The 1,153,433-nt window shown below is 37.4% G+C and overlaps 2 protein-coding genes and 3 pseudogenes across 13 annotated transcripts; 3 read left to right on the top strand and 2 right to left on the bottom strand.

The window, feature by feature from the left end:
- The first annotated feature begins 227,809 nt into the window (after window positions 1-227,809).
- XIRP2 (xin actin binding repeat containing 2) lies at window positions 227,810-524,055 on the top strand. 2 transcript variants are annotated; one of them, XM_030852542.2, is made up of 9 exons: window positions 227,810-228,226; window positions 419,898-420,051; window positions 478,364-478,524; window positions 483,113-483,250; window positions 503,901-504,011; window positions 504,391-504,463; window positions 505,417-505,547; window positions 517,890-518,023; window positions 522,549-524,055. In XM_030852542.2, the coding sequence occupies exons 1-9, from the start codon at window positions 227,810-227,812 to the stop codon at window positions 524,053-524,055; spliced, it is 2,826 nt and encodes a 941-aa protein (XP_030708402.2). The 2 variants fall into 2 exon arrangements, with proteins under 2 accessions (XP_030708402.2, XP_060157471.1); XM_060301488.1 differs by lacking the exon at window positions 522,549-524,055 and adding an exon at window positions 506,210-515,573 and having other exon boundaries at window positions 517,890-517,984.
- On the bottom strand, window positions 274,309-274,722 carry LOC115850989 (signal peptidase complex catalytic subunit SEC11C pseudogene; annotated as a pseudogene).
- Window positions 524,056-552,471: 28,416 nt separating the features above from the next.
- On the top strand, window positions 552,472-1,152,723 carry B3GALT1 (beta-1,3-galactosyltransferase 1). 11 transcript variants are annotated; one of them, XM_060302306.1, is made up of 7 exons: window positions 552,472-552,791; window positions 739,357-739,460; window positions 1,006,750-1,006,864; window positions 1,075,334-1,075,450; window positions 1,109,084-1,109,244; window positions 1,136,452-1,136,623; window positions 1,147,796-1,152,723. In XM_060302306.1, exon 7 carries the CDS (start codon window positions 1,148,025-1,148,027, stop codon window positions 1,149,003-1,149,005), a length of 981 nt encoding a protein of 326 aa, XP_060158289.1. In that variant the 5' UTR covers window positions 552,472-552,791; window positions 739,357-739,460; window positions 1,006,750-1,006,864; window positions 1,075,334-1,075,450; window positions 1,109,084-1,109,244; window positions 1,136,452-1,136,623; window positions 1,147,796-1,148,024; the 3' UTR covers window positions 1,149,006-1,152,723. The 11 variants fall into 11 exon arrangements, with proteins under 11 accessions (XP_060158289.1, XP_060158292.1, XP_060158290.1 ...); XM_060302309.1 differs by lacking the exon at window positions 1,006,750-1,006,864; XM_060302307.1 differs by lacking the exon at window positions 1,075,334-1,075,450 and having other exon boundaries at window positions 1,109,084-1,109,203.
- On the bottom strand, window positions 950,138-950,598 carry LOC115848837 (ubiquitin-conjugating enzyme E2 variant 1-like; annotated as a pseudogene).
- LOC115851101 (coiled-coil domain-containing protein 117 pseudogene) lies at window positions 1,052,314-1,052,747 on the top strand (annotated as a pseudogene).
- Window positions 1,152,724-1,153,433: the final 710 nt, after the last annotated feature.

Below are 1,153,433 nucleotides of genomic sequence, written 5' to 3'. Positions count from 1 at the left end.
TCCTTTATACTGTGATGTTATTTTCATAGGTTCTTTGTTTTCTACTTTGTTTTTTCATCTTTGAATGGGGCCCAAGTATTTAGGATAGGTATTTCTTAATATTTAAGGTGCATGGAATGTTATTCTCTCCCACTGTTTTGCTTCAGACCTAAATTAGGAGAGCCCCAATGTGGTTCCTAACATATATTTATCTAAAGCATAGCTACTGGATAGAGCTGGGGTTTTGTTTGGCTCTTATTGTTTTGTCAATGGAGGGCTGCAGAGAATGTAGCTCAGCCAGATATATGCTCCTCCTGGAGCATTAGAATGGGTTTGAGGGTACAAACAACTCTAATGGCCCAATGGTCTTATTGACCCTTTAGCAGCAAAGATCTCCTTCTTTCTCTTCTAGCCCTCTACACTCTATCAAGAAAATGTTCCCTATCACTCATTCGCCTTTTCCTGCCACTACCAAATAACACCCTTTGGTCTTTCTCTTTCTCTCTTCACCCCCCACCCCATCCCTTACCTCTATCTTTATCTCTGCATTTATGTCTCTATCTTATTTCTACCATCATCTTTTGCACTCCAAATCCCTAAGAGACTATCTTTCTGAGTTGGCCTTAGACAGCTTTTATACAGGCTCTCTGGGGTCACTGGTGATCCCGTAGATAACTGATTTAGTTTATGCATCATCCCTTGACCTAATTTGTTATACCAAGGGGACAGGATAAAATGGTACAAGGCACTGCCATGTAAGTGTACAAAATCTTTCAGACTCTTATTTAAAAGAAGGCTGTTGGCATAACAAGAACTTAAGGGTCTTATATCCAGAAAAATCTACATTACCAGGATTGTACTGCTCATAAAAGACTTCTTGTTTGTGCCATTTCTCAAAGAGTACATAGGATGCTGAGGAAACTGTATGGTGCTGTTCATCCTCATTTTCTTTCTACTCTGTTGTACACTTGAGGCATATTCTCTAACTGAAGGTAGAAATTATTACACTATGAGTATTGCCCAAAAGTGAGGCACATGACTCTTTCTGACTCACAGGATGATTCCAATGTAGTTGTTAGGGATTTGTGACTTTAGATTTAAGTTGCTCTTGAATCCCAGAGAAGGTTGAGATAATAGGATGATTCAGATGTTTCTTTTGTTCATTGAGAAAAAACAATGTTATTCTGTTCAGGAGGATAGATTACATATAATAATTAATCCATTCCCCATAATGACGAAGGTAAAGTAAGCCAGATAGATAAATATCATATATTGCTTATATGTGGAATCTGGAAAAAAAGAAAAAAAAGGTACAAATGAACTTATTTCCAAAACAGAAAGATACTCACAGACATAGAAAACAAACTTATGGTTACCAAAGGAGAAAAGGGGTTAGGGGGAAGGATAAATTAGGATGTTAGGATTAACATATCCACACTACTATATGTAAAATAGATAAACAACAAGGACCTACTATATAGCACAGGGAACTATACTAAATATTTTGTAATAACCTATAAGGGAAGAGAATCTGAAGAATATATATATATATATTCTTATGTATATATAGAACTGAAATATATGTATATAAACTGAATTGCTGTGCTGTACACCTAAAACTAACATGATATTGTAAATCAAGTATGTTTCAATTTAAAGAAATTTAAAAATACGTTACCTTAAATTCCCCAGACGTAGTTATGTGGGATTTCTTCATTATTATTTTACACTGCTATTGCAAGATAATTTTTTAATTTTGGAAATATTTACAGGTAGTGTAATCAATAAGCAATGGTATGTGTTTGTGTGTGTGTTTGTGTGTGTGTGTGTGTGTATAATAAATCATGGTCATTGCTTATGGTCCATTTTCCTTGCCAGATGTAAGTTATATGAGGACACACATCTTTTTCATTTTATCCTCTGATGTATCCTAAGGTCCTAGAATAGATCTTGAAACATGGTAGGCTCTTAATAAATAGTTGTTGAGTGAATTATAAATGGACGCAGGTATGGATAACTGCAAGTAGCAAACTTACTGTTGAGTGATTTCATATTCTTGTAAAATAGTAAGAAGGGCCATTGGTTCAGAGATAAGAGTTTTAAGGATTTACAGGGTCTTTGAGTAAAATGATGAAGTTAATAATACCTTAAGGACCTAAAAATATGAAAAAAAAATCATCTGCCCTGCTCCATTGAAACCCTGTCTGAAACTGGACACTAATTTTGCAATGGTAGGCTTGTGTCTGTGATTTTTTTTTTCCCCTAGCATGACCCTGCAGCCTGTGGCAAAGGAATCATATACTTAAATTGAACTAAAGTAGTGAATTAGTGGATTAGAAGTGGCCCAGGGACAAGGAACATTGATAAGATAATGAGACAATGATCAAAGCCTTAATACCATATAGAAGCTAGAGAAGAAAGTAAAGCCATGGTGAGGCATTAGCCTGGAAGAAAATTAAGGCTTTATTAAATATTCAGAGATATCAGAGAAGACAGCAAACAGGTATACTTGGGAAAGGATGTGAGAACATTGTGGTTAGAGTAGCCCTTGGTAAAAGCAAGTTCTAGGAGAGCAGGAGTTTTTGTCAGTTTAGATCATTGCTGTATACTCAGAAGTGCTTGGCATGCAGGAGGTCCTTAATGCATGCTTGTTGGTTGAATGGTGAGGTCCAGAATTTGACCATGAGAGTAGGTGCCTATGGTAGAAGACAGGTGGAAACTTTTGAGATAAGGGGGAGAAGAGTATCAATGATCAAATTGCTGAGTGATTTACATCTGGCCTTAGATGATCCTGTAAAGACAGAAGAGTTGGAGGCCTGGTGTTAAACACCTTAAATAGCAAGGCCATGTGCTAGGAGGTCTGCACATGGTAGGTTGGATAGAGGGTGGATACTACGAACCTTAAAAAATTGGGGTTTCTCTATCAAAGTGGAAGAATAATAGTCTTGAAGTGACAAAAGACTTTGATCCATGCTAACTTTGCCTCCAATGCCTGAAATATAGAGAGTTGGTTGATAGAACAAATTCTCCGAAAAGTTACAGCAGGAAAAACAAGTTTTATTTAAGGCAAAACCTTCTGTGAATACTTGGATGTGTGAGGATTGATTTACAATGGAACTGTTCTTCTAAAGGGGGCATGGTAAAGAGCTAGGAAGAAGGCTGGGGAGGGAGCAAGGGGTAGTTATGTGGGGAGGAAATTCTTCTGATGATAAGTGTAAAGTAGAAAGGGCAATGATAACTTATCAGTACTCTGGAGAAGGACTGAGAAAGCTTATCCTAGAAGGGTAACATCCAGTGTTATGAGAGAATTCAAACTGTATTTTTGTGACGCTAGCATTTATTTTCTTGTAACTGAAACAAGGATATTGTTATGCTGAGAGTATCATTAATTAATTAATTCATTGAGTGCTCCATTGCATTATCTCACTTACTTCTTATCCTATAAGGTAATTATTATCATTTTCCCAGAACTGGGGCTCGGAGAGGAAGAGTACCTTGCCCAAAGCTACAGACAGTAGCGGAAGAGTTCAGACTTAACCACAGGAAGTTTGATTTTAGAGCCCTCATTCTTAACCATGGATGTATCTACCATCCTTTAAAATCCCCACATTCTTCACATCTTAATACAAAATAGGTTTCCTTTCTTAATTTACATTCTAGGTTTTCAGTGTACTAGAATATATGTTCCAAATGCATCTGAATCTGCCAGCTTCACTCAGACACAACTTCCAGTGACATAAACATGAAACTGTAAGATAACACTCAGTTTTGAAGATGTGTGTTAAGGGTATAAAATAAAGTGCTTTGAAATAGAAACTCTAAATTACTTGACGTTTTGGTGCAGATACATGTGAAAAAATTTCACTGAAAACTGAACAAATTCTAATTTACTGGCTTATATTAGGGATTAGGAAAAGGAGCAAAAATAAAGAGAACTAACCTTTAGTGCATACTATATATTTCAGACACATGATTTATATGCAGAATAATTACATTCACCTAACAGTTGTTTGAGGTATGTATAAAAATGAGGAAACTGAGTTTCAGAAAGATTAAGGTCATACAGCTCTCAAACGGCGGAGCTGGGATTTTTGAAAAAAAGTGCAAAATATTCCAAAATCCATTTTCTTTCACTGTCCTCTGCTTCATGTTAGGAATGTGATCCAATTAGTAGAACTTAGTCCTGTGCACATATTTTATGGGAAATTCTATGTAAATGAAAGAACATCTGGTTAAATATAGGGGTCCCAGATTGTTCTCATACACACAACAGATTAAACTGAGTGAAATTTGCCTGCCTACCCCCAGTCCAAAGAAAAAATACACTATATGGGAAATTAGTTGATAAAATTCAGCATACTCCATTTCACTTTGTTATGGCAATTTAATTAAAATATAAATTTTTACTTTAAATGAAAAGAGAAAAAATATTTAACATTTATTGGGCATTTACTGTATGCCAGGCACTGTACTAAGAAATTTACACATAAAATTAATTATCACAACTAGTCTACCAAGACTTTCATATCCTGGCTCCTGACTGTCTCTACAGCCTTGATCAGCACATTTTATATCAGTGTTTTCCCCAATACTGATTCACAGATTGGTGCTAGTTTGGCCTCGGAGGATATACCCCAGATCTAAGAAATTAAACATGCCAGGAGAAGGACCTAAAAATACTCATTTTGAATAAGTTTCCCTAACAAGTAAAAGCTTTTTCTAACATGACAAAGTACATATCTTGCTGATTTAATATTCAGCCTGTTTCATTAATCACTCCATAGATTACTCATGGCTCTAACAATTCCACACTGGTATGTGACACATGAGTTGAATCAAAACATTGAATGTCTTTAATAAATCTGGAGGGCTTCCCTGGTGGTGCAGAGGTTGAGAGTCCGCCTGCCGATGCAGGGGACACAGGTTCGTGCCCCAGTCCAGGAAGATCCCACATGCTGCGGAGCGGCTGGGCCCGTGAGCCATGGCCGCTGAGCCTGCTCGTCTGGAGCCTGTGCTCCGCAACGGGAGAGGCCACAACAGTGAGAGGCCCGTGTACCGCAAAAAAAAAAAAAAAATCCGGAGTAGTAGATTTCAATTTTCTAAAATATTGATACAATCTCAGAAATGAATATTTAGGACATTCATTTAGACAAATGAATGTCTAGGACACTCAACTCTCATAAAGTGTAGACAGAGCTGTTTTTTCCCTATAGGTGACAACATCCAAATCTGATTTATTTGATCAACTGAAGCATTATCATACTTAGTCAAATATAAAGCAGTAAGATCTGACTGGCACTCAGATCATGATATAGTGAATTTATGAAAGAATCCCACTAGAACACTGGAGTGTCCTGGTATACACATGAGGATTGCAGTAGTGTGTTTACTGAGTATAGGAGGAAATAAAGTAGATGTCAGTCAGGTGCTGATAACATTGATCTCATGTAACAGTTAAACTCATTCCTTTGTAACTTTGGAGGTATTTAGATTATTAATCGTCCAAAATTATGGGTATAGAAAGTGTGTATTATACTCTAAAACAAAGACACATTATAAGATAACTTTTTCTATAAGTGACATTTTTTGATGTGCTTTCTTGAATATTTTTACTCAATATTGGTTACTTGGTGAACCCAAGATAAATAGCATGTGAACTTCAGTGATATTTATGTACAGAGTTGGCCTTAATTAAAGCAGACCTACAGAGTACAATTTGAAGGGTACACAGTTGTGTGTTCTTTTTTAAAATCTTTCCTGTTGGTCCTACCTTAGTGCATAAAATTAACATTACTCTTAAGGCCTTGAAAACCACCGATAAGACACGTGTAACCTGTGACAAATGTAACACTGCCTTCGCATTGGAATTCAACTATTTTATTGCTTTTTAGTCACTACAATGTGGCTAAATAGGGTCTTACTATAGACCCTCTTTGACCTAATTTATAGGATTGAAAGAATTGCAGTAGGTGATATAAATGAAGCAAAAAAGCATTATCGATCAATGTTTAGGACACAATGCAGTATATATTTGTGTGCGTGTGTGTGTGTGTGTGTATACATATATATGTGTATATATTTACTATATGTGTATATAGTAAATATTTTCCTAAAATCTGCTTTATTTTCCAGAAAATATCATTAAATAATTGCGTCATTCTCTCCTATTACTTTGATTTCAATAAACTATTTTACAGAATATAATAGTGAAATGACTATTTGGACTAAATGCATTTAAGTGATACTTAGTTTTCCTCATAAAGAAGTGGCTGGATTGTATTCTCCATAGTGGGCAAAGCTTCTGAAGAGCCCACACCTGGGGAAGGCTCACAGTGAAAGCCTTATTTGAATATTTTAGTTTTGTGTTATAGAATATTGTTATGCCAGAATAAAGAGTTAACTATAATCCCTTTTTCTTCAAAGACTTTCAAGGTGATTGTTTAGTTGCTTTTGTTTCCTAATAAAACAAAGTGTTATGTTTGTTATGTTCCATGCACTTTTAAATGAGACTGATTATTCAGTAAACAAAACATAATCAAGTTTGTATGTGTCTCCATATGGAGGGGAAGAATACTATATTGTTGCAAGGAATATTTTATAGATAAGAGAAATATAATAATTACATATTTGTCATACAAGGGTATATTTAATATTATGGTTCTTTTTGGACTTACAAAGAATAATATATATGGTTGTCATAAATTCTTGATCTAGCATCAGAATTGTTCAGAGGTATTTTGTGTTCAGGGAGTTACCACCTTAGAGGATGATAAGGTGAGATTTCATTAGACTCTTCCTTTGCATTTAGTTACCATTCTTATTTAAATGCTTCCTTATTCCTTTTAAGAACTCCTTCCTAAAATTTCATTAACCAATGAATTTTGTTCCTAGACTGAGGAGGAAAATAAAGAAGATGCTTCATGCATTTATTCATTCTTTCATCCAGATTGTATTCATCGAATATCTGCCATGTGTCAAATGTTGAGAACACCATGATGAACAAGGTGTGTGTTTGCACTCAGGAGGTCTCAGTCTGATGTAGAGAGACAGACAAGACAACCACAAATGACTATACAGTGTGATAAGAACCATAATAGAGAAATGTACAATCTTGGCTTTCCTAATCCTCTGCAGAAATGGTATGGTAGAGTTTGGGTGGTGGTAGATTTATTTCCAGGAAGGCTTCTAAGAGGAAATGAAGCATGAGTAGTCTTGAAGAATAAGTGCAAGATAATTAGCAGGGTAGAGAAAAGAGGTTGCAAATAGAGGGGATACATAAATTTAAAGAAATGGAGCCATGACAAAGCATAGTATATTCAGGGAACTGAAGTAGTTCAGGATGGCTGAAGGTGAGGTACTTTACGAGAACATGGATACATGTATGACTGAAAGCATGGTATAAACCAGATCATGAAGGGGCTTATAGATCATGCTGAGGACTGGAGAATCTTAAGCAGAAAGGGTGGGGGTTGGATTTTAGAAAGCTTATTCTAGTATAAGAGTAGAGAATAGGGAAGAGGTCAGATTGGAGACAGAATTATTAGCCGGAAAGTCTTATAATAAATGGTGAGGTTGTAGTCTAGGGCAGTAACAACAGGCATGTTGAAGAGGAGAAGAAATAGCTGAGATACTTAGGAGTTAAAATAAACAGGACCTTATTACTAACTGATATGGAGGCAAGAAGCAGGGTGAGAAAGTTCTCTAGGATATGACCCTACTTTTACTTTAGAGTTTTACTAGTAAGAAAAATTATAGCAGGAAAAACAGATTTGTTGATGACTGAAGAGGGAATAGAGCCCAACCATGTTGTACATGTTTACTTCGAGCTGTCTCAGTACATTCTGGCCAATGGCTATGACCGTAAGGGAGAGAAAAGCCTAGTGGGTAAGAACACAGACTGTGAAGCTGAATTCCTGGGTTTGAGTACTAGATCTACCATTTACTAGCTAGAGGATACTTCCCTTATATAAACCTCAGTTCCCCATATATAAACAATTGTTATAAACATTAAATGAAATATTTCATAGGAAATGCATACCAGTGCATGGCATATAATAGGTGCTCAGCAGATTTTGCTGTTCTTATTATTATCAACATAAAAATAGGCAGTATTATTTATGAGTCCTATGTTCAAGGGAAATAAGTAAACTAGAGAGATGGATTTAAAGCTATGGATTTGAGTCATCAGCATATGAGTGGTTCTTTTTCACTTTTGTCCACTGTCCCAGTTTTCTCTTGCTATAATAATCACTGTATAACAAGTCCAAAATTCTTGAGTCTTCATATCAACTGTGCATCTCTTCTGGTCTTAGCTGGGCTCATTTATATTTCTCTAGTTATCTGTGTGGGTTGCTGATTTGGTCTGGGCCCCCTTGTGTTGGAAGGTTGGATGGCTGTTGGCTGGTTTAGAATGGTGTCAGTTATTGTTTTATATGTGTTTCAAATTCTTCCAGTAGGTTTCAGTATGTGCTCATGGAGAGGCAGATGTACAAGAGCAGACAAGCCCAAAGCATAAAAATACATACATATTCTTATCAAGCCTAGGCATTTAATTATTGGATTTTATTATTGGATTGAATAGGATATAAAGTCTGAAAGAAAAGTACATGAATCCAGAATGTGAGATACAAATATGTAAGCAATAACTAGTTAGCAACTCTAAATAGATTGATTTAACAAACTTTAATACTTTTTGAAGAGTCTTTCAAAATTTGACTCTGTATTCTTTTTTTTTTTTGCGGTATGCGGGCCTCTCACTGTTGTGGCCTCTCCCGTTGCGGAGCACAGGCTCCAGATGCACAGGCTCAGCGTCCATGGCTCACGGGCCTAGCCGCTCCGCGGCATGTGGGATCTTCCCGGACCGGGGCACAAACCCGTGTCCCCTGCATCGGCAGGCGGACTCTCAACCACTGCGCCACCAGGGAAGCCCAACTCTGTATTCTTTAGGACAAGTTTTGTGGATATTTTTATTTGAACATCTCCATTGATTTTTCATTATTAAAGAAAATATACCAAGACAAATGGATGGTCATATCATCTCTATTTTAATAACCCCCCAAAATAGATCATTTAATTCTAGGATATAAAGTTGGAGAATAGTAAAATAGAAACATTTTACCTTTATAAAAATGGGTAGAAAATGTAAGTATTATTTTAACTTGAACTGATGCACTATGTCAGTGCCCTAAACAGTTCTGGCATCAAATGCATCTAATAAGATTTGTTGTCAAGTTAAATTTTTTAGTATGCATGTCCAGTGAGCAATGAATTTAAGGTCAAATCCCATTGCAATGAATATTGGTCTTCAGGCTATTACATATACACATACAGACACCCTAAAAGCCCTGGCAGGGCCCCTTATGAACAGAGCTTTGTCAATCTGTTCTATAGATTTTCATACTACATATAATTCAGTTTGACAAATTCTCTCCATTCTCTAGTCTCACTTCCATTTGTATCTTAGTCTCTCCTTATAAAATATAAAAATACATGATAGTTTAGAATGACAACAGGGAAGAGTGGAACTGAATGGTATGGTTGATTGTAGCTGAGCTGAAGAAGTTAGTATTCCAGAAATCTGCTTTGGTTAAAGTACAGCTGGGGATCCTAGTGCTTTACCCACTTGACCTCTTGATCAGAATCTTTTGGGAGGCTCAGTCCCCAAAACTATACCTTTCTTGCAGGGCATAGGTGGTAGTGGTGTTACAGGGGTGGCAATCAGCAATGACTTAGTTTTGATGGATGGATGAGCATGTCTATGTGCTTGTTATACCTTCACCATTGTTAAGTACCACTACACCCTCCCTCCCATCAGTCTGCAAAAAATACAGACAAGGGTTCACTATATATGGCTTAGAAGGATAATATACCTGGGTGTTGTCATATCAATTTGTAGAAAAAGTACCTCTAGAATCTTGCAATTCAAAATGTGGTCTATAGAAGGGTAGCATCAGTATGACCTGGGAGCTTTTAAGAAATGTAAAATTTCAGGCCCTGTCTCAAACCTACTGAATTAAAATCTGCATTTTAATAAGCTCCTTAGATGATTTTACTGTATGTTAATGTTTTAGAATCTCTACAACAGCAGTTAAGAATTGTTACACATTAGACTCTTCTGAAGTGCTTTCAAAAACATAAAAACCAGGGCCCTTCTATAGATAATTAAATCAGAATGTGTGGGCTGTACTCCATGCATTGGCATTAAAAAATGTTTCCCAGGTGATTTTGAAGTTCTCTTGAGCTATGAGTCACTAGAAGGCTTAAAGCCCAGGAGTTTCAACACGGAAGGAATCGATTCCAGAAACTTTATATACCAGATTCATCGTCTTTCCCCACTGATGAAATGTGGGAACAGAAACAAAAGAAGTCCAGTAGGATAATTTGACTGAACTTGTGTCTGTCTCCTGCCTGGAAGAGTGGCCGGCTCAGTCACTCATGCCAATTAAGGTTCTCTGAATTGAGAGCCAAAAGTTAGAGTGTATGGTGGATTCCCATCTTTGGACCCAATGATTTCAGAATGACATGACATGGTATGCTTCTGGAGTTATAAGGCATGTTTCTGAGGCTGTACTTTGGCAAAGAGGAGATTGTCCAGAAAGAATCTATGAGGCATAGGAGTGCAGCAATAATTCTAGAAGCTTAAAGTTACTTTTATAACCACCACTCAGAGTTGCAAGCCCCTCTTAAATATATAGAGGTATAAATATAAATATGTTAGGTATAAAATATCTAATTGTCTTGCTAAACTCTAAACCTTGAGGTATACTCTCCTGGATTTATTGAAACTGTCCTTTTTCTTTGCTATCCATGAACCTGAAGAGTTTCATTCCTGATCTAGGCAATCTACTTCAGAAAATGGGGAATGGAAAACTTACCTTGCCCAGGCATCTTGTTTGCTTCTTTTTTTTTTTTTTTTTTTTTTGCGGTACGCGGGCCTCTCACTGTTGTGGTCTCTCCCGTTGCGGAGCACAGGCTCCGGACGCGCAGGCTCAGCGGCCATGGCTCACGGGCCCAGCCGCTCCGCGGCATGTGTGATCTTCCCGGACCGGGGCACGGACCCGTGTCCCCTGCATCGGCAGGCGGACTCTCAACCACTGCGCCACCAGGGAAGCCCTTGTTTGCTTCTTTTGATCAACTTGAATGCCTGCAATGTATCAAACCTGTGATGACTTTTAGAGGGTAGGACAGTCTCACTTTCAGGCTGATTTTTCTGCTAGAGTCTTGTTTTTCTCTTTGTTGCTCCACTTTGGTAGTTTTTATAAGGATGTTTTGGTCAAACTTGTGGCTGGCTTGCAGATGCTGTATTCCAATTTCTTTAGAAAACCTTTGTATAGGTAGAGTAAAACCTAGGCTCTTGGGAAGCAGCTTCACATTAATGACACATATAGGAAGGATGAATTGATGTTTGCTAAGAAGGTTTCATGGATGTGATAAAAAAGAAAAAGCTTTGAAGATGAAGTGTTTTCAATCAATTAATTTAATAAAAATGTTATGCCACAGGATTATGGAAAGATCACAGAGTAGGAAGTACCAGGAAAATCTGTCTCCCCACCTAGATGACAATTACATTGGCAAAATCTGTCTGATATAAATATTTTAGAACTCTGGAGTCAATTGAAGGCTTGCAACTTCCAGGGGAAATAGGAAAGTACGGTCCATTCAAAGGAAAAAATAAATCAACAGAAACTGTCACTGAAAAAGACCTGATGGAAGATCAATTAGACAAAGGCTTTAAAACAGCTGTCTTAAAGATGCTTAAAGAACTAGAGGAAGATGTGGAGAAAGTCAAGAAAACAATGTACTCTGAGTATATCTCACCTAGATTTCACTGAGCTTCTTGGATGTTTATCTTCAGGTCTTCAAATCTGAATTTTTTAGTCATTATTTTTTCAAATAGGTGTCAGTGCTAAATTGTGGTTAATTTTGATTAATTTAACTCTTGGCACAGTGGAAGCTACCTGCTCCCAGCTTCACAGCGTGCAGTTCGGCATATGTTCCTGGAGCAACCTGCATACAGGTTGCAGAAGCCAGGATGGACAAAAATGACAGTGTCCTTCAAATATTGGGGATCTGTACTCTGATCTCTGAGTCCTGCTTCTGATCACAGAGGTGCAAATAGGGTGATGGCAGTTGATATTACATCTCCTGCCATTGTTGTGAGCCCCTCCCACTCAGGCTGAAGTGATTTCCAGGGTAATTAAAGGGCCAACATTTTTTTCTCCCCATGTTGATTTTTCTCTTTTTTCCGCCTTTGGGAGCTAGACATTAAAGACTAGGGCATTAAAAAGCAACTGCATACATGAGGAAAATCAGACAGCAACCATACATGCTCAGGGAAATGTACAGGCTCAAACTAGATCTGGGAATAGGGAGATCAAGATGGCGGGGTAGGAGGACATTGAGCTTACCCCCCCACCCCCACCCCGTGAATGCTGAAAACCTGAAGACTGGCAGAAAGGCTCTTCTACAACCAAGGCTGTAAAGATCCACATGGAATTGGGTAGGAAGTGAGGAGAAACAATCAGGCCAGGACCTGTGCCCTAGCAGGGGACACAGAAGACGAAGGGGATATCACAGGCTTAGGGATCCTCCCTGGGGAGTCAGGGGTTCGGGACACATATTGGGCACCCGAGCTCTGGGGTCTGACACTGAGAAGACAAGTCTCCATGGCTGGTTTGAAAACCAGTGGGACTTCCTGGAGGGCTGTAAGAAACTGAGACTCTACTCATGAACAGCCTGTGCACATGATTGTTATTCCTGGGAACAAGGTGGAGGAAGCAGATTGAAACAGTATGGTGGTTCTTCAAGAAAGTAAAAATGGAATTACTGTATGATCCAGTGATTCCACTTCTGGGTATGTATCCAAAATAATTGAAAACAGAATCTCAAAGAGATATTTGTATATTCATGTTCATAGCAACATTATCTGCAATAGCTAAAATGTGGAAGCAATCTAAGTGTCCATCAATGAATGGTTAAGCAAAATGTGGTATATACATACAATGGTATATTATTCAGCCTTAAAAAGGAAGGAAATTCTAACATATGTTACAGCATTGGATGAAACTTGAGGAAATTACGCTAAGTGAAATAAATGAGTCACAAAAAGACAAATAATGTATGACCCCACTTAAATGAGGTACTTAGAGTAGTCAAAATCATAGAGACCAAAAGTAGAATGGTGATTTCCAGGGACTAGGGGCAGAGTAGAATGGGAGTTACTGCTTAGCATATAGACTTTGTTTTGCAAGATGAAAAGAGTTATGGAGATGGTGGTAGTGGTGGTTGCACAACCTATGAATGTATTTAATAGTACTGAATTGTATACTTAAAAATGGTCTAGGTGGTAAATTTTATCTTACAGTATTTTACCACAATAAAAATCAGGAAAATTTTATTATTTTAATCTCTGAATTAGTGATTGTAACAGGCTTTTTTCACTTAAACCCAATAAATACTTTATTGCATCATTACTTTTGTATACAGTGCTTTTCCTACTCTTCATAATATAGGAATGGTAAAAAAAAAAAAAAGCCTAAAAATGATTCAGAAATATAAAGAATGAAAGAAAAAGAACTTAAATTGAAAATTGTATTATAAAGATATGTAAAAGTTACAAAAGATATATTTGGAAATGTTATACCAAAATTACTACTTTTTAAAAACAAAATTGACTAGAAATTTTTTATTCCTGAGGAAAATTGTTCCATTTGATTTTGACTAACTTTCATGCTGTAGCCCTTCTCAAGGAAGTAATCTTAAAAGGTGTACATACTTTGGATCAGGGCAAAAATAACTACTTTCAGCTTTCACATTTTGCTTAAGACCAACTCATCTGCTTAAAAGAAACCTCTTCCCATCTAAGAACTAAAAGCATTCCTAGATACTATAGATTGGAAAACTCATTCTAAATCACTCTAAATAAAAATATTATTTTGATCCAAAATACCCTTCTTTCCCCTTGCCATTAAAAATGGGTAAAAAGAAGCTTAAAGACTTGCAAAGTGCCTCATTGCTAGTACTTACCATTACTTCTTATGATTCAAAAATTGATTTCTGGCTTTATATCTATGAGAGACAGTGGGCCTTTTTAATACCATAATATTTCATAAGCTAATGAATATGGGGATGATAAATGAGCCTTCATCCTACAGTCTCCTCCAAGTGACTCTTTAAAAGAATGATGTTATTTTGAAGTTATCTTTATTTAAATTTTATTTTACTTTCCACTGCTTTGCAGAGCTTCCTGGAAATGACATTCCTTTCCTTATCAGTTGTTAGGCCTTATACATTCCTTTTGTTACTTTCAGGTATGGAGATTATTTTTGGTACATGGAGTTGGAGAATGAGACAGATAAATACCTTGTGCTAGCCCGCATCTGAAGATAAGACAGGCAGTTGGTATAATTTTAGGTTGTGGCTACAAATTATTGATTAGGAAGGATGTTCTAAAAATATGAATGAGGAGAGGCATAAATGATATCCACAAAAAGAAGTCTGGCATAGAGAAGATAAAAAATAGTAATACCTCAGCACCTTCTCTCCAATCCCCAGGATAGAGCATCATATAGGTACTTATGTTAGAAAAAGCAAGTTTTCATAGAGGGTCACAATGCATCCATGTGTATCTTTGCTCTATAGCTTCCTCTATTTATTAAAGGTGATACCACCCAGCCCCCTCAGGTACCCATAGCTCTTAAATTCTTTCCATTCTCCCTAGTGGTATCTACTCTTGAGAAGTATAGGTGCAGTGCTGCTCTCCTCAGAGGTACTTGTCTTTTGATAGGAGATGAATGCAATTAGGAATATAGGGACATAGGGATATATTGATTGCATTTGTTAGTGTCTTTTACAAATAACAACAAGATATATATTGATATAGGATACATGGAAAAAGGGAACAAGCCTGGAAAACTCTTTTATCCGTCCATTCATTGTTTCACCAGTCCATCCATCAATCTATCTATCTTACCCTATCTCTCTCTTTCTCTCTCTCTCTCTGTATCTATATATCTAAATCATTTATTGATTTTTGTATAGTTTATACATAGTAAAATTCATCCCTTTTAATGTAAAGTTCTCTGAATTTTGACACATACAATTATATAACCATCACCACAATCGAAATAAAAAAAAGTTATATAACTCCAACTATTTCACTTTTACTCTGTTGTACTCACTGCCCCCACCCCTAGCTACTGGTGGCCAGTTTCCTTTCTCTTAACTTTGTCTTTTCCAGAATGCCATGTAAATGAAAGCATACAGTATATTGCTTTTGGGGTCTAATAACTACTTTTATATCATAGTGTGTTTCAGGTTCATTCATTTTGTAATGTGTATTAGCAGTTTGTTTCTTTTTATTGTTGAGTAGTATCTCATATGGGGATGTACTACCTTTTGTATATGTGTTCATTTACTGAAGGATATTTGGGAGGTTTCTAGTTTTTATAGGCAAATCACCTATAGGTGATTATAGGCAAAGTTGCTTTTGGACATTCACAATCAAGTTTTTGTGTTAATGTAAATTTTCATGTTTCTTGAGTAAATACTTAGGAATGGATTTCTCCCTCACCTTAGATAATAAATTAATGCTATAGTTTTATGTATTCTCTTTTGAGAATGTACCTCAAGGGTATTAAAGTAAAAACTCCATTAGACCTGAGTATACCGATAAAATTGAGGTTCTGGACTTGCAAAGATGATAACCCTAGGATAAAATCTACTTGGTCAAAGGATATTGTCCTTTCATATATACTTCTGTATTCTATTTGTCAATTTACCTTTTAGAATAACTTTATTGAGATAATTCACATACCTTAAAATTCACACTTTAAAAGTATGAAATTCAGTGGGTTATTTGATATATTCACAGAGTTCTGCATCATTTCAATTACCTAATTTTAGAACATTTTCAGCACCCTCCCAAATAAATCACTCATTTTCCGTCTGCCTGTCACTTCACATTTTCATCTCTCCCCAGTACCTGGAAACCACTAATCTACTTTCCATATTAAGGATTTTCTATTCTGGACATTTCATATAAATAGGTTCATACAACATGTGGTTGACTTTTTGTCACTGATTCTCACTCTTAATATTTCAAGGTTCATCTTTATCGTAGTACTTCAGTACTTTATCAGTACTTCACTTCTTTTTATTACCAAATAACATGTATATATTACATTTTATTTATGCACTCATCAGTTGAACATTTGTTTTTTTCTTCTTTTAGACCATTATGAATAATGCTGTTATGAACATTTGTGTATAACTTTTTGTGCAGAAATATGCTTTAGTTTCCTTTGGGTATATACCTAGGAGTGTAATTGCTGGATCATATGGTTACTTTAATATTTTGAGAAAGTGCCAAAATGTTTTCCAAAGTGGTTATACTATTTTATATTTCTACTGGCAAAGAATGAAGGTTCACATTTCTACACATTCTCACCAAGATTTGTTACTGTCTGACATTTCTATTTTAGACATCTTGGTAGATGGGGATGGTATGTCATTGTGGTTTTGATTTGCATTTCTCTAAAGACAATGATTCTGAGCATCTTTTCATGTAGTTACTGATCATTTGTATATCATCTGTGGAGAAATATTTACTGAAATTATTTGCTCCATTTTAATATTTAGTTATTGTCTCTTCATTATAGATTTGCAAAGTTTTATTATATATTCAGAATATATGTCTTCATCAGATATATGATTTGAAAATATTTTCTACCATTCTCATTTTATTCTATATTTCATTTATTTCCACCCTAAACTTTATTTCCTTCCTTCTGCTTGCTTTGGATTTAGTCTGCTCTTTTCTAATTTCTTAAGGTAGAAAGTTAGGTAATTGCTTTGAGATCATTCACTTTTAATATAAGCATTTAAAGCTATGAATTTTACTTTCACTCTTGGTTTAGCTGTCTACTGTATGTGTCTACCATAAGTTTGATATTTTGATTTGTTTTCACTCATCTCAAAGCATTTTCTAATTAACATTGTAATATATTCTCTAACTGATACGTTATTTACAAATGCTTTGTTAATTTTATCATATATGTGAACTTCTTAGCTCATATCAGTATTTAATTTCTAATTTAATTCCATAATGGTTGAACAAAATAATTTGTGATTTAAATTATTTTAAATTTATTGAAACTTCTTTTATAGCCTATCATATGGTATATCCTGGGGAATATTCCATGTGCACATGTGAAAAATGTGCATTTTGCCATTATTGATTGAAATGTTCTACATATGTCTGTTTGGTCTAGTTAGTTTATAGTGTTGCTTGACTCTTCTATTCTTGATCTCTCTAATTGTTCTACTTATTATTGAAAGTGGACTGTTGACAACTCCAGCTATTATTTTTAATTATCTATTTTCTCTTCAATTTTTTCAGTTTTGGCTTCATGTATTTTGGTGTTTTGTTGTTAGGTACATATGTTTTTATCTGTTATATCTTCCTGATTTATTGATCCTATTATCATTATAAAATGTTCTTCTTTGTCCTTAATAAAAATTTTTATCTTAAAGTTCATTGTGTTTGACATTAGAATAGTCACTATTTCTTTTTTTATTGTTTGCATGAGATATATGTGTATATATATATATATGTTTGCATCATATATATACATATATATGCAACATATATTTGGGTCATGTTTTTATTCATTCTGCCAATCTCTTCTTTTGATTGCAGATTTTTAAAAAATCTATTCTTAATGTAATTACTAATAATGTAGATTTTATGTCTGCCAATTTGGTCCTTATTTTCTGAATGTTTTTATTTTTTTTCCCTTTTTATTCCATTATTGCTTTTTTTGTGTTTCATATAGTTATTTTATAATCTACCATTTAATTCCCATGTTTCTTTTCATTTCTCTCTATATATTTATTTCAGTTTTCTGTGTGGTTGCCCTGGGGATTAAAATTAACATCTTAAATCAAGATAATCTAATTTGAATTTATACCAACTCAATTTCTAAATGATATGGAAACTTAGCTCCATTCTCTCTCTTCTTCTTTGGGCTATTATTGTCATACAAATTACATCTTTAAACATTATAAGCCTTTCAACACAAATTTTTAAATTATTGCTTTATTCACTTGTATTTTAAATCAGACAAAGGAAGAAATGGCTTATAAACAAAATGCATCTGTATTGTCTTTTATATTTATTTGTGGAGTTAACTTTACTGATGTCCTTTATTCTTTGTGTAGATTCTAGTTACTGTCTAGTGTCCTTTCATTTTAGCCTGAAAAACTTCCTTTAGAATTTCTTGTAAGACAGTTCTGCTACCATCAGATTTTCTAGGTTTTGTTTTGTTTTTTAAATCCAGGAATGTCTTTATTTCTTTTATTTTTTAAGTATAGTTTTAATGGAATAAAAATTTATGGCTAACATTCTTTTTCTTTTAGCCACAGTTGTCAAATATTAGTTGACCATACATGTGTGGGTTTATTTCTGGGCTCTTGATTTTGTTCCATTGGTCTCTGTATCTATCTTTATGTTAGTAGCATACTGGTTTTTTTTTGTTTTTTTTTTTTTGGTTTTTGTTTTTTGCAGTACGCGGGCCTCTCACTGTTGCGACCTCTCGCATTGCGGAGCACAGGCTCCGGACGCGCAGGCTCAGTGACCATGGCTCACGGGCCTAGCCGCTCCGCGGCATGTGGGATCTTCCCGGACCGGGGCGTGAACCCGTGTCCCCTGCATCGGCAGGTGGACTCTCAACCACTGCGCCACCAGGGAAGCCCAGTACCATACTGTTTTGATGAATATAGCTTTGTAACGTAGTTTGCAATCAGGATGTGTGATGCCATCTACTTTGTTCTTTCTCAAGATTGTTTTGGCTGTTCAGGGTCTTCTGTGGTACCATACAAATTTTAGGATTGTTTGTTCTAATTCTGTGAAAAAATGCCATTGGAATTTTGATAGAAATTGCATTGCATCTTTAGATTGCATTGAGCAATATGTACATTTTAACAATATTAAGTTTTCCAATCTGAACATGGGATATCTTTCCATTTATTTGTGTCTTCTTTAATTTCTTTCCTCAGTGTCTTATAGTTTTCAGTATTGAGATCTTTTACCACCTTGGTTAAATTTATTCCTAAGAATTTTATTGTTTTTGATACTATTGTAAGGAATTTTTTAAAACTTGTTTTCACATGGTTAGTTGTTAGTGTATAGAAATGCAACTGATTTCTGTATGTTGATTCTGTGTCCTGCAACTTTATTAAATTCATTGATTAGTTTTAACCATTTTTTGGTGGAGTCCTTAGAATTTTCTCTATATAAGATCATGCCATCTGCTAACAGAGACAATGTTACTTCTTCCTTTCCAATTTGGATGCCTTTTATTTCATGCCTAATTGCTCTGGCTAGGGCTTCCAGTACTATACTGAATGCAAGTGGTGAGACTGGTCACCCTTGTCTTGTTTATGATCTCAGGAAAAGCTTTCACCCTTTCAGTGTTAAGCATGATGTTAGCTGTTGGTTTGTTGTATGTGACCTTTATTATGTTGAGGTATGTTCCTTCTATATCCACTTTGTTGAGAATTTTTAATCATGAAAGGATGTTAAATTTTGGCTTGATGGTGTTTACCATGACCAGTAAATGTGTTTGGATCCAAGTAGTAATTTGAAAACTTAAAATTCAAGTATTTAATAACCTGAATTTTTAACATAGAACGTATTTATATTTTGAGATCCAAACTTAATCTATAAATTATCTTTATACCTTTTATTTATCTAATTTAAGTTTAATTACTATCAAACACTATTTCATGAAGATTCTTAAACTTAGTTTATTTTGATGAGAGATATTCATATTATTCATAAAATTCAAAGGCAGCTGATTTCATTTTAACAGGCATTGTCAATACTGCATTTCATAATGAAAAGATCTGTTTTCCTTGGTTTTAAAGTAAAAGTGAAAGTAATTCTTCCTCTGTTGCTTTAATCATAATTTGATTGGAGCACAAATATAATTTTAAATGGAAAATAATACTAATAAACATTTGTATTTAATACCTTTTGTATATTTTTTTCTCCTCACCCGAAGTAGAACAGAAAAAGAAGGAAAGAATCAATTTGAATTGTAAGTTCCTTATAGTCTTTGCCTTGTAGCAATAATTATTTGGAAATCAAAGGTAACAGAAGGATATGCCTATGGTTATTGACTTGTAGGAGGTAGAATCAAACTGGGATTGATCAAGTGAAGAAGCTGTGAGTAAAGGTAAGAGAGAGTGTCTCATCGCAGAGGGATATGAATGACAGAGAGGAGCAGTTTCTTCAAAGGCAGCTTCTAAGAGAGGTTGACTTTTGTGTTGGAAATAGGCTTAACTTCTAAGTATTCTGCTTTTAAAAAGAAAACTCTGTATATTAACCATATGAATTATATATACATCACATCACTGGGGATAACATTGATTAAAGAATCAAGAGCAGGAGTTCACACTCCAGAATCACAGGTGCAGCAGGACTAGATGCTGTGAGTGGGTTGAGGTCCTCCAGAAATCTCCTTCTCTAGGAAGTATCTGTTGGCTCCAGGGAAGGAGTCATTGGTGTTGGAACCTTCCTGAGTCATGTAGTACCACTGGCCCTGAATGGTGACTTGCACTTACACCCTCCTCAAAGGAATTCCTAGTTTGTCTCAGGTAGTTCTACCTTTGTGGGCTCTACGGCACTCCAAGTTGCCTTCACCTTATCAGTCGACGATATTGACCAAGTCCCTCAAATCTGAGATTAAACTCCTAGGGTGCCTTTGTGTAAGAGTAATATGAACTATTGGGACTCAAATGAGAGACAAAATTCAGATTAGGAGTCATGGATCTAAAACATGAGTTAGCAAGGGTCTGGGACGTGCTAAATAAGAGTAAGCTGAAGGCGTGTTCAAGTGTTAGAGGTTGATTACCACTTTGTTTTTCTAAGAAAGGTTATAAAGAACCTGTATTAGGCAAAGAAGTTTATTAGATAAAGTTGGAGATAAAAATAAAGTGAGAAAGAGTTCTGACACTGATCACATCGTTGAGAAAGATGTTTAAGACAAATGACAGTAATATAAAACTTAGGTTGCGTTTTAGAGATTTTGACATGTCAAGATACACCTGGTAAACTGACGAGGCAGGAAAACTAGAGGCCTATTTACAGGAGGCCACTGTGCTTCCAAAGGAAAGAACACTTTCCAGTGCTCAAATTCAGACATAGCAGAGCAGGGCTGAGGTGATATAGCTTGAATAGGATCTCTGTAGAGCTCTGAGGAGAGCGTTCAGAAAAAAAATGTAGTCTGTGGAAAGCAGGAGCCATGGATAGTAGTTTGTATCAAAGGCTTAGTGGACAAAGGGAAAGGGCAATTCTGAGGGCAGGCAAGCATTGACCATTCATATTTGTCTCCTGATCCAGTATCCACTGGAATTATGTCTGAATCTAGAAAGCATCTTACTCAATAAACAGAACAGATTTTCTTCCAGGTTGCTATACCTTAAGCTGTGCCTTTCATTCTAGTATAAGAACATTATAACAAATAGGAGGCGTATGTTGTTTTGTTTAATCCTCACTGTGAATTTGCAAGGAAGTTATTAGTATCCTTACTTTAGAAAGGAGAACATGGAAACTCTGAGAACTTACATTAATTTTCAGGATTAAAATAATAAATATTGGACGGGGATTTGAATCTGAATCCTATGCTCTATGCTCTAAATGACCCTGCCTGTCCTCAGTGAAGGAGTGAATATGCGAACAGGAAGGTTCTTACTACAGAGACTTAAAGTTTAAGTCTTAACAACAACAACAACAGCAACACATCTTTCCATTCTATGTAATATTTGGTTGAGCAAGAGAGTTGAATATTTCAGAAAAAAATGAGCTGTTAGGTCAAAGCTGGGAAATAAGAAATTAAGTAGGCCTGGGGATACATAAGAAGTAATGGAAATCTGGTCAAGGAGTCTAGTCTACTTGAAGAGAAATGTGGGTTTGGGTCTGCATTGGGTGGGTTTGTGTCTGTCTTGGATATAGACAAGCCTCACTATCAGCTGATAAAGCCACTTTGCTTTCTTCTCCTTTTTCCTACTCCCTTTAGTGGATTAACATTCTGGTTAAAAAACCAGAATGCAACAAAGAAAACTGTACATTGTGCTTTTTTTATCTGTCAGTACTGAGGGACAGACTCAAAAGATTTAATTGAGAACAAAACATTCCCTGACACTTTGATCCTTTAATATGACTAAGATAACATTAGTGTTCAAAATTAGATTAAAAAATAATCTATGCTTCTCATTTATTTTGAGAATTATTCTTAGAACTGAACCAGATCAGCTCTCTCTAACACATAGTCATTAAGAAACAAAATTTTCTATTGCTGTGTGCTGGATCTATGGTATTATATAGGTAGCTAGCCTTCTTCTAGTGTGCTGTGACATTATGTATTTTTCTTCCAAGTTCTAAAAATATATTCTTAATTAAAATGTCATATTTCTGGGTGAGCTGCGTGTAATTTTGGCATCTTTTTTATAGCTTTAGGGATACATTTGGAGGACATTTTCTGAACAAGTTCTCTGAATCTCCTTGGAGAACAATGTAATAATCATTTGAAAAATATATTAGAGAAATTGTCACTGTTCAAATATTTTGCATAATAACAATTTTTCTTTTCTATTTGGTGTTACCTTTCTAATTCTTGTGTTTCCTTGTATACAAGGGCATATCAAATTCTGTTGACTATGTTATTACGAAGTCCTCAATGAAAATTTAAATACACAAAAGGGAAAATAGTTCCAGTTATTTCTTTTTTCTTTTATGTATATCCATCTGTGGACAAAAGAAAATAGCATTGTTATATTTTCTTAAAAATGTAATATTCTAATGTACACTACTGTTCAAAAAAGAACATAGAGATAAGGATATGGCTATGATCTTAGGCAACATGCTGTTGTCTCCTTTGTCTACAGATCAGTATTAGCTATTTTGGCTGCAGGAGAGAAAAATATCGATCTTCCAGTTACTGTTTGTTCTTCATCTCTCCTTACTCTCTAGAAAACAGACATTTTCAACTCTTACTTATTTCCAAAATGTACTTGTACTTTTACTTATTATAAATAACAGTATTTGTGAAACTTGGACATTTCCAGTTTTTGTTTTAGTCCTTTACATAGTGACCCCCTCAGCTTTCTCATCAGAATGTCTTCTTTCTTTGACATCTCTGAGTGGGATTATGGGAATCAAATTGTCTAATAGGGCCATATCACATCAACATAAAAATCCTTTCTCTTTTGAAGAACAAAGGTGTTTTTCCCCTTAAGTTTTTCTACGCAAATTTTAGTCTGTAATCATACAAATAAACAGAAACTGCCTCTGATGGGCAAGGCATTGAGAGTTCTGAAATTAGCTTTTCCTTAGAGGATCATCAACAGAAGAAGTTCTGTGCAACAAAGAATTCAACCTTAACCAGAAAAGAGGTCTGACCTCTGCCCTGGGCTTCTGGAAGGTAATCTCTAAGCCCTTGGGATGTCATGCCTGATGGGAGTATTTTTGTTTGCCTTGGGGCCCTGGAGTCATAAGGTGCAGACTGGCTACACTAAAAGACCAATAGTGTGATTTAGAGTGGAGACTTTGGGTCACACAGTGTCAGTAGACCTCCAGAGGATCTGCAGACTGAGATTAACCAAATGGGCAATCAGTCAGGCCTACATAATGAACCTCTGATCACTGAGGCTTAGGTGAGCTTCCCTGGTTGGCAATATGCTGTGTGTATTGTCACACATCGGTGCCAGGAAGGAAACATGTCCATGACTCCACATTTGGTACTGAGCTCTGCCCTATATATTTTTTCCCTTTGCTGATTTTAATCTGTATCCTTTCCCTGTAATAACCATGAATACTTCTGTGATTGGTGACAGAAGTGAGGACATTCTTGTTTGGTGACAGAAGTGAGAGAACAATTGGAATTGTTCTCTCTAATCATATAGTTGGCTAAAACTCTTATATCTTTATTTTTTGAAATAGAAAAAAATTCATGCTACTATTTTTGGTATAGACCATTCTGCAATGGATCGAAGTGTAAAAAGTTAAATTAATGTATAAAAATCTGGCATCTTTCTGTGTATGTTTATGTGTACGTTTGCGTGCGCAGGTTTCTATGTGCTGACTTACATGCTGACTCTCCATATGTTGACTTCAGAAACTCAAAGGAGTGTGATGAACTTACATTTGAAGCTCAAACAATTTAATGTAGTAACTTTTACAAACTTTCAGGAATAGTGGGGTGCGGGATTGGCGGCTGTCATTGACTCACCATTCAAGGATCTAGATGACCAGGAGCTGACACAGCAGCCATCACCTGCTCTCCCAATAGTGGAGCTAGCTGGTATTCATGACATCTCCAAAGGATTCTGTCACTATCAACCACAGGCCTGAAGAAAATCTTCACTCCTAAGGGACTACAGAATTGCGGGCAGATTCTTAAATGTTTTTCATTGTCACTGAGATTTTGACTCAGTGTTATAAAGAAAATGTAGAGAAAACAAAAATTTGTGGGCTGAAAGCAGAGACCTCAATCTGAGCCCCAGCATTGCCTTTAATTAGCTATGAAACCTTAGGCAAGCTGTTTTAACCTCTCTGGACCTTAATTTCCCCATCTTAGAGAAAAAACAGTTGAACTAGAGGATCTCTTAGGTCCCACGTGGCTTTAAAATGAGGTGATGTGCTAGTAGTTTCAAAAACTTAGCTTCCAAACTGAGGTCAGATTTCCAAACTTGAGCAGCCAGAGGCACAAATCCTGGTGCTCTCTCTCTCTGCCTGCTAGGCTAAGAATTGAAAGTAAACTGCCTTTCTCCCTCAGGAAACAGGTGCAGTTTGGCATCTCTCTAATAGCAGTTTAAGTTTTTGCATCTCAAGCTTAGAAAACACTTTTATTCAGGTGTTTTTTACATGCCTGTTTTTTTTAAAATCATATAGGGAATATATTTTTAATTGCTATTTTATAGTTAGATTATTTTAACAAATTCCATAGCTTTAATTTATAAGATCTATTATACATTTTAATAAATTGTTATAATTAAAATCTATTAATAATCGCAGTATGTTTTTATAATACCTTGTACCTCATTGCAATTCCACCTCTCTCTAGCACTTTCAAAGCATCATGTCATTTTATGATCTATATCAGGCTATTAATATGTGTCACCATGGGGTGGATGGAAGGTAGAGAAGAGTAACTGGAATCAAGGGAAGAGAGGAGTGCAAAAAGCAAAAACGAACAAACAAAAAACAGGAAAAAATACCTCCAACCTAAAAAAGAAGTACCATGATGGCATCATTCCACTTAAATAAAAGTTCACGTGCATGCCCGCACATGTGTAACCAGGAAAGCTTATATTTTAAATGAATGCTTGGTATATATCTACTGATATATGGAAATAGCTATTTAAAATGAAACATGAAAAGACAAATTACAGATCAAGGTATTTAGTATATAGTGTGAGTCAATTCTGAAAACAAACCTGTACGGGGGCGTATAGTTTTGTGTTTGGATAAGCAAGGAAGAGGTTGTGAAAATGCATGTACCAAGCTGCTCATAGATTATCCAGGGCAAGTAGGATTTGGTGGGTGGTTTGGGATGAGCTGATAAACTCTTGGTCAACCCAACTCTGATTTTTTTCACTTGACTTAATGCGTACATTCCTTTTTATTTTATTTATTTATTTTTTATTTTTGGCTACACTGTGTCTTCGTTCCTGCACGTGGGCTTTCTCTAGTTGTGGACAGCAGGGACTACTCTTCATTGCGGTGTGCAGGCTTCTCATTGCGGTGGCTTCTCTTTGTTGCGGAGCATGGCCTCTAGGCACGTGGACTTCAGTAGTTGTGGCACATGGGCTCAGTAGTTGTGGCTCGCGGACTCTAGAGCGCAGGCTCAGTAGTTGTGGTGCACAAGCTTAGTTGCTCCGTGGCAGTTGGGATCTTCCCAGACCAGGGCTCGAACCTGTGTCCCCTGCATTGATTCTTAACCACTGCACCACCAGGGAAGCCCTACATTCCTTTTTTAATTTGAAAAACATTAAATTAGATGTAAAAATATAAACTGGTAGTATTTGTTAATTTTCTCTTTAACATAAGGGAGTGTACATTGATGAGGTACTGCATCTGTGTGTATATAGCTTAACACTCAATTTATAAAACATCTTTATTTCATAAAATTTTGAAAATTTTCTTAATCATTTAAACATGGAATCATTTAATCATTTAAATTACTTTGAACTACTAAAACTAATTACTGCTCGTTTAAAACTGATCCATTCAATGTTTCAAACCTTTTAAACAGCAGGCAAAACATAAAACATACATAAATACAATGATTACCAAACATTAATGTACTCATACTTAATCTATTTGAAATCTTGGTAACATATGTTTAGCCCTTACTATTTCTATACTTGGTCTTTATTGATACTTTCTTTAGGGTTATGGAAATACTTATTTTGATATTGTCTTATGGCTTCAGAGCAGGAATATTCTAATATATTTCACATGTTTGAATAATCTTTTCAGACCAAAAAGGAAAAAAACATTGTCTCAGGCCCATCCAAGTTACAGTATCTGGATTATCAACAAATAGATTCTTTGTTGAGACCTGGGACCTGGTTACTTATTTGAGAGTGAGTCAAATCTTCACCCCTCTTTAGATTTGGCTTCCTGTGTATGTTGGTAGGACTTCTCTATTTTTAATTTAGAATTATTACATATGTTTTTATATCTTAGTATCTTCCTTCTAAAGCTTACATTGTATATATGTGATTTGATTGTCCAGCATTATATGTCCTGTAGAATTATCATATATTGTGGTCCATTCCCTTAGCATTATTAAAATATTAAGAACGCATTATTAGCACTTATTACAAGTGTGTTGTCAGCCACAGAATTAATGTGTCAGAAATGAGAGAATTATTCTGAGAAGTTAACTTATCTCTTTAAAACATTTGTCTAATTCATCATTTTAGAATACAATATTCAAACACAAGCACCCCATATGACCCAGCAATTCCACTTTTTGGTATAAAAAGCAGAGCAGCATTTTTCGTACTTTTTGATGATCCGTGCACAGGGTGTGTGTGTGTGTGTGTGTGTATGAAATAATACAGAAGTTTCAAGAAACAACTCTTACACTGTATCTTGCAATACACTGGTATTTCTTTTTTATTCTATTTTTATTGCATCATGTCAGACTAAGGTCTGAGAGAAAATGCTGGTCCAGTGTGGCAGTAACAGCCCCACCCACCCTGGTTCAGAAGGGCACAGGCCCCATTGTCCTGTGGGGCAGGTGATTTCATGTCCTCGGTGTTAAAAGTCACTAGGCCTGCACCAGCCTTGCTCTCCCAAAACTGCATTGCTCAGTGTCGGTTCCCATAGAAAGCCTCCTAAGGACCAGCCAAGCCTGACCAGAAACAAGGGCTGGTTCTCTAATAAGCCATTTTACACACCCAGAATCGCTGTCCTCCTTCCTCCTGCAAGGGTTTCTAGGCCTTGGATAATTTCTGAGGAAATGTTTGTACCTTACTGTACACCCGCTCTTCTCAGAAGCTGGTGTGGTTGCACATGATTTGTCCTTCCTGAGTTATTTCAAGGGGCCCGCACAACCCCTTCCAGAGGGACTGTTTTCAGTGATTCCAAGGTGAGTTTCTGACTCACTTCTCGCTACAAAAAAGGAAAAAGTTGGGTGTGGGTGTATATACATACATACACACGTACATACATATGTATATATAAAATTTTGGACAGGGCCCTCAGCCACAGATGATCAGTTAAAAAAACACCAGCAGTGAACCTGCATTCTCCTCTGTATCTGCATCCCCTGGGAGTTCCCCACTCAGCTGCCTTAATTTCTGCTGTTTTGTTTCCCGAGTCCTTTCCACTGGGTTTTGCTTCTCTTCCTAGACGTCTGCTGTGTGTCCCCCACTGCTGCTTGGACAGCAGTCTGCAATCGTCCTCTCCAATTCTCTACTCCACCTGCTGGGCTTTTCTTCCATTATTCTGTGTTTGCCCACTACCTGCAGAATGACATCTAAGGCAGTGATGGAGAGTTGCCTGAATAGTTCAACATTTCATTATTCAGGTGAGACTTTGTCTCAATAAAATAGTTTTATTTTTTAAATTTAAAGGCCGTTAAAGAAGAGGTTTGACACACACTTATCCATTAAATAATGAATGATACAAAATGTTCTTATAAACGTTTGAGGTTACTCTTGATCCCAGAATTTAAATGGCATCTTTCTGTATTTTAAACTATTTGATCTGCCTCCTGCATAGCAAGTCTCTCAGAAACACTCCTTACAGCACTATCTGTTCACTTTCGGAAATCCTTTTCCAAAAGAATGGGTAATTCTCTTTAGGAACATCAGCCGCTAAGGATTCCATTTCCTTTTGTGTATTCTATTGAGTATTTTGATTCCAATAATCACCACATCTTTATAGTGTCTTTTAAATTGTTTATAGCTATTGAAATAACTCTGGTTTAAAATGCTCTTGTTCCCTACAAGTCAATAAAGCCTGTGGAGAGTCAGCTACTGACAACCTCCTGTGGACAATAATCTGCAAAAACAAAAACAAAACAAAACAAAACCCCTCAGTGGTGAAGAATAAAATTAATGACTGTAGCCTGACCCTGACAAGAAAATGTTTTCATTTTATGTTTTATTTTCTTTAGGTTGTAAGCACAATGACAAGATGTGTCAAGCAGGTTGCAATTTTGATAACATTTGTAGGTGGGTGATTTGCAGCAACCCGATTGTGGTTGCTTCATTTAAAACTAAGCCCTGTGCAAAGGGCATATTAATATTTGGTGTTTGTTGCTTGGGATGCATTCAGTTTGTCACAACCTGACTCCTCAGAGGACCAAGGGAGAGCATTCTAATTAACCCTGGCTGAGTTGCAGTGGTACAGAACTGTTTCGTGTTGTGCTTTATCTTTTTTCCCCCTCTTACTAACTTTAATAAAGCATGTAAAAGAGTTTTGAAACCACACACAGTGTTCCTCTGTGTGAAAGCTCTGTCAGCAGTACCACAGGACTATTATTATGAGTAACTTATGAGTTTTATACTGTTTGTCATTGGAGTTTCTTGAATTATAGCTATCAGGACACTTTGGGGGCTAGTCTGTCACTTTTAAGGAATTATATAGGACTTCTATGTCTCTGATGTGATGTTAGAGAAATGTACACTTGTATTTCACTAATTACTGGTTTAACTATAGTAAGCAACTTGTGAAAATATATTTTAAGGAAGATGTCATTCTCATCTTTCATGACAACAAAAATGAAATATTCTTAAACTATACTACTGTGGAAGGCATTTAAGGTAGAGCAAATGAGTGACTTGTCTAAATGAGGTTTGCTTAATATTTGAGGTTTTTGGTGAGAAGTGGATGAAAGGAGGTTAAATGAATTAGTGATGTAGAGGGTCTAACATGGTATCTGACACTTTAGATCCCTTCTCTACGGGCTTTTGTGTAGTTTGATGCAATGTGAACTTTGAATGTCTGTCAAAATCAAGAAAATAGTCCTCCACCCCAACTGTGATTGCCATCCAATTTGGGCATATTGGATTCACTAAGAGAACTTTTTCAAGCTGAATTAGCCAGTCCCTTTTTACAATCCACTCTGAAGATTCTGATAGGCTCTCTCCTAGGTGAAACATGATTCTTCTCCAGAAAGCTCCCCTGAATCTTTTGATGACTTCTCTATTTTTATGTACCCTTTCCTTCTATGTCCCCACAATTCTTATAACTCATTTTGGACTATGAGTGTGTCCAATGACAAAAGCACATTATAGAAAAGCAGTCCAATGGCTACTTTTCTATAATGTGAGTGGATGTTCCTCCCACAAAAATATTTTATAATGAAGATAATTTAAATTCATCTTTTCTTTTTGGAAGGGAATGTACAGGAAACTACACTCAAAGCTACTTTGAATAGCCTGCTTTTTTGTTGTGTTTTATTTACATTTCCTGGAATATTTGAACTGTTCACATTCTGATTCAGTCATTTTAATGAATAGATGTGTTATGAGAGAAAGTTCTAGAACAGGTGGGACAGATGGTTTAGTTATTTGCATATTATAAATAAAAAGGAGAATTTGGTGGTTGTGATGGTTAATGACTTGTGTCAACTTGAATATGCTAAGGAATGCCTGGATAGAAATGTTGTTTCTAGGTGAGTCTGGGAGGGTGTCTCGGGAAGAAATTACCATCTACACTGGTAGACTGAGTAAAGGAGATTGTTTGCACCAATGTGGGTGGCCATCATTCAATATGCTGGGGACTTGAAAAAAACAAAAAGGCAGAGGAAGTACAAATTCTCTTTCTCTGCTTGAGCTTAGGCGCACATCTTCCCCCATCCTCGGACATGCGCTCCTGCTTATTGGGCCTCTGATTCAGACCAGACTTATACCATCAGCCCCAAGTCTCAGGTCTTGGACTTGAACTTAACACCATTGGCACCCCTGGTTCTCAGGTCTTTAGATGAGAGCTGAATTAACCACTGGTTCTCCTGGTTCTCCAGTTTACAGACAGCCGATTGTATGACTTCTTGGCTTCCATAATTGCGTGAGCCAGTTCCTATAATAAAGCTCCTCTCTCTTTCTCTCTGCTGTTTTCTCCGTTCCTTCCTCCCTTCCTCTCTCTCTCTGTCGAGAGAGAGACAGAGAGAGACAGAGAGAGAGACAGAGAGAGACAGAGAAAACGCTTTCTCTGGAGAGCCCTCATTAATACAGTGGTAAATCCAAGATTGATTTTTTTTTTTTTTTTTTTGCGGTACGCGGGCCTCTCACTGTTGTGGCCCCTCCTGTTGCAGAGCACAGGCTCCGGACGCACAGGCTCAGCTGCCGTGGCTCACGGGCCCAACTGCTCCGCGGCATGTGGGATCTTCACGGACTGGGGCACAAACCCTCGTCCCCTGCATCGGCAGGCGGACTCTTAACCACTGCGCCACCAGGGAAGCCCCAAGATTGATTTTTAAAAAGAAAAATATTAATACAAGAATCGTAGTTAAAACCTGCATATATTTCTTGTTTTCCTCTCTAAAACTACTGCATGAACATGAACTAGTCATGTAAACTCTGAGCCTATTGTACCTCATCTGTAAATGAAGGAGCTGAACAAAATGAACCGCAGAGTCCTCTTCCACTCTGACAATCTATGTTTTGTATGCCTTTCTCAGTAAATTTTGATAGTTGGGAGTACTAAATATTTTTTGTCTCCCTTCATTGCCTCCAGTTGCCCTGTGTGTGTGTGTGTGTGTGTGTGTGTGTGTGTGTCTGTGTCTTCCTTTTATTCTTATCTAGTCTAACAACTGATCGTATTTTCTGAGATTCCCACTAAGGAAGTGGGGGAGTAGAGGGTGCACAGATCGAATGCATGTTCTCTCTGTTTCATTTTTCTGTAGACCCAAACATTTAACTATGGTGTGTTTCTTCCCCAAACTCTTGACTGAATTGCCTCCACATCTCTACTCTCGTGACGTCTGTACCCTGTCAGTCAGAACAACTCCTGAGTCTCTTCATGTTCTAGAAGGGCACTTTAACTTCCTGGAATCCCTGAGGCTAAATGCTGTGTGATAAGAGGAAGCTTCTCCTTTTGGTCCCACCTTCCTGAATTTGTTTTCTAAAACCATTTCATGTAGTTTTCATCTTTGGCTGAGATGCCAACTCTGGTCGTTTCTGCTATACTAAAAATGTATGTATTTTTAAGCTTTTATATACTATACTAAAAATGTATGTATTTTTAAGCTTTTTACTTAAATAGATACGTAGAATACAAAATAATTCTAGAAAGTAAGTACTTTTTCCTTTTTTAACCTATGTGCCACTCTGTGATTTTTAAAAATTATTTCTATTATTATTTCATTTATTATTTAGCATTTGGCTAATTTTTATTTTTAACAAAGAGGAATTCTTACTCTCATAAATGTCAAAAGGAAGTCATATATTTCAATCTTTTCTAACTGTCGTAATTTTATTTCTGAAAAATGTTTAAGAGTATGGAAAAGTCAAAAATAGTTGCCAGCTTTACTTGTCTGTTTGTTTGCCAGTGTTTACTGATAGCCTGCTTGTGCCAGGTTTGCCAAGTGATGGAAATATGTCAACTTTCTTTGTCTTATCCATTAATAATGTATGATAAGGGCCTATTTAGAACATGTTTTGATCTGCTCTGAATTTAAGTTTCTGTGTCAACACCGAGCTATGTTTTTAATGGTAAGGAATACCTAGTCTCTAGAAATGGTTTCTTAGAAAATAAAAATGTATCCTGTCATTAAAAAAAAAAAACTGAACTATCACTCTATTTTTGTGTTCCATGTAATTTGAAAAATCAACATTAAATAGCTCCACAGGAGAAGGGTCTATTGATGTTCTGAAGGCTGGGCTGCCTTTGGATTGTGCTTTTCTAATTGCTTCTCACTGATTATGGCCTACTTGCCATGATTGAAATTGTTAAACACTTTTCTATCAATACAAATAGAAGATTTTGAATTTTTTCTTTCGATTCAATGAGTCAAAAACATATATAGTCAAAAACATGTATTTATGGTACATAGACATAAAATGAGGATCTATATATATTTGACTGTATGTGTAGCATGGACAATTATTGGATTATTAGATGAAAAAAGGAAGGACAATAGAGAAATGAATTTTAACAATACAGTTAGAGTCTGGAAAACTCGAATTGATATCCCTATTGGCTAGTGCCTGTCTTCCCGGGATCAGATTGATTTGGTTCAAATCTTGACTTGGCTCCTTACTTGAAATGACATAAATGAGCTTGCTGAAGTAATTTGTGTGCCTCAGTTTCACTATCTGTAAAATGAGAATATCAGTAGCACCTACAAAGCACTGTTGTTGTCAGAGTTAGATGAGTTAACACATATGAAGGTTTAGAACTGTCTCTCAGTAAACATTAGCTAATTTTATTATTACCTAATATTTGCTTCTTTTTTCCTCAAACTACTTCTTTTTAAGAATATAGACTTATTATTTATCTAAATTTTAAATTGAATAAAAACAATAAAAGGTACTCTTAACAAATCGTTGTTGTGCTATAAAAATGACTTGTAGCCCAGTAGAGTTTGGAGTAAATTAGATAATTTCTGATATATGGTTCTCTTTTGTTTTCTGTGTAAAGAGATACCTATTGTGAAGACACGGAGTTAGCATCTCCCCACAGTTAGGGCACCTGCCAGCCACTGGTGGGGGACTCTAACCCCCAAGGAGACAGGAGGAACCCCAAAGTGAACTGGTAGGAAGTACGGGGACCGAGAGGGGAGGAGAAGTGGAGACCAGACAAGATCAGCACCCCTGAGGCCAGAGAGATCAGGAGAGGCAGGTAGGAGGGACTCTCTGGGAAGAGCGGGAGAGGAGCAGAGGGCGATTGCCTGGCCCACTCAGGCAGGGGAGCCTGCTGAACTCCCAGGCTGATCCCCTGCTCTCCAGGCCCCCTCCAGGATGTGTGGGTCCTTGGGGGCATAGGAGGGAGGCTGGGGAGATCAGGGGAGGCAGGCAGGAGGGGCCCTGCAGGAGAAGCAGGACAGGAGAGCAGGGCATTTGGCCCACCCACTCGAGACCAGGAAGACTGATAGGCTCCCAAGTGAGGTCCCCTGCCCTCTGAGACTGGGGTGGGGGGCACGCCTGGGACCCTTCTGTTCCTTGAGCCTAAGCCCCACCCCCCACAGCCCCAGGGCCTTTTCCAGCCCTGTGGGTCCTCAGCATTGGCCCTGCCAACCACCCAAACCTCGCCCTTGCTTAGGCCCCACCTCCACAGCCAAGGCCTTTCCATTCCCCCCCCGTTTTTTTTTTTCCTTTTGTTCCTCCTCTTTTTTACTATTGTGGTACTGATGTACCTTCTGGTTGTTGATTCATCTATACCGCAGACCCCACGGAATATTCATTGGAGTGAGGTCTCACAGAGTTCCTCATCTCAGCACCAAGACCCAACTCGACCCAATAGCCTACAAACTCCAGTGTTGGAAGCCTCAGGCCAAACAACCAGTAAAACAGGAACACAATCCCACTCATAAAAAAAAAAAAATGAGACACCAAAAAAATATGTCACGGATGAAGGAGCAAGGTAAAAACCTACAAGAACAAATAAATGAAGAGGAAATAGGCACTCTACCTGAAAAAGAATTCAGAGTAATGATAGGAAAGATGATCCAGAATCTCAGAAATAGAATGGAAGCACAGACAGAGAAAATACAAGAAATTTTTAACAAAGATCTAGAAAAACTAAAGAACAAACATTGTGTTGTTCATCACTATTTAACTGAAAAGAAAAATACACTAGAAGGAATCAATAACAGAATAACTGAGGCAGAAGAACGAATAACTGAGCTGGAAGAAAAAATCGTGGAAATAAGTGCTGAGGAGCAGAATAAAGAAAAAAGAATGAAAAGAATTGAAGACAATCTCAGAGACCTCTGGGACAACACTAAATGCACCAACATTCAAATTATAGGGGTCCCAGAAGAAGAAGAGAAAAAGAAAGGATCTAAGAAAATATTTGAAGAGATTATAGTGGAAAACTTCCCTAACATGGGAAAGGAAATAGTCACCCAAGTCCAGGAAGAATAGAGAGTCACATACAGGATAAACCCTAGGAAAAACAAACCAAGACACATATTAATCAAACTAACAAAAATTAAATTCAAAGAAAAAGTATTAAGAGCAGCAAGGGAAAAACAAAAAATAACATACAAAGGAATCCCCATAAGATTATCAACTGGTTTTTCAGCGGAAACTCTGCAGGTCAGAAGGGAGTGGCAGAATATACTTAAAGTGATGGAAGAGCAACCAAGATTACTCTACCCAGCAAGGAACTCATTCAGAGTCTATGGAGAAGTCAAAAGCTTTTCAGACAAACAAGAGCTAAGAGAAATTCAGCACCACCAAACCAGCTTTACAACAAATGCTAAAGAAACTTCTCTAAGCAGGAAACAAATCAGCTTTCAATAAATGCTAAAGAAACTTCGCTAAGGGGGAAACACAAGAGAAGAAAAAGACCCAAAAAAACAAACCCAAAACAATTAAGAAAATGGTAATAGGAACATACATATCGATAATAACCTTGAATGTAAGTGGACAAATGCCCCAATCAAAAGACACAGACTGGCTGAATGGATACAAAAACAAGACCCACATATATGCTGTCTATTATATGTTAATTCGCCATTACTAGAAACAGGAGTTCTATATATTGATTTTTAAAGGGAAAAAGAGCAATTGTAAATGAATCAAGGCACCTGGCTGGTAAAAATGCTAATTGATCCCCCAGAAAGCAAAATGAAGAGGTAAAATCATAAGAGTCAAAAGAGACAGATTTTAATAACACCTTCACTTAGTCTTTATTAACTTTAGATTCCTCATTTTTAAAACAAAGAAAATAAGGATCTCTAAGTATCAAAAGCAAGAAAAGTTATGGGAAAACATTTTGTTTATTGTTATATGTTATATAAACATCAGTTGTTTATAATTGTTACCATGTCCTTCCAAAAGCTTAGTTCTCTCTGATACGGGATCTACTTGTGGGAACAGTTTGGGGATTGAGTGAAATATAAAAAGGGGTTAAATAATTATAAAATAAAAATTGAAAGGATACCCTACATCCTTGCAACAGAAACATTTCTAATTCAAAATCAAAAGAATAAGCTATGTCCTAGACAAATAAATCAGATCCTTTCAGGTTTAGGTCAATTAATGTAATTTTTTAATTGAGGTATAGTTTATGTAAACATTATATGTTTCAGGTGTACACCATAGTGATTCACAATCTTAAAAAGTTACATTTTATTTATAGCTATTATAAAATACTGGCTATATTCCCTGTGTTATGCAGTATATCCTTGTAGCTTATTTATTTTATACATAGTAGTTTGTACCTCTTAAATGCCTACCCCTATTTTGCCCTTTGACCCTTCCTTCTCCCCACTGGTAGCAACTAGTTTGTTATATGTGTATCTGTTTCTTGTTTTGTTATATTCACTAGTCTGTTTTATTTTTTAGATTCCACATATATGTGATTTAATACAGTGTTTGTCTTTCTTTGTCTTATTTCACTTAGCATAATATCCTCCAAGTCCATCCATGTTGTTGCGAATGGAAAATTTTTATTCTTTTTTATGGCTAAACTAATGTAAACTTAAATCTTCTCTTATATGCTCTAAATTAGAAAAGAACCCAAAGTTTATAATGAAAGTTTATACCTTTTTATAGACAATTTTTATTGAATATTGAAGGCTTATCCATGTGCCAGACCCTATTCTAAACACTTCATGTATTCCTAATTTAGTACTAACAACTACCCTTTAACATAGTTACTATGTGTTTCCATTTTACATATGAGAAAATCAATGTATGTAATTTAAGCAAGTTATGTAATATTTGTAGACAGTATAGCTCAGATTTTAATCCTCAATTATGAAGCCACATTCTTTTTTTTTTTTAACTTTTTATTTCACATTGGAGTATAGTTGATTAACAATGCTGTGATAGTTTTCAGGTTTACAGCAAAGTGATTCAGTTATACATGTATCTATTCTTTTTCAAATTCTTTTCCCATTTAGGTTGTTACATAATATTGAGCAGAGTTCCCTGTGTTATACAGTAAGTCCTTGTTGGTTATCCATTTTAAATATAGCAGTGTGTACATGTCAATGCCAAACTCCCTAACTATCCCTTCCCCCCACCCTTCCCTGCTGGTAACCATAAGTTTGTTTTCGAAGTCTGTTTCTGTTTTGTAAATAAGTGCATTCATATCATTTTTTTTTAGATTCCACATATAAGTGATATCATACGATATTTCTCTTTCTCTGTGTGACTTACTTCACTCAGTATGACAATCTCTAGCTCCATCCATGTTGCTGCAAATGGCATTATTTCATTCTTTTTAATGGCTGAGTAATATTCCATTGTATGTAGGTACCACATATTTTTAATCCATTCCTCTGTTGATGGACATTTGGGTTGCTTCCATGTCTTCGCTCCTGTAAACAGTGCTGCAATGAACGTCAGGGTGCATGTATCCTTTCAGACCATGTTTTTCTCCAGATGTGTGCCCAGTAGTGGGATTGCTGGGTCATATGGTAGTTCTATTTTTAGTTTCTTAAGCAACCTCCATACTGTTCTCCATAATGGCTGTATCAATTTACATTTCCACCAGCAGTGCAAGAGGTTCCCTTCTCTCCACACCCTCGCCAGCATTTGTTGTTTGTGGATTTTTTGATGATGGCCATTCTGACTGGTATGAGGTGATATCTCATTGTAGTTTTGATTTACATTTCTCTAATAATTAGCGATGTTGAACATCTTTTCATGTGCCTTTTGGCCATCTGTATGTCTTCTTTGGAGAAATGTCTATTTAGGTTTTCTACCCATTTTTTGATTTGGTTGTTTGTTTTGATGATATTAAGCTGCATGAGCTATTTGTACATTTTGGAGACTAATCCCTTGTTGGTCACATCATTTGCAAATATTTTCTCGCAATCTGTGGTTGTCTTTTCGTTTTGTTTATGGTTTCCTTTGCTGTGCAAAAGCTTCTGAGTTTAATGAGGTCTAATTTGTTTATTTTTGTTTTTATTTCCATTACTCTGGGAGATGGATCAAAAAAGATACTGGTGCGATTTATGTCAGAGAGTGTTCTGCCTATGTTTTCCTCTAAGAGTTTTATAGTGTCCAGTCTCACATTTAGGTCTTTAATCCATTTTGAGTTTCTTTTTGTATATGGTGTTAAAGAATGTTCTAATTTCATTTTTTTTTTACATGAAGCTGTCCAGTTTTCCCAGCACCATTTATTGAAGAGACTGTCTTTCCACCATTGTATAGTCTTACCTCCTTTGCCATAGATGAATTGACCATAAGTGTGTGGGTTTATCTCTGGGCTTTCTGTCCTGTTCCATGGATCTATATTTCTATTTTTGTGCCAGTACCATACTGTTTTGATGACTATAGCTTTGTAGTATAGTCTGAAAAATGTCATCAGTAATTTGATAGGGATTGCACTGAATCTGTAGATTGCCTTGGGTAATCCACAGATTCAGTCATTTTGACAATATTGATTCTTTTAATCTAAGAACATGGTATATCTGTTTGTGTCATCTTTTATTGTTTTCATCACTGTCTTATAGTTTTCAGAGTACAGATTTTTCGTCTGCTTAGGTAAGTTTACTCCTAGGTATTTTATTCTTTTTGATGCCATGGTAAATGGGATTGTTTCTTGAATTTCTCTTTCATTGTTAGTAAGAAAATGCAACAGATTTCTGTGTATTAATTTTGTAACCTGCAACTTTACCAAATTCATTGATAAACTCTAGTGGTTTTCTGGTAGCATCTTTAGGATTTTCTATATATAGTATCATGTCATCTGCAAACAGTGACACTTTAACTTCTTCTTTCCCAATTTGGATTCCTTTTATTTCTTTTTCTTCTCTGATTGCCATAGCTAGGACTTCCAAAACTATATTGAATATGAAGCCACATTCTTTACCACCATTCCATATTGCCATGGTGTCAAATGATTCAGGAAAAAAATATATAAACGTGATGTCTAAATAGAGATGGTAAAGTTTCCAAAGTAAATCATCAAGGAGAGACAAATGCCACAAATATATATAACAACAATTTGTAGGGATTTCTGGTTCTCATTCAGTTGGTGTTAAGATACAGCTTAATGATATGAATTTATGATCAGTTTAAATAAGGATTCCTTAAAGCATTTATAACAAGTTATCAAGAATACTCTTTTATTTAAGAGACAAGGGCACAAAACTTTTTTTTTTAAGTTGTTATGTAACAGCCAAAGATCAGGGGAAACTACATAAATAATTGTTTATTCTTCAAAGCAAAAGGTCATTAGATTTTTTTTTTTTTTTTTTTTTTGCGGTACGCAGGCCTCTCACTGTTGTGGCCTCTCCTGCTGCGGAGCAACAGGCTCCAGATGCACAGGCTCAGCAGCCATGGCTCACAGGCGCAGCCGCTCCGCGGCATGTAGGATCTTCCTGGACCGGGGCACGAACCTGTGTCCCCTGCATCAGCAGGCGGACTCTCAACCACTGCGCCACCAGGGAAGCCCAGGTCATTAGATTTAATTTAGATTTTACCCTAATGGGATTGCAAATCTTAGGAGCTATATATTGCTAAGTTTCTATTAACTTGGCATGACAATAGAAGATGATGGATTATTTTACATCCTAGGAAGACTGTCATAACTTGAGGAAGATTGGGTTCTAAATGAGGATCCTATTATAACATATATCAACCACTACTACTAGTGGTTTCCATAGACATTGTATAGGTATAGGAGACCGCTTTCATAAATCATTTGTAGTTGAATTACTGAGTTCTGTTAGTCATGAAGTGAATTATGCTGCAAACAAGTAGTGGAAACTTAGTTTTTATTTTATGGACTTCAACACAGGTTTATAGATCATGAATTATATAATAGCACAATAACTGTCACTAGTAGTTAATCAAGATATTTGTTGATTTGCTTATGTTGTATAAAGGAGACTAAAACAATTCCTCCTCTCTAAAACAATCAACATCTGACTGCTAATTTTGTAATATATATGGAATCATTTCCTTAGCAATCACCATAAATCAGGTTACCTATCTTTGCTTTCCTGATATAGATTAGTGTTTTGAAATAGAAATCAAATTTCCTTAAAACCATAACTCTTTAAATATTCAGATAGTATTTAATAGTAAAATAAGTTACAGTGTTGTGTATAACCACAATATCTTTTATGTCCTTCAAAACAGTGGACCCTAAAACTGACCAGGAGATTTTTTAAAATGCAGATTTCCAAGTTTCATACTGTGGATTTTTTATCCAGCGGGTGTATGACTTGGGTCAAACCTGAAAATCTGAAGATTTTTTCACAGCCAAGGAGCTTTGGGAACCATTGCTTTATGAGGCATCATAGCATAATCAAGGTTTGAAGTCTAACATACCTGAGTTCAACCCAAGTTTTGCTATTTCTTAATTGTGTAAGTTTGGGCAAAATATTGAACTTTTCTATGTCAGTATGCCTCAATCTCCTTATCCTTCGAATGCAGGCAAAACATAACTATCCTTTCACATGCAGTAAGGGCTATGAAAAACAATGCATGTTAAGCAGCCAGCAGAAACAATAAGTAATTGACTCAATAAATACGAGGCTTTCTTGCTCTGAGGAGTTTTCCTCTCAGTAATGATTTCCTCTACCGTAAGAATGAAATTAATTCACTTAATATTTCTTGTTCTAGAGATTTCACTTGAGAATCTCAATGAAGATGCAACTTCAAATGATTTCTAGGAAAAATAGTAGTGCATTTATTTAAGGTAAATCAATGAAGCAACATTAAGTGGCTCTAAACAAGGATATACAATGGAACAGGAAGACTGAGATTAAATTCAGGGATCCAGTTGTTTTCTCTATCATGATTTTACAAAGTGCCATACTCTAAATCTGCTTTTTTTCAAGTTTAAGGATACATATTTCCAGCACTGAGGAAAGAATCTGAGAAGAAGTACAATAATGCAGTGTGGCCCTGACTGATGCTCATTCCGTGGCATATAGTGATGTAGTATTTAAACACAAATGGATAATTAGTTCACTGACTGCTTCTGTAGGAGGCTGTGTTCTGTATTGGAAGTTAGAGGTAGAGAACATTGTCAAGGTGAATTTGTTGAGAAAAAGAATATGATAAAATGTATAGAAAACAGTTATTCTTCACCATACTGCCAAGGCTCCTGACACACTGAATGCAAAAAATAATCTAAAATACAGTGACAACATCCACCTGAGGACGCACTCCGGTTGTCTCTGGTGGAAACCAGTGTATCTCGTCACTGGGTGGGTGCTTAGAATGCATCCTTCTTTGGTTTTAAGTTCACAGATGACACTGCACCAGATGGACTTTGTTTGAATTTAAGCTTCTAAATCTTAATAAAATGGAATCTAGAAGGACTGATGTTTATTTATAGCTATGTTCATTTTTGGAGGTCAAATGCACCTGATCTGTTATGGTTTTAGTGGGATGTTTGCAAAGGGTCATGGTCAGGGGACCCTGTATGTTCTTAGATTGATTAAATCCATATTAGTAATGTGACAAAAAATAGTGGTTGGGAGTGATCTCTGAATGCCACTGACATACCACGACTTTCTTCTTTTCGCCTCCTTTTACATCTCCTACCAGCTTAATATAAATACCAGCAGACAGATTTGTTGCCTCTAAGTACCCTGAGGGTTTTCCAAGGAGTCTTACCAGAAGTGGTCATTAGTTTTGAAGAGCTATTCTGGAATCCCAGCTGGTGCTAGATTATTCTGAAGGAGTAATGGTGAATCTGAATACCTAAAAAGAGTTTTCTTACTTCCTTGGAAAGATTTTAGGATAGAGGTGAAAGAAATTAGGTTTAATTCATGTACAAGGATAATCAGTGTGCCTGAACTAACCATGCACAGCCCTTTTACTGCTAAGTGACTGTATAGTATTCCCAGATTTTGTGGGGTACATTTATCATCTGTTTCCCGTAGTGTTCTGTTCACTTGGTACATACCAGAAATGTCTCATCTTTTCAAAACTACCAGATAACCTCCACTTTTTACCAGGCTCATCTCAACATTATGTAGAATAGATGTTGGTACTACCACACTGCCGTGTTCTTAGCTTTAGAGATGTCCTGGAGCAAGATAGGGGCAGGTGAGTAGGGAAAAGCCATTTCTAGCAGTGTTGGAAGGTCTTTATTTACATTGGACCTCTTAGCAACCCTTGAACTCCAAGGTCATAAGACCAAGGAAAAATTCCAGGTAGCTCATCATTAAGCATAAATTGAGTTTACCAGTATGTCAATAGAAAAACTTTTCCTCTTCTCTCCTGGGTTCTATCTTAGGGGGCCTGCAAATTAAATTAACAAAAGACAGGTTAGGAAGGGAAAACATTTAACCATATCCGTATATATGGAAGTTCATAAAGAAATGTGATTCAAAGTGGTGGTTAGAATATGGGGCTTATATACCATCTTAATAGGTGACAGGAATGGGGAGAAGGGCACTTACAGGAAAACAAATGACTTTTAGGAAAGATAAATGAGCCCTTAGGGGAACAGATGAGAGATATGATGGTTTTGAGATAATGTCTGTTTGGGTGTGATACCGCCTTCTCATTTTAGAGAGGATTAGAGGATTAGAATTGCTTCCTGGGAGGGGATTTATGAGGAGTTCCTTCTGAGTTCTTCTGGGAGGCTCTGCTTTTAGGCAGACAAGGGATTTCAGGAACTCAAATGCCCTTTGGTTTAAAATAATTTTTATCCCACAGTGGCATGTTCTGGACCCCTTCGTGTGTTATGCTTTGAATTGTGTCCCCCTACCCCAAAAGATACGTTGAATTTCTCACCCTACTACCTGTAAATGTGATCTTACTTGGGAATAGGGTTTTGAAAGATGTAATCAGGTTGAGGTCTTTAGTGTGGGTCCTAATCCAGTATGCCTGGTGTTCTTTTAAGAAGAGGAAGATACCATGTGAAGACACAGACACACAGGGTGAATGCCATGTGATGACAGAGGCAGAGAGTAGGGTGAGGTAACTGCAAACCAAGGAATACCAAAGGTTGACAGCTGTCGCTACAAGATAAGAGGCAAGGAAAGATTTTCCCCTACATGCTTCAGAGGAAGCATGGCTCTGCTGACATGTTGATTTTAGGCTTCTATCCTCAAGAACTGTGAAGCAATGCCTTTGTGTTGTCTTAAGCCACCCTGTTTGTGATACTTTGTTATGGCAGCCCTAGGAAACTAATATAACCAGGTATAGGGAACCTAGAAGAGATCTTTCTCTCTCTCTCTTTTTTAACCACAAGCACCTTGAACATTTGAAGAAATTACATAAAAATCCACCCTATAACTTTGCAAAAGAAAGAAAAGGAAGAGACACACAAACCAATCTAAACCAAAACACAGACCGCCTCTATTGCTTATAAATTGACACACCTAACTTGAAAGGCAGGTTTGGTGAGTCTAGTAAATCAAGGAGAAGACTGAAATTCTTATAAGGAAAGTTCAAGCAAGAATTAGCCCAGACTCTTTTTTATGAGCAGAATAATCCTTTACCTGACTCATAAATAAATGCTATAATTTATTCATAAACAAATAATAAATAAATTGTTCCAAAGAGGGCAAGTGATGGATTATACATTCATCTTGACATCTGATTATTCCCACACATAAATCAATTCAAGATTCAAGTGTTTAGAAGCACCATGAACAGAGTGGCGTACTGAAATACATGAGGGTTTGACAATAGTGATGCATTTCTCTAAAGTACTTATTAAATTCCTCTGTGAAAGATATTTTAGATATATAAATATGGAGAAGGGGTGGTTTTCAGGAACATTCATTTAGAAGGGACAGGACCAAAGACAGTCTAAGGAAGAGCTTGAACACACCAGTAGAAAAGCAGAAGAGGGTATATACAAAAAACAGAAACTGGATCAGATAAGATGAAACAGAGTTTATGAACAATAAGAGTGAGAGATAAAGCTTGTTGGATAAGTTGGAGAAAGGATCATGGGAGGCTTTGAATAGCTATGAATAATATCTAACATTAATTGAATATTTAATATTTGTCCTATACTTGCTTTGTATGCATCAATCATTTAATCATTATAATAACACTCCAAAGGAGACACTAATATTGTCATCACAATTATGTAGATCAAGATATGGAAGCACATTGGTGGTGCAGTGGTTAAGAATCCGCCTGCCAATGCAGGAGACACAGGTTCGAGCCCTGGTCCGGAAAGATCCCACATGCTGCAGAGCAGCTAAGCCAGTGCACCACAACTACTGAGCCTATGCTCTAGAGCCCACAAGCCACAACTACTGAAGCCCACGCTCCTAGAGCCCATGCTCCGCAACAAGAGAAGCCACCGCAATGAGAAGCCCGTGCACCACAACGAAGAGTAGTCCCCGCTCGCCGCAACTAGAGAAAGCCCATGCACAGCAATGAAGACCCAACGCAGCCAAATAAATAAATAAATAAAATATCATAAAAGAAAAGAATAAACATAGTAAAAAAAAAAAAAGATATGGAAGCACAAAGAGTTTAGGCAATTTACTCAAGGGTAACATTTTGGAATCCAGAGGATTTGAATATAGGCAGTTTGGTGCAGAGCTCTTAATTGTTGTGCAATACACACATTCTAAAATGGCTGGATGGAGAGTTGAATAAGTTGACACTTTTATTTTTTGCAGGCAATGATATATAAAAATAGTTAATTAGAATGGAGTATTTACTATATGGTAAGCACCACACTAAGCACTTTATGTGCATTATCTAATGTTAATCATCACATGTCGCTGTAAGCTAGGGCACTGGAGATTTTAGAGGCAATGTAATGAAATTTACCAAAATATTAAAGTAATGTTTTGGGGAAAATATCTGGCAAGTTGTATACTGGATCAAAGTGAAGGTCAAGAGAAGTGAGAAACCAGTTATGAAGGCGTTCAAATAATCCAGGCAAGAGAAATGAGAGTTTAAATTTAGGGTAATAGAAGTGGGGGAAGATAAGAAGAAACTAATATGAAATATTGTAGGAGTAGAATAGTTACTGTGTGGCAACTAATCATTATAAGAGGAAAGAAAAAGTGAAAAATCATTGACAAATCTTAGATTCAGAACTTAGGTAACTGAGAGAATTAATGATACCAGTGATATCAGAGGAGACATAGAAGTGGAGGAAAAGATGAAGATGCTCTATCATGGGCAAATTTAAGAAGTTGATGAGGCCATTCGGTGGGAGTGGTTTAGGCCTTGAGAAAAGTAGGCAAGAGCTCAGAGAGAAACTTCAAGACTGGGGAGATAGTCTTAGGGATGATCTGCATACAGAGCAAAGGTGTGAGATTGGAGAAAGCTAACACAGGACAGAGAGAGAGGGGGAGAGAGGCACTAAGGGATTGCTACAAGCTCCTTGAGGATGGGAAGTCTTTTCAGTCTACTTCTTCCCCTTGTGCCTCTATGTCTTTGTTCCCATCCCCTGACCTCCTCCTCCTTCTCCTTTACCCAGTGTCTTGGTATATAATAGATACTCAGTATTGAATGAATGAGTGATGGAGTAAAAGAATGAAGAAATGAATGAGGACACTTAAGAATACCTATATATGTGAAACTTAAAGTCAGAGAAGAAGAGAAATTTAAAATATTATTTAGCCAATGAATTACTATGCTATATAGATCCACATTATAGATGTAAGTTTTCTTCTGCAAGCCATATGTAAATACATTTCTTATAAATTCAATCTTATGAATCAAACATATTAGAAACGTTAATAGCAAGAATATTGTCATTATTACTAGAGTTAATTGAAATATCATCTCACATTAATATTTTGAATAAATTTGGATCACCATATAATACTAATATTTACAGTATAGTTTCACATGTTTAGAAGTTAGCTCCCTTCCCAGGAGAAAGTCAGTTTTCTCTTGTAGCATATTTAACAACCCTCAGTATAAAAAAAAGGACAGAGAATTCCTTTTGTGAACCTATGTCCCTATGTCTTGGATTTTCTGATATACAGGAGACAAGTTTGCTTGTCACAGTAACATTGAAGGATTTTTAAAAATGTATATTACATATAGAGGTATAGTATATAATTTATACTCAGTCACACATGTGAATTTAAGATATGTTTATGTCTTAAATTTTAATTATAAAGCTATAAAATCTGATATATATTTCTCATCTCTCATATATATATCAGAGCACATGTATATAAAACCCCTATATATATTATAGCTCATATATAAAAATAAGTTAATATATATGTCTGTTGCACATAGTATACATGTTTCCATCTGACATATTTCCTTTTTTTTTTTTTTTTTTTTTGCTGTACGCGGGCCTCTCACTGTTGTGGCCTCTCCCGTTGCGGAGCACAGGCTCCGGACGTGCAGGCTCAGCTGCCATGGCTCACGGGCCCAGCCGCTCCGCGGCATGTGGGATCTTCCTGGACCGGGGCACGAACCCGTGTTCCCTGCATCGGCAGGTGGACTCTCAACCACTGCACCACCAGGGAAGCCCTCCTTTTTTTTTTTTTTTTAACATCTTTATTGGAGTATAACTGCTTAACAATGGTGTGTTAGTTTATGCTTTATAACAAAGTGAATCAGATATACATATACATATATCCCCATATCTCCTCCCTCTTGCCTCTCCCTCTCATCCTCCCTGTACCACCCCTCTAGGTGGTCACAAAGCACTGAGCTGATCTCCCTGTGCTATGCGGCTGTTTCCCATGAGCTATCTATTTTACATTTGGTAGTGTATATATGTCCATGCCACTCTCTCACTTTGTCTCAGCTTACCCTTCCTCCTCCCTGAGTCCTCAAGTCCATTCTCTATGTCTGCGTATTTACCACTGTCCTATCCTGAGTTTCCTTAGAACGTTTTTTTTTTTTTTTTAGATTCCATATATATGTGTTAGCATACAGTATGTGTTTTTCTCTTTCTGTCTTACTTCACTCTGTATGACAGACATTAGGTCCATCCACCTCACTACAAATAACTCAATTTTGTTTCTTTTTATGGCTGAGTAATATTCCATTGTATATATGAGCCACATCTTCTTTATCCATTCATCTGTCGATGGACACTTGCTTGTTTCCATGTCCTGGCTATTGTAAATAGAGCTGCAATGAATATTGTGGTACATGACTCTTTTTGAATTATGGTTTTCTCAGGGTATATGTCCCATAGTGGGCTTGCTGGGTCCTATGGTAGTTCTATTTTGAGTTTTTTAAGGAACCTCCATGCTGTTCTCCATAGTGGCTGTATCAATTTACATTCCCACCAACAGTGCAACAGAGTTCCCTTTTCCCCACACCCTCGCCAGCGTTTATTGTTTGTAGATTTTTTGATGATGGCCGTTCTAACTGGTGTGAGGTGATACCTCATTGTAGTTTTGATTTGCATTTCTCTAATGATTAGTGATATTGAGCAACCCTTTCATGTGTTTGTTGACAACCTGTATATCTTCTTTGGAGAAATGTGTATTTAGGTCTTCTGCCCATTTTTGGATTGGGTTGTTTGTTTTTTTGATATTGAGCTGCATGAGCTGCTTGTAAATTTGGAGATTAATCCTTTGTCAGTTTCTTCATTTGCAAATATTTTCTCCCATTCTGAGGGTTGTCTTTTGGTCTTGTTTATATAGTTTCCTTTGCTGTGCAAAAGCTTTTAAGTTTCATTAGGTCCCATTTGTTTATTTTTGTTTTTATTTCCATTGCTCTAGGAAGTGGGTCAAAAAGGATCTTGTGATTTATGTCATAGAGTGTTCTGCCTATGTTTTCCTCTAAGAGTTTGATAGTGTATGGCCTTACATTTAGGTCTTTAATCCATTTTGTGTTTCTTTTTCTGTATGGTGTTAGGGAGTGTTCTAATTTCATTCTTTTACATGTAGCTGTCCAGTTTTCCCAGCACCACTTATTGAAGAGGCTGTCTTTTCTCTATTGTATATTCTTCCCTCCTTTATAAAAAGTAAGGTGACCATATGTGCATGGGTTTATCTCTGGGCTTTCTATCCTGTTCTATTGATCTATATTTATGTTTTTGTGGCAGTACCATACTGTCTTGATTACTGTAGCTTTGTACTATGGTCTGAAGTCTGGGAGCCTGATTCCTCCAGCTCCATTTTTTTCTTTCTCAAGATTGCTTTGGTTATTCGGGGTCTTTTGTGTTTCCATACAAATTGTGAAATTTTTTGTTTTAGTGCTGTGAAAAGTGCCTTTGATAGTTTGATAGGGATTGCATTGAATCTGTAGATTGCTTTGGGTAGTATAGTCATTTTCACATTGTTGATTCTTCCAATCCAAGAACATGGTTTGTATCATCTTTAATTTCTTTCATCAGTGTCTTATAGTTTTCTGCATACAAGTCTTTTGTCTCCTTAGTCATTTTGTTGCAAAGGTAAATGGAAGTGTTTCCTTAATTTCTCTTTTGGATTTTTCATCATTAGTGTATAGGAATGCAAGAGATTTCTTTGCATTAATTTGGTATCCTGCTACTTCAGAAAATTCATTGATTAGCTCTAGTCGTTATCTGATAGCATCTTTAGGATTCTCTATGTATAGTATCATGTCATCTGCAAACAATGACAGCTTTACTTCTTCTTTTCTAATTTGGATTCATTTTATTTCTTTTTCTTCTCTGATTGCTGTGGGTAAAACTTTCAAAACTATGTTGAATAATCGTGGTGAGAGAGGATAACCTTGGCTTATTCCTCATCTTAGTGGAAATGGTTTCAGTTTTTCACCATTGAGAACGATGTTGGCTGTAGGTTTGTCACATATGGCCTTTATTATGTTGAGGTAAGTTCGCTCTATGCCTACTTTCTGGAGGGTTTTTATCATAAATGGGTGTTGAATTTTGTTGAAAGTTTTTTCTGCATCTATTGAGATGATCGTATATGGTTTTTCTCCTTTAATTTGTGAATATGGTGTATCCCATTGATTGATTTGCATGTATTGAAGAATTCTTGCATTCCTGAGATAAACCCCACTTGATCATGGTGTATGATCCTTTTACTGTGCTGTTGGATTCTGTTTGCTAGTATTTTGTTGAGGATTTTTGCATGTATGTTCATCAGTGATATTGGCCTGTAGTTTTCTTTCTTTGTGACATCTCTTTCTGGTTTTGGTATCAGGGTGATGGTGCCCTTGTAGAATGAGTTTGGGAGTGTTATTCCTTCTGCTATATTTTAGAGAAGTTTGAGAAGGATAGGTGTTAGCTCTTCTCTAAATGGTTGATATAATTCGCCTGTGAAACCATCCGGTCCTAGGCTTTAGTTTGTTGGAAGATTTTTAATCACAGTCTCAATCAGTGCTTGTAATTGGTCTGATTATATTTTCTATTTCTCCTGGTTCAGTCTTGGAAGGTTGTGCTTTTCTAAGAATTTGTCCATTTCTTGCAGGTTGTCCATTTTATTGGCATATAGTTGCTTGTAGTAATCTCTCATGATCCTTTGTATGTCTGTAGTGTCATTTTGTTACTTCACCTTTTTCATTTCTAATTCTGTTGATTTGAGTCTTCTCCCTATTTTTCTTGATGAGTCTGGCTAATGTTTATCAATTTTGTTTATCTTCTCAAAGAACCAGTTTTTAGTTATATTGATATTTGCTATTGTTTCCTTCATTTCTTTTTCATTTATTTCTGATCGGATCAATATGATTTCTTTCCTTCTGCTAACTTTGGGGTTTTATTTGTTTTTCTTTCTCTAATTGCTTTAGGTGTAAGGTTAGGTTGTTTATTTGAGATTTTTCTTGTTTCTTGAGGTAGGATTGTATTGCTATAAACTTCCCTCATAGAACTGCTTTTGGTGCATCCCATAGGTTTTGGGTTGTCATGTTTTCATTGTCATTTATTTCTAGGTATTTTTAAAATTTCTTCTTTGATTTCTTCAGTGATCTCTTGGTTATTTACTAGCGTATTGTTTAGCCTCCATGTGTTTGTATTTTTACAGTTTTTTCTCTGTAATTGATATCCAGTCTCATAGCGTTGTGGTCAGAAAAGATACTTTATATGATTTCAATTTTCTTAAGTTTACCAAAGCTTGATTTGTGACCCAAGATATGATCTATCCTGGAGACTTCCATGAGCACTTGTGAAGAAAGTGTATTCTGTTGTTTTTGGATGGAATGTTCTATAAATATCAATAAGGACCATCCTGTTTAATGTGTCATTTAAAGCTTGTGTTTCCTTATTTATTTTCATTTTGGATAATCTGTCCATTGGTGAAAGTGGGGTGTTAAAATCCCTTATGATTGTGTTACTGTCAATTTCCCCTTTTATGGCTGTTAACATTTTCCTTATGTATTGAGGTGCTCCTATGTTGGGTGTATAAATATTTACAACTGTTATATCTTCTTCTTGGATTGATCCATTGATCATTATGTAGTGTCCTTTTTTGTCTCTTGTAATAGTCTTTATTTTAAAGTGTATTTTTTCTGATATGAGTATTGCTACTCCAGCTTTCTTTTGATTTCCCTTTGCATGGAATATCTTTTCCCATCCCCTCACTTTCAGTCTGTATGTGTCCCTAGGTCTGAAGTGGGTTTCTTGTAGACAGCATATATATGGGTCTTGTTTTTGTATCCATTCAGTCAGTCTATGTCTTTTGGTGGGAACATTTAATCCCTTTACTTTTAAGGTAATTATCGATATGTATTTTCCTATTACCATTTTCTTAATTGTTTTGGGTTTGTTATTGTAGGTCTTTTCCTTCTCTTGTGTTTACTGCCTAGAGAAGTTCCTTTAGCATTTGTTGTAAAGCTTGTTTGGTGGTGCTGAATTCTCTTAGCTTTTGCTTGTCTGTAAAGGTTTTAATTTCTCCATCGAATCTGAATGAGATCCTTGCTGGGTAGGGTAATCTTCATTGTAGCTTTTTCCCTTTCATCAGTTTAAATATGTCCTGCCAGTCTCTTCTGGCTTGCAGACTTTCTGCTCAAAGATCAGCTGTTAACCTTATTGGGATTCCCTTGTATGTTATTTGTTTTTTTTCTCTTGCTGCTTTTAATATTTTTTCTTTGTATTTAATTTTTGGTAGTTTGATTAATACGTGTCTTGGTGTGTTTCACCTTGGATTTACCCTGTATGGGACTCTCTCTGCCTCCTGGACTTGATTGACTATTTCCTTTCCCATATTAGGGAAGTTTTCAACTATAGTCTCCAAATATTTTCTCAGAGCCTTTCTTTTTCTCTTCTTCTTCTGCGACCCCTATAATTCAAATGTTGGTGCATTTAATGTTGTCCCAGAAGTCTCTGAGACTGTCCTCAATTCTTTTCATTCTTGTTTTTTATTCTTCTCTGAGGTAGTTATTTCCACTATTTTATCTTCCAGGTCATTTATCTTCTGCCTCAGTTTTTCTGATATTGATTCCTGCTAGAGAATTTTAAATTTTATTTATTGTATTGTTCATCATTGTTTTTTTGCTCTTTAGTTCTTCCAGTTCCTTGCTAAACATTTCTTGTATTTTCTCCATTCTCTTTCCAAGGTTTTGTATCATCTCTACTATCATTACTCTGAATTCTTTTTCAGGTAGACTGCCTATTTCCTCTGCATTTTTTTGGTCTAGTGTGTTTTTACCTTGCTCCTTCAACTGCTGTGTGTTTCTCTGTCTTCTCATTTTGTTTAACTTACTGTGTTTCGGGGCTCCTTTTCTCAGGCTACAGGTTCGTAGTTCCCGTTGTTTTTGGTGTCTGCCCCCAGTGGGTAAGGTTGGTTCAGGGGGTTTTGTATGCTTTCTGGTGGAGGGGACTGGTGCCTGTGTTCTGGTGGATGAGGCTGGATCTTGTCTCTGTGGTAGGCAGCAGCACATTCAGTGGTGTGTTGTGGGTTGTCTGTGACCTTATTATGATTTTAGGCAGCCTCTCTGCTAATGGGTGGGGTTGTGTTCCTGTCTTGCTAGTTGTTTGGCATAGGCTGTCCAGCACTGTAGCTTCCTGGTCATTGAGTGGAGCTGGATCTTAGCATTGAGATGGAGATCTCTGGGAGAGCTTTCACCATTTGATATTACATGGAGCTAGGAGGTCTGTGGAAGACTCATGTTCTGAACTCAGCTCTCCCACCTCAGAGGCACAGGCCTGACACCTGGCCAGAGCATCTAGACCCTGTCAGCCACATGGCTTAGAAGAAAATGGAGATAAAGAGAACAAAGAAAGAAAAAGAAAAGAAAATAAAGTTATTAAAAATAAAATATAAAAAATTATTAAAAATAAAAAAATTAAAAAGTCATAAAAAAAGAGAAAAAAAGGAAGAAAGAAGAGTGCAACCAAACCAAAAAACAAGTCCACCAATGATAACAACACTAAAAACTGTACCAAGAAAGAAAAAAAAAGGACAGACAGAACCCTAGGACAAATGGTAAAAGCAAAGCTATACAGACAGAATCACACAAAGAAGCATACACATACACACTCACAAAAAGAGGAAAAGGAAAAATATACATGTCTATATATAAATAAAAGAGAGCAACCAAATCAATAAACCAATCTACCAGTGGTAATAAGCTCTAAGTACTAAACTAAGATAAACATAAAACCAGAAACAAATTAGGTGCAGAAAGCAAACCCCAAGTCTATAGTTGCTCCCAAAGTCCCCCTCCTCAATTTTGTCATGATTCATTGTCAATTCAGATATTCCACAGATGCAGGGTACATTACGTTGATTGTGGAGATTTAATCTGCTGTTCCTGAGGCTGCTGGGAGAAGTTTCCCTTTCGCTTCTTTGTTCGCACAGCTCCCTGGGTTCAGCTTTGGATTTGGCCTCTGCATGTAGGTCACCTGAGGGTGTCTGTTCTTGTCTCAGACAGCATGGGGTTAAAGTAACGGCTGATTCAGGGGCTCTGGCTCACTCAGGCCAGGGGGAGGGAGGGGTATGGAATGCTGGACGAGCCTGTGGTGGCAGAGGCTGATGTGACATTGCACCAGCCTGAGGCGCACTGTGTGTTCTCCTGGGGAAGTTGTCCCTGGATCACGGGACGCTGGCAGTGGTGAGCTGCACAGGCTCCTGGGAGGGGAGGTGTGGAGAGTGACCTGTGCTTGCACACAGGCTTCTTGGTGGCTGCAGCAGCAGCCTTAGCATTTCATGCCCGTCTCTGGTGTCCACGCTGATAGCTGCACCTCGCGCCCGTCTCTGGAGCTCGTTTAGGCGGTGCTCTGAATCCCCTCTCCTCGCGCACCCTGAAACTATGGTCTCTTGTTTCTTACGCAGTTCCAGAGTTTTCCTGGACTCCCTTCCTGCTAGCTGTGGTGCAGTAGCCCCCTTCAGGCTCTGTTCATGCCGCCAGCCCCAGTTCTCTCCCTGGGATCTGACCTCCAAAGCCCGAGCCTCAGCTCCCAGCCCCCGCCCACCCCGGTGGGTGAGCAGACAAGCCTCTCGGGCAGGTGAGTGCTGATCGGCACCAATCCTCTGTGCGGGAAGCTCTCTGCTTTGTCCTCTGCACCCCTGTTGCTGTGCTCTCCTCTGAGGCTCTAAAGCTTCCCCCCTGCCAACCCCCGTCTCCACCAGTGAAGGGGCTTCCTAGTGTGTGGAAACTTTTTCTCCTTCACAGCTTTCTCCCAGAGGTGCGGGTCCCATCCCTATTCTTTTGTCTCTGTTTTTTCTTTTTTCTTTTGACCTACCCAGGTACGTGAGGAGTTTCTTGCCTTTGGGGAAGTCTGAGGTCTTCTGCCAGCGTTCAGTAGATGTTCTGTAGGAGTTGTTCCACATGTAGATGTATTTCTGATGTATTTGTGGGGAGGAAGGTGATCTCCACGTCTTACTCCTCTGCCATCTTGAAGGTCTCCCCTATTTTATTTCTTTAATATATCATTTGCCCAAATCTCACACCTTTATGAAAAATGCATCTCTCAAAATCTTTCTGAGTATTCTGAGCACTGACTTGTGATGTTATCATGTGTTTCAGCATAATTGTATTGTTACCAAGGTCTTTTTCCATATTGAATGTATAAACCAGCACAGGTGGTTCATCACATCCCATGTACAGTATTTTTTTTCTTCCTAGCCTGCAAGTATGATCTCAGGAGTTCCTGGTACCTCTAAACAATCTGATTCCAGGATTACTTTCATGAGAGGGAGACAAATTTTGCCAGGATAGAAGCTATTCTGTGCCTTTTCACTCTGAGAAATAAAGTGATTTTTAAATTTTGTTTTAAATATTCATTACCCTACAATAAACTGGCACAATGTAAGTGGAAGTTTGTGAGGGTACCAGAGACATTCTTAAGGTTATAGAGTTCTTAGGATGAGAAGAAAGAATAGGTCACCTCATAAAGCTACTTATTTTACTGAAGGGGAAACTAAATCTCAGAAAGGGTAAGTGATTTTTTTTCTAAATTTGCACAGCTTTTGGATGGAAGTTGAGTCTAGAATCGAATTCTGTTATTTCTCTTTCGCTTTCTTTCCTTATTGACATACATATTGAATCCTAGTTTTCAGTTACACTTAAGACATGAATTTCATTTTGTTGTAAGAAAAAGAAAAACTGTATTCAGTCTAATAGGAAAACTTTCCTTTTTATTTTGAGGTCATCCCTGCAGATGATTCTAGCTGGTTTAGGAACATAAATCAGAACATCAGAGGTTTTCTCTGCTGAACCTTCTTTATCCAATGTGCTCAATCTACTAGCAGCTAAGCCTTGACGTCACTTTCATCCTCGTTCTCACTTGCAAGAGACTTAACTGAAGTTAAGAGACCAAAAATTGTGGTAATTTTATAAATGCCTTTGTTTTATGAGAGCAGATATGCAAATGTTATCTCATTTTACTTCAGAATTTCTATTTTTTTAACATCTTTATTGGAGTATAATTGCTTTACAATGGTGTGTTAGTTTCTGCTTTATAACAAAGTGAATCAGTTATACATATACATATGTCCCCGTATCTCCTCCCTCTTGCGTCTCCCTCCCTCCCACCCTCCCTATCCCACCCATCCAGGTGGTCACAAAGCACCAAGCTGATCTCCCTGTGCTATGCGGCTGCTTCCCACTAGCTATTTTACGTTTGGTAGTGTATATATGTCCATGCCACTCTCACTTTGTCACAGCTTACCCTTACCCCTCCCCATGTCCTCAAGTCCATTCTGTATGTCTGTGTCTTTATTCCTGTCCTGCCCCTAGGTTCTTCAGAACCATTTTTTTTTTTTAATTCCATATATGTGTGTTAGCATACGGTATTTGTTTTTCTCTTTCTGACTTACTTCACTCTGTATGACAGACTCTAGGTCCATCCACCTCACTACAAGTAACTCAATTTTGTTTCTTTTTATGGCTGAGTAATAGAATCTCTATAATTCTGTTGAATTCATACTGCTCCTCCTCCTCAGTTTGGCCGAACGCTCCTTTTCCTGTTGGTGGTACTGGATTCTCTATGATAGGCCGTGTTTGTGCAAACAGACAAAACTTAACAATTTGCAGAGTGAGCAAGCATCATCCTTATTCTCTTTTTTGATGTTGTTGAGATTCTAAATCATGAGTTGAAGAAATTCACAATTGTCATTTTTTAGCCAATATTTCTGGGTTCTTTGCTAGAGACTGAAGAATTAAGAAGCAGTTCCTGCCCTAATGTAGCATAAGATCTAGTAGGGGAGATTAAAACTTAACTCATTTTAATGTAATGTAAACAGTGCCATGCAGCAGAAAATGCAGCAGGAGGCAGATGAGGGCCAGATAATGATACAAAGAAATAAGATTTTTCAAACAATCTTCTTACCCAAGAGAAAAGACATCTTGAGATGGCCATCACATGGCAGAGGTTTGCATTTTTCAATCAGGGTCCCTCATGTGAACAACAGAACACAGAAAAAGCTTGAGTGAATTTTCTCAGTTCTTCCAAAGATGGCACATGACTAATAATATTCTAGGTGGAAATTTATTTCATATAATGGATGCCTTAGGACACTGGAACTTAGTTTCTTCATGGAAATATGGTGAGACAGCTCAAATATCTCTCTAGAAAGTCCAGAATACTGGGTCATGTTTGGCTTGGTCTTTAGAAGGAGATGGTTCAACTGTCCTACTTTTCTGTGTGAAGAAAGACTCAAAGAGAGACATGTCAGTCAAAAAAGAGAGATCTGTGGATGTGAGAGTTCAAGTTTTCTTACTTTTACAAATAATTCAGTCTGATAAAAAACAAAATTATGAACATGCAATCCTGGATACCAGTTGTCTAGAGTGAAACCTAAGGAGTCTGTGTACAGATTAGGAAAATGCAGCCATCATGTTCTATCTTATCCTCTCTAGCAATTTGATTCTTAAGCTGAAATAAGTTCCCTGAACACAAATTAGATTTAGCACCACATAGTGTAATTTCTAGTGCCCATTTCAAAAATAGCAAGAATTTAGCATTTGTTCACAATCTATTGAAGCCAGACCAATTGACCAGTTCATTTCCCTGCCAACCAAGTTGCCCAGTGGCCCAGGGAATTCCCTGGTGGTTCAGTGGTTAAGACTCCACTTTCACTGCGTTTTCACTGCCAAGAACCCGGGTTCAATCCCTGATTGGGGAACTAAGATCCCGCAAGCTGTATAGTTGCCCAGTGGCCTGTGTTTAGGTAGATTGAAAATAACTATTTGTTGACTTTTGACTTTTAGCAACAGATCTGTCTGCTCCAGAGACTTGGGCTTTCTGTACCTGGCAGAACATTAGAGTCAGTTCTTTTGCTGTAGGTCACTTGTGCTCTTCTCAGAGATTTCCTACTAGACTTCTCTATGTACAAGTTCTGTATCTTGAGTGTGGACTGTCTTCTGGTGGCCACAGCCTCCTCAGTCTTCCGTTTCCTGGATGCCTACTCTCCACAGTCTCTCTCTTTGTTGAGCTAGAATATGCTCACTTTCCCAAGTTGTCCACATCTCTTCCATGAGAAACATTCATGCATCCTTGACTCTGATAAATTCATAGAGTTCAAGCTGATCCCAATGCAATGGCTTTCCCTCAAAATGCAACCTTTTATGTCTCATAATACCAGAGGCCTCTCTAAATAATCTGAGGATGAGGCATGAGGGAGTGGGACCCCCAACAATGCCTTCTAGAAAGAGATCCTCCCCAGGATTGTCTCTTTATAATCTTCTGTCTACTCCAACTGAGATGTCTTTTTGTAGCCACTCTCTCTTTACAGAGCTCAAGAGTAACAACACTAGTCTTGCAAGTTATTTTTTGTAATTCTCCGTGAGAAAGTTAAAAAACTTTTTGCCTGTGAAAGCAGTCACTACTAATTACCCTATTGTAAATGTGTGTCATTGTTTGACACAAGGAATTCACCCAAACAGATTCAGTTATACTAGGATCACACAGTAAGGGTCGCTTGTTATGCCAGTCATCAGAATGTATTACATCAATTGTAGTTAATTGTACATATGTTTTTAACCTAATATCAAAAAAATAAGTTGAAAATATTGAAGAACTAGGGTTAATGATGAATGAAATACACTTAATCACATGAAGCAGTTAACATTTGTTCATTTATTTACCCTTCATCATGCAAACCCCTATTTCAAGACAATATATCATTATATAGAATTATTGGCCAATAGTTCACATCTCCCACTGTGAAATTCCTAATGGTAGATCTTCCCTCTTCCCTTCAATACTAACATGAAATCATTGACCTGTGCCAGCCAATCAGAGGCTCCCATATAAGACTTTGCCACTTCAAAAAGTAATATAGAGACACAAGGATAGTTAAAAACCATTTAAGTCTGAGTACAAATGATAGGATGATGAAGATCATAGCAAATTTATATAATGTTTTAAAAATTGAAAACGAATTAAGCATATTTCTTATTTTAAGTCCAGTACTTGAATCCAGTTTGCCTCCTTAGCAATGGCAGTGGGCAATGACTCAAACTTAACTGATCTTATCACTCTGTCCTCCTGGGTGGGGGAGGGCCCACACTGGACCAGTGAAGTGTGTCTCCCAGGACTTTTAAACTTAGTGCGGTTGGTGAAGAGTTTCTTTTTCTCTGGTTACAAAGATGTAAGCTTTGGGTCCCAGAGGTTCTGACAGCCCATCCTACTGCATGGAGGAGGTAGAGTCTCAAACAAGAGAAACTAGAGGAATGATGGCAGGTGCTGAGAGGAAACTTACAGAGTTTAAATTTCTGGTTGTCTCCCACTCTGTCTCTGTGATTCCTGTGGTTTGGTTTTGTACATCAATGTATTCCCCTTCTTTCTTAAGCCAGTTTGAAGTGGATTTCTATGGTTTGCCACCTAACTGGCCTGAATAAAGTATGGTCCTTTACAGATGAATTTGCACGTATGACTCTGTCAGTGCAATCAGTTTTTAAAGTCAATTGGCAAATCAGAAAATATGCAGTTTAAAAATGAATAAGATTTTATGGAAATGGTGGAGTCTTATTTGTAATGAAGATGAACTATAGAAATCCTTTAAACACACACACACACACACACACACACACACACACACACACACACACAGTCTATTCTAGACAAAACACTAATCCATCCACTAAGAATATGCATTTATAAGGGAGAATCTTGTAATAATTGTCTACGGTAGAGGAATAGAGTGATTAAACAACTCCGGAGTCACCCATATTAGACTCAAGTCCTGGCATTGTCTTTTATTAGAAGGTAATTTAAAATATCTTTCATAACTTTGCTCTTAGTAGTGCTTGTTTCATAATATGCTTGTGAGGATTGTATCTATTTATGTGTAGTGCTTAGCAGAGAGCCTGTTTGAAAATACAGTGAGCACTAAATAAAAGTTAGCATTCATTATTAGCATAAGGCTAGAGGTTATTTCTATTCAAAGTCTGGTATTTTATGAAGCAACACTTTGTTATTATAGGTAAGGGTTATTGTCATCCCTTTGTATCTTCCAAAAAGATACATTTCAGCCATCATTTTCTCCCTCAACATGATTCATGGCTTAGAAATGATTTTTTTAAGTGAATAATAAGCAGACAATAACCTTGATGAGCTAAAGTTAATGGGGACAAAGAAAACCTTTGGTTAATTAAAGTCCATGGGAAACTGGTAATTAGTAGGTTAAACAGTGATGGAATGGATAGTAAAACACAATTTTGGATGATAAATTGATTTAATCATAGTTTGTTTTGTAATTAAAAATCAATTACTGTAAAGCAGGATGGGGGAAATGTTGCCTTTGCAGATATGGCAATGTTAAAAACAGTGAATTTAAATAGTCCAATAAAGTATTTATTCATGATATTCTCTTCCTGATCCATTTTTTCCCCTTAGGATTGATTACCTCAGCTTTCCTGACATAAACTTTTGTATGCTGATGAAGGGAGGTGAAGCAAAGCATTTTGATTAGCTACAGTGTAGATCAATGCTTCATAGTGTTTACCAGAGCAAAGAGAACATATCCCATGCACTTGGAAGATGCCTTCCTAGACAAGCTGCAGTGGAAAGACCACTTTGCTTTTAATCACATTTTCAGACTTAATAAATTCTCAGCAGAAGTTTAGGTCCCATCAAGTAAACTCTTTATATATATTTTTTCCTTGACATAACAATAAAGAACAGTGTTATTCCTTTTTTTCAGGAAACCTCAGAGAACATGTGATTTTATAGATTTGGGCTCCAGCTGATGCTTCTCATTATACTTTATGTGCTTGCTTTATCCAGAAGAAAAATGCAAGAACTTAATTTGAATGTGTGTATATAGTGTGGTTAAGTTTGTTTTAAACCTTTCTTTCAAAAGGGAGTAGATTTTTCAAACAAATCCTAAATAGTGACCTTTTTAGCAAGAGGATTCATATTTCAGGCTTTTGAGAAGTCTCTTCAAGACTGACTTTTTACATAGAATTAATGACTGCAAAAATGTGGCCTTTAAGGATCAAAGATATTTCGAATTGAGTGGCTCAGCTGAACTGAAGGATGGCTCTGGTTGTTGCTTAGACAGCTTTTTGTTTCCAAAGCAACAAAAGGCTTTTCATGTTTATTAGAGCTATTCAGTAAAGTGCATAAGCATAGTACAATTAAAGTTAATTATCAAACTTGACCTTTTATGTGCTCACTCTTCCAGATTTAGACACATACATACACACAAAGAAAAATTTCAATATTGAAAATTTCAATATTGAAAAATTTCAATATTTGATATTTTGTATTGGTAAAAACAAAACATTTGTAATGTATAGAGCTATCACTTAATTGAGAAACACATGAACCTCAGAGTCAGCTTTGGGTTGGAAACCCTCCCCTGCCCTGACCCTTAAGGTGTGGTCTGGGGCAAGGAGCCTAGATTTTCTGAGCCATACATTTCTCATCTGTAAAATGGAGGTGATAATAACTGCCCAGTAATATTGTTATGAGAATTAAATGAAGTTGTAAAGGAAAGCATTTGAGCCCTCTATTTGACATACAGAATATGCTCAATAAATGGTAATTAGATTGATGGTGGTGATGCTAATAGTGATGTTTTCTTTCCATATTAGCCTCTCTAGGGAAAGCGATCATGAACCTCATTCTCACTTATAATCACACTTCTAAGCTGATGTACAAAACACATAAACAGTTGCTTCTGTGTACGTAGTATGAGTCCCAAACTATTGGACTTTTCAAAGAAATTCCTTTTGTAAGCCGCACATGATAGAAATAATTTTCCCTCATTTGATAACTCAGTCTGTTAGGAATTTTATAACTTAGTCTCTTTTTTTACCTCAAACAGTTCAGTGTATTAAGGTGACTAAAAATCAATCCTTTTAGAGAATGCTAGATTTTCTATCATAAAATTGTGTGTTCGTCATGTAAAAAGGAGTTGTAGAAATATATGTTCGATTCCAATCAAGTAGAATGGAGTATAGGGAAATTCATCTAGTGATGTTTCATAATTGTGATTCTTAAACTTTAGGAAGAATGTTCTGGACAATAACAAAACTATAAAATGGGAAGTATTTTACCTTGTTTATATGTGGAATATCAAATTAAAAAATTGTTGGTTGTGTGCCCAAATCCTATAGGGTTCTACAAGGATTCAAAACAACTTATTTATAGCAATTTTACTGCAATGTTATGTTTAGAAATAAATGTAATGTGTGAATACATTTTGGAAAATGTCATAAGTATACAATATCTACCCTGTTTTATTATTCCCAGAATTTAGCACTGTGAAGAAAGAGGGGATAAAAATGTGCAGATATAGGAACAGGAAGTAACTTTTTATATTTGTTTTAATGTTTGAGAAACATGTGCATTGCCAACTAAACATTCATTAGTATACAAAAGGTATCAGAACTGCACCTCACTATTGCAAACTACCATGTTTTAGCAAGATAAATTTAGTTATTTAATGCAGATTACAGAATTCTACTTATGCTAAAGGACGAATACAATTTTGTTGGTTTTGTTTTTTCCTTGTTTTTAAGTTTTGGCTTTTAATGCTTATTTTTAATATCAGACTGTATAAATTCGTGTCTTTCTTTTAGTTAGAATCCAAGATCTAACAAGTGAGTTAACCTCTCAATTTTTCCTGTTGAAAGAGTAGCTGGTTCCTAGAAGGCCAGCAGAGGGCAGCAAAGCCTAGATGTTAACACTAACCCTGATGGATGACTTGTCCACGTGAAGAGCAAGGACGGAAAATGGCATACATACAGTCTGATTTGACTTGAGTTCGGGATGTATGTAGCAGATGACAGTTCTTTTGGATACGACGTTTAAGAGTAAACGGAGAGGGTCTTAGAACCTCAAAACACTAGATAACTCTAACACAAACTGAGCAGCTCCTTGAGTTTATAAAGAGTAAGGCCACTGAGGCTGTTTTTTTAAATGAACATCTAACCTATTGAGCAAACAGTCTAAGATTTAAGTTGAGTAAATAGATTCAGAAGGATTAGAATGATATAAAGAAACCCTGAGCGTTGTGGATGGGACAACATGAATGATGATGGGTAGCCGTGACTTTTTTCTCTTTTCTGCTCTTCGTGTTTTTTTTGGCCATCATCTGTCTCCCTCTCACAGATATTAACCAATTTCATGTCTTTCATTTTGCATCTTTAACAAAGCTAAATGGGAGAATCTCAAAGCACTCTAGAGTTTTTCAGGTGAAGGTGTGTAGGTTTGTTTTGTGAGAACAGGAAAACCCACCAGTTAAGAATAATTAGCAAAGTTGGTAGTATTTTTTTAAATTGAAGTATAATTGACATTAGTTTCAGGTATACATCATAGTGACTCAATATTTATATACATTTTGGAGTACTCACAAGTCTACCGTCTGTCACCATACAAAGTTATTACAATATTACTGATTATATTCTCTATGTTGTACGTTAACACCCCCATGACTTATGGGTGCTATTGTTTTAATAGAAAAAACTCCATTCTCACATTGAATGTTCTATGGAATAAGTAGTGCACTAGCTATTTCTACACCTCTAACCTGGAAAATGTTCATTATCTCAAAGAGGTTTATTTAACAGTTGAAGTGAGAGCTGAAAAAGGTCATGGCCACAGGGGGCGGAACTATTTTATTCTGTCATTGGTATCATTGAGGACATAGTGTTTTTAGAGCTGACAAGCAAATAAAACCATACTTAGGCGTACTCTCTTCTATCAGCCCATTCATCAAACCACTGGGGGTAACAAAGTATGGTTATGAGATAATTGTTTTGCAAGTGGAGACCTTCTTTCCAGCTCTTCATCTGGTAGGAGATCCTTATGCCTGCTGGGCAATTTTGGAGGCAAAGAACAACAGGATGATTTTCTCTCCAACAGCAGCTTCTATTAACCTCCTGATGTTTGGCTCAGAGGGTTGTGATTATGATCCTGCTGATATCAGCCACCCATTAAAATAAAGGAGCAATGTTTTGGTTTGAGCAGTAAGAGACTGAAGATTTGGAGGTTTGTCCCTGATAATGCAACTGTGCGAGGATGAAGTGTAAGAAAATATGCTATCTTCCTAACTGTCTAGTGTGGTACTCAACTCAACAAATACCTGATGAGTTTCTGCTATGACCTTAGGAATGTATTAGGTATTATAGGGACACAGAGGAGGGTTAGGCACATCACTTGTCCTTTGGAAGCTTATAGCCTTACTGTCAAGAGGAGGTATATACAGCCACAAAAATGCAACCCAACTTAAATGCTAGGTTGAAGAGACTTCTGTCAGAGAGGAAGTGAGATTTTTTTTTTTTTTTTTTTTCGGTACGTAAGCCTCTCACTGTTGTGGCCTCTCCCATTGCGGGGCACAGGCTCCGGATGTGCAGGCTCAGCGGCCATGGCTCACGGGCCCAGCCGCTCCACAGCATGTGGGATCTTCCCGAACCGGGGCACGAACCCGTGTCCCCTGCATCGGCAGGCGGACTCTCAACCACTGTGCCACCGGGGAAGCCCAGGAAGTGTGATTTAGACATTAAATGATTCTGCTTGATGTCTAGGAGAGGAAAGAAAATTCCTCAGGCAAAGGTACATATTGGAAACCACTCTAACTTGCTGCCTGTTATAATTTACATATCTCTAGTTGGTTAAATAAAAATACTCATCACTCTATACATATTCTGGCATTCTGATGAGTAAGCTCTTCTACTTTTCTCATTTTGTAAATAAGGCAATCAGGATGTTGGGAGATTAAGTGATGAGTCTAGAGCCAAAAGTATTAGGAGTTAGGCATAGTCTTTGGATATACATTCCTTGAATTTTTTGTCTCTTGCCCAACCCAGAGTTGTGGGAGCTATTAGCAAACCTTCAATAACAGCCATATTAATGGTTTCATTAAATATCAACTAAAATGTTTTAGGTCATTTTGGCTAATTTTTAAAGTCTTTCATATTAAGGTTGAAATGTTAAAGAAAATCCAGGGAAAGACAAAAGCAGACTAGTTTCTCCATGCACTGTGACCATGCTAAAATGAAATCATGTAACTACCAAATTTGAAACTGAGGAATTCCAAGCAATGCCTCTACAGTGGGCATTCTGTGTGGATGCTAAAACCATCTTAGTGCTGCCAGTGTGGATCTGCAAGCTTTTCTGGGACAGGGATAATGTATTATAAAACTCTTAGTGCCCTGTATAGTATAATTTCCTGCTGAGGGGAAAGGGTTGACTTGTCCAACACTGATCATCTGCACGCTGGCCTCCCAGGAAAGGAGTTGACCTCCCTGCAAAGCTCCATGACACTGGCTATGCCTGGTGCTTAAGGCAGTTAAGGTCAAGGACAAGACTTGAACTCCAATTTCCATATGATGCCAAGAGGAAAGTCTGTTTCTTCCTCACCCCATGATGGGGGATATGGCTATCCAAATCCATATGGACTCCGACACCACAGCACCCTAGAGTTGAGCTGGTAGGATAGAACTGGAGCCCAAGTTCTACCTCCTCTATTGCTGTTTATTCATAGTCCTTGACCACAGCAGGAGAGGGGCCATTGTTTTTCTAATCATTCAGCTTAAAAACACTACAGTATGAGAGAATGGGGTCCCTATCCTTGCAGTGCTGAAAGGTGGTTACAACTCCTCAGTACATCAGACAAGGGAGATATTAGAGGTGGACCCTGTCCATTCAGAAGAAAGGAATGAAAACCATCCCCTCCCTCTAAATTTAGGATAGCAAAGTGGTCAGACTGATGGAGTCATTCCTGGGTGGGTTACGAGGCAACTGATCTCCTCATGTATATGTGTATGTATGTGATTTTTTTTTCAGATTCTTTTCTGCTATAGGTTATTATAAGATATTGAATATAGTTCCCTGTGCTATACAGTAAATCCTTGTTGTTTATCAGTTTTATGTATAGTAGTGTGCATCTGCTAATCCCATACTCCTAATTTATCTCTCCACCCACTTTTCCCTTTTGGTAACCATAAGTCTGTTTTCTGTGTCTGTGAATGCTCCGCCGTTTCTGAGCAAAGCATGCAAAGTCTTTAAGGGGAATAGGGAAGGCGAGAGGGACTCGAACGTTTACAACGGCAGGCATTTTCTTCCTGGTGGGAGGTAGGCCGAGAACTACTCAAATAGCTGCATCAAACGCGTCTTGAGGCCTCTCTATGTGAAAGCCAAGCACTCCAGGTATTGTACAGCACCGATCTCCTCAGCCACAGCTAAACCCTTAGTGGGCAATGGGAGTCAGCTTCTCCTCTTCCATTTTCTCAGTCATGTGTCTTTATCCCTAAGATCAAGTTCAGTCCCTACCAGGGTGATGGGAGTGTTGAGTCAGTGATGATGTACTTCAACCACTTGGCATGGACATTTTCAAATGATACAGGACTCACAAGAGAAAAGCAAATTAAGAATACATACGTTTGTTTGTGGATAGGATAGGAATTGTAATCTATCAGAATCTTCCCATGCAGCTGTATCCCATAAGCCAGGATTCATAACTGTACCCATATGTGTGTGTATACAGAGCGAGGGAGTGAGCACGGGCCCAGGAAGAGTTGAATCAAAGATGAACTGCAGTAGTACTGCCCTTGCTTTTACTGGGAGGCTGGCTGGACTTCTCCCTTAATGTTGTCTTAAGGACAGCCTTCTCTTGAGGAGTCCATCTCCTCTGACCCGTCTCTTAGAGACTCCAAAATTGGAGGATAATAGGAAATTCCTGGAGTACCACAGAAGTGTATAGGGACCTGATCTATATAAACTTCCCCATACATTTTTTTGGTACCCTAACTTCCTCAGATGATTGGCAGATCTGAATGGCATCCTGTGACAACAAATGAGCAAACACCCCCTTGAAAGGAACTGCAGTTGTCTGGCTGGCTGTTGTTGACTAGCCCATCAGAGGCTGCACCCATTATTGTGTAACCTACTCATGTGATATAGTAGTTCCAAATCTAAACATTTTGTGGTGAACATTCATTGCTGGCCATTCTCACCTGAGTTGTAGCTGCAGATCAGTGCACTTAACTGCCACAGGGTCATGTGTGTGTAATGGGTGGCAGTGATGGTGTGATCTCTGAGTAAGCAAAATAGCCCTTGCCTAAGGAAGGTGTATCAGGGTCCCCAAGACCACTCTCAGGTGCAGTGATTCTCTGGAAGGACTCACTGGACTCAGAAAAGCTGTTTTACTCACAGTTACAGTTTATTACAGTGAGAGGATACAGATTAAAGCTAGGAAGGGTAACAGGTGCATGAAGTCCAGGAGAAACCAGGTGCAAGCTTCCAGATATCTCTTCCCATTTGAGCTACACAGGGACACAATTCTCTCCATAACAATATGTGACATGTTCAAAGTGTTGCCACCAGGGAAGCTCATGCAAGCCTTGGTGTTTAGGGATTTTACTGGGGGTCAGTCATGTAGGCTGCATGACTGATTTCAGCTACTTAGATTCCAGCACATAACACACCCCACAGCAAAAACAGGCATTTGCTATAAAACATATTGTTAGGATAACTTATCTGGTCAAACTGCTTCAGCATGGCTTCAAGGTTTCAGGCACGGAAAGACACTTTTATCATGCAGAATATTCTCAGTGCTCAGAGATTATCTCCCAGGAGCTAGCCAAGGGCCAGGGCTGAAGATAAGAGTTTCTTTGGAATTTGCAGGATTTGAGCAACCTGGGCTTGTGGACTTAAACCTTTCCTTTTCAGAAAGAAACACCTGAGATTATGGGAGATGAGAAAAGCATGCATACTCAATTGTCTTGTATTGGGAGTCTTCCAAGATAACTGTCACCTGAGCTGCAGTGAATTCAATATATACATCTCTAACAAGTGGTGGCCCTCTCAGCTACTCTATATTGATGTTGGGCTTGCCATCCAGTACTGATATGTTAAGTGGAAAGCTGGTAGCCATTCTCAAGTCAGCTGATACTGTTAAACTCCTGCTGATACAACCAGACTCCTGGTAAATATCTTTGAATCACATCACCCTGTATCTGCCAAGTAAACCATCAACAAGGCCAGAGGAGGAGCAGAACTTACACCTCTTCCTTCTCCAGTCTTTGGAGATTTGGGAGCATGCCATTTCTCAGCCTCCATGATAGAGCTGGGTGGCAGCTTTGTTGTACTTTCCAGACTGGATGTTGTACATCTCTTGGGCTGTTCTTACCAAAAGGTTTGCTTTGGGAGAACATGACTTGCCTCCAGGGGTTGGTCACCTGGTCATTTGTAATCATCTTCAGTGTCTCCTACATCTATTTCAGTGGCTGGCCTCATGGCTTTTTTGGGTTTAGATAATACAGATTTCTGACAGAATGGGGTATGACATTTGAATAACATCATTTGGGAACAGGGAGGGGAATTGAATGAATCCAGGACTGATTCTGCAGGTTGCCCTCACCAGAAAAATAATGGTCCTCTTCGAATTTCAATGGAAGGAGGCTGTGGCTCAGTGCTTTAAGGAAATCAAACCTGGTTAACTATGAGAGCGTGCCAGAGTGGGCTTTGTCACTCTTGAGTGCTCATTTGGTAATTCTGCTGCTGACATGCTGTGTCTCACAGGGGGCCCCCTGCCCGAGCTGTGAATGCTGGGCTTTCAGGAGAGGGTTGGAGCCATTTTATTAACACATCGTATTGCTATTGAATCCTGGTTCCTAATCCCAACAGGGGAGGATCAGGGCTTCCCTAATCATGTAGCTTAAAAATCCCCTCAACCCAAGGAAACCCTTTCCTAGAGTCTGATGTCCAGCCCTGTCAAATTTCCGTGTGCTATGCCAGAATGTGCAGGAGTGAGGAAAGCCTCACATTTTGCTGTTGATCCTGCCTGAATAAGCTTCTTGCAATGAATTCTGCTCTAGAGCAACTGAGCAGATTTTAGATGGTCAAAGTAAATGACCGAATGGCTATTTTTTTTGGTTCATATCTTGGTTATTTGCATGATAAATTCTCAACTCAGGTTCTGGAACATAGTGGACAAACAGTACTTTTTGTTTTTTAATAAAACTTATTTAAGCGTTTAAGTCTGGGCTATAGGTGGGGGCAGAAGTTCATTATTCTTACACTAGATTTAGTATTTTCTCCCTTTTCTATGGTGGAAGCACATTTTAACCTCTTGAAATCATTTTGAATGTCTGACTAAGTGGCTAATAATAATTGGTTACTGGAGTCTGGGGACTATTAACTGGTTTTTACATCATATTAACAAAGTACTTAAAAAGTGAATAGCATGGTGAAAAGTACAGAACACTGATCATAAAAATAAATGTTAGGAATCTATATTTCTTGCTTTATCCTTTCAGGCAGTTTGCAAGCACACCACCCAGGCATTCATTTCATTGTTAAGGTGAGATCTTCAAAAGCAAAGAGTTTAAAAACAGAATGTAAAGGCTAAATTTGGAGATACCACGTGTTATAGTCAATTTTCTTTGTGATTAAAAACTCTAAGAATTTACCTGTGGCACGTTGAGCTTTGCTATATGATTTATGTGTTGTGTGACTTTATCATACACTGCTGAGAAAATACTATAAAGAATTATAGATCAGCAGCCAGTTGCATTTAGGAGCCAAGCAATTTGCATGCGGTTGGTATGGTATTCTGAAAAGAAGGGAAAAGGGAGCCTCAGGACTCACCTGAGAAAAAATGAACAAGTTTGAAATCCCATGGTTTAGGGGTAAGAGAGTGTAGGAACAGTTTTAATACAGTTCCATTATTTTGCGTCGTATCTATTGAAAGAGAACTTGCTCTATAAAAACTCTTATAAGCAATGAACTGTTTATTTCAGAATAAGGCTCTGGGAATAACCTCATAAGAAACACATCTTGCATTTGTAGAGAAGCCCAAGGGGATAGTATTCATGAAGCATTATCCCAATGCAGGCAAAAAATGACAACCAATGCAAACTCATCAAACAATTGAAAAGGAAATGCTCGATTACTGAATAATTTTTTTCTCCCCTGCTTCCTGCTCTTTCCCAAATGCACAAATCCATCATTCTGTTTTACAGACGGATTCATAGTTCTTTCTCTCCCACCCCTTTCCTTCTCTGTTCCTGTGTAATTGTTCTCTAGTTCCCACCCTACTACCCAACGAAGCAAAGCAAGAGCTGAATTCACGACAGATCCTGAAGGTTTCTTAAGTTACAAGTTGGGCCTTTTATATCATGCAATCTCTATCACATGCTTTGTGAATAATAGTTCTTGTTATAGTTTAACTCAAGGTTTGACTATGGTATAGCAGCACATGGAGATCAGTTGTAAGGTGTCAGGTGTTCAAGTGTTTGAAAGATTAGCTGTCTTATAAATTATAGTGGATTCAAGGTTATCCCTATAATACTGTCATGTTCACTGACTTGAGTTTGCTTTTCAGAGAGGAAGGGCTGGAATTATAACTAGGTGAGAGCACTGAGCTTAATTCTAATCTTATGCAGTGGCCTGGAGCAGATCATGTATGTGACCTTTAGCCGTGGGATGGGTTAAGACAGGGGAACCGTTGTCCTGGATATCCTTTCTCTTGATTTGATGACATACAGGCCTATATTCCTTAGTTTAAGTCCTATGGGTGCCCTTCCTGATTTCTCTACATATGTTTTTTATTTTTATATTTCAGATCCTCCTCTACATGGATAGGATAAAGATAGTGGAAGCAAGCAATTTCTTTTGGTTCTTTTTAGTCTACTTACCAGCCCATGAGGCAGCTGAAGAAAGGCTTGACAATAATTGTAGAAAGACAGTGCAGGGTTAGGATTTCAAGCAACTTCACAAAGAAGATAAAGTTTGCAAGATATTTTTGGTAGAATTTGAATCGCAAGAGGTGCTTCTTATACAGACAGGATGGTGTATAAAGTAATGAAAATAGTAATGAAAATGGTGAGCAGCAGCGCTCAGAAAATAAATGCATATTTCCTTTCACTGAAGAGTACAGACCTTCTTCTCTTTCAGGGTAGTGACGGGAAAGGTCAGAGGGAGGATGGAGACGCTGAAATAAAGCTACTGAATACCCCACATGATGTCATTGTTTTGGTGGGTCAGAAAGTTGGCCGGGTCAAGAAATGGTGATAGCCTTATTATATGTCCACAGAAGGCATCATATTGCATCACAGAAGTATACTTTTAATGGAATTTTTTACTATTACTAGTGGAGAGGTGTGATCATTTTTCTAGGCAATCTGAGAAGTCATACCTTTTAAATAAATACACTGCAGGACTTTGAGATTTCTCTTCCTCTGGCATCTTGCTAGTATTGAACCATTGCAGAAGTAGACAGTGGTGATCAAAAAGGCCATAAGAGTTACAAATGAAAAGAGAATTCAAACAAGCTATTAAGGTGACTTACTATGTTCAGGAGGTCCTACAGGCAAATCCCTTTATTGAATTCTGTAATTGGGGGATTTCCTGTGGTGTGAGATCTCCTATACACATTCGTTTTTTTTTTTTTTTTCCCATAAAAAGGGGCAGAAAGAAGGAGCAGTGCTATTTCTGCTGCTTCTCAAATTTGCCCTTTTGGATTGCTGTAATGTGATTTTTGTCTGTAAGCTGACCATGAAGGATGACACATTTGACCAAGGTCAAAGAGATTTGAATATTTCCTATCTCCCTGCATGTGTAACCTTATAGCAGAAAAACTGAGATTCCGTTTAATTAGGAGTTTGTTATTATGAGCTGGAAACGGTGGTATGTTTTCTGTAGATCTGTACTATAGAAAATTGCAAACCAAAAATCTGACAGCTTCCCTGATTAGAATTTTCTTGTTGCTCTCCTCTGTGTCTCCTCTTCCCCCCAGTTTTTTTCTGTGGAGGCTCCTTATCTAAATGTAAAGACATTTTCCAGACTCCTCACGCTCATTATTATCACAACTACTGGAATTGCTCTTTTCAGGGCATGAGGGTTTCAGGCTTTCCCCAAGAATGTGAAGTGAATGAAAGAGAATTTTCTTGTAAGAATTAAACTTTAAAATACGCGTTTACAAGCAGAACAATATTGTCACAGTCTAGAGACAGCAGGAACCAGGCCTGTTAGGATTTACCTGTACTCTGATTAGTGTTCATGTACGTTACTGAGGAGCTGTAATAGACAGTAGGGAGGTAGATCAGTCATAGACTCATAGCTGCAGCCAACCATAGGCAGGAGCACATTGCTTAAGAATCCAACGTCAGCCTGGTCCAGGTGGCGATTATGACTCTAGGGTGGACTAAAAAAGTATAAACTTTCTTTACATGGTTCAGAGGTTTACTGTCATTGGGTCATACACTCCACTTATTCTGATCACATACTCACCAGGCAATCTTCTAATCACTAGTTAGGTTTCTGTGAAGGTTCCTTACCAAGAAATAACATATTGACTGCAGAATTTCACCTGTCCAGTGTCTTCGGCAGTTACAGATTAAAGCTTTCATAGTAACAAACTGATAGCCAGGTTCTAATTTGACATTCTCCAGAGTTGCCTACATGGGCAGTCAATACATATTAAAGAGAGGACCCTAGTGTCTTTCATCTCAACAAGAATAATTCTCCTCCAAAATAGAGAAATTTGGCATTCTGGTTTTAAACTCAAATCTCTTGAGTTCAGTTAATGTAAGTCTGTTCCTACAGGTGGATTTAGGTCACGAATAGATAAGATCAAGTTTGTTAGCCTTTGCGACTAAGGTATCCTGACTTCAGACTGTAGTATGTTCAGAAAGCTCATGTCACCCTGTCTGTTGTTACTTTACCAAGCAACACATTCTCCCTGGGGTTGCTCATTCTCTGTTGCTACCGTTACTCAGAAATACTGCTCAGGACCACTTAGAATGAACCCGTTTATTTCAATGATCTAATGATTTTCCTTTCTATTGGATTTTTATGCTGCACAATATTCAAACAACAAATGATGTTATGAATGAGGTTTAGTCCTCAAGCTTTTGCTTTCCACTGAATCAGAGGCATTTCCAGACAATCAGAGATAACGAGGATTTGAAATTCCTGAAGCTGGATGAAAGATGGGAAGAAACATTCCATAATGCTAACATACAAATGATTGCCTTTAAGCTGCAAAGCAAGCCCTGTAGAGGAATATAGATGAAATTCCAGTTAAGTTTGAGAAAACAGAGGCTCACCCAAGTTAGACGACTGATCTAAGTTTTGAAGCTATTCTTTCTGACTTCAAAGATTGGTCTATTTGCTTTTTCTTTTAGATCTAGGTTAATTCAGGTGTGTGCACGTGAGATGATGGAGGTGGGTAAAGTCAGCAGCAGAGTAAAGCTAAGGTTAACAGGTGAAAAATTTTGGTAGGACAGTAAGTATCTATTGAGTGAATGCCTCAGGTCTATAAAGGTCTATAACAAAATGCAAACAGTTAAACTGCAGGTTTAGTAGGTAATGTTTTTATTTAGCACAATGCTAGTAGTTGCCATTTTTCCAAAAGTACATATATTAACAGTATAGACATTATTCTAAGGTGTCATATGCATAGCATTAAGGAGCCTATCTTCTCCATTATAAACAATTTGGATTGCAAATCAAATTAAATTGCAGAGTTCAGAGAAGTTGTTGTTTCTAAATTACTGCGTTTAGTTGAGTCAAATTATCATAATGCTGGTGGTTTGTTTGGGTGTCTGAATGAAAGAAGGAGAGAGGTAGTTTTGATTTCAACTTTAAGGAAAGGGAGGTGAAGTTAAGTGCTACCTGGAGAGGTAGGGATTCACACAAGCTAAAGGGAAGGATTTGAAATACATGTCCCCAAAGTTCAGCAAGCAACAGTGAACTGGGAAAGGATAACTGATGAAGCTAAGTAGAAGTGCTGATTATGGCGTTCTTAAGAGCAAAAAGGATATTCATAAATATTCTTATGGTATTAATTTTTTTGTTATATACCTTTCTATGGATCCCATTTATCATAAAAGATCTACAGTACTTGACACTTTAGAAAACATCACCAGTAATAAGCCCAGTAACGTGATTTCTGTATTTGAATCTTCTTTTATTGCCCTCTGTAGTCTTGGGTGATTGATTCATCTGTAACTCGTTCTTCTTTAAGGGCAGGAATCTATGCTGCTTCCATCATTAGAGGAATGGCACCCAGATATCAGTGTTCAGTCTAGGGTCAGCCCATGATGAGATCGTTACTCTTCCACAAGAAGTATAATTGGTATTTTATAAAGTTAAATTCAATTTAATCATCTTTACTAAAACATTTTGTATTAAATCCTTTTGTGCATTAAAACATATTTTATGAATTGACGATGATAATAGATGGAAGTTGTTTCCATTTTTTAATGTCCTTACTTGGAAAAATTAAAAGTCAGGACAAGTCTATCTGGTGCCATTCTATCTCAGTAAAAAAATAATTACTGGTTTGTAAATTGTTAAAATCTAGGAATTTTTTTGGTCCTTGAAACCTGGAAGTAAAAAAAAAATTTGAGACTATTTAGAATGTGGAGATAGGAAAGAAAGCATAATGAGACCAGCCCTTCTTCACCTGCATGCAGGTCATTTACAATAATTTGGCGGTGCTCATGAATTGTATTAAGGGAGTGCCCTTTACTTTTGGTTTTTATCAAATGTTTCCATCATTTCTCTTTCCTCATCTGGAGCCTGATCTAGCCTTCAGACACCTCCTACCTTCTGTCTGGTTCCTCTCTGATATAGAATACTTTTGCAGCCTTCCATCCTTGATTAGAAGTTAGAAAGATGTACAAGTAGAGCTTTAGTTCCCCCAATAAAGACAGGAATTTTTACTAGAAGAGGATGTGAACAAGATTTGATGCATAAGGTTAAGTAAATTATGAGGTGGGATTATATTTTATTATAAAGTAATAAGAACACATTATTTGAGAAAAACTTGTTTACAGGAAATCATTATCTTGTCCTTAGTGAAATTTGTGGTCTAAATTGGAATTAAGTAGACATTCAAGTACAGTAAACATTTTAAAACCAGATTCTATTGCAACTGTGATGGAAATTTCTTTGATATTTACTATGGTTTATTAGTATTTAATAATTCTATGGTAATAGATCTGTAAATAAGTAACATTTTAAAGTATTACATTATATTCTACTACTTATCAAAAATCCCATTAATCAGAATATTTAACCAATAAGTATTTCCTATTAAATAGCCAGACAAGATTCATCCATCCATTCATTCACTCATCTATTCATCAATCAAACATTAATTAGGTACCAATTATGTGCTTCAGATACAAAGATAGGTGGAACAAAGCAGGAGGCAGACGTGAGAACATCTAATTACCACAATGTAGTATGTGATATAGCAGAAGTAGGAACAGATCATTAAGGAAGCATAGAAAGTGTCCCCTGGAGTTATCATGGAATGCTTCTGAAAGAGGAAACATTTGAATTCAATACTGAACAAAGAAAGAGTAAAGGTTCTTTGGGAATATGAAGGTATGTGTGGGTGGGGATGCATTTACTGGAGAAATAGGAAATAAGAGAGAAGATAATTTAGGCAGCAGAGAAGGTGTAGTTAAAGATGACAGGGAGAAAAGAATGTGTGGGGCATTTAAGAAACTGCAGAAAGTTTAGTATGTCTGGAGTTCTTGGTGCACCTGGAGAGGTGGTAGCAGGAGAGGGAAGGAGCGAGAATTATTTTCCACGCTAAGGTGTTTGGGCTTGACTGTCTAGGTAATGGCATACCATTGGAGGATTGTAAACTGAGAAGTCAGATAATTATTTCCTTATTTTAGAAATCTTGCTCTGGTTGTATAATAAATGGACTGAATGTAGGAAGCTAGATAAAGTGGAAAGATATTGAAGAACTCCAGGAGAGAAATGATAAGGGCATAAGCTAAGGCAGTGGAGGTAGAAGCTGAGAAGATTGGTTGAAAAGATTTCTAGGCAGTAGAATCAATGAATATAAGAGTTGAGAGAGAAGGAAAGTCTAGAATTATTCTCAGCCTTCTAGTGAGGGTGGTTCAGTAGAAAAATGTGCTGATGACCAGAATGCAAAAAATATGCAGAGCTTCAGAAAAGTCTGTGAAAGATACAAATGTATACTTTTCAGAATCATTTTGAAATAACTGACATACACATAGTGTCTTGTCTGAATTGCCACAGTAATTTGTTTACATGCACAATTTCTATTGTTTCTCTTTTGCCAGCTCTTGAAGGTGGAAATTATGCAAGTGGCTAACTTTCTTTATATAGTATCTACTCAAGTAAGACAGTTTTGATGATGATAAAGCTATAGCCAGGGAAATTGGATACACCCTTAGAGCAGAAAACACCCCCCCATTAAGTTTTGAATCTTAACTTAAAAAGCTTGCATTTTCCACATATACTCAGTCTTGAAGACAAATGACTATTTCAACATTAATCAATTTCAAGCATAGAAGGAAAATAGATTAATGCATTCCTTGAATATAACATTGGGAGAGCAGTTTAACCTCAACAGCTTCCACTTTGGATAGCACAGTGTGTTTAAAATGCAGTCAGATGATTTCATTTGGCTTTTTGTTTCGGTTCATTTGGTGGTGCCAAGATGAAGCTCTGAGCCACGGACCAGAGTGTGGGTGGACACTTATAATTGTACCCTCATTTCCATCTACCTAAAATGCAAAGAGACTAGGAAATTCTCTGATAACTGAATAATTGCCCTTCACCCTTCAGTGTAGGATGGGGTTTCTCTCAGATAAAGACTAAAGGAACAATAGATGCAGTCTGCAGGCCTATTGGGGCTAATGGACCAGGTCTTTGATGATTAAGTGTCTGTTAACACCCATCCCTACTCAGTGGAACACATGCTGCCTTTTTTGACTCTTCTATTAATTTTGATTAGATCAGCCAAGATAAGAAGGGAACACTTGATGCCAGATTGCCTCTGTGGTATTTTCTGGCTGGAACCCATTCCCTCAACTCCTCCTCAATCCCTTTTACTTAACTCCAGCTCCACTCTAGTCAAGTGTGAAAAATTCAACAAGGGCATGGGATTTAAATGGAACTGGCAACAATCCTTGTTGGTAATTCTGTAAGGATTGGTGTTTTGTACTCATCCCTTCATTCTTTTGTATAATGCCTTCTCTATTCTAGAGAGACACAGTCCTCTGGCTTAAACTGTGAACTGATGAATGATGTGACTGATATGACGGGTCCCTTGGCTCATTCGATTGCACCTGGTTGGGCCATTTTGTTTTCTGCATGTACCAAATCTTGCTCAGAATTCCTGGCATTGAAATCTATACAGTGCCCACAAAGATCTGAAGACCCTCTTAGAGCTAAGTAATTTTCTTACCAAAAACTCATAACTTAAAAACACCACTGGGAGGACGATGGCAGCAGGGAGCTTAAAGGTTAAACCTAAATCACAAGTTTAAAGTTCTATTTGGTTGAATAATGATTTTTGTCACTATTGAATACGTAGGAGTAAAATTTTCATTTTGTGTAATCCCATAGAATACCCAAAGCATAGCATAAGGCGAGAACTTAAACCATTAGGCATTTGTCATCAAGAGTAATGCATTTCCTGTTTCACCTGGTTAATAAAGATCTTAAAATCAGTTTGCCTCTCTTGGAATTAATGTATAACCTTTCATTCTTCCTGAAAGTCTCTGAGGTTGCGAAGCTGAGTTTTTTGATGTCTTTTGCTATTGAGTGAATATGAATACTTGATAGAAGGAAGAGAAAAGAACCTTTACTTAAATGAGGAAATTTAAGGAAAGTATGCAAATGAAAATTTATTTTGTTACACAATAAAAATGTAGTGCAAAAACGAAGCCAAAGCAGCTCAGCTTGACTTGAAACAAAGGGCTAAGTATAATAACCATTATTATACTGAATTTGTTCCTCTCCAGGCACATACCTTGAATCTCTCAGACTTTCTCACTTTCTAGAATGTGAAACCTTTTCAGGCAGCTAGCCACCATTTAATTTAATCCCTTGTTATTTTGAACAAAAAGACAATTGAAAACATTTGCAAACATCACAAAAGCACCTTATGAGTAATTTTGTCTGATGGGTTTCAGGGCAAACTGCCCCAGAATGTGCCACTTTGGCACGTGGATTATTTGGAGCTGAAGACAATGAAGGCCCTACAGACTCCAGAAGAGCTTTTTTCCTCCCCTTGATTGCCTAAAAGAACTTAGATAGGGAGCCTGTACCAGGAAGAGAGCTATTACCAAAGATAATGTTCTTTACCTCAGAAAGAGTCCCATCTCCCTGTGAATTGTCTTCCTCCACTTTGAAGTCCTAGACCCCTACCCACTACTTCTTAGTTCAGGATGGGGATGGGATTTAGAGCAGAATTCCTCAAAGCATACCACTTTGATATATTGATTATTTTGAATTAAAGTTATTTAAGAATCAGCAGATACAAGAAGGACACTCTGACCCTCCTTTGTCCTTCTGAAAACAGGAAATAAATCTCTCATGTGAAAAGTACCCTCCTTGAACCTGGAGGCATCCTTATCACCAGAGATAGGGAATTCAAGGCTAAAAAGGCTGGATAAACAAACCTTGTTACTTCTTTATTAGTTTACTACCCAAAGCCCAAACCCCTTTGTCTTGTCAATTTTTTACAAATTTATTGTTTCTTTGTCTAAAAGAGATAAAAGCTGCCTGCTTTGGCCATTTCTTGGAGCCTCATATCTTTGGGTTCCCATACATGTACAATTAAAATTTGTTTCTCTTCCATTAATCTGTCTTATGTCAATTTAATTATTAGGTCAGCCAAAGAACCTAGAAGGGAAAAAGGGAAAAGTTTTCCTACTCTGTATCTCCTACTTCATTGATTGGACAAATTTTCATGGTGGCTGAGAAAACATTGCCTTATTGTAGTGTTTAAATTGTTTGATACAATAAAAGTCTTGTTTTTAAATCCATTTATTTTGCTTAAGAATTGTGGATGTAAGAAGTGGGAGCTGTTTCCTAATCTTAGCTGTACTGAGTCTTTCGTAGTCATAATCCCTCTCTGAAATTTAGCTCCCAGTTTGTAAAATGAGGGACTTGCACTGCATAATTAATGCTTTGTTTTCCACTACTAATTATCTGCAACTATTTTTCCTTTAAAAATGTAGGTGCCAAAGAAATAAAAAGCTTTGCCCTATTTGCTTCTACAGCTGATCTAGAAGTATGGAAATAAAAAAATTGTAAATGAAGCATTTGATATCCTCTGTCTTATGTGGGTAACCCTTGATTTTGAGATAATGTCAGATGACATTTTGGAGTTGAGGGTAGGACTCTGAACACAATGAATCCTCCAAAGGACGTGAAGTTGGAATAGATAAGGATAGTAAGGCAGTCTGTCTTGGCAAAGGTTTGTAGAGAGAAGATGGAGTACTCAACAGTGTGCATTACGGTACACACCAGATGTTACTGGTAGCTGATGGATGAGTGAATGCTGACATTTTTCAGGGAGAAATTGACCTGAAAATACAATATTTTTGAAGTATTTTGACATGTAAGGTCTTTTATCCTTCTATAAAGTACTTAATGGCCATAGTTGGTGTATGTATGAATGTTTAAGAACTGTGATGGTGATCTTAATGTCCCATCCTCATTTTCCCTTCTCTCCAATGAACTATTATTTCAAAACACTGGAATCCAGTTTCCAAATCTTTTTGTACCTGTTGAGAATGTCAAAGAAAGAAGATGCACATTTTCTAAGATCTCTTCCTTTCTCAAAGGAAGGTTATCTGAAAACATACCTCTCTTTCTTCTCACTTTGCTGGATTAGCATTTTGCTCCATGAAAACCAGTACTATAAGTACATGGGGGAAAAGAGATAAATCTTCCTTACAGAAGAATTCCAAATAATTTATTTAGATACTGCCCCTTCCAGTATTTAGAACTTAATCTACACCCTGCCCTTGAGCGTGGGCTGCAGTTGGTTAGTTGCTTCCAAGAAATGAGTATGGAACAGAAGAGTACTTTTACAGTGGAGAAACCTGGCAAACAATATGGTTAACCAAATGACCAAAGTAACATTATCATTGATACCTCATGTTGATACCATGTACCAGTGATATGATGGGATGAGAAAGGCATTTCACCTCTGTGATATTCTTTCTCAAAATCCATAATACCAGTCTAACCATGAGGAAAATATCACACAAACCCAAACTGAGTGGCATTCTACAAAATAATTGAATGGTACTCCTTAAAATTGTCAGTCATAAGAAAACAAAGGAAGACTGAGAAACTCAGATCAGATGAGGCTAAGAAGACATGATGACTAAATAGAATGTAGTATTCTCAACGGGATCTTTGATATCAAATAGGATTCTGGGTGGGGGGGAAGGATATCAGTGGAAAAACTAGTGAAATCCAAATTATGTCTGGAGTTCAGTTAATAGTAATATGACAATACTGGTTTCCTAGTTGTGGCAAATGCACTATGGTAATGTAACATTTTAACAATATGAGTGGTGAGGAATATATGGGAACTCCATGCTATCTTTGCAAATTTTATGTAAATATAAAACAATTATAAAATTAAATATTAAAAAATGGAAGCCTAATTTCTTGGTTCATTTGATTAGTGTCACAACTTCATCTATCAATTTTACAATGAAATATCTTAGTTTTCAATTTTTGCCGTTATGTTTGCATTGGTTCTTTAATGTTTTGAGAATCAGGAGGAAGTATATAGAAAGAGATACTGGAATTATAACTGATAAATTATTTATAACCCACAATAAGTGTAAGTAGGGTGAAAGGGCTTTTTAAAAAAATTAGTTTACAGAAATAACCATTTCACAGTAAGGGGAATAAAAAAGGTTCGAGAGTAAAGCTTTGAGGGAAAACTTGCAGAGTTCTATTTGAATGACATAATACATTCAGTTGATTCGACTCTTTCCAAACTGTACTATAATAAGATTAGAAATAGTAAGGAAAATACTTTGTGGAAAGTCATACCATAAGCTCATGAAGTCATAGTGTTGAAGTCATTTAGTGTTGACTATGGTGCAAATAGTATTAGCAGATTTAGGAAGGGTTAAAAATTGAATATTCAAATTATAAAAAATTTTAGCACACAGCTTCTTTATTTTTTAATTTAAAAAAATTTTATTGAAGTATAGTTGATTTACAATGTTGTGTTTAATTCCTGCTGTACAGCAAAGTGACTCAGTTATGCATATATACATTCTTTTTCATATTCTTTTCCATTATGGTTTATCACAGGATATTGAATATAGTTCCCTGTGCTATACAGTAGGACCTTGTTGTTTATCCATCCTATATATAATGGTTTGCATCTGTTAATCCCAAACTTCCAGTCCTTCCCTCCTCTATCCCCCCTCCCCCTTGGCAACCACAAGTCTGTTCTCTATATCTGTAAGTCTGGTTTTGTTTCAAAGATACGTTCATTTGTGTCATATTTTAGGTTCCACATTTAAGTGATATCATATGGTATTTGTCTTTCTCTTTCTGCCTTACTTTGGCTTAGTATGATAATCTATACGTCCATCCGTGTTGCTGCAAATGGTGTTATTTCATTCTTTTAATGGCTGAGTAATATTTCATTATATATATATTATATATATATATATATCCCCCACATATTCTTTATCCATTCATCTGTCAATTGGACATTTAGGTTGTTTCCATGTCTTGGCTGTTGTAAATAATGAGAACACAGCTCCTTTAAATGTGGAGGTAGAGAACTAGTTTCTAACCAAATTTTTCTAGCTATTGCAAAAATCCATTCAACAAAGGTATTATTAGCACAATAAGGTATTTAAGCTGTATTTAAGACTTATAGTAACAACCAGATCAATTTTTAACTTAGTTTCAGATTATTTAGCTCAGCTTTAAATGATATCGGGATTATTCATCTGCAGCATATTTTACCTGAAACCTATTACCTTCACATCTTTTTTCTTATTGATTCATCTTGCTGCTTAAGTTACCATGTTGAACCCCACCAGGGAGCAGGGTAGGTTTTTCATGTCTTCTCAAATTCCAGGAATGTCTTTCATTCTGGTGTCATTATGAAATAATTCAACAAGGAAGTAACATTTGCAGTTTCTATCATAGCCAAATATATTTATCTTATTGAAACAGCATTGTAAAATAGTGCTACCAAGAAATCAGAGTATAAGATAAATTAAGGTCTGAAAAAAAAAGCAAAATAATGTAATTGCTACAATTTACAAATAAAATCACCTCTAAAACTCCTTATTTTCTACCCCAAAATGAAGACTTAATACCTATATAATCCTCTGAGTCATAATTAGGATGAAATAAAGAATTGAACAAATGTTAAAATTTCACAAGAAAGCTCAGGTTTAGAAAAACAATTGAAAATATTCAAAGAAGGCAAAGTCATGAAGTTTGGATTATTAAGTTATGATTCAATTTAATTTGCATACTGATAAATTATATTAATTACAGCAAAGAGGAAACAGGTAACCTTAGAGAAAATTATTCAAAATCAAAACAACATCTAAAGCAAAGCAACATGTTTAGATTTAATTTCTTTTCATAAGACAGCTACATTTTGTTGGGCTTACAGGAAGAACCAAAATTCAAGAAAAAAAAATAATCCTGGGTAAAGAATATAATTCTAAAAGTACCTTATTACAATCAACTATAATAGATGCTACAGAAAGAGTACATGAATTATTAGATGGCATTTGTTCATTATCTGAGTTAGAGACAAACCCACTAGTCTTGATTTTGGCCGGTTGTAGAATGAGCACCAGTAAATCATACAAGGTGCTTTGTCTGGGGTTTTCAAGGTGGCACATTGTTCAATTTGTAAGAATATTATGTAGAGAAGAAAGATGAGACATATGTTTCAAAGACAAACGCTGAAATGTGCTGAGGATTTATGGAAAGCAAATCAAGGTCATTTTTGTGCCTATGCAAAGGGAAAAAAGTGTTAGCAAAAAACCTCCAAAAGAGTTAAAGTTTTAAATTATTCATAAAATTGAATGCATTACAAAACCTATTCCCAGAGAACAGTATCTGTACATCTATTTTATAACTAGAAATTGTTGATCTCAGCTCTCCAGAAAACATTTTCAAGCCATACCTCTTAATTCCAAAGAGATATAGAAGAGAATTGTGTAAAGATCAATGAAAATGAGTAATTATTTAAGAACTTGATGAATAATATATTGGCTTGCCACCTGTAATCCTATATACATTCTAGTACAATCCGAAGATAACTTTATTTTGTATAATGCTTTCAGTCTCTGAGGGGGAGCAATAAAGAAAATGGTGCAGTAACTGACAGGAAAGGAATCATAACTACCTTATTTTAAATATAAATTACAGTTAAATGAAGCAAGGTTCTGGTGATATACAATCTGTACAACTAAAATGGGATAATAGTATATGGATTGCTTGTTCCTTACATTTTGTGTTTTGGATACTAGCATTTTATGATTCATATCAATAAATGAGACAAACACAATGTTAATATCTCTTATTTGAGTATTTCACTGGTTTCTCGTTACAGTGGATAGGTCCTCTCATTCTGACTTTCTGGCTAACGTTGCAACATTCATAATTAGGTGACATTGGCACTGGTTTATAGGATTCCTGTTACTTTTCTTAAATATGTATTTATATTTATAGTTACTTTTACATCTCTCCCGGTTTGTCAGAAAGAGAGTGAGGTATTTTTATAACTTTGAAAGCAGAATAGATTAAAGCTTCTGGAAAATCAGAGAGAGGTATGTTTGTGTAGTGGTTAAAAGGAGGGACTTTGGAGCTGGGTTCCAAACCTGGGCCTTCCACTTACGAGCTTTGCAAGCTGAGTAAGATAATAAACATCACTAAGCTTCAGTTTTCTCTTTGTAACGTGAGAATTATAAAATAATTCTAACAATAAGAAGAATATCTTACCTAACAGGGTCATTGTAAGCAGTGAAATAATACATACAAATTGTTAGCAGGTCAGTGTTAAGGGTAGCAATTATCATGATGTGTGGTTGATGGGCTTAAGAGAGAATAGCAAAAGATATGTATATTTGTACCTTGGTATATTTACAACTTTACTGTGGAGAAACAAGGTGTATATTGTATTATAGTAGTACAATTGAACACAAATTTATTTTGGGAATATACTAGTTTGAATGGTAAAGAATTTAAAAGTATTATAGGGGTAAATTTTTCAATTATTATTTTCCCTAGAAGAAAAAATTCCTTTCTAGGGACAGACTTTATAATCACAAATGATGAACATTAAAAAATATTATAGTATTGTCTAATTTATGTAATAGATCTAATATATGTAATCCAAGGTTCACCACTGACTTTTTTTCTCCTTTCTTAAATGGAGTTTGATTAGAACTTTTCTAAGATTCTTTCCCGTGCTAAGATACTACTACTATGCTACAGGTTCCTCAAGAGCAGGAAGAATAATAGTGCCTTAGGTGTTTATGCCACTTTATGGTTTATTACATCTCATTAGATTCTCACAACCACCCAACTAGGGTGTATCCCAATCTTGTTCTTCAGATTATGAGGGAGGAAAATGAGACACAGTACTATTGAGGATCATATCTAAAGCCACATGGCTGATAAGGGCAGAGCAGGGATAGAAATTGGCCTTCATATCCAGGGCTTTTTCTTTAAGGTGTCACTGCTTTGTGTTCTTTGTGTATTTCTTATACTCCTATCTTTGAGGATCTAGAATAGGGCCTTGAACATAGTGGGTGTTCAATAAATACTTTATCAATTACTTAATCATAAAAAGAGAGGAAATAAGTAATCTTATTTTTCTAATGCAATTTAATCTTTATTTATGAGCTCCCCTTGCAGCAAAACACTTAAAATGTGCTTTCCTGTAATTTCTTCAGGGTAAATATTCAATCCAGTTCAATTAATTTTGTTCAATTGTCAATCACAATTCCCCTCTTGATTATTTTCCTCTTCTTAAGCATTATTACTTCCCCATATCCTGGTCTTACATCTAATTTCACAGTTTTCTTTTACTATTACTCAAAAGTAACAAGGAGGAAGGAATCATTAAGGAGGTCAGGAAGGTTAGGCTTATTTTGGTGGATACGGAAGAGAAAATTCAGTTCCTCATTTTATTCTGAATACAGGTACACTTCATTTTATTGTGTTTTGCTTTATTTTGCTTCAGGGATATTAAACTTTTTTACGATTTCAAGAATTGTGACAACCCTGCATTGAGCAAGCCTGTCAGCACTATTCTTCCGACAGCATTTGCTCACTTTGTGTCCCTGTGTCACATTTTGGAAATTCTTAAAATATTTCAAACTTTTCATGATTACTTTATTTGTTATGGTGATCTGTGATCAGTGATCTTTGATGTTACTATTACAATTATTTCAGGGCACTGTGAACTACACCCATATTAGATGGCAAACTTAATGAATAAATCCTGTTTGTGTTCTGACTGCTCCACTGAACAACCGACCATTCCCCTGTCTTTCTCCCTCTCCTTGGGACTCCTTATTCCCTGAAACTCAACAATATTGAAATTAGGCCAATTAATAACCCTACAGTGATCTCTAAATAAGTTTTCAAGTGAAAGGAAGTGTTGCATATCTCTCATTTGAAATCAAAAGCTAGAAATGATTAAGCTTAGTATGGAAGGCATGTCAAAAGTTGAGACAGGACAAAAGCTAGGCCTCTTTTGCGAATAGCTGGCCAAGTTTTGAATACAAAGGAAAAGTTCTTGAAAAAAATTTAAAAGTGAACACATGAATGACAAGAAAGTGAAACAGCCCTTATTGCTGACATGGAGTATGAAATTTTGAGTGGTCTGGATAGAAAATCAAACCAGCCACATTTCCTTAAGCCAAAGCCTAAAAAGGCCCTAAGTCTCATTTATTTTTTCTCTTTTAACATCCTTATTGGAGTATAATTGCTTTACAATGGTGTGTTAGTTTCTGCTGTATAATAAAGTGAATCAGCTATATGTATACATATATCCCCATATCCCCTACCTCTTGCGTCTCCCTCCCACCCCCCCATCCCACCCCTCTAGGTGTTCACAAAGCACAGAGGTGATCTCCCTGTGCTATACAGCTGCTTACCACTAGCAATCTATTTTACGTTTGGTAGTGTATATATGTTCATGCCACTCTCTCACTTTGTCCCAGCTTACCCTTCCCCCTCCCCATATCCTCAAGTCCATTCTCTAGTAGGTCTGCATCGTTATTCCCGTCTTTCCCCTAGGATCTTCATGACCATTTTTTTTTTTTTAGATTCCATGTATATGTTTTGACATATGGTATTTGTTTTTCTCTTTCTGACCTACTTCACTCTGAATGACAGTCTCTAGGTCCAATCTACTTCACTATAAATAACTCAGTTTCGTTCCTTTTTATGGCTGAGTAATATTCCATTGTATATATGTGCCACATCTTCTTTATCCATTCATCTGTTAATGGACACTTAGGTTGCTTCCATGTCCTGGCTATTGTAAGTAGAGCTGCAATGAACATTTTGGTACATGACTCTTTTTGAATTATGCTTTTCTCAGGGTATATGCCCAGTAGTGGGATTGCTGGGTCATATGGTAGTTCTATTTTTAGTTTGTTAAGGAACCTCCATACTGTTCTCCATAGTGGCTGAATCAATTTACATTCCCACCAACAGTGCAAGAGTGTTCCTTTTTCTCCACACCCTGTCCAACATTTATTGTTTGTAGATTTTTTGATGATGGCCATTCTGACTGGTGTGAGATGATACCTCATTGTACTTTTGATTTACATTTTTCTAATGATTAATGATGTTGAGCATTCTTTCATGTGTTTGTTGGCAATCTGTATATCTTCTTTGGAGAAATGTCTACTTAGGTCTTCTGCTCATTTTTGGACTGGGTTGTTTGTTTTTTTGATACTGAGCTGCATGAGCTGCTTGTAAATTTTGGAGATGAATCCTTTGTCAGTTGCTTCATTTGCAAATATTTTCTCCCATTCTGAGAGCTGTCTTTTCGTCTTGTTTATGGTGTCCTTTGCTGTGCAAAAGATTTTGCTGTGATGTATGTTATGGAGTGTTCTGCCGATATTTTCCTCTAAGAGTTTGATGGTAGCTGGCCTTATATTTAGGTCTTTAATCCATTTTGAGTTTATTTTTGTGTATGGTGTTAGGGAGTGTTCTAATTTCATTCCTTTACATGTAGCTTTCCAGTTTTCCCAGCACCACTTATTGAAGAGGCTGTCTTTTCTCCATTGTATACTCTTGCCTCCTTTATCAAACAAAAGGTGACCATATGTGGATGGGTTTATCTCTGGGCTTTCTATCCTGTTCCATTGATCTATACTTCTGTTTTTGTGCCAGTACGATACTGTCTTGATTACTGTAGCTTTGTAGTATAGTCTGAAGTCAGGGAACCTGATTCCTCCAGCTCCGTTTTTCTTTCTCAAGATTGCTTTGGCTATTCAGGGTCTTTTGTGTTTCCGTACAAATTGTGAAATTCTTTGTTGTAGTTCTGTGAAAAATGCCAGTTGTAGTTTGGTAGGGATTGCATTGAATCTGTAGATTGCTTTGGGTAGTAGAGTCCTTTTCACAATGTTGATTTTTCCAATCCAAGAACGTGGTATATCTCTCCATCTATTTATATCATCTTTAATTGCTATCATCAGTGTCTTATAATTTTCTGCATACAGGTCTTTTATCTCCTTAGGTAGGTTTATTCCTCAATATTTTATTCTTTTTGTTGCAATGGTAAATGGGAGTGTTTTCTTAATTTCACTTTCAGTTTTTTCATCATTAGTGTATAGGAATGCAAGAGATTTCTGTGCATTAATTTGGTATCCTGCTACCTTACCAAATACATTGATTAGTTCTAGTAGTTTTCGGTTAGCATCTTTAGGATTCTCTATGTATAGTGTCATGTCATCTGCAGACAGTGACAGTTTTACTTCTTCTTTTCCAATATGGATTCCTTTTATTTCTTTTTCTTCTGTTATTGCTGTGGCTAAAACTTCCAAAACTGTGTTGAATAATAGTGGTGAGCGTGGGCAACCTTGTCTTGTTCCTGATCTTAGAGGATATGGTTTCAGTTCTTCAATATTGAGAACGATGTTGGCTGTGGGTTTGTCATATGTGGCCTTTGTCATGTTGAGGTAAGTTCCCTGTATGCCTACTTTCTGTAGAGTTTTTGTCATAAAGCGGTGTTGAATTTTGACAAAAGATTTATCTGCATCTATTGAGGTAATCATATGTTTTTTATTCTTCAGTTTGTTAATATGGTATATCACATTGATTGATATGCTTATATTGAAGAATCCTTGCATTCCTGGCGTAAACCCCACTTGATCATGGTGTGTGATCCTTTTAATGTGCTGTTGGATTCTGTTTCCTAACATTTTGTTGAGGATTTTTGCGTCTATGTTCATCGCTGATATGGGCCTGTAGTTTTCTTTTCTTGTCACATCTTTGTCTGGTTTTGGTATCAGGGCTGTGGTGGCCTCGTAGAATGAGTTTAGGAGTATTTCTCCCTCTGCTATATTTTGGAAGAGTTTGAGAAGGATAGGTGGTAGCTCTTCTCTAAGTGTTCGATAGAAGTCACCTGTGAAGCCATGTGGTTTTGGGCTTTTGTTTTTTGGAAAGTTTTTTTTATCACAGTTTCAAATTCAGTGCCTGTGATCGGTCTGTTTATATTAGTTTATATTTTCTTTTTCCTCCTCGTTCGGTCTCAGAAGGTTGTGCTTTTCTAAGGATTTATCCATTTCTTCTAGATTATCCTTTATATTGGCATATAGTTGCTTGTAGTAATCTCTCATGATCCTTTGTATTTCTGCAGTGTTAGTTGTTACTTCTTTTTCATTTCTAATTCTGTTGATTTGAGTCTTCTCTCTTTTCCTCTTGATGAATCTGGCTAGTGGCTTGTCAATTTTGTTTATCTTCTCAGAAAAACAGTTTTTAGTTTTATTGATCTTTGCTATTGTTTCCTTCATTGCTTTTTCATTTATTTTCGATCTGATCCATGTGATTTCTTTCCTTCTGCTAACTTTGCGTTTTTTTGGTTCTTCTTTCTCTAATTGCTTTAGGTGTAAGGTTAGGTTGTTTATTTGAGATTTTTCTTGTTTCTTGAGGTAGGATTGTATTGCTCTAAACTTCCCTCTTAGAACTGCTTTTGCTGCATACCATAGGTTTTGGGTCGTCATGTTTTCATTGTCATTTGTTTCTAGGTATTTTTTAATTTCTTCTTTGATTTCTTCAGTGATCTCTTGGTTATTTAGTAGCGTATTGTTCAGCCTCCATGTGATTGTATTTTTTACGGTTTTTTCTCTGTAATTGATATCTAGTCTCATAGCATTGTGGTCAGAAAAGATAGTTGATATGATTTCAATTTTCTTAAATTTACCAAGACTTGATTTGTGACCCAAGATATGATCTATCCTGGAGACTGTTCCATGAGCACTTGAGAAGAAAGTGTATTCTGTTGTTCTTGGATGGAATGTCTATAAATATCAACTAGGTCCATTTTGTTAAATGTGTAATTTAAAGCTTGTGTTTCCTTATTTATTTTCATTTTTGATGATCTGTCCATTGTTGAAAGTGGGGTGTTAAAGTCCCCTACTATGTTTGTGTTACTGTCGATTTCCCCTTTTATGGCTGTTAGTATTTTCCTTATGTATTGAGGTGCTCCTATGTTGGGTGCATAAATATTTACAATTGTTATGTCTTCTTGGATTGATCCCTTGATCATTATGTAGTGTTCTTCTTTGTCTCTTGTAATAGTCTTTATTTTAAAGTCTATTTTGTCTGTCATGAGAATTGCTACTCAAGCTTTCTTTTGATTTCCATTTGCATGGAATATCTTTTTCCATCCCCTCACTTTCGGTCTGTATGTGTCCCTAGGTCTGAAGTGGATTTCTTGTAGACAGCATATATACGGGTCTTTTTTTGTGTCCATTCAGCCAGGTTATGACTTTTGGTCAGAGCATTTAATCCATTTACATATAAAGTAATTATCAATATGTATGTTCCTATTACCATTTTCTTAATTGTTTTGGGTTTTTGTGGGTCTTTTCCTTTTCCTGTATTTCCTGCCTAGGTAAGTTCCTTCAGCATTTGTTGTAAAGCTGGCTTGGTGGTGCTGAATTCTGTTAACTTTTGCTTACCTTTGAAGGTGTTTATTTCTCCTTGGAATCTGAATGAGATCCTTGCTGGGTAGAATAATCTTGGTTGTAGGTTTTTCCCTTTCATCACTTGAAATATGTCTTGCCACTCCCTTCTGGCTTGCCGAGTTACTGCTGAAAAATCAACTGTTAACCTTATGGGAATTTCCTTGTATATTGTTTCTTGCTTTTCCCTTGCTGCTTTTAATATCTTTTCTTTGTACTTAATTTTTGATAGTTTGATTAATATGTGTCTTGGCATGTTTCTCTTTAGCTTTATCGTGTATGGTACTCTCTGCACTTCCTGGACTTGATTGACTATTTCCTTTCCCATGTTAGGGAAGTTTTCAACTATAATCTCTTCAAATATTTTTCTCAGACCCTTTCTTTTTCTCTTCTTCTTCTGGGACCCCTATAATTCGAATGTTGGTGTGTTTAATGTTGTCCCAGAGGTCTCTGAGACTGTCCTTAACTCTGTTCATTCTTCTTTCTTTATTCTGCTCCCTGGCAATCATTTCCACCATTTTACCTTCCAGCTCACTTATTTGTTCTTCTGCCTCAGTTATTGTGTTATTGATTCCTTCTAGAATATTTTTAATTTCCTTTATTGTGTTGTTCATCATTGTTTGCTCTTTAATTCTTCTAGATCCTTGTTAAATGTTTCTTGTATTTTCTCTATTCTGTTTTTTGAGATCTTGGATCATCATTACTATCATTACTCTGAAGTCTTTTTCAGGTAGCTTGCCTGTTTTGTCTTCATTTATTTGGTCTTGTAGATTTTTACCTTCCTCCTCATCTGTAACATATTTTTTTGATTTTTTTTTTTTTTGATGGGTGGTGCTGTATTCCTGTCTTACTGGTTGTTTGACCTGAGACGTCCAGCACTGGAGTTTGCAGGTTGTTGGATAGAGCTGGGTCTTGGTGCTGAGATGAGGACCTCCAGGAAGCCTCACTCTGATTGATATTACTGGGTGTCTAGGTCCTCTGTTAGTCCAGCAGTTTGGACTTAGAGCTCTCACCACAGGAGCTCGGGCCCAACCTCCGGCCTGGGAACCAAGATCCCACAAGCTTCATGGCACTGTTAAAAGAAAAAAAAAAAAAGAAGAAAGAAAGGGAAAATGGAGCAGTACAATATGAAAGAATAAAAAAATAAAGTAAAATTAGAAAGATAAAAAATATATTATGAAAAATAGAACTATAATTGAAACAACTGCAACAAGGTAAAATAAAACCACAACAGAAAAAAGAAAAGAAAAAGGGGTGGGGGGAGAACAAGCCAGAAGGAGAGAACAATAACAAAGTATAAAGAATAAAATAATTAGAAAAATAAAAGATTTATTAGGAAAATAAAAATATGAAAGAATCAACAACAATGAATCAACAAAGTAAAACAGAACCGCAATCTAAAAGAGGAAATAAAAAAAAAAGCCTTGGCTATGGGGGTGGAGTTTAGGCGGGGGTGGAACTTAGGCAGGGGCGGGGTTTAGAGTGGGGTGGGACCTAGGCACGTTGGTGGGTGACGTTTGAGTGTGGGGCGGGAGGGACCTAGGCAGGGTGATGTTCAAGCCTGGAGCGGGGCTTCTGCTTAGGACCTGCATGGAAGGGGAGAGGCAGCATGTGGAAAGGAGGGCCTCTGTAGTGTGGAGTTCTGGAATTTGGGTGTAGGGCCCTGAGTGAGGATGTGTGGGTGGGGTGTAGGCCCAGCTCGTTGGAGGGGGTCTCTGAGTGTAGATGTAGGGCCTTGGGTGGGGGTGTAGGGGTGGGGCTTGTGCTCTGTGAGGCAGGAGGGAGGCTCTGAAGGCAGAGGATTAGGTCCGGGGGACCAACAAGCTTCTGGGTGCCTAAGTGGACAGGGAAAGCACTGGCCCCATTCCCTTCTATTCCTTCGCACCCTTCCCCTACCATCTGCCGCAGGGTCTCCCCTGTCGCTGCTAGACTCCTAATGGTGGGTGGGTCCCGCTGGGTGTAGGAACTCCTCCCATCCCCCATCCACCGCCCAGGGGTGCCAGTCCTGGAGGTCTGGCCTTTACATTTGCTCCCCCTTCCCTCCCTCCCATTCCCTCAGGACCCGCAAGGCTGGAGGGGACCTCGGTGGGCAGGGGATCAGGCCTGGGATCTCAACAGGTTCCTGGGGGTCCGAGTGGGCAGGGGAAACCTGGTCACACTCCCTTTCGATCCTCTGCCCTCCCAGTGGTTCCCCAATTTACCCCTTAGGGTGTGGGATCCCTTCACTCCCCCCCATGCCCCACATCCTACCCAGTCACTGGGAGTTCCTCCCATCCCTTTAGGAGTCCACAGTCCCCCACCGGTGCCTGGTAGGTGCCCTAGTTGTGAGGAGATGCGAATTCCGCATCCTCCTAGTACACCATCTTGACTCTGCCTCAGATTGCTCACTTTTGTTCCCAGCTTTCTTTTTGGAAATCTGCTTGCCTCCTTCCTGTTGGATGTTATTAACCAGGGCTTTGATTACTACCATAAGGAGTAAACCGTCACCTGGTACAAATAAAACTAGTGTTTTTTTGTTGACATTTTTTTCTGCATTTAGACATGATATCATACATCAAACAAAAAATGTTAATTCAGGTTCCTCTGACAAATGATAAAATGCTTAAGTGATTATTCATATTAATCCATTTATCTAGCTTGTTTGCTGTTATGTGCTTCATCCTCATCAATAACACATTTTGACAGGCAACCCTGTTCTGATTTGCTGGAATGAAATTTCAGAAGCTAAACTAGTTTTAATAGCAGCAGAAATAAATGTGAAAGATATTATGTCCTTTCCAAGTTCTGTGAAACCAGGAGGCTTGGTGTGCTAAACTTGATGATTTGGCATTCTCAAATCATGCATAATAAATTACATTTGAGTACAGAACATCCCAAAACCTTTTTCATAGTTCCTTCCAACCTTTCCTGTGTTAGGGCTCTGTTTTCATTGAATTAAAATGTTCTCTTACAAAATATCCCAAAGTTACTTTTTTTTTTTTACTTCTTTATTCGAGTATAATTGCTTTACAATGGTGTGTTAGTTTCTGCTTTATAACAAAGTGAATCAGCCATACATATACATATGTTCCCATATCTCTTCCCTCTTGCGTCTCCCTCCCTCCCACCCTCCCCATCCCACCCCTCCAGGCGGTCACAAAGCACCGAGCTGATCCCCCTGTGCCATGCGGCTGCCCCCCACCAGCTATCTACCTTATGTTTGGTAGTGTATATATGTCCATGCCTCTCTCTCTTTTTGTCACAGATTATCCTTCCCCCCTCCATATCCTCAAGTCCATTCTCTAGTAGGTCTGTGTCTTTATTCCTGTCTTACTCCTAGGTCCTTCATGACATTTTTTTTTCTTAAATTCCATATATATGTGTTAGCATATGGTATTTGTCTTTCTCTTTCTGACTTACTTCACTCTGTATGACTGACTCTAGGTCTATCCACCTCATTACAAATAGCTCAATTTCATTTCTTTTTATGGCTGAGTAATATTCCGTTGTATATATGTGCCACATCTTCTTTATCCATTCATCTGATGATGGGCACTTAGGTTGTTTCCACCTCCGGGCTATTGTAAATAGAGCTGCAATGAACATATTGGTACATGACTCTTTTTGAATTATGGTTTTCTCAGGGTATATGCCCAGTAGTGGGATTGCTGGGTCATATGGTAGTTCTATTTGTAGTTTTTTAAGGAACCTCCATACTATTCTCCATAGTGGCTGTACCAATTCACATTCCCACCAGCAGTGCAAGAGTGTTCCCTTTTCTCCACATCCTCTCCAGCATTTGTTTCTAGATTTTTTGATGGTGGCCATTCTGACCGGTGTGAGATGATATCTCATTGTAGTTTTGATTTCCATTTCTCTAATGATTAGTGATGTTGAGCAACCCTTTCATGTGGGTGTTGGCAATCTGTATATCTTCTTTGGAGAAATGTCTATTTAGGTCTTTGGCCCATTTTTGGACTGGGTTGTTTGTTTTTTTGTTATTGAGCTGCATGAGCTGCTTGTAAATTTTGGAGATGAATCCTTTGTCAGTTGCTTCATTTGCAAATATTTTCTCCCATTCTGAAGGTTGTCTTTTGGTCTTGTTTATGGTTTCCTTTGCTGTGCAAAAGCTTTGAAGTTTCACTAGGTCCCATTTGTTTATCCAAAGTTACTTTTTAAAGCACAGTATCAGGTACCTTTTAATAGTTCTTGTTTTCAAAATAGCAGATGTACATTCAGTGAAATGTATGTTCAAGGTTGGTGTTTTCTCTTTTTCGAAGAAAAAGAAGTTCAAAAAGAAAATGTAGTGTTTTGAAGTTTTTATCTCTATTCACTATTCAGCATCCTACAGTTTTTCCTTAAGGACTATTCTGAAAATCATTTTTAGATGTAATCAAAATAACTTTGTGCAAACCTCTCAAGCCAGTACTTTGACAAGAGTAGCCAAGAAATAGATGTGAGCATCTACCAATTGCCTGCACTGTATTAGACACTCAGGAGAATATAGAGAAATAGAGGTCACTGCCCTGGCCCTATAATATTTCTTTTTACTGAAAACTACCTATCCATGCAGGTCTAGAAGAAGACTGACGATTATTTGTTCCATTTGGATTACTTAAGTCTCCACAACTAAAACAATTTCAGGAGATTTAAGCCAGTCGTGTTTCTTTTTTATTTTTTTGGTAGGAAATATTTCATTTTATTTTTCAAATTTATTGACATACAATTTTTGCAATATTGTCTGAATAGTAGTCATGTACCCTTCTCATTCCTCATACAACTATATTTACTTTTTCCTTCCTTTATTTTTTTAGATTTATTTTATTGAAGTATAGCTGATTTACAGTATTCTTTTAATTTCTCCTGTACAGCAAAGTGTTCAGTTTATATATATATATGTATATATACATATATATATATACTTTTTCATATTCCTTTCCATTATGGTTTATTACAGGATATTAAATATAGTTCCCTGTGCTACAGAGTAGGACCTTGTTGCTTATCAATTCTAAATATAATAGTTTGCATCTGCTAATCCCGAACTCCCAATCCTTCCCTCCCCCACCCCCTTTTCCCTTTGGCAACCACAAGTCTGTTCTCCATATTTGTGAATCTGTTTCTGTTTCATAGATAAGTTCATTTGTATCATACTTCAGATTCCACATATAATTGATATCATATGGTATTTGTCTTTCTCTTTCTGACTTACTTCACTTAGTATGATAAACTCTGGGTCCATTCATGTTACTGCAAATGCATTATTTCATTCTTTTTTATGGCTGAGTAGTATTCCATTTTATATATATATGTGTATATATATACATATATACACACACACACACACACACACACACACACACACACACACCCACCCACCCACATCTTCTTTATTCATTCATCTGTTGATGGACGTTTAGGTTGTTTCCCTGTCTTTGCTATTGTGAATAGTACTGCTAGGAACATAGGGGTGGATATATCTTTTTAAATTATAGTTCGTATACACTTTTGCACAGCAAAGGAAACCAATAATAAAATGAAAAGACAACCTACAGACTGGGAGAAAATATTTGCAAATGATGCGACCAAAAACGGATGAATTTCCAGAATATACAAACAGATCATACAACTCAATAACAACAATAACAACAAAAACCCAATGAAAAAAGGGGCAGAAGACTTAAAGAGACATTTCTCCAAGGAAGATATACTGGTGGCCAATAGGCACGTGAAAAGATGCTCAACATCGCTAATTATTAGAGAAATGCAAATCAAAACTACAATGAGGTACCACCTCACACCAGTCAGAATGACTAGCATTAAAACGTCTACAAATAATAAATGCTGGAAAGGGTATGGAGAAAAGGAAACTGCTTCTTCAACACTTGGTGGGAATGTAAATTGGTGCTACCCACTATGGAAAACAGTATGGAGGTTCCTAAAAAAAACTAAAAATAGAGTTGCCATATGATCCAGCAATCCCACTCCTGGGCATACTTCTTATAATACTGGAGGGAACTTAAATTAATTGTACTGGTGTCCTCTTTATAGAACATTAAAGGAAATAGTTACTCCTATTAATTCAGTGATTAAATTAAAATTGTAGTTTTCACAGTTTACATGATAATGTAATTAGGTGGCTACAAACTATCTTTTTTTCTTAATCACCATTTTTGCAAAGGAACATGGGATGCAAATATTGACTTCTACTTATTTAAGATTATACTAGGTATGATTTCTTTCTCTGTCATGTCAGAAAGATGAAGGGATAGATATGGTCTTTTTCCTCCTAAGTACAACTTGATAACTTAAAGCATTTTCCTTATATTCATCTTTATGTAATCTTTCTTCTTCTAGAGCACACAATGAGATATAGTCTGTACAGGATAAATTACTATGTTTATAGGGGCACAGACACAATTTAGAATGGCTCACACAATCCAAACCTTTAGCAGTGCAATGCATTATACTGGCTTAACAATTTACCTCCACTTTTTAAGTAGTTTCAAATACCTAGGTGAAAGCAGAGTTGAAGTTCTCTCAGATTTTTTTTTTCCTAGTCTACTTTTCCCCCAAAGAAAGGTAAGTACTAAACAGAAGAAAGAAAAAAGGGGTGGAGGAGGAAGATGGAGCATGTAGCAAAGCTCCAGTAGAAATTAGGTCTGAATTTCTACACTTTACTTATATTTTTGTCTCTATTATAGCCTATACTGTGTTTATTTATACATCTGAAAACTAGAAAAAAAATTGATATAGCCTGCCCAACTGATTAATGTTGTAAATAGTAGGTAAAGTGTATATCTATAAGCTGGAGATAAATTGGATTTTTATTTGAAAAAAAGAATTATATCAACTGCTTTCTTTGGAGGCTAGCAACAGAATCCAACTCTGGCTAATTTACTGAAAAGGAAATATATGGGAAAGGTATGAAATGTTTCGAAGGAGAAGCTGAAGGACTAGGACTTAGAATCATCAGGAAAAAGAACTATCCAGGGCTGAGGATTCATGAGCAGGAAATAAAGATCAGGCTCTTCATGGCAGAACTTTGGAAACTCAGACATTCCAGTTATTTTCAGGGTTGTTTTGTTTTGTTTCATTTTTTTTAAAATATCACTGTTCAGTGTTAAAGTTCCTGGAAGCATGTCCCATTGGCCAATTTTAGGTCATGTGTCTAACCCTTGGCCAAAGGGATCTGGAATATCTTCATAGATGGAATCATCAATACTATATGCAATGAGGAAGAGAGAATTTCCCAAAACCAATTGAGGATCTGCTGCTAGAAAATGAGAATGGATGTTCAGGTGGCAGAACAGATTTCTACTATGATAACTATTAACATATATATGAGTAAAATTCATACTTTCACATTTATTGTCACTAGAAAATGTTGACTGACTTGGGTTACTTTATGATAGAGATGATTCTTATCAGTAAATTAATTTAGCTCAACAAATCAAAGTTAAGATATATATTTCTATTTGCAAGTTAACAAATCTTTCATATATAAATTGTCTTCTTTGCTCTACCATGTAGATAGTATTTTGCATATTTTATACACAGAAAAGTAGATTCAAAGAGATTAAGAGACATAGTTCTGGTCAAAGAGATAAAAAGGAGCAGAGACAGGAACTCAAACTGTTTTTGATTTTGGTTTTATTTTAAATGTTAAGTGCTCAGATGTTCCCTGGGTTTATCAGTCACATTTTGTATTTTAAGAATGAGAAGGACTTAACTTCAAACAATATTTTTATAAAATAATGATTTCTATATTTTTCTACAAAAGCAAGTGTTTAAATAAGAAAAAAAATTTACTCTCCTAAACAATGATGATTCTGCGTAATTTGCTATCTACTTATGAATATTTACTTAAGTTGTTCTGTTATCATAACTTCAGAAACTTGCATTTTCTTTTCTAATAAAGAGACTCTTTTCTGTTTATTTGTATTATGACACCCAGATATACCTTTTACTTAAAAAAAATAATTTAGCTTCTCTCTCCATGTTGGACCCCTGTCATTTTTAATCAAATGTATCATTATGGAATCTATTGAAATTCTTGTATTTTTATACTTGACAATTTCTCGGGTATCTGTATTTGTCTTCCCATATTTTCATTTAGGGGTGTGTGTGTGTGAATGTGCTCTCTTGTTTATAATCCTGAAACAAACCACAGGATTTTCATACACTCTTCTTGTTGCTTATGTTTTCTTTCACTTGTTCTTTCTTTTGCCCTCAAACCCCAACTCTTTGTTTTCTCTTCATTTATTTAGGTCTTACTTTGGGCAGGGGATTGTGAGAGTGCTTTCACATAAACTGATAGACTTAACCTAAACAAGTAGTTTAAATGATACAGATACATGTTGAAACTGGGAGCTATGCTTGGAAGTGTTGACACCCCAAACAGTGTGGCTGAAAAGGGAACAGGCAGGAACTACCATGATTCTGGAATCTGAGAGATGCTTTCTCTCTTCCTTGACATTTCATTGTACTATTTGTCTTGGTAAGAATAATGTTGGCTTTTCTCTGAGAATGACAGTTTCCACTGTTTCTGTTTGTATATTATATTGTTTATGTTTATTTGAATAGTTTTCAAACATACAAAAACTTACAGAAGTGGATATAAAAGGCACCTATATAATGATTCAAAGACAACTGATGCCAAAATTTACATATTTGCCTTGAATTTCTTTTAAAAAAATGAATACTACAATGTTATATACACTAAATAACTGTCCCACTTCATTATATATGTGTATATATATGTGTATTTATATATTTTATATATTTGTGTATTTTACCTATATCATATATAATATATATGTGCATATATACATACATACACATATATGTCTTAATTATGCACGAATGATCTTTCTTTTTAGGAAAATAGTATATATATTCAAGCCTTTAAGAGGCACCAATTACTGTAATAAAGAAACACCCTTTGTTTAATGACAGTATGGCTTCTAGATCAGATTTTCCAAATACATCAATGAGAAACCATCAGCAGGGACAAAGTCCAAAGTTCCAAATTCTCTTTCTATAGCTTACTTTCTTTAAGTCACTAGCTGGGCATGTTGTTACCAAATGAAATCAGATTACAATTTCCTTTTCTACAGTGCAAGTTTCATGGAGGCAGTATTATATCTACACATTTTTGTAGCCCTTTATGTCTGGCACAGTGGACTTGAACATTTTAATCGATGAAATAAATAGTGATTATATGACTGTTTAGTGAAAATGGTCTATTTTGACTTTATCTTCAGAGACCTAAGCTTTTGCTACCTGGGGGTTTTCATTCTTCTTGGTTTAAATGTAATAAGTAGAGACACATTTTTCTTTATAAAATATTGCAACTAAATCCTTCCCTCTCAGTCTTTATGAAATATTACAGCACATTCAATTTCTAAATACAAAGATGTTCCTTACAGTGTATCAAATTCTGCTTATAACAGTCCGTGTTCAACTATTTTTTTCCTGTTCAACTGAGTCTTCCACTGATTTCAGTTGTCATTCATTATTCATTCTACAAATCTGATTAAATTTGATAAATTCACTATAAAAATCAAACTAAAAAGCACTGAAATCATAAGTGTAGATCAAGTTTCTCTGCCTAAAAGTTAAAAAGAGAGGAAACCTTTTTCTTGGTCGTCTTGCCTTCATAACATTGAATATGTTTTCTTTTCTTCTTTAATTGTGCACAAAAATTGCACTATTAGCCACACTGTAGCTTTATTACTCTTTTCCTATTTTTGTTATTAACATTTCTAGATCCTTCATTAGCTATTATGTGGTTAGTATTTCCATTTCAGAGTTCCATGGCAGTCTGGGCCTAGAGATATTAGCATCCTGCTATCTTAATTTCTCTTTCATGTTCTTGATGTTGAGAATTAAAGCAAATATTGGAGAAAGTGAATGGGATGATAGAATGTGAGAGGGAGCAAGAAGCAGGTAGGAGTTACAGACTGTGAATTGTGACATAATATGCAGTCTTTGGCCTGAGTTTTAGAAAGGTCTTACATTGAGGTGTCATAAAACTAATCTTCTTTAAAAATAAATTTTAAAAAATATCTTAACTGATTGATTTCATGTCCTCCAGTTTTACGGGATTTTTTTTTTCTTAATTTATTTTTGGCTGTGTGGGGTCTTAGTTGAGGCATGTGGGATCTTTCATTGTGGCGCGCAGGTTTCTTTCTAGTTGTGGCATGTGGGTTTCCTCTCTCTAGTTGTGGCATGCAGGCTCCAGGGCGTGTGGGCTCTGTAGTTGTGGTGCGCAGTTTCCAGAACGTGTGGGCTCTGTAGTTTGTGGCATGCAGGCTCTCTAGTTGAGGCGTGAGCTCAGAAGTTGTGGCGCATGGGCTTAGTTTCCCTGAGGCATGTGGGATCTTAGTTCCCTGACCAGGGATCGAACCCACATCCCCTGAATTGTAAGGCGGATTCTTTACCACTGGACCACCAGGGAAGTCCCTTTTATAGGATTTTAAGTAGAACAATCTTGAAATTGACTAGGTGTTAAAAATTTAAGTGTTAAAAATTATTCCCCTTTTCAGAAAAGATTATGTCTCCTACCCACTCCACCAAAGATTAAATGTTACAGAAGTGCTTTGATAACTTTATAAAAATCTATTCAAATTTCTTTTGGCTTTTCAGAAATTGGTAAATAATTTTTGTTGTAATTTTTTTTTTTTTTTTACTTTTGCTTTTGCCTGCAATATTGGGAGCATCTGTGAAGGGTATACTTGTAACAATAATTGAATCAATTCTGATTTTCTTCTGAGGTTTCACCTGTACCTCATAAAAGTGTATAGCTAAATGATGATTACAGTCAATAATACAGTTTTACATACTTGAAAGTTATTAAGAGAGGAGATCTTAAATGCTCTCACCACAAAAAAAGAAATAGTAATTGGATAGCATGATGGAGGTATTAACTAATACTATGGTGGTAATCATTTTGCAATATTTAAGTGCATCTAATCAACATATACATCTTAACTGTACACAATGTTATATGTCAATTACATCTCAATAAAGCTGGAAAAATATAATTAAATAAAAAGCAAATACATATAGCTAAGAACAATGACAAAGGGTCATATTTAATAGAGAACTAGTCAGGTGTGGGGAGGAAAGAAGCAATTGGAAAAGATATGGGAAACAGAGCACCTGGTATGTTCAGGAATTCTCAACCAGAGGTGTTAGCTATTTCTAGGGAGACTGAAGGTCTGGAGAAATAGGTAGTGCTCCTGGTATTTGGTATCCAAGTTCCAGAGATGAAACATCTGCTGTAATTCCTGGAACAGTTCTGCACAAGGAAGAATTGTCCAGCCCAAAATGGGACTGGATGCCTTCTAGAGCATTTGATATACGAGTATCGTTGGAAGGAGTAAATAACGGAGTTTGTATGGTATTCTGTGTAAGAATGGCAGGCTTAGTTCGAGGAGGGGAAAGAGAATGCTCATTAATGTTTGCAGGTCACTCTAAAACAAAAGTCTCTTCATTTGATAAGTAACAGGAACTTCCACATCTGAACAAAGACAGCACAGTGGCACACCCAGGCTAGAGAGGGCAAAGATCACCTACAGCTCCCCATGAATTCTCTTTTCTAGACTTCTCAGTTCTCAGAAAGTAGCTTGGAGCATAAGCCAGTTTGTCACCTCCCAGGAGTGCCCAGTGAGAGTAAGAGACCACACGTTTGGGCCTGAACTGTCTGGAAAGATAGTATGAAACTACAAGCCTCTCTAGTGGGACCTATATCAGGAAGATTCCTGGTGCCTAAAGATCATCTCATGTGCCATTTAGAAGAGTTCATAATAGAGCATTCATGCCCATAGTCAAGTATAGACATCACACTGAATGAACCTAAGTATAGGCATACCTCAGAGATATTGGGGGTTCAGTTCCAAACTACCACAAAAAAAGCGAATATCACAATAAAGAGACTCACATAAATTTTTTGGTTTCCCAGTGCATATAAAAGTTATGTTTACACTATTTTGTGGTCTATTAAGTATGCAATGGCATTATGTCTAAAAAAACAATGTACACACCTTAATTAAAAAATACTTTATTGCTAAAAAATGCTAACCATCATCTGAACCTTCAGTGAGTCATAATCTTTTTGCTGATGCAGGGTCTTGCCTCAATTGTGATGGCTGCTGACTGAGCAGGGTGGTGGGTGCTGAAGACTGGGGGTGGCAGTGCCAACTTCTGAAAATAAGACAACAATGAAATTTGCTGCATAGATGGACTCTTCCTTTCACGAACGATTTCTCTATACTATCAATGCTGTTTTGATAATATTTACCCACAGTAGAACTTCTTTCAAAATTGGAGTCAATCCTCCCAAACCCTGATACTGCTTTATCAATGAAATTTATGTAATATTCTAAATCTTTTGTCATTTCAACAGCTTCTTCACCAGTAAATTCCATCCCAAGAAACCACTGTCTTTGCTCATCCATGAAAAGCAACTCCTCTCCCATTAAAGTTTTATCATGAGATTGTAGCAATTAAGACACATTTTCTGGGTTGACTTCTAATTCTAGTTCTCTTGCTATTTTCACGACATTTACAGTTACTTCCTCCACTGAAGTCTTGAACCCCTCAAAGTTATCCACAAGGGATGGAGTCAATTTCTTCCAAACTCCTATGTATGTTGATGTTTTAACCTCTTTCCATGAATCACAAATGTTCTTAATGGCGTCTAGATGGTGAACCCTTTCCAGGTTTTCAATTGACTTTGCCCAGATCCATTAGAGGAATTAGTATTATGGTAGCTACAGCCTTACAAAATGTATTTCTTAAATAATAAGACTTAAGTGTCTACATTACTCTTTGATCCATGGGCTGCAGAATGGATATTGTGTTAGTAGTCATGATAAAAACAATCTCAGTATAGATCTTCATCAGAGCTCTCAAGTGCCCAGGTGCATTGTCAGAGAGCAGTAATACTTTGAAAGGAATCTTTTTATTTCTGAAAAATAGGTCTCAACAGTGGACTTAAAATATTCTATAAACCATGTTGTAAATAGATGTGCTGTCATACAGGCTATGTTGTTCCATTTATAGAGCACAGGCAGAGTAGATTTAGCATAATTCTTAAGAGCCCATAAAGATTTTCAGAGTGGTAAATGAGCACTGGCTTTAACTTAAAGTCACCATCTACATTAGTCCCTAAAAATAGAGTCAGCCTGCCCTTTGAAACTTTGAAACCAAACATTGACTTTTCTTCTCTAGCTATGAAAGTCATATTTGGCATCTTCTTTCAATAGAAGGTTGTTTTGCCTGCATTGAAAAACCTGTTGATTAGTGTAGCCACCTTCATTAATCATCTTAGCTAGATCTCCTGGATAACTTGCTGCAGCTTCTACATCAGTACTTGCTACATCACCTTGCACTTTGATGTTGTTGAAATAGCTTCTTTCCTTAAACCTCATAAACCAACTTCTGCTAGCTTTAAACTTCTCTTCTGGAGCTTCCCCAACTCTCTCAGCCTTCACAGAATTAAAGAGACTTGGACGGTGGCGGGGGGGGACCTTCAAGATGGTGGAGAGTAAGACGTGGAGATCACCTTCCTCCCCACAAATACATCAAAAATACATCTACATGTGGAACAACTCCTACAGAACACCTACTGAAGGCTAGCAGAAGACCTCAGACTTCCCCAAAATGCCTGAGGGTGACCTACATACAGAGGTGGGGCCAAAACCAAAGCTGAACCCCAGGAGCTGTGAAAACAAAGAGGAGAAGGGGAAATCTCTTCCAGCAGCCTCAGGAGCAGCAGATTAAATTCCCACAGTCAATTTGATGTTCCCTGCATCTGTGGAATACCTGAATAGACAACAAATCAACCTAAAATTGAGGCAGTGGACTTTGAGAGCAACTGTAGACTTAGGGTTTGCTGTCTGCAAATGACTTGTTTCTGACTTTTATGTTTATCTTAGTATAGTTTTTATCACTTGTTATCATTGGTGGATTTGTTTACGGGTTTGGTTGCTCTCTTCTTTTCATTATTACAATTTTATTTTAATAATTTTATTTTTTTATTATTATTTTTTCTTTCTTTTTTTCCTCCCTTTTCTTCTGAGCCATGTGGCTGGCTGACAAGGTCTTGGTGCTCCAGCCTGGTGTCAGGCCTTAGCCTCTGATGTGGGAGCACTGAGTTCAGGACATTGGACCACCAGAGACCTCCTGGCCCCACGTAATATAGTCAGCAAGAGCTCTACCAGAGATCTCCGTCTCAGTGCTAAGACCCAGCTCCACCCAATGGCTAGTAAGCTCCAATGCTGGATGTCCCATGCCAAACAACTAGCAAGACAGGGACACAACCCCACCAATTAGCAGACAGGCTGCCTAAAATAATACTAAGTTCACAGACACCCCAAAACACACCCTGGATGCGGTCCTGTCCACCAGAAAGACAAGATCCAGCCCCACCAACCAGCACATAGGTACCAGTCCCCTCCACCAGGAAGCCTCCACAGGCCACTGAACCTACCTTAAACACTGGGGCAGACACCAAAAACAACGTGAACTAAGAAGCTGCAGCCTGTGAAAAGGAGACCCCAAATACAGTCAGTTAAGCAAAATGAGAAGACAGAGAAACACACAGCAGATGAACGAGAAAGGTAAAAACCCACCAGACCAGACAAATGAAGAGGAAATAGGCAGTCTACCTGAAAAAGAATTCAGAGTAATGATAGTAAAAATGATCCAAAATCTTGGAAACAGAATGGAGAAAATACAAGAAACTTTTAACAAGGACCTAGAAAAACTAAAGAGCAAACAATGATGAAAAACACAATAAATGAAATTAAAAATTCTCCAGAAGGAATCATTAGCACAATACTTGAGGCAGAAGAATTGATAAGTGACCTGGAAGATAAAATAGTGGAAATAACTACCACAGAGCAGAATAAAGAAAAAAGAATGAAAAGAATTGAGGAAAGTCTCAGAGACCTCTGGGAAAACATTAAACAAACCAACATTCGAATTATAGGGGTCTCAGAAGAAGACGAGAAAAAGAAAGGGACTGGGAAAATATTTGAAGAGATTATCATTGAAAACTTCCCTAACACAGGAGAGGAAATAGTCAATCAAGTACAGGAAGCTCAGAGAGTCCCATACAGGATAAATCCAAGGAAACACACCAAGACACATATTAATCAAACTATCAAAAATTAAATACAAAGAAAAAAGATTAAAAGCAGCAATGGAAAAGCAACAAATAACATACAAGGGAATCCCCATAAGGTTAACAGCTGATTTTTCAGCAGAAACACGGCAAGCCAGAATGGAGTGGCAGGACATATTTAAAGTGATGAAAGGGAAACACCTACAACCAAGATTACTCTACCCAGCAAGGATCTCATTCAGATTTGATGGAGAAATTAAAACCTTTACAGACAAGCAAAAGTTAAAAGAATTTAGCACCATCAAACCAGCTTTACAACAAATGCTAAAGGAACTTCTCTAGTCAGGAAACACAAGAGAAGGAAGAGACCTACAAATACAAACCCAAAACAATTAAGAAAATGGTAGTTGGAACATAGATATTGATAATTACTTTAAATGTAAATGGATTAAATGCTCTGACCAAAAGTTGTAGCCTGGGTGAATGGATATAAAAACACCTGTATATATGCTGTCTACAAGAGACCCACTTCACACTTAGGGACACATGCAGCCTGAAAGTGAGAGAATGGAAAAAGGTATTCCATGCAAATGGAAATCAAAAGAAACCTAGAGGAGTAATTCTCATACCAGAAAAAATAGACATTAAAATAAAGACTATTACAAGAGACAAAGAAGGACACTACATAATGATAAAGGGATCAATCCAAGAAGAAGATATAACAACTGTAGATATTTATGCACCCAACATAGGAGCACCTCAGTACATAAGGAAAATGTTAACAGCCATAAAAGGGGAAATTGAAAGTAACACAATCATAATAGGGGACTTTAACACCCCACTTTCACCAATGGACAGATCATCCAAAATGAAAATAAATAAGGAAACACAAGCTTTAAATGACACATTGAACAGGATGGACTTAATTGATATTTATAGGACATTCGATCCAGAAACAACAGAATACACTTTCTCCTCAAGTGATCATGGAACATTCTCCAGGATAGATCATATCTTAGGTCACAAATCAAGCCTTGGTAAATTTAAGAAAATTGAAATCATATCAAGTATCTTTTCTGACCACAACGCTATGAGACTAGATATCTATTAAAGGAAAAAAACTGTAAAAAAATAAAAACACATGAAGGCTAAACAATACACTACTAAATAACCAAGAGATCACTGAAGAAATCAAAGAAGAAATTATAAAAATACCTAGAAACAAATGACAATGAAAACACGACAACCCAAAACCTATAAGATGCAGCAAAACAGTTCTAAGAGGGAAGTTTAGAGCAATACAATCCTACCTCAAGAAACAAGAAAAATCTTAAATAAACAACCTAACCTTACCCCTAAAGCAATTAGAGAAAGAAGAACAAAAAAACCCCAAAGTTAGCAGAAGGAAAGAAATCATGTAGGTCAGATCAGAAATAAATGAAAAAGCAATGAAGGAAACAATAGCAAAGGTCAATAAAACTAAAAACTGGTTCCTTGAGACAAATAACAAAATTGATAAAACACTAACCAGACTCATCAAGAAAAGAAAGAAGACTCAAATAAACAGAATTAGAAATGAAAAAGGAGAGGTAACAACTGACACTGCAGAAATGCAAAGGATCATGGGAGATTACTACAAGCAACTATATGCCAATAAAATGGACAACCTGGAAGAAAAGGACAAATTCTTAGAAAAGCACAATCTTCCAAGACTGAACCAGGAAGAAATAGAAAATATAAACAGACCAATCACAAGCACTGAAATTGAAACTGTGATTAAATATTTTCCAACAAACAAAAGACCAGGACCAGATGGGTTCACAGGTGAATTCTATCAAACATTTAGAGAAGAGCTAACACCTATCCTTCTGAAACTATTCCAAAATATAGCAGAGGGAGGAATACGCCCAAACTCATTCTACGAGGCCACCATCACTCTGATACCAAAACCAGACAAAGATATAACAAAAAAGGAAAACTACAGGCCAATATCACTGATGAACATAGATGCAAAAGTCATCAACAGAATATTAGAAAACAGAATCCAACAGCACATTAAAAGGTTCATACACTGTGATCAAGTGGGGTTTATCCCAGGAATGCAAGGATTCTTCAATATGTGCAAATCAATCAATGTGATACACCATATTAACAAACTGAAGGATAATAACCGTACAGTTATCTCAATAGATGAAGATAAAGCTTTTGACAAAATTCAAAACTCATTTATGATAAAAACTCTCCAGAAAGTAGGCATAGAGGGAACCTACCTCAACATGATAAAGGCCATATCTGACAAACCCACAGCGAACATTGTTCTCAGTATTGAAAAACGGAAACCATTTCCTCTAAGATCAGAAACAAGACAAGGTTGCCCACTCTCACCACTATTATTCAACATAGTTTTGGAAGTTTTAGCTACAGCAATCAGAAAAGAAAAAGAGCTAAAATGAATCCAAATTGGAAAAGAAGAAGTAAAACTGTCACTGTTTGCAGATGACATGAAACTACACATAGGGAATCCTAAAGATGCTACCAGAAAACTACTAGAGCTAATCAATGAATTTGGTAAAGTAGCAGGATACAAAATTAATGCACAGAAATCTCTGGCATTCCTATACACTAATGATGAAAAATCCAAAAGAGAAATTAAGGAAACACTCCCATTTACCACGGCACCAAAAAGAATAAAATACCTAGGAATAAACCTACCTAAGGAGACTAAAGACCTGTATGCAGAAAACTATAAGACACTGGTGAAAGAAATTAAAGATGACACAAACAGATGGAGAGTTATACTATGTTCTTGGATTGGAAGAATCAACATTGTGAAAAGGACTCCACTACCCAAAGCAATCTACGGATTCAGCGCAATCCCTATCAAACTACCAATGGCATGTTTCAGGGAACTAGAACTAAAAATTTCACAATTTGTATGGAAGCACAAAAGACCCCGAATACCCCAAGCAATCTTGAGAAAGAAAAATGGAGTTGGAGGAATCTGGCTCCTGGACTTTGGACTATACTACAAAGCTACAGTAATCAAAACAGTATGGTACTGGCACAAAAACAGAAGTATAGATCAATGGAACAGGATAGAAAGCCCAGAGTTAAACCCACACACATGTGGTCACCTTATGTTTGATAAAGGAGGCAAGAGTATACAATGGAGAAAGGGCAGCCTCTTCAATAAGTGGTGCTGGGAAAAGTGGACAGCTACATGTAAAAGAATGAAATTAGAACACTTCCTAACACCATACTGAAAAATAAACTCCAAATGGATTAAACAGCTAAATGTAAGGCCAGACACTGTCAAACTCTTAGAAGTAAACATAGGCAGAACACTCCATGACATACATCACAGCAAGATCTTTTTTGACCCACCTGCTAGAGAAGTGGAAATAAAAACAAAAATAAACAAATGGGACCTAATGAAACTTAAAAGCTTTTGCATAGCAAAGGACACCATAAACAAGAAGAAAAGACAACCCTCAGAATGGGAGAAAATATTTGCAAACAAAGCAACTCACAAAGGATTAATGTCCAAGATATACAAGCAGCTCATGCAGTTCAATATCAAAAAAACAAACAACCCAATTAAAAATGGGCATAAGACCTAAATAGACATTTTTGCAAAGAAGATATACAGATTGCCAACAAATACATGAAAGGATGCTCAACATCACTAATCTTTAGAGAAATGCAAATCAAACCTACAATGTGGTATCACCTCACACCCGTCAGAATAACCATCATCAAAAAAGTCTACAAGCAATAAATGCTGGAGAGGGTGTGGAGAAAAGGGAACCCTCTTATGCTGTTGGTGGGTATGTAAATTGATTCAGCCACTATGGAGAACAGTATGGAGGTTCCTTAAAAAACTAAAAATAGAACTACCATATGCCCCAGCAGTCCCACTGGGCATATACCCTGAGAAAACAGAATTCGAAAAGAGTCATGTACCACGATGTTCATTGCAGCGCTATTTACAATAGCCAGGACATGGAAGCAACCTAAGTGTCCAGCGACAGATTAATGGATAAAGAAAATGTGGCACATATATACAATGGAATATTACTCAGCCATAAAAAAAACTCAAGTTATTTGTAGTGAGGTGGATGGACCTAGAATCTGTCATACGGAGTGAAGTAAGTCAGAAAGAGAAAAACAAATACCGTATGCTAACACATTATAAATGGAATCTAAAAAATATAATGGTTCTTATGAACCTAGTGACAGGACAGGAATAAAGACGCAGACATAGAGAATGGACTTGAGGACGTGGGGAGGGGGAAGGGTAAGTTGGGGTGAAATGAGAGAGTGGCATGCACATACATACACTACCAGATGCAAAATAGATAGCTAGTGGGAAGCAGCCGTATAGCTCAGGGAGATCAGTTCGGTGTTTTGTGTCCACCTAGAGGGGTGGTATAGGGAGGGTGAGAGGGAGATGGAAGAGGCAGGGGATATGGCGAATACATATGCATATAGCTGATTCACTTTGTTATACAGCAGAAACTAACACAACACTGTAATGCAGTTATACTCCAATAAGAATGTTAAAAAAAAAAGCCCTGGTTAATATATTTTTCTGCATGGCTATTTATTGTGAGGATGCCAATTAATTTCAAACACACATTTTATTTGAATTTTATTATATTTGAATTTATATTACTTACAGATTTGAATTTTACATTTTATTATATTATTGTTTGAATATAATTAAATTGTTACAGTCTATTTCAAAACTCATGCACACACCTATCTTTAATACAAAGTCTGAGCTACTCTAGTAAGCGTTTTTCATACAGCTGCCAGTAAGACACGTTCCATTTACATAGGACTAGTACTGAAATTCTAATGTAAAACATTAGCAGTCTGTCTTGTCTTGACTATTGAGGAGACCCTGTTAACTATATAGACGTATTTTCTGACATTTATCAAGAAATCCACTTATTTTTGACCTAGGTAATGTTAAAGAAAAATAATGAATATTTTTATAAAAGAAAGTTTTAGCTTTCTTCCTTAGGCTTTTAATCTTGTGGCAATCACTTTGTGACACCAGGTTGGTTATTTGAAATTTAAAAAAGGAGTCATAAAATAATGCATTAAGTTTGGGATGCATATATATTTTGAAATATAAATGAAATACTGGTTATACTGTTGAATGATTATTATTTCTCTGATTAACAGAAGAAACACTGGAAAGTATTTTTAAGTTGATTTCATATTAAAAATGAACCTTCCCTTATACTAGGGAAATGTATTATAATTTTAAATTATGTCATCAAAATCTATGGAAGCTATGCAAAAATGTTTTATAAGAAAGCATTCGTGTTTGAAAAACATGTCAAAGATTATAATTTGACTTTTGGTCTTTGAGGTATATTTTGATGTATTTTGAAAGCAAAATGATTGCAAAAAGAAAATAAAGCTGAGTTTTCACTGTTCACAAACATCATTCTCTGGACTTCAAAGTAAGAGATTGACATATTGTAAATGGTAATTCAACACAGCTCTGCTTCCCATAAATTAACATTTAAAATGTAACTTTGAAGAAAGTAAGCATTTTAGATATTACTGACTGTTTAAGGGCACATGGCCACAATTTCTAAGATGGAGGGTGTTTATTAAGGTTTATAGACATGATAGAAGATTTATAGTCATGGACTCCACTGGCTGCTATAGTCTTAAACAAGTCTCACTGTGCCTTATTTTCTGAATTTATAAAACTAGAGCTTATCTGTAGATATAAAGCTGAGACCTTTGAGCAGAAGTCAAATAGAAGGTGCCATGGGACAGAAAGGAATTATTAGTCAGAGAAAATCTTATCTTTTTCACATTGCCATTTATCTTTGCCTGCCCATCAATTGTAAGTAATAGAATGTAGGGAAGATGTTGTTGCTTTCAGCATATTGATTTTATTCTGTTGGCGCTAAATTTCTCTTTGCTGTTGGTCCCCTTAATCTCTTTGTTTCCCTCCATCATCTTTCTCACCAAGCAAATAACAGGAAACCACAGAGGTCCACTCATATTATTTAAAAATTTTACAATATTGGTTGTATTAATAAAAGTGTATGGATGTGAATAAAAGTCAGATTTATATAGGGATTCCTCATAACAGTAAACCTGTAAAGACTATCAAGATTGTCCTTGCTATGTAAAAATGGTGTTAACTGTATCTTTCTTTACGAGAAACCTGAAACATCTATGAGAATTGAAAAGGTGCAGTTCATACGACCCACACTTACAGTGCTAGGAATCTACTCTGTAATATACCTACTCATATGTGGAATGAGACATCAAAGATATTCATTTCAGACTGGAGAGAATAGTGAAATATTGGAAACAAATGATACATATGCTAATCAAGAAATGAATAAAAAGTGATATATGCACACATAAATATTTTTTAAATTTACTCATTTATAAAAATTATATAGATCAGTGTGGAAACATCGTTAAAACATTATGGAGTGAAAAAAGTGAGTTGCATGAAAAGCATGTTATCCTTTATGTAAATTAATGAAAATACGTAAAACCAAACTTTACATTTGCTATGGATACATATGTAAAGTTTTAAGAAAGGGAGTGGAAGGATAAATCATAAACACATAGCAGTGGAACTTCTAAACAGGAGTCGAGTAGATTGGACTTGAAGAAGGTGGTCAAGTGAGCTTTACATTCTGTTGTCTGTTAAATTCTACTGGCAACATGTTAATAGAGTCCTTGTATAATTTTAATAGATATCATGTAGAATTATATTCAACTGTATGTGACATAAAACCCAGAAATTGTGGTTTAAAGAAGATAGAATTTGATTTCTCTATCACATGAAAGAGATAGGTTACCAGGGCTGGTATGGCGACATCATGGTGGCACCCAACCACATAATTTCCTTCTCTGCTGTTTTCAGAATTTTTATGTCAGCTCATGATCCAAAATGGCTGTTGGAGCTTTAGTTGTCATTTCTGCATTCTAAACCAGAAGCAAGAGACAGGGTTCATAAAGACATCTCTCCATTCTTTTCAGGGATACAGACTAACTTTCATTTGTATCTCGTTAGCCAAGTTTAGTTGTATAGTACCCCTCAATGCTAGGGATACTGAGACATGTAGCATTCTAGCTTGTTTAGATAAGACATAAGGGGAGAATGGGTGCAGGAAATCAATTTGCAGTCTTAAAGATGAAGATAAAGGTGGGGAAGGGGGAGAGAGAGAGAGAGCGCTCATGTACACTCGTGAATGAGAGGGAGGTATGCAAAAGTGAATAGTAATTTAATTTGAGTGGGGGGAAATGGATGGCTACATTTTAAAATATACGTTTTTTATATTCAAGATATATTTAAAAGTATTCAAATTTTCTTTTTAAAAAAATAATTACCTGCTCAATCTCTTTGGCAATACTTCATATTTAAAAGTATTCAAATTTTCTTTTTTAAAAAATAATTACCTGCTCAATCTCTTTGGCAATACTTCATCTGTAAAATGTAAATAAGACCACTTACCACATATTCCAGAGAGTTGTTAGAGTCACTGGGGCTTGCAGCAAGAAGTTGTTAGTGCAAATGCTGCTGCCAAGGAGTTATGGATGGTCACAAACAATGTATGCTACAGATGCATCCAAATAAGTCTGTCCCTGTGGGTGTTTATTTGGTTTACACTCCTTTTGAAGGTGATCAGGAGGGGAAAAGTTATTGTTATTGGTGATTGAATACTGAAAATTTAAGTTGTAACTAGAGTAGGTATGATTTCACCGCTTCATTGTAATTAACTCAAACTGGTGTTTCAGCATGCATGGGAGGGAAGAACATAAAATTTCTAAAATTTGCTATTCAAGTGCCATTCCCAGGAGGGCATTACTAAGTATGTTCCTTTGAGCATTAATTAATGCTGGCACTGAGATGGCAGTTTACGCATCACTGTGGATAGATGTGCTTCTCTGAAGCCACTTTCTCCTGGATGCTTAGACATAAGGTGGATTGCTAGTTATACATTCTAGAATCTCATCTCTTCATTTCCTCCTCTTGTCCCCAAATACTCAAGGAACTATGAAAAACATACACTGAGATTATAGATTTGGTTATGAATGACATTAAATACTGGTTTTTGTTTGCTTGTTTCTGCTTTAGATTTCTCTCTCTCTCTCTTTGCCTTTCCCTCCCTCCCTTCCTTCCTCCTATATCTCTTCCTAATAAATTAAACATTACAGTTACAACTAAACTCATTTCCCACAGTATATTTCCCTTCTCTCTCTCCTGACGTTTATCATCTCAGAAAAAGGGATAGTATTTTTTTGTATTTACATAAATAATAAAATTATAAACCTATCTTTTCCAGTAAATCTATCCTTGGTTTTTTCACTTATTATGCTTTGGAAATGCATCTGTGTTGATTCATGTAGATCCAGCTAGATTATTTGATTTAGTAGTTGCTCTTTTCAAAAAGATGTGTTTCGGGCTTCCCTGGTGGCGCAGTGGTTGAGAGTCCGCCTGCCGATGCAGGGGATACGGGTTTGTGCCCCGGTCCGGGAATATCCCACATGCCGCGGAGCGGCTAGGCCCGTGAGCCATGGCCGCTGAGCCTACGCGTCCGGAGCCTGTGCTCCGCAACGGGAGAGGCCACGGCAGTGAGAGGCCCGCGTACCGCAAAAAAAAAACAAAAAACATGCGTTTCATTATTCATCTCTTTATTGAAACTAGTATATGTAAAATGTGGTCCTTGTTATAAATGTTTATGTATCTATTCTAGTATCCTTTATTTACCCAGTCTCCTGTTTAGTACTGGATAGATTATATAACTGAAAATCTGGTACTTTTACAGTAATAGGCACTGACAACTTTTTAAATAAAATGATTTTGTGTTATTAGAATGTTTTAAGGTCTGTAAGTTGGTTAGGAACCTCACTACTTTCTTGTATAATATTTTTGATTTTGATTAATGACATTTTCCATTTGTTTATATGAATATTCCATTATTTCATGAATACTTTCCACTATTTACAGTCAAAGCCTACTTTACTAATCCAACGTAGAATATTGTGTTTTCATTCCAAGTCATCTATATCAATCATTTGAGTGAGCATATTTAAAGGAATTTGAGGTGGCACAGTTTGGATATACTATAGAGGGCATGTCCTTCTGGTTAAGATTATAACCCACTTTGTTAGACAGTGATTAATTCAATACATTTATCTGAATAAAAAACATCTTGTTGATACACATAAGCAGATACTACACCCAAAATGTAAAATTGTATATAATCAAATGAACAAATCAGAATAATTATTAAGTAGCAGTTTGACATCTAGCAATATAACCAACTAGCTAAGAATAGTCTCAAAAACATAAACTTAAATGGAAATATATTTTAAACAAAATGTTAAGTAACAAGTAAACAAATTAATCAATGTAAATTCTGGTTTAAAAAATAAGAAATCTGGAGATACTGAATCTCAATAGTTTCCATAAATATTGATTAAAAACATTTATTAAACTCCTAGTGAATATGTATGCAGCACTTGATTACATTTAGTGGGAAAAAAAAGACATATTCTAGCCCACAAGGAATCTATGATTAACCATGAACATAAAATGAACTAACACAAAGGACATACTTAAGAAGTATACAGTGATATAGTGTAAGCTCTTAAATTATGGTATCCTGAATTATTGGTATAAGGTCTTTCACCTAAAAGAATTTCTAGCTAACTGAAGTACTGAAATGGCAATTATGTTTAATCATTTAAATGAAAACTACATAAAAAGGAGGACATGCTTTCTAAACAGAATATTCTGTGCAATTTTACTACAAGTTATATTTGCTGTAATGAAATAACTTCTCTCTCTCCTTTTGTGATGTTAATGCATCTGTTTTTATTCCCTTACTACAAAGAGTGCTGAGGAGAAAATGCTAGTTTGTGTTCCCCACACTGTGCTGCACAGGGCTAAAGATGTTAAAAGATGTTAACTTGAAAGGTAATTTTTAGAGAGAACGGCCTATGGTTCAAAAAGTTTAGGAGACAATATATTAAGTAAAACTAGTTATATTTGTTTTAGAATCACTCACAGCCCAAAAAATGTTAAAACTTTCAAGATGAACTTTTTTTTTTTTTTAAGTGTTGAGCCTTCTTTTAATTTATTTTTTTTTTATTTTTGGCTGTGTTGGGTCTTCGTTTCTGTGCGTGGGCTCTCTCTAGTTGTGGCAAGCGGGGGCCACTCTTCATCACGGTGCGCGGGCCTTTCACTGTCGTGGCCTCTTGTTGCGGAGCACAGGCTCCAGACGCGCAGGTTCAGTAGTTGTGGCTCACGGGCCTAGTTGCTCCGCGGCATGTGGGATCTTCCCAGACCAGGGCTTGAACCCATGTCCCCTGCATTAGCAGGCAGACTCTCAACCACTGCGCCACCAGGGAAGCCCAAGATGAACATTTTGTTTGCCATGTTTTACTAATTTTATTAGATCATAGAACTCATGTCATCATCTTGCAGGCACTGTTGTTCCTCAAAACACAATTTTGGAAACACCTGCACTATATATTGTTCCCCATTTATACACAGGTGACTGTCTCACCAGTTTGACTCCTATATCTATAAATATTTTTAAATTAAGAAAAAATAAAAAATAATTTAAAACTTAAAAATTGTTTAGGCTATTTTAGGTTATTTAGATTTACATATAAATGTTCAAATCAGTGTGTCAATTTGTACAAAAATGCCTAGTGGGATTTTGATTGGTATTACAATGAATCCATAGATCAGTTTGGGGAGAGTAGACATCTTAATAATATTGAATCTTCCAATCTATGAATGTAGAATAGTTATCTATTTATTTAAATTGCCTTTAATTTCTCAGTAATATTTTGTGGTTTTCAGACTTACAATCTTAAGCATCTTTTGTTAAATGTATTCCTAGGATTGTCATATTTTGTCATACTATCATAAATAGTATCATTTAAAATTTTCAATTTCCTAGTATAAATAAATGCAATAAGTTATTGTATATTGGCTTCATATCCTGTGATCATGCTAATTTTACTTAATAATTCTAAGATTTTTTTTGGTAGAGTCCTTAAGACTTTCTGTGTAAGCAAGTGTGCTGTCTGTGGGTGTAGACAGATTTATTCTTTCTTTCCCAATATTGTTGCTGTATTTCACTGCAAAAACTCATTATAGTAAAATAGCTATAAAAGGCTGGAGTGGACAACCTTGCATAGCTCCTGATCTTACACAATAATCATTCAGTATTTCACCATTAAGTATAACATCAGCTGTAGGTTTTTTTTTTGTTTGTTTTTTTTGTAGATGCCCTCTATCAAATTAAGGACATTCTTTTATTGTCCAAGTGTGCTGAGAACTATTTTTTAGAGCATGGATGTTGATTTTTGTCAAAGGCTTTCTCTGTATCTATTAAGCTGATTATGAGTTTTAACCTTTGTTCTAATGAGGTGAATTACATTATTGGTTTTTATTTATTGCACTAATTTTACATCCCTGCAGTAATTCCCAGTTGATCACAATGTGGTTTTGTTTTATATAGCTTTGTATTTGATTTTCTAATATTTTGCAACTCCATTTTCAGCCCTTCTCTCCTCCCCAGAGAATAGGGGTTGGGGCTTGAAAGTCTCAAGTTTCCAATCATGGATTGGTCTTTCTTGTTACCAGCCTCCATCTAGGAGCCTACCAAGAGTCACTTCACTAGACACTTATATCAGCCAGGAAATTCAAGGGATTTAGGAGTTTGGTGTCACATGCTCCTATTACTAAAGTAATTACAAAGTCTTAGGAGCTCTGTGTCAAGAACTGGGGTCAAACTCTAAATGTTAGAAAGAAAGATTCTCCTGGCAATCCTATTTACAAGGGTTTCAGGAATGCTGTGTCAGGAATCGGGCAAGAGACATATATACATATATGTATATACAAGAGACATATATACATACATATATATGTATATATACATATATATACACATATATATATCTCTTGTTATTTCACACCTACCCTAAGGGATCCCCTTGTAGCCAGGAGCTGATGTTTCTGGCCAGTGGCCACCAAGGGCCTAAGCCTATGCTTACACTTACAAGGCTGAGCTTGAAAGCAGATCTTCCCCCAACAGAGCCTTAAGATGCCTCTAACCCAGACAGCACCTTGATTACAGGAAGGGATTTTCTGCTTCATGTACAAAAGTAGGAAGAGCATGAAAACTGTTACACAGCTGCTGCTCATGAGTGTCACCATTTACCACTTAGTCTTCTACTCTGTTGTTCTCATGTGGTATGTAGGGGTTATTCATTAGCACACATACGGATATTCTGTAATCTCTAATTCCTCCTCATCTATATTAATTTGTCTGTTAAAATTTTGCTTGCACTAAACACAACTCTAATGAAAGTAAAATATTTTCTTCCTTTCAGTGATAGTCTCTCAATGGTTGATGATTATATTACTGCATTCACTCACCTTTCAAGAATTTTTTTCTTTCTTTTTCCCACTGAGAGATGCATATTTAGCAATAACAAAAGCTAAATGCAGTACAATAAAATTACGTGGGAGGGATTTCAATTTCATAGTAAAATGGTAAGTTTATTATGGAATGTTTACATTCCAGTCCTCATCTTAGAACGTGATTGTGCTGGTTGTTAAGCTTTTGTTCTCAGCTATGAATTCATCCTCCATATGCATATTTTGATGCCGGGGCTGGCACTCTGCCAAGCACATTTCTTCTTTGCCAACTGGCTCCCTGTTAGGTTCTGCCATAGGGACACTAGAGCAAGTGCAAACAACAGGAAGAGAGAGAAAGGGATTTCCTTTTCCTGTTTGCTGGTTCTTGATGGCATTGCTCCAGCCTTGGCCCTTCACCTTGGGCAGCAGCAGTTGCTTCTAGTTCCCAGGTTTTTCACTACTCTTAGAAGCAGGCTTGGCAGCAATGTCGTCATCAACAAGCTGGCCTCCCTCCCTCCCTCAGGGTCTGGACCCAGCTGTGCAGGCATCCTCTCTGAGGTTCCAGAGATATCAAAGTTAACCCTGCAGTGTCTGCTCCTCAAAGTCTTTGGTTCTAGATCTGCAGGGTCCTTCCTCCAAACTGCTAACTTCTGATAACCCTACTCTTCCTTTTGGTCCCTTAGTCTTAGGGCTGTTACCTATTTCTTACAGTTATTATTTTTCACCTCAGTATTCCTGTTTTTTTCCTTGATTTTCTAATATCAGCTTAACTAATTTCCTGTATAAAATTCTCTTATTAACATTAACTACTTCTATTTTCCTACCTTGACTGTGACTGGTACACAGTCCAATAATAGAAGAATTTACATGGGGAGTATTTCAAATCCACAGTAAAATATACATAAGTCCAAAAGATAGATCCTATTAAGTTTATACTATATGTTGATTGTTTGGAAATGTGTTTTGAATGTTAAGTACTGGTCTTAGAAACACAAATGGCCATAATGACTGTCTCTTCTAAAGGAAACACTTGAATAGACTTAATAAATAAGTTGGCAATGAGCCATTCTCTCATGTCCTCCCTGGTTTGGAGAAGACCTCTCACCACCACTAATTACCCCTTTCTCTGAATTTATATTTGCTTTACATACTCTGCTTCTCAATTTGAATTCTCAGTTCTTATATACTGTATTATTTCTGGTATATCTTTTTTTCTCCCAAATAAGTTAGCAAGCTCCTTGTGATTAATGAATCCTTTTCCTTCTCTTTTATCTCTCAATGTGCCTAGCGCCACTTTTTTGAAAGACAACATTATTTGACAAGTATTTGTTGATAAATTTATCCATGATGATCTACATTTATATTTGTAAAGGAAGATTTCTTTTAAAGAAGTCAGAGAAAAGGAACGTGGTAATGGTAGAGAAAAAGAGGGAAGAGCTAGGTATTGATAAATAGATTAAAATTGGTTGACCTAATTTAGTAAAAACTATTTGCTGATATTTAATAAAAAATATATTGCTAAATACTGCTAATTACCAAATTCAGCATTTGATGAATATTTGGTGAATGATAAATTTATAAATATTTGATGAATTTATGAAAGATTTAATTTTTTGTTTAAATTTATATAATGTTTCAAAACTTTAAATTAAATATTTCAATTTTACATATAAAAAAATTTGCCCCAGGTCACATAGCTAGTCAACAGCAGAGCTGAAAAGTCAACTCAAGCATTGTAAAAGTTTCTCATGAATGGGATATCTAAACCCCAAGATCTAGACTAATGACAAGGTTTTTTGTCATAATTTTTACACTGGAAAAAAAAAAGTTTGAGGATTTAAAAAATTATTTCTAGTCTTCAAAGCTCACTTGGTTCCTTGCTAAAACAGTCCAGAGGTTAGAGAGACCCTTGTTCATATTCTACAGCAGCCATTTCACAGCTCTGATCTCCAGCCAATGAGCTAATCTGTCTATGTCAGAGTTCCCTCATCTGACTAATAGATTTAACAATAATTTCTTTATTGGGATTTTTTAAAAGATAAGATGAAATACTACAAATTAAATTCAGTGAACACATGGAGATTATTAGCTATATGCAGGCATATGACGCAAAGTGCACAATGCCAAGCACATTATTGACACTCAAAAATCAGCACATTGTTTGTTTAAGTCTGTGTTCAGTCTAGCAAATACATTTTATAAGCCTAAGTTGTGGTCTATGATCTCTCTACTTAGAAGAAAACTCTTAAACTTAACCTATTTAAGGTAGAAATGCATGAAACTGCCTACTATCCTAAATGCTTTGTAGAATCTTTGATCTTTTTGGCAGTTTTATTGTATATACATATAATTTTTATGATATGCAAAACGTTAGCCTTTGTTTGAAACAGCAGTTTTCTCATTAAACATTTGAGTGCAATCTTGAATCATGGGAGAGTTGAAAATTGAGAACAATGTACTATAGATAAAAGGATTTAGACAGTTCTGACATCAACTTGCTAGCGATAGAGTACATGTGTTAGTGAGTGAGCGTGGGATGTTTTATAATACCAAAGTTACTGAAATCCTATACAGACATGGCCGCATTAACTGGAAAGGATCTACATCGTTCCAGTGGTTTTAAATCCTTTGAAAAATATTTTTAGCATCAATTCTAAGTTGCTGTAACAAAGATACTAGAGTGGCTTAAATAGGATGGAAATGTATTTCTCTCTTATATAACAGTCTGCCTGGTCCAGGCCAGAGGGACAACTCTGCTCCACAGGGTAGTTCAAGTGTTCTGGTTCCTTCCATCTTAGTTGTTCTGCTCTCCCCAAGATGACTTCCTTGTCTGCAGAGTGAAAGCTCGTTGGTGCCTATCTGAAGTCCAGCTTATAGAAAAGAAGAAAGAAAGAAAATCTAAGGCAAATAACTTACTTGTAACAAGGGGAACAGAGGTTACAGTCATCATTTCCACTCCATTTTATTAGTAAGACCTCAGTCACGTAAATACATATAGCTGCAAGGAAATTATATTTCATAATATAAATACAATATATTATACACAAAATGTAATATATACAAATTGGGGTCCAACATGACAAATTTTTTTAACATCTTTATTGGAGTATAACTGCTTTACAGTGGTGTGTTATTATGTGTAACAAAGTGAATCAGCTATACGTATACATATATCCCCATATCCCCTCCCTCTTGCGTCTCCCTCCCACCCTCCCTATCCCACCCCTCTAGGACATGACAAATTTTTGAAACTTTTTTAAGACCTAGTATCTGATAAAATTTTATAAATGTTCCATATATTCTATTCCATATGTTTTAAAATATGTATATTTTCTCTTTTTAGGGTATAGGATTCTATAAATATAGATATATCAGTATATATCACATACAATCAATTCATTATGTTGTTTACATTCCTATTTGGATTAAGTTTAGTACTATCAGTTTCTAATAAAGTTATGTTACATTCATCCACTATGAATATAGTCTTGTTTTTCTCTTTGTTATTCTATCTGTATATAGTCTATCTCTTTCTTGGAAATTTATTAGTGCACACAAGTTCATAAATAATATTTCATCTAGTGGGTTGGTCCTCTATCTTTCCTAATATTTTGTCCAAAATAATACTATCCTCTTAGTAATATTATTCCAACTACTTTCTTTTCTTTTTTTTTAATTAATTAATTTATTTATGGCTGCATTGCGTCTTTGTTGCTGCGCGTGAGCTTTCTCTAGTTGCAGTGAGCAGGGGCTACTCTTCGTTGCGGTGTGCGGGCTTTTCATTGCAGTGGCTTCTCTTGTTGCGGAGCACGGGCTCTAGGCGCGCAGGCTTCAGTAGTTGTGTCACACAGGCTCAGTAGTTGTGGCTCGCGGGCTCTAGAGCGCAGGCTTAGTAGTTGTGGCGCACAGGCTTAGTTGCTCCGCGGCATGTGGGATCTTCCTGGACCAGGGCTCGAACCCATGTCCCCTGCATTGGCAGGCGGATTCTTAACCACTGCACCACCAGGGAAGCCCCCAACTACATTCTTATAGTAGTATTTAAGTATTTATTTTAAACCATAAATCATGGGAGTCACCATGTATAGAGAGCAGAGTCAGGGCCCTCCTGCCTAGAAAAATGTAACTCGGCTTTTTTCTTGTTACCATGTTTGACTTTGTTGCTATGGTTGTAACTCATTCTTTATGTCTTCACTGGCCTTTCCAAGTTAGTATTAAGATCAAAGCTGGTTTCAGGAATGTCTTAGTGATTAATAGTAACATTTTATTCTTAAAGTTTGCTATAAGGATAAGAATTTCATGAAAATAAAAAGATAGCTGTAATTATATCTTGAACAGTCAATTCTACAGACTAAATAGATGTGTGCAAATGTTTGTGACTTTATATGATGAGAATATTTTGAAGGTCATTGACAAAGATGATGCCATCAGAGAGAAACCATTGACTACCCACCTGCTCTTTAAATAGTCCCTTGAAATCTGAATTTTCTCTCAGTCCACTAAAGCACCCAAACTTCTAATTGCCAACTGACAGAATTTGCTTGAGCTGGAAGCAATCTTTGGGCATTTTTATGACATGTCCTTCAATAGATGAGAAAACTGTGGCTCAGAAGTGTGTATAGTTATCCTGTTTGCATCTTTAGCTCTTCTTAAAATCAAACTATTTAGTGGCTTTAATAAAATAGCATTAAACTTGCAATTTTCTTGCTTCTTAGTACCTTGCTTCTTTCCTTTCCTCAGGGTCCCCTCTTCTGGGTCCAAAGCTTAGACAAAGTTAGGGCTTTAGTCCTAACTTTTTAGTCCTTCCTTCTTTGTACATTTTCCTCCTTAGTTATCTATTAGTTTACCTCATAACTAATAGACTATTAAAATTCATAGTTTTAGCTATCATTCTCAGCAGGAGTTTTTTTTTTTTTTTTGCGGTACGCCGGCCTCTCACTGTTGTGGCCTCTCCCATTGCGGAGCACAGGCTCCCGACGCGCAGGCTCAGTGGCCATGGCTCACGGGCCCAGCCGCTCCGCGGCATGTGGGATCTTCCCGGACCGGGGCACGAACCCGTGTCCTCTGCATCGGCAGGCGGACTCTCAACCACTGCGCCACCAGGGAAGCCCTCAGCACGAGTTTTATAAAATCAATCTCCAGCCATAGCTTCCCTCCAAATGATTTATTCTTGACTTCCAATCAATGGCCCAGCATTTCCACTGGCACTTGACACTCAGCACATTTAACATTTCCTTTCCCTTTCTTCCCATTATTTCATTACTCATTAAGATCTATTTGTTCTTCCCTAGAAATATGATCTTTTAAAAGCCATGTTTACTCTAAATATAAATCCTTTTTTTCTATTAAGGGATAAATATTAATTGCAATTAAGTATTTCTGAAAGAAGCTACTTTAACTTGTATATTTTATAAAATAAAATGTTGATGTTGGTCATGGTTTAATAAAAGGCATTTTTACCTTTGGTGCCTAATACATAGACTAAAGTCACTGAGGGTAAGTTCTCAAATTGTCTACTTCCCTTTATTTTCCCTCTATTAACTTGTGGCTGCTTTCTCCACAATATCTGTTTTCTATGATGTTCATTTCAATGTATTAGAAGAGCAGAAGGTGACTGTGACCTTAATGAGCTGGCTATTAGCTTTTTGAGAACACATTTTTTATCTACCCTTACAACATCTGGTTATAAATTTATAATTTATTTAGGACCTTGCATTTATGTGTGTGTGTCCCCTGTTTAAAGGCGAGAACATATGCTTATGAGTTTCACCCATTTGTTAGTGGTATTTAACATATAAAAGCATTTTGCAGTGTTTGAGTAGTATTGCCAGTATGTCAAAAAGCTTTAAATGTTGTTTAATATTTTTTGAGGCAGCTATCCTAACCTTCTACATTTTCCCATATTGCCTATTAAATATACCAGCCATCTGGAATCCTAGTTGCAGTTCAAGAATTCATTTAAATAAAATCCCACAATTTAGTTGGTTAATAATCCATTAAGCACCATGTTACTGAAGAAATAATTTCACTTACTAACTTTTTAGAGAAGTAGGCCATATATAAAATTTATCTGTTGGCCACCTAGGCTGTAGATGTATCAGAAAACAATTTAAGTGTCTGTACAAGCATGTAGATACATACTTCTTATTGAAAGGGAGTGTACATATAGACATAGAATATAGCATGTCATGATAAGCACAGTTGAGAAAATAAGAAAAAATATTGTATAAATTAATAGTGTAGATCAAGCATTCAAAAACTTTAGGGTATTTAATAATTATTCTGCCAAGGTATCTAAATGAATGAAAGTCATAAATTGGATGCTTTAAAATAAAATGTATAAATCTGTCTTGCAAATCTGGGTTTAGGAAATGTATAAATTATTTCAGGCATGTTAAAATGTCCCTAGGTTAGATTATAAATCAAACCCAAATTGAATACATTAGCAAGAGCCAGGAAGGGAAATGCAAAGTATATTTATTTAGAAAAAGAACTGCTGCTACCAGACAGTGACCCCAGAAAATCCTGTCTATTGTAAATATTGAATCCTTCACTTGTAGTAGTCGAAGAAATGACCTTTGTAATAGATTTTTTTTTGCCTGAATTAAGCAGAACCCAAAGTTCTAAAGTGTTAAAAATAGACAGTATGCAGAGTTCCACTTTCAGCATGACAGACTGAGCTCTACAAACCTGCTCCCCAGTGAAAGTGATCTCTGGTCTGAAAAAAAAAAGAAAGAAAAAAGAAGATAAAAACCCCAACTATTTAAAATCTCTGGAAATGATTTTAAGAGCATAAGGCCACTGATTTTAAGAGCATAAGGCCACTGAGAAAAACAGCACGTTTGAGAGACTCTACTAAAATTAGTAAGAACTGGGAGAATATGTAATATTTGAACCAAGCCTTCTCTCTCCCAGCTCAGCCCATCACTCCAGACTGGTACAGTAGAAAACATAGGACTCACTCTTCCACCAGCTTTCAAAGGGCAATTTTTCCCATGAGGTGCAAGCTGTTTACATTTCTCATCCTGCCCAAGCTATCTGTTGCTGAGGCTAAGTTCCAAATGAATGCAGCTGAGAGGTAGAGACTCCTGTCTTCTACCCATTTCCCACTAAATAGGACAGAGGCTCTACCATTAGGGATTGCACCACTGAAAATACTGGGCCCCAGTCACCCTGGCTCCAATTCATGGGTGGAAGGTTCACTGCTGAAAAAAGCAAACTGAGGAGGCCTGGGGGTCCCCCCATCCACCAAGTGTTCATCGTCTCAAGTGAGGGTGACATTCAGAAGCATGCCATCATTCATTCCCCCAGCACAGGAGCCTTGGCTCAGAGATTTTGCCTGGGAGGAGAAGTTAGGGTTAGTGTCAGTTCAAAATCCCTCCCCAGTGGAACTAATTGACTTCTTTTGCAATAGAGTGTAAAGTTCAAGCTTAATGACATTCTCAAAAACATTGAAAATTGTGGCAAAAGGTCATTGGGAGGACACTGTTATTGGAGATATACACTCTATAGGACAGATAGTTTCCCTGGCAGAAACAGGAAAAGAGACAATTGGGAAGAACCTTTCAGGGGTCAGGACAAATCTCAAACCCTAACTTGGGGTACTATCCCTTCAAAAAAGTCTGAATTTGATTGGAAAAATCTGTGAAGCAATTTATCCCTCAGGGAATTTTTGAAAACAATAAACCAATCAGTAATTAATGGAGCTTAACTGTTGAGTATGGTCAGGGAACTGAGACAGCCAAAGAGAGCCCTGCCATAACTATTTTCCGTGACTGTGAGCATACTCAAGACTGCATTCCCTGTGAATTAACATTAGAGGTTTCACACTAGCTCTCTCATGATGGGGGAAATAGACTTCACTAAAATAACCCAGCCAGTCACTGAATAAGTACACAAATAACAATAATAAGTGGGGAGAACCAGGACCCAGACTTGCTAAAATATATCTACCATTCCAGTTTCCAACAAAAACTTTAGAAGACATGCAAAGAAACAGGAGAGTATGATCCATGCACTGAGGAAGAAGCAGGCAAAAAAAACTGCCTGTGAGAGGAAGCAGATGTTGGATTAACAGAAAAAGACTTCAAAGAACTAAAGGAAACCATGATTAGGAAGTAAAGGAAAGTGGAAGTAAGGGAAAGTAAGATGACAATGCCACATCAAAAAAGAGAATATAAATAATGAGGGAGAAATTATATTAAAAATAACCAAATGGAAATACTGGAGTTGAAAGTGCAATAACCAAAATGAAAAATTCATTAAAGGGACTCAACAGCCAATTTGAACCAACAGAACAATTAGCAAACTTTAAGAACTTGATGATTCATTGATAGAGCTCATGCAAGATGAAGAAGAGAGGAAGAAAAAGCATGAAGATAAATGAAAAGAGCCATAGAGAAATGTGAGACACCATTAAATGTACAACATGCATGTATATAATGCGAGTTCTAGGAGGAGAGAGAGAAAGAACAAAAAAATATAGAGTTGAAGAAATAATGGCTGAATACTTCCCAAATTTATTGAAAAACATTAATGTACATAACCAGGAAGCTCAATGACTCAAAGTAGAATAAATTCAGAGTCCCAAAAATAGACACACCATAGTAAAAATGCTGAAAGTCAAAGTCAAGAAGAAAATCTTGAAAACAGCAAGAGAAAAATGACTCATCACTTACAAAAGAACTCTGATAAAATAGCAACTGAATTCTAATCAGAAACAATGGAAGACAGAATGCAGTGGGCTAGCACATTTAAAGTTCTTAAAGAAAACAAAACTGACAATGAAGTATCCTATATCCAACAACGCTATCTTTCAAAAATGAAGGTGAAGCAGTATTTCTTTATAAGAGGCAGCATATGGAAACAACCCTGTATACACACACAAACACACACACTTATATGCATACTCGGTGGAATATTGCTTAGCCATAAAAAAGAATGAAATTTTGCCATTTGCAACAAAATGGATGGATCTGGAGAGTATTATGCTAAGTGGAGTAAGTCAGATAGAGAAAGACAAATACTGTGTGTTTTCACTTATATGTAGAACCTAACAAATAAAAAAATGAATGAATATATCAAAACAGAAACAGCCTAGTGGTTACCAGTGGGAAGAGGGAAAGTGGGAAGGCATGATAGGGGAAGGGGATTAAGAGGTACAAACTACTAGGTATAAAACAAATAAGATACAAGGATGTAATGTACAGCACAGGGACTATCACCAATATTTTTAATAACTTTAAATGGAGTGTAATCTATAAAAAATTGAATCACTATATTGTACACCCCAAACTAATATAATATTGTAAATTAGCCATACTTCAATTAAAAAATTATAAAGGACAGTGTGGTACTAGCATAAGGATGCACATAGACCAATGAAATATAATTGAGAGTTCAGAGAAAAAATAATGTGTCTGTGGTCAACTGATTTCTGACAAGTGCGTCAAGATCATTCTTTGCGGAAAAAAAATGGACTTCTCAACAAACTGCTGGGACAACTGGATACTGAAATGGAAAACAGTGAAATTAGAACCATACCTTATAACATATACAAAAAATAACTAGAAATGGGCCAAAGATCTAAACGTAAATGATGAAACTATAAAAATCCTAGAGAAAAACTTAAGGGTAAATCTATATGAATTCGAATTTGACAATCTGTTCTTTGTTATGATGCTAAAGCACAAGCTATAAAAGAAAAAATAACGAAGAACAATCTGTTCTTTGTTATGATGCTAAAGCACAAGCTATAAAAAAAAAAGAAAAAAAATAAAATTGACTTCAATAAAATCAAATCAAACTCTGTCTCAAAGGACACTATCAAGAACATGAAAAGACAACTTACAAAATGGGAAAATATTTTTAAGTCATATATCTGATAATCTTGTATCTAGACTATATAAAGAACTCTTACCACTCAATAATAAAAAGGCAACTCAGCTATAAATGGACAAAAGACCTGAGAAGAAATTTCACCAAAGAAGATATACAAATTGTCAATGAGTAAGTGTAAAGATGCTCAGCATCATTAGTCAACAGGGGAATACAAGTCAAAACCACAGTGCAATAGCACGTGGGATGGCTGATTTAAAAGTTGGATAATAACAAGTGTTGGTAAAGATATGGAAAAATTGGAACACTCATATACTACCTGTGAGAACTTAAAATGGTGCTGCCACTTTGGAAAACAGACTGGCAATTCCTTACATTATTAAAAGAGTTCTCATATGACCCAGCAGTTCCACTTCTATATATCCAAGAGAAATGAAAACATATGCCCACAAAAAAAAACCTTGTGCACAAATGTTTATAACAATATTACTCATAATAGCCAAATGGAGGAAACGACCAAATGTCCATCAACTAATGAATGGATAAATGAATTGTGATATATCCATGCAATAGAATATTATTGAACCATAAGAAGGAATGAAGTACAGATAAATGCTACAACATGGGTGAACCTTGAAAACATTATGCTAAGTGAAAGAAGCCAGCCACGTAAGACCACGTATTATATAATTCCATGTACAAGTCCAGGCTAGGCAAATCTATAGAAACGGAAAGTAGAATAATTGTTGTTTAGGGCTTGGGGGAGGGGCACTAGAAGAGTTATAGCTAAAATGTACAGGGTTTCTTTCTGAGGTGGTAAAAATGTAAAATTGACTGAGGTCATGTTTGCGCACATCTGTGGTATACTAAAAAGTCATTAGATTGTACATGTCAAATGGGTGAATTGTATGGTATGTGAATTCTATGTCAATCAAGCTGTTTGAAAAAAAATAGAAGAGGTATTGTTCATTTATTGCTGTGTGATAGAGTCTCACAAATTTAAAGGTGAAATTTAAAACAACACACATTTATTATCTTACCATTTCTGTAGGTCAGAAATCTGAGCATGGCTTAGTTGGGTCTTCTGTTTCAGGGTTGCTAACAAAGCTGTAATCAAATATTTGCAATCAAATATAGTAAATTTGTCATCCATGACTGGAGTCTTATCTGAATATTTGGCTGTGAAAGAACCACTACTGAGCTCACATGACTGTTGGCAAGACTCAGTTACTTGTGAGTAGTTGGACTGGGGGCCTCATTTCCTCCCTGGCTGTTGGCTGGACCCAACCTTCAGTTCCCTGCCATAGGGGTCTCTCCATATGTTAGATTGCTTCATTAAAGTCTGCAAGTGATATAGTCTGCTACCAAGACGGATATTAAAATCTTAACACAATCATAGAAGTGGCATCCCATCAAATTTGCCATAGTCTACTAGTTAGAAGCATGTCACCAGGCCAGCCCACACTCAAGGGGAGGGGATTGCATGTGACCCTGGAGGCGAGGACCATTGGAGCCATCTTACAGTCTGTCCACCATAGGCTTATTACTCCACTTCTATGTCATAAGAAGAATAGTTGGGAAATTGATAAGCAGGCCTCTAGAAGTCATATCCAGAGGTTATGAGACCTTACTGTTTCATCTAAGGTCCTTTGTTCATTTTCTTTGTTTGCTTATTGTTTGTTTTTGTTTTGCCTTTGATGCTTAAAAGAGCTAAAAAATAAGGAAGGGCTAATTTTCTGAGCCCGTGTGGATATTTATCTTGATAATCTGCAAAGAATTACCAGGAAAAAAGAGCCCTCATGACAGCTATGATTTCTTGAGAGCCCTCATGATAGCTCTGGCTTTTGAGATGAAAGCCAGTGAAGTAAGAGTCCTCTAATAATAATCTGATAGTACAAAGCAACAACAATAAAAACTACAATTATTGTCATACTGCCTTAAGATACGGTTAAATTGTAATTTTGCTTCTCATGCATGTACCTCTTATCTAAACTACAAACCAACAATATCAGGGACTGAGCATCATATGCTTTTCTCATTTTTTAAAGTTTATACAATAATACCTTAAGTTTAGTAGGTCCACAAATATTTATTAAACCTTATTCTGTGAGTTAGTCCTATAAAATACCCCTTTATTTCTCATATTCCAAGCTGGTTTCTTCATAAATCAGAATTCTGAAATATGGGTAAATTCATATGAGAATTACTGAAGCTATACTTGAGAGTCAAGGGTATGGGTTCAAAACGTGATCATCTGTTTCTCATCGAGAGATTGGCCTCGCTTACGTTTACCTCCTTTTATTATTTGTTTCTGCTGTACCTAAGGCATACTTATTAGCTTACTGACTTTTGCTATGTGTGATTCTCAAGTAATAAAGTGTTCATCCAATCCACAAAGTATATAAATATATATAAATCTGGTAGCTGATGCCACAATATCACCGATCCATTTCAATCTCTGAAGGAGCTATCCAAGGGAAATTTCTCTTGGAAGGAAGAAATGTGGTTTTGAAGGATTTTTAAAGTGTTTATTTTAAAATTTGACTCAAATTGGTCCCCAAATTTAAAGTAGTGGGTCCAAAAATTTCAGGTTGCCAAAAAGTATAACTTTATTCTTTTCTATAACTCACCTTAATTTCTATCTCACCTACCTCTCTCACTTAGGTAGCAGAAACTGTTATAAATCAATTTGAGGTATCGTCTTACTCACAGTTTATTGCTTATATAAATGTTAAGTCTACAAGGGTGGGAAATGAAGATAGAATGGGGATCTTTTCCAAGATAGCATCTTTTCTGCAAGAATCTACATAGAAATGTCCTTCCATTTTTGACTTGCATGAAGTAGATTTCATGAAGCAAATGTTCCAACTGTAAAAGTAAAAAAAGGCCAGATATATTACAAAAATAATCATTTTCAAGATATGAAAGCTGAGGAAACAATGATGAACTTTAATTCTGAAAGAGGGCCTTTCTGAGGTGAGCTGATGATTGCTGACCATTTTCCCCAAACTGTGGATATTTGCCAGTTCTGGGTGTAGACTAAAGTTTGTGCTTAATTTACTCAGAGAGACTCTCCTAGAAGGAAAGAGAGACCTGTAAGGTTTTGGAGTTAAGTGTAGTGGGCATGATACCTAGAAACTTGAGGAGTCTCAAAATCAGAGCCAACTTCCACCTTGGGGCACTTACTAAGTTCTGAGCAGCAGTGAGGGGGCTATGCTGAGAGCTCCTAAAAGGCAGAGCCAAATCTCCTTATTTCAAAATCCCATTGGAGGGAGGTTCCTACCTCAGATACATAGTCAATCTGCCCTTCAAGACAAAAGAAGAAGACTTATCAGACTTTGAGGTTTCAGGCAGGGGATGATATAATTGCAATCAAAATCACAGGGTTCTTGTTGATATTAGCAAGTTTATTCTAAAATTTAGACGAAATGTTAGATGGAATATAAATGGAAATTTATTATGGAATATTATCTCATAATATTATGGAATATTTTACATGGAAATTTATATGGAATAGCTAAGGCAATCTTAAGAAGGAGGAGGGGGTAGAGGAAAAGGAGAAGGTAGCTGGAGAACTTAACCTGCTAGGTAGCAAGACTTACTGTAAAATTACAGTAATTTAAAAGTGTGGTTATTGGTGCAAGCAGAGTAAAACAAGAGTCTAAAAAGAGACTCCCAAATAGACAGCCACATGTAGGTTCAACACTTCAATTCAATGTGGAAGGCATGTTCTTTTTAATAATTTATGGAGGGTCAAGTGAATATCTATATACAAAAAAAAATTCACCCTTTCCTCATACTATATAAAAAATGATGAGTAGATCAAATACTTTTATTTGAAAGGTGAAAAAATAAATATTCCATAAAAACATAAGAGAATATTAACAAGCAAATAAACTATTTCTTAAATAGGACAGAACAAGCACTGATCATAAAGTACTGATAAATTTGGACCTCTTTAAAATTATGAACTTCTGCTTATCAGAAGACAACATTTTGAATAAAAAGTCAAGCTACAGATGTGGAAAAATAGTCACAATACATATTTCTGACAACTATTATCCAAAAAATATAAAATATATACATTTTAAATATATAGTATTATAATAAAAATAAATAAATTTTATATAATATATAAACTTCTCCCACATTGACTAAAGGTGTTCAAAGGGTACAGACTTCCAGTTATAAGATAAGTAAGTACTGGGGATGTAATGTACAGCATGACGACTATAGTTAATACTGCTGTATGGTATTTGAAAGTTGCTAAGAAAGTAGATCTTAAAAGTTCTCATAACAAGGGAAAAAAATGTTTTTTATCAATATGAGATGATGGAGATTAACTTATTGTAGTGGTCATTTCACAATATACATAAATCATTGTGTTGTACACAAATTTATACAGTGCTATGTGTCAATTATATCTCAATAAAACTGAAAGAAAAACAGCTACAAATTAATAAGAAAAGCCAAATTTTAAGAACTAGGCAAAGACTCTAAGAGGAATTTCCTAAAATAGGATATCTCAATCAACACTAAGTATTTGAACTTAGGATTAACATCATTATTCACCAGTGAGATGCAAGTTAAAATGACAATGAGATACAATTACATCCCAAACAGAAAGACTAAAATGAACAACGTAGACAAGTTACTTGCTATTGTCTACATTGTTCGTTTTAGCCTTTCCCTTGTGCTTGACCCAGGCAGCAGGGTTCAGAGGGAGTCCCTCATTCAGGGATACTCATGGCGTCTCCTCCTCCTTTTCTCCTTGCTTCAGACAGTGGATTCAGTTTGTACTCTCCAAGTGATAATTCTTTTCTTACTTATATGTTACTCTTCCAGATCTACTGCCTATGCTTTGAGTGCTTTTAATTCTTTTTAAATTTCTAGTATTTAAAAATTTAAAGGCAGAGTTTTTATTTCTTTGTTTTCTCTCACATCCCTTCAGTAAACACAAGCAATAGCCTGGTTTTCTGAATGGGATGAAAGAAAATGTATGAGATAGAAGAAAACATGTATGTTTTAAAAATATGTATCGTAATATATAAGCATTAAAGAGTTTATTTTACCTGTATTAATTGACCGTTTAAAAAAAATCCATTCACAAGGAAGCTTTTATCTTTGAATTTCAAATTAAATGCCCCTGTGAACCTAGGTCAAATGATTCTCCAACGTATATTTTCATGTTTGTAAAATATATGCACAGCATAAAAATAGTTGTATTCTCTGAATAAAATAGTTAATTCATTTTTGAAGTGGCCATATGACCTTATTTCCCCAGTACCTATGTGTTAAGCTGAAAGCAGAGTTGCATGTGAAGGTCGGCACAGAATGGGATAGTGAGCTCCTGAATCCAGACTAGGCATGCAGAAGCCACTCTTACAGCACCAAGGATTTAATGGTTGGGGAAGATAACCCTAGAGCAGCCATCCACTTATCTCTTTGACAGAGATTTCAGGGCTGGGATGCTGGACGCTTTTAACTAGGGCACCTCCCAGATTAGGGCCCTGTATATCATAAAGTACTAAAGTCGTGTGTTAGAGATTACTAGACGTTTATTTATCTACATTTACTTACTAAATGTTTATTTATTTATAAATTATCTCTTATTTATAGAACTCAGGGCTGGAATGAATGATGCCACTTCTAAATTATCTGTGCAGATTAGTGTCATATACCATGAAGTAACAACGATTACATATTCACCAGAATTTTTCTTTTTCTCCCGGGCAAATAGACTACATTCCTGAACCTCTCTTATTGTCAGAGACTAGGTGCTAGCCACTGGAATACTATCAAAAGCAATGACTGTCGTTTCTGGCCATGTCCTGCAAAACCTGCTTCCTACAGGTTTTCCTCCATGCTACTTCCCTCTTCTAGACAATTAGGAAGGAGATGACACAGCAAGGCAACTTTGGGAGCCATGTATTGAAAGCCCCAGAGCTGCAGGCAGCCTAGGTACCAGAATAATTTTGTTAACCAGAGATTTCCCACTAAGAAGCTGCATCCACCTAGGTCTGCTGTATGAGCCACAAGTGTACTTCTATTTTATTTGTGCCTTTACATTTTTGGATCTTTTAAATCCAGCTATTAGGATTGCCCTAACTAATTTAAGTGGAAGGTGTGATGGTGTAATGATTAGAAATTCTGTACTCAGCCTAGATTTAGCACTGGCTGCTTCTGGGTGGCCATGGACAGGTAACATTACCTCTTAGGACTGGAATTTCCTCATTATGCATGAATGAAATAGATTAGTTGATCTAGGTTATTCTTTCCTGTTCCAACATTATAGAATGGAACATTTTATTACATTGTGTCAACAATGCATCTTTGTATTTTAATGCAAGGACACTATACTATTTGCCATTGGTATATAGCTATATTCCCATTTTTTATTTTTAAAGCAAATTTCCAATAACTTTCTAGGGATGACTGTTCACTGCTATCGGTTAAAATACCAAACTGAACTACCTAAGATGCAAGTTCACTCCTTTGAACTGATACTTTTTCTAAAAGACTAAGGTCTTTATCATTAGTATATCTACCTATAAATTTGCTCTTAAATCAATAGGAAAGTAGTACTTATTTATCCAAAAGATAGCACCAGAAAGTTGTTACTATGTTAAACTATTGTTTCTCTTCTACACTGTTTATAACATTGAAGTAAAATGTACTTTTGAGCAAAATCTTTCTGTGCCTGGCCTCTGTGAAAAGGGCATTTTCTTTCTTTTAAAAGTTTGAGTAGGGCTTCCCTGGTGGCACAGTGGTTGAGAGTCTGCCTGCCGATGCAGGGGACACGGGTTCATGCCCCGGTTCGGGAAGATCCCACATGCCGTGGAGCGGCTGGGCCTGTGAGCCATGGCCGCTGAGCCTGTGCATCCGGAGCCTGTGCTCCGCAATGGGATAGGCCATAACAGTGAGAGGCCCGCGTACCGCCAAAAAAAAAAAAATAGAGTAAAGTTGATTTGACTATTTTTGAGTTATTTGAGGATCCCCCAAATAAGTTCTTCATCTAAGGAAAAAAAAAAAAGATTGCTCACATTTTTTCATCTTATGTCATGAAAAAACCCAGAAAGACATAATGTTACTCTTTGAATTGTGGGTTTTCTGTATGTATTGTAACTGCAATGGGTGTGAAAAATGGATGTACATCTAATAGAACTGAATTGCCTCAGCTTTAGGCTCATTCCTTGAGAGGATTTTGAAAAGCGTTCGTTCATGTTAATTTTGACACATGAACTTGACAGTTTCGTATACTGTAATCCCTTCTACTTTGGAAACATTAACCTAATGGATAATTTTAAGTCACCAGCATTATTTAGAACACCTTAACTATTTTAATGTTCAATTATGTTCTTCAAAATTGTCCTTGATAAAAGAAGGAAAAGATGACTCACATGGGTTTTATAAATTGTGATGTGTCCTTGATTAAAAAGACAACAAGATTACAAATAGTGGAACTTATGACTCTTATTCAAAGCATACAGGGTTGACGCTCAATAAGGTAGCATTACTGGTAAATGAATTTCACTGCTTACATTTTTCCACTGCTTTCCTTTTTCAGAGTTAGTACATTTTTCTCTTCAAGTGGAACTTTGGACTTCTCATTAAGGACAGTGGTCATTTTTTTGGCATGGAGGTCATTCAATCTTATGGCATTTAGAAATGCTTTTTACCATCTTCCCTAATCTCATAGCTGACAAATACAAAGGCTGCCAAACAAGTAAAATATGAAGAGTAGAATGATACTGAATGTATGTAATGAAATAAATTACTCTGGTCCTCTGTATAGTGTTAATTACTGCAACCAATAATTAGAGGCAGGGGAATTAATTCCTTATACTTGCTCAGATCAGAATGACAGGGTATGTATATAAAGTATTTTTTTACTCTAATCCCTTCTAGTTAAGACAAGGAAGTTAAATATCTATAGGTCTTTAATTTTTTTATTTTATTTTAATGAAAACTGGGAAAATGAGTCATCTTTCCAAATAGTTTTTGCTGTTCTCTTATGTAAATCCAACTGAAATTTATTATAAATAATTTGCATCATCAGGTCAAATTTCAAATTTTTAATTTGTTAATCTCTCTCCTTGAGTTTGACTTTAATGAAATAGGTCCCAACTTCTGGGCACTAATCTGTCCCAGATATTTATCATCTCAAAGAAAATATGATGGGAGAAGAAGATGAAAAGGATACTTGAAAGCACAGTAATATTTATAAACTGAAAACTCATCCAAATGCTTTTGCTCATTGAATGGTCTACAGATCATATATACATAAGTAGAATAGTCAGAGAGTTAAAGCCTCTGTAGAATGGAATAGAAGAAATCAATGAACAATTTCTTTAATTTTCTGGGCTAGTGGTGAAGGCCTATCTTTAACTGTCAGACCCATTGTCACCTGGTTATAGGGTAGCGTTAAGTCGAGTCATCATGTTGCTTTCCACTGCTGTGTAAGTTATTAGAAAATCTGCTTGAAATAAATATTTACTGTATTCCTTTTAAAGAATGACGGCTTATTACTACTAACTCCTGTCAAACAGAGTATTTCCCCTTAATTTTGCACTTGGTAACTCTCCGTGAACTCATAATCATAAGAGAAAGCAAATGGAAATCATTCCTTCCTGCTGAATTCTAGAAGTCACACTACCATCAGTCACAGCCATGTGGCAAATGTTCCCAGAGAAGTAGGAATTAAACAAAATGAAGAAGACTCTCAACTAGATCCTTTTAGAGCTCTTATGACTGGATCGTTTTCAAACTGCACAGGAAATATGTATCATGTGACATTTATAGTCTACATATTTTTGAATATTTTTGTTATTGTGCAAATGTTAGTATCTAGGTTAAACTAGATTTTTAAGTATAAAAGCAATATGTAAGGATGTCAACAAAATCAAATACTGCAGAAGAGTATAAAATTGAAAATCTGTCTTTCCATCCCTATGCTTACTAGTTCTCTCCCCAAAGATAATGGCTGTTATCGGGGTTTTGGGTTTCTTTTTTGTATCTTTACTGAAATATGTTATATATATATACAAACATGTATTTTTGTGTTTGTATAAATAATTTTGGATTAATACAGTCATGCTTTATGGACTTTTATGTAGTTTGATTTTATTGGTTGTGCTCTAAGAACAGTTTGTATCTGGGTATGTTCAGGCATATACTCAAATGAATCTCTCCCTCTGTGTGTGTGTGTGTGTGTGTGTGTGTGTGTGTGTATATATATACAAACACACATGCACATGCATACATATACATTTGTATAATCATGTAAATTAGTGCAAGTTTTTAGTGAAAGTTTTCTAAAAGGTCTCAAATGAACTTCATGATATATCAAGACTTCAGTTAACTCAGTCTGTCATATTTTTCAACTAGAGGGAGCATAACTCTCAAATTCATGGAATATTGGATCATAGATTTTAGAATCAGAAGAGAGGTTTATTTAAATTCTAACTTCAAAACTAGTTGTTTGACTTCTCATATAACTTGTTCAATATTGTCTACCTTTCTCTTCCCTTTACCATTGTTTAATAAAATCCTGTCTCTAAGGAATAACCCCAATACTGATTCCTCAGTGAATTTATCATTAGTTCCATAATCCCTCTTCTTTATCTTTTCTCCTCTTGCACTTTACAGATATACCACGTAATTTAGTGCCTAACAATAAATAATGATACTATAGATCCAGTTTCTTAGCTTTCATATTTATCAGAGTACCTTGAATATTGTTGGCTAGCCCAGAGACTAATATACATCCATTGATTGAATGATCAAGGAAGCAAATTAAAATTAAGTCAGTGAATCCATACAGCCACTCGTGCCCCTGTTGGTGCATTTAACCACACAGCCAGATAAATCTATTTGTTAAGATGGTTTTCAGTCTGAAAATCACTGCTGTCTTTTTCTGCATTTCTATTGCACATTTCTGAAGATAAGTTGGAGTGTTAGGTGGAATCTTTGCAGTAAATATCGAAGCAATTTGATTTTTAGTCCTTGTCTTATTATATTTCTCTATTAGAGAATTCAGTGCACTAATACAGCCTCAATCACCCTCCAGTGGATGGTGCTTCAGTTTGATTCACTGTTAAATCTGAAGCAGCTCCATAAGTTAGTTTTAGTAGCTTTAGGGAAGCCCATTAGGATTCTTCCTTCTTCAGGTGGCGCTGGGCATGCATAAGAAAAAAATTATATCAGTCCCAGAATTTCAGCATTGGAATTTGATTCTAGGAACACTTTGACCCTAGAAACCTGAAAAAAAAAAATTAGATCAAGTGGACTGAAAAGGAAGGTCTACCTTGCCTATTTTTGATCACTATAGAATGAAATTGTACACATCTTCTTAAACCTGAAATTGAGTTCTTAGGCCTGGATTTATTGAGAAATACTTAGATATAGGACAGAAGAAAAGGAGACCAAAGAGAGAAGAATGAAGGGAAAGGGCAAAAAAGGGTCATTATATTCTCTCTTCTGTGCTTCAGAACCTAAATAATAAAACTGTTATCTTTTACCTTGGTCTATATTTAGAAGGAGCAAACCTATATCAGTAATCTTTTAGGATGGTTACATTTTTTAGAAGTGTAAGTGGATATTTCTTTAATCAACTTCAGAAAATATATTCATTACAATGGTTTGCTAAATATTTCCAACCACACCTGGAAGTTACAGTGAGAAGCTCACAGCATGCAGCTTAATGATGTTTTTTCCCCTTAGAAAGCCCATGACTGTATGTGCAGGATTTAAACAAAATTCATCATACATTACTGTCTGGCTGGTGCTGAAGCTCAAAGCAAACACCATCAGTACATTTTACACTGCAGCATGGGCTTAAAAGACAGTCCTCTTTCTTTCAAGTTCCCTCCATATAAGGTGATTCTTGTTTTAATGCTGAATAACTCAATCATCTAAGAAGTTGGTTTTTTAATGGGAAATCAGAGTAATTCTCAGTAAGTCATTCTTTCTAATGTAATAATATATGTGTGTTTATGATATACGTATGTGAAAATTTGCCTACATATACCTGTCATAGGCGTATTAGGATGATTAGATGAGTTAAATTTAAAGCATTTTGAATAGTAACTGGCACATGGTAAAAGCTTGTACAGTGATGATGATGATGATGCTTTTAGTTGATTTGTAACATCCTTCGTTTTTTTTCAAGATCAAATTCTACTCTATTAAAATATCTAAGAAGCCACAGTAACGATCACTAATTCGTGGGGTAAGAATACATTCAACCACCTTTCATATGTAGTGCAGCCCTACTGCTACTCCTCCCCAGTTTAGGGAATCCCTATTTGGTATTAGGATGAACGTATTATTTTCCATCAGAAGCCATTCCCCCTGGTCTAAAGTAGAGTTTTTCTTTCTTTTTTGCGGTACGCAGGCCTCTCACTGTCGTGGCCTCTCCCGTTGCAGAGCACAGGCTCCGGACGCGCAGGCTCAGCGGCCATGGCTCACGGGCCCAGCCGCTCCGCGGCATGTGGGATCTTCCCGGACCGGCGCACGAACCCGTGTTCCCTGCATCGGCAGGCGGACTCTCAGCCGCTGCGCCACCAGGGAAGCCCTAAAGTAGAGTTTTGACACATTGGGAATTTCTAGGAATCGTGTTCCCTAATCCAGAAGTCTCTGTGTTTCCAAAGTCAATTAGTTATCTCAGAGGCTCTGTTTTGGTGTCATGATGATCAGAGTTCAAAGCAGAAATGGAATTATGTTTTCTTTGTGTTTGTGGATAGGAGCCAAATGAAGAATGCCTATAAAAAAACGTTATTTTTGGAACCTAACTGCAAAAGTAAAAGTTGCACCTTACAAGAAATTCTGCCTGCAATGGGCAGCTGCTTCCCTGACATTAAGAGCAATATTGCCACTCAGCTCAAGTCCAAGTGGATTGTCAAAGCAGTTCTGTTATTAAGAAGACCAACAGAAACTGTGCTACACATGTAAGGGTCATGACTAGCTTTTTTTTTTTTTTTAAAGAAGATGTTGGGGGTAGGAGTTTATTAATTAATTTAATTTTGGCTGTGTTGGGTCTTGTTTCTGTGCGAGGGCTTTCCCTAGTTGTGGCAAGCGGGGGCCACTCTTCATCGCGGTGTGCGGACCTCTCACTATCGCGGCCTCTCTTGTTGCGGAGCACAGGCTCCAGACGCGCAGGCTCAGTAGTCGTGGCTCACGGGCCCAGTTGCTCCGCAGCATGTGGGATCCTCCCAGACCAGGGCTCGAACCCGTGTGCCCCGCATTAGCAGGCAGATTCTCAACCACTGCGCCACCAGGGAAGCCCATGTGTACCTATTTTTTTTTTCACATCTTTTTGAACTTGCAACAGCTTAAACTTTAGGATGACACTGTGACAGGAGGCTGACTGAAATTTAGTGGCAGTAGCCTTTGAGAAGAGACCTTTTCTCATGGTGTTTGATTCAGAAACAGCACAGTGTTGGTCTAAAAATGTCCCATGAAGGGTGATATAAAGTTTAAAAAGCAGTTAAAGGAATATTACCTGATGAAACAGGGGCATTAACTACAAATGTCCTTTCCTGTTAGAGATTGAGGTTAAAATAACCTAGAAAAGGCTTAAGAATTTCAGTTCACTTGAGCCTTAAAACTGAGGTAAGAAATGAGAAAAATCCTATGTGTCTATTTTCCTCCTCAGAGCAGTAATTGATGGTATTATTGCTGTATATTTTATTGTTTGTGTTTTAATTGTCTGTTCTTTTGATTGTTTTTTAATTTCTTGAAAGATAGGAACCATGTGACCACTTGAAACAAGGTTTCACAAACCACAGTGTGCATCCGAACAGCAGACAAATCCAGTGCTCCTCAGTGAGCCATCCTCAATAAGTACAGAAGTCAAGAGTAAACTTTTACAAATATTTATAGTCGTTTGATGTTGCGACAACACTTAAGCTTGTTATCAGTGGACATATCTTATTGAATAGAGTATATCGGAGATGTTCAACTCTCCTGTTGCAGGCTATGTACCAGTCATGTGTAAAACCATCTATCTGTTCATGACAGATTTGAAATAATAGGGAAAAAACCCCCATGGTCCATCACCAAGGTGAGTTTAGAAGTACTGCCATGGAGGGTATGAGAGACTCTCATATCCCAGACTAGTTCTACAGTAGGGTATGAAATGGCAACATCATTTGTGGGGTTTTTTGCATTATTTTTTTTACTGAAATATAGTTGATTTACAACGTCGTGTTAGTTGCAGGTGTACAGCAAAGTATATGCATATATATATATATATTTTTCAGATTCTTTTCCCTTGTAGGTTATTACAAAATATTTTTGGCATTCTTGTGTTAAGGCATTTAAGGCTCTTAAAATACAAATTATTTATGGAATGGGTTATAGTAGATACTCCATTGTGAAGTTTATCTAACCCTCCACAATTAAAGACTTATTTTCCCCAGCTGCTGGATATGTTAATGGCTGGCAGCTGAGTATTCTTTCCTGAAGTTTGCTCTTGGCCGCAAAGACCTGCCTTATCTAATAATATGTCCCCTTTCAGTCTGAATACAATCAGTATTTTATGAGGGAATATAGCAAGCTGACTCACTGCTTCAATTTGAAACAATTCTTCAGGACCATCCCAGCTCCAGAGCCTTCCATGGCATCATCTGAAGTTTTTGTTGTGACTGTATCACAGCCTACCCTTTTCCTGGGCTCAATCTTATTGCCTTCACATTCCCACAGCTGTTGATTTCAATAGCACTTCCAAATAAACTGCCTGTATGCAAATTTCCACCTCAGGCTCTGCTCCCTAGTGAAACCAAGAGGTATCACAATGATTTGTTGAGAGATATTTTCATTTTGATTTTATTTATCAAGATAGCCTTGATAGAGAACAAGTCCATGGAATAATGGAAAACTGAGTCTGGAGAATGATTTTGGGAGTGTGGGGTGGCTGTCTGCTAGTTTTAAGGGGCGGGGTGGCTGGAACTGAGAGCCCAGGTCACCTGGGGCAGGCATTGGGAGGGGACAGTAGCAGAAGGCTCAGGCTTTTAGTTTTTATAGGGAGGGGTACTAGGGATATATACTTTTCTTCTTCATTTCCAGGGATAACCTTTCTATATATTCACAAATTCAACTTTAACTCATTTTTCTCATCGCAGAGCTCTGCCTGGGATTTCAGAGCTGGTAGTGGCTCACTACCGAACTGAATCCGATGCTCACAAAGCACTAAACTCCATTTTAATCACGGTATATAATCTAAGGAACTGGAACTGGGTGCACTAAAACTATTTTCATTTAAAAGGGCTCAAAGGCATTTCTTCATATTTTAAAAATCTCTAACCATAATTTATGGTCATCACATTTCTGTGACTACACCTGAGATTTCTAAACTTAATGATTCCCCAGCTGCTCTAATGGTGAGCCATCCTACTAACCAACTCCAGAGGACTCTAGTCACATTCTGACTTACTTCTGTGCTGTTGCAAGTGTGCTCTTTAGACGTCAACATCAGCATCACCTGAGAGCCCATTAGAAATTCCGAAGGCCTTTTCCAGAGTTACTGAATTGGAACCTGCAGTTTAAAAAGATTCCCCGGGTAATTCTTATGCATATTGGTGTTTGAGAAACATTGCTGTATACAACAGAACTCCTCTGGAGTTTTTAATATTGCAGTTTGCATGGCTATACACAACAACCCCGATATCAGAGGCAAGTTCTGCGATGCTATTGTTGTCATTCACTCCAACCAACTATCATAGTATTTACTTCATCTTAGAGAGTTGGAGAAGGAATGAACTGAAACCAGAATGATAAAAAACTGCTGTTTTGCGTGATCCAAAATCTTTAATAAGTGAAGACAAAATAGCATATTATATGTACACCTAAAGGAAAAGAGCAACTTATTAGGACACAGTACAAACTCTATAAGATGATTTATAAAAACAAACCTGCATAAACCTACATCCCTTTTCAACCTTATCTTTTGCTACCTCCCACCTCTACTAAATACACACACACAGTTCTAAACTGCTAAACTGATCTATTTTCAGTTTCATCCTGAGCATTGCATGAGTTGTCTCTTTCTGAAGGATTCTTCTTTTCACCTAGAAAATTTATGTTCGTATTTTAAATTTCATATTAGATACCATTTCTTCCAGAAAGCCTTCTGTAGCTCCAACAGGATCTGTATTTCCTCCAAATTCTTGCACAATATAGTGAATATCTGATCCATTAGGCCATAAAACCTGGTTTAGCACTGGACCCTGCACCCAGCACAGTGCCTGAGCATGTATTTATTGAATAAACAAATGAATAATTTAATATAAATAGGAATATTAGTTTTCCATTGCTAAATAGCAGAATTACCACAAACACAGCAGCTGTAAACAACACATACTTACTATCTTACGGTTTTCATGGTTCTGAAGTACAGGCATGGCTTAGTGGGACCCTCTGTAAGGCTGTAATCAAGGTGTTGGCTAGGGCTGGATTTTCATCTGGAGGCTCAAGTGGGGACAAATCTGCACCCAAGCTCTCTCAAGTTGTTGACAGATTTCATTTCCTTCAGCTGTATGATTTAGGGCAGCTTACTTCTCCTAAGCCAGTAATGGAGAGAGAGAGACACTGGCAAGATGGATGTAACACTCGTGAAATCTCATACACTTAATCACATATATCCCATTACCTTTCTGCATCCATTTATTTAGAAGCAAGTCACAGGTATTGCTCAGACACAGGGGGAGGGGATTAGCAGAGATGTGTTTATGAGAAGGTAGGGATCATGGGTCTTAAAGTCTGTCCACCTAAAAGTCTGTCCCCCTTGAAGTCTGTTCACCACAAAAGGCATTGTTAAAATTTTTATTGGTTTTTGCTGTTATTAACTTTCTAATTTATTTAAAAAGTTAAACTTTTCCAGTATGAGAGGCAAATTAGTGGCCTGTAACATAATTGTTGGAATATTTTCTCAATTCTATTCCTTCTTTTTAAGTCTCATTTGGATTATACACCTCTTAATAAACCCAATTTTCTCTCTAGAGATGGCTCCCCTATTCCACTAGATAGCACTGCTTACCTGTCAGACTCCTGACTTGAGTCTTCAAATATGTTTTTCATTTCTGCTAACCTTAGTCAATAATCAAGTTGTTTGCTAGGCCAAAAATTTATACCTGGTTGGTAGCTCCATGTAATTCTCATACTTTTTTTTCACTTCAGAAGTTTTATTTTTCTCACATTCCTTTCATTGTTTCTAAAGAGTTGGTAATAAGCTGTCAGATGCCTGTGTCTGTTGAAAGGGAAGAATTTTAAATTTGCCTCTGCCAAAGGTGCACATTTTCCACAAGTTGTAGAACTAAACATTTTCCAGATCTGTAGAAATCGTGTAAGTCCTCTTGAAACCAAGCTTAGCTACACTATCCCTTCAAGAAAAAAAGAATCACACCTATTCATTTCTTTAGCAGAATGATAGATACTAGAATAAAGAAAGGTAGAATGGATAAGTTTTGATTATTACATTTAAGGAAACAAACTCATTTCATTTTTTAGTAATTTGAGGAATAATTTTTCAAACTGCTTGCATCTTTTTTTTTTTTTTTTTTTGCGGTACGCGGGCCTCTCACTGTTGTGGCCCCTCCCGTCGCAGAGCACAGGCTCCGGACACGCATGCTTAGTGGCCATGGCTCACGGGCCCAGCCGCTCCTTGGCATGTGGGATCTTCCCGGACCGGGGCACGAACCCGCGTCCCCCACATCGGCAGGCGGACTTTGAACCACTGCGCCACCAGGGAAGCCCTGCTTGCATCTTTTGAATGAGATTTTCATATTCATGATAATATTTGTGTGTGTGTGTGTGTGCTTTAAAGTTTTTCCTCCCTCCCCAACTTACACTGGCTTCTCAAATAATGGTTTGAATAGAGTTGTGGTTGTTATTGTCAAGGTGGTCACTACTAGAGTAACCATAATTAAAAGAAAAAAATTCTTGCCAATCTAACCCAGATTTCTAAAGTAAGTACAATTTAAATATAAGACAATATAATATAGAAAGTGGAAAGGTGATCAAGCTTAAATGATCAAGTGTGTTAATGTTCTTTAGTTATGTAGAAAGATGGGAGAGATACTAATTTTAGATTGCATTAAGACAAGCATTCATGTTAAAAATTGGGGGTAATCACTAAAAAATTCAAATATAGTTTAGTCTATAAACAAGGAGTGGGGGAAAAGAAATAAAGAAAATTCTTTTAATTCAATAAAAGGCATGAAATATAGAAGAAAATATAGATAAAAAAGCAAATTAGAATTATAGAAATAAGCACAGGCATATAAATAAATTAATATAAGTTTCACTCAGTAAACTAGAGTCATTATACAGTTAGATTAAAAACAAATCTACATGAGTTATTTTCATTAGATACGCCTAAACTGAATGACCCAGAAAAGGTGAAACTTAAAAGATAGAAAATTAAAGTGTTACCAATAAAATCCCATGCCTCTGCCTTATCCCCCCGCCTCCCTGCAAAAAATCCCTTGGAACTAGAACTATTAATATCAGATAAAATAGTATTTAAAAGCTCCTTGGTGATGTGACTGATTCTAGGACTGGGGCAGGAAACATACAAGATGAGCCTGGAACATGTGGTAGTAGTACCAAAAATGAAGGAAATGTTAAAAACAAGCAGAGTTCCCTGGTGGTCCAGTGGTTAGGACTCGGCACTTTCACTGCTGGTACCTGTGCTCAGTCCCTGGTCAGGGAACTAAGATCCTTCAAGCCACGTGGCATGGCCAAAAACAATAAAATAAAATAAAAATAAAAAAGTAAAAACAAAACAAAACAAAAACTTCATGAAATAGCAAAATAGATAAAGCAGTATTGGATTATTACCCAAAGTATAAAATAAATATCCATGAGTCCAAGCTGATATAAATAAATGACTGACTAAATAAATGAGGGCAAAGAGACAAATATTTCATGCAGAAAACTCCAAATTATGTGGGTACTCCACCCTGAAGGAGGGGAGCATTAACTTCCCACTCATTAAGTATGGGCTGCATGTAGTGACTCCTTTTCAAAGAGGGCAAAGTGGAAAGGAGGGAAAAGAGTAACTTTACGTTGGAGAATTCTGACAGAAACTACCTCAGCCAAATGATCAAGGTCAGTATCAACAGTCAAATTTTGTTGAGAATGGTGCTTTGCTTCTGTCGTTTTCCTCCTCTAAACTCATAACGCCAATCTTATCAAGAGAAATATGTCAGACAAGTTACAACGTGGGAGCGTATTATTATACTGAGCAGAACTCCTCAAAACTGTCAAGGTCATCAAAATTATGGAAAAATATGAGAAACTGTCACAGCCAAGGGACCATTATATTTCCAATAATTGTTTATAACTTTTATCTTTTCTTAAAATTAGCACACAATTAACTAACAAGACCATTGTATTCTGGTTAACACAGCACCCTGTGTATTAAGGTTCTCCAGAGAAACAAAACCAATAGAATTATATATAAAGAGAGAAATTTATTATAAGGAATTGGCTTACATGATTATGGAGACTGACAAGTTCCAAGATCTGCAGTAAGCTGGAGACCCGGGAGAGATGATGGTGTAGCTCCAGTCTGATCCCAAAAGCCTGGAAACCAGGAGATCCAATAGTGTAGTTCTAGTCCAAAGGTCAGCCCTCTGGACACCCATTTCAGTGTGAGTCTGAAGGCAGAAAGAAATGATGTCCTAACTCGAAGGCAATCAGACAGGAGGGAAGGTCTCTTACTTGGGGGAAGGTCAGACTTTTGTTCTGTTCAGGCTTTCAATGAATTAGATGGAGAACACCCATGCTAGGGAGGGAAATCTGCCTTTATTTAGCCTATCTATTTAAATGTTAAGCTCATCCAAAAACACCCTCACAGAAACACCCAGAATAATGTTTGACCAAATATCTTGGCATCCAGTGGCCCAGTCAACATATAAAATTAACCAACACACCTGATTTTTACAAAGCTTTTGTCTATGCCACTAAAAGAGTACTGATTTTCAAACATTTAATAAAAAATGTACAGTACATACCACTCTACTATTGGCACACTATAATTAAAGGATAATTAATGATCATTAGGTTTTCTCACATTGTACTCTAAATATCTAGAAGTTCTACCCAAAGGAAATTCTCCATAAGTTTAGAACCCTATAATAAGTTAAGATGGTTTTCCCTTATGATCTAGTATCTGGCTTTCTCACCACTACCCACGTTAACCTATGTTCTATTGACATTCACCTCTAGACTGGCCATGTTCTGGGACTGGCTTGGATCAAGTGAGTTACAAATATGGGGATCCTGAAAATGACTGCTTGTCGATGTGTGCTAGTGGTTACTGTTTTGGTACAGTGAACTCTCTTGCAATTACTGTGCTTTAATTAATTAATCTTAACCTCTTTCTTGATTACATACACCACTCTTACTGGCTGCCTCTATCTGTGTTCTCCTAGGTCTCACCTGCCACTGTGTTTATCCCTTGTCCTTTCTTTCTAACTCTAACTTATCTCAGTTGATTCTGGTTTACTCTCAAGTTTCTCAAATATAATGATGAGAATAATTAGGAAATCAACAATAAAAGGAAACTTATAGGCTAGGGTAAGCTAGATCCTAGTATATAATTACCACTGAAAATCATTTTAAAAGTCAGCCAAAAAACTGAGTTTTTTCGGGTTTTTTTTCATAAAACAAAGAGATTTCCTTTAGAAGTAGTGCCCTTTGTGTTGTCTTGTATTATGACTTCTTTCTTACTAGTAATATGTAATGGTTTTGAGTACTAGACTTAATTTCTGTTTGAAATTTACTGTGAAGTATTTCATTTCAGTAGACTTCAAGTGCACACAGAAATTCATGGGGCAGTCATTTACAGTATTTGGTATCCCAACAGTTGCATTCTAGATATGCAAATACAAGAAGATACAGAAATATTTATGGATGAGTTTCACACAGCTGGAATCATATCAACAACTGAAAGGATGAAGAAGATTGAAGCTATATATCTGCCAGTTTCAGCAAACCCACACGCAGTTATAGGACACGTAGAGCCAATTCATCCGTTTTGTCAAGACGTTATCTAGTCTGTCCCAGTGGCTTCTGGAGAGTCTCAGACATTCTAGATTGATAGTTTTCTATCCTGTCCTTCAGCTGTGTCTTCTGATACTGCTGAAAACTCATAGGTTCTAAATTGCTGACTCCCAGTAAAAGGTAATCCTCAGCTTCCACTGATAAAATGAATAATTTTCCTTACTTGTATGACCTTGAATTCAGTGCATTTTTTTTGGTAGGAGACCTATTTATGTCTTCCTAGGGACTGGGCATATTTGTTCTCTGTCAACCATAGAAATAGAGAAGAGTTGTTTACCGTGCTCTTCAAACCATATGCCCTTAGGAATTTGAATGAATTATAAAACTTTCCTCTGTCATTTAACATTTATACTGATTTATTTAATCTTAAGTGTATATATATATATATATATATATATGCTTATATATATATATGGCATCTGATTTAATATTACAAAGGCATTGCTATAATATTTGCTATAAGGACATAATATTTGAAAATAACCATCAAATGCAGAAGAGAGTGATAAAGGCCTATAAAATGTTAGTGTTAGAAGTAATACTCCTCTGTCCATCATTTGATCATAATGAATAAACTGAGGCTCAAAGGGTGAAGTGGCTTGCCCAAGGCCATGAAGCTAATTAGGAAGAAGTAGAATCCTGGCCTCTTGACTCCTATGACAAACTTTCTAGGACACTGTGCTGTCTCAGGCATTTATACTTCAAAAAAAAAAAAAGTTCTTAACAAAAAGAGAGGAAGCTTCTTAACAGATGAAGTATGAAGCTAATCTTTTGAATGAGTTATGCCTTTTGTCAATATCTTATTTCTGAAAATTAGCTAGATAATTAGCCCTATAGTAAGATTAAATTCTAATTAATATCTAATTAGCTAAACTATCTTGATGGGCTGTCTACATAATGGTCAGAGTGCTTTCAGCTAAATACACAGAAGGATGTTGTTTGGCCTCCCTGACCTACCATAAAACCCTTTCCTTTCCCCTTGCTGGTCTGGGCCCAAGTTCAGCTTTGGTTAGTTCTGGGTTCTCCCCTATTTGAAGTGTTTTATAAGTCACCCACTCTCCAGAAACAATTAAGAGTCTAACTCAGAAGGGGAGTATTAGTAATAGTCTGTGGGGTCACATTCATCTCAGTAGACATAGCACCACTACCCTTTCTGTAAATAAAATTAATTTCACAAATTTGAAATTGATTTTTTAAAGTTTATTTTTATTTTTTTGGCTGTGTTGGGTCTTAGTTGCAGCACACAGGATCTTTGTTGAGGCGTGCGGGATCTTTTGTTGTGGCATGTGGACTCCTCTCTAGTTGTGGCATGTGGGTTTTCTCCTCTCTAGTTGTGGTGTGTGGGCTCCAGAGTGCGTGGGCTCTGTAGTTTGCGTCATGCCAGCTCTCTAGTTGAGGTGTCCTGGCTCAGTAGTTGTGGCACGTGGGCTTAGTTGTCCCGTGGAATGTGGGATCTTAGTTCCCCGACCAGGGATCGAACCCACGTCCCCTGCATTGGAAGGCGGATTCTTTACCACTGGACCACCAGGGGAGTCCCAAAATTTATTAAAAATAAAAACGTAGAATAGACTCTTATTCTCCTACCTTCAACTGTTACCAAACCTCATAGGAGGTATGTATATTTTTATTATTTTTCTTCCTTTGTAAGAGAACATTGATATCAGATGTATACAATTATATGTTGCTTTAAGAGAAGAGGATTAATCATCACTTGGAAAAAGGAACAGATGAATAATGATAAAAGATGGCATTTACATATCCATTAGATTAATTGTGATAACAATGCAATATGAAAAATACATATGTTCTGTGCAATGGTAACTATGAAAAATATTATATAAGTTCACTTTTTAATTTTATTTTTCTACTGTCCTCTCCCTGTGCATTTCTACTATGAATCTACAATATCTTTGTGTTCCAGTTGCTAAATGGTTCACTAGAGAATTTTCAGAGCCTACAAATGTTCCAATTCTGTCTTTCGTTGAATTAGACTCCTTATTGATTGATACTTAATTTTATAATCATAGCTTTTTAACATAGACTTTGTACTTGTTTCAGTTATAGGTTAATGTTTAAGTCATTGAATAATTCAGGACATGAGTTTTCTTTTCATGAAGTTGTCAATAAATCAAGGGCACTGTTTAGAAACGTCTAAGGAAGACAACTTTTATAATATTATGCATCTATTACGGTATAGGGATTAAATTTATACAGTGTTGTTAAATAATGTTATCATCTTCATAAAGTATATATTTTTCAGCTGGGTACAACTTAGGAGGATTCAATATTTATGATCTTTTAGGCCAGAGGTGCAGATGTACATTAAAATTGTGAGGGAACAAAGGAAACAGGTCTTCAGGTAGTTTCACGTTAACACAGTAATCACATGCAAAATAAATGTGTTTTAGTTCAGTGTCAACAAAACGTCAGGAAGCTGCCCAAAAGAAAGTAATTTACACACTTTAATAGATATTCAAGAATAAAGCACCCTCCCCAACCCTCACATCCAGTAAAGAAATGTACAGATCATTGGGAGAATTTGAATTTGTGATCCAACAGAGCTCAAAAACACAGACTTTGAGAACATGGACTCAGGAGACAGAATCAAATCCTGGCACCACCACTATTTACAATATGTATGACTTTAGTCAAGTTACCTGATCTCTCTAAGCCTTAGTTTTCACATATATAAAAGGAGGATAATAGAAATTTCTCAAAGGTTAACGTGTGCTTAAAATGAAATGACACGAAGTGTTTACCGTAATGTGTGTTCAAGTCATTTTAACTATTATCACATTTATTTAGACTAATGTATTCAATATGATTGGTGACATTGTAGCATTATTCTTCTGGTCATTTCAATTCGTTTGATTTATGTTAGTACAGATAAAATCATAATGTTCTTAGCATTCGGGGTCCCTAAAGGACTGCATTATATAACTTATAAGAAGTGGTTGGCTGTCTAGAAGGAACCCTATGCTATGGTAATTTCATCTGCAGGATCTTTTCTGTCAGCGAATCTCCACAGAGAATGTGTCTGACCCTGCCAAAAAAATAAAGCAAAACAGGACAAAAATAAAGTCATTTAGGATTCTCACAACACTGCCCTAAAAGAGACTGATTTTTCTCTAGAAAGAGACATTTGCATAGTTTTTATTTTCTGGAGAAAATAGTGTATTATAACAAGTATCTACACTTTAGCTGAAATAAACCATTATTCAATATCACTATATGAATGATATGAGTATGAATAATATAAATGGCAATAACCTCTTCTACAAATGAAAAACTCTATAGTTTCTATTGGATTTTCCCATTATTTACTTCATTTGATACTCAGGATGGATCTTCAATTCCAGCAACTATAAAGATGAATAAGAGATCTGGTCAAAGTTACATGGATTGAAAATGAATGACTCAGACCCTAATCTCTGCTTATATTCACAAGTACCTCAAATGTAGTTATTCCTACTGAACAGAATGGGTGACTGCTGCTTATAAACAGATGGAAAGCTAGTATAACAAGCAGCAAAACATTGTACAACTTCTGTAATTATTTCAATGATAATTTTCTATTATTTAACAAATCATCTAATATAATCTTACTGACAGGAGATAAAAATAGCATAATGGGAATAGTATGGTTTAATGATCAGAAAGTAGATTTGAAATTCTATTTTCTCTTTCCCTAATTGTATCAATACTTGCAGAATGCCTTCAATGGGCACCAAGGTTATAAAGATGAAGAATAGGAACGTGTCCTTTGCCCTAAGGGAGGTCCCAGTGTGGTCAAGAAAGTAGACACATGAACAGATTATTTTAATAAAATATGGTAATTGCTACGATTGACACATGGCCTGAGCATTACTGGAGCACAGCAGTTAAGATACTTGCCCTATCTAAGGAGTTGAAGAAGTTTCTGGGAGGAAATGATGCTGGAATTAAGCCCAAGTCTGAGTGAGCATATACCAGGTGAGGAAAGATAGGAAGAGTATTTCTGCATTAACCAACTTATGTAAGCATAAAGCAGATAATACATTTAAGGAAAAAGCATGTGTACTACCAGAGTATAAAGGACAAAGAAGAGAGAGTGGAAGAATGGAACAGGAAAAGTAAGCAGGGCTAAGTGATTAAAAACTTCTGTGCCGAACTTTTGTGCTCAATTCTGACTATGATGGGAGCGAGCCTATGAAAGGACATTAGAGGAAAAACTAGTGAAATCAAGTCTCTAGTTTAGATAATAGTATTGTATTAATGCTGATTTCTCAATTATGTACATTAATATTTGGGGAAGCTTGAAGAGGTTTGCTATTTTTTTTAACCCATGGTTATTTTGTAGCTGAAAACCAAATTCTCCCATTTTTTGAAAAAGAGGACTTTTTGCTTGCAGCAAATAGCTTGCAGGCTATTCAATCCATGAGTGATTTAGAAAAAGTAGGGTCCTAATTATGACTTCCTCTGGTATACATTATTTCTATAACATTTATGGAATATAGAAGGAAAGTTCTAGGGGGAATTTTATAGAGAATTTCTTAGAAATTTCAGAGAAATTCTAAGAAAATTAATAGTCTGTTTTGCTAAAGAGATAGTTTCATAATTAAAGCTTATGACTACATAGCACCTTGCCTTGAAGAAGTTCAAAGAAATTTGCCAGTTAGTTAACAACATGGATACTACCAAATAAAATAGCAATCGCAGTAATGAAACTTTGGATTTCATATAGATAATTAATATGTCTTTTCCATCTATCGAGAGTGGTAACATTACTAAGAAATTCCTAATTAAGGGGGGTGAATGGAGTGATCAAATCATTTATTCATTTTGTGTGCATTTATTCCCTCAACAAGAATGTTTTAAGTGTCTACTGTGCTCTGAGCACCACGTTAGGTTTTCATGATCATGATCAGAATATACCCAATGTCTGTTCTACCCTGATCAAACACAAAAATAGTCCTTGGATTGCAGGTGCATCCACAAGCAACAGAGGCTAGTGTAGTCATGTTCAGTCTCTTAGGTTCAAACATCTGCTTAGAAATTTATTCCAGAAGAAAAACTTTGTTCTTGTTTGCTGTTCAGTCATACTTCAAAGTAAATCCAAGGCGTGTATGAGACATACATGAATAGTAATTCGGAATTAATTTATTTTACATAACCCTCATTTTCCAAAACATGGCTTCCTCTATATCCCAAATGGTACATAATAAATAATTTAAAGTTAAATAGAACACTGACTCTGCATAAAATGAAGATAAAGTTAGCTCTCATGAGTAGAGTAGCTGAGAGATATCATTTGCTATTGATTGCTTCTAAAATATTAAGGGACCCTATTCCCAGAATACATAAATGGAATAAAGTTAGGCAGAGGAGAGAATCATTTTTCCTGGCAAAGATGATAACTGTTTCCTAAGTTGTTGCATGCACTGAGGGAAAAACCTAAACCTTTCACTTGAAAGGCATGAATTTGCAGTTGATTCTTATTCTTGGGCATGCTTGCTTGTGCCCAGTTGTGAAGAAAACTTCTGTGGGAAAGGACATGGCAGAATTATTTACTAAAGAATCGTTTTTCTAGTTTGTTGATTATATTCACGAAAATAATAGAATCAAAGAGTCAAAAACTGATCATAGAATGCTGGTGCCATAAGGGATGCAAACATCACCTAGATTGATTCTCTGATATTAGAATTGAGGATACTAAGGTAAAATTATAGTTCATTACTGGCTAAGGATAATCTAGTAAATATTGACGACATCAGAACTGGGCTACACTATATCTCAAAATTCATTTTGAAAAAATATTCTGAAAATATTAATTTATCCTATTAGGTAACTGTGGCCTGTGACACCATCAGGATTACTGAAAATATCCTGGTCGTTGTATTTTGGGGAATATTAAACAAAGTCCAATTTGGAATGCATGTGCCTATATTTTTTCTAATAGTATATGTAGTAGTTCATTGATGATAAGTGGATAAATAGGTAGATATACATACATACATATATACATACAAAGAAGTCAGTGCTAACACTAGGGATATTATCTCTTTTTAGGGACCAATATCCTTGAAAATGAAGTTAGTCTTCTGCTATATTTAAATAACCTGTAGCACTTAAATTGGCATATAGAAAATACCATCTGAAAATAATAATATCAATTATAAATTACTTAAAGTAAAATTTAATTTTAGTGTCCTCCCTACAAGTCCTTGGCTAAAAAGAACAAAACTGACATATCTGTGTTGAAACTTTTTTTTGTAGCTATCTTCTCTTTTGATTTAAGTCCTGATGAACAAATTTAGTATGTAAAAAGGCATGAAAGGCCTGGATAATACACTGAGTAGATTATATACATAAATAATTTCACATAAACATGAAGGATGAATAAATATTTTAACATTGAATACTATTCACCTTTTTATAATAAAGATGAAAATATTTGTAGCTCCAGTATTATGAAAATCAATAGTGTGCCCTCTTCAGAGATTAGTTTTGTTATTTTCAGTCTCCAAACAAGAAATCTCTTTGGAGAAAATCCATAATATAGCACTATAGAGAGAATTTCTGTGCCTTATACCTGGGAGCAGAAAGCTCTATGTTTCTAATATTGGCAGAGATGACAACCTCCACTTAGACTCAAAGCATGGTGTGCCATTTTCCCAGCCTCTCTTTCTTCTAGAAAATTCATTTGTTCTTTCTTAAAATCTTTATGATGGCAGTCAATTTCACAAAAATCTGAAAATGCATATTTTTGCAGATGAAAATATTCTGGAATATCTAGAAGAAGAAATAAGAGCTAAAAAATTGGTGATTAGCTTCAGTTGAGTAGAGTTAAGGGCCTGAACTCTGGTAAGAGGCTATTTGACCTTTCTGTATATTCTTTTTATCAAGTCTCTGGGGCCTGGAAGTGAAGGGAAATTTGAGTAACCTAAGTCAGCAAAGGTTTGTTAACGAGACAAAAGTGGAGTAAATCACTGGAAATCACAATACTGCTTCTGATACGTACAGTAAACAGCTTCCATATAAAATATAATAGCAAGTATCTTCTCTCAGCTCAGAGAATATAAGGGAAAATAATCAATTTGGGTAGAGCAACATATTATCAAAAGTCACTAATGATTATCTTTGATAATATATTTGCATTCTTCGCAAATATCATTATGGCAGGACAAAATACACTGAATTCCTGATTTCAAGTAGGCCTCTGGGTTCAACTAACACCCAGATCTTGGTTTCTAATACCATTCTCCAAGAAAAGGAACCAGAGATCCTTGGAGAACTGGCTGACTCTAAGACTGTGGTAGGAAAATGACAAGATGAGCCTGGAGCATTTTATAGTGCCAAGAAGTGAGGGAGTATCAAAGGAAAAACAGACAAAAAACGCTCGCTGGCAGAATGTCAAAGGTGCACAAGAGCCAACTCAAAATGTTCCCAATAGTAAGATCTGAAGCAATTTGAGCAACAAAATAACCCAGACTATAGAATGAATATCCATGAGTCCATACGTAATAAATAAATTATTCAATTAGTAAGTGGGGGAGAAGAGAAAAATATCTCATGCAGGAGAATTCTAAATTATTTCCATAAATACTTCATCCTAAAGGAAGGGGAACTTAACTCTCTACTTCTTAAGTGTGGGCTGTGCATAGTGACTTCCTTCCAAAAAGGATAGTGTAGAAAGGGGAAAAAAGAGTAACTTTAAAGTAGAGAATTCTGACAAGCACTACCTCAGCCAAGTGATTACAGTCAGTACCGACCATGAAAAATCATATCGATAGCAAGTACTCTCAATAAGATATGATGAAAATGTCATTTTACCTCTCTGATCTTTCTCCCCCAAACTCATAACCCCAGTCTAATCATGAGAAAAACATCAGACAAGCCCCAGTTGAGGGACATTCTATAATACCTGACCAGTACACCTCAAAACTGTAAAAGTCATCAGAAACGAGGAAACTGTCACAGCCAAGAGGAGCCCAAGGAGTCACAACAACTAAATGTAATGTGGTATCTTGGATAGTCCTGAAATAGAAAAAGAACATTGGTAAAAACTAAGGAAATTTGAATGAAGTATGCATTTTACTTAATAATAATGTATCAATATTGGTTCCTTAACTATAAGAAATGTGCCATACTAGTGTAAGATGTTCATAATAGGGGAGACTAAGTGTGAGGGTATATGGAGGCTGTCTGTACTATCTTCTCAATTTCTTCTGTAAATCTAAAACTGTTCTAAAAAATAAAGTCTTTTATTTTAAAAAAAGGTTTCCTAGCATAGTGTATGATAAAAAGATGGATAAATGTGAGCCTAAAGACAAAGGCCAGGAAATTCTACTTAGTCATTGTGGAAGACACATGGAAGAAAAATGTTTATATTCAGAATTATATGTTGACAGGATTTTATGTATTTGTATTTACTTTCTATTTTCAATATGTTTAGAAGCAAATTGTGAGTGGAAAGCTAGGGTTGGATTAAATCAAGGTTTTAGTCCTGGGGACAGCACAAGTTTTTATAGATTATTTAATTCATCTGGGCCTCAATTTTCTGAGAGCATGAAATAGTTTACTTATGAAATCATCCAAAACTCTAATATTTTATATTTCAAATTGCTTGATAGATATTATTCATAGTTTGAAAAAATTACCTTCTCGTCTGAACCTGGTAATGTAATTTGGGTATGTCATATACAGACATGACTTTTAACTCCTTTTCAAGCCCCCTTTTTCCTATATTTCTTTATAGGATACAGTATTCCAACATTAAAATAGCCATTGGTGTAAAATATTGTTCACAAAGTAGCAAAATTTCATGTGATGCTTTAGTAGAAAATAATGTTTCTCTTAATAAAGAAATAAAGAAAACAAAATACATCTTATAGGTGTGTCAGTGAGAATTAAAAGTGGCTGAATACAAAATCAGTTTCCATATATTCATCTCAAGCTGTGGGTGGAAAAAGTAATGTCATTTGACTAAATTTTTTCACTTCAGTGAGATTCAATGCCAGAGTATGACAGATCACCCATTGTATTCATGTGAGGTACATACCAAGACATTTGTGAATTTTCAAATTGATGATGCAATTTTAGCATACTTCATAACATTCAATAAAATATAATTGACAATTTTACATGACATTTTCTTCAGTAACTTCTATGCATAGTAATAAGTGCATTTATAAAACTATTAAAATAATTTTTTACTAAAATTCCACACTATATGACAATCATTTTTTCCTTACTAACATTAACTTAGAATCTTACTGAATCTGCCAAATGAAAGTGGTGATCAAAACAAATAAAGCTGCACTCTTTGGGCAATAAGAAATACTTTGTGTATGACAATGAGGAGGACCTGTTCTGTTAAGTAGGATGAATTCAGTTTATAACAATTGAGAAAGTTCCTCCTAATATTTTTGTGGGAGGTCACTAAGAACTTCACCAAAATTCAGATGTTGAATAAAATGAGGAATATAATGCGCATTTGTAAATGATAGAAACATCGTGAATTCTTAAGCAACGTCATGAATTCAGTTCTTGCAGGATCATGTGTAGTTCTGAATCTTTCTGCTCACTCCTTTTACCTCAACTTACTGGATATTTTATTCTACTGGATATGGATTTGCCTACATCCCTATGACTTATCCATTTTATAACTGGAAGTTTGTACCCCTTTACCCCCTTCACCCTTTTTTGCACATGCCCCAGCCCCAGCCTCCAATTCGTTCTCTGTATTGACAAACTCAGTTTTACTTTGTTTCGTTTTATTTAATTCCACATACAAGTAAAATCATACTGCATTTGTCTTTATCTGTCTAATTCCACCTACGTAATGCCCTCAAGGCTCATCTATGTTGTCACAAATGGCGAGAGTTCATTCTTTTTTGACGGATGAATAGTATTCCATTGTATATACACCACATCTTCTTTATCCATCCATCCATCGATGGACGCTTAGGTTGTTTCCATATCTTGGTGTAAATAATGCTGCAGTGAACATGGGGGTGCATATATCTTTTCAAATTAGTGTTTTCGTTTTATTTGGGTAAATACCCATAAGTGGAATTGCTGGATCATATGGTAGTTCTATTTTAAGTTTTTTTGAGGAAACTTCATACTATTTTCTGTAGTGGCTGCACAAATTTATTTTCCTACCAGTAGTGAACAGGGGTTCCATGTATACATGTATACACCACAGCTCAAATATTACTTCTGATCCAGAACCAACTTTAAAAAATCAACTATATTGTCTTACTCTGTATACAATAAAACACACATTTTAAATGTAGAATTTAATGAGTTTAGACAAACACTTATGCCTTTTTAACCACTACCACAATTAACATATGGACCACTTCCATCACTCCTCAAAGCTCCCATCATGCCCCTCCCAATCCCACCCTCCATCCTGGCTCTAGGCAAACACTGTGCTGCTTTCTATGACTGCATTACTAGATTTGCCTTTTCTAGAGTTTCATATAAGTGGAATTGTAAAGTATGTAGTTTTTTGCTTCTTGCCTTTTACAGTTAGCATAATGGTTTTGTTTTTTGAGATTCATACACGTTGTGAAATATGCCAGTAGTTCACTATTCTACATTGTTAGTAGGATTCCATTGTGTGAATATTCTACAATTTGTTTATCCATTCCCCAAATGACAGATACTTAGGATTTTTTTCCAGTGTTTGGCTCTTATGAATAATTATGAATAATTTCCAGTGTTTGGCTCTTATGTAGTTTATGAATAAACTACAATGAACATTTTTTGCATTTTTGTGCATGTTGTAGATACATGTTTTTATTTCCCTTGTGTAATACATAGACTTGGCGTTACTATGTCAAAGATAAGAGCATGTTTAATTTACAAGAAACTACCAAAACTTCCCAAAGTGGTGGTACCATTTGTACACTTCTACATATAAGGTATGAGAGGTCCAGCTGTTCTAAATTCTCATCAACAATTTAGTTTGTCAATATGTTTAATAATAGCCATTCTAGTAATAGTTCATCATATTGCTAACTAATGTCTCCCTAATGACTGATGTTACTGAGCATCTTTTCATGTGCTTATTGGCCATAATTTTATCTTCCTTTGTGAAATGTCTATTCCTATCTTTTGCCCATTTTAAAAACTGGGTTGTTAGTCTTCAGTTGTAAGAGTTCTTTATGTATTCTGCATAGAGTTTCATTGATAGATACATGTATTGAAAATATTTTCTCCCAGTCTATGGCTTCCATTCTTATTTCACTAATGGTGTCTTTCAGAGAACAAAAGTTTTTAATTTTTTTTTTTTGGCTTTCAGGTCTCTATTTTTAAAATTTTTATTGGAGTATAGTTGATTTACACTGTTGTATTAGTTTCAGGTGTACAGCAAAGTGAATCAGTTATACATATACATATATCCACTCTTTTAAAAAAATATTTATTTATGTATTTTGTTGTGCTGAGTCTTAGTTGTGGCACTCAGATCTTTTAGTTGCGGCATGCAGGCTCTTAGTTGCGGCATGTGGGATCTAGTTCCCTGACCAGGGATCGAACCCAGGCCCCCTGATTTTGGGAGCACAGAGTCTTAACTGCTGGTTCACCAGGAAAGTCCCTCCACTTTTTTTTTTTTTTTAGATTCTTTTCCCATATAGACCATTACAGAGTATCACATAGACTTCCCTGTGCTATACAGCAGGTTCTTACTACTTATCTATTTTATATCTAGTAGTGTGTATATGTCAGTCCCAACGTCCCAATTTATCTCCCCCCCCCACCCCCGCTTATCCCCTGGTAACCATAAGTTTGTTTTCTACATTCATGACCCTAAACTGGTACAACCACTATGGAGAGCAGTCTGGAGGTTCCTTAAAAAACTAAAAGTAGAACTGCCATATGACCCAGCAATCCTACTTCTGGGCATATATATATAGCTGGAGAAAACCATAATTCAAAAAGACACATGCACCCCAGTGTTCACTGCATGCACTATTTACAATAGCCAGGACATGGAAGCAACCTAAATGTCCATCAACAGGGTAATGGATAAAGAAGTTGTGGCACATATATACAATGGAATATTACTCAGCCATAAAAAAGAACAAAATAATGCCATTTGCAGCAACATGAATGGACCTAGAGATTGTCATACTGAGTGAAGTAAGTCAGACACAGAAAGACAAATATCATATGATATTGTTTGTATGTGGAATCTAAAAAAAATGGGTACAGATGAACTTATTCACAAAACAGAAGTAGAGTCACAGATGTAGAGAACAAAAGTTTTTAATTTTTATGATGTTATTTGTGTCAGTTCTTATGAGTTTTACTTTGTATCTAAGAAATTGTTGCCTACAAGTTTGCAAAAACCCCATTTCTTATATAAAATATATATTTAAATTGTAGCCTTCATGTTTAGACCTATTATCTATTTTGAAATAGTTTTTGTTTATAATGAGAGATAAGGAGTAGAATTTCTTTTTCACATGAATATCCAGCTGTTCTAGCATTTTTTACTGAAAATACTCTCTTTCCCCTATTGAACTACCTTTGTCAAAATTTAATTTACTATATAGACATGGGGCTATTTATGAATTTTCTAGTTTTTTCACTTATCTGTATGTCTTTTTGTCAAAGCCACACTATCTTGATTACTATAGCTTTATAGTAATTTTTGAAACACAAATTTGTCCTTTTTCTTAAAAAAATGGCCTGGCTGTTCTAATATATTCTTTGCCTGTCCATATATATTTTAGAATCCACTTGTCAATTTCTTCAAAATATTCTGCTGTGATTTTGATTGAGACTTTGTTATAACCAATTTGAAAGCAAAATACATGAGATAAAGTGCTCACACCTATGGAATTCATTGATCTTACCATGTACCCATCACACAGAGGCAACAAGACTGAGTGAAAGGTGAAATGGTTACTGCATATTCAGTTACACAAAGCTGGGTGATGACAAAAACCTTAAGACTTGTGTGGTATTACACAGATTTTAGCATATGCCCTGTGTAAACATATGAAGATGTTTACCCCATGGCCAGAAGGAAGCATGTGTCCTGGAAACAAGTGTGGAAGTAAAAGTGGCTTATATAATTTCTGATTCTTGTATATACATCTTTGGACTTGGTTGGTTGTGAATCTTAGTTTTTAAGGGAGATATGCTTTTCTGGGGGACACAACTATTACCAGATTGAATTCAAAATCGAGGCTTCTGTCTGGCCACATTAAGCACCTTCTGATCCTGAAGCAACAGACAAAGAGGGATTACTGCACTGCCAGCCAACAAGGGGAATTATAGTTTCTGCTAGACAATAAGGACAAGAAAAAGTATATCTAGGCCCCAAGGGATTCTTTCAAGCACTTCTTATTTCTCCTATTTCTAGTGGTAAAGTTAATGGAGAACTACAGCAGTCGCAGACAGGCAGAGGCACAGCCATCTCAGGCCTTCATGAATGAAGATGTTCTTCATCCAAGTAGAGAACCATTAAACATTGGATTCTTACTGGGGGAAAGGAACATAGAATGAGTAGTGGCAGAAGGAAGGCATCTGTAAGGTGTTTATGGTGGCATTGGGTATTTGCAAAAACAAGAACTGCAGTAGATAGACATATCTAACATTGATCATCTATCTACACACACACACACACACACACACACACACACACACACACAGACACACACATGGAGTTTTCCCTCTCTTCTTCCTTCAGTAGTTTATACAAGGTGTTATATTGGTATTTAAGTTACATAATATCAATGGATGTTTGTGACTGATCAAATCAAGAAATAAGTATCAGCCAAAAATGGATGCAATTACTTATGAATTCTTTTCTCCATTTAAAAAATCTCCATTTGTATGATGAATTGTTGTGCCTTGTTTTGTCTCAGTAATTTAGATATATACATAAGTGTGTATGGAAGCTAAGAAGCTAAAGTAGTAGAACAGACTAGACCAGATATTTACTGTTGATGCTCAGTATCATCTCCACCTTTCTCAGATTCCCCATCAGCCATAGGGGATTGCTATGGATATTATATTTCTAAGATTCTGACAAAGAAATGTTCAATCAGTGAAAGTCAGTGGTAAAATATTTGGAAGGCATTAAAGAAGAAGCCATAATTCTCTGGTGGCAGTTGTGGGCAGAGGCTTGGGCAAAGGCAAGTTGCAAACCAGCTTTCTGAGAGACTCAATTCGGTGCTGCAGGAAGCTGACGTCATTTATGGTGACATCCCTCTGTTTTCAAATATACTTAAGGTTTCTAAGTCCTATATACAGATATACTTGGGTAAAAAAGCGACATAAATAGAGCATGATGTGGGCTTTTGAGGTACTGATAATGTTTTGTTTCTAAATCTGAGTCCTATGTCATGAGAATGTTTACACTAAGAAAATTTATTGAGCTGTACCATTACAATATGTTTGGTTTATGAATGCACATTATACTTCAATTAAAAGTTTTAGTCGGGGCTTCCCTGGTGGCGCAGTGATTGAGAGTCCGCTGGCCGATGCAGGGGACACGGGTTCGTGCCCCGGTCCGGAAACATCCCACATGCCGTGGAGCAGCTGGGCCCATGAGCCATGGCCGCTGAGCCTGTGCTCCGCAGCAGGAGAGGCCACAGCAGTGGGAGGCCCGCATACCACAAAAAAAAAACAAAAAAAAACAACAAAAAAAAGTTTTAGTCATAATTTCTACTCAAAATGTTCATAGACAGAATGCTTCTGGCTGATCCCTGACTGATACACAAATGAAAATCAATAAATGAGAGGTATATTATTGTTGAAAATCTCTTCTACACTGCTCATTTTTCTCCTCTGTAAAATGAATATGATAATAGGACCTACCTCATGAGGTCAAAAGAGGATTAAATCAGATTTATCAAGTGTTAGAAAGTATGTTCCACATAGTAAGAGTTATATAAATGTTAGCTTGTTGAAAAAAGTAAAGAGATGCCTACTTACCTACATATATATATATATATATATATATATATATAAATACACAACAGTTTAAGGCACATAATTGATTGCTAGTGTAGGGGGTTGCAACAGACCTCCCCAAGATGTACTACTTTAGCATGTGGATTATTTTGAGCTAAAGGCATTCGAGACCCTATAGACTCAAGAGAAACTACTGCCCCTCCTTCTACTACCTACAAGAATTTAAATTAAAATTTTCCCAGAAAAAGAGTTATTACCAGAAATAAATTTTATCTAAGTGACTCCATCCATATGGCAGGACAAACATCTAATTACCAAATATCTGCTCTTTCTCTTATTGTCTTGTGAATGACCCTCCTATCCTTGAAAACCCCAGGTCCCTACCCCCTTTCTTAGCTCTGGATAGCATATATACCTACTTTTACCTTTCTATCGATAAACCTCTCATGTATTTGGGGTCTCTAACTCTCTCATATATATGGAGTTCCCATATGTATAAAATTAAGTATGATTTTCTCCTGTTTTGTCTCATATCAATATAATTCTCAGACCAGCTAGAAGAACCCATAAGGATAGGGAAAAGTTTTTTTTCTCCCTGACATTAGACTCTGTGCTCCCCGTGGTCAGCCTACATGTCCATTTTGGTCATCATTAAATCCCTTTGATCTTGAACAGTACCTGTGTGGAGTTGATGTTCAAGAAAAAATTAATTAAACAGATTGAATACATTTGAGCCACAAATTTAATGTTATATTCTGAGCTTTATTCCAAATTTCCATTTTCTAGCTAAGAACAATCACTTCAGGCCTCTTTGCTTCTCTTCATTTCTACGAGTAGCGCTACTAGTCAGTTTTTCTTTGGGACTCTTTCTCACTGACAGACAAAGACTTTTCACTTCATAAGGGTTCACTGGATATGCAACATCAAATAGAGAACAACAAAGTCCTGTTGAAATGGATATGCTGTGAGTTCTGTTGGTCTCAGTTAACAGCTGAAAGACCTGTTCCCACTCTCAGGCTTCAGAGTGTATACAATTCAAATGTAAGCTTCAAGAAAATAACCTATTCATACATGTCACCTTCAGAACCAGGAGTTGGTTGTCATAAATACAGATAGTCATTTATTTTAAGAATCTACTGTAATTCTAGATTTTTAAGCTAGGTCTCATATTTTTTATTTTTCTAAAAGGGATACATGTCCATAAAGATATTAATGTAGTTTTCAAACATAACAAAATTTTAAAAAGAAGAGTGAAAGGATGGAAATTCTTTTGGAATTTTCTCTGCATATTTTATTTTAATAGTATGTACATATATAACATACATGCATATGTATGCATATATATTATCATGTATTATGTATGCATATATCAACTGATGCAAGCATATGAGGAAACAGGAAGAATGAACTTTGCATGATATAATAGCTTCTTGAGAAAATACACAGACACCAAAGAAAGCTATAAATGCTCATCTGTGTAAACCTCTAAAGAAAAATAATTTACTGAAATAGATTTAGAATACAGCAACATATATAGTTAAGGAAGTATTTAATGCAAGTGGGATTATTGTCATTAAATCTGTTCTCCCACTTCCTCTTGATGTGCCAAGTGTCTGGACAAGTCAGTCACCTTGATCCTTTGTAGCAGATGGTTCTCAGTATTCATTTAAATTAAAATATAACATTACCTTCCTTGAAGTCAATTCAAAAGAAAGAAAGGACTCAATGATTTTTAAGCAAGATGAATGCTTTCGTCTGGCTTTGTGGCTGACTAACTCAAATCTGGATTATGTGGCCTATCCCAGGCATTATCTGAATCATCAATTTCAAAGACAAAAGCTCTGTTCAGGAGGAAAAAAATCAATCCAGATTGTCTTAAGAATGTGTAACCTACCTTCCAAACCCTACCTATTTACTAGATTTAATTATTGTCAATTCTTATTATGAAGACCACGTAAAATGTATTTTTTCATACTTTGTTCCTCTCGTTAATGTCAGTCTTCTGTGTAGAGGCCCCAGTATGCCATTAGGAGCTTCTAATTGCACACTGAAGGAGAACATTTTAAATATGAAGGAATAATCATCTCTCCAGAATGGCATAGCTGCCATAATTTTCAGAGGTGGAAAACCTGGGTAGGATACTTATCTACCTTTAAAAACTCCCTGATATCACATACACAAGAATTTCTAAAATGCTTTCTTTAACTTCTGTGGATAATAAGGCATACACGAAAGGATATGAATAATTATTGTGGAAAGAAAGACCTAGATCATTAACATGATACCATACACTCAAAATATCGACTGGTAACAAAAGTCAGTGTTCAGTAGATATCTCTGGATGTGGATCTTGGTTGGACAGAGGTAAAGGCAGCTGTGAGAAAGTTAGAAGGCCAAACATAAAAAGCTGGCAGATATGTGGCAGCCTTTTCTCAAATATGGTTGTGAGTCCAAAGTTTTAAGCTAAGAGTGAATGTCCCTTGGGACTGGGTTTGAGACAAAGAGCAGGGAGGGGAATGGGGAAGTGAATAGGCACAATGTGTTACAGGATGGAGAGTACTCTTTCTGGATGATGACTAGAGAGAATATTCAAATAAAGTTAGCACTCAAATAATTGAAATCTATTCTTATAATTCAGTATAATGATCTCTTTAGGGGCTAGTGAAGCATATTTGTCTATTTCATCTATGTTTTAGTTTAAACATCATCCACTGATTTTGATGATAATATATATTGAATACTATACCTTTCTGTGCATGGATCCTTAAAATACAGAGAGGGAAAAGAGCACATGTGAGTTTACAGAAGGAAATCATTAGAAATAAATAAGTAAGTAGTTACCAATTATTGTACATAATAGAAAATTAAATAATTGTGTGATCTGAGATACTATCATAAGGGGTAGGAATTTAGATTAAGGTATTAGGGAGGGTTTCTTTGAGAAAGTGTTATTGAAACTGAGATCTGGAAATGGAATTATCCAGGCAGTGAGTGGAAAGAAGAATCTCCCGGGTAAAGAAAATAACAGGTTCAAAAGCTCCTGTCTGAGTCAGGAAGGACTTGCCAGGTTGTCAGAAACAAAGGAAGTGCAGCAAAGCTTCAGTTTTGTAAGTAGAGAAAGTTATAAGAGGAGAGGATAGTGCAGTAGGTCAGTCCAGAAGGGTTTGTAGATCATGGTAAATGTAATATTTTACCCTCTGCACAAGTAAAAACCATTTGAAGTTTTGAGAAGGAAAGTGATGTGATCTGATGTATGTTTTATTGTTATCCTTCTGGTTGCTGCAAGGAAATGGATAGAAGGGATATTAAAAGGTCAAGAGTGGAAATGCAATAGGATTTGTCTAAACTAGATTTGATAGTGGCAAGGATGAGGGCAATGTCAATGAGAAATGTTGGCAAATGGATTCTGTGGCGTGTCAGTATGCTAAAAGCGTTAAGGAAGCCCTCAGACCCAGGGGACGAGGAATGACATGGGCCTGCTTGGCAGGCTGGACAGCTACAATTTTGGCGACTGGTTAGAAGACATGTATAATTAATTTTAAATCCTGCTGAGATCTAGGAAATAATGAAAATGTATTGACCTTCCACATTGCTAACACCTACATGTGCCAAAGGAACAGCTGGGCTCTGTCTAGGCCTTAAATTTATGAGTTCTAACTACTACAGTAAAGAGTTGAAATCTACTATTATTAATCTAGTTTAGTTAAATCATCAAATTACCAGTAAATTCAAATTCTATCAGTCAGTCTGGGAACCTATCCATCCTTATAAAGTTGTTCCTTTGGGGAAAAAAATCATTGTACCTTGGAAGAAACAGGGCCCATGTAAAGTAGAAAGGTGTCAAGGAGGATGAACTCTACAGTTGGATAAATAGAAGGTCCAAACAGAGCTGTTCTAGAAAAGATAAGCATGAACTGCAAATAAATGACTTAGAAATTCTACAAAAACAATTTTAATTTAAAAATTTATAAGTATATATAAGATGTACTCCTGGTTTTAAAACAAAGAAACAAAACTCTTTCAAAACTAGAACTAGGACTTCCCTGGTGGCGCAGTGGTTGAGAGTCCGCCTGCCAATGCAGGGGACACGGGTTCGTGCCCCAGTCCGGGAAGATCCCACATGCCGCGGAGCAGCTGGGCCTGTGAGCCATGGCCACTGAGCCTGTGCATCCGGAGCCTGTGCTCCGCAACGGGAGAGGCCCGTGTACTACAAAAAAAAAAAAAAAAAAACTTTTGAGACCATGACCCTGCAGCATTTTGATAGTTCTAAAGCTTGCAGATATTTTAATATAGATCATTATAACATACACCCTGCGCCACCAGGGAAGCCCCTCAAAAGTATTTTGATTAATAGAGATATATACGCCCAACTAAATTACCTCTCTGAAGTGAACATAATGTAATGATGGTAATTTCCATGCTTTTCTCAGCTTGCCTTTTATTTCAATGCTAAATTTTATTACACTCTTAGTTCTAGCTTCAGAAACAGCTAAAGAATAAAAGCAACATGTTTCTATGATATGAAGGTATAAATTTCAATTTTGAGCTCAATATTACTTAAATCAAAACTTCTAAAAATTCCCCTAGACTTTCAATATAACTACTGGAAATAGCATTTGTAGATTTTAATAGACATTAGGTGCATTATTTCTAAGAAAGCCTTATATTCATAATGAAAATTTCATTATCAATTCTATTCAATATTGCATTTGAAATTTTAGAAATTGCATATGTATGTGTGTTTGTGTGCATCTTCTTGTGTAATTTTAAAGATCTGTTTTAAATTTCTTCCAAGGGATTTCTTTTGTAAAGCAAAGCAAAACAAAACTAATAACAAACTTAGAAGTGGTTTTCAAGGATATTTAATAGTTAATTTATTCTGCCAAACAATGTTATTTTAAAATTATTTGAAGCAGTTATTTTACAATTATTTAATAAGCACATTGTGTCAGAAATCTTTGAAGAGTGAAATTTTCCTTCTATAAAATGTGCAAATTATTTGAGAATGCATATTTCTTTCATACCTTGTCATATGCAAAACTAATTTGCAAAGGACAGGTGCAAAAATATGCACATAAATGAAGAGAAAAATAGTCAGATGGCAACTTGGCAGCCAGAAAAAAGAAACTCTTTTCTTCCCTATTCGGAGAGTGAACTAAACTCAATAAAATTGTTGGAACAGAACCTTCAGTAGTGAAGAAATGAAAAGTTTCCTTTGGAATGAAATAGTTCTTTCAGACTATTTCATAGAGAACATATCATAAATGGTTGAACCACTGTTAGTGGATAAAAATTTAATCCAATTTGGCTTTTTAATAGGTAGATGAAAAGGCTCTTTCGTAATACTGATGCTTAAACAAGAGAAGACTCCCTAACTACTTTACCTTATGCAAAGGATGGAAGTCTCACACATTATTGAATCCAGATAACTTATGTGGTTGGTAACAGAGAAGAATAAAAATACGTATCAATTACTTGGTTAATACAGAATTAAAAAGCAGAATTGAACAAAGTTTTTGAATAATAGTCATACTCCTCAAATCTAGCAAGATACAGTTGGCCCTCCGTATCTGAGGAAGTGGAACCTGAGGAAATGGACAGAGGGTGGGAGGGTACTACACCATTTTATACAAGAGACTTGAGCATCCTTGGATTTCAGTGTCCGTGGGGATCCTGGAGCCAATTCCATGCAGATACCGAGGGACCATTGTATATTGTTAATATTCATCTTGGTCCTTAAAAACCAAATACTTCTATTCAGGTTAATATTTATTAGTCACCATATAACATGACCCTTCTGTCACACACTATTTGGTGTGACCTTGGGCAAATAAATTTGCCTTTCTTAACTTTTGTTTCCTCATTTGTGAAAATAGGGATAATGGCATTTCTGTTGTAGGACATGTGATGATTAAACAGGATCAAACACATGAAAGACTTTAACCAAGCACTGGGCAGACAGAAGATGTGGGGCGGGAGGAGTAATAAATGGCAGTTTCCTTACTTACTTATAGGGATATTGTGTGATCTAGGCATTAACACAATTTTGCATTCTCTAAAGAAAATATATACCCTATGGAAAAAAGATGTGAGTACGTGTATTTCTGGGAGTTTAGGGAATGGATTAGGATTTCATGTTCAGGTCAAATATCTTTTTAAAAAATCCCCTACACAGTGTTTCTAAGAGCAGGCAGTTACTGGAATTATTGGGAGCTAAGTCAGAGATTTCAGAACAAGCTAACAAAACAAAGGAGAATAAGGCTTTTCACCTCCAAGTCACTTAAGTCAAATCTCATTTTGCCTTAATAATCACACCTAAAAAATAAAAAGACATTGTTGAAAAAAAGTCAGTGTCTTCTATTTTCTTTGTCTTTTATGCCTAACCTTGCATATTTTGAAGCTGAATTATTATCAAACTTGAAATTCTTTGAGCTTTTTTTTTAAATGGATATTTATTGGAGTATAATTGGTTCACAATATTGTGTTAGTTTCTGTTGCACAACAAAGTGAATCAGCCATATGCATACACATGTCCCCATATCCCCTCCCTCTTGAGCCTCCCTCCCATCCTCCCTATCCCAGCCCTCTAGGTCATTGCAAAGCACCGAGCTGATCTCCCTGTGCTATGCTGCTGATTCCTACCAGGCAACTATCTTACATTCGGTAGTGTATATATATATATATATATATATATATAGATATATAGATACTACTCTTACTTTGCCCAAGCTTCACCCTCCCACCCCATGTCCTCAAGTCCACTTTCTATGTCTACCTCTTTATTCCTGACCTGCAAATAGGTTCATCAGTGCCATTTTTTTTTTTTTTTTAGATTCCACATATATGCGTTAATATATTTGTTTTTCCCTTTCTGGCTTACTTCACTCTGTATGACAGACTCTGAGTCCATCCACCTCACTACAAATAACTCAGTTTCGTTTCTTTTTATGGCTGAGTAATATTGCATTGTATATATGTGCCACTTCTTCTTTATCTATTCATCTGTTGATGGACATTTAGGTTGGTTCCATGTCCTGGCTATTGTAAATAGTGCTGTGGTGAACATTGTGGTACATGTCTCTTTTTGAATTATGGTTTTCCCAGGGTATATGCCCAGTAGTGGGATTGCTGGGTCATATGGTAGCTCTATTTATAGTTTTTTAAGGAACCTCCGTACTGTCTTCCATAGTGGTTGTATCAATTTATATTCTCACCAACAGTACAGGAGGGTTCCCTTTTCACCACACCCTTTCCAGCATTTATTGTTTCTAGATTTGTTGATAATGGCCATTCTGACTGGTGTGAGGTGATACCTCATTGTAGTTTTGATTTGCATTTCTCTAATAATTAGTGATGTTGAGCATCTTTTCAGGTGCCTCTTGGCCATCTGTATGTCTTCCTTGGTGAAATGTCTATTTAGGTCTTCCACCCATTTTTTAACTGGATTTTTTGTTTTTTGGATATTGAGCTCCATGAGCTGTTTGTATATGTTGGAGATTAATCCTTTGTCTGTTGTTCATTTGCAAATATTTTCTCCCATTCTGAGATTGTCTTTTTGTCTTGTTTATGGTTTCCTTTGCTGTGCAAAAACTTTTAAGTTTAATTAAGTCCCATTTGTTTATTTTTATTTCCATTACTCTAGGAGGTGGGTTAAAAAAAATCTTGCTGTGGTTAATGTCAAAGAGTGCTCTGCCTATGTTTTCCTCTAAGAGTTTTATAGAGTCTAGTCATATATTTAAGTCTTTAATCCATTTGGAGTTTATTTTTGTTGTGTATGGTGTTAGGTAGTGTTCTAATTTCATTCTTTTACATGTAGCTGTTCAGTTTTCCTAGCACCACTTATTGAAGAGGCTGTCTTTTCTCCATTGTATGTTCTTGCCTCCTTTGTCATAAATTAGGTGCCCATATGTGTGTGGGTTTGTCTCTAGGCATTCTATCTTGTACCATTGATCTATATTTCTGTTTTTGTGCCAGTACCATACTGTCTTGATTACTGTAGCTTTGTGGTATAGTTTGAACTCAAACTCCTCCAACTCTGTTTTTCTTTCTCAAGATTGCTTTGGCTATTCGGGGTCTTTTGTGTTTCCATATGAATTGTAAAATTTTTTGTTCTAATTCTGTGAAGAATGCCATTGGTAGTTTGCTAGAGATTGCATTGAATCTGTAGATTGCTTTGGGTAGTATAGTCATTTTCACAACTTGTATTCTTCCAGTCCAAGAACATGGTATATTTCTCCATCTGTTGGTATCATCTTTGTTTTCTTTCATCAGTGTTTTATAGTTTTCTGAGTACAAGTCTTTTGCCTGTTTAGGCAGGTTTATTCTTAGGTATTTTATTCTTTTTGTTGCAGTGGTAAATGAGAGTGTTTCCTTAATTTCTCTTTCTGATTTTTTGTTGTTGGTGCATAGGAATGCCAGATTTCTGTGCATTAATTTTGTATCCTGCAACTTTACCAAATTCATTCATTAGTTCTAGTAGTTTTCTGGTAGCAACTTTAGGATTTTCTATGTATAGTATTCTGTCATCTGCAAACAGTGACAGTTTTACTTCTTTTCCAATTTGTATTACTTTTATTTCTTTTTCATCTCTGATTGCTGTGGCTAGGACTTCCAAAACTATGTTAAATAAGAGTAGCAGGACTGGACATCCTTGTTTTGGTCCTGATCTTAGTGGAAATGCTTTCAGTTTTTCACCATTGAGTATAATGCTTCCTGTGAGTGTTTCATATATGGCCTTTATTATGTTGAGGTGGGTTCCCTCTATGCCCACTTTCTGGAGAGTTTTTATCATAAATGGGTGTTGAATTTTGTCAAAAGCTTTTTCTGCATCTATTGAGATGATCATATGGTTTTTATTCCTTAATTTGTTAATGTGGTGTATCACATTGATTGATTTGTGTATATTGTTGAATCCTTGCATCCCTGAGATAAATCTACTTGATCATGGTGTATGATCCTTTTAATGTGCTGTTGGCTTCTGTTTGCTAGTACTTTGTTCAGGATTTTTCCATCTATGTTCATTAGTGATATTGGTCTATAATTTTTTTGTCATATGTATTTCTGGTTTTGTTATCAGGGTGATGGTGGCTTCATAGAATGAATCTGGGAGTGTTTCTCCCTCTGCAATTTTTTGGAAGAGCTTGAGAAGGATAAGTGTTAGTTCTTCTCTAAAAGTTTGATAGAATTTGCCTGTGAAGCCATCTGGTGCTGGACTTTTGCTTGTTGGAAAACTTTTAATTACAGTTTCAATTTCATTACTTGTGATAGGTCTGATTATATTTTCTAATTCTTCCTGGTTCAGTCTTGGAAAATTGTACCTTTCCAAGAATTTGTCCATCTCTCCATGGTTGTCCATTTTATTGGCATATAGTTGTTTGTAGTAGTCTCTTATAATCCTTTGTATTTCTGCAGTGTCAGTTGTGATTTCTCCTTTTTCATTTCTAGTTTTATTGATTTGCATCCTCTCCCTTTTTTTCTTGATGAGTCTGGCTAACAGTTTATCAATTTTGTTTATCTTCTCAAAGAACCAGCTTTTAGTTTTATTGTTGTTTGCTATTGTTTTCTTTGTTTCTATATCATTTATTTCTGCTCTAATCTTTATGATCTCTTTCCTTCTACTGACTTTGGGTTTTCTTTATTCTTCTTTCTCTAGTTTTTTAAGTGTAGGTTAGATTGTTTATTTGAGATGTTTCTTGAGGTAAGAATGAATTGCTATAAACTTCCCTCTTAGAACAGCTTTTGCTGTGTCCCATAGGTTTTCAGTCATTGTGTTTTCATTGTCATTTGTTTCTATGTATTTTTTAAATTTCTTCTTTGATTTCCTCAGTGATCTCTTGGTTATTTTGTAGCACACTGTTTAGCCTCATGTATTTGTGTTTTTTAGTTTTTTTCCTGACATTGATTTCCAATCTCATAGCATTGTGGTCAGAAAAGATGCTTGATATGATTTCAATTTTCTTAACTTTTCCGAGGCTTGATTTGTGACCCAAGATGTGATCTATCCTGGAGGATGTTCCATGTGCACTTGTGAAGAAAGTGTATTCTGCCACTTTTGGGTGGAATGTTCTATAAATACCAATTAGATCTATCTGGTGTATTGTGTCATTTAAAGCTTGTGTTTCCTTATTTATTTTCTGTTTGCATGATCTGTCCATTAGTGTAAGTGGGGTGTTATACTCCCCTACTATTTTTCTGTTACTGTCGATTTCTCCATTCATGGTGTTACCATTTGCCTTATGTATAGAGTTGCTCCTATGTTGAGTGCATAAACATTTATAATTGTTATATCTTGTTCTTTGATTGATCCTTTAATCATTATGTAGTGGCCCTCCTTATCTCTTTTAACAGTCTTTATTTTAAAGTCTGTTTTATTTGATACGAGTATTGCTACTCCAGCTTTCTTTTGATTTCCATTTGCATGGAATATCTTTTTCCATCCCTTCACTTTCAGTCTGTATGTGTCCCTAGATCTGAAGTGGGTCTCTTTTAGACAGCTTGTATATGGGTCTTGTTTTTGTATCCATTCAGCCCGTCTGTGTCTGTTGGTTGAGGCATTTAATCTATTTACATTCGAGGTTATTATCGATTTGTATGTTCCTATTACCATTTTCTTAATTGTTTTGGGTTTGTTTTTGTGGGTCTTTTCCTTCTCTTGTGTTTCCCACTTAGAGAAGTTTCTGTAGCATTTGTCATAAAGCTGATTTTGTGGTGCTAAATTCTCTTAGCTTTTGCTTATCTGAAAAGCTTTTGACTTGTCCATCAAATCTGAATGATATCCTTGCTTGGTAGAGTAATCTTGGTTGTAGGTTTTTGTCTTTTATCACTTTAAGTGTATCCTGCCACTTCCTTCTGGCCTGCAGAGTTTTTGCTGAAAAATCAGCCGATAACCTTAAGGAGATTCCTTTCTATGGTATTTTTTGTTTTTCCCTTGCTGCTTTTAATATTTTTTGTTTGAATTTAATCTTTGTTAGTTTGATTAATATGTGTCTTGGTGTGTTTTTCCTAGGGTTTATCCTGTATGGGACTCTCTGTGCTTCCTGGACTTGGGTGACTATTTCCTTTCCCATGTTAGGGAAGTTTCCAGCTATCATCTCTTCAAATATTTTCTCAGACCCTTTGTTTTTCTCTTCTTCTTCTGGGACTCCTATAATTTGAATGTTGGTGAGTTTAGTGTTGTCCCAGAGGTCTCTAAGATTGTCTTCAATTCTTTTCATTCTTTTTTCTTTATTCTGCTCCTCAGCAGTTATTTCCACCATTTTGTCTTCCAGCTCACTTATTCATTCTTCTGCCTCTTTATTCTGTTATTGATTCCTTCTAGTGTATTTTTCACTTCAGTTATTGTGTTGTTCATCTCTGTTTGTTTGTTCTTTAGTTCTCTCTGGATCTTAAACATTTCTTCTATTTTCTCAATCTGTGCCTCCATTCTATTTCTGAGATTCTGGGTCATCTTTACTATCGTTACTCTGAATTCGTTTTCAGGTAGAGTGCCTATTTCCTCTTCATTTATTTGTTCTTGTAGGTTTTTACCTTCCTCCTTCATCTGTGACATATTTTTTTGCTGTCTCATTTTTTTTTTTTTTTAATGAGTGGGATTGTATTCCTGTCTTTCTGGTTGTTTGGCCTGAGGCTTCCAGCGCTGGTGTTTGTAGGCTGTTGGGTAGAGCTGGGTCTTGGTGCTGAGATGAGGAACTCCGTGAGACCTCATTGCAATGAATATTCCCTGGGGTCTGAGGTTCTCTGTTAGTCCAGTGGTTTGGACTCAGAGCTCCTACTGCGGGAGGTTCGGCACCCCCCCATGGGCTTCTGAAACAAGATCCTGCAAGCCGCCTGGGGAGCAGCAAAAAAAAAAAAAAAAGAACAATAACAAAATGAAAAATAAAATTAGAGTAGGAAACTAACAGATATGTTAGGAAGAATATAAAAATAAAAATATAGATGAATCAACAACTGGAAGGTACATCAGTACCTCAATAGTAAAAAAGAGGAGTAGGGAAAAGAAAAAAAAGGGGAGGGGAAAGGCGTTGGCTTTGGAGTGTGGGGCCTAAGCAAGGGTGAGGTTTGGGCAGTGGATGGGGCCGATGCTGAGGACCCACAGGACTGGAAAAGGCCCTGGGGCTGTGGGGGTGTGGCTTAGGCTCAAGGACCAGAAGGGGCCCAGGTGTGCCCCCCACCGCTGGTCTCAGAGTGCAGGGGACCTCACCTGGGAGCCCAGCAGGCTTCCTGGACTCAAATGGGCAGGGCAAATGCTCTCCTCTCCTCTCCTCTCCTCTCCTCCTCCGGTCTGGGAGGGCCCCTCCTGCCTGCTTCTCCTGATCTCCCCAGCCTCCTTCCTATACCCCCAAGGACCCACGCAGCCTGCAGGGAGCTTTGGAGAGCCAGGGATTGGTCTGGGAGCTCAGCAGGTTCCCTGGGCCTGAATGGGCGGGGCAATCGCCCTCCGCTGCTCTCCCAGTCCTCCAGATGGCCCCTCCCACCTGCCTCTACTGATCTCCCCAGCCTCAGGGGCACTGATCCTATCTGGCCTCCACTTCTCCTTCCCCCTATGTCCCCCTACATCCTACCAGTTCACTTTGGGGTTCCTCCATCTCCTTGGGCATTAAGAGTCCCCCACTAGCGGCCAGCAGGCCCCCTGGTTGTGGGGAGATGCTAACTCTGTGTCTTCCCGCGCTGCCATCTTGACTCTGCCTCCCACAATCTCTTTGAGCTTTTCTTAATGGAAAGATTAAAATTGAAAACTACAGTTTAGTTTGGTCATAACTGTGGGGTAAATTTAATTCATCACTCCTGAGAAATGGTAAAGAAAGTATACAGTCAGTAACATCATGAACAGCACATCTCCCTTGAAAAACATGGCAGGGAAGAGGTGAAGGAGACCCTGAATTTGAGGCCAGCAAAAAGAATGAGAGAAGAAGCGTGGGGAGGGGGCAAGTAACAACAATAAAACAAGAAAGGAACCCAGGAAAACAAAGGTCTGTCTGACATGGGCACTTGCAGCCTGATCATTGTAGAGGGAGGGGTAAGGTCAGGGGGGAGCAGAAGGCATAGAAGAGAACATCGGGTAACTCTTAGAATTACCTGGCTCCAAGGAAACCTGAACTCCAGTGGGAGAGAAGGTGTATTTAAGGTAGTCCAGGGAGAGGGAGCTTAAAAAAAGAAAGGATTGGATATCAGAAAACATTTTGTGATGTGTAATGAGATCTCTGTTAGTGGATTCATGCCCTAAGCAAGACAATGCAAGTCCTGTCATTTGAAACGTGTTGAATTAGAGAGAGAAATCTACTGGAATACTCTCTGTAAGGGATCACTCTTCTATCATCACATCATTTATTTTATGGTTACATTCTTTTTTGCAAATTCTGTGTTCGTTTTGTGACTCAGTAGTCTACCAAACAGAGGTGCCTGAAGTTAGTCAGTGAGAGGTATCATTTGTGTTTGTATAGAACTGTTTTTTTTGTTTGTTTGGGTTTTGTCTTAAGATCTGATGACTCCACATTTCCTTTCTTTATCTAAACCTATCCAACTGTGAACTCAGAATCCCTGAGATAACTGGACCATCCAATTAGGGCACTTAGATAGCCTGCATAAAGCACTTGGGCAATTGGCCCTTTACATGGGACCATGTAAGGGAGTGGAGTAAAAGCAGGAAAGAGACACCCTTGACGGCTCCTCATAGTTGACTTGTCATTTTCACAGCTCTCTGTGGGGCAGGCTGTTACTTTGTGTTAGCTGTCATACTAAATCAGGAAATGTTTGTCACTGACTGTAGTGAAACATTTCATCTTCCTAGGGATGCATATTTCTGTAGTTTTGCATTAAAAAAAGAAGCACTGTTTGCAAATAGCCTAATATTTTTCTATGGGGCGGGAGGAAGAAATAGAACAAAGCACCTAAGCAGTACTCAATTTTTCTTAGCAAACTGAAGCTACCATGTTTTATTTTGATAAATGATGCTGATGAAGCTTGGGGACTTTTACAGGTGTGTAATTCTTCCTTTCACTACATTATTGTTTTCCATTATTTTATGTTAAGGCACCTACATGCTTTTAAACAGTTTGTTAGACAGCCAACTTTCTCACAGCATTGTTTTTAGCACAATATATTTAGAAAATGAATAATCAAAGATGAATCTGCCCCAAATTCTCTTTCTTCCCATAGTGCCTCTCATCCTCAGTTTTATTGTTGCAATAGTTCAGTGAAGCAGGGGGCTTTGTCCTGTCCCCAACTGCCACAACTAGCAAATGTGAACGAGTTCCTTTTAATAGTAGAATCCACATTTTGGGGTCAGATCACCTCTACTAGCTTACTGGAAAAAAAAAAGAGGGGGATATGAAAAAATCATAAATTAACATAATCTACCAGTGCAGTTTGGTCATGGGGGATATTACTTCTTGAAATCGTACACTTTACCAGTTTGTGACAGAAACATTTCATGAGGTCCTATTAGTAAATCAATCTGTAGAGGGCAAATGAGGTTGAATACATAACATCAGGGAGTATAGTTAATATGGTCTTGACCTTGAAAGTTAGTTGCCTTATGGGCAGTCACAGCTTTCCCAAATCTTTTTCTCTTCATCTTGAAGAGGTAGGGAACATATCAGAAAAGGCCAACTTAAAGTAGCACTGTATAGTTAGGGATTGTTCTAAAAAGTAACCAAGAACATGGACTGGGAGTGAAATAGGGGTCCCATCTCTTTTTTTGTTTGTTTGTTTGTTTGCCTTTCTTGGTCCAGTGGAGGATATTCAGCACAAATAATGACAAGCTATAGCCGCACTCATGGGCTACAACTGATCTCTTAAATATGTTTCTTTATGTTGTTTGTGTGGGACTATACAAATGTTGCCTACTAATTTTAAAACTTCACACAGTATATGTGAAAAGAATGAAAATCACCTATATTTTCTTTTTTGCTCTCTGTTTCCAAAGGAAACTGGAATATATCCTTTCAGAAATATTTTAGAGCATACGTAAGCATTTTATTAGAAATAATATCATTGTGGTCATATTTTAAGCCATATTTAGAGTAATAATGTATTCAATCTTTCCTTGACCTTCTAATAGATTTCTTTTATGACCCTGCCAAATTTTTACATTCAAAGTAGAAATGAGATGAATCTGTCAACCAATGTGTGGCCCATGTTGGCAGCTGAACACAGAATAGACCCTACTACTTTTAAACTGCATTCTAGCTTAGGTTATGTGCAATCTTGGGGGTGAGGCTGAAAAAGTATGTTGATAGAATGTTGTCTATTATATTATCTAAACCATGGCTTATTTGGTTTATATGTACAAAGCTAGAGGCAGTTTGAAATATCTCTTATTAGATCCTTTAGCATTTCACTGAATCTCAGAACAAGAAGGAACTGTAGCAATCATATAGTGCAACCTCTTCCTTTTACAAATGTGAATGCTGAGACATAGAACAGTCAAGAGACTTGTCCAAGGTTAGACAGCTCATTAATGGCAGGTCTAAGATCAGAACACTAAGTTGAGGTTATATCCAAATACACATTATTGTCTGAGATGAATTGATAGCTTTCAGATTGATAGTTTCTGGGCTATAGTTTGCCCATATTGCTTTTAAAATCCACTTTTTATCTTCTATCTTCTTAAAGGAGAATTCCATAAGTTTACTCTGCTTCTACGGCAGCTGTCGTGACCTCCCACAGTAGACCTTTGATTGCTGATGGTGAAGCTTTTCTACAAATCCTATGAAATTGCGTTTCTTCTGTGCTCATTCCCTTGTTGGCACAAGATATTGGCTCATTCTAATCCTACACTTGTCTTCTAGTTTTATTATTCCAACAACTCCCCTTTGTCCCATTGTCAAAATGGTACATGAACATAGGCCACAGATTATATAAAATTCATTTCTTCACAAATTCAAAGGATTTAACTTGCTTCAAAAACCTTTATCATCTAATATTTGCCAAACCCCCAAACTATGTTTTTATAGGAAATGTAATCCTACCTGATATCAGTTTTCTTAAGGTCTCCATGTGTTTCTGGCTCCAGATACCAGATGAGGTGGCTTTCTTTATATAAACAGTATTCAGTGCTAATGTAGTAATGCTTAGAGTCTGTCTATGCAGAGGGCACAAAAAAGGAAATTTCCCAAGACCTCATGAGAGATCCCAAAATATCCTGCGAAGACTTAAATTTATCAAAGCTTTCCTCTCCAACTGGGTGACGTTATCAGGCTTGGGGTCATTTTGAAATAGTGACTACAAGAATGAGCTTGGTAAACGATTGTTCTATCAGGTAAGATCTTGGCATTTTGTTTCTCAGAATGTTAAACGATTTACTCTAAAGAGCCTGGGAAGTAAGGCATCTATATTTTATTATTGTCAATCACAGACTTTTCCTTTCAGGCCTGGCTATGTTCTCATACCATTTGCTAACAAATGAGCCAGGCCTGAGGAGTAATAAAGAATGAGGAAATGCAAATCCCTGCTTATCTTGTCTCTTGCCTTTAGGTATGAATGTTTTATCCATATATAATATTATAACTGACATGCTCGAGGCAACTGTAGACACCGAACTATTTATAGGCAGTTATCCTAAATTGAGACTAACCTGACACCAATTGTTCTTGCTCTTGTTCTTCTTGATACTAATTTCTCCACTTTGTATCCTGATTCTCTGTAACTGCTTTTGAAGCCTTAAATTTTGGCAGTAAGTTTGAATTCTCTTTTTAATTAATAAAAAGTACTTATCATTCATCTCTCCTCTGCATATACTTCTGATTTTGAGTCTCCAAAACTCATATGATAAATTCCACTTCCCAGCTGTAATTCTGAGTAACAAAACTGGTTGGATTAATACCATCTATGTTTTGACTCATCTGAGCTTTCCTCAGAAGCTACTGTCTTTTTCCTCTTGGCTTCAGCACCAGTCATCCCCAGTAAATTCAAGAGGCTCATAATCATGCCTAGAACATCTGAATATTTATAAACCAGAAGTATTTATTGAATACCTTTGGAACGTCTTTTTTTTTCAGTTTATTGTACATTCAAGTAGTACATACAATACAAGGAGTTAAAATATTTACTGGTGTCATTACCACAGAGAATATAATCATTTTGGAATGAAGTTTATGAACCCAAATTTATAACTTTCATTTCCTGGAAAGTATCTATTTTAACATAAAGCAACATCAGCAAAAACTGCAGAGTCAGAAAAATGTCAACCTCCATACCTAGGTATTTGTAAAAGTATAAAGTAGTTTAGAGACAGTGATGAAGTATTCAGAAAAGTGAGGTAAGGTGAAAGGATAAACTCAAGAGGCCACATAGACATGAAGTAAATGTGACTCAAGAAGAGACAAAGCAGGACAATGAATCTGAGGGAGAGAAAGCATCATGTCACTGCTCTTTCCATGAGCTCAATTCCTCTACAGCCACATAAAGAGCAAGATATGAGAGGTCCAGTGAAATTTTCCTTTCTTCACGTTTTCTTTTCCTCTTTTATTCCTATCATTCTTTTCTTCTTCAAATAAAAGTTCTCTTTATATCGCATGGACTAGAACTGGATTATATAGCCACATTAGACTAGCAAATGCTAGCAACAAAAAAAAAAAAGGTCATGAAGATCCTAGGGGTAAGACGGGAATAAAGACACAGACCTACTAGAGTATGGACTTGAGGATATGGGGAGGGGGAAGGGTAAGCTCTGACAAAGTGAGAGAGTAGCATGGACATATATACACTACCAAATGTAAAATAGATAGCTAGGGGGAAGCAGCTGCATAGCACAGGGAGATCAGCTCTGTGGTTTGTGACCACCTAGAGGGGTGGGATAGGGAGGGTGGGAAGGAGGGAGACGCAAGAGGCAAGAGATATGGGAACATATGTATATGTATAACTGATTCACTTTGTTATAAAGCAGGAACTAACACACCATTGTAAAGCAATTATACTCCAATAAAGATGTTAAAAATAAATAAATAAATAAAAGTAAAAAGCTAAAAAAAACAGAATACTGATTGACTTAGGCCATCATGAATTATATATTCAGGATACTACATGATACCACTTATATGAAGAACCTAAAATAATCAAGCTCCTGGAAGTAGAGAGTAGAATGGTGGCTGCCAGGGGCTGGAGGGAGGATAAACTGAAAGGTATTAATCAAAGGGTACAAGTTTCAGTTATGTACAATGAATAAGTCCTAGAGATCTATACAGGATAGAGCCCATATTCAATAATACTATATTGTATACTTAGAAGTTTGCTAAGAGGGTAAATTTTATGCTGTATGTTCTTATCACAAAGTAATAATACTAATAATAAAGAGGGCAGAAGGAAACTTTTAGAGGTAATGGATATGTTATGGCATAAACTGTGTTTATGATTTCACAGATATATACTTATCTCCCAACCCATCAAGCTGTTTACAAAAATATATACAGTGTTTTGTATGTCAATCATACCATAATAACTGGGTTAAAAAAAAAAAGTAAAGGAAGATGAATTCTCATTAATCAGACCATGGCGCAGGATTTCATCAGAAAACACTTTGGTGGATCTCAGTAGGTACACTGTTCATTACATCTAGCAGCCATCCCTCCATTCTTGTCAGCAGAATGCCTATATATTTTTTTATTGGAGCTAAGCTCAAGCTGAGAAGATAAAGAGAACTCAGCATGCATTTATGTGAAAGATGCTTCTCTTTAACAAAACAAGAAGACCCTTTTTGTCTTGAGTGCCTCCTTCCTTTTCTTACCACTGAGAATATTGTAAAATGAGGTGCTCTAGCAGCCGTTCTGTGACCATAAAGGGCAATATTTTCAATGCACTGACTTGGGCAGAGCAGAAATGCACAAACAAAAATAGGCTCTTGAAGATAGCATTGAGCTACTATACCAACTTGAAATCATTGACTTCGAAACTTTTTGTTATATTAGATAATCCAATGCTTATTGTTTATTATTGTTGCAACTACTATGAGCCAAGAAGTCTGTCACTTTCAGTTAAAGCATTACTGACTGTTACGTGGTAGCAGAAATAAGGCACCTTCAAGTAGCTTCACAGGGTCAATAACCTGGATAACAGGTGTTTCACGCAAACGTTTCAGAAAGCAAAGCTAGGGTAGAGGGGGATGTAAAATGGCAGATGCTACGTAATAAAGGAGAGGAGTCTGTGAAAACAATCAAGACGTCCCATCCTCTGCTCCCCCCCCATTTTTGCTTTGGTGTAGGGATTTTCAAAAGTGAGATTTGGAAGTCTGCTCAATAATCTGGGCATAACTAAAAATAATTTTCTCTTGGCTGTTATTGTTATATAGTGTTTTACCTCAATACTGTTGAAACCTAGAGAAACAAAAGTTATTAATTGAATGGATGATAATCATAGCTAGCTGTTAATGAAATTATACTGTAATTAGAGTATAAGAAGAAAATAACATGCTAGTGAACCTAGTAAAATATCTGCTATATAATAACTACTCCTTAAATGTCTGAATCTAATCAAAGCCTGGGATTCCATGTTGCTTAAACAAGGTAATGCTAATAAATGGGTCTTACCAAGAAATAAAAAGGATTACCCATAATTATCTCCCAGATGTTAGTAACAGAATAATTTTTTCCTTATTCACTCTGAATTCTGTCCCAGAGACAAGATTGGAGACATGGATTCCAGTGAACAATAACCTATTTGAGAAATATAGGTAACTGGCAGGGAAGTGTGGAAGTGGCTCTGGGAAGAAAATATAGTTGATAAAGGGTACTCAATCAAGCCACCTACCATAGTGGGCTACCAGACAAAAAAAAACATAAACTATAAGAAGACCTTGCACTTGAATACTGTATCATTGGTGCAGGTTGAACTATGCCTCCCTGAGTTTAAGGGCTGAAGTTGGTTACTTGTGAAACTTAGCCTGTAAGTTGTTTTTTCATATTATTTTTTTCTACCTTTCACTTAAATAATTAATTTGAATATCAGAAAAAATTGAAGATAACTGATGCCAGGAAAGCAGAAACTGCAAAGAAAGTTACTGTTTTCAGCTTGCTCTATCTCCACAACTCTGATAAGAAATAAAGTTATCTGAGTAGATTCAAAATCCTAAATGGGAAAAGATAGACCTAGAAGAAGAACTGAAGAGTAGAATCTAGGTAGGTATATATATATGAGAGTCTCATGTGAAGTGCATGTTGTACTCACACTAGAATTCAGATATTTCTGTGGAGACTATGGGATCATCAGGGATCTGTTTCATATAGGATTGGTTATTAATTGAATGGATGATAGTAATAGTTAGCTGTTAATGAAATTACACTGTAATTAGGGTATAAGAAGAAAATAACATGCTAATGAACCTAGTAAAATGTCTGCCATATAATAATGACTCCTTGCTACTATCTGAATTCTGTCCCAGGGACAAGATTGGAGACATAGATTCCAGTGAACAATAACCTATTTGAGAAATATAGGTAACTGGTAGGGAAGTGTGGAAGTGGCTCTGGGAAGGAAATATAGTTGATAAAGGGTACTCAGTCAAGCCACCTACCACAGTGGGCTACCAGAGCTTCAACCCATGAGAAAATCCTGGGAAATGTGCAAAACACTCGCTTTGAAATTATCCAAGAAGCCAGAGAGTCATTGTTGAGGAACACTAAGAAGGAGGGAGAAGACTGTCAATTCCTTGATATTTACAGTTTCAGGAAGAAAAAACCCTTAGTCGCTAATGAAGATATGGACAGTTATCAATCACCTTGAAAGATCTGAGGGGTGTGGGCAAGGCATGGTCAGTATCTGCTACAAATACCTTTTAATTACACCCTGTTCTATCTGCTCTTTGTGCTTTCCCCCACTTTTCTGGAAATATGTGACACATTCAGAAGGAGAAAGTATTGGGGTGGGAGCAGAGATGAATGATAATGAACAGATGCATTGGAAGATTGTTGACAAATGTACCCATCTGGCCTTCTGTTGTCTTTCTTCTTGGAAGATTAAAACTGAACCTAGTATAAGTCATAGGCCTTGTACAGGACCTCTGCAGTCCCCTGATAGGTACAGTGTGTGGCTTACTGCTTTCTCATTTTCCCTTTTGGCTTTCTTCTTCCACTGCTGGAGACCCTATTTACCTGACGCCTGGGCACCTAATGCCCTCATTCTGCTCTCTGGTAGCCATAAAGTTTTTTCTGCTGACCTGATCATTCCCAGTGTTCTAAAATTATGTTATTTTATGCCTTCTTCCTTCCTTTGTAATCCCCTATTGTATCATTGTCCTCAGCTAAGAAACAAACAAAAAAAACTGAGTGATATTAAAGTGCAAAGAGGCAACTACATTGACTCTAAATATCTGCAAATTAACTCTAAGCAGTTCTCCTCTGAGATTGTATGAGAGCAGGGTGATAAGCCAAGGGAGGAGAGAGCTGGGGAAAAGAAGTTGTTTCAGTACCTCTCAAAACATCCCATGAAACCATAATTCATACGCTCAAATCTGATTCTATCTAGTCCCATATCCTGATCTCTGAAAATGTCCTAGGTTAGACTTTCAGGGAGTAAAATACAGGTTCTGGTGCTCTCCATTCTAGAACAACCTGTTAAAGACCACTTTAGGTGATTTATTTCTTTGTAAAATATTATTCTATTCCAGCAGTGCACCCTGGTGAAACTAGGCTTTCAAAGTGTTAATTATTAATTGAAAAATGATCCCTATGTCCCAGTTTGCCTGATAGTGTAGTTCCTACGAGGAGTAACAAATTCTGCGCTTGAATCTTGCTTAGTCAGCGTAGTGAACATGATGTTCAGTAACTTAACCCTCAGTTTTCTATTCTCTTATGAAAAGGGAAAAAGGGACACTACTCACTTTGCAATTTGTAGTTCTCTCCGTGAGGGATGGCAGCTAGAACTACTTTGATTCGGTGTCCCCCACTTCTGCCATCTCCCTCTCACTTCTGTTTTTCTCCTCCACAAAGGGAATGTCATATCTTTTTAATCTGGAATAGTTCTCTACCTGTCAGTTTTTCTCTTGAGAATACATTCAAAGAGATGAATAGAGCACAGGATAATTTTGAGGGCAGTGAAACTGTTATTATGTAATGGTGGATACATGTCATAATACATTTGTCAAAACCCGTAGAATGTATAATTCAAGGAGTGAATCCTAATGTAAACCATGGACTTTAATTGATAAGGATCATCAATATTGGCTTACCAATTGTAACAAATGTACTACACTAGTACAAGATGTTAAAAATAGCGGAAATTGGAGGGACTAAGGGGACGAATGGGGATTCTGTACACTTCATTCTTTTTTGTATGTATAAACTGCTCCCAAAAATCTATGAATTAAAAAAAGTTAAATATACACCTCAGTGACCCAACCATACCACTTCTAGATATTCACCCAAGAGAAATGAAAGCATATGTTCATACAAAGACTTCTACACAAATGTTCATAGCAGTTTCATTTCTAATAGCTCACACTGGAAATAACCCAAATACGCATCAACAGATGAGTGGATAAACAAACTGTGAAAAATACAATGGAATACCACTCAGTAATAAAAAGGAATGAACTATCAGGTGAATCACAGAATAATTATGGGAGTAAAAGATACTAGATGAAATAGAGAGGCAATGAAGGAGATGAGGAATCTTTTGGTGGTGATGTATCTAGATTGTGATGGCTTTTTTGGTCATGTGTATGTGTCAGAATTTATCAAATTGTCTACTTTAAACATGTGCAGCTCAATGTATGTCAATTGTATTCAGTAAAGATATTTTAAAATTCAAAAAACATTACATCTTCCTCCACTTTCCCTCCCTACCCTGTTCCTCCCTCTATTTCCTACCCTTCCCAGACTGTACACTCCTGGCTGCAATACTTCTGGTGCAAAAAAAGTCATCTATCAATGTTCTGGCTTTATCAGTTAGGGGTTGCATAGCACAGAGAAAAAAAAATCATTATTTCTCAGCATTTGGGAATTAGGTGAAGAATTTTCTCTTATGACCTTTTGAATGTTATTGGTGTACCTTGTTCCACCCTATGATTACTCTGAGGTGAGAGAAAGAAACACCTATAGTCTGGTGCCCTACTGAAATCTTCAACCCACCACATTTCTAAGTTTAGAGTTTTGTGGAGAAAAGGAATCCACCCCTCAAGGGAAAGTTCAAAAAGAAGATAAACAATAAAATAAGTTTTTTTTTTTCCCATAGCACCATTTCTCAGCCTGTTTATTATTAAGATGCTAGCACTACTGTCTTTATCGTTTAGAAGTCAAACAACAAAAAAGTCTATGTTATCCATTGCAATAATTTGCATTACCTTTTTGGAAAGAGACAGCCAGAATACATCAGCATAAGTCCATTCTCTTCCTACAAACTTTATTTTTTAAATTAATTTTCTCCCTCTAATGCAATCAATTTCTTTGGACATTACCAGTGAGAAATAATTTGCAGAATCTAGCACACTGTGGAATTTCATACTAACATAATTTCATGTTAATAATGATACAGTGTAGTAGCTTAGAGGCTTCTCTTGAGGCCGGCTGCCTAGATTTAAAGAATAGCTGTCAGTCACCATGTTAATATCCTGTCTAAATTTAGTGTTTATCTGCAAAATGGAGGAATTACTAGAACATAGCATAATAGTACTGCCTGTGTTGTAAGGGTTAGATGAGATACATTGAGCACAGTTTCACGTACACCACAGACACAGACAATCTTTAGCTAATATAATTATTATATAATCATAATGACACATAACATTTGGCTACTCATGCTTGGAAGACATAATGAAACTATTTTCTATGACAATGTGCTGATTTAAAGGCATTCATCTCTGTTATACCAGTGCTAAGCAGTAAATAACAACTGTCATCATTTCCCAAGAACTTAAGATGAAATTATAGTGAAAACTAAACAGTGGAATCATAAACTGAGGATTTATTGTGATCACACACAGTCTTTTATGCAAAGTCCAATTTACACAGTAGTAACCTAGAATTATCTGAACTGTGGAAATTGTGATACATCCTAAGAAATCTGCTCACTTATTAGAGACTTGCTGCATAATCATTCAGCTATTTGTTTCACAAATAGATTGAGGTATGCCAAGCACCATTCTAAACGCTAAAATGCAGCAGCAGCAGCAGCAGCAAAATGTACACAATTTTGCTTTCATGGTGTTTATAATCCAGCAAGGGAGGGAGACAATAACAAGTAATTATTTAATTACAATTGTGGTGAACCACTGAAGAAGAACAGAGTTATAAGAGCGTAAGTAATAAAGGATCCTCACTTGCTCTGTGAGGGTGATGTGCTTAGAAAAGCATTTGCCCCACAAAATGTGCTTTCAAAACCATTTCCTCACTGAATCATGTTTAAGATAATACTTCGCAAATTTGGCACTTCCTAGCTTGTGATTTTGGCTAAGTTGCTTAAATTCTCTGGGCTTTAATTTCTTTGTTTATAATAACGGGTAATAACATTTATTTTCAAGGAATAATGTGATGATTAGGAAAAAAGTATGTAAATCAGTGGCCAACACTAATTATTGTGTCTGCTTCTGCATCAAAGACATAACTGTTGTCTACTCTTGGAATCAGAAGACATTTGGATTTTAAAATATTGAATGTTATTGTAATTTATCTAAATTTTATAAAGATAAGTAGTTGGTCATAATATATACCTTTCAGGATGATAAGAATAGAGGTACAACATTTACGTGTGTGTGCATGTATGTGTGTGCATGCACCTGTGGAGGTGGCTTCTGTTTCCTTTAGTGTAGAAACGGATTCTAAAATGGAATCTTCTACAACTTTGGCAGTAGTAAGTGAATTATTAAATAACAATAAGGAGAAACTTGGTTAAACTGTTGAAAATGAAGACCTGTTTAATCCTGATATATATATATTCCCTGAGACATTAGTCACGTGTCACTCCCATACAAATATGGAACCAATGGCACCTTAATGTGCACAAGTGATACGTGATTCCAAAGCAATTTTGAGTACATTTGAGAAAAGCAATAAGATCCTTTCTTCACTTACGGAACACCATTACATTACATTATAGGTTTATATTTATACCTTTTTCATCAGTTGTCTCTCTCTGTGGATAAGAGAGAGCCTCAAGAGTTTTGTTGTTGTTGATGATGTTGCTTTAATAATCACACCCCAGTAGGATTCTCAATTTATAGGAAAATGGGAAAAAATATTTTCCCCAGGATCAGCCTTTATGTCTAAAAGTACACCCAAGACTATCTTTTGGATCAGAAAGACTTATTATAGTTATTTCTAATAATAGGTAAACTCTGGTCAGAGCAGTCGACTAGAACAAATAATATTTACATAAAATAAAATTGGTAATGTTGTGAGGATTAGGAAAATATATTTCTTTCTAGGTGGATAGAATCATTATTCACATCTTTGAACATAATATATTATGAGGTTAGGTGAAGTTGTGTATGGGTTATAACTACCAACTAGAAAAGCAGATATTACATAGTGCCTATGATTTTTAAAAGTTATCTACCATTATTAATTATGTTGTATTTTCCATGGATTCTAAGATATGCCTACCCACTTTTTTTTTTGGTCTTACTGAACACTTTCAAATTTTCTTGAATTCTTTTGCCACACATAAGGGTCCCCAGTTAATATTAATTTTTTAACTTTCCCTCTACTTAAATGTAATCAGGTATTTTCCAGATTCTCTTTTTTAGTCTATAGTTAAAAAGCTGTCAGAAGTTAAGAATATCCTGGTGGCTAAGGTAAAAGGCAAATGTTTAAATAAATAAAGTCCATTTAGATTATTTTAAATGAAAAAGAGCAAATTTATTTTAAAATTATGTCTAATGTCTAATGTTTAAAATAATAAGCAGAGTAGAAGTAGTGATTTCCACCAAAAGAAAATGCCAAAACAAGATATTGTTGCTTAATGCAAAACTTATGACATTGGATTGTAGGGTTCATAACATGTATATATAAAATATATTAAACTAATAGTACAAAAATGAGCAGGTGGGAGGGTTATAGAAATATACATAGGGAAAGTATTAAAAACAAGACTGAATTTATGCCACTGCATGAAATGAACTTTAAATTTAAAGATTTAGAGAAGTTGAAACAAAAGTATGAAAGGAGGTATACCATGAAAACAACATGAGAAAGACAGTGTGGCTATGTTAATAGCAAATAAAGTAGACTTTAAGATACAAGTTGTGTTCCCAATGACAAAGAATATTACTTGATGATGATAAAAGATTAAATTAATCAGAAAGATAATATAATCATAAATAAAAAATATTCAAAATACATGAAGCAAAATATTATCAGGATTTAAAGGTAGAAATAGAAAAAATCACAATGATAGTTGGAGATATTTAGGCCCCTTTATCACTAATAATTGAAACAATGACTAGACACAACATCAATAAGTGTATAGAAGATTTCAATGGCATTATCAACTACTTTGACCTATTTGATATGTGTATAACATTATGACCAACAACAGACATCCTGCAGAAAAGAATAGACATTTTTTTCAAAGGCACATGGACTAGTCACCAAATAGAACATATAGTAGGCCATAAAATAAGTCCCAACACATTGTTTTTAATTTAATTTAATTAATTTATTTTTTATACAGCAGGTTCTTATTAGTTATCTATTTTATACATATTAGTGTATCCAACACATTTTTAAAAATAAAATATTACAAAGTATTTATCTGATCACAGCCAGAACTAATAAAATACAAGATAGAAAATCTGACTACCCAATAGCTGTTAAAGAAATTGATTATGTAATTATAAACTGTCATTTAAAAGGAATTTGACCGTATGTTACATGCATTCATGATAAACACACTCAGCAAATTAGGAATAGAGAAGGATATCTGTTTTCACCGCTTTTATCAAAAAATGAACTGAAGGGGGCTTCCCTGGTGGCGCAGTGGTTGAGAGTACGCCTGCCGATGCAGGGGACGCAGGTTCGTGCCCCGGTCCGGGAAGATCCCACATGCCGCAGAACGGCTAGGCCTGTGAGCCATGGCCGCTGAGCCTGTGCGTCCGGAGCCTGTGCTCCACAACGGGAGAGGCCACAACAGTGAGAGGCCCGCATACCGCAAAAAAAAAAAAAAAAAAAAAAATTGAACCAAAGGCCTGACCAATTCAATAAAATAAGAGAAATAAAGTATACAAAGATTGGTAAGAAAGAAATAAAATTATCACTATTTGATTATTTAGATAAAGAATTCTAAGAACTCTACAAAGCAAATGTCAGAACCAACGAGTAGATATAGTGACATTGCTGAATACAAGGTCAATTTTTATAGTAGGCCAAATTCTAAGATGATCCCAAGATTCCCATCCATTTGATGTATACGTACTTCCTCCCAGTCATTAAATGAAACCCTAATCTCTGCTAGCATGAAGGAGTTTTGCAGGTGTAATTAACATCCCAAATTAGTTTAAGTAGAGAGATTATCCTTAGTGGGTCTGGTGAGCCTTTAAATGGGACAGGACTTCTGCCGTGAGAGAGATTCAAAGCACAAGAATGATTTGACATGGGGGAGATTCTTTATTTTGAAAATGGATGGGCCCACATAACGAGGAATGTGGGCATTCCCTAAGACAAAGCAATAATAAGAAGGCAAACAGGTCAACTTTAAAAATGGGCAAATTAACAAACTTCACAGAAGAAGATATATGAGTAGCTAAATAATTATATAAAAATGTGTTCAAAATCATTAGTCATCAGTAAACATCAAATTAAAACCAATATGAGTTACTATATCACATGTACTAAATAAAATGGCTAAAATTAAAATGACATAGTATATCAAATTTTGATGAAGGTGCAGAGCATCTGAAACGTTTATTATAGGTGGAAGTGTAAAATAGTGCAACTATTTTGAATAATATTTTGGCAATTTCTTTTAAAATTAGATACGTGCTTATCCTATGACCCAGCAATACCACTTCTAGAAAGAAAGGAAATATATGTCTATTAAAAGACAGTTTTGTTTTTACTGTCCCCAAACTAGATACAACACAGATGTCCAATTAACATGAAGGTGAAATAACATTGTGATATATTCAGTCAATAGAATACTACTCAGCAATAAACAAAAACGAATAAAGAAGTCTACATTGATGAATCATCAAAACATTTTGAAGCCAGACACAAAAAACAGTACATATAGTATGATTCCATTTTTATGAAATTTAAATAAGTGAAATCATCTATTATAATAAGAACAATCACAGTGGTTACATACAGGAATATTGACTGGAAGAAGGCATGGGGAACTTTTCTGAAGTAATGGAAATGGAAATATTCTGTATTTTTCTAAGATGTGGGTTACATGGTCATATGCATTTGTAAATCTCATCAAATTTTACTCTTCGGATCTGTGCAATTCATTGCATTGCAAATTATATTTTAATTAAAAACATGATGCTGTTGGGGATTTTCTAGGAGGGCTGAATGATTCACATCATTTTACTTTGTTGTCGTGTTATTTATAAACTTTTAAAAGAAGTTTACCTTAAAATTGTATACAGAAAATCTCTATCAGAATATTGTTGATCTTCAGTTTGTTTTAAAAGTGAATTTTAGGACCATTAGTCATTGCTTTGGAAGTTGGACACAATGAGGTTACTAGAAGAGCTTTAAATGGTCCCACCATCAGCCTGTCTAGACAAGTTATCTAGTAGTCATTTAAATGTAGCAGAATAACTTTATTTATTGCCTTATAATTAATTAGGGCATTCAAGCCAATATGAATGAGGCCAATTCACGGAGTCAATTGCCATTTAAACACATGCTAAGTCTAAACATAATTTCTAACAGAAATTACTAGTATCAATACCTAACATAATGATCAACTATTTACAAAATTCTTTGACACCTGTCACTTTATTTAGTGCTCTTAACAACTTGATGGGGTAGGTACTTTTATCCCCATTGACCTGATGTGAAAATGGACAATCATTGAAGTTAAGGAACTCTTCTAAGAAAATGTTAAGCCATCAAGTAGCAGAGTCAAGATTCAAAATCAGATCTTCTATTTCCATGCTTAATACTCCATCCAATATACCAGATCTGACTATTGGATGAAAACAAGGTTATTTCTTGACAAATTCGTAAAAACAAGAAGAGAAATGAGAAAATCTCTACTGCTGTAAGGTTGAGATAGTTGCCATGTTTTAAATTATAGACTAACAAACTATTTGAAGAAACTTTTACATGACTTCAATAAAAAGTCTATACAAAATAAAGTTGTTTAAATGTCTACTATCTATAATGGTTTACTAGACACAGAGTAATTATGCTGAAGGTTGTGTGCAATATTGTACAGTTTTCACCTGCAGAGCCATGAGCTGCCTTCACTTTGCCCCATTTACAACCTCTACATCACAACCGTGCTTTCACCTGTGTACATTTTTAAGATAAATTTTCGAAGTAAGTTGAGTGAAAGTGGCAGATAACTTCAGTGTGTCCCAGAATTTACAACTCATGGAAATCAGCAAATGTGCCAAAGTGATGGTAGAGCAGAAAGTGTCAAAAATGATTAAAGCAGTTATAAAAAAAGGATCATTGAACCTGTTGAAAGGTCTGATTAAGAATCTCACCAATATTTAAACCTAGCGTTTTTGGAGGAGATATGGGAATGAGTGGGAAAATTGGAAATTATGCAATCAATGGACAGTAAAAATAAAAATCTGACATTTTTATTTCACTTTAGAACCTTGAGAGCTTCATTGACATGGACACTTCTCAGCTCCTCTAGGGCTAGATCATTTACATCCTTCTTAATATCTTTTGCCAACTAACCATTTCAAAATTACAGCTAAAGACACTGCCTGTTATTTGCTATATCCTGGAACTCAAATCTCCCCTTTGAGAGCTCTGAGGCATAGCACTTAATTTCATTTGCAGAGTTTCTGCTATTCAACTTTCCACAAATTAAATGAGATCATTCATTGCTTCTCCTGTAGGCTAATGGGACTTATATTGTTTGTCCACATTTAATGTCCTAATACTTCAGTTTCATTGTCTAATGTTTAATAATGAATCAGTAATGGAATTAAATGTACTGTAAGAAAAATATTCTTCAGTTTATTATTTATTACCTTCCTATGGCTCTATGGAAGGTTAGACATCTTCTAGCTCAGAGCTGCAAACTTAGATGCCTGCCAGGACCAGGCAGGCTATAAATGTGTGAACTGAACTTGATGTAAGAGAATAGAGTAAGTTGGGTCCTATGATAACCTAAAGAAAAAGATTCCTTATTTTAAGGAGTGAAAATTAGCATTAAGAAAAAATAAATAAGACACACAGACATATCAGGTGTCTGTCGTTGGAATTTGCCCAAAGCTTCACCAGTTTTTTTATTTGTTTGGTTGGTTTTTTAACATCTTTATTGTAGTATATCTGCTTTACAATGGTGTGTCAGTTTCTGCTTTATAACAAAGTGAATCAGCTATACATATACATATATACCCATACCTCCTCCCTCTTGTGTCTCCCTCCCACCCTCCCTATCCCACCCCTCTAGGTGGTCACAAAGCACTGAGCTGATCTCTGTGCTAGGTGGCTGCTTCCCACTAGCTAGCTATTTTACATTTGGTAGTATATATAAATCCATGCCACTCTCTCACTTCGTCCCAGTTTACCCTTCCCCCTCCCCATATAGACGTAGAGAATGGACTTCACCAGTTTTTAAACCTGATCTTACCTACCTCTTCCATTTTATAAGTTAGAAAATAACCAGTAAACAAAACAACTTAGTTTACCAAAATCATTCAAGATCCCTAGTGTAGTGCCTGAAAAACTATACCAACACTTTCTACACTTGAGAAGAATTGCAAATATTCATAATTATGACCTGAGAGAGGAAGGAAACATGCATTTTAGAGGAAGAGAAAGCCTGGCATTGGATTAAGGTAAGAAACCAAACAGCAGGAATCAGAGTGCAAAATATATTAATAAGCAAAATAAGTACCTAAGAGAAAGCAAATAAAGTGAAATGTAAGGGTGGTCAAGACAGCAGATATGGGTTTGATGATTGGACTAGTTAAGGTAGAAGTGTCAACTCTATAAAAAGACCACACAAGCTAGTTGGAATATTAGATGGACAAACATGGTTTTTGGTTTTAAGCCTAAAGTCTTCAGCTTAACAGGTATTTTTAAGCCACCAAAATACAAACAAAACTGGCAGACAATATACTTCTATCAATATATACTGCTTGTGGCTTCTGTAATTAATTGGATTGTAATGTTTCTTCATGAATTTAGATTTAGAAAAGAATCACAAGATGCTTGTGTAAATAATTATAAACAGTGAAACATTTGGAGAAACAGGGGAAAACGCATCATTTATATCAAGTTTCTGTTTCCTAATAAGGAGAGGTGACAGACCCAAAATGCTAGCTCACATGAGCAAGATTTGAAAAAAGAGCAGTGATCCTGGGAATTCGACATACGTTTGCACTCATAGGATGATTGTATATGTTAGCTCTTCTGCTTTGAAGTTATATCAATTCCTGGTATTTGGTAAAAAGGAAAAAATACTAATAAAATAAGTTGTTTCATATAGTGTTGTTTTCAAGTTCTGTGTTTTACTAAGAGCTAAGAAACCTCTTAGGAAACTAACTTTTTTTATTTTTTTAACGTAGATTCACTATTCCTTTTGCTACTTTAGAAGTAACTCACTCTTTTGGCCAGTGTAGTGCTTCAGCAGCTAAAAATGTGTAAAACATTTGGAAAGGTGACATTTGGCTGGAGTTTTAAAATTTGTGATTTTTAACGTGGGGAGATGTTCTGAACAATGTGTTTCTAGTTGTCCTATAAAAATCATTTCTTTGAATAAAAAAGCTAAAGGAAAGATTCTTTCATATCTGTTACTGTAAAAAGAAGCTTTCTGGGGGCAGATTCATTATGCATGAATGAAGAGACATTTAAAGTTGGAAACCCTTGTTTTTTAGTGTAAAATTGAAGAAAATGAATGAAGAATGTTCTGTTATAAAGCTGGGTGAAGGGGGACAGGATAGTAGGTGTAGTTTAAATGATTCAACTAATGAAGGCAGAAATGTTTCAGATGCAGAGAATGTTTCAGATAAACGAAACAGTTCAGATAGAAGGAATTAAGCGGAGCTGAAATCATAAGTCATATAGTCAATGTCTCCTTTGGAAGGTGGTTCAGAAAGAGGAAAGAAACAAATTGATCTATCCAGAGAGCTGACCTAAAATTCAGAGTTAAGAGCTTCTCCAGGGACTTGATATTATGAAAAATGGGGAGAAAATCAGCTTTAATGTATTCAATATCTACATTTTAATATCTGAATATGACCTGAAAGCAAACTGTTTTAAACAAGTGACTTCAAGCAAAGCAAAACTGGGAGAAAATTGTGACATTTAGAGAAATTCTGGTATCAGATGCTCCATTTGAATTTAGGCTTACTAGTGGTTTTGATTTCTGGTAATATTTGCATGACGAAGATGATTTTCTAAGGGCAACTCTTTTCTGTTAATCTGGTTGATCGATTCCTTAATCTGCCAGTCCAAGTTCTCTCTTGTTCGTCAGCCGAATACAATTATCTGATGAGATAGTGCCCTGAAAAATATCTCACTCAGTCTCACACGCTCCCCAAAGCACCTTTCCATACATCATTTCCCTGTACATTTGCCATCATGAAAGTAATATTTCCACTGCAGAGAAAGCAATCAGATTCTAAATTATGAAATTAATTATCAATGGATTTAAACTTTCTACAGATATTTATACCTTCGAATGTTCTATTTAAGTCGAATGACAGTTAACATAAGTACAGAAAATAAGAAAATACATTTTCAAGGGCAGAGGGGGAAGATTTGCTTGTTCTGGGCACTGTAGTTCATCATAAAAATGTCAGAAGTGGGGTCAATGACTTGGCACAAATTGTATAAAACACTCCATATAGATTGTTTCGTCTTTTGTATATAGTTTAAATTTTTTATAAATGTAAATATAAAATTATAGTGGGTTGTAAGATCCTCGAGGTCAGGTTTTGTGTCTTCTCTCCCACAGTAGACCTGTCCCTAGCACAATGCCTCATAGTTAGAATGTGACCATAAATATGTCCTAAATAAAGTCACAGTAATATTTTGTAGAAAAAAAGAATTTTGGATCAATACGCATATAATTTTATAAATAACCAGTTTTCAAATTCTATTATATTAATTAGATATGAAGATGTATAGACATGGTACATACAGTAATTAACTAGGTTTTCTAGAGCATTCCCTAAAATTTCAATGTAGTTCAAGTGACAGATACATCATACTTGGTGGAGAAAAATTGCCTTAATTTTGTAAAACCCCCAAGGAAAGGATAAAGATAAAAAATGGATATTCTTGGCCCCCCATAATAACTTGAAATAACATGTTCAGAATTCCATTGCATTCCTCCTTAAGTGATACCTGATTATGATGATGACACTTGCTTTATGTTCTGAGTGAAGACTTGCTTTCTTCTGCATTTAATGGGACACATTTTTTTTTCTCAATGCAAGTAATACCAAAAACTAATAAAAGAGCCAGCAAGTATTAATTAAACTCCTACTCTAGGTGTTCTGGGGCTATCAAAGAACCTTGATCCTCTTCCTTTAGAATTCTACCGTATAATTGGTAAACTAAGACATATAAATTTACATTACTAATAAAAATACTGGGTTATATAAAAGACCCATAAAGGAAGAAATCAGATTTGGCAAATATGGCTCCTTAATCTAAATGGCTTTTCTGTGTTTAAATTCAGGTAGAAACAACTCATCTCATGATACTGGGATGGAGTCTAAGATTTGTTCCTTGATTTTTCTGATAGACATCAACAGTCTTCAGAGTATTTGGGATAGGGAAAATTGTTTGAAGACAATAAAAGCCTCCTTAACTTAGCCCAAGTTAAAGGTATTTATTACAAAATATAATAAATATTACAAAATATTACAAAAATGCATATTTTAAAAATTTAAAGAAAAACAGAACAACCAGATTTCGGCAAGGCTGGAAAACATGAAGCTCCAGGGAGCGTGTCTGTAGGAGTTCATGGACCTTTACTCTAATGATCTGGCATTACCTCAGCTCGCAGCTTATTAGGTTTCCATATATCTTAGTTCAAATTCTCAAAAGGGAAACTGATTAATTCAGATTGATGGATTAGTTCCTCTGGGGTTGGGTAGCTACTCTTGGCTCAATCAGCCATGTCAGGGGAATGACATTGCTAATTAAGGATAAGGAAAACGAAACGAGATCTTTCTGTAGTAGACATTTTTACAATGCCTGTACCTATTTATTTATATGTAAATGTGTAATAGAAAACAGACTTTATGGGTATTAATAAAGTATCATTATCTTATTCTAAGGAGGTATATTTAATGGCAAGCTGTTGACAGTTCTTACTCCTGTGTATTCAACATCAATGCATGGCTCACAAGCTACACAACTGCTTAAGTTAAAACCCAAGTGTCCATATTGACTGGCCCCCTTAACTTACCATGCGCATCCAATCACTAAATCCTAGCTCATCTATATACTAAATAACATATTATACTGAAATCATCTATCCATGGGTGAAACTCTCCCATTATATGGTAGAATCCATGGAGGAGTAGATTGTGTTCAGATTTTTCATATTTGTATCTCTAGCACCTAACACAATGTTTGGCACAAGCAGCCCTGGCTGATACATTGATTGTAGCTTTGTGGACCCCTACAGCAGAGGACTCAGCTATACAGTGCTCACAGAAACTGAGATTATAAACATGTCTTGTTTAAGTTGCTAAGTTTGTGGTAATATTGTTATGCAAAAACAGACAGATAATATAGTGATTTTTTATGCATTAAATTAAAAAAAATTAATGACAGTCTCATTTTATTTTTTTAAGTTTTTAATGAATTTATTTATTTTTATTTATTTATTTTTGGCTGTGTTGGGTCTTCGTTGCTGCTTGCGGGCTTTCTCTAGTTGCGGCGAGCGGGGACTCCTCTTCATTGTGGTGGCTTTTCTTGTTGGGGAGCACGGACTCTAGGCACACGGGCTTCAGTGGTTGTGGCACGTGGGCTAACTAGTTGTGGCTCACAGGCTCTAGAGCGCAGGCTCAGTAATTGTGGTGCACGGGCTTAGTTGCTCTGTGGCATGTGGGATCTTCCCGGACCAGGGCTCAAACCCATGTCCCCTGTGTTGGCAGGTGGACTCCTAACCACTGCGCTACCAGGGAAGTCCACAAAGTCTCATTTTAACTTCTGAATCTATGATTTTATTTTCTACCACAATATAATATTTAGCATTTAGTAATGATTTTGTATTAACTTGGCATACAACCCAACACACTGGAATGAGTCAGCAAGATGAGGACCAGATGTGGGAAAATCAGTGATATTTTTCCTTTGGTTCCTCCTCCCTGCCTCCTCTGTACTTTCTGGGACCAACATTGTAGACCATGGCCCCAAAGTGTTTCAGTTCAGAAGTCTTGTTGTTTTAGTTAGGAATCACAACTGAATCTTTTTTTTAGCTTCTGTGTCATACCTCTATACCTCTTAATTTTTCCTATAAGATTCCATGAAATTATCAGGTGCCCTGTTTTTGTCTCAAGTTCAGATCAGTCTACCATAAGTGTGTCTCTATTTCATAAAGAGAGGAACATTCTACTCCTATTCAGAAAGGAGTAGACGGTTATGATTCTTGACCTATACAGTGTTATATTGATATAACAGAGATGATTCAAATTATCATTTCCTCTTGATGGTTCCAGAGACCATGATATCCTTAGATATCTACGATATCCTGAGACCTAAAAGAAACCCATTTTAACCAATTAGGTTAATGGTATGTATGGGAAATGAATTTTACTACTCAAATACTCAGAAGAAATGACAAAACTACATAAAGAATATTGAATAAAACTAGAGGAGTGACATTTTTATATATGTAGCCTACATGATCATTCATTTATCACTGTTGTACCTGAGTATGAACTTCTGAAGCTATGTGTTAATTTATTCTCCTATCAGGAGATACTAATCTTCTAAATGGACAGGTTCTTCCTCTTCCTCTGTTCTGGAATTACCTAAGTCCACATTTGTATCAAGTTTCCACATGCTTCTAGAATTCCTGCTTCTGGGAGTGCTAGGAACCCCTCAGATTGCCTAGAAGATGCCTGAGCCTTTGAGGCACCGTCACCAAAAGCCTTGAGCTTGGTGATATGCTGTCCCTCAAACTAAAGGACTCAGAACACCCAGGAGAGCATTTAGCTGTTAAGGATAACACATTTGAGTAATGGAAATTCATCAAAACAGAATAATTCTCTACTCAGAGTAAGCCTAGACAGCACAAGACAAGAAGGCAGAGGACACATGCTTTAAATTAGGAACTCCAGTCTAGCAAGAAACATTGAGTGGATCCTGAGATTTCAGTATGTGTACATGTAAGCAGCTCTATTTTTACAGGTTAGACAATCTTTGCTTTGGAGACAAAAAAGATTTCTTACCTTGAAGAAATCTGGCTACTATGATTTATAAAATCACATTACATAAACTTACTCAACCTTAAAATGTATTCAGATATCTTGGGGTTTCAGAAATGATTATTTGGGATGGGATCTGCGAATAAAACAAAAATATAAAATACGTGATTGTAAACACTGATTTTATTGTAAAAGGTAAAAAACTTAAGTCAATAATTTGCTGCAGTATATGGTCCTAGCTAAAAGGACAGAATGACTCTGTGAACATATTATATGCTACTAAAAATCCTTAGCATTACCTATTTGTAAACCAGTGATTATTTCTTTTTAGATAGTGTCCAGTTCATAAAGAAATTCAAATTTTGTATTCATGATAGAACATAGGTAGGAAATAAGAGTCTTAGTTGCCTAAGGCTAGATGTCTTTAAAAATTATTTAGTTATTTCAATGTCAATTTTTTCTTAAAAATGTAGAGTTTTATTTAAAGATTTAAAGAGGAAAATGTGTTAAGTCTATTCTATTCTATAGAATAATAAATGTTTATTATTCTATAGAAAAATTTGTATTTGAAATATTTAGGAAGGTTTCAAGGTACAAGTCTTACATTTTTTTTTGTGACAGTACTTTAGTAATCTAATTACTTTGTTCTTGATGAATTCCATTTTTCCAGTATTTTAATTGACCTTAAGAAATTTAAATTCATATAGTATTTTAGTAATAGATACATTGGAATGCTTCATTAGACTTTCTACAATTCAGAAAGATTCCAGTTTTATATATTCAGAATTTTGAGATGGGAGAGGATCTCAGACAAAGTTTCAGAACACATATTTTATGTATACTAACTTAGCAATAATATGACATCAAGATACTAGATATCTTTCTCACAATCCCTTTGGAACAAAATAAATAATTAAATGATACTAAGTGATATTATTAATTTGGAATTGAATGTATACATTTACAAGCCTTGGCATAACAATGCACAGCAAAATATATTAAGGTTGTAAGGGAATATTATGTTTTATAAAAAGAAAGTGACTTTAAGCTTTTTAAAATGAGTAAGATAAATAAAATATGTTAGAACAGGAATTTACAAAATTAAAATTGTGAATATGTAAAAACATGTAGATTTTAATATTGTTTGAAACTTAACATAGAAGACAGAACTGTTTTGCCCAGCCTGAAGTCATACATATGAATCTATGCATATAACCATGCATTAAACCATAGCAAATAGACCAGATGGTGGCTAAATGAAACACTTTATATGGGCTTCAGAGATTAAATTGCTGATTGTTTTTTTCTTTCCACATTTCATAAAGTAGACCAATAGAACTTATTTCCACCACTATCAGAATCTAATTGTTAACACCTAAACATGAAACTTTTGAAGAATATGGAACTGTCATCTGTTTGAAAAGATAACACCTTCAAATTTAAATAAACTGCCACAAATCACACAAGTAAATACTGCTGTAGCCATGTAGAATGAGTTATGAATGACTCTAAAACAAAGGAAATTGTATACATATGTCTGTTAGAATGCATACTAGAAGCAGAAATATCTATATAGAAAACCTGGAACTTGATTTAGTAGTTTTATTTTTTAATATTATTATTTTTGGATTGATATACAAAGAATCTTTAAGCATGTTTATTTTGTTAGAAATTAATATTTTTACTATAAGTAAAAACCATACAATTACTGATTCACTTATAGAAAATTAAATAGAAACACCATAGTGTTAGATAGAAGTAAGTAGAAATATCAATAGGAAGTACTCATTTAAAGAAATGCAAGTGTTTGTTTTGTACCTCTGAACACTGAAATGATCTAGGAGCACTGTTACTCTGCAACATGAACCACTGTAGCTCCTTGATCACAATTTCTAATACCATTCTCAAATTTAAAAATCCAAGGTGCTTTTGAAAATTTCATGCCTGTGTCAGTGAAGATACAAGACAGGTCGAGGATATATTAGTGCACCCAAAAGAAAGTAAGATTTCACTGATTAATAGCCTAATTTCAAGAGGACATAGGAGTCCTAAAAAGAGATTCCTACTGGCCAATGTTTTAAAAATATCAACATCCAAAAGATGAAAACTGTGGCTGGTTGAAGCTTATTGAAGGAATGAAAATCAATGAGCCCATAAAGAAAAGATAAATATATTTAAATAAAATGTATTTCTGTCATTTTATTACTCAGTTACTTTGATATTATTGAGTCATTTATTGTATTTTATCTTATCTTCCATTCTGAATTAAAAACCTCCAGGGAGTCTGAAGTGATTCAACAATGCCTCTTTTTCTGAAGAACAGCAGACATAGAAACATCTACTACCTAAAGAAAAGTTTTCCCAAAATTAGAGCCATAGGACTATCACAACTAAGATAAAATGACATACTCACAAATGAAGATTATTGAATCACAAATGAAGCACTATGAGAGAGTGTCAACAAAAGCAAGAAACAACCATTTATGTATGAACATTTCTGAAGAAATAAAAGGTGCAATTGCAAATATGAGTGTACAAAAAGCCACCAAGTTAACGGATACATTTTTATAAAATTTAAGCAATAAAAATTATAATGGTGGAAAGTTAAATGTGCACAGTAAAATCTCACAGTAAATCACTGAATTTAAATTTAGAAATTTATAAATCCTAATATAATAGATAGCAAATAGGATAAGAACATAACAGAAAAAATTTAAAAAGCAGGGAGAGAGAAGAAATGGGAGAAGCAAAACGAGAAGAAATCAAATGTAAAATGATAGATATAAGACCCAAATTATCAACAGTTTCACTAAATGTAAATGGAGAAAACTCACCAATTAAAGATGAAGATTGTCAAATTGATTTTTAAAAAATCAGCTATGTATAGTGGTAGACAGAATAATGCCCCATCAAAGGTGTGCAAATTTTAATCCCCATAACCTGTTAATATATTAAATCAAGTACAATAAAAACACAAAAGTGACCTAATGGACTTAGGCTGACATGAATGTAATTGTGGTCCTTGGTAAGAGCAGTATTGGTGGAGTGTTAGGGACAAAACCTGATTAGAGAGGGTTGAAGGAAAAAATGAAGGTGAATAAATGGGATTGGTGACTATAAATAACTTCTTTCCACTCATATTTATTCAATGCATGTTTCTTTTCTTCAGTAAATTTTTGCTTGGTGAGGGCAGGATCACATATTTATACTCCACACAGTGCCTAATGAATTCATTTGAACAGTGTAAGTACTATCTAATATTTGTTAAATAAAATGTTATGTGATTTTTGCCTAGAAAAATGAAACTGGTGGAGAGAAAGGCATTCCAAGGTTTGGATAAGGGTGGGGTAGGGGAACCTGTACAAGACACAAAAAATTTGCTTTGAAAACCGTTTAGAGAGTATTACCTGCTATCCTAGGCTGAATAATGGCCTCTAAAGATAACCACCTCCAATTTCTGGAATTTGTCAATGTTACCTCAATGTAATTACCTGAGACGGTAAGATTTTCCTAGACTACTAAATGGGTCCAAATGCAGTCACAGGTGTCTTGTAAGAGGGAAGCACAAGGAGATTTTATCAGAGAGGATAGACAAAGTGAAGGTGGTGAAGAGAGAGGCTTGAAGATATGCTGCTGGCCTTGAAGATGAAGGAATGAAAAAAATGCAGTTCTAGAAACTGGGAAACTCAGGGGAACATTTCCTCTCTGAGAACCTTCAAAGGGAGAGGGGTGCTCCTGACACCTTGCTTTTAGCTCCCTAAAATTCATTTTGTACTTCTGATCTCCAGATTGTAAAATAATAAATTTCTGTCATTTTAAGCCACTAAATTTACGGTAATTTGTTCCAGCAGCAATTCTAATACGCTCATCTTCCTGGTATAGGGATTCATACTGTGGAAGACTTAAAACAATATTTGATTGATTATGTGGAATGTTTGGGGTTGTTTGAGAAATACTCATCTAGAATTTTGATAGCCTAAGGTGTCTAGGTCTTATTCTGTGAGTCATATAGGAGCAATAATAGTTTTTACATGGAAAATTAACTAGCTAAAGAGCAATCTAGGACATAGGACATATTTTTCTGATAGCAGAAGGAAAAAGAGAATGGGCATGGAAATTTTGGTGGGTATCTGGGTGAATCCACGTGTGACATGATAAGGATTTAGATAGGCATAGAGGAAACATGAAAGAGAAAAAGTAATGGTTAAAAGTAATTATCTAAAATAGGAGTCATCATGATGGCACCTCCTGGGTTGAGTAACTGGCCATAAAGATAAAAAGTTTAAAATAACTCAGCAACGCTGAAAATGGAAGACTAGAAAGATAAGGCTCTTGCAGAACTGATAATTACCAAAAAAACATTATGGTGGGGAAAACCAAATGAGCCATGAGTTCATTTCTGCATTGCATATTGAAAGGTCTAGTAGAAACTTAGAAATCTGAAATTGCTATTTTGATGAATAAGTTAAGGCCACAGATGGATATGTCTGACTACAGATGAGCTGTCTTAAAATAAAAAGACAAACAAAGGTTAAAAAATTGATTAGAAGGTGAGAGAAGGAACTCAAAATAAAGAATAGGTTAGGGAATATCTCTCATAAGTTTCCAGCTGTATGATTTCTATTTCAGTCTGACAGCTAAGACATATATCAGAATTCATATAGTAAGGAACAGGCAGGTGAGAAGAAACAAACGGGTTAGATCTGTATATTTCGTCTTTATGATTCCTTTAGTTCACAAATAGCTTTCAGACTTCCGAATTTTAGGAACTCCACACCTGATGGTCTGATGCATTTCCTTCTCCAGACGTAGTCTCTGATAGCTGGTCATTTCTTTTGTTGTTAATGAACTTTAGGGCTTGGCTCAGTCGCTCAGTTCACTATTGTGAACTGTAGTGTTGGTGTTTCATGGTCCTAAGTCATATCGTCTGTGTCTTGGGAGCCCAAAGGACTTATGCATTTTGCCTGGTTCCCTTTATGCAAACCTTTAGGCAGAGACTACTATTAAGGCTAAATGTGTTGCTTCTCCCAATATCTTTGCATTTTATTTGGAACAAGGCACCTGTTGAACTTAATTTTGGAATTCAGGCATTGCTATATAGGCTGTAATGAAAGATTCGATTTCCTTCATTTCCTTTTTCTTTTGTCTTCTTTTATTTGTTGTCTATTCCTCTCTTTTTCTACTTAGTGGGAGAAAAGAGTGACACCCTCAACTTCCTCAAGCAACACTCCATGGCTGGCCAAATCAGACAGCTCTAGTAAGGTTAATTTCAGTTCTTCTGGAGTCAACAGAAGATGGAGTGATGCTCCATTGACCATCATTCCATCTACCAAAATAACAGTTTCATTTTAATTGTGAAACTGCCAGTCTTGAGTAAGGTGCAAAATGAATCACCATGTAGTTTAATGCATTTTTGCGTTGTTCTGCTCCAGCAAAAATAGAACAACAGATGACCATAAATTTAGGGAAGCTTAATGAATTGGCAAATTATGACATAAGTAACTTGGAAGGGAGTAACTTAAATGTGTATTAACAAAGGAAGAAAAATCCTCAAACATATTATTTTGGACAGTGGAACACATTATTATTTATGATTTCTGTTTTCTTTTAATTATTATTTCCTTGATGTGGTTAACTTAAGAAAATCAGATTCAGATAAGTATAACTCCTTTAATTTTTTTTTTTAAACATGGTGTTTTTGGCCAAAATTGTTGATGTTCAGTTATAGCTGAACTGCAGATTACCCCCTGACTTTCTAGTTTCACTCTCAAGAGGCACAGTGCCATTTGATTTCCAGGCACCCTGGAACGTTCAGGGTTCTATAGTAAACAACAGTGATGGGGAGAGCCTCTGGGACAGAATATGCATCCCCCAGGATAGGGCTGAGTCATATAAATTCCTTATTGAAGTTTGCTGTATATCCTAGAATAATTATAAAACATAATAATTTTATATGGAAATACCAAGGACAGAAAGAAAGTGAGAGAGCGTTCTTTGAGGATTGGGTGATTTGTGTGTAATGGGCATTAATCAATTATTATTTAATTATTTTAATTTTATTAAATTAAAATAATATTTAATAATATTTGATAACTATTTGATAAATTTAAATGTTTACTTTTAATTATTAATTAAAATTATTTTCAAAATAAAAGCAATTAGATCTTTTCACAAAACTTTTCATGGTTCTACAAGAAGCAAAGAAGTAAAAACCTTAAGGACCGTAAGCTTCAATACAATAAAGACTGCAAAGTGTCCATAGAATAATATAGATGTTAGTTTGAATTTGTGAGAGTCAGTTCAGCGATATGGCAGGGCTGGAATCCAAATTATGGAGGGCTAATGAGAAAATGCCAATAAATAATTGTAGACAATGAGAGACATTGCTTTTTCAGTGAGCTAAGCAAGAAATGGCAGGAGAAGAACGCAATGAAAAGACATTTTTGAGATCAGACTTTTGCATATTTTTTGATAGAATGAGTGTTTTAAACGGGACAGATTATTAGTAAGCTAAAATCTCACTCTGTATTAGATATGACAGAGATGCTGAGAAGACCATCCTTGGTTGCAATTTGGAGAGGGATTCTCTTCCCCTTTCATATACAGATTTCATGTTTTCCTTGAGGCCTAATTTTACACATATTTCAACAATGTTAGGTGCAATATCCTTGAGCTTTGGTAATTATGAAAAATATTCGATAAAAAGTGTGATACATTCGGGTCTGGATACAGAAGATATCCAAGCCCTCCATAAAATATTCACGTTGGAATCTTAGAAATATATTTGACTGTTCTGTGGAATTAGAGTTAACAAAAGTCAAAGTGTCATATATACCTCCAATCTCCTTTCCCCCAGTAAAATATGGAACAACTTTATAGATGAACTTTAAGTGTCCAAACTTAAATTTTGTACAACACAGTGGGATAGTTATTAGAAATGGAATTGTTATTAAGTATATTCACTGGAAAAAATCCCTAATGGACCTACAAAAACCAAAGGTGCAATAAAGTATAACTTGAGAGTGTCTAAAAATCTTTTAGCCTCTTAATCGGAAGAAAGGGCCTCTTAATTCTTTTATTTTACTCAACCTTCACCATCAGTTGGATATAACTATGTGTATTTTTAAGCTTTATAACTTTCTTATAGTACACAGGGCAAAGGAAAATGATTTTTTTTCATATTTTTCTCTTTGATGTCAAGGAGACACCAATAAAAATACAATTTTAAAAAGAAGGATTTGCTCAAACCTTTAAGGCTATTGGAAAACTTAGAAAAACATACTGAATACATTTATTTTATTTAGGCAAAGCTTATTTTAAAAAAGATTTTAGGGGCTTCCCTGGTGGCGCAGTGGTTGAGAATCTGCCTGCCAATGCAGGGGACACGGGTTCGAGCCCTGGTCTGGGAAGATCCCACATGCTGCGGGGCAACTAGGCCCGTGAGCCACAACCACTGAGCCTGCGCGTCTGGAGCCTGTGCTCCGCAACAAGAGAGGCCGCGACGGTGAGAGGCCCGCGCACCACGGTGAAGAGTGGCCCCCGCTCGCTGCAACTAGAGAAAGCCCTCGCACAGAAACGAAGACCCAACACAGCCAAAAATAAATAAGTAAATTAATTAATTTAAAAAAAAAGATTTTAAATTTACAACATTCATCTAAAGATTACGATGTAAAATATGACCCTAATTATAAACCATCTAAAATACATGTTTTTGATTTTTAAACATTCATAGATCTGTTTTAAGTAATACACACATAATTTAAAAGAGTTCTTTGCCAAACTTTCTCCATGGCCCTATGCTTAGAGACAAAAGAACTGTGTTCTACTCTTGTCTGTCATCTGTTATTGTGTTACAATTGGAAGTCACTAATTCTCTCTGAAACTCAGTGTTCTCATCTACAAAATGGGAAGATTATATGTTTTCTTAGAAGGACTGTAAGGATCTAATGAGAAAATGTGAGAGAAACACATTTACAAATCACAATCGAAACATAAGGTACTATTGTTATTAGAGCATTTATTATTTTCTCCCAAAATAAAAAAGAAAATTTCTTGAAGCATTTACGAATTTATGAAGTAGATTATATTTAAAATTCTGGTCCTAAGTATCAAATTTCCATAAAGGAAAAACATATATATTGGAAAGGGGGCAAGCAAAAATAATCTTCTACGCAACAAATGTTTACGGAAATGTTGCTGGGGATAAAACTGTGAACAAGATAGATATGACCGTTTCCCTTACAAGCTTATGATGTAAAGCAGAACCTGTAGCAGAGGTCATTTGATGCATATTAAAATTTATATTTCTGGACCCACCACAGATCTATTTAATCAGAATCAATGATAATGGAACTTGGGAGTTTACATTTTCAAAAAGCATTGTGAGAAATTCTTAATCACACTAAAGTTTGACATCAATACTCTACAGTTTATAAAGGAGTTTCCTTGGAGTGTGATTTGTATTTTGGTGGACCAAGAAAGTGGTAGCTGTCTTTCTTTCTTCTGTTGTTTATGTGGTAAACAACAGTTACCAGCTGGAAAGAGTATGGCATCATAGAAATAGCTCAAGTCTGAAGATATGGGTTCTACCAAAGAGGTATTGCACTGGGCAAGTTAAATAATCAAGGAAAATTGAATACAAGACAGTTGCAATATGGGAGAGAGACTGGATTCAACTCCACTGCGGGGGAGGGGGTGGAGGTGGGAGAGTTTTAGGCGCTGGCATGAGCTAGTTGAAAAGTACTTAGTGGAGAGGTTGGTCAATGTGATTCAGCCGTCTGTGTTTACAAATTGGCGATTATTGAATTTTAGACTCCTAATCTCCCAAAACACAGGGGCACTATCTTTCTTAATGATTACACTTCAAAGGGATGACTCCCAGGTCCTTGAAAAACCAAAATTCCTGGGTTGTAAAATTGACAAGATACTGGGGGAAGATTTACATGACAAAGGGGCAAAGAAATAAGTTACAATGGCAAGTTTTCCAAAGCAAATGCTCTAAGAAATGGGAGTTTAGGGACCTAGAGTAAATAAGAAATCTAATGTTTAGTCAAGCTGAGGGAAATGTTAAGGCTGTTGTCTGTCAGTTTTACTACTGTCTCTGTCACTGTGAATTTGAACAGGCAGTTTTTTCTCTTATGACCAGGACAATGAGGGCATTTGATTGCAGGGCTTCTATTAAAACCTCTAATGCTAAAAGCCTGTGTTTCAAAGCCTGTTATTTAGCCACTATGCACTATTATTGCCTTACTGATTTTTAAAATATTGAAACAATTTTGAAATTGTTTTCAAATAGCCTCTGGCCCTCCCCGAGACTCCCAGACCTTCCCAATCTGAAGTCAGTGCTTCTAGGACCCTGCTTCAATACTAGGGTCATGGCCTTCAGATATTATTTGTTAAATATTTTGAATATCACTTCTTTATGTTATAGTCTACTTTACACTTAGTCAGAAAATGACTCTAATAAAAACATGGCATTAGCAAAAAAGGAATTCCTAAGATTTCAATATGTCATATTTCTCTAAGAATCTATGCCAGCCACTGTAATTGCTCTATATTCTCAACAAGTCTTTGATATTCTATAATATTTGTTTTCCAGACGTTAAAATGTTTTTTCGTTTATATTCAATTAAAATCTATTGATTTTGGCTCTGTGCAAAATGTGTGGGAGATCACAAATGAATCAAAACATTAAGATTTTTCCATGTACTAAAGAGAGAGAGATTTTCTACAAAGTGCTAGGAGAATACATGATTAATTCTGACTGTAGGTGATGGACGGGTTAGAGGTGAGATGTTTGGGAGAATTAAGACCATTTCTAGTAAGGTCCATCTGGAGAATGTTTGCTTGGATAGAAGATAATTTATGGAACCTATTAGAATTTTTTTTTCAAATTTTTAAAGGCTTTTTTCATGTGGAGGAAGGATTAGACTTGTTCTGTATGGCGCCAAGGCTTAGAATATGCTCAATGTGGGGAAAGTTACAAGGATATTTGGGGTTAATGCAAGAAATAATTTTTAAAATCAAAGTTAATGCAAGTGCCCTGTTCTGAACTTTCACAGCACCACAACCAGAGCCCTTTCAATAATTAAGTCAAAGATTAATTCATTGGAATCCCTCATCATACTATGAAATCCTGGGCAAAGATAGCATGGGATTTAATCCAATATCTGGTGACTTTTTCCAGCACATACTGGATATCAGTTAGTGTGTGTCAAGTGAATTAATAATCTTTTTAAAAGTGAGATTTTTTAAAAATAATGTTCCAGCTGAGTGTGGAGTGCCCATTCACAGATGTATTGTAAGAGAAATCCAGCCATCAAATAATTATTTCGATTGGATGAATTAGCACAGCCCAGCAGAAATGTCTTGTTAAAAAAAATTCCCTAAAAGGTCCTTGGTTACATATTCTGTGGACTAGATTCTGGACTTTAGCAACCAGGTAGGTTTACACAGATTGGATGTGTATAATGACACCTGGAAGTCTTTAATTCAAGTCCTAATAAAGACACCAATGCCTAGTTGAAGATGAGTAAATTGATATTCAAGAATAATTACTCCCTCTGGATTTATTGTACAATCAAATATAAATACTACAGTGGTCAGTGCACTAATGGTTCACTTACTGATCATATCACTCTTTAGAGTAAGTCTAGCTGCTACAAATTTGTTAGAGTTGGTATATAAGATGAAAATTAATTTCAAGCCCTAGTCTAAGGAAACACTCTTTTATTGGTCTACTGCATGCTAAGTCATACAATATTTATCTGTCTCCTACTTTTATAAACTTAAATTGTCTAGGCTGGGATACAATGTACTGAAATCAGGTCTTTTAACACTATTTCCAAATAATAATAATCTGCCAATATGATTCCTCAAAATTTACTTTAAAATTAATATTTATCAAAATTCACTTTAAAATGAATAATTTTCTTTTACCAAATGGTTTGATATTTTAATACATATTCAGATATCTGACTTCCTGCTTAGGAACTACTAATGTTTCACAAAAATAAGACTCTTTCTGTGGTTTGATCACACTCTTTTCATTTTGTTCGATGTCCCGAGTCTTCAGAGATGAGAGGGATGCATTAAACTCTTCTTGTGGAAAGAAATCCTTGTGGTCATACATAGCAATGGATCCCTCACTGGGCACATCTGGTTTCATGCCATTAATCTACTCTACTCTCCTGGGCCTCCAAACCCCAAAAGCTCAGAGAATGATCCCACTGCAACATTACATGGACTTTGTGATTCTCTATACCCTTTCTAGCTGCAAATCTTTAACTTGAAATTCATAATTTAACAAAGGCATGAATAAAGTCAAGAGGAGAGGCAGGACGGTTGCAAAAGTCATGATGACTTTTTAAAAAGAAGCAGCGAAATGATGATGATTCCTTCTTGGTTTTACTCTTACTAATACCTTTCAAATTTTTTATGAGAAAATTATCAGAATCATCCCTGTCACAATTTGGTCTTGGACTTGATCATCTTTATATCTAACCAGTTACCTTGTCCAATATTCCAAGTGAGTATCATTTCCAGATATATTTCGCACAGTCATTAATAGGAGCTCTTAATAAAGTGGCACCCAAACTGTAGTTTTCTCGATATTACGTGGATCTGCTGCTACATTGTGACCAAAGTCAGGATATATTTTATCTGTCAAGTTCTCTGTGTCTACTGTTCTTGTCACTTCTGTCATAGATGGAAATTACGTTGATTTGACGGATTTATTTTTCACAATGCCAAGCAGATTTTACCCAACAACCCATGATTTCTAGGTGCTTGCAAATTGATTTTTTGATGATACCTTTCAGTAAGTTTCCAACTAAGTAGTGATGCTGACAGGCCTATAATCTTTAGGGTTGTCTTTATTTTTTTTAATCTTCGCAGAGTGAGAAAAAGAAACACACTAAGATAAGTACTGCATTTATTCTCCCAGGATAGTTGAATCCCCAAGTACTTTTTTAAAATTTATTTTATTTATTTATTTTTGGCTGTGTTGGGTCTTCGTTGCTGCGTGTGGGCTTTCTCTAGTTGCGGCAAGCGGGGGCTACTCTTTGTTGCGGTGCACAGACTTCTCATTGTGGTGGCTTCTCCTGTTGCAGAGCACAGGCTCCAGGCACACGGGCCTCAGTAGTTGCATCACTCGGGCTCAGTAGCTGTGGCATGCGGGCTCTAGAGCTCAGGCTCAGTAGTTGTGGCGCACAGGCTTAGTTGCTCCGCTGCATGTGGGATCTTCCCAGACCAGGTATTGAACCCATGTCCCCTGCATTGGCAGGCGGATTCTTAACCACTGTGCCACCAGGGAAGCCCCCCACGTACTTTTTAAATTAAAAGATTTTAGGTTAATTGTTCTTTATTTACTTTGGCAAACTCCTGGAAAAAACGGTTATAAGTCAACAGAACTTGCAGTTCAGAATGTAACCAGTGTCCAAAATTAGTCTTATAAGGAACCTTTATGTCACACCCAAATATCATATTATAGCTGTTCTATATTTTCAAGCTTTCAAATAAGACTTATGAAACTTATAATTTGAGGATTGGCTAAACTCTGCAACTAATGATATGATTTATAGTCCTTTTTATGTAAGAAAATTCATTAAACATGTAAGATTTAAGATATTACACTAAAATGTATTTCTGCCACTGGATTCATTTATCCAAAAAAACAGGTAATATTGTCCTGAATAATATATCACTCTAACAATTAAATATGAAAACCTCCAGACTGGACCAACATCTATTAGAAAGACCAAATAAAAATCAGATGTTAATTAGACTTTGTGATTATAGTCTCTGAGGAGAAAGGCTTTTAATAAACTCAATTGAAATAATATATAGTTTAAAATATATAAAATAAAATCAAATTATCTTAAAATTGTGCTGGTCCATAGTTCGTAGAAGATAACTGATATTTTAAGGCACTTTTTGGGTGCCAACCACTACACTTAAATACTGCTAATAAAAGCCAACATCCACTGAACACTTACTCCATAATAGGAACTATATTAAGTTCTTAGAAAAATTATTTCACTTACTGTATTCATCTCACAAGAGTTCTGTTGGGAAATATTATTATCATCCCAGTTTTTACGTGAGGAAACTAATACTTAGATATGTAAATAATGCATTTAACGTCATTTAAATACTGGTGGTTGAGCAGGAATTTGAAACCAGCTGTTCTGAATGTGGACTTCATGTGCCTGACTGCTTCATAACATTGTCAAATGTCCCAAACCCTCACAAGTGACTTTGAGTTAGATATTATGTTCATTTTTACACACATGGAACTCAAGACTCAGTGATGGTTAACACATAGTTTAGTCATATAGCTCAAAAGTGCCACCTGGATTCAAATTCACACTCCGTATCTCTAGAGATCTGCAGGAAAATAAATAATAATAGGTAACCTGATAGTTCCCATTAATTGATCTGGAACAGATTAACCTATTAGTTCCAAAATAATGAACAGAATCTGGTTCTGATGGGGCACAAAGAAGATTCTTCTAGAACTCAATGTGTCTACATGTGGGTGTACCTAGGAAGTCAGGACTATTTGGAGTGATCCAGCAGGTCCCTAGGCGGCCAAGAGGGAACATCGCATAGGGATCGGAACATCTAGAAAAAAGGAAGATTTTTCTAAGATCGTTCATAAATTTTCTACCCAAATTTGCTTCTCTTTAAGTACTTATGACAGGACACTATTTTCTCTCTATATATATTTCTTTTCAATAACACATAAAGTTAGCATCATATCATAGCATCATGGATGTATTTGGGCTAGAACGTGGTGACAGACACTGCTTCTAGACTACCCAATTATTCATTTTTCTTATTAAGAGAACCACAATTTTATTTGGGGTGGCAATGTATCCAAGAAAAATACTTGGTCTCCCAGGCTCCCTTGCAGATGGGGCTGGCTAAGGGGCACAATTCTGGCTACTGATAGCCAGGGGGTTCTGGGGAGGAAACTAACAAAAAGAAGCCTCACTCACCAAGAGAAGAGCATTTGACCCTTCTGCGTTCTTTCTTCTTAGAACATGGATGCCATTTTTAGGATATGGCAGCTTTCTTATAAACTTGAAGATAAAAGCCACCTGCTAAGAATGATGAAGGAAGATTGATGGCATAACCTATCCTGGACTACTTCTGAATCCATTTGTGCAATCCATTTGTGCAGGAGTCCCCAACCTCGGAGCCTCAAACCGGTACCGATTAGGGACGGGGCCACACAGCAGGAGGTGAGTGGTGCGCATGCGAGCAAAGCTTCATCTGCCGCTCCCCGTCGCCCCCCATCACTCACATTACCACCTGAACACACCCCCTGCAACGCCCCGCGGCGTTGCATTGTCTTCCATGAAACCAGTCCCTGGTGCCAAAAAGTTTGGGGACCGCTGTGATTTGTGTATGAAACTAACATGATATGGTTTTCTGTTTAAGCCACTGTGTCAGGAATTTCTATAATTTGTAGTCACATGAAATATTAATGGATTCCTAAAAGTTAAGAAATGCAGTGATTCCTAAACATTATTTTAGTCATAGTACAATTTCTTTAAATTACTTCATATATATATACTTCTTAAGCGCAAAACAGTTAAAAGCATTATTTCTAAGTTGAGGGAGGGGTGTTAAATATGGGCTTCCATTTTAAGCACCCCTGACTGTCCTGTTTTGGGGAAAAAAAATAAATGAGACGCAAATTAAAATAAGTGGGTTGAATTGCCGTCAGAAAGAGTGGAATGCTCATCGGCCAGAGGCTGAAGACCACCACACTCTTAACATATTGAGATTTCAGCCTTTCTCATATGGGTGAAGACAGCCTTGTGACCCTCTTGGGAGGAAAGGCCTACGGAAACCCATGTAGGACAGATGAACACTCAGGATACTGGGTACAAAGGGGAAAGTTTACCTTACAGTTCTAAGTTTGCAAACTTCCAAAGGGCTGAAAGAGGTTCTAATAAGATATATTTGAAAGAGGTCTTTGTGTTTGTCCAGCAAAACATTAAGGGTTCATTCATTTGCGAAGACTCCTTTTTTCTTTAACTACTGACATGCAGCGCTGTCTTATTATGGAGAGGCTAATCTCTTCAGCATTGTCCTTTATACAGGTCTCACAGGCACCTCCACAGGACACTCAGGTCCCTACAGAACATGATTGTAAATTATTGATATTGTCTCTGCATTACTAAGTCACGGCAAATCTTATTAGAGGGGGTGTCCTGCCACAGATTAAACCTGTTTTTCTCACTGGCTAGAGAAGTAGCCAGGTTCATCACAGTGTAGGTGAAGGGCTTATTAAGAGCAACCTCCCTTAGCAAGTAAGAACCTTGGGAATGTCTAAGGGCTGTGTGTATAGAAACTGGAATTCAAGGTGCGTAGTCATATTTATGTTTTGAAGATATTTTTTAAAAAAGAAAAACTGGTACTCCTCTAGATATAGCAAGTCTCAAGGGGAAAGGAAAACGGTGTTTCTAAATTCCTGGGATAATTTTGCTGAAACCAGTCTTTACCCAACACCTACAGGCTGGGTTTCGCTGTGGGAAGTGGTTCTGTGTGTGAACATAGTTGTTCTGAGGGCTCTGTTCAAATGAGAGTTATTCTTGGGAATGAACTTCCTCCAAAGCATCACTGTGAATGGGCATGAGCCTGGACTGCATTTGGACCAGAGCAGAGGCTCTGTACCTGTCATGGAGTCTTTACCAAACCACTGTGGGCAGCTTGGTCCACAGGGACAAAGGAGATGCACTTTTCTGAGACAAGTGCATCTTTTCCCCAAAGACTAACTGCAGCCTCATCCTGAGCCCCTTCACGACTTCCATCAGGGATACTTGATTGTGACCCCTCATTATCTGAGTCAGCTCCCCAAAGTGGGATCTAGAGTGTTCAGACTCACGTCTCAGACTGAGGGTTTCCTGAAAATGTAAAGGTGGAGAATTTAGAAACTTTCTACTATCACCATGGCATTCAGGGAATGGACTGGATGTATTCTTTGAACCCCAAACCCCAGTTTATATAAGTGTAAAGAAACCAAGGCCCTGAGATGCCAAGAGTCTTGACTAAATATCTTTAGGTGCACATTTGCCTCTCTGGACAGCTGGCCCTCATCTCAGCATTTCTAGAAGTTTTCTAAGAGCATAATCAACCATCTAATCCCATTTTAATCCTTTGACGTAGACTGGCTTTATTGCTGAAAATAAAATCCATCCTGAAAAGATAATTTGTCTCCACTAAAAATTCAAAATTAATTAAGTTTTATAAATTCAAAATTAATTGACAATCTTTGAGGAAAGTTTTAAATGTGTTTTGATTTGTTTTAGTGTAGTACTCAAAAGAAATGTCTCTACTGAATGCCATTTCTCTTGCCACATGAAGAGGTTTTTCTGACACTGAAATACTTTCAAAGTTCCACGTATTTCCTTTAAGACGTGATCTATACAACTCTCTCAGGTCAGGGAGAGCATTACGAGTCCCGTTTTATTTCTAAGAGACTAAAGCTCAAGACCATGTGGTGGCTGAATGGAAAACGTAGGTCAGCAGTCCCCATGCACTTAGTCCCAGATCTGTATTCTTTGCTACTACACTGCAAGCATGCCCACATTATCACATCCATTCTTATTACATGGTTCAGTCTCCATCACATTCATTTACTGAATAAGAAGATGATTTTGGGTGCCTCCCTGGTGGCGCAGTGGTTGAGAGTCCGCCTGCCGATTCAGGGGACACGGGTTTGTGCCCCAGTCCGGGAAGATCCCACATGCCGCGGAGCGACTGGGCCCGTGAGCCGTGGCCGCTGAGCCTGCGTGTCCGGAGCCTGTGCTCTGCAACGGGAGAGGCCACAACAGTGAGAGGCCCGCGTACCGCTTAAAAAAAAAAAAAAAAAGAAGATGATTTTGATTTTCTTTTTGTTGTTGTTGTCCGTCATTGCCTAAGGGGGAAAAAAAAACCTTATACATACATTTGCCTCTTTAATGACAGAATTTAAGCAATATCTACCTTCATGTCTCAGATGGGCTGATCTTTGCATTATATGATGAATTACCAAGTTTCCATTTTCCCTTGATTTGCATGTGTTTGGGGGGTCGGGGGGTGTACAGGGGGTAGAAGCAACAGGGATTGAGCGCCCTTGCCTTTAACACCACACACGAAAATTCTCTTCACCAAGAAGGCTATTTAATTTATTTTATCAAATTTGGTCATTTATTTACCAGTGTACGTTCTACACTTTCTGATTACTATTTGCATGATTTTTAATGACAAGTTTTTCTGGATATTTTATTGTAACTATAAATATATATGTAAAATTTACCATTTTAACCATTTTTAAATGTACAGTTCAGTGACATTAAGTGCATTCACACCATTGTGCAACCATCACCAACATCCATCTCCAGAAAATTTTCATCATCCCAAACTGTACCCATTAAACAATAACTCTTCATTCATTCTCTTCTCCTCTCAGCCCTCATAACCGCTATTCAATATTCTTTCTCTATGAATTTGACTATTCTAGGTACCTCATATAAATAGAATTGTACAATATTTGTTCGTGACTGATTTCTTTCACTTAGTATAATGTCTTCAAGTTTCATCCATGTGACAGCATATATTGATACCAGAATTTCCTTCCTTTTAAAGGCTGAATAATATTCCATTGTATGTTTATGCTACGTTTTGCTTATCCATTCACCTGTTGATGGATACCTGGTTTATTTCTACCTTTTGGCTATTGTGAATATGCTGCTGTTAACAAAAATCTGCTTGAGTTCCTGCTTTTAATTCTTTTCAGTATGTACTCTGATGTGGAATTGTTGGATCACATGGTAAATGTGCATTTAATTTTGGGGGAACCACCATACTGTCTTCCAGAGCAGCTGCACCATTTTATGTGCCCTCCAGCAATGTACAAGGGTTCCAATTCTTCCATACTTTCACTAACACTTACTATTTTCTATTTTTATATGTTGTTTTATAAATGCTTTATAAACATTTAGCATAGTACCTTTCCTATAGTAGGCTTCCACAAGCATTTATTGCATTAATGAATGATGTTGTATCTTCTTCAGTTCATTGATATTTCTGTCCATGTAGCAAAGTATTTCTTAAATCCGGCGTCTATAGGCATCAGAATCACTTGTGGTGCTTTGTAAGAAGGCAGATTCCCAAGACCACATTCCAGGCGTATTGAATCTGGAACTCCCTAATTGGGGCTTTAGGAATCTGCAGTGTCAACAGCATCTCAGATGATGCTGGTGCACAATAAAGGTAAGAAGCAGTGCATTTGACCAGACTGTAAACCCTAGAACGTGGGACTGATCCTTTCTAACGCTTTGGCAGCTTCCCACAATAAACTCTAAAACTCTGTTTTTCTATTATCAACATTGATACATATGTATTTTAAACCTCACAAGAGCAAGTTTTGGATGGTTGTTTTTCTACAGATGTATTCTGTATGTGAGAGTGGTAGAGACCGCCTATGTGACAGATCATGAGCTTTGTGCTAAATAACAGGTATTGTCTGGTATCCAGCCTGCTTGGGATAATCCATGAAACATTTAGTGAATATCTTCTTTTATTAAATACTAATTATCCACATCCTGCAGTTTCCTGGGATGCTGTGAGATCGGTCCTTTGAGGATGGGTTTTTGTTCTATAGAATTTGGAAACAAAAGCTGCTTCAATCAGCCTTTACCTGGCAAACCTTGTAAGCTGAGTACCCAACACAAGCAGGGGTTATGGTCGAAAGTGCACTTCTCTTCCATGACTTACTAAATAATGTAGCTCCCAGAGCTAGCAATGAGAGATTTGGTGTCTTGTAACCGCTATCTAGCGACGTATGTCCATCATGCTTGATGTTCATTAGTTAGATGAGATCAGTGAGTTAAAGAACTGTTAAATTTGTGTTTTCCTTTAATGGATATGTAACTGTGGTAGCCGAGTCACAGGACAGGAACTTGACAGAAAAGGACATGGCGGTAAGATAAGCTTATTGCAAATATACAACTTCATAAATTCTTTTAATAACTTGTCTTAGCTAGGTGCTTTGCCAGTTCGCTTAATAAATGTGAATGAGGAGATGAAAGAAAAGTAAACAAATGCATTATTCCTATCTTTCTCTTCACGTATCCGAATTATGCATGCATGCATCTTATTAGTGGCAAATTAAGTAATGTACTAATTTTAGGTACATTTTCAGAAGGAAAACTAATTGAAAATCTATTTTGATGAAGTTAGAAGAGCCAAAAAACAATTAATGGAATTGGCAACTTCTAATATTAAAGCTTTAGTTAGATTTTTTTTAATATTCTTTGAAACTCTTAATTCATTTCTTTCAAATTCTTATCAGGTAGATGTTCAGCAACTATTTGCCAAAACTAATTAAAAGTTCCCTCCCCAAAATAGCTCAATTAATTTTTTTGACAAACATTTTTAGTCATTGCCTTTAGGACGTTTTTCTCTGAAAAAAAAAAAAGAGTATTGTCTGAGACTATTTCTCAGTCACAGCAAAAATATTGAATGATTGGTAACAGAAATATAACCAAAAGAGAAAAATAAATTACACAATATTAGTGTTATAAACCTAATACTAGGGATTCTTACCCTTTTTGGAAGGTGCTGGTTTAACATATTTCCCTAACCTTAAGTTGCTTTCTGTAGTTGCAAGACCGAGGATTTCCTTGGCAGAGAATCTGGCTCAGTGACGACAGAAATTTGGCAGGTTCTTGGAAACCTTTTGTTTTGTAGTTTGAAACTGCAGTTTGCTGACGCTGATATGCCTCACAATCTTCTTATGCTCTGTCCCCTGGTTGGGATGATTAGCTACTGTTTTTAAAGGAGGCTAGCATTATATTGCGAAATATTTTCCCCTTCCAGGCAGATAGCTGTAGTTAACCAAAGACAAGACGCCCACAAAGGAAAGTTCTATCGCACAATACATTTTTATTCTACTCTGGTATCTTTTTTATTCTTAAATTGGTAGAGCCTTCATTTTGATTAACAGAAAGTTTCCTAACTTTGTATGGTATGAAAATTGCTAAAATATATGTGAAAAATATTTTTATATTGTAGTCATATTTTAGGGCTTCAGGCAAAGCCCTAGATTCTACTCTGATTTCTGAAATGCAATGTTTAAGAGGATTGTAGGTGTTGGAAAAAAAGCAAATTGATTTATGACTGAAATTACTGTATGAAACAGCTTTTTCCTGCAGTTCAGACCCTCTGCAGCATGCTACGTGTTCAGAACTTCAAAATAAACATTAAATAATTAGACAGAGTGAAATAGGGTTAAATAACCCCCTGAAGAATTCCATCTTCCTGCATCTGGCAAAAGGCTTTCTATCCAGGTTCCCACAGGAAATATGTTGAAGAGGCTTCCCAAGTTCCTAAAGCTGAGTTTGTATTCTTTTCCATAGTAACGTTTGGCTGGTTACTTGATGCAGAGTGCCATAATTTTTGAGCAATGGAAATGACATCACCTGCAGTCAGGCTCAGGCATCATTACATAGAAGCAATATAAATATATATACATAACCACGAGAGGGAGAAAGGAGGGATCACATACTGATTCTGGGGAGGCTTTGGTAGTACTGTAATTTAAAACAGAGATGACTGCAGTAAACTGACTCTTGGGTTTAAATTACATTCAATGGCTATTCTCTGCTTAGTGAAAACTGAGAATATTGGAATTTGATGCTATAAATATTAGAATAATGTGTGGGAAATTTTAAAATATTTCAGAAAAATCTATAATTGTTTCAAAAGGCTTTTTTTCCCCCATGGAAGGAGGTAGACAGTTTAAAGCTGCTAAAGACAATATTTTTTTTCTTTAAGTGTGGGAAAACCAATTTCCTCAAATCCCAATACACTAACACAATTATTTTTACTTTTGAAAATGCTTTCAGTTCTTGAATATATGCATGTATTTTGAATTAGTGAAATATATTCACTTTCATGTATTTATTTGCTTAATGTTATACTGTAAATTTATTTCAATATTTCGATGCTGTCTTCCTACTTACTAGTTCAGATGGCTACATAATTTCATTGTATAACTTGACTATAATTTATTAAAACGTTCCTCATGCTTTGAACTTTAGGGTTTTCTTTTATAATGACTATAAAAATGCTGCAAAGGACATTTGCATATAAAGAAGGTTCTTATATTAAATTTTTACTTTAGGATAAATTTTCCTTTTTGGACATATAGGTCAAAGTTATCAGCACTTTTGTCACCCGTGCCATATATCAGGCTGTTTAAAATTTTTCATTTGCTATCATTATATGATAATCATATATCTCTGGAAATGTATTTCAAATTGATAAATAACTCTACTTTTAACTTGAAACACTCTTAGAAGAAAATTATACCAAAGCATGTTTTTAAATACAAGAAATGAGAGTTATGATTTTCAAGAAATCTTAGTAAATCAACCATCTGAAACTATTTACAAAGCTTGTTTAAAATTTTGACTTCAGGGAATTTCAGTGGAGCAGAAAAGCATTTGGTAATTTTTCTTCTCACCAAGAGTTACTCAGAGACTTAATTTTTCTTTGAGCAGATTGGTGTGCTTGACAGGCAAAAATCATTGCTGTTGTTCATGAAATATGCCACAGACCTTATATATTATATATTAATATAACTATATATTATTATTATAATTAGAAATAAGCTCAATGTTACAATAACAGAGGCAGGAGATAATTCTTACAATTATAGAGATCACAAGGTATAAGAACACTTTTGTAAGAGTCCAGTTTTTAATGCATTGACAACTTAATTTTGGATACGGCTTTCCTTGCCTTGCTTAAAATTTCTCCCTCTACACACCTGATACTCTTTTACATGCGATAGCAGATCACCTAGCAGCAACAAGAACTCAAGACTTTGGAATCCTCATGTGAATGTTAGTTCATTTATACAGTATACTAAATCTTGGCAGATTTTATCTCTGCCAGTCCATGCAAACGATGGACTCTTTATTAGTGTTTCACAAGTATGGATTTCAGATCACCGTCCTTAAAAATCACCACAGATGCTTATGAAATAGTGAGCCACAACATCTTTGATAAGTCAGGAATGGCTCTCCAAGAGGGTCATGCCTTAAGTTGAGACCAGAAGCATAATTAGGAGGTACCAGAACATAAGAGGGAAGAGTACGGAGGCAGAAGGAACAGCATTTGCAAATGTCTTGTGGAAGGAGAGAAAATAAGGAATACATGAGACTGAAAGCATAGGGTGATGAAATCCCAGAGAGAGAGGATGATAGAGAAGAATCTTGGTTTAAAATCCATTAAATCACTAAAACCATCCCCTAAACAAGGAAAAATGTAGAGTCCATTTACTGAGGTTAGACCGAAACATTTTATGTGTCATATGTGACAGTGCAAGGCAGCATGCATTTCTATGGAAATGACAACATTGGATGTATTATGCCCTAATGTTTTTTTTCCCAACTCATCAGTTAATCCTGCTGCTGTGGATGTTTTTCAGTTTTACCCTACCTCAATCTGCCTAGCTAAAACCTTGGTCTTAATGACTCGACTCAGTGATGCCTAACTTAGGGATGACATTCACTTGACACATAAAACCAAAGTCCAAAATTCCTAAACTCAAGTTGTTCTTGAGCATTGCTCACCTGGGTGACTAGATTCTACAATACCCACAAACAGGCCTCTGGATATGTGAACACAAGTAAATCCTGTGTGAATCAAAGTTTGTCTCACTGAATGTGAAAGAAGAGGTCTCTGTAACCAATTGGCAACCTTTGCAGCTTAGTCACAGGGAGATCACCTACATAGCTCCTGGGGATCTTCATTTCAACTCAGTTTTTTAAATTAAATTTTTATTTAATTTTAGCTACATTTTAATTCAGTGATTTTTGTTGTTATGAAACATACAGTTATCTTTCATACATACCCAAATTCATACATACCCAAATTCATACATACCCAAATTCTGGTTTATTAGGAAGTCTCTCAATTTAGACATAAATGTTGCAGCCTATCATGTGGTCTTTAACAGATGCCCACTGTTTTTTAATAAAATAAAAATACAAAAAAGTATTTGTTAAATATAATAATTATTAATACAAATACTCTTTAAAAACTTGTCAAAAATCATGACTGAGATGAATGATTAATTTCTACTACTACATATATACTGAGAAGGAATCTGAGGCTTACCTTCTATAGTTAGTGACTTTTGCCTTATGTCAACATTTTTCAAAATGGCTTTGATGAAAGACAACACTTGAGGCAACTACGGGCAATTTATGATAAAAGATCCTCTCGTTAAATAAGTTTTAAAAAATCCTAAATTACTTAGACTTCTTTTTGTCTCAAAGATTTTTCAACAGCTTTTAATCTGCAAGTGCATGTTGTAGTTCTCTTAGAACCAGATGAATATTAAGCTTCTTAAACTCATTTGTCTGGATAATCCTTGCTGTAATGGCTTCTGAAAAATGTCATGGAAGACTAGAGTTCAATGGGACACCCCAGTACACTTGGTCACAAGGGGAACAGTGGCATGTATCATCATGACAATACTGAAAACATGTGGCCTCATGACCTACTGTTGGAATTAGGTAGTAGACATCTCTTACTAAATAAGAGTATTATGGCAGTGTGGAATCAAGAAACAGAAACCACACAGCAGGTTAAACAGGAGAAGTTTAATATAAAGAATTAACAACTACAATGAAAGTGTAACCATAATATATAAGGAAACATTATATGATACCCTAGGGTTGAGGTAGAGTAACCAAGGAAGGACAAATTCACAAAGGGTTCAGACACCCTTGGAGAAGGTGTGGTTCAGCCCCTGGAGGACAGAGAAGCTTCTGGTTTAGCCAGGCTGGGGCTGCTCTGGAGTTTCTAGACAAGCACTAGGCCACCCTCCAGGGTGTAGCCTCAATGGGTGATTAATAGCTGGTAACAAGGAAATACAGTGTGAATCAGAGTGTCTGTGTGGGTAAGAGGACTTCAGAGGACAAGGATTGTGCAGGGGCTGGCAGAGGGAAGAGCAGATTAGTGGTTATCTCCTGGGCCACAGTCAGTCTGCATGCAGGCTGCTCAAGGTCTCCTAGAATCAACAACTGCTCCCTCTGTGACCCTCCAAGCCACAGGCAGCTATGGGATTTGTTTCCATGTTGAGAGGGCTGTGGAAAGATTTTTCCCAGGCCAAGGCTAAGATCATGAGGGGTGGCATTCCATTTCTGTGACTGGACAGGCTCCACTGGGTTTTCTCACATTCTCCTAACCCCTGACACTCCACCCATGCAGTACCTTGCTGTAAGCCCTTCCTCCTACAGTGTCCCTCCGGCACCCTCTACTGAGAAAGCTAAACATCGTAAAGGAGAAATGCTTGAAGAGATTTAGTCATTTATGATGGAGCATATATTTAAGGGTACACTTGCAGGTGAACGGCAATAAATTGACAACTGACACAGCATGTCGCTTACCATTCATAATGGTGGCCTGTGTAGCAGAGTACCTTACCATCTGTCACTGCACAAGAGGAATGCTGGTACATCTATGTTTCTCACACTCCCCTCCAAGTGGAATAAAATCTGGAGGCGTGACTACCAAATCCCTGGTTTATTTGTTTGGTTTTAAACATTTTATTTTGAAATAATTCTAGGTTCATAGGAAGTTGCAAACATAGTACGGAGTGAACTCGTGCACCCTGTACCCAGTTTTTTCCAGTAGTTCCATCTTACATTACTATGGAATATTCTCAAAAACAGGAAGTTGGCATTGGCACAATGTGTATATATATTTTCACGCCATTTTATCCACGTGTAGATTGTTGTACTTTCATTGTAGTTGTTAATTCTTTATAACCAAAGCAATCAAGACACAGAACTTTTTCACCTCTACACAGATCTCGCTTCATAGTCAAACCCACCTGACCCCCATATTCATAACCCCCGGCAACCATCTGTTCTGCATATCTATAATTTTGTCATTTCAAGAATGTTATATAAATACAATCATACAGTATGTGAACTTTCTGAGATTGGATTTTTTCACTCAGCATAATGCCCTTTCATATATATATATATATATTCAGTTAATGATTGATTTTTATCTACTCTGTAATTGCTATCTTTTAATTAGTCTTTTTAGACCATTTACATTTATGTAATAATTGTTGTTATCAGGCCTGCTGTTTTATTTTGTTTTATCTTTGTTCCCTCTGCTTTTTGTTTCTCCCTTTACTTCTTCATGCCTTCTGTGAGTTATTGGAATACCTCAGAATCCATTTTGACTTATCTATAGTGCATTTTAACTTACCTCATGTGTGATGGATTTTTTTAAGTGCTTTCTCTAGGTGTCATGTTATACATATATAACTTATCACAGTTTATTGACATCCACATTCTCCCAGCTTGAGTGAAGGTAGAAACTTTACCTCCTTTATCCCTTCACCATCCCTAGTGTATAATATAATTATCTCAAATAAATCCTCTACATATACTGAGTACCATATCAGATGGTGTTATACTTATTGCATCTACCATCAACATAATTTAGAGAACTCAAGAGGAGAAAGTCTAATGTATTTATCCATGATTTTGCTCTTGATGTTGTTCTTTCTTCATTCCTAGTGTTCCCAAATTTCTTCTTTTATAATTTCCTTTGTATTTCAAGAACTCCCTTAGTCATTCTTAGAGTAAATTTGGTGGTAATGAATTCTCGTAGTTTTTCTTTGTCTGAGAATGTTGTCATTTTGCCTTCATTTCTGAAGGTTAATTCTGGTAGAAATAGAATTCGGGGTTGGCAGTTATTTTCTATTAGCATTTGAAAAATATTGTGCCACTTCCTCCTAGACTCCATGGTCTCTGAGATAGATGAGATGAGATGAGATAGCCACTGTCATTCAAATTGCTTTTCCTCTATAGGTAAGGTGTCATATTTTTCTCACTGATTTCAACCTTTCCTTTTTTTTTCAAAATTTTGTTTTTCTGAAATTTGGTTTTGATGTGTCATAAAGATTATCTCAGCTTTTTTTTTTTTTTTTTTGTGGTACGCGGGCCTCTCACTGTTGTGGCCTTTTCCGTTGCGGAGCATAGGCTCCGGACACGCAGGCTCAGCAGCCATGGCTCACGGGCCCAGCTGCTCCGTGGCATGTGGGATCTTCCCGGACCGGGGCACGAACCCGTGTCCCCTGCATCGGCAGGCGGACTCTCAGCCACTGCGCCACCAGGGAAGCCCTCAGCTTTTTTATTATAGTTTCATATCTTTTGCTAAATTCAGGAAATTTTCACCCATGATTTCTTTGAATGTTCTTCAGCACCACCATCTTTGTCCTCTTCTTTTGGGACCCCAATGACATGAATGCTAGATCTTTTTTTACGGTCTCACTCGTCTCTGTTGTTCTATTTTTTTCACTGTATTTTCTTTGTGTTGTTTACATTGGTCAATTTTTAATCATTCTATATTCAAGTTCATTGATCCTTTTCTTTTGTCCTTTCCGTTCTGCTGAGACTATCCAGTGAGGTTTTCTTTTCCTTTTTTTTTTTTTTTGGTTGTTTATATCTCAATTCTAAAATTTCAATTGGTTCTTTTTTTCTTTTTAATCTTCTATTTGCTAAGCCTTTTCCATTTAAACATTTTTAAAGAAGGTTGTAATTGTTCATTTAGCAATTTTATGATGACTGTTTTAAAAGTCAAATAATTCCAGATATCTGAGTCATCTCAATGTTGGTGTCAGTTGATTATTTTTCTCCTTCACATTAGGTTTTCCTGGCTCTTGGTATGACCAGTGATTTTCAATTGTATCTGGACACTTGGGCATTTATGTTATGAACTTTGGATCTTGCCTAAATCTGTTTCACAAGATGAAGGGAGGAGTTGCCTCATTATTGCCAAGTGGGGTTGAAGTTCAGTTTTCCCAGTTAGCATCCTTTGACTCCCTGGAGAGGGGCGATCCACTACTGTTAGGTGGAGGTGGGATTTCACTGATATCACCCTGGCTGGCTGGGAAAGGGAGAGTTCCCCCTTTATTGCTCTCCATGTTGCCCCCACTGATACCACTGCTAAAAGAGAGGCCTCACCAACAGTGAATATTGGTGAAAGTTGTAGCTGACAACTCTGTGTTCTCTGATGCAGGCAGGGAAGGGGAGAAATGTCTCATTACCACTAGGTGGTGCAGAAATACATGATCCTTACATGGCCTCCACTGATATCTTAGAGAAAGGTCTTATTACCATCAAGTGGGTATGAAAATCCTGGCTCCCCACTGAGTTTTCTCTGATACCATGGTTGTGGTGGGAAGGGGAGGAGAGTCAGTGAGGGGCAAAGTCACTGGTGTTTGTGATAAATATATATTTGATCTTTGTCCCTAGTTCCTGGCACACAGCTCCTAAAACTCTTGGAACCTCTGGAGTGATGAGTGTGTTTTGTATGCTGATGAGATGACTGGTGGCTGGGGGCCCTTGATAGCTTCACAATGAGGGTTGCTAGCCAGAAACACCAAAGCATGATTAGAAGGTGGAAACTTTTAACCACCCTCCCTGACCTCCAAGGAGGAGAGAGGAGCTGGAGATTGAGTTAATCACCAGTGGCTAATGATTTAATCAGTCATGCCTATGTAATGAAACCTTTGTGAAAACTGTTTAAATGATGGGTTTGGAGAGCTTCCGCGTTGGTGAATACATCAAAGTGCTGGGAGGGTGGCACACCCCTTCCTCATACTTGCCCTGTGCATCTTCTGCATTTGGCTGTTCATGAGTTGTATCCTTTAAAATAAACAGGTACATTTAAGTAATGTACCTTCCTGAGTTCTGTGAGCCATTCTAGAAAATTACCAAACCTGAGAAGGGGGATCATGGGAACCCCCGATTTGTAGCCAGTTGGTCAGAGGTACAGGTGGCAACCTGGAACTTGTAACTGGCCTCTGAAGTGGGGGCAGTCTTGTGGAACTGAGACCTTAACCTTTGGAATTTGTGCTAATGCCAGATAGTTAGTGTCAAAATTAAACTGAACTTTAGGACACCCAGTTGGAGTCCAGAGAGTTGGAGAATTTGTTGATGTGGGGAAAAAACCCACACATATTTTGGGTATATTTCATTATTTGCCTGACATATAGCAATTATTGTCTAACACCTTTGCTAACTTTCCCCTTTCCCACTTCTTAGCTAGAGAGAGCAGGCTATTCTTAGGGAATTTTGTTTGTTCTCATTGGAGTCTTTGGGTTAGTGTCTCTTCGAGCAACATGTTCTGGATGTATAAGACTAAAAGAAAACCCAGGGAATTCACTACCATCTTGTTCCTCAAGTGCAAAAGTTCCTAGGCTGTCTGCCTTAGCTCCACCTTTCAGAGTCCTCGTTTTCTTTTACATATTAGTTCCAGTGTTTTTAGCTATATTTAGAAAGAGGAATTGAGAAAAATATGTCTATTCCATCTTTATCTAGAGCCAGAAGTTCCAAATCAGTTTTGAATGTTTGGATCACCTTTTCTATATGAGAAAAAGGTTTTCCTCCTCCATTTGCCAATTTTTTTCCTCCCAACTTTCCATTCCTAACTATGCAAGGTTGGCTCAGAAACAATTCTTTCATTAAATCACCTCATGAGGTCACTATTACCAGCTGTGACAATGTTCCCACCATTGCTAATAAGATCTTGCTAATAAGATCTTTTCTGAAGTCCATTTACACGTGAGACACAGGCATTTCCAGCATATGTTGATTAGATTCTCAACATATGCTGATCATTTTCCCAAACAGATATTCAGGTCTTATTGGGTGCTACTGTTTTATTGAGACTTTCTATAATAAGAGACTAATCCAAATTTATTAATTAACGATTTATTAAAGCCAAATTTCCCGGTCTGTTCAGTCTATGGATTTGTGGCTTAAAATATCCTCTTTCCCCCTGAAAACTTTCCTATCTAGGAGGCTCCTGTTTAGCATAAATATTTGAGTGATTAAAATGAGTTAGCCAGAGATGGGGCTGGGAGTGGAATTAACAGCTATTGGGGGACTAATTCACACTAGACATTTTATGCATTATCTAATGTATTCCTCAAAATAAAGCCATAATGTATATAAATCCATTTTACCAATGAAGCTTTTGCAAGGTCACACAGTTAGTAAAACCCAACCTGGGACTGAACTCCTGCTCTAAGCATAGAGCTAGCCAGCAATCCATGAAGCATTAGTGGATAGAAAACATTTTTTTTTAAGTGAAGGATATTAGAGTAGAAAATATCACCAGACATTTCACATAGTAAGGGAAAGTATTATTTAATGAAAACAAAAGTTTGTTTCATATATATATGTGTATAAATTTATTAATGTTGTATATGTGCTGAGTCCCAATGCATAAAATGTTTTTTATAATGTGGTTGGCAGTCAAAGAAGTCTGGAGCCATTGTATTAGGTGACCTTTTGAGATACTTTCACTTAACCTAAGTAAGGTTGTTTACCATACCCACTGTGCTAATACTTTTCCAGGAAAATGCATCATCCCTCAAGAGCGGAATTTATTTTTTGAAGCCCCAAATTTGCAGTGTAGAATCTCTGGGTTACAACAGAAAGTAGCTATTTCTATGATAAAAATTCATGCTAGTGTATAGCTCGTGATGCCTATGATTTTGGTATGTGTGTGTATGTGTTTGTTTCTGTTAAAAGTGCAGTCTACCATTTGGGTTTTTTTTCTACTCACCATGAAACTCTATAACAAAGTTAAATTTTAATCACTTTCATAATGAGATATGAATTAAAGTAAAAAAGAGACATTACACTCCAGTGTTTAAAAGGGAAGATACTGGAGTCACAGAGATGTGTTTCAAATCCAGGCTCTGTCACACAGTACCCTGGGCAAATTACTTCTCAACTTCCTTACCTGGAAAATAGTGTTCATAGTAGCAACTAACTCCTTGTGAGAATGTTGGGATTAAAATGAGATATACATATAAATTATTATCAAAGTGTTTTTCTTATAGCAAAAACTTAGTAACTTTTAGCTATTAGTCCATTACTTTTTTTTTTTTTTTTTTTGCGGTACGCGGGCCTCTCACTGTTGTGGCCTCTCCCGCTGCGGAGCACAGGCTCCAGACGCGCAGGCTCAGCGGCCATGGCTCACGGGCCCAGCCTCTTCGCGGCATGTCGGATCTTCCCAGACCGGGGCATGAACCGGTGCCCCCTGCATCGGCAGGCGGACTCTCAACCACTGCGCCACCAGGGAAGCCCTAGTCCATTACTTTTAAAGTAATACATTTGCAGAAACCAAGAAAATCCTGAATGGTTACAGGAAGGAAACAAACCCCTTTCATTCCTGTTGGACTTGTTAAATTGCTCTTTTCTCAGAACATACTAAATGATGAGTGAATATTGCTCAAATTTTACTTTGTAAGTAATTATTGACTGATTTTACATAGAAAGAAGAGGGAAGAAAATCATGTTTTCCTAGTTTTGTCTCTTTAGAGTCAAATGTCCTCGGCTGTACAAATCAGTCCTCTCCATAATCTAATTCTAGGTTAACTGACATAGCTTCATAGGGTCAAGAGCCAGAAATTATATAGCAAAGCTGGATTTCTACACTGAAATACAAATCCCAAGAGCTGGCACTCCTAAACACAGTGTTTGGAAAATTACTCACATGCATATCTTTGATGAAAGGACTTTTGATATTGCAGGACAACCTGGCATCATCGATGTTTCCAATGCAGAAGGGCTCCCTGAACCTCCTGCGGCAGAAATGGGAATCCAGCGATTACCAGAAAAATGAGTGTAGTCCCAGGGGCAGTCGTTGCAGGCTCTTCCAGCCTCAAGAAAACAAATTGCTTGAACCTGAAGGAGAGGCATCTTCAATGCCTGGACCTCCAGATCCCCCAAATCTGCCCCGCAGTGTCGGAGAAGAGATGTTGAGCTCAGAGCCTGAAGAGAAGTTTCCTGAGGACAAGAGTGACAACTCTAGGGACTATGGCCGGCCAGAAGTGCTGAAGGAGGATTCCTTGAGTGGTCGGCGCAGGATCGAACGCTTCTCCATCGCCCTTGATGAGCTGAGGAGTGTGTTTGAAGCTCCTAGGAGTGGAAACAGACAAGCCGGACCAGCTGGGTATGGCCAGAAGGTAAGGAGCCGTTGATTCGGAGTTCAAATTTACAGTAGACAAGTAAGGCATCTTGCCTAGTCTGCGATTTATTTCTAAGCATGTAATTTTTTCCCCCCTCGCTGCTATTCTAGACAGATGTCCTGAAGCAACCATGTAATACAGTGTGAAATGTGGCATCCTCTTTTATTGACTTCCTCTATGGTCTGTTCCAATGGGGACCCGACCTCCTTTCACTCCCACAAAAACAGCTCTGATAGGCCCTTTTATACTGATGTTTCTTTATGTACGTGCCTTGTTTCCACAACTAAGTTGTAAGTTCCTTAGAGGCAAGGACAATTTCTTACCTGTCTTTGTACTTCAAACATCTAACAAATGGTGCTGCATTAAGCTAGAACTCCACGAGGATTTATCAGTAATGATGGTGAAATGGAACAAGTGAAGGCTCTGGAACCAGCAGTGACCTAGATTTTAATCCTGAAACCTGCTATTTACTTCTCTAGCTGCATGACACTTAACCTCGTGAATATAAATGTGTTAATCTGCTACTTCCCAGGGATCTTGTGAGAATTATCTATAATATGTGTATACCCACTGAGCATACAGTCTGGAATATTTTGTGGTAGGTGATGATTATGCCTCAGTGATTATGGTATATTATAATGTCACATATAAAATATGTCTATTAGCTAAATGGTACATTTAATCAAATGCAGGAAATAGGATTAGCAACATTATTAACGAAGACCACATTTATACTTCTGTTGTCAATTAAAAGCAACTACTGTTTAAACTAAATCGCTTGAAGTTTTTACACTCATTAGGGCCCCTACATAAGAGAGTATAGTTGAATTTCATAAAGAATTAGTAAATGATCTCAGGTTTTCCATTGGGAAGCAAACTCCATGCTCTGTTCTTTTTCCTTTTTTAACCTAGTGACAGCTAACAGGGAGGCACAGTCCTGTTCTTGTTAATGGATAACTAGCCTTCATTGAAGTCTTCACAGAAATAGAAAAATTTTCAAAATAAATTATTTTGCTAATGGTTGCTCCCATGTTTTGTACTGGGACATATACAGTAGTTATGATGAGACCGTTCTTGTGTATCAAGTAACTCAGCTTGGTTTAATGAGAATAAGGAATATGAAGTTATATTTATGAGGTTATGTTGAAACTAGATGATTTTTCAAAAAATACAACCGCTTACCAATCTCCAGTTTGAGGACTTTGTTTCCCTCCTTTTTATTCTACAGGTGCAATCCTCTTTGTTTATGGCTTTATGATATTTTTTAGTTGGATGTCTAGGGATTGGGGTACACTTTAATGTAGATATTTACAATGTCATTTATTTTTATCTTAATGAATTAAGAAAAGTAAAGCCACAGAAAAGAGTTTCCATTCACTGTCTGTTGACTTTAGTGTAACAATTGACATTTACTCAAGATAACTGACAAAAGAAATGGCCAAAGGTAGAAGTCGTCATCCTTATAAATTATGTAATATAACCCATCCTCATCCGGAGCAGTACAAAATAGTAAAAAAAAAAAAATGAAACATTAATAAGGGTTTCTGGTTGAAATATGAGATTCCTACTATTGGTATGCTATGTGATTTTTGGATCTGGTGCCTATAAAAATAATTATGGAAAGAAGTCAGATATGTGAAAACACTGGTTTACAAAAATGAAATTTGGTTAACATTTATTTATTTATTTATTTATTTATGGCTGTGTTGGTTCTTCGTTTCTGTGCAAGGGCTTTCTCTAGTTGCGGCGAGCAGGGACCACTTTTCATCGCGGTGCACAGGCCTCTCACTGTCGCGGCCTCTCTTGTTGCGGAACACAAGCTCCAGACGCGCAGGCTCAGTAGTTGTGGCTCACAGGCCTAGTTGCTCGGTGGCATGTGGGATCTTCCCAGACCAGGGCTCAAACCCGTGTCCCCTGCATTAGCAGGCAGATTCTCAACCACTGCGCCACCAGGGAAGCCGGTTAACATATTTAATATGCTGTGTTCTGTGTATTCTAAGGTACTATGCCATAATATGGTATTGCCCTAAATGTATGAAACATGGATTGTACATTTAGAAATTTCTCATCTGCAGAGACACACATGAATTTTAGAATAATTTTATATAAATGAATGTTAATGTTTGCAGAACTCTCTATATAAATTCCATATGACTTCTAGAAGAAGAAGGAAAAAAGGAAAAGAAAAATGAGAATCCAATGAGGAATTAACTTACTTTCCTCCAGTGAATCATTTTATGATGTTACTAAGTGAAAAGAGTCCTAGCTCCCCTTAATTTAAAATTATATATTTCATGCAAAAGCTTAGTAATTATATACAACTTAACCCTTAACCCTTTATTTCTATAGATATCTTTCTTCTTTCTCATATCAGTACTTTCTGTTATTATTATAAATTAATAACAGTTATTTGCATAAATTATCCAAAAATATTCTAGCTACTTTATAACACTGATGCTTATATTTATGGAAACTCTCTGTTGAGATACTGGTGATGTGGGGAAAGATATTCAATATTTATGATATTTAAAGCAAGGACAGGAAATAATTACAGATAAGAAAAGTTCTTGCAATTAGCAGATCATCTCATCAATAATAAATAAGAACTGCATTTTAATGTTGCTGTAGAAGAAAACTTCAGCAAAAGGCACTTGTTACGACAAAGTTCATAAAATTATTGAAGTTCAGTCTAAGTTTACAGAATTTTTAAAGGCATGGAATCTTTTATATATATGTATATATATTTACAGATATGCACATAAAGATATTTGTTTAAAGCATTTTCAGTGAACATAGGAGAAACATGTCTTTATTTATTAAAAAGTCTCCATTAACAGATAGTTTAGAAAAGTATTTTGTTAATTGGAAAAAGAAACTATAAGAGCCAATATTATTTTCTATAAGTAGGTAAGCTCATAAAAGAGAGATGATCTCAACCCCTAAAAGTATTCACTGTATTCCAGAGCTTTTGTTAAAACAATTTATCCTAATATAATTGCAATAGAAAATTAATGAGAAAATCTTAAAATAATTTGCCAGCTGACATTTTATAATTTCCAAAGTGAGACACAACCTATTGTTATCATTTCTAAAACACCTTATAAAGGCAACTTTGAATGAACTTTTAAACTGAAGATTTTTATGCTCATGAGGCAGACTGTAATTCAAAGACATAAATTCACACAGACATTATCCCAAATAAATGGTATGGAACATGATTTTAAAAGAGTTTTTAAGAATTTTACAAGAATCTAAGATTATAAATTTTGGAGAGAATGTCATATCCACTTGGAACACTAAGAAATATTAAACTGTTATTATATAAGGCAATGTATCCATTAGCATTTGCTGTGTAACAAGCCACCCCAAAATTAGCAGCTGTAAACAATAAGCATTTGTGATTGCTTACAAGTCTCTGGTGAGCTAGGAAGTTTATCTAGTGTTTTCTGGTCTCCCTCATACGTCTATGGTCAGTGGCCAAGTCAGCAGGGGTCTGGCTAGTCTAGGATGGCTACAGAGCTGGGACAACTCAGCTCTGCCCCATGTGGTCTTTCCTCCTCCAGCAGGTTGCCCAGATTTATGCCCAGGTCATAGAAGTTTCAAGAAAAATAGTGGAACTTCCCGAGGCCTCTGGAGGTCTTTGCTCAGAACTTACACATCATTTCTCCATATTCTATTTGCCAAAATAGTCACAAAACAAGCCAGATTTTAATGTGCTGAAATATACTTCACCTCTTGATAGGAGGAGTTGTAAACTTACATTTGCAAAGGTAAACAGGTACAAGGAGAGGAACAATTGGAGATACTTTGTAAACAATCTACCACAGGCAAGTTTACTTAAATACATTGAAGAATCAGAGTGGTTTAATATATCATGAATTAATGCAAATATTAGGAGGAGGACCTTACACAAAAGGATCCATGTTGACAATTATTTGTGGATAAAATTAATGTCTTATTCTTCTCTTAGATTCAGTTAATTGACTACAGTGATGATAATTATTGTGGAAGGCAGAATAGTGGCTTCCCAAAGATGTCCACATCCTGATCCCCAGAACCTGTTACTGATACGGCAAAAGGAACTTTGAAATGTGATTAAGTTAAGGATCTTGAGATGCAAAGATTCTCCCGAAGTATACCAGGTGGAAACCGGGTCTTTATAAGAGGGAGGCAGGAATGTCAGAGTGAGAGATAATCAGAGGAGATATGATGACAGAAGCAGAGATGGGAGTAGTATAGGGCCATGACCCAAGCAATGTGGGCAGCCTCTAGAAACTGGAAAAAGCAAGGAAAACAGTTCCCCCCTAGAGGACCCTGAAGGAATGCTGCCCTAAAGACATTTTGACTTTAGCCCAGTGACACTAACTTCAGACTTTGATATCCAGTACTATAAGATCATAAGTTTGTGTTGTTTTAAACAACACAAATTTGTGTAGTGGTAATTTGTTACAGCAGCTATAGGAAACTAACACAGTTATATTGTAGGCTCTTCAAACATTGTTAAAAATGGTTGGGTAGTATATGATTTTGAGTTTTCCTTTGTTCTTCCCTGATGAACATATTCCTATGTTTCAAAATCAGATCTTGGCTTTCTTCTACATGTAGTCGATGATATGAACGCTTGTAACTTTAAGTAACCAGGCAACATTAATAAATATTAGTTTGGGATGATCTGTATTTGATATGCAACACATAGTCACCTAAAAGGATGAATTTATCAGGAAAGTTTGGCAAAATTATTACTACTACTACTACACTACTATAATAAAAGAAGAAGAAAAGAAAGAATACTTTAAGGGAACAAATAAACACAAAGCACTTGTGAGACACACTTGCTTTAGTTCATGTTTCTTCTATGGATGATAGAATTTATATGGAATATACACACAATGTTTAAACAAAATCAACTCTTAACTCTGGGTAGTAAGTTCTGAATAGCAGCAGTGTTTAGACTAATTTGGAGCAGAACAGGTCGTACAAGTTCTTCCTTCTTTTTCTAAGTTCCTAGTTGCTGTCCATAATGCTGGGACAGTGAGACCACTGAGCAAGCCCCCCTAAAGGATCACTTCAGCCTTCACTGTGATCCCAGTGTAAATAAGGGGTTTCTTGCTTCAGTTAATAATTAATTTTTGCCTTTATTCCATTCATGTTTTTAGACTCCAAATAGTAAATGATCTGATTTTCACAGATTACTTAGTGACTTACTTGTGTTTTTAATGCACAGTTATGATCTTCCTCAAAAATCTCACTCACTTGTGCAATCAGGTTGAATTTACCTAATGTTCCAGCAGAGACTGTTGCTCTAATTTACTTAGGCCCTAAGTTGACATAGAGCATTCAAACATGAGCTGAACTTGATCAAACCCAGGAAGCACAATCACCCTATTCTAGCTAGTTGTGCTGCCTCAGAATGCATTAATTTGATCTATTGTATGATTGGAGGATTAAAGGAGAACATGGAAGACACAGGCTAAGGGACTATGGACCTACATGTGCATCAGTGATTGAAAAGGATATAAACAATTAAATATGGCATAGTTTCCAGAATGTTATTTTCATTCCCTCCAATAATCAAAGCCTCTGGTTTTTCATTTAATGACCAATTTTTCATCTCCTACTTTTTAGTTCTGCATAAAATCAAGCCTTTAAAAGCACAGGTGAGTCATGGCTTGCAGTTTGCTTCCACTACAAAATCACTTCATTAGATGCTTGAACTTATATTTGCTCCTTACACTTGGGCATGTGGGGACTCAGGGATTAATTTATCTCTAATCTCAGAGAGCAAGAAGCACTACTCTTTGCAGGCAGTTACTTTTGTCACAGCCTATGATTCTCCATCTCCCACCCTCCTGTCTCTCCAGTATTTCTGAAATAATTTCTGTCAAGCGTGATGTATTTTGTAAAAGCATCTAACGAGATGGAGGTTAGTACAGTCTTGAAAATTATTGCTGAAATATCTGTCCACCAAACTCTCAAAAATATAGAGATAAATATATTTTTTCCTATGGGAAGAGTTTTAAAGATCTTTGAAGAAAGAAAATATATTTTCCTTTGCCTGAAAAATGAGCAAGTAGATTTTGTAGAACTGAATAAATAGTTTAATGAGATCACTCCTTTATTTTTTCTGTTAGAGGATATATTATACAGAATTGTAATTTTCATTTCAGCATAGCATATAAAAGCATATTTGGTGACAAAGGATCAGCTGGAAACCTTGGCTCGGCTACTTCCTCATTGTGTGAACTTGAATGAGTTATTTCACCTCATTAATCCTTAATTTCACACCTATAAAATAAGGAAATTAATACAGCACAGGATTTTTGTGAAGATAAAGTTATATAACACCTGAAAGAGAGGTATTTAAGAGGTAGCACCAAATGAAATTTAAGAAATAACACACACACACACACACACAAAAGAAATAACACCAAATAGCACCAAATTAATATTTCTTCTATTTTCTCTTCTCCAGTATCATTTGTGTAGCTCAGTAAATGTCCTCAGAGAAAATATTTAATCTCAATGGGCTTTTGTCTTCTCACCTAAAGGCAGAAGCTTACACTCTATGGTTTCTAAAATTGGAAAAGTGCTTTGGGCGAAGCAGCTTTTATTTCAGTCTGACAACACCTTAGTCTCTTGCAAAGGCCCCACTAAAAGGGCTCTCGCCGAGTGGAGCAAATGTTAATGAAGCTTTCCAACATGGGTTACAATCCCATTTTGAGATGAAAAGACAATTTGTTAAATTACAGTTTTCAAAGCTTTATTAAGACCCTAGGCAGATATATGTTTGCCACCTTCATTGTTCTTTCCGATTAAGAGAAGTCACTGGTGCTTAGTCAAAAATCCAAATCCGAAAGAGATGAGACTTACATGGTATAAAAGTGTTTATTGTATTCACACACACACACATACACAGAACAAATTAAACTTGGACTTCAAAGACACCACAAGGATGGGCCATATTTTGTTTCATTTTGTGCTGCTTTTTCTTCACAATATAATTTGTTTTTCCAGATATTTTTAGTGTTCTTTGGTTGTTCTTTTCCTCCATTTACATGTTTATTATTTTACTGCCTCCTGTGCAGTTTTATGTTAGTTGAAGAAAAGATAGCTCTGTGATCTGATGGTAACATTCCCAACTGAACATATCTGTGTGCCCTTAAAGACTTTCTGAGGAAACTGCCATCTCGTCTCATGTGTGTCTTGCAGTGATATATGCAGTCACAATATGACTGTAGAGAATGTAGTGCCAGTAACCACAGAAAGATGTTAAGCAATATTGACTCACCTTCAACTGGGAGAACTGCTGTCAGGTCATGGATTGGCATTCTTTGATATTTTACTTGAAAAACTAGTGAGGATTTGCACCCTTGTGTTATAAGAAAATTGATACCAGCTCTGCTGCCTCTGCTGCAAACCCACTTTCTTTTACCCACCCTGTCTCCCCCTGATGCTTAGCCGACATTTCTTCTTAGTGACTGAATTAATTCTGTGAGTCCCACACATGACTCTTTTTCCCCTTTCCTGTCCTCCCATGGCTGATTTTCATATGCTACCAGGTTTTTTTTTTTTTTACCTTACCATCAGGATAAGCTAAAAGGAGAAATAAAGAAAACATTACATTGGGAAGGATGCTTAAATAGGGAGAATTTTGGTTTTTATTCAGGGCCTTTGTCTCCACCAAGGGCCATGGAAATGACATTCTAATCACTGAACCAGCAGTCCAAATGCCATCTCATCCTCACCTTCTCCCTCTCCCTAGCCCACATCTGGTCACCTCCAGAGACTATGTCAAAGCAGTTTTGTCAGAACTGAGTTAATGAGATGAACACTTGATCTGGCATCTCAAAGCATGAAGCTGAGTGCTAGACAGCGCCTGACAGACAACTGGTCCAACAGGCATTTGGGCGCCTCTTTCCAGACCAAATGGAAAGACTGGCTCAAGGCTTTGATCAAGTAAACCCCAATCCTCATCATCACTAAGCCCAACCTCACAGTCAGTGTCACATCGCAATGGCACCTTGCCCAAGGGTTCCTGACCAGGTACTGAGCAACTGGCTCTGGCCCAAAGGCTGTGCAGAGGGGAGACTGCCCTAAGCCAAAATAGGGCAGTGAACTGCATACATGTGGGCCAGAAATCTATAGCCTTCTAGGAGAAGGAAGGCCCCAGGGCAGCACCTGGGGCTTCAAGCATGGAACCCTGGGGCCACGATCTGATGTCTACTAAGGTCCAAGTCTACAGCCAGCCGAACGCACCATTCCACTGCATATCCTTGGGGCCAATTGCTCCTGCAGGCACCTGCAAGGTGTTTAGAATTTGTCACAGGAGACCAGTGATGCTTGTTCCTGGAACCTTTGCCCCGAAGAACAGCCTCAGGGCTTTGCCTCTCTTTCTAATAACACAGGGATCCCTTCCACAGCACTCTGACAGCTAAACTTCCATGTAGTGTGGACAGACTCAGGAAACACACACACACACACACACACACACACACACACACACACACAAAACAAACTCCAAGTGATCAAAATTAATATCACCAGTAATAAGATATATTGATATCATGTACCCCCTGAATGTACTATAAAGGGCAAAATACCACTCCTATGGTATTCTTGCCAAAACTATGTAATCTCAGTTTAATCATGAGAAACATCATTTAAACCCATGTATACGGGGATGATATAAAGCAGCTGGCCATTACTCTTCAAAAGTGGTAAGGCCATGCTGGACAAATACTGCGAAACCGCCACAGATTGGAGGAGACTAAAGAGATGTGATAACTAAATTGAGGACGGGATCTTTGAATCGTGGGCCAGAAAAGAGGGCCTTAGTGGGAAAGTTGGTGAAATTCTAATAAGGTCTACATATTGCTTGGCTTCACAGTCATACTGTGACTAAATAAAATGTTAAGATAGGGAAAGCTGAACAAATGGTATTTGGGAATCTCTGTATTCTTGCAACTTTCCCATAAGTATAATGTTATTTCAAAATAAAAAAATTAAATAAATATTATGATCATTCTTGAGGCGTTAGCACTGTGGAGTGGAGGATTATGGCCTCTTTTGTCCTGATTTTTCCAAACCTCACAGGTTTATTATTTTTATATCCCTTTGTAGACCATGATTCCTAGCTCACTACTCCTGTACTTCTAAAACTTTGGAAGTTTTAGCCATTTAATCTCTGCCTATAATCTCAGATTCTCTGCAATTAATTGTTTTTCTAGCAAGGAGAATTTAAGGAGCCTAATCAGTAGTTCAGAAGCTGAGTGTTATGGACAGCTCTGTAGTTAGATCAGCTTTAAATTTATACCCCAATTCCACTCACTGAGTTTCACTACATTTTCAGAAGTAGAGTGCTTGCCTTGTTTTTATTGTAGTTGTAGGAGGTGTTGCTGTTATTTAAACTGTTGGTTCTGTCTTGATTATAGTCCTTCTAAGTCATTGCATCAAATTCAAGAAACTCAAATTATCTCTCGTCTCAGACTCAAACTCCAGGAACTATAACTACTATTGCCGTTCTGTTGCTGATTTGACAGCAAACTTCAATCTGTAGAATACATTGCCAGCCCCTCCAAAATGTTCACCCTCTTTTTGGTGTATAAAATAGTTTTTTGATAGATTTCCCAATGCTCCTAAAATATCTTCCTTCTCTTTGGAGCTAGCCCCTCTGATGCCAACTTTCTTAATTTCATAGGCTCCCCTATCTGGTCTTTCTTACTGAGTACCAATCCCCAGGGTTGATATAGTAAAGCCTTCTTTAATGTAGTTGCCTGGTTTATTCCTCAAGTGAAGTTCTTTAACTGAACTTAGAAGTCTGGAATCATTTGAAAGGGTTGAAATTCAAGATATTTAGCATGAAGTGCACTGGAGGCACTGATAATTCAGAATGGATGTGGCTATTACAACAGGTACAGTCACCCTGGTAACCCTCTTCCTGGATATCAACCAGCCTTTAGACACCAAACTGTACCTTTATTTTAGCACCTGTTTTGCACTCACTATACTGTGTGTGGAAATCAAATGGTTAATACATTTTCCTACTTGGAAAGCTATTTCTTTGTTTAATGTGTAGTGGTAAGTGAACGCAATGAGTTTCAAACACCTGAAACAAATTCAATCTCCGTTAATGTTTCTCATCTACACCTACTACCAAATATGATTTATGGTACTTAATAGTGTACTAACTTGTTTTATGTCAATGTAAAGTCATTTATTAGACGCCATCAGACAGATTGCTCTAAACCATGGTAATACATCATAATGATGCAGTTCTCCCCCCACTGCCATTCATGGAGCCATGTCCGGAGCAAACATTTAAATTAATTAGAATGTTCTGATTTCAACCTTGATTAGATGTCAGAATCTTTTATTAATGATAAAGATGATATAAAATATATCCATTTCTGGTCATAATGATGTTATAATTTAATCTCTTTCCCATTTACCTTTATTTTTGAGTGCTGGGGCAATTTTTTTAAGATAAATTTATTTATTTATGGCTGTTTTGGGTCTTCATTGCTGCGTGCGGGCTTTCTCTAGTTGCGGTGAGTGGGGGCCACTCTTCGTTGTGGTGCGCGGGGCTTCTCATTGTCGTGGCTTCTCTTGTTGCAGAGCATGGGCTCTAGGCGCACGGGCTTCAGTAGTTGTGCCATGTGGGCCCAGTAGTTGTGGCTTGCAGGCTCTACAGCACAGGGTCAGTAGCTGTAGCACACGGGCTTAGTTGCTCTGCTGCATGTGAGATCTTCCCGGACCAGGGCTCAAACCCGTGTCTCCTGCATTGACAGGCAGATTCGTAACCACTGTGCCACCAGGGAAACCCCTAGGGCAATTTTTTTACTTGTGTTTTGAAATATGTTTGAAATTCTCATAGGAAAGGAAATTCAAAGTATAAAAAACAACAATAAAAACAAACAAAAATCAGGAGTACCACAGACACATTTTCTTTCTCTTCCATAGCCTCATATACACACACACTAATACATAGGCTTTTAAAAATATATTTTATGTTTAAAAGTAAATTTGAGAGGATGTAGGGCATGTGTCAATGTCTCTAAAAACACTTATTTATCCAGGACCAGCAATTGTGTTTTCCCTGAGATATGTTTCAAGTTTGCTCTTTGGTTTATAGGTATAGCTTTTTTTGCAGGTCCCACGTATTTTTGATGTTATCCCTGAATGCCTCACCTCATCCTAACATTGGTCTGCCCCTAGACCCCTGGAGGATAAGGCACTGTGCTGCTGTGAATGGCTAGCAAGTACTAATTTTTAAACACAGTATTTGCCAGGTACTTTGTTGAAGGCTTCATGAGTATTGCTGCCCATTTAATACTCACAGTCATCTTAAATTCAGAACTATCATTATTCCCATTTTACAGCTGCAGGGTGGATAAGTTAAATAACTAGTCCAAGGATACACCATTGGTAAGTAACAGAGCAGGGATCTGAACCCAAGTCTATCTCAATCCAGAACCCATAATATTAATTACTACTCTCTGAGTGTTCTCTGGATTCATATTGGCCATTTTCATACAAGATCTCACAGCTGTGTTTCTGGTATAAATGGATCTTAGCCAGTCATAGAAATCACACAACTCTTCAACTTTGTATACCACAAACACTACTTGATATACTCAGTTCTAAGACATTTTTTCGCATGTTAACATCTTTGAAATTGACATGCTTCTTGTAGTCAATGGCATTTCATAGTTTGCCGGGATTTTCCCCTTTTCTTAGAGGTGCATAAAATAATGATGTCATTTTACTTTGATAAAATATGGCATAAATAAACTTCATATTTTGAATAAATACATTTAAAAATAAATACATTAAAAAAATAAATACATTTAAATACATTTAAATAAATACATTTAAAAATGACCATTGTGTGCCAGCTATGTAAGCACTTGAAATATATTTTCTCTTTTAATTTTCATAACTACCCTATAAGGTAAGCTAGGACACCATCATCATTATGCAGATGAGAAAACAGAGGCTTAGTAAAAATAAACCCTCTTTGTCTAAGGTCCCTCTGTGAAGAGGTTGAAAAAGGAATTGTCCAAACAGGCTGAGTCCAGAGGCTTTATTCTTTTTTTAAAATTAATTATTTATTTTGGCTGCGCCGGGTCTTAGTTGCTGCATGCAGGATCTTTTATTTGCGGCATTCAGACTTCTTAGTTGTGGGGTGCATGGGGGATCTAGTTCCCTGACCCGGGATTGAATCCTGGCCCCCTGCACTGGGAACATGGAGTCTTACCCACTGGACCACCAGGGAAGTCCCAGAGGCTTTATTACTAAAGGCTAGTTTTTGTATTATGTCTATTTGGCTAATAGCGTTTAGAGTAAGCTGAAATTTTCTACTCTAATGAACAAGAAACTTTGTGCAAAATAACTTCCACACTAACAAGGAGCTTAATAAAGAAGTGAAAGCAATCAATGATGGCTTATTTATTTCTCCTTCAAGGGCTAGGAATAGAAGCAGAGATGATTTTAGTGTAACTTGACCCAAAGAAAGATATTTAGAGATATTTGAAGAAAAAGAGAGAGAAAAAGTGAGTTTTTTTTATATTCACTAGTTTTATTTTTGAGATTCCACATATAAGTGATATAACGCAGCATTTGTCTTTCTCTGACTTATTTCACTCAGCATAATACCCTCCAAGTACATTCATGTTATTGCAAACGGCAAAAGATCATTATTTTTTATGGCTGAGTAGTATTACATGTGTATGCATATATATATATATATATATATATACACACACACACACACATATATACATATGTATACCACATCTTTATCCATCCATCTGTTGATGGACACTTGGATTGCTTTCATATCTTGGCAATTGTAAATAATACTGCTATGAACATTGACATGCATGTACCTTTTTGAATTAGTGTTTTCATTTTTTGGATAAATACCTAGGAGTGGAATTGCTGAGTCATTACGGTAGTTCGAGTTTTAGGTTTTTGCGAAACCTCCATTCTGTTATCCATAGTGGCTGCACCAATTTACATTCCCACCAACAGTGTGCGAGGGTTCCCTTTTGAGACATTTTTTAAAAGAAAAGAAAAAAAACTTTGCAGTTTATTTTAATACTCATTATAAGGCAAATTCTCTAATTGATAAAATCTAAATGTAGAGGAACCCTCTAACTGTGAGAAATTTAGAAGCCTAAAAGCTGCTGAAGAAGGCAACCAGAGAGGAGGAAGATGGTAGGTCAAGACCAAATAAAATTTTTTAAATTTAATGAACAGGAATATAGTCCCCTTCTTTCTGCTTTTTGTGCTTCTTTTTAATTCTCTGAATTACTTACTGTGGACAGTCGCTCAGATTCATTCTTCTCTTTCTGTGATTTCAATTTTTGACCCTATGTAGATGATGCTGACATGTTTATCTCAATCTTACCCTATTACCTCAGCTCTGTCCCCCCAGTGTTTAACTCATTCTGAAAACTTCCATGTGGATATTCTTCAACCACCTCAGAATGCCCAATTCTGAGCTCATTATTCTCCACCTAAATCAACTTCTTACCCAAAGCCCATATATTTTCAATGACAACACCTTGTGTGCAGTGACCAAGAGTTCTCTCTGATAGTTTAATTTATCCTGCTCATTCGCCTTCAACTCCACATTTCCCAATTTCTCTTTTCACTTTTCATTTATCACCTAGCCCTTGTCACTTCTTGCCTACGTTATTACATTACCTTCCTGTCTGGTATCTTAGTCCTTTATGGTAAACCTTTTATTATCCAGGCTTCATCTCAGTTATATAATCTCAGCTCTAATTTCCACTGTCATGGGCTTGTATACAATATCATATACTTATGTATGTCATCTACATACATTCTATTTTTTTTTGTCTTAAAAAGTACATTTTTTATACTGTCTTTCTTGAACTTTGTACATAAATTTGCTAACAGTACAGAACACTGGTTCTTCCTCAACACAGGTGATTCTGATCCAGTAGATATGATACGGATACCCAAACTTCACATTGTCAGTAACCACCCCGAGTGTTTCCCCTATGTGAATCTATTGATCTCATGTTTAGAAATACTGTCTTATACACTATAGCCATTTTTTAACTCTTTGCTGAATAATGAAGGTGTACAAGACATGCCCCCTCTGGTTTACAGTCAGCTGGTTCAAATTTCTCTCCATTTGGAGCAGTAGTGCTGGTATGCATGGTGCTGGAAGCAGTTAAGAGTGGGCATAGTATATTCTTTTTTCTTTTTTTTTTAACATCTTTATTGGAGTATAATTGCTTTACAATGGTGTGTTAGTTTGTGCTGTATAACAAAGTGAATCAGCTATATGTATACATATATCCCCATATATCTTCTCTCTTGTATCTCCCTCACATCCTCCCTATCCCACCCCTCTAGGTGGTCACAAAGCACTGAGCTGATCTCCCCGTGCCATGCGGCTACTTCCCACTAGCTATCTGTTTAACATTTGGTAGTGTATATATGTCCGTGCCACTCTCTCACTTCGTCCCAGCTTACCCTTCCCACTCTGCGCGTCCTCAAGTCCATTCTCTACATCTGCATCTTTATTCCTGTCCTGCACCTAGGTTCTTCAGAGCCTTTTTTTTTTTTTAAGATTCCATATATATGTGTTAGCATACGGTATTTGTTTTTCTCTTTCTGACTTACTTCACTCTGTATGACAGACTCTATGTCCATCCACCTCACTACAAATAACTCAGTTTTGTTTCTTTTTATGACTGAGTAATATTCCATTGTATATATGTGCCACATCTTCTTTATCCATTCATCTGTTGATGGACACTTAGGTTGCTTCTATCTCCTGGCTATTGTAAATAGAGCTGCAATGAACATTGTAGTACATGACTTTTTTTGAATTATAGTTTTCTCAGGGTATATGCCCAGTAGTGGGATTGCTGGGTTGTATGGTAGTTCTATTTTTAGTTTTTTAAGGAACCTCCATACTGTTCTCCATAGTGGCTGTATCAGTTTACATTCCCACCAACAGTGCAAGAGGATTCCCTTTTCTCCAGACCCTCTCCAGCATTTACTGTTTTTAGATTTTTTGATGATGGCCATTCTGACTGGTGTGAGGTGATACCTCATTGTAGTTTTTTTTGTTGTTGTTTCTGTTTTATTATTTTTATTGTTTCTACCTTTTATACTTTCAACCTGCATCTTTTTTTTTAAACATCTTTATTAGAGTATAATTGCTTTACAATGGTGTGTTAGTTTCTGCTTTATAGCATAGTGAATCAGCTATACATATATCCACATATCTCCTCCCTCTTGCATCTCCCTCCCACCCTCCCTATCCCAACCCACTAGGTGGACACAAAGCACTGAGCTGATCTCCCTGTGCTATGTGGCTGCTTCCCACCAGCTATCTACTTTAGATTTGGTAGTATATATAAGTCCATGCCACTCTCACTTCGTCCCACCTTACCTTTCCCCCTCCCCATGTCCTCAAGTCCATTTTCTTCTTCTGCATCTTTATTCCTGTCCTGCCCCTAGGTTCATCATAAACTTTTTTTTTTTTTTTTTTTTAGATTCCATATATATGTGTTAGACTACCATACTACCCAGCAATCCCACTACTGGGCATATACCCTGAGAAAACCGTAATTCAAAATGAGTCATGTACCACAATGTTCACTGCATCTCTATTTACAATAGCCAGGACATGGAAGCAACCTAAGTGTCCATCGGCAGAAGAATGGATAAAGAAGCTGTGGCACATATATACAATGGAATATTACTCAGCCATCAAAGGAAATGAAATTGAGTTATTTGTAGTGAGGTGGATTGACCTAGAGTCTGTCATACAGAGTGAATTAAGTCAGAACAAGAAAAAATATACCTTATGCTAACTCATTATAGTTTTGATTTGCATTTCTCTAATGATTAGTGATGTTGAGCATCCTTTCATGTGTTTGTTGGCAATCTGTATATCTTCTTCAGGGAAAGGTCTATTTAGGTTTTCTGCCCATTTTGGGATTGGGTTGTTTTTTGTTTTTTTTTTTGATATTGAGCTGCATGAGCTGCTTGTAAATTTTGGAGATTAATCCTATGTCAGTTGCTTCATTTGCAAATATTTTCTTCCATTCTAAGCATTGTCTTTTCATCTCATTTATGGTTTCCCTTGCTGTGCAAAAGCTTTTAAGTTTCATTAGGTCCCATTTGTTTATTTTTGTTTTTATTTCCATTTCTCTAGGAGGTGGATCAAAAAAGATCTTACTGTGATTTATGTCAAAGAGTGTTCTTCCTATGTTTTCCTTTAAGAGTTTTATACTGTCCAGTCTTACATTTAGGTCTTTAATCCATTTTGAGTTTATTTTTGTGTATGGTGTTAGGGAGTGTTCTAACTTCATTCTTTTACATGTAGCTGTCCAGTTTTACCATCACCATGTTTTGAAGAGGTTGTCTTTTCTCCACTGTATATTCTTGCCTCCTTTATCAAAAGTATAGTGACCATATGTACATGGACGTGTCTCTGGGCTTTCTGTCCTGTTCCATTGATCTATATTCCTGTTTTTGTGCCAGTACCATACTGTCTTGATTATTGTAGCTTTGTAGTGTAGTCTGACGTCCGGGAGCCTGATTCCTCCAGCTCCATTTTTCTTTCTCACGATTGCTTTGGCTCTTCAGGTTCTTTTGTGTCTCCATACAAATTTTAAGATTTTTTGTTCTAGTTCTGTAAAAAATGCCATTAGTAATTTGATAGGGATTGCATTGAATCTGTAGATTGCTTTGGGTAGTAGAGTCATTTTTCACAATATTGATTCTTCCAATCCAAGAACATGGTATATCTCTCCATCTGTTGGTATCATGTTTAATTTCTTTCATCAGTGTCATAGTTTTCTGCATACAGGTCTTTTGCCTCCTTAGGTAGGTTTATTCCTAGGTACTTTATTCTTTTTGTTGCAGTGGTAAATGGGAGTATTTTCTTGATTTCACTCTCAGATTTTTCATCATTAGTGTATCGGAATGCAAGAGATTTCTGTGTATTAATTTTGTATCCTGCTACTTTACCAAATTCATTGATTAGCTCTAGTAGTTTTCTGGTAGCATCTTTAGGATTCTCTATGCATCGTATCATGTCATCTGCAAACAGTGACAGGTTTACTTCTTCCTTTCCAATTTGGATTCCTTTTATTTCCTTTTCTTATCTGATTGCTGTGGCTAAAACTTCCAAAACTCTGTTGAATAATAGTGGTGAGAGTGGACAACCTTTTCTTGTTCCTGATCTTAGAGGAAATGGTTTCAGTTTTTCACCATTGAGAACAATGTTGGCTGTGGGCTTGTCATATACGGCCTTTATTATTTTGAGGTAAGTTCCCTCTATGCCTACTTTCTGGAGGGTTTTTATCATAAATGAGTGTTGAATTTTGTCAAAAGCTTTTTCTGCATCAATGAGATTATCATATGGTTTTTCTCCTTTTCTCCTTCAATTTGTTAGTATGTTTTGTCACATTGATTAATTTGCGTATATTGAAGAATCCTTGCATTCCTGGTTTAAACCCCACTTGATCATGGTGTATGATCCTTTTAATGGGCTATTGGATTCTGTTTGCTAGCATTTTGTTGAGGATTTTTCCACCTATGTTCATCAGTGATTTAGGTGTGTAGTTTTCTTTTTTCATGACATCTTTGTCTGGTTTTGGTATCAGGGTGATGGTGGCCTCATAAAATGAGTTTCGGAGTATTCCTCCCTCTGATATATTTTGGAAGATTTTGAGAAGGATAGGTGTTAGCTCTTCTGTAAATGATTGATAGAATTTGCCTGTGAAGCCATCTGGTCCTGGGCTTTTGGTTGTTGGAAGATTTTTAATCACAGTCTCAATTTCAGTGCTTGTGATTGGTCTGTTTATATTTTCTGTTTCTTCCTGGTTCAGTCTCGGGAGTGCACTCTATTTTATAGTGCTGCATTTTCAATTACAGAGTCACTAACCACGTGTGGTTACTTTAACTGCAATTAATTAAAATTGAATTAAATTCAAAATTCATGTCCTTAGTCACATTAGCCATATTTCATGTTCTCAATAGCTATATGTAGCTAGTGTTTATTGTTTGGACAGCATGGGTATAAAGCATTTTCAACATCTCTGAAAGTTCTATTGGGCATTGCACTCTAGTAGCTCCTATACAGGGCTCCAACATCCCCAGTAAAATGCTCCTAGTGTTGGATGTGTTCTAGAATTCTTCTGGTGTATTCCAGTCTATATCTCTGCCTTTCCACTTCGTACTAATGACTCAGGTGGACTTTGCCTAACTTTCTCTTTTTGATTTTGCCCCTGAATGCTCAGCATACTGTACTGTTGGAACCTGTCCAAGGAGCAATACCAAGGGAAGGAGAAGCCAAGCCAATGTATCTACTTACAGTAATTTATTTATCATGAATGCTGAGCATGATATTGGGACTGATTTTAAGCCTATATTGGGTACAAATAATCTTCTTAAGCATGCTGGGCTGGATTTTCTTATTTAACAAAACTTTAAAAAATAATCTATTTCCTTTCTTCCAGCTCTTTATTCCATGCAGACACCTGTCCAGTGGTGCTACCTTGGGGCCCTTTATGCCTATAGAAGGGTTCTTTAGTTTCCTCCAACTACCATGTCAAGATAATATTCCAGATGTTGATATTCACATTTTTAATAATAAACTTTATTTTTAGGGAAAAGAAAGTTTAGAGAAAAAAATGAGTAAAATACAGAGTTCCCATATCCCCTCTCCCTCCAACCTCCAGTTTCCCCTATTACGAACATCTTGCATTAGTGTGCTATGTTTATTAAAATTGATGAGCCATTATTGGTACATTATTACTAACAAGTCCATAGCTTGCCATCATTTGGAATTCTCAGTATTTTGAATTTTAACCTTTCTAATAAGTGTATAGTGAGTGGCTTGATTTTTTTTCTACTTATTATGTCTTGCTTCTGCCCATTGGTGCTAAATTGACTTTAATTTTTCACTATAATTGGGTGTATCTAACTTTGGGGTATAAGTTTGTTTTGTTTTCTTTATTTATGACAAGATGCTCTTTTAGTTCTATTTTATATATTATTTTACTCTGTATCATTTCAAATTCAATTCCGCATTTTGCTGTTTAAGAATGAATTATACATATCTGATCTATACGGCAACAATATGTCCTGCTTTGTAGGAACAGTCCTGGTTTACATATGTTGCCGCAGCATAATTTTTAATAGAATTCTTTCCATTCTCAAAAGTGTCCCAGTTTGAGTGATAAATTATTTTACTACCTTGCTTGATTATCCACCTGGATTATAAGGCAAGAACACATCTTCTCTTCCTTTTCCTTCCCTCTGTTGTTTTTAACAGAGTGCCAAGCGTGTTGGGTGTACTCATTAAGTACCTTAGGAAGGGGTGCATGGAAAGCCCTTGTTAAAATGAGCTGGCTCTTTCAGGGTCTGCTCTCCAGGTCATGTGCTTTAGCATTTCATCCTTAGGACTCAGCTTCAAGGTAACCTTATAGGAATTCTTCAGCCTGCACTGCCTATAGTTGTACTCCTTCTGCTGATTTGACAGCAGGTGTTTAATAACCTGATGTCATTTGTCCCTTGCATATGGTCAACTCAGCCAAAGCAATCTTTTCAGTGGCTGTGTGCCAGCTTCTCTGGGTTGGACACCCTGTGTTATTACTCTGTATGCCTTATAGATGACACTGGTGAAATTGTGCAAGAAATGGACATAAAGGAATTAATGCTACTTTTATAACCATTTTTATGTCTGAAGTCTGATGTTACTTTCACATCAATTTATATCTACCAGCCTATCAAGGGATAAACTGCATTCCTGATTCATATTTATTCCATTTTGCCCCATTTGTTATTATACAGTGACCTGGAGCATGCAGCTAATATCAGAGAGAGCTTCCATTTCACTGTTGCATAGATTCTCTTGGTAAAGTCTACCTCATGACTATTGACTTACACCCAACCCCACTGCCATCACCAGTTCAGGAAAGTCCTCATAATGTACTGTGACTTGTTGTATGACATGTTTTTTTCTACCCTAGAAAATGTTAAGTAATAATCAATTATTACCTACTCTTCTAAATTATAAAATATTTTAGGCATAGAGAAAAGAATAAAAATATAGTCCGCATCTTCTTGCAGCTGTACATCAGAAATGCAGTGCTGAGAGGCTCTCAGATACTGGGGTCCAGTATGTATATACCACATGGTGTTGAAAGACATTTATGTCTACCAAAAAGCTTTATCTTATGCTACTGTCCAAACTCCCTTTTCCCATAATATATGAAGATTTCTACATAGAACAGAAGAAAGTAAACTCAGCAGATGCAGAACTCAGAATAAATAATAAAAATATACTGCTCCAGGGCTTCCCTGGTGGCGCAGTGGTTGAGAGTCCGCCTGCCGATGCAGGGGACACGGGTTCGTGCCCCGGTCCGGGAAGATCCCACATGCTGTGGAGCGGCTAGGCCCGTGAGCCATGGCCGCTGAGCCTGCGCATCCGGAGCCTGTGCTCCGCAACAGGAGACACCACAACAGTGAGAGGCCCCCGTACCGCAAAAAAAAAAAAAAAAAAAAAGATATGGTAATTAAATTTACTGAAGTAGAATGATAAGAATCAGAATCTTAAGACTCAGATGTCTTTGAGTCAAACTCCCTCCCAAGGTTGAAATTCATATTATATCCTGGGCAGATGGCAACCCAGCTTCCCTTTAAATACTTTCAGTTTCAAGGAGTTCATGCTTTTGCAAAGCAGTTCTTTCAATTGTCAGATGGCTCTCTTTCTTTCTTTCTTTCTTTCTTTTTTTTTTTTACATCTTTATTGGAGTATAATTACTTTACAATGGTGTGTTAGTTTCTGCTTTACAACAAAGTGAATCAGTTATACATATACATATGTTCCCATATCTCCTCCATCTTGCGTCTCCCTCCCTCCCACCCTCCCTATCCCAACCATCCAGGTGGTCACAAAGCACCGAGCTGATCTCCCTGTGCTATGCGGCTGCTTCCCACTAGCTATCTATTTTACGTTTGATAATGTATATATGTCCATGGCACTCTCTCACTTTGTCACAGCTTGCCCTTCCCCCTCCCCATATCCTCAACTCCATTCTCTAGTAGGTCTGTGTCTTTATTCCCGTCTTACCCCTAGGTTCTTCATGACATTTTTTTCCTTAGATTCCATATATATGTGCTAGCATATGGTATTTGTCATTCTCTTTCTGACTTACTTCACTCTGTGTGACAGACTCTAGGTCCATCCATCTCACTACAAATAACTCAATTTCGTTTCTTTTTATGGCTGAGTAATATTCCATTGTATATATGTGCCACATCTTCTTTATCCATTCATCCAATGATGGACACTTAGGTTGTTTCCATCTCCTGGCTATTGTAAATAGAGCTGCAATGAACATATTGGTACATGACTCTTTTTGAATTATGGTTTTCTCAGGGTATATGCCCAGTAGTGGGATTGCTGGGTCATATGGTAGTTCTATTTGTAGTTTTTTAAGGAACCTCCATACTGTTCTCCATAGTGGCTGTACCAATTCACATTCCCACCAGCAGTGCAAGAGTGTTCCCTTTTCTCCACACCCTCTCCAGCATTTATTGTTTCTAGATTTTTTGATGATGGCCATTCTGACCGGTGTGAGATGATATCTCATTGTAGTTTTGATTTGCATTTCTCTAATGATTAACGATGTTGAGCATTCTTTCATATGTTTGTTGGCAATCTGTATATCTTCTTTGGAGAAATGTCTATTTAGGTCTTCTGCCCATTTTTGGATTGGGTTGTTTGTTTTTTTGTTATTGAGCTGCATGAGCTGCTTGTAAATTTTGGAGATTAAACCTTTGTCAGTTGCTTCATTTGCAAATATTTTCTCCCATTCTGAGGGTTGTCTTTTCGTCTTGTTTATGGTTTCCTTTGCTGTGCAAAAGCTTTGATGTTTCATTAGGTCCCATTTGTTTATTTTTGTTTTTATTTCCATTTCTCTAGGAGGTGGGTCAAAAAGGATCTTGCTGTGATTTATGTCATACAGTGTTCTGCCTATTTTTTCCTCTAAGAGTTTGATAGTTTCTGGCCTTACATTTAGGTCTTTAATCCATTTTGAGCTTATTTTTGTGTATGGTGTTAGGGATTGCTCTAATCTCATACTTTTATGTGTATCTGTCCAGTTTTCCCAGCACCACTTATTGAAGAGGCTGTCCTTTCTCCACAGTACATTCCTGCCTCCTTTATCAAAGATAAGGTGACCATATGTGCGTGGGTTTATCTCTGGGCTTTCTATCCTGCTCCATTGATCTATATTTCTGTTTTAATGCCAGTACCATACTGTCTTGATTACTGTAGCTTTGTAGTATAGCCTGAAGTCAGGGAGCCTGATTCCTCCAGCTCCGTTTTTCGTTCTCAAGATTGCTTTGGCTACTCTGGGTCTTTTGTGTTACCATACAAATTGTGAAATTTTTTGTTCTAGTTCTGTGAAAAATGCCAGTGATAGTTTGATAGGGATTGCATTGAATCTGTAGATTGCTTTGGGTAGTAGAGTCATTTTCACAATGTTGATTCTTCCAATTCAAGAACATGGTATATCTCTCCATCTATTTGTATCATCTTTAATTTCTTTTACCAGTGTCTTATAATTTTCTGCATACAGGTCTTTTGTCTCCTTAGGTAGGTTTAGTCCTAGATATTGTATTCTTTTTGTTGCAATGGTAAATGGGAGTATTTTCTTGATTTCACTCTCAGAGTTTTCATCATTAGTGTATTGGAATGCCAAAGATTTCTGTGCATTAATTTTGTATCCTGCTACTTTACCAAATTCATTGATTAGCTCTAGTAGTTTTCTGGTAGCATCTTTAGGATTCTCTATGCATAGTATCACGTCATCTGCAAACAGTGACAGCTTTACTTCTTTTCCAATTTGGATTCCTTTTATTTCCTTTTCTTCTCTGATTGCTGTGGCTAAAACTTCCAAAACTATGTTGAATAAGAGTGGTGAGAGTGGGCAACCTTGTCTTGTTCCTGATCTTAGTGGAAATGATTTCAGTTTTTCACCATTGAGGACGATGTTGGCCATGTGTTTGTCATATATGGCCTTTATTATGTTGAGGAAAGTTCCCTCTATGCCTACTTTCTGCAGGGCTTTTATCATAAATGGGTGTTGAATTTTGTCAAAAGAGTTCTCTGCATCTATTGAGATAATCATATGGTTTTTCTCCTTCAATTTGTTAATATGGTGTATCACGTTGATTGATTTGCATATATCGAAGAATCCTTGCATTCCTGGAATAAACCCCACTTGATATGGTGTATGATCCTTTTAATGTGCTGTTGGATTCTGTTTGCTAGTATTTTGTTGAGGATTTTTGCATCTATGTTCATTAGTGATATTGGCCTGTAGTTTTCTTTCTTTGTGACATCCTTGTCTGGTTTTGGTATCAGGGTGATGGTGGCCTCGTAGAATGAGTTTGGGAGTGTTCCTCCCTCTCCTATATTTTGGAAGAGTTTGAGAAGGATAGGTGTTAGCTCTTCTCTAAATGTTTGATAGAATTTGCCTGTGAAGCCATCTGGTCCTGGGCTTTTGTTTGTTGGAACATTTTTAATCACAGTTTCAATTTCAATACTTGTGATTGGTCTGTTCATATTTTCTATTTCTTCCTGATTCAGTCTTGGCAGGTTGTGCATTTCTGAGAATTTGTCCATTTCTTCCAGGTTGTCCATTTTATTGGCATAGAGTTGCTTGTAGTAATCTCTCATGATCTTTTGTATTTCTGCAGTGTCATTTGTTACTTCTCCTTTTTCATTTCTAATTCTATTGATTTGAGTCTTCTTCCTTTTTTTCTTGATGAGTCTGGCTAATGGTTTATCAACTTGGTTTATCTTCTCAAAGAACCAGGTTTATCTTCTCAAAGAAGCAGCTTTTAGTTTTATTGATCTTTGCTATCGTTTGCTACATTTCTTTTTCATTTATTTCTGATCTTATTTTTATGATTTCTTTCCTTCTGCTAACTTTGGGGATTTTTTGTTCTTCTTTCGCTAATTGCTTTAGGTGCAAGGTTAGGTTGTTTATTCAAGATGTTTCCTGTTTCTTAAGGTAGGATTGTATTGCTATAAACTTCCCTCTTAGAACTGCTTTTGCTGCACACCATAGGTTTTGGGTTGTCGTGTCTCCATTGTCATTTGTTTCTAGGTGTTTTTTGATTTCCTCTTTGATTTCTTCAGTGATCACTTCGTTATTAAGTAGTGTATTATTTACCCTCCATGTGTTTGTATTTTTTTACAGATCTTTTCCTGTAATTGATATCTAGTCTCATAGCGTTGTGGTCGGAAAAGATACTTGATACAATTTCAATTTTCTTAAATTTACCAAGGCCTGATTTGTGACCCAAGATATGATCTATCCTAGAGAATGTTCCATGAGTACTTGAGGAAAATGTGTATTCTGTTGATTTTGGATGGAATGTCCTATAAATATCAATTAAGTTCATCTTGTTTAATGTATCATTTAAAGCTTGTGTTTCCTTATTTATTTTCATTTTGGATGATCTGTCCATTGCTGAAAGCGGGGTGTTAAAGTCCCCTACTATGTATGTGTTACTGTCATATTCCCCTTTTATGGCTGTTAGTATTTCCCTTATGTATTGAGGTGCTCCTGTGTTGAGATGGCTCTTTTTCGTAGAAGGTTAATCCTCATGTTGAGGTGAATGTCTACTGGGAATATCCATATTCTGAATAAAGTTTTGCCCTTTGAAGCAACACAATATTCTGCATTTGTCACTGCGGGAAATGACAGACTATGTCTAACCTTGGGGGCTCAGGACACAGCTTTGCAGTAGGAAGTGAGGTTGAGATACTCCTGACTGAAGAGTCATGGCCAAACCTGTACATGACAAGGGCATGATATGACTCAGCAGGTTCAAGCTAAGGAAAGACAGATGGCTTGAAAACAAAACCACAGAAAGTTTGGATGTTAATTAAGGAATCTGTACTGCAGAGGTCAGCCAATATATTTGAGTATCTTTCTTCAAAGATACTTTTAAATATTTGTTTGCGAGTTTTATGCTTATTTTTTCAGCAGACAAATCAGGAATATATTTGTAGACCCACTTGGGAGTGCCAGCAATTTTGACAGAGACCAATGTCATTGTCTTTTTTTTGTTTGTCCAAGTGTTGCAACAAGCACTTGGGTTAGGAAGGTAGAGAATTTGACAACTGTGGGATCCATCCAGCATTTTTATTATCTTCCTTGAGTGCAGTTCATACTCCTCAGAGCTTAGCACCCTGTGGTACTGTACGGACATAATATGTCCCTTTTGAGGCTTTGCTTTTTCTGGCTAGGCTTCAAATCAAGGATTTATAGCAGTTTTATTTGTATAGATAGATACCAAATGTGTTATTTTCATCTTCTAATTTTTATATTGAAAACATTTTCTTCAATTATAATTTCAGTCACAAATACATATATACTTATTCTTTTTTTTTTTTTTTGACTGATTATGCTGGCGCACATCCTCTTCCTCCTCTGACCATTGTCTCCTCTGTCATGACAAGCAGGTTAAGGGCCAGAGTTGAAGAAGAGCCTTCCTAAGTGCTTCTGGCACTAGAACCCTCTTTCGTAGGATGCCAGATAACAGAATATACCCTCTCCTCCAACCACCACAATCAGCCCATACACTCCCAACTCTGTCTCTCAGCATCCAGCTCTATGACACTTTTTTTCCCAGTTTTATTGAGGTATAATTGACAAGTAAAATTGTAATATATTTAAAATATACAATGTGATGATTTGATATATGTATATATTGTGAACGAATTCTCCTCACTGAGTTAATTAAAGCATCCATCACCTCATATATTTAACTCTTTTGTTTGTTTGTTTCGGGTAAGAATGCTTAAATGCTTAGCAAGTTTCAATTATACAGTACAGTGTTATCAACTATGGTCACCATGTCATATATTATATCCTCAGACCTTATTCATTTTATAACTGAAAGTTTGTATCATTTTACTAATCATTCCCTATTTTCTCTGTCCCAGAGCTCCTGACAACCACTTTTCTCCTCTCTGTTTCTTTTTTTTTTTAATTCCACATATAAGCGGTACCAGGGAGTATTTGTCTTTTTCTGTCTGGCTTATTTCACTTAGCATAATACCCTCCAGGTTCATTCATGTTGTCAAAAATGACAGGATTTCCTTCTTTTTTAAAGCCGAATGTACATGCACACACAGACACACACATTTTCTTGATCTATTCATCTGTTGAATGACACTTAGATTACTTCTGTACTTTGACTACTGTGAGTAATCCTGCAATGAACATGGGAGTACAGATACCTCTTCGACATAATGGTTTTATTTCCTTTGGATATATAGCTAGAAGTGGGATTCCTAGATCATATGGTAGTTCTATTTTTAATTTCTTGAGAAACCTCCATATTGTTTTTTGTAATGGCTGTACCATTTTACATTCCCACTAACAGTGCACAAGTGTTCCCCTTTCTCTACATTCTTGCCACCATTTGTTCTCGCTTGTCTTTTTGACAGTAGCCATCCTAACAGCTGTGAGTGATATCTCATTGTGGTTTTGATTTTCATTTCCCTGATGATTAGTGATATTGAGCACCTTTTCATGAACCTGTTGGCCACTTGTATGTTTTCTTTGGAAAAATATCTATTCAGGTCCTTTGCCCATTTTTAAATTCGGTCATTTGGTTTTTTGCTATTGATTGTATGAGTTCATTGTATATCTGAGATATTAACCCCTTATCAGATATGTGGTTTACAAATACTTTCTCCCATTCCGTAGGCTGCCTTTTCATTTTGTTGAGCAGAGGCTTTTTAGTTTGATGTTGTCTCTGTTATTTATTTTTGCTTTTGTTGCCTTTGCTTTTGTTGTCAAATCCAAAAAGTAATTGCCAAGACTAATGATAAGGAGCTTACTCCCTAGGTTTTCTTCAATGAGTTTTATGGTTTCAGGTCTTAGATTCAAGACTTTAATCTATTTTGAGTTGATTTTTGTGTATGGTGTAAGATAGTGCTCCAGTTGCATTCTTTTGCATGTGCCTGTCTAATTTTCCCAAGACTATTTATTGAAGAGACTCTCCTTTCCCCACTGTATATTCTTAGCTCCTTTGTCAAAAATTAATTGACTTGATATGCATGGGATTATTTCTGAGCTCTCTATTCTGTTCCATTGATGTATGTGTCTGCTTTTATGCCTATACTATTACTGTTTTTGTGTGTGTGTGTGTGTGTGGTGCACGGGCCTCTCACTGTCGTGGCCTCTCCCGTTGCGGAGCTCAGGCTCCGGACGCGCAGGCTCAGCGGCCATGGCTCACGGGCCCAGCCGCTCTGCGGCATGTGGGATCTTCCCGGACCGGGGCATGAACCCGTGTCCCCTGCATCGGCAGGCGGACTCTCAACCACTGCGCCACCGTGGAAGCCCACTATTACTGTTTTGAGTCCTATAGCTTTATAATATAATTTGAAATCAGAAAGTTTGATGCCTCCAGTTTTGTTCTCCTTTCTCAAGATTTCTTTAGCTATTTGGGGTCTTTTGTGGTTCTGTGCAAATTTTAGGATTTTTTTTCTATTTCTGTGAAAAATGCCACTGGAATTCTGATAGGGATTGCTGAATCTGTAGATAACTTTTGATATTAATTGTGGTTTATGGTGCCAAATTTAAGAGTGATGGGAGAATAATATCACTGAAGGATTTAATGAGTCATTTAAATTTAAAAATTATTGAGGATTCCATAGAGCTGACATTTAAATGTTGATGTCTTTTATCCTTATTGCAAAGGCAAGAAGATGGTTTATCTTGTTTTGATTAGAAAATGAATTTTGCAGTCTGATTTTTAATATTAAGGATCACTAAAACTTTAATAGTGTGTAGGTTTTTCTCTCCCCTTTCTTACTCCCCAATAGTTTGTGCCAACACTGCCTCACTGAATGTGTTTTTCTCTATACTAAAAGGATTACAGGCTGTGCTTTCACATATAATAGGTAATAGCTATATTTATCAAAAATCTTGTCAACTCTGCATTTAGACAGCTGTCAGCTTACATTCAGTTTTGTTCTCTGGAACATCTGAGGGAGGCTCAGTATTAAACATTTAATACTTTGTATAAAAGGTTTATACAGTTTTCACTGAGCCTTTTAATTCAGTTTCTAAGTTAGATTTTCACCTTCTTACATCACAGATTCACCAAGCTCCTGTAATTACTGAATGACTGGACATGCATTCAGGAATATTATCTTTCCCATTGTTAGGTATGTTCTGGGAATGTCTATCAAAAAGAACACCAAATTCATACTACTTTTTAGTTTATAGCATAGTTTTAATTTCTCATCTATTGTGATTTAATAGATGCTCCATGCACCATAATCACCTCAACTCACTTGATGCAACTGACTATCTTTGCATAAACACATATCCCAATGTCCATAGCAAAAAATATTTATGTATATGTCTGATCCCTCCCCACTGTTCTCATGGGGAAGGACTCTGTCAAAATTCATCTTAGTGTCCCTAGTGGTTAGCAGGGTGATAGGTACAGGACAAGTGTGCAATCCATGTTTGTTTAATAAATAAATCCGTCTTGAAGCAATTCTGTGCCTTTGACAGTTACATATATAAGATTTGAAGGACGATTGCCTGAGCTTATTTGGTTTTCTGAAGACTTTTCTATTATTCACTTTATTTGTTGGGTTAAATATTTGCTCATTTCACATTGAAACACAGTTCTCAAGTTTGTAAAATGTTTTCCTGCCTACCTACCTTCTTTCGTTATTACAACTATAAAACAATCTGTCGTTGAAACCTGGCCAAACCAATAATCTATATATACATCCATTCCCACTTAAAGTGTAGAAAGATATCCGTCTTGATTTAAAATAGCTACGGTGGAGAGGAGCTTCAAGACGGTGGAAGAGTAAGATGTGGAGATCACCTTCCTCCCCACAAATACATCAGAAATACACCTACATGTGTAACAGCTCCTACAGAACACCTACTGAATGCTGGCAGGAGACCTCAGACCTCCCAACAGGCAAGAAACTCCCCATGTACCTGGGTAGGGCAAAAGAAAAAACAGAGACAAAAGAATAGGGACGGGACCTGCCCCAGTGGGAGGGAGCCGTGAAGGAGGAAAGGTTTCCACACACTAGGAAGCCCCTTCGCGGGTAGAGACTGCGGGTGGCGGAGGGGGGAAGCTTCAGAGCCACGGAGGAGAGCACAGCAGAAGGGGTGCAGAGGGCAAAGTGGAGAGATTCCCGCACAGAGGATCGGTGCCGACCGGCACTCACTAGCCCGAGAGGCTTGTCTGCTCACCTGCAGGGGCGGGCGGGGCCTGGGAGCTGAGGCTCGGACTTCGGTTGGATCGCAGGGAGAGGACTGGCGGCGTGAACACAGCCTGACGGGGCTAACGCACCACAGCTAGCCGGGAGGGAGTCCGGGAAATAGTCTGGACCTGCCGAAGAGGCAAGAGACTTTTTCTTCCCTCTTTGTTTCCTGGTGCTCGAGGAGAGGGGATTAAGAGCGCTGCTTAAAGGAGCTCCAGAGACAGGCGCCAGCCGCGGCTAACAGCACGGACCCCAGAGACAGGCATGAGACGCTAGGGCTGCTGCTGCCGCCACCAAGAAGCCTGTGTGCGAGCACAGATCACTCTCCACACCTCCCCTCCAGGGAGCCTGTGCAGCCCGCCACTGCCAGGGCCCCGTGATCCAGGGACAACTTCCCCAGGAGAACGCACGGCGCGCCTCAGGCTGGCGCAAAGTCATGCCGGTCTCTGCCCGCTGCAGGCTCACCCCGCATCCGTACCCCTCCGTCCCCCCAGACCTGAGTGAGCCAGAGCCCCTGAATCACCGGCTCCTTTAACCCCGTCCTGTCTGAGCAAAGAACAGACGCCCTCAGGCAACCTACACACAGAGGCAGGTTCAAATCCAAAGCTGAACCCCAGGAGCTGTGCAAACAAAGAAGAAAAAGGGAAATCTCTCCCAGAAGCCTCAGGAGCAGTGGACTAAATCTCCACAATCAACTTGATGTACCCTGCATCTGTGGAATACCTGAATAGACAACCAATCATCCCATATTGAGGAGGTGGACTTTGGCAGCAACAATATATATATATTTTTTTTTTTCCCTTTTTCTCTTTTTTTGACTGTGTATGTGTATGCTTCTGTGTGTGATTTTGTCTGTATAGCTTTGCTTTTACCATTTGTCCTCGGGTTCTGTCTGTCCATTTTTTTTTTCTTTCTTTTTTTTTAGTATACATTTTAGCACTTGTTATCATTGGTGGATTTGTTTTTTGCTTTGGTTACTCTCCTTTCTTTCTTTTTTTTATTATTTAAATTTTTTTTTAATAATTATTTTTCTACTTTTTATTTTTGTAATTTTATTTTCTTTCACTTAATTTTATTTTATCTTTTTCATTCTTTCTTCCTTTTTTTCTCCCTTTTATTCTGAGCTTTGTAGATGACAGGCTTTTGGTGCTCCACCCAGGCATCAGGGCTGTGCCTCTGACATGCAAGAGCCAAGGTCAGGACATTGGTCCACAAGAGACCTCCCAGCTTCATGTAATATCAAATGGCGAAAATCTCCCAGAGATCTGCATCTCAATGCCAAGACCCAGCTCCACTCAATGACCAGCAAGCTACAGTGCTGGACACCCTATACCAAGTAACTAGCAAGATAGGAACACAACCCCACCCATTAGCAGAGAAGCTGCCTAAAATCATAACGTGGTCACAGACACCCTAAAACACACCACCAGACATGGACCTGCCCACCAGAAAGACAAGATCCAGCCTCATCCACCAGAACACAGGCACTAGTCCCCTCCACCAGGAAGCCTACACAACCCACTGAACCAACCTTAGCCACTGGGGACAGACACGAAAGACAATGGGAACTATGAGCCTGCAGCCTGTGAAAAGGAGACCCCAAACACAGTAAGATAAGCAAAATGAGAAGACAGAGAAACAGCAGATGAAGGAGCAAGGTAAAAATCCACCAGACCCAACAAATGAAGAGGAAATAGGCAGTCTACCTGAAAAAGAATTCAGAATAATGATAGTAAAGATGATCCAAAATTTTGGAAATAGAATGGAGAAAACACAAGAAACGTTTAAGAAGGACCTAGAAGAACTAAAGAGCAAACAAACAATGATGAACAGCACAATAAATGAAATTTAAAATTCTCTAGAAGGACTCAATAGCAGAATAACTGAGGCAGAAGAACGGATAAGTGACCTGGAAGATAAAATAGTGGAAATAACTACTGCAGAGCAGAATAAAGAAAAAAGAATGAGAAGAATTGAGGACAGTCTGAGAGACCTCTGGGACAAGATTAAATGCACCAACATTTGAACTATAGGGGTCCCAGAAGAAGAAGAGAAAAAGAAAGGTACTAAGAAAATATTTGAAGGGATTATAGTTGAAAACTTCCCTAATATGGGAAAGGAAATAGGTAACCAAGTCCAGGAAGCACAGAGAGTCCCATACAGGATAAATCCAAGGAGAAACACACCAAGGCATATTAATCAAACTATCAAAAATTAAATACAAAGTATTAAAAGCAGCAAGGGAAAAACAACAAATAATATACAAGGGAATCCCCATAAGGTTAACAGCTGATCTTTCAGCAGAAACTCTGCAAGCCAGAAGGGAGTGGCAGGCCATATTTAAACTGATGAAAGAGAAAAACCTAAAACCAAGATTACTCTACCTAGCAAGGATCTCATTCAGATTCGATGGAAAAATTAAAACCTTTACAGACAAGCAAACACTAAGAGAATTCAGCAGCACCAGCTTTACAACAAATGCTAAAGGTACTTCTCCATGCAGGATACACAAGCGTAAGAAAAGACCTACAATAACAAACCCAAAACAATGAAGAAAATGGTAACAGGAACATACATATCTATAATTACCTTAAATGTAAATTGATTAAATGCTGGAACCAAAAGACATAGACTGGCTGAATGGATACAAAAACAAGACCCATATATATGCTGTCTACAAGAGACCCACTTCAGATCTAGGGACACATACAGAATGAAAGTGAGGGGATAGAAAAAGATATTCCATGCAAAGGGAAATCAAAAGAAAGCTGGAGTAGCAATTCTCATATCAGACAAAATAGACGTTAAAATAAAGACTATTACAAGAGAAAAAGAAGGACACTACATAATGATCAAAGGATCAATCCAAGAAGAAGATATAACAATTGTAAATATTTATGCACCCAACATAGGAGTACCTCAATACATGAGGTAAATGCTAACAGCCAGAAAAGGGGAAATCGACAGTAACACAATCATAGTAGGGGACTTTAACACCCCACTTTCACCAATGGACAGATCATCCAAAATAAAAATAACTAAGGAAACACAAGCTTCAAATGATACATTAAACAATATGGACTTAATTAATATATATAGGACATTCCATAATTAATATATATAGGACATCCATCCAAAAACAACAGAATACACTTTCTTCTCAAGTGCTCATGGAACATTCTCCAGGATAGATCATATTTTGGATCACAAATCAAGCCTTGGTAAATTTAAGAAAATTGAAATCATGTCAAGTATCTTTTCTGACCACAACGCTATGAAGACTAGATACCAATAACAGGAAAAAATCTGTAAAAAATACAAACACATGGAGGCTAAACAATACACTACTTAATAACCAAGAGATCACTGAAGAAATAAAAGAGGAAACCAAAAAAATACCTAGAAACAAATGACAATGAAAACACGATGACCCCAAACCTATGGTATGCAGCAAAAGCAGTTCTAAGAGGGAAGTTTATGACAATACAATCCTACATTAAGAAATAAGAAACATCCCAAATAAACAACCTAACCTTATACCTAAAGCAATTAGAGAAAGAAGAACAAAAACACCCCCAACGTTAGCAGGAGGAAAGAAATCATAAACATCAGATCAGAAATAAATGAAAAAGAAATGAAGGAAACAATAACAAAGATCAATAAAACTAAAAGCTGGTTTTTTGAGAAGATAAACAAAGTTGATAAACCATTAGCCAGACTCATCAAGAAAAAAAGGAAGAAGACTCAAATCAATAGAATTAGAAATGAAAAAGGAGAAGTAACAACTGACACTGCAGAAATACAAAGGATCATGATAGATTACTACAAGCAACTCTATGCCAATAAAATGGACAACCCGAAAGAAATGGACAAATTCTCAGAAATTCACAACCTTCCATGACTGTACTAGGAAGAAATAGAAAATATGAACAGCCCAATCACAAACACTGATATTGAAACTGTGGTTAAAAATCTTGCAACAAACAAAAGCCCAGGACCAGATGGCTTCACAGGACAATTCTATCAAACATTTAGAGAAGAGCTAACACCTATCCTTCTCAAACTCTTCCAATATATAGCAGAGAGAGGAACACACCCAAACTCATTCTACAAGGCCAAAATCACCCTGATACCAAAACCAGACAAAGATGTCAAAAAGAAAGAAAACTACAGGCCAACATCACTAATGAACATAGATGCAAAAATCCTCAACAAGTACTTGCAAACAGAATCCAACAGCACATTAAAAGGATCATACACCATGATCAAGTGGGGTTTATCCCAGGAATGCAAGGATTGTTCAATATATGCAAATCAATCAATGTGATACACCATATTAACCAACTGAAAGAGAAAAACCATATGATCATCTCAATAGATGCAGAGAACTCTTTTGACAAAATTCAACACCCATTTATGATAAAAACCCTGCAGAAAGTAGGCATAGAGGGAACTTTCTTCAACATAATAAAGGCCATATATGACAAACCCACAGCCAACATCGTCCTCAATGGTGAAAAGCTGAAAGCATTTCCACTAAGATCAGGAACAAGACAAGGTTGCCCACGCTCACCACTCTTATTCAACATAGTTTTGGAAGTTTTAGCCACAACAATCAGAGAAGAAAAGGAAATAAAATGAATCCAAATTGTAAAAGAAGAAGTGAATCTGTCAGTGTTTGCAGAGGACATGATACTATGCATAGAGAATCCTAAAGATGCTACCAGAAAACTATTAGAGCTAATCAATGCATTTGGTAACGTAGCAGGATACAAAATTAATGCACAGAAATCTCTTGCATTCCAATACACTAATGATGAAAAATCTGAGACTGAAATCAAGAAAATACTCCCATTTACCATTGCAAAAAAAAGAATAAAATACCTAGGAATAAACCTACCTAGGGAAACAAAAGACCTGTATGCAGAAAATTATAAGACACTGATGAAAGAAATTAAAGATGATACAAATCGATGCAGAGATATACCATGTTCTTGGATTGAAAAAATCAACATTGTAATAATGACTCTACTACCCAAGGCAATCTACAGATTCAATGTAATCCCTATCAAACTACCAATGGCATTTTTCACAGAACTAAAACAAAAAATTTCACAATTTGTATGGAAATACAAAAGACCCTGAATAGCCAAAGCAATCTTGAGAAAGAAAAATGGAGCTGGAGGAATCAGGCTCCCTGACTTCAGGCTGTGCTACAAAGCTACAGTAATCGAGACAGTATGGTACTGGCACAAAAACAGAAAGATAGATCAATGGAACAGGATAGAAAGCCCAGAGATAAACCCACGGACACATCGTCACCTTATCTTTGGTAAAGGAGGCAAGGATACACAATGGAGAAAAGACAGCCTCTTCAATAAGTGGTTCTGGGAAAACTGTACAGGTACATATAAAAGAATGAATTTAGAACACTCCCTAAAACCATACACAAAAATAAACTCAATATGGATTAAAGACCTAAATGTAAGGCCAAACACTTTCAAACTCTTATAGGAAAATATAAGGAGAACACTCTATGACATAAATCACAGCAAGATCCTTTTTGACCCACCTCCTAGAGAAATGGAAACAAAACAAAAAATAAACAAATGGGACCTAATGAAACAAAAAAGCTTTTGCACAGCAAAGAACACCATAAACAAGACGAAAAGACAACCCTCAGAATGGGAGAAAATATTTGCAAATGAAGCAACTGACAAAGGATTAATCTCCAAAATTTTCAAGCAGCTCATTCAGTTCAATATCAAAACAAACAAACAACCCAATCCAGAAATGGGCAGAAGACCTAAAGAGACATTTCTCCAAAGAAAATATACAGATTGCCAGCAAACACATGAAAGATGCTCAACATCACTAATCATTAGAGAAATGCAAATCAAAAGTACAATGAGATATCATCTCACGCCGGTCAGAATGGCCATCATCAAAAAATCTACAAACAATAAATGCTGGAGAGGATGTGGAGAAAAGGGAACCCTCATGTACTGTTAGTGGGCATGTAAACTGATACAGCCACTGTGGAAAACAGTATGGAGGTTCTTTAAAAAACTAAAAATAGAACTACCATACAACCCAGCAATCCCACTCCTGGGCATATACCCTGAGAAAACCATAATTCAAAAAGAGTCATGTACCACATTGTTCATTGCTTCTATTTACAATAGCCAGGACATGGAAGCAACCTAAGTGTCCATCAACAGATGAATGGATAAACAAGATGTGGCACATATATACAATGGAATATTACTCAGCCCTAAAAAGAAACAAAATTGAGTTTTTTGTAGTGACTTGGATGGACCTAGAGTCTTTCATACAGAGTGAAGTCAGAAAGAGAAAAACAAATACCGTATGTGAACACATATATATGGAATCTTTAAAAATATATATATATATATGGTCATGAAGCACCTAGGTGCAAGATGGGAATAAAGACAGATGTACTAGAGAATGGACTTGAGGACATGGGGAAGGGGAAGGGTAAGCTGGGACGAAGTGAGAGAGTGGCATGGACATATATACACTACCAGATGTAAAATAGATAGCTAGTGGGAAGCAGCTGCATAGCACAGGGAGATCAGCTTGGTGTTTTGTGACCACCTGGAGGTGTGGGATAGGGAGGGTGGGAGGGAGTGAGACGCAAGAGGGAAGAGATATGGCGATATCTGTATATGTATAACCGATTCACTTTGTTATAAAGCAGAAACTAACACACCATTGTAAAGCAATTATACTCCAATAAAGATGTTAATAAATAAATAAATTAATTAATTAAAATAGCTACCGTTCCAATCTGCTACCACCTGTCATTTTCATCATTGCCATTAAAGGGAATGTTGAGCAGAAGTGTCTACTTTATTGAGGCATTCAAAGGGCGCAAGAGGCTAACCGTAGTAATCTCTGCTGTTATTATAAATACCCAGATCAATCTGCGTTACGAAATAAAGTCCTCTTATTCAGTGGCAACTCTGTCTTCTAAATCCACGTTAACCTAGTGTTGTATTTGGCAGGATAGAGTCACATTTTCAGTTGGCATCATTTTACTATTCAAGCTTTGTGCAGAATTTTTCCCTGACATGAGTTATAGTAAGTGTTTACTTTCCGCCAAAGAAATACAATCTCATTGTCTAAGAATTTACTCAGTGAGCAGACCATAGGGCAGAGGAAACATCAGCCCTGCACAATGTTTTTCATGCTTAAAATGTAGCCCAGAAGTATACAAATAAATAAAATAGCAGCTGTCCATTGACCCAGCAGGCTCAATGCACCAGTCATAATATAGTCAGCAATAGCTCGAAACCCTGAGAACATGATTTATTTTAAATAGTCTACTCTCAGTTGTTCCTGGTAATGGGAGAAAAAGATGGGCATGGCTCATTAAGTTGAGAATATGATTTTAAAAGACTCATGTGTACTATTAGTTTGAAATGTTTTCTTCCTCATGTTATTTTCTGGAGTTGTTTTCAAATAGGAAAACTAATATTTTAGTCCTTGTGTTGCTCTTCACTAGTATAGACTTTAAATCTAGGGATTACAATTAATTATTAAAGAAATGATCAGAGTAGAAACAACAGGGGAAAAAAGGCAGCTGAGGGGTAAGATAAGAACTACTTTAGGTTTATCAGTCCAATTTCCAATTTAAGTAACAATATTGGCTTCCTATTGCTGCTATAACAAATTACCTCAAATTAAATGGCTTAAACAATACAAATTTATCATCGTACAACCCTAGAGGTCAGAAATCCTACATGATTCTCATTGGGATAAAATCAAAGTATTGGCAGGGCTGCATTCCTTACTGGAGGCCTCTTTTCTCCAGAAAACAACCCCGTCTTCCCTGATGGCCCTCAGGTGCTCCACTGGTCTCTGATGCCATAGTCTTTGCTTGGTTATTTTTCCGTCCATACTTTTGGCTAAAATAGTGCTCAAGGGAAGCAATGGTCATAATTCTCTAAGAGAAGTTCAGGAGGGCTAACTAAAGCCCTTCTATCCCTGGCCATCCTGTTCTGCTCCTTAACTTGTTTCACACATACCAAGTTGGTGCACAATGCACTACACAAACATCTTCCGTAACATCTCAGTTATGGAACAGGAAGGGGCCCTGTGCTCTTGGATTTCCCCCTCATTTATTTCACACTCATCCATAGGCTTTTTCCTAGGTGGAGGAAACGTGCATCTACTACTCCATTTTCCTCTATTTCCTTTCTTCTTTTCCCCACTGACTCTAAGAGCTGTAACTTAAATAGCTGTCTTTTTTCAAGCAGCATCCTCTTGACTTAAGCTTAATAACAAGAAGAGCCTCTTGAATTAAATTGCAAGTAATAGCAACCAACTCAAAAAACCTAAGAAAATTGGGTGCTCAGAGAAGGGTTAAACCATCAGCTAATCGTCCAGGAAATTATGCAATTGAACATCATGAACTACTGTAAATATGTCATTGAATTCTGCCAGATCTCCTTCTCTCTCATTTCCTCTCCCTCCCTATCCAGATATTTTTCCTTCCCAATAATGTCAGTTCAGTTTTTTATCAGTGTGAACCATCTTCCACCACATGCTGGGGAATATGGCATCTGTCCTGTTCATCATGATCATCATGCTGGGAAACACAACCTCCTTCACTCAGCACCTCAGTTTTACATTTTACAATATTTTCCATCATAGAAAGACTGATTCACAGTTCCACTTAAAAAATCTAGAAAATATTTACTGGTTTGATGTTGATTGAACGTTCAGTGCAGCACTAATCAGATGTGGCTAGGGGGAGGGTCAGATAAGAGCATGACTACCAATTCCTCTTTCCCAGAGGCCATTCCCAGAGAAGAGGCCATTCCCAGAGAAGAGGAAATCACTGTGAGAAAAGTTAACCCAAGATCATTGCCATCATTTAAGAATCTGGGTGTCCTTGGTTCCATTTCCTTCACAGAATTAAAATGACCTTCTGAAATTTTTGCTCTCCCAAATGTTTAACTTACATATTCTGTTTACACAAGAAATGGAAACAACTGGTGGAGTAGAATGCTCGTGAACGTTCCTCACCTCTCATCTTCCAGCCAAATATGAGTACAGGTCAGCAGGGCTATTCATGAATGAGAACAATTCTGGATGATCAGCATAAAGCCAAGGGTCCGCAGGGCGAATCACCCTTGGGAGACTTTATTATCTTGACACAAGTTCCTTGCAATTGTGGAATTAGACTAGTGGAAGTTCCCTAGAATTTCCAAGATTCAATATAAACAGATAGTGGAGAAATTTGCTCTAGTTCTCAAATACTAGAGATCAGCATAAAGCCTTTGTAAATACTCTGTATCAGAGTGATCCCCCAACCAGCAGCTACAGCATCACATGTGAACTTGTTAGAAATACAAATTGGGTGACCCTAACCACCTACTAAGTCAGAAACTCGGGCTAGGGTTAGCAATCTGCATCTTAAAAAACCCTCCAGGTGATTCTGGTGCATGCTAAAATTTAAGAACCACTGCTCTATAATAAGCTACAGTTAGGCCAGATAAGGCATGTTTTCACTTGAACATATCTCCTTATTAAGTGAGGGCTATGGTCCTTAGAAATATAGCATTTGGGGGATCCTTCCCTATTTATCTGCTGTCCTCAAAAACCCTGCTTCCAGTTACACTGATAAGAATTCTGAAAAGCAAAGATCATCTCAGGAGTTTAAATCTGACTTTCCAGGGTACCTCTGAAAGGCTCTAGTCAATGGCCTTAAGTAGCCTGCACTTGCTTCTCTTTTTAGGTTGACAGATATCCATTATTGGAGATTGTGGTATTACTGGAGTATTATTGTGAGTGAGTCTTTATAGTATTATTAGATTATGGTGATTATAAAATTATGAAAATATTATTAAAAAGTGTTTCTGACTACTTATTTCTTGAAACCAGTGCTCTTTTTGTTTTTTCTTTTCTTGTTTTACTCTATATTTGATATTTTTAAAATAAAAATTCACCAGCATATCTCTTCCTTAATTTCTTATGTTGTTTTTGCTGATTCCCGGAAAGAAATGGTGGTTTGAACATATTTAGAGATGTACTTCTTTGTTTCTTCTCACCTTCTTACTTTGGGTTTCTTACATCAGATGACTTCCTGAGTCAAGTCATTTAAAACATCTTTTGAATTCATTCTTTTCACATGAAAAAATGATTCTCAGGCTGACATGGGAATATCATAAAAATAGAGAGAGAAGTGTGGTCCTCACCCAAGACCAAATTAAATTAGAATAATTAGTGGTTGAGATACAGAGAATTATTATAATTTAACAATGTCCAAATAATGACTGCATATAGCTAAGGTTGAGACCCACTGATAATGGATTTTCCCTCATATCCAAGTTCCTCAGAACATAGCTTCAGAGGTATTATACTAGATTCTAGTTTTTTTGTGTTGCTGATGGAAATTTTTCAGATTTGAATGGGACATCAGCAACATGGGTTATAGATAGATTATGTTTAACATAAGGCACCTCCATTTATTTTTAACTTGATGCATAATGGCACCTGTTAGTTTCCCATAGAGCATATTTCAGAAGTAAGGGCAATCTGACCATAACATGGAACACACCACTTCCCACTAGTTTTGACTGCTGATTAGCTGGCCAGATTCCCTTCCTGAAATGAGATATTGATCACAAAAGAAGTCTTTTTTTAATTGTCATTGCTGATATTGTTATATCTGCTACTGAGAATGGAAGTCAGTTGTAGACAGCTTGGATTTCTATTTATAGCAACGTATTTCAATAAGTTCATGGAAGACACAATAGGTGTACAATAAATTGTTGAATGAGTAGTTTAACGATTGATATATGTGAATATGGAAATTGTTTTGAGATAAAGAAATTAAATTGCATGAAGGTAATTTATGTGTATTGTTTTGTTGTTTGGGTAGATCCATTTGAATTAGAACCATGGAAAATAGTATCTGAATACACTTTTCACTTACATTAATATAGTTTACCAATGATATTAGTAATTCATGTAAATTTCTAAATTCCAGGCTTCATATCTCTAAAATGATGATCTCTTAAAATTGCAATAGAAGCCCTTCTACTTTTCTTGTACTACTGCTGCTCTTTTTTCTTCTATTCCAGATTTTATAGGCAGAGTTGTATTATCTCAGGACCTTCCTGTTGGAAAAAGATATGTCAAAATTAGTTGTCTGTGTTATGTACACATTTTGAGGATACTTAGTTGTGTTAGTTTGTATTGGTTATGTAAGCTTTTAGACCTCAAACTTCTTAGCTGTTGAGTAGAAAAAGTGGACAAGATGACCACTAATTTCAGAAGGCAGGAAGGATTTGGGCAGTAGGGCACAGCCAGGATGAAAATATAATGCAATGTTTCTTCACCAGGAAGGGAAAAACAAATCATAGTATCATGTTATAAACTCAGTGAGGATAACTAAAAGTTAAGAAACTAGCAAAATATTGAAAAAGAAGATTTTTGAAAAAAGAGAAATAGGACTGGTGAAGGTCAAATAAGATTAAATACTAATGTGAAGACGAAGCAAAGGACCTGGTACTTGTAATTGTAATGCAGTGATATCTGGAGACCGACATGAATGGACGAAGTTTTGCCCTTGGTGTGCCTCTTACTTTGAAGTGGTTCATTCACATACAGCAGAGTGTACAGATTTCAAGTGTACATCTTGGTTGATTTTTACATGGGTGTATTTCCATTCACCCATTTAAGCATTACTCAGACCAAGATTTCAACTCAAAAGCTTCCCTCATGCTCCTTAGTAGTCAATGGCACTCTCCCCAGAGTTAACAACTATTATGACTTCTATCATAATAGATTAGTTGTCTGTGTTCTTAAACTTCATGTGAATGGAAGGAATCACGCAGTTTGTGTTCTTTTGTGTTTCGCCTTTTTCCCTCAACATAATTTTTCTGAGCTTTGTCCATGTCATTGTGTGTAAAAGTGGTGTGTATGTTTTTCTTGCCAAGTTGTATTCTGTTTTATAAGTATTCTGCAAGTTGTTTATCCATTCTCCTATTGGTGTACATTTGAGCTGTTTTCATTCTGTGACTATTGTATTAAGTTTTTGAACTAAACTGCCAGGAATATTTTTATACATGAATTTTCATAGACATATGCACGTTGATCTTGGATAGGAGTAGAAATGTTGGCACATTTGCTTGCTTATGTTTAGCTTTAATGGGTTCAGCCAAAGAGTTCTTCAAAGTGATTGAACTAATTTACATTTCCACTATCAATGTATGAGAGTTCCAATTACTTAATATCCTTGCCATTATTTATGTCTATCAGAATTTTTAATGTTAGCCATTCAAGTGGATGTGTACTGCTTTAATTATGCTTTTATTTGCGGTCCCCTGATGCCTAATGATGTTGACCAACTTGTCAATGTTGATTAGCCATACGGAGACCTAATTTTGTGTAATGTCAGTTCAAGCCTGCTGCCCATCATTTTAAGTTGTTTTTTGTCTTTCTTTATTTGTAGCATTTTTATATATATACTAGGTATAAGTCATTTGTCAGGTTTCCATCTCCCATCTCCCTGTTTGTGCCTTGCGTATTTGCATTCCTAATAATGTCTTCTGCTTATCAGAATTGCTTTATTTTAATGAAGTCTAATCTATAAATTCTTACTTTAATGTTCTGTTCCAGAAATATTTACCTACCCCAATATTATAATGTTCCAATGTTTTCTTCTAGAGGCTTTATTACTTTCAGATACATGGTTCAAGTTGAATTAATTTTTGTGTATGGTATAAGGTGGAGGTCAAGACTTTTCTTTTTTCCATGTGGGCATCTATCTGCTCCAGCACCATTGTTGAAATGACCACTCCCACCCCTTGACATATACTGAAGTGTTGTGGCACATTTGATAAAAATCAAGTTATCCTCCACATATGGATCTATTTCTGGACTCACTGTTTCATTCCTTTGGCCTATTTGTCTATCCACACACTAATACCACACTGTCTTCATTATTGTATCTTTACAATAAATATTAGAATCTAGTGAACTTCCTCAATTTAGTTCTTCCTCTTCAAGATTGTCTTGGCTATACTAATCCCTTTATGTTTGCATTTAAGTTTATAGAATCAGTCTTTTAACTTACAGACACGTGCACACATACACACACCCCACTTCTGGAATTTTAATTGAGATACATTAAAACTATATGTCAATTTAGGGGGAATTTACACCTATAAATGTTGAATCTTCCAATTCTGTAACATAAAACATCTCTAGCTATTTAGGTCTTCTAAAATTTTTCTCAGTAATATTTTGTATTTTTCAGTGTAGGTATCTAACATATCATTAGTTAGATTTATTCCTATGTGTTTGATATTTCTCAAGCTATTTGTGAATAGTACTTTTAAATTTCATTATCATGTTATTAATTAGTCCATTGTTGTTTTAAAGATACAAGTCCCTTTATATTTTTGTAGAGGGTTTTTTTTGCTTTGTTTTTACTATTTTTCATGTTGCAAACATAATACATGTTTATTATAGAATTTTGAAAATCACAGAAGTATAGAGACAGATCTTAAGGTGGCCCCAATAATCTCTGTCTTCTGTTGTTCAAGCCCTTGAGTGAGGGTAGGACCTGTGATTTGCTTGTAATCAATAGAATGTGGCAAAAGTCAAAGATGTCACTCCCATGATTATGTTACATTGTGTAAGACTTTGTTCTGCTAGAGTCTCTCTCTGTTGTTTGCTTTGAAGAAGAAAGTCGCCATAGCTTTCTTTCAAGTGGAGAAGCCCATGTAGCATGGAATTGCAGGCAGTCTCAAAGAGAATTGTGGCCTCCAGCAAAAAACTAAAACCCTCAGTTCTTCAGCTCCAAAAGAATGAATTTTGCCAACAAACTAAAGGATCTTGGAAGTAGATCTTTTCCCCAGTTGAACCTCTGATGAGAATGCAGTCCTGGCTGACACCCTAATTGCAGCCAGCTGAGACCTTGAAACAGGAACTCAGTTAATCCCTGCCCAGACTTCTGGCCTACAGAAACTGAGAGATAATAAATGTGAGCTGCTTTAAGCTGAAAATTTTATGACAATTTGTTACCTAGCACTAAAAAATGAACACAAAGAACATACAAATAAAGTATAAACATTGGTCCCTTATAACATAGCTTTGTTACCTATGGCTACAGCTTCTTCCACTTTCCTCTTAAAAATGCATGAATTGTGTATGAATACTTCAAAAGTCAGCGTTTGTCAAATATGAGATAATAAATAAGTATCTCCTTGAGTGACAATGTGTCTTTAGAGACATTTTCCCTAAATTATGAAATGTTATCTTAAGACACTTGCAGAGGAGTTCCATTATAATTGAGGGCATGAATGACCCCGAAACTATGATTGTGTTAATGAAGTCTTTTGAATTCATTACAAAATGTTAAGAAATGTCTAATAGGTGGTAATAGCAACTATTCTAGTTAGTAAATGAGTCTGTTATGTGGGAAATGGTGATTACATAATGTTATAAAATGCAATATCTAAAACCACATGTAAAATATATTTTCAACTGTGCAAAATAATAGGTCATCAGATAAATAGCAGATAGAATTACAGATAGCTAGAAAGAGTGAAGGACTGGAAAGAACTGTATGAACAGGCTAACCATATTCATGTATGAGTCTTTGAATGTTAGAATTTTTAGTGATTTTTATATTACTCTTTATGCTTATCTATCTTTTTAAAATTTTCTACATGTTTTTCTTATATTCCCAAATATAAATTATTTGAAAAAGAAATGATCAATAGAACACGTATTCTATAAAAAGAAGAAATAAAAACATACTCGTTTAAGTTATTCCAGGACAATTATATATCTTACTTTGAGTAGAGAATCTTGCCAAATATTTTCACCTTTGATACCAATCTTTACTAGAAGGTACTACTAATTACATGGCACTAGTCTGGTGATAAATATATAATAAAGGAGCAGCAATAAAACATCTTCCTCTGACTCTTTCTGTCTTCTCTGTGAAAATTCTAACCCTTCAAGTTCCTCCCAGTTAATACAGAAATTCTCCAGAAGACTGTGTTCTCTTCAATAGTCAGTAGGTCCTCAGCTTGCTGTATCTGTGCTGCTATAAAACTGTCACAAGCACCCACACCCTAGCAAAGCTTCCAAAGCTGCCAGAAGGCTCCATAGCCATGCAGAGTCAAATCCCTCTTCATATTACTTCTCTTTGACAAGAAACTCCCCTGACTCAGTCAGGCTTTAAAAAACCCCTAATCCTCTTGGGCATTTTTCAGTCCTAGGACAAACATAGCTTTAGAGGTCATGCAAAGACCCCTGAAACAATATTGTCTTTAATTTGTGTAGCCCTTAAAAATATATAGCATGCTTTTACAGATACTGTCTTACTTTATATTTATGAAAAACTTCAAAAGTCACATAAATGCATTGCCTAATAATATCATTCTTTCCATCTCATATATAAGCAAAAGGTCCTTTGCAACTATAGTCAGTCCAAGGACACACAGCTAGTAAGTGATAGAGCCAGAACTCAAATAGGCTGCCAAGTTCCATATTGTTCATTATGCTCTTTCCATAAAAATATTGTACAGTCTCTCCACAAACATCAAATTCTATGTATTATTTAAAGAGCATTGTGATTATGCATATTTTATAAACTGGCACTGATAAATATTTCCTAAGAGGAGACAGGAAATGTTAAAATCATTACTTTCAAAATATGATCTTTTCATTGAAAAATTCTGTATTTCACTTGTGTTAGAAAAGATACTCAGTATCAGGTATTTTTAAAATGCAAAATAAATGCCTTGAAGAGGGACTGTTTTGAATATTAAGCTCCACAGCATCAACCAAATGGCTGACATAAGTGTTAAAAATAGTTAACATCAAAATGTTACCAATTAAATTGAAATTCTCAAATGGCATATCTTGTGCTAGTAATGAAAACATCAAAATATACATGAATCATCAGGAATAAGATCTAACGAAGATGAATAAAATTAAAACATAGTTTCATTAAATTTGAATTCAGTACCATTGTATACAAATAAATGGCTATCAGATGGAATAATTAAATGTTTTTAATTGAGATATTTCTACAGGAAACATTGTTTCCTTTGTTATTTAGAATAAAAACATTTTCTCTTCAGGTTCACAGGAGAAAAATATCAAAAACATACCAACTGCAGATCTTCACCATGAGACTGATAACATAATTTAGATATGTTTGTATCACTTTTCTCTTAATTTATTTTTTAAAAAGTAAAAGAAAGATTATTCATATGATACATAATTCATTTTTAATTTTAAAATACTAACTCAATACGTAAAAATTTAAAAGCTAGCCGAACCATTCAAAGGTGAAGCAATTTTTGGAGACTGTCATGCAGTAACTCTACTCTCCCTTTACTCTGTCCTTGCCTGATCAGAGGATTCTTTTGGTCTCCACTTTAAAGCTATTTGGAAATACTACTGCCTTCATAGGATCAGACAAAGTACTGATTCTTTGTAATAGTGGACCTGTGGAGGTTTTGGTCATTATGTAACTATTTGTCGTGATGTACACTTGACCTTTTTTTTTTTCACTGATGAATCATTTATTCGAACAAGACAAAAACATCTCCACATTGTTTCCTTTTATACAGAAAGTGGAACATTTCAAATATATTAGCTTTTCCACAGAATTTATTTTGGTCTGGTCCCAGGAACTGCCTTTCATTTTAGGATTCACGTTTTAGTAACACATATGCACCCATTACAGCCAAAAGAGCATACTTGAATTTTGGGAGTTGTTCATTATAATGGTGAGCATACCAACATATGGTAAAAACCCTCTGGCTCTTCCCACCACATCCTTCTTTTCCAGCCAGTTCTGGCCTTCTTTGTACAAGCCTCTATTGTCAACTTCATTATTACCTCCTTTAGTCAGAAATTTGATGTCTCCATTATCTTTTTTATGAACTTTGATTACTCTGTGCACTGTTGGAATGTCTTGTCCTTCTACTTTAAAAACAACGATTTCACCATCTCTAACCAGGTCTTCCCGGAAATTTGTCAGGAGCAGAAGGTTGCCCCTGTGGAAGGCTGGCTCCATGCCGCCACTCAGCACCACCATGATGGGACTCTCGCTGCCAGTGAGGACGATCAGGCCTTTCCAGATCATGAGCATTCATGACACAGTCATGGCAAAGTTTAAGACCTGGTAATAGAGCTGGTGCTTGTTCATCTTCCTCGGGTCCCCTAAGATGTCCAAGCTGGACGCGGGGAGATGTGACCCCGCAGTGCCCATGTGCACCATGCCGGGGTCTCTGGGGGCCGAGGCGGCCCGCGGGCTCCGGGTGTTACAGACAGCTCACTTGACTTCTTATAGCAAACAACACCCTTCTATTTCAGTTCACATGAGGGTGGATACCTTTTGAAGTGGGGCATGTGATTCAGTCTGGCCAAAAATGAGCATGGTTGTCCCATATCACAGTGACCGGCTAGTGGTAGGCATATGACTGGGCCTCATTAGGCCAATCAGAATGGTGAATGTCCTGTATTTGTGCGTTTGCAACCTAAATTAGAATTTGTAAAGTCTTTAATTTGAGTCTCTTCTTTTTCACCTATTCTCCAGCTGCTATTCCAAGAGATAAGCTGGGTCATTGATGTGATCTTTAGCCTGGACTTTTCTATCAAGATGATTTTCCTCCAGAGTACAGACTCTTGTTCCATAGTGGGTTTGATTTCATGTCCAGTTCAATTATTTCTAGTTCAGAAATACTCCTCAGCAGGAATCCACACACCCAAAATGTCCTGATGCATATAATTGGGTAAAATGGCAAATAATGAGAAGTGAAACATGTATGATGGCAGCCTTTTCTCTTTGATCCTCTGAATTTTTTTCCAACCAAAAAATGAATAATTGGTACAATTAAAGTTGGCATGAAACTTACTGATTTTTTTAAACCACATTTTAATCCTTAATTTTTCTTTACTGGTATCTTCCAGTTTATTGGTTTTGATGTGTTTTTATTTTCTCTTTTAGTTCAAATTAATGTGTACTACTAATGATTATTTTATTTAAAGTATATGTGTGTTTTAAAACTGTCATTAGTTCATTCATATTTCCTTTAAAAAATAAAGACCAATTATGATTTTTTGTATATTTGGTCAGATCTCCAAAACAAATAATTTTACCTCCTATTTATAAGTTACATGGGAGAAGTCAATATGAGGTCATTTGGGAATGTTAAAAAAGACTATTTCATGCCTGGGCCACTGATAAGAGCTGCCAGCACCATAGCCATTGTGAAATCTGGGATAATCGCTACATTGCATTCCTTCTCAGAAACAGATAGCTTCCAGGAGAGGTAGTGGGAGTTAATGTCCATGTCATATGAGAAGAGGAACCAAGAGTTGCCTTTAATAATCATAGCTATATTAATTGCCTGTTACAGGAGCCTAATTCAAACTACCTTAAGAAAAACAGTATATTCATTCATGTAACTCTGATCAAAAACAATAATTAACACATATCATTCAATATATGCTAGGCATAGTTCTAAGTGCTTTATATGCTTTAGCTCATTTTATCTTTACAAATATCCCTATGACCTAGGTGTTATTAGTATTATCATCATCATCCCCCTTTTAGTTTTGAAGCATTCAAGCCATAGAGACATTAGGTAATGTGAATGGGACACAAGAGACAAAAAGCAGCAGAGCTGGGATTTGATCACGTGCAGCTTGGCTGCAGAGATCATGTACTGACTCCCCAATCTAGAGTGACTCAAATGCTCCTGGTGTCTGAGGTAGCTCCCGGAAATAGAAATGCTGTGGGAACTGCAACCACAGACGTGACAGCAAGACTCTCTTGGTTCATCCCTGTCAACTCTGCCCCTCTTTGCTTCTCTTGGTATGTTGACCATATTCTCTCCTGCTTGCCCTGGCTTTTCAATTTAGCAAGGACCCCATCCTCTAACAGGTGCAATTACTGACCCCAAGGGGTAAAAGATTGTCTGGTCCTGGGTCCCCTGCCCACTTCTATGACTTGGAATAAGTTGCTTGAGGCAGGAGTAGTGGAAAGCCTGCTGGAGAGACAAAAACAATCAGCTCCACGTTCCCCTGCAGTTCCTACCTGCGAAAGGTATGAGGTTTTAACTCTGTTTTTACTCAGTGAAGGTTGCCATTCCTAAGAGAGCATAAAAATAGGACTGTAAGTCTTACATGGATTTCAAAATCCATAATAAGATGTTTTAAGAATTAGTTATTCTAGGAATGTGGTTTAGGATCTATTAGCTCTTTAAGGCCCGTGAAAAGTGCTGAGATATTAAAAAAAAAAATTAGGTTAAAAAAAAACCAAAAAAATCAAAATGTGTACATATCTAATTAAATGTTTATGAAAGTAACATATTGGAAAGACAACTGTGACCCAGCTCCACTCATATACAGATAAATTTTAATAGGTTTAGTATAAAAAGGACAAAGTTCCCCAGAAGCTTGAGAATCTTGAGCCTCTGGAGGACTTAAGAAGGCCCTGTTCCACTAATGTAACTCTTGGAGGACCAGAGTACCCAGAGGGATCAGACAAAAATTAAACATTGTCACCATCCAGTGAATTTAATTTGCCATCCTTGGTCCATGTCACCTCAAAACAAATGGAACTATTTAAGCTTTGGTTATCTTTTCTAAGTTTTTGCCAAAACTCTCACAGGTGAGAATTCTACTCATCCTGTGTTTGCTCACAGAGTATAAAAATGACGATTATGATTTCTAGAGCTGTTAAATATATTTAGGGTTTTTAAGTAAAAGATCTTGATCTAAATACAAAGTATCCTGATTATTGTGGTTAAACTTAGAATGATAGTCTGCACTGTTTAAGTAAAACCTAATATTGAAAATGATGAATTGTTCTTTAGTTGTTAGATGTAAGTTATGTTATAAAAGTGCTCTGTCCTTGGGCCACTAACCAAGCAAACCATCTCTTTGCTTGTCCCTTTTCATACTTCACCTACACAAGGAGAACCTCCTTTTTCTTTTATTGTGATGCTTTATTGTATTACTCTGACTGTTGCAGAGTTTTTACATGTAACCTGGATAGTTCCTGTTTAACATAGATTTCTACTTCTCAGTGGAGTTATGAATACAACGAGATAGGCAGCAGTGAAGTGACATGGTATATGTGGCCCATCTTCATAGAACAGAACTTTGCCCAACAATTTGGGGAGGTTTTTATAAATACACAAACTCATAAATATTTATGGAGATAGATCGATTGCCAGGTAAAGGCTGATTTTCTAAAAAGAGTAAAACCGTGATTCTTATGCATATAAAAGGAATATGTGCCACATATTTTGTGCAACTCATTAATTAAAGGGGGAATCAGTAAGATGTTACTGATCAAAGAAGAATTCAAAATACCATCGAATGATGGATTAAAAAGTGCTTAAATTAATTTACAAATAGATGTAAAAGTTGTCAATATTCAAGAGACAATAAGCAGATTCCACTGAGTACAACTTGGATCTCTATCGAAAAATATTGTCTTCATTGCTATCACTTACAATATGTAAGTTTTAACTTACAGAGTTGTGAAATAGTTCAAAAACAATGAAATGCACAGCGTCCCCATAGAATCTGATAACACTGAAGGGTTTGCTGGACAAAGTTTTCATTGGTCCATTGCAAATCTTTCGTAATTTTTTTTGAAAACATCTACAATAAGTAGATATATAATAAAGAAATGGATATACTTTAAAGTAAAATGTCAAATGCCAACATCATATTAATTTTAACTATAAAATAGTTGACATCTAAAGCATTTCTGACTTTTAGCCATGATTGTCTCATTTTTCACAGTTCCTTTAAAATAGGGGTTCTTAAACCAGGGTACCTGGGCAGCATTTATATTTTCAGTAGGAAGAAAACAGTTGCTTTCATCAAAATCTAAAACAGTACTTGATACACAGTGGTTTGAAGCCAATCCTTATGGAGCACTTTGGAAGACAATTCCGTAACATGAACTCATTCATTCAAGCACTTCCTAAAATATAGAATACACAGTAGTTACACTTCCTTGGTATAAAGTGTATTCATATGCTTAAAAACAGAATTTGGGGGAGGGACCTCCAAGATGGCAGAGGAGTAAGACGTGGAGATCACCTTCCTCCCCACAAATACACCAAAAATACATCTACATGTGGAACAACTCCTACAGAACACCTACTGAATGCTGGCAGAAGACCTCAGACTTCCCAAAAGGCAAGAAACTCCCCGCGTACCTGGTTAGAGCAAAAGAGAAAACAGAGACAAAAGAATAGGGATGGGACCTGAACCTCTGGGAGGGAGCTGTGAAGGAAGAAAAGTTTCCACACACTAGGAAACCCCTTCACTGGTGAAGACAGGGGTTGGAGGGGGCCAAGTTCCAGAGCCATGGAGGAGAGCGCAGCAACAGGGGTGCAGAGGCCAAAGTGGAGGGATTCTTGCATAGAGGATTGGTGCTGACCAGCACTCACCAGCCTGTGAGGCTTGTCTGCTCACCTGCTGGGGGTGGCTGAGGGCTGAGAGCTGAGGCTAAGGCTTCAGAATTCAGATCCCAGGCAGAGGACTGGGGTTGGCTGCATGAACACAGCCTGAAGGGGGCTAGTGTGCCACAGTTAACTGGGAGGGAGTCCAGGAAAAAGTCTGGACCTGCAGGAGAGGCAAGAGACCTTTGTTTTGGGGTGTGCAAGGCAAGGGGATTCTTTCCCAGTGTGCCCGCAAAAGACAGAGCACTGCCTAAGCAAGCTCCAGAGACGAGCGCAAGCCGCAACTATCAGCTCGGACCCCACAGACGGGCATGAACCTCTAACATTGTGGCCACTGCCACCAAGAATCCTAGAGAAAGGAGAACACACAAAACCCAAAGTTAGTAGAAGGAAAGGAACCATAAAGATGAGAGCAAAACTAAATGAAATAGAAACAAAGAAAACAATAGCAAAGATCAATAAAACTAAAACTGGTTCTTTGAGAAGATAAACAAAATTGATAAACCACTAGCCAGACTCATCAAGAAAAAAAGGGAGAAGACTCAAATCAATAGAATTAGAAATGAAAAAGGAGAAGTAACAACTGACACTGCAGAAATACAAAAGATCACGAGACATTACTACAAACAACTCTATGCCAATAAAATGGACAACTTGGAAGAAATGGACACATTCTTAGAAAAGCACAAACTTCCAAGACTGAACCAGGAAGAAATAGAAAATATAAAAAGACCAATCACAAGCACTGAAATTGAGACTGTGATTAAAAATCTTCCAACAAACAAAAGCCCAGGACCAGATGGCTTCACAGGTGAATTCTACCAAACATTTAGAGAAGAGCTAACAACTATACTTCTCAAACTCTTCCAAAATATAGCAGAGGGAGGAACATTCCCAAACTCATTCAACAAGGCCACCATCACCCTGATACCAAAACCAGACAAAGATGTCACAAAGAAAGAAAACTACAGGCCAATATCACTGATGAACATAGATGCAAAAATACTCAGCAAAACACTAGCAAACAGATTCCAACAACACATTAAAAGGATCATACCCATGATCAATTGGGGTTTATCCCAGGAATGCAAGGATTCTTTAATATACAAATCAATCAATGTGATAAGAACATACTAACAAATTGAAGGAGAAAAGGAGAAAAATCATTATGATCACCTCAATAAATGCAGAAAAAGCTTTTGACAAATTTCAACACCCATTTATGATAAAAACCCTCCAGAAAGTAGGCATAGAGCAAACTTACCTCAACATAATAAAGGCCATATATGACAAACACACGGCCAACATCATTCTCAACGGTGAAAAACTGAAACCATTTCCACTAAGATCAGGAAAAAGACAAGGTTGCCCACTCTCACCACTCTTATTCAACATAGTTTTGAAAGTTTTAGCCACACCAATCAGAAAATAAAAAGAAATAAAAGGAATCCAAATCAGAAAAGAAGAAGTAAAACTGTCGCTGTTTGCAGATGACACAATACTATACATAGAGAATCCTAAAGATGCTACCAGAAAACTACTAGAGCTAATCAATGAATTTGGTAAAGTAGCAGGATACAAAATTAATGCACAGGAATCTCTTGCATTCCTATATGCTAATGATGAAAAATCAGAAAGAGAAATTAAGGAGACACTCCCATTTACCATTGCAATAAAAATATTAAAGTACCTAGGAATAAACCTACCTAGTGAGACAAAAGACCTTTATGCAGAAACTATAAGACACTGATGAAAGAAATTAAAGATGATACAAACAAATGGAGAGATATACCATGTTCTTGAATTGGAAGAATCAGCATTGTGAAAATGACTATAGTACCCAAAGCAATCTACAGATTCAATGCAATCCCCATCAAACTACCAATGGCATTTTTCACATAACTAGAACAAAGAATTTCACAATTTGTATGGAAACACAAAAGACCTCAAATAGCCAAAACAATCTTGAGAAAGAAAAATGGAGCTGGAGGAATCAGGCTCCCAGACTTCAGACTATACTACAAAGCTACAGTAATCAAGACACTATGGGCTCGGACCCTGAACCAAGATGGTGGAGTAGAAGGATGTGCTCTCACTCCCTCTTGCGAGAACACCAGAATCACAGCTAGCTGCTGGACAATTATCAACAGGAGGACACTGGAACTCACCAAAAAAGATACCCCACATCCAAAGACAAAGGAGAAGCCACAATGAGATGGTAGGAGGGGCACAATCACAATAAAATCAAATCTCATAACTGCTGGGTGGGTGACTCACAGACTGGAGAACACTTATACCATAGAAGTCCACCCACTGGAGTGAAGGTTCTGAGCCCCACGTCAGGCTTCCCAATCTGGGGGTCCACCAACGGGAGGAGTAATTCCTAGAGAATCAGACTTTGAAGGCTCATGGGATTAGATTGCAGGACTTCAACAGGACTGGGGGAAACAGTAACTCTACTCTTGGAGGGCACACACAAAGTAGTGTGCGTATCAGGACTCGGGAAGGAGCAGTGACCCCAGGGGAGACTGAACCAGACCTACCTACTAGTGTTAGAGGGTCTCCTACAGACGCCGGGGGTGGCTGTGGCTCACCATGGAGACAGCTACACTGGCGGCAGAAGTTCTGGGAAGTACGCCTTGCCTTGAGCCTTCCCAGAGTCCGCCATTAGCCCCACCAAAGAGCCAGGTAGGCTCCACTGTTGGGTTGCCTCTGGCAAAACAATGAACAGGGAGGGAACCCAGCCCCACCCATGAGCAGTCAAGTGGATTAAGTTTTACTGATCTGCCCACCAGAGCAACAGTCAGCTCTACCACCACCACTCCCTCCCATCAGGAAACTTGCACAAGCCTCTTAGATAACCACAACGACCAGAGGGAAGACAGTAGAAGCAAGAACTACAATGCTGCAGCCTGTGGAACAAAAACCACATTCACAGAAAAATAGACAAGATGAAAAGCCAGAGGGTTATGTACCACATGAAGGAAAAAATAAATTCCCAGAAAAACAACTAAATGAAGAGGAGATAGGCAACCTTCCAGAAAAAAGAATTCAGAATAATGATAGTGAAGATGATCCAAGACCTCAGAAAAAGAATGGAGGCAAAGATAGAGAAGATGCAAGAAATGTTTAACAAAGCCCTAGAAGAATTAAAGAACAAACAAACAGAGATGAAGAATACAATAACTGAAATGAAAACTACAATAGAAGGAATCAATAGCAGAATAACTGAAACAGAAGAATGGTTAAGTGACCTGGAAAACAAAATGGTGGAATTCACTGCTGCGGAACAGAATAAAGAAAAAAGAATGAAGACAGCCTAAGAGACCTCTGGGACAACATTAAATGCAACAACATGTGCATTATAGGGGTCCTAGAAGGAGAAGAGAGAGAGAAAGGACCAGAGAAAATATTTGCAGAGATTAGAGTCAAAAAATTCCCTAACATGGGAAAGGAAATAGCCACCCAAGTCCAGGAAGCAGAGTGAGTGCCATACAGGATAAACACAAGGAGAAACACGCCATGACACATAGTAATCATATCCGCAAAAATTAAAGAAAAAGAAAAATTACTGCAAGCAACAAGGGAAAAATGACAAATAACATACAAGGAGACTCCCATAAGGTTAACAGCTGATTTCTCAGCAGAAACTCTACATGCCAGAGGGGAGTGGCATGATATACTTAAAGTGATGAAAAGGAAGAACCTACAACCAACATTACTCTACTTGGCAAGGATCTCATTCAGATTCGATGGAGAAATCAAAAGCTTTACAGACAAGAAGAAGCTAAGAGAGTTCAGTACCACCAAACCAGCTCTACAACAAATGCTAAAGGAACTTCTCTAAGTGGGAAACACAAGAGAAGAAAAGGACCTACAAAAACAAACCCAAAACAATTAAGAAAATGGTCATAGAACATACATATCAATAACTACCTTAAACGTGAATGGATTAAATGCTCCAACCAAAAGACACAGGTTTGCTGAATGGATACAAAAACAAGACCCATCTATATGCTGTCTACAAGAGACCCACTTCAGACCTAGGGGCACATTCAGACTGAAACTGAGGGGATAGAAAAAAATATTCCATGCAAATGGAAATCAAAAGAAAGTTGGAGGGCTTCCCTGGTGGCACAGTGGTTGAGAGTCCACCTGCTGATGCCAGGGACACGGGTTCGTGCCCCGGTCTGGGAAGATCCCACATGCCGCGGAGTGGCTGGACCCGTGAGCCATGGCTGCTGAGCCTGCACGTCCGGAGCCTGTGCTCCGCAACGGGAGAGGCCACAAAAGTGAGAGGCTCACGTACTGCAAAAAAAAAAAAAAAGAAAGAAAGCTGGAGTAGCAATACTCATCAGATAAAATAGACGTTAAAATAAAGAATGTTACAAGAGACAAGGAAGGACACTACATAATGATCAAGGGATCAATCCAAGAAAAAGATTGTAAATATATATGCACCCAACATAGGAGCACCTCAATATATAAGGCAACTGCTAACAGCTATTAAAGAGGAAATCAACAGTAACACAATAATAGTGGGGGACTTTAACACTTCACTTATACCAATGGACAGATCATCCAAAATGAAAATAAATAACAAAATAGAAGCTTTAAATGACACAATAGACCAGATAGATTTAATTGATATTTAGAGGACATTCCATCCAAAAACAGCAGATTACACTGTCTTCTCAAGTGCGCACAGAACATTCTCCAGGATAGATCACATCTTGGGTCACAAATCAAGCCTCAGTAAATTTAAGAAAAAGGAAATCATATCAAGCATCTTTTCTGACCACAACACTATTAGATAAGAAATCAATTACAGGAAAAAAACGTAAAAAACACAAACACATGGAGGCTAAACAGTATGTTACTAAATAACCGAGAGATCACTGTAGAAATCAAAGAGGAAATCAAAAAATTCCTAGAGATAAATGACAATGGAAACACGATGATCCAAAACCTATGGGATGCAGCAAAAGCAGTTGTAAGAGCGAAGTTTACAGCTCCAGAAGCCGACCTCAGGAAACAAGAAAAATCTCAAATAAACAACCTAACCTTACACCTGAAGGAACTAGAGAAAGAAGAACAAACAAAACCCAAAGTTAGCAAAAGGAAAGAAATCATAAAGATCAGAGCAGAAATAAATGAAATAGAAACATGGCAAAGATCAATAAAACCAAAAGCTGGTTCTTTCAGAAGATAAAGAAAACTGATAAACCATTAGGCAGACTCATCAAGAAAAAGTGGGACAGGACTCAAATCAATAAAATTAGAAATGAAAAAGGAGAAGTTACAACAGACACCGCAGAAATACAAAGCATCCTAAGAGACCACTGCAAGCGACTCTATGCCAAAAACATAGACAACCTGGAAGAAATGGACAAAGTCTTAGAAAGGTATAATCTTCCAAGACTGATCCAGGAAGAAATAGAAAATATGAACAGAGCAATCACAAGTAATGAAATTGAAACTGTGATTAAAGGTCTTCCAACAAACAAGAGTTCAGGACCAAATGGCTTCACAGGTGAATTCTACCAAACATTTAGAGAAGAGCTAACACCCATCCTTCTAAAACTCGTCGAAAACATTGTGGAGGAAAGAACACTCCCAAACTCATTTTTTGAGTCCACCATCACCCTGATACCAAAACCAGACAAACATACTACAAAACAGGAAAATTACAGATCAATATCACTGATGAATATAGATGCAAAAATCCTCAACAAATACTAGCAAACAGCATCCAACAACACATTAAAAGGGTCATACACCATGATCAAGTGGGATTTATCCCAGGGATGCAAGGATTCTTCAATATACACAAATCAGTCAATGTGATACACCATATTAACAAATTGAAGAATAAAAACCATATGATTATCTCAATACATGCAGAAAAAGCTTTTGACAAAATTCAACACCATTTATGATAAAAACTCTCCAGAAAGTGGGCATGGAGAGAACCTACCTCAACGTAATAAAGGCCATATCTGACAAACCCACAGCAAACATCATTCTCAATGGTGAAAAACTGAAAGCATTTCCTCTAAGATCAGGAACAAGAAAAGGATGTCCACTCTCACCACTATTATTCAATATAGTTTTGGAAGTCCTAGCCACGGCAATCAGAGAAGAAAAAGAAATAAAATAATACAAATTGGAAAATATGAAGTAAAACTGTCACTGTTTGCAGATGACATGATACTATACATAGAGAATCCTAAACATGCCACCAGAAAGCTACTAGAGCTAATCAATGAATTTGGTAAGGTTGCAGGATAGAAAATTAATGCACAGAAATCTCTTGCATTCCTATACACTAATGATGAAAAATCTGACAGGGAAATTAAGGAAACACTCCCATTTACCATTGCAACAAAAAGAATAAAATACCTAGGAATAAGCCTACCTAGGGAGACAAAAGACCTGTATGCAGAAGACTGTAAGACACTGATGAAAGAAATTAAAGATGATACCAACAGATGGAGAGATATACCATGCTCTTGGATTAAAAGACTCAATATTGTGAAAATGACTCTACGACCCAAAACAATCTACAGATTCAGTGCAATCCCTATAAAATTACCAATGGCATTTTTTATGGAACTAGAACAAAAAATCTTAAACTTTGTATGGAGACACAAAAGACCCCTAATTGCCAAAACAGTCTTGAGGGAAAAAAACAGAGCTGGAGGAATCAGATTCCCTGACTTCAGACTATACTACAAAGCTACAGTAATCAAAAAGAATATGGTACTGGCAGAGAAACAGAAAAACAGATCAATGGAACAAGATAGAAAGCCCAGAGATAAACCCACACACCTACGGTCAACTAATCTATGACCAAGGAAGCAAGGATATACAATGGTGAAAAGACCATCTCTTCAATAAGTGGTGCTGGGAAAACTGGAGAGCTACATGTAAAAGAATGAAATTAGAACACTCCTTAACACCATAAACAAAAATAAACTCAAAATGGATTAGAGAACTAAATGTAAGACCGGACACTATAGAACTCTTAGAGGAAAACATAGGAAAAACACTCTTTGACATTAATCACAGCAAGATCTTTTTTGATCCACCTCCTTGAGTAATGGAAATAAGAACAAAAATAAACAAATGGGACCTAATGAAATTTAAAAGCTTTTGCACAGCAAAGGAAACCATAAACAAGGCGAAAAGACAGCCCTCAGAATTGGAGAAAGTATTTTCTTTCGAATCAACGGACAGAGGATTAATCTCCAAAATATATAAACATCTCCTGCAGCTCAATATTAAAAAAGCAAACAACCCAATCCAAAAATGGGCCGAAGACCTAAATAGACATTTCTGCAAAGAAGACATACAGATGGTGAAGAAGCACATGAAAAGCTGCTCAACATCACTAATTATTAGAGAAATGCAAATCAAAACTTCAATGAGTTATCACCTCACCCCTGTTAGAATGGTCCTCATCAGAAAATCTACAAACAACAAATGCTGGAGAGGGTGTGGAGAAAAGAGAACCCTCTTGCACTGTTGGTGGGAATGTAACTTGCTACAGCCACTATGGAGAAGAGTATGATGGTTCCTTAGAAAACTAAAAATAAAATTACCATATGATCCAGCAATCCCACTACTCAGCATATACCCAGAGAAAACCGTAATTCAAAAAGACACATGTACCCCAGTGTTCACTCCAGCACTATTTACAGTAGGTCATGGAAGCAACCTAAATGCCCATCGACAGACGAATGGATAAAGAAGATGTGGTACGTATATACAATGGAATATTACTCAGCCATAAAAAGGAACGAAATTGGGTCATTTGTTGAGACGTGGATGGATCTAGAGACTGTCATACAGAGTGAAGTAAGTCAGAAAGAGAAAAACAAATATCGTATATTAACGCATATATGTGGAACCTAGAAAAATGGTACAGATGAACCAGTTTGCAGGGCAGAAATTGAGACACAGATGTAGAGAACAAATGTTTGGTCACCAAGGGGAGAAAACAGCAGTGGGGTGGGGATGATGATGTGATGAATTGGGCGATTGAGATTGACATGTATACACTGATGTTTATAAAATTTATGACTAATAACCTGCTGTATAAAAAAATTAAATTTAAAAATTAAAAAAAATACATAAATAAAAATATAAATTACCAACTTAAAAAAAAAAACAGTATGCTACTGGCACAAAAATGGAAATATAGACCAATGGAACAGGATAGAAAGCTCAGAGATAAACCCACGCACGTATGGTCAACTAATCTATGACAAAGGAGGCCGGGATATACAATGGAGAAAAGACAGCCTCTTCAATGAGTGGTGCTGGGAAAACTGAACAGCTACATGTAAGAGAATGAAATTAGCACACTTCCTAACACCATATACAAAAATAAACTCAAAATTGATTAAAGACCTAAATGTAAGTCCAGACACTATAAAACTCTTAGAGGAAACATAGGCAGAACACTCTTATCACATAAATCACAGCAAGATCCTTTTTCACCCACCTCCTAGAGGAATGGAAATAAAAACAAAAATAAACAAATGAGACCTAATGAAAGTTAAAAGCTTTTGCACAGCAAAGGAAACCATAAATGAGATGAAAAGACAACCTTCAGAATGGGAGAAAATATTTGCAAGCAAAGGAACTGACAAAGGATTAATCTCCAAAATTTACAAGCAGCTCATGCAGCTCAATACCAACAAAACAAACAATCCAGTTAAGAAATGGGCAGAAGACCTAAATAGACATTTCTCCAAAGAAGATATACAGATTGCCAACAAATACATGAAAGGATGCGCAACATCACTAATCATTAGAGAAATGCAAATCAAAACTACAGTGAAGTATCACCTCACACCAGTCGGAATGGCCATTATCAAAAACTCTACAAACAATAAATGCTGGAGAGGGTGTAGAGAAAAGGGACCCCTCTTGCACTGTTGGTGGAAATGTAAATTGATACAGCCACTATGGAGAACAGTATGGAGGTTCCTTTTAAAAACTAAAAATAGAACTACCATACAACCCATCAATCCCACTACTGGGCATATACCTTGAGCAAACCATAATTCAAAAAGAGTCATGTACCACAATGTTCATTGCAGCTCTATTTACAATAACCAGGACATGGAAGCAACCTAAGTGTCCATCGACAGAAGAATGGATAAAGAAAATGTGGCACATATATACAATGGCATATTACTCAGCCATAAAAAGAAATGAAATTGAGTTATTTGTAGTGAGGTGGATGGACCTAGAGTCTGACATACAGAACGAAGTAAGTCAGAAAGAGAAAAATTCTGTATGCTAACAAATATATGTTGTATCTAAAAAAAATGGTTCTGATGAACCTAGGGGCAGGACAGGAATAAAGACGCAGGCATACAGAATGAACTTGAGGACACTGGGAGGGGGACGGGTAAGCTGGGACGAAGTGAGAGAGTGGCATGGACTTATATATACTACCAAATGTAAAATCGGTAGTGGGAAGCAGCTGCATAGCACAGGGAGATCAGCTCGGTGCTTTGTGACCATCTAGAGGGGTGGGTTAAGGAGGGTGGGAGGGAGGGAGATGCAAGAGGGAGGGGATATGGGGATATATGTATATGTATAGCTGATTCACTTTGTTATACAGCAGAAACTAACACACCATTGTAAAGCAATTATACTCCAATAAAGATGTTTAAAAAAATATATTGTTTTCAAAAAGAAAGAAAAGGAAATTTTCTTTTAATATTTCCTCATATTATTTAATTTTGACATTCGTGTTCATTTTGGTTATCTTTCTGTTATTTTTAGTTGCTTCACATTTGCCCCCCCATAGCACCCGCTTGCTTGAGTGTAGTGTTCAAAAGTCTGTTGTGAGGTGGCAGAACATTAACAATATTCATCTGTCTCAGCTTAAAAAATATGAGAGGAAAGGAGCCAAGAATCTGAGAGAGGATGATGTGTCAAGCCCAGTTTAGTTACCCCAGGAATGTTAGTTTTAAAATTTTTTCCATAATTCTTATGTGCTAAGAATTATTATCCTCATTTTATAGACAATGATATTGAGGCTCAGAGGGATTACACATTTGCCTGTATCTGTACTTGTTCTCAGGTTCATCTAACTCTAATGAGCTGTATACTTTTACTAATACACTTTGATGCCTCTTTATTTCAAACTTTCCATCCTCTAATATGCAAAGAGAAAGTTGTAAAAAAAAAATCTTTTAAATATAAAAATAGATAGGGGCCACATGTCAAAGACTGATTTCATTAATTAATTAGGAAACCAAAAATAAATAAATAAATAAGAGAGCTGGTTACAGGTGTATTTTAAAAGCACAGTTTTTTGTGGTCAGTAAGGAAAGAAATACCAATCTAAGATTGTTAAATTAGATACAAAACTTGTTATTTTCCTACTAGGGAATAAAATGATAACTTTTGAAGTTATCTTTCCTATCAGTCCTCCACCCCAAAAATCATACCTCATAAGTTTTTTTTCTTTTCTTCTGCAGATTAAGCTCTAACTGTATAGGCATATAAAACACCTGGGGTTTTGTTAGTAAAACAGAACTACAACCTACAAGATAGTTAGGTGAGAGTAAAACAGGTTTATTAACAAGTAATCTAGCATGATATTAAAAAATCAAAGACAGCATTTATCTTAATTTCTCATTTTGAAATATTATTTTACAGAGTATAGTGATTTGAGAGTGTGGGCTCTGAAGCAGACTGCTTTGGTTCAAATGCTGTGTCCTTCCACTAGCTCTGTGTCGTTAAGCCACTTACTTAAATTCTCTTTGCCTTTATTTCCTAATCTTTAAAATGAGAAAAATAATAACGGAGGTTACATTATAGAGTATTATGGGAATTAAGGAAGGCTTGTGCATGGCAAATACCTTAACCAGTCATGGTTGATAATTCAAGATTGAGTTCATTTTGGTCTTTTTCATTGTAGCCATGAGGTGAAGTTGCAGCAATCATAACTTTGGGGTGGGTAGTTATTTTGTTTTATTTATCATCTTCACTTGTTTCTAGACATTCTTTCATTACCTTGTTTTTATTTCTCTATGTCAGCACCACCTTGCACTTAACGCTATTAAATTTTATGAACCGTGTTTCCAGTTGGTTAAATTTGTATGTAGTTATGTTCATGTCAGATAGTCTATCAGCAAGTGTGATTAATGTGATATCTACAAATGCGATAAGCATATTCATGATTCCAGGACCAGGTCATCAATCAAGGATTATTTAAGACTGGTTTCGGAACCAATGCACTAACATAAGGTGAAGTTCCTTGAATTTCATATTAAAATGTGCCATATATTGTGTTTATAACTAAGACATTTCTGTAGTTTCTTTATTGACCTTAAAACTATAAAATTACTTCATCTAAAGTGTGTACTTTAAAAATCTGGATGACTCAGCCTGAAACCCGTGCTTTTTTTTCTTTTTCATTTTACTTGCCTTTTCCAACTTGCTGTCTTTTAAGGAGTAGAAACTAAACAGCAGACTTCACATTTGGATATGAAAGGATATGTCATCAGTACCAATGATCGTTAATTACATACAAATAGTTTTACAAATGTGAGGGCTAGCACCCCCCTTAAAATTCCACACTGAATAATTTAAATTAGAAATGCAAACCAAATGCTAAAGGTAGCATTTGGCAATGTTCTTGATTAGAATAAATGCGTGTAGTATTTGTTTATGCAGCAAACTGAAGTGCCCTCCCTGGTTGTTTTGCTATTTGAAGAATCTTCATAGAATCTCAAGTACTTGTTGTGACTGAGGCAAAAACTAATTTGCTTCCCATTATGATATCTGCCTTTCCAGTCGTGTATTTAATTGTGGTGAGGTCTTGGGAGTAGTTTCTGACTTTTATACAAGGAAAAATGAGAGTAGTTACTTTTGACAGCTTACAGATAAAAAAAAGATGGAAAATAAGTTGAAGGCGGAATTAAACTCAAACTATAAAAGCCTTAATTAGTGGAAGCATAATTACAGGGAGCTATGGTAGAATAAAATCTAAATTGTATTAAAATATTTTTTCAACTGACTTGAAGATGGAAAAAGCATGCTTTTACACTATAAGAAATTTCTCTAAATTACTGCCCATCATTGAATTTCATAGATTAAAACTGAGTGCTAAAATAAAAGCTTTTTGCTACCATTCTTTTTGTTTAGTTCAGTTTGGAATGATTTCCTAAGGCATTTTTAGAGCAGTAATATTCTTTCTTCCTGTTGTGTGTGGTGAAAGCTGTCCAATCATTTTCAAGGCCAGGGATAACAACGATTATTAAAAAGTATAGATACTACAAAACTCCCTCCTTAAGAAGTCATTCAATCAATAACTGAGCAATTATTATATACATTCACAAAACAGAATAGGCACTCAGCACCACTCTTGGTGTAATCAAGGATGCTTAGAGGAGCTAAAAATGATGCTTAGATTTTTTTTTTTTAATCTCTCTTTCTTTGTTCCCAGTCTGCAAATACTCATGAATAGGCAGGGATATGACCATAAAAGAATGAGTAGTGAATGAAAGAAAGCTAAATTGTGAGTTATTATTAGTGTACAATTTTAAACACAAATATCCATATATTTAATTATTCTTAATATAATAATTAATTAAGCTTGAGTCTTAAAAACTTTTATCATGTTAGCTTTCAGAGTTCCCTGTCTGCAGTTGAACCTCCTAGATTTTTAGATTTCTTAAGACAGTGAAAAAATATGTATTTATATCTATTTACACACACACACATGCATACATGTATATGTATATACATTATATATTATTTTGCCAGGTAGTAACTTAAAAAAAAACACCTACAACTCTCTGTTGTCTCCATTATTTTACAAAATGTATTTTTAAAATTTAGGAAGAACATCATTGCAAATGAAGGGAGAGTCCTTGTGTTACTGAACTCAAGTCCAGCTGCTTGCTGCTCAAAAATCAATACCCGAGGGCTTCCCTGGTGGCGCAGTGGTTGGGAGTCCGCCTGCCGATGCAGGGGACACGGGTTCGTGCCCCGGTCCGGGAAGATCCCACATGCTGCGGAGCGGCTGGGCCCGTGAGCCATGGCCGCTGAGCCTGCGCGTCCGGAGCCTGTGCTCCGCAACGGGAGAGGCCACAACAATGACAGGCCCATGTACCGCAAAAAAAAAAAAAAATCAATACCCGAGAGGCAGTTGTTGGTAGAAAGGAAAGTTGCTTTTAATCAGAATGCCAGCAATGTGGGGAGATGGTGAACTCAGTGTCTGCAAAAAACTAAATCCAAAGAAGGTTCTGCTTACCCATGAAAGTTTTTCAAAGGCAAAAGGGAAGTATTCTCAGTTAATCATTGAGAAAGGGGGTCAGAGTCATTGCCATCCACTACTGCACGGAGGCTTGTCGACTCCTTGTGATCTTTCTTTAGATGCTATCTCATTCACACAGTTTGTTCCCAAGATTACTGAATGGGAAGCTATGGAAGAGATCTGGTCATCTGTTAATTACTTATTCTTCATTTCTACCTCTTTGATCTACAGAAAGAATCAACAGGTTAGGCAAAGTATTGTGTGATCAAAAGATTTGATAGGTGTGCTAGGACTAGAGATGAGTAGAGCATGGGGACACCTGATTTAAAGTAAGTTGCAATATAGCTTTGCTAAATTGACAAAAAAAGGGGGTTTCCTGCTGAGGGCAGTTTCCTGCAAAGAGCTGCTTACACTTGCAAGGGGGAAAAAGTGAGTTGGCAATCTGAATAAGTCATGCACTGACTATATTATGCTTTTTGGCATTTTTTTCTTTTTTGGTCATTTGTCATGGATTGGTCAAAATTCCATTACTGACTAAGGTTTGGGAATGACTGGACCAGAGGTTAAAATATTATGTATGGGCCTTTCACAATGTAGCCTCAACTTACCTTTTACTCTTATCTTCTGATAATTTTACCCATGAATTCTAAGCTTCAGCTGTGCTGAACCACATTATTACACCCCAAAATAGTACTTGCTTTGGAATGCACAAACTTGAGATGTGATCCCGCAGTGAGCTACTTCACTTCTCAGAGCCTCAGTGTTCTCAAATAAGAGGTAGGACATGATCACAAGATCATACTTTGTTCTCAGCCTCCACTAGTTAGCAGTGTGATTTTGGGAAAATCATTTAGCCTCAGTATACTTCATTTGATCATCTACACCATGAGAACAATAGCATTACCTCCCCACTGAACTATGTAGATTAAATACATTAACACAGGAAGCTTCAAATGTGTAAGCACACTTATCAGTTTTCTATTGCTGTGTAACAAACCACCCCCAAATTTAATAGTTTAAAACAACAACGATTTAACACTTTTCAAGATGCTGAGGTTGGCTGGGCAGTTTTTCTATACTGCGTGTGTCATCTGACCTGGGTTTGCTCATGCAGTTGCACTCAGCTGGTGAATGAGCTGAGCTGGAAGGTCCCAGAAGCCCTCTCTCATGTCTCGGGTGTTGGTACTGACAGTCAGATGGCTTGCCTGACTCTTCTCCATATGGCCTCTCTTCCATATTGCCTATCCCTCATGTGATGTCTTATCCTCCATTGCTTTTTCACATGATCTATCTCTCTCTAGCAAGATATCTGGGACTTCTAAACAGCATGGCAGCTGGGTTCCAAGAAAGTAAAAACAGAAAGATCCAAACATTATAAGGACTAAGCCCGACCTGGCACAGCTTTACTTCTGCTGCATTTGATCAATCAATGCAAGTCACTGAGGAAAAGGGAAATAGACTTGGCCTCTTGATAAGAGGAATGTCATGCTCATACAAGGACGGGAGAAAATGTGGGCAGCCATATATGCAGACAAAATAGCATGCAATAAAGTTTAGTTATGATTATTTTATTAAATGGAGTTAGTGCTCTCAAATTGTTATGAGGATAAAATGAAAAATGAAAAATTTTAAAGATACAGGGCACCACCTCTGTTGTCATTGACATCATTACTAACAATTGCCACTTGTACAAGATTCTCACCCCAAATGTATTTTTGGAAGTTCTGGCAGCTGAGATTCTGCTGTAGCTGAATTATTCCAGCACATGATTTCCAGGCCTTGGGCACTGCAGCAACAAGAGACCACTTCTACTCCTTTCCTGCCTGGCCCCTCAGAACGTTCCAAGCCTCAGGTTGTCTTGAATCTCTTTCTGCCAGTTGGTAGAGAGAGAGGTGTAGGTGGGTACTTGTTTCTAGAAAAGTGATTTTATGAAATAATGTCTCCCATAGAAACAAAAATGTTGATTATGTTCTCTAGAACTTGAAACACGTTTTCTGGGATTTATGGGCTGATTTCATAAGTTAAACTTTCTAGGTTTTTAGGGGTTTTTTGGCCTTGGAAAAATGAAGTTTTAAAACTAAGCTGTTTCTGAAATGGTACCTACAGGAGTCAAGGAGGTGGGCTTTCACACCTAATTTTATGGAGAACTAATTGGAAAAAGTAGTTAAGTATCATTTGCAGTTTACAATTCACTGTTATACAAAAAGACTAAACCACTAAACCATTTATAAGGTCTCCATTTCCTGCCAGTCCCTTATCTTTTTACATTCTTACCTTCCATACCAAACCTCTTTTACGCTGTTAATGTTCACTCAATTTAAAATGAACAAAATTCAAATTATAACACAATTTAGGTAATAACTGAACTGCTGAGGTTTTCATATGCCAGTATTTAACTTCCTAAAGTAATAGGTTTAAGAAACACCCTGCAGAGACGTGAGAAAATACATTCTTCTGGGATTTTTGCAATTAGTACAGACATGTCTAGAATTATACAAATTTCACACCTCTCCACATCCAGGGAGTAGGTTTTCATCACCATGAACACCAATTCTCTTTGGTGACTAATACTAAAATTCTCATATGCATCCTAAAATAATAAATTGTTATTAGTCTTCCAAAGGTTTAGAAAGTTGAAAGTTGCTATAGCAACTTTGATCATTTAACCATATTTTAAAATATAAAAACAATTTATACTCAACTTTACCCTGTGTTTTTTATTTGGACTATCAAGGCTCATTTCAAGTAAAACTTGAATTTTAGACCATAGCCATGTTTCAACAAATATTATAAGGGACAATAATTTTGTACCCTTAACTACCTCCACAGTCAGTGTAGGTTGTAGTAAAACAAATGATTAAGAAAGTCTCCAATTTTATCATGGCACCTTAATTATATTATATAGATATGGATAATGTTAAATTCAATTTAAAAACCATTTAAGTATTTTCATAAGCACTATTATTATTACAGATGTTTATAGAGTTATGTCAAGTAACACATACATGATTTTAAAGGAACTAATTTTTTTGTTCCTTAAAACATACTACTGCTTTGGGACCAGCCAGGGTACCCCTACCCCATATTGTAATGTTCCTGTCCTGTCATGCAGATGTAACACACATTCCATGCTCTTAATGACAAACACACAGTGTACATTGTATTGTCACTTGCAGAGCCTGGACTAATACTATTGCCTCTTCAAAGGAAATTATTCAATACCATCTCAGCCTGAACCTAGAAGGTTATTTGGAGACATAGTCGTATTGAGGATGCCTTGAATGTTATCAGACATATAAACATATTTGCATTTTTGGACTTGATCAAATTATAGTAACAGCAACAGGTTACAATTGTCACTCAGGTTTCTTTAGTCTGACCTTGCCTTTGGAAAGGAAGTAGAATGTTCCATCAGTTCAGAAACCAGTATAGGTTCTAAGGGTGAGGACTTAGTATCACTGCTTCAGGTGCACCACCTCCTCAGACCCTTTACTTCACACACAGCTTCGTTCTACTACAGGACATTCTCATGGCATTCTTATTGTTTCTCTAACATCCACCTTCCTTCCTTCTTCTGTCCTAATTCTTGTGCACTGATCATAAGTCAGTCAGTCAGCCTCTCCCTCTCTCTCTCTTTTATCCTGCCTTCATTTTTTTAAAGACAAAACATGATTTCAATTATGCTGCTATGAATAAAAGTACTATGAGTTATATCCCTGTATTCAGATATAATGAAATCATAGGAATTTTACCCACATAATTTATTTTTACATTTTAATTTTTAATTGTAAAAAGAATAAAATATTGAGAAGATTAGAAAAGTGATCTATAAGCTCATCACCCTAGGCAACTAGTGTATTTTTGAGTGACCCTATTAATCTTTTGTGAGTGTACGGACAGACCTCACTTTGCCTGGTAGTGTGGGACCATAAACATGGCCATTCAAGCTAAATCATACATAGCAATCTTAATGATCAATGGGAAAATTTACAAATGTTCCACAATCTATAACATTTTTATCAATATATTCTAAAATCTCCTACTATTAATTATAAATGCATGCAGATATTAATGAAACATATATGTGTTCAGTAAACTGTAATTTAAAGCATTAGAAATATTGAGAATTAAAGTGTTTCTTTGTAAAACTTACCAAAACACACAAATGGTCTTGGTGGTATTATTCAAAAGAGCCAAAAATTGGAAACAACCTAAATGTCCAGCAACTGGTGAATGGATAGACAAATGTGGTATATCCACACAATGGAACATTATTTAGGAATGAAAAAAGAATGAATTACAGATACATGCTGTAATATATGGATAAACCTCAAAACCATTATGCTAAGTGAAGCAGGCAAACACAAGAGATCACATATTGTGCGGTTTTATTTATACAAAATGTCCAGCAAAGAAAAATCTATAGAGACAGAAAGAAGATTACTGGTTGCCTAGGGTGGAGGTTGAGGGGAACAGGATTAACAGTAAATGAACATGAAGTACTTTATTGGGATGAGGGGGAATGTTCTTAAAATTCTAAATGGTGATAGTTCTACAAATTGGGAAATTTACTAAAAAAAAAATCATTGAATTGTACACTTGGAATGAGCAAATTTTATGATATGTAAAATATGCCTCAATAAAGTGGTATATATAAAAGTGATATTAAGCACAGTTTGAATAGCGATTGCTTTCTTCTTATCCATATAATTCATATATGGAGTAATCATCTTTTTTTTTTTTTTTTTTTTTGTGGTACGTGGGCCTCTCACTGCTGTGGCCTCTCCCGTTGCGGAGCACAGGCTCTGGATGCGCAGGCTCAGCGGCCATGGCTCACGAGCCCAGCGGCTCCGTGGCATGTGGGATCTTCCCGGACCGGGGTACAAACCTGTGTCCCCTGCATCGGCAGGTGGACTCTCAACCACTGCGCCACCAGGGAAACCCCCAGCTAATTTCTTTTTAAAACTGTGTTAGGAACTTTCTGTGTTAGCTTAGCTCCTTCTCTCAATGTGATTGATGGCTACTTGCTGAGTGTTGATGATAGTTGAATATCATTGCAAAATAATGAAGAGGGAAAAATCTGAAGAATCCAATATGATTGGCAATCTTGGAATTTAAGACTCATATATATTTGCCCTTAAAATACGAGACCCTTTGCAAATTGTAGTTTCTTAGATTAAAATAATGACAAATTTCAGTTTGCTGCCTGGCCATCCCCTAAGAATGCACTGACAGACGAGACCCACTGACTGTAGTTCAGGTAGCTAGATACATAACAGACAGCTGTGAGGGATAGCCATCAAAAATGCTGAGTAGGGCCTTCCCTGGTGGCGCAGTGGTTGGGAGTCCGCCTGCCGATGCAGGGGACACGGGTTCGTGCCCCGGTCCGGGAAGATCCCACATGCCGCAGAGCGGCTGAGCCCGTGAGCCATGGCCGCTGAGCCTGCGCGTCCGGAGCCTGTGCTCCGCAACGGGAGAGGCCACGACAGTGAGAGGCCCGCGTACCGCAAAAAAAAAAAAAAAAAAAAAAAAAAAAAGTGCTGAGTAATTGTATAAATTAGATGCAGCAATAATTAAGCTGACTCAATCACAAAAGGAAACCAGTTAATAGATTTAATAGAGAGAAACTAGGGCAGGTCTTATTTTTCTTTGCTAAATGATTTTTAACTGTTTATGAAGGGCTTTTGAGGGTTCACCCCAGGTGAACAGAATCAGACTGGTGATTTTCAAGCAAATATCCTCATTTATACATATTTGTTAACAGCTGGGGTCTGGAGCCATATTGTCTGCATTCCAGTGTCAGCTCTGGCTAGTATGTGACCTTGGTGAATTATTAACCCATCTATGCCTTAGTTTCTCTGTGTACAAAAAAATGAAAAGATTAATAACAGTAGCTGCCTCATAGGGTTATGAGGATTGAATGATAGTACATAGAAAATACTTAGAATAGTGCCATGGAGTTGGGTGTGCTCAACAAATGTTAGAATTATTATTACCATTATCATTATTATTATTAATTTTTATTTTATTGGATAAAAAAGCATCAAGAGTAAGCCATCCATCCTTCTATGGTGAAATTGCTTCTGCTATGTCTTTCTCTTTTGATGTATATCTTCTTGTCCTGGTTATCTTAAAGTTAAATTTTCTGCAACATAAATGTATTCCCGGCCTTTCATTCACATCACATGCTCATGGAATTTCAATGGCAAGGAGGATTTTAGAGAACCTATCTTCCAATCCCCTCGTTGTCACAGAGGGTCAGGAGGACCCCAGCACAGGCCCCTCTCCTTTTATAATGACTGCTCCGCACCCCTTGATGCTTTGACAGGAACATCTCCATTTTTTCCAACTTCTCAAAGTAGAAACATTCCTGAAAGAAAGTGGAGAGTCTCTGTGGTGATTGTCAGCTCTCTGGACTCAAGCGAAACTACTTTTAATGTATTTTTTTCCTGGTTGTACCGCTGTTTCTTCTCTGGCTGTCATCTTTAATATATATCAAAATCAATTTAAAAGCAAGAGAGTGCAAGTGTCCCTGGTGTAAAAAATAAACCTAAGCCATTTTCTCTGATCAAACCATGAAAAGTTGCCCCTGGAGAGGGCCAGATAAAACAGGGGCTACAGAGACCTTCCATGGACCAATGTAATAACTCATTTTTGTGCATTTGCAGTGCTAGGCTTTGCTATGCAGTTCTGCCGGTACAAGCCAAGAGCAGCAATGTGATTAGATTTTTAATCCCATTAACTCTAATTGCTTCTCAGAAGCTGTGTACTTATAGTATGTGTCTGGTTTCAGAAATGCAGGGGAAAGGGAAAGTGATGAAATGTTTCCTTCAGTCAGGATGGAAAACCAAAAAGCAAGGAAAACTGCAGAGGCAACCAGTTATGAAGAAATGATGGTGGGGTTTTTTAAAGACTCTATTTATGATGATTAGATATGCTTTTGGATATAAAAATCCTCCTGACTGCTCTGAAATTTCAGTGTAGGAGGGCTCATTTCCCTGTGCTTATTCCTTGGGATTGGATTTTAACACTCCTATTGTGCTTTTGATAGTTTGCCCACAAATTATTGCACGGAAGAGAATGAGGCTCTGAGGTGGAACATCTCCTATTTCAGAGGATACAATCCCAGCGACTGTCTTTGTGATTCCAAACAAGGTCTATTAAACACAAAGCTGACCTAGTGGAACTGATAAACACAATTGCTTTAAGGAAATGGAGATGAATTGTAGCTGAGCTTTAGGAAAATAGGAAAGCATAACTGAGTAAATTAGAAATAATTTTAAATCACAATTATAATATCACTTCATTTATTTTTACCCTGCCAGTTTCATGTTGCATGGTCTGTTATTTGAGAATGTTTAGTGTAGCTAGTCTTACTGTTTAAAAAATGAGGTTATTAACGAGAAAATCCATTTTATTCTGCAGAACGTCTATTCATTGTGAGAACACTGAGCTAAAAGTGGGGTCGTTTCTTAACTAAGGAAATCACAACCTTGCAGGAATCAGCAGTTGGTGGAAAGGGGATATGTTAGTTGAATGATGAGAGAAAAGAAATGAAAAATGAGTGGAAAAGAAAATGCCAACAACAAAATCCTTCCTATCTAGAGCCCACAGAGCAAGTAGCAGAACAGGGGAAAAAGAAGGGAGGGAATGGAGAAAAGGTCAAATATGTGAATGTGTCATTTTAGCTCGAACAGTTGTACTTGTGAAAAGGTCATGTGAATGTTTCAAAAATAGGATCCTGGGTCTCCCACCAAGATCAGATTGGACCCACTTTTGCAAACCCCTGATCTGATAATCGTATTACTGGATGTTTTGACAAATGCAAAGAATCTTGGAAAGGAATGAGCTCCCTTCATTTTGTGTCTGTGAGTCTCTTGGGAGGACCAATTTATGAGTGTTGAAGATTCACTTCAAACATCTCAGACTTAGGACTCAGATTAAAAGCAGCATGTATTATTGGGGTAAGCTTAGTATGGAATCCTAGCTTCCTTTGAGACTAAGGTAGTTTATGTACACCTATAAGTCAGAGAACTGGGATCAATATCACTTATCTCAATGGAAGATGACATAAGCATAATTAATATTTGCAAAATACTTGATAGTGAAAGTCAAGTCAGTAGCTTTTATAAGGACTCTATTAGAGAGACTAGAATTGGCTTTATCCCAAGCCTCCTACTTTGAAGCACTTACTGGCATACTGTAACCATCCTCGACCTTTAACTTCTTCAAGCATCGATTAAACTCATTGGGAGGACACTGACTTGTGCCCTTTGAGACACATTATTGCTATTAGAAGGCTCAGTTTAAGTACCATCACTGCATTAGATGGCTGTACTTGCTTAATTAGCATGACATGAATTTGAAGAGTGTTTTAATGTAAAGTGTCACTGCACAGCCCCCCTCTTTGGGGCTCTGTGTGGTATTCCATGGATTTGCTGGCAAACGTGCAGTTAGGAGAATATTTTACATAGAGCAGAGTTAACCCTCACTTCTGGGTGAGAGGATCAGAGACATTAACAATGATGATTGAGTCATTTTGAATTAATTGTCATTTAGAGCTTGTTTCTTCCCTTGGACCTGCCCAGCATCAACGTGAGGTATGCCAGAGAGCATTTAAACATGTTTCATCTAAATTCATCCGAACAGCATCAAATTAAAGCCTCACAATGTTTCTTGGAGACCCCAGAATTGATGTCCAGTAAATTTTAGGGCCATGGGGTTGCTTTAAATTGTCTTAATCACTTTGAGTTTGCATTATCAGTTACTTAAAAAAAGAAAAGCAAAACATGTAAGAATAACTTCAAATCTGACAGCTCAATTATCCTTTAAACAGCTAATATTTCTGTTTACTTATTTTGTATTCTATTTAGAAAACAAGGAAATGAAATAATATGTGCTACATGCAACAAGGGAATGTAACAATAACCTTGATCAAATATGTTTCTCTTTTTTAAAATTTTGTCAGGAATAGATATGAGAATTTTACTGTCCAATTTTAAGAAGTAAGGGCTTGGAAAAGGGGCATTGTATCTACCTACAAATGACTATGTTTATAGATATACTGGATGGTCATCTTCATTTCCCATCTCCCTAAAAATATCTTCTCTATTTTTTTCCATGGAGCAGAACTCTAACCCAGCATACCTGAAATTTCTACCATTAACTGTGCTATTTTTGGATTAGTTAGCAAATGTAAATGTGCCTTGGCTAACGGAACACATTAAAATACATGTAATCATCTTTTTCAAAAAAATTCGTTGAACACTTGTCTAGTAGGGAAGATAAGGATGGATCAGGCATAAGTCCACGAGTCAAGGAATCTTTAGTTTAGTAGAAGGATTGTAAAATGCCCCTGAATGCTGCCTGGAGGCTGAAAATGGACAATGGAGGGCCATGGGAGTTAAGGAGGAAGAGATATTTTTTCAGTTTCTCAATGAGATGCTATCAGCATCTTGAGCAGAATAATATTGTGTTAAGAATCCCCAGCTTCCTGTCACCTACCAGTCTTTTTTTTTTTTTTTTTTTTTTGGTACGCGGGCCCCTCACTGTTGTGGCCTCTCCTGTTGCGGAGCACAGGCTCCGGACGCGTAGGCTCAGCGGCCATGGCTCACGGGCCCAGCCGCTCCGCGACATGTGGGATCTTCCCGGACCGCGGCACGAACCCGTGTCCCCCGCATCGGCAGGCGGACTCTCAACCACTGCGCCACCAGGGAAGCCCACCTACCAGTCTTATAACAACTTTAAAAATAAAAATATCCACTCATTTCCAAAAGCCATCTGAATTGGCCTTTGTTGAAAATAAAATATTTCTAGAGGATTCAAAGGAGATTTCTTAGAAGAGATAGATCTTAAACTGAAGATGTTCTAGGCATGGAAAAGTGGGATGAAAAATCCATGTAGCTCTAAGCAAAACCACAGAAACTGTATGTGTGAAATAGTGAGTGGTCCATACAAAAGCTTATGGGGGAGTAACATTGTATTGCTATAGGATTCATTCAGGGAAAATTTACCTCATTAGGACTGGTTTATTTAGGCTAAATCTAAATTATCTGGGGAGGCAGAAACACTGCTGTATACATCTATAACATGAAATTCTTAAAGTAATTGATTACAATCACATGTTCAAAATGTATTTCGGACATGCCCCAAAATCTAAAAAAAAAGTCTACAAAAAGGCAATTCAAAGAATTTTCTTGGCTGAGATAAAGAAAAAAAGGTGATACAATAAAGGAATGTATTGTTAAAGTTTATTAATTTGTCATAGGGATGATCCAAGGTCAGTAATTTAATGGAAGTGACTCTGACTTCCTAAATGGGGTTCTTAATCTCATTAAATTACATTAAAATTTCATTTTATCAGAAATATTTGTCACTTTCTAGAAGAAGTTGTAAAGTAGAACAACCCCAGAATTCCTGTTTCAGAACCAGTTTGTGCCAATTTTCTTTCTCACATCTTAATATCCTAATACTACAATGCCAACCACTCAAAACTAAAAACGTAAAAAAAAAAATCAATAAAATTTCTTAAGTAATTCATAAGCAACATAGCTCCAAACTAGCACTGAATATCTGTTTGGTTATTTACATTTCATTTGACAGTCTTTTTTCCTTCATCCTCTCATTTATTTATTCATTCATTCATTCACTCAAGCTGCTGGGAATGCACAGATGACAATTCTATCATTCCTGTAGAGTTATATGTTCAGGGAGAGTAGACTAAAACAAGTAAATAACTAAGATAACTTTAGATAGACAACAAGCATTTCATGTTAATGAGGGCAATAAAAAAAGTGTTAATGAAGAATAAAGATATGGGGGAGGAGAAAATGTTTACAGTGGATGGTCAGAGATGGCATGTGTAAGGAAGAGATATTTGAGCAGATGCCTTGAAGATATATGAGTCATCAGTGCAAAGATCTTGGTTAAGAGAATTCCAGGTAGAGGGTAAGTTATGGCAAAGGCCCTAAGGCTGATGTAGGATGGAATTAGGAACCTAATAGAACAAAGGCCAGGTTGGTTGAAGCAGAACACCAGAAGAGTACACATGGAACCAGAAAGAAGTCAATCCTATGTCATGTAGGATTTGGTACTTTACCTTCAAATCAATGGAAAGTCCTTGAGAACTTTTAAGCAAAGGGAATTTGGGATGATTCTGGCTCCTCTAAGGAAAATGGAAGCAACAGTGATGAGGGGCAGTTATAGCTGTCCAGGTGAAGAGATGGTCTGCATAGGGAGGACTGGCTGAGTCAGGATCTGTTTTTAAAGTAGATGTGACAGGGCTTGCAGATGAAGCAAAGGTGGGAACTGAAGGAGAGTAATAAAAATGACTGACATGTTTAGGTTCTGAGGGCTTCAGTAGGTTGGGGTAAAGTTAGACATTGTATTAGACATGTTAGACATTATACTTTGATTCTACAGATATGCTGACTCTAAACATATGGATAAAAATTAATTGGTACTTGAATTTTTACTACAGCAGCTATTTTAGATCAATATCATTTAAAATTTTATTGTTAATGTTTTCAACTATTTAATTGCATTACTGTTCACATTGTCATTCTGTTAACGTATAGGTGAATTGTGCTTCTCATAAAGTAATGTTGAAGAATGTTTAAACAGTAAAAGTTAAAGAGTTGAAATTCTGTTTGACATAATGTTAAGGCCACCTAAGCTACACATTTTTTGGAAAGAAATGTCAGTGCTAGAAACTTAAATATGGATATCTGATATTGATACTATCACCCTAAAACATTTTTAATTTGATCACCATAAGTAGGTTTTAAATGACTTTTAATAAAGAGTAAAACTTACTTACATACTAAAATGCATTCACAAGTCAGTTGAGAATAAGTTTGGTCCTGATCTCCTTTTACCTTTTTTTCTCTTAAGTGGCTGCCTCCCTGTGGCCCTAGAATTATCAGCTTTCCTTTCATATGTCCACCTTCATAAGCCAGTTGGACTGAGTGAATCTTTTGTCACCTCTAGCTTAGCCGTGTTTGAATACATATTTAGTCTTCATACATATTTCAGGGATGTTGGACGATGTTTTGAATTAAGTTTGTCTCAGGCAGACATCATGAATGCACTCAGTATGCCTCTCCTTTCTAGTAGCCCTCTATGATCTGCAGCTTGTCCACCCAAATCATTCAGAGTAGATTTAATTATGCCACAGCAAAAACAATGCTTGCAATCAGAAAGTTTGTCTTTTGTTCATGCCCATGCTATATATCCACCCTTGGTCACCTGGGAGGTTCTGCTCATTGTAGTTGTTAAAAGACAGGGTCTGTCAGAGCAGTAACTAGCCTGAACATTGCCAGTTAACCACCATAAGGAGAGTGAGGAGAATTCTATGTCAATAGGTACTGCCCAAAAGCGATGCATGTCACTTCTACTAACAGTACAGTAAACAGAACTACTTATGTGGCCTAAGCCAATCAAAAGAGGCAATTGTAACATGTGTTTAGAAGGCAAGGTCAGTTATGTTTGGTGAATGACTACCACACCTCCTGACTCTCTCTCTCTAGGAGAAAGAGAGAAAACAGAGACATTGGTGACACAGGTCAGGAGATACATTGTCATTCACCAGAATTACTGATATTATATCTATCTATCTGTCTATCTATCTATCTATCTACCTGCCTACCTACCTATCTATCTATCTAGAGGGAAAAACACGATACCTTATGTTATATATTAACTTATTTTTGCACGATGATTATACCAGTATATGCCCAACTCTTGTTTGGCATTGACTGTCCTTTACATGTGCTCTAGTGGTTTATTCACTTTTATAATTTCACATGGGCAGAAATGATTGGGTTAGGATTTCTAGAAAATATCAACAGCAAAAATAAAAGGTAGTACAGGTCTGCATAGATAACTCAATTACGATAGATTTATATAAAGTGCTACTATGTCCCCAGAAATTGCATCATTTTGAATTCTACACAAACTACTTAGCATCACAGATTAATGCATTGGAAGTCTCTGCTTTATTAATATTTGGCATTTACACATTTGAGTGTGTTTTTTCAAGTACACTTAAAAACTGGTATAAATAACCTCAGGAATATGGAACTCAAGGAAGGGAGATGAAGTACATTGTTCGAGAGAAAGGTCTTGCTGGTGAGATTGTTCAGTCAGTTCTTTACTTAGAGGTCAGATAGTATAGTGTATGCAGCATAGCAGAGGTTCAGGGTTGTATCCTTGACCCTAGATCCACTCAGAAATATGACACATTAATTCAGTCATCTCAAGGTGTACCCTTTGGCCAGACACTCAGCAGACAGCAAAAGTCGTGGTGTTCCTCAGGGGCCTCTACCCAATGTGTATACCCTTTTTACTTTCCTATTCTTCCTCTACCTTACTTTTTGATACTTTTAATCCTTTCTTTTCCCTCCATCTTATGGTTCCCCCCCCAGTTTTAGCCAACCTCTTGAGTGGGTTATTGGATTTTATTTGCTCCATCTCTTTCTGCTTCTGTAAAGAGACAGATGTGGAACTTTGGATCATGAAGGTGGGTGATGGAAGAGAGTAAAGGTTCTCTAAATGTTCTGATGTCAGGGTAAATTATAGATAATCAGACCTTTTGTAAACAAAAGTCAATCAGTAGCTTGCACAGTTTCAAGCTGGAATATATTCGAGCACCTTGGTATTCAAAGTGTGGTGTTTGGACCAGCAGCATCAACATCAACCTAAGAACCTTAGACCCATATCAGGTCTACTAAATCTGATTCTGCTGTTTGACAAAGTCTTTGGGAGATTTGTATGCACCCCCGAAGTTTGAGAAGCATTCCTTCTAATCAATACATTTCACTGCCTTTTGTTTCTTTCCTTTCCTATTTTGAGTTGCAGTATGAAATGTCACTTTCCATTGCCTTACCCTTGGTTGTTGTCAGAATCCTTATAACTAGGACAGTGGGAAGAAAAAACTCATTTCGTCACCCTAGTTAAGAAAACATTAACAATGAATAAAAAGTAATGTTTGCATAAACCTCATAGCAAATTTGTAGAAAAGACAGACCCACTGTTAAGAGGTAAACTTTCCCCAGGTTTAAGGAAAACAGATTACTTTCACATATTTGAAGTCTCCTTTGGTAGGAAAACTAAAGTTTCTTGAATTATGTGAAATTAGTTCAAAGCAACTTTGATGAGTCACTTATTCCATATAAGGCCCTTAAAACACAAATTACATGTTGCTAAATCGTATCAATGCAGCTATTGATCCTGATTTTCAGCACAAAGTAGTCTAGGCCTTCTGAAGGAGTACTAGAGAGATGCTTTTATCACTTTCTCTAGCACATTGGGCACTACATGATCAGAAAGCTGATGTGAAGAGTTACATGGTAAAGGGAGACCCCTCTATCCTATGCAGGGATGACAGGGGTCTTATACTCACACATAATGTATAAGCCTGCAGTTTTCCACTAACAACCACATTACATACTCTTAACAGGACTGTGACTATAATCAGTGGAACATTTCATTTCCGAAAAGAATCGTTTTACCATTTCAATCATATCCCACATAACTATATAATAGTAAGTAGGAAAGAATTTCATTTATGTGATTCTAAAAGGTGACAGTAGACTCTAGATTGATGAAATAACTTGTTTGGTCATAAGCCATCAACTTCTATGTAAATGATTGCGTGGTTTTAAAAAAAATTTTATTGGGGTATAGTTGATTTACAATGTTGTGTTAGTTTCTGCTGTACAGTAAAGTGAATCAGTTATACATATATACATATCCACTCTTTTTTAGATTCCTTTCCCATATAGATCATTACACAGTATTGAGTAGAGTTCCCTGTGCTATACAGAAGGTCCTTATTAGTTATCTATGTTATATATAGTAGTGTGTATATGTCAATCCCACTAAATAATTACGTGGTATTTTTTCCTCATCAGGCATTTTTATTTTATTTTATTTTTTTAAATTTTATTATTATTTTTAACATCTTTATTGGAGTATAATTGCTTTACAATGGTGTGTTAGTTTCTGCTTTATAACAAAGTGAATCAGTTATACATATACATATGTTCCCATATCTCTTCCCTCTTGCGTCTCCCTCCCTCCCACCTTCCCTATGCCACCCCTCTAGGTGGTCACAAAGCACCAAGCTGATCTCCCTGTGCTATGCGGCTGCTTCCCACTAGCTATCTACCTTACGTTTGGTAGTGTATATATGTCCATGCCACTCTCTCACTTTGTCAGAGCTTACCCTTCCCCCTCCCCATATCCTCAAGTCCATTCTCTAGTAGGTCTGTGTCTTTATTCCCGTCTTGCCCCTAGGTTCGTATGCTAACACACATATATGGAATCTTAAAAAAAAAAAGGTCTTAATTATGTGTTTTTAAAAAATCTGACAGAAATAGGTGCATTCTAATTAGTGAGTATAGCAGATTTCCCCAAAAGAATATATTTAGCTACAGTTACAATAATATGTCAGATGAGTTTCTAGAATTGGAGTTCCTAGAATTCCAAGGCTAAATACATAGATGGAGGCATTATCGTTAGAACTGTATAAAAATGGAATGCGCTTCTTAGGAGCTAATGTGTTCTTCACCAACAAAGGAATTCCAAAGGAGGCTCAATGATGACTTGGAGGACGTGCTTTAAGGATCCACCCAATATGAGGTTTCTAGTTCTGAACCTTTTAGAATTACAAATTTTCAGTCTTTAACATCAAATTGATGTTCTTTTATACATATAATTGAATAGGTAAACAATTAATAAAGAATATCTGACCGTGAAAAATTTAAACATCATCAAAGAGTATTATGTGAAAAACAATTCAGAGAACAGACACAGAATCTGTCCTTTAAGACCTTGAAGCAGTGAAACAATAAACCAATTTATAAAGGACGAGAGGATTCCACCTTTCCTGATGACTGCCGTGTGCTATGTGCCTCTGCCACTTTCTTCTCAAACTCCTAATGTCTCATTTGCCATAAAATCATAGGGCATTAAAGCTGGAAGGAAACTTACCAGTTATTTGTTACAAAGTCTTTTTATATATGAGGAAATATCTGGAAGCTGGTGTATTTTGCCACAATTTTCCTTTATACTGAACCTCTGTTTTCAAAAGTATATGTAAATCACACTGGACAGTTAACTCTTACAGAAAATTGATTTTAATATTTTTCCATTCTTTTCTAAAGAAACTAGACAGTGTGAATATTTTTGACTGACAGAAACAAAACACACAAGATGTTATGATAACAACATTCACAAGACTGATCAACAACCAACTTTTTGTTATTAACGAGGCGGTTTAATTTTTTAAATGTCAGCTTTAACTGTCTGAGCTATCAGAATAGTTCATTTGAATCTAAGCAGAGGCAATTAAACAATCTATGCTACCAAACGGATAAATGGTTTCAAAATTAGGGCAATGATACTTTCCAAAGGTAGTACATGTCATTCTTAGATTCCATAGTCTTAGTTTCAAAGGAGCTTAAATAATAAAGATAATTTATTTTCTCACATAACAGAAAAGCCTGAGGCCACATAATGTGTCAAGAAGAGTCCTATCAAGTTTTGGTTCCTCTTCTGTGCAGTTTTCAAACTACACGCTGCTCATTGTGTCCACTTTATCCTTAGTCCTCATGGTGGCATAATGGTTTCCAGAAGTTTCTGGGCCTTCACTTTTCCTCATCCCCATCCAGAAAATGAATAGAATCATTGAACAGAAGTCTTGAATATCTCTTTAATGAGAACTAATGAGGTGTATGCCAACAGAAGTTTTGAACATGAGTTTGGTAAGAAAAATGAGGGATATGCCAAACTGAGACTATCACAGTGGCAAGGGGATGGGATCAATTCCACCCACACTCAAAACTATGACATCTTAAGCAGGTGTTTAATGGGGTTGGGGGAACAGCATAATGTTCACTATATAATGTAAATTTATCTACGTCTAGTATTCACTAATTGCAGAGATTACATGTTTCCATGTGTGAAAGTAGTGTATAACAGCTACAGCCTTTAAGTGTGATAAATAACTACTTATTAATATGAAATGTGATAATCCATTAAAATAATTCAAAAATCCTGCTGGGTTTTGTAATGTCCTCTGCTGTATGAGTGAAAATAAATCATATTGCAATAAAAAAACTACTTTTCAATCATTGTTCCTTTAAAAATGGTTCAAATTTTAAGGCTTTGTATATGAATCTTCTAAAAATATTTTAAAGCATCCCAACTGGGAAAGCAATTTCATGCTTGCTTTTTAAAGAGTCTATTCGAAGAACTCATTAAAACCATTCATTTAAATAATCTCGTGTATGTTCATTATGCTATGTCCTTTGGGAGGACAAAAAAAATATGAACTGCTGCCAGAAAGCAAATGAAGGGAACAAATGTTAAACGTAAAAGGTTAGTCCTTCATTAAAATTGTTTAAATAAGCAGCAACTCCCCCTGTACCCTTATAAACTCTTCCAAGAAACATTGTACACATTTAGGACAGCAAATTAAAAGCAAAGACAACTAAAAAAAATCTATAGGTCAGTTTCACGAACTGTTAGCATTTGGATAATTTTTGCTTTTCACTTTTGGTTCTAGGTGACTGAAGGGAACACAGTCTGCCCACATAATGTGACATGTTCATGGACAACATGAACCTGAATATTAAGGAGGTTCTGTAAATGGCAGATTTTAGGAAATTCTGTTTTGAAAGGCATCTATATTTTACTTAAATTTTTTTGCTTACTGTATGTAATTTCAGGCTTAACTTTTTCACCCTTATTTTATTTTATTTTTTTGCTGTATGCGGGCCTCCCACTGTTGTGGCCTCTCCCGTTGCGGAGCACAGGCTCCGGATGCACAGGCTCAGTGGCCATGGCTCACGGGCCCAGCCGCTCTGCGCATGTGGGATCATCCAGGACCAGGGCACGAACCCATGTCCCCTGCATCAGCAGGCGGACTCTCAACCATTGCGCCACCAGGGAAGCCCTCGCTCTTATTTTTGACAACAGTCTTTAGGATCTGAAAAGGTCTTGATGAGGGAGACATGAATAATCTAAAATGATTTGATGTACCTTTTAGGGATATAATATAGCATTTCTTCTACCCTTACATCTTGCCTAAGTATGTAAATCACTATAATTTTACCTGATTGTTACATATGCCTTAAATGATGTGAGCTCTTGGCAAGATTTCTTGCTGTGTTTTTTGGGGGTTGTTGTTTTGGTTGTTGTTTTCAATTGAATGTTGGTAACTGACAGAGTAATAACATGACAGGTTGGACTTAGTATCTCATTTTCTAGTCACTTTTTTCTCAAATAATGTGGTGAACTATTCTCATTTCTAGAGTAAATTGAACTTAAAGGAGCACATATAGGTTACATTCTCAGTGCAACTGAGGGACTCATGAAAGACATGAACAAATGAAAAGACATGATCTCAGATAGGAATATTTAACCTTGGTGAGATGTCAATTCTCCCAAGTTAACACATAAATTTGAAGTGATCCCAATAAAAATATCAATAATGTTTTCCATTGATAGCTTATAAAACTGATTCTGAAGTTTTTATTTTAAAGTAAATATGCTATTATACATACTATTAAAATATTATAAGACCTTAATAATGAAAACTGTTCATAAATAGAGAAACCAAATACAAACTCTAGAAATAGAACTAAATACACATACCAAATATACGATAATGTGCCATCTAGAGTTTTAGAGGGAAGATTGATCATTTAATATAAATGTTAAGATAATAAAATGGCTATCTGAAAAATTCCATAGCCTGAATGAGCAAGGAACTAAGGGGAACAATAAGGGGAGTAAGTCTACTGAGAATATTTTTCCACATCACATACTCTCTTAACAGTAAATCTGTACCTCTTACCATTTAATACAATTGTAATTTTACTTTAATTTTTAAATAGTTCAATCAGTTTCTTCTACTGGAATATAAGCTACATCAGGGTAGGAACTGTGAATGCTTTTGCTTATTGGTTTTTAGAACCTAATACACTGCCTGATTCATTGTAGAAAATCACTGAATGTTTGTTGCATAAATGAAAACTGATATAAAAAATCCAATTGCTTCTAGGAGATAGTTTGCAGGAAGAAAAAATGAAGTGTGTAAATTTAAATCATTTATTGGGGTCTGATGATATTAATTTGGGGAGATTTTAAAAGTTCAATTATTTTGGTTCATTAGAGAACAACATGGATTAATTACATCTGATATTTTGGACTCCCTATTCAGACACTCTCTTCCACAAGCTTGTGACTTTCAAGGTAATAAATGAAAAACATTTACTTGCAGAACATAATTAGTTCTCATTTATTTATTTATTTATTTTTGGCTGCTTTTGGTTCTTCATTGCTGTGCCCAGCCCTCTCTAGTTGCATCAAGTGGGGGCTACTCTTCGTTGAGGAGCGTGAGCTTCTCACTGCAGTGGCTTCTCTTGTTGCAGAGCACAGGCTCTAGGCACGCGGGCTTTGGTACTTGTGGCACACGGGCTCCAGAGAGCAGGCTCAGTAGTTGTGGTGCACGGGCATAGTGGCTCCGCGGCATGTGGGATCTTCCCAGACCAGGTCTCAAATGCGTGTACCCTGCATTGGCAGGCGGATTCTTAACCACTGCGTCACCAGGGAAGTCCAAATGTTGTACATTTAAAAGAGAACTTGGGCTTCCCTGCTGGGCTCGCCACAACTAGAGAAAGCCCGTGCACAGCAGTGAAGACCCAATGGAGCCAAAAATAAGTAAATAAATAAATTTATTAAAAAACATGTACAACCAGTCCCTCCCATCAGGAAACTTGCACAATCCTCTTAGATAGCCTCATCCACCAGAGGGCAGACAGCAGAAGCAAGAAGAACTACAATCCTGCAGCCTCTGGAACAAAAACCACATTCACAGAAAGATAGACAAGATGAAAAGCCAGAGGGCTATATACCAGATGAAGGAACAAGATAAAACCCCAGAAAAACAACTAAATGAAGTGGAGATAAGCAACCTTCCGGAAAAAGAATTCAGAAAAATGATAGTGAAGATGATCCAGGACATTGGAAAAAGAATGGAGGCAAAGATTGAGAAGATGCAAGAAATGTTTCACAAAGACTTAGAAGAATTAAAGAACAAACAGAGATGAACAATACAATAACTGAAATGAAACCTACACTAGAAGGAATCAATAGCAGAATAACTGAAGCAGAAGACCAGATAAGTGACCTAGAAGACAAAATGGTGGAATTCACTGCTGCGGAACAGAATAAAGAAAAATGAATGAAAAGAAATGAAGACAGCCTAAGAGACCTCTGGGACAACATTAAATGCAACAACATTCGCATTATAGGGATCCCAGAAGGAGAAGAGACAGAGGAAGGACCAGAGAAAATATTTGAAGAGATTGTAATCAAAAACTTCCCTAACGTGGGAAAGGAAATAGCCACCCAAGTCCAGGAAGCGCAGAGAGTCCCATACAGGATAAACCCAAGGAGAAACACTCCGAGACACATAGTTATCAAATAGGCAAAAATTAAAGACAAAGAAAAATTGCTGAAAGCAGCAAGGGAAAAACGACGAATAAAATACGAGGGAAGTCCCATAAGGTTAACAGCTGATGTCTCAGCAGAAACTCTACAAGCCAGAAGGGAGTGGCATGATATACTTAAAGTGATGAAGGGAAGAACCTACAATCAAGATTACTCTACCCGGCAATGATCTCATTCAGATTTGATGGAGAAATCAAAAGCTTTACAGACAAGCAAAAGCTAAAAGAATTCAGCACCACCAAACCAACTCTACAGCAAATGCTAAAGGGACTTCACTAAGTGGGAAACACAAGAGAAGAAAAGGACCTACAAAAACAAACCCAAAACATTAAGAAAATGGTCATAGGAACATACATATCAATAATCACCTTAAATGTGAACGGACTAAATGCTCCAACCAAAAGACACAGGCTGGCTGAATGGATAAAAAAACAAGACCCATCTATATGCTGTCTACAAGAGACACACTTCAGACCTAGTGACACATACAGACTGAAAGTGAGGGGACAGAAAAAGATATTACATGCAAATGGAAATCAAAAGAAAGCTGGAGTAGTAATACTCATCTCAGATAAAATAGACTTTAAAATAAAAAATGTTACAAGAGACAAGGAAGGACACTACATAATGATCAAGGGATCAATCCAAGAAGATATAACAAGCATAAATATATATGCACCCAACATAGGAGCACCTCAATACATAAGGCAACTGCTAACAGCTGTAAAACAAGAAATCGACAGTAGCACAATAACAGCAGGGGGCTTTAACACCTCACTTACAGCAATGGACAGATCATCCAAAATGAAAATAAATAAGGAAACAGAAGCTTTAAATGACACAATAGACCAGATAGATTTAACTGATATTTATAAGACATTCATCCAAAACAGCAGATTCACTTTCTTCTCAAGTGCGCATGGAACATTCTCCAGGATAGGTCACATCTTGGGTCACAAATCAAGCCTCAGTAAATTTAAGAAAATTGAAATCATATCAAGCATCTTTTCTGACCACAACGCTATGAGATTAGAAATGAATTACAGGGAAAAAAACGTAAAAAACACAAACACAAGGAGGCTCAACAATACGTTACTAAATAACCAAGAGATCACTGAAGAAATCAAAGAGGAAATCAAGAAATACCTAGAGACAAATGACAATGAAAACATGACAATCCAAATCCTATGGGATGCAGCAAAAGCAATTCTAAGAATAAAGTTTATAGGTATACAAGCCTACCTCAAGAAACAAGAAAAATCTCAAACAAACAATCTAACCTTACACCTAAAGGAACTAGAGAAAGAAGAACAAACAAAACCCAATGTTAGCAGAAGGAAAGAAATCATAAAGATCAGAGCAGAAATAAATGATATAGAAACAAAGAAAACAGTAGCAAAGATCAATAAAACTAAAAGCTGGTTCTTTGAGAAGATAAACAAAATTGATAAACCATTTGCCACACTCATCAAGAAAAAGAGGGAGAGGACTCAAATCAATAAAATTAGAAATGAAAAAGGAGAAGTTACAACAGACACCGCAGAAATACAAAGCATCCTAAGAGACTACTACAAGCAACTGTATGCCAATAAAATGGACATCCTGGAAGAAATGGACAAATTCTTAAAAGGGTATAACCTTCCAAGACCGAACCAGGAAGAAATAGAAAATATGAACAGAGCAATCACAAGTAATGAACTTGAAACTGTGATGAAAAATCTTCTAACACACAAAAGTCCAGAACCAGATGGTTTCACAAGTGAATTCTATCAAACATTTAGAGAGGAGCTAACACCCATCTTTCTCAAAGTCTTCCTAAAAATTGCAGAGGAAGGAACACTTCCAAACTCATTCTATGAGGCCACCATCACCGGGATATCAAAACCAGACAAAGATCATACAAAAAAAGAAAATTACAGACCAATATCACGGATGAATATAGATGCAAAAATCCTCAATAAAATACTAGGAAACAGCATCCAACAACACATTAAAAGGGTCATACACCATGATCAAGTGGGATTTATCCCAGGGATGCAAGGATTCTTCAACATATGCAAATCAATGTGATACACCATATTAACAAATTGAAGAATAAAAACCATATGGTCATCTCAACTGAGGCAGAAAAAGCTTTTGACAAAATTCAACACCCATTTATGATAAAAACTCTCCAGAAAGTGGGCATAGAGGGAACCTAACTCAACATAATAAAGGCCATATATGACAAACCCACAACAAACATCATTCTCAATGGTGAAAAACTGAAAGCATTTCCTCTAAGATCAGGAAGAAGAAAAGGATGTCCACTCTCACCACTATTATTCAACATAGTTTTGGAAGTCCTAGCCACGGCAATCAGAGAAGAAAAAGAAATAAAAGGAAGACAAATTGGAAAAGAAGAAGTATAACTGTCACTGTTTGCAGATGACATGATACTATACATAGAGAATCCTAAACATGCCACCAGAAAACTACTAGAGCTAATCAATGAATTTGGTAAAGTTGCAGGATACATAATTAATGCACAGAAATCTCTTGCAATCCTATACACTAATGATGAAAAATCAGAAAGAGAAATTAAGGAGACACTCCCATTACCATTGCAACAAAAAGAATAAAATACCTAGGAATAAGCCTACCTAGGGAGACAAAAGACCTGTATGCAGAAAACTATAAGACACTGATGAAGGAAATTAAAGAGGATACCAACAGATGGAGAGATATACCATGTTCTTGGATTGGAATCAGTATTGTGAAAATTACTATACTACCCAAAGCAATCTACAGATTCAGTGCAATCCCTCTCAAATTACCAATGGCATTTTTACAGAATTAGAACAAAAACTCTTAAAATTTATATGGAGACACAAAAGACCCCGAATAGCCAAAGCAGTGTTGAGAGAAAAAAACGGAGCTGGAGGAATCAGACTCCCTGACTTCAGGCTCTACTACAAAGCTGCAGAAATCAAGACAATATGGTACTGGCACAAAAACAGAAATATAGATCAACCGAACAAGATAGAAAGCCCACAGATAAACCCACACACCTATGGTCAACTAATCTATGACAAAGGAGGCAAGGATATATAATGGAGAAAAGACCATCTCTTCAGTAAGTGGTGCTGGGAAAACTGGACAGCTACATGTAAAAGAAAGAAATTAGAACACTCCCTAACACCATACACAAAAATAAACTCAAAATGGATTAGAGACATAAATGTAAGCCTGGACACTATAAAACTCTTAGAGGAAAACATAGGAAGAACACTCTTTGACATAAATCACAGCAAGATATTTTTTGATCCACCTCCTAGAGTAATGGAAATAAAAACAAAAATAAACAAATGGGACCTAATGAATCTTAAAAGCTTTTGTATAGCAAAAGAAGCCATAAACAATGAAAAGACAGCTCTCAGAATTGGAGAAAATATTTGCAAATGAATCATCGGACAAAGGATTAATCTCTAAAATATATAAACAGCTCATGCAATTCAATATTAAAAAAACAAACAACCCAATCCAAAAATGGGCAGAAGATCTAAATAGACATTTCTCCAAAGAAGACATACCGATAGCCAAGAAGCACATGAAAAGCTGCTCAACATCACTAATTATTAGAGAAATGCAAATCAAAACTTCAATGAGGTATCACCTCACCCCTGTTAGAATGGGCATCATCAGAAAATCTACAAACAACAAATGCTGGAGAGGGTGTTGAGAAAAGGGAGCCCTCTTGCACTGTTGGTGGGAATGTAACTTGCTACAGCCACTATGGAGAACAGTATGGAGGTTCCTTAAAATACTAAAAATAGAATTACCATATGACCCAGCAATTCCACCACTGGGCATATACCCAGAGAAAACCATAATTCAAAAAGACACATGCACCCCAATGTTCATTGCAGCACTGTTTACAATAGCCAGGTCATGGAAGCAACTTAAATGCCCATCGACAGATGAATGGATAAGGAAGATGTGGTACATATATACAATGGAATATTACTCAGCTATAAAAAGGAACGAAACTGGGTCATTTGTTGAGACGTGGATGCATCTGAGACTGTCATACAGAGTGAAGTAAGTCAGAAAGAGAAAAACAAATATCATATATTAATGCATACATGTGGAACCTAGAAAATGGTACAGATGAACCGCTTTGCAGGGAAGAAATTGAGACATAGATGTAGACAGAAAACGTATGGACACCAAGGGGGGAAAGTGGCGGGTGGTGGTGGTGGTGGTGTGATGAATTGGGCGATTGGGATTGACATGTATACACTGATGTGTATAAAATGGGTGACTAATAAGAACCTGCTGTATAAAAAAAAAAAAAACAGCCAATGCAAGAAGGACAGTCTGACCCTCCTTTGTCCTCCTGAAAGCAGGAAATAAATCTCACTTGTGAAAGCTACCCTCCCTTGACCAGGAAGTGAAGAGACATCTTTATTATCAGAGATTGGAAATTCAAGGCCAAGAAGGCTGTATAAACAAACCTCTTACTAATTTACTATCCCAAGCTCAAACCCCTTTGTCTTGTAATTTCACAAATGTATTGTTTCTTTGTCTAAAATGTATTAAAAAAATGTACAACGTTACATTTATATCATGACTTTTTTTCAAGGTGGCCATTTTGCAGTGGCTTCTCTAATTCATTCTACAAACTCAGATATTGACCTACAAGATTGAATATAGAGCTATATTATAAAATCGAATGAAAAATATTTTGTAAGTATCTGAGATAGCCTTAGGAAAATTATTTTTAAATGATCTAACCCTGAGTAGGGATATTTGAACAACATGGCATACAGAGTATTGCAGAAATAGTTAACAACTTGGGCGAAAGGCATTTCTTTTGTACAAAGTTGTGCCCATAATTAGCTTAACATATGCATGACACTTTTAAATATAGTAACAGAACAATACATAATGTAAATGGATGCAAACGTAAAGGACAACTTGCTATGTACAGAATGTTTGTGTTCTCCCCAAATTCATATGTTGAAACCCTAATCCGCTATGTGATGATATTTGGAGGTGAGGCCTTTGAGAAGTAAATAAGTTTAGATAAGGTTATGAGGGTGGAGCCTCCATGATGAAATTAGTTTTTGCTATTTAAGCCACCCAATCTGTGGTATTTTGTTATAGCCACTGATTTATACAACACTTATATGCTCTTTATATGGATATGAAAAATCAGCAGCTCAATGATGTTAACAGAAAAGCAGCTAACAGGGTCTGACTGGCTTAAACTAATTATTATCTATACCTGTTACTGGATCACCTTCCCAGCTCTGCTGGGGAAATGATTCTGCTAAGAAGGAAGAGGAAAAAGATGGATTCTGGTTGGGCACCGGATAGTAGGCAATAAAACACAGTTCATATTCTGTAACCCCCACCCATAAAATATTTCTTTGAATAAAAAATATACTGATAGATTGTAGTAAAATGAAGGCATTTCAAAACTTTATTTAACTATGAAAACAGTTATTCCCTGAGAGACAGAATAAGTAATATATAGGGTCAGAAGAGGTTTTCAAATATATAATTCTGGAACCCTTACTGGGAGTGGGAAAAAGGGAGCAGCTGTCTCCAGGGGACTGTTTTCATCTTTATTTCGCAGTGTTGTCATTCAGACTTAAGGTGTAGCTAGTGATAAAGGTGTAGCTAGTGTTAAAGGGAGGGGCAAATTCCAGACTAAAAGGGGACTTGTTAAAAGAAGAGTAGCAATTTCTGTAATCAAATATTTCATGTTCCAAGATATCTTAATAATGCTTTCCAGATATATCATCATTTGTCTTACATGATGTGCATTTTGAAAGCACATTTCATGTTGCAAAAAGATTTTGCACAACTTTTTTTGTTTTAGCTTTCCGTTTTCCAGCAAATTCTCTAAAGGGCTGAGTGAATCTGGTTTGAAGTATTGCTTCATATCACACCACTTACATTTCATAGGCCATTTTCCTTTTCTATAAGTTTGCCATAGTTTGGCAAATGAAAATTTCTTCAGAAAAAAGAGAAGTAATTATGAATTTTACAGGGAATATAGTATTTTAAGAAAGAAGTATTAAGTGAGAAGAAACTGCTTATATAGAATTGTGTTGTTTATTAGAAAATTTCAGGAAATATATTTCCTCATATCATCGACTAGAAGAGCATGATAATACTTTCTGTTCAACTAGTGAGAACTTCTTTTATTATCTTTTAACTTTAGTCTTTGTTCCGAGTACCTTAGAAATATTGAAGATAAAAGTATGGCAACAGATTTGTCATGTGGTGTAATTATTCTGTCTTCTCTGATGAGTATATAATACTAAGATAGTACATTTATTTGCCCAAAGTCACACAGAGTAGAGTGCCAAACCCAGGTCAGTCTAGCTAAAATATCCAGAATCTACGCAATGCCACTCTACACTGCAGGTTCTCACCGAAGTCTGTTCCACAGACCAGTAGTTTCAGTATCACATGGACACTCCAAAGCACGGCAGAATCTCAGTCTCCACCTGAGAAAACTGAACAGAATCTACATTCTAATAATAACTTTCCATTAAAGTCTGGGAAGTAGTGCTTTAGGTCATTTGTGTCATTGAAGACACACCTTGGCCCAAATAATACAGCATCTCAGTTATTTTCCACATATAGAGTAGGAAAAAATATGATTCCACAGTATGCCTAACTTTATTCTTATATTATTAGACATGAAACTTACTCTACAGAGAAGAAACAAAGACTGAGAGATAAAATGATTTGTTCTGTAATCCACGAACATTTAACCAAAGATGGATCGTGTAGCTACATGTTCATTTCTCCATAAATACTCTTGAAAATGTATTTTTATATACAGATAAATGATTCCATTAATTTTCCATTAAGTTGTAGATATATTTATTGCTAATGGTTATTTATAACAGAGAAGCCCTTAATGTTTTATACTGAATTTTCAAATAGAGCAAATGAAGGGGTCTAGTGTCAGTTACGGCAGAGTGCCTTATAGCAGACAAATCTATCTCAGATAAAACTTATGAACTTAGGATAAATTACTAAAGACAACTATGTGAACTTAGGATAAATTACTGAAGACAACTATGTGAAGGGCCATCAGAGGAACTGGAAGATATTTTCCCATTGAAAAAAGAAATATACACTGAGTGCAGTCTGTGTTTATGTGGTTTTTACCCTGAGACCACTTCCCAGTCTGCTAAGCATAGGTTGACTAGATGCAAGCAAAAGTCTCCAGTCTTATTGGCTTGAGATTTCAGAGGCCAGAGTTTGTGGCAGACCCAAATTGCAAGAAATAATAAAGCAAATACTTCAGGATGAAGAAAATTGATACCAAGTGGAAACTCTCTACATAGAGGAATGAAGAGCACCTGAATATATCCCATAATAAATATGAAATTATACTGTCCAAGCTTTCTACACTTTACATGAAGTGGTACAGTATTAATTCTAAATAGATGGTGATAAGGATAATTATTATAAATAGTATCACCATCATTAAATGGAAAGTAATTAAAGAGGTAAAGCTAAAAGGAATGAAAACATACTACCTAAAGAAAGCAGGATAGGAAGAACAGAGGAACATATGGGATGACTATAAAAATATGGCAAATGTGAATCACCTAAATCCAAACATATCACTGATAACATCAAATGTAAATGGACTAAACATTCCAAAAGGCAGGGAGTCAAAATAGATAAATAAAAAAGCATACCCCAACAACATACTGTCCAATTGACTCATATTTTAAAATAAAAAACAATGTAGATTGAAAGTAAAGTATTGAAAAGACTCACCATACTAGCATGAGACACAATAACACTGGTGTAACTATATTAATATCAGACAAGACTTCAAGATAAGAAGTGTCTCCAGAGAGCAAAAGTATAATTTCATAACGACAAAAGGTCAATACATAAGTAAGACATAATAATCATAGATATACATGTATCTAATAAAAGAGTTTCAAAAACATGAAGCAGAGACTGATAGGATTAAAGGGAAAAATAGAAAGATCCACAACAGTTGCAGATTTTAGCATATTTCTGTTAGATACCGATAGAAATGCGAGAAAAAAATTAGCTAAGACGTAAGATTAAATAGCACTGCTGAACAAATTAACCTAATTGCCATTTGAAGAACAATGCATCAAAGTACAGAATGAACATTCCTTTTGAGTACATGTGGTATGTTTTCCAAACTACACCATATAGTGGGGCAAAGTGTAAATCTAAATGAATTTCAAAATTGAAATCTAATAGAATACATTCTGTGACCCCAGCTGATTTCAGTTAGAAAACAAAGCAAATTAGAATTCCATACTAATGCCAAATAGTTAGAAATTATACCACATACCTCTGAATAACAGATGTATGAAAGAAGAAATCACAAGGGAAAATTAAATTATTTCAAAGAGAATGAAAATGGAAACATGCATATAAAACTGTGAGCTATAGATAATATAGTTTTTAGAGGGAACTTTATAGCTTTAAATTCATATGTTAAAAAAGAAGGAACATTTAAAGTAAATTATTTAATGTTCTACCTTAAAAAGCTAGAACAGATGGACAAATTAAAACCAAAATAAGTAGCAGATAGGAAATTCTAAAACTAGAACAGAGATCAATTAAAGAGAAAACATACAAACAGGAAAATATTTAAAAGCAAAAGTTTTTTTAAAAAAAAATACTGATAGTGAAAATGACTCTACTACCCAAAGCAATCTACAGATTCAATGCAATCCCTATCAAACTACCACTGGCATTTTTCACAGAACTAGAACAAAAACTTTCACAATTTGTATGGAAACACAAAAGACCCCGAATAGCCAAAGCAATCTTGAGAACGAAAGAAGGAACTGGAGGAATCAGGCTCCCTGACTTCAGACTATACTACAAAGCTACAGTCATCAAGACGGTATGGTACTGGCACAAAAACAGAAAGATAGATCAATGGAACAGGATAGAAAGCCCAGAGATAAACCCATGCACATATGGACACCTTATCTTTGATAAAGGTGGCAGTAATGTACAATGGAGAAAGGACAGCCTCTTCAATAAGTGGTGCTGGGAAAACTGGACAGGTACATGTAAAAGTATGAGATTAGATCACTCCCTAACACCATACACAAAAATAAGCTCAAAATGGATTAAAGACCTAAATGTAAGGCCAGAAACTATCAAACTCTTAGAGGAAAACATAGGCAGAACACTCTATGACATAAATCAAAGCAAGATCCTTTCTGACCCACCTCCTAGAGTAATGGAAATAAAAACAAAAATAAACAAATGGGACCTAATGAAACTTCAAAGCTTTTGCACAGCAAAGGAAACCGTAAACAAGACCAAAAGACAACCCTCAGAATGGGAGAAAATATTTGCAAATGAAGCAACCGACAAAGGATTAATCTCCAAAATTTACAAGCAGCTCATGCAGCTCAATAACAAGAAAACAAACAACCCAATCCAAAAATGGGCAGAAGACCTATATGGACATTTCTCCAAAGAAGATATACAGACTGCCAACAAACACATGAAAGAATGCTCAACATCATTAATCATTAGAGAAATGCAAATCAAAACTACAATGAGATATCATCTCACACCGGTCAGAATGGCCATCATCAAAAAATCTAGAAACAATAAATGCTGGAGAGGGTGTGGAGAAAAGGGAACACTCTTGCACTGCTGGTGGGAATGTGAATTGGTTCAGCCACTATGGAGAACAGTATGGAGGTTCCTTAAAAAACTACAAATAGAACTACCATATGACCCAGCAATCCCACTACTGGGCATATACCCTGAGAAAACCAAAATTCAAAAAGAGTCATGTACCAAAATGTTCATTGCAGCTCTATTTACAATAGCCCGGAGATGGAAACAACCTAAGTGCCCGTCATCGGATGAATGGATAAAGAAGATGTGGCACATATATACAATGGAATATTACTCAGCCATAAAAAGAAACGAAATTTAGCTATTTGTAATGAGGTGGATAGACCTAGAGTCTGTCATACAGAGTGAAGTAAGTCAGAAAGAAAAAGACAAATACCGTATGCTAACACATATATATGGAATTTAAGAAAAAAATGTCATGAAGAACCTAGGGGTAAAGCAGGAATAAAGACGCAGACCTCTTAGAGAACGGACTTGAGGTTATGGGGAGGGGGAAGGGTGAGCTGTGACAGGGCGAGAGAGAGTCATGGGCATATACACACTAACAAACGCAGTAAGGTAGATAGCTACTGGGAAGCAGCCGCATGGCACAGGGATATTGGCTCGGTGCTTTGTGACAGCCTGGAGGGGTGGGATGGGGAGGGTGGGAGGGAGGGAGACGCAACAGGGAAGACATATGGGAACATATGTTTATGTATGACTGATTCACTTTGTTATAAAGCAGAAACTAACACACCATTGTAAAGCAATTATACCCCAATAAAGATGTAAAAAAAAAAAAAAAAAATACTGATAAAACCTTAAGGAGATTGTTCAAGAAAAAAGAGAATACACAATGTCAGGAATGACAGAATAGATACCATTACAGATTCGACAATATTTAAAGGTCAAATAACAGTACATCATGAGAAATAGTTTACCAATAAATTTGATAATTTTGATAAACTGACAAATTCCTTACATAATACAACTTACCAAAACTGATTCAAAAGAGTAAGGAAATATGAATCACCTGATATCAATTGTACACATAGAGTTTTGTTTGTATTAAAAACCCTTTCCATAAATAAAACTTTGGGCTGAGATGTTTTCATTTGTGAATTCTATCAGACATTTAATGAGAAAACAATACCAATCAAACAATTTTAGAAAATAAAGGAAGAGGGAACATTCATTTTACAAAGCAAGGATAATCTTTTATTTTTAAATAGCTCAGTTCTTTATTGCCATACAACTGATACACAATCACCATGTATATTTAAAGTGTATGATTTGATAAATTTTGATATATATGTGAGTGTGTGTTTGGGTGTGCGTGTGTGTGTAAATTGACCCTTTGTGATTTTCCCTCCTACCCATGACAACCCTACTCTATCACCCCATGCAACTGTTTGTTAGCTTTTTGTCACATAAGTTAGTTTGCATTTTCTAAAGTTATATATAAATGGAATCATACAGAATGCACTTTTATTTCACTCTGCATAATTATTTTGAGATGAATCCATGTTGTTCCTTGTAGTAATAATTAATTCCTTTCTATTGTTGAGTTGAATTCCATTGTAGGTTTCCCCACTATGCTATCAGAAAGTAGAGTGTTCCTATGGAAACTTTTGTACGCCGAAACGGCATAAATTGCATAAAGCAATTACCTTAGGACACATCTTGCTAACAGATGCACAAAATAAATCAAGATAAAGCACAGATTCTTACAGACACAGTTCAAAGCTATGATGGCCTGGTATTGAGATGCAGAGTGTAGTTCCCTTGGAGTGTAGGAGCTTGGCAGTGCCATTCTCACTGCTAGGGGTGCACAGTGCCTCTATAACAGCTCACTGCAAAACACAGTCTGACCACTATTTTTGCTTTTCACCATTTTTCTTAAAGGTAAAAAATCTTCTTTGGATCTCTTTCAGGTAGCAAAAACAGATACTAATGTAGGTCTTTGATAAAAGCTAAATGGTATAAAGCAAATTTTTGTTAAGCAGGAGATACCTGAATATGAATATACCACTTTGTTTATTCTTTTACCTATTGATAGACATTTTGGTGTTTTCCAGTTTTTGACTATTACAAATAAAGCTGCTATGAACATTCATGTAGAAGTCTCTGTTTGAGTACAATCTTTCACCCCTTTGGGGTAAATAAATAGTAGACTAGCTGGATCATAAATTAGGTGTCTTTTTTAAAGAAATTCCAAACTCTTTTCCAAAGTGATTTTACCATTTTTACACTGCCAACAGAGTGTACAAGAGTTCCAGTTCCTCCACAGTCTTGCCAACACTTGGCATGGTTGTTCATTTTGATTTTTTTTTTAAATTTTATTGGAGCATAGGTGATTTACAATGTTGTGTTAGTTTCAGGTGTACGGCACAGTGATTCAGCTGTACATATACATATATTCATTCTTTTCCAGATCCTTTTCCCACATAGGTTAGGAGTTTGGCTTACCCTAAAATTCATATGTTGAAACTCTAATCCCAACATGAAGGTATTCAGAGGTGAGGCCTTTGGGAGGTAATTAGGTCATGAGCATGGAGCCATCATGCATAGGTAATCCTAATGTGCCCTTATAAGAAGGTAGCTGGAGAGCTAGCTAAACCCTTCTGCTGTGAGAGGATACAAGGAAAAGTTGACAGTCTGTGACCCGGAAAAAGCCCTAACTAGAACCTGACCATGCTGGCACTCAGATCTCAGACTTCTAGCTTCCGAAAATGTGAGAAATAAATTTCCGTTTGTCATAAGCCACCCTGTCTATGTCAGTTTGTTGTGACAACCTGAATGGACTAAGACAACCCTAAAATTGTCACACCCTTAGAATTCATATTGTATCACTTTCCACTTCCCACCCAACACCTGACAAGTCCCACCTCCCACTTCACAAGTCACACTTGACAAATAAAATAGCCTAATGATAAAGTAACCCCATGCATGGCCTCCCATCCTTTGTGCTATTGTTTACTTACCTTTTGTTTCTACATATGTCATAGCCCCCATCTTTCAGTGTTATTCTTTAAAAAAAAAAATAGTCATTTTCTTTGTAAGGAACTCAAGGGAAGAAAAAATAATCTTCTTGGACTTCCCTGGTGGCGCAGTGGTTGAGAGTCCGCCTGCCGATGCAGGAGACGTGGGTTCGTGCCCCGGTCCGGGAGGATCCCACATGCCGCGGAGTGGCTGGGGCCGTGAGCCATGGCCGCTGAGCCTGCGCGTCCGGAGCCTGTGCTCCGCAACGGGAGAGGCCACAGCAGTGAGAGGCCCGCGTACCGCAAAATAATAATAATAATAATAATCTTCTCTATATACACACGTATATATAATTTCTGAGACTCTCCATTCCTCCCCCAAAATTTGTTTACATATTCTATCATTTAATTATTTACAGGATTATTTTCCTTTTGTTTCTGAACCTAGTTTAAATAGCTGCTTTAAAATCCTTGCCTGCTAATTCCACATCTGTATCTTCTCCTTATTCCCTTTCCAATGACTATCCTGTGACTATTTTTTCAAGCCAACAAGGCTGTAGATTTTCCATTGGAGTTGTAGTCTTTCCTACTTGGCACAGCTTGGGGCTTTCCATCTTACTAAAAGCTATTAAAATGTGAAGCTCGCCCAGGGCTATCCCCTTCTACCAACTGCCAACTTACCTCAAGTTTCTGCCTATTTTGATTCATCCCCTGGTGCATTTAGTTAGTTTTTTTGTTGTTGTTGCTATTGTTAATTTGTTTTATTTTGTGTTTGTATTTATCCAGAGCTTATATTTGCTATCTGTGGGAAGTTTGATTCAATAGGAGCTACTTGGCAATAAGCCAAACGGTGGGTTTTTTCAATATTTTTCTTTCAGTTATTCATATTGAATAATTATATTGATCTGCATTTAAGTTTCCTAACAGTTTCTTCTACCATTTCCAATATGATTTTTAAATCTATCTGGAGAAATTTTACATCATTTATTGTAATTTTGCACTCAATTTCCATTTGGTTGTTTTTATAGATTCCTTTTATTTCCTGAGATTCCTTTCTTTGTCATTCATTAAGACTTTAAGATCTTGATCATACTTTTACTGCTTGCTTTAAATTCTTTGTTTGTTAAATCCAACATCCAGGCCATCTTCAAGTCTGTTTCTGTTGACTGACTGATTGATTGATTGATTGATTGATGGTGTGTCTAGTAAGTTTTTATTATGTAAGTAGATATTTTGTTTGGTTAGTATACTGTAGATACCTAATTCTATAGCTTCTTCTGAAGAGTATTGATTTTATTATAGCAAATAGTCAATTGGTGTCTGATCCCCTTGAATTTCTGTGTTCATGACTTTATTATATGACTGTTTAAGTCCCAAAGTGTGTGCCACCCTCCCTGAACTTCATGGGATTCATTCTAAATTCTGTCTTCTCTGTGGAGAAGCTTGTATATTATCCCAAGACAAAGAGCCAGGGCAGACATGAGAGTCATGAATTTCCTTCTCACGAATAGTGCAGTGTTTTTCCACGTATTGTAGAATGCCTATAATTGGTTGTTGTAAATATTTTGTGATTGTTTATAATTGTGTATGGCAGCAGATAGTCTGGTGTTAGTTATGACCAGATGGGGAATTCCCTATCCTCTTTCTCTACCAGTTCCTTCTATCAACCTTTAAATATTGACATGTCTCTCCAAAAAAGAAACTAACAAACACAGACCTTAAAACCACAAGTCTCCTTTTACCTACCACCTTATTTCTTCACTTTCTTCTCTGGTCAGTCTTATTAAAGTATTGTCCAATATGGTCATCTAAACTCTCTCAATGTCTATTAGTTTATTATCATACTGTAATCTGGCTTCCAGCTTCACCATGAGACTCCAAGAAGACATTTTATGGTTACCAGTTACTTCCTTATCATTAAATAAGAGGGAAATTATTCACCCAAACCTTAAGAAAGAGAAATTTGACATGTTTGAATCTTTACAAGGGTCTCTCATATTTTGGGGAATTCTTTGAATTATTTTATTTAAACAAAAATGTTCCCTTTGAAGAAGACACATCAACCTGAAATAACTCCAATCAATACTAGTTTTGGAGGCTTCTAGGGGCCACATGATAAAATCAGTTTAAAAAATGAATAAAAATTAAAGCAATTACTAATTGTATTATTATAGTAATTATTTCTGGAACTATTTCCTCATAATATTAATTTTGAGATATTTGGAAATATGTCTTTTAAATATTACTATAAAATAATGCTATAAGATAGAATATAGGGATCAGAAATACATATTTACAGGGAAAGTTATATTTTTATTTAAGACAGATATTATCCTAAAGTTTTTTTTGTGAGTACTTGAGCATCAGAAACATATTTTTAAAATGTGCTGTATTTAAAAGAATTCAGAGGGTACTCAGTATTAGGGAATTCTGTTTTAAATGAAGCAAAATGGAGTTCTATGATTATGAGGAAAATGGTGTCAAGGATTCATGTAGAATCTTTGAATAAAATTGTCTCATGAAATATCAGAGTTGGGTTTCTGCCTCTCAACAGGGGTCCTGCCAATGAGATTAGAGAATTAAGCCAAGGCCAAGTTATTCCTGTGCTTACAGACTGGTGAGCTATTCACATTGTAAGATTCAACTCAAACTTCACTTATTTTTTAAGATCAGTTCCAACTGCTGTGCCCTTGCCTCCACCCACAAACCAAGTGTTCTCATGTAATCTTACTTATTCTAAGTATGTTCTTACTATATTGTGTTGTAATTATTTGCTATGTGCCATGTGTACCCTTTAGAACTCCCATTGTCAGATGTATTATATAATTCTTTGTTTTCACAACAGCTTGCACAAAGTTTGGCTCTTGAGAGCGGTTGTATTGACAACTAAACATGTGCTACAACTCTTTTTCCACCTTTTGTCTTCATTAAAAATGGAAATCAATTAGAAAAGCAGTTAAAGCAATTACCAGTACAGCTAAGTGACCCCAGCTGATAAGCAGGTCAGAGAGAGAGAGAGAGAAGAAAATGGAAAAGTAATCTATACAGTTACAAGAACTTGTAACCATGTGTATGTGCTCAAACATGCAGTTGTTTTTTCACTCACTGGCTAATATTGCAGAAATGTTTTATTTATAAATACTATTTTTAATTGCATAATTACTTCAGTATCTTTACCTAAAAATCTTCTCTAACAGTTACGCTTAGAATTGGTCTGGGTGTGGAGAGATCTTAAGAATTTCTGATCACTCTGCCCTGAAAATAACAGTGATAATACTCTCAGGGTTCAGTCCATAACAGAGCAAAACGTCATATTTCCAAGTTCAAGTTCAAGTGATATAGTCATCTGGGAGGAGAAGCAAGATGGCCAAGGTTGGCAGAGCATTGCTCTAAATTGAGAGAAGGGTGCTGATAGAGCTAGGAAGTCACACTCATCTCTCCTTTAAGGGCAAGAGGAGAGGAGCGAGGCACCAGGCTGCACCACAGGGAGAACGCGTGTCCTGTAAAGCCACCTAGCTGCATCAGTCATGTCTAGATCTGGTAGAAGAGGTTTTTGGGAATAAGAGACACAACTTCATATCTTTGAATTGACTAGGTTATTTGGAATGACCAGAGGAGTGCTTTGCGATCCCTCCTATAGTAGGATATTCTAACTGACCCTGTGGTTTTGAAGATGCTTCCCCAGTGTCCTCAGACCTTTATCAGCATAGCCTGGGGGCCTTCATAACTAATTCTTCAAAATCCCCATGTAACTGATTTATTGTTGCCACCTGATAGAGGGTTTTTATGAAATGTTTGCAGTTCCTTCAAGATGGCATAAAATACCAATTCTTATTTCAACTGAAATCTTCAGTACGGAACATTTACTCACTGCACGGCATTCATTTCGTTGGCAGTCACATACCCATGATAGATAGGTACATGTCAAAAATGATGAAAGCATCACAGCATAAATAGCACCAAACAAGTCACACATGCCTTTAGTATCTGCTTCCTCTTAAGATGCTCATATCGCCAAATAGTTACTAGAGAGCAGAGAACTGCAGACTTTGCATCGATTTATAAAAGGTACTTTATGATATTCTGCATGTAAATATATGAGACCGGTTGTGAGATTGTCCTATAAATGTTCATCTGAGGTCTTTGTATTGAATTACTTTAACTCTTTTGTACTGTGAAATGGTGTCATAAAGCATATGTTTAGATAAATGAGGTTATAGAGTCTGCACTGCGTAAATATGTTGTACTGGAATTCTGACCTTTCTTTTCACTTACTGAGGGTTGTTGGGAGTTAGTATTATGCATTCTGATTTTACAGGAATTATTATCAAAAATACTGTCCATGCTTCCCAAAATGTTTTACTCACTTTATCGACAGTCTGGGAATTCACTAAGTTAATAGTTAAGGTCTCATTTAGACGTCAAATAAAACTTGAAAATCTAAATGGAGGAAGGATGTCAGTGATATTCAACCTAGTATGACCATGTTTCAATCAGTTTCTTTGCTCTCAAGATCTAGCCCATGTCAGCAATTCTGAGAATTCAGGAGTTTTGACTGAGGCAGGAAGAGGGAAAAAAATAGTTTAATATAGGGCTGTGAGGCAAGGTAAGCCAACCTGAATCACCTTTATGTTAGTTCTGAGTAGTCAGGAGGCAGCAAAAGGACAGTGTCTGCCTAAGGGGTGGGACTAGGTATGGAGTAAGTTAAGAAAAAAGCCCAAAGATAGACCAGTTTTGATAAAAAGACTCAGGAAAGGTAGATGGCAACAACAGGAAGATGATCTAAACTGGAACACGAAAACCAATATGATAGCAAGCAGCCTGGGAGCCACCAACCTCCACCCTTCATAGCATAGAACATCTCTGCACAGAAGTTTTCAATTACCAGCATCTATACAATCACTGAGGTATCTGGGGTAAATATTAACACAATACTATTAATAATGAGGTGTTCGTGAAGGACAGACCATTCATAGCATCAGTGAATAATATAATGAATTTTTTTAATTAAAAATCTTCATTCTATAAAAGATTAAAAAAATTTTTTTTATTGGAGTAGAGTTGCTTTACACTGCTGTGTCGGTTTCTGCTGTACAGCAAAGTGAATCAGCCATACGTATACATATATCACCTCTTTTTCGGATTTCCTTCCCATTTAGGTCACCACAGGGCACCAAGCAGAGTTCCTTGTGCTATACAGTAGGTTCTCATTAGTTACCTATTTTATACATAGTAGTGTATATATGTCAATCCCAATCTCCCAATTCCTCCCCACCCTTCCCCCTTGGTATCCTTACATTTGTTCTCTACATCTGTGTCTCTGTTTCTGCTTTGCAAATAAGATCATCTATACCATTTTTCTAGATTCCACATATATGCGTTAATATACGATATTTGTTTTTCTCTTTCTGACTTACTTCAGATTTTAAAAGTTTACATTCAACTAGCACCCAGATCTTGATTTCTAAAACCCATTCTGTGATTAAAGGAACCAGGGTTTCCTATAGAAATGCTTGGTTCCAGGGATTGGGAATACAAGATGTACCTTTTGATGTGCTGTAAAGTAAGTGCTTAAAAAATGATGAGAACACTTATAAAGGATGTAGGACCCTATTTGAGGGAGCTCCCAATGTCCAAATATAGGACAACTTGAACAACAAGATAAGTAACAATAGTAACTATTCAGTCAATAGAATAAAGCAAATATCCATCCATGAGTCCATATTAATATAAAGAATTGAACATATAAAAATGGAGAGAATACATTCTTCCATACAGTAGAATTCCAATTAATTCATACAGAAGGCACGGTGGAAATATAAAACCACCATTAGGCAAACTCCACAGTGATTGTGACAGCCAAGAAACACTGATGAGTTCTAAAGGCAGGGGACAAAAGTATGATGAGAAATACGAGTTTTCTTAGTCTCAAAGCATCTTCCTACAACATATTCCTTTTGATCACAAAGGAAAAACAAAAGGGAAAAAGAATAACTTTGCTTCAGCAGTAATACGACACATGGACATCAAAGGCCTCCTGCTATGGGGACATTGAAAAGGACACAACATCACCTCTGTTGTACTCTTGCCAATTATGCAATACATATAAACTCAATCTAATAATGAGAAAACATCAGACTAACCCACCTTGAGGAACATTCTACAAAATAACTGCCAATATTCTTTAAAAGTGGCAAGTGACAAGGAAAGTCAGAGGAACTGTCACAGATTGGAGGAGACAAAGGGGACGTGACAACTAACTGTCGTGTGGGACCCTAGGTTGGATCCTGCCCCAGAAACAGAGCAGTAATCGAGAAAACATGAGAATTTGATTAAAATCTGTAGATTAGTTACTAGTATCATATCAGTGTCAATTTTCTGGTTTCAATCATTGTACTATGGTTATATAAATGATGCTGTCACCAGGGGAAACTAGTTGAAGGGTTTACAGGAGTTTTGTACTACATTTGCAACTTTAAGTCTATAGGTATTACAAAATAAAAAGCTTAAAAATAAGAAAAATGTATTCTTTGATTGTTTTTTATTTTAACAAAAGCTCTCTTTATTGGTTCTAGGAAATTGTTAGTATATGTACAAAGGTAGAAGTGACCATCTGGCATTTGGATATATGGCTTCTTGCACGATTGAGTTTTATTAAATTAAATTTTTAAGGAAAAAGCATTAGTGACCTTTTTTTTCTCTTAACAATGCTTTACTACAAGTGCTCCCTCTCTAAATTGCTGGCTATACTGTCGAGAAATCTTGGCCAGAATCAATTAGGGTTGATAATCAGTTGTGAGGTGTCTTTAAAGATGCATGATCAATAAGAGCGTTTTTCTGTGAAATTTGTCACATCATCTATCAGATTCCTGATAATATTTGTTTTATTGCCATTAATCTTAAAGAGATTGAGAAAAGGTCTCTTCTGAGTCGACTATAAAATTAGAAACTATTCAGTTTCTTCATCTCTTATAATATGGAAATAAAAGAAGCAATAAAAACAATTACCATAGAGCAGTTTTGCTGTGAAAGTGATTTTCAAATATAAATTTCTCAGCACATGTAGCATAGTATTGACTCTTTGGACTGATATGAAATTTGTAGTAGATTGAGAATTTTGGAAAATTTCTTCCCACGGATGTTTCCTTGAAGAGAATTGGCATTAGCCCTCAAGGCATCAAATGCTATTTCCTAGCTTAGAAACCTATGCTTACACTGTCCTGAGGTTTTCATTCCCATCTTCACCAGACTGATTTGAAGCATCTTTTACTTTCCAATTCATCACCTTCATTAACTCTCTTTAATATCTCCCCTCTTCCCCTTCTCTCCCACCCCCGCCTTTTATATGCACTTTGAATAGTATAATCAAGGGACCAATCACAGTGATTTATAATTACTTCATGTCTTAGGCTCCCCCACTAAGTTGTAAGCTCTTTGAGTCTTATTCAAGGTCTTAGTCTTATCCTTTTCATATCCACAGTCCTTAAGAGAGTGCCTGGTACATAGTAGATGTGCAGGAATTATTTGTCAGAGAAATGGGTGAACAAATGAATGACCCAGGAGAAAAGGAGACAAATGGTAACTGTGAGGTGATAGATGTGTTGATTAGCTTGATTGTAATAATCATTTCACAATGTATACATATATCAAATTATTGCATTTTTCACCTTAAATATATATAATTTTTATTTGTCAATTATACCTCAATAAAAAGCTGGAAAAAAATCTATTCTGCTTTACATAAGCAGTAAACACCCCCCCCCCCAAAAAAAAAGAGAGAGAGAGAGAGAAGAAACGAAGAGACAGATGATTCAAATTCAGGAAAGAGTAAACCAAGCCCTAGTTAAAACCTCATAAAATTTGTTAACCTAAGCAAAATTCTAAAATGTCTCCTTGGGCATGTTTTTAAGTATATTTTATAATTCCAAATATCTAATATAATGCAGTAAGATTATAATCAGCCTAAACCAAAATGATTCACTGTTGTTCTGTTTGGCACCCCTTCTTACCACCACTCTGATTTACAGGAAGGCATGCACGTGCACACACACACATGCAGAAACTCACCTCTTAAATTTAGGAATTCATCCAATCTGTAATTCTGGCCAGATCCCATCTCCATTTTAAAATTAACCTCACTTGCTCCCATTCCCAAAAGAATAATTACATTACTTCAAGAAGGAGTAACATTTGTCCTTTCTAGATAACATCTTAACCTTAATAGAGGGGCCATAAATAAAAATATACCTAAGATAAAGATTCCTAGATATGACAGAAAAATGAATGAAGGTAAGTTTGCTTTGCTCTGCTTTGCTGGTACTAGGAAGGAGGAGGTCGCTTAACCTAAATATAGGATTATCTCTACACCTTTGATGATGATCAGAACACATTTAGCTCTGATATATTTCAAGAACATAAAAGCTATTTTCAAATGATTTTGAGTAATTTCTAGTTTTCCAAAAATGCCTTTTATTTTTACCACATTCTTAACCTTATTTCCTTCATATTTTTTTGAATTGTGTCTTGCACCTTATAGGCATTTTTGTTTTTTCTTTACTTAAAGATCCTCTGCTTATAATTATATAATATTTTCTAGGTCTCAGCTTAGTCCTTGAGAGCAAATCAATAACTCATATAGCTTTAATAAGCTACATTAAAGAGTTTAAATAAGGAAGTAGGTTATTCGCTAAGAAAACCTAGTTCAATATGTCAGTCACATAAGGAGTAGCTTCCATTTAGCTATTTATTTCTTTTCCAGTCTTTGTCTCTTCATAAATGTAAGTTACTCAGAAATGACATTTTGAAGTGACTTTTGCAGAAAACGTATGCTTTGACTTTGCACAAAATAAGTTTCTCTATGAAGTTCAACTGAGCTGATTGAGGATTATTGGATGACTTTTTGGTTTAGATGTTGACTTCTGTAGGTCACATAAAAGAGTTCCAACTTGAGAAATAGGGAGAGAGAAAAGGTATTTCATTATGAAGTTCATAAATGGCTTCCAGCATTCCTCATAAATCATAACATCAAATGCATGTGACTCTGAACTCTATCCTCTAGAATTAACTCAAAACTTAAAATATCTTCATAGTTAATTTCTAGAAAACAACTTTAAAATCTGTATTTTTGTTTTTTAACTTTCAATGAATTTTTGAGAAAATGAGCATATATTTCTAGATTTTAAGTTAAATAGGTGTTAAAAAATACGTAACTAAACTAAAACAAAAACTGACTAAACGTACACACACACATACACACCAAAAAAAAAAAAAAAGGTGAAGCAGGGCTAATTTTACTTACAAACTCAAAGTAAAAAATCTATGGAATAGGGAGGATGGTAGGAAGACGTGAGAGGGAGGGGATATGGGTATATACGTATACATATAGCTGATTCATTTTGTTATAAAGCAGAAACTAACACACGATTGTAAAGCACTCATACTCCAATAAAGATGTTAAAATAAATAAATAAATAAAATCTAAAAAACCAAAAAACCTATGGATTATTTCACTAAACTCTAGACATAGGAGATTTGTATCAATAATAGCTACTCTAAATATATGAGTCCCACTCGAGTGCTATATTTGCTTGCTCAGGCAAAGTCATATGCTTTACTGAATTAGAAGAACTTAGAAAAATGTTTTGAAAATATTTAATTATAAGCTTTAAACATTTAAAATATCTTAAAGATAATGCGGTGAGTGAACACATATTGCTTTCAAAGCACAACTCTCCCACCTCTCCCCAACCTCCACAATTACAGTAGAACTAGTCCAGAAAAGGTACATAGACAGGAAAATTCAATTCTTCCCTTTAAACTAAGGAAGACAGCCATAAAATATCCAGGAATTTCAGACATGTTTCTTTGATACACTGTAGATTACACCACATTACAGAAGGGCCTGGTCAATCTATAAATCTGTTAGACCACTGCTAGATCAGAAGTAAATCAGTGAAATCATGGACCTCTTTTTTTTTTTTTTTTTTTTTTTTGGCAGTACACGGGCCTCTCACTGTTGTGGCTTCTCCCGTTGCGGGGCACAGGCTCCGGACGCGCAGGCTCAGCAGCCATGGCTCATGGGCCTAGCAGCTCCACGGCATGTGGGATCTTCCCGGACCGGGGCACAAACCCGTGTCCCTTGCATCGGCAGGCGGACTCTCAACCACTGTGCCACCAGGGAAGCCCGATGGACCTCTTAAACAACACCGAACTTGAAATATCAATAGCTATATTTGGAATGGGTGTGGTTCATAAGGCTGGCTGAGAAAGCTCAATTTGAATCATTTTTGTCACTGTACATCTTTTTAGTCACAGGACAACAGCAGAGTCAGGAACCAGAAAACACTAATGAGTAGAAAACCTAGTGGCCATTATAGTGATTTAGAATGGATTTTTCCCTGAAATAGTGAAGTTATTTTTGATAATTCAATTAACTGCTTGATTTAAAAGTTCCAGTGGGTGAGAAACTTATACTCATTGTAGAAACCAAGACTGAATACAGTATTTGCGGCAATGGGAGGTTTAGACCGCTGCTGTGATGGCAGAAGATATGAAGGAATGCCATCTCTGCTCATTTTTGGTGATTCTGTTATTGACTGCCTTGTGACACTTGCTTGGACACTGTGCACACAGGCTCTGTACCATTATATCATCTAAACCGGGGCCCTTTTAAGAGTGAAAGTGGGTGCTGTTAATATTAGACCATGTTAGCAGGCATAACAGGGGCTCCTGAATAGACCAGGTTGTATTTTCATTTTATCTCTATCTGGCAGTGGTCCCTGTTCTTTGTGTAGGTCAAGACATAGCAGGTGCTCTCACAATGAGCAGTCTCCTGCAACACTAAGCTTTTTTGTTCCTTTGAATCTGGCTACAATGGACAAAATATCAAAAACTATTACTTTTTCAAGCATGAAAAATGTGTCACATTGTGTTTGGCGCTTTAGAGAATGGATTCACCTAAGAAAGAGACTGCACAAAGATGAATTTACTTCTTAAGGTTTACTTATGACCTGCCTAATGCATACTCTGTTTTGAAAACTAGATCTCAGAACTAGCAAATATCCATGAGTCTTTGTTTCCTGCTTAGAGAAGTTCCTTTAACATTTATTGTAGAGTTGGTTTGGTGGTGCTGAATTCTGTTAGCTTTTGCTTGTCTGTAAAACTTTTGATTTCTCCATCGAATCTGAATGAGATCCTTGCCGGGTAGATTGATCTTGGTTGTAGGTTCTTCCCTTTCATCACTTTAAGTATATCATGCCACTCCCCTCTGGCATGTAGAGTTTCTGCTGAGAAATCAGCTGTTAACCTTATGGGAGTCCCCTTGTATGTTATTTGCCATTTTTCCCTTGCTGCTTTCAATAATTTTTCTTTGTCTTTAATTTTTGCCAGTTTGATTACTATGTGTCTCGGCATGTTTTTCCTTGGGTTCATCCTGCCTTGGACTCTGTGTGCTTCCTGGACTTGGATGGCTATTTCCTTTCCCATGTTAGGGAATTTTTTGACTCTAATCTCTGCAAATATTTTCTCTGGTCCTTTCTCTCTCTCTTCTCCTTCTAGGACCCCTATAATGCAAATGTTGTTGCATTTAGTGTTGTCCGAGGGGCCTCTTAGGCTGTCTTCATTTCTTTTCATTCTCTTTTCTTTATTCTGTTCCACAGCAGTGAAATCCACCATTCTGTCTTCCAGGTCCCTTTTCCGTTCTTCTGCCTCAAGTTATTCTACTATTGATTCCTTGTAGTGTATTTTTCATTTCAATTATTGTATTTTTCATCCCTGTTTTTTGTTCTTTAATTCTTCTAGATCTTTGTTAATAATTTCTTGCATCTTCTCAATCTTTGCCTCAATTCTTTTTCAGAAGTCCTGGATCATCTTCACTGTCATTATTCTGAATTCTTTTTCTGGAAGGTGCCTATTTCCACTTCATTTAGTTGTTTTTCTGGGGTTTTATCTTGTTCCTTCATCTGGTACATAGCCCTCTGCCTTTTCATCTTGTCTATCTTTATGTGAATGTCTCAGAATGCTTTTAAATAAAATGTAACTCAGCCAAGTTTAAAATATAGACAAGTGGGGAACACAGTATTAATATTAACAAATTTGTTTTAAGCAAAAATTAATGAAATAAGAATCATCATTTTATATCAGTGAAGGGTGTCATTTTCAACATGAATCAACATCAAAATATATAAAACACATTAAGGAAAAAATGACGAAAACATATTATCACTGTAATTTAATATACCTCTGTCATTCCATGGGAGATCAAGCTAGCAATAAAAAACCAAAAGATAAATGGTTAGAAATTGAAATATATAACAGGAATCTAACTGCAGATAGTGAACTCTGTGTCCTAAAAACAGACACTACATCTTTTTTTCAATTAAGCAAATATTTTTTTAGAAATCGGTAATATGTTAGCTGCCGTATATACACCTAAAGAGTAAGTGAGAAATCATACAAGCAATAAAACGAGAAATAACCATTTTTTTTCTTAAAAGGTAACCTTTCCTAAAATAACTCTTTTTTCAGAACTAAAATCATATATCATTTATATTTTTATGATAACAGGGGCACTTAGCCCAAAAAGTTTTGAAAAACTTATAGGACAATTCATAGCAATACATTGTGCTGTTATCAACAGATTATATGACTATATATTTGGAATCAGAAATGAATCAAGTGGAAATATTAGGACTAAAATGAGAGACTAGTATAGGAACATGAATCAAATGTTATCCTATATGCCAATGATATTCAATACAGTATAGGCGCAGTCTTTTTATCTTCTATTTCTAATTCAATATTGAAAATCTATGGAAGTATAGATTTATTATTGTCTTTTTGATTGACTCAAATTTCTAGTAGCTTCTTTCATTTTGTTCTTAGTTATTTTTATAATAAGGTAATATTTTATTGAACTGAATTTAGGGAATCCTAACACGATTGGATTGGGGATCTTTTCCTCCAAATGTACTTTGCCTTTTCTTTTTCTATGCACCTAAGAATGCTATCAACTGGGATTCCTTATATTTATTATTACTATTCTTTGCTACTTTTTATTTTATTTTATTTTACAATGTTGTGTTAGTTTCAGGTGTACAGCAATCTGATTTAGTTTTATATATATATATATATATATATACACACACACATATACATATATACATATGTGTTTATATGTATTATTTTTCAGATTATTTTCCCTTATAGGTTATTACAAAATATTGAGTACAGTTTCCTGTGCTCTATAGTAGGTCCTTGTTGGTTATCTCTTTTATATATAGTAGTGTGTATATGTTAATCCCAAACTCCTAATTTATCCCTCCTACTCCCTTTCCCTTTTGGTAACCATAAGTTTGTTTTCTATGTCTGTGTTTTGAATATAAGTTCATTTGTATCTTTTTTTTTTTTTAGATTCCACATGTAAGTGATATGATATGGTACTTGTCTTTCTCTGTCTGGCTTACTTCACTTAGTATGATAATCTCCAGGTTGATCCATGTTGCCACAAATGACATTATTTCATTCTTTTTAATGGCTGAGTAATGTTCCATTGTATATATGTACTATATCTTCTTTATCCATTCATCTGTTGATGGACATTTAGATTGCTTCCATGTCTTGGCTGTTGTAAATAGTGCTGCAATAAACATTAGGGTGCATGTACCTTTTTGAATTATGGTTTTTTTCTGTATATATGCCCAGGAATGGGATTGCAGAATCATGTGGTAGCTCTATTTTTAGATTTTTAAGGAATCTCCATACTGCTCTCCATAGTTGTTGTACCAGTTTTCGTTCCCACCATCAGTGTGGGAGGGCTCCTTTTTCTCCACACCCTCTCCAGCGTTTATCATTTATAGACTTTGATGATGGCCATTCTGACTGGCATGAGGTGATAACTCATTGTAGTTTTGATTCTCATTTCTCTAATAATTATCAGTGTTGAACATCACTTCATGAGACTTTTGGCTATCTGTATGTCTTCTTTGGAGAAATGTCTATTTATATTTTTTGCTCATTTTTTGATTGGGTTGTTTGGTTTTTTTGATATTGAACTGTATGAGCTGTTTGTATATTTTGGAGATTAATCCCCTGTCAGTCGCATCATTTTCAAATGTTTTCTTCCATTCTGTAAGTTGTCTTTTTGTCTATTTATGGTTTCCTTTGCTATGCAAAAGCTTTTAAGTTTAATTAGGTCCCATTTGGGTTTCTTTTTGGTGTTGTTGTTCTTATTTCCATTACTCTAGGAGAAGGATCCAAAAAGATATTGCTGAGATTTATGTCAAAGAGTGTTCTGCCTTTGTTTTCCTCCAGGACTTTTATAGTATCTCCCTTCATATTTAGGTCTTTAATCCATTTTGAGTTTATTTTTGTGTATGGTGTTAGAGAACATTCTAATTTCATTCTTTTATATGTAGCTTTCCAGTTTTCCCAGCACCACTTATTGAAGAAGCTGTCTTTTCTCCATTGTTTATTCTTGCCTCCTTTGTCGTAGATTAATCGACCATAATTCATGGGTTTATCTCTGGACTTTCTATCCTGTTCCATTGATCTATATTTTTGCTTTGGTGCCAGTACCATACTATTTTGATTATTGTAGCTTTGTAGTATAGTCTGGAGTCAGGGAGCCTGATTTCTCCAACTCCGTTTTTCTTTCTCAAGATTGCTTTGGCTACTCAGGGTCGTTTGTGTTGCCATACAATTTTTAAATTTTTAAATCAAATATATATTACCTTTCTAAGTTAAGAAGTGAGGGAAAGTTTTTAAAAGGGAAAAAGAAGAGTGGTAGACCATGTATGACTGTTTTTAGGTGCTGACTTCTTTTCATTGTGGCCAAAAGCAAAGACACCATTGCCAATATATATGCAAAAATATATCTACATTCTTATATCAAATTCTACTTGTAAATTTAATGTTGTAAAAATGTAAGATATACATTTTTATACCCTATCACAATTTATTCAAAGGCAACTTCTGTTTCTATCTAACCCAGTATTTTAGACCTTCAATCATTAACCCCTTACTTGATCCTCACTTAAAATAGATGACTTAATATCAAATCTACAGTTATAGGGAAACACACAATATTTGATAAACTTTAGTAAAGGGTAAGTATATTATCAACAGTATTTACTCTTCCAAACATAGGCAACTAAAACTTCAGGAGCATTTCAAGTCATACATGGAAGTGACTATTTTCTTAGAATTTAGTGCTGTTCTTCAAGTTATTTCCTTCCTGTAGCTAGAAGGAAATTATTTTAAGAAAATATATTTATTGTATAGAGAGCTCAAGTAGAGCTATAAATGATTTTACATTAACTTAAAATAGAGTGTTTAGTATAAAGTAGGCAAATGTGTTGTATTATTCCAATTTGAAATGTGCGATTACGAAAAACTCAGCCCTGATAATAGTGTAAAATTTAATTGCCCACTGGGTTTTCTGTCATAAATATGAAAGTGTTCCAGTATGGAAAGGTAGAAATAATATTTGATGTGGAATATCAGAGAACATATTAGAGAAACATCACTGATGAAATTGACAGTTTTGGTTTTTTGCCTTTGCTAATTTACACTGTCTTTTTCAGAAGGAAAAAAGGAAATGATTTCAGTTTCCTCTTGACTTAAGATCCACAAAGACCCATATGTTGTGATTATTTAATGGATTTCATAAGACACTTTAATCTCTTTTCTTTGTTTCTTTATTATTTATTTGTTGAAGAAATTTAGACAGTTTTCCTATAGAGTTTCCCTAGCTGTTACTTTTCTGAATTGTGTCCAATTCCTCTGATCTCTCAAAGTCCTCTAAATTTGTAGTTGGGTCTAGGGTTTTGTCAGTCAAGTGTGATTGTTTCTTTTTGTTGTTGTTTGTTTGTTTTATGGCAAAGACTACTTTATAAGTGGTATATGTTCTTCTAAGAGAAGAAACATATGTCTCTTTTTGTTATGTTAGTGGCCATGGATGTTTGGCTTCATGAATTCATTAGGGGTTGAAAAATTTGTTATAAAGAGACACATCTCCTCATCTATTTGCTTACATAGTGGTATAGTTTGTATAAGAGAGCTGAATAAAACTTGGTTCTTTCTCTTTATTTATCATTTTTCCAAAATATAAGTTGTTTTCTTAGCAATTTTCTTTAATTTTGACTATAATAGATATAACTATTGGCCACAATTTCTCCACCTCTGGTTACCCATGCTTTTTGCAATGTGACTTTACAGTTTCTCTCAATAAAAGCAAAGTGTATTTTCCATCCCCTTGACTTTGACTCTAACCATGGGATATTAGCAAAAGGAGGCTGAGGAAAATGTGAAAAACCCTAAGCCAACCTGCAAATTGGAGCTAAACTCAGCCAAATCTAGCCTAGATCAATCAACCCCCTCTAACCCACATATATTCAGGAAAGAATAATTAATTATTGTTTTAATCCACTGAGTTTATATATGTTTTTTATGCAGAATTTTTGTGGCAACAAATAAGCTTGCCAGGAGCATTTTTTAATTTTTAGTACCACTAAGGACTTGTGAATTTAAACACATATTATGTGTTTCAATAATTTGCAGTTATTTTCTTGAATTAAGTTCTAGTTGTCTCCAAGTTGGACATTGGGAGTGCCTTCATATTGATCACTGTGTCATTTTGACATAATCCTAATGGTTTTTGATAATCTAGCACTTAAAAGGACAAATATTGAAAAATGGAGAGGATGGTAATTTTCTATAATCACATGTCCAGATACTGTTAATGTCTTAAGGTACAATTCAAAAGTTTTCTTTTCTATTTCTAAAAGAGAATTATCTTTATTTTGAACTTTTATTGTATTTCATTATTGATGTCATTTATCAATGTCTGGCTTTTTCACATGCATGCCTTATCTCCTACAATTTAAATTTTTTGAAAGTAAGAATTATTTCCCAGAGCATCAGGTCTAGTGTCTTGCACCTAGTGATTTTCAATACATATTTGTTGAATGAATGAAAAATTAATTACTGGAACTGCATCCGTAAGAGGAAAGATGATAATGTTATCTTTATCTGGTAAATAGCTCTTTAAATATTCAAATACGGTAAATGTGGTGTTAATGTAGTCAGGACATATTCTGCATCTGTTTGTTGCTTGGATTGTCAGATGCTCATGGCTTATTAATCTTATAGCTTATAAAGCTTGAAAAAGAAAAGTCACTAGTGTACTTGCATACAGGCATACCTCAGAGATATCGTGGGTGGGTTCAGTTCAAAACCACCACAGTAAAGCATATATTGCAATAAAGCAAGTCACACAAATTTTCTGGTTTTCCAGTGCATATAAAAGTTATGTTTACACTATATTGTAGCCTTTTGTGCAATAGTACTATGTCTAAAACTTCAATGTACATGCTGTAATTTAAAAATACTTTATTGCTAAAAAATGCTACCCATCCTCTGAGCCTTCAGTGATTCATAATCTTTTTGCTGGTGAAGGGTTTTGCCTTGATTTTGATGGCTGCTGACTGATTGAATGGTTGTTGCAGTGGCAGTTTCTTAAATAAGACAACAATGAAGTTTGCCACATCAATTGCCTCTTCCTTTCACAAAAAATTTGTCTGTAGCATGCAGTGCTGTTTGATAGCATTTTACCTACAGTAGAACTTCTTTCAAAATTGGAGTTAATCCTCTCAAACCCTGCCACTGCTTTATCAACTAAGTTTATGTAATGTTCTAAATCCTTTGTTGTCATTTCAATAATCTTAACAGCATCTTCACCAGGGGTAGATTCCATCTCAAGAAACCATTTTCTTTGCTCATCCAAAGAATCAACTCCTCATCCATTAAACTTTTATCATGAGATTGTAACATTCAGTCACCTCCTCAGGCTCCACTTCTAATTCTAGTTCTCTTGCTATTTCTACCACATCTGCAGTGACTTCCTCTACTAAAGTCTTGAACCCCTCAAAGTCATCCATAATGGTTGGAATCAAGTTCTTCCAAACTCCGATTGATGTTGATACTTTGGCCTCTTCCCATGAATCACAAATATTCTTAATGCCATCTAGAATGGTGAATTCTTTCCAGAAGCTTTTCAATTAACTTTGCACAGATCCATCAGAGGAATAACTGTCTATGGTAGCTATAGCCTTACAAAATGCATTTCTCAAATAATAAGACTTGAAAGTCTACATCATTACTTGATCCATGGACTGCAAAATGGATGTTGTGTTAGCAAGCATGAAAACAACGTGCATCTCATTGTACATCTCCATCAGAGCTCATGTATGACCAAGTGCCGTGTCAAGGAGCAGTTATATTTTGAATGGAATCTTTTTTTCTGAGCAGTAGATCTCAACAGTGGGCTTAAGATCTCAGTTGTGTTGTAAAGAGATGCACTGTCATCCAGGCTTTGTTGTTCCATTTATAAAGAACAGGCAAAGTAGATTTGGCTTAATTCTCAATGGCACTAGGATTTTTAGAATGGTCAATGAGCATTGGTTTCCACTTAAAGTCACCTATCATTAGCCCCTAAAAAGTGAGTCAGCCTATCATTTGAAGCCAGGTATTGACTTCTACTCTCTAGCTATGAAAATCCTAGATGGCATCTTCTTTCAAAAGAATGATGTTTTATTTACATTGAAAATCCATCGTTTAGTGTAGCCACCCTCATTAATCATCTTAGCTGGATCTTCTTGATAACTTGCTGCAGCTTCTACATCAGCACTTGCTGCTTCACCTTGCACTTTGATGTTACAGAGATGGCTTCTTTCCTTAAACCTCATGAAACAACCTCTGCTAGCTTCAGACTTTTCTTCTGCAGCTTCCTCACCTCTCTCAGCTTTCACAGAATGAAGAGAGTTAGGGCTTTGCTCTGGCTTAGGCTTTGGTTTAAGGGAATATTGTGGCTGGTTTGATCTTCTATCCAGATCATTAAACTTTCTCCATATCAGCAATAAGGCCTTTTCACTTTCTTATCATTCGTGTGTTCACTGGAGTAGTACTTTCAATTTCCTTCAAGAACTTTTCCATTGCAGTCACAACTTGGCTAACTGGTGCAAGAGGCCTAGCTTTTGGCCTGTCTCAGCTTTTCACATGGCTTCCTCACTAAGCTTAATCATTTCTACCTTTGATTTACAGTGAGGCACATGCTTTTCACTTGAACACTTTAAAGCTATTGTAGGGTTATTGACATAATTTTAATATTGTTGTTTCTCAGGGAATAGGGAGGTATGAGGAGAGGGAGAGAGATGAGAGAACTGCCAGTCGGTGGGACAGTCAGAACACACACAACATTTATATATCAAGTTCACCGTCTTATACAGAAACAGTTAGTGGTGCCCCAAAACAATTACAATAGTAACATCAAAGATCACCAATCACAGGTCGCCTTAACAAATCAAATAATAATGGGAAAGTCTGAAATATTTCAAGAATTACTAAAATGTGACACAGAGACATGAGTGAGAAAATCCTATTGGAAAAAATAGTGCCAATAGACTGGCTCAACATAGGGTCGCCATAAACCTTCAATTTGTAAAAAACGCAAATCTGCGTAGCACAATAAAGCAAAGCTTAATAAAACAAGCTATCCCTGTATTTCTTAAAATCATTATTTCTTATGTTTCTCCTACTGAATAATTCATTAAAAAAGTTAGTTTTAAAGTATAAATACCAAGAAAGGATAAAATATGTCTACATTAAAAAGAATAGAAAATAGAGATATAATTTGACAATCAAAAACATATGTAATCTCAGAATGGGAGAAAATATTTGCAAATGAAGCAACTGACAAAGGATTCATCTCCAAAACATACAAGCAACTCATGAAGCTCAATATCAAAAAAACAAAGAACCCAATCCAAAAATGGGCAGAAGACCTAAATAGACATTTCTCCAAAGAAGATATACAGATTGCCAACAAACACATGAAAGAATGCTCAACATCATTAATCATTAGAGAAATGCAAATCAAAAGTACAATGAGATATCATCTCACACCAGTCAGAATTGCCATCATCCAAAAATCTAGAAACAATAAATGCTAGAGAGGGTGTGGAGAAAAGGGAACCCTCTTGCACTATTGGTGGGAATGTAAGTTGATACAGCCACTATGGAGAACAGTATGGAGGTTCCTTAAAAAACTAAAAATAGAACTACCATACGACCCAGCAATCCCACTACTAGGCATATACCCTGAGAAAACCATAATTCAAAAAGAGTCTTGTACCACAATGTTCATTGCAGCTCTATTTACAATAGCCAGGACATGGAAGCAACCTAAGTGTCCGTTGACAGATGAATGGATAAAGAAGATGTGGCACATATATACAATGGAATATTACTCAGCCATAAAAAGAAACGAAATTGAGTTATTTGTAGTGAGGTGGATGGACCTGGAGTCTTTCATACAGAGTGAAGTAAGTCAGAAAGAGAAAAACAAATACCGTATGCTAACACATATATATGGAATCTAAAAAAAAAAAAAAAGAAAAAAGAAAATGGTCAGAAGAACCTAGCGGCAAGATGGGAATAAAGACACAGACCTACTAGAGAATGGACTTGAGGATACAGGAGGGGGAAGGGTAATCTGGGACAAAGTGAGAGAGTGGCATGGGCATATATACACTACCAAATGTAAAATAGATAGCTAGTGGGAAGCAGCCACATAGCACAGGGAGATCAGCTCGGTGGTTTGTGACCACCTAGAGGGGTGGGATAGGGAGGGAGGGAGATGCAAGAGGGAAGAGATATGGGGACATATGTATATGTATAACTGATTCACTTTGTTATAAAGCAGAAACTGACACCATTGTAAAGCAATTATACTCTAATAAAGATATTTTTAAAAAACATATGTAATATTCATTAATTGCAGGTAAACATTACATATAATTGAATCTCATTTATTCAGTCAACAGATACTTGTGTAGATGTTGGGCTGCACCCCACAGGCCTGCAAGGCCTATACTTGCCTAGCTTCAAGACCAAAGAAAGAGCCTGGAGTCAGCATCAGAGACATCAATGGTGTAATGGATAGGGGGAGCTTACAGGTCTGAAGCAAGGTCCTGGGGCGACACCCCACCATGTGAGGTGATGGTGGGGCAGGACATGGCAGCAGTCTTTGCTCCCAGGGGGAAGGGGAGATTACCAGATATAGAGGGAATTGACGGTAGGTTGGCTCATTGACTACTGGGGAAACTAGCAGAGGGGCATGCCCCTCACTGCCCTTTGATAAGAACAGTCACTAGCTGGGGCAAGTATATAGGAAGGTCAGTCATGTGATCAGGTGTAGGTGACAGGCACTGGTCCAGCAGGGTATGTACAGAGAGCAAAGGAACAGCCATCTTGGGTGGCCTGATCTAACAGTGGGACTGGCATAGGTAGAAAGAAATGATGAATAAAGAAAACACTTCCCTTGAAGAATTCTCATCATTAAGTTAGAAGATAGAAATATAAAAACCTAAGTACAATATTATGAATTAAATAAGTTCTGTAAAGAGATGACTGAAAAGTGAAAGGAAATACTGAGAAGGACAGAGGCTACTAAAGAAAGTTCGAAGAAGAGGTGGCCTTTGAGCTGATTGTTAAAGTATACATTTTATTGATAAGTATCTGTGTGGAGAAAGGCAGTGAAAGGTATTGCAGACACAGAGAGCAGAATTACAAATTTACGGAAGTATGAGGAAGTATGGAAGATTTAGGGAATAGGATATAATTCTGTAGGGTTGAAGTATAGATTATGAATGAATATTTTGGAGTAGTTGGAAGGTTTGCTCCTCAAGAAAGTGACTTAGAATGGCATCAGAAGAAAGACTTTAAAAGAGCTTGTAAATGTTAGGCTTTATCTTTGAGGCAATGGAAAACTGCTGGAGGATTTTAGGTAGCAACTAACATAATGAAATTTGTATTTAAGCCAATAATTCCAGTTAGTGTTACAATTGAAAGTGAAAAATACAAGAACATATTTAATCATATTTTTTGGCCCGTGCCTTAATAAATTGTTTTTCGATAACACCTTCATCCACACTGGAAAACAGAAATGAAATAAATTGCAAAACATTTGATTACGGAGAGAGCAGAGGCTAAATTAGAGTGTTCCTTTTTGTTGTTGAAAGGTTTTTAATTAGGATTTTCTAGTCAGGGCCAGGAAATAATTTCTGTGTTCTTTGATTCTAATAAAGTTGTTATATCTCTCCATTTCAAAGGTTAAAAGAAAAAGTCCATGGGATATTTTTGTTTGTGGAGCATTATAAGGAAAATCAAAACTCTTTTATCTATGAGGATGTTATGAGCAGTGCAAGAAGTGTATTATTATTATTAAGTGTATGTGTCAGTCACCTTTCTGGGCTGCATTTATGAACATGAGTTCATTGATTTTCTTTTAACCCTTTGAAATGTGTAGTTGTGGAATTTGAGGTCAAGAGAAGTTTAGTACCTTCCCTCAGTTCATCACAATAATATTGGCACAGCCGTTTGACTTCTTAAAAATATCAATAAATAAGCTTTAACTAACATTTATTTTCAAGACCTTCTATTAGCAAATTTGGTCTACTACATATAAATGCAGCTAAAATGTTTATAATTGCAGGGCTTCCCTGGTGGCTCAGTGGTTGAGAGTCCACCTGCCGATGCAGGGGACACGGGTTCGTGCCCCGGTCCGGGAAGATCCCACATGCCGCGGAGCGGCTACGCCCGTGAGCCATGGCCGCTGAGCCTGCGCGTCTGGAGCCTGTGCTCCGCAACGGGAGAGGCCACAGCAGTGAAAGGCCCGCGTACTGCAAAAAACAAACAAAAAATATTATAATTGCAAGATATTAGACCACAAACTGGATAGGAACACAGTGTAATTTGTAAAAGGAAAATGTCCATTATCTAGCATAAAATGTGTAGATAGATTCTCACAGAAGTAGGAGAATTGAATGTCCTGAAACTAGCTCTCCATGTCAATACAATCTCCATTTATAACTAACATTTGGTACAATGTACCTATGTGTTTCGTAAGTGAATGGAAGTGGCATTAATTATTACCTGGCATTGATAGAATTCCTATGTAGCATACAAAACAGATCCTATTGGCAAGAAATGATAAATTCAAAAATGAAAACAACTAAAATATTTTAAAATAAAAAGTACTATTGAGAGGAAAGATTTTTTTTATGATAATTCCTTGTTGTGATAACATTTGCAGATACCAAGTTAGAACCAATTTTGGAGCTTTTCCAATTTTTCTGAGAGTCATTCTAATACATATAATACGATAAGGAGGTGAGTTACTTTCACCTTAAGTACGCATACTCTTGCCATTTACTTTTTAGAAGAAACAAGAGTGGATTTTATATAGTTCTTCAGAGATTAGATCAGCCCAGGGCATGGGTACTGTCTTTTATCTGTTTTGTTTGTCATTGCAGTCACCACAGGTAGTGAATCAGGGATGGTGCAGCAGGTGGGAAGCTTAGAGATAGTACTGTAGTTCAATTCTATCGTGCACAGATGAAGGAACTGAGATGCAAAGAGATTAAGGTCACCCAGTGAGTTAATGGATAATGAAAATGTTGAGATTTAGAGCAATGGAGAATTATTTAGAATAATTGAAATTTCTAGAACAATTATAAAGATTCAGTGATTGTCTAAAGCACAGTAGAGAAGACTATAGAATGAATGACCCCATAAGTAACTTCTAGTTACAGGGATTACTCAGTAGGAGAAGTTATGTAGTTGTTATCAATTTAAGCAGAGGTTAGAACAGAGCAGGATGAATTTAAATTTGATGGGGGAAAAAGACAAAGAAGAGCATTTGGAAAGTACAGACTACATTTTATATATGGCAGGAAGAATCTCTTTATTGAAAGAACTGACCAGTTATACAACTGGCTATTTGCTAAGCCAGGACTAGAATCAGCTTAAAAATGTTTGACTTCCTGCTAGCCCTGAGTTAGTGTGTGTGTTGGAGTGGGAGCTCTTCCAAATCTACCTGGTCTGGTGCATGCCGTATTAGAATCATATCTTTTGTCTCACTTGTAACTTCAGACGTATTTATGTGATAATTTAATGTCTGTTGTATTATATAGCTTGCTAGGCATATAATAACGAAATACCACAGACTAGGTAGCTTAAACAACAATTTATTTTCTCAGTTTTGGTGGCAAGAAGTCCGATATCAAGGTGTTGTCAGGTTTGGTTTCATTTGAGGCCTCTCTCCTTGGCTTTCAGATGGCCACCTTCTCACTATGTTTTCAGATGTTCTTTCCTCTCTGTGAGCGCAATCATGGTGTCTCTCTGTGTATCCAAATTTCCTCTTCTAAGGACACCAATCAGATTGGATTAGTGTCCCCTAACGGCCTCATTTTAAAGGCCCTGGGGGCTTCCCTGGTGGCGCAGTGGTTGGGAGTCCGCCTGCCGATGCAGGGGACACGGGTTCGTGCCTCGGTCCGGGAGGATCCCACATGCCACGGAGCGGCTGGGCCCATGAGCCATGGCCGCTGAGCCTGCGCGTCCGGAGCCTGTGCTCCACAACGGGAGAGGCCACAGCAGTGAGAGGCCCAAGTACCACAAAAAAAAAAAAATAAAAAAATAAAATAAAAAATAAAAAATAAAGGCCCTGTGTCGAAACATGGTAATATTCTGAGTTATTAGAGATTATTACAGCTTCAGCATATGAATTTGAAGGGAACAAACTCTGCCTATAACATCTGTCTTCCCTTTAGAATGTAAAATTCATGAGGCTAAATACTATGTTAATTTTATTCCTCACTGTATTCCAGAACCTATTGCTGTGCCTGGCATGTTTTAGATGTTCAGTGTTATTTTTGAATGAATGAATGAATGAATCGAGATGAGGTTGAAACAGAAGTTACAAAAAACATTTGAGGAGATGTTTCTAAGATATCTGGAAATAAAAATGTAGAGAAGGGACTTCCCTGGTGTCTCAGTGGTTAAGAATCCACCTGCCAATGCAGGGGACACGGGTTCGACTCCTGGTCCAGGAAGATCCCACATGCTGCGGAGCAGCTAAGCCCGTGCACCACAACTACTGAGCCTGCGCTCTAGAGCCCGCGAGCCACAACTACTGAGCCCATGTGCCACAACTACTGAAGCCTGCACACCTAGAACCCGTGCTCTGCAACAAGAGAGGCCACCGCAATGAGAAGCCCATGCACCACAACAAAGAGTAGCCCCCGCTTCCCGCAACTAGAGAAAGCCCACATGCAGCAACAAAGACCCAACGCAGCCAAAAATTAATTAACTTATACCCCAATAAAGATGTTAAAGAAAAAGAAAGTCAGCGGAGGTTAGCAGAACATATGCCTTTGGAGATTGGTAGAACTCTTGGGGAGGGCATTGGACTCCCTGCAGAATGTGGACATAGGCATTGGTGCCAGTTTTATTTAAACCCTAAAGCTTAGAAAAATCTCATCTAATACCTGAGTTTATATGGATGCACATAGATAAAGGTCAGGAAGAAAAAGTTCAGGAAGACCATATCAAGCTTTAGCTACATCTAGGGAGTGTTACTTTATGTGAGTGATTGGTAAGTTGAGGGAACCTTCACTTTTTTCTCTACATATACTCCAGTATTATTTCAATACAAATATATTAATTAAAAATGTACCATTTTATTATTTAAAAATAAAAAAGGCACAAACCTCTCATAAAAAAATTAATTAACTAATTAATTAATTATTTTTTTTAATGTTGAGAATCTTGCTACTTTTGTTTGTTTGCAAACTATATATGATGTTATAAGCTGTCTAGGATTTTTTTTTTTCCGTGAGTTATAAAGGACAGTGTATATGGCAAAGGAATGAACAGTTCCATCAAAAAATGAATGAAGGGTATAGAAGATCCAAATTCTTTGACAAAAAGGAAGGAAAAATTGTGGTATTGCTCATTGTGAAAAGTAAGCTAAAATCTGGTCTATGAATTGCTGTGTTATTTTTTTTTAAAACCCCTGTCACCTATTTACAGATGAGGAATATTCTTCTCTGGGAATAGAATGTATTTGTGTCATTTCTGCTTTTAAACTGTACTGCATGATATTATCATGAGGGTGTTCTAAAATTGAAAATGGTATTGGGTCTTTAACAGCCAAAGCCAGGTATGTACAATCCTTTGGGTGCAAAGGAGACCAAGCGTCCCAGTAAAATGCACATGGCTTTCTTGTCAGTAGCTGGACAAAATACCCTTTGGGTGAATTGAAAACATTGTTAAAAATTCTATCACATCAGTAAATTTCTTTCTGTTAGGAATATTTTTCTCTTCTTTGAATAAGTCTGACCATCTTAAAGATTTAAGTCATGTGCTTTACCTTTCTCATCCTTCTCGTAGTCCCTTTTTTTCCATCCTTCTTTAATGTGTTTGCTTTCATATTTCACTAAGCTATTCATATTTCACTCAAGTAATCTAGAAAAATAAGGAGAAAATCTATAGGAACTAAAAAGAAGTCTTTCATGGATTACGTGAATCAAACTACTGGATGTAATATACCAAAGGAAAATTACCTGAAACAACTTATGAGGAGCAATGTTTTATTAAAATCACCACTTTATTTCTCTAATTTGTGGATCTTTTGATTTTTCAAAGATTTTGGCAATAATTTCTATGTTACTATAAGAAGTGCCTAATTACAAACAAAAAAGACAATTTTTTCTAACCTAAAGATATACCTGGAAACCACAATTAAATGAGATTAGAAGTTATATAATCACAGATTCAGAGATCTCAGATTTACAAAAAACAAACAAAAAAACACAATGGCATTGCCAGTAATGAGCTGTGAAGCTAAAAGAAACATTTCTAAATTAGTATCTTAAAAACATACATGTTAATCAACATTGCCAGGGAAAAGACTGAGTTATCTTTCCGATACCCAAGAAAAAATGATATGACAGGACTGTTATCCAAAAAGATGTGATCTATGTATATATGCAGTCAAAAACATAGGGGGGAAGTATTATAGAAGTATATCAGATACTTTAATTAAAATGTTAGGTTATATTTTGGACTTTATAAAATTTGTGGTATCGGACATCTTTTGAAAATGTGTACTTTGTTGGATATTTTCTCACTGTAAACAAACATTTACTTCAGTACCTATTTTATATTGCAATTATTTATTTTTGTTTGTTTTCTTAAGACAGCCCCTGAAACTGCAAAATCTTCAGGTCCCACAAAGCCAGGAGCCATCCTTGGATTGAATTGACTTTATCTCAAATGCCATTCCATCATATGATTGCTGAAATTTTTTTATGTTTAACTCAAACTTGTCAACCTATCTGTGTCTTTTGGTATAGACCAAAGCTCAATCCTCAAAAACCAAAAAGAACAGCCTTAATTTTATTTTCCAAACTAGACCTATCATTCTCCTTATTCTCTGTCTTATTTTTGCTGGACAGTATCCTCAGTTTCCTCAACTACTTTTTATATGGAAATAGTAAACTTGTCTCTCTTTTCTGTCTATGCTTCCTGTTACTCTTAAAGTGTTGCTAAGCTCATAATAAGCAAGATATGATATGATGAATTATAATAAAGTCATAAAATACTGTTATAATACAATAGTATTTCTGCTGTCCCATTCTAGATACTATTCATAACATAAGTGAAAAAAATCAACTTTTGTTGGTGAGAGATATCCTCACAATTAACCTTTCTCCAGAGTTAAATTGACTAAGCAATATCCTTTTTTGAAAATAATCTTATTCTTATTTAATCAGGAATAAATCCACCATTATATACTATTCAATTTTCCATTAAAAAATCTTCTAAAATTCAGATATACTATGGCTGCTAAATTTCTCCGCTCTGCAAAAGATAAAACCTTTTTAAGAGGAAACTCTTAATTCTATATAGCTTATCTTATTGAAGTCATTTTTATTTTCAATAATCTTTTTTTCGAAGTGCTCACAAAATACATGTTAATAATATAATACGTAACTTTAGGAATGACATTGTTCACATTTTCTGGCATTTAACAAATTTGCTTTCTCCATCATTTGAATATCAAAAATGACATTGCTGGGACACACTCCTCCATGGATCTCTCCTGTTCCTGCACATATTGCTAAGGCTGGGTATGTAAGAATGTAAAGTCCTAACTGCTTTTACTTAGGTAATTTTTCAGGATTGTGTTTGCAGAATGCAACTTTTAAGGATGAAGTAATGTCTTCTTATGGGACAAAGAGCAGGCTTGCTTGCAGGTGCCATAAAGTATCAATAGTAGGTTTCTTAAACTCAGTGTTCCTCTCATGTAGCCTATTTCACTGTATGCACAGGTATCTATGTAGACCCATCTGCACCACCCCTGTTGGAAATGGGGCTTGGAAAACTGACACTAACTTGCATCTGGATATACCTTTTGCTGTTAGCAATCAAGTCCTTTGTCTCTGAGCTAGGAAACTCATGTCTGGCACCATGTAGGACACTACGGCAGGCTAAATTACAGCTTGTGAGTAGATTAAATCTCAGACTCTTTAATGTTTGTGACAGATATTTTTCCTCATATTATGTTTTTCTTTATCCGTATTTCACAATTTGTCAAAAAGATTAATAATGGCAATTGGTAGGCTTCTGGTAAAAATGGCCATGTTAGCCAATACTTTCTGTTTTTCTGGGAATCATCCATATTGAATCATATATATTGAATATGCTTATTTTGATAACTGTTTTTACTTATTGAGTCAAGGGGAAAAACCACCTGAAGTTTGAAAATATATTCTCTTGGCACCACTGTGGTGAAGATAGGCACTGTCATGACTTGCTCATGCAACTTCAGTTAGTGCAGCCCCTATGGAGGGCAATTGGGCAGCGTTTAACAAAATTATAAATGTGCTTATCATACGACCAATTTCACTTTGGGGAATTTATCCTTAATATATATTTGTACATGTGTGAAACAACATATATATATATATAAGTTTATTTATTACAGTATTACATGGCATAGCAAAAGATCAGAAATAACCTAGATGCCCATCAGTAGAGGACTGTTTAAATAAATCAAGGTGCATCCATGATTTATTTAACCTCTGTTTTAAAAAAGGCAATGTAGTTGAATGACGAAATACAGAACAATTAAAGCTTTAAAGGAATTATGATTGCAAATTAAAATATATTAAAATATATAAAAATCAGGAGTTCAAAATGACAAAAAAAAATACCCCCATCAGTCTCTATTGCAGGATGCTGGAACACTAATTCATTACTTCAAAAAAAATGATAAGGGCTTCCCTGGTGGCGCAGTGGTTGAGAGTCCGCCTACCGATGCAGAGGACACGGGGTCGTGCCCCGGTCCGGGAAGGTCCCACATGCCGCGGAGCGGCTAGGCCCATGAGCCATGGCCACTGAGGCTGTGGGTCCGGAGCCTGTGCTCTGCAATGGGAGAGGCCACAGCAGTGAGAGGCCCAAGTACCACAAAAAAAAAAAAAAAAAGATAAATATCCTGTTTTTCCTGTAGGTATCTTACAGTACCCAAAAAGTTGGTGAATAAAAGTTTGTTATCAGAAGAATTACAGCAAATTAAAGCAAGAGTGATGATAGAATTATAAAAGCATCATTTTGCGATTCCATATGAAAAAAGAATCTAGGCAACAATCATCAGTGGCTGCTAAAAGCATCAGGGGATCATTGAGGGAGAATTTTATGCTGAATGAACCAGGCTGCTAGTGCCTAGACCCACTGATTAATCACTACAATTGAACTATCCCATGATATGTGCATCCTGCTGAGATGCATTAGGAAGAAGATAGAATCACTTATGAAGGATGCTTATAAGTAATTACACCTGAATCTAATAAAGCACCTGACTCTAATAAGGCCTCTAGTTCTACCTATCCCGTTTTTTCTAGAGATTTTTTTCTTGATGTGGAACATATGTAAAGTCTGTATTGAATTTGTTACAATACTGCTTCTGTTTTTATGTTTTGTTTTTTTGGCCGTGAGGCATGTGGGATCTTAGCTTCCCAACAGGGATGGAACCCACATCCCCTGCATTGGAAGGGGAAGTCTTAACCACTGGACCACCAGGGAAGTCCCCTAACTATAGGAAGTATAATGGGAAGAGGACCATGTTAAATACTAGGAGGATACAGCCAATTAAATCTGAATGTGGAAACAAGTCTGAATGTAGGAACTTCTACATGACAAATGATCCTTAGATTAAAAAGATAATAATAATAAAGGCCAGGGGGAAAAGAGAGAGAGAAATGTTATAGATTACAAGAGACTTTAAGAGACATGTCAACCAAATGCAATGTATAGATTTGTTTGAATAGCGATTCAAATAAACCAATTGTAAAAAAATAATTTTGAGCAAAGTTGAGGAGGGACTTGAACATGATCTGAGTTTTAGATTATATAAATGAGTCATTTATTTAGCTGGGTTTGATAGTGGCATTGGGTTTATGCAAATAAATAAATAATATTTTTAGCTATTAGAAATACAGTCAACACTAGAATAATTTGGGGGTTAAGGGCGCTGACCCTTTGTGCAGCTGAAAATCTGTATATAACTTATAGTCGGCCCTCCTTATACAAGGGTCCTCTGTATCCAAGTTTCCCCATCACATGGATTCAGCCAACCTCGGATCCTTTAGTACTGTAGTATCTACTATTGAAAAAAAAAGATCCATGTATATGTGGACTCTCACAGTTCAAATCCATATTGTTCAGTAGTCAACTGTACATATCAAAGTATTCATCGATGAGGTAAATATCTGAGATTTGTTTTAAAATATCCCAAGAAAAAATAAAAATGGGGAATAGATGAAGCAAGAGTGGCAGAATATTGATAATTATTGCTGAAACTTATACTATTCTTTCTACCTTTGTTTCGAGAGTTTCCATAATAAAAATAGAAAATTATAAAAAATCTCTTTATGCATGGATGTGGAAAGATTACCAAAACACAATGAAGTTGGGAGATACCAAGTTGGAAAATAAAGTGTATACTATGCTACTATTTGTATACAAAAAAGGGAAAGAGGAATAAAACCGTAGATTCATATTCGTGTAGTGATACATAGGGAAGCTATGGAAGGTTACATAAGAAGCTAATACTAGAAACGGTTAGCAACAAAATAGGGGAAGGTAGGAACTTAAACACAGTATGACTTTTACTTACACCACACAAATATGTAAAAGTAAACAATGAGTTGTTAATATATACAATTGTAAAAACTAAACATAATCATTAACATGAAATTGAAGTATTACATTTAATTATGTACCTTTGTACATTCCAATATCTTAACTATGTTCATGTAATATCTATTCAAATATAAGAAAAGTGTGTAGAAAAGTGGCAACTTGGAGTTATATTCTTCATGTTTTCTCAATCATTTTGGATCCATTTAATCAAGACCAGGGCGCTGTACTTAATATCCCTGCTCTCTGAGTTTAGTAGAACTTCCTTTTCACCTAGTTTAGAATTTTATAAAATTCTAAAAAGTCATCATAGTAAGTCTTAAAAAATACAAATAAAAATATTTTTAAGAGATAACTTCTCTTTTTTAACCGAAGTTGTTACAACTCCCTCTTACCAGTATTTATTCTTCACTCATTCAGCACAGTTGACTGAGTTTATACTTCAGTGAGTTTCTACTTTATACTATAGTTTGGTAATATAAAAATTAACCAGACTAGATTTTTGCCCTCAATTTAATTTGGGAGACAGATGTGAACAAATTATTATAATACACATAGAAATAGAGAAACAAAGTGAGAGTTGAGTAATCTGGCTTCCTTCTCATGGCTATATTAAGATTATACCATAATCTCCACATAATAATCCACACTTAAGGGACTTTGTCTATCTAGATTTGAACTTTCCTGTCATTATCCTGACCTAACTAAGCCATATGTTCATTCTGTAGGTCTCCTCATCTCTGTGTCCTTGTAAGACTTGCTGGTCAACTCCAATGGTTCTTAAAGCTACAGCTCTCTTCTTCCTTACTGGAATTGTGACTTCTTTTTTGAATGCCTCTCTTTTGATTATTTTTCTTTTAGAGACTCACACTACGGGATCATATCCAACATTCTTTCAATTTTTGAAGTTTAACTTCCCATAATCTGACCTATTAGTCTGGCCATGCCTAGATTTCCCTCGTTATCACAGACTCTTAAACAGCTAACTGTAATTCTCCAATGTCCTATTATTTCCAGTTCATCAATTGGCTCTCCTGTGATGGTAAAGTTAGGACAATAGCAGTAAAACTTCTTGTCACTTGCTCTTCCTTCTCAGGGGAAAACTCGACATTAAGTCATCAATTAAAGTGAAAAAATTTATCTGCTACCCTGCTTTTGCACTGAATCATCCAGAAACTGTCTACCTAACTAAAATGTCCACCATTACTATATCTTATCTCTGATTCAGTTTGGTCATCTCTAATATGACCTTGCCAGTTATTTTCTTTTTGCCTTTATTTTCACCAGAGTTTTTCAGTATATATCTGCTCTCAAGTACATGGATTTTCATGCAAATGTATGAAATGAAATGTTACTCATTGTTCTCTTCTAAGCTTCCCCCCGAACATATTATACCAACACCTCCAAGATTTTGAAGTATGGTTTTCAACATAAAACATATCATAAGGAAAAAAGCAGTTCTAGAATAAGGAATAATGACCCTCAATTCGATCCTCTTCCCTATCTACTGGGCGGACCTCATTGAGCACGAGAATCAGCAGGGGACCTTGGTAAAATGCAGATTTTGATTCAGTAGGTCTGGGAGGGGCTGAAATTCTGCATCTCTAACAAGCTCCAGGGTGATAATACTTTTGGTTCGTGGATCTCTCTTTGTATAGCAAAGCTCCCCCTCATTAAAAGTATATACTAATACAAGGAGCCCTAAATTAACATAAAGACTATTCATGTGAAAATATAGATGAATATACTAACTATAACATTATTTTTATATTTGTTAAAGACAAATTTGTCTGCCATCTTAGTACACACTTTTGATGTGAAACTATTAGTATTTAGTCAATAGATCAAAAAGTCACTTATAGCCAGAAACCCCAGAAATAATACCTGGATATCTTAAGTATTTCATTGTAGCTTTAAACTTATGAACACACATTCAGACACAATCTTTCCACATAGTTCCAAAGTTTTTCTTTTGAGTACATTAGTTAATTGGAGTCTTCCTTCCTCATTCTTACCCTACTACAGCCCAAGGTATAAATTAAATATGTAATATCAGTTTCCTTAAAGGGGTGTAAGAACACTCCTAAAATAAATTGAATGCAAATCGGTCCAGACATTCAACATTTAAGCACTTTTATCATTACCTTACAACTAATCCAATAGTAACAATTTTTAGTAATTATCTGTTGAGATTTACATAGAAACAGTAAGTCTCTTTCACCTTCTTTTATTTATTGCTTTACCATTTCTTGTCCACTGCTAGTCCAGTCACACTTCCCATTTCAGGGAAGAAGCAGATGGATCTATATTACAAAAAAAAAAAGGAGAACAGGCCAAGATCGCCAGACTTCTGAGAAAAACCTATAGAATAAAATAAACAAAAGAATATTTAAACAGAGAAGAAACAGATTTTTCAGGAAATATGAAAATAGTAAGCTAGATAGGTAGATATAAAAAGATCTAGATACATCACCAGAGAAAATCAAGAATATATTGTTTCTAAGAAACAAGTATATAATTCTAAAAAAGGGAAGATTACAGGAAAAAAGCTCTTTGAAATTTAAAATATGATTGTATGTTTTAAAAATCTGTAAACGGACTGGAGGATAAAATTTGATGAAATTTTTCAAAGCAAAGAGCAAAAATACAAAGAGGTAAAAAATATAAAAGGAAAGATGAAACACAGAACAATTCAATAAAATATCAGACCTATAGGAAGAAGGTCAAAAACTAAATAGTGAAACAAAAGAAAGAACATTGTAGAAGTGAATTTCTCAGAGCCAAAGAGGGAAATATCTTCAGAATAAAAGGACCCATGAAATGTTGAGCAGAATGAATGATGTAATAATAACAGTAATAACTAGTTTTCTTTAGCTTTCTATTATGTGCCATTTTCTGAGCCAAGTATTTATTCGCCTTTTACAGTTTAGAAAACTGAGGCTTATAGAAGTTAAATCATTTGCTCAATGTTGCATGATTAGTGCCTAATGGATTCAGATGTCAGTCTAACCCTCATGCTCTTCAACACCACAGAAATAGGTCATACTTTACTGCCTCCTAATCTTACCTACTTGGGTAGATTGTCCAATCAACTGTAATTTTGCACATGCACTAGTCTCCACTGAAGACTAAAACATTCATGTTGGTTTAAGCACATCACTGTTTTCTTTTTCTGTGAAAATGAGTTCTTTCACAGGACCCTCTTTAGGCCACACACAAGTTGGTCATAAACAGCTCACCAGATATCACCACATAAACTAAATTCAATATAGACTCAAAGTTTGAATACTTTTCTCTTTTCCATTTGATTGATACCTATGACAGTTATGGAATTTATTAGGTATAGTGTTAAAATCTTTGCAGAAATTGTTAAAGTCCATATTATTGCTAGTCAGTTAATATAAATCAGTAAAGAATGCCATTTCCCCTACTTTGACACCTTGACTCTAATAACTAGGAGAGAGTTATCCCCCACTGATGTTGATGATCCCAGCTCTGTGACTGCACCCCCTTGCAGACCTGCAGAAGAGATTCAACACACAACTCCTTGGAGATGCTGGTGCCTCTCTCCTCAGTGCATTCCCAATGATCATGGTGAATGCCATGTCCTCTGGGCCTTCCTGTGGAACATAATCCCCTGTTGGGTCTTCTGACCTCATATATTTATTCTAACAATCCCCTCACCTCTTTGCTTATTCCTCTACCATCTTCCAGTGCAACTCAGGCATTTCCACTTTGCTCAGCCTGGGGAATAGCTTCTTCAGGCCTGTAAGAGCTACTCTAGCAGCAAGTTTGCCTCATCACCTACAGTAATGGCAGGATGTTAAATCCTGTGTCCCCCCCACCCCCCATAATTGCCCCCAAGTGAGTGAATTCTTGATTGCCTCACCTTATATCTCATCCCATTGATTAGACACATCCAAAATTCAATCTCAGATTTACTCTCCTTGCTCCTTTCAGTGCTTGCTAACTAATGCTCACATATCCTTCAGTGGGTTCTCTTTCCTCTTTTAAGCACACCCTCACCTGGATGATGTTGGGATTTAACTCTAGTTATCAGCCTGGCAACCAGGGGAGGAAATTGGCACAGCTCCTCAAGGACACACCTGTTGCCATGAAGGGGAGAAACCTCTACAGCATCTTCTAGCACGGCAGATGTCCTACATCTTACTAAGAAGGAGAGAGTCTGCTCTGCAAGTTCTCATGGTTCAGGGGGTTCTGCAGTGCCAGCATCCTCAAAGGCATCCATCCAGATGTCCCCATCCCATAATTTAGAGTCCCATGTTTTCCCAACCAGAGCCTTGGACTCAGCAAAAAGGACCTGGTTTTCTGAACATTTGGACATTTCTGGAGCTCTTTGAATATAAATATCAAGTCATGAGTTACTGCCTCAGCTCGGCCCACAATTCCACTGCAGGAGACAAAACACTTTGTGTCAGCTACCAGAGAGAACCTCTGGCACTCACACTTAGCCTTTTACTGCTTGCTAACATCCCTCAGTTTCTCATTACCCCCCTGGCAAGAAGTCGATTCAGGGTAGCAATAACCAAGCCAGCTCTGAGGTCCTTGTAGGAATCATTGCCCCCATATTTCTAAAACGCCTGGATTTTTTTTTAACTAATCAGAAAAGTACTTTTTTTTTTCTTTTTAACATCTTTGTTGGAGTATAATTGCTTTACAATGGTGTGTTAGTTTCTGCTTTATAACAAAGTGAATCAGCTATACATATACATATATCCCCATATCTCTTCCCTCTTGCGTCTCCCTCCCTCCCAACCCTCCCTATCCCACCCCTCTAGGTGGTCACAAAGCACTGAGCTGATCTCCCTGTGCTGTGCAGCTGCTTCCCACTAGCTATCTATTTTACGTTTGGTACTGTATGTATGTCCATGCTACTCTCTCACTTCGTCCTAATTTTTTAATTGAAGTATAGTTGATTTTTAATACTATATTGGTTTCAGGTGTACAACATAGTGATTCAATGTTTTTATACATTATACTCCATTTAAAGTTATTATAAGATATTGGCTATGTTTCCTGTGCTGTACACTATATCCTTGTAGCTTATTTATTTTATACATAGTATTGTAGTCTGTGCCTCTTAATCCTTTGCCCCTATCTTGCCCCTCCCTCCTCCCCTCTCCTCACTGGCAACCACTAGTTTGTTCTCTGTATCTCTGAGTCTGTTTCTGTTTTGTTATATTCATTCATTTGTTTTTTTAAAATCCACATATAAGTGACAACATACAGTATATGTCTTTCTCTGAATTATTTCACTAAGCATAATACTCTCTAGGTCCACCCATGTTATTGCAAATGGCAGAATTTCATTCTTTTTTATGGCTGAGTAATATTCTATTGTATATATATACCACATCATCTTTATTCATTCATTTGCTGATGTACACTTAGTTTTCTTCCATATCATGGCTATCATAAATAGTGCTGCTATGAACATTGAGGCGCATGTATCTTTTTTTAAAATTAATTTATTTATTTTTGGCTGTGTTGGGTCTTCGTTTTTGTGCGAGGGCTTTCTCTAGTTGCGGCAAGTGGGGGCCACTCTTCATCATGGTGCGCAGGCCTCTCACTATCACGGCCTCTCTTGTTGTGGAGCACAGGCTCCAGACGCGCAGGCTCAGTAATTGTGGCTCACGGGCCTAGTTGCTCTGTGGCACGTGGGATCTTCCCAGACCAGGGCTCAAACCCATGACCCCTGCATTGACAGGCAAATTCTCAACCACTGCGCCACCAGGGAAGCCCGCATGTATCTTTTTGAATTAGTGTTTCCATTTCTTTGTATATATACCCAGGAGTGGGATTGCTGAATCATATGGTAGTCCTATTTTTAGTTTTTTGAGGAACCTCCATGCTGTTTTCCACAGTGACTGCACCAATTTACATTCTCACCAGCAGTGCACTAGGGTTTCCTTTCCTCCACATCCTCGCCAAAGTGTATTTGTAGAGTTTTTGATGATAGCCATTCTGAGAGGTGTGAGGTGATATCTCCTTGTGGTTTGGATTTGCATTTCTCTAATAATTAGCAATGTTTAGCATCTTTTCATGTGCCTTTTGGCCATCTGTATGTCCTTTTTGGGAAAATGTCTATTAAGGTCTTATGCCCATTTTTTAATAAGGTTTGTTTTTTGGTATTGAGTTGTATGAACTGTTTACGTATTTTGGATATTAACCCCTTATCGGTCATATCATTTGAAATATAAAATGTCTCAATATTTGCACCTGCATGGGACTTCCCCTGTACCAGGACATTTTCCCAGGTTACCTCCAGTGAAATCTTCAGCAATTAGGCCACCACCTTTGCCAGGGGCTACCTTTACCCAAATACCACTCAGGATAGTATACTCTTCGCTCACCAGGCAACAAGTGAACCAGTCCCCAAACCACATGTTCATTGGCCCACTCTTGGCACTACCTGTGTTAATTCAGGTTTCCCAAGGAGCAGTCTCCAAAACAAGATTAGTCATGAAAGAGAGATTGGGTGGGGGGAAGGAGGCAATTATGAAAGATAAAAAGGAAAAAGAAGAAATATAGAGAGAAACCATTCAGTCCATGATAAGAGGTCTGACCTGAAGAAAAAAAAAAAAAAAAGAAAAAGAAAAGGTGGGAGAGAGGAAGGAGGACTTGGAAGGAAGATTCTCAGACTTCAGCACAATTCTAAGAAAGCTTCATCAGGCGAAGAGGAATGGAACCAAAGGCATCCATTAGAAGAGTCCCCTATCCCACAGGAATGGCCTGCACAAGCGCCCCACAGCTCTCAGGTTTTGGCCCGAAACACGCCAAAAGAAGCATAGCCTCTACATGAATGGAGTAGTGAGTCCATCTGGGGCTGTCAGTCAACTATGCTCCCTGCAGCAGGAGACCTGAGCAGTGCATTTTCTTGGCCAGAGACCCGAAGTACTATTTCCCCACCACTTGCTGACATTTTCTGTTAATTCAAATTTAGCTTGTGTTTATTTCCACTAGGAAAACTTTCCTCTCCTCTTCCCTTCTCTTTCTTTTGCATAAAATGCAAAACTTTAATCCATTCCCCAGGATCCCAGTGTACACCAAATGTCTGCTTGCTTTGATCTTTGATGGGAGCACCTGGAAGGCAGGGATTTTTTTTTCTTTTTTAATTTGAGTTTTTACTGCCTCGCATAATTCTTAGGATGTGGCAAATGCTGAACAAGTGTTTGCTGAGTGAACAAATGCATGCACGAGACCAAAGGAGGCAAAAACTGGTATACAACAGCTATGAAAGAGTCTGTAATATCTCTCTGTAAATAGTGAAATATTTTCAACTTCCTGGCCTGGTTTGGAGACTTAAAACTTTGAAGTGATTTAAGAGGTAAATGGCTCAAGGTGCCATTCAGTCTCTGCTGTTATCAAAATCTGAGTGTCAACCTATTTGAAAAAAAAAAGTTGTGGTTTAAACTAATAGCAGGATGTGCATTCTGATTACAAGAAATAGTGACCCTGATAATAATACCGTGCAAGAGAAAGGTTAGCAGGTGAAATAAGTCACCACAAAGAGGGTAAGGAAATGGATAATGTTACTAAAAAGGATGAGAATTTAGGAGAAATATAAATATAGAGCGACTTGACCTCATTGCTACAAATCTAATCTCTGGGGCAGTGTAGTTGTCAAGAATTTTGTCTTTATTAAAGAAAAAATTCAATGTGAAAAAGAACAAGGAAAAAAGAAACAAATGTCAAACATGCCCAATTAGCCAGCTAGAGTTAAGACCTAGAGTCTTGAATTTAAACTCAGATTTGCAGTGTTTGTATTCATTTTTTTACTGAGAAGTGGCAATATGGTCAGAAGATTTCCCATTGATTAAAGCAAATTTAATTTTAAAATGATTTCCATAACTTTGAATTTTTATTAAGATATTTGGCCAAAATATCAGGAAATGAATTATATACTTCAGGGATTATGAATTCCTAACGTTATTACACTTTCTCCATGTGAAAAAAAATCACAATTTTTAATACATTAAATCTTAGGTACATTTTATAGCAGTCGTTTGTATTGCCACTCTAAGTGCTTCTGTTTGTAGCAAGATTATTTTTTTAAAGCTTGTATTTTTACTTTCTAGTTTTCAATAATCTTATGGTGTGGCTCACAAATGCATTATTAGCTTTTAGGAGATAGATGTTAATGTCACTCATTCTTTCAGGCGTAATGAAGATCATAATAATAAAAAAAAAAAGTCCACTAATTAACTTGTTTCCATCTATATTAAAGCATTTGCTTCAACTTTCATGGAGAGTGTATACAGCCAAACTTGAATGTAAAAGGTCACACCCAGGATGAAGGAGCTTGTAGGTGATCCTAAAAATTAATTAATACTAAAAATCTTCACTTTTATCTTATCTATCTGGATCTTTCAGGTTAAAGTTTATTAACAGATTTTTTTGGTTACTTAAATAGTTGCTAAAAAAGTGTGCATATTATTAAACATAATATTCAAATAATAATGAAACATAAATAATAACCAATTCTGATTTAAAAAATATATTCTAAATCTATATCCTTCTACCATCAACAAAGACCACAGATCATCATTTAAACATTTAAAAATGAATTTATGTGTGTCTATACTGTATATGTATAGAGCATATTATATATACTATTATACGTACAACATATTATATATAATACACAACACCATGCATTATGTAAATTCTGTGTATGTGTTCTAACTGGAAATTTCTTTTTTATTATGATTTCTAGAGAGTAGGAATCAAGTCTACTCTAAAATATATAGCTCCAAGTGTCTCATACTGGAAAACACAAATTGTTAATTCATTGGCTGATGCTTTTTTTTTTTAATTTTTATTGTAGTATAGTTGAATAACAATGTTATGTTAGTTTCAGGTGTACAGCAAAGTGAATCAGTTATACATATACATGTATCCACTCTTTTTTAGATTCTTTTCCCATATAGGCCATTACAGAGTATTGAATAGAGCTCCCTTATTAGTTATCTATTTTATATACTGTAGTGTATATATGTCAGTCCCAATCTCCCAATTTATCCCTCCCCGCCTTACCCCCCTGGTAACCATAAGTTTGTTTTCTACATCTGTAACTCTATTTCTGTTTTGTAGATAAGTTCCTTTGTACCCTTTTTTTTAGATTCCACATATAAGCGATATCATATATTTGTCTTTCCTCTGTCTGACTTAACTGCACTCAGTATGATGATCTCTAGGTCCATCCATGTTACTGCAGATGGCATTATTTCACTCTTTTTTATGGTTGAGTAATATTCCATTGTATATATGTACCATATCTTCTTTATCCATTCCTCTCTTAATGGACATTTAGGTTGCTTCCATGTCCTGGCTATTGTAAATAGTGCTGCAATGAACACTGGGGTGCATGTATCTTTTTGAATTATGGTTTTCTCCAGATATATGCCCAGGAGTGGGATTGCTGGATCATATGGTAGCTTTATTTTTAGTTTTTTAAGGAACCTCCATACTGTGGATGTACCAATTTACATTTCCACCAACTATGTAGGAGAATTTCCTTTTCTCCACACCCTCTCCAGCATATATTATTTGTAGATTTTTTGATGATGGCCATTGACCAGTGTGAGGTGATACCTCACTGTAGTTTTGATTTACATTTCTCTGATAATTAGTGATGCTGAGCATCTTTTCATGTGCTTTTTAGCCAGGCTGATGCTTTTTAAAATCTCTTTCTAACTGCCTCAAGTGGTGGAATTTTTTTTCTATAACAGATAGGTTCCTTTCCTGTTTCATAATTATTTGTTTTATCACTGTCTGGTATATTTAATATGATCACATCTTCCTTAAAGGACTAAGTAACATTTACCATTTTTATTCCTGATCTAACTTTTACTAAAATCTTACTAATTTCAAAATATAATTTGTTTACTGTCAGTTAGAAACAACCTGTTATTCTAGTGGTCTTCCAAATCTATTTCCTGGATTCTTCAGTTGACAGCAGTGGTCCAAGCGAATGGGCCTCAGGTCACCTTCTAATTTTTCCAGAGCCCTGGTTCTCACCCCTGCCTGTGTGTTAGAATCACTTGGGAGGATTATTATTTTTAATTATCTGTGATGAGGTCTAATCTGCATGCTTTTAAAACTTCCTACGTGATTCTTATATATAATCATTTTGGCACCTATCATTCTAGAGACGCCATGATTTCAGATGTGTTTTAGTGTGATTACGTATAAGATTTTGTTTGAATAAATGGTCTCATTGTATAAAAGTTGAATGCTATGCTTTATTGCTCCATTTGAAATGTAGTTCCTTTGTCAATAACTTTCATAATTTTTGTAGGAAAATGTTTTATGATGATATAACTATTTGCTTAATATATTCTGATATCTCTGCTTCCAAGTGATATTATTTTGATTATATTGCTATACTTGAAAAATTTATTATTAGTAATATTAACTTTATTAAAGCTTTTACTTTTGGAATACCACTTTCAGGCTCCATTTCCTCCTTTTTATGGGTGGTTTCTAAAGTTCGTTGGAAGTTTTTCTTTTAAAAGATTGCCATTATAAGAATGAGTTAATTAATTATGTGAATAAATCTGTAAAACTAGTGTCATTTCTTAGTTATTTTTAGATTTATTTTCTGTATATCATCATATTAACACCTTTAAAATTTGAAAGTTATCATCCCTACAAAAAGTAAAGATCCAAAATATAGGATTAAAAATAAAATATTATTAACTTATTAATAAGTTAACATGTGTATGCATATGACTGATTCACTTTGTTGTGCAACAGAAACTAACACGGTATTGTGAAGCAATTATACTCCAATAAGTTCTATTTTTAAAAAGTTATTAAGCTCACAATTCTGTGGATCAAAATTTTTATCTGAGCTAGTTGTAGGGTTCTTCTGATGTCTAAGCTCAGCTGGACTTATTCATGCATCTGTAGTACTGAAGGTAAACTAGTTATGGTGGAATCAGTAACCTATTTAAGCTTCATATACTTTCTATTTTAATGTCATTTTCATTGTACCTCAGTATTGTATAAAATCTTTGAAAATTCTTTCCTTTTTCAGCCGTGAGAAAGACAACAAATAGAAAAGCTCTGTGTCCATGCTTGAATAAGAATTTTTTTTTTAAAAAAAGGCAGTGTTGGGGCTTCCCTGGTGGTGCAGTGGTTGAGAGTCCGCCTGCCGATGCAGGGGACATGGGTTCGTGCCCCGGTCCGGGAAGATCCACATGCCGCGGAGTGGTTGGGCCCGTGAGCCATGGCCGCTGGGCCTGCGCGTCCGGAGCCTGTGCTCCGCAACGGGAGAGGCCACGGCGGTGAGAGGCCCACGTACCGCAAAAAAAAAAAAAAAAAAAAAAGGCAGTGTGCTTCTGGGGGCGAAATGAGGGGTAGAGAAAACATAATTCGAGAGCAATAGATGTGGAGTAACTCAGTCCAGCTGCCCCCTTCCACCAACTGATTATCCTTCTAGGGGTAAAACATTGAGGCTTTATGTGTTTATTTTAATGAAGGAGGCGATTCCATACAAGAAGGTGTATTTTTTGTTTTTTGGGTTTTTTTTTTTTTTGCGGTACACGGGCCTCTCACTGTTGTGGCCTCTCCTGTTGCGGAGCACAGGTTGCGGACGCGCAGGCTCAGCGGCCATGGCTCACGGGCCCAGCCGCTCTGCGACATGTGGGATCTTCCCGGACCGGGACACGAACCCGCGTCGCCTGCATTGGCAGGCGGACTCTCAATCACTGCGCCACCAGGGAAGCCCAAGAAGGTGTTTTTTTATTGAGAATGTTGTGTGGATCACTTTATAAAAAAATTATAATCTACAAATTCTATGCTATGGAATAAATATAAGAAAGTTTATGTTTCATTCGATGAAGTTTATCAGAAATATAAGCCTTTCTCATTGATGGTTATAAAGCATATTCCTTGTCTTAGTTCAGGCTGCTATAAAAACATACCACAGACTGAGTGGGTTATAAATAGAAAATTTTTTCACACATTTCCGGAGGCTAGAAGTCTGAGATCAGGTGCCAGCACGGCTGAGTTCTGATGAAAGCCCTCTTCCGGTTTCAAATTGCCAACTTCTTGTATTCTCTCATGGTGAAGAGAGGGCAAGAAATCTCTGTAGGGTCCCTTTTATAAGGGCATTAATCCCATTCAGTAAGGCTCAACTCTCATGACCTACCACCTCCCAAAGGCCCTACCTCTTAATACTGTAACACTGGAGGTTAGGATTTCAACGTTTGAATTTCGGGAGGGACACAAATATTCAGTCCATTGCACCCCTCCTGGCTAAAAATATGAAATGGTGATGCAGCCTCATCTCTGAATATGCTTATTTTACCTAATATTAAGAAACCCAGGAAAATGAATAGATTTATAATACTAACCTAATATATTAAAGAAAATATATTGGGAGAAGGAAGGATTTTAATAAATTTTTTTTAAAAAGTGCTTGATTGATATAATAAAATTACAACCTAATCTCAGACTAGATTGCTGTCATCTTCTTCTGAATCTTTATTTATGTATTTTTAGGGCGATAAAATAAAGTTTTACCTGCTACCTTGGACTATAGAGTTTAATTTTATATGAAATGCATTAACACATTAAGCATTTGCCATTTTAATTAAGACCTAATTTCATAATTATGTGGTGTACCACACACTTTTCTTCAGAAATATACCAGGTTCAGTAAATACCTTCTATTTCATCTTAATTTATTTCCTTCCTCACTAATTTTCATTTTGAAAAGTTAAGGTGTTCCTTAAGTATATAATAAAAATGAAACCAATTCTCCTTAGAGAGCGTACAAACCCTGTCTGTATTAGAAATATTTTAATATGAAAAGTAAGAAACAGCTAGGGTGGCATTTACTGAGGAAATTGGGTACTTGCAGTTTGTTCCTGGCATGGGCTTCTAAGTCACTGGGGGAAAATAAGACAGGGCATTCCTCTCATTTCCTGCTAGAAGCCTGAAGTTATAACATCAATATTAGAACATAAATGTGAAATTACTTTTTTTACAGATATAAATCTGATTGATTTAAGCGGTTACTTGTTCGTGTCTGCATGTTATCTCTTTCTGTATTGAGAGTCTCAACACATATCTCTAGTTATTGGAAGTCCCTTTGTTCAAATTGATAGCAAAAAAAGTTTCCTCCTAAATAAATATTCGAAATTTCCAGTTTATGTAAACTCTGTTTTCTCACTTTGCTAAGGCCTTCTCCAGGACATATTACGACAGATTCATGAGCTCAGTTTGCACTCCTAGTCACTCTGCACATAATCACATGATCTCTTTGTGAGTGTGGGCAGATTGCTTAACAGTGCTGAGTGTTAGTTTCTTCAGCTATAGAACAGGAACAAGGCTAACCATCGTATATATTGTATTTGTTGTTTAGAATAGCAAGATAATGCAGGTGTAATGGGCTGGTTTTGGCTGACTAAGTTGGATACACACATTAATGCAGGCAGCTCCTCTGTATCCTCCTTTCCTCCATAACTGTTTTCATTCTCTTATAAGAGAGGAGCTTTGGTTGCAAAATCAATGCAGTGGAATGGGGGAATGGACTGAGAGTTCCTGGTGGCAATCAGACCTGGGTAAACAAATGAAATGGGACATGCATGACACCCATCAAGCTCCTTGAACTGGATTTGAGCTCCTGTGCTTAGAGTAGGGACAGACAAAAACTGATGCAATTTCTTGGAAACTCGTTTGATCTTGGGCATGTTCACCTCTCTAAGTCTGCATACCCATCTGAGAAATGGTGATGATAATAATACTATTTCGAAGAGGTGTTGGGTATATTATATGGAACTGTGGATAAAAAATAAAGTGCTTGGCCAATGATTAATAAATATCTACTATTATTTTTTATCATCTATGAGACTCTTTATATAAGCTGACCTGTTTCAGAACCTAGATGACAAGCCTGGGAAAGAATTGGGTAGGAAGCTCCTTTCCCACCCATGCTCTTACAACCCAAACCAAGTAGTCCCAAGCAATGGAGAAATAGGGAGACCACACTCCTAATGTAGATTGGCATTTTCACAATGGGAAATGACACTATGAGTTTTTACCAAGTGGATTTGTGAGCAGATTTTACCAAGTGGAGCCAGAGCAGGAGTAGAATAGCATGGTAGCTTCTGGATGAGGACCTTCTTTGATAAGCACGGAATGCTGAGGTCTGGGACACCCGGATTACACATGTAAACGCCTTAACAGAGTGCTGTAAGCATTCAAAAAAACGACTGCTGTAATTATTATCATTGGGTCCATTTTCCACTAATTGCAAGAACCAGATAGCTGAAAAAGAAAATGAACTCCTGAAACAGCTTCAATCAACCACAATAGCAGTTTTCTTGGCATGTCAACAGTTTACAATCATTTGGGTTTAAAATAATGACAGTGTTGTAGTTCCGCCTAGTTAATGAAAATAGAGACAACCATAAATCCTGGGGAATCTTCTGCTTGGTAAGAAGTAAAGAAAGATAAGCCAAAACATATTAGAAATACAGGTTACCTTTATCACTTTGCTCAATACTTAATATCTCAACATCTTGAAGGATGTGTAGGATTTCAATAGGCAGAGAGGCATACACATTCTAGAAGGAAGTAAAAACATGAGAAAACCAATAAAGGAGGAAAAACGAGAACGAATTTATGGGAAACGTGAGTAGTCCAGTTTGTCTGCGGGCAAGGCTTTCCTTTGTGCATGATTGAGTTATTTATTGCTGCGTAATGACACACCCCAAAACAGTGTCTTAAAACAGTGATTTTTTATTTCTTGTGATTCTGGGGTTGACTGGTCAGATCTTTTGATACACATGGTTTTGACTGGGGTCGTTTAAGTAGCAGCATTCAGTGGGGAGTCTGGCTGGAATGCCTCAGTTCTCCTTGACATGTCCTTTTCTCTCAGTTCATGAAGTCTCATCCACCAGCACCTCTCCATGTGGCCTCTCTCCAGCAAAATAGCCTGGACTACTTTATAGCATGGCTGCTATAAATGTTCCATGAAAGAACATTTCAAGAGAATAATTCCCAGTGTGAAAACATATATATGCCTCTGTTGAATCATGGTTGCTAATACCCCACTGACCAAAGCAAGTCATGTGAATAAGCCTCTGGAGTCAATATGAGAGATACAGAAAAGTGAATACTGAGAGTTGTGACTTGTGGGTATATTGAGAATGGGGGAAGCTGGCAGTTCTAATGGAAAGGATTCAGAGATGGAGCCAACAAGAGTCATTTATCTCATCACCACAGAACATTATGGTGGACACAGCCTATGTGTCTCCTTTACTTTACTTTCAACCATATATCCCAGGAAAAAAGGATAGAAAAGATATTTGGGGACAAAAAGAAACAAAAAAAATCTATCTTAAAAATAATTGTAAATTTAAAATTTGGTAGATATCACTAGAAGATTTAGGTATAAGTAGGATTAGATTGATCTGTTGAGAAAACTGCTCAAAAAAAGCTTGGAAAATGGCTCTGCAAAGGAAATGATTATTCCAGAAAAAACTAGAATCCAAGAGAGAACAAGTAGAATTAGCAGAATTAACTTTGGGGGAAGTTTTCAGGGAAATATCTCCCTTCCCATCCACACAAAATCCATATATAACAAGCAGTAGGCAGCAGTGGAAGTCTGATAAAAGAGAGCTACCTGCTTAGACAGGGCTCCTGGTATGTGGCAGACTGTTATACTGGATATATCCCCAGGATACACACCTTGTGTCCTCCCCTCCAATACTGAATCTGGTCATGAGACAGCAAGAATAATACTGACAGAGGCTTTACAATAGCTTACCCAATGAAGTGTATCCACGTGGGGAGTTTTATTAGCATCCTGCTGCCTTTTAAGGAGCTCTGGCTATACGTTTCTAATGATAAGAGAACACCACATGGAAAGAAGTCTTGAAGAACTCGTGGATATCTTCGACATGTCCATCTCAGCTGAGCTGCCATGAGTGGTCACAGTTGATATCACATGATGTTGAGACAACTGGATCTTACCAAATTCGCCCAAATTGCAGAATTTTGAGTTAAATAGATGCCTAAATTTTCAGATGATATGTTATACAGCAATAGGTAAGTGAGAAAAATAGATGACTAGAGGGAAAAAAAGACCAGAAATGTATGTAATTCCATATGTATGGAACATTCATGATCGGGGGAAGGCGTATAAAGGAAAAAAGAAAGAAGGACAACCATATCCATCAGGGGAAAAACACTAAAATCCCCACAACCCCTCCTTAGTATAGCAATTTAGTGGGAGTAGTATTTTCTTGCCTCTCTATTCCACAACTAAAGCAAATTCTCCTAAATATATGTCCTCCTCACTGACAACTAAACCTACAAAAAGGGGAAGTATTTTTCCCTAAGTTTTCTTCTTTCCATTTTACCTTTTAGCTCTTATACTTACGTTTATGATTCATTTTGAGATACTTTTGATATATATAGTATAAACTAGGCAATGAGGTTTAATCTTTTGCATATAAATATCCAATTGATCCAGCACAACTTACTGGAATTTCCTAACTAATTTCCTTGGAACTTTTCAGAAATCTTTGATAATACACATGTGGGTCTAATATGGAATCAGTTCTGTTTCATTAACCTATATGTTTATCTTCATGCTAATATAATACTATCTTAATTACTGTAGAGTAATAATACAGTTGACCCTTGAAAAACATGGGCTTGAACTGTGTGGGTCCACTTATTTGTGGATTCTTTTCAATAGTAAATACTATAGTACTACATGACCCTAGGTTGTTTGAATGCATGTTGCAGAACCGTGAAAATGGAAGAAACTGGGATGTGGAGGTCAGACAATAATTATATTTGAATTTTCAACTGCAGGGGAGGGTCAGCACTCCTAACCCCCTCGCTGTTCAAGGGTTAATTGTAATTCTTGAAATCAGATAAAGTCCATGTTTTTTCAAATTTTTTTTTCTTTTTCAAATTTACCTTGATTATATAGAGTCTTCCATTCTCATATAAATTTTAGAATTAGCTTATCAATTTCTACAGAAAACTTGAAAGGATTTTGATTGGGTTGCATTGAATTTTTAGATCACTTTGAGGAGAATTCACATCTGAACTGTATTAAGCCTTCTGATCTATGTTCATGCATTCTCTCTATTGAGGTGTTTAATTTATCACGTAATGTTTTGCAGTTTTAAGCATACAGTATTAAATGTACATTAAATTTAAATGTATCCCCAATTATTTCATGTTTTATATAATTTAAAATGGAATTATTCTCTATAAAGTTGCAATTGTTTGTTGCTGGTATATAGAAATATAATTGACTTTTGTATATTGATGTTATATCTTAATACAAAACTCATAAATTAGCTTTAATAGCTAATTAATATATTACTTAAGATTTTCTTCATGGAAAATCAGGTTGTCTGTGAATAAACACAATTTTATTGTTTTTTTCTCAACCTGAATTTGTTTCATTTCTTTGTTTTGCTTTATTGATCAAGTATGGACCTCCAGTAAAATGTTGAAAAGAAGTGGTGGGATCGGGAAACTTTGCCTTTTTTCTGATCTTAAGGGGAAAGCATTTGGTCTTTGAAGTATGAATGCAGTAGATTTTTTGTAGATGCCATTTTCCCAAGTTTGTTCCGTATTATGGATTGAATTGTGCCTCCCCCCACTCAAGATATGTTTAAATTGTAACTCCCACTACCTGTTGATATGACCTTATTTGAAAGTAAAGTCTTTATAGTTATAATTAAGATAAAGTCATACTAGTTTAGGGTTGTCCTCATAAGATAAGAAAGAAATAGACACAGGGAAGGCCATTAAAGATGGAGGCAGAGATCAGAGTAATCAATTAGCCAAGGAATACAAAGCATTGCTGGCAACCACCAAAAGCTAAGAGGCAAGGAAGAGTTTCCCTTAGAGGCTCCAGAGAAAGTATTTCCCTGCCAACAACTTGATTTTGGATTTCTAGCCTCCAGTACTGTATAATAATAAATGTTTGTTGTTTTAAGCCATCCAAATTTGTGGTGATTTGTAATAGCAGCCCTAAGAAACTAATATGCTCAGTTTTTATAAGTTTGTATTGAATATGTTCTAATATTTTTCTGCATCTACTGAGAGGATCATAGTTGTTTTTTTTTTCTTTTACACTGTTAATGTAATGATTTGTTTGAATTGATTTTTAAATGTTAAACCAGTAGTATGCCACTTGTGTGCCTCTTTTCCAACTCTGCATTCAGTAAAATGAACAGTGATACTTGAAAGGAAATTGTCCATGGTGGGAATTACAACAGGAAAATTGACAAATGCTGCAAATTAGCTTTTCTTTTTCCCCCTTCTGGAGCCTGTTGTTACACATACACCAACACACAACTCTGTTAGATCAATTTAGCATCTCTCTGATAAATCTGTTTTTCATGATGTGTTTTTTTTTATATTTTCTGGAATTGATTTGCTAAAATTTTGTTATGGAGTTTTGTTTATTTGTTTGTTCCCCTGTTCATTAAGGCCACTGTAGCGTAGTATTCTTGTGATGTCATTATCTGGTTTTCATAACAGGTAATACAGGCATCATAATATGGGTTGGGAATTATCCGCTTCTCTTCTATTTCGGGAACAGATTGTGTAAAATTGATATGATTTCAGCCTCAAATATTTGGTGGAATTCACTAGTGAAGGTATCAGGGCCTCAAGTTTTCTTTGTGGAAAAGATTTTACTATGATGTCTATATCTGTAATAGATATAAGGTTATTCAGGTTATCTTTTCCTCTTAGGTGAGTCTGGCAGTAAGTGACATTTCATCATTGAACTATGCATTTCATCTAACTTGTTGAGTTGGTGGGCATAAGGTTGTTTATAAAATTCCATTATTTTTATTTTAATGGAGTATAATTGCTTTATAATGGTGTGTTAGTTTCTGCTTTATAACAAAGTGAATCAGCTATGCATATACACCTAAAGGAGTGATATCCTCATTTCACTCTGATATTATTAATTGGTGTCTTCTCTCTTTTTTCTTCATCAGTCTGGGCAGAATTTTATCAACTTTATTGATTTTTTCAAAGAACCAACTGTTGGATTTATTGATTTTTATCAATTTTCTAGTTTTAATTTTATTGATTTCTGTTCTTATCTTTATTTTCTCATTTTGTTTAAGTTTAATTTTATCTTCTTTTTTCTAGTTTCTAGATAGAAGTTTCTACATTGATTTGAGATCTTTCATATTTTCTAATGTAAGCATTAGAAGCATTGCTCTAAATTTCCCTTCAAGAAATGCTTTAGCTACATCCTTCAGATATCATTTTTATTATCAGTCTTCAAAATATTGGCTAATTTTCCTTGTGAATGCTTTTTTCTCTAGAAGTCGTTAACTTCCAAGTATTTCAGTATTTTCCAGAAATATTTTTTGTTATTGATTTTCAGTTTAATTTCATTGTGTTCAGAGGCTATATTTTGTACAATTTTAATCCTCATGTTTTTTGAGACTTGATTAATGATTCATAAGAATGTGTATTCTTCTAGTTTGAGATGGTGTGCACTATAAATTTCAATTTGGTTAAATGGGTTGATATTGTTATCCAAGTTTTTTGTATCTTTACTGATTTTCTTTGTACTCATTCTATCAATTATAGAAAGAAGAGGGTTGAAATCCCCAACTATAGCTGTGGTATATGTGTGTGTGATATAATTTACCTGTTTCTTCTTTCAATTTTATCAGTTTTGCTTCATGTATTTTGAAGGTCTGTTGTCAGGCATATAGGCACTCAAGATTGTCATGTCTTGATAAATTGACACCTTTTATTATGAAATAGCTCACTTTACTCCTAGTAATATTCCTTGTTTTAGAATTGATTTTGTCTTGATATTAATATAGCCAATTTAGGTCTTTTATTTGTATTTTCTAGGTTTATATTTTTCTGTCATTCCACTTTTAATCTCTGTGTCTATATTTAAAATAGGCTCATTGTAGATAATATATAGTGGGTCTTACTTTTTGAATTCAATCTGACTTTTTACCTTTTAAATAGAATATTTAGACAATTTACCTTTAATATAATTATCAATATGTTTAGAATTAAATCTGCAATCAACCTATTGCTTTCCAATTTTCCTATTTGCTCTTTGTTGTTGTTTTCTCTTTTTCCTTGCCTTTTTAAAAGATTCTGTTTTAGCGCCACACTTGCTATTCCTTCTGTTTTATTTTATGGTGGTTGCTTTAGGATTTACATTATATGTCTCCAGTTTATCACACTTTGTTTCCAAATAGTTATACCAGATTATGTGTAGCATAAAATCCTTATAGCAGTATACTTCAATTCACTTCCTTCTGTCCTTTATGTAATTGTTACACATATTACCTCTGTGTATAATCTAATTTTAATTTTATTTGTAATTATGATATAATACACATAACAAAATTTATCATCTTAGCTGTTTTTCAAGTGTACAGTTCAGTAGTGTTAAGTGCATTCACATAGTTGTGCAACCAATCTCCAGAACTCTTTCATCTTGCAAAACTAAACCTCTATACCCATTAAACAACAAATCCCCATCCTCTTTCCCCTCATTCCTGGCAGCTACCATTCTACTTTCTATCTTTATAAATTTGACTATTCTAGGTACCTCATATAAATGGAATCATACAGCCTTTGTCTTTTTGTGATTGGCTTCTTTCACTTAGCATAATGTTCTCAAGAGTTATCTATGTTGTAGCATGCGTCAGAATTTCCTTTCCTTTTAAGGCTGAATAGTATTTTATTGTGTATATATAACAAATTTTGCTTATCCATTTACCTGTTGATGGTCACTGGTGTTGCTTCTACCTTTTAGCTATACCGAATCACACTGCTATGAACATGGGTATACAAATATCTGAGACCTTCATTTCAATTTGGGGGGATATATACCCAGAAGAGGAATAGCTGAATTATATGATAATTCTATTTTAAATTTTTTAAGGAACCACTATATTTTTTTCCATAGCAGGTGTACCATTTTACATTTCCACCAACAGTATACAAGCATTCTAGTTTCCCTACATCCTTACTGATATTTGTTATTTTCTGGTTTTATGATTGTAGCCAGTCTAATGAGTGTGAGGTGATATCTCACTGTGGTTTTGATTTAGATTTCCCTAATGATTAGTGATGTTGAGCATATTCTCATGTGCTTATTGGCTATTTGTATATTTGCTTTGGGAAAATGTCTGTTCAAACCCTTTGCCCATTTTTTAATTAGGTTGTTTATTTTTTTGTTGTTGAGTTTTAGGAGTTCTGTATATACACTGGATATTAATCCCTTATCAGATGTATAATTTCCAAATATTTTCTCCCATTCCATGGGCTGCTTTTTCACTCTGTTGACTGTATTCTTTGATGCACAGAAGTTTTTTTTTATTCTAATGTAGTCCAGTTTATCAATTTCTTTCCCTTTGTTGCCTGTGCTTTTGGTGACATATCCAAGAAATCATTGCCAAATCCTTTGTCATGTAAATTATTTTAAAGTTTTTATAGGAAAAATTGTTTTTATGTTTATCTACATGTTTACCATTTCTGGCTCATTTTATTTCTTTATGAAGATTCAAATTTCTGTGTGCTATTTTTTCTGTTTAAAGAACTATCTGTAACAATTTTTGTGATGCATGTCTCCAGGTGATACACTTTCTCAGCTTTTGTTTGGCTCAAAAAGTCTTTTCTTTACTTTTGAAAGAGTTCTTTCACTGGTTAAAGAATTCAGAGCCAACAGAGGTGTGTGTGGGTGTGCACGCATGTGTGTGTGTGTATGCGTGTGTGTTATGTGTTTGTTTTCTTTCAGTACATTAATGGTGACTGTCCACACATGCTTCTTATCTTTGTCCCCTGTACATAATGTGTCCTTTTCATCTGGATTTTTTCCTAATTACTAGTTTTAAGCAATTTCATTAAGATATACTTTGGAGTAGTTTTATTATATTTATTCTGCAAGGGATCATGGAACTCCTTGAATTAAATCTATGGGTCTTTGAAGTCCTTGAATTGAATCTGTGGGTATATAGTTTTCAGTAAATTTGGACATTTTTCAGTCATTATTTCTTCAAATATGTGTTTTGCCTCCCTTCTCTATATTCTTTTCCTGTGACTTCATTTATACATGTATATGTTTGATCACTTGATAATATCTCCAAGTTCCCTGGTGGCCTATTTATTTATTCTTTTGTCTTTTTTTCTCTCCATGCTTTATTTTCAATATTTTCCAATGCTATGTCTTCAGTTTCACTGATCATTTATTCTGCAATGCTTAAGTTTCTATTAATCCCAATCAGTGTATTTTTAATTTCATGTACACCTGAAACTAACACAACATTTTTGATCAACTATACTCCAACATAAAATAAAAATTTAAAAAAAAACAAAATAAATTTATTTATAAATCTACAGTTTTCAATTTTTCTTCCATTTCTCTCTTTCTTGTGCTCATATTTTCCTCTACCTTCTTAAAAATATAGATATATTCATAATAGATATTTTGAGGCTATGAAGATATTTATAATTACTGTTTTAATGTCCTTTCCAAGGGTTCTTTCTCAGGCCTTAAGTAGTTTTTAGTTTTCTTTTTTCATGTTAGATCATAACTCAGCGAAAAACTTGAGTGACCTTTCTGCATATCTTGCAACACTCTTTTTATGTGCTCTCCAGAGCTCCTCTCATTTTGTAAGTTTTGGAAATTTCTCAGCTATTATTTCTTGAAGTGTGCTTCTGCCCATTCACTCTCTCTACTCTGTCTGGGACTCCAATTTAAGATAATTTAGTCATATTTATTCTGCTCTACACCTCTCAAACACTTCTACATTTTTCACATTGTTTCCCTTTATGGCTCAATATGTATATTTTCTAATGGTCTGTATTACACTTCACTAATCCTGCCCTAATATGTTCTTTCCCCCAAATTTTCTTAATAGAGATTTTCATCTCTAGAATTTCCATTAGATTCTTTTCTCTGGTGAAAATCTCCAGCTCACCTTCTGTGGTTCCATCTTTTTTCTAACTTCTTGACCATATTTTTTTTTTTTTTTTTTTTTTTGCGGTACGCGGGCCTTTCACTGCTGTGGCCTTTCCCGTTGTGGAGCACAGGCTCCGGATGCGCAGGCTCAGCGGTCATGACTCACGGGCCCATGGCTCACGGGCCCATGGCTCACGCTCCGCGGCATGTGGGATCTTCCCGGACTGGGGCACGAACCTGCGTCCCCTGCATCGGCAGGCGGACTCTCAACCACTGCACCACCAGGGAAGCCCCTTGACCATATTAATCATAGTGATTTTAAAGTCTTCCTCAGCTAATACCTATATCTCAGTCACATTTATATCTGTTCCAATTGTTTTCACTCTTGGTTCTCAGTTATGTGTCCCTTTCTTTCACAAGAATAGTTTTCTTTAATTGAATGATAAACAGTGTGTATAAATAATTGTAGAAGCTCTAGAGAAGGGAATAGCAAATATTAGGTTTTGAAGGCTGTCTATGGTCTCTGTCTCATATGTTTCTTTTCTCTTTCTCTTTCTTTTTGGTAACAACCCTTTAAAAACATTTTAGCTTGTGGACTGTGTAAAAACAGTCCACAGCAGATTTGTCTCAGCAGCCATGGTTTGCCGAGTCCACGGTAATAGGCAATGTATTGGTAAATAGTTCAGTGCTGTGAAATCTTGAAAGGCTGGACTTCAGGAGATGGAAATGGTGAACTAGGAAATAGGATGCCAATGGTACAGATGTAGACATCTTTCTGAGAGGAGAGTTAAAGGGGAGGCAAGAAATGAGTCGGCAATTCAATAATTGACTACTGTCAAGATTAGATTTTTTCAAGAAGACATCTAGAGCAAGGTCAAAGGTAAAGGTAGAGTTGAACAAAATAGGAATCGGGTCTTATTATTTCCTTAATAAGCATATCTGAACAAAACTTCTATAGAGTTTACACTGAGGCAGCAAAGTATATTTTGTAAACAAATCTTCAAACTGCATCCTAGTAAACAGTGTATTTGAGACTTGTGAATACCTGACCTGCCCTTAGAATAGTACTGAGAAAACAACACTTCTTTCATCATGCTTTAGTACAAAGTCAACCAAATAATAATATGCAGTTTTAAATGACTAAATATATTCTTACATAGCAGACTATTCAAAGTCATTATAGACTAGTAGGTAAATAATAATGTTCAAAAGTTAATAAACACATTCATATAATACACAGGTATCATCTTCAATAAATTAAATACTGTAACTTCCCAAACATGGTCCTTTAACCAGTACCTGTAACAGCTTAAATTGATATTTATTAAACCTAATCTTGAATATATACAGGAAAAAAGTCTTACCTTTCTTATGTAGATGTTGTTGTGATTAATATTTAGCTATTTTCCCGGTGAGACATTTTGGCATTGAATACTGTTGTAAAATATTTTTATTGCCCCACTCTGGAGAGTCTTATCTTCTATTACAGAGAATTCACCCTTCCTTCTAGTTGCCAGATAGGAGCGTGCTTGGTCGCCTTAATATAAACAGGCACTGTGCTGAGTTGAAACTGGGTAGAAGTCTGATAATGTTCTGTTTATCTCTGCTATACGCATGGCCCTCCAGCATTTTTAATTAAGAGCATGGTGGTGTAATCTGCAGATCCCTCCTTCTTGTGTGTCCTACACTTTACTCACTGTCTTGTCAGAATTCCAACATTTCTACTCTGCTGTCCAGAGGCTTTCTGCTCAGATTTTTAGTCTCCCAGCCCAGGTATCCACAGTATTTGGAAAATATCCTGAGGAGAAACTGGCCCTGTGCTGGAAACCCCCCAAGCCTCTTCTGTCCATAGTGGCCCTCCACCCCACAGTGGCTGTCCCCACCACTGGCATTCCCAGCAAGTTTGGTCTGGATTCTCAGTTCCCTGCCCATGACCAGAATTGGCACATTTCCCCAGGATAAGCTAGCAAAGGTCAGCTCACTTCTCTAGGTTGTTTCCCTCTTTTTCATGTTAGCTTTTCTGTTTCTCATTGGCTTCTGTAATTCTCCATCTCCTTCAAACAGATGGTTTCTGTATTCTATTTGGCTTTCCTAGTTTTTCTAGGAAGGAGTGCTACCCTGCCATGAGCTACCCTATCCCACTCAAGCAGAGTTCTTTAAGATGGTTTAATATTTAAGCAAAAAATCATCAGCTTAGCCTTCCACAGTCTGAACTCAATCTTTGTTCCAATCATGTCTCAGCCACATGCCTGAGTGTACATGTTTCAGTTCTAACTTGCCGAGTGCTCCAAATAGTCTCTCAACATTACTCATTGGAGTTTCTTAATCTAACCGCTCTGAATCTCTGGTTGTAGAAGCCATATCTACTTAACTCTTCTCCACAGTCATATGCTCCTTGAAGTTAGAGACCGAGTCTTGCTTGTATTTGGATTTTCTGATGTCTCATAGTTCAGAGCTATACACAGAGCAGGAACTCAATAAATACTTGATTATCTTATTTGAGTAGCCTTTATTTAGTGTTTTGACACGCTTTGCTGTTTCTTTCTATGACCCCCTAATCTAGGAAAGTTCAGTTCCAGATAAGTCTTTTATTAGCTAGGGTTTTTCCTGGTGAAAGCATCATATTTTGAGCTCAGTGACCTTCGGGTTAGCCATACAGAACCAGATAAACAGAAGATACAATATCTAAATGAGTTTTAGTAACTGAATAGACTAGTGAGATTGAAATCTTTATCTTTGACATATTCTGAATTTAATGACTAACTATAGTTCAGAATTTAAATTCAGATACATTGTTCTTTAAAATGTCCATAGGACCCCAGATGCCTATTTCTTATCAACTAATAAAAATAGCTTTTCTTATCAACACTTTTATCTATTCTTTCCCTGTATGAGTTTTTATTATAGGGGCCGACAATATGTCTGCTGGTAGAAAGTCTTCCATTAAGACTTTTAAAGATTTAAGTTGGAGCAAACTAGGTTCACAGAAAGTTGTTTTATCCATACCATGATTTTAGCATTTTCCTTTAAAGAACAAGTTCATCTTGATGCCCTTTTCTTAAATTGATTCAGAAGGAAAAAAATACCTTAAAGAAACAACAATATGTAATGGCAACAACTATTGCTTCTTAGAAGTTTATTATGTTGGCATCCCTGTACTAAGCATTTGTCCAGATTATATCTCCTTTAAAATTCACAACAACATCATGAGGTGGGTACCTGTATAACCCTCGTTTTGTAATTGAGGCTTGGAATAATTAAATAGTTTGCCCAAGACCAAACATTAAGTTTGGTAAGTGCCAGGATGAGGGTTTTACCAAATTTTGTCTGAATTCCAAAACCTGTACAGTTCACATATGAGCTATTAGCTCTCTACCAAGACATGGAAAGTCACCAATAATGATTTATTATAGAAGGAATCACAGTAAAATAATATAGCATGAACATGTGTGATTTAAAATGTTGAGCTGAATTGGGTTAATAGAATATAAATTAATTTTTACTAAAAAACTGATGTGAATGGCACCATTTTACCTAGAAAATTTCATGAATTAATAAAATTGAAACATTTTCCTGAAAATATCTCTACTCCCAAAAATGTCCATTATTATATGTCACAAATATAATAATTCACTGCTGTGGTTCTAACATATCTGAGCAAGCATGCCTGGGGAACTGGAGAGGACTCTTCAGAAGTTTATTTGCTTAGGAACTAAAATATCTTATGGGAGCAAACTGATAAGAGAAGCTTGGTCTCATGTTAAAGCCAACATTTGTGAAGGGAAAGGGAATTCCGAATATAGGGTAGGGGGTGCCACCCATATTCAGCTCCTGGCCCATTTCCTCACCAACTTAACCTCTAAGAAAAAATTAGGATAACTATTAAACTGTGTAAGGCAGCACAAAATAAACCATGAGAAATAAGGAAAGGACAGAGTGTTATTAACCCCATTTCTTCTAGAAGGTAGCCAGCCTTCACATAGGGGCAGCTCCTGAGAATGTAGCACATGGCTGGTGTCAGTGTCTGATAGGCTTGGCATCTCCAGGGAGATAATGAAGCATCAGCCACTCCCAGTGGGCATAGGTTCCTGAGTGAAGAATCAGGAGCCTAGGGGAGGAACACATTCAGCCACTATTAACACCACATTTGGTGAGAGACTTTGCTCATAAGTAGTTTTGAGGCATTATACTCAGAAATAATTAACAGGAGCTTAGCGGTGAACTATCATATGCCATGAATGGAACACAGTGCATAAAATAATGCTCATTTAATATAGCAGCACAATGGGGTAAATATTTTTAAAATATAGAATATGGATATATCTAGATATAAAAACAATATATATACACGTATATAGGTATATGTATATAGGTGTGTGTGCATATATGTATGGTATGAGTATCTCTATGTGTGTGTGCATATATGCATACATACACACGTACATATATCCTGTTGATAGAAACTAACATTTTACCTCTCAGAGACTGTTTTATGCATAGGTGATTTTATGAGAAAATGTATATAGAAAATAGTGATTTGTATATCATATGTTTTGTATAATATCAGGCAGAAAAACTGACAATATTAAATCAGTAAATATGTAATCCCTGACTGGATTGCCCTTTCTGCCTGGTACACTCTACTTTTTCTTCACATGATAAGGTGACCTTCACTCTTCACATTAGGTCAGATCCCTTTGTTCTAGGGTCCTCTAGTACTCTGATTTCCTTTGTCATAGCACTGATTACGTTTCTTTAACATAATACTTATGTCATTATTCAGCACACATAGACTAATTATATATTACTCTATATCCTCAGCCCAAGCAGAGTGACAGGCGCTCAAAAATACTTCATTTGAAAGGTATGTTCTCCCAAATCAAAAGCTTCCCTCAGATGAGTATTTAACAATGACTTATACACTAACCGAGTTATTATTGGGTCACTTTTCCAATCAATATTTACATTGTGAACATCATTGCTTATATAAAACACTTATATAAAAACAATCTAAATTTTTGCATCCTACAAAGCAGATAGGAAATATTTGAGGATTCAAGAGAGGCTTCCCTAGCCTCCTAAATCATACCACATCGAGGGGCACATACTCTGCATAAATGGTATTTACATTTCGTAGCACAGTTTTTTGTTTTTTGTTTTTGTTTTTTTTGCAGTACATGGGCCTCTCACTGTTGTGGCCGCTCCCGTTGCGGAGCACAGGCTCCGAATGCGCAGGCTCAGTGGCCATGGCTCACGGGCCCAGCCGCTCCGCAGCATATGGGATCCTCCCGGACCGGGGCACGAACCCGCGTCCCCGGAATCGGCAGGCGGACTCTCAACCACTGCGCCACCAGGGAAGCCCCGTAGCATAGTTTTAAATAAGAATTCTTTGAAGCATTCTGCATTTTCCTTTTATTATATTGGTTAACAAAAAGTAAAAAGATAAAAGAAAAACTTCAAAAAACCATGATTCATTCAGTAGGCCAAAATAAAGATTTTAAAGATGAATTGAAGAGCATCACAACAATTCATTTTAAACACATCAAATGATTGTTAATTAAACCTCCCAGATTTGAATTATTTCAAAAATTGTTTATCTTTTTAAAATCAAACAAATCCATTTGTAATGTAAATAACAATTATTTATTTTACCTTTTATTAAATAGTGAAAAAATTATTAAACAAATAAACTTTTATTTGTGTCGGACACATGTTCCTGTTTTGTAAGAGAATTCTACAGTAGGTTATGGTACATCCAATAACATACTGTGTCTTTTCACCTACTTTACAAGATCGGTCACTTAACTTTATTTCAATCTGTATCTTAAGCTTTCAAGTCCTGGCAACCAGATATCAGTGTCATCTCATTCATTATTTAGTGCTTCATTGTCATTCAGTTCTTCTTTTGTAGCAAATGTCTACCTGTCTAAACCTGTGAAATTAAAGGTTTGAGTAAGGAACAAATAGATAAATTAAATTTAGAAAAGAATTTATTTGAAGGTATCAATCAAAAGCTCTTTATTCTCATAAATATGGAATACTTCGATGTATACATGTCCCTAACTAGAGGGGCCAGTTTTCCAGTTCCTGTTTCTAAAACTAAATAATGACCTTTATAATAAACAGGAAAAAAATAAAAGCTTAAACAGTAAATATCTTAGATTTAGAACTTCATCTTTGAGGGTCAAAGCAAGTTTAAGTTTTTAATAGTATAGTTCAGCTTAACATTTTTAAAAATCTTTTCTTCACTTTAAACTTTCGTTTGGCTATTTAGCTAAAAGCTTTGTTCTCACTGAAAGTCAGCATGCTTTAGGAGAAAATGAATTAGACCAGGCATCAGAAGTCCTAGATTCTAGTACCACATTTTCACCATTTAATTAAAGGAGTGATCTTGGACAACTAATTGTAAAATGCCCAAATCATCAGCTATAAAATGGGGATTAGATGAATTATCTGCATATTTGCTCCCAGCTTTAACATCTACAGTGTTTTTGTGTTTGTGTGTGTGGGTGTCTATTATTCAATATAAATCCTGTCAATCTTTTTTGTATCCATAGTACCTAGAACACTGTCTGGTCCCCAGTGGTATTGTATCTCTTTTTTTTGTCCTAAAAGTAGGAAGGACCAAAACGTAAAATGGAGGTGGGAAGGAAGGAAGGAAAGAAAGGAGGGAAGGAAGGGGTGTTTAGAAATGTGGCATTAAAAAACGATTGCCTATTGAGTAGACCTTTCAACCTGGGCAAACAATATCCAAGAAAGATTTGGGGATATATTTGTTTTTTTACAACCTAGCCCTTTCTCCCCCACATCCGGAATAATTCACTCATATTTGAGGCACACATCATTTCTAACAGTTTCACAGCTTCTCCTTCAAGGTATCATCATCATTTCTTAGCAAGGGACAATTTTATCAAACTGTTAAAGGTTTTGCTTCTTAGTGTCTCTGGGTTTTATTTTCTCTGTCCATTTTTTTAAACCTCATTTACATCCAGGACCAATATTTTAACAGAGAGTTTAGTCTCATCTCTTTTACTAAGATATGTCTTTCAACAAGGACTGATGAGTATTCATTTCACAAATCCTGCAGAATAAGCAGTTCTTTATTGAGTTCTCTCTGAAAGGAGAATGGGTCCCTAGAATACAACCTTCATAAAATGCAGAGGGTGGTATCATGAGAGTGGCAACAGATGTTTACTAATTATGGTAGAAAATGGTGGCTCACTTGTCTAGCTTATATTTTTCTGGAATGTAAATGATCTTAAATTATTAGGTGTTCAAATCATAAGTGAAAGTTAAGGTAACATTTCCAAAGAAATTTAGAAGGGATTTATATGGCACCCAGGCAATTTCTGCCTTCGACTATACTCAATCTTTTATTTTAATGCTGACACCTCAAGCTGGAAGGCTTTCAGTTACTGTTGAAGTTAAAATAACACAATGGAGTTAGGTGAATAAACTGTTATAAAGGACATGATGAATGTTCAGAAAACATTGTCTATTATATGCAGGAGAAAACACATCGAAGAGAAGGAAATTACCTAGCAAAATGAGTCAAGAAAAAAAAAGCCAGACAGCTAACATGCAGAAAAATGAATATAGACTGGAGAGAGAAGAGATTTTATTAAAGGAAAACAAGGACTGTATCTTCTACCTTAATTACAGTTAATAAGCTTTAGAAATATTCTTTCTTGCCTTTTAGCCATATTTGTTAGACTTCAGGTTGACTGGTCCAGATGAATTGATTACATGTTTAAGGTGTGAAAATTATTTTTGAAGTGGAAGGTTCACTGTGTCCATAAGCATTGAATGTATACTCACTTTGCAGGGAACATGAGAGCTAAGAAAATATTTTTCCATTTTAAGGTAACACTACTGTGATTATTTGTTTTTGCTCTGTTTTTCTAAATTATTTTGGGGAAAAACAATTATTCAATGAAGGAAAACCTTTGTGAGAGTATAAATGGAGTAGTTAGATGAACTTTGTCAAATGACATTCCAAAGCTGGTAGTACAGGTATTTTAATGGTTTGCTTCTCTAATATTACACTAATTCTTCCTTGGTGCCTATATTGAATCATTTATTCGACAGATAATTGTTGAGAGCAAAGTTTGTGGCAGGTGTTAGTCTAGACTTAAGATGAAGGAGTTTTAGAAAAGGCAAAATTCCCTTCATTTAACAGCTGATTTTTAGGTGTGGAGACACAAAATAAATAAATACCTACACAGCATGCCCTAAGTGCTACAGAGAGAGAATAATAAATGATAAGGACATAGGAATAGCAAAGAAGGAAAGAGGATTGTGATTTTAAGTGGTGTGACCCAGGAAAGTCACTGAAATACATCTGAGTAAATATCTGAAAGCCATGAAGAAGTAAGCCATAAAAATACCCGGGGAAACAGTGGGTCAGCCATACACACATAAAGTACTAAAGTCTGAAGGCAAAAGCATACCTGGAGTGTCACAGAAAAGACCTGTATGAAGCTGTTAGGGTCTGGCTGTTACCCACAGCAAGATGAGACGGTGTAGAAAGTTTTGAGCAAATAAGTAACATTATTAGCGTTAAGTTTTTGCAGAATTATTTTGGCTGTCCTGTGGAAAATACCTGTTGGTGTCCAATGGCAATAAAAACAGTGACCAGTTAGGAAGTACTGCAACAATCCAGATAAGATATAATGGTGGCTTGGACCAAAGTGGTATAGCATGAAAAAAAAAAGGGCTATGGTGCTCTTTGCTGTAATGGTGACATCGGTTATTTAGACCAACTCTGAAGTAAAGATGTGGGGAGACAAAAGTAAAAATGGTTCTGTGAAAGCTTTGAGGAACTGACTATATAGCAAGGACTTTCAGAATAAATAATCCTCAGAGAAAGCAAAATCCCAGAAAGGTAAAACAGGACACTTAAGATGCATTGGCCCAAAGGGCACTTACTGAAATTGTTAGACTAACTGATATGGTGATAGACTCCCAAGGAAAGGGAGTAGAAGTTAATACCAAGAGAGTGTTAAGGGCAAGACCCCAATGGGATAACATGCATAATAAAGTAGAACCCTGAAGAGGAAGAATCTTATTATGGTAAAGATGACCCAGAAGTTAAGTCAATACCTCTCACCCCCTGAGGATTGAGTAGAGAAAAGAGATGGAAGGAAGGAAAGTGGAAATATCCCAATCTCATTTGAGGAGTTGAAAAACAAATATGTATTTTTGACTAAATGAATTAACTCATGAATGAGTTTACTGTATGAATATTAGTTTATTCTTTGGAGTCCTGGAATAAAATAATTTCTCAGTCTAAGTTAGGACTCCAATGGAACATTTCCCTACATGAAAGAACCATTTCTGGAGAGAAATGTAGCCATCTCCATGATCATAATTTTTTATTTAACCCCAATTTATATAACATTTTAATAAATGTAACATTTGAGATTGTATTAAGGAAATATTTAATAATTTCCAGAATATTAGATGTGAACATTTTGAAGGTTTTAAGACAAAAATATGCCATAACTTTCTGATCTGAGTATATAATATTCATTTTAATTACTTTTTTTATAAAAGAAAATGAAGTGACTTAACCAAGAAATAATGTAAGATTTGTTTTGAATCTACTTTTAAATTTACACAAGGGCAAATTTAAATTTCTAAATGAAATAACTATATATAACTTAGATCCCTTAGTACTGTTATAACTTCAGAGAGAACCTGAAGAAGCTTCATTCTTGCAGTTAAAAGGAATCAAAGTATATATTAAATTGTAACTTTCAGTAAGAAATAGTCTTCTGTTGTTAAAATCATCATATGATGAATTGGAGACTCTTCATGCACAAAGTATTTTCAGTTTCTGAGAATCTGAGTGTTATTTTTTGTTATTTATCTATGATGAATAAAATAAGAATCTCTAATTACTGGGTCAGAAGCCAGAAATTATTTAAACATAAGTCTTTTAACTTATGGTTGGAATAAAGCTATTGAAGAATTAACAGAAATAAGCACACAAAAAACGTATAGCCTGCTTTAATATATTATTTCCTTTAAATGTCTTAAAAATACTCAAGGGATATCAATTTTGGTACCTTACGTGAGAAAGCATAGGTAGCTAGGAGGAGTGGAGATTACGCCAATTTAACCATGTACTTTAATCAATCAAATTTAATCCCATAAAAAGTTATATGTTTGTAAATCATGTGTCCTATGAAAATATTTCATCAGGTGCTATTACATTTCTGGCAATATGGATCTTGAAACTTTTCTTTTGGAAAGAATAGGAAGTATAGACAGGCAAAATCTGGAATGTATGAACGTATCGAGCATATTATAAAATTAGATGAAAAGTATAGAAATTTTGCTCTGGGACTTGTTCTATAACATTTTACATATGCTCCCTCCCTGCCCCAACCCCCCCAAAGCAAATCTGTCAAAAATTCACTCTATCCTTTATCCTAGCCAACTCTTAAGCATCCTTCAAGTGTCTGCTGAAGCCTCACATTCTCACATTCACTGCACCTTGGACTAGGTTACATTTCCCTGTCTTGACACCACTGCCACTGCCCCACTGACTGCGGCTTCTATCTCCTCCACTGCTGTGTGCCTCTTTACTGAGGTCCTGGCTTTCAATTCAGGCCCAATCTAATCCATTCTCCACATTATAGCCAGAATGATCTTTTAAAAATGCTAATTTGAGCATGCAAAGGCCCAGAATTAAAGTCTCAGTAAATTGGCATATTTTTTAGGATAGTTTAAAATCTCTAATGTGGTCCATAACATTCTAAGATTGTAGCGTGACCAGTCACTTCTCCAGCCTCCATGACTGCCACATCTTGTTCTTTGTGCCCCAGGCATACTGACTTCCCTTAAGTTCCTATCATGCGTTCCCTGCTGTCTCGTACTTTAAGTGGAAACTCTTCCTTCTATCCTTTCTCGTACTTTAAGTGGAAACTCTTCCCTCTATCCTTTCTCGTACTTTAAGTGGAAACTCTTCCCTCTATCCTTTCTCGTACTTTAAGTGGAAACTCTTCCCTCTATCCTTTCTCGTACTTTAAGTGGAAACTCTTCCCTCTATCTCGTACTTTAAGTGGAAACTCTTCCCTCTATCCTTTATCCTAGCCAACTTTTACTCATTCTTCAGGTTTGGCTTATACTTCACATTCTCTCAGAAAAGCATTCATTGCACCCCAGACAGGTCACATTTCCATAGCACTCTGAATTCTCCTCACGCATCTAATTATGAATTCATTCTCTGTCTTCCCTATTAGAATTTAACTTCTAGGAGATGAGGGACTCTGCTATTTTCCCATGTACTTGGCATATAATTAGCATTCAATAAATGTTTGGTAAATAAATGGATAAATTAATGACCTGACAAAAGTGGAGTAGTAACCCTTGTATTGCAATCCTGTCAACTCAGTATACCAGCAGTATGTCACTTAAGATGCTGTTGGCTTTGTCCTCAGGTAAACTGCCTTCTACCTTGTGAGATGGTTGTCACAGTTCTGGGCATCACAGGCAGGAAGGATAATGCCCAGTGGAGGAGAAGCAACTATTAAGCTGTCTTTTTTGATAGCAAAGACAACTTTTTCCCAAAACTCCTTATAAGAGTTCCCTTCACATCTCATTGGCTGGTCTACCAAATTTCAAAATCTAAATAACTATAGTTTATCTGTTCATTGTTCTTTCAAGTAGCAATGGTATTCCATGAGGAAGCAATTAGTTCAGCACACAAATGATACAATCATGTAAGTGCATTTCCTTGAGATAATCATCATACTTCAGCATGCAGACAAGATGCTTTATGCTTACTACCCATCATGTCACAAAGAATAGATGTGTACTCAAGAGTCAAGCCTTAATAAAATCAATAATTCCTACTGCTCCAGCAAGGGCATTCTTAAGTAAACCTGTGTGTGTGTGTGTGTGTGTGTGTGTGTGTGTGTGTGTGTGTGTGTGTATGACTTGTTTTTACTGCACATGTGAGTCATAGAACAGAGGTCAGCAAACTACAGCCCATAGATCAAACATAACCCATAAGTACTTTTCTTAAAATAACATTTTACTGGACTACAGCCATACCCATTTATTTATATATTGTCTACATATGTTTTTGCTTTTAAACTGCAGAGTTTAGTAATTGAGACAGAGACTGTATGGCCTACAAAGTCTAAAACATTTCCTGTCTGGACCTTTACAGAAAAAATAATTACTGACCCCTAGCACAGAAGGGTACAATGACAACTAGTAGAGTTTGGTGCCACTACCTTAATTTGGGCTAAGAATCTAGCAGTTTTACTCATCATGTCTTCTGAACAAACAGATAAAATGCCAACTCAGTGAAAACAGCAAATAACATCTTAATATGAAAATAAAACTGTCTTCATGGACCCAATAAAAGGTCTTAGGGACCCCTTAGACCAGTACACCACACTTTGAGAATAATTCTGTAGATTAAAACATGCATTCTTATCAAAACCTGATATAAATTAGTAGTGTTACCTCTTCTTAGACAATGCAAAATTTTAGAACACTTTAACTCCATTTGCTCCATTCACAATTGATATGTTATTGTGATATGAATTTTCTCTACATTTAAACTCTATAAGACATTATTTTTTAAGCAGTTAATATCACTCAAATATCTTTTCAAATATTGCTTCCTGAATCTCCGACCTTCTCTCAGGGATCACTGGCCATCCATCTGAAAAACACTTTAGGGTATTTTGTTTGATCTGTGACTGGTGGTAATATATGCTCTCTATTTATATTTGTTTGAAAATATATTTATTTCACTTTCATATTGGAAGTATGTTTCGCTTGGATAAGGCATGGTACATTCAGTATGCTAAAATGAAATAACTGCAATGCTAGATATGATTCCATTGCTGGTTGGCTGACGCGGTTTCCGATGAGAAGTTAACTGACAGTCTTATTGTTGTTCCTGGAATATGATCTAGAATGGTCTTTCTTTGTTTTTAACTTTCAGTCATTTTTCTATGATGACACTCTAAGGATTGTCATTTTGCTTATCTATAATTCTTTCCTTTTGGAAATATTTGTACCTGTGGTTTGGTGCCTTTATCAGTCTTCGGAAATTTTCAGTCAATTAATCTCTTTAAACTTTGCTTGCATCATGTTCCCTCTCCCATTCCCTTTGAAGACTCCAATTATACATATAAGAGGCATTTTCACAGTATCCCTTATGTCTCTTACGCCCCATCTGTATTTTGCAACCTTACTTTTGTCCGTATTTCAGTTTGTATTTTTTCTGACTTGTCCGCTAATTCCCTCTTCAATCGTGTCTAACAGAATTCAAATCATATTATATTCTTAATTTTAGGCACTGTATTTTCCTTTTTCTAGAATTTCCATTAGGCTCTTTTTAAACATATCTTTTTCTCTCCTGAAATTCTTAAACTTGTCTTTTTGTTTCCTTGAATGTATTAACCATAGTTTAAATTCTGTATCTGATAACTCTGAGTTTTCTATTGTTTTTATTGTCTGTCACTTTTTTGGTCTTGTGGGTTTGTATTCTTATGTTCCTGGCTACTTGTGAATTAGTTTAGACATTGCGTATGAAAATGTGTAGGAATTAATAATTACATCTGGCAGGATACTATGAGTATTCGACATTCAAATCATCATATCCCAGTCAAGGGACTGAGATCATTTGAAACTGGGTCTCTTTCCTTTTCAGTGCTAGTCAATTGTCAGTTCATCCTTCCTTTTAGTTTGTAGTACCTCAGGGTTCAATCTCAAAGCTTAGGACATTTACTAGATAATCCCTCCTTAGGGGCTCCAAACTCTAATTATTTGTTACTCAAGCCTCCACGTTTTGTCAACAGCCCTGCTCAACCTCTTAGTTTCTCTCACATTTTATGGTATCCTAACTCTAGGAGAAAAGCAGCCCCAAAGGTGAGGTCACCTTTTGGGGTTCCCTTCTTCTCCTGGATCTTGGCTCTATAAATCTACACTACTTTTAATGCTTTCCAATGCCTTCATACAACTGTTAAATATTTTGTCCAGCTTTTGAGCTAATTGCTATTGTTTGGAAGATTGAACCAGATTACCTAGCCTACCATTATTGGAAGTAAATTCTGGATTGGTATACCTCTGTCATAGCCCATTCTACATGAAATTCTTCATTAATTCACTTTCTACATTCTTTGCCTTTGAGTACCATACAGTTCACATCCCATAATGTTTTGATGCTTACTTTTTTAATATCATGTATTTCAATAAAAATAGTTAAGTTTTCTCAGTCTCTCCATCTGCAAGTGATATTTTCATGCTTGAAGAAGAAAGACCTTATCAATTGCACTTTCATATCTCAAGCATGTTCTGATCTTAATTGCACAGAACTGAACAATATTAACACCAAAACCAAAATATTTAATAAAAGATATTCCACCAATTAACATACTTTTTAGAGGAAAGGTATTTTTTTTCCATGTGGCATTGCAGTTTACTGTGATCTGTCCCTGGATTCTAAATTTAGTTTCCATGTTGAATCTAAAAAATATTCCCAACCAGGCAGCATTTCTTGGCAAATATAATAATTCTTACCTATTATCTTTAGTAACTTTTTGGACTTCTTGATTACATCATGTACAGATTATACAATTAAAAATGCAATGCCGTGGCTCCGCTGTGGTTTATCCAAGGATTGGCTTTAAGAATGGTAGTTAATGGTAGAAATAGATGATTATATGTGAGTCATAGAGGGAGATTTAAGCAAATTACAAGCCAGGTACTGATCTAGAAAGGGAAGACCCAATACTGAAGAAGAGTGAACTTTAATTGGAGTATAGGTAGACTATAACAAAATTAAAAAAAAATCTATTGGTGTATATAGTGCCTAGAAAAGTAACCAGAACTAAATGCTTTATTAATCTCTTATAATAATATGATTTTACAATGGATGTTAAAGTAAAACATACTTGTGCAGATAGTTGTAAAAGTGAAAATTGTTTTCTTATTCTTTAGTATCCCAGCTTTAATATGTACCAGAAATTTTTGATTTAAAGTTTTGGAAATAATAATGTAACATATATAATTAGCTATATTAATTAGTATAATAAAAATTAATATATTAAATAGTATTAATAAAATATTAAACAAATGATTTAATAATATAAAATATATATGTTTCATAGATATAAATCAATGCATATTTTTGTTTTATATATATATTTTTAATTAATTAATTTATTTATTGGCTGCGTTGGGTCTTCGCTGCTGCGTGCGGACTTTCTCTAGTTGCAGCAAGTGGGGGCTACTCTTCATTGCGGTGGCTTCTCTTGCTGTGGAGCACAGGCTCTAGGCATGTGGGCTTCAGTAGTTGTGGCACGTGGACTTCAGTAGTTGTGGCTTGTGGGTTCTAGAGCACAGGCTCAGTAGTTGTGGCACATGGGCTCAGTAGTTGTGGCGCACGGGCTTAGTTGCTCGGTGGCATGTGAGATCTTCCTGGACCACGGCTGGAACCCGTGTCCCCTGCATTGGCAGGTGGATTCTTAACCACTGTGCCACCAGGGAAGTCCCCACAACCACACCAAGAACTGGAACCAGGAAAAACTTCATAGAAATGACTCAACTAGTGAATAGTTGAATTGAGATATGAGCACAGGCTTGTCTGATCCCCCAAACGATATTTTTCCTGCTATACCATATCAAATAGGAGAAAGCAATGAAAAATCAGACATGATACTGGTGTTTACAAACATATATAATAGGTATAATATTTATGAAATATTGTACAAGGACTTCTGGTTATGGCTGGGATGGTTAATTAGTAAAAAGTTCTTTGAGAACTGTTTACTTCTTTAGAATTTTTTCAAATATATTATTTTTTCAAAGTGCATAAAATCTCTAAAGCTCAGGATTTATATGAATAATAAATAATGTAACAGTTGCTTGGAAATTATTGAACCACATGTGACATATTAGCCTGTCTAGATTATTATCCTGAGGAGATAATCTCCCATTTAACAGCACCAAATTCTCCCCCATAGAGGCAGACCACTAAATACTGCAGTACTTCCCCTTGGCCTAAGAAGGAAGCTACATGCTATGTTAATATTTTCAGCAGACTCTTTTAGCAATTATAATCTATAATCACTCACCTGGGACTGAACATATGTTGTGCTGAATTGTCATTTGTCTTTCTAGATTAAAAGCAAGTAAGTGTCTTGCCTACAGTAGTCACTCAGGAAATAGTGGTTGACATGAAATCAAAGAGCTGCCTCTTGTCAGGTCTGTGTGTGCTACTTTGATCTTCAGTCCTCTATCTCTAGCCTTCCTCCTTCCATCATTATTAATTCCCTGCTCCCAAGCTCTGGGTAGAGTCATGTTTTAATGCATCTCCTCATTTCTTGCCAGAAAAATAAGTTATGGAGAAGATAAAGCAGATATCTATTTCTTAGAGGTTCAAATATAAAAGGATCCTTTTGTCCTACTTTTTGTTTTTACTGTTGTTGTTTATTCTTTTTCTCTAATATCTTTACCCAGATGCTCAAGGTCACTTGAAGACTAAGAAAAAACCTAATGAACACTTCGAGTTTATAATTTTGCAAAACTGAGATTTACCTTTCCTTCCATGTATTCTAATTCTACAAGTACAATTAAAAAACTATTAATATATTTCATACATTGGAATACTATCTAGTTATGAAATGGAATGAAGGTCTATATGTGATGATATAAATAATTTATAAGATTTATTACTAAATAAAAATGAAGGTATAGAACTGTGTGTAGAATATAATCTCATTTATAAAAAATGGTGAAATTGTCTGAATACGTACATATATATTTTGATATGCATTGATTATGAGTGGAAAAATATATAAGAGTAGTTTCTGAGTTCCCTGGTGGAAGGGAGACTTACTTTTTACTCATATACTCTTGTGTACCACTCAAAATTCTTATGAAATGCTTCAGGTAGTTTCAATTTTAAAAAGTTAATAAAATGACACAATTCAAGATTTCTCAAAATAAGATTATATAGGATATAATGCATTCATTCATTCATCCAAGAACCATTTATTAAACCTCCTTAATGTGCTGCCTATTAAACTTGAGTTATTGTTGAGGAAGAAGGTGGGGAGTAGGGTAGTCATTGTGCTTCCAGGACACAATGAGTAGAGGGGGTGGTATCAACATTTCTGAAAGTTAGAAATGAGCAGTTATCTGTCCAAGATGAATTTCATACTCTGTGTCCAGGTTGCCCTAGTGTAGATTAGTGGTCTCAGCTGAAGGGTTTATTTGCCTATGTAGGTTACCCCTACAGTAAGTGGTTACCCCTACAGAACTGTTGAACCCTGATAATAACTGCTTGACTTAGATCGGCTTGGACACCAATTAATAGGGAGAAATCTAGAGATCATGGAAACAGCTGTCCGAATCAGAGACCTGGAGGGGCATTGAGAAGTATAGGTGCTAGGATGAAATAATCAGAATCCTAAAGCAAAGGAATTCTTTGGGATGTAGCTTTTAAAGCTCATCCATTCTCAATGACCGTCTTTATATACCTTAACATGGCCATTTATCGACCACTTTCTGTCAAAAATAACTGCAGAAGTACGAATATTGACATTCATATAAACAACATAAAAATAAACAATGTAGAGAAGCAATTAGCTTCAAGACAGCTAAGAATTATAGTTAAAGCTTGAAAACATGCTGTGTGAAAACTACACTTACTCTATCATTAACGTAGATTTATTTCTAGGAAAAGTTTTGTTGTAAATCTAGCATTTAACATGGTGACAATATCATTGTTTTTAGACATAATAAAGATCGTAATATATGCTCTCCTTTAATCTCCATAAAAGTACTATCTTCAGAAGGATCAGAAAGCTGAAGAGACCATCAACACAGTTTTCATTGCTCACCTCCTCTGCATTGTAATGTGGTCTTATCAGTTTTGTGTCACATTTATTCACCAATTTTCCTATTTCTCTACGATATATAGCAGACTCTGTTGGTAGCGAATTTTTTGTTCTACCACTATTTGGTGTCCAAATTAAAAAGTTTTCCCTTTGACATTCAAGTCTTATTCTTTATCTCTTGGGGCATTTTATTACCATATAATCTTTCTACAACTGGCCTGTCAGACTAAAGATGACTTGCTGTAAATAACAAAGAATAAAAACCCTTTGGAGTTTGCCTACTGCAATCTACCAGATTAACTTTTTATTATTATTACTTTCAAAGAAAGAATTGTGTCCTATTTTGGTACAGTTCTTAGAATATTGGCTTTTTTCTTTTCCAAATTGAAAATCATCAGCTATGATATTTGAAAAGGATAATGGTCTATCACAGATAAAACTGGCTTTAGCATTCTCCCCCTGACCGCCCCCACCCCGCTTTTTTGTTGCTCTTTGAGATTGGCCTTTTCTGGGTTTGCACAGTAAAATCTTTCTTTCTTACCCAAACAGGCTTTTCCAACAAATCTCGATATTTAGGAAGTCACCATTGCTACCAGGAATTTATGTTGCCCAAAATCAGCAAACAGACTTAGCCAATATTACAGCAATGCTCTAGGCTACAGGAAAGCTGTTATTTGACCAAGATGTTATTACAGAGTAGAAAAACAGATTACTCTTTATATTTTAGGTTCTACAGAAACCTTTCATAAAGTAGTTATACCTAAGGAAATACAGAAATTCATTTGTCAGAAAACACTTTAGCTAAATGGAGTCAAACACTAGTTATGTCCTTGCCCAGCTTTGTGAAAACTCATTCTTATGACTTCACTTTATAGGAAAAAAGTAGTAAAGTGCCAAGGTCAAACTACAGCTGATTTTAAATGTAGCTACTCTTATCACTAGACGCTATTATTGCATTATTACCAGCACCAGTGATTGTTTTTTCTGCCCTAATCTGTATTCCCCCCCGTCAGAAAAAGGAATCAGCTGACTCTCTTAGTAAAGCCTTGCATGTTATAATTATTGTTAGGGCTCCTTTAGAATTTTTCTCACAAAGTGTTCACTTGCATTTTGTATGAGAACAAAAACTAAGCTACCAGCACACCAGTTGATAGGAGCTGACGTTCTTCTGTGATTAATTCTCCTTAACAAGAAATTACTGTCTTCTATTCTCTTGGTTTTTCTCATGAAGGATTTTCATATTTTTACTTCATTGGAATAATTATCTTACTTCTTGCAATAGAATTTATCTGAGTATTTTTCATGTCTTATTTTTATTTTCCATTTCATTCCTTGTAAAATTAGTAAATAAAGAAATGCATGCTGGTAAAATGTTCAAAAATACCGGTGCGTATAGAATAAAAATTAAAAATTCCCCTTCACTCTCACCAACCCTGCATAATAATTTGATTCCTTCCCCCCAAATAGCCACTATCCTTGCAAAATAGTCTCAATTTACATTTATATACTCTCACAGATTCTAATTTTCCACTTTCAAAACGTCAAATAACCAAGCTATTTGAAATTTTTCTGAAGGAAAATTAAAAGAGTAATGACCTGAGCCAAATGCTTGTGCTTCATTTTGTGAACTTAGTGACATTTCTTGGCTTCTTAGAGATATTTACTTGTTTCTACTTGCCTTTCTGAATTCTTAATGGTTGTAGTTGCCAAATAAGTAACCTCTGGGTAAATATGGTGTTTTCATAGTTTTATTTTAGTGTTGCTTAATTTATTTCTTCCCACATAAAATTGAGTTTTGCCATCAAGAATAGCATTAGATATATTTATGATTCAAATCAGTTGACCCACAGCCATAGTTATGATAGATTTATATCATCAAAGCTACTTTCAGTTTGTTTTCTTGATCACTCACAATATCTGTGTATAATAACATTCAATTATCCTTATTCTGTACATACCTTTTAGCTCATTTGAGCTGCTAGTCCAGATGATGAAATCATCCAATATAAGTGTTTACTAAAAGTAAAAAGTTCCTCAACACAATTTTTCTGCTAACTTGATCTATGAATTAAATGTTGAATTAATATATTTGAATAGCAAAATCTACTTGTGATTAATAACTAATTACCAAATGAGTTAGTAAGTTAGTGTTTTTAATCAAGCTTTATTTTGAGGTGATTGTAGATTTACACACAGTTGTAAGAAATAACAGAAATCCTCTGCACACTTTACCCAGTTTTCCACAATAGTAACATCTTGCAAAACTCTAGCACAGTATCACAACCAGGATATTCACAGTGAGTATTTCCATCACCACATAGATCCTTCCTATTCCCTTTCATAGTGACATCCACTTCCGTTCCAGTCCCACCACTTCCTCAACCCTTGGCTATCACTGATCTCCACTGTTCTCCACTTCTATAATTTTGTCATTTCAAGAATGTCCTATACATGGAATCATGCAGTTTGTAACCTTCTAGCATCGGCTTTTTTCATTCAGCCTAATTTTCTGGTGATTCATCTAAGTCGTTGAGTATATGTGTAAATAGTTTTTTTTTTTTTATTGCTGAAAAGTATTCCATGATATGGATGCACCAGTCTGTTTATTCACCCATGGAAGGATATGTGTCGATGGCAGTTTGGGGCTATTACAAATAAAGCTGTTATGAACATTTATGTACAGGCTCTTGTGTGATCATGAATTTTAAGTTTTCTAAGATAAATTCCGAAAAGTTCAACTGCTGGGTTGTGTGATAGTTTCATGTATAGCTTTTCTGAAGATTGCCAAGCTGTTTTCTAGATTGGCTATACCATTTTACCTCCCCACCAATAATGTATAAATGATCCAGTTTATCCACATCCTTTTGGTGTTGTCCCTATTTTTATTTTAGCTATCTTATTGAATTTTAGTTTGCATTTCCCTGATGGCTAATGAAGTTAAACATCTTTTCATGTGCTTCTGAAATGAAATGCCTCTTAATGACTTTTACCCATTTTCTAATTAAATTTTGTTATGTTTTGTTATTTTTCCTGTTTTGAGAGTTCTTTATATATTCTAGATACCAGTCACTTGACATATATATGATTTGCAAATACTTTCTCCCCATTTGTTGCTTGTGTTTTCACCCTCTTAACAACGTTCTTAGCTGAGCAAAAGTTTTCAATATTGATGTAGTCTAATTTATCAATATTCCTTTTGTGGATCATTATTTCAATATCAAGTCTAAAACTCTTCTAGCTCTAGATCCTGAATAATTTCCCCTATGTTTACTTCCTAGAAGTTTTACAGTTTTACATTTTGCATTTAAACCCATGCTCCATTTTGATTTAATTTTGTGTAAGATGTAAGGTTTACCTTGTGATTTTTTTCTTTTTTTTCTGTACTCGGGCCTCTCACTGTTGTGGCTTCTTCTGTTGCGGAGCACAGGCTCCGGACGCGCAGGCTCAGCGGCCATGGCTGGGCCATGGCCCAGCCGCTCCGCGGCACGTGGGATCCTCCCGGACAGGGGCACGAACCCACGTCCCCTGCATCGGCAGGCAGACTCTCAACCACTGCGCCACCAAGGAAGCCCCTTGTGATTTTTTTATTATTTGGTTGTTGTTGCCTATGGATGTCCAGTTGCTCCAGTAATTGTTGAAAAGCCTAAAAAGCTATGCTTCCTCCATTGAATAGCTTTTGCACATTTGTCAAAAATCAGTTGAGCATATTTGCATGGGTCTTTTTTTAGGTTCTATATTCTGTTCCATAAATCTATGCATTTATCTGCTAATATCACAGTCTTGATTACTGTAGCTGTATAATACTTCTTAAAATCAGATTGATTTTTTCCTCCCACTTTATTCTTTTTTTTTTACAAAATTGTTTTAGCTATTCTAGTTTCTTTGATTTCCACATATATACCTCTTCCTTTACTTAGATCTTCTTTTATTTCTTTCATCAGTGTTTTGTTGTTTTTAGCATCTAAGTCCTGTATATGTTTTATTTACATGTAGTTTATTTGTGAACAATTGTAAATCTTATTGTATTTTTAATTTCAAAGTGCAAGTATTCACTGCTAGTACAAAGAAATTAAATATTTTTTGTATATCTTGTATTCTGAGACTTTGCTCAACTCACTTTTTAATCCTAGGATGTTTTTCGTAAATTACCCAAGATAATCTACACAGGCAATCATGTCATCTCCAAATAGGAATAGTTTTAATCCTTACTTTCTAATCTACATGCTTCTATTTCCTCTAGTTGCCTTATTGCACTGGCTATAAGTTCCAGTACTATACTGAATCAGACTGGTAAGAGTGGACATTCTTGCCTTGTTCCCAGTTTCAGTGGGAAACAGTCAAGTATCGTGTTAGCTCTAGGTTTTTTGTAGATGCTTTTGTCAAGTTGAGGAAGTTTCTCTCTATTTCTACCTTTCAGAGATTTTTTTTATCATGAATTATTGCTTAATTTTGTCAAAATTTCTTGCATTAAATCCTATGATCCTGAGATTTTTCTTCTTCCATCTATTAATGTGGTGGATTTTATGGATTGATTTTAGAATATTAAACCAGCCTTGCATCCCTATAATTGTTCAAGGTGTAAAATTCTTTTATATATTATGAATTCTGCTTGTTACTATTTTATTAAGAATTTTTGTACCTATGTTTATGATATTGTTCTGTAGTCATTATGTTTTGTTTTATTTTGTTTTGGTACTATCTTTGTCTGGTTTTGATATCAGTGTAATACTAGTTTCATAAAATTAATTGGGAGGTGTCCCCTCCTCTTCTATTTTTCTGGAAGAGATTCTATACAATTTGTCCTAATTCTTCTTAAAATATTTGGTACAGTTCTGAAGTGAAAATATTATGTGTTTGGATATTTCTTTTTGGGGAGTTTTAAAATTACAAATTCAATTTCTTTAGTAGTTATGGGGTTATGAAAATTATGTTTTATCCTGGGTAAGTTTTGGTATTTAGTGCATTTCAAGGAATTAGTCCTCTTCATCTGAGCTATCATATTATGTGTGGAGAGATGAACAACATTCCTTTTTTATTCTTCTGATATCTGCAAGATCTATAGGGAGTTTAAAATATATAGATAGAAATCATGAAGATGAGATTACCTAGAATATATGTTTATGTATATGTTCATATATTCTAGGTAATAGAATATTAGAGAGAGAGGAAAAAAAAGAGGACTATGACAGAGCAAGAAAGAAATAGACAAAGGTGACCAAAGAAATAGGAGAAAAATCCAGAGAGTGCAGTGTCATAGAAGTCAAGGGAAGGAGATGATTTCAAGGGGAGAAAGGAGCCTAGAGTGTTAAGTGAATTAAAGACTGAGACATGTCCATTGATTTCAGCAGCAAGGAGGATATAGATGAGATTGACAACATGACAAGATCAATGCAGTGAATCGGTGGGAGCAGAAGCTGCATTGGGATGTGTTGAGGAGCAAGGGAGAAGTAATGAAGTGGAGGTAGTAGCAGTGGACAGTTCTTTCCAGGGTTTTCAAAAAGGAGGAGGAAGATAATGAGCTCCTGAAAGGGAACCAGGAGAAGAAAATTAAAAAAAAATTTTTTAACATTATATAAACATTGGCATCTTGGAATGTTCTTTAGCAGGAATCTAATAACTGGGGAAAAGTTTAAAATATTTAAAATATAATTTTCAAAAAGGCAAAAATCATAACAGACAAATGGAAATATAAAGTCAAAGATTTTATATAACTCATTAGTTAATGAAGGAAGCAGTGTGATATTGTGACCTGTTCCTATAGCATCTGAGAAGCTGAGATTGTTATAGGCAATCTAACAAAGATATGTTAGGATAAGATTACTAGATTAGATATAAAACTTGATCATGTCCAACACACCATAAGTCACTGGAGTCATCAGTTCCACCGGTCGGAAATTGCAACTCTTTTGGACAAAAATATACACATCGACATGTGTCTTCTCTAAGTCTCCGATTTTGGACTTCAGATCTCTAGTAAACATATGAGGTGAATTAAATACATTTCCCAAGACAATCCTTATGTGCCTTAGCTCCAATGTGATATTGAAATGTGCCTTCCACGCTTTTGGCCTTATTTTCAAATTTTAGATAATTTTTCTGACATACATTAGAGACGCTGGATAACTATAGAGTAAGATCTCCAAGAAGGCAAGAAAGTGCGCTCATCCTGGCTGCACATAGGAATCTCCTGCAAAATATTTTAAAAGTACTTAAATTCTGGCTCCACTTTGAGAGATTCTGATTTAATTAATGCAGAGTGGGGCCCCAACAACACCCAGAGATGAGAACTTTGGCAGAAGGTGTGGTAATAAGGGCACAGGCGAGAGAATTAGTCTTAGAAAAAGGAGGATACCACTTGGTATACAGAAAAGAAGCAAGGGTTGGGGACTTCTCTGGTGGTGCAGTGGTCAAGAATCCACCTGCCAGTGCAGCAGACACGGGTTCGATCCCTGGCGCAAGAAGATTCCACATGTCACCAAGCAACTAAGCCCATGTGCCACAACTACCGACCCCGCGCTCTAGAGCCCAACGAGTCACAACTACTGAAGCCAGTGTGCCTAGAGCCCATACTCCACAACAAGAGAAGCCACCGCAATGAGAAGGCCACACACCACAAAAAAGAGTAGCCCCCACTCGCCACAACTAGAGAAAGCCCGCGCACAGCAACAAAGACCCAACGCAGTCAAAAATAAATAAATAAAATAAATAAATTTTTAAAAAATTATATTAAAAAAAGGAAGCAAGGGTGGACTGGAGATGCAAGATCATAGATTTAGAGGAAAAAATAATGCCTGTTTCACTTTAATCCGGTTGTGAAAATTAAGGGAGAAGACAGATACAATTTCTTTGAAATGGAATAATATTTTAATTGGGTTGAATATATTCACTACTCTTTCTTTGAAGCTTCCTATGTGCATGGACAGAAACAATATTTTAAGGTAAATTTAATGGTCTTTCTAGAATTTTAGTTGTTAAATTCACTCTCTTTGATTTAGCTTCTTAGGTATTCTCCATTGACAAATGTGATTTCTTAAAATATATCCAGTTTTAAGAGCAAAATGTCCACTGACAAATGACTCTTTCAGCTCTTTGGTGTGAGATAGTAGTCTCCGTGGCCTAACTTCTAAATGCACATGATGGATGGTGGTCATAGGAATGATACATTCTCCTAAATGAACTCATGGTTTTCTGCTGCAGTGGTTGGCCTTGCACCCTTTATTTTTTTATTTTTTTTTATTTTTGGCTGTGTTGGGTCTTTGTTGCTGTGCGAGGGCTTTCTCTAGTTGTGCCAAGCAGGGACCACTCTTCATCGCCATGCGCGGGCCTCTTACTATCGTGGCCTCTCTTGTTGCGGAGCACAGGCTCCAGGTGCGCAGGCTCAGTAGTTGTGGCTCACAGGCCTCGTTGCTCCGCGGCATGTGGGATCTTCCCAGACCAGGGCTCCAACCCGTGTCCCCTGCATTAACAGGGAGATTCTCAACCACTGTACCACCAGGGAAGCCCCTTGCACCCCTTTTAAATTAAGATAATGCTTTGAAATGCAGAACAAGAATGAAATACTATGGGGATCACCATGAAATAGGGCAAAGAGGGAGTATATGTAATTCACTTGCAAAATTCAGTACTTGTGCACAGTCTCATGACTCACCACCTCGGAGAACAATTGCACCAGCCTACAGGTGCTTCTACCAGACTGGGAGCTCTTGAAGTACAAGCTCTTGACTATTCGTCTCTCTAGAATATCAGTCTTCGGTAACGTTTTTGGCATTTGATAGTTGCTTAATAATATTTGCTGAATGAACAAATGGATTATACTTAAGATGCCAACAATTGTTCCAAAGGCTACAGAAATAATTATAATTCAAAACACACAGTTTCTGAGTTAAGAAGATTGAAAATTTCTTAATATGGCACATGCTAAAGTTCAGCAGTTTATTTATAGGACAATTTTGCTTCTGCTTCTCTCCCTCATTGCTGCAAATGTTAAACATCAGTCTGTCATGCATGCAAAGTGCTGATCTAATTGGCCTATAAGAGCTCTCTTTTCCCTTTCAGCATTGTAAAAATGTTATATGGATAATCCACTTGGAGCCTCCCCTTCTTTGTTACTATATTTAAAACAGCTTGTTGTGTTGTTCATGGGGATTTATAAAATGAGTTTCTGAGAGATGAGAGATTGTAGAGTGCTAGTATGCTTTCCACTTTTCCCTGAGCCTTTGAAATGATTTACCTCAGTCTCAGTGGGGCTGATCTCCCTTGACATTTTTTTGACCATCTGTAGTACATAATACAGAAACGGGAACTCTCCCAGGAAAAGATGAGGCCTTTTCTGCACTTCTTCAGTGCCACTCCATGGACTTCTCTCTGGGAGCGTATCTGTGAACTTCTCTCTGGGAGCGTATCTGGCTTCCTAGAGCTCCACAGTGTTATTTCTAGCAGAGAGCACAGTCCCCAAGGAAGGGAGGACTTGAGCAAGCTTTCTTTGCCACCTGTTTCTCCATGGTGCCGAGTGTTGTATTCCCTACAAACAGCAAATAACGGTGTTAGGGTATGTGATACCTTCACAAGTCTCAATGTTTCTACTTCTTGATTCTGAACAATTTGAACTTTGAATGAGAGCAACACTGCCTCCGAAGCATCTAAGGCATTTTATAGGCATTATTTTCAGTGATTATTCTAATTATCACTTCAGCAAGTCTGAGTTACCATTGCCCTCAATTTATGGTAAAGAAAAAGAGTTACAGGGAGTTTACGATATATCAAGTTCCCATAGCTCATAGGAGATGAAAGAAGATTAAAGCCCATCTTTTTTGATAATTTGTAAAACATGGACAGTCAGAAGCTTCTTAAGAACATGTATCTCAGGCTCTTTTTAACAAAATCTCAACATGGCATAATTAGCCCATGAATATAAATATTTATACTTTATGAGGACCACATTTTTTTTCTGAATATTCAATTTAGTGTCTAGAAGAGAATTCACAGCCAGAAATCAAATACATTCCCCAAGAAATCTTCTCTGAAGTGTCTCTTTGACTTTGGAAAACTCTGTTTCCTTCTTAGTATTTCATTGATGATTGTTAAAATTGTGTATTGAAATGTCTATGGAGTAGCTATCAGGTGTTGAATGCCTACTCTCCCCAATACCATATTTTATATTCACCTCAAAGTGAACAATATTATCATAATTTTATAGAGGAAGAAATGGAAGCTCACAGAGATGAAATAATTTTCTCAAGTTCACTAAGCCAGAAAGTGATGAAGTTGAAATTTAAACCCAGGTCCACCTAGCTTCCAGCCGTTTTCCACCTTGTCACCGCAACTCAACACAATCATGTGAATGTTCTCGTTGTCAAGAACTTCATGCCCCTCAGGAAACATAAACGATTCACTCTGACCATTGTTAGATCACCATCCATGCAAGTATACATTTTTTCACTTTATTCTTTTGCATTTTTTAGTATGATAGTTTGAATACAGAAATTTGCTTTTAACATTCATGCAACACTAGGGAATATTGTTGGGTTATCTCATTTTCAAAAAGTTAAGGGGAAATGAAATAACAAGTGAATATAAGAATAGGAAAAGAAAACACTTTGCATGCTAACACCTAAATCTCAAATGGCATATCAGTTTTAAGTTGTGTTAAAGCAGATTAGCTTTAAAAGGTTTAGCCATTAGGGAATTTTCCATTGCCAGTAACATGGTCGATTGAAACTAGTTAGAATATTTTAATAGAAGTTTTCTTTTCATTAGAATTATTTCAAGCCTGGATATAGTCTCCAACTAATAAAGATAATCATAAAATACTTTAGGGGTCTATTTAAGAAAATGAGAGCGACTGGGGCAAGCTGCAGAATTTGATTCTTGACTGAGAAGGAGAAGGAGGTGGTATTTCTGCTTTTTATGGAAAATTAACTGCCGAAATAGGATGCCAGCATGAAAATAAGGGTACGTAGCACTAAAAAGCTCCATCTCAGGGGGAATTTGTGTTCAGTTCTCCCAGAGCATAAAATGCCACAGGCTTTCTTAGGCACACAGCAAGTCAGATGAACATGGTCTCTAAGGAGGTGAGAAACGAAGGGACATAATGATATGCACTGCCACTCAAAGTTCAAATAACAACATGGTTTATTTTTGTGCATGGGGAACTTCAAAACATACCTCTTTCAATTTCACAGCATTCTTTCTGTTAGGTCAATAACAAATAACAAAATAATCATGGACATGCCCAGCTTCTAAATGAGATCGGTTAAACTAAAGAAATGAGGAAACATGCATTCAAGACCCGAATCAGCTTTTCCCCTCCCTGAAGAGTCCTTCTTCCAAGAATATTAAATAATGGGGCACACACATATAGAGAATATTTTCTTTAAAAAGTTGGGACCTAGGAGTTTTCATTTTGGACTCAACCAAAAATAGGGCTATGAACCAGGACTATAATTATACTTCATTTCCTCCACTTAGAAAGCAGGAATGATGACATCTAACTTAACGTGTAGGGCACAGTACAACGTTTCACACCAAGAAGGTGAATGTGTGCTGAGTTGCCTTATACCCATTTGTACGTTCTAAGAGAGGCGATGAGAAGCAGGCTCATTCTGCAGAGAAATAACGTAACAGGCATGGGAAAGGTTGAAGGTCTACCCACAGTTGACAGCAACATTGTTTCCAGCCCAGAAGTATAGGTGACAGCATTTACTTGGCTGTGACAGTGCTGGCTCGGCCATCCAGGCTCACCAGCCTCTCTGGCAGAGCACAGGCACCAGAGAGCATCATCTGAAGGGACCTGATTCTGGCTGCAGGGAGACCCAAGGTCCCGGTGGCTGAGCTCTCCTGAGTTCTGCAGCTATATGATGGCCCACTAGTTGCATCTGTGAGCAAAAGGCCTCTTTTTGAATTAATATATTTGTCAAATTCTTTGATAATATAGTAAAGATTGGTAGGCGCATTTATTACATTAGGTGATCTACAGAAATCCTAGAGACCGTCTTTTATTTTGAGAACATTTCTTACTGCATGCCTCCTCCATTCCTAGCCCTCTGCAGGGCACCAAGAGGAAAAGATGAAAGATGGTAGAGACATACCCTTGTTCCTGAGGGCCATGGCATCCGTTTCAGGAATTCTAAAGAAGAAATGTTGGGGAGAATTTTAGTATACATCACAGGTTTAGAGATAAAATTCAAGAAGTCTTTATATCATTCCGGAACTAAAGTCAAAGTGAAGAATGGCCTTAAGTGGTGGACCTAGAATTAAAGAAATCAAAGGTAACATAAAATAAAACACAGAGAGAATGATCTTGAGGGTCAGTGCTATTTATGTGTTTATGGTTTTTTGCTTTAGGTCTTTCTGCCAGAGAATTCTTTGGGACTTTGTGCCTTGATTTGTATTGGCTTGTCAAGAGACAGATAAGGCTTATGTTCATTTCACCTGAGGACCTAAAAATCGGTCAGAATTTAATAACATTGACCAGAATGCAGACAGAGTCACAGTGGGAACGTATCTGCCAAAGTCAGAATTTCAAGAATGAATCTCACTTTGGTCAGGAGGTTATAAAATAACTAGGAAAACTTTTGCCTATGGCTTAGTCTCAGAAACTACGGCCTGCATACCTTATATCACATGTGAGCCTTACTTCCAAAGCAGAGTAGACATGGTGAGGTAAACGCATTCAAAAATTGTGATGCACAGCTACTCTGATAGTTATCCTGTTAAATTCATCCAATAAGTGAGAGACTTATGCGTCTCTCACTAAGGAGAGACCACCTTAGTGGTAGTTAGTAAGAACGTTTCTGTCTGGCTGTAGAGACACAACCAGTTGAATAAGTCTGTTGTTGTTAAAGCTACTGAGGAACTTATTTTAATAGATGTATTCAATGACCAGTTATATCCTTATTGCTCTAAGTGTACTCTATTAGTTTGCTAGGGCTGCCATAACAAAATACACAGATTTGGTGGTTTAAACAACAGAGATTTATTTTCTCACAATTCCAGAGACCGAAACCAAGATACACTTGCTGACAGGGTGGGTTCTCTCCTTGGCTTGCAGATGGCCACCCTCTGGTACCTCCTCTTGTGGCCATCCCTCTGCATGTGCACGCCTGGTATCTATTAGGGAGTCCAAATTTCCTCTTCTTATAAGGACCCCAGTCTGATTGGATAAGGTCCAGCCTAAGGGCCTCATTTTAACTTAATCACTTCTTTAAAGGCCCTGTCTCCAAATACAGTCACATTCTGAGCTATAGGGCATTGAGGCTTCAACATACGAATTGGGGACGGGGCGGGGGGGGGGCACACAATTCAGCCCATAACAGTAGTAAGTGAAATGGATTAATTAACGTGGTTGGATGTGGTATCTGTGTGCACCATAGTAGAACAGGGGACTGTAGGATTACTTGGGAAAAAAGTACCTATAGGAGTGACATGGACGATGTTAATTTTATTGCTGTACAGTCAATAAGCATTGATAAAAGCAATTTGAAAGTTATAAAAATTATTGATTCATTTTCTTCCCTGGAAAATGGTAGCTTCTATTCTGTTATTTAATATTTAAACCCATGCTGGAAGGAGTAATAGAAATACCATAATAACTGATGATCAGTTTTTAAAAAGGAAATTTTTTATAGCACTTTAGCAAAGATGCATATATTCTTGCTTATAGACAATAATTTTAATACTCCAATTTTTTATTTCATGTGTCATAGATTTTTTTAAGTTTAAAGTTTTAAAATTGTGATAAAATTGCTTTCCATTAGACTGCTGAGTTGTGTCTAAAGGAATATTTTTAAAGTATTGGCAGTAAAGTTTTGAGTTATCCTGTGTAGTGTATAAATTTTGTTTTTCCTTCTCTCGCCAAAGGAGTTAGCCTGTTTTTTTTTTTGTTTTGTCTCGTTTTGTTTTTAATGTCTGCCCTTTCACTCTATCTCACATGTCTTTACCATCTCTGGACATTTCTAGATTGTATTGAGTTCTCAGTTTTTATGTGAATATAAAATTCAAAAATTATTTGAATCCATTCAACAGATGTTGAGTAAGTATCTGCAGTGTTCAAGGAAAGCAGTGTGTTAGATGTCATGTGGACTATAAAGATGAATGAAGCTTAACCTTAATGAGCTGACAGTGTAATGGGGAAAACAAGATGTGTCAAAAATGAGTAGATTATTTTGTAATAACTTTAAATGTTGCATAATCTATAAAAATATTGAATCATTATGCTGTATACTTTAGTATAATATTGTAAATCAACTATACTTCAAAAACAAAACAAAATTTTTTTAAAAACTCCAAAAAGAAAAAAAATGAGTAGAATGCAAAGCAGAGTGAAAAAGAGGCATCAAGGAGATTGCAGATACTGGAGGAGTTCCGATGTGGGAGGGATTGCTTTTCGCTGTGGCGTTAGGAGAAAGCTTCCTAAAGCAAGAGCCACTTAACCCTCATGTGAAAAGACACTTGGAATTTCTATAGGAAAATATGGCAAGTGGGCGTACAGGGGAGAGTGTTTTTAGGCAAACATGTATGAACACAGGTGGAGAAGCAGAAAGTGCAGAGATGATTTAGGTATTTACCTTAAGGTAAATAAGTATTTACCTTAAGGTAAATAGGTATTTAGGTAAATACCTCAAAGGTATTTACCTTTGAGAACAGCCAGAGGGATGGGCTAGCATAGGCAGATGGGGCCCGGTGGAGCCATATTAAAAGGTTCTAAATGCCAAGTTACTGAGAAGTTATTAGGAAATCATGCAGCCCAGTTAATTCATCTGATAAACCCAACATTGAAAATATTGATCGAGTGTGATTAAATGAGGGAGTTAGCCAAGATTTCTTTTGACCCTTCTTGAGCAGTGGCATGCAATAGAGTGTGTTATGTTGTAACATTCATCACGCTTTCCCCATCTAATTATTGAATTTGCCTATTTTCTACTTCTGTTCCTGGACGCTATGTGAATATAAAATGTCATGAGATTTTAAAAATTCAGCTCGATGTTTGTTAAATGCCTGCAATGTATAAGGCATAATGCTACTAAAGGTCTAAGGAGGAATAAGGCACATTTATAGCTGTAAAGGAGTTGGTACTGTCATCCCATTCTAACCCATATTATTTCAATTTGGGGGACTGATTAATAAATTACAGTAGGAAGACAGGTTTATGTAGCAATTAAAAATATCAGCTAAGAATCAAACAGATCAGCATTTGAGACCCAGGTCTAGCACTTAATACTGTGTGGACTTGGGCAAATTATTCAAGTTACTTAAGCTCTCTAACTTTAGAGGAATTCCCTGGCAGTCCAGTGGATAGGACTCTGAGCTTCCACTGCAGGAGGCACAGGTTTGATCCCTGGTCAGGGAACTAAGATCCCACGTGTAGGGCAGTGCAGCCAAAAAAGAAAGAAGGAAAGAGCGAGCTCCCAATGGCCAAAGCAGAAACAGTTTGAACAACAAAATAAACAATGATGTAGTATTGCATTGTAACTCAAAGTATTAAAACAAGCAAACAAAAAAGATAACTACTTCAGAGTATTGTTTAAAGTATCAAATAAAAATATGCATATAGCGCAGAACCTTTAGCACAAAGTAATATTCAGGAAGTGCTGGCCTTTAAGATTTCTTCAAGGAGTGTTTCTCTTCTCCACTTTTCTGAAAATGCCCTACATCCTTGGCATTCATGACCTTCATTCTTCATTGGCTGCTTCTGGCAGCCACGTACAGTTGTGCAGGTTGTAATCTGCTTAAGGTCACACATCTAGGGAAAGAGGTACCCAGCAAAACTAAGATAGAATCGTGTATCTATTGTGACATTTTCCAGCAGGTGGCAGTAACATGTTCTGGTCTAAAAATCAATATAGTATGACAACTTTCTGACAGATGGAATAATGTGTCTGGAAGAGAAGGCACCTTTTTCTGATGAGCTCAAGGCACCGAGTGGACTGGGAGTGGCCCTGCTTCTGACTGTTCCTCCTCTACTGCCTTCCCCAGATAATCTTCCTTCGCCTGTCTCCTGCCAGTGAGGTTCTTTCTCAGCTCTCTGCACTTATTCCATATACTCTAATTGGGTAATTTAATACACTCTTACTGTTGTAACTATCAGCTTGTTGCTAGTGAGTCCTCAGTCTTTCACTCTAGCAGATTTCTCTTTTGAGAAATGTAGCTGCCTCCTGGATGACTTCATCTGGATGTCTCATGGAAAACTCATATTCCACATGTCAAAGACCTTATTCACAGAGGAGGCTGCACCTACCAACCCCTCAAAAATGAAACCCAGGCATCATTTTTAAAGCAAGATAACTCTGTTGTTTTTTATCAATATTTTCATGGAAAGGTTAAATTTCACTTTCATATGTGAACTATGTACCGGGAGAAACAGAAGCCCCTGTGGCTTCCATCCGGAGTAATAGTGCCCCAAAACCGTTAGGGTGTGGTATATGCTTGATCTCCCAGGATCCCTCCTAGATCACCTCACTTTTTGTGGTGGGTCCGGAAGGAACCCTGAAATTGGCCTCAACTTCTTTGGGTTTGGAAAAGAAATTCATCCTGTTTTATTAATTTTATACAACCATCCAAATTAGAATATCTATGAGCTATGCTAGACTTCATTCACTCCTCTACTACCTTTACCTTATAAATTGTTAATTTTATGTGTAAATATTATACCTTTTTAATGTGCTCTCTTTCTACTCGCCTTCTCACTAGTCTGTTGTAGGCTTGTTCCGTTCCTCAAATGGAAATTTTAATAAGCTCCTTATTATACTTACTATATAAGATAGTCATCTTATTCCATTATTATATATTTTTCATATACTTGACAGATATCTATCTAAAGTATGAATTTAATCTTGTTACCCCTATTTCATTCACTTTCAAGGATTCCTGTTACCTACAGGATGGAATTCAACTTCAGTCCATGAATCAGCTCTGACATAACCATTTTTTTTTTTTTTTTTTGTGGTATGCGGGTCAACTCGCTCTGACCACATCTTAAAGAAATTCTCCCTCTGTGTGTCCAGGATGCCTGCATTTCCTTATCATTACATACTCTTTTTTGTGTTACAAGGGTCAGTTGATATACTTTCTCTGTCACTAGACTATGAGCTTCTTGAGGACCCAACCTGCACATCATCTTTGTATTCACAGTGCCTAGAACAGTGCTTGAGACATAATAAGTGTTCAAAAGTATGTTGAATGGATGAAAGATGCTGTGGAATGGAATGATTGAAGGAACTTCATAGAGAAGGCTGCACTGAGTTGTGTTACGAGGGAAATGATATTTTTAATACACAGAGGGGGGCGGCTTCCCTGGTGGCGCAGTGGTTAAGAATCTGCCTGCCAATGCAAGGGACGCAGGTTTGAGCCCTGGCCGGGGAAGATCCCACGTGCTGCGAAGCAACTAAGCCCCTGCGCCACAACTACTGAGCCTGCACTCTAGAGCCCGGGATCCACAACTACTGAGCCCACGTGCCACAACTACTGAAGCCTGCGCACCTAGAGCCCGCAACAAGAGAAGCCACGACAATGAGGAGCCCACGCACCGCAACAAAGAGTAGCCCCCGCTCGCGCAACTAGAGAAAGCCCATGCGCAGCAACAAAGACCCAACTCAGCCAAAAATTAATTAATTAATTAATTAATTAAAAAAGAAAAAATACACAGAGGGAGGAGGTAAAACCTTCCAGGAAAGGGGTTGGTAAAAAGGGATTATAAACCTTCAGCAGAATTGTTCATTCATGAAGTCTTCAAGCCATGACTGGAGTTCTCCTTTTCCCTCAAATCAGCAGAATTCACCATGAGGAGGTTTCTTCACTTGTCTCTTGTATCTTGCTAATTTCCCTTTCTTTCTGGCCTTTTCTTTATGTCGGCATAAAACTTCCTTTTTATTTCTCTAAAGGCAAGAACCCACTGAGTCGGGAATGTACATGAGCTAGCTCAGCACTTTAAGTATAGACAAGTCCAAACATTCTCATTTTATTAGTCCCTGCTCACCTTCCAACCCCTCCCACCTCAGTGACCTTGTGACTCATGAACCCATACTGAGAAGAAAAAGTACAAAGTAATAAGGCAATCCACTTTCCTTTGGAATGCCTGGGAAGATGTTCTGACCATTTTAGGTGATCTTATATAGCTCCATGTTCTCTTGGGGAGTAGATGCTAGATTGTGATTGAAAGTTGGCATTTTCCATTCTGACACTTTTAAACATACATATTTTATCTTCTAAGATAATAATTATATATCATGTTAAAGAAATAAATGTATGTAAAAAAAGGTTTTCATTCTCTTTTAAGCTTAAATTTCTCCTATTTTCCATGTCTTTCCTGGTTTCAAGGTGTTTTAAAGCTAGAAAAGATTATAAACATTATTGAGAGATTTTATTTATTTGGATATTATTTAAACCAGAGCTTGCACCAGTGCTTCTGGAGCTACCTGTCCATCATCAGCAATCTCCTCTCTACCCTCAACCTCTTCCACAAATGCTTTCTCTGCTTTCTTGCCTCAACAGGAGCATGACTCTCCTTGAAAAACCATCATCCTTGAATCCTCCTTGTGTATTTGGAGGCCATTGTTCTTTCTGGCCACTCTTCTCTCACTCTCTTGTTAAAAACTGTGATCATCTGAGGCTCATGGCAGTCAGGTGTACCATTTTGTCCCCCTTCATCACTGTTATTTATTAAATTTCAGTTAAGGTTCCCTTGCTTACCAGGGAGGCTGAGACTTAACTTACAGTCTTTCTCAGCCTTCCAAGCCCTTCCATTAACCTGAAATATCATAGCCTCTGAGTTCCTAGCTTTCCTCTTATTTAACAACTTTTTCCTCTACTCCACTTTAGCTTCCATTTTTATGGTCACAAATGGATCCTAACAACTGTAACTGTTCTACTTCCCAAATCAGTAAAGCGAACAGCTCATTCGCCTTCCTTTCCAATTTGCTTCGCCAAGTATTCACAGTACATACAAGTGTTCTTTAAACTCACCGAGAGTGAGTGTGATGATCCTTTTTCTGTCTTCTGATCCACCGTTCCTTTACTTTCTTCCCTTTCGATCCATCTTGCATGCCGTGGTGTATCATTTCAATCACTCTTTTATTTCTCTTGATGGTAACCTAAATTCCCTAATACCTCTCCCCTCCCACACCTTAGACTACCCTACAATACCCATTTTCTTTTTATTTTTTCCTCACAAAACCTCTATCTGGCTGAAGTCAGCAGCTATCCACTTTCTCATTGTCTAAAGTAGAACTGTGGAGAAATTTCAGACAAATTCACTCAATAACACCTAACAATAGCCCTGTAAACTTGATATTACTAACCACAAATGGGCACCCAGTGCTGCATTAAGCATGGCCACCTCTGTCTGCTCATCTCACGTCCCATACCCCACAGCAATGAACTTAAACTTTCTTCATTGTCTTCCCAATACTCCTCCCAGTTTCTTCAGACCTCACATCCTAACAGAGAAAACAGACAATTTCAGATTGAGATGTTCCTGTCTTCAAGCTTCCAAGCATACAAATCACCTATATCTATGGTAACTTCCCCTTCCTTCCCATCAGTGACAACCAGAATGCTTTATGTTCTCCTATCTTTGTGTTATATTTGATTCTGCGCTTTGGGTGCCATCTTCTTGCCCCTCTCAGGGATTTTACATCATTGACTTTTCCCTCTCTCCTCAGCACAGCCAACCTCTCCAACTCACTGATCCCTTCAGTTGACTTTTCAACATATGCAAGTCTCTCTCTTTACCACCAACATAAGCAAAACACGTCTCTCAAGTTATTGCTCTATTTCTCCCCTTCACTTTAACACTAAACTATTCAAGAAATTATCTTCACCAGCTATCTCTCAGTCAACGCTTCACCAGTTCGATCTGCCTTCCAGTCTTTTTACTTCCACCAAAACAGTTTTGCTCTACAGTTTATATGCATGTTGCTAAACTCAAAGGATATATTATATTTAAGTTCCTATCTAATTTATACTCTCAGTAAGAATTAAATATTGTTAACAATATTCTTCGCTTCTAATTTTCTTCCATCCTTCTTCTTGTCTGCTATTAAATGTCAGCATTTCTTAAGGCTTGGCTCTGGACGTTTTCCTCATCACACTTGAAGCAACTTCATTCACACCTTCTGTTTCAATTACCAACCACTATAACTCAGATGACTCACAAATTACTTGTTCAGTTAAGACCTCTCCACTGAGCTCCAGGACTATCAATCCAATGTCTTTTGAACATCTTGGTACCCAATTCATGGTCTTTCCTTTCTCCCAAATCAGGCTTCTTCTGGTACTCTGACATTATTTAATCATACCACGACTCAGTTAGCTGTGTACGCCAGAAAGAAAAATGAAATTCTCTGTCTTTCTCAAACCTCAGATTCAGCCCATTATCTAGTCTTGTCAGTTTTACATCCTAAATAGCTTTCAACTTAGTTCACTTCTCTTTATTTCCATCACCACTCTTTGTCGTTGCTTGCCTGGAGCACTACCATACTCTCATAATTGATCTTCTCATGTACATATTGACCTTCCTCCAGTCCATCCAGCTCTTGAGCAGTGGCTCTCAACCAAGTGTGACTTTGCTCCCCACCGGAGATTTGACAATGTTTGAACACACCTTAATGGTCACGGCTAGGGGGCAGCGTTACTAGCATCTAGCGGGCAAAAAGGAGGAAGGCTGCTAAACATCCTACAATGTACAGAATAGGCCCCTCACAAGAAAGAATTATCTGGTTCAAAATGTCAGTGGTGCCAGTGAAGGGACATACAAACTATCATGATCTTAGCTTAGTGAGGAGTTACTGAAGAATTTTCAGCAATTTGTGTGTGTGTGTGAGTGTGTACATTTGCACACATGACAGAATCAGGTCTGCAGCGTGAAAAGCTCAGCCTACCTCTAGAGTAGATTTTGCCAAAGTAGGATATTTATCCTTCAAATATCAGCTGAAGATCTTTTCCCCAGGGTGGCTTTTTATGACTTTCCTCACTAGGCTAATTCCTCTATTTTAGGTGCTCTGAGTGTATGTATCTCTCCTTCATAATCTGTACATAGTTGCATACTTACATTTATTTATGTGCTTTACTACGCTTTGTCTCCCTTACTAGACTGGAACCTACAACAGATGAATTATAATCCTTTATTATGTTTTATTTAATTTCAAATGAAATTGCACTACTAACGGTTGATTGTTGGAGGTTAGATGTTCAGTGACTAAATCTCTTCCTATAACATACGAGAAAACTTAGTCCCAGATGTATCAAGTGACCTGAAGAAAGTCACGCAGCTAATAAGTAGAGAAGGGAAGGCTTGAATCCAAGCTTCTCATAATCAAAAGCTGTGGTGTTTTTCCCCTCTAAAGTGGTGTTGGGTGCATTTGTTTAAGCCTGTAGATTTTCACTCAGAGTAAATCTTTTGTAGAAGCACAGTGCATAAAACAGATTAAAAGATTTTAAAGCAGATCATTGCTTTGATTAGAGATAGCTCAATGCAACCTTATCTAAGAAGTTCTTTTCTACACAGTCCCCTTCTTACCACTTGCCAGGGTGCTAAGGAACTTGCCACAGACTGACTTGGATCTGATGATCAAAGAGTAGAAATGGGTCTACTATTTTCGTTTGTGGATTGTCTGCGGGGCCCCTTACTGCCTCAATATGTGAGGTACTTTTGATAGTTGTGAATTCGGAGTTGAGAATATCAATATAGCATAAGTTAGTGTCATCACTGCCTGAAATTTGCTTAAATGATTTTACCAAATCACATTTCATGTTTCTATATGAAACAGAGAGACGATACTTTCACATTATCTATCAAGTTCGTGGACCATGTTCAGCATTCCGCCCTTTGTCAAAACAAAAATTTTCTGAACAAGAATCACTACTTTTTGAGGCATCTTGATTTTTTCTTTATTTAACTTAGTTTATTTTTGCCAGTGCTAGGAGTTGGATTAAACTGCTGAAACAAGAGCAAATAAACATGTCGCATCCATTTCATAGAGTCACTTCATGTGACAGTGGGAGAGGACACCAGACTGAACTGAGTTGGGAATTCTGTGCTCGTCCACTAGCTCAGGAGCTCATGCCACATGCCGTGGCTTGTCTGACACTGTGTCTTGACAACATAAAGCAAACTGCTGTTATGAACCTTTGGGTTTTTGCTAATAGTTGGAAACACAAATGTTAAAGGCAATGCCTTGAAAAAAATGGAAACTTCTTTTCCTTTGTTTTACTCCTGTAAATGTTTTTAGTTCCAGTTAAACATTCACAGTGAAGATAGTATATATCATATACTGGGGGTGGGGGGGAGATTTAAAGATGAGATGATTAAACACATGCCAATATTTTCTAATTATATATTGTATGTATGTAGTATATATATTATGTATGTAGTATCTGTGTATATATATATATATATATATATATATTCTGTGTGTGAAAATTAGAAAACATAAACATGCTAAGAAGTTAAGACGTTATTTATCTGAAAGCATTGCCTTTCTAACCATATCATAGATACAGGAAATATACCTACTCTAAGAAATGTTTTAGAGTTTTTAGCTGTCTCTCAAACTTGACTCGTTCATGCCAGTGTATTTAAAATGTAACAAAAGTGAAGAGCAATTTATCACATCTTTGTCTGAATGGTTGTTGTTTAGAAAATACCACCTCATGTACAAAAATATAAAACTTGTGAGTAGCTATTAAAACCTTTTTCAATGTATTACTTGATTTAAAAAAAAATACGCTTTGCTTCTCAAGTTGTCTTGGCTAATTTACTTATTTTTCACAATTTTTTATTCAAAATAATTAGTCTGATTGACTTGGTTTGTTTTATTGGATTGTATTAATTTATAAAATAAGAAACATTAGACTCCCTGTATTTGAAATATCCTTTATACTTTTTTCCAGTGGGAAACTTTTCTCTCTCCAATTTTGAATTACTGTCTCAAAGAAGTAATTTCATAATCTCTATGAACTGCCAAACTGTACTTTTGTATGGTAGCTGAATAGGTTTGGGAGCTCTGTAATTACTAAGTTTATCACCATAGGATGAGCATGACATTAAAGAAAAACTCATTTCCTTCTGTCTTAAGCATATAATGTTGATATATAGCTATTTTTTGAAATCCCTTATGGACATTTCTCAGGCCTTAGGAAGTTGCATCTATTAACTTGTATTATGTTGTATTTTGGCTCTTATTTCCACTTTCCCTCTTTTATGAGAGCAAAAAAAGCCACATGAAAGAAAAGCTAATTCAGAAGTGGAACCTGTGGCAGAAAAGTAAACTAAGCGTCACATATGTGTTTGCCATTCTTGGCTAAGTTATCAACATTTTACCCGAAGCATATTGGAAAGCATCACTCATAGAAACCTCCTCCCTCACTCACTCCCGCCTTCTAAACCCCCTAAAAACCACATCTGTTTCCCACTGATAGCTTTAACACACATCCCTTTAATGTCTTCTAACAGGAAGTGGAAATTGAGAGAAATTTGTATTCACCAACATTTAAGAGTCAGCCTGGGAGCCAGTCCGATGATTCTGTGAAAGATTCAGACAAGAAAGGTGAGGAAACACCTTTTGAAAAGATGTCACCTGAAAGTGGTCACAGCCACATCTTTGAAGGTTAGCATAATATTTTGATGTGATTTCTTGGGATTATATATTATACAGCATGAGTGGTTAATAAATAAAACCTTAAAAAGTTTTGTTTAAAAATTGGGAAGGAATAGCTCAAGAAACACAATTCAGGGGAAAAAAAGGAAGGTATATTTAAATACTTCTCTCTATACCATATGTGCTTTAATTTTTAAAAGTAAAATATATTTTAATTAAGTATAAATCAGTACAATAAGCATTTTCTGTATTATGCTTTTGGAGCAATGCATTTGACCGTCATTTGACTTTTCCTTTTGTGAAAGAAAGGAAAACATATTTGTCTCTCTGTCTATGGGAAATAAAAGGATAAAATATAAGTAATTGTTGATGGAAAAACAAAAAAAATTTAATGCCTTCAGCATCTCTTTTTCAGACAATTAAACTTAATGTGCTTAATGAATTCAGAATAAAAAGTGACATGAGAATGTCATAATTTAAGGGAAAACCTCTTAAATTTGATTGTTTTACAAATGTCATTAAAAAGTCACTAGCTCATGTGTTAGAAATTACACTATCAATATAATTTCAACTATGACAGAAGTGCAAAATATAAATAATTTATTATAAAATACAGATATCGTTTATCATTTCTGATTAGTCACATTCTGGGTTTTTCCATTTTAGCCAAGTAATGCATATTATAGGATTTGTGATGTTTGTTAAAGATCATAATTAGTACAACTTTTAGGACAGTCTTTGATATATATATTTATATATAGCCAGCCATCAAGTTACCAGTCAACATGAGCAATGTGGAATATTCTTTGGAATATGACAGACAGGTCACAATTTTGGAAAGCAAATGATACTCTAAAACTTTGCTATTCAAAATGTCTTCTGTGAATCAGACCAGGAGCATCACCTGGAGGCATATTAGAAATGCAGAACCTTGGGCCCCTCCCCAGTCCTACTGAATCAGAATCAACATGTTAACAAGATCCTCAAATGATTCGTGTGCACGTTAAGGTTTGAGAAGCTATACTCTATGATAGTACAGGCTGAACCTCAGAATGATTTACATATGATTTAGCCCATTCTGTTTCCAATTGGTTTAAGTATGTAATTTGCAGTGGGAGGTGGTGTGGAAAGAATAAAGGGGAGTTTTCTAAGGATGGGCCAAGCGTGGTCTCTAAATACCTTCAAATGAGAATCTCAATCTCTCTTTTTCATTTTCAATTAGTTTTGGTATGCCCAATTGATATCCTAATAGGATTAGTATCAGTCTTGAAGAATTTACTCCACATATTTCTAGCCTTGTGATTAAACTTTGTGTGCACTTGGCTGAATGGAAAAGAATTAGATTAGCAGAGGCCAAAAACAGGGAAGCTTTAGGGAATGATTTATGTTCTGATGATGCTGGCCTGTGGAGATCTTAGCACAGGGAGGTGTATATGAGGTTGGCAAACTGATCAAAGTTACATGAGATAAACAACTCTCATCTCGCCCTACTTCTCCTGTCCCGTGTTTTCTTTGGTTCCCCTGCAAAGCTTCTTAAAAGTCTCTTTAATTTACAAGCTTAGAAAAGGCAGTCTTGGAGGGCAGCTATAATTTAGTTTCAAGATATGACTTAGAGGGGAGGAGTCAAGATGGCCGTGTGGGAAGATGCGGAGTTAGCATCTCCCCACAACTAGGGTGCCTGCCGGGAGCTAGCGGGGAACTCTGACCCCCAAGGAGACAGGAGGAACCCCAGAGTGAATTGGTAGGATGTAGGGGGACAAAAGGGGGAGGAGCAGTGGAGGCCATACAAGATCCACACCCCTGAGGCCAGGGAGATCAGGAGAGACAGGTGGGAGGGACTCTCTAGGAACCGTGGGAGAGGAGTGGAGGGCAATCGCCTGGCCCACTCAGGCTGGGGAGTCTGCTGAGCTCCCAATCCACTTCCCACCCCTCCAAAGCCCCATCCAGGCTGTGTGGGTCATGGGGGCATAGGAGGGAGTCTGAGGGGAGAACAGGAGAGGCAGGCAGGAGGGGCCCTGTGGGAGGAGCAGGAGAAGAGGAGAGGGCTATTGCCCTGCCCACTCAGCCTGGGGAGACTGCTGAGCTCCCAGGCCAATCCCCTGCCCTCCAAAGCTGGCTTCAGGTCACATGGGTCCTTGGGGGCATAGGAGGGAGGCCCAGGGGAGAACGGGAGAGGCAGGCGGGAGGGGCCCTCCCAGACCCCAGACCGGAGGAGCAGAAGTGAGGATAGTGTTTGCCCCGCCCACTTGAGCTCAGGAAGCCTGCTGGGCTCCCAGGTGAGGTCCCCTGTCCTCTGAGACCAGGAGTGGGGCAAGCCTGGGCCCCTTCTGTTCCTTGAGCCTAAGCCCCACCCCCTATATCCCCTAGGGCATTTTCCAGCCCTGTGGGTCCTGAGCATTGGCTCTGCCCACTGCCCAAACCTCGCCCTTGTTTAGACCCCACTCTCCACAGCTGAGTCCTTCCCCCTCCCACTCCCTTACCCCCCAACCGTGCCCTTTTTTTTTCCCTTCCTCCTCTTTTTTACTACTGTGGTACTGTTGTACATTCTGGCTATTGATTCATCTATATTTTTATTTTTACATTCTTTCTACCATATCTGTTAGTTCTTAGTCTAATTTAATTTTTTACTTTGCTATTCTCTTTTTTTTTTTTTTTTGCTGCTCCACGTGGCTTGTGGGATCTTGATTCACGAGCCTGGGGTCGGGTGGAAGCTCCTGCAGTGGGAGCTCTGAGTCCAAAACACTGGATTAACAGAGAACCTCAGAATCCAGGGAATATTCATCAGAGTGTGGTCTCACAGAGTTCCTCATCTCAGCACCAAGACCTAGCTCTACCAATAGCCTACAAATTCCAGTGTTGGAAGCCTCAGGCCAAACAACCAGTAAAACAGGAACACAATCCCAAACATAAAAAAAAAAAAGGGCTTCCCTGGTGGCGCAGTGGTTGAGAGTCCGCCTGCTGATGCAGAGGACATGAGTTCGTGCCCCAGTCTGGGAAGATCCCACATGCCGCGGAGCGGCTGGGTCCATGAGCCATGGCTGCTGAGCCTGTGCCTCCGGAGCCTGTGCTCCACAGCGGGAGAGACCACAACAGTGAGAGGCCTGCATACCGCAAAAAAAAAAAAAAAAAAGCAAAAAAATATGTCACAGATGAAGGAGCAAGTTAAAAACCTGCAAGATCAAATAAATGAAGAGGATATAGGTAATCTCCCTGAAAAAGAATTCAGAGTAATGATAGTAAAGATTATCCAGAATCTCAGAAATAGAATGGAAGCACAGATTGAGAAAATACAAGAAATGTTTAACAAGAATCTAGAAGAACTAAACAACAAACAAACAGAGATGAACAACACAATAACGGAAATGAAAAATACACTAGAAGGAATCAATAACAGAATTACAGAGGCAGAAGAACGAATAAGTGAGCTGGAAGATAAAATGGTGGAAATAACTGCCGAGGAGCAGAATAAAGAAAAAAGAATGAAAAGAATTGAAGACAATCTCAGAGACATCTGGGACAGCAGTAAATGCACCAACGTTCGAATTGTAGGGATCCGAGAAGAAGAAGAGAAAAAGAAAGGGTCTGAGAAAATACTTGAAGGGATTATAGTGGAAAACTTCCCTAACACGGGAAAGGAAATAGTCACCCAAGTCCAGGAAGCACAGAGAGTCCCATACAGGATAAACCCTAGGAAAAACACAACAAGACATGTATTAATCAAACTAACAAAAATTAAATTCAAAGAAAAAATATTAAAAGCAGCAAGGGAAAAACAAAAAATAACATACAAAGGAATCCCCATAAGGTTATCAGCTGATTTTTCAGCAGAAACTCTGCAGGCCAGAAGGGAGTGGTAGGATATACTTAAAGTGATGAAAGAGAAAAACCTACAACCAAGATTACTCTACCAAGCAACAATCTCATTCAGATTCTATGGAGAAGTCAAAAGCTTTTCAGACAAGCAAAAGCTAACAGGATTCAGCACCACCAAACCAGCTTTACAACAAATGCTAAAGAAACTTCTCTAAGCAGGAAACACAAGAGAAGAAAAAGACCCAAAAAAACAACCCAGAACAATTAAGAAAATGGTAATAGGAACATACATATCGATAATAACCTTGAATGTAAATGGATTAAATGCCCCAACCAAAAGACACAGACTGGTTGAATGGATACAAAAACAAGACCCATATATATGCTGTCTATAAGAGACCCACTTCAGATCCAGGGACACATACACACTGAAAGTGAAGGGATGGAAAAAGATATTCCATGCAAATTGAAATCAGAATAATGCTGGAGTAGCAATACTCGTATAAGATAAAATAGGCTTTAAAATAAAGATTATTACAAGAGATAAGGAGGGACAAGATATAATGATCAGAGGATCAATCCAAGGAGAAGATATAACAATTATAAATGTTTATGCACCCAACGTAGGAGCACATCAATACATAAGGAAAATGCTAACAACAATGAAAGGAGAAATCAACAGTAACACAATAATAGTAGGGGACTTTAACACCCCACTTACACCAATGGACAGATCATCCAAACAGAAAATAAATACGGAAACACAAGCTTTAAATGACACAATAGACCAGATGGATCTAATTGATATTTATAGAACAGTCCACCCAAAAGTGGCAGGATACACTTTCTTCTCAAGTGCACATAGATCATTCTCCAGGATACATCACATCTTGGGTCACAAGTCAAACCTTGGTAAATTTAAGAAAATTGAAATCGTATCATGCATCTTTTCTGACCAGAACACTATGAGATTGGAAATCAATTACAGCAAAAAAGCAGTAAAAAAAACACAAATACATAGAGGCTAAACATATGCTACAAAATATCCAAGAGATCACTGAGAAATCAAAGAAGAAATTAAAAAATACATAGAAACAAATGACAGCAAAAACACAATTACCCAAAACCTATGGGATGCAGCTAAAGCAATTCTAAGAAGGAAGTTTATAGCAATTCAGTCTCATCTCAAGAAACAAGAAAAATCTCTAATAAACAATCTAACCCTACACTTAAAACAACTCGAGAAAGAAGAACAAAGAAAACCCAAAGTCAGTAGAAGGAAAGAAATCATAAAGATCAGAGCAGAAATAAATGAAATAGAAACGAAGAAAACAATAGCAAAGATCAATAAAACTAAAAGCTGGTTCTTTGAGAGGGTAAACAAAATTGATAAACTCTTAGCCAGACTCATCAAGAAACAAAGGGAGTGGACACAAATCAATAAAATTAGAAATGAAAAGGGAGAAATCACAACTGACACTGCAGAAATAAAAAGGATTATAAGAGACTACTACAAACAACTATATGCCAATAAAATGGATAACCATGAAGAAATGGACAAATTCTTGGAAAGGTACAATTTTCCAAGACTGAACCAGGAAGAATTAGAAAATATAATCAGACCTATCACAAGTAATGATATTGAAACCATAATTAGAAATCTTCCAACAAACAAAACTCCAGGACCAGATGGCTTCACAGATGAATTCTATCAAACATTTAGAGAAAAGATAACACCGATCCTTCTCAGACTCTTCCAAAAAATTGCAGAGGGAGAAACACTCCCAAATTCATTCTACAAAGCCACCACCACCCTGATACCAAAACCAGAAAAAGATATCACAAAAAAGAAAATTCTAGACCAATATCACTGATAAACATAGATGCTAAAATCCTGAACAAAATACTAGCAAACAAAATCCAACAGCACATTAAAAGAATCATACACCATGATCAAGTGGGATTTATCCCAAAGACACAAGGATTCACCAATATACGCAAATCAATCATTGTGATACACCACATTAATAAATTAAGGAATAAAAACCATATGATCATCTCAATAGATGTAGAAAAAGCTTTTGACAAAATTCCACACCAATTTATGATAAACACTCTCCAGAAAGTGGGCATAGAGGGAACCTACCTCAACATAATAAAGGCCATATATGACAAACCTGCAGCAAGCATTATACTCAATGGTGAAAAACTGAAAGCATTTCTACTAGGATCAGGAACAAGACAAGGATGTCCACTCTTGCCACTCTTATTCAACATAGTTTTGGAAGTCCTAGCCATGGAAATCAGAGAAGAAATATAAATAAAAGGAATACAAATTGGAAAAGAAGTAAAACTGTCACTTTTTGCAGATGACATGATACTTTACATAGAAAATCCTAAAGATTCCACCAGAAAACTACTAGAACTACTAGAAATCAATGAATTTGGTAAGATTGCAGAATACCAAATTAATGCACAGAAATCTCTGGCATTCCTATACACCCACAACGAAAAATCAGAAAGAAATTAAAGAAACACTCCCATTTACCATTGCAACAAAGGGATAAAATACCTAGGAATAAACCTGCCTAAGAAGGCAAAAAACTTGTACTCAGAAAACTATAGAACACTGATGAAAGAAATCAAAGATGACATAAACAGATGGAGAAATATTCCATGTTCCTGGATTGGAAGAATCAATATTGTGAATATGACTCTATTACCCAAAGCAATCTACAGATCCAATGCAATCCCTATGAAACTACCAATGGCATTCTTCACAGAATTAGAACAAAAAAATCTTACAATTCGTATGGAAACACAAAAGACCCTGAATAGCCAAAGTAATCTTGATAAAGAAAAACAGAGTTGGAGGAATCAGGCTCCCTGACTTCAAACTATACCACAAAGCTACAGTAATCAAAACAGTATGGTCCTGGCACAAAAAAAGAAATATAGATCAATGGTACAGGATAGAATGCCCAGTGGTAAACCCATACACATATGGACACCTAATTTACAACAAAGGTGGCAAGACCATACAATGGAGAAAAGACAGCCTCTTCAATAAATGGTGCTGGGAAAACTGGACAGCTACATGTAAAAGAATGAAATTAGAACACTACCTAACACCATACCCAAAAATAAACTCCAAATGGATTAAAGACTTAAATGTAAGACCAGACACTATAAAATATCTTTTTTGACCCACCTCCTAGAGTAACAAAAATAAAAACAAAAATAACAAATGAGACCTAATGAAAATTAAAAGCTTCTGAACAACAAAGGGAACCATAAACAAGACAAAAAGACAACCCTCAGAATGGGAGATAATATTTGCAAATGAAACAACAGACAAAGGGTTAATCTCCAAAATATACAAACAGCTCATGGAGCTCAATATCAAATAAACAAACAATCCAGTTAAAAAATGGGTGGAAGACCTAAATAGACATTTCACCAAGGAAGACATACACATGGCCAAGAGGCACACGAAGAGATACTCAACATCACTAATTATTAGGGAAATGCTAATCAAAACTACAATGAGGTATCACCTCATACTGGTCAGAATGGCCATTATCAAAAAAGCTAGAAAAAATAAGTGCTGGAAAGGGTGTGGAGAAAAGGGAATCATCTTGCCCTGTTGGGAATGTAAATTGATACAAACACTATGGAGAACAGTATGGAGGTTCCTTAAAAAAATAAAAATAGAGCTACCATATGACCCAGCAATCCCACTCCTGGGCATATACCCTGAGAAAACCATAATTCAAAAAGAGACATGCACCACAATGTTCATTGAAGCATTATTTACAATAGCCAGGACATGGAAGCAACTTAAATGTCCACTGACAGATGAATGGATAAAGAAAATGTGGCACACATATACAACGGAATATTACTGAGGCATTAAAAGAAATGGAATTGAGTTATTTGTAGTGAGGTGGATGGACCTAGAGTCTGTCATACAGAGTGAAGTAAGTCAGAAAGGGAAAAACCAATACTGTATGCTAACGCATATATATGGAATTTAAAAAACAAAATTGAGGGCTTCCCTGGTGGCGCAGTGGTTGAGAGTCCGCCTGCCAATGCAGGTGACACGGGTTCGTGCCCCGGTCCGGGAAGATCCCACATGCCGCGTAGCGGCTGGGCCCGTGAGCCATGGCCGCTGAGCCTGCGCGTCCGGAGCCTGTGCTCCACAACAGAAAAGGCCACAATAGTGAGAGGCCCGCGTACCGCAAAAAAAAAAAAAAAAATTGATACTGATGAACCTAGTTGCAGGACAGGAATAAAGAGGTAGACACAGAGAATGGACTTGATAGCACGGGGTGGGTCAGTGAAGCTGGGGCAAAGTGAGAGTAGCATCAGCGTATATACATTACCGAATGTAAAGTAGTTGGCTGGTGGGAAGCCGCAGAATAGCAAAGGGAGATCGGTGCTTTGCGATGACCTAGAGGGGTGGGATAGGGAGGATGGGAGGGAGCCTCAAGAGGAAGGGGATATGGGGACATGTGTATGCATATGTCTGATTCTCTTTGTTGTGCAACAGAAACTAACACGGTATTGTGAAGCAATTATAATCCAATAAAGATGTATTTTTTTAAAAGAGATATGACAAATTTAAGAGTGATCACAGATTTAAATTTCCAGGTATACTGAAAAAAAACATTATAGGGAAATTGCACTAAGGATGATGATAGCAACCAACTTCATTTTAATTTTATCTGCACATTGCCCAAGAACTTTAATCCCTATGCATCACTGGGTTTTGTTTTTGTTTGTTTGTTTGTTTTGCGGTACGCCGGCCTCTCACTGTTGTGGCCTCTCCCGTTGCGGAGAACAGGCTCTGGACGTGCAGGCTCAGCGGCCATGGCTCACGGGCCCAGCCACTCCGCAGCATGTGGGATCTTCCCGGACCAGGGCACGAACCCGTGTCCCCTGCATCGGCAGGCGGACTCTCAACCACTGTGCCACCAGGGAAGTCCATCACTGCTTTTTAAAAGAGAAACTTCTTTTATTATAGGATACTTTTTTCTTTTTTATAAATGTATTTATTTTATTTATTTATTTTTGGCTGTGTTGGGTCTTTGTTGCTGCGTGCGGGCTTTCTCTAGTTTCAGCGAGCGGGGGCTGCTCTTAGTTGCGGTGTGTGGGCTTCTCATTGCGGTGGCTTCTCTTGTTGCAGAGCACAGACTCTAGGCACGCAGTCTTCAGTAATTGTGACACGTGTGCTCTAGAGTGCAGGCTCAGTAGTTGTGGCACATGGGCTTAGTTGCTCTGAGGCATGTGGGATCTTCCCGGACCAGGGCTCAAACCCGTGTCCCCTGCATTGGCAGGCAGATTCTTAACCACTGTGCCACCAGGGAAGCCCCATTATGGGATCCTTTTACTTCTTCCATGGTGGCTAAAATTTTTCTCTCTGATGGAATGATCATAAGCCCTTTTAATACTTAGAGTTAATTTATAATCTTGACAAAACCTACACAACCAAAGAGTATATTGATGTTGTCATTCTGCTGCAAAGAGAATTTTTTCCAAGAAGATAAATACAAGTGACTAAATAAAATGTGGTAACTGAAAGATGTCAGAGTTTATACAATTATATGAGTGACTATAATGGCCTCGCATATTAGTTAAACCACTTAAGTAGCCTCAAGCATTTCATACTTGAAGGTATTATTTATTTATAGCTCTTTCATAAACAGTAGAATTTTTAAAATAAACTAACGATAGATCATTAAAATGTAGCTACCTAATGTCCTGCATTGTTAGAATTTAGTAAAATCAATGTAAATTGATAGTCCCATCTCAGGACTCAGGAAGAGAGATCCCTGATGGATTAGTTCAGGCCCCTTATCCTCAACTGCAGGTCCCAGGGAGCAGCACAGAAAGGCACTGGGATTTCCCCAGACTCCTTTCTATGTTTGATGAGCCATCTCAGGTTGTGTTTAATTGCTCTTACCACCCTTTTCTTAGGTTTGCTAAGATTTCCTCACTGATCTACGGGTGTCAAATAAAACACAGTACTGTGTGTACACATTAGTGCATTCCATTCACATTTTCTGTGGTATGTACTCTAGCAGTTAATTATTCCAAAGATTCTAGGAAGACATGGCTCATTTGAAATTAAATGTCAAGCGTGATAAATCCATAATTTGACAAATCTGGATGATGTGATAGTTATGAGAAAAAAATAAATTTATATAAATGGTTTTGATGGAAGTATCGTAGGGATATAAAAAATCTGATTTGTGGAATTTCCTTTAGAAATTTAAAAGCGGATAAGTTAGAAAGTGAATATTGAGAACCTTACGTACTGATTTACGTGGTTTGATCTACTTAGGTTTGATCCACCTGTACATAGTGTAAAGCATCTACTTTTTCTGCTGAAAAATTCTGGTCCAAGGGATGCTTCACATATCACAGGTGATTAGGTAATGTTTATCAAGTTTAAATTACTTGGGATTTTTTTATATGACAGTTAACTGCTTTTCACTTTTATTCTCTAAACCATAATTTTAATATTAATTTTCTAAGTCATCAACATGTAAAATGCTAACAGATAAAGTATACATTCAAAGTCACTTTTTTTTTTTTTTTTTTTTTGCCGTATGCGGGCCTCTCACTGTTGTGGCCTCTCCCGTTGCGGAGCACAGGCTCCAGACGCTCAGGCTCAGCAGCCATGGCTCACGGGCCCAGCCGCTGCGCGGCATGTGGGATCTTCCCGGACCGGGGCACGAACCCGCGTCCCCTACATCGGCAGGCGGACACTCAACCACTGCACCACCAGGGAAGCCCCAAAGTCACTTTTTCAAGGCTTTTGTGATAAACCTTTACCTGCTGTATTTCTCTTTTTATTATGCTCCATTAAAGCTAAATTCATTCTTTATTCTTATAGTGGCCATTCATCTTCTCTGACAGATTTTACAAACAAACTGAGTGGTCTGTTTTTTCAAATTTTGTACTGCTCTTTAAGTGGTGGAATCCTTTCAATTATTAATGTTTCTACAATATTGATGTAGGTGCACTATATATATTTGTGTGTGAGTGATTATTATTTACATATCTCATTTGTTGTTTAAAATTAGGCATTTTAGAGTAGTGATTTTTGTGATATAAAATTGATCCACATGTATGCTGTCCAATGTGATAACACTACTAGCCAATAACCACTAATGTCAATTAAGCACTTCAAAAGTAGCTGGTGAGACTGAGCAACTTATTGTGAATTTTATTGCACTTTAATTAACTTAAATACAAGTAGTCACTCTTTTGGACATTATAGTTTTAGTAGATGTCATTTCTCCAAGAAACTCATTGTCTACCTTTTGCACAGGAAGGGATCCCGATGATAGTTATTCATTTTGTTACCCTGTCTCCGCAAATTTATCCTTCTTAAAATATATGTGGATAAATGTAAAGAAAATTTGTGTCAGCAAAATAAGCAAGTAAGCAGCAATAATCCACATAGTAAAAAGATTGTCTTCGAGATCTAGTGACAGTCTCTTCTGTGCAGTATTTCCTGGTGAAAAAATTAAGAGAAACGTAGTTTCACCTGTGTTCCCTTCTCAATGCACTAAAAAACAATGGTTTTATAATAGAAACAGAAATATCTACTGTGAGGCTATGCGTTTTTCTATAACATTTCTAGACCTTAATTGTCTTGGGAATATGAATCCTCTCAGGTCAGGAAACAACCCATTCTCTAAATTCCTAAGGTCAACAAAGTTAAATGAAATGCCGTAACAGGATGCTTTAAAATTAACAGAACCATTCCTTTAATAAAAAAGGGCTTCATTTGGAAGCTTATAAATAAATCAGACATTTAGTCACAGAGCATCTCCTGTGACGGCTATCAGCACCATTTGTTCTGCTCTGACTGATGTGTTCTCTCTAATGAAACTCAGAGCACAGGTTTTCAGCTTAGTCTCTGGACACCCCATGGTGAACCCTAGACTCTCAACACCAACTTCTGCTTCCAGACTTGCTTCCTTCCCTGTTCGTACCTTCTTTCACGCCCCCAGACAATCTTCTGAAAAACAGCCATGTTATTTTGATTCACACAGGAGACATTTCATCAGTAAAAATATTGTTAGTGAATCACCATTTAAAATAATCCTGAGGTGGGTGACGTCCTTTCCAAAGTGAAGAATCCTTTTGTCACATCAAAAGGATTTGCTATGTTTGATCTGTTTACTCAGTTTGGAGTTGTTTTTTCTCTTTCTTAAAGTGGGTTTCATCTGCAGTTTTTCAATGACTCCCACATGGCCCTTTCAGTCCCTTTTATAGTCAGTGAGTCAAAACAAATTCCAGAGTTAAATCATGGGCTCTGCTGGATGGGGCAGCTGGGAGTTTGCTATTCTGAGGAAATTGTAATGAAAGGTCTATTCATTAAGTCTTTCACATGATAGCTATAAATCAGCACCTTGGAATGCTGGAAAATTTCCATTGATTAATAATCAAAATCCCAGGAAATCATTTTAAGCTGGGACATGGTCATACTTAATTTTAAAACATGATGCCATCAAAGAAAGAGAACAACAAATATAAATATCCCACTTGAAAACCATTCATTCATCTTACTCCCTTGCAATTGGAAAGAACTAAATATTATTTTTAAATATTCTGATTGTAGAATCAGAAAGGTATATCTGTTCCTAGAGAATATTTTTTATGCACTGTTTTCATTTGTCCATTCATTCATTCAGCAAATATTTTTTGAGTGTTTACTTGAGCCAGGTACTCGTCTAAGTGCTTGGGAACATCCATGAATAAAACAGACAAAGACGAGAAAAAAGAAAAAACTCTGCCTTTGTGCAGCTTGTATTCTAACAGGGAGAAACACACAATGCACAATAAAAAATAGTTAAAAAGTAGATTACATACCAGAAGGTAATAAGTACTATAGAAAATATAGACCAGGATAGAATGGATGGCTCTTGGTGAAGGACTGCAGTTTTAATTGGGGTGGTCAGGATCAGCACAACAAAAAGATGACATTTAAGCAAAGACTTGAATAAAATATTTTCTCTTTTTCTTCATCCCTAGGGGTATACAAAGTCATATTTTTAAATGTGTTTAAGACAAATATATCCATGAAGATTTGAGGCAGAATCCTCCCTGGGTGATGCCAAGCCCCATGATCTGAGTTGACTATATTGCTGGTTTCTATGCCGTTACTAGAAGCAGAGGAAAGATATATATGGCAGTAAAACCCTTACACCTTACCACTGTCACCAATGCAAAGTGTGTGACTATGCCTCCCTTTGTTCCTCAATACACATCTTATACATTTGGAGTATTTATTGCTCTCTTTTGATCTCCAGAGAACAGGCCCAGATAGGAGACAAAGAGTTCAGGCAGAATCACAGGGCTGGCTGAAGACTTGGAGCCCACACATGGGAGCCGAACTAGAAGTGGTTATTCTAGGGAAAGGGACATGAGAATTGTGTTACCTAATAGGTTTGAAATTAGAATGTCAGTACAAAAGTGAAACACAAGAACCCCACATCTTAACCTGAGTTCATGATTTCATGTGTCTCTCCAGGTTGGCATGGCTCAGATGACCGTCAGTGTTTCAAAATAAAGGCAACGTTAGAGGTTCATGAATGTGTTAGGTCCACATTGGAGAGGTTCGATGACCGGTGTTGAAGATGCAATCCTAGCTGTGTTTAAGCAAAAAACCTAGTCACTAGGGATTAGTGCATGACTAAGAAAACTCATTACTTTGAGCTGGTGATTTTGAGGGAAAGGGAAGAAGGAAAGAAGAAAGGAGGAGAGGGACAGAGGCAGAGAAAGGGACAGAGAGAAACACAAGTAAGAATGGAGGAAAAAAGGCAGGAAGATACAGAGAGGAAAAAGCAGTTCTAAAACACTTTTGAGAAGTAGCTAGAATCCAGTTATTAAAGAACTATTTTTGGTGTCAGAGACAAACACAGAGGGAGAGCAGTAGCAAAATCCATAAATTCAGCAGATGTTTACTGAACATGTACTATGGACCTGCTCCTGTGTTTGGTATTGGGGAGTATGTGAAGACCCACTCTGTCCCTGAGTGATTTTATTTTAAGAAAGGAAGCAGGTTCATAAACAAACATCATCTTTAAAGGATGAACAGTTCTATCATGGAAGGACACAGAAGAAGCCATGTGTGCCTGAACCTGAGATGCTTTGTACAAGTGCTGATTTTCTTTTTCCTTTTCTCTTTTACTTTTTTTTTTTCCCGCTGATTGTGAAGTATGATTGGGATTTGATCAAGAAGAGAAAGAAGGGATGTTTGAGAGGGAGGAATAGGAGGAAGGGTGGAAATTCCAGGTAGATCTAGCAAAATCATGAAGGGTTATTGAAAGTAAGGAATTTGAGGGAAATAGGGACCCTCCGTATGTTTGATGCTTAGTAGGTCATTTCGATGAATGTCCTTATACCCCATGAGCTGGGGCCAGAGTGGGTTCTCAATCCTAAAATGAGGGTGAAACAATTCAGGTTGAGGTTAATTAGACTCAGTTGCCAGGTTAAGAGCTGGTTTGAATGAAAAAGGAAGACAATTTTTATGCTTTCAGAATTGATTAAAATGTTCATTGACATGTTTTAACAATGTTTACAAAAGTGAAGGAATGGAGTATTTGTCTATTTTTAACCACAATAAAAAACTAGCATTCTAGGGGCAATGCTAAGCTCTAGACATCCTAGATATGGGGAGTGGGAAAAAAGCCACTAAGTATATTAGCTATTCTTTAAAATTCAATTTTCAAAGTATATAAAGTTTTTTATGTATTTGTAGTTTAAGGTTTTGAGCCACACACTTTTATTTAAAAATGTGTATTTTTTCCACACAATCTAATATTAGAAATACCTCATTTATTTAAAATCAAAATTAATTAGAAACATTTTACTTTTAAAGGTAATTTCTTATTATTTCTGCTTAATGCAGCTTCACATGGCCCTTTAAAATAAATAGTATCTATGATGAATTATAAGAATAATAACTTATTAATAATAAATATGAAAACATAGTAGCACATGAACTTTTCTCTTTCTGAAGTTACATTTACAAAGAGTTACACGTTTCTATATTTGGCTTTTTTTGAACATCTATAAATATGAGGATGGGGCTAAAATAATGTTCTATGAATAAGTTTTGCCTGTCACAGTTATGATTGCAGCTTCCAAAGTGATGAAATACTATATGAGGCCTCAATTAGAAGAGTACTCAAAGTCCCAGCCAGAGGGTCTCAGAATTCTTAAAGAATAACACATAACTTTGTATTGCCTAAGACAAAAAGCCAGTTGTTCAATTTTCTGAAGATCATCTATTTAAAAAAAGATAATCAATTCTTGCCAAACACAATTGGAAACTCATCCTGTTTCACAGTTTATTAGGTCTAATATTTCAGCATGTAACATTCTAGGTAATTCCAGATTTATTAGGGGTTATGTAATCATTCTCTAGTGATTGTTAAGACCATCGCTTTTCATAAACGTCAGGGAAGAATTTGATACACCACCTCCAAACCTATTTTACATCATCACGTCACAATACTTTTGACTCATTGCTTAAATATCTTCAGTCTCCATCCCTAGCAATGATGTACTGCTCTGCGGGAAGATAGTGTCAGAGCATGGAGCCCATTACTTTTAGTTATACTATAGATAGGAAACTATTAAGGAATTTTAATATTAATTTATAATGGACCCAGGTTGGTAAATAGCTGGTAGGACAAAATATAAATCCTCTCTGGAGGAACGTACTTTCAACTGGGGCCTCAATAAAGTCTAGGGATAGAGTTCCAGTGAACATGAGCTCACAATCAAAAATCACAACATAGGCAAGAAACGAAACTATATGAGTCAACATGTATAACAAAGCAGAACTATATCTACATAGACATCAGGTATGAATTAGAGATTTTAGAAAGGGAACTCTGTATACTATGGAATTTAGTTGTAAAACATCTAGCATTCAAGTTCATTGGAAATGGATAGACTAGTCTTAGATAACTGTCTGTCATTAAAAACAAACAAATAGGGTTTCCCTGGTGGTGCAGTGGTTGAGAGTCCACCTGCTGATGCAGGGGACGCGGGTTCGTGCCCCCGTCTGGGAAGATCCCACATGCCGCGGAGCGGCTGGGCCCGTGAGCCATGGCCGCTGAGCCTGCGCATCTGGAGCCTGTGCTCCGCAACAGGAAAGGCCACAACAGTGAGAGGCCCACATACCGCAAAAAAAAAAACAAAAAGTAGTTCGTGTCTTTCATTATACACAAACTTTCTTCCAGATGGTTTAAAGAGTTACACATAAAACTCGAAACTCTAACAAGTTAGAAGAATTATAGAAGGATATATTTATGACTTCAGAGGGGAAAATAAACACTAAAAACAAGAACCAGAAAGAGAAAATATGAGACCCAACATCATGAAAGTATTTAAACTTATGTTGACTGAAAAACAATGCACAACCTAAAAGTTGAGAATTATGTTTTATTGGGGACATTACTGAGAAATTAAGCCCAGGACACAGCCTCTCAGATATCTCCAAGGGACTGTTCTAAGGAGGTAAGGGAAGAGCTGGGATATATAGGAGTTTTTGCAAAAAAACCCAAACAAACCCAGGAGGTAGTTGAACATCAAAAGATTACTGCTAATTAAGGAAAAAAGAGACATCTCAAGTTAATGAATTTAACACTGTTCTATGTAAGGGAAGATACAAGAGTATGGGCTTAATGAAATTATTCCTTTGATATGCACCTCAACTATCTAGGACCAGTGTCCTATTTTTATCCATCCTGAACCCCCTCAGGTCATACCATCAGGGTGGCTACAATAGCCAATGGCTTGGTGGCCCCAATGTCCTTTGTTTATTGATATGGCAGGTGACATTCTTTTTCCACAGTTCTATGAACAATATATTAACTAATTAAAAGACTAGAAAAATTAAAAAATATTACTGCACATATAACCAACAAAACACTAATATCCAGGATATATATAGGAAACACCTACCAAAGAAGAGACAACCAGACTTAAAACTGGGCAGAGTATATGAACTAAAACAAAACTGTAATAGGTAATAATCATATGAAAATGTGAACAGCATTACTAATGATTGGGAAAAATAGAAATTAACATAATAATTAGGCATAATATTTTCCATCAGACCATTAGAATAAAAAAAAAAGTTGTGTAACAATTTGCATTTGTAGGATATATAAAGAAATAAACCCTCTCATACATTAGTGGTGGTAGTACAGAAATGGTATGATCTCTTGGAGAGACAATTTTAAAATGTTAATTAAAATTCAAAATCTCACCCCAAAATTTTTTATCAACTTTTATCTATTTATCTAAAAGAAACACTACAAATGAGTATAATCATCAATATTGGAGGATATATATTGCAGTATTGATTTTATTAGAGAATGATTGGAATACTTATATGCCTATCAATAGGGGGATGATTAAATAAATTATGGCTCACCAATACCAAGAAATACTATATAACTTTGATAAGAATAAGATAGTTCAGTTGGTATTGACATAGAAAATTTTCTAAGATGTGTTGTTAGGTTTCTCTGCTGTTTTAATGTTCTACAGCAAGAAAGTATTTTCCATGTATTACTAGTATAATTTTGAAAATAGAAAAATCCCTAAACGTGTGGTAACTTTTTTGATTAAGTAAAATACTGAAATCTTCATAGTACTGTTGTCAAACCCAAGTTTGTGTGCCTGACTCACAGTGAGGCCAAACAAACAAAAATCTTGGCGTTTGGAGCAAAGGTTTATTGCAAGGGCCAATCAAGGAGAATGGGTGGCTCATGCTCAAAAAGCCCAGACTAGGGGCTTCCCTGGTGGCACAGTGGTTGAGAGTCTGCCTGCCGATGCAGGGGACATGGGTCCGAGCCCTGGTCTGGGAAGATCCCACATGCTGTGGAGCAGCTGGGCCCATGAGCCATGGCCGCTGAGCCTGCGCGTCTGGAGACTGTGCTCCACAATGGGAGACGCCACAACAGTGAGAGCCCCGCGTACTGCAAAAAAAAAAAAAAAAAAGCCCAGACTCTTTGATGGTTTTCCTGGAAAAGTTTTTATAGGCAAAGTTTAGGGGGAGGTATGCAGGGCGTGTGGCCTTCATCTGATTGGTTGATGGTGAGGTAACAGGGTTTTGGTCCAGGAATCTCAATCATCAGTCTTCTGGTTTCAATCAGTCTGGGGTCTATGTCCTTGTGCTCAGCCTAAAGTTATCATTCTCCACCCGGGTGGGGACTTTAGTTCCTGTAGAAGAACTCAGAAATATATATCAGATTGTTATGTATATCCCTTGAAGAGGAACCAGGACCCTGCCCCATCACTGCACTATTGTTTCTTAACTGCCTTTCCTTTGTTTCTGCATTCCCTCACTCCTCTAATTAGTAACTGTTTGAATCTGCCCTTTGGAACTCAAGGAAGGTCTAGGAGGTTGAAACCTTTTCCTACAAACAAGAAATGGGGGACACGGAAAGGCTTTTGTATCTGGGAGGGCCCCACGGGGTCCTGCTTGGTTTCAGTACTGTGAGTGGCATATCTATGTGCTTAAGAATCATAAAAAGCTGTAAAAAGTTACGTTTAAATTTTATAATAGCAATATAAGTGAAAAACTATTTTATTAAAATGTGGCTATTTGGACAGTGGAACTGGGCTTTTGTTGCTTATTTGATTCCACACTTTTTAAAAGACCACTGTTATTTCAATTTCTTTCCACCTTGGTGGAAGTTTTTTAGAGATTTTCAAGTTTAACAAATATTAGTGAATAAAGTATTTTAGAAGAGGTTAATATAAAATCTTATAACTTTAAGTAAAATCTATTTTAGGACATAGCTCAATCTATGATATTGCATCGTCTGAAGAACAAAGTCTAGATTCTTTTACAGGTTTACAAAGGAATAAATTCAATGTTTGTCATTTATCACCAAGCAATCTGGATTGGGTCCCAGTGACTATAAGACATCGCTTAAGTTATTTCCATTTCAACTGGCTCTTAATAAACAATTCAGTTATCTTAAGTGATATTGGAAATTGTTAATGGCATAAAGAAGGTTGTCATTAAATATAAACCAATAGGCTGAATTCCTATTGAGGCTAGGCCCTAACATAGGATAAGAAGTAATAGGAAATGAATTCGGGTACAGAGAAAAGGTTAACAAAAGAAGATAGATCATGAGAAAACCGATTCTCTAGGGAGCATAGGCATTTACATTTTAAGGGAGGACGTTAATACCAATTATGTGTCAGACATAGGCACTGACAATGCAAGGGTACGTAAAGCATCCTCTCTGAATTCTCAGGTCTTATAATTTGAGTTTCTCAAATCACCCTGCTAGCATGATTATTAAAATGCAGATTTCTCAATGCAACCTATAGCTTAAAGTAAAATGTAGCTTATCTCTTTGATTTGGACTCTGACTATCAGTGCATTTTATAAACTTCCCAAGTGATTTCCTTGCATTCTGGTCTAGTTTGGTAAACTATATTATCTTGGATTTTTGTTTGCTAAGGGAAATACCACTGAATTCTAGCAGCTCATAAGTACTGAGATCCATCTTGTGTTTGCAGAGAGGCAGGAGTTAGGCTGGAGTGGGATCAAACTTTTGAGTTTTGGGTACAGGCCAGTCAACATGAAAATAGCTAACAAAGGCATAAGAACACAAATTTAAAGTACCATAAATTTTAGATCAGCAAAAATTCTCTTCAGACAGAGAGAAATAGGAAATATATTTTCAAATGGATCCTGGGATTCTCCCTCTCTCCCCATTAAAGTCATTCAAGGAAATTATATGTTGGAGTTGTTTGTGTGAGTGGAGCAGTCTTGCAATATCTGGGTTGAATCAATTCATTTAACAAATTATGGTTGAGCATCTCTTATAGACTAGGCTCAGAAGACACAAATATGAATTAAGACTATAATCTTGCTCTCACAGAGCTCACAGTTTAGAGAAGAAGATGGATATGGATACAAATATATTGAAATAAATGCTGATAGAGCTACAGAAATCACTATTCATTTATTCAAGCAACAAATTCATGGGGTGACTACTGGACACCAGGCGCTAGATATACCATGATGAACAAAAACGTGGTTCCTGCCCATATGGATCTTTCATTCTGGTGGAGAAGGTAGACAATAAGTACATAAACTAGTAACAAAATAGGTAATGACAAATTGTGAGAGTAAAGGAAGAAAACTGGGTGTATGGGATGGGGGTGGCTATGGAATTACTGGGGACAAAGGAACCATTTAAACATAATATTTAAAATTGAATTTCCAACTAGATTTCAAAAGAATTAGCTCTTAAGTCTGACAAGATATTTTCTGAGCTATTTATGTGTCAGTAGGCTGTCAAATGATTGTAGAGGTGATAGCAGCTCTTTTCCTGTTGTCGTATTTGTAAATCAGCTAACTCCTGAAGTAAGCATCTGTGGCTGACAGTTCTGTGAGAGGAATGTTCTGACCATGTACTTTCATTTCATTCAGGTTAAGCTTACTTTTTTTTTAGACCAGCTGGGTATTATTGCTTATGTTTTTTTAAAGTCTTCATTTATACATACATAATCATTTATGTCCTCACAGCAATGGACTTGATATGTCTTCATGCCCAACACAACCTGGGCTTGAAGAGCAAGAAGATAAGTCAAATCTTAGTTAATTAGGGCTAGAAAAACAATATAACAGAAACCTCAGCTCTAGATATGTGAATAGATATTTCAATAAGAAAAAACGGCACAGATGTAGAGAATAAACATGGATACCCAGGGGGAAAGCGGGGGTGGGATGAATTGGGAGATTGGGATTGACATAAATGCACTACTGGTACTATGTGTAAAATAGATAACTAATGAGAACCTACTGTATAGCACAGGGACCTCTACTGCATGCTCTGTGATGACCTAAATGGGAAGGAAATCCAAAAAATAAGAGATATATGTATAGCTGATTCTCTTTGCTGTACAGTAGAAACTAACACAACATTGTAAAGCAACTATACTCCAATAAAAAATTTAAAAGAAGAAAAAATGGGCCCATGGAGAAATTGTTTACCATGTTGATGCCCCCGCTTCCATGAAATCACTTTGAGAAGTACAACATTCTACAAAATAGAAAATACCTAGATAGCTTAAAGGGAAGTTGGTGTTTTGAGCCACTGACATTAGAATAACAGATAAAATGATCCCAGGACATCTTCTTCAGATGCTCCCTCAAATGCAACCCCTCCCCCAATTGCACATGCAACCTCTACATATATCTATATGATGATTCTGTCATGTTCTACACTGTGTTATGATTTATTTGTCTATGTTATTCACAAGTACATAGCAATATGTGCCCTGTGTGAAGTGTATGTTCAAAATACTTGTTGAATGAATAAATTAATTTTGAAACACTAAGAATCATTGAACATAGTTATAATTTTGTGCATATGGGAATATGCTTTTTCATATACAGACTCGTGATAAAATAGTTGAAAATGCCCTTTGGTGGCAGGCAAGTCCAAGTTAAATCCTGTTTTGGGCGCTTATAAACAGTGCAACCTTGAGAAAGTTACCTAAATGATCTAAGCTTTAATTTCCTACTCTTTAAAATAGTGAAGTTAATAATAGCTATCTCTTAGGCCTGTTGTTGGTGTTACCTTGAATATTACATAAAAATAACTTATTATACGGCATAGCACTCAAAATGGCACAGATTTTGTTTGTCAGCTAGGGAAAGTGCATTCTATAAAACATCTATAAGATATATTTATAGAGTGAATCATTTTAAAGCATATCTCTAAGATGTTTCCAAGTTCTTTGCATCAATAAACAAGTGTAAGTTCATCAATACAAGGCAAGTTGTACTTGCCTACTCAGTACCTAGTAGACATTCAAGGAATGTTTTTTATGTGAATACGTGATTTTCCAGGTCTTGACCAGGTGGTTGCCTATGGATTGCACTTCTGAGGCATAAATTTAAATGATAAGTTTTGAAAAAACGTTGTATCAGGTAAAGTCTGCTGTATTCATGTTTTTATGACCTGTCAACAGAAAAATATTTTTTTAAATAAGTAAGGCTTGAAGCGTAAGAAAAACTGACCTATCAATGTAAAATGACAATTGAAGCAAAACATAAATGGCCCTTTGGTTAGTCAATAAAAATAGATGAGGAAACAGACAAGTGTCTAAAACTTCAAAGGTAATGAAACTGTTCCTGACTCCCCTTCCAAGCTCCACTGCATCATTTTTAGATTTTTATTTTCATCTTGCTTATGTTTTTTCAATTCACAGCCTAAAAATGCCCATATTAAATCATCCCTACATATTTTCCCAATTCCCAACATAAACAAATCAAATGTTGCTTAGAAACGTTTACTATGCTTTGTTATTTGCAACAACGACAAGCGCATTGAGTGCAATAAAGGCATGGAAACAAGCCTCCTTAATGGACACATGAAGCAGTTTATGACATTCAAATGGCATTCTTGAAAAAGGTGATAAGTTCATGAGAAAGCCCAGTGAACCTAGTTTTGTACTGCTAAATCCTTCCCTCAAATCTTCTTGACTTTCATTGATTAATTTATTCATTTACTTATCTATCTATTTATTCTGTATTTCATAAAACAAACAGATGTTTTGGATGTGCTTTTGACTTAATTCATTATTTTTGCTTGGGATAACATTTGATCCTAGTATGTTCAACGGAATGTTCCTATGTCAAAAGTCAGTATCTACTTTGTATGGATATTGCTCTTCATTTATGTGAAGCAAAGGAAAGAAGCTTACACAGATACTAAATCCATATACATGTATAACAGCTCAGAGGCTATCCTTCATCTCCAATTGTTTTTTGTGTGTGTGTTTTTTTAGAAACACCAGACGCAGACACAGAGAAGGAAGTCCACTAAAAAATAAGTGATTTTTCATTACTTTTAGAAAAAGTTTTGGGAACCCAGAACCCTTGCCTTTCTTCCCCCACCCACGCCCCACCCATGATCAGAGCAGCTTGTGAAATGTTACTAATTCCATACTCTTAGAAAAAAAAGTAATAAACTTCCTTGACAAGACTGCTGGAGATCATTATGAAAAATGTTGCAGAAGGAGGAACAAACAGTATGTGTACACAAGCCTGAGTATTGATGTAAGAAGAAAAAATTGTACAGCTTCATCTTGGTCATTGTGACATAGTTTAACTTGATATCTGTCAAGGCTTTTGGTTAAAATATTGTAGGAGAGACTACTAAGAGTGAAAAAAATCTATGAAAGCTGTTTCTTTTCTCCCTGAAAATAAAGGGCATCAAGTGTGAAGTTATTTATCGACATAATAAAATGCCTTAAAACGGTGCTGTAGTTATGCAGAAACATAAACAGTTTGCCATCAGAACCTATAATTTGCTTAAAGATAACAAAAGAAAAATCGTAGTCAATTATATGTCTTATCAGGTTACAAACAGTAAATATCCTTACAAAATGCACCTGAAAATCACTAATTAAACAGAGCATCACAGTTTTAGTCTCTGAGGCTACATCGTTTTCTCCATATTTTCTATCTCATTTATAACTACAAATGTATTGGAGGCAAGAATCTACAGTAGAAGATTGTGACATGCAGTTGAAGGATACAAAGTTTTTTTTAATTGTATAGTATTTACCTTTTGCAAAGTTAAAAACACTAGATTTATCTAACATTTTTGAAATTCAGTTCAAATGGACTTAAACATGAAATGGAGTAATAGAGATGTGTCCAAGTATCTGTTCACCAAACCAGCATTTATGGAGCACCCACAGTGTACCAAGCCTTGTGAAAGGCCCTGGGTATCCAGGAACAGCAGGACAGAAATAGACCTGCCCTCACAGAGTTTACCATGTGGTAATAATAGCTTACATTTCTATTGTGCTTCAACAATATATAAGGCATTTTTACAAACATTTGTCTTATCTACTTCTTATCCCTTGAGATAAGTGTTATTATTCCCAGCATATAAATGAGATTATTGAAGCTTGGACATTTTAAGCCTGGGAGATTCAGAGAAAACTACAAATACGTGTAGAGGATATTCAATCACAAAAATAGCCATTTATATTTTATTTCACTTAATGGTTCTTTCAATAAGATTTCAATCAGGAGACAAGAAGCCTACAGTAATTTCAACAGGGAAAGTTTAAAATAAGGAATCGTCAGCTATAGCAGGAAATAGGAGCAAAAGGTGTTCAATATAAAGGATTAAAGAAAACTCTAAGGAATACAGAAATAGCAGATATAGAGAGCAGCCACGACCTCTAGGGATAACACAGAGCACCCAAGAAAGAAACAAATATGGAAAGGGGCCTCTGCCCTAATGAAGCTGGGATCCAGACCTCAGGGCACTACTGTGGCCCACTGGATGGCAGAAGAGTTCATCGAGGCTCTGCACTGGGAAAGTGGGAAATCACCTTCTGGGTTGCTGAGGGAGGTACCATGGAGAGATGCCATATGCTGCTGGCCACAGAGCATTACAGGAGCCTGCCAGGAGAGAGGATGCGCAGAAACCAAGAACTGTTTCTCTTCCAGATCCCTCCAGGGTTCTCTACTGATGAAGCTTACCATCTTGCGAACTGGCAAGGGAGAAACGTTCCAGTATCACAAACAGAGCCACAGAGGGTAGATTTGGAGCTTAGAGGAATAAAATGATAAGTGACACGTTGGTATATCAAGAACATTTAGATGAGTTATATCATATCATTTATTTGTCACAATTCACTAAGGGGAGACATATTTTATTCTTATGTCATGGATGAAGTCATTTAAAAATATCTTTCCTGTATTTGTTTTAAAAGATAAAGAACTATGAGATTAAATATTTTGCCCATTATTATAAGGAGTAAAACTTACAACCTGGTAATCGAAAGCATTGAATTTGGCACCAGCCTGGTCCAATTTCTGACTGTTAGACTTTGGGGAAAATATGTTGGGAAAAATATTTAACCTCTCTGTGTTTCTGTTTCTTCATTTAAAAAACAAACAAAACACAGAACTTACTTCATATATTTCTTATGAAGATTATGTTGGATGATGTTTGCAATGTGTTTGGAATGTAGCTGGCACATACATAATGCTCATTTGTAGACTACTGTTGTTATTATCATATATTATTGAGTTACTTCTTCCATTAAAAAATCTTAAATATGTAGGATAAAGAATAAAAATCTATAAGCATCCCGGGAAGAAAATCCATCATATACAAAGCAACATTGTCAAGCTGCACTGAATTTTTCTCCAACCTGTGCAATGCTAGAAAACAGTAGAATGGCATGTGCAGGTCTTGGGGAGAGGTGATTATTAATAAATAATTCTCTAAGCAATCTAGTTGTTTCTAACATATATAGGCAACAGAAAAATAAGATATTAAAAAATTAGATTTAAAAAATCTGGCTACAAAAGTTCTTCCACTTGTAAATGTATATTGTCCAATGGCAAATGACAGCACGTTTCTTATTTTTAAAAAAATTTAATGGGGTTTATTGTTTTGTTCTTGTTGTAAATATAATATGGATTTCCCATTACAAGATAGAGAAAGTTTAAAATAAAATAAAATAAATATAAAATAAAATAAAAATAAAAATTACTGATATTCCTACCCAGCGAGAAACAGGTGTATTTCCTCCTAGTTTTTTCCTCAATGGATTACATGTAAATAAGCATATATAAATATACATTTTTAGGAATTAGCATTCTACTAGCTGTGTAGTGGTATTCTATATTCTACAAGATGTGTGGTGGTATTTGATTGTGTTTTTATTAGTTATAGTAATTTCTGAAGGTTTTTAAATATATAGTAATGCTATTTGAATAATGATAGTTGTACTTCTTCCTTTCTAATCATTTTGTCGCATATTTCTTTTTCTTGTCCTATTACACTGGCAAGACATTCCAGCATGATGCCAAGTGGAAGGGATGAGAGTAGACATCTTCATCTAATTTTTAATAAAAACAAAGCATTCACTTTTTATCATTAAGTGTGATGTTGGCTATAGCATTTTATATACATGCTGTTTTTGAAGTTTAAAAAAATTTCTTTTCTTAATTTGTTGAAAGTTTTTAATCATGAAAGGATATTGAATGTTGTCAAGTATGGTTCTTCAGTTACTGGAATGATAAATTACTTAAAAGTTTTTTTAATCTACAATTATGGTGAATGACATTATCTACTTTGGAGATGGAAATGGATTTGCATCATTGCTCACGAAAAAATAAAGCAAATGCAGACCATTGGGTATATAATTCTCCTATTCATATAAAAAAGGAAAGTATGGAGATATATATATATACACACACACACACACACACACACACACACACACACACAGAGACATATTTTATGCATATATTATCACTCACATACGTGTCCTGTTATGTACAGAGAACATTTCAGGATAATGAAAAACTTAACAACAATCTGTTGCCCATATGCAAAAGGTCTGGGTATCTAGGCTAGGAGAAAGGTTTTATTTTATGCCTACTCTCTTGTGCTATGTGAAATGTTGACCATATATGACTTTGAAAAAAATACATGCCTCTATTTATTATGGTTATTTATTGCATTTAGGCTTAAGTATTTTATTAGCTTAGAATATATTTTGAAGTAAAGTATAAGGTGAGACTTTGAAATATTTTTTTTCCAATTATTTAGTTGAGTTTATTCTGGAGAATTAGTTCCATTTTGTTATGCTTGATTCAGAATAGTTATTTTTATTCCACTAAAAGGAATATTGATTTCAACAACAAATTCACTGTATTTGAATTAATGTAGCTTTGTAAATTGAAATTTGTTTTGGGGCTAGTGTGCCATATTGATTTATCATGTTTTTTACCTCTTTTATTAAATTTTTGTGTACATTTTTGTGATGAAATTTGAAATTTGGTCACCACCTTAAGGTGTGTACCTTGACCACTCAAATTAAAGTGTTTTCTTTTTCATACCACTGATTTCTTCTTTTTCATAAACTTATCCCTCTTTATGCAGTATATATATTTGTGTATTTACTAGGGCCCATGGATTTTTGTTCATCCTATAAACACTATATCTAGACAGCACTTGATACACACCTGCTCTATAAATATTTGATGACTGACCTACTCAATGAATGAATGCATGTGTGAGTGATTGAATAAATTCATCAAACTCCAAAAAAAACACTCGATTTTATTTCCCCTGCTTTTCTCTACTCTTGACATTTAATGTGACATAATTTATTTTAATCTATGATTAGAGCTCTGAATTATTACATTATTAAGATAAGCTATCATGAATACTAAAAATATATTATTTTCCATATACATTTTTCAAAGATTTTGGGGGAGTTTACATTCAATTTTGTAACTGCATTTACAATATTTGTTTACTTTTAATTCAAATAATAAGTCTTTTATACAATAAATTTCTCATTCTTTTATTCTTGATGTTGAATCACCTTTTGTAGGCTTGCAGATATATTTTAGTTGCTTCCCTACTGAGGATATAGTAACCATTTTCTTTGAGAAGTTTTTTATATATTGAAAAATATATCTCTATGTGCCTCATACGTGAATAACAGGCACTTGTCTATAATGAGAATTCTTCATTCAAATCTATGTCCATCATAAAAACAAACAAAGCAAAACACCTCATATACAACATTCCACTCTATCATAATACATAATGTCTCAGTGAAGAACTCTGAGAACAGCTTGTCTTTTTCCTTATTCATTATTTTTTATCTTTAAAATTCAAAAATTTATAAGGGCATATCCAGGTATCTTGATGAGCCTTTGGTTTTTTTCCTCTCAGATCTTCAGCTTGAAAACTTTTTCTTTGCTTTTAAATTTAATTATTTATGTACTTGCTATTTTTCTCTTTCTTCCCCTGAAACAGTTGTTTCTTTGATCATATCTCTACCATTCGTATCCATGATTATCTAGGCCATCATTTTCATCTCTTTGATTTTGCTCCTGCATTACAGAAAAATTTCTCAAATCTTTCCCCACTTCATTGATTCAATTAATTTTTTTCATATGTGCTCTTTACTATCTCAAATGCTACTTTAATTTTCTATTGAATTTTGCATTTTCTTACAAACAGTTTTAGTCTTCACTTTTTCCATTCTTTTCATTCCATCCCATTCTCTCCTTAATAGCACCTATTATGGTTTTGTAGAGGCTTCTCCTCCTGAATATTTTTGAGAACATCAAGAATATAAGTGTAAATTTTTCAGCTATTTCAAAAATCAACTAATTTTAAAAAACTATGTTATCAACTGGCCTCATCAAGTCAGTGCCCTTTGCCTTCTTCTAACAGTGCCTCCTTATGACATCTTGACTTATTTACTTTACTTGCACTGTGTTGAGATTGATTCAGGCTTGCCATTTCCTTCAGATAGGGTAGGTGAATTTTTTCCTTTTCTGCCATCACAGAACACTTGGCTCTTATAATTTCTCCCATAATTTTTCCTTTTTGTCTCTGAACCACATCTAAAATCTTTAATTTTGGATCCTATCCAAATTTGCTGAATAGAGGTTGAAACTTTTACCCCATACTTTACAAAATTAACTTAGGTTATCAGATACAGTGTGTAAATTTGCTTTTGCATGGTGCAAAGCATGAAAAATTGTACAAAGTTCCATCATCTACTCTCTAAAGTGCTTCTTTAGGAGCCTAAAATCCACCCCATTTCTCCCTTCTGAGAGATGTAGTGCATGTATTGACATATATACAGAGAGGGGTAGGAGTGGAGATGAGTCAGGGCTATAGCTCAGGTTGGCCCAGAAGTATTTCACATGGTACTGAGGGAAGACCTCCTAGTTTTGGTCAGAGCAACATGAGGCTGTGGACTGAGTCAGTCTTTCCCTCTTACTTGAGAAAATTGTGTCCACTTCTGATTCAGAGAGTTTACTATGCAATGTGTCATCCAAAATTGTGATTCATGTTTGTCGCTCTCAGTCATAACCATTATTGGAAATTCTGTACAAATGTCAGAGTATTTTCTCTTCTTCCTCCTTTTCTCTTACTTTTTTTTTTTAATTTTTTTTTTTTTTTTTTTTTTGCGGTACGCGGGCCTCTCACTGTTGTGGCCTCTCCCGTTGCGGAGCACAGGCTCCGGACGCGCAGGCTCAGCGGCCATGGCTCACGGGCCCAGCTGCTCCGCGGCATGTGGGATCTTCCCGGACCGGGGCACGAACCCGTGTCCCCTGCATCGGCAGGCGGACTCTCAACCACTGCGCCACCAGGGAAGCCCTTCTCTTATTTTTTTAATCTCCTTCATCTTCTCTCTTACACAAACATAAAATCACATTAATACTCTCTCTCTTTCATTACTGTATTAGCAATTCATGCTATTTTGTGCTGCTTTTTATTTTTTCTTTTTTACCATTTTACTTGACAGTTAATAAAAATCCTATTAGGAATGTCTAGTCCTCTGTCATTTTTTAACCAGGTAGCACCCTAATTTTAACTTACCCTTTTCTGGTTCAAATCTCATAGATTCCCTAGAGTTCTTTAATTCATCCCTGTCTTTGTTATAAGGAGCATGTTTTATACAAATTATATTTAAAGAGTAGGGATGATTCACATACTGAAGTACCTAGTAATGAACGTTTTTCTTTTTCTTTTTTATATTGGGAGCCAGGTCACTAGACATCCCCCTGTATGCAGACCCTGATGGTGAGTCAAGAAGGTCCACATTTGGCCTATTAGGTGATTCCACATCCCTGTTTGCCCTGGACTGTTTCAGATTGTGCTGTTGTGTTAGCATAATTATTTATAGTGTTCCTTTCACTCTCTAAAGCATCCTGGTTTGCATCATCGTACATAAGACTATGAGATACAATTAAAATGTGAGTCATATATGCCTGAAAGACTTACTCATGCTTCCTTAATATTGTGATGTAATTTTTTAAATTTTATTTATTTTATTTATTTATTATTTTTGGCTGTGTTGGGTCTTTGTTGCTGCATGTGGGCTTTCTCTGGTTGCACAAGTGGGGGCTACTCTTTGTTGTGGTGCACGGGCTTCTCATTGTGGTGGCTTCTCTTCTTGCGGAGCACTGGCTCTAGGCTCACGGGCTTCAGTAGTTGTGGCGCATGGGCTCAGTAATTGTGGCACGTGGGCTCTATAGCGCAGGCTCAGTAGTTGTGGCACATGGGCTTAGTTGCTCTGCGGCACGTAGGATCTTCCTAGACCAGGGCTCAAACCCTGCATGTCCCCTGCATTGGCAGGCAGACTCCTAAACCACTGCACCACCAGGGAAGCCCCTTGTGATGTAATTTTTTTTTTTTTTTTTTTTTTTTTTTTTTTGCGGTATGTGGGCCTCTCACTGTTGTGGCCTCTCCCATTGTGGAGCACAGGCTCCGGACGCGCAGGCTCAGCGGCCATGGCTCACGGGCCCAGCCGCTCCGCGGCATGTGGGATCCGCGGCATGTGGGATCTTCCCGGACCGGGGCACGAACCCGTGTCCCCTGCATCGGCAGGCGGACTCTCTTCCCTGTGCCACCAGGGAAGCCCCCTTGTGATGTAATTTTAATGGAATTGAGCAAGTGAAAATTACAGTCAATTAAATTCAGCCATAATTTAGTTACTAATACCCTAATCCTGCTTGCATGACAACTGAATGGGTCATGCCATCAACAATGTTCAAAGCAGATTGTTAAACTCTAATTGGTGGATTAGTACTTCATGTATGCTAGATAATAATGTAGAATTGGAGACTATATAATAATTCAAGTTCTTTAATTCTAAAAATTTTAGACTTTTTGTTCTTTAATTCTAGAAATCTTAGATTGGCCCCATTGGTCCAGGGACTATATAGCAGGTAACTGAAGTACAATTGTCCCAGCTTTAAAGTTCTCACTCATCCACTCTTTTTGTCTTTGGAATGTCCACTGATTGATCGTTCACTTTGCTTGCTGCCATGTACAAAAGGCCTTGCCAGAGCCTACGTAATTTGAAGGCCTACACTGTGCCTTAGCCACAGTATTTATCAATAGGTGAAAGAGGTGACCCCTCTCAAAGCATATCATTCAGGATATGTAATAGCGATTGGATAGAATTTTTAGATTAAGGTCAGGATAAATAATATATCCCAAATAATCCAAACATATGAAATCAACAGAATTGAGTCTAATTCCCAATAATGCTGATTAACTTTTGTCTTTGAAGAAGTTACTTAACTTTACTCACCCTCAGTTTCCTTCTATGAAATGGTGATAATACCAAAATCTTGGGGTTGTTGTAAGAATAAAAGAAAATAAATGTAAATCACCCTGGCACAATTCTCTTATAAAGTATAGATTTATTATTAAGGGAAAATTAAAGGAAGAAGAGAGATTCACTGCTTTTCTTGGAAATTTTAATATTAATGAACAAGAAAAGAAAGTGAACCAAATGAATTCCTAGATGGTATCTTTCTTGTTAAGGAGAATAGGCTTCAACCTACAAATGGTACCAGCAAAAGTAGAAAAGGGAATAAATTCAAGATTACTGATGACCTAGTAAAGAAGCACAGAGAATTTTGAAATCCCCTAATCAGATACATTTTATTTCAAGTCATCAAGAATATCTACAAATGTAGATACACAAATGGATCTAAACTCATATATCAGTTTCCCTTCAGAGGGAGATCTTTAGCAGGAGTATGACTTTATATATGTTAGTGGCTCCATTCTGTTAAATATCCTTTATCATTGACTTAGATAACACATATATTGCCTTGTGAAGAGAACAACTATGCTTGATGGCAGAAGCGAGCTGGAATAATGGAATGGAATCATTGCCATTCGCTTAGGCATAAACTAAACAATTATAGGAGAATGTGATGTGGCTTGTCAGTAATATATGCAAAAAAGACAGATTTTAATGGACGATAGTTATATGATTCAACAATGTCATATTGCTGCAGAAAACCCTGTGAGCACTTTTTGATATTCAATATAAAATATCCAAACCAAAGCTTTCTATTTTCTATTCACCTGTCTTCCAGATTACTAATCTTGTCTTTTGGTATCTCCCATTTGCTATTAAACTATCCCTTGAGTTCTTAATGTCTGATATTGTATTTTTCAATACTGGAATGTCCATTTCATTATTATTTTGTAAGTTTAATTTTATTGTGAAATTCTCCATCTTTTATATACTTTTTATGTTATTTCTTGTATTTTCTTAAATATATAAATCATGATTATTTTAAAGTCCTTATCTGCTAATTCAAACATCTATACCATCTGCTTTTTCTCCCTTTTTTTTTTTACTTGTAACTAGCAACAGTGTTCTGTCTCCTTGCATGCCAGGTATTTTGTTTTAATTGAAAGTCAAGCATTGTGTTTCCAAAAAGCAAAGGTGGAAAAGCTCCAGATGATATACTTTCATCAGAGAGGTTCAGCCTGTCCTCTGCTAGGCAGATAGAGTAGAGGGGGTAGTGGGGCTGACCACTTTAAGTTTTCTTTGAGAATCTGTCAGATTCTATCTCTGCTCTACTTTTCAGAGGTCTTCAGCTTGGATATATAGCCTCACACCCCATGAAGCTTCCGAATTTGGCAAATGTCTTGAGGGGGAGACTGGCTATGGCTGAGTCTACTCAAGTCACCATTTTTATCACTCCAAGCCTGATCAGGTCCCCAACTTTGCTGTTTCACCTCTCTCCCACCTTCTAGGGGCTGAAACAGGATCCTCACTCAGCCTCCAGCTCAGCCCACACTATCAAGCACCACTAGGAACAAAGTTATCTCAGATTATTTTAGAGTCAATTTTCCTTTCCTTTGAGGACTTTCAGCTGTCACCTGTCCTCCCAGTAGACCTTTGTCTCCTAAGTATTATGAAAATCAGGCTATTCCACTTTAATTCTCTGTGTTTGGGCTTATATGACTGTAGCCTGCTTTGCTGTGAAATTTTGAAACTTAGCAAATATCTTGGGGAGAAAAACGAATTTGAGGTCCTGCTACTCTCCAATTTTGTTACTCCAGTCCCATGTAACTGCCAAAACTGTCCCCCGGCAGCAGTTCTCTTCCTGAGTTGAGCCTGGATTCTCAGCCTCTATCTGCATCCGGAAATGAAAAATAACCTCCAGGGACAGCTTCAGATTCTTAGCTCTTAGTCTTGCATTTCCTGAATTGTGCTCTCTCTGGTGCTTATTGTTTGGCTGATCCTTGATACCTTACATATATTACTTTTGTAACTGATTCAGTTTTTCTAATTTTTCTCAGTGGGATCATTGGCCTGATGCTAATGACTCCATCTCACTAAAAGCAACAGTCTTATGTAGGTTCCAATTGAGTACAATACAGGCTTTAATAGGTAGAGGTATCTAGGCTCTGTGAAGATAAAGTATGTTTATGGATTGGATAGGGAACAAAATTTTCCACTTAAATTTTCTAAGATTTTTGATACAAGGAATAACCTTCTGGATCTTTCTACCTATTTAGCTAGCTGTCATCCATCTACCCATTCATCCATCCATCTATCCACTCCTCCATCCATCTTTCTTTCAGAGTAATTTCATAGCAATTAGTTAGATTGTTACAAAATGAAGAATGAAAATCAGTGTCTGAAACAACTGAAATAACAAATGGTAAGAATCTAGGTGCTGACATTTTCATTGTCTTCATGACTAAAATGAATAAACCAAATTGTATGATAGCTAGCTAATTCTATAACTGAAAAACTTTGCTTGATCTTACGTTAGTTAATTTATGCATACTACCTCAGATCTAACATTTATTGCTCTTAATCCATTACCACCTATTTTATAATGTTTCAACAAGGATTCTTTTCCTATCCATTTTTTTTTTTCTTTTAACAATGCATAGGGCTTCCCTGGTGGTGCAGTGGTTGAGAGTCTGCCTGCCGATGCAGGGGACACGGGTTCGTGCCCCGGTCCAGGAAGATCCCACATGCCGCGGAGCGGCTGAGCCCGTGAGCCATGGCCGCTGAGCCTCTGCGTCCAGAGCCTGTGCTCTGCAATGGGAAAGGCCACAACAGTGAGAGGCCCGCGTAACGCAAAAAATAACCAACAACAACAATGCATAATCATTGAGTTTTGGGATGATTATAAACATTAGAAAATATGAAAAAATAATTTTATTTATGTATGTATTTAAATCAAATATATTTCTTTCCTGAAAGGGCAGAAAACAGAAAGTTTGAAGAAAGGTTATCTTGAATGAAACTTAGAGAAGCAAGTGAAGAAACCTATCACTACAATGGAAGGAGAAGGCAGGCAGTTTTAAGTAAGAAGAGAAAATAAGAAAGCTACAAGTCATATTCTTGAGTAATTATCAATATTTTGAAAGACTAAAACCATGATAAGCATCATTAGCACCTATATGCAAATACCAGATTAAATTTAACTATATTTACATGTGGGTCGATCTCCTCATGACTTAAATCGAACTATTGTGATCTTAGATCAGCCTAATGTCATTTTCTTATCCATATAGCAGGATAAAGTCATAATAATAATTATTATTATTTTAAAATAAATATTTTGTCCTAGATTTAGACTTTCATGAGTATTACCTATATATTATGACATTTAATCCTCACAACCACCATTTAAAGTAGGTAAACTTAGTCCTGTTTAGTTATAGAGAAGTAAAATGAAGCATAGACAACATATGAAATTTGCCAGGTCATAGGGTTTAGTTAGTGTCAAAGCTGTGTTAAAATCCTGTGATCTAAAACAACACCGTCCTATAGAATTTTCTGCAATAATGGAAATGTTCTATCACTGCACTGTCTAATACCTAGCCACCAGGCACATATAGAAATTGAGTACTTGAAATGTGCCTTGTACAATTGAGGAAATGAACTCTTAATTTTATTTAATTTAATCAAGTAAAATTTAAATGGTCACATGTGTCTAGTAGCTACCACACTGGACAGCACAACTCTAAACTAATTAGATTATATTGGCTGCTGGCCCTGAAAAATCTTGTGAAGTGTACAAGAACACTATTTTAGGAGCTTTTTCTTAATCAGCTGGAACATCACTCCTTGACCTACTTTTAATAGAAATCAATATTGTATATGGAAAAAAATGTAATGTATATACTGGTCTTTATTAGTAAATAATATGGTAAATAGCTTACTTGTAAGCATTTGTATGAAATAAACAGTATGTAAGTCAGGTGCTCTCTTTAGGTCAAAGGGCAATTTTCTCTTTCTTTATTGGGCTTGCTGTGAGGGCATTAGTATACATACTTAAGCCCACATGAGGAAAATAATAGAAGAGAGGAAAGATAGGGGAAGCTGGTTGTTTTATATTTACTTAGAATGTATCAGATGTTGGCATTATGGAGCTAAATGGCGAGCTCTCCTACTTCCTTCCGGGTCAGGTCTGCAGGGTGTGCTGAATAAGCAGGGTGGCAGCAAAGGACACTTAATATGATTCTTTCAGGAGCATGTGAGGTGACTCCCGTCCCTTGCCTGCTGTTCCTCCTGCCAAGTGATTTTAAGCTAATATTAATGGGCAGGAATCACACAGTAGGTATGCCCTTTATTCTCTCTAGAATGCCTTATCACTCCTTCCTCCTTCACTTTTTGTCCAAAAGAGCACTTTCTTTACTTATATAAACATCACAATAGTGTTTTGCTTTATATGTGAAGTCTCAAAAAGCAAACTAATATTTTCCATGCCTAAGAACATTCTGTAAATAAAAACAGCGTTTCCACTTCCTGAGAACCCAAATTCCACCAGAATAAATTGGAACATTCTCTCTGTGCTTTATTTTCAGATTCTTGACTCTTAAAGATTGAAATTATTAAAACAAATGCAAGTAATTAAAGAGCTTTCATTCCTCTTTTTCCTCATCAGTGCTGGTTATATTTTAGGCTTTGTTCAGAAGGTCAGAGTTGGCTCGATGGTCATAGCTGTGGAAGGGAGTTTGATTGACTGCACATGTGCTAATACTATGCATACATTATTGAGGGCACTACGAGGCAGAGTGCCCTCAGAGAACACTTCTGAAAAGAGTAGTTGACTCAGGCCCCACCTATACAGAGCTCAGTTCCTAAAAATAGGTGCTAAGTTGCATCCTTTAGATGCAGGGCTGAAATAAATTCAGCCGTCCCATCTACTCTCTTGATAGACCCTTCAGTGGAGCTGGCCTCCACTCCACCGACTGCTTTCAGGGGACTGGGAAATTTGCTGTACCAAGGAGGAAACTAGTCTGTGAAGAACTGTAAAGATATATGACATTTCCACGAACTTGGGGTTAAGTCTAAATATTACAAAAGGTATGTGTTATATAGTCATTGATACTCTACTTCCAGAGTTGTGATATGTTCTTGCTGATTGCTTAAGATCAATGAAGACCACAGGTCAAATTGTAATTGTCATCACAGCAAATATTCAATTGGATTTTGTAGAATTGTTAGCATTTTTTATTTTTAGTATTGAAGAGATATGAACCAAACTTGATAAACAGACATCAATGAAAATTATACTTCAATTTATAGCTAAAAGGGAAAACTGACAAAATTAGTTTATCTTTTATGAGCATAAATTGATAATGTACACAATGAATATGTTTGAAACTCTAATCTATATTTCCTTTTTTTTTTTTTAACTATATTTCTTAAAATTTGCTGAGGGAAAGAAAAAGTTGAAAATATGCTCAACTGTTGCAGCTTGCTCAGAGAAATGTATAAAATGTATTCTTTCTCCAGCCTTAGTTTGATTTTGTGCTTCTTGCCCCAGCCAGTCTCATCTCCTCTGGGAGTATTACTGGAATAAGGATTAAAGAATCAGGTTCTTACATGTTTTGCAGAATTAAGAAAAGCACTGCCGGTTGGATCTGCCGGGCCTAATTATAGTAACTACAAACTTAAAGAGAGAAGCCTGAGATTTTACTTTTAAAATAACATGGCCTGTATACTGTTTCAAATGAATTTATTCTATCTTCAGTTGCCTATGAACACCTTAATTTGGTCCTGTTGTGCCTTAAATGTCTAGATGTTAGAGACTGAAGTGATTTGGAAGAGGCATTATAACAGAATCTCTTACGACACCAACTAAAAGCAAGGACACTTTAAGATTACATAATACAGGGTTTAAATTTAGCCAGCTGGTGCTGAACTGAAAGATGTTTTATTTTTACCAGAACTCTATTTGGTCACTGAGGAGCTGGAGTTTGTTTGAATTATTTAAAAATTTTATGTGCAGGGTGCCAAAGGACGAGTAAAATATTTACCTCAGCTACATTCAGAGCCCTGAATTTTAATATGAGCACCAGTTTTGAGTTTTAGAAGCTATTACCATTGAGTGGCAAAAATATTGGCTAAAAAAATGGGAAAGTGTTGAATTCTGTGCTTAAATATTTCTCTACCTCTCTGCCTAATCTTTGAATCTTTTACCTTTTTTACTGTTAACATGTAAATGAACAGCTAGATCCATTTTTTAAAGTCATTCAGCATTTCAGATGCCTACAATGTGGCAAAGTGCCAGCTGTTTGGGGAAAATGTAGTCTGGAGTTTGGAGTAAATATTTCTGCATGCAGTGTTGTGCATCTTTTAGATACAACTTCCCTCAACCACCTGAAAAATAAAAGTAGATATTCTAATGATCACAGAGAGCTTTACTCCAGAAAATGTCAGGCGGGCCTCAAGTCTTCAGTGATTACAAAGGAAGAGAGGGTTGGTTGTCTTTCCTCAAGTTTACTTTTGGGTAAAAAACTCCACAAAGTTCATAGATAGTTTACTATTGTTTACCATTGGTAGCTGTCTACTATTCAGCCACTTCCAGTATTTTGCCTCTCACTTACATTTACCACAATTGAAAAACTTCTGCATATCAGTATTCGTTTTATTCGTTTGGTAAAATATTACTTATGATGAGACAATTTGGGGTTGGGCCCCCATGGTAACCTTGGAACTGGAAACTGATACTTCCTCTCTTCTCTCTCTCTCATGCATACACATAAGTCTGGGCAGTAAGAGACCATTTTGTAACGCTTGTTTGTTAGCTTGGAGTCACCTCTAGATTCAGTAATTTACAGACTAGGCCAGAAACTTAATCAGTACTTGGCAGTGTAATTCCCAGATTTCTGATTGAACAATATGTGAGGGATAGAACTTAAATGACATTATGTTGTCCTTTTTATTTGCTTCCCACCCCCTCTTTTAAAAGCGTTCAAGTTACACTTTGAAATTTAATTAAATTGTAATTTTTTTTTCCCTGCTACTGAGACAAACCCTTGCTCATTCAAATTATAGGTTCATCCTTTGCAGAATGTGGGTAACATCAGACTTTTCTGATTCAGGAATAACTTTTTTTAGAACACTGATTTATTCAATATAAGTACATGGTTTTTATGTGACTGCATGATATGTTGTATTGTTGTTGTTTTTTCCCTGACACCAAATGCATGGTGTTTTCTGACACCAAGCAATTCTCCAATTCTCTGACACCAGCGGGGTGTACAACAATTCAGTTCCATTCTCACATTAACTTCCAGAGTTAGAGCAGAACCCACCGATTGCCCGCACTTCAGACACTAACTCAGGAACGGCCAAATGGAAGAGATTCATAGAGTAATGGGCAGGGGGGGCACAGAGCTTCCATGCACTCTCTGGGCTCACCACTCGTCAACATGTTCACCAACCGGAAGCTCACTAAATCCTGTTGTTTAGAATTTTTATTGAGGTTTCATGATGTGGGATGATTGGCTGAATCATTGGCCATCGTTAAGTAGGTTCAATCTCTAACCCCTCTCCCCATTTCCAAGGTGGGAAGTGGGGCTGAATATTCAGACTCTAATCGCTTGGGTGTTTTTTCTGGCAACCAGGCCCCATCCTGAAGCTATCTCTATTTCTCCCCCCACCCCACATAAGGCCAGGAATTAGCTCATTCGCTAGCATACCAAAGACAACATCACTCAGGAGTTTTGAAGGGTTTTAGGAGCTCTGTGCCAGGAACCAGGGACAAAACCCAAATACTTATTGTATTATATCACATATATCCACAATGTTACTTCTCCGTCTATGAAACGCTACCTATAAACTCCAGAGTAAAAGTTTCATCCAATTTATTTTCCTAATCATTGGAATCCTTCTTTTGCAAATTTAACTAACCTGAGTACTTCTCCATTTGTACAATATAATCAGGAAAAGCACAACGAACAATGATAATCAGCCAGTGTAAAGAATAAAGGTTTTTTTTTTCTTAAGAATTGAGAATCAGCAAATTCAATGAGTTATTTGTATCAGTTTGGAGACAAGAAATGAGAGTATTGCTATATTTAATGACTCTTGGGACTTTGTGGGCATACATGATGGCATAAAAATAATCTGGCAGTGAGCAGTGCAATAGGTAATCCAAATTCCTGGTAGAGTGGCTGTACTTCTTAAAATATCACAAAGGATAAAAGGAATTTATTACATAGATAACACAAAGAACCTCAGTGACTATTTGATTTAACAGCTTTAAGTTCTAGATAAGAAGACTGAGCCACAGAACATTAACTAGTAACTTACAAGATTTAGACAGAGAGAACTAGAAACCAACTCTCTTGACTTATATTTCAGTGCTATATGTCATTCTGCAAAGCTTTGTGCCGTATCACCCCAACCTTGCTCCACCCCCATGACTTGGAACACATTTAGAGGTAAACCTTCATAAAGCCTTTTTTCTTCCAGGTTTTTGTTGCTTTTTATTTTGCATTTCCTGTTTCTCTTTAATTTAGGATAAATTATGGAAAAGGAGAACTGATCCAGATATTCATTTAAAACTCAAAAAAATGGTGATTGGTTTATTTTTTAACTTGACTAAGCGTTTAAGTTTGCTCATCTTCTGTGCTAGATGAGCTGTTTCTGCCCCCACCCCCAGCGCAGACCCCCACCATCACCTTGTCATTGGAGACATCATTTTTCACTGCTCTTTTTGGCAGACCTTCAAGTAGGTTTTAGTCTTCTACCTTTTTCTAATTGTATGCGGGATATATCTCCTGTTGCCCGGCGAGGTGAATGCTTTAGGTATGTCTGACTGTTCAAAAGTAAATAATGGCCAAATTGCTCCAGGCACACATACGACTTAAAATAAATATAATACTGAAAGAATTTATTTTAGGAAATTTTTGTTGGTCAAAGATCCAATAACACATTCCCCCCAAATCTGAATATATCAGCATGTGTGTTTCTAAATGCATTAACTTGGTAGTTATCAACATAGAAAAGCTAAAAAGAAAAAATTGTACCACCATTAATTTTTCTAAATAAATTTATTTATTTATTATTTTTATTTATTTATTTTTGGCTGCGTTGGGTCTTCGTTGCTGCACACGGGCTTTCCCTAGTTGTGGCGAGCGGGGGCTACTCTTCGTTGCGGTGGCTTCTCTTGTCGCAGAGCATGAGCTCTAGGCACGCGGGCTCAGTAGTTGTGGCTCGTGGGCTCTGAGCGCAGGCTCAATAGTTGTGACGCACGGGCCTAGTTGCTCCACGGCATGTGGGATCTTCCCGGACCAGGGCTCGAACCGTGTCCCCTGCATTGGCAGGCGGATTCTTAACCACTGCACCACCAAGGAAGCCCTCACCATTAATTTTAAAAGCAAAGTCCAGCATTATAAATGATTTCAAAACATGTCAATGGTTTTCATGTTAAGTTTCATAAATATGAACTGAATAGAAAATAATGTTCAAATAATAATTTTATTTTATTTTTTAATTCATAGGAAGTTAATTGCATTGAAGTAAGATGTAGGCAGAGCTCACATTATAAAGTGGCTAGGTTTGTTTAAACTATGTATATTAAATTTTGATGAGTACAGTCATAGTTCCCCATTGAATTGCTTTAAAATTGAAGGGTGCTTTATCACTATCTCTGTTGTTGTTGATTATTTTATTTTTAGTCAGTAGCATCATAATAAGAATTCAGTTTTATCTTATCTAACCACTAAGCCTTTTTGTCAAGTAATTAGACTCCATAAGTAACTATAGTAAATAAGTGCTCCAGGGAAACAGTGAAAAATCTTTTTTTAAAGCCAAGGATCACCTTCTAATTTATCTGTCTTATAAGTTAGAAGTTTTTCTTGTTGACACAAGGGTCCTATTGTCAAGTTGGAATATTCTGGGAAAGAGATAGAATAAAGTGAGTTTGGTCACATTATTTAAGGGTGGTCAATTCCAGCTACAAGCTTTGTTTAAAGTTCACTGTCTCTGCTTCTGTTGGATTTTGACCGATTCTCCTGAGTATTATATGGGGTAAAAGTCTGCTATTTGGCTACTAAGGTGAAGCCCAGCCCAGTTTCCAGTTGGAACACAGGGACCAGAGCTAGAGGTGCCAAAGAAAGAGCGACGGGCAGCAGTCAGACGCTTGGTCAGCTCTTTCTGTCCTCTGTGCCATTCGAGGATGCTCAGAGTGGGAATAGAACCTCGTTACAGCCCTGACTTCTTCAGTAGAAACTATGCTAGCCCTCTGGGTCCCCGAGGACTCAAAAACATTTATTTTTAGGAATGTAACTGTATTACTGCATGTGTGCTTCAGTCACTGACTCATTCTGGAATGGGAATAATTTCAGCATTCATCATCCATTCATTCATCCAGAGCTGAACAATAACCTCAAGTTTAACTCTGTAAAATATCAGAGAAATGAAATTTGAAAGGAAGGCATATGTTTGTATTAAAGTTGCAATATTTTTTCCCTACAAAGATCTAGTCCAGCTATTGCAATTGTCAGCTCAAAACTACGATTTATAGTTTCTAAGAGTCCACCCTTTAAATAGAAGCAACAAATTACTGCAAACTTCAATTTTCACTGCTTTTCATTTAATTCACCATTTCAGCCCCACTGGCCCCAGCTTCTCGACTATGTCATTATGTTATACTATAACCATCTCTTTCAATTTGTGCTCCATTATGCTCATATATACATATATGTGTGTATGTATGTGTCTGTGTTATGTGTATGTTATTTTCTATAAAGCACAGTGTTACCTATGCCTCCATATTGTTCTGCATTTCTTTCATATTTTAAAAGTCCATTTAGATGTTCAAAGAAAGATGAGTAGTCTTCAAACAACATTCGATAACCATAATATCATCCATAATGACACCTCTTTTTACCTTTTGTGTAACATTGCGTTAAGAGCCTGACAGAGTTTTGTAAACATTTGTATTGAGAAAGTGCGAAGCTACATCTTTATAATATCGATGACAATAATGAACATTTTCTACAGGATTATTCTCCCATAGATAGCTATGTAAAAGGAGTTCCAGGAGTTGACATATAAAATTTCATTATTGATATCATTTTTACATTTTGAAATTAGAAAGTTTTTTGAATACTTCTTGAAATTAGAAAGATTTCACAAATGATGTGCTATGTTCTCTCTCTCTCTCCCTTTCTCCTTCCTTCTTTTTTATTTCATTTCTAGTAAAGACCTCTGGAATATATTACTTAACTCTAGAGCTATCACTATCCTTAAGACGTATGAAGCGTCCTCAGTTTATCAGAATCACAGAAACACCATCTCCCAGGGCCAGAAGAAATTCCAAAGGAAACCCACATAACACTTTACTAGGAAACCAGAAAATGCTGTCAGGTAAACCCTTATTAGTTGAACACAGACTTTGCAGCCAGACTACCTGGGTTTGAATTCTAGCTCTGACACTTAACCAGCTGGTTGAATCTGGGCAAATTATTTAATCCATCTCTGTGCCTATTTCCTCATCTGAAAATCGAGATAATAATAAAATCTATCCCACAGGGTTGTTTTGAGGATTAAATAAATTCATATTTGTAAAATGACAAAAACAATAGGGCCTGGTACATAGTAAGTTCTACATAAGCTTTTGCTGTATTATCATTATTATTATTGTTCAATATATGAGACTAATACAATAACCTTTACATCTTCCCCAGAGAGCAAGATAAGAATATAAAGTACCAAGTTATCCTAGATGATGAACATTCAAAATAACAGCACACTAAATGAGAACCGTTTGAGAGAAAATTATCTACCTGATTTAATAGGTTGTTCTCTTGTTAAAGGCATCCTTCCCTTTCAGAGGTTCACTCTTGAGCTCAAATTAAATTTCTGTCCTCTCTGGAGTTGTAGAAAGCTATTAAATACGCTTTTTCTATTATAATCTTTCCAACACTTGGAACTAAGAACTTTTCGGTTATCCTTACTGATGTCAGCATCACATTACTTCAAGAAACTGAACTCTTCAACCACTTCAACCATAATGACTCTGTCTCCTTTCTGATGGAGCTGCTCAAGGCCATACAATGGACCTTGTCATTACTTTGAGTTAGTTCTTGGACTCTCAGAATACTCTTTTAGATCACAGTTTTTTTTCTTTTCAACTACAACTGGTCTTGACCCACAGCGTAGTCTTCCCATCCTCAACACATCCTGCCCCTCAGCTCTCTGCCTCTTTTGCCTCATCTCTCTGTATTTTGGATCCACTCACAGTGTCTGAGTAAAGATGGAAGGAGAACTCTTGCTGGGGAGGGAGGCACTGAAAGATGGGGCTGTGGGTGCCAGACTGTTTATCAGGAGAATCTAAAGCAGAAAAGGCAAAGAAGAATCCAATAATGGAAGAGAAAGCAAAAGCTTATGAGCCAGTGAAATGGTACAATGCATCAGGTTTGACGGATGAAGCTAAGCGGGAAAATAAATCACAAGGTCAGAAGTAAGGAGAGCTAGGAACACGACAGGATGGAGCCTAGGATGGACTAGGGCACCCATTTCAACCAAGGCCAAGAACAGTTCAGAAGTGTTGGTGGCCTGGTGTTAAGGGCTCCTGACTCCAGGCTTCAGGGATGGGTCTAAAGCTTAAAGGAACCATGAGACATCCAATGCCCACTCCGCCTGGGCGCCATTGTCAGCTGCAAGAGAAGAGCTTTCACTGACCTCCCATCTCATTTGTCCCCACGTTCTTGAGCTAAATCTACCCATCAAAAGCCAGTTCAGGGCTTCCCTGGTGGCACAGTGGTTGAGAGTCTGCCTGCCGATGCAGGGGACACGGGTTCGTGCCCCGGTCCGGGAAGATCCCACATGTCGCGGAGCAGCTGGGCCCTTGAGCCATGGCCGCTGAGCCTGTGCGTCCGGAGCCTGTGCTCCGCAACGGGAGAGGCCACAGCAGTGAGAGGCCCCCATACTGCAAAAAAAATAATAATAATAAAAAATTAAAATAAATTAAAAAATAAAAATGCTAACCATAAAAAAAAAAGCCAGTTCAACATTTTCCTCATAATCTGATATATTTGCTCCCATTCCCAGGCTGCCTAGGTGTATATATTTATATATATATATTTAAATATGTATATTTAAAGGTCTGTTGTTTTGCATATATGCTAATACCCAACTATCATTTTATTCACTTTTAATTGACTGCATATCACATTCACCATTATTCCTGACAATCCCAGATGTTCTCTATTCTAATATACCACTGGAAAAGTTGAAAATGGAAATAAATTTGTGGGTAATACGTTTTTTAAAAAGCCACGTTGAATTTTAAAAGGTTTGTCAAGGTTAAGGTTAAGACTTAGTTACTAGACATATACATTGATGTAATATGGATGAAGCTGAGAACTAATGGAGTGTGTGTGATAAGGCAGAAACAGAAGACTGGGGATGGAGCCCTGAAAAACATACATGGTTGGGTGTCAAGAATTGTGTGTTTGTGTGTGTGTGTGTGTGTGTGTGTGTGTGTGTTTCAGGAGACATAGATAGATGAGTGTTACTTTTTCCTGGTCTAAGCTACTCACCAACTCCACACTCGGTTTTGAGAGTTTATAAAGAACAATGCAGAGAATGCTGCAAAGCCTCAGCATTTTTAATTCCTCCTTCTGAGATATTTCTTATAATGGCAAGTGTTAGGCTCCATGAGTTTTATGACATTTTCCTCAGGCCCCGCACTGCTGGTGAATGGGACCTGGGGCTTTCTGTCACATCTGCTTTCCTTGGCAGACTTTCAACTCAGAGCTGCACTGGGACACTCTGAAAACTTACTGAGGTCTTCCTCCTAGATCTCATAAAACAAATAGGATACTACTTGTGATTAAATGGTCCTCCAAAGAAAAGTGTGTGTGTGTGTGTGTGTGTGTGTGTGTGTGTGTGTGTGTGTATTAGTGTTTCCATGTTCTAGCCGTAGTCCTGTACTTGCCCACTGGCCTGGGGAAGCTAGTTATTTTTTCTGGGCCAAACTGCGATAGAGATATGAATGTATCTGAAATTTTTTAGCTATAACACTTTTCTAATTTCTTTCTGCAAATATGTAATAACAGGAGAATTTCTGGCAGAAATTAAACTGGGCAGAAAGCCCAAAGTTGACTAGTTTCACTTTCCAAACACACATTTTTGTGCAGTTCTAATTTTCACCTGCTCATGTGGTGTCCCGCTGAGCATTTTGGGGGATGAGCTGGATTTCATTGTGGCAGACTCACAGGTTCACAGGCAAGAAGTTTATTTTTGCTCCCTCCGGGAAACTCTAATCCCAAATTTCACATTGCTGCTCTGCTTAAATAACTTCTGTTACAGAATTTGGAACTTGTTTTCTACTCTTTAAAAAGAAGTACGAGAGAGAAATTAAAATCTGTCAACAGGAACCATGAAAAGATGGGCGTTGAATTTTGCAGTATTTTTGCAAGGCAGTTTCATTCAATAAATGCTTATTGGGCATACACTGTGTACAAGTCATGATGTTATATGTTAAATACCTGTGAAGTTGGCCATATTCATCTCTACTGTTGGTTTGCTTCTTGGCAATCTAGGAATTTTAGGTAATAATAAAAATTGAATAACCAGTTCTGCAAAAATGTTAGGAAAGTCTCTGGCACTCATTGTTAGGGAAAACACAAGCATGCCATGCTTAGAGGTGCATTATATTTCTTCTATCTCCACATAAGGGCCCACAAGGAGCATTTCTGGCCACTGTGTGATGGCCAGCCTTTCATATTCACAATGTGGGTGTTGCCATTTTGTAAACTGATGAAACTAAGAGATTCTTTGACTGAAATCATGGTGGACACGGTTATGCAGGCTACTAGAAGATTCAAGAGATGGAGACTATGCTGAGTTCCTGGCTAGTGGTTGATAACCTGTAGTTGTAGTTAGTGTCTAAATTTTTAAAATAATCTTTAAAAACAAACAAGGAGATGCTTAACTTTAGAGTCTGATTTCCCTTTTAGGTAAGTTGTCCTAAAACAGTAGGAGGTCACACTAAAATGAAGTGATTTGTCCATCTGCCTAAGGCTTTTGGTACCTAAAGGGAGTAGTCTTGGAAAGTGATTCTATTTTAAAGCTGTGAAAGCTTAGCTTCATATGGAATTTTACAAAGAAGCCCAATATATAGTTTTAATTGCTTCTTACATTTCACTCCCCACAACTTTCCTCTTCTCACCTTCCACTACACTTGAGTTTAAATACCATTGGTCTAGGGAAATTTTGTTTGCAAGTTTTAATTAAATTCTCTGTTGTTCACAGATGTTACTGTCTTAATGTGCATGGAAAAGAGCAAGTTTCAATCTGAATAACATTTAAAGACTGATTTTTACACTACACCCTCTAAAAACAGGAGTGAAATAAGCAGCATAAACTCAGTTCCTCCACTTACGGGGCACTTACAGGATTAGGTTTTGAATCTAAGGGAAAAGAAACAAATGCCAATGCCAAATTTTTTAAGATAAGTAACTATAAATAAATTAAGGGATGATGAGACTAACTATGTATCCCATGTGTATCTTAAGCAGGGAAGACTATTAAATTACTTCCACTCTTTGGACAGTTCTTAGGACCAGCATATCATTAGGAAACTGACATCATCTCTTTCTTTTGAAATTACAGTCTGTGTTGCTATGCAGAGGATATTTAGGTCATGTTAATGGTGACAGGGAGAGTAACCCAGCACCTGGCTGATTCAAAGTTTTGATATATTAAAATCATTATAGCTTTAATTTATAAACATCCTTGTACAAAATTTAAAAGACTTAAATTCAAAATGTATACAACACTATCTAGTGTTCCCTGCAATTACGGGGGACAATAATCAGAAAGGAGTTGTGACAGTACAAACATTTGACAAGTGTTGATTACCTTTCATTTTAAAGCATGTTAGAAGAACCAGAGCTTTGGTAAGAAAAACAGATTCTTACCATTTTTGCTTAACATTCACAGTTTTATCTTCCTACCCAGGAAACATTTAAATGATTGAAGATCACATCGTTTGCCCAGTGTTTATTTCTTTAGGTAGAATTTTTCTAAGTACATCACTGCTCTGAAAGAGTGAATTTACTTCCAAAGGCGTCTTTTATTCGCAAGCAAAATGTTGCATTATTTAAGCATTTTCACTTTTCTCCTTGATTGCTCAGCTTTTCCAAATAATGTTCAGTAAAGAAAGTATATGGAATTCGTGTGCTTTCCTTTCTTTGATCAAGTCTGTCAGCCATTAAGTTCAAAAGAAAACCATAGCAAAGTATGCTGTTATTTGTGGACTTAGGCAGAGAAAGCATTGTAAACAAAGACTTACTTAAGGTCATTGAAAAGAGTTTGTGTAAATTTGAAGACCGAATTTCTCTAAGACAAAAGGTGGACTGAATTAAATGCATTTTATTATTCAAAGGAAAAGAATGATTAGTAAGAGAGAAGCTGCCACAGCATTAATTGTCTAAGTCATTGAGAGTCAGAGTTTAGTGATTTGCTTTCTTTTAATATCCTTTGTCAGAATAAATCTCAGATGCTAACCTTAATTAATGGAGAGGTGAAAGTCGGAAAGAGGATGAAGAATTGAGGAATTCCTAAAAATGGATCTGGAAACGTCTGGCTTTTCCAGACTGCAGCTAGCATAGAACTTATTTAAGGTAATAGTAACTAAGTAACTTTCCTACCCTGCCCACGCTCAAACAATTTAAAGGTAGGCATGCTGGGAAGATGTTTTTCAAAGCTGCAAATTATTAAATGTTCATCTGCATTTTATTACTGTTGCTTATTTTTGATCTGTTGAGTGACGACAGCATACTTGGAACTAAACGAAACAGTTCAGTACACATGAACTAACTTCGTATGGATTTTTTTAAAAGCCTATGAGAAGCAAAAGTCGATTATTTTAGGGAAAGACAAATTCTAAACTGGTAATCAGTAGGAATAAAAAAAGAGTATATTAGGAAATAATGAGTGAGAAAAAGAAGTTATATCAAAGAGGTAACAACTTAGGGAGAGGTGAATAATGTAGAATGATACCAACTTTGAAGATTTTCTAGAACAGAGACTTTAGGAAAAAAGGGATGGAAATCAATTTAAACAGAAGGAATACACAGATTAAATAGAAAGAATACCTATATTCAAACTAACCAAATATTAAAACACCTCTTCCTTTAGCTGTTATCAAACACCTAAATAAGGTTCTTAGTAGGGGTACAGAGGTGCCTAGCAATGCAGAGGTACTTAGTAGAGCAACCGTGGAATGGATCATAAGTAAGGGATCCAGGATCCTTCTCTTCTCTGCCTTTGGTGGGTGGTGACAAGGGCAGCAGAGACTTAGGGAGCGGCCCAGTCATCCCCGCCTGACTGGTCCAGGCCAGGGTTCATTGTGCCAAGCCTATGTGTTCAGAGACCCTATAGGAAAATGAAAAATGTGAATAACTTTGAGTTATATCATGGTGTCATGATTTTACCTAAAAAACAGAGAGCAGGGAAAAACATGAGGAACCATCGCAGGGAGAAAAGGAGCAGATCTGTCCCTATAGTGGGCCATACTAGGGTGATTTTCATGAACTTTACATTTTCAGGGGACTGCCCTCTTCTTTGCTGGTGAAAAATTAGTAGCTCATTGGCTAGTGCCAAAAACACAGATAGACTAACACTTTGATATTATATACATTGACATTCTTCTCTTTTACATATATTTTCTCCATTCCTATGGCCATATGAGCAGGACTGTGCCAACTTCCTTGCCCTAATCTCTTACTGTAATTATCTATTCTTTCACAATCTATTGCGTTCTCCTTGTTTCAAGCAACGTGGTAGATACTTGGCTTATTAAGAGGAATGGAATATCATTATAGCCTTTAGATTCATATGGACCAGAGTCAAGTCCTGTCCTTTCTACTTACTAGCTTTGAGATTTGGGAAAATTTCATAACTTTTATTATCTCAGACTTGTATCATGTCAGATTATCTGGAAAATAATATCTAGGATATATAATAACACCTAAGGTGACTGGAAGTTACTGAGCGTATATTATTTACTATGTGCAAGATACTATGTAAAACCCCTTCCTTTAATAAGATCTCCTTCAGTCCTCACAGGCAATCAGATTCTGGTATCATTCTCATGTTATAGCTAAGAAGAAGGAGACTTCGAGAGGTTAAGAAATTTGCTTAAAGTCAAAAGTAAGTGTCAGAGATAGAATAAATATTGGGCTTTCTGGGTCCAGAGTAGATGGTCAATCCCCCTGTGGGTCTGCCTGCTGTGGGATGAAACCAAGACAGAACCCAGCGTAAAACAGGTTTCCTAAATGAACTTAACCCTGTGCTGGAGGAGCACGCATGTGGGTGGAAGGTGAGAGAAGAAGGGAAGACAGAGAGATTCAATGATACACTAAAAAGTAACAAGTAATACAGACAGAAGTGTAATTTTTAAATGTTGGGAAAGCACAGCAGAGGGAGCTACTCACTGCCTAGATTAAGTGGGGAAAAATCTGAAGAGAAATTGAGCCACTGTGAGGATACATGTGAGGGACTTTTCAACCCCATCAAATCTGATTGGTCTTGATCTATTCTAATTCAGTTTCATCTCAGTATAAATAAATGTGATTTTGGGGATGGGGTTGTGGAGTGTGTGCTACCAAGTTCCTCAGGATTCCCCACCTAAGGAGGACTCCATTTGGTATGTCTTCAGAAAAGGTAACTTCCTTAGCAGGGCCAGCCATCTGGGAAATTTTTTATTCCTAAATCAGCATGTCGAAATGGTGCAACCTGTTGTATTTCTGTTTTTAGAGATAAGGCCAGATTAACACTTAGAATACTGTATTTCTTGAGGATCTCTCTGGTGTTTTTCCTTTCCTCTCTTTTCAGGTAGAGCAGGACTAAATACAATGGTGAGTAATTTGTGCCCTGCCCTGAGCACTGTGCTTGGTCAACAGCAGATGAGTAGTAGATGTTTACTGAATGTATGCCTAAAGCCTTAAGAGGAGAATTTATCAGATACTCTTATTGTATACCTGGGATGCAGATTTAAACAAGAGGAAACTTTGATGGAAGCATGCCACCACCTCCCATGCCTTGAGGCAAAACAAATCAATAGAAATGAGAGCAGTGGACCTTGCTTCACATTTTCCTTCCCTTGTAGTAAAGTTTGTCTCTCTCCCTGCTGGCTTGGATCAATACCTAACCCCATCTCAAGTTTGACCTCTATAGTGACCAAAGAAATATAACTGAAAAATTTGCTTTGATTTTTAATTCTAAACTCAAGCTTATAAGGACAAAAAAGGATTCACTTAGAGACATAGAAATTCAACTTATTGGTTTCCCTTTGATTTATCCCTATATACACTGAAATAAAGGATTTGTGTGTAGATATTTAGGAAACAGAAAGGAGAATTCATACCCTTAATTTAAAATTTACTTTATAATGTTATATTTTAATGAAAAATACTTACATAAGAGACTGTGTAGAGTTAAATAGCCTTGTACTCAGAAATACCTGAACTTGGGGCTTCCCTGGTGGCACAGTGGTTGAGAGTCCGCCTACCAATGCAGGGGACGCGGGTTCGTGCCCCTGTCCGGGAGGATCCTACATGCCGCGGAGCGGCTGGGCCCGTGGGCCATGGCGTCCGGAGCCTGTGCTCCGCAACGGGAGAGCCCACAACAGTGAGAGGCCCGCGTACTGCAAAAAAAAAAAAAAGAAATACCTGAACTTAATTCCAAGCTGAGCCACTTACTATATGATTTTTACCTTTTTAAATGTTGCTTTCACCGCAGTAAACTGGAAATAATACCACCCATCAGATATAGTTGTTATAAGAATTAGATGTAAAATGTAGATGTGTAAAGAATACATGTAAAATGATTAATGCGTAATTGATACTCATTAACAGATGGTTATCATTGTTATAATGCAACATAAGTCTGATTGTGCTAGGGAAGTGTCTAACAAGAGACATATTGTAAAAATATGCATCATCTATAAGCATTTAATAGTTTTAATTTATTTGACTATTTCAAAGGAATTTAAGTCATTTTATTCAATTATTGATTTTTTAACTGGCCAATTCCTTAACTAAACTAAGCAATTAATTAATCTAATAGCAATATGATTGAATTTTCAAATATGCCCAAACCAGCAATATTAACCTACTAATGATTATTTAATCTCTGTCTAACTTCTGTACATTTATAACTGCTCTCGTAACAGAAGCACTTCTTGTGAGATGATAGGGGCTGCAGAAAACAGAAGACAAGTCTATATAAGAAAAACTTACTACAATTAGAAATGGCAGTTCTGTTACTCAAAGAGATTACTATCTAAATGGACATTTATTCTGAGTCTTATCTGTAAGTAGGTGGACATTTATTCTTTGGGGTGTAAAGAAATTCAAAGATGTTTCCATCACAGGGTAGTTTGTGTATATGAATCTGTGAGATTAGGGGGAGCTAGAACTGAAATATGCCTTAAGAAGAATTTACTGTGTAGTGATTTCTGACTTGGTCAGGTGTACGTGTATGTACAGTGGATGTTTGTATTATTTTCCTGTTGCTGTTGTAACAAATTACTGCAAACAATTTTAAGCACAAACAATTGGGCTTATAATAGCACAAATCCATTATATTATAGTTCTGGAGATCCAAAATCCAAAATGAGTTTTGCTGGGTCAAAATCAAGGTGTTGGCTGGGGCCCCACTCCTCCTAAAAGCTCTATGAGGGAGGTTGCCTGTTTCCTTCCTTGCCTTTTCCAGCTTTTAGAATCCACCTACATTCCTAGACTCATGGGACCTTTCCTCCACTTTCAAAGCCAGTAGTTTAGATTCTGCAATGCATCTCTCTCTCTCTCTCTCTCTCTTTCTTTTTCTTCCTCTCCCTCTTCTTCTCCCTCCCCCCTTCTCCTTCTCCTTCTTCTTTTTCTTCTTCTTCTTCTTCCCTCTCTCTCTCCTTCTGTCATTACCTCTCCTTTCTGATTCTGACTCTCCTGCCCCTCTTTCACTTATAAGAACCCTTGTGACTACATTGAACCCACCTGGACAATCCAGGATAAACTCCCCATCTCAAAATCCTTAACTTAATCACATCTGCAAAGTCCCTTTTGCCATGTAATGTAGCGTATTCACAAATTCTGGGAATAAGGGTGTGCACATCTTTGGAGGACCAATATTTGGTTTACCACATTGCTAAATCTTGTCGTTTTCCTCTGTCAGGCAACTGGATGTATAGGATCTCTTCCAGTACCCGGTGAATTAGGAGAATAGTGGTTATGGAAGATGTAGTAAGGCGGCAAGAACTAATCCTTTTTATTACCCTGAGAGATGATCTGTTTTTGTTAATGTATAAATCATGCTAATCAGATGAATGGATGGATTTTGGGGAAGGTGACAATAGTACACACAACACAATGCATTTTGGGGGAGTGGGACCATAGGGAAGTTAGTTTAAAAGGTGGAATCTGATTCACTGGGTTCGTATGCTGGAGGGACGGCACAGTATAGCTTTCGTGCCATCATGGCATACACTTTACTCTTTGCCCTTCCTCTCCATGTTTTTTAAAAACAGTAAATTAATGGAATATTGTGCTATACACTTGCTCTTTCATTTTATTCTCCGTTTCTTGGCTTCATAATATTCAAATGAGGGTAAAATATATAAAACTCAAATTGATTACAAATTTGACTTGGCAGCAGCATTCTGAATGTTTAAAAGACATGAATTTTATTATTAGCTGAGGGATATGCAAATATTATAAATTATAGAAAATTTATTCATGCTAATGGCTCTGAGTCTATGGTATGTCCATCGGTATGATATGCTGTACACAAATCCGAGCTGGGGTATAGATCATATATTTAGATTTGATAGAATTTAGCTCGTCATTCTCCCAATTTAGTTCTCAATCAATTTTCTGAGTTCAAAGCAGTTGACTTCCTTATAATGCATCCAGATTATAATAGCAAGGCTATTGATATGTCACCAAAAGTACGCTTGCCTCCTTGAAGCTGGCATCTATATTTGCCTCAGCTTTGTGGGCTTCCATGTGACACCCCAGCGCATTCTCTGCCTGGCTTTTAGTTTGGACTAAATAAAGGCTTCTCAAATTGATTTTAGAAAATTTCCAAGAAAAAAATCATTAAATTCTCATTTTTCTGCTCGAGAGTTCAAATTACTATTGAACCTTACAATTTCTTTTGAGTCATACTTATACATCGGATTATCCAGGACTATTTGTTTATTGTATATATGTTATTGCACAGGCAATGAGTCAGTTAACAACAAAAAAGGCATCTTTTTGTTGTTTGAATTTCCCTTCATCTGTTTCCTTGAGCAAGTGATTGTTTGGGTTTGTCTTTTGGTTTCTGGACTCTTGTACTTCTTGAGATGTAGCATAGAATTGTACTTAAGTCACAGAACCTGGAGCCAGACTGTCTAGCTCCCCTTCCAGCTCTGAAACTCACCAGCCACATGATCTTGAGCAAGTTTTACAATCTTTTCTATGTCTCTGTTTCCTTATCTGTAAAATGGAGATTAAAAATAAATATAGTCTCTACCTCATAGGGTGGTTGAGACCATTAAAAAGACTAACTAGTCTGACACATAGAATGCACTTTATACATATTTGCTATTATTTTTTTACTTGTGAATCATTCTTTTAAGTCCTTTATCTGTCTTTTCAATAATGTTAGTTTTTTTTTTCAACCAATATTCTTTACAGAAAATTAACACTTCAACCTCTTTATTATAATTGTCCCTTTTCCATTTTCCTTTGGCCGTATAAATTTTTTGAAAGATTTTTTCACTTTGAATTTTCATGCTTTGAAAGTCCAACTAAAATCATTTTATGAATTACTTATATCTCTCTAAGAATTGTTCATCATTTTAAAAAGCATTTAAGTCCTTATCTAATACTCCATGTGTAACATACAGTGTGGTGAGGAACTCTGAATGTTTTCCTCAAAATCATTACCTACTTTTCCCAACATGATTTGTTGGTAATTCTGCTGTTTCCTCCCACTTCTGCATTGTTCCCTCTTCCATATAGTCACATGGCCAACTCCTTCATGTTTCAGTGCAAATGTTCCACTTCTCAGGATGCCTTCCAGACACCTAGCTCACTGACACACCCAGGTGGATTAGGTTCTCCCCCGTAGGCTCCCAACTCACCTGGTGCAAAACCATAAACTCCTTGGGCTATAATTGCCTGTTTCTCTTGCCAACTAGACTGAAATCTCTGGAGCATAGTGAATGTGTCTTATGCTTATTGTAGATAATCAATATTTATTTAATAATAATGAATAAGTATATTAAAATAAACCTTATTAATTATATAATTCAAATAATTTATTTTTGAAGTTTCATATGGCAAAGATGGAAGAAAGTTAGAGTCATCCACAGCAATTACAGTCCCATAAAATTCTTCTTCTTGTTACAGATGCTCTTTATATGTTTCTGTACTATGCTAGTCAGCATGTAGAGTCACATCGTTGTTACAGCTTCATAGTGGGGCAGCATCTTCTATCTACAGAATAGCTCTCTATTTCATTTAACATATTTTGTCTTTAATGCTACTTTGCATGAAAGGAATATAGTCATGATAACTTCTCTTCATTTATTTTTGCCTCACAATTTCTTGACCAATATTTTCTTTTTAAATTTTGTGTCTTGCAGGTGGCATATGGTTGGATTTATTTGTCTTTGTCTTTTAGGGTGAAGTTTGACCCGTGTTTATTTACATTTGGTTTTACACTATTATATTTGGTTTTCTTTGTTAAGGATCTTTGTTTTCTTTTTTGGCTGACTTTTGTTAAATGGTCTGTGTTTGGCTTTTTGTTGACTTCTCACATGAGTAACAGCTTGAATTCACATAGAGTAGTCCTCAAAACTAAAATTTCAGTAACAAGTAATCAGTTCTCTAACTGCTTTTCGTGTTCAATGTTATAAAGAAGATACCTCAGGATTTCTGAATTTTGTTTCTTCATCACAGAAACTCTTCATGTGTCTGGGTAATTGTAGAACTTTTCTTTTTCCTTGATTCTGAAATGTTTTACTAGAATCTGCTGATATATTGGTGTTTTAAAATTAATTTTATTCCTATATTATGGTAAATACTTTAAATCTATGCCCAAATTTTATCTTCAGCAAAAATTTCTTCTATTGTATTTCATTTGTTCTGCCCACTCTCCCTCCCTCCCACGGAAATGCTGTTATCTTCTAGTTTGAATTTTGCTGTCTGTTCTCTATCTTTGTCATCTTCTTTCACATTGTTGTTAGTATGTTATTGGTTTTTCTCTTCTGCAGCATGTATTACTCTATTAGCTGCCTTCAATGTGTATTTTAATTCTTCTAAGAAACCTTCAATACCCTTAGTTCTCTTCTCACCTTTGATAACTTTCCTTTCTTCTGATTTCACCATGGTTAGGAAATCAGACACAACTCTGCTTACACCTGTACTGTAAGTCAGACAGAGCAAGTATCAGCTTCACAACTCAGATATTAGCAAGTGTTCTCTTAGTGAAATAAAGAGGTCAAAGTACTTTTTACTTTATTCTATAGACTTATTTATTGATGACAGTAGCATCATTATTTTCAGTCAATTATTTGCTTTTTAAAATTTTTTATATAAATTTTAAATGTTACTTTCCATTTACAGTTATTACAAAATATTGGCTATATTCCCCATGTTGTACAATGTATCCTTGATTCTGTCTTACACCCAACTTGTTCTTCTGTGTTACCTTTCTCTTTAAAGTTACCCTAAACATTAAACACTGTTTGCAATCTCAGTTGCATCCAAGTCTTCTGAAATAGCACATTGTGAGGTCAGGCGACCAATGTTCCTATCTTCTTCCCCACACATCCCTAAGTCCCTAAGTAAGGGACTGTCTTATCAACCCTACAAATTTACATCAGGTGTCATCAGTATCAAGATAGGAACAGATAGGTGCACTGCCTTATAGTATACTAGTCAGGAAACATCACCTTGCTTTTCAGATGAGGAAATTGAAAGACACTGACTTAGGAGGTTAAGAACCAACATGGACACAGTTTGTTAGCTGAAGGTTGGTTTTCTATTCCACGACCCTACCTGCGTAGGCAAAGTTACTGATGGGAAAGAGAGAAGGAGAGAGAGTGAGAAAAAGACAAAGAGAAAGAGAGATTAAAATGTAATGTTTTTTCTGTGATCAGAATAAAAGGCTACAAGGCAATGGAATCCAAATCTCTTAATACTCAGGCAACTGATTTCCTGACCATTAATCTTAGGCATTTCCCAGTAGGATGAAAATGATAAAAATCATTTGGAAATATTTCAGAAGTAAATACTCGCTGTAAATTTTTGCAAAAATAAACTGCTGACTTTCTGTTAAGATTAATAAAATAATAACATCTTTAATTAATAATGTGCAAAATGAAATTTATATCTTAATGTGGAAAAACTTTAGTGGTTCATGTTCAATAAAATTTATATAGTGACCATTTACAACAAAGTAAGAAGAGTACAGCTGAACATAAACGGAATTCATCTGTGCAAATAGATAATCCAGAGAGGAAAATAAAGATATATTTTCTTCAGCATGTGAAAGACTTTCAGTAGTTGGTGGGAATCTCTTTTTATCAGGATCAACTGGAGGAGTGTACCTTTGTGTAGGTAGATATGAGGTTTTGGAAGACAGTTGAATTTTAAAAACTAACTGACATTTATTGTGAACATATCAGTTTCTACAATCACAGTATTCATATGATACAATGTCTTATTCCTTTATATTTTTTTCCTTTAATACTGTGTGAAATAAAATATAAAAAATAAATATTAAAATTTTAAAAATATATTTACAAATTTTATTAAAATAAATGAAAATTTTAACTGAATAAGAAGTCCTTAAGAAAAAGCAAATACTCAAGGAGTCAAAAAACAAATGATTTTTAATTTTTCCTGGGTCGCAGTAGTTGTTCTCAACTGCTGTTGTGTACAGAAATCTTGGAGAAGCTAATAGAAAGAACAAACAATGTAATAAGATGGTTCAGTGTGGGGACTGGGTAAGAAGGTAGGGAGAACAGGGCAGGGAACAGCTTGGTGGTGGTCTGTTACCTGGGGTTGTCTGGGACTTGGTTCACTGTAATTAAATCAAACCGATTCAAGTAACAAAGTATACCAAAGACCGCTAACCCTGTGAGTACAAAAGACTACCAGCCCTAAGGTGAAAGGCAGGGGGTGTATGAATGAGTGATAAACATATCAGAACTCACACATACACAGATATACACAGACACACCATATACTGGTTGGTTCCAGAAGGAGCCCTTGAAATGATTTTGTAATTACAATTCTTTAAGAGTGAATAGTAAACCAACAAGCAGAGTCATAACAGCAAAGAACACTGGATAAAATAAGAAAAACTAGTTTTGGAACCAACTCTGGCACCTATATCTAAATAACCATCACATTAACCAGGGAGAATCCTTAGGTTTCTTTCACATAAGGAAATATTTAGACATGTTTCCTTATGCCTAAAAGGAGTTGGTTAGACTAGGTGAGACTGTATCAGCTCTAAGACATTTCTGTTTCTAACAACTGTTATTCTGTGATCATGCAATCAGTCTTTTGCTCTGTTTGCAAGTATGTAATTCCTAATACCCTGTATTTTTGTCAGGTAGATGGCTTACATGGGAAAATATAAGATGCTCTGGAACAACTGACACAGCTTTTTTTTAATGGGACTATTATTTCTTTCTTATGTTACACATGCCTCTGTGGAATAAAAGGAAAAAAATCCATAGTCTATAATTCTCATAGCATTCACATATTTTAGATTTATCTCCTTGAGGGTTGAAGGGTAGGGAGAGAAGCAAAGAGCAATTTTTAGACTTGCCAAAGATTTAGTCAAACCACCAAATCTGACACTTACTAATTGTGTGATCATGGGAAAGTTTTTTAACTACTCTGACTCTCCATTTTCTTTATCTAAAAATTTTAGAAAATAATAGAACCTACCTCATGAGGATGTTAGAGAAGTAAATGAGATGATGCTTTTATAGCATTTAGCATAACTCCAACACAATGCTTCAGGAAATGTTCATTAACATTATGTATCTCTTAATAAATACCTATTGTTCATCAGAATAATTGCAGGAGTAGGAGTGGGGACAATATTTTAATTTGCTGGTTGCATAAGCATATGCTTCTGTGTAGGCATTTTGTAGCTTTGCTTGAAAGCTTGAAAAAAAGAGGGTGACCATGAAACTTGGAAAATACCATGGAATGTTACAGTCTGTTTTCCGAGACCAGATGTTTTAAGTGCCTTCACTGTTCCTAAGATGATGCTATTTTCTTTTCAAAACCTGAAACGATGCTACATTTGTTTTCAGTGACTGCTGGCCCTAGTAAGCCAGCGAGTGGATTTGCAGAAGACAGTGCTGCGCAGAGAGAGGGTGTGTCAGACCTCCAGGAGGTGGTGTCCTTGAAGGAGCGGATGGCGAGGTACCAGGCAGCTGTTTCCAAGGGTGACTGCCGCAGCTTCTCCACCAACGTAAGCTGCTTCTAGTGCTTCTGCATTAGGCAGGCTGCTTGTCTGCCTTTCATATGCCTCCTTTACATTGCAATATAAGAATACTACTGGACAATGGGATAAAGTAGAAAAAACACAGAAATAGTGTGTATCAAATCCAGAGTATCTGAAATTAAGCTTCAGCTCTGCCACTTATTAGTTGTGTGAACTTGAGCTACTATCTTAACCCTTCTCTGAACTTCAGTTTCCTTAACTGAAAAATGGGAAAAAAAAATTTACTGCAGAGCGTCTCTGTGAAGAGTAAAAGAGATCATTTACGTGTAAGCCATAAGGCACTGTATAAATGTGTTACTACTGCCATAATTATCACTTAACCTATAGCTATTCTCCTTGGGAAGGTTGGGAATTAATTTCAGATCTTAATAATGTGGATCTGCATGCTGCCCTCCTTGGTCTCATGTATAGTTCATTTAAATTCACTGGCAGTATAATTTCTTTTGCTGTTCTCGTTTCTCTGTATGCCCTAAATCCATTAGAAGTAGCTTAATCAACATAGAAATGAGGGAGATTAGCAATGTAGAGAGTCTGCTAAACCAGTTATGATTACAGGAAACAGCAGGATTCAGTAAGACCACCAGTTTTTAGAGCGAATGCATAATAAAGTCATATTCAAAAGAATTTGTTGGGTTCCATATTCTGTGTCCTTCAATCCACAGGATTTGATAAGTCATTTTATCAGTAGCAGCTTTATAGCTTAATGGAATATAAGGATATTCTTTTATAATTATAATCTCCAAATTAGCAAAGTTGTTCATTTAACCAAAAGAGAAAGAGAGAGAGAGAATAGCCAAGAAGCCTGGTATTCTAAAATAGCTACTCTGAACATTTTTCTTTACAAATCATTCAGAGACAAGAATGACTGTGCCAAACTCATTAACAATGTTGCAATTCTAGATGACATTTGAGTTTTTACATAGTTATTGAAATACATTTCAGGCGCACCATAGATTTTGAATGAATGTACAGAAATGACATAAGTTAACTTCATCACTTCCAAAACAAATAGTATCCCTCCAGCGCCTCCTGCCAGTCTTCTTACATAGCACCCCCTGCTGGATCATTAAGGAACTTTACTACCAATTAGTATTCTAAATTGGAAACATGATCCTTGGTGAAACAAGCTGACTTTGAAAATACCTAGTTAAAGACTGGTTGTTTAGTAAGCAATCTTTTATCTAGGAAGACTTTTATCTTGCTAAACACTAGGAGAATATACCATAAAACAAATTTGTATAAGGCATGATTCGTATTTATTGTGTACTAAAAGGAGAATATTTAAATTGGGCACATAAGGAAACTAAATTATCTCACTATTTAATATAAAAATTTTAAATTTTAATGCTATTCTGAAGAAATTCTACATATAAGGAATTTAATAATCCTTCTCTTTCCTGCGCATTTACAGACAAAACAAATTGAGGGGCAGTGATTTATGGTAGATATGCAATTAGACAGGGACAAAGCCAGACTAGATTCCAGTCTCTTGACTCTAGTACTCTTTCAACTATATTCAACTGCCTCCTCTTATATAAGAAAGCATCTTTGGTCCAGAAAAAGTGCCCTACTGTTTGGTTTGGCCCTAAGCTAATAAATATTTTGAGAAAAATGATCACACATATTGTCTCAGAGAAATCTTGATAAATATCTAAAGTAAAGCAAAATAACTGCCTTATTTGGTCAGTTGCATCAAATGTTTGTTCAATCAAAAAATCATGGAAATTGCTTATAACCAAATTTCTGTCTATACAAATAAACCAAATATTTTATGTGCAAAATTTGGAAGTCACTGATTTGGCCCCAAACTGAATCCATTATATTTCAGTCACATTGAAGTAGTTACTCTTTGTCCTAGATCAGTTTCTCTTTGTCCTAGACTCAGGCAGATGGCATTTTGTTGAACCTAAAGGAAAAGGCCTGCCTGTGAAAAGGCATCGGTCCTCAGAAGCCCCCTAGAGGAGAAAGGAGAAGTAACATTTGTTAGGCAACAAAACAGGTTCTGTACTGTGCAGTTTTATTTCCTTTATCTTTTTTAACACTTGCAAGAAATCTGTGAGAAATATATTGCTATTCCCAGTTTATAGGAAAGAAAACTGAGGTTCAGGAACTCTAGCCCAAGGTTTTAAGTGTCACAACTGGGATTAGAATTACTGTCTGTCCAACTCCCCAGATTGTTATTTCTATTATGCCCTACAAACCAAGAACAGTTCTTTGTAAAGGAAATTGCTGATTCTGTATGGAATATACTTACCTAGGTTTCAGTGTTATGTATTTAAGTTAACTTATTGTTAAAATAACATTAGGTAGGTTCTGTATTAAGTATTTAAATTAACTCGTTAATAGAATAATTATCGGCATATCCATTAAATTCCAAATCTTGTTTCTGTGTCCAAGAATAAGAAACATAGAATAAGGATAAACATTTTTTAAAAGGTTTGACACAAAGCAATCTAAGTTATGTGGTCATTTACAATTACATAGATTAGTTGGGATGTTAGCACATGGTGGTTAACAAGGCAAAGTGATCTCAGTCTGAGCAAAGAAACATCACTCCAGCTCATGGCCATAGGCTTCTGCTTGAGTAAGTCCTGCCATCTTACATATGTAAACTTTCCAAGCTGAGCTGAACAAGAAGACCTCATCGCCACTACTAAATAAACTATAGCTCAAAGGACTTTCTCCCTTAGGCTGGAGAGAAGCATCAGGAAGGCTGGGGTCATGGTTGTACTACTAGTAAAAATAATCAACTGTATGCATTTTTGCCTGTGTAACATGATCTGATTCCAAAGCACAGTGCTAAAGTAAATGAACGGATATATCTGTTTTTTAATTCATTTAGTAGATAAGAGGCAACCTGATCAGTATAGGAACTGATATTTTTGTGTAAACGCACACACTAGTAAAGTACCCACTCGTTAGCATAATTAATGAGGCTTACCAGATTAATTTGCACATCATTTGGACACTGTTTATAGTTGGAAAAAGTAAGTTTCTTCTTAACAAAATTTGCCTTAATTTCTGTAATTTAATATTTATATATTATCTGCATATGATCAATTGAAGAAGGCCATTTATGTAAATTAAATGGCAGAGGGGGTAAAAGAAATATTGTAGCCTTAATTCACCCTTCCCTTTCTTTATCTTAAATTTCAAAAGAGATGCCATAATTTCTAATGACTTTAACATGTATCAAGTGACAGTAATTGACCAGGATTTACATGTGAAGTTTGTTGCAGAATTTGATAGAATGTATCCCTTCTTTCCATAGAGTCAATGTGCATATTCTTAAATATTTGGCAGTCCCTGTAACTAGGGAAAGGTTATGAACTTGACAAAGCAATCACTTGAGTGTTTGCTAGTAATTCGGATAATCCTGAATATTAATTTCACCTCCAGTATTTTGGAGTATGGAAAACCCCAATTTAGTAGCTGTATTTTTAGTATTTGTTTGAGGAACTACATATTTGGGTGAAGATTGCAGGATCCCAAGAGTCCACAGTCCAAGGTATGGGAACCTCAGCTCACAGGCATTCCGTTACTCTCAGGTCTCAAGGCTTCCAGGGTTATGTCAGGACTAGGCCAGACCTCAGGAGATCTCCTGTGCAAGAAGTGTCACTGAGTCTCCTCCCAGTTTCAGGTGGACCTGGATGTATCTTAGAGGAAAGTGGGCTGGCCTGGGGCCTGTTTGCTTGACAGTTGTCATCCCATCTGGGCTTGAGTGCCCACTAGGCTGGGGCATGTGCTGAATCATCAAAACCAAAGCCTTCGAATTACTGCACTTCCCACAGGGGCATAATATCTGACAAGACTCCTCAGTGATTCAGGTTGTTCTAAATGACACCTACTGGAATAGGCTTTCTCATTTGTAAAATGCCAATGATAGACCTGAATCCTTCTAAACTTAGACATCCCCACCATAAATGACCGTATCTCACAGAACGTGAGAAGCATCAAGTGACAAAATATATGTAAATACATAGAAAATCACTCAGCACTACGTATTAAGTAGTTGTTATTTTTACTAATATTAATGTATAGTAATAAAAATATGCTCCCCAAAATAGCTTCAAAGCTATTTTGTTCATCCTTAATGATTTAAATACATTTTAGAATAAGTCAAATGTTTTTTAATATCCTTAATAATGTATTACCTATATAGACATTTGGAATTTTAATGACAACTTTATTGTGGATTAAAATTGAATCAATTACTCTAATTTCTGCTAGTCTGTGTATTATGAGAGAAATCCATTCTAACAGATCTAATCTCCAGACATAAAAATCTATCTGAGATAAGGAAAATTAACTCAATATTTTAAAGATCCTTCTGACTTTATATCAAAAGACTGATACAGGAAAAAACAACATGGAGAACTTATTTTTATTAAGGTTTTCTGTAATAAGATCCTCCTGAAGTAATTGTGTATGTTAATATCTTTTTAATATACCACTCAATAATTATCAACCATTTTTTTAAAAAATAGCTTGAGAATCCCATCCTGAGAAGATGTCAAGCTGAAATTTCCTTTTTCTTTCCTTTTTCTTGTCTTAGATGCTGGAAGAATCAGAAATGTGCACAGTGCCTGGCGGTTTGGCCAGAGTGAAGAAACAATTTGAGAAGGACAAAATTGCTTCTTCCTGTAATACCTTTACTCAGTACCAATACCAGCACCAGGACAGATCTGAGCAGGTAGTACTACTATTGGTAAAGGATAAATCGTGTCTGGTTGAAATGCTTTCATTTCAGTGCTAATATAAAACACACATCCCTGCCCTCTTTGGTGGTATATTTATTTTCATTACTCATTAACAAGAATTGTAATTTTAAAATGTTTTAGAAAAATCACGGTTAATTCATATCAATGTATTGATTTATTTACTTGGAGCATTTTGCCATGTTTCTAGGGAATCATACTGGAATATTTGTTCTCTTGGCTTCTAATGTCTCAAACAAAAATGAAAATTAAATAGCCTAGGTTAGTCAACAGGTAAATAGAAATGTTGAGCACAATATTTACATTGAGCCTCTGCCTTTAGGTTATAATTCATGATAAACTATCTGTTATTTGTTTGCATAGATTAAATATGAAGCATTATTCAGCTGCGTATTGTGATGAGTTTTCTGCTTTCTTCAAAAATCACCAAAAATTGAGTAGTGGAAACCAGATGTTATATAAAACTGCATAATACAACTTCTAAATGCTATCTTATATAAAAGATTCTTTCCCATTTCATTACTCCATTGTCCTATATTACCGAATATTGTCATGGGTGATGATTTTTGCATGTGAAAATCTAAGTAATAAAACTCATTAGAGTAAGCCTGGCACTTTGGAAAATAGTAATTGCACTGTAAACAGCTGGACTTAGGCCCAGGTTTTCCAGGAGGAAGAAAGTAACTGGGGTATTTCTGAAATGTTGTAGTCAGAGATAAACGTGGGGGTTGTTTTTGTTTTTTGGTTTTGTTTGTTTGTTTGTTTGCTTGTTTTTTCAGAAAACTCCCTAGGGTATTTAGAGTTGCCTAAGTTGTGGCTATTAAGGCAGTTGGGTTTGTAAGGTTGCGTCAGGGGCAGTATATCAGATAGATTGATTAAAAGTCTGGTATGTGGAATATTATTTGTTTTCTTTTTCTGGCTTTGAAAAGTAAACAAGAAAAAAAATGTGCAATGTAAGTTGCTCACAATAAGTTTACGGTAAGATTTCTTTTAATTTTGCCTAAAGGAAATGTAATATAAATAAATTAAGATTGGATATACTTGTGACCTAATGTATAGCTCTTGCAACATAGGATTCTAAGTGAATCAAGTATATGTGTTTACTTGAAACTGATCAACCACATGCTATATAGTCATCATTAATAATTTAAATAAATCCTACGTAGAAGATAGGTAAAGTATTTCCATATCCTTTATTTTGCAGGAAAGCGGTGTGATAGAGTGTAAGGGCTATGGGACTTGTAGATCTGAGTTCACACACCACCCCTGACATTTATCAGCTGAGTCCCATAGACCCAGGGCCATCTTCATTGTGGGCAGTTAAACAGGGCTCCATACTTAGAGGGGCCTTGCACTTAGTTTCATGCTCTGCTGTCATCTTGAAATTCTTAAGATTTTTGAATAATGGACCGTACATTTTCATTTTGCACTGGGTGTAGCAAATTATGTAGCCAGTACTACATAGTCCAAATTCATAAGCCCCTCAAAGTCTCAGTTTCTGTTGAGTTATGATGGAGAAACTGATGAGTGTTTTGTCTATCTCATGAGGTGATTGTGGCAGTCAAAGATGACAAAGAGCAGTTTCCATGAAAGCATTTCATCATCTGTGAAACTTGGTATCAGTTAGGATGCTTTATATTGCAAAAGACCAAAAACTCAACCACAAGAGTCTTAAACCAAAAGGAACATTACAGATTCATAAAAGTGCAGTCTTGTGGAAGGAAGGCTTGATGTAAGTTCCAGGGGTGTACTAGAGCAACTGGCTTGTACCAACTCTTTGATTATTAAATTTTCAGGAATTTTGTAAACCAGATAATATTGTGTTAATAGCTTGAAATCAGCCATGTTGATAATATTTATACCAAGGGAATTGTCAAATGCAAAAAATCAGGGATGTCCCTTCCCTTCCCTTCTTCCTTCCTTCCCTCTTTCCTTCTTTTCTTTGAGAACCCATTGTGAAGCATATATTACCTTACCATTGATGTAATTAAGCACTCACAGTATGTCTCTAGCATAGTAGCTAAGAGCACTGGGATGGAGCATGATCACCTGGGTCCAAATCCCTGCTCCTTCATTTATTTATTTATTTATTTAATTTATTTTATGTATTTATTTTTGGTTGCATTGGGTCTTCGTTGCTGCGGCAGGCTTTCTCTAGTTGCAGCAAGCAGGGGCTACTCTTCGTTGCAGTGTGCGGGCTTCTCATTTTCTTGTTGCGGAGCACGGGCTCTAGGCACGCGGGCTTCAGTAGTTGTAGCACAAGAGCTCAGTAGTTGTGGCTCGCGGGCTCTAGAGCACAGGCTCAGCAGTTGTGGCGCATGGGCTTAGCTGCTCCCCAGCATGAGGGATCTTCCCAGACCAGGGCTCGAACCCGTGTCCCCTGCATTGGTAGGCAGATTCCTAACCACTGTGCCACCAGGGAAGCCCTCCTTCATTTATTAGCTGAATGACATTAGGCAAGTTTCTTAACTTCTCTGTGTCTCAATTTCCTCAATTATAAAGTCAAGATTATAATAGTACCCACCTCATAGGTTTGTTAAGAGGATTAATTAAGCTGTTTTTGTAAAGTACTTAAGACTGTGCCTGGCCCTTTATAAGCACTTCACAAGTGTTTGTTTAAAAAACTGAGTATCTCCTTGATCATATTTCTTCTTTTTTACCTCTCAGCTTCACTTCCTCTGAGCTGGCCCCATTCTCTCCCAGGTTTTCCCCAGAAAGGAGTAAAAACAATGCAGAGAAAGAGTGAGAATCCTTTTCCCAGAAGCCCCAGGGAAAGAAACCTTACAGGATCTAATTGGTTCTAAGTGGAATACACATGCTCCCCCTAGAACTAAATTGCTGTCGCTAGAGGTTGCTGATTGGCTGAGGCCTCTGTACCTGTTTAGCTACGTGGAAGATCTCAGCATACCCTTATGAACAAAGAATAAATGAATACTGGGTAAAAACAAAAACAACCAAACCAGCAAATATATATATATATATATATATATATATATATATATATATATATATATCCACTATAAGCTCCTTGCAAGTATAGTTTATTATTATAAGCTGTAGTTCCTTCTCTGTGACCATGACATACTAAAGTGTGTGAGAGTAATAAAAAAACATGTGCTAAAAATCTGAATATCTGCATGACTCTGGGCCTGTAGGGACCTCTCTGAACTTCAGTTTCATTATCTACGTTTAGATACACTAATAATACCCCATAATTCCATGAGGAATAACTAAATCTAAGTCACAGTGCAATGCAATATAAATAAAATATAAAGGGAATATATGGAAGGATAAACTAGTAAATACCATTTATTGAACTGTATGCAGAAGTCTGTAGGAAAATGAAAGAAAAAAGTCATCTGTATCTTAGAAAATCAAATGACTAACTTATACTCCTTAATGGAAATTTGAGATACATATCAGATTTGGTTATAGAGAGGAAAACACAGAAAAATCATGTCTTAGATATTCACTTAAACTTTTAAAGCTATCTGAATGCATTCTAAAAATCACTTCTTTTATCAGCAGGGATTGAGAACAAAACATTTACTGGTAGACAGACAGTTAATTCTGTCTTACCCAAGTTATTGTCGGCTCTGAGGGTGTTTTCAGTCTTTATTGAAAGTACTTGAGATTTAGCTCTCTGCTAAGTCTGCCACTGGTCAGAAAAATATTTATTTTGCTGACATATAAAAATTAATATTAGCTTGGAAATCAACTTTAATTAGAGTTAAAAGAAACAACATTTGTTTTGGATTTCTGACAATATTTAATATCACAATTAGTAATAATTTCATAAGGTGTAATAATTCAGTCCAGTCTGCCTCTTTCCTTCCTAATGTATTGAAGTGAGCTATTTCAGGGTAATTAGCTATTTGGAAACAGTTTGTCTGGGAGATCAGCAATGGGACTAAACAAGTTTTGAAAATTAAGCTATCTCTGAGGTTAAAGGTCCCTCTGTTTTTTTATTGATTATTTCATACGTATTGAAAAAGAGGTTCTGAAATAGGGGGGAAAAATGGAGGTACAAGATATAGGAACATTCGTTTATGCCAGACATTTTAAACTTGGAATGATGTCCTATTTATGTGTTCTAAACTTATGCTTAACAGTTACCAGCATCACTGCTAGCCTGTGGAGTATCCTTATGTAAATTAGAAAAAGGAGCTACTCTCAACAGTCAGGGCCCCTGGGTGAAGGATGTTTGGGGTGAGGGTTCAGCTTCTTAGAAGAATGTGTTGGAGAAAACTTTACTAGGTGACTCTGGTAGTTACTACTACCCATTTTTAATATCACCCGTTTAGATTCTGTTTTTCAAAACAGCCATTACTGATTCCTGTAGATAGGAATGAAATCCAACCCTCCTTAAGGGATTATGAGCCATTCAGCATGTGTCCTGTTGATATTTAGGTTAGAAATATCACATTAGCATTGTTTCTGACTTTGTCTTAGGATTGATTTCTCAGAATTCTATGCCAGTGAAAATCAGTAGGTTCTTAATGCTAGAATGGAAAGGACCATTTAAGAGAGATATTTTTAATCCACTCAGTACAGCAGGCTCCATTTGGGAAAAAAAAGAAAAATAACCCATCCCCTCATCCTTAAAAGTGTGTCTTGAAGTATGCTGGAGCAGATGTTGTTGGTATGAAATGGCCATTGTCTCTTTTCAGAGTTGATTTTCACTCACCCTTTCCATGGTTTCTGGGTTGTTGTTTTTTTTAAAGATTTTCTTCCTCTCTTTCTTCTTTTTTAACAGCTTTATTGAGATAATTTGCATACCATAGAACTCACCCATTTTAAGTGTACAATTCAATGTCTGTTTAATATATTCACAAAGTTGTACAGTGTCACCACAATCTAATTTTAGAACATTTCCATTCCTCCAAAAAACAAACCTTGGACCCATTAGCAGTCTTAAGACGTTCCTTCTTTGTGCCATAGTCTCACATTCAGGATTTGATTTTCATTCTCTCATGCTTATTTCCTCTTCGTTTTCTTTCTCTTTTATTTACACAGTACTGAGTAGCTCCTTGCTTATTAATTGTGAAGTCCTACAAGCATCTTCTTTTCTGGAGTTGTTTTTTTTCGTTAGTTTTGTTTTGTTTTCATTTTAAGTGGCTTAAGTAGGGAAGAGCAGATGGGGCTCCAAAAGTCTGGTAAGTAATCAGTGCGATACAGTGCTTAGGTAATTGCTTTCATGTGAAAATGGCTGCACTGAATCTATGTCAAGAGTCTAAAGTATTCCTGACCTTCACTCCCTGCCGCCAAGTCTGATGGGGACCAGTAGGGAGCTGCAAGACAGTATGTATCTTTCCACATACATCTGCTGTTGCAAAAATCCTCATGTAAACATTAGCACTCTGTAGGATTATGTAGATTTGGAACAGCCTCTGGACAATTTTAGGCTGATAGAAAATATTTTTGACAGGTTGTGACAGATATAATCTGACATCTGTGTGTTTTAGACTCTTTAAAGGTGACCCGTAATTATTTTCTAGCAAACTAAACATATTTTTATCAGCTAAATGTCCACATTGCAAAGCATGTCTCACGTAAATGTTTTAAACCTATCTTTAGCTTTCTGCCCCATGCACGATTTTTCAAGGGCCTAGATTGCTATTAACAACCCCAATCTAACCTAGATCTCTATCAGCACACAAGGTTGTGACCAAAAGTGTGTCTTGAAAAGTTTTCTAGTTGTGCGCACGGTTTTAAAATGACTATTATAACTAAAGTAACCCCACTCAAAATGAGGCAGTTTACACTCATGGTTAGGCCTATTGGCTCCAGAGTCATACAGCCCAGGTTAGAATTCCCTGAGTTAACCACGTAACCTATTCTGTGAAATGAGGATGAAGTAACAGGTGTGTTAAGAATAAAATGAGACCGTTCATGTAAAATTCTTACTAGAATGCCTAGCAGATATTAAATGTTCAGTAAACACCAGCTATTATCATTAGTAGTGTTGCCAGTGAAGCATAATCCAGTGGTAATTATTCTCAAAGTAGAATGCGGTTCATAAGCATTTTATGTATAGGTAAGAGGACAGAGGATGGCATTGTTCTGTGCCTCACACCTTAACTGTTTTTTCAGTTTTTTAGCCTGGGGAGACAGAATCGTTTCCTAGAAGCTCATTAGGTAATTAAAGATTAGTTTATAATTAACATCCCTGTACATGCTTTGCAACTGGTGACCTCCTGCTACCCAGTCTCCATCTGTCTCCTCCCTTCCTACCCGTGTCCACCTTCCTATAGCTCTGTAGGTCTTGGTGGAATCCCACATTTTCTCCGACAGAAGGTGAATGGAAAAGAATTATATTTGGTAAAAAAAATGCCCTTGCTCAAGATGCGAAGCCAATTAACTGCATTTAGTACTGCTTTTCCCAACTATGAGGAAAGCAAAAACACAAACTAAACTCTGTGAAAATGTGTATTTCTCAGGATGAAAGGCTTTTTCTACCAGCCCCAACAAACCACTAATTCTTCTCCTGCTTCCAAAAAGCCCATATGTGCCTGGTTTGTCTAGAAATGGGGCTTCCGGTACTTATGGAGCACCTATTACGGGCTTCTACCCCAGGCCTCCCTGGGTTGGGGTACAGGAATGTAGTAGGAGTGGGTTTCAGTAAGTCCTCTGTCTGCTGGTTTCTACATCACTCTGGACCCGAAGCAAGACCTCTTCAGAGCTCCTGACATGTCTCCTCCTACCTTTTCTCTGACTGGATAAGGATTTAGAATTGACATGAAATCTCAGTGGGAGCTCTTGTCCTCTAAGTCTCCTAGGCTCTCAGTAAGGTGGTCCTCAACTCTGGTCATGCACTGGAACTCCTAAGGCAGCCCAGGTAATTCTGGTTTAATTGTCCTGGCATGGGGTCAGGGATCAGGGAATTTTATAGCCCTCCAGGGGATTCTAATGTGCAGCAATGAGCATGGCAGTTCAGGGTTGAGCCAGGATTTGTTATCCCAGAGATGACCACTCCCCTCTTAGTTTCTCATCTGAGGCTTCTCCACTGCCCACCTCATTCTTCACTCTGATACCAAGGCCCTTCTATTTCTATTGAGATTTCTCTTGAGATGCCTACTGCAAAGAATAGAACAGGGGCTGCTGAGAACAGAGAAATCAAGGGCTTAAAAGAATCATGGTGAATATAATAAATGCCAGTCAGCCAAACGACCAATTTACTGGTACCTCCAAGCCCAGTTAACTCCCATGTTAATGGCAGACTGTATTAAAATTGTGAGGATTTTTTTTGCATATATACAAAGATAGATTCAAATATTTTTTAAAAGCTAGATAATGGAGTGATATAAGTGAACTAAAGAAATACATATCAAAGCATTTAAAATAAACCAATTAGAATAAAAATAAACTAAAAATAATGAATTTATTAGCTTAAGCTACACTGATATGCCAATAATTAATTAAAACTGAGATTTAACTCATTAATATTGCCATCTTTCATTAAAAAACTTTAATTTCATAGGATTATACAATCTGGTTACCTAATGTCTCTTGAGTTTGTACCTTTGATATTTCTATAAAAATAATATTAATTTCTGAAAGACATAAGATGATTATAAAGTGATAAACCTTATTAAATCATATAGTAACATGGTCATAGACATTTGGCTCCTTTCACAGCTAAACTAATATGTGGACTCCCCCTGGGATACAAGGTGTGCCTATAAAGCACTATAAGACTATCTTATGTGATCTACTGGCATTAATCACATTACTTTAGAGCCACACACTATAACTCTCAACTTCTGCTGTCCCCAAATGAAGTTGATGGTAATTGCTAACTGTCAACTGAGGTGTGACCATAAAGTCTCAGTCATGGTTCCTTTGCAACTTCCAACTTCAGCTTCTTTTGCAGAATCTGTTGGTAGATGCTAGTGCACAGAGGGATTCACACCTCCCTCCCCTGGGACAGCACTGCAGGCCATTCCAGTGCATCATTATAAAGGGAAACACATTCCAACCCCGCACTGTGAAGATACCCGCAAAGCATTTGCCTGGGTCTTGTGTGGAAACTCTATCTTCTTGATGAAACAGTGTAGTCCATCCAATGTGTGCATTCTGCCTGGGTTCCTTTACCGTGCTGAAAATGAGCAAACAAACTAATCTGCCTGGTGGCTTGGAGGGGTTTAGAAACATTACCAGAGGAAGGGGGGCCCCCAGTACAGTTTCTCAGGCAGTCAGGGCCTCAGTGAATGGTACAAATACTCATAAGTAAAACTGAGTTGCAAGATTCAATGCTTTCAAAAAACCTTGAATTGGTTGCTTTTCTATGATTCATCTTATCCTCCAAAATAAAAGTTGTAGTAGTAACATTTACCCAATTATTGGAGTATTACTATCAAAGTTTCTCTTTCTCTTAATGGTACTTTTAATGGTGAGTTTTCTGTTTCTGAAACCTATTTGTTCTTATAGAATCCATTTTCAGTTTCATTTACAGAAGAAAAGTATACTTACAGATATACCCTTCACTCCTTTAAAGTGAAAGGAATTGGGATTGCTTTAGGAGAAAAGGAGTGGTATTGTTCTTATCACAGGGCCTATGGTTATTGAGAGAGTGTCACCTAGACCCTTTCCTCAAAGACACAAAGTGAGAGCACAGAGTTTCATGTTCTTAGAGGTTCAGCAGGTGATCTGAAAAAGTTTTTGATGTTGATAAAGATGTAAAGCACAGATGTTTTGACATAATCAAATTTTATGTCTTCTTTTATGGGAGGGAGTGGATATTTAGGGAAAGTTGGAATAGAAAAAAATACATTTGTATAGCCCCTTCTTCAATCTGGTCACCTATTAGTTTAGAATTGTAACTGTGCTCTTTGTATAATTATGCTTAATAGAATTCTCAAGTATATAGATAATATCTTATAATATACTAATTAAATTTACTTTCTTTTTAAATTTTATAATAGAATGGCAAGACATAGAATTTTAAGTTCTGAGATTTTGCTAGTTTGTGAGGAGCAAGGAAAATTATAACAACAAAAGAAACCCTTAAGATTACTCAATCATTTTGTTTGCAGAACTTAGTAAAATCTGCAAAATGTTTTTTCCACATGATTACTTTTATAAAACGGGTGTTTTCTGTAAGCACTTGACATAAGAGGATATTATTAGCTCTTTCTGCTGCTTTTGGGTCTCATATTTTTCAGAATAAACCTGTCTTCATGGATCTCTGAAAATGACTGGATTGAGTCAAGCTTGTCTATTCTTTTGGATGTTCGTTTATTTATTAGTTTGCATAATTACAGATGAATTATCATGCTAAAAAAAACTGGAAGAACACAAGGCCCGAGAAAAGGAAGAGGCATTAAGAGATTCTGTCCTTAGCACCATGCCCTTACAGAGATATGTTTAAGAAATTCTTCATTTTTTCCAGCTTCTTTGCAAATCTCAACATCACAGAACCCAGAGTAAGATTACATCTCCTTCTAACAGCCTTTTCTTGTCCTTGTTCTTTATCCCTATCTATCCTGAGTGATCTACCCAGCATGGTCCAAGAAACAGCTTTTTAGGAGACTACTTCATTTCTAACCCCATCAGGAGGACAGGGCACATCATATACCAGCCACTACATGGACCCCAACAGGGGGAGCCAAGTGCTCAATTCATCTTCCTTATCCTTGGGTAAATACCAGGGTCTTCTAGAGACATCCTGCTATGGCATTTGAAATTCCTCCCTTGGATCCTGCAATTCATCATATTGCACAGTGTATAGAAATGTTTGGGGAGGTTTAGGGTGCTTCGATGAAGTCAGTACTTTAGGCTGGGGTTCAGTTTGTGAGCCTTTTATCAGAAGCATTTTGTATCATTATTCTAAAAATATCAACAAATTCCCCCCCAATCATATTTTCTGTGTTTTGTTTTTCTTTTAGAGGATCAAAAAAAAGTTTTCCTTTTTTTCCTCAGTTCCTTTTCTTCCCTGTCTTTATGTTTTCCAGGCCTTTCGTTACTACAGAGGGGATTATGATAATGAGAAAGCGTACCATCAAGTCTGGGTACCGAAAATAGAGAAAGAAAAGCAATAATTTGTGGGGAGGAGGGAGTGTGAAAAAAAATACTGATGAGAGAATTATAGATACTTACATACAGAGCTTCTTTTTCTGTATCAGAATCAGATGGAAATATGTTGATTTCCTCCTGTAAAAATAGTGGTGAGACAGACAATATCATGTCACACAAAATACAGGTTAAATTACTTAAATATAATGATCGTAGGCTCTGTGTTTGGCACCTACGCTCAGTATTATTTCTCTTCTTATAATTTTGAGATACGTGATCAAGTATTTATCTTTGACTGTTTCATAGACCACTATACTTGAAATAAGCTTTAAAGACTATCACTCCTTAGCAAAGCCTGTTTGAATCTCATCCGCTCTGATGCATCCTTATAGAACCAACTTGATCTTCAGTCATGAGTCTTCAGCAAGTGGGTGGGTGCCCTGGAACTGATAAGTGTAACTGGGAGAAAATCCAGTACAGATCAAAGGGTATGTCCTTAAATTTCATTTCATCTGATTTGTTTCTACAAATCTATAGGAGTTAAATGGCTCAATTTTTATAAGCTGGAGATGTATATTTTTAGGCAAAATGAAACTATTTAAGCATCTACTTAAAGCAAATCGTTCTTTATCCTGTTTTGTAAGAACCTTGTTTCCATTTTGAGACCCTTCTAACCTCTGACATTGATTTTTATATTTCTTGAAACCTTTGCACTTGATGACCGATATACTGATAGAAAAGATGGTTCACTGAATCAACAACCCTAAAAGAAATAAAGCAAATTGTGTGGTTACCTGATATACTGGTGAAAAGCATATTAGGGTAAAAGACTCAGTGATTTTTTTCAAAAAAATTAATATACAATAAAAATTACAGCACATGATTATTCATTTTTAGATTCTTTGAAGGCATTTCAGTGCAGTTCTTCAGCATACTTAGCTAGTTGAGAATAACTCTCCTTTCTTGTCCCTACTTTAAATGCACTTTAGGTACATCACAAGTGCATGTTGAGCACATCACTTATTGCTTTAAGGTGTTAAAAGCATTGACTCAAAACAACTGGTTGACTGAATTCTTGTTCATCTCTATATTCATGGTATATGTTTGGAATTTTCAAATCTTGCACAGCATTTTCCCTTCAACTCCTTTTACTGGTTAAGTCCATGGGTAATCAACATGTAGAATTTAAAAATGGTAAAATTCTTAAGAAATTAGATGTTATAAAGTGTGAAGGGCATTGTATATTTCCTGATACATAACAGCACTCAATCAGTGGTAGCTCCTTCTATCTCCTTCAATGCTTCCCTACTCTCTACCCCAGCAGATTACAAATGAGGATTCTAAGTGAGACTGAAATTAGCTGTGATTTACTTACCTGATTTCTCACTTGAATTGATGACAAACTCCAGCCCATAACCCAACATTCCTGTCTCTACTTCAATCTCTTTCCATTCCCCGTTTTACTAGTAGATACATTCACCAGTGATTGCAACTAATTACCCTTTTATTTTTCCTGATTTTTCCTCATTATGAAGAAAACCCAAATGATCAGAGTAATTAATTTGTAGTCATAATTAATAATTATCCTGAAATGCTTTGTTTGCATGGATTATCTTGGAATGCTTACATCAGAGCCAAATCTGTTTTATGGTGCTTTTTCCTTCCTCTTGGATTTTATATAAGGATTTAAAATGTATTCCTCCCAGTGACCAAGACTGATGACCATAAAGGCTCAGAGGGACAGTGAATGAAGGAGGCAGGTTTGTATAACAGGAACTCTTCATGACCCTATTAGCAGGCAAACTGTACTGTCTCAGTCTTCCTAAAGGAAGTTGTAATGTCACATGGAGCATATATTGCCAAGAAATAAGCCCAAATCAATTTCATCATAGGACATTTCTAGAAAACATAGTTTTCCACTATGTTATCTGTTGTCAAAAATGAGTGGCATTCCTTTTCTTGTGTTTTTAACTGGTTTCTGTTTGGTTAATAAGACCTCTGTGTTGGCAAATAATACTTTCTTAGGAAAGGTAATGTGCACTTTTCATTCTTTTGGACATCTGAACCTCCTGTACTTGGGGACTCCACCACCCCATTAGGCAAAACCAGCCTCCACTAGAAGAAGTTGCAAATATCATACACTCACTCTCCTGGCCCTGCTGGAATCTAGGACCCAAGCTTGTGAACTAGACTGCACCAATCAGACACCTCCAACTCAGTCTTTGCATTAAGAAGTAATGAAATGGCATGAGAAGCAGGGACTATGAAGAATCAGTTTTGGTGATGGCTGGTGGCGGAGATTAGCTACATCAATTTTCAAGAAAGAACCATTCTAGAAGCAATATCTGTTATATAATATCAATGGCTTTGGCAATGAGTGTGTCCAATGTCAGCAGCAAGGGTGCCTTCTCCAGAAGGTTCTGCAGCATTTTTCGGCAGTGTTCCTGGCTACAAAACCTCCAAGTCTTATTCTGTGAGAATAAGTATATTTCTGGAGTCTTATTCCTGGAGACTCTGTGGAATACACTTCTGCTATGAAATGTCTCTTTAACAAAGTACCTGTCCTATTTAAATCAGTTAGACTCTGATGCTTGACACTGGGAGCTGTGACTGATAAAACTATATATAAATTACAAATCTTAACATTCTTATTTTATCGTCTAGATGAGAGGCACACAACAGGACCTTTTAGGAAAGAGTTAAGTGTGAGAAGAATTGTATAATAGTAGATTAAATCACTGTGAACTGACTCTCCACTGGGTACCAGTTCATGAACAATGAACCAAAGAAGAACTGGATAGGTGATCAGAAAGCCACTCTCTGGCCATGCCTCTATAAAAATGTCCATGTCCTAGGGGCCAGAATGACTTAGAAGAGTTATAATATGCATAGGCACCTTTTTGCTTCTCTTTGAAAAATCCCCCAAATCCACTACTTCTCTGGTTGAAAAAAATGTACATATTGAAATTTGTTTTTTCTTTCGTTTCTGGGCTTAATTCTACAATGAAAAAATTCATGGCAAAATGTATTGACATAACCACAGACGATCTACTTTCCTTCAATCTTTTTTTTTTTTCCTTGTTTACTATGTATCCCAAGTTACTAGGAAAATAGCTGATGCAGAGTAAGTGTGCAATGAATATGTTAAGCAAAGATAGCAAATACTAATGTAGCACTTATGAGCCAGGTTTTCACATATGTTAACTGACTTTCTCCTCACAATAACCTTCTGAGATAGGCATTATTTTTAGCTGCCCGCCCCCTACTTTTTTTTGACAAGAAATGAACTCATGAAAGATCTAAGTAACTTGCCCAAGAAAGTGAGCAAATGTGATCCTAACTCAGGAAGGCTGACTCCAGAGTCTGTGCCTTATTTTTTTTTTTATTCAGCTAATAGTCATTAACCACTCACCATATGTCAAGCACAAAAGATTCAATGATGAGTATGATATTATTTTGCCCTCAAGACGCTCACTCTATCAGAGAGAAACACATATAACAAATAATTACAAGTGCAATATGGTAGATTCTGTCATGGAAAATATAAATGAGGTTTGTTGGGACACAAGGAGGTTGTGATAAACTTTACTCTGATGAAGGATGGTCAAGGAGGGGAATCTGAGGGTGGAGGATGCTTCAGCTGAGACTTAAAGTAATTTTTTATAAATACAGAATTACATTCTAAGTGAAAGGAACAACTTATGCAAAAGGTAAAATAGTATATTTGTGAATATAATGAGGCACAATTGAGTCATGAAGCTGGAGATGTAGCCAAAGGCTGGATAAGAGAAAAACTTATATGCTACAATAAAGATTTTTTACTTTATTCTAAGGCAATCAAAAACCATTGAAGAAACAAACAGGGGAGTAAGATGAATAGATATGCATTTAAGAAACATTTTTTCTAGTTGTATAGGATTGATATAAATGGTGTCGAGGTTAGACTGAAGAAGATAAGTTAGGAGACTACTGAAATAGCAGATTAAATACATGAGGACTTAAACGGGTCAGAAGTTCTAGGGTAAAGAGGGCATTGACTCAAAAGATAATTAAAGATAGAATTGGAAGAGCTTATAAATCAATTGGATATTGGTGAAGAGGGGTAATAATAAAAAGGTAGAATTCTTCTCTTTCTCTCTTTTGGTTTGCATTAATTAATGTAAGATATATGTTACCCCTGGTTTTCTTTTTCTTTAAAATGTTTTCATTCTTTTTGCAAGCTTTTTTTTGGTAATTTCACTGCTCCTTGAGACTAAGTTTTAGCCTCTTTTATTGTACTTTTATGTTTATTTATATCCAAGTGCCTTTTTTGTTTTAAGATGCCTTACGTCTATGTTAGATTGAAATCCTGTATACATGTATGTGTGTGTGTGTGCGCGTATGTGTGTGTATAAAAAACATACATCTACATAAAACTTCTAGAAGGTGTCCTTTACTGAAAATTGAATGTTTTTATGTATCCTGTTCTTTTTAGTTTGTCACATAAGTATTGTTGTTTATATTACTAATATGTTTGATGGCCCAGTTGAGAGTACATCTTTTACATGTTCTTTTAATGAATCTTCAGCATTTTTGGACGCTGGGATATGGCTCTATAAATAACACTTTGGGGAAAGTAGAGGACAAAGTTTTAGTAGTGAAAGCTGGCATTACTTATTCATAAACCTCCCTCTTTGAAGTCAAATATTCCTACTTTCAAATTAATTATTTTTATTAAAAAATTATAAGTTTTGCTCTTTATAGCTAAATATGACCAAAGCATAATTGTTTTGAGCCCAGAAAGAGCTGAAAATAATTGAGTGATAGTGCTTCTCTCAGAGATTTATACAACAAACTTGCATAATTCATGCATGTGTATATATTACAGATCTTGTCTCAAGAGAATTTCAAGCTAAGTGAGCCATTCTTATTCCGTTAGATATGTATGTACAGTTTTTTAAATTAATTAATTAATTAATTTAGCTGCACCGGGTCTTTGCTGTGGCGTGTAGGATCTTTTCAGCTGTGGAACGCAGGCTCTTAGTTGCAGCATGCGGGATCTAGTTCCAGGGATCTAACCCAGGCACTGGGAGCGCAGAGTCTTAACCGCTGGACCACCAGGGAAATCCTGTACATATTTTTATATATTGCACAGATATAGAGATAGATGAATAGACAGATGATTGATATGTAGATAGGTTGGTAGATAAAACTTTTACTAAAACAGTACTGACAACGCCTAGCAAAATGCTATAGAGATAGTTGGTGCTCAGTAGCTATTGGCTGAATAAATAAAGGTATAAGTTAAGCTATATACGATCACTCACATTTAGGGATGCAGTGATTTCAAAGGAAAAAGTTACTATCTTAATTTTTTTTCTGAACGTTTTGCATCATCAGTCTCTTAGGTCCAACAGTCTAACTAGGACACACTCATAGCTTCAGGGAGCATTACTACTGAACCAAGTAAAATTGTAGTCTTCACTTCCAAATATATTGAGTTATATGAAGAATCACGACTTACATTTGCCTTGATTCTTCTTGTCCCTTGATATTAAAAATAAGGATAAAGTATTGTCTTTTCCTGTCATCATAAATACCTCAACTTAATTTTTTGATGTCATAGTAATTCTGCTCAACACATGTCTACTGCTATTTCTTGGCAATACATCAGATTCACAAACTCAGTGAATAATAACAATTCACTAAAAAAAGAACATACAGACTAGTTTAGTTTTTTTTAGCACCATGAAGATCTTTTTATAAAAAGGCCACCTGAAAATAAATTTTCCTATTTTTCAATGTTCTTTACCTTTTTGTATGTGTTTGTTACCTTTGTGTATTTTTTGGTTTCTTGGTACAGGCTTCTCCTCCCTCTAATGATGTCAGCTGCTCTTCACAGCATCACAGCACTGCCCATATTCTTCCATAAATGTTCTGATCACTTGCAATGTTATCAAGAGAACTCTTCTTCATATACTTTGTCAGTGATGGACATGTTATTGTTATATGCATCAGCTTCAGTAATTCCACCTACCAATCATAAAATGTTCAGTGTCAAAGATTGTCAGCCAAAATACAAAAAAATAAAATCATAGGATTATGTGGGGAAAAAATAGAATTTTAATTTTTAAATTAGATTTTTATAAAATCATAAAATTTTCACACTCCTGAGAAAAAAGTGGCTATTTGCTCATGATATTACTATTGACTATTTGCTCATAGTATTACTATTCACTCCTTGATATTCTAGGGGGCATCTACTCTCTACCAGGAAGCTAAACATTGGGATTTGAGGATGCATGAATTCAGTTAAAGGAAAGGGTCTTATTATCAAATAATGAATGTGAAATGGATAGGTAGATAATAGAGGTGTGTACTGACCATACAGGAATACAATAAAAGAAGCAGTAATAGGGAACTCTGTATAGAAAAGTCAGGAAAGGTTTCAAATAGAAAATAATTTTGAGCCAAGACTCAGAAGTGTATAGTGAATGAGGAAAAGCCGTAACCTGAAGCTCCAATGCTAGGGACGTCAAATTTTATACTGTAAAGTTTTAAAGTAAATTTTTAAAACGTAAAGAGAAAATTCAGGGCAAAAAGAAAACATGTTTGAATTCAAACATATCAAAATCTAGACAAACACAATATATCAACCACAAATTTTTATGCTCATCACTTAAAAGAAAGAACTGATTATTCTTTCAAACCTTGAATCAACTGACATCTTTGCTAACATAAATAGCACATTTTTGGTATTGTTTCTGTCAGTTTGACAACGATGCATATAACATTAATACATCATAACCCTTCCTAGTTTTATTAAGAATGAGGTTAGTGATGGGTAAAATTGCTGAATTACTGGTATTGAGCATGAGCTGTTTTTTCCATTCTAGTGAGGCAGTAATCATCTACTTTTCTGCCAGTCTTTCATCACACTTTTTTCTACTGGGTATACTTCTAAGAGTCACAATAATAGTGAGTCACCATAAAAAGTCTGTCCTTTTCTTTCCTTACTCATTATGCTAGCATGAATTTGCATTTTTATCAGTGGAAATGTACAATGTCTTTTCCTGTAACGATAATAACAGTGGCAAGTTGGGTAGGCAGAGTGTGAACTCTTTCCTGTGCTGGAGAAATCTCCTTAGAAGTGTACATCCATGAGAGACTTTTGTAATATACTTGACTAATCTATGAGCTGATATCAGATTGACGTGAGCTATGCAAATATTATAACATTTTGTGATCATGCCACATTTTCTCCTTTAGATTCCAAAATTAGACCACGTATATCATCTGTGTTTCTTTTCATGGATGAATGATATTTAAAAAAAGAGTTTAAGTGTGATTTAGTAACTTACCTAAGATTATAGCATATCTAATATAAAGGAGGGAGTGAGTACTATCCCCATTCCTGACTTTGGTTAATCCACCTGTGAACAAAACTGCATTTTTCTTCTTGCAGCCCGATCTATATTTGAATTTAATTTTTAAGTACCAATTTCATGAACTATTTTATGTGAGTTTGCATATGGTATTCTGGCCGGAATTCTTTTTTACATTTTATTTGTGTAATTTGATTTCTTCCCGAGCATTATGATGATCCATCCTTTTATCTAACCCTTCACTCTATAGACACCAGCAATCGGGAAGAATGAAAGTCAGATTTAAAATCCAACTCTACTAGTTGCATAATATGAAACACAGTAAATGATGGAAACAAAATCTTGGAATATTTTAAGACAGACGTTATGTAAACTGCAGAAAACAGGGGGCAGTAAAATTGATGCATTGACACTGACATACCAAACTAGTGTAGCAATTACAGTAGTATTTACTAATAGCACATAATGCTGAAGTAGAAACTTATACCTTTAAACTAAATTTATGTATCCTTCCACTGTTTATGTTGTGTCATCTCCTACAAGAAAATATATTTAAAGATGATAGGCAGGTTTTTTTTTTTTAATGTCAGCTTGGTGTTAAATACTCTATTAGTGAGTGATGGGAACAGTGACCAACTGAAAAGTATATGCCCCAACTAAGACAGGTGGCCACTACTTTGTTCCAGCAAGCCACTGCCATGTTGGAATATGGCGTATTGCCAGATCTTCAAAATTTTCAAACATAAGCAGAAATCTTGATTTTTTTGTAGGTTTTAATTACTTCAAAACTTTAAAAAACATTGAGTGGGTCAAATAAGCTTGTCTCTGGGCCACAGCTTGTCATCTGGGCCTCTAGGCAGAGACGTGATTCTATAGTAATGATCATTGTGCCTTTCAATAAGGATCTTGGTACTGGTCAGTTCCCATGTCCTTTGCTCTTTCACTTTCTGTTTAATCAGTACTTCCTATTTCTCAGTGTGTCATAAGAAAGCCATAGAATATCCCCATTATATTCCTATAGATGGAAAGACTTGCCATAGTTGTAAACAGTTATTATACAAAGAGTTGTTATTTGTGCCCATGCATTTTTTTCTATCTGTGGTCTTCAATGACAGTTATTGTTCCCTCCAGCCTAATGTTATTAATACCCTTAAATAAAACTTGATTATGCAAAACTTTTTATTATATAGAATTATGATTTTTTGAACTTAAAGGAAAGAATATGAATTGTTTATTTCCTACACTCCCTCTTGAAAAAGTAAAGTACACATTTTGTTCATTGTTCTAACCCCAGGTTCTAGGACATTCTCAGGCAAATAGAAGGTTGAATGAAATTCATTTATTAATGGAAATTTGCTGTTTTATTCATTCATTCGTTAAGTAAACTTTTCCTTAGCATAAACTATGTGTCAAGCATGTTAATAAATATCTATTGATATATGTGGATCATTAACTAGGGCTAGAAACCCATTCTGCTTAGGAAAAGATTACACTGGCCTTTAATTTAATGAGATATAATTTATATTTTTTCAGCTTTATTGAGGTATAATTGAAAAAATTATAAGATAATTTAAAGTGTACATAGTGATAATTTGATATACATACACACTGTGAAAGGATTCCTCCCATCTAGTTAATTAACACACCCAATGAAATGTAATCTACATTTTAAAGTGCAAACCTACATTTTGGCTTCAATTCTCTGAAGGACTTTTGGGAGGGTATCAAGTTTTTGTCATACCTCTCCTTCCTAGATAGTGTAATAAGATCAGATAATACTGTATATCTCTAAGCAAATGTCTGACTGCCATCTGGTTAATCGGAACTTTAACCCTGTATACCAGATACCCCTGGGGGTAAGCCAGACACTAGAAGTCCACCAGCAAGAAAAAAAAATCACAAGTCAAGATCTCATGAGTTAACTTTAAACTTATTCTTGGTTTAAAGTTTAGAATTTGATCCCTTAGAACTATTTAACTCCATGTTTTTTTTTTAAAAAAAAGTTAGTGCTCCTATTTGATTAATAGTAATAATGCCCCTTTGATCACTTGACTATTCTCTACTAAGACAAAAATTTTTAAATCCCATCTCAAAAACAGTATTTGTTAGTCATGTAGATATCAAGGGTAAAGTGAAATCCCAACCTCAAAGGCAATCAAATAGGTGTGTTCTTGGAGAGTCATCTGTCTATGGCCTTATTTTTTGATGTTAAGATTTTTAGCAGTATGCCAGCTGCTTCACCATATCAGTCAATCAATCAATCATATACTTGTGTCAGATCACATTCTGTAGTAACAGCAGGGCTGGATCACCAAAATTAATAGGAGTTTCAACCCTCCAATTCAGCCAGGATCACTGTGCTAACTTAACCAAAATCAAAAGTAGCGCCATGTGTGAAGATAGAGACACACTAGCATAATATGGCCTATTTATATTGGTTATATTTAATGGTTATAGTCTTCGATTGAACTCTGGATGTGTCATCAAACCAGAAGGCCACCTTGAAGATGGGAATGTCTTTCTGTAGAATGAAACTCTGGCTTATAAACAACAAAATATATTTCTTTTTCATCAAGGGTTTTCATTTTCTTTTTGAGATTCATCTTTGTCATATTGGGTATGAGTTGCCTCATTAACATTTGTTGCTTTCTAAGGGTAGTAGGCAGAATAATGGCTCCTGAAGATATCTATGTCTTAATCCTCAGGATTCATGAATATGTTAAGTTACATGGCAAAGAAGAATTAAGGTTGCAGATGAAATTAGAGCTGCTAAGTAACTGACCTTTTGACAGGGAGATAATCCTGAATACTCTGGATTAGTCCAGTGTAATCACAGTGGTCCTTAAAAGTGAAAGAGGGGATCCCAAGAGAAAATCAGAGAGGTCGCAGAGTGAGAAAAAGTTCAACTTGATAGAGGAGGGGGGCCATAAGCCAATGAAAGTGGGCAGTCTCTAGAACTGCAAGAGGCAAGAGAATGGATTCTCTCCTAGAGCCTGCAGAAAGAAATGCATGCCTTCTTACATCTGCCAACACCCAGTAAGACCCATTCAGGGCTTCTGACCTACAGAAGTGTAAGATATTAACTTTGTGGTAATTGCTACAACAGCCAAGTAAACTAATATACTGAGGAAACAGGTTTTTTTTCAGAAGCGTCTGTCACTGAAATTGCATTAATAAAATAAAAGTTAAAATTTTCAGAATTTTCTTAAAGCATTGTCCATTCATTCATTCATCCATTCATTTTCAGGAGGTAATCCATAGCAGCCAGGTCGACATTGCAGGACACAGCCAGGAAATGGAAAGAAATGAACAAGAAACTTCCAAAGCACACAAAATTGATGTTCTTGGAACAGAAACGGTAACTATTTAGAAAGACAATACTTTCCACACAGTTTGCAGAACTGTGTGGAAATTCTGACCTTGTTATAAACAGTTGATTTTATTGTCCTTTTATATATTTAATATCAATACACATCAGTGTCTCTTTCCGTACTTTGGGGTTGATATTCTTTGAAAAATAAAATGAGCACCCTAAAAATATAAGTGCACTTTAGGTGTCAATTCATATTTGTTCTGTTATAGCATGAACCCATGCATTAAAATAAATGACCAAAGTGTAATCAATGTGCACTGAAGTCTTGGAAGAAAATCATGGTGCAATGAAGAATATGTGTGCAATACTGAAATAATTGACTTCTTAAAAACAATTGTTTATTTAAAATTATCTTTAAACACAGGTCTCTCATCTTGAAAAACACACTGTGGAAATAAATCAAGCTTCTCCACTCCATCAATATGTTCAAGAAACAGGTAAGAATCTGGTATTATTTCACCCCAATATATCTTTTTCCTATTGATGTTTCTGTGTTTGAATGGAGGACTTCCAAAGCACAAACCTTCCCACTAAATAAAGTTAGTAACTATGACTTATGATCCCAAAGGGGACAGAATAGTATTTCTATATATAATTGGGTTCTGCCTGTGGTACGAGATGCAATAAGCTTCTAAAATAGTTCATTGCCCTTCAACCCTATGATGTATTCATCCAAAACGCCTAGAAGGTGATAAGCCAGCCACCTCTGAATTGCATTTTGCTCAGGGATCCAGAATGAAACTTGATGTTATCAAGCTCCCTGGGAACAGAAAAGTTATCTAGATTGTATTACTTTTAATAACAAATTTAAGCACGTTTAAGTCTAATTCTCCAACCCACAGATATGAGATTAGACTACAGACAAACCTGTGCAAGTTTGCATAAGACGGGTACAGGGTGTCTTGCCTATAAAAGTGGAATGAGAAGTTTTGCTGTCCCAAAGTGCTAAAAGGGTAGATTTAAGCCAACTGTCACCCAAATGTTATTTGACTATATCTGAGTTTGGTTTTATTTTAGTTTTGCTTAAAGAAGTAGATCTTCCTTTTCTGTTCTTCTACTGTTCTTTTCTTGTTTTATAACTTTTATTATTATTTTTGAGCATAACAGCATAACATGCTTGTAGAAAATTTGGAAACTACATACAATTAAAATAAACAGCACTTTCATTACTTATGACTTTCCATCCAGAGATAATCACCACCATTTTTCCTCCTATATTTCTTGACATATACTAACTTACATAATGAAATACTGCCATATGTATACATTTATATCCTGAATATTTTTACTTAACTTACATTATGAGAAGTTTTCCATAGCATTATAATGTCTTCTCAAACATCATGTTTATTAGTTACATAATATCCCTGGTGTTGTTTTCTGTTTGTAGTCATAGATACACCTGAGGATGAAGAGATTCCAAAGGTTTCAACTAAGTTTTTAAAAGAACAATTTGAAAAGTCTGCCCAGGAAAAGGTTCTTTATTCTGACAAAGAGACGACTCCAACCAAGCAGATTAAGGTAAGATAATTTCTCTGCACAGAGACATATTAAGTGTAAAACCAGATGTAAATACGTAACATTTTCAAATTATTGAATTTTTGAGGTGGTTTTTCAACAACAACAAAAAATATTCAGAGCCAGTGCTTATTCTGTTCCGTAAGAAGAATATTATTCTATATGAGAAAAGCAGTAGAAAGAAAACTTTTCTCACTAGAGGAAATTAGGGAAGAAAAAATTATGTATGCACTAAAGTTTAATAACTAACATTAAAGTAATAAAGCCAATTTAAAAATGTCAGCTACTTACTCTGTTCTGTTTAAAATTCCAAGGAAAACAAAACAACCCTCAAAAGTCCTTTAAGACTTTTATTGTTTCCCTCTAGATTACTCTGCATAGCACATTACGTAAAGGAGGAAAAATAATCAAGATTACGTGTAAATGTTAAAATACTGAGTCGTTGATGTATTGAATAGGGAATATAACTCTAAAAAGTGCAAATAGATTATAGGGCAGATAGTAACAAATACTGACTGTTGCTCCTAAGTAGGTCTCTAAATGGAGTATACCACCTGTTGTTCCCAGTGCAGATGTCATAGCAGGTGGACAGGTGAATGGCAGTGCCTAAAAAGTCTCTACCACTACACTCATCTTTATAAGATTTGATTTTCTCTCCCTTAAAGATTGAAAATGAATATGAAGAGACTTTAAAGCCATCATCAATTGTGGGTACCTCTTCCACTTCTTCCACTTCAACCAGCCAGAGGAAGGAAACATCAACCACAAGATACAGTGACCACAGTGCCACTTCCTCGACTCTGGCACAAGTTAATGCCACTTCTTCGGAAAAGGCAGAAGAATTTCCTCCTCCCCCACCTGACATACTTCAAACTCCAATAGATGTGACAGCATTTTCCCAGTCCCCTGAACTCCCCAGCCCTCCTAGAATACCACCAGTCCCCAAAGAATTATATTCCAAGCAAAGAAATTTGTATGAATTAAACCGTTTATATAAACACATCCATCCTGAGTTAAGAAAAAACTTAGAAAAAGATTATATCAGTGAGGTTTCTGAGATTGTTTCTCGTCAAGTGAACCTGGGGAGCTCAGTTTCAGCAGATGTGCAGCAAGCCCGGTATGTTTTTGAAAATACGAATGACAGTTCTCAAAAATGTCTGAACTCGGAAAGAGAACACTTGGAGTGGGATGAAATTCTGAAGGGGGAAGTGCAGTCCATGAGATGGATCTTTGAGAATCAGCCATTAGATTCCATTAACAATGGCTCTCCAGATGAAGATAACATCTCCAAGGGCATCACTGATCGAGAAATCATTGCTGGTGGTGATGTGAGATACACAACATGGATGTTTGAAACCCAACCCATCGATACTCTGGGGGATCATTCTTCTGTCACTGAAGAAAATGCTGAGAAAATTCCTGAGCTAGCCAGAGGAGATGTCTGCACAGCGCGGTGGATGTTTGAAACAAAGCCATTAGACTCAATGCATAAAATGCATCAAAGTCAAGAAGAATCAGTAGTAACTGCCATAAAGGACATAACCAGGGGGGATGTCAAGACTGTGAGATACATGTTTGAAACTCAACATCTGGATCAACTTAGACACCTTCACTCAGTAGATGAGGTGCACCTACTGCAACTCAGGTCTGAGCTCAAAGAAATTAAGGGAAATGTTAAGAGAAGTATAAAGTGTTTTGAAACTCAACCATTATATGTTATTAGAGATGGTTCAGGTCAAATGCTAGAAATTAAAACCGTTCACAGAGAAGATGTTGAAAAGGGGGATGTGAGAAGAGCACGTTGGATGTTTGAAACACAGCCCTTAGACACAATTAACAAGGATATAACAGAAATTAAAGTCATCAGAGGAATATCCATGGAAGAAAATATCAAAGGTGGGGTGAGTAGGGCAAAGTGGTTATTTGAAACCCAACCTTTGGAGAAAATCAAAGAAGAGTCAGAAGAGGTCATCACTGAAAAGGAAACAGTAATAGGTACAGATGTCTCTAGAAAGTGTTGGATGTTTGAAACACAGCCATTAGATATTCTAAAAGAAGTTCCTGATGCAGACCCTCTAAGGTCTGAAGAGATAATAGGGGGTGATGTACAAACTACTAAGCATTTATTTGAAACACTTCCAATAAAGGCTTTAAAAGATAGCCCTGATGTTGGAAAACTTCAAAAAATTACTACTTCTGAAGAAGAAAAGGGGGATGTTAGGCACCAGAAATGGATTTTTGAAACCCAACCTCTGGAAGAGATTAGAGAAGATAAAAAAGAGTACGTACGAACAGTGAAACTTGAAGAGGTTGACAGAGGAGATGTAAGGAATTACACACGTATCTTTGAATCAAACAACTTAATTAAATTTGATGCATCGGATAAAATAGAGGTGGAAGGAGTCACAAGAGGTGCTGTGGAGTTAAATAAATCACTCTTTGAAACAACACCATTGTATGCCATTCAAGATCACCTTGGAAAATATCATCAAGTAAAGACAGTCCAGCAAGAAGAAATCCTAAGAGGGGATGTAAGAAGCTGTAGGTGGCTTTTTGAAACAAGGCCCATTGACCAGTTTGATGAAAGCATTCATAAATTTCAGATAATTAGAGGAATATCTGCTCAAGAAATACAGACTGGGAACGTGAAATCTGCTAAATGGCTGTTTGAAACCCAACCTCTTGATGCGATTAAATATTTTAGTAATATGGAAGAAGTAGAAAGTAAAACTGAACAAGCTACAGATATTATTAAAGGGGATGTCAAAACCTGTAGATGGCTTTTTGAAACCCAGCCAATGGAGTCTCTTTATGAAAAAGTTTCATTAATGACTGGCAGTGAAGAAATTCATAAGGGAGATGTCAAAGCCTGTACTTGGCTCTTTGAAACTCAGTCACTTGATTCCATAAAAGATGACTCCGAAGCAACAGTCAAATTGCAAACTGTAAAACAGGAGGAAATCCATGGTGGGGATGTTCGTACAGCATGCTTTCTTTTTGAGACAGAAAATTTGGACAGCATAAAAGGAGAAGAAGGAAAGGAAATCAAGGCCGTGGAAATGGATATCCAAGCTGGGGATGTCTCCAGCCTGCGGCATAAATTTGAAAGTCAGTCCTTAGATTCTATAAGTTCCAGTTCAGAGGAAGTTTTGAAAAAGATCAAAACCCTAAAGACTGAAGATATTCAGAAAGGCAGTGTTTTAAACTGCAGGTGGCTTTTTGAAAACCAACCAATTGATATGATAAAAGAAAGCCAAGAAGGTGATAAATTAGTTAAGACAGTGACAGACATACAAGGTGGAGATGTAAGAAAGGGGTGCTTTATTTTTGAGACCTTTTCTTTAGACGAGATTAAAGAAGAATCTGACTATATTAGCACCAAGAAAACAATTACTGAAGAAGCAATAAAGGGTGACGTAAAAAGCTACAGAATGCTCTTTGAAACCCATCCACTCTATGCAATTCAAGATGGAGAAGGGTGTTATCATGAAGTGACAACAGTTAAAAAGGAAGAGGTAATTCATGGAGATGTACGAGGGACAAGGTGGCTTTTTGAAACGAAACCATTAGACTCCATTAATGAATCAGAGACTGTGTATGTTATTAAATCTGTCACACAAGAAGACATTCAGAAGGGAGATGTTAGTTCTGTCAGATACAGATTTGAAACCCAGCCACTGGATCAGATTGCAAAAGAGCCACATGGTATTGTGCCCACTGTAGACTATATTCAAGGTGGGGATGTAAAGACAAGTAAACAATTCTTTGAGTCTGAAAATTTGGATAAGAAGACTTATATAAGAACAGTAAGTGTCAATGAAATACAAAAGGGCAATGTTAAAACATCTACTTGGCTATTTGAGACCCACACTCTAGATGAGCTGAGAGGAGAAGGGTCAGGATATGAAAATATCAAAACAGTCACCCAGGAAGATATGCAGAAAGGTGATGTGAAGCAGGCAGTATGGCTTTTTGAAAACCAAACTTTAGATTCTATTAAGGAAGCAGATGAAAGCATCACAAAAATCACCAAGGAAGAAATCCCTCCTTCTGATGTCAAGACAACTACATGGCTCTTTGAAACTACACCCCTTCATGAATTTACTGAAAGTAGGGTAGAAAAGGTGGAAGTTATTGGCAAGAGCATTAAAGAAACCTTAGGAGAACTCTACTCTCAAAAAGTTATTGAGGCTCCTGGAATCATCATTGAAGCTGATGAAGTTGGGGATGTTCGAATGGCAAAATACAAGCTCCTGAATCAAGCCTCTCCTGAGATACAGAAAGAAGAAATCGTCAGGGTTGACCTCAGAAGTATAATGGTGAAGCTACTTTCCAAAAGAGACTGTAAGAAAAGAGAGATTTTGGTTAGTGAAGAAGAGAAGGGAAACGTTAATTTGACCAAAACTCAATTATTAAACAGATCAACAGAATTTCATGCTGAAAAAGAAGAGATAGTGAGTGGTGATGTCCAACAAGCAATAAAAAACCTGTTCTCCGAGGAAGGATCTGTAAAGAAAGGCATTTTGATTCAGGAAGATGAAAGAGGTGATGTTCACATGACTATCTATTGTCTTCTTCATGAAAATGCTGGTGACACAATTAAGCGTGAAGAAGTAATAGGGGGTGATGTAAAACGTACCATTCATAATTTGCTATCTTCCATATCAAACAATAAAATATCTGAAAGGGTTAAAATCGATGCCTCTGAGAGGGGAAATGTTCAGTTTTTTACAACATGCATAGAAACTGGAGCTTTGGATTATCTCAGACAGCTCCAGACATGGTCAGATGAAACACTAACAGCTAGGAAACAAGAAAAAGAGGAAGATGTAATTGGTGGCGATGTAGAAGGTACAAAACTGTTATTAAAGAAAAGGCAATCTCAGGTTGAACGTACTGTTAATGAAACTGACATCATCCCAGGAGATGTGCATAATACAGTTAAGGTTTTTCTGACAGAGCCTCAGAGTACATCTTGTAAGTCACCCAAAGAAGAAATCATAAAAGGTGATTTGAAGTCAACCCTAAATTCCCTGAGCCAGGCCATAAGTCAGAAAACAGTGGCTAAAACAGAAGAAATTATAAAAGGTGACATGCTGGCCACACTCAAGTCACTGAAGGAATCAAACCAAAAATGGAAAGAATCTAAACAGCCTGATGTCGTCCCTGGGGATATAGAGAAAGCTACTGAATGCCTTGAAAAGACTGCAAACACAAGGATGGAAATCCTGAAAAAGGAGCTTATCCGAGATGACCTTGAAGCATCATTAAGGAACCTAAAAGAAGCACAAAGAGCTTTCAAAGAGGTAAATAAAAAAAGTGTAATCAAAGAAGATGTGCAATCTGTGATGGTAGGATCTGAGGAAGAGCAGAAAATCGAGAATCATCAGGTGGCTGTCCAGAGGGACAAAACAAGCGTTCTTCAGCCAAGACCAGGACCGTTTGAGCCAGCAGCCAGGTGGCAGGGGGGAGCAGACATTCTTAATCAAACTAGAGGCAAACCTTGTCATGGGGATTTAAGAGAAGAAAGAACTGAGGTTCATCTTCCAAAAGCCCCCAAGGGCACCGTAAAGATTGTCATAGATCGTGAACAAAACAATGATGCTCTTGAGAAAAACCTTAGAAGGTTATCTAATTCACAGCACAAAGCTATTAAAAATGTGTTGGGATCAGGAGACAGAATGGGTATCTGGACTGATAACACAACAGAGCAACATCTTAGAGATGAACATGTGAGTGGACAACTGACTTCAACTGTGTCAGTTAGGGAACATCTAAAAACCAAGGAATCAGAGACAGTGAGAGAACAGAAGAAGGATGCTGTCTTTACTCAATCTATTGATAAAACAATTGGAAAGCAACAGACTGAAACTTGTGAAGTGAGGAATGACCACCAGAAGATTGAGGCTTTACCTGACAAGAGTCCTAAACATACCAAAAACACTAAAACATCAACAGATACACAAAGCTCTAAACCCAGTTTAACCCAGGGTCCAGTCAACAAGATGGCTGGAGAAACATGTGAAGTTTCAGAGGACTTTCAGAAGCAGACTCTGTTAAAGCAAGAAATGCAATATTCTAATAAAGATATAAAGAAAAAGAACATGACCCCTCAACCAGTGTGGCAGACTTTGCCTGTGGATCAAGACATGTCAAATGTAACAGAAGTGAAAGTCGCCCAAAAAAGCCACAATAAATTTAAGGCAACTGACAAAAAGCAGACTGATATTCATCTGAAAAGCCAGGACTTTCTAACGAAGACAAATACTTCCAAAGACTTAAAAATGGCAATGGAAATGTCCTTTAATCCAATCAACTGTAACCCTGAAAATAATGCAAAAGAAAGTGAGTTCCCTCTTCCACCTCCATCTCCACCTTCTCCTCTACCTTCCAATTCATCAGCTGAAATTGAATTTCCTCTTCCTCCTCCACCTCCTTTCATGATGTTGCCTGAAAAAAATGTGTTTCTTCCCTCACTGTCCACAGAGAAAATAAAGGCTGAATTTGAGAATTTCCCAGGCCTCCCTCTTCCTCCACCACCAGAAGATGAGAAGTTTGAAAGAGAATGTCTAGCAATGTTTCCACCACCTCCCCCTCCGCCAGCTCCATCTCTAAAACCAGCACATCTCCTCTCCTCTTCTGTTCAAGAAAAGCACAGTGGAGCATTCATACAATATTCCCAAGAAGAAGCCTCAAGCTCTCAGGCTAAAATCATAACAGGAAAATCTGGAGGACGTTTGCCACCTCCCACACTCCCCAAACCCAAATTTCCCAAGCAGATAGCAGATAAGAAGAATCATAGTTCCCCAAAAGTTGAATTGGAAAATTCACCACCAGATATGGAATGTAAAATTACTCCCTCAAAGGATCAGAAAAGAGTAATAATGGCAAGTAGCAGTGAACACATAGAGACAAAGCAGAACGTATCTAGAAAAAGTCTTGATAAAAGAAAACAATTATCTATGGACTCTACAAGGTCTCTCTCACAGACAGTTCCAGAAACTTCACCACCCAAGGAAAAACTGATAGCACCTCTTGTAAAATCCCATTCATTTCCAGCAGGTTCAGGACAGCAAAGTCCAAAACCTTATATGAGAAAATTTAAGACGCCTTTAATGATAGCTGAAGAAAAATACAGACAACAAAGAGAAGAACTTGAAAAACAGAAAAAACAGGAGAGTTCTTGCTACAACCTAGTCAAAACAGAAAGCCAAAATCAAAACGTATCAGAGTTGAAAAAGGAAGTGCTGTTACAAAAAACAAAGGAGGAGGTCCCCCTAGCTGGAATGGATTCAGGGGTCACTGTGGCTCAAACCAACCCAGTCTCTCAAAGTCTTTCTCAAGTACTAGGAGTGTGTACCGATAACCAGCTTTCCACAACACCAGCAGTGACATTCACTGCCAAGAGGCTCCAGCGTGTTCCAACAGCCTCAGAAGACAAAGATACCGTGAAAAAGGAAGTTTTGCAGAGCTCAAGGGACATGATCCAATCTAAATCAGCTCGTGAAATTAAACAGAGTCACCAAGAATGTAGGACACAGCAAACACAACAGAAGAAGTATCTGGAGCAGTTGCACTTGCCCCAAAGCAAACCAGTTTCCCCCAGTTTCAAAGTTAAAACCATCAAGCTTCCAACTCTAGACCGTAAGTTAAATGAAACAAGCCACAGCTCTGAAAGCCATGAAAAGCAAGCTGAAGTTGATGTTCAAACCATTACCAAACAACAGTACCAGGAAACCGAGAAAACAGAAGCAAGGACTGAATGTAGCAATAAGCAATTGGTGGCTGAAAAATATTATCAGTTACCGACGAAGGAGAAGACAGTAACAGTAAAACTGCCTACAGAATCCACAGAGAAAAGCCGTGAAAGTAAGCTCAATATATTTCATGAGAAGCAAAAAGAATTTAGAGAATCTGAGAGTGGGAAACTTCCAGGAAGTGCAGAAACAATTCAGGGACCACCAATGATTGGTCCAAAGAAAGAAAAACTAGTAGTTGAAAGAAAACAAGAACATTTGAATAAATCAGCCCAGAAGGTAGTCAAACAAAAGGTTACTGGTGCACATCTTGATTCACAGACTCAGAATTTTCACCAAACATATATACAGACTTCTGAAAGTCAAGGTGAACATAAAAAGTTGCCCCAGCCATGTAATAATCTGCAAGAAGAAAAATGTCTTGGCGTCAAGGGCCTACAACAGAAACAAGTCTTTTCTAACACTAAAGATTCAAAGCAAGAGATGACACAGGACAAATCTTTATTTTCCTCTGTGAGAGAATCCCAGCAGGAAGATGGAAAATGTGCGGTAAATATATTGGAATTCTTGAGAAAACGTGAAGAACTACAACAGATTTTGTCTAGGGTAAAAGAGTTTGAAGCAGAGCCAGATAAAAATGGCATTAAAACATTTCAGATGCTCTTAAATATTATTCCAGTATGGCTATTAAGTGAAGAAAAAAGAGAATATGGACTTCGCATTGCTATGGAGAATAACATAGAAAAAATCAAAGAAGAAATAATGCACATTAAAACTCAGGCAGAGGATAGGCTTGTGTCCTGTGAAAAGATAATTCAAACAGCCATGATATCCTCTAAAGCAGGAAAGCAGAGAAATAAAGCTACTAGTGTTAATGAAACATTATCTAAAGTGTCTAATGCTGATGTCAGCTATAATAAAAACACTGAGCAGAAAGAAAATACAATTGTAGAAAAAACAGAGCACCACCAAGTAGCAACTCATCAAGAAGCAACTGCTCAGCATCATGTGAAAACCCATCAGGAAATTAAACTAGTTGATGCCAAGACTTCTCCTCCCTCTTTAAAAACACGCCCGCCATCACCAACTTTCATAACAATCGAGTCTACTGCACGGCCAACAGAAACCTCTGCTAAGGATAAGCTTTCCCAGTCCCCTGAAAAGGACAGTTTTGCTGAACCATCACCAAGACCTGTGTCACAACCACCTAGAATTCTCAGAGCAAATACCTCCCCGTCTCCACCCAAGAGTCACTCTGAACAGCTTGTCAAACTCAAAGACACCACTGCGAAGTTATCCAGGGGGACCGTCCCAGGTTCATCCGTAACCCCGGTGCCCATTGTAGAGAAGAGGACTGAGATCATCACATCTCCTGCAACACTTCGTCGTCAAATTAAGATAGAGGCTCGTGGTAGGGACTCTCCACCTACAATCACAATACCTATAAGTGTAAATCACGCTGATAGTGGTTCCTTCAGAGAATCCATGGAAGCTCAAGAGGAAGAAAGGAAAGTAGGGAAAAGGGCGACTTACGTTCACAAAGATGGAGTAAATTCCACTAAGCGCAGAGTGCCAGATACTGTGAGTTTTGACGCAGTCGAAATCATCCGCCAAGTCGAAAAACCTCACCTATCAGAGCACGTGCAGAGGTATGAAGCCGCCAACCAGACTGCTCAAGTGGCTGAAAATGTCATGAATGACCATGAAAATGAAATAAACAGATGGTTCAGGGGATTTGAGGATGGCCTAGGTTTTGACGCAAAGTCAAATAGAAGAGTTTATGCAAATGGAGAAGCAAACCATAATATAAAACAAGAAAGTCGTACATTTTGTAAGGAGGAATTTGGATTATCATCTTTAGAAAGCGCTAGCTTTACCGGCTTTTCTCACAGTCATCCTAGAGAGCTGCAAGAAACGATGCCTGTTAAGCCGCCCAACATCTGCTCTGAAACAAGATCTCTAAGTGAACTTTTCTCAGGTGTGGATGCATTTGAGAGTCAAGCTGTTGGGTCGAGGATGATGGTCTCTTCATCACAAGGCTCAGAAGCTGGCAGATCCGGCTTTGACTTCAAGCACGCCCCACCAACCTATGAGGATGTCATCGCTGGCCATATTTTAGATGTTTCTGATTCACCTACAGAACTCAGGAGGAATTTTCAACAGACGTGGCAGGAGAGTGAAAGAGTTTTTAAAAACCTGGGATGTGCAACCTCAGATGCTTCTGCAACTGAGATGAAAACCACCTTCCAAGAGGAATCTGCATTTATGAGTGGTAAATGAGCTTGCAAAGAGTGAAGTAAGATTAACCCATTTAAAGGCACCTGTTCCATAACTAAGACGATTTGCAGATAAAAGAGTACCTGGAAAGTACTAAACAACATAACCTAAAACTAACAGCTTTCCCTGGTTGTTGATATCCTTCCCTTTACAATGCTTGCTTTTACTACTTTCTCTTTACAAAGGAATTTAATATGATTCACCAGCACTTTGTGAGAGTAACAAATACTACTATATAGATTATTGGGACCTGTGTTTGTCAACGTAAATAAGGCTTTGGATAAAGCAGCAGGTATAATAATAATTGTTATTGTGATAGTATTAACTATTATATGGAACTATATATTTATTAATCATTGTATACCATTAGCACATTATGAATATGTCTTATGAAAAGTTATTATTTCAACCACTTGTTACAGACAATATTAAATAATATTCCTTGACCTACTGTTGACAGATTTTTAACTGTCAGACGTAAGTGGTGTTTGAGCTTGAATTCAACACAGCCTGTTAATAATCCAAGAAACAATTTACACTCTTCATATGTGTTTTAAGGATTTTTATTGATTGGGATCTCTGACAAAAGTGTAGGTATGGAATTAGACCTTTTGTATATAAATTATTGTTACTGAGTTGGATGGAATTAGCTCTCTCTACTGCCACTGTTTTTTTTTTCTATAAATGATTTTTTCACCTTTTTTAAACCCCAAATTATAGCTCAGTTGGCCTCATTCACAGATGAACATGGACAATAATTTTAAAATATGATTATATTTGGAAGGAGGGAGATTTAAAACATATGAACTTAGTACAAATTTTTTAACGTCAGAGAACAGCTCATTTCTTTATATTTTCCTGCTTTTTACAATTAATGAAACTTCACAATAAAAAGACTTGACATAATTAATGTAGTGCATTCTTTTGGACAGACTGAAGTAGCAAGTTTAAAAATAAAAACTGCTGAAACTAATAATTCTGCCTCTATCATATTTGCAACATATGTGTCTAGTTTATCAGGTTAATATGATTTCTTAATGTACTTGCTTCTGGCATAATTAAGCAAAGCTGTCTAATTAATTTCAAATGCTCAGTTTCTAAGATAACTACAAACAAAAAACACAAGGAAAATGGTATTAAATATAGAAGTGTGTCTCCTAGTAGAACAAAATCAACCAAGGGGATTTCTCAGTAGCCAAAATTGAGCATCAAAGCATTAAAGTGTATGTATTTTTTTTTATATAAAGAACATTGAGCCTATATGCTCTTGTATATAACTACTATGAAAGCTTACTTATTCTCACAGGATTGTTGTGAAGATCAAAACAATACTCCGGTGAAAGTTCTGTGTCAGTTTTGAACCATTATACAAACACTGGTTAGTAATATAACTACTATTATTCATAGGAGCTGGCATTCACATGCGAGCAGCAGCATGTGACTGTAGGTACAGGGAGGAAAATCATAAGAGGCAGATATAAGAATCCCCAGAGGCATAAAATCTTAAGCCGTTTAGATTGAGGACAAATGGTCCTGAACATTTCAGTGTATTTAGGAGGCTCATCTGAAAGTTAAGAACTGGGGTTAGGGCTTCCCTGGTGGCGCGGTGGTTGCGAGTCCACCTGCCAATGCAGGGGACGTGGGTTCGTGCCGCGGTCTGGGAAGATCCCACATGCCGCGGAGCGGCTGGGCTCGTGAGCCATGGCCGCTGAGCCTGCGCGTCCGGAGCCTGTGCTCCGCAACAGGAGAGGCCCGCGTACCGCAAAAAAAAAAAAAAAAAAAAAAAAAAAAAAAGAACTGGTGTTAGAGAGTCAACACTAAGCCATCAAGAAAATATCTAAACAAACACAGTATCAGCTGAAAAAGATATGTATATGTTTCGGGAAAATCTCTTCAGAATGCTTTAAAAACAAACACTTTGGACCAAGTTAGGTGTAAACCTTTATATATATGGAAAGCCGAGTTATTTAGAATGATAAGTGCTCTCAGGGCTCCTCATGGCTGAGTTCCCTATATATTTTCTTTTGAATGTATTAAAGTTAATGAACACGTTATACTCATGTATTGTTTCCTTAAATAATAAAATCCACTTTTACGATGTATAAATAATAGAGACACTAGAATAAGGTTGATTGTACCAGGACCTTAAACCTGTTGGTGGGATGTCCTGCATCCGGAGGAGCCAGGGCAGTAGTGTTAGCGCTTTCTACTCTAACTGCATGGCCAGTTAATATGCTGTTGCTGTTTGTTTTGTTTTAACGATGTGACTGAAGACAATATTACATAAGCTTTTATAAATTTTTATTTTTAGAAACTGCAACTCCAAGACAAGGAAATATGTATACTTTGTCAGAAGACGGTTTATCCAATGGAGTGCCTAGTAGCAGACAGGCAGAGTTTTCATAAATCCTGTTTCCGCTGCCACCATTGCAACAGTAAACTGAGGTAAAATGTTTTGTGGTCTGGGGCACAAATATTTGAACAGTCTGCAGTATACTTATAACATCATGTCTCTAGAAAGATGTCAACTTTTCCAGATCCTGTTGCCATCAGTTAAAACAACACCAAACAGGAATGTGATCATGTTCTGTTATGTGTTGCTCAGGATGGCTGTGACCTTTTTCCTTTTGACATTTTGCTTTCTTAATCAAATCCAGAAGGGTCCCTTTTGTCCCAGCATGGAGATCACATAAATAAGAAAAATCAAGTGTTACTCTCACCACCACCAACCTGCCCCAGTGGCATGCTCCATAGTGCAGGGGGAATGATCTTTCTAAAATGCAAATCTGAGAGCCCTTCTCAGTTTAAAACATATAATGGCTTCCTCTCTCCCCAAAATTAACATCTAAATATGAATTAAAAGGCACGTCAAGATCTTGTCCCTTCTCATCTCCCAACACCCCTTCCTCCTGTTGCATGTTACTTTTCATGAATTTCTTTCAGTTCCTCAAAATCATTATTTTTCTCTCTCACATCTAGCTGTCCAAATGTTATTGCTGCTCCTTGGAGGAGTTTTCCCATGCCTCTCTCCCAGCTCTCCACCCAGCTAATAACCACTCATTCTTCAGATCTCAACTGAGACTTTATGTCTTTGACGAAGCCTGCTTTAACTCCCCTGTGTGGATCACAGCATCCCCTGTGCTTGCCCCGTTCTTAACACAATCTAATGTAGTTGTCACTGGCTGTAGGAAATGTATTAATGTTTGTCTTGCCAACACCTAGTGAACACAGATATACAATAAGGACTCAAAAATATTTATTCAATGACTGCTGTTTTAAAAAATCATGATATAAAACCCCACAAATACAAAAAAAAAACAAACAAAGCAAGTATGTGGCTCACTAAATTATTATAAAGTAAACATATTGTAACCACTGTCAAGGTCAAGAAATACGACATTGCTAGTCATTCCAGAAGCTCTTTCCTCCCTGGGCCCCACCCAAACACAACCTGTCTCTTGCGTGTGAGTAAATGGTATCCTTTGTAGTAATTGTTTCCTTGCATTTTTATAGTTTTATTTATCCAAATGTGCTTTCCGAGATTCTATACTCTAGTTTTGTCCGTTTTTAAAACTCTGATATGTCTTTCACGTCTTTTTAATCTATAGACTTTCCATCCATTCCTTTCATTTCTTACAATCTATTTGTGAAGGACCCAGGATATTTGACTGGTAGAGTTTTCCACAGTCTGGAATTGCTGATTGCACACTCACAGTGCAGTTCACATGCTCCTTTATCCTTTGTATTTTCAACAGACTGTCAGCTGAATCTAGGTTCTAGTTTAAACTAAGATTAGATTCCTTTTGAAAGAACATAGGGAGTCTGCTTTTCCCATTTTGTGATCGTAGCAGGTATTGAAGCTTAATACCTATATCCATTAATTGATGTTTGCAAAATGCTGATACTCTAATTTTGTTCTTCCTTTTTCATGATGAGAATACTTTTATGGAAGATGCTTCCCCTCATTTGCTATTTGGTTACACAGGGGTACAACTGATAAAGGAAAGGCAGAATAAGTACATAATTCTTTCCCTTTATTTACCAGTTTTGTGAATGTATCAGTTATTTATTTAACAATTTAATGTAATGGTTTCTTACCACCTAGAGATAACCACTTTTAAAATATTTTAATGTCTTTATAAACTCACAGAGTTACACATATTCGACTGGTTTCAATCAGATGCAATTATCATCATTACTGAAACTCCAGTTATCCTATCCCTGGCCAGTGGAAGCCACTTCAAGTTGTATCCTGAATCCTTTTGACAGGACCTTAGTAATCTGTGATAACTTCCTCATTATCTGATAGGACTAGATGTCCCATGTTCCTCTTGTGCACTTACTGTTCCATTTACTGGAACCAGTTATTTCTCCAAGCCTTGATTTCCTTTAGTGAGAAATGATATTTCAAGACTACAATCTTGATGCTCTTTCTACTGGGGTGATCACTATTTCTAAGCTTTTTTAGTGTTAAGAGCTAGTAAATATTTATGTATAAAGAAAAAATATATCATGAATTCATAGTGATATTTCCAAATTGAATTCAAAATTGCATTCCTTTTGCTTAGCCTCTTCTCTATTACATCTGGACCTCCTTTCTTCCACTTCAGGGCTTCCAGTTCTCAAAGGAAAAGGAGATAACAGAATTAGACTCTCCCATATTCATTTGGACAACAAGTTTTGGAATCACAAAACTATCAGCACCACTGATTTGATTATCAAAGCATTAAAAAATTGCATTTGCCCCTCTGATCACCCACACCCCATTTTTTAAAATTGTCCTATGTCTTTGGTGTCATAGTATGTAGCCAATGCATGTCATATTATCTCCCTCTTTGCCCTCATTTCATCTCAGTTTATAGATAACAATTTATTTAATGCTTGTGAACTGTCCTTATGTTGACATTTCCATAGTCATTCTGGTTATTCAAGCTTATTTTCAAGTAGAGTCCTCTGAAAAGGCTCATAGAAACTTTATTCCTTGAGTTCTTACATATTGATAACAATTTGTGATCATTACAATGGAAGGTAAGTTTTGCAGAAAGTAAAATTTTTGGCTTACATTTTCTTTCATTGAGTATCTTATATGCATTATTTCTTTTTTTTTTCTGGCATGAAGTGTTGGAAAGGTCTGATAATAATCTAATTTTCTTGCCCTTATAAGTAATACGGTCTTTTCTTCTTTTTAGATACACAAAGGATTTTTTCTTAAACCTAGTCATTTTATTAGAATACTTCGTGGTATTGGTCATTCTGGATCAATAGTGTCAGTTATTTAGTGTGCTCTTTCAATATGTAGTTTCATACTTTTTTATATTGGGAAAGTTCCTTAAATTATAGCTTTTTAATATTTAACTTGTTTCATTATTTTCTTCTTCAGGAGCTCCTATTATCTCTCAAATCCTTATCTCCTTTTTCATTTATGATTATAAATTTTCAGCTTTTGATTTTCCTGTTTTTCTTAAGACACTTTCTATGGATTTGCTCTTGTATGTCTTTTAATTTAGTTTTGATTGCTGACATACTTGATTTTTTTCCTTTTACTTCTATTTTCTTCCTGGTATCTGATACCTTGTTTCTGACTTTTTCTAATTACAATTCATGCTGTTCTTTCAGGTCTTTTATCATTTTCTTAATGTCTTTTAGCTCATTTTGAAATATTAGGTTAAATTTTTGATGTTTTGAGAACACATTTTTCTAGCATGTTTTCATTGTCTGCAATGATATTATAACGCTCTTTATTCTTTCATTTCTTATAATAACTTCATATACTATTTGGCCTTGATACTTTCCTGTTGCTCATTTTTATATGGAATTAGTTTATACAAATCTTGGAAGGAAGCAAAATTCAGGATGGTTTTCCCACCTTCACAGAACTGCCTCTCCTAGTTTTCATATACTGTTCAAAAAAGTATGGTGGCTTGACTTCTTGGATTTCCTGCCTTGGATCCTCTCCCCCATGTTGATTGGGACCTTCTTTTCATTTCTGTCATCATTATCCAACTCAATTTTGATTCCACTCCCATAATTTTTTTTCTCAGGGTAGAGTCTTGTTCTAAGAGGGGATCTCAGTGGGTCAGTTTTGAGTTTGATTTCACTAGCCTCTTCAGTCTTTCCTACCACAGGGCCTTTGCACTCACTGGCTATTGAAACGGGCAAAACCCCTCCCAATTTCAGCTGCTGCTCTCTGATTGGCATGTGACACTTTCCAGGAAATATTGCCTATTTTGTGGTCTCATATTGTCAAGTCCATTAGACACCTTCATTTCTCCCTCTACTGTCACCCATACAGATGTAACTATTATGCTAGTCTTGTAGCTATTGTTGGTTTGTCCTTGCCTCCTTGTATTTTGAGGTTGGTGAGGATACCTTGTCACTTAGTTCTGTTGTAATTTTATCCATGGGTTTTAAGTTTTGCTTTCTGTTTTTATGTGGAGGTTCAGAAATATTCAAAAAATGCTGCTGCTGCCTTTGACTAAATTTGATTTTAATTTTAACAGGCATTCTATTTGTTAATCTCTCCAAAGAGACAAGATAAAAAATTGCATAGGCAAGCTTTCCAATTCATTCAAAATCCAGTTAACAAGGAAGCTCAAATAGTTGATTTTTGCATGTATGCTATTCAGGATTTATTGAAAACTGAAACCCCTCACACAATTCACTGAGTTAGCAAAGACTTAGTCCTATCATTTTACACCATCTATAACTACATATGCATTACACTAGAATACCTATTATACCAATACCTGACATACAGCATGAAATTCTAAATACTCCGAGACAAGTATCATGTAGGGCATTAGTGATGACTATTATCTAACAGGAATGTTCAATTAATAAGCACATTCCTATTGCCAGTAAGTTAATTGTGCTGAATCTCTGACTCATTCTTGAAATAATCAATTCCCTAATTCCTTATGAATTTGCAGTGTATATTTAGAATGTTAAAATTTTTTTTTCTTTTTGGCAGTTTGGGAAATTATGCATCGCTTCATGGACAAATATATTGTAAACCTCACTTTAAACAACTTTTCAAATCTAAAGGAAATTATGATGAAGGTTTTGGACACAAACAGCATAAAGATCGATGGAATTGCAAAAATCAAAGCAGCTCAGTTGACTTTACTCCCAATGAAGAACCAAATATGTGTAAAAACAATGCAGAAAATATCCCCATGCTTGGAGAGCTTAATAAACATTTAGATGCTGGTAACAGTGAAGGGCAAAGGGATGACTTGAGAAAATGTGGGGAGAGGGGAAAATTAAAAATCATTTGGCCCCCTTCCAGGGAGATGCCTAAGAAAACCTTCCCCCTTGAGGAGGAGCTCAAAATGTGTAAACCTAAATGGCCACCGGAAATGACAACCTCTACATCTGCTGAATTTAAAAGTGAGTCGCAGATAGAACACATGAAAACTGTGGAAAATAAAGGACAAGAACAAGATAACATTCCTTTCCTGCAACCATGTCTGCAGCCCATCCACATGTGTCAGAAAGTGGATGTTACAGGAATCAAAGAAATGGAAATGTATGAAGCAAGAAAAGATGAGAAGAAGGAGGGGAATAAGAATGTGCAAGATAAGCTGAATGAGCCCAAAGATACAAAGAATAAGAGGAAAAGTGAAATGGATCTTCATGACAACAGTAATGTGGTTGTGCAGAGTGCTGAGAAGGAGAAAAATGAAAAAACTAATGAACCTGATGGTACAGAAGTTTCACAGGTTACTAACACTGATGATGAGGTGGTGCCAGAAAGTCGTAAAGAGAATTTGAATAAGAATAATAATAACAATTATGTAGCAGCGTCATATCTGAATAATTGCAGGCAGAAGACATCTATTTTAGAATTTCCTAATCTATTGCCACTGTCAAGTGAAGCGCACTACACTGCAAATGAATATCAAACTGAAAACTTAGAAAATGCTTCTAGAATCTCAGAGTTACTTGGTGTATTTGAATCTGAAAAGACTTACTCGGGGAATGTACTGGCTATGGCTCTTGATAAACAGACTGACAGAGCCACTGCTGGCAGTCCTATGCAGTCTGTCCCCAAGTCAGGCCTCAATGACAGGATCATAGTAAAGGGGAAAAGGTCAATGCCCTCTTCTGATACAAATATCTTAAATATCAAAGGAAACCACTCAAATAACAAAAACCTACAGTTCTTCTTGTCTAACACTGTGAAAATTGCTGCTTTTTCCACGAAGAATGAGAACATTTTTAAGAGTAATTTAATAGATTCTGTAGATCATATTAAAAATATGCCATGTTTATATCTAAGAGAATTGGAGAAGGACATCAGACATTGGCGTGGTGAAACAATAGGAGCAGCACGTATTAATGGAAACACAAGTTTTGATGCTTCAAGGAGTGAATTTACAGCTGAGCCTCCATTTCCCACAGTGGAGGTCCAGTTTGAACAACTCACGGTGGAAGAGCAAATTAAAAGGAACAGGTGCTACAGTGACACGGAGTGAAACATCTCTGGCCACTTGCAGTCTGCACTCAGGCATCGAGAAATATCAATGCCCTGAAATAGGACTTTGGGGATTCTGATAACCTTTTGTTGAACTTGTAAACGTTCAGAAATCTCATGTCTATCACAATGGAATATTCCTTGTATTACACTATACATTGTTTTTCATAATTGGTTTGAATCTGAATGGAACGAAGAGATGAAACAACATGGCTCTGTTTTCCTGTCAAACGGCACTTAAGTATATTGCTCTGTTTTTCAACATGCCAGATAACATCACTGGTGACATTCTATACTGCTGACATTTATCACTGTTCTTAAACTTCCTCTATAATTTCTGCTGAAATAAAATTAAACCACCTGGGGTGCAAACCAAAACACTTGTGTTTCTTTTTTCCATACATATTGTCATTCTAAGTATGTATGTTTTCCATGATTTAGGAAGTATTTGTCTTGGGCCAAATATTTAATACACACGCACGCACACACACACACACACATGCTCCTGGAAAAATTAAATACTAAACCAAAGCCACAGTATTGTTAGAAAATATAAAATATTCTTTCTCCTTTTTGCTCTTTCTGTAAAGATACAAACGGTACTGTGGTTCTTTAATTAATTACCTACATTAAACTATCATGGAACATGTCTATAAACATGTAATGAAAAATATCAGTTTTCTTCAAATTAATGTGGAGTCCATACTCAGAAATCAAATGAACTGGAAAGGTTTTAGAAGTTACTTAAATGAATTATGCCAATTGCATTTTTAATTGCTTACTATATGCAATTGATAAACATACAAGCGATATCACTACATTTTGTCAGATTTTTTTCTTATCCTAATTAATGGATATTAATTTTTTCTGTTAGGAAAACAGAAGATTTGGCTTCTGAATTTTCTGCTGAATTTGCCTTTCCTCAAATACATTTGATGATTCTAAGAAGAAAACTAACATGAATATAAATGAGCTGCTTCCTGGTGATATAGAATGTACGTATCTGAAACAGGCCTTATCCCATATTTTCCTACATAAGCACAGACCGTTGCCTGTCCAAACCAAAATGCAGTGTTGAAAACTCGCTCTTTTTAGAAATTATAATGATTCTCTCTTGTTAGTATGTTCTCAACAGATACCTGAGACATTATTAGTTTGCTAGGGCTGCCATACAAAGTACCACATAGTGGATGGCTTAAACAAGAGAAATTTACTCTCACAGTTCTAGAGGTTGGATGTTCAAGACCAAGGTGTCAGCAGGATTGGTTTCTCCTAAGGCGTCTCTCCTTGACTTACAGATGGCTGCCCTCTCACTCTGTCCTCATATGGCCTCTCCTCTGTGCAGGTGCACTGCTGATGTCTCTTCCTCTTTCTGTAAAGACACTAGTCCTATTGGGTTAGGGCCCCTCTCCGAGGACCTCATTTAACCTTAATTACCTCTATAACAGCCCTACCTCTAAATACAGTCACATTGGGGGATAGGGCTTCAACATATACCTTTTGTGGGGACATTTTTACTCAATTTAATTGAATACTGTGAGAGTCTGCCAAGAAAATAGTAAGCTGTGGGGCTACAGTAGCAAAATTATTGTTTAAATTGAATTAGTGCACTTTTGCACTGCTCTTCATATATTCTTAAAGACACAGCATTATACCTACAATCATATTGCTGAAATTACACAAATGTTTCCATAGAGAAAAAATAATTTATGAATGATCATGACATAGTATCTTAAGATATAGTTTCTTAATGTCAGCTGTGCTTTTACAAAAGTGCCTTTCTTTATAAAAATTCTACCTTGGGACTCTGCCCACTTAATCTTTGTAGCCCAGTCCACTGTTCAGTTATGTTAAAACTTGGGATTAAAATAAGCTAAGGTACATATCAGGGAAAACAATAGAAAAATATGAACTGTTCTTCTGTTTACCCTTCATTCAATCAACAACATATTGTTTTAAAATCTTCTTTATCAGAAATATCTTAATTATTGACTTCATCACCTTCCTTAGATGACATGTAAGACTTTTTAAAAATTCAGATATACGTAGAAGTCCAAATATTGTTTTATTTAGTAATGAGTATTGTTTCACTCTATGACAAAATCTTTCAGCTAAATAAATAGCAGGCTTTAGGAACTAAAGTACAGATAAACACACAAATCCAAAATACAGCAAGTTTTCTTATTGTTGCAGACAGGGTATCAGTTTGCTGGGGCTGCCATAGCTGAGTACTACAGACTGAATAGCTTAAACAGCCAGAAATTTATTTTCACACAATTCTGGAGGCTGAAGTCCAAGATCAAGTTGGCAAGTTGGTTTCTTCCGATGCCTCTCTACTTGGCTTACAAATGGTCATCTTCTTTCTGTCATGGTCTTTCTTTTGTATGGGTCTGTGTCCAGATTTCTTCCTCTTATAATGACACCAGTTATATTGGATTAGGGCCTACCTTAATGACCTCATTTTACATTAATTATCACTTCAAAGACCCAACCTCCAAATCTAGTCACTTTTCCAGATACTGGGCGTTAGGACTTCAACATATTAATTTTAGGGGGACACAGTTCAGTCCATAACAGTAGTAATCCCCTTTCACCTTGAGTCTTTTTAAACTACATCTATTAATATTATGAAACAACTTCCCCAATAATTTTTCACTTGGGATTTATATCACAGAACTATGTCATATATAGATTTATGCTATAAAAATTAATATTTCCAGGAAAATAATTCTCTTTCAAAGGAATCAAAATGGGCTCATGATAGACCAAGTGCTTTACCAGAGGAGGCTGTATGATGGCAGAGCTTAGCATGTAAGGGGTTTTGCATTATTTTTTCAAGACTGGACCTTCCAATGAATCTTATAAAAATGTCCTGTTACCCAGAAAACTGTGCTGAATTATCTTTTTCAGCTTCCACACAATCAACCCTTGTGAGAGATTTGGAACTCTAGGCAGCACATTCTTTGGTTTAGGACAATGGTTTTCCCACAGTGCAATAATACTGCAGAATGCACACCTACTACCCAGTCCCTAATGTGCAACCAACATGTGCAGCTGCCATATTTTTCCCCAGACTAACAATACTCTATAAACATCTCTAGAGTAATTTCTAAAGGCACATTAATTTTTTAAGGAACTGGAAGATAGAAAAATAATACTTTCTCTGCTATGTTTTAGTAACTGGCTACTAATTACTATCCAACTGAGGAGGAGAAAAGTTTTCCCATTGCTGAGAAAATGAACTTATAGAAAGACAATCACAGATGTTGCAGTGAAAGAGAAGTGCAATACATTTTCTCCTCTCTGGAAATGCTATTGAGAACCAAGGGTGATTTCCAGATCTAATGTAAAAGTTTAAAAATCTGCAGGTATTAACAGTAATATAAAATCTTACTCTAGAAAAATTGAATTTACATGGAGTTCAGAAATAGGCAATGAACGTAATACTCAGATTCAAAATAAGAGCCATGAGAGCATATGAGAGGTACTGAAGAATTTGGAGTCTCAGTCCCATGGAAATTATCTCTAATAGAAGACAAGAAATATTTTTGGATAAATATAATCTAAAAGTAATTTAATCTCAGATTTGATGGAGTCTTTTGGAAAGGCTAATTTAAGCTACCTAACAAGGTTCATTTACCATGGATATTTCCCCCCTAAAATATTATGAGAAATTTTAAAACTTTAGGTATTTGTATGCAAATGAAGTGATAGAGGGAAAGTAATAGCTGTAGATTGTCTACAATAGGATCATTATCTTTTAATATAGTATCTCTTTGTAGAAAGTAAACTGATGGATAGAAAGCCTGACAAATATAGACTGTGGTGCCCTAGTCAACAGCCATTCCACAAATATGGAACCCTTGGTATGTGTTAGCACAGTGATTTTTCTTTTTAAGAATAAATCATGGTACCTTCCATATAAGCTCTCAGACTGGAATAAAAAACATTAAAAAAAACCATTAATTACAGCTGATGCTTATGGATATAGAGGGAACCAACCCAGGAAAACGTATAACCACGAAGAGTTCTCTTAAACTGAAAGACTTCAAAGTAGTAGTAAATAAACAGGTGGGAAATTTGGGGATTTGGAAGCTAAACTGTCTTCATTTTGCCATAATCATAATTTACTTTGATGTAATTATGTGGTTGTGGATTCTACTATGCACAGCCAAGATTCCCCTGCAGGAATGAAGGATTTACTTCCCCAGATGCTGGAAGTACTGCCCACAGAAACCTCTTCTCTTTCAGACCCCTGCCAGGATTGGTCTAGCAAAAGAGAGCCACTTCCCTCAACATGGACTGTATTCAGTAATGATCAATGAAAGGACAACCCGGCACAAATCTGAAGGGTCACTCCAATGTCAATCTCCCTGTAAGGTTGGCTGAGGTCTCTACTGAGCCTACAACACAACTCAACTTCTCCTTCTGCCCAATCTGCCTTCTTCCCCATCCCTTCCCTGCCCTTGGAACCAAGAGCACACCCTGATAAAACATCCCCAACATTAATCTCTGTCTCAGAATCAATGTCTTTGAGAACACAACCTGGACCAGCTGGTGCTAGGAGTGGCCCAAGAAAGCAGACTCTGGCATGATATTTTGGAGCTAAAATATTTGCTGCCTGACACTGGGCACAAGATGGCAGTGCAATTGTTAAAAATCCCAGCATTGTTGAACTAGAATGGCTATACTGATTGAAGCAAATCCCTAGCTGGTACCATATGTCAGATATTTCAGATGTGTAGGAGAAATAGCAATTACTGCAATGAAAATGGAACTGAGTGGCCATTGTTAAGCCCTGTCACTCTGTGGGGGAAAATTAACAGAACACTGAAAGTAGTAATCAACAATAAAAGGCTAAATGTGGTTTAATTGTAAGAGTAGCTGAGCCCCATGGAAGGTTAAAGTTTTTGCCAAGGTCAGGGACTTGTTTGGAAAAGAATGGGATCCAGAACATGGATGGAGATAAGTTGGCTGATGCAACCAAAACTGTTGAAACCCCAGATTCCTCTGAACGACCTGAGCCTATGGAAGTGGCCCATTCCCCCCTATTATAGATTAACACTTAAACTCTTACTCAAAGATGATGCGGGTGCCTCTCCCCAATCAACTGGGTGCTTCTGCTGGTCTTGGCTGACCTCACTCAAGTAACAGCAAGTCTTCTGGGAGCTGTATTCTAGGTTGTGCTTAGCTGGGACAGCTCTGTAGTAGGTGATTCATCCTTCTCCTGTGACCTGAGCATGTGATTCTGAGCATGCCCTTCTCATGGTGATGGCAGAAGTAAAAGAGAAGAAGGAGAAACACTGGCACACCATTTACTTCTGCCTCATTCTAATGGTCGAAGCAAGTCTTATATTCAGAGTCAGAGTGAGAGCACTGCAAGCCTCTAGTTGTATAGTGTTTACTTACAGCAAGAGGGGAGAGAGTGTGTGCAAGATCCAGCCCCTTACAATGTGTTGGTCCCCCATGGCTGGTGGATCCACTCCATAGCCAACATGGGCAGTGTCAACTCACTTCATGCTACAGTAGAAGGACCCTGACCCTTGCCCCATGGAGTCTGAAATACAGGAAGCTGAGGGTGTTCCCAAGAGCCATTGACACACCAAAGCTAAGCAATTCCAACAAAAGTTTGCATGTACCCTGATACGGAGGGAACAGGCTTGTAGGTACAGGCTGTGCTCTGAGCATTGTGTGCAGTGTGATTTGTGACCTTTCCAGCATGTCCTTTAGGAGCGCAGGGTTCTTTGGGGTAAAAAAGAGGAGGTGTCCTGCTGCACTTGGACCCATCCCACACATGATTTCTGATGAATGAAGATTTAAAAGTTTCATAGAGACAATAATTGGTAACGACAACTACAGTATCCACCCTCTCATTTGCCACATGTTTTGTAAGATGGTGGCACATGTTTATTTATTAATTCTCATGGTGTTCCTTTCATCTCCATTAACTCTTTCTTTTAGGAGCAGGACAAACTGGTTAATGGATATTTCTGGTAAACAAACCTTTCTATATTTCCTATATAGAAATTTCCTCAAACAAATTAGTTAAAAAGCCAATTCCAAAATAATTCGTTATTTCCTGAACTCTATCTAACCTAAAATATTTCTCGTTTGATAAAAGTTTCAGGGATTTTGTAACTGAGATGATACATAAAACACAATTAAGCTGGCAATGTCTAAGAACAAATAATGGAAAAAAAAAATTATTAAACGCCATACCCCAGTTCTTTTTAAAGTCTTAAAAAAATCTTAATCCCTGAATTTCATACTGTAAGTGTACATGTTTGTATGTGTGAATGTGAGTGTATGTGTTTAGTAGCTAATATCCAAATTATTAAAAAAAAATCAATATCAGCACTTTTCAATGCTGTTCAGCCTGTTTTTAGCAAGCCAACACATTTAATCTTACTGCTGTCAAAATCAGCAACACTGAATACGTACTTGTTATAAGTCAATAACAACATTATTTGAATATTTATTATCAAATGGATAACATTTATGTTACCAACTGTAATATTCAGGTTATGCATTTTACTCTCTTTTTTGTTAATACTTTCATTGGTTTGTTGTTGACAACATAGATATAGTACTTGTAAGCAAATGCACGTCCATTAACGTAATTCTTGTAACCATATTATAGCTACTCAAAACATTATACTAATCTCTTTTATTTCCTCATCTATATGATTCCTAGCATTTTTACCCATGCCCAAGGCTTCAATTATCTCTTTAATATCGGTAACTCCCAAATTTATATCACTTCCCCTGAGCTCTCCTCTGAACACTAGAATCACATAGACAACTGCCTGTTTGACAGTTTCTCTTGGGTGTTTCAATGGCACCTTAAATCCAGCATGTCCAAATCAGAGCATCACCCACTCCCTACCTCCAGCCTCAAACTTGGGTCTCTTCCTCTATTTCCTATCTCAGACTCCATTAGCCATCCAGTTGCTAAAAAACTAGGACTCATATTTTATACTCTTACTTTTTCATCCTTTCACAATTAAAATCTTTCACCATATCCAATTGATTTTTACTGCTTAAATAACTCTCTTATCTTTTCTTCCTAGCACAAATCACGTTTGTAGTTTTATGTGTTTTTAATAAATTATTTGTTGAGTGCAGTTAGCACTCAACCCCATCCCTCCCATACTGACTGAAAGCTTTATAAAGACAGGACTGGGTCTGATTTTACTCTCCACATTTCCTCAAGTCCCAGCAAAAAGTTTGGCATATGGTAGGCATTTAATTAATTTTGAAAAAATTGAAAGAGCCAATCACTATTTAAATCTAAAACTTGAGCCACTGTACACACTGTATTAGAATTACATATGGAAATGGGTAAGGATATCTACTGGAATGGTTTTTGCATTATACACAAAGTTTCAACCACAGACCATGTTGATAATATTTAAAAGCAATACTGCCAAGAGAACTGCAGTTGTACTCCCAGACTGCCAATCTAAATGTCAACGGCACCATTGGGCATTTTTCTAGACCAATGGCTGAATGGGTAGACTTCATTATTACAAATAGTGCTAGACAGATTTTTACAGGAAAACATGTTTATTTTCTTAAAGACTGACAAAATTAATCCAGTACCTAAGGATAGACAAATTCATTCATACAAATATACTCATACATATATGTGAAATCTGTATTAATATACATTACAATAGCTTTAAAGTATATATTTTCCCATGTATTAGTAGTTACCTTTTTCTGTACAATAACTTGTATAGAACATATTGGTTGGATAGTTAAAGGCTGGAATGATGATAAGTCTTTGATTTGGAGGTCACATTTCAAAAAGTATACCCACATATAAATAAAATGATGTTAAATATGGAATTTTAAAGGAACTTATTTAAAGTATAAGAATTCATATGGTAATACCTCTATTATTTTTATTAGCTATGGAAGTTTATGTGGTTCTCTTGTAATTTATAAAGCATGTCAATATGATTTATCTCAGTCTTCACAAAAACCCTATACTGTATGTAAATCTTTACTTCACCTGACATATAAAGAAACTGGAGCTCAGAGAGGATACATATTTATCCCAAGATAACCCAGTAAATTAGAAATGAAAGAGATCTTAGAATTCCTAGTTTATATTTGAGGAAAACAAGATTTAGAGCTTTTGAGTTGCCCAAGATCACGCATTTAATACTGTGACACAAAGACATGAAAAAGTTATTATTTGAAGTCCCATATACCCTTTCCTCCATCCAAACAGTCTCTGTGAAAGGTTTGTTGTGATTTTGCTACCAAGAATTTAAATTTCATTTTCTGACTTTATTTTTTGCTCCTGCATTTATCATTGTATATAATTGTGATATATATATGTGTATGTGTGTATATATCACTTATGCGTACATGTACATCTATGTGTGCATATACATGTGTATGCACACACACTAATGTTCTAATGTTCTAGCACTACATGAAACATCTATTGCTCAATCAAGGTCCGACACATGATTTGGCTGAAAAAACAATTTATTAGTTTTTACATAAACACATAATTTCAATATGTTTAGAAATTTAGTGTGTTGATGATTTTAATGAACTTAGATAACCTATGGAGTCCATTGTTTTTGGAAGATTTTAACAAGAATTGAAAAGAAAAAAAAAGCTCTGGATTAACCATTATGTTTTTTTCTTTTTTTATTTAACATCGTTATTGCGGTATAATTGCTTTACAATGGTGTGTTAGTTTGTGCTTTATAACAAAGTGAATCAGTTATACATATACATATGTTCCCATATCTCTTCCCTCTTGCGTCTCCCTCCCTCCCACCCTCCCTATCCCACCCCTCCAGGCGGTCACAAAGCACGGAGCTGATATCCCTGTGCTATGCGGCTGCTTCCCACTAGCTATCTACCTTACGTCTGGTAGTGTATATATGTCCATGCCTCTCTCTCGCTTTGTCACAGCTCACCCTTCCCCCTCCCCATATCCTCAAGTCCGTTCTCCAGTAGGTCTGTGTCTTTATTCCTGTCTTACCCCTAGGTTCTTCATGACATTTTTTTCCTTAAATTCCATATATATGTGTTAGCATACGGTACCTGTCTCTCTCTTTCTGACTTACTTCACTCTGTATGACAGACTCCAGGTCCATCCACCTCATTACAAATAGCTCAATTTCGTTTCCTTTTATGGTTGAGTAATAGTCCATTGTATATATGTGCCACATCTTTATCCATTCATCCGATGATGGGCACTTAGGTTGTCTCCATCTCCGGGCTATCGTAAATAGAGCTGCGATGAACATTTTGGTACATGACTCTTTTTGAATTTTGGTTTTCTCAGGATATATGCCCAGTAGTGGGATTGCTGGGTCATATGGTAGTTCTATTTGTAGTTTGTTAAGGAACCTCCATACTGTTCTCCATAGTGGCTGAACCAATTCACATTCCCACCAGCAGTGCAAGAGTGTTCCCTTTTCTCCACACCCTCTCCAGCATTTATTGTTTCTAGATTTTTTGATGATGGCCATTCTGACTAGTGTGAGATGATATCTCATTGTAGTTTTGATTTGCATTTCTCTAATGATTAATGATGTTGAGCATTCTTTCATGTGTTTGTTGGCAGTCTGTGTATCTTCTTTGGAGAAATGTCTGTTTAGGTCTTCTGCCCATTTTTAGATTGGGTTGTTTGTTTTTTTGTTATTGAGCTGCATGAGCTGCTTGTAAATTTTGGGGATTAATCCTTTGTCAGTTGCTTCATTTGCAAATATTTTCTCCCATTCTGAGGGTTGTCTTTTCGTCTTGTTTCTGGTTTCCTTTGCTGTGCAAATGCTTTGAAGTTTCATTAGGTCCCATTTGTTTCTTTTTGTTTTTATTTCCATTTCTCTAGGGGGTGGGTCAAAAAGGATCTTGCTGTGATTTATGTCATAGAGTGTTCCGCCTATGTTTTCCTCTAAGAGTTTGATAGTTTCTGGCCTTACTTTTAGGTCTTTAATCCATTTTGAGCTTATTTTTGTGTATGGTGTTAGGGATTGCTCTAATCTCATACTTTTACATGTACCTGCCCAGTTTTCCCAGCACCACTTATTGAAGAGGCTGTCCTTTCTCCACTATACATTCCTGCGGATTAACCATTATTTAACCAGAAATTACAGATAGGCAGGGAACTAATTGCCCTTTATTAGAGAAAACAGCTATGCATGTCCACACAAAAATAATATAAATTAGTAGCAGGTAGCATTCATCTTTTGCTGTGTTGCAAGCTCACAGGACAGCACTGTGGTTCCTGATCTCATTTACTCCTCATAAGTGTTCCATGGGTATGACATGAGATAAAGTTTCATTATTCCTGGTGAAGGGCCTGTCGATTAGGGAGGTTAAGTTTCTTGACTGAGTTTAACCAAGTTATCCAGCTTGTGAGTGCTGAAGCACAGGCTGAAATTAGACCTAACTGACTAAAAAGTCCATTAACTATGGCTTTTCCACCTCCATCTGGCCTCTCAACCCTTCATTGTGTGTGTAAAAATATATACATGAAATGATCACATATATAAATATGAACACAAGTATGCACCGGTAATGTGCCTATAACTATATAAATTTATATATTACAAAGAATATACACATGTACAGTGTATATGCACATCACATTCTGTGTGTGTTTCTATGTGCATTTGTGCGTCTGTATACACACATACACACACGTATATTATTACATGACTACAACCAGGTACTTAGGCCTGTACATTCCAAAGACACATTTATAATGCAAAGTAGAGAAAAAAAATAAGATTACTTATCGAAAATGTCATCAACCTCAGGGAATGGAAGTGAAGGAAATATATCAATCCTCCCGCCTACCTTAAAGGCAAGCAGCAGGCAGAACTGCTCTTTTTAAATCGATGAAATTAACAAAAGCAATTGAATGTGGCAGAGAGGAGATATCAGGTAGGAATCAGCACATGTGGGACCTGAAGACTGTGAATAACTTAGAGAAAGACATCAACGCCTCTGCTGCTAGTAATTACCTCACTCTCCGTGTGACTGTAAAACATGGCAGCATTTGTCCCTGTGCCTGGAAATGTCAGGACGTGAAATGTTCAGCCTTGGTTATGTGAAACAGGACAAGAACTATTTGCCCTAAATACCAAACCTTTTAAGTTTCAAAGTTCTGAAATATTTAAGCTAGAAATACTTCCAACACTGGAAGATGTGTAAATGGCTACGTTATAAAGAAGAAAGGAAGAGCACCTGCCTACTTTTTAATTCATAAGAAAGTTATTAAATCACTAGCATTTCAAAGAGCCCACTTTCAATTACCCACGAAGAGACTGTCTACAGAAAATGTTCAGTTCCAGGCTTGGCGTCTCCAACCTACCCAGACCACTAGCTCCCTTCCACCTTCACTTGTGTCCTCGGGGAATAAGAACGAACTTCAGTATCAGTAGAAGTAGAACATAGTGGCCGCGTTTACAGAGTAATTTCCTCTGATATTTTTATTCCAAGGCAGAAGGAAGGGAATTGTGAGCATAAATGACATAGCCTGGATTTCTGCTGCTTCCGCTTTAAATGGCAATCTTCTACAAGAGCCCGCTAAAGACATTCCCCGTGGTCTTCCTTTTCGTCTCTCTCCTGCCCTCTGGGTAGGCAGCCACTTATTCCCACACCACCGCCTTTTCCAGCCTTTTTCATTAGCTGTGGCATCCTGCCTCTGTCCCCCTTAATGCCAGCACACGATGAGTGCTCAGTTAATTCTTGATAGATGAACGAATGAATAAATGGACCAATGAACGGCATAGGTTCCCGTGGACAGCGAATGGCAGCACGTTGCAGAAGCACCTTCAGATCTTTGTCTCCAAATATAGCTGATAATAGAGAGTAAGGAGAGTACGAAGAAGGAAAGGAGGGAAGAAACTTATGGGGATGCCTATATTTTGCCAAAGTAAATAGATCTTTCAAAATAAAGATCTATTAATATCCATTTGATACTTAAAATATAGGGCATATATTTAAGTATCATGCTTTTATAATTGAGGTAACTGATTGAGGTTCATTTAGTTTTAATAACATACTTCTGAGATAAGGTATTATTATCTCTATGTAAAGAACTTAAGTCTTGAAGAAGTTAAACTACTTTCCCAAGGCCACCCATCTAGAAAGTGGCAGATCACAATAAATTATGAGAGACCATGGGAACACTGGCCAAAAATTAGTATGCTTAAACCTAATCTGGAAGATCTGAGAAGTAGAGGTATGTGGGAAATAGTAAGAGAGAAAATTATCCAGGGAAACAGCTTAGAAGGATGTTTTTGTTTTTTGTTTTTATTGATGCTCTTCATTTAAACGTGAGTGATAATGAGCAGATGAAGGAAAAGCAAAGGGTTTAGCAGTATAACTGGGGTTCGTTCCATCCGTGAAAACAGACTGGTTCAGATTCTAGGACTGAAACCCCAGAAGCCAAGAGGCAGTTAGCGGAATATATCGGTTACCAACAGTAACTCCAGGTGTAACAGACAGACCCTGAAATCTCAGTGGTTTAAGATTGGTTTAATCCTTGCTCGTATCACAAGCCACTTTGAGTTGGCGAGGAAGAAACTCTGCTCCAAAAAGGCCGTCAGGAACTCAGTCTTCCCACGTTGTGGCTCTATGCTCGTCTGAGGCCCTGGAGTGTCCTGAGTTGGCAGACAGAGAGGTAAAGGGGAGCGAGGCTCACCAGTGGTTTTTGCCTGCATTTCATTGTCCAGAACTCAATGATATAGCCACACCTACCTAAGGGAGCCTGGGAAATGTAGGAAACTTTGGGCCCAGGAAGAAAATAAAAACATGCATATATCTGAACCTTTGCCGTAATGAGATAAAATGAAGTCCAGACTTTCAGACACCCAACCGCATCTATTTTTCAGTACCTTTGTACTAAGTATTACTCTTTAATATTTGTACCTGTATGCTACGAGGATATGTGAGTTTCCTATTGCTGCTATAACAGATAACTGCAAACTTAGTGACTTCAAACAACACAAACTTATAATCTTTTCTTTCTGGAGGTCAGAAGTCCCCAGATCAAGATATCAACAGGATCGTGTTCCTTCCAGTGGCTCTAGGGGAAAATCAGTTTCCTATCCTTTTCCAGCTTCTGGAGCCCTCCTGCAATTCTTGGCTCATGTATGCCAGCATAGTAGCAATCCAGGAGAAGCACACCATTGCAATACCTTTAACTTCATCTCACTTGCAAAGTCCCTTTAGCCATGTAAATAATGTATTCAAAGGGTCTGAGGATGAAGATGTGTATGTCTTTGTGGGAACATTATTCTGTCTAACATAGATAGTCAAAAGAATATAAAAATTAGGCAAATATCTGAATTTCATTCCATTATTAACGTATGAGAGTCTATTTTCCATTTAAAAACAATCCCTTATATTAACAGTTTCATGCTCTTTAAAGCATTTCATATTCATAATCATACTTGAGCCTTAAAATAGTCCTGTGAAAGAGATAGGGGAGATATTATATCCATTTTATAGATAAGTTTATACATGTGTTCATAAGAGTTTAGTGGCTTGCCCCAAGGTACACAGCTAGTGAATTCCAGATTTAAAATACAATACCATGTCTTCTAATTATAAATCTTTCTCTCCACTGCTCTATAACTTTTCCTTGTGAGTAAAAAAACAAAGAAAAATTCCTGGATTCACCAGACATTTCACAGCAGAAAGAAACAAACGAAAGGGCAATTGAGATGTTGATCCATCGTTATCATCTTTCCTAAATACATTCATCATTTTGAATGACAGTGAAGAAGTCGGACACATTTCTACCCCTTTCAAATTTTGGATTTAAGACTGAAGCACAAAGTGGTCTAGAGGCACAGGACATAGAAACCGTACAGATTTAGTCCACTGCTTGTCTCTCTCTTCCAGGTCTAAGGACACGAAGTAAAGGGTAGCATGCACAAATGCCCATGGAGCCAAGCAGGACTTCTAAATATGACAAGCACATTGGGTACAGAAAGCGAGCTCAGTCATGAACAGTAACTATCACTCACCTCCCATGGCAGGGACAAAGGGGAGCAGTAGGGCCTGTGGCAAACTGGGGTCAGCTTGAAGTCATTCATTATTTCTTGGCCTGAGTGAATGAACGTTACTGTGGGCATTAAGCTTCTCATAAAGGCATATGAGATCACGTTTTTTACACAAAATGTGTACAGGTTGCTTTTGTAGGTGTCAAAGGTAGTTATTAGAATTGGCAAAATTAGTCTGAACAGTGTAATGAGTGTAGATTTGTTACTTTTATTTGGAGTTGCACCAGTTTTTTGGTTCCTAAGACCAAAGGATTATTCCTATCCTTAAAAGTTTGAAAAAGCCACATTGCTGTGTATGGAGGCAGGAATTAGCAGTTCTTACCTACTTTTTCGGTAAGGAAGAAGTTTTGTTGAGCTTCTGTCATTAAATTCACAACTGAATGTTTTTATTAAACTGTATTTACAATATACAGGTCCCCAGATAACTTGGGGGTTAAGTGTAGAAGTAGAAGATGTGTAGGTGGAGGGTTATGAAGGTGTTTTCTCATGTGAATGATGGTGTCATGTTATTGATATGATCCATATACTTACCTCATCACGTTACGATTAACATACGGAGGGAGTATAAGGCAGTAAGAACTATATTGATTCTGTAATGCAGGGTCATGAGAATGATGATAAAACTTTAAATAATTCTTTAAGTTATTTGTTGGAGGTAAAACTAGCTTTGTGAGGCTTGCTAGCAATCATCATGCTGCTCTTGGTGGGAAAACTGTTTGTTGGCCACGGGCTAAAAACTCACATTCACTCATTGGAAAGGACAGCTTCTTCTCAGGACTAGGCCATTGTTGCTTTGGAGAATGTGGACACAGTGCGGAGAGATAATCCCCTTTACAAAAGGGATAAGCCAGAAATTTGAATTTTTATATTAAATCTCCCAAACTGTAAGGGCTAGCATTTTAAATTGTTTGAAGACACTGAGTGGCCAGAGAAAACAAGTATGAAGACCAGAAAGAGACCATAATGGGGTTGACTGTTCATGATTTCTTGCCTAAGGACATCGATAAGACTAGAATTATCTGTCCAGGAAATGTTTGGAAATAAAGGGATGAGAGGTTTTGAGAGGTTGCCAAGGAGAGGGAGAGAATAGGATAGTATCTAGATTGCCCTTTGCATGTTCCAGAAAATGACATCTGCTCCTTCATATCTCCTTTGAAAAAATTTATTGATGGAAACCTTGATGGTAGCATTAATAATTCTTTCAAAACAAAACAAATAAAAGAACGAGGAGGTAGATGCAGCAATGAGACATATTTTTTTTTCCTTGTTAGTTTTCTAAAAGTACACTCATAAAAAATGACAGGTCACCAAAAAAGGTTTTAGTCTTAAAGATGTGATGAGTGATTCTGGAGCTACAGAGCCCTCAGCAATAGTGGGAGTGTATTCTAACATTTCAACCCGAAAATCTCCATCATTTTTAAGAGCTAAGAGTAAACTAGAAGAAAAATCAAGTGAATCCTATATACTCTGAGTTAAGGGGACATGTCGGATGAAGTGAGGACCTCCCTGACAAAAGCAGCTGGGCAGTCAGGACGGATCAGAGCAGGGAGACGTCCAGCAGCTCAGGAGCCAAGGAAAGCACGGATGGCCTTGACATCCGCTGTTTGCTGCTATGCAGCAGAAGCAAACTGGCAGCCTAGAAAGAACTTACTTGCTAGATAGGTGACCATGGCCCCAGGTGGTAAGAGTTAGCAACATATAGGAGGAAGAGCATTTCCTGTTTAGCAATTTTTGGGGACGTGGACAGAAATGAGTGTGGTGTGCAGTGGCTCTGGTTGCAGGAACTCAACTTGGAGAGGGTGAGGAAGGTGTAAAACGTGTTATACTTGCGTGATGATGTCTCCACAAGCCTGCATTTTGAGTGGTAGAAGTTGTGTAAGCCCAGAAATGCCTCACGCAAGATTTGGAAATTTTATAATGGCGTCCATTCCTTCCATGTTGATATAATTAAAATAACTTTCTTTAAAAAGTCAATGTAATTTCATAATCAAGAGATAATCATTGCTATTTCTAGGTATATATTTATATACCTTTCATCCTGGGATCTGCCAACCCCCAAAGTGATTTTTGGTTTTTAGTTTAGTATATTCACTCTTTCTGCTATAAAGTGCTATGAGTTTTGAGAAATACATCGTGTATTGTATCCACCGTTATAATATCACACAGAATAGTTTCACCACCCAAAAAATTCCCCTGTGCCTCACCTATTCAGCACTCTCCACCTTGAACCCCTGGCAACCACTCATCTGTCTACTATCTCTATAGTTTTGTCTTTTCTATAATGTCCCACAAATGGAATAACACAGTATATAGTCTTTGCAGACTGGCTGTTTTCACCTAGCATTATGCATTTGTCTTTGTGTATCTTGATAGTTCATTACTTTTACTTTTCCCCTCTGAATAATATTCTATTGTACGGATTACTACATTTTGTTTAGCCACTTACCTATTGCAGGACATCTTGGTTGCTTTCAGTTTTTGTGATTATGAATAAAGTTACTATCAACATTTGTATGTAGCCATAAACATTTCGTGTGGGGTTACCATGCCATCTAACAAAGCATAGCGATGTTTAGCTTTGTAAGAAACTGACAAACTGTCTTCCAAAGTGGCTGCACCGTTTTATGTTCCCATCAGCAATGAATGAGAGTTCCTGTTGCTCCACATCTTCACCAGCAGTTGATTTTTGGAGTTTAGCTATTTGTAATATGTATGTATTGGCATCTCATTATTGTTTTAATTTACAATTCCTTAGTGACAAATGATTTGAGCATATTTCCATATGCTTATTTACCATTTGTATATCTTATTTGGTGAGATATCTGTTCAGACCTTTTGTCCATTTTAAAATGGGGTTATTACTTTATTGTTGAGGTTTAAGAGTTCTTTGTATATCTTGCATACAAGTCTTTTATCAGATATGGGTTTGACAGATATTTTCTCCCAGCGTATGGCTTTGTCTTTTCATTCTCTTTACTGGGTCTTTCACAGAGCAGAGTTTTTAATTTTAATGAAGTCCAACGTCAATTTTTCTCTTTCATGGATCAAGCTTGTTGTTTTTGACCTGCTGTTCCCACTTAACGATATGTTTTGAGCATATTCCTTGCTAATAAATATACCCTTATAGTTTCAAAAAGCAGACAACACTTTAGACAGAGAAGAGTATGAAAGAAATGTTTTTTAAGTTCATTAAGTGGAAAATTAGCACAAAAACTGTTTTTGGTTTTATGAATAAATGAATGTGTTATCTGAAACACAACTTTTATATTCTCTGTATTTTTCTGTTTTTTCTTCTTAATTTAATTTCTGTTTTGCTGCTACCACTGTTGCACTGTCAGGGTGGATGCTTAAAGATAATCAGAATGTCAACATGCCTTTGGTTGTGCTACTAAGAGTATAACCTAGTTTTTTGTGATATAAAAGGTTTTAAAATCTAAGAATAGGACTTCAGAGAGAAAAAACTTGGAGGTGAATTTGAATCATAGAATCACTGAATCATTTTTATCTTTAAAAGATAAAATTTACAAGCAAGATCAAGGTTAGGGGTCTTTTGAGTCCCTTGAATCACACTTGATTGATAATAATCAGGACAAAAATAAACTATGAATTAAAGGCTTGCATTTATTATTCCATTATAGATCGGGTACACAAACTCCCTTCCAATTGTCATAATGTTAATCAAGTAAATTAGTACTTAATCTGTACCTAGGAGAAGAGACACCTTATCTTTTACCACTGTATCCTTTAATCTTCCCAATTTCCCTACAAAGTAGCTATTATTATTCCTATTTTATAAATGGGAAAACTGGTTCTCTGAGAAGTGCAGTAACCCAGTGGCCCACAACTAATTTGTGGTGGAGCTGGATTCTGAACCCAGGACTGACTGATTCAAAAGCCTAAGCTCTCTCAACTACCAATACAGAAATAAGAACCAAGTGTGTGTTTTACGTTTGTATATATACTTCTCATTTGGATGGAGATGAGGAAGAATTGACCTAAATATAGCTCCTGGTGAAAAATAATTTCCTATGGTGTCACAGTTAGTATAAGGAAAGATCAGTAAGAACTGAAGTAAATAGGTGAGGAACTAGTAAGCTGTTCAACAAACCCATCTCCCTTTCCTTCCGGACAGACTACGTTTCTCAGCCTACTTTACAGTTAGTCTGGCCATGACTGTATATATCACTTCCAGGCCTCGCCTATAAACGTCACCTGTGTAATCTTCCTCTCTTTCTTTCCCTGGACTTCCCTCAGCCTGAATTCTTGAATGGATTCCGTACTACCCACCCCTAGTTGGACTTTATGTGAGCAAGAAATGAACATCCACTAATTTAAGCCAATAATATTTCCAGATTTATCTGTCATAGCAACTAGTGCTACATCTACTAACACATAAATTGGTATTAGAAGTGGGATGCTACAAAACTAAACCTTAAAATACGTGGCGCTGGCTTTGTAGTTGGGCAGTAGGCTACAAGAAAATAAATATTATGAGTTTGAAGATGTAGAACGATGCCACGTGCAAGCAAAATGTTTGTTTGGAAAAATTGTTGTCGGCAGTAAAGTGAATAATACCAAGTATCCACTGAGCCTTTCTTTAGAACTAGGAGAAGTTGGAAAATGCAGTTGTAACAGTGTGTATCATTTGCTAATAGCTAAACTTAGCAAAATACTAAAAATAAAGACATATGAGGTAAATCAAGAATTGATTGTTTTACAAGTAGAAATGAAAAGGAATAGTGAAAGACCCAAAAGTTGGTGACTTAAAGTTTTGACAAATTTGATTCTGGTCCTCACATATTAGGAAAGACAATTTAGAAATAGATTGAGCAACTTGGTCCATTAAGTTGGTTTAAGAGTGTATCCACCCCACCCATTTCTGTTGATTGATCTCAAAGAAGCTTTCACTGAGTTGAAGGGCAAGAGACAGAAGAGCAAGGATAAAAACAAATAAATTAGGCTTGAGAATTATGTCTAAGAAGGAACTTGTGAATATGTGAATACTAGCATACAGTACTATCCGGAAACAAGTAGGATGGGAGCCTATTAAGTCTTTGATGTATTATCAAAGACATAGGAAGTCCGGGCTTTAAAAACAACAACAAAACTTGGATTCTTCAGGGTATAAAAAAACCATTGAGTTTCCAAGCTTGAACCAGCAAGAAGCAGGCTGCAAAAAGAGAGCATATGCCCATCACCGCTTCAAATGTGATCATGAAGAATAATGTACGAGAGAAAATCCTTCCTGCAGGTAAAAGCGGGGCCAGAGAGAAACATGCACAAGAGTCTTCCTCCTGGAAATTAGAATCAGGGCCTCACTAAGGAACTTTCCCTCACCCAGACTGGGGGGCTTTAAGAAAGCCCACAGTAAAGTTTTCTTGATTGTTGTGGACCAGTGTCCCCTTGACATGTCCCACTACTCTCATTCCTAAGAAGATGGTTTTTAATTGCTCCTCTATTCTCTATTTACCGTTGTTCATTGGGGCAGTGGCGGGGTGAGGTAAGATAACTAGTCTTTTAGTTTATAGTTTATGAGGAAGCATGCCAGATGGAGAAGAAGGTACAACACACAAATATCTTAGTATTGAGCCAGATGCAGTAGCTAGTTGGGAATTGGTTTATCTTTCTAACCATAGTGGAGGTCAAGAGAAAATTTAAAAGGGTAGCCTGTGGTAGAAGCAGGTGAACTGTTCACTAAAAGCATTTCTCTTTCCTCCTGGTAAACAGTTAGACTGGCATTCCCAGACCCCTTGCCGTGGATGTGGCCATGTCATTAAGTTTTGGCCAATAACATGTCAGCAGAAATGACATGTCGCACCTGAACAGTGCTTCTTGTCTCATATGCCATCTTCATCTGGATGTTGATTCCCAGAATCATTTTGAAAGCTATATGTTGACGATGAAGGAGCCTGAATGACCCTGTGGAGCAAATCCCTTTGCTTCTCCTCCTCACTATACCAATAGAACAAGAATAAGTAAGAAAGAAATGTCTATCGTGTTAAACCATTGATATATTGGGGTTTATCTGTTGCAGGGTAGCTATCCCAACAACTACTTTAGGAAAGATTTCCCAGAAAAAAAAAAAAAAAGTGAAATAGCCCCTGAAATTTACGTGTAATGAAGAAACATATCTCTTTAGTGGGAAAAGCATGAGCAAAAACTATAAGACTAGACGGATCTTTAAAAGAAAGGTTGAAAGTTGAAACAAGTCAACCACCCCAACTTTGATTACTCCTGCTCTAATCTATTGATCAATAATAATGAAAATTCTCTACATAGCTAATATATATTGAGCAGTTACCTTCCAGGTACTAAACTAAGCACTTAGAGCATATTATCTCATTTAAATTTCAAAGTCCTTCTGAGAACTAAGTATTATTATTATTATTCCTATTTTACACCAGTGAGGAAACTGAGGCACTGAGTTATAAACTCAGTGGGCCTGGTCACACATCTCATAGAAGGTAGACGTAGAATTTTAGCTCAGATTGGTCTGTCCCCACACTCCCCATTCTTAATCACTTCACTTTATTGCTTAGAAAGCAAAGCACTTTAAAATGTTCCTGCTTTACCCATTCCATGTAAATGAAAATGTGCCTGGGATGATTGAGGTTTTGTGGTGGGGTTTTCCAAAATGAATCAAACCACGCTTCTCTTAAACATTTTTCAGTTGATCACCAAAACCAGCACCCATCTTATTGTACCACTGTCACTCAGTTAATGTCCAGAAAATCCCATAAAATATATACCTCACTTGTGTTTATGTCACTGAATACTAGCAACTCAATTCCAATGAAAATAGACATTACACATTAATGACTTAGTGGTTAATTTTCATTACTTTCTCATTAAAAGTCAAGCAAAGAAGAATACTTGTACATTTTTGGGTCTTTCATTTATTTTCTTCTCGTGGCTGATTTGCAATTGTGCTTCACGCAATTATCTTATTACTCTTCGGAAAACAATGATGTTCTTGCCCCCAGAGGCTAGAGCCCCACAAAGAGGATCTATGTTCTAGTGCCAATTCCAGCTGCTGGAAATCATCTTCCTGCTCAAATTCGATCTATTGCTTTTAGATTCTAGGGTCTCCTGTTCAATCCCCAGAAACAACAAGTTTTTCAAAGACTAAAAAGACGCTAATTAGTTACATTAAAGCACCTGATTTAAATGTTCTGTTAAGGGATTTCCAAGTTGCTACAACAGCTTGAGACTTTATATAATGTCTAATGGGTTGTACTGTTAGAACATTTTTGGTATACTGGACTAGGGGTTGTAACCCTGGGGTGCTGTTAGAAGGGCTGGAGATGGCATGTGGCTGAGGACTGGATTAATTCAGGAAGATTTACACCAAAGACTTAAAATCCACAGGGCAGTGGCTTTATGAGAGCTGACCATCCAAGAGGCCATAGGGGAGATAAACACCAGCAAGGTAAAATACCTTGTCATCTATCTTTCTTACACAAATTAACATTAATTCTAATATAACATATTTATAGAGTACCTAAAACCTGGTAGAGATGTTACAAAATGTATCATGTTGGGAACCTGACAACATGTGCAGCTATGTTTTGCAATGTCCTTGTTAAAAATATTTATAATTAATGTCTCAATTGAAAAGTGCTTGATAATAATCAGAATTGCTTCTCTAAGAATTTTATCCTGTGCAGCTATGTTTTGCAATGTCCTTGTTAAAAATATTTATAATTAATGTCTCAATTGAAAAGTGCTTGATAATAATCAGAATTGCTTCTCTAAGAATGAACTACTCAGTCAGGTACTGTATAGGTCTAACCAGTGAGTATAATTAAGAAAAAAAAAAAATCCTGAATGCAGTATATACAAGTAAAATCTCAAAACACTGAAGGATATAAAAAAGGGAAGCCATTATTACTGCAAGCTTTAAAAATTCAAATAATGAGGTTTTTTCTTTCAGAGACATTCACATAAACTGTCAGGAATTCACATCTTTTGGGAGAGAAAAATCATCAGTACAGGAATAGAGTTGTAAGATTTTAGAAAGGATTGTAAGCCAGGGATGTAAAGATGTAGACTATAGGATTTCTAATATTCTAGTTTACATACGCTGCGTTTTAAGAAAATTCTGAAATGTGAAACCAGATTTTCACTTTGTGATTAAAATAATGCTAATAAGAAAGGTAGGTCTTTCTACCTCTTTAAAAACATTTACTTCCACTTTCTCTCTCTAACCACATCTAAAAGTCCTGTCCACTAGCAGCTAAATGCAAGTGGGCATGACTGAGTCTACGTGCAAGGTAACTCACATTCTATGGTATTAAGGTCATAAACAACTCTCAGGTCCCTGGTTTATGTTAAAGCTTTAAAAATTCTTGACATTGCAAGGGCATAAAATATTTTGTTGGCTCTTTCTGTTTAAGGCCTTCGACACTGAGATGTGTAAGTCTATTATATTTTTCCCTGTGAATGTAAAAGCATTTCATGGTGCTCACTGGGTCTCTGTGCAGTCAATATGCAATAAAACAGAAGCAGCAATGGCTTGCACACTTCACTTACCAACTAAACAACATAACCCACCTACCCCTAACATTGCCAGGTCAACAGCCAGAACCCTAGCCCATTACAAACCAAGGACTGAATATGTTTGTGACTTGGTGTTGTAGACGTTTGGAAAAGTGGATTTTTAAAAATCAATCCTGTTATGAAGTATCAGGCCACTGTTAAATAGACACCAAAGGTTACTGAATATAAAGGCAGCATCCAGCCAACCTCCAAAGTAATGCAACATCAAAGAAGAATTTTTTAAAAAGGTTGCTAAAGAAAAATACTACAGGTTTATCTATAGGTACAGAAACTAAGGCAGGATCTCAGAACAGAAAACAACTTTTTTTTAAGGAAGAAAAAAGCTTTACAAACGTAATTTCTCGAAAGTAATTATCAAGCTGCATGGTACCATAAAGCCCTATTGATCCAAATCTCTCTTTCTGTATGAACTCCACAGACTTGCAAGACTTGGCATCAGTGAAAGCTAATGATGATTCATGCTATTAGCTTCAGCAGCCCCAGCCCCTAGGAACTCAGCTTCGACCTTTTATTAGCACTTTTCTCCCAAGTAGGTAGGATCATTCTCCAGGCATACTTCCTAATCACCTAAAAACACCAGGAGAATGAGTTAAAAGCCTGACAGGGAGAGGGACTGGGAAGCTAAGGGAAAAGATTTAGTCTGAGGAGAGAAGGCAACCCATGGCATGTGTGATCTGCCCAGCAATCTGGGGAAAACCTGGGAAGTAAAATTACATGTTAAGATTTCGTTTATGTAAACTTAAAATAATCCTAATTGCAGGACACATGTTAAATGTTATCAGTTGATTTCAACTTTCAGCAGCAGCCCTCTCCTTCCCCCCCAAAAAAACTCCATACAATATTTATAAATTCATGTTTTCTTGATCAAACATTTCTTGAACTCCTAGCACTATGCTAGGCACTTAAACAACATTCCGTTGTGGTAATACAGAAGTCATTAATTTTTTTAAATTAATTTTTTAGTGTCCTCTGCTTTACGTGGCTTCTGAAAGAAGTATTGATTAATGAAGCCATGGAAAACTGCTTCGCAAATTACTAAAAAGGCTCTACTCCTCCCTTTCCTACCCTTCCCATCCCTCACTGCTTCTCCTTCACCTGCCTAGCCTCCCCGCAACGCCGCAACCCCACAAGTACACACACACACACACACACACATTTCCTTTCCACTTTCCTACTTCATGCTGGACCAATGCAATATGCAGCTCTCTTTAGTGATTAAAGCTACAGGGAAAAAAAAACCATTATTAAAACAGATTGGATTTTCTTATTCAAGCAAATAACCTAATTCTAGATTATAAAAATTGAAGATAATCTATAGGATAAAGAAAGATTTTTTTCTACAATGTTGATAATAGTTTGATTTCTATAACATACACACTCATTGAAGGACTGCATATCTTTGCAAATGATTTTGCTTCAATAATAACCATAAAGATTGTCAATACTTTAAGACTTTGTGAGACCTTGTCTCAAAGTTCTTTATACAGCCTTCTGCATAAATCATAATTCCACCTTTATTTCAAAATACTGAACCCAGAATAACATAACTCTTTTCTAATATAATAGAAACATACCCACTTGAACTATCTTTTTCCCATTCTGTGTGGATCAAATGATTTTCACTCTAATCAGCGTACCATAACTGTCCTTTCAAGAGAAACCAAAGATCTCACTTAATCCACAATCTCTCATCAACACTTAGAGTTAAGAGTTGGTATATTTCCCCTTCCAGTCCTTTAACAACCTTATCCTTCCTTGGATCCCACAGTACCCAATTACTTTTCAATTTCTTCCCAGGTTTCAGATTAAATCTCCTCCCCCGAAAAATGACCCCACCATCCTTATTTTCTCTTAACTGCAGGTGATCTCCTAGGCTTGTTGCTCTGTCTACATTTTGTCCTTGGATATCTTTTACATTCTCTTAGTTTCAGTGATTCCCTCTCTACTGACAACTCCTCAGGAGACAAGTGTGATGAGGGGGGAATAGTATAAGGCTAGGAGTTGGAACATTTGCTTAGTCTGGAGTCCTGTCCCCTTATAAAATTTTGATGAGTGGGCTTCCCTGGTGGTGCGATGGTTGGGAGTCTGCCTGCCAATGCAGGGTACGCGAGTTCGTGCCCCGTCCTGGAGGATCCCGCGTGCCGCGGAGCGGCTGGGCCCCTGGGCCATGGCTGTTGAGCCTGCGCATCTGGAGCCTGTGTTCTGCGGTGGGAGGGCCCACGTACCGCAAAAAAAAAAAAAAAAAAAAATTGATGAGTGACTTTATTGTGTTCCTGTGTATGCTGGGGTGGGGGAAGATCATTGGTCCTGGTATAAACTGTATTAAAAAAAAAATACTAGTTATGATGACCTGAATAGAATACAATTCCCTTCTGGTGGTTTTGTTTTCTCGTCGATTTTTCTTTAATCTTTTAACACAAGAAACTTACATAGTAATCTTTTATCATGAGCATGACATCATCCTTACAGATGTCTCAGAGTTTTAAATATGGAAATAGAAGCTTTATGTATTTGAAAGTATCTAATTAATTACATATTGGGGGCAATAGCTTTATTCCAGGTGCAACTTACATCCAATATTAAACAAAATGGGTTGAGCTTCAATTAAATTAAGGAGCCAGCCTTTACACTTGTATATTTCAACCATATTGGAAATGGCAAAGTGAAGGAACCATGGGAAAAACACTCTCTCTGGATTACATCAACAAATAAAATGTACCTGATAGTCAATTTAACAAAAAATTGGTAAGAGAGCCTCTTTGGAACTTAATATATTCATCTGTAGAAATAGGTATGACATATCCACAGTGAACAGGGCTGTTGTGAGAATTAACCTAAGTTACACTCAAAAGAGGGTAATATTATCATTAAATTCCAGTGCTCTACCTTTCTGGAAAGTCTTTTCTGCAAAAAGACCATTGTAGCTTGCAGTTCCAATTATAAGTTAATCTTCACACCTGAGAAAGGCAGCTACAGGTTTACTTTGGCTTTAATCTCTATTTTACAGATAAGGAATGCTGGGCAAGTTTAAGTGACTCACCTGCAATTACTTACCCAGTCATAAACAGAGCTGGAACTAGACCGATTTCTTTCCTTTTTACTCAGTTTTCCGTCGGCTTGATGTAGCTTTTCTCAGAACTGACTCCAGTGAAGTATTCAGTTTCTATTCTTGATACAGATTTTTTGCATCAATTAATATACAATGAGTTTATATATTTTCAAGGTTAGACAAGTGGTTATTGATTTAAGTAGTGCCTAAGCAAACTTCTTCCTCCACTAACAAGTTGAGTGACTTCTCTCATTGCATGGGGAGAAAAACAGACATACTCAAGAAGGCAGGAAGAATAAAAAAAGGAAACATCAGTTATTTAATTAAATATAATTAGCTCATTAAATAGTCATATATTTAAATAACACTGGACTTTCTGCCCAATACATCCCATGAAATTCACAGCAATGCATAAAACTTAGCATCAGCATGCAATCTTTTCAGCTACTTAAAAAAATTTTTTCTTACTTTTCCATCTTCGTTGATGTTAAATATTTCATGGTTTTCATTCTTAGTAGGTTGTTAATTGTGCAGGTTTCTTTTGCTCAAAGCTGTTTATGCATAGCACTAGTGATGGGAGATATTACTGTTATAGCTGTATGTCTGCTGTTAATGTTAACTTTTTTGCTTGTCAGACAGTCATTTGATTATCTTAATCACTAACAACCCATGGAACATAGGACCTATATATTTTCAGGATTAACTGTTGCAAAATACCAGATATCATGAAAAAATATTACATGATACTGGAAAAGAGTATGTTTGGCAGGGCATGGAGGGGTGGTTAGAAAAATTATGTAGATATTTGTGTGCACATCTCTGAAAGTTTTTAGTATGCTGAAGTTTCGTAACATTTTCATATTTTATACGCTTTCTTTAGTCAGGATTACTCTTTTGATTGAAGGTCATTCAAAACATCTTTTATCAGAGATATTTCTAAATTGTCATTGCAATTAAATTTTCCAATTTTAAGATATAGTTTTTAATATTTCTACTTATTGCAAATAACTACTCCCCTTTCCCCCCATGAAGTTTGAATAAGACACCAATTTTTTTCTCTCTCAGACTGAAACTCCATTCCTCTACTGATCACCTCATGTAGTTAATCAGGCTGTTGATTTTCAGCTACACAATAATCACAAAAAATAATGAACAATAAATAATTTAAAAAACTAAACAAACCATAGCAACAGAAACCTTCTCTAGATTAAAAATTCAAAGTGATGTGGTACATGTCTGTTTTTAGACTTAAAAGTAAATAACATCTGTTTCATTTGCACAGTTGTCTCTTTAATCAGAGATGGTCTACCTCCCAAACTAGATTGGTCAAATGACTGATGAGGGGAGAAAGGAGTACAAGAAAATTGGGAAGAATGGTACTGATATGCATACATTTCCTATAGTACTAGAAGATGGCAACAACACAGGTCTACTGTGCACTTAAATTTTCCTTAGAGTGCTCATAAAATTTCGGCAGGGTTTATTTTGGTTGTCACAGGGAATTATCTTGGAAGGAAGGTAAATGAAGGAAGGGGTGATTACTGCAAAAATAAAAAGATTACTTAAATATAATGAGAAATAGAAGCGGCAGCACAGCTAACACATACCGAATTCCAACTATTTGTCAGACAACTATGTAGCTAATTTATACCCTTAATTTTTGACCTTCACAACAAAGTTGTAAGATAGAGAAGGTTGCTTGAAGAATGACCCACAAGTTAAATTCTTCACGTAGAATTTACTTTTTTTTTTTTACTGCAAGATGGATTACAGACTTATTAGAATTCTAGACCTTTCAAACGTATTTGCACTGAAGGGACTTAAAATGCTGCACAAGGAAAGATCATCACAAGTTTTGGGGAGCGAATGATGAGGGGAAAGAGTTTGCCATTTTCGCTTTTTCTTTCCTTGTTAAATAACATAACTTCTCTGGTGTTTGTGTCAAGCACACACACACACACACACGAAAACCAAACAAAAACCTATTTTATCATTCAGAAGTGATTCTCCAAAGGGAAAAAAAAGACAAACCAGCCAGGTTGCCTGTTTAAACTTTCTTATTGCTACTTGAGGTGTTTTGTTGTGTTTTGTTTTGTTTTGTTGAGACGGGGTGAAGGTGGGGAAGTTTATTTGGAAGGAAGGTCTGGAAGGTCCCTCCACCTACAGCTCTGAGAACATTTCTCCAGGTGCCTCTTTCATAGCTCGGGCACACTTCTGGGCTGATTGCTAGGAGATGGAGTGGTTCGGAGGCTGAGAAGTACCACTCTTCTCAAATGCCAAAGCTGCCAAAGGGAGAAGGACGGGGGCGCTGTCTAGTGGCTGTTCGCGTGATGCCTTCCAGGCGGCCACCACCTCCAGGGATACGCTCTCCTGCAATGCCGTTCGTACTAAGGTCCCACGACCGCTACACAGGAATGCCAAGACGCTGAGCCCCGAGGCTCTGGGGACAGAGTCACCCCGGGGGGCCCTTTTCTGCCAAGCTCCGAACCGTCACAAAACGCCCCAGGCCCACCTCGGTGGGCCCGGCCGTCCGGCCACACCTAAGGCTCCGGAGCCAGGAGTCCCCCACCGCGAAGCCCTCCCCCACCTCCCCCCATCCCAAACGCCAGCAGCCTCGCCGCTTCTCCCGGAAACGAGCTTGCTGAGCAAAGGCGGAGGAAAACCTTGGGCCTTCCGCTGATTGGTCTCCCCCCGCCTCGCAGGGCGAGGCAGCGATTGGCTGCCGGGGGTTGTCAGTCGCCGAGGCCAGAGCCTTCGCCGGGGAAGCGCAGCCGGGCTCGGGTTCTTCGGCTGCCGCCGCGGCCGCTCAAGACGGTGCAGCTGGGCGAGCTCGAGCGGGCGCCGCTGCCTCCGCGGCTGCCCACCCTGCCGCGCCGCCGGCGCTGCCGGTCCTGCAGGCGGACGCCGTGGAGGGGCGGCCGAGAGAACGGAGCACGAGGAGGTGGAGGCGGCGGAGAAGTGATGCTGGCGCCGGGGATGGGGCAGCGGCAGCGGAGCAGCAGCATCTGCGCGACCCAGGCTGCAGCGTCCCTGTGGCCCGAGGGCCAGCCGAGCGGCGGGAGACCACGCGCCCCACGGGTAAGGTCCGGCCCGGCGGTACGCGCACCGGCTCGGGGACCACCGGGGTTATCCTTAGTAGTTACGAGGCTTATTGTGCCCGGGCATTCAGACAAGGGTGTTTGGCACCCGGACAGAGAGTCCGGACGCACGGTTAGGCTGCTGCTCGCTCCAGTGCCACTCCTGCTTGTGCGTTCTCCCCTCCGCGCTGACAGACTTTGATAGCGCGGGGATGGCATTGTGTGTGCATCTGCGTGTGTGGGTGCGCGGTTTGGGACACTTTGCGGGGAGCGTGGTGGGTCCCCTCTTGCGTGAACCGACGTCCTTCAGGGATCCAGGCTGGGATGGAGTGAATAGGATGCACTTGGCTCAGCGGGAGGGAGAGCGCACGCAACGCACGTGAAAGTCCTCCGTGGCTCGTTAAGAGCCGGGAAAATTGAACTTTATTGCCTTAATGAAAAGAGGGAGCTGTGGATACAGCGCGCCAGGGGACGGGCGCATTCATCGAGGCTCCCCAAAGTCCCACTTTGCGCCGGGGACTTTGGAGGGGAGGGTATGGGAGAGGAAAGTAACGGTTGGTCCGCCTCGCTGGAGAAAAGGAGGACAGAGGGCGGGGAGTGGAACTAGGCTTGGGGAATGGAACTAGGCTTGGAGAGTGGCGGCTTTTTTGTGTGTCTGACGTCCCACGTAGGAAGCTCCCTACACTTTTCGGGAACGCAGATTTGGGGATGGAGAGAGTCCCGCTTTGAGGGGCTGATGGAGGTTGTTCCTGGCCCACGCCAGCGTGGGGCACGGGTGTCAGAGACTTGGCGGCTGAAACGGGGCGGGGCTCGAGTGCACGTTCAGATGTAGCCCCTGCCTCATCGGGCTACCTTGGCCGGTACCTTCGGGGTCGGGACTCGGCCGGGCGCGCCAGCGGCGGCTGCGTTCTGCCGGGTGGCCCCGCCCTCCGAGAAAGTTCCGGCCCACTGGGGTCTGGGCAGTCAGACCAAGAGCACGTTAACCGCTAAGGTTTAGTACCCAGGTTTAGTACCCAGCTTCTTCCAGTACCTACACTGTTTTTATTTTATATTTAATTAGTTTATTTTGTAAAGCCACTGGGAGTTCCACCCGCGCTGCAAACCTTTCCGCAGAAGGCGGATTTTTGCGCTGCTGCAAATGGATGGTGCCGCCGGGCTAAGTCCGAGTCTCCGTAGCTCAGTGCAGTGGTTTCTCCACCCTTCTTCAGGACGCACAAACTTATTCTTGTCGATTGCTTTGTATGTGGCCCTTTGTCTCCTAGGAGTCTTTGCTTGGAAAGTTCTTGAAATACCTCGGCAGTAACAAACTGCCCCTGCCCTGGCACAGATGGAGAGGCTGTGGTCCTTTACAGAGGCGCTGGAATTGCAGCGGGGAATGGGACTGGAGAGGGCAGCTCCCTTCTTACCAGCTAGAATCTTTGGAAAAATGTTAAAAATTGGCTCAATACTGGGAGCCGGCTCTTGAGCTGAGAACAGCACTTTCCCAGTTACGTAGATCTTTAATCCCTTTCACTGGAGGAATCTTTGGCCCCCAAACGCAACGCAACACAACAAACAAAACCCAAACCCAAGCGGCAGAAACGACTTTGGCTGGACTCATTTCTGATTTGGCAAAGCTGAAAAAAATGAAAGTAAGACACCTAATAGAAATACTGTAGAAAAACCAGGAGGGAGCTGTCCAAAATGTCAGCATTTTTTGTAAGCTTTTTTTTTAATTGTAAAGGTAGTATTTACCCCCAATTTAGTAATATAAAATAATTCTGAAGCAGATGAGTAACTTACTGATGAACTAGGAGTGATGTTAGTTTTATGTCCGAGAATGGTTGCACATTTTATCATTTCATGAACTGTAAATGGAATTTTTCATACCATTTTAGTTGAACACATACATTGCATTTGGGGTAGTACGAAATTGGTAGCAAGTATTTTCCCTATAGTAGTCATCGCATCTTGTTTAAAAGGATAGTTTTCTGATATCATTAAAGAGTATGGCTTGTGGTTGTTACATTTCAATACACAATTTACCTGTTGCCAGGTGATTATTGTAATGTTGCAATATTTAGTTGTAACTTTTAGGACTTTATTAAGATGATTAAACACATTAGGCAGTTGATTTTCGTTTTGTGTTTCATTTATGCAGTGCTATGAGCTGATAAAATTGTTTTCCCCTATTAGCGGATACGGGAGAAATAGGCTTACGTTATATTATGCATTACTAATCAATACTTTTAAAATAAGCTTAAATTAAAACCAAGTTACCAATAACATCCAGTAATCAAAGTGGAATTTTTAAGGAAATTTTCAACTACTTGGCTAAGAATGTGCTTTTCACATTGCTAACAAGTAATATCTTGTAAATCCACTGCATTATATATTGGGGTAAGTCACAAGTTTTTAAACAGAGCTTTTGTATTCATTTTCAGGTGTTTTGAGGTTTTTTTTCTGGAGGGGGACTTTTACTTTGGGATTATTTTTCAGATAATTAAATACATTTTCAAAGCCACCGGACCAAAATATAGTAAAGTGCGGAGAAATGTGTCAATGAGCAGAAATGTTAGGATAAAGCAGCAGTGTGTGTGTGTGACAGAGAGCAGAAACGTCGCAGGGTTGGGTGGGAGGGGGAGTGCTCAGGCTTAGGGGCTGTAATAGTGCTAGCCACTTAGCTTATACAAGCAATTCAAGTTCTGCCAGTTCTGCAGATCCACTTCAGTTTTGACTTGTTTTGCTGCAGGGCAATCCATGAGCTCAGACTGCCATATTTTCTAGATGGATTTTAGTAACTCAAGTAAATGTCAACTTGTCAAGACTCTAGGCTACTAAATTCACTTTTTGACCTATACTGGATTTTAATTTTAATACTGCATAACTTTTATAAAAAGATCCCATTTACTGTGAATAGCAATGCAATAAATACCATGATCTCATTAAATAAAACATATTTGTTTTGTCAAAGAGTCATGACTAGAGTTTCTACATTAAGACAGTGAAGTTTATTTTATTTTATTTAATAATAATTTGTATTTATTTAATTAATGATGAGATCGTTTTGGTTTTTGAAAACTAACATGTTTCAGAGAATTAAAATCCTCAACCAGTTCAGTAAATCAGAAATTCATTTGCATTTTCTTGAAGTCTCTGTCCCTGTCTCATTTTCTCTCGGACACACACACACACACACACACACACACACACACACACACACACACACACACACACACACACACACACACACACACACACACACACACACACACACACACACACACACACACACACACACACGAAAGCTTCTCAGGAAGAATATAACCACTCCTGCATTTGAAACAAGTTCACCAACCCATCCTAAATGATCAGTATACTTCATAAGGCAAAATTCTCATCCTCTTAGGTAATCTGTTACTAATTAATTATGGTACTGGTTTATTCAAGTAAAATTTAACAAGTTGAACTGTGTTCCAACTGTGTGCAGAACACTGTTCTAGTTGCTTTGACCATATCAGAGAATAAATCAAAGACCCTTGCCCTCATAAGGCTTATATTTTCTTGAGGTAAAATAGATCATAAACAAAATAAGTAGGTAACTTATATAGAAGATTTATCTCCTGCCAACCTACCCTGTATCCCATGGCTCAGTCTCTTTCCATCTCATTTTCTCTCCAGTTAATACACATCTACCCACACACCCACACAAATATACTCAAATTAATCTAAGAACTGGAAAGTAATCACGATAAATATCTCATACATGTTACTTCTGAAGCTATGTATCCAAAAACAGCAGTGCATATGATGAAGGTTAAAGGTAAGAGAGGGATTCAAAGATGATTAAGCAATAAAATGACAGGACATCTGCCCTTTAGAAATTCTTTAAAATCAAGTAATAATATTTTTCAGAGGAACTAGAGTGGGAAACATTATCTTTAACATATTGCATTCAAACTAGCAACATCTTAAAAGGCATTTATGACTATCCAAGGTCAAATCTACATAACCTCATTTAAAGGGGATGAGTGAATTGAAGTGGTAATAGAGGACCCAAAAGCGTAATTCTAATGCGAAACATTCTACTTCTTCCATATTGAGAGTGACGTATTCATGTAACTCTGTGAAAGTCGATCAAAAACCCTGGAGTTTGATGTTAAGGTTTTCCTTTTTTTTTAACATCTTTATTGGGGTATAATTGCTTTACAATGGTGTGTTAGTTTCTGCTTTATAACAAAATGAATCAGTTATACACATACATATGTTCCCATATCTCTTCCCTCTTGCGTCTCCCTCCCTCCCACCCTCCCTATCCCACCCCTCCAGGCGGTCACAAAGCACCAAGCCGATATCCCTGTGCCACGCGGCTGCTTCCCACTAGCTATCTACCTTACGTTTGTTAGTGTGTATATGTCCATGACTCTCTCTCGCCCTGTCACAGCTCACCCTTCCCCCTCCCCATATCCTCAAGTCCGTTCTCCAGTAAGTCTGTGTCTTTATTCCTGTCTTACCCCTAGGTTCTTCATGACATTTTTTTTCTTCTTAAATTCCATATATATGTGTTAGCATACGGTATTTGTCTTTTTCTTTCTGACTTACTTCACTCTGTATGACAGACTCTAGGTCTATCCACCTCATTACAAATAGCTCAATTTCGTTTCTTTTTATGGCTGGGTAATATTCCATTGTATATACGTGCCACATCTTCTTTATCCATTCATCCGATGATGGGCACTTAGGTTGGTTCCATCTCCGGGCTATTGTGAATAGAGCTGCAATGAACATTTTGGTACATGACTCTTTTTGAATTTTGGTTTTCTCAGGATATATGCCCAGTAGTGGGATTGCTGGGTCATAACGTTTTCCTAAATTTTATTCATCAAAAAAAAAAAAAGACTCAGCATCTGATCGTCTAATAAGAAATGCCAAAACACTTCAAAAATTTCAAAATAAGTTTGTCCTTAATTCAGAATTGATTTGGCTATCCTGTCCAATTACAGATAAAACCTTGCAGTATTTTCCCAGATTCTGTTCTCTTGGGCGTAAAACAGTGTGCAATTATGATTCCAGTTTCACTTTCTGTGCTTTCCATTTTGTTATTTTCTTTAGGGTCTTTAGCTTAAGTCCCAAAATAGGGATGTGTGTGTGTGTGTGTGTGTGTGTGTGTGTGTGTGTGTGTGTGTGTGTGTGTGTTTTACCTTCGTGTAAAGAATGGAACCTAGCTTGGCTTTCAAAAAGTTGGTTTGTGAACAGTATTTTCATATTAGAGGAAAACTGAAGTTGTACTCCCAAGAAGCCAGATCACATAATGAATTAATGCCAACTTACCAGTTCTGTTATGACAAGGTATTAGTGCAGGGCACACAATGCTAATAGTAATTTCTGAATGGATTTCCATCATTCAAGAAAAATCTTCAAGATTGCTGCTCTACAGTCCAGTTTTAGGAGATGAGGAAAAGTCTTCTGATAATGCTGTTTCAATATTTATCTAGATTCAGACATGCGTATACCACCCACTTAAGCCTTTACCTTTTTTTGCCCTGGGTTTTCTCCTTTCTGCCCAAAATATAAAACTTTAGGAAAACAGTATTTTTAAAAAAGCAAGTAAACCAACCAACAGTTACCATACCTGGCACACAAAGTCAGCTTCGGCTGATTATTAAATAGTTAGATGAAAGCTAAGCAGAAATCAGATATTTGGACCTGGGAAAAACCCAGGTCATTAGTCTAACCTCTCCTGTGTATGAGGAAGAACTTCACTCCAGGAAGTTAATAATACCCAAAGTCAATTGAAAGTAGAACCGGGTCTAGAAACATTGTTTGTCAACTACTATTTGTATAAGTTAACTCCATACCAATTGCCCATTATACAGCCCTACATTTTGTAAAATGGAGGTATAAGAAGAAATGACAACATCCACCAATTTGTGCATCTAAATATTTTAATACCTGAAATAATAATACATCACATTAATATTATGTTGGGATCAAGAAAATGATAAATTGAGAGGCATTCAGAGATGTCGTCTAAGATTTATAGGGCTAGAGGTGTGTTTGCATGTAAAATATTTGTGTTTAATTCAGTCATTTTGTCTATAATATCCCTTTAAAATATTTACTAGTATCTCTAAAAAAGGGATTTCTTACTTCCAGAGGTCTACGGGCTTCAAAGTGATCAATAGGTGAATTCAGGGACTCCAGGATATACCAATTGTTTCCAAATTTTTTTGTTCTTCAACGTTTCATAGCAAGGGAAAATGGTTAAGAAAACCTTAAAAGCTACTGCTTTAAGTTAGCATAAAACAAAAACAAAATACAGCAGAGTGAGGGGACATGTGGGGATAAGGAGAGGATTGTAAAGAACTAGGAGCTCTCTTATTACTCAAGGAAAGGAAAAAGAAAAAGAAAACAAACAAACCTATTGCTAGATTCTATCAGACAATGGTTTGAAGAGACACTTCGTTGTCCTAAGACGCAAATTTGCAACTGAAGAGATGGTTTATAGCTGATATACTGCACTTCCTTCTGAGTTTCTGCAGTTAGCATTTTTTTGGTCTTTGACTATGAAATGTTTTCATGACATATATAGGTGACATCAGGGCTGAATCAATTCCTCACTGAACAACAAAATTTGTGGGTGACTTCCCCAGGGCCCTAGCACTCAATCAAAGACAATTGCCAGAGGTATACTTTGGTTGTATACAATTGGTTATAAATTTAAATGCTATTAGACAAGAAAAACTGCAGTAAATGTGCACACACGCACTGTGGCTGCATGAATAGGGCACATGAACTAATAGTTAGACTCCTTCCGTTGCTGGTGAGTTCCCACCACAGTCCATCATTACTTTAGTTTCTATGTCTATTAAATGAAAGCAGCATTACTGATTACTTGAATTCCCATTTTTGAGGGGTTGGATGAATTGAATGTGAGTAATACATATTGATTTCTCTGAGTGAACACAGCCATCCAGTTAGAGACAGGAGAGTGGCTATATTTGATAAGCAAAAACTAAAAAATAATGAATTATACTGATAAAGTTATTTTAGTGATTATGTTGGCCTAATTCCCTTTATTCAAATAAATAAGAGATAATCTTTAGTTTCTAACCATGCTGACTAAAATAAAAAGTAGGCCAGGGGCTTCCCTGGTGGCGCAGTGGTTGGGAGTCCGCCTGCCAATGCAGGGGACACGGGTTCGTGCCCCGCTCTGGGAAGATCCCACATGCCGCGGAGCGGCTGGGCCCGTGAGCCATGGCCGCTGAGCCTGCGCGTCCCGAACCTGTGCTCCGCGATGGGAGGGGCCACAATAGTGAGAGGCCCGCGTACCGCAAAAACAAACAAACAAACAAAAGTAGGCCAATCCTGAAATTTCTTGAAGGCAGCTAAAGTAGTCATTTTTTTCTCCATCTTTATTGGTTCCTTCTCCCTCTCTTTCTGTCTCTCTGTCCCTTTGTCTGTCTGTCTCTCGATAGATAGGCAGATAGATAAATAGATAGATAGATATTTTATACTTTAAGTGTTATAAGGAGTTATTTCAGAGCTGCCTGAAGTTTCTCCTGACTTTTTTTTAAAGTAACTCAAACTCAGAGGATATAAAACGCAAACTTTTACTAATGGATATTGACAATAAATGTGAAAAAGTAGAGACTTTTTCAAAATAGAAATACTGAATGTTTATGTATGTATATACATACATCATATATATAGATAATCCAAATAAAAATCCAAAGAGATTGTTGCAAAATTTAGAGATTCTGAAGTTCATATGGAATAGCAAATAAGCTATGATAGCAAGAGAATGTTTAAATAAAAAAAGCATTGAGACAGAGTTGTACTATCAACTAAAGATATTAAAAATGGTGGTAATTAATACAGTATATTAACATGCAGACAAACATGAAGAAGAAATTTAAAAAACCTCAGACACGAACTCTGAAATATGGAAAATAAAGCATGATATGCAGTAATCACAAACCTGTGTGAAAACAAAAAATGTTCAATATATTGTGCTGGGAAAATTGAGTAATTATTTGCAAAAAAGGGACACTCCCTATCTCACATTACATTTCAAAAATAAATGTCAGATGATATGAAGAGTTACTATAAAGAAACTCTAAATCAAGTTAGAAGAAAATAGAGACTTCATAAACACAAATATAAAAGGAAAATATAAAGGTTTGACCTCATAAACTTTAACAGTCTTAAGTCAAAAATCCCATAAGTAAATCAATAAAATATTTTCAATACAAATTGTGAATAACAGTTTAATATTACTCTTACAAAAACCTTTCAGCGTTTTCTCCTATTAGAGAACTTATCCCAAAATATTGTGATTCACAGCTTATATCAGTCCTCTTCACTAGATTGAAAACCTCTTAAAGAGAGAAACTGATCATCATTTTATCCCTAGTGCCTTGAACATAATTGGAGACAATAGGCATTGTCATTGGCTACCAAAAAATTTCCAAGTATACCAATAGAAAAATGGGCTAAGAAATAAACTGATAATCTATGAAAGCTGGAAATATATAAGGCCAATAAGCAGCTAAAATTTTAACTTAATGATAAAATGTAAAGGAAAAAATTAAACGATAGCCCTTTTTCGCTTATCAAAGTAGTTAAGACTGTCAGTAAAGGTTGATTCATTTACAAAAGGTGATGGAGATGGTGAAGATGGGGCAAACTGCAGATTCCCCTGAACTTCTGGCAAGGCTTTTCATTGGTGTTTACAGAATTCCTTTGTTGAATGCTACAGGTATTAATTTTGACTAACTCAAAGAATAAGATCCACAACAGAAGAAAGGTAGTTTGTAGCTTACAGAATCAAAAGACAAGGAGAGGGGCTTCCCTGGTGGCTCAGTGGTTGAGAGTCCGCCTGCTGATGCAGGGGACATGGGTTCGTGCCCCGGTCCGGGAAGATCCCACATGCCGCAGAGCGGCTGGGCCCGTGAGCCATGGCCGCTGAGCCTGCGCGTCCGGAGCCTGTGCTCGCAACGGGAGAGGCCACAACAGTGAGAGGCCCGCGTACCAAAAAAAAAAAAAAAAAAAAAAAAAAAAGGCAAGGAGAGGAAATAGAATAGCTACAGAGATCATGGGAGAAACTGATAAAATCTTTGCCAGGTACCATCACTGGGATGAATCAGTATCAGCCCTTTTCTATGTGTCAATTTCCTGCAGGCCCAGATTCCTAGAATGAGAAGTATTACTGACCTAGCTCAAGTTTCATGCCTAGGCTTTGGTCAGTGGATCACTGGGCACCTTGATTTCTGGTCCTATCAAGGCCACATTCCAAGGAAAATCAAGGGACTGTTACTGAGGAGGGAAAATGGATGCTGGACAGGTAAAAACAACAGACATCCACTGTGTGTATCAAAAGTCTTAAAAGTATTGCCTTTGTTTCAGTAATTCCACTTCTAGAAATTAATTCCATGTAATTAGTCAGAAATAACACATAGTTTCATTAAAATGGCATTTGTAGTAGTTTGGTAGTAAAGATAATCTATTTGGCCAGCAATATGGGAATAATGAAATTATGGTTTGTATCATTAAAGCATGACTTTGGAAGCTTGGTAATAACATTGGAAAATGCTGATTAAATCATAGTGGAAAAAGAATACAAAATTTAATATGAAGGAGAAGCTTGCATTCACATTCACAAAATGGCTTAAATAAAATATTAACGTTTGTTTGGGGGGGCAGTAAGGTTATGGGGATTTTATGTTTAAGCCTATAAAAGTATTTTTTGGCAGGAACAGGCACTACTTCAATAATCATACAAAAATCAATACTAAAACATAAAAGCAAAAGAATCATTGGAGAAATGATAGTGGCTTTGAGCTTCTAGACAACTATATTGGAAGCAGAACATTGGACTGATATACTTAATTTTGTAAGGAAAGGAGCTAATTGTACAATATTCCCTTTTCCACATGAAGATAGTTACTATATATCAAGTGAAATTTGGCTGGTTTCCTACTTGGATAACTTTTCAGGAGCCATCTTGGACTTTGCTTTTTAACTCTTTAATCTCAATGTAATAGGATTTAAAACGTATTCGCATTTTATGGTTCAAATGAAGAATTCTTTCTCGCGAAGGAAGTTCAAAAAGAATAAAAATAATTACATGTATTGATATGTGTGTATCTCATCATTTACCCTGGTCATTCCCATAGGCTCGTGCTTAAATTGAGACAGTATAAGCTATTATATCTTAAGATAAACTATAGTCTGGTCCAGCTATTTATTAAATAAAATTAAAGATACTATAAAATTTGATTATAATAAAGCAGGAAACCATGCCGCCTCATATAAATCAGAAAGAAAATATAGCTGAATATTTTGAATATTATTTTCCTCTTGCTCATACCTACAGCTCAGAAACTACAATTTCCAAAGAAGAACAAAGGGGTCTGGATATAAGAATGGGTGGAATTTTCCTAAAAGAATAATGCGTTACTATTGTAATGCATTTTTCCGTAGCAGTTTACTCTGGTGTATTGGCTGAGATCTGTATGGGATGATTTTGATGATCTTGTGAATTATACTTGAACAAATAATGCAATTATTGGAGAAAAACAGAAGAAAAAGAAAATTGGTTGATCGTTGTTCCCTCCAATAACCACTGCCTCCTTGTAGCTTGTGGGGATGTGCAGTCTGACAGCTAGTACCATTCCAAGGCACAGGAAAGGATCATTTTGTTGTTATTTTGTTAAATTAATGAATATACTTTTTTTTTTTTTTTTTTGCGGTACGCGGGCGTCTCACTGTTGTGGCCTCTCCCGTTGCGGAGCACAGGCTCCAGATGCGCAGGCCCAGCGGCCATGGCTCACGGGCCCAAATGCTCCGCGGCATGTGGGATCTTCCCGGACCGGGGCACGAACCCGTGTCCCCCGCATCGGCAGGCAGACTCTCAACCACTGTGCCACCAGGAAAGCCCTAGGTAACCATTCTTACTAGTTTCTTGGTATCTTTTCAGAGATAGCCTAGCACATGCAAACAAACAGTAAACTTTTCAAGTTTTTCTTTTTTCCCGCGATTTTTATACAGATGCTAACATTCTGTGTGTGTGTGTGTGTGTGTGTGTGTGTGTGTATGTATATATGTTTTGCTTCCTGCTTTTTAAACTCAGCAGTGTTGGAAGGACTGTCAAAGTTAATAGTTTCCTCATTCATTTTTAAGCTTCGTGGTATTACATTTGTTGAAAGTACCATAATTTATTTATTATTAGATAGTCTCCTCCTGATAAGCGATTGTGTTTTTCTAATCTTTTGGCCAACACAACCAATACTGTCATGAATAATCTTGTACACATTATTTCATGCGTGCAAGTCTTTAAGACCTAGAAGTGGACTCTTTGGATTAAAATGTATGTGTGCTTGTTTACTTTGAGAATGTATGGGTCTTTTTTATTTTCACATTTGATTACCTTGCTTTCCTTGTCTTTAGTTGCATGATTAATAGTGCTGAATTGAGCTGGACCAAAAACTAGGATTCCTGACATTACTCTAGAGACCCCTGCCCAGGTTTACACTTATCGATCAGCATGCTTTGTGTTTATGCAATTTATTGTGAACTTAGCTTGCTCAGTGAGCTTCCAGCATCTGCTTAACCATCTTGACCACAATAATAGTCACTAGAATGGGCAGATTTTGTCAAATTGTTCCTTAATTTCAGATATTCTCCTTTCCTGTCCTTTGGTCTACTAGACTAAATCAGTTATATGAGCAATAGGAGGACTTGTTATTCATCTACTAAATGATAATATTAAAAATAATCATGCCCTCTGTTGCCAAGGATGCAGTGAATCCAGTGCTTTCAGAAACCATTCGTTGCAAGTAAGATTGACACAGCCCTTTTGAAAAACAAGTTGGCAGCCTGTGAGGGGGGACTATGAAAATATTCATGCTGTCTTGTCTATTACTATTAACTTCTGGGAATCTATCTTAAGAAAATAGTACAAAATATGGAAAAGGTCCTATGTTTGAAGATGTTGATGGATATATTTTGTGAAATAAACTCAGAAGCAACTCAAATGGCCAATAATACACTTAGGCACATATATTTGAGGATAATATGCAACCATTAAAAGTAAATAGGATTATAATAAAATAAAAACACATACGCTATAATGTTTCTTGGAGGAAACAGTGTGCAGAATTATATACAAGTTCAACTATAGCTAGATAAAACATACACCGAGGAACACTGAAATTACAAATGTGTTGTAAAATGGTGGGAAAAGAGGTAATCGCTTTCTTATCTTTTTGTCTCATTTTTCTAGACAACGTTTATCTAGAATGTTTTACGACATTTTAAATTGAAAACTGAAAAAGCACTAGATTTTCCCTTTTGTTTTTACTATTTTGTACTGAATATAAGTTACGGCTTTGGATGATTCTTTTCTACTATTCAGTGATGGGAGATTTTTCATCTTCTCTTTTTTGTAGAGATGAGTGTTTGTAGTCCTAGGGTTTGCAATGCAATGCCTGTTGCCTTCAAAAGTGCTCTCTCACCCCCTTCTATGTATCAAAAGACATCTTAATCACTCAACTTCCTTTCACTCTCAGTCCTCATGACAGAAATTTTTTCTCTTTGGAAGGACAAACAGTCCTGAACTTGCCTCTTACTTTCTTTTTAGACGTAACCTCCTACCATCCTCTCCTGTGCTCACTAAGCTCTTACCATGCCGATCTTTCTCTGTTTTACTCTAAGCCAAATCAGACTGTCTCCTAATTTTTTATTAAATTCTACAAATTTCATTAAAATATACTAAGAGACAGTTAATAGCATAGCACATATATCATACTATCAATATACTTACCCCATGAAATAGGTGGACACTAGATAAGATTGCCCATGATAGTTATATATCTTTATGAAAAAGCAAATAACTAAAATATAATGAGAAAAACACCCTTTTTACATATGAGTTAATTTGTTAACTTGAAGTAGGAAAGAACAATGTGAAGTATGCGTTTTTCCCACACTAACTCTTTGGGAAATGAACGCAGTGGCATTATCTCTCTTTATTGAAATGCGTTTTATATCATAACCTATCTTGTTACCTTTGCTCAGTTGATTATCACATTATCTTCAACGTATTAAGCTCACAGCTAATTTCAAAGAGATGGCAATGAGAAGAGTGTCATTTCAAGTTTGAAGCACTATATTTTACAGTTCTATCTACTTATCTTTCCTGTCAAGTGAACTGATTTTGAATACTCCATTGTAAAGATGTTAATTTCTGAGACAGTGAACCAGTGAGTAGACGGGATCATTTTGAAGTTGCAGTGGAAGGCAGTAGCGTAGCTGTCTAAAGAGCTTGCTTCGGACATGCCCTATCACTGGTCTGCCAGGACTGTCATCTGAGACTGGGGCAGATTTTAAAGAATCCTCTGTGTTTGCTTATGGAGCACTAAAATTCCTCTTTCTCCTTTCACTATACCCTTTAGGGATATCACTGCCAAGATCATCCCTTCCTTTATCTTTTCCTAGTTAAACTCAGAGATTTTACTCTTAGCTATTCCAAAGGCCCCCCACTGCCCCACCAGTTGATAGTTAAAAAATTGTGGGTATCTCCATTAAAAAGACCTTCAACAACTTCAACAAATTCTCAAGCTCTACAAACATATCCATTTAAAATTGCATTCACAGTTAAATGTTCATCCCATGATTAGGAGTAGTGATGGTATAACAAAATTTGAAAATGGAGTTAAAATATCATTTTAGTAAATGGGACACTAGTTACTATCTCATTAAGCTTTTTATTGAGAATAATAGTAATAGTAATAATAACAGTATATAATTTTTAGAGTGTTACTATGTGTTAGATATAGAATTGCTTACCCTTTTATAGGAATTATATAATTTAATACTTAGCAAAACCTTAGGAGGCAGTTGTCATTAATCATTTTATTTTATGGATGCTGAAACTAAGAACAAGATATTGATTAAGTAACATTTCCAAGACTCAAAAATGGGTTTTTGATGGAGTCAAGAATCTAACTCTGAAACCTCAAACAAAAAAGGAACTGCTTTTGTATATTGGCTTTTGGTGTATAGTGAATTTTCAGCTTTTCCCCCTCTGCCGAACAAACTCAATAAAGGAGGTGAAATTTCAAATATACATACATCTATACATGTACATACAATGCATCTGTGCATACGTATATGTTTATATCTATATTTATTACTAGAAAGGAACAGGCCGAGGGTAGTCTACTAATTGGAAAAATAATCCCATCTTCCTCAGACATTGGCTATAATTTCTGTCTATATTATTCATATCCTCTGTCATATATTTACTATGCTGTTTTATTACTTCAAATTTCAGTTTAAAGTTGGGAAATGCAGTAAGTGAGATTTTAAAATCAAATTTGAAAGACCCTGCAATAAGATTCCCTCCATGTAGTCAGTTTAAAAATTAAATCAAGATATTTGGCTTCTAATCAAAGCTTTTTTTGTGAGATGGGGATGGGACTTGAGAGTTGAGTACATTTCTGTCAGATTGTTTTAAAGGCTCATTTTAAGTTGATAGAGTTTATTTCTCTTTTTTAGTTGGTGATGGGAAAACGGCATCCTATACTTAATTTCCCCTTGTAGCTCAGAAAGGATGTGAGAACTATATTATGCCATCAGTGGCTTGACAAATATTTATGATGGCTGATCTTTTTCATCTATATAAAATCCTAAAAAATAACTAAAAATATCTAAAGCAATGATTTCAGTATACAGAAACTCAATGATTAACTCCTGTTTGAACTGGGGACTTAAACACCTGAAGCCTTGTCTCCTAGCTGTTTTAAAGTCATATTCATTGTCCTATTTCTATCTATAACTTTACCAGTTGCAAAAGTAATTTACCCAGCAGGATCTGACTTAACATCCAAGGGGCCATAAATCACAACCCTGAGATTTTTTTCATTAAATATATTAATATTGTATTTCAAGAAACTGACTTCTCATAGATTATGGTTGAAGAAAACTATTAAATGTACCTTGGTCTGTATTTGATGCTAGATGCTCCGGAGCAGAAGGGTTAGATCTGGCATTAATCCCTATTACTTGGTTTTTCTTTTTCTCACATTTGCGTTGCTTTCTTTTTGGTTACCTTTTATACATGCTATGCTAGCTCAAAGCTAATGTACTGTAAAATCTCAAATTAACAGCAGAATTCCAGAATTTCTGCAAATGAAGAAATAGATAATACATGAACGTTGGAAGGATGGAAATGTAGAGTTTATGTACCTTAAAATTGTATACCCACTTCTTTGGTATTACTTCATATTCATGAACCACTTTTTTTGTGTGGCAGAATTAGTGTACGTGGTACCCATGATTATTTGTTCTAGTAGGACTCCATAGCTACGTTGACCTACCTCATAAAAGTTTTAGGCTGTTTTGTAATCTGTCATCCAGTGATTTAGAAAATACTTAGTATCCATATTCTCTTATGCCTATCAAATCACATTATAATTCCAAGAGCCCAATTCATTGATAATAAAGGGTGAAATAATAAAAATAATTTGTAAAAGAAAGAGAACGAGTTAATAGGCAGTAGGAAAGGGGGAGGGGTGAGAGTAGAGGAGGGGGAAAGAGGCAAAAAACAGATAATATAACAAGATAGCATGTCAGGTAGTGTGAGTGCTGCGAATAAAAACAAGGCAGAGGACATAAAGTCTGATGGAAGAGTGGGTGGTGTGCTTTCGGTAGGGTAGTTAACAATTTCTCAGAAGATGTGATATTTGAGCAGAGAATTAAGGAAGGACCATGCCATTTGACGCTACCTGGGGAAGAATTCTTCGGGCAGAGGCGCTGCAGGGGGATTGAACCAGGTGTGTTAGAGACACCTCAAGCAACCCAGCACTACTGCAAGGAATGAGTGAGGAATAGGACAGGAGGTGAGGATGGAGAGCTAGCCAGGGCCTGCCAACAGTCCCTTTGTAGGCTTGCAGCAAAGATCACAGAGTATGTTTCAAATGTCAAGGATTGCAGGGTTTTGATTGGGAAGGTAGTGTGATGGGTTTTCTGGCTACCATGTGTAGAATTGACAACAGGGAGAAAAAGAGCCCGCTAGGAAATGAGCTAGAGGCTATTTCAGAGATACAGTTGAGAAATAATGGTGGCCTTGGAGTCATGGAGTAGAAACTCCTCAGCTTTATTCAAGTATGTCCGAAAATGATTTATCTTGTTTGCTAATGTCTCACTTTTGATTCTACACATTATGTAAGGATAATGGCAGAAACCAAGGTGCTGCAGACTCATCTGGGAGCAGCATTCTACACCTATCATGTGTGTGCATTTTATTTTTCCTAAGGCAACTTATCAATAATAAAAACACTAAAAGATTTGACTACATGAAAATTAAATGTGCTAATTAGCATTTCCATCTCCTCTCCTCTTTAGATGTAATTCCTACTACACTGTTTATCATTTTACATGCCTTCTCCTTCTTGTTTAGTTATTGCTCACTGACCTGGATGAGAGGAGAGACACTCTATAGTTATACACATAATTTTATTGTGTACATAGCTTTTAAAACTTTTTAACCAGTCTAGACTCTAGTGCAAGACAGAAACCCAATTCAAAATAACTCAGGATAATTTATTGGCTCACGTAACTGAACGATCCAAGGGGTAAATTCAGGTATATCGGGATCAAAGGCTTCAGCCAGTGATATGGGGACATTCTCTAACCCAGCATCTTTGTATTCTGCTAGCTTCTGCTTGGCTTCATTCTCAGGTGATTTCTTTGTTTTTCTCTCTTTCTCCAACCTCGCCCTCCCTCCCATCCCACCCTTCGCCCCTAAACTAGTCATCTCCAAATTAAAGATGCCAGAAAAGAAGGAGTGGGGTTCTTTTCTGGGGAAAGTCATGATTAGGTCATGTGACCTAATACGTGTGACCAGGAGAAACGGGTGTTGACACATACGTCTACACCTGGCTTTTCTGGAACTCCTTATAAGGGCTAATCATGATCCTAAGGAAAATGGATGGGGAGACAAAAAGTAATCACATCTATTTCAGTTGACTGACTTCAGATACATTTCAGGTTTTCTGGATTCCTTGGAAGCTGCCACTCTATTTTGGGGTTAATTTATGTGAGGAGAGGTTTTTAGAGTCTGACATAACAGAATAAACCTCATTGTCATTTGGGTGAATTTAAAAATGACCCAATGGCCATGAGATAATGGTTGGATCATCGTCTGTTAACACATTACTTCCAGTTGTGATACACACATTCATTTGAACAAACTTTCCACCAAGAGCAGCAAGAAAAGTTGTTGGATGGAACTTAAAAGAAAAATAAAACTTTCTTCAATGCAACAAAGTTTGTAAAGAATTACAGTGCTGAAATCTGGGAGAACGAAGAACCCATAGAAGTGAGTTCAGCATTCCAGAATATTTTTATCTTTAGGAAGAAATGTCTGAGGGGTGAGTTGCACTTTTGGTGCTCTTGTGGGTCTGGGTGGAATCCCTAGAACTTCCCTAGGGGGATTCACTAGCTAACCATCCTCCATCTGGGGATGGATTTGTAAAGAGCTGCAGTTTAGGAGTAAATTTATTGGAAGCAAACCTGTCTTTGCACAACTTGCAACCTACCTTCATGTCATATGGTTGGCCTGGAAAACCACAAGCCTTGAAATCAGATTAAACTGGGTCAAGCTAGCTAGTATCTCAAGTACTTGGCAGAAGAAGATGAAAAGCCTGTCTAGAAGAAATATTATCATTCTAGGTTTGAAATGCGTTAGCAAATAAGTTTTCCTATATAATAGCCAGTATACATTTAAACCAGACATACATTGACCAAGGAATCAAAATTAACACTATCAATGCAGGGTGGATGGTCATCATATGCCTCTAGGTATGATATCCTGAGGTGGAGACAGTATCATTTATGTAGTATTATGACTGAGAATATATAACTTGAATCTAATCATTGGGAAGTAACAGATTAGCCTTAATGGGGTCATTGAGATCCCGCATGCCACACAGGGAAAGCAAGACTGTGTTGTTTAAATAGGTCAATGTCATAAAAGACAAAGAAAGCGGGTAGAAATGTTCCAAATTAAAGGAGATCAGAGAGACATGACAACTAAATGCTATACATTATCCTATATTGAATTCTGTGCTGGAGGGGAAAATATGCTAAAAAATGACATTACTGGCTCAATTCATAAAATAGTATATTGGATGGAAGACTAGATGGAAATATTTGTCTTTAGTTTGTGCTGCTACAACAAAGTACCATAGTCTGGGTGGTTTATAAAGAACAGAAATTTATTTCTCACAGCTGTAGTGGCCAGAAGTCTGAGATCAGGGTGCCAGCATGGTTAGGTTCTGGTGAGAGACCTCTTCTGGATTGCAGATGGCTAACTTCTCCTTGTGTCCTCACATGGTAGAAAGAGCTAGCTAGTTCTCAAGCCTTGTAAGGGCACTAACTCCATTCACTAAGGCCCCACAAATGCCATCACATTGGGCTTAGGACACATTGGGATTTCAACATAATGAATTTTAGGGGGGACACAAACATTCAGTGTTATAACAGTGTTAAACTAACTGAAGTTGGTAACTGTCTTGTAGTCATATAAGGTAATAGCCTTATCTCAGAAACTAAACACAAAAGATTTTATGAGTAAACAGTCATGTATGCAACTAATCCTCAAATGGTTCAGAGAAGACTTATATACATATATTATATATATAGAATTATATGTAGGGAGAGAATTAGGTAGATAACCAGACAGATAAAATGGTAAAGCAAAGGGGCAAAATGTTAAAAATATTTGAATCAAGAAAAGGTTATATGGATGTGTTATGTACTGCTTTTTTTTTTTTTTTTGGCGGTACGCGGGCCTCTCACTGTTGTGGCCTCTCCCGTTGCGGAGTACAGGCTCCGGACCCGCAGGCTCAGCGGCCATGGCTCACGGGCCCAGCCGCTCTGCGGCATGCGGGATCTTCCCAGACCGGGGCACAAACCCGTGTCCCCTGCATCGGCAGGCGGACTCTCAACCACTGTGCCACCAGGGAAGCCCTGTACTGCTTTTATTCTTTAAAATTTCCTGTAATTTTGAAATTATTTCAAAATGAAAAGTTAAAAGAAAAATTAGGCCCACCAGGACCTAAGATATTTAAGTTATCAGACACAACCTATAATACCTTACTAAAAAAAAATCAATATACATTTATTATTTTCATTGATATAAAAAGCCAAACTTGAAAATTTAGGCAAAGGTGACATAGCAGCTTTGAAAAAGAATCATACTGAAATTATTATTGAAAATAACAATAATTGAAACTAAGAATTTACTGGAATAAGTTTAACAGTAAATGAGACATAAAAAAAGAGGGACTTAGCGAGCTGGAAGATGGGGCAGAAGAGTGATAATCGTAAGATGAAGATATAAAAGGAGGTAATAGAAGGACAGTGGGCAGACCTTAGATGCATATAGTTGGAGTTCCAGAAAGAAAGGAAAGAAAGAGACAGAAGCAATATTTGACAACACAATGCCTGAAAGTTTTCCAGAACTGATTAAAAAATTTAATTCAAAGATTTAAGGAGTCCATGGAGTCCCAAGTAAGTTTAAAAAAAAAAATAAACCATACTAAGACACTTCATAGTGAAATTGCAAAAATAGTAACATAGAAGAGAAAGACATATCTTTCAATAGATAAGAACAACGTTCAGAACACCAGTGGAAGGCAGAAGACAGTAAAATATTATAGTCAATATATTGAATAAAAATAACGGCTTACCTATAAATTTATACTCAGTGGAAATATTCTTAAAGCCCTAAAAAAAATGGAGTAAAACTAGATTTTCAGAAAAAAAAGACAAAAACTGCATTTCCGCTGGCAAACCTGCATTAAACCAGTTTTTCTGTGTATAAGGAAAATGATCCCATAGGTGCAGGAAACAAGGAGGATGTTAAATGTATAGATAAATCTAAATGAAATTTGACCTTATAAAATAATTATGAAATTGAATAAATTGAATTGAGAGAATTAAAATACACAACATCAAAATCATGAATCAAGGGAAAGTTAAAGGAAGTTAAATTGGTTCTTTTGGTCCTTGAATTATCTGAAGAGGGACATAAGACTTTAATAAATTGAGAATGTGTGCTATAAATTCTAGGGTAAATCTGGGAGGATAGAAAAGTGTACTGTAATAGAGGGAAAAGTGAAATTCTAATTAAAAGAACATTCAGTCTAAAAGGCAATCAAAAAAATGAGAGAAATTGTAATAACACAACTGGGACCAATAGAAAATATAAGATGGTGAAGCCATAACCAATATTTTGTAATGACATAAAATGTAAATTGATTAAATGATCTCAATCTCAAAGACTGTTGGACTGTATTAAAAAATTTTAACTATGTACTGTTTCCAAAGGAGTATCTATAACATTAGGATGTGGAAAGTTTGAAGTTCAAAGACTTGGAAAAAGTTATCACTACTCACTGTTTCTGTGTGGGTAGTGATGACTGTTATCAAGACAGCACAACAATTTAGGCATGGTTAGTTGTAAGGATTGCAAATATATGTCAGAGAGACATATAACACCGGTATTAATTTAGAAAAATATTTGTGATATAATTATCAGAGAAAGGCACATCAAAACCACAATAAGATATCACCTCAGACCTGTTAGAATAGCTGTATGAGACATAACAAGTGTTGGTGAGGATGTGGACAAAAGGGAACCCTAGTGCACTATTGGTGGGAATGTGTTGGTACAGTAACTATGGAAAACAGTATGGAGAGTATTCAAAAAAATTAAAAATAGAACTGCCATATGATCCAGCAATGCCAATTCTGGATATATACCCAAAGAAAATGCAAACAGGCTATTCAAGAGATATCTGCACCCCCATGTGCATTGCAGCATTACTGACAATAGCCAAGATATTAGGAAACAACCTAAGTGTCCATCAAATGATGAATGGATAAAGGACATGTGGTGTATATACACAATGGAATCTTATTCATCCATAAAAGGAAGGAAATTCTACAATTTTCAACAACATGGATGGATCTTGAAGGCACTATGCTAAGTGAAATATGTCAGGCAGAGACAGACAAATACTGTATGACCTTATTTGTATGTGGAATCCAAAAAAAAACTGAACTCATAAAAACAAAGTAGAATGCTGGTTGCTAGGGCCTGGCGGTTCGGGGAAATGAGGAGATGTTGGTCAAAGGGTGCAAACTTCCATTTATAAGATGAATAAGTTCTGGAGATGTAATGTACAGCATGGTGACTACAGTTAACAATACTGTATGTGACACTAATGATGAAAAATCTGAAAGTGAAATCAAGACTCCCATTTACCATTGCAACAAAAAGAATAAAATATCTAGGAATAAACCTACCTAGGGAGACAAAAGACCTGTATGCAGAAAACTATTAAGACACTGATGAAAGAAATTAAAGATGATACCAACAGATGGAGAGATATACCATGTTCTTGGATTGGAAGAATCAATACTGTGAAAATGACTATACTACCCAAAGCAATCTATAGATTCAATGCAATCCTTATCAAATTAAAAATGGCATTTTTTATGGAACTAGAACAAAAAGTCTTCAAATTTGCGTGGAGACATAAAAGACCCAGAATAGCCAAAACAATCTTGAGGGAAAAAAGCAGAGCGGGAGGTATCAGACTCCCTGACTTCAGACTATAGTACAAAGCTACAGTAATCAAGACAATATGGTACTGGCACAAAAAAAGAAGCATAGATCAATGGAACAAGATAGAAAGCCCAGAGGTAAACCCATGCACCTATTGTCAACTATCTATGACAAAGGAGGCAAGGATATACAATGGATTAAAGACAGTCTCTTCAGTAAGTTGTGCTAGGAAAACTGGACAGCTACATCTAAAAGAATGAAATTAGAACACTCCCTAACACCATACACAAAAATAAACTCAAAATGGATTCGAGACCTAAATGTAAGACTGGACACTATAAATCTCTTAGAGGAAAACATACGCAGAACACTCCATGACATAAATCACAGCAAGATCTTTTTTGATCCACCTCCTAGAGTAATGGAAATAAAAACAAAAATAAACAAATGGGCCTAATGAAACTTCAAAGCTTTTGCACAGCAAAGGAAACCATAAACAAAATGAAAAGACAGCCCTTAGAATGGGAGAAAATATTTGCAAACCAATCAATGGACAAAGGATTAATCTCCAAAATATATAAACAGTTCATGCAGCTCAATATTAAAGAAACAAACAACCCAATCGAAAAATGGGCAGAAGATCTAAATAGACATTTCTCCAAAGAAGACATACAGATGGCCAAGAAGCACATGAAAAGCTTCTCAACATCACTAATTATTAGAGAAATGCAAATCAAAACTACAATGAGGTATCACCTCACACCAGTTTCAAAGAGCATCATCAGAAAATCTGCAGACAACAAATGCTGGAGAGGGTGTGGATAAAAGAGAACCCTCTTGCACTGTTGGTGGGAATGTAAATTGATACAGCCACTATGGAGAACAGTTTGGAGGTTCCTTAAAAAGCTAAAAGTAGAATTACCATATGATCTAGCAATCCCACTGCTGGGCATATACCCAGAGAATACCATAAGTCCAAAAGACACATGCACCCCAGTGTTCGTTGCAGCACTATTTACAATAGCCAGGTCATGGAAGCAACCTAAATGCCCATCGACAGACAAATGGTTAAAGATGGGGTACATATATACAATGGAATATTACTCAGCCATAAAAAGGAACGAAATTGGGTCATTTGTTGAGACGTGGATGGATCTAGAGACTGTCATACAGAGTTAAGTATGTCAGAAAGAGAAAAACAAATGTCATATATTAACGCATATATGTGGAACCTAGAAAAATGGTAAAGATGAACTGGTTTGCAGGGCAGAAATAGAGACACAGATGTAGAGAACAAACGTATGGACAGCAAGCGGGGAAAGTGGCGGAGAGTGGGGGTGGTGGTGTGATGAATTGGGCGATTGGGATTGACATGTATACACTGATGTGTATAAAATGGATGACTAATAAGAACCTGCTGTATAAAAAAGGAAATAAAATTAAATTAAAAAAACAAATAAAATCCCTGTTTAATATCATACTGACTAAGTATAAGTCCACATACTCTGAGGAGGCTCGTAGAATATTTGCCAATCTAGATACAAAATGAAGAGATAATTTTTTTTCATAAAGACTTTTTATGTTCTGTTTATACGGCAGAAGGAAAGTCTGAACTTTTCTCAGTCTCGGATGGGATTTTTTCATAGTGCATTACCCAGCGGGCTATGACATGGTATTTGTTTCTTTTGTGACAGAGATACCGGGAGCAATGGCAGCTACTACCTCCTTCGTCATTCCCTACCTTCTGGTTCCTATTTTCAGGGCTGTCAGGGAGCTCTTCATGGCTCATCAGATTTTCTATCTGGAAAACGGGGAAGTAGCACGTCGCCTATGTCAGAAAAGTTTTATGAGAATAAAATGAGATATTTGTATCTTGAAAGCTTAGGCTGACATAATACTTCATAATTACTATGAAATTCAAAATGTCTTTTCTCCCCCGCCTTCCCCTCCACTGTGAAACATAATCCCATTTTAGCTCAGTAAGTTTTGAGCAGAATTAACTCCTCTCTGCAGAACTGACTTCACAGTCTTTCCGTTTACTTCTAAGGCAACAGGTTTATGCTGAGAGACGATCTTTTGCACGTGACACGAGTTTTGTTTCCACAGAAGTAGAGAAAGTGTTCCACTTCGCTTAATATGATAGGATATGTTTTGAAGCATTTCTGTCCATTTTATCAAATTGACAAGTATATTTTTTGTATTTCACCTATTAATAAAATGTAAGTGTTTTTCAATACCCAGTCCTTTACATAGTTACATAATTCCTCATAGCATGAGAAGAAATATTAGACAAGTGGCCCAGATTTTCTTTCACATTTGTTCAGGCCTTGGAAATAGAAATAAAAGCTCCTGCTGAATTTCTAGCGTAGTTGTGCTTCTAGCGAGATTGTGAGAACTGCTAGATATGAATGGGAGAGTGGGGAAGCTAGGGTATTTGGTGCAGAAGATGCCATACCAACCTCTTAGAAGTTTTTTTATTTATTGGGAGGAAATGATAAGGAATGCTTTATGCACAGTGAAAATATAAAAGTGCATGTATAACAAGAGCAACAAAAAATAAATGGGGATGGGCATCTGATTCATAAAAACCTTTACCTTAGGATTCTTGCATAGCACAGTGCTTCCTGCCCCATAGTACACAGTTGAAAGATAATTATTGCATAACTAGAAGTCTTGCTAATATCATTTAAAGTATGACAAAATATTTCAGCATCACACCTGCTACGTAAAGAAAATTGGTATCCACCCTTTATTTTGTTTCTGCTTATAACCTGCTCATTACCGAAAGTTGGGTCCAGCTGTTGACTGCTAGGAAGTCAGTACTGAAGAGGCAAGATTGGTGGAAAGGAAAGTTTGCTTTATGTCAGAGGCCGGCAACCCGGGGAGAGGGTGGACTCATGTCCAAAGGCCAACTCCCCACTGACAGTCAGTGGGCAAGAGCTTTTAAAGGGGAGTTTTAGGGGTGTCTGGGTAGAGGGAGGGGGCTACATGTATAAACAACAGAGTCAGCTCTGACAGTCATCTTGGAATTGGTCATGCGATGGTCTGATCAGCGTCATCTTGATTGTTTTGAGTACAGTTAATCTTCAGTTCCAGGGTTGATTTGTGCTCATTTCTTTGAGGCCAGTTCTTGGAATTGTGGCCGCTTATGTCATGGCTACAGTCTGGTTATCCTGTAGTTAACTTCTTCCACCTGGTGGGGATTTCAGATCTACAAAACAGCTCAAAGGATGTGGCTCAGAATATTATCTATAGCCCTTGAGGAGGAGCTAAAAGTCCTTGACTTTGTTTAATGGCTAAACTATCATTATTTTGTCCTGTTGACTGCTTTCCTTTGCTTCTGCATTTTCTCACTTCTCTGGTAAAACTTATTCTTTGGATAAAGTTTTTTCTACAGACAAAAGGTAGGCAGAGGACATGGGGGGAGAGGACCATAGGGTCTTGCTTCGTTTCATGCTCAGCATTAATATACTGGCGTGTGCCATCGCTGCAAATCTTGCTGCTCTCCAGCTGAGGGCTTTCAGATCCCAGGCAGGGCTGGATGGACAAGCCCAGAGGTTATTGCCCCCAAGAACATCCTTAGCGAATAACATCTTGAAGTTGGAAGTAGATACACATCTGTTTGCTCCCCAGGTGGGCTAAGTCTGAGGTATATTCTATCTTGTCTCTTAGAATTCCCTAGCAGCACAGTTGCCTAAAGCTGTAACCTACCCAACCACAAACCCTTTTTTAAAAAAATTATTTTTTATTGGAGTATAGTTGATTTACAGTCATTTATAGTTGATTTACACAGTATAGTTGATTTACAGTTTCTGCTATACAGCAAAGAGAATCAGTTATACATATACATATATCCACTCTTTGTTAGATTCTATTCCCATACAGGTCAATACAGACTATTGAGTAGAGTTCCCTGTGCTCTACAGTAGGTTCTTATTAGTTATCTGTTTTATATATAGTAGTGTGTATATGTCAATCCCAATCTCCCAGTTTATCCCTCCCCCCACCGTCCCCCCTTGGTAACCATAAGTTTGTTTTCTACATCTGAACCGCACACCCTTTATTGGCTTCTGTCCCTTCTTTATCTGGCATCTGTCTTCCCTTATTGATACTTCCTGAGGTCAGCTCCCAAATAAACTACTTGCACTCACATCTTCCTAGGGGCATCCGTACTAACAAAAGCACCTTCCACAAAATTCTGAGGACGCTAACAAGGTAAATATCACAGCACAGATACTGAAGGCATACGCTAGTTAAGCTTTTTGTTTCTTTTACCAACTTTCAGGTTGTGTCAATCCTCTGAGACTTGGTAATGTAACAATTCCATTTTCCCAGGCTCCTAGGATTAAGTGGGGTGGATATTTTAGGATGAGAGGAATAAAGAAATAAGGAAACAGCTGTAATTATTTCACTGTGAAGTGCTATAGGCATTAGAGGGCTACATAAATAATGCGTGTCAGAGGATAGACGGAAACATGCAGGCTGTTCCAGCATTGATCCAAACATAAATGAACACTGCAGACGATGTTAGAGAATCCAGATAATCAGCTCAGCTACCTGGGATGGCAGTGGAACACACAGTGAGTGGACAGATCCCACTTTAAAGGGAAGCATGTGCTAATAGGACTCAGCCCGCCTCCAGAGCCCTCCAGGTGTGGAGAAGGAAAAGCCAGGGTGCTTCAGCTCTGCCAACACAGTACGGTCACATTGTTCCTGGGAGTGACCTGAGGACACATTTAAAAGCATGTGAACCTCATGAATACCCAGACCAAGATCGTCTGGCAGATTTCTTACAGCTGTGATAAAGAAGCCTACCCTCTTCTTTGAATTTCCAAACGTTTATGTTTGAAAAACAAAGGAACTTTTATGTTCTCCTTGAGTGATGACATCACAAATTTGGATGGATATGCATTTTATATTTGCAATCCAGCATATTTGCAAATTTCTTAAAAAAAATCAAAGGTCAGATAATTAATAACTTTCCTCACAGCAATTACATTAAAAGAAATCAGTGCATGATATGATTTTAATGCAAAAGGTTGGCTGCTGCTTGTGCATAAAGAGAATGATAGGATTTGTTTTCTAAACAAATGGCAGACTTTAAATCCTGAGATTATTTCATTTAAAAATGGCAAATTTCTTTTCAGAATTTCTGGAAGGTGAGTTTTCACATTGCACATAGACCCAATTCCAACATAAAGACCTAAAATTCATTATTAGAATCTGAATCAAACTTTGATACAAGTTTTGTGAGTATATATACTCAAAAGCAGTTGATTAGCTATACCCAACGCCAAAATTATTATCTTATGTGTTTGACCTTTTTGTAACTTCAATATTCTGATGGTTACATTTTAAAAAATGCTGTGAAATCCAAATAGTAGCAGACATTTACCCAAGTTTCATTCCCTAAGCAAGTCTAGATATAAAATAGGATTTCCTTATGATTATTTTTATGAGACAAACGAGTGACTCAGGTTTCTACCCTTGGTTCCTCTTTGCAACTGTGCCCTTATCCTATTAAGAAATTTGATGTTTAGAACAGGCAAAAAAAAAGAAATCCAACTTGTGTTTTCTGTAGTTACTTTCTGTAAAAGTTTATGTTTTAAAAAAGTTCATTAAGATTTCATAGTTATTTAAGTTCAACATTTGTTGATCTTAATTAGCCAAATTGGGTTCAGAAATGCAAGCCAACTGCACTCCTTGGCTAAGGAGAAGAAAAAATTCCTTCTCCAACCTCCTGGATTCCCTGAAGTGCCTGGGCTTCTGGCCAGCCTCGTACTCAGCTGCTGTGGCCTAGAGACTCCTGTCTACACAGAGGCTGCAAAAAATCTCTCTGACAGGCTGAAAATCAGCCACAGAATGCCAGCTGCAAACGGGACAGTGGGATCCCTGGGAGGGTTTGGCCTTTTGGAACCTGCAGGGTGCCATTCGCTGTCAAGAACACCTTTCTCGTCACCTTTGCTCTCAGAGGAGTTTGAGCCACTTCTGTTTATAGCTGTGAAGAAGGATGACTTAGATGGGTCAAACTGGCCTTAGAGACTTCAGCATAAGACGGCATTGCCTTGCTTGTGATGGGTTTTAGAACTCATTATTTGTAAGGAATGATAATGGTTAGGGCAAACTGGAAGGTGACCTCTTTTTGCTCATGATGTCTGTTTGGAGCACATTAGGAGCGAAGCTGCCGTTAATCTCCATGCCTTTGATCACATTTCTACAATGGGCAAGTCTGCATTCAGACATCTCAACTTTTGAGAGGGCTTTTCTAAACCTTTCATCTTTCCCTCACTCTATTTTACCTTTTGTAAGTTTCTTCCCTGAAGCCAAAGTTCCTTTCCAGGAAGCCTAAGATGGTAGCTTCCGACCTATTGGTCTGAAGATGGTACTCATGCACACATGCAGCAAAAGCTGGAAATGGATTTCAGTTATCAAATACCTGTGCAAAGATGCAAGTGATAACTGCGGCCACTGTAATTAGACAGAAAGCAGAAGAGCATGGAGAATCTCTACAAGTCACATGTTGGACTTTCTAAGAATTCTCTTACAAGAATAACAGCATTGCCCCAATTACTTTTTGACATGAAGGACAAAAAAAAAAGAGCTCACTCTCCTTTGTTGGAACTCAGATGAAGAAACGTATCTCCTTCTTTAAAAGAGGGACATACAAAGTTGTAATACATGTGATTTTTGTAATTCCTCAGATATAGGTACCTAGACACACAAAAAATCTATTAATGATTAATAATAATGGCTGGTGTCACCGAGTATTTACTGTGTGCCAAGACCCTATGCTAAGCCCTTTGTTACGGGTATGCATTGGATCCCAACAGGCTAGGATGAGGGTGCATTAGCTCCATTTTCAGGTGAAAACACTGTGGCCCAGTAGTTAAGTGACTTGGTTATTCACACACCTTAAGTTCCACAAGTGATCAAGTTATGATTTGGACCCAGATCTATTAGAATCCTTTGTTGGTGTGATTCATCACTATCATATTTCTTGCCTTCTTTTTTTAAAGGTATACAACTTGATGATTTTACTCACATACACACACACATTGTGAAATGGTTACCACAATCAAGATAATTAATACATCCATCACCTCACATTGATGCCATTTTTGTGTGTGTGGTGAGAACACTTAAGATCTACTCTCCTAGCACATTTCCAGTATATAATACTGTATTATTAACTATAGTCACCATGCTGTACATTATTAGATCCCCAGAACTTACTCTTCTTATAACTATAAGTTTGTAACCTTTGGCTTATCTTCTTTTGGAAATGCAATAAAACCTGCCTTTTCCAGTTAGGTTGAAGAATGTTTTGATTTTAAGAATCTTTAAGTGTTTCTCTATTTTAGGAATTCAACATCCTGGACTATTTTTTAAGACTCTGCCTCTACATCTAGGTTTCACAGTCCATCATAGAGTTGGATATTGCCATGTTTGTGTTAAACAGTGAAATCCATTTCCACTCTTATCTCTGTTCTTCCTCTCTTCAAAGTACAAAGTACTCTCACCCCAAGTACATATATATAGGCATAAAAACATTTTAAAGGCACTTTAAGTAATGTTTCCTGTATAGATTATAAACTGATATTATTTAGATATATTTTTAGAAAACAACATGTTTTTAAAAAATCGATTGAAAACATTTAGTTGGATAAATGGGAATCAGGCAGTTCAGGAGTGGACATTGTAATTGTATAATGGCTCTTGAAGAAAAATGTTCACCTAAGGTCTGCTTTTTAGTTTAAAAGGAAGATTTCCAAGTTTGAATCAATCGCCATAAAACAAATCCCCTACTCTCAAATATTCTAAACAATAAAAAAATATGGAGTCACATTTTTTTAAAGAGTTTTGGTAATTGGAGCAGAAAGAAAATCATTAAAAGATTGAAAAGAAAAGTGAACCTAGGCTGAAAATCTAGTGTGCATTAAAAATAGAGAAAAACCTAAAATATAAGAATAAAATTAAGCCAAGGCCTTCACGTCACTTTTTTTTAAAGACTTAATTTTTTAGAGCAGTTTTAGGTCTGCAAAAAAATTGAGAGGATGGTACAGAGATTTCCCATATACCCCTGCCCTCACACATGCACACCTCCTCCATTATCAACATCATTAACCAAAACGTTACTTTCTTTTTTTTTTAACCAAGGATGAAACTACATTGCCACATCATAATCATCCAAAGTTCATAGTATATATTATGGTTCACTCATAAAGGCATAAAGCCATCATTATAATATCATGCAGAATATTTTCTCTGCCCTAAAAATCCTGTGCTCTGCCTATTCATCTGTTAACCCCACTGACCTTTTTAATGTCTCCATAGTTTTGTCTTTTCCAAAATGGCATATAGTCGAAATCATACAGTATGTAGCCTTTTCAGATTAGCTTCTTTCACTTAGTAATATGCATTTAAGGTTCTTCTGTGTCTTTTCATGGCTTAATAGTCCATTTCTTTTCCATACTGAATAATATCCCATCATCTGCATGTACCACAGTTTATCTATTCACCTACTGAAGGATATCTTGGTTTGCTTCCAAGTTTGGGCAACTAGGAAGAAAAGCTGCCATAAACATCCATGTGAAGGCTTTTTCTTTTTGGACATAAGTTTTCAACTTCTTTGGGTAAATACCAAGGAGCATGATTGATAGATGTTTCGTTTTGTAAGAAGCTGCTAAATTGTCTTCCCAGTTGGCTGTACATTTTTACATTCCCACCAGCAATGAATGAGAGTTCCTGTTACTCTACATCCTTGCCAGCATTTGGCGTCAGTGTTCTGGCTTTTGGCTATTCAAATAGGTATGTGGTGGAACCACATTGTTGTTTTAATTTACATTTCCCTGATGATATTTTAACTTGAATTTTCCCTGGTGGCATATGATGTGAGGCATCTTTTGGCTTATTTGCCATGTGTATATCCTCTCTGGCGAGATATCTGTTAAGGTCTTTGGGTCATTTTTTAAATTGAGTTGTTTGTTTTCTGATTGTTGAGTTATGAGCTCTTTGTATATTTTGGGTAACTGTACTCTGTTGGATGTGTCTTTTGCAAATATTTATTTTCTCCTGGTCTGTGTCTTGTCTTTTAATTCACTTGATCATTATTTTTTCTTGCCAACTTTCTTGAGATACAGTTGACATATAACATTGTGTAACTTTAAGGTGTACAACATGTTAATTTGATACACATATATTGCAATATGACCACCACCAGAGTGTTAGCCTAAATCTCCATCATACCACATAATTATCACTTCTTTTTTGTGGTAAGAACATTTAAGATCCAGTTTCTTAGCAACTCTCAAGTATATAGCACAGTATTGTTATCTGTAATCACAATGCTGTACATCAAAAGTTATTCATCTTCTCATTGGAAGTTTGTACCCTTTGACCAACATCTCCCAATTTTTCCCACTCCTGCCCCTGGTAACCACCATTCTTTCTGTTTCCATGAATTTGGCTTTTTGTAAATTCCACATATAAGTGATAACAAACAATATTTGTCTTTGTCTGACTTATTTTACTTAGTGTAATATGCTCAAGGACTATCCATATTGTCACAAATTCCATCTTTCTCATGGCTGAATAATATTCCATTATTATGTTATATGATATATATCATATCACATCTTTTTTTAATCCATTCATTCATTGACAAACACTTAGGTCATATCCATATCGTAGCTATTGTGGATAATGCTGCAATAAACATGAGAGTTCAGGTAACTCTTTGCTATTTTATAGTATATTCACTTCCTTTGGATATATACCCAGAAGTGGGATTGCTGGATAATACGATAGTTCTATTTTTAATTTTTTCAGGAACCTTCACCCAGATATGAGGTGATATCTCCTTGTAGTTTTTGTTTGCATTTCCTTGATGATTAGTGATGTTGAGCATCTTTTCATGTACCTGTTGACCATTTGTATGTCTTCTTTGTTAAAATATCTATTCAGTTCCTCTGCCCATTTAAAAATAAGATTGTTTGGTTTTCTGTTATGGGTTTATATGAGTTCTTTATGTATTTTGTACATTAGCCCCTTATCACACATATGGTTGTCAAATTTTTCTCCTATCCCGTTGGTTGCCTTTTCATTTTGTTGATTGTTTCTCTTGCTGTGCACAAGCTTTCTAGTTCAATGTAGTCCCACTTGTTGCCTTTGTTGCTTGTGCTTTTGGTGTCATATCTAAAAAGTCATTGCCAAAACCTATGTCAAGGAGATTTTTCCTTATGTTTTCTTCTAGGAGTTTTATGGCTTCTCATTTAAGTCTTTAATTCATTCTGAGTGTTGTATCATAGGGTCCAATTTCATTTTTCTACATGTATTATCCAGTTTCCCAGCACCATTTATTGAAGAGACATTATATGTTATATTCAATATCTTGAATATAATGAGTTCCCTTGTCAAATATTACTTGACCATATATGTGGGTATTTATTTCTGTGCTCTTAATTCCATTAGTCTCTATGTCTCTTAGTTCCATTAGTCTCTATGTCTATTTTAATGCCAGTACCATACTGCTCTGGTTACTATAGCTTCATCGTATGGTTTCAAATCAGGAAATGTGATGTCTCCAGCTTTGTTCTTCTTTCTCAGGATTGCTTTAGGTATTCAAGGGTATGGTTCCGTGTAAGTTTTAGGATTTTTTTCTGTTTCTGTGGAAAATGCTGTTGGAATTTTAATAAGGATTACATTAAATCTATAGATGACTTTGGGTAATATGGATATTTTAACAATATTAATTCTACTGACCCATGAGTATGGGATATCTTTCCATTTGTTCGTTTCTCTTCAATTTCTTTTATCAGAGTCTTGTAATTTTCAGTGTACAGATCTTCCCCTCCTTGGTTAAACTTATTCTAAGTATTGTCTTTTGATGCTTCCTTTTTATTGTTTTTGTTTTTGTTTTTTTGTGGTACGCAGGCCTCTCACTGTTGTGGCCTCTCCCGTTGCGGAGCACAGGCTCTGGTTGCGCAGGCTCAGCGGCCATGGCTCACAGGCCTAGCTGCTCCGCTGCATGTGGGATCTTCCCGGACCAGGTCACGAACCCGTGTCCCCTGCATCGGCAGGCGGACTCTCAACCACTGCGCCACCAGGGAAGCCCTATGCTTCCTTTTTAAATATTGGATTCCCTGTGTTAACATAATGTAATATAACCCTAAAATCTATTAATGTATACTATACTCATAAAGTTAAAGAAAAAAACTAAGAGGATATTTATTGAAGTGAAGTGAATAAATGCTGAAAATTTAATACTTATAAACCTATTAAAGAAAATCCATCTCTAAGCATTTTCATTTTACAGAAAATAGTCTTAGAAAAAAATTGACCCAGGATATATAAAGTTATTAGTTTTAGCATATCAACTATTAGATTCATTGTCTTAAACCACTAAGCTAATATTTACTATATGTAATGTTTATTTTTTATCTTGTACCACCTACTCACACAGCTTTGAATTCCACCTTCCCACTATTCTCAGCTTCTAATATATGTCAATGCACAGAGAAAATCAAAGTCAGGAACAGACTGATATGTAAACCCTCAATATCCAAACCCTCAATATTCAAACACCATATCTAGTGAGACACCTGCATTCACACCAATTCATTGATCCTTTAACCAGGTCAAGGTGGAAGAAGCATCCATCCACTTGACTCTCAAGATTTTTTCTTCGTATTTTCTCAGGAATTTTCTCAGGAATCTTACCTCCCTTTCTATTGGTACCTCTCAATGTACATTTAAAAATTTTCTGTCTTGAAAACAACAACAGAAACAAAGTGCCCGTCTATCCCACATCCTATTTTAACTGCTTACTTCCACTTATAAATGTGTGGAAGTGGTAATCTAAACTTGGCTCTGTTTTCCCAATTCCCTTTTACCCCTCAGCCGATTTTAATCCAACTTCCGTAGTTACCAGTCACTTGAAAACCTTTAACAATTAATGTCCAAAAGCAAAACATACAGGGCACTTGTTGGTTCATTTCTTGCTTAAAATCTCAGCATCATCCAGTACCTTTGGCCACTCCTTCCTTACCCTAGGAACTCCTTCTTAGTGTTTAAGACACCACAATATCTTGGCATTCCTCCTGGGACTTGGTTGCTCAATCTGTCTCTTTTCTCTTCTACTGTCAGTTCTTTAAATGGCTGAAGTGATATTTTCATTATTTATTCATTCTTCCTTTCTACTAATATTTAAGTATCTACCTCATAGCCAATTTTCCATGGCTATGTGGTGTATAAATTCCTTGAAGTGTCAGGACAATTTATTTATCCCTCCCTCCCCCCCCATCTCCCTTCCTCCCTATTCCTTTTCTTCCTTCCTTTCTTCTTCCCTGCCTCCCTCCTTCCCTCCCTCTTTCCTTTCCGTCCCTTTTCTTTCTTTCTTTCTTTCTTCCTCTCTCCCTTCCCTTCCCCTCTCCACCCATATCTTACCTAAAGTATCTGACTCAAAATCTGACATTCAGGAATTATGTAAATACATCATAGTGCTATATTTTTCCTGTAACATGATGGATAATTTCACAGCTGTTATATACACATTAACATTGACTAGGTGGTAGATAATCGAAGAAAGAAGAGGTCAAATGTGGAGAACCTAAAGTGATATCCTTGTGCTTCTAAGGACATGGTGACTTTTTTCTCCTTCCATAGTTTTATGGCAGGCATTTACATTGTTAAAAGATTATAAAATGCCATTTTGTAAGATGGCATTTTCTACGAGAGCACTGGCATGCAAAGCCATTAAGCTATTTTATTGTAATAGTCTTAAAAACAATAAAAGCAGCACACTGTTAGAATAAAATATCGAGGAATTTGTTACTTCTATCTTAGTTTTCAAAAATACAATTGAATTGTTTCAAATTAATTTTTTTCATGTACTAAAAAATTGTCTAATTATTAACTCTCTCTCTCCACACCCCCCCCACCATAGGCAGAAAAACACTCAGCATCTCGAGATGTTTGCTCTTAAAAACAGATGGTTACGTAAAACAGTTCATAAAGGCCTAGGCATGTCTTTCAAAGACTCCAATGTAACAAAGATCTATAATAGATTCCATTAGAGTGAGCTACCCGGAAATAACGTAATATTTTTAACAAGTTCAATAATATGTGCTATCTAATATTTATAAGCTTTTTAATAAAAAGGAGAACACTAATATTGAGAGAAAAGTTACAGGGATATTTCATTTGGGAAATGAACTATTTCTGAGACAGGGGGAGTCTAATTTTTAAAATATTAAAATTTTGAATGGCTCCAAGAATCCAGCCAGTGATCTCATTGCTCCTGGTGAGGTACTAAAGGTGAGAGTTTCTCCTCTTGTGTATTACCTATGTGAAATAAAGACACATATTCTCTGGAAAGTTAGAATCTGGTTATTTTGAACATCTAAGCAAATCAATATAGTGGTTAAATGTATTGTTTAATTTCTATGAAGAGAAGTACTTATTATCAAATTATTACCTAATTTCTATGAAAAGTTCTTCCCCAACATATTTTTAAAGGGATTGTCCAGATACAGGCTGTCCCCTACTTTCCAATTAAAACATTCCTGAAAATATATTTAATAGTTGAATGTCTTAAAGAAAAGCAGTAGAATCTCACTAATGAGATTCAACTCCCTGGAAGTTAAAAAGAGATAAAACCCATAGTTAGTCTATAAATAGTGAAATTTTATGATTTATAGTTTGTAATATTTAAAAAAATTAAGCACTAAATATAAAAATTTACCTGATCTACTTCTCTAAATGCATGAACGTGCCATATTTTTCCTATAACATACTAGATAATGTCACATTACTCCCATGACATTTAGGAAAATTAAAATAAGTGATTTGGTTATTGAGAAATATTTGATGATGCTTTTGCAAGGAAAGGAGTAAGAGATTCTGCCATTCACTTTGGTGGCTTCTTTTTTGTTTTAAGATTTTTTTTGATGTGGACCATTTTTAAAGTCTTTATTGAATTTGTTACAATATTGCTTCTGTTTTATGTTTTGGTTTTTTGGCTGCAAGGCATGTGGGATCCTAGCTTCCCGACCAGGGGTCGAGCCCACACCCCCTGCATTGGAAGGCCAAGTCTTAACCACTGGATTGCCAGGGAAGTCCAACTTTGGTGGCTTCTTACCAACTTCCTTGAAGAATTTCTCCAAAGAAATATGAATTCCAAGTTTTCCTCTTTTGGTTAAGTGGCCCGTAACAGCTGTGCAAGGGTGGTGAAACCCTCTCTGAATCCAAATTACTGGCGAGCTCTTGAACCTTGATTTTTGAACTTATAATCTAAAACGCTTATTTATTTATCACTAAATGGAGGCTTTCAGACAGAATCTTCACTGATAGAAATCAGGCAATTCTTTTTCATGATTTTGGATTGTGTTATTTTTTCCTCACAATTGAAAACACGGCCAGTCAGCTTAGGATTCATCACTTTTGGCATGACTCACCATTTCCATTTTGTCTCAGTTGTGTTATCTCCAAAACAATGCCTTCATTTTCTACTTTCTGGTCATTTTTTAATGAAATAAAGGAAAAGCACAATCAAACATTATTATGATTGCTCAAACAATCATTGCTGCATAGACAAAAGTGTATTGTGTGTGAGAACACAGCCATGCAAAGCAGGCAGACAGGTAGCCCCCACTGTTCAGTAGCTTGAAGTATTTGTTCACCAGCTGGTGTTATATTGGTCATAATTTAGCAAAGGACAGAAAATGTAAGAGTGAGTATATAAGGTGTAAAGTTGTATGTGGTATGCATGTCGGACAAGTGAAAGGTTCATTTTAGGTGGTAAAGTATATCCTAAATGCAAGTTGGTTTCTATTTTAGAAGATCCTTGGTCAAAGCTTCTGTATTCTTATCTGTACATAAGACTTTGAGTAGCTTGGTGCTCAGAAAATGTTTATTTAATGCACGTATGATTAAATGAATGAGTGAATGAATGAATGAATGGGTGGCTACTTAGCTGAAATGCCAGATTATTAGGAAACTCAATAACTGAGCAACATAGGTAGCCATGTTAAACGTAGAAAGGGGATATTAACTGTGAGCATGTACAGACAGAGGATAGGAGAGTAATAGAGGTTTTTTAGGAGAAAATGTGGTGTAGCAGAAAGAGTGCGTTGCAGCGATGCACATCCGTGTTCAGAGTCTGCTTTATGACATTTCAAGCATGAGAGTGTCAGACAATTACTTACACTCTTATGTTTTCTCATTCATCAAACTGAGCCTTAATTTTCTCATTCATAAAGTGGGAATAGTTATGTTTTTCTCACCAGATTTTGTGTATAAAACCCTTAGCTCAGTGGTTCACATTTGGTAGCTATTAAAAAATTCTGTTTTTTAATAAAAATTTCATTTGAGAAGTAGTACTTGTTTTTTCCTTCTGACATCTGGGACCTAGTATTCCCAAGTTACCCTGCGAGTCCAGAATTACACATTGGCTCAGTTTCCTGATTCCTTTTTGAAATATGGCCAATGATATTGTCTTGCTAGTGGGAGCTTGATAGAAACAATCCAGGCCACCAACAATCTCCATGGTGTCTTATTGCTCCTTGGCTCACATGTAGCTGTGATTGATGACTGCGGTTTCAGCAGATGCAGGATTTGGCTACACTGTTTTGGCCGGAAACACACTAGTACCCTGCTTCAGAGTGAGCACTAATGTTGATTCAAAATGCAATTCAAGTACATTTTGAATTCAAGTGATCACTATGGGTTTTGAAATTCCTACCGGATATGGGCCAGAATGACCATACTTACGATTCTTTTTCCTTTTTGTGCGCTTAGTAGATGAAATTAACAGCAGTAGTTCTATAAAAAATTTCTAGGTGTATAGATGGAAAATCTGTGTCTCTGGGATTCTCTGTTTGTTTTGACTGCTTCAGTTTATGACATTCAGCTTACAGTTTGAGGCACATTACTTTCTAATGGATGATGGAGTATCAGGATGATAATCATGAGTTATCAATTGTTTATCTTTTGTCCATGTGGCACCAAAACACATGCCTAACTTTGCTGCCTGGTGCTGGCATGTGTTTGTTATTGTTTATAAAGTTTGTTTGTTTTGAGATCCCCAATGGCATATTTTAATTTACTCATACCTGAGGGTTTTATTTTATGAGGACCTAAAGCGAAGGAGAATGATTTTTACCTAGTACATATAACACACTACTTTGTTGCACAGAAATTACTCAAGCAATATTATTAAAATGTAAAATTATATGCTTACCTACTGCACGAACAAGGGCAGTTAAAACGTGTTAAATTGCTTAAGAAGAGTCATGAGATCCAAAATGGCAATGCATGCAAATCTACAATTTCTGGTAGGAAAAATGATGAAATATTGCAACAGGATTTAATTAAGGATACACATCACATCCAAAGGCTGTTTCACAGCAAGGTCTCAAGAAGGGCAGGTGCCAGCTCAGACTGCCCTCCTTAATAATGGCCATGCTAGATTCACTTTCTCTCTCTGATAAGGAAACACAGACATGTGCACGAAATTCCTTGGAGCCACTGGAAATAAGTGTAAAGCAGAGCTAAACACAGGAGGATTGGTCACAATTCTGTTTAAGAATAAGTTAGTCCTCAGATCCACTACTGCTTTCTGCCTGCCACAGTGTTGTACAGATGTAGAATTTTATAATCTGAAAGTCAGTGTTAGATTGGTGTTTGAATCATGAGCCTAAGGGGCCTTCCTCAAGCTCAGACAGCTAGTTAGTGATTGTGGCTTTATTAGAACTAGGTTCTGAATTTCTCTCTATCTATGTTGAAACTACCTGCTAACCCAGAATGATCCTGAAAGGGAATGCTTTGGACCAATCAGTAAGAGGATATACAACTCAAGATTTGGAACTAGGTAATTTGGTGAGAAATAATCAGTTGGTGGTTTGTAAAATGCACTAGATGAGATTTAGATGGCAAGGACAGAGATAATTTAAGTTATTGCAATGTTTCACAGAGGAAATGGACTAGGTTAACCTAAACTATGGTGAAGTTACTGGGAATGGAAGGATGAGGACGTATTTAAAATACTAAAACAGGGCTACCCTGGTGGCGCAGTGGTTGAGAGTCCGCCTGCCAATGCAGGGGACACGGGTTCGTGCCCCGGTTCGGGAAGATCCCACATGCCGCGGAGCGGCTGGGCCCGTGAGCCATGGCCGCTGAGCCTGCGCGTCTGGAGCCTGTGCTTCGCAATGGGAGAGGCCACAACAGTGAGAGGCCCGCGTACCACACACACACACACACACACAAAAAGACTAAAACAACCTCTCTTCTCAGAGTTGTATTTCACGGCTCTGGGAAATCTTCCTATTTAGGTTTAAGGAGCTTTTTATTTTATCTTTATAGTGTGAGAGGATGGTAATTTTTCTCATCATTTTCTTACTTTCCAGATAACAGCTTACTAAAACTTTTATTCAGGTGCTTATTTTAACTTTATTACTATGTCCATTAGCATTAGTTATTATATTATAATTGAGTACAGTTCAGGACATGACTCTATTTATATTGGAAAATAAACATGGTACAGTACAATTCAACAAGTATTTTAGCTACTTACTATGATTAGTCTACTAGTGACACTATGCACTAAAGAACACAGCATGGATCATTTGCTATCGACTGCCTTTAAGATTAGTATGGATGGACAACTAACCATCCGGTATCTCCTCCTAATCTTCCTCAAAGAGGAATAATACATTGGAAAGTAAAGGGACTCTATTCACTTTTAAATAGTCCCTGCCAGGTGATTTAACCATGCTTTATAATTCATTATGTTAAAGACAGTTGATGAAGCATGAAGCAGTCATTTCTGAAGTTAGTTTTAAAGGAGGTCATGAGCTGATTCATTCGGGTTTGTAATTCCCTCTGAAGCCATCTTTGAAACAAAGATATCTGGAATACACACACACACTAACATAGAATCATTTTCTTCTGTTACTTGGGTACTTATTTAAGCAAGAGGATGGTAAAACGGGCAATAAAAAGAGGTTTGCAGTCTTTTAGTTAAAGATGGTAGTATAGCTTCTCTTACTTAAGGAAAAGGATAGTATTTTAGGGTGCTATTCTTTATGAGGAATTTTAAATTTTATTTACAATACAGATAAAATATGGTGAATAAGGTGAATACAGAGATATTTTAACAATTGAGAATACTTTAACATAACCAAAAGTTTATATGTACAGGCTCATTCTGTAATCATCTCTTAAGAATTATATGTCATAGATATAAGATTGCTTTTCTTTGATTGTGGCAAAATAATTTTCTGAGGTCTGTTTTCTCTTAATTTCTGAGTGATTGTATTCTGTTACTTTCTCTTCCTTCCTTCCTTCCTTTCTTTCTTCTTTGTCCTTCATTCATATTCTTGCTTCATTTCTCAGATTTTCTGCTGAAGCTCTGCTACTGTTGCTCTCTTGCTAGAATACTTAAGCTTTTTATTTCCTCTTTTATATTTCAACTTGAGGTGTAATTTTTGGCTTTGCTTACATGGCTGGGTCTCTAGGTTAAGCTCCATTTTCTTAAGAAGCCTAAAATACTTCTTTTCACCTCTTAGTTCTTGGCCTGTTTTCTTCAAAACTTCTCAGAAGGAAAAAATAGCAGCACAGCTTATTTTATTCTAAAGAATGTACTGGCTTATCTGTCCTTCCAATGACCACAGTTTTTGACCATCTATTCATTTAATTAAGAAGTCTTATTTGTATAAGGATAACCACTTCTTAATATACTATCCACCTTCCCTAGCTTGAGATCTTGGAAGTATCCACTGATAAACATTCTCTGCTTAGCCTGCAGTTACTTACATTTTGAAAAGATAGGCATAATAGGAAGCATATAATTCCAGTTTATCTTCAAGAACCATAGTTTAGTGCTGCATTGATTTTTAGAAATCATCTAATAATTTAACCCTTTCATTTTAGAGATGAGCAAATGGAGACTTAGGGTAGTTTGGAATTTTAGCCAGAGTTCCCCAGCTAAATTATTGCAAATTCTAATTTATTTGCTAGTTTATTGGTGATTACATTGTTGGGAGAAAATAAAAAGCTTTGGGTAAAAACCAAGAGCCTAGATATTCTGCATGCATTATTGTTAGTTCTTGCCTTATCTCAATTATAGTTGCCAGACAATGGACCGTTTGCTAATACGATCATCCTTTGGTAGCTGCAAAAGGATTGGTTCCAGGGCCACCCCCACCCCTCCCCGAGGGATACCAAGATCCACAGATCCTTAGCCCCTTATATAAGATGCAGTCGTATTCGCATATAACCTATGCACATTTTCCCATATACTTTAAGACCACCTCTAGATGACTTATATAATAGCTAATACAGTGAAAATGCTATGTATATAGTTGCCGGCATGTGGCAAATTCAAGTTTTGCTTTTTGAAACTTTCTGGACTTTTTTTCAGATATTTTCTATCAGCCATTGGTTTAATCCACAGATGTGGAACCCAGAGATACGGAGGGCCTACTATATCTTGTTGATAGGAACTCCAGAGGAAAACCTGATGGCGTTTATTCTGCTTCCACAAATTTACAGCTATAGTGACTTGAAGATTGAAGTAGTTTTCTACATGTCAGCTCGGATCCACTGTTTTAGGCCATCTGAGATCTATTCAAGTAAGCATCTTGAAGTGGAGTCCTTAAAAATAACATACATTTCCCCCATCCTTTCAAAGGGTGGAAATTGGGGTTCATGCTTGGTAAGCCTGTTAGGATTTATCCAGAAAGGCAGGTTTACCACGCACAAGGCACTTGCTCTAATGATCATCGACAGTGGTGCTGATCAGACTAAATAATTATTTGGCATTCAAACTGATCTCCGAAAGATGTTGCTGCTGTGGTAGTATGAGCACAGTGTTCGGTCAGCTAGGGCATTCTTACATAAAAGCAGGTTAATTTAGTGTAGCAAGGCAGGCTGATGATTATTCTCCATTCCATTCTTTTTTAGGTACTTGACAATTGATTGGGGATTATTTTGTCTGGTCCTTTTTACAGGTGTAGAAGTTAAGCTAGATGTTTCCATTTCCTAGGTCCACTCTTGTCTCCTTTAAAACAGATACTTTTTAGTAATTAATTCCTCTCAAAAAAAATTTTTTTTAGCTCTTTACAAGTCTACCATAAAGTCTCTAACCTGGGAGATACAGGTTATGTACTAATTTTCGTTTTTCTTTAATCAGTAAATGATGTACAATAATTTTAAAAGTTTTACGTTTTCTGTTTAGGGTCCATATCTTAAAATTTGTCCTGAATTTGGCCCAGAAATCCCAGCCAATTGTAACCTCAGCTTGTAGCCACAAATGAGCATAGATTTCCACCTGGAAATCCCTTTCTTGTCCAGTAGGGCTAGGTGGGAACAGCAGAATTCACAATTCCCCTCCAGCTTTCCAGGTTTACTTCACTCCTTACCTTCCTCTCTCTCTTCCACAGGTAGGATTAGGATGTAGAGAAGCCAGGGCTGGTTAGAACAGAATCAGAATGTTGAAGAATACTAGCATTGCATGAGGGCTGGTTTAAAACTATTGTTGGAGGCGAGCTTCTCATTTAATTTTAACTGAAAAATACCCTCCACCACAGGAAAGTCATAGGATATCATTTTTGTGGCTTCCTATAATTCAGGTGCTTACCAGGGGATACAGGTAATATGCTGTAAGGATTGCCGTATGTAAAGTCATTTCTGGAGAGTATCCATCTCTCATCCATTCCTTTGCTACACTCTTCAAACACATACACGCCCACACATATGCACACATACATACACACATACCACAATAAAATCTTTCCCAAAATACATTTCCTTTGTGAAGAAATATCTGACCAGCTGGCTTTCCTGTATAATTTATTTTCTAGTGATAACTTTAGCATTTGGGGTATATAATTAATTCTTTCAGGCTGCTGCAATACACTTGAGTATTCATTTGGTAGCTGTCATCCTAACAATTTAAAAAATAACAAAGAATGTACTTCCTTTAGTTTCAAATGTCCTCTCTTTAAGTAATTTATTACTAGAAACAATGTTATTAGTTGCATAGTTGTTTCATCCGATATCTGTATTTAAATTTGACCTTTAGGTACTAATAGCCATGTAAAACTAATATGCCTTTGTATTTGATGGCTTTTTAGCACTCACTATGTAAATAGCATGAAAAGTAGTCTGTTAAAGAAGTAATCATTGATATGCATTTGTTTTCTCAGGTTACTAATAATGAACGATTATCAATGTTATTACTCTCATTGGACAAATTCTCTGTATTCCCAAAAACTAATTAGAGAAGGTTTAAGTGTATTCTGCCTTCTTTTCACTGCTAAATGGGAAAAATTTTGAAACCCAAGACCCAATGGGTGTAGCAACTTTTGTTGCATTCTCCTGTGTGAATAAGGTAAACAATGAATGTTTTGGACTGAAAAGGTGATAAGATTGCATATTTTCAAGATATTTTTGAAGGAAGTGACCTAATTTCCCATTTTAGGAAAAATGAATAAGTCAAAATGGTTATACATGGTGGACAGAATGTATTATTTCTTAGATCATGTTAAAGGGTACAGGAGTTATCAAAGTGTTACGCTAAAGTAAACAGAATTTTAGTCGTCGTAGTTTTTGGTCTTGGCACACACAGCTTGGCATATGCTTGGAATTTTGTGGAGTGAATGTATCAATGTGCAAAATTAAATCATCCCACCCTCACATGGCTCTACAGCTCTGTAATCAGTTCTGTTTCTCTTAAGTGAGGGATTTTAGAAAGGTATACTACATTTGTAAGCATAAATATTCAATATTAGAAAGATATCAGTTAAGTCCCCTTTCACCACTCTTTTTCAACATTATACTGGAAGTTCTGGCTAAGGCAGTAAGACAAGAAAAGGAAATAAAAGGTACACATCTTGGGAAGGAAGAGATAAGACTGTCTGTGTTCACAGATGACATGATAATCTATGTAGAAAAGCCAAAAGAATTGACTAAAAGCTCCTGGAACTAATAAGGATTATAGCAAGGTTGCAGGATACAAGGTTAATATACAAAAGTCAGTTGCTTTCCTATATACCAGCAATGAACAAATGAATTTTGAAATTAAAAACACAATATCATATATAGTAAATACCCCAAATGAAATACTTAGATATAAATCTAACAAAATGTGTACAAGCTCTCTATGAGGAAAACTATAAAACACTGACACATAAAATCAAAGAGCTAAATAAATGGAGAGATAATTCATGTTCTCAGGTAGGAAGACTCAATATTATATTCAGTTATACCAAACATGATCTATAGATTCAATACAATTCCAATCAAAATCCCAGCAAATTATCTTATGAACATCAACAAACATTCTGAAGTTTACACGGAGAGCCAAAAGACCCAGAACAGTCAACATAATATTGAAGGAGAAGAACAAAGTTGGAAGACCGGCACTACCTGACTTCAAGACTTACTGTAAAGCTGCAATAGTTCAGACAGTGTGGTGTTAGCAAAAGAATAGACAAATAGATAATTGGACAAAATAGAAAGCCTAGAAGTAGCCCCACATAAATATGGCCAACGGACCTTTGACAGAGAAAATGGTGCTAGAATGAGTCTAGACACAGACCTTATACCCTTCACAAAAATTAACTCAAAATGGATTACAGAACTAAATGTTAAACACAAAACCATAAAACTCCCAGAAGTTAATGCAGGAGAAAACATAGATTGACATTGGGTATGGTGATGACTTCTTAGCTCCAAAGACATCATGAAAGAAATAATAATATATACTTTGTTAAAATTAAAAACATCTGCTATAAGAAAGACAATGTCAAGAGAATGAGAAGACCAGCGACAGACTGGGAGAAAATGTTTATAAAAGATACATCTGATAAAGGTCAGTTATCCAAAACATATAAAGAACTCTTAAAAGTCAACTATAAGGAACCAAACAACCTGATTAAAAATGTACCAAAGACCTTAACAGTTACCTCACCAAAGAAAATTTACAGATTGCAAATGAACATGTGAGAAGATGTTCCACATCATATGTCATTAGGGAAATGCAAATGAAAGCAACAATGAGATAGTACTACACATCTAATAGAATAATAAAACTCAAAAACACTGACAACACTAAATGCTGATGAGAATGTGGAGCAACAGGAACTCTCATTCATTGCTGGTGGGAATGAAAAATGGTGAAACTGTTTTGAAATAAAATTTGGTGGTTTCTAACAAAACTAAACATATTCTTAGCATACAGTCCAGCAATCACGCTTCTTGGTATTTACTCCAAAGAGTTGAAAACGTATATGCACACAAAAATCTGCATACCGGTGTTCATAGCAGCTAATTCATAATTGCCAAGACATGGACGCTACCAAGATGTCCTTCAGTGGGTGAATGGATAAATCAACTGTGATACATCCAGATAATGGAATATTATTAAGCACTGAAAAGAAATAAGCTTTTAAGCCATGAAAAGACATAGAAGAATCTTAAATGCATATTACTAGGTGAAAGAAACCAATCTGAAAGAAGCTGCATTCTGTTTGAATTCAATTATGTGCCATTCTAAAAAAGGCAAAACTATGGAGACAATAAAATTATCAGTGGTTTCTAGGGACTAGGTGGTTGGGAGGGATAAACAGGCAGAGCACAGAGGATTTTTAGAACAGTGAACAGATTCTGTATGATACCATATTGATTGATATATGTCATTATACATTTGTCCAAACCCATAGAATGTGTAACACCAAGAGTGAACTATAATGTAAACTGTGGACTTAGGATGATTATGATGTGTCAATGCAAGTTCATCAATTGTAACAAATGTACTACTCTGATAGGGGATGTTGATAATCTTAATGATCATGGCAGAGGCAATAAATGAGGGGGGGGGCAGGAGGTTTAGGGAAAATCTTTATACCTTCCCCTCAGTTTTGCTGTGCACCTAAAACCACTCTAAATAATTAAAGTTGTAATTTAAAAAAATCAGTACTCTCAAACTTTATCTCTGAATTTAGTGAAATAGAATTAAAGTTACAGTGGGTTTTGCATGAATGTTTATATGTATAGCAGAAGCTGTACACCTCTACATTTTCCAGCTTCTCATGTAATTGGTTTGGCCAGGCGATTAGCACTAGCCAACAGAACATGATAGGGAATGATATGCATCATGGGTGAGCTTCAGGCCACTGAGATTGGACATGAGGCCACAGATTAAATACCCTAAATCTCTCATTCACCACTTGGAGGAGAGCCACAATTTTTTAAGCCACTAAAATTTTGTGGGGATTTATTTGCTTATAAAGCATATTCTCACCTATCTAGATTAATAAAACTGATAATAAAAATTTATATGAAGCAGAAAAATGCCAGGAATAGGTAGCTAATTTTGAAATATATATTTACAAATATATAATATTTGTAAATTATTTAAAAATAAATATAAGGTGAGAGAACAAATAGATGAATGGAATTGAATAGGTATTCAAAAAAACAACGTAAGCATACCTGAAAACTTAGTAGATGATATAGGTAGCATTGCAAGAGTACATTGGCTACAGATATGAAAAAAAATTCGATACTTATCTCATACCTTATTCAGATATTAATTGTAGATGTATTTAAAACCAAAATGTGCACAGTAAGCACTTAAGACATTTAGGAGAAAGCTTAGAGAAGGAATTTCTTTCTTAGTCAAGACCAAAAAATATATAAGCTATAAAGAAAAAGAAATGATATAAATGAATACCTTGAAGTTTTAAGTGTCTGTACATTAAAAGACCCAATAAACAAAGTGAAAAAGAAAAACCACAGACTGAGAAAAGGTTTTGCAAAACATATAATAAAGAAGTATTAATATTTAGCATATATAAAATTCCTTCAATAAATAAGAAAACAAATTTAAAAAATAACAAAATGAGATACCAGTTCATACCATCAGATTTTCAGAACTATAAATGCCAAGTTTTCTAAATATTGGTGACAACGTAGAGGAACAGAAACTCCCGTAAAATGTGGATGGCATTTAAATTGGTATTATCACATTGGAGAGCAATTTGCTCACTTTGAACATGTGCATAACCTATGACTCAGCAATTCTCCTTCTAGGTGTATGCTCTACAGATAATTCTTACACCTGTGAAAGGAGAAACTATAAGGATATTCATAGCTATATCGATTGCAGTGGCAAAAGAACAGAAAAAATTCAAATGCTTGATGAAAGTATGTAACAAGAACTACATGTATCAACACAAATTTAAAAGTAAGAAAGTTGAATTTTTATCAAGCAAGTTGGACAACAGAATATAATGTATGATACCATGATATAAAGTTTAGAAACGTACAAAAATTACTAAGTAGTACATTATGAAATTGAATGCATGTGTGTGGAGGGTTGGGAGTGTGTGGGTGTGGTTATAGGTGCGTGTAAATAAAGAGCATGAAGATGTGTATAAGAATGATAAATATTAAATTCAGGATAATGAATAATTTGTGGGAGGGAATTATATACAGGGACTTTCTAGTGTACTTGCAGTGGTTTGTTTATTATGTTGGGAAGTGGCTGATTTGCAAACATTTACTTCTTAAGCTGGGTGGAGGATACACTGGTATTTGATATACATTATTCTCTGTGTCTTTTGCTAGTCTTAAAATACGTTGTAATTGAATGAGGGTTTCAATTGAGGAATGGAAATTCAAACAATAGGAGTTTTCCATTTCCAAGAAGGATGAAATAGTTCACAGTAGGCCAAGACTCTCACTAAAAACAAAGAAGCCAATGAATTATGAAAATGATATATGTAAGGGCATTAAAGAGCAGTGAGAGCAATTAGAACTAAAAAGAGTAAAATTGCAGACAGGGAGAACCTTTCAGAAGTGAGCTGAGGCTCTGCAGTGGTCCCTGGGGCAGTTACTGAATCAACAAACAGGCTACAAATTGCAGATATTAGCTAGACCTGACAGAAGGTTTCTGCTAGAAACAAAGAACTAGCAGAACTTCTTCCATCCTCACTGGGCTAAACTAACAAAAATGGAACTTGAGAAGTCTCAAACATGTGTAGTTTCCAACTCTGACATTTGGTGAGTTCTGAAGCTGCACAAGCTTTGAGCAAAATCTTTGTAAAAGCAGCATGAGTTCCTTGCATTCATGTTTGGGAAATAAAGACCTGCTGTGGGTGGAAGCAAGGAGAGGTGTGTGAGAACAACAGGTGAGAGCTGAAAGGACTTGAGGGAGTGCCAAATTGACTTTGATGATCTCCTCAACCTCTTAATGCCTAGGGTCTCTTAAAAATCCTGACATAGAGGTTGATAATCTAGGTTTCACCCTTAAGGGAGGACTGCTGAAGTGGGAACAAAAACACAATGACAGTGGAGCAGGGCTGATGTTACAAAATCCCGGACTTAAGAGGCCTCAAAACAACATGCAGTCTTCACCGCAGGACATGTGTCAAAATCTGAAGCTGCACAGGCAGGAGCCAAAAAGCTAGGTCGTAAAAATCTTTTTAAAAAGTGAAATTTTTGCTGTGTTTTAGTGCTGAGGAGACAGAGATTCACAAGGATTTCCAAGGAGAGTGGTGAAGGACCATCCAGTAAGAACAAAGGAAACCAGAGTGGAGCCTGGGTCTTAGCAAAGTAGCCTCTTCACCTTGACATAACTTTGCATGGCTGCATTAAGGTTAATAGCATCACCGCCACACCCACCCCACTCTACCTGCCTAGCAGAAGAAAGAGTAAATCTTCTCTAATTGAAGATATCATCATCTGGACTCTCTCTCATTTTTTGAAAATATACAATATCTTGCATTCAAACAAAAATTACTTTGGGCGTGGAGAGAAAAGCCATGAAATTGATCATGAAAGGAAACAGACAATAAAGTCAATTATTTGTGTTGGCAGGTATTCACTTGAAAATCACTATGTTTAATATGTTCAAGATAGCAAAGGAAAATCAGAGTAAAATAAAAATATGGAGAACTATAACAAAATAGGAATCTATCAGTAACAGCAGACAGAAACTCAACAACTGAAAACTGACATTAAGAACTCGATGGATTTAACAGCAAGTAACAGACGATAGGATCACAGTACTTAGGACATTAGAAAATATACAAACCAAATAACAGATAAAATAATATGGATAAACAGGAAAGGCAATTCTGGAATATGGAGACAAATAAAAGACCCCAAAACAATCCAGCTAGGGTAAAGGAATAGTGGTTTGGTTGGTTGGTTGGTTGGTTGGTTGGTTGGTTGGTTGGTTGGTTGAGTGCTTTACTCCAGGGCTTCACTGAGATGTGAGGATGTTGTGACTAAATAATGGTTTGAAGTCTGGTTCACTTCATGTATTAGTTCACCATTTATTTAGAAGAGAGGCTGATATCTGAAAAAAGGCAAACATGAGGATTAGAGCCCAGACTTTTCTCTCTTGTAGTGAACAATTCAGCTCTGGTTCTAAATATGCATTCTTCACTCAACCCTGTAAATGACCTTCGTCATATTGTCCTGAAGCATCTCAAAGAGAGATACTTAATGATGCATATTTGGTATATTATATTACACAGGAAGCATTGTCAAATAAAAGGTAACATTGAGCCTTCAAAAATAAAATGTCCTTCATCAGACTCACTTTTCTTAGAAGGATATCAGCCAACCCTGTTTTTCCTTGAGCATGACTTTTATAATATCATGACTTATCCAAGGAGCTTATAAAAATATTCATTCTAATATAGAACAGGAACTCTACTCAGTGCTCTGTGGTGACCTAAATGGGAAGGAAATCCAAAAAAGAGGGGATATATGTATACGTATAGCTGATTCACGTTGCTGTACAGTAGAAACTAACACAACATTGTAAAGCAACTATATTCCAATAAAAAATAAAATATTCTAATCACATGGAGTATTTTTTCAGAGAGCAGTTGTGAAATATTAGAATTTTCTTCACCTTTTTAAATTTCTAATAAATTTGGAGTTTTTTTGTTTTTGTTTTTTTTAATAAATTGATGGATGCCACTTGCCTGGTTGGATCATCACTTCTTAGTCCAGTTTTTCTTGAACTCAGTGATATATAGTCAAGTCACATAAAAATTATATTGAACCTTACCAGAAATAACTAAAATCATCAAAGTCAGAAATTCATTGAAAGTATCTGAAAGATATTGCTGTGATAGAGAATTGTATGGTTTTTAAATATAAGACTCAAGGGGAAATAAAGTGAACAACATAAAATAAATACTGACAACAACAAAAAGAGACACATTTTGAAAATGTCTGGGACAAAAGGTCTCGGGATCAATATTTCTTAGTATGAGATGGAGTTTATCAACAGGAAAATAACTTGTAAAATACTGGAAATGAGTCTATATCACTTCTCTGATTATTTAGTACTTTCTAAAAACTTTCTTGTAATCCCTGTTTTGAACTTCGTGGTCCCTTAATTGCAATTCTAATTCTAGTACATAGCCCGGTATGTATACTGAACATAAAGGGTTTGACTGGTCATGGGGACACCTTTTCCTGTGGCAGTTGTCACAGTGTTTAACACCTGTTTTCACTGCTTTCTTTTTCATCATCTTGAAAATTATGCTTCTGGGCTCCTAAGAGTTTGCTCAAAGGAGAAAGAATAACCAAAGCAAATGAACTCTTAAGGTGGTCCACACACGTGTCACCTCAAGGGGGCATTCAGGATTTATTCATTTTTCCTTCTTGAAAGAAATTCCTTACCCTGCCCACTGGATTGAGTGTCTGTGAATAATATAAAACTGGAAAATTCTGTAGTGGTAAGAAGTAGCTTCATATTTTTGTTCCATCTTTTCTCTGATAATGTTTGAATCATAGCACCCTAAATGTGAGGCAGGTTGAGTGAAAAATAAAATCAGTATCCAGGGAAGGAGGAAAAGAGCAAACTTGCCGTATGGCATCACACAAAAGAAAGTTTGTCAGTTGTTACCACAGTTATCTCCCCAGAACCCCAACTTTTAATTTCAGTGCACTTTATCAGTAATGAAAGGAGGTAGAAAAAAAGGCATGGATGCATGAGGTTATGGTCCCCCTTCTGGCCTTCATCATTATGATTGCAAGATGGTTTCTGTGTTTTCAGGTTTCAGTTCTCTTTTTCAGGCTGGAATAGAAGGGGCACGTGAAAGAAACTAAAAGGCAGAGGATGAAAGAGGATATGCTTTAAAAAGTGCTTGCCCAAGTCCTCCCTTCTCATACACCCCATAATTTCTACGTGTGTAGCATTGGCCAAAACTGGATCACATTTCTAAATCTCACCTCTGTACTAGAGGAAGATGATGGAGAAGAGGGTATTGGATGGCTTATTTATTTATTTATTTATTTTATTTTTGGCTGTGTTGGGTCTTTGTTGCTGTGCACGGGCTTTCTCTGGTTGCGGTGAGCGGGGGCTACTCTTCTTTGTGGTGCATGGGCTTATTGTGGTGGCTTCTCTTGTTGCGGAGCATGGGCTCTAGGCGCGCAGGCTTCCGTAGTTGTGGCACGCGGGCTCCAGAGCGCAGGCTCAGTAGCTGTGGTGCACGGGCTTAGTTGCTCCTCGGCATATGCGGTCTTCCCAGACCAGGGATCGAACCCGTGTCCCCTGCATTGGCAGGCGGATTCTTAACCACTATGCCACCAGAGAACCGCTTCTTGGATGGCTTTTGGGTACTCAGTTTATAGTTATTTACATCTCTTTCTTGATTTTTAAAAATCATTACAAACATTATACATAAAATTGATGAATATGATGAATAAATAAATAAAATAACAAGGTAACCCATAGAGAATGTGATCTGTGAATATAATTGAAATAAAGCAAGAGTTACCTATAAAAATAAGATAATCTGTTGAGCCACAGTTTGCTCCTGTATCATCAGAAAGAACCTTGATGGTAATCATTTTGTAATATATAAATATCAAATCAGCATGTTGTACACCTTAAATTTACACAATGTTATGTGTCAATTATATCTGAATAAAGCTGGGAAAAAAGAGCCTTGTCCACTCACCCCCAAAACAAACTCACCTTCACTTCCAAAAGTGAAGAGGATGGACAAGAAAAGCAGCATAATTGAGAAACTATTTTGTGTCTATTATGTGTTAAATACATTTAACATCCTATTGTGCTGACATTTCATTTCAATCATGTGCTTATAAGCAACATCTCTTTTCTCCCTCTTCATACTGATCAAACACTCTGAAAGTAAACTTGGGGCTTTGGGTAAATGAATGACAATTGACAAACTCTCCTTGGGGATATTAATCTATCTAGGTATAGAGCAAAATGCTAAATAGAAAAAAGAGAAGTATTTTTAGTCCTCATGGGTATTATACCAAATCTAAAAAAACAACAAAAATGGGCCCTGGTATTAAGTGAAAGAAGACTTCTGGGTCACATTAAATGCTTGACTCTTTAACTGTGTTAGGTGGAGTTATTATTATTTCCTTTTAAGTGGAATCAAATCTTAACTAGATTAGATATAAGCTTTGTAGTGACACCTCAGTAGGGGACATAGAAATATTGTATAAAATTGACTAAAAAGAACACATGATAAGTTAAAGATTTATTAAATAACTTTATAGAATTATCTAGAAAATTATGTGATAAATGTGAGTGGAAAAGGAATACAAACCTCAGTATTTTACTTGGAATATCCTGAAAAGATTGAGCTATAATTTGACGCTTAACTTCCATGAAATATCTACATCAACTTAAATAATAAGGTAGTTGTCCATTTTTATAAGAAAGTAATTATATAACATACTTAAAAAATACAAATTTCCCATCACGTCTTAGGATTTAACCAAAAGATGTTTCCTGAAACATTGAGACAGTTTAAAATGAACCTTCTAAGTTATCTAAAATAAAATTCCAAGTTACTGTCTTCTGTTGTAAAAAAATATATTATAGATACAAGTATTGTTAATTATGCAATTTTTGCAGTAAAAATGCTAGTTGGGAGATGTTTTCATATTTAAATCCCAGCCAAGAGTAAGTCATTAAATCAAAGTCCTTTGAGATCCTCCAGTTGTAATTTAAATAATGTAGCCACCCTGACTGTGATTTGTCCTATGTCTTTAGTTCCTTTTGGCTGCTATAAACAAAAATACCATAGGCTGAGTGGCTTATGAACAGCAGAAATTTATTTCTCACAGTTCTAGAGATGGAGAAGTCCAAAATCAAGGTGCTGACAGATTCAGTGTCTGGTGAGAGCCTATTTCCTGGTTCCTAGACAGCCATCCTCTTGCTGTATCCTCATGAGGTGGAAGGGGTGAGGGAGCTCTCTAGGGTCTCTTCTTATAAGGGCACTAATCCCATTCACGAGGGATCCACCCTCATAACCTAAGTAACTTCCAAAGGCCCCACCTCCAAATACCATCACTAATAGATTAGGAGCTTAGAAATGAAGAAGTGAGCCTGACTGGGTGAAATTATATGAAATCTGTTTTACCTTATGACTATTAGGAATCCCTAAAGCAAGTTCAGTTCTGCAAGAAATGTCCTTAGCCGAGGCGGTCTTCTCACCAGTGTTCTCTCTCTGATTATCAGGTCATCTTCCCAACTGTGTTCTAGGAATTACATTTGAAGTTCTGCATCGGCAGGATTTTTTAATACAGGAAAATTAAATTTTATGTGTACTGTATCACTCTTCAAGCTCCATGTGACTTGGGATTCACAAGAACTGATTATACTTGAAACTGGCTTGACATTGTTTAACATCAGTATCAGTACCAAAAGAGTTTATATAAAAGTGTGGATAGAATGGTTTCTTACAGAATCTGTAATTCTGTCTTGCCTTTGCTTTAGTATCCACGGACTTCCTGCTATTTTTTAAATATCACATATTTTTTCTGTGATTAGGTAGAAAAAGAAAATAGAAAATAATTCACTTATTTTTTTTTTTTATCATGGAAGAGTTGTATTCGTATCTTGAAAGCCCATATATATTAATATCTTCAGAAATCAGGTTTACCTTTAGAGGTACTAGTTTGGTGTTTCGGATAGCAAAAAGAAGTGATACTAGTTTTGTAGCTTGGCTGACCTGGGTAATCATCCCATGTCCAAAACTTATTTTACTGTGTGATCTTGGGCATTTCTGAACCTTAATTTCATCTTCTATAAATTAGCATTAGTAATCTCCAAATTACAGAACTGCTGTGTGATGATCAAAGATAGTGTGTGAAAACCCAAATATTGCCTAGCAACTGTCATGTAGTATATATTTAGAAGAGGTTGACTCTTATAATATTATTATTAGAAACAGTGATGGATTTTTTAAGGCCAAAATTTCAGTAAATTTAATAAAAGTTTTAAGTCATATTGGCATGAGTTCATACATTTAACGAGTTTTCTTCCTGGTGCCTTTTCAATAAATTTTAAAGTATTTCTTCTACGTTATATGAAATGAGATTGCATTGAGGCAGTGTTTTGGCAATAAATTCATTTCTTTATATTCTTTTTTTTTTTTTTTCTTTTTTTGGCGGTACGCGGGCCTCTCACTTGCTGTGGCCTCTCCCGTTGCGGAGCACAGGCTCCGGACGCGCAGGCCCAGCAGCCACGGCCCACGGGCCCAGCCCTGCATCGGCAGGCGGACTCAACCACTGCGCCACCAGGGAAGCCCTCTTTATATTCTTGATGGACACTACTACCTTTAATTGCATAGAATATCTTCATGAATAGATAGAACTCAATAAAACAAATTTTATTTGATGGAGGTCTTAGGGCTTAATATTTGCCAGAGAATTGAAGCAATTGATAAAACCTGGTATGCTTAACCACATAAAATGACCTAAATCCAAACTTCTTTGTCACTTGTTCAAAGCCTACTATGAATTGGTCCCTACTTCTCCAAACTTATCTTCTCCTAATCCACTTATTATGTAAGCTGAATTTCACTTTCTGGAACTATAAATTATTTCTTATTCACTCAAAATACAAAGCCTTTCCACCATATTCAATATGTTCACATTTCATTTATTCTAAAAGACTTCTCTCAAAGTCACCTGTTCCAGGAAGCCTTCCCAGATTCACTTACTAAAAGTATGCGCTGTTTCTCTAACCCCCATTATTATTTTTCTATAGAGGGTTTATAGTATCTGTCTTTCTGCTTTGTAATATAATCATATTCCCTACATCATATCTTTCCTGTTATTTTAAAAGTTCCTTGAAAGTAGGATCCATGATCAATTAATCTTTGTGTCTCTGCAGTAGTGAGGAGAGGGTTCTGTACCTAGTGGGCCAACCATACATATTGGTTGAACTGGTCTTAATTCAGATTTTCCAGGTCAGGATATAGGTATTGAAATGTCATATTGATTGTTAAGTGATGTGATAGATAGCTAACTATACTCAGGATTCTGTAAAGACACAGACTGTAACTTGTGTGAATTTTTAGTGGAGCATACCTATATCTATGACAGTTTATCTTTAAAACTAACTCCTTATGTTCCTCTACAAATAATATTGAAGAACTTGAAGTTTACAATTAAACCATGATTTCAATCCATGTATTCCATATTTGGAATACAAAAATAGAACTCCATTTATAAAATGCTTTTTCTAAAAGATCTGATATCAATGCAAAGAACTTTAAATGTATCTTCACACTTGTAATTGCCAATAAGGACTAATCAGTATTTTCACAGGGATAGCAAAGCATTATTGTTTCCAATCTTTTAAACCTTAAGGAAAACATGGTAATTGAAAAAAGATTTTAAATATATGTAAACTGATCAGAATCATAACTCTAAGTAATTCCACCACTCATTGTTACAGTAGGCTTTTGGTTAGATTCCTAAATCTCTTTGAATTACAGTTTATTTTTCATTTGAAAATGAGGATAATAGCACATGGCCTGCCTACTCTGTGGGTTGTTGAGAAGCTCAACTATGATTATATAAGCAAAGGAATTTTTAATCTCTGAATTGCTTATGATATATAAATAGTATCATTGATTAGAATACATGTTTTCAGTCTTTTGAAAGAAAGGTTTATATCAGTGTGGGAAGGGTCCCAGTGCAGCTGGACACTTCTTCTGTGTTCCTAAGGTTTTGTGAACCTTGTACTCAATAAACGACATGCTTGGCAAGCTCGCAAACTGCATTTCATGCAAAGAGCTCAGCCAGTACATACATTCCTAGTCCGTCTGTATCCGGCAGAAGCAAACTTTTCTTGGAACTGTTTAGCTATGCATGCTTCTGTGGCCCTTGGTCACACCTCCAAGGTTGGACTTTTTTTTCCTTTATTTTTTTGGCTGCGTTGGGTCTTAGTTGTGACATGTGGGGTCTTTGTTGAGGTGGGTGGAATCTTTTGTTGTGGTGCGCGGGCTTCTCTCTAGTTGTGGCATGTGGGTTTTCTCTCTCTAGTTGTGGTGCAGGCTCTAGGGTGCATGGGCTCTGTAGTTGTGGCGTGCGGGCTTAGTTGCCCCACGGCATGTGGGATCTTAGTTCCTCGAACAGGGATCTAACCCGCATCCCCTGCATTAGAAGGCGGATTCTTTACTACTGGACCACCAGGGAAGTCCCAAGGTTGGAGTTCTTTTACTGTAGCATGAAGTAAGGTTCATGCAGCCTCACTGCCCACGTTGGCTACAGAGTGGAGCTGGTGGCCTTGGGGGACCAATGCATTGCAAGGGGCTGGATCTTGTGTATTTTCTCTCTTCTCTTTCTGCAAATAAACACTGATGTACTGGGGCCTGGTGTGCGTGCTGTCTTATCTCAGGGACCTCATGCACTTGTCTCTTCCCCAGGTGGCACTTACTTGCCTTGTAACCTTGGCTGCACTTGTTATATTCTATCCTGGTGCACAACTTGACCACTTTGTGAAACTGTAGCATTTTATTTATTGTCATTCTGGAGGTGTTTTTGTACAGTCTGTGTCATGACTTCTCCATGTTGTTGCAGATAAAGTAGGTATTTGAGTAGTTTTTTCTGGAGCAAAAATAAAATATATCTCATGGCAAGAAAAATCAGCCTTTGTAGTTTTGCATTAATTCCTACTGATGACATGAAAGATAAAAAGCAATTTTGCTGTTGAAAGCAGACTTGGCTTTGTGAAAAAAGGTTTGGTGTGGCAAACCAAAGGATATGAGTATATGTGGAGGAATGGTCAGATGCAAGGTTTGTTTAATGTTCAGGAATATTTTTGTATTTTTGAATTCTGCATGTGTAATTAGTAACACATAGGTCTTACCCAGTCAATGTATATATCCAGTGCAGCTAACAGAGCAAATATGACTGTCATGAAGGATACTGTTTTTTATTAGTGTAGCTTGTATCATTGTAAAATCCAAGTACATCAGATAAATAATTACCAGTATAAAAATCTTCATTAAATTCTGAAATTTTACTGAAATATATCAGTTTAGGAGACTTGCATGATTTTTCAGTTCCTTGTGTTTTCACTATATTGTACCTGACTGAGTCGCTTGGAGTACCTAATACCTGCCTAATAGGTGCTGTGTTTGTTGGTTATCTGATACCTCCTAGAAGCTGGGGAAAGGAATTTAGTGTTGCAGTTCTGAAGGATGAAATTTCAAGCTTCCTTTTATTTCTTGTGATAATAAAAGTTGATATACTCATAAATATGGTTCATCAAAAACAACTGAAATCTTAGAGAGCTAACTGAATTCATTAAAGCATGCGATATGGATACTAATTCAGATTTTAGTATTTTTCTTCCTCTGGAAAGATGGTACCATTTTGTCTGAGGATGCCGTAAGTCATGAGGAATCTTCCACCACCTATGGTATGTCAGCTCCTTTGTCTGATAGGCATGTTCTAGAACAATGGCCTTCCCAAGTTGCCAGATTGTATAATAGTTCTCAGTTTTGTATATATTTTTTTCCTGACTTATCATCAAGCCATAGTGCCATCCTCTTTCTAAAACGGCTAAAGCCTCTTCAAGTTATCGCCAACTTTTCTTATTTCCTTCCCTCTCATAGTAGTACATCCACAAGGATAGTTGTTTCTTCCTTTGTTAAATCTTTTGTGTCTGCCCTTTTCTTTCTTCTTTGCCACTGCTTAGGCTGAGATCCTTATAACCTCGTACTCTTTTCATTAAGAGCCCATTAACAGGACTTTATGCTTCAGTCTATGACAGTACTCCATGCAGGTTATTCCCTGCTTCACAATCCTTCAATTGTCTTACATTGCCTGTACCACATTTATGATCTGGTTGCCCAGTCTAACTTATTTTTCCATCTTTATCTCTCATAACGTCATTACATCAACCATCGATTACCAGCACATTGGTTTCTAGAACGTGCCGTGTGGAGTCTAGACTGTCACCATTGCTTTTGCTCATTCAATACCTCCTTCTGTTCTTCCTAAATTATATCTTAATTTTCCCTGTCTTCCATCGCTAACCTCAGGTCTTATCTCCTTCATAAAGTCTTGCTAAATCCATCAGTGCTAGCCCAACAAAAGCTTCATTCATAGCAGGCTTTACTGTGTGTTTGTTACATGGAGAGTGACCAATAAACATGCATTTCTTTACTCCCCTCTTTCCAACATATGTCTCAGGATGATAAGGCTTTTCCAGCTTTACCTTGTAGGTAACTATCTCAAGGACTTTTGAAGGCTCAGAGACCTAGAAGTAATTTGCAAATTACAGTTAGTCTAAAAGTGGAAACTTAATTGATTAAAATTGCATTATACAAGTGAGGAAGTGAGGGCTGAGTGGACTCACGGGGTATGCTGGGTGACCCTAACTCATAAAGTTGAATTTGATGAGTGACTGCCAAATACATACCTGTGTGTTATACTTAACAACTTTACAGGGTCAATAAATACAGAATATTGCCTAGAAATATCAGTCTTTTGCTTTCAAACAATCTGAGCTATAGATGATATTTAAACAGGATGCCATTATATATACACTCCTAGTTTTGTTCAGTGTTAGTCTAGTATTAGTTTGTCTTTCATGAAAAATGTCTATTAAAACTAGTCCCTGTCCTGGATTTTAATATTTCTGAAATTCAGAACACTTTTTCTTTATAATGAGTTTTTTAATTGTGTTTTTTAGAACAAGTGATTTTTGTCAACCACTAAGTTTAAAATGTGTGCAGTTAGTTTGAACATTGTACTGAAATCCCAGATATCAATGATGGACATTTTTAATGTAATAAAATGTAGAAAGATGAACATTCATAGTTTTCCTTTTCTTCAAAAAGGATAATTCAGGGACTTCCCTGGTGGCGCAGTGGTTAAGAATCCGCCTGCCAATGCAGAGGACACGGGTTCGATCCCTGGTCTGGGAAGATCGCATATGCCACGGGGCAGCTAAGCCCGTGTGCTGCAACTACTGAGCCTGCACTCTAGAGCCTGCGAGCCACAACTACTGAAGCCTGCGTGCCTAGAGTCCGTGCTCTGCAAGAGAAGCCACCACAATGAGGAGCCCATGCACCCAGTGAAGAGTAGTCCCCACTCGCCACAACTAGAGAAAGCCCATGCGCAGCAACAAAGACCCAATGCAGCCAAAATGAATAAATAAACATAAATTTTAAACGAAGTATAATTCATGGTAAATAGATTGAAACACGCAGCTGGGGTGATAAGGGTAGGAAAGTATTTTTGTTTTCAATGTGAAAGGAAGAGATCTAAGAATGATTAGTACTGAGAATGATTCATATAGTACAGAGTTGCCAAGCGTGACCCAGTAATGTTTATAGCAACTGAGTATATCAAGTTTTCCAAGGAAAATGAGAAACCGAGCACAACTGGTGGAGTGTGAAGCCCAAGATTGGTTAAATCTCCTCCGGTAAGAGAGTTAATACCCTAACTCCTCTCCCCTGCTCACTGCAGAAATTGCTCTCCATTAGGTGGTAAGGTCAATACCTCCATTTATAATACATTATGAACAGTGGTGTCTGAAATGGGGATAATGTGCACGTATTTCTGTACCTGTTGTTACTTTGCTTTAATACAGACTATAGCAATTAATGAAAGTGAAATAGACCCTCAACACACACATATGTCCTTGGCCAAAATTTGGAGAATGAAGGTTGGATGTAGATTATATGCATTTCGTTTATTTCTAAGTACTGTTGTTGTTATACTGTAGCCTAAGATGTACTATTTTTTATAGTAGATAATGTATTAATATAATTGTGCTAAATTACATTCCTTACTTCTGTCATTCTAATTGTAAATTTCAGTGTCTGCAACACTGTGAATAGGTAGTGGTGTATAAACAAATACTACATACTGTTGGGAGTCTTACATTTAAAGAAAGCTAGCTGTGAATCCTTTTATAAAGTGACATTTTTGGTAATCTAAAAAATAAAATTGTATTTACTATGTCCTAGAATTTCATACTTCTCTAATAGATTTGCATAAACCTTGGCTCTACAGTAATTGCTAAAGGTTGGTTTTAATAAAATTTACATAGTCATATATATATAATGAGACAGCCTAGTTTCCAAAAATAACTTATGAGTCCAGCACCATTAGGGTGGCATTTCAATGCACTGATAATACTCTCAAATGGATTCATAATTTAAATTTAAGTAAAGAAATCATAAAAATACTAAACAAAGAATAGATACACCATTAACCTTAACGTGACTGTTGTAAATAATTTCCCCAGTTTAAGTTGTGTGCATATATACACATATGTGTGGCCATAAACATATACCTGTTAATACACATGTATACAGAATTACTTTTCTAGTGTTTTCTAGAACTTTGCCTGACAGACAAGTTATACACAACTGTATTTATATTTAATACCATTTAAAATATGGATTTTAGTATTTCTCTTGAGTTCAATGTATTTCCCAAGTTTCTGCAATTAACTTGCATTTCTTTTGTGATAAAAATTTTTTTTGAAGTAGAATAGGTACAGAATGTTTAATGAATTCATGTTGCAAATCCAGGAGAAAAATTGTTTAAAAAGAAACCCAACTACTACAACTAATCAATGAATTTAGTAAGGTTGCAGGATACAAAATTAATGCACAGAAATCTCTGGCATTCCTATACATCAACAGCGAAAAAGCAGAAGGAGAAATTAAGGAAACACTCCCATTTACCAATGCAACAACAAGAATAAAATACCCAGGAATAAACCTGCCTAAGGGGGCGAAAGACTTGTACTCAGAAAACTATAAAACACTGATGAAAGAAATCAAAGATGACATAAACAGATGGAGAAATATGTCATGTTCTTGGATGAGAAGAATCAATATTGTGAAAATGACTCTACCACCCAGAGCAATCTACAGATTCAGTGCAATCCCTATCAAACTACCAATGGCAAAAAATCTTACAATTTGTATGGAAACACAAAAGACCCTGAATAGCCAAAGCAATCTTGAGAAAGAAAAATGGAGTTGGAGGAATCAGACTTCCCGACTTCAAACTATACCACAAAGCTACAGTAATTAGGACAGTATGGTACTGGCCCAAAAACAGACATATAGATCAGTGGTACAGGATAGAATGACCAGAGATAAACTCACGCACATATGGACACCTAATTTACGACAAAGGAGGAAAGAACATACAATGGAGAAAAGACAGCCTCTTCAATAAGTGGTGCTGGGAAAACTGGACAGCTGCATGTGAAAGAATGAAATTAGAACACTCCTTAACACCATACACAGAAATAAACTCCAAATGGATTAAAGACTTAAATGTAAGACCAGACACTATAAAACTTTTAGAGGAAAACATAGGAAGAACACTCTTGGACATAAACCACAGCAAGAATTTTTTTGACCTACCTCCTAGAGTAACAAATAAAAACAAAAATAAACAAATGGGACTTAATTAAACTTAAAAGCTTTTGCACAACAAAGGAAACCATAAACAAGACAAAAAGACAACCCTCAGAATGGGAGAAAATATTTGCAAACAAATCAACGGACAAAGGATTAATCTCCAAAATATATAAACAGCTCATGGAGCTCAATATCAAAAAAATAAACAATGCAGTTAAAAAATAGACAGAAGACCTAAACAGACATTTCACCAAGTAGGACATACAGATGGCCAAGAGGCACATGAAAAGATGCTCAACATCACTAATTATTAGGGAAGTGCAACTCAAAACTGCAATGAGGTATCACCTCACGCCACTCAGAATGGCCATTATCAAAAAAGCTAGAAACAATAAATGCTGGAAAGGGTGTGGTGAAAAGGGAACTCTCCTGCACTGTTGGTGGGAATGTAAATTAATACAACTACTATGGAAGACAGTATGGAGGTTCCTTAAAAAACTAAAAATAGAACTACCATATGACCCAGCAATCCCACTACTGGGCATATACCCGGACAAAACCATAATTCAAAAAGAGACATGCACCACAGTGTTCACTGCAGCACTATTTACAATAGCCAGGACATGGAAGCAACCTAGGTGCCCATCAACAGATGAATGGATAAAGAAGATGTGGCACATATATACAATGGAATATTACTCAGCCATAAAAGGAAACGAAATTGAGTTATGTATAGTGAGGTGGATGGACCTAGAGTCTGTCATACAGAGTGAAGTAAGTCAGAAAGAGAAAAACCAATACTATATGCTAACGCACATATATGGATCTAAAAAAAAAAATGGTACAGATGAACTTAGTTGCAGGGCAGGAATAAAGAGGTAGACACAGAGAATGGACTTGAGGACATGGGGTGGGATGGTGAAGCTGGGGCAAAGTGAGAGTAGCATCGATATGTATATACACTACCAAATGTGAAATAGATAGCTAGTGGGAAGCAGCAGCATAGCACAGGGAGATCAGCTCAGTGCTTTGCGATGACCTAGAGGGGTGGGATAGGGAGGATGGGAGGGAGACGCAAGAGGGAGGAGATACGGTGACATGTGTATGCATATGGCTGATTCACTTTGTTGTGCAACAGAAACTAACATGGTGTTGTGAAGCAATTATACTCCAATAAAGATCTATTAAAAAAAAAGAAAAGATATACAGAAAAAGAGTGGAGGAAATGACAATGTACAAATTTTAAAAAAAGCAAACATTTAATTAACTTTTAAACATATTTTTCTCTTGGAAATTCAGTTCAATGTTATATTAATATTATTTTAAATGCCAAAATATAATAGTGCTGGTATTTATCTTAGCTTCACCCTAAAATAGAGCGTTTGGTGTATTGAGTTACATTTGGATACAGTTCGTTACTCAGGTAGTTTGTTAAGGCAAATTTTCTTCTTTTTTAATCCCTGCCACAGCAACTTTGTGTCAAAAAGCCAATCAATTCGGTCTGGGACCAGGTTGGTGCTTAAGAAATTGAAAACATTTCTGCTGGCAGGTTCACTATTCATTTCTGACACCTGCCTGGTACAGTATTGAGCACTTTAATTTATTGAAGTTGCTGTTTGGAAAATAAAAGTTATACTTTCTTCTACATGGAACCTATTTCAATATTTCTTTGTATCTGTTTGGACACAGTTCATAGCTTTTTAATAAAACATTGCCCATTCCTCTTTTTAAACTGTAATATAAATGATAGGTAAAATCATTAACTAATTTGAATTCAAGATTCACTTTTAACATTTGCAGAAATCATAGGATATCAAGATAAAAGCATTTTGAATGTATGATAAAGTGAATTTTTGTTTGGTTTGGTTATATCTTCAAACTTTGGGTATCTTGAATAGGATTTGAAGTGTAGATGCCTGTTTTAAAAAGGGCACTTATTTGATACCAAAATTACTACATACTTTTTTTTTTTACAAGGGATGGAGCAAAACCTATAGATGTGCTGATGACTTGGATGATTGCTGGGAACCCGAGCTAAGATGGTCATAAATTGAGTCTGAACCATTACTTTAGAAAGAGGTCAAGGCAGGGGAGCAAAGATAAGTTCATAAACGCAAAGTCCTAGAGATAAAAATATGTGTGAGGAGTAGGTACAGTTTGAAAAAGGAGTGAAGGAAGGAGGTTCTGGGTTATTTTTAAAGAATGGCATCAAAGTTTAGGACTTACCTTTGTGGGCTATTTGTTAGAGGTACATGGATGGATGAAGTTGCCATAATGGTAAAACCTCAGGCGCATTCTGTTTGGTAGGTTTTGTTTTGTTGGAGACACAAAGATTTTTTAAAATTACAGTTTTCTAATTATGAATAAAGCTAAGAAAAACTGTCCAATTTTGTAGAGCATGTTGGTAAATGTCTTTTCAGTAATAACTTGAGAATTTTACAAAAGGCTCAATTTGAAGTTGTCAAAGTTTATACTCATTAATACATTCACAGTCCTTTATTTTTTTTTTTTTTATTTTTTTTATTTTTTTTGCGTTATGTGGGCCTCTCACTGTCGTGGCCTCTCTCGTTGCGGAGCACAGGCTCCGGACATGCTGGCTCAGCGGCCATGGCTTATGGGCCTAGCCGCTCTGCGGCATGTGGGATCTTCCTGGACCAGGGCACGAACCCGTGTCCCCTGCATCGGCAGGTGGACTCTCAACCACTGCGCCACCAGGGAAGCCCCACAGTCCTTTATTTTGATGTGATATCTGAATCATTAACACTATACACTATTATGTGATAGGATTTTAATAAATTTTACCTCTATGGGTTGATTTTTGCACACTTTGATGTATCGAATTTGTAGGTTAGGAACAGTTATTTCTGCCAGATACAAACAGGTGTGTAAGCAACTATTTTGCAATCATTAGTGGTGAGGAGTATTCTAAGGATTCTGTTCAATTAATGTTATGAGCAGAGAACATCGTGGCTAATCAAGGACCTTAAGTTCACTTGCTGTCATTCGAGATATAAGACTAAGTCTTTTGAGAAAATTTAGTAGGAATGATCTTTATCAATGGTTCCCACAATGTGGTCCCCTAGACTAGCAGCATCAACATCACCTTGGAACTTCTTAGAAGGGCAGATTCCTGGACCTCACTTCGGACCTACTGAGTCAGTAACTGCAGGTGAGGCCTGGTGACTCTGATGCACATTTAAGTCTACGAACCATTGATCTGCATAAATGGAGACGTCATTTACGAAGGGGGGCGTAGAACCAGTTGTGCCCTAAGAAAATTCTCAATGACTCACCCCTCCTAAATGATACAGAGAAAATTCTTCATTAAGGAAAAAAATCGAGTGATGCAACAAAAACTGAAGAAAGGAATTGGGAACATGAAGGGTTCCATGTGGCAGTGTGGAAACCACAAGAGGCAAAAGGAGCAGAGATTCAAGTCAGGTGGTGAGCGGGGAACTGACAGATTTAGTGCTTCTGTACACACAGCAGATTGTGATCCACGAACAAAAATCCAAAAGGGCAAATCGAAAGAAAAAAAATCTCTCTGCTTTTCTTTTGTCAGAGCGTCTTACTGCTTAGCATTCTTGGTAACTATTCATCTGTTTCCTTCTTGTCAACATGCTGGCAACCAGCACCAATCAACATTTACTCCTGTTTCCTTGTTTTTCTCCCTCCTTTGTTTTTCATCCTAAAACCTTCCTTATCCCAAATCAGAGTTTCAGAGTCTAAGAAAATTACCTGTCACTGTAGCAGAGATGTTTTTAAAAATAAATACATATTCCACAGTTCAACGCTATATAATATATTGCAAATCCTCTGAATCAACTATTGTTTTTTCCACTTTTGACTTTAGAAAGTCTTTAGACATTGCATAACTGACAAAGATGTAGTGATACATGAGACTATGAATAAACTGTAGTTAGTGCCATGAAACAGGTCGATATTTCCCTCTCTTTTTCTATGCTTGCCTTTATTCTCTTTCCTCACATTTCTTCATTTCTGCCTGTTCATACACATTTACTACTTGTAATTCTAGGGTGTCACCTTTCGCTTTCACGTCATCATCCCATGTCCTTTGTTCCCCCCTTTTCCAACTTTTCTGTTTTAAAATGACCATTTTACCCCCCGTTCTTTTTTGCTGCATTGTCACATTCACTCATTCACGTATTCATTATTTCTTCACGTCCCTGTTCCTTCATCCTCATGCCTTTGATTCTCCCTGCTGGTCCTCTTTCAGCTGGGCCTCACTTAACTGTCTTTTGATCTTGCCCTTCTCATCACCTTCTGTATTTTAATTTTTTTTCACTTTCTTCTCCTTCACTCTTTTTCAATAAAATAGTTAATGATCTGATAAAAATGCATACTGTCTGCAAAGCTTGAAATGTATATGCATTGTAGCAAGATGAATAGTCATGGCTGTTGCTCACAAAGAAGGCAGCATTCACAGTGGCTTTTGACTCAGGCCTCTAAAGGTCCTATGCATTGTCTGCTGGTTCATCGATACTTGGTGTTAATGATTTTTCTCATTCTTACTTGTGGCACTTTCAAACTTGCCTCATTTTCTCATCTTCCCTCAAGCCCTGTTTCATTGTTTTCTAGTATTGGGAGATGGCCTTGCCTCCAGATTCACAAAAAAAGAGACACTACTGGTCATACATTTTCTCAATTTTTCAACTCCCTCCCCTCTCTCTCCTCGAGCCCTACCCTTCACCTGGTAAACCTTCAAGTCCATTGAAAGCTGGATGCACTCCTACTCCATTTTCTATTGTTATGCCAGGAGTGAGCTACCTGCTTTCCTGGGTCAGACTTTTTTTTTTTTTATGCCCAGTGCCTGGCTCACAAGGGGAACTTAATACATGTTTGTGGAACCAGATTAAAGTACATTTTTCTCGTCCATACTCTGTACCATTTCCCCAGATCCTGTATGTTCTCCACACGTGTTATTGCCGAGTTTTTGTTTACTCGACTGTTGTTTCCCTTAGTTGTTGAGGACAGACTTTCCATCTCTGACTCCCAGCATCTTAGTACCTAGTAGGTAGCAGACATTCTCAAAACAGTTTTGCTAAATGAGGAAATAAACATTGAGTGAATCCATTATTTTGCCTGCTATGAAAACTGAATATCTACCTACCTCCACCTCTGGCACTTCCGCCATTCTACACGTTTTCACCAAGGGGCCTGGAAGGGATGCTGAGGTGTAGTTTGCATCAGCCAGAAGACTGGAATCCATTTATAGCTAGGTGTTCTCTTCCTGTCCTCACGTAGACACGTACACTTCGACAGCACTGTGCTTTATATTTAGCATAAATGTTGACGTTAGCTCATATCTTCATTTTCTTTACTTTGTCCTTTCCAGTTTGTCTCCCATATATTGTTAGACTAGGCAGGATCAAAATATGCATGAGGGCTTCCCTGGTGGTGCAGTGGTTGAGAGTCCGCCTGCCGATGCAGGGGACACGGGTTCGTGCCCCGGTCCGGGAGGATCCCACGTGTCGTGGAGCGGCTGGGCCCGTGAGCCATGGCCGCTGGGCCTGCGCGTCTGGAGCCTGTGCTCCGCAACGGGAGAGGCCACAGCAGTGAGAGGTCCGCGTACCGCAAAAAAAAAAAAAAAAGCATGAGATCCTCTTAAAACCCACTATTATTTCTGGGAGCATTGGGTATTATTCGATGAACAATTTAGATGGCCTTAAATTACTTTTTACGAATGCCTTATGTAGGTGGAAATTTTTCTTTGGGCTTTAAATGCCTGAAATGTAACAACGACAGCAGTAAAATGTGAATTATAGGAATGCTTTCCTGATGGGCGTTATACTCTGGTTCTTGGTATTAACTCAAGAACAGATTCCAAAACAGTTTTGGAATTGCTTGACTACAGGTAGTTTCCAGGGCTTCAAAGAATGCATTACAGTTGAGGAATTAAAATGAGAGACTTGCATCCAGGATACCTATTTCTTTGCCCACCTCCCTTCACAGAGCAGGAACTGGAGTCTAAGAACAGTCTCCGAGTGGGATCAGAAAGAATTATGTTCTTCCCGCCCTTTCAGTTTGGAGCATTTGGTAAAGGTGCCTGGAAACCTGGCTTCCAAAACTAGGCAGAAGTCTTCAGGTTATGTTTCACTCGTTCTCACTAAATTCTCACGAACTTATTCTCATGTGAAAGGATCAGAGATACTGGCTCTTGCATATCTGTTCTTGCTTTTGCTGCTGCTGCTGTCATAATGACATCTTTCTTAATCACCCCTAGATTGCAAGATGCTGAACATAAGATATAAGAAAATCATATCTCTTTCCTTAGAGAGCTTATATTCATAATATGAGATAAACACACACACACACACACACACACACACACACACACACACATACATACTCACATGTAAACTGCCTTTTGCCAAATTCTTAAAGAGAAAAAAAAAACTTTGTTTTTGTTATTTTTGAACGCTTGTTTTTTTTTCTTTCTTCTGAGTGAGGATATAAAAGTAGATTGTCCTAAAATCTCTAAACCATAAAAACGAAGGCATATACACTACTGTGGCACACAAAAGAAATCAGGGTGATAATAGTGACAATAATTATCGACCAGAATTTATTGAATGCTTTTGTAATGCCTCTAACAATAAGTACTCACACAGAACAGCAAGGCAGAAATAGTTATCCTGAATTTATGTAGAATGAAACTGCATCTTCAATGATTAAGTGACTGGCTGAAGGCTGCACACGTGTAAGATTCCTGTGTTCCTTTAGTCTAGCAGTTTGGAAAACATCAGAAGAAAGAGCAGAATTGCTTGCAGAGAACAATATTGGGAAATGTCTTATCAAAGACACATGATAAAGTTCGTGAAAAAAAATTTGAGAGACCAGTAATAATATTGAAACACGCTAACTTCTCTACAATAAAAATTGGACCACTGTGTGTACAAGCAAGGCAACATCTTGTTTATGAAGTATTCCAACTGCTGGCAACTGGGGCTCACCAACTTGAAATCACGTACAAAATCACATATTTTGCTGAAAAAAATTTAAGCTACCTTTTTGGCTTCAAAACTTTATGTTGGGAGTAATAGATAAAAAATTAGAATTGAGAGTTAAAGGTAATATGCTAACACTGAATAGATTCAGATATATAGAAAAATTTTGAAAGCACTGTAATGTGTTTTATGTCACTTTATACAACAATCCTATGGAATAATCAGGATTTATTCATGTGGAAATTGCGAGTGTGAATAGTCAAATGACCAGACCATAAATGGTGGACCTGGACAGGAATCCAGATCCTCTGATGTCTGCTTTTGTGCTCTTCAAAAACTATGATGACCATGAGCCATCAGGAAAAGATGAAGAACAGTGTTTCAGTTGTGTGTTATCCCCAAACGTAGTGGCTTAGAACAACAGCAGTCAGTTGGTTTTCTTATGTGTGCAATTTGGGCATGACCCTAGGGGGGACATCATCTTTGCTCCACAGATGTCAGGTGGCTCCACTCAACTGAGGCTGGAGGATCCATTCAGAAGGTGCTCTATTCTTAGGTCTGACAAATTGGTTTTGGCTTTTGGCTGGAAGCTCATCTGGACTGTCAGGGACATCAGACCTCTTCTTTGCGGGCTCCCCATGAGGCTCAGGGTGATTGGGCGTCTTATGGGGGTGCCTGACTTCCTCTAGAGCACAAAAGCAGAAGCTGCCAGGCCTTCTTAAGTATTAGGCCTAGAACTAGCACCGTATAATGTTTGCCACATTCTGCTGGTTAAAGCCAGTCGTCATAGTGCTAATCCAGACTCGGGGAAGAGACTACACAAGTGCACAAATAAATCACGGTGGGTACGGCCTAGTGGGGGCCGCTGATGTAACTGACTGTTACATCACATACAGTTTAGAATATTCTGATTAAGAAGGCAGAGACATAGTATATATTTTTGAAAGGTTTCTAACAAGTTGGGTATTTACAAAAATAAACTTTAGTAAATGGGAAATGTTCGTTACTTCCTCCAATAAGCCAGGTAAAAGAATCCACTGTGATTTGAAAAGGATAATAAGTAAGTAAGTAAATAAATAAATAAATAGAAAATAATCTATCTTAACTTTTTTTTTTTTTCCTTTTAGCAACTTAGTAATCTGACTTCAGTTAGGTCTCTTCAGTGAGGATGTGAAGGATTATCCATTGCTTACTGTTGGATCTTCTTTGCGAGCATGTCCAATGTTTCCCAGCATTCTCTGCTGGACATAGAGCCACAGGAATAGCCTCTCATTCCTTTTTCTGTGTCACCTTGAAATCACTTATTTTTCAGAGGACACATTTTTGAAGAATAAGCTAATAAGCTATCTTAAGGATGAGATGTAGGTTTGCGGGTTATGTATTTAACTCTATTAACCAAGAGAAGCCTCCGGTTCTGTTAAGAATGGAAAGCTCGACTATTGTCATCACCTTTACATCTGGGAAAGGCAATGAAGTTCTCTCCAGTTAAACATATAGACTGGTCCCTCAGGAGTTTGATCAAGAGTTTGAACATTTATTTGCCAGCTAAATGATAAACCACCCTACTCGCCACTGAGTAAGACGGGCCTCCCTCGTGGGGTGTGTATCAAGTGCTATGGTTCCCTTGCCAACATCTCCTTACAGTGGTCTAGTCATTCTTTTTTTTTAAAAATTTTTTTAAATTTCTGGCTGCGTTGGGTCTTAGTTGCTGCACGCGGGCTTTTCTCTAGTTGTGCCGAGCGGGGGCTGCTCTTTGCTGTGGTGCACGGGCTTCTCATTGCGGTGGCTTCTCTTGTTGTGGAGCACAGGTTCTAGGCATGTGGGCTTCAGTAGTTGTGGCTCGCGGGCTCTAGAGCTCAGGCTCAGTAGTTGTGGCTCGCGGGCTCTAGAGCGCAGGCTCAGTAGTTGTGGCGCACGGGCGTGGTTGCTCCACAGCATGTGGGATCTTCCCAGACCAGGGCTCGAACCCGTGTCCCCTGCATTGGCAGGTGGATTCTTAACCACTGTGCCACCAGAGAAGCCCCTCTAGTCATTCTTTAAATCGTAAATAAGAATCTCTGGAGTGTTTCAAGGCATATAGCAAATCAAATATAGCAGGACTTCAAAAGCAAGAATTTTCCCATTTATTTTTCTACCAATCTTGTGAGCAGGAAATAGGATTTTCTGTCAGTTGACACTAAACGGTAGCCCTCTGCTGTAAATGCTCCTTCCTTTAGCAGCCAGGCTAAAAAAGCAAGAGGACCAAATAGCTCTAAGGAGCACTTTAAGAATGAGAAAAGTATGACACCTTCATCTCAAGTAATCTATAGACCAGGAAATGTGAAGATTCTGGAAGCAGTTAAATGGGAGCGAAGAAAAAACTTAATTTGAGGGAAAAATTGTCTTCTGGAGTGTGTGACCAGAGTGCTCAGGTTCACATAAATTTCATCCTTGAGTGTCTTGAAGTTTTGTCCCAACTTTTTTCTTTTATTGCTTTACTTAGAGATATAAGAGCTGTGTAGTTTAAGTCCGGAAGCTATTAGAAAAGAAGAGAAATTCTTCTGAGTTGTTACTTGTGCTGATGCAGAAATCCTGAGGGTTGTATTTACACTTGAGAAGCCTTAAATCCTGCTGTCCCCGCTTCATGATTTCCATTGTGCCTTGTCCCTGTGCCCTTTACCTGGTTCCCCAGTGACAGGAGTAGGTACTATGACCACTTCATAGTTATACAGAAATTATGTAAATGTAATAAAATTCTCAGCCACTGTTTGCTGCATACGACTCAGACAACCCTCATTTTTGCAGAGAGGAATCACATTCACCTGAAACATAGGAAGTGTTAACTGAGGCTTTATGTGATTCACAATTAAGTCTCTAAATTTAACCTCTTGTATGTCTAAATAAATGTTATCCTTACTGTCTTGCCTTACTATTGATAGGTCTGCTGTGAATCCACGCTCTTTTGAATCTTAGGAACGCTGCGTCTCCTTCTGCGGCAGTGCAAGATGCTAGGGTATTTTAGTGTGTTCCTTAGTTATTGCTTCTCTCCCCGGCCCCACCCTAATCGCTATCCTTTTTTCTTCTTCTTGATGCGATATATATGCAAACAATTCTTTTTGTAAAGTTTCTGTGAAATTTCTGAGTTTGAGAATGATTGAGAATATCTTTAACTCACTTCAGATTTCTGTAAGTCTTACACCGTGTGGACATATCTTACTTTAGAGTTATTTTCCCTCAGCAGAGATATTCTACTGATTTTTAGCATCTGAATTTAATAACTAGATGTGCAATTCTTATTTGCACATTTCTTTCCTCTGTCAATGGGGACTGTTTAGTTTGCTTAGTCTGTTAGTTGTTTGTTCACTTAGTGAACTCTTAATTTTCGATAGATATTTTTCCTCAGTTATGTAGTATTTTCCATTAGCATTTCTTAGAATTGTTAATACCCTTTCACTTTTTCTATTCTTTCTGCTTAAACTCTTATTATAAAGGTCTAGATTTATTCATTGATTCTCTAAATTCTGTAGCTTTTCATTCATATTTTCCATCTATTCAGTTTTGTGCTGCATTATTAGTAAATTACTCATGTGGCTTTCCAAACTATGTTACAACTGTGCTGTACCTATTTGATTATGCAAACTATCAGTAAATGTTTTTATTTTTTATAAGTTGTATGTACATTTTACAGTATTATGTTGGTATTCCTAAGATAGTAGATGGGGATGTAAAGCAGCCAGTTTAAAATGAGGAATTTAATCAGCAAAGCAATTATTTATAAGGAATTAGCTTGACTGTTTTGTCTTATAAAATTTACTTTTTCAATCCAAAGTAGTAAGATGTTTTTGTATTGAATAGATACTATTCATATCTTGTGTGTGTGTGTGTGTGTGTGTGTGTGTGTGTACGTGTATTGAGTATCTTTGAACAGGGGAGAGACTAGTCTATTTTTGGATGTGCCTAGCTTTGCACTCAGTGGGGCCTCTGTGCTGTTATGTGTGTGACACAATATAGTGAAGTTGTTTTGGAGGCCTTGCCTTTTACTATCTCCGTATTCAGAATAGTGGGAAAGAGTGAGGGGTAGGATTCTATGAATTCGAACCATAGCATGGCGAAATCACATCCAAAGTTGCTAAGAATGGTAGTGTTTGCAGTATTTTGTATATACTAATTGCTAAAAGATGGAAGAGATTTTTCAGGAAAGGGTTATAGTGTAGATGTTTTCTTTTGAATGGTATCAGACAAGATTCAAGTTTGAAGTATTGCATTGAGTAAACTAGGGATTGGAAAATATTTGACATCAACTCACTACCAAATCGACTGAGCTGTGAAACAGTTGAGTAAAAATATATACCTTACACAGGTAGTGATAGTAATACTCGATTTTATTTTAACCATCCAAGCATAGATTGAAGTACATTAAGTGGAGGAAATGAGGCTAGGATGATTTCATAGGTCTGGAACAGGATTGCTTTTAGCTTCAATACAGTATGTGCAGCAGCCAACAAGAAATGGAACATGTGATATTAAGGATAATAGTGGTTATGATTAAATAAAAACCACGTTTCAGAAAGTATTGTAGCAGGATCACATTGGACCAAGGAACAAAGTGAAATTCAGCATAGTGCAGATAAAAAATATTATCCTTCTTAGCCGTTTTTAAATTTTATTGATTTTTGGGAGGTGGTGAATTTTTTTTTTTTATTGCACTGGTTCAATTAATGAAACAAACCAGAAACCTCGGTTCCACTACTGACACTTGGTAATCCTCTGTGGGTTTCTGTTTGTTTGTTTGTCTGTTGTTTTTTAATAATGGAAGCAGTGATGGTTGAAATTAACTGTAATTAAATGCAGAGCAGGTTAGTATTAGTTTTTTTTTCTTAAGCCAAAGTTTCTATCGCTATAGAGATGTTAGCAAATTTCCATTGCTTGTATTATGAGATTTTAATATACTTTACAGTGATTATGCGAATACCTCATTACTGTATATACATAGGTGTTTAGTTTAGAATCCAGTCTCTTCAAAGGCCACGATTGTATCCCTTTAACTGCTAAGTCTGTGCACATGACGCTTCATTTTGTTAAGCATATTTCTTGCAGAGGCATATATTATACCTAATGGCAGTGTCTGCAGGCACTGAATGACAGAACCAGGAGTTCCTATAGTGCTTTCACTCAACAAACATTAACTAAACACATAACTCTTGACCGGCTTAGTGCTAGGCCCTGTGGGAAGAAAATGAAGAAGATACAGCCTTTTCTCCAGTAGAGCATACACACACATTCAGGTTTTGGTGCTTCTAAGATGGGAAGATTAGTCTGTTGGAGGAATTAGAGAGTTAAAGGATGGCTGCTTCTGGTGGAGCTGCATTGAGGTGGGGTAAGGGGGTGGGAAACTTAGGTAGATATAACCGGCAATATTCTAATTATTTGGGTTATCTCCAAAGTGTTCATCATTTGTTAAAATACCTAATTGATCAATTGCATGAAACAATGATGAACTGGTATCATCAACCGTGATTTACAAAATTTCAATTCTGTGCACCAAATTTCCTCATCAGGAAGCAGGGCATCAGGGATGCAGTAAACATAGAAGGAAAAAGAAGGTATAGCAGCAGTCAATACCAGGAACTGTGTAAAATTTCACCTGTGAGTCTAGAATGTCCAAGCTAATTCAGTGGTGGTGTTCTTCTCATTTGTATTACAGGAATATTCACTCTATGAGGGCAGAGTTTTTTGGTATATTTTTGATTACTGTTGTATCTTTGGTGCTTTGCACACAGTATGTACTCAAAAATATTTCTTGAAGGTTTACACAATATGTCATAAAATTTTTTAGTCTTTATAAGTTAGACATCTTTTTTATTTTCAAAAATTAATACATATTTTCCTAACAAAGAATGCATATTTCTAAAAGAGCAACATTTAGATGGTAAAGATCTTGTTTGGCTTTTAATAGCAGTGTGTTTAAATAGATAATACTGATACTCTACCCCATATTCAATGATAAAGTCCAAAAATGTTCTTGTGGAATACTTTCAAAACACTCAAAAATAGATTTAATTAAGATTATTGGCAGGCTAAATTTATTAAAACTTTAGGTAAAACACTTAATACTTTATCTGAAGAAGGTAATAGCATAAATTGGAATTAATAGGCTATTGTAGCTGCGTGAATTCTTAGAAAATATCTAATCCAATTCCTTCATTTCACAAACTAGGAAACTGAAAATGAGGATAGAAATTATAAGTTGTTCAAATTACATATACTCTTAAGAGGAGAAATAAATTAATTGCTGTTCATAAGTTCTTATGGCTTAGTTCTGAATCTCTAATGAGAGAAGAAATATTTAAACAATATTATTACTATATCAGTTCTAAAATTTTTAATGAGATGAAAATTTTGGGGAAATTAGAGACTTTAAAGCATTTGCTAACATAAAGTAGATTTGATTATCTAACTTTTAGATATATATTTACAATATTTCTTCAAAATGGGGAGGGAGGGAGATGCAAGAGGGAAGAGATATGGGAACATATGTATATGTATAACTGATTCACTTTGTTATAAAGCAGAAACTAACACACCATTGTAAAGCAATTATACTCCAATAAAGATGTAAAAAAAAAATTGGTAGTCTAGTATTAAAATGGTTAAAAGATATGATTAAAATTATAAAGTAAAATTTCAGAAAAGCATTGAATAGAACTACATCTATTAAAGAAACTAATTTTGTAATAAAAAATATTCCCACATAGTCTGGATAGTTTCATTGGTAATTCTCCACATACTTAGAGAAGAAATAATACTAATTTTACACAAAGTCTTTCACTCTTTAATGAGGACAGCATAAGTCTCATAACAAACCATGACCAAGTCATTAAAAACAAGTAAAATTATAAACCATTATTTCTCATGAACATAGATGGAAAAATCCATAACAAAATGTTAGCAAATTGAATCCAGCAATGCATAAAATGGTAAAACATCATGACCAAGTGGGATTTATCCTAGAAATGAAAAGGTAATTTAACATTCAAAAATAACTTCTATAGTTTACTATATTTACAGAATAAAAGAGAAAAATGTATGATTATTTCAATAAATGCAGAAAAAGCATTTGACCAAATTTAACACCTATTTATGGTTTAAAAAAGAAACGGTCAGAAAACTGAGTGTAGATGTGTCCTCAATCTTATAAATGGGGTCTATTAAAAACCTATAACTAACATTATTCCAAATGGTGAAATATTAAATGATTTTCCTAAGATTGGGGACAAAGCAAAGAAGCTCACTCTTTTCTCTGTTCTAACTTTTGTGGAGGCTCAAGCCAATACAGTAAGGGGAGAAATAATAATAATAAAAGTTCTGCAGATCGGAAATAAAAAAGTAACAAAAACATGATTGTTTATTTAGAATATCCTAAAGAATCTAAAAAGTAACTTCTAAAATTAGTAAATTTAGCAAGATCACAGTTTAACAGGTAAATATATGAATATCAGTTATATTTTTATACATCAAAAGCAAACAATGAGAAAATGAAATTTTAAAAAGTCCTTTACAATAATACCAAAGGAAAAACACACTTAGAAAACATTTAACAAAAGACATAGGCCTGTAAACTAAAAACTATAAAACATTGCTGAAAGAAATTATGGAAGCCCTGAGTAAATGGAGAGCTATGTCATGTTCAGGAATTAGAATACTCAATATTGTTAAGATGTCAGTTCTCTCTAAATTCTCTCTAAATTGATTTACAGATTCAACACAATCCCAACCATAATCCCAGCAGGTTTGTTTGTAGAAATTTATAAGATATCTAAAATTTGTTACAAATACAAATGAAATATAAATGACCTGATCTAAAATAGCCAAAACAATTTTGCAACAGAAGTTATAGGACTCATACTACCTGATTTCAAGATTTATTTAAAGGTACAATAATAAAGACAGCGTGGCATTAGCATAAAGATAGACAAATACATCATCTGAATATAATATGAGCCCAGAAATACATACCTACTCATACATGGCCAGTTGATAAGGTTCTAAGGTAATTCCATTGGGAAAAGAACATCTTTTCAAGAAGTAGTTTTGGAACAATTCGATATGTTTATGGGGAAAAATATGAGCTTCAACTCTGCTACACATCATATGCAAAAACTAATTCAAGACGGATGATAAACCTAAATGTAAAAGCTAATTTGAAGCTTCTAGAAGAAAACATAGAAGAACATATTTAAAACCTTTGGGATAGACCGGACACAAAGCCCAAACTATACAGGAACATAATTAATAAAATGAACTTCATCCGTTTAAAATGTCTGCTCTTTGAAAGATACCATTAAGAAAAAATGAAAAAATAAGCCACAGACTGGGAGAAAAATACTCTCAGACATGAACTCAGGATATACATCAAAGAAAGGTCTGGTATTTATAATTAACAAAAAATTCCTATAAATCACTAAGAAAAACAAACAGGCAAAAAAAGGGAAGACTTGAACAGATACCTCATAAAAGGAGGAGCTTAATATCATGATTTGAGAAAGGAAAATGATGATAAAATTAGCATTCAAGTGTTGACTTGTAAATGCTTTTGTTTTAATGTAATTTTTTTCCATATTATACTCTGACTTATCATAAATATTTAAGCCAATGATTTTCAATTCTGGCTACATATTAGAATCACTTGGTAGCCTTGAAAGCACCAATGCTGAGGCTCCATCCCAGACCAGAATCATTGGGGTGAAGATGCTGGGGATATTGGTATTGTTTGGAAGCTTTTGGTGATTGTAATATGTAGTCAGAGTAGAGAACTAGGGCTCTAACTAATACTTCTATGATGTATGCTGCTGACTGTAGGATTGAGGGAAGCTTACATAAGCTATGCTGCATTTGTACCATGAAAATCTGATTTACCATTGCCAACTTTATGAAGATATATTGAACATTATACAACAGGAATCTACGGGGAGCAAGTAATACCAACTGTTAACCAGAGAAGGATTGTTGTTTTAAGGATCATATGAAAGCCTTTGTGGTGTTGAGGCTGCAGAATTGACAACCAACATCTCATTTAATGGTTTATTTACCTACAGTTCTGATCAGTTTATCTTTCTTACTCTGATGATGTAGACAGCGGAATCCTTTTAAATTTGGATCAGATATGTCGGGCATAGCCTATTACCTGAGTAACCAGTGCTGCCAACTGTGTTTTATTGGAGATTGATGGTGTGAGCCAAACAAAGGTGGCTGGTTGTAACAACAGTAGCAGGAATAAGTTATCAGGCTTAAATTGAGGCTATTCATTTTACAGTTGCAGGATGTCATTTTTCCATATCTCCATTATCAAGTCGCCTTTAAGTCCCAGTTATATAATGTCACTGATTCCACCATTTAATACTCTTCTCTCACATGGTAAAACTTCATTGGTGTTATTTAGGTTTGGTGTTCCAACGATAATTTTGCCATGAAAGCTCTTCACGTTTTCTTTCTACCCTGTTGCATGAGTTTTTTCTCCCTTCTGTGTTTTTATTTCCCTAAAAATTTTTGATGAATTCTCTCTTATCCTCTTCACTACCTTTGCATTACTTTTTTCTTTAGTTAAGGATGCCACTTATGGTTAAAAATTGTATTTGAGCTGAGTTCCTGCCTCTCCCTTCGTCCGTCTTGTCCTCCCTCCTTTCTTTCTTCTCTCCATCCCTGGGTATATTATCAAGAACTCCTTTATGAGAATCATTCAAGGAGTGGTAAGTGTTTCACCTTAGAACGGAAACCAGTAGTTTTAAAGACAATCAGGGTCAGAAATACAATAGGCAGAAGACACTGCAGTAAACTACATACCTAGAAATTAAACTTGGTGAATACGGTATGTGGACGCCTACCCAACCTTCTTTGCAGGTGAAATGAAGGAAGAATGGGGATGGCAGGTGGAGGTGGAGAGTAAGTCGCATCTGAATTTGCATATTCACCAAATGTTACTTTATAAATCACCAGGGAGGACTGCATCTCCCTTCAATTAGATGCTGTACTCTATACCTTATTTATAAACGCCTTTACATTCCTAGATTCCTTATATATACACTAAAAGAGTTGGAGTCGATTCCCTTCCAGCTCTAGCATTTTGTAATTCTACAATGAGCAGTGCCTTTTTTTTTTTTTTTTTAAGAATTTATTTTTTGGAGCAGTTTTAGGTTCATAACAAAATTGAGAGGAAGATAAATATACCCCTGCCCCAGCCTCCCACATTATGATCACGCCCCTCCCCCATGCCAGATGGTACATTTGTTACAATCGATGAACCTGCATGGATGCAACATCACCACCCAGAATCCACGGTTTACATTAGGGTTCACTCTTGGTGTTGTACATTATGTGTGTTTGGACAAATGTATAACGACATGTATCCATCCTTATAGTATCATAGAGTGTAGTTTCACTGCCCTAAAAATCCTCTGTGCTCCACCTGGTCTCCCTCCCCCATCTCAACCCCTGGCAACCACTGATCTTTTTTTTACTGTCTCCATAGTTCCAGCAGTGCCTTATTTTGACCAGAATTTATAGGGTACTCTCTTAACGCACGTTTACTACAAACGCACGTTTACTACAACTATGATTCAATTCTGAGTAATTTCTAATCATAAGAGAAACAACTGTTCAAAAAAGGAGCTCCAAAGGAAGTCAGTATGTGGGGTCCAAACCAGAGATCTTTCTGGAAAGCAGGAAGTTTCCAAAGAATGGGAAGGAGGCCTAAACAGTTCCCACAGTTTGACAATACGCTTGCCCAGCTTTTATCCTGGTTAGCTCCTACATATCTTTTGATTCAGGGCCTGCCTTAGCTCCAGAGCCTAGGTTAGGAACCACTCCTCTGTAACACATGGTATTACAATAATAATTTCTGTGTACTTTTGTGACTGCTCCACTGAATGGGATTAGGGATCATTTTTCAGTGCTGAAACACCAGCATGTGATATACTATGAAACACATTGTAAATGCAAAATAATTTTATTTTTAAAGCACATGCATGAATATCCAGGTATTCTGTCTGGCGGTAGAACTGTCCACAGTTCCCTTCTGCTGGTGGCCACTTCAGTACTAGTGAACCAAGCACTTCATAGCCTTTTGCAATATAAGCCTTCAGTCACTGACGTTGGCAAAGTTTTTGTTAACATTTTTCTAATGTAAACCTCTCAGGTTTCAAGTTTCATGATTAAAGTTTTACATTTTATGGCTAAAGTTTTTATTGTGCATTTTGAAATGTATAACATTAACTATAACACTTTTTAACATAGATATCATACTTTCAAAATGCACAATATTTATGTATACATCCTTACATATATGTTACATATAGAGCTATGGTTAGTAAGGATTCGTGTAAGGAGGACCAGCTCTTGGGTAACCAGCTATTGGGACTCTAGCAAACCTTTCCGTTTTAGTTTTGAAATAGTAGCCACAAAATCTGATCCCTTTGAAAATGGGAAGTGGTGCACCTTGAATGAGAGAATGAATCTGGACGAATTTGAAAACCATGAAGACCATACCATGTTGGTAAAATGGAGCTGATTATCTTTTCCAGATCCTTAGAGATCTGGAACAGAACTAGAAAGCATCTCCCTCCCTGGATGGTGCAAATACACGCTCGATGAGCTTGTTGACTGACACACTGCAGTTTTCCTCGAAGAAGCTAACATATGTGGTGAACACGTGTGCTCAGGGGATACTCTGGGGGTCCTATGGCAGCCTTGGGCACTTTAAATTCTAGACTTTTACTTTTGAAACCGTCTCTGGACCCCCACCCATTCATCCCCTCATACACACTCCTATATTCCCTGATTTACTTGTCAAAACTCATTATCCAGTTAGCTGCCCAATCTAGAAACCTCTGATTTGTGTTTCCTCCCTCTGCATAGGCTGCCAGTCACCTGGTTTCTCCAAAATATCTGTCTTTATTATCTCACCTTCGCCATGCTCACTACCTCTGCCCTCTGGCCAGCCCCCTGCATCTCTTTCCTGTACTATTGCCATAGCCCCTGCTCAGCATTTCTCTGAGCACCTGGCTTTTCCTTTCTCTCATCTAAACCATCATCTGTGCTTCACCTCTCCCCCAGGTATAAAACCTCCATCTTACTAGTTTCTGTGGGCTAAAAGTCCATTCTTCTCTATCTGGACCAGAAGTTCCCAAAGAAGGTAATTGGTTCCCTTTTCCTTTTTCAGCCCAGTCTTCATGCAGACCATCAGCACTGTCCTCAGTATCATCATCATCATTCCCCACCCGCGCCCCTACCACAGTAACAATTTACCGTATGCCGAGCACTGCTGAGGACCAGAGTCATCTCGTGTCTTTTTTTTGCCACAGACAAGGGCAGTGGTGGTGTGGCGGAGGAAATTGAGGCTTGGGGAAGCTCAGTAAAAGCTGGGAAACAGAACCCCAATATAGGGCCACTAAGACCCCAGAGCCAGAGCTTTAAACCCCTGCTTCATTGCCATTTTCCCCAAAAAAGCAGGCACTCTTTCCCCACACTGTCCACCCATGGTGTTCCTTCTGCCCCAAATGCTTCCTCTCCTCTACCTGTCAACTTCCAACTCATCCCTATAATATACTGCCCAAATTCCACCTTCCTCATGGCAGAGTTGTTGTGAAAGATTCCAAAGGCCACACTGCTAGGAAAAAACATAACTGAGATTATGAGACAACATAATTACAGCTTTCCATTCGTCTAAATAGTGACTTTGATGGACACCACTAGCACAGGTTCGAAAATCTACTCAAGACAATTTGTTGACTACCATAGTATTCCACTTGGCAGCCTCATCTCAGGCTTCTTGGAGGATGACCATTAAAGGGTTCTATCAGGCCATTTCCCACATTTTCCATCATGCAAACACAGTAATGTTTGGAAGGAGGACTGTTGATAAACTTTCATTTATATTCTTGGGAACATATTCTGGGTAAAGCAAATAACCTGTTTCTTAAGTCTGTTCTTGCCTCTCTTATTTGTCTTGCAGGCTGCAGCTGTTAACCCAAAGCAGGTTGGTTCCCCACTATGAGACTCTAAGCCTTTAGAGGCTTTTGCTAATTGACATAGTCTAGATTGAAATAGATGCACAGTGGGAAATCCAGTTATCTCTTCTTCAGGAGAACCCTAGCACTGTTGTTCCTTAGAAGATGCTAATAAAATTCAGCTAGGTTTTGAGAGCTCTCTGGGTGCCTGGGCAGGCCATTTGAAGATTGCATTGCTCCCTCTTAAGAGAGTTCTTTAGTGTAAGATGAAAATTCGGCTTCCCAAACCTAGTTGATTAGATTGGTACACATGATGGCATTAATTTTATGGTGGGAAGTCAAATAGAAAACTATGGAATAAAATCACACAAAACAGCAGTATAAATAATGTTTTTGTTTGTTTGTTTGTTTGTGTGGTACGCGGCCCTCTCACTGTTGTGGCCTCTCCCGTTGCGGAGCACTCCGGACGTGCAGGCTCAGCGGCCATGGCTCACGGCCCCAGCCGCTCTGCGGCATGTGGGATCTTCCCGGACCCGGGCACGAACCCGTGTCCCCTGGATCGGCAGGCGAACTCCCAACCACTGCGCCACCAGGGAAGCCCAAATAATGGTTTTTAATTGAGGGTGAGCAGCAGAAGAACTTGGGAACGTGCTTTCAAAATACATACCAACACAGCCATCTCCCATTATCTCCAGACTCTGACTCAGTACACCTGGGATATTGCCACATACTGAATTTTTTTTTTTTTAAAAAAGCTTTTTGAGTAATTCTGATGTATTGTTCTGAACTATAAACAGGAGTGATAGTCTCAAACCATGCTACTAGCCTTACACAGCCATAAGATTTCATCCTCTAATATCAGAATCTAGTATAATATCACTGAGATGCAAATTCAAATTTCTAGTGTGAGGCTTAGGACACATGACCCAGGAGCTTAAATCCTACTGTAAAGTGTTCTTCGACTTCTGGAATTGGATAAGACCTTGGCCAATGTTTATTTTAATGGTGTTTCAGACTAGTTTTAGAAAATGAAACCTTCCCCCCGCCCCAATAACTATATAGCCCTAACTATATAATAGATGAATGAAGAGACCAGCTGAATGAAGTGAGGGCTGCATAATTGCCTCCTGTTTCCTCCAGGCCTTGAAAGACCTTCTTGATTCCCTTAGGGTGCCACAGTTTGAACCACCGGTAGTCTACCTGTCCCATTTCACAGGTAAGGAAACTGAGGCTTAGTGAAGCAACTTACCTTGGGAACCAGTGTTAGAACATGAGAGCCCTCACTGTCATTCTAATACACTTTACATTATTACTTTTCTTGACTCCTGCCAAGAGAGGGCATTGAAAGATATAGTAGGCTGCCGTTGTCCTTACTAACATTTTTATCGACAGCATGCCATTGATAAACTCAAATTTATGCTTGCTAAAATAAATGGAAAAATGTATGTAAAGTTAAATTAGATTTCTTAGCCTATTAAAGGAATCATTTGATTTTGTCAGTTGGGAAAAATACTATAAAATCGGATGTGATATTAATTAAGTCGAGTAATATAATGAAGCTGCGGGGCTTCCCTGGTGGCGCAGTGGTTGAGAGTCCGCCTGCCGATGCAGAGGACACGGGTTCGTGCCCCGGTCCGGGAAGACCCCACATGCCGTGGAGCGGCTGGGCCCGTGAGCCATGGCCGCTGAGCCTGCACGTCCAGAGCCTGTGCTCCGCAATGGGAGAGGCCACAGCAGTGAGAGGCCCACGTACCAAAAAAAAAAAAAATATATATATATATATACACACACATATACATATATATATATATATATATATATATATATAAAATGAAGCTGCAAAATCATAAAATTGGATCTGGATAGGGCCCTGTAGTAGAGGTGATATGTTATCTCATTATGTGAAATCTTGTGGGCGTTTCTCTCGTATACATTCCACTAAAAAATGTTAAAATTAGTTGAGTCCCCTTCCCTTCAGTCAAAGAAAGACTAATAGGCATTACCAAAGAAAATTATGAAGGTAAAGAAAAGCAAACCATGTAACTCAATGTTTTCTCCTTACTTTAACAACTACTAGGTTTACCTTAAAAACTTCCAAAGAGGCTGATTCAGTTTGTTACTAAACTTGCACATTTCCTTTTTCAGTACACCTTTTTACTAGTTAAATCATAGAATGTGTTGATTTGCATGCATTTAATTTATAAACCATATAATACTGTAGGCATATTTTATTTGGAAAAGGAAAAAAAAGATAGCATAAATGTCCACTGCCAACCCTACCCCCAAAAGCTAATAATGCCTTATTTTTTTGCAGCTGGCAGAATACAGAATATTACATTTCAAAATTCAGTTTTCTTTATTTCATGATAGTATTGAAGCATATTTGAAAGGAACATATGTAACTTAATAGGATATCACCCATTGCATCACCAGTGGCATTTCCTAAAGAGCAAAACTTGAATAAAAATGTAAAACAAATATTGAATATTTTTGAGTAGCAGGTGACATTGGGTGGAAAGATAGCTTTCCTGTCAGCAGCATTAAGTATAATTTTTTAAGGAAACATTCTAGATGGAGGAGACTGAGGCTTTAGAATACTAAATCCTGCATTTATTGGGAGATGCAAGATGATGAGATAAATAGATACCACAAAATAAACGGAGAGTGGACTTGGTGCTATGTAATTCACACAGGATAGAATAACCTTTACCTGGTAGGATTTAAGGTAGCCTTGCAACCACTGAAGGCTTCTGTACAGTCTGAGGGAGGGATCTGGCCTTAAATCATCAAACAAATTAAAAATAGCAAAATGTTTTGTTAAGACAAACCATCTGTTCCAAAGCATCAGAAGGAGACTGGGGAAATCTCCAGTAAGTCTCCTGCATTTAGGAGCAGAAGACTCACAAGGAGTTCATGCTCCTTGGGGTCTCACTCAGGCTCATTATTGATCCCAGCCTCGCCAGACTTGAAGACGATACCTGGGGATTAAAAAGTGAAAACATCTGAGGTCAACATTCTATCCAGGTACCCAGGATTTCAGTGCACAGTAACAAGGAAAAATGCACACTGACCCTGCAGCTGTGGCTCTCCATGCCGGCTGCACAGCAGAATTGCCTGGGGACCTTTGAAAGAAATCCCAGTGCCTGGGCCCCGTCTTGGGTCATTTAAATCAGGGTCCCTGGGGCATGAAACATAGGCATTAGAAGGATTTGTTGAAAACCCCTGCAGGTGATTTAACATGCAGCCAGCCTTGAGAACTTCTGTTCTGTAGTAAGAAGACAATAGCAATAGAAACTGAGGAGAGTCATCTCCTTGATAAAAACCATACACTGATATTTGGCAAATTTGACTTCTGTGAATACAACAGAAGGACAGGGAGGTCTTGTCCCTTAAAGGCGAATGCATCTGTTTCTTTTATGGACAAAATAATTTCCTAGAGTGTAAATTATCTTTTTTAAAAATTCTGGCAGAGGCATTTCCAAGAATATATCAGCTTTTGGCTGGCAAGAAGAAGTCACAGTCTGGTTATAGAGAGAGCCAGTATGTTATATAAGAAGAACATCTTGTCATAGACTTAATTCTGTGATTCTGGTGTGCCCATGAATATTTTTGATGAGGAAGACAAGTCTTAGGTTATTTTTTTCCCTGCATATAAGCATGGGATATGAGGAATTTGAGATTTTGTCTATGTTAAGCATTCCAGTTCTGTTTACAAGTCAGAGAAAAAAATTCGGATGTATACACCTTAATCGTTTCATTCAGTAGAAAGCAGAGAAAAATAAAAATGTCAATGAACCAACCACTGATGGGACCCAGGTGATTTTCAGAGACTTGGTGCCATTTTATGACTTCAGTGTCAGTTTGAGTAACTGACATGTCTGTAGGAAACGACTACCTCAAGACGAGAGGAGCCACAATCAAGAGCGTTTGCTCTAGGCTGTGTGAATTAATCAGCTTGCTCATGCTACCTTGAGTGGGGCCAACCAAATGCTTCAAGGCCTAACAGAGCGCAGCATGAATGTCTCATGCATGAATAGGGCCCTTAAATGGGGAAGTCTAGGTGGTTGTACAGTGAACTAGAGTTGCATGGTGGTTGTCGGAAACTTGCTTACTTACAAAAGGACCCTAGTCAGAAACCAGGGGTAGGAGAAGCAAAGACCAGCCACCTACAGGAAAAGGCAATTGCCAGATGAGTTATCAAGAGAACAACCCCATGAAGAGAGAATGACCCCATTCTGAGAGGGACGTCAGCCATATTAAGGAGAGACCAAGGCAGAAGCCCAGGCCCCTGTGGAGGAGAAAGGGTAAAGTAACAGCTACGTAAGGCCCCAGGACCGAATGAATCATTGCTACGCTTCATTGCTAGCCTCCAAGCCCCAATAGAAGGTGAGACTAAGGCTGTTCAAATACTTGCCATCCCAGCTAGGATTTATCCTGGGGACTGGAGCTAGACCAGTGTGCAGGTGGGGCTACATAGTTGATTCAAGTTTGGGGGTGGAGGGGCTATAGAGATGTAGAAGAAATGAGGTAAGAGCTGATGTGGTTGCCCCCAGTGTACACGATCCTGATCTTGCCACTTACAGAAATCGCCAACAGTGGTCACCACACTTCTTTAAAGAAAATGAGCTCATTCTCACCTGTCAAAATGATTTGCTTCTTTCCTCTCCTATTCTCTTCATTGCTCATGGAGATTAAACACTGGGTATATTGGAAGAAGGTTCTCTTTAAAGTTTTCAGACTTTGACCTAGGCTCCAGGTGGAGGCTGTCAATTGGAGTACACATAGCAGCATTATCTTTGGACCTTTTCCAAACCAAGCATACCACGACCTTCTCTTTCTCTCCATATTTTGCTGGAAATTCTGATTATGTCCTCTCCCTCCATCCCTCAGCCCCCCTACCTAGGTTCTGGACAAAATGCAGAAATCTTCCTTATTTAAGATCCTTCTTCCATATCATTCATGACACTTGTAATTCTGTATTTAATGTACTCTCTGCTAGGCTGTGAGCCATGCTACTGATTTCTATGAGGGATGAATCCATGTCTGAAGTAGAGGAAGCATTTGGTCAATATCCACATGAAGGAGTGAGTGAATCCACTTATCTATCCATTTTTAATTCAACACATTCATTGATCTTCCTTCCTGCTTTAACAACCACAACATAAACATTTCAAGTCATTTTCTTTTTTTAAATTATGTTCCCTGTTGCCCATCATTCTCATTTTATATGGCTCTAGATGTAGAAGGATGGAACGGGTCTATATTTGCTCTGAAATATACTATGAAACTTGCTTTGAGACAAAATTTCTCACCTCTGTCACCTCGAATTATTGAAGGGAGAGGAATGTGGATACTACGGGAAGGAATCTGGTTTGTTGGCTTCCCAAAGATGGAGGTTATACCCTTGGTTGTATCATCCTCCACCATCTAGTTTTATTGTATGAGAGAAATTCTGTCTCCTCGGAACACAGCAGTACTATATGGATGAGTGAATGCACTGGATAACAGTACATTTATGTGGCAATTTTAATTATAGTTCCATGGTTACTATATCATGATTATTTTTTGACTTTGTGAGCTCCCTGGAACTTGTTTTTTGTTCCTTTATTATAGCTTATTTATTATTCAGAAACTCTTATATAACAGCTTTGTGCTTTGATAAGACTTAGAATTACCTTATAATACTGAATGTTAGGCCTAATAAATCAGTTGATGAAGAACACTTGCATGAATCATGGGAATAACTGATGAAAGAATAATGAATGCTCTTACACCCACTGCTGGCTGCTTTCATGGTAGCTTTCATTAAGCAGGTGTAATTTTGCTAAAGCTCAATCTGGATTAACCTGAGCCAATAGATTTTTATGGCAAATGTGAGCTTTCAGTGTTTCTTGTTTTTAGAGGATCAATAATGTATGACCATTGTCCTCCTGACTACTGTTACATTTTTTGGTTCTTTGTCTGTGGAAACTTAATTCTCATTCCCCCCTTCAATCCCAGTGTTTGTGCTCTGTTTTCCATCCTGTGGTAAATGGACTGTAACTTCTATAAGGAAAGCAGGATGTCTACGGCGTCTGAACTTTTGCTCTCTGGCACCTAGAGCAAAGCCTAAGGCAAGGAAAGCCTGCGATAAATACCTGTTGAATTGAATTAAATACCACTGAATGATGCAACTTTACCACCCCTCTTTGAATGAGGTAAGGATGAATCTGATTAGGAAGTGCACATTTTTAAAGTGACTAAATATTGACCCTCTCCTACAGCCTCTTTAGGCTTGACTTTTTAGTCCCTGGGGAGCACCAGAGTCTTCATCAGTTCTATGGAAGGAATATTCTTCTGTGGCACTTGCACTGTCCAGGCAGACCACTGTTGTTACTTTTCTGTGACCTTCTTATTCCTTCCTCCCAGGCCCCACAAGTAAACTAGACCAGAAATATTTCTTCTTTCCTGTTCTGCAAATTCTTCCTTCACATTACTTCTGTAAGCCTTTAGCAAGACTTTATCTAATCTGGGAAGTTTTCTCTCAGGGACAGAAGGGTTGGGTGCATGGAAGAATCTGAAAAAAGGTCACACGAAAAAAAATCATCATAATAAAAAATAAATAAATTCCCCAAATACGGTGCTCTTTCACTTTAGGGATATATACTTTTTTTTTTTTTTTTTTTTCCAGCTTGCTGATTTGCTGCTTTCATCTCATTTGTTTAGAATGTAAGCCCACTAGGTAATCCATTATACCTCACACTGCTTCAGGTGATCTGATGGTCAACTCATGGTAAAAACAGTACAGTCTCACTTGTCATGCATTTAGTAGTATTCATGGTAGGAAAGGTCAGAGTTAACAGAGTCATAGATTTTAATTTTTGAAACTTATCTTGAGATGCATCATTGCTATTTTAAAGTTGAATTATTTTTAAAATCAAGTAAGATATAATTAAAGTTACTTGGTCAGTAAACATTTTTAAGTAGCTACTCTGTCTTAGACAACTTTAGTTTTTTGGAAGACAGCATGAAATAGCACGAAAGAACATTAAAACTTAAGATAATAACAGAGAGAGTATTTTAATACATTTATTTGACTCAATGTATTATTGTTTATATTAATTCAACAAAAATCAGCCATGCCAAAAACAATTTATAACCCATATGATAGTGAAGGATAAACCATAATACACTCCCCTTTAGAATGAACACTTCTGAAAAATCCACACATTTCTGGGCTGAAAATGAGCCATTAATAAATATTTCTGTTGTTGGTTTTTGATGTTTTGTTTGTTTTATAATCGTATCTGTGATCTGGTAGAAGAACCAAGGTTCATTAAAACAGATTTGGGCAAGACCAAGATGTTCAAGGGCAGGGAGAGTTTTATGCTAAGAATGGGGATTTGGGGATTGGAGGCAGCATGGCTCTGGTTTCACACTGTGCTTCTCTCCTAACAGAAACACAACATGAAACAAAGACATGGTAGAAAACAAAACAACCAAACATCAGTCTACATAGCCTTTAACTTCTTTTCTTAAAAATAAATGCAATTGAGCAAGACTTTTTTAAAAAAGTAAATGATTTTGAAAATGATTTAACTTTCTACATTCCTCTTTTCAAAGTTAGGAATTATTCTCTCTCTCTCTCAGTAAAGATGTCCTGCTTTCAATGAGACACACATCCACTGTGTAATATTTTGGAGGTCATCTCAAAAAATCTTTCAACATAATGTATTTTTTTCAACTGCAGGCCTACATATGTCACTCTTAATACTCATTACATAGGGCAGGAACTTAAGACCATAAGTGGACCAGACATGCCTCATGTTTTAGAGCCTTTATCCACTTGTCTGACTTTGCTCTAAATTATTCTAAATTGGACATGGAGTGAACAATATTGTCCTTTATCATTATATTTAAATATAATAATTTACTTTTTATAGCTTATGATACAGCTAAATTTCCCCCTCCTTTACCAGAGCTAACTTGTTAAATTAGAGGCAGATATGGATAACATTCCAGAGACATCACAAATTTGTTCTAGTTAGAATTCTTATCTAAAATAAGCTATTTTGCATGTTCAGTTTAGCTGTGAAACTAATCCAAAGTGAACATCAAAATAAATTGCTGCCGTAGTGTGTACCTTTTAACAATAAATCCTTCATCTGCCCCTGAATTGTAAAGATTTCTGATGAGATTGTATCCGACAAAAATTTGGGATCAGGAAAAAGTTTAAAACTAACCATTCCTTCTACTGATTTAAACACTCATAGTTTCAGGTCAAACACGCTTTGTTTTCTCTATCTGTGCAGAATAGATTTGGCAGTCCTACTAAATTTCATTTGTCATTACAAAAGCCAGATTATCCCAAAGTAATCATTGCATTTAGTTCTGGAAAAAAACTGCCATAACCAGACTTTTCATTTCACAAGATGTGCTCTGCTGTATTTCTGAAACAGTATAGATAATTGTAGCAACAGAGTTTTTTTATATGTTACTCCAGATGTGTACATGATATTTTGATACTGCAGCTTTGATGCAGCCTATTGAAGAAAGAACTTTTTTTTTTTGTTTTTAATTTTGGGGATGCTTTGAAGTGGTCTTTTTGCTAGAAGCAATTTGATGTGAGGACATTTTTATATGTTATACATTTTTTTTAAAAAAACCCATTATTTTCAGCATTTCATTACAAAGTGCAGTATAGATATTTTCCCTCCAACTCCGAGACACACATCACCAAATACTTCCTACTCCCCAACCATGGAAATTGAGAATGGAAGTGGTTTAGGGGTGGAGAAAGCTCCCAGAGGGCAGAACTGCAAACCACAGAGGATTATTCCCAGGCATTGAAACCTAATTTTACCCAGTTGGATGTGACAGTGCTTAGGACCAGTGATTCCTTTCTTTCTTCCATTTTCTTCCTTTTGGAATGGGAATGTCTATAAATGTTATCCTATGCGGTACCACGATTATATTTTGGGAGCAGATCATTTATTCTCTAATTTCACAGGTCCTTAGATAGAGTAGAATTTTGCCCCAGAATGGCTCATACCCAGAGTCTCATCCGCACCTGATTTAGATGATGAGGTTTGGGACTTTTGAGCTGATGATATTTAGATGAGCTTTCACTTTGAGTTGGTGCTGTAATGAGTTGAGACTCTGGGGGATATTGGGGTGGGATGAATGTATCTTGTATGTGGAATGGATGTGAATCTTTGGGGCCCAGTAGGCTGAATACTGACAGATATGCCCCTGTCCTAGTCCCTGAAACTTGTGACGGTTAGTTTATAAGGCAAAAAGAACTTCTGGAAGTAATCAGATTAAGGATTTTGAGATTGAGAGATTATCCTAGATTATCTGGGTGGATCTGATGTAATCACAGGGCACAAGATGAGTCAGAGTCAGAGGAGAAAGGGATGTGGTAGTTGTGGCAGAAATTGGAATCATTTTTTGGGGGGGGGATTACAAGTCAATTTATTTATTTTAATAGATCTTTATTGGAGTATAATTGTTTCACAATGCTGTGTTAGTTTCTGTTGTACAACAAAGTGAATCAGCCATATGCGTTTTTGAAGATGGAGGAAGAGGCTACAAACCAAGGAATACAAGTGGCAACAAGAAGCTGGGAAAAAACAAGGAAACCAGTTACCCGCTAGAGCCTCCCAAAGGAATGCAGCCCTGCTGACAGCTTAACTTCAGCCCAGTGAAACTGATTTCAGACTTGTGACCTCCAGAATTCAAAGATAATAAATTCTGTTGTTTTAAGCCTCTCAGTTTATGGTAATTTGATACAACAGCAATGAGAAACTAACACAGAGGATCCATATGAAACTGCTTTATAACAATTTATTCTGAGAGGAAACTGATGATTCCTTGGATATTCATTTTATACTTTTTGGAAAAAATAAAATACAGACAGTAAAACTCTACGTAACAGGGATGGGAGCTGGAGATGAAGTAAGGTCAGGAACATCCACTGCACACATTACTGGGTAATAAAGAAGAGAAGTTTTATGGTTTGACAAGGCTGTTTCAACTAGTATCCAAAAAACTGCATTAAAACCCATTTTCGTATTGGTTTTCCTGGACGTTTTCTCTCCTGTGTCACTCACCCCCACTCCAGAGCATTTCAAGTTGGACCTGCAGAGACCCTTTTGAAGGTTAAATGGAGTTCAAGGGCTTCAACTCTTAGTTTCACTGGGGAGACAAAAGATACCCTAATTAATGGCTTTTATGAAGACTTGACTTTTACTGGAAATAAAACCAAATAATTCCTCTGAAGAGTTTATAATTAAGTGCTATCTAGCATAATTTGATTTGAATTTCTCAAATCAAATGGAAACAGTTGATTATTATGAATCCAAAAGCTTCTTCATCTGAAGATTAGTCATGCTAAAAGCCAATATACCATTTATAAATTTTATTCTGCAGAACATTTCCTGTTTTGCTGTACTCTGTGTGTTGGAATGCTTATTAAGTGGAATATGAGTCTTTGGAGGAACAAAGTACTTACTTCATTAAGAAGACCAAAGCTTTTACTACCTGGACGTCTCAGAAAAATAAGTTGTTTCAGACTGAAACATTTTTTTTGGATAGAATTTTTCCTTTTAATCAAAAAGCCATATATATGTACCTAATGTTATATATATTTGCATTCTTGTTTTTTGATTTTAGCACTTTGTAAGGAAACTCTTACAATATATAAATCATACTTATTTGTGATTTTTAAGTAACATATGAAATATAAATGAACTTTTCCTCAATGATACTGTATTAGCAATAAGGCACTATTGTCCTGGACCAAAGCTCAAGAACACAAGAATAAGCTTGTTGAGATGTGTAAAACATGAGTGTACCTGAGGTCCAGGACATGCCCAAGGAGGGTCACAGGAATGGCTGTGACCTGTCTAAAAAGCAGTGCAAAAAAGGGTGATATCATTACTTACATGATTTAGTATGTATGAACAAAAAGGAAAAATATAACTTATCTTGTTACTTCAAAGTCACGAAGTTCCTGCAGAAGGTTTTCATAAAAATGGCACGTTCTGATGCAGTCAGCAAAGACCTCAACAGCGTCCTTAGGGTTATTACTACAATGACTTTTTTAGGTTCTTTTCAAATAAACAGCCTTCATATTGGCTATATTGGCTAATGGTGTAAAGCCAAAGTAAAGTTTGAATAAAATAATGTTCTTAATCCGAATCTGCCAGGTCTTCAAATTCAGTACTTCCTAAAAGGAATTGTACCCCTTTAAAGGCGATATGATGTTTAGAATAAGATCTCTATTTGTTGCAGTCCTAGGTGAAATCTGATTTTTGATTTATTAATCACCTTTTATTTAGATTGAAGATTTTTACTTCCTTATTTCTTTTCATGTCTTTCTCTTCCTTCTCTTCCTTTTTTCTTTCTTTTATCCTCCTTCCTTCCCATCCTCCCTTTTCCTTTTCTTCCTACTTCGTCCTTCCCTTCTCTCCTTCCCTCCCTTCATCCTTTTTTTCCTTTCTTCCATCCCTCCTTCCTTTTGCTCTACTTAACCCGTCAAAGTTGAATCTAAAACGCGAAGCCTATTTTCTGGGACAAATATGGAGAAAACTTTAAAAATAATTCTCAAGTTATTGAAGAGGTGAGAGAAAATATTTTTCTTCTTAACTCAGAAGGCACTGTATTGAAATGTCATTACTATACTCTGAAAACCTCTTAGAACATCTTATTCTCACTGGCTCCCTGATTATACTGACCAACCCTCGATGCAAACAGATTCTTGGACGGTTAAGAAAGGGAATGGAAGAGAATGAAGGGGGAGTGATCATTTTCTACTCAAATATTCCATATTGCATATGTAACAAGTGAATTATTAAGAAATGATGTGCTGTATTTTCTTGATATTATAGATTTGCCACCTAAAAAATGAAAAGTTGTTTTCCCCTGCATGCCTTTGTGTTCTCAGTTTCTGGGTTTTGTTGTCCCATGGGTGGATGGAATTTACCCTCATTCCATCCAGGAACATCTTCATCAGTTAAAGACAGCAGATCAATAAGCAAAATATTCTCTCCCCCATTCTTCAGGGAGGGTAATCCTTGTTCTGCCACAATCTAAGAAAAAAGACAAGAGACTCTGAGATTGGACTTCTTATTAAACTGGTTGAATGGATTCAGACCTAGCTTTGATTTGCAAAGTAATGTGACATTTCTTGCACCTCGAGTGTTATGGAGCAATTAATCTTTATTGCCCATGCAAAATAATAACAGGGAATCTTTTGATATACTCCTGTGTTTGCAGTCTAATCCACTAGTTTATAACTATAAATAGTGTGTTTTATTTACTAATTTGAAAAAAGTTTGTGGTTCAGTCTTTGAGGATATAATCAAAGTGAGTTCAAGTTAGTAGTTATGCAGTTGAATGGATCAGGTTCCAAGTAATGACCAAAAAGCCTTAGATCTTCAATCTGTTAGTCCAGACTTGGCACTTACAAATTCCATTAGGTAATGAGAGAAACATTTGATTTTATTTTGCCTTTCTAGTCTCTCTCTTCTCTCTCCCTTCTTCCTTCCTCCATCTATTGCCAGGGCTGTACCTCTCTATCTCTACCTCTGTCTTCGTTTCAATCTCTATCTCTCTATTATTCCCCAACTCTTAAAAAATAATAATAGTTAATAGCTAATCTTTACTGAGTATTTAATATGTTCCAGGTATAAATCTACATGAATTTTATTTAGATTTGAAGGAATGATAAAATGGAGAACAAAGCGATTGTTGTACATTGAAGTGTTATGAAAAGTAAACTTCATATACATTTTAAAGTATTAACCATTCATGAGAGGAATACCCACTAAGGATACTCATGAGAGAAATGTCCACTAAGGTTATGGGTCTGATTAAATTAACTGGTCAGAATATCATTTACTCAGTTCACTCGTTTAATTTATCCCTCCCTCTCTTCATTCGTCAAGCATATCTTAGGTGCCTACCACATCAAGATTTATACTAATGGTTGTAGCTACAAAACAAAGGGAACTTAGTTTTCATCCACCATGACCTGTGTCCGCTAGTGGGTTTTGCACTTCCATGCTGGAACTCTGCCTCAGAGATCTGTGTTCTAATGCCAAAGTGACATCTGCCAGCACAGACCTTCATATGCTAAGACTTTAGTGAGTGCAATCAATCAACAGGATTCACAGCTCCCCATAATTTTGAGCTACTCTAGATGTGGCAAACTGCCACGGCCATGTCAGGCAGAAATACCTTTATAGCCACTAAAGGGCAGACTTCTCATTTAATTGAGATGGCTTGGGTGGGTATGGTGCAGGTGGCCTCATTAGGGGAGTTACAGGATGCAGGCAGCCACAGCCCTCTGAAATTCTAGAAACACATGGGCCAGCAGGAGCAGCACACACTAATAATTGAGCTGAAAGCCCCCCAACGGGAATCATCTTCAAAACAAGCAACAGGTGACTCTTAGAATGTATCAAAAGTCTTCTGTCATTTAGAGGTCAGAATAGTTGTTAATTTATAGAAAGGATAGAAACAAATTGGATCAAACAAAGTGTAAACACCTTTTATTCCTCTAAAGTTTAAATAATGTAGTAGCACCTGTGCTGTATTTCTACCATCAAGGCCAGATGGCTCATACACATTCTCTTTCTTTCTCTCTTTCATTCTATTTTTCTTTTACTTTCAACTGTTTAAAATTGTGATATAGTTGTTTCATATTTTAGCATTCACTGTTTCGCTTTCAGTTTTTCCTGAGATTTTTTATTGCCTTTATTTTTGCTGGTTCAGAGAAACAATATATTCCTTTATTCTTCAAAATTATTTATTTTTTCAATTATGTAAGGAATTCTCTTTCCTCCCAGTGAGATCCCTCCCATAGTTTTTGATCTACCATTTTACTATGAATTATTTGTTTTCTAGACATGCTTCATAGTTGTCATTATGGGATTTCTTTTAGATGTACTTCTGTGTGAGAGGCGCTGTTTTCTGGGATTTTATGCCTTTTTCTATCTTGTTTGGCTCTCATTTTGCTAGAACATATACTCAGGTTGATTTCTTAGAAGCATGAAGGGAAGAGTAAAGAAGTAAAAGTCTGATACAGTTTCATGTCAGAAAGTGTCTTTATGTTACCTTTATTAATAACTTAGTTGGACATAAAATTACAAATCCAAAATCACTTTCCTTTAAAATTTGAACATGTCACTCTAATATTATCTAACAGTTATTTTTGCTCATCAGAAATCTGATAGCAGAATGATTCTCATTCTATTATAGGAGATCTGATTTTAAGTCTGTAAGTTTTGGGGATTTTTCCCTTTCTCCTTGAAGTTGTGAAATTTCATAAATATGTGTTAGAACAGAACTTGCCTCATCCATTCTGCTTGGAAGTAGATGAGTCATTTTAGTCTAAGGACTTATAAGTGCTGTGCAATTTTTTGGTCACATATTTGATAATTTCTTCCCCCTCTATTTCTTCTGTCTTTTCTTAAATTATTTTTATATTTTGCTCACATTTTTAATCTGCTTTTACACTTTGATATAAATTTTATTATTATGTTTTATCCATCAGCAAATTTTTACCCACTTCCTCTCTACTTTTCTAGTTGAATCTCTGTTAGGATTTTTTTTTTTAATTGAAGTATAGTGATTTACAATGTTGTATTAGTTTCTGGTGTATAGTGAAGTGATTCAGTTATACATATACATACATATTCTTTTTCATATTCTTTTCCATATGGTTTATTACAGGATATTGAATATAGTTTCCTGTGCTATACAGTAGGACCTTGTTGTTTATCTATTTTATATATAGTAGTTTGTATCTGCTAGTCCCAAACTCCTATTTAACCCTCCCCCACCCCCTTTCCCCTTTCATAACCATAAGTTTGTTTTCTATGTCTGTGAGTCTGTTTCTGTTTCATAAATAAATTCATTTGTATCATATTTTAGATTCCACATGTAAGTGATATCATATGGTATTTCTCTTTTTCTTTCTGACTTCACTTAGTATGATAATCTCTAGGTCCACCCATGTTGCTGCAAATGGCATTATTTCATTGTTTCTTATGGCTGAATAGTAGTCCATTGTGTATATATACCACATCATCTTTATCCCTTCATCTGTCAATGGCCATTTAGGTTGCTTTCACGCCTTGGCTATTGTAAATAGTGCTGCGATGAATATTGGGGTGCATGTATCTTTTTGAAGTATGTGTTTTTCTGGATATATGCCCAGGAGTGGGAATGCTGGATCATATAACAACTCTGTTTTTAGTTTTTAAAGGAACCTCCATACTGTTCTCCACAGTGGCTGCACCAATTTGCATTCCCACCAACAGTGTAGGAGGGTTCCCTCTTCTCCACATCTTCTCCAGCATTTGTTATTTGTAGACTGTTGAATCATGGTCATTCTGACCAGTATAGGATGATACCTCATTGTAGTTTTGATTTGTATTTCTCTAATAATTAACGATGATGAGCATCTTTTCATGTACCTATTGGCCATCTGTATGTCTTCTTTGGAGAAATGTCTGTTTAGGTCTTCTGCCCATTTTTTAATTGGGCTGTTTGTTTTTTGTTATTGAGATGTATGAGCTGTTTGTAGTTTTTGGAAATTAAGCCCTTGTTGGTCGCATGGTTTGCAAATATTTTCTCCCAGTCCATAGGTTTTTTCCTTTTGTTTATGGTTCCCTTTGCTGTGCAAAAGCTTATAAGTTTGATTAGGTCCCATTTGTTTATTTTTGCTTTCATTGCTGTTGCCTTAGGAGACTAGCCTTAGGAAACATTTGTACGGTTTATGTCAGAAAATGTTTTGCTTATTTTTTCTTCTAGGAGTTTTATGGTGTCATGTCTCATACTTAAGTCTTTAAGGCATTTTGAGTTTATTTTTGTGTACGGTGTGAGGAAGTATTCTAACTTCATTGATTTACATGTAGCTTTCCAGCTTTCCCAACACCACTTGCTGCACAGACTGTCTTTTCTTCATTGTATTGGGTGGGCCAAAAAGTTCATTCGTTTTTTTCCGTAAGATGGCTCTAGTAGCACTTAGTTGTCTTCAACTTCATTCCAAACAATTTTGTTAGATTGTATGTGACAGCTGTCATATCAGCGTGCATTTAAAAAAAGACTTATCAAAATTGGTGAATTTTTGTGTAGCCATTTTAATATCAAAGATGGAAGAAAAAAAGCAACATTTTCGGCATATTATGCTTTATTATTTCAAGAAAGATAAAAAGACAACTGAAACGCAAAAAGAAGATTTGTGCAGTGGATGGAGAAGGTGCTGTGACTGGTCGAACATGTCAAAAGTGGTTTGCGAAGTTTCGTGCTGAAGATTTCTCACTGGACAATGCTCCACGGTCCGGGAGCCAGTTGAAGTTGATAGCGATCAAATCGAAACAATAATTGAGAACAATCAAAGTTATACCATGAAGAAGATAGCTGACATACTCAAAATATCCAAATCAAGCGTTGAAAATCATTTACACCAGCTTGGTTATGTGAATCACTTTGACGTTTGGGCTCCACATAAGTTAGGCGAAAAATCCTTCTTGACCATATTTCCACATGCAATTCTCTACTGAAATGTAATGAAAATGTTCCGTTTTTAAAACAAATTGTGATGGGCAATGAAAAGTGGATACTGTACAACAATGTGGAATGAAGAGATCATGGGGCAAGCTAAATGAACTGCCACCCATCACACCAAAGGCCGATGTTCATCCAAAGAAGGTGATGTTGTGGATTTGGTGGGATTGGGAGTCCTCTATTATGAGCTCCTTCCGGAAAACCAAATGATTAATTCCAGCAAGTACTGCTCCCAGTTAGACCAACTGAAAGTGGCACTTGATGAAAAACATCCAGAGTTAGTCAAACGAAAATGCATAATCTTCCATCAGGGTAACGCAAGACTGCGTGTTTCTTTGATGACCAGGCAAAAACTGTTACGGCTTGGCTGGGAAGTTCTGATTCATCCACCGTATTCACCAGACATTGCACCTTTGGATTTCCATTTATTTCAGTTTTTACAAAGTTCTCTTAATGGAATATATTTCAATTCCCTGGAAGACTGTAAAAGGCACCTGGAACACTTCTTTGCTTAAAAAGATAAAAGGTTTTGGGAAGATGGAATTATGAAGTTGCCTGAAAAATGGCAGAAGGTAATGGAACAAAGGGTGAATATGTTGTTAAGTAAAGTTCTTGGTGAAAATGAAAAATGTGTCTTTTATTTTTACTTATAAAACTGAAGGTACTTTTTGGCCCAGCCAGTTTATTCTTGCCTCCATTGTTGAAGATTAATTGACCGTAAGTGTGTGTGTTTATTTCTGGGCTCCCTGTTCTGTTCCATTGATCCAGATGTCTTTTTTGTGCCAATACCATGCTGTTTTGATGACTGTAGTTTTGTAGTATTATCTGAAGTCTGGGAGGGTTTTGCCTCCTGCTTTGTTCTTTTTCCTTAGGATTGCTATGGCAATTCTGGGTCTTTTATGGTTCCATATAAATTTTAGGATTATTTGTTCCAGTTCTGTGAAAAATGTCATGGGTAATTTGATAGGGATCATGTTAAATCTATAGATTGCTTTGGGTAGTATGGCCATCTAAACAATATTAATTTTTCCAATCCAGGAGCATGGGATATCTTTCCATTTCTTTGAATCATCTTTAATATCCTTTATCAATGTTTTATAGTTCTTAGCAAATAAGTCTTTCACCTTGGTCAGGTTTATTCCTAAATATTTTATTTATTTATTTATTTTGATGTGATTTTAAAAGGGATTTTTTGTTTTACTGTCCCTTTCTGATATTTCATTGTCAGTGTAAAGAAATGCAACAGATTTCTAGGATTTTTCAGTTGAGGTAAGGAGAGGGGGGCAGCTATGGGTTCCTGAACCATGGCTAGACCCTAGGGATATACCATTTTCAGAAATTTGTTATAAACTCATTCACTGAAGATCTCTCTCTCTCAATTCTATTTCCATCACTGTTGCAGATTTACACTCTTCCTTACACATCTTTACCATCAGTTTAGTGGGATTTGGAAAGGGCTGGAGGGAGAACTTGTGTAGCAGTTTGGCCATCTTGAACTCAACAGGACACACATTTTCAACAGCTTAATTGGATGAAGAGCCTGCTAGAAAATCTGGCTTTGTGTAGGAAATCTATCCCAAAAGATCACCATCACAGACAGGATACAGAAACTACAACCTAAACTTCCACAGAACTGAATTAAACAGAAAATTCTCATACTCAATCCAAGACCTGGAACTTCTAGCAGAGTTGCTGGTGACTAACATAGGGTGAGAATTTTACTCTGCTTCAGTCTACTTTTTTAGTTGCCTTTTTTTTTCATGCACATCTGTGTAGTCGGTTTAAGTAAGCAGGTCTCATAGGATATAGTTAGAAAAGCTTATTGTTTTTGTCTTCCACTCTTTTTAAATCTGCTTGGTGAGGAGCTCTATGTTCCTGCCACGGAAAAGCTCAGGCCAAACCAAAAGTCACTTTAAATTACCAAACGAATCTTGGTTAAATAATTAAAATTACTTGGTTCCAGATAATGTAAAACATTCCAAACGTTATGTAAAATTAGTCTTCCATCCTTTCTTGCCCCTCTATTCTCAGCAGGATAACTTCAGTTTTGAGCCCAACTGGAGTTAGAAGAAAGCACAGGAAGGATGGTCATGTGTTTTCTGAGTTTGGCTGTTGTTTAACACTGACTCTCTCATGGGAACTTCTCTGAATTCTGTGAAGAATCTGCTAGTGGGTTCTTTTCTCTGCAACTGCCTTGAGGTGGACATTGTCCCTCCTTTGCCTGGCTCCTCCTGAGCTCCCAGCTTCAGTCCCCACAGTGTCACCCACAGACTTTTATAATTGGGGTCCTCTTGTCTCGGCAGGCTGCCTTCTTTGGCAGGATCCTTTTGACAAGGGCCTTCTCACTAATCCACTGCATCTACATCGCAGGGGATACACATCAATTTCTCTGAGTGCTCCCTTAGAATTCTCTGTTACTTTGCTTGGGGTTAGAATACAGCACCACCTTGGCTCTTCTGCCTCAGGGGATGGACTCCCAGACCAGTTCTCTTCAAATAAATCCTCCTCTCAAATTTCAGCAGTCTTTCTCTCAGAATTCTCCTGGGTCAGCATCACCTGTGGCCTTCACACCTCAAGCAAAGCTGAGAAAGGAAAAGTCACATTTTAAAAGCCTATTTGGCACAAGTTAATATTTTTTGGAACACATTATTGATGAAAAGTTTGAATGATTTTCTAAAACTCTGTGAACTACGGAAGACTCCTTAAGCTTGACTTCTGTAACTGGAGTAGAATCTCATAAAAAGCAAGAAAGTCAGTGGAAACAAATGAGTTCTTACCAATAAATGGTTTGAGATTGTCACTAATTTGGAAGTAAAAGGCTCTGGGTGAAAGCTGAAAAGGGACTGGCTTTTAAGAAATTCAGACAGCACAACATATTTGAGTAAGAATTGGCTCGAAGTTCAATTGCATATTGAAAATATAAACAATTTCATTAGGAGAGCTAAATGGAAGGAATTGTTAAAATACCTACAAATTAATTTTGTCACTAATATGATAAAATAATTTTAATTTCTAGGAAAACTATAAAGAATTATGCTCAATTGTGATATTTATGAATAATGGAAAATTATTGACTTAAATCACTCAGAAGTGTAACAAACAAATTTCTATTGTCTTATGTACTTGTATACTCTACTTTCAAAAAAAAAAAGTCAAAAGGCCTAACAAATCAGGTGGAACTTGGAAATATGCATCTAAGCAAAGTGATTCATAAGCATAATAAATTCTGAAAATCTACTGTCTGATAGAATACATAACTGGACCACTATTCTGGTCTCAATTCTGACAGATTGGTTGCGAGTATATAGCTAAACAACTACTAAGGCTTGCTATGTACTGGATGCTTTCTTAGTAACTAATATATTTTAATTAAATGAAACCTCACAAGTAAAACCTATGAGATGGTATTATTATTATTGTTATTATATCATTTCCACTGTACTGATAAAGAAATAAGGCATGGGTGCTCTAAGTAGCTTCAAGATCACACAACTTGAATTATGGATCAGGACATCTGGTGGCAGAGCTCTGCTCTTAATCATTATGCTCCTGGAAGTGACCAGACCCTTGTGAACGGTTGAAGTTATCATCGTGTTTGACTTGGCCAACACATAGGGTTCATCAAGTCAGATTTCTGAAATCCCAGAGTTAGTCACATTTCCATGGCATGAGATTTTGGAAGATGATTGGAAGATATTGGGAATCACTTAGCGATACAATTCTGACAGTGTATTTAAAATTCAAAAATTTTCTAACAAGCCCGATATGGCTTAATGGCAAGACCTCCCACCCATTGCATTTGCCTCTAAGTAATGAATGAGATTTGGCTAAATAGAAAATAATTTTTTAAAAAAGGCTCAGATTTGTTTCCACAAATACGGCTTCGGTTGAGTCAGGCCAGAGAGTTATGTGTTCAATATTATGATGTGGCCAGTGAACTTCTGATGATGGCTGTAGGAAGAGTGACTGGGACCAGGGAATAGAGCCCTCCCCCCCCGCCCCGCACCGCCCAGTCTGCACTGGAATGACCAGACTAGAACACTGCACACAATTTAGAACACTGCACACAACTATGGACAAACTGGACATGTTCATGAGGGAGACAACTCAGTGTGAAAAGAAGCAGAAACCAGGTTGACAAAGAATAGTTGACTACCACATGCGAAAGAAAGGAAGGAAAAGGGAGGACATGGGAGGTTTTTTGTATGTAAAGGTTAAGGCCTGTTCATGAAAAGGGATTAGAATTTTTTTTCTCCTTGATCCCAAGAGGCAAGGACAGATGGATGTAAATAGAAGGTTACAGGATAATATAAGGAAGTACTTTGTCACGGAGCTGAAAAAAATAAAACAGACTATCAGTGATTGTTCAAGTATTAAACTGGAGAATTTTCAGTTAATAGGTTGTCCTGTTTCATTGTTTTGTTTCTTTGCTGTTCAATACAACTTGTTTGCCTGGTAGTTTTGGCTGATTTGCCCAACTTGACTAATTATTTTGAAATTGTGAAGATGCATCACAGTCAGTATAAATATGTTCACTGTAATGTAAGTCCTCTTTTTGTAGTGAGAATTGACGTTGGATGGCACAGCCATTCTTCACTCAGTGTAGTGTGCTCAAAGACCTCTCTCTCCATAACCAAGAATGTCCTACTGTAGCATAGATTTCAGATGCTTTGGTGATTTGTACTATGCTTAAATAAAGCACATCCTGGCATGAAAACGAATGAATGCCTCCTGGCACACTGTTCATGTATTCCTCAGAGGTTATGATAATTAGGATGCTTGTTTAATTGCTGTCCTTTTATTTCCACTGGCTTGTGGCAGTTAAAGAACAGATTTCAAACCATGTGTGTTGCATACACAGGTAATTTATAAACTCATTTTTGCTGTTATGAGCACAGGAAAAACATCCTGAATATCAATAAGTCAATGTTTTAATCATTTTGTGCCCGCTATTACTAAAGGTACATTTGATCCACTCCTTAGAAAGGATTCCTTTGACTGACTGCATTTCATGACTATGTCCTTTTGGCCATGATAAGTAAGCATTCTATCACTATAATAATTTTTATAGAATAAGAACTCCTCAGATGACTTAGAGGTGCAACCAGTTTTCAATGCAGATATCAAAATATCTGTAAGTATAAAGTAGCTTTCAGTTACATTAGGAGCAAATATTTTATCCTGTTCAGTATTGTTAAATAATTATTATCACATAAAAGTATTATATTTTAATAATGCCTTTAGTGATCTGAAATATAGCCAATTTATTACATTAGGAATGCTTAAAGGATATTGAGTATCTGAAGGTTGTTAATGTTAACTGTTACAGTGCAATAATTATTTTCCAAATGCTATTCTTATTATGGCAATCATTTTTTAAATTATAATAAGCCCAGTTTCCTGGGGTGTTATTATTGGGTCAGAATGGGTCAGAGGCAGAGGTAGTATTATTCCTTATTAGGAAATCATTGAAAAGTTCATGTTAAAGGCAGGATGAGATCAAGATAAAGACAATCTGACCATCTTTGTTACATTATCAAAGGATTTACTTCACATATATATATTTAGAGCTACAGAAATAATTATTAGATTCCTCGTGCTTTCCCTTTTTATGTGAAATGTACAATATTAAACATACTGTGTAGTTTGATTCACACAATAAAGGGCCTATCACAGTAAAACAAGTCACACAAATTTGTAAATATAACATAGAGAGAATCACCTTCAATTTGTAAAGAGCTCAGAATAGCAAAGTGCAATAAAACAAGGTATGCCCATATTCAAAACTTATCATTGAATAAATGAAGTATGTAAACATGTATGGATAAGTACAGTTGGCCCTTCGTATCTGCAGATTTCACATCCACAGATTCAACCAAGCTCAGTTCGAAAATATTTGGGGAAAAAAATTGTGAAAAGTTCCAAAAAGTAAAACTTGAATTTGATGCAGAGGCAACTATTTACATAGCATTTACATTGTATTTACATAGCATTTACACTGTATTAGGTATTATCAGTAATCTCGAGATGATTTAAATATATAGGAGGATGTACATAGATTATGCAAATACTACACCATTTTATATGAGACTTGAGCATACTTTGATTTTCTGATCTAATGGAGTCCTGGCACCAATCCCCTGTAGATACCAAGGGATGACTGTAAAAGAAAGAAAGAAAATGAGTAGAGATAAATATTGGGAAATAAGGCAGCTGTTATGTAAGAAAGGATGGTATTTGGGGAAATCGTTCTATTTTGTTAAGTGTAAACATAACTGAAATATTTAAAAATAATTACTTAAAGTGAGCATCCAGTGCAATTTCTTGCCTTTAAGGAGGATGGCATAAAAGTATTCAAGGGGGGAAAAGGTTAGAACTAGGAGGAAAGATCTTAGCAGGGACTGTGAATAGAAAAAACCCACACCTTTTGGCTGAGGTGAATGATATCCAGAAATTGATTTGCTTCAATTTTGACAGCTGTGGTAGACGAAAGATCACCTGATTTCCAGTCCCACACAGTACAGCATGTCATTGTTCAAAAAATACTAAATTTTATAAGATCATTTCTAGGTTTCAGCTATTTTTTCAAGTTATTTTATATTGGTGGCATCATGCAGTATTTATTAAACTTTGAAACTACAGGTGATACTTAAAGCTATACCCCAACTTCAGAAAATTTATGTTTAAAAAAAAAAAGAGGTGGATTGACTCTACCTTATAGCATATACAAATAGCAACTCCAGATGGATTTTAGAAATAAATATGAAAGGCAAAACAATAAGACTTTTAAAAAGAAATCATAGGGGAAACTTTTTATGACATGTTGTTGGCAAAGATAAATTGCATATAAAAAGCACTAACCATTTAGAAAAAAATGAAAAATATAGAAGTAAAGTAAGTTACATTTTAACTACAAATTTTTGATCATCAAATGATATCTTTTAAGTAGTGGAAAAACCCAACCATAGAATTGCAGAATATATTTGCAATACCTTTACCTAGTTAGGGACTTATATCCAGAATATGTGAAGAATTTCTGCAAATTGATAATCAAAACACGGACAGTCAAATATAGAAGTGGGCAAAAGTCTTAAACATGCCCTTTGCAAAAAGCATATCCCAAGTAAACAATAGAAAATTTGAAAATATGTTCAACTGTATTATAGAAACAAAAATTGAATTTGCAACATAATACCATGCATACTTACCACATGGCTACTATAAAGAGAAAAACCACACCAAGTGTTGGCAAGGCTATGAAGCAACCGAAACTCTCATACATCGGTAATAAGTGTGTAGACTGGTACAACCACTTTGGAAAACTGTTTAGATTTATTTACTTAAGTTTACCATAGGCATACCTTATAACCCAGCAATTGCATACCTAGTATATAGCCAAAAGAAATGTATACATCTCCTCACCAAAAGGCATGTACAAAAATATATTCTGTGGAAACATTGGATCTGGAAATAGCTATAAAGAACTCAAATGTCTGTGAATATATTGTGGTATATTGAAATACTTTACAAATATGAGAAGAAAATGAAAGAAAAAAATGAGAAAGCTACAGACTGGCTGGATCTTATAGCTTAATGTTGAACAAAAGACATCATTCAAAAAGGTACATGTTATATGATTCCATCTATTGTATGAGAAATCAGGATATTCCTTGCAGAAGGGTGAGATCTAGAAAAGGGCAAGAAAGGGGCTTTTTGGATTCTGGCAACATTCTATTTCTTGTTTGGAAGACTGGTTGCACTGATTTGTTCATTTTGTGAACCTTAACTGAGTGTACAATTGTGATTTGTGCTCTTTTCTATATGTAGATTGTTCCAGAATAAAACTTACAGATAGAATGAGGGTAGGAGGGATGGAGGGACAGAGGGAGAGGAGAAAAACAGAATAGATGGGAATAGAAAAAAAATTGGAGAATATAGTTAGCATTATATTCAGCCTTTGGAACTTACTGAGGTTTCTTTTTGACCTATTAAATGGCCAATATTGTTAGTTTTTTATGTGTGCTTTAACAGATTGTGTATTCTGATTTGAGAGACAGAATTTAATATGTGTCTTCTGGCTTAAACCTAGCAATGGTTGCGAAGTTGTTTGGTTGAGGTTTTCTATATCACTGCATTTTTTTTGCATGACCTACATTTTCTGAGAGCGGCATGATAAAATTTTCGATCCAACTTTTTTATTTATCACTACATTTCATTTGTTTTGTTAGTTAACCCTTTTATATTTTGAAGTTGTATTGTTGGATGCGTATGTGTTTATGATGAATGCGTCTTATTTATCGCTCATTATTTTATATTTTCTTAAACATCTTTATTGGAGTATAATTGCTTTACAGTGGTGTGTTAGTTTCTTCTTTATAACATAGTGAATCAGCTGTACATTTACATATATCCCCATATCTCCTCCCTCTTGCATCTCTCTCCCACCCTCCCTATCCCACCCCTCTAGGTGGTCACAAAGCACCGAGCTGATCTCTCTGTGCTATGCAGCTGCTTCCCACTAGCTATCTGTTTTACATTTGGTAGTATATATAAGTCCATGCCACTCTCTCACTTCTATCACTCATTTTTAAAGTACATAAACATCTTTCTTTGTACTGTATTTTTTGCCTTAAATTCTAAATTTTCAAATGGTAATATTACTGGAGATTTTTGTGGGTTCATATTTGCCTGATATCTTTTTCAATTCTATTAATATTATAGTTCCTATATCTTTTTGTTTTATGTCATTTACATATATTGTAGTTGCTATTTTATTAGGACTTAGCTTTGTCTTCTTGTCCATATTTTCAACTTTCTCTACTATTAATTTGTTTCATTTTAATTTATTTTTGCTTTCTTATTGATGATTTAAAAGTCACTCATTCTAAGTTTGTTTATTATTGTAGTTGCCAAAACTTAAGAACCGTATTCAGTTTATTTACCCTTATTGTTGCGTTTAACGTAGCAATATCTTCCCCCTAATAAGACAAGCACTTTAGTAGTTGAGGAGAGTATTGTTTCGTGATTTAATATTGATGCATGTGTGCATCGGATCAAGATGTAAGATGTATTTCTTTTGTGACTGATGATCAAAAACATTGAAAGCCGTAAGTCTACTCTGTAGACCTTTTGAAAAAGGTTGGGATATTTCTTTTAGGTCTTCAGTTTATTTCTCTGCCCCAGCATGTTACCAAAATCATTTTATTCAGGTGTTTACTGCGCACACGTCCAGCAGGGAGTGGTTCTCAGAATGATTGAAGAGCATTCAGGTATAAAACTTACAATAGGAATGTCTCAACCATCAATCTGCTATATTTCTTTAACTGTGCTCTAGACATTCCAAGCATAATGACAAGTTATTTTAATCTTGGGAAATGTTTTCAAAAGAGACAAAGAAAGGAAGAATCATTAAAAATTAAAATGGTTTTACTTCTTACGTGTCTTTTGAGAAAAAAGAATCTCTGTATCAATGATCTGATAGAGTGGGAAAGATATAGCCAACCTCTTTGTGTCTAATCAGTAATTGTTAATGGAAATAAGAGGCCATTCAGGTTAGAGGGTAATTTCTATGAAAGAGGAATGAGAACAACTTACTGCTGATACCTAAGCATTATGCTTACATTGATTTCCCATTTTGCAACATGATTTTAAAATCTTATCTTTATCTGTGAAACAGATTATTGCACTACCTGTGATTTATTGACTTTAGGAATTGGTAACACTAATTAAAAATTGGAGCAACTAAAGTTTTTGTTGATAGATAATCACATTGCTGTTCACTCTAGTACTTATTATATACTGCCAGTATCTATTTTGATAGGTCAATATTCCTGTTGTACATGTTTTAAAATATCTTTATTAACATGAATTTTTCAAAGTTGGCTCTACAATTAATTTCACAATACCCCATAATATAGGTTAAACTATAAAACTCATTTATAAATAAAGGAACTGATGAAAAAGGGAGAGATTCGAGTTTTCAAAAAACAGCCTTGTTTTTCTTGTAGATAATGCAAACAGTGAAGACAATTTCTTTTTGCCTAGTCTTGGGTCATTAAGTTCTAGCAATTTCCATGAAAACCCAGAACACCACTAGTTTTCTTCTTACTACTTTTTGAGAGAACGGCAAATAGAATGAATATTAACAGAAAATCAAGAAGACTTGAGCTTAAATCTTGACTTGGCAATTGACTGACCATGTAATTCTGGCCAAGCCATGTAACCACTCTGAGATGCAAAAATTTCTTTTTTCTAATTAGCTCTAATTGATAAGGTCCAAGTAACCAATTAGGTTATAATGTTCACTTTATGGAAGTCGTTTTTGTTCCCTGTGTGTGACATTTCTCCTAAAGTGGCACATCATTAACCATGTGTCCTCTTCTTGGTTCAGTGCTTTTTATAAGAGCCACAGTAGATTAAAGATGCCAAATCGTAGATCTCAATGCAGAAAAGCAAAGTGGGCTTTCTCCATAAAAGCCACTTATATGAACTGTGGAATCTTAAAAAGATAAGTTATATTAAAGATTTATTACATTTGAATGAATGAATGCTCACTCTAGTGAACCTAGGGTAATGCCCACTATAAACACTTTTGGAAACTGTCAATCAGCAACTCATCTTAATGCCGCTAGTACGTTGATGGTGCTTTGGATTCATTCAAATATGCTTTCATCTCTCACCAGGCTTTCACAAATATTGTATTAACAATCTTGGCGGCCATGGGTGTGAGGAGTATGAGGTATATTCCCTTACTGCATGGCTCAGATTGCTGTTTTAATTTTTTAACAGACATTTTTCAAAGTACTATAATACATTTAATGCTTTTCAAGTGAGAAGGAAATCCACGCTTACTGAGTGTTTTTTACATGTCATAAATGCATTATCTTATTTAATTTTATAGCAACTCAATGAGGTAGATAGATTTTACTCACCGCCCCCAACACCTTTTGCAGATTAGAAACTGCATGTGAGAGTGGTTACATCACGTGGCCAGACTTACATAGTCAATCAACTGTCAAGTCAGTATCTGTGCTCTTGAGAGTAATTAAAGGAAACTAGTATTATTTACGGTTACTATTTCCTGGAAATTTCTAGGACTCATTGGCCCACCATTGAAAGGTGGCCTCAGAAATAATCGTTAGTCTAAAAGTGAATAGTTTCATGATTTTACTTAACCTACTAGGCCCAATGAGTCACAGACTATCATAGTCATGATTATTGAAAGTGTTAACTGCTTAAACAAATACTAAGTTCTCTGGCAAAGTGACAGTTTTCCTACTGCAGTGGTAACTCAGATGCTATAATGAGCATTGTGCCGACCTTGGTCTAGTAAGTATACGATATGGATTTCATGGTATGATCAATGTATTGCAGTAGCAGTTTCTGATGCTTTTTTAATGTTAAGCACTATTTATTGTGTTACACAAGTCCCATGTGTTCTGCAGTTTAAGAGTTTTTATTTTTAGCTCTTGAAAATGACAGATTTTGGTCATAGTTTAATATTCACTTAGAGTTTATATGTGACTTATTTCCATTTTGGACCTCCACCTTGTGGCCACTGTGCTGTTTTGATTGAAGGCACTCTCAGGAATTACTTACGTTTGTTACCATGATGCCACTGACTCCCAAAGTGGTACACAGCTCTCAGGCCCTGTGCTTTTCAAGTGCTTCTGGAAAGTTCAGATCTCCAGAAATCTGTGAATTAACTCTCTGACTACTCCTACTCTCTTTTACTTTCTCTCCTTCAGTGTGGGTGTAAAAGCAGTGACTTAACTAAAGAAGACAGCTTGATGCAAAGTCTAAGGTTGTCTGCAAAACCCTGAGAGGAGCAAAAGGTAGAGGTGTAAGACATAAGTGAGGGGAAAGGATGATGACAAAGGAAAACTAATGTCTTTTCTATGGTGGTTAAAAAGAACTTACCAGAAGAGAAGCTAATTGCCTCAGTGCCAGAGAAAACCAATTTTCTATTGCTTTAAATGATACTGCAGAGCTTTTCCATGGACCCCAATGACACTAAAGGCAGTTGTAGAATGGAGTTTGTACTTGGTAGTGGTTCTGCAACCGTCTGTCATGAACTTTGACTTTACCAGAGTCTACAGAGGAAGCTACTTTCCCACTTTCTTACTCCTCCTTCTCTATTTCCCGCTCATCTGAGCTTGGAGATGCCGGATCTTTGAGGAGAGCAGTTGCCATGGTGGCCCTTACTCCATTGGAGAGTATTGTGTGTTTGCTTTTGGTGAGTGGCAGACACCACCCAGCCTCTGGGTGCTGTGGTTGCCTCTGTCAATGTCCCACTGTAGGAATGAGAGGGTTCTGTGTTAAATGGTTTTCTTACTTTTCCAGAAAAAAAAAATACCATTAGGAAAATGACACTGTGGCCTCTGGTTTAGGAATACTACAATGAAATGAAAGAAAGCTTGACCACAGCTCAGGGAAATATATCTAAATGAAAAGGAGATCTATAGTCATATCAAATAAAGAACTAATAAATAAGACCCAGAATTTAATGTATTGGGAGCTACTGTGCTTTCAAATATGATCACATAAGAAGACAATTGCAAAGTTATTTAAAGCGTAGAGTACCTACCTGAGTAAATGAGGTGTTAGTGCTTAATCTCCGCCCACAAAAGACAACAATATTTAAATCTAGTTTCTTCTTCCCAAGAATGTTTGACATTATACTTACTACCAATAAGCAAGAATTTATCAGATGCCTTCTAGTTGCCTAACACTATACTAGACACTATGAAAAATACGGATAACGTGTGAGACATGTTCTCTTGCCTATAAGCAGAGGCTGTGTGTGAGAGGTGATAATAAAATATATCATTAAATTGTCAAAATGTGTGATAGCAAGTACCATAGGAATTTAGAAAATGTAAAAGACTGATATGAGGTAAAACATCTGGGATGATCTGTAGGGAGAAGTTGGGACAGAATACCTTTACTCATGTCATCATTCACACTCAAAGAATGAAGAATTTTAAATCGTACCTGAGTTAATCTTGTAATGCACCAAGATGCATCTGAGAGCCTCTTCAGCTCTGAAAACGCACAAGGATGATCTTACTTGCTATTTTCAGTGGCTGTTGACTTCATTCACCACCTTTAGTCAGAAACAGTCTGGTGAGCCTGATTGTGTCAGAACCAATGAGTCTGACAGTATTGTTATTTCCCAGCAGATTCCCTCAATGCTACATCGTGTGAGGTTATCAGAGTGGACTGAAAACACTGCTATAATCAGGATAGTTAAACAAAACGTATTTTTTTCCTTTGGTATTTATTCTGAGGATTTGAAAGACTATGAAATATCAGCTTAATGGGTTACCTCCTGTAAAATTAGTCCCAGCAAACTGATATCTGGTTTTTGTCTATCCCTTAGAGCATAACTCCAGGTGAAACTCTAGAGCAAACTGAAGGTTTTTGCAGCAGTCTGAAGGTTATACACACACACACACACACACACACACACTAGAGATTTAGAATTGATTCAGAATTCACATAAGATTTCTATGTATCAATATCAGTATTATTTCTGTGCCATCCATTGTTTCGAATGACAGAATTAGTAACCAACGAAATTCTGGAGTGTGCCCATGGCATACCCACTGAAGGTCAGTGTCAATGATATTCCACTTAACCTGGTGAATAATGGATAGGACCTGGATGGTTTGGCCAACAAATGAATGGTAACCACGAAAATTAACCAAAAGCAGAAATACTGTAAATTTACTAGATGAACTAAAAGTAATGGGGGGGGCTCCTAGTAAACCTCTGGAGTATCTAGTTCAACATAGAGTTATCAGACATGGTACAGGTTTGTTTGTATGAAGATATTGTACATTTCAAAAAGCAAGGACAGCTCCATAAACTAGAAGAACTCACTGCATACTGGGGTTAACCCCAGAGAAGACTAATGAGCACTGCATGGTTCAAGCATGTCCTTTGCATCTCTAAAGTGTTTTGAAATAAATATAAATTAACTCATGCCCAGCATGGCCATTGCAGTCCATATCTTCCACAATGATTAGTTTGCAAACTGTATGAAACATCTTATCTGAGTCCATTCTAGCAGTTGTACATAGGCTCAGTCTCAGAACACATATAGTCATTGCTCTAAAGCTTCTTTGAAGGACAAATGATGCACACTCTGTTAAGTCCTACCTTCCAAAACTACTTTATTGCATGAAGTAGAAGAAGGGCATAGGCACAGTTATGGTAGAAAATAGAAAGGGATGTTATTTGGTGTTAGAATATTATCAAAAGTGGCTTATACTAATATCACCTACTAGACACATTTAAGTGCTAATCTTTGCTAATGTGAAAATGATGAAATAACAGTCATTCATTATTGATTGAGTAGAATAATAGACTCTAAGTAGGACAGCCTTTTGGGTACTGTTGTGCAAAGGGAAAGAATTAGATATCAAGATCCTAATTGTGTGGCACTGCGCTGAGATGGTAGGTACTAGGCACGCGTGGCATAGCCAAGAGCACTGCTTCTGGGAATGGCCCCCCCTTCCAGCGATTGGCCGGGCAAAGGTGCATTTTTCCAATGAGCCTCATGTGGGTTCTACAGAAGGGAGCCAGGTTTAGGTCATCTTGAAGTGGACCCCGGCCACGAGTTTGGCGGTGAGGTGATTTACTGAGAAAGCGATGTGGGGTGAATCACTGCAAAACAGGGCTGAGGAAAAACACAGAAGCGTTAGCCAGAGGAGACATCACTTATGTCAGAGAAATACAGCTGGAAAAACCCCAGCAACAGCAGTCTAAACACCCCTCAGAAGCATTCCAGAAGAGGAAAAGCGGGATCCAGACATCAAAATCCGTAGGGCACCAATATTAGGTTATACGCCTACCAGTCAAGTGACATCTATTGGTTTTTTGCTTCTCTTTTGTCTCCCCCCTCCAACCTAAGGGATCAAGAGGCAGCTTTGTTAATGGGTAAAAAGGCTAGAAGAGCCACGGGCAGGGAGTGAAGAAGTCGTTGGTATCCCCTGCCCATAAAGTGGTGTTGAGTCCAGGCTTCAGCTGGGAGAAGGGAGCAATTCTCAATTGGATGAGTGATCACCTTAAACCAGACTGATCTTTGAAATACTGGAAAGCCATGTATAAAAGCAGAAGAGAGGAAGAAAGATGTAGAGATCTTTGAAGGGGACTTGGTGAGAAAGAATCTATTTTCTTTCTGCTCACAACTGACCAGGACCAGTTTGTGCAATAAACTAGATACAAATACCCAAAGTGTTTCTCCCTGGTACAAGGAGTCATTTAAAATCTTTGCGTGTAAAGAGACTTTAAAATTGCACATGATATATCGTCAAGCACAATCTGAGGGTTTCCATTCAAATTAACAAACTGAACATTTCTGCTCAAGGTTTGTGACCATCATTCTTTGCAGCAATTAATACCAAATCCAAGGAGGGTTATGAGTAACCTGGGAACCACAAGCGGGACCTAGAAGACCTGATTACTAGTTGTGTCCCTGCAACTGCTTACTTGGGGCTAACCTTTAATTCTTGGTACTTCTGTTTTCACATTTGTAGATTAGCAGTCATAACCTCTAGAATGTAATACCCTCCCTTAAAATAGGAGCGTTTCATTTATTTCCCCTTCTGTTCCTAGTGCCAGGAGCAGTGCCTATCACATAAGAGATAATAAACATTGAATGAATGGCTTTCCTGCCAAGGTCACAAGAATACTGGGAAGATCAGATGAGGTGGTAGACATGACAGCATGTTTTAATAAGCACGACAGAAGCCAAAGGTATACACAGAGTATCATTATGCAGAATGGAAATGATTTGAAATGTCAAGATGCCGTCTTTCCCAGGCACATTTGGCATCTCTAATCATTCAATGGCAATTTATTAAGTGCCTAACACGTTCAGCTTTTTGCTTTGATGTATCTATTCCAGTCTGTCTTGAGTACTACACATGCCGTAAGTGAAAGGGTCTTATATGGAATCAAATCAAAGACATGGAATCAAAGAGGGAAAGAAAAAGAAATTTTGTTCCCGAAGGAAAAATTATGAGAGAATTTTGGATAACTCTTATGCTACAAAGTGAATAAAGGTGTCAGAAGACCTGGTTTTTATAGGCATTTAAAAATGATGCTGACGATAAGGTAATTCTAGATCAGTGGACTGGCAGACTAGCAAAATATACAAGGAAGCGCAGATGCCAGAGCTTCATTGATCATTGAAATGCCACCTGCTAAAATGCCAGAAGGAAGTCATAATTAAAGTTATGTAATCCTAGGAAGAGTCTTTTTTTTCCAACTTGAAACTTTCAGAAGTGTTCTCTACAGTAATGTGTGTGTGTACGTATGTAGTGATTTCCAAAATGATGAAGCAAAAATAGTTCGCAAGCCATATTTAGATTGAGGCAAGCAAATCTGTAAGTCCTAGGGCTCTTTCGTCCCCTGCTCATTTTTCTACAGCTGACAATGAAAATATACACTTTTTTAACAGCCATTCTCTTTCATAGCCGAGGGGGTTGTCGTGCAGGATTGTGGACTTATAGCAATAATAGGAGACTTACATATACTACAGCTGATTTCCAACAGCAGACAGACAATGAAATTTGAAAGTATCCTTTTTAGATTCTGTGCCTTGAGGTGAGCAGAGGAGAAGGAAGAGAATTCTTTTCCCCATCATTTTGAAGTCAACGTTGCATTTTCACCAAATGCACACACATATGCCTGAACTTTCCCCAGCTGCTCCTCTGGTTAATTTGTTTATTACTTCTACAAGCTACGTCTTGCCAGTGGTTTTATCAGCCTCTCCTGCTACTATAAATCTACCCTATTACTTAATATGCTGCAGTAAATAATTTGTATTTGTGACTGTAAACAGTGCTGGCAACCTCTGTGGATGATAGGCACTTGACAAAGCCTGCAGAGTCCTTTGTCACTGGCAGACAGAACCCGGCTGTTTGTGTCCTGTACTGAGTGCAGATCCAAAACTGGGAGCTTTATACATTCTGTCGGCAGTTGCCATTTACCACTTTAAAAATAATTTGAAGGCTACAACTGCTTTGGTTGTTATTTTGTATGTGGTTCAGACTTTTTTCTTGAAGTAATGCAGTGACAAGTTCCAGAGAATAACCAAGAGATTCTGCACAGGTTTAAATGCCCACCATGGACTATTAAAGGATGAATCCTACCAAGGGGAAAAAACCCACCTGTTTAAAAGAAGCATTTATCTCAGATAATATGAGTTTTAAAGGATTAAGAACAGTATAGTAATATGGTTGAGAAAAATCACTTTTTCATACATCTTAGGATGATGTATAATTTTCCAGTTGCATGCTGTGCAGACCACTGCCAGACTTGGGTTATCAGAATTAACTCCTCCGGCAAATTAGTGTGGGAATAAGAGAATTGCTCTGCTGCACAGTATTTTACTTGATATTCAGTACCAGATTTTCTCAGGTTCTTTTTTATGTTTCATTTTGCATTTATGCACACAAATGTATATTTGTATCTGAGTACCAAATCTATAATGATTCAGTGCCTTTGTACATGATTTATATGCACTAATTTTGTAATTACAAGCACAGTAGATGCATGTGCAAAAACAGAGGCACTCAGAAAAATGTGTTCATTGAATTTAAATGAAATCAGAATTCCTATTTAAAAACTGATTAAATATTATTCTGACATGAAGCATAAGAAACCATTTGTTGCTGCTTTTTTTTTTAACATCTTTTTTGGAGTAAAATTGCTTTACAATGTTGTGTTAGTTTCTGCTGTATAACAGAGTGAATCAGCTATACGTATACATATATCCCCATATCCCCTCCCTCTTGCGTCTCCCTCCCACCCTCCCTATCCCACCCCTCTAGGTGGTCACAGAGCACTGAGCTGATCTCCCTGTGCTACGTGGCTGCTTCCCACTAGCTATCTATTTTACGTTTGGTAGTGTATATATGTCAATGCCACTCTCTCACTTCGTCCCAGCTTCCCCTTCCCTGTGTTCTTCATTCCATCCGTAATTTGTCAGGCTAAGACATGCAACCTATAACCTCCAAAGCAACAATCCAGGAATTGTTTCCTGTGACATGAGGGAAGCATATTATTCCCCATGTAAGATGCACGTCCCAAACCAATAGAACAGAAGTGAAGCAGCTTGAACTGCTTTTGAATATGGTGTTAATCATGACCAGGATGATGCCTTAGATTTTTTTACCTCTGCAGTAGGACTCTTTCCTAAAAAATCATGGTCATAGTTTATGGGCCCACTGGAGTACGGATAGAAATTTGAATCCTGAGGGGCATGCAGGATTTGTTTAGCATTATTTCAGTTTATAATGGATACAGTGAAAGAGTGTCTCTTGTATTCACCTTTGTGTTCCTAGTTCCTAGCAAACTGACTGGGACATAGAAAATCTTAAGTATAATAGCCTAAGTAATATACTGTTAGGTAGTGACAAAGCTCTCAGGAATGCATATGTACTGCCGATAAGTATAGAAATGGGCAAAAACACTTTGCAAAATGGTGAGCATTATTAGTTAAGTTGAAGGTATGCATACCGTATGACCCTGCATTCTACTCCTACATATATATTCCAGAGAAATGTGTGGCTGTGTGCTGCAGGCTATAAGGAAAAATATGTTCACAGTGTCATTGTTTGATATATCCCCAAACTGGATTCAACCTGAATGTTCCTCAATAGTAGAATGGATAAATAAGTGTGGTATAGTCATATAGTAGAATATTTTACAGCAATTAAAATGAAACATCTGCTATGGCTCAATTTTCCAAATATTATACTGAAATAGAGTTGAAAAACACAAAGGAACACAAAATACAATTTCATTTATCCAAATCTCAAAAATAAGCAAAACTAAACTGTATTGTTTAGATAAAGTATACAGAGGTAACGTGATTAAGATAACATGGAAATTAGCACTATAAATTCAGGATAATGGTTACCTGTATGGGAAAGAAAGAATTGTGATTGGAAAAGGCTACATGGGTTGGGGAAGGGATCTGGGGGTCAGTGGTGTTCTCTTTCTGACCTGATTATTACACTAGTGATCACTTTATAATTATTGATTAAACTCTATGAAGGCTTTATGTATTCTTCTGTAAATATATTTCACAGTAAAAAGATAAAACAAGTAGAAAGTTCAACTTATATTTACCAGAGTCTATTTAAAGTACTTGGACAGTATATTGATCATGAGCTCCCCGCCACAAGGAGTTGTTGGCAAAAAGTAGCATTTCTCCCCAGCTTTATTGAGATATATTTGACATAGAACCATGGATAAGTTTCAGGTGTATAACATGATTTTATATACGTATATATTATGTTAACCACAATAAGTATAGTGACCACATCACATACTTACAATATTTTTTTTATGATGAGTACTTTTAAGGTCTTATCTATTAGCAACTCTCAAATATACAATACAGTATAGTAACTATAGTAGATCACTAACAACAGATCACTAATAACTTTCTTTTGATAACTAATATTATACTTATCGAGTTATTTATGATCACTTTTAATGTTAGAATCATAAAATATTAATGTCCACAGTCAAATAGTCCATCCCTTTATGTCACTATTCAGATGAAGTCATTGAGACCAAAAGGAATTGGCTAAGTTTAGATAAATCTGAGTGTTAAAGGCCAAAAGTGCCAATCTTGTTTCTCTCCAACACGGAGGCATGTTATTCCTAAATTTTTCTCCTGCAAATAAAGTTAAGGGGAAAATGTGCATCTGTCCTTCCCAGTCTAAATCCAGGTTTCTTCTCTTTGAAGCCATGTGGCTATTCATTTCATGAAACTTCTTATTTTCCCAGCTATCTTCTCTCTGTAGTCTAGTCACCTACTGGGTGAATCGGATGGGCCATGGCTTAATAGTATTTACTGATTCTACTATGGCTTAATAGTATTTACTGATTCTACTATGAGCTAAATTGTGTGCAAAGTAATCATTAGTGTTTTTGTGCAGAAGGGGTTCAGGTGGAGATTTTAATGGAAGATTGAGTTTGGTGCAGGAGTTCTTCAACATTGGGAAGTCCATTAGACTAAAAACCTAAGGTTGAAATTAATAGGTTGCGATTAAACCCTACAACCTTCCTTCTTAACAAATATCCATAGGATACTGATGCTGTGGCCCAAGGGAAACACAGATTAGGTTTAGTTGGCATGAAACACAGTGGGCTGAAGAACCCATCATGAACAAAAAGTTCGTCAGTCTCAGAGTTATTGAAAATTTCACCAGAAACTTTTATGAGGTTACAGATTGACCTTAACCTGAAGAATTTAGCTTTTTCTTTTTTGGCGTGAATTTTGAGTTATTTTTGAATATCGAAAAATATATAATATGACATTATAAATGTTAACATTTATAAAAGGCACATACCATGGAAACTATAAACAAAAATGCCATTTTCCACTACAGTAGTTCCTTTAGAATTTCTATAAATAGATAAGTAAAAGAGTTTAGACCTAAAACTTTAACCACTTTGGATGTTTTTATAAAGCTTTTATATAACATGAATAATTTTTTTAGTTCAGCTGTTTAATTAAAGAAAACTAAACTTTGAAATGACACAGTAAACTCTTGCCTGAAAGACTGTTTTCCAATACTTTTTGTAAACTGGAAATCAATATAGGGCATTTCAGAAGTACTGTACAAGACAGCAGATCTCAATTTTCTTTAAAACGAAAATGGGCACTGGTAAGAGGACAGTACCATGATAACTATATTTTCCAGCCCCACATCCCTAAGAGAGCTCCAGGAACAAAGGCAGATTGTCCTGATCAAACCGGTGGGAAAAGCAGATTTTATTTGTGACCCTCCATGCTGGGAATGTGCCCTTCCTGCTTAATGGAACTGCTCCAGATTTCAGGCGTAACATCCCAGAATTACACTGCAAGTGGAGTTGGAAAGGCCCTGCAAAGGCTATCATGATTTTGCAAGATGTTTGTCCTACACATACAGGACACTGTTTACGTGATTATTTTAATAGTAAAATGTACTTTAACTTAGAATAAGATGTGATCATCATTCTTCAGTTCCCCATGTGCTGTAACCAGTCTTTCACTTTAAATAAATAAATAAATAACAAATGAAGGGAAATAGTGCGTGCAATCGCGCTTGAAAATTCAGAATACAGACATGAAAATACATGATTAATAGTAGTAATAACTATTTACCAAGGACTTAGACTAATAAAACACTTCACCTTAAATTATTGGTTGTGAATAGCCTGTCTGGGGAATTGAGAGTAGCCCAGAAAGACTCCTCCCTCTCCCATCCCAGCCCCTCACAAGACCACCCACTGTGGAGAGAGTCTCTCAGCCCCATCTGACCAGAAGGGTTGACAACAACTTCTAGAAGCTCTGCAGCCCAGCGGTGCTTGAACAGTATGGTGAATGAGCAGAGCTGATCACCCCCAGAGCAAAGCCAGTACTGCATGTCCTGGGCGTGGTGTGTTCCTCCTATACTGTACACAGGTAGAGGATGAATTCATGGCCAAGGCTGAGGATAGGTCGCGCTTCCCAATTGCAGAGCAGGTTTGAAATTGGGAGGCACACCCATCCCCACCCCGCCCACCACCGTAAGGGAGCCATCACTTAGCCCCGCCCACTGTGAAGAGTGAATTTTGGCTCCATCTGACCAGAAAGGCTGGCTAAAATTCCTGATAGCTGTGCAGCCCAGCAGCGGGTGAGCCAACAGGCAGGCAGGCAGAGCTGAGAGTTTGCAGAGCAAAGTGGGTGGCCCCGTTTAAGCAGGGAACTTGAGGTGTGGGTCAGCTTCAGTTAAGACAGGAAAGCTTGACCAGCTTTGGAGCTGCTTCTGCCTCTGTGCCTGGGCAAGGAATCTAATTCACAGCCATGCTCATCACAGAATACAGCCTCAGCCTGTCTGATCAGGGAAACTAACCAGAGCACACAGGAAGCTGCACAGCCCGTTCAATAGTCCTCTTGTAGAGTGGCACTTGAACAGAGAGCATAGACTGTGGCTTTCCTCATCTGCAGAGCAAAACGAGTGGCCACATCTGACCAGGGAGTTCAGCGCACACTCCCGCCTGATTCAAATCCCCAGACAATTAGCTGTACAGGCGCTGGGTCCTACCCTGCTGCCTTGCCAGGGCAGGGAAGCTAATTCATAGCTCCGTCCACTGCTGAATATAGTACTCAGTCCCAACCATGTAGTAAGCCTGACCAGAGAATCCGGCAAATGCAGAACGTATACTCAGCCTTACTTGGATAGGAAGCCAAGCCAGCAGTCCTATCAAACTGTTCTCAGCCAGTGGCAGCCTGCCACCATTCCCCATGCTTAGAGTTTGAACAGTTGTCTCGCCCAAAATTAGACCATAATGACAGACCTCACCTTCTCAAGGACATTACCAGCAGACACACCCAGAAACCCAAACTGAGCCAGCTGGTGAAGAATTGTTTCTGCCAAAGAAAACCTGTAACCTCTGGAAGAGGAGCCTGATTACTCAAATGTGCAGATACTGATGTGAGAAATCAAGGATCATGAAAAATCAGGTAAATATGACACCACTAAAGAAAACGAATAAAGCTCCAATAATGGACCCTAGAGAAATGGAGATCTGTGAACAGTTAGACAAATAATTTAGAATAATCCTTTTTTTTAATTTTAATTTTTTTAACATCTTTATTGGAGTATAATTGCTTTACAATGTTGTATTAGTTTCTGCTGTGTAACAAAGTGAATCAGCTATATGCATACGCATATCCTCATATACCCTTCCTCTTGCACATCCATCCCACCTTCTTTATCCCACCCCGCTAGGTGGTCACAAAGCACCAAGCTGATCTCCCTGTACTATGCAGCTGCTTCCCGCTAGCTATCTATTTTACATTTGTTAGTGTATATATGTCCATGCCACTCTCTCACTTTGTCCCAGCTTACCCTTCCCCCTCCCCGTGTCCTCAAGTCCATTCTCTTCGTCTGTGTCTTTATTCCTGCCCTGGCCCTAGGTTCATCAGAACCTTTTTTTTTTAGATTACATATATATGTGTTAGCATATGGTTTTATCTCTTTCTGACTTACTTCATTCTGTATCACAGATGGTAGGTCCATCCATCTCACTACAAATAACTCAGTTTTATTTCTTTTTATGGCAGAGTAATATTCCATTGTATATATGTACCACATCTTCTTTATCCATTCATTTGTTCGTGGACACTTAGGTTGCTTCCATATCCTGGCTATAGTAAATAGTGCTGCAATGAACATAGTGGTACATGACTCTTTTTGAATTATGGTTTTCTCAAGGTATATGCCCAGAAGTGGGATTGCTGGGACATATGGTAGTTCTATTTGTAGTTTTTTAAGGAACCTCCATACTGTTCTCCATAGTGGCTGAATCAATTTACATTCCCACCAACAGTGCAAGAGGGTTCCCTTTTCTCCACACCCTCTCCAGCATTTATTGTTTGTAGATTTTTCGATGATGGCCATTCTGACCTGTGTGAGGTGATACCTCATTGTAGTTTTGATTTGCATTTCTCTAATGATTAGTGACGTTGAGCATCCTTTCATGTGTTTGTTGGCAATCTGTATATCTTCTTTGGAGAAATGTCTGTTTAGGTCTTCTGCCCATTTTTGGATTGGGTTGTTTGTGTTTTTGATATTGAGCTGCATGAGCTGCTTCTATATTTTGGAGATTAATCCTTTGTCAGTTGCATCGTTTGCAAATATTTTCTCCCATTCTGATGGTTGTCTTTTTGTCTTGTTTATGGTTTCCTTTGCTGTACCTTTTAAGTTTCATTAGGTCCCCTTTGTTTATTTTTGTTTTTATTTCCATTTCTCTAGGAGGTGGGTCAAAAAGGATCTTGCTGTGATTTATGGCAGAGTGTTCTGCCTATGTTTTCCTCTAAGAGTTTTATAGTGTCTGGCCTTACATTTAGGCCTTTAATCCATTTTGAGTTTATTTTTGTGTATGTTGTTAGGAAGTATTCTAATTTCATTGTTTTACATGTACCTGTCCAGTTTTCCCAGCACCACTTATTGAAGAGGGTGTCTTTTCTCCACTGTATATTCTTGCCTCCTTTGTCAAAGATAAGGTGACCATATGGGCGTGGTTTTATCTCTGGGCTTTCTCTCCTGTTCCATTGATCTATCTTTCTGTTTCTGTGCCAGTACTATACTGTCTTGATTACTCTAGCTTTGTAGTATAGTCTGAAGTCAGGGAGCCTGATTCCTCCAGCTCCGTTTTTCGTTCTCAAGATTACTTTGGCTATTCGGGGTCTTTTGTGTTTCCATACAAATTGTGAAATATTTTGTTCTAGTTCTGTGAAAAATGCCAGTGGTAGTTTGATAGGGATTGCATTGAATCTATAGATTGCTTTGGGTAGTAGAGTCATTTTCACAATGTTGATTCTTCCAATCCACGAACATGGTATATCTCTCCATCTGATTATACCATCTTTAATTTCTTTCATCAGTGTCTTATAGTTTTCTGCATACAGGTCTTTCATCTCCTTAGGTAGGTTTATTCCTAGGTATTTTATTCTTTTTGTTGCAGTGGTAAATGAGAGTGTTTCCTTAATTTTTCTTTCAGATTTTTCATTATTAGTGTATAGGAGTTCAAGAGATTTCTGTGCATTAATTTTGTATCCCACTACTTTAGCAAATTTATTGATTAGCTCTAGCAGTTTTCTGGTAGCATCTTTAGGATTCTGTATAGTACAATATCATGTCATCTACAAACAGTGACAGTTCTACTTCTTCTTTTCCCATTTGGATTCCTTTTATTTCTTTTTATTCTCTGATTGCTGTGGCTAAAACTTCCAAAACTATGTTGAATAATAGTGGTGAGAGTGGGCAACCTTGTCTTGTTCCTGATCTTAGAGGAAATGGTTTTAGTTTTTCACCCTTGAGAATGATGTTGGCTGTCGGTTTGTCATATATGGCCTTTATTAGGTTGAGGTATTTTCCAGAGAGTTTTTATCATAAATGGGTGTTGAATTTTGTCAAAAGCTTTTTCTGCATCTATTGAGATGACCATATGGTTTCTCTCCTTCAGTTTGTTAATATGGTGTATCACATTGATTTATTTGCAGATATTGAAGAATCCTTGCATTCCTGGGTTAAACCCAACTTGACCACTTGATTATGGTGTATGATTCTTTTTTTTCCTCTTTTTTCTTTTTTTGGTTGTAGGCGGGCCTGTCAATGTTGTGGCCTCTCCCGTTGCGGAGCACAGGCTCCGGACGCACAGGCTCAGCGGCCATGGCTCACGGGCCCAGCCGCTCCACGGCATGTGGGATCCTCCCGGACCGGGGCACAAACCCGTGTCCCCTGCATTGGCAGGCGGACCCTCAAATACGTGCCACCAGGGAAGCCCGGTGTATGATTCTTTTAATGTGCTGTTGGATTCTGTTTGCTAGTATTTTGCTGAGGATTTTTGCATCTATGCTCATCAGAGATATTGGCCTGTAGTTTCCTTTTTTTGTGACATCTTTGTCTGGTGTTGGTATCAGGGTGATGGTGGCCTCATAGAATGAGTTTGAGAGTGTTCCTCCCTCTGCTATCTTTTGGAAGAGTTTGAGAAGGATAGTCGTGAGCTCTTCTCTAAATGTTTGATAGAATTTGCCTGTGAAGCCATCTGGTCCTGGGCTTTTGTTTAATGGAAGATTTTTAATCACAATTTCAATTTCAGTGCTTGTGAGTGGTCTCTTTATATTTTCTATTTCTTCCTGGTTGAGTCTCGGAAGTTTGTGCTTTTCTAAGAATTCATCCATTTCTTCCAGGTTGTCCATTTTATTGGTATATAGTTGCTTGTAGTAATCTCTCATGATCCTTGTATTTCTGCAGTGTCAGTTGTTACTTCTTTTTCGTTTCTAATTCTGTTGATTTGAGTCTTCTTTTTTTTTTCTTGATGAGTCTGACTAGTGATTTATCAATTTTGTTTATCTTCTCAAAGAACCAGCTTTTAGTTTTATTGATCTTTGCTGTCATTTCCTTCATTTATTTCTGATCTGATCATTAGGATTTCTCTCCTTCTGCTAACTTTTGGGAGTTTTGTGTTCTTCTTTCTCTAACTGCTTTAGGTGTAATATTAGGTTGTTTATTTGAGATTTTTCTTGTTTCTTGAGGTAGGACTGTATTTCTATAAACTTCCCTCTTAGAACTGCTTTTGCTGCATCCCATAGGTTTTGGGTCATCTTATTTTCATTTTCATTTGTTTCTAGGTATTTTTTGACTTCCTCTTTGATTTCTGCAGTGATCTCTTGGTTATTTAGTAGCGTAGCACATTGTTTAGCCTCCATATGTTTGTATTTTTTACAGTTTTTTTCCTGTAATATCTAGTCTCATGGTGTTGTGGTCAGAAAAGATACTTGATATGATTTCAGTTTTCTTCAATTTATCAAGGCTTGATTTGTGACCCAAGATATGATCTATCCTGGAGATTGTTCCATGATCACTTGAGGAGAAAGTGTATTCTGTTGTTTCTGGATGGAATGTCCTATAAATATCAATTAAGTCCATCTTGTTTAATATGTCATTTAAAGCTTGTGTTTCCGTATTTATTTTCATTTTGGATGTTCTGTCCATTGGTGAAAGTGGGGTGTTAAAGTCCCCTACTGTGATTGTGTTACTGTCAATTTCTCCTTTTATTGCTGTTAGCAGTTGCCTTATGTATTGAGGTGCTCCTATTTTGGGTGCGTAAATATTTACAATTGTTATATCTTCTTCTTGGATTGATCCCTTGATCATTTTGTAGTGTCCTTCTTTATCTCTTGAAATAGTCTTTATTTTAAAGTTTTTTAATCTGATGTGAGAATTGCTACTCCAGCTTTCTTTTGATTTCCATTTGCATGGAATATCTTTTTCCATCCCCTCACTTTCAGTCTGTATGTGCCTCTAGCTCTGAAGTGGGTCTCTTGTAGACAGCATATATACGGGTCTTGTTTTTGTATCCATTCAGCCAGTCTATGTCTTTTGGTTGGAGAATTTAATCCATTTACATTAAGGTAATTATCAATATGTATGTTCCTATTACCATCTTCTTAATTGTTTTGGGTTTGTTTTTGTAGGTCTTTTCCTTCTCTTGTGTTTTCTGCCTAGAGGAGTTCCTTTAGCATTTGTTGTAAGGCTGGTTTGGTGGTGCTGAATTCTCTTAACCTCTGCTTATTTGTAAAGGTTTTAATTTCTCTGTCAAATCTGAATGAGATCCTTGCTGGATAGAGTAATCTTGGTTGTAGATTTTCCCTTTCATCACTTTAAATATGTCCTGCCACTCCCTTCTGGCTTGCAGAGTTTCTGCTGAAAGATCAGCTGTTATCTTTGTGGGGATTCCCTTGTATGTTATTTGTTGCTCTTCCCTTGCTGATTTTAACATTTTTTCTTTGTATTTAATTTTTTATAGTTTGATTAATATGTGTCTCATCATGTTTCTCTTTGTGTTTATTCCCTATGGTACTCTCTGTGCCTCCTGGACTTGGGTGGCTATTTCCTTTACCATGTTAGGGAAGTTTTTGACTATAATCTCTACAGATATTTTTCAGACCCTTTCTTTTTCTCTTCTTTTTTGTTTTGTTTTGTTTGTTTTTGCGGTACGCGGGCCTCTCACTGCTGTGGCCTCTTGCATTGCAGAGCACAGGCTCCGGACGCACAGGCTTAGCGGCCATGGCTCACGGGCCCAGCCACTCCGCGGCATGTGGGATCTTCCCGGACTGGGCCACGAACCCATGTCCCCTGCATTGGCAGGCGGACTCTCAACCACTGCGCCGCCAGGGAAGCCCTCTTTTTCTCTTCTTTTTCTGGGACCCCTATAATTTGAATGTTGGTGCATTTAATGTTGTCCCAGAAGTGTTTGAGACTGTCCTCAATTCTTTTCATTCTTTTTCCTTTATAATGCTCCCGGGCAGTGATTTCCACCATTTTATCTTCCAGCTCACTTAACCTGTTCTTCTGCCTCAGTTATTCTGCTATTGATTCCTTCTAGAGTATTTTTAATTTCAGTAATTGTGTTGTTCATGACTGTTCGTTTGCTTTAGTTCTTCTAGATCCTTGTTAAATGTTTCTTGTATTTTCTCCATTCTGTTTCCAAGATTTTGGATCATCTTTACTATCATTACTCTGAATTTTTTTTAGGTAGGTTGCCTATTTTGTCTTCATTTATTAGTCTTGTAGGTTTTTACCTTGCTCATTTGTCTGTAACACATTTTTTTGTCTTTCAATTTTTTTTTTCTTTTGATGTGTGGTGCTGTGTTCCTATGTTACTGGTAGTTTGACCTGAGACGTCCAGCACTGGAGTTTGCAGCCAGTTGTATAGAGCTGGGTCTTGATGCTGAGATGAGGACCTCCATGAGGCCTCACACTGATTAATATTCCCTGGGGGTTTGAGATTCTCTGTTAGTCCAGCGGTTTGGGCTTGGAGCTCCCACCACAGGAGCCCTGGTCTGACCTCTGGCCTGGGAACCAATATTCTGCAAGCTTTGTGGCTTGGTTAAAAAACAAAAAAAAAAGAAAGAAAGAAAGAAGAAAAGGAGCAGTACAATATCAAAGAATAAAAAACAAAATAAAATTAGAAAGATTAAAAAATGTATTAAGAAAAACAAAACTACAGTTGAAACAACAGATCGCTGGGGGTTCCTCCCATCCCCTTAGGTGTCTGTGGTCCCCCACCGGTGCCTGGTAGGTGCCCTAGTTGTGTGGAGACATGAATTCTGTGTCCTCCGAGTATACCATTTTGATTCCCGCCCCCCACAATAATCCTCTTAAGGAAGTTTAGCAAACTGCAAGAAAACACAGAGAGACAACTAAGTGAAATTAGGAAAACAGTGCATGAAGAAAATAGAAGTTCAACAAGGAAATAGTAACCATCCAAAAAAAAATTCTATAGTTGAAAAATGCAGTAACTGAACTGAAGAATTCAATAGAGATTTTGAAAAATCGACTCAACCATGCAGAAGAAAGAATCAGCCACCTGGAGTATAGGTTATTGGAAATTACCTCGTTAGAGGAGCAAAAAGAAAAAAGAATGAAAAGGAGTGAAAAGCCTAAGGGAATTATGAGCCACAATGTAAGGAAACAATATTTACATTTTAGGAATTCCAGAAGGAGAAGAGAAAGTGAAAGGGACAGAAAGTATATTGAAAGCAGTAATGGCTGAAAACATCCCAAACCTTGGGAGAGAAATGGACATCCAGATCCATGAGGCTCAAAAAACCCCAAATAGGTTGAACCTGAATAGGGCTACTGTGAGACCCATTCAAATAAATTGTCAAAATCAAAGACAATTTTAAAAGCAGTAAGAAGAAAGAGAGAAGTTACTTACAGAGGAGCCCCCGTAAGACTATTGGCAGACTTCTCAACAGAAACTTTTCGGGCCAGGAGAGAATGGAATGACATACTCAAAATATTGAAAGAGGATACTTTAAACCAAGAATTCTGTACATGGTGAAGCTGTCCTTCAGAAATGGAGGAAGGATAAAGACGTTCTTGAACAAACAAAAACTGAGGGAGTTTATTACCACTAGACCTGTTTTACAAGAAATGCTAAAGGGAGTTCTTTGTGTGGGAGTAAAAGAACACTAATTAACATCATAAAAACGTAGTGTAAACAGTAACGGTAATGGTATAAGGAATAAATCTCCTTGACATGGGTCTTAGTAACGATTTTTTGGATATGACACCCAAGGCACAAGCAACAAAATTAAAAATAAACAGATAGGACTATACCATACTAAAAAGCTTCTGCACAGCACAGCAAACAATCAACAAAGTGAAAAGAAATCCTATAGGATTAGAAAAATATTTGCAAACCATATATCTGGTAAGGGATGAATGTATAAAGAACTCATACAACTCCATAGCAAAATAATAATAACCCAAATAAAAAATTGGCAAAGGATCTGAATAGACATTTCTCCAAAGGAGATATACAGAAGGCCAACAGGTACATGAAAAGATGGTGAATATTACTAGTCATTAGGGAAATGCAAGTCAAACCCATAATGTGGTATTGCCTCACGCCTATCAGATTGTCCATCATCAAAAAATTGAGATAACAAATGCTGGCATGGCTATGGAGAAAAAGGAACCCTTATGCACTGTTGGTAGAATTGTAATTGATACAGCCACTATGGAGAAGCAATGGAGGATCCTCAAAAAATTAAAAATAGAACCACCATATGATCCAGCTATTCCACTTCTGGGAATATATCCAAAGGAAGTGAAAACACTAACTTGAAAATATATCTGTACCCCCATGTTCAAAGCAGCATTATTTAGAATAGCCAGAAGCAGCCAAAACATGGAAACAACTTAAGTGTCTGTCAGTGGGTGAATGGATGAAGAACATGCAGCATACATACACACCCACACACACATACGTGGGAATATAATTCAGTCATAAAAAATGTGGAAATCCTTCCACTTGTGACAACGTAAATGGACCTTGAAGGCATTATGTAAGTAAAATAAGTCAGAGAAAGACATATACTATATGATCTCACTTATATAGGGAATCTTAAAAAAAATCAAAAACAAATTCATAGAAAAAAATTAGACTTGCAGTGACTAGAGGGTGGGGCGAGGAGGAGTTGGAGAAATGTGGTCAAAAGGTACAAACTGCGGGCTTCCCTGGTGGCGCAGTGGTTGAGAATCCGCCTGCCGATGCAGGGGACATGGGATCGTGCCCCGTCCGGGAAGATCCCACATGCCGCGGAGCGGCTGAGCCCGTGAGCCATGGCCGCTGAGCCTGCGCGTCCGGAGCCTGTGCTCCTCAATGGGAGAGGCCACAACGGTGAGAGGCCCGCGTACCGCAAAAAAAAAAAAAAAAGGTACGCACTGCCAGTTGTAAGTAGTTGGGATAGAATGTATGACAGCACTGCCGTTTGATATATAGGAAAAGCTTTAAGAGAATAAATCCTAGGAATTCTCATCACGAGGAAAAGTTTTTTCCCCTTTTTTTCTTTCTTTTCTTTTTATTGTATCTGTGTAGGAAGATGCTAGTTGAACTTATTGCAGTACTCGTTTCACAGTATATGTAAATCAGCCATCACGCTGTATGCCTTAAGACTGTACAGTGGTGTGTGCCAATTATTTCTCAGTAAAACTGGGAAAACTCATTGGTCCTCATAACTACATTAAGATATATAATAAAGCTGTAATATATCTTGTAGGAAGGAGAAATTTGCTAGAACAGATTTTAATTCAGCCTTCAGGGTACTCAGAAGCAAGATCATTTAAATATCATTTAGAGATTGTAATTCAAACCTTGAACATAATATCATTCTAATTACAAATTCTTTATCTACAATTCATATCACTTTATTTCCATGTTTTCTTCTTGGTTTATGTATTTGTTGTTGGGTTGATTGTTTAGTTGGACTGTACCTGGTTCCCAGAGGAAGTTGAAGTAGCTTACATATGTTTAGGTCCACAAACTCAGGTTTGCGAAACTGTCACTGTAAAAAAAAAATGTATTTTCTCTTACTTAACTCAGTTTCTGACCCTGCACCCCCAGGATCTGGTAGAAAATTTAACCTCTGTGCTTCCTGCATTATTACTCTTCCCTGGGATGGTTCCACAGCTCTGGTGTCCTTCAGAGTGCCATGGCCGTTCTTTTTTAGGTCATTGTCTAAATAGATGACTTCAGGAACGTTCCCTTGCCCCTGCTGCGTAATCCCTCAGCTCTTTACCAATTCTGGACAAACCTGGGGACCCCGGTGCTTTCTCTGAGGCCGCCTAAGGTCTAGCCTATGGATGCTCCCCACAGCCTCTCAAGGGCTACTTTTCTGTGTTGCTGACAGAGGTAGGGCCCATCTCTGCTCTTCTGGGTCTCACTGGCTATTTTCTGGTTTCCCCCATCTTCTCCTCTCCATCCACAAAAGACTTCTCCCTTTCTTTGCTCTCCTGCACAAACCCCTTTATGTTCTTTTAAGGATATAGACATCTAGAAAACAAAAGCAAGAGATACTTGCAAGCTATTTTTTTTTTTCATGGCTGATCCTTATAGTATCCAACCCATGATATAATGTCAGAACGCAACACTAAAAGACAATTGAGGAATAGGCATTTCTATGAGGTCAAAGCAATGTGGTATAAGAACACGACTCTTCGATTTAATTTCTAAATAAATATATTTATCTCCATGCCATTTCATCCTAAAGGGGATTTGGGATGTTTACATAAATACCATACACTACAAAAGATAAAATACATAACAAGGTAAATTGGAATGTGTATGGGAATGGGGACTTTTAGGAAGTAGTATAGAACCAAGGTTAAGATTAGCACCCAACATTGCATGATAAACTTAGCTCACATTTTCTCCCCAAGTTTCCTAATGAACATCCCAGATGGAAACAGAAATGTTTAGGTAATTAACAGTGTCCAAAAGATAAAAATGAGCCAGGTATCTAGAGAAACATAGCTTTTCTGTCCTTGAGACCTGAGAGAAATTTCTTCTATTGATCTACATAAAGGAGAAACTTTCTCAGTTAGTGAACAGTGTCCTCTACTTAAAACACACACACACACACACACACACACACACACACACACACACACAGAGACAAGTATCATATGAGTTTCTGATGAAAGCAAGTACAATGTTTTGATTAGAAAATGGAGACTTAAAGGTCGAAGAGACTGGGTTTGGATTTCAGCTCTGCCACTGCCACCTATGTGATCTCAGTTTAAATTTTCCCTGTGGAGGGCCTCAGTTTCCTCCCATAGAGGGAAAAATCACCAACTGCATAGGATTGTGAACATAAATAATTCCTATAAAGATTATGCCTGGCCAATACAAAAAGGCAATTTATATTAGCCTCTAATATTATATTTTTCTTCATAACCATTTATTCCATACATATTTATTGAAAGCTTGCTATATGAAAGGCACCATTCTGCACACTGGAGATGCAACAATAAAACAGGTCAAAATCCCTGCCTGCTGAGAGCTTGAATTACACTAGGAGGAGGCAGACAATGATCAAAATATTTAAGTAGAATGAATAGTATGATAGGAAACCATAAATTCTGTGGAAAAAATAGAAATGAGGTCAAATAATGCCAAGAGTGAGTGCAGGTGGTCTCAGTTCTAAATAACGTAGCTGGGGCGGCCTCTCCTGAAGAGTTGGAGAGAAAGCATGAGTGTATCTGGAAGAAACCATGTCAGGCAGAGAAAGCAGAGTGGCTATTCATGAGTGTTTGAGGAACAAGGAAAACAGTTTGGGGGAAGCAAGGTAATGAGGAGGAGAGTGACAGGGATATAGTTAGGGAGCTTATGAGGACCAGTGCCATTGGGACCTGTAGCTGCCTTCTGAATGTGATGGGACTACTGGAGAATTAAAGTAGAAGAATGATACGATCTGACTTATATTTGAATAGAGTCATCTGTTTCCTCCGTCAGGAGGCTTTTGGACTTATCCAGGTGAGGGAATAGCGATAGAAGCTTGCATCAGGATGGAAGCAGTGGAGGTGGTGAAAACTAGTAAGCATCTTAACTTTTTTTGAAGTTAGAGGTAACAAGATGTGAAGGATTACATGTGGGATATCGGAGGAAAAATGGAGGCAGTGATGTCTTCAAAGCTTTTGGTCTGAGCAAATGAAAGGGTGGAATTGATACCAACTGGATAAAGTCAGTAAGGTATTGGGGGAAAATTATGGGAATAGCCAGTTTCAGGAAGAATAATATCAACATTATCATTGTTACTTTTAATAATAGTATTACTCTTTTCCTCAGAGCAAAGGGATGACATGCCACCAAAATACAGTTCAGAGAGAAAGCACTTCAATGCGGATCTGAGGAAAAGTAGTGTAAGTGTGCAGCTTTTTGATGGTCTAACTAAAGCAGGGATAAAATTTAGGATGTTAGAGGAATTAATGGACTGCTTATCCTTCAGGCATCCTGCCACGTTATTTCTTACAACTGAAATGTTTATAATATTTAGACAACAGAGAATTCTTTGGCACGAAACTGTCATGTTCGTTATGCTACTGCCTAGGGAAAATCCATGTGCTTTGAAAGTCAATTGAGTGGATAGTATAATTAATTATCTACAATGAAAATAGGAAAAGTTATGGTTGAAGAGATAATCATTCCACCTTCACATAGAAGAAGGTGAGGGAGAAAAGGGCCAGAGATAAATACTTTCCTCAAAAAATAACGCTTAGACAAGTGGGAAAATAAAGGCCCCCCAGATTCTTTTCCATGGAGCATTTCTGTAATAACTGTAACCTGGTAAAATTTCAAAGCGATTTTACCTATCACCTCCATAGAAAAACTTCATTAATGGACCCTTGATAGTTTTTATTTTAAAGTAATATAACTTTTTGATGAATTCCACAGGACTAATTAGGTTGCAAAAATGCATCTCTGAGTAGCTAAGTGGGTTAACCTGTTATGCTTGCAGGACAGTTGTTAGAGGATATCTCCCTCATATAGGGTTTTTTGCTTTTAGAATATTAGTCTTTAAATCATTTGTCTTGACACTAGTTGGACCTCATGTTCCATTGTTGATTGAGACGTCTCTTACTCTGAGATAATAAAAATACACCATTGGCAACTTTCTGTTTACTGTGGTAAGGGTAAGTGCACCCCAGTCAACCATAGGATACCTGTTAAGAAAAGATGGGCAGAGCACACTGCTCTTTCAAACCCTTTAAAATCATTACCTGAAATTTGGTCGGTCTCTCCAGAAGAGATGATTGCTTGAGAATTTTTAGGGGAGGGGTAACTCCTATGCTAAGAAAAATCTCTAGGAAATTCAAAAATCTCTAGGAAATACAATGCAGATTTTCTAGGGGAGATCTGCAACAACACTGGAAACTAGGGAATACACTGTAAATCTGCCACTAACTGGAAATGCTTTCTGTTAGAATCACTGCAGATGGGGCATGAATAAAGAAGAAATTACTCATAAGTTACTGGGCCAGAAGAGATGGATTGTCATATAGGAAGTATGCAATCAATATCCTGGAGGACATAAACCTTCCCGGACTTGGAGGAATGAACTGAGAGACTGACCAGGCAAACCCCCTGTAGGGCCTTAATGAGTCATATGGGTCAGCAGAAATCCCATAAGTTTTAGTGGCAGTAGAGCTGGGAACTCAGAAAAGTAAAGGGAAAAGAAAATCTGCAGTAATGATGACAGCAGTGAGTTGGCTCCACATTTCAGTGGCTTCCGTGATGAAATTGAACTGGGATGCCAGGAACTGTGGAACTGGAATAATGATATCCTGATATGGAGTGGGAGGTTCTGCTGATTGGGAAGTTAGTAAGATTGGTCCAAAGAAATGCGACTGTTGGTACACTTGGAAGAAAGCTGGGTCTCACCAAATCTAGCTCCTGACCCAGAGGCTTCTGCAAAAGCAGAGGAGAAAGCATGCAGAGATGAAATTGGCCTGCTGGGATCATTCACAGCCTTAGTGGCCCCACTTCTCTTACACACGATGTCAACACATGAGCAGTAAGCCCTGCGGATTGAGCTTCAAAAGAATTTCTCTAACAGTAGGCAAGTGGAGAATGAGAAAGCCCAAGAAGAATCCCCTTGCCATGTTTTTTGTGGGGAAATGCCAGGCATAGAGAGCCTTGTTACTTTTGAAAAATTAAAAAATAAATTCAAAGGGGGCTTATGAAATGATTGTAAAATGAAGCATAAAGCATTCAAGAGGCACAGGGAAATCATTTTGTAAGAAATAGACTTTATTTTTAGAGCAGCAAAATTGACCAGAAGGTCCAGAGATTTCCCATATATCCCCTGTCCCTACACATGTATAATCTCTTCTATTATGAACACCCCCCCACCAGAGTGATACGTTGGTCACAATCGATGAACCTACATTTATACATTATTGTCACCCAAAGTCTATAGTTTACATTCCAGTTCACTCTTGGTGTTGTACATTCAGTGGGTTTGGAGAAACGTATGGCATGTATCAGAGTATTTTCATTGCCCTAAACATCCTCCACTCCCTGCCTATTCATCCTTCCCTCTCTTCTTCAACCTCTGTCAATCACTGATCTTGTTTTTACTATTTCGATAGTTTTGCCTTTTCCAAAATGTCATAAAGTTTGAATCACAAAGTATGTAGCCTTTTTAGATTGGTTTCTTCCACTTAGTAATATGCATTTAAGTTTCCTCCCTTTTAGTGGCTTGATAACCTATTTTCTTTTAGTGCTGAATAATATTCCATGATATGGATGTACCACAGTTTATCCATTCACCTACTGAAGGACATCTTGGTTGCTTCCAAGTTTTGGCAGTTATAAATAAAGCTCCCATAAGCATCCGAAAACATATTCTTTTTTTTTTTTTAGAGTTTTACTTTTTTTTTTAATTTTTTAAAAAAATTTTTTAACATCTTTATTGGGGTATAATTTCTTTACAATGGTGTGTTAGTTTCTGCTTGATAACAAAGTGAATCAGTTATACATATACATATGTTCCCATATCTCTTCCCTTTTGCATCTCCCTCCCTCCCACCCTCCCTATCCCACCCCTCCAGGCGGTCACAAAGCACCGAGCTGATATCCCTGTGCCATGCGGCTGCTTCCCACCAGCTATCTACCTTACGTTTGTTAGTGTATATATGTCCTTGCCTCTCTCTCGCCCTGTCACAGCTCACCCTTCCCCCCTCCCCATATCCTCAAGTCCGTTCTCCAGTAGGTCTGTGTCTTTATTCCTGTCTTACCTCTAGGTTCTTCATGACATTTTTTTTCTTAAATTCCATATATATGTGTTAGCATACGGTATTTGTCTTTCTCTTTCTGACTTACTTCACTCTGTATGACAGACTCTAGGTCTATCCACCTCATTACAAATAGCTCAATTTCGTTTCTTTTTATGGCTGAGTAATATTCCGTTGTATATATGTGCCACATCTTCTTTATCCATTCATCCGATGATGGGCACTTAGGTTGTCTCCATCTCTGGGCTATTGTAAATAGAGCTGCAATGAACATTTTGGTACATGATTCTTCTTGAATTTTGTTTTTCTCAGGGTATATGCGCAGTAGTGGGATTGCTGGGTCATATGGTAGTTCTATTTGTAATTTTTTAAGGAACCTCCATACTGTTCTCCATAGTGGCTGAACCAATTCACATTCCCACCAGCAGTGCAAGAGTGTTCCCTTTTCTCCACACCCTCTCCAGCATTTATTGTTTCTAGATTTTTTGATGATGGCCATTCTGACTGGTGTGAGATGATATCTCATTGTAGTTTCGATTTGCATTTCTCTAATGATTAATGATGCTGAGCATTCTTTCATGTGTTTGTTGGCAGTCTGTGTATCTTCTTTGGAGAAATGTGTATTTAGGTCTTCTGCCCATTTTTGGATTGGGTTGTTTGTTTTTTTGTTATTGAGCTGCATGAGCTGCTTGTAAATTTTGGAGATTAATCCTTTGTCAGTTGCTTCATTTGCAAATATTTTCTCCCATTCTGAGGGCTGTCTTTTTGTCTTGTTTCTGGTTTCCTTTGCTGTGCAAAAGCTTTGACGTTTCATTAGGTCCCATTTGTTTATTTTTGTTTTTATTTCCATTTCTCTAGAAGGTGGGTCAAAAAGGATCTTGCTGTGATTTATGTAATAGAGTATTCTGCCTATGTTTTCCTCAAAGAATTTGATAGTGTCTGGCCTTACATTTAGGTCTTTAATCCACTTTGAGCTTATTTTTGTGTATGGTGTTAGGGAGTGATCTAATCTCATACTTTTACATGTACCTGCCCAGTTTTCCCAGCACCACTTATGGAGAAGGCTGTCCTGTCTCCACTGTACATTCCTGCCTCCTTTATCAAAGATAAGGTGACCATGGGTCACTGTGGGTTTATCTCTGGGCTCTCTATCCTGTTCCATTGATCTATATTTCTGTTTTTGTGCCAGTACCATACTGTCTTGATGACTGTAGCTTTGTAGTATAGTCTGAAGTCAGGGAGCCTGATTCCTCCAGCTCCGTTTTTCGTTCTCAAGATTGCTTTGGCTATTCAGGGTCTTTTGTGTTTCCATACAAATTGTGAAATTTTTTGTTCTAGTTCTGCGAAAAATGCCAGTGACAGTTTGATAGGGATTGCATTGAATCTATAGATTGCTTTGGGTAGTAGAGTCATTTTCACAATGTTGATTCTTCCAATCCACTAACATGGTATATCTCTCCATCTGTTTGTATCATCTTTAATTTCTTTCATCAGTGTATTATAGTTTTCTGTATACAGTTCTTTTGTCTCTTTAGGTAGGTTTATTCCTAGATATTTTATTCTTTTTGTTGCAATGGTAAATGGGAGTGTTTTCTTGATTTCATTTTCAGATTTTTCATCATTAGTATATAGGAATGCCAGAGATTTCTGTGCATTAATTTTGTATTCTGCTACTTTACCAAATTCATTGATTAGCTCTAGTAGTTTTCTGTCTCTATGTATAGTATCATGTCATCTGCAAACAGTGACAGCTTTACTTCTTCTTTTCCCATTTGGATTCCTTTTATTTCTTTTTATTCTCTGATTGCTGTGGCTAAAACTTCCAAAACTATGTTGAATAAGAGTGGTGAGAGTGGGCAACCTTGTCTTGTTCCTGATCTTAGTGGAAATGCTTTCAGTTTTTCACCATTGAGGATGATGTTGGCTGTGGGCTTGTCATATATGGCCTTTATTATGTTGAGGAAAGTTCCCTCTATGCCTACTTTCTGCAGGGTTTTTATCATAAATGGGTGTTGAATTTTATCAAAAGCTTTCTCTGCATCTATTGAGTTGATCATATGGTTTTTCTCCTTCAATTTGTTAATGTGGTTTATCACATTGATAGATTTGCGTATATTGAAGAATCCTTGCATTCCTGGAATAAACCCCACTTGATCATGGTGTATGATCCTTTTAATGTGCTCTTGGATTCTGTTTGCTAGTATTTTGTTGAGGATTTTTGCATCTACGTTCATCAGTGATATTGGCCTGTAGTTTTCTTTTTCAAAAACATATTCTTTTTGTTGATCAACTGACTTTATGTTTTCAGTTTTATTGAAGTGTAGTTGATTTACAGTGTTAATTTCTGCTATACAGTAATGTGATTCAATTATACATATATTTTCTTTTTCATATTCTTTTCCAGTATGGTATATCACAGGATATTGAATATAGTTCCCTGTGCTATACAGTAGGGCCTTGTTGTTTATCCATCCTATATATAATAGTTGGCATCTGCTAATGCCAAACTCCCAATCCATCCTTCTCCCACCACCCCCTCACCCTTTGGCAACCACAAGTCCATTCTCTATGACTGTGAGTCGGTTTCTGTTTCATAGATGTGTTCATTTGTGTCATATTTTAGATTCCACATATAAATGATATTATATGGTGTTTGTCTTTCTCTTTCTGACTTCAGTTAGTAGGGTAATCTCTGGGTCCATCCATGTTGCTGTAAATGGCATTATTTCATTTTTTTATGGCTGAGTAATATTCCATTGTGTGTGTGTGTGTGTGTGTGTGTGTGTGTGTTTATATATGCACCACATCTTCTTTATTCATTCATCTGTTGATGGACATTTAGGTTGTTTCCGTGTCTTGGCTATTGTAAATAGTGCTGCTATGAATATAGGGGTGCATGTATCTTTTTGAATTATAGTTTTGTCTGGATATATGCCTAGGAGTAGGATTGCTGGATCATATGGTAACTCTATTTTTAGTATTTTTAAGAAACTCCATACTATTTTCCATAGTGGTTGCACCAGTTTACATTCCCACCAACAGTATAAGAGGGATCCCTTTTCTTCACACTCTCTCCACCATTTATTGTTTGTAGATATTTTAATGACGGCTATTCTGACTGGTGTGAAGTGGTACCTCGTTGTAGTTTTGGTTTGCATTTTTCTAATAATTAGTGATGATGAGCATCTTTTCATGTGCCTGTTGGCCATCTGTACAAAAACATTTTCTTGAAAAATATTTTATATATGCAGCAAGAAATTTCAGATTCTATTTGCTTTGTCCCTTTGACAAAGGAAGAAAGCATAGACTGGGGACTTCCCTGGTGGCGCAGTGGTTAAGAATCTGCCTGCCAATGCAGGGGACATGGGTTCGAGCCCTGGTCAGGGAAGATCCCATGTGACACGGAGCAACTAAGCCCGTGTGCCACAACTGCTGAGCCTTTGCTCTAGAGCCCGCGAGCCATAGCTACTGAGCCCGAGAGCCACAGCTACTGAAGCCCGCATGCCTAGAGCCCATGCTCCGCAACAAGAGAAGCCACTGCAATGAGAAGCCTGAGCACCACAATGCAGAGTAGTCCCCGCTCACCACAACTAGAGAAAGCCCACATGCAGCAACCAAGACGCAAACGCAGCCAAAAGTAAATTAACTAATTAATTAAAAAAAAAAAAGCCAAGAAGTTGAAAGAGGCTTCTACTTTGAAATCATAAACTGTATAAGAAGAGAGATAAAAGGTAAAAGAAAAGAGATTATTAAAATGGAGCTGAGTGGCAAACGGAAGTTTGAAGAGAGGTCAGTAATAAATGATAGTAAAGTATAAAGTTGTGGAAGAATTTTTAAATATTTTGAAACCAATTAAGGGCAGAAACTATGCAACAAAAAACTGAACAACTGTTATAGATCTTAGAATGCAGATAATAATTGTAACAACAAACATTTAACTGAGCAGAAAAAAGATAAATGATGTGGGAAACAACAGAATTGCTAGAGAAATCAGCACATGTTAAAAATGGTATTAAAACCCATAATAGAAGAAACCATTTCATAGCTAAAGATATAATTTGACATTTAACAAAATTTATAGAATTAATTTTAAAAGGCAAAGACATGGATATAGTAAAGATATTAAAATGTAAGCAAAAGAAATTCAATAAGCATTCTGGCTGGAAGTAGAATGGAATAAATAATACCTTTCTTGCCAAGAAAACTGTATTTTTAGATCTTTCTTACAAAGTTATAGAAAAGAATAAATAATAATTAGCCCTTTTTTTCCCCTTCTTGTTCTATTATGGAAAATTTCAAATACATACAAAAGTGGGGAAAACTTGTACAATAAACCCATATGTACGTGTTCCCCAGCCCAATAGTTATCAACTCATTGCCAACCTGGCTTCATCTGTATCTCCACCCACCCTCCCCCTAATCTTGGAAGCATTGTATCACTTGCTTTCATAAATACTTCAGTACATGTCTCTAAAATATAAGGACTCTTTTTTTGAAAACATAACTACAAACCATTACTCTACCTAAAAAAATACACTTATGTAATATCACGCAGTAGCCAATCAGTGTATAAATCATCCCCAGCTTTATACATTCACTTTTGATTTATTCAAATCAGGATCCCAAATACATTTACAAATTGTTTGGTTGATAAATCTTTAAAGTGTAATTTAATCTGTAAATGTCTCCTCCCATTCTTTTTTCCTTACAGTTTATTCATTGAAGAAATATTTATTTTTCCATTCTACAGAGTTTGAGGGAAAACACTGTGATTCTAAATTCCAATTAAATTCTGAATTTATTCGTCTAGTCACTTATTTGTCCATGAGATTAGAAAGTGTATCATCCATGTACCTTTCCTGAAATGTAAGCAAACAACAAAATCTATGAAAATAAAATGTTGTGATATAGAACTGGCAATGAAAATAGGATTAAGTCTCAAAATTACAAGTCTACCACATAAAGTAGAATGAAAATATTGTGACTGGTTCTTAAAAGCAAAGATACATAATGTATGAGTCTGTAATCACAGATGACTTCAATAAAACCATTTTAAATTAATTTTTTTTCATAGTGGATGGTCAACACATTTCTTCTTACATTTCTTCTTTATGCTTTAAGTGGATTATTAGAAAAGCAAAATTTAAGAATCTGAAAGCAAATTTGTAGGGATAGATACTTTCTTTTAAGGTTTTTCAACAACTTTTGCTTAATTTTAATTGCAAGTATAAATGTATTGAAGAGGATTTATCTAATTGTTATTACTTGTTGCCAGATTCTGGACTCAACTTTTTTTTGTTGTTTAATAAATTTATTTATTTATTTTTGGCTACTTTGGGTCTTCATTTCGGTGCACGGGCTTCTCATCTTGGTGGCTTCTCTTGTTGTGGAACACGGACTCTAGGCGTGCGGGCTTCAGTAGTTGAGGCTCACGGGCTCTAGAGCACAGGCTCAGTAGTTGTGGTACAGGGGCTTAGTTGTTCCGCGGCATGTGGGATCTTCCCGGACCAGGGCTCAAACCCGTGTCCCTTGCATTGGCAGGCAGATTCTTAACCACTGCGCCACCAGGGAAGCCTTGGACTCAACTTTTTTAAGAGTACTACATCTTTATCCTATATAGCAAAAGTCTAAATTTTTTGCTCACTTGGGTACTAAAGAGTTCTTTATTGAGTATCTTCCTGGGATGAATATTCTGATGTGAACTCTAACTGCACTTTTTCTCCTTTTCCTGTAGAATTGATATATCCTCAGTGTGAGATCTTTAATGTTGACTAAGGATTGAGTAATCGTTAAAGACATCCCTTCATTCATGACACAGCGTTTTATAACGTGTGAATCCTCACATGTTCTAAAAGTGTTGCTCTATGAGTACTTGATTTCTAGCCTTTACTTCCATGAATTGCTTCTCCAGCATGAATTATATGGTTTTCCCCAAGACGATTCCCTCTGGTAAAGAAAACTCACATAGGAGAGAAAGCTTATGTCTGTAATCAATATAGTAGAGCCTTCAGTAATTCATCCTTCAAGCACAAGTGAATTCATATCGAGGGAAACCATACAAGTCTCTATAGGGAAAAGCTTTTAATGCATGCTCTGTTCTTATCAACATCACAAACTTTACACTGGAGAGAAACCTTATAAATGAATGTGGAAGAGCCTTCTTCCAGAGTGTGTACCTACATAGACACCAGAAAATTCATACAAGGGGAAAAACTAAATATAATGAATATGGGGAAGACATCAGCCAGAGAACTAACCTTTATTCACACAGAGAACACATGATCAAAAAACTATGTCTGTAGTCATTGTGGAAAGGCCTTCACTGATAATTTATCCTTTAAAAATTATCAGCAGATTCACACTGGAGAGTAACCCCAGTTCTGTAGGCACTGTGGAGGGGCTTTCAGTAGAACTCCAGCCTTGGTATGCACAGGAAAACTCAGAATTGGAGTAACACTTACAAAAGGAAAGAAGCATGAGAGACTTTACCAATAGAGAGACATTTAAAAATATATATACTTACAAAAAAAGGAGACGTATAATTTTAAAAATACTTGGAAATAGGGTGTGGGGATAAATCACAAGAAGTCCTGGACTTGGAAAAAAATTATTCTGAGATGTATATCTGAGAAATGTAAGCCTACCAGTCTTCCCCTACACCTGGGTAAAAAAGAGGACTGGCCACACGGATCCTAGTTTAATAAGGACTGTCAGGCAATAAGCTAAAAGTTATACGCAGGACTTTAAAAGTTTTCCAGTGGGTTAGATTTGTTGTCTATTCAGTCACTCTTAATATTCATTGTGATTGAAGGATGTTGCCTATTTCTATTCTACTCGTTAGAATTGTTTGAGTTTTAATTGATATCCTAGTAAATGGTTCATTTTTATAAATGTCTCAAAATTCTTTGAAAGAGAATATGTAGTCTCTGTTTGATGGGTATGAATTGCTCTGTCTTTCTGTCTTGGTCTGTGTTTTTCTCCATCTCTGCACACACACAGACACACACACACACACACACACACACTCAGTCCAAGTCACCACTATGTCCCATCTTGACTACGACAATAACACTTAAACCAATCTCTGTACCCAACACTTGACCCTCTGTATTCTACATAGTTAGAATAATCCTTTAGAAAATAACTCATTTTATGTCACTTCTCTCCTCAAAACCTTCATCTCTCTCAAAATAAAATTCCTTACACCATCTGGCCTCTGGTGACTTCTCTGACCTCTCCTACTACTTTTCTCTTTTTGCTAACTGTCCAATTCAGGTTGGCCTCCTTGCCCTTCCTTCAACGTGCCAAGTATAGTCTCACCTCAGGTGTTTTGCATGTGCCCTCCCCTCTCTGCTACCCTCTTCCTCAGACATGTGTATGACTTGTTCTGTCTTTACTTCCCTGGTCTCTACTAATCTGCGTCCTTATTCAGGCGTCCTTCTTTGACCAACCAAATAAAAATAACCCCTATCCATTCCCTTACTTGGATTTAATTTCCTTCATTGCTCTTAATCACCACTCAGAACACTGTATATTTATTTCTAATCTACGTATTTATTATTTATTTAATATATTTTTCTCATTATCTATCTCCCTCCACTGGAATATAAACTACATTGCTGTGTCTCAAGGTCCCAGAACAGTACATTTACTCAATAAATATTTGGTTAATGAACATGACCCGCTTTCATCTCTCACCTTGCATACAGGTAAAATCTGCACCACCCTAGTTTCAGGCATGGTGTGGGCTTCTAAGAGTCATCCATTTTGCTTTTACCCTGCAGTCCATGATTCAGGAGCATTCACTCTAGTTGGGTACCATTGTTAAGTAGACTAACTTTTACCTTGATACTTAGAGGTATTATACCTGAAATTTGTCCCTGAGCTTAGCTGCTTACTGGTTTCTGGATATATAATCTCCATCACTCACACTGTATACAGAGATAAATGGCAGCTGAGGTATGTTCCCCAATATGAAAAAAAGAAAAACAATGGTGTTGTCCTGGTAGCATTATGGAAGAGCACTCTATATTGTATCCTTAATATATTTAGTAGATTTTCATTAATTCCCTCTTCTTGAGGGTCTCTCTTGTTGAGGGAGGGAAGGTTCTAGATTTCTGAACTCCCACTAGGTGGAGCACTTTCCACAGCAAGGGGTTCTGGAAATCCTCCCTTAATTGAGTCAGAAGTTCTCTTATAGTCTACTAGGATAAATGCACATCTGTTTGTGCCTTCTGATCTTGGGTGGGATAAGTTGAGCCTAAAAGGTGAAGGGTTTAGCCACTGCAGATATGTCCCTGGTTAAACACAAAGATCTCTGCACACTAATTCCAGTGCTTCCTGTTTGAATAGTCTTCAAGTTAAGCTGCCTGTGTGCACAGAGCATTCTGCTAGAAGCAGCAGGCACAAGATTTCCATTTGGATTTGATAAGCTCTACAGTTTGGGGGGGAAAAAATCACTACCTAGATTAGTTTTAAAATTTGTGTGCCCGTTCAGATATCCAGGATCAGCATTCCGTGTTCGTCAAGGAGATACTCATGGAGTAAGGCCAATTGTATCCTCTGACCTTGAACTGAGAAAACCATATCTTATTTATGAATTCACTGCCCTGCTTACATTTTAAGGCTTCTGTTCAAAGAATTTTTGCTTTTTTCTTTATCACCTGAAGTAATGGAAGCAATGGAGATTTTCCCAGCGTCACATATTTCTCAACCACAGTTAAATCCCCAAATGCTCAGCCATTCCTTATTGAAGAGTATCCTACGCCACCATTGCCCCAGATTTCTTTGACTCTCATGGAAAACAGTTTCCATGTCCTGAGCTGGAGAAATTCACATCTTTGTTGCTGATGTCTGATCTGTGATAGATACTGAAAAATTATAGTCTGCAAGGGTAGACCTGTACCCCAATACCAACCCCTTGTGTAACAAGATGTTTAAATGGGATGTGAGTCTTAGTTTCTGGTGAATCAAAACAACAGAGTAGAAAACAGTAGGTGACAACTTCTCCTGTGTTCTAAAGTAGGGTGTTAGACAACCTACACATGCCTTACAAAGGAGATTTTCAACTTCTAGCTGATTAACCATCAATGAAAGAGGATAGAAAGGGCAAAAGGGAATTGGAGATTGGAGAAAAAATTTCTTTGTAAAAAGTTGTTGGAATGCTGTGGCAGATCCCCACATACAACATTACGGAGGAAGGGAGGTTCTCCTCCTCTAACCTCAAGCAGACTGAGGAAGCTTTCAAAGAAACCATTGAGAAAGTGTGATGTTTTCTGTGAAGGTTTGAACAATACATGTCAATTAGTGCCTGATGTGCCTGAGAGAACCAAAGTGCAAGAAATGGAAGTTGCTTGTGGCAGCCCAGTAGAAGGCTGTAATTCGGAGAATAGCTGCTTTCTCAAAGATTGATTTAAAATGCATGTTTCCTATGGATATATGCACGGGAGAGTTCCCTGGGGTTGTCTCATTGGGATTATTTCTAAGAGTGCCACCTGGAGATTTGGTGGAATTCTGAGAGTTTCTTGGATGGACTTAGACTGTTGAGAATCAAAATCTGAATTGCGGGGCAGGGGAAGGTCGTAAGCAGCCAGCTGGAAAGTGCACCAAAGAATTTCAGTGAGAGATTCTAAGCAATGAGTACTCTTTATGGAATCCACAAGGCACACTGAGGAGTGAAATTTAGGATTTAACATAAACCAAGCTAAGACAGTACTGATTCCAGCTTATAAGTCTTTCACTTTAGGAAGCTATTCTCTGCTCCTTTCTTCTCCCCACAGCCTTTCAAACTTCAAAGAGCATTGGCAGTCTAATGTATTGGAATAGGGAAGAGAGACAGTACCTTCAGGTGGAGTCAGTAGAGAAGTAACTATGTCACCCTTTCCCGTTGAAGTGTTTCCATCTATAGCACTCAGAAGGACTTTGTATTATCATAAAGTGACCAAAGGAGAGATGAGATCTACCTGAGATTTTATCTAAGGACAAGGGAAGACCAAGAACCACAGAGTGAATTTTCAAAGGCAGTCATGAAAAAAAAACTAAACTGCCTTATTTTGCCCCTTTCTTCTGTCCTTTGATATCATGATATCACATGATATCTCATATACATATATACTATATATTACATATACATTATATATTGAGTATTATATAGTATATATAGTGTGCATATAGTATGTATAATATATGTGTATATAATGATGAGTATAACAACATTTGTTCATTTTGTTATTCAAACACTTTACATCTTAAATGGGGTTTTGCCTTCACATTTGGATACCTGAGATAGTAGTGTTAATGATTAACACTAATAGTAGTCTATATGATTGTTGTTTTGTCAGCTTTCTGATACTCAGATTTTGCTTCTATACTTTAAAGCTATATTGTTTGATGCATGAAGGTTTGTGATTATATCTTCTCAATTTTAATTCCTTTGAATCCTAATTTCCATATCAATATTATGAACTGTGCTTTCTTTCTACTAATATTTTCCTAATATGTTATTTTAAATTTTCTTGTTTTCAAGTTTATATGTTGTTTTGTTTTAGGTTGCTGGATTTGGGTGTATATGTATATACTTCCTCCAATCTTAGAATTAATATTTAAAATTACCACTATATTTCAATCTTATTGATATCATCAGATTCTAGTTTATTTCTCTACTAGTAAAAATTACCCCAATCTTTAATAGATGATTTTTAAACATTTATTTTGCTATCAATGGAAACATCCAATCTATATCTATAACCTCACCTGTGAGTGAGAGAAGACGCTTAGCAAAATTTTTACCTATTTCTTCTCCCCTCCTATTTACCTTTCAGATTTTGGGGTAATTGTTTACAATTTTAGTTCCAAAATTGAAATTGTTATATTATGTTTTTCCATTATGCCTCTTTCCTGAATCCTAATGTAATAAAAGCAGTATATTTCACAGCTACAATGTAAATAATTATTTGGAGTTAAATACACATTTTCCTGAGCTCTTGGCTTACCTTTCTTTTATCTTTTATATTCTTGTATCTTGGATTTTTGTTTTCTTATTTTCTCAGACATCAGCAAGAAAAAATTTTAAAGGCCTCTAAATCATAACATTTTGAGGTTTTGAATACACTATGACTATGAATTCAAAATACTGGTTTAACTGGGCATAAGCATTGAAGTTTGCATTTGTCACTCCTGTGCCTTATAAATTTACACTACGATTTCCCTGAAATTTCATGTTTTAGGTTAAAAGTTTGATGTGTGAGTCTTTTGTCTATGGAAATAACTTTTTTTGTTCCTATATGGTTTTACAATATTTTTATTTATTTATTTGGTTCTTAATTTAACTTAGTTATGTCCAGGTATTTTATTTTTTTAAATATTGGCCTTTATTTTGTCTTTGATTATTTCTTCTGCTTCATAGCTCTGTTCTGGAATCACTGTTTTGCTAGTTATTAGATACTTTTAATTGATCCTCCATATCTCATAGCTTTTCTTTCAGAATTTTCTTTTTTTCCTTTCCCTTTGCATTGTGTTCTGAGATACCTTCCTGTTTCAACTTTTCAGATCCTTTACTTGATCTTTTTGTTTTGCTTTTTTTCTTTTTTCTCTCTTTTTTTCTTCCAGTCATAGGCATTATTTTATTCAACCTTCTAATTGAGCCTTTAAAAATAATGATCATGATTAATTTTTGAGAATTCTGATTAAACATAATGGGTCACTGATACAAAGGATGCAGTCTAGATGGCTCTGTACTAGTTGCCACACTGGGTTTATTTATCTCTAATGGCCCTCAAAGACAGTGAATCTAGATTCTGATTACAGGATCCCTGGCTGTCATGAGTTAGATTGTGCATATGATTGGTCAAATGGGCTCTAGTAGTATATGCTTTGAGTAGTAATTGAATTTCAAGGTTCATGAAGAGATTGAGAACTTCCCTGGACCATGACTCTACTTTTGGCTTCGGTCCTAACACCCACAGTCTGAATCTCTGGGGGCAGGTTTGCTTTAAAGAGCTGTTCTTTCATTTTTAGCTCAATCACACTCTGGAGCCAGCAGTTCTGAAAGCAAGGGAATTAAACATGTTTGTACATCCTTTTTGTTAATGGGCCCACTTATTGCCCACCCTTCAGTCTTGCTCCCAGTTCTTGCTGCCGCAAGTCCTGGTTTGTTAATAGGGTCTCCTGAGAAAGTCACTTTTTGGCAGTTCTGCTCATATAGTATTGTGAGTTCTTAGATTTTGCATGTTTTTCCTACCAATCTTATATCATGCATATGTTATCTTCCAGAAGATCTTCACGATTTGATTCGATGTCACCCTTTCTTGTTAATTATTAGTATACTGGATTTATTCTTACTTATATTTCGACATCTCATTGTGGTTTGGGATGAACAAATATAGTCAGATGCCCTTCTGGTTTTGATGACCCAGGTTATTGGATTTAGATGTCTGATTATTAAAAAAAACAAAGACATCTATTTTTTAATGTAGGGTGGCTTGTAATATTTACAAAATGACCATTTGGGACAGTTGTGATTCTGATATCCAGTTCTCTAAATTATTTTACTTATAAATAGTTGAAGTAGGATGCTTTGCTATTTATGGCTTCTCTTTCTTACATTTGTTAACTTTCATTGGAGAGAGACATTGAAAATCTGCCAAGAAAACACATTCAGAAGCAGAGAATCTCAGGAAGAATATCAGCTGCATTGCCTTTGCTTCCTGAATTCAGATCAAAATATCAGTCAGATGCTTTCATCCTGCTCAAACAAGGGAAGTTGTCAGGGTGTATAAGGTGGAGAGAATCATCCTTCTTTTGATACTTCTAGCAAATAATGGCAGTGACTCCTCCTCATAGCTGCATCTTACAATTCATTAAAACAAACAGACATTAAAGATATGATCTAAGGCGGGAACTCTACTGGAAAACGGTCATGGTATGGCATCCTAAACAATTATTCTGTTATCAAGCAGTTGTGTCTGGGAGAATCATATCTGCAAAGCTTGTTTTTAAATCATTCTCCAACGGTAGCTCTTTTTTTTCTGAGGCATTTCATGGGTCAGAATCATGGACTCTTATTAATGACCAGGTATTTTTCACCTTTAACTCTCCCTTAAATGATGGAAGAATCTTTTATTGCCTTCCTCTACAAAAAATGAGTATTTAGGGAATTGTTATCTACCAAAGAAGAAAGAAAATTGAATGTGCACTGGGTAATTTCTAATGTATGTCATCCTTTTCCTGGGAGAGACTCCCAGCCATGCAACCTTCAGAATATAAACAAAAATGAATGAATGATTTAGCAGTAATATTGTTTTCAATTTTGATGTGAGTTAAAAAGTGAAAGTTATTCAGAATATTCTTTTGTTCAAATTAATCTTCCCTGGATCCCTCATACATTATTCAGAATTCTGTGGTAGATTGACCAATTTCATAAGAATGCTAGGTAGTTTATTTTCCTCTAAATAGAGCCTCTGACAGCTGCATGAATAACCATAACTCAATGACAAAAATTTTAATGGAAAATATGTTTTTTTACATATTTTTAAAATTCCTTTTTAGTAGCTACTTTTATTGTCATTCTGGCTTCTAAGTGTCATGGATTCATCAAAGAGAGAACTACCACTCTTCTAGTATTTTTTTATTTTTGATTAATTATAAAAAAGTTCATGGGCTTCCCTGGTGGCGCAGTGGTTGAGAGTCCGCCTGCCGATGCAGGGGACGCGGGTTCGTGCCCCGGTCCGGGAAGATCCCACATGCCGCAGAGCGGCTGGGCCCGTGAGCCATGGCCACTGAGCCTGCGCGTCTGGATCCCGAGCTCCGCAACGGGAGAGGCCACAACAGTGAGAGGCCCTAGTACCGCAGGAAAAAAAAAAAAAGTTCATATTTTGTAAATGATTATAGTTATCTGTGTCTTTCAGGAATATTTGAAATATTTATTGATGATGAAAGAGAAAGAGGTGACAGAGTAGTCACGGCGGAAAGCTGCCTGGCTGCAGAGTCAGGGGCTCACTGTATGTACAGTCTGGGTGAGGTTTAGGAATGTGCATTTGTAGCATCATTCATATACACAGGTGTAAGAATTGCACTTTGAGAAACATTAACGCACAGTGCTTCTCGAACTTTAATAGGAGAAAGAATCATCTAAATATCTTGTTAAAATACAGATTCTGATTCAGTAGGTCTTGGGGCTGCCCTAAGATTCTGAATTTCTAAAAAGGTCCCAGGTAGTGCCAGTGCTGCTGATTCAGAAAAACCACACTTCATGTAGCAAGTTGAGACCAGTTGAGACCGGTCTTCAACTTTGCAAATCCGCAATCTCAATTTTGCCAGTTCATATCGAATTTGATCATGGAAAGACAACATACAATAACCAAAGAGAAAGGAGGCTGATGTTTAAGCCAAACTGCCAGTTTAATTATGGCACTGCTTCTTAACCCTGAGCGCCATGAGAGTAACATATAGAACGCCAGTGCTTAGGCACAGTTCTGATTTAACTGGTCTGGAATGGTCCTGAAATATAGTTAAAACTTTCCAGCTGATTCTGATATGCAGCCACAGTGAGGATCACTGATTTACATTGAGATGTGTAATACCAGTAGATCAGCTACCAATGTTAGTTGATCAGCACGTCCTCTTCCCTGAAGAATGTCAACATAGGGAGCCAGGGTGAAGTTGGTAGCTTGCCTGGGGAATGTAGAGTCACAAGGGAAGAAGTTTAATAACTTGAGCTTCATCACGCCTGATAGGTACACCTTCACCACAGGATATGCTTGCCAAGGATGTGGGTGTGCAGTAGACCCTTCAGTGCCCTTCTTCAATTGATATAATCTTGCATTCTAAGCTCCCATTTTCTATACTAAGACAGACTATCCTACCTCTGTTATTTTCCTTCATTCTTTAAAACATATTTTCAAATACATTTTATGTTTATATAATACATAGACTTTCACTTTATTCATTTATTCCTGTTAACTTTAATCATCTCTTTCCAGCTCCCTAAAATTCTTAGTCCCCTTCATTGCCAGTGGATGTCCCAACATCTCCTCCATGGTTCACTTCATTATTCGTGCCATAGGGTGAATTTCCTTTATATAAGGTCTAATATTTTCTGCTTTTTAGTTTCGTCCTTAGAGTGTAAGCTTTATTGCCACATGTTAAACAGCCCCACCAACTTTATAATTCCTAAATTATTTGTTCAGTATCAATTATATGAATATATGAAATGCAATGTATATATTCTACTTTTCACAAAGTTAATGCAAGGATTACAGTAGTTGAAGACAAAGATGAAATGAAACTGAGTAGAAGGTAGTTTAGGTTCATAGAACAAGACTACGTTTTTCTGTCACTTAGGAAATACTGTTCCACATAAGGCACTTTAACCTGCAAACTGGACAAGTGCCAATGGAGTGTTTAACTGACTTTGTATTTTAAGAAGGAAAATGGTTCACCTAGAATTATTCTTTTTTTTCGGGGGGGGTAAACTTTTACTATCATGAAACTTAATGGAAATTTTAACAGCAGATCATTTTGAAAACATGTGAAAGGAAGGAGGTAGTAATCAAGAATTCTTTGTGAAGTTCTGTCAGACTAATTGAATTTTCCTCTCTGTCAGAATGATAGGACTGATACATCAGTTGAAGTAACAGCTGTAATTTACCTTGACTTTAAATGAGCTTCAGCTGCTACTTATTTGGCATACAAATTACAAAATTTTTTTAAGTAATCTAGACTAGAATCTTGCATGTTTAGAGTTGTATTTATCTACACCAGAGGCTTATCCAAAATTATCTAAGGTTTTTGTGTATGTACACTGCATTTTTATTAAGTCATAACCATGTCTATGTTATATTTGTATATTCTGAACCTGCAACTGCAGAGGAACCACAGTAATCACATACAGTAATAACAGGAATGTGTGTGTGTGTGTGTGTGTGTGTGTGTGTGTGTGTGTGTGTGTGTGTAAACCACCAACAAAGTCAGTCATCTGCAAGTGGAGTGTTAGCTTGGCTTGGAATATCAGGACTGACATTCTGGATAAGCCATACCATATAGCCATAGAGCCTGGGCTGGAAATCAGACTTCTCCAGAGAACACAACCAATAGCATATACATATGATGGAGCAGTGGTATTGTTATTTTGCTCTGCTATCTTGAAGCCCACCACAATCAACAAAACTAAAATAAATGGCTCCTTGGGGGTGGGGGAGGCCTGAACACTGCCTGGAATGCAGTAGGCATTCAATATATGTATGTTAAATTGTTTTTAGCACAGTAAAGATATGTATATTAAGGAATTGGCTCGCGCAATGGTTGCAGAGGCTGAAAAGTTCCATGATCTGCTGTCTGCAAGCTGGAGCTCCAGGAGAGCCAGTGGTATATAGTCCAGTCCAAATCTGAAGACCTGAGAACCAGGGGAACAGATGGCATTAAGTCCCAGTCAAAGGGCAGGAGAAGACTCATGGTACAGCTCAAGTAAGTTGAGGGAACAAACTTTCCCTTCCTCCACATTTTTGTTCTGTTCAGGCTCTCAGGATTGAATGATGCCAACGCATGTCAGGGAGGGCAATCTGCTTTACTCAGTCTGACTCAAATGCTAATCTCATCTGGAAATACCCTCACAGAAACACCCAAAAATCATGTTTACCCAAACATCTAGGCACCCTCTGACCCAGTCAAGTTGACACGTGACATTAACCATCATAGCCACTTCCACCCCGGCCCTCCCCAGTGTCCATTACCTGGTGGCACTGGAACAGCAAAAATCAACCTCATCATTTCAGAGAGAAAAAAAAAAAAAAGGAATCTGGGGAGCTATATGGAAGGAAAACTGCTTTAAAATTTCAGAGGCCAATTTCTCAAATACAATTGATACAGAAGGAGAGATGTAGTTCAGACTTATGCCTCATGTAAATATCATCTGCTTGTCAACCTAGTTTTCTTGGAAAACTGAATATGCTAAGAGAAGAAAGCAATGTTAGAAATGATAACCCCTTTGAATAGGATTTTATAGTAATAAAAGTCCTGTCTGTTATCTCATTTGCTACTAAGAACATCCCTCTGAGTTCAGCATTTCCAAATCAAAACTTATCCACTCAGGTGTTTCCATGCTTGGAAGTATGGGACATTCCATACTTTCCTATGTCCCATGGTTGCCCTAGATTGATTGAGAACTTCTAAAAGCTATGCTCATACAATGGACTTATCAGAATGCTGACATTTACTTTTAGGGAAAATTCTAACTAGATCAAGGTTATTTATGAGTGTTTACCCAGATTTAAATCCAAGTTTCACCAGATTTGGAAAAATATACCTAATATCATTTGGAGGAACAGGCAAGTTCCTTATTTCATATATATATATGAATATGTAATATATACTTCATATATATAATATTTATGTAATTTTTAGTTTTGTTGATTTTGGTGGACCTCAAGATAGAGGAGCAAAATAAAAATGCCATTGCTCCATCATATTGAAGAAGAATTCAGTTCTTGTAATAGATCATTCTAAATGCTATACTCTTAATAAATATCTATAAAATCATAGAGTACATACAGCATGTCTCATTCTCTTAAAAATGAGATCCAGGACTTCCCTGGTGGCACAGTGGTTGAGAGTCCACCTGCCAATGCAGGGCATATGAGTTCGTGCCTCCGTCCGGGAAGATCCCACATGCCGCGGAGCGGCTAGGCCCGTGAGCCACGGACGCTGAGCCTGTGCGTCCGGAGCCTGTTGCTCCACAACAGGAGAGGCCACAACAGTGAGAGGCCCACGTACTGAAAAAAAAAAAAAAAAAAAAAATGAGGTCCAACCAACACATATATAACCACCTGATTTAAGGCAAAGAGACCATACAGTGCGATGAAGGAAGGTGATCTTTTCAATAAATTGTCAATTGGATATATGAGAAATTAATTCGACCACTAAAAAAAACCATACATATAACTCAATTGCAGTTAATTTCAGATCTGTATGTGATAATCAAAACAATAATACTCTAAGAAGAAAACATACAAAAAAATCTCCCTGACCATGGAATAGGCAAGGATTTCTTAAATAGGAAAACAACAAAAAAAATGCCAGTAATAAAGGAATTTAAAAAAAAGATAAATAGGATCACATATTAAGACTAAAAACATCAGTTCATCAAAGTATACCACTAAAGAGAATGAAAAGGCAAGGCACAAACTGGGAGAAAAATACGTAAATATAAAATTTGGTCTGTGGGCTATAGTTTCCTAGGTCTTAAAAAAAAGAGGTAAGTGAATGGAAGACTGAGAGACAAAGGCATCTTGTCAAAGAAAGAAGACACTTCCTTAATAAGCCATTGGAGTAGAGTCACACTTCAGAAGGACTGGCTCATCAAATATAAGCCCATCAGATATCAGAATAGAAAAAAAAGATCTCACAAAATTTCCAAGGTTACCAGATTATTTATATTTTTAAATTTTATTTATTTTTTACACAGCAGGTTCTTATTAGTCATCCATTTTATACACATCAGTGTATACATGTCAATCCCAATCTCCCAATTCATCACACCACCACCACCCGCCCCCTGCCACTTAACCCCCTTGGTGTCCATACATTTGTTCTCTACTTCTGTGTGTCAGTTTCTGCCCTGCAAACCGGCTCATCTGTACCATTTTCTAGGTTCCACATATATGCGTTAACATACGATATTTGTTTTTCTCTTTCTGACTTACTTCACTCTGTGTGACAGTCTCTAGATGCATCCACGTCTCTGCAAATGACCCAATTTCATTCCTTTTTATGGCTGAGTAATATTCCATTGTATATATGTACCACATCTTCTTTATCCATTCGTCTGTTGATGGGCATTTAGGTTGCTTCCATGACCTGGCTATTGTAAATAGCGCAGCAATGAACATTGGGGTGCATGTCTTTTTGAATTATGGTTTTCTCTGGGTATATGCCCAGTAGTGGGGTTGCTGGGTCATACGGTAATTCTATTTTTAGTTTTTTAAGGAACCTCCATATTGTTCTCCATAGTGGCTGTATCAATTTACATTCTCACCAACAGCCAAGGTTACCAAATTTATAATCGGTCTGTTCATGGTGGGAAAGTAGCATTCTTTTCCCCTTAAATTAATATTATATCTGCAAAGATCAAGATATATCTTAAATCAGCATTGCAAAAGTCAGGGGTTAAGTTGTTTTGTTAGGGTATATAATACTTAAGTTTTTATTTATTTGGGGGACTTCAGTTATTCAGGGGGACCTTGCTTTTTCTTTTTCTTGGAATGCAAAGTGCAGACTCATGATTGGAATGTGATGTGTACCCTTCTCCTTAATGGCAACAGGATAAAATGTCAGTTTTGCATCCACTTATGAAGGTTTCCCACAGCAATATCTCAGTTCAGAGACATTGTTGTAAAAAGCATGAAGATTTAAAATATATTTCTAGGGATTTTTAAATACTTTGCTTCATCAAGGATATGTTAAAATGCATTTTTGCTCTAAGGAAATGAAAATTCAACTCAAACCAGCTTAAACAATGTTGAGAATTCTAGGAGTCTCTATTCTTTTTTTTAAAAAAAAAAATAAATTTATTTATTTATTTTTGGCTACGTTGGGTCTTCGTTGCTGCACACAGGCTTTCTCTAGTTGCGGCAAAAGGGGGCTACTCTTCGTTGCGGTGCGCGGGCTTCTCATCATGGTGGCTTCCCTTATTGCGGAGCACGGACTATAGGCGTGCAGGCTTCAATAGTTGTAGCACGCAGGCTCAGTAGTTGTGGCTCGTGGGCTCTAGAGTGCGGGCTCAGTGGTTGTGGCGCACGGGCTTAGTTGCTCCGTGGTGTGTGGGATCTTCCTGGACCAGGGCTCGAACCCGTGTCCCCTGCATTGGCAGGCAGATTCTTAACCACTGTGCCACCAGGGAAGTCCCGGGGTCTCTATTCTTAACTGAATAAATTCAGGGGTGGTTCAGGAATCAAGTTCATTTTTCTGTTCTGTGGCTCTGCCTCCTCTGTGTATCCGTGTCATCATCAGGCTCTTTACAAGGTGTGGTGACTGTACTCCTAGTTTCACATTTGTAAGTAGATCAAAGGCAGAGAGTGTAACTTTCAACATTTGGCCTGTAATTGGAACTGCTTTCCCCGGACCCATAATCAAACCTACCCTTACCTGTCTTCGGTCTGGAATCTATCATACACCCATTTCTTGAGCAAATCTTTGTTACCAGGGGAATGGCCCTGACTTAAGCGGCCCATCTTGAATGAATCACTGGGGCAAGTGGCCTGGAGTTACCCTGCATAACTTAGCCCAACATTTCTCAAAGTGTGATCTTTGAAATGGCAGCATCAGTGGCACCTGGGCCTCCTTCTAGACCAACTGAATTAGAAACTCTGAGGGAGAGCCCCAGCAATCTATATTTTATCAAGCCCTCTGGGAGGTCCTCTGCCAGCTTAAATTTGAGAACCACTTTTTGACTAATCAGATGCTACATCTAGAGCTGGAGTCAAACCCTCAAAGAGGTACTAATTAATTGGAAAGGCGTGAAATATATTATAGATATAGCCATAAAGCTGGCCACACACAAAGCATATGAAGCATGTCTTATTTTATATTGAAAGATGTTCAAAAGCATTATGTTTAGTTAATTAAAGTCATAAAATGTCCTTTTCTGGAATCTATTTTAAATGAGATAAACTCTTATTTATTTGGAGTGGTTTATTTTTCATACTTTGGATTGGGATGCTTTTGGGTGATTATAGAAGTTACTTTATTGAATTGTGACCAGACTTTTTTAATGTTATTAGATTTAATATATAGAAGAGATTAGAATAGAAAATAGAGTGCAGTAATGTGAAATTTTGATTCAAGTGTATGTCTACATGTATAAATAGGTATGTGCTACTAGGTTGTAACATAACATGCTTAACAACTAGCTGTCTGGGGGCAAACTGCTCTGGTTTATAGTTTGTCGGTTTCCGTGGTGTAAATATTACAACCCCTCCTGCCCATAGCAGATGTCAAGCTACCATCGTGACTCTGTTGAAGGTGGAGCTGGGCAAGATGCACAGTGCACACGGTTATATAGTATTCTAATCCTAAAGATATAATATATGTAAATAACCTTATGAGCCTACAGTGAAATATAGTAAAATAATTAGAAATTGATATGTTTTGAGTACTTATTAACTTAATTTAATGTAATGTATTTGATTTTAAATTATATAATTTAATGTTTAATAATGGCCATCTTTAACAACTGTTTCACAGCATTCCTGAAAACTTAACAATCACTTCTCATGCACCAGCTCAAGCACACAATTGGACTGTGCTGGAAAGGTTGAAACCCACCGGTTTAGGCCAATTCCCCATGCTTACTGCTGACTCAAAATTTATGAGACAAAATGACAAATGTAATAAGGCATATCAAGACCTTCATACTTTCTCTGGACTACCTAAGCTTCTCTTTTAAAAGAAGAAATCTGATTTCTGTCCACTCCTCTTTTCCACAATCAAATTATTTTCTCCCTAAAAATTGGCAACTATATCCATCTTTGTCCATACACTGATGAATTGGATTTGGGCACTGAAGGGAAGAGAGGAGTTGAAAACCATTTGATATCCAAAGGTTGGTATAATTCTGTGTCATTAACTTCAGTGAGGAGACAGGAATAATAAGAATTTAAAGGCAGCTAGCTTCTGTAGGCTGGATCATGTTCACCATTCTAAGGATTCCTTCATCTAAACTTTTCTCATGATAATCTTTAGCTCATGATAATATATTATGAAAATGAACAAATACTAAACACCTTCTGCCTACATATTGTCTCTAATTTTCATGTAAAGGATATCAAAGGAAGGGCCTTATTCAGGGAACAAAATTTCAACTGTGACAATAGGATGAGTGCCATGTAAGTTTGTTCTGTGTCACTTTTCCTCAGAATTTTTAAAGTATATTAATAATAAAACAAATGTGAATTTATTTGTAAATGAAATTTTATTTCCACATGAGCTTCTGGAAAACATTATAAGCCTTTCCCTCAAGACACAACTTAAGTCCTATCTTCTTTGCAAAATCTTTCCTAATGATTTGCCCTAGTTTATTTGTTTGTTTATTTATTTTTTCTAATATACAGTTACTTTCTTTGTGGCAAAATTAGAACTCCATTGTTTTCTCATTACAATCTTACCTTCACTAAATTTTATGTTTATAAGAGCAGAACCTTTTACTTATTTTTTGTCCCCTACTAGCATCAGCAACATAGTAGTAAGCAAATACCTTTTAAAGTTTATTAGAAAGAAGTGTGAGGTTCTGCTCATGAGTCCATACAGTTATATCTCCTTAATATTATTATTAGTAATAATATTTAGTGCTTAACAATTCTTAGCACTATTCCAGTTATTTTACATGAATTATTCATATAATTCTTACCACAATCTAAGTAAAAGAAAAAAATTATTCCACCATCACATAGTTTACATCCAGATATGATTAAGCAGTAGCTGCATGTTTCAAATGTCTGCCACCAAAAAGTCCAACACTGATGGATCTCAGTGCTTTTAAGATTATGTAAAAAATGGAGTTAAGAGTTTGGGAAGTTCTCTAAGGCTAATGCAGTGGATGACATGAAAATGGCAAATATAATAGCAAATATAAGAGATGACATAAGAATAAACTCTGAGTAATATAGACATTTGATTTGAGTGAGAAACAGGATAGATATGGTAATTCGTTGAAAATGTACTATAAAGACAGCATTTATAAGATCAGACCTGACACTTTAGAACTATAGTTCATGTCTTTGGCAAGCTCTGTCTAACCCAGAGGACCTGAGCAAGAGCTAAGACAAGCTGAGCTTTGGACTGGGCCATCTTTTCAAAGCTCTGCCTTACTTGGGTCTGAGAAATGTAATTATTCCATCTTTAATCTTTAATATAATTTCTAAGAAAAGTCAAACTGAAAGAGATGGGCTTTCTGAAACATAGTTACCTTAAATGATTTATTTGAGGAATTCATTACTAGAAGCCAAGGGTCCTGTGTGTAATTTTTTTCTTAAAGGATCTCTTTTCATTTAAAATAATGATTTGAAAAACGCAAAGTATCAGGTGGATAATCATATAATGCCTTTATTGCACTTCTACAGCTGTTTCTTAAAGGAGATAGCCTGAAAATAAAGACAATTGAAATGCAAATTCTTGACCTCAATGAAATAATCATTTTTCTTTTCAGACAAGAATAAAATCTGTACTATTTAAAATGGGCTATTTTTTCCTTGTAAGAAGATAAAATTGTTGTTTCCTGCAGCAGATTTTATTTGGCCATCTGAAAGTTCCATGACATTCCAATTAAGAGGAAAAATATAATCTACCCTCTCTCTAGAAAAAAAAAAAATGTCATGAGTGCTAGTGGTGGCCAGTCCTTATCTGTTTAGCAGAATCAGAATTCATCCCACATAAACACAAGTAAGGCAACACAGGATAGTGGCTATGAGTAGGGGGGGTGGGTTGAAGTTGGATAATCTTAAATTAGAAACTCAGCTTTTCTAAATATTAGCTGATTGACTTTAAGTTACCTAATTTTCCCTAACTTCCACTTCCAAATCTCTGACATGGGTATGAATGGAAATATTGACTCAAAGGATCATTCGGGAAATAGATGATCTAATAGATATGAGGTGCCAAGTGCGATAAATGGAAGTTACAATGTTATAATATAAACTCAACACTCTGCTTTTCACTCTTGTATTATTCACAGCATAATTGATCACAGGAACGTTTTTCAAATTTGTATAGGCATTGTGGTCTATTCTGCTCAATTCTTTACGTGCTGACATAAATAAGTTACTACTTTAAAAATCCAAATGGGGGCTTCCCTGGTGGTGCAGTGGTTGAGAGTCTGCCTGCTGATGCAGGGGACACGGGTTCGTGCCCCGGTCCGGGAAGATCCCACATGCCGCCGAGCGGCTGAGCCTGTGAGCCATGGCCGTTGAGCCTGCGCATCCGGAGCCTGTGCTCCGCAAAGGGAGAGGCCACAACAGTGAGAGGCCCGCGTACCGCAAAAAAAAAAAAAAAAAAGGAAAATCCAAATGGTTCTTGAGAGGGAGGATCTTTTAAGCATAAATAAATAAGTAGATAGATAGATAGAGATATACATACATACCTCATTTTTCAAGACAAGGCATTCCTACAGTTATTTTGGAGGTACCTGATAACTGCTCTACTTCAGTCTTTTGTATGAATCTAAGATTTTCATTCCATTCTGGAATATGAAGAGGAAAGTATTTAAGAAATATTTCAGTATTAAGAAAAAGTAAAGTATTTAAGAGAAAAAAATCATTCCATTGAAATTGTTTGGGTGTATGTGTTTTTAATATGGCTTCAAGTCTTTGTTCATGACAAGATCAAAGATGTGTGTATTCAAATGTATTTTCAAAAGAATTCCAAAAAGCAAATATACATTATTTTTAATTATTTAAAACATTGTTGGGCTTCCCTGGTGGCGCAGTGGTTGAGAGTCTGCCTGCCGATGCAGGGGACACGGGTTCGTGCCCCGGTCTGGGAAGATCCCACATGCCGCGGAGCGGCTAGGCCTGTGAGCCATGGCCGCTGAGCCTGCGCGTCCGGAGCCTGTGCTCCGCAACGGGAGAGGCCACAACAGTGAGAGGCCCGAGTACCACACACACACACACACACACACACACAAAAATTGTTCAGTAACTGAGATTGAACTGTGCAAAGGAGTAGTGCCAAATGATAAAAAAAAAAACCAAAAAAACTTCATATTGCCTAAAGGGAAAGTGGCATTTTAATGAAGATGTGACTGGACTTTTTTTCTCTTCCCCTCAGTGAGGTTATTTCTTTCTATATCCAAGGGCCTTTCTCACAATGACCTTTGTGAAAGAAAAGCTCAGTGACATTGCCTGCAGAAATCATCTGCTGCTTCTAAGTCAGTCACAGGTTTTGCTTTAAGGCAAGAAAACACATTGCTCCCAATCATACCTCAGTGTGTCGTCTTCAGAAAGCTTCACCCTCCTATAAATGCAAACCCATCTCTTACAGTCAGATGGAAATATTTCAGTGAATTCCTCAAAGGAAATGTTACCTATGGCCCAGTTTCACTGATATGTCCAGGGAGCTGTTTGTTTGTTTAAGAAGAGAAATAAGATGCTAAATTATCAAAAAAGGAATATGGATATATTCAGCATATATTAAGAAAAAATTAGCATGTTATTTATGAATATTTTAAGCAGTATGGTCTTGGGAAAAAAGGCTATTAACTTGGCCTCAGTAAGCTGTGTACCTTATTTGTATAATCATTAACTACTATAATGTTTCTTTATATTAAAACAAGATACCACTGTGCTGTAGCAGTAGACTTTTGGGTGGATGCAAATTCATCCACTGTTCCCTTTAGTTAGTCTAATGACCAACAGGGATAGGAGACCTTCACATTCTGCAGATGGGAAAGCAGAGCTGAAGGGAAGGGAGCCATGCTTAGCAAGAAAAAGAACAAAGCTGACTGGCCCACTCAGGGCCACATTAATATCATGCATCTTTATCTGAGCTAATCTATAACTATTCTTTGTTCTCCTGGGAATAAAAAGTAAAAAGGAAAGTACAGAAATGCAAGTATTCCCTTGGCTTATTACTAAATGCAAGGTCTCCCCCAGGCATTGCTTTTGATAACATGCACATAGTCCTCAGCAACCATGTTGAGCTATATAGTATTACTTAGTAGTGCAAACAGTAAAGAGCAAAAATGTCATGTTAAGATTCTTGGGAGAAGACTGTCTTATTTCTTTGATTATTCCCACATGTTTATAAACCCTATATTATAAATGGTTGGCTAGTTATTCTTTGTTTTGTCCTGTCAGCCAGAGTTTTGGCATGATGACACATGACTGGTAGGGCTGTGTTCCTTATAGAGGATGGGATCAGAAGGCCATTCTGTGGTACAGATAAAGAGGAGATAAATAAATTCGCTTTTAACTCCAGTGCCATTGTGTGTGTCATTTGTATTTTGTCAAAAATATTTGTTTTCCACAACTGGAAAAAAAGCAATCAATTAAGTATATTAATTAAGCATACACTTTATAAACTTGATACAATACATATATGTATAACGTAGAGTATATAGTATGAGATTAATGTATTCATTCATTCAACAAATATACATTGTTTAGTATTTGCCTGACCCTGTTTAAGGCACTGGGGTAAAGCAAAGACCCTGCTTCATGCAGGTTATATTCTGGTGGACCAAAATAGACAATAAACACCCAAAGAAATACACATTGTTAGTTCGTGACATGTACTTGGAAGATACATAAAGCACAGTAATGTTACTGAACTCAGGTTCAGCTGTTTGCCACTCAGAAGCCAGTAGTCAACAGGCAAGTGTTGGTAGAAAGGAAAGTTGCTTTAATCAAAAAGATGGCAATCTGGGGAGAAGGTGGACTCATGTCCAAAACCAACTCACAAGATTCTGTTCAGCCAGGATAGTTTTTAAAGAGGAAAAGGGGAAAGAATCTCAGTGAATCATCAAGGCAGGAGGTCAAGCTCTGTGTCATTTTCCATTGAGTGCAAGCTGACTGACTCCTCATATCTTTCTTCTGATATTATCTCATCTCTTTGTGGTCTGCCTGCAGCATTGCTAAGGGCGCTGCTGGAGGTAGAGAGCTGGTCATTCTTTAACTACTTAATTCTTCATTCCTACTTCTTTTAATCTAGGAAAACAATCAACAGGTTAGGCAAGGCATTGCATGCATTCAGTAGAGCATACGTCAGGAGTTATGTTAAATGTTTACCTAGTGATCTTATTTTTATAATTAAGATTTAAGGGGAACAGAAATAGGCAAACAGGAAAAGGGCAAAAGAGATGCTTACAAATCCCCACTTGCCAGACATCATTCCATTTCTATGGGATTGGGTCTGTCTTCTGTAGCCATTTTCTTAGAGTGGAAGATGTTGACATGGCTCTGTAACATCTCTTTGCTAACAATTTTAGTTGCCTGCTTACATATATGGGCAGAGAAAGCTACAACTATTTTGATGCCCACGAAGATATAGATTATTATGAGCAGTAGTGTTAATCCCATTCTCTTGAGGCCAGTTCTCGGAATTGTGCTAGCCAAGAATACATTCAGTACTGCTCAAGATGGAACAGCTGATGTCATGGCTACAGTCTGGTAATCATGCAGTTAGCTTTTTCCCTCTAGTGGCAGTTATAGTATCTATTAAACAACTCAGGAATGTGCATCAGACACTGAAAGATCCAGTGATTCTATTGTCCTAATAATTAACTGCTTGAGCCTGCTCTTTTGTCACTCAGGAAAGCTTGGGAAACTTTAGCTTTTCTACAAACAAGAGGCAGGGGACATGGAGGGGCCTTTGTACTTCGGGTTGGGAGGGGAGGCCTGCAGGGTTCTGCTTGGTTTGAGTAAGGGGGGAGTAGAAAGGGACAAATAGTGATGCCATTTATTGTTCAGTGGGACACTCAAGGGCATAGCTTTCTAGAATGATGACAATCTTGGGAAAATTCTATAGACTACTGATTTTCATAATCTGAAGTGCAATAATGTTATAGACAGATATTTCATGACTTTAGGTCTATGATAAACAATTTTCAGAATAAATTTCTTCTGAGAGTAGACTACAAAATGTTTTTTTAATCAAATCTACCCAAAATCTGACAGGGGCTTATAAGAAAAGGTAATTACAAACTACTTTTTCTTATAACATAAATGCAAAAATTTTACCCCAAATATTAGCAAGCCAAATTCCATGATACATAAAAATGATCATGTATAACAATCAAGCTGGGTCTATTCCAGTGATGCAAAATTCAAAAAGTAAATCAATATAACTTAACACATTTACAAAATAAAAGAAGAAAGGCGGTGTTCATCTCAATAAATACAGAAAAATAGTTTAATAATATTCAACATTTCTTCATAATTAAAAAATAAAACTCTTAAGTTAGTAATGGGAAAGATTCTCTCAATCTGACAGACTTTTCCTGATTTTATACTTAATGATGGAGTGCTTACTACTTACCCTATAAGACCAGAAACAAGACAAGGATACCACTATAGCCACTTCTATCCAACACTGCACTGGAGGACCTATCTAGTGAATAAAGTAAAAAGAAACAAATGTCAAGGAATTAGAAGAAAAGATGACATGGTTGTATATGAAGACAGGACAAAAGAATCTACAAAGAAATTATTAGAGTAATAAGTGAGTTTAGCAAGCCCTCTAGACCTGAAGTCAACATTTTAAAATATATTTTTATATAATATTGTGGTGGATTTGAAAAGATGCTCACCAAGTATACATATATGTGACATATACAAAAATGTTGTTATGGGTTGGACTATATCTCATAAAAAAAGGAATGTTGAACTCCTAACCCCAGGCCCTCAGAATGTGACTTTATTTGAAAATAAGGTCTTTGCACAGTAATCAAGTTGAAGTGAGGTCAGTATGGTGGGCCCAATCCAATATGGCTAATGTCCTTGTAAAAGGGGGAAATTTGGACATAGAGAGACACACACACAGAAGAAAAATGGTATGAATACAAACAGGGAGAAGATGGCTGGAGGGACGCAGCTACAAGCCAAGGAACGTCAAAGATTGCCAGCAAACCACCAGAAGGAAGAAGAGGCAAGGAAGGATTTCCTTACAGGTTTCCAAAGGGGCATGATGGCCTTCAGAACAGAGAGATAATAAATTTCTGTTTCAAGCCACCCAGTTTGGGGTACTTTGTTACAGTAGCCCTAGGAAACAGTTCATGTCCACATTATTTGTTATATCTAAAGTATTTGGAAACAACCCAAATATCCATCAACAGTAGCATGGACTTTTTTTGAAGGTGGTATGTTGACATATTGGAATAGATGTATTCATGTGTTTGAGAGGGAATAAAAATGAAGAGAATGCAGCTACAACTGCAGATACAGAGAGATGATAGGTAGATAGATATGATTGATCCATGTATAAAGTAAAAAACAGTTAAATTACTCCCTGATGTTAAATCACAATAATGATTACCTGTCTAGAAGAAAAAGATAAAAGCATGATTTGAGGAGATATAAAGAGGTCTTCTGCGGTGCTGCTATACCTGAAGTGTCCTGAAACACGCATTCTACAACCCAGAGAACTGTAGAAGCCAAATCGGTAAGATAAGCAACATAGTGGTATCCTGAGAAGCAGCATAGTGTTATTGTTAAAATGGTGGACTCTGAAGCCTACCGAAGTGTAAAAGCGAAATCTACCACTTGCTAACTAAGTGACTCTGGGTAATTTCCTTCTCTGTGCTTCAGTTTCTCATTTGTGAAATGGGGTTAACATTATCTACCTTAGGGGGTTGTTTTGAGGCTTAAATAAATTAAGGCTTCTGAGACATTTAGAATAGTGCCTAAATATTTATTTAATATGTATTCATTTAGTATATATTTATTAAATATTTTCTATGTATTTATACTTGGTATGTATTATGTGTTTATTGCATGTTTCATATACGTTTATTAAATAATATCACGGAAAAACAAAATTTGAACTGTGGAATTTTGAAATCTCACGTTTAGAATTAAATTGTTTTTCTCCATTTATACTAAGTCTGTACAAACTCCTAAGTAGTGCGTGCATACACTTAAGCGTTAAGCAGTACATGTGAGCAGATACATTCATGATAAGAGCACATTCTAAATAAAATGCAACTTAAATCACTATCAAGAGTACTGAAAATGAGATCTAATAGATACTTGCAATAATTATAAAATAAAGTAGTTAACAGGGCTTCCCTGGTGACGCAGTGGTTGAGAGTCCGCATGCCAATGCAGGGGACACGGGTTCGTGCCCCGGTCCGGGAAGATTCCACATGCCGCAGAGCGGCTGGGCCCATGAGCCATGGCCACTGAGCCTGTGCGTCCGGAGCCTGTGCTCTGCAGCGGGAGAGGCCACAAAAGTGAGAGGCCCGCGTACCGCAAAAAAAAAAAAAGTAGTTAACAATATTATCTGTATTGGAGTTAAGAGACATTGACAACATACTGCCAAACTATAGTTATCTCTCTAAAAAGAGAAAACTGTATTGAAAAGCAGTTTCTAATTATCATTCATGGTTTAGATATCAACACATGATTTTAATTGATATGTATAATCATTAAAAATTCAAAGCAGAGCAGAAACAAGAAGAACTACAATCCTGCAGGCTGTGGAACAAAAACCACATTCACAGAAAGAAAGAAAAGATGAAAAGGCAGAGGGCTATGTAACAGATAAAGGAACAAGATAAAACCCCAGAAAAACAACTAAATGAACTGCAGATAGGCAACGTTCCAGAAAAATAATTCAGAATAATGATAGTGAAAATGATCCAGAACCTCAGAAAAAGAATGGAGGCAAACCTCAAGAAGATGAAAGAAATGTTTAACAAAGATCTAGAAGAATTATAGAACAAACAAACAGAGATGAACAACACAATAACTGAAACGAAAAATACACTAGAAGGAATCAATAGCAGAATAACTGAGGCAGAAGAATGGATAAGTGACCTGGAAGACAGAATGGTGGGATTCACTGCTGAGGAACAGAATAAAGAAAAAAGAATGAAAAGAAATGAAGACAGCCTAAGAGACCGCTGGGACAACATTAAATGCAGCAACATTCACATTATAGGGTCCCAGAAGGGGAAGGGAGAGAGAAAGGACCCAAGAAAATATTTGCAGAGATTATAGTCAAAAACTTCCCTAACATGGGAAAGGAAATAGCTACCCAAGTCCAGGAAGTGCAGCAAGCCCCATACAGGATAAACCCAAGGAGAAACACGCCAAGACACATAGTAATCAAATTGGCAAAAATTAAAGACAAAGAAAAATTATTGAAAGCAGCACGGGAAGAACAACCAATAACATACGAGGGAAGTCCCATAAGGTTAACAGCTGCTTTCTCGGCAGAAACGCTACAAGCCAGAAGGGAGTGGCGTGATATACTTAAAGTGATGAAAGGGAAGAACTTACAACCAAGGTTACTCTACCCGGCAAGGATCTCATTCAGATTTGATGGAGAAATCAAAAACTTTCCAGACAAGCAAAATCTAAGAGAATTCAGCACCACCAAACCAGCTCTACAACAAATGCTAAAGGAACTTCTCTAAGAGGGAAACACAAGAGAAGGAAAGGACCTACAAAAACAAACCCAAAACAATTAAGAAAATGGTCATAGGAACATACACATTGATAATTACCTTAAACGTGAATGGATTAAATGCTCCAAACAAAAGACACAGGCTTGCTAAATGGATACAAAAACAAGACCCATATATATGCTGTCTACAAGAGACCCACTAGAGACCTAGGGATACATACAGCCTGAAAGTGAGGGGATGGAAAAAGATATTCCATGCAAATAGAAATCAAAAGAAAGCTGGAGTAGCAATACTCATATCAGATAAAATAGACTTTAAAATAAAGAATGTTACAAGAGAAAAGGAAGGACACTAAATAATGATCAAGGGATTAATCCAAGGGGAATATATAACAATTATAAATGTATATGCACCCAACATAGGAACACCTCAATACATAAGGCAACTGCTAACAGCTATAAAAGAGGAAATCGACAGTAACACAATAATAATGGGAGACTTTAACCCCTCACTTCCACCAATTGACAGATCATCCAAACAGAAAATTAATAAGGAAACACAAGCTCTAAATGACACAGTAGACCAGATAGATTTAATTGATATTTATAGGACATTCCATCCAAAAACCACAGATTACACTCTCTTCTCAAGTGCACACGGAACATTCTCCAGGATAGATCACCTCTTGGGTCACAAATCAAGCCTCAGTAAGTTTAAGAAAATTGGAATCATATCAAGCATCTTTTCTGACCACAATACTATGAGATTAGAAATCAATTACAGGGGGAAAAAAGTAAAAAAAAAACAAACACATGGAGGCTGAACAGTACGTTACTAAATAACCAAGAGATCACTAAGAAATCAAACAGGAAATCAAAAATTACCTAGAGACAAATGACAATGAAAACACGACAATCCAAAACCTATGGGATGCAGCAAAAGCAGTTCTAAGAGGGAGATTTCTAGCTATAAAAGCCTACCTCAAGAAACAAGAAAAATATCAAATAAACAATCTAACATTACACCTAAAGGAACTACAGAAAGAAGAACAAACAAAACCCAATGTTAGAAGAAGGAAAGAAATCATAAAGATCAGAGCAGAAATAAATGAAACAGAAACAAAGAAAACAATAGCAGAGATCAATAAAACTAAAAGCTGGTTCTTTGAGAAGATAAACAAAATTGATAAACCATTAGCCAGACTCATCAAGAAAAAGAGGGAGAAGACTCAAATCTATAAAAATAGAAATGAAAAAGAAATCACAACTGACACTGCAGAAATACAAAGCGTTATAAGAGATTACTAGAAACAACTCTATGCCAATAAAATGGACAACCTGGAAGAAATGGACAATTTCTTAGAAAGGTATAACCTTCCAAGACTAAACCAGGAAGAAATAGAAAATATGAACAGACCAGTCACAAGGAATGAAATTGAAAATGAAATTGAAAAGTCTTCCAACAAACAAAAGTCCAGGACCAGATGGCTTCACAGGTGAATTCTATCAAACATTTAGAGAAGAGCTAACACCCATCCTTGTCAAACTCTTCCAAAAAAGTGCAGAGGAAGGAACACTCCCAAACTCATTCTATGAAGCCACCATCACCCTGATACCAAAACCAGACAAAGATACCACAAAAAATTACAGACCAATATCACTGATGAATATAGATGCAAAAATCCTCAACAAAATCCTAGCAAACGGAATCCAGCAACACTTTAAAAGGATCATGCACCATGATCAAGTGGGAGTGATCCCAGAGATGCAAGGGTTCTGCAATATATGCAAATCAATCAATGTAATACACCATATTAACAAATTGAAGAAGAAAAACCATATGATCATCTCAATAGATGCAGAAAAAGCTTTTGACAAAATTCAACACCCATTTCTGATAAAAACTCTCCAGAAAGTGGGCATAGAGGGAACCTACCTCAAAATAATAAAGGCCATATACAACAAACCCACAGCAAACATCATTCTCAATGGTGAAAAACTGAAAGCATTTCCTCTAAGATCAGGAACAAGACAAAGATGTCCTCTCTCACCACTGTTATTCAACATAGTTTTGGAAGTCCTAGCCACGGCAATCAGAGAAGAAAAAGAAATAAAAGGAATACAAATTGGAAAAGAAGAAGTAAAACTATCACTGTTTGCAGATGACATGATGCTATACATAGAGAATCCTAAAGATTCCACCAGAAAACTACTAGAGCTAATCAATGAATTTGGTAAAGTTGCAGGATACAAAATTAATGCATAGAAATCTCTTGCATTCCTATACAGCAATGATGAAAGATCTGAAAGCAAAATTAAGGAAACAGTCCCATTTACCATTGCAACGAAAAGAATATAATACCTAGGAATAAACCTACCTAGGGAGACAAAAGACCTGTATGCAGAAAACTGTTAAGACACTGTTGAAAGAAATTAAAGGTGATACCAACAGATGGAGAGGTATACCATGTTCTTGGATTGGAAGAATCAGTATTGTGAAAATGACTGTACTACCCAATCTACAGATTCAATACAATCGCTATCAAATTGCCAAGGGCATTTTTTACAGAACTAGAACAAAAAAATCTTAAAAGTTCTATGGAGACACAAAAGACCCCGAGTAGCCAAGCAGTCTTGAGGGAAAAAAACGAAGCTGGAGGAATCAGACTCCCTGACTTCACACTATACTGCAAAGCTACAGTCATTAAGACAATATGGTACTGGCACAAAAATAGAAATATAGATCAATGGAACAGGATAAAAAGCCCAGAGATAAGCCCACGCACCTATGGTCAACTAATCTATGACAAAGTAGGCAAGGATATACAATGGAGAAAAGACAGTCTCTTCAATAAGTTGTGCTGGGAAAACTGGACACTTACATGTAAAAGAATGAAATTAGAACACTCCCTAACACCATACACAAAAATAAACTCAAAATGGATTAGAGACCTAAATGTAAGACCAGACACTGTAAAACTCTTAGAGGAAAACATAGGAAGAACACTCTTTGACATAAATCACAGGAAGATCTTTTTTGATCCACCTCCTAGAGTAATGGAAATAAAAACAAAAATAAACAAATGGGACCTATTGAAACTTTAAAGCTTTTGCAAAGCAAAGGAAACTACAAACAAGGCAAAAAGGCAACCTTCAGAAAGGGAAAAAATATTTGCAAACGAATCAACAAAGGATTAATCTCCCAAAGATATAAACAGCTCATGCAGCTCAATATTAAAAAAACATACAACCCAATCCAAAAATGGGCAGAAGACCTAAATAGACCTTTCTCCAAAGAAGACATACAGATGGCCAAGAAGCACATGAAAAGCTGCTCAACATCACTAATTATTAGAGAAATGCAAATCAAAACTGCAGTGAGGTATCTCACACCAGTTAGAATGGGCATCATCAGACAATCTACAAACAACAAATGCTGGCAAGGGTGTGGAGAAAAGGGAACCCTCTTGCACTGTTGGTGGCAATGTTAATTGAAACAGCCACTATGGAGAACAGTCTGGAGGTTCCATAAAAAACTAAAAATAGAATTACCATATGACCCAGCAATCCCACTACTGGCCATATACCCAGAGAAAACCATAATTCAAAAAGACACATGCACCCCAGTGTTCATTGTGGGGCTATTTACAATAGCTAAGTCATGAAAGCAACCTAAATGCCCATCAACAGACGAATGGATAAAGAAGATGTGGTACATATATACAATGGAATATTACTCAGCCATAAAAAAGATCGAAATTGGGTCATTTGTAGAGACATGGATGAATCTAGAGACTGTCATACAGAGTGAAGTAAGTCAGAAAGAGAAAAACAAATATTGTATATTAACGCATATGTGTGGAACCTAGAAAAATGGTACAGATGAACCGATGTACAGGGTAGAAATTGAGACAGAGATGTAGAGAACAAAAGTATGGACAGCAAGGGGGGAAAGTGGTGGGGGTTAGGAGTGGTGGTGTGATGAATTGGGCGATTAGGATTGACATGTATACACTGATGTGTATAAAATGGATGACTGATAAGAGTGTGCTGTATAAAAAAATAAAATTCAAAAAAAACAAAACGGAGACCTGGTGAACTTTAGAATTGGCAAACACATCCACGTGCTGGGGGGGTGGCACACCCAAATCTATGAGGACAGAAGCTCCTGTGGTTGAGACTCTTCTCGATCTCACCTTATATACCTCTTCATTAAAAAAAAAAAAATCAAAACAGATAAGAAAAAACTGTTTCTAGCATTTAAAAGCTACTAGCCTTTTTTTTTGCTTTACGCGGGCCTCTCACTGTTGTGGCCTCTCCTACTGCGGAGCACAGGCTCCAGACGCGCAGGCTCAGCAGCCATGGCTCACGGGCCCCGCTGCTCTGCGGCATGTGGGATCCTCCCAGACCGGGGCACAAACCCGTGTCCCCTGCATCGGCAGGCGGACTCTCAACCACCACGCCACCAGGGAAGCCCACTACTAGCCTTTTATATCTCCAATACCTTTGCAAATTGTCAAGTATTCTCTGTTTCCTTATTAATAGCAAATTGTGCAAAATTATTTCTGTAGGACTTGCTAGAAAAGACTGTCCCCAGTGTTGATTCTCAAGAATAGAATTGTTATTTTTTTTGAACACTCATTTTGTCCAGTTTCAAAAATAAACTTCCATCACAGTAGCTTTCCTCTGAACTCTAATTCTGATGTATATTTATGAGTTCTAGGACCAAGGGCTCAGCAGTACATCTCACCAGCTTCAAACCCAATGTCTCTCTGCTTGATTCCTGCTCTATCCCAAAGGGAGTTTATTTGATGTCATTAATTTCACAATACCAAGAAGGTCCACTAAGTTCACTGGTATAATCATCCCTGAGAATGGACCCATTAATCATTTTCTGCTGTCAGATCAATCCAGAAAATACTAAAAATTGGTTAACTCATTTTTCACAGTTATAGCAATCAGAAATAAATAGAAATAGCAGTCTGAACATGTTCTGTCTTCTTTTTTTTTTATCAAGAGATAGATTTTAGTCTCAGCATCTTAACTTTAATTATATATAGATACAGATATATAGATAGATTTGTAATCCAATATATATAGATACATCGCTAAATTTGTAATCCAGTGCAATTCATTGGAATGTTGTAAAGATTTGGATTTTAAGTAATACTTCCTAGAGTGATATGAGGTTATTTTTAAAACTAATAGCTATTAAATATTCTGCTTTCTTTTTAAAAAATGTTATCTAAATTGCAGTTGGTAACAGGAGGAGCTGGAGAGGGATTGGAACTTATCTTTATGATAATAAGTTCCACTCCTACTCTACTGACTGTACATTATCATGATCCATTCAACCCATGTCGAAGATTTTAGTGTTACTTAAGATTATATTCACCAGTCTTTTCGTTTTACTTTGTGAGAGATAGTAGGCCAGTTTCTTGGAGCTAATTTCTATTTAAAGAACTATGAAAAGCATTGAGGAAATCTAAAATTAAAAATAAAATATGTACGTTTCCATGTAGCTTGATCAATTTCATATAGCTATTGTAAGGGAGCATGCAGAGCCTCTGTCCCAAGGATTCATTTATTCTACCTTAGAAAATAGGCTTTGTGGATTTTAGCAGCTTGATGTTTTGTTATCCTTTATACAGGTAGGAAAGAGCAGGCCGACTGAAGAGCTTCATTATAGTGTAGTTTCAGCTCCTTGATCCTGTCCAGTGGGGAAAAGTGAAGAAGATTCTGCTAAAAATAGATAAGCAGAATGCTGGGTAAACAAAATGAAGAGACCCTTTCTTGTATAGGTTCCTTTCCTGAAGAAGCCTGTGGGAATTGTTATTTCCGAACATGACTAGCTAATTAATTAGCACATATTAAATATATGTGCATTTTGAAAATAAAAATCGACATTTGGTACATTTATACCACATAAATAGAACAAAGACTTAGTGGGAAGACATGTTCCTACGTACAGATTATCGTTCCATAAATGGAATGGTTTTATCCCTTCAAAGTTAGCTAAGAAGGAACAAAAGAAATCGATATACCAAACCCCATCTTCTAAATTACTCCCATTGAAAATGAAAGCTGGGTTTTGGAGTTGAAGATTTAAAAGAGCAGATGTAGAAACTGAGATTTTGGCAGCCTCTGTCAGAAACTAATGAGCTTTGGGGAAATCCAGCTGGTACAGAGTTTGGGTAGATTACTATAAAAACTATAGGATGTCTAACACCTACAGTGAACCAGCTTCAAGGTGGCACTTGGAAACTGACCAGAGGTAGCCTTTCCAAATTCCTTATAGGATTATTCACCATTACAAAAAATTACCTAGTGTAGTATCATTCAATATATCTAGAATTTACATTCCCCTTAATATATACACCACATATACTCATTTTGAAGCAGAAGTACAAGTTCATAGTGCATACTTTAAGTTCTTGGTGGGTGCCTAACATGGTCCATTAGTCACCATAAAGCTGTGGATGGCCTTTCTTTCATAGTGGCTATTTAGGCCAAGCCTGTGGATTCTATCTAGTTCAAGGGCTCTCAGTGAGAGGCCCAGAGCCTTCAGCTAAATGTTAGAAGAACAGAGGGATAGTATGAACCACTGTATTAGGAGAAAGTGCCTGCAGACCATGAAAGCACAGAGTTCTTATACTCTGTAATAAGGAGCTCCTTTTCTGTAATTGGTTCTCCTAGTGGTTTTGCTGTTCACTTCCTTGCTGTGATTGGCTGTATACAAACTAACTAATTTCAGTGTGTTCAGTGTTTTAGTGTGTGTTTCAGTATGTTTCAGTATGTTTGCAGTTCCTCAAATGTAATTAGTGCATATTTGACTAGGCAATTCCTGCACACCTGGCTGTAGGTTTACAGAATATACAAGTTAGGCAATCTTTATGTGTTGCTGCTGATAAGATGCCGTCATGGGACTTCAAGTCAGAATTCATCCATATACATTTTTCAGTTTCAGTCCTACTGTCTCAATGTGTGTGTTTGGAAGGGTGTGGAATAAAAGTAGAGGTGAGAGACGTTAACAAGAATAAACAGGAATCTCTTTGCAAAAGATTGTAGCCCCCAAGGGTACTGGACCTTTCCAAATCATCTCATCACCCTACCAACTATGTCTGATTCAGTGTTCCCCATAAAATCCAATCTCACTGTAGGCTCTACCCCTCAGGTCCAGTGGATCCAGCTTGGTGATTCACACCATGCTGAACATTCAGTGACTTCCCATGAAACGTTAGAGTAAAATTTAAACCTCTGATCATAATCTAAAGGGTACTACACAAATTTAACCCTGTCCACCAAACCCTCACTGTTGTCTATGAAGCACTCAGGTAGGCTTTCTTTTCTTTGAACTTTCCAAGTTCCTCCTGTTTCAAAGACTTTGCCTTGTTCTTACCTCTGCTTGCTGTGTTCTTCCTCACTCTTCATTTTTACAAATGAAATATAGTTTTTATTTGGCAGCATCAAAAGAGCAGAGCTGTCAAATGTTAAGTGAAATGGTGAAAAATGGCAACGACCTGTAGTGTTGTAGAAATTTCAGTATTTTCGGAATTCTTTATGACAGATGGCCATATACATGTGATCGAAATGTCCTTCCTATGTATTTGTGAAAAAAGTGAAGGAATGTTAAGTCATTTTCTATGTGGAACATTAAAATTGCCAAAAGTAAATTTAGCCTGAATTTGACTCCTTAATTATATAATTAATTAAGGAATCTATATCAGGCACTTCCCGTATTCAGAAGTCTGTAAGGGGTTTTACTTAGGGCTTTAAAGTGTATTTGCAGAAGTTAATTATTCATAAGCTCAAATCTTACAAATTCATTCTTTTAGTAAATATTTATTGAGCACCTAGTATATGCCAGTCACTCTGAAAGTTAGCATACTGTGTTTTCAGTTATCATGTAGATTCTAAAGAAACGTGAACCAAAGGAATAAACACATTGGAAATAACCAGTAAAGACAGCTCATTTTCCTATGAACATTACCTGAGAATGTATTATGTGCCCATCACTGTGTTTGGCACCGAGAATGTAAAATCCCTGATTTCAGGAAGTTTGGACTCTGGCAGAAACAGACTTAAGGAAAAAAAAAAAACAAAACAATTTCAATAAACATGTTAAAGGTATAGTGGTAGTAAAAAAAGAAAAAGAAAAGAAAAGAAAAGAAGGTGGAGTCATCAATAAATGATGAGAGAGGTGGCAGCAGTGGGCCAATAGGGAGGTTTTCCTGGAGTATCCGAGAGTGTTTGAGTTTCAGAAAGAGAAGAAGCACGTATTATCAACATAGAGTATTCTTAGCCTTTCCCTTCCACCTGGAGCTAAAGGTAGTTTTCTTAGTTTCTTTCCCTCCACTGCCTTCATAGAAAGGTTTTCTCTTTGACTGATCAGTACTTTGATTATGCAAATCAAATGAAGGAAGAAGGGGAATACAGGAGAGAACCAGGACCTGGCGAGGAGTTTAGGGATAATTTAGAAGGACGATGAGTAGGGGTTGCTCTTGTATATGAGGAAAATGAACAGGGGAGAAAAATGGAGGCTTTAACAAGTGTCGCTCTTCTTAGACCATGTATCACATTTATGGGTTCAACAGTGTAACTATCCTGGCATAATGTAGAGTAATGCAAAGTAATAGATGCTCACCCCATTATTGTAAAGTCTGGGACTAAACTGTATGGGACACAGAAAGGTAAGTAGATACTTACTGGGAAGACAAAGAGGGATGACATCAGATCAGAGAAACCGGAACCGACAGAGACAAAAACGCATGAAATAGCAAAGGTTCTTGAGTGGCTCTTAAAACGCTTGGTACTTAATATTGTGCAAAGGGAAAGGGAATGTGACAGAATGGGGATGTTAGTTTACAAGGCTTCGTCTATGGGATACACCACTGGAATATGAAAAATTTCTAATCAGTCAACTGGTTCATACTTCAGTAGCTGCTTTGACCTAGTGTTTGCATTAGATTGCCAAACTGGCCACCTAATTTGCCTTCTCATTGACAGTCTTGCTTACTGTCTGTTTGGTACAGTTGCTTGTTGAGAAATGCTGACACGAGATTCAACTGGCTTTATCTGTCTAAAACACTTGCGGTATCTTCTGGCATCATCGTCTTTCTTTTCCCTTGTGTTTCACTTCTATTTATTTCACAGTTATAGTCTAGCAAAATTGTGTCGATATAAGCATCACTTCATCCCTGTGAGACTGGTTGTACTGTCTCTTGGCTGTGTTGTCACTGTCTTATCTCCAGAGATGGATATAAAGTGAAGTTAACCAAGGCTAAGCTTCAAGGCCTGTCACTTACATAAGCCCATTACATACAAATCTAATTTTTGACTTGTAATCCTATCTTCTTTTCTTAAATAGGGATCCCAAAGTTGTATAAGATTCAGGCCCCATAAAACCTGGGTCTACTCCTGCAGTTATCTCAGATACAGTTGATATGGCACAAGTTGAAAGAGCTGTCAACAGTACTTTAATCAGCTCTTGAAGCTACATTGCAGATTCTTATGATCAGTATTTGGTAGACTTCTAAAATTCGATGTGATTTTGACCCAGATGTTAAAATGTAAATTATTCATCATGTGGTTTGCTCTGCAAAGGGAGTACATAAATGTGATTCTAAAAATTTTGAATTGCCAATTCAGGTACAATTACTGGATGATTGAAAATTTTATCTTCTCATAATAACAAGTAAATATACATGCTATGCATTGTAAATATCACATCAGATTTTATATATATTCTTACTGAACAACTGGATTGCTTTGCTAGGGCTGCCATAAGAAAGCACTGCACATTGACTGGCTCAAACAACAGAAGTTTATTGTCTCACAGTAAATGAGGGGCTAGAAGTATGAGATCAAGGTGGTGGCAGGGTTGTTTTCTTCAGAAGGCTGTGAGGACGAATCTGTTCTATGCCTGTCTCCTAGCTTCTGGGGTTTTGCTGGCCATCGCTGTTGTTCCTTGGCTTCTGCTTCACCACCCTGATCTCTGCCTTCATCTTCACCTGGCATTCTTCTTGTGTGTGTCTGTGTGCAAATTTCCCCATTTTACAAGGACAGCTGTCATACTGGATTAGGGGACCACCCTACTCCAGTATGACCTCATCTTCATTAGTCACGTGGACAACAGCCCTATTTCCAATAAGGTCCCATTCTGAGGTCCTGGGAGTTAGGACTTCAACATATGAGTTCGGGGGTCGGGGGGGAGGCCATAACAACACGTGATAGTAAATGGATCAGAAAGAACAGTATGACGTTCATGCGTTGGCTGGCTTCTCTTGTGGACAGTGCTTAGAATTCAGGTTAGCAGATCTGAGTATTTCTCTTCAGTAGGCAAAGCCAGAGTCAGGATAACTAAAAGTGTTGAGCATTTTTCTAATGTCAGTGGACATAGTTCTAAGTATTTATTATTTTTATGGTCAGGAGTTCAGAAAGTATCATATCTTGCCCACTAGGTTGTGGCCTCAAGTTGCATTTCAGTTCTGGGGCCTGAAGCTTTAAAGCAACTGATGTTGAAAGATACAAAACATGATCCTTCTTGTCCTATTAAACCTTGACAGCTTTCAGATTTTTCCTTTAAGGGGGAATACTGTTGACAGTTTTGAAATTCTTTTGACTGTTTACGGTCTTAATAAAACATTCTATGCAAAAGGGCACTCCCTCATTTAAAAATATAGGTACCCCATTCAAAATAAAATTTTGAAATTTTATCCTCTACACCTCTCACTGAAATAATGGCTTCCTTGAATTTTTGAGCAAAGTTGAGCATTTGATTTCATCACCTACAGTTCATATTTAATTTTAATTGATAAAATGGAATCATTAAAAAGAAAGAAATTAAGGAAGAGGAGGCAAAGAAGAAAACAAAAAAAGAGAGAGAGGGAAAGAGACTAAGGGGATGACCAAATGTGAAGCAAAGAAAACAAGAGAAAAGACTTTCTTCTGACTTTTCAGAAAGCCTTTCTTAAGTAAGTTTTGTAGTTTCATAAATAATTCTGTCTGCAGAAGATAAAAGGAGCAGATTGGCCAATTACTTTCAAACTGTTTGGCCACACCCATGTTTTCATTCATTATTCAAGCTTTAGGAGTCATCAAAGAATCCTAATGCATAACTCAATAGGAGGAGCAAAAACTAAGACATCGGCAAATGCTTTTTATGTTTAAGGTTTTGCCCACTTATGAGCATATGTGCTTTTGAGTGTTGGGCTGATTTAAACTCTGTACATGGGAAGGAGGTTGATAGTTTAGCCTTTTGGAAAAAGAGGAAGAAGGACATAAATTAAAGGTGCTTAAAAAGTCATGTGAGCAGGTAGAGCTAGAGGTGCAGGATGAAATGACATCCTTGACATTATGTGACCCACTCTCAGTCTATCCCCACTGCGCCCAAATCGTTGGCCCAGGTGCACATTTGTTGCCCCAGCCCAAGTAGCGATTGACCATATACAGTGATAGAACCAGAGTTTTCAAACATAAAGTAGCTGCAAGAGCAGTTTAAAGATCATAAGAAGAATGAAAGATGATTAGACAAAAGAGGCAGGATGATGCAGTGAGATGCTATAATAATATGAAAGTGAGTTTCAAAGAACCATTTTTATGAGGTCTGTAATGTATTACTTTAGTTGTATCCTGATTGTAAGTTATCAGACCATTTTATGGGGAACTATAATGGCACTAGAAGTGCATGTCTAACAAAATAATAGAGTGCATTACCAATTCTTCTCTGATGACCACTGCTGAGAAACTATTAGACCCATTTGTCAATGTACCTTGGTGTCTAATAGTAGTTTTCAAGAATGGATGGTTATGAAAACTATTCAACATTTAAAGATATCATTTCTCCTTATACATATTCCATTGAACCATCAGTTTCGAGTACATCTGTTTGTCCACCCATGCCTTTTCAGTAAGCTGATTGAAAAGTAAACAACAAAAACAAACTTTGAAAGACAGGATAGTAAACACTAACAACTGTGAACGGCATTTGGAAGGTCTCTTTACTGTTTCAAACAGAATTGATATTCTGTCACATTTTGGGTATTGTGCAAGTTGGCCCAGAACATTCAATAGAATGTATACAAAATAGAACTTCAAAATAGGAAAATCCACCTTGCAATAAAATAGCTCAGAGATCTGAGATAGTAGTATTCATGCCATTATAAAATTCTCTTACAATGGACAGATGTAACAAGCTCCTTAAAAGCACAGCCTTAGATATTGTTTATAGTACTGTAGGCACACCTTGGAGATATTTTCCTAGGATCAAGATTGTCTCATCTATGGTTGCATCTCTGTCATCTGCAGTCTTGGTTGTATTTGATGCCTGTCCTGTAGGCATTGACAACATAGAAGTTGCCCTGTAGGACCATAAAGTTCTACCGCTGCAGACCTAGGCCCCTGTTTGGCTTTTACTGATGTTGTGGTCTTCTGGGATTTAGCAGCAACCTCCATCTGACCTCTAACTGGAGCCGCCCCTTCTGCAAATTTTGTTCAGCTGTGGAATCCCCTAGCATCAAACCCTTTAGGCTCTCTGATTCTCCGCTGCTAACTTTTTAGTTCTACAGTCATGGTCTTGAGAATTTCTGCTATTTCCTCCATATGTAATGACAGCTGAAGACAACTTGGGTAGGATGGGGGTCCATCTCTGGCTCTCTGTCTACCTAGATCTACCTGGCTGACTTTTCTACCTATTGTAGCTGACTAGTTTGATGAAGGGTAACCAGCAAGGTTATTTTCTTCTCAAGGTCCAGAGTAGATGTGGTGTTAAGTCACCAGTACAAGAGTTACTAAATATTTGGGGGAGTTTCTGTCACCCCACTCTCCAGTTTCAACCCCAAAGTAGGTTCAGGGAATAGAGCCACCCATACTCTTTGTACTCTTTTTGCTCTCCTTTTCTAGTCCAGAAAGGATCTTTATTTTTATCACCTCTCTGTTTTGTAGGAAAACTGGTCCTATGGCATCTCGTAGTTTTTTTCTGCCCTCTCTATGACCTAAACCCTTGCTCCAAGTTCTCCAAGATTTGGCTCTTGACACTTAAATCCAAGCGTTTGGAATTTTCTTCCTCTTCAGGCTGCTGGTACTTGCAATTCAGAGCCATGGTTTTAAAGACTATTGTCTGCACTGTTGACTTACAAAGGTCAAATTAGTTGCTCAAAGGCCAAAATTGTGATTCTTTGTTCTCTCTGAATCAACCATACCCTGAGGCATCGAGACAGTACTTATTTTTTTATCATTTAAATTTTATTTTATTTATTTTTTTATACAGCAGGTTCTTATTAGTTATCTGTTTTATACATATTAGTGTATACATGTCCATCCCAATTGCCCAATTCATCACACCCCACCCCCCACCCCACCCCCCCGCCACTTTCCCCCGTTGGTGTCCATATGTTTGTTCTCTACATCTGTGTCTCTATTTCTGCCCTGCAAATCGGTTCATCTGTACCATTTTTCTAGGTTCCACATATATCCATTAATATATGATATTTGTTTTTCTCGAGAAAGTTCTCTTTGCTACTTAAATATAGTAGAAAAGTTTAACTAAAAGAAATAGAAAAAAATCAGCACTTAGTTTAGAATAGAATGATAGGTGTAGTGTATATTTATCTATGTTTACCTATCTCCATAAGCTAAAACAAAAACAAAATAATAAATGTGCTGGTTATATGTCTTTGTATTTATTCTAACTTAAGTAATGTTCTACAATTAAAACACAATTAACGTTAAAAAGGTTTTGCTATAGTGTGTGGACGGCAGAGTTAATAAAGTGATTGGACTATTTTTAAAGCCATTTGCACAAATAAAGTGCACCACCTTAGCTGTAAACACAGCGACCACTAATTGGAGACTGTGAGTAGGAAGGAAGAATTAAAAAAAAAAGTTTTTACTATAATAGAGCTGCACATGCTCTCATTGAGTCTATTTTTAAAAATCTTTTAACATGAACATGCTGTCTTGGTTGAACCCTCTTAGCTATAAACACCACTGGTTCATTTATTGAGTGTCTACTATATGCTGGGAACTAGGGATAAATAAGTGAACAATGGACATGTCCCTAATCTACTAAATGCTGAGAATTTCTTGGTCACCAAGTAAATATCAAAAGTCCTCCAGCTTATACCCCAAGTAGTAGAACTCCCAAACCCCACCTCTCCAAGAAGTCCAAAGCCACGCCTAGAATCTTCACTTTTCTGTCTGGTGGAGGAGTTAACTGTGTATTTGGCATTTCCTTCTCCACCCCTAGAGAGAGCACTCTGTTAGATCCTCAAAAGAGTTAACTCAAGATACACAATTTTAAGGCTGAGTTCTATAAAAGGCTCATTTATATGCATAATATACAGAAAGAAATGTGTTTTTTAAATAATTAAAACATACTTCCCACCTACTATCTACCATTTCCCAAGATGCAACTGGTTTTTAGAAGAGTAGAAAATGACTCCATCAGTTTAAACAACACAGATTTGGTATGTTTCCTTCCTTCTTGGGTTTAAAATGGATACAGCATAAATCCATCACTCCTTACAGTCCTCTGATAATAAAATAACCTCATAGTCTGATTCTAATATTACTAAACTCAAATTAATAATATATCAAAATCTGAAGAGATCAATGATATTTTATACCTACATAGGGGAGCTTTCAAAGCTCCATTAGGACTAGGTTTAAAAAAAAAATGACATTTATTTTGAGCCTTCATTATTCTTATGGTACATATGGGAAGTCAGGATGAATTAAAGATGATCATGAGATTGAAATAAATTAACTCAGGAAACCAGAGCTTTATCTATTAGATACTAAATTTCTACAAGTGCAAAATTTGAAATATACATTTTCCACAATCCTTTAGGCCAGTGTTTCTTAAACTTATATAATATGTAGAGTCTTTTCTAAGGCAAAAACAAAAACAAGGACAAAAATCTTCTTTTAGAACCCCAGTATTAAATCATTTTTCTTACAATGTTACTTAAAAATAAGCAAACATAAAACCAGGCATAAATGCCTTATGCTTATACAAAACATAGTTACAAGTGAATACAAACAAATCTCCAAATCTGAGAATTTCCATTTCACAATATTGATTTTAATGTAATAGGAGGTGTTTTGTGGAAATGAAATATCTGTTCACCATGTAAAAAAGGCACTGACTTGCTGTACACAGATTCTTGTATACAATACAGTGTGCAGTATAGTGACAATTCTCCTGTTTTGTTTGTGGAACTCTCTTTGTACAGTGTCATCATTGGTCTTTTTCTATCTCTGTTCCTATTAATACTTCTTGGTGCCAAAATGATCGTATTTACAAACATGAACACTGGGTTCATGTGAGAATACATGGTTATAAGATAGTGGTCCAGGAGACCCAGAAATCACTTAGATTATTTTTTAATTACTATAGGAAATCAAAATGCATACATCATAAATATATTATTAAAAGGTAATGTTTTAAAGGGCAAGCTCAAGATTGTTACACAAATATGAAAAAACTATCGAAAATTTTATTTAACTCCATTATTAATGAGGAAACTAATAAGATGTTGTCAACTGTCTCAGTGGAGAATTCAAAATACCACAGGTACATAGTTGAGTCAGGAGTGTCGAAACAAATCTACAAATAGATGCAAAACTGGCATTTTTACATAGGGTTGGAGTGAGGAGAGAAATCAGTTTTCCCTCCAACAGAAGGAACTTGCATATCTTTGGATAAACCATTGTACCTTCTATCAGTTATCTATAATTTACAGCTTTGTGAAATAGCTCAAATTGCCGTCCAAAGAATCAGATAATCAAGAAGAATGTGCCAGATAATGTAGGCTTTGCATTAAAGATACCCAGTCTTCTTTTGATCCATTTCAGTCTTTCACAAGATTTGTCCATCCAGTATATTTAAGAGGAATATATAGACCTCATAGAACCTATCGATGGACCTCTGTGGAAACCTTGAAGATCTCCTCAGCTCAGCTGTCTCCCTTGAAACCCACCTCCAGCTGCAGATAGATGCCCCATGTGAGCATTAGTCTTAGAGGAATACACAGCTCTCCCTTTAGATATAAATACCCAAGCAACCTGTTGGGATGAGTTGGATGTCTTCTAAGGGATGAAGAACTGTGATAACTAATCTCAGACCTTTCACACATGGAAAATTTGCCCAAGCGTAGAGAGTTACAAGCCAAATCCTCAATAGGAATGTTTAAGCATTTTTTTCCCTCCCTTCTATTCTTCCTTCTTGCCTTCCTTCCTTCCTTCACAATTGCTGCATATCAGATACTGCACTGTTTAATATATATTATTTCATTAAATATAATAAGCCTATCGGTATGTGCATTTTGTGAGGAAATTCAGCCTGAACCAGCCACAAATATTAAATAAAAGAAAATTAAATGAAAAACAAGACAAACCCAAGTGTGTAAAGTATGTAATTAAATCTCCAACTAGTAATCAAAACCGTATCTTAAGGACTGGTTTAGATGACACATGGTGTTGTCCCAAAGTTAGATGTTCAGTCAATATTTATGGAACACATCATAATCCTTCCCACCTCATCTGGGAAACTCAGTGTCCAACCTACATTTTTTTTTTCATAGGCCCATGTATACATTTTTCACAGTGCTTGCCAAGTAACACTAAATTGTCTTTTTATGTGCTTATGTCCCCTTACCTTCCTTGGCTAAGCTATGGGCTACTTTAGCAAAAGGGCCATGTTTTATTCATGTGTGCTTGGTGCCTTGCACAGTGACAGGCACATCCAGGAGCTAATTATATACTTTTCAACTTATCTGAAATACACATACACAGTAAAGCTAATTCCTAAAATTGAACCTCTGGAAAAATTCAGTCCTAATTCACTAGTTCCAAAGATTTTATTTCCTCTCTTAAAATGTTTCACTACTGTTGATAGATTTTAGGGTTTAATAGATTTGTTAAATTGGGAGCTGCTTAGTGGGAAGCAGCCGCATGGCACAGGGAGATCAGCTCGGTGCTTTGTGATCGCCTGGAGGGGTGGGATAGGGAGGGTGGGAGGGAGGGAGATGCAAGAGGGAAGAGATATGGGAACATATGTATATATATATATAACTGATTCATTTTGTTGTAAAGCAGAAACTGACACACCATTGTAAAGCAATTATACTCCAATAAAGATGTGAAAAAAAAAATTTGGAGCTGCTTAAAATTTGCTCTAGGGACACAGGAAAGGCTTGTCTTACTGGATACAAGCTTGCAGACTGAATGTCATTACGAGACATCTTTGCGAGTTAGCGGGGAAGGAAGTTGTGACAATGCAAAAACCATTAGAAATCATGTAGAATTTTGCACCACAATTATGTATGCAATGGATGGAGATTGAGAAAGTCTTAAATGCCAGTATTTCTAAGTTTCCTTCAAACCTCACATGCTCAATACCACATTTTACCTTAAAGTATTTCTTAGAATAACAGTGAATATCAAAGAATGACTAAGAAACTGGGAACACAGAGAACTGATATTCACATTGGCAAAAAGAAAGAATAGAAACCAAAACTAAAGTGAGATTGGGGAGTGAAAATTGGAAAAGTGGAAGGAAAAATTACACTAAAATGCTAGGAAAAAGATTCATTGTGTTATCAACTGTTTGGTTGAAGAATAAAGATAAAATATGGGATTTAAAAAAAACTTATTACTTGGTCAAAATATATATAGTTCTTAAATATTAAATAGGTTAAACCTACAGAAACAGGAACCATAATTTCTATTAAGCAACAGAGCATTTCTTTTGAATTTATCACTGACCAGAGTAAGAAAGTAAAGTGTCATTCCACAGTTTCAATTGCAATCTGGCAGTATTTTCTAAAGATTTACGGAATGGCTGTCATGACTGAGATAGTTATCCATGTCCCAATTACTTGAGGATTTTAGTGGTCATTTAACCACTAAATGGTTAACCCAAACCCCAAGTTGTGTGGTCAGAGACTGGGGAGGACAGTAGAGACCAGTAAGAGGTAATGTTTGGGTGTTTAGTTGATTAAATACAAAGCATTCATTATCCATTATGGCCTTGGTTTAAAGTAAGCTTCTTATTCCAAAGAAAACTTTTGAACTACTCACTTTCTAGCATGTTTTCTCATAAAGCAATCTTTTTAAAAATCCTGTTGGTTTTCTTCTAGATGGTTTCACAAAATAAGTAGTATAGCCTCCTTAGAAGCTTGGAAATTCAATAATTTAATTATGTGGTTCATGTTTTTTTCTCTTTTCACTTTTTAGTTATATCCTTTCATCTTTTTCATCTTTCCTCCCATTTTCGAAAGAATTTTGGACAAATAAGAAACAGGTTAGAAAGCCAAGGAAAATTTTCATATGCTTTAAAAATTGGATTGCCCACAGAGAGACTTTTGTTTAAAAGCATTGGGGGCGGGGGGGGGGTGTGTGGTTAGGGAAATGTATTTACCTGAAAGCATTTTATATTGGAATGCTGATCTATTCATGGTTATACTTTGTTTGTATATTAAATACCGCACCTGTCACAAGCTTGGATTTATCGTCGGTATGCATAATGCTTGTTGTTGGGAGAGCTTGCAAATCCCTCATTGGCAATAGAGTCACCAGAAGTAGATGCACCTGTCTCCCCAGCTGGGATTTGCTCATGGGAAAGAGGGTCATTTAACACCATGTTTTCCTCTTCATGGACAGCTGTATATATAAGCTGCCCTAGGGTGTAGAAGACCTAAATTTTGTTTGTAAAAAAAAGAAGAGAGACTTCAATGTCAAAACGAAATTTGATATGAAAAGTATTTTGATGTTTTGATTCAGCAGCTTTAGAGAACATATAGGCTTGGTTTAACAGAAAAACATTATTTGGTTTGCTTTGGTCTGATCACTCGAACAGCTTTTAATGACTCAGAGAACACCAATATTTTCAGCTCTGATTAGCTTGGGGTTTAGCGTAAAATAGCTCATTCTGTTTTGATGCAAGTCCTTAGTTAAAACATGGGCCTTGTCCTCAATGCTACAGCCATAACTCTTCGTTTTTGTGCATTTTAATTGTCTATTTTCCCTTGACAGACTCTAAACTCCATAATAGGAGCTGTGTCTATTTTGCTAACCACTATTTTCTCTAGCTCAATGCCACTCTGTTAGCTCTGGATGTATTTGTGCTTAATAAATCTTTGTCAAGTGGATGCTTGAATGAAAGCATGAAGAATTGTTTTTGCTGACCAGGAAGGAGGTAATGGCTCCTTCTAAAAGTCTCCCTGATTCAAAATCACTCCAAAATTAAGAGATCTCTTTGAGTCCCATTTTTTTTTTTAATGGAGGTATAATTTACTTACAGTAAAATGTAGATTTTATGAGCATGGCTCCATAGAGTTTGTTTCAAGTCTGTCTACTCATACAACCACTGTCTCAACCAAATATAGAATTTTTCCATTATTCTAGAAAGTGCTCTCCTGCTACTTTCCAGTTAATCTCCCACAACCACTGTTCTGATTATTACTACAGCCTCTTTTTTGTCCTTTCTATAACTACATTTAAATGTAACCATAAAGTATGTACTCTTTTTGTGTCTATAATAAGATTAATAAGAAAAGACCATGGTATTTAAAAAACTACTGTGTGCCTCTCCTTGGGATTTATTGCCCCACCTTCCCCAGTCTGCAACCATTGCTCTTAAGAATTCCAAAGATATAGAGAATAAGATTCTTACAAGTAGAGTTCAGAAGTACCACTCAACTTATATCATTGTACTGTGAGCCTCCAATTGACAAATGAAACCCATCAGTAATAATCTAAATAACTCTAATGTTAACAATCTATTATCTAAATAAGATAATGTATAATAATATATAATATTATAATATACATTAATAACTAATATGGAATTTATTACATTATAATAAATACCCTAATTAATCCTAACATTTCAGAGCTGGGATCACAGCCCCTTTTCCTGACAACTCTGAGCTTTACACAGCAGCACATCATTGGTCTCACTTATCCTCAAGACAGTTCTGTGGGTAACCACCACGTGCGTGACAGGTTGTAGAGGAAAAGGAATATGAAAAAGAATGTATATATATGTATAAATGAATCATTTTGCTGTACAGCAGAAATTAACACAACACTGTAAAACAACTATATTTTCAATTAAAAACTTTTTTAAAAAGTAAAAAAAAGAAAGAAAAAAGAGCTCCAAAATTAGATATTTCCTCTGAAAGTCTTCTTTAAAATATATTTTCAATAACATATAACTCCTGGGGTATAGAGGGTGGTGTTTGGGTAGAATTGTAAAGGAGGTTTACAAAGAACTAGTCAGTTTGCAGACAGTGAGAAGAGGCTTGCCAAGTAAAGCCTGTAGAAAATGGATTCATCGAATTAGAGCAGTCCATGATTGACTGCCAACGCCAGCTTATTTTCTTGCTGGGTCCAAAAAAGAATGCCTGAAACTTTGTGGTGATGGAAGGCTATCTTATAGAACATGCTGGTGGAGCATACTTTTTCACTGGTTCAGACCAGTATTGTTATAAATTTGATGGGGTACTTAAGGCTCTGGTAAGGATTTTTAGGTCAGAAAAAAAAAAATTAGACATAGGCGATTAGGGAGCAAAATGTGTTAGTTTATTTCACAGCAGAGTAAAGCAATAAAACAGCCTTAGCAAAGCCACAGACAGGACTTGTGTAAGTCTAACAATTTTCAACTTCTCTTGCAGAAACATAGAATTGTGATCTAGGGAAAGTAAGGAAGGAATTGTTGGCAAAGAGTTAATAACAGATAAAGAAGCCATTCTTTCAAAGATGGATGAGGAGATTATAAATGATTTAAAGGAAGAAAATTCCCCCTTCAGATTAAGTTTTCTGTAATAAGGTTGTTATTTTGTACAAGATAATTTGATGCAAGATATGTGGAAATTTCATGAAATGGCAAAAAGAGAATCTGAACAACTTGAAACACAGTATGAGTGTTAGCTGAAGCCCACCAAGCAGATTATTTATATATTTTTCTTTCCCCTTAGACCCGGTAGAGACGCTTCAAGAACTGCTCTGTTCCGGGGAGGAGGGATTGTGTGACGACACTGACACTGCACCCTGAGGCGAGTGCAGAAGTTTTCATTGTAAGGTAATAGTTGATTCCTACTTTCGGTCTTCTCCGTCTTTGGAAATTAATGAAACTGTGGTGTAAAATTAGGCCATGTTATCAGAAGTATTAAGGATGCTCGGAATTTTGTTTATAGCTTTGTAGTCACTCATGTTTACACCTTTCATGTGGAGTAGGTGCAGAAATAATTCCTTAGCAGATACTATCTTTACATTTGAAGTAGGACAATATGTTCGAACAGTGGGAATTACAAAACACCAATCTACCCATTTGGGATTAAAATATTGTTAGCAAAGATTCTCTCTCGAGGTGCTTCTCAGTCTTTTTCTTGTCGTGTGCATGTAGAAAATGGTAATATCCCTGTGATCCACTGCAGAGGCCGCTCATTCCCAGAGACAACTGGTACTCACTCCAGAGCAGCTGAAGGGATCAAATCTTAGTACATCAGTAAACCATTGTTTGGAAGGGCTCTGCTGGGGAGCAACAGATGCTCTCCTTTTTGAAAACCCTGAAGTATCCCCTGCTTTTTATGCATCCCTAGGATTGGAGTCTGGGTCTAGAGAAGCTTTTCTTAGAGGAAAAAAAATGATGCTTTTAGTTCTAAATTTTCACATGAAGGTAATTTTCCCTGAAGACTGACCAGTAATTTTACATCAAGAAACTTGAACTTAAAAGTATTTTCCTCCCCCTCTCGATTTGTACAGTGATAAAGAAGCCCTCTCCTAGAGGACCCAGAAGGCGTGTTCATTCTGGCAGGAATCCTTGTGGTCCTAGGGCTTTGGGCGAGTTTACATAAGACAGAATCTACCTACAGGGTTAGGAGGGCTCCCTGTAGGGTGAGGTAATTGTATAGTTTAGGCCTCACTTCACTATTTGGTCTAGTCTGGGTAAGATTTAGTTATCTCGGTAGTCATTCAAAATAATGATTAAGCGTTCAGCAGATTTGTGGCCTGACTGAAACCCAGACTGAATCCTGCAGAATCGTAGGCTGCAAGCTGATGGGACTTGGATACGCTGGTGTTTCTTCTGTGCCTTATTCTAATATCATGACACGTACCCCCAACAATTACCACCTCAAGGTTAAGAGGAAACAGCGGGCATGCCCAGTGGTGTCACCATGAAAGACTGGCATAAATACCCTTTGGTCCCAATTCTAGAAGCTGTCTTATCGAACCAGGATTTTTGTCTTGTTTTGGTTTGCTTTGGTTTTATAACCTCTGTGTCTTAGATTTTACTTTTTAAAAAAATGTTCAGAAAAAGACTTTTTTCAGAACAGTTTTAGGTTTACAGAAAAATTAATTAAAAACTGCAGGGAGGGACTTCCCTGGTGGCGCAGTAGTTAAGAATCGCCTGCCAGTGCAGGGGACATGGGTTCGAGCCCTGGTCCGGGAAGATCCCACATGCCGCAGGGTAACTAAGCCCGTGCGCCACAACTACTGAGCCTGCGCTCTAGAGCCCGCGCTCTAGAGCCCGCGAGCCACAGCTACTGAAGCCCGCGCACCTAGAGCCTGTGCTCCACAACAGGAGAAGCCACCACAATGAAGAGTAGCCCCTGCTTGATGCCAACTAGAGAAAGCCCACGCGTAGCAACAAAGACCCAACGCAGCCATAAATAAATAAATAAATAAACATTAAAAGGAAAAAAAAAACTGAATTGAGTTCCTACATACTCTTCCTGAAAAGGACACATGATTTCCCCTATTATTAACATCTTTATTTATTTATTTATTTATTTATTTTTTTGCGGTACGCGGGCCTCTCACTGCCGCGGCCTCTCCCGCTACGGAGCACAGGCTCCGGACGTGCAGGCCCAGCAGCCACGGTCCAGGGGCCCAGCCGCCCGCGGCACGCAGGTTCCTCCCGGACCGGGGCACGAACCCGCGTCCCCCACATCGGCAGGCGGACTCCCAACCACTGCGCCACCAGGGAAGCCCTATTAACATCTTTTTTATTAGTATGGTACATTTTCTACAATTGATGAACCAATATTGATACACTTTTATTTACTAACGTGTACTAAAGTTTCGCTCTTTGTATTTTGCATTCTGTGGGTTTGAAAAATGTGTAATGACATATTTTCATTGTTACTGTATCAAACAGGATATCTTCACCGCCCTGAAAATTCCGTGTGCTCCCCCTATTTGCCCTTCCCTCCCCTCACTGAAACCCTAGCGACCTTTGATCTTTTTACTGCCTCCATAGCTTTGCCTTTTCAGGAATGTCATATAGCAGACAGCCTTTTCCGATTGGCTTCTTTCATTTAGCAGTATGCTTCTATGGTTCCTCCATGTCTTTTTGCAGCTGGACAGCTCATTTCTTTATATTGTTGAGTAATATTCATTGTATGGATGTACCACAGTTTGTTTTTCCATAAGCTTATTAAAGGATATCTTGGTTACTTCCAAGTTTGACAGTTATGAAAAAAAGCTGCTATAAATATTTCTCTGCAAACTTTTGTGTGGACATAAGTTCACAGTTCATTTGGATATATACCAAGGAGTGTGATTACTGGATCATATGGTTCAAGTATGTTTAGCTTTTTCCTAACTGTCTTCCAAAGTGGCTGTACCAGTTTGCATTCACTATGAATGACGGTTCCTGTTGCCCCACATCCTTACCAGTATTTGTGTTGTCAGTGTTTTGAATTTTAGCCATCCTATTAGATGTGTAGTGTTTTCTCATTGTCTTAGGTTTTTAATACAATTAATTTATAAAGAGATTGTGACGATGACTGAGACGACTCTGGACACTTAGAACTTTCTTTAGCACTTACTTGGTAATGACATTGATTAAGAATCTGAACTTTCCCCTGGCGATATTCACTGTGGTCGTGCATTTTTATGAGATGAGCATGTATGTACACCTAAGTGTCTGTGTACGTGTGTCTGTGCATACCTTCTAGTCTCCATTATAGAAAGAGGTGATAGTAGGCAAAGGCTTTTCTAAAAATACACCATCAAAATGAAAATATACAGTTTATATCAAAGATATTTTTTTGTTTCTAAAAATGAAATGTGAGTTTTCTATGAATCTTGATATTAAAACAAGCCATGGTTGAAGTTATATATAGGTAGTTTTCTGACATGAATAACAGTGTTTATATAGGCCACATCAAATTAGGCACTCAATTTTTGTATCCTGTTCAATTCAGCAATGCAGCTGTAGCCACAGGAAGAGATTCTTCATAGTCCTTGCAAGTTATAGTAATTTTTTCTGTATGCTTGGCGCATGTTTCTGCTTTAGATTTGATTGTACTACTTTGTAAATAATTCTGATGAGATAGACTTACATACTAGAATGTTATCTTCTCCAGTGTAAGTATGACTCCTTTCATATTTCTTTCTTTGAAACGTGGCACAATGCCTTTGTTAAAGACAAAATTTGCATGACACTTGTTAAAGACAGCAAGGAAAACGTTATTCAAGAGGAACTACAGCAATGACATTTTGCGGCAGAGGACAAGGACAAGTGGAAATTTATAGCCAAGGAGCAAAGTGGGGATCAGTAGATGGATGGAAAATTACCAAGGTGAGGGGAATTCTTGCTAGACTGACTCAACAGGATTCTTGCTGAAGACAGGACAAGTGGACGGTGGGGGTGAGGAATTTAACCTAATAGCAGAGATAATCAGATACCAAGGGAAGAGTCACTAAACTGACTCAGCAGAATTCTTGCTAAAACTGAACTAAGCAGGCTAAGGAGAGAATTCAAGGTCAGAGCCTAGTTGAGAAGAGGACTCAGAAGATGCTCACTCAGATCTGGTCAAGGAGAGAGCCTTTGTCACCTGACACATGGTAGCATTTCAGTGACCCCGTATTGTGTTATTATATAGATAGACCTACATCAAATACTGTAGAAATCTATTAAGAAAGTCCTACAGATACCAAACAACGATTATAATTTAAGGAAAAATTAGGGAAATCACTTTAAATCATGTAAATAATTTTGTGTAATGTTCAAAACTAACCTATTTAATGGAGCATAGATCTGGTTAAAAAATTAAACAAATAATATACATGAGCAATTTTTACGTGCAAAACAGAATCTCAACAGTGACAGAAATGCGAAGGTAAAATTGACATGTTCTCTACTTTCTAAAAAAGATGCAGTCTAGTGCAGGAGGGGCCGGGGGTGGGGAAGAGAAACAGAATTATGTTGTATTAGTGATCACAGATTAAATATATATACAAATTTTTTAGAGAAATAGAATAAGTGGTATGTTGGCTTTGGGTATACCTCAAATCTAGATTGCAAAGTTACTGATATCGATATCGTGGTATGTGGAAGACTGGTTTTTCGAACATTAGTATTCATAAAAATTACCTGGAGTTCTTGTTTAAATTTCATTCTCTTAGACTCCATACCTAAATGTCTGAGTAATTTGAAGGGTCCAGGATTCCTCACTTTTAACTGTTACCCCAGGTTACTCTATTATAAGGGACCTATAATAATAATAATAAAAAAGGGACCTATAAGCCCTGTCTTTAAAAACACTGATATGTACTATTTACAGTTTTCTTCCTTGTAGTGTGGTTGATGTTAGAAAGTACCCCCTGAGAAATAGGGAAATCAGGCCGAAATCTAGGAACCACAAGAAAGTACAAATGAGTTTGAGTGACTTCATGGCCCCTTTCAGTGGTATCATCAGTGAAGGGTTGTCCTAAGAGCCTGAAAACAAGACAACAAACTAAATGGAGATACCAGCACAAAAATTGTGTCCAATATTAGCACATTTTAAAAAAGAATGATATGCATATTTTTTAACTAGAATAAGTATTTCTAAATAGATAAAATATAATAGTTACATCAATATTCAATGAATTGTTTATTTCAATGGTATCAGTTATGATATTTAAAATTATAGGGGAACGATAAATACCCAAGAAGTCCAAAACTGGGGAAATTATTAAGTTAATTACCCTCATCCCAATGGAATATTGTTTTCACTGCTTTGAAGAATGATGACATTTAGGAAGTATTTAACATAATGTTATGTTAAAAAATAATTAGAATCCACAACTATATGCTTGATATGGCTGTTTCCACATAAAATATGTATGTATATGTGGTGAAATTTCAGGTGTTTTGAATTCTAAAATTTTCATAGATATTACGTGGTGCTCACAAAATCAGTGCTAGACTCTAAAACCTAGATAAAGTGAAACAATACTATCCAGAATCAGAAGCTTTGGTCCTGAATTTTTAATAGTTAAGAGTAAATAGTTTTCAAGTCATAAGGTGCTTTGAGGTTATGCTACTATCGAGGCACAGGGAAACTATCTAAAGCAGTGATACTCATATCTGGCTGATCATCAGACTTATTTGGGGAGCTTTGTGAACATATGGATTCCTTAGAATCTAGACAAGGGATTCATTTTTTGCAGATCTGAGTCTGGGCCCTGGAATCTGATTTTTTAAAAGGTTCTACTGATGGCCTTATTGATTAGCAAACGTTGGCAACCACTGTCATGGGGAAGACAATTTATGCCTTCAAGAATTTCTGCAATGATCAATATATGACCCCCAAAAAACCCAACCAACCAAACAAAAAAACCTCCCAAAACCCAAGGCAAAATAATGTCAAATCCTACAATATTTAATGTATATAGCAGAGTAAATAGAGTAGAAGTTCAGAGGAGGATAATTTGGGAGGGCCTTCTGGAGCAAGAACCTCATGGGCTTTAGTGGCAAGGTAGAGTAATGCTACAGAAACCACAAGCTTCATCATCATCTTAACAACCTTCATGTTAAGAGGAGAAGTGGTGAGACCTTGAAGCACTTAGAGATGGCAGTAAAAAGATGGCAGCATTTGGGGATGGCAGCTTTCTCACCAATCCAAAGTGCAAGCCCTACACCCCTTCCCTAGAGGTCCAGGTCCCTTCCCAGGCTTTTCTTGCCATGTTGGATCCGGGCTTTGGGCCAAGGGATGCTCTTGGGGGAGAAGAGGCTCCTTAGCACTTTGGGATGGGAAGGCCTGTGTAGTCTATAAATCAGTGTTTCTTGAGATGAAGGGAAGGAAGCTGAGGAAAGGCACGTCAAAATGTTTGTGGAAGGACAAAACATTTATTGTGTATGCTTATTCAAAGGCATTTCCCCAAAGGAAAATTATGGCATTTAAAAGGCAGAGAATCCATCATGGAGTAAGTTGAACTTAAACCTTTGCAAATAGGTGTGATTTGTTTTCCTGGAACATGAAAGGCAGAGGTGAGAGGCATTTCAGTGATGGGGACCACATATACCTAAGTCGGCCAAGTGTCTTTCTTCTGTGGACTCAATTTCTTTTTTAATACAAATGCTGTTGTTGAAACTTACATTCTTCTACCTCAATTGCCTAAACTAACAGTAACTTCATTGTATACCACATAGGATCTAGGACTAGGAGGTCAACAAATGTTTCTTAAGTGAAAAAAGCCAGTACTGGCTTAACTAGAGTCACTTGAGGTGTGGGTGTAGGTGAGGTTGCGTGGGGTTGGTACTCAGATTGGACAGGACCTCAAGTCCCAGAAGAATTTGGACTTGGCCTTACAGTGAAGGTTTCTGAGAAGGATAATGAGAAGATAAATGTGAGTTTTGAAGAAGAAAATCAGCCAACAGTGAAGGAGATGGATTAAAGAGTGGGGAATAGGAAATGCAATTAACATGCTAATTAGCTAATTACCATGAGAGGAAACCTGGATGAGGCTGTTGGCAGTGAAAAGAAAAAAAAAAAGGTAGTGGATAAAATAGGGAAGTTTTCAACTCAATTAGAGTAATATTGATTAATCACCTACTAAGTGCCGGTCACCATTCTAGGCCACTGAGACAATAGTGAACAAAATAGACCATATATTCTATAAGGATTAAAAAAAACATAATGGAAAATAATCCATAAATATAGTAAGTAAAATGTATAACATGTTGGAAGTTGGAACTGTTATAGAAAAATAAAAATTTGAGCAGAGTAAGGGGAACCAAGAGGGAGAAGGGCAGCAGTTCGCAATGTTCCAGGGGATGGTCAGGGAACGCGTCCCTGAGAAGGAGCAAAGATTTGAGGAAGGTCAAAGAGTGAGCCAGTCCCCTGAGGAAAGAGCATCCCAGGCAGAAGGAAGAGAAAGAGCAAAGACCCTAAGTGGGAGTGTGCCTAGGGTATTCCAAGAACAGCCACATTTTGAGTTTAAAATCTATTTCAAGGCAAGGCGCTGAATGGTACCCATCACCAACTGCTGAAATGGAGGATTTGGCTGCTGGAAAGAATCTTCCTCCTTTGCAGTTCTGCTTCAGGCCAGATTGGATTAAATTTCTAAGGGACAAAGGAGATGGAAAGAAGCAGCATGAATTAAGGAGTCAGCCTTGGGCCATGCCTATGTTAAAGTCAGTTAGAGGAAGTGAAGTCAGAAAAACCAGGGTGGTGTCTGTCCTTAAAGCTATATAAAGAGGGCTTGGCTAAGAAAGGAAGCTCCCTGGTGCGAAATGCAGGGGAAAAAAAAAAATTAAGGGGACTAGAGACTGCAGAAACAAAACCCTGTTGGGGTTGGGAGAAGGGACATTGGGTTACCAAGGTCACTGATGACTCTAGAGAGAACAGTTTTGATTGACTGAGAGAGAGCACAGTATTACAAAATGCCCAACTGATCCTGTTTCCTCCACCGGGTACAGTGACAATCTGTGCTGTTAAGAATTAGTGGTGTCCTAGACAAGTTGAGATTTTCAGCTGTCCATTACAGGTACTTGAATAATGTTTTGAAATGTCTTTGATAAGAAGTGTTGACAGGCTTGAAAGACTCAGATTCAGTGTGTGAGGCTTCACACCGAGGCTGTGCAACTTCTCCTTCCTCTTTGCTCCTCCATCTGCTCTGATTTCAGAACGAGACCCAGTGTTGACATGTTGAAGAACGGAGTTTTCTTCAGGTCATCACCAAAGCTTGTATTTTAGTAATGCATCGAGCCTTTCTCTAGGGCACAATGATATTCACGTTTCAAAAGGCCAGCAGAAACACATGGTTATGCTAGGGCGAAGAGTGGAGCCTGACAATATTTTTGTTTGTTTGTGGTACGCGGGCCTCTCACTGTTGTGGCCTCTCCCGTTGCGGAGCACAGGCTCCGGACGCGCAGGCTCAGCGGCCATGGCTCACGGGCCCAGCCGCTCCACGGCATGTGGGATCTTCCCGGACCGGGGCACGAACCCGTGTCCCCTGCATCGGCAGGCGGACTCTCAACCACTGAGCCACCAGGGAAGCCCGCCTGTCAATATTTGATAGCCTCTTCGATAGCTCCGTTAATGGAAATTTTTTTTTTAAGTTTGTAAGAATTAAAACGTAGCATAAATAGTGATTCAATACACGTCTGTTAAAAATGTTAATAAAAAGGTACACGGAAGTCAGGGATTTATAAAATTGGTGCTTTCAGCTCTGGTGCCTGCTCCCTCTGCTGTGACGTAGGATTCATTTTTTAAAATATCTTTTTATGTTATGTAGTGAGCCTATCAGAAAAAAGTGCTTTGAAAGCAATGGGAAATTAGACATTCAAAGAATGGAAAAACATCTTAATCTAAGAAAAGGGATGGGCTTGTTATTCCGGAAAACAAATAAGGAAAGTGTGTTAACATTGATGTGATAGATGGTGGCAGTTACATGGAATTTCAGGATTGACTCCTTTCTGAAGGAGATCAGATTCCTGTTTAAGTCCAGTCTCTTGCCGCTTATTCTCTTTTTCCGTCTTTCTTTGAGTCCCATCATCTTGCCCCTTTTAAAACCTGCTCTCAGGAAAGGATCCACTGTCAGTCTTCTATACCTTCTTGTGAATTTGAATCAATGTGTCACTTCTCCTAAGTGTGTGTACATTTTAAACAGGAAAGAAAGGTTGTGTCTCCATTTAAAATTAATTACAAATCGGTCTGCTCAGTCTGCATGTAAGACCTGGGGAATTTTAAGGGAGTTTTGACTTGATGGTTGTTGCACTTTTATATTTATTTTTGCTTCCATTTTATATTAAAGGAACTGTGTAGTTCCCATAATTGCAACATAATGAGATTCTCATTGCTTTTAATTTACCTGCCTTTTTCTTTCCCAACTCCACAATTTGGCTAAATTTGTTAGCAAACAAAAAATTATAGCTGCGTGAGTTGCATGTTGCTTTTACTGTTTACTATTTGATACTCCCATTATTATGCTTCAACTGAGAACAATCGTAAAATGAAATCTAGATCTTATATTCTGTGATAAACATCACCACTTTTCCCTTGAAGGCATTGCCTCAGAAATGAGTTTTTAAAAGGTAGCCCTATTGGTTTCATTTCTTGGAAGGGGGAAAATGTCAGTCAGAATAGTAAGATAGTAATCTAGTATATTTGGTATTATGAGACTCAAGGATTTAGCAGTAAAAGGAAATCTTTACAGAAGAAAAAGTTGGCATATTTTGTTAAGAGGAAGAGAGTTGAATTGTTACATCTGACTGTGAATCTGGCAACACTAGAAGTGATTACTTAGAAATAAAAGCTTCTCTAAAGCTTTTTATTTGAATTAGTCATTGTAATTGCATCAATAACAATTCTTAACTTTTATAAGCACAGAAGTATGCATCATTTTTTTTAATCCTTCGATATTCAAAAACACGTAAGACATATGCTTTATAGAAACAGAGGAAGAGAGAAAATAACATGTTTCAAAGCATCTCAAAGCTCTGTATTAAAGGATAAAAGAAATTATGTTTACTTTTCCCAAAGAAAGAGAGCAAGAGAACAATTTGGGTGAAGGACATGAGAGGATCAAGTGAGAATATGTGGCCGTCTAGAACCTGGACATACCATAGTTAAGTTAACTTGATTATCTGCTTGACTATTAGTGTAGTTTAAGTAATGTCTTGGGGATGGTGGGGAGGGGGAAGGAGTGAGCGTGTGTATGTAAGAGAGACAGCACAAGAGGTGGACAGAGCAGAAGCTCAGGGGGAAGAGTGTGAGATTCAAGCAGAAGGAAATATTTGATTATCTTTCAAGTTTTTGGTTTGACACTCAAAATGGCTTTTGTTGCTTTGGAAACATCATTTCACCTTCTTGCGTCTGAATTTTTCGAGAAAAACATCCACTTAATGTCACAATAGCCTCACAGGAACAGTCTAATAGTTTCTGCTAAAAGCCTTTAAGTCTCAGCATAGAAGATGCAGGTTTGCAAAGGTGTTCTCAGCCTCTGTCAGTCTCAATTTAACCAATTGAGAACTTGATGGGTTTATTTACCAGACCATCAACTGTAGAGAATAAAAGACAAGAATAATGTCTTAGAACTTGTTAAAATGCTAGTTAAATGATGAGCAGAAAATGACAAGTTAACCTTCTTCAGTGGGACTTCTAAAACATGGCTTTACTATGCCTTAGTTTTATTTTACCACTTTAAATGATAGCTAATCAGGAAAAATTCCCCTGGGGTGCCCTTGCTATGATCTTTGGAGAAAATTCTCTTCCCCTGTCTTTGTTTTATGAGTGATGGGATCTTCTCTCGATTTGACTGTATCTGGATGATCTGGCTGTATCCACCGCTAGAGCAACTGAAAGCATCTACTCAGACCTCAGACAGACCTCGACTTAGGAGGAAAAAAATATGCCATATTGTGCTTCCTACAAAAAAGCAGGAGTGTCTGCCCATGGCTACCTTTTTTTTTGTGAGCATCAATAATTCTTGAATACATTGCTAGTACATAGATCTAAAAACGAATATGGCTGATCATCTTGGCTAATGTTATTGGAGCTTTCAATTCACTTGCTGATTCTAACTTATTCCTGGGGCGAGAATAGAAAAATCTTTTGAAGAATGCTTCACAGGAAGAGATTATCCCAATGAGGTAATTATAGGCTCTTTGATAATAGTTGATTGATTGAACTTCAATTCTTTGCTGATAGGTCTGTCATACTCTCTAGGATTGTGAAACTATTAACTATAAATTGAACAGTTAGGTTATTTCATTGGTTTGCTGCTAAATTCTTAGAGTTATAGGATACCCTTTAAAAATTGACATGTAAGGAGCCAGTGGTGTAAACGTTGTGATATATTTTAATAAAGTACAGTGATTATAAAATTATTGTTCTTTTAACTAACTTTGTAAGATATTGTATGATGGAAGTAAATGGAAAAGGGCTTTGAATTTACAAAACTAGAACACACCTTAAAGTGGATATTTTGATCTAATTTGTTTTTTCTTTCTGATAACATATCTATTAAATAATAAATGAAAGCAAGCAGAAAAATGTTCATTAACTAAAAATTCAAAAATCTTTATATTAATATTACATTATAATTATATTGTAATATTTTAGTAAAGCTAGTACATCAGACAGCCAATAAGTATTGCTAGTTTTCAAATCTCAAATTTTCAGTTTTTTCCACTTAAGTTTTTAAGTATGTCAAAATTTTTTTCCTGATTTTAGCTTGAATTTCAAACTTAAAGGACAGCAATAAATCAAAATAAAAAACACCAATATGTTTTGTTTACAAAACAAAACCAATGTTTCAAACATTATGAAACAGGTTATAGTTGCCTCTTAGTTGTAATGTAAATATAAAACCAATTAGAACTTTTCCAGATTTGGAAAACTTTTTGCCCCTGAAGACAGCTCTCAGAAATGTTAATTCACTCATCTGCGACAGCAAAAGAATGTCAGTGAGGTTGAGCCACCACTGGGCTGCTCTTGCAGTAATTAAATACCTTGGACTTTACGTTCAAGTGCCTGCTTATTTCTTGGCATTTAGCCTTCAAAGTAGTGTTAAGTTTGAGATGAATACATGAATGAATTACACATGACATTTATAGCAAGACTCTAGAGGCTCATTTCTGCTCTGAATTCTTAGTGTTAATTCCTTTGAAGTTGTAAGCACCCTAGTGAAATGAACTTGTCCTGTATCACTTCTGTATTCCATTTTTCTTACAATAGAAGGAAAAGACAAAGGACCATGGATGGTTCACTCATTCATTCATTCATTTATTCAAGGAACATTTACTAAAAGTCTCCTTTGTGTTAGGTAGCAAACAAGGTGGTGAAGGCTTGCATTTTAGTAGTGGAGATACACACTAAACAAAATATTTGGCCTATCTTTCCATAGGTACAATTATGAGAAATGCCATAAAGAAAACAGGATGAACAGAATGCCTTACCGTAGTCAGAGGAGTCAGGAATCTCCAGGAGAAAGATAGGTGAAGGGAAGGGGAACATCTCAGAAAAAGCAACCAGAATGTTCCAGTGATATATTCATCAGCATATTTCCTGGACAAAACTGTAGCAACACAAATGTAACTGTAGAGGATTTTAATTAATACTTTATAACATATAGATTATTTCAAGATACTTTTAAAGTTGTTATTGACATACTGCCCATTAAACTTCTTAACTTTCTCTGCATAGTCTTTCTTTTTATCCAGTCTTATGGATTGACTCCACTATTACCGAAGTGTTTACATACAGTGAATAGACCTGATGTCTATTCATGAATAATCACTATTCATGAGTGATTATTTGTGGAAAATCCAGGGCCACATGTACTTCAAATCAAGATCTGCGGAGTGTCTGGCTGCCTTGAGGTGTCTCTTTACTTGATTACCACCTAGACTACTGCTGGTTCCTGAACACTTGCAAAAAGTGAAAAGGCTTAGTATTAAGTTTTTATCATGCTGGACTCTTTAAAGCTTCCAATAGCTGATGCATTTTATGTGATAATTGTCAAAATATAGTAGCTTGGCACTAAAAACTCTTTACAGTCAATGTGATCTCCAACCTACATTTCCAGCATCGTCACCCACTACTTCCCGACACAAATTCTAAGCTTTGGCCAAAGCAGTTCATTTACTTTTCTCCTAATGTACCTTAAGTTATCTCACTTCCAAGAAATTCCCCCATCCAAAACACCTCCGCCCCCAATTTCTCTTCTTCAAAAGCCTATTCAGTCTTCATAATATCATAACTGACTACATCGCTCCAGAGTGCATTTTTATCTGATATCCAATTTTAAAAATCATATAGGCTCTCTAAGACCATATTCCTGGATGCCCATCTGCTTGGTAACACTTATGAAATTGTGATTACCGTCCTTGTGTTAAAATGTCGGGTGCACTTTGTTTCCTTTATTTCATGTGTAGGTTCTATTTACAAAATAGATCTATATATTGTCTCAGATTCTAGGCATCCTTTTTATGTTTCAAATTCATCTTTCTAGCTTATCTTCAAAGCCTTAAAGTCAGGGTGCTTTGCCTATTTTCAATGTTCAATAAATGCATGCTGCTGGGTTGATGAAAAAGAACAGAGATTTAGCAATAACCACCAAGCAGAAGAACTGCTGCATCATCACCAGGAGCTTTCTGGCTCCCTGGATTAATATGCAGTGGATACAATTCCATAACAGATTAATTGCTACCAATCATGAAGAAGTTAAAATACTCTCAGAATTTAGAAGCTATACTTGAATCATAATGAGGTTTCTTAATTTTGTGCCAAGCCTGTAGATTGTCTACTGTTATTTAGCTGGCTTTATTTATTTAGTGGTAATCATTTCCTGAGACTGCAGAACATTGAATTGGAATGGATACAATTCTAGCCTAGAGTCCCTATCCTACTGTTTGTTATATGTTGCTCAGGACTAGAGATCATATCCAGTTATACATCAACCATGGAAATAAGCACTAGTCAGTCTTCAGGATCTCAAAATAAATCATCTCAGATTTAAGGTACTGCTTTTTTCTGTTTTCATTGTGATTGGTTTTCATGGGAAGACAAACTTTTAGGACCATTTGCCACAGGCAGATGCCTCTTTTCTCTTAAACCAGTCATAAAGAAGAAATAGAAGATGGCTTATCAGAAAGGAATAGCTTCCTTCAATTTCCATTGATAGCTGGCTAATTAATTAAATGAAGGTACATCTATACAACATAATACATACAGCCATTAAAAAAAGGAATGTATGTTTCTCTCTGCTAATATAGAGACATCTCCAAAATATATGAAGTGAACAAAGCAAGGTGCAGATCAGTGTGCATGATATGCAGTCATTCGTATAAATGTAAATAAAAAGGAACATGGGTGGATCTACATGTATGTGTAAAGGATATATCAGGAAGATTACACGATGGGCTGATTATGTTAATGACTTTGGAGGAGAGGGGAGACGATTAAAATGAAGCAATGAGAGGGAAACTTTTCACTCAACACATTTTATATTTTCTAAATTTTGAACCATGTGACTGTATTAACTATCAAAAAATAAATATTCTAAATTTTTAAATGGAAACACAAGAGGAGGAGAAAAAAAAGGAATAATTTTCTTAAGTGAGATGGAGCTGATGAAAGTTATCTGAAAATTATAGATTCGTATTAAGCCTGTAAGCATCTGAGAAACGCCTTTGAAGCTCCTCTTTTTGATTTTGTTAACACTCACAAATGGTTCGATGTCAGGCTCAAGAATTGTGATTAGGAATTTCAAGAGGGAAAATGGAGTAAAATCCCAGGGCTCCCTATGGAAGAGCACGGAAATAGCCATCTACAAAGCAGATGTATTTGATCATGAGGTGTTCAGTCATCTTGGAGTTTGAGCATATAATCAGTGCTTGATCCAGAGCTACCCAGAACTCATCAACACCCCCCTTCCCAAGAATACACTTTATTTTTATTTTATTTTATTTTATTTTAACATCTTTATTAGAGTATAATTGCTTTACAATGGTGTGTTAGTTTCTGCTTTATAACAAAGTGAATCAGTTATACATATACATATGTTCCCATATCTCTTCCTTCTTGTGTCTCCCTCCCTTCCACACTCCCTATCCCACCCCTCTATGTGGTCACAGAGCACCGAGCTGATCTCCCTGTGCTATGCGGCTGCTTCCCACTAGATATCTATTTTACTTTTGATAGTGTATATATGTCCACGTCACTCGCTCACTTTGTCACAGCTTACCCTTCCCCCTCCCCATATCCTCAAGTCCATTCTGTAGTAGGTCTGTGTCTTTATTCCTGTCTTACCCCTAGGTTCTTCATTACATTTTTTCCCCTTAAATTCCATATATATGTGTTAGCATACGGTATTTGTCTTTCTCTTTCTGACTTACTTCACTCTGTATGACAGATTCTAGGTCCATCCACCTCATTACAAATAGCTCAATTTCGTTTCTTTTTATGGCTGAATAATATTCCATTGTATATATGTGCGACATGTTCTTTATCCATTCATCCGATCATGCACACTTAGGTTGTTTCCATCTCCGGGCTATTGTAAATAGAGCTGCAATGAACATTTTGGTACGTGACTCTTTTGAATTATGGTTTTCTCAGGGTATATGCCCGGTAGTGGGATTGCTGGGTCATATGGTAGTTCTATTTGTAGTTTTTTAAGGAACCTCCATACTGTTCTCGATAGTGGCTGTACCAATTTACATTCAAACCATCAGTGCAAGAGTGTTTGCTTTTCTCCACACCTTCTCCAGCATTTATTGTTTCTAGATTTTTTGATGATGGCCATTCTGACTGGTGTGAGATGATATCTCATTGCAGTTTTGATTTGCATTTCCCTAATGATTAATGATGTTGAACATACTTTCATGTGTTTGTTGGCAGTCTGTATATCTTCTTTGGAGAAATGTGTATTTAGGTCTTCTGCCCATTTTTGGATTGGGTTGTTTGCTTTTTTGTTATTGAGCTGCATGAGCTGCTTGTAAATTTTGGAGATTAATCCTTTGTCAGTTGCTTCATTTGCAAATATTTTCTCCCATTCTGAGGGTTGTCTTTTTGTCTTGTTTCTGGTTTCCTTTGCTGTGCAAAAGCTTTGCAGTTTCATTAGGTCCCATTTGTTTATTTTTGCTTTTATTTCCATTTCTCTAGAAGGTGGGTCAAAAAGGATCTTGCTGTGATTTATGTAATAGAGTATTCTGCCTATGTTTTCCTCAAAGAGTTTGATAGTGTCTGGCCTTACATTTAGGTGTTTAATCCACTTTGAGCTTATTTTTGTGTATGGTGTTAGGGAGTGATCTAATCTCATACTTTTACATGTACCTGCCCAGTTTTCCCAGCACCACTTATGGAGAAGGCTGTCCTGTCTCCACTGTACATTCCTGCCTCCTTTATCTAAGATGGGTCACTGGGGCTTTATCTCTGGGCTCTCTATCCTGTTCCATTGATCTATATTTCTGTTTTTGTGCCAGTACCATACTGTCTTGATGACTGTAGCTTTGTAGTATAGTCTGAAGTCAGGGAGCCTGATTCCTCCAGCTCCGTTTTTTGTTCTCAAGATTGCTTTGGCTATTCGGGGTCTTGGTGTTTCCATACAAACTGTGAAAGTTTTTGTTCTAGTTCTGTGAAAAATGCCAGTGGTAGTTTGATAGGGATTGCATTGAATCTGTAGATTGCTTTGGGTAGTAGAGTCATTTTCACAATGTTGATTCTTCCAATCCAAGAACATGGTATATCTCTCCATCTATTTGTATCATCTTTAATTCCTTTCATCAGTGTCTTATAATTTTCTGCATACAGGTGTTTTGTCTCCTTAGGTAGGTTTATTCCTAGATATTTTATTCTTTTTGTTGCAGTGGTAAATGGGAGTGATTTCTTGATTTCACTTTCAGATTTTTCATCATTAGTGTATAGGAATGCCAGAGATTTCTGTGCATTAATTTTGTATCCTACTACTTTACCAAATTCATTGATTAGATCTAGTAGTTTTCTGGTAGCATCCTTAGGATTCTCTATGTATAGTATCATGTCATCTGCAAACAGTGACAGCTTTACTTCTTCTTTTCCCATTTGGATTCCTTTTATTTCTTTTTCTTCTCTGATTGCTGTGGGTAAAACTTCCAAAACTATGTTGAATAAGAGTGGTGAGAGTGGGCAACCTTGTCTTGTTCCTGATCTTAGCGGAAATGCTTTCAGTTTCTCACCGTTGAGGCTGATGTTGGCCGTGGGTTTGTCAAATATGGCCTTTATTATGTTGAGGAAAGTTCCCTCTATGCCTACTTTCTGCAGGGTTTTTATCATAAAAGGCTGTTGAATTTTGTCGAAAGGTTTCTCTGCATCTATTGAGATGACCATATGGTGTTTCTCCTTCAGTTTGTTAATATGGTGTGTCACATTGATTGATTTGTGTATATTGAAGAATCCTTGCATTCCTGGAATAAACCCCACTTGATCATGGTGTATGATGCTTTTAATGTGCTGTTGGATTCTGTTTGCTCGTATTTTGTTGAGGATTTTTGAATCTATGTTCATCAGTGTTATTGGCCTGTAGTTTTCTTTTGTTGTGACATCCTGTCAGTTTTGGAATCAGGGTGATGGTGGCCTTGTAGAATGAGTTTGGGAGTGTTCCTCCCTCTGCTATATTTTGGAGGAGTTTGAGAAGGATAGGTGTTAGCTCTTCTCTAAATGTTTGACAGAATTTGCCTGTGAAGCCATCTGGTCCTGGGCTTTTGTTTGTTGGAAGATTTTTAATCACAGTTTCAGTTTCAGTGCTTGTGATTGGTCTGTTCATATTTTCTATTTCTTCCTGATTCAGTATTGGCAGGTTGTGCCTTTCTAAGAATTTGTCCATTTCTTCCCGGTTGTCCATTTTATTGGCATAGAGTTGCTTGTCGTAATCGCTTATGATCTTTCGTATTTCTGCAATGTCAGTTGTTACTTCTCCTTTTTAATTTCTAATTCTATTGATTTCAGTCTTCTCCCTTTTTTTCTTGATGAGTCTGGCTAATGGTTTATCAATTTTGTTTATCTTGTCAAAGAACCAGCTTTTAGTTTTATTGATCTTTGCTCTCATTTCCTTCATTTCTTTTTCATTTATTTCTGATCTGATTTTCATGATCTCTTTCCTTCTGCTAACTTTGGGGTTTTTTTGTTCTTCTTTCTCTAATTGCTTTAGGTGCAAGGTTAGGTTGTTTATTCGAAATGTTTCCTGTTTCTTAAGTTAGGATTGTATTGGTAGAAACTTCCCTCTTAGAACTGCTTTTGCTGCATCCCATAGGTTTTGGGTCGTCGTGTCTCCATTGTGATTTGTTTCTAGGTATTTTTTGATTTCCCCTTTGATTTCTTCAGTGATCACTTCGTTATTAAGTAGTGCATTGTTTAGCCTCCATGTGTTTGTATGTTTTACAGATCTTTTCCTGTAATTGATATCTAGTCTAATAGCGTTGTGGTTGGAAAAGATACTTGATACAATTTCAGTTTTCTTAAATTTACCAGGGCTTTATTTGTGACCCAAGATATGATCTGTCCTGGAGAATGTTCCATAAGCACTTGAGTAAAATGTGTATTCTGTTGTTTTTGGATGGAATGTCCTATAAATATCAATTAAGTTCATCTTGTTTAATGTATCATTTAAAGCTTGTGTTTCCTTATTTATTTTCATTTTGGGTGATCTGTCCATTGGTGAAAGTGGGGTGTTAAAGTCCCGTACTATGAATATGTTACTTTGATTTCCCCTTTTATGGCTGTTAGTATTTGCCTTATGTATTGAGGTGCTCCTGTGTTAGGTGCATAAATATTTACCATTGTTATATCTTCCTCTTGGATCGATCCCTTGATCATTATGTAGTGTCCTTCTTTGTCTCTTCTAATAGTCTTTAAAGTCTATTTTGTCTGATATGAGACTTGCTACTCCAGCTTTCTTTTGGTTTCCAGTTGCATGGAATATCTTTTTCCATCCCCTCACTTTCAGTCTATATGTGTCTCAAGGTGTGAAGTGGGTCTCTTGTAGACAGCATATATACGGGTCTTGTTTTTGTATCCATTCAGCCAGTCTGTGTGTTTTCGTGGGAGCATTTAGTCCATTTACATTTAAGGTAATTATCGATATGTATGTTCCTATTCCCATTTTCTTGATTGTTTTGGGTTCGTTATTGTAGGTCTTTTCCTTCTCTTGTGTTTCTTGCCTAGAGAAGATCCTGTAGCATTTGTTGTAAAGCTGGTTTGGTGGTGCTGAACTTTCTCAGCTTTTGCTTGTCTGTAAAGGTTTTAATTTCTCCATCAAATCTGAATGAGATCCTTGCTGTATAGAGTAATCTTGGTTGTAGGTTTTTCTCCTTCATCACTTTAAATATGTCCTGCCAGTCCCTTCTGCCTTGCAGAGTTTCTGCTGAAAGATCAGCTGTTAACCTTACGGGGATTACCTTGTGTGTTATTTGTTGTTTTTTCCTTGCTGCTTTTAATATGTTTTCTTTGTATTTAATTTTTGACAGTTTGATTAATATGTGTCTTGGCATGTTTCTCCTTGGATTTATCCTGTATGGGACTCTCTGTGCTTCCTGGACTTGATTAACTATATCCTTTCCCATATTAGGGAAGTTTTCAATTCTAATCTCTTCAAATATTTTCTCAGTCCCTTTCTTTTTCTGTTCTTTTTCTGGAACCCCTATTATTCGATTGTTGGTGTGTTTAATGTTGTCCCAGAGGTCTCTGACACTGTCCTCAGTTCTTTTCATTCTTTTTTCTTTATTTGCTCTGCAGTAGTTATTTCCACTATTCTATCTTCCAGGTCACTTATCCGTTCTTCTGCCTCAGTTATTCTGCTATTGATCCCTTCTAGAGTATTTTTAATTTCATTTATTGTGTTGTTCATCGTTGCTTGTTTCCTCTTTAGTTCTTCTAGGTCCTTGTTTAATGTTTCTTGCATTTTGTCTATTCTATTTCCAAGATTTTGGATATCTTTACTATCATTATTATGAATTCTTTTTCAGGTAGACTGCCTATTTCCTCTTCATTTGTTAGGTCTGGTGGGTTTTTATCTTGCTCCTTCATCTGTTGTGTGTTTTTCTGTCTTCTCATTTTGCTTATCTTACTGTGTTTGGGGTCTCCTTTTTGCAGGTTGCAGGTTTGTAGTTCCCGTTGTTTTTGGTGTCTGTCCCTAGTAGCTAAGGTTGGTTCAGTGGGTTGTGTAGGCTTCCTGATGGAGGGGAGTAGTGCCTGTGTTCTGGTGGATGAGGCTGGATCTTGTCTTTCTGGTGGCCAGATCCACATCCGGTGCTGTGTTTTGGGGTGTCTGTGGACTTATTATGATTTTAGGCAGCCTCTGTGCTAATGGGTGGTGTTGTGTTCCTGTCTTGCTAGTTGTTTGGCATAGGGTGTCCAGCACTGTAGCTTGCTGGTCGTTGAGTGAAGCTGGGTGTTGGTGTTAAGATGGAGACCTCTGGGAGATTTTTTGCTGTTTGATATTACATGGAGCTGGGAGATCTGTTGTGGACCAGTGTCCTGAAGTTGGCTCTCCCACCTCAGAGGCACAGCACTGACTCCTGGCTGCAGCACCAAGAGCTTTTCATCCACATGGCTCAGAATAAAATGGAGAAAATGTAGAAAGAAAGAAAGAAAGAAAGAGAATAAAATAAAATAAAGTAAGGTAAAATAAAATAAACTTATTAAAATAAAAAATAATTATTAAGAGAAAAGATTTTTTTAAGTAAAAAAAAACAGACGCATAGAACCTTAGGACAAATGGTGAAAGCAAAGCTATAAAGACAAAATCTCACACAGAAGCATACACATACATGCTCACAAAAAGAGGAAAAGGGGAATAAATTTTGCTCTCAAAGTCCACCTGTTCAATTTGGGATGATTCGTTGTCTATTCAGGAATTCCACAGATGCAGGGTACATCAAGTTTATTGTAGAGATTTAATCCGCTGCTTCTGAGGCTGCTGGGAGAGATTTCCCTTTCTCTTCTTTGTTCTCACAACTCCCAGGGGCTCAGCTTTGGATTGGGCCCCGCCTCTTCGTGTAGGTCGGCTGAGGGCGTCTGTTCTTCGCTCAGAGAGGACGGGGTTAAAGGAGCAGCTGATTCGGGGGCTCTCACTCACTCAGGCCGGGGAGAGGGAGGGGTACGGAGTGTGGGGCGAGCCTGCGGCGGCAGAGGCCAGCGTGATGTTGCACCAGCCTGAGGCGCGCCGTGTGTTCTCCCGGGGAAGTTGTCCCTGGATCCCGGGACCCTGGCCGTGGTGGGCTGCACAGGCTCCCCGGAAGGCAGGTGTGGAGAGTGACCTGTGCTCGCACACAGGCTTCTTGGTGGTGGCAGCAGCAGCCTTAGCGTCTCATGCCCATCTCTGGGGTCTGCGCTGTTAGCCGTGGCTCGCGCCCGTCTCTGGAGCTCCTTTAGGCAGTGCTCTTAATCCCCTCTCCTCGTGCACCAGGAAGCAAAAAGGGAAGAAAAAGTCTCTTGCCTGTTCGGCAGGTCCAGACTTTTCCCGGACTCCCTCCCGGCTAGCTGTGGCGCACTAGCCCAGTTCAGGCTGTGTTCACGCCGCCAACCTCAGTCCTCTCCCTGCGTTCCAACCTCCAAAGCCGGAGCCTCAGCTCCCAGAACCCGCCCGCCCCGGCAGGTGAGCAGACAAGCCTCTTGGGCTGGTGAGTGCTGGTCCACCCTGATTCTCTGTGCGGGAATCTCTCCACTTTGCCTTCAGCACCCCTGTGGCTGCACTCTCCTCCGCGGCTCTGAAGCTCCCCCCCCTCTGCCACCCGCAATCTCTACCCACTAAAGGGCTTCTAGTGTGTGGAAACCTTTCCTCCTTCACGGCTCCCTCCCACTGGTGCAGGTCCCGTCTTTTTTCTCTGTTTATTCTTTTTTCTTTTGCCCTACCCAAGTACGTGGGGAGTTTCTTGCCTTTTGGGAGGTCTGAGGTCTTCTGCCAGCGTTCAGTAGGTGTTCTCTAGGAGTTGTTCTACGTGTAGATGTATTTCTGATGTATCTTTGGGGAGGAAGGTGATCTCCGCCTCTTACTCTTCCGCCGTCTTCCCCCTCTCTCAAGAATGCACTTTAGATCCAAGTATGTTGAAGCACTTCTGTGTATCAGGTACTTTTCTGGAATCTGAAAATAACAACAAATAATACAGCAAATAACAAAAATCCCTGCTTTCAGGAAGCTTACAGTGTTATGGGAGAGACAGATAATAAATATGATATATAAGGAAAGTATATGATATATTAAAGAGTGATGATTGCTAAGGATAAAAAAAAAAAGAAGAAGGAATGTTGGATAGGAAATACTGAAGGTGCAGTTGCAATTTTATTAAGATGGCCAGAGAAGGCCTTTTTGAGAAGGAGACATTTATTTAAAATCCTTAAGGAAATGAGACAGTAAGCAAGCCATGCAGAAATCCAGCTAAAAGCATTAGCAGTTGGAAAGACCTTGATATGAGAGCATACCTGGTTTGGTCAATGAACCAACATGGCTGGAACAGAGTGAGTCTGGGAAAGAGCAACAGAAAATGAGGTCTGAAAAGTGATGGGGAAGAAAGGTGCAAATCACAGAGGGCTTTATAGTTGTTTGGAAGGAACTTGGCTTTTACTCTGAGACAGATGAGCAGCATCTGGAAGGTTTAGAGCAAAGTATTGACGTGATCCGTTTACATTTTTTAAGGATTATGACTCTGACCACTATGTATAGAACAGAATGAAAGAGGTTGAGAGCAGAGGTAAGAATGCCACTGGGAAAATTAATGAAATAGTCCAGGAGACAGATGATGGACATATACTGGGAAGTGGAGAGAAGCAGGAGAATAGCAGATACATTTTTTTTTTTCAGGGCTTCAAATGCTTGGATTTTTTTTTAATTTTTTACTTTTTATTTTTTGCTGTGTTGGGTCTTCATATCTGTGCGAGGGCTTTCTCTAGTTGTGGCAAGCGGGGGCCACTCTTCATCGCGGTAGGCGGGCCTCTCGCTGTCGCGGCCTCTCTTGTTGCGGAGCACAGGCTCCAGGCACGCAGGCTCAGCAGTTGTGGCTCACGGGCCTATTTGCTCCGCAGCATGTGGGATCTTCCCAGACCAGGGCTTGAACCCGTGTCCCCTGCATTGACAGGCAGATTCTCAACCACTGCGCCACCAGGGAAGCCCAGCAGATACATTTTGAAGGCAGATCCAGTAGAATGTGTTGACTGTCAGATATGGAGAATGAGATAAAATTAAGGGCAGATTGTCAAAGCAGACTCAAGATGAATTACAGATCTTACCCAGTATCAAGTTTACTACGGATACAGCTAGTAGCTAAGCAGAAGCCAAGCATCCTTCCCTTGGAAAGGTGTGAAGCCATCAGTGCAGCTCTCCATAAAATGATCTTTTCATGCCTGAGGACCTGCTCTGGTTCAGATTTAATATGAGAGGTTTAAATAATGTATGTGATACAGTGCTTGCACAAGGAGTTATTTCAGTTATGAAGCATCTTCTTTTTATATCTCTTTAATTGCGTAATGTGATTTTTTCATGGAGCCATGCCTTAGAAATTTATAAATTCCAAGTTTGTTTTTGTTCTGTTGTGGTAGTGACATTTTCAACATAAACAATCCTAGATATGCCAGATACATTTAGTTCATTGACTAAAACCATTCTATTGATAAGGACTCTCCCACCAGTAAATTGCCGCATTGTCATCGATGTGTTTACAAAGGTCATCTGGGTCATATCTTTCTTTCCTAGGTTGATTAAGGTGACATACAGATTGCAAGCCTGCTACTAACCCTTGCTTTCCTAGAGAGACAGAGATGGTGTTCAGGAGTTTCTCCTGAACAATAGACAGCGTTGTTGTTAACTGTAATGAGGAAGACAGTGAGAAAAGCAGTCACTGTGGAGTAAAACTATAGTAGCTCGGTTTTGCACATTCTAAGTTCAAGATGTGAATTAGGCATTTACGTAGAAATGTCAGTTAGTCAATTAGCTATATGCATGTGGAATTCAGGGCGAAGTCTGTAATGTACATACAAATTTGGGAATCATTGGCATATAGACAGTGTTTAAAGCCATGAGGTAATAAGATGTGATCATCTGAAGAATGAGAATGGTTAGAAAAGTAAAACAAAGTAGCAACATTAGCGTCAGTAAAAAAGAGAGGGACAAAATATTAATCAAGAGCCTTAACATATATATATACCATTTTATTCAGACATTTCAGTTTAAGTTATTCACCCTGTGGGATAATCATAAAGATAGTGAAGAATGTTTGTTGTATTATTTTAATGAGGAAACATTGAAAACAAATGATAGAAAATAGTTACATTAATTGCCTTCATTCATTTATTAAAAATAACGGACAAAAATATGGAAAATAAAAACAAGTAAAATAGATTAATAATATACTTGATTTTAGATAGATCAGAAATATGTATTTTCACATATATACTTTTTTAATCAGGAAAGTCTTCCAAATGTTAGGAAGTAATTATTGCTGAATGGTAGGTTTCCTTTTTCTACCTCTCCGTATTTTCCAAATTTTCTACATAAATTTATGTATTCAGAAAACATAATTCATCTGTGAGGAAGGGAATAATAAATTACATGAAAAACATAAAGACACCTAGTAAGACGGACTTGAATTTTAACATAAAGAACATATTTGAACTTATTACTTTCACTTTCTCAAAATGCATTTATTATTGGGTACCTGATACCAAAAGCTCAGCTCCTCTATGCACTGGTGCCAAATCGAATCTCAGAGACAGGGTTTTGGGTGAAGTAGAAAAGTATAGCTTTATTGCTTTGCCAGGCACCAGGGGACACAGCAGGCTCCTGGCCTTGAAAACTATGTGTCCCATCCCAGGGGAGTTTGGTGAGGAGTTTTATGGCAACGGTTCAAGGGTGGGGTTGCTGACAAGATTAGGGTGTGTGCAGGGTGTCAGGTGGGCGGTCTCCTAATCGTGATGGGCTTCTCTGGTCCCTTTAATCCTGCCTCAGGTGGTTTCTTGGTTGTTCCTCCCTTGATTAGCAACTATTCGAATCTGCCTTTTGGAACTCAGGGAAGGTCACGGAGGCTGGAGTCTTGCCTACAAGAAACGGGCGACAGAAAGGCCTCTGTGCCTGGGAGCCCACGGACCCTAGGGTCCCACTTGGTTTCATACCCACCATGGGCCAGCGCAGGGACAGGGTAATGAATACAGAAGACAGAGTCCCTTTCCTCGTGGAGCTCACATTCTGACAATAAAAAGACATAAAAATAACTATAGGATCTGTTGGAATTGACAATAAAAAGACATAAAAATAACTATAGGATCTGTTGGCACTATGGAGACAAATGAAGCAGAATACAGGGCAAGTTGTCAAACTGATGACACGCTTTTGAAACCCTGCACCTCAGATGGGGACTTGAACCCACGTGGCCGGGACTCAGACCCAGCCAAAAGCCTGACTGGGACTCGAATCCATGTGGCTGGGACTCGAACCTGGCCAAAACCCACAGTCTTCCTACTGAGATCACACACCTGGTTTCAGGACTTAATGAAGCTCAGGTTCTTGATGTCTCATCACAGAAAGAATTCAGTGAGAGACAAAGTGATGGTTAAGAAGTAGATTTATTTAGAGAGAAACGCAGTCCACAGACAGAGTGTGGGCCATCTCAGAAGGTGAGAAAGGCACCAGGGTATGGGGTTGTTAGTTTTTATAGGAGTGGGTAATTTCATAGGCTAATGAGTGGGGGGAGTATTCCAGCTATTTTAGGAAGGGGCAGGGATTTCCAGGAATTGGGCCACCGCCCACTTTTTTGATCCTTGGGTTCGGGTCTTGGAACTGTCATGGGGCCTGTGGGTGTGTCATTAGCTTGCCGATGTGAACATCTACTGAGGCTCAAGGTCTAGTGGAAGTCCACTTGTCCGCCATCTTGGACCCATTTGGTTCTAATCAGTTTACGTCATGTCCTCAGGCTATGTCATTCCTTCAGAGGAATGTACCCTGCCTCCTTCCCTCCTGTTTCACTTTGAACTAAAAGTACAATTTGAAATAGAAGCTGTGACAGCAAGCATTTTTTTCTTTCCCCATATTAGGTGAAAAGATTTCAGTATTCTGTCATTAAGTATGATGCTTGATACAGATATTTTTGTAGAAACTTTGTACTGGTTATAGAGTATCCTTGATATTCTTAGTGTTCTATGAATTGTTACCATGAATAAATTTGGAATTTTATCAAATTCTTTTTATGTATTTCTCGAGATAATCATATTTTTCATCTTTAGTCTGTCAATGTGGTAAAATGCATTAAATAATTTTTTTTTTTTGGTATGCGGGCCTCTCACTGTTGTGGCCTCTCCCGTTGTGGAGCACAGGCTCCAGACGCACAGGCTCAGCAGCCATGGCTCACAGGCCCAGCCGCTCTGCAGCATATGGGATCTTCCCGGACCGGGCACAAACCCACGTCCCCTGCATCGGCAGGCGGACTCTCAACCACTGCGCCACCAGGGAAGCCCTCATTAAATGATTTTTAAATGTTAAAGCAACAAGGCATTCATGGAATAAATCTGCTTTAGTTTATATTTATTATATAAATTTATATAATATTTTATGTATATTTATATCAAATATATATAATTATACAAATATACATACTCATATTTTAACTTTTAATATATTTATATTCAGTGTGAAAAAATTGAGTACAATTGCTATTATTTCTTCCTTAAATGTTTGGAAGAATTCACAGTGCCACGTATGGAGTGTCTTGCAAAAAAAAAAAAAAAACGAAGAAAAGAAAAAGAAAAGAAAAAATTAAAATGGAATCTATTCAAATCTCTAAATCTAACAACCAGTTCACACAGTTCACAGAAAATTTAAGGGAGTCCAGGACAGGTTAAATGGCACATGAAGAAGCAATTAGCCATGTATAAAATAACAGAAATTTTACAGGATAAATGCCTTGTTTTTTTCATCATATTTAATGGTGCAAAATTGAAATCTTGGTATCACAGCTTCTTTTTCAAATTGTTACTTTCTACCCCATGGTACAAAAAGGGAAAATGAAAGGAGGAATAGTTAGTTACAAATGCAAGTGTAGACCTTATGTGGGTTTTAATTTGAACAGATCAACAGCAGAAGCCATTTCGAGACAATGTAGAAGCTTGAACATCAACTGGATATTAAAAGACATTAAGAAATTATGATTAACTTTATTAGGTATCTTTAAAGGTACTGTAGTTTTTTGTTGTTTTTTTTAAATTTATTTTATTTATTTATTTTTGGCTGCGTTGGGTCTTCGTTGCTGCACCCAGGCTTTCTCTAGTTGCGGTGAGCGGGGCTACTCTTCACTGGGGTGTGTAGGCTTCTCATTGCAGTGGCTTCTCTTGTTGCGGAGCACGTGCTCTAGGAAAGCGGGCTTCAGTAGTTGTGCCTTACAGACTCTAGAGCGCAGGCTCAGTAGTTGTGGCGCACGGGCTTAGTTGCTCTGCGGCATGTGGGATCTTCCTGGACCAGGGCTTGTACCTGTGTCCCCTGCATTGGCAGGCGGATTCTTAACCACTGCGCCACCAGGGAAGCCCGGTACTATAGTTTTAAGAAAAGATTGTCTTTTAGAGACACATACTGAACAATTGCAAGTGAACTTGTATGACTTCTGCGATAAAAAAAACTTCAGAAAAAAGTAAATAAAGTAAAATAAAAAGTAGAAGTGGAATAGATGAATCAAAATTAGTAAAGTTGTTGAAACTAGATTGATTATGTGTAATGTGTAGGGTAATTATAGTATTCTGTTTTCCTTTTGTGCATATTGAAAATGTGCACAAAACTCTATCATAAAGAGTTAATTGTTTTTAAAAGAAGAACAAAAAGGTATTGTTAGCTTATAAACGTACAGTCCTTGCTTCAATCTAATTTCTACCGCTGCTGTAAACTAATATACCTTGTTCTTCCCTGTTGTACAGAGTTTATTTTAAATGTTGAGAAATTGATACATATTTTACTGGCTACCTTTTACAGACATCTTAATCATATTTTAAACAGGGTATCAATTATTCCAGTTTTGTAAAAGAAAAAAATAAATGTTTGGAATTTAACGAGGAAAATCATGGCAGTTTTAAACATATTTATTTTTGAACATTCGATGATAGTCAGCCAGCGACAATTCCCTGCAGGAAACAGGAACAAGGATTGTCTCTTCTCTCGTCTTCTTGCCTTCCAATCTCTCTTTAATGTCCCCTATTGAAAGAATCTAATTGGGAGTCATGTGGCGAAGGAGAAATAAAGTTCACAGAGTCCTGGCCCCAGCTTCACAGAGCTGAGTACAAATAAGTAAATTTGGGGCTGAGACATAATAACAATAACTGACAAGCAGAATATCTGTTACTTTAAGTACTAAAGTCTAGTATTTTGGTTTTTTGTTTATAGTCAGATAATGTAAACTGTATAGAATAATGGCTAATAAAGTAGACTTTTTTTTTTTTTTTAAGTAGCTAAATCCTGGCTCCTACTTGTGGAAATATGGGTAAAGTTCTGAAATTCTCCAAGCCATAGTCTTTTCATCCATAACGTGGGGCTCATAATCATATCTACTTCATAAAATTGTTGTGAAGAAAAGGTAAAATGAGCAGCCTGGCACATCGTATGTGGTTAATATAAACTGCTGTAATTCTTTCATAATCATTATCATCATAGGGATTTCTACTTTTAACTTAAAAATACATCAAAAATTTAGTGAAAAAAAAATAACATGAATTTTTTGATAGTTTAGTAACCACTTTGAATATTTTTAATATTGTCATTCATACATTCATTTTACAAGTTATTACCTTTAAGGGTATTACATTTAATATTCAAAATAATACTGAGGAGCAAAAATAATTAATGTCTTCAGCCTGAGCTAACCTAATATAGCTTGGAAAATCCAGAAATGCATAAGAGATTTTCCTTTGGAGGTAAGGAGATCCATTGACTCAACTAGATGGCTCTAGATTTGATGTACCTATCTACTGCAAATGTTATTTCATTCGGTATGTTTAAGGCTAATCAGTCATCCTTGAAGAAAGACACTTGAGATGGAGAAGGTGCTCACTTCACCTTATGTTGGAGTTTACTAAAGAATTCTTATGATGTGCCACTGAATAGTGATAGTTAACGTAGTCATAGAGATTAAGCATCAGCTGAGCCACCGTACAATTAGAATGGCATAAGTCAAAGTGCTGAGAAGTGCCTCTATGAATAGATTATTTTTTCAAGGATGATGTATATTCATTGTTTCGTATTTACACTGAGTATAAAGCCACCCCCGTTATTGTTTATTAGGATGGAATATTTATGTTTGTTTTGGTTTTGGTCTTACTACTTTCAGTTATTTTATTCCCCTAGAAAAATTAAATCTATCATAAAGCAAGTTCATCTAAAAATTTTGTTCTAAAACCTTCTTCAGGCTGTATTTATCAAGTGAATCTCTTCAACGTTACTCAACAACCAAGATACTTTTAATATTAAGTGACCTTTATATTATATGGTTAAAGAATATTCTAATCAAACAACTGACTTTTAAAAACCAGCTTTTTTAAGTCACAAAACAAACTGCATAAATTTTCCAGGCATGCCTATATATTCAACGTGTTGTAGCAATACCTATTCTGAAGCAAACATTAGGCCGAATGGACTTTACCTTCTATTTACAATTAATTTTAATCACATTTGCCCATTTGTGGTTTTTCCCTTTTGCCAAGTTTATGTCCTTTCTAGGCCCCCCTATTTAACAGCTTGAGATACTACACGTAGCGAGAAGATTCTGTTCGATATGCTGAAAAATTCAACAGAATTTTTTTCTGCCAAGGGACATTTGTCATCTGCCTTCTGCCTTCTATCAGGCCCTTATTACTTCTTTTTTTAAGAGGATGTTGGGGGTAGGAGTTTATTAATTTATTTTATTTATTTTTGCTGTGTTGGGTCTTTGTTTCTGTGCGAGGGCTTTCTCTAGTTGTGGCAAGTGGGGGCCACTCTTCATCTCGGTGCACGGGCCGCTCACTATCGCGGCCTCTCTTGTTGCAGAGCACAGGCTCCAGACGTGCAGGCTCAGTCGTTGTGGCTCATGGGCCTAGTTGCTCCGCAGCATGTGGGATCCTCCCAGACCAGGGCTCGAACCTGTGTCCCCAGCATTAGCAGGCAGATTCTCAACCACTGCACCACCAGGGAAGCCCCCTTATTACTTCTTGTTTGGACTGATGTACGAACTTCTTTAATGACTGCCCTGCCAGTGCCTTGCTTCCTTCCAAACTGTCCTCAATACTTCTGCTTGAGAAAGTGCTCTAAAATGCAAATTTGAATATGAGGTTTCTTTGGGGTTTTTTTTGCTTAAATGTTTTCAGTGATTCCATATCACCCTCAGAATTAATTCCAAACTTTACTGTGATAGACAAGGCCATGTTTACCACTCAGATCTTGAACTCTGAATAAAGCATCAGAGTGAGCTTAAATTCCAGTTCACTAATTAGTTAGCTGGGTCCCTTTTGGCAAGTCATTTAATCTCTATGGGCCTCTATTTTCTCATTTGCAAAATGTAGGAAATAATAGTACTACTATTGAGAAGGTATTATTGTTGCAAAGATTAAACGAGTGAATCTATGTAAAATGCTAAGGACAGTGCCTGGCACAAATTAGAAACTATATCACTTCAGCTATTATTATTATTATCCTACTGTTGCTGGTTTGTTTTTTTCCCCATACCACAGCCCTGTCAAACCCATGTGCAAACACCTGTTATGCTGCAGCCATAAGGATCTAATCATACTGTAGACTGGAAAAAAATGCACAACCTAAAAGTTGCAAATTATGTTTTATTTGCTGGACTTACTGAGGACTTAAGCCTAGGAATCAGATTCTCAGATAGCTCCGAGGGACTGTTCCAGAGATGTAAGGGATGAGCCAGGGTATATAGGAGTTTTTGCAAAACAAAACAAAACAAAAAACCCCAAAAAACCCAGGGAGTCAGAACATCAAAAGATTAATGTTAGTCAAAGAAAACAAGACATCTCAAGTTAATGTATTTAGTACTTTTCTATGTATGGGAAGATGCAAGGGTCTTGGCTCACTGAAATCATTCCTTTAATACGCAACTTAACTATCTAGGGTCAGTATCCTGTTTTTCTCCACCCTAAATTCCCTCAGGGTACACAGTCAGGGACACCTCCCCGCCCCTCACATACACACACAGTGGCTGATAGCTTGATGACTGCAATATCCTTTGTTCACTGATATGGCAGGTGACATTCTTTGTCCACGATGATACACACTGAGAATTCCTTTGTCTGTCTCTATAGCTCCTACTTGCTCTTCACAATTTACTTCATTTTTCAATCCTGTGACCACTCACTCCATGTAGGTTACCTTCTTGTCCTAGATGTCATCTAAATATTTCTTTATACATGTGAACTTCAGCTTTCTTGACTAACTATTCCACAAGACTGTAAATGCTTTAAAGGCAGGAATTGGTTGTTTTGATATTTTTTTAATCTGTATACCTCTAACAAAACAGAGGCCAGCATATAATAGGTGCTTGATATATAATTGAATAATTGTTTTTGTGAAATGCACGCAAAGAGGAAAGTTCTCCTCAAATAGATTTTCTTCTCTTTGTTAAAACATGAAGGAAGTTATCCCTTTCTACACTGAGATGTTATTATTGATGTTTTTTGTTCTGTGCATTTAAAGAGAAATGAAACAACCCCATATGCAGAAGCTGCCTTTTCCTTTAGGGCTAACAGATTAGCAGCAACCCTAGGTCATCTAAAAAGCAAGCTTTTGTCTTTTCTAATAGAGACACTCTTTGATTATAGGAGTTCTAAGAAAATCTTCTCAAAGCAAAGTGGTTTTCAGTCTGGAAAGAGTTTAAAAATATTGCAAATATTATTGAAGTAAATTCTACTGTTAATCACTTCTAGCCATTTAGTATACTGCCCATATAATCAAGAACTGCTTTTCTGAAATTTTTTTGTGCACTTTTTATTTCCTATTTTATAAGTAAGCCTTTTGCTTTTTCATTGATTTCCATTGTAGTGAGAAGAAACAACCCATGAATTACATTACATTATCTAATTTAATTAAGATGAACTGGAAATTCCTCTAAAGATTCACCAGACAACTAAAAATGAAACTTTAAACTAGCTTTGTAGTGGACAAAAGCTTCTGTCATTTACCATCATTATGCACTCTTACATTCCTTGACAGGACTTTATGAATAATTCCACAGACCCCACAATGCTCGATTTACATAAGCAAAGCAGGTGTTTCCAAATGTTAGTCTATTGCTTACTCCCAAACAATCCTAGGAGAAAATCATTGTCTCTAATTTTATGAACCATACCTCTGATTGTGTGGCACTCAAGTCTATAAAAACTATTTTATTTTACCAGTATAATCCCATTTGATCCGAGTAATCTGTGAACTCTCCTTGCTGTGGGGTTTCCTGGTCAGAGGATGCAGCGTTTTTCCATCAATAGGACTTTTGATCGTATTTGGCTTTCTGGGAAAAGATAAGTTCCTGGGGCAAGGAGAAAGCTTAAGGCTGTAAGAAAAGAAAAGATCAGGCATTAACTCTTTCCCTTCAAGTATATTTTAACAAGTTAGTATACCGGGGAAATCCTAACAAACGAAAAATGAGAAGTTGACTGACTGACTACAAATCATGAGATTTTGTTCTAGATTTTCATCTGAGTATAACAGACACCCACTTTTCAGACAGAGATAAAACATTGTGAAAACAATTCCCATCTTGATGTTGATATCAGCTACTGAATGCTGAATTCTTACCAGTCATTTGCTTTCTGTTACCTAGAGCGAATTCAATATTCAGTACTTATTTGGTTTACCTCTGTCACATTTTACCCTAACATCCCAAAGATTTTTCTTTCTTATTCAGTTATTCTCTAAATCGATTTTTACATTTATGTCTTGTAAGACACCAAACTGCATGGGAAAGGGTCTAGTAACTTCAATAACTTTCATTATTGTAAGCCTTTTCCTGGAAAGAATAAAATGAATGGTGTGAATTTACATTAAGCTTAAGAAAATAATTTTCCATATGCTGGCTTTTTAATAAGTAATAGGAGTCAGCTAAATTGGCTAGAATATGGTGCTAATGAGATTAAAGTTGCAGGTTTGATTCCTGTGTAAGGTAATTAGTCTTATGTGGAAGAAAGCTATTCAAAGGCCATAATTTTGCTCCCCAATGGCATTTTATGAAAGGAGGACCAGGGAAAGAGTTGTAAAGGGCTTGTTGCAAAGCAAGATTTCCTCTTTGGGTGAAAAATGACAGATACAAAAATTTAATATAATTTAGAGCATGTAGAATGTCAGCTGGCCAAGAGCATCATCATTTTACATGAAGCTATATATTATCATGTAAATGGGCACTTTCTTTTTTAATTTTAGAATTTTATTTATTTTTTTATACAGCAGGTTCTTACTAGTCATCCATTTTATACATATTAATGTATACATGTCAATCCCAATCTCCCAATTCATCACACCACCCCCCGGCCCCCCGCCACTTTCCCCCCCTTTGGTGTCCATACATTTGTTCTCTACATCTGTGTCTTCATTTCTGCCCTGCAAACCGGTTCATTGTTTTTCTCTTTCTGACTTACTTCACTCTGTATGACAGTCTCTAGATCCATACACATCTCTACACATGAACCAATTTCGTTCCTTTTCATGGCTGAGTAATATTCCATTGTATATATGAACCACATCTTCTCTATCCATTCGTCTCTCGATGGGCATTTAGGTTGCTTCCATGTCCTGGCTATTGTAAATAGTGCTGCAATGAACATTGGGGTGCATGTGTCTTTCGGAATTATGGTTTTTCTCAGGGTATATGCCCAGTAGTAGGATTGCTGGGTCATATGGTAATTCTATTTTTATTTTTTTATGGAACCTTTGTACTGTTCTGCATAGTGGCTGTATCAATAATTTACATCCCTACCAACAGTGCAAGAAGGTTCTCTTTTCTCCACGCCCTCTCCATTTGTTGTTTCTACATTTTCTGATGATGCCCATTCTAATAGGTGTGAGGTGATGCCTCATTGTAGTTTTGATTTGCATTTCTCTAATAATTAGTGATGTTGAGCAGTTTTTCATGTGCTTCCTGGCCATCTGTATGTCTTCTTTGGAGAAATGTCTGTTTAGGTCTTCAACCCATTTTTTGATTGGGTTTAATATTAAGCTGCATAAGCTGTTTATATATTTTGGAGATTAATACTTTGTCCATTGATTCATTTGCAAATATTTTCTCCCATTCTGAGGGTTGCCTTTTTGTCTTGTTTGTAGTTTCCTTTGCTTTGCAAAAGCTTTTAAGTTTCATTAGGTCCCATTTGTTTATTTTTGGTTTTATTTCCATTACTCTAGGAGATGGATCAAAAACGATTTTTCTGTGATGTATGTCAAACAGTCTTCTTCCTATGTTTTCCTCTAAGAGTTTTATAGGGTCCAGTCGTACATTTAGCTCTCTAATCTATTTTGAGTTTCTTTTTGTGTATGGTGTTAGGGAGTGTTCTGATTTCATTCTTTTACATGTAGCTGTCCAGTTTTACCAGCACCGCTTATTGAAGAGGCTGTCTTTTTTCCATTGTATATTCTTGCCTTCTTTGTCAAAAATAAGGTGACCATGGGTGCATGGGTTTATCTCTGGGCTTTCTATCCTGTTCCAGTGATCTATATTCCTGTTTGTGTGCCAGTACCATATTGTCTTGATGACTGTAGCTTTGTAGTATAGTTTGAAGTCAGGGAGTCTGATTCCTCCAGCTCCGTTTATTTCCCTCAAGACTGCTTTGGCTATTCAGGGTCTTTTGTGTCTCTATACAAATTTTAAGATTTTTTTGTTCTACTTCTGTGAAAAATGCCATTGGTAATTTGATAGGGATTGAATTGAATCTGTAGATTGCTTTGGGTAGTAGAGTCATTTTCACAATATTGATTCTTCCAGTCTAAGAACATGGTATATCTCTCCATCTGTTTGTATCATCTTTAATTTCTTTCATCAGTGTCTTGTAGTTTTCTGCATACAGGTCTTTTGTCTCCCTAGGTAGGTTTATTCCTAGGTATTTTATTCTTTTTCTTGCCATGGTAAATGGGAGTGTTTCCTTAATTTCTCTTTCAGATTTTTCATCATTAGTGTATAGGAATGCAAGAGATTTCTGTGCATTAATGTTGTATCCTGCAACATTACCAAATTCATTGATTAGCTCTAGAAGTTTTCTGGTGGCATCTTTAGGATTCCACCTAAAGATGGTATCAGTTATAGTATCATGTCATCTGCAAACAGTGACAGTTTTACTTCTTCTTTTCCAGTTTCTATTCCTTTTATTTCTTTTCCTTCTCTGATTGCTGTGGCTGCAACTTCCAAAGCTATGTTGACTAATAGTGGTAAGAATGAACATCGTTGTCTTGTTCCTGATCTTAGAGGAAATGCTTTCAGTTTTTCACCATTGAGAATGATGTTTGCTATGGGATTGTCATATATGCCCCTTATTATGTTGAGGTAGGTTCCCTCTATGGTCACTTTCTGGAGAGTTTTTATCATAAACGGGTGTTGAATTTTGTCAAAAGCTTTTTCTCCATCTATTGAGATGATCATATGGTTTTTCATCTTCAATTTGTTAATATGGTGTATCACATTGATTGATTTGCATATATTGAAGAATCCTTGCATCCCTGGGATAAATCCCACTTGATCATGGTGTATGATCCTTTTAATGTGTTGTTGGATTCTGTTTGCTAGTATTTTGTTGAGGCTTTTTGCATCTATGTTCATCAGTGATATTGGTCTGTAATTTTCTTTTTTTGTAGTATCCTTCTCTGGTTTTGGTAGCAGGGTGATGGTGGCCTCATAGAATGAGTATGGGAGTGTTCCTTCCTTTGCAGTCTTTTGGAAGAGTTTGACAAGGATGTGTTAACTCTTCTCTAAACGTTTGATAGAATTCACCTGTGAAGCCATCTGGTCCTGGACCTCTGTTTGTTGGAAGATTTTTAATCACAGTTTCAATTTCATTACTTGTGATTGGTCTGTTATATTTTCTATTTCTTCCTGGTTCAGTCTTGGAAGATTACACCTTTCTAAGAATTTGTCCATTTCTTCCAGGTTGTCCATTTTATTGGCATAGAGTCGCTTGTAGTAGTCTCTTAAGATGCGTTGTATTTTCTGTGGTGTCTGTTGTAACTTCTCTGTTTTCATTTCTAATTTTATTGATTTGAGTCCTCTCCCTCTTTTTCTTGATGGGTCTGGCTAATGGTTTATCAATTTTGTTTACCTTCTCAAAGAACCAGCTTTTAGTTTTATTTATTTCTGCTGTTGTTTTCTTTGTTTCTATTTCATTTATTTCTGCTCTGATCTTTATGATTTCTTTCCTTCTTCTAATTTTCAGTTTTGTTTGTTCTTCTTTCTCTAGTTCCTTTAGGTGTAAGGTTAGATTGTTTGAGATTTTTCTTGTTTCTTGAGGTAGGCTTGTATTGCTATAAACTTCCCTCTTAGAACTGCTTTTGCTGCATCCCATAGGTTTGGATCGTCATGTTTTCGTTGTAATTTGTCTCTAGGTATTTTTTGATTTCCTCTTTGATTTCTTCAGTGATCTCTTGGTTATTGAGTAATATATTGTTTAGCCTCCATGTGTTTGTGTTTTTTATCTTTTTTTCCCTGTAATTGATTTCTAATCTCATAGCGTTGTGCTCAGAAATGATGCTTGATATGGTTTCAATTTTCTTAAATTTACTGAGGCTTGATTTGTGACCCAAGAGGTGATCTATCCTGGAGAATGTTCTGTGTGCATTTGAGAAGAAAGTGTAATCTGCTGTTTTTGGATGGAATGTCCTATAAATATCAATTAAATCTGTCTGGTCTATTGTGTCATTGAAAACTTGTGTTTCCTTATTAATTTTCTGTTTGGATGATCTGTCCACTGGTATAAGTGGGGTGTTAAAGTCCCCCTATTATTGTGTTAATGTCAGTTTCCTCTTTTAGAGCTGTTAACGTTTGCCTTATGTATTGAGGTGTTCCTATGTTGGGTGCATATAAATTTATAATTGTTATATCTTCTTCTTGGATTGTTCCCTTGATCATTATGTAGTGTCCTTGCTTGTCTCTTGTAACATTCTTTATTTTAAAGTCTATTTTATCTGGCATGAATATTGCTACTGAAGCTTTCTTTTGATTTCCATTTGCATGGAATATCTTTTTCCATCCCCTCACTTCAGTTTGTATGTGTCCCTAGGTCTGAAGTGGGTCTCTTGTAGACAGCACATATATGGTTCTTGTTTTTGTATCCATTCAGCAAGCCTGTGTCTTTTGTTTGGAGCATTTAATCCATTCACGTTTAAGGTAATTATCAATATGTATGTTCCTATTACCATTTTCTTAATTGTTATGAGTTTGTTTTTGAGGTGCTTTTCTTCTCTTGTGTTTCCCAGTTAGAGAAGTTCCTTTAACATTTGTTTTAGAGCTGGTTTGGTGGTGCTGAATTCTCTTAGATTTTGCTTGCCTGTAAAGCTTTTGATTTCTCCATCGAATCTGAATGAGATCCTTGCCAGGTAGAGTAATCTTGGTTGTAGGTTGTTCCCTTTCATCACTTTAAGTATATCATGCCACTTCCTTCTGACTTGTAGAGTTTCTGCTGAGAAATCAGCTCTTAACCTTATGGGAGTTCCCTTGTATGTTATTTGTCATTTTTCCCTTGTTGCTTTCAGTAATTTTTCTTTGTCTTTAATTTTTGTCCATTTGATTACTGTGTGTCTCGGCATGTTTCTCCTTGGGTTTATCCTGCCTGGGACTCCTTGCGCCTCCTGGATTTGGGTGGCTATTTCCTTTCCCATGTTAGGGAAGTTTTTGACTATAATCTCTTCAAATGTATTCTCGGGTCCTTTGTGTTTCTCTTCTCCTGCTGGGTCCCCTATAACGCGAATGTTGGTGCGTTTAATATTGTCCGAGGGATCTCTTAGGTTGTCTTTATTTCTTTTCATTCTTTTTTCTTTATTCTGTTCCACAGAAGTGAATTCCACCATTTTGTCTTCCAGTTCACTTATCCGTTCTTCTGCCTCAGTTATTCTGCTATTGATTCCTTCTAGTGTAGTTTTCATTTCAGTTATTGTATTTTTCATCTCTGTTTGTTTGTTCTTTAATTCTTCTAGGTTTTTGTTAAGCATTTCTTGCATCTTCTTGATCTTTGCCTCCATTCTTTTTCCGAATTCCTGGATCATCTTCACTATCATTATTCTGAGTGCTTTTTCTGGAAGGTTGCCTATCTCCACTTCATTTAGTTGTTTTTCTGGGGTTTTATCTTGTTCCTTCATCTGGTCCATAGCCCTCTACCTTTTCATCTTGTCTGTCTTTCTGTGAACGTGGTTTTTGTTCCACAGGCTTCAGGATTGTAGTTCTTCTTGCTTCTGCTCTGTGCCCTCTGGTGGGTGAGGCTGTCTAAGAGGCTTGTAGAAGTTTCCTGATGAGAGTGACAGGTGTTGGGTAGAGCTGAGTGTTGCTCTGCTGGGCAGCGCTCAGTAAAACTTTAATCCACTTGTCTGCTGATGGGTGGGGCTGGGTTCCTTCCCTGTTGGTTGTTTGACCTGAGACAACCCAACACTGGAGCCTACCCGGCTCTTTGATGGGGTTAATGGCTGACTCTGGGAGGGCTCACGCCAAGGAGTACTTCCCAGAACTTCTGTTGCCAGTGTCCTTGTCCTCAAGGTGAGCCACAGCCACCCCCCTCCTCTGCAGGAGACCCTCCAACACTAGCAGGGAGGTCTGGTTCTGCCTCCTATGGGGTCACTGCTCCTTCCCCTGGGTCCTGATGTGCACACTACTTTGTGTGTTACCTCTAAGAATGGAGTCTCTGTTTCCCCCAGTCCTGTCAAATCCTGCTACCCTTCAAAGTCTGTTTCTCTAGGAATTCCTCCTCCCATTGCCAGACCCCCAGGTTGGGAAGCCTGATGTCAGGCTCAGAACCTTCACTCCAGTGGGTGGACTTCTGTGGTATAAGTGTTCTCCAATTTGTGAGTCACCCACCTAGCAGTTATGGGAATTGATTTTATTGTGATTGCGCCCCTCCTACCATCTCATTGTGGCTTCTCCTTTGTCTTTGGATGTGGGGTATCTTGTTTGGTGAGTTCCAGTGTCTTCCTGTCGATGATTGTTCAGCAGTTAGTTGTGATTCCGTTGCTGTTACAAGTGGGAGTGAATGCACGTCCATCTACTCCACCACCCTGAACAGATTATGGACTCAACTCATTTCTATTTTAGCTCCACACCCTTGGAAATCACTTAGAATCAGTGGGACCAAGCACAAATTACAGCTGCAGAATGCTAAGAATAATTGAGACATGGCCCCCTACTAGAACAATTATTAAGAATTATTCTCTAATTGCTATAAATGTTCTGTCAAGCTGAATAATACCAACGTGACAAATATTTATATTTTCATTAGATACATATACTAAGATAAGCGATTATATTAAATGTCGTTTTACCCTTTTGTTTCTGATATGGCAAGTCTTAGCTAATCAACATAGATATTGTGAGTATCTTTTATATGTACCATGTGTTTTCTGCATACTAGCCAGCTGTTGGGATATTAAAAGTAAAATTTAAAAACCCAACCTCATTTTAGGCTTGTTGAATATATGAAATTATTTTTCAGTTCTTTGATTTTTTATGTTGAAAACAGTACTTTTATTTTAATAGAAATATGTGGTCATTGCAGGGAATTTGGAAAATATATAGAAGTTCAAATAAAATGAATACATGAAGTGTTCATAATTCCAGCCAATAAACATAGTCATGTCGTTGTATTTCCCTTTGTTTCTTTTCTTTTCATAAGAAAAATGTATTAATATAAATAATGGAATCAAATATACATGCAAAATTGTAGCCTGTTGTATTCCAACTTTCCTATCAGTTGTTTTTTAAAAACACTACTCTAATGACTATATAGATTCCCTCTTAGGTATATACATAAATAATTTGTTTAACTATTATCCAACTCATAGAATTTATGGTTATTTATCTTTGTTCATTATTAGAAATAATGCCACAGTGAACATCTTTGTCTACACATCTGGCCAATTTGTAGACAGGACAGTCTGTTTTGGTTCTTTAAATAGTCTTAGAACTGAGGTAAAAAGATTTGAATAATTTTTATGACAAACTGCCACATTTCTTCTCTTCTCCCACCATGCTGCCCCAATTTATCCTGCCACCTTCAGGTTACAAGGGCACTCAATTCTTCACAGTTTCCCTACATCTGCTATTATCATATTGAAATCATAAATGCTACAATTTTATGTAATTCCTAGAAGTTGCTTCCCATAATTCCCTTTATTTTTAGACCGATTTATGTTTTAAAAGACATACAGTTCATGTATATTTATTTTATTATGACAAAATCATATAGGTATTATTTAGAAAGATCTATTCTAGCCACAAAGCAATATTAGTTTTTTTGTAAATTGATGAATACAAATTATCAGTGTTCTTTTTTTTTTGGTTTGTTTTTTAACATATATATGAGTTTTGAAGGGTAAAGTTATTTAAATGTTGAGCAAGATTAACTAAGTATTATTCACATGACCATTGTACCACCATAATGAAAGATTATAATGTGACTTCTGCCATAAGATTTCTAGAAAAGAAATGGCAGTTAACTTTTATGAGATAAACTTTTGGTATTTTTACTAAAGAGTAGTTGAATACCTAGCCTCTTGGAGGACAGGTCTGAGAAATCTGTTAGGATTCATTGAGGGGGAAAACTAAATATATAAATTCTTCTCCAGAGTTGGTCAGTCACATGTCCCTCAGGTTTGCCTCTTCTCCCAGTTGTGTTCATTTGCAATTAAAAGCATACTTGATTAAAAAATGTTTAATTAGTAGCAGATTGGCAAATTTTCCAGATTTCTCTATAATTTTTCATAGCCGTGCCCCAAGATTTTCATGAAAGTTTCAATGTTGAGCTAACTTTTTGCCTTCCAAAAACATATTTGATCAGAAGGAAGAAAGATCACCCAGTAATATGTTTTCCAGTGTTTCTTATGTACTAAATTCACAAATTAAAATATATTGCTAATTAGCAAATTTTTAAAGTTTCTTTCAAATGAAACCTGAACAGTTTTTTTTTAGAATTTGAAATAGAAAAACATTGTGCACATTGAAAAGAACAGATTAAGTCCTTACCTGATCTACCTGAGTTCAAAATGAAATATGTCTATCAGTTGTTAATGATGTGATATTTTAAATGGTTTTCAATGTTTTTCAAATTAAAGAATGAGTTTCCTTTATCAAGAGTAGAGTTCACTCGAGTCCTTCAGGTATTCCTACAGGATGTATGATAAACATACTATAAATCAAGAAAGTACTTTCCTGTAGGAAAATCTCTATAAGCCCTTTAGAGAGATATTCAGTGTAAGATTAGCCCAGAGCATAATAGTAAACCAGGGATGTAGTGATCCCTTGGCCCTTCCTCCTTTTAGATGCCATTGAATCCCCATAATTCCCCGCAAAAAGCACCTACTGTCCCATGAGCATCCATACCCCAAATTTCTTCTCTTTGTCTTTAGGCTTAAACCTAGTCCCAATTTAATCTCATTTGTTTTTTTCTGCCATTAAAACTAAGACTGTCTTAGATTTTTAGAAAGAACATCATAACCCCAGAAGAATGACTTCTATGATGGGAGTTATAATCTTGTACTTGAAGAAATATTGGACCAAAACTCAATCACACCTGTTACAAAAGCATATATAAGTGAGAAGTAACTCTCTCTCCCACTCTTGTCCCTTGGTCACTCAGTGCCCCTGCCCAAGAACAACCACTGTTAGAAGTTTTGTGTGTATACTTACAGAAATATCCCACTCATCTGTAAGCATTTATGTGAATTCCTTATAATTTTTACATAAATGAGACCAGAATATACAAAGTGACCTATACTTTTCTATTTAAAAATGTAACATCACAAAGATATTTTATTACTTATAGAGCGGCCTCATTCTTTGTAATGGTCCATTGGATGGATGCAGCATCATTTATTTCATCAGTCACTATTATTGAGAATTTTAAGGTATTTTCAAACTTTTATAAATAATACTGCAGTGACTGCTCTTATATATCAATATATGTAGGATTTTCTTGATCATAGGTTGTGAACATTTTTTAAACCTTTACTATGTAATGCCAAATTGCCCTCCATAGAGATCATACCAGTAGATCACCAAAGTTTGTCTTTACCCTCACCACTCAGCACATCAAACACTGATTTTTGTCAATGACAGGCTAAAATTATATCTTATATTTATATGAATTTCTTTTTATGAGAGGTTGGACAAATTCACCTTCAAACCACACCTATTTTAAAACTGATCTTATCTATTCACCCCTAAGGAGAAAATTCCATGACCTTTTTGGAATCCAGGCACCCATTAACCACCATAGAGAGAATGCATATCTATTGTGCAAATCAGGGTAACCACTGCTTAGTGGCTTCTGTATAACATGAAAATACTGTGTCAACATTGTCTTCTTCAGGGTAGATAATTCCTTTCCCAATGACTATAAATTGCTAATTTAATTCAGTTCATAGCTAATTAATTAGCTAAGGCTGTTAAAACCTCTGACTGATATATAAAAAGGTCTACTCAATTGGTTAACTTGTTAGCAGAGTACTAATCAAAACTTTATTTACTTGATGAAATAAGTTTATTGCACATTTTGGAGAGATTGTGCTGAGTTTTTCAGTTTTTAGTGTAGATAATACATGCACATTTTTCAAAATTCAAGTACAAAATAATGTAGAGTGAAAATAACTCGTCTATATTTCTCAATCCCCCATCAGACAGTTTTTCTTCCAGAAGACACTGTTAGCCAATTTCTTATAGAAGTGTGTGTATGTGTGTTTGTGTGTGTGTGTGTGTGTGTGTGTGAGTGTGTGTGTGTGAGAGAGAGAGAGAGAGAGAGAGAGAGAGAGAGAGAGGGAGGGAGGGAGGGAGGGAGAGAGAGCGTATATACTGATATCAAGCCAAATAGACTATCAGCAACTTGCTTTTGTTCACCTTACAATGTGTTTTGGAGGCATTTTCATATCAGTATATATAAAGTCATATCATTCTTTTTAACAGCTATGTAGTATTCTGTTGGGTAGACATACTCTAGTCCATAATGATGGACGTTTAGGTTATTTGCAAACATTGGGTATTACCAAAGTTGCTGCAGTGAATTTTCATGTGCCTATGCCATTTCCCACATGTACGAGGATCTCTGTAGGAAAAATTATTAGAATTCCTAGGTAAAATAATAAGTGCATTTGTTGTTATATGTTGCCAAGTTGCCCTCCATGATACTTTATGCCAATTATACTTCTGCCTCCTTGTGTCTCTACGAGACTGCCTGTTTTTCCATACCCTGCACAACTCAGGATTATCAGCATTTTGATACTTGTCAGTCTTAGAGAACAGAAATTATGCTTTGCTGTAGCTTTGGGGCGTTTATTTTGCTCTATTTTCCTTCTCATTTTCTAAATTGGAATCATAGTGTTTATTCAGTTTTTCAGTCACTTAGCGAAATATTGAGAACATTTTCCATTTATTAAATATCTTTATAAACATTGTTTTTAATAAACTTATGATTTTCAAATAATTTTAAATTCATAGAAACATTGCAAAGATAGTACATTTGTCTTTTGTTCCTCATTTATTTATTCAGTCATTTATTTATATCAGTATGGATTCATGTGTATTTTACACTTTGGGATATAATCTTAACGCTATGTTATTTATTTATTTTCTTACTCAAATTCTTCCAGATTTAGTCATTGGGAGCTCTTTCAGGTTGATTTCTGTGTCCCTCCGACATAGCCCCAAACCTTTTGTTAGTTGAGCATATCCTTATTTTCTGGTACAAGATGCTCCAGGATCATCTTGTATTTTCCTTGCCCAGGCCTAGAGTCAGCCATTTCTCCATGGACTCTCGGTTCCTTCAATGGAGAATAGGATTTAGAAGTGAAGATCAGGGCACAAGTGTGTTTGTTGCTACTCTAGCGTTAATGCTTTAAGGCCCTCTCAGTGGACAGAATTGAGTAATATATGCATATATATGTATCTATATTTATTTCTTTCTCTCTCCCTCTGTACATATATGAAGGTAAATATGTGTTTGTGTTTATGTCTCTGACTCTAATGCAGTAGTGAAGGGTTTATCCTTTCTTGTTTATCTGTAACTTCCCTCACCAGTAACCAGGCTGCCACTATCCACCATCTATCTACTTATTTGTTCAAACCCCAGAGTACATACAAAGCAGTTTCAAAATATTAACCTATATTCATATGAGAAACGAATTTGCCAACTAAAATTTTGGTTGTAGTTCTAATTTGCATTTTTATATTATCCATGAGATTGAATATCTTTTCATATGTTTAAGAGCTGTTTGAATTTTTTTCCTAAGTGTTTGTTATATTCTTGAGGCATTGAAGATTGAGTTATTAGCCTATTCTCATTCATTTGTAAGTACCTTGTACATTAAGGAAATTAGCCCTTGATCCATAATGTGAGTTGCAGATGTTTTTTCAGTTTGTCATATGACTGTATATATGTATATATACAGTTTATATATACATATATGTAGTTTATGTACATATACACGTATATAATTTATGTAGACAGATGTAGATACTTCTTTTTAACTTGACACACATTTCTTTTTCCAATTGGAGGATATGTATATAAACAATCCTCTGAATGGTTGAATGAAACAATAATTTGTAATTTGTAATAATTTGTTTTCAAAACTAAATAATATAAGTGGATGATTTTACCTCTTGTAGATACCCAAATCTTATATTTTCATGTGTGTGTGTCCAAAAATCCCACTTATGTAAATGAGAACCTATGTTCACCTGACTTGTATTTTGGGTTTTTTTGACTCTGTTCTAGCATAATATATCCTAGTAATAGTATAAATTACTGCAAAATTCTTTTAAAGAAATGTTCAACCAATGTTATAACTGACTTAAGGCATATAATGAGATAGTTTCATTTCTAGGGAGAAAACATCTGACAGTCTTCATTTGCAAAGTTTTCTTCTACACATAATTACTCAATTCTCAGGGCCAACCACAGCGTCTTCTGTAAAACGGTTGCTCCTCAATCACGTACTGCAGTTACTGTACTTTACAGCACAGGTTCTACACCCGCTATGGCGCTGAATTTTTATTACAATGGGACTAAGCTGTGGTGAACCATCAGGAGAGTTCCTGTTTGACAGTATCTTAAGATTATGGATATATCTTCTATGTTTAGGACTCCCATAACTACAATGGATTTTTAAACTTAGTTTATACAAAATATTTAATCATATCCTATGATGTGATGTTTATATTCCTTCCACTTTTTTTTTCCATTTTTGATTTCTTTGGGGGAAATTCCTAAGTATGAAATTATTATGGTAAATTATATGAAAGATTTGTGTCCTTTAATATAGAATATAAGACTTTATTCCAAAAAGAATGTTTCAGTTTGCAACCATACAAATGGTTTTTAAGATTGCTCATCTCACACCACTCTGCCAATATGATGAACTTGAAAGAATCTATTATATCTTTTGCCCATTTTTTTTCTACTTGGGCTTCAGTGTTTGTTTACTTTTTAATCCTTTTTTTTATATTAAGAATATTAAATCTTCATCCACTCCATTTGATATAAATAAATTTCCTTATTTCATGATTTATACCTTCATTTTATAGGAATGGAAAAAGGCTAATAAATTTATGATTCCTTTTCCACTAAAAGTGAAGGTCATATTTTGTTGTTTAGTTATAAAAGATTCATTTATTCAAATGACTTTGACTAGTAAATTGACTTCCTTTTCACAGAACCACAAATAATAGAACTTTATTTCCAAACACAGTGTGTTCATCCAAAATAATTGATTTGACCCCATATTACATGATACTTTATAGCACAATAATAATTCTAATAGTGTACATTTGTATATAATTTAAAAAATATTTTTCACTCATAATCCTATTCTATCCCCCTACAACCTTGTGCTTTTCATTTCTAAGAATTGAAGAAATTGAGGCAGTCAGTGGTCAAGTGGCTTTTGGGATTAGCTGCTATGTACTGGCAGTAGCAAAGTAGAACCTAGAGTCTGCCCACCCTAACCAGAAAAACAATTTTTTTTAAAGATATTTGTGTTATTCCCAGAATTGTTTTTAAAAAAGAAAGCAATTCAAGAAATTGGTGTTCTTTTTTGATTTTAGGTTAAGGAAGAATTTGAATGAGCACGAAAGATAAGATTAAGTCTTTAATAAGGTAAGATAAGATTAAGATGTAAGGTTAGAGAAGAAAAAAGATGTTGCAGAAGACTATATACTGTAGAGAGATGGGCCATACATTTTGTTTTCAGCTTCGAAGCAGCAGCACGAAGAAGTAAACATGATCTTTCACCTGTACTGAGAATATAAGCCACATGGCTTTCTGTGATCCTTAAGGCCACAGGATCTAGCCCCTGCCTGTCTCTCAAACCCATTTGTTCTAGTCTCTCCCTGAACTTTCATTGTTCTCTAGGCTCCCTAAACCGGCCTCTGCTCTATTTAAGCAAACCTCAGCTTTTCTCCTACCTGTGGGACTTCGCATTTCCTTTATGTGGAGAACTCTATCCTTGGGTCCCTGTAAATCTGGCTCCTCTTTGTCTTTGGGTCTATCTTGTGCCTCTGAAGCCACTGGCCACCCTATTCAAGGGAGCCCTTCCTCCATTAATTCACTGTCACATTGCCTTGCTTATTTCTTTCCCATGATCACCTGGGGAGGAACCATGTTCACTCCTTCAGGGAGGCAATATTGATTAATGTCAAGAGTGTATACTCTGTAGCCAGGTAACCCAGATTGAATTCTGCTTTCCTGCTTGTTTTTGTATGACGTGAGGCAAGTCACTTACTGTCTCTGTACCTGAGTTTTCTCACATACAAAATGTGAGAAACTAAATACTCTTATATGAAATAGAACTACATACTTTATACAGATTTTTTTGCTTAATTCTTCTATAGTCAGTGCAGGTCTGTGGAATAATGGGAAAGTACAGATGGGAAACCTTACTGCTTTTTATATCAAATAAGCAAGTAACTGTTGCTATAGCTTTTGTTTTGTTTTCTAAACATATAAAAGTCCTAGGATTCCTAGGAGGTCTCCTGTTTTCAGCTTTGTGCTCTTGACTTTCAATCTGCTTCTCTCTTCACTGACTCCTTTTACAGTGAGACTCTTCCAAAGGGTTGTCTACACTCCCTGTTCATCTGCTTTTGTGTCTTGATCCCATTTCAATTGGTTTCTCTTTGCTACCACTCCACTGAAACTACTCTAGTCAACGTCTCCAGTGGTCTCCACCTCATTGAAACCCATGTCACTTCTCAGTTTTCAATGTACTAGACCTGTCAACAGGATTTGGCACATAGATTACTCGATCCTTATTGAACAAATCCTTCACCTAGCCCCCAGAAAGTGTACCTTCTTGGTTTTCCTCCTATTTCACTGGCTGTTCTTTTTCAGTTTTTATTGCTAGTTTCTCCTGATCGCCCTAACTCTAAATGCTGGCATATCTCAAGAGTAAACCTTTGATTCCATTTACATCTGCACTCATTTGCTAGGTGATTTCCTTGTCACATGTCTTAACACCCTGTCTGTACAGTAGCAACCTCCAAATTAATACTTCCAGCCCAGACTTCTACACCGATGCCACATTCTTGACATTTACCTCCTTGACATCACCAGTAGGACATCTAATAGGTGTGTCAAAGTCAGCATATCTAAAGCTTGGTTCCATGTCCTCCCAAATGAGCATCACCAATAGTCACCCCCCTCTCAGTTGATAGCAACTCCATCTTTCTGGCAGCTCAAGCCAAAATATTTGGAATAACCCTTGGCTCCCCTCTTTTTCTCATCCGACCTTTAAATAAATTCTGTTGGTTATATCTTAAAATAGACCTGGAATCGAAGCACTTCTCATCCACTTCGTTGCTACTACTCTCAACATTTTGTTGCTACCACTGAGATAAAGCACCACCATTCCTCAGCTGCATCATTTCAGTAGCCTCTCATGTGGTCTCCCTGTTTCCATGCTTACCCTCAGGTTTAGATAGCAGCTAAAGCAACTTGTTTAAATTATCAATCAGGTCATGTCACTCTCCTGTCACCTCTGTAGCAGAGTCCCATTACCTTATAAAATAATATCCAGAATCTTTACTATGGCCCATGAGACTTTCCTTGATCTAGCCCCTGTTCCCTTCTGTGAGCTCATTTCCTACCAGCCTCCCCTTGTCCATTCCTTCCTTGAACCTGAAAGCCCATTTGATCTCTGTGAAGTTGATCTTGCTGTTCTCTCTGCTTGGAACTGTCTTCCTTCAGATATTTGCATAGCTTGCTCACTCGTTTTATTTAGGTCTCTGCTCAAATGTCACCTTCTCAAATAGGTACTACCTCTTGACTGCCCAGTGCTAACTACAGTAGTACCCCTGTCTCCCTCTGTCTCTTACCTGGCTTTATTTTTGTTTATTATACTTACAGTACCTGATTATTATGACTTTTTTAAATCTCTTTTTTTTTGTCTGTTTCCCAACTAGAATATACATGTCATGAGGGCATAGGCTTTCTATATTCCTGAATCCTAGATCAGTGCTTGGAATCCAAAAGATGCTCACTAAACATCTAAAGGAAAGAAAGAATGAATGGCCTCTGTACAAATATATTGTATACATGCTGCTATAATCATTCCTTAAATAAAATTTTAAGACTCTTTTTGGATTGGATGGAATGATCCATTTTCTTTGACATTTAATGTTAGGTTTCAGTGAGGCCATGAAACAGCTACTAAAAAATGTGGGAATCAAGGGTGTAAGAGAAACCAGAAGTTCATCTGCATCAGTCAACACCTTCTAGCCTGTGCTGCACTCAGGTAACATCCATCTTCACTGAATGTTTGTCTTATTTTTACAGCTCTTCCAGCATTTCACAACCTTGATAGGACATCTTTTACAATATTTAACTATTCTTTCAATTGAGCACCTATTATTTTTTTAAGGCAAATCAGATTTGATCACAGCAGTTTAAGCTCATTTCTTTTGGAGATCTTCTGAGGAAGTAGAAAATTAATTTTGTGTATGAAATGCTTAGGTAGGTTGGCCTGAATATTCAGTACATGGGTACATAGTAGGAACACTCATGCTTGTTGAATGTTGTTGATTGAATCATATGTAAACAAGAAAGAATTTTTTAGCCATTTCAAGTATTTTAGAGTTTTTATCATAAGACCTGTTTCTACTCATTTAGTTATTCTTGCTTTACATACTCATTTTCCTACCAAATACAGACACCAAATATTCACACAGCAAATGAACACTGACTTTAAAACAATAATCCAAGGTCTCGCACGTCAAAGTAATAGTTCATCCCAATGTCATGTTATAGTTTTAGATAATAGCTTTTCTGTTTGGCTCATGGAGGCATTCAACATAAATCTATTTGGGATGGATTAGGGTGGAGATGGCAGGGGAAATGGAAGGGGAACAGAGGAGAAAGATCATGTCTGGAAATTGATGGTCACATTCTATGTATGTTTGTTACCTTGAAAAAGATTAAGGGGAGGATGGGACCTCTTTATAATTCAGTTTTTTTTTTTCATAATGTGGTAAGACTAACCCAAATAAATGATCAGCCATAACAGTGAGAGTCGGGCTACCCTTTGGGGACTGCATTGTTAAAGCCTGTCACAAAGGCTTACTTCCAGGATAGGAAAGTCTAATACAATTTTTTTCTTTCACTAGTGCATGGCTTACTTTTGATAAATAATAAATGCACTAAAATAAAAATAATACATGTTGTAAAAAAGTAAAAACATAGGTTTATAAAAAGAAACTAAAACACCATGATGACACCATCTAGATAGAATCATTACTATCTTTGTACTTCTTTCCTGTCTTTCTTCTATGCATATTTTAACATGTTAATGAGAGTAGTATTGATTATACTCTATAATTATGGATCAGGACTTTTAATCATATGCCCATTCCTTAAAAATGCCTAATTTTAATAATCACACAATAATACCTCATAATTTATCAAGGTATGTTAATTTGCCTAGCCATTTACTTATTGTGAATATTTTGGTTACTTTTAGCATTCAGTGTTACACTTTTTTGCACAAAACCTTTAAATTATTTGGGAGGAGAAGTTTCTTTTTAAAAAGAAGGATGTAAGGCAAATGTTCTGAAAACTTGTCTTCTTACCAGTAGTGAATATTTTAGTCTCATGCAGTCCTTATAATTTTATTTTAGATTGCTAATTTGAATATATAAATTGCTAATTGAATCTCATTGTTATTTTAATTTGTTTAGCTTTGCTTACTAACAGTGTTGAACATTTGCTCATGTTTATTAGCGGTTTGTGTAACTTCTTTGGGGATGTTTTCATATAATATGTCAGTTTATTTATTTGGGTCTTAGTATTTCCATTCCTCCATAAATAGTTTCTGCAGTCAGGACAAGACTATCTAGTCCACCATCCATTTCATTGTTTTGCTTATCGGTTTACCTTAGTACTATAGAATGGTAAAGAAATGTTCAAGGCCATGTAGCATACAGTGGCTTAGAAAATAGTCTTTGTTTAGGCCCTATTCAAACATTTTCTAAATAAAATATCAAGCATCATTTTATTTATAGGCAATACTGTTTTACCTAGATTTGTTTTATAGGATAAATCTTTTTTGTTTGTTGTTCAAAATCAAGTAAAACATGGTTCTCTGTCTACACTTTTATATAGTTTCTTAATTCACGCTGTTTTCACACATACGCACACACACACACAAATTTCTCATTTCTCATTTACTTATCTTTTTGGAAAAGGGGAAAACTTAAAATAATATTCATACTTATATATATGTTATGCTTATATATAAAATATATATGTTAGTACTCTTTTAAATAAAGAGATGTGATGTTTTGAAAGGAAAGAGAAAGGGTGAGGATGTTGAAATTTTGGAGGATTAGAGAATAGAAAGGTTTTACCTTGTTTCTGTATGTTAAATATATTAGTCGGAAATACTTTTGTGGGTGAGCATTTTTAATAGAAAATCCTTTGTGAGCTGTGGTAAAATTAAAAATCTTGTTCTAAGTTGAGAATGTATGGATACAATGAGTACCATTAGGGAATGTATCAAAGAGAGACCCCTAGAGAGTAACTGAGCAACTCATGACCTACCTGAGGGACCCTCAGTCTCACTTTCAAGTAACTATGAACACAAACACACAGAGAAAATACATGTGTGTGTAGACATTTATATTTTATATTTATATTAGTATTCCTTTTCCTACAGTTTTAGTAATCAAATCTAGACTGGTCAATATAAGAAAGAAGGAAATCAATATTTATGAATCAGTTATGATGTTCTGGATTAAGCACAGTATGTACTTAACCCTAACAGTGGTCCTGAAGAGAAGATTTTGTTATGTTCATTTTGCAAAAGAAGAAACCCAGTTTAGAGGAGTATAGACACTCATGATTACAAAGCTAGCAATGGGCAGATCTGGATTCAAACCCAAGTCTGACTCCAAGGACCAGACTTGGTTACAAACCCAAAGTGTTTTTATCATAAATCCTATTCCACAATTCATCAAGGGGAAAAAAAAAAAAAAAAAAAAAGATTATCCTGTTATCCTAAAGTAAGCAGCTGAAGAGTGTAAAGAATCAAAACAGTAAATCTTAGAATTATAGGGTTTTTTGTTTTTTCTTTGTGTATTGGAGGAGACTTCCACTTAGGGTCGGAATGAATTGGCAATAAGGCCACAGAATGTGTTGAACTGTGTACATCCATAGTGATTTTTTTTTTTTTAATTTTATTTATTTATTTATTTATTTTTGTCTGTGTTGGGTCTTCGTTGCTGCGCGCGGGCTTTCTCTAGTTGCGGCGAGCGGGGGCCACTCTTCGTTGCGGTGCCTGGGCCTCTCATTGCAGTGGCTTCTCTCATTGTGGAGCACGGGCTCTAGGCGCGTGGGCTTCAGTAGTTGTGGCACACGGGCTCAGTAGTTGTGGCTCACGGGCTCTAGAGCACAGGCTCAGTAGTTGTGGCACACGAGCTTAGTTGCTCCGCGGCATGTGGGATCCTCCCGGACCAGGGATCGAACCCGCGTCCCCTGCACTGGCAGGAGGATTCTCAACCACTTGCGCCACCGGGGAAGCCCATCCATAGTGATTTGATGTAAATGGTGTCCTTTGAGTTCTCCAGTCTATAACCTCCACAGTGCAGCAGCCCATTACGGGAAAACCATGGCCATCTCATCTTCTTAGCTCTGAGGCGCAACCTGCAATGTAATTTCAGAAATGCATTAGAGGTGGGAGACTGAATCTCAGGGAAGATCAAGTTTGGTCAGCTCACAGAGTTAATTTGTTGCTTCATCATGGTACTGGCCAGGTCTTGCCAAAGAAGCAGCTCAATCCTTTGAAATTGTTCAGTCTGGAAAGAAGACAAAAAAAAAACAAACAAAAAAATAAAACCCCACAAAACATAGAGGTATGAAGGAGAGGCATACCTTTTCATCCCCCCAAATTTAGCCAGTGCTGTGCCACGTCTCAGGAATAAGTGGCTGGCATAAATTGTGTTTTCAAAACAATTAGATTAGGGAATTTTTTTGTCTATATTTAAAAAAAAAGGATAATATTGGCATCATTTCTGTTAGACAACCCTTATTATTATAGAATACAATAATAGGAGCCATAATGAGTGAAAGTGTATTTTGCATTTAAGTACGGTGCAAGGTCAAAAAGTCCAATTTCAAAAATGTCTTGCTCAACAAAATTTGTTCAGTGTAGCAGCACTACAATTAGATACTGCAATTCACGCCAGATATGAAAAATGCAATCCAATTTCAAAAATGCAAGAAAGGAAGGAAGGAAGGAAGAGAGAAAGGAGGAAGGCTGGGGGGAGGGAAGATAAAAGGAAGGAGAAAGAGAGAACAGGAGAGAAGGAAATTAGAGAGGAAGGGAAAGAGGGAATAAGAGAAAAAGAGTAACATGATAATAACCAAAGAATTCTTAAATGGTATTGAATCAACTGAGATGTTTGTCATTAAAAAAGACGTAATTTATTTTTTGTAAAGTAAGCTGCAAAACATTGTATTTGTCCTAAAGTGGTAAGTGTGCAAAAAGAAAAATAAAGATCTAATTCGTCGTTGCTCCATAGTCTTCTGACCTGTGTTTGACCACCCTTCAGGTAACTTCCCTTCCTTCCTCCCTGTCTTCGCAGCCCTCAAGGAAAACAATTCTAGTGTTAGAGACAAGGATGTGTTTGTGTTTTGAAAGTAGTGCGAAGAGAAAGGAGAATATGCAAGAAAAATAAAACATTTCTGGTCCCTTTTGTACAGGATGGACTCCAGGAATGTTGAGAGTCCTGTAAGACCCAACACACCCAGGCCCTTCCTCCCTGCTACCCTAACTGCAAAGACTAAGGAATTGGGAGTCCACCCAGCAAAGCTGCAGAAAAAATGAGTTTTAGCTGCCCTTTTACCTCAATGCTGTGAACACCCTATTTTGGAAGGTAGTCTTGATTTGCCTACTTCTTTTTTTTGCGGTACGCGGGCCTCTCACTGTTGTGGCCTCTCCCGTTGCGGAGCTCGGGCTGCAGACGCGCAGGCTCAGTGGCCATGGCTCACAGGCCCAGCCGCTCCGCGGCATGTGGGATCCTCCCGGACCGGGGCACGAACCCGTGTCCCCTGCATCGGCAGGCGGACTCTCAACCACTGTGCCACCAGGGAAGTCCCTGATCTGCCTACTTCTTGATGAACTTGATTTTCTGAAAGCCTGCTAAAAATCCCAGATCCCTGAAGGAAGTAACTGAAGGCTGACATTGCTGATCCGATCCAGAAGACGGTGAGAAAAAAGGACAGTATCTATACACGTGGTGTGTCTCTGAGAGAACCAAACAAAGTTGGAATAGAAAGGGGTACAATCAAGAAAAGAACTTAAAATCAAAAGAGACAGTGGTTAATTCTACATCTTCCTTCAATTCTCCCTTCCCCTATTTCTGTAAATGGAACACTGATCCAGCCAGTGGCTCAAGCCAAAACAGAGGAGCCATTCTAATTCCTCTCCTTCCCGGTCTCCCAGCCCCTCCCCCACCCCATTACCAAGCATCCCCAGATTCTCTCAGCTCTACCTCAGAACCTGTCTGACCTCTTCTTGCCACCTGTCTAGATTGTTTCCCTGCTTCTGCTCCTACTGATGGTCCAAAGTAATCTACAGTCTGTGATAGCTAGGAATCAGAAACCCTTTCCAAACACTTTTCTTTCAATTCCTAGATGCTGGTTCCGAAGTCTCTTGTGCTCCCAGCTTCTTGCTTTTGTGAATGCATCCTCTGATTCACATCATGTTAATGCAGATATTCTAAGACTTAATGCTATGTCTGGATACTGGAGAACTAACAGAAGATTTGAAAAACTGTAAATAAAAAGAACTTGATGTAGCTGAGGAAAACATACACATGTGTGTATATATATATATATATATACACACACACACATATGTGTCTGTGTGTCTGTGTATGTTTTTAAAGTGTGTATCCATATACAAGTATGTGTATATTATATATATATATATATTTTTTTAAGTATTGCAAATAGGATGGTTGAGGTTATAAAGCCTACAATATTGGTGAGAATACATGAAGCATGTCATTTCCGCCTTTGCAAGCACTCTTTCACTCTTTGTTCCTCTGTAATTGAGTTGACCGCTTAAGACTTTAACTCATTAGTGAGCACATCCTGAGTCACCCCCCCGCCCCGTGGAGCCGTGATCTTATCACACTGTTCGCAGAAGGCAGCTTTGGTTATTCTCCAAGCTGGGTTTGCTTTGCTCACCAACGTGAAAAATTTAAAAACAAAATAACTCCAGTTCATTCTTGTATAACTCAAATAGTATTTTAGACCATTATGAAAATCACAGGAATGGCTGAATTAAACATGAAACTGAAGAGATTTTTAGCAGGAACTTCTTCAAAATACTTAACAGACTTTTTCGCTTTCACGAAAATTCTACATGTGCTTCTAGAACACTGATAGCTAATATAATTGATGCTTGACTAAAGAATGTGAGTCAGTGTAATTTATCCATCAGGCCTAACTACCTCAAAATCTATGTGACAAATATCTCTTGTATTCCAAACTATTACCTTATTACTGGCAAAAAGGAATCCAAGGTGACAGATCTGATGATACTTACTTTATGAAAATTGTTAATACAAAAATGGCGAAAGATGAGTTTACTGCTTTTTTTTTTTTTTGGTTGTTAATTGTTAAAGACACTGTGCTAAAAATTAATGACAAATGAAAGCTGTCCAATAAGAGTAACAAAAGTAGGTTAATCTCCTGAAGCTCATACGAATTATTCAGCCTCTATTCTTTCCCCAGTAGTATCAACATGATTAGAATTCTCAAAAAGAGCTTAAGTAGAATATAGTCATTTCTTTTTCTGTTTAAAAAAAGATTTGGACTAGACCAGAGTTAGCTTTATCAGTGAAAAGAAGTTTTTATAATTCAATACAAAGCAGCCAAATGAGACGTCCAAGGACAAAAAAAATAAACCCCAAAAACCTCAGATATGCAAATATGTGTAATTTCCCAGAGTGGTACAGGTATACACTTCAAGTGAAGTTTAAACAAAACTTATTCATTATCTCAAATAAACCAGAACAATGCATTACTTTGCAAAAACAGATTGCCCTCTTTTAAAAAAAGTGATGTGTTTTGAACCTCAACCTGATATGATTTATGGTACTAATGTACTTTGTGAGAGGACAGAATAGTGCTGATTATTCCTTGACATTACAGCATAAACTGTAAATCATATAAACATGCAGAAACTGAGTGACGGTAAAATCACTTGCAGAGCTATACCCATTCTCTTCTCACGTAACTCTTCGTAGTTAAGCAAAACATATCCTTCATTTTATTGTTACAGCTTTATTTTTGAGACGATCAGAAGGTGAGATGAAGCATAGATAATATCATTTGGTTTACACAAAATATTAATGAAAATGGTAAATAATCTGATATAATTTCAAATTAAATTTAAGTCAAATAGCTTTGGGGAAAGTCTTTCATTATTTTCTGTTTTCCGAACCTTGACTAATAATCAAATCAATACGGAATTTCTCTTTCTCCAGCTGTTAAAAAACAACCATATTTCTTAAAGGAGAAAGGCATATTGAATATGATTCAGATTTTATTTATTAGGAACAAGTAGAATCCATTAGAACACATTAATCTAAAGCAGTTACAGAACAGTCGTTTCTCCAGTCTTGTGTTTAAGGAGCACTACTCATCTTTTCTATTTCCAAAAAAATGCTCCCGACTCATACTTGTCTCTTGCCTAGAAGCCCCATCACCCTAGGGTGATGTCAGTAATAAAGAGAACCACTTAGGCCAGAAGTTGCCCAGATTGCCTCAGTCCCATTAACTCATTGAACCATGGACCAGAAAAGCACCTGCACGCATTCCTCTTCCATGTAATTAGTGCCCTGCCACTCCAAGTGGCTTCCATCCTTCTCTTCCGGAGCTTGATGGAAACACAGAAATCTCAGGCCCCACCCCAGACCTACGAAAGGTGAATCGACATTTTCACAAAATCCTGAGCTGATTCATATGTGCATTAATGCTTGAGAGGTGCTACTCTAGGATATTTTTTTAGTGTCTTAGTACTCTTCCTATAATAACCCTCATGCTTATTGGTTTTCTTTTAAGTATTAAAATTATGGATCATGCTCTTTTGATCCCAATTATGCTAAAAACCAGATCCTCACTTTCTGTTACGTCTTAGGTTAGTTCAACACCAGTTGGCATTGCTATCTGGTTTTTATGGTTGTTTTCTTGTCCTTATGTCATTGGCTGTATTCAGTGGGCAAGTGTGTTTCACCTCACATGTGTCTATTATTTCTAAAGTAACATTAAATCTAGTTTCACGTTTTATCATTTCCCATTAAATCTAATTCTGAAGAATTAAATTATTGTCTCTATTAAACCTTGAGAAAGAGGAAACAGGGATATTGCGAATATGAAGTGACCTCATTCAAACAAGGCTACCAACCAAATGGCAGCAATAGATATTAATATTAAATTATTGAAATGACCACTCTTTAGCCTTAGCCCATATGAATCAGTCATTAAAACAACCTCAAATAAAAGCATTAGTCATGTCTTGTTTGGGTAAAATTCTGAAATTTCTTTAGAACAGGATTATTTGTTCTTGCTGAGCACTAGCATTTTTATAATTAATAGTTTGTTCTTATTTTTTTAATAGCCTCTTCATAGATATGCTTTTTTACTGAAGAGTGTGTTCTGAGGCCTTAGTTTTCAAATATGCTACTCATTTTGCTTTCTTATCCTGCATCCTCCCTTTAAGGCAGAAAAAATGTTATTGCCCTTTCTGATTTTATTCTGATTCTGTGATCAGAAGGATAGACTGTCGGTTTTAGTTTTTCTGACTCATTTTGACGAAGGATGCTGCTGCCTGCCCAAGCCATGTTTCTTTCACTTCTGTCCTCCTCCTCATCTCCAAGTATTCATTTATGTTATAGCAACCAACTTATATATAAACAATATCAGGTGAAAATTTAAAGCTCTTTCTAGGTAACTGGAAGTTGCAAAAGTTGCGTGGGTGGCCTTTTCCCTGTTCCACCTCTTTTTTTTGTAGGTGTTTGAAGATGTCTCACACAGGATTTAAACTATCTACACACAATGAAATAGCTGAAGATTTGAGCTAATTTAGATTTTTCTAGAGTAATATGACTATTTCAGTTTTGACTTCTAGAAAAGCTTGAAAGATTTAGAAACCACCTCAAATTCTCTGCTTCCTTTTTATCCCTACAGATTATTCTATAGTCACTGCAATAGTCCTGCAGAACATTTATTAAGGGCCTATTAGATTTTTGCAAGTAATGATTGTATCATCCTTCATGAATATTTCCCAGTTGTGGCTACATAAGCCTGTAATTATTTAATTCATTATTTCTAATTAACCTATGCTTTGAATTTCCATGGTGGTTAATCTCTTTAATATGACCCATTCCCTTAAAAGACAAATTATCTAGTAGAAATAGAATTGGGTTCAGAGGTCACAGCATGAGCCTTTTGGTCCTGGATCTGCTGTTCACTGACTGATGTCCTAGAAGGAGCAACTTGAGCTCCATGTTTTTTATGGTCATATTAATACTGACACTGAACTTAGAGGGATATTTTGAAAAGACATTAAATGCTGTTTTAGAAGGTCTTCTGAACCAATGTTTAATCCAAACTATTAACTGCTTGTTTTCTACTGCTTTTATTGCTTCCCATTTTTCTCTATACCCTTTTGAAATGTGAGACAAACATGTTTCTCTTGTTATCTGTATAAATGATGTAAAGTGATTTTCCTACCTGCTCTGATAAAAGAGAAAGGAAGGATCTGCCCTTTCATAATTTATCTATATTCTATTTGTGTTTTCAACAATTTCATGCAGTGGTGTTCAATTTTCTTTTCTAAGACAAGTTTCAAGATTTAAAACAAGGCTTAAGAAGGGATTCTGCTGAGCCGTGCCCTACAAAACATACAGAACTCTCTGTGATGGGGAGCCCAGATGGTGGTTTTGCTGTACGCTTGTTCTGTTAAAATGTGGGCAAGTCAGGGTCTATTTTTTCCACCTGAAAATATCTGTATTTGGAAGAAGGAAAAAGCACTGGCACAGTTTCTTGTTATGGACAAAACTATATATAGTGACTTAGAAGTTTTACTTGTTTTTATGCCAATAAAATGAGTTATAAATTCTGGAGAATGTTTTTACAAAAGAATAGAGGAGTATTTGGAATGACTCTAGTAATCACTGGTCTACTTGTATAAATGTACTTTATTCTCAAAGATGTGACCATGATGTTGATGGAAAATCAAGTCCACAAAGTGGAATTCTGCTTCCTCTATCTTGTTTTTGAAAGGCACGAGTTACCTTGGGTAGGCAGAATCTTTTCAGTACTGTAATGTTCTAGAGATCTGTGGATAAATTGGTATTAAGGCTTTTTCTAACATGAAAGAAAGTCAGGTAGATTCTAATACTGATGGTGACATCCTTTACATGCATACTGTCTTAAATTTTCCACGATACATTTAAAAAATACTCCAGAGTAGAACATTTTAAAGTGTGAGCTTAAAGTTCTTGGTGTGGAAACATGGCTATAAATAGTCATATAGGAGGTTTTGTTAATTAAACCTTATTATTAGGAAATTGCAGAGACTGAAAAGTGATTGATTTATTAGTTGTTGTTTAGTTCAGACATTTTGGAAGAAAACTATATACTCATTATGCTCTCAGCCAAGTCAATAACAGAAAGAAATTTTAATTTACGGGATTTATCCTCTAGAATAGGGGTGCCTGTTTTTGTAAATAAATAGAACATGGTCAAGGAAATCTAGTTAGTAATTACTTAGAAATGCAGTGACTTGAATATTTAAATCAAATAAGACACAGATTAATTTTGAGCAAAGGCTACATGGATACATTTGTATCAAGGCCTACATAGATTCATTTTGAGCAAAGAGATCAGATTAACAAACTTTTTGAAGTTCTTTAAAAGTGTTAATGTTTTGGTTGATGGGATAAAGTAGTTGTAGTGTGAGTGGTTATGGAATGATTAGGTACCACAAGTGAATACATGGGGTGTAACGGGATGGAAATTAATAAAAGTCAGGAGAAAAAGATGCATTTAAAAAAGCAAGAAAATAAAAATTATGAATAAAGCAAATTGATCTTTCAATTTAAGCTGTTGTTTTGAGGGTCTGGTAATGGGACATTGAGCTGTATATAACTTTAAACAAGTTCCTGTAACTGAAAGGTTGTTTCACTTACTCTGCAAAATGGGAGGTTTATCATTAAACTCATTATCATTCATAAGATAAGAGAATAGGGAAAAAAGGGAGTATTGGGAAAGGTGCTAGGTGGGAGTCAGGAGAATAGAGCACCATCTTGGACCAACCTGTGTCTTTGAACATGGTGCTTCACCTCTTTCTTCTTTCTCTGGGGACTGTACCTATTATAAGCGTATGTGGCTACAAGCAATAGAGAACCAGATAGACACTGGCCATCATACCTAGCAAGAAAGTCCTCAAATACCCCAAGAATAACGCAGTGGCTCAAAAATGTCATTAGTGTCCCAGGCGCAATCCAGCTGTCTTTAGTTTGTTGGCTCATGGTCTGCCGTCCAGGTGTTATGTCACATTCAAGGCAGACAAACCAGCAACAGGAGAAAGCTATATGTATCCTCTTATCAGGAAGACAGAGACTTCCCCAGAATACATCACCCCCAGCAGAAATCTGTTTAGGGCTCAATGACCAGAACTGGATCACATGGAGACTCAGAGATTAAAGGGAGAGCAGAAAACAGAATTGTCATGATTGACCTTGACCAGATTTGATCCAACACCTGGCCAGATGGGTACATTGTCTGACCTTAAAATGTCAAGAAAAGGACAGTGGATTTTAAATGGCCAATGAGCAGTGTCAACCACAAGAATCCAGTAGACCCTGGTCTGGAGATTGTAAATGAGAGGTACCTGGAGTTATTCACACTCAACGTTAAGGGCTCAGGCCTCCAGACTCCCAATCGACAGACATCTGATACCAACTGAAGTGAGTTTGCCAAACAGCAAATCTGAGGGAACAGTCCTCCACTGGACCTCTCTCGCTTCAGAACTGGCCACAAGTTTAGAGGTTGGTAGGACCACCCTCACTTCATGCCAGCTGGCTACAAACTCAGGGTCCCCACGGATTCCCTTGGGTTCAGTAATTCACTAGAATAACTCACAGAACTCAAAAAACGTGCTATAGTTAAAATTACTGTTTTATTACAGTAAAACGACATAAGATAGAACCAACCAAAGGAAGAGACACATAGGGCAAAGTGCAGGAGGGGTCTAAACACAGAGCTGCCACTTATCTTCTCCCCTGGAGTACTGGATGGCATTCCTTCCTCCCACCTACTGTGTGAGACTTAATAACGTGACTCCACAATTCAGAGTATTGCCAATCAGGAAAACTGACTTTAGCCTTTGGTGCCTGGAGTTTTTATTGAGGTTCAATCACATACTGCCATATGGCTAACTGTTCATCTCTAACCCCTCCTGGAGATTCTGGATAATACTTTTAGTCTCTAGTTCCTTCAGAGATCAAAATTGTGATTCCTAAGCCCCCATCATATATCCCAAGTTGTTAAACTAGCTGGTAACTAAAGCCCCAAGGCAAACAGATACTCCTGTCAGGCAGAGATCAATTCCCAGTAGCCAAGGGTAACGGAAGGACCTCTCCTGGGTTAAAGTTAATCCTTCATTACACAAAGGGAATCGAAATGAAGGTCTGATGCAGCTCTCATATAATTCTGGCATTCAAATGTATCACCAGTTTATAGTGTTAGATTCCTGCTTAATATAGAACACCCCTCTCCACGGCACTGCTATAGTTTTTTTTGACCTTGAACTTTTCCTACCACTGACATCTTCCCCTGTGGTGCGATCAAGCATCTTCCAACACCACCAGCCCAAGGAGTACAAAGCATTCTTAGCACCAGAAAACAACTGTCATTACACCAAGAGTGTTTCTGCATTGAGCCAATCCTGTTCAAGGTGAAGCTGAATCCTCATTCTTTACCGCACTGTGGCCCCTGGCCACTCCCCAGCATTCAGCAGTTAGTCCTGGATTCTGTGACTCGGCCTCCAAAAACTGGGCACACAGCCTGCTGGAAATGATCCCTCACTAAGTCAGGAAGCTGGACGTTAGCTGTGCTGGCTCTTCTCAATGCCATCCAGCATCGCTCTGCCTCAGATGCCATCCTGCCGTTGCTGCGGCTGCTCTTGCTATTATGGAAACTTCCACATGAGGAGCTGCCACATGGCTCACCAGATCATCCAGTGGTCACTTTGTTTCCCACATGATCAGCCTGTCTGGTCCATCTACACATTAAAATCTTTGTCAAATCCCGAGTAGGAGGAAGAGAGATCTCTGGTTCTCTACATTATTTTCTTGGGATTCCTACAGGAAAAAAAAAAAATGCATTTGGTAAAACTGAGACCCAAAGAATTAAATGAGTGGGAGAAAGTCCCAGGGTAGTGAGTGGCCAAGCCAGGAGAGGAATCAAAGTACTATGACTTCTTTGCCTGCTTTCCCTAGGCTGACTGCCAAAAAGAATTGATTCCAGCAGTCTTTGCTGGGTGAAATTTTCTCCTTGCAGAGGCTCATGAAGTGTCAAATCAACATCTAAACGACAATTTTCACTGGCTATGTGTATCAGGACCAAAATCCCTGAGGAAGGAGACCCCTCTCATCATCACTCTGGGTCTGTAAACCTGTCTCTAGATCAGTGACCTAATCTAATCTTTTAAAATGTTAAAAGTGTTAAACTCTTGAACGTTTTTCATCTTATAAAGTTACTGGGTCTAGATCCATCAGTCTGTTACCCATGATGGAATTAGAGAGTTTTAGATGAGTTAAAGGAGATAGCTCTCATTTAACAGCTGAGAAAAGGAAGTGGAGAGAGGCAGCAACCACACCTAATTAGTGAGAGAGTTGGAATGGGAGCCCAGATCTCCTTTCTCTCTGCCCACTGTATTCTAGGGGCATGTTTTAATTCTCTGCTTAGAGAAGGAGAAAGAAAATAGAAATCAAGCTTAGCAGAGACTCACCATCCCACCTACGCCCACCAGCAACCCAATATTCATTCTTTTTTGCTCTAACAAATGCTTAAAGACTCCAGTTAAAGAAGCCTATGGCCACATGACTAAGTTCTGAAAATGAGAAGTAAATAGAATTTGGGTGTCTTTTTCTTTTTCCATTTTTTAAATTTTTTAACATCTTCATTAGAGTATAATTGCTTTACAATGGTGTGTCAGTTTCTGCTTTATAACAAAGTGAATCAGTTATACATATACATATGTCCCCATAACTCTACCCTGTTGCATCTCCCTCCCTCCACCCACCCTATCCCACCCCTCTAGGTGGTCACAAAGCACCGAGCTGATCTCCCTGTGCTATGCAGCTGCTTCCCACTAGCTATCTATTTTACGTTTGGTAGTGTATATATATCCATGCCACTCTCTCACTTTGTCCCAGCTTACCCTTCCCCCTCCCGTATCATCAAGTGCATTCTCTAGGAGGTCTGCATCTTTATTCCCATCTTGCACCTAGGTTCTTCTAACGATTTTGTTTTTTTTAAGATTCTATATATATGTGTTCGAATACGGCATTTGTTTTTCTCTTTCTGACTTACTTAACTCTGTATGACAGTCTCTAGATCCATCCACCTCACTACAGATAACTCAGTTTTGTTCCTTTTTATGGCTGAGTAATATTGCATTGTATATATGTGCCACATCTTCTTAATCCATTCATGGACGCTTAGATTGCTTCCATGTCCTGGCTATTGTAAATAGAGCTGCAATGAATATTTTGGTACTCTTTTTGAATTATGGTTTTCTCAGGGTATATGCCCAGTAGTGGGATTGCTGGGTCGTATGGTAGTTCTATTTTTAGTTTTTTAAGGAAACTCCATACTGTTCTCCATAGCGGCTGTACCAATTCACATTCCCACCAACAGGGCAAGAGGGTTCCCTTTTCTCCACACCCTCTCCAGCATTTATTGTTTGTAGACTTTTGGATGATCGCCATTCTGACCGGTGTGAGATGATATCTCATTGTAGTTTTAATTTGCATTTCTCTAATGATTAATTATGTTGAGGATTCTTTCATGTGTTTGTTGGCAATCTGTATATCTTATTTGGAGAAGTGTCTGTTTAGGTCTTCTGCCCATTTTTGGATTGGGTTGTTTGTTCTTTTGATATTGAGATGCATGAGTTCCTTGTATGTTTTGGAGATTAATCCTTTGTCAGTTGCTTCGTTTGCAAATATTTTCTCCCATTCTGAGGGTTATCTTTTCGTCTTGTTTCTGGTTTCCTTTGCTGTGCAAAAGCTTTGAAGTTTCATTAGGTCCCATTTGTTTATTTTTGTTTTTATTTCCATTTCTCTAGGAGGTGGGTCAAAAAGGCTCTTGCTGTGATGTATGTCATAGAGTGTTCTGCCTATGTTTTCCTCTAAGAGTTGGATGGTGTCTGGCCTTACATTTAGGTCTTTAATCCATTTTGAGTTTATTTTTGTGTATGGTGTTAGGGAGTGTTCTAATTTCATTCTTTTACATGTAGCTGTCCAGTTTTCCCAGCACCACTTATTGAAGAGGCTGTCTTTTCTCCACTGTATATCCTTGCCTCCTTTATCAAAGATAAGGTGACAATATGTGTGTGGGTTTATCTCTGGGCTTTCTATCCTTTTCCATTGATCTATCTTTCTGTTTTTGTGCCAGTACCGTACTGTCTTGATTACTGTAGCTTTGTAGTATAGTCTGAAGTCAGGGAGCCTGATTCCTCCAGCTCCGTTTTTCGTTCTCAAGATTGCTTTGGCTATTCGGGGTCTTTTGTGTTTCCATACAAGTTGTGAAATTTTTTGTTCTAGTTCTGTGAAAAATGCCAGTGGTAGTTTGATAGGGATTGCATTGAATCTATAGATTGCTTTGGGTAGTAGAGTCATTTTCACAATGTTGATTCTTCCAATCCAAGAACATGGCATATCTCTCCATCTATTTGTATCATCTTTAATTCCTTTCGTCAGTGTCTTATAATTTTCTGCATACAAGTCTTTTGTCTCCCTAGGTAGGTTTATTCCTAGATATTTTATTCTTTTTGTTGCAATGGTAAATGGGAGTGTTTTCTTAATTTCACTTTCAGATTTTTCATCATTAGTGTATAAGAATGCAAGAGATTTCTGTGCATTAATTTTGTATCCTGCTACTTTACCAAATTCATTAATTAGCTGTAGTAGTTTTCTGGTAGCATCTTTAGGATTCTCTATGTATATTATCATGTCATCTGCAAACAGTGACAGCTTTACTTCTTCTTTTCCAATTTGTATTCCTTTTATTTCTTTTTCTCCTCTGATTGCTGTGGCTAAAACTTCCAAAACTATGTTGAATAATAGTGATGAGTGGGCAACCTTGTCTTATTCCTGATCTTAGTGGAAATGGTTTCTGTTTTTCACCATTGAGGACGATGTTGGCTGTGGGTTTGTCAGATATGGCCTTTATTATGTTGAGGAATGTTCCCTCTATGCCTACTTTCTGGAGAGTTTTTATCATAAATGGGTGTTGAATTTTGTCGAAAGCTTTCTCTGCATCTATTGAGATGATCATATGGTTTTTCTCCTTCAGTTTGTTAATATGGTGTATCACATTGACTGATTTGCATATATTGAAGAATCCTTGCATTCCTGGAATAAACCCCACTTGATCATGGTGTATGATCCTTTCAATGTGCTCTTGGATTCTGTTTGCTAGTATTTTGTTGAGGATTTTTGCATCTTTGTTCATCAGTGATTTTGGCCTATAGTCTTCTTTCTTTGTGACACCTTTGTCTGGTTTTGGTATCAGGGTGATGGTGGCCTCGTAGAATGAGTTTGGGAGTGTTCCTCCCTCTGCTATATTTTGGAAGAGTTTGAGAAGGATAGGTGTGAGCTCTTCTCTAAATGTTTGACAGAATTTGCCTGTGAAGCCATCTGGTCCTGGGCTTTTGTTTGTTGGAAGATTTTTAATCACAGTTTCAATTTCAGTGCTTGTGATTGGTCTGTTCATATTTTCTGTTTCTTTCTGATTCAGTATTGACAGGTTGTGCCTTTCTAAGAATCTGTCCATTTCTTCCTGGTTGTCCATTTTATTGGCATAGGTTGCTTGTAGTAATCTCTCCTGATCCTTTGTATATCTGCAGTGTCAGTTGTTACTTCTCCTTTTTCATTTCTAATTCTGTTGATTTGAGTCTTCTCCCTTTTTTTTCTTGATGTGTCTGGCTAATGGTTGATCAATTTTGTTTATCTTCTCAAAGAACCAGCTTTTAGTTTTATTTATCTTTGCTATCATTTCCTTCATTGCTTTTTCATTTATTTGTGATCTGATCTTTATGATTTCTTTCCTTCTGCTAACTATGGGGGTTTTTTTGTTCTTCTTTCTCTAATTTAGGTGTAAGGTTAGGTTGTTTATTTGACATGTCTCTTGTTTCTTAAGGTAGGTTTGTGTAACTATAAATCCCTCTTAGAACTGCTTTTGCTGCATCCCATAGGTTTTGGGTCTTTGTGTTTTCATTGTCATTTGTTTCTAAGTATTTTTTTATTTCCTCTTTGATTTCTGCAGTGATCTCTTGGTTATTAAGTAGTGTGTTGTTTAGCCTCCATGTGTTTGTATTTCTTACAGATTTTTTCCTGTAATTGATATCTAATCTCATAGCGTTGTGGTCAGAAAAGATACTTGATATCATTTCAATTTTCTTAAATTTACCAAGGCTTGACTTGTGACCCAAGGTATGATCTATCCTGGAGAATGTTCCATGAGCACTTGAGAAGAATGTGTATTCTGTGGTTTTTGGATGGAATGGCCTATAAGTATCAATTAAGTCCATCTTGTTTAATGTATCATTTTAAGCTTGTGTTCCCTTATTTATTTTCATTTTGGATGATCTGTCCATTGGTGAAAGTGGGGGTGTTAAAGTCCCCTACTATGATTGTGTTACTGTCGATTTCCCCTTTTATGGCTGTTAGTATTTGCCTTATGTATTGTGGTGCTCCTCTGTTGGGTGCATAAATATTTACAGTTGTTATATCTTCTTCTTGGATTGAACCCTTGATCATTATGTAGTGTCCTTCTTTGTCTCTTGTGATAGTCTTTGTTTTACAGTGTATTATGTCTGATATGAGAATTGCTAGTCCAGCTTTCCTTTGATTTCCATTTGCATGGAATATCTTTTTCCATGCCCTCACTTTCAGTCTGTATGTGTCTCTAGGTCTGAAGTGGGTCTCTTGAGACAGCATATATATGGGTCTTGTTTTTGTATCCATTCAGCCAGTCTGTGTCTTTTGGTTGGAGCATTTAATCCATTTACATTTATGGTAATTATCGATATGTATGTTCCTATTACCGTTTTCTTAATTGTTTTGGGTTTGTTATTGTAGGTCTTTTCCTTCTCCTGTGTTTCCTGCCTAGAGAAGTTCCTTTAGCATTTGTTGTAAAGCTGGTTTGGTGGTGCTGAATTCTCTTAGTTTTTGCTTGTCTGTAAAGCTTTTAATTTGTCCATCAAATCTGAATGAGATCCTTGCTGGGTAATCTTGGTTGTAGGTTTTTCTCTTTCATCACTTTAAATATGTCCTGCCACTCTCTTCTGGATTGCAGGGTTTCTGCTGAAAGATCAGCTGTTAACCGTATGGGGATTCCCTTTTGTGTTACTTTTTGTTTTTCCCTTGCTGCTTAATATTTGTTCATTGTATTTAATTTTTGATAGCTTGAATAATATGTGTCTTGGCATGTTTCTCCTTGGATTTATCCTGTATGGGACTTTCTGTGCTTCCTGGACTTGATTAACTATTTCCTTTCCCATATTAGGGAAGTTTTCAACTATAATCTCTGCAAATATTTTCCCAGTCCCTTTCTTTTTCTCTTCTTCTGGGACCCCTATAATTCACATGTTGGTGCGTTTAATGTTGTCCCTGAGGTCTCTGAGACTGTCCTCAATTCTTTTCATTCTTTTTTCTTTATTCTGCTCTGCAGTAGTTATTTCCATTATTTTATCTTCCAGGTCACTTATCCATTCTTCTGCCTCAGTTATTCTGCTATTGATTCCTTCTAGAGAATTTTAAATTTCATTTATTGTGTTGTTCATCTCTGTTTGTTTGCTCTTTACTTCTTCTAGGTCCTTGTTAAACGTTTCTTGTATTTTCTCCATTCTGCTTCCAAAATTTGGGTCATCTTTCCTATCATTATTCTGAATTCTTTTTCAGGTAGACTGCCTACTTCCTCTTCATTTGTTAGGTCTGGTGAGTTTTTACCTTACTCCTTCATCTGCTGTGTGTTTCTCTGGCTTCTCATTTTGCTTATCTTACTGTGTTTGGGGTCTCCTTTTGTAGGCTGCAAGTTCATAGTTTGCGTTGTTTTTGGTGTCTGTCCCCAGTGGCTAAGGTTGATTCAGTGGGTTGTATAGGCTTCCTGGTGGAGGGGACTAGTGCCTGTGTTCTGGTGGATGAGGATGGATCTTGTCTTTCTGGTGGGCAGGTCCACGTCTGGTGGTGCGTTTTGGGGTGTCTGTGGCCTTATTATGATTTTAGACAGCCTCTGTGCTAATGGATGGGGTTGTTTTCCTGTCTTGCTAGTTGTTTGGCATAGGGTGTCCAGCACTGTAGCTTTCTGGTCGTTGAGTGAAGCTGGGTGTTGGTGTTGAGATGGAGATCTCTGGGTGATTTTCACCGTTTGATATTACATGGACCTGGGAGGTCTCTTGTGGACCAGTGTCCTGAACTTGGCTCTCCCACCTCAGTGGCACAGCCATGATGCCTAGCTGGAGCACCAAGAGCCTGTCAGCCACATGGCTCAGAATAAAAGGGAGGAAAAAAAAGAATGAAAGAAGATGAAATAAAGTTAGTAAAATAAAAAAGTAATTATTCAGGAAAAAAAATTTTTTTAGTAATAAAAAAATAAACCAGACAGACACAGCCCTAGGACAAATGGTAAAAGTAAAGCTATACAGACAAAATCACACACAGAAGCATACACATACACCCTCATAAAAACAGAAAAAGGAGACAAAATATATATTGTTGCTCCCAACGTCCCCCTCCTCAATTTGGGATGATTCCTTTTCTATTCAGTGATTCCACAGATGGAGGGTACATCAAGTTGACTGTGGAGATTTAATCCACTGCCCCTGAGGCTGCTGGGAGAAATTTCCCTTTCTCTTCTTTGTTCGCACAGCTCCCATGGTTCAGCTTTGGATTTGGACCCGCCTCTTCGTGTAGGTCGGCTGAGGGCGTCTGTTCTTCGCTCAGACAGGACGGGGTTAAAGGAGCAGCTGATTCGGGGGCTCTCACTCACTCAGGCCGGGGGGAGGGAGGGGTATGGAGTGCTGGGCGAGCCTGCGGCAGCAGAGGCCGGCAGGACATTGCACCAGCCTGAGGCGCGCCATGCGTTCTCCCGGGGAAGTTGTCCCTGGATCCCGGGACCCTGGAAGTGGCGGGCTGCACTGGCTCCCCGGAAGGGAGGTGTGGATAGTGACCTGTGCTCGCACACAGGCTTCTTGGTGGTGGCAGCAGCAGCCTTAGCGTCTCATGCCCATTCTGGGGTCCACGCTGATCGCCGCGGCTCGTGCCTGTCTCTGGAGCTCCTTTAGGCGGCGCTCTTAATCCCCTCTCCTCGCGCAGCAGGAAACAAAGAGGCAAGAAAAAGTCTCTTGCCTCTTCGGGAGCTCCAGACTTTTTCCCGGACTCCCTCCCAGGTAGCCGTGGCGCACTAGCCCCCTTCAGGCTGTGTTCACGCAGCCAACCCCAGTCCTCTCCCTGCGCTCCGACTGAAGCCCAAGCCTCAGCTCCCAGCCCCCGCCCGCCCCGGCGGGTGAGCAGACAAGCCTCTCGGGTTGGTGAGTGCTGGTCGGCACCGATCCTCTGTGTGGGAATCTCTCCGCTTTGCCCTCTGCACCCCTGTTGCTGCGCTCTCCTCCGCGGCTCTGAAGCTTTCCCCTCCGCCACCCGCAGTCTCCGCCCGCGAAGGGGCTTCCTAGTGTGTGGAAACCTTTCCTCCTTCACGGCTCCCTCCCACTGGTGCAGGTCCCTTCCCTATCCTTTTGTCTCTGTTTTTTCTTTTTTCTTTTGCCCTACTCAGGTACGTGGGGAGTTTCTTGCCTTTCGGGAGGTCTGAGGTCTTCTGTCGGCGTTCTGTAGGAATTTTTCCACATGTAGATGTATTTCTGATGTATTTGTGGGGAGGAAGATGATCTCCGCGTCTTACTTTTCCGCCATCTTGAAGCTCCTCCCTGGATGTCTTTTTAAAAGATGTGGAGTGGGCCCTTTCCTCCTTCCTGCTGCCCGTAATGCAGATGTATGATTGGAGCTGTAGCAGGCGTCAGGGCCATGGAAATGGAAGCATCAAGACAAGACGAATTGCGGTCTGACACTGAGATGATGCCACGCCAACCCTGGATTGCCGTGGGGGGGGGGGGTGAGAGAAAGTGAGAGGGGGAGAAAGAGAAATTTTCCTCTTAAATCTGAAATTAATTTACTCTTATTTGGGTCTTCTGTTACATGCAGCCAAACCTATCCAACTAAATTTCTAGGATTAAGGTAAATCTAAAAGGACTTAACTTGAATGGACTTTTTTATTATTATCATTATTATGTGTCTTTTGTTTCCTAACTAACATTTAATATCTCCTATTTAGAAATATATTTTGTGTTATTCATCATCTACAACCCATGTTCACACTTAATAACGTATGATTTTGTATTAATATTTGTTTCCTGATGGTAAAAATCCCCCAGTAGTTGTACTCTCCTTGATTCCAAGATCCAACTGCTTCTTAGAATTATTTATAGTTTTTAACTCAATAGTAAAACATAAGTTTCTCAGTAAATACTTAGAGTTGTATTAAATGAATCATTAATGTTTATTATCAATGTAAGTTATTTATAGTAGTCAAAACCACGTGTGTATGTGTGTGTGCCACTCATGAAGTTGTGAGGCAGGTTATTAGTATACCTGTTTTACAAAGAAGGAAACAGAATCAGAGAAGTTCATAATCTGCAATAACCTTCCTAGGATGCTCATCTTGGAAGAGAGAGAGCTAGAACCAAACCCTGGCCTTGATAATATGCATAGATTTTCCATCGCACCCTGCTGCCTTAAATTCACAAATAACTTTTTATGTGTATTCGGATAGGGTCCCTGCTAACAATTAAAATCATTAATGTGATCACTCCTTCATATTAGCAAATAATTATCCCTTACCCTTACTGTGTTTCACTCTCCGCTTCATCCCTAGAAATGGTGGCAGGGTGATTTAGCCAAACACAGCATGCATGCTTCCCCCACCCCTAGTGTGGAGTTGTCACTGGAAAGTGGTGACCAGCTTCTCTCCTTGTCTGTGATGCCATTCATTTCTCACATGTAAGTGGTTTGGGGTCCAAATGGTTTCCTGAAACTCACAGTAGACATAAGTGCCAATCAGTGAGTATTTTATATAGTCAGAGAATATGAATCTGCATGATTTGAAAACCTTACAGAAATGTGCTCCTTCTCCCAACTTAATTTAGCCTCAAATATTATTAGCATTAAAAGCTCATAATTTTATTTTTTTCTTTTAGTGTTTGTTTGTATTATTTCAGAACAGCAGTGGTTCCAAAGGAGAAATACCTCAAAAATAATCTTCTGTACTCTTAATCTTTGAGCTGATGAATAGCTGTACCAGACTTACCTTGCAGCTGGATATATTCTCAATATTTTTTAAGGTTTTGGGTCTAAATTTTCAACTCTAGTCTTTAGTTATCTATAGTAATATTTTCTTCTTTGTTGTAAACCTACATATCTTACCATCTACTCAAAGTTAATCATAACAGGTGGTTCTAACCTCAAAAGTAAACATCCTTCCCATCTCTTTGCATTACTATCCACGGAGGAAGTGGGAGAAAGCAGATGGAATAGGCAAGTTAATCTCAGATAATGCAGTAATTTTGTGCAGCACATTCATTTTCCAAAGAAAAATTATTATCTGCATTTGTTATCCTTTAGATAAATGTCCGAGTACTGGGAGGGAGGGGAGAGTCATGGAGTTTAAAGCTTACATACTGACTTTTGTGATCTAAAATGCAGTATATCTCTGGAAACTTACTTTTCTTTCAAGAATAGACTGTGGCAGTACGACTAAGAACAGAAAACAAACTCCATGTATTCTTCTACAGTAATAGAGAAGGTAATCCAAACCCAGAGAGCCAAGTACAGTATCAGCATGGAAGGGTAGAAATTGCATGATGATCTCCCAAATTTTGAAAAGCTCCCAAATTTTGAAAAGCGACTTTTCATTATCCTGAAGTCTTTGGGTGTAGAGTGAGAAGGCATGATACCACTGAATTTCCTGTGCCACAGAAAGGATAGCTACCTCTAGGGGTTGTCTGACTCTCCACCAGAGCCTAGGCAGTGTTGGAACATGGTGCTTGCAGTGAGCCCAGATGGCCTGTTGTAGCAAACAACTGCGACATCTCAATGACCTACCCCTCGAAACTTTCTCACTTCTGTTCTAGTCCAGTGAGGGTTGGCATGGGGGTCAGGTCTACAGTTGTTCAGGAACCCAGGTATCTTTGCTCTAGTGACCCTACCATCGCCTGGGGCCCACAGAGCTCTACTAGCTCTTCTGCACTCAAGAAAAGATGGAGAACATGGAAGACTGCTCAGGGACTTTTGTAGGCTAGACACACATGTAGCTTATTTGGTTCCATCCCCCTGCCCACTTGCCAGACGTTAGTCATAAAGCACACCTAACTATAAGGAAGGCTGGAAAATGTGCTCTACCTGGGAGCCGAGGAGGGAAAAAAGAAGAGTTTTGGTGAACAGCCAGCCAGAATAATTATGAACGGGAAAGGTGGCAGGATACAGAAAAAGGTGAAGGTAGATAAGCAAAAGTAGACTGTTTGATTGAGATGGGAGGAGCTGAGATTGAAGGCATTGGTGGAGATGTTGCCTTTGAATAAGGAGGAGAAAAGCACATTCTCTAGGACTAAAGAGAAGGCAATGCAAGTATGAATAGGCAGTTTATGGAGGACTCCACAACCACAACATTTCATTCTAATCTCCAGGGGAACTCATGAGACAGACAGCAGATCCAAAAGCAAGATCACCACAGAGAGTTGTGTAGTTTGTGTGTTGCACAAAAGTGTCCTGCCAAGAAAGCAGGAAGGGATGAATATCAGCTATCGGTCGGATTTCTACACTGTGTGCCCTGGGGGTGTCTGCATCCTCCTGGAAGAGGGGTGCACTTTCCTTGGCACAAACTCATCTTGTGCCTGAGGGGCTGCAGATCACCCGGATGAGGTGCCTTTTTCTAATTCAACTATCCAGAGAAGGTACCTTTTCCTAAATTCACACAATATGGGTTAACAGTGGCCCCACTGAAAATTAGGGGTGACTTGGACAGACTAAAGCAGATATATGAGAAGTGTGCCTCCCCTCTGTGGGGGTCTGGGAACATTCTGGAAGGGACACTGGAAAAGGGTCCTCAAGTTCCCAGATCTGGGTCCTTACATTATAGCTTTGCTATTTTATTTGAGTTACTCCCTTTTCCAGTATTTTAGACAGACTGTGGAACATTTCTCTCATGTCCTAGGGTTTTATGAAGACATTGTAAGGAGGCTGTTCTTCTTAGAACCTTACCTTCATTGGTAGTTACTGCTAGGAGCTTGCAGTGACATGGATTTTGCTGGTAGTGGAAAATTTTTTGTGCTGGGAGTGAATATAAGTAGATCAAACTTTGCCCCTAACTAACTAGCTGTCCTTGAGAGTCGTTGTGCATCTTGGACCCCACCTTGCCTCAGCTGTAAAGTGGGCTCATTTTATTAGTTCTGATGATTCCTTGAGAACATGATTACCAACGTCCCCTTCAGTTCTGATATTTCTAGATTCTAGGGCATGTAACAAGCACAACAGTTTAGACAAAGATATCTTCATGTAAAAATTTAGGAAACCCAGGAATGTACAACCTTGCATTTATAAGTTTTAACGAAAATAAACAAAACTACTTATTTAGAATTCAAAAAATAAAATACCTTTGTAAAACTTTCGTAAACTACTTAGCACAATTATAAAGCAGATAAATAGTGAAATAAATTTACAACATGAAATTTACTGTGTAAATATATATATTCTTTCCTCAGTGTGGCCAACATTACAGAGTAAATAGTCCAGCTGTAATAAAAAAAAAAAAAATTCTTCAAAACTCTTAGTGGAGTTTGGAATGTGTTTCTAGGCCCCTTCATTCTGGTGTGAGTATGGCCTTCTACAAGGACAGTGCTGAGCCCTTACTGAAATTTTCCCTTTGGATAAACCATTTGGAATGACAAAGAATATTACAACAGCACAGGTTTCCAGGCAAGATCGTTTATTTATGTTTTTAGTCGTACTGTGTATCACATTTTGCTGTCTGTAAATATGTGCTTCACGTCCTTGAATTTCTCCCTGGTCACCTTTATCTCTCATTTCTTATTCCTTAATAACAGTCCTAATCAAGCCTTTAGTACTTGAACGTGTGTTAAATATCTTTAAGGGGGTTACTGTTTTATCCCTGATTATGTGACCAAAACATATCATCAAATATTTATTGTACCATCATTATTAAGATATTTAATCCCTATACAAAGAATTTTAAAGCTACCCTAGTAGATATTTTAAAGGTTTCAAGGCTAACCAAATCCAAAACACAAAGATCGTAGCATGAAAGCTATTCGTATCAGAAAAGCAAATGAGGGCAGTATTTGCATTTTGAATCAGAATGGTGGTGGGCTGAAGCATGGGTGGTTAATAATGATGTCTAACTGACATAACCAAATGCACTGTGATGAAATGAAATTCAGGTAAAAAATGTTCTAGTTAGAAGCAAAAGAAAAGATCAAATAGTAAGAAACCTTTCTTTTCACACTAGGAAAATGAGACCCAGAGAGTTTAAGTGACCTTCTGAAGAGAGCACAGCTGTTTAGTGGCAGAACCTGGACTTAGGGGACCCTTGACTACTGGTCAGGCTTGCCTCCTTCCTCCCTCCCTTCCTCCCTCCCTCCGTCCCTTCCTCCCTTCATTTTCTTTTTTCTTTTTTTGGCCACGTCTGGTCTTCATTGCAGCGCACAAGCTTCTCTCTAGTTGTGGCATGTGGGTTTTCTCTAATTGTGGCGCTCGGGCTCCAGAGCACGTGGGCTCTGTAGTTTCTGGCACACGGGCTCTCTTGTTGAGACGCACGGGCTCAGTAGTTGTGACGCGCAGGCCCAGCTGCCCCACGGGCCCAGTTGCCCCATGGCATGTGGGATCTTAGTTCCCCGACCAGGGGTCGAACCCACATCCCCTGTATTGGAAGGCGGATTCTTTACCACTGGACCACCAGGAAAGTCCCCTCAGGCCTTCTTTCTGTTTTATGTACCTCCAAGAAAATATGCAGAATCCTAGGGCTTCGATCCACTCCCAGCTGCACCTGACAGTGGAACCTGGGAACAGTCAAGGAACCCTTCTGGGCCTTCCATCCTCATCTGTAAAATGATAAGGCTGGACCTTATCATTAGATAAGGTCTTCTTTAGCCCACAATTGCTCTGCTTTCCTGCCGTGGTTCATTTTTGTTGGTAATATAAACCAAATCTTTTTCTCTGGCACAATTTAAACTTACAATTTCAGAGCCATAACTATGGATACGAGGCTCTTAAACATGAGGGCATTTTTTTTTCTAAACACTTAAGCTGATGCAATTTTCAGAAATTCAGAAAACAAATTTTGCAATCAGTTTTCCCAGTGATTGAAAAGAAGGTAAAAGGACAGATAGGAGAGGCATAGTTATATGGTACATTTAGTCAACAACTGTGCAGATAAAATGTCAAAAAGTAAAGGCCTCTATCAGGCATTTTAACTGTACCCTGACTCACCATACTATGGATTTTCCTCCATGAGATCTATGTCTGTTAGGAGCATGACCTCTGGTCACTGGCCTAGATTCTAATACTGCCCCTTCTCCCTGCAAGTGATGTGACCTTGAGGAAGTGATGTCTCTAAACCTCAGTTTTCTCATGTGTGAAATGGGAATAAGAGTAGTACTTACTTCATAGTGGTTAAGGGAATAAATGGCAATAATATATATAACATTTGGCATGCCTAACACATGGTAAACACTTAAGTATTCTTTCTGAATAGTTAGTTCCTATGCTGTACAAATCATTAAATAATTTGAACATTGCCTCCTGTCTATGATGAGGAGTGATTGGGAAGAGAGATAACATTACCAAGCAGAGAAGTACCTGGCCTGGTGCCAGCTCACTGAGGGAGCGCTTGGTAGGTAGTGGCTGCTTGAACTGATGGTTCAATGGCCGGATAACAGACCAAGGCAACACTAAGGATTGTTTCAAAATCAGTACTCTTTTAGGAACCAATATTATTTAGATAATCTGCCTATTGTCTTCCTCCTTAATATATATACTCTTAGTTTTCTTCTTTTCCCTCACCTTTGATTACAGGGCTGGTATGAAGAAAAATGAGTGTATGAAATGAGGATGTATAATATTTTATAAATTTAGATTTCACCCTTGATTTTCATTGCTACTCCATAAAACTCATGGCAGATCTTCTATAAGAAATTTTTTATTTATTTGCCCAAAGATTACTTTAAACCTATCCTTCATTTTCCCTTACCAAAGTATAAAGCTGTGCTGCTAGTAAAATTATCTTTTGAGTTACTTGCAAGCTACTCAGTACTTTTAACCAACTGAGCTAATTTCTTGTGTTCTTTCATAGTATTTCTTTACGTCTTACCATTTGGTCACCATAAAAATGATTATGCAATTCATCATATAACTTTTTAAATTAATCACATACAGGATAAAAAGCAATGAAACACAAAGTAACAACCATAGGCCTCCCTTCTGAGTTTTCTACCATAAAATAGATGACACAGAAATGACATCATGTGTTGAGTGATATACAAATACAAGTTTGTATGATAGGCTTATATTGCAACTAACTGAACTATGCCAAGACAGGGCATAAAAGACTTCTAATGTGTGTATGGTTCAGTTTTTAAAGTTACAGTTCCCATCTGATATCTGGGAAATCTCAGGGGAGCATAAGCAGGTGGAGAAGGCATGGGAACAGACAGCTCTTAGATGTATTGCTCTGGGATGTTGTGTCATGGTACCAGGCTCTCGGAATTTTGCACACATTATCTTACGTAAATCTCACCACAGTATCATGAAGTGAGGGTTCTTATCTCCCCAAGCACAGAAGTCACTTTCCCGTGAGTCTCACAAGCAGTAATAAGCTTAGAAAGAACGGCAAATTCCCTGTTGCTTCCACTCTACCATGTTTCTAGGATAAAGTAAAATTCAGTCTTTTATGGGCATTTTCTTCGTACCAGTGTATAGCTCAACTCCTTGTCACTGAATTACCACATCTGGAGCTATTTCATCTTTTTGCTTACATTTTACTTTCATACACTGTTATTAAAAAAAAGTTGCCTTCCAGGGAGAAACACAGGCTTTTATTCAGACATAAAAATAGGCTAATAGCAATGACAGGATGACTGTGAAAGGGGAAAAAAGCACACGATACTGCCAGATCTATATTAGGAGTTACAGTGTTCATCAGCAAAGAACTTGAGCATGTCATATTGTGAAATAACATATGATAGAAGATACAATGTGGTGGATGCTATGCCTGATTCCATTTATGATATGGTGTGTTGATATATCCTGTTTCCTTGGGGAATGCACTGAGGTTGATAGGAGAAAGGAATCTTCTAAAGTGTATTGAAGAATCATCTGAGTCTGAATGGATTTTGATGATACCACCATGCACAATGACTCCACGAGGATAATGAAATACCAGGCTCTTTGAATGCACATTGTACCATTCTCCAGCTATTGACATCACTCAGATATGAATTATTCCAACGGGATGGAATCTCCAAGGATTATTCTGTGGATTCCAGGGACAATGTAGAAGGGACAAAGGCCAAATGACACTTATTTGTGAATTGCTGTTTTTATAAGTATAACACAATAAAGCTTCACATTTTCATTGGTAATCAGAAGGACAAGTCATGAAAAGAAAAATCTCACCATATGGAAGGAATCAGGAACATTGTCAAGAATATATTTAAAACCATAATTATGGAGGATTCATCTACTCAGAGGTTAGATAAAAACAATACTGATTTAATCATGATGCTTAAAATTTAGTACAGAGGAGGCAATGGACTAGAAGAGACCAAACACTCTTGTAAGAACTGAACAAAGCACTGAACATTTTTGTAATGTGAAAAAGCTCTATTTATCTATCTATTTATAGTGCACATAGTGGGAATGTATAATTTTTTGGAAACAACTATTGTCAAGCGTCAAGCTGAAGTAGTAAAAATGTAATTATTGAAGGATACAGTGGGGAGATTAAAGTAACATAAGGAGATCTTTTTAGAGCCTTCCACACATTCTACTCTTTTTAAAACTTTTAATAAAAATGGTTTTATTTTGATCAAAATATTTAGACTCAAGAATCTGACTGCCTTATTAAAGTCTGGAGCTAGGACAATGAGGGAATATTCACCAAAGCATTGCAGAAACAGACGTGGTGAGTAGACTATTTGTCCTTCATCTTTGCTAGTCAGTGGTGCCCTTGGCTGGGAAATTTTCCTTCATTGCAACTTCAGTAAAGTATGAATATTCTAGATATGCTTCTCTCTTCAGGGTGCCATTTAGGAATAATTGTTCTCTTGTGGAAAAACAGATTTACCCCTTAGTATGTAGAAGGTTCCTATAGGTAATCTTGTACCTGTTTGGCTTTTTTAAATTAATTAATTAATTTTTGGCTGCATTGGGTCCTTGTTGCTGCGAGCGGGGCGCTACTCTTCATTGCGGTGCGCGGGCTTCTCATTGCGATGGCTCTTCTCTTGTTGTGGAGCACGGGCTCTAGGAGCGCAGGCTTCAGTAGTTGTGGCCCGCGGGCTCAGTAGTTGTGGCTCACAGACTCTAGAGCACAGGCTCAGTAGTTGTGGCGCATGGGCTTGGTTGCTCCGCAGCATGTGGGATCTTCTCGGACCAGGGCCTGAACCTGTGTCCCCTGCATTGGCAGGCAGATTCTTAACCACTGAGCCACCAGGGAAGTCCCTTGTGCCTGTTTTATAGTTGTTGCTTAGGGAGGTGAAAAGGCTTGGAGAAATAAGGAAATGTGCCCTGGGGTCAGGCCAGAGCCCATCTGTAATTCCAGAGTCCATTGTATAAAATAAGCCATTTGGCTACACATCGTAGATTGCTCTACATTGTAGAATAATAATATGTACCTACTGCCAGAATTACTGACGATATAGGCTAGTTATCTATATAACACACACGATTCTTTTTTTAAAATACTGTTCATATACCACAAAGTAAATCATAAAGTGAATTTAAAGATGGATTATGTGATCAACTACATTTTCATCTAAACACTTTATTTGTATAACCTCAGTTGCCAAGAATTTCACCTTTCCTAATAAAAAGTTATGGATATTTTTTACCTTCTCAACTAAAACCATATTATCTTAATGCACAGTAGTAAAATTCTTGGCTGCAGAATGGAAGTTACTCTACAGGATGGAAAGTTTATGTTTGTTATACATTATTTAATATCTAAATTGTTTGGCTCTAAAAGTTTCAGTAGAACAGAGAAACACTTTATCTTGGATTTTAAGAACAAACCAATATTTGGCAGGACACAGGGCAGCCCCAGTTTTTTCTTCTTTTTAGAGGACAGAATACAAGAGCTGAGAACCCTGTGTTCTAGCCCTTGCTCCGACTCTGACAATGAAGGTGATCATGGACCACACTCCATCCCACAGCCCACAGATGCCTGCTATTTTTCCCTGGTGGCTGGTGTAAGAGACAAAAGGCATGTGTTAGTTTCTTTAACTCACCCCTAGCAAATGATCGTTATGTACTTTTCTGTTCATCCTTGGAAAGGAAGAATCAAACCTATTTGCTGGCATCACTTTCACAGTAGTTTTATATTCAGTCTAAATCTTTTGCAAGCTGTGAGTGGCACCTACATTCAGTTACTTTGCCATTTAAGAACAGGGGGCAAGGAAATACCCACAGTTCATTCAGTCACTTTTCTTTTTTAATGTTTATTGTTTCTTGCTTCTGAATGTAAACATTTTTTTCTGGCCCAGTGGACTTACCAAGTCATTTATGAATCCAAGCGGGGTCAAGAGGAGTAACGCTGAGTACTGGTTAAAGTCACAATGCTCACCGATTTTTTTTTTTTTTTTTTTACATTTCTAATGTCTTATTTCTGAAAGAAAATGGAGACAACGTGTAGTCTGCTGTGAAAGACACAAGTTTTAGGTTATCAGAAAAAAACTGCCTTCAAAGCTCACTTTGGAAATACATGACTTAGATAAAATAACATAGAAAATGAAAAGAAAAATCGAGGTTCACACCTGATTCACAGAACTTTGAAGCTGATTGTGATTTTTGAAATAATGTAATCCAGTCTACTATTTGAACAACATGAGGTTTAGTGAAGTTATGGGGTTTGCTAATTGGGCCATAAAACTAGTTAATAGCATTGCTGGGACTAGAACGCACATTTGTAGTGGCTGAACAAAGCGTGCTTGCATGTGGTTAGAATAGGAGCTAGAAGAGCTTATGAAATAAGGAAGGGTGGGCGTTTCTGTGCTGAATTTCTAAGTGACCCATAAGTCCTTTCCCAAACAGTGCCAGTGGCTATGCCCTCTTGGAGTGGGAGGGCAATTGAGTTTAAATACAACTAAAATTGTTCTCTATTGGCTACATGCTCTTCAACAGCAATTTTTTAATATTAGACTATGGACCACCGTCTGAATCACCTGGGATATTTCTCAAAGATGGAGATTCCAGGACCTCATGTAGTCTTACTGAGTCAGAATCTCAGGGAAATGACCCAGAGAATCTACATTTAAATAAACTTTCTGGTGATGTATATGGACACAGGTTTGAGAAAGCACTTGTGAAGAAGCTGGATTAAAGGGGAATGATGTTCCCCTCCCTGAATGGGATCTGAGTATATACATATACAGAAGAGAGTGTGGCTATATTAAATTGATATTTGGACAGTGGCTTTGGTGATTAGGAAGCTTTATTTTAGAACTTAAAAAAATAAGAAATAGAATTAATCTGTAAGAATGTAGTTAATAATACCTGATATTTTTCACATAGTGTTCAGTGAGTATAATCTTTTTTTAAAAAAATTATTAATTTAATTAATTTATTTTTGTCTGTGTTGGGTCTTCATTGCTGTGCACGGGCTTTCTCTAGTTGCAGTGAGTGGGGGCTACTCTTCATTGTGGTGCGCAGGCTTCTTATTGTGGTGGCTTCTCTTGTTGCGGAGCACAGGCTCTAGGCGCGCCGGCTTCAGTAGTTGTGGCTCATGGGCTTTAGAGCACAGGCTCAGTAGTTGTGGCACATGGGCTTAGTTGCTCCGCAGCATATGCAGTCTTCCCGGACCAGGTCTCGAACCCATGTCGCCTGCACTGACAGGCCGACTTTTAAACGTTGCGCCACCAGGAAAGCCCTCAATGTAATTCTTTGATTTAAATATAGGAGTTGTCTTTTATTATGCATGGAATTTTTATTTAGTTTTGATACTAGTTTTGATAATCCAAGGCCATCTTGAGGATGTATTAAGCATTCTGCATCATTTGAACACAAAGGGATTGTTCTCGAAGTTTTGTATTTGAAATAAAGTAAAATGATAGTGACAACAATGAGTAAATTGATTTTTGAAAAAAAATCTGCTGTCACTATGCATGTTTTTCTGTAGTGTTTTCAATAATGCCATCAGTGTTTTTAAAGTTTCATGCATTTATACCTTATTTGCTTCCATGATATTGTAGTGGATAATAATAAGTAGTTTTTAATATAATGAAGTTATAATATAATTACATTAACTAAAGAGATATTTGGATACTCTGAGTGGTTTATTTAGCTTTGTGCTTATTAGCAGTTAAGTCAAAAAAGGAATGCAAAAAAAAATTACATCCTAGCATTCAAAACCATGTTCTTTAGATTTTCCTTTAGTTCTTTAATTATTTAGAGAGCTTTTAATAGTGTTCTGAAAGCAAGAGTTCTGTCTTGTAGTGAGCCTGGGAAATGGGGCTGTTAAATCCCCTTCTTGGAGGCTCAGTATACATTAGCAAGTTGAAGTCTTGAGAGCATCCTACAGTTGAAAAGAAACCTGTTCAATTTTTGAGTCTTGATTCAATTGTTAAACAAATTTAGTTTCACAGATAGAGACTTTCACTATTCACACATAATAACATCCTCCACAATAATTTTCTTTTAAAACTATTTTGGAACCTGTTCAGTTACATAATTCTCATTCTGGTGAAGGGAAGCATTCTATTCCTTCAAGACACAGTAAAAAGAAATTCACCATGGAGGGAAAGGAGATTTTTACAGGGGCATTAAAAAATGCAGCAGATAGGAACTTCAACAGAAAACACAGAAGGATTCTTTGTATAATCATGTCTTCTTTCGGCTCTCAATGAATGTCTCTGCATGAACACGAATGTATATTTCGGTATCAGTGGTTCTGTAGTGGAGGAATCTCACGTTGTTTACATGTGCACCTTCCCAAACATGTAACCTGACACAAGACTGGAGCTCAGACCACCTAGGAACAGGATTCCTTAACTCTCTTTATTAAATATCACTTCTGATAGCCTGGCATTTGATAGGCTTGGAGAGAGCAAAGAAAAGAGTATACTCTATGAGTCCTCTGTGTTTCTCATGGAAGAGCAAGAAGAAAACAAAAAGTTTTACAATTTGTATGGAAACACAGAAGACCTCGAATAGCCAAAGCAATCTTGAGGGAAAAAAACTGACGTGGAGGAATCAGGCTCCTGGACTTCAGACTATACTACATAGCTACAGTAATCAAAACAGTATGGTACTGGCACAAAAACAGAAATATGGATCAGTGGAACAGGATAGGAAGCCCAGAGATAAACCCATGCACCTTTGGTCACCTAATCTATGACAAAGGAGGCAAGAATATACAATGGAGAAAAGACAGTCTCTTCAGTAACTGGTGCTGGGAAAAGTGGACAGGTACATGTAAAAGAATGAAATTAGAACACTCCCTAACACCATACACAAAAATAAACTCAAAATGGATTAAAGACCTGAATGTAAGGCTGGACATTATAAAACTCTTAGAGGAAAACATAGGCAGAACACTCTTTGACATAAATCACAAGAAGATCTTTTTTGACCCACCTCCTAAAGTAATGGAAATAAAACCAAAAATAAACAAATGGGACCTAATGAAACTTCAAGGCTTTTGCACAGCAAAGGAAACCATAAACAAGACAAAAAGACAACCCTTAGAATGGGAGAAGATATTTGCAAATGAAGCAACTGACAAAGGATTAATCTCCAAAATATACAAACAGCTCATGCAGCTCAATATCAAAAAAACAAACAACCCAATCAAAAAATGGGTGGAAGACCTAAATAGACATTTCTCCAAAGAAGACATATAGTTGGCCAAGAGGCACATGAAAAGATGCTCAACATCACTAATTATTAGAGGAATGCAAATCAAAATTAAAGGGAGGTATCACCTCACACTGGTCAGAATGGTCATCATCAAAAAATCTACAAACAGTAAATGCTGGAGAGGGTGTGGAGAAAAGGAAACCCTCTCACATTGTTGGTGGGAATGTAAATTGATACAGCCACTGTGGAGAACAGTATGGAGCTTCCTTAAATAACTAAAAACAAAACTACTACCATATGACCCAGCAATCCCACTCCTGGGCATATACCCGGAGAGAACCATAATTTAAAAAAACACATGCACCCCAATGTTCATTGCAGCACTATTTACAATAGTCAGGACATGAAACCAACCTAAATGTCCATCAACAGAGGAATGGATAAAGAAGATGTGGTACATGTATACAATGGAATATTTCTAGCCATAAAAAGGAACAAAACTGCCATTTGCAGAGACACAGATGGACCTAGAGACTGTCATACAGAGTGAAGTAAGTCAGAAAGAGAAAAACAAATATTGTATAATAGCGCTTATATGTGGAATCTAGAAAAATGATACAGATGAACTTATTTGCAAAGCAGAAATAGAGACGCAGATGTAGAGAACAAACATATGGATACCAAGGGGGGAAGGGGGGATGGGATGAATTGGGAGATTGGGATGGACATACAGACACTACTATGTATAAAATAGATAACTAATGAGAGCCTACTGTACAGCACAGGGAACTCTACTCAGTGCTATGTGATGACTTAAATGGGAAGGAAATCCAAAAATGAGGGGCTATATGTATATGTATAGCTGATTCACTTTGCTGTACAGCAGAAACTCACACAACATTGTAAAGTAGCTATACTTAAAAATTAATTTAAAAAAAAAAAGAAAAGAAAACAAAGACAGGATTGGTACCTAATTAGGAAAGAAGATAAAGCTCCCTTGAATCTTACCCAGAGCACCTCACGGAGAGGTGTGCTGCAGAGTTTCCTCCAGGAGCACGTGGAGTCTGATCTGGTGCCTGGATTAGGGTTCAGTTAAGTCCCCACTTTCCAAGCTACGGAACAAGACTTTTTCACCTGGACTTTTTGGAGGTCAAGAGTAACTAGCAGTTGTAATCAACCATAAGAATTTCAGAACTACTCCTGTGGCACTACTCTGAATTTAAGCAAGCTTTCTTTGCAGTATGCCTGCCAGCATGAGTTAGCCAAAACATGTAATTCCGGACAACTGAAAATAATTGACCTGCTAATTGAGTAACTCAGATATTGAAATTTTATAAAATTACAATTAACACAATAGGAGACAAGAAGAGAAAGAGAAGAATCCAAAATCAGAGAGAACTTAACTTTTGAAAGGAACAAACTAAAAGATACCATAACCTACTGTGTCAGAACCATAAATAACAAAACAGAAAAGGTCATATTACACTGATGCAGTTTGGAAACAGTGTGGAATCTAAGTCTTGACCATTACCTCATCATGTTATTGTAAGTCAATAGTGAACATAAATGCAATTAGTAGAAACAGAAGTAAAGAGAAAAACAGAATAATTAAAGCGAAGCTCATTCCATTTACATTATTAATAAGTATAGGCAATTAGTATAATGTTCTTTCCTCCTTCAAGTGTCTGCTTGCAGTAAGTCTCTTCACTTTAGTAACATTCTATGAAAAATGTACGAATGCTGTGCATTAAAAAATATTTCTAAATAAGTAACTTTGCTATGTCTAGTCAAGATTTTTAATCATAGGGCATAAATCCTTTATTTTTAACCTGTTAACACGTTCAGCTTTATGGAAAACCCTTCCAGGAAACATTTTTCAGATTCAGAGTTTAGAGTGAACAGATGCTTTACTTCCTTTCTTAGTTCGTTGAGGATTAACTATCCCAGTACAATAAAGTTGACATAAAATCTAAGCATATAAAATGAAACAAGTCTTTCTCTTTATAGTCATGTCTCACCAACCAACCAAGGACTGGGATTTGTGAATATTTAAGTAAAGGCTGTATGTTTGCTTGAATATCTGGTAAACATCCAGCTAGTGAGGTCACAACCTCCACTTTGCACAGAGTGCTTTATTTGTCTGGGACTGGATCTTGTGTTGTTAACACTGCCATTTGTGTGATCATCTGGTAGGTGGCCTACCTCAGTTTACAGCAAATACATTCATTTTAGTCTTGAGGTCGTAGCCTCAGTGCCAAAAGGAGCCCTCCAATGACTTTTGAACAGACTTGGTTGGTTGGTGAATGATGCTGGTGTATGCATGCCTTAGATTAGAGGGAAGGAACATCACTAGTTGGCCTGTTAATTAGAAATAATGAGGGAAAGGAAATTAAATCCTCCTGCCCCTTTGCCCCGATTCAAAGAGACACTGATCAATTGAAGCTTCTAAAAGTTCACTTTCAAATTATCTCAAGTCCTTAATGATGCTTACTCAAGTTCCTGCTCTCAGAGTTTCTTCTACATGTGCAATTTCTGCTGCATCCAGGGGTGATCTATGAGTCAAAAAGATGCACTGAGTTAAGGCAGGTGGAAGGCGGAATGAGGTGCTTTTACTAGTCTTCAAAGACACAGATTTATCCTAAAAATAATTTTGGATGAAAAAGGAAAGCTTTTTAAACTAAGAAACACAATGTTCATATTTTACATAAATATACTTTGAATGTTATTTGAGATTCCCAGGACAGTGCTTTTGGTTTCCATTTAGTGAATTGAAACATAAAAGGTATAAACTTTTAAAAACTATTTAGAATATTATGGAATTTTGTTTGACACCAGAGATGACAGCGAATGTGATTAATTGACACTCATAATTGCAGTTTCATTCCAGTGGTTATTGCTTGTCAGTATCAATTAATAGCTCAACCAAAACCTCATTCATTCCAGAATATTAAAGATGATGGCTTGTGGGAATTATGCTAAACTAGCACTTTCAATTAGATTTTGAATTTTATAGGGTACTGAATAATAGTTTATGAGTTTATAATAGTAAGTACCAGAGAGTTATTGTTGAATTGTAATTACTATAATTATGTATGTTTATCTGGAGAATTGTAATTAGCATTGTCTTCATGTTTAAAAATAGACAATTGTACTTAATTTTTCACTCAATGTATAGTTTCTGAAGTTCATTGTATAAGGGAATGGGCTTCAAAAATAACCAGTTCCAATAATATGGAAGAAGTGTATTGAGCATGACTATCAGCTTATCAGGGAGGAAAAAAGATTGTCAGGTAAACACAGCCTGACAAGGTGCAGATCAAGAAATGAAGCTACTGTGCATTCTATGCATAGTCTGAACTCTGTGTTAGAGTTTTCTTTTTCTATTGTATAAATTATTTGACATACAAGTTTATAAAAGCAAGGCTATATCTCACCAGACACTAATGTGCCTGTTTATTGATCTTGGACTTCTCAGCCCACAGAACTGTGAGAAAAAAATTTCTGTTGTTTATAAGCGACAAAAAAAAAAAAAAGGATGTTTATGAGCAGCAGAATGGAATGCAGTACAGCTTCCTAGTTGAAAGGATTACTTGAATTTCATTTTGCTTCTAGAATCTTTATGAATTTGCTTCCAACGTTATTTTGTTTATAGAATTCAAGGTTTCATCAGTCCTCAGAATATTAGAGAAAACGTATAAATTTCAAATTTGATGCCATAAAATATAAGCTTTGTATTTACATAGAAATACTGTATAAACAGTCTATAGGGCATTTAGCATTTAAATAATAACTTCAAAAAGTAGATAGTAGAGAATTAAGCAATCCAGTCCTGAATTCAAATTCAAAACTAAAATCATTTAACCGGAATATTCAGAGTGGATTGAAGCCCACTATATGTAGGTCCAATTCCTTTTTTCTTAGTATAATTGAACCAGTAGCATTCAACTAAAAAGAAAAGAAAGATTAGGGACTATGTGATCAAATGAAGTAAATGTTGACAGTCTGGTTTTTTGAGAAACATGAAGATTGTCCCAGTTCACCCAAATGACTCTGGTCCAATTGACTGTGTGGTACTTGTACGTTAATGTGATTGAAAAAGAAATAAACGGACTAGGTCACAGGTTTCAATTTTGCTTTATCTAGATTTCACTTTATTATCAACTTGATTTCTGAAAAATTGCTCACAGTTTTAAAAAATTTGTGTATTTTGAGCTCAAATTATGCTATATTTTGTTTCATATTATTTCTTCATTAATGAGTCAGGTACCTTTATCAGTGTCAATATAAATGCAGGAAGTGCAGGGAGCATAAAGTTATATCATGAGTGAATCTGAAGTAGGATGACACCATATGGAAGAACAAGAATGTTATCTGTCATGTTCTAGATACATTTCTTCCATAAATGCTGCTAGAGATGCCATTAACTATTCTGGAAACACTGATGCCTTGTGTTGAACTCTCTGTCAAAGAAAATTTTCACTTATGGGCTGTTAAAAATATCTTCCCTAGCAACCTGTGCTATGTATTCGTTTTTTTGAAACCTGAGAGCAGGATTTGTGACATAGTACTTCTTGAATTAGATGCCTTGTGCTCTATTCTCACCTCTCTAGATAGAGTAGAGCTCTGTAAGCTCTGTGAGTTATAGAAAGTAGCTTTACTTCTCTTTGCCTTGGTTTTCTTATCTGTAAAGTGAGAATGATAGTAACTATCTCATAGCCCTTTTTTAAAGACTAAATGTACAGGAAAACATGTAGAATAGTACCCGTACATAGTAAGGGCTTAAATAACAGTTGACATTGTTAGGATTGCTTTTATTCTTTTTATATCATGGATTGGATTGTTAAGAGCTGACTGTGCAATCTTGGTTTAAGCCTGGATATGGTCTCTCTCAGAACCCGACACACTTCTGTTAATGTCAGCCCATCATTCCAGCCTGTCAATTTACTTTAGATCCTGATGTTGTTTTACAGTTTTTAGCTATGTGAGATCTGCAAATATGACAGTATTACCTTTATATCTTCATACAAGTCATTCACAATAATGTTCCGTGAGACATGGCCGAGTACAGAGTACACAGCTCTTTGGCATAGCAACAGGGGTCTCCTTGCCAGGGTGAAACTGATCCACTAATCTCAAACTCTTTATACAGTGGTTCAACCAACTTTACATCTGCTTAACCAGATTATGGTTCCGCTCACACATCTCAATCTTGTGTATAAGAATATCATGACAGATACTATGGAATGGCCTTCTGAAATACACTTTTGTAACACTAACAATGCCTTTCTCCAAATCACCTCTTAATTGAAGTTTTATATAGGCAATCTGCAGGCTTACTCAATTATCTCATTCATTGTATATCTATATCCCCCACCTACAAAGAATAAAGGAGGGTGAACCAAAGTAATAAGTCATTTTCTTATCATTATTATAACTTGACTTTCATGGCTTCCCAGATGTTTTAAAAACAGGAGTTCGCATTTTTAATTTCTAGGATACCCATGAAATATATCTGTATATCTCTTTGTTTTGCAGTTGCCCCTGCAACCATGTATAATTATCTCTAAATAATCTACTTTTAATAAACCCCATAAGTGAAAATCCTCATCCTGAATTTGTATGGTGATACCTATCCTTAAACTCCAGATCATACAGTTAGTAAGGAGAAATTGCTGGAGGAAACAACAGCAACAAAAAATCATACCTCTGATTTTCCTATCAACCATTATTCCAGGTCCCCAGGAGCACCAGGCTTAATGTACTCAGGGACTTTCATCCTGTCATTGTCCCTCCTCTCCTCGTGCACTACGCACTCTGTTCTTGAACAGGCAACCACTTAGTCATATAAACAGCGTGTGAAGCTTATGGCTCTTTGGTGTCAGTGAGTGTGAGATCTTAATAACCTCAAAGGGCAATTATGAAATCTCCTCTGTCTCTGTATGATATATAATATTTTCACTTCCTCTGCACCCTACTCACTCCACTACAATAGTTAACAAATGCCTGGTATATAGAAAGACTTGTATGATGGGAAGACGATTCAATTGAAACCAAGAAACAGTAATTTTAATACCGAGACTAACAGAATTTCAGTTACATTGAAAAAGATCCTTCTTTGTGTCTCAGGGTACTCTTTTTATAAAATGGAAAGCTAGGCCTAGATTAATAATGATATACTAATCAATTAAAACAGACACCTTTATTTTTATTTTGATCATCAGCATCTGTATAAAGTGGTGGAAACATATTCTGAAGCTTAAGAATGGTGGAGCAATAGGCATTGCTTTCAATAATCAATCCATGTGCATTAATCACTTAACTGTGCTTCATGATGTCTTTCATAATGAATATGTTCCTTTTCCTGATTCACCTGTACTTCTTTAAGCTCAATCATATTTCTGATTTATATATAACATAGCAGTGTTTCTTCATATGGAATATGGCTTCAGGGATTACAATCATTGAAATGAATTTCCTACAGGTGCTACATGTTTTGGAAGAAATATCAAGCAGCATGCTATGTTACTTCATTTAAGTGCATTCTTTAAAAATATATGTGTATACACACAACATATAAAATATATATGTATATATATGTCAAGTGTACAACATTATAATTCAACATCGGAATGCACCACAAAGTAATCATCCCTAAAAGTCTAGTTACCATCTCTCATCATACAATTGACTCCTATCACCCCTTTGGCCCACCTCACATTCTCCTTCCTCTCTGGTAACCACTGATCGCTTCTTTGTACCTGTGATTTTATTTTTGTTTTGTTTCCTTTGTTCATTTGTATTTGTTTTTAGATTCCACATATAGGTGAAATCATACAATATTTATCTTTTTCCTTCTGATTTATTTAATGTAGCATAATTCCCTCAAGGTCCATCCGTAATTCCCTCAAGGTCCATCCATGTTGCAATGGCAAGATTTCACTCTTTTTAATGGCTTAGTAGTATTCCATTGTTTATATATACTACATCTTCTTTATCCATTCATCCATCAATGGACACTTAGTATGTTTCCATATCTTGGCTATTGTAAATAATGCTGTAGTGAACATAGGGACACATATATCTTTTTGAACTAGTGTTTTCATATTCTTCAGATAAATCCCAAGAAGTAGAATAGCTGGATCATATGGTAGTTCTGTTCTTAATATTTTGAGGAATCTCTTTACTGTTTTCTGTAGTAACTGCACCAATTTGCAATCACACCAGCAGTGTGAGCATTCCCTTTTCTCCACATCCTCTCCAACACTTGCTATTTGTTGTCTTTTGATAATAGCCATTCTAATAAGTGTAAGGTGATGTCTCATGAGTTTGATTTGCATTTCCCTAGTTAAGATGTTGAACATCTTTTCATGTGCCTCTTGGTTGTGTGTATGTCTTCTCCGGAAAAATGTCTATTCAGGTCCTCTGCCCATTTATTAATTGGATTGGTTTTGTTGTTGAATTGTATGAGTTCTTTACATATTTTGGATATTAATTCCTTATCAGATATATGATTGGTAAATATATTCTCCCATTCAGTAAGTTGCCTTTTCATTTTGATTATGGTTTCCTTTACTGTGCAGAAGCTTTTTAGTTTGATGGAGTCCCATCTCTTTATTTTTGCTTTTGTTTCCCTTTCCTTTAGAGTCAGAACCACGAAAACGTTACTAACACTGATATCATGAAGGTTACCATCTATGTCTTCATCTAGGAATTTTTATGGTTTCAGGTCTTATATTCAAGTCTTTAATCCATTTTGAGTTAATTTTTGTAAGTGATGTAAGATGTAAGATAGTGGTCTAGGTTTTTTGTTTTGTTTTGTTTGTTTTTTAACATGGCTGTCCAAATTTTCCCAGCACCAATTACTGAAGAGACTGTTCTTTTTTTCATTGTTTGTTCCTTTGTCATAGATTAATTGTTGTATATGGCTGGGTTTATTTCTGGGCTCTTTTGTTTTTTCTTTTAATTAATTAATTAATTTTTGGCTCCATTGGGTCTTTGTTGCTGCACACGGGCTTTCTCTAGTTGCAGCAAGCAGAGGCTACTCTTCGTTGCGGTGTGCAGGCTTCTCATTGCGGTGGCTTCTCTTGTTGTGGAGCATGGGCTCTAGGCACACAGGCTTCACTGGTTTTAGCACACGGGCTCTGTGGTTGTGGCTCGCAGGCTCTAGAGCGCAGGTTTGGTAGTTGTGGTGCACGGGCTTAGTAGCTTCGCAGCATGTGGGATTTTCCCAGACCAGGGCTCGAACCCGTGTCCCCTGCATTGGCAGGCAGACTCTCAACCACTACGCCACCAGGGAAGCCCTATTTCTGGGCTCTTAATTCTGTGTTGAGCTATGTGTCAATACCATACTGTTTTGATTAATGTAGCTTTGTAGTATAGTTTGAAATGAGGCAGCATGATACCTACAGCTTTGTTCTCCTTTCTTAAGACTTTTCGGAGTGGGGGACTATTTGGAATCTCTTGTGGTTCCATGCAAATTTTAGAATTATTTGTTCTACTTTTGTGAAATATGCCATTAGCATTTTGATAGGGATTATATTGAATCTGTAGATTGCTTTGGGCAGTATGGACATTTTAACAATATTAATTCTTTTAATCCATGAGCACAGAATATCTTTCCATTTATTGTGTGTCTTCTTTGGGCATTATGGACATTTTAACAATATTAATTCTTTTAATCCATGAGCACAGAATATCTTTCCATTTATTGTGTGTCTTCTTTGGGCATTATGGGCATTTTAACAATATTAATTCTTTTAATCCATGAGCACAGAATATCTTTCCATTTTTTGTGTGTCTTCTTCAATTTCTTTCATTAGTGTCGTGTAGTTTTCAATGCACAGGTCTTTCACTTCCTTGATTAAACTTAATTCTAATCCCACTACTGGGCATATACCCTGAGAAAACCATAATTCAAAAAGAGTCATGTACCAAAGTGTTCATTGCAGCTCTATTTACAATAGCCCAGAGATGGAAACAACCTAAGTGTCCATCATCAGATGAATGGATAAAGAAGATGTGGCACGTATATACAATGGAATATTACTCAGCCATAAAAAGAAATGAAATTGAGCTATTTGTAATGAGGTGGATAGACCTAGAGTCTGTCATACAGAGTGAAGTAAGTCAGAAAGAGAGAGACAAATACCATATGCTAACACATATATATGGAATTTAAGAAAAAAAATGTCATGAAAAACCTAAGGGTGAAACAGGAATAAAGACACAGACTTACTCGAGAATGGACTTGAGGCTATGGGGAGGGGGAAGGGTAAACTGTGACAAAGTGAGAGAGAGGCATGGACATATATACACTACCAAACGTAAGGTAGATAACTAGTGGGAAGCAGCCGCATAGCACAGGGAGATCAGCTTGGTGCTTTGTGACCGCCTGGAGGGGTGGGATAGGGAGGGTGGGAGGGAGGGAGACGCAAGCGGGAAGAGATATGGGAACATATGTATATGTATAACTGATTCACTTTGTTGTGAAGCTGAAACTAACACACCATTGTAAAGCAATCATACTCCAATAAAGATGTTAAAATGAAAAAAAAACTTAATTCTAGCTATTTTATTCTCTTTGATGCAACGTAAATGGAATTTTTTTCATAATTTCTTTCTGATTGTTCATTATTAGTCCATAGAAATGCCACAGACTTTTGTATATTGATTTTATATCCTATGACTCTACTGAATTCATTTATTCGTTCTAACAATTTTTTTTGGTAGAGTCTAGGGTTTTCTATATATAGTATCATGTCATCTGCTAATGGTTTTACTTCTCCCTTTCCAATTTGGGTGCCTTTTGATCTTTTTCTTTCCTAATTGCTATAGCTAGGGCTATGTTGAATAAAAGTGGCAAGAGTGAGCATACTTGTCTTGTTCCTGATCTTAGAGGAAGAACTTTAAGCTTTTCACCATTGAGTATGATGTTAACTGTGGGTTTGTCATATATGGTCTTTATTATGTTTAGGCACATTCCTTCTATACACCGTTGTTGAGACTTTTTATCATAAATCAATGGTGAATTTTGTTAAGTGTTTTTTTTGCATCTCTTGAGATGATTTTATGATATTTATCCTTTATTTTGTTTATTTTTGGCTGCATGAGGTCTTTGTTGCTGTGTGCGGGCTTTCTCTAGTTGCAGTGAGTGGGGGCTACTCTTCATTGTGGTGCGCAGGCTTCTCATAGTGGTGGCTTGTCTTTGTTGCAGAGCACAGGTTCTAGGCACACAGGCTTCAATAGTTGTGGCACGTGGGAGCTCAGTAGTGGTTCGCGAGCTCTAGAGTGCAGGCCCAGTAGTTGTGGCACACAGGCTTAGTTGCTCTGCAGCATGTGGGATCTTCCCGGACCAGTGCTCGAACCCATGACCTCTGCATTGGCAAGTGGATTCTTAACCACTGTGCCACCAGGGAAGTCCCTATTTTGTTAATGTAGTATATCACATTGATTTTTTGGATATTGAACCATCCATGCATTCCCAGAATAAATCCCACTTGATTGTGGTTTATGATCCTTTTAATGTATTGCTGAATTCAGTTTGCTAATACTTTCTTGAGGATTTTACATCTATGTTCATCAGGAATTTTGATCTGTAATTTTCTTTTTATGTGCTGTCTTTGTCTGCTTTTGATATCAGGGTAATCCTGGCCTTGTATGTGGCCTTGTAATCCTGGCCTTTTAAAATGTGTTTGGAAGCATTCCTTCTTCTTCAGTTTTTTGGAAGAATTTAAGAAGCGTAGGTATCAAATCATCTTTGAATGTTTGGAAGACTTCACCAGTGAAGCCATCTGGTCCTGGACTTTTGTTTGTTGGGAGGCTTTTAATTACTGATTCAATCTCCTTACTTGTGATCAGTCTATTTGAGTTTTCTATTTCTTCATAATTCAGTCTTGGTACATTTTATGTTTCTAGAAATTTCTTCTTGGTTGTCCAATTTGTTGGTATATAATTGTTCATAGTAATTCTCTTATGATCCCTTGCATTTCTGTGGTATGGGTTTAACTTGTCTTCTTTCATTTCTGAGTTTTGTTTTAAGTTTATTTAAGTTTATTAAACCCTCTATCTTTCTTTCTTGGTTAGTTTAGCGGAAGCTTGTTCATTTGTTTATCTTCTCAAAGAACCAGCTCTTAGGTTCACTGATCTTTTTCTATTGTCTGTTTAGTCTCTATTTTATTTATTTCTTCTCTGATCTTTATTATTTCCTTTTGTTCTTTTTTTTCTAGTTCTTTTAGGTGTAAATTTAGATTGCTTATATGAGATTTTTCTTGTTTCTTGAGGTGGGCCTGATGACTGTGAACTGTCCCCTTAGAATTGCTTTTACTGCATTCCATACATTTTGGTATGTCATATTTCAGTTTTCATTTGTCTGTAGGTAAAATATTTTTTTGACTTTCCCTTTGATTTCTTCGCTGACCCATTAGTTGTTCAGCAGCATGTTGTTTAATCTTCATGTTTATATGGTTTTTCCAGTTTTCTTCTTATAATTGATTTCCAGTTTTATACCACTGTGATTGAAAAAGATGCTAGAATTTATTGAGACATGTCTTGTGGCCTAACATGTAATCTGTCCTAGTGAACGTTTCATGTGAAGTTGAGAAGAATGTGTATTCTGCTGCTTTTGGGGGAATGTTCTATATATATATCTCGTGTTCATCTAGTCTAATGTGTTGTTTAAGGCCAATGTTTCCTTATAGATTTTCTGTGTGGATGATCTGTATATTGTTATAAGTGGGATGTTAAAGTCCCTACTATTATTGTTTTGCTTTCAGCTTCTCCCTATAGGTCCATTAGTATTTGATGTATATATTTTGGTGCTCAAATGTTAGTTGCATATATATTTATAAATGGCATAGATTCTTACTGGATTGACCCCTTTATCATTATATAGTGCCTTCTTTGTTTTTTATTGCAGTCTTTATTTTAATGTCTATTTTGTCTGGTATGAGGATAGCTATACCAGCTTTCTCTTCAGTTACATTTGTATGCAGTATATTTTTCATTCCCTTCACATTTAGTCTGTGTGTGTCCTTTTTCTGAAGTGCATCTCTTACATATATAGGGAGCATATAGATGGGTCTATAGATGGGTCTCTTCTTTGTTATCCATTCAGCCACTGTATATTTTTGATTGGTGAATTTAGTCCATTTACATTTAAAGCAATTATTCATAGGGATGTATTTATTGCCATTTTGTTAATTGTTTTGGAGCTGTTTTAGTTCTCTTTTTCTCTTCTCTTGTGGTTTGCTGGCTTTCTTTAGTGTTATATTTAGATTTCTTTTTCATTTTCTTCTGTATGTTTACTATAAGTTTTTTGTGTGTGTGTGGTTAGCATGAGATTCACATATAACATCCTATGTATATGGCAGTCTTAGGTTGATAGCAGCTTAACTTTGAATACGTACTAAAGCTTACATTTTTACTCCCCCACCCACATTTTATTTTTTTGATGACACCTTTTACATGTTTTTATTTTATGCTTTCTTAACTAATTATAATTTTAGTTTCATTTACTACTTTTGACTTTTATGCTTCATACTTGCTTTATAAGTGATTGAATCACTACTTTTACTGTATATTTGCCTTTTCCGGTGAGAGTTTTACTTTTGTATGTTTTCTTATTATTAATTAGTGCCTTTTCTTTTCAGTGTAGAGAAGTTCCTTTAACATTTTTTTGTAAGGCTGGTTTAATGATGGTGAATTCCTTTAGCTTCTGCTTATTTGTAAAACTCTTAATCTTTTCCTCAGTTCTGAATGATAACCTTGCCAGGTAGAGAATTCTGGGGTGGAAATTTTTTCTTTCAGCACTTTGAATATGTTATGCCACTCCCTCTGGCCTGTAAATTTTCTGTTGAAAAATCTGCTGATAACAGAGTTATTTGCTTTATATATTTTGATGCTCATGTGTTGGGTGCATGTATATTATATCTTCTTGCTGGATTGACTCCTTTATCATTATGTGGTGTCCTTCTTTGTCTTATATGCAAGAAGTAATAATCTTAAAAGCAGCATTACATATTACATATAAGTTTTTTTGTCTTGCTGTGTTTAAGAGGGATAAATTAGGAGTTTGGAATTAACAGATACTACTATATATAAAATAGATAAACAACAGGGACCTACTATATAGGACAGGGAACTATATTCAATATCTTCAATAACCTATAATGAAAAAGAATCTTAAAAAGAATATATATGTAATACATACATGTGTATGTATGTATAATACATACACGTATGCATTATGTATATATTATATAACTGAATCAATTTGATGTGTACCTGAAACTAGCACAACATTGTAAATCAACTATACTTCAATAAAAATAAATATACTGATGCACTACTAAAAAAAAGAGTCTCTCTTTATTCTTAAATTTTGTCATTTTAATTTTAATGTGTCTCAGCGTGTGCTTCTCTTTGAGTTTGTCTTGTTTGGGACGCTGTGTGCTTCCTTGACCTGGATGTCTGTTTCATTCCCCAGATTAAGGAAGTTTTCTTCCCATTATTTCTTCAAATAATTTTTCTGGCCCTTTCTGTTTTCCTTCAGGGACCAATATAATGAAACTGTTGTTCTACTTCATGTTGTCTCAAAGGTCTCTTAAGTTACCATTACTTAAAAAAGTTTTTTTTCTTATTTTGCTGCTCTATGCAGGTGATTTTCACTGCTTTTTCTTCCACTTTGCTGATTCATTCTTCTACTTCATCCAGTCTGCTGTTGAACCCTGTAAGTGTTTTTTTAATTTCAGTCATAAATTCTGTGTGGTACTTTCTTATATTTTCTCTCTCTTGAAATTCTCACGGTGTTCATCCATTTGTTTCCTGAGTTCAGTGAGCATGTTTAACTGTAACTTTGAACTCTTTATTGGACAGATTGCTTATCTCCACTTCATTAAAATCTTTTTCCTCAGATTTCTCTTCTTCTTTGATTTGGAACACACTCCTCATTCTCCTCATTTTGCCATATTATCTACCATAGATTTTCTTAACATCTATATTGGAGTATAATTGCTTTACAAGAGTGTGTTAGTTTCTGCTGTATAACAAAGTGACTCAGCTATATGTATACATATATCCCCATATCCCCTCCCGCTTGCTCTTCCCACCCACCCTCCCTATCCCACCCCTCTAGGTGGTCGCAAAGCATGGAGCTGATCTCCCTGTGCTATGCAGCTGCTTCCCACTAGCTATCTATTTTACATTTGGTAGTGTATATATGTCAGTGCTACTCTCTCACTTCGTCCCAGCTTACATTTCCCCCTCACGTGTCCTCAAGTCCATTCTCTACGTGTGTGTCTTTATTCCGCTCCTGCCCCTAGGTTCATCAGAAACATTTTTCTTTTTTAGATTCCATATATATGTGTTAGCATACGGTATTTGTTTTTCTCTTTCTGACTTACTTAACTCTGTATGACAGTCTCTAGGTCCATCGACCTCACTACAAATAACTCAATTTTGTTTCTTTTTATGGCTGAATAGTATTCCATTGTATATATGCGCCACATCTTCTTTATCCATTCATCTATTGATGGACACTTAGATTGCTTCCATGTCTTGGCTATTGTAATTAGAGCTGCAGTGAACATTGTGGTACATGTCTCTTTTTCAGTTATGGTTTTTTGAGGGTATAGGCCCAATAGTGGTATTGCTGGGTCAAATGCTAGTTCTATTTTTAGTTCTTTAAGGAACCTCCATACTGTTCTCCATAGTAGCGTATCAATTTACATTCCCACCAACAGTGCAAGAGGGTTCCCTTTTCTCCATACCCTCGCCAACATTTATTTGTTGTAGATTTTTTGATGATGGCCATTCTGACCAGTGTGAGGTGATACCTCGTTGTGGTTTTGATTTGCATTTCTCTAATAATTAGTGATGTTGAGCATCTGTTCATGTGTTTGTTGGCCAGCTATATGTCTTCTTTAGAGAAATGTCTATTTAGATCTTCTGTCCATATTTGGATTGGGTTGTTTATTTTTTTGATATTGAGCTGCATGAGCTGTGTGTAAGTTTTGGAGATTAATATTTTCTCCCATTCTGAGGGTTGTCTTTTCATCTTATTTATGGTTTCCTTTGCTGTGCAAAAGCTTTGAAGTTTCATTAGGTCCCATTTGTTTCTTTTTGTTTTTATTTCCAAAAGGATCCTTTTATTTCAAAAAGGATCTTGCTGTGATTTATGTAATAGAGTGTTCTGCCTATATTTTCCTCTAAGAGTTTTATAGTGTCTGGCCTTACACTTAGGTCTTTAATCCATTTTGAGTTTATTTTTGTGTATGGTGTTAGGAAGTGTTCTAATTTCATTCTCTTACATGTAGCTGTCCAGTTTTCCCAGCACCACTTATTGAAGAGGCTGTCTTTTCTCCATTGTATATTCTTGACTCCTTTATCAAGGATAAGGCGAGCATATGGGCGTGGATTTATCTCTGGGCTTTCTGTCCTGTTCCATTGATCTATCTTTCTGTTTTTGTGCCAGTACCATACTGTCTTGATTACTGTAGCTTTGTAGTATAGTCTGAAGTCTGGGAGCCTCATTCCTCCAGCTCCATTTTTCTTTCTCAAGATTGCTTTGGCTGTTCGGGGTCTTTTGTGTTTCCATACAAACTGTGAACTGTTTTGTTCTAGTTCTGTGAAAAATGCCGTTGGTAGTTTGATAAGGATTGCATTGAATCTGTAGATTGCTTTGGGTAGTAGAGTCATTTTCACAATGTTGATTCTTCCAATCCAAGAACATGGTATATCTCTTTATCTATTTGTATCATCTTTAATTTCTTTCATCAGTGTCATACTTTTCTGCATACAGGTCTTTTGTCTCCTTAGGTAGGTCTATTCCTAGGTATTTTATTCTTTTGGCTGCAGTGGTAAATGGGTGTTTCCTTAATTTCTCTTGCAGATTTTTCATCATTAGTGTATAGGAATGCAAGAGATTTCTGTGCATTAATTTTATATCCTGCTACTTTATCAAATCCATTGATTAGCTCTAGTAGTTTTCTGGTAGCATCCTTAGGATTCTCTATGTATAGTATCATATCATCTGCAAACAGTGACAGCTTTACTTCTTTTCCAATTTGGATTTCTTTTATTTCTTTTTCTTCTCTGATTGCTGTGGCTAAAACTTCCAAAACTATGTGGAATAATAGTGGTGAGAGTGGGCAACCTGTCTTGTTTCTGATCTTAGGGAAAATTGTTTCAGTTTTTCACCCTTGAGAACGATGTTGGCTGTGGGTTTGTCATATACAGCCTTTACTATGTTGAGGTAGGTTACCTCTGTGCCTACTTTCCGGAGAGTTTTTATCATAAATGTGTGTTGAATTTTGTCGAAAGCTTTTTCTGCATCTATTGAGAATGTCATATGATATTTATCCTTCAGTTTGTTAATATGATGTATCACATTGATTGATTTTCGTAAATTGAAGAATCCTAGCATTCCTGTGATAAACCCCACTTGATCATGGTGTATGATCCTTTTAATGTGCTGTTGGAATCTGTTTGCTAGCATTCTGTTGAGGATTTTTGCATTTATGTTCATCAGTGTTATTGGCCTGTAGTTTTCTTTTTTGTGACATCTTTGTCTGGTTTTCGTATCAGAGTGATGGCCTTGTAGAATGAGTTTAGGAGTGTTTCTCCCTCTGCTGTATTTTGGAAGAGTTTGAGAAGGGTATGTGTTTGCTCTTCTCTGAATGTTTAATAGAACTCACCTGTGAATCCATTTGGTCCTGGGCTTTTGTTTGTTCGAAGATTTTTAGTCACAGTTTCAATGTTAGTGCTTGTGATTGATCTGTTCAAATTTTCTCTTTCTTCCTGGTTTAGACTTGGATGGTTTTGCTTTTCTAAGAATTTTTCCATTTCTTCCAGGTTGTCCATTTTATTGACATATAGTTGCTTTTAGTAATCTCTCATGATCCTTTGTTTTTCTGTAGTGTCAGTTGTTACTTCTTTTTCATTTCTAATCCTGTTGATTTGAGTCTTCTCACTTTTTTTCTTGATGAGTCTGGCTAAGGTTTATCAATTTTGTTTATCTTCTCAATGAACCACCTTTTAGTTTCATTGATCTTTGCTATTGTTTCCTTCATTTCTTTTCAGTTATTTCTTTTGTTTTTCCATTTATCTGATGTGATCTTTATGATATCTTTCCTTCTGCTAACTTTGAGGAATTTTTCTCTTCTTTCTCTAATTGCTTTAGGTGTAAGGTTAGGTTGTTTATTTGAGATTTTTCTTGTTTCTTTAGGTAGTGCTGTATTGCTATAAACTTCCCTCTTAGAACTGCTTTTGCTGCGTCGTCGTGTTTTCATTGTCATTTATTTCTACCTATTTTTTGATTTCCTCTTTGATTTCTTCAGTGATCTCTTGGTTATTTTATAGCATATTGTTTAACCTCCATGTGTTTGTATTTTTTACAGTTTTTTTCCTATAATTGGTACCTAGTTCCTTAGCATTGTTGTCGGAAAAGATACTTGATACGATTTCAATTTTCTTCAATTTAACAAAGCTTGGTTTGTGACCCAAGATATGATGTATCCTGGAGAGTGTTACATGAGCACTTGAGAAGAAAGTGTATTCTGTTGTTTTTGGATGAAATGCCCTATAAATATCAATTATGTCCATCTTGAATAACGTGTCATTTAAAGCTTGTGTTTCCTTATTTATTTTCTTTGTGTGTGGTCTGTCCATTGGTGAAAGTGGTGTGTTAAAGTCCCCTACTATTATTGTATTACCATCAATTTCCCCTTTTATGGCTGTTAACATTTGCCTTATGTATTGAGGTGCTCCTATGTTGTGTGCATAAATGTTTACAATTGTTATATCTTCTCAGATTGATCCCTTGATCATTATGTAGTGTCCTTCCTTGTCTCTTGTAATTGTCTTTATTTTAAAGTCTCTTTTTCTCATATGAAAATTACTACTCCACCTTTCTTTTGATTTGTAACTGAATGTAGTATCTTTTTCCATCCCTCACTTTTAGTCTGTATGTGCCCCTAGTCTGAATTGGGTCTCTTATAGACAGCATGTATATGGGTCTTGTTTTTGTGTCCATTCAGCCAGTCTGTGTCTTTTGGTTGGAGCATTTAATCCATTTACATTTAAGGTAATTACTGATATGTATGTTTCTATTACCATTTTCTTAATTGTTTTGGGTTTGTTTTTGTATGTCTTTTCCTTCTCTTGTGTTTCCTGCCTAGAGAAGTTCCTTTAGCATTTGTTTTAAAGCTGGTTTGGTGGTGGTGAATTCTCTTAACTTTTGCTTATCTGTAAAGGTTTTAATTTCTCTGTGAAATCTGAATGAGATCCTTGGTGAGTAGAGTAATCTTGGTTTTAGGTTTTTCACTTTCATCACTTTAAATATGTCCTGCCACTCCCTTCTGGCTTGCAGAGTTTCTGCTGAAAGATCAGCTGTTAACCTTATGGGGATTCCCTTGTATGTTATTTGTTGTTTTTTTCCTTACTGCTTTTAATATTGTTCTTTGTATTTAATTTTTGATAGTTTGGTTAATATGTGTCTTGGCATGTTTCTCCTTGGATTTATCCTGTATGGGATTCTCTGCACTTCCTGGACTTGACTATTTCCTTTCCCATATTAGGGAAGTTTTCAGCTATAATCTCTTCAAATATTTTCTCAGACCCTTTATTTTTCTCTTCTTCTTCTGGGACCCCATTAATTGGAATGTTGGTGTCTTTAATGTTGTCCCAGAGGTCTCTGAGACTGTCCTCAATTCTTTTCATTCTTTTTTCTTTATTCTGTTCTGCAGCAGTTATTTCCACTCTTTAATCTTCCAGGTCACTTACCCGTTCTTCTGCCTCAGTTATTCTGCTATTGATTCCTTCTAGAGAACTTTTAATTTCATTTATTATGTTGTTCATCATTGTTTGTTTGCTCTTTAGTTCTTCTAGGTCCTTGTTAAACATTTTTTGTATTTTCTCTGTTCTACTTCCACGATTTTGGATCATCTTTACTATCATTATTCTGAATTTGTTTTCAGGTAGATTTCCTATTTCCTATTCATCTGTTTGATCTGGTGGGTTTTTGCCTTGCTCCTTCATCTGCTGCATATTTCTCTGTCTTCTCATTTTGTTTAACTTACTGTGTTTGGGGTCTCCTTTTCTCAGCCTGCAGGTTTGTATTTCCCGTTGTTTTTGGTGTCTGCCCCCAGTGGTTGAGGTTGGTTCAGTGGGTTGTGTAGGCTTCCTGTTGAAGGGGAACTGGTGCCTGTGTTCTGGTGGTGGGACTGGATCTTGTGTTTCTGGTGGGCAAGGCCTCATGTGGTGGTATGTTTTGGGGTGTCTGTGAACTTAGTATGATTTTAGGCAGCCTCTCTGCTAATGGGTGGGGTTGTATTCCTGTCTTGCTAGTTGTTTGGCACGGGGCTTCCAGCACTTGAGCTTGCTCTCCATTGGGTGGAGCTGGGTCTTAATGTTGAGATGGAGATCTTTGGGAGAGCTCTTGCTGATTGATATTATGTGGGGCCTGGAGGTCTCTAGTGGTCCAGTGTCCTGGACTCGGCTCTCCCACCTCAGAGGCTCAGGCCTGACACCCAGCCAGAGCACCAAGACCCTGTCGGCCATGCGGTCCTCCCACGCCCAGTCTTCTCAGTCTTCTCCCCACCTCTGTCTTCAGTCATGCTGGGTTGAAAAGGGCACTTATCCCAGCTAAGGCTTCTTTCACGGGAGCCTCCCCCACTGAAATTATAAACTCAGGAATTTGGGGAGGGGCTCTTGCCCATGAGGTGGAAGAAAGCAAATCTCTCTACCATAGATTTTAAGCAATAGAAATACTAGTGAATGCATTTTATTGTTTTTGTCTTTTTATAAGTGCTTAGCATTATATTGGCATGTGAGCTATCACTCTTGTATGCTTGTAAAGCACAGCACTGAGTTATGGAAAGGGCCATTCATATATTACCTGGCCTAGCTCCCTGGAAGAAAGAACATAGCCAAATCATCTCAATGGAATAAGAGGAAGATTTGCCCAATTCCAGTTGTGGAAACTTGGTTAATGAAAAATTCTGAGTATCTGCAAGGACAAATCAAAATGCAGTGGTAGCAATAGGTTGTATCTACACATAGTCCCCTGGACCCGCTTTCTCTCCGTTAACATTATTCCTCTAATGAGAAATTGAATTTTAAAATGCCACCAGAATGATGTCTAAATAAGCATTAAACCAAGATTTTCCCTATTTGCATCAACATATTCCAACAAAATTTTCCTTGAAGTTTTTCAGGGGAGAAAAAGCTAATATTTGAAAATGAAGCACAGATATCTGCAGCTTCTCCAGTCAACAGAGCAACTGAAATCAGATGTTCTAGTAAGAGTACTCTTAAGATCATAACAGGTATTCTGATAAAGGTGAAGAGACAAAAATAGCCTGGGTCAGAAGGTACGCTCATAAGCTTTAACACAATCTTTTTTTTTTTTTTTTCTCATTTCAGCGTGTTTCGGGGAAATCTCAGAAGTTAAAAATCAGTGATGCTATGGAAGTTAACAAGTACTGAGTGTTGTGGGGACATTTGGAGGGCAAAAATGCTGCTTTCTAATTGCAAAACTGTGATATTCAAGCCACAGGATTGAATGTATATAATAGGAAACCTAATAATATACTGGGAAGCTTTTCTTTTCAGCAGAAAGAGAGGAACATACAAAAGGAACAGATGGTGATAAGTTTGTGGTAATAGGGCAAACCACTAAATAGTCTTTGACAGAGTTTGCCCCTAGATAAAATGGCAGTGGCGGGGCTTAAATCATTTTCTACATTGCTCGTTGACTTTCTTCCTACTAATAAGTCTTCAGAGAATTAATTTAGTTTGCAGCATGATTTTGCCTTCCTCTGTTAATGTTACATGTCCTATGCTGAATTTGTTTAACCCTATGACCCCAATTTTGGTTTCAGGATCCTCTTTTCAATCTTTTCCTGTCTTAAAATGAAATTTTGTGAAAAGCAACTCTTGCCCTGAACTATTCTCTTTTAAATTTTTGCATAATAACCAGAGAAACCTGGAGACGGAAGTGGTTCTCAGCCTTAACCACACAGCAGAATCAGCTGGGGAAATTTTTTTTTTTCTCCTTTAAATGTTGGTGCTCCGTCTCTACCCCGAAATAACTAAATCTGTAGAAATCTCTAGATTTCTCTCTAGCCTGAACAGTCTGGACATAGGTACATTTTCAAAATATTCTCAAGTGATACTGGTGCTCAGTAAGAATTGATAACCTCTGGGTTAAAGTCCTCAAAAATAGGAAGCTTTTCATACAAACTATTGTAACTGGCCATTTGATGCACTGCTGAGAAAAGAAGGAATTTAGCTGAATTGGAAGCCCTTTTTTTCTGGTGCTTCAGTACCTTAGGATTATTTTATCGTAGTACTTATCCTAGTTTATCATAATTATTGCTTTCTTTGTCTCTCTCGCACACTCATAGAGGTCAGAGATTAGATTTTAATATCTGTCTTTCAAGTTCTTAGCCTTTACATAATATGTTATTGAAAACCAACTACTAAATGACAGGGCTAGGGATTTTTTTAATAAATATTTTTTTCTTTCAAGTTCCTAGCCTTTACATATATTATTGATAGTACATGATTGAAAAATAGTGGAGCTCAATTTTTTGTAACTGAACTTAAATTGTTACAAGCAACAAGTTAGATCAGTTCTTCACAATTTTCGGTCATTCTTGCATCATCTTTACAATTTGGGGAAGCAGGGTGTTGAATAAAATAAAGATATTTTGACATAGTTCCTCAGTATTGTATTGCAAATTCTTAAGAAAGGATAACTTTTAAAATATGTTTCTGTTTTTACTTAAAGTAGAAGAGTAAACTTTGTAATCTTTTTAGATGATGAAATTGAAACAAAAATGCTTTTAGAATCATATATTGTTTTAGTTTCTTTCAAATAAAACCCAGTCATTAAGACAGAAGTAGCCCATTAATCCAACACTGTCTCCTTCCTCTGACTTGTCTAGTGAGCATTTAACTGCCCCATTCTTCTTTCCTTTTCTTGATCTTAGGAGCGAAGGCCCAACTCCACCTCTCCCTTTTTGTATACCATTCCCCAGCCTTGGGACTCTGAGGAGAAAGTCATTTTAGCCCCAGTGAGAAATTATATCTACCTTCACAAGGAGACAGAAGCTCCTGCATCCTCCCTACCCAGCCACCCTGTAGAAATACTGCATATCACCATATTAATAAGCTTTTGCAAATTTCATTTCAATTATATTAGTTTCATTTTAACTGATTAAAAGCTTACTGGGTGGGGGTAGGGAAGGATCGGATTTTGTTCATCAAACCTCTGTAGTCTTGTTTGAAGGATACACTAATGGTCCCAGATGAAGATAGAATAAGAGGTCTTTCTAGAAGCCTTATAGCCTTTCAATGATGGGCCAGTATGAGGGAGGAGCCTTCAAGAGTTTAAAGAGGGAGGTCTGTAGGGACACTGATATATATTCACAGTTTTTATTGTTATATATCTGGTTTAAAAAAATGGGGGGGGCATCAGAAAGGCCTTTTAAATCTCTTGTTATAAATTGTACTCACCTTCCGCATTCACCTCATCGTAGCCTCAATATATGTTCTATTTATTACAAAACATTTCATCCTAATAAACTTTTTAAATTATTCCATAGTATTTCAATTTAATTCATCTTAAAGGTTTTCCATTCGTACAGAGTAAAGGATCATTTGTTATCATTTAATAGCATTGATTGAATTCCAGCACTGTAAAAAGATTTTAAAACAGTTCTCCTGTCCAAAACATGCCTACTTTTACCTATGGAAATCGCTATGTATATAAGTAATTTCAATATAATATATGCTGTAGTACAGGTACATACAAAATGTTTAAGGGCATTATGCCTTAGAAATGTTAGAATAAATTGCCAATAATCATTAGAATTATGCTTTCCCAACTGACTGCTCTATTATTAATTTTGTCAACAATTTATAATCATTCCCTTATTCTTCCTGTGAGATTTTTAATTCACTGGAAGTATACTTGCCTTGAATACTGAAACAGACTAAATATCTCTGCTGGATTTTCTGTTGCTTTAGAATGTTTCTTAAGCAGATGCATTTGGACATCATAAGATCTCATAGTTCTTGTGAACCAGGTGTTTTCTAATTCCAGCCCTGCCAAGCTTCCTGTGTCATTTGTGCAATTATATCAAGTGAAAGTCATGAATAACAAAGTAATGACAGAGAGCTGTATTGCAAGACCAACATGACATCTATTAAATCAGAATATTAATTTCAGGAACACAGGTTTTGGAAAAACCGTAAAGGGGTTTGCAAATTTTTTGAGGAGTCACACTCTAAATATTTCCAGAAGTGTTAGATCACAAACTGGCCCCTGTACATGGAGGGCAAGGAGAAACCGAAGAAAGAGGCCACTCCAGATGGGTAGGTGGCAGGTTTAATAAGCAAGGAAACTTACTTGTGAGGTTTTACTTCGGTGGTCGCAAGATGAGTAGATCATCACACCTGCCCAGCAGAATCTTAAAAGTTTATAAAAAGACCTTAATTAACCATGTTCAGTCATGCATTCAGACCAGAAGGTCTCAGCAACGCCTTACTCTCAAGGCTCTGTCCTTGGAACAGCTCCCACTGTCTGAACGGTAGGATAGGGGAGCGGGTGGGGAACCTCTGATTGCCCAGGTCCAGCTCGAGGGTCAACCAGAGGTCACATCCTCTTGATTACCTGTTCCGTCAAGAAGGTAGCTACCCTTTCTCTTTATGTATTTGTCTTTTGGGAGTTACGTGGGTCCTGCAGATTAGAATGCCCAGAAATAATTTCTTAGGTCTACGTTATGTTTGTGTTTGTTAATAATCGTCGAACCCAATGTGCTTCCTTCTGTACGTGTGTGTCATGGTGGTAGAGCAGGGCTCCCTCTCTGCCACAGGTTATCAGCAGCTTGTAGAGTGAGAGTACCAAGAGGGAAGGATCACTCTTCTCCACTGAACTGATGTAAAACGAAAGGAAAACCAAGCCCGTGTTTTTTGGTCCATCTCCCAGATTATAGAAACTGACTATCTCATTAGCAATTAAAACAGCAGCTGATAATGTCTTGGAGCTGGTTGACCAGTTTAATTATCTTGAAATCTGGCTAGAGTCCTCTTCTTTTAGCCAACATGGCGATTTCATTCTCTCCAAACTCACCCCGGAGCAAAAAAATTTCTAAGGGCCCTGAAAAGTGAGTGTTGTTGCCTGCCGTGGGTTTTTAGACTGAGTGGGTATACTGGGTTTTTTTGGCAGTAGTAATATGTATTATGAAACTGACTCTGTGGTTAATACTGTAATGGCATCATAAATTTTCACACACTATGCTCAGATGTGCCAAGAAAATATAGTGCCATTATTCTGTACAGAGACTCTTAGCTCTTTCACTGGCTTCTAAGGAGTAGAAAGTAGAGACAGGGGCTTCTCTGGTGGTGCAGTGGTTGAGAATCCACCTGCCAATGCAGGGGACATGGGTTCGAGCCCTAGTCCGGGAACATCCCACATGCCGCGGAGCAACTAAGTTCGTGCGCCACAACTACTGAGCCTGCACCCTAGAGCCCCCGAGCCACAACTACTGAGCCTGTGCACCTAGAGCCCATGCTTTGCAACAAGAGAAGCCACAGCAATGAGAAGCCCGTGCACCACAACGAAGAATAGCCCCCACTCACCGTAACTAGAGAAAGCCTGTGCGCAGGAACGAAGACCCAATGCAGCCAAAAATAAATAAATTAAATAAATAAATAAAAGAAAGTAGAGACATACGAACGTTAGTCCAAACATAGCCTGAGCCAATAATTAGTTTCTCTAGATTTAACTGTTTCTTTTGAAAAATTATTTAGTTTCAACATTTTCTCTTTTTCTGATCCTTCCTAAGATGGTTTGGACTATGGGAGGGTTAGGTGATCTAGAACACTGGCCAGGAGGGGTCCTCCAGGCACCGTGCTGGTCCTTGGGGCTGTGCTGGCAGGTGTCTACAAATAAATGACCCATTCAGGCTCATTCTGGGCATTCTACAGGGACGTGTGCTGAATTTAGAGAATGGTACATCCGTTCTCTAACCTCCTGTGTGTATCAAAGCCCAGGGGTGATCCCTGGCCAGCTCTCATATTCATGTTGTGCTTTCACCATGTTCTCCAGGGAGGCCCACTGGCTCTCAGTCAGCATCCCTGCCATGTGGGAAGAGCCATGAGGCTAGAATGGACTCTATGCTTGGCCATTCCATCCCACCCTGGTGATTGGATTGAGGCAGCTCCCATACTACGTTCTTTCCGTCAGGGAGAGAGACAAGAATTCCTCTGCTCTTAGTGTTGCCCTAAATTTCTGTAACACACCTGCATCTTCAGCTAAAGGAGCAAGATTATGGCTCAGGGGTCTGACACTTTTTTTTTTTTTTTCGGTACGCGGGCCTCACTGTTGTGGCCTCTCCCGTTGCGGAGCACAGGCTCCAGACGCGCAGGCTCAGCGGCCATGGCTCATGGGCCCAGCCGTTCCGCGACATGTGGGATCCTCCCGGACCGGGGCACCAACCCGTGTCCCCTGCATCGGCAGGTGGACTCTCAACCACTGGACCACCAGGGAAGCCCTCACCACTTTTATAACTGTTTTTTCTGCTTTTTTTACCCACTGTCCCTTAAATGGCAAGAAGCAGGCATTTCTTTTATTTTCCCATGTCATTTCTTCCTTCTACCATATGACTATAAGCTTCATGATATAGTTGCAAAAGGAGAATCTTCTCTACATTAAAGGAGAAATTCTATGATCTATCAATCACTTTCAGGATTAGACATTCTTGAGAAGAAATTTAAGAAATTCTTTCCCTTCTTTCTCTCCCTCCCTCGTCCTCACTCTCCACTCTCTCTCTCTCTTGCTTGTCAAGGTTATTTTTCTCTTGTTGTTAAAAACAATCAAATACCCCTTCTCTGGGATGTTAGAAGGCTGAGGAAATGTTTTTTAAAGGGTAAATTACAGTGCACCAGTATATTTTTACAACTATTATAACTTTTATCTTACTCTACTTTCAACGTCCATCTTAATATAGTAACACCTCAAAGTGTGCATTTCTCCAGATAGTGTGAACATCATCTGGGATGTTTGAACATTTTAAAACTTGATTATCAGTATACCTGAAAGAATGTACTTGGCATTGTAGGGGAAGAATAATCTCCCCCTCTACCCTGCTAGGTTCTTCAGCTAAGGCTCAAGAAAGTAGACTGATAAAAACAGATTAACAAGAGAAAACCAGAGCTTATTAAAGTGTGCTCTTATTAAAGAGTTCAGTGATGAAGATCTCAAAGGGGTGGTTAGGACTTGGGGTTAATATAACATCTGAACAAAGAACGATAAGGTTTTAGAAAAGTGACAAGACAAAGGAAAAGGGGTTTAGATTCTAATGGGTAACAAACTGCGGAAAGATAAATATACAGGGAAGCCCATGGAAGATAAGGATTGTTTTAGTAAGGTCTGCTATGAAGATTCCTCTCAGTGCTGTCTCTGGGCTGATAAGAATCTAGAGTTTTCTCCCATGATTAAAAATCACCCTTCCCCTCCTGATAGAGAGGGAGAGGACAGAAAGGGTTTTTGTGTGTGTCTCTGTTTCTTTTCATGTGCCTTTAGCTCAAAATAATCTTTATGTCAGAGTGTCATATTTTCACTCCCCATTTGAAATTTTAAGTTTCATATATTAAAAATCATGTTGGTAGCTAGGGAGAGAGATTTGAGTTAGACGTTGTGAGAAAAGGATCTGTAAAGGATGAGAAAAACATGGATTGGAAAAAGCAGAAAAGAACAAGTGGAGCACATAGCTCCGTATCTTATCGAATCAGTCTCTCATTCCAGGGACTAGGTCTGTCCAGATAAACAGTTGTGTCTCATTTCCGGAAGCAGTGATGCAGCTGGGAATAGGGAAACCACCTAAGTTAGGCTTCTATATCATGTGAGCATTCAGGCATTTAATCAGGTACATTTCTGTGGAAACAAAAGAAAAAGAAAGTTTAATGGTTAGAACAAACTGTTAACCCAATTTTTGACTCCAGAGGGCAGTCAGTAAAGATTTCTAGGTCTTGGACTTGAAACGTGAGAACATGCAGTGGCAATTCGATGAATTTCCTGTTTTATAGTTTGAATGTCTCTGCTGCTGGCATATACATCAGTGTCTCACAGTCATGGTTATTTTTCAGAACAGAGCATGGAAGCATCCAGCTTCAGATTCCAGGGCTTTTTTAGATAGTAACAATACAGACCTGGGCAGTCAGGTTTTAGTTCTCAGTGACTCCATGTCAAGAGGATGAGAGAAAAATTGGAAACCTTAATTACTGACAAAATTCACCAAAAAAGCAAGATTCAGTTTACAAAGAGATAAAAGTACCTCAAAGATAATGAACATCTATAAAGGTAGGTTATAATTTCTCATTGAAACATAGAATTTCTCCCTACCATTTCTATCAAAGATAATCAAAGTAGGACTAATATGTTTACAAAATGAGTCTTGTCTCATTAAGCTTGGCCTGATTATATTTACATAAGTTTAGCAAGAATATTGATTGACTATATAGACTTTTTTTTTTTAAGTCTGCTTTACTAGAATTTTTAATAAGGGATCTCAGACTAGACTTTTAAAAGCCTCTTGAGGCCAGGAAGTCAAGCTCAGAACTTGCCATTAGATTTTCCTTCAATATCCATAGATATGGTGAATTTCTCTCTTCTTGAGGTACACAAAATATTTTAGGATTGCTGGGCCTGCCAGGAAGTGACCTTTCTTACTCACCTGTGAGTTCAGGAACCCTGTAAGCCAGATACCAGACCAGTTTTTTCAAGGAGCTTTGTAAGCACTGGCTCTTTAAAGTCAGCTCACTTTCTTAACTCTGTCTGGTTATATCTGATTCTACGGACATCATCCTCAAATATGACATTCCAGTCAAAGCACTGGTAATAAAACCAGTGTTTTCAATTGTGTCCTATTACAAGGAGAACAGATGCTTATTGAACTTATGCAGATAACATCATTACCATGAAAATAAGAATATTTAATAAGAGTTTTCCAAATTTTGGAGGGATCAGGTAGGGGAAAAAAATGTTTCATCCTTATTTATAAGAGTATAATCCCCCAGTTTGCTGCAGGCCATAGATAGTGATAGCTTAAGAGAAAAGAGAAAAAGGATTCCTTAAATCTGGAAAACAAAACATCAAAGAACCAGTAATGTTTTAAACAAAAAGTCATAGAAATTGTAATCCTCCTCATCAGTTCATTCAGTCTCATGTAATTAATTTTTGTTCTACTTGATCCTCAGTTAGCAGCTTTATAGAATCATCAGTTTATCCATTAGATTTCTGGAAATTCTTACCCAGTCCAGTGGCATCTTAAAAAGTTAACAGAAATCTGTGCTCCAGAGTACTTGTCAGAGTTTTTTCATGAATCTCTTTAAAGACAAAGCACTTTTTGGACTATAGCTGATGGCAAATGCTTTCAGAGAAGAATAAAAGTAAAAGCATAACTGTGAGTAATAAAAGACTTTAAATGGTTATGGTTAAAGATCTGATGAGAGCTCATTATAATGCAATTGACAAAGTAATTTAGTTATTTTTGTGACGCACAGTATTTTAAGATAATTGGAATTATGACTGATAACATTAAATCAGGCCGTATGGACACATACGAACAGTAAGAACATTAACAAATGTCTAGGAATTTCATAAGATTTTTGAAACACTTGTATTAATAACATATATTCATAAAAATATAACCTAAACAAGGTTAAACACCACTTCCTATTTGACAGACTTCCCACATAATTTAATATACCAACTAAACCTTATCAATTTAACATCTCTCTTTTTACAAGATGAAAGAACAAATCTTTGAGACTTTCCAGGGGCCCTCAGAGAACTCTCAAAGTTAGCTCAAGTTCAAAGAATTTGATTTTATCAAAACTTAGAAATTTATTAAAAATGTCAAAAGTTTTGAACACTTGATTAAATATAATCAAAATCACTGTGAGATAATATGTGTTAATATTTAACAAAACTGACAATAAAGGAGTTCAAATTTCGATATAGTAAGTGACATACTTAGAAAAAGCAACAAAATAAAACAAAAACTTAGCTCTTTCAATATTGAGAAGACTTGGTTTTCTTTTTCTTCTTATAACCATTTTTTTTAAATTGAAGTATAATTAGTATTACAGTGTTATGTTAGCTTTAGGTGTACAGCAAAGTGATTCAGTCATATATATGTGTGTGTGTGTGTGTATATATATATATAGATTCTTTTTAGATTCTTTTCCACTCTAAGTTATTACAAGACATTGAATATAGTTCCTTGTGCTACACGGTAGGTCCTTATTGTTCACATATTTTGGGCATATCAGTATATATATACTACTCCCAAAATCCTAATTTATCTCCTCCCCACTCCCCTCCTGCCACTATTCAGTCTGGTAACCATAAGTTTGTTTTCTATGTCTGTGAGTTTATTTCTGTTTTATAAATTAGTTCATTTATATCACTTTTCTAGATTCCACATATAAGTGAAATCATATGGTATGTGTCTTTCTCTATCTGACTTACTTCACTTAATGTAATCATCTCTAGGTCCATCCATGTTGCTGCAAAAGTTATTTCATTCCTTTTTAGGCTAATATTCCATTATGTGTATATATACCACATCTTCTTTATCCATTCATCTGTAGATGGACATGTAGGTTGCTTCCATGTCTTGGCTATTATATAGTGATTTTTTTTTTTAATCATCATCATCACCATTTAATTTTTTTTTTTCCAATCCCAATCTCCCAGTTCATCTCACCACCACCCCCAGTCCATGCTGCTTTCCCCGCTTGGTGTCCATACGTCTGTTCTCTACATCTGTGTCTCAATTTATGCCCTGCAAACCAGTTCATCTGTACCATTTTTCTAGATTCCACATTAATGCGTTAATATATGATATTTGTTTTTCTCTTTCTGACTTACTTCACTCTGGATGACAGTCTCTAGGTTCATCCACATCTCTACAGATGATGCAATTTCATTCCTTTTTATGGCTGAGTACTATTCCATTGTATATACGTACCACTTCTTTATCCATTCATCTGTCAGTGGACATTTAGGTTGCTTCCATGACCTGGCTATTGTAAATAGTGCTGCAGTGAACATTGGGGTGCATATGTCTTTTTGAATTATGGTTTTCTCTGGGTATATGCCCAGTAGTGGGATTGCTGGGTCATATGGTATTTCTATTTTTAGTTGTTTTTTTTTTTTCAAAATAAATTATTTATTTACTTATTTATTTTTGGCTGTGTTGGGTCTTCATTGCTGCGCAGGGTTTCTCTAGTTGTGGTGAGTGGGGGCTATTCTTCGTTGCAGTGCACAGGCTTCTCATTGTGGTGGCGTCTCTTGTTGTGGAGCATGGGCTCTAGGCGCACGGGCTTCAGTAGCTGTCGCAGACTCAGTAGTTGTGGCACACGGGCTTAATTACTCCACAGCATGTGGGATCTTCCTGGACCAGGGCTCGAACCCATGTCCCCTGCATTGGCAGGCAGATTCTTAACCACTGCACCACCAGGGAAGTCCCTATTTTTAGTTTTTTAAGGAACATCCATACTGTTCTCCATAGTGGCTGTATCAATGTACATTCCCACCAACAGTGTGAAACGATTCCCTTTTCTACACACCCTCTCCAGAATTTATTGTTTGTAGACTTTTGGATGATGGCCATTCTGACTGGTGTGAGGTGATACCTCATTGTAGTTTTGACTTGCATTTCTCTAATGATTAGGGATGTTGAGCATCCTTTCATGTGTTTGTTGGCCATCTGTATATCTTCTTTGGAGAAATGTCTATTTAGGTCTTCTGCCCATTTTTGGATTGGGTTGTTTGTTTTTTTGATATTGAGCTGCGTGAGCTGTGTGTAAATTTTGGAGATTAATCCTTTGTCAGCTGCTTCATTTGCAGCTATTTTCTCCCATTCTGAGGGTTGTCTTTTCATCTTGTTTATGGTTTCCTCTGCTGTGCAAAAGCTTTTAAGTTTCATTAGGTCCCATTTGTTTATTTTTGTTTTTATTTCCATTTCTCTAGGAGGTGGGTCAAAAAGGATCTTGCTGTGATGTATGTCATAGAGTGTTCTGCTTATGGTTTCCTCGAAGAGTTTTATAGTGTCTGACCTTACATTTAGGTCTTTAATCCATTTTGAGTTTATTTTTGTGTCTGGTGTTAGGGAGTGTTCTAATTTCATTCTTTTACATGTAGCTGTCCAGTTTTCCCAGCACCACTTATTGAAGAGGCTGTCTTTTCTCCATTGTATGTTCTTGCCTCCTTTGTTGTAAATTAGGTGGGCATATGTACGTGGTTTTATCTCTGGGCTTTCTATCCTTTTCCATTGCTCTGTTCCATTGATCTATATTTCTATTTTTGTGCCACTACCATATTGTCTTGATTACTGTAGCTTTGTAGTATAGTCTGAAGTCAGGGAGTCTGATTCCTCCAGCTCCGTTTTTTTCCCTCAATACTGCATAGACTATTCGGGGTCTTTTATGTCTCCATCGAAATTTTAAGATTTTTATGTCCTGGTTCTGTAAAAAATGCCTCTGATAATTTGAAAGGGATTGCATTGAATCTGTACATTGCTTTGGATAGTATAGTCATTTTCACAATATTGTTTCTTCTAATCCAAGAACATGGTATATCTCTCCATCTGTTTGTGTCATCATTGATTTCTTTCATCAGTGTCTTATCGTTTTCTTCATACAGGTCTTTTACCTTCTTAAGTAGTTTATTCCTAGGTATTTTATTCTTTTTGTTGCAGTGGTGAATGGGATTGTTTCCTTAATTTCTCGTTCTGATCTTTCGTTGTTAGTGTATAGGAATGCAAGAGATTTCTGTGCATTAATTTTGTATCCTGCAACTTTACCAAATTCATTGATTAGCTCTAGTAGTTTTCTGGTGGCACCTTTAGGATTCTCTATGTATAGTATCATGTCACCTGCAAACAGTGACAGATTAACTTCTTCTTTTCCAACTTGGATTCCTTTTATTTCTTTTTCTTCTCTGATTGCCATGTCTAGGACTTCCAAAACTCTGTTGACTAATAGTGGCGAGAGAGGACATCCTTGTCTTGTTCCTGGTATTAGAGTAAATGCTTTCAGTTTTTCACCATTGAGAATGATATTTGCTGTGGGTTTTGCCGGGGACCAGCCCCAGCTGAACAGGTTTCACCCAAAGGGGAGACGGAGTCGGCGTGGACAGAGCACAAGACACCTCAAAGGATGCAAGGCTCTGACAAATTTATTCTTCGTGATTTCAAAGCATTTATACTATAAAGTGATCTCATTTTCAAATTCAACATCCTCATTCCCACGCCAAAAACTCCCCCACATAGGCCACAAAACAAAGGTAATTTACATCAGCAGATTGATTAAAACAGGTTAGGTAATTTTCCCATCGCCCAGAGTCTCTCAAAACAGGTTAAGTCCATGTTGGTCACATCTACATCAGGAACTCTGTTTACGGTTTCTTCATTCTTCTCAAAAGATTAAGGTGTTCTTGTACCTGCACATTCTGCTCAATCAAGCTATAAACTTAAGCAAATAATTCTATTAACAATTAAAAGCAAAAATACAACATTTCATCCACAGATTTTCTCACCCTATAATAGTAATCAAAACAATCAAAACAATACACATTATTTTTTATACTTCTAAAACACCATGGGAACGGACATTGTACCGTAAACTCATTGATTAAAGCCACTGTTGCATAAAACCTTGCCACCATACCCAGGTATTTCCCAGCATGTTTATAACTCCACTGGGAGGCCATAACTCTTGCAATTTTTCTTTTAAAGTACAAAGCTGCTGCAGAAATGTTCCCACCATTGTATTTCCCCAACAAATATAATCATTAAAGAAGCCAAAGTAGCTATAATCCTTCTCTTGGTTTTTACCCTAAATTGGGGTTTTTCTTAAACCCCTGCATTAAAACTATACATTTTTCCCAACACCAATAACAATCCTACAAAAATCACCTTAGGCAAAGGCAGGGGAAAACAAGGGGAATCACACAGAGCAAAGCTTTGCTTCCACACAGAGGAAAGCTGTGGTCCACGGAGAAAATGGGAAACAAAGCCCTGCTGCGGCGGGAGAGCAGTTGCCATTGGCCAGGTCTCTTATCTGCTACCTGGGTTCCCATCTGAGCTGGGCGTGGGAAGCGAAGCAGCCATGGGGACAAGTTGGGGGGGTGAGGGTCTGTGCCCCACCTCTGTTGGCCCCCAATTTCTCTCCTGATGGCCCCTCTGCGACTGTGCCTGTCTTAGGTTGTTCCTTCCCTGAGGAATCTTACCCGTCTCTGGCTAACCAGCCATCCTCCGGGGCCAAGCAGGGAGATGTGAGGTGTGCGAGTGAGCGAGGTGCAGCGCCCCCAGAGAAGGTCAGTTCTCTGTCACCTTGGTAGCCTATGCCCCCGTGGCCTCCACGCCCAGCACCTGCCCTGGGATTCCCTCGCCAACTGGCGGGGCCCCGGCTCTGATCACATGTCTTCGGGAACCCAGGTTTCTCCTCCGGAGAGGGCCCAGCTTACAGCACTGGGCAAGAGAGACCAATTACACGGCACCAGCCACCAGGAGGCCTTAACCTCAGTGTGGGCAGAAAAGCCCAGGCACCAGGCTCTTGGCTCAAAGCAAAAAGCTTTGTTTTTCCATATTATGTCTAACAGCACCAGCTTTGCAGAGGAGAGCTTTGCTTCTCCATATTTATACCTGACAGCACCAGCTTTGCTTGGCACTAAGGGTCTCGTCCGTGCTGAGACTCAAAGGCACTTCCTATGTGGCTCCCGACAGGGTTTCTTATATATGCCCTTTATTATGTTGAGGTAGGTTCCCTCTATGCCCACTTTCTGGAGAGTTTTTATCATAAACGGGTGTTGAATTTTGTCAAAAGCTTTTTCTGCATCTATTGAGATGATCATATGGTTTTTATTCTTCAATTTGTTAATGTAGTGTATCACATTGATTGATTTGCCTATATGGAATAATCCTTGCATCCCCGGATTAAACCCCACTTGATCATGGTGTATGATCCTTTTAATGTGTTGTTGGATTCTGTTTCCTAGTATTTTGTTGAGGATTTTTGCATCTATATTCATCAGTGATATTGGTCTGTAATTTTCTTTTTTTGTAGTATCGTTGTCTGATTTTGGTATCAGGGTGATGGTGGCCTCATAGAATAAGTTCGGGAGTGTTCCTTCCTCTGCAATTTTTTGGAAGAGTTTGAGAAGGAAGGGTGTTATCTCCTCTCTAAATGTTTGATAGAATTCACTTGTGAAGCCATCTGGTCCTGGACTTTTGTTTGTTGGAAGATTTTTAATCACAGTTTCAATTTCATTACTTCTGATTGGTCTATTCATATTTTCCATTTCTTCCTGGTTCAGTCTTGGAAGGTTATACCTTTCTAAGAATTCATCCATTTCTTCCAGGTTGTCCATTTGCTCATTGTAGTCTCTTATGATGCTTTGTATTTCTGCGGTGTCCATTGTAAGTTCTCCTTTTCCATTTCTAATTTTATTGTCTTGAGTCCTCTCCCTCGTTTTCTTGATGAGTCCAGCTAAAGGTTTATCAATTTGTTTATCTTTTCAAAGAACCAGCTTTTAGTTTTACTGATCTTTGCTATTCTTTCTTTGTTTCCATTTCACTTATTTCTGCTCTGATTTTTATGACTTCTTTCCTTCTACTAACTTTGGGTTTTGTTTGTTCTTTTTTCTCTAGTTCCTTTAGGTGTTACGGTTAGGTTGTTTATTTGAGATTTTTCTTGTTTCTTGAAGTAGGGTTGTATTTTTTTTTAACTTCCCTCTTAGAACTGCTTTTGCTGCATCCCATAGATTTTGGATCATCATGTTTTCGTTGTCATTTGTCTGTAGGTATTTTTTCGTTTTTTTTTTTCTGTTTTTTGTTTTTTGTTTTTTTGCGGTACGCGGGCCTCTCCCTGTTGTGGCCTCTCCCGTTGCGGAGCACAGGCTCTGGACGCGCAGGCTCAGCAGCCATGGCTCACGGGCCCAGCCGCTCCGCGGCATGTGGGATCTTCCCAGACCGGGGCACGAACCCGCGTCCCCTGCATCGGCAGGCGGACTCTCAACCACCGCGCCACCAGGGAAGCCCTGTAGGTATTTTTTGATTTCCTCTTTGATTTCTTCAGTGATATCTAGGGTATTTAGTAACGTATTGTTTAGCCTCCATGTGTTTGTGTTTTTCACTTTTTTTTTCCCTGTAACTTATTTCTAATCTCATAGCATTGTTGTGAGAAAAGATGCTTGATATGATTTCAGTTTTCTTAAATTTACCGTGGCTTGAGTTGTGACCCAAGGTGTGATCTATCCTGGAGAATGTTCCATGTGCACTTGAGAAGAAAGTGTATTCTGTTGTTTTCGGATGGAATGTCCTATAAATATCAACTAAATCTATCTGGTGTATTGTGTCATTTAAAGCTTTTGTTTCCTTATTAGTTTTCTGTCTGGATGATCTGTCCATTGGTATAAGTGAGGTGTTAAAGTCTCCCACTATTATGGTGTTACTGTAAATTTCCGCTTTTGTAGTCGTTAGCATTTGCCTTATGTATTGAGGTGCTCCTGTGTTGGGTTCATATATATTTATATAATTGTTATATTTTCCTCTTGGAGTGATCCCTTGATCATTATGTAGCGTCCTTCCTTGTCTCTTTTAACATTCTTTCTTTTGAAGTCTATTTTATATGGTATGAGTACTGTTACTCCAGCTTTCTTTTGATTTCCATTTGCATGGAATATCTTTTTCCATCCCCTCACTTTCAGTCTGTATGTGTCCCTAGGTCTGAAGTGGGTCTCTTGCAGGCAGCATATAGCAGGCTTGTTTTTGTATCTATTCAGCAAGTCTGTGTCTTTCGGTTGGAGCATTTAATCCATTCACATTTAAGGTAATTATCAATATGTATGTTCCTATTACCATTTTCTTAATTGTTTTGTGTTTGTTCTTGTAGGTCCTTTTCTTCTCTTGTGTTTCCCACTTAGAGAAGTTCCTTTAGCATTTGTTGTAGAGCTGGTTTGGTGATGCTGAATTCTCTTAGCTTTTGCTTCTCTGTAAAGCTTTTGATTGCTCCATCGAATCTGAATGAGATCTTTGCCGGTTAGAGTAATCTTCGTTGTAGGTTCTTCCCTTTCATCACTTTAAGTATATCATGCCACTCCCTTCTGGCTTGTAGAGTTTGTGCTGAGAAATCAGCTGTTAACCTTATGGGACTTCCCTTGTATGTTATTTGTCGTTTTTCCCTTGCTGCTTTCAATAATTTTTCTTTGTCTTTAACTTTTGCCAATTTGATTACTATGTGTCTTGGCGTGTTTCTCCTTGGGTTTATCCTGTATGGGACTCTGTACTTCCTGTACTTGGGTAGCTATTTCCTTTCCCATGTTAGGGAAGGTTTTGACTCTAATCTCTGCAAATATTTTCTCTGGTCCCTTCTCTCTCTCTTCTCCTTCTGGGACCCCTATAACACGAATGTTGTTGCGTTTAATGTTGTCCCAGAGGTCTCTTAGGCTGTCTTCAGTTCTTTTCATTCTTTTTTCTTTATTCTGTTCCATAGCAGTGAACTCCACCATTCTGTCTTCCAGGTCACTTATCTGTTCTTCTGCCTCAGTTATTCTGCTATTGATTCCTTCTAGTGTAGTTTTCATTTCAGTTATTGTATTGTTCATCTCTGTTTGTTTATTCTTTAATTCTTCTAGGTCTTTGTTCTTTAATCCTTCTAGGTCTTTGTTAAACATTTCTTGCATCTTCTCAATCTTTGCCTCCGTTCTTTTTCTGAGGTCCTGGATCATCTTCCCTATCATTATTCTGAATTCTTTTTCTGGAAAGTTGCCTATCTCCACTTCATTTAGTTGTTTTTCTGGGGTTTTAGCTTGTTCCTTCATCTGGTACATAGCCCACTGCCTTTTCAGTTTGTCTGTCTTTCTGTGAACGTGGTTTTTGTTCCACAGGCTGCAGGATTGTAGTTCTTCTTGCTTCTGCTCATGTCTTGGCTATTGTAAATAGTGCTGCTATGAACATTGGGGTGCATATATCTTTTCAAATTATAGTTTTGTCCAGATATATGCCTAGGAGTGGGATTCTTGGATCATATGATATCTCTGTTTTAGTTTCTTAAGGAACCTCTAAACTGTTCTCTGTAGTGGCTACAGCAATTTACACTCCCACCAACAGTGTAGGAGGGTTCCCTTTTCTCCACGCCCTCTCCAGCATCTATTATTTGTAGACTTTTCAGTTATGACCATTCTGACTAGTGTGAGATGATACCTCATTGTAGTTTTATTTTACATTTCTCTAGTAATTATCTTTTTAAAATATATTTCTTTTTAATTTTTTTTATTGAATGAAAGTTTCTCTAAATTCTATAGTGCTATATAATTTTTAATAGCTTCACACACATGATTACATATAATCCCATAATAGCCCTTTTTTCCCCCAACCCGTGTCTTGCCCCTCCCCACTTCTCTCTCCTTTCTGGTAACCATTAGTTTGTTCCCTACATCTGTGAGTGTCCTTTTTTGTTTTATTCACTAGTTTGTTGTATTTTTTTAGATTCCACGTATCAGTGATATTATACAGTGTTTAAGACTTGGCTTTCTTAAGTAATCAAAGACCTGATAAAGACAACATGAAACATAGGTAATCATTCTGTTATGACACAGAATTTTGTTTTCTAGGAAGATTATTCAACAGGTACAGAAAAAAAACAAATTATATTTCTGGTAGATGGAACAAGTTAAGCAGTTAACAAGTTAACTTTTCAGTGAGTGTAAAAACTTTTTATGGATGTTTGTGGAAAGACTTTTAAGATTTTCATTTGCCCTTATATGTAATTTTATGAAAACTGTGGACTAAATTTGGAAATAATGAGTAGCAGTATGTTTTCAAAAACCCCCTTTTTCCTTTTTTTCCTTTCAATCTCAGGAAAATTGAGATTGCTGGTAGGTGCTTTAGCCACCAGTTGCCCCCTTGGATATCTACATTTTAAAGACATGGTAAGATTTACCTCTTAAAGGGACAGAGAAAGGATCTATGTTTTTTCTAAGAAGGAGTCTAGGGGCATATTTGCTTATTATCAGAGATCTAGGGCAGTTGCTATTGAAGTTTTCTTTTTCTTAAGTGTAGACAGTCCAATGAATTCTTTGCAGTGGGGGATGCAAAATACATTCACTAAGAGCTTTGTATGGGAAAGCCTGAAGCTGCTGAGGTCTGATTATAAAGGACAGTAGAAACCAGGCTTGCTGTGTGTTCCCAGAACCTTTGTCTTCCTTAAGGAACCTATTTCCTGGCTATCAGTATTTACTTAAGTCTCACAACTGCCTAAGTGTCTTTTTCAATTGTTATCCTTTTTTTTTTTTTTTTTTTTTTTGCGGTACATGGGCCTCTCACTGTTGTGGCCTCTCCCTTTGCGGAGCACAGGCTCTGGACACGCAGGCCCAGCGGCCATGGCTTACGGGCCCAGCCGCTCCACGGCATGTGGGATCTTCCCGGACCAAGGCACGAACCTACGTCCCCTGCATCGGCAGGCAGACTCTCAACCACTGCGCCACCAGGGAAGCCCAATTGTTAACCTTTATTCTAAGTCTTATATCCACTTCTTAACCTTGTTAACCACTAGGAAAGTAACTCTCCTGTTCCTTCCCTCTCTCTTTTTTTCTTCTTTTAATCAGATCTTCCCATAGGTACCAATAAGATATTTGTTTAGGACGAGAGCTCTCTAAAAACTTTTTAGATATTTTCCAAATATCTTTTTCCAAATAGAAGATCCATCATCTGGCACTCAGTGGATATGATCTTCAAAGGTATATCCATTCCAGATGTGGCACAAACCAGAAAACCTTTTTAGGGAAAGACCCATAGGCCACTTTCCAGGCTTAGAGTAAATTTTTACCATGGAGGCAAGAGCTGTCCCTGGAGTACAGATGATGTAGCCCCCATGATCCATAAAGGTCATTCCCACCCAATGATAGTAAAAGAAAGCAAAACCTTCATTGCCACAGGCAATTAGAAACCCCACGAAAATGGGACATCTCCAATCACACACCCATTAATCTACGATACCTAGTAGGCTATATGGGGATGAGATTTTCCCAGCACTGACAAGGCAATGCAGGGAAAAGACAGCAAATGCCCCTTATGGGTTTTTAATAAGACCCCTTATTTAGATAGATTCCCCTGAGAGCTGGCACAGATGGTAGGCGTATGTCTCCGGTCCCCAGCCTGATAGATGCCCACCTGCAGATGTAGGCCCAACAACCTGTGCCTCCCAGCAAGCAGAAAAATCAGGGAGAGTACACTTTCACTGGATCCTGGCCAAGTTCTCAAGACACAAAACAAAACAGAAGGAGGATTTCATCTGTTTGGTTTTTTTTTAAATTGGTGACTCACAGCAAAATTTGTCCAAACAGCCTCTGGTCTGGTGAGAAGTAGGAACTCACCAGTTTGTGAAGCTGGCTCAAACAAAAAGCTTAAGGATTTATGCCTGTGTTTTACCCTACGATTCTTCCCCTTATGATGAATGACACAAAAGCCAGTGACAAAGGGAAATTGTGGCTACCCAAGAGAAAATGGATCAATAACAAATGGCCAAATCCACATACACCCAAAGAAGTAGTTCACAGAAATGCTTTTTCCTGGTAATCTCAGTTTGGAAATTTTTACTACCCTTTTCACCTAGACTCTACAGACAGAAATCTGGGAGTCTGATTTCGGTAAGAATTCTTACTTTTTGCTGGTTTGATCAGTTGTCCTGAGATTAATTTGTAGCACTCTGGGATAGGTGGGATGTCCCAGGCATCCTATCTGGGTCACCAAAAGTGTAGGGGAGAAAAAATTCTTCTATTTCCTTAGGTTCAGTGGCTGGGCCTTCAAAATAAACTGATGAAACACAAATTAACAATAGGAAAACAAGCATAGTTTATTAACACATGTTACACGTGGACCCGGGAGAGCTCATTGATGAGAACCTCAAAGGGTGGTTAGAACTTAGGGTTTATATAGTATATGAACAAAGAACAACATTTTTAGAGAAGTGACGAGACTAAGGAAAGGGGGTTTAGGTTCTTAGGGGTGACGAACTGTGGAGAGAGAAATATATAGGGAAACAAATGGAAGACAAGGGTTGTTTTAGTAAGGTTTGCTGTGTAGATTGCTGTCAGTGCTGTATCTGGGCCGATAAAAATCTAGAGTAGTCTCAAGTGATGAGGAATCATCCTGCTCTTCCTGGTAGAAAGAAGGACAGAAAGTTTGTATGTGTGTTTGCTTCTTTTCAGTTGCCTTTAGCTCAAAATAATCCTTATGTCAGAGTGCAAATGTTGGGGTGGCATACTCTGAACACCTTTAGTGTTGATTGTATATATCCAATTGGTGAGATCTTAGTGAGCCACTTTAAGTATCCAGAGCAGTAATTCTTTTTTTCCCTCCCCTCCTGCCAATCCTCCAGCATTTTTTATTCTCTCTTGGGCTCCTAGAAATTACAGCAGTAATTCTTAATTTTTTTATGTCATATGTTTTAAAAAATCTGATGAAAAATTATGGATTTTTCTGTTCCTCCCTTGAAATATTTTCACACTCACACAATTCTGCTTAAATTTAAGAAATAAATCCAGATTGTGAGTTCTACATCTAGAGTCAGCTCCCAGCCATGACATAATAGCTTCTATTAAACTAACCATCCCTCTAAAAACAGCTACAGTAGCAAAATAATATAATAAAAAAATAGCCAGGTGTCTGAAGGCATTGGAGAGCAACCAGGACAGCCAGGGACAGGGGTATTAAGAGCCTATGAAGATGGGAAGTGCTTTCAAGTGAACTTGGAATTTTTTTCCCACTTTTCAGCTCAAGATACTTGACATTTCTTAAGTGTTACGGGCTTAGACACTGAGCAGAATGTGGTGACCTGGGGCTTTCAAAAGCTTCATAAGGCTAGGGAGATGAAAATTAGAATTAAGAGTAACCAGGATTTATGGAACCAAGGATTACTGGGATTTATGGAAACAGGCTTTCCTGGGGAAAGGAAACACAGAGACACGACCCCTTTTCCTATTGAGGCATCTGTTAATAACTAAGCTAAAAAACTAAGGAGAGCTCTTGGTAGTGTCATGGTTCTAAGTTGTTCAGGGCCCATATTCAGGATAGACAGAAATTCATGTCCAAAATATATTGGTAGGTACCACAAATTAATTAAACAAAAACAATAGAAAACTCCTTAAAACATTGGGCAGCTAATTTGACCAGGCACTTCACAAAAGAGGCTATCCGAATGGTTAATAAACGTAAGAGAAGATGCTCATCTCGTTACTTCATTGGTCATTGGGAACTTGCAAATTAAGCCCAAATTAGATTCAACTACACACCCACCAGAATGGCTAAAATTTAAGAAAATGACAAATCCTAGGATTTGGAGCAACTTGCACACTTATACACTACTGGTGGGAATATAAGTTTGTGAATCCACTTTGGAACACCTGTGCTGCCAAATCTACCAAAACTGAATATTCATTTTATATGACCCTATTTCTACTCCTAGATTTGTACCCCATAGCAATGAAGAGCCCCAAGGGACAGATATAAAAAGTTCATAACAGCATTATTCATAATACGAAAAAGTGGAAACAAATATCCATCAGTTACAGAGTAGATAAATAAATTTGGCATATTCATACTATGAAAGAATATATAAAAATAAAAATAGTATGCTTTGTCTTGAACATAGGGTTGTTCAAGTTAATCAAGCACGAAAGAATGCATACTGTATGTACGTATGTATGAAGAACTCAAAAACAGACAAAACTGATCTATGGTGAGAGGCCAAAATAGCTTATACTTGGGGAAGAGTAACACCCAGCATAGCACAAGGGAAGTATCCAGTTTATGGACTGTTTCTTGAAGTGGGTGATACTTTCACAGCACATTCACTTGGAGTCTTCAGTAATGAAGCTGTATCTTTTTGATTTGTGCATTTTTCTGTATTTATATTATTCTTCAATTTTTAAAAAAGGTTGCTTGAAAAGAGTTATTCAATTTATGGGAGACTAGGTGTTTTGAACAAAATCATTTAATCCTTCCTTATTTCAGGAAGCAATGAGCAAAGCCCAGAACGCCCGTTTGGGGCATCCTGCACAATAATGAAAAAAAGCCATATTTTCATGGATGCCTCTCAACTACACGTTGAAAGTTGGTCATAACAAAGAGCCCAGTGTTTGAAGTTATGTGCTAATCAATACATTACATGGAACAAGAATGGCAGAATGTTGATAACCAGTTGGAAGCTGAGTTAAGGAAGATGGAAGTTCATGATATTTTTCTATTTGTATGTTATGTTTGAAATTTTTCATAAGTTTTTTTTGAAGAAGGAAAACATGAGGATCTGCCTCTTCAATAACAAAAAATAAATAATTATATCACAAATGTAGTCCCATAGAGGATGAAAAGGAGGAGTCAGAAAAAGAAATCCTAAACAAAATTAGATGATAAAATTTGGTTTGCTTCAGCTACAAATTTTAGGTAAACATCTTGAACTCCTACTTTCTTTCTAGCAAATTGAATCCCATTCCTATTTCTAGGGCTTATTTTAGCCCCACCTTTTCTAAAAAGTCATTATTACTACTTTTGCCTCCAAACTCCAGTTACTCAATTATTATTTGTTGCCACTTAATTGATCATCATTATATTATATGCTGGGCTGCCCCAGTAGTTATGTCTTTATGCATCTTATTTTTGTTTTGAAATATTTTACTGCATGCCAGGGAAACTTGTCATGTTGGGGAAAAATTAAATATTCAATATATTTTAATTTAAAATTTATCAAACTTATTATTTTATTGATTATTTATTGAATACTATTGTCACAGCTTTTTCAAACATGGCTTGTTTTTCTTAGACACTACATATCAAATACGCTCATTAACTTATTTAGTTCTTGTAAAACCCATATGAACTTGCTATTATTAGTATCCTTATTTTATAAATCAGATAACTGAGGCACACAGAGTAGCTTGCAGGATGTCACAGTAAGCGTAGGAGCTCTGGACCTAAATTCTTAAATCTACCTAATGCTGCCTCTTGATTGTTTATCGGGCCTAGCATAGTGCAGTAGGGAAAGAAACTTGCCAAGGTGCTTCAAGAATCTAAAGCATTTTCTTTAGAGTGTTGACTTTTTCTTCATAAAAGCAAAATTATCTTTACTTCAGAAGCTATGGGACATAAAGTCAGTTCTCTTTGAATACTGAATTTGTATCATCACAAGATATTTAAATCATGTCATTAAAACTTAGGCCTGAATTTCTGCAACTAATGTTGAACTGTTCACCAATAATTAACGTATTTGCAAATTCTCTGATCTAGTACTTCAATATATTTATGCTACCTTAAGAAAAAACAAATTCAACAACCTTGTGAGTATAATTGAAGAAAGAATCTTAACAAATTCTTTTACTGTCCTCTGGAAACAGAATTCAGGTCCCATTGTGGAGTCACAGAAATACCTGCTATGTTATATCACAAAGGCTCATTAGATGGAGGTTAGTTTCACTGTTAAATATTTGAGGACCAGAAATTGACTGGCACTGATAAGAATTTGCCCACAGATCCCGATGAAGTCATTGCACCTCTTTAAACATGCTTTGCTCTTCTTAGCTGCCACATATTAAATGTGCTCAGGAAACCTGTTGTGCTTCCGAAAATAACCTTCTCAGGAATACATCAGAGATGTGTGACTCCTGTTTCCAAATAGGGCTTATACTCAAAACATATGAGCACATAAGTGGAAAACTAATCTAAATTACCTGAGATCTCCAAATCCCATAATTAGCACTGATAACATTGTGGTGTATACTTCCTGTCTCTTTTTCCTACACAAATGGTAATCTTTATATTAGTTAAACCAAAAGAAAAAAGATACTATCATAGATTCCATATATATTCCATATATTCCATATATAGATAGATTCCGTATATATTTGCATAATTCCATAGATTCCATATATATTTGCATAATTAACAAATTATTATGTGTATTAAATGCTAAAAGACTTGCTAGAACCAATGCAATTTTAGACTTTTTATGCATGTAGTTAAATTGCTTTCTTGAAATCATGAACCAATTTACACTCCCCTTTTAAAAAAATTTTATTGGACTATAGTTGATTTACAATGTTGTGTTAGTTTCAGGTGTACAGCAAAGTGACTCAGTCATACATATATCCATATATATATATATATATATACACACACACATATATATACACACATACACACACACACACACACACTTTTTTTGATTCTTTTTCCATATAGGTTATTACAGAATATTGAGTAAAGTTCCCTGTGTTATACAGTAGGTCCTTATTAGTTATCTATTTTACATATACTAGTGTGTATATGTTATTCCCAATCTTTTTTTTTTAATTTTTATTGGACTATAGTTGCTTTACAATGTTGTGTTAGTTTCTACTGTACAACAAAGTGAATCAGCTGTACATATACATATATCTCCTCTTTTTTGGATTTCCTTCCCATTTAGGTCACCACAGATCATTGAGTAGAGTTCCCGGTGCTATACAGTAGGTTCTCATTAGTTATCTATTTTATACATAGTATCAATAGTGTATATATGTCAACCACAATCTACCAATTCATCCCACCCCCCGCCATTCCCCCGAGTCTTCTGATTTATCACTTCCACCTACATTTCCCCTTTGGTAACCATAAGTTTCATCTCAAGATCTGAGTCTGTTTCTATTTTGTAAGTAAGTTCATTTTCATCATTTTTTATTAGAGTTCACATGTAAGTGATATCGTATGATATTTGTCTTTCTCTGTCAGACTTACTTCACTTAGTATGATAATCTCTAAGTCCATCCATGTTGCTGCAAATGGCATTATTTCATTCTTTTTTATGGTTGAGTATTATTCCACTGTATGTATGTACCACATCTTTTTTTTTAATATATTTATTGGAGTATAGTCGCCTTACAATGGTGTGTTAGTTTCTGCTGTATAACAAAGTGAATTAGCTATACATAAACATATACCCAATATCTCCTCCCTCTTGTGTCTCCCTCCCACCCTCCCTATCCCACCCCTCTAGATGGACACAAAGCACCGAGCTGATCTCCCTGTGCTATGTGGCTGCTTCCCATTAGCTATCTATTTTACATTTGGTAGTGTACATATGTCCATGCCACTCTCTCACTTCGTCCAAGATTATCCTTCCCCCTCCCTGTGTCCTCAAGTCCATTCTCTATGTCTCCGTCTTTATTCCTCTGCTGCCCCTAGGTTCTTTAGAACCTTTTTTTTTTTTTTTTTAGATTCCATATATCTGTGTTAGCATACGGTATTTGTTTTTCTCTTTCTGACTTACTTCACGCTGTATGACAGTCTCTAGGTCCATCCACCTCACTACAAATAACTGAATTTCATTTCTTTTTATGGCTGAGTAATATTCCATTGTATATTGTATATTCCATTGTATATATCCACATCTTCTTTATCCATTCATCTGTTGATGGACACTTAGGCTGCTTCCATGTCCTGGCTATTGTAAATAGAGCTGCAATGAACATTGTGGTACATGACTCTTTTTGAATTATGGTTTGCTTAGGATATATGCCCAGTAGTGGGATTGCTGGGTTATATGGTAGTTTTATTTTTAGTTTTTTAAGGAACCTCCATACTGTTCTCCATAGTGGCTGTATCAATTTACATTCCCACCAACAGTGCAAGAGGGTTTCCTTTTCTCCACACCCTCTCCAGGATTTACTGTTTGTAGATTTTTTGATGACAGCCATTCTGATCGGTGTGAGATGATACCTCATTGTAGTTTTGATTTGCATTTCTCTAATGATTAGTGATGTTGGGCATCCTTTCATGTGTTTCTTGGCAATCTGTATATCTTCTTTGGGGAAATGTCTATTTAGACCTTCTGCCTGCCCATTTTTGGATTGGGTTTTGTTTTCTTTTTTTCATACTGAGCTGCATGAGCTGCCTGTATATTTTGGAGATTAATCCTTGTCAGTTGCTTCACTTGCAAATATTTTCTCCCATTCTGAGGGTTGTCTTTTCGTCTTGTTTATGGTTTCCTTTGCTGTGCAAAAGCTTTGAAGTTTCATTAGGTCCCATTTGTTTATTTTTGTTTTTATTTCCATTTCTCTAGGAGGTGGGTCAAAAAGGATCTTGCTGTGATGTATGTCATAGAGTGTTGTGCTTAAGTTTTCTTCTAAGAGTTTTATAGTGTCTGGCCTTACATTTAGGTCTTTAATCCATTTTGAGTTTATTTTGTGTATGGTGTTAGGGAGTGTTCTAAATTCATTCTTTTACATGTAGGTGTCCTGTTTTCCCAGCACCACTTATTGAAGAGGCTGTCTTTTCTCCATTGTATATTCTTGCCTCCTTTGTCAAAGATAAGGTGATCATATGGGCGTGGTTTTATCTCTGGGCTTTCTATCCTGTTCCATTGATCTATATTTCTGTTTTTGTGCCACTACGATACTGTCTTGATTACTGTAGCTTTGTAGTATGGTCTGAAGTCAGGGAGCCTGATTCATCCAGCTGCAGTTTTCTTTCTCAAGATAGCTTTGGCTATTCGGGGTCTTTTGTGTTTCCATAAAAATTGTGAAATTTTTTGTTCTAGTTCTGTGAAAAATGCCGTTGGTAGTTTGACAGGGTTTGCATTGAACCTGTAGATTGCTTTGGGTAGTATAGTCATTTTCACAATGTTGATTCTTCCTATCCAAGAGCATGGTATATCTTTCCATCTGTTTGTATCATCTTTAATTTCTTTCATCAATGTCTTATAGTTTTCTTCATACAGGTCTTTTGTCTCCCTAGGTAGGTTTATTCCTAGGTATTTTATTCTTTTTGTTGCAGTGGTAAATGGCAGTGTTTCCTTAATTTCTCTTTCAGATTTTTCATCATTAGTGTATAGGAAGCTAGAGATTTCTGTGCATTAATTTTGTATCCTGCAACTTTACCAAATTCATTGATTAGCTCTAGTAGTTTTCTGTAGCGTCTCTGGGATTCTCTATGTATAGTATCATGTCATCTGCAAACAGTGACAGTTTTATTTCTTCATTTCCAACTTGGTTTCCTTTCTTTTTATTCTCTGATTGCTGTGGCTAAAACTTCCAAAACTATGTTGAATAATAGTGGTGAGAGTGGGCAACCTTGTCTTGTTCCTGATCTTAGTGGAAATGTTTTCAGTTTTTCACCATTGAGAACGATGTTGGCCGTAGGTTTGTCATATATGGCCTTTATTATGTTGAGGTAAGTTCCCTCTATGCCTACTTTCTGGAGAGTTTTTATCATAAATGGGTGTTGAATTTTGTCCAAAGCTTTCTCTGCCTCTATTGAGATGATCATATGGTTTTTATCCTTCAGTTTGTTAACATGGTGTATCACATTGATTGATTTGCATATATTGAAGAATCCTTGCATTCCTGGGTTAAACCCCACTTGATCATGGTGTATGATCCTTTTAATGTGAACCACATCTTCTTTATCCATTCCTGTGTCAGTGGACATTTAGGTTGCTTCCATGTATTGGCTATTGTAAATAGTGCTGCTATGAACATTGTGGTGCATGTATCTTTTTGAATTACGGTTTTCTCCAGATATTTGCCCAGCAGTGGGATTGCTGGATCATATGATGGTTCTATATTTAGTTTTTTAAGGAACCTCCATACTGTTCTCCATAATGGTTGTACCAATTTACATTCCCACCAACACTGTAGGAGGGTTCCCTTTTCTCCACACCCTCTTTGGCATTTATTGTTTATAGATTTTTAGATGACAGCCATTCTGACCAGTGTGAGGTGATACCTCATTGTAGTTTTGATTTGCAGTTCTCTAATAATTAGTGATGTTGAGCCCACAATGCATATAAGAGCACCAGTTACCAATAGCCACACCATCAATGGTTATTATATTTTAATCTTTATCAGAATCAATGGCATCTCAATATTTTACTTTACCTTTACTTGACTGCTGTGGTTCTTGAATGCTTCCATGTATTTATCAACCTTTGAATTTCTTTTGGGAAGAATTAGAATTGTTTCTTTGTGCCATTTTTTTTTTTTTTTTTTCTGTTTTGCTCTTCAGGTTTTTCTTATTAATTTGAAAGCTCACTTTAAGTTTGTGCTTGCTGTCTCTCTCTCTCCCCCCTCCCCCCATCCCCACCTTGTGTGTGTGTATCCATTTATATATGTATCTATGTATGTACCCATATATAGATACATATATCCATTTTCTAAATATGTTGGCATTTTTCTTTTTTTTGTTTTTTATATATGGAAGTTTTAATTTGTAAGAAATTAGACCTATCAGTCTTTTCTTTTATGGTTTTGGCCTTTATTGTTATGTTTAGGAAAGCCTTCCCTACCCCAAGTTTTAGTAAAAATACTCATTACTTGTAATTGTTTTATGATTTTACTTCAAAATTTAACCTAATCAAAATTTACAAGGTTTGTGGGCTTCCCTGGTGGCGCAGTGGTTGAGAGTCCGCCTGCCATTGCCGGGCACTCGGGTTCGTGCCCCGGTCCGGGAGGATTCCACATGCCGCGGAGCAGCTGGGGCTGTGGCCACTGGGCCTGCGTGTCCGGAGCCTGTGCTCCGCGGCAGGGGAGGCCGCAGCGGTGAGAGGCCCGCGTACCGCAAAAAAAAAAAAAAAAAAAAAATTATAAGGTTTAAGGTAGGGATTGAAAAAATTTTCTTTTTAAAAAACTAGCTGCTTATTCTAATGCCATTTGTTAAATAATCTACATTTTGCCCACAAATTTAATATCCCAATTTTATCATAACACTTCTGATATAATTGGTTCTCTTTGTAAACTTTTATTTCATTCCATTAATCTGTCTTCCTATTCTGACACTAGTACCACTCACTGGGATTTTTATTAGATTGCATTAAAATTCTTTAATTTTCAGAAAAAAATTTCTATAATCTACTTTAAACTTTTATTATAGATACAATAAAGCACTGACAGTTTTATAATAGCACAAAATAAAGAATTTTACTTCATTTTATTAGTATTGAAAGCCATAATGCTCTGAATAATAATAAGCTCAGCAAGAAAACTGGAGTCCATCTCCAATCAACTCTGCAGAGCTTGAAGGTATACATTTTGTATACCTTATACCCTATTACTTAACTTCATTTTTCCCATTTTTTCCTCTTTCTTTCCATTGCCTAATTTGATTATTTTTTAAAAAAAATCTTTTGCATTGTGTTTATAGCTGCTAACTACCTTACTCCTATTTTGAAATGATTTGGAAGTAAAAGTAAAAGCTTTTAATAGATTCTCAAAGGAATTAATGACCATAAATATTTAAAACCACTGTTCTAGACCATTTAAAGTGACTCATTAGTGGCCAGAATTGAATGTAACTTTACCAATTTCTTTACACCATGCTATTTTAAAAAATCAACATGACCTAAATGACCCTGGCATTATTTGAAGAAATATATTTGAAATTAAAATGTTAATGTCCAGAAGGCTGATGCTGAAATCAAGTACCATCCACAGAGTCCCCAGCGTAACACTTATGTTTCAGTATAACTGCAATAAAATCTATTCAACTGTAAAAAGAGAGAATGTAAAACAACAGAGATTGGTATCTGATCTATACCACATACCATTAGCTGGTTGACAGGACTTCATTGATTCATTCATTTGTGCCTACATAAAACTTATTGAGCCCTTAATGTGCCAGGCACTATGGTAGGCTCTGGATTTATGGCAGTGAACAAAACAGAGAAAAAGCTCTGCCTCCTTTGAGCCTACATTCTTATAGGAGGAGATAAACAATTAAAAAGATAAATAAGTAGAATAAGTAAGTTAGATGTTGCTATGTACATTGGAAAATTGGGAAGTTGATAGGAAGTGTGTATGAAAGGGTGGAAATGTTAGACAGGGTAGCCTGGAAAGTCTCACTGTGAAGGTGATATTTGAGTTAAGACTTGCTGTCCAAAAGTCCTGATTTGGGAACATGCCAAACATGTAGAGGAATAGCAAGGAGGTGGTGTGGGTGAAGTACAGCAAGGTAAGGAGGGAGAATAATAGGTGATGAGATTAAGTACACAGCGAGGGGTCAGAAGACCATCGTAAACCCTTTATCCTTTACAGAAACACTGGAGGATATTAAGTAGGGGAGTGACTTGATCTGACCCATATATCAGCTTTGTTGATATGTTTGAAATTTTTAAAAAGAACAGTGAATTAAGATGTGCTTGTGTGATTTTTAAATTAATCAGAAATAAAACTATTAACATAAATCGATGATAGTAGAAAAGAACAAACATGTAGAAGAAACAGTTGAAATCAAAATGCACTAGCACGAGGTCATGTGGTTGAAGAAGGGGATACATCAAGGGCAGCACCAGGGTCCCCAGCCTGGATGACGGGTAGTGTGGTTCAACCACAGGGAATTTAGGAGGAGGAGCCTATTTGGCAAGAGAGCTTACAAGAATGATGGATTTAAAGTAATAGAGAAAAACTGAAGTCTAGTGAAAGTGAGGGAGGAAAGTACCAGTGATATAAATTGGGAAGTTGTCAGGAGGAGATAGGCTGAAGCCATGAGAATGGATGAACCACTCAAGGGATAGAATTGCAAGCAAACAAAAAATCAAATTCGCCACTTTGTTTTTGACCGTATCTACACGTTTAAAAGATAAAAATGAACACTTATGTACCTGGCTCGCAGAAAAACACCCATTTAATTACAGATTTACAAGAAGAAGAAGAGTAGAAAGACAGAACACAATAATAATGGTTATCTTGGATGAAGATAACATTTGCTTTGGGAAGCTGTATAGTGTATGTTTCAAAATCATAGACTTTGCAGCTTCCTATTTGGGTGGCGCTAGACAGTTGGATGCAAAGCAAGTCCTTAGTAGATAATGCTCAGTAGATTGTAGACTGTTTGCTTTTACTTGGTGTATTATGAATTTCTATAAATTTCTTTTTCAATCAAGACAGTATTATTATAAATAATATTCTGGATTAGTTGATTGACTAAAATACTATGACTATAGAGTAAAATAATGCATATGTTTCCCAATACGTGGCGTGATCAGACTATGATTTGATGTACATGATGGAACCCGATTTGTCGTCACATTAAGACAGTTTGTTTCAGGTGTTTTTTTAAACTTTCTAAAATCAAGTTGCCACTTAATCTCTTATGCCCTCACAGTCTTGCTGCGTTACAAATATATATGAAGAACTTGGATAAGGGACATAGGTGTAGGCAGCCACTTGCTCTGAACTTAAAAGGTGGAGCTGAAAGTCAGGCATACAGAAGAGGATGCAGCAGGTTGGGAGTTAGAGGCAAAGCAGGGGAGATAGGATAGGGTGCCCATGTTGTGGGAGGCAGAGAATGAGTCATAATAGATATGACAATGGAAGTTTAACACTGGGGGCCAAAACTGGTTTTAAAGCTCTCTGGGAGTTATAGGGCAAAAGTATACAGAAGTAAGTTATTATGGCTGTCTGCTCTAGTCAGCCCACCCATATCATGTGTTGTCTTATTTATCTGTTTTGCCATAGTTCTTCTTGAAGTAAACACCAATTACAGTGATGATGGTCCTGTTAAATTGTAGGTAAGGGAAACCTTCAGATTGCCCAAGAATATTTTGAAATATTGTACCTTCATCCACATGTGTATATATATATAAATATGTGTGGGGGAATTATAAAAATGTTCTACTCTTTATTCTCTCTTACATTTAAAAAGCAAACTAGATGGGTTGTGTAGGCTTCATGGTGGAGGGGACTAGTGCCTGTGTTCCGGTGGATGAGGCTGGATCTTGTCTTTCTGGTGGGCAGGTCCACGTCTGGTGGTGTGTTTTGGGGTGTCTGTGGCCTTATTATGATTTTAGGCAGCCTCTCTGCTAATGGGTGGGTGACTACCTAGAGGGGTGGGATAGGGAGGGTGGCAGCGAGGGAGACACAAAAGGGAAGAGATATGGGAACATATGTATATGTATAACTGATTCACTTTGTTATAAAGCAGAAACTAACACACCATTGTAAAGCAATTATACTCCAATAAAGATGGTAAAAAAAAAAAAAAAGTAGAGAATCACTGCAGCCCAAACTCAAAGCACCGTGGTGGAAACTCCTAGCAATGGCCATTGTCTTTCACAGATGCCTTCACCATGGGGAAAAAGAAAAAAGATTAAATTATTCACCTTAGAAATATAATTTCCAACATTCATCCCACCAAAATGTTACTAGCACACAATTAAATACTTATGTGACTTGAGATATAAGCTTATGCATTTTGGCAGAATAAATATGAAAGTTGTTTTCCTGTTTTAAAATATCAAACACCTGTGCTAGAGAGACTGCGGGCTGCTTTGTCTCTTTCCTGTGTTGGCATATGCACATAATGGTTGTTCTCATTCATTCAAGAGGGATTTAAGCTTTTCAGTTCTTCTAAGTTTATCTTCTTACCTTCTAATACTGCTGTTTTGTAAGAGAAAGAAAAGCTCTGAGGAGCCTTCCTAGAAGAGATAATTGTGCAGAACTCCTGGTCTACTTCTTCAGCCATGTAACATACATCAGGTGGTAATGGTTAATTAATGTATGCACTTTGCAATTTGATCTCCTGAGGAGAGAAATTATATTTCTTCCTTTTAGCCCAGAAGAGCATAGAATTCTGTGAACGTGTTCATCTTACTTAGACTTGAGGGCCTTGCCTTAAGCGTCTATCGAGGAGAATGGAACAGAAACAACCTAAGCTCAGAGAATGACAGGCCATTTGCTGAGCATATCAGTTATAACATGAAGTACCTAAAGTGTTAGGTGCCTGATTTAACTGTACCTGTTGTATATAACAGTGGACTGTACATATAGTTGCATTTTTACATACTTGTTCATTTTATTGGAAATGAGAGACGGTATGCTATAATTGAGAATATTGTAGAAAACTGTAATACACTTTAGTAATATGTGTTAAAATGACCACATTAGTACCCACAGCAGCTGATAATTTTAAAGGAAACTTGGGTGACACGTTTATTGCAAGGTTTTCTTGGGGGAGGCCTCAATGTAGTTATTTATAAAATAGGAATGGGATAAGTAACAGAGTTGTGTGAATTAAATGGCATAAGATTTGTAGAAATATTCTGCAAGCTATAAAAGATTATGCAAATGTCAAATTGGTCCTAGAAAGCACTTTAGAGTTCATCCAAATCCGTTATTTTAAGGATGATAAAAATGAAAATTAGAGAACGTATGACTTATCCAAGGGCACACAGTTAGTGAGCGGCAGAACAAAACTCTAGCTTTAGTGACCAATGTTCCAGAGTCTGACCCACTAATGTCGATAATGTGTGTTCGTTGTCATGTTTGAATGTGCCGTTAGTATCCTTCTAGTTTTTTAATACTCCATTGCTATAGCTACCATTCAATATGTAAAATGTGTAAAATCAGTATGAAATAGTGCTGCCAACTAACGATGAGGAAGATCTGGTTCCATCTTAGAGAAACGAGGGAGCTGTGGGATTTCCCCATCTTGCCACACCTGTCTTCCCTGAATTAGCTCCAGTTTGCAATGCCATTACCATGTGTTGTCTGGCACTGTTTTAGAATGAGGTGTTATTAAAGCTAAAGCTGTAGGGTTCTGTAGTTTCATTCAGGAGAAAAATTTGATTCCAAATCGAGGCAGGCATTTGGTAGATATATGTTGAGGTCACTCTGCTACCAGGGGGAAAAAATGCATGAAAATGAAAGTCCAGCAATGCCCTCTTTCAATATTAAGAACAACTTTGCCTTTCCCAAAATAGCATCTGCAAACTATGCTCAGAAACTTAAATCTCACCAGATTTCTTGATATTTATATGAGGGAGTAAGTAGCGGTAAAAAGATAGGATATAAGATAGGCCTGCTTACTGAGAGCTGCCTATACAAACTAGACAATTCTAACAGATGGCATTTGGATATAGAATGACAGATGGAATTACTTTTATTCCATTACTGGAAAATTGAAGCAAAACTGAAATAGATTGCCAAATAAATCAAATCAATCAATGTAAGCTACCTTTATGTTCAAATGCACAGTTCTGGTTTTGCGTATGTGTTCTCTCTCTCTGAACAATACCTGCTTCAATTATTCCATTTTTATTGGCTTAAAATCATAATTGCTAAAAACTCTTGGGAGAAAAAAACTCTATTATAAAGGTGGCGTAATTAAAATGGGGTAGGAAAGGACATAGATTCTGTTAATCTTTTGGACTACCCAGTGCCATATCACAGAATCATGGACTGCCAAAGCTTTTTTAAAATGTTATATGGATAGAGACCATCTGGTCCAAATGGCTTTTTTTTTTTTTTTTTTTTTTTTTACAAGTGGGAAGAATGAGGCTCAGAGTGATGACTTGCTCAGAGTGAGCCACACAGCAGGTAAAAATAGGGTTCCTCAGCTCCCAAGACTCACTATCACCCCAAGTTGCCTCTATCTGCATTTCTTTGGATACTGGTTCTTAGCTGCAAAATACTCATTTCTCTCTGATTCAGAAATCACTATAACTAATAATATTTTATGATGAACATATTTCATGCTTTTTCATTATGTTTTGTGTGACTTTGAGAGTCTAGAGTCTAACTCATCCATAAGTAGAAGATAAGATAATCAAAGAAGTGAAAAATAATGGGATTCCATTTTATGAAGATAACAAATCCAAAAACAGATCGCATTTCTGCTTTTGGTTTTCAGTGATATCATCAAACTCTCCATCTAAACAGCACATTTAAGAGCCCGTTACACATTTTGGTATATATTAGGCTTCACATTGCATAGATGGCAAAAGATGGGCAGTTTTTCATGATGCATGTGTTGGAGAAAGCTATGATTCGGTGGGTGTTTTTTCCCACGTGGCATGAGAATATCCCCAAATTAAATATTTTTGTTGCGTGTCACCACTATAGGTCAGTTTGTAGTAGAACATTTCATTTTACATCTTATATAGTCCTAACTTTAGGAAAACATAAACTAAAATCAGATTTTTTTGGCACAATGTACCCTGCTTTACTGCTAAAATTATAGAACAATTCTGATGCATTATAGCTGCACACATGTTTTGAGGGTTGGTTTATTTTTTTCCATTTCTGACAGGTTATTTCTGTGGGAAAGTTATTTGTATCCAGGATATTAAACACTTGGTTGTTGAGCATTAATTATAGATATGGAAAAAGACAGCAATAAGCAAAAGTGGGGCACTTATTTTTATCTGTGTATAGCAGAAATGTGTCTCCATATGATATATGTCCTAGTAAGGATGTGACGTTATACATTACCAGTCTCCTTTTGTGTTACTTGATGCGTTATTTATTTCTCTTTTATTTCAATTGTGGAGAGAGCCAATTGAGCATAATAAAAATCCTTAAAGAAGGAAAATTCTACAAGTATGATCGAGTGAAATGATCTTCAAAACCAAAGCAGGATGAAATATAGCAAAAACCTGAGAAACAACCACAATGGCAACATCCCAGAATCAGTCATCATCTCTCTTTTACGAGTCTAAGACCACTGTGATATTGTGAGAGGCCAGACCCGTAAAGTATTAAGGTTTTGTAGCTTTTGCGGCCTTTCCCAATGTTTAGCCACTATTTTCTGTGACAACTTTATTGAAATATAATTCACAGATCAGATAATTCACCCTTTTACAGTTCAGTGGTTTATAGTAGTTACAGAATGGTGCACCAGTCACCACAATTTTTTATCATTTTCATCACCTGAAAAAGATGCCTGTACTTTTTCATTATTAATTTCCCCGGCCCTAAGCAACCACTATTCTACTTTTTATCTCTAGAGATGTGCCTATTTTGGGCATTTCACATAAAGGGAATCATATAATACGTGGTCTTTTGTGACTGACTTCTTTTACTTAGCATAATTTTTCAAGGTTCATACAAGCATGTATCAGTATTTTATTCCTTTTTATAGCCAAATAATATTCTGTCATATAGACATACCACATTTTGTTTATCTAATCCATTGTTAATCCATTTAAAAGGTGTTGTTTCCAACTTTTGCCTTTTATGAGTAACACTGCTATAAACACTCATGTACACATTTCTGTACGAACTTACGTTTCCGTTTCTCTTCAGTATAGATGTACCTAGGATTGGAAGAATTTAGCCACTTTAAAAATTTTAATAACATTTATTTTTATATCTAACTAGATTCTCTTACTGTCAGATTATGTTGTTTTGACCTCTGTAGAGGACAACTAGATCCTTCTTTGTAGTTGATGCTCAAGTTATACAGAAGATTACTTAACTCTTTATGTTAATTCCATATTAAACAATTTGAATTCAGGGTTTTTAAATCTATTGTGCTGATCACATTTACTGTAACATGAAGCTGCTCTAATATTTCCATAACTTTTATACTTCTCATACACCACCCTTCCAGTATCAGAACTACAGTGTTCATTTACTGACCACTTTCTGTGTACAGGTACTATGCTAAGTGCTCTGTGTGTACTTCTCTAATTCTTAAAAGAATCATGTGAGATAAATGTTATTATCCCAGTATTACAGGTGAGGAAAATGAGGCTCAAAGAAATTAAGTGACTTACCCAAGGCCTCCAGTTAAACAAGTGGTAGGGATAGATTAGAAGCCAAAGGCCATCCAGCTCAGAAGCCTGGGTTCTTCCTACATAGCAGGCTGTCTCACATTGAGAAGTCTTTGACCAGCGACGCCAAATAAAATAATTTTATTCGTAACTCTTATGTAATTGTTTCAACTATTCACTTCAACATAGACACCCACAACAGTGAGCATGAAAAGCTTAAGAGTAAAATCTCAAATATCGGCCAATGGTTGGATACTTAATATTATACATTAAATAATATATTGATAGAAGAGTAATTTCAAAGATTTTTGATCATGATCAGAATAAGAAATATGTCTTATATCAAAACCCAGTTACCACTTATAAACAAAAGTTTCAAGCATGAGTTCATATTCTTTGCAGGTTTCAGGACCCATAGGTCTCCAACTACAATTTTAAAAACATTGGCATAGAGTATCTGCAATGAGGCAGACTATTTTTTTATCACAGACTAATCTGAAAGTTACTCCTCTTTCTTGAAAATAGCCAGGAACAATGAAAATACTTCCCATTGCCATAGGGCCATGAAGCAGCTGAGTAGAAGATAGGAGGCAGATTGGAGACACAGTAGTTTATAGAGACTGCAGCTAGCATTTCCAGAGCTAAATGAGCTCCCAGCAAAGAGAGCATACAGAGAGACCGAGAACCGCAGTGCCACCCAAATGGAGAGTTCCAGAGTAATCAACGACAAATCATCAACAACTTCTAAAGCATATTGAAGGAAAGAAAATCACTTTAGAAATATGGCTAAGACTCTATTTTCAAACAAGTGCAAACTTAAAAACAAAGAACTGTAAAATAATCTGGAATTTATGGTAAACTACTGCAAACTTAGGAACAAAGAATTGCAGGATAATCTGCAATTTATGGGATAGGCCTTGACATAAGGAAATGGTCTTCAACTGTAGATCAGTGTAGGCTCACAACAAGCAGAAATGATCAATGACCAAGGGTGAAAGTATCATATTGATACTAGTATTGATGAGAAATATTTCTATTGGGTATTGTTTTTAAGGTTTCCGTAATTTCTACGGAGAATAATATTTTACCCTAACTATATACATGTTACCTGTAGTTTGTTATAGACTCAAATTATATTTAACACTTCACTATCATTCTCAGCCCATAGTTATCATTTGTTCATCTCAGTTTTTCTGTTGCCTTTACAAAATCCTTAGTTAAAAAAAAAAAGTCAGTGTATTTTTAGAGACGGCTGTTTGGTCTGGGTGGTCCCAAATGACAGTTGCCACCAAGTAAGCAGCACCTCATGTATAACATTCCTTTAGCAAGAATTATGCTGCTTTGGCTGTATACCACATCCACATGAGAGAGGTCACCACGTTGCCCCATAATTAGCATGATCAAATAAAATGGTACTCTTGCCAGATCTCCTCTTTGGAGAGCTTCCTTAGCTTTCCTCTTGACAGTAAACAGGGATTACACACAGATATAGTTTTCAGTGCATATGTCATCAAGATTTTAATAAAGAAGTATTTACAGAACAAACCTCCTCTTAAGATAACCAATTCTAGGTCTTCCTTAGCGTTGGGCGGATGTAATCTTTCATGTGATTGCTAAACTTTATCCACCTCTGCTCACAACTTTATGTATCTCAAAATGCAAGCCACAGAAGGATGTAGCAGAAGGACTGGAGCTCAGGAGACGGAAGACACAGATAAATGCCAGCTCTGTCTTAATAGCCATGTCTTAGATTTCGTCCTAGTGAAAGTAATAGTATTAGGAAAGTCAGCAATCTTTTTGGAACCTCAGTTTCCTCATAGGTGGAAAAGGGAAAACATTATTATCCTGGCCTCAGTAACAGGGTTGTTGTAAGAACTGAATGAGATAAAGGATATGAAAGCTCTTTATAAATTGAACTACAGTTATATAAAGGTGAAAGGAACTTCATTGGGCAGCCTGTGATCCTTACAAGCTAGCTATCTAAATACTTCTCCCCATGATACTAACAAATTGTTAGAACTGCTTGTTCAAGTCTATATTTGACAGCCAGTTGCCTCTAAATGTGATCCTTACCTCTTTGGTTTTCCGGGTCTCAGCTCCAATCCCCTTTCTTTGCAGTTTGAATTGTCCTCACTGAGAGATGTGGTCTCGTGAAATGCAAGAGACTGCCGCCGTGTCACCACGGAGAGCCAGACAGCCGAGAAACAGATAGCTGAGGAGTAAATACTGAAAACATTTCTTCAAACTCAGGACTTTAAAAGAAAAAGAGTGTTTCTTTTCAAACCCACGTAGAACAAAAACTGCTGCAATTTGAATAATTTACCATTTCTATGGCTTAATTGAGTTATCTCAATTAAAAACACAATGAGAAAATTTCGGTAGAAAACTTGCCAGAGAAGAAATAATTAAAATAATTACTATGTTTAAGAGGAAATTTCCTGAACTGAGCATATTGTTCATGCAAAAAATCTTAAATCATTATAATCTACAGTAATCATTTTCTTCACATTGCAAATACACAATAAGTACTCTGTTCCTAAAATGGTGGTGCCTCTTTTGGTAAAGGAATGGTAACTCCCCAAAGCTGGACCACTTGAAGGTGCTGATGCCAAGCTTGCCATGGTAATTAATTGCTCAGCTGCCCCCATGTTATTATATTTGATGACAAACCCCACCAAAGATGGCAAGAATTTGCTCGCCTGGAATTAGGAACTTTCAAAGGATTCAGGAGCTTGGCTTTATATCAAAAACAAAGAGTATGATTGGTTACTGAATATACAGTATAATATATTTTGATATTATCACCTCTCTTAGGAAATTTACCTAGAATCACATAATCATTTTGTTTTGTAAATTACTGTAATTTTCATTCATTTGTGTCCCAGTGAAAAAAGGCATTGTGCCTCTCTACACCTGCAATTAAGATAATACCGTAAGTACCACACTGGGCCTAGCAACGGTGATTCACAGTAGGGCAAGAAAGGCCAAGACTGGAAATCTAAAAGTGGTATCCATTAGATGTAATAGATCTAGGGACGTAGCTAGTCAAGGTCAAGGCTGGGAGAGGGAGAAAGACAGTAAGCACAGGGAGAAGTTTAAAAAATACTATAAGGAAGATCCAGGAAGCGTACGAAGGTAGGAAATGAGGGCAAATAGGCAAGTTTGGTTCTGGGTCTATGATGGCCACAAAAATAGATGGGATAAGGAGCAGGGAGGCAAAAAGAATGTAAATCTGCAAAGGCCACAAGCGAAGAAGAGTGAGTGAGTCTTTAAGAACTGCACCCTTTAAAGAGGTCATGATACCTGATTTTAGGGCAAACATATCCTCGGTCCTGTGATTTATAGTCATGTAAGAACTCACAGGTGTGTGATATAATAAGCGGATATGCACTGCAGTGAAGATTACAGTGGAAAGAAAGCACAGTTCTTATAGAGGTCTTTCATATAAGTGAAATTTTCCTTTTTTTTTTCTTTTTTTTTTGGCAAAGCCCCTACTTATTATTTCCCTGATGTTTTGGTATTGAGCAACAATATAGGATGTATTGACCCTCAAGCCTCTAAGTAGAGCAAAGAAGCCCCAGTGTATTTTTCCTCATCACTGGAGAAAAATAATAATTGCTCTATTTTTTTGAGCACGGTTTTGGCTATCTATTATTGTGTAATAAACTACCCCAAAATTAAAAACTTAGTGGCTTCACTTAGAACTTTGTGGCTTGAGAAAACCAAACTATTATCTCTCGTATTGACTAGGCACACATAGGTAGGTGAGTCTCCTTTTCCATGGAGAGTTGAGGGCTGCAGTTCTCTGGAAATTTGAGCGGCCTGGAGTATCCAAGATGGCTCCCTCACATGGTTGGTGCTTGGTACTGACTGTTACTGGAGATGGAGCTATCAAACCAAGTACCTTTGGCCTTTGTATGTGGCTTGGGCTTCTCATGGCTCAATGGCTGGATTCAAAGGAGCATTTCTAGCATGTGAGTGAAAGCTCTCAAGGCCCAGCCTCAGAGGTTATATGGCAACATTGCTGCTGCATTCTTTTTTTTTTATTATTTACTTTTGGCTGTGTTGGGTCTTCGTTGCTGCACGCGGGCTTTCTCTAGTTGCAGCGAGCGGTGTGCAGGCGTCTCATTGAGGTGGCTTCTCTTGTTGCAGAGCACGGGCTGTAGGCTTGCAGGCTTCAGTAGCTGTGGCTCATGGGCACTAGAGTGCAGGCTCAGTAGTTGTGGCGCACGGGCTTAGTTGCTCCGCAGCATGTGGGATCTTCCCGGACCAGGGCTGGAACCCACGTCCCCTGTATTGGCAGGCGGATTCTTAACCACTGCGCCACCAGGGAAGTCCTACTGCTGCATTCTTTAGGTCAAGGAAAGTCTCAGGAGAGGCCCAGATTCAAAGTGGGGAGAAATAGACCCCACTGTTAGATGGGAGGTGTGACAAAGAATGTGCGGCCATCTTTATTTCACCACGACTGTGTACTGTGTTCCAAGCACTCTGGTAAGTGCTTTATCCACTATATCTTATATAAACCTCAGAACCACAGAGCAGGTGAAACATCATTATCCTCAGTTCGTCAGTTAGGAAATTTGGTGATCAGAGATATTCAATTATAGAGTTAATAAATGGGTCAGATGGGATTCGGATGCAAGTCCCTGTTTCTCCACAGCCCCAATAAGCCATACAGAAAGAGTATAGCGATGACAACTGCTTATGCATTTATTAGGTAAGCTGTATGGGTCTATCAGTGGATCCCAAATTATTGGTTGAGTCCCCTCCCTCATTCCTTTTATCTTAAGATTATGAAGCTTTTTAAAGCCTATAAGACTACGTTGATTAACCTTGTCTAAAAATTTTCAAGGTACAATTTTCTATACTAGTTCACTTCGCTTCTCCTGATTCTTCCAAATAGATAGGTGTGTTGAGTTCTTGCCACTCTGGAAATTACAAAGAGAGACTAGGTCAAATCACATGCCTCTTAAGTTTTTCACTCATGTCCAGTTCTGCCCTGATCAAATATACTTAATGATAGAAGCCTATGGGGAATGTGCCTAGCTGAATTGAAAGTAACTATTATCACGAACTAATTGTACTGTAAAATATGCATAGACATGTAGCACTTCAAACATAAAAAAATATCCCCTTAAACTCATTCATTGTCATTTTCCTTGAGTATTTTATCCGTTTCAGAATCTGTTTTTAAGGCTATAAAAACTGTGTGAAAAAAAGCAGCCTTCGATCAAAAGTAGTTTTGTCTATATAAACAGCTAGTTCGATGGATTTCTCTTCTGCTTCAGTTTACTTTTCCACCAAATAGATCAATTATGTGACTATGGCTTATGAAAGAGAGATATAGAAAAGATGGACCTGTTTGAAGTTTTGGAACTCATTTGCAAGGAAAGATTAAAAGACTGGTGTGATGTAGTTTAGCCTTGAGAAGAAAAGAATGGGAAAAACTTAAAGTACTCTCACTGATAGGAACTTGTACACTCTATTTAAAGTAAGACAAATGTGAATGTGTTGAAATGACAGTGGGGTGGTTGGACATTGTTACAGGTGAATTTCACCAGGAACAGTATTGTAAAGTGCCGGCTTGGACTTTGAAATAAGGATGTAGACTCTTACCACTAGCTCCTTTATAAACAGTGAAGATTCTCATATAGGTTGTAGCGTGGAGGGGACAGATTCTACATGAAGGCATGGAACTAGAGGCATTTGCTTGCAAAAGGTCCTGTGGGTTATGATTTTATGAAATGCTTGAGTATGTATCCTTGGGTTAATGATTGGGAATATGAAGCCCAACAAAATTAACTAGCTTCCTCAAGGTCATTGGCTGAATCAATATAACAAAACAGAATTAGAAGATGGTTTTCTCCCTTCTTTCTTCGGTTGGTAGATTCTACCCTGTGTAGGATGATAAAAAAAAATTAAAGAAGGAAGGAAAAAAGAAGAAAGAAGAGAAAGTCAGAATGATCTAACTGCATTAAATGTAGTCACTCCTACATCCTCAGAAATTTAGCAGTATAGTTTTCCTGGTTTTGCTCACTAATAGTTCATTGCGGTTATTCAGCAAGCATCAGGCTTTGGAGTCCTCTCCTGAGTCTTCTGTTTCATGCAAAGAGAACGGAGGGCATGTGGAATTGTGGAGCAGGTTTTTATGCATCCTGACATCTGCCCACATTCATTAGTCCATACTCAGTCATATGATCCTACCTTATTGCAAGGGAGGCTAGAACACGTGAGCTTAGCTGTGTGCACAGCACTGTGTGTATGTGTGGGCAGGTAGGAGAAAGAGTAACAAAGCCAAGAACAGACCCCGAAAGACTTTGTTTCAAAGTACTAATACTTGTTAAGCATGAACTTTGACACTGCCAGTATAATACTAGAATGCATTAGTGCTTCAAGCACAAGACCATTTTTCATTCTTTTAAAGATATAGTTTAAGAACAAATGTTGAAGTTTTTAGTGTGGACTTCTATTAGAATTTCACTTGAAAATCAAACTTATTGTGAATTCCACTAGAAATTCGTAGGACTGAGCAATGAAATAGTGTAATTTTTAGTAAGTGCCAACCATTTCCATGTGAATGGGGCCTTTATTAAACATATTTTAACACTCCTGTACATTAATAATATGTTAGCAGAAAAAGACATTTTGAGCTTAGTGCAAGTATCCTTCCATCCCAATTATACTGTGACATTAAATCTTGTGACATTTAATAAGAAAGGCCATTTCACCCATGGCTACCTCTAGTGCAGATGATTTATGCAACAGTGTTCCCATAGACAAAATTACGAAAAGAAGGCATTCCAACATGCTGATATGTCTAACTGCCCACATAAATAAGGTGTAGCAAAATATATAAATTGTTAATATTATAATTACCTGGTACCTGAGATAAAAGAAAGAGAAATTAACAACACTGGCTTTTAATTAATAAAAATTAAACAAATATAAATGGATAAATCATAGGAGAAGTTGCTTAGTAAAAGGGATTCAGGAAGTTATTTTTCCCCATGGGAGGCATTTAAAGCTTTTTTCATAATGTATATCCATCTGGCATATTTGGCCTCTAGCATACCTTAATATTTGTTGAGATTTAAATTACTTTGACTTTAGAGTTATAAGATGCCTTGATTACCTTAGAGAGTTGAAATTCTTATATCTGAGGTTGAATTCTTGATCTTTTAAATTAAGGTGCTTTGACACCTTAAATGTCTAAATTTTACTTTTATGTGTGTGTGCTTAATCTGCCAGTGATTGTATAATTTCCTTCCAGAGGGTTAGAATGTCTAACTCTGATTCTGAATTTGCTCTGAGTTTTACAATTAAACTATTCATTTGGCATTAAGTAATAAAGAAGAAAGTCTAAGAGGTGCTGATTAAATATTTGTCAAGGTACATATTTACTTTTATTTTTGATCTTTACACTGTTGACATGATGGAAAATATCTAATGTGATAGAAAATAAATCATCAAATCAGACATTTACAGGGTTACCTTAGACTTCAAATGACCAGAATGAATTTTTAATTTAAATAAATAAATGTTTCAGTTGTTTTTGGTTTTAAATCAGAATCATAGTTTTCAAGAGAAAATGCTAGAGTCACAAAGAGCCATTTTTTTTGTACGCTGAGAGGTCTGGGGAGAAAAATTTCTTTCCTCTGCCCTCTTAGGTTCTATAACTGAGCCTGAGAATTAAACTGACAAAAGACAGATTAACAGGCAAAAAGTGTACAAATTTTACTTGATGTTAATATTATTACATGTACACAGAGTCCTTCATATATAAGAAATGAAGGCTCAGAGAAGCAGGTAGGCTTGAGAACTTATATACCATTTTAATAAAAAAATGATAAGTTACAGAGATGTGACAAAGCAAAGGAAAAGGCGGTTTCGTCTAGGGGTAGCAAACTGTGGGAAAGTGACTAGGAAATATATGGGGGAAACTAATGGAAAATAAGGGTTGTTTTAGTAGGTTTGTCTGTACAGATTCATCTCAGCATCAACTCTGTGTCTGCAGTGGTAAGAATATGCTCCTCTTCCTGTACAGGGAGCTCATCTTTCTCATGGGAAATCCATGCCCTACTTAGAGGTAGAAGGGGAGAGGTCAGAGAGCCCTTCTTGAATCTCAGTCACCTTCAGCTCAGAATGATCAATATGGCATATTTTGGGATGGCACGTTCTGATCTCCTTCAGAGTTTTATATTACTTATATAGTTAGTATTTGTATGTGTTTAATTATGCATGCATATAAGTAGATAAATAGGAAAGATAACTAGCTAAATGATAGCATATCTTAATCAAATGGTCTAAAAATTACTATCTTTGAATTTCAAGCCTTTACGAGTTTTAGACAGCGCTCAGATCCATAGACAAGAAATGACACTGTTAGAATTGAAATAGCCTTGATAAGATGTTAACCATTCTGAAGACAGCCCGTATCTATGATAGAAGTAGATTTAAAGGACAATAATCTTGAGATTAAGAGCTGCCCCCTAATATCATTATCACAGAATCCCTCCCTCACATTAATATAAGTAATACTATATCCTCTAGATAGATTTTGTCTCATGTGGCAGGCAAATGGCCCTCATCGACTTAGTGTTGGGATTGGCTTCTAAGGATCCTAGAGTAGTTTATCATTAGAGGACAGATATTATACTTACTGATGTATCTGTTGCCCATTCCCATCCTAAATGTGCTTATTGAAAACAGGACCCATGACTTACTATACTATCTTTATAACCTCACGGCTACTGTCTGGGTTAGTGTGTTAGTTTGGGTCCTTTGGACTACCAATAACAGGCCAATCCAAGCAGATTTTAGCAGTAAGAAAGCAGAGCATAAAATAGGTGGGTCCAGTGGCTCAGTAATGTTTTCAGGTTCTAGAGTTTGTATCTCTCTCTGCTCTCCATCCAGAATGTTGTCTTCATCCTGAAGCTGGTTCCCCTTTGATTTAGAATGACTTTGAGTGGCTGCTGCATACCCCCTTGTTCAAGTCAAGGAGGAAAAAGAGAGATTAACTTGAACTGTTCTCTAGCAAGAGATAGGGAGAATGTTTTCAGAGGTCACCAGCATGTACTTCTTTAAATCTCATTGTCTGTTATTGTGTTGCATGCTTTTCTTGAACTTATTACTAGCAAAGAGGATAGAATGCCTGAAGGCCAATCACAATAAGGTCAATCCCCCCAGTTGCCATTTTGCTTCTCCATGGAAAGGGAATGGAATGGATGTTGAGTGACCAACCACAGTGTTTACCATAATGGGATAGAGGCATGGAAAATGAGGAGGGAGATGATGGAGAAACAGATGTGGAATGAAGGCATTGGAGGCCCAGTGGGACTACCCTTCTGCCAGAGATAGAGACGATACAGGCCAAACAAAACTGAAGATAAAAGCGGAGAAGAAATGACAAATCAAAAATAGATAAGAACTATTTCATTTTTTTTAAAAAGTGGAGTACCAAACTTTTGCCAAAAATTTATGTTTATTCATAGAGATATTGTATTTTTCTGAGAAGATGAGGATGTACTTTAAAAGGATAAGAGAAAAGCAAGGAGACAGATAGTGCTGTCTTTTAGTTAATGTTAACTCATGATTTGGGAAAAGGGTTGCGTATGAGAAAGACTACCCTCTTGATCTATTTCTTTTGTATAGAAAGATTTAACCATGTAAATGTTGACATATTGGGTGGTTTGTTATAAGTGGGCAGAGTATAGATAATGAGAAGTTCAACTGTACTTAAAATCCATGAGCTTGTCTTTGTGATGAGCTGTAATGAGTCTGCTCCTATGTATATTGGAAAATCCATGTTCTTTGTAGAAAACCTATCTCTACAACCTTTCCTGGATTTCAGCTTCTAGACAGAGATTTACCATTTCATAATCAAAATTATGTGCAGGTACCAGCTCTAAAAGGTTCACTATCACTATCCAAAGTGTCAATACATAGCTCTAGGGGACTGACAAATTCACCTACTCCAAGGAGGAACTGTCACTAAGGCAGGCCATAGTTAAGTATTGATAACCACAAGGTTTCCTCTAATAGCATTTCAAGTGAGAAATAAGAACGTAACCTGGTAGTAGTAATCATTCCAAAATGTCTACCTCTTTAATAATTTTAATCCTGAACCAACCCAGACCTCAAAATCTAGGGAATGGGACAGATCTCTGTGTTTAGAACAAGTGTCTGTGGCTAGTGATAGGACCAAAGTGGAAACCACATCTTCATCCAAGATAAAATCTAGGGACCAAAACCTGTGTCACAAGCCAAGCCAATTGTGAGATGCCAGGGGTCATAGAGCCAACCTTAGGGCAAAGGTTGGTTTTAGGAAATTTTCTTCCTGGTTTATTTGGACAAAAAAGAGAAAACCTACTCTCGAGACCTCGATCATCTGATTAATTTGTATGTTAATTGGATTAGCTATATAAGTGCTTCACCTGTCATGTTGCCTGTGTAGAATAATCCTGGGTATATGTACAGTTTCTCAAAATATGTTTGTTTTTTAAAAATGGGCTTTTTTGGGCTTCCCTGGTGGCACAGTGGTTGAGAGTCTGCCTGCCGATGCAGGGGACACGGGTTCGTGCCCCGGTCCGGGAAGATCCCACATGCCGCGGAGCGGCTGGGCCCGTGAGCCATGGCCGCTGAGCCTGCGCGTCCGGAGCCTGTGCTCCGCAACGGGAGAGGCCACAACAGTGAAAGGCCCGCGTACCGATAGATAGATAGATAGATAGATAGATAGATAGATAGATAGATAGATAGATAAATAAATAAACGGGCTTTTTATGATATAACATTGTTAAAATATAGTAAGTTGTCCTTTCTGGAGGTTACCTAGAGCCCTTCATCATTTTCTTTCATTTTCTCCAATTCACCTTCTGTCCAAATCCAGGGTGCACCTTGGAGTTTCACTTATGAAAGTGTTGAAAAGTCACATAAAGTCATTTTTGCATTAAGGCCCTGGCAAGATAGCTGGTTTTGTGTGTGTGTGTATATATATATATATACACACACACAAAGATTATTTATGGTGTAAATAGACATTGCCAGGGAGTTGCAGTTAAGAAATGGGGTGGCCTGCAGTGCTCAGTAAGAGGGATATCTGTTAGAATTTCAGTGTATCAAGCAAATTTTGAGGTAGAGGAGTGCCCTGGGGTCACGTAGTTCCATCTTGGCCAAACAAGCTCACAGATCTGCAATTCACCATAGTGCAATTTTCTTTCTCTAGTAAAGCCTAATCTTTTAATGTTTGAAACCTGTGGTTTCTAAAATGAGCATCTAATATCCACCTCTTGGTTCTCTCATATTCCACTGCTGCAGTGGGTAAATTGGGCTAGTGCCCCTGCAGCACATCTGTTATAACCTTAAGGATGGCATTGCCTTATGAAAGTTTTTTTTTTTTCCCCTTGTCAAGTGTAAGCAGAAACATTTCAGACATGGAATCTCAAAAAATCATTTACAGTCTGGGAAATAGAATCCATCATATTTCTTCTCTGATGGAAAAGAATAACAGATTGTTTAATTCAGAAAAGGGAACAAGTGGCATGTTGATGTGTTGCCTTAGTTCCAAACATTACTGGCAGAAGGCTGATAAAAATGTCTTTTATATAATCATTAACAGTAGGACTTTTCTAGGGGGTTGGTGACAGCCTGTGGATAAACAAAAGAACTAACTTACCTCATTCTAAGGCAGAATGCAAATCTATCTTTCATTGTTAAAGGGATCTTAAGAAAATTACCCATTTCTATGAATGATCTAGTTTGTAGCTTTTATCAGTAGATAGTTAATTTATGAATAGTGGACCTAAAAAATTCAATATTTTCTTCCCTGTGGTAACATGTTTGCAGTAAATGAGACATTAACCTTTTAAAATCTTTGCCTGAAACCAGGAGTCAAATGGTTTTTAACAGACGTTACTGGAGCCTTTTTTTTCTTCTGCTACAGCTTGATCACTGTGCTTCTACATTATGAGTCAGCCCAGAATTCCATAATGCAAACCAACCAGTTCTCTAATAATCCTCTATGTTCTAATTCTCATTGAAACATTGAATCTACTGGGCTCTACACTTGTTTTGATAGGTTAAGTAATCAGGTGTCTTGAAGGCTAATATTCAAACAACCTACACCCTTTTTATTTGCTTTTCAAAAATAGTAAATAATTTTTTGCTATTTTTCAGATATTCTATAGTATTTATGTGTGAATTTTATACTGTGAAATTTTTAAAAATCCTTTTTTCCTTGAAGAATATCATGTTGGTATTGAAAATAATGTCAGACTCTAACAGGAGGTCATGGGAAAATTTATGAAGATTTACCAACTTGAGCAATTCTTAACCTTCTTTTTGTACTTTCTACAATAATTCCTATTTTTTATCCCATTTAGAAAGCAAGATATAGAAGATAAAATTCTATTTTTAATGTATTTTATACACATATATTAGAAAGTGGAAAGAAAATGTATGAAAAACAAATACCCAATATTTATTGTGGGATAAAGTGGGGTGCGAGAGGATGGTCACGTCCCAGGAATTGGGCGAGTGCCTGGGATAGGCCGCCAAGTGATGGCTCTTGGCTTCATGCAGGAAAGAATTCAAGAGCAAGCCAAAGAAAAAAGAAAGCAGATTTATTCAGAGAGACACACTTTGCATAGAATGTGGACCATCTCAGAAGTCAAGAGCAGCTCCAAGGCGTGGGGGTGGTTAGTTTTTATAGGCTGGCTAATGTCGAAGGCTAAGGAGTGGGAGGATTGTCCTCGCTATTTCGGGGAAGGGGCAGGGATTTCCAGGAACTGGGCCACTGCCCAGTTCTTGACCTTTTATGGTCAGCCTCAGAACTGTCATGGTGCCTGTGAGAGTGTCATTTAGCATATGCTAATGTATTACAATGAGCATATAATGAGGATCAAGGTCTACTGGAAGTCGAATCTTCTGCCATCCTGGGTCTAGTAGGTTCTAACTGGGTTTTGTCATGTCCTGTTCTTCGTAATGGTTGTGTCATTCTTTTAATGGTTGTGTCCTGCCCCCTTCCTTCTTGTCTCATATTGACATCGATAACTATCTCCTGTTTATTAGCATATGAGCTTTTGTTTTTCTTTTTATCTTGTTTATATTTCTAACTTTTAAAAATAGTAGATACATGTTACTTCTGTAGAGAAAAAAAAATGTTTAAAAAATATTCTTAAGCAGTTTTCCTCTGAGGATATATGTCTAGATATGTTAGAAGGGGAGCCCAGATTTTGACAGAACTGGTAATTGGCAATTAACTTATTTCTTTCAGTACTTTATCTTTTGGGAGACACAATCAACATAGGTTAAAATATTGCAAAGCTTCAATATAATTTTTATTTTTAGAAATATTTAATGTATACAAAAGATCATCTAAGAATTCAAAAGATAATTAAACATCAAGGATATTTTTAATTAATTATGAGAACATCAATATCCATTTCCAAGACATTTCTTAGTAAGCTAAAAATAAATGTGCTTTTTCTTGAAATTGTAATCTCTCAGAAACTGAGAACTAGGGAAATGTTGAAACCATGTTCACTAAAGGCAAGGATAAGACCAAACTGCCACTAACACTATTATCATTCTATATTTTCCTACAAGTTCTAGCAAATGAAATAAAACAGCAATAGATAAATGTATGTGTTGGAAAAGAAGAGACAAGATTGTGAAAATTATTATTATTTATAGATGATACAATTATCCACTAAGGAAAACCTAAGAAAATCAGCAGATACTTTATAAAATAATTTAGTAAGTGGCTATCCTTGATAACACAAAAATTCAGTGCTCTCTGTATGTGTCATTCATAATATCAGTATAAAAGAGAATAGGGACTTCCCTGGCAGTCCAGTGGTTAAGACTGTGCACTTCCGGTACAGGGGGTGTGGGTTCGATCCCTGATTGGGGAACTAAGATCCCACAACTGTGCATCCCACATGCCGAACAGGGCAGCTAAAAAAAAAAAGAGAGAGAGTGAAAAAAAGTTCTCGCATTTAAAATAACTACTATACATATGAAAACTCTAGACTTGAAAGAGGCAAAGCCTCTGTGAAGAAAATGACAAAATCTGGAGGGCAGACATTAAAAAACAAAACTAGATGGAAAATCTAAATATGTAAGAGTTATCAATTCTCCCTGAATCTATTTGTGAATGTAAAAGTCTTCATGGACATCTAGTAGGATTGCGGGGATATGCAGAGTTCTTAGAAAAAAATGTGAATCTAAAATCTATCCAGCAAAATAAATATTAAAATAGTTTAAAATTTTAAAAAGATTAATGCATATGGGCTTGTTAAAATGTGTTCTAGAACTCTAATAATTAAAACGGTGTGGAAATGATAAGTATTCAGGGAATTCATATAGTTCATTGGGGCATAATGCAATGTCCAAAAGCTGAATGAAGTTCAAATGCAGACTGACAATGTGATAAACATATTTTAAATGTATCAGAAAAGGATGAAATATTTAGTATATCAAACTGATACAATTGGCCAACAATTGATAGGTAGGTAGGTGATGGATGGATGGATGGATAGATAGATAGTTATAGATACAGTTTTACCCACAGATTATTCCTAAATAAGTTCCAGATTAAGTTGAATATGAAAAGTAAGAACATATACATACATACATATATATATATATATACTAAAGAAAACATAAGAGTTTTAAAATAAGTATTGGACTAAGAATGAACTTCCTAAGCATTGTATCAAAGCCAGAGATGATAAATGAAAAGATTGTTGATTTACCCACCCAAAACTGTAAAATTTTGTGAGTCACATATGACACCGTTTAAAGAGTTGAAAAAACAATAAAAGTAAGATTTAGGACAGAATACTAATATCTTTAATAATTATAATAATACCTAGCACTTATGTAGTGCTTATCATGTCAGGGCCTATTCTAAGTGCTTTAAATGTATTAACTAGTAATTCTAAGAGCTCCATGAGAAAGGTACTTTATTATCCTTTTATAAGCAATGAAACTGAAGCAATAAAACTGAAGTATAGAAAGACTTTTAGTAGCCCAAAGTTAGACAATTAGTAAATAGAACCAGAATTTGAAGCCAGGTCACCTGGATATCGAGACTGTGCTCTTCCTGCTCTGATGTATGCCACTAAACACTTGACTTACTAACAATTAGTAAGGTAAACATTCAAATGGAATAATGGACAGAAAGGTTATTTACCAAAGAAAGAAACACTATAGTCAATAAACACTTGAAAGTAGTAGACAATAATGATAACCAAAGAATGAAAAATAAAAGGGGACTGATTATTTAGTTTTTCATACTAGTAATGATTTACAATGTTGATTAAATATCCTGAGGAGTTACGTGTGTGGGGAAACAGGACCTCTTATGTGTGACATTTCTAAAGGGCAATTTTGCAATCTGTATCAAAAAAATTTTGATCACATACTTTGACCCAGTAATTATTGTCCTAAGGGAACTATTAAGCAACTGTTTGCTTGTGTGTGTGTGTGTGTGTGTGTGTGTGTGTGTGTGTGTGTGTGTGTGTGTGTGTACATCAACCAAATGAGTTGGAATTATCTAGGCTGAGTGGCTTGTAACCATAAGAAATTCATTTCTCCTAGTGCTGGAGGCTGGGAAGTCCAAGACCAAGGCACTGGCAGATTTGGTGTCTGGTGAGAGCTTTCTTCTTGCTTCATAGGTGGCTGTCTTCTTGCTAAGTCATTACAGAGCAGAAGAGGAAGAGAGCTGTCTTCGGTTCCTTTAATAAATACACTAATTCCATTCATTACGGTCCCACCCTCATAATCTAATCACCTCCTAATACCATCATATTGGGGGTTAGAATTTCAACATACAAATCTTGTGAGGACACAAAGATTCAATCCATAATACCAGGCATTTTCTATCACTCACTCTCAGCATGTTGGCTTTTCCATTTTAAACTTAACGCCTCATGGTCATAAGATGGTTGCCTCAGCTCTAACCATCACATTCATCACACAACCACATCAAAGGCAGGAAAAATAATGGGGAGGGGACATGAGCGTTTCCACCTTGTGTGTTTCCCTCTTTTTATCTGGAAAGAAAATATTTCTCAGTGTCTCCCTGTCTCAGCAAACTTCCTTTATTGTCTTGGGAAAACTGGCATGTCCACCCTTAAACCTATCATTGGGAGACAGGCATGGGATTCCCATTGTTTGCTTAGAACAATTATGAGTCATCCCTGGGGCTGGATGAGAATCCACTCTCACTGTAAGAAAGGGATAGCCCTTTACTCCACCCTCAGTTATACAGAATTAGGGTTCTGTTAGTAGTTAAAAAAAAAAGGGGTGAAGGCTGTTAGGTAGGCCACAAGTAGTGTCTGCCATAAAAACTGAATCTTCTTGTTGACACAGTAAAACAAAACACAGCAAAACCTTTGTCAGACTTTTATTGGAAAAATAGGCTAGCCCACATTTCAAATTAACCATTCTTTTATCATTTATAATTTGGGAGATACAAAATCATAGAAATTTAGAACTAGAAGGGAACATAAAAATTACCCAGCCTAATTTGCTTAATTAATAAGGGAAGTGGGGTCCAGCAGGTTATAATCTACTTCACATCACTTGGCTTTGTAATTAAGGAGCCAGCCCAGCCTGTTGATTTCCTCCTCAACACAGGACCATCCATGTGTTTGCCCCTAGCATGCTTGAATCTGGATAATACAAAGCAATGTTATAATGGACTTCTCTTCATTTATTGTGTTTTGTCTGATTTTCTGCTGTTGGATTAAGATTTTTTTATTTACTATTTCATGGCTTTCTCTTATTTAGTCCTTACTAAATCCAAATGAAAACCTGTCACATTTTACCATGGCAAAAAACAAACAAAAACAAACTGAAACAAAGGTATAAAATACTTCGGAACTTCCTTTTTCTTCTTGTTACCTGTCCCACCATGAAAACCTCTTCTTTGAACCCCTTTTCCACCTTTTTGCTTGAAATATTTCCTCAGTTTCAGATTCCTAATAGTTGACACTTCCATAATTTTCTCCAACACAAAATTTCCAAAAACATATTGGATTACAGCACATTTTTAAAAAGTTTTTATTAAATTCAAACTTGCAGAAAGATTGCAAAAGTAGCACAAGGAATTCCCATGTATACTACATCCGTATTACCAAAATATTAACATTTAAACACCTTTGCTATATATATGTATGTGTGTGTGTATGTAAACTTTTCTGAGCCTTTTGAGAGTAAGTTATAGACATGATACCCCTTTATTCCAAAATACTCCAGTATGTGTTTCCTAAAACAAGGACATTGTCTTACATAAACACAAACAAAAAAATAATCAATATCAGGAAAATAACAGTGGTACAATGTCATTATCTAACCTACAGATCTTTTTAAAATTTCACCAATTCTTCACAAATGTTCTTCATAACAGAAGAAAAGAAATTTTCCTACTCTAGATCACTGCAGAATCACGTGCTGTATTTGGTTGTCATGTCTTTTTAATCTTCTTTTCTCCAAAGCAATTCCTTATGGCTTTGTTTTGAAGCACATAGGTCCTTTGTTTTGTAGAATCTCTCTCAATTTGCTTTGCTTATGTTACTCGTGATTAGATTCAAGATGAGCATTCTGAGTGCTTCAGGAAGCAAATTATGTCAGCTTTTTCCTTTATAGATGATAATGTTGATCTTTGATTAAGGAGGTGTCATGCCAGACTTCTCTACTCTAAAGTTACTTTCTTTTTTCTTTGTAATTAACATCTTCTGGGGAAGTACTTTGAGACTATGTAAATATTCTCTGTCTCATCTACTACACCCACTACTTTTGCCTGAAGCATTTATTACTTAGGAGAGTGGTTGTCAAATGATTTTCTAACTCCATTCTTCCTAGTACACTTATTAGTTGGCATTCCACTGGAAGAAACAGTTTTCCCTTCTCTCCCATTTATTTATTTATTTACTTATTTATATCACTATGGATTCATGGATTTTTGTTTTTATAGTTTATATTGTCGTTATTTGATACTCAAATTGTCCCGGGTTTTACCAGTTGAAACCCCTTCAAGCTGGCTTCTATATCCTTTCTATATGTCTTAATCATTCTTTGAGCACTTTACCTCCCAAGCCCCAGCTCTGAAATCAGCCATTTTTCAAGGTTCCTCGTCCTTTTCAGTAGAGAATAGTATTTAGACCAATATCCGGTCACTAGGTGTGTTCATTGTTACTTGGGTGTTATTGCTCATGGTATAATTTTAAAGTATAATATACCAATGGAAAACCAACTGGGGTTCTTAAAATAGTGTACATGCTTGGATTAAAGTGCACAAGAAAAAATCCTTACTGAATTAATTGATGAAAGTAATGTTCAGAGATTTATTCATACAAATTTTTATGGCATGACAATTAGAATTCCACAAATTCTGTAGAATCAAATCATGGGATAGAGGATGGGAGGATTGAAGGATAAATGGGTGGGTGGATGGATGGATGGATGGATGGACGGAAGGATGGATGATAGACATGTTTTACAGAATATAGTTTTGAAACTTTATTACCACTTCAGTGTCAAGCACTAAACCATTAATACCATTATTAATACTTTTCAGTTCTTCAACAGCATGTGAGGACAAAACTCATAAAACTTTCTGTCCTAATATCCCTCTTTTTTTTTTTCCTACTCCCCCAGTGTTGGTTTAGAATTCATTGCTTCTTTTCACTACTAAAAATTGAATAAGGAAAGTTGTTTTTAAAGCTGTAATGTTAAAATGCATCAGTGATTCAGATGAAAAATCTCTCTGTGCTTTGCATTATGATAAATGATCCAGCAATTATTTCAAATATAGTAGGCTCTAAATTCGAAGCTAGTAGAAATGCATCTGTGTTTTAATTAGGTATTTATTGTTTAATGTCAGGGAAAATAAAATTTTTTGAATAGTTAAAATACTTGTATATGTGTCAGGAAAAAACCTTATATAGATGCCCTCTCTCTAGAAGTAATTTTACAGTATCTTTTAGATCTAATTTTGGGATTCTCAACATTGCAATTTTGTTTAAATCCTATACCTTAGAGCTACTGAACTGTAGCTTTATAAGTGTGATTCCTTTATAATGCTTTATATTAAAACCTCAATTTCATAACACTTGATGACATGTTGACAGATGTAATTCAGCACATATGCTCTCTCTCTTCTCTCTCTCTCTCTCTCTCTCTCTCTCTCTCACACACACACACACACACACACACACACACACACCCCAACAAGAAAATAGCAGAAAAATCTCAGCTTTCAGGTGATTTATGATTTATTGCAAGTACTGAAGATTATGGGTTGTGGAATCTGCAGGAGTTAGATTCTCATCCCAGCTCTACCCTTTACTGGCTGTGTGACCTGGGGGTAAATTACTTTACTTTTCTAAACTTCAGAGTCCTTATCCAAATGGTAAAATGATTCAAATGTGGATACCGCCTAACACTATCTCAAAATATCTCACCAAAATAGTGCAACCACATGAGATAATGCATATGAAGGGTTGGTGCTAAACCTGATTGATTGCAAATGTTTAACAATCTCCACTGTTAGTATTCACTAAGGATATTTCTCTAGAAAGATTAATGAAAATTCAGCTTAAAGGTGAGCAGTCTGATTTTTGTTCTTCCTCTTCAGGTGCTGTATGTTTTCAGAGTTTTAGAACAAGATAATATTAGAATACTGTTTCAGTTCTGGATGACTGAGTACTTGTGCAAATTTTTTGACTGAGTTCTGTTTTGTCCTACCTATATTTATTGAGAACCTACTCTCCCCTATGGCTTTAAAATGCACATGGATTTTGATGATTCTTACAAGTACCACTCTGACTCAGAAATATTTTTGGTTTCCTCTGCTCCCTTCCCACTGACTCCTAGAACTTTGACTTCACTCCCTAGCACTTATCACAGTTTGTAATTATAAATTTATATATAAACATTTGTTTAATAGCTGCACCCATCCTGACACTAGATACTAAGTTGCATGAGGGCAGGAACCAGATCTATTTCAACCATGGAACATCCAGTGGAGTGCCTAATCATCATAGTTGTATTTTAGGACATTTCTGTCCTTGAAATTATTTTAAGGAATTAAACCTTAAATTTTAAGGAGTTAAACCCACATGTACAATTGCGCTGTGCCTTTTTTTTCCTGACATGAACATTGAGAAAATATAACTTGAAGGATAAAGAAACAAATTAAGAGGTAATGTTAATTAACCCATCCATCGTCATGAAAAGGTGGAATCTTCCAGATACTTTGTGGCAGTACTGCCAGGTATGTTTATGTGTGGAGATCCCAATATAAAGAAATAACAACATTGTTTCTTGTGATATCGCACCATGATATTAGTGAATTATTTATATTGTGTTCTATCCTCAGTGCTTAGCTCAGGGTCTAGAGATGGACTGTGCTCAGTAAATATTTGTTAAATGCCTCAGTTTGCACATGAAGCTGAAAAACATTTTGGATAAATGGCAAGGGCAGGCAAATATGTGTGTCTTCCTTTAAAATAAGTATTTGGTGTCAGGTAATTTTCACCTATCATGTTATGTCTGTGCACCTTATTCCCCAGCTTGTAGCAGTGATGGTCTTTACCATTTGTAACTGTAGTGGAGTGCTAACTAGCTGTCTGTATGGTGGCATCCTTCTGCCAACAGTACTTGTGTCATACTGTTGTAAGTTGCAGACAAATGTCACCAGCTCAAAATTCTGGAGTAAGTGTAGGATTGATGAATTGTTTAAGTCTTACGAAAGTGAGTTTTGCCCAGCCACTAGTTGTCAGTTGCCAGATTTTTGTGTAGTGAAAAGTTGTTGATCCTTTAAAGTGCTATTCATTCAATGAGTCAGTCAGTTGGTAGCTAATATTTATTCAGGGATTTCAGCGGCCAGACACAATGTTAGGCATAGTTATATACCAGTCATCAAATAGGCTGCCTTTAAGGAGCTTGCAGTCCAATAAGAATGATAGGCATTAAGCAAGTAGATTCCTAACTACTAATTGTACTAAGCTAATAAAAAGCACAAAAAGAATGTTATAAGGAACAGTAACAGGAGGGACCTACTTTAAATTGGATGGTTAAGAAAATCCTTTCTGAGGAGAAGCTATGTTAGCTGAGATCTGATGGACAGGAAAAAAACAAATGTGGAAGGAAAGAAAAGGGTGTGTGTGTGTGTGTGTGTGTGTGTGTGTAGGAGAAGGAGAGGAAGAAAAGGAGAGCATTCCAGTGAGGAGGTGAAAATGTAGAAGTATGTGTGAGACTCAGCTGGGGAAATATTGGGATGTCCAAAGAACTGATAAATAACCCTGTGGCTGAACTCCAGTACGCAAGAAGGAAGGTGGCTGGAGAAATTGGACAGAGAGGCTGGAGTCAAGCTAGCAGGTCCTTGTAGGCAGTGGCACGGATTTGGGATTGTATTTTTTTTTTTTTTCCTGAGTCAAATGAGAAGTCATTAAAGGTTTCAAGTAGGGCATCACCTGATTCAAAGTACAGTCAATCCTCATCATTCACAGACTCTGTATTTGCAAATTCACTTACTTGCTAATAACGTTTGTACCACAAAATCAATATATGAGGAGCTTTCATGGTTTTTAGCAGGAATGTGCAGAGTGGTGAAAAATTCAGCTCACTCTGCACACAGGTTCTCAGCTGAGGTCAAACAAGTTGACACTGCCTTCTCATTGCAGCTCTCATACTATAACAAGTGTCTTTTTCACAGTGTATTTAGAACCACATTTTGTTCATTTTTGTTCTCTTCCTTGGTGATTTTGCTGTTTAAAATGGCTTCTAAGCAAAGTGCTGAACTGCTGTCTAGTGTTTCCAAGTGCAAGAAGGCTGTGATGCGCCTTATGGAGAAAATAAATATGTTAAATAAGCTTCATTCAGGCGTAAGTTATAGTGCTGTAGCCATGAGTGCAATATTAGTGAACCAACAGCATATATTATATAAGGGGTCTTTAAACATAAACACACAGAAAACAAGGTTATGTATTGATCAGTTGACCAGAGGCTCACAGGAACCTAACCCTCTGTGTCCTCTAAGAGCAATTGTTCAGTATTTGTTAATTCCATGTTTGCAGTAACTTTAGAGACTTTAACTACTATGAATATCATGAATCTACTATATCGGTTTAGAAGATTACACTCTGCAGTAAAGAGGGTAAAGAATAGACAGGAGTGGAAGTAGGAAGCCCTATAGAAATATTTCAGTGGAAATGTGAGAGATCTAGCAGCCTATACTGGGAATATGGAGGATATGGCTATGAGGAAACAAATTTGAGGGACTAGGATTGACTGCAGGTAAAGATCCAGCGTAAGGTCTCTTTGGCGCCCTTTCTGACCTTGTCCGTTTCTCTGCTGCAGATACGCAGAGTACTTACGATTCTACCGGCCCATTCTCTCAGGGAAGTTCTCCATTATATAATAGTATGTTATATTATAAGCTAAGGAGATTGATGCTTATAATTGGATTAAATATTTAACTTAGTATTGAAATATGATTCTTTAAAAAAATCTTTCAAAGAATGATACTGATGTTGACCATATCATACAGACTATGATAGATATTTTTTTTAATTAGTGTGGACTTAATTAATGTATCCTTTTGACATATATTTAATAGGCTCTCAAGGGCTATCAACTCATTCTCTGTGAGGAAATGTCTTCTTCACCAACTTGTAATACTGATACTAATCAGCCTGTGAAAACAAATTTGTTACCTTATCATCTAGAGAGCCCTCACCATCAAGTCGAAGGGAATTTTCTTTCCATAGTGAGTGGATTGGCATATTAAGCAAACTGGTTAATGCTAGCTGCAACTGTGACATTTATGAAGTGTCTTTTACATTTTTGTAAAGTATCAATCAGTTTTCTTAACTTTTAAATTTAATTTACACGACCAGAGGAGTTTCTAGGAGGAAAGCAGTCATGGATGAGGCTCTCTGCTACAAATCATGAGACTTCTTTTTTTTTAATTGAAGTATAGTTGATTTACAATATTGTATTAGTTTCAGCTGTGCATGGTGATTCAGTTACTTTTTTCTGATTGAATTCCAATATAGGTTCTTACAAGACATTAACTATAATTCCCTGTGCTATGCAGTAAATTCTTGTTGCTTGTCTGTTTTATTTATATAGTATTGTAGTTTGTATCTGTTAATCCCATACTCTTAATTTGTCCTTCCTCGCATGAGACTTCTCTTTTTATTTCAAATAAAATCCAAGAGCTTCCAGTTATAAAGGTAAACAACTCAAGCAAACACATTTTCAATACTTTAGCAAACAATTGGCTTTAGAAATAGATACGTAAGCAGAAACATAAATAAACAAATTGCAGTGAACACGTTGGTATCTATTCAAATAAATATTCCCTCCATTCTTGTTAGCAACACCTCGATATTATGCACATGATCTTCTCATCAGGTCCATGTTCTTGAAAAAGAGGGTCTTATCATCAGCCCCAGAGGTTTAGAACTTGAACCTCTTTAGCCTATGGTGACAGTATCATCCCCTCTTCCAGGGACTGACTTGGGGAAAATCATGTGATTTAACTCTGCCCAAAGAACTATGAGAAGTGTGCTGGGGTAACTTCTGAGAAAGGATAGCAGCTCAAGCATGAGGACAAAAGCTAAGGCCCTGGGGAAATATATTAAAAACCTGGGTGTGTGATGTCACGGCTGAGCCTTTTAATTAACCAAACCTACAGGAAATTTTGGAAATTTTGTTATCTGTACTTTATTATTATCAGTGTTTAAGGCATTATGATTTGAATCTTCTATAACTTGCAACCAAAAGCATCCTAATATGGACCACCATTAAGGAGTTTATTGTTTCATACTCAGAGATTGGAAGATGCACATATTTGCACACTGCAGTATCTCTGAAAAGAGATTGTATCTTACAGTTGATAGTATCCTAAATTCAGTGAACTAAAGGAATTTTTTTGCTAAATTTAATATTCAACATGAAAATATACAACAGCACTATGTTAAGGAAAAGTGCCCTGGTGACATTTTAAGTTATCTAGGCATTGATAGAACCTAGGACAGTCAATATTAACCTGATCCAAAATGAAATAACGCATCACCCATTACATTAGTTACAAAATATGACTATAGAGCATGAACTGTAATAGCGGACTGAAGATAAAACAGTCAAGACTATAACATCTTTTGATTCTTCCCAAATATATGTTTTATATTTAAGTAACATTACTTTTACTGAAAAAAATATATAGCTATTTGGTTTGAAAATACAAAGTCATTTCTGATTAATTGATCATAAATTAATAAATGCCAACTATGACTATTGTGTGACAAGAAGTTTTTACCTAGCACAGGGGATGAAATCTAACTCACAACATTTTAGGGAAGATAAGACATGCACAAAAGTTAGCTGTAACACACAGCAGTGTTTCAGTGATGATATTAACTACTGTCAGAACACCTGTGATGTAAAAATGGATACTCTACAAGGATATTGGGAGGTATTCATGCAGAAGAATCATTTGAGCTTCACTCTGAAGTATGCTTCAGACATGTCAAGATGCAGTAGGGTAAGCATTACGCCAGAGAGACCTGTCCAAACAAAATCATAAAACCTGTAATTGCTAGTTTTTCCAGGAAAAGTGAGGCCTAACACTAAAATGTTAAAATGGATAGAATAATCGGCAGCAGGGTAGGCTGAGGATAATTGTATGCTCACCACCACGTTATTTCTCCTAGGTCTGCTAAAAAGATGTAGTCCTGTAGTATGTAGTAATGAAGTTCTAATCTTTGACCCCTGACCATTGCTACCTTCCCCAAAGCAAAAACTGGAACTTCAACTTTCTTTAACATGCTTCCTTACAGTTTTCACAAGAAACAGGACAGGACAGTACAGAACTAGAAAGGAAACTGCAACTAAACATTCATACTAATTATAAGTAAAATGAAAATCAAAGCAACAGTTCTCTTGTGTTCTATGCCAGCACTGTGCTAACATTTTACATATAATTTTATTTAAAATGTCCAAAACAACCTTATGACTTAGATAGGATCTTCATTTTATTTGTGAGAAAATTGAGTTTCAGTACCTTGCCAAGGTCAAACAACTATTAAATAAGAGCTGGAATTTGACTGTGGGTCAGTCTAACCCCAAAATTTAAATATACATTAACTGGGGGTAGGGATAAATTGGGAGATTGGGATTGACATATACACACTACTGTTAATATGTGTAAAGTAGATAACTAATAAGAATAATAAGAATGTACTGTATAGCTCAGGGAACTCTACTCAATACTGTAATGGCCTATATGGAGAAAGAATCTAAAAAAAGTGTGGATATATGTATATGTGTAACTGATTCACTTTGCTATACACCTGAAACTAGCACAACATTGTAAATCAATTATACTCCAATAAAAATTTTAAAAAAACTAAAAATAAAAATGAATTTACTATTTCCATATATTATACTGTCTTCTAATCTCTTTTTTAAGCATGGCTTTAAATAAGTGGGCTTCACTCTTTGGTTTGCCATGTTGAAAAAGGGATTTGGAAGAATTTTTCTCTTTTAGTTAGGTGTTTGGAGGTATTTTTCTATTTCTTTTAGTTTATTTGTTCTTCTTGCAGAGTCCTATTTGCTTTTGTTTTCTATTTGCATTAAACTGTATGAAGAATGTTCATGAAGAACATCTAGTATTTTTTACTAGGAAATAACCTATAATTACCTATTTCATTAAAAAATTACTGAATAGCTGTCTAAAGATTGGTCAATCCCAACTGATCAACCAGCTAATGATTTTCTATCAGCATAAAGTATTTACCGTTCCCTTGGACCAAATTTCCTTCCATAAGGAACAGAGGGCCAAGCCTAATTGGAGAATAAATCTCAGGCATACATCATGAGGAATATAGATTTTATTTTATTTTCTACAAATAACTTGTCTTGGAGGTGCCTTGAACTTCAGAAATATTTTGGAGTTCTGCAGACTAAAGTACAAATAAAATAGAAAAGTATGAACCCTTCCATCTTTTTATTTTAATCAATTTAAAGTCCAAGGCATGTGCTTTAAGTATACACCAGCCTGGAACTCCAAAGGCCACAAAATGCCATAGAAATAAAAATGGATGGCTAACCTTTGAGGCAGTGCCAACCTGGCCACAATCATTCTGACTTTGACCAGTTTAATCCTTTTATAACAGCTTTGTAACTCCTTTGTTTTGTTTTTTTGGGTGTGTGTGTGTGTGTGTGTGTGTGCGTGTGTGATTTTTTTTAAACATCTTTATTGGAGTATAATTGCTTTACAATGGTGTATTAGTTTCTGCTGTATAACAAAGTGAATCAGCTATACGTATACATCATACGGTAAAACATTTGTTTTAACCAAACATCAGTATTTAACAGGGCAGTACAAAGCAGATATCTGTGCTTATATAATATGATTATTTGATCAGTAAGATAAAGATATAAAAAGGCTAAATCTCAGACAAAGAAATTGGATATTAAACATTAAACCACCCCGCAACGCACACACTGATTTATATTTTCACATTCAGAAGGAAAAATCCACTAACGCCCATCTATTTTCCATGTCAAAGGAGAGCTTTAGATTAGTGTTATAATTGACTGTATGGCATGATTCATTCCAAACTATAGTTTCTCTGCACTTTGCTTGTAATTAATTTTCCTCTTTTTAATCTTTGGAAACTGGCTTTGTTTCCTTCCGCCATTTAATTTCTCTGTCTTACATAAAGACTGCCTGTTGACTTCAAAATTATCTCTGGGTGTGACAAATTAAGGTGAGGCTGTAGAAATCAGTGAGTATAGAGATATTTGTAATGTTTGCTTTCTGCTTGAAGCCAGGTCATATAAATTAGAAACCACCCAGGGCTTCCCTGGTGGCGCAGTGGTTGAGGGTCCGCCTGCCGATGCAGGGGATGGGGGTTCATGCCCCTGTCCGGGAGGATCCCGCATGCCGCGGAGGGGCTGGGCCTGCGCGTCCGGAGCCTGTGCTCCGCGGTGGGAGAGGCCCGCGTACCGCAAAAAAAAAAAAAATTAGAAACCACCCAGATGACAGAAAAGTCAACTTCTAGGCTCTTTATACTTTTTTTTTTTCCTTCATATCAGGAATTTCAAAATCTAAGCCACAGCAATGGTTGCTGAAAACTCCAAACAATTTCCCTCTGAAGGGAACAATTTTCAGCTCAACCAAAACTACAGCAGTGAGGCTGGGAAAAAGAAAAAGAAAAGAAGCATGAAGTTTGTCATGAGTAGAATAAAAAATATTTTACTAAATACCGTATTTTTTCTCATTTTTTAAAGTGACAGTGAGTGGCCTATAGCCATATCGAAATTTTTTTTAATTATAAATTCATAATGACATGTATACACTGCTGTATTTAAAATGGATAACCAGCAAGTTCCTGCTGTATAGCACCAGGAACTCTGCTCAATATTCTGTAATAACCTAAATGGGAAAAGAATTTGAAAAAGAATAGATACATGTATATGTACAACTGAATCACTTTGCTGTACACCTGAAACTAACACAACATTGTTAATCAACTATACTCCAATATAAATTTTTTTTTAATTCATAATTATAGCTCTAATTTGAATCCAGCCCCCCTCATGGATCTTTTCTGCCTTCCTCCATTAAGTATGTGTATCTTCTTTATCCCACAGTAATAACCTTTGCATTCAACAATGTCAACATGTTAACTCATTTTTTCCATCCTTCAATATACCATAACAACAACCCTATATTAAGTACAAGTCAAGATTTCTTTACGGTTCTGTGTCAAGAAGTTTGGTGTCTGGAAATTATATTTTGAAGCTGAAAATGTTGGCAAACGTTTGACAGATTTCATCAAAAATAGATCCAGAGAAAGCACACAGTTCTTTTAAGTTCCTGATTCATTCTCTTATTCAAAGACCAAAAAATAGAAACATTGAACAAAACTGTATTTTTTCTTCCCTAGTAGTTTTGGCTTGCCTGTTATCTTTCTGTTAATATTAATTTAGTAACGAAAATTAGAATAATTGGAAAAAATATGTGCATCTCCTTACATATAATATTCTGTGAGAGGCTAATAGACAAATTATTCCACAGCCAAATACATTCAGTAAATATTCAAGTAAATGTATTTATAGTCACTTTAGAGACTCTTGGGGTTCTTAATGTGTTCATGTATTAATAAGGGGGAGCAGAAAGGTGGGCATATAGTGTACAAGGTCCCCCAGACTTATCTGATCATAGGACCCTTTCCTCATACAATTTTCTTTAAACCACAAAGCAACAAAGCAGTTATTACAGTTTGTGGTTTCACATTTATACAGTTATTTAATTAATATCTCCCCTCCACTGGACGAATGATCCAGGAGGGCCAGAACCATGTCTGTTGTTCCTTGTCATTTTCTCTCCAGTTCCTTGCCATTTTCTCTCACATGTACTTTTGATGACTTAATGATAGAGCTTTATAATTACAACCCAGCTCCACACCGCTGGCTCGCCTTACCCCTATTCTCTGCTTTTTCTGTTTCCTCCATTGCACTTAAGACCATCTGACATAAAATACATCTTATCTGGGTCATTATTTATCTTCATGTTCTCTAACTAAAATCTGTGCCCGCGAGAGCAGAGGTTTTTGTCTGCGGAGTTCCTTCTGCCAACTAGCATTAAATCAGAGCCTGGCACGTACTAGGTCTTCAGTAAATATTTATTTAACTAATAGTACACCTTCAGTTTTCATCCATCTGGCCAGAAAAAGAACCTTAAAAGTTAGTAATTTTATTTCAGTTCCTTTCCTAACATTAAACCATAGCTCTTCCATCGATCAGAAAACATTCCAATCTCATGCAAAACAAATTATGTAGATGCTGTTGGTTTAGTTTGGGGTCAATAAGGCTAAGACCTCAATAATGCAAGTATATTTGTCTGTAATGTGTGTGTATTTGTGTGTGTGTTTGTCAGGGTTTTGAGGTATAATTTATCTATGATGCTACAGTTCACACTTGAACAACATGGGTTTGAACTTCATGGGTCCCCTTATACACAGAATTTTTTTCACTAAATACATCTATACAATCCAAAGTTGGTTGAATCCCCAGATATGGAGGAACTGCAGATATGGAGGGCTGCCTCTAAAGTTATATGTAGATTTTTGACAGCGTGGAGGTTTGGTGCCCCTAATCCCTTCATTGTTCAAGGTTCACCTACAGTTGCCTTCTTGTAATGTATACTTCTCCGAGTTTTGACAAACCTATACAGGTATGTAGTTGTCACCACAATCAAGCTATGGGCCATTGCCTTCACCCACAAAAGTTCCCTCATCCTCCTTTATCATCAGTCTCTTCCTCCCCTCTCCAATGTCTCTTGCAGACAAACAACCACTAATTGATTTCTGCCCCATGTGTTATTTTTTTGTTTTTTGGTGTGTTTTTTTTTAACATCTTTATTGGAGTATAATTGCTTTACAATGCTGTGTTAGTTTCTGCTGCATAACAAAGTGAATCAGCTATACACAAACATATATCCCCATATCTCCTCCCTCTTACATCTCCCTCCCACCCTCGCTATCCCACCCCTCTAGGTAGACATAAAGCACCGAGCTGATCTACCTGTGCTATGTGGCTGCTTCCGACTAGCTATCCATTTGGTAGTGTATATGTCCATGCCACTCTCTCACTTAGTCCCAGCTTACCCTTGCCCCTCCCCGTGTCCTCAAGTCCATTCCCTACGTCTGCGTCTTTATTCCGGTCCTGCCCCTAGGTTCATCAGAACCTATTCTATTTCTTCCCTGTTCAATCTTGGAAGGTTGTGCATTTCTAAGAATTTGTCCATTTCTTCCAGGTTGTCCATTTTATTGGCATAGAGTAGCTTGTAGTAATCTCTCATGATCCTTTGTATTTCTGCAGTGTCAGTTGTTACTTCTCCTTTTTCATTTCTAATTCTATTGATTTGAGTCCTCTCCCTTTTTTCCTTGATGAGTCTGGCTAATGATTTATCAATTTTGTTTATCCGCTCAGAGAACCAGCTTTTAGTTGTATTGATCTTTGCTATTGTTTCCTTCATTGCTTTCTCATTTATTTGTGATATGATCTGATCTGATCTGATTATGATTTCTTTCCTTCTGCTAACTTCGAGGTTGTTTTGTTCCTCTTTCTCTAATTGCTTTAGTTGTAAGGTTAGGTTGTTAATTTGACATGTTTCTTGTTTCTTGAGGTAGGATCGTATTGCTATAAACTTTTCTATTAGAACTGCTTTTGCTGCATCCCATAGGTTTGGGGCCGTCGTGTTTTCATTGTCATTTGTTACTAGGTATTTTTTGATTTCCTCTTTCATTTCTGCAGTGATCTCTTGGTTTTTTGGTAGTGTATTGTTTAGCCTCCATGTGTTTCTACTTTTCACAGTTTTTTTCCTGTAATTGATATCTAGGCTCATAGCATTGTGGTCAGAAAAGATACTTGATACGATTTCAATTTTCTTCAATTTATCAAGGCTTGATTTGTGACCCAAGATATGATCTGTCCTGGAGAATGTTCCATGAGCACTTAAGAAGAAAGTGTATTCTGTTGTTTTTGGGTGGAATGTCCTATAAATATCAATTAAGTCCATTTTGTTTAATGTATCATTTAAAGCTTGTGTTTCCTTATTTATTTTCATTTTGGGTGATCTGTCCATTGGTGAAAGTGGGGTGTTAAAGTCCCCTACTATGATTGTGTTACTGTTGATTTCCCCTTTTATGGCTGTTAGCATTTACCTTATGTACTGAGGTGCTCCTGTGTTGGGTGCATAAATATTTACAATTGTTATATCTTCCTCTTGAATTGATCCGTTGATCATTATGTAGTGTCCTTCTTTGTCTCTTGTAATAGTCTTATTTTAAAGTCTATTTTGTCTGATATGAGAATTGCTACTGCAGCTTTCTTTTGATTTCCATTTGCATGGAATATCTTTTTCCATCCCCTCACTTTCTGTCTGTATGTGTCCCTAGGTCTGAAGTGGGTCTCTTGTAGACAACATATATACGGGTCTTATTTTTGTATCCATTCAGCCAGTCTGTGTCTTTTGGTTCGAGCCTTTAATCCATTTACATTTAAGGTAGTTATCTATATGTTTGTTCCTATTACCATTTTCTCTATATGTGTGTTCCTATTACCATTTTCTTAATTGTTTTAGGTTTGTTATTGTAGGTCTTTTCCTTCTCTTGTTTTTCCTGCCTAGAGAAGTTCCTTTAGCATTTGTTGTATAGCTGGTTTGGTGATCCTGAATTCTCTTACCTTTGCTTGTCTGTAAAGGTTTAATTTCTCCATCAAATCTGAATGAGATCCTTGCTGGGTAGAGTAATCTTGGTTGTAGGTTCTCTTTCATCACTTTAAATATGTCCTGCCAGTCCCTTCTGGCTTGCAGAGTTTCTGCTGAAACATCAGCTGTTAATCTTATGGGGATTCTCTTGTATGTTATTTGTTTCTTTTCCCTTGCTGCTTTTAATATTTTTTCTTTGCATTTAATTTTTGATAGTTTGATTAATATGTGTCTTGGTGTGTTTCTCCTTGGATTTATCCTGTATGGACCCTCTGTGCTTCCTGGACTTGATTATTTCCTTTCCCATGTTAGGGAAGTTTTGAACTATAATCTCTTCAAGTATTTTCTCAGTCCCTTTCTTTTTCTCTTCTTCTGGGATCCCTATAATTCGAATGTTGGTACATTTAATGTTGTCCCTGAGGTCTCTGAGACTGTCCTCAGTTCTTTTCATTCTTTTTCTTTATTCTGCTCTGCGGTAGTTATTTCCACTATTTTATCTTCCAGGTCACTTATCCATTCTTCTGCCTCAGTTATTCTGCTATTGATTCCTTCTAGAGAATTTTTAATTTCATTTATTGTGTTGTTCATCATTGTTTGTTTGTCTTTAGTTCTTCTAGGTCCTTGTTAAACGTTTCTTGTATTTTCTCCATTGTATTTCCAAGATTTTGGATCATCTTTACTATCATTACGCTGAATTCTTTTTCAGGTAGACTGCCTATTTCCTCTTCATTTATTTCGTCTGGTGGGTTTTTACCTTGCTCCTTCATCTGCTGTGTATTTCTCTGTCGTCTCATTTTGCTTACCTTACTGTGTTTGGGGTCTCCTTTCTGCAGACTGCATATTTGTAGTTCCTGTTGTTTTTGGTGTCTGCCCCCAGTGGGTAACATTGGTTTAGTGGCTTGTGTAGGCTTCCTGGTGGAGGGGACTGGTGCTTGTGTTCTGGTGGATGAGGCTGGATCTTATCTTTCTGGTGGGCAGGACCACATCCGGTGTTGTGTTTTGGGGTGTCTGTGAACTTATGATTTTAGGCAGCCTCTCTTCTAATGGGTGGGGTTGTGTTCCTGTCTTGCTAGTTGTTTAGCATCGCGTGTCCAGCACTGTAGCTTTCTGGTCATTGAGTGGAGCTGGGTCTTAACGTTGAGATGGAGATCTCTGAGAGAGTTCTCGCCGTTTGATACTACACGGAGCCAGGAGGTCTCTGGTGGACCAGTGTCCTCAGCTGAGCTCTCCCACCTCAGAGGCTCAGGCCTGACTCCAGTCAGAGCACCAACAGTGTGTCAGCCATCTGGCTGTGTCAGGCATCTGACACTTGAGAGAGCAGAGGGTTTAAAGTCAGAAGAACTGGATGAAGTGATGCCTCAGTCACTTGCTGTTTGTGGAACCTAGGCACAGCCCAAAGCTCCCTGAGCCTGTTTCTCACCTCCACTCAGCCCCAGGGCTGTTCCAACATCGTTGGGGCTCCACCTATCACTTGTGGCTGGTGCACTTCCTCCCCTGTCTGGACTGATATTTTTTCTTTTTCTTTTTTTTGCGGTATGCGGACCTCTCACTGTTGTGGCCTCTCCCATTGCGGAGCACAGGCTCTGGACGCGCAGGCTCAGCGGCCATGGCTCACGAGCCCAGCCACTCCACGGCATGTGGGATCCTCCCGGACCGGGGCACGAACCCACGTCCCCTGCATCGGCAGGCAGACTCTCAACCACTACGCCACCAGGGAAGCCCCTGGACTGATATTTTTTAAGTGGTAATAAGCAAGGTAATTTTTCATGGGTTTTCAAAATAAGTCTGTGTGTGGTTAGTTCCAGGAGAGGAAAAGAGCTAGAACTTATGGATACATAGCAGGCAACAAGATCAAAGCATTCCCAAGTTATTTTCTGCCCCATTTAATTATTTATTCATTCGTTTAACAAATACTTATTGATGATGCACCTGATAGAAGAAGCCTGTGGAATGCACTGGTGTTGGTTGGAAGCTTCAGGAGTTCCTCTGGCTGAAAGTTGAAACTGACCGCCTGTATACTGAGGGTGAGGAGAGGTGCCCCTATGTTTTGTCTATTCCAAAATAACCGTCTAAATGGAGTCATGCAGTATGTAGCCTTTTGAGTTTAGCTTCTTTCTTCTAGCATGATGTTCTTTTTTCTTTTTTAAATTATAAACCATTATCAGGTTCTTTTTTTTTTTTAATAGTTATTTATTTGGGCTGTGCCAGCTCTTAGTTGCAGCATGTGGGATCTTTAGTTGCGGCATGCAGGTTCATTAGTTGCAGCACGTGAACTCTTTAGTTGCGGCATACATGCGGGATCTAGTTCCCTGGCCAGGGATTGAACCCGGCCCCACCCCCTGCAATGGGAGCACAGAGTCTTACCCAATGGACCACCAGGGAAGTCCCTAGCATGATGCTCTTGAGATTGGTTCATGTGACTGCACGTATCAGCATTTTATCCTTTTTGTCACTGAGCAGTATACCATCATATGAATATACCACAAGTTGTTTATCCCTTCACCAGCTGATGGCATTTGAACTGTTTCCAGTTTGGGGCAATTATGATTAAAGCTACTGTAAACATTTTTGTACAGGTTTTTGAGGATGTATATCTTGGTTTCTCTTGCATAAAAACCTGGGAGGAATGGTTGGGTCTTATGATAAGTGTGTGCTTAGCTTTTAAAATAAACTACCAAACCATTTTCCAGTATGACTGTACCACTTTGTATTCCCACCACTAGAAATGCAAAGTTCGAGTCGTTCTGCATCCTTGTCAGCATTTCGTATTGTCAGAATTTTTAACTTGAGACTTTCTAATAGGTGTATGGTATTACTTTGTGATTTGAATTTACATTCCTCTAGTGACTGATAATTTTGAGTAACCTTTCATGTGCTTATTTTCCATCTTCATCTATTCTTTTTTTTTTCTTTTTTTCTGGCTGCATTGGGTCTTTTTTTTTTTTTCTTTTGGAGTAAAATTGCTTTATGATATTGTGTTAGTTTCTGCCATACAATGAAGTGCATCAGCTATATGCATACTTATATCCCCTCCCTCTTGGACCTCCTTCCCCCCTTCCCCCCCCACATCTAGGTCATCACAGAGCACCAAGCTGAGCTCCCTGTGCTATATAGCAGCTTCCTACTAGCTATTTTACACATTGTAGTGTATTTATATCAAACCTAATCTCCCAATTCGTCCCACCCTCCCCTTCCCCCCATATCCACATGTCCGTTCTCTACATCTACGTCTCTATTCCTGCCCTACAAGTAGGTTCATCTGTACCATTTTTCTAGATTTCACATATATGAATTAATATATGATGTTTGTTTTTCTCTTTCTGGCTTACTTCACTCTGTTTGACAGACTCTAGGTCCATACACATCTCTACAAATGACCCAGTTTCGTTCCTTTTTATGGCTGAGTAGTATTCCATTGTATATATGTACCACATCTTCTTTATCCATTCATCCATCACGCTGGATCTTCGTTGCTGCGCACAGGCTTTCTCTAGCTGTGGCCAGCAGGGCCTACTCTTCGTTGCAGTGCACAGGCTTCTCATTGCGGTGGCTTCTCTTGTTGCAGAGCACGGGCTCTAGGGTGCGTGGGCTTCAGTAGTTGTGGCTCACCGGCTATAGAGTGCAGGCTCAGTATTTATGGCACATGGGCTTAGTTGCTCCGCAGCATGTGGGATCTTCCCAGACCAGGGATCGAACCCGTGTCCCCTGTGTTGGCAGGAGGATTCTTAACCACTGCACCACCAGGGAAGTCCCACCTGCATCTTCTCTTTAGTGAAGTTTCTTTTTAACTGTTTTTCCCATTTTCTAAAAATTGGGATGGTTGTTTTCTTATTATTGAGATTTGAGAGTCCTTTACATATTCTGGTGAGCAGTCCTTTATCATATATGCAATTTCCAAATATTTTCTCCCAGTCTGTGGGTTGTCTTTTCATTCTCTTAACAGTATACATTGTGTTTGACCTCAAATGATTTTTCTAACATGCTATTCTGTTGTGAATTGGAGATGATAAACAAAAACTCTTTTAGTGGAGGTGGCCCTTTGTACATCAGTACTCATATTGATTCCACTTTAACTCCATTTAAGTCTGTGAGAGCAAACTTTTGGGGGACAGAGTTGAGACAGTTGCTTTTACAGTCATTCCCCTTATTTGGAAATCTGGCTTGCTATACCATTCAGTCAAATCTCAGATTGTATCTTTAAGCCCTACCCTAAACATAGGTGGATGTGTGGCCAAATTTGAAGATGCAAACTTTGAAGATGGACACACCTGGCCTCCAGGTTTCCTCTGGAGCCACAGCTACCAGCAGGATATATCTAGAATGGTACAAATAAAAGACAAGCTAGCTAGTAGATTTAACAATCCTCACTTTTAGATCCATTGAATGAGTATAAATAGTTGTAAGAATTCACTCAAAATCCTCTTGTATCTCTAATATCACTGAACCAGGTAAATGCAACAAAAAAAGTGGAAGAAGGAAAGAGTACTGGGGAAAAGTTATTTGAACTTTGTGGGACTTCGGTAGCAAAATACCACGTTTTCATTTCATTGTGTTAACTATAAGTAGTAAAGGCCTATATTTTACTTATTATATATTTTTTTGTTATAAACATGTTCAAAGGAATGAAGTGTAATCTATCATATCAGGGATTTTATAGGTTTTAAATCCCTTAGTGTGGGAAATTTTATTTATTCTGAGAAAATTACTTGGATGGTGCTAAGTGATATAGAAGAAAATGCACAGGGTAAGGAGACAAGAAGCCAACAGCTGAAGCCAAGATCAGTAGTAACGATTGCTAGTGTTTGGAGACTACCATGAATTGACATAAAAGAAGTAAAAACAACCTCTCTGAGTTATATCACATATACAACAGATGGTGCATTGGAGCAGAGATATGTTATGATTCCTTAAAAAGGCAAACTGTCTTCCCAGGCACTACTTTCCAGTAACCATATTGGATGTGAGCGTATCTAATCCACCAGAAGAGAGACTTGGTCATCTTATAATGTCTAAGTGATAGGAAATTTTGGACAGTGAGGCTTTGATGTAAAGGTACCATTGGCAAGGCCAGCAGTGTTCTGAAGATGGGTGAACTGTGCATACTTGACCTGAAGTTATTAAACCTAAGGATCATTTAAATAGCTTTTCTTGTTTTTATTTTGAGGTCTGCCTACAGGCAGATAATTGCACGTCGCATAGATGAGAGTTACAGTGCGCACAACAGTTTTATTTCTCATCATGAATTAACAAATATACACTCTGGTTTCTTACATGAATTAGGTTAATATGAGCTCACCCTAGAAGACAGAGCTCCTCTATGGAGGCATTTCCTTCCATCATCATGATTTTTTTTTGCTCTAACTATAAGCCCTCTAGCCCATTATTTTCTTAACATTTCTCTTTAACTTTCAAGTAACTCATCTTTGTTTTTAACTGAGCCTCAGGCTAAAGAAAACTATCTGGGGTTAGCTATATTATTTCTCTAAGACAAATTAAAATAAGTAACTACAAAAAATAAAAATTGTTTGTACATGAACCTCAAATTACCTTGCACATCACACTGATCTTAGCAGTAAGTAAACCTTGGCAGATTTACACATGTGAATGCCACCCTGCGAGAAGCCAGCTGACCTTCCCCAGTGACACCAGCTCATTAAGTGCTTTTTACACTTGAAAATGATGTACTTAATAATTACGTGACTAGGCATATCACGCAACTGGTATATCTGGGCCTCTTTTTCTTCTATGTAAAAATAATACTTTTCCAACCCTTAATGTTACAGTATTCGACAAAATTATGTGAGACATACATGAGACACCTATGCAGAACAGGGAAGAAAACACAGACTTGTGACCATAGAGAATTGAGTTTACCTCTCTCCCTTCCATTTTCTTATCGGTAAAATAGATACATTAGTATTATTAATGTCTTAGGGTTGTTGTAAGAATCACATAAGATTAAAAGCATGAAATGCACTTGCAGCATTTCTTGTAATGCAGGCACCTTGGTCATGAAGAAAATGAGTGAATAGAGAAGCTAAATATCACCCTGAGGAAACAACCAATTTGATCTCTTCATGAAGTCAGTGTAATTTTTTTTTTTAAAGGGTAGAAGGGAGCACTGTTCTAGATTATAAGCAATTTTAAAGAGTTTACATCCAAATTCAAGGTGTGATTCTTTTTTTTCTTTATTTTTTATTTTATATTGGAGTCCAGTTGATTAACAAATTCAAGGTGTGATTCTTAACTGAATACAAGTCCCCTCACCAAAAAATCTATTAATGATATTTGGAAAATAATTGGAGGCATTTAATAGTGGATATTAGAATATATTTAAGAATTATCATTGAATTTGTTAAATACAAAAATGGCTATCCCGGATAATGTTCTTAGCCTGTAAGCATTCAGGAATGAAGTGTCGTGATACCTGGAGTTTACTTTGAAATGATTCAGTAAAAAAAAAAAAAAAAAAAAAAAAATACGAGGTAGATAGATAATTGAAAGGTACAGTAAGTGAATTAGGCAAAGAATTAGCAATCTTAATCAAGATGGAGATATTGGGTTGGCCAAAAAGTTCCTTCGGTTTTAAAGTAAAAATATCAATAAAAGACACATTTTTCATTTTCACCAAGAACTTTATTGAACGACTTATTCACCCTTTTGTTCCACTATCTTCTGCTATTTTTCAGGCAACTTCATAATTCCATCTTCCCAAAACTTTTTATCTTTTTGAGCTAAGAACCGTTCCAGGTGCCTTTTACAGTCTTCCAGGGAATTGAAATTTTTTCCATTAAGAGAATTTGTAAAGACCAAAATAAATGGAGATCCAAAGGTGCAGTGTCTGGTGAATATGGCAGATGAATCAGAACTTCCCAGCCAAGCTGTAACAGTTTTTTCCTGGTCATCAAAGAAACATGCAGTCTTGCGTTACCCTGATGAAAGATTATGTGTTTTCTGTTGACTCATTTTGGATGCTTTTCGTCAAGTGCTGCTTTCAGTTGGTCTAATTGGGAGCAGTACTTGTTGGAATTAATTGTTTGGTTTTCCAGAGGAGCTCATAATAGAGGACTCTCTTCCAATCCCACCATATACACAACATCACCTTCTTTGGATGAAGACCAGCCTTTGGTGTGGTGGGTGGAGGTTCATTTCGCTTGCCCCACGATCTCTTCCATTCCACATTATTGTTCAGTACTTTTCATTGCCCGTCACAATTTTGTTTTAAAAAATGGAACGTTTTCGTTACGTCCAAATAGAGAATTGCATGCAGAAATATGGTCAAGAAGGTTTTTTTCACCTAACTTATGTAGAACCCAAACGTCAAAGCGATTCACATAACCAAGCTGGTGCAAATGATTTTCATTGCTTGATTTGGATATTTTGAGTATGTCAGTTATCGCCTGTGTGGTATAACATTGGTTGTTCTCAATTATTGTTTCAATTTGATCGCTATCAACTTCTACTGGTCTACCCGACCGTGGAGCATTGTCCAGTGAGAAATCTCCAGCATAAAACTTCGCAAACCACTTTTGACACGTTCAAACAGTCACAGCACCTTCTCCATACACTGCACAAATCTTTTTTTGCGTTTCAGTTGCGTTTTTACCTCTCTTGGAATAATAAAGCATAATATGCCGAAAATGTTGCTTTTTTCTTCTATCTTCAGTATTAAAATGGCTACACAAAAATTCACCAATTTTGATAAGTTTTTTTTTAAATGCACACTGACATGACAGCTGTCACAAAGATTCTAACAAAATTGTTTTGAATGAAGTTAAACACAAGTGCTACTAGAGCCACCTTACAGAAAAAACAAACGAACGTTTTGGCCAACACCATGTATGGGTGCTTATTGTACCAATCTTACTGCATATTTGAGAATTCTCATAATAAAAACTTTGAAAATATTATCTAAATAGAGTAAGGGTTCCAAGATATACTATAGAGCAGATAAAGCCAAAAGCTAAGGATTGTACAGAATAATTCGATTTTATACAATCTTTTTTCTTTCCTTCCTTCCTTCTTTCCATTTTTAATTCCTTATGCTGGAAGAATAAACAAGAAACTTTAAATCATGATATATTTTTTCAGAAGAGAACTGGAATTGGGGAAAGGAGATTTTACTTTTTATTTTATTTCTTTCAGTATTATTTGAATTTTTAGTATATTCTTATAGTGAGTATTTAAAATATTTAAATAAAATAAAGTCATAGCCAAAAGTTTATGTTAATTATCATTCACTATTTAACCAAAATTATTAGTGTTTCTCTGAACTTGAATCTTCTCTAGAGTATATCAGGGCACCATATTCTGAAACCAGCACTTTTATGCAAAGTATCATCTGAGGTACTGATTTTACTATAAAAAAAATGGAGGTTTATTCAGGACACAAATACCCAAAGAAGAGGAGTTGTTGGTACCGCAACACTTGTCATTTATGTGGATAGAAGAAATATCCAGATACTTGCTCTTTATTTTCTACAATTTGCCTTTAAAAAATACAGATTGTTTTGAATGATTATTTTCACTGTTAAAATGTAATTTTTGAAATTTCCCTTGGTATGTAGTTTCTTGATTTCCTGATCTAATAATTCTGTTCTAACATTCTATGGTAATATTTTTTAATTCCATCCACCTGCCTGTAGTGAGAGCAAGAAGCTATGCTTAGTTAATATTCTCACAAGTCTAAACTTCTTAATAAGACATAAGTTCTACACATGCTTAAAAATGATTTCAGGTAAGAAGTATCCACAGGAACCCAAATAAGAAGTCTGCATGTATTATCTCCTTCCAGGACATATATTGTCTATGGGAGAGATAAAGATAGAAAGTTACACATTGTAAACCTTGATGGGTCATTGTATATAATATTAGGCCCAAGAAATGTCATGTTGCAAATTGGTTTCACAGTGCTGTACTAGATGTCTAATACTTGGTTTATCTATGATTTGAGAATTAATCTGCATTTTAGCAATCAGTTTGCATTCTTACTTTGAATTTTGAGGCTTATTGCAATTACTTTTAAATATCAAGTAACAAACCTATAAACATTACTCAGTCAAAACAGAAACACATTAAAGAAAGAAAGCCTGTTCTTTTGGGATCTTCTTCACATTGCTTGTTCATAATAAAGTTGTAAGCAAGGTGAGATTCTGTGTTTATTTGTTCATGTACTGTTATTGGCTCAATTTAATCCAAGAACAGTATATTAAGCAGTTACTGTAGACGTAGCTAGACAGACAGAGGGATAAATAGATAATAGTATGGTTAATCAGCTTCTTACAAGCTTACTCTCATGCTAATGAAGTAACCTTGTAGCACCAATACGCTTTAAAAATTCAATACTGCTATTTTTTTTAAGGATATATAATCTTTCTTTGGTCTGTGTATAAATGACATATAATTCTATGGATCCAGGTAACAAAGCACTCTACTACCTTATCGATCAAAAGAAATAATTTAGCTGACATCCAAATCATTGAAGAATTAGCTGGTCCCTGCGTATAACACTTCAGTTCCATACTTCCTTGATGTCAAACGCCAAAGACCCCACAGGAAAAATGGAGTGACACGTGAAAGTGGATGAAAGAAAACTTTTTTTTGAGGCTACCTGGGAGACATTGTAATTTATAATAAGGTGCTAAAAAAATTCATTTAAGACTAAATGATAGATTAGAATATTATTTGTCAGCGTTGCAACAGACAATAGTTTTGTGTAATATGATGTCCCAAATGAATCTCTGAAGATATATTCTTTTGATCTAGGCATTCATTATGCTGTGAGAGGTGCCAAGCAGTTATAAAATATTTACCTGACTGTAGAAGATATTTTTCCCTTACAAAAAGTTGACCTCACACCCTCCACTTCTGTCAATGCTGCCTAAGGCTGTCACCTCAACTGGAGAGAGGTATAATACATTGTACACCATACACTGATCCTCAGAGCCATGCCCATGCTTTGGGTTTTCCTTGGGTTACATGGCTTTTCAGACGGATCTGTTTTAGATAGTAATTATGACCTATGCTTTTCTTTTTTATTCTCATTGAAGGCCTTGAAATATATATTCTCCCCTATGGCTTTTATTTTTAAACATTCAGCCGACCTGCTATCTAAAATTATGGTAAATGTCAAAGAGTTCAATTTACTTGTTTTACTGTAAGTTTGACTGATTTTCCCCTAGAATGAACTGTCTTCATTAGCAGGGTTGACAGACCAGAAGCCATAAATTAGTGCCCCTTGGGCCAGTATATTCCACAAGTGTGTTCTATTTACACTGAACAGTATTATCAGAAAATTGAATTAAATGCTAGCTTTTAAAACTACGGGATATTTCATTTAAAAATTCCTGATTTCTGGCTTCTCTCCAGTATGCCCCCATTGTCTTATTCCAAAACTTACAACTGGCTCATTTCCATTGCAGCCTGGTCTATGTAGGCCTTTTAGCTTTGGAACTCTGATCTAGACAGACAGACCTATCATCCCATAAGTGAACATTTTGGGCAACTTATTGACTTAACATTTCATAAAATTTTACATATTGAGCTCCACAGTGGTCTGAGCTTCTTTGATGATATTATACTTGACCTTTTCAAACTTTGCGTATCTGTAAGTCCATCACAAAATGAATTTCTTCCATTAACCTCTTCCTTATCCTCACCCTGATCAACACTAATTGAACAGTGAACAGATGAGAGAAATCGTGGTGAAAGCTAAAATAACAGAGATAAAAAATATAAAGAGTGCTTAGTTCAGCAGCAAAGACAGTTATCTGAAAGAATAATTGCAATAAAATATTATCGGGGCTGTTTTAATAATAGCCATCAATTACTGAATATTCTAGGTGCCGGGCCTAGTAACTGTGTGCATGTCTATACCCACGATCTTTACTGTCTCATTTCCCATTTATTCTGCCAACCACTCCAGGTTCTGTACTGCTTTACGGAACAGCTCTGTTTAAGGTCATCAACTGTCTCCATCTTCCTAAATCCATTACTGAGACTGCATGACCAAGTTATTAATCATCTATTCCATAGTCTCCTCATCTGTAAAATTATGACAATAACAGTACCTACTACACACGACTGTCGTGAGGATTATATGGGATAATCCATGTAAACCTTCAAAACAATGTTTGGCAGATAATAAGGGTATACTACATGTTAACTATTATTATGTTATCATCATTAGTACACTACTATGATGACTACTGATTTTGGCAGCAGTACTTTGCCACAAATGGGCATTCTCTTCCTGTAACATTCTCTTCCCTCGGTTTGCCTTTCCTGGCGTCACACTCTCCTGGTTTCCCTGTAATGTGACTGGCCTTGGTTTTCTTTGCCACCTCCTTCTCCTTGTCAAACCTGCAAATATTGGAGTACTCCAGAGCATGGCAGTGGGCCTCCCTTTTCTATCTACTCTCTACCCATAGTAATCATATCTAAGCTGGGCCATTTATGCTCTCATGACTATAATATTTTTATTTCCGATCTGACATTTTCCATAAACTTTAGTCTTGCATATCCAAGTGCCTTCTCAACATATTTTTCAGGCATCTGCAGCTTGAACCCCTGACTGCCTTCATACGTCTGGTCACCCTGTTTTTACTCTTTCTCCAGAGGGTCCATTCTGCATAAAGCAGCAGAATGATTTATTTTTAAGTTTTGAATCACTCAGTGCATCTCTGTGGATTGACGAGTGCTGTGAGCGATATCTGGTTTGCTGACATCCCTGCTGGTGTGTGACAGCTACTTCTCACTGCAGACTTGGGGAGACAGAATTCGACAGCAGTCACTGTTTCCAGCTACACCCTGCGCTTATCACTTGCTGCCAGAATTCTAGAATAAAAAAGGGTGATAATCACTAAAGATGATTTACCGTTAGTGGTTCCAGCCAGGAATTTTATTTTTCCCTGAGAGCCAGTGAATCTAAAGCTGTATCGTACTTTGTATTCATGTACCACAAAAATAGCTGGTGCAAAGAGGGAAAAATTCAGACCACAAACCACTTGTTTTGTCCATGTTTATTAGACCAAACAGTTGATTTAATCGTATTTTCTGATCGCCTTGTTGTTGGATTAGTGTTGTGTAAATACAACCCATCAGAAGATAAACCTTCTTTCCCTGATTATCAGACGTTTCCTTCCTGAGAGCTTCATACAAGTCTCTACTCAAACATCACCCTATTAGGTAAGCTGTCCCTGACAACCTGATCAGCAATGGCACCCACCTCTCTGTGCTCACTCTCCCTATTCTATTTGTCTTCTAGTATATTCTATATTTACTTGTTGAGTTGTTTGTCACTGCTGTGGTTATTGTTGTTATCTGTCTCTTTCCTCAAGAACAGAAGCTCCACAAGAGGAAGGGCTTCATATTTTATGTTCCTATTGTATTCCCAGTACCTAAAATATTGGCTCATATTAGGCATGCAATAAATAGGTATGAAATGTACAAATGAATGATTACTAGTAATGTGCAAAATGTATAACCAAATGCATGCTGTCAGAGGGCTCATCCTGTATCATTTCACCACATAAGAATTTAATGCTATAGTTATGTGTAAGTTTGTAAGGAACCTACCCATTATAGGGTTGGCTGGAGTTGCAGTTTACTTTACAGTATTTTTTTTATTGAAATATAGTTAATTTACAATGTTGTATTAGTTTCAAGTATACAGCAAAATGATTCAGTTTTTTTTATATATATATATACTTTATATATAAAACTTTATCTATGCACACATAGTTTTATATATATATATGTACACCTTTTTCAGATTCTTTTCCACTATAGATTACAAGATATTGAGTATAGATCCCTGTGCTGTAAGTCCTTGTTATTAATCAATTTTATATATAGTAGTTTGTATCTGCTAATCCCAAACTCCTAATTTATCCCTACCCACTTCCCCCCTTGGTAACCATAAATTTTTTTTCTATGTCTGTGAGTCTAGTTCTGTTTTGTAAATAAGTTCATTTGTATCATTTTTACAGATTCCACATATAAGTGATATCATATGATATTTGTCTTTCTCTGTCTGACTTACTTCACTTAGTATGATAGCCTCTAGGTATATCCATGTTGCTCCAGATGGCTTTTTATGGCTGAGTAGTATTCCGTTGTATATATATACCACATCTTCCTTATCCATTCATCTGTTGATGGACATTTAGGTTGTTTCCATGTCTTGGCCGTTTACTTTACCGCATTTTTAAGGCATATCTTATAGAATGGGTTAGGTTACATGAAGATAATTCTTCATATAGTAAGCTTTGTGCACATACCTTTTCTAAAATCCTCAGTTACAGACATACACACACACACACACACACACACACACATGCACTAATGTACGTTAAATCTTTCTTTGAGATTTAGGGGGAAATGATTTAGCTACATTAAGAATGAGAAATTCAAAGCCTCACCTTTACTTCCTTGTTAATGACTCAAATATTATTGGTATTTTATCTCTGCTGCCACTAATCACACTTGTTAGTGGTATGTAATACAGATTGGGATTGGATCAAAATTTATGACATCCATGGTTTACATCATTGACCATTTATTGGCATTGCTGGCCGTGAAGATGCACTGGCATGACTTGCAACTTCATGCCCAAGAAAAGAAAAGGCACGATATTAAAGTTGTCTGTGGAGAATTGTGGTGATCATACCAAAACCCAAATTTGGATTGCTGACCCAGGCAGCTGATGACAGAAACAGAGAGAGGAAGAAAAAGGCAATAATGCCAGATTTCTCAAGACTTAAACAAACATGTCATAACCCCTTTCCCTACAGTCATCACGCTAAATGGAAGAGATTACCCACACATACCTAATTCTTCCAAATGTAACACGTTTTCCCTTCCGTGAGGTTCATTTGAATTGAACTTTGTTTACAAATGTATAAGGTGCAGGTATCTGGCAATATGATTAACATAGGTCTGAGAACCTCAGGTACCATATGCAGACTTCTCTGTTTTTTCATAGAAATTATTTATGGTTATAGTTCTCTGTGCAAAGTGAATTAGAGGACTGAAGCAGTTGTTTTGAACTGTTTTGCCATTAACTCCATGTCTCTTTTATGTATAGACATTGTCAATGTCTGCAAAGTGGGTGGGATTATCTGTTCAGAAAGAAGAGAAGAAAGGAGCAAAACACAAGGTAAAGGCAACGTGTAAATTAAGATAAAAGTACACAAAATAACTACTAGAGTCCAGTGTTCATAGTTCTGAAGGTGGTGTTTAAAACAGTTAATAATTATTTTATATCATGTTGATTATTTGTTTTGATACTGGCAGAAGTGGGCAGTCATTGGCACGTCAATTTTTGATTGGTCAAAAGTCAGATACTAGTTGGATCTAAAGTAAAAACGTTTATGAATGAATTTAATTGAGATGTTTCGGATGGGAGAGGACAAGTTCTTACCGGTAGAATACAAGCAAACAAAACCCCTTATTATCTGGTTTAAAAAGGGGGGAAGGCTGTTTTCTAGAGGACTTGAAGAGGAGTGCCTTCATTGATTTCATTTACATCAATCTCCAATAAAAAGCCCTGAAAACCCTGTACACAGCATAACTAAAAGAAATATCTTTCAAGATCACCTATTGAACTGATCTTAAAAACATTTTACCAGCTTTTATTCTGAGTAATATATTCTTAATAGATTTTCTTTTGCACTTCCAAACAGGAGTCTTCTTGCCCGAAGGTACCATATCGATTTTGTTATCTAAGCTTTAGCACCATTCAGACTCAGAGCCAAGTTTACCTGAAGTGCCTAATTGCCGCTGAGTATTTACTGGAGAAAGGTTGAAACTTCACTTTCAGAATATTTTCTAATATGTTTCCCGTTTATTCTGAGTACAGCACTACAGAGAGTACTAGGCCTAGAGCTTTCTTTACCTTCCACCATAATCCTCTCCTCTTGTTATCTTTAAGCAAGACTCCTATTGAAGCAGGCAAGACTTAAGGGGCTGACTTGAATGGGATTCAGCCATCCACGGTTATTTAAGAAAGGCTGCCTGCTGAACTGGCCACCATATGCTCATCACTCTGATTTATTTTTCAAAGCTCTTCCAGATCCTTTCTAACAATATTTTTTTTTAAGGAATTACTATAATGAAACATAATGTTGAAAATTCTTGGTAATATTTTGCTTAAATGCTTCTCTAAAAAGTCACTAACAGCTTTTAGGAGAAGCAGCGTGGTGCAAACAAGATACAAAATTTAAAGATCCAATGATGAATTCAGGAAAAAACCGTGGACGTTATCAGAAATAAGAGGCACTGCTTCACTGAGAACTAAGTTGTTAACAGGTTTCACGATGCTTCTGTGGTTTTAGAAGAGTTTGCACTTGTTCTATCCTTGGCCACTACCCAAAAATGTATAACTGGGGGCTTGTAGCCGTTGTGGAATATCTATGTGAGCTCACCATCAGGAGAATGGCTTCAAAAACTATGAATGAAACCGTAGAAGTGATTTATAGGTAAATTACACCTGGTTTTCTTCATGAACAGTTTTCTGTATCTTTTCTGAAACCGTGGAAGGTTGTGGTTGGAAGAAAGCTTAGAGGTTATCTCTTTTGATCCCTTATTTTTATAGAAAGGCACCTAAGGCTTGGTGAAAAGAAATGGTTTGATAAAAAAAGTGAATTAAATTTCTCAAAGATATATTGTGAAAGGTTACCACAACCTAAATGAGAGTCACCCCAGGCGTAATAAAGATCTGGGTGCAGTTTTTTTTTTTTTGTGGTACGTGGGCCTCTCACTGTTGTGGCCTCTCCCGCTGCGAAGCACAGGCTCCGGACGCGCAGACTCAGCGGCCATGGCTCACGGGCCCAGCCGCTCCGCGGCATGTGGGATCCTCCCGGACCGAGGCATGAACCCGTGTCCCCTGCGTCGGCAGGCGGACTCCCAAACCACTGCGCCACCAGGGAAGCCCCCTGGGTGCAGTTTTAAGTAGACCAGACAGGTTGGGTAAAGAAATAGAAGGCCTCCTTGCTTTAGACTCTTTGGTCTCTCATGGGCAGGACCTAAGTCTTCCTGATCAGAAAGGAGGTCTTCCCTGGGATGAAGGGAGCAAAGGGGAACTATTTTTTTTTTATCACTCTGTTCCTCCCTGTCTCCTGCCTTCTCCTAGTTCCCGCCTACCCGGCACTCTCTTTGTCTAACGCCCCCAGTGTAGCTGCTGACACAGCTGAAGCTACCTTTTTGTGAGTTTCTGGTTGCTGTTTTTTTTTTTTTTTTTTTTTTTTTTTTTTTGCGGTACGCGGGCCTCTCACTGTTGTGGTCTCTCCCGTTGCGGAGCACAGGCTCCGGACGCGCAGGGTCAGCGGCCACGACTCGCGGGCCCAGCCACTCCGCGGCATGTGGGATCTTCCCGGACCGGGGCACGAACCGACGTCCCCTGCATCGGCAGGCGGACTCTCAACAACTGCGCCACCAGGGAAGCCCTGGTTGCTGTTTTTTGCTTTGTTTTCCACCTTGACCTCATCCACCATTACGTGATCCACTGAAACCTGTAGCCACAGCAGTGGGAAATCAGATACTTATAAAAATACATTCAGCAAACGAATCTGAATTGGCACGGTTCTGAAGCCATCCATTCACTGAGGGTGAGTGAGGACCCCCTCAGCCTTGTGAGAAGAAGAAAGAAAGAAAAATGGCAAGGAAAGAAGGGAATAGCTTTAGACGGGTCAACAATCATTTGTTAGCTAAATGTATGTAACGTTTTTCTGGCAATGACTTTTGAAAGCCAAGGGATTTTATTAACAGATTTGTGTGGGTTTGTTTTGCATCATTTCTAAGATCTTAATCTAAAAGTTTGAGTTTTTGTCTTCTCATTCACTCAATAGACGTTGTTGTGTCATTGGATCTTCAAAAGTATTCTAGGGATCTCTTCTTTGAAAGCATAAGTGTAAAGTTTATTTAGCCTAGTTTAGTGTTTGCCTTATTGTTTTTGCTTTTGACACTCAGTGTCTTCACTTACCTTCTAAAGCAGAAAACTGCTTTCATTAGAACAGATTTTTCTCAAGACTCCTTCCAGATAAGCCAGTTTACAACTAGATGTGAACCTTCTCAGCTACATGCAATGTGTGTCTCAGAGAGGAAGTGGCAACGTTCCCCATGAATGCATCCCACGCAGCTGGCGTGCTGGGCCAAGTGGGACCCCAAACACCCTCACAAATTTTCCTGAAAATCCAAGTAGATTGTTACACATTTTCATTTATATTTGCTACTTAGTTTGCTTTTCTTACATTACCAGGCACCATCTTACACAAAAGCCTTCTCCCAGGTCTTCAAACCAAGCCAAGCACGAAGAGCAAAGAAAGGAAGCCCACGAAAATAATCCTCCAGGAGAGAAGCAGTTTACTCACGTGGTTATACTCAATGGCCACACTTCTCTTCATCTCATAACACATCTCTTTTTCTTCCTCATTCTAGATGGGATACACAAAAGCAAGAGGCAAGGCAAAGAGTCCCTTCATTAAATAATGATGCAATATGATATTTAAATCATTTATCATTTAGAGTAACTCTAAAATTTGAGAACCCTTGAGAGAGTACTAGAAGTGTCCAAACAATGGCTTTCAACTCTCTATCTCCTGACCTGGATTCTCTCTTTACTTCCTGTCGGGAATGTTTGCCCTACAGGAATCTCCACCCTGGAAGGTTCCTGGGATTTCAAACTCTCAGTGTCCGTTTGGACTCATTGTTCATGCCCCCAGATCTAGCTCTTCTTTCCAATCACTCCATTCTTGATAGTGTTTCCACTGTCCTTCTAGTTTTTCATCTTACAAACCTTGGAATCATCTAAGAATTTTTAAGTGTAATTCATCTCTTATAGTTATTGGTCGCTAAATTTCATGTCCGTATAATCCTTTCTTTCAATCTCAGTGTAATCATCGTAGCTCCATGAGAATCCTGCCTGGGTTACCATCAAAACCTCCTAACCAGTCATCTCCCTCTTGTGATCTCCCATATTTTCAATTCATCCTAAATACAATTAAATTTACCTTCTAAAATTCTGCTTTTATAATACCATAGCCTTGCTCAAAATCCTCTAATAGACCCCATCTGCACGTAGGATAATGCCAAACTCTTCACATCAGCATTTAAGGACTTCATTTGTCTGGTCTTACAATAAATATCCAATCTTAATTTCTTTCCCTGTACAGTATTACACTTAACAAAGTCCTCACTGTCTCCTCTATCTTCCCTGCCATGTCCATCTCATTCTGATCCTTACTTACAAGTAATGTCTCTACCCCTTCCATCTGTGACCAATTCCTACCCATTCTTTAGGGTACAATGTAAATCCTATTTATCATAGGAAATATTCTCACCTATCTTTATTCCACACTAATCTATACATCCCTCTTCTATTCACCAATGAAGACATCTGGTCTTGGACTTTTCTTTGTTGGGAAGTTTTTGAAAACTGATTCAATCTGTTTACTTGTGATGGATCTTCTCAGATGTTTTATTTCTCCTTAAGCCCATTTGGTAGTTCCCATGTTTCTTGGATCTCTTACTTTCCTTAAGCACATTTTATTTTTCTCTCCATTCAAGCTGAAGCCAGTAGAAAGATGTTCTTCCTCTGAAAGTAACTCTAAATGAAAATATGTTAACTAGAGTAAAGCCAGTTTCCTACCAAACTAACTAAATGAGACAAGAAAATGTCTCATTATGTTTTCCATGTTTTGAAACAAAATTTCCAAGGAAAACAGGTGGTAGGCTTGACCTCTCAAAGCCTTTTTTAGACCTAAATTTTTTCTAGAAAGGGGAATTGTTCTGAGATTCTAAGTGAGAACAGTAGTCTAGTACTTTATGCAGTGAACTTTTGCGAGGGAGCTCACAATACAATTCTCCAAGTCTTTCTCTTGCTGTGTTGCTTCTCCTACAAATTGCATGTCAGCTTTATATGCATATCCAAACATATTCCTGGAGGAGCAGGAAAGGTGTGTGCGTGCGTGTGTGTGTGTGTGTGTGTGTGTGTAAAAAAGAGGGTAAAGTAGCCACTTCATGATTATTAGTCGCTCTGAAAGGAGGTAGACTTCAGTCAGGATAGTGTTACCCACACCACAAAATGTCTTCTGATTTAACCTACATCTTCATTACTTTCCCTATGCATTTAATACCTCTTTTAATCTGACTCACTTAAATTATCTTTTAGTGTATGCAGTCAGCATAAATAATTATGCTTATTCATTCAGAGGAAAAAGGAGATATCTGCCGAGACACACACACACACATAAATACACACCAGCTGCTTCTCCAAGTTTATTTATTCAGGAAATATTGATTGAACACCTACTATGTGTCATGTACGTATCATGTTGGACTTCGAAAACGAAGTATGAACGAAACAGATATGTTTGTCAAATATTCAGGTCATGATTCCTTTTGTTAAAGATCCAGTTCATGCGAATCCTGCTTTTATCATGTGCAGAGTTCAATAGTGCAGTTGAACAAAACAGCTGAGGGCTCACGTACCAGTGGAAGTTAAATGGTAATTCAGAAATGACCCCCAAGCTTCTGCTGCCCAGGAAACAGTTAATGGCGTTACCCAGGAAGTATCATGACACCATACAAAGGGGCATCTGTTTGCAACTCTAACCTCGACAAAGAAGCAATTCTTCTTGCCAAAGGGAGTAGAATAAATTCCCTTCCTTTTGCCCCAGGGTGCCCCACACCACTGATCCGGCAGAGAACGCTGAATGCTCACAATAGACAGAAGGCTGCAGGGTCAACCAAACCAACAAGAGCCACAACGGGGGTTAACGAGGAAAGCAGGAAGCCAACACTTTGCTGAGCATATTGGGGGGGAGCAAAACCTTGAAGCCATTGATCGAAGCTGTATCCAGCACAGTCGCAACAGCCGAGAGTGAGATAATCTACCAACACCTCAGAGTTCAGAAATGAGGAAGCCGCCAATCTCAGGACAGACAGCCTGGGGGGAGAAAAGTGGCCCTGGCTCCAGAAAAGAGGCTCAGCAGAGCCAGGGCCGGACAAGCCTGTTCTACTTTAGCGGTGTGGAATTGTGGCTAGACCTGGGATTGAATTCCAGCTCTGTTGCTATCCTGCTGTGACATTGTGTAAGTCCCTGAACCTCTCTGAAGCTTAGCTTTTTTGCCTGGAAGACAAGTTTCCAAGATTGCAAGAATTAGAGAAACTGAATGTAAAGTAGGCATTCAGTCAATGGCAGCGACTTTTATTTTGAAGTGTGTATTCAGTCATTACACATGAATCCCTTGATAGTCTTCTTGAAGTTCCAACATGTCCTTTGCTGTTAAAAGTTTGGTGTCAGAGGAGGATTCCTGCCTTAGAGATGACTCTTCAATGGCTTATCTGTCCTAAATGTGGTACGCCTGATGATGCCCTTAGTCCATAGTACTTACATATTTCTCTGTCTCCCTCACATCTCTTGCCTTCTGTCCTCTCCATACTAGACACTGTTTGGAGTCAGACCCATGCCTCGTTCCTGTTTGTCCCTAGCGACTGTCATAGTTTTTATACATGGTAGGTACGCAGGAAAATTTAACCCTGTGTATGCCTCTTTTTCATCACTTCGTACCACAGTTTCATGCATTTTTGGCTTGAAAAGTCAGATCATAAGGAAAGTGAAGTATTGTAGAGGTGCATGAATATGGATATTTCTGTGCCTATGTCTGTGTCTGTGTGTAGAAAATGAGATACCACCTCACCTTCATTAATAGCTAGATGTCTACACGTGCCAAGGATTTGTGGAAAATGCCTTGCCTATTTATTGAAGGGAATACTTACAAATGGGACTTTTAAAAATGTTTATATATATAGATGTTAACAATAGTAAAATTATATGAAGAAGACTCCTCTGCTGGGCTTCAAAAATAAAATCCAGTCAATTTGATCTGTGTAACTATTTGCGTATTTATGTCTTGAAAAGTATTTAATACAAGAAGGTCTAAAAACATGAAGATTCAAAACAGCAGGCAGTTGTGTGTCCAGTTGTCCAACTGTGGCCAGTGTGGACATTAACCAAAGTGCCTCATTTGCTATTCATTGTTGCTAATTTTAGTCTTCAGGTTCACATATAGCAGTTTTTAAACCCTGAAAATTCCATCAGCTCTTTTGTTAAAACCCAGCCTCGCCCATATGATCTCACTGTTAATTACTTTTTAATAAGTAGCTTCATTCCAGCATCCCAGAACCTGTTTGAGCTGGCCAACATTAAAAGATAGAAACTGTGGAAAGAGCAGCAACATCTCCCTGGAATCACAGAGTCGTCAAGCCTCTGAAATGAAAGAGCTTTAGAAGTCTGCAGGCTCAGCTTCCCTCCCCATGCTCCAACATCCTACCAGGTTATTTACGGGAGATGCTGCAGGCCCAACCTCCTTATTGGTATTCCCATTTGCTGAGCTGAGCCTGTGTCCAGTGTCAGGGGTCTATGCTTGAGTCTCCTTGAAACCATAAGAATTAAAGTATCAACACTATTTTAGTAACCAAAAGCTATGTGTGCCACTGCTGCCATTGCCCTGGTGGGAGTTCATCGGTTGGTTCCATCTAGTCCCTCCTTATCCAGGTAATGAACTGGGTAATGACCACTCGCAGCTCTCCAAAGTCCCAACATGCATTCTTGGGGGCTAATGAGTGATTACCCTGGGTCACTGAAATGGGTGCTGTCTGCACCCAGGACATCTGTGGGGCTGATGGGCAAAGTCTTGGGTATCACTCCTGCTGGATGGTAAACAGGTAACACATGGGCTGGTTACTTGAATGCCCTCCTGAGAGGGCAGTAGAGTGTTGGTCAAGAGTGTGGCCTCTGAAGTCAGGTTGGCTGGTTGACATCCTGGCTTCAGCACTTTTTAGTTGTGTGATCTTGGACCTGTCACTTTTTGTCCCTCTGTTTCCCCTTTCATAAAATAGAAATAAGAATAATAATAGTACCTATTATAGGATTCCTGTGAGGATTAAGTGAATGCATACTCATCACGCACTTAGACTGAATGGCATTCAGGGGATACTTAATAAGAGTATTGGCTGTATTAACCTCATCAAATGGAACCGAACAGAACAAACTTTATAGCTCCTTTTTACCAACTTCTGCTCTGCTGATCAGCTCTGATGCTGGCTGGTCAAGCTGAACTCTGAGATCAGACCCTGTGAAATCTTTTCCAGTCTTTCTGTTTCCCACCTCTCCCAGCCCAGGAATGAGTTAAAAGTGGGAGCTAAAAACTTAACTCTGCAAGGCTGCATCAGAATTTTCTCTCTTCTATCTAGACCCTAGACCAACTCCTTTTTTTTTTTTTTTTTAAACTTATGACTTTGTCATTTTGACTCTCAGGTTCTGTAATGACCCCTTTAATATTCTTCCTACCCCAAGTAACTACCTACTAAATTAGCAATCAGTGCCTCTGTCTAATTGGGCAAGATAGAGAAGGCCTCTGTAATAGAATTAGTGAACAAATTCCGTGAGTAAAGGGAGTCAAAGGGAATTGATTAATATGCTTGGAAACAGTATTCTGTCATGTAAATCTGGAACTATACTTCTTACCCAGAGATTTATACTAATATTGTGTCCAAGCCTACTTAATACTAAACAATTTTTATCACTCAAAGAGATACACAAATCCCATTTGAATGCTGGCAAAAATGATTGGCCATACATGTTTTTAAGTTAGAGCAAGAAGGTTAATAAGACGTCTTAGCTCTGTAATCTAGACTCTCAACTTAACATTCAAGCCTAAGGCAAGCTGGTGCATATTGTGCTCCGTAATATAACTGAGGAGAGTAGAAATTATAAACTCAATGAAAGAAGGTGAGCGTTCAAGAATTCAGAAAAAAAATAAAAATAAAGAAATATTCCATGCATGTGACCTGACCAAATCACTGTCTTCTGTTTCTTAACCACAAACAACACTGACTAAATTTGATTATGCAGTCTTAAAAAACAATAACTTAGGTCTTGAAAATCAACATATTGTGACGTATATAGAAATTATGGAATCACATGGAAATGAAATACCACCTTAGCAAGGGAGCTTAGAAAATATATTTTGGATACTGGAAATTTTATTTTGGGATGAGAACAGGAGAATACACTTAAAATTGTTTATTGACAGTTGGTAAATCATTTTTTTCCCCATTTTTCTCTGTGTGGTACAGATGGGAAACTAACATCTTCCAAATTCTTTTCTCAGTTATACACATGTGTAAATTAGCCTGTGCAAATTACACATTTTTGTGTGTGTGCTTTATTAAATCCTGTCAAAGCTGTTATTAGGACTGATTTTATATTGTCTAGTACTTATGAAAATTGACAATGTAGTTCGTTAGTCGCTCCAAAAGACTTTTAAATATCTGAGCAAATGCTAGCAAGCTAATAAAAATATGTGAGTGCATAAATATCCATGCCCACACTTCATGAACATTTTCTTTCATATAAATACAGTACTCAACTTAAAAGAGTCAAAATATTCTCTCTATTGGGCCAGCCACACTGGAGCTCCTCTTCGCCTGATAACACAATGGTCTCACCATTAGTTTATATGTTATAGACAGTCTAGTGGATTCAAATAACCCTACTTTTGTCGTCACTTCTCATTCCATGGACACCGTATAGATTTATGTGAGGGAAGAATGTTAGGCTCTCCAGGACAGTAAAGGTATCCGGACTGAAAACCACTTCATACTCTTCCTCCTGCCCATAATTTCTGCATTCAAATGGTGTCTTCTCACCCTCTCCAGGTTAGAATAGAGCCCAGTTTCAATCTGAGAAGTTAATCCTTCAGAGGTCTTCCCCATGGTTCAATGCTTGGGTCTAATCCCACAATGGGTCCACGGAGGCTTTATGACAAAGAGCAAAAACAAGCAAAGTAACCACAACAAATTTAAGTATAAAGCTCATTGTTGAATAGAGAAATTTCCAGGGTCTGACTCTTTTCGTTTAGAATTGCATTTTTCGTGTGAAGTATTAACAACTTTTTCAATCCTCTTTTGTACGCATTTCCCTTAAAATTCTAAAGAATCTAAATTTAAACCACTATGGTATTAAGGAAGGAGAATTATACTTCAGTGTATTGTGCTTCAAGCATGTAATTGGAAAGAAAAAGGCATCAGAAATGAGAATAAGGACAAGGCATTGAGACACTGAATTGGCATATTTAAAGGTTGTGATTTATACTGGATTAGCCATCTTAAGGCTTACTGTTGGTGCCACAAAGGGAAATTGATTATAGTGTATTATCTGTACAGAACTTAATCACATTCACTTAATAAATACTCAATTTGGCACTTCCCTAATAGATGTGTCTGGATTTTAGAGAGGGATGAAAACCTAAAGGGACCCATGGGTCTTTTCTCTAATACCTTAGAGAAAAATAAGTTTCAATAAATACTTACTGAGAACTTACGTTTGATAAGTATGCCGCTGGGTGCCGGAGATGCTTTGGTGAAGATAGGGCTCGCTCTATAGTGAGGGAGACAGTAAGGAAAGAGGCAACTCAGAATGAGTGTAATAAAGGTTTATGATAGAGGAGAAAATAGTTTTTCAACTGGATGGAAGGTGGTACCATTCTCTGAGATAGGCAAAGTTGGAAGACAGAAGAGGGCTGAGAGGGTGTTGGAGGAAGTTATGTTCAGTTTGGAACCTGTCCTTTGAGATACTTGTGTTATATTCGAATGGAGAAATCCGGTGGACAGCTGAGTTTGTGAATTTTGAAGCTCAAGAGAGAGATTTGGGCTGGAGAATAAAATCTGGGGAATTGTCCGCTTTTGATCATTGAAACATCAGGACTGGCTGAGATCAACAGGGGAGAGTATGCAGAGAGGAAAAAGCAGAGAGCCCAGGGAAGAAAACTTAAGGGTCACGAATATTTAAGGAGTGGGCTGGGGTATAGAAGCCTGCACAGCAGCCTGAGAGGGGGCAGTATCAATGCTGAAAGATGTATGTGTCCACAGAAAAAGGGAGCAGGGGTCATTTTGATGAGTTATTTAGTCATCCATTACCAAAATGTTTAAGAAAGACCATATTCTTGGAATTCAGATAAAATCTTATCAGTTAACTTTATTTTCTAACGTGAAAATATATGACATTGTAATTCATTTACCAGGAGTTATAACCAAGGAACAAATAACAAGGTTTTTTGATCCTTCCTGAATATTAATGGTCAGGGCATTTATCAATGAACAGCAAATTAAATTAGTGTGGTGTACTTTATAAGAATGTGTAATATAAGGATAGGTAAGCATGTATTTGATTACTTTCAAACTGGTATGATTCCCTCAACTAATTGGTTAAGGTATTTGATGATTCATCCATGCCCTATCCTTTCCTTGTTCTTTAAAGAATCAGCACACGAACTCTATTCATTTATCTTAATTAGCATATCTGAAACCAGTAGAATTAGAAGGTTCATTCCTACCGACATAAAGAAGCAATTTCTAACAATAAGTTCTATCAAAACAAAAAAGCTGTACTATGAAGTTTCCTATTCTTTCCATAAATTGGTGACTACTTATTGGGTACGTACTGTGTGCCTGGAACTATTGTAGCTTCTGGAGATAAGGCTGTGAGCAAGCCAAAGAATGCCTCTGAACATGTAAGACTTACATTCTAACTGAGGAGACAGAATTTGAATACATTTTAAGAATTAAACATACAAGAACTATCAAGTACTAATGAATGCTATTTAAAGACTAAAAGAGAATGCTGTGATCATACATATCATGATAGACGATGGTAGGAAGATTCCTCCAGAAGTAGATAAATTGATGATTTAGGAGAGAGGAAGTTTATCTGTGAGTGAAGTTTTGAGAAAATTAGAGGGGGTTGGATCGAGAACTAAAATTGAGGGATTGGCCTTTGACAGACCGTCCTTATCACAGTAACAAAAGGGAAGGATTGTTCATGAGAAGAGAGAATGTGCATCTCTTCTGAACTTCGCTGTCAGAGAACCTGACCTAGGTATTTTCACCACGGGAATCAGCAAATGATACAAAGCAAGGCTTTTATTTTTCATGGACTCCTGTTTGGGAAACATTTACCAGCACATCACTGGCAAAGTGTATGACTAGGCTGATGTATTTCATGATAGGAAGATAAGCCATTTCCTGGCTGACGATAGCTATTTACTCCTAAGAAATATGAAGTAAGGTCATCACCTGAATGTTATATAGATTTGAGGCATTTAAATAAAATCTGAATGGCTGCTGCCACAGGATGCTATATAGATTTAGGTATCTGACCGGAGTTTGAACTAGATGATCCCAAAAGTCCTACCCAGCGCTAAGAATATATGATAATATTACAAAACTGATTGCTAAGGAGCAACAAATTCTAATTTACTTTTATCTTTTTAAACTAGTTTTCCCAGATTTTTGCCCAGAGTTGTAGATGTAAATATAAGAATCACTTGTCATTTTTCTTTTTGAGTTAATTTTTATCACTACTATTCAGTTGTTAATGTTTCACTTTAAAAAGTCCATAATTCTGTGATTTAGAAATTGATTGCACTTTGGAAAAACAAAAGAACTAAATCAGAGGTGGAGACAAAAGGTATATCTGAATGGATGAAATTGTGGAACTGGTATAAAAGCTTTAATTAGAAAATATCCTGGGCTATTTCCTGTATTATTTGTTTCTAATTTTTAAAGGTGTTTTAATTTTTGGCCTTTCTCAACAGTTGTTCTGTTATGCTTCTTTGACTCAAGGTTGCAATACAAGTACTACAAGGTAGTTCAGTATGTGTAGTTATACGGAAGCCTTTTGGCAAGTGACCAGTCAGATGAAAACTTCAACTTTGAAATCTTACTAGATAAAAGCATTGAAAAAACTTTTTAATTTAATTTTTATTGAGGTATAGTTGATGTATAATATTATATGTCTCAGGTGTACAACACAGTGATTCACAATTTTTTAGTTATACTCCATTTATAGTTATTTCAAAATATTGGCTACATTCCCTGTGCTGTATGATATATCCTTGTAGCTTATTTATTTTATACATAGAAGTTTGTACTTCTTGATCCCCCATCCCTATCTTGCTACTTCCACTTTCCATCTTCCCCCGGTAACCACTAGTTTGTCCTTTATATCTGTGACTCTATTTCTGTTTTGTTATATTTACTAGTCTGTTTTATTTTTTAGATTCCACATATAAGTGATATCATACAGTGTTTGTCTGTCTCTGTCTGACTTATTTCACTTAGCAAAATGCCCTCCAAGTCCATCCATGTTGTTGCAAATGGCAAAATATTATTCTTTTTTATAGCCAAGTAGTATTCCATTGTGTATATATACCACATGTACTTTATCCATTCATCTGTCAATAGACATATAGGTTGCTTCCAAGTCCTGGCTCTTATAAATAGTGCTGCAATGAACATTGGGGTGCATGTGTCTTCTTGAATTATAGTTTTCTCCGGGTATATGCCCAGGAGTGGGATTGCTGGGTCATGTGGTAGTTCTATTTTTAGTTTTTTAAGGAACCCCCATACTGTTCTGCATAGTGGCTGCATCAATTTACATTCCCACCAATAGGGCAAGAGGGTTCCCTTTTCTCCACACCCTCTCTAGCATTTATTGTTTATAGATTTTTTTGATGATGGCCGTTCTGACGGGTGTGATGTGATACCTCATTGTAGTTTTGATTTACATTTCTCTAATAATTAGTGATGTTGAGCATCTTTTCGTGTGCCTGTTGGCTATCTATATGTCTTCTTTGGAGAAATGTCTATTTAGGTCTTCTGCCCATTTTTTGATTGGGTTTTTTGTTTTTTTGTTATTGAGTTGTATGAGCATTTGTATATTTTAGAAATTAATCCCTTGTCAGTCACTTCATTTGCAGATATTTTCTCCAGGTCCATATGTGGTCTTTTCATTTTGTTTATGGCTTTCTTTGCTCTGCAAAAGCTTATAAGTTTGATTAAGCCCCATTTGTTTATTTTTGCTTTCATTTCTATTGCCTTGGGAGACTGACCTATGAAAACACTGGTACGATTTATGTCAAGAGAATGTTTCGCCTGTGTTCTCTTCTAGGAGTTTTACAGTGTCATGTCTTATATTTAAGTCTTTAAGCCATATAGAGTTTATTGTTGTGTATGGTGTGAGGGAGTGTTCTAACTTCATTGATTTACATGCAGCTGTCCAGCTTTCCCAACATCACTTGCTGAAGAGACTGTCTTTTCACCAATGTATACTCTTGCCTCCTTTGTCAAAGATTAATTGACCATAGGTGTGTGGCAACATTTGTTATTTGTATTCTTTTTGATTATAGCCATTCTGACAGACGTGAGGTGATATCTCATTGTGGTTTTAATTTGCATTTCTCTGATGATTAAAAATGTTGAGCATTTTTTTCTTGTGCCTATTGACCATGTGTATATCTTCCAATAGATATTTGGAAAAATGTCTATTCAGGTGTTCTGCCCATTTGTTTGTTTTTTTGTTTTTTGTTTTTGGTATTGACTTATATGAGCTGTTTATATATTTTGGATATTAGCCATTTATTGGTCATGTCATTTGCAAATATTTTCTCCCATTTAGTAGGTTTGTTTTTTTGTTTTGTTGATAGTTTCCTTTGCTGTGCAAAAGCTTTTAAGTTTAGGTCCCATTTGTTTATTTTTGCTTTTGTTTCCTTTGCTTTAAGAGACAGATCCAAAAAAATTGCTACAATTTATGTCAGTGTTCCATCTATGTTTTCTTCTATGCATTTTATGCTTTCTGTTCTTACATTTAGGTCTTTAATTCATTTTTAGTTTATTTTTGTATATGGTATTAGAGAATATTCTAATTTCATTCCTTTACCTGTAGCTGTCCAGTTTTCCCAGCACCACTTATTGAAGAGGCTGTCTTTTCTCCAATGTATATTCTTGCCTCCTTTGTCATAGATTAACTGAACATAAGTGCATGGGTTTATTTCTAGGCTTTCTATCCTATTCCATTGATGTGTGTGTGTGTGTGTGTGTGTGTGTGTGTGTGTGCGCGCGCGCGTGCCAGTACCATACTCTTTTGATGACTGTAGCTTTGTAATACGGTCTGAAGTCAGGGAGCATGATTCCTCCAGTTCCATTTTTCTTTCTCAAGATTGATTTGGCTATTCAGGGTCTTTGTGTTTCCAAACAAATTTTTAAATTTTTTTGTTCCAGTTCTGTGAAAATTGCCATTGGTAATTTGATAGGGACTGCATTGAATCTGTAGAGTGCTTGGGTAGTATGGTCATTTTAAAAGTACTAAGTCTTCCAATCCATAAACATGGTATGTTTCCATCTGTTTGTGTCCTCTTCAATTTCTTTCATCAGGGTCTTAATAGTTTTCAGAGTACCGGGGTTTTACTTCTTTAGGTAGGTTTATTCCTAGGTATTTTATTCTTTTTGGTGTGATTGTAAATAGGATTGTTTCCTTAATTACTCTTTCTGATAGTTCATAGTTAGTATACAGAATTGGTACAGATTTCTGTATATTAATTTTGTATGCTGCAACTTTACCAAATTCATTAATGAACTCTAGTAATTTTTTCGTGGCATCTTTAGGATTTTCTATGTATAGTATCATGTCACCTGCAAACAGTGACAGGTTTACTTCCTTTCCTATTCGGATTCCTTTTATTTCTTTGTCTTCTCTGATTGCTGTGGCTAGGACTTACAATACTATGTTGAATAAAAATGATGAGAGTGGACATCCTTGTCTTGTTCCTGATCTTAGCGGAAATGCTTTCAGCTTTTCACTGTTGAGTATGGTGTTAGTTGTGGGCTCATCATATATGGCCTTTATTATGTTGAGATATGTTCCCTCTATACCCACTTTCTGGAAAATTTTTATCATAAATGGATGTTGAATTTTGACAAAAGCTTTTTCTGCATCTATTGAGATGATCATATGATTTATATTCTTTAATTTGTTAATGTGGTATATCACATTGATTTCCAGATATTAAAAATCTTTCATCCCTGCAATAAATCCCACTTGATCAAGATGTATGATCCTTTTAACGTATTGTTGGATTCAGTTTGCTAATATTTTTTGAGGATTTTTGCATCTATGTTCAATATCAGTGATACCTGCAATTTTCTTTATTGGTAATATCTTTGTCTGGTTTTGGAATCAGGGTGATGGTGGCCTTATACAATGAATTCAGAAGCATTCCTTTCTCTCTAATTTTTTGGAACAGTTTGAGAAGAACAGATGTTAACTCTTCTCCAGATGTTTGATAGAATTTACCTTGGAAGCCATCTGGTCCTGAACTTTTTTTTGTTGGGAAGTTTTTTTTTTATTATTGATTCAATTTCATTACTGGTAATTGGTCTGTTCATATTTTCTATTTCTTCCTGGTTCAGTCTTGGGAGATTGTATTTCTAGAAATTTGTCCATTTCTTCATCGACCAGTCAGATGAAAACTTCAACTTTGAAATCTTACTAGATAAAGGCATTGAAATTTCTTCAAAATAAACCATAAGGGAAACTTTAAAAATTGACACTACGTATATTCAAAATTTTGTTCTACTACATTGTGGAATACTTATTTTACATATTATTTCTTCATTACTTTCTAGATGTCTTTGGTTCCTCAGACATTTGCATAAATGGTACAGATGCAGGAGAAAAAAAATGTAAAGTAAAATATTATTTTTAGTGGATTGTAGGCAGTGATCCAGTTACTGGAAAGTCTGCCTGTGTTGGGTTCTCTCTTCTTGCCCCACTACCAGCCTATGGTAAAGCCAGAGAAACATCTCTGAAGAGGTTATATTAACTGCTGTGTTGTGAAATATTTCTGTAGTCTGATGTGGATGATTTATGTGAGGGCTCTTTTGCAGGGAGACACTAGTGAGTTGATATCTCTCTCAGATCAGCAATAGTTGAGTCTTAGGGCATTTCAGAGATAGGAAATCTCCTCCCTTCTTCTTACAGTGGAGGAAAAATCTTCACTTCTACCCTGGAACCAGAGCCTCAGCTGCTCCTGCTTGTGAATGATGACTAGTAATGATGGTTCCCCAATTCCAGAAGTGAGTGGTACCTAATTCCAATTTTTATCCCAGTTTCAGGAAGCCTGTTTCTCTTGCTCTGAGTCTGGTCTTCCCCAAGAAGGTTATTTTCTGGAAAGAGCCTGTCCGAGAGGGGGAAATTTCCCCCTCTACCCCTTGAGTTCTTGTGGTTGGACTAATAATTAACTGACACAAGACAGGTTAACTGGAGAAAAAGAAACAAATTTTAATTCATGTGCAAGGAAATCTCATGGAAATGGGACCTAAGAAGTGACCTAAGCAGGCAGACTTTATATTTTTTAGACAAAGAAACAGTAAGTAACTGAGGAATTAACAAGACAAAAGAAATAGGCTTTGGGTGCTTAATTAGTGAAGTATCTAAACAGAGTTTGGGCTTGGATTTGGGCTTTGAGTAGTAAATTAAAGAAGTAATAAGGTTTGTTTACACAGGCTTCTTGGCCCCAAATTTCCTATCTCTGGTGATAAGGGTATCCTTCTACCTCTAGATGCAGGGAGTATACCTTTCACATGAGAGATTTATTCCCTGCCTTCAGGGAGACGGCGGGGGTGGGGGTGGGGTCCAAGTATCCCTCTTGCATCAGCTGCTTCTTAAGTAACTTTAATCCAAAATAATCAATATGCCATTGAGGCATATTTTGGGGGAAGCCTGCTCTAGGCCCCAACAAGCCCTTGGGATACAGCTGCCCTACATATCATTTGCCCAGCTCCAGATAGAAGGTCTTTTTATTTTGTAAACTAACTGACATTTCATAAACATAGCAATACTCTTTGGCAGGGAAATTTTAAGTTTGTGCAGCATATTTGGGAAGTGGATTTTGTCACTTGAGCACTTGGAGCTCTCTCTCCTCATAGCTGTTCCTAAGTCAACGATGCAAACCTCGGAAGTTATTACAAGAAACTAACTGTAGCTGTTTGTCTTCCCTCCTATTGTGTGGTTCTCTACTTTATGGAAATGTGAATAATGATGGGTACTGTGGTGTGTAGCTGGTCTGTGTTTTAAGGGACCAGAAACAGCCCGGTAGGTCAGGGAAGAATATTAGTGCAGTTCAGATAAGTTCAAGCGATACTTAGTAGAAAGAACAGCTTGCTGTGCTCTGCTGTGATGGCAAAGGTATCTTGAGAGAAGATTCTATTATTGTGATTTGGCTTCTCAGGCCACAGGGACCTGAATACTTTCCATATTCTAATTGCTTGCATACTATTTCTAGAATAATTCATGAAGGGAGTGTGTGAATTAATATCTATAAAGGATCTTTCAAAACACAATTTCTGAGGGTCTGGATCCTCCTTTCAGTACCCATTTTTGTCTTACTGTGGCCAGAAAATGTTGGCTTATGCCTCTGTTTACCAACTTCTAGGGAACCACCTTTGTTTTATCAAAATGAAGGATACACTGATGGTGACATTTTCTTTATCTTATCAGAAGGCTTTCACATAACTACAGCATGACTGCTCCCTGGCTGACGGTGATTGCATGAGGCGTTGTGCTGTAAGATACACCTTGTTTCAGAAAGGTTAAAAGGTGAAAATATGCTGTTTCTGAGAATTGATGAAATAGGTAGCAAGGGGGAATTTTCTGGACTGCCTTATCACATTTACAAATTTGATAAATAGCCTTTGAAAAATTGTTCCTGATAGTTTGTCATTGTTAATGCAATTTGTAGTTTTCAGATGTATGTTTGATCAACTGGAATGAAAAGAGAGAAGGATATGTTATAATCTTTGGGTTTTCTTCATCGTGCATTGGGGCTTAAATCCTCCACGTAGGGTGCACACTTACCATCATCACTGAGGCTACAAAAGAAATTAAGTGAGTAAGTGGGAAAATATTCCTTTAAATCTGGGAAGCGATGTTGTCACCCTCTTGTCCCTCAATTACAGTGTGCAAAATCTCATTAGTATTTTATAGAAGATGCTTTTATAGCCCTTTGTATTTCATTAAAGCCCAAAGCAACTTCTGTAGTATACTATGGCAGGTCCTGAACTGCTGCTTGAGTTACTCTATGGAAAAGACAGTTGTAGAGGAGCATTAACTCACTGTAGCCCCAGGAGGACCATTCTGTACAGTTTGATGTCTTCAAACTGATGAAAAGTTCTGTCTGCTTGGAATGCCATCCACCTCATTCAAGTGCTTCTCAGCTCTTGTTCTAGAACAGGGTTTCTCAATCTCACTACTACCGACATTTGGGATTAGATGATTCTGTGTCCGTGGGAGCTGTCCAGTGCCCTGTAGGATGTTTGGCAGAATTCCTAGCCACCAGGTGCCAGAAACTTCCTTTCCCCAAAACTGATAATTTAAAATGTCTTCAGGCATTGCCAAATGTCCCCTGGAGCACCAAATCACCCTGGTAGAGAACCATTGTTCTCGAATTCTCTCTTTCAAGGTACAGAGGCCCTGAAAAGACAGGGATCACATGCTTCAAGAATTAGTTCTCATCCATGTTATTATGATGATCTAATGTGAAACCAAAGGATGAATTAGCCAGAGGTTATATAAAAGCCATAAAAGCAGTAGAGCAGATGCTTTCAGCGTATGGACTCAGTATTGTAACATGCAGCTACACTATGAGATAATTTAGTATCGGGGGTGAGTTTGAAGACAGCAAGGATGACATATACCTCTCTTCCTCTCACACATTTTCTGTAAAAGAAAATCTCAGACTTTCAGAAGTGTAAGAAAACTGCCAAAAGCACACAAAATCAACTCTATTCAGTGTAGACTTGGTCCTATATTGATTGGAGAGACAGTCAAAAACGTTGAGTTTTTCATAAAGATAAGTAATGAAAACAAAGAAAAATAACAAACTCTGTGGTATGATTCAAATGAAAATGTTATGATAGTAACACTCCTCCACCTCGTTAGTGCTTGGCCCATCCACTTGAAAATATTTGTCACCTAGATGCTTGCCCAGGAGTATATAAATGGCTTATTTTTTTAGTATTCTTTAGTGTTTCAACAGTTCAGTATCATAGCCATGGTTGGTTGTGGTTTCCTTTTAAAACAATTATTTTTAAAGTATGTCAAAACAAAAACTGTACTCTTATTTTGCACATTCAGAAAAGAATCTCCAAGAGTTTGCCTCAGAAAAGTAGGCAATGCTCTCCCCAGTGCTGTAGTAGAAAAAACCAAGTACGTCATCTGCAAAGATTAGGGCTCAATTGGCACCGATGTGGAAAGGCATCCTGTCTCACATAGCTTACTGCAATAGCCCACTTATTAGTCTCCTTGCTTCCACCTTACTTCTTAGTGTCTCTTCTCTCCACTGTAACAAACAGAGCAGTCCTGTTGAACATCATGAGATGGTGTAAATCCTTTGCTCAAAGCCCTTCAGTGGCTCCCAGTATTACTTAGAGTAAAAGCTAAAGACTGGAGAATGGTCTGCAAGGCACCACCTCTCTGGTTTCATCTCCTATTGTTCTCCCCCTTGTGCACCCCATCCCAGCTACCTTGGCCTCCTCAGTGCTCTGAGAACACACCAGCTCTATCTCAGAAATTTTGTGCCTGCTGTTCCTTTGCCTGTGATGCTCTTCCAAGGATATATACATGCATCTCTCCCTCATCTCCTTAAGTCTGCTTTAATGTCACCTCTTCAATGAGGCCTCCTCTGACTATCTAAATTTGCTATCTCACCCCCATCCCCACTCCACTGCTTTTCTCCTTCTTCTCTTTATGTATTGTCATGACATGTATCTGTGAGTCTGTTTCTGTTTTATTATATACATTCCTTTGTTTTATTTTTTAGATTCCACATATAAGTGATTACATAGAGTATTTGTCTTTCTCTGTCTGACTTATTTCACTAAGCATACTATCCTCTAAGTCTATCCACATTATTGCAAATGGCAGAATTTCGTTCTTTTTTATGGCTGAGTAATATTCCATTGTATGTACTTATAGGATGTGGTCTTTTTAAAATCCCTATTGCGTGAACATACAAAGCAATTAGTTGTGGAAAGGATTAATTTACAAGTCAAAGAATTTCTTATTATGAAATATGAAATTTATTAACTGTTTTTTAAATCATCCTGATTTTGAAGTGGATATAAATTTTGTGGGGAACTGTCAATGATTAGATTATTATAATTTGCCTTGAGTCAAGTTGAGGAAAAAGGGATGGATCTATAATTTGTTTTAACTATTTTAGTTTTTGAAAAACACATTATGAGGATGAGCAACAATATTTCGTCTAGGAAATAAATATACATATTATAATCAAAAGATTTTTTTAAACATCGAGTTAGATAGTAATTCAAGGGATTTTCTGTCAGTATTTCCAAGTTTTAATTTACATTGTGTGTATTAATCAAGGTTCTTCAGAGAAACAGAACCAACAGGGCGTGTACATATGTATATGTCCCCCCATAGTGATATTTATATTTACATTTATAAAGAGATTTGTCTTAGGAATTGGCTCACGCAATTATGGAGGCTGCGAAATCTCAAGAGCTGCAGTCAGCAACTGGAAACCCAGGAGAACCAATGGTACATCTTCCAGTTAGAAAGCCAGCAGGCTGAAAACAAAAGAAAAATCAGTATCACACAATGGAATATTAGTCAGCCATAATAAAGAACAAAATAATGCCATTGCAGCAACATGGATGGGCCTAGAGATTGTCGTACTGAGTGAAGTAAATCAGACACAGAAAGACAAATATCATATGATATTGCTTATATGTGGAATCTAAAAATAGGGTACAAATGAACTTATTTGCAAAACAGAAGTAGAGTCATGGATATAGAAAACAAACTTATAGTTATCAGGGGGTAAGGGGAGGAAGGATAAATTGGGAGATTGGGATTGACATATACACACTACTATATATAAAATAGATAACTAATAAGAACCTGCTGTATAGCACATGGAACTCTACTCAATAATGTGTGATGGCCTATATGGGGAAATAATCTAAAAAAATAAAAGTGTATATATGTATAACTGATTCACTTTGCTGTACACCTGAAACTAACACAACATTGTAAATCAACTATACTCCAATAAAAATTTTTTAAAAAAGAAAAGAAAAACAGAGTACTAAAAATGAAGAAAAAAGAAAATCAGTTTCAGTTCGAATCCAAAAGCAGGAAAAGATAAAGATCAATGTATCAGCTATAGTCAGGCAGGAGGAATTCCCTGCTACTTGAGAGACAGCCAGACTTTTTGTTTCATTCAGGCCTTCAGCTGATTGGATGAGGCCCACCCACATTAGGGAGGGCAATCTGCTTTACTCAGTCTGCAGATTCATTGTTATTCTCATCCAAAAACACCATCACAGACACACCCACAATGTTTTACTAAATATCTGAGCACACTGTAGTCCAGTCAATTTGACATATAAAATGTACCATCACAGTGTGTTCCAAATTTCCTAAGTATTAAAGATTTTTTCTAATAATGATTCTAGAATAAAACTATATATCTTCATTGTCTTCAAAAGGAAAGGTAATACATAGTTTTTTTTTTATTGAAGTATAGTTGATTTACAGTGTTGTGTTAGTTTCTGCTGTACAGCAAAGTGATTCAGTTATACATATATATATTCTTTTTCATATCCTTTTCCACTGTGGTTTATTACAGGATATTGAATATAGTTCCCTGTGCTATACAGTAGTACCTTGTCATTTATTTTATATGTAGTAGTTTAATATACTGTTTATTATGTGAGAGAAATGATGAATATTTCAAAAACTATCTGAGATAATGTCAGAAACTTATATTTTTTAAAATGTCTGTTTTTCTATTGAAACCTTCCATTTAAAGAAGATTGCAAATTCTGAAATACAACTTTAAGAGTGTATTTCTATTTCGTTGTGAAAGCAGTATAAATGTAACATTTCTTATGGAGGGGAGCTTCTTTGTTACTAACTTTCATTTCATGTTTTATACAATAATCAAAAGAAAATGAAACAAACTTCAGAACTACTTTTTTAGAGTAGTGACAGTGAAATATGTGAATAATTACAATGGCCCCAAAAAAATATTTTCCCACAACTTTGATTTTCTCAGAACTACACAAAGCTCAACTTCATCTATGAGCATATTATCTTCAGTGTTTATTCTGTTTGTTCAGTTGATAGAGGTTTTTTTCATGAAATGCCTTGATCGTAGAGTCACTATAAGCTCAGTTAACTTTGCAGAGAAAACTGGGTGCTCATTTTCTTCTCTGTATTGCCCAGTAACATACTCAAACAAACATTATAGTGGGGAGAAGAGAGCCCATGACTCGACACTGAAGAGTTCACGTATATGGAGTGGTATTCAAAATACTTAACAAATGGTAAGACATAAGTACCAATCAATAAGAACACAAGACATAAATGTCACTAAATGGAACCTGCCTAAAGTTCTCAGTGGAATTTTGGAAACTATTGTCACATAAGAAAGCAATGATGTTTACTGACTTAATCATGCCTGTACAGATGTTACACTTTCTTTGGTATGTTGTCCCATTTTTGCATTTCAAACTCTAATTTATAGGTCCTAAAGCTTTCTGAGGATGTAATAGTTTGAGTATGATGCTGGCATTGTTATCATGGAAATTGGGACTTTATGAAAATATCCCATACTAAATAATACATCTGAAAATTAAATTTCTCAGAAAGCTTCATTAAAGCATCAATAGATTTTATTGAGAATGGGTCAGGAGAGAGAGAGAGAGAGAGAGAGAGTGAGTGTGTGTGTGTGTGTGTGTGTGTGTGTGTGTGTGTGTGTGTGTGTGTTTGGGGCGGAGTGTCTAATAAGGGTACACACGGAAAAAGCACAGCCCTCAGAAACAGAACAACTAGGAAGTGGGAAATATATATACATGAAGAATTAGAAAATTAGATCAAATATGGTGGTTCCTAAGAAGAGGCATAGGAGAATGTTATAGAGGATTGAGGGGAGAAGATCCCTTTGTACTAAGAGACCTCAGAGAAGGCTTCATGGAGAAGGTGGTGGCATAGAATATGAGAGAACAACAGGGAAAATGAATGATCGATTTGGGATCATCTCATTGTAAGTCATAAATGGTAAACTAAGGCACCTTGCTTGTTAATGTGGGGTATAAAGAAAGTTGAAAGACAGAAAGAGTGCTCTCCCAGGTAGAAAATAATTACATATTGATATAAGAGAAGATAACGCTTATAAAAGATCGAGGTGATGCTTGTTGGAATCAGTCATCTTCTGAAAGAGTAAGTGCTGTTATCAGATTACATTTTTTTCTTTTTTTAAATATTAACACACACTTCTTTTTATTATATTAAAATCAGGCAATGGTCTGACAATAAAAAGTCTACTTATGGAATACTGTTATGTTAAACTTTACTTACAGGATGTTAAATCCTTAGAGCTAAGGTTTTCCCCAGAAAAAGATTAATGGAAACATCAGGTGCTTTGCAGACTTGATAGTTGCTGCTTTAAAAGGTGGTTTTACACCACAAACACTAAATTTAAAAAAAAAAAAAAAATCTTAGAACACAATGAATTGCTCTTATTTCGGTATGCGTCCAACATCTCAGCATTTAGTGATCCTGAACAGAAAAGTGGAAAACGCAGCCACTGGCCAGGAATTCCAGGGATCTGCCGTGCACGCCAAGTTCTTTCTTATCCCTGCTGAGGACTCAGAGAAGCAGCAGCACTGAAACCAAAGTATGCACTGAGTTCAAGGTTCTTTATGTTCCAGTTGTCAGATTCCAAACTAGACCCAAATGGATTGCAAGGATGACCAAATGAGAGCCCTGTTTAAAACGTCTTCAATTTTTGAAAGCAAAAGCAATTACAGGAAAAGAAAACGATTCATTCAGAGGAATCGTGTGTGCTTACCAGTGTCTTCTGTGGCCTTTCTCCAAGTTTAACGACCAAGGACTTTGAGAGCTGGCAGGTCAGAGTGACCTTGGTGACTGTTCTTTTCACCTTATCAAAACCTGAGCTAGGGCTTCCCTGGTGGCGCAGTGGTTGAGAGTCCGCCTGCCGATGCAGGGGACGTGGGTTCGTGCCCCGGTCCGGGAAGATCCCGCATGCCGTGGAGCGGCTGGGCCCGTGAGCCATGGCCGCTGAGCGCGTCTGGAGCCTGTGCACCACGACGGGAGAGGCCACAACAGTGAGAGGCCCGCGTACCACAAAAAAAAAAAAAAAAAAAAACCTGAGCTAAAAAAAGTATCAGCTGATGATGACAGCAGAGGGTGGCAGGGCTGAGAACCCAATATTCATTTCCCAGGCTGGTGGAGAGTAAATAAGTGTGGTTCCAAAACTAAATGAGGGAGGTCAGAGATGCTCTTCAACCTTCCCTTATGGCCAAAGCAAGGAAGTGTCCTGGAAGGTGTTGGGTGGTGATGGTGCAAAAAGGGACTTGAGTAGGAAGAAGGAAAAAGCAGCACCCCTCGATTAAGGTGAGGGGAGAAGATATGGGGAAATCCCTGAATTCCTTACCAAAGGCCAATTTCAGAGGGGAGCCGAGGGGGTTACAATCTATGCTTCGGCCAAGGGTGGTAGTGGAGACTGGGAAGAGGATGATGGCTTGGAAGGGAGGCAGCATTTAAGAGTTAAAGAAAGAAACCAGGGGTGCAGACAAAGCACCCCACACACACCCAGGAGTAGTCCCACAGGCTGTGACCTGAAACCTTCACATCTACTCTAAGAAGCCACCCCCAGCTGGAGGGCTGTTGCAGGAAGGGAGGAGGCAGGGGGAGGGGAAGGGGGAGAAGGCAGAGACCCCAGGCCATGTAATCAGCAGCAAGGTGATTGCGTGGTGTGTCTTTTGACAGTTGAGTTAGATGTGCCCCGCTGGTTATGATGGGAATCGATTTAAATACACTTTCTTGATCCCAGAAGTTCAGCTATGTGGACAGTGGTTACACTTGACAGAATGATTTGTTATTGCACAACTTATATATTTCAAATGGAAATAGTATCAGAAAATCAGTATCATTTACAGTATCTTACGATAAACTGCCTTTGAATGGGAGTTTCCTTTCCAGTACTTTGAGGTCTACAAGACGTATCTAGAAATTTTACTACTGTGGAAGATGAAGACGACTGCTTAAGTTGAATGGGGGCTAAGGGGGGGCCTGTGGTTTTTCTTTTTGATTAATTGCTGTAACACTGTCCTTCAGGAGGCTGAGGGAGTTTCATATTTTCTTTAGACATCATTAGGCGCCGAAGCTCTTGCAGGACAACTTTGATGCTATGTGAGTTCTGCCATTCTGCTAGCACTGACATGGCTCTTGGGTCCACCACTCCATTAGAACTATTAACTCCATTCATATTAATTTTTGTTACAACTCTTACAAAGGGAGGTGCTTCTGGGTATTTAAGTCCACATTCTATTTTAAGGCTGTGTATTCAGTTTTCATAAACAGTTCTTGGAGGCCCAATTATCATCCCTGTCCATCTTGTGGACAAGTGTCACGTCTTTGTCATCTTCTAGACCCCAGCTAACTGTGCCATCTCCTATTCCTTTCTGGCCTACTTCGATTTCTTCCAACAGTGGGCAATTGCGAGGGACTTTTACTCCCTAGCCCGTGGTGGCTACCATCTTGCGTCGCTGTCGCTCAAAGGCCGGCCCCTTCTTCACCCCCAGATTACGTTCTTTAGTTCTTCCCACTGACTCCCAGTAAGCCCAACACTGAGAGATACACATGAACAAGATTAGCACCTTGCACAATACCTTGCTCAGGGTGAATAAATATTTTTCAAATACCTATTTTAAGATTAAGACCAAAATCCTTATATTAAGAGCTCAAAAAGGGTCTAATAAATATCTTTCTTTCAAGATACCTAATTGCCTAATTAGTATTCTTAAAAGTCACAAGAATTATCTATTTCAGAATTGTTTCATTAGATATTTGGGTTGTAATTAGAATATAGTTAGATATTATGATCTAGTTAGTTATCTAGAAAAGCCTTTGGGGTGAATCATTTTTTTTTAACATCTTTATTGGAGTATAATTGCTTTACAATGTTGTGTTAGTCCCTGCTGTATAACAAAGTGAATCAGCTATATGTATATGTATATCCCCATATCTCCTCTCTCTTGCATCTCCCTCCCACCCTCCCTATCCCACCCCTCTAGGTGGTCACAAAGCACCGAGCTGATCTCCCTGTGCTATGCGGCTGCTTCCCAGTAGCTATCTATTTTACATTTGATAGTGTATATATGTCCATGCCACAAGGACCTCTGATTAATCAGAAAAATTGTTCCCCTCATTATATTGCTAAAGAAAGATAAAACATAATGACTGATTATTATAACATTTACTTTTTGCCATTAATCCTAATAGTTAGATAAATTGGAAGTCGGGTATTAACTAGTTCTGAATTAAGCTTTGCTATTTTATTTATCCATGGAAATTATTGTTTTAATTAAAGATACAACCACAGTAAATAGCAATAAGTGGTCTCAAGACCTACGTAAACTACCAGTTACTAGGATTGCATATATATTAGATACAACTAACATTGGTATTAAAAGAGGAAGGCCTCTAGGACTGTGAATCAAATATTTTTACTTGTTATTAAGATGGTGCCTGCCAACAGGCTGCTCACAAATACCCATTAGAGTTATAAAGCAAGAATTTATCTTAGTTTATTAATGGAAAGTTAATGAGTAGAAAGCATGGCCTCTCTCTCTCCTTCTCCCTGCTTCCTATCCCATTATAAATCCACACCTTTTCTTCATTTTCTTTGGAAAAAAAATTTTAGGGTTCCAGTTTATCTTACGTAAGCAGAAGATAACACTTAGAAATGTACTTGTAACATAAAATGGCCAGTTAATAAGCATGGGGCCACGTCTGGACTAAAAAGCATTTTGATGCAGCCTCCAGAGAAGCTTTTGTCAAAGAATAACAAACATATGAAGTAACCAAAGAGTCCATCCTGAGGTCAATTTGTTGAGAGGTCTATAGACCCAGGATGTCTCAAAGGAGTTGACAACATCCTGCTTTGGACATACATAAATAACATGCTGGCAAAAGCATTATTGATGAACTGGCACAATTTGATGAAAATAGCAGACCAAAGTGATGAAAGACCAAAGAAGAAAATTAAGATTTGCCTGGTTTTTAAAACATGGTAATTTTTAAAAAGAATTTATATTTTGACTCTTTTTAAAGGCTGGGCAGTTTGACCTGTAATGAATAGTCGCATATTTGTGATTATATGTCTACAATATGTATTAACAAATTATTAAAAACTGTTTGCCCCCAATACAAAAAAGGGAAAGTTGTAATATATCACTTCCTGAAATTACTTTTGACTGGGTGTCAAGACAAGCAGCTGGAATAGGACCTGTTGCTGGAAGTGCATTTTCCCAAGTTGTAGACATACAATAACGTGTAGCATCCTGCCCAGGACTGTGGTCTGGACCTGCCAGATGAACCCCTCTGCACCTTAATGGCCCAGCCCTTGTGTTGAATGCACACAGTGGTCTTCTTGCCTTCGGAGTGCTTTATCACCCTCCATCATTTTCTACAACATGTGAATAAAAATGGCCTCTGTTCGGAAAAGTTAAAGTCAAACTGAGAAATGAACTTGATTCCCAATCCGCCATAGTATAAGAGAAACTGAGTGGTTTGAAAATACTTTTGTGTTACTTTGACACACTGGCTCTCAACCCTGTCATACTCCAAGCCCCATTTTTATAGCAAATATTTTATGAGACATCTTTATTTGCCTCAGAGAAATTCCAAGATAAACTACCTGCACAGACTATTTAAAGAAATAAATATAATGCTCTGCCTGTAATATAAAGGAAAAATACATAAATGCCCTGGAGTACAACTGCATTGGTGACATAATGAAGTAATCAGACACCTGCATCTATCCAGAGGTAGACTCACTGGAGACTCATAGTGAATGTGGCAGCTACAAAGGCTGACTGATATGGGCGAGTGTATTGGGAACTCAAATGCCTTGTGATGTTTGTTACTTTTCAAAATAGTGAACACTCCTGGCAAATTAAAAAAGAAAATTGAACAAAATACAGCATTTCCTCCATTCACACAGCACTTCCATTCCTGATAAATTCAGTATACACTAGAACCATACTGAAAATACTTTGTGTTTTACTCTGTGTAAAAAAGTTAGGTTACAGGCTTCTGTAATTATACCCAGGTGTTTTACCTTCATGCATATGTGAAAACCAGGTAGAATGGGGACTACTCTGTATATTGCAGAGTGTCTAGCATCCCTGGCCTCCACGTACTAAATGCCGGAGCACCCTCTCCATTTTTATGACAACCAAAACCATCTGCAGAGATTCACAAGGCACCCGCAAGGGGTGGTACCAATGCCACTGAGAGCTTTGCCTGGTTCTCAGCATGGCACGTGATCACTCATCACTTCTACCCTACCCCAGTCCTGTTAAAGTCTGAAGTATAGCAATACTGTTAAAGCCTGAAGTATAGCGATACTGACTTCCTATCTATCAGAAAAATTCATACCAAGGGATTTTATAACCTTTGCTAAAAAAAATAAGGAATCACAAAATTATTTTAAAATTCAAGCCTGATCATGTTTCTTCCTTGATCAAAACTTGAGTGGATATTTATTTATTTATTTAATAGTTGATTTACAATGTTGTGTTAATTTCTGCAGTACAGCAAAATGACTCAGTTATACATGTATATATATATATATATATGTATACACATATTCTTTTTCATATTCTTTTCCATTATGGTTCATCACAGCATGTTGAATATAGTTCCCTGTGCTATAGAGTAGGACCTTGTTGTTTATCCATCCTTGATCATTTTTTAAATTCAAATAGTTTTTAAGGAGCAGATCCTTTTATTCAAACAAAAATCTTACATGAAAACACAATATATAAAAGAGATAGAAGCAGTTCTGCTCTGCTTAGAACTAGGGAGGGGACCTGGCACCTTACCCACCCAGGCCTCTCCTTAGCAGTGTCTGAGGCAATCCCACAAAACCTTTCATCTAGGGCTCTAAGGAACACTGTTTGGAAGGCACTGACTTAAAGGATACAGGCTACCAGGCTCTAGCCCCAGAACCCCTCCCTCACAGTTGACGCTCACACTATAGCATCCAGCCATACCTACTAGGGGCCATTTACCTCCAAATGTCTGCTGCCCTTTACCTTTGTTTTCACTGCTTCTTCTCCCCTGAACTCATCTTAATCACCAAGCCTACCCATGTTTTATCAGCTCTCTGGGATGTTTTCCTTCACATCGCTAGGTAGTCAGGCTCTTTATTCTCTGTGTTTCCATCTGTTCTGCCATCCATCATGGGTCTAATAATGACAGCTGGCATTGGTTGATTGCTTGCAAAGTACCAGGGCATTTTATAACCTCTTTCTTGTTTTAACACGTCTTCCTCATAATAATGCAATGATACAGGTACTAACGGTGTCCCCATTTTATAGATGAGGAAACTGAGGCCCAGAAAAGCTAAACAACTTTCCCAAGGTTGTTTGTAACTTGGAAGTGCAGGAACCACAATCTGAATTTAGGTAACCTATGTGATCTGATTATCATGCCTTTTTTCCCACTGTCTTCTTCTACACTGGGAGTTCCTTGAAACATCAGTCACATCTTACTCATCTTCCTGTACCCAGCACTCAATAAGCCTCAAAAAATGCTATTAAATAATCAAAATGAGTGCTTCCTTCATAGACTCAGCCCAGTGAGATACTTTAACTCAAAAATTCATAAAATGTTTATTGGCCTTCTTATAATGATTTCTCCTTTTCCCGCTTTCATTACTTTATTAAAAGCTGATAAAACTAACAATGTTAGATCACAGTGCAGCAAGCAGTGTGCAGCTCAGATGGTCATAGAAATTGAAAATATTTAAAAGAAAATTCAGTTAATAGATTTATAATTGTTTTCTGAACACACTTCCAGTTAATATATTAAATGTGCTTATTCAATAGGGAATCTGTTTCATGTAATACATAGTTTTCGTGTTGCTATATTAAATAGGTGTGTTTCCTGTACTAAAATAAGGAATAAATATATTTCTTTTCAGGGGGGGCTTTATATCTTTTTTTTATTTTTTAAATTGAGATATAATTGACGTATTAGTTTCAGATGTACAACATAATGGTTCAATATTATGTGTTGTAAAATGATCGCCACAATAAGTCTACTGAACGTCCATCACCACATACAGTTACAGTTTTTTTCCTGTGATGAGAACTTCTAAGATGTCCTCTCTTAGCAACTTTCAAATGTGCAACACCTTGTTGTTATCTATAGTCACCATGCTGTATATCACATCCCCGGGACTTAGTTATTTTAGAACTGGAAGTTTGTACCTTTTGATCACCTTAGTCCGTAATATCATAGGAGTATATTCATAGGAGTGAATATATTTCTATTTCAACTTTTCCAAAGACTCAGTTTTATTTTTATTAATTATATGTAATTTCAAACCTTTCTAACCTTTATTATACCTATTCTTTTACTCACCCACTTACGCAGTTACATTTCTTTTTCCCCGGCATATCTTCTTAATTCAGGCCTTTTGTAGAACCCTCTAAGAATTTTCCAGATCTTGAGATTCCAGAGCTTCCAGTAATTAAGACTGTGGGTCTCAGAATCTGTCAGCCTTGGCTCTGCCTTTTGCTAGCTGGAGGACACTGAGCAAAGTTACTCATCATCTCTGAGCATCAGCTTTCTCATCGGTAAAACTGGATTATACTTGTTCCTGTCTCAATGTCTTTAAAATGCTTACCTCAATGAGTGGCTCATACTACGTGCTCAGTAAATGTTAGTTATTTGTAACTTTCATGTTTATCTTGGGGGAAGAGGCTGCTTTTTTAAGATAAGTGTCTCAGCTTTCTCTTAGACTGAGTACCCGTTGTTACTTCCCTTCTGGCAAATAGCATAGACTTCATTTTTAGCTCCCCTGTATTGATAGAATGTGTTATCTGATATTGGTCTTGCTAACTCATAAACATATGAGTCCTTTCTACTTAATAAACCATGTTAGTGCCTAAATTACTTTTTTTTTTTTTTTAACTGCTCTTTGGTGAAACCTTGGAGCCTGGCATTTTCTAAATGCTAATTGCTTTCTTTTCTCACTCTGGTAATTCATCCCAAACACATACTTTTGATTAAGGATTAGTTCTATATAAATATTTTGTGAATGAAAAATATCACATACAAAGTTAAACCTTTGTTCTGAATGTAGGGAAGATTTATAAATACACATCACATTAGAGTTGCCATATTGTCAAAAACCCAGGAAGAGGACGTTTTTGTTTCTCCAGTTCAGTAGGCTGATATGTAAAAAGTCATTCACAAGTCAGTCTGTTTAGATGTTTTGTGTTAAAATCCAGAATGGGAATAAAGATTTAATCTCTCTCTCTCTCTCTCTCTCTCTCTCTCTCTCTCTCTCTCTCTCTCTCACACACACACACACACACACACACACACACACACACACACGCACACACACAGAAGATAGTGCTTTGCCTGCCCTCGTAAGCACACATCAAAATCTGCTAGTGGTTTGCATGAGGCACAGGGGCAGGTGGGCAGGCAACCTTTCTAATGACTAAATAACTAAATAACCGGGTTTCCAAAGCATTCAGATCCTGGATGAGGATTTTTTTAAGGGGATGGGGAATTAAACCTATCCCTCCGTATTTGTCCTATGTTATTATGTAGTTAAAATGTTTTTCCAATATCTTCTAAGTTCACAGATTCTGAAAGAGCTAGGTATTTAGGATTCATGTGGTTTTTAGTGAGTGAAATATATATCTCAAGAGATTCAGATTTGTCTCAGCCAAGGCCGCAAAAAATGCCAGGGGCAGAGCTAGAATGTGGACTTGGAGACATTTCTTACATCTTCCCTGATTCCTGATGCAGAATTTACTTTTTTTTTCAAAAAACTGAAACCATTAAGAAATCTTTCTCATTATACTTCTGGTGAAATAAAATATATAAAATAAAAATGAAATATAATACAAACTAAGATGCACATAGTTGCAGAAGTTTGATCGAATATATAGAAATAAAGTACTTTTATGATTTTTCTATGAATGTGTTCAACCATTTAAAAATTTTGAAGCTAAATCATTAATTTTTAAAATTTATAATTGCAAGCTTGCTGTTATTGGCAGCAAAGGCTGTGGCAAGGAGCCCTGTACTACCAGAAAGGTAGGGGATGGAATGGAATGAAAGTAAGGGGAGGAAGTCCAGTGGACTACACTGTGGTGAGCGCACAGCTTAGGAGAGGGCCACGTAATGTGGAAGTATTAACCCGATCGTAGCGTTTTGCTTTCAAGGAGTGATGCAGCCTCCAGATACAATATTTTTCCATACATCCCCCAAATCTGCTTTACATAAGCATTTTCTGCTGGATCAAGCAAAGAGAGAGTCCAATTATTTTTTCCTCTTTTGGTTTTAATGACCCCATAGTCTACGAAACGATTGCCATTGTGAAATACCTCGCAACCTTCTCACTCTCCATGAATCTTGTTGACCCTCTGAGAAGAAATTCACATGGCAGCCCATGGGCTTCTTAGGAGTTTCCACGATGGGTAAGGCTGGGGTCTACAAAGTCACAAAGATTTGGGTCCCAGATCATCAGCTCTTTGAGTGTTTAATGGTGTGACCTTGGCAAGTTAAATTTCTGAGGCTTAGTTTATTAATTTGTAAAGAGAGGATAATCTTACCTCATAGGCTCACCATAAGGATTAAATATGAAGATATATGTGAAAGGCTTAAGCACAGTCCTGACATTTAAATAAGTGGTAGTTACAAATGCTTTCCACTAACTCAAGATCAGACCCACTGAGTAGACATTTTTGTTGAACCATAGAAGTTTCTTTCTCATTTCACTATACATCACAGACATGATTGATTTGCATAGAAATGGACCAATAATGATATTGGCTGGTTTATATTAGAGTCACCCCATTTGACTGAACTTTATTAACCGCAAATCACAGAGAAAATAAACATGAGCACCAAAGAAATAGAAGAAATTTAAGAAGAAATGTACAATAGGTGTAAATGAGAAAGTACAATAAGCACTTAATCAAAATAAGCCTAAAGCAGAATCCTTGTGCATTAGACAAACTGCTGCAAGAACTAAATTCTAAACCTCTGCACGCACAGACCTTACATACCTCACCTAGCTTGCGTGGGACTGAGTTTCCTCATTTATAAGACAGGGACTGAATTAAATCATCTTCCGGGCCCCATTCAGTTCTAATATTCTAGACTTGTCTTGAACTGGAGAATGTTAGCAACTTACGTCTTAAAAGCAAATCCAGTGCTTTAAAAAACTCCTATGAAGCAAGTATAACTGTAATCTTTCCAACTAGCAGTCCTTTCACTCATTTATGCAAGCTTTGCAGAATTCAGTCTGAAAGACCGTGGGCAAATCCAGGTCATATCTCCAAAGTCAAACCAATGGTGGCTGTTGACCACGAAAAACATCTGGAAAGCCATCTGCTACGGTTCACACAGGGCCTCTCACATTCAGACTATTCCCCGATAGGACATTCAGTGTCCTAAGTAACCGTGTGACTGCCTGGAGTGCCTTTCATGTGGATTTTCCAGGACAAGGATACTGCCAGAGGACAGTGTATTTAGGGATGGCCTTAGAGCAAGCAGAGGCATGCAGTACGGGTTTTCTGGAAGTTATTTTAAGCCAGAAAGTGCTACTTCCAATCAGCACTGCAATTAATTAATCAGTTTGTGTATTCTAAAACCAAGATTGGAAGGCCTGTCTGTGTGCATCACAGTAGCAACACAACAGCGAGCTTGGGTCCTACTGCTGAGATGCTCATGGCACAGTGCAAGAAGCAGGCGCACAAGCATACAGTTGTTGCAGTGTGGTGAGGCCCAAAGCAGAGGAGCCAGTCCTGAATCCAAGGCTGATGCATAAACTCTGTCATCAATGCAGTTTGTTTTCAGAACAGTGAAGGGTGATGCTGAACTGTACTTTCTTTTGTTCTGTTTTCCATTGAACCATTCTGTAAAGTGATCTCGTTTAAGATAGAGCCTATTGAATCAGTTCCATTTTCAAATAATTCCAGAATAATGAATTTTTATGTAAAAAAAAGTCACAGCTATTTTGCTTCCTGTCTTTTCCCTCCAATTGGGGACCAAGTCCTTTAATGTTTCCCTTGTTATTATATGACTCCCTTCTTCCCATCCTGTCCCTGTTGCCCTAGATTTCATCCTCTTTGTCTCTTGCTTTGACGCTTGTGCCCTCCCTGTCTGTGCTTGCCTAGTTCCAATTCATTATCACCTTTGTGACCTGATATTTTAACTAAACTATTTTGATCCAATGGAATAAGCTTTCTCAAAAAGACAAAATAAATAAAATATTAAACTTTCAACCAGTTAAAATATCAGATAAGGTGTGAAACTAATTCTTCATCTGAATCCTAAATGTTATTTCATCTCACCCCATCCTTCATCGTATAATTGATGCCATGTCAAAAAACTGCATTGGAAAATTCCAGTTTGCATTGGAAAATTAAAATCTCCTGCCCCTCCTCACATGGCTACCAGAGCACTTCTCCTAAAACATTTAACCCCTCACCCTGCTTGTTTGCTTAAGACTCTTCAGTGACCTCTGATATTGCCAAAGAAAATGGTTTCAAACTTGAACATGTGTGGGAATAATGTAAGCGTTTTTTGTTGTTGTTGCTTTTTAAAGCAGAGTCTCAAGGCTAAACCCTCCCAAGATTCCGATTTAGTAGTTGTGGGGTGTAGGGCCTAAAGGATCCAGCCCACTATGGCATGGGTGCCCTTTTTCCTGGCATCTCCTCCAGTTCTACTCTTCCCTTGCTGTAAATTCCTTGCAGATAAGAACCTACTGTGTCCCCGTACCTAGCAAAAAATGGATGGCTCAGGAAATTGATGGCTTTCCATAATTACCTTTTCTTTTTTTTTTTTCTTTTTGCGGTACGCGGGCCTCTCACTGCTGTGGCCCCTCCCGCCGCAGAGCACAGGCTCCGGACGTGCAGGCCCAGCAGCCATGGCTCACAGGCCCAGCCGCTCCGTGGCATGCAGGATCCTCCTGGACCGGGGCACGAACCCGCGTCCCTGCGTCGGCAGGCGGACCCCCAACCACTGCGCCACCAGGGAAGCCCCATAATTACCTTTAAATGAAAGAAGGAAGCAATGTGTATACTCAAAATTATTCTGGCTGATTTGATAAAACTAGAAACGAAACGTGAGATTTTGACAAATATCTGAAATGAATGCATCAATTGGTCGAAGATTGAAAGAAAACATATGGAGCATTCAGCTTTGGTTGTGATTAACATCTATTTCTGATTATCCTTAGGGAAGAAAATTCTAATTTATGATGATTGTGATTATTGTGAAGATGATTTATAAACATATAGGTTTTGAGAAAAACAGTTCACTTGCTTTTCATTTTCAGCGTTGTTAATTTACAAAGATTCCCTAAACGCTTTAAGGCAGTTAGAGCAAGAATAAACTTATGTTGCTCATTTGCGACAGGGTATTAAGGTTATCAGGCACAGTGCCTTCTTAACGTGCTTATTTTTAATTACATAGTGGTGATAGGCACCACAGACTTCCTGAGGAAGGTGTGGAGGTGATCCAGATGAATGTGAACCTGGCCTTCTTCAAAGTTCATAAAGCCCTGCCCCGTACAGTTCCAGCCAGGGGAATCTTGCTGTAACCCACTTTGCCAGGAGATTGAATCTGTTGTAAAGTGATAGTGCCGACACAGATACATCTAAGGCGATCCAGGTACTAAAGTGCTGTGTGTGATTCCATCCAAGAAACTGTAGTTCACAAGATCCTAGAAGAATAAAAATTACTGTTATTTTATTTTTGTGTTTTGGCCATAGTGAATGGGAAGATACGTTAATGCATCCACACTGACATGCGCATTCTTCTCTCTATCTGGAACATTTTCCCTCTTCTCACAACTATTTCTTGCTTATCCTTTAGATCTCATCTTGGAATCAGGATTCTGGGAACCCTTCCTGGGCACCACCACTGGGGTTGATAACCCTTCCTGAATGTCATCTCTCTTCATTCCCTCGTTCTGGTCTTTATCACGGCACCTAGTGCGATCCATTGATATTACACGTTTACTTGTTGGCCTCCCCATTTGACCATGAGAAAGAAATGCTATCATATTCTCCATTGTACCCGCAGTGTCTAGAATAAAGCCTACAATAAGGCAGATATAGAATAAACATTTGTCAAGTGAATCAATGATTTATGTGTATTTATTAGATCCAAATCACTTAGTATCATCACAGCCTAAAAATTACTTCAATTTTTATCTTGTTCTCCTTGTTTTTGTACTTCCGGCCCTAAAAAATTACCCAGTGTCTGATTTAACTTCTAAAGAGGCATAAATTGTATAGATCGGAAGGTCTAGGAGGGCAACAATCTGCCTTCAGTCCTGGCTCTACCACCAACTAGCTAAGTGATTTTTACAGATCACTATGCCTTTCTGTTGTTTATTTTCCTCACTTAGAAGAGCGGATTTCCGACCCAAAGATTCCATAAGTCCAAAAAAGAAAATCTTCATATTTCAGGCAAAATACCTACTCCAGTGATAAGTCTAAGCCTTGATTGTTCTCCAGCCATGTGGTAGAAGTTTTCTTGGTGATATTTTGTGACACTAACAAATATCCAGTGGCTTTAAGCGTATAGCATTTTTTCTGTATTCTAAGCAGAATTAACATGAAAAGGTAAAGGTGACTTTGTGCCTAGTGGTGATGGCAGCAGCTCGGTGGTCAGATCAGGTAGCACTGATGCCAAATGTGGGCAGATTTGTTAACAGAGTTCACACAGCCATCTGCGGTACATATGTTGCTGTCCCGTCAGTTCATCATCGCCATCTGGGGCTCATGAAAAGTGGACAAATGACAGTGAAAGGTACGAAATCGACATCAACCACACCACTGGATAGGAGTTACAACATGACCCCTTCCTTATCTAAACTGTAGAAACTGGGCAGCAATACATTACCTTCATCTCCTCTCAGTTTATATAAGCGTCTAAGAATATAACAAGATGTTGTACATGGAAATCTTGGTAAGTTGTAAAATGATTATGCAAATGTTAGTTCTTACACCAAAATCAGACTGTCACAGAGCCATCCATGAAACACCCTGAGAGTCAGTCGGTCTATAAATATTTATTGAGCACAGAATGTGTGTCAGATACAGTTCTAGGCATGGTGCTAAAAGAAGCTTGTCCATTATTCTAGGTAGGGTAAACAGAAAACAAACACAGGAAAATAAATAAGCAGACAAACAGATGAACAAATTATCTTGAGAGGGCTATTTTAGCGAGGCTCTCAAGGAAAGACCTAAAAGGTATCCTTTGAATTGAGAGCTGTTTAGATCTGAGGAAGTTCATCCTAAGCAGGTACAAAGGCCCTGTGGTAGGAATGAGCTTGGCATGTTTAAAGAATGGAAATAGGCTGCTGAGGCTAGGAAACAAGCTGCTGAGGCTAGAAAATAGAGAAGGATGCACAAGAGGTAGAATATGAGACAGAGACAGAGGAAGGGGCCAAGGGAAGGAGTTTGGATTTTATTCTATGCAGTGGAACACCACTGGAAAATCTAGAGCACTGTGGCCATACACCTAGTGGCCCCAAACTACTGCTTTCTGAGCTACTTTTTCCCTCCAGAGGAAAGGGCTAGACAGACAAGAAGTCTCTCCAGCAAATTTAAACCAACTAAGACCACACAATGTTTTGTTTGCTTTCTAAAACCTATTAAATATTTTATTCTACCTGCTTCACTTAAATGAAAAGGTCACTTTCAATTATTTTATTATTGGTTTGCTTTCCTGAAAATCAAAATAAGATCAGGAGTCATTTGCAATAAGTAGTGACTATCGGTTTGTGATCCTGGAATTCAAAGTGATGGATTATTAGAATTCTTTCCCTGCTTTGACTTGTTAATTATTTTTAATATTCTGTTTTGAGAGAAATTCGAGGTAGGAAGATTAGACAGTGCATTAGGATTTATAAACAGCCCATTTTAATAAAAACTTCTAAGACTATGCAAAATTAGGTTTACTAATAAAAACATATGCTGCATGCCATCCTGATATTCTCATACATTTATCTACAATTATTTACTGGGCCTTCTATTCTTACTTTTTTTTTTTTTTTTTTTTTTTTTTTTGCGTTACGCGAGCCTCTCACTGTTGTGGCCTCTCCCGTTGCGGAGCACAGGCTCCGAATGCGCAGGCTCAGCGGCCATGGCTCACGGGCCCAGCCACTCCGCGGCATGTGGGATCTTTCCAGACTGGGGCACGAACCCATGTCCTCTGCATTGGCAGGCGGACTCTCAACCACTGCGCCACCAGGGAAGCCCTAGTCTTACATTTTATTTAGACTCTGATCTTATAGTTTTCATCTGAGCAAAAATCTCATCTATTTAAATTTAAAATTTTAATTTTTTAAAATTTTTTTAATTAATTTTTTATTGAAGTATAGTATGTTGTGTTAATTTCTGCTGTACAGCAAAGTGACTCAGTCACACACATATATACATTTTTTTATATTCTTTTCTATTATGATTTATCCCACGGTATTGAATATAGTTCCCTGTGCTGTACAGTAGGACCTTTTTGTTAAATTTAAATAATCAGAAGTGAAACACAATATTAGAAAATTCAGTGATGCTTTATTAATTCATGTGTATTTCTATCTGATTAGCCATTAGAAGACTCTTTATACATTTTTTGTGTTTTAATTCCATAAAATTTTTAAAGAGTATGATTTTAAAGGTCAAACCTGAGTTACCAGGATCAAACCAATTCTTTCTCCTTGCTAGATTGTTACTTATTTAAAGATTTTGTTTTTGTTTTTAATTGGAAAGAACAATATTTGAATAAAATTAAACTCCTCAAAGCTAGTCAGGTCTTTAAAAAATAGTATTTAAGCAATCTGGAGTGTGCAAAATCATATGTTGGTCCCATACCGGCTCGTTCCAACATGGCTGCATGCACTCAGGCATGCACACACAGAGTAAATTAATATCTTCGTTCCCTAATATACGAGGCTCCTAGAAAAGTGATGACCAAGTATAAAGTTTTGGGTGCTGACTTCTTCATTTAGGGCCACTGCTTCCTGTCTGCAAAGTTCACCTCTGAGCAAGTCAGTGTGGGCTCCCTGTAATGTGCAACAATCACAACTTCACACAGAGAGAAGCTGAAGGGGTGCCATGTCTAGGCAGACATTTTTAAATAAGCCAGAAAGAGGTGTTTGTTACCATTTGAGCATCTTTCAATATTCTGATGTGGGTGTGCTTAAGAGGTCTCAATATCAATTCAGACATCTTATAATTTGGAAAAAGCTTTCCGATTTATTTAATGATATTCATAAATTTTACTCTGTATCTGAGTTACAAATTCCTATACAGAACTTGAAAAACTCTATTAGATGAGTGTTGGCCTTTTTTTTTTTTCTTTCCAAACTGCCTTTAGAAGAATTAGGAAACAGAATAGATGTTCTATAGCCAGCAACTCTCTTGTGTTATTCTTTTGAAAGAGTGAACTTGAGACTTATCATATAACCAGTGTTTTAAACAAAAATTATAGAGTATCCTGAATTGCTTAAGCTACATCTCTAATTTAACAGTGAATATATTTAAATGAAGATGAGCTAAAGGGTTTGGTAGTCATGGCAACATGATATGAAAATATACCATGTCATTCAAGTCTATTAGAAAAAAATATATTATCATTCCAAAGGTTTCTGTTGCTACTTTAAATACTGACTGTAGAAGAGAAAAGAAAAGAAGAGGATGAGAGAATAGATGAGGCATGAAATATTCTAATCTTTTTATTACAAAAATGCTGGTTTGAAAATAATGTGATCTAAATTCTAAATAAATTTAACTACAAACAAAATTGATATTAAAAATAAGAACATGAGAAAATAAACAGATATCAGATTTGCTGCTTGACAAAAATGTGTTAAATCTACTTCCTGCAAGTAAGCTTCTAGAAGTGAAGAGTAATTTCATATTTTTAAGATTTAAATAAGTTGCTTTTAGAGAACATAATTTGTGACTATTCATATGAGAAACAAAACCTCAAAAACACAACTTTAACTAAGTTTAAACAAACATGGGAGATATTCAGAGCTTTATTCAAAATCAGATGATTAAATAGTGATTATTGTAGATAATTTAAAGCACAGAAAGACAAAAATGTGAATCATCCAGATACCATATTCATAAAAAATACCCGCTAACATTTTGAGGTCTATTCTTAAATTTTTTCTGTGCTAGAAATATTTGGCTGTACATTTTTTCTCATAAAAATAGAACCACACTATACTTTTTGTCTATAATTTGAAAGCCTGAGAGCCTGGCTTTTATGTCAGACACACTTGGATTCTAGTTTCACCTCTCATTTCCCACTCCCAAAGGTGTGTTTTGAAGCCTGTCTCATTTCCCACTCCCAAAGGTGTGTTTTGAAGGGAGCCTCCACTCCCTTATGTGAAAAAAGAATAGAATAAAAGCACCTCTAGCAAAGGACCATTTTCAGACCAGGAGATATCTAAAAAAAGACAGTCAATAGATGCTATAACAGATCTGATAGAATATTAGAATTTTCTGCCAAAGATTTTAATGCAGTCATGATAAAAATGCTTCAACGAGCAATTATGAACACACTTAAAACAAATGAAAAAAGTGGAATCTCAGTAAAGAAATAGAAAATGTAAAGAAGAACCTGATGGAAATTTTAGAACTGAAACATACAATAACTGAAAATGTTAAAACTAAGTAGATGAACCCAACAATAGAATGGAGGGGACGGGGTTGCGGGGGTGGGAAATCAGTGAGCTGAAAGATAGAACAACAGAAATTACTCAGTCTGAACAATTGAGAAGAAATTGACTTAAAAAAAAAAAATCAACAGAGCCTCAGGGACCTGTAGTCAATATAAAAGGTCTAATATCCATATCATCAGATTCCTGAAAGGAGAGGAGAAAGAAGGCAGTACTGAAAAAATATTCAAAGAAATAATGGCTGAAAATTTCCCAAATTTGACCCCCAAAAAGTAAACCTATAGATTCAAGAAGCTGAACAAACCCCAAATAGAATAAGTCTAAAGAAATCAACACCAAGAAACATTATAGTCAAACTTCTCAAATATAAAGACAAAAAAAAAAATCTTGAAAGCAGTAAGGAGAAACACCTCATTTATAAGGGGAAAACAATTTGAATGACAATGGATTTCTCATCAGAAACCATGAAGGCCAGAAGTGGCACAACATTTTTAAATGCTGGAAAAAAAGAAAGAAAGAAAAGAGCTATTAACCCAGAATCCTACATTCAGCAAAACATATCCTTCAGGAATGAAGGGGAAATCAAGACATTCTCAGATGAGGGAAAACTAAGAAAACTTGTGACCACAGACCTACCTTAAAAGAATGGCTTCAGAAAATTCTCTAATCAGAAAGGAAACAATAAAAGGAGAAATTGTAGAGCAGCAGGAAGTAAGAAAGAGCATAGTAAACAAAAATATGGGTAAATACAATAGACTTTCCTTTTCTTCCTGAGTCTTCAGCAAAGGGTGAAGGCTAGTCTACTTATAAGGATTTCTGGACTCCAAAAGACATGAAGACTCATTGGAGGTCGGGTACAGAGGAGTGATGTGATCTGATCTGACATTTAAGAGGATCTTTCTGGCTGCTGTAGGGACACCAAAGTGAGAGCAGGGTGAAAGCAGAGTGAAGTGATGGAGACCTAGACCAGGGTGTCTGCAGAGAAGGTGATAAGAAGTGATCTATTTCTGGGTGCAGCAGGATTTGCTGTTGATGATCATGTAGCAAGAGAAAAGGAGCAGCTTCATCAAGGACAATGATAAGATTTTTGTTTACAACAACTGGAAGAATTGCTAGCAGCTAATGGAAGAGGCTGCTGGTGGAGCAGACAATGGGGGAAGATCATGAGTTTAGTAAATAAGCCTATGAGAATTAAAATTTCAGAATATTTGAATTCCCTGATTATCTTCTCATACAAACATCCAAAGAGCCACATTTATCTATTTGTGTATTAGCGCCACTGTCAAATTTGGCAATTTGGAAATATTCAAGGCCATTAACTAAGATTTGAGTGATATATACCCAGTGATGCAATACAAGAGAAAAATGACAAAAACTGTAACTGAATGTTCAGATTCCATGATTTTAAAAAAAACAGTGAAAGTAAATATTAAATACACAAAAATATGAAAATTTATAAGCATGATAAAATGCCAAATAAAAATTAACGATAAAATATGAATAGGCATACCTTAATATTCCAATGAAAATAATTACTAGGTAAAATTAATTACAATAAAATGTTCAAGTGTAACAAAATATTTAGTGTAAAAATGAATAAAATTCAACCCGTAATATTTTAAAAGAAAGTGAATTAACATTTTTCAAAAAGTGAAATCTTTAAAAAGCAAAGAGTATTAATGATGTCATTGTAGAGTTTCAAGTATATTTTTGGTGCACATTTTCTAGCTCTTGCATAAAAGTCTTTGAGTCAAAAAGGGTTTGAGGAAGAGTGAGAACATAATTATAAACCAAGTCCAAATACTTTCCTTTAACTCTTTCATTTTCAAACAATTTTGTGCATTATTTGATACCTTTGGAGATATTTTTTAACAACTTTTTGTTATTTGCAAGAGCTGAAATGTTTTTATTGAGAGAAAGCTGCAATTTGTGTTTCAAAGAATATATTACCACCTTATCTTTGTTTAGATCCATCATTTACAGATGGAGATCTCACTTTTCAGAAAGGCTTTGAACTAAAGTAAGAATTATTTGTGCACTAGAAGCTTTGCTCTGTTGATTTTCATTGTTTTCTTCCTTTAGGAAATGGTTTACATACGGAAGAATGCTTCCTCAGCATAGGTACCTTTGTTTATATAAAATTTTATCATTTTAAAACTGACTAAATTGTAAGATGAAAATAATTCAAATTTCAGATTTTTTCAAAGGTCTGAAATAACAATAAGAAGACGAACCAAAATATCAATATTTTAATTCTTCCACATGGCACAAAATGCCAGAACAGCTGAATATGGAAAAATTTTTATCTAAATTCACAAATAAATAACTTTTTGTTCTAGTGTCTTTTTAAGTAATTACAGCTAAATTCTAAAAAACCTAAAATCCTCACAAGTAGTTTAAGGTCTTGTTCTGTTGCATTTTTTCCCTCTTCAGAGCTAGTCAGAACTTATCTTTATATTTGCATCAGTATCACTTTTGTTCCAAAGTGCACTGAATTTAAACTGGCTTTGACCTACTTAATCCTTCCCACACGGGATGGGGACTCTTCTAACCACAGCTAAACATCCCATCTGCAAGTGTGACATTTATCTATATTGCCTACAGGTCCCATTGAAAAGTTATATTTTCTTTTAACTGTGCAACCACTTTGTTTTTGCCATGAAAACATACTCAAAATAAGCTAACTTGTATTTTTTCACATTCAGTAAAATTAATACCAACAAAATAAAGATCATTACATGAAAATATTTTTTAAAACAGATTGTAGCATCACCGTAAATAAAAAGGTTTAACCACTCAGAATTCATTAGAAGATTTTGTTTCTTTGTTGAACAAGCAGAATTTTTTGTTTTAGGGAAATGTAAATTTTTAAAATAATTTTTATTGGAGTACAGTTGATTTACAATGTTGTGTTAGTTTCAGGTGTACCGCAAAGTGAATCAATTATACATGTACATATATCCACTCTTTTTTAGATTCCTTTCCCATATAGGTCATTAGAGAGTATTGAGTAGAATTCCCTGTGCTATACAGTAGGTCCTTATTAGTTATCTATTTTATATATAGTAGTGTGTATATATCAATCCCAATCTTCCAATTTATCCCTCCGCCTCCTTTTCCCCTGGTAACCATGAGTTTGCTTTCTACATCTGTGACTCTATTTCTGTTTTATAATAAGTTCATTTGTACCATTTTTTTTTAGATTCCACATATAAGCGATATCATATGATTTTTGTCTTTGTTTGGCTTACTTCACTCAGAATGACAATCTCTAGGTGTATCTGTGTTGCTGTATCTATAATGCTATGTCATTATTTCATTCTTTTTTATGGCTGTGTAATGTTCCATTGTATATATGTACCACATCTTTATCCACTCTTCTCTCAATGGACATTTAGGTTGCTTCTGTGTCTTGGCTATTGTAAATAGTGCTACAATGAACATTAGGGTACATGTATCTTTTCAAATTATGCTTTTCTCCAGATATATGCCCAGGAATGGGATTGCTGGGTCATATGGTAGTTCTATGTTCAGTTTTTTAAGAAACCTCCGTACTATTTTCCATAATGGTTGTACCAATTTACATTCCTACCAACAGTGCATAAGGGTTCCCTTTTCTCCACGCACTCTCCAGCATTTATTGTTTGTAGTTTTTTGATGATGGCCATTCTGACCAGTGTGAGGTGATACCTCACTGTAGTTTTGATTTGCATTTCCCTAATAATTGGTGATGTTGAGCATCTTTTCATGTGCTTTTTGGCCATCTGTATGTCTTCTTTTGAGAACTATTTCATTCTCTGCTGTATCATCAGCACTTGAATTTTGCCTAGTACATAGTCGGATGTTCAATACACATTTGCTAAATAAATGTGTAATATGAGTTTCATGTATTTGAGAATATTTAATTCTGCTATGGAAGACAATGGTACATTTATGAGTAACTTAGTGTCTTATAAGGCGTAGGCAAAATTCATAGACTGTGTTAGGTATAAAGATAATGAATAAGCAAGTAGTGTGCGAAACATAGGCAGAACTATAAGACCTACAGGTATGGATATAGGTATAGATGTTAGTTACCTATGAGACAAATTGGTCATGGATAAAGTAAGTAAAGCATGTATAACTAAGCATCTCTTATGCATCACATGCTAAATACATGTGAGGCATATGGGATGTTCCACATGCAGACTATTAGCAGCAAGATGGAGATAGGATATATAACATTGCATAATACAGAATTCAGGTGGAAGACTGCTTCTTAGCTTGCACTTTTCCTGTCACATCTTTTGCCTCTTTCTTCTTGCTATGTGTTTAAATTGATTTAATGAACCGAGTAATTCAAGTATCTTAATTTGGTCTGTGAGCTTTTCTGTTCCCTGGCCTTGGGGGTAATTTGCTTAATTGTGCACTTAGAGTCTACTTTGCATCATATCCATATGACATAACTCTCATAATATCAGTATATATGTGAATATGTTTTACTTTGTAAAAAAAAAGAGCATGAATACTCATTTTTTTAAAATTTAGAGCTCAGCACAATTCCCACTTTTTCTTTCCTTTGAGTTGGTTTGAGAACCAAAGTTTGCTTGTTATTAACATAGTTGGTATAAGCTTTGTAAATGCCCCATAGTTTAAATTTTATGTCTTTCTTTGCACTTAAACAGACATTTTCACTTTAATAGATTTGGATATATTTCTGATTAATAAGAATTTTAAAATAATAGAACTTTTTCAAGAGTTTTTAAATTATCCCAAATCATAAAAATCAAATGCCAAGTGTCATCTAGTTGATAACTATAAATAAATGATTCTAAAAGAAAATAATATCTTAATTTTTTTAAATCATTGAATACTGCTATTTTAACTCAGTAAAGACATTATAGCCCAAGGGTAATCCAGGAGAAAACTGATGAGATGGGCTCTTCTTTCAAGTTCCCTAGATATGCCATTCAGGCCAATTTCCAACAAGTTTTATGAGCCATAAAAAGGAAGGAAGTCTGCAAGAGTGCAGACTGACAGCATGATAAGTAAAGTTATAGCTCTTAAGGAAGCAAGAGCAACATAAGGGGTTGCTGAACTTGTGATTGAATCATCTGAGGCTATCAGTGGGAGATGTTGGTAAGCTAAATGAGAATTCACAGTCCAAGAATGTCCAAGGTCCTGGTACAAAACCCTGTAGAGAGTTTGGCTGAATGGTTATCTAATCTCAATCATTTCAAAAGCCTTTATTTTTAAAGAGCCAGACTCCCAATTGAATACCAACTTGAAAATCAGTGAAAGATAGAAACAAAAAAAGATATTAGCAGATGTTGAACCAGATGCTAATGAGTGTGGTAGTCTCTCTAAGCATAGGAAGCAGAAACGTAACATTTAAAAGGCACAAACCCTTGGGTTCATCCCTTCTTAAAGCCCCTTAGTGGAAAATTATGAGCGACCTTGAAAAGGCAAGGAAATCAATAGGACTTTAGGCTTCATCCAGCTTTATGAAGAGTGGCAAATAATGTCAGAGAAAGACAAATACCATATGATATCACTTATATGTGGAATCTGAAATATGATACAAATGAACTTGTCTATGAAACAGAAACAGACTCATAGACATAGAGAACAGACATGTGGTTGCCAAGGGGGAGGGAGAGGAAGGGAGGGAGGGATTGGGAGTTTGGGATTAGCAGATGCAAACTATTATATATAGAATGGATAAACAACAAAGTCCTACTGTATAGCATAGGGAACTATATTCAGTATCCTGTCATAAACCATAATGTCCAAGAATATGAAAAATAATATATATGTATAAATGAATCACTTTGCTCTACAGAAGAAATTAACACAATGTTGTAAATCAACTATACTTCAATAGTAAAATAAATTTTTTTTTAAGTGGCAAATAATGAAAAAGACTGTCTGTCTTCTTTAGTGTGCTCTGTCAACATATATTCTGCTGTGAAAGCAGTGGCATAATTTGGAGGAAAGGAATTCTCCCAGTGATTCAGTAGGTGACAAAAAGAAATACCCCTTTTATAGACTAAATACACTAATGACAAATTCAGATATTTCACTGTGCTAATTGGCACTACAGATAATGCCTATTCTTTCTAAATGTAAGCTGCTATCTGATTTCTTTACAATGTTTGATACTGTAGATTGTCCTCTACTTGAAATATCTCTTTCCCCTGCTTTCGTAGTACTACATGTTTCCGATCTATTTCCAGCCCTCCTAGATTTCTGTTTCTTCTACTGTATTAGTTAGCTATTGCTGTATAACAAACCACCATAAAACATAGAGGCTTAAAACAACAATTTATTCACAATACTATTGGTCAGCTGGTCTAAGCTGGGTGATTCATTTTTTCCATGTGATATTGGCTGGGGTTCCTTATGCAGCTGTATTTACTAGGAGCTCAGCAGGGACTGGAACTTCCAAGTTGGCCTCACTCATATCTTTGCAGTCTCATCTACGGTGATAAGAACTGGTTAAGGTTGGCTGGGCCTTTCTTTCCATCAGGGTATCAGGAATGGTGGTGCAAGCCTCTAAATGGAAGCTGTAAGACCTTCCAAGATCTAGGTCTGAAAATGCTCCAGTGTCGTTTCTACCACGTTCTATCAGTAAAAGCAAGTCACCAGTGTCAGGGGGGCAGCCAAGATGCAGGGTAAGGGGCCATAGACTATACCATATAATGAGAAGAATGGCAAAGAATTTGCAGCCCTCATTAATACAGCACATCCATTTTTCCTCTATGTCTTCCCAACCAATTAGTATTTCTGTTGCTGAAGATTTGGACCTTAACTCTCTACTTCACTCCTTTAAAATTTCCTCATTTAGAGAACTTCATCCGAAAGCTCTTCAATATCCTCTGACACTTTCTGTATTTTGACCCTACTGATGCTTTCGTCCCCAGAATGAGCCATGCTGTCTGACATGACCTTTGCTCAAAACACTCCCTACCTTATCACTCTTCTCTCCACATCTGATTTACTCCTAATCTCTCTGTAGATCTCAAATTAAGCATCACTTCTAGAATATGTTCTCTAATCATCCAAGTCAGAGTTAAGTTGTATCCTATGCACTCCAATAAACTTTCATCTTCCCTCTTATTCCTGAATTCAATTCACTCTGCGGTGACGGTGAAAGTTTCTATTTTGTAGACCAGAATTACCTAGTAGATACCCTTTGTATTCAGATTATTAAATATTCTCATAACCTTCTTTCCTATTTCCTGGCTATTTCTTAAAAGTTATCCCCAAATGATTAATTCTTGGTTATCTTTAATCAATGGTTAATCTTTAAAAACAGTTCTGATGGGCTTCCCTGGTGGCACAGTGGTTGAGAGTCCGCCTGCCGATACAGGGGACACGGGTTCGTGCCCCGGTCCGGGAAGATCCCACATGCCGCGGAGCGGCTAGGCCCGTGAGCCATGGCCGCTGAGCCTGCGCGTCCAGAGCCTGTGCTCCGCAACGGGAGAGGCCACAACAGTGAGAGGCCCGTGTACCGCAAAAAAAAAAAAAAAAAAAAAAAAAAAAACAGTTCTTATTATATCACACAGGATAGATAATCAGCCTATATTTGCTGAATGGAGGAGGCAGTGAATCAATCAGTTTACAAACCCTTGCTCAAAACCTTCAATTGCTCTTGTTTATGAAAAGGTACATCCTCAGCCTGAGCAAGGAAACCCCTTTACAACCTGATCTTTCTATATATCCAAGAATATTTCCTGCTGTTTATCAAATATACCTTGGCCTTAATTTTTTTTTTTACCAAACACAATTATGTTTATTACTGCTTCTGCCTCTTTTTTTTTAAACATCTTTATTGGAGTATAATTGCTTTACAATGTTGTTAGATTCTGCTGTATAACAAAGTGAATCAGCTAGACGTATACATATATCACCATATCCCCTCCATATTGCGTCTCCCTCTCACCCTCCCTATCCCACCCCTCTAGGTGGTCACAAAACACTGAACTGATTGCCCTGTGCTATGCTGCTGCTTCCCACTAGCTATCTATTTTACATTTGGTAGTGTATATATGTCCATGCCACTCTCTCACTTCGTCCCAGCTTACACAACCCCTCCCTGTGTCCTCAAGTACATTCTGTACATCTGCATCTTTATTCCTGTCCTGCTCCTAGTTCTTTAGAACCATTATTTTTTTAATTCCATATATATGTGTTAGCATATGGTATTTTTTATTCTCTTTCTGACTTCACTATTTTCAACAGAATCTACGTCCATCCCCCTCACTACAAATAACTCAATTTCGTTTCTTTTTATGGCTGAGTAATATTCCATTCTATATATGTGCCACATCTTCTTTATCCATTCATCTGTTGATGGACACTTAGGTTGCTTCCATGTCCTGGGTAGTGTAAATAGTGCTACAATGAATACTGTGGTACATGACTCTTTTTGAATTATGGTTTTCTCAGGGTATATGCCCAGTAGTGGGATTGCTGGGTCACATGGTAGCTCTAGTTTTACTTTTATAAGGAACCTCCATACTGTTCTCCATAGTGCCTGTATCAATTTACATTCCTACCAACAGTGCACGAGGGTTCCCTTTTCTCCACACCCTCTCCAGCATTTACTGTGTGTAGATTTTTAGATGATGACCATTCTGACTGATGTGAGGTGATGCCTCATTATAGTTTTGATTTGCATTTCTCTAATGATTAATGATGTTGAACATCCTTTCATGTGTCTGTTACCATTCTATATATCTTCTTTGGAGAAATGTCTATTTAGCTTTTCTGCCCATGTTTGGATTGCACTGTTTCTTTTTTTAATATTGAGCTGCATGAGCTGCTTGTATATTTTGCAGATTAATCCTTTGTCAGTTACTTCATTTTCAAATGTTTTCTCTCATTCTGAGGGTTATCTTTTTGTCTTGTTTATGGTTTCCTTTGCTGTGCAAAAGCTTTTAAGTTTTGTTAGGTCCCATTTGTTTATTTTTGTTTTTATTTCCACTTCTCTAGGAGGTGGGTCAAAAATGACATTGCTCTGATTTATGTCATGGAGTGTTCTGCCTGTGTTTTCCTCTAAGAGTTTTATAGTGTCCAGTCTTACATTTAGGTCTTTAATCCATTTTGAGTTTATTTTTGTGTATGCTGTTAGGGAGTGTTCTAATTTCATTCTTTTACATGTAGCTGTCCAGTTTTCCCAGCACCACTTATTGAAGAGGCTGTTTTTTCTCCATTGTATATTCTTGACTCCTTTATCAAAGATAAGGTGAGCATATGGGCATGGGTTTATCTCTGGGCTTTCTGTCCTGTTCCATTTTTCTATATTTCTGTTTTTGTGCCAGCACCATATTGTCTTGATTACTGTAGCTAGGTAGTATAGTCTGAAGTCTGGGAGCCTGATTCCTCCAGCTCCATTTTTCTTTCTCAAGATTGCTGTGGCTATTTGGGGTCTTTTGTGTTTCCATACAAATTGTGAAAAAATTTTTTCTAGTTCTGTGAAAAAAGCCATTGGTATTTGATAAGGATTGCGTTGAATCTGTAGATTGTTTTGGGTAGTAGAGTCATTTTCACAATGTTGATTCTTCCAATCCAAGAATATGGTATATCTCTCCATCTGTTTGTATCGTCTTTAATTTCTTTCATCAGTATCTTGTAGTTTCCTGTATACACGTCTTCTGTTTCCTTAGGTAGGTTCATGCCTAGGTATTTTATTCCTTTTGTTGCAGTGGTAAATGGGAGTGTTTCCTTAATTTCTCTTTGAGATTTTTCATCATTAGTATATAGGAATGCAAGAGATTTCTGCACATTAATTTTGTTTTCTGCTACTTTACTAAATTCATTGATTAGCTCTAGTAGTTTTCAGGTGGCATCTTTAGGATTCTCTATGAGGAGTATCATGTCATCTGCAAACAGTGACAGTTTTAGTTCTTTTCCAATTTGGAGTCCTTTTATTTCTTTTTCTTCTCTGATTGCTGAGGCTAAAACTTCCAAAACTATGTTGAATAATAGTGGTGAGAGTGGGCAACCTTGTCTTGTTCCTGATCTTAGAGGAAATGGTTTCAGTTTTTCACCATTGAGAATGATGTTGGCTGTGGGTTTGTCAGATATGGCCTTTATTATGTTGAGGTAGTTTCCCTCTATGCCTACTTTCTGGAGAGTTTTTATCATAAATGGTGTTGAATTTTGTCATAAACGTTTTCTGCATCTATTGAGATTATCATATGGTTTTTCTCCTTCAATTTGTTAGTATGTTTTATCACATTGATTGATTTGTGTATATTGAAGAATCCTTGCATTCCTGGGATAAACCCCACTTCATCATGGTGTATGATCCTTTTAATGTGCTGTTGGATTCTGTTTGCTAATATTTTGTTGAGGATTTTTGCATCTATGTTCATCAGTGATATTGGCCTGTAGTTTTCTTTTTTTGTGGCATCTTTGTCTGGTTTTGGTATCAGGGTGATGGTGGCCTCGTAGAATGAGTTTGGGAGTGTTCCTCCCTCTGCTATATTTTGGAAGAGTTTGAGAGGGATAGGTGTTAGCTCTTCTCTAAATGTTTGATAGAATTCGCCTGTGAAGCCATCTGTCCTGGGCTTTTGTTTGTTGGAAGCTTATTAATCAGAGTTTCAATTTCAGTGCTTGTGATTGGTCTGTTCATATTTTCTATTTCTTCCTGGTTCAGTCTCGGAAGGCTGTGCTTTTCTAAGAATTTGTCCATTCCTTTCAGGTTGTCCATTTTATTGGCATATAGTTGCTTGTAGTAATCTCTCATGATCGTTTGTATTTCTTCAGTGTCAGTTTTTACTTCCCCTTTTTCACTTCTAATCCTGTATATTTGAGTCTTCTCCCTTTTTTCTTAATGAGTCTGGCTAATGGTTTGTCAATTTTGTTTATCTTCTCAAAGAACTAGCTTTTAGTTTTATTGATCTTTGCTATTGTTTTCTTTGTTTCTATTTCATTTATTTCTGCTCTGATCTTTATGATTTCTTTCCTTCTGCTAACTTTGGGTTTTTGTTGTTCTTCTTTCTCTACTTTCTTTAGGTGTAAGGTTAGATTGTTTATTTGAGATTTTTCTTGTTTCTTGAGGTAGGCTTGTATAGCTATAAACTTCCCTCTTAGAACTGCTTTTGCTGCATCCCATAGGTTTTGGATCATCATGTTTTCTTTGTCATTTGTCTCTAGGTATTTTTTGATTTCTTCTTTGATTTCTTCAGTGATCTCTTGGTTATTTGGTAACATATTGTTTAGCCTCCATGTGTTTGTGTTTTTTACGTCTTTTTCCCAGTAATTGATTTCTAATCTCATAGTGTTGTGGTCAGAAAAGATGCTTGATATGATTTCAATTTTCTTAAATTCACCAGTGCTTGATTTGTGACCCAAGATGTGATCTATCCTGGAGAATGTTCCGTGCGCGCACGGATGGATGGAATGTCCTATAAATATCAATTAAATCTATTTGGTCTATTGTGTCATTTAAAGCTTGTGTTTACTTATTAATTTTCTGCTTGGATGATCTGTCCATTGGTGTAAGTGAGGAGTTAAAGTACCCCACTATTATTGTTTTACTGTTGATATCCTCTTTTAGAGCTGTTAGCAGTTGCCTTATGTATTGAGGTGCTCCCATGTTGAGTGCATATATATTTATAATTGTTATATCTTCTTCTTGGATTGATCCCTTGATCATTATGTAGTGTCCTTTCTTGTCTCTTGTAACATTGTTTATTTTAAAGTCTATTTTATCTGATATGAGTATTGCTACTCCAGCCTTCTTTTGATTTCCATTTTCTGGAATATCTTTTTCCATCCGCTCACCTTCAGTCTTAATGTGTCCCAAGGTCTGAAGTGGGTCTTTTTTAGACAGCTTATATATGGGTCTTGTTTTTCTATCCATTCAGCGATCCTGTGTCTTTTGGTTGGAGCATTTAATCCATTCACGTTTAGGGTAATTATCGATATGTATGTTCCTATTACCATTTCCTTAACTGTTTGGGGTTTGTTTTTGTAGGTCCTTTTCTTCTCTTGTGCTTCCCACTTAGAGAAGTTCCTTTAGCATTTGTTGTAGAGCTGGTTTGGTGGTGCTGAATTCTCTTTGCGTTTGCTTGTCTGTAAAGCTTTTGATTTCTCTGTCAAATCTGAATGTGATCCTTGCTGGCTAGCATAATCTTGGTTGTAGGTACTTCCTTTTCATCATTTTAAATATATCATACCATTCCCCTCTGGCTTGTAGAGTTTCTGCTGAGAAATCAGCTGTTAACCTTATGGGAGTTCCTTTGTATGTTACATGTTGTTTTTCCCATGCTGCTTTCAATAATTTTTATTTGTCTTTAATTTTTGCCAATTTGATTACTATGTGTCTCAGCGTGTTTCTCCTTGAGTTTATCCTGTATGGTACTCTCTCTACTTCCTGGACTTGGGTGGCTATTTCCTTTCCCATGTTAGGGAAGTTTTCAACTGTAATCTCTTCAAATATTTTCTCGGGTCCTTTCTCTCTCTTTTCTCCTTCTGGGACCCCTATAATGCGAATGTTGTTGCTTTTAATGTTGTCCCAGAGGTCTTATGCTGTCTTCATTTCTTTTCATTCTTTTTTCTTTATTCTGTTCCACAGCAGTGAATTCTACCATTCTGTCTTCCAGGTCACTTATCCATTCTTCTGCCTCAATTATTCTGCTATTGACTCCTTCTAGTTTATTTTCCATCTCAATTATTGTGTTGTTCATCTCTGTTTTTTTGTTCTTAATTCTTCTACATCCTTGTTAAACAGTTCTTGCATTTTCTCAATCTTTGCCTCCATTCTTTTTCCGTGGTCCTGGATCATCTTCACTATCATTATTCTGATTTTTTTTCCTGGAAGATTGCCTATCTCTATTTCATTTAGTTGTTTTTCTGGGGTTTTATCTTGTTCCTTCATCTGGTACATAGCCTTCTGCCTTTTCATGTTCTCTATCTTTCTGTGAATGTGGTTTTTGTTCCACAGGCTGCAGGATTGTACTTCCTCTTGTTCTGCTCTCTGCCCTCTGGATGAGGCTATCTAAGAGGCTTGTGGAAGTTTCCTGATGGGAGGGACTTGTGGTGGGTAGAGCTGGCTGTTGCTCAGGTGGGCAGAGCTCAGTAAAACTTTAATCAGCTTGACTGCTGATGGGTGGGGCTGAGTTCTCTCCCTGTTGGTTGTTTGGCCTGAGGCGACCCAAACTGGAGCCTACCTGGGCTCTTTGGTGGGGTAATGGCAGACTCTGGGAGGGTTCACGCCAAGGTGTACTTCCCAGAACTTCTGCTGCCAGTGTCCTTGTCCCTTAGTGAGCCACGGCTGCCCCCCGCCTCTGCAGGAGACCCTCCAACACTAGCAGGTAGGTCTGGTTCTGTCTCCTATGGCATCACTGCTCCTTCCCTTGGGTCCCGATGTGCACACTACTTTGCATGTGCCCTCCAAGAGTGGAATCTCTGTTTCCCCCAGTCCTGCTGAAGTCCTGCAGTCAAATCCCACTAGCCTTCAAAGTCTGATTCTCTAGGAATTCCTCCTCCCGTTGCCGGACCCCCAGGTTGGGAAGCCTGACGTGGGGCTCAGAACCTTCACTCCAGTGGGTGGACTTCTGTGGTATAAGTGCTCTCCAGTCTGTGAGTCACCCACCCAGCAGTTATGGGATCTGATTTTATTGTGATTGCGCCCCTCCTACCGTCTCATTGTGGCTTCTACTTTGTCTTTGGGGTATCTTTTTTGGTGAGTTCCAACTGTCTTCCTGTCGATGACTGTTCAGCAGTTAGTTGTGATTCCAGTGCTCTCGCAAGAGGGAGTGCATGCACGTCCTTCTACTCCGCCATCTTGAACCAATCTCTGTTTATTCCTGCTTTGTTTTTCCTGGGCTGGTCTTAGAAAGTGTCACAGTTTTATAGGGATTTAGTGATGTTACTTAATCATGTGGTTTTGTAAATTAGTACTTTTTATGAAAATAAGGAAAATGCTTTGAACCATCTTGGTCATTGTGGATGTTTTGTTTATAAGCAACACAAAGTTTTTTGGTTTGAATTTTATTTATGGCTCATTAAGCCATACTTTCAGGTTCAAGAAATTCTGAGAAATAAACTTAATGAGGAAAATAGAGAAAATGATTTTTAAAGCACTTACTTCAGGTCATCTGCTTCCTATTCTGCAATCCATTAGTGTGTAAATGGATTTAGATTTTATAAAGTAATTTTTAAAATGGGGCATTAGAGATTATGTCCCTCTAAGTCCTTCATTTTACAAATATCTCAGCAATTCAAAGTCAATCCAGGCACAGGCAGGAGCTGAGCCACCAAGATCACCACCTCTCTGTATTAGGGAGGACAGAAAAGTAAAATGAACTCATTGGCTTTTATTTTAGAGCTTCTGAAAGTAATAAGAAGGACAGGACTTTGACAAGTTCGTTCAAGGGTAAACTACTCCTAGAAAATCTTATTGAGACAAATTTTAGAGGATGATTATTCACCCACATAAAAAAACTAATAGAACTTCTGTTCAGTAAATCTTTGGCCTTTGGAGGGTTAGCATTTGTGTTTTTGACCCTGTAGGCTCATAACATGATCTAAGGCAGGAATTGGGGTCTATTCAGTATGGCTATATTTTTCTCTCCTTATCTTTGAATACACAATAAGTCTTCTAAGGATATTGTTCGTGGAATTTTAAACACCAAAGAAAATCCATCTTTAATGTTAAGAATGAAAATGAAGAGAGACTAAAGAGATCTAAAAACATGATTCTTCTTAGCTTTAAAATAATTTTAAAATTATTTTATTCTGTATTTAAGTATTCATCAGAAGCCAAATGGTATTTCTAGCATTTTTAGCTATAGGGGAAATAATATGCTATAGAGTTATTGTGAATTTGCCAAGATCTGGGTTTTGGTTTTTTTTTTCCTTTTAGATGTAAGCATTCACTGTGTTTATAACAGTAATAAGATTTTTTTGCTTGTTTTTCACACAATTAAAAAATAATGACTGTTTAGTAGAGGCAGATCTATATAAGGATAGATCTGTAAAGCATCATTTATAGAATATCATCTTACTGAAGTTGTTGCCCCGATAGACATAAAACATAAGTATTTTGTTGTTGATTTTCTTTTACCATTGTTCCTAATTTAAAAAAATCTTTTAACTGAAACTAGAACCACAGTTAACCAGAATATGATCCACTCTGCTTTTAGTTGAAAGGATAAATGACCAAAAAAAGTGAATAGGCAACATTTGCAAAAATTGAAGTAAATTTCTCAAATATACCATTACAAGGACATACTTAATCTGCTATAACTTCTATGCCCAAATCTTTAAAAGTAAGTTTAAATTCACAAAAAAAATTACTTTTAATCACTGTAACATCTTGATTATCAATAAAATATTAGGGAACATTCAGTATACTTAATTTAGAAAGGCAAGCTATAAACCAATATATTTTAGACAAAATTTTAATTAGAGTTTAGTATAGAGTTTTGTCATATAATGTTCTATCAAATATAACATTAGCTAGTATAAAAATCAATATGGGAAGTTAGCTTTTCTTGATCATCTAGTTTTTTTGTAAGGTTTGTCATCACTATAGAAATAATCTAGAAAAATAACTCATCTTCATTCAAAAGGAAAAGTATTATCTTTATTGTAATTCATGTAAAAAAATCTTCTTGAAATTATAATTTTGAGAACTGATATACCTAGGAAAAATGTATTTTTTCTGAGATTTAATGCTTAATTCTCAGTAGGTGAGTTTCTTAACTTTATTTTGGTCATAAAAATGTGTCTATTCAAAGAGAAACAGAAGAAATAACTTAATAAATTAATGGAACATTTGTTTACTGTCATCACTCACGTGGATTCAAAAAGCATGTTGGCTTTTCAGTAGAGAGTAGAAAAGGACAGTGACCCATGGGCTAAATCAGGAACCAAGCCTGGGTCCAGGTTGGCATTGACATCCCAAAGTGGTAGGGGTAAAAACGAAGAGGGTTTCAGAAGGAAGTATCTCTAAGAAAGCATGGCATTTGTACTCACATAGGCCATGCTTGTTCATTTGTGTTTTCAATGTAAAAATTCTTTATTGGTAAGCAGACACTTAAAACTTTTTGATTACATACATCATGCAAAACAATTGACCTCCTATATGGTTGTCTAACTGCTCATTATAACAATCTTTTTTGAGATGATGATAAATATTAAAAGTTACAGTGACTACAGTAGTAAAAAGAATTCAGGAAAATGACTCTAAGAGAAGCAAAACACTGTGTAGCACTATGTTTCCACAGATTGTCCTCTCTCAGAATCAAGATCCTATTATCTGCCTTCGTCATCATTATAATTTGTTGAATGTTTACCGTGTACCGTGGATTGTGCCTTTGGATTGTATGAATTTAATAGTCACAACTTTATGAGACAAGCACTATTATTGTCTTTATCTTATAGATGACAGAAAACAAACCAAAAAGACAAGGAAGCACCATTAGTAAGAGGAGCAAGCAAAGGTCACACAGCTTGGCAAGGTCCCCCTAGTGCAATGAGTCCTCCCAGGACTGAGGCTAGACGGAGATTCACAGGTCCCTGGGGGTGGGTGGAGCATTGAGGTAGCAGACGCTAAAGTACTAATTCCTCACCCTTGCTGTAGGAGGGTGAGGAGTGGGCCCACCAGAGATGGCGGGTGGAAGGGAATTCATCAGGAATAGCCTTGGCACCGCGTGTGGTAGAGGGGCTAACTGAAGGTTTCCAGTGCGGCAGCCTGTAGGGGAAGAGACCACAGGCACTCATGCTTGTAGTAGCCAAAACAGTCAACATTTTAAGAAAATGAAGAGTTTCCTATGAAGATACCTATGATAGTCATAAAGTTTCTAAGTGCATTGACAGAGTAATGAATGCTGGGTTTCATAACAATAAACATAAGTTAGTTCGTGAATCTGATTTTTTCCCCTAAGAGTTGTTAAATTGAAAAAAAGTTTTAAGTCTTCTTTATGTTCCTTTGTTTTTACTGCAGCAGGTATCCTTGATCAAAAATTAATTAGTTACAATATAAATCTGTGAGTTTTGATAATTGCAAATATCAGGCAGTATACAAGGCTCTTTTTCTTGGTCTCAATTCAGATATGCTTTTAATTTCACATAAAAGTTTTCCAGCCGGGCATTTGAGGACAGATGCTATTTGGCAGGCACGAACACAGCATATCAAGCCTCTTTCGAGTCCTTTGTGGGAGCTTTGGTGCTTTAGTATTGTATCGCATTTGGACCTGTTAACACCTGTGATAATTTCTCATCCATTTCAAATTATGCCCACTGAAATCTGGCATGTCACCTTCCAGCCTGAGTTATGATTGAGTTTTAAAGGAGTTCAGGCTTTTTGAAATCCTTTGCCGAATAAAAATTATACATTCGTAACATTCGGACCTGCAGTTCTTTGAACTAAACCTCGTAGCGGTGACTTGTAAGAATCACTATGTGATGTAGTCCTCTCTTTACCAGAAGTTCCCTTTTCGTGGCTCCCTGAGAACTCTTGGGCCACCTACTACCCAAGCATGCCACAAGCCAAAAATCTTCCTTTGGTCATTCACAAGCAACTCTGTGAAAAAGCAACAAGAGCAGAAGAGAAAAGATTTCAGTTGTTATGCTTAAGTCAGATCCATTCCTGTATCCACCAAATATTGTATATTATATCTCTGCATTATATTACTTTTTCTGAGAAATGTTCTACTCAATGAACCAATATTCTTCTATCTTTAATTTCCGGGAGAGTGTGATTAAAATAATGTGCATATATGTTGAAGGGCAAAGGAAGGTATTGCATAATATAGATGAAATCGCCTTTGGTTTGTTTTACATTCTATCATTTTTAATGAGCAAATTCCCATTTATAGGAATTAAATGTTCCAGATACTGATTTCAGAGGGATAATATATAATATGAAAATAAAATTTGGTAGCCTTATGTGATGATGTGTAATTCAGTATAGCTAGAACCCTGGAAAGTGAAAAATGATGCTATTCCTATCGAAATATTTCAGAAAATCAAATTAATTCCCTGAAGTACATTATAATAAAATTGAAACAATGTTACATGATTTATAGTCTTTTAAATCTGGTTTTTAAAGGCGATTTTCATGTCAGAAACAAAGGGATTGGGCTTCCCTGGTGGTGCAGTGGTTCAGAGTCTGCCTGCCAAGGCAGGGGACATGGGTTCAAGCCCTGGTCTGGAAAGATCCCACATGCCGCGAAGCAACTAAGCCCATGGGCCACAACTACTGAGCCTGCACTCTAGAGCCTGCAAGCTACAGCTACTGAGCCCACGAGCCACAACTACTGAAGCCCACGTGCCTAAAGCCGGTGCACCACAACAAAAGAAGCCACCACAATGAGAAGCCCACGCACTGCAATGAAGAGTAGCCCCTGCTCGCCGCAACTAAAGAAAGCCCGCTCACAACAAAGACCCAACGCAGCCAAAAATAAAATATAAATAAATAAATAAATTTATTTTTTAAAAAAAACAAAGTGATCCTTAACCCCCTGTTACTCAACCATGTATATATTCTATAATGACATCTGAAAGATCTACAAAAGAAGCGTTATAAAGCAGATGTGCCCCCAGGTTTGCTCCTGCTTCACTCCTGTGGATGTGGAATACTCGAATTATGTAAATGGATCTGGATTAGATCCCAGTCACTCGTAGGTTTTCTCACAAAGTTAAATACTATACTTCCTTCTATCCATTTTTAGAGAGTGAAGATTCACCTGGTAAGATTTGTACTAATCCTTTCAGAGTATCAGAGGGACAATTAATTAGTGGAGAAGCATTAGAAAGTAAATATTTATTGGGGGCCTTTACCAGCCAGGCATTGTTCTAAGTGCTTTCACATGCCCTCTTATTTCACCCTCACAGGACCCAATGAGCTAAGTGTCATTTTTATCTGCACTTTGCAAGAAGGGAAAATGAAGCTCAGTAAGGCTTTAGTTACTTGCCAGAGATTGTACAACATCGTAATGGAGAAGCCAAGTTTCAAATTCAGAAATCAAAGGGCCTGCTCTAACCTCTGGACCACTCTCCTTAATGTAAAATGCCCAGAAAGGATGCAAATGGCTAGAAGGAGGGGACCGACTTCTGTGAATGGTCATGAACTTGATTTCTGAAAGCTTGACACATCCTAAAGTGACCCAGGAGGAGCCTGGTGCTGGGATATTTATGTTTTGTAATATTTTCTCTTCTAGAGTTGGTCCTGAAGGTTGAGATTGTGTTAAGGTGAAAACACGACCGTTTGAGTGATGCAAATAGAAGCTTTTGCTGTTAGAATAGATGACATCTGTTGCCTGGCTACAATTCATTTTACGATGACACAAAATGATGCTACCAGAGACCACGGTGCTTTCATAAGAAAAGAGAAACTCTTGGTCACTTTTCCTCTAAGTGACTTCCTGTATGGGAAGCTGATCTCAATCTGGAGTGCTTAGAAATGGTTGCCAGAACGGATCACTTTAGAGGAAGAGATATTTATAAATCAAGGACTAAAGATAAACTCAATTGGAACTAGAGCAAAACAAAATTAAAACTCCGACTGAACTCTAAAATACTCCTGTCCCCTCAAAAGCACACTTCTTTCTCTCCTCTAAGAAGCTTATAAATCATGGAAATATGAAGTTTATTTCTATCCTGCCAACTATGACAGCCTGTCAAAATATTCGAGGTATAATGATATGGTTTTTATTTTTAACAACCTTTTGTCATAAAAAATAACACTTGCTTACTGAATAATGATCTAATGGTATGATAGTATATGAAGGATACAGTGAAAATGAGATATCAATACCTCTCCCCAGAAGCAACCTAGCCTTCCTAATCCCTTCTAAGCAGGTATAAACACAAACATTTACTTATATAAATAGTACATTCTATCTATCATCTATCTTATTTTCTAACCTACTTTTAAAAATAACAATATTTCATTAATATTAAGGAGTTGTCTTCTAAAAATTTTGAATGGTTTAGACTAAGCTGGAATTATTTTAGACAGATGCCATAGAGCTCCAAATGGGATGGCTCCAGAGAGACTGGGTACTAAATTAGTCGTTGGTTTTTAACTAAATGAATATCAAAGGCTTTAAGGAAAAGAGAAAAGGTAACAAAATTGATGCATTGGGCTTCCCTGGTGGCGCAGTGGTTAAGAATCTGCCTGCCAGTGCAGGGGACACGGGTTCAAGACCTGGTCCGGGAAGATCCCACATGCCGTGTAGCAGCTAAGCCAGTGTGCCGCAACTATTGAGCCTGCACTCTAGAGCCCGCGAGCCACAACTACTAAGCCCATGTGCCACAACTACTGAAGCCCGTGTGCCTGGAGTCCGTTCTCTGCAACAAGAGAAGCCACTGCAATGAGAAGCCCATGCACCGCAACAAAGAGTAACCCCCGCTCGCCACAACTAGAGAAAGCCGGCATGCAGCAACAAAGACCCAACACAGCCAAGAAAAACAAAACAAAAAAAAAAACACACACACACACAAATTGATGCATTAAGACTAATTTTTCTATCACATCACATTTAGACTATCAAAAAGTTATTAAAGATCACAATTAGTAAACTAGTTTCCAGATAACTAAATTTGCTGATGTATTTGCTATAAAAGAATGTGATTTTTAAAAAGTTCCCCAAAGATGGAAGTAAAAAAGAGAGGAGTCAAAGCATTGTCTTTCCAGGTATAGAAAGGTTTTTTTGGTTTTTTTTTAAAGCATTGATGTTGTTATCACAACCAGAAAAGTGTGTGTGTGTGAGAGAGAGAGAGAGATAGACAGACAGACAGAGAGGCAGACAGACAGAAACAGAGAGTGAGGAGAGAGAAAGATTGAGTCTGATGTAGGTACGGTAAATTAAATTGCGGGTCCTAATTCTTCACTCTCTCACAGTAGTGTTGTACATCCAGACTTTCTCCAGGGCCTCATAATGGGAAGAGTGGATATCCCACCCTTTGACTCTTGGCTTGGCTATGTGACTTGCTTTGGCCAATGGGATGTTAGCCTATGTGATTTGAGCAAAGCCTTGAAACGTGCTTGCAAGACTAGGTTTTCTCTCCTGAGCTTCTGCCATCTCTGTGAGAACATGTCTAAAATACATAGAGCAGACCTGAACCTATCCTGTAGCCCGGAGGCACACTCAGCTGTGCTCAGCCTAGATCAATTGAACCTACCCAACCTGTACTTGTTTAGTTTGTAAGCCACTGAGTTTTGGGGGGATGATTTGTTACACAGCATTGTTACTGCAATTACTGACTTATTGGTAGTTGTAACTGACCCAAAATAAAAACTTGTCTCAGCTTTAAACCCTGAAGAACTCTTCTTTGGGACTCTGCTATTTATCATGTTTGAAAAATTGGGAGAAAGGTGATTCAGGCCTGAGGCAGACTTTGCCAGTATCAAAGCAAGATTTGGGGAGCCTTAGGACAGGAATCAAGATGCTCTTTCTAGTAAGAGCATCCATGAGATCCATGAATACAAGATAATTGGCATCGTTACGTCTTTGTTTTCTCACAAAATAAAACTGTTCAAGGTAAAGCCAGAGTCCAGTTGAACTCCTCATGCCTTGAAATCCAGTGGTACCACTAGAATTATATCCATATATAAAAGCCTTATATTCTCCCAATCTCATGGAGCTCTGATTGCTTTAGACCTCCTTCCTTGACTATGAAGGAGCTTTCAGAAACTGAGGACCCAGAAGTCACACTAAGATTTCATCATTTAGAGTCATGCTCTCCAGTGTGGTAGCTACTTACCACATGTGGCTATTTACTTTTAAATTCAATGAAATTGACTTAAAAATTCAGTTACTCAGGGCTTCCCTGGTGGCGCAGTGGTTAAGATTCCGCCTGTCAATGCAGGGGACACAGGTTCGATCTCTGGTCCAGGAAGATCCCACATGCCACAGAGCAGCTAACCCCATGTGCCACAGCTACTGAGCCTGTGCTCTGGAGCCCGTGAGCCACAGCTACTGAGCCCGTGGCCAACAACTGCTGAGCCCATGGGCCACAGCTACTGAAGCCCATGTGCCTAGAGCCCGTGCTCCATAACAAGAGAAGCCACCACAATGAGAAGTCTGCGCACCACAACGAAGAGTAGCCCCCATTCACCGAACTAGAGAGAGCCCGTGCACGGCAACAAAGATCCAACACAGCCAAAAATAAATAAATGAAATAAATTAAAAAATAAATTAAAAAAAAATTCAATTAGTCACACTAGCTACATTCCAAATGCCTAATAGCCACACATTGATAGTGGCTACCATATTGGACAACTCAGATATGGAGCACATTCATCATTGAAAAAAGTTTCTATTGGACAGTATTGACTACAGGCAAGAGGACCCTTTCATTAGTCATCTCCTACAGGAGGCTCAAGCCATTTGGGATTGGGACCAAAATTGTATAGGCCCTTAGTTAAAAAAGAAAAAGCCCAAAAGAAGGGGACAGTTATGAATTATGGGATCTCCAAATGGAAGCTACTTTAATTGATAGAAAATTTAACATATGTCATTTTACCTGTTTTATCATTCAACCAAGCCTATTCTTCTAGATAAGAAAGACAGAAATAAAGATATTGTGGCAAAGAAGGCAGAGGAGATCTTAATTACTGTAATTGCCAATCAACTAAGACTACATGGGATTATGTACCTTGAGCAATTAAAATTTTCAAAGGCAATCTCAATTCTGTTATTGTGAGTCTGAACCTAATATACTTACTTTGGAGTTCAGTTAGGTCTTAACTTGCTAGATTCCGTTTGCATAAGGGACTGAGCAGCTTCTTAAAGAAGTAGTGTCCTGGGTTTCCTGGTGGCGCAGTGGTTGGGAGTCCGCCTGCCGATGCGGGGGACACGGGTTCGTGGCCCTGTCCGGGAGGATCCCACATGCCACGGAGCGGCTAGGCCCGTGAGCCGTGGCCGCTGAGCCTGCGCGTCCAAAAAAATAGAAATAGTGTCCTATGTGGGTATTCCTTAACAGTGTAAGACCAAAAGCAGAGGGAGCAAAAGCTGCCATTCCTCTTTTGTACAGCCTAACATATGCATTTGGTTCCTAAGGGTGATAGTGCAGTGGGAAAAACAACACACCTTCCATTATCCAGAAGACACAGCTGTACTCAGAAACAGCAGTTGGAAGCAAGAGCAAAGAAATAAAACTGCGTATATTAGGTGGTAAATACATGGCTTATTTTTAAACACACATGAGAAAACACACTGTGGGCTTCCAGAAATAATTTTGGAAGGTAGTGCACAAAGCGTTGAGATTTCACGTGTGAGGTTTGCAGATTGTATCTTTCAAAGATGGCCTCACCGTCTCCATGCTCTACTAGAAATGTGCCACTTCCTCTCAAGAGGTGAATCTATGTCCCCTTCCCTTGAGCCTGAGCAGGCCAGTAGAATATGGCAGAAGTAAAGTTATGTTACTTCCCAAGCTCAGTCATGAAGATATCATGCTCTTCTACCTTGTTCTTCTCCCTTGTTTCCTTGGGCTGCTTGATCTTGCAGTCATCTTGCATCATGCTGTGAGGACGCCCAGACAGCCTGTGGTGAGACACATGTGGGAAGGGAATGAGTTCCCAAGCCCACAGCCCCCCCTGAGCTCCCAGCCAAGCTCCCAGCTAACGGCTAATACTTATTCAGCCATGGGAGTGAGCCATCTTGAGAGTAGACTCCCCACCCCCCAAAAGAAGCACCAAGTTTATGGTGTGTAGAACTGAGCCAAACTGCCCTACTGCGTCCTGGCCAAACTGCAGGTTCACAAGCAAAATAAATGATTATCGTTCTTTAGATCACTACATTTTCAGGTGGTTTATTACGTGGCAATAGATAACTGATACAGCTCTATCTTTGCTGCCATAGCAAACTGTGTGGCTTAAAATAACACAGATCTGTTATCTTACCTTTTGGTAGGTTAGAAATTCAACATTGAGTCTCATTAGGCTAAAATCAAGATGTTGGCAGAGCTGATTTCCTTTCTGGAAGCTCCAGAGGAGACTCCATTTCCTTGCTTTTTCCAGCTTCTAGAGGCCACCTGCATCCCTTAGCTCATGTGTCCCTTTCTCCACCTCGGAAACCAGAAAAAGTGTGGAGTCCTTCTCTCACAGCATCGCTCTGACCCTTGCTTCTGCCTTTCTCTCACAGCATCGCTCTGACCCTTGCTTCTGCCTTTCTCTCACAGCATCGCTCTGACCCTTGCTTCTGCCTTTCTCTCCCACTCTTAAGGACCCTTGTGATTACACTGGGCCCACCCAGATAATCCAGGATAATTTTCCTATTTTAAAGTCAGGTCAGCTGATTAGCAACCTTAATTCCACCTGCAACTTGAAATCTCCTTTGTCATCTAACCCAACATATCCACAGGTTCCAGGGTTTAGGATGTGGGCATCTTCGGGAGGCTATTACTCTGCTACCACAGCAAGTATGGACATGAATCAATGAAATCTGAATCATAGCTTTAAAATAGTAGTTACATTGGTTAATGGCGTCTAGATATCAGCTGAGCACCCCATCCATTGAGATTTAAGTGCAGTTGATTCAAACATCATGTTTAGTGAAGGCTTCATATTCTTTCCAATCATACCAAGAACTCTGGTGGAGAAGAGAATGGCTTACATTGTTCGTAGTCACCTTTATTTTTATACTCCCACACCTCCTAAATTTGTTAAGTTTATGAATTTTCTCACCATCCCACACATGGTATCCCCACTCTGTACTATATCTCACTTAGATATAATATCCTTCCTTTCCTGGATTGCCACAAAAGAGCAAATCAAATCAAACTAAATATAATAAAAAAGAAAACACATAGAAATATTTTACTAAAAGTGTGAGGAGATGGAAAGGGTGCATATCACAAAAGAACTTTAAAGATATACTTCAGATGTTTTGGTCAAATGCCAGTTCTGCCAACTCAGGTCAGCCTCCCCACAAGGCATAGCTCTCTCTTCTGGAGGAAAACAGAAGAACATGGAATCATCTTATTGCTTCATGCACAACAAGGCAACTCCTTCCAGCCTCTGACCCCAAGCTAGGTTCCAGGCCTTCCATTATATACACAAAGTTCATTGATGTGCCCCACTCAACATTTCTCCTTCCCTCATCGGTGTCTGGGAGAAAAAGAAAGAGAATGAGGGATCTATATCCAGAGTAACGTAAACAATATCACCACTTCCGTCTACCCCCATAGAAGGCAGTGCAAAGGTAACTCTTTGTTTCGCTTTAATATGTATTTTCTCCTCCATTCAGTTATATGAACCTTAAAGACATATTTATGTAACACTGATATTTAGTAAATCCTATGAATTCAGGGATCTAGGGACCTCCGGATAAACGTTTTTCTGGGTTTTTTCCTCCTGACCCTCATACCCTTCTGTGACCTGGAGACCAAAAATCAGACAAAGCAGATCAAGCAAGTAGGCTGCTCGTCAACACAGAAAGTATCTGGTAATGTGTGTTTGAGAAACAAAAGGAGGCATTCTTGCCAGGAGCTGGCTTCAGCCCAGAGCAGCGTAGTGCTACCGGCAGGAAGAATAACAAGCCCAGATATAACCCAGAGTCTGCTGGGGCACTTCAGACCTTCCAAGGAAAATTAAAAACTAATAACCAGATAATACATTCTGAACTCTATGCCCTGTGGACTTCTGCTGAATTTTGGATATGGTGAGAAAAAGAGGGAAGGAAGGGTGACTAGGGAAAAAAACCAACCTTTCACAAAGGCCACGGGTAGAGTGGAAAGTGCTCTTGTAACTGGTGCCCAAGGGCTCAGGAAGTCACTGGGGGTTGGGCATGCTAAAATTGTGTTAATATTTATTTAGGAAGAGGTACTCAGCTTTGATAGCAAATTTTAGTGGGGCAGAGTTGTGAATAATTTGAAAAATTTAGAAAGACTGCAGCCTCCAATAGCGTAAAAAGCTTAGTGATAGCTGCGCATCAGGACGCTGCTGGGGGAGTCTGCCTCGGGGCTTGGGAGTGAGCCTGGGCCAAGGAGGGGCCTGAACTGGCCTGAAATCCTAGCTCTGTCACCCTCTAAGGTTCAGTTACCTCATTTGTGAAGTGGGACAAATATACCAACTGCTTCTAGTTCTGAGAATTAAATACATTTATATGTGAAGATCATTTATCATAATACAATGTGTGACCCACAGCACATGCTCAGTAATGGCCAATATATGTTACATGTCTATGTGAGTAAGTATAGATAATACGTATTTTCCACTAAGGGGGGTGATCCTGCAAGAAAAAAAAAATTTGCTTATTAGAATAAAGGGAAACATTCCAACTAGGGTTTATGTACCTCTAAAGAAAATAGTTTTGTCCCAGGTGTAAAGGTAGACTTAATGTTCAGGAAAAAGGACTTTACTTGCTCTCACTTCGGAAGAACTGTAAATACTAAACCAAAAAAAACCACATTTTTAAAAATCCAGAATTAAGTGTAGGAATGTAACAATAAAAAACACCTGAAGGGCTTCCCTGGTGGCGCAGTGGTTGAGAGTCTGCCTGCCAATGCAGGGGACACGGGTTCGAGCCCTGGTCTGGGAAGATCCCACATACCGTGGAGCGACTAGCCCCGTGAGCCATAATTACTGAGCCTGCGCGTCTGGAGCCTGTGCTCCGCAACAAGAGAGGCCGCGATAGTGAGAGGCCCGCGCACCGCGATGAGGAGTGGCCCCCACTTGCCGCAACTGGAGAAAGCCTCGCACAGAAATGAAGAGCCAACACAGCCATAAATAAATAAATTAATTTAAAAAAAAAACAAAACACCTGAAGAATCTTTATTACTGTAACTTACTTATGTGTATGACTTATATATTCAGGATCCCTAGAATAGACCCAGTGGGGTTTTAAAACAGAGAATTTTAAAATTGGAAGTGGCCACAGAGAGCATCTAATTTAAAACTTCTTACTTTACTGACAGAGATACCATGGCTCTTCAACACTGAAACTCCTAGCTGTGCTCCAGAGCTACCCACAGGGTGGCAAAGCTGCTGAGGAAGTTTGCAGTAGGTGGTCCTGCCTGCCTCTTAGGATTGGCTGTGCTGCTCAAAGCTTTGTCTGCAGGTTCTTCTCAGGGGACAACAGACCAACCTCCTGGGCATTAATGTGCAAAATGAAATGCATGTACCTAATGCAATCCAGATATCACTTCATTGGAATTCCAGAAGGTGCAGCTCTCTGTTTCCCATTAGTTTTGGAAAGTTGGGAATATTTTTGCTGACTTTTTAATGTTTATTTAACATGATTATCTCTTTTTAAAAATTTTTCTTGGGGTATAGTTGCTTTACAATGTTGTGTTAATTTCTACCGTACAGCAAAGTGAATCAGCTATACATATACCTATATCCCCTGTTTTTTTGGATTTCCTTCCCATTTGGGTCACCGCAGAGCATTGAGTAGAGTTCCCTGTGCTATACAGTAGGTTCTCTCATTAGTTATCTATTTTATACATAGTATCAGTAGTGTATATATGTCAATCCCCATCTCCCAATTCATCCCACCACCCCCTGTCCCCCCTTGGTGTCTATATGTTTGTTCTCTACATCTGTGTCTCTATTTCTGCTTTGCCAATAAGATCATCTATACCATTTTTCTAGATTCCATGTGTATGCATTAATCTACAATATTTGTTTTTCTCTTTCTGACTTACTTCACTCTGTATGACAGACTCTAGGTCCATCCACGTCTCTACAAATGACACAATATTGTTCCTTTTTATTGGCTGGGTAATATTCCATTGTATATATGTACCACATCCTCTTTATCCATTCCTCTGTTGATGGACATTTAGGTTGCTTCCATGTCCTGGCTATTGTAAATAGTGCTGCAATGAATATTGGGGTGCATGTGTCTCTTTTTTTTTTTTTTTTTTTTTTTTTTTTGCGGTACGCGGGCCTCTCACCGCTGTGGCCTCTCCCACTGTGGAGCACAGGCTCCAGACGCGCAGGCTCAGCGACCATGGCCCACGGGCCCAGCCGCTCCGCGACATGTGGGATCTTCCCAGACCGGGGCACGAACCCATGTCCCCTGCATCGGCAGGCAGACTCCCAACCACTGCGCCACCAGGGAAGCCCCACATGTGTCTCTTTGAATTATGGTTTTCTCTGTGTATATGCCCAGTAGTGGGATTGCTGGGCCATATGGTAGTTCTATTTTTAGTTTTTTAAGGAACCTCCATACTGTTCTCCACAGTGGCTGTATCCATTTACATTCCCAACAACAGCGCAAGAGGGTCCCCTTTTCTCCACACCCTCTCCAGCTTTCATCGTTTGTAGATTTTTTGTTGATGGCCTTTCTGACCAGTGTGATACCTCATTGTAGTTTCGATTTGCATTTCTCTAATAATTAGTGATGTCTAGCATCTTTTCATTTGTTTGTTGGTCATATGTATATCTTCTTTGGATAACATGATTGTCCTTGATTCCTCTCTTCCTTTTACCCCTCATGCCATCAAATCAACGATCAAGCCCCACTGAATCTGTCTTTAAAACACGCAGCAAATCCATCCACTCCATACCCATTTCCCCAGGCATCAACAGCCCAAGTCAAAGATACCATCATCTTCCTCACCTGCACTGAGGCAATAGCCCTCCAGCTGCTCTCCTTACTTGCATTTCATCTCCACAGTGCCAACAGTCTTCTAAGTGCAGATCAGAGTGTAGTAGTCCTGCTGAATGAAACCCTCTGTGGTTTCCCACAGCCTTTAGAATAATATCCAAATGCCTCACACTGCCTACGACACCCTATGTGATGTGGCCCCTGTCTCCATCATCAGACTCATCTCTTACCCATCTTCCACTTGGTTCTACACTCTAGCCAGGCTTGCTAGATGTTCTCTTCCTTGAACATCCCCTGTTTATTCCCACCTTATAGCCCTAGCACTGTGTTGCTTCTCTTTGGGATGCTGTTCCACCCAAGTCTCCCATAACTAAATACTTGTCAATCACATCTCCACTTACATGTCATCTCCTCAAAGATGCCTTCCCCAACTATCCAGTCCAAACAAGACCCTAGTCACACTCTGTCACATCCCTCTGTTTTATTTTCATTGTAGCATTTGATATCTTGATGTTTTCTTTCTGTTTGGATTATCATTGTAATCCCAGCACCTACTTCAGTGTCTGACAATAGCAGATGTTCAGTGAATGTCTGTAATGAGAGAATGAATGAGTGAATGAATGAATGGCAGTATAAGTAGAAAAGGTGATACAGGAAAGTCCTCTTAGTAACTGAAGGGGTTTGCAGACTGACAAGAATGTGTGAGAAAGAGACTTGGAGTACTAAATGGTATTTTGATTTAAGGGCCAAAAAAATTACTTAGTTTTTCTTCCTAAGCCTAAACCTACTGACAGTTTCCAAGTGGTAAGAAATTTCATCACCACCAGTTCTAGATAAGTAGCCTAAACCTTGTTAATAAAAATAATTTTAAAAAACATTCAACATTTCCTTGGAAATGTAACGGAAAGCTTATTAGCACGTCCATACAGAACTTTTAACCAGTGCTTATTTTATGTTTTGGGCTTTCATCTCTTACTTCTTTTAAGCCTTTCAGAAGCATTCCTTTCTAAATATTTATGGCTTTTAGTTGTGTCAATTTACATCTTTTAATCCAAACTTTTAATCATCGGTCAGTGGGAAAACAGAAAGAGATCAAGGAAGTTAGAATCCCAAACCTGGATTCACCTCCTTGATTTGATCTATTATTTGTATTTTAAGCCTCCAAATATGCTGCAGAATAAAATAATATCTACCAGATGGTTTCCAAAGTACAAACTAACACGTGATTAAGAAGTGAGATGAAGAAATGAGAATAAAAATAATGTGGAATACAGTGAGCCCACCTGCCTACAAATAGCACCTCACACTCAGAATTTCACAATAACCAGCCCTATCATAGACTACAGCCAGCCAACAGCCTTGGAAGCACTTTCTCTTAGAAGCCTAAACTTCCGTTTGACTGGTGCTTGAATAATACTTCCTTAGTCTTAAGTTTTGTGAGTTTTCTTTCTGCTTTTTTGTAAAAACATTGACTTTATTTTTAAGAGCAGTTTTAGGTGAACAGCAAAATTGAGAGGAGGGTACAGAGATTTCCCACATATTCCCCACCCCCATACATGCATAGCCCCATCAGACATCCCCCATCAGAGTGATACATTTGTTATAATTGATGAACCTAGATTGATACATCATAATCAAAATCCATAGTTTACATTATGGTTCACTCTTGTTGTTGTACCTTCTTTGGGTTTAAACAAGTGTATAATGCCATGACAGTATCATACAGAGTAGTTTCACTGCGCTAAAAATCCTCTGTGCTCTGCCTGTTCATCCCTATCACTAACCCCACTTCTGGTAACCACTGATCTTTTTTTTTTTTTTAATAAATTTATTTTATTTATTTATTTTTGGCTGCATTGGGTCTTCGTTGCCGCGTGCGGGCCTTCTCTAGTTGCATTGAGCGGGGGCTGCTCTTCGTTGCAGTGCGCGGCTTCTCATTGCGGTGGCTTCTCTTGTTGCGGAGCACGGGCTCTAGGCGCATGGGCTCAGTAGTTGTGGCATGTGGGCTTCAGTAGTGGTGGCTCACGGGCTCTAGAGTGCAGACTCAGTAGTTGTGGCGCATGGGCTTAGTTGCTCCGCGGCATGTGGGATCTTCCCGGACCAGGGCTCGAACCCGTGTCCCCTGCATTGGCAGGTGGATTCTTATCCACTGCACCACCAGAGAAGCCCAACCAACGACCTTTTTATTGTCTCCATAGTTTTGCCTTTTCCAGAATGTCATATAGTTGGAATCTTACAGCATGTAGCCTTTTCAGATTGGCTTCTTTGTCTTAGTAATGTGCATTAAATGTTCCTTTATGTCTTTTCATTGCTTGATAGCTAATTTTTTTTTAGTGCTGAATAGCTTTCTATTGTCTGGATGTACCGTAGTTTATTGATCCATTCACCTAACTGAAGGACATCCTGGTTGCTCCCCAGTTTGGACAACTATGAATAAAGCTGCTGTAAACATCTTTGTGCAGGTTTTTGCATGCACACAGCTCCTTTCCGTAAATACCAAGAAGTGCGATTGCTGGACCATAAGGTAAGAGTTTGTTTGGAAATTGCCAGGTTGTCTTCCAAAGTGGCTGTACCATTTTGCATTTCCATCAGCAGTTAATGAGAGTTACAGTTGCTCCACATCTTCACCAGTATTAGATGTTGTCAGTGTTCTGGATTTTGGCCATTCTAATAGGTGTTAGTGATATCTGACTGTTGTTTTAATTTGCATTCCCCTGATGACATATGATGTGGAGCATCTTTTCATATGCTTATTTTCCGTCTGTATTTCTTCTCTGGTGAGTGTCTGTTAAGGTCTTTGGCCCATTTTTTTTTAAGTCAGGATGTTTATTCTTATTATAGAGTTTTAATACTTCTTTGTGTATTTCATCTGATGTCTTTTGCAAATATTTTCTCACAGTCTGTGGCTTGTCTTCTCAGTCTCCTGACAGTGTCATTTGCAGAGCAGAAGTTTCTAGTTTTTATGAAGCCCAGCTTATCAATTGTTTCTTTCATGGATCGTACCTCTGGTGTTGTATCTAAAAAGTCATCAGTAGACCCAAGGTCATTTAGATTTTCTCCTATGTTACCTTCTAAGAGTTTTATAATTTTGCATATTACATTTAGGTCTGTGATCTATTTTGAGCTAATATTTGTGAAGGGTATAAGGTCTGTGTCTAGATTTGTATTTTTGCATGTGGATGTCCAGTTCTTCGATCAGCTTTTGTTGACGGAACTATCTTAGCACCATTGTTTTACCTTTGCTCCTTTATCAAAGATCAGCTGACTGTGTATATGGGTCTATTTCTGGGCTCTCCGTTCTGTTCCATGTATCTATTTGTCTATTCTTTTGCTAACACCACACTGTCTTGATGATTGCAGCTTTACAGTAAGTCTTGAAATCAGGTAATGTCAACCCTCTGACTTAGTTCTTCCCTTAGATATTGTGTTAGCTATTCTAGGTCTTCTGGCTCTCACATAAACTTTAGAATTAGTTTGTCCATACCCACAGAGTAATTTGCTGGGATTTTGATTGGGATTGCATTGAATCTATAGATCAAGTTGGGAAGAACTGATATTTTGATGATATTAATCTTCCTGTCCATGAACATGTATTATCTCTCCATTAGTTCTTTGATTTTGTTCATCAATTATAGTTTTCCTCGTATAGATCTTGTATATATTTTGTTAAATTTATACCTAAGTATTTCATTTTTGTACTGCTAATGTAAATAGTATTGTGTTTTTAATTTCAAATTCCACTTGTTCATTGTTGGTATATAGTAAGGGAATTGACTTATATAATTACCTCATAGCCTACAGCTTGCTATAATCACTTATTAGTTCTAGATTTTTTTGTCAATTCCTTCAGATTTTTCTGTACAGATGATCATGTCATCTGACAACAGAGACAGTTTTATTTCTTCTGTTCAAGTATATATACCTTTTATTTCTTTTACTTGTCTTATTGCATTAGCTAGAACTTCCAGTACAGTGTTGAAAAGGAGAGGTGAAAGGGCACATCCTTGTCTTGCACGTGATCTTAGTGAGAAACCTTCAAGTTTCTCACCGTTAAATGTGATGTGAGCTGTAGATTTTTTTGTGGATATTGTTTATCAAGTTGAAGAAGTTCCCCTCTATTCCTAGTTTCCCAAGAGTTTTTATCATGAATGGGGAGCTGGATTTTATCAAATGTTTTTCTGTATCTATTGACCTGATGTGATTTTCTTTTTAGGCTGTTGGTATGAATTATATTAACTGATTTTAACATGTTGAACCACTTGGTCATTGTGTACAACTTTTACTCCGAATGTGGCTGAATACAAACTCACTAGCTATGTAAAACTCATCTCTAACAAATTAGATTACTCTGTGCTTACTTGGAAAAACTTGGACTTGAATCAAGGCCCTTTCCCTTTTATTCTTCTTCCAGGTCCTTGTTGTAGTTTCTTTTGCACATGTGTTTCTTTGAGGGGTGGGGTTGTCCCCATTTCAAACTCTAGAAAAAAGTATTATGTCCTGTTGGGAGTGACCCCATCTCTAGTAGCAAAGATTTAGGAAAATACTAGGCTCAAAGTTAAATTTGTTTAAATAACAAATGAATAATTTATCTGCTATCAATAGAAAAAATACCACATCAAAGGGTGAAATTAGTGACCATTTAGAATAAAGGATGTCCATATGGAAATATTAGATAAAAGTTAGCGATTGGAGAAGGAAGCCCCATGATTTTTGCAGGTGTACACATGGCGATTGTTGTCCCTTCTGAACAGAATAGAAAAACAAGTATATGCATCCCCAAATTTTAGTTGTAATACTTACTATTAATGACACCCAGAATCTATTTACAAATTCTTATGCTCATTCCTAAAATCTGGAACCAAATTAATGCACAGCTTATTTAACTTGTTACAAGCAAACTGATAACTGTAACGCTAGAACATATATAAATTCAAAAAATAAGATATAAGTAAGGTATTATGAAAGTTTTCTTGGAAGGGGGCTATTTGAACTGGGAATTTAAAAATGAATTCCAATTCATTTTATAATTAATTATTGTTACTGTAAAATGACATAAAAATAGTATAGAGTGTTTGGAAAGTACATTGGAAAACAGGTAATTTCACCATCCTAACAAACCTAGTATCTGTGCTATATGTCTTTCAAGCATGTTTTCACATGTATATATTTTTTATAGATTTTATATTGATGCTACCAAAGCATCCCTACTCAGAGGAAGTCTGAAATTATCCCAGGCTCCAAGACTTTCATTTAACTTGATTTTACTCATTTTCTGTGTTTTTTGTCCAGTGTGTGTGTGTGTTGGTTTTGAGATTTTTCTTCATTTTTTTATTGAAGTGTAGTTGATTTACAATGTTGTGTTAATTTCTGCTGTACAGTAAAGTGATTCAGCTATACATATATGTGTGTGTGTATATATATATATATATATATATATATACACACACATTCTTTTTTTATATTCTTTTCCATTATGGTTTATCATAGGATATTGAATATAGTTCCCTGTGCTATACAGAAGGACCTTGTTGTTTATCTATTCTATATATAATAGTTTGCATCTGCTAACCCAACCTCCCACTCCATCCCTCCCCTAACCCCCTCCCCCTTGGCAACCACAAGTCTGTTCTCTACGTCCATGAGTCTGTTTCTGTTTCATTGATGGGTTTATTTGTGTCATATTTTAGATTCCACATATAAGTGATATCATATGGTATTTGTCTTTCTCTTTCTGACTTACTTCACTTAGTATGATAATCCCTATTTGCATGGTTTTGAGATATTTTTTAAATGACATGTTTTGCTACTTTAGTTATTATTTTATCAAATAATATAATGTTTGATGTACAGACAGATTCAGTGAATTTGTTCTTGTTGTGCTATAGCAGTAATAATAAACTCTACATGATTACAAGTATGTTTTTGTACCAAAGTTCACATCACATAATTTAACATAAACTTATCAAATCTAAAGAAAATAGGATTCATTTCTGTGATTGCCATGTATTATAGCAGAATACTAGTCCTTAACGCTTACCTACAGAGGAACAATGTACAAATCCGCTCTGTTTGAGAGGCCTGATTCTTATCAGAACAGTGAGTGATAAAGGTGGTAAGAAAGTGTAAGAAGTCTGGCTTGGTTTCCAGACTTCACTAAGTTTCCTTAGTGAATGGAAAGAAGTAGCCACAGTTCTTGACCAAAGTGAGCTGTACTTCTGCTCTTGCTTTGCCCAATGAATTGTGCCATCCATACAACTGCATTACTGAAACTCATGCATGAAAACCAACAATGTTACTCCATGCCTAAACTTCTAGCACCTATTTCCCTTCTCCATCTGAGGTTATGATTAAAATGTGATTTTTTTAATGGGTTTTCTTGGTAGTGCAACTCTGGAGATACAGCAGGATAGACCATTTTGATAAAAATAATGCTTGTTTTATCTCAACATTTGCTATTTAGTAATTGGCTTTTTATGGTAAAATCACTTTTTGTTTGTTTATTTTTGTGGTTTTATATTGGCTACTTATTAATTTACTCACTCTTTGTTTTTTGCTGGTAGAGGGTATATTATGGAAATAACAGCTAAAACATCTGGATGGAAGTTAAACATTCAGTTGTCTGAATGTTTCGCCTACATCATGCCCAACATCTGGACCCTGGGAATTATTCTCAATTTCTATTCTGATGACTATAAATGATACTAAACTCAATCGCTCTCAGACACCTCTTGCATTAAAACACTGGGGTCATTCAACTTGCAAGGCATCCATGAAGTGAATCCCAGTTGGGGAGTTCAACAAAAAGAAGCCTGTTATACACAGTGGCATAGTCACCAAGCAAGAATTCCAGGGACGGGACTTGGAATTCCTGGGAATTCTTGGCTCTCACCCCATTCACTCCCTCCCTCCCTCCCTCACTTGCTCACTTACCCAATAAGTATATGCAGTGCTGTTGAAACCAGACTTTGGTCTTGGAAATGATGCATTGGAGTGACATTATTTAACTTTCCTCCTAGAGAAAATTCCTCTGCTGACCATTTACCCTCCTTATTACCATTCTTGAACTTTTGGTTTGGTTAATTTTTGACTGACTATATTATATGGGGCTTCCTGACTGGCAGGTTCCTGCCCTTTATGCACTAAGAGTACGTTATTCTAAAAGTTACCCTAGAGAGAAGCGAAGGATGCACCATTCACTTGGAGGATGTATTGAGGACATCACAGGAGGCATGCTGTGGGATTAACTTTCTGTTTGTACTCTGTTATTATTATTCTTGGGCATTCTCTGTCTCTGTCTCTCTTCCCTCCTCTCCCTCCCACTCCTTCCCCTTCTCTCCCTCTTTCTCTCTCTCACATTTCAGCCACAAAATGCTCTGCAGGTGTGATTCATCATTGACAACACACTCTGTTACAGACAATCTCGTTTACGGGCTAGAGCAAATACACAGTTACAGAAAATTTATTTCATGCAACCAGGAAGTTTTGGTATCTGATCATAGCTCCTGCTTGGAGGAGCTAAGGAGAACAGGAAAGGATTTAGCAGGTTTACATACAGTTAAAGCAGAGGAAAGGGTAACTGAAGCGTTGCAGAAAAGGGAGAGTTTGTGTCTCTCACTGTCTGTACTGCCTTTGATGATTTTCTGTTGTAGAAATTCCTTTTGTGGACAGACAAGGGCAGAAGCAGAAAATAACAGCATAAATTAGAATCTTTCCCTTGTCAGAAAACAGCAGGTACATCTTAAGAGAAGTATAACTGTGTGTGTTTTCTGGATGAGTGGCAGCCTATAGGAACTAGAATCCAGGAAGCAGCTGGGACTTGGTAGGACAAGATCAGACCTCAAAATGAGGAAGGGAGGAGAAAATTGGGGAAAGCTTTGCAGAGTGTCGGGGCCCAAGCCAAGGTTTCAAGACAGGAAAGATCCTACTCAGGACAGAAGAGGAAATCACAGTACATTCTCAGGGATCCACCTGTGGCTGACACATCTCAAGACTTATAGCTGCCAGGGCTGCACATACAGCGTGGCCATCAGGCAGCAGCGGCTTTGAACCTGGGCAGGGCTGGTCCTGTAGGCAGATGAAATCCAGTCCTGTAGTAAAATAGAGGTTGAGAGCAGGCAGGGGTAGCATTTGTCATATTATTTGCATTATTTTCAACTTATCTCTTTTGGGGTAGGCTTATGTGTCCCCATTCTTTCACTAAGGATAAATTCTTTTTTGTTATTTTGATTGTTTTCTTCACAGATATTCCCATTGGATGTAGTATTCTTTCTATGTTGCTTTTGTTGAAAAAAAGAAATCTGTTTTGTGTAAAAAGGATAAAGGAGTTAACTAATTACTCTTCTCAAATGTTAATTGTAGTACTAATACTTGTTTACTTGGAATCTTTGCATAATAATTATAGGCTTTGATGTAGGCTACAGTACTGATGTACTATAATGTAAATATAAATTCCATTTGTATTAGAGAATTCCCTGCTCAGCTACTTTGAAGTTAATGAATCTATACAATACATTACAGACTGAGTATTCCTTCCTCCTTTTCATATGATGTGAGTGGATTATGTTATATAAACAATTGACCCTTTTTCTCAAAGTCAGTAGACTTAAATTACCCCAAGAGGATGACTTTAGTGTCTTTTACTTGACATTGATCAGTTTTCAACTTTCCAAATGTACTGAATAAGTAGAGAATATCAGATATTCGAAAATTTTCATTCCTTTTAATTAGCTTTTAATTAACTTTCTGTGTCCTTTAATGAGAATTCAAGTTCTTTGTAATCATACAGAGTTCATGACTCCTACATTTTCTTAATGCTGCTGAAGCCAGAATTTTAAGTAATAATTGGTTACTTAAAATGCAGTAGCATGGTCGACAAGCTATAAGCTGATGGCTTTGAATTAGCATGGTCTTTGATAAGATTTTTATTCCACTGCTTTGGGAACAAAAAAATTTAAGAAAGAGTTGTTTAAAATTGGATGAAACCCAGAAGTAGTGAAAACTGAAATTCCTAAATCACATGACACAAATTTCAGTAAACCAGATAAATAAAAATTGAATTGGCCCAAGAATTATTCCTTTCCCTCACCTCTATCTCTACTCCCCTCCCACCACCCCCAAGATAGCCCAGCAAAATGTGGGAAAAAAATACTCAATGATCAAGTGAGTCCAAATATTTTTTATTGAAAAAATCTAAATTCTTTAAAGGGTAAAAATTCTACTTTTGCCTAAAATACTGTTATTTTCTGTAAAGATATTCTTGAGATCTTCTGTAAAATGTCACTGAACTGATGTCACCATTCACTATTTTGTGATGATTGATCTAAGATTGTGATGAATCTTGCCTTTGAACCTTGTAGTAAAAATAGTTTAAAGGGTAAACAAAAAAAATCATAAGACAGCAGGTGACATGTTTTACTACCTGAGAGAACAAAATATACTTAAGAAACCTACTTGTCCTACATATGAATGAATGTAGAGCTGATGATTATTGGTGCATTCTCTTTATTTAGTAGATGTGATAACAGGGAAACCAAATAACTTGTTCAAAATTGCAAAGCAAGAGTTTTGCTTTCATTAAGTTAAGTCCAGTAATATATATATATATATATATATATATATATATATATATATAATTCCATTGTGTATTAGCTGGAAATATGAAGTATATTCCAAAGCATTAAAATGTCATCTGTTAACATTTTATTTGAAAGTATTTCCATTCTGAATTTATTTTCATATATTTAGTTTGGACTTCATCTCAGTTAGTCAGTTTATACTGAGATTTGCCCATAGTCATAAATCTTTTTGCTCCAAAGATAAAGCTTAACAATATTGTTTACTGTTTCCCGTAAACTACACACGAGTGAAATATTGAGAGAGAATTTTACATTTGATACTTTTAAGTGATAAAACTTCAACCAGTTACCTAAAGATAATATTTTAAAATGTAATATTTCTCACTAGCATCAGTAGAGAGATTTTCCTTGCATTTATCCTAAGTTTTTCTTCATTTAATCCAATCATGCCTGGTTGCAAGACATTTTCATCACTGGGTTATTCTAGAGGCAGAAATATAGGTGAATAGTGTGAGGCCCACTAATACTGTCTCTCAGGATTCACTCCCAAGCTCAAAGCCAGTCCATGGTGGAGAGAGTCCAAACCCTGAAGGGAGACCCTCATGTGCCTTATGGGTCAGCCCCCATCAAACCAAATATCTGAATACCCATATCTCGCAGACAACTTAACATCTCATAGAAACTTAGAAACCAAGAATCTTTGCTCACTTTTACTGTTATTAAAAGACTGATTACCTATTCAGAAACACTTGAATTCCGATGCCTCCGAAACAGGGCTTCAGACATTTTTATCTCTTTACCCTCTTAAAAACTATTGAAGCCTCCCAAAGGGCTTTTTATTATGTAGGTTATATTTATCAACATTTACCATATTAGATATTAAAATTGAAAGATGTATATAACATTCTTGTTTAATTAATTTTAAGGAGCAATAAAGTCATTACATGTTAAAAATAAATAGCATCTTTTTAAAAGAAAATAACTACATTTTTCAAAACAAATTAGGGAGGAGATGGTACAGTTTAATATTTTAGCAAATCTCAATACTGTCTGGCCCCATAGAAAACAACTGGAGTCTCATATCTGCTCTTGCAGTCAATTTATTGTGATCTGTTATTTTGGTTGAAGTTTAAGAAGAAAATCAGGCCTCATAGAAATATGTAGTTGCAAAAGGACGGATCTTATTGACCTCCTAAAATGGTGTCAGAGACACATGGAGATCCAAGGACCACACTTTGAGAACCTCTGCTCCAGAAAATACAAGGCCTTATTTCATCCAATTGTTGGAGAACCTGACAACAGAGGAGCCCCAGTTTCATTATTCAGAAATCACAATGAGAATCCTTTCTCCAAGAAATCATAAAAACCCATCAGCCAGACACTGCTTTGTCAGAGGGGTTCCTATAATTCAAAGCCTGTGTGTCCCAGCAGGGTCATTTGAGCCCACAGCCTGCTCCTATGTTCTGATGTACTGCCCTTTGGACATTATAAAACCCAACATTCTGTCATCTAGAAGCCTTGAAACTTGGAGGACAATAGTTCAAACCTCTAACGTAAAGCCTTGGTATTTCTACCAATTCCTGGTGTAGAAGATCTGAGAAGACCTTGTCCCAGTTCTAAGACACCATAGTACTTTGCAGCCAAACACATTATGGTTCTTTCAACCCCTTGCCAATGATACTTTAATTTTTTGTGTCCTGGACGTGCTTGGTTGAATTCTGATTCTATATATATACTTTTGCAGCTCTTATCTTTTTCCTCAGGGATATATTTTGCATCTCTGGAGTCTCTGAATGAATAATTTTAAACTAAATTACTTCATCATAATGGAACTTCTTATCTCCCTTAAGATGTTATAGTTCAGGGCTTCCCTTGTGGCGCAGTGGTTGAGAATCTGCCTGCTGATGCAGGGGACGCGGGTTCGTGCCCCAGTCCGGGAGGATCCCACATGCCGCGGAGTGGCTGGGCCCGTGAGCCATGGCTGCTGAGCCTGTGCATCCGGAGCCTGTGCTCCGCAATGTGAGAGGCCACAACAGTGAGAGGCCCATGTACCGCAAAAAAAAAAAAAAGATGTTATAGTTCAATTCCTTTATCTTTCAGATGACAGTAAGAAGGACCAAATGACTTTCCCATGGGTACACAGACAGTAGAGCAGAATTTATATCCACCCCTTTATGAACCCTTAGCAATAGTGTAGCTAGACTTTCTAATGGACTGGAATAAATATGGCCCCAGAATGGGAGCCCTCTCCCACACTCATGATCTCACAGAGTTGAAACATTCTCCAGTTGACCTACCACCAACCCTAAATGTCAACATTGTGTTAGTGTTACGGGAGGTGGGGAACTTCCTGATAAAACCTTGAATTGTTCAGGATCTCCAAGAATGAAGAGCAACCCTAAATCAAACCAATTAAGGTCACAGTAGATCTACTTCTCTCCAAGAGAGAACCAATTCTCAACAGTTCTATTCACATATTATGCTGTTACTGACATATTTAGAAATATTGAATAGATATCTAGTGTTAGGGATCAAATATGCCTTAATAGATCTTGGTCCTTTAAGGAAGAGAGTTGTTGGCTTCTCCATAAAATTGGTTTGAACAATCCTGAGTTGCCACCTTTTCAGGGAGGAAGAAACGGCTTCCCCTGGAGCTATCCATGGTGCTCATCTCAGGGCATCATTTTTCAGACTGCTTTGCGAGCTTAGGTCTGTCCTACTTCCAAGTATTTCTAGAATATCAAGCTTCTGTGTGAGTCTTGTTGTGATTATTTCTTGACATGGTGCTTATGTTTTTCATACCCAGAAGCCTTACAGTGCAAGTTAATATTGCCAGCTCGACTCCCTACCTGCTTCTCTCTTTCTTTGCAGCCTTATCTTCTCATGAATCTGCACACCCGCCTCTGCTCCTGGCTTGGCCTTCACTAGTCCAGGCACATTGCCCTGCCTGAGACAGCAGCAGCCTTACTCACCTTAAGAGTAAACAGTAAGTGAGCCTTATTCACCTTAAGAGTAAACAGTAAGCATGATTTAATGATGACAGGAGAAACCACCTTGCCCCATAGTATTTTTCCCTTGTAGACTTGCAATTTGACGACTCTCACATTTGGTGATGTAGCATCAAAGAACAATAGTGACTGGATTTAGGAAGTGCACTGGGTTAAATACTTTAGATACTTTGTCTAATTAACATTCACAACATCCCCATAGGATAGATATCATTATCCTCCAATTTATAGTCAAGAGAACCAAGACTCCAAGAAGTTAATAACATGTCCAACTTAGCATAATGAGTATGTGGCAGAGGCGGTTTCATCTTTAGATCTATCTGACTCTATACCTAGTGCCTTGCAGAATGCAGTCTAAAAGAATTTCAGGCATCTGTAAATTCATTGCTATCTACATGTAAGCAACATTCAGAATTTGATCTTTAATATCTCTTTGATATAGGCACTCTATCATTTCTATGTCCCATGTTCATTCACCCTTGACTGAGGGTAGAGAAGGTGTATGTTCTTCACAAACCAGCTGATTGAGTGCAAGTATAAAGCTATGTCATCATAAACATCTAACCCCTTTCTCTATACCAGGTAACAGGCAATTAAATCACAGTGATTTGCTCTAGGCCAGAAGCTCATTGCCCAGCACAGGCATCTATACTTTTTTTGAGCTTAAGAGATATCATTAACAACACAAAGCCCCAAAGCCAGCGTGAAGCAAAGTTTTACAAGTGATGGATTTAAGCTTTGTCCTTTGGGAGCTATCAGTGATTATCTCCATCAGCTTTTGTTGGCACTTTTAGAGCTCATTTTCTAGTTTCTCTTAATCTTCAACCTCTTCTAATTTTAAAGTCCCGGGGCTCAGAGAACTGACTCTGGACTAAGCACTTACTTGACTAGCCAGCTAGCCTTTTACCAATAATGTGATGCCATTGATGAGGAGTTTTCCTCATCCTTCTTTTAAAATATTCAACAAATGGCCTGTGGTAGATATATATATTCCTCTTTTACCTCATTTTATAGGGCTTTTCTTTTCTTTTTGTACTGTTTTTCTTATTTTTAAAGTATTATATATCCACTTTTTAAAAAAAATGTGAAAGAGAACATCCATCCTGCTCTATCCCAAGTTGATGACTTCTTTTTAACTGCGAGGTACAGCAGTCAAAGGTTGTCCTTACTATCCCCCCAATACCCAAAGGTTCTTTTTACTTTTAAAGTACCTGGGCATGTCCTAAGGTCACTGGATGGTGGTGGGACAGGGACTTTCAGAATCTGCCAGGCACAGCTTCCACTCCTGTGGTCAAGTACCCACCCAAAGACCTGGTAGCCTGATCTCTAGACCTGCTCCAAAGTGTTCCTGGGACCCTAAAACAGTGCCCCTTTGTAAGTATTGGTCATGCCTTTAGCATACTGGTTCAGCATTGTCCCCTAGCAGTGGCCATTGTCACACCACTTGCCCAGCTGGGACTCCCTCTCCCTTTACCCTTCTTCCTCAGCCTCCCTTTTCTTCATACTTTCATCCCTTTATTCTCTTCCCATCAAAGCCCTATTCCCTTATCATTAGTGATTCTTGGGTTATCTGGAAATATTTGAAAATCTACTAAATCCAGAGTTGACACCATTAATAAAAGAAAAAAAATATTTTCTCCTCAAGGGCAATAAATTCTTTCCTTTAGAACATACCCTTTAATCCCTGTGAAGTAAGAGAGTTGCCTGTGTTCTTTCCTGGAGAGCACTGTATTCCCCACTCTGAATGGGTCTAATGATCAATTCAAGGTTACGACGAGCTACTTTCATATCAACAAAGGATTAAATGTTTATATCCCATTATATAAATATGAAAAATGTGATCAAATATCACCTAAACTGTCAGTTTTCAGAAACACCATGTTATATGGTATCGTAGACTGAATGTTTACACTCCCCAAAATTCATGTGTTGAAGCTCTAACCATCCCCCACCCCCAGTGGGGTGGGGCCTTTGGGAGGTAATTAGGTTTAGATGAGGTCATGAGGGTGGGGCTCTCCTAATGAGATTAGTGTCTTTTTAAAAAGAGGAAGAAATCCGGGCTCTCTCTTTCCCTCTTTCCCATGTGAGGACACAGTAAGAAAACTGCAGGTCAGAAGGAGAGCTCTCACCAGAAACCAACCATGCTCTACCCTGATTTCAAACTTCATGTCTCCAGAGCTATGAGTAAAAAATTCTGTTGTTTAAGCTACCCAAGCAACCAAGACATATTGTCTTCCACATGCATTTCTTAATTTATTTATTTATTTTTGCTGTGTTGGGTCTTCGTTTCTGTGCGAGGGCTTTCTCTAGTTGTGGCAAGCGGGGGCCACTCTTCATCGCGGTGTGCGGGCCTCTCACTATCACGGCCTCTCTTGTTGCGGAGCACAGGCTCAGCAGTTGTGGCGCATGGGCCCAGTTGCTCCGCGGCATGTGGGATCTACCCAGACCAGGGCTCGAACCTGTGTCCCCTGCATTAGCAGGCAGATTCTCAACACTGCACCACTAGGGAAGCCCCCAACATGCATTTCTTTTCTTTATTTATTCATTCATTCATTCATTCTACTTTTAAATTAACATTTATAGTACAGTGTTTTTTTAATTTTCATTTTTTTTTACTTCATAAGTCCTGATAATGCCATACTGTACTATTATATGTCCCTGTCTTCTGCATTGGTTTCCTGGGGCTGCTGAAACAAATTACCACAAACTTGATAATTTAAAACACCAGAAATGTATTACCTCACAGTTCTGGAGGCCAGAAGTCTAAAATCACGGTTTTTGACGGGACTGAACTTTCTCCAGAGGTTCTAGGCAGAAACCGTTCCTTGCCTCTTCTAGCTTGTGGTGGATGCAGGTGTTCTTTGGACTGTAGCTACGTCATTTCAGTCTTCATAACGCCTTCTCCGCTGTATGTGTGTGTGTGTGTCTCAAAATTCCCTTTGCCCTTCTCGAATAAGCATACTTGTGAAATTTTTAGAGGTCCTGTCACATAACCCAAGTTAGACACCTAGTCTCAAGATCCTTAATTTAATCATATTGTTTGCTGTATAAGGTAATAATCACTGTTTTGTCATATAAGGTAACATTCACAGGTTCTGAGGATTAGAAAGAAAATACATATTTGGGGGGAGTGGTGGTTTTTTTCAGCTCACCATAGTCCATCCTCTGGTCCCCAAAGATTCCCATCCATCCTACATGCAAATACATCCTACCCCAACATCCTCCCAAGTCTCAACCCAGCACAGCATCGATGTAAGCCTAAAATCTCATCTAAATCACATTGGCTGAAAAGTCCTAAATCTCATTGTGTAAGTCACCTAAGTCAAGTAGATGTGAGGCTGGGTATGTTCCATCATAGAGCAAATTTCCTCTTCACCTATGGACCTGCTAAACTAGAAAAAAGGTTATCTGTTTCCAAATTACAGTGGTGGGACAGGCATAGGATAACCCTTATAGACATTCCCATTCCAAATGGGAAAAAGAAATGAAAGAATGTGGTCTCCATCGTTCATGGTCATAAGTTTGTTTGCCACACTGGCCACCAACAGTTCTGCATGGCTTCCCAGTGACATAGCACTTCTCATAACACAGAATCTTCATCTTGACGTTTCCCAGTCTTAGGGTTGATATTAAAATTTTGAGGCAAATCACAGGACCCCAAAAGCCACATACACTTTTTTTTTTTTGGCTCTATTTAGTTTTGTTTTTTGCTCACTTGCGTTGTAAATGGATGAAAGTTAAACAGCTCTTCTTGAAAGTTAGCCAGAAGCTTTTGATAAGTTAGTGCCTGAGTGAGAGTCCTTCATGATGTGTGAATCAGCCACACTAGCTTCTCCTGGCTTTGAAAATCCCATAATCTATTCCTGAGACTTAGCTATTTCTAGTGCCTTTAATTGCATTGTCTGGTATGCAGCAGACACAGTCTTCTGCATACACAATATTTTTCATGTCAAAGCTGTATCTAAGCATATTTTAAGACAAGTAAAATAACAACTAAAATGACAATTAGAAGTACAAACTTAAGTTAAAATTCAACATATACAGTGATGCCATTACAAATAGCTCGACTGAGGTGGCACGCAGATAAACAGAAACCCCTCTCTATACGTACTGCATTTGCACACACAGGCAACATAAGTCACAACTTAGTCATCTGCTTAGTAACTGTTGAATTGTTTGGAGGATGGTGTCTTAATATATACTAGGGATTCCGCTGATCAGCACACATAATCCGACACCCTCGCCACTACCCTTTCTCTGCTGTAAAATGGCAGGTGCAAATCGTGAACACAAGGATGATGCCGTAGAGTTAGGGAAGAGATCTGGAAAGTGGAAGGAGTGTGTGGGCCCCGGAAGCACCGGCTCAGTGATTGTATTTATTAGTATAAGAGGAGGGTGACAGCCTGCAATTGTGTACAGGGACACACCTCACCAGGGGCAGACGTGGAACCTTCTGCTGAGAGTAACAATCGTCTGATCCATGTATCTTTCCCTCTCCCCGTATCTGAGGCTTTTCTTTAAATCCTTTTTTAAGTTTTTTTTTTTCTTGAAGTATAGTTGATTTTCAGAGTTGTGTTAACTTCTGGACAGCAAAGTGATTCATTTATATGTATATTTACATTCTTTTTCATATTCTCTTCCATTCTGGTTTATCACAGGATATTGAATATAGTTCCCTGTGCTATACACTAGGACCTTGTTGTTTATGCATCCTATATATAATAATTTGCATCAACTAACCCCAAACTTTCAATTCTTCCCTCCCTTGTACCCTCCGCCTTGGCAACCACAAGTCTGGGTTTATTCTTCAACATGTTGCCTTACCGAATACTATGATTCATTTTCATCAATCACCGTATCCCTCCATCTTCTCTAACGTATTCTCAATGGTCTCTCCTTCCGACCTGCTTACTGTATACTGAGATTCAGATCAGATTCAAGCAAATCCAAAAGAATCACGTACAGAGGTAAAGTGGGCAAAATCCCTTTGAGAAAAAGCATGAAAAGAGTGACAAGAGCTAAGGGGCATTCCACTGACCTGCAGAGCTGTGGGCTGTGGCCAAGCACACACCACACCAGCCCCAGGTCTCCAATTAGACCCTATTTCTTCTTCATAGACAGACTCCCGAGGGTGTGTGTATGTGTGTGCATGTGTGTGTGGTGAATGAGGCATCCTGGCCTTATAGCTGACCTGCAGTGCCCGGAAGGGTACTAGATCAGCATTGTCTAGGCTCTAAAAGGAAGAAAGGAGCCCACTGTCTCTTGAGAAAAGCCTAAAATAGAACTGCGCTTTTAACTGCTGTATGACATTGGGAAAGCTCAACTCTATTTTCTGTTTTACTATAACCACTGGGTTGCCCATCCACAATGTTACTGTCTAGGTTTCTGTAACTCTATTTCAGAGTCCTTTCTTCATGCATAACGAGATACGTCTTTTTCGAGGTTGAATCACATTTCAGTTTTTGTTTGTTTTAAGCTAAATTTAGTACAGTGTGTCTCGGTTCTTAATGGTGTTGGCAACGACTCCCAAATTAGAAAGCCCCTGAAACTTCAGGAGCAATGTGTTGTTTTCTTGCTTTTTTTCAAACCTTCTCACGGTGTGAACATAATTACTAATATTTGTACAATGCTTTACAGTTTACAAAATACTTCCAAACCTATCATCACCTGACAGGGGTATTATTCGGAACTCTTTTACCAAGGTGGAGCCTTAAAGATATAACTGGTTTGTCGAAGGCTACACAGCCACTCACAGAGTTGAGATTGAAGCAGGTCTTCTGGCTCCAAATGTCATGTCCTTCATGTCACACAGCACTGCCTGTGTCTGTCCATGGGTTCCACACAAGACATTATGGATAGAAAATATAAGTGTTATTATTTAACATGTAAGAGAATAAATCTCAGCATCTGGAAAGATGTTCCAACTGTCAGTTTTTCGTCAAAAATGTGTCATTTTGCTCCTGTTCACATGAAAGGAATACACACGAAAACAGTAGCTGGTGCTTTTAAAGATATCAATAGCTCACATTTATTGAGTACTTACAATACACCATACTTTCTACTCAGTGCTTTCCAAATACTATCTCAAATAATCTTCATACAAACCCATGAAAGAAAGTACTAGGGTCTTAGCTCAGGCTGTTCTAATGGAATCCTGTAGACCAATGAGATGGTTTAAACAGCAATTTTTTTTTTCACAGTTCTGGAGGCAGGTGCCAGAATGATTGAGTTCTTGGTGGGAGCCCTCTTCCTGGTTCACAGACAGCCGCCTTCTCTCTATATTCTCACATGGCAGAAAGAGGTCCCTTCCTCTTCTTATAAGGCCACTAATCCTATCAGTGGGGCTCCACCTTAATGACCTCATTATCTAATTATCTCCCAAAGGCTGCATCTCTAAATACATTGGGGATTAGAGCCTCAACATATGAATTTGGAGGAAGAATGCAAACAGTCTGCAGCAACCAACCAGTATTATCCCCATTTTGTAGATGAACAAACAGTTGTAAGAGAGCATGTCAGTCACTCAAGCTAGTAAGTAGTAGGGTGGGGACTTGAACCCAGGAAAAATGGCTCCAGTGAACACAGTCTTCACCACTAAACCATGAGGATTAAGATGTTCTGTAATCAACCTTAGGTTAGAATTTCAGCTGCACTGGTGACGAGCTGCATTAAATCGGGCAAATATTTAATCTCTCTGAAGCTGTTTTTTCATCTGTCAAATGACTAAAATAAGTTAACCAAAATTTGCACCTAATTAGTAGTCAATAAATGTGAGCTCATATATGTGGAATCTAGAAAAATGGTACAAGGTTTGCAAGGCAGAAATAGAGACACAGATGTAGAGAACAAACGTATGGACACCAAGGGGGGAAAGCAGGGGGTGATGGTGGTGTGATGAATTGGGAGATTGGGATTAACATATATACACTAATATGTGTAAAATAGATAACTAATAAGAACTGCTGTATAAAAAAAATAAATGTGAGCTAGTATTATTCTACTGATGCTACACACAAGCTTCATTTATTTATTCTGAACTATATACTGAACGCCTGCTGTGTGTGCCGGACTCTTTCTCTGCAGACTCAGTTTTTAGAAGCTCCATCTCCTCAGTACTCCCAAGATCAGCAATGTCCACGGCTAACCAGGTACTTTCCCTTCTTTCCTGCATTTGAACGATTTTCTCACCATATGCAGTCAGGATTACTCACTTTTAGCTTGCTGTCGTTGCAGATGAGTTGGTAACTCCAGCATCTTTTGTTTTGCACCATTGTATCTCCTCCACCATTGTATCTCCTCCTAATACCTCCTTCTTAAAAATGTCAGGATTCATGTGACAGTTCTCTAGGGCTATTGGAGGTCACCCTCCCTGCGCATGAAGGAAACCAGTCTGTTTCACTATGGACATCTCCCATTTGCACGACATGTTTTAAAACCAAAGGCTTCCATCTTGAGGGCCCCTCTCTTTTTCTGTTCTGCTTTCTTTTCCGCTTATAGAAAACCATGGGCTAATGCCTCTGAGTCAGAACAGTGTGCTTCTCTCCCCTTAAGTGGTTTTGTTCCCAGGCCCCTTCGCCCTGACTGTCAATTGTCTTTTCCCAAGACTTTTGTTTTCCCCATTCTTCAGCCATTAAAACTTACTCAAACTTTCATTTTCCTTTTGACCTACAGTGATTTGGTAAAACACTTGTTCAGCCTTGCAGTGCTCACTTGGAAGGGCAGTGTTTTATACATAGAATTGCAACCTATATAATACTTTTCTATATGAATATGGCCAAGAACAAAAACTCTAAGTTCAATGTCAAACCTGATACCATTGTGATAAGACAAATGCAAAATACCTTTAATTGGAACAGACATTTTATGATCTGAGTATTTCTGTAAGTTTAGTCCACACAGCCCATGTAGCCAAAACTAGAATACATTGAGGCATAAAATTGTAAACTGGACATGTGGACGAGCTTTATTGATATTGTAAATTATTATGGTAAAAACTTTCTGTCAAATCTCCTCATTTTGGAGCACCACATAAAAATATAAAACAGTGAGAGTTGTGAGTAGTACTGACGTCATTAGACGTGGAACCTATTTGGATTCACAGCACTCACTCCAGACAATTACAGTGTTAAACTTTCAGCAGATGGCCGGAATTAAGTCCTGGTGAGCCTTCACACAGCAGTGAAGCTGACTCGCAGTAAGATCTACCATTGGCAAGGATTTAACTTCACCTGGAGATAAGCTGCTGGGCTGGAAACTGCTGAACCTGATAGTGGTGTGGCTGTAACTTCAGCAGAATAGCTGCTTCCATTGTAAATCCCTACTGTTTCTGCGTAGAACTAAAATGTGATCAGTTTGGTGGGAAACCCATAATTGAATGAAGTAGAGGGAAAGAGATAGAAAAGGGAGGCAAATGAATCAGTTGAATTTGGTCATTTTCATAAGCAAAACCTAATGTTCTTTAATAGAAGGTATCGCTCCTATTCATGTAGTGTTGGTACTCAGTTGACATAGCAATGATCTATCATGGCCCTACATTGAAGATAGTTAAATGAAAGGATAAAGAGGAAGAAAAGAATATTCTCTGAGAGATTCATGAAAACTCTGCTGATACTTTTTGAGTGTTTACTATGCATTGGGTATGGTATGCTCTTTACTGTATGATGGGTATGCTATAACTCTTTAAATATAAATTTTTTAATCCTCATAACACCCTGTGAGATAGATACTGTTTTTCTTTTATTTTTTAGACCAGTTTTAGGTTCACAGAAAAATTGAGCAGGAAGTATAGACATTTTCCACGTACCCCCTGCCTCTACATATGCATGGCCTCTCCTACTATCAGTGTCCCCTGCCAAAGTGGTACGTGTGTTACAATTGATGAACCTACAGTGACATAACGTTATCACCCAAAATCCACGGTTTACATTAGGGTTCACTGTTGGTGTGGTGCATTCCATGGGTCTGGACAAATGTATAAAGGCTTGCAGCCACCATTATTAGAAACTATTTGTATTCCCATTTTATACCAGAAAAGAGTAAGGCAAAGAGAAGTCACATAAGCTGGTAAATGACTGAAAAGAGTCTGCTGGATCTAGCCGTAAGGAGGCTTATCTGTGACCCCAGTGAGGGCAGTTTTAAGGGAGTCGTTGGGTGGGATGGGAAGAGAACCTGATTTTCTTATTAATAGGTCCCTGGAGGCAGGCACAGGAGGGGGGCCTGTGGGCCTCCACACATTCACGTACAGAGATGCCACCCTGCATGTCTCTCATCCAGGAATTTTGGCTCCAGTGTGCTCTTAACCATCATGGTAACCTACCTCTTGGTGTCTCATTTGTTTAAATAGTTTCTGACTTTCTAAAACCCTTTCAATCCAATACAATTTGATTGCCACAATCCTGTAACGATTGCTTCATTGTACAGACTAACAGCAGAGGTACAGAGAGATTTCAGATGATTTGCCAAGAGTGCAAAGCTTGTTGCTGGTAAAGTCAATGTGAGAATGGAGGAACAGCATCCTACTCTTGAGCTCAACATTCTTTAGAGCCGATAATCTTTGACTCAGGTCCCACGAACACAGCTAATAGGGATGCTTCATCTTGTGTCTGATGGGCTTAAAGAGAGCTTCTGTGGTGATTGATAGGATCCAGGAGACCCTGTCATTCCTTCTTCTCCCCCAGAGTGCTGGGCAAAGGCCACTGACATGGTGATGTTACTGGACTAAATTCACTTGAGAGCACCAGGCATTTTGCCATTTCCTGGTTTATCCTAAGTCATATTACTTAGCTTGCCAGGCCAGGAAAGTAAAAAGCAGGCAGCGTAAGTTCAAGGTCACAGGATGAGTCAGAGAAGAGCACAGGCTGCTCAAGTCCTTAAGCAACGTCGCTCCCACTTGTGCATAGGCAGGACATTTCACTCATTGGTTTATTGACATCTAAGAGTCATGTTTGTGGGTCTATAAAAATTATCGTTGACTGCAAAGATTCAGAAACATGAATCCAGGGAGTGTTCTGCAGAATAAACGCCCGTGTGATATTTTCTAGAGCCAGTCAGTAAAGAAGTAAACATATGTTGGTCCAGTCATTATTCACCCAAGCAGGGATGTAAAATTTTTAAAAAAGGCACAGTGGTCTTTGATCTCATTTTCTACCCGTTTACAAGTTTATTTGCTTGTGGCTGCTACTATAACATCAAGTTAACACAATTTCCAGGCCGTTATTGCTCTAAGGCAATAGCAACTTTTCAGTTGCTGTCGACATGCCCTATATGTGTGGGAAGACTTCAGAGATTACCCAGGCATCGGCAAAACACGAATTATTTGAGTGAGGGTCTGTGTGAGTCCTTGGTCAGGAAATGAACAGCACAATCCGTTTATTTCTGAGGGCACTAAAAGTTATGCATGTCATCCTAACAGCCACAGTGATCCCTCTTTAAAAGTATTCACATATGGATCTTAGAGAACTGAGTACGAATTATGAAAGGCTATCTTCTAAAATTTCCTTCACAAGCCATTTCCTCCAGTTTCACTGCTGGACCTCTTTGCTATTAAATCAAGCAGATAATATAAAGAGGAGACAGATGATGTATTCAGAGTTAGTTGACTTCTTTTTATTTATTTACTTATTCATTCATTCATTCATTCATTTGTTCATTTATGGCCACACGGCTTGCAGGATCTTAGTTCTCTGACCAGGGATCAAGCTGGTGGCCCCTGCAGTGAGGGCACCAGGTCCTAACCACTAGACCACCCAGGAGTTCCCAGTTGACTTCTTTTTATTATGTTGTTTCTGCATCTTTAATTCTTCTGATTTTTCTTTTTTGTATGTGTTTTCCATCCATCTTTCTTTACTCGATTTTCAGGTATTTTCAAATACGTCATTAGCAGTTGCCGTTTTCCTGCCCTTCTGTTTTCAGTATGTGAAGTATTTTATTTCTCTTCCCTTTCTGTTTGTGCTGCCATCATCTTCTCACACTCCAAGTAACTGAGTTTACACATGGTTTTAGATTTTTAAACACTCATTCTAACAATGTTCCAACTGTCTCTGAAGAAAGGAATACAACCTTAATTATCAATAAGCCTGAGTCAAGTGAAAGCATGCTCAAGCAAGGCATTAAATCCCCCCTTCTGATTTCCAAAACCATACTGAGAAATAGCTTAGGTCAGCTAGAGAGGATGTGGTAAAGATGAAAAATGATAGTATGAAGAGCCTGTGGTTATATCACATTTTCCTTTTTTATTACTTTGGATTTGCCAATAAATTCTGGGAGCCATGCCTTTTTAATATATTTTCTTGGTCTCTGCTAACTCCAGCATTTGGCAGGTGAAATTCCGATAGACTAGAGACCTCTTGCCACAATAGCAGCTAAACATCTCAGTGGGCCAACCACAGAGCAAAAGTAATGAGAGCATGAATTTCGATCTTTTCTACCCTTGCTGTCTTAGCACTGACTGCTTATATTTGATCATATGTAGCATAATATTTGAGACACATTTTTACTGGCTCAAACTAGCTGTGCAAAAACAAAGAAACGAATACATCTCTCCTACATATAGTTCAACAAGTATATGTAGATATAGATATATACCAGTGAAGAATGAAAAAAGGCTTGAGGACAGGAAGGGAAAGAAGTAATGTATGATGATTCACTGAGCCTCTACTCTGTCCCAAGTGCTTTAGCTATATTATTTCATTTAATCTTACAATTATCCTATGAAGTATTTACAACTATACCTTTTGCAAAAGTAAGAAAATGGAGGAATAGGATGGTTAAGGCAATTGCCAGTGGTCACCTGGTAAATGTTAAAGTCATCTATGAATCTGGATGATGATGATGATGATAATGATAAAGTAGAAGGAGGAGGAGAAGAAACATTTATTGAGCCAGACCCTGTACTAAGCATTTCATACACATTATTTCATTTACAGCAACTCTCTGAAGTAGGTAATGTTATTACTTCCATTTTATTTATGAGAGACCAAACAGTAGCATCAGTAAAATAATTTGTCCGAGTCATGGAACTAGTGGGTAGAAGATCCAGGATTCGAACCACAGCCGACTGACTTCATATCCCACACGGGAAACTCCAAATTCACATGCTTTCCACTGTATAACCATGCCTCTTGAGACATTTCAAATGGATATTCAACACCAAAAATATTTTTTAGTGCCATATTTAAGAAAAATAAAAATTCTATATCATCCAAGATGTGAGTAGCTTCCCAATGTAGCCCAAGTACTGAAAGAGTTATGTCAAAAGATAATTCATCAAGCGTGGAAAATGTTCGTCAATATCTTGTCATCCCATGGATAAAGATGTGGCACATATATACAATGGAATATTACTCAGCAATAAAAAGGAACGAAATTGAGTTATTTGTAGTGAGGTGGATGGACCTAGAGACTGTCACACAGAGTGAAGTAAGTCAGAAAGAGAAAAACAAATACCGTATCCTAACGCATATATATGGAATTTTAAAAAGCGGTACTGATGAACCTAGTAGCAGAGCAAGAATAAAGATGCAGATGTAGAGAATGGACTTGAGGACATGGGGGGAAGGGGAAGCTGGGATGAAGTGAGAGAGTGGCATTGACATAGATACACTACCAAATGTTAAATGGATGGCTAGTGGGAAGCTGCTGCATAGCACAAGGAGATCAACTCAGATGCTTTGTGATGACCTAGAGGGGTGGGATAGGGAGGGTGGGAGGGAGGCGCAAGAGGGAGGGGATATGGGGATATATGTATACATATAGCTGATTCACTCTGTTGTACAGCAGAAACTAACACAACATTGTAAAGCATTTATGCTCCAATAAAGATGTGAACTATATATATATATATCTTGTCATCCCTGCAGTACATGCAGGACTCCTTCTTCAGAATGCATTAGGGTTTCAAGGTGGTATTGATAGGAGAAGGAGAGAGCAGTGTAAAATCTAGTTAACTCTATTGCTCATGCAGTATTAGCAGGTTGTTTCCGAGCTGGAGTAATATATTCAAAGAATTGCATGAACTCAACTAGAATAAATTCCAAATGTTAGGACTCCAAACTGAACAAAACCAAGTAACTCATTCTAACAAATCCCTTTTGACAGGGTTAAAGCAATTAATGATGTCCACTCTTTCCTTTGATAAAAGTATCCTTATAAGCAATGCAGATAAAAAGATATATTATTCCATAATTATTTTCTCCTTTAACTCTTTGGATCTCCTTGTCTCTCACTGTGGCAACTTTGAATAAGTGGGAAAGTATGGACTTACAGGAACTTACTTCAGCATTTACTGTGTGCCAGGCATTGTGCTGTGTACTTTATTTGCATTCTGTTATGTGAGGTAGGTGCTATATAATCTCTGTTAAATGGATGAGGAAACAATGGCTTAATGAGATTAGTTAATTTCCCTGTGTCACATAACTAGAAGGAGCTTGGCTTTAAATCCAGGTCTTCCTTGACCACAGAGCTCAAGCTCTTCATCAGTATTCATTGAATTCATAGCTGATCAAATGTTCATGTTCCAAAGGTGTGGATGAACAGCTCATTGTCAGCATGAAGGGCTGTGCATTGTCCAGTTCTGGGTCTTACAGTTTAAAAGAAATACAGGTCACTTGCAGTGTGCTTAGAAGAGAGCAACTCGAGGGGCAAAGGGCCCACAACCACTTCAGCTGAAAAGGGATCTTAGGAGCCAGCAGTGTTTAGCCAGGGGAAGGGAAGACATAATACGGCCCAGTCTTCGGAGATTTGAAGAGCTGCCCGGAAGGAAGTGAGATGAGCCTCTATTTATCTATAAGGAAGTGAGATGAGCCTCTGTTTTTTTAGAGGGGCCTGGAAGAGACCATTTCCAGGGTTGTTAGCCATTCTGTAATTCTATGATACATTCCTCATAAATCCAGAGAGTATGTCTTAGTTCAGGCAGCTATAACAAGACACCACAGACTAGGTGGCTTAAAGAACAAGCATTTATTTCTCATGGTTCTGGAGGCTGGAAAGTCCAAGATCAAGGTGCCAGCAGATCTGGTGTTTGGTGAAGACACTCTTCTTGGTTTGCTGTTGGCCATCTTCTCCTTGTATCCTCACAGGGCAGAGAGCAGAGAGGGCTCTCTTCTTCTTCTTATGAGGACTCTAGTCCCACCATGAGAATTCCACCTTCATGACCTAATCGCCTCCCAAAGTTCCCATCTCTGAATGCCATCTCATTAGAGTCTCAACATATGAATTTGCGGTGGTGGGGGGACACACAAACACTCATTACATAGCAGAGTAGAGCCTGTCGAAATTGCATGTCAGCTTAGCTTGAAGAATTCTCTGCTAGAGCAATCGAATGGTGGCAGTTGTGCTTCAGACTTAATCCATCACTGGAATTACCAGCATGGTCAGAAAAACGCTCGGCAGGAATTTTGGAAAGGAAATTTAAATATAGGTTGATTGATTAAACGAAATGCCTTTCTCAGACTGGAGAGTCCACGAATTGACACATAAAATCTTCATGATTACAAACCCCCAAAGCATTGTGCTAAGATTCCTGAGCCTGGGATCCCATGTTTCCTCTGCTCATCTCAAGAAGCCTTCAGTAGAAAGGGAAGACTAGAGAGAAGAATTTATAATGACAGTAGCGTCAGCTCTCAGCTCTTGCACTTGAGTTCTAAAATGACATAGACAGAGAGGTAAGAAAATCTATGTAATTATTCACAATAGTCAAGGGCTGAAAGCATCCTACATGTCCATAGACAGATGAATGGATAAACAAAACATGGTGCATGTACAATGAAATATTATTCAGCATTGATAAAGAATGGAATCTTTACATATGCTACAGCATGAATGAACCTTGAGACATTATGCTAAATGAAATAAGCCAGTCACAAAAAGACAAATATTGCATGATTCCACTCAAATGCTTCATCTAAAGTAGCCAAACTTTTATTTTTATTTATTTATTTTACGGTACGCGGGCTTCCCTTCTGATTGCTTGTTGTTTGTGTATTTTCCGTTGTGGGACCAACTCTTGTCTATATTTGAAACCAAGAAACAATTGCCTTTGAACCCCATGTATCCTTGACATCTTCCATTTTCTGACATTCACTATCTTTCCAGGTTTCCCTTGATAGCTCTTGGATTGAAACATAGAACTGTTAAGACAGCATTATAAGCAGTCCTTCCTTTTTGGTTAGACATGAAATTGTCTGTCACCCTAAGCTCAACCTACCCTATTTTTTAAGTTTCTTGCTGGTTAATTCCACTCCAGGTTTCATTCCCCCCTGCCCTCCTTACTCAAGTTTGGATTGATTTTTTTCTTTCAGCTGCCGAAGCTGTAACAATTGGGGGCGTGTGATAAAGGATAAACTAGCTATGATTCTAAATTGCACCTAGCGGATGGGGACATTTTTTAATTAAGTTGTTTTTCCTAACTTTATCTAAACAACTGTAATTTCTAAATTTATGACTCACATATAGCTCTGATGTAACTTATAGGGCAGCTTGGTGTGGTGATGAAAAATTTAAATAATTCCCTAAGATAAAAGATCAGAGAGCTATCCATAACATGTAGTAGCTTCCTTGGTCCAAAGAAGGAAAGCATGGGGGAAAATGGTAGAGATGGGAATCAGGAAACATTTGTCCATGGTTCCAAAGCTAAGGATTCTTCCTGAAAGCTAGTGGCAAAAGGATTGTGGTCCAGTTGGCTTTATTTCCCATGTTAAGTGTGGGGAAGTGATTTGTGTTCCCTTCACTCACATACTTTCCAGGTATTTAGCATTTTCTCCCTCCTTTCTGGTTCTTACCCTACTTTATTTTCTCCATATATATAACATGTTAAGTGCTTTTCTCCACTTAACATATTACTGGGTTGGCCAAAAAGTTCATTCGGGTTTTCCATGGTACGGAAAAACCCAAACGAACTTTTTGGCTAACGCTAAATATATATTTGTGTTTCGTATCAGCCTCCATATCACTAGACTGTAAGCTCCCCGTCATTCCAAAGATTAGCCCATAGCAAGAGTTCAATAAATATTTGTGAAATGAAGGAATGACTGAACGGTGAAACAAGCTTTTTTTTTATAGTCCACATTGCATTAAAAGCAGTTCTGTTGGGGAAACTTACAAAGCAGTGTGTTTGGGGCTACTCAGATTAGGGTAAACGGAACATTTAATAGTGGCTCTGAGGAGTCCACTTTTTGCAACAGTAAAGATGGATGGTACATACAGTCTCCCTATCTTCATGCTTAAAAGTGAAACATGTATAAAAATAGAACTTTCAGAGTTCTTTGGCCTATTTTTTTTTCCAAGAATGTTAATACCTACTACCCTTGAACACCAGTGAAAGCACCTTATAGTGAGATGTCTTTGGCCTCTCTGGCATTCTTAACTCGTGTCAACAAAAATAATCAATAAACAATCTATAATAAGAAGAGAAAAGTGTTTTATTTGAGCCAGACTGAGGACTGTAGCCCAGAAGACAGCTTTTCAGATTGCTCTGAGAAACTGCTCCAGAGAAGCATGGCTTTCAGTACAATTTTCTATCTTGCCAGAACAAAGAACATTAAACAAGTCAGGGATACATTTCTTCAAGGTTTCAACAAAAACAGACCAGCACATACCCAGTGAGTCAGTAGGGCCTTGGCACCTGGGAAGGGAGCCTTATCATCAAAGGAGTACCAGCATTGGCATTCCAGGGAGGGAGGCATTTAATCTTTATTTTTAACATGGACATTCTTTACTTCTGGTCAGTGTACCCTTTTCTTTAATAATTAAAGCAGATGTACAATGTATGTTTGATAGGCCACAAACAGGCTATTGTAGCATAAAATTAGCATAAAATTCAAGTTAACTCATGTATAAAGCAGAATGACTTCCCTATACCTCAATATATGAAAATTTCTTTTGTGACTTGGATGCAAAATAATACTGAATAAAACTCTTGTGGACTTTTTTTTTTTTGCGGTACGTGGGCCTCTCACTGTTGTGGCCTCTCCCGTTGCGGAGCACAGGCTCCGGACGCACAGGCTCAGCGGCCATGGCTCACGGGCCTAGCCGCTCCGCGGCATGTGGGATCTTCCCGGACCGGGGCATGAACCCGCGTCCCCTGCATCGGCAGGCGGACTCTCAACCACTGCGCCACCAGGGAAGCCCTTGTGGACTTTCTTTTAATCAAACATGGCAGAAAATACAATATTACGATAGCATGATAATAAATAACTTTATTATTTTTTTAGGTACTTTGCAAATGCATTACAGGAATAGCCCACATAGTAATTTGGAATAAAAAGGATACAGAATAGAAATATCTTGCCTGACTACCCCTCTGAATGAGATAACAAGGAACAGATAAGATCATCTTTATGCAAATACTCTGAAAAGTAAAATATTAGCATTACAAATAATCAAATATGTAAATAATGAAAAACTTTCTAGGAATGGTTCATATATAGTTGATTATTTTTAGATTTTGCCCAGTATCATAAGCTCTGTTCCAAGCAAAAAGCTGCTTTCACACTCCACTATACAACCAATTACGCTTTATTTCTTTGGTGGGCACTGTGGTAGCCTCTCAACTTCCATTCCCACTTCACCTGGTAAAAACTCCAGTTTTCCTTCCAGTTTCCGGGAGGGGCTCCCTTCTTCCCTGGTTCTAGGAGCCATTGATTCAGGGGTAAGCTCATGACCCAGGCCAGGGCAATGAGAATGGAGAGCAAGATTCGGAAAACAAGCTTCCTTGCCCTTGTGGGGATGTTTCTGGAATTACGCTTTGATTTCTCCAGTCATGAATGAAGACTTTTGTAGCCTTTGGAGTCACTGGAAGCCAGTTTGTGTCTGTATGGGTGATGTGACACCCCAGAAAGTAGAATGGAGAGGCAAAAGGAAGTGGGTATTTGATAACATTGTTGGGTCACTGAACCAAGTTTCTCTCCTGATTCAATGTATCTGCTTTGTTGTCAGTATCAGTGCAAATTGGATGCTTGGTTACTTGTCACCAAGCACATCCTAACAAATGAAATTCGTTTCTTCAACAAGCATACATTAAGAATCCACTAAATGTTAGGCTTTGTGATCCGAAGGTAATTTAGGTCTCTTTCATGCCCTCAAAGAAGTTATAATCTGGTAAGAGAAACAAAAAGTAAACACCCAGGTGGGCTGATGATGTGGTGAGAATGTCCAACAGAGATGTGGGCAGTAAGAGGGTGCATTGTTTAAAGAGAATTTTAAAAATTACAAAATTGACTAAAAGTCTTCTTTTTATCATCACCACACACTGTAATTTTAAATAATGCCAGTGTAGTGATAGGATACTCCTCCCTGCCAGGATGGACCATTCCCACTGCCTCAGGTCCCCACATCTGATGTATCATTGTTAAATGACTACCTCTGGATCACAGTAAATCATCTTTGTAGCTTGAAGCTCACCATTTCAGAAATAAGGCTTCTAAAAAAAGCTGCTCTTTGATCATATGGCAACCACAATCTTGATTGCAATACGGAGTAGAGTTATCAAACTATAACAAGGTTGGCAACAGGGAGTATTTAATTTAGTATTGTATGAAGGCAACTTGGGAACTTATTGAAAGTGTATGAAGGTTCACAAGGGGATAAGGAAAATTATATGCCACAAAATATTAATGCTAAAGAGGGGAGGGCTGATATATACTTGCAGTTTGTCTTTACTGAGAAACTGATAATATCTCTCAGCCAGGTGAGGCTAAGAGAACAGACTCCGTAATGACTCTAAAAGTTCCTACTAAGGTAATTTAATCCATCGATGCTGTTCTGTGCATCTCCCATTCTGGCTGTGTTCTAGCCCTTGTCAGGAGGTCACTTCATCAGTGCTCTGTACTCTCGCTTTCTGATGAATGGTTACTCCAGTATTGCTTTAAGTGGAGTCTTTACCCATTGTAGTATGAAAGACAGTTGCTTCGACATTATGGCTTGGCTATTTCCTACCTGATGGATGCAGATTGCACTGTGTTGACCTAAAACAAACACACTGCCATTTACTTCTCCCACAGAAATGGGTTTATTCGGGATAAGCAAAAAATCGCAGTTTGGAGTATGCAACCACGGCTAGCCATGTGGAAGTGCCCGCGCAGCACGGAGAGGAAAACTCTTTTAAAGAGGGGAAAAGGAAGTTGGGAGGGCTGTGGTAAACAGAGAGTCCGTTGGAAGAACTGACATTTTGAAGTATAGTGGCTTTTCATTGGCTGAGTTGTGACAGTCTCTCGCTGGCTGAGGCCTTGCGCAGCAAGAAAAGGAAGTTTTCTTCTTACCCTTGGGCTGTGCTAGTGTTGTAGGGTGTGAGAGCTCTCCCTTATGGCCTCCCAACTATTTTCTTTGAGCTTTTTGTTTATTAATTTTTACAACTGCAATAGAGGTACAGATAATATGGAGTGGGAGAACTGACTCTGGTGAAGTCATTCCTCACTGGGGACATGAGGAAGTCCTGGGCCCTGACAGATGAGAATGGTTTGTATGAGCAGAGGCAGAAACTGAAGGCACTGAAAGCTGAGGAAATAGTTTAAGATGCAAGAGTATAGAACCATGTTGTATATTCATTAAAGAACTGTAAAGCAGCAAGACAAAACTGTGAGTATGTGGCAGTATGTGCGAGGGAAAGAAATCTGTTCTAACACTACAGAAAGGAGACTAAAAGTATTTAGCAGAATGACGTTGCATCTAGAACATTATGCTAATTACTTAGAACTTCATTTGGTAAATAATAAGGAGCTATTAAAAAAGTTTACCCACAGAAATGATAGAATTCTGTTTTTCAATTTTATATTATGTAATATTTGAACATTCAAAAATACATTTGAAGGGACTCCCCTGGCGGTCCAGTGGTTAAGATTTCACCTTCCAATGCAGGGGTGAAGGTTCAATCCTTGGTCAGGGAGCTAAGATCCTGCATGCCTCGCGGCCAAAAAACCAAAACTTAAACCAGAAGCAGTATTGTAACAAATTCAATAAAGACTTTAAAAATGGTCCACATCAAAAAAATCTTTAAAAAAAATACGTTTGAAATATATGTTATGAATAATATTATGATTAATATCTATGAAACTATCAGCCAACTTAGAAAATTAAAATAATTCTAACACCACTGCATATCTACTTTGTTTCTTCTCTACTCTGCTTTTTACTTCCTGCTCAGTTATCAGATCATTAATCTTGTTTTATCACTTCTTTGCTATTTAAAAAGAAAAAAGATTTGGCATGTATATATCCCTAAACAATGTATTGCTTGGTTTTCCTTGTTTTTAAAAATTATATGCTACATGTAGTTTTCATTATTTGCTTTTTTCTGTGAATGCTATTTTTAAAACTTATCAATACATAGTTGTTACTTTAACTTCAATTCACTCATTTTCATCACTAACATGCCAATGTGAATATGCCACATTTATTTATCTATACTCCTGCTAATGAACATTTCAGATTTTTTTTTATTATTGCAAGCAGTGTCTTCTATGCACATGAGCAAGAGTTTCTCAGCAATTCCCTTGGAAGGGAATTGCTGAAGGTTATGTTTAGGAAGGTTCAGTTTTACAAAATAGTGCCATTATTTTTTCTAAAGCAGTTAAAACAATTTAAACATTGGCCAGCATCAAACCACAGCAGCCTCAACAAGGGTGTAGAGTCAAACTTCTTGTCTTTCTGCCAAACAAGGAAACAACAAAATGTATATCATTTTTGTATTGCATTTTCCTGATTACTAAGGAAATTGAGCATTTTTAGGATATTTATTTGCGATTATGTCTCTTTTAAGACGTGTCTGTTCTTATCTTTTGCCATTTTTCAATTGAAATATTTTCATAGTTATAGGACTATTTCAATTTTCTATATTTTAAACCAGTTTTGGTAAGAATGTTCCCTATTTTGTCTGAGTTTTCAGATTATTACATTTCTCTGAATGTCTTTTTATTATTTTTAAAATCACCAATGTATCTATAGTTATGTTCTCATTTATATTCCAAATATTTTTAATTTATATCTTCTCTCTTTTTCTCTTCATCAGTCTGGCCACCAGCTTATCTATTTTAACAGCTCCTCAAAGAAACAACTTTGCTTTTGTTGAATATCTGTGTTAATCTGTTCCTTATTTTGCTTGTTTTAAAAAAACTCGTCTTTATTATCTCTGTTATTCTGCTTTCTTGGTACTTATTCTGTTTTTCTAACTTCTTAATTTGATGGCTTATCTATAAGCACACAACGTTGCGATGGTTTGTTGAGCACTATTTCAATATAACATTATCATTACATTTAGATATTTTAATTTCCATTAAAAATGTTTTGACTTATGAGTTATTCAGAAGTGTGTGTGTTTAATTTCAAACTACATGGAGATTTGTATCGATCCTTTGGTTATTCTCTTCTAACGTATTTGAACTGTGGTTAGAGGAACTGGTCTATGTGTACTGACTTTTCAACACTGAGACTTGCCTAATGGCCTAATATGTGAAAGATTTTTTTAAAGTCCCGTGTTTCTTTTTCTTTCTCTGTCTGACTTACTTCACTTAGTATGATAATCTAAGACAAATATCATATGATATTGCTTATATGGCTATATATCACTTATGGATATGATATCACTTATAGTGGAATCTAAAAAAAGTGATATGAATGAACTTATTTACAAAACAGAAATAGCCTCACAGACATAGAAAACAAACTTATGGTTACCAAAGGAGAAAGGGGGGGGGTGGGAGGGATAAATTAGGAATTTGGGATTAAAATATACACAGTAATATATATATAAGATAGATAAACGACAAGGACCTACTGTATAGCACAGGGAACTGTACTCAATATCTTGTAATAACCTATAACGGAAAAGAACCAGAAAAAGAATATATATACACACATACATATATATATATGTACGTGTGTATATATATATATATATATGTATATATACACATACAGATATATACACGTAATGATATATGTATGATTTTAGTGGTTTAGTGCGCTAGGATTTTTACCATGCATACTTAATAAAGTCTAATATTAATCAATGTATTAATTCTATCCTAAAACTATACAAGGATCTTGGAATATCTATTGTTTACCCTCTCTCCTAACTTTCACACTATGGTTTATCTTTTTTTTCCTCCCTGCATGAGAGATGATTATGCTTATTTATATAGACAGTATTGGTTTAGATGTATCTGCTTATTTACAGTTTCTTCTCACCATTCTGCTTGCATTTCAGACTGTCTTTTTGAGACCATTTTCCTTCAATACATAATGTCAATATTCTTTTAGTGATTGCCTATTATTAGAAAACTCTATTTTGTTGGTTATTTTTTTTTAATGAAAATGTCTCTATTTTATTCTCATTCTTAAAAGGTAGTTTTGATATTTATGTTGAAAATTCTTTTCCTTCGACACTTTGAAGATTTTATTCTGTTGGCTTTTGGGTTCCATTATTGTTGTTTAGAATCTTTTTTTAAATTGCAGTACATTCTTGTTACCATATTATATTATTTTCAGGTATAGTGATTCAATATTTTTACAACTCATACTCGATTAAAAAAGTTGTTACAAGATAATGGCTTGTTCCTTATCTGTTTTATACATAGTAGTTTGTATCTCTTAATCCCATACCCCTATCTTCCCTCTCCCCAATTCCCGTTCCCCACTGCGAACCAATAGCTTATTTTCTATATTTTTAACTCTGTTTCTGTTTTCCTGTATACATTCATTTGTTTTATTTTTTTAATTTCCACATATAAGTGATATCATATAGTATTTGTCTTTCTTTGACTTATTTCACTAAGCATCTTATTCTCTAGGTCCAACCACATCACTGCAAATAGCAGAATTTTATTCTTTTTATGGCTTATATTCCATTGTGTGTGTGTATATATATATATGTATATATATATATAATGTGTGTGTGTGTGTGTGTATACACACACACACACACACACACACACACACACACATATATACACACCCCACATCTTTTTTTATCCGTTCCTCTGTTGATTAACACTTGGGTTGCTTCCATATTTTGGCTACTGTAAATAGTGCTGCTATGAACATGTATCTTTTCGAATTAGTGTTATCATTTTCTCCAGATATATACCCAGAAGTGGAATTGCTGGATCCCATGGTAGTTCTCTTTTCAGTTTTTTGAGGAACCTGAATACTGTTCTCCATAGTGGCTGCACCAATTTACATTCCCACCAACAGTGTATGAGGTTTCCTTTTCCTCCCCATCCTTGAGAACATTTGTTATTTGTAGATTTTTTGATGACAGCCATTCTGACAAGTGTGAGGTAATCTCTCATTGTGGTTTTGATTTGCATTTCTCTAATGATTAGCAATGTTGAGCATCCTTTCATGTGCCTGTTAGCCATCTGTATGTCTTCTTAGGGTACGTATCTATTCAGATATTCTGCCCATTTTTTGATTGAGTTGTTTGGTTTTTTTTTTATATATTTAGTTGTATGAGCTATTTATATATTTTAGATATTAACCTCTTGTCAGTTATATCGTTTGCAAATATTTCCTCCTATCCTGTAGGTTGTCTTTTTTGTTTTCTCAGTGGTTTCCTTTGCTGTGTAAAAGCTTTTAAGTTTAATTAGGCCCCATTTGTTTATTTATTTATTTATTTTTGCCTTAGGAGACAGATCCAAAAAATAATTGCTACAATTTATGTCAAACAGTGTTCTGCCTGTTCTCTTCTAGAAGTTCTGTGGTTTCAGGTCTCACATTTAGGTCTTTAATCCATTTTGAGTTTATCTTTGTATATAGTGTGAAGGAATGTTCTAATCTCATTGTTTTACATGTAACTGTCCGGTTTTCCCAGTGCTACTTATTGAAGAGACTGTCTTTTCTGCATTGTATATTCTTGCCTCCTTTGTCAAAGATTAACTGAACATAAGTGTGTGGGTTTATTTCTGGCTTTCTGTTCTGTTCCATTGATCTATGTGTTTTGATTACTGTAACTTCATAGTATAGTCTGAAGTCTGAGAGTTTGATACCTCCAGCTTTGTTCTTTTTTCTCAAGGTTGCTTTGGCAATTCAGAGTCATATGTGGTTCCGTATGAATTTTATTTGTTCTAGTTCTGTGAAGAAGTGTCATGGGTATTTTGATAAGGATTGGATTAAATCTGTAGATTGCTTTGGGTGTTATGGCCATTTTAACAATATTAATTCTTCCAATGCGAGAGCACAGAATATCATTCCATTTCTTTGTCTCACCTTCAGTTTCCTTCAGCAGTGGTTCATAGTTTTCAAAGTATAGGTCTGTCACTTCCTTGGTTAAGTTTATTCCTAGGTATTTTATTCTTTTTGATGTGATTGTAAATGGGATTGTTTTTTTTACTTTCTCTTTTGGAGAGTTCACTATTGGTGTATAGAAAAGCAACAGATTTCTGTATATTAATCTTTTAACCTGCAACTTTACTGAATTCATTTATTCTAATAGTTTTTTGGTGGAGACTTTAGGGTTTTCTATATAAAGTATCATGTCAGGACTTCCCTGGTGGCACAGTGTTAAGAATCTGCCTGCCAATGCAGGGGACACGGGTTCAAGCCCTGGTCCAGAAAGATCCCGCATGCCACGGAGCAACTAAGCCCGTGCACCACAACTACTGAGCCTGCACTCTAGGGCCCACGAGCCACAACTACTTTCCATGTGCCACAACTACTGAAGCCCACACGCCTAGAGCCTGTGCTCCACACCAAGAGAAACCACCTCAGTGAGAAGCCCGCGCACCACAACAAAGAGTAGCCCCCCACTCCCCACAACTAGAGAAAGCCCACACTCAGCAATGAGGACCCAACACAGCCAAAAATAAATAAATAAATTTATTTTAAAAAAGGAATCTGCCTGCCAATGCAGGGAACACAGGTTCGAGCCCTGAATTGGGAAGATCCCACTTGCCACGGAGCAGCTAAGCCTGTTCACCACAACTACTGACCCTGCACTCTAGAGCCCATGAGCCACAACTGCTGAGCCTGTGTGCCACAGCTACTGAAGCCCCAGCTCCACAACAAGAGAAGCAACTGCAATGAGGAGCACACCACAACAAAGAGCAGCCTCCGCTCACTGCAACTAGAGGAAGCCCATGCGCAGCAATGAACACCCAATGAAGCCAAAAATAAATAAATAAATATTTTTAAAAGTATCATATCATATGCAAATGGTGACAGTTTTACTTCTTCCCTTCCAATTTGGTTGCCTTTTATTTCTTTTTTCATGTCTAATTGCTGTGGCTATGACTCCAATATTATGTTAAATAGAAATGACAAGAGTGGGCATCCTTGCCTCGTTCCTGATTTTAGAAGAAAGGCTTTCAGCTTATCACCATTGAGTATGATGTTAGCTGTGGGTTTGTTGTAAATTTCCTTTATTATGTTGAGATATGTTCCCTGTATACCATCTTTGAGAGTTTTTATCATGAATGGATATTGAATTGTGTCAAATGTTTCTTCTGAGGTGATCAGGTGATTTTTATCCCTCCTTTTGTTAATGTGGAATATCACATTGATTGATTTGTGAACATTGAACCAATCTTGCATCCCTGGAATAAACCCAACTTGATCAGGGTGTATGATCCTTTTTGTATATTGTTGGATTTGGTTTGCTAATTTTTTTTTTTTTTTCCGATACGCGGGCCTCTCACTGTTGTGGCCTCTCCCGTTGTGGAGCACAGGCTCTGGACGTGCAGGCTCAGCAGCCATGGCTCACGGGCCTAGCTGCTCCACGGCATGTGGGATCTTCCCAGACAGGGGCACGAACCTGTGTCCCCTGCATCAGGAGGCGGACTCTCAACCACTGCGCCACCAGGGAAGCCCTGGTTTGCTAATATTTTGTTGAGGAGTTTGGCATCTGTATTCATCAAAGCTATTGGCCTGTAATTTTTTTTTTTTTTTTTTTTTTTTTTGTAGTATCTTTGTCTGCTTTTAGTGTCAGGGTGATGGGGGCCTTGTAAAATGAATCTGGGAGTGTTTTGTCCTTTTCAGTTTTTTGGAATAGTTTGAGATAGATAGGTATTAGCTCTTCTTTAAATGTTTGGTAGAATTCTCCTGTGATGCAGTCTGCTCCTAAACTTTTGTTTGCTGGGAGTTTTTGTATTACAGATTCAATTTCACTTCTAGTCATCAGTCTGTTCAAATTATCTGTTTCTTCTTCATTCAGTCTTGGCAGGTTGTGTGTTTCTAGAAATTTGTTCATTTCTTCTAGGTTGTCCAATCTGCTGACATATTACTGTTCATAGCATTCTGTTAGAATTTTTTGTATCTCTATGATATTACTTTTTATTTCTCCTCTTTCATTTCTTATTTTGTTTATTTGTACCCTCTCTCTTTTCTTCTTGGTGAACCTGGCTAATGATTTATCAACTTGCTTATCTTTTTAAAAAACCAACTCTTGCTGTCATTGATATTTTCTATTGTTTCTTTTATCTCCATTTTATTTATTTCCTTTCTGATCTTTATTATTTCCTTCCTTCTGCTGATTTGGGGCTTTGTTTACTTCTTCTTTTTCTAATTACTTTAGGTGGTAGGTTAGATTGTTCATTTGAGTTTTTTTCCTTTCTTGAGGAAGGCCTGTATTGCTATAAACTTCCCTCTTAGAACTGCTTTTGCTGCATCCCATAGATTTTGGAGTGTCTCAAGGTGTTTTCTAATTTCCTCTTTGTTTTCATCATTGACCCATAGTTTTTTTGGGTTTTTTTAGTAGTATGTTGTTTAGTCTCCATGTGTTTGTTATTTTCCCATTTTTATTTCTGTAATTTGTTTTTTCTTTTATATCATAGAGGTTGGAAAAAATGCTTGCTGTAATTTCTGTCCTCTTAAATTTGTTGAGGCTTGTTTTTGTGTCCCTGCATGTGAACTATCCTGGAGAACATTTCATGTTTAGTTGAAAAGAATGTGTATTCTGCTATTTTTGGATGTAGTGTCCTGTAGATGTCTATTAAGTTCAACTGGTCTGTTGCATCATTTAATCCACTGTTGCCTCATTGATTTTCTGTCTGGATGATCTGTCCATTGATGAAAGTAGAGTGTTAAAGTCCTCTATTATTGGGAATTCCCTGGAAGTCCAGTGGTTAGGACTCCACACTTCCACTACAGGGACCATGGGTTCGATCCCTGGTTGGTGAACTAGGATCCTGCATGCCACATGTATGTTCCTATTCCCATTTTCTTAATTGTTTTGGGTTTGTTATTGTAGGTCTTTTCCTTCTCTTGCCTAGAGAAGTTCCTTTAGCATTTGTTGTAAAGCTGGTTTGGTGCTGCTGAATTCTCTCAGCTTTTCCTTGTCTGGAAAGGTTTTAATTCCTCCATCAAATCTGAATGAGATCCTTGCTGGGTAATCTTGGTTGTAGGTTTTTCTCTTTCATCACTTTAAATATGTCCTGCCACTCTCTTCTGGATTGCAGGGTTTCTGCTGAAAGATCAGCTGTTAACCTTATGGGGATTCCCTTTTGTGTTACTTTTTGTTTTTCCCTTGCTGCTTTTAATATTTGTTCATTGTATTTAATTTTTGATAGCTTGAATAATATGTGTCTTGGCATGTTTCTCCTTGGATTTATCCTGTATGGGACTCTCTGTGCTTCCTGGACTTGATTAACTATTTCCTTTCCCATGTTAGGGAAGTTTTCAACTATAATCTCTTCAAATATTTTCTCAGTCCCTTTCTTTATCTCTTCTTCTTCTGGGACCCCTATAATTCAAATGTTGGTGTGTTTAATGTTGTCCCAGAGGTCTCTGAGACTGTCCTCAGTTCTTTTCATTCTTTTTTCTTTATTCTGCTCTGCAGTAGTTATTTCCATTATTTTATCTTCCAGGTCACTTATCCGTTCTTCTGCCTCAGTTATTCTGCTATTGATCCCTTCTAGAGTATTTTTAATTTCATTTATTGTGTTGTTCATCATTGCTTGTTTCCTCTTTAGTTCTTCTAGGTCTTTGTTAAATGTTTCTTGCATTTTCTCTATTCTATTTCCAAGATTTTGGATCATCTTTCCTATCATTTTTCTGAATTCTTTTTCAGATAGACTGCGTATTTCCTCTTCATTTGTTAGGTCTGGTGGGTTTTTACCTTGCTCCTTCATCTGCTGTGTGTTTTTCTGTCTTCTTATTTTGCTTATCTTACTGTGTTTGGGGTCTCCTTTTTGCAGGCTGCAGGTTCATAGTTCCCGTTGTTTTTGGTCTGTCCCCAGTGGCTAAAGTTGGTTCAGTGGGTTGTGTAGGCTTCCTGGTGGAGGGGACTAGTGCCTGTGTTCTGGTGGATGAGGCTGGATCTTGTCTTTCTGGTGGGCAGGTCCATGTCCGGTGGTGTGTTTTGGGTTGTCTGTGGCCTTATTGTGATTTTAGGCAGCTCTGTGCTAATGGGTGGGGTTGTGTTCCTGTCTTGCTAGTTGTTTGGCATAGGGTGTCCAGCACTGTAGCTTGCTGGTCATTGAGTGAAGCTGGGTCTTGGTTTTGAGATGGAGATCTCTGGGAGATTTTTGCCGTCTGATATTACGTGGAGCTGGGAGGTCTCTTGTGGACCATGAAGTTGGCTCTCCCACCTCAGAGGCACAGCACTGACTCCTGGCTGGAGCACCAAGAGCCTTTCATCCACACAGCTCAGAATAAAAGGAAGAGAGAGAAAGAGAGAAAGAAAGAGAGAGAGAGAGAGAGAGGGAGAGAGAAAGAGAGGGAGGGAGGGAGGGAGGGGATAAAGTAAAATAAAATTATTAACATAATAATTATTAAGAAAAAAATTTTTTAAGTAAAAAAAAAAAGACAAATGGACAGAACCCCAGGACAAATGGTGGAAGCAAAGCTATACAGACAAAATCTCACACAGAAGCATATACATACACACTCACAAAAAGAGGAAAAGGGGAAAAAATAATAAATCTTGCTCTCAAAGTCCACCTCCTCAATTTGGGATGATTCGTTGTCTATTCAGGTATTCCACAGATGCAGGGTACATCAAGTTGATTGTGGAGATTTAATCCTCTGCTCCTGAGGCTGCTGGAAGAGATTTCCCTTTCTCTTCTTTGTTCACACAGCTCCTGGGGTTCAGCTTTGGATTTGGCCCCACCTCTGCATGTAGGTCGCCTGAGGGCGTCTGTTCTTCGCTCAGACAGGACGGGGTTAAAGGAGCCACTGATTCGGGGACTGTGGCTCACTCAGGCCGCGGGGAGGGAGGGGTACGGATGCGGGGTGAGCCTGCGGCGGCAGAGGCCAGCATGATGTTGCACCAGCCTGAGGCGCGCCATGCGTTCTCCTGGGGAAGTTGTCCCTGGATCCTGGGACCCTGGCAGTGGCAGGCTGCACAGGCTCCCCGGAAGGGAGGTGTGGATAGTGACCTGTGCTCGCACACAGGCTTCTTGGTGGCAGCAGCAGCAGCCTTAGCATCTCATGCCCATCTCTGGGGTCCGCGCTTTTAGCCGCGGCTCGTGCCCGTCTCTGGAGCTCCTTTAAGCGGTGCTCTTAATCCCCTCTCCTCGCTCACCAGGAAACAAAGAGGGAAGAAAAAGGCTCTTGCCTCTTCGGGAGCTCCAGACTTTTTCCCGGACTCCCTCCCAGCTAGCCGTGGCGCACTAACCCCTGCAGGCTGTGTTCACGCAGCCAACCCCAGTCCTCTCCCTGGGATCTAAGCTCCGAAGCCCCGAGACTCAGCTCCCAGCCCCGCCCACCCCGGCGGGTGAGCAGACAAGCCTCTCGGGCTGGTGAGTGCTGGTCGGCCCTGATCCTCTGTGCGGGAATCTCTCCGCTGTTCCCTCCGCATCCCTGTGGCTGCGCTCTCCTCCGCGGCTCCGAAGCTTCCCCACTCAGCCATCCGCAGTCTCCGCCCGCGAAGGGCCTTCCTAGTGTGTGGAAACCTTTCCTCCTTCACGGCTCCCTCCCACTGGTGCAGGTCCCATCCCTATTCTTTTGTCTCTGTTTATTCTTTTTTCTTTTGCCCTACCCAGGTACGTGGGGAGTTTCTTGCCTTTTGGGAGGTGAGGTCTTCTGCCAGCGCTCAGTGGGTGTTCTATAGGAGCAGTTCCACGTGTAGATGTATTTCTGATGTATCTGTGGGGAGGAATGAGATCTTTATTAAGTTTCAAAGTTCAGCTAAGAGTCAGTGCAGTAACATGCATTTGAAAACTCACCCTAGTGATTTATTTGATGTGGGATCATCTCCTAAGCCCTCTCAAGTTTTTTTACCATATCTCTAAGAGTGTATACATGACCTAACCCAAGGACAGCACCATATTCTATGAGTGTGTGATTTATTGTTTTCCAAAAAGATCAAAAAAAAAAAATCATGAGTTCAACAAATGCAGCTAAATTCTCCTGCAGTTGAGCAAGTTCATTTCTTATTGGCTTTCTTCAAAAATACGTGACTACAGAACTGCTTTTCCACTATTCTTAGCAATGACAGATTGTTCATACACTTCAATTAATAATAATTTGGTAAATAGCCTTGTTGTATCTGTTTGCCAAAGTCAGTATTCCTTGTTGTACATTAATTTAAGATACAGAGCTTCAATTATGAAATTTGTTTTTCAGCTTTTACATATTACATTTAATAGCCCCCAAATTTGTTGTGTCTCTTAAGTCCCCCTTCCCCACAGACTGTAAATCAATTTCATTTTTATTTTATGAAAAAAATTAGATTAACACATACAATCGATCTCAGAAGTGGCATTAAAATGCATGCATTCTGCATATCTAATAATATAATAGCATTCAGATTAAAGAGATATTTCTTTCATTCCCTGTGTTGACAGTCCTCCTTTCCTGTCTTTACCCCTTCCTTCCTGCTTTCCTTTCTTCTCATTTCCGCTCTCACCAAATCCAAAATTATTTGGAGCCACCGTGTTGACATTTTTCCCTTCTATACTGAGTTCAGCAGTGTCAGTGTTAGCATTTGGACTTATATAGAAAATAACTTCTTCATTATTTATGGTAATAATGGGGGACAGCTTTGTGGGAGTGGGTGTTCTCTGCACTTGTAGAGCTGGCAGTCAATATGATGGGATTGGAAGGCTTTCTAACCCTTGATGCCATTCCCAAACTATTAAATTCTACCATTAGCAATTTGATCCTAGGGGTTAGGGCATTGACCCTTATCAAAATGCGAATCCCTCTGAGCCAGAAAATGCCTTAAGCTGCTATCATTGATTAACATCATGTGACTAATTCATATATTGGAATCTTTCCAGCAGAAGTAGGCTGAGAGCAGATTTTGTAAGGAGAGCTAGAGAGGTTCAGTTTGAGAGAGGGTCAGAATGAGATGAGGTCACAGAACATCCAAAGAACAGTAGGAAGCCATTTCAGGCAGAGAGAAAGAACAACTAGAGGTTGAAGAGGCTGAAGAGAAACTCACCTAGTTCCCATTTTTGCCCATCCTTACTCCTAAGTGTGAATATTTTTTTTAATGAAGATAAAAAAATACCCATAAACTTAGAGCAGGGGACACAGTCTCCTGCATAATTTCATTTGGGATTACATTAGGCAAGAATCATGGAGAGTGGGAAGCATCAATAGAAAATAACTTGTAGGTGATCAAAGCATGAAGAAGTGAGGGGTAGGGAGTAGAAAGAGGTTATTTATTGCATTTGCAGGATTTTAGAACACGTATGTAATTCTGATAATGACTATTAAAACTAGACACAAAAACTCGTCAAAAGTCTCATTTTAATCCAATAGTTTAATACTCGTTTCACCAAACTGGAATTTGATATGTTTGCATATGCTTCTTTTTTCTCTTCTCACATTTAGTAAGCATTTCTAGTATCTTTGTTTTTACAAGTTTTATTGCTAGCGTTCTGGGGAATACAATGAAAAACAAAAGAGCTGTCCCCAGGTAGCTACCAAAGCATTACAAAAAAGAAAATTAAGCAATAAATATAGTACAAGGTAGACTATGATGTGAGCTCCTTGGGAAGAACAGAGGAAGCACAATGTGGTATACAGAGGGTGTTAAATAATACTCAATGCTTTGGTTATAAATAACCTATTCAGCCTTTGCTATAAAGATTGGCAGTTGCGGGGTGAGAGTTACTTTCATGCAGATCACCTAAGGCAAGCCACCAGTTATCCATTGAGATGAGGGTTAAAATCCTGGGAATTCATCATTGATGAAAAGAGCTTCTGCTCCCACCTTTGCTAGAAATTCTCAAAGATCCATAAGATTTCAAGGAAGGAAACAAAAATTAAAATATCTCCCTGAAGCTTTTTCTTAGATTATTCCTTCTGGGTCAGAATCCCTCCTTGTCATAGTAGAGTAGCGTTAGGGGTTGGGAAATGCCAAAGTGTTAGAAGTTAGAGCAGGGACTTCTTAAGTTGAGGTAGCAGAAGGCACCACAACTAAAGGAAGGTTAAAAGTGGACAGCTGGGCTTCCCTGGTGGCACAGTGGTTGAGAGTCCGCCTGCCGATGCAGGGGACACGGGTTCGTGCCCCAGTCCGGGAGGATCCCACGTGCCGTGGAGCGGCTGGGCCCATGGCGTGAGCCATGGCCGCTGGGCCTGTGCGTCCGGAGCCTGTGCTCCGCAGCAGGAGAGCCCACAACAGTGAGAAGCCCACGTACCGCAAAAAATTTTTTTTAAAAATTAAAAAAAATGTGGATAGCTATGTGGAAGTTGAACAACTATGATCCAGAATTTCAGAAGGAGAAACTTAACGGACCACAAATTTGAAGGAGCCAGAGGCAGGTATTGAAGTCAGGCTGTGTGGCCAGAGTTCTATAAGTTAGTCACACTGGACCCCACAATAAGTGGCAGTGTTTGTGGCTTACTTTTGTGGAATATATGGTCAAAAGGCCTGAAGTCAAACTTATTGGGCCAGGGGCTGAGTAGATATTGCCAGCCAAAGCCAGTCTTCCTTGGACAGCATCTCTATCTTTGTGTTCTCACACTGCTTAATAATAAGTGATGAGAATCATTCTTGCTGTCATTTATGCCTCATGCATTTAGTAAGCAACAGCTGTGTTCTAGGTTCCATGCTAAGCGTGCACGGAGAGGCGAGTGGAAAAGTAGGTGATACTTCAGAACCTAGAGTCCAAAGGGCACGTGTAAACCACCAAGAAGCCAGACAGAGCTACGTTGCATGTATTTTTGTGAGGCTGGCCAAGGGCTGGTCTTAGAAGTCTAGCTTCAACATGTAAATAGTCATGATTAAGCTTCCCGCAGAACTCACATGATTAATCATAAAAGTCCTTTGATCACAACCTTCTCATAGACTGATGTACTGTAACATTGACCTTGAAGACACATGCCTTTAAAGGACTGATGAGGGACTTCCCTGGCAGTCCAATGGTTAAGACTTTGCGCTTCCACTTCAGGGAGCCTGGGTTCTACCCCTGGTCAGGGAGCTAAGATCCCACATGCCACGCGGTGTGGCCAAAAATAAATAAATTTTTAAAAAATAAAGGACTGATGAGCAGAAAATAGGTAGGCTCTACTCAGGTAACACTCAGGAAACTTTGGGACTGTCATATTTGTTCTCTTGGACCTACATGTCCCACTGTCCTGCCCATCTGTTCCTTTCACTCAAGATGCCGGAATCCTACACCATGGGCAGGATTTTCACTTCTCAATATAGAACATGCACCTTACCTCATGGTCCAACTGACTTCCTGAGAATAAATCATTGTCCTTGTACTTTGTAAGAGACAGCAAACAATGATTTTGTTGTTGAGGTATATGAGGCTGCATTCATTCGACGACGACATATTTTAATCACCAACAAGTATCCTAAAATTTTGGATTTTAATGCCCTGAAAGATCAACTTTTAATCAGTTATTGATTACAATTTGAGGAGCCTTGTGTCCAGGCTAAATGCAGTGTGACTTATTCTATGGTGAGTAACTCCTGTTCATTTGAAGTCTTGAAGTTGTTTTAAATGCCTTAAACCAAGTTTCTCCAACAGCAGTGTCAGAATTGTGACATTTTTTGCTAGTTTTACAGTGAAAAGGATTCTTTAGAAATGTGTTGAAAGGGACTGTGAGTTCACTCTGAGTCTTTGATTATGTTTAATAGCTTCGCTGTCAGACAGTGAGTCATGATCTTTCTCTTTACAGTTTGTATTTACACCTCCTGGCGTTTGATAAAAGCAATGTAGCAGGCTCTGCCTGTTGACAGTGATGAGTCCTTTATTGTAATCAGTACAGCAGAAAAAATAAAACTTGGCACAATAGGGTGTAAAACCCCTTCCTTCTGCCATTTTAAATGTTAGTAGTTATGTGTGTAACCTTGTAGAAAGACTGCTTTGTGAAACAAAATGTCAGCATATCCAGTCATTCGATTTACATGAGAAATTTTGCTTTCTCTCTATCAGGTTCAGTTTAGCAAATGAAGTTAAGAAAAAAAATTTTTTTATCTTCTCTATTTGCAAACCTTGGTGATGTAACCATTTATAAGCATGCCTATGTAATATTTAATGGGAGAAAATCAACGCTAATTCCCTCTCCAGTCCAGTGAGGCTGAATTTGTCTAGCAGTAGGGAGTGATCAGAGTAAATGAACTGCAAACAGAACGCTGACGAAGGAGTGGGATTGCTATTTCTGAATTCCTATTGGACTACAATAATTGTTAATAATTTATCTCAAGTTTGCCTCACTCTAGGCTGCATTTTTTACAGTAATTTCCTCTAGAAGTCTTTGAGTTGAGCTTTGCAGGTTTTCCCCCCACATATGCTAATATCTTTAGTCAGATGTCACTAATTTGAAATAGGTTTTGTCCCTTTTGGTGAAAATAGCTTAGAATTCAACAAAGTAGGTATCTGGGTACCTGGGTTCTAGCCCCTCATGTAGGAGTCTATTTAGGATCCAAACAGAGAGATGAAGTAATGGATGAGTATAAGGTGGAGTTTGGTAAACTTTTTCTATAAAGGGTCAGATAGTAATTATTTTTCGCTTTGTGAGCTATGCAGTCTCTGTCGCAACTACTCAAGTCTGCCAACGTAGCGTGAAAACAGACATAAACAACACATAAATGAATGAGCAATGATCATGGTTGTGTTCAAATATAACTTTATTTAAAACAACAGGGAGCAGCATGGTTTTGGTCTGTGCACCATAGTTTGCTAATCCCTGCTATAAGATTTCAGCCCTCCAGAACCGTATTTTGGCACATTACTAAAAATAGCGATCACATAGTTTTCTTTACATGTTCATGTAGAGAAAGTGTTGGGGTTCCTTTAGACACTGCTGAGTTATTTAGAACGTGTCCTAACACCAACAAACTCTTGCTCTAGGCTTGCAAAACCCAAGGCAACAAGTGCTTGAGTAAAGGGCAGAAAAGGACCAGAAGAGACCTGGGCCAAAGAAGCAGCCGTACCCACCCAGCATGTCTTCCTGGTTATTAATAATGTTGGGTGGAATGCATTGACGTGGGAGTAGAGGAGGGAGTCTGGTCATGCGAGAAGCTTGGACCAGGGACTGTTCTTGCCAGTATGATCATTCCAAATCATCCAAGGCCTTAAGGAAGTAGGAGTTATCAAGATAATGGGACCCTAGCCTAGCAGACAATTCAGAGAGGAGAGTCAATCCCAGTAGGGAGAATAGACCACTTGGTAGGCACCACGTTGGACTGGTAGAAGGTATCTGTGTTGGGGGAGCTGATAGAGGTGAAGACGTGGGAGGAAGCAAGGAGTGGTTGATGAGATGTTTAGAAAGTGGAAACTTGTGTTTTCAGCAGCCAACTTAGACACCCAAGTTTTTCTCGGGCAACCTAATTCCCGGAATATCACAAGGTTTAATTAAGGCACCGCTGGAATGTGTGACCGAGTTTCTGACCCACAGGTTGGGTAGATGTCTGCAGATACTACAGCAAAGGCTGGGAAAGGGGATGATCAAGACCCAGGAACTAGGCAGCAGCTGACAGTCTGTATGTATGTATGTATGTATTGTGTTCACATAGGACAAAAGCTACGAGGGCCAGAACTGAACTCTTTCATTATAAAGTCTGATTTATACCTCTGTGGGAAAATCAGCCACTATGCCTAACACTGCATTGTTTCATGAGAGTCTTAGCTACTGAAAGTCATATTGTCTAACCCTTTTTTTTTTTTTTTTTTTGCGCTACGCGGACCTCTCATTGTTGTAGCCTCTCCCGTTGCGAAGCACAGGCTCCGGACGTGCAGGCTCAGCGGCCATGGCTCACGGGCCCAGCCGCTCCACGGCATGTGGGATCTTCCCGGACTGGGGCACGAACCCGTGTCCCCTGCATTGGCAGGCGGACTCTCAACCACTGCGCCACCAGGGAAGCTCTGTCTAACCCCTTTTTTGTGACGCATAAAGAAGTTTTACATTGTCAAAAGATTTCTAAAGATGCAGTGATAATTTCACTTGAATATGGAAGCATTTTCAAGATGAAAAGCGGAAACAAAGAACAGCATAATAGGTATTATGTTCCGTAGACATTTCAAGATGAGTTATTGTACTGTAGGCATTTTTTTAAATACAGAGAACAATGCTTTTAACCTTTATGTGTATATTTAAACACTCATAAAACATTTCTACTTTTTATGACAAAAATTTCAATGTACTAATGTACTTATAAATGAAAGTAAAGAAGAATACCTGATGTTAATTGTATAAACATAAATACATAAAGCACATTGCTTTTGTAGCCGTGAGGAGACCCGTGTATACCATTTGGGTAGGTTTATTCTAAATTTCCCATAAAGCAATATTCTATTTGTTCTTTAATAAAGTGTGGGCTTTGCCATCAGTGGAAAATAATAACCACCGTTTAATTTCGCAATTAGTGGCTTCTCCCTAGATAAGATTTGCCTGAGAGGATAAGTGCATTCCAGTTTTGAGAAATTAACATCTCCTAGGTGAACAAACCTCTAAAAAGAAAGTCAAACAAACCTCATCTCAGAACCTCACAAGAGTTGGAAACAACAGGCCTGATACCTCAGTCCCACAGCTCTTTGCCAACCACGTTTGGGGAATTGCTGTGACTGACAGAAGGAGAGAAGCTGAATTTGAGATAAACAGAAGTGAGATGCTTCCTAAGTGAGGCAGGAGAGATGAGATAGCTAAATGCAAGCAGCACTAACTATACTCTGCACCGTTGATTCCCGGGATAAGTCTACATGTGCAAAGTGGGGGCTGGATTGGAGCCATGTTAGAAAATCTACCTACTGGTGGCTCCAGGGCTGATTCTGGAAAAGAACCTTATTCCAGGCAGCCCACTGGCATCAGTGGAGGTCCTACTGCATGCAGAGCATTAGAGAGAGGGGCCATTTCATGGAACCTGAGAACCCAAATGCAACTAGATACTTGAGTTTGAAACTCAGAAATGTGAGTAACACTTTTTTTTTTAATTTAATTTAATTTAATTTTATCTTGAAGTTGATTCATTTATTTCTTTATGAAATTTACATTCTCGTGAAAAAGACAGAGTAAAACTCTTTTTTTTTTTTTTCGGTACACGGGCCTCTCACTGTTGCGGCCTCTCCCGTTGCGGAGCACGGGCTCCAGACGCGCAGGCTCAGCAGCCATGGCTCACGGGCCCAGCCACTTCGCAGCATGTGGGATCTTCCCGGACCGGCGCACGAACCTGCGTCCCCTGCATCAGCAGGCGGACTCTCAACCACTGCGCCACCAGGGAAGCCCCGAGTAGCACTCATTTTAAGTAAGGGGAAAAAAAATAGGGAAACTACAGTGATAGCAAAGGCCACTCACAGTTGTCCAGCCTTGAGGAATACCTAGAGCCATGTCCCTCTGCAGAAACAGCTGATGAGCCCCAAGTCCTTCATTGTGCTCCAGCTGTTGGTCTGAAGCCATGTGAGGCTAAGAGGGTCACTGCCAGCAGGGGAAACCCAACCACACAATCTGCTGTCCGTAAGCCACTCATGTAACCTCCCATTTTCCATGCAGAGAGTTGAGTTCAGACACCAAAAATGGTCTCGTGAAGCTTTTTTCATTTCCAGGAGCACCTGTGTCTCTACAGAGCCAGCTCTCCTGAGGAGGTTCTGAAATGCACTCTGTCCCCACGGTCTCCCTCTGCCCTTCCCAGGAAAATGTGGAAAAGTTCCTTACTCACCAAGTGGTTTGCCTTGATGCCAAACAACTCGCTTGGTAATTGGTTCAATTGTAATAAATTAGCTTAGCCATGATTTTGGAAGAGTTGTAGCTCCATGTTGCAGACCTTCTTCACTCAAACTGCTTCCCACAGACCAACCGGGGGCTCTTAGAGAAGATGAACTCTTCTGGTTGCTAATCTGAGGGGGAAACCTAGCAGATCGCGTTTACTTAGCCTCTCCATTCAATTTGCCTGTGATAAACTGGGCTCTGCTAGATCTGTGCCTGTTTTATACAATAGGGATAATGAAAATAAAATGAATACTTCAGAACAGAGGCAATAAGGTATTATTATGGCTAATGAAGGAATGATTTGTTTTGAATGTCAACTGCTTAGAGGCAAGGATTTTATAAAAATCAAATAATAAATGGTCACCATATCGGCAATATAAATATTCCCTTATTGATCTTACATGGAAATCAGATTTCAGAGAGAAAAATGCCCAACACACTTCAGAATAGATTCTAGAGCAAGTATCTATGATGAATTATCAAGTTCCTAACTTGCTGACATTACATTTTTCGAAGCACCCTGATATTTGATTTATAACTGTTCTTACTTTACTTAGATTTCTAGATTCTATAGGTACTAAAATTGAAGTGAAAGTTTCATGAGTCGCAACAATCAGAATAAGGCATTATATAATGCAGTAGTTCTCTTAAGCTTGCACTAGACATACATGGAGAGTTTATTTAAAAGACAGATTCCCAGGACATATCCTCCAGAGACTTTGAGTCAGAAGATCAAGTAGGACCTAGGAATCAGCAGTCACACTAAACAGCCAGCGAGTTTCTCTGCTTGTGGCCCTTGATCGTATTTTGAGAAAAACTGCAATAGAGTACATCCTGCTTTTGAATCAGGTTTCACAGGACACCCGTAAGAGGACAGAAAGTTAAGAGGCTTAAGATAGCTGAAATGGAGCTGAGATCAAGCCTCTGGTTCAGAGTAGAGTGCCAAAGGGAGGAAAAAGATAAAAAGGAATTTTTATAGACGGGCCACTCACCTTGCTCCCCTTTTCCTGATCCACACCAAGTGTGCATCTTACAAGAGAACCCAGAATTAATCCCCGCACAGTGCCTAATGCACCCACTGAGTTCAGTAAGCCCTGCCTCTCTGGAATAAAGGCGGGTTTTAGTAAGGAACATTGCAGTTATAAAGACTAGGGCTACTCAATACAAAAAAAAAAGGTAAAAATGTCAATGATAGAAAAGTACTGCCTGCCCTACTAATTATTTTAAAACATCTGGATAGCATAGTTAGTCTACAGTTCATCCAGATGTTTCAGCTTTGTGTACAGAGCCATGCTATGCATTCCAGCTGTCCGTTTTGACATGCATTTCCATGCTTGAACAGTCAGTGTCTGATGAATATATTGTGGGGTGGAGGGGGAAGAGACAGCCTGAAGCCACGCACACACAGTCCCCAGCTTCAAACAGGTCTGTGCCAAATATTGGTTTATTAGATGTTCAGTATTCAGAGCGTGGTTTCCTCTGGAAACCATGTTTCACACAGTGGTTAACTACTCAAGCCAGTCCACAGAAGCCTCTTTAATCCATAACATAGCTAAAGTAGGGAATGGATAAAATTACCCAGTTGAGTTGTAGAAGTTGGATGTCCCCATGAAGCCCTCTGGAAGAGGAGTGGGAGAAGAAGAATTTTTTCTCTTTCCTGGAGTCAAGGATGAGCCTGGGCTACAAGACGTACGGCCTCCCTCCCCAGCACTCAGGCAAAACTCACATTCTTAAATGCAGTTTGTCTGAAATAAATGGGCTAAAAAGAAATTTGGACAAATTTGATTGACCAATAGCCCCCTAACTTTCGAGGAGATATTTGTCTTTTAAAAGAGCCTGTTTATTTTTTATTGAATTTCTAATTGTTGAAATGGCAGGCAGTGTAGCATATTAGCTTGCATGAAAATAAAAGAGAAATACTCAGATTCTTTTGGAGAAAGGGAGATTATAGGCAGGTTGAACTTGCCTAGGAATCCTTCTCCAGTCGGTTCCCCAGGGTGCTGCTTCATTTATGCCAACATTTTCTATTTCTTGGCTTCCAAATATTCATATGTTCCAAATGCTATACAATGTGTTTTGAAATAGCCAATATGGAGGCAGTTAGGCCACCCCACTGTGTGTGTGTGTGGTGGGCAGGGTTTGGGTAGAGGCAGAGGGACAAGCATTTGAATCTGTGGATCATTTCTGAGGTGAGTTCTGCCACCACTAAAAAATATATTGGTCTGTGTAGACAAATACCTGTGTTGATTGTATTTAAATATACTGAGTGTTGATGGTGAATCATGTTAATTAACACAGACCAACACTTCTTCGTGATATGCTACGATCAATACTGTTCTATTATGATATTCATCTCTAATTAATTTTGGCTCAGCAGGATGAAGCTGCAGACTCTGGTTACTCAGGGGATGGCATTTAAAATATGCACTGCTTTACTTGTGGACTAAACTAGTGAATAGCTAATCTTGGGCAGTGGAAGAAATTATTTCACATCACTGCTCTCTGCTGATGTGTTTCCACCAGAGAACCTCTGCAAAGATGGAAAAAAAAAAAAAAATCACTACAAGAGAATTCCAGAGGTGGAAAGAGAAAGAAACCATGTAGATATCTAAGAAACTCTTGGTGCTTGAGTAGAAATCATCCACAAGGACTGACCAATTTACTGGCATTATTGCAGAAGCTGGACACTCATTGCTTTCACTCCATTCTCTTTGTAAGAGAGTATAATCCTTCCTTGAGATGTTTGGAAAGCAGTGTATTGGGGTAATAAATAGAGGGACTTCTCAAGTCCAAAAGAGTGGGTTCAAATCCCATGTCTTCACCACTAACCGGCCATGTTATTTGGGTCAAGTTACTTATTTTCTTTAGTATCCCTCTCCTCATCTACAGTGTCAGACTGATAATAGTAATTGTTGTCCACTACCTCAGAGGAAATGGTAAAGAAGACATGGCTTCAAAGGGCCTGACACTCCATTAGCATTCACAAAATGTGAGCTGTTACTAGGTTGAGGGACATATTTGCTCTCGTGGCCATTCAGTTCAGTGTAACAACGGGCTGTGTGTAATAGCATCCTAGTGTACCCATCCAGACAACATAGGCCAACTCTGCGACCCCCATGACCTCAGGAGACTAGAGAAGCAAGATCCACTATTTCTCAGAGCTGCCCTTCAGCAACCTCAAGTTTCTGACGGTATAGGTAGCTAGGTCACAGGCTTAGAAAAGAATGACCAGTTAAGTTTCGGGAAGGATGTGGCCTTCTCCATCGTAATCTTAGGACTGGACTGATCGCAATCTGAACATAAAGAGAGGGGTCCCCTTTCTTACCCAGGCCTTGAACATACAAAGGTCAGCCTGTGGTTGACTTGATTTGATCCCCTATTCACTTTGTAACTGTGGGGCAGGTCCAGGACCGGGATATCCAGGGTGCACGTTATAAAGCCAGCTTGTAATTCAGGCTGTGATTTCAGTCCCCTCAGATGAAGGGGAGGAGTAAATGCCCCAGCTCAGGCTTGAACAAGTCATGGCAGGTTCCGTCTTCATGATGCAGTGCTGTAACTCATCTGCTATTTGTCCCTCACCCTAATGAACACCAAACTCACTCAGAATATACTAAGAGAGAGTTTTTATTAAAGATAACATTAACAAAAAGGTTAGGCTCTCTTTCAGCACTGCAGGCAATTACTGAAGTATATGAATTCAAATAGGAGCAGAATTATAATGGGTTTTTGCTTTCTTCGTCTTCCCAGTTTCCACCCTTTCCCTCCATTCCCAGCTCTGTCAAATAGGCCTGTAATGAGAGCGTGTAGCGATGTCCCAGGAGCCCCTTTTAGAGAGCCCTTTGATGTATAGTCCAGTCCATCCAAGCATATCTGGTCTCGGATTATAATCACCTATGACCATCTCTGTCTGCCTCATTAGATCATAGCTCCTTAAAGATTGGGATCGTGTGTTTTCATCATTTTTTTTTAGCCTGGGCCCCACCCCTCCCTGCCTCAGCAACTGGCTCTGAGCCATTCTGAGATGATCTCAGTGATAGGGATACAAAGGAAGGAAGGAAGCTGGGGAGGTGGGCTCAGCAGCCTGCAGCCTAGTGCTCCCTGGAGAGCAGGCTCATTGTTGGGGACACACCAGCAGCTCTGGTGAGCCAAGCAGTGACTCCAGTCCCCTGGGTGCCTTTGCTGCCTCTGTTCCTGTCCCCCAACACTGCTCTGCCCTCTCCCTAAACTCCAGCTCCGTCAGGTCTTCTGTCATCTCCTAACCTCTGTATAGTGGATTTTTTTCTGTGTGTCTCTTGGCATTAGTGCCTTCTTTGTGTGTCTCACATCTAACCTCTTCGGGAGAGGATTTGATTCGTTTCATTATTACGCAGCTCTCACAGCAACTTAGCTCAGACGCCACAGGCCGGTCTAAAGATGCCCCGGCCCAGATCTCTGACCCAGTCAGCTGTGGTCCAGGAGAACTGTGTTACCTGAGACGAACATGTCCACCTGGGCCCAGTGCACTTGTGGGTACTCTGTACAGAGAGAAGTGTTAGGTGTGGTGGGTTCTCAGCCTTGCAGCACCTTTCCTCCAGAAAAGAAGCCCTCCAAAAATGTTTCCTGAATGGCCAACTAGCTCTGGGGGCTGGGCCTTTGCTTTAGGCAGAGCGAATAATAGCTTTTTTGAAAAGATGAGCACAAGAATTGCTAAATTCCAACATTGTGCAAGACACAAAGGAGAGAACAGTTGACTAAAATGTTGTCCCTATTCTCAAGGTGCCAGCAGACTAGTAGCAAAAGACAGATATGTAAGCCTCTAAGAGCAGCAGCAGATGACCATGGCTAAGAGTATGGGCTTTGGATATCAGTTCAAATCATAGGTCGTCTATTTACTAGCTGAGTGACCTTAACTTCCCTGCGTTTCAGTTTCCTCTGTTTCCTCATTTACAAAGTACAGCCTTGTACTGGGAATATACAGGGAGGGAAGAACGCCCAGCACACAGCCTAGTGCTTTGTGTAAAACTGGAATATGAGGATAGTATTACTAACTTGCATGAGGTTATAATACATAAATTTGGACGTAAATCACTTAGCTTGGCACACAGGGAAATCTTACTGAAGGATAGCCATCTGTTTTTCTAATGCAATGTAAATGTGAAAATCAAAGTATCCATAAAGTAGCACGGAGAGGAAAAAAAGGAGAAAACAGAGGTCAAAGAAGCCCCTACTGAGAGCTGGCTGTTTGGAGCAAGCCAGTAGTTGACAGGGTCAAGGCTCAACCCCAGGAGCACAGTGGTGGTTTCTTTCCACTGTGCTATCCGGAGCTGCTGGCTTTTCTCCCCAAGCCGCCAGAAAGCAAGGAGCAACCACGTGGGGGAAACTGAGGCATGCCAGCATCCTCAGGACAACGGCAGCCCCATCTGTAATAAGCTACTCTGTTATCCTGCAAAATGCATATCCTGTTATAATGGGAGAGCTCAAAATGTCTAGAGATTTGCATTGATTTTGTGTCCATCTAGGGCTATTAGGGTGTTATTACAGCTGAGGCACCGTTTTGAGGGTTTGTTTACTTAAGTTGAACCACTCCTAGGAAAGCACAGTATGAAAAATACATGACTGTGCTCTTGGATTTATTCAGCTCAACTTTTTCTCTCATCACTGGACTCTGAACTCAAGTACTAGTTTGAAAGTCTAATTAATAGCCAAGAAGGTCATTAGAGAAGGACTTGAGAGTTCATTGAAGGATACAGCCATACTTAGTTTATGTCACACGAAAAATTAAACACAAAAGTAATAGCCACAAAGATTTGTTTTTCCTGTGTGATAGTCTTAGACCAGAGTGGGGAGACTTATACTTGTTTAAGCTTCTGATGAAAGTAGAAGATCCCCTTTCATAATAAATGAAGATAACTATTTTTGGACTAGAGGTCACAATTTATAATATTAACATGCCTGGCATTATGATGACAGTGGCACTTTTGTGAGTCACTGAGAGGATACGGACCCTGGGTATGGGAACGAGAATTGTGATGAATGCGGGAAGCTGGCTATCACGGCGGCACTTGTCCTCTGCAGTCATCAGGCCAACCTGCTACCCTGCAATGTGATGAACAACGAGGTAATCAGGACATTGCTGTGCATTAACAGGACAAGATGCTCCTGCTAAAAATCAGGCCCACACCACCACAGTCACCCTTTTTTTCTGAGATTAAAATGAAATGCTGAATTTCAGTTCTTGTCATCTTCCTTTTCAGACATTTGGAAATTATCTTCTACTAGCAGACTTGTGCCTTTGGCTTCTCCAGTAGTTTCTTAAGCTACCTAATAAGTATAACTCTTATTTCTTATCATCTGTAAATTGGGATGCTTAATAAATTCCATATGATGATCATTTAACATTCTACAAAAGGAAAAAAAAAGGTGTCACCGTCGTCTTTGGCATTCATGATACAGTGTCTTTAACTGTATAAACGCTGTCTAAAGAGTTCATTCCGTGCACTGGAGACAGGACTTAGGGCGCACATAGTTGAACCTGGAGTGCAGCAGGGTGCTTCACAATTCAATATTATGTGTGCCTATTTGACCTTGAGTCCCCTGAGAACAGCCTCGGGTTGGTGGTGCATTCCTCAGCGACATTGTTCCAAGGCTCTAGATAACTTTTCCAAATGAAAAAATAGTAGAAAATAACGTAAAATAGTAAAACAGTGGTCATCTAGTGATCGTTTAGCCTGTTTTCAGCACCCTCTCTATAATATAAAGAAAGTTCCAGTTAAAAGTTCAGTAGCAGTTTTTTCTTCTGCAGCAAAAGATAGATTTTCAAACGATAGTTCTGGATTGATACAAAGCACCACTTCCCTCAGAACATTGTGGCTACTGTCATTATCAGGTCCTCCTGCCTTGGGGAAGCAGCATATGTAAATTTTAAAAGGAGCACATTTATCAAACTTAGAAATACAAGGACAGGTTGAAGGTGTGTTGCTTGGAAGAATGCATTTCAGGGGAGCCGCGGGCGCCGCCTCCTCGTCTCCCCAGCCACGGCGGCGCTCTAAGGGCTCTTCAGTCGCCTCCCCCCTGGGCGGCGGCTCAGACTTCCTGCGGCCGCCGCCGGCTTTCCTAAGCCGGGCCTTCCCGCTGGGACCGGACGCGCCGGGCTGGCCCCGCAGTCGGGGCCCCAAGCAGCCCGGGCGGGAGCGGGGCGAGCCGATGTGTTTCAGTTCACCGCAGTTCACCGTAGAAAGAAACACAAGCGAGAGGAGGATTGTCCAGTAAGAAAGAAGAGGCTATAACTGAAGCAGAGCTCTGTGCTGGTCCTAATGACTGGATTCTTTGTGCACGTCAGGATATAGAGGGTCATGGAGTAAATCCGTGCACTAGTGGCCTTTCTGCACCTGGCATGTTAGTTGTTATTTGTGAAGAGATGAATCAGACGACAGGAGGACCACAGTGTGAAGTTGCCCGAAGGAGGCTTCAGGAAATTGAGGACAGAATAACTGATGAAGATGAACTTGAAGCTGACAGAAATATTAACCGTCTTCCCAGGCTTGTCCTTCCTGATACCATGAAAACAGGTTTGAAGAGGGAATTTGATGAAGTCTTTACAAAGAAAATGATTGAGTCCGTGAGCCGTCCTTCAGGGAGCTTGTGCTCTGGAAGCCTCTCCCTGAACTCCTTTCTGCTAAAGCCGTCATCTAATGCTAAGAACTGCGCAGGAGAGAGCCAAACTAAGTGTGCAGCTGCTGGCACTGTCTTCCCTCAAAGAACTGAACTGTTCTTAGAATCTCGCAGACAGGGTTGCCTGTTTACAATAGTTTGGAGACAGCTGCTTGCACAGAAGAAGAGATGGAACTCTAGAAGCCAGTTTCTACACCAAAGTTATCAAATTTAGAAGGCTTATGTGTTCAGTCATGAGCCTGCTTGTACAGTATAGGGACTTGAAAGTTTTGAAATGGGTGTAATATCTCCACCTGTGATTTGGGATGGGACTCTCATTTGGGGTAGCCATTTCTTGAATTCAACTTTTTGCCAAGGAAACGTGTCTCAAGGGAAAAGCAGTTTTCTAGGGGGCTTATTAAAGGAATAAGGAGTACATTCTGCAAAGTCAAGTGTAGAAGCTATATGTGTAAGCATGACTTCTAAGTCATCTGTCACATTGTCTAAATCATTCAGATACTTGAGTTGAAAAAGATGCATTAAGAAAGTAGGATGCTCTCCTACTACGGGTACCCTGGCAGTCGAGCCACAGCTTCATCTGTAGACGTGAGCTCTGTTTACAGTGGTGACTATATATCATTGGGGGGAAGGAGGAAGAAGGCAGTAGTTTAAGCCTATGCTGGGGAATTTAACAGAGGCTCTGAAACCTGTATATCAGTTGTCAATTCAGTGTAGCTGTATTGATTAAATAGCCAGTAGCATTGTGGCTCCCCTCTTTGCCTCTGATAATGCAACGGAAAATACAAAGAAAAGGTTTTTCCTTCGAGGCTTTTTTGCCTTGTGCTACCATCGCTCCTTGGTTTCCCTTCTAAAATCGATAAGCCCAGCTATTTAGTAATGTTTACAGCTTAATTAACCTTGAGTGATAGTTTAAAAGATTGTGAGGTAAGCCATGTGCGAATGGGCTCTGGGAGAAGCATCCCTCAGGTAATCCTGGGGCGGTGCTGTATCAGCTAAGCCCAGCATATAAATTCTGTAGTTAAAAAAAAGCAAGTTGAGTTGTTTAATGTTAATTTAGAAAACAGTGACTGAATAATTAGCTGAGCACATATGGGCAAGTGACATTGAGATTTACTGAGATAGCCAACTTGCCTGTTGTTTCAACTGTTGTGCAGTAAGCCTAAAAGTTAGCAGAGGGCTTCCCTGGTGGCGTAGTGGTTGAGAGTCCGCCTGCCGATGCAGGGGACACGGGTTCGTGCCCCGGTCCGGGAAGATCCCACATGCCGCGGAGCGGCTGGGCCCGTGAGCCATGGCCGCTGAGCCTACGCGTCCGGAGCCTGTGCTCCGCAACGGGAGAGGCCACAAGAGTGAGAGGCCCGCGTACCACAAAAAAAAAAAAAGAAAAAAAATGTTAGTAGAAAACACCTTCCTGCTAGCAGGAAATCTTCATCTTGAGGACCTTACCCAGGCTCAAGGTGTCCTCTGAGGGTAACCAGGATTGAAGTTCTTTATTTCTCAGGAAGAGCTCTTCTGCGTGGCAAGGACTCGGTAGTACAAAGTAAAATGACAGTTCCTTTAGTGCTACAGAATATCCACTATAACTTGTTAAATGAGTGTAATATTAGCCCTTGTATCAGACAACGGGAGACCACCCCAGTTCCTTCTGTTTTGCTTTCTGGGTTTCTTTTGCCTTTGTAGGAATCAGACACCTTGTGTAGAAAACATGGTTTGTGCCAAGCAGAGGTGACTTTAGGCGACAGCTCCCAGGCAATTTTGAAACCCATGCCGAAGTCCCTCTCCTTGTTACAGATGGCATAGAAGTCACAGGTCTGTTAACTGGACTGTTTCTTCTCCTGCCTGTTGTTCCTGCTTTCTCTATTTCTGTCTTGATAGTCAGGAAAAGATCTGATGTTTCATATTTAAACAAAATAATGTCTGCACAGCAAAATTATTCAAACTGCAAACCAGTATTGAAACCAGTTGGAAACCAGCTAATAGTTTCTTAATCTCAGATTTAGAGATGAATGTAAACTGTATTCTGTTGAAATGTGCAAGTGTTTGATGCATGCTGTTTAAAAAACTCCTGCCCCTAGGTCCTTGTTAATGGGACCAACTTCTAAACTTTGTAGCCTTAAAGAAATCTCTACTCTAAAATGTTTATTCTGCTACAGCTCAAAAGCATGGAGTGACTGCCTGGAATTTGGAGTTAATCCCAGTGTTCAGGTGAAGGAGAGGTGACAGCTTTCCAAAGAAGGACCCAAACACACTAACACTGTCTTCTACAGAGATTGTTGGGCAGGCCTGGGATCCAGGTCAGTGAACAGGAGGAAGGAAGAGCTCTGAAACAAGGCTCTGAAACCACGGGTATATGTAGGAGAGAACTAACAAGATTCTGTTAATTAAGAGCTAAGCAGAACTTGTTTCACGAGTCCTTTTATCTGACATGATCATTATTTCTGCAGGAAACATGCATGCTCAATGCTCCTTTTTAAACTTTATCTTGCATATGTTTGTACAAAAATTGTCTTCTTCATCCTTTTGATGCTTATTCATCTGAGCTGTCTCCACAGTCCCCATGCCTCTGCTTTGTTTTTCTTTTGTAGAGGAAGGCTTTTGCTTTTGCCGTAAGGTTTCCCTAGGGAATTGACAGGTCTGGTCATTTCGTACAGCGTTTGCGCATGGATCAAACAGTGGCTTACTATGCTAACATGTGAAAAGAAAAAATTATCTAAGGCAGGTGAGCTTTAATGAACAAATGTATATTTTCTCTGGGCTTGATTAGGATGCGTGTGGTTTGGTTTTGTTTTTTAAATTAATACGAAGAAAGTTAAGTCCAGTTCGCACAGATATTAATCAAATAAAAATTGCTACTCATTCTTGAAAAGGTGCAATTGTAAAATTTTAAAAACAAGTGGAGTGGAGGCTAGAACCATGAGAAAACTGTTTACCAGCAGGTTCGTTAATTATTTTGGATCTGGAACTTGGTTTTGTTTTTTAATAGTAATAAGAATGGTGGAGTACTAGGAAAGTTGCGGAAGATGCTGTTTTACGTTAAAATGAGAATCTGGTGTTTCTGTATTTTATTGTTTTCAGTAAAATTTCTTAAGTGTTTTGGGAAGAAAAGAATGCATTTCAAGTCAGTGGATTCACATTTACCTTTTCTCTGTATATGTATTTATTTAATTTTACCCATTCTTATGGTGTTGTTTTGTGATACTATAAATCAAGGTTTTTTCCATCGTCCACCAGATGTTTAAGGGGAAGTAGAAGCAACAGAAAGGAGAGATGTTTGAAAGAGATCTTGTATGGTTACCCAAGGCAGTGAACCAGGACTTCATAGATTTGTAACGAGCCAAGGCAAGCGAAACCCCTGCTATTTCACAAGCATCCTTCTGGTTCTTTCATCAGAGGTTCAAGTCTTTTCGAAGCAGTGAAGTTTCGAAGCAAGTCTTTTCGAATCTGGAAATAAAGATAAGAAATTGATTCACCCACCTTCACAGGTTCAAAAGTCTCTGACTCCTACACATGCATTCAACCAAGACATTTAATCTACAGGTATTTAAGAATGGGGTCAGATCTCATGGTCCCTCATGTCTATGAAATATCCAAGTTCTAAACAGGCTGCCTCTTGTCCATTGATGCCTCCCCACCACAATGTCTAGCACATAGTAGGTACAAAATACATGTTAGTTGAATCAACTTGGAATTTTGAGGGAGTGAGGAAGTCCAGATTTGAAAGGAAATTTATCAGCATTTGTTGTTTGTAGATTTTCTGATGATGCCCATTCTAACTGGTGTGAGGCGATACCTCATTGTAGTTTCGATTTGCATTTCTCTAATAATTAGTGATGTTGAGCAGCTTTTCATGTGCTTCTTGGCCATCTGTATGTCCTCTTTGGAGAAATGTCTGTTTAGGTCTTCTGCCCATTTTTTAATTGGGTTGTTTGTTTTTTAAATATTGAGCTGCATAAGCTGTTTATATATTTTGGAGATTAATCCTTTGTCCGTTGATTCGTTTGTAAATATTTTCTCCCATTCTGAGGATTGTGTTTTATTTTCTTTATGGTTTCCTTTGCTGTGCAAAAGCTTTTAAGTTTCATTAGGTCCCATTTGTTTATTTTTGTTGTTATTTCCATTACTCTAGGAGGTGGATCAAAAAAGATCTTGCTGTAATTTATGTCAAAGAGTGTTCTTGGGCTTCCCTGGTGGCACAGTGGTTGAGAGTCCGCCTGCCGATGCAGGGGACACGGGTTCGTGCCCCGGTCCGGAAAGATCCCACATGCCGTGGAGCGGCTGGGCCTGTGAGCCATGGCCACTGAGCCTGCACGTCCGGAGCCTGTGCTCTACAACGGGAGAGGCCACAACAGTGAGAGGCCCGCGTACCGCAAAAAAAAAAAAGTGTTCTTCCTATGTTTTCCTCTAAGAGTTTAATAGTGTCTGGCCTTACATTTAGGTCTCTAATCCATTTTCAGTTTATTTTTGTGTATGGTGTTAGGGAGTGTTCTAATTTCATTCTTCTACATGTAGCTGTCCAGTTTTCCCAGCACCACTTATTGAAGAGACTTTCTTTTCTCCATTGTATATCCTTGCCTCCTTTGTAATAGATTAGTTGACCATAGATGGTGGGCTTTCTGTCTCTGGGCTTTCTATCTTGTTTCATTGATCTATATTTCTGTTTTTGTGCCAGTACCATATTGTCTTGATTACTGTAGCTTTGTAGTATAGTCTGAAATCAGGGCATCTGATTCCTCCAACTCTGTTTTTTTCCCCTCAAGACTGCTATGGCTATTTGGGGTCTTTTGTGTCTCCATCCAGATTTTAAGATTTTTTGTTCTAGTTCTGTAAAAAACGCCATTGATAGTTTGATAGGGATTGCATTGAATCTGTAGATTGCTTTGGGTAGTATAGTCATTTTCACAGTGATGATTCTTCCAATCCAAGAACATGGTATATCTCTCCTTCTGTTTCTATCATCTTTAATTTCTTTCATCAGTGTCTTATAGTTTTCTGCATACAGGTTTTTTGTCTTCCTAGGTATTTTCTTCTTTTTGTTGCAGTGGTAAATGGGAGTGTTTCCTTAATTCCTCTTTCAGATTTTTCATCATTAGTTTATAGGAATCCAAGAGATTTCTGTGCATTAATTTTGTATCCTGCAACTTTACCAAATTCATTGATTAGCTCTAGTAGTTTCCTGGTGGCATCTTTAGGATGCTCTGTGTATAGATTCATGTCATCTGCAAACAGTGACACTTTTACTTCTTTTCCGTTTTGTATTCCTTTTATTTCTTTTTCTTCTCTGATTGCCGTGGCTAGGGCTTCCAAAACTATGTTGAGTAATAGTGGCGAGCATGGACATCCTTGTCTTGTTCCTAATCTTAGAGGAAATGCTTTCAGTTTTTCACCATTGAGAATGATGTTTGCTGTGGGTTTGTCATATATGACCTTTATTATGTTGAGGTGGGTTCCCTCTATGCCCATTTTCTGGAGAGTTTTTATCATAAATGGGTGTTGAATTTTGTCAAAAGCTTTTTCTGCACTATTGAGATGATCATATGGTTTTTCTTCTTCAATTTGTTAATATGGTGTATCACATTGATTGATTTGCCTATATTGAAGAATCCTTGCATCCCTGGGATAAATCCCACTTGATCATGGTGTATTATCCTTTTAATGTGTTGTTGGATTCTGTTTGCTAATATTTTGTTGAGAATTTTTGCATCTATATTCATCAGTGATATTGGTCTGTAATTTTCTTTTTTTGTAGTATCTTTGTCTGGTTTTGGTATCAGGGTGACCGTGGCCTCATAGAATGAGTTTGGGAGTGTTCCTTCCTCTGCAATTTTTTGGAAGAGTTTGAGAAGGATGGGTGTTAGCTCTTCTCTAAATGTTTTTGATAGAATTCACTTGTGAAGCCATCTGGTCCTGGACTTTTCTTTGTTGGAAGGTTTTTAATCACAGTTTCAATTTCATTACTTGTGATTGGTCTATTTATATTTTCTGTTTCTTCCTGGTTCAGTCTTGGAAGGTTATACCTATCTAAGAATTTGTCCATTTCTTCCAGGTTGTCTATTTTATTGGCATAGAGTTGCTTGTAGTAGTCTCTTAGGATGCTTTGTATTTCTGCGGTGTCTGTTGTAACTTCTTTTTCATTTCTAATTTTATTGATTTGAGTCCTTTCCCTCTTTTTCTTGATGAGTCTGGCTAATGCTTTATCATTTTGTTTATCTTCTCAAAGAACCAGCTTTTAGTTTTATTGATCTTTGCTCTTGTTTTCTTTGTTTCTATTTCATTGATTTCTGCTCTGATCTTTATGATTTCTTTCATTCTACTAACTTTGGGTTTTGTTTGTTTTTCTTTATGTAGCTCCTTAAGGTGTAAGGTTAGATCGTTTATTTGACATTTTTCTTGTTTCTTGAGGTAGGACTGTATTGCTATAAACTTTCCTCTTAGAACTGCTTCTGCTGCATCCCATAGGTTTTGGATCATTGTGTTTTCATTGTCATTTGTCTCTAGGTATTTTTTGATTTCCTCTTTGATTTCTTCAGTGTTCTCTTGGTTATTTAGTAACGTATTATTTAGCCTCCATGTGTTTGTGTTTTTTATTTTTTTCCGTGTAATTCAGTTCTAATCTCATAGTATTGTGGTCAGAGAAGATGCTTGATATGATTTCAATTTTCTTAAATTTACTGAGGCTTGATTTGGGACCCAAGGTATGGTCTATACTGGAGAATGTTCCATGCGCACTTGAGAAGAAAGTGTAATCTGCGGGTTTTGGATGGAATGTCCTATACATATCAATTAAATCTATCTGGTCTATTGTGTCATTTAGAGCTTGTTTTTCCTTATTAGTTTTCTGTTTGGATGATCTGTCTATTGGTGAAAGTGAGGTGTTAAAGTCCGCCACTATTATTGTGTTACTGTCGATTTCCTCCTTTATAGCTGTTAGCAGTTGCCTTATGTATTGAGGTGCTCCTATGTTGGGTGCATATATAATTGTTATATCTTCTTCTTGGATTGATCCCTTGATCATTATGTAGTGTTCTTCCTTGTCTCTTGTAACATTCTTTATTTTCCTTCTTCTTCTTCTCCAGCCTTCTTTTGATTTCTATTTGCGTGGAATATCTTTTTCCATCCCCTCACTTTCAGTCTGTATGTGTCCCTAGGTTTGAAATCGGTCTCTTGTAGACAGCATATATATGGGTCTTGTTCTTGTGTCCATTCAGCGATCCTGTGTCTTTTGGTTGGAGCATTTAATCCATTCACGTTTAAGGTAATTACTGGTATGTGTGTTCCTATTACCATTTTATTAATTGTCTTGGTTTTTTTTTTTTTTTTTTTGGTAAGTCCTTTTCTTCTCTTGTGTATCCCACTTAGAGAAGTTCCTTTAGCATTTTTCTTTTTCTTTTTTTGCGGCACGCAGTCCTCTCACTGCTGTGGCCCCTCCCACCATGGAATACAGGCCCCGGACGCGCAGGCCCAGCGGCCACGGCCCACACGCCCAGCCGCTCCGTGGCACACAAGATCCTCCCGGACTGGGGCACGAACCCACGTCCCCCGCATTGGCGGGCGGACCCCCAACCACTGCACCACCAGGGAAGCCCCTAGCATTTTTTGTAGAGCTGGTTTGGTGGTGCTGAATTCTCTTAGCTTTTGCTTGTCTGTAAAGCTTTGGATTTCTCCGTCGAATCTGAATGAGATCCTTGCTGGGTAGAGTAATCTTGGTTGTAGATTCTTCGCTTTCATCACTTTAAATATGTCATGCCACTCCCTTCTGGCTTGTAGCATTTCTGCTGAGAAATCAGCTGTTAACCTTATGGGAGTTCCCTTGTATGTTACATGTTGTTTTACCCTTGTTGCTTTCAATAATTTTTCCTTGTCTTTAATTTTGCCAATTTGATTACTGTGCGTCTCGGTGTGTTTCTCCTTGTGTTTATCCTGCCTGGGACTCTCTGCACTTCCTGTACTTGGGTGGTTATTTCCTTTCCCATGTTAGGGAAGTTTTCAACTATAATCTCTTCGAATATTTTCTCGGGTCGTTTCTCTCTCTCTTCTCCTTCTGGGACCCATATAATGTGAATGTTGTTGCATTTAACATTGTCCCAGAGGTCTCTTAGGCTGTCTTCATTTCTTTTCATTCTTTTTTCTTTATTCTGTTCCACAGCAGTGAACTCCGCCATTCTGTCTTCCAGATCACTTATCCGTTCTTCTGCCTCAGTTATTCTGCTGTTGATTGCTTCTAGTGTATTTTTCATTTCAGTTATTGTATTGTTCATCTCTGTTTATTTGTTCTTTAATTCTTCTAGGTATTTGTTAGACATTTCTTGCATCTTCTCGATCTTTGCCTCCATTCTTTTTCTGAGGTCCTGGATCATCTTCACTCTCATTTTTCTGAATTCTTTTTCTGGAAGGTTGCCGATCTACAATTCATTTAGTTGTTTTTCTGGGGTTTTATCTTTTTCCTTCATCTCGTACATAGCCCTCTACCTTTTCATCTGGTCTGTCTTTCTGTGAATGTGGTTTTTGTTCCATAGCCTACAGGATTGTAGTTCTTCTTGCTTCTGCTGTCTGCCCTCTGGTGGAAGAGGCTATCTAAGAGGCTTGTGCAAGTTTTCTGATGGGAGGGACTGGTGGTGGGTAGAGCTGGGTGTTGTTCTGGTGGGCAGAGCTAAGTAAAACTTCGTTTGCCTGCTGATGGGTGGGGCTGGGTTCCTTCCCTGTTGGTTGTTTGGCCTGAGGTGACCCAACACTGGAGCCTTCCCGGATCTTTGGTGGGGCTAATGGCGAACTCTGGTAGTGTTCACACCAAGGAGTACTTCCCAGAACTTCTGCTGCCAGTGTCCTTGTCCCCACGGTGATCCACAACCACCCCCCGCCTCTGCAGGAGACCCTCCAACACTAGCACGTAGGCCTGTCTCCTATGGGGTCACTGCTCCTTCCCCTGGGTCCCGATGCGCACACTACTTCGTGTGGGCCCTCCAAGAGTGGAATCTCTGTTTCCCCCAGTCCTGTCAAAGTCCTGCAATCAAATCCCACTAGCCTTCAAAGTCTGATTCTCTAGGAATTCCTCCTCCCGTTGCTGGACCCCCAGGTTGGGAAGCCTGATGTGGGGCTCAGAACCTTCACTCCAGTGGGTGGACTTCTGTGGTATAAGTGTTCTCCAGTTTGTGAGTCACCACCCAGCAGTTATGGGATTTGATTTTATTGTGATTGCGCCCCTCCTACCATCTCATTGTGGCTTCTCCTTTGTGGGGTATCTTTTTTGATGAGTTCCAGTGTCTTCCTGTCGATGATTGTTCAGCAGTTAGTTGTGATTCCAGTGCTCTCGCAAGAGGGAGTGAGAGCACGTCCTTCTACTCTGCCATCTTGAACCAATCTCAGCGGCATGAAGGCTTCTGTTGTTGTGGCACATGGGCTCAGTAGTTGTGGCTCACAGGCTCTAGAGCACAGGCTTAGTAGTTGTGGCGCACAGGCTTAGTTGCTCCACAGCATGTGGGATCTTCCTGGACCAGAGCTGAATCCGTGTCCCCTGCACTGGCAGGTGGATTCTTAACCACTTTGCCCCCAGGGAAGCCCCCAAAATGTTTTATTTTTATTCTCTACAGTTCTTAGCATAACATGTCACTTGATATTTAATTGAAATGAAAATTATGATTTAAAATATCTTCATGTAAATCCATTAAAACAGTATCAATACTTATCAGTACATGAAATTCACATTACTAGATCATGAATATGGCATTTGAGATGAGAACAATTCCTTCTTCCACTCCATTCCTTTGTAGTTGCAATTATCTTTTGAGAGGAAATGTACCATCCCCTTGACAATGCTGAGATTATAACTTCAGAAATTTCCAAAGGAATGAAAATGGATCTTTTTCCTCTGGAGCAGGCCACTTCTTCTGCCTCTCAGGTCAACCCAATGCCCTAGGAGTCTTAAGACATTTTTAAAGAAAGAAATGGCTTTGCGAATATAAAGGAAGTCTGAACTGAAAAAACCTAATGAAGAGGTTAAATTTAATAAGACAGCTATTTCTTGCTAAATGATTTATGTGCTGATTGGGCTGATGCCCCTTCACAAGTAGAGTGTGGGATGTGTCCAGGCTCCTTTGTGAAGAATGAACTCCACCACATTTTCCTTGAGAGGCAAGAGAGGAACTTAGGTGGAGCATTTGGTGTGAAGGATTTCGGAAGTGGCTCAATTTAGCTAACTTAAGATTGAAATAGTGAGAAAACCAGTAAGATCCCAAAGGGAAAATTCTTTCTTCTGTAAAAACTCATCTTTTGCCCCCAAAATGCTTGCTTTGTAGTACAGAAGGAACTCTTGGAGCTGTGATTTTAAATCAGTTGCTATCATTCTTGCCCAGAGGGCAAGAATAAACCTGAAACTCATCAGCCATGTAGTAAAATTACATCTGTTAATAAAATGCATTTTTTCTTCGTAGAAAGTACTACTATATGTTCTGTAAGTGATCTCTAGATTTCATAATAATTATTCTGCATTTATGGTTAAAACAATTAAAAACACTTATCAAGTACCTAGGATGTATACAGAATGATACTAGGTATTATGAAAATATCATACGTGGACAACCCTACAGACTCTTGTCTTGAAATATAAAATAAATGCTGAAAATATTCATAAAAGTAAAGATTGGGGAAACTAATATCTTCTTTCTACTTTTGGTTGCCTTTTTCTATTACTAGTGATAGGAAGGGCATAAAGGAACAACTTTGGTTTAATAAGCTTATCAATAAAAAAGTAAGTAAACATTTTGGAATGTACATAACAGCTGCATGTTTTAAACAAAGTAGACAGCATCTGTTGAGACAAGAGAGAAGCCAAATTATGATCTGTTCTTCCTTCTCAATAGTCTATGTCCAACAGAGGCATTTTGAGAACTCTAGTAAACTATTCAGGTATGAAAATAGAAGCTAGTGTATTTGTGTTAATGGAAAAAAAAAAAGAAAAGAAAGAAAGGCTTTTGATCACTGGATTCGTCTCTAGCCCCTAAAGAAAGGTACTAAACAGTGTGAAGAGTAACAAAGGAAAATATGAGCTGCAAGCACGTCCTTGAAGACAAAGTCCTGATGAGTTTTCATACAAGACCAAAGGTTTGGGATAGAACGCAGCCAAGAGTCATTTACATGGAAGTGGAAGAGATGCTTTTGAAATGAAATCACTCTAGCTTAAAAGTTATAGAATAGGGGCTTCCCTGGTGGCGCAGTGGTTGAGAGTCCGCCTGCCGATGCAAGGGACATGGGTTCGTGCCCCGGTCTGGGAAGATCCCACATGCCGCGGAGCGGCTGGGCCCGTGAGCTGTGGCCGCTGAGGCTGTGCGTCCGGAGCCTGTGCTCCGCAACGGGAGAGGCCACAGCAGTGAGAGGCCCGCGTACCGCAAAAAAAAAAAAAAAAGTTATAGAATATAAAAGACTCAATTTTTAAGTGTTATGAGAAGAGATACTTTGCATTTATACGTACAATTACCTCAGTTTTCAACAGCAAGGGAAAAGTTTCCTTTTTTAGGTGTAAGAGCTCCAAATAGCCTTGTAGTCTACATTAAATGTCCAGTGCCCCTTTCCTTCACAAAACTCCTCTGGTTCATTTAAGTCACTGAATTCCAAATCTTCATTGGGGTACCAGAATTAGTCCCCATTATTATATTCATAAATTAATCCTAAATAGATTATAATACTTCAAAGTTGGCTTCTCATTTTCCCTTTTAATTCTACAGTATAGTTGATACTTTTCACTAGAGTTATTAATAATATTAAAATATTGGGTAGCAGTTGCCTGCACAGCTGAGGAGGAAGTGCATACCCAGGCATGCGCATGCAGATGCATAGTGAAACCCAAAGACATGATTGGGTTAGTCTCAGAAATAATCCTACCCTGTTATTGTTTTATAAAGGCCTAAATTAGGTTGGCATAAATACAAAAAAAGCATTCATTTTTATTTATGCATCTTGAATATGCTTTTATGAATATGTCAAATGAACATATTTTGAGAGTTTAATGTATTTTATAATTCTATTCCTAGATAAACATACTCTTGAGAAAAAAAAAAGAGAAATAATTATTCCTTGATTCATTCCAAATTAGCTGAAGGGACCAAAACATAACAAAGCAAATAATGAATGCAAATAAGGAAAGACTCCCCGTATTGCTTTCCTTCAGCCCCAGATTTATTAGAACATGAATATATGAAAATAAGTAATGGCTTTCTACACAGATCTTTTTTTTTTTTTTTTTTTGTGGTACGCGGGCCCCTCACTGCTGTGCCCTCTCCCGTTGCGGAGCACAGGCTCCGGACGCGCAGGCTCAGTGGCCATGGCTCACGGGCCCAGCCGCTCTGTGGCATGTGGGATCTTCCCGGACCGGGGCACGAACCCGTGTCCCCTGCATCGGCAGGCGGACTCTCAACCACTGCGCCACCAGGGAAGCCCTCTACACATATCTTGATCCATGCTGGTGGACTGACTGCTTGGGTGTCCCCAAGGGAAGCCTTGGTAGTCTGAGCTTTACAAAGACCAGAAAAAGCAAGTAGGGATATTATAGTCGTTTGGGCTGTCTCTTTAGATACCTGCTAACTTGCCAGGTTAAGGAGAAAAATGAACAATTCACTTAAAGGTGGCCTTAATTAGGTAAATTTCATTTAAAGTATCTTTTCAAAAGATACTTTTTTGTATGAGAGAAGTTTATTAATCTTTATGGCTCTAACGAAGAAGGTCTTTGTTAAATATATGAAGAAACTTGTAGACACTGTAGTAATATATTCACTCCATGTCTTCCAGAAACCAAAATCTTTATTCTGAATAGTAGGATTGGGTTTCTTTGCATCTGGTTGGAGGTGTTTTGTTTTGTTTTGTTTTGTTTTGTTTTCCTTAAATGAAATCGTCATCATGGTCTGAAAACTGGTGGGCAAAGGACCTCCCCACTCAGGATTTACGACGTTACCCTCTGATGAAAACCTACTAACTTGCGTGGCATGTCCACTCTAGGTTAGAGGATATGGAATGATGGTGCGATTACAAATTCCACTCATAGGAAAGGCAATTATTTTGATGACAGGAACACGTTTATTCTCAAAGATATCAGAACATAAATTAAAATGTTAGATACTCAAGCTGACACCTGGAAAAATAAAGGTTTTTCCCAGTGTGTATGGTAGATATTTGCCTCTGATAAATTCATAAAATGCATCTTTTTCTTAGTGTTGTCACCAGCAACTCTCCCAGACACCTGAAATTTCCCTGCTTTTAAAATGCACTTAAGGTTACGTGAGGTATATGAGAGACATTTGGAAATTGCAACGTTTGGGAGTAGTTGATAGTGATTGTGTGGAGATTCTAACAATAGCCAAGGTGCCTTTGGATCCTATTTGCTTTTACTAATGCCTTGATCATAAATTAGAGTCTTGTTACATTTGCTATTCCATTTAGGAAATTGTTGCTTAACAGGACCCTAGTCAGCTTAGAAAGGTAATATACTTCCAGAATTGCCTAATTTTCTCACCTTCAAAGGATTAGCTAATATAAGAACTTTTTCTGTTGACTCTATCTTTAAAGAGCTAGGTGGCAGTAGAGAAAAAAATTGTATTTGGAATTGCACTGAGTTAGTTGGATTCTCCTGAGGGTGTGCCCGTTGGATAGGCAGTCTAGCAGCTCTGGGGATCCCAGGCCAGCCCCAGTAGAGGCAAAAAAAAAGCCTCTGAGCTCCAAGACCTTGTAAATTGTCACTTTAGGCTGCACAAATCCTGGAGAGTACAGGTGTGATATACTTCAAGAAATAAGTCTAGATCGAGACCCCAGCCCCTGCAGGTACCTTCCGCTCTCCTCCAAGACTAAGTAAGAAAGAATAGAATCGGTTGCTGAATTTCCTAAATCTCAGTGCCTTCTTTTTTCTCTGTTTTGAATTTAATTTTCATCTTTTAAAACATTATATGCAGTAAGATTCACTCTCTGGCATATATTTTTATGAGTTTTGACAAACGCAGAGTCATATAACCACCACCACGATTAAGATACAGAATAGTTCCATCATTCTACCCCCATTATGCCACCGCTTTGTAGTTGAACTCGTTCCCCATCCTTAATAGAGAACAGCATTATTCTCTGTAGTTTTGTCATTTCCAGAATACTGCATGAGTGGAATCATACAGTATACAGCCTTTGAGTCCGTCTTCTTTTGCTTACCATAATGCATTTGAGGTTCATTCAAATGCAGTATATATGATAGATAGACAGATGTTCTTGCATGTATCCATAGCTTATTCCTTTGCATTGCTGAGTAGTATTCCACTATATGGATGTACCACAGTTCATCTATTCCTCAGCTGAGGGACATTGGGTTGTTGCCAGATTTGGGCAAATATGAGCAGTACATTCAGGGTTTTGTGTGAACATGGATTTTCATTTCATCTGAAATACCTAGGAGTAGAATTTTGGGGGTCATATGACAAGTATATGTTTACCTTTGTGGGAAACTGCTGAACTGTTTTGCAGAATGGCTGTACGATTTGGCTTTTACACCAGCAGTTCATGAAAGTTCCACTTGATCTACATCCTCCTTTGCACATGGTATTGTCAGCCTTTTTTTTTTTTTTTTTACTTGTTTGTTTAGTTTAGTTTTTATTTTAGCCATTCTAATAGGGATACAATGATATCTCATGGTGGGTTTAATTTGCATTTCCCTAAAGACTAATGAGATTATGTATTTTTTCATGTACTTATTTTCCATTTGTATATCCTCTTTAGCCAAATGTCCATTCAAATCTTTTGTTCATTTTTTAATTGAGTTGTTTATTGTTGAGTTTTGAGAGTTCTTTAGATATTCTGGATATCAGTTGTTTGTTAGGTTTGCGGTTTGGAGATGTTTTCTCCCCATGTATGGCTGGTCTTTTCATCCTCTTAGTGTCTTTCTCAGAGCAAAAATTTTATCTTGATAAAATCCAATTTATCAGCTTTTGTCTTTCATTGATCATGCTATTAGTACTAAATCTAAGAAATCTTTACCTAATCCAAGGTCACAAAGATTTTCTATTACGTTTTAAACTAAAAAGTGTATCATTTTTTATATCAGTGCCCCTTTTAATTAGGCCATTAAGTACTCTGTGAATTCTGAGTATTGTAAATGGACATAGAAATTTTAAGATGTCAGAGAAATTTTTAAATGCCCAATTAGATTTTTAGCTCCTTGAGTCAAAGGCTACATCTCCCAGTGACATCACTGTGCCTCACCCTAACCCCATCCTTGTCAGCAGCTAGGTGTCCAATAAACACTTATTAAGAACTGATATATCCTCTTGGAGAAGCAAACCTATTATCTCAGCATTGTGTAGTACAGGAAGGATAGACTTTCAATCAGTTCTAAGTTCAAATTACAGCCCCATGCCTTTCTGGCTCCATGATCTTGGGAAAGAATTTACTTTAGTTCTCTGTGATGAGTTTTCTGACTTAAAAATATGGACTGATGGGCGTCCCTGGTGGCGCAGTGGTTGAGAGCCCGCCTGCCAATGCAGGGGACACGGGTTCGTGCCCCAGTCCGGGAAGATCCCACAGGCCGCGGAGCAGCTGGGCCCGTGAGCCATGGCCGCTGAGCCTGCGTGTCCGGAGCCTGTGCTCCGCAACGGGAGAGGCCACAACAGTGAGAGGCCCGCATACCGCAAAAAAAAAAAAAAAAAATATATGGACTGATAATGCATTCCAAGGTCTTTGTGAGAATTAAGTGTGGTAACATATGAAAGTGTCTTCGTAGTACGTGGCATGTACTGGAAACTCCATAAAAAGTTATTTTCTCCCTTTTTTCTTTTTCCATCCAGTCCTAAATATGTCTCTGTTTACAGTCAAATAGCTCTGGTTCCGAATAACTGAAATCTCCAACATGCTATGAATCAATATATTCCACATCTGCAGTTTGAATATATTCTTTCATGTACGCATGATTTTTTAGCAAAGATGACTAAGATGGTTCCACGTGGCCATTTTCAACAGGTTTTCTTAGAATAACTCTTTTACTGTACACAAGTAGAGGGAATGAGAAGGGGCCACGTTAAAATGGGGAGTAGTCAGAAGGAAAACCCAGGAGTGTAGCATTCATGGGAGAGTCCCCGTCTCACTCATGTTTGGAATTTGGCTGGGCAGTTTTAATCAGCACCTGGCAATCCATAAGTTAACTAATAATTAAATACAAATGGGAGAAAAATGGTTCTTAGGATTTGCTTATCAGATCATTACCAATAACTTAGTGCATGTAAGTTATGCTACCTTTTATTAATATCTCAACTCTTTATTAAACTAAAAGGATTTTTCTATGTAAAATCGCTCATTAATGGATGACTGAGGGGATCAAAAAGGCTAGCATAGTTTCTAGTCCCAGATATTAGGTTGGTAAACTGGATAATCAGAATCATTTTGCTTGATTGGCAGGCTACAAAGTAAGCCCCCAGATTAGTTAGTTTAAAAGCACAGACCAACACAATATCTTTAGGTGCTCTTGAAATTGGTTACTTTGAGAGTTGACCTGAAAAGAAAATCATGATGACATTTTGTCTAATAATAGTGCTATGCCTTAAGCATTTGCTCAATGCCAGGAAGTGTCACTGAAGCTTTTTGTACATTATCTCATTTAATTATTATAACAACCCTGTGAAATGGCTATTATTTTATGAACAAGGAAATTGCAGGCTGAGGTTAAATATCTGCCCTAGGTCACACTAATGAATGACTAACTCAGCATTTGAACTCAAGTCTGTGTAACTGGAAAGCCTCTTTTTAACTGCTATCCATTATCACCTTATCCTGCATGGCTTACAACTTGTGGAAGTATGGATAGAAATGCTCTCTAAGACATAGAATCTCAATTTTGAAGACCCAGTGAATCAGGAATGTACCTAACTTTTAGATACGCAGCACAAGGCCTTTTGATTAGGCGCATATGTATTTCCATTTGCAATTACAAGATTAAAGGTCACTCTAGTTTTATGTTTCCTTATTAATATCCTAAACATTTTAGCACTTACAAATGCATATCATACCAAGTATGTTACTCTTCTCAAACTCATCTAAACGTATTCAGTGTTACTGATTAAATTTTATCAATATCTGTCAAGAGGTAATTATCATTTAATAGAGCTGTCCAAATGTTTCCTAATTTCCTAAATGCAGAATTTCCCCAGCCAAAAGAAAACATTGCCTTAACCCCTTAGGCAGAGACAATATGGAGCCTCTACTATCATTTTTAGCAAAAATTCCTCTGAGTTTCTTAGTGAAAGGACAATATCCTATTCACTGTGGTATAGTGCATTGATTTAAGGAGAGAATCAATTAATGATTGTTGGGTTGAGGTATGAATGAATGAATGAATGAGTGAATGAATGTGGCAGTTGGCAGATTTTAACTCAGTAAATATTTTTAGGATGAACAAATCAATTAATGAATTCATCTATTTACAAATTTTAGCTCATAGAGCAATAACTTTACCCACTTAGAATGAATTTTAGAACAAGATCATTTAGAAGCAACTTTTGATACTGTATATATTATGTTTGAAGGTATAAACACAAATATATAATATTTGGATATATGTATTTATGGTACATATATATATTTTTAAGGAAAACATTAGTATCAAACTTACCTTGCCCTAATTTACTATGCATTTTCATGATATTAAATTTATAGCTCATGGATATGTCTCCATGACTGGCACTTTAAAATGGTTTACTATAAACTAGATCAGCTCTGCAAAGAACTGCATAAAAGATGCATGAAATAATAGAAGTCACAAGCAGCAGACATATGTTAGGTTTGGGGCCTTATATAGGCCAAATGATAAGTGAAAAATAGGAGGAAGAAATTAACTGCAGAAAAGCAAGACATTGCCTATATGGTAGCAGTCGGACTCTCCAATTCTACATGAACTTCCCTAAGTGAAAGTTACAAAATTCAGTGAGCACAAAATTCCAGACTCCTTTGGCAGATTTCTCGCTCCACATAGGCTGCTAAACTACTGTACTTCAGGATTTCTGGAAAGAATTTCAAAGGCAGTGGGAACCACATCCAATCATATATATTTTTTTGATTTTTCATCACTCTTTTGCATACTTATTAGCTGATTCCAAAGTAAAACAACTAGGGGGAAACCATAACCAAGTCCAAGTGGTCGTTTATTCTTGCCAATCTACTAATCTGGAGGAGAGTTATGCTTCTGACCTAAAAAGGTCCAAACCCACGCCTGGAAGTATGGCTCATCAGCTTATTGAAAGGTTAAACTGATAGCTAGCTATTCTGAATACTCAATTTAAAGATCCGTGCTTCAGATTGAAATTGAAATGGTGTCCCATTTTTTCAACTATTGAAAGGCTATTGTTTATGCCTCGACTTACAGGACATTTTTTCATAACTTTGTGTTCATTTGTTTATTTGTTGAACCATCATGTGGCTGTTAAGCAGGTGATAATAAAATCACTGAAAAAGTAATTTCTCATTCGTTCAAGAATCCCATGTTACAGTCAACCAACTATGTGACCTAGTATGTTCAAATTTTCTAACAATCATTTGAATATTTACTGTTAACATTACAATAAACATGGATTAAAGAGCCAAAGTCCCCTACCTTTCTTATACCTTGATCCCAGCAAGCATCTATCAAAATGAGAATATTACTGAAAAGATTGAAGAATGATTTTCCTTGCCATTGTCATTCCCAGAGTTTTATTTTTCTATATGAAAACGGAGAAACCATTATCCTTTCGATATTTGCTTCTGTAGCTCCCCTGTGTTTATTCTTAAAACTTGAACTGAAGCTAATGAACTGGGTTTGCTTAATTACATTAATAAACTTATTAAAAATCAAACTCACTAACAATCAAAAGAATGCAAATTAAAGTAGCAATAGGATATTATCATTTGCCTCTCAGAGCAGAAGCACTAATTTTTTTTTTTTTTTTTCTGTGCGACATCTATAGATACGACTTTTTTTCAACTCTTAATATTATTTATTTGTGCTTACCTTATATTTTTTTCTTATTGACATTGACAGAGATATGTCAATTTTACCTGTATTTTCTTTTTTTTTTTTCTTTATTGGAGTATAATTGCTTTAGAATGGTATGTTAGTTTCAGCTTCACAACAAAATGAATCAGTTATATATATACATATGTTCCCATATCTCTTCCCGCTTGCATCTCCCTCCCTCCCACCCTCCCTATCCCACCCCTCCCAGCGGTCACAAAGCACCGAGCTGATCTCCCTGCGAAGCACTAATTTTTAAATGATACTGTTTAATGCTGATGAGGTTACTTTAGGTAATCCTTCCCATGTGCAATTTGTAGTAGGAAATATAACCTTCCTGGAAAACCTAATGATTCTGCCTTTTTAACCAATAATGTGAGTTCTAGAACTCTATAAGAAGGAAGATAAATATAAATGCAGATAAAGATTTGGGAATAAGGAAATTCTTTATGCTGTTATTTGAGACAAAAATTTTAAGCCAGTTAAATGTTCACAGTATGAAATTAGTTAAATTATACTATATACAAATGATGGCATATTTTCTATCCAGTAAAAGGTGTGTTTACAAAAAATGATGAAACGCTCATAATATAATGTTACATAAAAATATAAACTGTTGGGCTTCCCTGGTGGCACAGTGGTTGGGAGCCCGCCTGCCGATGCAGGGGACACGGGTTCGTGCCCCGGTCCGGGAAGATCCCACATGCCGCGGAGCAGCTGGGCCCGTGAGCCGTGGCCGCTGAGCCTGTGCGTCCGGAGCCTGTGCTCCGCAATGGGAGAGGCCACAACAGTGAGAGGCCTGCGTACAGCAAAAACAAAAAAAAAACAAAAAACAACAACAACAAAATATATACATATATAAACTGTAAAGAGTATAATTCCAGTTTACTTTTTAAAGTATACACACATAGAGAGAGACAAAGACACACACACACACACACACACATATACACGTGGGGGAGGGGAGAGGGGTTGTATATGCATGTGTATATGGAAACCAGACTCAAAGGCAGACCATCCAAAACCAGAGATATAGTGGTTATCCCTGAGCTATAGATGATACTCTTTTCTTTCTTACACTTTTCTATAATTTCTGGATTTTGTACCCTCAACTTATAACACATATACTTGGAAAATAATTATTTTTAATTAGCTCATGAGACCCCAGCATTATATAAATGAGTGACATGGAATATAAGATTACCAAAACATGAAAGTAGGAGGATAATCAATTTCAAAGGAAGACTGTGAGATACAGTATTAAGCACGATTATTTTATAATTTTTAAGGGCTCCTCTCCTAGTGAGTGATTTTAACTCTGGTTAAAGCACTGTTTAACAAAAGGAATTTTTAAATAGTGTATTTCGAGCATTCCCCAAGTTTCCTGCTGTTTAGACTATAAATAAGATTATGCAACATTGGATTTTTTATTTAATTTAATAGTATTCACAGGGATCTTAGGAAACTTAAAGAGAGATGCTTCCATACCCAAATACATGAAGAAATAACACTACGTGTATTACCAATTTCTACACATCTGATTACTTTGTGTAACCAGCAATGTCTTATATAAATCAGACAATAATAGGAAATGTGCTTTTATTACAGGCAGAGCTCTGCTCTAGGTACGGTCGAAAGACCCAAGAGAAACAATCAATAGAGTCCTTACCCTTCAGGGGTCTGTAACCAAATGAAAGAAACCAGAGTACAAAAAGAACATCAGAAAATGTGTTAGGCAACTGTACAAAGAGATGGTTATGTAAATATGGGCACACACACACACACACACACACACACACACAAAGACAGGTATCTAGGATGCTTTCCCACCTCCACAGAGATGTTTCTGACTTTTGTAGTCATGCTCAGCACCTCCAGACCTGGATGTTCTCTCTCCCATCTTAGGGATTATGTCATTCACATGACTAGAACATAGATGTGAAAGATGAGGGATTCTGGCCATGTAAGCCATGTGAGGGGGTGTTTTGTGGGGAAAATTCCACCCCATTTTCCCCCAACCATCCCTTCATGGAAATTAGCATGGTTTAGAGGAAAATCCGTAACCTTGGAATTAGAAGACCCCGTCCACATCCCAGTTCTGACACTTACTGAGTTTCTTGAACATGGGAAAATTACATTACCTTACTAAACCTGTCTCCTCTTCTTTAAAGTGTGAATGACAGAACTGATGACACACGGTGTTCTGAGCAGTAAATTAGAGAACACAAGTGAATGAGGTGGTGCAGCAATGACCCCATCAAAGGCACTCGATAAGCTTAGTTGAAATTGGATTCAGAGCCTGGATGTGGATTAACCAGCAGTGCTTCTCTGTATCTGACATACTCTTTGACAAACATGTCACAAGAATCTATTTTATTTTCATCGGCTCCCTGCCTTGGTTTCCTAGCCTGTGAAATGGGACATTGTATAACTTCAATTTCTGCTTTCTAAACATCTGAGGGTCTACAGTGAGAAATATGATTTAGATCATAAGACAATTGGGAGTAACATTTAGAAAAACTTTCTGAATTCCTCTTGCCATTGTGCACCTTGAGTTTGGTATTATTTGGCTTTGTTTTGTCTTTGAAAAAAAATGCTTAGAATTCTGTCTTTCAGTTCTGGTCTCCACTTACATGTGTTTCTTCTCTGTGTACGTGCTAAGGTTTTTTTGTTTTGTTTTTTAAGATCAAGTAATGATCTTCTCATATGGAGTAAAAGTAGATTGTAGTAACTTCCCAGTGACTACTGGAGAGAAGAGTAAGAGACAATTAAAATCACATTGAATTTTTCTGAGTATCAAGCACATACCAGATTTAACTTGGAACTAAAAATATATAATCCCACTGTTTAGTAGAGTTTGGGGAAAATAGAGTTTATAATAGAGTTTTTGTAATAACAGAGGTGTAAAATGAACAAGTAAACAAACTACATATATGGACATGACACTTGATGACATTTATTAGTATACCAATTGCTAATGATCATTATGAATCATCGTATCTACCAACTAAACACTTTAGGAAAAACAAAACCTCCTATGATATTGTTATAGCATTCCTCCAAAGGAGGACATTTACAGTCTCCTGAGAACAATTAAAACAATATGACATATTTGTACCTTGATGTCCCTAACAGTGTATTGTCATTAATTACCAAGTATATTTCAAGCACTGAGTGGATTTACTCCATTGGGTCCATACGCCTAGAACAATGGTTCTCAACCAGGGGTGATTTTGCCCTCAGGGGATACTTGGCAATGACAGAAGACATTTTCCTCTGTCACAACTGACTGGGAACATGTAGTGGCTAGAGACCAGAGATGCCGCTAAACATCCTACAATGCACAAGTCAGTCCCCACAACAAAGAATTATCTAGCCCAAATTGTCAATAGTTCTGAAGTTGAAAACCACCGGCCTAGAACAAGCATGAATTTAGGGATGATCTGTAACATATCCGTTCATCCGATCCATGTGTTTTGAATACCAATGCTAGGTACGACAAAAAGTGTAGACGTTTGGTGGATGTACATTTGTGGTTGAATAATAAACTAGGAAACAGCTTTTCCTCCTTAACTCTGAATCAGTTCACCATTTACCTGCTTCACCTCTCTTGTGTTCTACTTTACTTCTATTGTCACCTCTGCATTTTTTTCTCCTTTTCCTTTCCCTGCTTCTCCCTTCCATCAACTCCATGTCCATTTTCTTCTTCTGTTTCCCTATGACCTTTCCTCTCCTATACTTTTCATCTTCCTGTCCTTTTTTTCCTTTCCTCTAGGATTGAAGTGCTTGAACATTCTTCCTCATCAGTGCATAAATTGTGTGGAAACACAGAACTAAGTTTTATGTATAGTGGACACAAAGAGAAGAGTCTCTATGCTTCTTCCATTAGCAGGTAAAATAGAGACCCAACAGCCGCTTCGATATTTTGTTTTTTCCCTCCTTAGGATTTGGAGACAACTTTGGCATTGAAAGTAACTTATGTATTTATGTCCTTTCAATAAGCAGAACCTTGTGGTTTCTTGTGGACCACATTTTCACAGGAAAAGAGAACTTATAAAGGAGTATCAACCTGCACAAATGGGAGGGGTGGCAAATCCTTTGGAGTGAAATTCTTAGGGATTGATTAAAACGTTAAAGCAAACCATTTTCTCTGACTTATCCCATTCTGCTAGAATGAGGGGTGGGCCAGTCAGAGCGACTCCCTAGTACCTCCTTGGAAAGTCAGGGTACCTGGGCTGATTCTTACACCCATCTTTATCTCCTGATGGGACACCTATCAATTAACAAAGACATCAAATGCAAAGATTTTGGTCACAGAATTGGGAGGAGGCTAGATCTCTGCAGGTGTACTATCACCTGAGAGTCCAGAAGAGCCTTAAGAGGGACTTACCCAAGCAGAAATGCATCTTTTTTCATTCATTCACTTTTTTCATCCGTTCATTGAATGTAACTAGATGCCAGACATAGGTGAAGTATTTGGACAACAATGTCCAGGTTATTTTTTTTTTTTCTCTTTCTCTCCACACATTTCTTCAGTCTTTTTAAACAGGCCACGTAGCAGAAGAAGGACATCTGGAGCCACTTGGAATTGCTTGTCGTGTGTAGATTATCAGAATTTAATGGTTTGCATGATGAGAAGGGAATGGCAGACTCATCAGGAAGGTAGTAGAAGTATTTCAGGTTGGTAGATATTTTAAGACCAACAGATTTCTTTAAGTTACCTGCTGTGATAGGTCCATTTTCTTTCTATTGTGGAAAGGCTCTGACTTGCATAAAATATATCCACAGTGATTTCCTGTTTTTCTGATGCAGTTAGCCCTGATCAATATGCTTTTTTTCCGTTGGTTAGTATTTATTGATCATAGCTACTACATCGAGAATGACTGTTGAAGTACAAATCCCTTGGTATGCACGCTCAGAGAAGCTATTAGTGCCTCTCACTAATTTGTAGGTACTGGTCATTTCATGTGTCCACGGGCTCTGTGGTTCAGTGCCCAGCAGGCAAGGCCAAATATGAATGTCAGTTTATGAAAACAGCCGTCAAAAAGAACAGTAAGAACCAGAGCATCACATATTGTATTGTTCTCACAGTGCCACTCAAACTCATAACTTATTAATTTCAGAGTAATCACTGGATGAGAGAGTTTGATCCATCTGTTCAGAGAATTGTGGAAAACTATTAAAAGAATTTACCACATATGTAATCCCTTCCTCTTAATATCACACATCCTAAAAACATTCAGCTTTTTAAAATGTATATCAAAATGTCAATGTGAACGTGAGGACCATTATTTGCTGGCTAACTGCCAAGGTCTGTCTCACTGAATGGATCACAGATCTCAAGGAAGTTTCAGAGAGACTCAAGAAAACATCACACAAGAGTTCATTTTTTATCTTTGCTGTGTTACATCCACCATATTCAAGACAGTACCTCAAGACAGAGAATCAAGTTTGCAAAGCAGCTTTTGCAAACAGAGACTTCCTGTGACGGAAGAGTCTCGAATGACAAATGTTTATGGATAATATTGCATTGCACACAATGATTTAGATCAGCGCCTCCAAGCTGGTGTGCTGCAATACTGAACTCTGAGCCCTAGGGATGGCTCATGGGGCCCGGAGTGACCAGAACCCCTGGTCCAGTCATCTCCAGACATGATCAGCTTTGACCATTGACCCCGATGTGCTGCTCTAATATCTTTTCCTGTATGTGTATTGGCATAGAAAAGGTTGAGAGCTCTGCTTTCAACGATCAACTTTAGTAATCGTGCTCTAAGGAAGACAGACATTCTGTACTCTGAAAGGCCCACTAAAATTGTAAGAACTCACAAAGAGAAGACATCTATTATGATGACATCTCTACACAGCTGTCTGTTGTTAAGCACTTTCAATAAATAGTCAATTCCCACAGTAGTTCTCTGCCCATAAAGCTCCCAGGGACTCTCACATCTTTTTGTTAGTACATCTTGACACACTCTTACAGATGCACACTTTGTCGATAAAGCCTGACTTATTGACTAAATTGCTATACTTTAGAAGCATAGCTGTCCCCTGGAATTGTTTCCTGCCACTACCAAAATGCCACTTTTCTGAAAGCAGAGAAGTGATCCCTGCTGAAGTTTCAGTGATGGACTTCAACTGTATTTCAACTCTGCAGGTGTTATCATACCTGACAGGCAGCCTGAGTTAGTGTGGAGGTGTCACTCTATGGTCATTGACAGAATGCACCAAAAGGGACCAGGGAAAGGCTTTTCAGAGTTAACTACAAAAGCTGTGATGTTCTTGTATGTAAATCACACGGCTGAAGACCATGGAAGAAAGTTCTTTCAAATAAAAAGAAAAATTTTTAAAGGCATTTCAAAGTTGAAGATCTCCAACAGGCTATAGGCTATTCATTTCTTTCAGTAACACTAGGAATGGCCCAATAAATGGGGATGCCTCGTTGTGGAGGGAGGCATCCTGCAGTTCTTGGGTAAATCTGTGTGTTCCACAATACTTTGGCTTTCTAGAAGTTGAATATGAAATATAACCCCATGGATTTGTTATCTTTGCTTTTATTTTTCAAGCCAACGTTAGCTTGAAAGCACTAGAGACTGGAAAGTGTTAGAGTCGCATGCTGTTAAAAACACATGGGAATGAAGTACTGATACATGCTACAACACGGACCAACCTTGACATCACTATGCTAAGTGAAAGAAGCCAGACACAGATGGTCACATATAATTCCACTTATATGTAATTTCTAGAATAGGTAAATCCATAGAAACAGAAAGTTCTTGGTGGTTCCAAGGGCTGGAGGGTGGGGAGCATGGAGAGTGACTGCTTAATGGGTACAGGGTTTCTTTTTGGGGTGATGATGAAAAGATTTTGGAAGTTAGTAGAGGTGGTGGTGCACAACGTGGCAAATGTACTGAATGCCACTGCATTGTTCACTTAAAATGGTTAATTTTCTCTTATGTGAATTTCACCCCAGTTAAGAAAAATTAAAAATACACATTCAGAATCAGAGAACTGCAATATTAGATAAAACAACAACACAATAAAAGAATCTCCTCCTCTGAGTGAATGTAGTGTGTTATCTCAATTATTCCATAAATAAAATAAGTAATTATACGCCATTCCTGACTCCTGGAAGGAAAGTTATTTTAACAGAGTATGTGCTTTAAGATTCTCAGTAGAGGGCTTCCCTGGTGCAGAAGTTAAGAATCAGCCTGCCAATGCAGGGGACATGGGTTCAAGCCCTGGTCCGGGAAGATCCCACATGCCGCGGAGCAACTAAGCCCGTGCGCCACAACTGCTGAGCCCCACATGCTGCAACTACTGAAGCCCATGCGCCTAGAGCCCGTGCTCTGCAACAAGAGAAGCCACTGCAATGAGAAGACCACGCAACCCAATGAAGAGTAGCCCCTGTTCGCCGCAACTAGAGAAAGCCCGTGCCGCAACTAGAGAAAGCCCATGCAGCAACGAAGACCCAGTGTAGCCAAAAATAAATTAAATTAAATAAATTTTTTTAAATCCATATCAGAAAATAAGAAAGACCTAAAATCAATATATATAAAAAAAAGATTCTTAGTAGAAAAGTATGCAAGTATTTTTCTAAATATAATTTCTAAAAGCTGGAATCATTTGTGAAACCTTCCTAAATAGGTGAGTCTAATTATATTATCTATCCAAGTCCCTTCAAAAGCTATGTTTACAAGATAATGAAATTATCTTATTAGTAAGAATAAAGAGAATAACAAGAATACATTCAAGAAAGAAACATTTTAGATTAAATAATAGAGCTTCTGACTATATGATTCTTTTGATTACTGGAGAGTTCTCCCTCATGTATGGGCGTAGAGTCTGGTGGGACATTTGATTTGTGGTGGCTGGCAGAGAACACGAAACAGGCTGTGTGCTGCAGGTCGGCACTCACGGGGAATAAGGTAGACAATTTTAAAGTTACTATTTCTGCCTTCTGTTATGCCCCCCCCCCAATCTCATACGAAACAAGTAAAGTTTGAAAGAAAAGGAAAAGTGATTAGAAAGAATAAAGAGGGTCCAAAAAATGTAATACCTTTTTCAATGAGGTTTAATCACTGAACTCAACTACACAGAGGAAAACAATGCCAAATGTTAGTGGCCCACCAGGGGATATTGTTCTATGTATCTTCGTGTTAACTACATCTGATCATGGTGAGGAAAGATGGTAGAAGCTGAGAGTCCATGCCATTATTATTTCCTTGAGGCAAGTGAGGTGCGAGAGCCATCATACTCCCTTCACGCCTCCCCCTAACGCCTGACTCGGAGACACCATGCGGTGCTTCCACCAGCAGAGTGGGAGTTATTTTTCTGGAATCTGAAAGAAAAAAAAAAAGTTTAATCATTTTCCACACATTTTCTTACCATGAAGCTAGCTGGGAATTTATTTCCTTATCCCCAACAGAGCTGATGCCTTTAAGAGCAAATAATAAGGAAGGGTGAGGTGACTGCTTAGCATGAGGTGGAGGAGATGGGGAAGAAACCTTCTGATCCTGTCTAGGTAGCTCCCCAGAGATTCCCGGGAGGGCAGGTCAAAGAAACAATGTTCCCTTCTAGCTAATCTTGGTTTCAAATGCCAAGTCCTGCAGGCAGGTGAAATGAAATTCAGCAAAGTTTCTGCGGTCATTAACTTCCTCTGTCTTAAGGACACCCCCCATCTCATTTGATTTAAAAGCAGTTTTTCCAGGCCAGTAACCTCTGGCAGAAGCCAGGGCTGGTGATTGCATAGAGCAGAAATAACATGACCATTAGCCATGGCAACAGGGGAGGGTCGGCCTGGGGAGTAACCACCAATAGTAAATGGGTATGACAGAGATGGCGTGAGGAATTCCAAGCTGGGACTAATGGGAGAATTCCAAGCCACCTTATCTAGCCTGTTTCCTTCTCAAACTCCAACTTATTGCTCCCTGACTCTGTTCCCCAAGCTGTCCCCAGAGTACTGAATTCCAGCAGGCCAGCTCAACTGCACCCAGTGCACAGGCTGAGTGATTAGCATACATGGTGGCCCCTGTCACTGGGCCGGCAGGTTGGTGGCCAACCACAAGGAGATTTATGCACCTCTGAGGAGTCCTGTGGGCACACTTAGTTGCAGACAGTGTTCATAGCCTATTGCTTTTGCAGAGCTTTGAAGCCACATCGTTTTTTTTCATGACAGTATAAACATTCATGGAGGTAAAAAAGGATAGAGTTGTCCACGTACTGCTAATTAGCATGTTATTTTTAGAAAGCATTCAGGCACTGCAAGAGCTAAATGAAATGATCATGACCTTTGAGCTAGTGTTCCCCACCTTGGAGAATTATCTAAAGAAAGTAGCTTTTAAGCTTACTTGTTCAAAAATGTTTATAACCCCGTTATTTGTAATAGCACATAACTGGAAACAACCCAAATGCTCAACAATTAGGAGTGATGAAACAAACTTTGGAACTTTAATATGATAAACTCTGTGACAGTGAAAATTATGACTATCTGAATTGTGGAAATATTTAGAAAGCCTACGTAAAATGCATGCATATTTAAAAGGAGAGCACACAGTATTCCAAGCACAGTAGGACAAAATGTTACTACGACAATGTGAAAACCACATGTGAACAATGATAACAAGAGAAGAGGCCACCCTCTCATATCTAACTAGTGCTTGGAGTGAATGAGGACTTTGTGTTTTTATGGTAGTTTAGGGTTCGTTTTTTTTTTTTAAAAAAAACATAAAACTGTAAAGCTGTTTTAAAGTACAACACTTAAAGATAGTATTTATTACTGTTGTGTAAAAAGCATTGAAACCAACCACATGTGTTAATCTGCCCGTTCATTTGATGTGCACTTCCGACTCATACCACAAGATCAACGTAAATCTGTGGCCCTGGGGAAGTCAATGCATTAAAATAGCATACAATTGGCCTTACCTAAAAGCAGGTGCTAACTTTGCTTTGAGTAATGATCACCACTTGGTATAAGGCAAGGTCAAGAATTCCATAGCTGAATAATAAAACAAAGGAAGAATCTGAGCCAGAAGACCAGATCTGTAAAAAGCAAATGTGAGGGTCCTGTGGGAAAATGGTCAGGATCAATGGAGCATAGAACAGAGTGAAAACCACCAGATGCACAGCCTGGCATAGAGAATCAACAGAGAAGCTGATTCCAAAAAGGGCTTTATGTTCCAGGTTATCATCCCAGTGCAGCTTTTATTCTCCTTAGTCCTTGTTTTCAGATTTCAGTTGGTAGTGACACAGCTCCCCCCTTGGACAGGACTTCTCTTAGGTTTTCTAGAAAGAGTTCACGTGCCATTCCAATCAGGTTCTCAACTGTGTTGCAGTTAAGAAGTCATGTGAATGCTGACTTTCAAATAAATAGTATAATTTTCATTGATGAACACTACAGAGCACTCGTTTATGTAATATTATTAGAAATATTTTATTTCCTATTGCTGAAATAAATCAACTAGCTAATTGGAACAAAATGCATAAGATCCTTGAATGTCATGCTTCACTGAGCATTTAACAGGAGTGCTTGGATCTAGAATTATTCATGTAAAGATTTCCTTATGAATTCAGGGGCCAAACCTCAGATTTCATCTTGCTGCTGAGTTCTCATTTAGGGGACGACATCCATTTTCACTCTGCTCGCTGCTCATGAAGTCAAATGAGAAGATAAAAGCCCTCTGTGAAAGCTGACAAAGCTCTGTTCAGCCCTAGGGCTTTTCTACAACTGCTTTTCCAATTTCATATCAGTAAACTTTTTCCAACTGTTCAAATCAGCAAGAACCATTGATTCATGAGTGATACATTGAAAGCAATTTCCACTGCTCATTTCCAGTCATTCCCACTAGTCAGCTTTTCTGAATCACTATAGCTATTAAGTCAACGCAGATGCAAATAGCAGGTCTGCCTCTTACTCTGAATGAATCTAGATCATTCCTGTTAGTGCACACTAGTGGGACGAGGACAATTTTCAGCCGGGAAACCTAGCTGTCAATTCCACCTTGAGTTAGTTGTCCACACACAGAATCTCGGGTTCCTCATCTGTTACACAGGAGTTACAACATCGCTTGCCTTACAGAAAGGTTATAAGGATCAAGTTAAATAAATATGGGGAAATGGTAATGAAGTTCTACAGCATTATTTGATTCTCTTTAAAGGAATGGTGCTTTGGTAGTTAATGTGTTTATTTGGTAGTTGGCTGCATTCTTACTACCCTTGTTCAGGTCTTATTTAATAATGTGACCTTAGGTTGTTGCCAGAAAGAACTTCCTTCTGTTTTTAATCTTCTCTCTATGTTATAATATTTTAGTAAGTTACATGATAACTTGAAGTAAGTTAAGTGGCAGGTGATAATAAATATAATAATTAAATGTGTATCTTCATTCCTTTATCACATATATGAGCACAGAGCGGCCTTTAGGAATATGGAATATTTATAACAAATATCAAGGATGTACTGTTTTATAACTTCCCTTTTGGTTATATATAAGTATCTGCTAGTATTTCTTTTTTTTTAATGATTGAGTATGAGAAGTGATGTATTGGAGGAGTGTACAAAATTATGTGTATATATATGCATATATATACAAAATAACTTCATATTCTCTGCTGGTATTTCTTTGTCAAAACCTCCTTCTGTTTCTTAGAGACCATGATTCTCACCTACAACCCAGCAAGTACTTAAAGTAAGCATTATCTCTTTGTAGAAATGAGTGGTTCTCAGCCCTGGCTGCAATTAGAAACACCTGGAGAGCTTGGGCCCCATACATATATAAGCTCATTCCTGGTCCCAGAGATTCTGACTTCATTGGTTTGGGGTGGGTCTCAAGCATGTCTTTTTTTTTTTTTTTTTTAAGATTCCCACATGATTATATGTACAATCAAGGCTGAGAATCACTGCTGCACATTCAGTTAGCTAGAAATAAGAAACCCTTGACCCATGATTATGATCTGGCCAGTCTGTATTTTGGCCAGCTGCGAGACCATCAGCGGCCACAGCATGCCTTCGACATGCGATATGAAATATCAAGAAAACCACAGACTTCGGAGCCAGCATGGGGAGAAGTCTGGCTTTGCCCATTCTCACTGTTCCCTTTGCTGAGTGATCTGGCATTCATGTCCTCATCTGTCACATGGAGATAAGAGCACCCATCTTATAGGGCTGCTGTGGGGTTTATATGAAGTATCTATACTAGCAAGTACTCAAACATGATAGCTATAATATTTAAAATAGATAACCAACAAGCACAGGTTATCTCTGCTCAATACTCTGTAATAGCCTAAATGGGAAAAGAATTTCGAAAAGAATAGGTACATGTATATGTATAACTGAATCACTTTGCTGTACACCTGAAACTAACACAACATTGTTAATCAACTATGCTCCAAAAAAAAATTAATTAAAAAACACCATTTGTCTCTTAAAAAAATAAATTGTAAAAAGAGAAAAAAAAGATAGCTGTATTGATAATTAGTACAACAAATGACGTCCCTATTTCCTCATCAGAAGTAAACAAACTGAAAAAAGGAGGTCAAAAAAATTACCTGACACTAAAGCTGGAGAGTTAGGTCTACCATCTCAATCAAATGAAAACTTTCTGGTTCTACGTATCTGATCACATTTCTCTTGAAGAGATTAATTTTTCTCACTGTCTTAAGTCTCTGCTGAGGCCTCAAACCTGACCCATTAAGAATCATGGACCATCCCAATGATAGGTACTTCTCCATCCAAGCGAGGCATGCCAAAGTTTACTGATCTTAGCTCTGTGACCCCCTTAATCACCCTTTCCTGAACAGGGCATGTTGCTAAATGTTGCTGAGCTAGCGCCATCTTTTTTTTTTTTTTTTTTTTAAAGCATTGACTAATTTAATCCTCACATCCACGGTGGCATTGATACTTTTATTTTTAATTAATTTATTTATTTTTGCTGTGTTGGGTCTTTGTTTCTGAGCGAGGGCTTTCTCTAGTCGTGGCAAGCAGGGGCCACTCTTCATCGCGGTGCGCGGGCCTCTCATTATCATGGCTCTCTTGTTGCGGAGCACAGGCTCCAGACGCGCAGGCTCAGTAGTTGTGGCTCACGGGCCTAGTTGCTCCGCGGCATGTGGGATCCTCCCAGACCAGGGCTCGAACCCGTGTCCTGCATTAGCAGGCAGATTCTCAACCACTGCGGCGCCAGGGAAGCCCCTAGAGCCATCTTTAAAGGACCTTTCCCAAGAGGTTCCCTCGAGCCCAAAGATCGGGAGCTGAGAGGAGATCAGTAGAGAGTACGTCACCTGTGTCAGTGCTGAGTTGTGCCAGGGGGTCCTGGTGGTGAGGACTGAGGTGATGGGCAGACACCTAAAGAAATCGTGAATCTGCCCCATGAGCCAGAGCCAGCATTTGGGTATCTGCCATCACAAAGAATATCGATGCCAGATTACAGGAGCCCCATTCAGGTGAGACCTTGCGGTCTTCCTCTCATCCCTCCCCTCCTTCCTGCCCCTAGCAGAGCCAGGGGCAGGAAGCCAGAGCCAGGGGCAACATAGTGATGGGGTGCAGAGGAGAGGAGAAAGTAGAAAAGTAAAGTGGAGTAGTAATGCAGAAGCCCATGTCCCCAGTCCTGCCATGTGGCCCGCCAGGTCTGAGCTGGGAAATAGTTTCTTTAAATTGGATGAGAGATTAGAGTTTTGATTTAGATGACACTTGACTTCTCTATAACTTGAAAATGAAACTCTTCTAATGTCCCCACCATGACCAAAAGATCTATGAAATGAACCCAAGAAAATGATCAAGGGAGGGAAGGGGGAAACCTTCAAACCAACAAAACAGAGTTGGGGAAGTGATGTGAGAAAAATTAATGATATTTCATGACTGCGTCGTACCCAGTCCAGCCAATACCATATTCCCATGTACATTTCCTCCCAGCCAGAGGGTCCAATGCTCCCTTGCCAGTGCAGAGTCTAAGTGCAAAGATGACTTGAAATGATATCAGGGCTCTTCTGACACAGATCATTCTAGCCCTGTAACAGCTCCCTTGATTTCTTTCAAGCCAAAGAGTTTCCTGGCATTTTTAAAATTGGTACCAGCCATTAAGCTCACGTGTCATATAATTTATTCAATTCTTATGATGCATCAGGAGACAGATCATTGGATAACTTCTAGTTCTTTCTCAGCCTCAAGAAGATATCACCATGTCTTTGTGGCTGGGTTGTATAGTGCATTCCTTCTGATGGGCCTGATACCCTAACATATATATGGACGTAGAGAATGTTAAGAGCACAGGCTTGGGGGTCAGACTGATCTGCATTTTAATCCTGGCTCTGTCAGTAACTATACAACACTAGTATGTTTCTTAACCTCTCTGGTCTTGATTTTCTGACCAACAAAATGGGCATAATATTTTAAGGATTAAATGAAAGTGTAAATAAAGCCTTTGGCACAGTTCCTGGCACGTAAGTGCTCACTAATGGCAGATTCCAAATAATAATGATGGTGATGATTATAATAATAACAATTATTATTGAAAAGATCTTTTCAAAGAAAACTGTTAGTTTATTATTGGATAATAATACATATTATTACCCCAACATCAAAAAGACCCTTTCCTCTAGTATATATTGAGGAAGGTGAATGTCATTGTAGATCCCTCCAGAGTTTTCCATCCCTGCCTCTCTGCATTCCCTCTCCTCCCGTAACTCCCAGCTCCGCCATAGACCAAGAATGAGAACCTACTGTATAGCACAGGGAACTCTCCTCAATGCTCTGTGGTGACCTAAATGGGAAAGAAATCCAAAAACGAGGGGATATTTGTATGTGCACAGCTGATTCACTTTGCTGTGCAGCAGAAACTAACACAACACTGTAAAGCCACTATACTCCAATAAAAATTAAAAAAAAAAAATCACTCTGTGCCCAGTGGTTAACAGCGTGGAGATTATAGACACAGATGTTACCAGATCTGCACAGATGCAAACAGAAGGGCCAAGGTGGGGCGGGCCCACCTCCCTGTGCCTTTTACTCCTTCGTTTTCTTCACAGCCACCACCATGCAAGAGTGGACAAGTGGTTCAGACTTCTCTGGCGTCAGCAATACTTAAAGAGAATTCCAGAAGAGGTGGGGATTCCTTCTTAACTGTATACTTCATCAGACTGTCTCCTAGTACAATAAAAAGCGCTGGAAGAAAGCAGTTCTTTCACAGCTGTCCCCTTGGAGGCACACTCAAGTTCCCAGGCTTGCCCCCTGGCACTCAGGTCTGCCCCCCTTTCCTTTTGCACATCTACTAAGACCGTTTCAACCCACCAAACGGGAAATCAAATTCTCCCCAGTGAGTTGGTCTCAACTGAGATTTTAGCACCTAATTTTCTGAAGGAATATTTCTTCTAAGCTGAGTTGTTCGGTCTAGACTAACACTCCACTGGGGCTCAACTAGGGCAATGGGAGTGGACTGAGATGCCTCCGTCCACTCGTACTATTAGGCCGGGATGAGTGCTGTGAGTCTGGTTCCATTTGAGATGTCTCCACTGGATAAGCTATGGCCAAGCTTTCCTATTCTTGAGTCTCTAACGGATAACTGTTGGACCACCCATCCCTACCCCCATCCCCTCCCCACCCTAACCCATACAATCACACACTTTTCAAGCACAAATTCAGAGGCAAGGGTTTAAAACTGATGCAGAGGAAGAAAAGCATTTTTCGAGTGGAAAGACCCCATCTCTCTCACCTCCTCCTTCTTGTGCAAAGCCTGGTTGGCTCCTTCCATCAACCCTCTGTTCCTCCTTTTCCTGTCAAATTGTGCAAGTCCCTATTCTATCAGGAGTTGTTTAAAATAGCAATTTTTCTACCTTTTAATGGCTGTTCCCATTACAAAAATGCCTAGCCAAAGGTTTGAGATTACCATTTGTATTGACCTAAGTAAGTTCTTGAGCAAAGTGCCTCCTTTTTTCCTAGATACATTATTACATTATTTTCTTCTAGTTGCCCTTTCGTGTAGATGTGGCATAAATGCAAAGCTCTCCACTTTAGATTTTTATTTGCTGGAACTGTGTCAGGAGATGAATACAAATTACTGTTTACCCAGCAAACACTTGCATAGCACTTCCTATGTGCCAGGCAGTGTTCTAAGTGTTTTACAAACATTAACACATTTAAATCCTCATGACAGCCCTATACATAGGCATTATTGTCACCCCCACTTACACTTGGGGAAACAAAAGCACAGAGAGGGTAAGGAACTCAACCAAGGACACACAGCTAGTGAGTAGTAGGATTCCTATCTGGGCAGCCTTACTCTGGGGGCCATGCTTTAACCAGTAGGCTTTTCCAAGTCAAAATTAGGCAGATCCCAAATTCAGAGCAGTCTTGTACATCCAAAATCTGGCTTCAGTATACTGCCTTCTCCTTGAACAGGGTCTACTTGGGCAGTCTCTGAAGGATAATAATGAGGAATTTTTGCTATAGAATTTTATTTCCTCACTTGACTTTGCTGTCAATATGATCATTTGATCAGGCCTCTAATATAGAGCACATGTGCCCAGAGGGTCATATAATGAATCCATTTCATGCATTTTGTGAAGAAAGCCATAAATTTTCTCCACATAAAGTAAGCGTGGATCAAGGCTGCCATGTTTCTGTGAACATTATGATACACCCTTAGCCAAAATTGTATTTTCTCCTTGTAAATGGGGATAAAAATTACATTGTTTTGATCTTTGGATCATTGGATCTCGTACATGCAGTAACTACTTCTTTATGGATTGATCTGTTGAACAATTCATACTTTGATCATTATTTAATGCAACTTATGACTTCTGAGAGGCTTCTGAATAGCTTCTGAATGATTTTCCAAAACAAATGCAAATCAAAAAATAATAATTTAATCTCTTTGATGGGATCCTGGTTATTATGACATTGATCTCCCCCATATCACGACATAGGCATTATTAGCTCAAGGTAAAGGTAGAAGAGATGTTATATACATTTCTCACCCTGAAAATTAAGCTCTCTTGAGTTAAAATGTCACACCTTTGCACTGTAGACCTCCCTCTAGAATCAATCACAATATATTTATTAAACACCTAGTATAAGCAAATCACTAGATTGAACACTAAAGATTCAGAAGTAAATAAGGCATAGCCCCTGGCTTCAAGGAGTTTGTTGTTTATTGAAGAAGGCAGACTTACAAACAAATACAAGAGATTTGTATACAAGTACAAAGAATATTGTGAGACAAGTATTGATAAAGTGACCTGCAAGATACTGAGGTGGCACAAAGAGGGAGTGATCAATGAGCTGAATGGGTCAGCAGTACCGCAGAGGGGACTTCTTGCTTTTTAGCTGCGTCTTGAAGGATGAATAGGAGCCAGTTAAACAATACCTAATAAAGATTATTTCAGGATAGAAAGCTCGGCAAGAACCAGATTATAGAATACCTTGTAAACATGAAAATAATTTGGACTCATATTCACCATTCCCAATAGTAAGACACTGTTAAAGAATTTAAGTGAAAGAATAATGTGATTCAGTTTCCCTTCTAGAAAAGGCAGGATGGTTGCAGTCTGCTGGAAGTATCCAGAGACCAGTGCTACAGACAGGGAGATCAATTAGCAATTATTGTAAGAGCCCAAAAGAAAGACTTTCAGGAACAAAACCAAGACAGGAGGACAGAATTATAGATAGATGATAGGTAGGTAGGTAGGTAGATGATAGATAGATAGATAGATAGATAATAGTAGGTAGATATGTAGGTAATTGGGTAGGTAGGTAGAAAGATAGAGCGAAGATTAGATAAATAGGGTAAATAGGGTTGGCGCATGAAGAGGAAAAAGAAATGGAAGGTGTAGTTGAGGGGACTAGAAATTGATCAGTTAAGGTGCCTTCAGGGAATTTATCTCTAATAACCACAAGCATGTGGAAGTCAGGTAAGCCCAGGATTGGTTAATTCAACCACGTCCTTTGGAACCCAGATTCCCATTCCCTCCATCTTTCCACTCTCCTTGCTCACAGTGTAGACACATTAACGTGTGGCAGCATAAAAGGGAGGATGTATGCCTTTTTCTCAGAGTGAAGGAAACCATTCCCAGAAGCCCTCAGCAAATCTCCTTTCAAGTCTCACTGAATTGAATCAAATGTGCCCGCATAACGCAATCACTGACAGAGGAAATGAGGCCACCATGGAGTGGCTTAGATTAGTGACTCATTTGGAGCTGGAGTCTGCCTTTCCTGGAGTATAGGAAGGGTACAGATGGGAGCAAAATCCTGTTACTAAGGAAGAGTCCAAAAAGAATGGGGACCAGGTAGGAACTAACCTTTCCCCAGTATAAATAACCCAAATGATTGATGTTTTGGAGACTCAAAGGATAAAGCAGGCATCATCTATCATTTTTTATTTTTAGAACTGAAAAATGTAGCTCCCAACCTGATGTTTGACCTGCATGGCATCTAGTTAACAAACATCTGAATGATGGATATTCATTCATTTTTTTTGAAATGTTAGGATGTTATAGGATACAGACTGTCTCTCTCTCTCAATTCCTTGAACTCCTTTCCTCTTTTAAGCACAGCTCCTTCACTCTCATCCCACGGGGGAAAGGATGAAGAGATCAGCCTGAGACTCTACCTCTCAGCTGATTCACTTTTTACTTCAAAACTGGCTCATTTTTCAAACGAGATTTCCCCCAAATAGAGGAATTTGGGAGTTTCCACCAACAGATATTTCAGTAGGAAGACAGAGCCCCAGTGGGCGTATTATGCAATTTTTGCTACTTCAAGTGCTCTGAGTCCTCCTCATATTCTGGAGGTCTGTCTCTAACTGCTGAGAAATATTGCTAATGTTTCTTGAAACAGAAATTTGTTCTTCTGTGTTTAACACTCGTCCAACTCAATTATTTTTTCAGCTGTATTATCACTGAATAAACTAAAACCTTACAGTGAGCCTAATGAATGTATGTCTTACTCAGATAAGTCTGGTTAAATTTGATGTTTTTAATAAAGAAATACACACTAGAATACATTGCCTTAGTCAATAAAGTAAAAGAAAACTTTTTTTTTCTGTTGATTCACCTTTGCATTAAAAAACCTAGTAGGAGTACCAGCTCCTTCGTTATACTCTGTATAACATTAACCAGAGCATTTAATAAACTGTATGTTGAAAATTCCCTCATTTAGCAGGCACCCAATTTAACTGGCAGTTTAAAATTTTGAGCCTTCTCTAAATAAGCCAACAGGGAAAAAAAAAAAAAAAAAAAGAACAAAAACCAAAAGCTTTGCTGTGTAGCAGTTATTTTCCTCAACCTTGAAATTTATCCATAAGGCACTTAGTAAGGCCCCTTTGATGTAACAGAAAGGTCAACTTCATTGTCACTGTTTTTCTAACATGCTATTTGTTGAACAAATCCTTTTCATTTACCTCTTTTAAAAAGTTTAAGAGGGGATGCACATATGTGATAAACTGTTAACTTTCATCTGGGCCACCCAGTTCCACAAAGTCAAAATGATCAAAGACTGTGCTGTTTCTCACCTTGCTTTCATCTCGTGGCCTCCGTGGAAGATGGAAGGTAAATAGTCTCACAGAGCTCCAATTACCAATATCAAGATAAAGAAGAAATGGCTTTCCTTTTCTACCTTTGAAATTATATATGGATTGGTGTAAAATAGACTTCAGAGCCTCAAGTACTTGCTTGCTTTCTGATTGCAAACAATGGGTTCTGAACAAGAACAAATAAATGCGGGAAGTGGGAGAGGTAACTTGGTTAAGAGGCAGTCTTGGTGAGCACTGTGATCGCACAGCCAGGTTTCCACCACCAAACTCAGCTTTCCTTTGCTTTTCTGAGTATTTGGATTAAAATTCTACTGGGAAACTATAATTTGCATTTTCCCAAGAACCTGTGTAGCAGATATATGGTTAAGAGGGTTAAAAGATTATTAAAAGAGATTCAAAATTATAAGGAAAGGAAGAAACAATTCGATATTATTTCTCTAGAACAGAAATCTAAGGGGAAGAATATTCTGGGACCCTATGAAAGCAGTGCTCCCTTTTGAAAATTTTAATTAGAGGGGGGAAAAAAAGCCTCTGAAGAATTCTATTTTGCATGTGGGTTGCTTTCTTTTTGTCCTGCTTAGAGTCATTATTGATTTTTTTGGCCCAATGGCCCATTTATTTGCCTGAATTAACTAAAATAATTTGTTATATCTGTCTTAAAAGTAATTCCCCCATAAAACCAGTTTTTGTCTGTTCTATGTTAATGTTTGGGATATTTATTAAAGTCTTAGAATCAGTCCAATCACGTGTCTCTGGAGAATCCTGATTCCGTTAGCTCATTTCTGTGTTAAGATGGAATGTCTTCCACATCCCGTACAAGCAAGGATCCAGGCTGGTTTGTTTTCTCATCTTTTCACCGTAAACTAGCAGTCCTACCACTGGTTGATTTACATTTCAAAGCTTATAGACCATCCATCCACCATCAAGCAGAATTATAGAAAACCAGCTCTCCAAGGTTTTTTCCAAAGAATTAACCTTGACTTGTCAGCAATGCAGATACTTCTAATGCCAGATGAAGGAGTGCTTTGAGGGAAAATGGAGGGCAATTGATTTATCCATGTATCCATATCCTGAGCCATGTGTTTATATCATAGTGATCTTCTTCCTTCTGGAACTGCCTTCACTAAATTTGCTTTAATATTTGTCCTTGGATTTTATTGGACTGGTTGTGTGAAATATGCTTCAATATGTGGATAGTGGCCATTATATAATTTAATCTTCTCTCTCCATGTAAAAGCTGTTCTAGATTTAACGTCAAAATAACTTGATCTCCCCTGAAAAACTGGCATATTTATACTTGTCATTATATTTCTAATTATGTAACTAACTTGTCACATTTCTCATCTTTGCACTGGCTGCCGGGAAGCTCAAATTCAAATCTAAAAAAGCCCCCAGCTATTAGTAACAATAACTCTTGCAGTTAACTTATCTGACTGCTTATAACTTGGGTCTATTTTCTATTTCTTTTTTATTTGCCTTATGATTATATCTTCTGCTTTCTGCCCCTGAAATCTTTGTTGGAAAGAGATGGTATTTAAGTAAATTCACCAGTTAAAATATTTTTTTTGTGTTGCAATAATTTTCTGATTTTAAAACAAAGGGTTTTATAAAGAAATTGTAAACAGATATTTTATCTTTTTCTCTGAGAACAGGGTAAAACAGAAATGAACCTGATGGATTATGCCAGACATTAAACAGAAATTAGTAAAAATAAAGCTGTTTTTCTAGTGAGCAGGCTTGATAAGGGAGATTGCAGGAACATTTTCGAGAGGCCATGGAATAGAGGACAGCCTTGGCCATTTTTGTACATCACCTTAAATATGCCATCATTATAACACTGATTTATAGTTATATTGTCTCTATTTCTGACTCCCCTATTTGCTGTTGGCTTCTTGAGAATATGACCCATGACTTAGCCTTTCCCAGTGTATATTACAATATCTGATCCATGGTAGGGCTTCAGTAGATATTTTGAATGCCAAATGAGTTTTCATCTATTTAGAGGCACTCTTGCGTGAAGAAATATTGCAAGGGGTTGAACTTCTATGATTTCAGTGAACGCGCTCCAATTTACGTTGCCGTAGATATCATTCCCTTAACATGGTACTAGATGCAGCCTCTTGATTCTGTAATAATTTTCTCTGTGAATGGAACATCTAAGCGTTTGTCTCAGTGTGGATGAAATGTATCAAAACTCTCAAAAAGAGACCATCATTTTCAGAAACCAAGAAAAATTACCATAATATGTTGGGAAGATTTTTTTTAATTTACTAACTTTTGCTAAAAGTGATTGTCCAGCTAATGTAAAGAGAGAGCTCGAACAATTGTTTCCATCCAAATCATTAAACCTGATTTTAAGTTTTGAGAAGTCACACTTTCTAGAACACTCTAAATGACTCTTCATAGCTTTATTCCTTGTGCCTGTTCCTGCTCTTGTCGAACTGTGAAGAGATTGTGATCTCATTAAGAATTGAGGGGGAAAGTTTAAGCAAATGTTAAAGGGCAATTTAATTACTTTATGAAATCTGAAATGTGTACATGACCCCGCAGACAGAGACTCTTAGTTTTAATGTAATTTCTGTCTGCCTTCAATGAAAGTTCTATTAATGCATTATGTATATACACAAGGTGGGCATGCATACAGTTTCTTCCCCTAGAACATAAGCTTCACCAGAGCAGGGGTGTTTTTCTGTTTTGTGCACTAATGTGTTTCCGAGTACCTAGAATAGGGCCCGATACAAATCTTTTCTCATCAGACATTTGTTGAATATAAAAAGTTCATGCTGAGGAAATGATAGCATTTCAATATTAACTCTATGTCCATCCTGCTGAATTTTTTCCCATTATTTTATTTCACGGACATAAAATCATTGAGACAGGAAGCCCAGAAGGAAAAACATGGGACATATAAGCAGCTCCCAGGATCGTCAGTGCTAGGCATCCTTGTGTGATGCCTTTTAAAATTCGGAACCTCAAGATTAATTATTCCCATGATCAAACAACCTCTGGAGTCTTTCTTACCATTAAATCAGATGTTTAGGAAGGGACAACTGCCACCTGACTCACTATCACCGCACCCTATTCACAACCCTCCTGATACCAATAAATCCTCCTCCTCAACAGAGCAAAATCAAAACAAAACATAAAAATATGTAAATACGAGTTCCAAACTAAAATGCAAGTAGTAAATACGCTAAAAATAGCGGCAACTCAGCTTTCCTACCTAACCGTAGATCTTTGAGGCTCCGGAATTATTCCTTAATATTGAAATTTTTTCTGGAAATAACTTGGCCTCACACTCTATTTAAGCTTATTTTTTCACTCTTATAAAAGAGAAGTTTCTGTTGAGGTCCCAAAAGGAAGGATTCTGTTGATCCTTGTTTTTGTGCCTGGGGATAGGCAGTTCTGTAAAGGAGACCTGACCTTGATCAGTTCTCCTAGATCATGAAGAGTTTAGATGCACAGCTTTTATGCCCTAAGCTCACTTAGCTTTGAGAGGTGTAGTCTAGAGAAAGCATTTGTGGAAATGAAGCATTCTCTGGAACTGAATTTAGAAACCATACATGAAAAACTATTTCAAAAGAGCCACTCACTGAATGTATTCATTGAGGGTTGTTTCTATGTGACAAAAATCCATCAAGGTGAAAGGTGAGAAAAGGTGAAAGAGCCAATCAACCATATGAATAATGAGTTGATGCACTGGCTACTTGACAATGTATGTGTTGACTGAAAAAAAAAAAGCACAACCTAAAAGTTGAGAATTATGTTTTATTCGAGGACCTTACAGAGGACTAAAAGGGATAGTCCTGGGATACACCTCTCAGGTAGTTCGACTGTTCTGAACAGGTTAGGGAGGAACCAAGATATATAGGAGTTTTTTACAGGAAAAAACAGGTAGTCGAACATCAAAAGATTACTGCTAACTAAAAAAAACCCAGACATCTCACATTAATGAATTTAGTGATATTGTGGGCATGGGAAGATGTAAGAGTCTGGGCTTAATGAAATCATTCCTTTGATATGCACCTTAACTATCTAGGGCCAATATCCTGTTTATCTCCATCCTCACTTCCCCTCAGGGTGTACCATCAGGGGTGGCTGCAGTGGCTGAAGCCTTGATGGCCTCAACATCCTTTGTTCACTGAAATGGCAGGTGACATTCTTTGTCCACACAAGCTTGGCTAGATTATATAGTCATATTCTGATCTGAATATATAAGTGTGTGTGTGTGTGTGTGTGAGTGTGTATGTGTGTGGAAAGACAGAGAGAATTGAAAGAGTAAAGTAATAAAAACTGTGTGTGTGTATATATATATATATTTCTCATATATAGTATATAGTGTGTGTATATATATACATGTACACCATAGTGAAAACAAAGCCAGTTAGTGTATATTGGTCCTAAATCAAAAAAACCATCCATCAGGAAAGTCACCCCATCTTATTTGTCCTTCCTTTGAATGAATAAGGAAAATCTATATAGATATGACAGACAGAAATGAAAATGTGAACCTTAGATTTAAATAATTCATTTCCCTTGTACTATACTTAAAATAACAAGGTCTAGTTTATGCATAAAATAAAAACCAGAATCTTTTATTTGTAGTGTTTTATCCACCTCACATATGCATTACTAAAATTGGACTAAATTCCTTAGAAAAAAAAAAAAATACAGTGCATCTGCTTTCCATGAAATCTCCCTAAAGGATATAAATGTTTTTATTGGCTACAATGAGCTACCTGAATGTCATGCCATAATACAACATGACATTACTTAACTTGGGGTAATTTAGCATGGCAGCATTTTTTGGGGACAGAATTTAAAGTATTTTAGATTAACTTACCATATTAGCAAGTGTTGCATGGAATTTGCTACAGCTTTTTGAATCTAAACACATTAAATATCACATGAATTGTATACATCCCTAACCCTGAATATCAGCTCTCATAGAGTTATCGTGGAAAGAAGCCACCATGGACCAGCCAGCTCTAATCTCCTCCTGGTGTAGGACACAGTAGGATTTCACACATGCTCCCTGGGGTGTGCCAACACATGTTTGGTGGCAGGAGGCGAGAATCATTCTTTCTCTCTGCATCCGTAGGCATCTGCACAACAAAACACAGTTGGGTGGGAATATACCGCAGTCCTGTAGACCCCAAACACATGGATGTGGTGATACGGAGCTTGCTCTGCAGTCCTCCCTGGGAGCTCAGACCTCATGGGAAGTGTGCAGCCCAGGTCCCAGCATGTGGTGAAAATGATTGTCACGTTGGGAGCAGGCTCCAAAGTTATACAGAATGAGAAGCAATTCTCAGGCTCCTAATCCAAGCCTAGTAGAAGAGAATAAATACGCAGAAGAGGGAGCCAGCACCTCACTGGGCTCCAGAGAGACTGTGGATCTTATTTTGTGTGGTTGCTTTTCTTGAAATTATTTTTGTTTTTTCTAATTTATTATCTTTCTTATTGAAATATAGTTCATTTACAATGCTGTGTTAACTTCTGCTATACAGCAAAGTGATTCAGTTATATCCTTTAAAATATAAAAGCAAGGTTTGAATTCATGGTTGTTATAAACAATCCAAACAATATAGTTGTATGGAGAGTAAAAAGAAGGGCCTTTGCACTGGCTGCTCACAGTAGTCCACTCCTATCCCCAGAGGCAACAGCTGTTAATTGTTTTCTAAGTGTTTTATTTCAGGGCTAGACCCAAACATCTAGACTTAATATAACCAAATGGCTTAGTGCTTCTTATAATGTGACTCATTCATAATTGAAAATCCATTATATCTATCATATCACCATTATTTGTATATCTCTAGTAAGTCCCTGTACAAGCACTTTATCAGTAGCTCTTGAAAGACATTATCTCAGCTCATCTACTCCAGAAGAACTCCTTCTTAACATTTAAAATGTTACAGTTGCCCGTAGGTAATTGCTATGTTTTTTATTCCATGGAATTAAAAACCAGTAATAACAAAAATCTGCAATGAAGTCGACAGCTCTTTAAAATGAATTAGCATTTTTCTTATGAGAGCATTTACATACGTTTGAAACAATAATAGTGCCTATATGTACAAGACATTATTTATTTAGGCTGCAAATGATTGCCGATGGGTTTTCAGATCAGATCACTTGAGGAAATTAACTCATCACTGCTGACCACATCCACCCACCCCCCAACACACCCACAAACACACACATGCAGAGCGACACACACATCCCAGGCTGGGAAATATCAGTATTAAACTATAGAAACTTTTCATCAAGCAGGGAAGTTCACTTAAAATGTACCCTTAAAAAATTGCAGTGAAGCAATTCTGTTCTAAATGGGCCATTGTTTAATTTTTAGCTATTTAAATGTTTTAAGGAGCAAATAGGCTTTCTATTCTGAAATAGCTCAATTATGTTTCGATTGCAACGTCAGATTTTTCCAAAGATCTTGGAACTCAGATACTGTAATCATTTATACATAAGTTGATAATTGCTTTACAAAAATTAAAAACTGTTGCCGTGGCAGTGGTACAGTGTGGGCATATGTGGTGTCTTCTCTCATCCTAGAGATTTCACAGTGTGCTCAGCTCTATCGATCTGGGAACATACATTGTTGGATTCTGCATGATTCCGGGTATCTGCAGTCTTCCAGGTAACAATGCAGAGGAAACGAGCTGGTGCCTGCGGCTTTGGCAGGGGCTCGTGCAGGGGGAGCGTCTTGCAGCAGCTCGCCCATCTTTGACCTTGTGCAGATGGTTTCCGCTCTGCACACTTGGCTTCCTGAGCAAAGACCTCAGAAATGAAATGACATTCAGTCATTTATCTAAAACTCCCCCAAGGAATACATCTTTTTAAAAATAAAGTACATTCTGCGTGACCCATTTCCACTCTCTCTCCGTCACATGTATCACAGTTCCATGGAGGAGTAGGTAGTTACAGGTGTGCATTTAGCCCAGTGAAAGAGTTGTATTTTACTCTAATTGAGGCATATTTCTCAGGTCCTTTTGTATTTATTACAATTTTTTTCCAGGGGAAAATGTATTACAAAGAGTATACACACAGTGGCCCTGATTTGTGACTTTTCTCAAAATGTCGTATTTTCCCTCAGAGAGAAAAGTGGACTGATTGGTTTTTAGAAGCTGGACCAAGAAGGGTTGTTTTTTTAAAATTTATTTATATATTTATTTATTTATTTTTGGCTGCGATGGGTCTTTGTTGCTGCGTGCGGGCTTTCTCTAGTTGTGGCGAAAGGGGGCTATTCTTGGTTGTGGTGCACAGGCTTTTTATTGCGGTGGCTTCTCTTGTTGCGGAGCACGGGCTCTAGGAGCTCGGGCTTCAGTAGTTGTGGCACGCGGGCTCAGTAGTTGTGGCTCGCGGGCTCTAGAGCACAGTCTCAGTAGTTGTGGCGCACTGGCTTAGTTGCTCTGCGGCATGTGGGATCCTCCCTGGACCTGGGCTCAAACCCGTGTCCCCTGCATTGACAGGCGGATTCTTAACCACTGCGCCACCAGGGAAGTCTGACCAATAAGATTTTAATAGAACAGATGGACTGCTTAAGGTACCACATCTTTGGGGCTACTATTGTTCCAAGTTTAATGAATATAGGCAGAACCGGGTAATTCTTAATGTAACTTTCCACTCTAAAATTGATCATTCCAGCCATCTGTGCACTACAGAGCACATCTTTGTTTACTGCCTAAAGTTTAAGTAACATCCAGCTAAGCTTGCTAAGCCTAGTAGGTCCCACTTCTCGCCCTGTACAAAGAAAACAGCACGGAAACCCAAAGGCAGTTTATCAGATAATTTTTAATAGAATTCCAGAAAACTCTGCACATATTGCCCAAGGTCATCGATACTTATCTGGGGAGAAAAATAGTTTCTTTTCCTCATGTCTATCTGGTTAAAATGTACGGCTTCCTCCTGGGAAGAAATCAGGCACAAATAAGAACACATGAAGAAAACATGAAAATGTAGCTCACTCATCGTATTCTCAGTGCCAGAGAGGGGTCTACCTAAACATCAGAGAAGTTCAAGGCAACAAAGAAGGGCCACCAAGCAGCCCAGGTGATACTGTTGTCAAAGGAGTGAGGCGTAAGTGGCTTCCATGACCCTTAGTGAGCAGGGGAGTCTAGATCTCAAAACTTGAAAAATAATAGCATTAATCAAAGTACTAGAGTAAAGGTATAAAGTTGTATTCATGTAGCGTAATTGTAGTAAAAAATTGTAAGCTGTTACCGAACCAATCTTGGGCCCGTTCACCGGCACACAGTAAAGCCAATCTACTGACACCAGATTGTGGTGAAGGAAAGTGCAGCGTTTACCGTAGGGTGCCGTACAAGGAGTCTGGGACAGCTATTGCTCAAAAACCCCGAGCTCTCCTATTAGTTTCGGCAAAGCATTTTTTTCTTATTGAAGTATAGTTGATTTACAAGGTTGTGTTAGTGTCAGGTGTACAGCAAAATGATTCAGTTACGTATATGCATATATATTCTTTTTCAGATTCTTTTCCCTTATAGGTTATTACAAAATACTGAGTATAGTTCCCTGGGCTATACAGTAGGTCCTTGTTGGTTACCTGTTTTATGTGTAGTAGTGTATATATGTTAATTCAAAACTCCTAATTTATCCCTCCCCCGCTTTTCCCCTTTGGTAGCCATAGATTTGTTTTCTATATCTGTGGGTCTATTTCTGTTTCATATATAAGTTCATTTGTATCATTTTTTTAGATTCCACATATAAGCAATATCATATGATGTTTGTCTCTCTCTGTCTGGCTTACTTCACTTAGTCAAAACTACAATGAGGTATCACCTCACACTGGTCAGAATGGCCATCATCAAAAAGTCTACAAATAATAAATGCTGGAGAGGGTGTGGAGAAAAAGGAACCCTCCTACACTGTTTGTAGGAATGTAAATTGGCACAGCTACTATGGAGAACAGTATGGAGGTTCATTAAAAAACTAAAAATAGAGCTACCGTATGATCCTGCAAACCCAATCCTGGGCATATATCCGGAGAAAACCATAATTCAAATAGATACATACACCTCTATGTTCATAGCAGCACTACTTACAGTAGCCAAGACATGGAACCAACCTAAATGTCCATCGACAGATGAATGGATAAAGAAGATGTGGTATGTATGGAATATTACTCAGCCATAAAAAATGCAATAATGCCATTTGCAGCAGTATGGATGGACCTAGAGATTATCATACTGAGTGAAGTAAGCCAGACAGAGGAAGACAAATATCATACGGTATCGCTTATATGTGGAATCTAAAAAAACAAAAGGCAAAGTGTTATAAAGGCCAGGTGAGGGAGGGGTGTCCCAGGGTATGTGATTAGCTCATGCACAATTCTAATTGGTTGATGGTGAGGTAACAGGACAGTGTCACAGGGGTTAACACTATCAAGGCACCAGTAGCCACCAGGTCATAGTCATCAAGTAATTTCTTCCACTTGGTGGGAGTTTTAGCATCTGTAAAACAATTCAGGAAATGTGCACCAGATACTATTATCCAGGGACTTGAGAGAGGAGCTAAAGCAGAGGGTATGCAGGAGGAGTCTTTCCCAGGAAGGCCCCATAGAGTCCTGCTCAATTAAAAAGCCATGGGACTTCCCTGGCAGTCCAGTGGTTAAGACTCCACACTCCCAGTGCAGGGGGCACGGATTTGATCCCCAGTCGGGGAACTAAGATCTCACATGCTGCATAGTGTGGCCAAAAAAATTTTTTTTTAATTTTTTAAAAATTACAAAGAAAAATTATTTCTCGAGTGTCTGATGTTCAGATTCAGTCATTCTATGAGATCATTGGTCTACAGGCTTCCCCTATCTTTGTTTTCTAAATGAAAGGACTTGCGGGGTGTTTTTTTGTTTTGTTTTTGGTTTTGGGTTTTTTTTGCGGTACACAGGCCTCTCACTGTTGTGGCCTCTCCCTTTGCGGAGCACAGGGTCCGGACGCGCAGGCTCAGCGGCCATGGCTCATGGGCCCAGCCGCTCCACGGCATGTGGGATCTTCCCAGACTGGGGCACGAACCCATGTCCCCTGCATCGGCAGGCAGACTCTCAACCACTGCACCACCGGGGAAGCCCCTTGTGGGTTTTTTTTTTTAACATGAGTACTAACTGATTCCCTGTTTACTCAAGACATTTCTAAACTGATTTCTTTCACAACTTAGCCAAGATGTGGAAAACACTTTCACAGTGTCAGGTTTAACTCCCCATTCTTTTGGAAGGTCTGTTGAGGAAAATGTGCCCAATTTGGAAGTAACAGATGTGCGTTTTCTTTTCACATCTAAGTATCCATCAGTTAAAACCTAGTGTGAAAACCTAGGGTGAAGCTTTGTACTTCAGAGGAAAAGATGCACTGTTCCCCTACTGGGCCTGTTGCTGGCCAGGCCACTTCAACAAGTCGTCTTGATCTTGGAATATAGAAATCCCCATTCAGCATGATCCATTTAGGGCAAAGGGGGCTTCTCTGTGAGTGCCCACCTCACAACCTCCCACCCTCTACAGACGCTGCAGCAGCATCTCTGTCATGCCTCTCTCTGGTCCATATGGCTGTGAGCATCTGCACCAAATGTGCCTGGGTATGAAGGAGAACCACTTAAGTGAGGAGGAGAATCATTCTCCAGGTACATGTCAGGTCAAGATGCTACCCTTTGAATTAAGGGATGCTGTTGCTCCTTCAGCCATCTATAGGGCCTACATTTTAAGCTGTTGGTTTTGTTTTGCTGTTTTTTAACGGTGGTGATATATTTGTGCAGATGCTGGCCTGTTCTCTCACCCATTGTCTCTAGTGGCAGATGCCATACCCGTTTCTAAAAGTACTGATCTAGAATAAAATGCCTGTAGAAAAAGAAAAGAAAAAAAAAATCAAAGCAATTGCCCACACATGGGTCACATTCAAGTCTCATTGTTGCTTACTGGCTATAGACAATCTATGTCAAAATCAGAAGACATGTTCAAATTCCACGAGCTCATGTGGAATGATTTACCATAACAGTGTTTGCAAGATATGCTGTGCATGACCTGAAATGTCCAGCTAAGGCAACAGTTGACTCAGTCAATATGCAAACTTCGCAGAATTCCTTTGCACATATGCCCTGGAATGGTCTTAATTTTCAGAATCAGCTTCTGCCATCCAAACGTCCATTTAGCTGTAGCTAAAATGTTTGACAGCCAAACACAAACAAGAATCTATTCCATTGTTCTGTTTTTGCTTGTTGTAAAGATAAATTCATTTTCTACCAAACTCATTAGCAAAACAACTCACTTACACAGGCTAAAATTTCATAAATAGACATAAATTAGAACATTTGTATTCTTGAAAAGTGTCATGAAATTATACCAAACTTTTAAAAGGGTCATAACATATCAGATATTTGAAAAGCCACTTGAATTTTCTTCATTGTTCTTTCAATCCCCAGGACCTAGTATGTGAATTGTACATAAGAGGAAAATGAAAATATTGTTGAACTGTTGAAAGACTAGCTCAGATGTATTCTAGCTTAAAACCAGGAAAACTAGGCCAGATTATTTTTAAGGCTCCGTACTACATCCCTTTAGCCTCACAATATCACCTGTTTGTTTACGGAAACATTAGCTGCATTCATATATTTTAGTCAGAACAAGTGAAGCTGTTGCTCTTAATTTTTAATACCCTGAACACCTCATTTAAGAGAAAAATGCATTTGGTCACACACAAGACACAGACACACACACACAGTTCCAGTTCAGGGTCTCTCCTCTGTGCTTCAATATCTCCATTACTTGCTGGAGAGGGTGTGGAGAAAAGGGAACCCTCTTGCACTGTTGGTGGGAATGTAAATTGATACAGCCACTATGGAGAAGAGTATGGAGGTTCCCCAAAAAACTAAAAATAGAATTACCATACAACCCAGCAATCCCACTACTGGGCGTATACCCTGAGAAAACCATAATTCAGAAAGAGACAGGTACCACAATGCTCATTGCAGCTCTATTTACAATAGCCAGGACATGGAAGCAACCTAAGTGTCCATTGACAGATGAATGGATAAAGAAGATGTGGCACATATATAGAATGGAATATTACTCAGCCCTAAAAAGAAACAAAATTGACTTATTTGTAGCGAGGTGGATGGAGCTAGAGACTGTCATACAGAGTGAAGTAAGTCAGAAAGAGGAAATCAAATACCGTATGCTAACACATATATATGGAATCTAAAGAAAAAAAATGCTCTGAAGAACCTCGTGGCAAGACAGGAAAAAAGACACAGACGTATGGACTTGAGGACACGGGGAGGGGGAAGGGTAAGCTGGGATGAAGTGAGAGAGTGGCATGGACATATATACACTACCAAATGTAAAATAGATAGCTAGTGGGAAGCCGCCCCATAGCACGGGGAGATCAGCTCGGTCCTTTGTGTCCACCTAGAGGGGTGGGATAGGGAGGGTGGGAGGGAGACGCAAGAGGAAGGAGATATTGGGATGTATGTATATGTATAGCTGATTCACTCTGTTATACAGCAGAAACTAACACACCATTGTAAAACAATTATACTCCAATAAAGATGTTAAAAATATATATCTACATTACTATATTGGCTGAATTTTGTCTGTCTCAAGAATTATATGAGTTCCTTTATATTTTCAGCTTCTCCTAGAATACTACAATATAGAAGACATTCAACATAGTTTTGTTGGGTGAAATAATAGATATTATAGGAGAGGAATTAAGTAGCTGATTAGAGAATCAAAATGTGGCCCAAGCTATCTTTCATCAGTTCACCTAAGAGTGAGGTTTGAGAGAGACTAGGCTCCTACCTTGTGCCATGCCCTGTGCTATGTTGTGATATGTAAGACAGAGTTTGCGCCCAATGATTTTAGGCCATGAAAGGCCATTTGTTGGAAACCTCACTTCCCATCTGCTTTGACGCCTGTTACAGAAATGCGGTAGATGATAGAATAGAGATAGTCAATACTGAATTACTTTTTAATCATTGAATTGCAGAATCATCCACACTTTTCTTACTGAGTTTCCTAATTCTAGCCTCATATGCTAAAATCATGACAAGTTCCACTCCTTTTGATGGCTGCTGGGTTTTTTTCCAGAATTGGATGCCTAAGTGGTGTTTTTGCAGTTGCTAGATTGCCAAAAGTTAACGTGGATGTAGGATGTAAGGGGCAAAGCTGAGAAAAGTTTCTGTATAATCTGTCTCTGTCAAATTTTGAATCTCCCCTTATGGTCTTTTTCTGTGGAGTAAAGGACTCAAAAGAAGAAATAACTTTTTCTTTTTTTTTTTTTTTAATTGTGGTACGGGGGCATCTCACTGTTGTGGCCTCTCCCGTTGTGGATCACAGGCTCCGGACGCGCAGGCTCAGCGGCCATGGCTCACGGGCCCAGCCGCTCCGTGGCATGTGGGATCTTCCCAGACCGGGGCACGAACCCGCATCCCCTGCTTCGGCAGGTGGACTCTCAACTACTGCGCCACCAGGGAAGCCCAGAAGAAATAACTTTGATAGATGTGTAGCTTTGTTCAGAATGTTTCCTCTGAATTTTTCTGCCACCCCAGCTAATGGTGAATTCTCTCATTAACTAACTCTCTGAGTTTCCGAAAAATATTGGTATTTACGAACAGAAATTGGCTTAGTTCATCTTCTTTGGAATTTAGTTTTTAGAAAACTGGAATGCTTTTTAACCCAAAGTCTTTGTGTGGCTTGGTTAATGTTTTTAAAATCTTCTCCCACCTTATGGTGTACATGCTAAATTGGCTCTAGAAATATTTTATGATTTCATTAAACAAAGACATGCTGTAGTGATTATCACTCTACTGTTAGGACTGACCATATTTACAAGTAAAGAAAATGGCAGTACTTTTAAATAAAATCACTTCAGTTGATTATAATACTCTAAGTATTATACCCAGGATGTTCTTTGATCACTGTCAGAGCTTACGCCTTTGATAACTTTGTCATTTGGACATTGGCAGTTGTATCACTGCGTTCTGTCTCATGGGGATGGTTCCGTTTCCATGGGAGCTGGTTGCCTCTTTCAAAAAGGCAACAATAAAGATGACTGACAACACAGCAGGGCTAGAAATCCTAGGATTAGAATAATATTCTGTGTAAAACAGAAGAAACCTAGCCTTGAGAAGTTACAGCCATCCAAGACCTAGGAGTATAGTATATCATTCCCTCTGAGTAGCACTGTGTGCAGTTAAGAACTTATCACATGGATTTGGGCACAGAGATGTGCAAATCAGTCTTTCTTAAGTGGCGGTTTGCTATCCAACAAGCTGTCCAGAGGTTGAGGACTTGGGAGTGGGTAGTGACAGAAGCTCTGATTTCTAGCGCTAGCCAGTTACTGTGTTGTAAATAGATCACACACATGCCTCCAATTTCAAAGTATCAACATAATGCCACTGACCATGCAGTTGGGAAGAGATGTGCAAAGCCAGCTCTGCCCAAGCCCAGGAGGGCAGCTCCAGCACACAGTGGCCCCGTGCAGGCCCACCCAACTCCAGAGCCCCCTGTGAGCTGGGCTCAGGCCTCTGCTGTGACTGCATCACAGTTCAATCTCTCCCTCCCCTTCCCTCTTCGCCTCTCATCCCAAAACAGGTGTTGCTCCTGAGAACATGCTCCGATCAGCTTTCTGCCTGTGTGTCTCAGGGTCTCAAAGTCTGTTTCCCAGGGACTCCACCTATGACAAGAGAAATGGAAAATTAAGCTCATTTTCATTGAAACTTAGAGAATGAGAACCCTCTGTTCTCCCTTCTAAATTCATCGACAAAGCTATTACCTCTACCTGGTTTCCTAATGAATCACAGAACTTATATTGATAAGCTAATAAATGGTGCTTTCTGTTTTGCTCTGTAGGTCTTTATTCAAGTCCTTGACTGCAGACAGACCATACACACACCAGGACCAAATGTAGCCAGCTGCTGACATCAGAGATTCACACTGCAAATTCCTTTGTTGCCATTAAGAGGGCTGTAGCAAAACTGGAGAAACTACATCTCATGTCCAAATATTTTACTATCTTATTTGTCCTATTCTGTTACTAAAGTACTTCATAGCTAACTCTTGTGTGGAGGCAAAACGAAATGAATGGACTCCTCGGAATAAATGGCACTAGCAAGATTTCTTTTTGCCACATGAATCAAAAAAGAAGAAAAGATATTTATGAGGTGTAATAGGAAAATGTACTAGAGCCACTGTAATTTTTAGGCCTGGTAAAATTATAACTTAGATTAAAATGTGGGTGACAAATTTTGAATCTAGGCTCTTTTCCCAGAAAAACACAACAATTTATATAGTCAATTTTCAGTTATCTGCCCAAGGAGAAATAGCAATAATGGCAGTTACCCAAAAGAGTAGATAATGAACAAATTCATTTCTATTTGACTTTGAAATATTGCTTCATATTCTAAAACCAACATTTGGATGTGGATGCATTTTATATTCTGGAAAGCTGTGATGACTCTAGCTTAAATACTGAAACTGTGCTTTAGAAATCAGACTAAAGAAAGTGGCTTATGTTTTCCATCTGGTCTGGTACAGTACGTTCCTATTTTCTATATTATTGCTGAGAATAGCTATCATTAACTCTTAGGATAATGTTAAGTTTATCTGAAAGCAGAGAAGAATTGCATCTATGTTTCCTAGTTTATATTTTCCCAGAACTGATTTTGATTGAAAAGACACCTTCCTTCCCTGCCCTGGTTTGGCTAAAATTACTTTTAAAATATTTTGTGTTAAAAAAGTGAAACAGAATGAGTGGTAAAGGTAAGGAGTTATACCTAAATAAGATTTAAGGTTTAAACTGAAATATCTGCCCCTGAAAAACTGAGTTAGCTGTATAGACATTTTCCATTTGTATTTTGGCCCTACTTTGATTATTTTTCATTCGGTAAATACTAATATGTAAATAACAGTACCTGGTATAGGATCCGGCTCACGTTAGCAGCCCGTAACTGCTCATTTCCTCTATTCCTTGCTTCCTTCCTTTTCTTCACTCAATAATATTTTATATAAGATGCTTCATATTAATGCTTCATACACTTTAATAAATGTTTATGTCTTATTCTACTCTTTCTTTGTATAGACAATTCTATAAAAACAAGGACTTTAAAAAAATATATGCTAGAATGAAACCTTCCAGGTCTTATTTTCCCTGTGTTGACATTCAATACATGTTTCCTAAAAGCTACCTCCATGGAAATTGATTTATCAACATTAAGCAAATAATCTGTTAAGAGCCATAGTATTTTAAAGGGTAAGAAGGAGGGTGGATGCAGTCTAAAAATGGACCACGTGCTCTCTTGTCTTATTCATGGTCATGCGGCACCCTCCTATTCTAGAACAATATATTTTTACATAAGGCAGAAGTATACCTAGCATTGCAGTGTTTTGATTGTTTGCTTTGAGGCTCCTTTGCTTTCGTATTTGACTTAATAAGTATTTGGTGTTTGAGCAGAGTTGATTATCTCTCCCTTTAAAGATCTGAATAGTATCTTCAATGGAACACTGAGAAAGCGCTAGTGAAGTGGGTTAAGAAAATAGCTAAGCTAATTAGGCCTGTGTTCAAACACTTGGCTCCGCTCATACCAGAGTGACATTAAACAAGAAGCTGGCTCTCCCAAGGTCATGGTTTTCTTATTATTAAAATGAAGGTAATAACATAAAACAAAGTGGGTTTTGACTATGATTATAGATAATAAATGCAAGAAAATTAGCATACAGTAGGCATTCAATAAATGTTGGCATTTGTTACAAATTGTAGCGAACACTTACTGAGTGCCTACCTTTTAAAGTACCATTCTAAGCACTTTCTATGCACTGATTCATTTAAACCTCAGTGCAATTCTGTGATTCAGGTACTGTTGTTGTCACCGTTTTGCACATGGAACTTAGCTTACGTCACAGCAAGCAGCTGAGTCAGTATTTAAACCCATCCCATTCACTTAACCATCACACAATACCACCTGTCATATAAACAGAGCAGACTTTTAGCAGACGCTAGAACCAGCAGGTGGATCCAGTGCGACCCACTCATGCCTCTGTCCATATCCCTCACTCCCACTTTTCACATCTGGCCATGCTGAGGGCCATATTTTAGTCACTTGGCTTTACCCAGAAATCCCTCCATAATATGAATAGTGAGAAGAGAGAATTATACCCCTCATTATGAAGGGTTATATAAATACAGCTTGGGACCCAAGGGTCAGATCAGCTGGAAACAGCTTCTGATTGGCTTCTAGTCTGTTATGCAGACAGGTCTGATCAGATGCAGCCGGTCTTAGAGTGGTCACGAGTCGTAAAGGAAAGGGATGAGGCTCATGTCTAGAAAGCCCAGCTCTGCCACTAATTAGCTGAGTGTCTTTGCACCACGGCTTCAGTCCTCTGGATCCTTCTTCATCCTTGGAAATTAAAGATGTTGCCCTACATCTTAGATCTCATGGCTACTCAGGAGCTAAACCTAACCCTCAGGTGGGCTTTGGCTTTAGCTGTTTGACCTGCACAAAGTTTTGTTTTGTTTAATTGAATTCTATAATATAAATTCAAAAGGTTTCACCTAAAAATCTGTGTTTCTGTCTTCCCTTGAGAACCTGAAGTCATGGCATTTTTGAGCCTGTTTTTCCTTATGGCATCATTGGAAGCTCACGTCTGTGGGGCAGACGTGAGCTGTGGCTGCCCGCTTCAGATGGGACATGTGCTCACCAGTTGAGCATGGCTCTACCACTCCCTGCTGTCTCACACCCAGTCTGCTTCCTCTCTTACCCTACTTGCCTAGTCTTATAGGAATATAGGTTTGCAATCCTAGGACCAGCTCTGATGTTTATTTGTTCATTCATTTATTACTTTTTTATTTGATCAATGTCTGTTCAATGCTTACTTACTTGCCATTCTGTATATTGTGCTTATAGCCTAAATACAAAGTTTTCTTTCTAAATGACAGCATTTCTGCCTACATTTCTCAGAGTCTGATTAATTTCCATTGTTTCTAAAGTGTTCTTTCTTCTTCTTATCCACCTAGGAGCCTGCAGTTTGCTAAGCAGCAGCTTCTCCTGGCATGAGACACTGCAGATCTTCTCACCAGACAGGCTGAGACTATGCTCTGTGCCCTGCACCTGGAGTAAGAAGAAGAACAAGCAAGGTTGGTCCAACAGGTGGGAGAAGGACGCACTGCTCAGTTAGGTAGGCCACCACACCATCACTGTGGAAAAATAATAGCAATTCTGTAAAATCAGACATCAACATCTAAGAACTCATGAGTAGAGAAAAAAATTTATTTTTCTTTTATTAATATTTAGCTACTATGATTCATAAAATAACCTTACCATAAATGCATTGTTCCTGAATGATACAGGAGGAAAAAACTGATAGCTAAAAGAGGTGTCTTTTTTAAAAAATTCATATTCACAAGTGTCCATGAAACCTTTGACTGATTTTAATGATAGCCTCTTTTAAAATGAAATAGTAAGGAACTAAAGTATGCCTTAGGTGGCCTGAGACAATGCCTATTTAAAAACCCATTTCTCCAAGGTCATAGCTAATGGATTCTTGAATTTTCTTTGCTGAAATAACCTTGTCCCACAGGCAATTGTACTTCAATTATTTCTCATTTTGCTTGAAAATAGTAGTATGTCATATAGGAAATGATGGTATAGTTATAAAAAGTGTCTAAAGTAACACTCATTAAAACGTTTTTATTTAAAATGATAAAAGGCAAAGACAAACACTCAGAATATTCCTCTATACACCAACTTTTTGCTCTAAATGATACACTAAGTTTATAAAAATGATCGCAGCCTTCCTGGAGTGTGGCTCGGGAAGTGAAGCACCACACTGACAAGAGGTAACTTGAACCATACTTTTATCTTTCCCACCATCACCTCTGTGATTTGGGCCAATAACTTAATCCCTCTAAACTACAGTTTCCTGGCCCATGAAGTGGACAGTTAAGTGCCTTCTAAATACCAGGTTCATTGGGTAGTAGAGTCATTTTCAATAAATAAATAAATACCAGGTTCAGTCTGACAATAAAGCACAACTGTGAGTGGAGGGCAAGGAGGTAGCTCTGAGCTAATTCTCTGCAAGGTAATTTGTCAAAAGTAAATTCAACAAAATGCCCATTCACCAGAGTCCTCTCTTCTTTTCAATATTTACAAAGTTTACAGCACTGTGCATTGGTTATGTTGGTTTTCGCCACATTTGGAGATTCCTGTGAGGCTTTAGTTGAGAGTTTCCCAATTGCTAACAGCATTGGAAGGAATACCCAGTTCATCTTTGCCTTGCCCCCCCTCCCCATGGTGTGGAGAGAGGATCCCCTGATAAGGAGCGAGGGAGAGGCGTCAGCACCCAGCCAAAAAGGGCCTCGGCAGAGACATGACATTATCACCATAAGGATTCTCCAAATTCAAGACAAAGAGATTCAGTATTTAAATATATTAGGTTGATTAACCATTTTTGAGAGCTGTTTCATGGAATTAGCCTGCTGACATGGTCCTTCCTCTTAGAGATCTTATAGTTCAATGGAGGAAAACAACTAAAACCAAAACAGAAAATGAGTAAATAATATAATTAAGAATTGGGATAAGCACTATGGAAAACAAAAGGGATGCTAAGGCAGTGGAGAGCTAGAACTTGCTTCCTAAAGGGTGATTATGGGAGGTGTGAGTGTCAAGGGTTCCATTCCCTTCCCTTTCCTGGTATGTGATAGGATTGCATTGCCTTGGTCTCCGTGGGGTTCCATGGGGTATAGGATCTGACCTGGCTCATCAGTTGTGTCTAGAAATGATATGTGTCACATCCACACTGGAGCATCTAAGTGTTGTTGCTCTTCCTTGTGGCAATCTGACAAGTGTTGTGGTCCAAGACGTGGTTGCTCCGTTAACCTGGAACTTGTGTGAGTTCCAAGAACAGAGTGCCTTCAACCAACCTACAATATGGCTGGATTATAGTAAATCAGGAAAAAGTAGTGAATAATCTTTAGAGTTCCTTCTACTCGCTCAACTCTTGCCTGTTCTGGCTCTGAGGCTATTCTCATATTTATATTCCGGGCAATGCTTTAAGATAGATTAAGTAGCTTGACTCTAAATGCCTTTGATTTGTTTACACAAATCAAACTCTCATGTTTTATCTCTCGCCTCTGGATTATGACCATTTTTATCAAGAACTTGGCATGTGGGTTATTGATATGATAATGCAATCCTAATGCTGTCTCAGAAGGTGAGGGCCTCTATCCTTTCAGTCAACACTGAGGTGCACTTGTTTATATAGGCCATTCATAGCGGAGCTGAGACTTGGGATGAGAAGCCCCCAGCATTTTGCATTTGAATAATATGTAATATTGTGCAATTTTTAAGCTCTCAGCCTTTCATATCAATTTCTAATATTCCAGCAACAGAATCTAGGGAAAAACCCACATTTTCACAGGACTTGTCACAGCCCATTTAATGTATATGTAAGAGAGATTGTCTTTTGCACTGAAGATCTTTTTTGAAACCAAAATGAGAACCCCTTAGCGAAAAACAAATTGCATGAGATGCAGTTTATCTTCTTTGGAAGCAAAAAAGAGCTGAGTCAACCCTCCTGGGATTTGACAACTTAGGTATTTCTTTATCCCTGACACTGCTCAGATATATCTATCTATCTATCTATCTATATCTATCTATATCTGTCTGTATCTATAGATAGATATATCTATCTATATCTATCTATAACTGCCTTTACTGAAGTTTGGTGGACTTAGAGGAAGTACATCCATCTGATATTACAGTCATTCTTGTACAGTGTTTAAAATCTTAAGGATTTTTATTGAGGTGAATGAAATCCTGCCTAAGAAAAAGTTGAAGAAGGGAAGGGAAGTGGCTCTAGAATAAAAACAGGGTCCTTAATGTAGTTCAGGCTCAGTGCTAAGTGCTTTCATTTGTATTATTACCCCCATACCATGGAGGCAGTAGCCCAGAAAGGTTATGATCACCCAGCCAATGACTGGCAGACCAAAGAAGGAACAGAGGTCTTCTCCCTCTCAAGACCCTTCTCTTTCCTCTCGACCGCTAGAGAGGAAAAAGTCTAGAGTGTAAAAGTCTACCTTTACCATCGCCATAATTAAATGTAAAATGGCCATGTCCTGCATTTCTGTAATCTCCAGAGTTGTCCTCTAAAAGGTAAACACTAGATGACTCCTGATTTATTACATTTATTACATATCTAGGTTCAGAAGAGCTTTTAAACAGAGCTGGTTGTAATAAGCTGTGCTCCACTAATTGCACATCTTCCCTTTGTTCGGCCTCATCCTGTATAATTAGCACCGTCTTAAAAATAGACGTTTTCTGTGACATTAAAATTCTTACACAGCACACCCTCTAATTATTTCATGTCTTCACATTACGGACTAAGATACTCATGATGGAGGGGGTAATTCTGTTTGTTATTTAATTAGTTATGGAGGAGTTCAGGAAAACCAAGAAAAAAAAGATTATTGAAATAATTTCTACTTGGCTCTCAGATTTTTTCTCACAGCCTTACTCCCTCCTGGCTTCAGACCTCATCATTTTTGGTACCAGTGTTAGTTATGCCTAGGATCTCTTTCTATTAAAAACTTAACTATCCTTCAAGATCTACTCAAAATCCCCTCCTCTGCAGGCCTTTCCAGATGTCCACCATTAAAATTAAGCTCCATCTTCCATACCACAGGGCACTAATCTTATAGCATCTAGCTGCTTTGTATTATAGGGATGGGAAGTAGGGCAGACATGGCTGGTGACTTACTCAGATTTCTTCCTGGGCATATAACTAGACAGCATGTCCTTGCCTACCTTATGAGTTGGGTGTGATCAGAGGATGAATTTCTAGTAATGGAATACAAGTGGAAGTGACATGTTTCCTTTTGGGGCCAGGATTTTTAGGAGGTAGGTTGCTCCATGCTTGCTGTCCCCTGTTGACATCTGCATGAGAGAAGACTGATGCCCTCAGAGATGGAGGGAGCTGGGGCTCCTGGGTCACCAGGTGGAAAGCTTTCTGACCAAACAGGAACAGCCTCATTAGGCTGAACAAGAAATAACCACCTATAATGTTAAGCTTGGAAATTTAGGGTTTATTTGTTACATCAGCTAGTGTGGACATACCTACCACCGTGTGTGCATGTTTGTAAGCGTGTGTCTGTGTGTGTGTGACTCCCTCTATTTCAGAAGCCTCAAAAGGACTGGAACAACAACAACGAAAAAAATCACCCTTCGCTGTGAGCAAAGTTAAACTAAATAGATGCCTTATTTGGAAATGGAGCAGATGGTCATCAAAATGAAGAGTGGAGGGGTCTCTAAAACATCTCTAGTATCGGGAATGCCATTTTCTCATTTACAAGAAGCTGTCTAGAATTTTGAAAATAATCTCATAGGTGACCAATTTAGGGTAGAGAATGAAAGGGATACCCAGGTAGTTCCTATATTAAAATGTGTCCTAGTTCATTACTCATTCAAACATTCATCATTCTTTCCATCAACAAGTAGGTTATTCAACACATTCTATATGCCAGGCAGTCCTCTAACAGTTCTGATCAATCACAGGCTTGCCCCCAGCTCACTCCAAATACACAGTCCACATAGCCAGCAAGTCATCACACTACTGAAGTTGGACTCAGCTTCCCACCCAGGTTTTCAGGTTCCTCGTCTATAAGAGAGAATAATAATATTATCTACTTCTCAGATTGTGTTGTAGTGTTAATTAGACAATTATTTAAATATAATGACTGTAAAATTTTTAGCACTGTGCTTCACACTTGAACTTGATAAGCATTCAATAAATCCTAGCTGCTATTATTCCTATGAATTTAGATTAATACTATAAGATTGTGTAACCAAAAATTCTGACCAGACAGAGAGGGTGTGTGGAATACAGTTTCCCTTTAGAAGTGATTCCTGATACGAGAGTTGAGAGGTTGGGAATAATGTTCCACATTTTAAAAAATAAAAACAGTATGTGCAAAGGACCGGTGATGAAGCATTTTTGAGGAACTGAAAAAAGTAAGAGTAACGGAGTACGGAGAGCAAGGAGGAAAGTGCTGCAGGATGAGACCATGCAGAGCCTTGGGAACCACCATGTAGCCACGCTAAGAACTTGGCCTTCTTCCTAGCACAAGAGAAGGTCATTGAATGGTTTCAAACGGGTAGTGGCCAAGAATGATAAGATCATCTTTATTTTTTAGAAAGATCATTGTGGCTGGAATGCAGAGGTAGACCACTTGATAAGTTACCATTGGAGTCAAGATAAGGAATGCCCATAGGTTGGACATGGCAGTGACAGTGGAGATGGAGAGAGGTTATAAGGTATGAAAAATTTCTGAAGCGACATTGACAGGACATGATGATGGATTAAGTACAGAACTGAGGGGGAGAGAACTGTTAAGAATGGCTCCTGGTCTTTCAGATAGATACGGGCACATTTCACAGAGATAGAGAACCCTAAAAGAGGATCAGGGGTGAAAGATCATGAACTTACCTTTGTTCATGCTGCATTCAGGTGCCCCTCAGATATCCAAGAATACACACCAAGTACACAGTTGGATGTATGGGTCTGGAGCTCCTTAGACACGTCTGAGCTAGAGTGTGAATTTATGAATTATTGGCATATAGATAACAACTGAGGCCAAGAGCAGGAGAAATTTGCTTAGAAAATGGGCAAAACTTAAACTGAGAAGAAAAGAGGGCCTAGGACCCAGGCTGGAGGAACCTGTTAGCAAAGGAGGCTATATTAAGCAGGGTTCTCAAGACAAACAGAACAATAGGATGTGTGTGTATTAGAAGAGTGGTATAAGGAATTGGCTTAAGTGATTGTGGAAGCTTTGTAAGTCCAAAATCTGATAGGGGAAGCCAGCAGGATGGAGACTCAGGAAAGATTTGCAGTTTGAGTCTGAAGACAGTCTGCTGAAAAACAAGGATCAGTCAACATTGTAGATCAAGTCCAAAAGCAAGTCTGCTGGAGAATTCCCTCTGGCTCGAGGAAGATCAGCCTTTTGTCCTATTCAGGACTTCATCTAATTGAATGAGCCCCACCCCTCCATACACACACACACACACACACACACACACACACACACACACACACACACGTGCACACTATGGGCAACAGTCTGCTTTACTCAAAGTCCACTGATTTAAATGTAAGTCACATCCAAAACACCCTCACAGGAACATCCAGAATAACGTTTCACCAAATATCTGGGCACCATGGTCCAGCCACGTTGACCCATAAAATTAATCATCACAGAGATATACAAGAAAAGCAGACATAGTGATTGTTTCTCAGGCTCTGTAGTAGTTGCTAGGAACACAGTCTACATCATGGCTTACAGTCTGAGCCCAGGGGCCAGACAGCTGGGTTTAAATCCTAACTTTGCTTTTTACTTACCCTATGGCCTTAGGCAAGTTATTCAAGGACTCCATGACTTATCTTTAAAATGGGCACAGAATTACCCACCTCTGATGGTTGTAAAAACTGAATCAGTTAAAAAACATAAAGGGCTTAGAAAACTGACTGAACATAGTAAGTGCTCAATAAGCATTTGCTCTTATTTTTAAGGCAGACGTGGTCTTTTTCCCATGAAGTGACAGGAAGCATCACAAGCAGACAACAGTGTAAGGAAGGCAAATGCAGCAGAAACCCTGACCTCATCTCAGATGAGGGCCTGATCTATAGAAGGAGGAGATGGCTGTCCCACTTCAGTGCTTCAGAGAATTCTGGAACTTGCCCATCCTTTTTTCTCCATGTGAAGATACCTGCCACGTGAATGGCTTGTGAACTTGTGGAATAAGCCCCTCCTTCACTCTTTCCTGATAAGGCCCTAAACGACACTGTGTTAAAATACAGATGTTACCTAAAGCTGTGTCATTATCAGCCTCAATAGCTTGAGGTGGATTCCTTCTTGGATAAACTACTCAGGTTCTAATGGAACATTGTCTTTGTTCAACTGAGGCAGGACTGAGGAGGCTCTTGGAAGCTAGGAAGTAGCTGGGGAGACAGAAGAAGACAGATGGGAAGGAAAGGGGAGGGAAGGAACAAGGAGGGTGTTAAGAGAAAGTCAGAGGACGGCAGAACCCTTCTTGTTACCCACACCTGGAATTTCCCCTGGTGTTCACTCTCCTCCAGGCCTGTGCCCGTTCATGCCTGGGGACCCTTGAAATATTTTCCCAAATCCTTTACCTCCTTGCTTTAAATAAGTATTAATTTTAAGGTTTGTGTTTTATTTTTTCCCTACTATGGACCAAAGTAGTTTTCCAGAGAGAGGCTACCAGTAGAAGACAAGCGTGTTGCTAATTCCACATTATCATATTCAGAGTACAATGTAAATACTTGTTCCCTTAGGACACGCTTTTCATTTCCACTTCTGAACGGCAATCACCCCTTTTCTCTGCCCTACCCAGGGCGGTTGTTCAGGAAGCAGAGCCCCCTTGACCCCAGCCCCTGTAGCAACTGGAGAAATGGTGACTGTGCATTTGCCCCTCCGTCTTAGTCCCAGGCTTGGGCAGAGGGTCTGTGCAATAGCACTTGGATCCACTCTCTAATCTCTTTAGACGGTGCTGAGGTGTTCGATGTATTACCCTGCTTGTAATTCAGTATCCACTGTGAGGGAGCACGTTGTTTTATTTTTCTTTCTAAATGAAATACTGATAAAGATCTTGTGCCGTGACTAATTCAGAGCTCATTTCCTACCTTTTGCCTGTGATTCCTTCTGTTTCAGTCCTGCAAGCTAAGGCTTAATTTAGGCACTTCTCTCTCTCTTTTTTTTCCCCCCATTTATTTATTTATTTATTTATTTATTTATTTATTTATTTTTGGCTGTGTTGGGTCTTGGTTGCTGGGCACGGACTTTCTCCAGTTGTGGTGAGTGGGGGCTACTCACTGCAGTGGCTTCTCTTGCTGCGAAGCACGGGCTCTAGGCACGCGGGCTTCAGGAGTTATGGCACATGGGCTTCGGTAGTTGTGGCTCACGGGCTCTAGGGTGCAGGCTCAGTAGTTGTGGCGCACGGGCTTAGTTGTTCCGCGGCACGTGGGATCTTCCGGACCAGGACTCGAACCCGTGTCCCCTGCATTGGCAGGCGGATTCTTAACCACTGCGCCACCAGGGAAGCAAGCCCCTAGGCACTTCTTTTTATTTAGACAGAGGTTGGGGCCCTGCAGTTTCCCTCAAGATGGGCTTTTCTGAATGTTCTTCAGCTGGGCAGAGTTGCAGGCCCACCTGCATTTGGTTCCTACATTTCTCAGTCACATTCCCTGAGTGGCATGGCCTCAGTCACACAGCTGGGAATGGGTCGTCCCTTGACTCCCAGGCTTGTGCTCTGCCCACTCTACCAGTCTGCCCTCCAGGGCTCACAACACGCTCCTCTCATGCCTGAAAACCAGTGAGGTTTTCCCTTAGGCCCCCAGAGCCCTGGGAAAAGGAACTGGCAGGAAGGGCAGGAGCCAGTGTCCTACGGTCATTGATGGTTCTCTTCCAGAACAGCTCCCCAGGCAGCTGAGCCAGAGCTGAGGAAGAGGAGACCCAGGAGATACCGGGGTATCTACATTCTAGCTCAGGGGCCTGTTGCTTCTCTCTGCCCCTGTGGAGGTCTCTGAGTCCCAAACCCGCAAAGAACCTCAAGGAAACTGATTAGGAGATGCCCTGTCAGGAATGAGGTGAGGGTAAGGAAGGAGGTGCTGGTCTGCTACAAAGTGAGGCTCAGAGAAGGGATGAAGTTCAGGGACGGGGTGAGAGTCAGGGATGCCGGTAGCACACAGAAATATTGGTCAGTAAAGCACATGGTTTTACACTGTCGTCTACCAAGTGTCCTCCACACCAAAACGACCATGCTAGACATTCAGAGGCACAACCCCAGGCCCCGAGGACACTGACCTTGACAAAATATACAGAAGTCAAGATTCGGACACCAACACAATTTGTGCCTCTTTCCTGTGCCCGGTGCCTCACAGGTCATCTCAATTATTGCTCAAGACAGCGCTGCAAGTAGGTGTTTGCTCATTCACCTGACAATTGAGGACAGCTGAGGAAATGAGGCTCCCGAGAGTGAGGTACACGGAACGACACAGATGATGCTTTCAGGAAGCAGGATGCAAGATGGTCCATTTAGTCACAGAGAACAAAACAGGCTGTACTGCTTCTGCTCCTAAAGGCTGAGCACATGGTCAGCTGGGAATCTGATGAGCTCCTCAGCCGCTGTGTTCCTGGCCACAGGTGCCCTCAGTCCCCCCAGACTAGGGGGCTGGATTGGCCTAGACTGGCACCCAGGGGAGACTGAGTGCGCGACAAGAAACAAGCAACGCCTGCCACGCGCAGATGGTGGCTGAGGAGCCGGGAGGCAGGCATATGTTCTGTAAATAGCGCTCACCCTGCCCTCTCTCTGGCTACAGACCTGGCCCTTCCCCTTCACTGCAGGGCTGCTGCCCAGGAGTTGGCTTTTCTGATGCTGTGTTTGTTTATGGCCTTGGATGCACTGTAACCAAAGTCCGTCTCAAGCTGAGCCTCAGGCACTGAGCAGACTGGAATGGAAAGTGGGACATTATACAATTCCTAGGTTAAAAAGAAAGAGAAGTCCCCAAGGGCAGAAGTTGGGTCAGGACTGGCCATATCATGGGGTTGCCCTGTCTGTGGCAGGGATTCTCAGTGGATTTCACTTAGCCCTGGAGAGACAGCACAAACGGATCCTTGAGCACAGAAAAGGCATCTCCAGGAAGCAAAGGTGTCACAGCCCAGAGTGGTTGCTCTCTCCGCTGCCCTCCTCGAGTAGCTTTGCTCTTAGCTCTCTACTGCATTTATGATGAAGGACTGATTTCCTGGTCACCTCAACACTTATTCAGCTATGTGCAAGGCCCCATACTTACTCACAGCCTGTGACATGTCCGATGCACCTTTGGTTCCCTGGCACCCAGCCCAGAGCCAGAAAGTAGTGGGTGCTCTATAGATGTTGGTCAGATAAATGAGCATAAACCATGTAGTTCCAGGATTTGTAAAATGCCCTATGATATGAAATGGTCAACAAATCCTCCTTCGCCAATAAAATCTACCTGAGATCACATAAATGGCTTCTCATAACTTCCTAATAGCACAGGATATCCCTTGGACCCTAGTGAAGTAAGTCCAGTGTATGATGAACTGCCTTATAAATTAATGAACACCACCCTTTAGAAAAATGGTCTATTTCATTTGAAATGGCCAGAAATATGAAAGGCAGTGGTCACATAGTTGATGTGAAAGTTACCATAGTGGTTCCTGCTATCTTTTCTGTTACAGTCCACACAGGAGATGAATTTCTCATGGGTCATGCACCCCCAACAGGAGAGCCAAACCACACCCCTTCTTTGTCTTGCGGGAAAGTAAATCCAAAGGCAAGTGAGTAAAATCAGTGTCTTTACGAGAATAAACTTGAATCTGCTCTAATTTTATAAATTGAACCCCAATTATGGACAGCCTTTATTGCGTGCTTTCTACATGCTAAGCATTGTGCCGTGAGCTTTGCATATACGATCCTATTTGAGTTAGGAACAACCCTGCACAGTTGGTTCTATAGAATCTTCACCTTGCAGATTAGAAAACAGAGGCTGATGGAGTTCACACAATGTTTCCAAGGCTAATATATGACTAGGGCTGAAATCCGAGTCTTTACATTTACACTCACCTGTCTCCAGAATCATCAGACTCCAATTCCAGCACTTGGTGACTATTATTATAAATTTCCTGTGACATCCCTCACAAGTGACTGCCACAATCTGTGTATTATAACATAGAGAACCTTTTACCAAGAATACAGTGCTGCTTCTATCAAAACTGGATTTTGCTCCCTGATTTGAACCCAGTTCAATTATGGGAGTCACTTTGGGTCTTAAAAAGCAATAAGGTAATAACCATCCTTTACCGAGTGTCTGTTATGTTTTACTCACAAAGTCAGAGATGTTGCAGAAATTATTTCTAATATTATATTCACTATTTCTAATATATTAATCTATGTATATTGTACTATATTAATATTAGATTTCTAATATAACATATGTAGAAAGGGTTATATATAAAGTTGGAGCAGGAGAGAAAAGCCAGGTCCCCACTTGGTTTCATTTCCAGACTCCCAGGGCCTCTGATCTCCCCTTTCCCCACTCTCGGCAAGTCTCATTGGGTGCCTTTCCTCCCCCTTTGTTTCCTTCTTCACTGGCCCATCTCCACCTCTGCTCTCAGCTGAGACTCAGACCTTGGCATGTTAATGGGCCATGATGAGAGTCTGGGAAAACAGTCCTCAGACGTGTAGGAGTGATGCTGAAAACTTGGCCTCTGTGCACTGGTGCTGAATTGAATCTCGGAGACAGGGTTTTCGGTGACGTACAATAGAGAAGAATACCTTTATTGCTTTGCCAGGCAAAGGGGGACACAGTGGGCTCGTGCCCTGAAGAACTGTGTGTCCCAGCCTGGGGGATTTGAGGAGGAGCTTTCTAGCAATGATTCAAGGGCAGGGTTGCTGATAAGGATCAGGGTGTGTGCAGGGCCTGCAGTCCTTTCATCTGGCCTCAGGTGGTCTTCTGATGCGTTTCTGTGGTTCCTGTAATCTGGCCTCAGGTGGTCTCTTGAACAGCTTCTCTGGTTCCTTTAATCCAGCCTTAGGTGGTCTCCTGATGAGCTTCTCGAGGTTAACAAACTGTGATCTTCGCTGGAATGAAGAATGCTAACATCTTCCATTTGTTGGGGGTTTTAGTTCTGTGAAGAGCTCAAAGGTATTGTTATGTGTATCCCTTGAGGAGGAACCAGAACCCTGCCCCAAGGCTGCACTATTGTTTCTTGACTGCTCCTCCCTTGTCTCTGCATCCCCTCCCTTCCCTCATTAGCAACTCTTCCAATCCACCCTTCGGGACTCAGGGAAGGTCATGGAGGCTGGAGTCTATTCCCTACAAGTAAGAAATGGGAGGCCCACAGGGTCCTGCTTGGTTTCAGGAGGAAGGTGGGAGGATAGGACAGGAAATGTTGGAAAGAGGAGCCCTAGGAGGGGAAGTGTTCCAAAGAGAGGTATAAGTCCCCAGTAGGAGAGGGGAGAGTGGGGTGAGAGGTGATGGGCAGGGAGAGAGCGCAGTGGGGGTGAGGCAGCCATCATTCAGGTGAAAATATGGAGGAGGCAGGAGAAGGGGCTACAAGCACCCCAGAGTCTTTGGGGAGGAGAGGAAAAGGGAAAGGAATCTCCAGAGAGCACTGATGATCTTCCATGAAGGAGAAACTGTGCAGAAAGAGAAAAGGCAGCTTTTCCCAGCCCAGGGCTAACATTTGTGTGGGAGCCCTACTGTCAGACAACCCTATCACTCTCGCCAATCACCACCGGTGTCTGGAAGTCATGCCCCAGGGAAATGCCTTCAAGGACTCAGCAACAGTGAATTCTCTGGAGCCCTCCCTCCTTGAGCAGCCTCCTGAATTACGGAGTCTCACTAAGGTCAGGCCTTTCTCACAGACCAGGGAGCAGGGGTCAGCAGTGGGCAGGCTGTTGGGCAAACATTCCATTGTCCAGATTTGGATGAGGAAAGACATTAAGCTGGAATGAGATGGAATAGGGATCAATTCATGCTTCAAAAACAGGAAAGCGTTGGTCAGGGAGGAAAATCAAGGACGTGTGCGAGTTTTTCCAAGCCACCAGCAAAATGCTACCACAAATTCAATGAAGGAGTTTGTACATCCTTTTATTTCAAACTTGCCCATAATTTGAAACCATCAATATCGATATGGGTACGTTGTTCTACATATTTGAAGATGATGCTACCAGTGATGATTTTCCTGTGTGTGCATAAAATTGGCAGAAAAGAGTGGTGCATGTCTGGCAGTCTCCTATGTTGTATAAAGAATTGATTTCAAACTGTAGCTGTTTGAAAATAGATACTACTGAAACCAGGAGTTTGATGTAAAAATAAACAAGTGTTTCTTAATCTGTATTTTCACAAGCAATCGATTTAATCTCTTTGATTTTAAACTCACAAGTCAAAAGATCAGTCAGTTTGGTTAAAAACACATGCACAGTCCAACTGATTTATTGACTGAACTGTTCGCTTGAAGGAGCAGTGGTGCAATGGTAAGAGACGTGGCTTGGAAATCAGGTAGCCTGGGCTCTGGTTTGGGCTCCATTACACACCCCTTGTAAGAACCTGGGTGACCTCTGAGCCTCAGGACACTCGTACCTGCATCCTGGATTCTGGTGATCATCAAATAGGTAGAAATAATTTTATACCCTGGGAAGTTCTCTCCAAAATTCCGTCACTACTATCGATAACTGTCACATAACCCCAAAGCCAAGTATTCATCAATCCTTTGAAATGCTGATACTATATTTGATACACTTACTCATGGGAACTTTCCCATGTTCGACAACTTCTCTCCCTCTCCTGTCTGAATCATACTTCCTAACAGTGCCCTCTATTACCAATTTAATTCAGCACCCCTGAAGATAATAAGCCTAACTACTGCTTCAGTTAATAGAAATTCTTCTTTCAGTACCTGAAACAGGTACTGTTTCTGCTTTCAGTACCTGAAACAGGTACTGTCATCTGCTATGACATCTGTTTAAAACCCATGGAGAGGATTCAGTGTTCACAAGCAAATTGAGTAATTACTATGTAATTACACTATAAATTGTGCAGTCATTGATTTGCTCATCTTTTGGACATACTCACTATGACAGCCACCTGCGTTCTTCTAAGATGTGCAGATCTGTTCTTCACGTGGTCAATATAAGGATTTGAGCTAAATACCTGTGGGTGAAAGATTAGAGTATTATCTCTAGAAAAGAGAAAGTGTTGGAGATGGAAGAAATGAAACTGTGGAAAGGAGATGTTAATAGAGTGAGAAAGGAGGAGGGATATTTTGAAGGTGGATTTATCTAAGTACTTTCTCAGTCATTTCATAAAACCTGTGAAATTGCTAAGCCTTGCCGGCAGGAGAAAACACAAAAGGAAGAGAGATCAGAGATGTAGGATTTCACCCGCTCCATGAAGAGCCCCTCACTAGTGATAAACTGTACCATATAGAGAGAGTAGAGGATTAATGACTTGAGATAGTATCTAGTAGTCCATGATAACCACCCAGCGTTAAGGTGGTTAAAAACTGAGACCTAACACTTGCTAAATGGTTACAAAACATAGACCTTTGGTGCTTCCTCTAAATCCACTTTTTAAAAGCCAATCAACAAATATTTATCATCCACATGTTATATGGAGTATGTATTAGGCTACATTCTTGAAACAGCCTGGAATATAAATAAATAAAGCAGCAGCATGGCATGGTGGAAGAAAGGCTAGCTTTAGATCCTTCCTGACTTGAGTTTGAATCCTGGCTCTCCTAAACAGCTGTTGGGTTGGGCCATATGAAACTGCTGAGGATCAACCTTTCGTAAGCTACATACGTGGCAATTTTGTATGATTCGACCAAAAGGAATTGGAAATGCCTCTTAAATGTTTGAGAATTAGAAAAAATGTTTATAAAATGTTCATAATAAATGTTTGTATAAATGTTTAGAAGTTGTTCATGGTGGAAGGGATGTAGAAATATCCTACCCTTGGTCCCCATCATAAACAACATCATTCCTGTACAGTGGAAATAAGACAAGACAAGGTTGTGAAAGTCAAAGCTGTGAAAGCCTCCCTTTTGACCACTGTATATTTAAAAGTACAAGTCTCGATAAATATTTAATGAAAGAAATTTTATTAAAATGAGAGGACTCATTTGTTAAAACAAAGGCATTTGCCACTGCACAAGCATGCAAATATATATATCCAGTCTCTGAAACCAAAATTCTATGCCAAATGCCCACCTTCAACAAGCAGCCTATTAAAATCAGTTACTCTGCAATTCTGTTAACATCAAAGGGTTCAATTTTAACAGGACTGCACTTTCTGAACATGTACATTTCTCCACAATTTTCAGAAGGTAAGTCCCATTTAAGGATGGGATGCAATTTTACAGAATACAGTATTATAAAAAAAAATGCACACCGAACAACCAGTTACGTTGATGACGGTTCCTGTTCCTTTCCTTTGGGTGGAGGGAGCAGCGGCCCTCAGCAGCATGGGGCCGCACATCAGAAGCAGCGGCAGGGGAAGAGCTAGCACCATCAGTCAGTTTGCTAAGTAGAGACAAGAAGCAAGTTCAATGGAGCAGAAAGGTCCCTGCCTCTGTGGAACTGATGGAGAGAAGGAATGTGATTGGTTTCCTAAAGGGCAGGCAGAGGGGTGATGGGTAATTTTACCTCCCCTCTCTGAACATGCCTGTCTATCAGAGATGAATCAACACCTTAGATTACACATTATGCAAATGACAGTGGCAGTTTGGCACCTAATGGTCTCCTGCCAGAGTTTAGATTCATTCCCACTGTTGTCTGTGAAAAGTGAAAATAAACATGTTCCCCCTTCCCCTCCCTGGCTTCCTTGTCCTTGAAATACAGCTTCCTCCTAGCCCTCGGCTCAGAGACTGTGTCTCCTTGCAGAGGTTATGAGCTCAAAAGTCCCAGACTAGGAAATTAACTTAACAAAAACAAAAATAGAAGCACCAGTGACTCTTGGACATCATACAGTGAAGTTCTCAAGGAAATTCAGTTCCTTAAGCTAAATTCAGAAAGATCCTGAAAGTGTTTCAATGCCAATGAGTCAGAAAAAAAACACTATCCAAAGAGAGCTACTTCCTGATTTGCTCATTGAAAACTAATTCTGGGCAGCCATGGAACAACTGTGTGTGGTGTAAACTCTTCCCCCCAAATTGAAAAGGGCATGTCTTAACCTGGGGAAAGAAGAGCCAGAAGGTACTGATCTACCCTCACATAAGTACTCTAAAAGAGAATTGATTTGGGGCTTCCCTGGTGGCGCAGTGGTTGAGACTCCGCCTGCCGATGCAGGGGACGCGGGTTCGTGCCCCGGTCCGGGAAGATCCCACATGCCGCGGAGCAGCTGGACCCGTGAGCCATGGCCGCTGAGCCTGCGCATCCGGAGCCTGTGCTCCGCAATGGGAGAGGCCACAGCAGTGAGAGGCCCGCGTACGGCAAAAAAAAAAAAAAAAAAGAGAGAGAGAATTGATTTGACTATCCCCCACCAAGTCTCAGGGTAGAACTGGAAGATAGACACTGAAATTATAGGAATAGCTGGTCTGTACATGAAATATGACATCTTTAAGTGAACATGATCAGATTCTAGTACAAATTCCCAAGGGATTCTGGAAACTTTTCCTGTACCTCCTCAGATACATTCATATCTAAGATGTGATTTATCCCTGAGGTAGATGATTGTCTTAAAGCACCTTTTAAGACTATTTCCAACATTGAAATTCGGACTGTAAGGATGAAATCAGAATTTTTAACAAAACAATCTCAACGTTGAACTTCTGTATCCGTGAAGAGTTGAACTCTTGTGGAGTGGATTATTAAGTAAAAAGAAAACTTTGCTGGACAAAATAGGGTGTGCTGGTCGCCATTTCAAAAACAGTCTCTAACACAGGTAAGAACTATTTAAAAAAAAAAAGAGAGAGAGAGAGAATGAGTTCAGGGCAATGGTGTTCTTGTGGGTCATAGGATCATTATACCTACTCAGACTAAAAGGAGACTCCATTTTGTTTAATGAAGATGTAGTGGGTGTAACAGTCTTCCATATAAACACTGGTACCCACAGTGGAAAACTTAAGCTTTAAGTCAGTAAATAGACACCACTCAAATGGAGCCTAGATTTTTCTTTATAGAGAGTCAGCCCTGTCTGAACAATGATCATCTCAGTGAGCATCCTTTGTTAGTGCACAAGGTGGGAAGATAAAGAAAGACTGACTTACCCTGGCTTGTCCGTCCTTGAAAGGCACCATGTGGCCTCTTTTCCAGAAGATAACAAGGCTCTTAACAGAATCAGAGACCCGAGTTCTAGCTTTAGATACCACCGGTTCTTTACTTATGTCACAGATGGTTCATGTCTCTACAGACTTTCTCCCCGTAAAATGAAGCGACTAAATGTTGAAATCCTTTTTATGCAAGAAACTCCACTGCTGCCTTACATTCTGTCATTCATTCACCGAGAATGACAACGTGATAAATACAGTTGACCCTTGAGCAACACAGGTTTGAACTGCACAGGTCCGCTCTTACATGTGGGTATTTTTCAATAAATATAGTGTATTTTCTACATTAAATGTGTGGAAGCGTTTGTGTTCAATTAGAGATCATGATATGTGAAATCACAAGAACGAGGGTTTGAGTCCTGATTCTATCCAAACTGTTTATCGGTCCCTTTGTTTTTGAGGCAGAGCTAGCAGTACGTGGATTTGGATTTTGCCCAGGGGTCAGCACCCCTCACCCTTGAATTGTTCAAAGGTCAACTCTATACTTATGTGATACTCAGAAGCTCCTTGAACACCTTTTTAAAAAAGCTTTTCAAAAAAGCTACTCCAAAAAAAAAAAAGCTACTCCAGAGCGATCTCCTCTGTCCAGTGTTAGAACACAATATGGATCAGCGCAAGGTCTTCACCCTTAAGACAAGGTCGGCTTTTGTAGTTCATTCGCATCTGACATTTGATCGTTGTAAGCCACATTGGTGTCTGAATGGAGACCAAAAATTGGAGATAGTGTCTTTCTTTGCCTTTAGGATAAGAAACACAATGATGGGATTAAACTTCCAGTTTGGCAAATTCCCCGGAGACACTGAGATTATATGGCTACTCTCTCACATTCTCCAATTAGCAAATCTGGCCACAGTGGCGCTGCCACACTCGCTGAGCGTGCTGCCACACTCGCTGAGCCGCTTCTGCAAATGTACAAATAAAATGTATCAGGCATCTAATGAGGACCAAAGGCCCATTCCAGCCTCCCCTTTTCCTAATAGTGGGTGAGAAGCTACATCAGGCTTGATTTTTAGCCAGTAGCCACTGAAGCCCCATTCCTAATTAGGAAAGTAAAATGCCCCTGACAAAGACACAAGAAATCCAAATGTCTACAGTAGTACAGATCTTGAGATTCTGTATTTGCTGCCAAGAGAATATCTCAGGGAGAAGGAAAAATACGGGAAACCACAGGAAATAAGGATGAAAGGCTAATGTATTTACGTAATTTTCCCTACCCTAATGTTTCCTTTAAAATATAACTGTCTTTTGTAGGGGGCGGGGGGGGGTTGGCTTGTTTTTGCTTAATTAAACACCAGAAACCAGGCTTCCCTGGTGGCGTAGTGGTTGAGAGTCTGCCTGCCAATGCAGGGGACACGGGTTCGAGCCCTGGTCCGGGAGGATCCCACATGCTGCAGAGCAACTGAGCCCATGCGCCACAACTACTGAGCCCGCGCACCTAGAGCCCGTGCTCTACAATAAGAGGAGCCACCGCAATGAAAGCCCGCGCACCGCAACGAAGAGTAGCCCCTGCTCGCCGCAACCAGAGAAGAGCCCACACGCAGCAATGAAGACCCAACACAGCCAAAAATAAAATAAATAAAATAAAATAATTAAACACCAGAAACTATTACCTTGATTTGGTCTAGGTTTTTAAACACTTGAATAGAATGTGGTTTGGTGTACATATTAAAGAAGCTGAAAAAAAACCCAAATGAATTAAAATGTATTCCCTGTACTAGGCTATATAAAGATATATGATATTTCAAAAGTTATTTTGTACAGAGAATAGCAGGGACTTGTTTTCTCACACCTTCTGTAAGACAGTAAAAGCCAATCGTTAAAACAAAACAAAACAAAAACACTTGAGGTTTCTTCAGTTCTTTTGATTTAAGCTCAGGTTGAAAGCACCAGAGGGAAGCAGCAACCACAGCATTTCAGTAACTCATGCTGATGCCCTGCAAGTAAAATTCCACTGCCCATGCCATGTGGCTCCACTAAGTCTCCCCTATATCCATCTACACTGAGCAATGCATCTCCACATCTCATACGTACTTGGATACCATTTATTTCATCACTTACAGCACTATATTGAAATAAACTGCAGGTGACTACTCTCTAGACTTCAACTCCTTAGAGGAAAGTATGTTAATCAACTTTTTACCCCCAGGAACAAGCACAGCACTCACACATAGTAGAGACAATTAATAATAGCATCCTTATTGATAATAAATTGTATTAAAATATTTAAATATATTTATAATTTTCTTTCAATATTAAAACTAATCATAATAGTATTTATTAAGTATCTCTGTGTGCAAGATGGATATTGAGTGCTTTCCTGATATTTATTTCATTTAATTTTCGTGAATCTGAAATAGACACACTTTTCCTGTATTCCAGCTGAGGAGATGATTGCAGAACGGTGATACAGCTAGTAAATGGCAGAATTTGAACTCAGGTTATCTCAATATACTGTCTATAGTTTTAACACTTCACAATACTGCCTCCTGGTACAAATCCCTTAACAAATGTTTTTCAAAATTACTGACAAAATCCAAAATCCTGGGAATTAAATACTAAAAGTTTGTAGCTGCAAATTTTCATAAACATTTGACTTGTAGAGAGAGCCAAGATATTTCTAGTCCAATTTGACCTCCTTTGTATGAAAGACTACTTCAAGGTGCTTCAAGGTGCTTCACAGTTAAGGAAACAATGATGAGAGGCAATCAAGGTCTCATCCTAAAATAACATGCATGGAGTAAGAGTTCCATTTAGACCAGCGAAATCCAGCCCACCAGCCTCCCTCACATCACGCCTGTCAACGCCAGGAAGAACTTTTGTGGTCCGTCTACAGATATGAATTCTCAGCACTTGACACTCATTACTGGAGTTGGCTCATTGAAGAGACTACTGGGCTATGATGTTATCGGCCTTTTCATAACTGTTCCTATGGTGCTGAAGGAATTATCTTTGATGTAAGTGATGTGGGCATTCATTCCAGGTCAAGCTCTGAGATAAATAGCCTGGAAGACTTCAAACAAAACAGGGAACTGTCTCATGCTGCCATCCTAAAGATCCCCACATCCCATACTGTCCACATCCCAAGAGCCAGAAGGGTTAACTTCGTGCCCTTCTGTGGATTTGACCCATAAGTTGCTTGCATTGTCCCTCTGAAGTATTAGTGGCCTGGGAATAAGTTGTAGCTGCAGATTGATGAGTCGGGCTGGGACCTTATCACCGTCTGTAGCACCATGAGTATAATTTCAGGGACTCCAGGTGGCAGGTCATTGTCAGTGCCTTTGTTCTCTGATACAGCAACTGAGACGTGAAGTTTCTAGGACAAGGCTTTATAGAACCGAGAACACTGTCATCTGTTCTGATATTCACATCACTGAAATCTCTGAGAATGCTAACAGAGTAAACTTGGGAAGAGCAGGAAGCCTGTTAAGACTAAACATCCAACAGTGGAAGAATGATTACATAAGTGAAATATGGCAGTGATTGAAAATGAAGTGGCGTGAGAGTAGGTAATAGCATGCAAAAGCGTTGATCCTGCTTGCTAAGTGGAAAAAAAGCATATTAAAATGTCCACACCGGGCTTCCCTGGTGGCGCAATGGTTGAGAGTCCGCCTGCCGATGCAGGGGACACGGGTTCGTGCCCCGGTCCGGGAAGATCCTACATGCCGCGGAGCGGCTGGGCCCGTGAGCCATGGCTGCTGAGCCTGCGTGTCTGGAGCCCGTGCTCCGCAACGGGAGAGGCCACAACAGTGAGAGGCCCGCGTACTGCAAAAAAAAAAAAAAAAAAGTCCACACAACATGTTCCTATATTTATAAATGAAAATATCTAAAATGCAAATAAAAGATCTACATCTACTTGTCAACAGTGCTCATATCTGCTTGATAGGATTATGGGTGGTTTTTATTTTCTTCTTTTTGTTTATTTTGATCCTCTACATTTTCTGTCTTGAGTATGCATCCTTTGTGTACTACTAAAACAAAAGCTTTCTCCAAAGCAAGAGGGCCTTAAAATACACTGTTAGAAAGAGAAAAGTTAAGAAAATTAAAAGTAATAAGGCACTAGGCTAACAAGAAGTTTTTTAAAATAGATACTCTAGGGTTTCCCTGGTGGCGCAGTGGTTGAGAGTCCGCCTGCCGATGCAGGGGACACGGGTTCGTGCCCCGGTCCGGGAACACCCCACATGCCGCGGAGCGGCTGGGCCCGTGAGCCATGGCCGCTGAGCCTGCGCGTCCGGAGCCTGTGCTCCACAACGGGAGAGGCCACAACAGTGAGAGGCCCACGTACCGCCAAAAAAAAAAAAAAAAAAAAAGATACTCTAATAGGATTATGTTCACCCCATGAAGTAGCCAAAGGGCTGTGACCAGTCTGCCTTTTTTTAGACCTTTTTTTTTAAGAAACAAGAGATACTATAACAAAAAAGTGGTGATAGTCATTCATAATTCCAAAAGGGAAGTTACGGAGCATCTTAACTGTCCAATAGGCCACAGCATCCCAGACTGTGTTCCCGAGAAGCTCCTGGTAATAACAGAATTCAGTGAGCCATGTTATATCTGTGTATTGAGTTTCCCAAAGGAAAGGATCATAGTAAAGGCTCTGAGCCATCCTGCAGTGAGTAAATCTGAAGAATCTCATTTAACCCAGTGTTCCCACCTTTCAGCATCTCACAACTCAAAATAATAAGGATGCTGGAATCACTCTGCCTGTAAGACAGCACTTTGAAAAACCTCCTCCTTCCTCTTAGAAGAATATGTGACTCCTATTGGGAATTTACTTATTTGCTTATTAGCTCTCTGACCCAAGTGGAAAATAAATAATAATCTTGATTTCTGACAACTGCCACAGAAACCATGCCCTAGAGCTCCCCAGAGACCCAGAAGCATGAACACTTCTCTGCTAGTTTTCTGGGACTGACCTATGCCCGGGGAACCATGGAGCCCATGACTGCTGTTGCATGTGCTTCATGCCTTGAAAACTTTCCAGTTATTAGGGGGTTATTCTTCACCCCATTCCTATTACCCAGGAAGCAAATTATCCTCTTGAATCTGGCAACATATGGTCTCTATAAATAAAGAATTTGCAAGCGTATTAAAATCAACCTAACAATAGCTCTGAAGATAATTTTTTGGAAGGGCAATTTTGGCAGTGAAATGATGTCAGCTCCAAACTTTTCAATGAATGTATTCTTATCAGTAGTTTGGATGTGACATGAGGTGAAGCATCTTGTTAGGGGATTTCATAGAACACAGCACAGAAGCTGGTGCAAATAATGACTGTGGCTATGGTAACCCAAGGTGAAAAGCACTATTTGCATCACTTTATCACTCCTTAGAGATCCAATTTACACGTATTACCGCTGTAACTGGACAAGATGGATGTGATCACAAGTGACCCACCACAACAGCAAGCCAGATAATTTATTAAAAATCGGTTCAGAAAGACATTCAGGAAATAATAATTCAAGGATGTGACAGTTGACAACTCGTGAAAAACTTTGAAAAATATTCACCCAGAAAAGCTGCAAATTCTGTGTTTCCTGAATTTCTCTTCTTATTAATGCTGCGTTACTGTGTGTATGTGAGTTTTATTGTCACCTACGGAAACTTTATCTTTCATCCAGAAAATGTATTTTTAATCTAGAATCATTATAACTAAGTCACAAATTCAGGAATTAAATCAGAGGCAAAAAATTGCCTTGAATAGCATTGTGAAAAGGGCCCGGCATAGGAAAAGTTATACACCCAGACTACAAAAAGCACCTTCTGGTGTATCTTTCCAGCACATCACATAAATACTTGCTGTAGAATATGGCCCACTTATCTATGATATCTCAGCAAAGGGCTCTTGTTGATGCTACTGTTGGATGATGGATTGCTGTTTATGGCTATCTAGAAGCCATTTACTCAGCAATTATTTATTTATTAACTACAGTATTTCTCGCACTATGCTATTAGGCTTAAACATAGTGATAAAGATAGACATAATAATGAGAGTAATAAAATAGTGATAAAGCCAGATAAAATCTTTGTCCTTACAGAAGTTATTTATCAAAGAGATGCAGTTAAAAAGTAGTTGAGGAGGGGCTTCCCTGGTGGCTCAGTGGTTGAGAGTCTGCCTGCTGATGCAGGGGACACGGGTTTGTGCCCCGGTCTGGGAGGATCCCACGTGCCACGGAGCGGCTGGGCCCGTGAGCCATGGCTGATGGGCCTGTGCGTCCGGAGCCTGTGCTCCGCAATGGGAGAGGCCACAACAGTGAGAGGCCCGCGTACCGCCAAAAAAAAAAAAAAAAAAGCAGTTGAGGAAACTAGCCTATGGATTGAGGGGTTTTTCCATATGACATAAAGAAACAGTCAACCTAAAATACAATCAATGGTAAAGTTATGAAAGTATATTGAAGATGAAGAAATGATAAAAGGTATGGTGGAGAAGAAATATACTCATGAGCAAGGACTCCCTCTGCATTCTTAATTTTAACTACACTCTGTCATGAATCCAAGAATTTGCTATACTGGACAGCTCCCAATTCTCCAAATAAATCAAACAATTTAACACCTTTGTTTCTTTGCAAGTACTTTCATCTTATCATTGAATGTCTCTCCCCGACAACCAATTCTTCTCCTATTGAGATTTCATTTTAAAAAAATTTTTAATCTAAGTCGTGTTTTCTCTTCCATGAATTTAACCCAGTCATCCTCATCAATAATAAACTGTTTCAGTTATAGTGGCATAACTAATTATTTCTTATTTCTTCTAGATTATAGTTACTATAACTATAAGCTCCTTTAAAGTAGGGGATTTTCATTTCAGTTTGTATATTTAATGTAACATTTATAAATTTTAATCATGGGATTGTCAAATATAATGAGTAAATACGTACAAATAAAACTATAGTGGTCCTTTTGAGGACCAAAAAAAAGAACAGAGAATAAGTTGTCAGCATGTCTCTAGACTCAAGAGTGGGTACATGTATGATGCCATGTGTACTTATATAAGTAAAATTAACACATCACAAAGAACCAAATGAATTTTCAGCAATTTTTGAGAGTGTATTTTTGGAGTGCTGTTTTTATTTTTTATTTATTTATTTTTTTAAATTTATTTATTTATTTATTTTTGGCTGTGTTGGGTCTGCGTTTCTGTGCGAGGGCTTTCTCCAGTTACGGCAAGCGGGGGCCACTCTTCATCGCGGTGCGCGGGCCTCTCACTATCGCAGCCTCTCCTGTTGTGGAGCACAGGCTCCAGACGCGCAGGCTCAGTAGTTGTGGGTCATGGGCCCAGTTGCTCCGCAGCATGTGGGATCTTCCCAGACCAGGGCTCGAACCCGTGTCCCCCGCACTGGCAGGCAGATTCTCAACCACTGCGCCACCAGGGAAGCCCTGGAGTCCTGTTTTTTTTTTTTTTTTTTAACATCTTTATTGGGGTATAATTACTTTACAATGGTGTGTTAGTTTCTGCTTTATAACAAAGTGAATCAGTTATACATATACATATGTTCCCATATCTCTTTGGAGTCCTGTTTTTAAATGAAGGCTGTGTGGTTTTCAGTGAATTCATCTTGGAGAAAGGGGCACAACAGTTCCCCGAAAGAAATAATCAGTTGTCATACAGGGTATTTTGCCCTAAGCAAGATCACAACAAATGGGCTAAGTGACATCTAGTCCAAAGACATATGCTATACATTCTTAGACAGCACGGAGAGAGAATAATAGAGTTTTCAAATATAATCCTTAATTCAAAAGGCTGCATCTCACATGGGCAATACTATGCAGCATTTTCCAAGGTGAGTATAGCAGGAACTTATTTATTTTGTGGTGGTTGGTAGTTCTCTCCAGCAAAGCTTAAGTGGCCAGCAATTAATAATAACAAAAATTAAAATTTCTATGCCATTTTATTTTATTTTTTAAAACATCTTATTCAATTATTTATTTATTTATTTATGGCTGCATTGGGTCTTCATTGCTGTGCGCGGGCTTTCTCTAGTTGTGGCGAGCAGGGGCTACTCTTCGTTGAGGTGAGCGGGCTTCTCATTGCGGTGGCTTCTCTTGTTGCAGAGCACGGGCTCTAGGGCACATGGGCTTCAGTAATTGTGGCACGTGGGCTCAGTAGTTGTGGCTCACGGGCTCTAGAGCGCAGGCTCAGTAGTTGTGGCTCATGGGCTTAGTTGCTCCGTGGCATGTGGGATCTTCCTGGACCAGGGCTCGAACCCGTGTCCCCTGCATTGGCAGGCAGATTCTTAACCACTGCACCACCAGGGAAGCCCCTATGTGCCATTTTAAAGCTTACCATATACCTCACAACCAGCCTAAAAATTAGATTACCATCTCATCTTATCCTTAAAGAAGTAGAATAGTGTATGGCTTGGGGTTCTTAGTTACAAACAATAGAATCCACTCTCCCAGGTTAAGGAGAAAGGAACTTGTCAAAGGGTATTAGGTAGTTCATGGAACCTCTGGGATGGCAAGACCCAGGTTTGGTTACTAACCAGCCAGACAGCAGCGTCATGAACAATACAGCCTAAACAGTGCCTGACAATTATTTGGAGCTCTTTTAGAGGATGCATCATTGCTTCCACTGCCTCTATTCACCCCTACGATGTTCACATTTGGAGGCTGGAAATTTCATCACAGCAGTTCCAGAAGAACCAGATACCTTTGTCACTCCATGTGCTCTCCAGTCAATCCAAATAACCAGAAAGCCGCTGCCGTGTTCCGTTGCTCACTCCTGCATCTTTGTCTTGCCCAGAGGCTTCTGATTGGTGGAAATTAGGTCATATGCCTTTATCCTAGTTGTAAAGGGACCTGGGAAATTTAGTCTGGACTTCAACTTCTTTTACAACTGGCCTATTTCCTGGAAGAAAAGCTAAAGGGGGATTAGAATAGGAAATCAGTTAGCTAATCTACCAAATTTGCTGTAAGTGGAGAATTTACTTGATTACAGACACATAGCTAGTAAGTGACAGAGCCTCAGATGCCAAGTCTTACAGTCTCCACAAGATAAAAATGAGTGCTTCATTATGGTAAGGATGAGTAGCTCATCTGGCCTTCAGAGCTTAATTAAAATATCCCTTAAGAGCAACTGTTTCTTTTGACATAGAATTGCATGTGCTCCAAGCATCATTATTGGTTTGGTTTTCTACATATCTAAATATGGTGAAGGGAGTAGCCTTGTAAATGGGGATGAGTCCTTCATCCTTTCTCCAGTTCTCATTTAAAAATGATAACTACACATCTACGTTATGTAACTAAGGATCTCAGGGCCAGAAAGACCCTTAAAGCCACGGTAATATTTGCAGCAGCTGTGAGTCAGTTTTCCCTATTTCTCACATTACTCCATGGATAATTGTTTATTAAAGGAAATAAGAAACACTTTTAAAATCTGACTACCATGTAAAAAGTGAAATGCTGAATATACTGTGTGGACCCACACATTACAGTTTAACAGAACTTGGGTTTAAATCCAGGTTTAATCACTCACTAGCTATAAGATGCTGGTGGAGCAAGTTGCTTAATCTCTTTGGGTCTGTTTCCTCTTCTGTAAAATGGGAACAAGGATGCCTATTTCTTATAATTGTTAGCAAGATTTTATGTAAACTATAGAGAACATCACAGATGTGAGTAGAGGCAGGGAAAGCAATGGTGTGTCTTCTAAGTATGTAAACTGTATGAACAAATATTATTTGTTAAAGCACTTTATATAGTCCTAGCAAATAGTAAGCAATGATTAAATAGAAACTACTATTTAAAATATTATTTCAAAATAAGTATGATTTTAAAAATCTTAATAATGGTGTGCCATGATAATCTACCCAGTCATGAAAATGGTTACAGTTTTGACTGAAGAAATATAATGTAGAATGGCAAGTGAGATTTTTTTCCAAGACTATTTCCTTTCACAACTGACCTGTTTCCAATTATACTTAAAGACCTTTCCTAAATTCTACTTTTGCAAAACTTTAAAACTGTCTGATGGGTTTTCAAATTATATAATCAGGGAAAAGGAAAGCAAATAGCTTGAAATCTCTTAGAAAAGTCACCTGTACTATCTGTCTGTGACTTACTGAAAAATGACTGTTAAAATGCAGTCCTTAAACAAAAAATAGCCTCAGAATTTCATGGAAAGTCATCTCTAATGGGCCAAGTAAAAACACGCTCTGAATAGGACTTTACAACATTTTCACAGTTTCAGAAACAGCCTGACATCTCAAATATAATGAAAAGTAAAACCTCTCATATATGTAGGTGAACAGAAAGCACAGAATCATTTTTTACTTTCTGTTGTCATTAGTAAAACCTGCCCTATATGTCTGTTGAGTTTGTCTGTGATGCAGACTTCCCTGTTTAAGAAATTGGACTCGGACACGTGTTCTGAAATATATTGTCTACAAGGGGAAAAGAAAGCAAAAAGCAGGAGGAAGGCAAATGTCTCCCTGCTTTGGTACAAGTTGACATTTATACCCTGTCTGAGAGAGAGAACAGGGTGCTGAAAATGGGAAGAGATGTAAAGTTTCTTGGTCTCTCTTCCATCTTTCCAGTGAACGCTGTTGGAAAGTTGACAGCGGAAGCCTTTTCTCAAAAGAATGAGCTCCCCGTGCTGATGAGACTGGAACGAAGGCCGAGTACTGGTTTGGAGAGTGTGAAGAGCAGGCAGAGGAGGGATGAAGAGAAGAGAACACAGAGGACCGTGAAAAAGATGAGCAGAGAAACGTGAGTAGGAAGGAATCCTGGGTAAGAGTTGAAAGAAGAGAGGGACCAAGTGTATCAAAAGCAGCTGAGAGCAGGGAGGGCATCACGTAGCATGCTGATAAATTGCAAGTTAAGTAGGTGAGGAAATGAAGAGAAGCAGGAAAGAGCACTCATTTAGAGGCTCCGGCTATGAAATGAAGGAGAAAAATACCATGCTAATCGAATGTGAGGCCAGGGTCAGGAGAAGGGTTTGTTGTTACTCCTGTCATTTTTCTAAGCAAGGGCAGATAAGCACTTCTAAAGACAAAAGAGGAGCCAGTGAGAATAGAGAGGCTGCAAACACCGAATCTAGAAGAGACCTTCACTGAGTGGGTTGAGAGTACATGGACCAGTGGCAGAATTTCTGATCAGTGAGGATGAATGCAATTTTTAAACCAAGAGAGATTTGGCGGGGGCGTGGCGTGGCGATGGCAGTACATTTCCAAAGAGACTTCATGGCAGAGCTACAACTAGAATCTTTTCCTGTCTACTGTCAATCCTGGGCTTTGTCCGGAAGACAAACTGTCTCAGTCTCTTTGATGATGAGACCTTACCCTACAATATTTAAAGGCACAGGAGTAAGAAGAAAGATTACAGGCAACAGTGGGGGATTAATGAAGTGGGGAGAGTAAATGGAGAAATGACACACAAGTGAGAACCGAACCCAAAGCCCATGGGAGAGATTGATATTGTAATCCCTGCCCGTGGAATCCAATCTAGAGGAGTCCAGTGTAGCCTCAAACAGATTCAAGAGCTATGTAAGGTTGATTGTGGTGAAGAGTTCAAGGCGGCAGTAGAATGAAAATTGGCAGGCTGGGTGTCTAACCATTGGAGAAATTAGAATCTTTAGCAAAAAGGAAGTTGTAAACAGAAGGGAATGTGTAGAAATAGAAATCCCAGGCACAGGGCTTCCCTGGTGGCACAGTGGTTGAGAGTCCACCTGCCGATGCAGGGGACATGGGTTCATGCCGCGGTCCAGGAGGATCCCACATGCCGCGGAGCGCCTGGGCCCGTGAGCCATGACCGCTGAGCCTGCGTGCCCAAAGCCTGTGCTCCGCAACAGGAGAGGCCACAACAGTGAGAGCCCCGCGTACTACAAAAAAAAAAAAAAAAAAAAAAACAAATCCCAGGCACAAAGTAGTGTCTGATGAGGATGAAGCTGAGCAAGTGTTTGGTCAACAACTTGTGGGGAGCAAGGCTGGGGAAGAACCAATGCAGTTGACTGAGAATGAGAATGAAACAAACAGCAGCATTTCCATCTGATGGACCAGTAGGTACTAATTTAAGAAAATTATGTACAAAATCAGAGATTTCAGAAACAAAAGGGCATGGTTAAAAAGCTACTCTGACAAACAAAACCATCATTGTCACCCAGGCATTCCTTCGAGTGCATTTCTAGAACAATTCATAAAGCCAATTCTAATGGTGAAAACTAGTAAGTCTCTTAGTTAAGTGTTGACATGGTGAGATACTTCGTAATAGTACATTTCTGATAGATTCTATTAAAAACCTTGACAATCCTACGAAGAAAAAACATCATGAATCTTGTATTGGCTTTGTCTTAAGCATCTGTAAAAGAATCATGGCGTAGCCATTTCAGGCTGTCTTGGTGTCCATAGAATGTTAATTGTGGCTATGTAAATGCTACTCAAAGGGCTGTTTAAATCTGGTAGATTTTTCATATTCTTAAGTCCTATTTGAGAAGAGTTAATTCTACATCACATCAGTGCTCATAATAATACTCATAATGACGTTTCCTCTAACTTGCATAAACCCCCCATTTTTTTGGCCAAAGTGCAAGACCTTTTTAATATAGACAATATAAAATGACCTTGAAATTTCTTATGCAAACATTCAACTGGAAATACTAAGCTTTTTGGAGCAACAGACAAGTAAGAAAAGTGCTTTTGTACTACATACTCAAGATGCATTGACTGATCATTGCTCAGGATACATTTTATAGGTGATCCTCTCCGGATTTGTCTTTATCGTGTTTATATTAACAATGATAATACTTCTAATTCATGTCGCAGTGTTCAGCTTACAAATTACTTTCAAATAATTTTTGAAATTTGATCCTTACACTCACCCTGCAAAGTATGTCCAGATGTTACCATTCTCATTTGATAGATGAGGAAACAAGGCAGAGAGAGGCACTGAGTTCAGAACCAATGACTAAAATCAGGAAGTTGAATCCAGTTCTCCCAGTGCCATAAGATTGACTGCCTACAGAATAATTTCCATTGAGGGCATCTACGTGAAATTACTTTTGGCTATTACGTATTCCAATCAAGTGATATTGTATAAAGGGGCGTTCAAATTAGAAAAGGGGGAGAAAAGAAAATAAAAATTGCAAATTCTCATCCATATGTTATCAGTTGCTAAATGGTACTTACATCGTTCTTTGAAATTTGACCTAAAATAATATTCTCTCTCTGTGGTGAGCTGTCTAAGAAATAGCTCTCCTTAGACTTTGTAAATTTCAGACAGTAATACACTAACATCTTTCTGGTTTCTAAAAATAGCCATTTTTAATCAGTTTTCCCCCCAAATAATGGGCCAAGTGAAAAGTCTTTTTGGTATCACATGGCTCATCATTTTAAAATTCTCCCAGCTGCTGTTTATATTAGCAGGATGTCTTTCCTCCCATGCTCTTCCAAATCTGTAATGAAACATCCTGGCATTTCCTTTCCCAGTAGAGAAGCCCTTATCCAAGGCCCGACCACATTACCATGTTCCCAAGCTCCTATGATTGAACAAGTGATTGCTCTGCCCATCTTTAAAAACATGCCTCATATAAGGCAGTCAAGACACAATATCGGGCTTCCCTGGTGGCGCAGTGGTTGAGAGTCCGCCTGCCGATACAGGGGACACGCGTTCGTGCCCCGGTCCGGGAAAAAGACACAATATCCATCGCTGGAAAGGAAGCCAAGGATTTATTTAAAATAATGAGATATCCTCATTTTCATTTTTTCCTGAGAGGATTGTAGCAATGTTTAAAAATTCCCTGAATTCTAGAACTAGGGCAACACATTGATTTGAAGAAAGCTATAATCTTCCCTTCTAATTTGAAGTGCTCTTTTTCTGCAGTGAAATAGAATGTAGCTTTCAGAATAGCAGGAGCCTTAAGCCCATACAAAGGCATCCTCATCCCAACCACTCCTCTTTCAAGCTGGCCCCATTCTTCTGAATGCAGGGATTTATAAAGGCCTTTTCAAGAAATTTCAAGGTATAGTGAACTGAAGAAAGAAAGGTTCAAATAATTTCTTCCAGATTTGAGAAGGAAATGACTTCAACTGCCAAGTCATGACGAATATTACCTTTTGCTTTCTGCCGCTTCCTCGTTGCAAATGATCTGTTGGGTAAGTTCAATTATGGGGTCTCTTTGAAAGACTTCATAATTAAATTTTTTTAAAAAAAACAGATTAGTTCTTTGTCTTTCTGAGGCAAAGGAGTCAGAACACTTAACTTCTACGAGCATTCAGGGATTTCGACTTCATGGGTATATGGTGCGTTCCATAGCCACAGAGGCCTTACTTCAGAGAAAGGCCAGCCCTCTGTGATTTGAAGAGATAATAAGTTAGCAAGCTGTATAATATAATGGTTTATGAAATTCTGCCTTCAAGGACCAGTGCTTTATTTCTTCCTCTCCTGTGCTTATTTAGAACATAATTACAAGAGCGAGAGGAAGGCAGCTAGTATGGCATCAGGATAACCATTTGCTAAATCAGTGCAGCTGAGTAGACTCTCTGGCCTTCGGGGCTCGTTTATCAATTAGTTCTGCTGCAGCCTGAGTTCCTGGATTTCCCCACAGAATGAAGATTCTTTGATTTCACTGATTGACCAACTCTGAGGAAAGCCATCTGAGATCAAAACGTTTTTCAGAAGGGATCTCTTTTACTCTACTCACTACCATGATGTGTTGTACAGCCAGCTTCTCATTCATTTCAGGAGCATTTCATAAGCACTAGTATTTAGTTAGTCCTTTCTCTCTCTCTCTCTTTCTGAATTTCTGTCTTCTTTTCATTCCTCTCTTTTAACTGGTTAAAAATGGGCTTCTTTTTTTCAACTGGTTTATGTTTCTACACCATGGTTTTAAAGTTACTATGTGGATTTTAATGTTAAGACCATTTCTTTAGTGCCATGTGGTCTCTGAATATTCAAAATTGGCTCTAATAGAAATAGAATAATAGAAATGCTGGTAATTAGAGCTGACCAGGAGAATTGTCCTTATTCTCTAGAAACCAAGTCAGTATTTCAAGAACTGTTGGCCCCAACCTTTTGGAAAATTGGCCACATCCCTGACATAGCTTTCTCAACTAATTAGTGTTTTTAAGGGGGGGCCCAAAGGAAAGAGAAGTGGCAGGAACAAAGGACTGCTTGAATAAAATAAATAAACTGTCCCATATTCTTCACATGATCTTAAAAAATAATCTGAACTAGCTTTTTTTAATGTAAAAGCAAACCAAACTTTGTGTCCCGTTTCACACTTGTGTCTCATCCTCCTTTGAATGCTAGTTACAAATTGTTCATCCTTTCAAAGTTAATTTACCAAAACCCAAGGATTTACCTGTTTAAATCAAGAAAATAAAATGTGTGGAGGAGTGAAGTCTTGTCAAGCAAAGTGTTTCATTTTGTTGCTACCCAGGAAAGTAGTTGATACAGGTGGAATTATGTCTCTCCGAAAAGATACACTGAAGTCCCAGCCCCAGTACCTCAGAATTTCTGTGACCTTATTTGGAAGCAGCGTTTTTAAATGAGGTCATTGGAGTGAGCCCTAATCTAATATGACTGGTGTCCTTATAAAAAAGGGGAAATTTCGACACAGAGACACATACAGGGAGAACGCCAAGGAAAGATGAAGGCAGAGATCTGGGTGATGTATCTGCAAGCCGGGAGCACCAGAGATGGCCAGCAAACCCTCAGAAGCTAGGAGAGAGTCATGGGACAGATTTCTCCCTCAGAGTCCTCAGAAGAAGCCAACCCTGCCAACATCTGTTCAGACTTCCAGCCTTTAGGACTGTGAAGCAATGCATTTATGTCATTTAAGCTTCCGCTCTGTGCTACTTTGTCATGGCAGCCGTAGCAAACTGAGACAGTAGATAACCTACCTATCTAGAAGCTGAGGGCATTTGCAGGAGTGGGCAGAATGGCCACAGCCGAGAAACATGAAGCCAAGAAAATCCAAAAAACGAGGGAGGGGCAGAGGTCAAAAACCAGAAAGATGCTCCTAAGGAAGCATTAATTCCAAAGATCCAAGCTGAGAAACATAAACTTAGTGAAAGGCTCAAGGACTGAACCAGAACTAGCAAGACCTTCTATTCTCAGATCCCCCCTCACCCCCTCAGAGAGACCAATTTACCTAAAGTTGCCCCTCCCCGTTACACCTCTGTTCAGTCTCCATTCCATTGCTTCACTTTATTTACATCCCAGCACCTATCTCTACGTGAACGTATTTTTGCCTTCATTTATCATGTGTTTAATTTCTGCCTCCCTCTCCTAGAAAGTAAGCTCCCCATCCATCTTAACCAGCTTGTAGAACAGTGCCTGGCGTCAACAGGTGTTCAGTGCATCTTTGATGAACCAGTGAAGAAGCTATTATATTCCTTGAGACACCAGAGTGGAAACAGGCCGTTTGCTGGGGCCCCTGCAGCCTTGCCCGCGGGTGTAGGGCAGCTGATATAATTGTCAAGCCAACTCAGTGGTAACCGAGGCTTAGGAAATCAGAGTTGACTTGTGCCTGCTTGAACTATGATGGAGAAGGACATGAACTTGGCACCCAGACTATGCACAGGTCACCCAAGGGACACTAGCCACTTGCTCTTGGGACTGACCTCTGGCTCTACAGCAGGACTTTAGCAGATTCAGGGGCTTTTTAAAAAAATAAATTACTCAGAATAAGACTATCCAGGATGCGATTTCTAGGAGAAACATGTGCTTCTCAAATTCAAAATTCTGCCCCATTAACTTTCTGAAAGGTGAAGGTGCATGGTTACCGAAGGTGTTCTGTGAATGAGGTAATCTGCAATACAGTAAGGCCCCCGGGTGGAGGGGGTGGGTGGAATCTTTTAAATATTCTAGTTGAATGTTGTTTTCTTTTTTTTTTTTAACATGTTTATTGCAGTATAATTGCTTTACAATGGTGTGTTAGTTTCTGCTTTATAACAAAGTGAATCAGCTATACATATACATATGTTCCCACATCTCTTCCCTCTTGTGTCTCCCTCTCTCCCACCCTCCCTATCCCACCCCTCTAGGTGGTCACAAAGCACCAAGCTGATCTCCCTGTGCTATGCGGCTGCTTCCCACTAGCTATCTATTCTACGTTTGGTAGTGTATATATGTCCATGCAACTCTCTCACTTTGTCCCAGCTTACCCTTCCCCCTCCCCATGTCCTCAAGTCCATTCTCTAGTAGGTCTGTGTCTTTATTCCCATCTTACCCCTAGGTTCTTCATGACCTTTTTCTTTTTCTTAGATTCTATATATATGTGTTAGCATACGGTATTTGTTTTTCTCTTTCTGACTTACTTCACTCTGTATGACAGTCTCTAGCTCCATCCACCTCACTACAAATAACTCAATTTCGTTTCTTTTTATGGCTGAGTAATATTCCATTGTATATATGTGCCACATCTTCTTTTTCCATTCATCCGATGATGGACACTTAGGTTGCTTCCATGTCCTGGCTATTGTAAATAGAGCTGCAATGAACATTTTGGTACATGACTCTTTTTGAATTATGGTTTTCTCAGGGTATACGCCCAGCAGTGGGATTGCTGGGTCATATGGTAGTTCTATTTTCAGTTTTTTAAGGAACCTCCATACTGTTCTCCATAGTGGCTGTATCAATTTATGTTCCCACCAACAGTGCAAGAGTGTGGAGGGATTTGTCTTTAATGGATGACAAGTTAATGTGTCATCAGCGTCTGCAGTTGTGGTAGGGCTGCTAAAAGGAATAACAAATGTTTTGTGTTTCGCTTTCTACTTTACTGATACATTAACGTGTCTGTTAAACAGGGTTTTTTGTTTCAATCTTGTAAAACTAAACGAACCCTCTGGAGAATTCTGCTGTGTGACACTCAGCTTCTTCCCCAGAACTTTTCATCTGATGAATTTTCTTAGATTTTCGGTGCACCTTTGTCGTTGAGTTTTCCAGGAAGAAGATAGAGTTCTCTAGCAAGAAAATCTGTACCGTGTAGTCACTAACCCAAAAAACTGACAGCAATCCTATGTATCTAGAAGGATTGATCAGTGTATGTGCCTGGATCCCAAATCATGAACTGATGGACTGACAGAATCCCCTCGCCACATTAGAACTTGCTCTTTGTATCCTAATACCATCTATCTGTATTACACTCTTTCCCCGGAAACTCAAACAATTAATACCTTTAACGTATTTGGAAGTAAAGCAGATGTTACTTTTGCCCTTATTTTATACCCAAGGCTGCTAAGGCACAGAAAGCCACACAGCCAGTTACTCAAGGAGTAAAACAAGGACATCTGGCCCATTACCATCTACTTAATCCAACATATATGAAATTACTCATTAGCATTAAATGCACCAAGCTACTCTCTCCTGTCTTGACTTATGTTACTGTTTCTGGTCCAGAGGTCTATTTTTGTGCTTGTTTGGCCACCTGAGAAGTTTGTTTGGTTGTGAGCAAAAAGGACGTTTCTGAGCACCCCGTGCTGCGGGTCCACATTATCCTTGGCCGCTCTTCAGATTCTGCCTGGTTCCTGTTCCCATTTCAAATCCTCTCTTTTATTGGTGACCAAGATGTAACACTGTGCCTACTTTTGTTCTCGTCTGAAAAATAAGTCAATAGAGAGAGTGATTCTTTCAGTGTGTGACTGTGTGTGTGTGTGTGTGTGTGTTTTGCAGGACGTCAGAGAAAGGGAATTGCAGTGTTTCTGAACCATTTCAATTTCTAAAGCTCTCCCCCACCCCCAGCATCTTCAGGTTTTAATGTGCTCTTTGCAAATCATCATTTTTTGATGACCAAGGATCCCTTCAGAATTGGTGTAGTGCGGTGGGTAGCAAACCAAAAACTAGAAAAAAATTCAAGGAATGGACACACATCTAAGAAAATAAACCTATGGATCCTGGGAGACTAGCAGCCTGAGATAATCCCTTCCACCCTGGGCTTTCTCATGCAAGATTTTGCCTGTTGTCCTAACAGGCCTTAGGAAACTTGGGATGATTACTTACCTGGTCACTCACCTGTTGTGTGATCTTGAACAAGCTACTTATTATCTCTAAGTTTCCATTCTCTCATCTGTAAAATGGAGAAAATATCTCCCTTGTAAAACCGTGAGGAACGAAACTCTGTAAAATCCATGACGTTGAATACAGCGCATAGCACAGTGCCTGGTGCACTATACACATTTTTAAATGAGACCTACAGTAACAATGGTAAGAAGTATCATGTTTGTTAGCTGTCTAGGGAAGAATGCTCATTCTTCTGTGAAAAGGGTTTGTAAATACGTATACTTGATTCGTGCTCTCACCTATTCCTCTCATAGTCCTCCCTCTTTTAGCTCTTTTTAAATTGCCCAGCTGCCTGTGTTTATGGAGTCCCTTCTCCTGGAAAACCATACAGAAAGTTATCAGATAAAACAAATTTTTGCTTATTCTTCTGGGGCACAGAGCTATGGGAGATAGATATCCTTAATATGGAAAAATGAACTGCTATTGAAAATCAGTGGACAGGATTTGGGGAAGGTAAAATCCTCCCTTACGCCCTTTAGTTTGCAAAGATGGGTAACCAGCTCCTCGGCTAAGAATAGTTTCTGAGCACCAATCACCATCTGCCCCCTACCTGTCTCCACAGCCACCACCCCATCGCCCTGTCTTCTTCCCTTACTCTACAGCCCTGGCACACACTAGGCTCTCTCATGTTATGCCTTTGCATATGCTGGTCCCTCTGCCTGGAATGCCCGACCCTCATCCCGATAATTCCTAGATGTCCTTGAAGATTCAGCTTAGATAACTTCTATGAACTTTCCATGGCATTGTCCCCAAGGCAACCTCATTGTTAGACTCTGGGAGCGGATGGAGCGTGGGACTCACACTGCAATTTAGGAGAATGGTCCCTTTGGAGAAGCACTCTGCACAGTCTGCAGGACCATCCCTAGTTCTCCCATGCCCTGTCCACCAGCCCACCTCTCCTGTGTACTCCATTAGCCTTATGATGAAAATGTTTATCCCACTGTTTTAATCATTCGCTTGACGTCTTTCCTCCTAGACTGTGAGTTCCTTGAGGAGGCGTATGCGTTCTGTTTCTGTTTTTCCAATACGTTGCAGCACGCCCTTAACCCCCGATTGATAGCCTGATTAGTGGCTCCAGAAGAGAACTTGGTAGAAGCCCCTTCCAGGTGCTGCTTTTGGGGAGCCCCTTCACGGTTCAGTGATGGGTGGCTCACAGTTTAGTAGGAAAGTGTGAAAGGTGACAAGGGCTATATGATGATAAAGGTAGGCTCATAAGAATCAGATCCTAGGCTAGGACAATGGTGGAGAAAGTTTGGTTTCTAGTACCATCTTGAGACTCACTCACGTCCCTTTGGCATTCAAATGGAGTCGATGTCTGTGTATCCCAAGGTGAGAAACCCTTTTCTAAACTCTCTGTTGCTGATTTCTCACACTTCCTTTGGCTTACTGCTTAAAGTTTCAGAGCTTGCTGCACAGCACACCCTTTCTATCTTTAGAGCAGAAATTCCCTCCAGAAGACCAAGGATACCGGAGCCTATATTTAGAGAGTACTTAATATGGGTCGGATGAAGGCCTGACTATGCCTAGAGTCATGCTGCTTGAAGCCATTCTAATATTCATTTAGTTAGAACCATAACTGTGCTGAGTTATGGCTGGTCTCATACGGATCATATATTCACAGTCAGTGCTTGGCTTAGACAAGAAGATGTGTATTACCTCTGCTGTTGCCCATCATGTCTTTTCATTTCATTATGACTATTGTGCTTGGAAACATGATTTTCAATCTGTAATCCCAGTTAAATTCTTTCAACACAGTGTATACATTTAAGTGCATAGTTTTCTTTAAAGCAGACTTTGGTGAAACTGATATCCATTATCTGCTATCTCTGTCCTCCAAGACACATTTTGCACATTTTGATCTAAGAAGGAAGAGATAATTTTTTACATGAATGGTTGTCGTAACCTGGCATATATTTTTGACTGACACGATAGCAGCAGAAGTTCTAGAAAGGATTACGGTTCTGAAGGACAACTTTTTCATTTGAACATCAGTTAAAGTGCTCTGTCACATCTCCGTTGAATTTGTGGCCCCCAACCTCAATGGTCTCCCTTATTATACTCCTGCCATGTTTACAGGCAAGTGTAACTAAGTAAAAAGAATTAAAAGAGGACAGTATAATTTCACCAAAGGAACATAAGGGTGAATTGCTGAAAACCACAAAAAGCGATACCATTTAGATCAGCTCCAAAATGAATGCTGCCCACTCTCTGAAGGACAGCAGGGCCATGGTCTCCATGCATGAGGGGTAAGGATATTCTCCATACGAAGCATTACAGAAAACTGAGAATGAGGAACTAACATTTGTGAGAGCCAAAATAAGGAAAAAAGTGAGAAAAGTTGGGAATTACTTCTAAGTCAAAGCCAAGGAAGACAATTTCAGCAAAGATTTTCCAGTGGTGATCGACACATTTTCAAGAACGGGGCTAGAGAAAACGAGGAGATGTTGAGAACTGATGACTTCATCAGAATCAAGCAAACCAAAACTTAGACTTGAGAAAAATGGAAGATATGAGGCCATGGGTGACATTTTCCTGGTTGAAAGAAGACTTTAGCATCAGAAAGTATTGATATTTAACTGCAAAGAAGGCCTCTTGTGAAGAGGGGGAATCTTTTTTAAAATTACGAATATTCAGTTTCCTTCATGGTTCATCTATAGTTTATAATGTATTTGCTGATACCATGGAGCTATGAATATCTGTAAACAACTCCTATCAAGGGAAGAAAGGTAGAATGCTTGTGTCAGGGAGTTGTCAATACTGATGGAAATGAATGCCTGTGTTTATTTTAATCAGCATGGGTAATCCTTATACCCTTATTATGTTTATTTGAGGATGTGAAATGACTAAGTAAATCTGAATGACAACTGTACTTTGATTTTGCAGAGTTAAGAGGAAGATTTATGAGACATGGACCCTTGTATCAGATTTGGAGAAAAGTAGAGTGAATACAGAGGTGCCAGACGGCCACTGAGACCCATGGACAGTCCTGTACTCACGCTTCTCTGTCTAACTTTAAGATTTACTAGTAATATGCTACCTTTGCCAAATGAAAAGAAACTAATGCCGAGAAGGCATACTCTTCAATATTGGGAATAGACGTGCTCTCAAGACAATGGCTTCAAAGGTCTCCTGTTTATACGTTTTGACAGTCGTGTGCTGGGCCAGCGCTCTCTGGTACTTGAGTGTCACTCGCCCTACTTCTTCCTACACTGGCTCTAAGCCATTCAGCCATCTAACAGTTGCCAGGAAAAACTTCACCTTTGGCAACATAAGAACTCGACCTATAAACCCCCATTCTTTTGAATTTCTTATAAATGAGCCCAACAAGTGTGAGAAAAACATTCCTTTCCTCGTTATCCTCATCAGCACCACCCATAAAGAATTCGATGCCCGGCAGGCGATCCGAGAGACCTGGGGGGATGAGAACAACTTTAAAGGGATCAAGATAGCCACTCTCTTCCTCCTGGGCAAGAACGCTGATCCCGTTCTCAATCAGATGGTGGAGCAAGAAAGCCAGATCTTTCACGACATTATCGTGGAGGACTTCATTGATTCCTACCATAACCTTACCCTCAAAACCTTAATGGGGATGAGGTGGGTGGCCACTTTTTGTTCAAAAGCCAAGTACGTCATGAAAACAGACAGCGACATTTTTGTCAACATGGACAACCTTATTTATAAACTACTAAAACCGTCCACCAAGCCAAGAAGAAGGTATTTTACTGGCTATGTCATCAACGGAGGGCCAATCCGAGACGTCCGCAGTAAGTGGTATATGCCTAGGGACTTGTACCCTGACAGTAACTACCCACCCTTCTGCTCGGGGACCGGCTATATCTTTTCAGCTGATGTGGCTGAACTCATTTACAAGACCTCCCTCCACACCAGGCTGCTTCACCTGGAAGATGTATATGTGGGACTGTGTCTTCGAAAGCTGGGCATCCATCCTTTCCAGAACAGTGGCTTCAATCACTGGAAAATGGCCTACAGTTTGTGTAGGTATCGCCGAGTTATCACCGTGCATCAGATCTCTCCAGAAGAAATGCACAGAATCTGGAATGACATGTCAAGCAAGAAACATCTCAGATGTTAGGATTTTTACCAATGTAAATACGTTCCTTTTCTTTTTTAAGAAATGAGGCCTAGGGTGTAGGTATTTTACAGGTGTCACCAGAGGAAATGAACTGGTGAAGGGGTTTTGTAAAAAGTGTTTTTCTTCCCACTCCTAGTTCCTTTCTTGGATTGCCGATTTACGCGTGTTAAGCTCTGCTCATAGAAATAATACATGCGTTAAAAGCACCAGATTTCATTCTCAGGTCCTGAAGTATTGCATTTATCTCAAAAAGCAACTTCCTAACAACTGCTAGGATTTACATACTGTGCATCTGAGATAAAAATCTGGTTCTGGGAAACTAGAACTCACGGTAATGTCTTCATATCCTCTCCGCAAAAGTAAATAAGTAAATAACACTTTTTCAAAAACAATTCAGAAATAATGCACAGTCAGGGAGACACACTGGATGTGATTATTAATATTGTGTGTGCTGTTACATTGAATTTCTACATATATTGCCATGTAATGTGTACAGTATTTGCAGTTCCACTAAGAAATGAACTTAGGACTGGCAGGGAGGCTGCAGTTAAATAAATGGGAATTTAAACTTGAGAATTAAATATTCTGTATGTTTGGAAGACAACTCTGCTTGCTCATCCAAGGATTAAACCTGGTCAGCGGGTAGAATGTATATAAAATGCTACGTAACAAAATAAACTGGAGAATTTTTTTTTTCCTGCTCTTTCAGAACAAACATTACCTCCAAGGAGATTTTGCCAAATGTAATCTCACCTGCTTCCCTCCATACAATGTCACTAAATACATTTCACACTTTCTGGCTCAGGCAGATACATGTATAGAAATAAGTTGGTAGGAGGCCAGAAGGACAGTATGTCACATGGAGAAAAATATAAATTTATGTGTGCGTTACAATTAACAAAAGCTTGGCACTAGTGTCAGATGCCCCTTCCGTACCTTTGCAAAGCACATGAGAAACTATTTGAACAGGGAGCGATGTTACTGAAGGATTTAGCCCTGCTGTTGATAGATGTAATCTCTCTCACATCTGAAACATCCAAGTACCTCTAACAGCAATGCTGTTTGGGGGTGTTCTGCAAGCTCTGTTGTTGAGGTTTATAGGAAGGAAGGGTGGGGAAGCTTGGGTTCAGGTTCTATTGCTGCCATCGTGTGGGTCACTTAAGCAGGCATCCTCACTTTGCTGTGCTTCCGTTTGCTCATTTATAAAACGGCTGGAAAAAACACCTACCTCGCAGGTGCTGTGAGAGAAAAATCACATTTGCTAAGTATTTTGGGATCCTTGGTTTAAAAGGTGCTACATAATGCAGTGTATCATGCATTATGCTAAATGCTAAAATAATTACATAATTACAGTGATGGTCATCACTAGTAACATCATCTTAACAAAATATCTGTCAAAATACAGATCAGATATGAACTATCAGTGCACCTGATTCTTCTAAGATTTTGACTTTTCCTTCAATATGGTAGGTGTTTGGAGAAGTTTCCATTTCTCTGTCATTTCTTCAGGTTTCAATGAATAAGTTACTACTTCAGTGAATTGCCTTGATATCCCAGGCTGCTGAAAGGGAAGGCAGCTGCCTTTCTTTGGGGAGGAGCCTCTGGCTGGGGGTATATTACAGTCCTTGAAGCACACGCTTTGCAAAATGTATCACATCAACTTAGATCTCAGGAAACATTTGATCTGAATTCTCAGTAAGAACTTTGAGGCCTGGTAGAGCTAGTCCACCTCTGGCAGAAGAAGAATAGACACTCAGCAAACCCACACATTGCACACTTCTACCATTCATCAGAAAACTTCTGTTTTCACTCAGAGAAAGCTCCCCAACTCAAAGAGTGTATCTTTTTTTTTTTTAACCTGACCTTTGCAAGCCCCCCTAGGAGCTGATAGCAAACAAGTAGATGAAATGTACGAATGGAAGTCATGGCTTATATCTTGAAAACACCGGATCTCTTATCTCCAGCCCAAGAGAACCCAATAGGAGATAGGCCTTTCCTTCCCTTAATACGTCGTCATCTCAAGTCAGTAGGACTGCTGAGTTAAATTAGAAAATAGCATTAGGTATCCTGGAGAAAGATGGATCAGCATAAGGTGAGCCACCCTCCAACCCCCAACTCTCAACTGCTGTGCATTCCAATTGCTGGAAAAGTCTCATGACTTTGAACTTGGTTTGCCTGTCAATCATGTAGTCGAGTCAAGGCTCAGTGTCATACCAACATCTTGCGTCTACCTTATGCTCAGTCGAGCCACTTTCGGTGTCAAGGAATTGCACAGTATAAACATCATATGTGTACATCTGCGAGTCGTTTTATATGTCTGTGTGTGAGTAAATTATGAATAGAGCCCTCATCTTTAAAAGGGGCAAAAATCAGAGAATCATGTCTTACAGAACTATTTCCTGACTTTTTTATGCTAGATAGTACCCATGTGACAAACATATAAATATTCATCAAAGACCATATGTATATATTTTTCAAGGCATTTTTTTTCTTCTCCCCAGCTGTACGTATTGCTAGAAGCGGCTTGCTATGTACATTTTCTTCTGCATGGAGCTTGGTGAGGCAAGGCCACTTGTCCGGTGTTTCAATAGCCTAAAGCATGTTTGCCCTTTGTTTTTTGAATGTTCCAAAAACGTTTAAGTCAAGCGATGAGGAAAAAGCTCTAATTTTCTACTTTTGTTAATTTTATGACACTGGCCAAATAGTGATTTGTTAAGCCATTTTTTAATTGATTATCATTTCTTTGACATAAAATAGTGTTTCGGATAGCATTTTACCAGGAGTCATTCAGACAATTTTTACAAAAACCTGCTGACTGTCCCTCTGCCTGTTTTGTTCATTATGCCTTGGATAACAAAAGGTATCAATACTTCGTGTCTGTACTCTTAAATTTTCATTTAAAGTTTTATTTTGGGGGAAAAAAAAAAAGCTTTTTATCTTTGGTGACTAGTTTGCGTGGCTTTGTGTCTCTTGTATTGGAGCAAATGCCAGTTTCAATATATATTATTGTATTTTTATTGTATTTTTAAATAACCAGAATAAAAAAATGAAGGTCATTTTCAATTTGGAATAAATTCAGAAGAACAAAACCCCTTTGTGTGATATGATATGGGGAAAAGAAACTCTTTACAGAGAAGCTAAGGAAGGAGTTTTTTCAATCAAAGCTCTTCTATCAAAAGACAATGGAATATTTACATAAAGCATCTGGGATTCATTTTCTACCTTTCCTAATATGTGGGTTTAGGGGGGATTGATTATGTCATTTCTTCTGTAAAGGTGAAGATAGTTTTTATAAGCAACAGAGTAACTTGTGAATGAAAGAAGTAATTTACTAGAAACGCTTGATGATAATTGAAATTTAGGCATATTGTCATATATGAATGATTGTATTTATGTATTTATTTGTCAAAATTGTACATACTATTTCATCCACCGTACTTGTCTGTAAAAGTGCACTCTCCAGGTTTGTAGTACTACTTAGGGTTACATGGGTTGCCAGTCAAGCTGCTAACCAGAATACTATTTTTTGTATCAATGTTATAAAACTGAAAAATGACAAATAGATGCTGAAAATGTCTTTACATTCAGTTTCTTCACCTTCCTCGTGAAGTGTAAACTGTTGATTGAAAGCACGATGCTAATGTATAAGCCCATCTGTCATGAGGAAGATTATGGTTCCCTAAAGCTGATTTTTTAAACCACTGGGACAAATAAACAGAAGGAGAACATATTTTCCACTTGGCTCTTTTCTGAAAGGATCTCTTTGGTGAGATGTGATTACTGAAATTAGCTGATGCTCTGTCGTATTATTAACCTTCCCCATAACCTCAGTATAGGTGACAGTTCAAACCATTTGGAGCTCATCCGCAAGAGCCCAGGGCAACTTAACAGTCAACTCAGAGATGACATGGTTTAGTAGACTATGGGCTACTCCAGGATTTAGGAAACTATTATCTCCCTTGCCCTTTGGCGGCCTCATGAAAGTCTCTGTGTTGAATTTTATGGGTGAACATGCCAAGAAATTCCAATCCAGAGAGCATTATACTGATAATGTATGGTGAACTAGGATATGTCAAATCTAAGGCAAAAGTGTCATTCTTATGTTTCACCCACATGTATCCTTTGGAATACTTCATACTCTTTTAAAAGTTTGATGGGACTGGAAAAGTGCTATTCAGGCATTCTTTACAGCTGACAAGTAGATGCTGATTGCTGATGCCTCACTTTGCAAGCAAGAGACTAATAGCTCTTTAAGAGACAAAAGTTCCTTTCATTATCAATCTGATCTAGCTAAATAGGTCTTCACTTTTTAATGGATATTAAACTTTGGATCTACTAACCCTGTACCTCGGAGTTCAAAAGGTGAAGTCCATCAGGTAAGCTGAAACGTGAGTAGAACGATGAAAACATGAAATAGATTTGTATTCA

Source organism: Globicephala melas, chromosome 7 (genome assembly GCF_963455315.2).
Source record: "Globicephala melas chromosome 7, mGloMel1.2, whole genome shotgun sequence".
Lineage (NCBI taxonomy): Eukaryota > Metazoa > Chordata > Mammalia > Artiodactyla > Delphinidae > Globicephala > Globicephala melas.
Note: the sequence above shows the minus strand (reverse complement) of the source record. Positions and strands in the feature narration are given on the sequence as shown.

What these genes read in the sequence shown, in the direction of transcription:
- B3GALT1 (XM_060302311.1), top strand. Translation starts at nt 1,148,025, where the DNA reads ATGGCTTCAAAGGTCTCCTGTTTATACGTTTTGACAGTCGTGTGCTGG.
- XIRP2 (XM_060301488.1), top strand. Translation starts at nt 227,810, where the DNA reads ATGTTTCCAATGCAGAAGGGCTCCCTGAACCTCCTGCGGCAGAAATGG. An exon ending in CAGCTGGGTATGGCCAGAAG is followed by an intron (nt 228,227 to 419,897) that starts GTAAGGAGCCGT and finishes GTCTTCTAACAG; the next exon opens with GAAGTGGAAATTGAGAGAAA. An exon ending in GCCGCAGCTTCTCCACCAAC is followed by an intron (nt 478,525 to 483,112) that starts GTAAGCTGCTTC and finishes TTCTTGTCTTAG; the next exon opens with ATGCTGGAAGAATCAGAAAT.